The sequence below is a fragment of the Pogoniulus pusillus genome, chromosome 13 (assembly GCF_015220805.1).
Source record: "Pogoniulus pusillus isolate bPogPus1 chromosome 13, bPogPus1.pri, whole genome shotgun sequence".
Taxonomy (NCBI): Eukaryota; Metazoa; Chordata; class Aves; order Piciformes; family Lybiidae; genus Pogoniulus; species Pogoniulus pusillus.
This window is the reverse complement of record NC_087276.1, coordinates 30,547,181-31,578,577: the sequence shown is the minus strand read 5'-3', so window position 1 is coordinate 31,578,577 and position 1,031,397 is coordinate 30,547,181. Positions and strand designations below refer to the sequence as shown.

Below are 1,031,397 nucleotides of genomic sequence, written 5' to 3'. Positions count from 1 at the left end.
AAAGCAGCTCTGACTCCAGGGAAACAAAATGACCTCTGCCATTGGTTTCAGAGAGGGCACTGACCGCCTCCAGCCAAGCCTTGCGTGAAGCACAGGGCACTGCAGGCACTGCACGCCAGGGCTGTGTGCCTCTGACAAACCTGCCCTTTACAACCACCCCCCCGGGCACCGGGGCTCCATGCCACACCAGAGGCACCGCAGCGAGCCTGCTCTGCTGTGCAGAGCCAGCTGGCTGGCAACGACAGTCTGACCAAAGCCTCAGCTGGCACACAGCGCCTCATGCCTCACACAAGGGACTGCTTTTCCCCACGAGCAGCACCAGAAAGCAAGGGAATTCCATGAGCTGTAATTCCAGTGTGCTGGAGCAGCTTGCCAAAATTTCTGTCAGAGTTCCCTTCCCTACCACTGATGTTCCCACACACACCCTGCCCCACCACCACCACCACAGCAGAGCACCTTAAGCAGCCCCATAGTTAGAATAGAATAGAATGGTTTAGGTTGAAAGGGACCTCAAAGCTCAGCCAGCTCCAAACCCCCACCACAGGCAGGGACACCTCCCACTAGAACAGGTCGCTCAAGGCCTCATCCAACCTGGCCTTGAACATCACAGGGAGGTTGTAGAGCACAGATTCTGTGCTCCACAACCTCCCTGGGCAACCTGTGCCAGTGTCTCTCCACCCTCACTGCAAAGATCCCTTTCCTAACATCCAGTTTCAGTCTCCCCTCTGCCACTTCAAACCCATTCCTCCTCATCCTGCCATTACAAAACCTTGTCATTAGTCCCTCCCCAGCCCATAGCCTTGGGGCACTGCACCCAGGTGGACTGAACCCCTACAAAATTACTCTGAAGTTCAGAAGCAAACCATGTCACAGAAATACATCAAAGCTCAAACACGAGTGGGAAAAATGTTGCCTAAGTGCTCCTAAAAGTTGGCTGAAAGCAAATACAACAGCGCCAGAGGCAGGACCTTTGGCTACAACCAAGGAGATGTCATGAGCAAGGTCAGGGAGCAGCCAGCAGGTTGAAAGGAAAAGGGCATCACCTTGTCTGGGAGCACTGCAGGCCCTTATGGCATCCCAGCTGCTCCTCTGGTTGCTCCTAGGTGGTTTTTAAGTGATTTACATTATGGGAGCAGCCAGAAGGCCAGGCAGGAAAAGTTTTACACTCAGAGACAACTGGGAAGGGGAAGGTGGCAAGGAAGAGGCCTGTAGTTCAGATTTGCAGTTGGGCTCCTGTCTGGCAAACTCAACAGTACTGGCTGGAGCATTCACTTAGCAAGAGTAAGTAATTCAGGTCCACATTATCCTTGGAGCCTGGCAGCTGCTGAAATTAGCTCATTTGATCGCTACTTTCTCTTTTAATCTAAGTAGTTTTGAAAGAGTTACTACAGGACACAAGGCTCTATTCTGCTTTCCCTCTCTGTCCTACTGTTGATCCAATTATTTGTTGTGCATGTCAAATCCCTTGGTCTGCTCTGACCAATTTTGCCTCCACAGCCTGGCTGCTCTTTCTGCCCATGCTTTCACCTTCATTCCCACACAAGGCATGTGTTTATTTTTGTAGCAAAGGAATTCCCAAGCCTTTTTTAAAGGCATCCTGGCAGTTACATCATGGCCAGAGGACAGAGTCAGCCAGGATGCCCTACAGGGCTAGAATGCAGGGCAAGTATCAGTTGCCTTTCCTTGCCCCAGCTCCTGTTCTGTTCTGACTCACATCCACCCACACACTCCCACCTCTGCAAAGTCACCAGGACTCTGGATAATTTTAGAACTGGACAGAGTCATATGCAGAAAGGAACAGAATGTGCCCAAAGCCAAGTTTTCCACCCACTCTCATTTGCACTGTGTCCCTGGAGCGCGCTGGATCGCGGGGAGGGCTGTGCAGACACCTGCTCACATCAGCTTGTGCACAGGTAATACATTCTGACAGCGTTCAGCCTTGTTTGGATTGTTTGAAAGCAATTTTCACCTTCCAGGTGTGGGAGGTCATTTTCATCAAGAAAAGCAGTGTTAAGATTCCAAAAGGGCAGGAGTCTCAGGCTCCATGCCCCAAACCCTTCACCCTCCCCAGTGCACAGCCCAGGCTGTGGAGCAGGGCTGTCCTGGCCAGGCACTCTGACAAAGCTCAGCTCAGGCCCACTGAATTTGATTAGCAATTTCTCTTTGTTAGCAGTGCCACTCTGCCCCTTAGCTTTGGCTTGGACATGTTGCTCAAAGGCTGAATGGGCTGCCCAGGGAGGTGGTGGAGTTCTGTCCCTGGAGGTGTTGAAGCAAAGCCTGCATGGGGCACTGAGTGCCATGGTCTGGTTGATTGTCTAGGGCTGGGTGCTAGGTTGGGCTGGATGAGCTTGGAGGTCTCTTCCAACCTGCTTGATTCGATTCTATGATTCTGTGAGTACTTTGCAGATCATGTTACAGAAAACAAAGCAGAAGGCTGTGGTGATTTCTCACCCTCTGTGTATTTATAGACAGCCTCTTTCTCCCTGCACACTCCCAGCCCTTGCTGAGCAAGATGACAAGTTCAAGGCATGGCTGGTTGGAAGGAGCCACGCAAGGCATGCTCAGATGTGTGAAAATGAGGCAATGCAAGGAATTGAGGTCTTTGTAGTCAGAGTAGTGAGATGCTCTTTTACGTGCAGGAGGATCCTTTTGAGTCTAAGGGCACACAAAGTGTTTGCTGTGAGGCTCTTTTTAAAAGGTGAGTCTTGCCAGCAGCCACTGCTGCCATGCTTCAGTTTGCTTTCTGACTTGGCATACCAGTAGAGTCCTTCACGTCAGTGAAAGCACCGAGGGGCACCTCACTGCTTCACCCTCTGCTAAATAAGGCATTTCTAGCAGAGACTTTGGGTTGCTACACTTCCTGAAAACAGCCCCCAGATCCTCAGAACGGAAGCATGAGTCCTGCTCTTTCTGAGCAGAGAATGTAGGGCAGATTTTTGGGTGTATGTAGCCATGAGCTCTAAACTCTCATTTTGTTTGCCCTATTCCTTTGTCACCCTGGAATTCTCTATGGGGTATAAAGCAATTACATCAAAACTGATGATAATGTCCCCAAGAGGCAGACTGATGATGAGAACTGGGACCCCTTTAAGCCATATCTGCTGTGCCAAGCCCCATGTTGGTGAACAGATACTTAAAGTGTGTGTAGAAATCACAATGCCTCACTGAAGAGGCCCAAACATTTGTCCTACACAGCAGAGTAAGTTTTCACCTGGATTTGCATTCAAAACTTTCAGGGTTCGTGGTCCTGGTTTGGCTTTCACACCTGGGGCCAGCACTGAGGTGGCTACCACTCAGTCTGGGGTCTGTCAGGAGGAGCAAGGGAAGCATCTCCTGTATAGTGGCTGTGAAATTGCCTTTACCCTTTGATATATTAAACTTGAAGGCTGTAAATTTCTGTTGTCATGGAGATATTTTCCATGCCACTCCACGATTGGACATCTGCATTCCCTATTCCCTTTCCTTTGGGTTTTCCAGCCTAATTAGCTGCTATATTTTTGCAGGCAGAGAAGAACAATCCACATGAACAGCTCCTGGTCTGTGCCTACAGCCCTTAAGCAGCAAATCTCATCCTTGCATACCATCAAAAGCAGAATGTATGAGTGTGGCTCGTGTTCTAGTGCAGAAAACGCAGCAGCGCTCCGGCAGGGGCCAAGCACTCTCAGGTGTCCACACACAGCTGCTATTCTGTCTCCACAACACAAAGCAGGGCAGCTCTACTTCAGCCTGCACTTAAGCAGATGTTAGCCACACAGGGCAAGGTGGCAGTGTAACAGTACTGTGCTTCACTTGTGCTTCTGCTTTCCTTGCCCTTGTGGTGTTAGGTTCTCCACAGTTTAGTTCAGAGTTCAAGGATGGCCAAGCCTGTCAGCTTTGGAGAGTGGGCAGGAGCAACTTCACTCATAGAAGCAGAGAATTGTTAAGGTTGGAAAAGACCTCCAAGAGCATCGAGTCCAACCATAACCCAACTACCATGACCACTACACCATGCTCTGAAGTAGCACATCTGCAGTCTCCTCCAACACCTCCAGGGCTGGCAACTTTACCACCTCCCTGGGCAGCCCACTCCAGCACCTCACCACTCTGTCAGTAAAGAAGCTTTTCCTAATGTCCAATCTAAACCTCCCCCAGCATGTTTTAAACCCAATTCCTATTGTCCTACCACTGGTTCCTTGGGAGAAGAGACCAATATCAGCCTGACTACAACCTCCCTTCAGGGTGTAGAGAGCAATGTAGCCTCCAGACTAAGCAATCCCAGCTTCCTCAGCCATTCCTAGTACAAAGAAGGGTTCAAATTCCCAAGGTAATTCCAGCCTAGCCTTTGTAAGCTCAAGGAATTTCAGGCTACCTGTGTCCTTCCAGCACCACCCAAAATAAGTTAAACACTGTCATGGTCACCTTGTGGTGCACACTTTGTGGCACAGAACCATCCTGCCCCCTCCCTAGCAAGGTGGTTGATAACAAATTCATAGCTAATTTATCTGCTGCTGTATGGTCTGCAGCATGGGCAGGCCTGAGATCAGCTTCCATTCTGCCTTCCAAATTAAAGCTGCTTTGATGCACTTCTCTTGCTGCCTTTGAACATTTAGTGTCCACTGTCGACAAACCCAATGGTTTGGTACTAAAGAGACTCCCCTCTCCTTCTCTCCAAGAGAATTAGCATCCGGTCTCAATCCACTAAGGGACTACAGACGCCCACTAACGCAGTAATCAGCTCAGCGCTCAGGTGCCCGCAGGGTGGAAGCACACTGAGCGCCCGGGGAAAGCAGCTCTGGCTGCAAAGCTAACGCAACGCAGTGGTGAGCTTCAGCCCTTGTCTGCAGCACCTGACAACAACTCCACACTCAATTCTGGGCTTTGGGGTGGGGGCTCAGCTTGTTCCCTCTTTCAGAACTGAGCCATGGGGTGGCTGAAGCCAGGACAAACAACTGCGGCTCCCCCTCGGTCTGGCAGAGCTTGGGCAGCAGCCTGGCAGGCTGCCGGCTCTCGTCCCGTGAGCATACATGAGCAGCTCTTGCAACTCAGCCACAATATCCAGGGTGATCAGTGCACGCAGCACCCAGTCACTGCCAGCCACAGCTGCCAAAAGCAGCTCCTGCCCAGCAGCACATCTCTTTGCTCCCTCTAGATCTGCATTCAGGGTTGCTGGTGAAGGAGGTGGTCTCCAGTGCCTGGAGAGAAGTCCTTTGTCTCTCCAGCCCTCATCTGTACGTGATGTGGGTTGCAGGTGGACAGAACAGGTTCATACAGAGCTGCCTCATCTGGATGAGTACAGAGGACATTTGTGCACCTTGGCACGGTGAGCGTCACAGCTGCAGCCTTACTCAGACCATGGCCTCATGGCTTCAACACAAGGTATTTCAGAGAGGGTCATACTACTTTCTTCTCTGAGAGTGACCCATGGACCTGGCTCTGTGGTGCTTCACCTGCCTGCCAGTGGCACCTTGCCTGGGAGAGCCCAGGGCAGGCCCCAGCCTCCCCACGGAGCGCTGGCTGCTGGCATCACAGCTTTCTATCCTACACACCAGCAGCACTCCCAGAGACAGCCAGGAGCCCTCACCGCCTGTCTGTCAGTCGCTGTGTCATCCAACAGCAGGGGACTTCACAGCTCTCCCCTTGAATGCTGCACTGTAACAAAAGCAGCACAGCTCCCAAGGCATTTGACTTCAAAGCTCCTATGATCCACGTGTGACATACAGACACGGGAACAGAAATCCACCTGTCAGCCAGAGCCAACAAGGGTGCTTGCTGCACAGAGCCCTGTTCCTGTCAGGAGCTGGCATGCCAGGAATAGGCATGCAAGAGGCTGAGCATGCTTGGTACAAAGGTATTTACATTAGATGGGTTCCAGCAGGGACCTCACGACAGAGTGGCTGAGAGCAGCCAGGCAGAGAGGGACCTGGAGGTGCTGGGAGAGAGGAGCTGAAGATGAGGCAGCAGTGTGCCCAGGTGGGCAGCAGAGCCAATGGCAGCCTGAGGTGGCTCAGGAGCAGTGTGGGCAGCAGGACAAGGGAGGTTCTTCTGCCACTGTGCTCAGGCCACCCCTTGAGTGCTGTGTCCAGTTCTGGGCTCCCCAGTTCAAGAGAGATGTTGAGGTACTGACACATGTCCAGAGAAGGGCAGCAAGGCTGGGGAGGGGCCTGGAGCAGAGCCCTGTGAGAAGAGGCTGAGGGAGCTGGGGGTGTGCAGCCTGCAGCAGAGAAGGCTCAGGGCAGAGCTCATTGCTGCCTGCAGCTCCCTGCAGGGAGGTTGTAGCCAGGTGGGGTTGGGCTCTGCTGCCAGGCAAGCAGGAATAGAACAAGGGGACACAGCCTCAAGCTGTGCCAGGGCAGGTCTAGGCTGGATGTTGTTAGGAAGTTGTTGGCAGAGAGAGTGATTGGCATTGGAATGGGCTGCCCAGGGAGGTGGTGGAGTGGCTGTGGCTGGAGGTGTTGAAGCCAAGCCTGGCTGGGGCACTTAGTGCCATGGTCTGGTTGGTTGGGCAGGGCTGGGTGCTAGGTTGGGCTGGGTGAGCTTGGAGCTCTCTTCCTACCTGGTTGGTTCTGTGAAATAGGAGAATTTGAGATAACCTCAGAGCCTGGTGCTACAGAGATGTGTTATCCCTAAACAGAGGTGGAACAAGATCTGCTGCTGCTTTCCTTGCCCATGTCTGCTTCTGCCTCAGGCCCTCAGACAGTTTGTAGAAGTTCAAATGAACATTAAAGGCATCAGAAGCATTTTGGAAGTCAGTGTCTCGGCGCCTCTCTCTGATCCTGGCCCCAAGAAGGAAGATGCTTGTTTTCTTTCAAAGCACAGCTTCTCCAGTCAGAAAGAGTGGATCAAAGGAGCTCAGAGATGGCTGGCTCCTATAAATATCAGACTGAAATCTGCTGCAGAGGGGAGCTACATGTCGATTGGAGCGGGGTTTACTCCTAACACCGCCGGCAGCCACCGCGGGGCTGCCTCTGCACGGCACAGGGGATTCTCCCCCGAGGCTGCTGCCTCCCCTGTTTCATTGGGCTATTCTGGCACCCTTTATTGAGTATTTAATACACAGTGTTGGAGAGGGCTTTTGCAGGCTTCTGCCAGCTATGTTCAGCACTCTGTTTTCTCCTTCCAGTCAACTGTCCATAAAGCTGTGAGCCGATTGCCTCTTCCTAACGTGCTCACCTAGTGGTAATGGGGCAGAGGCAACTGAAAGCCCAGAGAAGGCTAAAACGCAGTGACAGGCAAAAGGAGCCTCTTCCTACTTTTCAAATGTCACTCTTGGCTGAGAGAGGAGGGAATAGCTTAGAGAGAAACAGGAGACACCTCCCCAGATGCTGTATTCACACAGCTTCCCAGTCACTGGTTAATACAGTGTGCAGTCAAGCTCCACACAGGCAAGGAGTCATCACTCACAGCACCAATAGCTCAGCACATGCACTGCACACCCATGTGCCCCTACCTTGCCTGCAGCAAGCCCTGCTCCTGCTCTGCTTGTCCAAAGGCACCAGGCCACATGCAAGTTCCAGTCCTGAGCAGAAATGCCCCCCGAACCCCCTAACTGCAGCACTGTGTCTGATCCCCTCCAGACTGAGACCTGAGGTGGTGAAAGCACAACTCCTCATCACAGTTTTACACCCAGCAGTGCCCAGTCAGAGCAGTGCCTCTTACCACAGCCATGCTTACCCGGTGGGCACCCCACACCCTGCAGACACGGCTCAGAGCCCATGCTCCTAGCCCATGCGCTCTGCCCTCTGTGAACTAAGCCCAGCTACTGGAAAGAAGCTGGGAGAGGAAGACCCATGAAGTTCAAAAATCTCCCACAAAAGTTTTCCCCCAGTTCAAGGCCAAGGCAAACAACCCAACCCCGCAGCGCGCGGTGCAGAGCAGAACGGAGAGCAAAACAGAGCTCCTAATTAGAGCAGAATTCAATAAGCCCTGGGCTTGCTTTAAAATGAAATTGCTACCACTTTTTGCAGCAGTGACCTTCCTTTTGCCTTTGAGGATTAATCCAAAGCACAGCAGCATTTGCCATCAATGTTTTCAGTGGAACTGCCTGAGAGCATGTGAAGTTTGAAAGCTACTTGCTTTTTGGGGCAGGTTGGAGGTTTCAATCCATTTCTTTAGCCGTCAGCTCTGCATAGCTCACTGTGTTCAGCTAGCACCCAGCCCCTGGGCTGCAGCAAGAGCAGTGTAGGCAGTAGGGCAAGGGAGGGGATTCTGCCCCTTGGCTCTGTCCTCCTCAGAGCCCACCTGCAGTCCTGGGTGCAGGTCTGGAGCCCCCAACACAAGGACATGGAAGTGTTTGAGCCAGCCCAGAGGAGGCCACCAAGATGCTGAGAGGGCTGCAGCAGCTCTGCTATGAGGACAGGCTACAAGAGTTGAGGCTCCGCAGCCTGCAGAAGAGAAGGCTTGGAGGAGACCTTGGAGTGGCCTTGCAGGATCTGAAGGGGGCTACAGGAGGGCTGGGGAGGGACTACTGACAAGGTTTGGTGATGACAAGACAAGGAGGAATGGGTTTGAAGTGGCAGAGGGGAGACTGACAGTGGATGCTAGGAAAGGGTTCTTTGCAGTGAAGGTGGTGAGACACTGGCACAGGTTGCCCAGGGAGGTGTTCAGGACCAGGTTGGATGAGTCTTGAGCGACCTGTCCTAGTGGGAGGTGTCCCTGCCTACAGTAGGGAGTTGGAAGTGGCTGAGCTTTGAGGTCCCTTCCAACCTAAAGCACTCTATGATTCAATAAGCACCCATGAAGTCCCACAGCTCCCTCTGGGCACAGTGGAAACTTCACTCCCTTCCAGGCGCAGCAGTGAAGCCAGAGTCAAGGCTAAGTCAGATTTCAGTCAGGCATTAGGTTCTCTTCGGACCTGGTTACTGTGTGGCTAATTTAGACACATCTGAGATAGGTACAATTAGCTGAGTGTATATTATTGGTTATATTATTATGTGAAAGAGATCATAATTTCCCTGTGGGTTTGCATAGTGCAGCAGGCTGAGGAGGTGCTAAACAGCTCTCAGTTGCCAGTTCAATAGTAATTGAATGACTTAATATATTATATGTTATAGCAACATTATATTAATGTCTGTAGTAATGCAGCAAGAATACCAATAACAGCTGAGACTCGAAGCCTTCAGGACTTGCATAACCACACAGCTGCCTCCTTGCTGCAGACCCATCCATCCACCATGGGCAGATCATAGAACCAAGCAGGTTGGAAGGGACCTCCAAGCTCATCCAGCCCAACCTAGAACCCAACCCTGGCCAACCAACCAGACCATGGCACTAAGTGCCCCAGCCAGGCTTTGCTTCAACACCTCCAGCCACGGCCACTCCACCACCTCCCTGGGCAGCCCATTCCAATGCCAATCACTCTCTCTGCCAACAACTTCCTAACAACATCCAGCCTAGACCTGCCCTGGCACAGCTTGAGGCTGTGTCCCCTTGTTCTGTTGCTGGTTGCCTAGCAGCAGAGCCCAACCCCACCTGGCTACAGCCTCCCTTCAGGCAGCTGCAGACAGCAATGAAGTCTGCCCTGAGCCACCTCTTCTGCAGGCTGCACACCCCCAGCTCCCTCAGCCTCTCCTCACAGGGCTGTGCTCCAGGCCCCTGCCCTTCTCCAAACATCTTCCAGCACCTCAACATCTCTCTTGAATTCAGGAGCCCAGCACTGGACACAGCACTCAAGGGGTGGCCTGAGCAGTGCTAAGCACAAGGGCAGAAGAACCTCCCTTGTCCTGCTGCCCACACTGCTCCTGAGCCAGCCCAGGATGCCATTGGCTCTGCTGCCCACCTGGGCACACTGCTGCCTCAGCTTCAGCTCCTCTCTCCCAGCACCCCCAGCTCCCTCTCTGCCTGGCTGCTCTCAGCCACTCTGGCCCCAGCCTGTAGCACTGCTTGGGGCTGTTGTGGCCAAAGTGTACAACCCTGCACTTGGCCTTGTTCAGTCTCATCCCTTGAGAAATCTCACCCCACCTCATTCAATGACACCATCGAGGTGCCAGCGGTGCTTTGTGAGCAGCTGTGGCAGGGTTTCTCTCAGCAGAATGAGGCTGCACACCCACAGATCTCTCCCTCAGTCCCAATCCCTTATGCTGGGTTATGCTTTCATAATCATGAACTGATGATGAAAGAAGTTCTCTTGTCCAACATCACTCAGCCTGCTCTGCTCTGTCAGTTGTGTATGGGGTCCTTCTCCTGACAGCCTATGGCCTACAGTGCTTGCTACTGCCTTGAGCATGAGAGGTGTTATTTACAGCACACAACTCTATTATTTCAATGGCCACCTTGACACCTTGCCTCCTGACACCCTCCCTACCCCTTGGCCAAGATTAGCAGCATAGACAGCTTGACGGTGTCCTGCTCTCTGCCTGACACTGGCATCAGGGGCAGGATGCCCTCTGCTCTGATGAGTCTTTATCTGGAGTGTTGTGTCCAGTTCTGGGCCCCCCAGCTCAAGGACAGGAGCTGCTTGAGAGAGTCCAGCACAGAGCCACAAAGATGACCAAGGAAGTTGAACATCTTCCTTATGAGGAAAGCCTGAGGGAGCTGGGGTTGGGAGCTTGGACAGGAGGAGACTAAGGCTGACCTGGTGCATGGTTATCAATATGTGCAGGGTGAGTGGCAGAAGGCTGGGGCCAGGCTCTGCTGGGTGATGCCCAGTGCCAGCACAAGGGGCAATGGGAGAAGCTGAGGCATAGGAAGTTTCATTTAAACATCAGGAGGAATTTCTTCACTGTGAGGGTGACAGAGCACTGGAACAGGCTGCCCAGGGGGGTTGTGGAGTCTCCCTCTCTGGAGGTGTTCAAGAACTGTCTGGATGTGTTCCTGTGTATGCTCTGGGTGATGCTGCTCTGGCAGGGGGCTGGACCAGATGATTTTCCAAGGTCCCTTCCAGCCCCTGACATTCCATGATTCTATGCTGCCCACCTTATCCAGGAGATTCCCTCCAATCTCCCTGCTGCTGCTGCAGCCAACAGGGGGTGCAGCACCTACCCACCTTTGGAAGGCGCTCACACCAGTGTCTGCTTGTTGTCCATGATCAGGTGAGTTGCAGCATAGGTCTGGCACTGCTCCAGAGCCTCCAAATAGCTTATTCAGAGCATGTTGTGAGGCACTCAAGAGTTGAGGCTGTGCCACAGTGGAAGCCAGGATGCACACCTGGAACAAGGCCCACTAAGTAACACATCTGTCGAAGCTCAGCAGCCAGAGGATATTACTAAAGCAGGTGAGCAGGCCTGCAGCTGTGACCAGGGTCTGCTTTCTTTTCCAGCTATGAAACTCCATTTGAGGGGAAGGTCAGAGACTTCCCCCCCCTTCCCTGTTGTCTATTCTGTGTTATTCACATTTTGATGTGATAACCCCTGTGAGAAATGCACACCTTCCAGCAACTAACAGAGGAAATTCAGATAATGAGGACTGCAGCTCCAGGTAAAAGAAAATCTCAAGGAATAAATTAGCCCCAGATAGTCTTACTCTCTGCCTTTAAATTCCTGTTTATAGAGGAGGGAAAAGGTAGCTAATCTGAGAAATCACAGAGCCACTACAAATTACAAGCCATAAAATACTGTACCTTGAAGGTGAGAGTTGGAGTGAGCTAAGCGTAAGAGAAGAGAGCCACATGTCTTCATCTGCCTGCCCAGACAGGCTTCTGTAACACAGCAGCCTGCTGCGAGGACAGTTCTTGTTCTGGCTGTCCATCTGCCTCTGTGCTTTTTCTTCCTGGTCTGGTAGTGCAGAAAAGGAGCAGGACTGGATCTCAGCAGCTCTGCTCTTCATTCCTCTCTGTAGTTCTCAGGTTCTCATGTTTCCTCATACTACATGACTTGATTTTCTCCCTGCAGATGAAGTGCAGAACACTGTGTGCCTGACAGGGGCCTGAGAGCTCTTTGGGCATCCTCAGGGCCAGATGCAAAAGACACCTTGAAGAGCAGCTGCAGGATGCAGTGCACAGTTCTACACTTTGGCCACAACAACCCCAAGCAGTGCTACAGGCTGGGGACAGAGCAGCTGAGAGCAGCCAGGCAGAGAGGGTCCTGGGGGTGCTGGGAGAGAGGAGCTGAAGATGAGGCAGCAGTGCCCAGGTGGGCAGCAGAGCCAATGGCATCCTGGGCTGGCTCAGGAGCAGTGTGGGCAGCAGGACAAGGGAGGTTCTTCTGCCACTGTGCTCAGCACTGCTCAGACCACACCTTGAGTGCTGTGTCCAGTGCTGGGCTCCTGAATTCAAGAGAGATGTTGAGGTGCTGGAAGGTGTTGAGAGAAGGTCAGCAAGGCTGGGGAGGGGCCTGGAGCACAGCCCTGGGAGGAGAGGCTGAGGGAGCTGGGGGTGTGCAGCCTGCAGCAGAGGAGGCTCAGGGCAGAGCTCATTGCTGTCTACAGCTACCTGAAGGGAGGCTGTAGCCAGGTGGGGTTGGGCTCTGCTGCCAAGCACCCAGCAAGAGAAGAAGGGGACACAGCCTCAAGCTAGGTTGGGCTGGATGAGCTTGGAGGTCCCTTTCAATGTGGTTGATTCTGTGATTCTTCCAGTGGGCAGTGCCTGGTGGCCCAAAAGGGGCACTAACCAGTTCACAAACAGAAAGTGGTGGTCTGTCAGCACTGCAGCCACAGATGTGAGAGAAGGCAGGGAAGGAAAGCTTTTTGCTATGAATTTTTGTTAGCACATCAGAGAACTGTGTCAGCATCTGATTTGTACTCCCTGCCACATCATCTCTGCTGGCTCCAAACGCAAAACCTTTCTGCATGGCTTGCAGCTGTGCCACATGTAGAGAGACGAGAACCTTCATCAAAGAGAAGGTCTCTTAGATGTCAGGAGGAAAATCTCAGGCTCAGACTATTCAGACACAGTGTGAGTTGCCTCTGTGACTTCCCAGGAAATGAGCCTGGAAGGTATGATCTGCTTTCTCCCACCCCACCCTAGGTCTCTGCAGCAGGGTCCATCTCCCTTCATTAGCTCTGGCTTCTTTGGTCTTGGGCAGCTCTGCAATGGGCAGGGGCAGAGCACAAAGCTGTCAGTAGCAGAGGCTGTCTGCACCCACTGTAGAGCTCATCTTTCTGGGAGGATGTGTGCCCCTTCACCCCCTCTTTCAACTGCCAAAATAAGTGGCAAATGCTCTCCACTGACCTTCCAGAGGGATTGAGGACAGAGAAGGAATAGATGCCTTTGGAAATTTAACTTTATTGCTCCTAGCCCTAGAGCAGTCCCCACATTCCTGTGATGCCATTTGCTGCAGGGGTAAAACATCTTCAGATTCTCCTAGGGCCAAGCAGAAGCCCATCTCAGCCCCTTTGCCAGAGTCCCTTCTCTGGGTCACTGTCAGCCCTCACTAATCTGATCCATCTTCCAGGCTGATGAGTTCAGGCCGCTGGTAACAAGGGGCTGTGCTAGGAGCGTGCTGGGATTCACACCGAGCACTCTCCCCCACGCAGCAGCCTCAGCTGGCAGCAGCACATAGCTGGAGGCTGAGGAGGTACTACAAGCAGAGACAAAACACTGCGGGTATGTGGCACTCCAAAGCCAGGCTCAGATGGTGTGCTGCCCCTCGGAGGTACGGAGATGAAAAAAAGTGAGATGTGAAGAACTTACATATTTCATCACAGACTTTGCTCCATTTTGTCCTTCATTTACGTCAGTCAGTAACACACCTTCGGCTCAGGGGGAGAGGGAAAAAGCGTTCCTTGGTTGCCGTTCTGTTAATGCTTGGGAGGTCAAGCAATCCCCTCCCCCTACACCCCAGGAGCAATGAATGAGCATCCCCTGAGTAGCTGTCCTCTGCGAACAGCGATCTTCACCGAGCTCCTCCACCCCCAGCGGCACAAGGCACTTGGTGTGGCATCCTTAGGGGAGAAAGAGAGATTGTGGGGCCAGGCAGAAAGGGACAGAAGAATCAGTTAATCATGGCAAGTGGGAAAGGAGAGGCTTTCAAGAGGGCTTTTTTTTCCCCTTTGGGAAGGAATTAGAGGTGGGAAGGAAAGGTCAATCTAATAATGAAGCAGGGACAGCAGTGGAACAAAACAAAAGAAGCGATGCCATAGAATCTGAGTCTCTGGTTTGGAATCAGCACCCGAAGCAGCAGTGGTACAGGGCACCTATGGCACCCTTCCAAATCATCCAGGGACTCGAGGGGAGAACACCCTGTCCCCAGACAGCTTCCAAAGAGGTGCTGTATGACTGCAGCTGAATGCTTCACCAGAACAACCTCCAACACCTCTCTGGGGAGAACAGAAAATATCAAAACTTGCTTTATAGAGCAGAAGACCCTGGAGCAGGGCTCTGGAGTTTAGTCTGGGGAGGTCCACTCAAAAGCTAATATCAGTTAATTATTTTACAGCCTTTTTTAGCACCTCTCTGAAATCTCCCTGCAGTGTTTTCAGGGCTCCTGAGCAGTCTCCCACTGCAGCACCACACCAAGAGCAGATTCTGACAACTCAAATTACCTGCCTTGAGCAGGAGGTCCCTGTCACACTGTTTTATGATTCCAGGGAAAATCAGTTAGCTGCCAGTGAAAGCCAGCGCTGGAATTCTGGAAGGAATTTGTGAGAGAGAGGTTGCCAAGTCCCAAAGAGCTCAGAAAGCATTTTGGTTCCTACATCCCATACGCTCTAACAATTCCCTGGCCATCTCTTCAAGGTCAAGGTCATTTCTTCTCCTGCCCAGATGATCACAAACCTGTTCAAGTGAATTTAGAAGCCCTGCTGCTCAGCGACCAGAGCTCAGCCTGAATGCTCTTACCAGTCTCCTAGTGCAGTAAACGTGTTGCTAATTGCAAAGGTGATGCAACTAAATGTGCTACAGCTGCAAAATGCCACAGTGCTTGATGAAGTCATCTGCAGCAGCTAATGCTTCGATTAGCTTTTCTAACACCTGCTCAGAGTGTAGCACAAGAAGGCTAAAGCCTTGCACCAGTGATCTAGCACAACAGCAGCACTTTCTCCCAGCCCCCAGGGACAGTGCATTTGTAACTGCTGTAGGTAGCCACCAGCAGCTGCACAGGAGGACTGTGAGGGGACACGGGCAGCAGGACAGCAGCTGTCATCTGTGCTGACAGAACAGTCAGCTGGGTGTACGAGGCAGAGCTGCTGCTTCAGCAGGTACCACAGACAGGAACCCAAAGCTTGTGCCGTGCGAACCCAAAGGAGGAAGAGAGAGCAGCTGAGGACTTACCCAGATGATCTGCCCACGTGCTGGGAACCACCACACGAGGGGAAGGCAGAGAGGCTCTTCGGATGTGGCCACCTCGCGCTCGGATCCACTTGGGTGCGGCATGCAGGTGGCACCAGGGCAGGAGCAGGCTACTCACTCACGCCAGCTGGGGAAGGGCTCCACCTGGAACATCACATGCAAAAGGCCACTGACACAACACACCAAGCGGTCCAACCAAGAGATACAAGCTCATGCTATTCTCCTTCTTCTGGCAGTAGATTACTTGGTGCATCTGAGCAGCCTGATCTAGCCAAAGATGTCTCTGCTCATGGTGTGGGGTTGAACTACACAACCTTTAAAGGTCCCTTCCAATCCAAACCATTTTGATTCTGTGACTTGCTCAGAGCCTACTACACCTGAAGTCTTCTCATCCCACTAAAATGTTTCTGTTGCTTCATAGAATCATAGAATCGAGCAGGTTGGAAGAGAGCTCCAAGCTCAGCCAGCCCAACCTAGCACCCAGCCCTGCCCAACCAACCAGACCATGGCACTAAGTGCCCCAGCCAGGCTTGGCTTCAACACCTCCAGGCACGGCCACTCCACCACCTCCCTGGGCAGCCCATTCCAATGCCAATCACTCTCTCTGCCAACAACTTCCTCCTAACATCCAGCCTAGACCTGCCCTGGCACAGCTTGAGGCTGTATCCCCTTGTTCTGTTGCTGCTTGCCTGGCAGAAGAGACCATCCCCACCTGGCTGCAGCCTGCCTTTCAGGCAGCTGCAGACAGCAATGAGCTCTGCCCTGAGCCTCCCCCTCTTCTGCAGGCTGCACACCCCCAGCTCCCTCAGCCTCTCCTCACAGGGCTGTGCTCCAGGCCCCTCCTCAGCCTTGCTGCTCTTCTCTCAACACCTTCCAGCACCTTAACATCTCTCTGCAATGGAGGAGCCCAGAACTGGATGACCTTGGAGGTCTCTTCCAACCTGGTTGATTCTATGGACACAGCACTCAAGCTATGGCCTGAGCAGTGCTGAGCACAGGGGCAAAAGAACCTCCCTTGTCCTGCTGCCCACACTGCTCCTGAGCCAGCCCAGGATGCCATTGGCTCTGCTGCCCACCTGGGCACACTGCTGCCTCCTCTACAGCTCCTCTCTCCCAGCACCCCCAGGACCCTCTCTGCCTGGCTGCTCTCAGCCACTCTGTCCCCAGCCTGTAGTGCTGCTTGGGGTTGTTGTGGCCAAAGTGTAGAACCCTGCCCTTGGCACTATTAAATCTCATCCCCTTGTGCCACATGGCTTTAAAACTAGAAAAGGTAAAAATGGTACAGAGTATTCTGCTGAGCTGAACAAACTCTTATAACATCTGCATTTGATGTGGGAAGTGATGAAGAGTGCGTTGCCCACGAGAAGCCTTCATACTCTGCCAGACAGATAACAAACCAAAAGTCTTAGTTTGCCTGAATACCCTACAAACACACATCAAACTCCAGCACTCATGCCTTTTAACTGCACTGCTCAAGAACATTAAGAGTGAACCAGCAACTTCCATAATCCCAAATCACTTCTTTCTCTGGATTCCCAGGGCTGAAAGCTGCCCACCACCTGGGCACAGGAGCACTGTCAGCAGAAAGGCCACACACTGCTAGGTGAATCCACCTGAATGCAATCAGAATTGGCATGAACTTTTCTTCAGCCTCTTACTGTGCAAGCCAGGGCAGAGTCTTTGTATGTGCTCCAGGCCATGCAGTTGGCTCTGGTTTCTTGCATGCTCTCCCTGTCGCTGCCCAGACCGAGGCCAAACCTCCCCTGGATTCACGCATGGGTTTTGGGGCCAGAAGCAGATGTGCTGCAAGACTGTGAGGGCCTGATTTGAGGGGTTCCCAGGAGCAGAAGGCAATTAAAATCCAGTGAGAGTTTCTGCCTACTCCAGGGTCTCACCCTCGTGTCTGAAAAGCGAACAAGGAAAACTCATCTGGAAAAAAACTAATCTGCATGACACTTTCTCTCCTTTCCTTCGAGTGAGTTCTTTTGCTGCCCTCATTTCAAAACCACCTTTTTGTTCCCTTTTTGAACACAGACACCTCCCCTCCTGGCTCTCCTCAGCCCATTCCATAAACTGTCCAAGAACCACCACTCCCTCCTCCCCGCTTACTCCTTCAGTCTGGCTAAAGCTGCCTTCTCTCCACGTGGCACAGACGCTTTCAGGGCAGCCTCTCCTCACCTTTTCATGTTGTCACTCTCTGGCACCGTTCAAAACTCAGTCAAAACCCCAAGGTTTTGCCATATTAACGATTCCATTTCCCTCGTTTTCACGTGTTCCCCCCAGCTGAGTGCCTTGCAGTGCTCTTGGAATGACACACAGCAGGCAGGCAGCTGAGCTGTGCTGTGCAGTAGTGTCCAGCCTGACACACTCAGGTGTGGAGAATAATGCTCAACAGATTGGTCTGGGGCTCCAGCTCCCTGCTCCTGCTCGTGCACTCAGAAGGCAACCAGACAGCAGCCTACAGCCCATTTCCCTTTTCCTGACCTTTTAATTTTCCCTCATGAACTGATGTCAGCCATGAAGCTAGGAACTATCTCTTTCTGTCCATCTGGAGTGGACATGCTGAGGCTTGTCCTTCCCACAAGTGTCATCTTCCTTCTGCTGAAGGTGGTGATCTTTAGGAACAGCTCTGACATCACTCACTGCCTGTTACTGAGTTATTTCACATCCTACCAGTCAGGACCTCATCTGCTCAAAACCTGAAAACAACCACCACAAAGACAGAGCTAAAACCCCCAGAAGGGGCACAGACCATGAAAAGAGCATTTCAGAAGGGAGGAATGTACAAGTGTTGGAAAAGGAAGAGCCAACAGAAAAGAAGAGTAACCTTGGAGCTGACCTTCTGCTACTCTGAGGTTACACAAGTGAATTGATAGGTTGGAGTCCATGATCCCAGAGGTCTTCTCTGACCTGGTTAATTCTGTGAGTCTGTGACTTTGCAGAATGAAGGATGGGATTGGGCTGAAGAAGGCTTGGCTGCGAGGTCACTGGCACCAGCACTGAAGTTGTGGTAGATAAACAGAGCCACAGGAGGAGGAAGGTGGTGTGCCACAGAAGGTGAGGGAAAACAGCTGACCAGTTGTTACTGGGACTAAAACAAGGAGAGAAGATGCATCATACAGCCAGCCCCTGGGACAGCAGCATGTCCTGCTGGACTTACCACGAGCTAGCTCAGCCTGCATTCCACCCTCTGCAGAGATGAGTCTGAGCAAACCTCTCCGATCCAGCTGTCTCCTTACCAGTAACAGAGAGTGCAGACGTCCAGCATGAGTCATTTATGAGGCTGATGCAAGAGCCTGGAGAGAGTCCTGATGCAGACTTAAGGACACCCATGGTAGTGAGAACTTCCATCAGATCCCTTCTGAGTTCTTGGAGGGACAAAACCAGTTCAGCCTAGACAGGACAACCTGTTAGGGCTAAAATTACTCATTCACATTCAGGGATCTCTGGGGTTTGCAGAGGCACAGCATCAGACCAGGTGCCTGCTAAGCTGCTAAATGAGAGCTGGGACATGAGGAGCAGGGTAGAGGCAGCTGCATGAACTGTACAGTGTCTGCACTGTACAGTGTCTCCAGCAGGTGCTGGAGCATCAGGCCAGGTGTGGTCAGAGTGCTCTTCTGTTTTCAGGAGTGGGAGCCCCTGTTGTGGCTGCTGCTGTGCACAGGAAGGCAGAGGAGGTCGTCACCCCAAGAGGCAAGGCAAGACAAGAGTAAAGCAGGTAGATGGAAGGCTAAAAAGAACTGACAGTGGAACACATTCATTCAGCATTTCCATCACAGAAGCACCCTAAGGACTGGTTGTTTGGGGTTGTTTTTTGTCTTTTGGGGGAGTAGGGCAGTGGAAAACAGGGCAGCTAGAGCTTGAGCAGACTCAAGAGAACAACTGCTTGCAACAGGCACTTCATTTTTTGGAGAGACACACACCATCAGTCCCTGAAGAAGCAGGCAACGCCCGGGCGTTACTGTTGGACCAGACCCCTCATGCTGGATAGGAAAGAGCTCAGCCGTGGGAAAATGTGCAAATGCCTGCCCCAGCTCCTGCCTTAAAAGCCCTTGTTGAAGGGGGGGGAGAAACACATCATGCTTGTGTCTGAACCGAAATGGGGTGAGTCTCACTCTGCCAGCCACTGCAGCACGCTGCAGCAGGGCTTTCAGGCTGTCCTCTGCCCAGGGACATCAAATGCCACGAGATGAGGTGGTCCACAACAAACCTCACAAAGCCCACGCGCTGCAGAGGCTGATGCTAGTGTGACTTTGTCACCCAAGTCTCAACAAAATTCAGCATAAGAACCACCAAGCACACAGGAAAAGCAGAGCTCTGCCCAAACGAGAACCTGCAAGCAGAAGTTATCAGACACCCGAGCCTAAGTGAAGCACAGGTGAGGAGATAGCTTGAAGCATAGGGGCTGGATAAAGCCAGCAAAGCAGAGCAGTACCTTGGGGCTGTGGTAATGCTGTATCTGGGGCATTCCATCTGAGCACAGCTCATCCCCACTCAACTACCTGCACCCTGCCAGCTGGCAGCCCCAACACTGCTCCTCCCCAAAGCTGCCAGGCAGACAGCCCAGCCTCATTCACCAGGCCAAAAGCTACAGGCAGCGAGGCAAAGCCCCTGCAGGGGCTGCAGAGCCAGGAGGGAAGGGGTGGTGTGGCAGGGACACGGCCTCTCAGCTGCAGAGCTGGCCTGGGACGGAAGGAATGCCGTGGGGCTGCCCCCATGGCCAGGGATGTGGGGACGTGTCCTTCACTGTACAGAGAAGCCTGTCAGGGATTTGCAAACCAGCGAGCCACAGAGTAAGCCCAGGGACCAAAGCCTCTGCTCAAGAGGAACAGAGTTGCTGGAGGATTAGGGTCTCAGAGCTTTCTTACTTGAAGAGCTCGAAACCATGGAAGCACCCAAGTGAAACTGGGCTGCAAACGAGTTGTCCCACTTAGGAAGGTTGTGTGAGCATTTGCCCTGGGTAGCTTAAAGCAGAGCATTCAGAGAGGTAGCTGCAGGGATCACAAAGGCTCTCCCAGGTTGCTGTAGATTGTTCTGGTCTGGCAGTGAAGTTTGTCAGTGCCTTTCAGTACGCCAAAAACAAGAAAACAAAGAAACAAACCCCCTGCCTGGCTGTATCTCACATCACACACCAGAGACACAAACCCCCTGCCTGGCTGTATCTCACATCACACACCAGAGACACAAACCCCCTGCCTGGCTGTATCTCACATCACACACCAGAGACACAAACCCCCTGCCTGGCAAAGAAACAAACACCCTTCATAGCAACAGGAATTGGTACTTTCCCTTTCAGAGATCCACAGAGGACTACCAAATAATTCCTCTGCCAGTCACCACCATGCCAGGCGGACCCCTCTGACTCACTTCCCAGGACCAAAGCCAATGTTTCACAGAATCATACAACAGTTTGGGTTAGAAGGGACCTTTAAAGGTCATCTAGTGCAACCCCTCTGCAGCCAGCTAGACCATCTTTGACTACACCAGGTTGCTCAGAGCCCCATCCAGCCTGAGCTGGGAGTTGGTGACTGAATTGATCCCAAGAAGCCATCAAGAGTTTCAGAACCTGCCATTTCCCTTGGGGCTATCTCAAAGGAACCCTGGAAGGTTTATAAATGGAGACTGTATCATAAAGTGGCAACTGCTTGAAAGAGTCACTGCTGTAAGTACCTTCAAAACTAGAGGGGCAGAGAGCTTGTGGCTAGGCACAGCTGAACCTTCAAATCCTATCAAATGCCCTGTGGGTAATTTCCCTGCAGATCTGCAGGCTCCATCCCTGCGAGTTGCTGTGTAATGGTGAGCAGCTCCTACCCAGGAAATGTGCCTGAGCAGACGGTGCCCAGCGGAAAGCTGTTCGAGGTGCCGCCAGTTTGGCAGGTTTCCAGGTATGCAGGGCAGGAGGGCAGTTTTCACCTCTGCTGTGCTTCAGTTGGCACTGCACCAGTGAGCTATGCAGGTGTCCTAGGGAGCCTGAGAACTGGTTACATATCTGCGAGAGAGGGATGCCGGCAGCAAGGGGCTGACACCTGCCCTTCAGTACGCACACCCTGCTCCCACTATCGAGGTAGGTCGATGTTTAATGCAGCAGCCTCGCAGAGAGCAGGACAAAGATGCAGAGCAAACAACAAAAAACACCTGAAATAGCAAGGCCACGTCACATGGCTGCTCTTCAGGGGGCTGAGTTGTTTGGCAGGGAATCTAAGGCAAGCAGTTAAAAAATGTATAAATAAGGACTCCAGCCTAGGTCTCTTTCCCAGCTCCTCTTCTTCCTCACCACTGACTACAACTCAGGGTAGAGAGCAGGAGACACCTGGCCACGTCTTTGTCCTGACCACCAGTGCATGGTGGGGAGGGAAGTAGCTACATGGGACCCTGCTGGTCCTGCATGGCATTGGGAAAAGGGAAGCAGCTACATGGGACCCTGCTGGTCCTGCACGGCATTGGGAAAAGGGAAGCAGCTATATGGGACCCTGCTGGTCCTGCATGGCATTGGGAAAAGGGAAGCAGCTATACAGGACCCTGCTGTTTCTGCACTCTGCTTCTGGCATGGGCAGTACCTGGATTGTGTGGAATGGGTGGGAGCGACCTTACTTGCACCACAAATCTCTGTCCTTTGCAGAAACTACCTTCTAGAGTGAGCTTTCACTCAAAATTTCCCTTCCTATTAGAACATTTGTAGAACAGAGAAGCACAAAAACACAAGGCAAAAGACTTTGGTTTACAAGGGGATAACTCTTGTTAAAGCAGACACATGCCAAATGTCCAAAGCAGAGGGAAATCCTGACCCCTCGAACTCGCCATGGGACCCCTGCTCAGAATTTCAGTTTGGTTCTATGGACATCTGCTCAAACAATGCTTCACCAAATGCCTGATTCGGGACAGTGAAAGTGTTTGGGCAGAACACACCTCAGGCAGCTCTGTGCTGAGCCGCACAGATGTGGATAAACAGAGCAGCGTGTAGCCAGCCGGGGCAGCAGCTGGGACCAGCCAACACCAGGGGTGATCACAGTCTCATGGTCTGCTCATGACCTCATAAATAACAAGATCTGGACTACACATCTCCTAATTCTCTCTCTTCCCAGTAAGTTAATTTCCCTGCCTCAATCACCCTCTCCTGTGTGCTGTGAAAGCCACAGGAACCTCTCACAGCACAGCCCAGCCCCAGATTCACATCTCTGTATTAAATTCACCTCTCCAACGAATCCTTGTTGTTAATCTCCCCAGCAGTAAACTGTGCTAAATCCCTGCTGAGTTACCTGACTGCTGCCCATGCCAGCGCAGCCCACAAGCCTGCCAGCCCAGCAACACAAGCAGGACAGCTAATTCTCCACCTCGCAGGCACCATGAGCTCATGAATACTGCTAAGTAATAAGGTTTTATTCTCTCCATTAAGAAGAAACAAACTTCCAAAGGTTTTGATTTTTTTCCAGTTCAGGGATTTATCCAAACATCTGGGTGCTTAGTTGCAGCTTCTCCAGATTTTCCTGGCCAGGAGACTGCTCTACATGGAGAGCTTTCCAATGGGCTTTTGGTTTGTAGCCAGTTGGAAACACTGCAAGAAGAGTTTTCCTCCCAGCCTTCCAGGATTTCTGGGCCATGTGCTGGCTGGAATTGGCATATAAAGAGGGGCATAAAAAGAAAGCCTTGATTAAGAAAAGCTGAAGAAATATTTGTACTTCAAAGGTATCTTTTCAGCTTGGGGTGACAGTTCTAATTAGTTTCTAATGAAGTGAAGTTGATCAAGCCTCACTTTGTGTGACTGTTCAGAAGAGCAGCACGCTAAGGCGGCAAGATCTAAGCCCGTGAACATCTCCTGTTTGTGATCAGTTAGTGTGTCTGATGGGTATTTGAATCAGAGATGGATTATTATCTCCCTTGCTGAGCCTCTCTAATCTCCAGTCTCCAGGTCTCTCTCAAGGGTGTCTGCTGGGACTGATCTTGTCATCACCAGTGGAAGGTGAGAACAGAGTCATAGAATCAACTGCTCTGAGCTCATACTTCCCCATGCTGCCCTACCGTGAAAGGGTGGAGGGAAGTGGATCCACGGAAAGGGAGGAAATGGGTGATGGAAGGGCAAAGCAGAGGTTAGGAGATGGAGGAGACATGGTTTGAGCTAGTGGAAAAGTCTCCAGATGGCCTCCCTCCCTTCTCCAAAACCAGCCTAAACCTGCACAGACACAGAGAAAAGGTAAAGGACCAAATCCAAACCCAGGATGTGAGGGGGGACTGGGTACAGTGCTCTAGGTGGGGCCTTGCTCCATCACCTCCCTGGGCAGCCTGTTCCAACCTCTGACCACTCTTGCAGAAAATACTTTTTTCCTAGTCTCCAACCTAACCCTCCCCTGGCACAACTTCAGGCCATTTCCTCTGCTTCTATCACCTGAGGCACCTCACCTCACTGCAGCCTCCCTTCAGGGAGCTCTAGAGAGCAACGAGGTCTCCTCTCAGCCTCCTCTTCTCCAGACTAAACACCCCCAGGTCCCTCCACTGCTCCTCCTCAGCCCTGTTTTCCAGACCCTTCACCAGCTTTGTTGCCCTCCTCTGGACGCTCTCCAGGTGAGGTCTGCCTGTGCAGGAGGAAAGCAGCGGCAGGAACCGGTCAGCTTCGGAAAGCCACAGGCTCCAGCAGCAGAGCCTGCTAGAAGCTGTTCCCCTCTGCACCAGTTCCACTTCCAGCAAATCCGCCCGCAGTGAACTGATTAAGCCCAAGCCTGCAGGCAGGCAGATGTCAGGCACTGGGGGGAGCTCCGCAGGACACTGCCCTGCACCGGCGGGCGCCGAGCCCACTGCGGCTCCCGACCAGCGCGGCCCCGATAGCCTCCGCTGCACTCAGCAAAGTCAGCGCACAAAGCAGAAAGCGCTCGCTTGAGGCCACCACCAGGTGACATTGCAGACAAAGGCAGGTTAGATGCCATGCTCTGGGCTGACACATGGCTCCTGGCACATGCTTCCCGTGGCTTTCACCCAGGGCAGCCCAGGGAACGCTGCCTTTGCTGCTCAGAACTGAAGCCAGTGCAGTTTCTCTGCAAGCAAAGCCTGCTGGAGTCACCTAAGGAAAACAGGGATGCTTGTCCATGAAGGGTCAGCAGGAGCACGGGGAGTGGAAGGCTGAACTTCTGTTAGTGCTGGTGGCTGCTCTGAAGTCTGCTCTGGGTATCCTACGAACACAAAACCTCCCTGAAACTTCTGCTGAGAATCAGTCACAACGTTTAAGACTTCCAAAGCCACCAGAACAAACCAGAACCCATGAAGAGAGAAAATAAGATTGTAATTAATTAACTTACTGGAATTATGACTCAAGGACGACAGAGGAAAGGCCACGCATGACCTTGCAAGTTATTCAGCTGATCAAATAACTTGGGCAGAAATATTTGCATTAGTAATTGCCCCAGAAAGTGCTGAGCACCATGTTCCATACAGCCGAGTTGTTAACTCCACAAACTCCATTTAGACTCTCAGGCAGATGCACAAAAGGTCTCACTGCTACGAAGGGAGGTCTGGGGCTGTGTCCTTAGCAGCTGGAACAACCTCTGTCTCCAGAGCACTGCGACAGAGGATCAGCTGGGAAATCCCCCACGTTCTGCCCTTCCCAATCTTCTGCAGAAGGCTGGGGACAAGGGCCTCATTCTCACATCTGCTAAGGACAGCCTACAGCACGCAGGAAGACCCTGGGACTGCAGTAGCCAACAGCCAACTCTTAGAACTCCTGGACACAATTACCCTTATTGGCAGCTCCCCACGAAGAGCAGCTTCCACAGGCACAGCTCAAACCTCGGCTGCGCTCCAGCTCAGGGACTCCTCACAGCCCCCTGTGAGCTGGGCTTTGGGGAACAATTACAACAGCAGCCTTGGAGGCATTTCAGCTGCCTGGTCCAAGCCCTCTCCTGCTGCTTGTATTAGCTGTTTTTTCCTTGGCATCACCATCCCAGCTGTAACCCAACCTCTAGTCTGAGATTTGTGGGAGGGGAAGACAGTAGCCACCTGGGCAAGGAGCAGCCCTTGTTGCACTTTGGCAGCCCCTCGTAGCCATACTGGCTTTTGCTTCCTTGGACCCCATGCCCAGAGGAAGCTCCACGATTGAATGGATCAGGATCTGATCTGTTGGAGAATTTCTTGCTAACAGGACATGAAATGATAAACATGAGCAACCTGTGCTGGGAGGTGTCCTTGAGGCCATCTTGGGAGTTAAGATACCAGGTGCTGGGTAGCACCCCCCACATGCAGCTGCAGGGGGTGGAGTGCCAGCTGCATGTGGGCAGTTAGCCAGCCCCAGAGGCTGACCCTCAGATTGTTATGGTATATTACCCTGTCCATGCTTCACATGTAACCCTGTACCCTCCATATGCAACCAGTCTTGGTGGAGCACACCTCGTGCAAGAAAGCATTTAACTCACTGTACATGGAAATAAAGTGGACTATGACCATCTAACCACATTGGTGAACAAAGAGTCATTGTACCCAGGTGCTCCACCAGCACTGACCCTGATCAGATCCTGTCCAGGAGCTGAACATTTTACCAAGCTGCTCCTGACACATGGAAGCACAGTATCCAGACACATTCTCACTGTGGCCACGTCACAGCTCCTCAGCTTACCCTAAAACACTTACTTTGACTTTTCTCTCCCTCTGGTTCTGTCTCTACTACTTCTGCTTTTCACTGATTTTGGATTTGTTGACTTTGTGGTTAAAAGCAGGAGTCATGAGGTGGCCAGCAGGACAAGGGAGGTTCTTCTGCCCCTGTGCTCAGCACTGTTCAGGCCACCTCTGGAGTGCTGTGTCCAGTTCTGGGCTCCTGAATTCAAGAGAGATGTTGAGGTGCTGGAAGGTGTTGAGAGAAGAGCAGCAAGGCTGGGGAGGGGCCTGGAGCACAGCCCTGTGAGGAGAGGCTGAGGGAGCTGGGGGGGTGCAGCCTGCAGCAGAGGAGGCTCAGGGCAGAGCTCATTGCTGCCTGCAGCTGCCTGCAGGGAGGCTGTAGCCAGGTGGGGTTGGGCTCTGCTGCCAGGCACCCAGCAACAGAGCAAGGGGACACAGCCTCAAGCTGTGCCAGGGCAGGTCTAGGCTGGATGTTGTTAGGAAGTTGTTGTCAGAGAGAGTGATTGGCATTGGAATGGGCTGCCCAGGGAGGTGGTGGAGTTGCCGTGTCTGGAGGTGTCGAAGCCAAGCCTGGCTGGGGCACTTAGTGCCATGGTCTGGTTGGCTGGGCAGGGCTGGGTGCTAGGTTGGGCTGGGTGAGCTTGGAGCTCTCTACCAGCCTGGTTGATTCTGTGACTTAATTCAGTTGTTTGCTATGGATGTGAGGTCGTTAATACACCAGGTACAGTGCCTCACTGCACCAACTCTGTCCTGAGCTGCAAGCACTCCACAGGCAACAGAGCCCTAAGGTGTTGTTTGGTGACACTGAGATGTCAGTTCTGCCCTTTTGTCTTTCCTACTCTTCTTTCCCCCACAGATCTATTTGCTAAAATAAATTGAAATTGGGTAAAGGAATACAAGGCCCAATTTATACTAGAGATATCTGCAATTACTAACTCTGAATTAAACATTGCCCTTCATGAATAATGAAGCAGGAACAGGCCAGAGGAAAAATGAGATAAGATCTTCAATCTATGTATTTTTAATTGCTTCATTATCTAAAATTTGGTGTGAATAGCAGTGGATACAGTTTGCTGTTAATGCACAAAAAGAAATGGGAATTTTCAACCAAATCACAAAAGGCTATCAAAAATTAATTTTGTGTGCTGTGATCATTGAAAATGTAAGTGATTTTGTGGCAGGGTGACATAAAAAATGCCATTTATATGCTAATAATGAACAAGTTCTATTTTTTCATTTTGATGCAAAATAAATTTTATTTTCATTTCAATGAACTGTAATGAATTATGAGCTCCTTCCTTTCATCTTTAGGTAAAAGCTGGAGGAAAGGCAATGGGAGCTTGACAAAAAGACTGTTCCTGAATGAAAAGAGGGATGGGGCAGAGCGGGACCCTCCTTTTGACCTGTTAAGCTCCATCACCCTGTTGGCAGCCCGTGGTCAAAAGCTGCCCTTCAGACCTGAGGTGTGCACTGCAGTGGACGAGCTCTGGGAACACTCAATATCACAGGGCAAAAAGAGAGAAAAGTCACAGAATCAGCCAGGCTGGAAGAGAGCTCCAAGCTCACCCAGCCCAGCCTAGCACCCAGCCCTGCCCAACCAACCAGACCATGGCACTAAGTGCCCCAGCCAGGCTTGGCTTCAACACCTCCAGCCACAGCCACTCCACCACCTCCCTGGGCAGCCCATTCCAATGCCAATCACTCTCTCTGACAACAACTTCCTAACAACATCCAGCCTAGACCTGCCCTGGCACAGCTTGAGGCTGTGTCCCCTTGCTCTGTTGCTGGGTACCTGGCAGCAGAGCCCAACCCCACCTGGCTACAGCCTCCCTGCAGGCAGCTGCAGGCAGCAATGAGCTCTGCCCTGAGCCTCTTCTCCAGGCTAAACAACCCCAGCTCCCTCAGCCTCTCCTCATAGGCCTTGTGCTTCAGACCCCTCAGCAGCTTCGTCACCCTTCTCTGGACACCTTCTGGTATCTCAACAACTCTCTTCAATGTCCACATTAGGAGGAAGAACTCTACCTTTACTCCATACCAGCCTGAGAAGGCTCAGAAGGGGGTCTGCCATCTCCTGTTCCACACATATTGTCCTGGCAGGGCATAAATCCTGCTAGGCTGGTTTAACCCTTGCTCTCCTCCTCCCGTTTTGTGGGTCGGGGAGTGGAGTCAGATGAGCAAACAATTTGGCCCCAGCAAAGCTTTGAGGGCTGGGGGGGCTTAGTGCCACATGTTAGGTGACTTGTGCTGCCCTCACCATGCCTGCGTGGTCAAAGGAGGCACAAAGCTTTGAATTCACTGGCCAGAGCAATGGCACTAGTGCCAACTGGCCAGCTGGAGTCTCAAAACCAAGTATTTAAAGGGGCACGAGTTAGAAAACCTGCACTCAGCCCTTCTTCATTCAGTCTTTCTGCATCAGCCTTCCTCTGTGTTCAGCCTTCCTCTGTGTTCAGCCTTCCTGTGCGTTCAGCCTTCCTGTGCGTTCAGCCTTCCTCTGCGTTCAGCCTTCCTCTGCGTTCAGCCTCCCTGCACCCTGCCTTTCTCTGCGTTCAGCCTCCCTGCCTCTCCTCGTCTGCGGCTCGTTAAAGGCGGCCAGGTGCATGCAGCTCACACCCGCCAGTTTAGCAGCTCAGCAGCATCTCCTTCTTCTGCCTGGAATATGTTGTAAGTTACCCTGGGATCATTGTCACGAGTTGGAAAGTGTCTTTGATGCAGGAGACTTGCTCAGGGACCAAAGCATGGTGAGCACAACTGCTGGAGTGACTGCCAAGGCTCCGCGAGCAGCGTCAGGGTTTCCCCTGCCTCCGCGTTCTATTTCCCGAGTTCCGACTGTTTAAACTGTTTAGTTCTGTGCAGCTCCTTCCTCTCGACCCAAACCCAAAGAATCTCAGGGAATTTTCCCGTTTTTCCGAATATGGATTAAAAATTAATATTCATGCAGAAATGAATATTCATACTCCATAACGAGTATTAATTTCCAGTACACAAATGAGGCAGCTCTAAGCTTAGGAACAGCTTCTGTAAGCGTGGATCAAAGCGTCGAGCGTCACACCAGATATATGGCAGCCCTAACTCTGAATTAAACATGTTCCTTCATGAATAATGGAACTGGGAAAGGCCAGAGGTACTAAGGAAACCAATCCAAAGCCTATTAAAGACAATGAAATGTCTCCTGCTGATGCATGCCATATCAATAAATAATTATGGGACGGGCTTTTTGCAGCAATTCCTAGAAGCACTAGGCAGAGCCAGGATCTTTATCACTTCAGCTGCTGCACACAGCTCAGAAGATAGTCTTGTCCTAAAGGCATTACAATGGGAGGGTAAGGCAAGAGACAGCAAGTTGGATAAGAGCAGCACAGGGAAGCCAAACAAGCCACGAGATGGTTGTGCTCAGCAATTACACGCAGCAGTCTCAGCGCAGCAGCTGCTCTGACGCTTCGGAAGCAGTGGAGCGTGTACCAACACCAGCTGAAAGCAACAAGTACTACAAACAGCAAGCACCCAGGAACACCCAGCTCAGCTTTTGACAGTGAGCCACTCGCCACGCAGAGCCAGTGTGAAACTGCTGGCCTTGGATTTCCTGTTCATGCAAAGGGCCTCCCTCAGGATACCTGCTCCTGCCTCAGCCTGAAGTCAACTTCTTTGCAGACTGCACTGCTACGATGCTAAGGTGACTGCTGCAGCAGGCTGCAGGTTCAGCAGCATCTGCAAAGAACACAGCTACCCAGGGAGAACTTCCAAACACCTGCTATAGAGGCCTGGTGCCTCCAGATTCCAGCTGGCATTTCATGCACAATAGCACGTTTAAGAAGCCCACTCTAACTCCTTCTCAAGAAAAGCCTTTCCAGTTACTCTTTAGGCTGGCACAGTAGCAGGAGTACATCAGTATTTATTTATTAACCTTTGCCATGAGAAAGAGCAAGCTCAGAAGGGAGCTTCTGCAAGAGCACACCCAGCAATGGGCATAGGGCACAATTCCAGTTACACACTGGGAAACATACTTCACATTGAAGGTACTCAGCCACTGCAACAGGAACTCATCATCTCCAAATAGAAGATGGCCTAATGGCAAACCTAGGCTGACTCCAGTCAAATTCAGTCAGGTGCAGACATCCATGAAGAAGTAAACAAGATTGAGACTTTACAGAAGGAGACAACTGGATAGCCTGAGGCTCTCCTGGAGTGCCCCTGTGAGCTCATCCCAAAGCAAAGACTGACAGTACAGTGCCTCCATCCTTGGTTTAGCCAGCTGCAAAACACCACCTCTGCACTTCCAGGAGCTCTCTGTCCCCCAGCACTGTTTATGCCTTCAGAGGTTAATATCCAACCTACACATTATCTTTTTCTTTATTTTAGTGTCTGGTTTGATTTCCCCCTCCCCTCCCAGAGCTAAATGTTAACATTTGTGGTTGCTGCAGAAGGGAACAATTTAAGACCTCATCTGCAGACTTAGAATGATAGAATCATAGAATCAGTCAGTGTTGGAAGGGACCACAAAGCTCAGCCATTTCCAACACCCCTGCCATGGGCAGGGACACCCTACCCTGCCTACAGCCGCAGCCAGCTTGGCCTTAAACACCTCCAGGGACAGGGCCTCAACCACTTCCCTGGACAACCCATTCCAGCCTCTCACCACTCTCATGCTCAACGACTTCCTCCCCACCTCCAGCTGTGCTCCATTCCCCCCAGTCCTGTCACTCCCTGATTGCCTAAAAAGTCCCTCCCCATCTCTTTATTAGCCCCCTTCAGATACTGAAAGGCCACAAGAAGGTCACCTGGGAGCCTCCTCTTCTCCAGCCTGCACAGCCCCAACTCTTTCAGTCTGTGCTCACAGCAGAGCAGCTGCAGCCCTCTGATCACCCTCGTGGCCCTGCTCTGGACATGCTCCAGCATCTCCACATGCCTCTTGTAATAAGGGCTCCAGAACTGGATGCAGTAAACCAGGTGAGACTTGGTTTGTTTTTTCTGCTCCTCATCTCTGGGACGCATCCAATACTCGCGTCATGTTTGACAAGATCTCCAAAACAAAGCTTTGTGGTAAATCCTCTTGGCTTGCCCTAATTATTTCAACTGTCATTGTGAATTTACTTCAAAATTGAAAGAAGAAGAAAACTACAAGAAAAAAAGAATTGGACAAAAGACTGTGCAAATGGTGCCTGAAGAGGAAGGGGCTGTGTTGGCGCTCTTGGAAAGGCGCACAGCAGCGCTATGTAAGCGGCAACAGAAAAGGAACAGATGTCTGCAAGGAGAAAAGGAGAAGGCAAAACTGACGCAAACACAGGGACATGAATAAACACAATTTGATTCAACCAATTGGAAGCATTTGTTTGGCCCAACAATGAAGCTTTACAAGCGTTAAAATGTCTGTTTTAGTTACTGTCTTGACATAGTTACCGAAGATTGCCCAGATTTTAAAGGATTTGTCCTAATCACATAAAATTGTGCCATCATTTTCTTTGGCTTCTGTTAGGCTCAATAGGAAATCTAGCCAACAAGAGACATCTAAGTCTTAATCATGCCTGAACAAGGAAGCCTTACAATTCACTTCTCAATAAGACATAATGAGCCAGGCAGAAGGTGAGTGGCTTGCTCACATTGTTCAGGGAAATTTAAGTACAGATTTTCTACTGAGCCTCCACGGAGTTCTCAAAAATTCATTCTGTTATTGTGTTTTCTCTCTTCAATCTTTTTTCCCCCCTACTTTTTTTATCATTGCATTAAGGTCTGAATGCTTTGAGGAACAGAAATGGGGAAAGAGGCAACTAACTGCCTGCTTCACAGCTTTTGTCTGTGGGCGTTTTCAAGAAGTAGCTCTGGGCACATCTTCTAAGCTACACTGACCCAGCAGCACCAACAGAGGGACTGAAGGAAACCTCTCCAAGCAAAGCCTGCAGTTAGGTAAAGAAGTGCAAGACTTGCAGGATCACAGGCTACAGCTGCTAGAATGTTCATGCAGACCCTGCACAGCTTAAAGAAGGGATGAAAATCTTCCAGGTTAGCCCTATCGTTGCATCAAGGCTCTTTATGGATGATGAATTCTTTAGAGCCCACCTTAGGACATGGAAGTGAAAAAGAGTTAGCATAAAGCCTGATGCTTTCTCGATCAGCACTCTGCATGTCCTCCCCACTAAGCACCACCTGCTCTCTGTTAGAAGGCTCGCAATGATCATTTGTCACATCCTGTGCATACGTGGATCAAAGCCCAGACATGACTCAGAAGCAAGAATGGCACACCCTTCCCACCCTGCTGCTCTTCTACGTGGTGCAGGCCAAAAGTACAGCCCTGAAAAGTCTCCAGCCTCCAGACAGGCAGCATTGGTTGCTGGGCAAATCATCACCCATGCTCCATGAGTCCAAGCATAATAGGAATCAAAGGGATATTACTGGAGATCATTTTTCCCTTTGAGACAAGTCTTACACTGCAGCAGTGTGCAGAGAAGTATTGGGAGATAGATCTGATAGGAAGGATGACAAAATAGCAGGACAGGCACTACTGTGCTGGCCTCAAATCATGATCTGCCACTGTGCCTTCACGATCAGGTGGTCTCAAGCTCAGATGGGTTCTTACAGTCATTAGTCAGCAAGAGCATTGCCTGGGATGATGCAGGTGTCTTATCAACAGCTAGGCTGAGACCTTGACTTGCTTTGTTTGCTCAGTATATGACACCCAACCTGTGCTGGATTTGACTTTGTATCCACAAAGAGGGACTAAAATCGTGCCCCCTCCAGATGTGCAGTGTATTTGCTGGCTATTACCTTCCAGGTTTCCACTGAGTGCTAGGTACAGCAGCTGCAGTATCTTCAGCACCACAGATCACTTTTACATCAGAAGTTCAGTGCATGGAGAGCAACACAAAGCCTATGAAGAAAAATTCCAGAATAACGACTCCTTCCCCAACTCCATGAAACCAGTTAAGGAAGAACATAAAAGGCTGAGAGCTGCTGGTGCGAAAGGCCAGAATTCATTTTACATCGTTTGAGTCTGCTCACTTCTGGAGAGCATTGTCTGCAGATTTATGATTCACCAGACAGCACTAAGGATGTCTGGGCAGTTTGGCAACAGCCTCTTAGATTGTTATAAAAGAGAATGGAAATTGAAGCTGAAGAGGATGCTGTAAAGTAATTGGGTTATTAACAGCTTCCACTCTGGATGACATGCAGGTGCAGCCAGAAAATGCTCCCTTCTATTATTTTTTGGACATACTGCAACAGATACCTCCAACACATTTCACTGAATGCCCTGCTTTGCTCTCCCTGCTGAGGAGAGGCTAGGAGCTATCTGCCAAATCTGTGTCCTTTTCAACTACTTGGTGAAGGCTCTAGGATTCATTTACTGGGGGGGAGAGGGGAAGAGAGAGAAAGGGAGAAAACACATCTTCAACAAATTTCAAGCTCAGCAACAGGGTTTTGCCTCCTTAGAGCTCCTGTTCTCTTCCAGACTTCACAGACACAAGGACACCACTACTTGCTATGACCACCTAGAAAGTGACTGCAGCAGGAAAGCAGAACTGTTGTGTGCACCTCAGAGCTGCTGTGTGCATGCCAGTTTTCAGTGTTGGGTCTTTGAAACAAGGCAGACTTCACAGGACTAAGAATGTCACAGCCAAAACCCAGATCAAACCTGTGTCAAGGAACTCTGCTCTCTCACTTCTTTTTTTCCCCCTGCTTTTAAGGGCCGGTGAGGAGGCAGGGGGTAGAAACAGATGGGCCAGGGGGCAGCAGTGGAAATAAGGCTGGAGGTTAAAGATGCATAGGTAAGTGGGGGGCTCTATTCTCCACTTTGAGTGAATTTTGCTTCACTCTCACTGAGCTGCCCATGGGGCATGTGGTAGCCCTCACTCACCTTGCTCCTTACAGATCTGCTGGGCTCCCCAGAACAGGCTGCAGCACATCACACACTTGCTGGTGGCTCTTAAGTAACATCTCAGGCTTTGACCAGCCAGCAGAGTCTCATTCAGTGAAAGCAGGTAGAAGGCAGAGAGATGACTAGGAAAGGGATTCTTTCCTTCCCCCTTCCCTGCCAAATGATGGCACTGGGAGGGAGGGGAGCGATTTGGTTTAAATTGGGGCAACAGGGCAAACAAAATCCCACTTTCTTTACAAACACCTGAAGTATGCAGAAGAGCATCACACATGACCACACCAACCCACACCTGCAGAAGGCTCAACAGTTAGAACTCTCTGCAAGCTCATCACATTGCTGGCCAAACACAGGTGCTCCTGTGCAGCTTACTGCTCGACAGCAACAAAGGGCTGTGAAATGACAAATCAGAATCCTCGTGTGGATGCCTCAGTAAAGAAGTAGAGCTGCAGAAAAATACTGCTGAGTCTTTGCGAGGAGAGACAACAAACCCTGCTGAAAGCAGCTGAATTGAGGTGTGGGTGAGAATGCCACAAGGCAGATCAGTCCCACAGCAGCTCTGTGCAGAGAGCAGGGAGCCAAGAGGGAAGAGAAGGTACACAAATAGCAAGAGGCACAGGGAGGATGTTATGGGGGGGGTGTGTGTAGGCCTAGCAAGCAATCCCCAAATGCAAAATAGATAGAAATAGTTTGGGTTTCAGAGAAGGAAGCTATCCTGGAGGAAACAAACCATCAGGGGAAGTTAGGCTGGCACTTTACACATACAACAGCTGCAGTTTACTGGGTTTTTTAGGGGAAAGAAGCCTCAGGTAGCCTGATAATGTCTTGGTAGAGTGTCAAAAGAAATGCAAGCATTTCAGAGGGTCAGATCTTTGTGAAGCTTGATCAGAGGATGCTCTAATGTATGCTGCTTGGCAAAGAGATTTTCAAAGTGTTGCCAAGCCTCAGTCAGTTCATGGATTTAAGACCCCAGTTGTTTAAGGCCCTGTTTACAAAGCAATGCATCATGTCACAGCATGGCAGCAGAGCTGTAAATGCTTCCCAAATGTTGAGAAAGCTCTGCTGCAGTGGAATACAGATCACCCTGAGACACAGCCATGGGCTTTGGGGAGAAATATAAACATGGCCCCATCAACCCAGCACAGCAGCTCCTGAGCTGGCACAAACCAGAGAGACCTTTTTGCAGACAAGGAGAGCGGTGCTGATCTACACCACCAAATCATACTGAATACCTCTTGAGTAACACTGGCCTTAGGATGGGAGCCTCAGACGCCTAACTCCTGCTGGCCCCACAGAACTCAGTATCAAATCCCTTTGTGGAGCTGAGCCCTAAGTGAAATAACAACCCACAGGCATGTTTACAACATGCAATAAACAGTGTACTTCATTCCTGCCCAGACTAGTCCCAAGATTTGGCACCAGGGGAGCAGTGACAAAGCCCTGCTGAAAAGGCTGGACTGGACTAAGCCAGACACCCTGCTCCCAGGAGTGAAGCCAGTACCTCTGCTGACCTGTGCCTTGCAGACACACTTGCTGCTTTGGCTCTCTTTCGTGGCTAAGTTACTCACCACCTTTTTGCAGCTGCCATGAGCCCATCGGTGCAATACAATGATGCAAGGCTCCAAAGCCTGGGGAGAAGCCTGGCAAACTCAGGTGGACACAGATGGAAGAGGGTGGCAGTGTCTGGGACATCACAGCTCAGGCACACTGCATGTGCCACCAGGCTGAGGGTAGCCCAAGTGAGAAGCCAGCTCCAATCTCTCTGCACCCAGTGTGTGCCAGTTCTAGGGGTCTCTAGAGCTGCTTTGCAATCTCAGCCTCTCTGCAATTACTGCTCCATGTCCGTGTGCAAATCATCACTGCAGAGCTGAAGAGGGCAGCAAACCTTAGGGGGAGAGGACAAGCTGTTGGTATTGGTACTCTGAACCCAACACAGCAGTGGACAGGACACTGTGACCAGAGGTAGCTCTATGCTTTGATCTGCACTCTGAACCACACACACAGTATGATGAGACCAGTCAAGATAAACCTCAAAGCCATCAAAGAGATTCCTGGCATAATAGATGGAAATACCAAATAAAGGAGTATTTAACCAGCACCTGGTGGGGTAAGAAAATTGGGAGATAATTGGAGGAGGGAAGTCCTAATGAGTTATTCAGCTTTTAAGTTACTTGCTGTAGAGTTTCATTACATTTTTTTTTGTCCAAACTAAGCATGAAAGTTCCTCCTCTGACAGCAGGAAGAGAACAGATAAAACTCAGAAGCCTACACAGCTTGCTGCCTCCTTCTTCTGCTGGCAAATGCTAATTACCTGCAGGATTTACCCCAGATGGCTCTGGCTCTTGCACTGCTCTCTACAGCACTGGGCTTTTTCATCCACAGATCTCAAAGTGCAGACCTCTTTAAGCAATGTGAAAGGCTCTTCAAGCCACACACTTTTTATGATGTATTCATCTCTCTTTATGCACAGTTGCCAGAACTGCAAAGTCCTACCAAACAAAAGGAAATTTCTTTGCTTAACTTGGGAGGAAAGACCCAAAACACCCCAAAAAGGAACGTGCCTGAGCACAGTCAGTAAGGAAGGTGCTGCAGTAGCTTTTGGCCTCTTGGCCCTGCACAAGGTCAGGAAGGATTCTCAGTCCATTCTGAGCACCAGTGAACCACAGATGAGTTACAGCAACATCCCTGCTCTGCAGCACTGTGGGGTAGGTCTAATCTCCCACCTGAAGTGTCCCAGAAGGCTATGCCAGGGAGCTGTGTGAAGAGATGTCTCCTCCCTTCCTTCCCCAGGAGAGATCTGTCCTTACCTGGAACACCTACATCCCTCAAAGTGTCTTCATAGGGCACAGATGGTACAGGAGTGAAGATGTTTGCTTGTAAGAGGCACATGAGTCTTGAGTGATAAAAGGCATCATGGAGTCAAGAGGGCAAAGTGAAAAGAAAAAGGTTAGGAGGGTGCCAAGGGTTCTGGAACAGACAGGCTTGGGCACACAGGACAGCACTGCCAGCAGAAACTGAGGATGCAAGAACCTTCAGTAGCTTTGCAAATCAAAGGGCAGCTGCTTTTGGGTGATGCGAAAAGATAACTGGGCTCAGATTGGTCTGGATTCCTCTTGCAAGAAAACAGTCCAGGGAGCTGAACTTGCAACAAACTGGTGTTTTCCTTACAAGCCACCGGAGACTTCTATTCTGAGTTCAGACCTTGTGAGTGTCTCACTGGGGGCCAAAAAGGTCATCAAGTTATTGTCCCTCAGCACTCTGATCCTCCACGCAGGAAAGGCAGGTAAGATGTCTGGCTGCTGCAAAGCAGATAAACTCCATCATGACCCTCAAATACTGGCTTGCTTGCTCAGCTGTTTCAGCAGAAATACTCCATCCTGAGCAGCTCAGTGTCCTGCTTCTGACACCGAGAGGCTACTTATTGAGACAAGAGGCATCAGAAGTCAGTGGTCCTACCCCTAAGGTCTCCTCAGCCCCTGGCAGCCACTGGCTCAAGGAGCTGGCAGATGGTGGACTCATGCACACCAGCAGGTGGGCTGAGCCCTCAGAGGGCTGCCTGATTTCTTCTTGAACATGCTTACAGCTCAGCTCCACAGCTTCCACAGAATCAGCCAGGTTGGAAGAGATCTCCAAGATCATCCAGTCCAACCTATCACCCAGCCCTGTCCAGTCAGCCAGACCATGGCACTAATTTCCAAGCACTGCTTGGGGTTGTGTGGCTGAAGTGTAGAACCCTGCACTTGGCCTTGTTCAGTCTCATCCCCTTGGCCTCTGCCCACCCATCCAGCCTGCCCAGATCCCTCTGCAGGGCTCTCCTACCTTCTAACACATCCACAGCTGCTCCTAGCTTGGTGTCATCTGCAAACTTACTGATGCTGGACTCAATCTCCTGGTCCAGATCATCAATAAAGAAGGTTGCTACTGATGGGCTGCTTGTGGATTGTAGGTAGAACCTGTGCCCTTCATCACATTCATAAGTGGCCTAAGGAGGAGGACTGATTAATTAATAATGAGAAGATATGTTACTGAAACAGAATATTCAGGATAGCAAAAGCTAAAGTTGACTGCAGAATAAACATGATAACAAGTGCCTAGGTGCCAACATGGAGCTGAATGCTCATTACTGATGCACCCAAAGTAATACACAAAGGAAAAAACAACCTTAACTATTAATGCAACTTGTTGGGCCTGGATTGGCTATTTCCACCGAGGAAGGTGCTCTGAAAGTCATTGCAAATACTGCCTTGAAAGCATCATCTAATTCTAGCAGCAGTCAGAAAGGCAAATTGACTCTTAAGAATTATTAGGAAAGGAAGTGAGAGCAAAGCAGACAACATTATGCTGCTCCAGAAACCTCTGCTTGTCTCTCTGATTTGGTATGCACTCAGAGTCCTCATCTCAAGCCATACAGAGGCAGGCATGGATGCTGCTGTACAGCTTCCATCTGAGAACACCACGAGTCTTCAGGCTGGGAAAGATCACCAAAGAGAAGGTCAAAAGAGCTCCTTAAAACCAGCGGTGGTGAGGAGCAGCTGGACAAGGAATGATTCTCTGTCAATTCTCTAAGTGAAGCAAGGAGAAAGAAGGAGGCAAGGAACTGAAAAAGAGATCTCTTGTGCTGCTTACATGGGTGACAAGGATGTCATGGATGGGGCCTGGCCAGGCTGGATGGGTGGGCAGAGGCCAATGGGATGAGACTGAAGAAAGCCAAGGGCAGGGCTCTGCACTTTGGCCACAACAACCCCAAGCAGCACTGCAGGCTGGGGCCAGAGTGGCTGAGAGCAGCCAGGCACAGAGGGAGCTGGGGGTGCTGGTACAGAGGAGCAGAAGATGAGGCAGCAGTGCCCAGGTGGGCAGCAGAGCCAATGGCATCCTGGGCTGGCTCAGGAGCAGTGTGGGCAGCAGGACAAGGGAGGTTCTTCTGCTCCTGTGCTCAGCACTGCTCAGGCCACACCTTGAGTGCTGTGTCCAGTGCTGGGCTCCTGAATTCAAGAGAGATGTTGAGTTGCTGGAATGTGTCCAGAGAAGGGCAGCAAGGCTGGGGAGGGGCCTGGAGCACAGCCCTGTGAGGAGAGGCTGAGGGAGCTGGGGGGGTGCAGCCTGCAGCAGAGGAGGCTCAGGGCAGAGCTCATTGCTGTCTACAGCTACCTGAAGGGAGGCTGTAGCCAGGTGGGATTGGGCTCTGCTGCCAGGCAAGCAGCAACAGAAAAAGGGGACACAGTCTCAAGCTGTGCCAGGGGAGGTCTAGGCTGGATGTGAGGAGGAAGTTCCTGGCAGAGAGAATGATTGGCATTGGAATGGGCTGCCCAGGGAGGTGGTGGAGTGGCTGTGGCTGGAGGTGTTGAAGCCAAGCCTGGCTGGGGCACTTAGTGCCATGGTCTGGTTGATTGGCCAGGGCTGGGTGCTAGGCTGGGCTGGGCAAGCTTGGAGCTCTCTTCCAGCCTGGCTGATTCTATGGTTCCACTCTAAAACTGGAAATTCTTATCAATTGCTATATCAGTATAAAGAGCCCCAGAGCTGAAACACCCTCTAACTGCTGCTCTTTCACTGAATTCCAACTAAAATCCTGTCTCTGGTATGAATTCCAGAACTTTGGATGACATTAAAGGTATTATGGACAAGATGAGAGCAGAGCTTCTTTGCCAACGAGTTCTTTACAGAGTGACAGCTCCTAGGAGCTGCTTCGGTCACCTGCAGGGAACAGCCTCACTCCACTTGGTGGCAGGGGGTGGTGGCATGAGTACAGTTATGCATTTATTTATCTTTCTATCTTTTAATATAGAAGGGAAATATGACTTACAAACAGGAATAAATAATACTCCTTAATGTGACTCGAGCACTCCAGAGGCAAAGGTTTTCTTGTAGGTGAGCCACAACAGAGAGCAGAGGATTCTCCAGAGCCCTCTGGGGGAACAGAGGTCATTTTAGCAGCTCTCTCCCAGCCCCTGCTTTCCCTCTCAGACAGGGTTTTTGTGGCTGAGTTTGTTGGAGGTCAAAGAACAGTCTCAGCTTTCTGCCCTCTGCCCATCAGTACCAGGAAATCATTATTTCTCTGCTGTGTCCTGGCCCAAACCCATACAGTTGTACCTTCATGTCAATGAATTTAAGGTCAGCCTCTGGTCAGCCTGCCTGAGCTTGCTGAGGAAGGCAGAGTCGTTGCTAGCTGCTCAGTAGCTCGGCAGGAATATGAAGAGTAGGATGCTTTGGTGTGTGGGACAGAGAAAGGAGGATTCCTTCTGTCAGTAGGCTGTTGCAGCCCTGGCTGGCACCACTTGTTTCTGAATGCTCTTGCAAGAGGCAAGGGCTGACCCCTCTCTTTCAGCTTTCACCCCTCCCTCCCCTTTCCCTGGCACAAGTGCAGAACAGAGCCTGGCACAAATGTGATGTCAATGAGCAGAGAGCCAGGCCATAGGTCTGCAGCTTTCCTCAGCTAAGACTTCACAGTTCAGTCTCCAACAACATGTCTTAACCCTGATTTGCAAGAGAGGTGTGTGTGATCTCTATCACACCATCAGCCCAGGGCTTCACAGCACCAGATCAGCCTTCCTCAGCCTGAGTTTCTACCTTGCACAGAGCTGGTAACTACAGATTGACTTAGTTACTGCTAGAAACTTGCAAGCTCTTCATTAAGTACCTTGCAAAGACAGGATCAGAGCATGTTAGGGGTTGGAAGGGACCTTGAAAGATCACCTAGTCCAGCACCCCCCACTAAAGCAGACATTCATTACTGTGCAGTGGCTGATGTGAAGGGTTCTCCAAGCAGTCCCCCCCAGCCATTTTAACAGCCTGACTCTCACAACTGCCACAAGGCTACCGTTCAGCAGCTGAAGAGCTCTGCTGCAAGGAAGCAGGGTATGTCCTCAGCTGGGCAGAGGATTAGCTAAGCACCAGCTACCCTCCAAACTCACTACTCAAAGAGTGACAGCAGGCACCTGTCCAGCTTGCCACACTCTCTAGTGAAAGGTGGAATTCTGTTTTCTAAGAACATTAAAAGTCTTCAAAGGCATTTCTGTACAGCCTCCACTCACTGACACTGTACCTGAGCTCTCCTCCAGCATCACTGCTCCACCAAAGTGCCTGTCTTTAAGATCTAACACCTCGCCTCGAAGCCGAAGGGCTCAGAGTATCTTGAAAACAGACGTACGGAGGGAGGAATACTGACAGCATAAAAGAGGCCATTAAATGCACAGGGATGCAGCCATAGCAGCGCTCATGTGCTGACAGACAACCACGGTGCAGCCAGAGCAGCCACTGCAGCCCTTCCCATCATTTCTACTTCCCATTTCCCAGCGCCTGCCCCCGCAGAGGAGCGCTCAGCTTACCCGGCCACGGAGCGGCTGCCAAGGGCGCTGGCTGCACGACGTGCCACGGCGACGCCCGGAGCTGTATGGCACCGCAGTGCCAACCCCTCCCCAAGCGCCGCCGGGTAGCCCTCTAGATGGATTCAGCCCTGAGGGAGCCCTGCTGCTGGGTTAGGTGACAAGTGGCAGCAGCTGAGGAGCCTGTGCACCAGCCTCGAACAGCTTCTCTGGGTTTCATTAAGGCTCCTTGCTTATCAGCACTTACATGCAGCTGGAGCTTGTTAGGACCAGCCTGTTTAGCACATCCCACGGGTCACTTTGATCACCTGTGCATCCCCACGGTTTGCTTTTCAAGGGTAAGCTAGAAACAGTAAACAGCTTCTCTCCAGCAGCCCTTTGAAAATTAGACTGTTAAAACAAGTCACAGAGTGCAATATTCAGTATTTACTACTTCTGGTTTACCTTTCTGCACTGTAGTTTACAGCCAGCTACCGAGGGGTACCCTGGTTTTGTAGAAGTGTAAAATGCTGCAGTAAAGAGCTTACTGCAGGTCTCAAACATTCATTGCATTCCAGCAGCTAGGAACTTCTCACCACCAGCTTTCAGTGGCAGTATAAAGCTGCCTGTGTTGAAATACCTTTTGAAATGCTGGATCACAGAACCACACAGCTCCTTAGACTGCCAAAGCCCTCCAAGCTCATCCAGTCCAGTCCTTAGTTGCACACTGACAAGTCCTTGACTAACCCAAACCCCTCAGCACAACATCCCATCACTGTGAATCGCTATGGCTAGAAAGGAGCACCAGCATCAGCCAGTCCAACCTTCATGCCAGCAGCCTTCAGCACCAGACCATAGCCTCAAGCCCCACATCCACTCTCCTTTTAAACACCTCCAGGGATGGTGACTCCATCACCTCCCTGGGCAGCCTGTTCCAGTGCCTGACCACCTGCTCAGGAAAGAACTTCCTCCCAACAGCCAACCCAAACCTCCCCTGACATAACTTGAGGCCATTTCCTCTTGTCCTGTCATTAGTAATTCAGGAGAAGAGACCAGCTCCAGCCTCACTACACCTTCTTTTAGGTAGCTGAGAAGGCAATAAGGTCCCCTCTCAGCCTCCTCTTCTCCAGACTAAACACCCCCAGCTCCCTCAGCTGCTCTTCACAGGCCATGTTTGCCAGACCTCTCCCCAGCCTCATCACCCTCTCTGCACTGCTCCAGCACCTCAATGTCCCTCCTGTACTGTGGTGACCAAAACTGGACACAGTGCTTGAGGTGTGGCCTCATGAGTGCTGAGTACAGGAGCATGAGCACCTCCAATGCTGGCCACACCATGTCTGGTACAGGCCAGGGACAGGCCTCTGAATGCATCAGAGGTAGCAAAATGCTGGGGTGAGATTACTGAGAAAGAGTCCAAAAGTTCAAACAAAATTCTTCCCACCCTGCCCTCCACGACCTTAACACAGCAACCTAAATGAAGCCACAGGAGAAGTGGCAGCACCTCCAAAGGCAAAGTCACCACTCTTTACCAGAAGCACTCACAGGGGTCTGCTGACCACGCGGAGAGTTTATGCCACCCAAGTCTAGGATGAGACAACAAAAAGGCTTCACCATGTTAACTGTTTGAACTACTTCAGCATGGGAAGCCAAGGCAAGCCTTGTGCTTGTAAGGACAAAATGAACCACTCCAAGGCACCGTTGTGAATGCTCCTGGTTTACATTGAATTGAATTCCTTGCTGCATGATGAAACTGATGACTGAGAAAGGCAGTTCCATCATCAGAACCCTTCCCTAACTATTGTGCTAGTCTGAGGCTAGCTGGAATATTTGAGTGAGAGAAATGAGATGCTAGGCTGTGAAAAAGAAACAATGGTGATGGCTGCTGCACACACAGGCTTGCTGAGACGTGTAAGAGCACAACACAAACATAGACAAGACACAGTGTCTCTGCCAGAGTGTGTGTCTCTGGGCTGCTTCTGTGTAACTCATCCTTCTGCTTCTATCCCCGTGCCCCATCCTCCAACCTCACCTCGCACATAAGGCAGACTCTGGGGTAAGGTAGAGGGGTGGAAAGAAGGTGGAAGGGTGGTTGGGCACTCTGGTTTCTGGGAGGGCTGCTGTGTTTCTGTAGCACTTTTAACTTGTCTATTTCTGTCTGTAGCTGTAAATGTTGTAACTATCTGTCTGTGTCTTGTGCTGTGCTGTGACTAGAAAGCTTCATTCCTTAACTTGCAGACAGCTGAGTCTAGTCTGGGTGATTTCACAAGGGGGGGAGCAGGTAACTTCCAAACCGTCACAACTATTAATAGGAACTTCCAGGAGGCAAAGTGAATGTAAATAACTGAGAAGACAATTTACACAGGCAGCAGATATGTCAACTGAAAACAGCCAAAGAGAGCACATAACAGAGAACCAGAAGTAACTACACAGGTACAAGCTCCCAGCCTGTACCTCTAATAAATGCACTCCCTGAAAACCAGAGATCATTAAGACAGAGAAACGCCTCTCACATCAGCAATCTGTGCCTTTCCCCTGTGCTTTGTCTTTTTGGTCAAATCAGGCTTCATCAGCCCTCCTGCATGCCTCTTTGTATTCAAGCCCTGTGAGGAGAGGCTGGGGGAGCTGGGGGGGGGGGGTGCAGCCTGCAGAAGAGGAGGCTCAGGGCAGAGCTCATTGCTGTCAACAGCTACCTGAAGGGAGGCTGTAGCCAGGTGGGGTTGGGCTCTGCTGCCAGGCACCCAGCAACAAAGCAAGGGGACACAGCCTCAAGCTGTGCCAGAGGAGGTCTAGGCTGGATGTGAGGAGGAAGTTGCTGGCAGAGAGAGTGATTGGCATTGGAATGGGCTGCCCAGGGAGGTGGCGGAGTTGCCGTGGCTGGAGGTGTTGAAGCCAAGCCTGGCTGGGGCACTTAGTGCCATGGTCTGGTTGGTTGGCTAGGGTTAGGTTGGGCTGGATGAGCTTGGAGGTCCCTTCTAACCTGGTTGATTCTATGAAAGAAACACTCAAACTGAAATGTCCCTGCTTGATGGACTTGCTTGCCTTTAGTCCTTTGAGGCTGCTTTAAGACTCAGCTATTTTAAGCCCTTCTGGAGCACTCTGGAAGAGAGGCATCTCAGCTCCCACAGGCTCCACCAGCAGGAAAGCAAAAGCAGCGTTTCCCAGGGGTAGAATGGGCACAGGAACGTGCCTGTAATCCAAACATGGCCTAATAGGTATAATTTATGTGTGTCCACCCACAAAATGTCAAAAATCAGCAGCATTCTCTGTTTCAGATTTTGTGTTCTTCAAAGCATGCAGTTTGCTTAAAATAGCAGCAAGAAGCTCAAAATAACTCCTCTGACTGGAACAGAATAAGCAGACTCCTTCCTGGGAAATGTAGCTTCTCCTCACTTGGTGCAAAATTCCACTCTGGGGAGGTTTGCTGTTGCAGTGCTTTGTTAGCAGCTCAGCACTGCAGTCACAGAATCACACCAGCAGAAGGTGGCTGGCTGACTGCTCACCAGTGCTTGCCTGAAATCAGGAACAGAAGCAACCTCCACCCTCACTGCCTCACTGCTCCTGGCTAGCACTTCCCACCAGCAGAGGTTTTTCTTTCAGGTGTGTATTTTCCATCTAGTACCAAATACTCACATCATAGAATGGTTTAGGTTGGAAGGCACCTCAAAGCTCATCCAGTTCCAACCCCCCACCATAGGCAGGGACACCTCCCACTAGGTCACTCAAGGCCTCATCCAACCTGGCCTTGAACACCTCTAGAGAGGCTGTGGAGCACAGAATCATCCAATGTGAGCTTCAATCACATTGGGTGATTCTGTGCTCCACAACCTGCCTGGGCAACCTGTGCCAGTGTCTCACCACCCTCACTGCAAAGTGCTTCTTCCTCACATTCAGTCGAACTCTCCCCTCTGCCACTTTAAACCCATTACTCCCTGAAAAACAGAGATCATTAAGACAGGGAAATGCCTCTCACATCAGCAATCTGTGCCTTTCACCTGTGCTTTGTCTTTTTGGTCAAACCAGATTTCATCAGCCCTCCTGCATGCCTCTTTGTATTCCAGCCCTGTGAGGAGAGGCTGAGGGAGCTGGGGGTGTGCAGCTTGCAGAAGAGGAGGCTCAGGGCAGAGCTCATTGCTGTCTACAACTACCTAAAGGGAGGCTGGAGCCAGGTGGGGTTGGGCTCTGCTGCCAGGCAGCCAGCAACAGAACAAAGGGACACAGTCTCAGGCCATGGCAGAGGAGGTCTAGGCTGGATGTTAGGAGGAAGTTGTTGGCAGAGAGAGTGATTGGCATTGGAATGGGCTGCCCAGGGAGATGGTGGAGTGGCCGTGGCTGGAGTTGTTGAAGTCAAGCCTGGCTGGGGCACTTAGTGCCATGGTCTGGTTGGTTGGCCAGGACTGGATGATCCTGGAGGTCTCTTCCAATCTGGTTAATTCTGTGGTTCTATGATAAGTGAACAGGAACTTGGGAATGTTTAAGCCCCACGCTAGGAGATTCATCTTAGCATACAAATGTCACTGGGGGAAATTCTCCAATCCCCTCATTTAATTCATTCTAAGGTTTTACCTGAACCTGCATCCCAAGAGCTCTAACACTGACAGAAAAGATGGGAAAGAAGGTGGCACTGGGTCTCACAGCAGGTTGGGCACAGCCTCTTCACATCCCTGCTGGGAGGGAGCAGCTACCAGGCCTTGACACAGAGCCAGGTGAAAGCCAGCAGACATTGCTTGGTGATGGACACCTCTGCAGAGCAGATGTGACCACTGGAATCTCCATGGATCCACATGGATCAGGAGCTGAGAGCACAAGTTGAACGCAAGGTGCCGCCTTCCCCTCCCAACAGCTTTGCCACAGCCTGAGCAGGAGCATCCCTGCAGGTGCTGGCAGGGATAGTGTCTGCCCTCCCCTCATTCCAGTACCCAGGTTTGCCTCCACTGGTTTTGGTTTAAGACAGAGACTGACCTTGGGTCCTCTGCACCTCAATCAGAGTCACTGGACAGACCAAGATAAGAGGATCTTGAGCCACGCTAGGACAATCCTATGGCTACAAGTGGCAGACTCACACCCCAGCTAATTAATTCGTGCAGAGATGGTTTGCATTCACAGACAGCATTTGCTGCTGGTTTATAATGTATGCAGCAATTACGCAGCTGACGGAGCCGTATGTAGCTGCTAGTTATTTCCTACTCATAAATTAACAGCAGGATTTGTGTAATGATGGGATAATGAAGGCCTGGGTCGTTGGTATTCATCTGCAGAAGGCCTTGAGAGGCTGGGTCAAAGACTGAAATGTTATTTGGCTAACAGAGAGACCATTGTTAAAGGACTCACAGCCTTATTCCACTCAAGGCCAAGATTAACTCTCCCTGTCTGACAAAAGCAGCTCTTGGGCGGTGGAGTTCGCTGGGCTTGTGCTGGGCTTTTTGATTCTTTAAATGTTCTTTTTCCAGCTGCTTGAGCACCTTCCTCCCAAGGCTGGCCCCATGCTGGATGTAGCCCACTAAGCTGCAGTTTGCCACGGCAGGAGGGACAGACTGCCTCCTGCATTTGGGTCCCAGCCCACGGAAGCAGCTGAGCAGCCGGGAAAGGGCCTTCAGGAGTCCCAGCTCCATTTTCTTTTCACTTTTGTGGCTGCTCTTCTCCGTTTGTGCCTACTTTCCTCAGCCCCAGGGCTGCTCCAGGGCTCTCATGCTCCCCAGAGCTGCAGGATGGTCTCTGGCTGCAGCAGAGGCTGTGTCTCTGTGTTTTGATCGGGTCATGCTAAAATTTCTTGGTGCCTTACTACTTGATGTGTTGGTTTTGGCGTAGCACATCCCTGTGCTGAGAACCTCTCATTCCCTCTCCCTATCCAAAGCACTTTTGGCACCTGGACAGCCGTTTGGAGCCAGGCAGCAGGTGAGCCCCAAGCCAGGACAGAGGCACTGCCCAGCCCTGCATGCTCCTCCTGCAGTGCACAAGAGTCAAATGCAGAGATGCAAAGGTGCAAGGAGCAGCACTGTGGCTGGGCAGCAAGACGCCAGGGAATGTTTTTGGGAGGAGAGAACTCAGCACTGGAATGGAATCTGCAGGCAGACATACTGCTGGGCAGGGCACAGGGGAGCTCAGGGAAAAGCAGGCAGCCTCAGCTCCACACAAAATCTCCCTGCTCTGGCAGGAGGCAGAAACTCTTCTCCCAGTAGCTGCTTCCCTTCAGCACTCCGCTCCCATGCCCCTCGCTCTGCTCTTCCTCCTGTACAGCCATGCTTTGCCAGGGTGAAACGCAGAGAAGCAGACAGAGACATTCCTCCTCAGGGCTCCTGCAGCCCTCACGCCGCTGCCCAGCACTGGCAGGGTGAGCAGTGGCAGCAGTCACTGGCTCCTGTGCCAAGCAGCACAGGGCGAAGGGCAATGCACAGGGCGCTGCCGCACAGGGCTCTGAGCATCTCTGCTCCTCCTAACGGATGAGGGGAGAATTAAAAGCGGCACTTGATGGCGCCTGGCTTGTTAGGCGTGAAGGAAACCATTCCTTGCTGTGCTCATCTCCAGCTCCCGCTAAAGCAATGAAAGGCCCTCCTGTGCCTTATGATCCACACAGCCTCTGCTTGCCTCCAAATTCGCTCTAGCTAAATGAACCATGGCTGCCTCGCTGCAGAGAAGGACCAGGGCTGGAGTCCCTGAAGGAGTTAAGGGAGAGCCATGCAGGGATGATGGCGAGCTAAAAAAAGATCCTGCCAGGTCATCAGAGCAATAGAGCATCTCTGGTTTACACAGGAACCTGAGGCCTAGGTTCCTCCTAGCCATTGCATTTTCTAGTCACAGCACTAAAAATAAACGTTTGGTTTCTCTGATGTCTCTGCTTTATAAAGCACTTTGGAGCCCCAGAGGGAAAAGGCATTCTGTATCACTGCCTTGGGGACTGTTGGAGCAGTCCTTTTCCATGGTGCTGCTTCTGAGCCTAGCAGTGATGCCTGCACTGACTCTACCAGAGTGCCTTGAGGGAGATGCTCCCTTCAGTAGTCTTAATCTTAGGATCCACTCCCCTTTGATCTATCCCATCCCTCAGCTTTACAGTGTGTAAAAGCACCACTTCCTCTTACACCACTGCCTTGGACTCACATCCTTCTTTTGTTCTAAACTCATTTTCACTCACACATTCCCACGAGGTACCTCTCCTTCCTGTGCAGTGATACAGAACTCGGCTCACCACCTACAGCCTCCTGCCATGGCACAGCACCCATACCTGCAGGCTTCCTTGCATTTCCTGCCCAGCCTCATCTTTTCCATTACCACCTCTACTGATGACATCCTTCACCTTCTCTCCTCGTATTCTCTCTGTTTCATAGTATCAAGGCTAAGACTCTCATCCTTGGATCCTTGAGGACTTCCAGTTTTCATCACCACTTTTATTCACTCTATGAGCAAATGAGTCTCTTTGGCAATGGTCAAATCTCTGCACAACAGCTTGTTGCAACAGAGATGGAGTAGAGAAGCATCTCTCTAATGACTTCACATTGTAAAAGAAATTGCTTTCAGTGATACAGAGAGCTGCTGGGGCAAGAAATACGGAAATAGGGACTGAAAACAGCAAGAAAGAGTACTTGAGGTGCAATGGTTAAAACTGCAAATGGTTCTGTCCACCTCTGCACAGTAACCCACATCTGAACATTTGTTTCTTCTGTGTGAAAGCTGCACTATAAATTTAATGAAAGTAATGAGTTTTAGGGACAGCCACAGGCTCACTGAACCAGCATTTCTCATACCTTGAGAATGGATTCAGGACAGAAATAGAGAAGACTTTCCATCCCACCCATTTTCATTTTCCACCCTTCCCTCCCTCCTGCAATCAGCACGTCCACGCAGACTTGGAGAGAGGCATTCATTTCTTTAGTTTCCAAACCAGTTCACTGGCCTGTTAGAGATGCCAGCATGGATTAAGTCTTTGGAGAGAGACTCTCCAATATCTTTGGAAGCTTTAAAAGCTTCATCTTTTTTGTTATATTTATTATTATTGAACAAAGTTATCAGAATGAGGTGGTTTGCTCCAACTCATTTGCTCTCATTACCAAGCCAGAAATCATCTTCCCAGGCTAAAAAAGTCAGATATTGACCAGTGTTACACAAGCTCCACTGAAAGCGACAAACTCACAGCCTCTAGTCCAGAGCCTGTTGCGTGATCAGCACGTACAGACCCCGTACAGTCCCCGTGAGCTCGGTAAGACCCACCAAGCCATGTGGGCTTTGTCATGCAGATCAGCTTAAAAGCTCAGGGCTCAGTAATATCCTCACTTAAATCAACCATAAAATGCTACGTAATCTGCTATGAGGAGAGTAGGGGAGATAATGGCTTATAGCCTCCACTGTGCGCACCAATCCGGCTGTACATCTGTCCAATAGTCCCTCAAAAGCATTTCCAAAGGGCTTCGGTGAAATACGCTTTCCTAACAGTTATTCGTCCAAACATCACATCTGAAATGAGAAAACCATTGACAAGTGCCTTAAAATAGCCATTAGCATGGGCAGTGCCTCCTTCTGACATGCTTTTGTTTCCAGGTAACGCCTCCTCCCTTGGCTGGCCAACAGTCGCATTCAGTGCCAGCGCCACCGCCGCCGAGACCAACCCAGCACAGCTCCACTGACGCGGCAGCCAGAGCCCCTGCTACTGTCAGCTGAAAAGGCTTAGAAGCGAAGGAAAGTTGGCCCTAACCCGTGTCTGCCACATGAAGTAGCCAACAGCAAGACTTCTGTCCATGAGTTCTCTTACTGGGAACCAATCTTCCCCCGTGATGGGCAGCGGCAGCAGCTCCCTCCTGCAAACCACACCAGCACACAGGGGCTAGAAAGCGCTTAAGCCGCTAAGCCCCCAGACCTCCCTCTGAAGGTGTCCTGCTCTTCTTTTCTAATTCATTAGAGAATAAATCTGTGATAAGCAAAGTAAATTAGATTCGGTGACATTCTGCTAATTGAGTCATCTTCCCCTGCCCGGCTTGGCCGGGTTTTTAATTACCAGCTAATCTCATCAATACGGTGGATGACTGGCGGGGCGCAGATCACTGCCGTACCGCCCCGGTGAAACAGAAATAGGAGCGCACGGCTCACTGGGTGACCCAAGCCTCTTCTGTCATACCGAGGGATAAATTGGCCAGATCTGTTGGTCGCCTGCTGACCTCCGAGTTTGGAGAACAAGGAGGATAATGGAAGGTAAACAAACAAATAAACCCAGAGCAGCTACTGTGAAGGTCTGCTGCAGTCTCAAAAATGATGGAGCAGGAGGCGAAAGGGCTCTGTAAACATGTTCTGCATCCTGATGAAGCCCTGCTGCAGGGAAGGACTGGAAATGGCACCAACTGAGAGAGGGATAATTTCATAATTGAGAGCATATTCATTCTGCCCTATTGCAGTGAGCAATACAGCAGATCCTCCCAGGCGCTGTGGCACTGGGGAGCTCTGCTCCTTGCAACGCTGAAACCTCCCGGGATTTACAGAGAGAAAGCCTGTGCCTGGCACACACATCCAGGAGCACACTTCTGGATAGGCCAACAGTAAGCCAAGGCAAAAGCCTCCCCTACTCAAGCTCTCAAACAGTTACGCGTGCAGCTTAACTACAAAGGTAGTTATTTCTACACTCCAGGCACTGCAGTGAGCTCGGCAGAGGCACGCCCTGCTGCCGTGGGCTCCCTTGCTCCTCTTAGGCGGAGAAGCAGATCACAGATTCTCAGCATCACTGAGAACATCATTTGGGTGTTTGGGTTGGGTTTCTTCTTTTGTTGTTGTTGTACTTTCACAGCACAACTGATCCTGCTGTTAGATTACACAGGTGGATCCCAGCGCGGAGAGGCTGCTGGCTGGCTCAGGAGTCTCAGCCCTTCTGCTGAGCTCTTACAGCAGCCTCAAGGATTACATTGCCCTGCATCTCCTTCTCTTCTACATTTGTTTTTAGACTTAGCTCGATAATAAGAGCCTAAGATACCTTATTTCCTCAACTAAGAGATTTAAGCCAGAGATTTCTAAAGTACATTTACAAACTTGAAATCAAACATTTGATTCATAAAGGCAAAGAACAAGAACATGTCTCTCATGTTACAATTCTGCCTGAGCCTCACACCTGCGCTACTGACATCAGCAGAGTTTTATATCAACTTCAGAAGAGGCAAGCCCTGATTGATTCATTTTTCTAAGGTAGCTCTGAAGCAGACAAAGCCTGAAGCTCAAAGTTCTTATCTATTTTTATCCAGCAATACTATATTTGTCAGGGTAACAGCCCAAAGCAGCCCCTCTTGAGCAGAAGTTCAGTCCTTTTTGTCTCTCCAAAGGTTAGTGGCTCAGTGTCCAGAAACAACAAAGCAAATTGTCTGTCCTGCATAAATATGTCCTGACTGCATAAAGTATTTGTAAATCACCCCTGTTATCTAGGAGCCTGCAAACAGCACTGACAGTAGTGCTAAACAAGTCACCAAAAGTGAACGTGGAAGAGTAAAGCCAATGACTGGTGGAATTAATGACTATTTTAATCCCAGGGGAAAAGAAACAAACAAAAAAGGCACACACACCCCAACCTAACCCCCGAAATACCCAAACCCATGTGAATGTTTGCTGGGCAGCCAAGTCACAGAGCTGATGCTCAGCAGGGGCTGGTTCTCATGACATGGGACAGAAGATGACTGCTCCAGGGAAATCCCAGGTGAGAAATCACATTTAGCCACTCCACTGAATAATTCACTGGGAGGGTATTCATAGAATCAGCCAGGTTGGAAGAGAGCTCCAAGCTCATCCAGCCCAACCTAGCACCCAGCCCTGGCCAAGAACACAGACCATGGCACTAAGTGCCCCAGCCAGGCTTGGCTTCAACACCTCCAGGCACAGCCACTCCACCACCTCCCTGGGCAGCCCATTCCAATGCCAATCACTCTCTCTGCCAACAACTTCCTCCTAACATCCAGCCTAGACCTCCTCTGCCATGGCCTGAGACTGTGTCCCTTTGTTCTGTTGCTGGCTGCCTGGCAGCAGAGCCCAACCCCACCTGGCTCCAGCCTCCTTTCAGGTAGTTGATCATTTCTCACCTGCTGAGGGAGAAGGAAGTGTTGCAGCCACCTTCAGGCTTGCTTGTGCCATTTTCTCCTCCTGCTCTCTGAAAGCAAGTTGACCTCAGCTGCTTGCTGCAATAAATCTCCCTTTTTCTCCTTCCCTCATTCTTTTCTGTTTGAAGTTATTTGTACATTAGACTTAAATACATTATACCCATTTCTCTAGGAGCCCTGACACATTGTTAAATGACCATGAATCTATTTTAGTTGCACTTTAATTTATTAACTCCCCCTGCTTGCATCCAGTGTCGGTGCCTCTATTGTAGGATCACAGGAGGTCTGAGCTGATTATCCTCCTAACTCTATTCCATGTGCAGAGCCTTTATTTCTCCCTGCTCCATGCTATTCTAATAAAGCAAAAAGCCCTTCTTTTTCTCATCCTCTGTTCACACTGGGAGAACACATACTTTATTAGTTTCTTCTTCTGCCTTCTCATATTCTGTTTGTTGTGTAGCACAGCTAGAGACTACAGATGCATCCTGCCTCTAAATGCTGCTTTACAGAACTCAGGGATGGGGATAATCCTGTTTTTATGAGGCAAACGAGTAAATCTTAGCTCCTGGTAGCTCTCTCCCCTGTCGTTAGCAGCATGCTGCCCCACATCACAGAGGCATGTAATAGCCAATCTGCACATCAAGACACTCCTGTCCATCTCTGGGATACCAGTACCAACTTCCAGCTGCCACTTAACCTCCAAAATACTTCTAATCCCACAGGGCACTTTAGTTTCTCCAGGTCAGTCAAAAAAACAGAGGCCAAACCACCATTGCTGGTCATGCCCAGCCCACCAGCCAGGACTGGCCCATGAAGTTCCAGAGCTGGTCCCACCACATCACCCACAGCTTTTGCCTGCAATAAAGGGGCAGCTGCACTTTCTCCAAAGGAAATATCCCTGAGCCCCTTTAGCCCCCTTTGGAGAGCTCCATTTGCATCAGGCACAGTTGCATTCAAGCTGCTCATAAGTCTTTGCCTCACAGCAGAGTTTGCAGCTCTGGTGCAGCTGTGCATAGTTTAATACATGCTCTACAGTGGCCGTGAAAGGCTGATTTGTACCTGCGGCACCTCAGCGGCCTGATGCCACCCAGAGGGTGGGCATCTCAGCTATGCTGTGACCAAAGGAGAAGCAAACCTCTGCACCACGACACTTTCTGTGCTGGCTGCAAAGCAGAGTAGAGCTGCCTGGTGGAGCTGCTATTGATTTTCCCAGCTGTTCTCAGGGGAACTCAGAAGAAGAAAATGATTTTCTTTTAAGTTGGAGTGCAGGAGTCTGCCTTGCTAAAGGGCTTATCTTCACATATAGGTTCTACCAATTCAGCTCGAGTTGTATAATTAAAGTGTGGGAAATCCTATAAAAATGCTTTATCTGGAGGTAGCTATGTGCATTTAAAACACTCTCATATCACTACAAACGTACCCTCCTGAGAGCCCCTACAAATACAGTTACTGTCCAAAAAACATATATCAAGGAACTTTATAAGCCTTCAGTGATTTATGTCACCGCACAGCATCGAAGAGGGGCTAGCTCAAGCCTTCCCAACTCAGGGAACAGATGAATCTTCAACATCTCAGGAGGTAAAGAGAGGAGGGGGATTTAATCTATATTTTATATCATATATTTATATTTTATAGTGAGTGCTAATTTAAGTGCCACACAGTTATTTCTCCTTGGGTTTCTAGCTGCAGTTCAAACAAGCTTCGGTATTTTCAGTCCAATTCAGTAGGTTTACTTAGCATTGGAGCTGGCTGAAGCATTCATTACTAATTTAGTCTACTTACACATTTGTAGTTGTTTATGGTAAGTGAATCTTCCCTGAATAAATGCCACTTCTCCTCCCACGATGTGCAGACACCAACACCGTTCCCTGGGGAGTTTGGGAGGGCAGCGATTCAAACCCTTAGTCTATTCACATGTATCCTTCCCCATGCGTTCCTTGTGGGGTGTGCCTGAATGCCTGAGTGTTTGCAATGCCTCCTAGGGGCTCCTGCAAGTCCGTTTCTGGCAACTAGCATTATTTCCTATTCAGCTGTGCAGAAACCCAAGAACTAACAACAAAGAAAAGAAAGCGAACGGTTTCACTCCTGCCTCTCACAGCCTGAGTGCTCAGACCAGCAGCCTGACAGAGCCATGCATCAGCAGCACCAAGGAGCAGCTGCACAGCAGGGCTGGCTAACTCACAGTGCCTGCTCTAGATCCCTCCCTGCACACATGAGCTCCTTCTCACCTTGCTTCCCTCAGAGGTGTAAAGCCCAGAACATCTGGCTGACATTTCAAACATCTGCTACCAGCTGCTCTTACAATGGTTGCCTTCCAGTACTTGTTAGCCAGGACATGGATAACTGAACCTCAGTCACCATCACTGCAGGGAAACAAGGCCCAGGGAACACCACACAGCACAGCTTCTCTGTGTTCTCTGGGTTCTGGCTGATGACTCTTGCAGAGCTCCCTGGCTGAGGCTGCTCTGGGCTGCATGACACGTTGCAGTGTTTAGCTGCATCCCTTTTCAAGCACGCACGGCCAGAGGGATGCTGGCACACACCACTCGGTGCGACACGGAACAGCACCCAGGTGCAAACCAACCTTCATTCCTCTAAGCCACCCTGCACGCCATGCTCAGGCTGCCTGGGTCTGGGACTCTACTTTCTTTTGTGCCAGCTCTTGTGAGTGAGAACGGACAATGCTGCAGACCGTAAGAGCTCCCTGAAGCCTCGCACATCCCACCTTGTGAAGTGTGTGCCCTGAGAGCCACAGGCAAGCTCTGGAGCTTTCACCTCGGGGAGCAAAAGAGTTCTTACAGAGGTCCTGGTGCCTGGCTGAGGTACGGCAGTGCTGAACACGCATCCTGATGCAGTGGAGATCAAGTCACGCTGCCCTCAGCAGCACACACTCCTTTGCCTCCTCTCAAATCAGCAACCACAATGGAGATTTTTCACTTTTAATTTACCTCTTTCAGCAGTAGCTAAATATTCCATTTTTCACCCCTGCTACAGCCAATAAAATCCCAGGCAAGCACACTCATCAGCACCTGACACCAGCAGCAGAACTCCAAATCATCTCATTCCTGCCTTAGCAGAAGGCAAAGGTGGCTGAGTTGTGGCCTTGGGGCTTTCTCAGCTCTGGGCGTGCTCTGTTCGGAGTTTCTCATTCCCTGGAGACGTCCTTATATCCTCTCTCCCTGATTCAATCCTTGACCTTTCAGTGAACCAACTCTGGGATTTGAAAGCACCGAGGACTCGAATCCACTCCACACAATAACAAGCACTTGGCCCAGCTGCTACACACCCAAACCTTTTCCAGTTATTTACCTCCACCTTCTTTAGCTCAGATTCCTTTAGCTGACCCCCAAAAGCCACCTGCTCGCCATCTGACCTGCCTTTTTCAGTCCTGCAAACGCTGTCTCTGCTAACACCTGGGGCTGTGTAGCAGTTTTCACTTCAGAAACAGTGAGCCCCTTCTGCTTCCTGGCTGCCAGCTCTTCTGCTGCTGCTGCAACGGCAACGTTCGTGTGACAATAATGCTGTGCAACCCGGGCTGTCATCACCTATGCAGCGTCATGCTGCTGCTCCGAAAGGCTTGTTTCCACCCAGCAGGGAGCCGTTTCTCTGGGCTATGACGCCAAGCACTGCAGGACCCTCCACATCAGTTTCTTCCTGCAGGGTTCCAGAGCTTTGTTGACATCCACCCTGTCAGCGTGCCAGCCCACCCACCCAGAAGGGGAGGTCAGACTGGCAGCTTGTACTCCACAGGAGGCTGATTAGAACAGGTTAATTCAAGATCTTCCAACAGATGATCTCAGGCTGCTTTGTTCCAGGTCTCAGTCCTAATCCAGTCTTTCACTGCACAGTCCATTAGCCCTGCCAAAACTTTCAGCTGAGCTCTTCAACCTTAGTCAGCCCCACACATCTTCCACATCCTCCAGTCAAAAATCATCCTGCCTGAGATGTGCCATGCTTGGATGGCACTCCTGGAACCTCTCCAGTGCACTCAGACACCAGTCTCTTTTAGAGAACACTGTTCAAACGTGTGAAGTGTCCCAGGTCTATCACCCTGACAAACATTACCTCTGGCCACCTTCTTTCACAGCAGCGCTCATCATATCCAAATGCAGACAAACCTCCAGATGGAGGAGCAGAGCAAAGCTGGCAGTTCAGAAGAGGCTTGAACTGCCAGCTTTGCTCTGCTCCTCCATCTGGACCCCCATGTCCTCTACAGCACCACACACTTGCTCCACATGTCCCAATGGATTTGAAAGATCATTTTACTTGTAGCTGCCCTTGCCCAAGGTTTCCAGTAACTCCTGTGTCTGACGTTGCCCTATGCTGCAGGTGCCACTCCCAGTGCCACAGGAGGGCTCAGCAGGAGCTCAGACATCTCCTGGTTCTCAGAGCAGACTCCCACAGCATCTCTGCCTCCTCCAGCAGGGTGTGCAGCAGAACTGCTCTGCTCTCCCAGAAAGGGGCTGTACAAGCAGCCCAGCCTGCATTCTCTGCTCCCAGGCTGCATTCCCTGCTCCCAGGCTGCATTTCCTGCTCCATACAATGGCTCCGATTCCTCCCAGGCCTGCAGGGAGCACTCAGTAAACTCTATGGAAAGGAGAAGAGTGTTCAATGGGATTCAGAGAACTAAACACCTCTGGAAATCAGGAACCATCACACAGTTCCCATGTAGAAGACAGGACCCCAGCTCACTCCAGGACTCTGCTGGGATACTAGATATGCTTTCTCTTTTTCCCATCCATGATCCTGATTAGCTTCCCAGACTGCAGTAGATGCCCTGAATCATATTTGTCATCTAGACTGTGGGGAAAAGACATCTGCTACCAGGTTCTGCTAGTGACCAGCCTCCTTTAAAAACTGGTAGCCATGTCTTTACCCCATCTCTGGCACCCTGCACATACCCATTATGGGAAGCCCTGCAGAGAGAACTGCAGAGATACATCTCAGTCATAGAATCACAGAAAGTCAGGGGCTGGAAGGGACCTCAAAAGCTCATCTGGTCCAGCCCCCTGCCAGAGCAGCATCACCCAGAGCATACACAGGAGAACACATCCAGACAGTTCTTGAACACCTCCAGAGAGGGAGACTCCACAACCCCCCTGGGCAGCCTGTTCCAGTGCTCTGTCACCCTCACAGTGAAGAAATTCCTCCTGATGTTTAAATGAAACTTCCTATGCCTCAGCTTCTCCCATTGCCCCTTGTGCTGGCACTGGGCATCACCCAGCAGAGCCTGGCCCCAGCCTCCTGCCACTCACCCTGCACATATTGATAACCATGCACCAGGTCAGCCTTAGTCTCCTCCTGTCCAAGCTCCCAACCCCAGCTCCCTCAGGCTTTCCTCATAAGGAAGATGTTCAACTTCCTTGATCATCTTTGTGGCTCTGTGCTGGACTCTCTCAAGCAGTTCCTGTCCTTCTTGAGCTGGGGGGCCCAGAACTGGACACAACACTGCAGATGAAGACTCACCAGAGCAGAGTAGAGGGGAAGGAGAACCGCCCTCGACCTAGTAACCACAGCCCTTCTAATCCACCCCAGAATGGCACTGTCCCTGCTGGCCCCCAGAGCACGCTGCTGGCCTAGCAGTGTACACAGTAAGGGGGAGGAGGGCTTGTCACGTTCACAGACTGCACAGCTCAACAGGTGACTCAACAGGTCTGTGGTAGGCACCTTCCACCACTCTCCTGCCAGACCATGGGTTTTGGCTTGCAGGCTGTGGAGTGGAGGGAGGAATGAGTCATCTCCAGAAGACTTTAAAGAAATGGTTGCTGAGAGTGACAGCTGTGAGCTCAGCCCTCCCCTTCTCCTGCCCAGTGTGTGGCTGGGAGGCTGTGACTCACGGCAAAGGCAAGAGACTTCAGGACACCACCTTCAGTAGGAAATGATTCTGTGCAAGATTCCATTCCTTTCTGTTTGCTTTTTAAGAAGATCCCTTTTAACGCTGCCTTTATAGTCATGTTTCTGATCCTCTTCACCCCCCAAGGGGTTTCAGATCACAGGTATTCAGGGTTAAGCACCAAGCAAAGCAATCTCAGCCACCAATGCGCAGTGTGGGAACATTTTGCCAAAGAGCAGCAATGTTCAGAAAAGCTCTCATGGCTTTCAAGAGCCACTCAGCGGCTTCCCTGCTTCAGCTTCCCTTCCTGCCCATGGCATTCAGGCGTGGACACTGAGGGCTTAGAGAAGGGAAAGCCTAAGAGTGCTCTTTTCATTTCCATCAGGTATCTTCACAGAGAACATTTGGTGCGACCTCTACACCAGTACCACAGTTTCAGATTCCCAGACTTCAATAAACCCAACATCCCTGCGCTGTCTGCCTCTCCAACACCACTGCCCAGGGCTCTCTGTCCCAAGGACAGCACATCAAGAACAGCAACATTCTAGTCTGGCCACTGGCTCTGGCGCGAGTCTCACTTCGTGCCCCGCGCCACCCACACAGGGCACCAGAAACGTCCGAGATCCTCGCTGGCCTCGGCTGCCTGGCACAGATCAGCCTGCAACCTCTGCCGCAACAAACAGCTCAGCACACAGCCTGCACAGCCTGCTTCTGAGATCAGTGACACACGAAGGGGAGCGTGGCACCTCTCGTATGTGACCTCTTCCTGAGCAGAGAGTGGGGGAAATGAGCAGAAGGCATTGCCTTGGTCTAACCTCAGGTTGCATTTGCCAGGTGTAACTCTGCTATGAAGTTGGATCCAACTCTGTTTACAACACAAAGCAGTGAAGATGCATGCAAATGTTTGTGTTCTCACAAGGCAGTGGTTAAAACTCTGGAGCAAATCCTCCCTGTCCTGAGCTCAGGACCCCTCAGGACTCCTCAGCACCAAGGCCTCTTTGGATTCTGCAGCTCCCTCTGTAACTAGGGGAGGACAAAAGTCTCCCTTGCTGCAGGCAGCGGGCAGCAGCCAGGTCACAGATGGGCCTTTGTGTGCAGCAGGGGATGCCGGAGGGACTCTGCTAAAGGCCTCGAGTCTTGAATAATGCAGAAAGTGAGAAATGCTTTAAACAAAAATAGTTTCTGACTAACCCTTCTCATGCAGCCTGGAGCACAAACCTGCCAGTCCCAGTCTGTGTCTGAGTTCCCCCGCAGCACCTCCAGTGTCCTGGCTGCTTTCTGAGGGCTTGATGCAGAAAGCCACCCAGCATAGAACGGCAGCCTTTGATAGCTCCCTCTCTACCTCACTATCCCACTCCCCAGCACACAAAGAAGCTTTTATTTGCTAATGAAAGGCAGGAAGCAGACAAATTAATCAAGTAAAGTCTCTCTGTTTCGTGTAAAGGAACTAATTCTGGTTAAACAGAGGTTTTGTCCTACTTCCCACTTTGAGCTCCAGCAACTGTACAATTACAGGGCATACAAATGAGTGCCATTATCCCTGCATTTCCCAGGACAGCTGTAATCTGGGTCCCATGCCTCACGACAGGAGCCCCCAGAGGAGAGCAGTGCCAAAGCAATGGCATGGGGGAGTTACAGCTGGGGAACTGACAGCAGTGCCGCTAACCCCAAGTCCTGCCTGATTTGGTCTGACCTGGAGACATTCCTCAGTATTTCCTCCATTCCACACCAAGCTCTAAGGGATTTCTGTCACTTCTGGATGGCATATCCTTTATTTCTTCTCACTTGGTAATGTGTTTCCAAATCGTTTGCAGTCGCAGCTTGGGAATTGCTTTGAAGGACAACTGTAATGAACTGTTTACAGCCAGCCACATGCACTGAGTCACGGCAGGGATCTGGGCTCTTCTCTCTGTTTGTTTTAAAGGCTCATCTTGTTTTCCTCTGTTTATTACACATCTACTTGGGACACAAAATGTGGCACATATGTATCCCCTCAGAGGAAAACAAAATCTCAGCGTAACTTCCTTCACAAACACAAGCCTGAGATCTCCAGCATCAAGAACTGCTTTCTTACATTTGTCTTCCCTCCAGGCTTCTTCTAGCTCATTGGTGCACACTGGAACGACAACCCTAAATCCAGTGGTGGTCCCCAGAAAGTGGTTCTCCTGACCATGCCACTGAGATGGCCACTGGAAGAGACCAAATGAAATGTTAACATACTCGTGGCATTTGGCTCCAGCTCCTGACTCTGGCTTCCGAACAGATGGACACTTTCAGGGCCTCCTTCAAGACTTTCTGGTTGGCACGAGCAGTACATTCCGGCAACGTCAATCCAGTGCCTGCAGCAAGAGACCTCTCAGGCAGCAGTGTGCATCAATTCAAACAGTCCTAAATGGAAGGCTCAGGAGAAGCAACCAGGATTGGAGCTTTAGGCAAACTGCTACTGCTTCCCTTAGCATCTTTTAGTCTGGAGGAAGGCTGACCTCTTCATCGCTTTGGTGGGCGCTGGAAAATGTCATTTCTAGGTTTAGAAAATGCAGTGGCCAAAGGATGTGCAGCCAAGGGGCTGCAGGCACACCAGCTGCCAGCAAGGGCAGCTCTGGGCAGCACCATGACCAAAGAGCCAACCATTGCCCCTCGCCCCTCCTCCTTATCTGCTACTGATACCATCATCTTCACAGACTCACAGAAGGTTAGGGGCTGGAAGGGACCTCAAAAGATCATCTAGACCAACCCCCCTGCCAGAGCAGGAGAGCCTGTGCAACTTAAAGCTCCACTGAGAGGACTGCACAGCACCCACACTACCAGGAGAGCTCCCATTCCTTGCACTGATCCCTGATCAGTTTCCACCTTGGTATCCGTGGCTCATCCCTCTAACTGCCATGCTACTGTTCAAATGCGATTGCTCACACCCACTGCTCCATCACCAGCTGGTGTGACCCTGGAGAGCCTGGGTCCTGCCTTACTAAGCACTCAGTTCAAGAAAGCAGATTCCCAAGATTGTGCTCCTGCTGACAGACACTCACAGAGGTTCAGACGCCCTCCCTGAGAGGCCAACACAGGCCACTGCACCCTCACACTGGAAAGATTCCAGTGCAGGGCAGAGAGCTGACATGAAAGAGCAAAATTCATCCCTGGGAAATCCTCAGGCTTCAAAATTTGGCCATGACTTGAAACACAAAAGGCACTAGAGAAAGGAAGGTCAAGGAGATGAGAGCATTTTGACAAGGTCAGATGTGTTTTGGGGAATTTAAATCCATCCCTTTTGACTTTCCTCTGACAGATGGGGAGCATTCTAAAGCACTGCCAAAACTGCAGCCTAAAGCTCACCAACCCACCCTTGCTCTGTCTGCAGGACTCAGGTGCCTGTTCTGCAGCCCTTCCCCAAACCTTTGCCCGTGCAATGGAAACACCAAACTGCCCATGGGCGAGGGACCCTCTCCCGCTCTCAGCAGCTGTACAGCAGGTTTGGTTATGTGGTGGGATGAAGGCTCTCAGACACTGGAGGATGTGCAGACTCGATGACTCCAGCAAAAAGTGCATCACTGCACACTTGGCTCCTCTGCTCTGCAGCAGGTGACATAATCTAGGCAAGACTAACATAAGGAAGCCTTGGGTCTTATCTTTCATGAGCTGAATTAGATGACAGAGTGATGCCACTTCTAGGACCGTGCAGACTTTGGCTTTCCACAGACTCAGCTTAAGAGTGGGTGACCTGGGCAACAATTATGAAAACCAAGGTGGTATTTCACTAGAGCTCCCTTTCACTCACTTCAGGTAACCAAGGACAGGGCAGAGAGGTCAACAACAGCCAAAAAGAGACATTTCTCAACATCTCAGGTGAGAGCTAACGCAGAGCACATGAGTTGGTAGCTGCCTCAGACTGACACATAGCCACGATGCTCCTGAAGTGTGCTAGACACGAAGCACTGTAAGCTACTGTAGGTTAAGGTTTGAGGAGGGAGGCAGTGCTTACTAAACACCATCTCTGGCAGAGAATCCCATCACCACCGGGGCTTAGAGGTTTGTTCTGAAATGAGTCTCAGAGCCGCAACAGAAGGAAAATGCAGCCTCTCAGTAATAGCATTCTGCAAGGTGATACCAGGAAAAATGGCTTCATTAAGACATGAAGCAAGAGCAGGCTCAGACAGATGTTATTTAGGAGGCTCGACCTGACAGCTGATATATTGATAGCTAGTTATTGCCAAAGCAGGGGGACTCAATGAGATGGATCTTCCTTGCATGCAAAATAAATCAAACGATTCCCGCAGTGACACCGCAAGCACTGCCTTGCATGCAAGCAGCGAAGGCAGGGGGCTCAGCACAGGTGTGAGGCCACGCTGCCCAGCACAACCAACAGCAAAACAATGCAGATGTGAAGTGAGGAGGAGGAGGAATATGCAGCCAGTGAGACAGCTGAGAGGACTTTTTCAGCACTAGGGTGTAAGGGAGCATCAGGACAAGGGAACGATGTCACCAGAGGAAATCCCTGTGCTTCTCTGTGTGAATATTGGGCATGAGCAGCACCACTGCAGCATTAATTTAGGATTCAACAATAAACTAAAATAACCAGACCTTAAATCTGACAGGCTAGAGCAGCCAGGTGGAGAAAATAACAAGAGAGGTCTGCAGGAGAGAACCTCAGCGTTCCGTAGCTGAGAGGCAGTACAAGGGCAGGTGAAATGTGTTTCCAGCTGAGAGGCAGAAGTGTGCTCTTTCAGGAGCTTTCCACGTGTTGCCTTGGTGAACTGGTGATAGCTGGAGAGAGCCTCAGGGTGTGAGCAGAGCTCCTGCCCTGTAGTTCTGAGTACTGCAGTATTCCAGTGCCCACCTACTAGTGCAAGGTACAGCAGCAGTTGAAAAAAGCAAGGCCAAAGTCCAAAACCAATCAGAAGCACCTTCTGCTGGTCCAAGTGCTCAAACCATCACCACCATCCCAAAAACCAACTCAAGTCCCTTCAGTCCAGCAGCTGAGATTTAGGAAAGTGCCTGAAGCAAACCAGAAACATTCAACAGTGCTCAGTACTCAGCTAATGCAAATGATTGTGGCTGGGCTGCCTGCAGTGAGGCTGCGGCTCTCTGATGAGATAACAAGCTGCACACTGCTTGTCTGCCATTAGACATATGGCAATAGTAGACACGAGGAGAGCTCATCCAGACTGCACAGTGTCTCATGAACCTCTTGCATAATGAGAGCAAAACTGGGCTGCCCAGGATATGAAGATGATGGGAACCAACACAGCAACGTTTGTGCAAAACCAGAGCCCAAAGCACTACCAAGGAACGGAGAGGCTCCCTGAAACAGGCATTTCCTCCCCATCATCCTGAAGCTCATGAAAGCAAAGATGGCCTGGGAAAAAGCTATGAGGCCTGGAGCATGGCCCTGTGAGGAGAGACTGAGGGAGCTGGGGGTGTGCAGCCTGCAGAAGAGGAGGCTCAGGGCAGAGCTCATTGCTGTCTACAACTACCTGAAGGGAGGCTGGAGCCAGGTGGGGTTGGGCTCTGCTGCCAGGCACCCAGCAACAGAAGAAGGGGACACAGCCTCAAGCTGTGCCAGGGGAGGTCTAGGCTGGATGTTAGGAGGAAGTTCCTGGCAGAGAGAGTGATTGGCATTGGAATGGGCTGCCCAGGGAGGTGGTGGAGTGGCTGTGCCTGGAGGTGTTGAAGCAAAGCCTGAATGAGGCTTTGCTTAGTGCCATGGTCTGGTTGCTTGGCCAGGGCTGGGTGCTAGGTTGGGCTGGATGAGCTTGGAGGTCTCTTCCAGCCTGGCTGACTCTACAAAAAGGCAAGGAACACGAAAATCTCATATTTTTCTGTCAAGACAAACAAACTGAATGATCAACTCCAAGCTCAAGCCTATTCAGAACAGGTGTTGTGCTGTGCTGCCTGGTGATTTGGACTGTTACCACAAATTGATTTCAGCCACTAGAAAACACCACTGCAAGAGCACCTCAGACAGATTTTCTGACACCCAGCCTTCCAGAACACCTCATCATTATGGGAGTTCCATTTTCAATTTACAGAGAAAACAGTTTTAAACAGCCCAGAGCAGAGAGAAATGAGCAAGTGCTGCTCACTGCAACAGGAGAAACCAGTGGCCATCGACAGGTTCTCATCCTGCTGTGATTTGCACTTCACCTTTCTGTCCTTCAAACCTCTCTTCTCTCTCAAATCTCTACAAACATCTATGTACATTCTCTACCTCTCCTTTCCAGGAACTGGAGAAGGAGTTTGAAGGGTATTTTCCTCCTGCATCACTGCAGCCACAGAAGAACCTGCAGCTGGACATCTGTCTGGGGCAAGAAGTGCTCCAGGTTCCAAGCCGGTGTCTGAGTAACACTCGTGGCATGGTCTGTCACGTCCTGCTGGCTGCAGACAGCTAAAGCATGTTGGTGTTGTATAACCTGGCACTGCAGCAGCGCAGATTTCTCAAGGACAGGAGGCAGAAAACAACCAGACCAGACAGCAGAGCCCACTGCAAAGGCGCAGCCCCAGTGCTGTGCGTGCAGCAGCACCCCTCAGAGACAGCAGGGAGACGCAAGGGGCTGCACACCTTTGAATGCACACCAGGAGCGGCTGGGGTGGAAGGGCTGCGACAGAGAAGAGTGAAGAGAACCAACCAGTGCCGAGCAGCAGCACAAGGCAGGAACAGCTAGAGGGACAGAGCTGCCTCTCAAGGCCGGGCTGTAGCGCTGCCAAGTAGCTTACAGCAGAGGCACCCGCACTACCTGTGCCCTCTGCTTGGCAGACACCGTGGGAAGCTGCAGGAGCTGCCTAAGGCTACGTCTGTAACGCACAGCCTTGTGAAGGCACAGAACTAAACTGGGACGCTGCTAACAAAAGCCAATTCTGTCAGAGCTCCTGGCAAAGCCTGCAGTTAGCATCTGAAACACAACACACCAGCAGAGGAAGCAGACCCCCTCCCTCCACACCCACCCGGCGCAGCTGAAGGAGGAGATAGCTTCCTTCGAACATACCACGTCTGCTTGGCTCAGAAAAACTGAGCTTAGAGCCCCCTTGATTTTACTGTGACTCAGGGATACTGTCAGCCACAGGCAGGCTCTCCACACCTCCGGAGCTCCCACAGCCCCTGCAGCTTCCCCGCCGCACCTCTCCCCTTGCTGCGTGCGGCAGCCGCGAAGCCTGCCCCGTCCCGGACGGGACCGCGGCACCCTAGCCGCAGCAGCTGGCACACACACAGCTGCTCCCATCAGCCGCTAGGGAATGGGCCGACACGACCGCATCTTAGAACCACGCGGTGCTGCGCTGAGAAACGGCCTCTCCACCCTCTCCGAGAGCTCCCTCTGCTTTTCCTGCACCCTGCCAACCCTAAGGGCTCGGTAAAGCCTCCTGTAGCCCTTCAGTCTTGGAAGAGAAGTGTTCAGATTTAGCAAGAGCAAAACAATTGCTGGAAACTTTGGTGCTGGAACTGGCAAGTGTTGATGTACTCAGAGGCCACGTGAACTTGGAGAACACGGGCACTAATTCCCAATACAATCTCCAGCAGTCTTCTGTTTCTGTTGCCAGAGAGATAAAGGTTTCGTTTTAGTTGTTGAAATTTTATTACCTCTCCCCAAACACCAATTAATAATTTCCCTGCTTACTCCAGCAGAAATCGTAGGAAGACTGAAGGTATTTTCCTTCTACCAGCTCTCTTTGTGGGTTTGTTAGGCTTGTTTTCCTTCCCAAGCAAAAAGCTTCAATTTGATACCTTTCTATTTCTCTACTAAGAAAAACTTGCATTTACTCACCAAAAGCTCTGCCTCCTCTCCCTGGAAATGGCCAGGGTGTTGAGGATGGTGGAGCAGCCTGCAAAGACTGCAACAGGAGAAGGTCCCAGCCCACTCTGCCTCCCTCTCTGTGGGTTCTTCAACCGTCCTGACCTCAGGACAGCTGCAGGTCTGCAGGTTCAAACCCAACCAAGAAGAAACAAGCCCCAGAGTCTTCTCCTGCCTCTTCTCCCAGCCTGATTTTCAAGTGAGGCATGTTTAGTAGTCTTTCCTAGCATACAAATAGAATCATAGAATGCCTTGGATTGGAAAAGACCCTAAGATCACAGTATCACAGTATCATCAGGGTTGGAAGAGACCTCACAGATCATCAAGTCCAACCCTTTACCACAGAGCTCAAGGCCAGACCATGGCACCAAGTGCCACGTCCAACCTTGCCTTGAACTGCCCCAGGGACGGCGACTCCACCACCTCCCCGGGCAGCCCATTCCAGTGTCCAGTGACTCTCTCAGTGAAGAACTTTCTCCTCACCTCAAGCCTAAATCTCCCCTGGAAGATGATCGAGTCCAACAGCTGACCACGTGATTCAGAGCAGAACCAGACAAAACCAGTTGTGAACAAAATGCCAGAATCAAGCCCATGTGTACCACAGGCTGCCTGGATGCCCTGAGCATGGGAGATGTGGAATCAGGTGTGTGCAGAGGACACACTGGGAATCCCATAAGAGACACACAGAGCCTGAGACTTCCCCATGGAAGATCTGCCATGAACAGGAATAAAACTGCAGCCTCAGGCTCATAGTGAGCATCCTACATTCCTCCTCTCAGTCACACTCTTGGCACCCATGGCCCAAGTAGGCACCAGCCAGGCTTGCGCTGACCCCCATGGATCTTCACACATCACCTTCCCTGCTTGCCCATTCTGGCTCACCTCAGTCACAACTTCATGACCTGCTTTCACAGCCATGAAAACGAAATGCCACCAAGCACCTTTAGAAAAGACATGAAAGGCTACTTTGTTTAGTAAGATCCATGGTGAGGGGCACCACTGCCACATTTCTCAGGCAAGAGTGATGAAATGCCCTGGCAGGACTTTCATCCTTTCATGACTTGGACTGTAAAAAGAACACCTTTTAGTGCAGATCAAAGCTCAGAGCTGTATCTACTCCAAATAATATTTTTCATGTTATTGCCACCTGAGTTTTTTTAACTGTTGGGGCTGTTCAGTCTGGAGAAGAGGAGGCTCCCAGGTGACCTTCTTGTGGCCTTCCAGGATCTGAAAGAGTCCTACAAAAAAGCTGGGGAAGCACTTTCAAGGCTCTCAGGGAGTGACAGGAGTGGGGGGAATGGAGCAAAGCTGGAGGTGGGGAGAGTCAGCCTGGAGGTGAGGAGGAAGTTATTGAGCATGAGAGTGGTGAGAGGCTGGAATGGGTTGCCCAGGGAGGTGGTTGAGGGCCCATGGCTGGAGGTGTTTCAGGCCAGGCTGGCTGAGGCTGTGGGCAGCCTGCTCTAGGGTAGGGTGTCCCTGGCATGGCAGGGGTGTTGGAACTGGCTGCTCCTTGTGGTCCCTTCCAACCCTGACTGATTCTGTGATTCTAACTCCATCGTATTTAGGGCTTCTCACTCTGAGTTAGAGCAGCTGAGGGAACAGGAAGGCACTCACTGACATGCAGCTCTCCAGAGGATTATGACTAAAGGCAGGAAAATGTATTCAGGACACTTGGTGAAGAAAAACAGTTAGAAATTGACCACTGTTTCATCTCAATAACACTATTAATAGCTAAGCCTCTATTGTAGGAGTGAAGAGACTCAAATTAGAGAACTGGAATGGGATAATTCCAAGGGGCAAGGAATATTTTGACTAAAAATGGCCTTATTAAGTGGCATCAAGCACCTCTTTCACCCTTTCAGAAACTGTTAGAAACTGCTCTAAATTGCAAAAGTGTTGCTCCTTTCTTCTCTTCTGGACAATTAATCAAAGCAGATTAAGAGGAGTCAGTTACACTCAGTTGCTCCATAATTAAAACTGCACTTGTTAAAGAAACCAGATTAATCTCCATCTAGTTTGGACTTGATTAAAGAATCTCACTTCCATTTCCTGACAACAAAATTAACACAAGCTTCCCAAAACATTACAGTAACCTGTTCCAAGCCAACTGATGACCACAGAATCAGTCAGAGTTGGAAGGGACCACAAGGATCAGCCAGTTCCAACTCTCCTGCCATGGGAAGGGACACCCTACCCTAGATCAAGCTGCCCACAGCCTCATCCAGCCTGGCCTTAAACATCTCCAGGGATGGGGCCTCAACCACCTCCCTGAGCAACCCATTCCAGGCTCTCACCACTCTCATGCTCAGTAACTTCCTCCTCACCTCCAGGCTGACTCTCCCCACCTCCAGCTTTGCTCCATTCCCCCAACTCCTGTCACTCCCTGAGAGCCTAAAAAGTCCCTTGCAGCAGCTTGCATGATTAAGGCTCAGAGAAGCTTTACCTTGCCAGCAGGACACAGGTACAGAGTGAGAGGACACCAACTCCACCTCGTTCTCACATGCATGTCCAAAGCCAGCTTTAATTTGGAATTCCCTAGCTTCTTAGGGCTGAGGCTTATACAGCTTTTCTGTGCATTCTAAAGAGCAGCCTCCACTTGCTCATCAGGAGCCTTCCCCACAGCAACTGCTTGCAGAGTCTGAGTGTGAAGAACATTACACATCTGTATGCTGAAAGCACACAGGCAACACTTACTACAAAGTTTCTCTGCATAACACAAAGCAGCTCTGCTGTCTTTAATGAATATTTTAACACTGATTGAGGTAAACAAAAGCATCTTCTGAAGGACAACAGATTGCACCCAGTGTTAAAAGCACCCCTGCAATGCACAACTGCACCCAAACCATGCTGCATTCTTTGATTATTGTTGGTTTATTTTCTGGTTTGTGTTAGATGCTTTTGTGAGCCTGAAGTGCAGGAGCCCAGAGTGATGTCTGTCAATCCAGCGGGCTTCTGGAGCAGGGCACTTGATGCTATTACTAGAGCATGACAGGTTTTGTCCACAGTCAGGGTTTCTGACAGTAACTGCAATGCAAATGAATCATGAAGTTATTTACATAAGCCATTGGCACCCCCCGTGGCACCCTCCTGTCACAGCAATTAAACTAAGACAAAAGATTCAAGCACCACTGCTGAGCAGTCCTGTCCTCTTTGCTGCTCCCCTAACCACGCTTGAGAATATGCAGGCAGGTACTGGTTCCTCAGGAACTGCCAAACTCCAGGTCTGGAGTGTGCAGAGAAACACTGGGAGGGCTTTAACTGCTCTTCATCATGATACTTTGAAGTCTACCTCCTGGGGATTTCATAGAATCAACCAGGTTGGAAGAGACTTCCAAGCTCACCCAGCCCTGGCCAATCAACCAGACCATGGCACAGGGGCAGAAGAACCTCCCTTGTCCTGCTGCCCACACTGCTCCTGAGCCAGCCCAGGATGCCACTGGCTCTGCTGCCCACCTGGGCACTGCTGCCTCATTTTCAGCTCCTCTCTCCCAGCACCCCCAGCTCCCTCTCTGCCTGGCTGCTCTCAGCCACTCTGGCCCCAGCCTGTAGTGCTGCTTGGGGTTGTTGTGGCCAAAGTGTAGAACCTGGCACTTGGCCTTGTTCAGTCTCATCCCCTTGGCCTCTGCTTATCCATCCAGCCTTGCCAGGTCCCTCTGCAGGGCTCTCCTACTCTCCAACACATCCACAGCTGCTCCTAGCTTGGTGTCATCTGTAAACTTACTGATGTTGGACCTGATTCCCTGGTCCAGATCATCAGTGAAGACACTGAACAGGATTAACTCTATGTCGTTGCTTTGCTTGGGAAAATAATTTAGCAGGTCATACCTAACGACTACAAAGGTAAGTCTGTAGGACTTAGTTTGTCCTTTTATTTAGTCAGGCAAGACTGACTGGCTCTGGTGTGCACCCTTTGACACCACTGGCTCTCTGCTTCCCACAGACGTGAAGCACACAGGCTGGTTAAAGCACATAATCCAGTTCCCCTGCTCTCTGGGGAGGTGAAGGCAGGCAAATGCAAAAGCAAAACTGACCAATTCTGTTGCTACTTGGCTCTTAGCAAAAGATTTGGTACGTAGCATAAAACCCAAGCTGCTCTGAGCAGTGAGTCCACGTGGAGTTACCTTGTAAATCACAACACGGGGGAGGAAGCAGTGAGTGCTGCACAGACACTGGGTTTCTGGAAAGGAACTCTAAATCCACCTCTGGGAGGAATTAACTGAAATAATAAAGGGAATTGTTGCAAGAGACTGAAAGCAGGCCAGTGCTGGGGCTGCTCGTGTACCTTGTTAGAGTTATTTACTACCAGCACCACGCTCAGCAGCATTGCACTGCTACGGAATGCTTGCGGCCGCCGGAGCCACAGAGGGCCCAGGGTGCTTGGGAAGGCAGGACCCCAGCACAGTCCCCTGCCTCACATCCCTCTGCAGAACACAAGCCTCTGCCGCTGTGCCACTTCTGTGCTATTGCTGTCAGAGACCTTGCTCTTGGTTTTGCTTTACTACCTGACAGTTTTGCTCAGTTACTGTTTCTGGCTCAATCACCTTTTTCTGCACAGCAGTGTTCTATATCCTGCTGATCTCTCAGGCACCCTGAATCCCTTGTGCCTTCCCCAGTGCCAACCCCACCTCCAGCTGCCCAGCCATAAAGCCACTACATCAAAGCCCCTCTATATGGTGGTTAGAGAATGCTAAGCCTTCCACTTCTCAAAACCAAGAGCCTCATGCCAAGTAGCCCACACAGAGGTGGCTGCTTTGATAAGCAAATCTAAGCCCTTCCACTTTCATTGCTGTCCACAACCTTCTAGTGTCTCCACACCTGGAAACTGGTCGGGTCCACCTTAGGAGAGATGCCAGCTGAATTTGAGAGATAAGCTAAAATCATGGCACTAGGACACCCTTGCTAGGACAAGGCTCCCCCCCAGACCATTGGGTGTTTGGAGAAGGCCTGGGCAGTTCTTCCCATACCAGGGAAATGTTGACAATAGAAACAAGACATTTCTACCCAGAATTACAACAAAACTTTTCCTGAATGTTGGGATGAAAATCAGAGTCTGTGAGCCACTCCTGTCCCCGTTTCGTAACCCAGCACCCCTGTTTTCTACTATATCAGTTCGGAATTCACCACTGAGTACTTGTATCATTTTCCCTTCTTTTGGTAAGGTAATTGCACAGCTGCAGCACACAGCACAGACTGCTGCCAGCAAGCCACGGCATGAAGTTGTATGAATGGGATACAGCTGCTGAGAGCCAAGCTGCCCGGTCACAGTGCAGAGACACATCCATTGTCACCTTTGGCTGGGGAGAGTCCGACTGTAAAACACTGCTAGAGCTGAGCTAGAAGTGACCTCCCTGCGCGGTGGCAGGAGCATGGCAAGCAGCCGCTCACACAAAGGCACAGCCAGGCGGGCTGCGAGAGCCTCCAGAGGAGGAGCCCACAGACTGGCAGACAGCGAGCTGCGAGCTGCCGTTCCAGGGCTCTGTCACCCCCGGAGCTCCTCCTCACCGCGACGAGGATCTCCCTGCGCTTCCAGCGTGTGCCCCTTGCCCGGGCACCACTGAAAAGAGACTGGCCCGCCCGAGACACCTGCCCTTCAGATACGTGTCAGCACTGAGATTCACTGTGTGGCACCACAGGATTTCCTCAGCGCAAGGCACTCCCCTTCCCTTCACACCCCCTCTGCTCTTCAGACGCCAGTCATGGCCATTTGCCCCCAGAAGGAAACGTTCAGCTTACATGGTAGTAAGAGAAGAGTTTTCGGTCTCAGTTAACCTTTGCAGCAGTAACAGTCATCTGCAGTCTGTTCAGGCTGAATGCTGAGCCTCTCTTTCCTGCTCTGAATTCCATTCTGTGTCAATTAGCACTCTGAAGGCAGCCTAATAATGATGTATGGTTAACACGGGGGCTGCCTCTGAAAGCCAAGGGGAACGCAGGGAGGACAGACCACTGCAGCAGCACCATCCAGGAACTGCTCAGTGCCTCGCTGAAGGTCTAGAAACATGCTAAAATCAAGTATGATTCCATGTGAATGCTGATAACACTTAGGGGGAGTTCCTGGCAACCATGTTGAAAGCAAACAAACAGACCAAGTGGTTTTGAAGTGGCAGACAAAGGTAAGACGACGTAGAACTGCCCAAGCCATTGCCAGATCTGCTCTACTGAAGAACGGCGAGCGAGGGAAAAACCTCAGCTGATAATCTCCGAGACTGCTACTCTGTTTATTCACACTAAGCTGCTGAAAATAGCACACAGACAAGCACAAAGTGACGCCTGCCAAGGCCCCTGGCTTCTTCCTTATTACAATCATAAGTGGCTGCCAGACGGTGACAAGAAACTCTAATGAACAAATCTGTCAAACCTGAGACAAACCCATCCTTGGCCACAGGAGGTGCTGCCAAGGCACTGGGAGGCACAGGGTGAGTTCCCTCTCCCAGTCCAAAGGATGCCTGGGAACTTGGGACTAGATTCAGCACAGCTTACTTCAGCCACTGGCAGAGCAAAACCACCTGGAGGAGTACCTGTTGGCTCACAGCAGTCTGAACAAGACAGGAGGCTCATTGCAGCTGGGCCATATGCTCTGGGGCCACTACTGACTCACGGTGGTGAGAAGACTCATGGGAGTCATCTTCATCTCATCCCAGCATCACTGCATTGGACAAACACTGGAGCTGGGCCAGACTGACCAGCAGAGCATCAGCTGGTCCTGGGAAGTCCTGATGCCCTTGGGATCACATCCAGTGCTGGGTGGCAGTAAGAGTAGGTCAAGAGGATGATTTTCATTTGTATTATGGATCAGTGAGATGCAGAAGAGATGCACAGGAAATGTCAAAGGCCCAGCCCTTACTTTTCAGAGCAGAGCTGGATTTGTGCCCTGGGCTGCAGCAAGAGCAGTGTGGGCAGCAGGGACAGGGAAGGGATTCTGCCCCTTGGCTCTGCTCTCCTCACACCCCACCTGCAGTCCTGGGGGCAGTTCTGGAGCCCCCAGCACAAGCAGGACATGGAAGTGTTTGAGCCAATCCAGAGAAGGCCACCAAGATGCTGAGAGGGCTGCAGCAGCTCTGCTGTGAGGTCAGGCTGAGAGAGTTGGGGCTGTGCAGCCTGGAGAAGAGAAGGCTTGGAGGAGACCTTGGAGTGGCCTTGCAGTATCTGAAGGGGTCTGCAGGAGGGCTGGGGAGGGACTATTGACAAGGTCTGGTAATGACAGGATGAGGAGGAATGGGTTTGAACTGGCAGAGGGGAGACTGAAAGTGGATGTTAGGAAAATGTACTTTGCAGTGAGGGTGGTGAGACACTGGCACAGGTTGCCCAGGGAGGTTGTGGAGCACAGAAGCATCCAATGTGATCTTTGATCACATTCTGTGATTCTGTGCTCCACAACCTCCCTGGAGGTGTTCAAGGCCAGGCTGGATGAGTCCTTGAGCAACCTGCTCTAGTGGGAGGTGTCCTCTGAGCATCTTTGTGGCCCTGATGACCTGATGAGCCTCAAAACTACAGCTAGCAGTATCACCTGCGGAAAACTGAATGCCTGTTCAGAGAGGCAGCTGTCTGTAGACACAAAAGATTAAAGAAACAGCAGGGAGAAAGGAGAAATCCATTCATTTTGCAAGAAAGAGCAGTGCAGCTGAATGGCTACAGTGCTGCACCAGTGAGGTCCATTAAAAAGCCAAATGACTCTGTGCCAGCCAACATGCTGCCACGACGAATGAACAGGGTGGCAAAGGGGAGCCTTCGCTGCTGGGCTGACAGAAATAAATCAGTCACCTGTCAGTACTTGCTTAGAATTTACAGACACATCCGTTTGGGAGGGAAGAGCAGAAAACAACCAGCATATGGGCACTGCACAGAGGGAGCTGAGCACTTTGGTTTCGTTCATGCAGTAGCTTAACCTCCCTCTGAACAGTCACTGCCTCCTGCTGGGAGTAAGGTATCGTCTCACGGAGGTCACAGAGCTGCCTAAGCTGCAGAAGGACCAGAGAAGCCTTGGGGGACACAAGTGCTGGTAGTAACCCAGCACTGCTTGTGACCCTGTGTGACTGTACTGAACCACAGAGCCCTCAGTGCCCCTCTAGCCTGTGGGAGCTAGCCACACAAAACTCCTCCGCCCCAAGCCTGCTCACACCCAAAGCCAAGGAGGAGTTATTGGTATCTGCAGGCAAATGGTAGTATTTGCTGCAGATTAAAGACAGAGGAGTTTAGACTGCGCCACAGGTCTGCTCTGCTACTTCAATATGTCAGCATCATCTCTTGTCCCTGGGCTGTGGTTGTCACAGAAACCTTTCACAGGGTGAAGGGAGGCACTTGGGAACTGGAACCAAGGGAACACTGCAAAAAGTGGCATAGACATTTTCTGTAGTCGACTTCTCATCTTTTCATTCGACTTCCATGAGGAACAAAGCAAAGCTTCAGCAAAGCTGAAAGACTCAGCAGCATACCCAGAACACCCCAGGAAATGTGGATCTTCAGATCAGAATCACAGAACCACAGAAGGGTCCAAAGGTCACCCAGTCATAGAATAGAAACCAGGTTGGAAGAGACCTCCAAGCCCATCCAGTCCAACCTAGCACCCAGCCCTATCTAATCAGCTAGACCATGGCACTAAGTGCCCCATCCAGGCTTTCCTTGAACACCTCCAGGGATGGCCACTCCACCACTTCCCCACCCCCTCTGCAGTAAGCAAGGACATCCTCAACTGGGTCAGGCTGCCCAGAGCCCTGTCGGGCCTCACTCTGAATAACGGTGTTAGGCATGGATGCTCGAGTTGGCTGTATGTGATCCAATCCAGAAACAAAAGCACCTTATGCAAATCACAGGTCCAGCTGCAGCAGCTTGAAGTGCAGATGCTGGGTCTGGAGGAGCAGTGGCTGAGCAACCCCAGCCCCAAGATTATCCACAGGAACGAGCTGGCAAATCACTGCAAGAAACAGGCTCAAGAGAAGGATCTGCCAGAGACAATTGGTAAACCGAAGCAGGAGACGATGTTCACTCATTCAAGTCATTTGCTACAAACGATTTGCCCAGGGCCAATCTTGCTGCTAAAGCAATCAGGGAAGATGCATTACACGGAGCCACGCAGGAACATAGCTAAGACTAACAAGCTGCTATCCACAGCACTTTAATTAGGCCAAATGAGGAAGTGATAATAAAGCAGCAGGTCACAAGGAAAAAAAATCCATAACTGAACAGAATCAAATTATTTCTTTTTATTGTGACAAGATAATATCCTAAAGTGGGGGTTCTGAACTGTAGTGATACCCAAACCCACACCCAACAGCATCACAGGAGATGGCAAAGAGCCCATTCAGCTGCCAGCACCTCGCCCAGGCTGCTGCCAGCTCCAGCCCCTACCAAGCACAAGAATTTGCCCATGTTTTATTTTGGCAGCAACAAATGGCTGACTGAGTAGAGCAGAGCTGCTGCAAACTGGCTATTGGGAGGTAATCTCTTGAAATATTCTTTCAGGGCATGTGGCACAGAGACTCCTTTCAGCTACAAGCCATAAGACTGAAAAATCTCTATCATGCTTAGCTATAGGAACCAGGGTTTTATGGAAGTGCCATCACGAGGTGATAAGAAGAATGTGATTGGAAGCTGATGTGTTATTGCTTAATTTAGACAGAGGAAGGCTCTTTTTTTGTCCATGCCATCTGCCAGCCTAGAAACCCAAGGAATAAAGGCACAAGCTGCAGATGGCTTTTATAATGGCTGTACTCAAGCAGCAGAGGAGCAAGAAGGGTAGAGGGCATATAAATCAAGGAGCAATATCCCCGTGGCTGAGCAATAACCAAGCTGATAGCAGCCTTTGGCAGAAGCAGAGAAGGCAGGAGAGACTTTGCTGATTTGCTGTGTTAGGATTCAGCTCCATCAAGACAGGACCCAGAGCTGGATCTTCAGAGGCTATGGGGAACAGTGACATGCAAGGCGGGAGCAGACAAATCAGCATGGCTGCACAGACTACCAGCAGCCTCCAAAACAACAGATCCACTCGGCTTTAAAATCGCCTTCACAGGCACAGCTCTTCCTGAGCTACCTCTTATCCTTTCCTTTCTTTTTCCTGAGGGAAGAAAGAGAGAGAGTCGAAGCTAATTTCAGTCAGTAGAGAGAAAAGAGGCATGGATGCAATGCACAAGGCTCAGCAGGACAAGCAGAAACTTCTGCTGGCAAAGCAGTCCCCCGAGATGACCGCCTGAGCTCTGCTGGGCAGCCCGAAAGGCTTGCTCTGCTTATCTTGCTCCAGCAGAGCCTAGGTGTGCTGGACACAAACAGCACGGCACAGCACAGGGCCACTTCAGTGCTCTCCTCTCCCAGACAACCTTGCTTGCAGAGCTACACAGGAGCACTCAGCACAGCATTACTGCAACTGGGTTTCCAAGTGCGACCGACACACACTGACGGGAGAAAGAGTAGAAGGCAGAGGGAAAACAAGGCTTAATTGTTTGTTAAATACACACTCCCTTACACGAACCCCTCTGCATTTTTATCACTGCAGAGATGCCAGCTGCTCTGCTGCTTCACTGAGCAGAGGACAGGCCTGTGGACACCTCACAAAGTACTCATGGCCTCTTCTGCGAGCTGCTTACAGGTACACAGCTCTGCCCCGGCTGCAGAGCCCGCAGCCAGGGAGAGGGACACCAGCAGTGCCTTCAGCAGGAGGGGCACATGCAAAGCAGAGGTGCCCAACTTGGAGGAGGGAGGAAAGGCTGTGCTGCAACTGCTGCTGAGCTGATGCAAGCCAGAAGCTTGGATAAGGACCAGAGAACACATCCAACAGGTATCAGGCCTAAAGTCAATGTCATTCATTCGTCACCAGAACACCCACAAAACCCAACTAGCCCCAAGAGCTGGACCAGTGGCCCTGAATCCCAGAAGCCTTGGCTGTACCCCACATATGGAAAAAGAAGGCCATTTACTTGGATGGTTGGATTTGCACCCATGACACCCACTGTCATGGGGAGAGGGGTCTGAACAGAGTTAAGTGTCTTGGTCTACAGCTACTTAAAATCAGTTCTCAGCACAGTACTGAAAGATTCAGTCACACAGCTAATAGTGCCTAAACACCCCTGAGCCCCAGGAAATGCCAGCTGTTCCCTCCACGGAGAAGTCAGCACTGCCATGACCTCAGGTGGCAGCTTAAGTGCATGTTACAGGAAGACAGAGTTCATGTCCCATGCTGTGAACCTGGCATAATGCTTTCACAGAATCAGCCAGGTTGGAAGAGAGCTCCAAGCTCAGCCAGCCCAACCTAGCACCCAGCCCTGCCCAACCAACCAGACCATGGCACTAAGTGCCCCAGCCAGGCTTGGCTTCAACACCTCCAGCCACAGCCACTCCATCACCTCCCTGAGCAGCCCATTCCAATGCCAATCTCTCTCTCTGCCAGGAACTTCCTCCTCACATCCAGCCTAGACCTCCCCTGGCACAGCTTGAGACTGTGTCCCCTTGTTCTATTGCTGGGTGCCTGGCAGCAGAGCCCAACCCCACCTGGCTACAGCCTCCCTGCAGGCAGCTGCAGGCAGCAATGAGCTCTGCCCTGAGCCTCCTCTTCTGCAGGCTGCACCCCCCCAGTTCCCTCAGCCTCTCCTCACAGGGCTGTGCTCCAGGCCCCTCCCCAGCCTTGCTGCCCTTCTCCAAACACCTTCCAGCACCTCAACATCTCTCTTGAATTCAGGAGCCCAGAACTGGACACAGCACTCAAGGTGTGGCCTGAGCAGTGCTGAGCACAGGGGCACAAGAACCTCCCTTGTCCTGCTGCCCACACTGCTCCTGAGACAGCCCAGGATGCCATTGGCTCTGCTGCCCACCCGGGCATTTGCGCTCAAACAAAGCAAATGCCAAATGTGACTGTGCCAAGACATCAGGACTGCACCAGGATCTGGGGTACTTAGGGCATCCATCACTGACAAATAGGCACAGACAGTTTGAGTAGATTCTTTGAGCAGAGCCAGCTGCTGAGCAGACAGGGTGGGCTCTGGAGCATGAGAATGATGAGTCTGTCAGAAAAAAACCATCTAGAACTGAACCATTTCCTTGCGAAACACTTGGCAAGATCCCTGTGACTTTACCAGAACTTCACAGGGAACGATGAGGGAGAAGCAGAAGGAGTGAGAGTAAAAAATCATTATGTCAAAACTACTTTTTTTAACCTTCCCTTATTAATGCTGCTTTTCACTTGAAATCCTTCTCAGTCTGGCACAGAAGCATGCCTTACAACAGCAGGTCAGAAACTAAAGCACTGCTTTGAGTGATCCTGCACAAGTGTTCTCCTTCTCACCCACCCCAAAGAGATTTTTCCCAGGGAAACTTGTGAGAGTTGTTTGGGTCCTTGCCAAACTTCAGCACAGAATCACTCCACAGGCTCCCTGGGCAGCCTGTGCCAGTGTCTCACCACCCTCACTGCAAACAACCCTTTCCTAACATCCACTTTCAGTCTCCTCTCTGCCAGTCCAAACCCATTCCTCCTCATCCTGTCATTACCAGACCTTGTCAGTAGTCCCTCCCCAGCCCTCCTGCAGACCCCTTCAGATCCTGCAAGGCCACTCCAAGGTCTCCTCCAAGCCTTCTCTTCTCCAGGCTGCACAGCCCAAACTCTCTCAGCCTGTCCTCAGAGCAGAGCTGCTGCAGCCCTCTCAGCATCTTGGTGGCCTCCTCTGCACTGGCTCCAACACTTCCATGTCCTGCTTGTGCTGGGGGCTCCAGAACTGCCCCCAGGACTGCAGGTGGGGTGTGAGGAGAGCAGAGGCAAGGGGCAGAATCCCCTCCCTTGCCCTGCTGCCCACACTGCTCTTGCTGCAGCCCAGCACAGGGTTGTGTCTGGGCTGCACTCACACTGCAGGCTCCTGTTGAGCTTTTCATCAGCCCAGACCCCCAGGGCCTGTTCCTCAGGGCTGCTCTCAGCCATTCCCCACCCAGCCTGGAGCTGTGCTTGGGATTGCACCCACAGAGGTGCAGGACCTTACACTTGGCCTTGCTGAATGTAAGACAGGAGCCCCACAGGCATGAGAGATTCATAAGCCTCCTTCTGCAGTAGCACAGCACAGATTTAGGGCAGGTTCAGAGCACCTGGAAGCTGCAGTTTTCTCTCTTGCAGGCAACCAGATGTTTCTGGGCTGCTGTGAAACACAACATAAGTCTAGGAAATAGCACACTATCAGAGAGCAGACAACCAGCCTGGCATTTAAGGCTACACAAGCAAGCTCAGCAGCGTCCCTTCCCCCTCCAGGGAGGGTGTAGATTGCCTGCAGCAGGACTTTTCTTCCACCAGGTGTTTTACCAAGATCAGCACAGGAGCCGAGTGTCACCCTGCTCTGAGACCTGAAATCACTGCAGAGGCTGCAGCTGAGACTGCCCTGTGCATCTGCTGCAGTGCAACAGCACCTCTAAGAGAGGAACTGAGAGCGTTTTGCTTTGGCCTCATCCACTGCTCCTCACGGATTTGCCATTCAGATGATCTGTCAGAGGAGATTCAGCAGCTCCTGGCTCTAAGGGAGCCCCCCCCCATGGCCCACCACATGCCTTCAGCAAAGACTCAGGAGCTGAGGAGCACGGAAACTGATGGCAGCTGACGGTGAGGAGTTTCTCTGGGCTGTTGCCAGGAGCTGTGGAGCTGGTAGTGATGCCAAGCCCCCCGTGCTGGGCAAGGAGCCTAAACTTCCACCGGGAAAGTTTCAGGGCCACTGTTTTAAAGCACTCTAGATAGATTTCCTCCTCTTTCCTGCCAGAATTTGGAGAAGAGCCACTTCTTTGGTGCCACCAGGGGAACAGCTGCTTCCCGCGGGCACCAGCAGGCACCATCGCCTCAGCAGCGGAGGTCAACGGCCTCGCAGCTCAGCTGGGGCTGATTTTTCCTCTAGTGATGTTTCCTAGAGCCCAGGGGGTTCTCACTGAAGTGATTCAAAGTCATGAAAATATGTACTACTCTGGTTAAAAGGGCTTCAAAGGGGCTTGGGGTTTGTATTTCCAGAGCTTGCTCTTCACAATCTGTGGCAGAGCTTCATCTCAGAGACCACTTGCAGAGCTGTTAAATGCTCATCCCCAACAAAACTCAGCTTTGAGTGAGGAGGAATCTAGCAAAGCATCTCAGGGTCAAATCCTCTCTGGGTCTCTTTTCTGATCAGCCTCTCTTTTAGTTGTTTAACAAATAAAAATGCATCTGGAAACAGAACAGAGCAATGCCTGGAAAGAGAAGACAGCAACGTGCTTCAGCCACAGATCAGAGCAGCACAACACAACTCTAGCTGGCAGAGGTCAGGCTGTTGGGCATAGAGCCACTGATGACAGCTCAAAAGGTGTAACATAGCACAGACAGCTTTCTAAAATGCCAAGTTAGCTAAATCAAGGAACCAGCACAAACCTTTTCTAGCTTTACATAGGACTGCTGAGGTCAAGTTAGCAAACAGCATCTCTAGCTCACAAGTTAGAAAAAAGGCAGGTATTAAAGTAAGTGCCTCTTAGGGTGATGCAGGAAAAGGCTGCAGAAAGCAAATAAAAATCAGTGCCATGTGGGATTGAGAGGACAAGCAAGTATGCAGAGGGAGGCAAAACATTGATCTGGTAAGGCAAACACGGAGACAGAGCCTCTGGCCAGGGTGAGGAGGAATGGAGTTTTGTGCGAGTCTAGAGGTCTGCACTGGGCAGAGCAGCAGTTACCCCTGTGCTAGTCCTCAAATGCTTGGAGTGGCTTCAGACAAGTACCTAAACTGCGTGAGGACAGGGATCTGCACAGCAGCAAAAGCACTCAGCACTCATTAATGCTAATTCCATTTCAAAACACCTAAGCAGCTCACAACACAACAGAAAAAGGAGCCCTAGCAAGCACTGTCTGCAATCAACCGCACAGCATCAACAGCAAACAGGAGAGGAAACTCTTGCCAGGTCCAGCACAGGTTAGATGAATTCAGGCAAACCGTGTCACAAAAATCCCCAGCAAGCCAGCAGCAGCCTGGTTCACAGAGAGGGAGGGCTCAGTTCTCAGGAGGGAGGGCTCAGTTTGGTGAGTGATCTATTTGCAGTGAACTCTGCCACCTGTCACACTGAAGCACCCACCAGACTCTCCGCACTGTGTTTGCTGTGAAGCATCACAAGAACCTTTTGTACCAGTCTGCATTTGCAGCTTTTGCTCTTCCCTTCGTGCAATGTGAGTTCCATTTTACATGGAACAAAAGGGCCTTTCCAGCACTGAATATCCAAGTGGGGGGGGGGGGGGGGGGGGGGGGAAGGAAAACATAATATAGAATCAGAGAATGGTTTAGGGTGGAAGGGACCTCAAGGATCAGCCAGTTCCATCCCCCTGCCATAGGCAGGGACACCTCCCACTTAAACAGGTCACTCAAACCCATTCCTCCTCATCCTGTCATTACCAGACCTTGTCAATAGTCCCTCCCCAGCCCTCCTGTAGACCCTTTCAGATACTGGAAGGCCACTCCAAGGTCTCCTCCAAGCCTTCTCTTCTCCAGCCTGCACAGCCCCAACTCTTCAGCCTGTGCTCAGAGCAGAGCTGCTGCAGCCCTCTCAGCATCTTGGTGGCCTCCTCTGCACTGGCTCCAACACTTCCATGTCCTGCTTGTGCTGGGGGCTCCAGAGCTGCACCCAGGACTGCAGGTGGGGTGTGAGGAGAGCAGAGCCAAGGGGCAGAATCCCCTCCCTTGCCCTGCTGCCCACACTGCTCTTGCTGCAGCCCAGCACAGGGTTGTGTCTGGGCTGCACTCACACTGCAGGCTCCTGTGGAGCTTTGCATCACCCCAGACCCCCAGGGCCTGTTCCTCAGGGCTGCTCTCAGCCATTCCCCACTCAGCCTGGAGCTGTGCTTGGGATTGCACCCACCCAGGTGCAGGACCTTACACTTGGCCTTGTTGAATGTCATGAGGTTGGCCTGGGCACAGCTCTGCAGCCTGTCCAGGTCCCTCTGGATGGATCCCTGCCCTCTGGCAAGTTGACTGTGCCACAGAGCTTGGTGCCATCTGCAGACTTGCTGAGGGTGCACTTGATTGCTCTGATCATATCACTGATAAAGATGTTAAACAGCACTGGTGCCAGCACTGACCCCTGAGGGATGCCACTGGCACTGTGTGTGTGTCTTTACAATTGGGTTAGCTGCAAATGGTTGTAAAACCTCAGAGAGGTGTCCAGGAATGCAGGAGCATTCAGGCCTCCTTTTCCGTGGTGAGAAGGAAGAAGAGACATGAAGAGGACTATCCAGCATGCCTGGCCAGCTCGCAGATGAGAAGGGTGTGGGTGCCCAGGACTCAGCCACTCCGATTTCTGTGTCACCCGCATAAAGAAGCGGAGAGCAGCAGGGGGCAGCTTGCTCTGCGCAGGGGTCACGGGGGGGACACGTTGCTATCTACAACACAGCACGGGAGAATGACAGTGGCACACACCACTCGGAGGTGATCCTTGTTACTGGCTGCTTAAGGGCTGATCTGAGAAATGATCTGTGAATTTAATTTTTAATTAAGGCAGAAGCCCTGAGGGCTCTCTGAGTTCAAGCATTAGGGGGAAGAGGGGGAATCAATTCTCGGTGATGGAGAGGTCTGGCAGACTCTGCCGGGCCTGGGTAATACATCAGGAAGCTTTTAAGATCAGTCACACAGCTTAACGGAGGAAAGCCTAAAACCCAGCTGCAGATAAAAAGTATGCTGTAAGGCAGAATGGATAGCCACCATTGTTCAGACCCCTGCAAAGCTACTGTCCCGAGCTCTGACACACACACTTCTCGTCAAAGAGATGAATGACCAATGCCAGCACTCAGAACCGCACAAGGAAGCCCTCATGCTTGGAACAGCAGCCATCTCCAGACCACCTTGCAATCCACTCTAAGGCTTCAGCATGGCAAGAAAGAGCTACCTTAACCAATGGAATTAGCCGTCAGAACATCCTGGGGGCAGGCCAGTTCCTGCTGAGAGACAAAGCCAGTTCCCTTGGTGCACAGCACAGGTCTGCCAGGTCGGTCACCGTGGCAATGGCTGGAAGACACAGGGCACCAAGGCCGCCTGAGCGCCAAGGGCAGCTTCAGCAACAGCTGCAAAGTCAGACACTGAAGAGTTTTCATCCCAGCTCTTGATCCTGAGCTCCCAGGACCAGATGGGTTGCACCCAAGGGTGCCAAGAGAAAGGACTCGCGTTGCAGGATGGCCACTGTCGTTACCTTTGAGACAAAGTCATGGCTGAGGAGGTGCCCAATGGCTCCTCATCCAGCTGCAAACAAAGGCAGAAAGGGGCAGCGTGGGGTGCTCCCCAGCCAGCTTTATGGTTGGTGGGAAAGCAATGGAGTCCTCTCAGGCTGCCAAGATGGCAGCAGCTGGGGCCAGCCAGCATGGACAGAACAAAAGCACACCAGGGCTGGTCAGCCTGGCTGCTTGCTAGGGGAGGGCAGCCAGAGCTGTGGGTGAGGGCAGAGCTGTGACTGCCATTTACCTTGGCTTCCACAGCACTTTTAGCATCGTATCCCACTGCCTTTTATACAGTGCAGGGTCTTTCTCTGGAAAGAGGCAGGAGGCAACTAGATAAACAAAAACTCAGGTTGGATGGTTGGGGTCCAGAGGGCAGGAGTTAATGAGTACCTAGAAGGCAGCAGCAAGCAGAGGACTGCAGAAGTCGGTCCTGAGACCTGTCCTCATTACTGGAGACCAAGAGGAGCCGATAAGCCCCCTCTTACTAGGCTTGCAAATGACATCATACCGTGGTGAAGAGCTGACAGTGCAGGGCTGCCACTAAGAGGGACCCATAGTCGCAGGAAACACCAAAGCCTCTGCCTGAGGACACCCCTACACCCGTGTGTATTTTCAAGAAGAAAGCTGGGCAGAGGAAATGAGGAAGAAATGAGATGAATGGTCCTGTTTTCACAAACCTTCCCTTCCAAGAAACAAGTCATTTATCAAAGTGCTGCAACCCTACCAACTGTCATAACACTTGGTCTAATTACATCTGGAGAACAATAAGCTGAATGTTCAGGAAGAAACTGTCTGCAACAAGGTTGGTAAAGAAACTCTGCTATGCAAGAGCTTAGATCACCGGTCCAAACGCAAGCAGCACCACCAGGAAGGGGGTGGTGAGAGCTGTACAGAGCAGCTGTTTGCAAGCGTGGCTGGTTAGTGTTCTGTGTTTTCAATAGCATGTTCCTGGGGCGTTAACCTGCACCAGGGAGGCTCTGAACAGGGGTTTCAGACAACATAATGATAGCAAGGTCAAGGCATCAAACTTCTCTTTGGGAAGAGCACATTCAGCAACGGTGAAAAATGCTAAAAAGCTGCTTGGGCAGCTCAACCCTGCAGCTCAAAGTGCTCCTCAAAGCTCATCTTACAAAACCCACTGGAGATCAACCTGCAGCTCCTTCCTGCAGGGGCTTCAGGGGGACTGTCTCGGGGCATAAGCAGGAAGGAACAGCAGCAGGCCCACGGGAGATGCATTCAGTGTGGGCCAGACCTGCTGTTGCTGTTCTGGTGCTGACACTTGTCCATCTGACAGAGGACGACCTGGACTGCACATCCACTTCACTAGCAGACTCGGAGCAAAAACAGAGAGGAGAGGAGGGGAAAATCTTCAGCAGCAGCAGAGCTGGACTCCTGGAGAACGCTTTCATTTGGCCCCTTGATACAGAGACTTGGAGGTGCAGGAGGCAGGATGGGGGGCATCAAGCATTTCCAAGGTTAGAAACCTGTCAATCACCTTTATTTTCTCTCTTTGTTTCGATAAAATTCAGATTTAATTTTTTTAGGAAACAAAAGTTTCATTCTGGTTATTTTCAAAAATACCTTTCACTTTCCATTACTTTTTCAGTTAAGGTGAAGGAGAAAAAACTGATAAGTGAAACCTCGCTCGACCTTCTCTTGCTTCATCATCTTATTAGACTCTGAGAATGCCTCCTCCACAGGGCCTCACTTTTTACAGCTATTCTGGTCTTCCTGTGAGAAGGCAAGGGGAGGAGTGAGAAAAACCAAGGCCTAGATTTGAGGCAAAAATAAAATTCCAACCAAAATGCATTACCTAAAAATCCTACATGCAGGGAGTCAACGTTTAAAATAAACCCCTGGTACTCAACAGCCTTTCTGATGTACAGGTGTTTGACTGCCAGTCTGGTGTTCTCTGATGTCATGCAAAAATCTCAACTCACAGCCTGCAGCTCCCGAAACTGTGCATTCAGAGCTTCATTCCAGGTGCATGTTAGTCACCATTTGCTGTTTTCCCACCAAGAAGTTGTCCAGCATCCAACCAGGCAGGAAAGCAACACAGGTCCCAAGTAACAGGCTCTGAGCACAAGCCTTGAAGCAGCCTGGCTGTAAGGAGCTGCAGCATCACTCACGCGTCCTGCTTGCTAATGAGCCTCAAGCGTGTTGAGGTCAGGACTAGGGGGAATGGAGCAAAGCTGGAGATGGGGAGATTCACACTGGACATGAGGAGGAAGTTCTTCAGCATGAGATGTGGTTGAGGCCCCATCTCTGGAGGTGTTTATGGCCAGGCTGGAAGAATCTCTGGCCAGCCTGATCTAGGGTAGGGTGTCCCTGCCCATGACGATCCTTGTGGTCCCTTCCAACCCTGACTGATTCTATGATTCTGTGTCAGATAAATCAGACTCATTAACTCTCTCCTAACCAAAATGCTTGCTAATGAACCTCAAGCATGTCAGAGAAGTCAGTCAGACTCTAACTCTCCCCTAACCTAAACAATTTGGCTAATAAGAACAGCAGTAATGCTCTCCCTGGTGCACCCCCAGGCAGCCCTCCCTCTGTCCAGGCTTAGCAGGAGCTCTGGCATTAGGTCCTCTTCACTCACTCACTCACTCACTCACTGTGGGTGAAGGGAAGCACGTCCATGGGGCATCTGAGAGCACAGCCTGCGTGTGACAGCAGCTGTGTCACTTTGCTTTTTGTTCTGAGCAGCATGCTGTGCTTGGGCTGGAAGCAGGACACTGACAGTGAGAACTAGGTGATGTGCTAGCAGGCACCGTGGACTCTGAGCAGCACAGCCTGAATTAGCCTCCCGAGGCGTCCCGGTGGAAATAAACATAAGCACTGCTTCTACTTAAGGCCTGTGCCTTCCCAGCCACGGGTGAAGATCAGAGACACGGCAGCCACTCAGGCTCTGCGGGTTGCAGTGCTGTAAGCACACGGTGCAGCTGCAGTCTGAGGCTTTGCCCACAGCACAGCCTCTACCCTGAAATGCTTATGTGCCATCAGCAGGAGCCATCCATTTGCCACACACCCACAGGCAGGGTGCAAGGGCAGCCTAGATAATGCAACCCTTCTCACTACTGCAGCTTAACAGCAACAATTCCCAGTGCCAGAGGGGCAGCCCCCGAGTCCAGAGCTATTTTCCTTCCAACGAATGCATAAATATTTCCCTTTAGCAAAGAAACGGAGACCATAAAACAATTTGTTGCCCTGATATGCAAAGAGCCCAACAGGTGAGAGAGCCCCCAGCTAGAGTGTCAGCGTTGCACAGCTCCTAATTAAACTTCCATTCCTTCACAGTTCCAGACAAGTTCCAGACAGTGAGATGAAAATACATCTCAAACAGACCTGCAGCACTCGGGACCATCTGTTTCCTTTTTGTGTGAAGCAGTTTTATTTGCTGCCAGTAATGAGCTTGAACAGATTTTAGGAGGTTTGGTTTGTTCTTAATAAAGGAATGTGAAAAGCCCACAGAAGGGAGGAAGCAGCACACTCTGCACCCAGGCTGCTCAGGAGCCTTCTTTTGAAGGCTCTGTTTGCTGTTACCTGCCCAAATCCAGCTCCAGGTTTCTGAATAGAACAGTTTTCATCCTCAGCTCTAAAATGCACTTCACATGACACTACTTAGGAGAGATAAAGAGGGATAACTTCCATGCCTGAATTTTCACTGGGACTAGATTGCTTCACAGGCAGAATCTAATTAGCCAGGCTGGAGCTCAGCCAGGCTATCAGGGTTACAGGCCCTGCTGCTCCCAAGTGCCACAGGACACTTAATGAGTGCAAAAGAGGAGTCCACCGTGAGCCTCCCCCAGACCATGGCACCTCCTCCTGTCCTGCTGCAGCACCCCTGAGGAGCCCACGAGGGCAAGAGCTGGCACAAAGGGTGAGCAGAGACAGAGGGTCCCTCAAAACCATCACTTGTACACTCTCAGAAGCCAGGGTGACAGCCAAGATGACAGCCAAGAATCTAAATGTGATACATGTCCTGCAGCCACAGGCAGTCAAATCTGATCTGGATTATGCCAGGGAGGTTGTATCATCCTCAAACATTCAGCAACAGTTTGACCCAAGTGGAGCAGCCTTCAGCCACTGCTTTCTCCCCGTGCCTGTTATTAAAGCTCCATTTTGGCCAGGACAGATACATGAAATACATCAACACCTGCCACGACCTGCTCTCCTCAGCCGACCCTGGGCAGCAGGGGGGTTCCTTGGCATAAGTGGAAGCAAAGTGACACCAAAGGGCTGACGAGTTGTGCAAACTGTCAGTAACAGAGCAGAGAGGAAATGGAAAGAGAAAGGAGAGGGAGGGCTCTCCTTGTATGACTTTTACCCTTCAGGTTTTCTCCTCCACTCCACCACGGGGGGAAATGAGCAAGTGGCTGGGTGAGCCTTAGCTGCCGGTGGGGATTAGCCCACAACACTCTCCAGCTTCATGCAGGAGCACTGCACAGGCTGCCAAGGAGACCCTGCCAAGGAGACCTGGGACAAATCTCCAGCCTGTACTTTGGGTTTGGAGCCATAACGTGCTGGGGGCTCAGTCCTGCTTCATCCTCCAAACAAGCATCTCTGTTCTCACCAGCGTGATGCAATCTGACTCACCTGACTGCTCTCGCTAGGGACATGGAGGTAAGGTCACCTCATGGAGGGATGAGAGTCATTGCTCTCTTCCAGGAAAATCCAAAGTGGATTTAACCACTGCCCAAAGACATCTGCACTTCATTTATCCATAAAGGGGGAAAAAAAAAACAACCTTTTTTTGCCTTGTTTGTGAAAGCCTTTGTAAACTGCCAAAGTCAACTGGGAGCAAAGCAGAGAACAAAACCTTTTAAAAGATGCCTTTGGATCTATCTGCAAGACAGAATCTACCTGGTAGGGTTTTTTAAGGACCCCACTTAGGAAAGCAATAAATGCACAAGGCAAGTTTAGAAAATGAAGAGCATGGTGCTGCTCCCCACACACCATCCTGCTCAATGAGCCTTCCAGTCTCCCTGCCGAGTCCTCTGACTCAACCTGAGCTGTCACTGCACCCATGCCCAGGGCATGGGCTGGGAGAGAGCTGCCATTACCCACTGCTAACAGCAACTGCTCCCCCAGGGTTGAGACTGAAAAATGCTGCAGCCTGAGCTGAGCTGTCTGCTTGTCCATCTGCCTGGCCAGCTCTGCTTCCACTGCAATCTCTGTGCCTGTGCTGCCTGAGCCCAGGTTCTCCCTGAGCTCTGTACATGCCATACCTAAGCAGCTTCAGCCTAGTTCAGGTCTCAGATGTCTGCAAACCTCAGCTGCCCTCCAAGCAAAGTCAGGTCCCTTGTAGGAAATGGCTCATCATAGAATCATAGAATCAGCCAGTTGCAAGAGACCTCCAAGTTCATCCAGTCCAACCTAGCACCCAGCCCCATCCAATCAACCAGACCATGGCACTAAGTGCCTCATCCAGGCTTTGCCTGAACACCTCCAGGGACAGCGACTTCATCACCTCCCTGAGCAGCCCATTCCAATGGCAGATTGCTCTATCTGCCTGAGACACAGATGAGGGCCATACCCAATGTCCTTTCTGAGAGTACATTCAAGAACAAGCACCACTGGGATTTCCTCCCAGGCTAACCAGGGCTGGCCTCAACCACAGGCAAATAGTGTGGGACAGGCAACCAATACAGCCTTGAGTCAGCTCAGCTCAACACCGCAAAAGAAGCCAGACAGGTAGGGGAGCCAGGAGGCTGCCTCTCTTTCTTGTCAGCTTACTTTACCTCCAGCTTTGTGTATCCAGGAGTGTTTCTCATCCCTCTGCAGGCTCATGACAGCTCTGTGCTTCTCTCCTTTCTCTCTCTTGTCTTCTGGTTGCTTTAATCAGGCAGACAGCAACAATTTGCAAGTGATCACCAGAAAACCTTCATTCCCTTTTGGGCAACGTTTTCCATTTTCTCAGGCTGTCCTGCTTGGTAAATGATGTTAAACTGCTTCTTCCAGCTGGTGTGAAAGATGGGTGGACACTGTGCCCATTAGCCCTGCATCTGGGGCTACATCAGAGGCATGCTTCCTGGAAGCCATTCATAGCTTTTAAACTAAGGGTTTGGGCCTTTGTTTTTTCCTACTGACACTTTGTTTAACGATTCCAATCTCCAGAACTAAGCACCTTCCTTCCTCCCCCAGTGCATATTAGCCTCCCCTGCCAGCTGGAATAAATTTGGCCTCCCCACCTCAATTAAATGATGGGAACATGTGCATGCAGTTAAAGAGGCCACTCATGCTTAATGCTTACAGATGAATCACAGCATCATGCAGGCTGGCAAAGCCCCTCAGGATCACCAAGTCCAACCTAGAAATCTACTCTACAAGAGTCACCTTAAACTACATCCCCAGGCACCACATCCATACGACCTTTAAACACACCCAGGCTGGGTGACTCCACCACCTCCTGGGAAGCTCATTCCAGTCCCTGACTACTCTCTCCATGGAAAAACTTTTCCCTAATGTCCAATCTAAACCTCCCCAGCCTCAGCTTGAGGCCATTTCCCCTTGCTCTGTCTCCAGATACCTGTGAGAGGAGACCAGGTTTGGCTTGCTTAAGCCTTCAGTTGCAATTCAGAGGACATGGCCAAGCCCCATCTGCTCCCCATGTTCCTGTGCAACAACATCTTCCCCAGAACAGCTTTTCTGCAACAGGAACTGGCCAACTTCCCAGGCACTTGGTCAATCCCTGCCTGGTACTGTGGAGCATAAACATCCCCAAATAGCAGCATTCCTTCAAACATGGAACAGTGATGTTTGACTAACTGGAGCATAAATACAGTTCACCTCAGGCAAGGGATAAATTACATTAATAAGTGTGGCAGTGTTCTTTTAATTAGATTAGACAGGACAGAAGATGGCATTATTCTGCAAAGCTTCATTTCCTGAAGCATGGGATTGTGTTAGATCCCAGCCCCCAGGTTTGGGGGTTTGGGTTGGTTTGGGTTTGTAGTGTTTCTGAAAACAACCAAACCAAGCAAGCAAAGGTATCTGCATGTATCTGGAGCAGTGCTTTAGAGATGTCACACAGCAGCAGCAGGCACAGGGTCATGACCAGAGGTGATTCGGTGTCAGTGGCCCTTTCCCCTCTGACTCCTGCACTCAGCTGTGCTCCTCCCAAAGGGCTCCTGCCCACAGCCCCTCTCCACAAGTCTATTACTAGAAAATAGTTTCATTGCCCATCCAGGTAACTCACAACCTTCAGAAGACTGTGCCAAGTCAGTGTGGCAGTACTCTGCCAGACACAGGCTCAGACATGGCTCCCACCTTCTCTAAGTTAGTTATTTACTGGATTTACTGTGCCACTCGACCCAGCAAGCCCTGCTGTGCTGCTTATGCTGTTCTAATGCTTGAAGCTGCAAAGTGTCAGCTCTGGAGAATCCATTTGACAATGTCCTTGTGGAGCCAGAACTGGCAGCAGAGGCTTTGCTGAGGTCCTGAATTTTGGGGTCAGGTCCCTCCCCTGCACCTTCCACTGCAGCCCTGGATCTCTAGAACACCTATAGAGGTGATTAATTCACTGGTTACACAAACGCCCAAACGGGCCTTTAGGTACCCAATTTAAAAGCACATTCCAAAGCAGACCTTTAGGCACTACGAGGGTGGCCAGACTGTGAAATGGGTTGTCTGGAGAGGTTGTGGCTGACCCTCCCTGGAGACGTTTGAGGCTAGGCTGGATGGGGCCCTGAGCAGCCCAGGGTGGTTGAGAAGCATCCCTGCCCATGGCAGGGGCTGGCATTGGCTGAGCTCTAAGGTCTGCTGCAGCCTAGGCCATTCTGTGAAAGGCTTGTGTGCATGGCTGCTGGGGAACGAGGCAAAGGCTGCCACTGACAGCTGCGAGCAGCAGCAGCACCTTCTGAACTCAGCAGCTGCTTTTCATTGACCTACAAGAAGGCAGATTGTGGCTAAAATGTAAAGCCCATCAGTGTATGGTTCCAGAGCAGTTTGTGTCCCCAGAGAGGACAGAGTCAGTCCTGCTAGGACACAGACAAACCTGAGCTAAGTCAGCCCTGCTGCGGTGGATAAAGTGATCTTTCCTGCCCACTGATCACACAAATCCAATCTGGGGCCTTGTTTGCTCTGTGCCAGTTGCAGGAGACAGACATGATTAAATACTTCTGTTCTGATCAACAAGCATCTCACAGGCAATTCTGTGACCGCAGACTAAATCCCACCCTAGAGCTGAGCCAGGTGACCTGCCTGAGGGCTGTGCTTGACTGTGCTGCTTCCAGAGCAGCGGCACAGCAGCAGCTGGCACCAGTGCACAGTGTGCTCTCAGACACACACTCATTTCACACTCCTACCCTCAAGATCCAGACAACATTGCTGACAACAGAGGGGTCCTCACGGTTTGCACCTCTTTCCTGAAGTACACCCCAAGTGTTCACCCATCTTCAGCATCCCCCCTTAAGGCCTGATTTATTAATGCCCAAACCACCAGGCAGCAGCACAGGCAGCACTAACCAGCCTGATGGGACCAGACTGGATTTGCATTTCAAGTGCAGCCTGCTCCCTGCAAGGACCTCTGTTGCAGGTCTTTAACAGCATGGCAGTGATAACTGGTCTGCTGTGTGCCTTCAAGTCTGCTAATCATTGAATCGATCAGGCTGGAAGAGAGCTCCAAGCTCAGCCAGCCCAACCTAGCACCCAGCCCTGGCCAAGCAACCAGACCATGGCACTAAGTGCCCCAGCCAGGCTTGGCTTCAACACCTCCAGCCACAGCCGCTCCACCACCTCCCTGGGCAGCCCATTCCAATGCCAATCACTCTCTCTGACAACAACTTCCTCCTAACACCCAGCCTAGACCTCCCCTAGCACAGCTTGAGGCTGTGTCCCCTTCTTCTGTTGCTGGCTGCCTGGCAGCAGAGCCCAACCCCACCCCTTCAGGGAGCTGCAGACAGCAATGAGCTCTGCAGGTAGTTGCAGACAGCACTGATGGCTGTTTGTTGTGTTCGTGATCTCAGTTGCAGAGGTCACAGCCTCGATGTGCTCTCAGTTGATCAGCTGTGGATTAACTCCTGTGAAACCAGTGTGTTACTCCAGCACTACACCTGAAATCAGGATGGCCATGAGCATACAAAAATGCTTTCATTAAAGCAGACTTTGCTGCTTGTGAGCAGACACGTTGGGATCAGTACAACTGGAGCAAAATGGAGCAAAGCTGGAGATGGTTCAGACTGGAGATTAGGAGGAAGTTGTTGAGCATCAGAGTGGTGAGAGCCTGGAATGGGTTGCCCAGGAGGTGGTTGAGGCCCCATGGCTGGAGGTGTTTAAGGCCAGGCTGGATGAGGCTGTGGACAGCCTGCTCTAGGGTAGGGTGTCCCTGCCCATGGCAGGGGGGTTGGGAATGGCTGATCCTTGTGGTCCCTTCCAACCCTGACTGATTCTGTGATTCTAACTCAAACCACTCCCACCAATACCAGCTGACATCACTGTGCTTTGCTGCAGAGCCTGGTTGCTCTGCAGAGCCTGGTTGCTCAGTGGTATCCAGGAGCACAGCAGACACCCCAGGGTGATCACAAATTTGAGAGTACACTCCTGTTTCTGTCAGTCAGCCTCTGTGACCAGCTTAGCCTACAGTCATGCTGCCCACAACCAAATGGGCTGACAGTCTTCAGCTCAAACCACTTCTCTCTTCCTTCAGCTCCTCTTACACTATTGGAACCTCTTTTTGTCTCACTGGAACATACAAAATGCTTCATGACAGAGCTATTAGGTGAAAATTCCCTGAGAAAACTCACCTTTGAAGAAGCTCCTCTTGGGAAATTTCAGAGTTCCCATTGGAAGTAGGGACAGAAGGAGGAAGGCAGATTTTGTGTCTGCTTGAAGTGTTAACCAAACTTTTGATCCCAAGCTGAGAGATGCATTTTCATACACCAGAATTGGGGTTTTTTAAGACTATGTTTTCCTTCCAAAAGACCTCTTTTTATTTTTTCCCTAAGAATACATTTTTAGGCACAGATGAAAACAATACCTCTGAAGCTCTGCTTTAAAAACACCCCCTCCTTGGGTTCTTTTTACCATAGCAAGACCTAGGACTTGCACTGGAAGAAGAGGCACTTTCTGCCTCTCCCTTGCTACCCTTTAGAACAATCTGACCACCAGTGCAATTGTTCCATCTGCTTCCAAAACAAAATTGCCTTTTACTACCAGGATATTCTCTACCCTAACACTGAACAGCTTGTAGCTAAGCATTAATCCATAAAACCCTGAACACAGTATCCTACTAATTCACAAAAATCAATATTCCAGCACACGTTCTGGAGCCAGTTCATTACTGTTAACTCCAAATTTATATGATGGTCAATGGAAAACTGCCCAAAACATATCTGTTTACCTATCATGGAACAAACTGCCTGCTGAACCTCATTCTACCAGAAACCAGCTCTGTGACAGGGCTCTGATGCAGGGAAAAAGAACAAGTGAGCTTACAGTGCAGTACTTATCTCTTTTCTGACAGAGAATAACACAGGTACTCTGGTTCTCTTGCTCTTCTTCCCCCGTGGCCAGGATATTTAAAGAGATCAGGCTCTGCTCCTGTTCTAAAGACAGCTCTTAACGAGGGCTGTCTGTCAGTTCCAGTCTCTGAGACGGATGTGACATCAGAACAGGCTTAGCTGCATCACTTTGGTGTCCCATTGAGTTGCTTTGAATACTGAGTCCCATCAAGACTGATTTTCCTAAACAACTCTAATGTCTTCAAAAACACATGGCAGGAGAAACACCAAACCCTCCAAGCCTACAGCTCTTATGGTGATGTTTTGTAGCAGTGGCCCAAATGCCACAGCCATCGGCGCTGGGGAGAGTCCTTCCACTGCTTCCAGCACATGTCTGATGGAGGTCCCAAAAGTAAAGGGAGCCCTAAATTCCCACAAACAGAGCCCTACTGTCATGCAGCACACACACATCTTTATACCTAATGATGTCTGCATGTAGACACAGGAGCATGGATCATAGAATCAGAGAACCAACCAGGCTGGAAGAGAGCTCCAAGCTCAGCCAGCCCAACCTAGCAACCAGCCCTGGCCAAGCAACCAGACCATGGCACTAAGTGCCCCAGCCAGGCTTGGCTTCAACACCTCCAGGGACAGCGACTCCACCACCTCCCTGGGCAGCCCATTCCAATGCCAATCACTCTCTCTGCCAACAACTTCCTCCTAACATCCAGCCTAGACTTCCCCTGACACAGCCTGAGGCTGTGTCCCCTTCTTCTGTTGCTGGGTGCCTGGCAGCAGAGCCCAACCCCACCTGGCTACAGCCTCCCTGCAGGCAGCTGCAGACAGCAATGAGCTCTGCCCTGAGCCTCCCCCTCTTCTGCAGGCTGCACACCCCCAGCTCCCTCAGCCTCTCCTCACAGGGCTGTGCTCCAGGCCCCTCCCCAGCCTTGCTGCTCTTCTCTCAACACCTTCCAGCACCTCAACATCTCTCTTGAGTTCAGGAGCCCAGAACTGGACACAGCACTCAAGCTGTGGTCTGAGCAGTGCTCAGCAAAGAGGCAGAAGAACCTCCCTTGTCCTGCTGCCCACACTGCTCCTGAGCCAGCCCAGGATGCAGCAGATAAATGTTTGCAGCTCATTTCCCAGTCATGTTGCTGTGCACACCTGTAGCTGTTTCTGTGCTTAAGCTCTTTCATTACTGACCACTGAAGCCTGCTTGTTTACACTTGGTGACACCAGGCTCCAAAATTTTCCTTTCCTTTCTCCCTGCTTCCCAGAATGAAAGTGCTTCATGAATCATGAAGGTTAAATACAAGTAAGTTGCATTACCACTCAGAGAAGCCATGTGGCTAATTGCTGTCTGCCTTCATTGTTAATTGCTGAACACCAGCGTGCTGGCACACCTACCCCAGGCTTCTGAGGAGAAACCAAGACAGCATATGCCCTAACTGCCTGTGCTCTCTTTGCATCACTCCTTCTCAAAAACAACAGGGAGAAAATTCACAGATCCTGTCCTTAAACTCTTTTTCACAGAATCACAGAACTAACCAGGTTGGAAAAGACCTCCAGGATCATCAGGTCCAACCATCACCTAACCCTTCTAAGTAACTAACCCATGGCACTGAGTGCCTCATGCAGCCTCCTCTTAAACACCTCCAGGGATGGGGACTCCACCGCCTCCTGGGGCAGCCCATTCCAATGGGCAATCATCCTGCTGTGAAGAACTTCTTCCTAGTGTCCATTTCCTTACACTAAACATGTCCACTCCTCTGCCTGTAACTCCTGTCTCACACCAGCTCAGAGAAGAGTCAGGCCGGAGAGAAAGATGTCAAAGCAATGCCAGTAAAAGGCACCTGCTCCCTGAGACCAAGATTTTGTGTCCACCACTTCAGAAGCTGGGTTAACTCTGCTCCTGATTCCATTAAAAGGCTGCCTTCATTGCTCAGGTGGGACAAGATCACACCGGGTCAGCTTGCACCGAAAGCAGCCTCCAGAGCAGGCAGCGCAGGCAGGTTTAACGCCCGCCACGACGGAGCACTTCTGTCCCGTGTGACAGAGCACTTCCCCAGCACTTCCCCTTGCAAAGGGGACACTTTCTGCTGGGCAAGCAGCCATCCTGCCCCACTGTGCTGCTCCTTGAAGCCCTCTCAGGCTGCCTGGGCCCGTGCCAGCCCTTTCCTGGGTTATCTATGAGCAGAGCAAAGGAGGGGATTCTGCCCCTTGGCTCTGCTCTCCTCAGACCCCAGCTGCAGCCCCGGCTGCAGTCCTGGAGCCCCCAGCACAAGAAAGACTTGGAAGTGTTGGAGCCAGTGCAAAGGAGGCCACCAAGACGCTCAGAGGGCTGCAGCAGCTCTGCTGTGAGGACAGGCTGAGAGAGTTGGGGCTGTGCAGGCTGGAGATGAGAAGGCTTTGAGGAGACCTTGCAGTGGCTTTCCAGTATCTGAAGGGGGCTACAGGAGGGCTGAGGAGGGACTATTGACAAGGTCTGGTGATTACAGAATGAGGAGGAATGGGTTTGAACTGACAGAGGGGAGATTGAAACTGGATGTTAGGGAAGGGTTCTTTGCAGTGAGGGTGGTGAGACACTGGCACAGGTTGCCCAGGGAGGTTGTGGAGCACAGAATCACCCAATGTGATCTTTGATGTTCACATGTTCAAGGCCAGGCTGGATGAGTCCTTGAGTGACCTGTTCTAGTGAGAGGTGTCTCTGCCTATAGTAGGGGGTTGGAAGTGGCTGAGCTTTGAGGTCCCTTCCGACCTAAACCGTTCTGTGGTTCTATGGGATGTGCTGTCAAAGGGGCTCTGAGACAGAGGACTACACAGATTAGGTACAACTCATTTCTCAGATCAAATCAATGGATTCAGGGAGGAAAGCAGCAGAAGTGTTTGCTGGGATGATACACCCAATGGCACATCCTTGTTAACTTTTCCATTGCTACCCCTCACAGGCACTTGATGTCTTCTCCCTTCCCCGTGGCATTAACAAGTTCTGCTGCAGAGCAGGTGTTCTGCTCGTTGAGTTTAATGTGGTTTCTGTAGAAACAGCCTAGCAATACCCATATTTCCTGGTCTATTCTTGGCCATGCCATGTTCTTGACACTCAGGCTGAAAAACCTAGAAGGCAACAACCTTGCCAAAATAATCACATTGGCATGCAAGGGAGAGAAAAGCACTAACAGAAGTGACTGGGGAGCTGTGGGTGCTACTTTACAAGGGAAGACTGGAAAAAACTTAGTCAGTATCGCCAGGCTGAATGATAATTAGAGCAGCACAGTACAGCTCATAGAGGCATTAAAGGCCAAATCTCCAGAACCTTGGAAAGCCAAAGGATCTGGCATTTGAGTGCCCAATCATCAGCACAGGATCTTTTTTTTCCCCCCTTTTTTCCCCCTTCTTTCTCTTCTGAGGAGAATTTTTAATTTGAATCCCAAGTCACTGGGACCAGCAGAGTAGGTGACACAAAAACGTGAGGACTCTGTTCCTATGCATGCCTTAGAGGTCAAAACTGCTCAGGTCTTCTTGGATTGCCTCAACAGTTTGATGCTCTCCATGACATTGCTGATAACGTCTCTTAAGGGTGGAGAAATGTGTGGACATGGCACCTGGGGACATGGTTCAATGGGCACAGGGTACAGAATCATCCAGGTTGGAAGAGAGCTCCAAGCTCACCCAGCCCAACCTAGCACCCAGCCCTGGCCAAGAACACAGACCATAGCAGTAGGTGCCCCAGCCAGGCTTCAGCTGAAGGCTGCAACCTTACAAATCTCCCTACTTGTTCTGAGAAAAGCCACAGAGTTACAGCTGAAGAAGTAAGAGGATTGTTAGGGTGATCTACAGCAATGTTGTCAAAACATGGAGTGAAACTGAAAGGAGAAGGTCACAGCATAAGACAAGAGTCCTGTACTGGCAGCATGGTGCCAAGGAAGGGAAGAAGAGCAGCATGGCCCAGCCTGCACCACACAGAGCCTTGATGCCTGGTGGGAGAGGCTAAGGGCCGGCACTTTGCCCTGTGCCTGCAGAAGGAACCAGAGCACTGCAGATGCAGTTCTCAAGAGAGCAGGGCTCCTGGCTCTCGGCCAGGCTTGCCTCGCAGTCTCGCTCGCTTGCAAGGCTGGCAAGTCCGAATGGGCTGCCCAGATGGAGGCACAGGGGAGGGCACACTGCCTGACCAAGGTCAGTCACCCAGCAGGCCAACAGCAGAGCCAGCAGGAGCTCCCAGGTCTTCAGAGTCCTGCTGTGAGCCATTGTGCCTCTTCTGCTGGCTGATAGCCACCACCCATTACCAGTGTCAGGAAAACACAAGGAAAGCACAGCAAATAATAATTCTTAGGTTAAGATGCATCTAAGGAGCAGCTTTCCCCACGGACTCCTGCCAGAGTCTCTCCTGAAATCTGGCAGATTGGCACGCAAACAAACGTGCATAAATTATCACTGTACACCGCGGCAGGAGTGAGAGCATTCCCTCTCTTCAGCCTCCCCACACGCCTTCTGCCATTTCCCCCTCAGCCCTGCCGATGCGACACGAAACCGCTTGGCAATCTTAATCTCCTTCCCCTGCGCACACTTTGCTTAGAGCTGATCTAGAGCTAACCTACTGCAACCGAGGGAGGCTGGGGAGAAGCAGGGAAGAGCTCTCTTTGTTTCTCTTTCAGAGTGAAAAAACACCCAGTGGCACTTTTGCAGGCACTTTGCTCCTCAGCCACCCCAAACACGCCGAGACGTTTGCTGTTTGAAGCCTCCTGAGAAGGAGCAGGACAGATGCATCCAGCCAATCCTCTTCATGAACCCCCAACATTCCAACAGCCACTTGCTCCTCAGCACGGCCCTGATAGCACAATTGGAGTTGTGCAACTGTATTCTCACACTTCCAAATCCAAGCCACTCCAGGGCCGCCTGCACCTTTATTTTCTGGCCCAGACAGGGAAGAAGCAAACAGTGAGCTCAAAGGTGGTGGTGTGCAGCATGGCCACACCACCTTCCATGCCCATCCCTAGGGAAGTTTGTTGCCACATCTGGGTTTCAGTTCCCCAATTTCTTGCACACTGCAAAGCAAGCCTGGAGCTCTGTATAGATGCCTGGGGGCAATCAGAGCCAACACAGTGAACTGATGACCAGAAGGCCACAGCAACGCGACAGGACAGACCGCAGTGACCTGACTGGGTGACCGGAGCTAGACTGTATGGTCCTGCTCTGAGAGCAGCAGGGTTGTGCTCAGTGATCTCTGAGTCCCTTCCAACCCTTGATGTCCTCAGATCCTGTGATCCTGTGGCTGTTACAGTGAACAGGATGGAACAAGGACTGCCAGGAAAGGGACATTTGATGTGAACTATAAGAGAGCATAAGAAAGGAAACGATGGCAAACTTCACCTTGTGCCCCAGGGGTCAGGGCAATTCACAGCAACAGCTGAATAGGGCAGCAAGTGAAGAGTGAAACATGAATGACTTCTGAGTGATTGGACCCAAGACTGTGTCCAGTTCTGAGCTCCTCCATTCAACAGAGATGTTGAGGTACAGGAATGTGTTCAGAGAAGGGCAGCAAGGCTGGGGAGGGGCCTGGAGCACAGCCCTGTGAGGAGAGGCTGAGGGAGCTGGGGGTGTGCAGCCTGCAGCAGAGGAGGCTCAGGGCAGAGCTCATTGCTGCCTGCAGCTGCCTGCAGGGAGGCTGTAGCCAGGTGGGGTTGGGCTCTGCTGCCAGGCAAGCAGCACCAGAAGAAGGAGACACAGCCTCAAGCTGTGCCAGGGCAGGTCTAGGGCTGTTGGCAGAGAGAGTGATTGACATTGGAATGGTCTGCCCAGGGAGGAGGTGGAGTCGCTGTCCCTGGAGGTGTTGAAGCCAAGCCTGGCTGGGGCACTTAGTGCCATGGTCTGGTTGCTTGGCCAGGGCTGGGTGCTAGGTTGGGCTGGATGAGCTTGGAGGTCTCTTCCAGCCTGCTTGATTCTATGATTCTATGTGGTGTTCCAGAAGGAATTCTAGGCCCATGAGATGAAGCTAACTCTTCAGAAAGGAATACTTCCATGTTAGGTGTCCACAACACATTTGACAAGCTACAAGGACCAGTAGCTCTTGAGCATGCAGAGGTTGCCATTCCCCTGCCCAAAGGTATCCAAGGAAAATCTGCTCTCCCATCAGTTTCAATGCACTGCTTTGCTAACATCCCTTCCTAATTAATAACATGTGTGCCTCTGCCTGTTGCTTTACCTGTTTCATGCCTCTCAGATCTAGCTCTTGCCCATCTTGCCAATAGTTATTTATTACTTTGTGATTACAGGCAAGAAGATAATAACCTATTAATTCACAAACCAGCACTTACTGTCACCAACATCACACTCCAAATGCTAGGAAAGAGTCACTTCATTTCATATGTGCTTGGGAGTTTACTTTCCTTTGCAGCTGAAATGATAGATGGTTGTTGCAGACCTTTCTCCCAGGAAAGTGGCAGTTGAAGTGAGTGCTCTATAGCTCAGGTTTTAAACTGTAAATGGAGGAATTGCTCTTGATACATATTCCAGGCACAGAGCTATGCAGGAAACAATAGCAAATGTGGTTTAGGCTTTATCCTACAACGTGCTCTACAAAGTGCTGGCATTTGTCAACACGGGACTGTGCTCTGTCAGACAGCTACAGGTACCAGGCAGGTGACACAGGCAACCTTCCTGCCATCAGTTCAAACTCTCCCCCGAGGCCCAGGCATGACTGCTCTGAACAAAGACCAGATCCAGCACAGACACATCCTTCCACGTGCAGCAGGAGAAAGAGGGAGATGGAAAGGGGTGCCAGGCCTTGGCACTGTCTTTACAAGGCAACACTCCTTGCCAAACAAGGAGCCAGGTGTCAGCCTGCAGCATCACTTGCACACTTAGGTGTCTGTGGCTCTCGATGGGTTGTCAGCACTGCAGCTGAAGTGCACACAAGATTATGCAGTGGCAGAAACAAGCCCCAGCAAGGACACAGCAAGAAAGCTTGGTATGTAGTTAGATCAGGTATAAACCAACCATATGTGTTCTACATCAGCTACTGCATTTAACTGGTAATCAAATAGCTACCCAAGGGTCTTTGCTGGCCAAAGACTAAGACAAATCTTACTCAGAAAGGATTCAAAATCAGGACAGGAGAGGGGAGGAGAGAAAAAGAAGAGAAGAAAAAGAAGACTTTAAAGAGTGTAGTTAAGCTCGACATGCTTACATGCAAGACTTTTGAGATAAGCAAGTGCAAGTCTTCTGCCAAGACCTGACTGGCTGCCAAAAGGCCATGTTTATAAAGGCTGCAAGCAGATCATTGGCTCAGGCCTCCATCCAGAAACCTGTAAGGCTGAAAAAACTCTGCAATCTTCTGAGAGTTACTTTCCCCACTCCCAAACAAGTATTTGTTAAGCAAACCAGGAAAAGATGAGTGCAGCAGATAAAGCCATCAGACCATCTCTGCACAGAACACCTACTTCTGGAAGTGCAACTCAAACTATCTCACAGGCTCTTCTCCAGCAAGGTGTCCTAAAGCAGCTGGAACACCACCACCCTCACAGGTCACGACTTAGGCAGCAGGAAAGCCTAACTCAAGTCACTGCTGATTTGGCACAAGTTGCATCTCTGCTGCCAGGCAATTCTCTCCCCACTCCACCCAAGCTTGACCTCCCCATGGCAAGCTTCCTCCCATCTACTTTCTCAGCCAAAAATGTGACCCCCACATATCACACACAGAGAACTGCCCTTGTTGTAAGCTTCTGCTCTCCAACTCAAGGAAGTTCCTCCAAAATCTGTCCCAGGCTTCTCTTTCTCAGGGTCACACATTTGCATGCCAATAGGAGAAGCCACTGCTCGGGGGATGCTAAGCACACTGGCGAGCAATGAATCATGTGCTGCTGCAGTGAGGAACTTCCCAGTACAGCCTGCCCCTTTTAGCAGGAATTCATCTCAAAGGGAAAGCAAAGCCAAAGGAAAATGGTCACGGTTCAGTGCCTTAGGGCCCTCACATTTGTCTTCCCTTCCCTCCACCAGAGTGCTTGGCCTGGTTTGGGCTTCTCCTTCCTCTAGGAAGGCAGGCAGGCAGAGTTGTCTCTTGCTTGAAGACCAGATGGCAGGACACACGGCAGAGGAGGTCTGCACTTACGCCTTACCTTCGCTGAAAAGGCTGAGCCCTCAGCCGACACAAGCAGGACAGCTCTGCTTTGACTCCAGCACAGGGCAGCTGATGAGAATACAGCGCTGGAACCCACAGCCAGGTGGCCCTGCGTGACCCCAGCCAGAGCCGGGAGGAGAGAAGGGCAAACAGCGCAGCTCGCTGCAGGACGCGGCTCGCCTCTCTTCCACGAGCAGCCCCTACAGACTGCCAACAAGATTGCTTTTGCAGAGGCAGTTCACTGTACACTGCAACACAGAGAACCAGCAGATCCCCAAGGTATCAGCAGACAACAATGAAGAGAGACTGCAGCTCAAGAAAGCACATAAAACACATTAGTTACATCATGTGGAAACTCCTGCTGCCTTCTGCCTAAAGAGCCCAGAGGGTCTCAGATTCCAGGAAACTCTTTGCTGTTGAGGCTGCTAATATTGGGCTGTTTTCAGCTTTGCCGGTGCAGGATCTAACGCAAGGAGCAACTGCACGTGTTTTATCCAGACCCAGCTGCCTCTTTCTCTTTTCCCCACTACAGGCACTTTGGAAAAGGAAGACCTAGAAGAAATGTGTGCTGAGGGCTCCTAAAACCTTGCAGCTAAAAGAAAAGTTCAAGGGAATGATTCCTGTTTCTGCTTACTTATGTGCTTTGAAATGCTGCCTGGAATGGCATCCTGTGAGGGACAGGATGCAGGATCTCAGTCTAAATAAAAGACCTGCCAAATGCCTCACTGGGTGCTCACATTGCTCCAGCCACTCCTGAGATGCCAGCAGCTGAGATGCCACAGCCAGCTCACAATAAACACTGACCTTCTTGGTTTTGTTGTCCTCCCCTACTGCTTTGGCTAAGCCTATCACTGGAAGGCACACGGTGGGGACTACAGACAAAGTCAGACTGGCAGCACCTTGGCATGCAGGCTTCCAGCCACGAAGCAGAGGCACTCCTTGAGGATCCTTACATCTGCAGGATTGGACCACTGCTGCATAAGGAATAGGCTGGATGGCAGCATGCAGAAAGTGGTGATCAAGGGCACAATGTCCATCTGCAGACCAGTGCCAAGTGGTGTCCCTCAGGGGTCAAGTGCTGGCACCAGTGCTGTTTGACATCTTAATCAGTGATATGGACAGAGCAATCAAATGCACCCTCAGCAAGTCTGCAGATGGCACCAAGCTCTGTGGCACAGCTGACTTCCTAGAGGCAGGGATCCATCCAGAAGGACCTGGACAGGCTGCAGAGCTGTGCCCAGGCCAACCTCATGGCATTCAACAAGGCCAAGTGTAAGGTCCTGCCACTGGGTGGGTGCAATGACAAGCACAACTCCAGGCTGGGGGGGGAATGGCTGAGAGCAGCCCTGAGGAACAGGACCTGGGGGTCTGGGCTGATGCAAAGCTCAACAGGAGCCTGCAGTGTGAGTGCAGCCCAGACACAACCCTGTGCTGGGCTGCAGCAAGAGCAGTGTGGGCAGCAGGGCAACGGAGGGGATTCTGCCCCTTGCCTCTGCTCTCCTCACACCCCACCTGCAGTCCTGGGGGCAGTTCTGGAGCCCCCAGCACAAGCAGGACATGGAAGTGTTGGAGCCAGTGCAGAGGAGGCCACCAAGATGCTGAGAGGGCTGCAGCAGCTCTGCTCTGAGGACAGGCTGAGAGAGTTGGGGCTGTGCAGCCTGGAGAAGAGAAGACTTGGAGGAGACCTTAGAGTGGCCTTCCAGGATCTGAAGAGGACTACAGGAGGGCTGGGGAGGGACTATTGACAAGGTCTGGTAATGCCAGGAGGAGGAGGAATGGATTTGAACTGGCAGAGGGGAGAACGAAAGTGGATGTTAGGAAAGGGATCTTTGCAGTGAGGGTGGTGAGACACTGGCACAGGCTGCCCAGGGAGGCTGTGGAGCACAGAATCACCCAATGTGGTCACAACCTCCCTGGAGGTGTTCAAGGCCAGGTTGGATGAGGCATTGAGCGACCTGTTCTAGTGGGAGGTGTCCCTGCCTATGGCAGGGGGTTGGAACTGGCTGAGCTTTGAGGTCCCTTCCAACCTAAACCATTTTATGACTGTCCTGGTAGTTCTCTTGTGTCTTCCTTGGCAAGTTGAGAATGAACAGTGAGGCTGAAGAAGACATTGCTGTGGCAGATGGCACTGCCTGCGATGGAGGCTGCAGGAAAGAAGCAAGGTGACCAGGAAAACAGCTCTTGCTTTAAATAACTTCCTTGCAGCATCTTAAGGGGAGCTGGAGCAAGGGAAGATGAGCTGCTCAAAACTCTCCTGTTAAGTCACTCACATGAATTCAGACAAGGTTTAGAGTTGCAAGAGTTTCACACTTCCAGATTTTCCCTTTTATGTCGAGTTTCAGCAATCCCAACAGGAAACTAAAATAGTCTCAGCTGAAATGGGCAAAGCAAGAAGTGATGTTTCATTCATCTTTTGAGCCTCTTCTAAGGTCTGAACTCACTGGGAAAGCCCCACATGGGGAAAGATTTGGGAAATGAGCAGTACTAAGTGGCTGCATTTTGTCCAGGCTATAAAGCATAAAGGCTCTGGGCAGGTGGATAAGTCTTCTGCATATTAAATGTTGTTTTAAAGGGATGAGGAGTTCCAGGCTGTGCTCCACCCTAGTGGCTGGGGAAGCAGGAAGGAATGATAAGGAAAAATTCTGCTTTGTTAGCAGCAAAGATTCTTTCTGTGTACTAAGGGAAAAAATGTTCTTGTGGTAGCAAGGGATTGAGACATGCTGCCTTTGGCTGTGCAGAGAACTCCCCCCTGCAGCTGCTGACAGCAGCTAAGCTGTGAGATGTCTCAGGAGCTGTGTGGGCTGACTTGGTCCTTCCCTGGAGCAGCACCTTCAGCTAGAAAGTATCTGGAGGCTCTCCTGAGCAGCCTGCTGCGACACTGGGTACCCTGCTGTGACACTGCACAGAAACACTAATTCCACCTTCCTGTGGCCAAAGCTACAGCAGTAAATATCTGACCAGGGAACTCAGAGGAAAATGTCCTTGTTCCAAAAGCGAATCTGGATGACAAAGACAGCCTCCAGGCCAGGGCCTGGCCACTATGGGAACTGCCACATCAGTGCTTACAGCTCAGCCAGACGGAGGAAGCAGCCCTGTGTCCGAGCACAGGCTTTGAGGGACAGGATTACTGCAGAAATTAGTTCTGCCCTGTAGAAAGGCACAGCTTCTGCTTAGGGAAATAAACCATCTCCAGTGAGGCAATGATTCCCACAGCCAGGGGCTGGTGTTTCACAAACGGTTACTTACACTTGCACTGTCAACTTGCTAGAGGGCAGAGATCCATCCAGAGGGACCTGGACAGGCTGCAGAGCTGTGCCCAGGCCAACCTCATGGCATTCAGCAAGGCCAAGTGTAAGGTCCTGCCACTGGGTGGGTGCAATGCCAAGCACAACTCCAGGCTGGGTGGGGAATGGCTGAGAGCAGCCCTGAGGAACAGGACCTGGGGGTCTGGGGTGATGCAAAGCTCAACAGGAGCCTGCAGTGTGAGTGCAGCCCAGACACAACCCTGTGCTGGGCTGCAGCAAGAGCAGTGTGGGCAGCAGGGCAACGGAGGGGACTCTGCCCCTTGGCTCTGCTCTCCTCACACCCCACCTGCAGTCCTGGGTGCAGCTCTGGAGACCCCAGCACAAGCAGGACATGGAAGTGTTGGAGGCAGTGCAGAGGAGGCCACCAAGATGCTGAGAGGGCTGCAGCAGCTCTGCTCTGAGGACAGGCTGAGAGAGTTGGGGCTCTGCAGCCTGGAGGAGAGAAGGCTTGGAGGAGACCTTGGAGTGGCCTTCCAGGATCTGAAGAGGGCTACAGGAAGGCTGAGGAGGGACTACTGACAAGGTCTGGTAATGACAGGATGAGGAGGAATGGGTTTGAAGTGGCAGAGGGGAGACTGAAAGTGGATGTTAGGAAGAAGTTCTTTGAAGCAAGGGTGGTGAAACACTGACACAGGTTGCCCAGGGATATTGTGGATTCTCCCTCCCTGGAGGTATTCAGAGCTAGGTTGGATGAGGCCTTGAGTGACCTGTTCTAGTAGGAGGTGTCCCTGCCTATGGCAGAGGGGTGGAACTGGATGATCCTTGAGGTCCCTTCCAACATAAACCATTCTATTGTTCTATGATACTGTTAGGAAACTGCTGGCTCAGGAAGCAGGCTGAGTGCTTCTGACACTGCATCTCCCTGTGCAGCCAATACAACCAAACCAGCTCTGAGGGAGAAGAACTAGAGCAGCACAGCAGAGCAACCACGCAGCAGAGCAACTGTGCAGCACACAGGTTGATCTCCTCTCCTGTGGCAGCAGCAGGAAATCCTGCTTCTTCCTCACAGAGCTCCGTGTTCAGGCAAGCAGTGGTTGACACTTGATGTTCCCCTCCCGCAGGAAGGGGGAATGGATGTCACTGCTTCTCTGCTGGATTGCCGAGAGGTTGGCTGCTGTCGTTTTCCCTTTTTACCACTGAGCTCTTCTTCTCCTGCCCAAACCTGTCTGCTCCTGTAGGCTGTTCTGGTCTTGAGGTAACACAAGCAGGAAGCCATCCCTGCCTCACCCAAGGCAGCTGCCTCACCATACTGCTAACCTGACTGCATCTTCTCACGAAGCAATACTAACCAGTCACTTCAACGTGGCTCTGTGGAGAGCTGGAGGGGAGCCAGCATCTTCCAGAGTGATGTTCCCAGGCTGGGGAAATGTCAACAACTCCCTTTGCAGAAAGCTATGGCAGCAGAGAAAGATGTTAGGATAGAAGCACAGAATGGTTTAGGTTGGAAGGGACCTCAAAGCTCATCCAGTTCCACAGACAGACCTGAATGCCACACCAAATTATAAGTCCTCCTCCAAAGTAACAAAGGGATTGAAATACTTCATTTCACAGAATCAGTCAGAGTTGGAAGGGACCACAAGGATCAGCCAGTTCCAACCCCCCTGCCATGCCCAGGGACACCCTACCCTAGAGCAGGCTGCCCACAGCCTCATCCAGACTGGCCTTAAACACCTCCAGCCATGGGGCCTCAACCACCTCCCTGGGCAACCCCTTCCAGCCTCTCACCACTCTCATGGTGAGCAACTGACATCCTGACAGAACGTGAGAGCTGACTCCAGAAGATTCTCTTGCTGGGAAACCACAGAACATGAAGAAAAAGAGACTGGATATGTCCAGTGCAGGGAAAAAGGTCTTAGTGATCTCCCAGTTTGGCATGAAGAATGAGAGCGATGCGGTCAAATCGACAGGCTGCTGGTTTGGTCACATCACTCTTACTCTCTGTCTCATATGGCTCCCATGCACAGGTACTGCATTTCAACACCTTCAGAGTTCTGTTTGCCTCTCCACATTTAATAACAGCTTAATAGCAAACATGCTTCCTAGCAAACTTGGATTGAGCTCAGCAAGAACTCCAATCAAAGAGGGAGAAACACTGGAAAAGCCTGGACCCCATCACAGACTATTATCCACCAGCCTGCCCAGTGCTAACGTAAAGGCTACAGCCAAGAAATCTGCCCTTCCTCCTGCCAGAATCAAGCAAACTCAGAGAGAAGCCAACAACCTTGCACTGCTGAGCATAAAGGATGGATGAAAACTCAAAACTTCTCCATCTTGACAACAGCAGTGATTTACAAGAGCACAGAAGCTCTGTAGAACAGCATAAAGCAAGGCTCCAAGGAGCCAAGATTAGTTACCAGACAGTAGAAAATAGGAGCAATCAATTTTGTTCAGCCTGGACTGAAGTTCTGCAACTTTCCTGAGGATTGAGAGAAACACAAAGGATTTTGAATGCATATTTTTTTCTTTTTTAGCTATTGAAGAGGAAAATTATCCAAAACTCCTAGGCAAAACCCCCACTGATTGGCTTACGTTTGGCTCTTTGGGCTGCACAAAGAGCGTTTAACTAAACAGTGGCTGAGATAAAGGAGGAGGCAGTTCAAACTCTTCTGTTTCTCCTGGGGCTACTTTTTGCCCCACTCACTGCCATTAAGTAGAACCTTGCTCCTTAAACAGTTCACTGTGAACAGGATTCTTCAGAGAAAAAACACTTTACACAAGAGCCTGTATCAGAGTACAGGAGAAGAAAAGGCAGGATTTTAATAAAAGGCTGCTTTAGGCAATTGGGCCTCAGCTGTGCTGAGCTAGATCCGTGGTTTCTTGTGGCTCAATGTACCTCTTCTGCTGCGCATTGTCTCATTTTATCTCCAGCAGGTGAGCCAGGAACAATAGGAAGAAGCAGACGAAAGGAAACAATGAGTGATGATGAGGGCCTTGAACAGGAAGGGGTTTAAAGTTGTGCTTTTTAAATCCAATGCTTCCACAGAAAGCTTTAACCAAATTTACCTGGGTTGTAATCCCCTGCAGGATTAAAGGCTTAGGGGCATCTGCAAAACGGAATCGAAGGCTGCATTTAATCACTACCTCCTAGCATGCATTAATATTGCAGCAGCTTTCAATTCTACAATTACCCAAATATTCTGTATTTTACGACCTGATTGGGTAATCTCATTTGCTGTAGATTTTATTAGTTGCTTGCTTCCAACTCGCTCAGCCAGACACTCATTTGGTTTGCAGCAGAACCATCCTGAAGGAGGAGCAGTGCCGGCTCTCCTATCTCAGTGCTGCTCTGGAGCCCAAGCCTCCTCTCCCCGGAGCACTGCTCCTCTCAGACAGGGAGATAAGTTAATCCCCAGCCTTTCCCTGATCTCTCAAAGCAGAGGAAATGTGGATAAATAAGCAGTGGGGCTTTGCCTGTGGAAGTCTTCCCAGCTCCTCCGGTGCCTTACTGCTCCTCCCTCATTGCTGCACCTACTGCTGTAAGGCAGCTGACAAGTTCTACCCTCTCCATTGGGCACCTCCCCCACTTTCTAACCATTTCCCTTCTTCCCTCACACACTACAACACGGATTAGAAGAAAGAGGACTGATGCAGGTGTCTGCTGCTGAGGCTGCAGAGAACTGCAACAGGGCACAAAATTAACTGCTTAGAACTCTTTCATGCAGAGGGAAAAAGAACACCTCAAAATTCCAGATCTGTTCACAGAATCAGTCAGGGCTAGAAGGGACCACAAGGATCAGACAGTGCCAACTCCCCTGCCATGCCCAGGGACACCCTACCCTAGAGCAGGCTGCACACAGCCTCAGCCAGCCTGGCCTCAAACACCTCCAGCCATGGGGCCTCAGCCACCTCTCTGGGCAACCAGTCCAGCCTCTCACCACTCTCATGATCAACAACTTCCTCCTCACGTCCAATCTTACTCTCCCCATCTCCAGCTTTGCTCCTTTTCTCCTCAGTCCTGTCACTCCCTGAGAGCCCAGAAGTCCCTCCCCAGCTTTTTTGTAGCCCACTTCAGATATTGGAAGGCCACAGTAAGGTCAGTTCAATAAGGTTGTTCAGTTCCAGCCTTCAAGGGATTTTTAACTTGGAAATGTTAGATACCCTTTCCTCCCCATCCTCCCCCAGTACAGAGGGATTAGCCAATTTAGTTTGTTATTACGTCTAAAAGAACAAGTTAATGAGACCAAAATGAAAATCCCCATGAGGAGACCTCCACAAATACCACTTCTGCTGACCTGATCTAGGAAGCAATTTGTTTTAGCAACAATTCATGAGTTAAATATACAACACTGAAGTGTGTCTGTAAAAGCAATGATTCAATTGGTCGGTCTGCTGCTGAGACATCGCCAATCTAGAGATGATTTGAGCATTTGGAGCCAAAGATCACAAGGCATAATCCTTGTATAGTCTTAAATGAATCTGTAAACAGCTAAGACAAAGCCTCAATAAAGCATTTCTCAGGCAGGTCAGCCATGCACACACACACACACACAGACATGTTCTCTCTTCCACAGCTTCAGAGCATGGTGTTAGCTGGAGGTAGGATCACAGAAGAGTTCAAGTCCCCCAAAGCCTTCCTCTGAAAGTGAACATGTGATAGCAGCTTGAGTTGAATCATCAAAAGCAGTGAGAGTTGAGGATAAGAACAACAAAATGAGTGCTGCAGATTCACAAGAGTAATGATTCACATGATTCATTCTTTTTAGGGGTTAAAACAAAAGGATAAAGCAGGATTACTGCAGCCAGCCTTTGGCTTGGAGGGACATTGAAGGCCCACAGAGAAAGCAACATATTTCCACGGTGGAGAGCTTCCTTCCACCTTGGAAGTCAGAGAGGAAAACAAGAAATAATAACAGGTGTGATGTTTTGGTGTACTGAGATGTTGAGGTACTGGAAGGTGTCCAGAGAAGGGCAGCAAGGCTGGGGAGGGGCCTGGAGCACAGCCCTGTGAGGAGAGGCTGAGGGAGCTGGGGGTGTGCAGCCTGCAGCAGAGGAGGCTCAGGGCAGAGCTGATTGCTGTCTGCAGCTGCCTGAAGGGAGGCTGTAGCCAGGTGGGGTTGGGCTCTGCTGCCAGGCACCCAGCAACAGAACAAGGGGACACAGCCTCAGGCTGTGCCAGGGCAGGTCTAGGCTGTATGTCAGGAGGAAGTTGTTGGCAGAGAGAGTGATTGGCATTGGAATGGGCTGCCCAGGGAGGTGGTGGAGTGGCTGTGGCTGGAGGTGTTGAAGCCAAGCCTGGCTGGGGCACTTAGTGCCATGGTCTGGTTGCTTGGCCAGGGCTGGGTGAGCTTGGAGGTCTCTTCCAACCTGGCTGATTCTATGAAAACTTAAAATCTTGCTTTCACATTTGTTAGGGAGGAATAAGCCTGGAGTCACAACCTGATACAAGCACTGAGCAGCAACGAGGTCTGCAATCAGTGCCTGAGGAGCTGGCAAAGGTACAGCAGCTTTTCCAATGCCGCGGTGGCCGAAGGGGGTCGGGCGTGCAAAGTAGCCGAGAAATACCAAGCACTCCCTTCTGAAACAAGCCCTTCCTGTTTCTAAAATGAGGAGCCCATTTTAAAGAACAGTCTACACACACTAAAAAGAAATCAGCTTGGTAAGCCACTCACAAAGATGCAATCTCAAGGCAAGCATTTCCACCTGCTGCCAAGCCTAAAAGTATTGAAGATTTTGAAGCCTGCGTTTGGACTTCACCTACCAAAGGGTGCTCAGAAAGAATAACTTAAATTAAATACATTAACTCAGATCAAATTAGTTTAAAACATTTCACTGGTGAGCAGTTCACCGAAATAAAAATGGTCTTTAATTAATTTTTTTAACTCACTTTGGAAACAGACTGAGAAGCTCAAACCAGGACACTTCTCAGCAGGATCCTAATGGGAGTCTAATCCCAACTTCCAAGCCCCTAGAGGTGTTTCTAATGCATAGCAATGATACTTGCCCTAAAATAGTCAGGACGTAGAGCACAGCCTGGCACACACAGAGGTAGATAGCTGGAGTGTTTAGCTCCTGGCCACCAGCTGCCCTGCCCCAGGTGATGGAGATGCTGCAGCACAAGGAACGCCCCTGTGCTGAGCCGCTGGCAACCTGCAGCCTGCTCAGCTTTCTGCTCCGCTGGAGGTGCCTGGCTCACCGACCTAAGGCAAGGAGACTGCAGGCAGCTGCCGAGGGCAGGCCACCCGAGCACGGCTGCCTGGGCCACCCGCAGACGGCAGCGCTGCTGCTCGCCTGCAGCAGCTGCTCCCAGCGCAGCACCTCTCGGGAAAACCGCGGACAAACGCGCTCAGCTCAGGCACCTCCCAAGGGACAATAAAATCCCAAGGAAGACTTGAAAAGACACCAGAGTCGTTATTAGTGAAAGGCTACACCACTGTGGAACCCTTCTCCTCCCTTTGCCCCCTGTTACGCTGGGGTTCAAACCCGCTCCCAGCACAGACTTGCGGCGCTAGAAAGATGATGATCAGCAAGCAGAAAAGAAAGAGTCCAGCACTTTGCTCACCAGCGAGGGAGTTTAAGCTGCCTTTGGAGGCAGCTTTGGCTGTTCCCAGGAAGATGGCTTACTTGACCAGCACAGTAGCCCACTGCAGCCGCTCAGGTTCACTGCGAGGCAGTGACAGGAAGCAAAAGGGTACCAATTCCAGTGCTTCCCTGCTGCTGCAAAGCCTTCCGGAGGGGCTCCAGGCTGAGGCCAGCACAACCAGAATGCTGGGCACCTCTCTGAATTAAAATCTCCCCCCGCAGCGAGCTGCCCCTTGTCTCCCTGGCTCTCTTCCCCGGCTGCCACAAGCTGCATGCTCCGTGAGCAAGCCCTTCACCTTCAAATGAAAAGCATTTGTAAGTATGAAAGTGTCCAGCATTTATCTGAAACAAGGCCAAACACAAACAATTGCCTCAAGGTCATCTGGACCAGAACGGTAATCCTTTGTATCATTAAAGAACGATTATTGCTGCCTTTGTGGGTCCGTGGTAAATGGTTCAGGGCTATAGCTTTTGTCCGTAGAACATTGCGTTTCACAGTATAAATTACACCAAGATCAGGAAAGAGCTCTTTCTTGAAGAGCAAGTTTCATTTTTCCACTTGCAGACTCGAAGTCACTTTAAGGCAGGGAATATCTCCACATCATATGTGGGGATCTCAGTCACTGCTTCAAGGCAGCAAAAAAGACCCCAGCACGTCTACAGCTTAAGGGCAGCATCTCTGCCAGTGGTGCAAGGCATTAAGATAGGAAATGATGGCCACAACTGAACAAGAATCAGGCCTTATCACTTTGTCATTGAAGCTAAGCTGCAAAGTTGTTGATGTACTTAAGCCTGCAGATTTTGTACCCTTGCCTTCCCAGTGCACAGCCAGAGGGTTTTTCCTCTGTCAAAGCTCCTTTCCGTCTCTGGTTGCCATAGTACCTGAGCACCTCTGGCAGCAGTTATCCTCCCGGCCCTCCATGAGTAGGAGATGCACTTTACACCTCAGAAACAGGGTGTGGGGAGGCTTAATGACTTTTTCAAAGTCATGCAGGACATGTTTGAGTTCCAGATTGCTAACATCAGCCTGGACGTTCCCTCCTTCACGTTAGATGCTCTTTATATAGCATCATCCAACCATTCTCAGCTAGGTGAGCCCTATAAAGACACAGAGCAAGGCATGCATGAAAAGAAAATGACTGTGCAGTAGAGGTAGGGGGTTGACACTCACTGGTATTTGAACTACAGAACCAAAACCAAATTAAAATTAAAGCTCCCTTATTAAATTTCTAATTGTTGTGTGACACTGCAGTCATTTTTTAAGCCACCAGCATCCTCCTTTTATGTGAGACAAGTGCAGGGAAAAAATGGCCTGAATCCACTGAATCCAAGCCTTTGTTTGGCTTTATTATGTGCAATTCCCTTTTAGCATTCTGAGCATTTAACCTTGAAAAATAGTGTTGTTTTGCTGCTGTGTTTTCTGATTGTTAGTCTCAAGGCATCTCAGTGGCATCTTTATAAATCTGCTGTAGCTGGTAAATACTTCTTCTAGTCCAGTGCTGAAGACTGGAAAACCCAAGTTCACTTTTAGCTACCAGGCAATTAATGTAATCCAAAGGAAATGAGAGGTATGTGCAACTGGGACTGCTGTTACAGCAGAGGGTTCCTGGCTCATGCTTCTAAGGGGAACAGGCTAAAGGTCAGTAAAATAAAGCATAGAGAAGGTGCTGGGAAGGATCCTTAGCCTCTGAATGCTACTTCATTGCAGATTATGTGACAACTAATATTTGGAGAGAATACCTGCTAAGTGTACTTACTGATCACCTGTTTCAGTTGGCAGCTGTGCTAGAGCCACGCAGGGCTGCAGTCCAACCTGATTCTGTGATTCTATGACCTCACCTCCTCAGTTTCTAGTTTTAAGTCTGCTGGGCTCTGTGTTTTAAGTAAAGTCAACTACAGGAGAGAGGTATCTATACTTAGACATGCCACGCCAGCGCCAACGGCTGTGTTCTTAGCCAGAATGCAAGGGCTCAGAGGCAGACAAGACACAAAGGCAGCAAGGCACAGGATCCATCAACTGTTTCTCTGACCCAAGATCAAAAAGGAGTTCCAGGCTCTTCACGAGCCTGAGGCTGCTGCTGCTGCAAGAAGAGCCCAGGAGTGGGAATTTCTGCATTCACCCAAGCGGTGTTGCTTCAAGGAGCAGCAGTCTGGAGGTCAGCAAAGTGAAGGGCCAGGCTTTGTCTGCTTCACTGTGGTGCTCTAGCCCAGCTGGGGATATGACTGCTGGGCAAAGAAGGGCAAAACCTGGGAGGGCACAAGAGCAATTCTTCCATCTTAAACAGCACCTCCAAACAGACCGGGGAGAACATCAGTGCCTGTGTTGACAGGACGCAGCAGCTCTTCTGTGGGCTTTCCATGCACCTTCACAGCCCAGAGCCTGGTTTTTTTTCTCTCTCCAGTTCTGCCCTGACTCCTGCTTAGAGTTTCTCTGTGCATCTCTGCAAGCCCAGAGCTGCAGCACTCCTGCCTGCATCTCCGACTAGTTCAGCTTCATCTTTCTTCCTCTGGATTCAAAAAGATCACCTCTATTAAGACGGCAGGATCAGGCCTGCTACTGCCAGTAGAGAATAATTACAGCAAACTAAATGAATAATTCCAGCAGACGAAAATGAACCCAGCCACACAGGCAGATGAAAGTATCCCCTGCTATCTGAAGTGTCTGTGGAGCAGCACCTTTAAAACCATGGCAACCAGAGTCATGACTGACTTCGATTCAAATCCCATTTCAGGTGTAGGGGGATTGGTGCTTTACTCAGGCCTTGGGTTTCCTTTTGTTTTTTAAAGAAAAATTTAAACATGTAAAATATTTGGATTAAATCTGGCCCTCCTTTTAGCAACTAAATGCCTCTTCCTTTAACTGATCCTCTCATCCTTCCCATTACAGCTTTTCCTGCTCTAGCTCCCTGCAGGTTGACCATTTAACCAGCATCAAAACTTCCTTTCTCAGCCCCACCTGCTGCTCTCTTTCCACTCCTTAACAGACCCTTTTCTAGTCCCAAGAGCTGTGTCTTCACTCAGGGCTAAAAGTAGTGGCTTAGTACATCTTCTTGGCACCTGATTGCCTCATCAGCCCACAAATGCTATGTGCTCTTCAACAACAAAACAGTTATTCATCAATTCTGTTTACTAACTTGGAGCCAAGTATTCCCTGGCTGTAAATCAGCCATGCTGCATCCCCTTCCACACATGGCAGGTGCAGGGAAGAGGCTTTCTTGGCATGATCTCACACGGCTTTATTTGTTGGGTTGCTCTCTCTGGTTTGTATGTACAAGTCATGGACAGCCATTTCCTTTCAAACATCAGTGCAGGCATCAGTAAGTACACAGAAAACTGAATTCTTCTCCCAGCTTCACCTAGCTTTAAGTGCAGCAAGGCTGAGAACCCTGTAGGAACTGCCATACGGGACCAGCCAAGTCAAGCACCCAGTGAGCAGTCCCAGGCACCGCGGGAAGAACTGATTGCTAACAACTGGCCACGGGAATAGGCAAGCAGCCTCTCCATCACACGTCTGCACCATGGCTTTGCTGGAAGTGCCCAACAGATGTAAAACACGCATGAGAACTGTCAGAACAGATCCAGATTCCTGCTGTAGGACACCAGACAGCTTTTGATCCCTGCAGCAGGGGCACAGGGGTGAACTTTCTCATTCCAAAAAAGTTTGACCCAAGCCACTGCTACAGTTTACTTTACAACCTGAAGGATGACATACTAGTTTCCTTGCAAACTCTGTTAACATCAGCCTTCAGGATGTTTTTGCTAGTGCACTTACAGCTGCAATCCCTGCTTTAATCTTGCTGTATCTTGGCTGCAGTGATGCTCCGCCAGGACTTCACTGTTTCCATTCTGCTTGCTGTCATTATCTAATGGTTCACAACCTCTTGGAAGGGCCAGAAATGTGCCACAGCCATAAAATATAGGAGAGGCAGTTTATACTGGAGTAAAGCACACAGGCCCCTCAGGCCCAGCTAGAAGCTACAGCAGAGATGCAATATTATTGAGTCAAACAGTTCATTAAATAAATGGCTTGTTCAATAAATTTAGCCCTTCTTCAGCTCATTAACTTCCCCTCAAAAAAAAAAAAAAAAAAAGTCATTTTTACAAGTTTCTTCATTACTCACAGCTGCTTTAATATATTCAAGAGTGCTGACCACTCAGCAGGTGGCCAAAAAGAGAACTTTACACTGCTGGGGGCTATTTGGTACCCTGCGTGCCAGTGGCCATTGAGTATTGACTCTCTCAGATAAATTAAACACTGCTGATTGTTAAAATATTTGTTTCATTGTTCCTCTTGCATAGTCTCTAGTTCTTTCACACAGAAAGAATTTGCCTTTCCTTCAAAAGTTACCTAAATTAAACTCCAGCAAAACAGAGGCGGAACAAGCCCCTGGGTGCTTCTGGCACCTAAGGAACCATCCTTAGCACTAGCACTGACTTTCTGGGTGACACAGAGCAGGTCATTTTACTGCCCTGCTTCAAGCTTAGAATATATAAAAGATATTGACCGTTGCATACATCAGTTGGGATGACAGTTTGACCCTGCTAAAACACTGAAGTGAAGAGCAGGCACAGTGGATGGTGCTGAGCACATTAAATCCATAAGTCTACCCACCAACAAGTTTTACTCTGAGCCACCCTCACCCTTAACTGTATATTGCAACTACTGCAGCACACAAACCTCAGGCAGTTAGATCCTTTAGAGGAGTTTAAATCAACAAATAATTTCTGTGAGCTTTTATTCCTTTCCAGGAAATTTGGCCTCACCAACAAACAAGGTACAGTAAAGCTTATACAGATCAATCTGTCCCCCAGAGCACTGAAAACCTGCTGCACACTCCCTATTTGCATGGTTTTGCTCTCTTCACTTAAAAGTAACGGCATTTTCTACTCCATTGTGCACATTCTCAGCTCAAGCAGCATCGGCCAGCTCTGAGCTTTCAGCTCAGCAGACTGATGCACTCTTTCCCACCCCAGGCACAGCAACAGGAACTTCCAGGGGTGCAGTTCATACTTGCAGGGCTGCCTGAGCCACTGCCTACTACCAGAATACACTGCCCTTGTCCCTGTGGGAATGTTGACACAGATATCAAATCTAAGATGAGGCACAGTTTTCCCACCACTGCAAATGTTTGTTTTGCAGCAAACACAACACTGCTGTCACAGTTCCTCAAGCAGGCAGAGTTTAAATACTATAAAGAAAACAAAAGCAACAACACAGAACAAGTTCTCTCGTCTCCAGCTTCCAGATCTGCTTAGAAGGCATGGCTGGATTAGGAACTAAGCAGCCCTACAAATGGTACAGCAAATTGTACGCTCAAGAAAGACTGTAAGGGTCACAGAGCACTGAACAGGCTCCCCAGACAGGTTGTGCAGTCTCCTTCTCAAGACTTTGCAGCCCTGTCTGGATGCATTCCTGTGTGACCTGCACTGGATTCTATGCTCCTGCTCTGGCAGGGAGTTTGGGCCCAAAGTTCTCCAGAGGTTCCTTCCAACCCCCAACATTCTGTGACCCTGTGGCTGCCAGAAGGGGAGCTGGGAATTCCTCTGAAAGGCTTATCTGGAGAAACTCACTCCCGGTCACACAATAAGACCCTGGGCTGGCACAGGCCACCTTAAAGCCAGGAACAGGGAAACAGCCCTCTCTGTGCTGCTGGAAGAGCCATGGGCAGGCTGACCGAGTTATCTAGAGCCATCTTCCTGCTGCTGGCACCGGTGACACGGAGCTGCAGCAACGCGTTCGGTTGCCAGAGCTGTGACACGCAGCACCAGTAGCAGCTCGTGTGCCAGCTGAGCCATGGCACCCAGCTACCAGCAGCACTGCAAAGTCGTTGTTAGCACTTCTTGGTTTTAATGTCACTTGACTGAGTGACCTAAAATATGTTTGCAACCACCAAGTGTACACATAGATGCACTCTCAGAAAAGAGTCCAAAAGCAGAGGGAGATGAAGTATTGCACTAGAAGCCAAAATGTAATCTTCACAGGCACCATCTTATTAAAATCTGAGAAGCAGCCTCTTTACTCCTGCTCCTTCTCTTGATATATAGAGGAGAGCCTGGGATATGATATTGGCTCTCAGATTCATCTGCTTTGTTGTTCTTGTGCCAGGAGCAGCACTCCCTCTCCAGCAGCTCCTGCATTTACATCTGTTAGATTGGGTGCACTGAGGAAAAGGCAGCCACATTAGCCCCAGCATAAACATGCCACTCCACTGCAAAGCATCCAGCCTGCCTCCTCCAGAAGAGAATTTGTTCTTCTGTCATTCCAACTGGATATTTTGTATTAAATATTGACATGCTTTCAAGGAGGCTGTGTTGGCCTCTTGGCAGAGCAAACAGTAAAACCCAAGCCTGAATCTCTTGCTGACCTCTGTATACAACTGCTCAAAAATTAAGATGATGCTTCTGGTATTCCAAAGCCAATAAATGCAGTAAGACACCCTTCAGGCCAGTGTTAGTTGTTATAAATGCCCCACACTATCTCACATAGATGAAGGAACAACAGTTTAAGTGGTAAGTCAGCTTCCTTACAAGCTGCTGACAGCTCAGCTGCGATGCACAATGTTTCTGTAGCACAGAAACTCAAAGGCATTCCTGGTGTGCCCAGCCCGCCCCAGGTACTGCAGGGACACGGAATCAATCACTCAGAATGGCTTTTGCCAGCACAGACACAGAGATGCTGTCAGAAATGCTGCAGTAGCCACTACTGGCTTTTGCCTGTCTGCATTCACAGAGTCAAAGCATGTGAGAAGGCAAAAGGGAGGCTTGATATAATCAGCAGACAAGTCACAAGCGTCTCCCAGGCTGGGCAGAGCACTGGAAGAGCTCCTGTGGGAAGGGAAAGCCTCTGAAGACAAATCAGCTCCCATGCAGAGCAGGATGAGAGGCCAAGACACCCAAAAATGGACCAAGGCCTCCCTTCTGGAAGGAGGTCTGATTCCTCCCGGTTCTGCCTAGCAGTAGGTCAGATAATTTTCCTGCCTGGTTCTCCATGTGCACTTTCATCTCTTTCTATTTTTTTCACTCTCATTTTGCATCCTTCACTCAGCTTTCTGCTGCACCACCCTCACAAACAGCCCCGAGGAGAAGGTCCCTTTGCAGTGGGATTTCCTGCCCTGACAGCTCACTATAAAGTTCCTCATCAGCCTGGCTCCACCACATCTGTGCCACCTCACACCAGGGCTCAAACAATAGGAGTAAATCAAGTAGATGAAAATATGCATCCTGAAGGCCTGTTGCAAGTGATTCCATCCATCTGAAGAGCCACCAGCTCTGACTTACCTTAGAACCTGGCTTCTGCCTCCAGGGTGCCTCTGAAGTACCCAGTGACTAATGCCCCTATTTTTAGGTTTGGAGCAGAAGCCAAGCAGAAATTAAAGCAGTAAAATGGAAAGAAATAATGAGAGCTCATCTCAGAGTGGTGTTTCCTCAGGTGACTAAACATTCATTTGGCTTTTGGTAGTATTGCATTTGCTCTCCATTAGGGCAAATATGATTTGGAGGCCAGCTTGACCTCTGAAGTGTAGAACTTTCCTTTCTCTTTATTGCCAGTTTCAGCTATTTATCAGGTCAGACTGCGTGCCCAGATTCCAAGAAAGCTGAGCAAAGAGATGAAATGAGCACTGCAGACACACACAGCTGGAGAAGCTGGTAGCTGACTCAGGGGGCAATTTCTTTCAGGCTGTCACTAGCCTCAGTGCCAGATGAGCTGCCCAGCAGAGTCCTGTATCTGTCCTCTCAAGCCATGTTACACCACCTAACAGAAATCAGGAGGTGCTGGGGTTAGTTGGGGTTTCTTCTCTAAAATGCCCAGCCTGGAAGAACCTAATAATCAGCTTTTACATGAACCTGCTCCCTTTTGTGTGGCCATGCAGCATACAACTTCCACAAACAGCTGTTTTTAGAAAGCAAGATTGCTGTGGAAAACACACTGGATAATAACACACACAGGGAAGAACCAAATGACCTTCTCTAAAGGCAAAGTCAGCTCACCCTTGGAAGGTGCACAGCTTGTATTGGCTGCCCAGCTCTCAACTCAAGAGTGATGTTGAGGTGCTGGAAGGTGTTGAGAGAAGGGCAGCAAGGCTGGGGAGGGGCCTGGAGCACAGCCGTGTGAGGAGAGGCTGAGGGAGCTGGGGGTGTGCAGCCTGCAGAAGAGGAGGCTCAGGGCAGAGCTCATTGCTGTCTGCAGCACCCTGCAGGGAAGCTGTAGCCAGGTGGGGTTGGTCTCTGCTGCCAGGCAAGCAGCAACAGAAGAAGGGGACACAGCCTCAGGCTGTGTCAGGGGAGGTCTAGGCTGGATGTTAGGAGGAAGTTGTTGGCAGAGAGTGATTGGCATGGGAATGGGCTGCCCAGGGAGGTGGTGGAGTGGCCGTGGCTGGAGGTGTTGCAGCCAAGCCTGGCTGGGGCACTTAGTGCCATGGTCTGGTTGCTTGGCCAGGGCTGGGTGCTAGGCTGGGCTGGCTGAGCTTGGAGCTCTCTTCCAGCCTGGTTGATTCTATGCTTCTCTGAAAGTGGAAAGGAAGGGCCAGATTTAGATCCTCTTGGGGAAAGTGGCAGATTTTCCTGATTTGTCTTTATCTGCCTGGCACATCTAAGGATGCATTTTGGGTACTGGCTGCATTAAGGTGTAAATGTGACCCAAGTGCCCTTGTAGCATTTCTTACCTTATCTTCATCAGGGCCATGCTGCAGTGCACCAGAGGGTTTGAACACACCCACAGGGGTTAAGACATTTTGCTAACTAGAGCATTGCTAACTTATTCAGCAAAAAGTCACCCAGGACAAAGACCTTGCTGGAGTCTCTTCTGCTGAGAGTTTGCATTATGAAGAGAGAGACTAAAGTGGGTTGGAAAGCTATTAGCAATCCTTCCTCCATCCCTTGAGAAACACTAAGCCAGATTCAACAGGGCTAAGAAGCTCTACAATACAAGTCAAAAAGGCTTCCAGCTGCAAAAAAAGAAACCAAAACAACCCAGAAAGCAGAGCAGAAGCCTGACCCTGCCAGCAGGAACTAGCTAAGTCAGTTCTTAGAAATGCCAAGTGCCAACTGTAAGGCTGCCTCTAGGACTAAGGGTCCAGCTGGCTGGCTTTGGGCAGTGGGACTGAGAGGTGAGCTTTTGCCCAGGAATATTTCCTAGAAAATGAACCATTTGGGGTGGTTCCTTTTTCACAGATCACAATGGGAATGTCTGCACCAGTGAAAGGTGCCAAAAGCAGCTGCAGACAGTCAGACCCAATCTATTCCTCAGCACGACCAGCAAGCAGCAGTGCAAGCCTTGCAAACATGCCTTCAAAGTGTCCTCGACAGGCCATTTCCAGAGGCAGGCAGGGAGCTGCAAGTCTCAGCTCCACGAATGCTGACCTCTCAGAGGGCTTTGTCCACACAGGTGCCAAACACAGCCTCTGCAGGGCACAGGCTGCTCCCATGGGAACAGGGTGGCATGACAGCAGAGCCCACCTAAAGGGGAACAAAGCAGAACTGTTCTCCTTGCAATATCCAAATCTGCCTGAGAAAATCTCACCGAAGTCAGGCACTGCTGCTGGACCACAGTCCTGAACTGCCACCCGTGTGCTAGTTTGAAGCTAGCTGGAATATTTTGGTGAGAAGAATTAGAGGATAGGCTGTGAAATGGAAACAATGGCGACATCTGCTGCACTCATTGGCTTGCTGAGATGTATAAAAGCAAGGACACAAGCATAGATAACAGAGTTGCTCTCTGGCTGCCTGCACATCTCTCCCTACCCTGCTGTCTGTGCAACTAATCCTTCTGTTTCCTACCCCCCCTGGCTGATTCTCCAAACTCACCTTGAAAGTAGGCAAAGTCTGGGACAGGGTAGAGGCGTGGGAAGGAGGTGGAAGGGTGGTTGGGAGCCCCTCCTGGGGACTCTGGTTTCTGGGAGGGCTGCTGTGTTTCTGTTTCACCTTTTTAATTTGCCTATTTCTGTATATCTGCTTGTATCTTGTGCTGAGCTGTAAATACAAAGCTTCATTCTAATTCCAGCTTGGCTGAGTCTAGTCTGGGTGATTTTCTTAAGTAGGGTGTGGGTAACACCCAAACCATCACAACCTGAGCAGCAGGTTGACAAGCTGCTCCTTTCCCCTTGCTCCCTGCACCCTCACTCACCTCAGGGACGGATAAAAAGGCGGCTTTGAGTGTGAAAGGAAGAAAAATAATCACCTTCTTTAACAGCAAGTAAGCTGTGTACAGAATGCTCTGCAGACAGCTGTGCTTCCCTCCCTACACATCAGTCACCTGCTGGCCCTGCTGCTACTGCTCACTCTCACTCATTTTTCTGAGGATGTACTTTCCTATCAAACTACTAACTCCATTCTCCCAAGGAATTTCTAAACCCTAGATCCTTCTTTTGTCGTAGTACCACTCCTAGAAAGGAACGATGACAGGTTTTACACTATCAAACAGACCCAACTGTGTTCACAGGGTCACAGGATGTTAGGGGTTGGAAGGGACCCAAAGAGATCATCGAATCCAACTCCCCTGCCAGAGCAGGACAATGCTATCTGACACAGATCACAGAGGAACTGATTGCTGATTAACAGGTAACAAAGAGCCCTCCTTGGCACAGTGCTGCTCCTGGGAGCAGAGCTGCTTTGTAACTGATGCTGCAAGGTTAAGAGTCCTCAGCCTGACGCTACACCGAGGGTCAGCACATGGCAGAGCTTTGTTTGAGATTCTCCGTCAGACAGAAATCCATCTGCTCAAACCATCCTCTTTGGGATGACAGGAATGGCTCTAACAGCTGTTCCAGTAACAAAGCACATTAGTGCACAGTCAGCGAAAGGTAGAAGGGGAAGATCCTCTGCTCCAAGGGCAGGCTCAAAAAGATTAGGACGGGAGCACACTCACAGTAAATCCTGCAAGTGGGACACTCATTTTCTAAGTGCCTTTCACAGAGCTGGGATCCCTGGCACTGGGAAGCCCTTTCTAAGGAAACAGTTCTTGTCTTTTTCTTAAAGACTCATCTGCAAAGGCAGCAGTCCTGCTTCGGGCAGGATCTGCAGCTCCCGAGAGCCGCTCCTTCAAGTGCTTAACAAGGTAAATTACAGTCCCAGTGCCACGTCTGCATTCCTCCTGCCCAAGGATTTTGCCTCCCACAATGAATTAGAAGACGCACATTAGGAGAAAGTCGGCAGACAGATTATTGTGATTATCTTAGCAGCAGGCATTCAAAGGTCATTGTCACTACAGCGTCCTGCCGGTGCCCAAATTCCGTGTCACAGTCGCCAGGTCCGCAGGGCTGGGCTGTGCCCGACAGACGCCTTCTCCATGGCGGCCCAGGCTGTTCCCGGGAAGGAGACGGCACCTGCCATCTGCTCATCCTGCGTCCCGTGGCCTTTCGGTCACACCGCGCTCCTTCCCTGCCCCTTCTCCGGGAAGGAGACGGCACCTGCCATCTGCTCATCCTGCGTCCCGTGGCCTTTCGGTCACACCGCGCTCCTTCCCTGCCCCTTCTCCGGGAAGCAGCCCCGGGCAGAGCGAGTGCCGACAGCCAGCAGCGGGGAGCACAGCGTGCAGGAGGATTATTCGAGCGCCAGGAGATGGAAAGATGTTCTCATGGCACACATGGCTGAGAGGAAAGGAATTTTCTTCTGACCTGCAGCCTCCTCTCCAACATCTGCTCACTCTGTGGCACACTGTACCTGGGTTCCGAGGTGGGGCACTGGTGGCTGCCGCTCAGGAGAAGCAGAGTACTTGAGAAGGGATGAAAGCCAACTTCCACCGCTCAGCTAGGGCCTCAAGTACCTTTGCTCTCCAAGTCCGTGCACACCAGGTAGCTTAGGGCCAGCTCTGATCACAGGAGGATCAACTGGCCTTGACCAGGTCTGAGGTTTTGAGCAATCCAGCAACGCCCCAGGCACGGCTCCAGGGAGCGCAAGACGCGGAGAGGCCTCTCGGGCACGGAGGGTGACTGTGGCTACTGAGTACAAATAGCAGGTCAAAAAGGCAGTGGGAAGGGCAGGACACCAAGGCCTAGTTAGAAACAAGAAGCAGCCTGTTTGTCTCCACACAGGGCTGCTGTGGAGGCACACAGGAGGAGTCTGTGCTCCCAGCAGCTCTCCTCCAGGCAGAGGTCAGCATTCCCAAGGGAAACAACATCTTTCTAGAAGGGCCAGTACTGGGGTCAAAGACTGAAGTCAGACAGAGCAGATTGTAATTTTGGCCCTTTCTATTACTCTTCCTTATTGAGCAGATTAATAGCAATTAGGAAAGCCCAAAAGCTGAAGGTCACATTTTTTCACAAGAGGCAAGAACACAAAAGCAGCTAACGTGCAGGGAAAGCATGGCAGGAGCAGCACAGACACTGCAAGCACTGGAGCAAAGCCGAAGGAAACACAGGATGCTGGCAAGAGAACCAAGCTGTTTGGGTTTCCTGTGTTTTTATTTCCCTCCCTGTCGGTGAAGGCTCATGGTCAGCCCTTTAACAATGAGAAACCACTTTTGTTTGCTTATCACAGAGTGGCTTAGGCTGGAAGGGACCTCAAGGATCAGTCAGTTCCAACCCCTTGCCACAGGCAGGGACACCTCCCCCTAGAACAAGTTGCTCAAGGACTCATCCAACCTGGCCTTGAACACCTCCCTGGGCAGCCTGTGCCAGTGTCTCACCAACCTTAGTGTAAAGGGGTGTCCTCCTGTAGCCCCCTTCAGATACTGGAGAACCACTCTAAGGTCTTCTGGAAGCCTGCTCTTCTCCAGGCTGCAAAGCCCAAACTCCTCTAGCCTGTCCTCACAGCAGAGCTGCTGCAGCCCTCTGAGCATCAAACCAGAGAGAAAATAAGGCTTTGCAAGGCACTTGTGCAGCAGTGGTTAAGCTCAGCTCTCTGCATGGTCCATCAGTAACTTGCTTACACATGGATTTGTCCCTCATTAACTCTTGCACTGGTGCAGTCCAGCACAGAAGTGTGTGTGCACAGTTAGTGCCTGTCCCCAGCAGCCTTCAAGTGCAGACAAGATCATACAGACTACAGAACCAGTGACTCTTATCTTGGGGCCCTGCAGTTAACCCAGGCCATTGCTTCCCCAAGGCTTCTGAGTCAAATGATCTAGCAGTGTCATTGACACTTTCCTAGGCCTTTGATTTTGCACAAGGCAGAAGTCAATTATTCAGAGTGCCTTCCCGAGTGGGGCTGACAGCACAGCTGGGGTGGTGACAGAAGAAAAGATCTGCCCTTTTTTTAAAGTAAGATTTCAGAGCCAGAGCAGCAGGGGCAGCAAACCTCCTGCACTCAGCAGAAGCTTTGATGTGATGGTCACTGCCCTGGGGAGCGCTCAGTATGGTAGCAGCAATTAACAACAGCAACTTGTCTGTGGACAGGGGAGTGTAGTGCTGACAAAAATGATCTTTTTAAGAGACTAGGTTGGGACAGGGGACATTTAAACTAAAGTACAACCCAAACCACCATTTGACCCAGGACAGAGGCCAGAATCATAGAATCAACCAGGCTGGAAGAGACTTCCAAGCTCATCCGGTCCAACCTAGCACTCAGCCCTGTCCAGTCAACCAGACCATGGCACTAAGTGCCCCAGCCAGGCTTTGCTTCAACACTTCCAGGGACTGAGACTCCACCACCTCCCTGGGCAGCTCATTCCAATGGCAAATCAGAGTCAGCTGCAATACAACTTACACAAAGCCTTGCTCAAGGAAGTAGGACCACATAGGTCCACTCACAGAGACCAAAAGCCTCCCTGCTGTCTCCCATGTGCAGTATCTAAAGGAAAAGGTTGCTTCAGAGATTAATCACTGTAGTAACCACTCTGGGGTTTCTCATCAGAGCCAGTCAGACACAGGCTGGTTGGGTCAAGAGGCAAGAGCCAAGAAAGGAACTTTGCTGCCAGAAACAGCACAGAAACACAAAATCCCTCTCACAATCAGACTGCCAGGAGGCTCTGGACCCAAACCTCCTCCCTCCCTCCCCTCTCCTTCCCTTCAGAAATAACCAGATCAGTCCCTGTATGTCTCATGTGGTAAATCTGGAGAGATCTGAGGTGAGATGTCAAAAAGATGACAAGGAGGTTAGGGGAAAGAAAGGGTTAGGTCGGATTAGAGCTAAGGCAGAGACAATCACACACGCAGACGGCCGGAGGGAAGGGGAAGTGAGAACTGAGCAGTTCTCACTTCTTATCTACTTTTTGACTGCTGGTGTTTCTCAGCAGAAGGAGTGATATAGGCTGCTGTTGCTTTCTTCTTTCTTCTCACAGCTAAGGATTTAATTTCTCTCAGTAAAATATCCCAATTAGCCCCAAACCGTCACACCTCCCCAGTAAAACAGCAAGTCCCACACAAGGACAGAGCCAAGGTACTCACGTGAAAGCTTTTCATCAGCAGCTCCTAAGCATCCCCACACTTGCCTCTTCAGCAACGCGGTAGGGCAGCACCTCACACCAGCCTTGTGGTGCATTTGGAGGGAGCCAGGTTAAAACAAAGCCAGGTTTGAAGAGGGAAGAGAGAAAGGTGTGAGCTACAAAGTTACTGATGTGGTTATGGAGCTAGCACTGCATCATGGCAGGGCTGCCCAGGGAGGTGGTGGAGTCGCTGTCCCTGGAGATGTTCAAGCAAAGCCTGGCTGGGGCACTTAGTGCCATGGTCTGGTTGACTGGATAGGGCTGGGTGCTAGGTTGGACTGAATGAGCTTGGAAGACTCTTCCAATCTGGCTAATCTATGATTCTACTGCAGGTCTCCAGGCAGTAGTAAGGGTGGGAAAGGTTGGTGTGTGCGAGCACAGCAGCTCCTGCTGAGGGGCACTCGGACTGCAGGCAAGTGAAGAGAAAGGCAGTGCCAGGCCTCACAGCTTGTTGCAGCTGGGACAGCTCTTTACCTTTCTTTGCCAGAAATGCCAACGAGAACAGGGTGAGCTTGGACTCAGGAGCATCGCTGCTATTTGCCAGCTGGCTACATCAAGCTTTGTATGAGCTGTGATAACAGACACACCACACTGTCTCTCAGCAGCCAGCTCCGCTCTTCTGTTGGCCTCAGGGCAAGTGAAAAGTGACCCTTCAAAAACTCTATTTGCTCACTTGTCTCTGCCTCTTGGGCAGTCTGTCCAAAGAAACTGAGAGCGATGCTCCCTGGCCCTGCCCTCCAGACACAAAGAGAGCAGAATAGGAATCCAATATAAGAGGAATTCAGAGACCACCATGTTAGAATCACCTGTGCCTGATAAATGTTTCAAGTGAGGCCAAGGGGTGGTAGCCAGCAATAGATGCAGGTTAGTCTTTCCTGCAGGATTCAGAAGGGGGTCAGAAAGCACAGAAATTGAGGCAGCCTGTTTCTCCAGACTCCCCAGGACTATCCTCCTCCTGCAGACTCAAGGGCATGAGGCCATACCCTAAGTGACACGTTATTTTGTCCCATGTCATCACTATCTGAAGTCCCATATCCTTGTCAGGGCCCGAGTTTGCCCCAGTCACAGAACATCAGGGGTTGGAGGTGACCTCGTCTAGTCCAAGTGCCCTCCAAAGAAGGATCACCCAGGGCAGGCCACACAGGCATGCATCCAGGCAGGCTCTGAAAGTCTCCAGTGAAGGAGAGCTAATGGCCAAACGGCCTGGGACAGGACCTCTTGTCTGAATTAATCCATTATTGCTGCATTTACTAATGCAGACACTTCAGCAGTAAAGGAGATTTACAGCAGGGTGTAGCATGATTTGTTTGTGCCTCTGCTCACAGAGCACGCTCTGGCACGGCGCTGTCTCCCCAGTAAATCACAGGAGCTGCTGCTGTGTCTCACGGGCTCCGATGTATTAAATGCAGCAGTCTCTTTCATATGCTTCAGCACAGAGGAGCATCTCACGTTGGCCACGGAGATTGCTCCCAAAGTCACTGAAGTCAGCACTCACAAGCCCCCAGAGCATCGCACGTCGCTGCCAACACTGCGGCGCGCAGAGGAGCGCCATGCCAGCTCAGTGGCTGCTCCAGAGCCTGCAAGGCAAGAAGACTGGTGCAAGATAGTGACCGTGCAGCAGAGGGGTTCCTGGAGCTGCTCCCATGGTAACCGCTAACCCACAAATCCTCATTTCACGGCAGCGCTAGTTACTTTTCCAGGAATGCTCCTTTAGGAAAGGAGGCTCTCTCGCAGCGGCACAGGACAGGCTGCTCGTCGGAGGAGCACAGCGCAGCCTGGCAGCCCCACCGAGCTGCTGCCGCACAGGGCAGCCAGGTTCAGCCAGGGCAGCACAGTGAGGATCTGTTTCCCCCAGCGGCCACGGCGCTCCCTGCCCCTCAGAACCGCCCTAGTAGCCTTCATGGAAAGCAAAGCCCAAACCTGGACCCCTACCCTTGCCAAGCCCAGCTGGGCTCTTTCATCAGTTACCCTGCAAGATGTCTGTGGAGTTAATGCCAACTGCTTTGCCTGCCTTGGTGGCGAAACTCCTTCCAGCAGGAAGCTCTGCCAAAACACTGGAGTGCATCAACTCTTTCAGCCTCACCATCGCACTCTGGCAGGGGAGACTAAGGGGTAAAAGGTCCACCTGCTACTTACAACAAATTTGCCCAGGCAAGAAGCCAAGTCCAAGCACCAAAACATCTGTCAGAGCTGTCCCTGCGCTGCTCACCTGCCCTGTACCCTGCCCAGCAGGGTCTGCCAGTGCCACCTACTGACTCTGGCTCCACCACCCGAGCAGCAAGGGACAACACTTCCATTTCAATGCTTCACAAGAGATGCTAGACATAGAAGCTACCACCGAGCCAAGGACAGCTGAGAAGCAACAGATCTTCTGGGTTTCACTAATTGTTGTTCCTGGTTTACTGCAAATGGAGCAACTGTTACACAGACACAGCACAAAGCAGTCAACAAGGACCAGCCGTGGGAACAGACTAACAGACAGGAGCATGTTGGTATGTTTTTCAAACCCATGAAAACATGCAGTGCCTCTGGTTGATTTCGGTGAACAGAGGCAGAAGAAACTAACTGATGCCAGTGTGGTTGATCCGGGAGCTGCACTAGTCTAGGAGGACAAAGTGGACACAGTGGCAGAGCAGGAAAAGATGCTGTGAGCAGTGACCAGCAAAGCAGCACTAGTCTGAACACCAGGGCTTCCATCCCATTACCTGCTGCTCACTTCAGTCTTCACAGCCCACTGTGAGCCAGCACAGGCAGATTTCACTGGGGCCGCATTCAAGTGAGAGAAGAAGGATGTGAAAACGAGATCTAGAGTACAGCAGAGAAAATGCTCCAACCAAGCCAGGCAACAAAACTACCACAGGGAGAAAGCAACACAATGCCATAAAGCAAAAACTGGCTCTATTTTTCCACCCTCTGCTGTTTGCAGCAGAGGAATGCAGACGGAGGTATCTGCCAGCTGCCTGCAAGGAGCACGGAGGAGCTGTGGCTGCAGCAGTGACAGAAAGGGCTGCCACTGGCACATCACTGAGTCTAGCCCTCCTCAGTTGCTGCCACAGTCGGTGACATTTTCTGTTACGCTCCCATGCATTTCTTCAGCTCACAGTCACACACACAGAACCACAGAATGTCAGGGGCTGGAAGGGACCTCCAAAGCTCATCCAGTCCAAGCCCCCTGCCAGAGCAGGACCACCTATGCCCCATCACACAGGAACACATCCAGGCGGGCTCTGAATATCCCCAGAGAGGAGAGTCCACGACCCCCTGTTCCTATCTGGACAGGCCAGGTGACGATCTGGCAATCAAGTGCTCTGCCACACAGCCCTTACCAGCACTACCAGACTCAAGCTACGTGGCCAGGCTGTTCCACCTTTCCAGCCTCCTGTCCAGCTCCTCCTCTTGGCACTCCCTCATTTCTCAGAACCCAGCCACACAGCACTTCTCACTTATTCTTCTCTCCCTCCTCCACCAAAGAACTGTCCTTTTTTCCCCTCCCACTTACAATACAATATTTACAGGGGCCAGTCCCACCCTCCTAAAATCCCACTCCATCAGCCCACCCACACAACCAGCCACCTCCCCTTTGCAAATACCTACCTGAAAGCAAAGATGAACCCACTCCCCCCCTGCTCTTTGGGCTCAGTACCTCAAGGTAATGAAAACCCAGGTCACCACCAAGCTGCTCAGTACTTCACAGGACGTTGGAAGAGACCCAAGGAGATGATCATCGAGTCCAACCCCCCTGTCGGAGCAGGACCACACAATCTAGCACAGATCACACAGGAACACATCCATACAGGCCCTGAAAGTCTCCAGAGAAGGAGACTCCACAGCCCCCCTGGGGAGCCTGTGCCAGTGTTCTGGCACCCTTACCTATGCACACATTAAAAGTAAGTACCAGGTCATGTCTTGTGCTACCTGCACATACACCGCATGGGGAACTGTCTCCATGTCAGCCACTCAAGAAGCAGAGGCACGTGCACATTTTGGTCAGAGCAGGAATTACTGAAGGAAGAAACTGCAACAATTCACTGTCATCAGTTGTTTTCAGAACTTAGCAGTCTGCTCACAGGCCGTTTTCAGAGAGAACAAAGGAGGAATTCATCCAATAACTTAAGTGCAAACTCTCTCCGCAGAAGGCCTTGCCGCAGAGCTGCAGCTCCCATGCAAAGATGCCCCAACGCTTGCATGCAGCAATGCAGCAGCACAACTATGCTGTCAGAGAGAAACATTTGCTAGGCACTAAAAACGGGACTGAAACAGCCAAAGTGATGAGCAACCAGAAATTGTGACACTCAGACAATGAAGGCTCAGGAAATCTGTGTAGAAAAACCCAAAGGCAGCAGAGTAACCAAAAACCCAGCTTTGCCCTTCTCCAGTTAATCCCAGGGTGTCAGGGCAAGCCTTCAACACAGCCACAGCGAAACAAACAGCAACAGCACACCTCGAGCAGTTTCCTCTGTTACCCTGAACACACTATTGCAGCATCGAGCAGACTTGCCAAGCACATTTCCAAACAGGAGCTTAGGCTCCGGTCAGGGCAGCCCAGCGAGTCCCCAGCCAAATCCAGTTTGAGAGGCCTGCAGAAACCAGCACTTAGAATCCCTTCTCTGGGACTTACCTTTCGGCAAGACACTGAGCTCCCAAGCGCCGATGCCAGGAGACTGCAATGCCAGCAGGGACCGCGCAGCGAGCGGCACTAGGAGGGAGCTGCGCGCCCGGGCACGGGCAGCGCTCTCTGCCCTCTGCGGGCGGCGGCAGGGCCCAGCAGAGCGAGCGCAGCACCGGCGGGCCCCGAGCCGCAGCAGGACCCCGAGCCGCAGCAGCAGGACCCCGGGCAGCAGCAGGACCCCGGGCAGCCGCAGCAGCAGGACCCCGGGCACACCTCGAGCCCAGCGGCCCAGGTGCGCGCTTATCAACCGCCCGCAGCTGTGCTCCGTGCACCTGCGGCATCGAGCCCAGCACGCTGCAGCTCAGCAGTTCAGCTCGGGAAAGGCTTTGCTCTTCGGAGGAGCCGAGGTCAAACGTGAGCAGCTGGGCCTCTGGCTCGCAGGTGTGGCCAGGGCTGATGGCTGCACTTGCCTGGTTTCCAGGCAGCGCTGTGCAGAAGTGCAGGGTTTGGCAGCCGTCGGTTGTAGTGACCAGAAGCAGTCCTGTACGACTTCAGCAAAGCCTCAACGAGAGGCCTTAAAACCAGGCACAGCTGAAACCCCTTCCCAAGAGAGGGCTGTGCCAGAGCAGCCCGTGGCAGTGTGCACACTGCTGCAGAAAAGGCACATCTCTGCCGTGTGCTAAGCGCTGCTCAGTGCCTGGCAGTGAAACGAGCCCAGCTCAGTGCAGGTTGTGCCTGGGTTTGAGTTTGGCTCTGCTCCTTTTGCTTCTTGGGGAAAGAGGTTTGTTTTCCATTGTGTCACCGAGAACTACTCACTCTCTAATGTGAGAATGCCACTTTAGTGCCGAGTAGCTTTAGGTGGAGATGTGACAACATAACATGCAATGAGCACAGACCAAAAGCTTTTTTCACCCCTTTGAAGTGACCCTACCAGACAGTTCAACTTCATTCAGGCAACTCTGAGCAGTAAGGCCCCAAATGGATGTTAATATCCCCTGCCTAGTTCAGTTAAAACTCTCTGTAGATCTCTATCACCAGGTGCCACATAATGCTTGCAAAGTATTTATTTCAAATGCATCCTTACATTTAGCTTCCTCTCAAACCCACCCAGCTGGAATATCAATGGTGACAAATCCTTCTGCTCCTAGCAAAGTGAGAACTGTGCCAGAGGCTGCTGGGTTGTTTTAATCACCTACTCCAGAGCTAAGTTCCCCTCGTACAAATAAAACCTATTTTCGTTGTGTCACATCAACTCCACACACAGAAGGGAAATCAAATACTTCAATTAAGTTTTGTGTGGTAGAAATGCCCTCATCTAGACGAGCTCAAAGGAAAACACTCTCAAGAGTTGGGAAATCATTTCCATTCTGTATCTCAGCATAGAAAGAACAGTTTTGAGGTGACAGAGGGTGGAAGCGTGCTGCTGTAGCAGTTCAGGATGCATCCTGTGCTCTGCAGAAGCAGTAAGCTTTCTGGTCTCAGTTCCAGCATGGCCAGCAGGGCAAGGGGGAGGATTCTGCCCCTTTGCTCTCCTGATACCCCACCTGCAGTCCTGGGGGCAGTTCTGGAGCCCCCAGCACAAGCAGGACATGGAAGTGTTGGAGCCAGTGCAGAGGAGGCCACCAAGATGCTGAGAGGGCTGCAGCAGCTCTGCTATGAGGACAGGCTGAGAGAGTTGGGACTCTGCAGCCTGGAGAAGAGAAGGCTTGGAGGAGATTGGGGAGGGACTACTGACAAGGCCTTGTAATGCCAGGATGAGGAGGAATGGGTTTGAACTGGCAGAGGGGAGACTGAAAGTGGATGTAAGGAAGTTCTTTCCAGTGAGAGTGGTGAGACACTGGCACAGGTTGCTCAGGGAGGTTGTGGAGCAGAGAATCACCCAATGAGCTTTAAGGTCACATCTCATCCAGTTCCAACTGCCTGCCATAGGCAGGGACACCTCCCACTCGATCTTTGGTGGCCTCCTCTAGACTGGCTCCAACAGTTCCATGTCCTTCTTGTGTTGGGGTGTACACAGTACCTACCTCAGTATTCCCAGCTCAGAGACAAATCCTGTTATTTTCCAAAGAAGTACCACAGGATTTTCTAGGCAACAGAGCAGAGATGACATCAGTGGCCCAAGAAATCCTACAAACTGCAACCAGAACCCAGAATTTAGCCTTGTTCTGGCTCTCAGAACACCTGCTTCAGGAAGGGGATTTCTGTGACTACTTAAAAGCGGAGCAAACTTCAGTTGCCACACAATCAGCACACCCAGCTGACGTGGAGAAGCAGATTTATGTGCCTAACAAGTTTGGATCTGCAGAGAAACCTGCTGAGAGTGATTTGAAAAGACTAATGAGTCTTTTCCCATCACCGGGCGGCTCTATCCCCCTTTAAAGGTTTATGAGCATGTCCTTTAGTTTCACTGCAGCTTTTGCAAAATCATTAATGAACTTGTGAAAACAATTAGAGAGATAAAAGGGCAAGAAATGTGTTAGCCTGAGACCTGTGATAATGCAGAGTAGGCAAAGCCGAGGAGAACCTGCTGCTTTGAAGGCATCAGGCACAAGATCCTGATGTTTTATGCCTGCTAAAATTATCATTCCTAGTTCTGCTCCTGCTAATCCTAAAGTGGGAAAATATCTTTGTAGAACATGATCTTGGAGACTCTGCTGCTTATTAAAACATGAGGGACAGAGGAACAGCCTCGTTAGAGTAAACAGAAGACATGAATGTCAGGCCATATGAAATGCACCTCATTAATATCTGCATAAACTGAATGGCAGAGGCATGAATGCTCTAAAGACTGGCTTTGACTTTGATCTTTTGAAGCTACCTTTGAATAACTCCCAGCCAACTGCATACTGAAGAAGAAAAGGAAACGTTCAAAGGCAGAAGGGACCTAAACTCACGGGCTGGGCCCCACAGAGGTCTGCCTGTACTCTGGGTGCACAATGGGTTATTTTGACAAGCAGCCCCTCCAGGTGCTGTGACCGGTGAATACACTGACTCCATCCCCTTGAAAACGCATTTTCTCCTTCTGTGTCAAGCCTACAGAGCTGCCACATTCCCACCTCACAGGCAACCCTGGCTGCAGAAATAGCCTTTGGCTCCAGGAACTGTACTCTCTGAGCAGTAGTGCATCAGAGCCTTCCTGGTGTGGGTCAAGGCTTGGAACTGTACAGACACAGTCCTGTCACTACTGCAGCATTGGACCAAGAGGCACACAGGCTGCCACTCTAACTCCAGCTCTTAAACTGCTTCCCCAGAAACTTCCATCTGCTTGGCAGACCTTAGTCTGTCCCTTCCAGCAGAGACAGGACCTGCATTTCAGTGCTTGTGCTCCATCCCGAAGCACACCTTTCTTCATTTGTGTCTCTGTAACAAAGCAGTCACCAATTAATGTCAGAGCCTGCTCTGAGAGCAAGAGAGAAGACACTGACTGCCCTCCTGCTGAAGTGCCTAACTTGCTCATCTCACTGTTTCTCTCCTCTCTGTGCAAGCACATTGCATTAGCATCCACCCTGCACTCACACAGGCAAAGGTATCTCTTCTTTGCTGGTGTCCCTGATCAGCTTTCTGAAGCTCCCAGACATAGCCTTGCTGACTCAGAAATGGAGACTGCAAGCTTCACTTCTTCCCTTTTACTTTGGAAACCTGCAACTTCGACCAGCTGTGTGGCAAAACTGTAGCTAAATGTGGGTTAAAACCCAGTGCAGTTCTGGGTGACTCACAGGCTGAGTTGGAGAATCAGCTGCAAGAGAAACTGTCTCTGGGAAAGCCTGCAAATCCAGGCACATTAATGACCTGCAACTGGCAAACCAGATCACAGGAGTCTGTCCCATCACAGCCTGATGGCTTAGGTAATGTCTGGACCTCAGGAAGGGGAAATTTGCAGTGTGGTTTCATTTCTTAAGTGACTAAGTCACTTGCAGAAATAGAGCTTGGACGCCTCAGCCATGCCATCAGTTATAAATGCTTTAACCTACGTGCTGGGCTTTCTTTCCCAGTAGCTATGGAGAGTTCCAGTTCAGGCCCAGAGTCCCAAAAACCTGAGACAAGTACAGGGAACTGCTGGCTGTGAGTCAAGTCCTCTTGGAGAAAAAGGAGTGAGTGCAAATGGCTAAGAGTCAACATACGCCAACAGAAGAACAGTGGGACCTTGCACCATTCCCTACACCCACGCTGGCTGGACTAAGCAGGATTGGTCCACAGCCCAGGAAAAACACTGGAAATCTTGGTGCTGACTTCAGTGGCTTTGAATCATACTCTAAGGCTTGCAGGTTTTGATGGTGAGAAACCCAGCTGGAGCCCTCTGCCCCTAGGATACACTTCTTGGAAGAGCTGCATTGTGTCTCTTGCTACCATGCCCAGCATCTTGCACAGAGAACCCTTGTGCATGCTAGCTGCCACTCCAGCCACCAGTGCCACTCCAGGAATCTGCTTGCTCAAATGTTTGCTCCACTGTGTCTGACAGGAGAAATTACACCGAAAGGTTGCCTAGAGAAGAGGAGGCTCAGGGCAGAGCTCATTGCTGTCTGCAGCTCCCTGAAGGGAGGCTGTAGCCAGGTGGGATTGGGCTCTGCTGCCAGGCAAGCAGCAATAGAACAAGGGGACACAGCCTCAAGTTGTGCCAGGGGAGGTCTAGGCTGGATGTTAGGAGGAAGTTGTTGGCAGAGAGAGTGATTGGCATTGGAATGGGCTGCCCAGGGAGGTGGTGGAGTGGCTGTGGCTGGAGGTGTTGCAGCCAAGCCTGGCTGGGGCACTTAGTGCCATGGTCTGGTTGGTTGGCCAGGGCTGGGTGCTCGGTTGGGCTGGATGAGCTTGGAGGTCTCTTCTAACCTGGCTGAAGACAGGTTAGAAGACTGACACCAGCCAGTCCTCTTTCCTCTCCACATTCCAGTCTTCTAATTGCCTTGTTTGAATTCCTCTCTCATCCCTCAAACCTTCCTGGTGGGAATGAAATACACAGCGGATGACAACATTTGAGTCATTTTCATGTCAGGCCTCGTAGCTGCTGTAGGAGGGGTATTGATACTGTTATTAATTCTTTCATTTCAACAGTCTCTCTGCATTTCTGCCCCCAGCAAACCCTCAATACGAAATCACTTCCCGAATTGTTTCCAGCCTGCTCCCGGTGTGGCTGTCGGGGTGATCTGAAGACAGATAATACAGCTGTCATTTCCCAAGGCTCCCCTGCCATGCTCTGGTAAAACCCAACTCATGGTTTTGATGGTGCCAGATTTTACAAGCTATTAAGCTGTCTCTGCCAAGTGATGGTTTTCCCCTTTATGAGCTCTGGGCTGCACAGGGTCTCTCTGCTCTCCGCAGTGTTTAACATCCCACCCCCACCCCACTGTCTGCCTTTGGGGTTTAGTCTTACTTTTTGTTTAAATCTGACTGCCACTGCAGCAGGAAACCAGCACAGCCATGAGGAGCAATCACCTTGTTTGCCCTCAGGCAGGCTGTCAAGGAGAAGTATCTGCATTTAAACAGTAAAAAAAGGGACTGTTAAAAAATAAAGAGATCCCCAGTCTTCTGGCTCAGACTTCTGCACAGGCTTCTTTCTGACATGAGCCCTACGTTCACTAAAGCATTTAACACAACTTCTGGTCCCTCCTAAAACTGAGGAATTAGACGCTAAGCACATGCCCAAGCACTGCATGGGAATGCCAGCATCAGAGGCTGCAGGTGGTGGAGAAGCAGCAGAGGTGGGAAGATCTGTTACTCTTTCCAGCACTGATTAGTCACACCACTGCTGTTCTACTCTGCAGAGTGTCCTTCTCTGGCCCTCCTAGATTTTGCCCATAGAATCATTGACTGGTTTGGGTTGGAAGGGACCTTAAGGATCAGTTAGTTCCACCCCCCTGCCGTGGGCAGGGACACTGTTGTGGTAGGCCAAAGTGGGCTTATCCATGTCCTGGCTTGCCCAGGCATGTTTTTCTGCTCTCCCCTCCTTCTGCTGTGGGGAGAAGCAACCACAGGAAAGAGGACAAAGTCTAAGGACTTTGGCTTGCCCAGGTATGTTCCCCTGCTCCCCCTCCTTCTGCACTGGGGGAAGCAAGTGCAGGAAAGGAACACAAAAGCCCTGGCTTCAGCTAGTGCGGTCAAGCTTGGCAAAGTGCCATTCTGATCTGCTAATCAGGCCCGTTATCATTCACAACAGACACCTCCCCCTAGGCCAGCTTGCTCACTTACCTTATGCTGCACAGGGGGCAGACAGATTAACTTAACCCTTAACATTGGCTCCCTGCAACACCTACTCACTTCAGAGCACTTTCAAGGGGTTAACTGGTTCTTCTGCTAAGGGCCAATAAGAGAGAGCTCATAGTGTGAAGGAAAATACAGGCCATAAACACAGAGGGCTCTTCTGGACAGCAGCACAGCCTGCCCACAGCAGATGGCTGCTTTGAATCACACTCAATAGCTCCTCTGCAAGCGCCTAACAAAGCTCATACACCTAAACTAAGCCATCTCAGTGGTACCCAAATGCCTTCAGGGTGGGTGTCAGACCCATCTTTCCCCCCCGCGTTCCTTCCCTTGATAGACAGCAGAACCCCAGCAGAAGTGAAAGCAGCTCCTGTTCTCCCAGTTTGCTGAAGCCTAGCCGAGCCTGGAGACGTTTCCTAGCTGGAAATGTTCTAATAGTGACCAACACTGATGAAGCTGCAGAGCAAACTCTTGTGAAATGGAGCTGAAAAGGAGAACTTTCCCATTTCCATGAGTGCTAGCAGCTCACAGACAACAGTCTTGGGGAAAACAGCAGCCTGGCAGGCTGTGCCAGCAGCTGTGTGAGCCTCACACAGCCCTAGATCCCAGCCAGACCTGAGTATGGCCTCTGTTGGTAGATCTGGGAACCCAAGCAGCAGTGTGGTGCTCAAAAGATGGAACACAATGACCTGGGGGAGACAGCGATGATCTCTGCTGTGCTGCTGATATTCTTGCCTGACTGAAGAGCCATGCAACATGAGAGTGACCCTAACTTTGTCTGTGGATCTGAGAAGCCCCTAGGAGAACTGCATCTAGAACAAGAATTCATCTTTCAGAGAATGGGAAGACACAGAAATGAGTTAAATGAGAGGTGAAGGAACCTCAGGGCCTGGAGAACAATTCCCACAGAGACAGACACAGGGAATTTAGTGTGTCTGAGTAAAACAAAGGGACAACTTCATTGATACTCACAGGTACTCGCACACAGAATCGCAGAGCTCCAGACTGATAATCAGCTGGGCCACATCTATACTCCTTCTCAAATCACTGAATCTGCAGTAATCACTTTAGGATGGGAAGAGCACCAAGTTAAGTGGCAGTACTTTTCCAGCAGGAAGCAATGAGGCCGTATCTGACCATTCTGCTGTGGGTCCTCCAGTGCAAGAGTCCTTTCTTTTTATGCATTACAGGCACCATTCAAGCATACAGTAAGTTGTTTTCTAATGAGCTGGAACATCTTGCTTGAAGAGATCTCTGTTCAAATTGTTATTTTCCTCCAGCTGGGTCAGGGCTTGCTGGCTTTGACACAGAGAGAAAATCACACAGGTTCTCCATTATTTATGCACTGCAAAGGCTCCAGTGTCTGCACTGGAAGATGCAGTGCTAAGGCACCCACTCCTCTCCAACAGGTTGCTTCTTCCTCCTCCTGCCAGATTCAGTCCACAAAGACATCTCTTTCCCCTCCCAAAATCAGTCATGAACTGTGTGATACTTTCCTGTCTGCCCCACAAGACAAGGTGGCAGAGGCAGCCTGCATCTTACCACGTGTGCCAAAGGTGCCTCTCAAGAGCATCCACCAGCAGGCGACACAGCAATGCAGTCAGAGTTGCTGCCAGCTGAGCTGACCTATCACAGCTCATGGATCCTCACTAAGCATTCGGCCAGCCTGCAATTATTTGCTTTTGTAATGGCTCCTGCTTGACAACAAACCTACCCACGCTGCTGGGGCAGAAGAGATGTTTCACAAATAGCCCTGCAGCTTTTTCACCCTCAAAGGGCAGTCCCAGGCCTCCATTTCCACTCCACTGGCTCCAGGTGCCCACCCTCCCCAGCAGGCATGGAGCAGCAGATGTGTGGCAGATCACATTGCACAATTTGTTAGATCAAGGTTAGGAAAAACCAGTAATGAGCCTGCCTGAACTCATGGATAAGCAGACTGCTTTAGAATCATAGAATCAACCAGGTTGGAAGAGACCTCCAAGCTCACCCAGCCCAACCTAGCACCCAGCCCTAGCCAGTCAACTGGACCATGGCACTAAGTGCCTCATCCAGGCTTTTCACCTCCAGGGACAGTGACTGCACCACCTCCCTGCGCAGCCCATTCAATCATGGGGATGCAGAAGGCAACCTTTTTCAGCACTCTCCCAAAAGCAGAGGCCTCCAAGAATACTAACAAATGTATCCTCAGACTCCAGCTGCTGGCAAAGTCCACTTTATGGAGAAGGACCTGAAATGGAAGGTGTTCACATTCTGCCTAGAGATCTGTGGCGCAAGGTATCTGCCAGTCCCAGTGGCATGACAGCTATGGCATCCCGTGCTGCAAAGTAAGGCTGTCCATCGTGGGCAGGCAGCACATCGAGCCCATCTACAACATTTCCCCTCAAATGCCACACTGCTTCATTGAGTTTTGTGCTTTCATGCTTGTTTTTTCAGCAGAAAAACAGAACAGAGGTGATTGCTGCCTTCATTCCTTTCGCCTGGCCTGCCCTCAGATTGTTCAGTAGTTTGAGTGCAGAATGCAGAAGCCATCCTGCCCTTCCTATCATTTCCCTTGGAGCCACCCAGGAATCAACTCTGTCACCTGTCTATCAGCATTCATGGCTCTTGCTTTGCAGCACATACACCAAAGGCAGCACAAGGCCACCGGCTGATGACAGATGTCTACCTGCCTCTGCTTTGCTTCTGCGGCTGGCCAAGCCCACAGAGCGTCCCCGGCCCCAGGCTGTAAATAGCCTACCCCTTCCCAGCAGGCAGGTCTGGGTGTGGGCCAGCTCCTCCAAGCTAGTGCTCCAGTGAGTTCTTTGGGGATCAGGGAACGTTCTCACGCATGGATAACCCCCTTTGGGTACAGTTTCAGTAACCACTAAAACCGCAAGGAGAAAGGTATACTGGAAACCACAACACCTATGGCCAGAGGGGGAGAAACTGCAATGCCAAATAAGATATGACAAACAATCCCCAGTAGCTCTATTGAGGGAAGGGCAGGCTGTGCTCACCCTATCCCACTGTACAGCAGAGCTCCCCAGATGTGTAGATAGCAGAGCTGCTCAGCTGCTGTCTCGAAAGGTCGGTGTCCCCACCGCGGACCGGCACCGGTTACGCTGCTGAGCCTGGTGCCGCCCACAGCTCAGCCACCTCTGCTCCCGGTTTAGATGCGTTCAGACCTCTGTGGCGTGTGGCCAGTGCGCCCCAGAGGGCTGAGCCAAGCAGAACCAAGCTCCTCCCTTATTGCACAGTTGGTTACATTATGACTTTCCCTACTGCTTGTGCAGAGTCTTGGCTTCAGTGGTCACGCAAGCCCCAGCGCGGGGAGCCTTCATCATCTCCAGCTCCCTCTGCAGCTGGTTGTCCTCTGCAGAGCCTCTCAAGGTCACTGCTGGCACCACACACTGTTTAGCCAACACCACATCCCGGCCTCTGGTTACAGGGATGGCACTAGCAGGCTCTTGCTTCCTTCAATTTATCAGGTGAGAGCTCACAGCCCCTGTGCTTATCTCGGGTAACCTGGCAGCTACTGGCCTGCTGCCCCCAGGTCGGATCAGTCGCGTACCAGCCCTTCGCTCTTGCAGCCAGGAAGGCAGGCTTCCCAGGCTTAGCAAGGGGGTTCCATCCAGGCATGCTGCAAAGGCCTACCAGGACTTCCGGACATACTGTGGTGTGGCAGATCCCTGTAGGTATAAAGCACCGAGACTAACAACTGGATTTCTGTTCACTGCAAAGCCTCAAGGTCAGCCACCCCCAAAGGCAGCCCCACCAAACTGCAGGGAAACTTCTCTGCCCCTTCGGACACGGAAACCTGTGGGAAGGCAGTGGAGTGGCCATCACTCAAGTGATGTAGCTTTCATCACACTGCAGTTCCTGCTGTCTGTCCTAGGCACAGAAGGGTAAAACATCAGCCAAAACTTGCATATTTGGATGAAGAGATGGAACCACCATTCCATGAAACACAGGAGACAGTCCTGCAGGGAAGATGTGGCCTGAGCAGGGGCAAGCCCTCCAGAGGCTCCAAGTCTATGGAGTTATGCACACAGTAAAGCACTGCACAGCTCACCAAGCACTGAGTCATCTCTTACCCTGACTTCACTGAGGTGCTCAACTAACATGGGAACAGAGAAATGAGAACTTGCATCTACTTGAAGGTCAAAGGACAAATGTCAACTGGAGCAAGCCTTTGGCAAGTGTCTAGAGGATGGATTGTGATCCTACCCCTACATCTCAGAGCTGGACAAATGCACTGTCTGGACCTTGTACTTCTAACCAAGCCTTATTTGGCGGCCACTGCTAGCCCACAGCACTGTCACCCACTAAGGGGCCTAGAGACAAGGTAAGGACTCCTTCATCTATGATGGTTTGGGAGTTACACACAATGATTTCACCCAGACTAGACTCAGCCAGCTGGAAGTTAAGGAATGAAGCTTTCTAGTCACAGCTCAGTACAAAATACAAGCAGATAGTTACAACATTTACAGCTATAGACAGAGATACACAAGTTAAAAGTGCTACAGAAACACAGCAGCCCTCCCAGAAACCAGAGTGCCCAGGAGGGGCTCCCAACCACCCTTCCATCTTCTTTCCACCCCCCACTCTTATCCTAGTCTGCCTTACGTGCAAGGTGAGTTTGGAGGCTCAGCAAGGAGGGTTAGAAGCAGAATGATTAGTTGGGTTACACAGATCCAAGCAGAGCAGCAGAAGCCCTGGGAGAAAACAGACACTGACTCCAAAAGATAGAGACTCTGTCTTATCTCTGTGTCCTTGTTTTTACACATCTCTGCCAGCCTATGAGTGCAGCAGCCATCACCACTGTTTCCTTTGCACAGCCTAGCATCTCATTTCTCTCATTAAAATATTCCAGTTAGCCTCAAACCAGCACATCATCCTGGCTATTCAGCCAGGAGCAACACAACACAAAGGAGCTCTCTGGACTGCACAGCAGCACGGGAGCAAGAAGAGAGCAGACTGTGTTTTTCCCCAGCTGGAACACCCTTGCACAACACCTCTGCCTAATTCCAGGCCAGCTAATTCAGCCTGGGGCTTCAACGGCCAGCCCTGTCAACACGTTTTTGCTAGCACAAGAGAACAAAGCAGGTTCTGCTGCATTCAGAGCACACTTGTTAAAATCTTTAATGTGTGGTACAGCTGCCCTTTAAAAAAGGGAACTCTAACATTTAAGGACAGAATAAGGCCTGGAGAGAGGTCTAAGTTTTCTGTTCTGATGGGTGGCTAAGGAAAAGCAAACTCCTACCACAGGAGAGGTTGTTTGGGGCTCTCTGGGAAGGACCTCCCTGCGGGTGAGGTGTGGTCTACCTTATCCCAGTCAGCCTGTCTCAGAAGCTGTTCCAACAGAAATTTCCATCCATTACTGCTCCTCACAAACAGACCAAACAATAACAGCTTAGGCTTAACGATTCAGACACTCCAGGTCCCTTCTGCACCCAGAACCCCAGCCGAAGGCGGATGTTTCAGATGTCCAAGCTGTTGCTATGCCCTCACCTTTTTCACAGAAAGTAAATGGGGTCTACCTGTGCCACCACAAAGGGCACTACTGTGACACTGCTTTGCTCTAATTGAGGCAAGCCCTGGCTCTGCCTGCAGGTTGACAGCACTCATCTATCCTCAAAGCAGCACAACCTCTTGTCTGTTGAGGGTGACCCAGCCACTGCTGAGCGGTGATCACCAAGCAGTGCCACAGTGTGGACTTCTCCTGAGGGCTGCCATTAACAGCAGGACTTCAATCTAAAGGCATAGCACTGTTTCTGCTCTCCTCCTGTTGTTTCTGTTTCTTTAAGATCTCTGTGCATATAAGCAGAGCAGAACTAAATCAGTGCAGACCCACTGTTTCCATTGCCAGCACAGAGTCCTTTGGGCAAGGGCTGCCACGGGTGAAACCAGGCAGCACAACAGCAAAACCATTTCCTCTCTGAGTGACTAAAGCCTTCTTCAACCTTCCCTCCACAATCCCAAACCACAGCTAAGTTATGACAATGTGGGTGAAACATGCAGGTTAGAGCTCTGCACGTGGAACCCTCTGATGCTTAGGTGAAGCCAGTTAGACTCTTCCCCACCACCAGTTTATGTTCCGAGCAGGTGTGGTGGCACATAGAGAGCAGACAGCCCTGCCCGAGCACACCTGCAGTTAAAAGCTCCAACTGCCTTAACCAGCCTTTGCCTTGGCAGCGTTAGCAGGGAGCCTCCCTCTCGCTGCTCTGTGACCTCTGCCTGCTGCCTGCAGTGTTGGTTGCAGGCAGAGTGCTCTCCCTCTCTCTGCAGGCTGGCTCCTGAAGTCTGTGCCTCTTTGGAACATGCCAAGAAAATGGAAACAGAAACACTGACAGGGAGAGCAACCCAAGCATCCAGCCACAAAACCAGCACGGAAAGACCAGCATGCCCCGGAACACAAACTAATATCCTAAGGAACAGCAGGCAGCCTGGAAAACAAAAGATCATTTTCTTCTCTCTCCCACTATTTTTATACCTCATCTTCCTTGTCACAAGGACCTATTACAGAGCCCATACCAGAGCATGGAAGAGAGGAGGGGGAAACCCAAAACACACTACAAAACATTTTCCCTGAGTCCTGCCCATCAAAAGGAATTCAATCTCCAGCTGTCTCCCACTTACAAAACACCAAGTAAAACGGGGAGAACAGACTGCAAAAGGCCTCTTTTTTTTGGCATTATACTCAGTGCTGAGGGAGAACATTTTTGATGGGGTGACCTTTGCATCGAGCTGCCTTCAGACTGAAAACGCATTTTGCAGAGCATGAAGAGTGTCTCCTCCTGACAGCTGAACTCAATACATAAAAACTACTTAAGAGGAGCTGCTTTACAAACAGTGAAGTGGGTGGCAGATGACAATTAATTTTATTCTTCTACTATAAGTAATGATGGGGAGGGGGGGTAAAATTATCACCATTAGTCACAGTGTGCTTGATATGACAACAGAGAGGGCCAGGCTCTGTCTTCTGTGCCATGTTTTCCTTTCCCTGTGTGCCTGGAAGCCTTTACCCTGTCACACAGGCATGCACGCTCTTACCCTTCCATCTGCTCCCCATTTTGTCTCCCTTTGCTGTAACTCAGCCCTAAATATGTTAAATATTTAAGTATGTTAAACCCAAATCTCGGCAGCTTCCCGAGCACTGGAAGCGTTTTGTGACAGTCCCTGCAGTTAGTAAGTCAAATCCAAGAAATATGAAGATTAAAGGAGGGGAGGAGGGGAAGAAAAGCAGCACAGGGAGGAGATGGGGCACAGAACAAATCCTCCACCAGTGCAAGTCCCTTCCTCAGGTGCTTCTCTTGAAATATCACCTCAATGCAGGGACCTTGTCAGAGACCACACCGGAGCCATTTGCTGCCCTTCTGGGACACTGCCATCGCCGCTCCCACTTGGAGCAGGCTGGAGCAGCCCTCATGGCCAGGCTGAAGGGGTACAATGGACCCAGAGGCCACTGGTCTGGAGATGCTATCTAAAAAGCAAGAGGAGAGTCAATGCCTGGGAAGCAGCAGCTCAGCACAGCTGAAAACCCCACAGCTGCCCTCTATGCCAGCCCTGCCCAGCCCCTGGCAGCAGCAGGGCTGGCACCAAGGGCTGTGCCCAGGGCAGGGAGAGCAGGGCCATGGCTGCAGCTGCTCTGGCCAAAGTGGGGATGCCCTGCAGCACCCCCTGCAATGCAGCCTCATCTCTGGCTGTGGCCCTGCCTTCAAGGAGCTGGCACTAATGGTGCTCATGTGGCTTTTCAAGAGCTCATGGGCCAGGAGCCACAGCAGCAGCCCAGCCTCTCACAGGAGACACAAGGCCCTGAAGCTGAGTCTGGCGGTGATTGCTGAGCTGAAAGAGGGAGAAATGGGACAGCTGAAAGGTATCGGGAGCTGAGTGACAAGAGCACAGGGCATCAATGTGACACCTGCTGGTGCTTGTGCCACAAGTACCACAGGAGGCCGTTCTCATCACTGACAGAAAACCACAGTGACTGCTTGCGAGAGGAGACCAAGGGACAGGCAGAGCCGCCCCCTGTGCCCAAGTGCCACTCGGGGAGCACAAACGAGCCTGGCCCATCTTTGAGCCCACAAGGTAGGACAGAGCACCAGGAGAGCTTCCCAGCAAAGGCAGAGAGCCCCAACGCCTGCGCGGGAGGCCCAGTCCCCCCGGCCTTGCTCCTCTGCACCAGGCAAAGGGAGAGCAGCAGCCACGGGATGCCAGCAGAAGGGCTGCCTCTGGAAGCACATGGGGATCTCCAAAGCCCACCCAGCTCTGCAGAGACGACCCCAGCCTGCCCCAATGGACAGCCCCCATCAGCTGCACAAGCAGCACGCCGGATCCAGAAACACCACAGAAGGCTTTTCCCTCCTCCTCCTCTGCATTCCCTGCCCAGCCTCTGGTAACCTCGGGCAAGGCACAGCTCCTCGCCCAGCTGCACCCGACAGCGTGCCCCGGGCACAGGCTGCGGGTGGGGCTGCGCTGCCCAGCGAGGGGCTCACTCCGGCAGAGGGCCCGCGGCAGGCGCAGCTCTCCCCCCGCGGCGCACCGCGGCCGGCGGCAGGGCAGGGCAGCGCAGGGCAGGGCAGGGCAGCGAGGGCAGGGCAGCGAGGGCAGGGCAGGGCAGCGCAGGGCAGCGAGGGCAGGGCAGGGCAGGGCAGGGCAGCGAGGGCAGGGCAGGGCAGCGCAGGGCAGGGCAGCGCAGGGCAGGGCAGCGCAGGGCAGGGCAGGGCAGGGCAGGGCAGCGCAGGGCAGGGCAGGGCAGCGCAGGGCAGGGCAGGGCAGCGCAGGGCAGCGCAGGGCAGCGAGGGCAGGGCAGGGCAGCACAGGGCAGCGAGGGCAGGGCAGGTCAGGGCAGCGAGGGCAGGGCAGCGCAGGGCAGGGCAGCGAGGGCAGGGCAGCGAGGGCAGGGCAGGGCAGCGCAGGGCAGCGAGGGCAGGGCAGGGCAGGGCAGCGCAGGGCAGGGCAGCGCAGGGCAGGGCAGCGCAGGGCAGGGCAGCGAGGGCAGGGCAGGGCAGCGCAGGGCAGCGAGGGCAGGGCAGGGCAGGGCAGCGCAGGGCAGGGCAGCGCAGGGCAGGGCAGCGCAGGGCAGGGCAGGGCAGCGCAGGGCAGGGCAGCGCAGGGCAGGGCAGCGCAGGGCAGCGAGGGCAGGGCAGCGAGGGCAGGGCAGGGCAGCACAGGGCAGCGAGGGCAGGGCAGGTCAGGGCAGCGAGGGCAGGGCAGCGCAGGGAAGGGCAGCGCAGGGAAGGGCAGCGCAGGGCAGGGAAGGGAAGGGCAGCGCAGGGCAGGGAAGGGAAGGGCAGCGCAGGGCAGGGAAGGGAAGGGCAGCGCAGGGCAGCGCAGCGCAGGGAAGGGCAGCGCCCGCCGGGCCTGCGCTCGGCTGCTGTGCAGGACGGCAGACAGCGGCCCTGGAAGGCACGGGTAAGCATAGTGCCATCCAGGCAAAGAAGTGAGCAAAGGGGCATGCAAAAGTAACGACCAAAAAAGCTTCTAACGCAGTTAGCTGGCCGTAACGAACACCAGGGTGGCAGCACCAGATTCGATGCTGCCCCAGTGGCTTTCTTTTTCACCCGAGGGTCAGTGAGCTGGTTTGAGGCTAACTGGAGTAGCCTCAAATGAGTGTAGCCTTTAATGAGAGAAATCACTGAAACACCCAGGTTGGAAAAGCCCCTCAGGATCATCAAGTCCAACTGTTATCCCTACTCTACAAAGTTCACCCTCAAACCTCAAGCACCACATCCGAAGGACCCTGGCAGGAAATTACCATAGCATCACAGAACCAACCAAACGAGATGCTAGGCTGTGCAAAGGAAACAGTGGTGATGGCTGCTGCACTCACAGGCTGGCTGAGAGGTGTAAAAGCAAGACACAAACATAGGTAAGACAGAGTCTCCATCTGTCGGAGTCAGTCTCTGTGTTTTCTCCCTGGGCTTCTGCTGCTCTGCTTGGATCTGTGTAACCCAACTAATCATTCCGCTTCTAACCCCCCTTGCCAATCCTTCCAGCTCTCCCTGCACGTAAGGATAAGAGTGGGGGGTGGGAAGAAGGTGGAAGGGTGGCTGGGAGCCCCTCCTGGGCACTCTGGTTTCTGGGAGGGCTGCTGTGTTTCTGTAGCACTTTTAACTTGTGTATTTCTGTCCATAGCTGTAAATATTTGTGTATATACCTGCTTGTAAACTGTGCTGAGCTGTGAATACAAAGCTTCATTCCCTAACTTGCAGACAGCTGAGTCTAGTCTGGGTGATTTCATAAGAGTGGGGGGCAGGTATAGAATCATAGCATCAACCAGGTTGGAAGAGACCTCCAAGCCCAACCTAGCAGCCAGCCCTGGCCAATCAACCAGATCATAGTATCATAGTATCATCAGGGTTGGAAGAGACCTCACAGATCATCAAGTCCAACCCTTTACCACAGAGCTCAAGGCTAGACCATGGCACCAAGTGCCACGTCCAACCCTGCCTTAAAGTGCCCCAGGGACCTAAGTGCCCCAGCCAGGCTTTTTCTGAACACCTCCAGGGACAATGACTCCACCACCTCCCTGGGCAGCCCCAGGTAGCCCTTTGGCTAATCAAACTTGAGACATGTAGCTGCAAGGTCTACTTCTGCCTCTGCTCTTTGCCTGTGTCTATCTCAGGTAGCTGGGGCCAAGGACAACTCAGAAGTTCTTTAAAAAGGATAAAAACCTCCTTTGTTGTACAGCAGCTCCCAAACCATGATCTTGGTAGAAGAATGGGCACAGCCCTAGGAAAAGCTACACACAGCATAGGAAAGGCCACAAACAAAAGTGAGTGAATTCAGGCAACCCTTGAATCGTTTTAACATCAGCTGAAGCTTTGCAACTGTGATGAGCATACAGTTAGGAGGCATTTCTCCTTTGCATCTAGAAATGCCATCCAGCTCTGGAAGAGAGCAGCAGAACTGCATAAGCCTGTGTGTGCCATTGTCAGTGGGCAGCAAAAGGGCCCCAGGTGCTTGCTGGCATTGTGGGAAACAGCAGATAGCTTATGGAGCAGTTTGACTTTTATGGCACTTAGGCTAACAAATCCATCAAGGTCAGTCTGCAATAGTCACAAGACAAAAGGCTGTGCATGCCCTGTAGCTCTTACAAAAGTGACACCTTGTTTGAAATGAAGGTCTTGAGGGAGTTTAAAACCAGAGGTGGGAAACAACATTTAGAGCTCAGTTTTGTGGCTCTGATTTGCATGAGCCCATGCTCCCACACAGATGGGACAACAACCAACTCCACGGGTTGCTCCTGACTTGTTTCAGCTGGCAGTGCTGCCTCCCGGAGCTTGTCACAGCCTGGTGAGGTTTGGAACTGTGCCAGCAGAAATCTTCCCATCGATTGTTTGAGCTTTGGGTGAGGACTGACTTGTACAGGTCTCCTTCAGTGAGGAAGGCCAGTGCAGCACGTCCGTCCACTGCAGGGCAGCAGGTCAGGGATGAGCTCCACCAGGCAGGAGCATCACTGCCAAGATCAGACATTATCCTTCAGACAAACGATAAACTACTTCATCCTTCAGACTGGGTGCTAAAAGCAAGGACCTGGATGGCAGAGCCCAGAGAGTGGTGGTGAATGGTGCCACATCCAGTTGGCAGCTGTCACTAGTGGTGTTCCCCAGGGATCAGTGCTGGGCCCAGTCCTGTTCAATATCTTTATTGATGACCTGGATGAGGGGATTGAGTCCAGCATCAGTAAGTTTGCAGGTGACACCAAGCTAGGAGCAGCTGTGGAGCTGTTGGAAGGTAGGAGAGCCCTGCAGAGGGACCTGGACAGGCTGGATGGGTGGGCAGAGGCCAATGGGATGAGACTGAACAAGGCCAAGTGCAGGATTCTGCACTTTGGTCATAACAACCCCAAGCAGCACTACAGGCTGGGGACTGAGTGGCTGGAGAGCAGCCAGGAGGAAAGGGACCTGGGAGTACTGACAGACAGTAAGCTGAAGATGAGCCAGCAGTGTGCCCAGGTGGCCAAGAGAGCCAATGGCATCCTGGCCTGCATCAGGAACAGTGTGGCCAGTAGGACAAGGGAGGTTATTCTGCCCCTGTACTCAGCACTGCTCAGGCCACACCTTGAGTGCTGTGTCCAGTTCTGGGCCCCTCAATTCAAGAAAGATGTTGAGGTGCTGTAAGGTGTCCAGAGAAGGGCAACAAAGTTGGTGAAGGGCCTGGAACACAAATCCTATGAGGAGAGGCTGAGGGAGCTGGGCCTGTTTAGCCCAGAGAAGAGGAGGCTCAGGGGTGATCTTATTACTGTCTACAACTAACTGAAGGGACATTGTAGCCAGGTGGGGGGTGGCCTCTTCTCCCAGGCAACCAGCAATAGAACAAGGGGACACAGTCTCAAGTTGTGCCAGGGTAGGTATAGGCTGGATATTAGGAAGAAGTTCTTCACAGAGAGAGTGATTGGCATTGGAATGGGCTGCCCAGGGAGGTGGTGGAGGCACCGTGCCTGGAGGTGTTCAGGAAAAGCCTGGATGAGGCACTTAGTGCCATGGTCTGGTTGACTGGATAGGGCTGGGTGATAGGTTGGACTGGATGATCTTGGAGGTCTCTTCCAACCTGGTTGATTCTATGATTCTATGACCTGAATGCCTCTCAAACTACAAGGGACTTCTGAAGTCTTTCTCAAGTCTAAGCAAGGGCTCTTTGCCCCCTTCCTTCGTGGCTGGCAGAGCACCAGCCCTGCTGCAGCCCCACACTCAGCCTGGTTCCCCGCAGCCCCAGATGCTTCCCATATAATCTCAGCTGTTGTTCTAGGCAGACAGCTCTGTTTTTACTTAAGGCAATTCTATGCCTTTCATTGTGTTTTTAATTTTCGTTTCACCAAGACTCACTCCCACGACTCTGCTTTCTGGCTTCTCCCAGCTTTTGTCCTTTAGTTTTGCTGTTGAGAATCAGATTATTATCTGTAAGAAAGACATTTCAGCTGCATTGTGTTGATGGTAAGTGCTGTTTTGCCTGCCCTGTCAGATTTTCCATGCAAGATGCTTTTCATACAGCTTTAAGTGTTTCACTATTTGCAGATCAGTTGCCACGTCCCCAGCGTCCCTTTCCCTGCCGCGGGAAGTGCCAGCACGGCTGCAAGGAGCAAGCTGCAGCCTCTCACAGGCCCGCAGAGCCTACCAGTTGAACCCTGAAGAGGGCCACAGAAGCCTCCTACAAATGCAGGCTTCTCCATAGCACCACGACCTCCCCAGGTGGAACTGGAGTGCCTTTGAGCACCTCTATCTGCGTGCCCCAGGCAGCAGGGCATGGCTGACTAAAAGACAGCTATGGGATGGCAGGTGCTGGGACACACACACCCCTCATCCCTGACAGCATGGCACCGAGGTCCTCAAATCATCGCTCTGCTGCCAGCACCAGCACATGTCCAGGCCGTGGGGAAGCACTGCTCAAGTCCAGGACTAATGACAGCCAAATGCCAAAGCCAGCAGGAGCTAGACCTAGCTAAAACTGTCCCTCTAGGGCACCATTCTGTCTGTGACAGGAGACTTCTAGAGATGCCACATGAATCTCTAACCAAGACTAAGGTCTCCAGAGAGGCACCTCTTAGCTTTCAGGCAGAGGAGTTAGGCCCTCCCCAGCCTCTCCAGCACCACTCTGCCTGAGCCTTCCCACATTTCCTTGCCAGCATCATTGCTGCCTGCTGATGCTTCAGACCATGAGTCCACTTGTGTCCACAGCAGCCCTGCTAGTCCTCTGCACAAATGAAACAGGGCCTGGAAACGCCACAAGCTCTCTAGATTGCTTATTGCACCAGTACCCAAAGCTAGAGGAGCAGACAACCCCGTCAAAGAAGGCCAGAGCATTAAAACACTGAGCCCACACTGACACATCAGCAGCCACAAAAGGTCCAAGAAGGTCCTTGTGCCCTCGGCTGGCCACGCTGCCCATGCCCTGCAGGGATGCTCTAATGTCTGCACTCCGATCTCAGCAGGGAGTGTTTCCCTCCCTGCCTACTTGTCAGGTCCCTCTGCTGACATCAGCTACCCGCTCAGCTCTCAGCTCTGCAACACCTCCCTGCATGCTCCAAACCAGCAGCTCCATGCCTATACAAGGCCCTCACAGCACCCAGCACAGGCTTGTGAAATAATATATGGCCAGGGCAATGCAATAGAGCAGGCACTGCTGAAAGCCACTGCTGGCTCAGCAGTTTTATTTTCAATCAAAGCAGCAGGTTTTAGTTTTTGCAATAGTTTTTTCCCTCCCTTTGGCATTTTCATTAGAAGACCAACAGGAAAAAAACCCTAACCTCAACAATCCCTGAGTGAAAGTTATAAGCAGCCTGACACCTGGCAATGAGATATTTCAAGCCATGGCCTGGCATTTTTATGGCATTTCTAAACCAAGCACTGAATCAAATGAACTTGGAAAGAACGGGAAGGTTGTTACTCCCAGGCATGTGTCTTAAGGTTTTTCATCTGCCATTTCAGCACTGGGAGATACATCACCAGGCAGGCAGGCAAACACCTGCCAACTAAATACTTTTGCCACAATACATTTATGCCCCTCAACAAAAATGCTTCCAAGACAGTTCCCAAGGCAGCACTCCGCATCCATAGCTGATCTGAGAAGCTCCTGGCTCCTCACTTGAAATGCCTGATGGTTTCTCTTCAGGAAGCAGAGCCCAGGCAGTCCCTTTGTCTTTCCTCCCCCAGGCAGCTCTGCAAACCAGCAGCTCTTTCACCCAAAGTTTAACTGAGACAGTAAAGGGCCAAGTGCTGAGTTCAATTTGGGCATCCCAGTTTAAGAGGGACAGGGACCTGCTGGAGGGTCCAGTGGAAGGGTATGAGGATGATGAGGAGACTGGAGCACTGCCTGCTGAGGAGAGGCTGAGGGACCTGGGGCTGCTTAGTCTGAAGAAGACTGAGAGGGGATTTAATCAATGGTTATAACTATCTGAGGGCTGGGGGTCAGGAGTGGGGGGAGAGGCTCTGCTCACTGCTCCCTGGGATAGGATGAGGAGCAATGGATGGAAGCTGCAGCACAGGAGGCTCCAGCTCAACACAAGGGGAACTTCTTTACTCTAAGGGTCCCAGAGCCCTGGCACAGGCTGCCCAGAGAGGTTGTGGAGTCTCCTTCTCTGGAGCCTTTAAAGGCCTGTCTGGATGTGCTCCTGTGTGACTTGAGCTAGATTGTGTGGTCCTGCTCTGGCAAGGGGCTTGGACTCAATGATCTCTTTGGGTCCCTTCTAACCCCTGACATCTGTGAGCTGTGATTGTCCATTCCTACAAGTTCTTACAGGTAAATGTATGCAGAAGAGGTGAGAAACATTACTGCTGATGCAGAGCAATGACTCCACAATGACTCCCCCTGGACCACTGAGGTGCTACAAGATTTGTCCAGAGGCTGTTACAAGGTGGCCCTTCCCCCACTGGCTGGCATCTAGAGTCTGCCCAACACATGGACCCTCAGCAAAGATTTCCTTCCCTCACTCCACGACTTTGGGGAGGAAATGGAAGCCATAGTGGGAATTCCTCATTGAATTCCTGCAGAATCCTGCTTTCTAAGGCTGACATCCCCAAGCCCCACAAAGTGAGAAGGGGCAGAACAGGACTGGGGCTGCTAAACTCTGACACAGCCAGCATGACTGAGCAGGCTCTGGACAAGTGAGCAACAAGCATCTTCCTGCAGAGCTTTCACCACCACTCCCAGCTAAGAGCAGCAGGTACAGGGGCACAGAGATGCAAGACAACAATAATATGAGCATGCTCCCAGCAGCAGAAAGGCAGATAACCTGCACATTCAAGCCACCAGCCTTATCTCCATCACCCCTCTCCACTTGGAGCACCCAACTCCTCAGAAGACAATAAAGCTTTCACCTGGCCACCCACACAGCTGTGATTAAGTTCCTGTGTGATAACTGAGATGCTTCCAGTCCCTTCCCACTCCAGTCACGGCTCAAGTTAAGGAGTCCTGGGGGAGGCTAAGAGGGGTGGCTCACCTTCATAGGAGCTCTGCAGCACCCAGAATCACAGCTACCACAGGCAGGCAACCACTGGGCATGGAGATGGGGGAGAAGAGAACTCACCTCTGGTGCTGTTTGGCATGGGCAAGGGAAGGTTTTCTCAAAGCACAGCTGTGCTTAGGCCACTCGCTGATCTTCCACAAGTGATGGCATCCAAGGGTCGGTGCTAGCTGTGAAGACAGGAGAATCAGCTGCATCCTGCCCACAACAGCCCCTTGTTGTTCCACACGTGCACACAGGCACCAGCAAAGAGCCCTTTGCAGATCAAGCTGTGCTGTTATGCTAACTACAGAGGAATAAATATGCCACGCTGGAGCTAATAAGTGTCATTCACATCAGTGTTTATTCCAAACATGTTTCCCCCATCACGTCTGCTCTGCCTGCAACCACTCATCACTGGAGAGGAGACCTTTCTTTCTAGTGATTTAAGCAGGCAGGAGAGAGTTAGCAATTAAAGCACACTTTTGTACAGCTAAATTCTTTTTGTTTCAGCTATCAGGCAGTGTCAGCTGCTCTTGCTGTGTCTGTTTCTGGAGCTGCCATCTACCAGCACGGGGCTCTATTTTGACGATTTGCAAGAGCTCTCCCCGTGAGGCATGGGAACAGGGCTGACCTGCAGCGGGCTTGTGGCTCTCAGCATCGTGCCCTCCACTGTAGGGCTGGGGCTCTGGCAGGAAAACAGGCTCAGAGTCATTTTCACTCAAGCTCCCATACTGCTGTCTCCAGCTCCCTGCCACCCCACGTGTGCTGTGCTCTCACCCGGTGCCTGCTGCTCCCTGAGCTGCTTCACAGCTTCCACAGCCGTGCCGGGAGCTGCCAGCAGCTGAGCATGGCTCCAGGCACCTTCGGCTGTTCCCCTGCGGGATTCTTTCTCTGCTCATCAAAGGCTTGGGAGGACTGAATGCGATTCGAGAAAAGTATCGCAGAGCTAAAACAGTCTCCTGATTTTTGCTTCCCTCCTAGAGTAAGTGTCTGCCTGGCAGGCAGCAGATGGATTCAGTGCTCCTGCCACATGCATCTCATCTTTTGCCTGATGACTCTTTCAGAAACAGGGAGTGAGGCTCCACACCAAATTCAGGCACTCCTGCTGCTGGGGATGAGCCTTAGTTACTGTTCACATTAAACTGAAAGAGAACTCAGCCAGAAGCCTCCACCAGTTGTGAAGAACAAACAAGTCTTTGACTTCTGCCCATCCACAGCAGAGCAAACACCAGGGGTGCCTGCAGTCTGGGACCCACAGCCTGCACAAGTGAGGCAAAAATGGCTTCAAACCTGAGGAATGCAGATGCTTAACTGAGGGACTAACGCTGCTGCCCTAAGGAATGAATCGCTAGGGCTGAACGAGGGCCAGCACTAATCACCGGCCCACGTAGACTTGTGGCTTGTATGTCGAGGATCCTGTTATGCAAGAACACAGCTGGGCAAGTCATCACAAGCCAGGAGACAAGCAGACATGTGAACTGCAGCGGTGTGGGGGAATAGCAAAACAATCCTTTCCCCCACAGTTGTTTTGATTCTCACGGTTCAAGACCTGACTTGTAAAGACACTCAAAATCTAAAGCTCTCGTTGATGCTCCTGGACTTTGCTTTCTAAAACAAACTTACACTGCAGAAAAGAATGGATGAAACACCAATGAGGTTCCATCTCTAGAGTTAATGAGACAATGAAAGCACTCCAGAGGTGGGTTGCAGCAGCAGCTTCTCTTTCAATCTAATTCATCAGCGGTTTCTCTTCTCCTGCTTCTCCCTGCTTACAGCCTTGCTCGGCCACAGGCACGACTTACTTGCATGGGTGGAAAATACCAAGGATGGGCACACCACAATAGGAGGGACAAATCCTACCTGCTCTAGATGGAGAAGTGTTGCGCAGGTCCTTTCTGTCCAAGATGACACACCAAAGGCTTTGCCGCTTCTGCCTTGTTTCATACTGCTCAAGCTAGGGTAAGAGAGACACCTAGAGGCGACAGGCAGGGGACCGCAAGCTTCTGGGAGCAGCTTTCTGTAGGATGTGTTCAGAGTGGGAGGAAGAAAATGAATGAAGTATGAAACAACTGAGCTCTTGCTTATGACGACAGACCCGAGAGGGAATACTGAGGACTAGAGAGGAGCAGGGAAAACAGGTAATGCCTTCTTACTCCACAGGAACCAAACGGCAGCGCTTGGGCATGAGCGAGAACAGAGGCCACCAGCTTCTTGGCTCTGATAGAAGAATCCTCTGAACTAAAGTGTGGTTGAACCATCCATGTGTTCACTGAGAGCCTGGGACCTGCATTAACTGGCAGTGAGACAGTCCAGGAGAGTTTTAAATCCAAATTAGCTAAAGAGCATTAGACAAAACACAACAGAACTTTGTCACCTGGGGACATGTCATTTCCATGGGACACTCTCCAATAACCCCTGCCAGTGCCAGATGCTGTCAGAATGATGTCTTCTACCCTCTACTGTAAGCCCCACCACCTGCACATCCTGACATGTCTCTGAGCACACTCCCTGTTCCTGCTCTCTGCAGCCAGTGCCGCCATCCAAGCCATGAGCAACTTCTTTCAGGGCTGTCAAATTAACTCCTCAGTGCCAAACCTGCTAGGACAAAGTCTAACACCTCGTTCCCCACTTCAGCCCATTTTCTGCCTGTTTTCTGCAGCTCCACCTCAGGCATCCTTGTCTGTCCTTGCTGCTTTTCATCCACCAGCAGCAGGCATGCAAGTGTCACCACGGCAAGGGGCTGTTCAGGCACCAGAGACCAAGGCTTAATTCCTGTCTGCATTCTGGTGCAAGTAACTGGCACGAGTTTGAGAAACAAAACACAGACTTCTTTCAGGGGGCAGAGCTAACTCAATTACCTGTGGCAGAAAACAAACCAAAGGACAAGGAGCATAAAGTGTATTTCTTTCAAAGGCACTTTCATGCACCTGGGTTTCCACCCTGCTGGCAGATTTGAGGATCCCATACTGATTCTCACCTCCCACATCTTCAATCAGCCTCTACTGCATTGGACAGAGAGAGCTGTCATTGTAGAGCAGTCAAGTCAGGATGTTCAGCAGGACATCAGCAGCAACGGCAAAACGTTACCAGGGCTACTCACACAGCCTCAGAATGCAGCCACTGGCAGTTGGCTACTGCCATCTGCCGGTACCCGAGGCACGGAGCTGCTTTCAGCAGGCTGCACCCAGTCGGTGAACAGCGGGCACAGGGAGCCACGGCAGCCAGCGCCCGCTAACAGCCATCACCTCTGACAGCACAAGTGAGACCAGGCTGGGCCCCACGCGTGGGTCACCAACCTTCTCTGCTGCTTCTCATTCACTGATTGTCACGACTCAGTTCTAAGTTCTAGAATCACACAATCTACACCCAGATGGGGCTGGAGGTGACACAATCACTTCCATACTCTCTCAGCATTAGACTGCAGAGTATCCAGGACAGCACCAGATGTGAAGCTTGGCAATTCAGGTCACAGCACAGATCCTCACCCTCCCAGTTTCCCCCACATGCCTCTGTCCTATAGGGAACTCCTCCATCATTCCCCTGCACTTCTCAGTCAAGGTGCAAGTCTGTTACCAGATGCTAGTGCACACCACCACCACTGCAAGCACTTTCAGTGTTCTGTCTTCTTGCTCCCCAAGGAGCCATGGCAGGTGCTGCCTGCCTACAGTGTTAAAACTCTCTGGAAAGCTTTGTGATGAGTTACCACCTTCAAGACAGGACACTACATACCAAGCATCAGGACATCAGGGATAACTGTCTCCAATTCTTTGTGCCAGAAGAACCACAAATTCAATAGTCATGCTAAAGTGTGCTGGGACAAGCCAGCTGCATTTCAATAAGCTTCTTGCCAAATGACTCCAAAGAGAAATAAGGCACAGGATATCCAACTGCTGAGGACTAATGAGCTCAGAAGCTTGTTTCCCATTCTCTACCATCTGCACATAGCTCTTCAGCTTAGTCACCTACTCTGTGTACTGCCCTGCAATACATTTGTCTGTATGAAGTACATGATGATGTTGTGCATCAGATGTCTGGAACAAACACCAACACACTGACCACACACTACCTGTGAGTTCAGCTATCCTTATTTCCTCACCCCAAAAAATATGGGAGAAACACCCAAGTTACAGCATCATAGAATCAGCCAGGTTGGAAGAGAGCTCCAAGCTCAGCCAGCCCAACCCAGCACCCAGCCCTGGCCAACCAACCAGACCATGGCACTAAGTGCCCCAGCCAGGCTTGGCTTCAACACCTCCAGGCACAGAGACTCCACCACCTCCCTGGGCAGCCCATTCCAGTGCCAATCACTCTCTCTGCCAACAACTTCCTAACAACATCCAGCCTAGACCTCCCCTGGCACAGCTTGAGACTGCGTCCCCTTCTTCTGTGGCTGCTTGCCTGGCAGCAGAGCCCAACCCCACCTGGCTACAGCCTCCCTTCAGGTAGTTGCAGACAGCAATGAGCTCTGCCCTGAGCCTCCTCTGCTGCAGGCTGCACACCCCCAGCTCCCTCAGCCTCTCCTCAAAGGGCTGTGCTCCAGGCCCCTCCCCAGCCTTGCTACCCTTCTCTCAACACCTTCCAGCACCTCAACATCTCTCTTGAATTGAGCTCAGAACTGGACACAGCACTCAAGGGGTGGCCTGAGCAGTGCTGAGCACAGGGGCACAAGAACCTCCCTTGTCCTGCTGCCCACACTGCTCCTGAGCCAGCCCAGGATGCCATTGGCTCTGCTGCCCACCTGGGCACTGCTGCCTCATCTTCTGCTCCTCTGTACCAGCACCCCCAGCTCCCTCTGTGCCTGGCTGCTCTCAGCCACTCTGGCCCCAGCCTATAGTGCTGCATGGGGTTGTTGCCAAAGTGTAGAACCTACACATGGCCTAGTTCAGTGTCATCCCATTGACCTCTGCCCACTCATCCAGCCTGGCAAAGTCCCTGTGCAAGGCTTTCCTACCCTCCAACAGCTCCACACAAGCTCCTAGCTTGGTGTCATCTGCAATCTTACTGATCTTTATGGCAAGATGGAAAAGGTCTGCACAGGAACAACCTTACCCAAATCTCAACATTTCAAAAGACTCCCAGAGCAGAAATTCAAAGAAAACGATTCGCCTCCCCAGGTCACTGCTTACACTCAGGATGTGGAACATGTCTGTGATCTCAAAGCAAGCTTCAATTATCTTAATTATCCCACAGTCTCACATCCCCTAACACTTTACACCATGCTCAGGTAATCATTTCTGGCATGGCATCTTCCATTCCTTAACCAAAGGGCGCAACTATAGCCACACAGGTGGAACTAGAGAGACACAGCTGTGTAACACCCACGAGCTGATCACCACAGCACAGCCAAGCACACAGTTTAACACTGGAGTTCTCCTGCTAAGACTCCTGTGCAGCAACGTGTGCTTGCCACTCACGTGGTCAATGCCTTATGACGAACAGCAGGAGGAGTTGTGATCAGGGACAACGTCTGAAGTGGGAGCTTAAGCTGTGACAAGCAGTGTCACAGGTACTGCTCAAAGCCCTCACAAGACCCCCTGGGAACACCAGAGTCCGTCTGAGCCGTTTATTAGTCTCCTCTTTTTTAACAAGCTTTAGAAAAAGAATCCCAGGATTTTGCCTCCTGTGTGTTTTCGCCTAGCCTCCTCGTGGTCCATGATGCCAGCTGAGGTTGTCAGTACAATGTACCTGTTGAGAGAGACAAATCTCCAGGTTACTGGTTTGTTCCAGGCTCCCACAGAGCTGACAGCACTAACTCCATTCCCAGTGTTATGTATGTAAGAATGGGCCTGGCAGATTGAGAACACGATACCAGACAATGAAAAAGGAACTTAATCACAAGTATAGCTGCAGCACACAAAGGATGTTCACAGCCTGTTCCCCAAATATTTAAGTCTTAGCATAAGAACTTTTCTTGCACATTCCCAATGTAAAGTCAGTTCAGCTACTGTGGCAATAGCAGTTTTATAGTTCCTAGACAAAGTCTGCTTCTATTTTAAGCAGACATTTTTCTTCAGAGCAGGTAGAGTTGCCATGGTGCCAGACAGCTTCTCAGCTCCTAGTGCTTTGTCTCTGTGTTTTGACCACTGCACACTGATGCAGATGAGGATCTGGATCTGGGCTGACAACTGAAGCAGCCTTAGCCATTGGTACTGCCAACATCTGGATTATCAGCACCTTCATCCACACTGCTCCACCAGAAAACCTCTTGTGCCACTACTCTAATTTTTTTAACACTTTTAGAGGTATGACAGGACATACTAGCAAACTGTACAGGTTCAGCTAAAGCAAGCAGCTTTTCACTGGAGCTTTACCACAGAAATGACAAGGAATGGTTAATCTGCCCCTGACAGGCCCCTGAAGACTCTGTCATCCTGCTGCACTGACATCTATTACTCCAGGCAGTGAATTTTGGGAAGGAAAAATCCACTGCACAATGGCAAAATTTCTGTGTTGTGGAAGTCTGTTTAACACAGGCTCCAAGTATCTCATCACTTACTAAGCAATTTATTACTTACTATCTAAGCAATTTATTCACCATAACAAAGCCTAAACTTACATGACCGCACTCCCATCTGTAAGTGGCCACTAGCAGAGAGTAAAAACCAGTAAGAGAAACTCTATTTTCCTGCAGAGGTAGTGAACATGAGAATTTACCACAGCCAAGCAAAAATAGGTACTTGCTTAGCAGTGCCCCTTTAAGATGGACTTTTAGATTGAGAAATCAGAAAGGAAGTGTCAGGCCAGCCTGCCTCAGGCAGCAGGAAAGCCTAAAGCTCAAGCCCACAGCCTACACAGGACATGGATGTGCTCCATACTCACCCAAACTGACGTGAAGGCAGCAGGTTGTTCTGCCACTTTTCCAAATCCTTCAGCTGAACATCAAATCTGGGACTGATGACACCACACTGGAAAACAGAATCCTGTTACAAACTGGATTTGCACATTTGCCATTCCAGTGCACTGGATGATGGGATTTAACACCTCCAATTAACATGTACTTGGCAGCAACAGATTTGAGTGTCAAGAAGCTCACTCCACTCCCTGCAGCATGGAGCAGTGCCTCCTCTCAGCTCCTGAAGAATCTCACACAGCTACTCAGATGTTGCTTCCCTAGCCTCACCTCTTCCTCCTCCTCGCTTAAACAGAGGGACCTGAACTGCTGCCTGAGTGAAACTAACACATGGCTACACCCGGGAGAGTACACCACCTTAACACAAACCACTAAAAACTACAAAGTATCCTGCATCATCAGAAATCCACCGATTACTTGAGGATACTCTGCTTCTCAGCACCATCCACAGTCAGAACAGTACCCGCACATTTTGAAGAGGGAGAAATTAAAATGCATAAACATCAGTGAAGTTTTCAACTTCATCCCACTACTGACCACTACTACCAACCACCTCCACTCACCTCAGCGGTTCCAATTATCTTCATAAACATCCAAGAGCAAAACAGAAGCATCACCACCCTGCACTGATGGACATTCCTCTGAACCAAACTACTGTTCCCTTACTGCAGCTATCGACGGAAACACTGATTGCACCCAGCTGCACCCTGGCAGGTATTTTACCAGAGCATGCCAGAAGAGCTCAAGGAACGCTCTCCTCAACGCTGGTGGCCATGAATTTTGTCAGCCACATCACAGTAGTTATTTGGGTAGAGTCAGAATTCTCTGCTTCCTACACTCCAAGCCACTTTCAGCTGCAGTATTTGTTCACTATGGAGACAGCCCCCAATACATTTTACCCAAGTCTTACTTTGTAAAAACAACACAGGAAGAACCAGGCAGCTGACCACTCTGTAACAAAAGCATTTCAAACACTTCCCAAATACCCATGGATACTACAAACAGTCCAGGAACTTTAAAAGCACTGATTAAACCAACATTCAACTGTCCTGCAACTGCAAGCAAAGCCACCTAGTGCCAACAGAGAGCCGTGTATTCTCAGCATGGACAGGGGTATTAAACACCAGCTGGGATGCAACTCAGTTCCTGTCCCTTAACGCAAATCTTCCAGATAGTTTTAACATCAAAGAAACCACTGGGTAGCCAGGAAGCCTTTAAAGAGAGAGAAGCATAGAGCAATTGCAGATCCCCCTGAAAACATCTTACATGGACAGAGTTTAAAAGAAACTTCATTAGCCATCTACACCATTATGACTAGAGAAATTAACATTTGATAACCACCAGTAAGCCCATATTGCATGGGTTTAACAAATACCACCTTCTTAACAACTCCTTTCACAACTGGAGTAGACAGACCTTAAAAAAACAAACCCAAAACCCTCTCATCTAAACAGCTCCCTGGAAAAGTGAATTCAGGAAGACTACGTACAGCTCTGGAGCCCCCAACACAAGCAGGACATGAAACTGCTGGAGCCAGTCCAGAGGAAGCCAACAGGACGCTCAGAGGGCTGCAGCAGCTCTGCTATGAGGACAGGCTGAGAGAGTTGGGGCTGTGCAGTCTGGGGAACAGAAGACTTTATAGTGGCCTTCCAGTATCTGAAGAGGGCTATGGAAAGGCTGGGGAGGGACTACTGACAAGGTCTTGTAAGGACAGGACAAGAAGGAATGGGTTTAAACTGGCAGAAGAAATTCAAACTAGATGTTACTTTCCCTGTTAGGAAAGGGTTCTTTGCAGTGAGGGTGGTGAGACACTGGCACAGGTTGCCCAGGGAGGTTGTGGAGCACAGAATCACGAAATGTGATCAAAGATCCCTGGAGATGTTCAAGGCCAGGTTGGATGAGGCCTCGAGCAACCTGTTCTAGTGGGAGGTGTCCCTGCCTATGGCAGGGCATTGGAACTGGCTGAGCTTTGAGGTCCCTTCCAACCTAAACCATTCTATGATTCTCTGTCTTACCTTGTTGAGTCTGCCTGTGAGATTGACAACAATCTTCCCAGCTCTGTGATCATCAATTATCTCAAATTCCCCAATGTAACCTGTAGAAGATGAGCAAACAGACAAATTAAAATACGTAACACTTAGCTATATCAATCCACCTCAGTGCAAAGCAAGCCACATCACCCTGGCTTAAAGACCACCTAGGAAGGAGGCGCAACCAGCAGAGCAGACCAGAGCCTTACCGTGCTTCATCATGACGGTGAGGAAGCGGACGATGACCTTGGAGCAGGGCCTGATGAGCACCTGGCGTTTCCCACGCTTCTCTGCGTTGTTGATGCTCTTGAGAGCATCGGCCAGAACGTTCATGCGCACCATAGTGCCTGCGGGCAAGGGGAGAGGCAGTCACGGAGCCAGAAAAATCAACCAGGCTGGAAGAGAGCTCCAAGCTCAGCCAGCCCAACCTAGCACCCAGCCCTGCCCAACCAACCAGACCATGGCACTAAGTGCCCCAGCCAGGCTTGGCTTCAACACCTCCAGGCACAGCCACTCCACCACCTCCCTGGGCAGCCCATTCCAGTGCCAATCACTCTCTCTGACAACAACTTCCTCCTCACATCCAGCCTAGACCTCCCCCGATACAGCCTGAGGCTGTGTCCCCTTGTTCTGTTGCTGCTTGCCTGGCAGCAGAGCCCAACCCCACCTGGCTACAGCCTCCCTTCAGGTAGTTGCAGACAGCAATGAGCTCTGCCCTGAGCCTCCTCTGCTGCAGGCTGCACCCCCCCAGCTCCCTCAGCCTCTCCTCACAGGGCTGTGCTCCAGGCCCCTCCTCAGCCTTGCTGCCCTTCTCTCAACACCTTCCAGCACCTCAACATCTCTCCTGAATTGAGGAGCTCAGAACTGGGCACAGGACTCAAGAGCACTGGCCTTTCATCATGGAAACACTAGGCAGCACCAGTTGTTAAAGCTTCATTTTAGACCTCAAAGATCTAAGGCTGACATAAAAATCAAGACAAAACTTCAAAAGCACCTTTGGGCTAAAAAGGAGCTCAATTCACGTACTCAGCTATGTATGCTCAAGAGAGCTGACAACTATCATGACAAGTCTGGAAGCCTGACAGACATAATTAAACTTGGCTTTATCAACACGCACACGTGAAAACTTAAAAGCCACCATCTAGACGTTTCCTCCGTATAGCAGCCCTCTCAGGTGAATTGCTTTGGCTTTGCAAGACAATCGTACAGTATTAACACTGTCCAAAAGCTAAGCAGTAGATAGCATGACTGCGGCTCCACCTGCTTACCGCAAAGAGCTGCGAGATACAAGCACAACACGGCACGCCGGAAAGGAAACGAGCATTCCCTCTCCGTTCTCGTAAGGAACAAGAGCACCCGGACTACCGCAAGACATGGCACGGGAACCACTTCACTTATTGAGAGGCAGCCAGGAAGGTGTCCTGCCCTGGGCCGCAGGGTCATTCCCAAAGCGTGTCCTGCAGCACACGACGGCTTTTTCCGCTCAGCCAGGGAACCCCCAGACGAGCAGGCTGACTAATTCTTACCCTCAGGGCGGCTGCAGAGACCTCTACTCCCGAGAGCCGCCCTTCTCCCAGAACCCTGCCTACCGTCCGCGCCCCAGGCCGTCCGACACCTCCTCTCAGGCCCCGGTGCACGATCCTCTCCCTGAAGTCTGCAGACTCCGCGGCCCGGCTGCCCCGAGCTCTGCCCAGCCCGGGCTCTCACGGCGCTGGCGCGGGCCTGGCCGCCGCGTTAGCCTCCGCCCTCGCCTCCCGCCCTGCATGTCCGCGGAGAGCGGAGCTAGAGGCAGGAGTGCTTCCCCCCACCCTCCGCTCCAAGCGCTCCAGAGAGTGCTAGAGGAGACGCCGGCAGCTCAAAATTGGCCGGTCCGGTTAGGCGCACCCTCACGGCCCTGGGGAGCCTGACAGAAGCGGCCACAGGGCTCGGATGGGACCGGGAACCGGCGGATGGCAACCGGGACACAGCAACATTTCCCCCACTCACCGGTGCCGCAAGATGGCGGAAAAGGAAGAGGCCGGGCGCCCGCGCGGGATTATGGGAGGGCCATGGGCGCGAGGCGCCGCGAGCTGCCCCGCGACATCTCGCGAGACTTGGCGGCCCAGCCGGGAGGTGCCGCGGCCGGGCCGCTCCCATTGGCCGAGAGACGCTTACGCACTTCCGGAGCGACGCCGCGGCGGGTTCCCATGGCAACCGGCACGCTCCGCGGGCAGGGGCCCACGGCAGGCAGCGAGGGACAAAAAGCATCTAGCGCGGCGCGGACGCCTGCGCGGCTTCCAGCGCCCACTGAGGCACACACCGATCCACTCACCCACGGAAAACCGCGGAGAGCAGGCCTGCGGGAGCTGGAAACCGCAACCAGAAAGCCAACCCACCCTCGAGAACAAAAGGCCCTCGATGGCACCGCTCCTGCAGCCCTGCGTTTAGAAGCGGGGGGGACAGGGGCTGGCTCTCATGTCTCCCAGTGTTTTTTTAACAAGACAGAACACAACGCAGGAATTCCCCAAACAGTTGATCTCCCCTGAAGTCTGAACGGGGCCACGCATACTGCATAGGAGCACAGCCACCCCAGCCCTATCATGGAGCTACACAAGGAAGCTGAAGGTCCGGAGTGACCAAAGCTGCACCAAGGAGATGTGCTCCTGCTTAACAGGAAATGTACAGCACCCTAAGCCAGTGCTGAGATGGCGGTAGAGGGGCTGCCACCAACTCTCCCAGACAGCTGTGTCACGGTGCACAACGTCACTGCTGGCCCTTCACTGTCTAGCATTTCTACCAGTGACAGGCAGTCAGAGCACTTCCAAGACGCAGCTTCAAGACCACACTACAGCACCTCCCAAGAGTTCAGATCTACTGCCAAGTTTTCAGTCTGAATTGCCCACAACACATCACTTTTAACTAGTGTTCATCAGCTGCAGGTGACATTGTTGCAGGACAGCAGGAGCTGTCAGGGTACTGCCATGGCTGAAGAGAGGTTTTAACTGCTCAGAGTGAGCTGCCTCAAACCAGAGGTGCTTTTCTGCAGGGACACTGTGCCTGCAGCACAGCACTAACACTGCCATTCCCAGCCCCTCTTGATCAAGAGACACGTTCACACCATGGTCTGTGCATCCACAAAGAACAAGTCATACAGAAGTGTTTTACTCTGTATTTACCTATTCAACAATCACAACAGACACTGAAGAGAGTTCATTTTAAACCAGTAAACTTTCAAAACACATTAACACAGGTTTTAGCTTCTTAAAGAAAAAAGCTCAGTTTTAAAAAAAGGAAGGAGAAGTCATAGAAAAAAGCACAAACGATTCAGACAGGCTTATTTACAGAGACAAACCTAGCATCAGCAAGGTGATTCTGGGCACAGACACAACATTCATAAAACCAAAGGTGCTACATGGCTCCATCATAACAGCAGTTTTCAGGACAATCGGCTGTTAAGGTAACACACACCTTAACTCTTTTTTTCTACAGTCTCAGTGCAATGAGTTGAAGTTTACACTACAGCTAAAGAACTGAATTACAGGTTTATTTATTCCAAACCCCTACTCACAGATAATCAGATATATGCAGCCAAAAAAAAAAGCAAACAGAATCAGTGAGACAAAAGGATCATCAGCTGCCCCGATTTCGGGTACGCATCCTCAGCTACGAGCATTCCTACTCTGCTAATTGTCCTCCCTCCACAAGGGTCAGTAGTAACAAGCCTCCGAGAAGTGTGAGCTTTCAGAACTGCCTTTTGTACTTGCTGTAGCCACAAACTAATGATCTCACTCAGTTACTGATATCACCCATTACCACGCTGATGGTTTTGAGTTGGGGTACTTACTCACAGAGCCTCCAAGTTCAGCTCTGCACATCAAAGGTCAGGATCTTCCACGTAAGATCACGTGCAAGCTGCAGAATCCTAGTCAGCACAGTGAAAGACACAAACCCACAGCAGTTGCTAGAGTGGCATTTTCACTTCATTAGAGAGCCAAGTAAAAGGGAAAAAAAAAAAACAAAACAGTGAGCAATTCAACTTCTATTGTCTTAATTATAGGTTAATTCTCAAAACTGTTCCCAAGGAAACCTTTTACAGGAGTGAACAGCACTTCAGCCTTCATTCATTTTTCTTCTCCTTGTGCTTAAGGAGTTTGTTTATCTCCCTTTTGGCCATTCCAACATACTTTGTGATGATCCCATGCTGATTTAGTCCAGGAAACAGCAACAAGAAACTTACTAGAGAGGAGTGGAAAATAAACAGAAGGAATTACTCAATACCGCTTTAACAAGCTTCTGTCACCTTGCAGTTCCTTAGTGCTCTTAAATCCTAGTAACTGACTGAAAACATTCAAATGACTCTGCAACAAGAAGTGTCACCAGACTCCCACACCCAATAATTCCCTCTACCTGTATCAGCCCATTTCAAGCAGCTAACAGAAAAGCCAGTTCTGCATGCTCCACACTCACCAATAAGATAGGTCAGAAAGAGATTGTGAACTTGCTGTCCAATCCAGGCAACCACAGCAAGAGAAAACAACATGGTCATGAAGTACTGAAAAAGAAAAGGGGACAGTTATGACAGAGCTGTTAGAGATCCCTGCCTTCAGTACCCTGCAACACATCAGTATTCCAAACAGGGAATCTGCAGGCTCTTCCACAAGCCCATGTACAAAGGCTTGCTCAAATCGAGACAGGAGTCTACAATGCTATCCTCTCATTTACTTTTACACCCTCTAGTTTCACAAGATGCTTTTCTGTCCAGATATCCTCCCCAGCCACACTACATCATCCCCCACTGACAGAACTCCAGCCTCACACAGTACCTGAAGCTGTTTTCAGAGCAGTGAGCTCAGCAGCTGATGCACCTAAGCTAACACACCACTTAGGCTCTCACACTGTTCACATAAGCTGGAAACAATCTCTTCCCAAAACCTGACCTATTACAAGGCACCCAGTTTAGCTTTACCTTCACAGCAAGGAACTGCTCCTCAGTGCACCAAAGTGCGAGTCTGAAGTCACCTATCCTGCCACTCCGGGTGCAAACCAGATGTGTGAGTGGCACCAAGTCACAGGCAGAACCGCTGGTTCTGCTAGGAATTACCAGTTCACTCAGACACGTGCCTTGCTGTAAACTCAAGATGAGACAAAGCACAATACATCTCTAGGACAATCGAGATGAACTCCTAGAACTTGCTACCATTTTAGGCTTCTCCTCCTTCAGCGTGAAGAGTCGCTTCCACCAGCCGACGAGTCGGCGACGAGACTTCACCAGACTGCCGCAGATCTCGTGAAACCTTTGCTGCTGCTCCGTGGTCCTGGAAGGAGGAAGCCAGGAGTGAGAACACAAGGCTTCATCTGAAATTTAACAGATCTCCTATGGCATGTGTCCAGCAGTAAAGGTTTATCTAGTACTTCTCCTGGCATTTCCTTCAGTTAGTTTTATACCCTGCTTTTGGCAAGCGCTGCAGCGCAACTGCCTGTGTAATTTTTCCATGCACTGACCTCCCTTCAACTGACTCCCAAAGACAACCACACTCCAACTGGCCAGCTGCTCACTTCATCTGACCCTAGTGCGATACACACAAGTCTACTCACCTGACAGCAGCGTCCATTACTTTGGCTCTCACGTTGGTTCTTTATCGGACACAAACACTTACCCACTCGGCCCCTTAAAGCAGACACACTAGCACTTACTTTTAACTCACAACATACTGAAACAAGGCTGTCTCCTTAGACAAGTCTTGCCTTTTTGCCACTCTGTTCCAATGCTCTCTGCATTACCCTTTTCCTCCATCCCATTTACTACTGCAACTCCTCTCAGCATATATCTAACACCCTTCATCATTTTAGTTCCAAGTATCTGCTATCCACTGATTACTAACAGCTAGCTTATAGCAGAACTAACTAGCATCCTTAATGGAGGGAAAATAATGTGCTTATGCCTTCAGAAACCTTCTTTTCTTCTAGAAGAGAAGGAGCAGGAAGGTAAGTTGTGCTAGTTACTTTTCATAAGAAGAATGAAGGACATCTTAGTGTCCTCACTTGATGCATTATACAAATTGCTGATGTCTTACTACAATGCCTTGACAAAGCTACTGTTTGATATTGACAAGTCAGATGTGCATTCAGATAAAGTTCATTTACTTACACTCAGGAAACTGTTTTAAACAGATTCAAGCTTTCCTCACCATTTATTAGAGCCAAAGATTCTAGGTGCAAGAGCAGGCACAAGATAATCAGCCAAGCAGAGGAACATAACGAAACAGGAAACGCCTGAAAGAACGCTTGGGTCCAAGTAGTAAATCATCCTGTGAAGAGAAGAGCAGTGACTTTTGGGTGAAGCACCAATCCAGAACAGAACTCAGCACAGATCTTTCCTACTATAATCACAGCTTTTGTATCAGATACCCTGAAGTTCATGCAGTTACTTCTGCTAACAGTTGCTTCTCTTTTTTCATTCCATTTCCCTCCTCCTCCTGCCCTGACACACAGAATCAGTCAGGGTTGGAAGAGAGCACAAGGATCATCTAGTTCCAATCCCCCTGCCATGGGCAGGGACACCCTACCCTAGATCAGGACACAACTCCAGTCAGCCAGAAGAGTGATTACTCCTGCCTCACAGGGTTAAACAGTCCTTTCTGTAACCACCCTCTTCTCCTTACTCCAGAATCACATGCTGGCATGGACACTTATCTGCAACAAGGCAGGCTGGGGTCACCCTGACTGCTACCATATATGGACAAGTGCTTTCAGCCAGACAGCTCTGCATCTCCAAACCCGAGACAGGCAACAGCCTTCTATCCTGTCAACTGGAAGTCACCTGCATTCTTCTCCTCCTTTCTCAAAAGGCTGGGCAGAGAACACAAAAAAACAGGTTGTGCACAAGTGACTGAACTCATCCTCAACAGAACAACATAGAGACAGAACAGGGAAGTAGTTTGCCCTACAGAAGCAAGATTTCCATAACGATGTTGCTGGGAAAAAAATCCAAAGGACATGACCAGGTTTGACTAAGAACCAGGACCCAAAGGGTGATGGTACAACATGAACACCACAAAGAACACACAGCTGAGTGGGGGAAAAAAACTACAGCAACCATCACTGGTAAACAGCTTGTGCAGAAAGCTCCTCCCTCCCCTCTCAGCAGGATGTGTCTCCTGGTAGTTCCTGTTCTCAGCACTCGAGGCTCTCCTTTCCAGCAAAGTTCACAGGCATTTAGAAACAGCACCTGGAGCAAAACCTGTCCTCTTGGATTTCTGAGGATGTCCTACTAGTTTACTGAACAGGTTTGCTACCAGCCATGAAATGGCTGCTCTAGGCTCACTCCACAAGCTACTTACAGAAAGGAAAAAGAAACCACACTCATCAGTGCCAGGGGGAACCAGGCTCTCTCCCAGCGAAGTACTTTATCAGTCAGCAGAATCACTTCTCCCCATCCTTGCAACTGCTCTTCCAAGCTAGCAGTTTCTGCAGCCTATAAAAAGAAAGAAAAAACTTGCATTAGTACCCAGAGTATCAAATTCATTCTTAGAGTAGCTCAAAAAAAAGTCATAATTAAGACCTCAGCTGAACACCTTTCCGAGTAATTACTTCACATTGTAAGCTTTGTACTAAGTTCTGACATTGTAGCACTGATGCTTTAATAACAGAGATCCTACCAAAGGAGCAGTGTATGTTAGCAAACCAAGTGATGCCTGCTCCCAGATTCTGACAAGTCTTTTCCCTCAGTCTCCCCTTTATGGTACTCCACTCTCTCAGATTAGCAGAAAGGTAAATTCTCAAGTTTTCAGTGCCAACATCTGCAAAATGGCAACATGGGAGCTGTTTAAAATAGGTGTGTTGTCAGAGATAACATCACCCCACTGAACCAAAGCTTTCTAGCTGCTGCCCAACAACTTATTTTTTGTTTAATTATGTTGAAAATGGATAAAAACTCAGAATCCACAGCAGAGAGAAGCTACTCAGCTGATGATATTTGGGCCACAAAGAAAGCTTTTTCACAGGTAGCCCAACACAGTGATCAGGCAGCTCTTAAATTCCTCTTCCAGCATTACTCCCACGTGCCTCTCTACACACCTCCTGCAAGCAGGCCCTACCAAGTACAGCATTAACCTGCTAAGGTGTCTCGGAGATTACACAACTCAGGTAGCCACAAACAGAACCACTCCGCCCAAGTACCAGGAGCTGAAGTGCCAGCAAGATCTGCACATGTGCTGGACAGAGACAGCATAACAAATTTCATTCTCAGCTGTCTGCTACATTTAAATGAGAAGCCTGACACCACTAGAATAACAAAGACAGCTGAGTGCAGCTACCGCAGCAAAGAATAGTTTTCTTGTGTGGTACCACTGGAAACTATGTGAAAGCTACAGCTCGGCATGGAGAGGAAAAAAGCAGTAGGAAACTATCCGACATCGCTGCTGAAGACCTTCCAGTTACTTTGTCTGTTTCACTCATGTTAGAGACACAAACTGTCACATGCAGGAGACAAAAGGCTGCACTTCGGCAGAGGATATTTTATCGTTAATTGTTTCACTTTATTGTCTCTGGCCGTCTGCATTTAGCATCACAACTGAGTGGGAAACAGAATGTAATCACAGTATCACAGTATCATCAGGGTTGGAAGAGACCTCACAGATCATCAAGTCCAACCAAGAATGTAGTAAAACCGATTCAGACCGGACGTAAGGAGGAAGTTGCTGAGCATGAGAGTGATGAGAGGCTGGAATGGGTTGCCCAGGGGTTGAGGCCCCATCCCTGGAGATGTTTAGGGCCAGGCTGGCTGAGGCTGTGGGCAGCCTGCTCTAGGGTAGGGTGTCCCTGGGCATGGCAGAGGGATTGGAACTGGCTGATCCTTGTGGCCCCTTCCAACCCTGACTGATTCCAAAACAGTGTTAAGAAGAGCTGCCTGTCTCCATCAACCTAGAAGACGACTGCTGCAAGTTGTTTTCCCATTAGGACGGATGTCAGCACCGTCTTCATCCTAAAGTCCACTCACCGAAGCTGTTCTTCACTGAGCAAGTCTGCATAGTAAGCGAATGCTGCAGCCCGCTCCGGCAGCGCCGCTCTGCGCACTCCTGCACCGCCTGCAGCCCCGCACCGCTGCGCCGCCCGGGGCTCGCCCGTGCCCGCCAGGCTGCAGCCGCCGGCTGCAGGGACCGGCTCCGACCCGCGCGGCCCTGCCGGCGCCGCTCCGGCACCGCCCGCACCCGCTGCTGCGGGGATCCTCCCACTGCCCACGGCAGACGGCTACCCCTCGCGATAAACAGACCTGTCCGGCACTTCAGCTCTTAAGGGGTCAAGCCCACCCACGACATCTCTGAGCTACGCTCACCGCCCAGCTCCTGACCCCCGCCTGCATGGCTAACACTCGATAGCTCAGCCAAAGGATGTCGAGACGCGAAGACACGCACAGGAACCGCATGCCCTGCACACTAGGTACCGCCAGGCGCTACGAGCAGCAGCACAAGAGCCGTGCCCGCTCCCAGGGACACCGAGCAGCTTCTCACACTGAGCCCCGCCAGCCCCTCGGGCACCAGCACCCTTCGGAAGCAGCAGCGAGCGCAGGGAAGGAGTTCGCCCGCGCCTCACAAGCTTGGGGCCGCAGTGGCCCTCGCAGCCGCTACCAGGCCTGGCTCCTCCACCTCCCGCAGCGCCCCAGGGCTGCGAGGCCGCCGGCCTTGCCCGGCCGCAGGGGAACACGGCACAGCCGCGGGAGGGGCCGCTCGGCCCGGCGCCGCCGCCCTCACCAGCTGGTAGCCGCTGCTGTTGTCGCCCTCCGCCATCTTGCGCCGCCCGCACACCGCCGCCCCTCCCGCGCCGCCGCCCTTATAGCCCCCGCGGCTCCCCGCGGCGCTCTGAGTGGCCTGCTCGCAATCAGAGGGGCCAATCGCGGCGCTCCGGGGCGGCACGGCGGCAGCGGGTTGGCTGCTGGCATTCGAATAGCAACAGCCGCCCAATGGGCGCGGAGCCGCCCTGCCTTCTCCCCTCTCCCCGCCGTCGCAATGCGACTGCGGCCGGAGGCGGCCCTGGGGCGCGGTGCCTCGGGGCGGCGGTCGAGGCGGGAGGGGCGCAGGGTCGGTCCTACCCGGGGAGAGAGAGCGACAGGCCTGGCCCAGGCAGCCCCCGGCGACCGCTGGAGAGGTGTACAGCCTGCAGCCTGGGCCGAGACAGCAGCCGCACCCTGACCGCAGCGATAACAGAGGCACCTCCGCAGCGCGGGATTCGGTGAGCGTGGGCGCTGTAAAAGCCTGCCCACGCCAGGCGAAGGAGGCTGCGGGGAAGGGGTCGTGCTCTCTGAAAAGGGTACCTTTCGGTGGCGTGCGGCACACGCGTGCCAGGGGCTCCTGCGCCCCCTTAGCCCACAGGCTACCTCCGAGTGCTGCTGGCTGCCGGCGCAGGGCTGCACGCACTGCACAAGGCACTGTCAGTTCGGAGACCAAGAGCCACAGGTACGAGACCACTACCACAGCGCCACAGGGAGCAGCTGCAGCTGGCACTGGCACCTGCTCAACAGCGTGCTCTGTGTTTCTCGGAGGCTGGAGCGGCAGTGGGTACTGACACAGGCGAAAGGCACCGAGCTGTATTAATATATTCTGACTCAGCTTTCCCAGTGTTTTGGTCACACTTGCTAATGAGTTTAATCACAGCCCCTGGCCTGCGCTGCCCTTCCAAAACACGGGCAAAGAAAACATTTCTAGCACTGAAACTGAGATACTTTCCCACCCCATCTCACCAGCGTGATGGAGAAGAGGGCAGCGACGCTTTTGCTCTACAGAACTGTTTCATCTTTTAGAGGGTGCTGTTCACACTCCTTCTACGTACGTTGTATGTAAAGAGCAGATCACTTCAAACAACTTTCAACCTCATTTGTGTGTTGCTAAACAGCCAGGGGCGTTTTGCTCTTTGAAGTGTTAAGAGTCAACCCTCAAAATCCATCATTTTAGCACAGCAACACTCGGATCCTATTTCTGTAAGGCAGAAGCTCTGATCAGTCTTCTGAGGAAGGGTGGACACGGAGAGCAGCTTTATACAGTGCTGTTCCTAGCCTTTGCAGCATCTGGCCAAGCCTCTCCTCTGGCTACTCTATTCGACCAGAGCCTGCTCCTGCTTTTCCTATATTTGCATGGTTCTCACCACAAACCCAGCAGCACTTAGCAGGGACAAAAGCAGTCTCCAGCAGCTGCCATCAGTTCCCAGTGCTCTCGGACTTGTTTCCTTCTAGCCAGTCTTTCCAACGCCAGTTACCACTGCAGGCCAGTCACAGATTTTCTCCCACAGAGAAAGCTGAATGTGTCCACAGAGGAGCAGTTCCCTGAAGTGTTTCTCCAGAGCTGAGAGAGGCAGAAGGGAACTGAAGCCCTGCAAGATATCCTTGCCGCTCAGAAACACCAGAGCTGGGCCACTGCGGCACAGGACAGCAGGGAGCCCTGCCGTGCAGCTCCACCACAGGAACACTGAGGTTGGCAAAATCCCTTGGGATCACCAAGTCCAGCCTATAACCCTCCTCTACAAAGTTCACCCTGAACCCTATCCCCAGGCCCCTTTAAACATTCCCAGGGTTGGTGACTCAACACCTCCCTGGGCAGCCCATTCCCAGTGGCTGACCACTCTCCCCCTAGTCTTCCTCACTTAGCAGCCAGGCCTTCTGGTGCATGATATAAACCACATACACATGGATACATTTGTCAGCTGGGTTGCTAAAATCAGAGCCCTAATGTACAGTGGCGATAAACAGTAGCTCAGTGTGGAAAAGCTGTTCCTCACCTGCCCAGTGCTGCCCGGGCTGCAGTGAGCCTGTTGTTTTCTCCACTGTATGACAGATCCTGCTGCAGCATGATCCTTCCTATGCTGAAATTCCCTGCACAGAGAATTAAACACCCAAGCTAACTTCAAAGCACCCTTAAAAGGCACAGCTTAACTGCCTTGTACACTTAGACACAAATTTTACATGCTGGGCCTCCACCCATTCATCATTCTTAATACCATAGACATGTCTCCAACCTTTTCCCTAGGTTAATTAAAAATGAGTCTGAGGGGAGGCAGAACTGCTCCAATCAGCCATGCATTTAAGTGCAGACAAGAGTAGTCTTCTGCAATATCTGCATTTTGAATGAAATCCTTTAGCTAAAATACTATTAGCATACTCATGAACAACTACTTTCCCCTAAAGAAACAAAACTGCATGCGATAATTGGGTGCTGTGCCAGAGCAAAAGATGGATGCATGGCAGGTGCCACTGTAAACTGTTTCCCTAGTCCAGTTCTTTGATGCATAAAGGACTGTGCCCACTGAGTTTAGGAAAATCTTGCCAAAAAAGGCCAGGTAAGAGAAAGGGCAAAGAAACCTCTGAAGCACTCGAGTGTGCTGAAAGAACAGCCAAATGTGCCAGGCACAAAACAGATTGGTAATTGAAGCAAACCAGGGACTGTAGAGCTTTCACCTCTCCAGTCCCCTCCAGCATTTCTGAAGGGATGCTTTTGTGTGCTGCTTTTCGTTCAGGTATCACACTCACAGAGACGTTCAGGTTGGCAAAGCCCCTCGGGATCACCAAGTCCAACCAACCTCTACAGGGTTCACCCCTAAACCCTATCTCCAAGCACCACATCTAAACGACCTTTAAATACGTGCAGGGTTGGTGACTCAAACACCTCCCTGGGCAGCCCTTCCCACTGCCTGACCACTCACAAAGCAGAGAAGAGGATAAATCTGCAGGCAGCTGCAGGGGAGTGGACAGCACTGTATGGTGTCACGCAGGCTACTACAGTTCACACAGTGAAACATCCTCTTTTCCCAGGCCAGGTAACCTCACACTAGCAGTAACTGTCACCAGAGCTTTTATGGAGGTCTCCTTCCTTTTTCTTTGGAAAATCACCTCCTTCCCTCTGATTTGTGTCCAGTGTGTATGGGGGAGACTCAAGTCTTTTGCAGGTATCTGAAAGATTACACAGAACTCATTACTGTTTAAACAGACTGATCACTGAAGGCAAAATTAGTTGCTGCAGATAAAAAACAGAGCATGAAGAACTGTCACTTTTTCAGGGATGGTAGAGCTATGCAGCCCTCCTCAGCATGAAACACACACAGCCTGCAGTCGGAGTGTAGGGGGAACTGCGCTGCTTTGCCACACCAGCACCTACCAACAGAAATACAGCAGCACCTAAAAGCAGACAGCCCCACGCTCCAGGTAGGGATCTGGGCTGTATTTCGTTCTCCCCCACAGTTCTCACGAGCCGTTTTTGCTGACAAGGAAGTTCTGAATGCATGTTTCATTTGTTTAAAACTTTATTAAATGCCGCAGTGAGAACCCATCTCCACACAAGTGTTTCATTTCTGGATAGCAGAGGTATCATACATGATCCACAGGTGACTGCATTGCCCCTCCCTTCCCCCCCCAGCTTCCAAGAAATCAAACAGCATGTTACTGTGGTACTCCAAACAGGTTGTTCCTAAGGTTATTTTTCACTGGAGAAAAAGAAACAGGCCCCACAAGCGTCTCGTTCTCCACTGCAGCATTCAAGCGGCTTCTCCCTTGCAATGCACGGCCTGGCAGAGGGTTCAGGAAGCGATGGCAGTGGAATGCCTTTGCATGGCTATTGTTAGACTTCCCCGGAGCTATTCAGGCAATCAGAATGCAAAAAGGCCGTGGTGGCTGCTGCAAATTCTTACACTTCGAGGTGCATTTCCACGAAAAATTGGCAACAGAGGAGAAAGTGAATTCTAAGAGCTGAGGAGGCAGAGCAGTTAGCATAGTGCAAATACTGAAAAGGATGCAAGTCTGTCTTTTACTCATGCCCACTGTTAAGTCATCTGACAGGCAGCCAAGCCTTCTACCCAGATGAGCTGGGAATTTGCACTTGGGAATGCAAACCCACTCCTTTACAAGAATTTTATGTCAGTAGTGGGCTTGGCTCAACTCCTTTAATACTTAGATTTGGATTGAAAGAAATGCTGTACTTAAAGTGTGTTTTGACTCTGAGAAGTGACTAAGAGGGCATAAAAGGGGCTTCCTACTTCTGTCACTTTTCAGCAACTGTGCCTAACGACTTCAAGTTTACAAATGAGGATCTCTTCCTACAAAGCTATGCAAATTGGTCTGGGTTGGGAACACCAGTGTGCATTTCTGCTTCAGCTGCCAGCACCTGCAAGCTGCTGTACTTGGGACTCAGTTGTGCTAATTTGTCTTGAAAATCAAAGCAAGAAGTCTTTAAGACAATCAGCTGATGAGCAGGATGATGCCTTAGAGAGGCTTTTCTGATCATAATCACATTTTGAGTGCAGAACTGAACTTTAAAAAGCCCAAGCCTGGAGGAAGGTTGACTCCAGAAGCGTTACTGAACAGCCATCTACACAAGTGTTGTGGCAGAGGAAAACTACTTTGCAGAAATCTTTACAGATCTAGATGGAAAAAAACCAAAACCCTGGAGCGTCCTTCAAGTGTTGGATTCACTCCTGTGAACTGAAGCACTGCAATTTACAAGTGTAAACTAAAAGTATTAGGAAAGTGAAGTAAAAAGCATATCACTCTACCTCCACCAGAACATCACTTTATTGTTTATCTGTCATCAACAATGTAAAACTCTACTAGAGACTCTAGCCTGGTTTTTAAAAAGGTAAAGGTTACATTGGATTAGCTACGTCATACGAAAGAAACTACAGCAATCACAGTAGGATGAGACTGGAGGGACAGTCTGAATTACAGAAGAGCGTACACTGCAAGCAGAGGGAAGTGCACATGAAATCAAATGCCTGTAGGGATCATTACTTGGAAACGCACAGTGACGATCTGGAGAAACTGTACATAATAGAATCACAGAAGTGACTTTGAGAGAACCAAAATTCCATTTCGCGGTTGACCATCCAACTCAGGAGGGCTCGGTGATGTTCTCTGGTTTCAGTGCCTTCGGAAAATTGGTTTACCAAACAAAATCTGTCAAATTGCACTAAAGTGTGAAGTAGAAGGATCGAAATCAAAAGGATATTGGAAGTACGCCTAGCCTACAAGAATAAGCCAAGAGGGGTGTGTGCAAGGAGCGGCTGGGAGGGAGGAGAGAGAGGGAAGAGGAGAGGGAGGAGAGAGGCTTTTTCTTCTATCTCAGAAGTTCTTCCAACGCAGTGTCTCTGCTGTACAGCTCTTTGCTTTCAGTCCATTTCTGAAGTGTACATTTTGTAGCCTTTTCCCGCACTGACCGGTCAGCCCGACCGGCGCCATTGCCACGCAACGAGAGTAACAAGAATCTGAATGCATCAAATCTTCCCTTGCTGTGATTTCTTCGCGGCCCCATTTGTTCTGTTTTCTTTGAACAGGGTTCGGTGTTTCCTGAATTGTTCACAGGGTCAGGTGGAATTGAGTTCCAGATCACTCTGCGGTCGGTAGCATCCCGATCTCTTTCTGTGGCTAACCCCCGGACGCGTTTGCAGTTCTCCCGCGGCAGAAAGACAAACCGTGTTGCTCAAGCGGTGAGCTTGCACCCTTGACCGTGGGGGTTGCAGACCATTGTGTTTAGCATATCCCTGAGTGCAGCTATCCTGCAGGATTCACTTCCCAGTGCACCGAGATTTCCTAGGTTTCCTCAGATTAAGCCCCAGTATGCATCACCACCGACTGTGGTGCGGCTACGGATGCCTGAGGCCGAGTTGATTCTGGTGGATGTCTGACCTCGCTGAACCAGACTGATCTGCTTTCTCCCTACTCATACCCAGGCAGTCCAACCTTCATACAGCTGAGCCAAGTTATCTAGATTAGTTGCTTCCTTAATCACAAAGTCAACCTATTAAAAAGGTCAAACAAGTAATTAAAAATAAACACTTTTCAAAATCCATCTTCAGTGATCTTAACATTTACAAAATCACAGAGCCTTAAGGGCTGGAGAGGACTTTGGAAGCTCATCCAGTCCAACCACCCTGCCAGAGCAGCATCACCTAGGGCAGGTCACACAGGAACACATCCAGACAGCTCTTGAATATCTCCAGGGAGGGAGACCCCACAACTCCCCTGGGCAGCATGTGCCAGTGTCACCCTCACAGTGAAACAAGTTTTCCTCATGTTTCCATGGAAATTCCTATGCCTCAGCTCCCACCCATTGCCCCTTGTCCTGTCACTGGGCATTTACTACTGAGTGTCACCTGCAAACACAGAATTCCAGGGACCAAAGAAATCCATCTATAGCAGCTGTAAACTTCATCTTGCACAACTTTGTGCAGTCCACACAGGAGATGGGAACTTGTACTGCAGGAGCAAGAGAAGGTCCTGCATCATCTCATTGCTACCCCCTGCTCAGAAAACAGTCACGACATTCTCAGACTGATGTGGACACCTGGGTGCCCTCACTCAGCTTCCCAGAGGCAGGGCTGTGGTTGTGCCAGTAAACACAGACTCACGTTCTGCCCTGTAGACAGCTGTACAGATCTCACATTCCCCTGGCTATCAACAGCTGTGCAACACATGTTAGCTTACTGCTGCAGAACAGAGACTTGTATCCAGTTCCTGAGTTGGTAAAGAGCTGCACTACAGAAAACAAAAGCATGTAGTAGAAGAAATGGATTCAGCAGTGCAAGGCAGCTGCACACCTTGACTTGTCTTGGGGAGGCAAAAGGGAGACCCCACTCACAGTAAGGCATGCTTCAGCAGACCTGCACCTGCGCTCCCTGCCGAAGACCAAAAGCAGGGACACCAAGACTGGAACCTTGCCATTTTCAACTCACCTGTTCAGCAACAGACATTCTCCTGTTGGGATCCACATCTCGGCCCTCTAACTTGGCTTTGACCCGCTTCCACACGCTAACTGCATAGGAATTCCTCTCCTGCACAGCTAAAGGTACAAAGTCAAATGAGTTCACTTTTACATTCCTGCACAGAAGCCCACGGATGTGGTTTGGGGGCTTCTTTGTGCTGCCACTGGTGGCTTTGTGGTTTGGGGTTTTTAGACCTGTATTTACCTTTTCCTGTTTTAGGGTCCCTGGCTGTCTTTTTGGGACTACAGGCAATAGTTTTGCCAGTTCCTGGGACTGTGCTTGGAGGAGTATCTGCTGACGTGGCAAGATTTTTCTGAATTAGCTTTCTTGCATTCTGAGACATCACCTCTGGCTGAGTTTTCTGCCCTGTATTGCTCCGTACAGCTGTAAAGAAATGACATAGTGAAGGTGCAAGAACAAACACAATCAACTATGTATCCAACGCAGCTGTCAGTGTTGCAGTACAAATCCATTTACAACAGTTGTGTTTCAAACTCTGCACCAGATTTTCTCTCCTCAGTCTGTTTTCTGATGTCTTTCATTTCCTAAGCTTTATCTCATTGAAATACATGCATTTAAGCTGATTGCTGGGGGCTCTCTTCACTTCTAATTCAACCATTTTGCAGGGCAGTTACAAAATGCAATTCTTCTTTTTGATCAAAATCAGGAGCCTGCACTTAGGCCAAATATTGACAGTAGAATAATCCTTTGACTATCCTCTTTAACATCTTCATAGATGATCTGGATGAGGGCATCGAGTCAGTCATCAGCAAGTTTGCAGATGACACTAAGCTGGGGGCAGATGTGACTGAGTTGGAGGGCAGAAGGGCTCTGCAGCGGGACCTTGACCGCCTGCACAGATGGGCAGAGGCCAATGGGATGGCATTCAATAGCTCCAAGTGCAGGGTGCTGCACTTTGGCCACAACAACCCCATGCAGAGATACAGGCTGGGGTCGGAGTGGCTGGAGAGCATCCAGACAGAGAGGGATCTGGGGGTACTGATTGATACCCGCCTGAACATGAGCCAGCAGTGTGCCCAGGTGGCCAAGAGAGCCAGTGGCATCCTGGCCTGCATCAGGAATGGTGTGGTCAGCAGGAGCAGGGAGGTCATTCTGCCCCTGTACTCTGCACTGGTCAGACCACACCTCGAGTACTGCGTTCAGTTCTGGGCCCCCCAGTTTAGGAAGGACACTGAGATGCTCGAGCGTGTCCAGAGAAGGGCGACGAGGCTGGTGAGAGGCCTTGAGCACAAGCCCTACGAGGAGAGGCTGAGGGAGTGGGGTTGTTTAGCCTGGAGAAGAGGAGGCTCAGGGGTGACCTTATTGCTGTCTACAACTACCTGAAGGGTGGTTGTGGCCAGGGGGAGGTTGCTCTCTTCTCTCAGGTGGCCAGCACCAGAACAAGAGGACACAGCCTCAGGCTGCGCCAGGGGAAATTTCGGCTCGAGGTGAGGAGAAAGTTCTTCACTGAGAGAGTCATTGGGCACTGGAATGGGCTGCCTGGGGGGGTGGTGGAGTCGTCGTCCCTGGGGCAGTTCAAGGCAAGGTTGGATGTGGCACTTGGTGCCATGGTCTAGCCTTGGGCACTGTGGTAAAGGGTTGGACTTGATGATCTGTGAGGTCTCTTCCAACCTTGGTGATACTGTGATACTGTGATACTTTATTGATGTTTTTGACTGTAAAGTAATGAAGAGTTGACTCGCATGAGTGCCTGTGCAGCATTTCTGGACTCGCTCCAAAGGAGACCATAAATGTTAATGCCAGTTTCCACAGAAAGGACAGTGGCAAGGCCTTCCGCGTGCTCTGGCCTCTGCGGAGCGTATCCAGATCTCAAAGAGATCATTTCAGTGCTGCATGACTTGGGTTTTACAAGCATTTATAACCTTACAAAGACTGTCTGTATTTCAAACGTGACAGAAGTTATGAGCCCCTCTCTGATGCATTCTTGATGCTTTCATGTCTGCACTTGTGCAAGCATTACCTGCAGCAAAGGTTGGCTGATAGGTAGCAGCTGACGTTGGGCTCGAGCACTCGTTTGATGTATCGGTGACTAAGGGCGATGCAAACCCCACTAGATTATTGTAGACACTAGGAGACACAACCAAGATGATAAACACTCCTGCAGCTGCTTGACTGACTGAAAACTCAAAAGAAAGAATGTTTTGCAAAAAGCTTTCTGCACTCTTAGGACAACCACCAAGCAGATGTGCCTTGCTGTACTTCTGCTAGGCACAAGCAGGTAACCTGCCAAGTGGTGGCAACTTACCTCTGGCTCTGTGTTTTCAGCTCTTTCAAAGTGGGAGTTATCTCCTGCAGCATTTCAGTGTGTTCCTGACTGCGGACTTGACCCATAACCTGAACTAATGTAAACAAAACTGTCTGAATATTATCTTGCCATGACTTATATTCGCCCAAGAACTGCCTAACACTGTTCTCATAAGGAACATCTTCGCCGTCTGCCAAAGCCGCTTCTTCATCCTGTAAGAGACGTGCAAGAAGGTCAGGGGTTTGCTGTCCTCTGGCCAAGAGAATGAAGGTGAGCATTCCTGAGCCTTTTCAGTCCCTCTGTCATTTCACTACCAATAATCACTGTTTTCAGCAGTTACATGGCAAGAAATAACTCAGGAAACTATGAGGTTTACTGACTAAAAATGCAGAGGACTTGTAAACACAAAGAGAGGAGGTTTCCTTCACCCAAAGCCTGATTAGCCTGACTCCAGAAATAAAGCTTTGGGAGATGAAAATCAGTGAACCCTTTCAACTTCATACGAATGAACACATTTCACTGTTTCTAGGTACCTGAAGAGCAAGTAGTTACAAGTGTTACTTTTCTTTAACTACATTGACATGGCTTTGAGGAATACATTTCCTGAAGTTTCAGGCATACCTTCGCCATAGCTTTCAGTAGATGCTTGACATCTCCAAGCTGTCTGTTATGGCCCGTGAGCACAGTTTTAATATTATCCACCAGATTCTGGATTGTTTCACAGACTGTTTCTATCTGCTGTTCTCTTTCTGTTTGTACTGTTCTCTGTGTAGATATTTCCTGGGTCAACTGCTTGTGAGCTGAGTGAAGCCATTCAGAGCTGCCAATAGGATGTTCAAGACCGGTGCCCTTAAAACAACAGAAACATTTTTGTATCTGTATCCAGAGATAAAATTCAATTCTGGTGTAGATGCTACTGCCAAATGGTTAGCAGCTGATGGAATAAACTCTGTAACCCAAAGCCCATTAGAAGGTCTACACAGCATTAGAGTGAGGACTCATGATGGCAGTGACTCTGTAAGGTTACCTATTCTGCTTTACTCACCACTCTCTGGAGCAAGCGAAGCTCCAGTTCAGAGACTGAGCTGTTGAACTGCGATGCAAACGAGCACATCTGTTGACAGCGTTTGAGCAGCTCAAATAATGCAGCATCCAAGTTTAAGGCTTCTGCTGTTCTAGTACGTAAACTCTCAAAGTGAATGATATTACTGCAGAGGAAAGTGACCTAAAAAAATCAGAGTGAGAAAACTTATTCCAATTAAACTATGATACAAACTGCAACTGTTGCATATCCTTAGAAGGAAGAATTTTAAATACTGCAATTAAAAAACCCTTGCTCTGTTCCACCAGCAGTATCATTTCAGGGTCATCCAACCCTCCAGTAACTCTCCCAGAGATTATTCGTATTGCTTGTAAAGTGAGGTTCTCAGAAGTGCTTGGTTGTCTGTGTTTGCTCTTTAGATGCTGATAAGAAAATGCATCATCTACACAAATCTCAAGCAGGAAACAAGTGAGCAGACTTATCAAGTCACTAGTGATACATTCACATATAGTACCTGGCTTGCTCTTTGACTTTCTTTCAGCACAAGGTTTCTTCTCTCAGCAATAGTGGCATCGAAATCTTGCAGGACTGGTGCCAGTGCAGGGTTGGCACCTCCTGCCCATTTTAAGCGCTGCTCAATGCTAGCTTCGAGCGCAGCCAGTTTCTCCTGCATTGGGGAAGAAAAAGAAAACAGATGGCAGATAAGTTTGTAGTTTGTTTTGGTGTCACATTCCAATATGCTGCTGAACGACCCCCTACAAAACAGCAGTACCTGGACTGTTGCAATCGAAGCTTCAATCTGACTGAGTGTGTGAAGCTTCTTTTTCATGTTGGCTAAAATTGCAGAACGAGGTGGAGGAGTAACTGAAATAGCCTGTGGGCGACTGATGAGGAGATCTTCATGCTGCCACTGTAAGAAAGTAATGGCAAGCCTTGGTTATTGATACTGCTCAGCACAAAAGCTTTGCATCACCAGCACTTCCAGTGCTCTAGCTCACTTTAAGGGCATTTTAAAAGGGCCAGCAGCAGTCAGGCAATACCAGCACGCTTAAACACTGCATCACAGAGGGTTAAATTATAGGTAGTTGTAAACTATGTTTTGCTGGCTTGGATATTTGTACCATCAAGCAGTCATTAACTTAAAAGTGATTTACAAACACTTCCTTGATCTAAAGGAAAATCCATCAATACTGAGAAGCAATTAACAAACACAAGACTTTTTACTGACCAGTCCATGATGAAATGGTTAACTGAGAATGATAAAGCCTCTACCCTTAATCTACAGATCAATACACAATGAAGACCTAAGACACAGCACACAGCTCAAGGTGAATAACAGCATTTAGCTAAACCCTCAGGACATTCTCAGGTTTGTTACTGCTGCTATTTATATTTTTCCACAAAAGAAACAGTGGAGCAAGGACAGTCAATGCACTAGAACAAAGGAAGGCAGAAGGCAACACTCAGCCATGCCTATCCCCAGATTTAATCAATCTGCCCCTGTAAAGGTCAGGCTGACTGAAAACAAACAGGAAGGGAAGGGGAGATGTTTGCTAGTATGAAAGGCAGTGAATGACTTCAATAAGTGACTTTACTATTGGAAAACGTACATGTATTGACTCAAAAAGAACTGACATATTGCCACATGTGCACCTGCTAAGGCAGGTAATCTTCTAAGCTAGCTCTAACACCTTTTCCTTACACACTTAGAGAACAATTCAAAACCAACTCCACTGAAATACCCTAAAGCTCATTCAACAAAATAAAATCCTTCTTGTGCTCAAGTACAGAAACTAAAGCTCAATGTCCACAGAGTCTGGAGATGCACTGTGGTCTCACCTGGAACATGGCAATGTGCAGCTGTACCCTCTGCAGACTGGTCTTGCAAGATGAAATGCTGGTCTCAAGCCTGCGCACCAAGTCGTGCTTCTTCCACGCTGTGTCATAGGAACTAGCCAGCACCGTTGCCCTGTTCATGACCAGCTGTGAGAACTTGCCGATCTGGATGTTGTGCTCCACAGCTTTCTTGCACAGGTCATCCACAGACACTTTGCTTTCTGCTCCAAAGTCTTTAGCCTCTACCTGAGCAATGATATCGACACCCAAAGCACTGATGAAACTGCACAAAGTAAGTCCCAAAGCTTGATTTGGAAGGCCAATTAAAAGCTGTCTCACAAAGTCAGCTGTAAAAGCTTTGATTGGTTTGGCCATTTGGTCTTCACTAAAACAAGAGTTTCTGTAGAGGGCTTTCACATTGACAATTTGAACAGGTCCATTTACTGCATTCTGGTCTTCAAGTGAGCTGATCCCTTTTAAAGGAAAGAAAGAGTGTTTGTTATAAACAAAGCATCTGATGCATCCAGAGAAAACATGCTGACTTAAACACAGCAAGCTCCCTTTCTGCACACACGCTACAGTAACCAGGACTGGATTCCATTCTTCTGAAAGTACAGGGGATGAGAAGTGGGCAAAGTGCTGCTGCATATCCGATGACATGGACATACCTGACAGTGTTTTAGAAAAGGTACCACAGAGCCTGAAAAACTCTTTAATTGTCTGCAGTCTCTTCAGAAAGAAAATTTCCTCCAGAACTTGCCGATTGTTGTCATCGTCAAAGAAGTTCACCTGGGTGCTGCGGGCTTCCCTGATGATGTCGATCTTGCGCCACGCCACAGGGATTTCCATCTTGTTCAGCTGAGCAATGCAAAGGATAGAAGTCAGCTTTGTTTTCTTACTTCTGACTCAAGGAGCACTTCAAGAAGAGCAAATCCTTACCTTTTCAATCAATAAACCAAATGCAGTTTCCACTTGAGCAAACATTCCATCAAAGGCTACCAAAAGCATTTGACCAGCTGACATTTTGGGAGTTTCATCAACCGATCCATTTCGTGGCTGAATCAGTTCACCATACTGAGCATGAAGCACTCTTGAAAAAAAAAACAAGCCACAGTGCATGTTTCTGCTCAGTTGACAAGAAATAAATAGGATTTTCTTAAAACTGATTTATCCCACATCCAGCTACAAAGCTAGCTTGAAATACAGGTCAGGATACCATGCATACGGTTCCATGAGCACAGTGGAAAAAGGAGGGAACGGTGAATGGTGTAAATATCCCCTTTTCCTCCTTGAGAAGCAAGGACTGCTTTTATAACACACACACATGACTGACTGAAGGGGGTATGGAGTAAACCAGTGGAGCTTCCAGCTGAGATGGGTTAACAGCTTGCTGCTCCTCCAAGGGTGGCCTTATCCCCTCCCTTCCTGTATCACTTTTGACCTTCAACTAACAGGCTTAGCAGGCTTGCCAACAGGCAAACATGGAAGAAAATTCACCCAAGAAAAAAAAAAGTTGTTTTCAAGTGCTACAGCAGCCTTTGTTGTACCACTGGTAAAGCCACCCTAACTGGCTCAAGGGAAGCAGCAAGATACTCAGCAGGAAGCTTCTGAATTGGCTTAGCTGTCTATGGAGCACTGCCTCACAAAGGTACTGTCCAAGCCTTTTGGGGGGGTTTTGTTTGTGGTCTGTGTGCATTGTTTTATTTAAAAAATAAAGCAAAACTCATCACATCATTGATTCATTATGCAAAACTGCTCAAACTCCTGATGAGGAGTGCCAGGCTTACAAACTCTCTCTTTCACAGGTTCCTCCCGACAAACTAATGGATCAGTTCCCAGTTTTAGCATCCCTTAATGTCAGTGATATATTCTGGAAAAGGCAGACTACCAGAAGTCACCTTCAAGCAGGTTAACTGTAAATTGCAGATAAAGAAACAGTGAGGAAATGTGCACACTTTAGAGGCTGCCTGTCAAAATTTAGATAAAATAACTTTGGACAAAATCAGCTTTTATCCTCTCATACCCAAACAGGAAAAAAAACTTCTTTACCTTGCAACATCAATGTAATGAGTGTGTGTTTCTTCCTCCAGTCCCATAGCAGCATTTCGTAAGTAGGCTTGAAGAGATTCAACCAAAGTTTGCAGAGGGACTCCGTCGGTTGTTTGCTCAATGAGGTTGTCTAATTCATGGAGCATGCTCTCTAAAGTGTACTCTCCTTTCATTAAGCACCGAAGTGCCTCAGGAAAAATGATCTGTCGGAAGTTTGAGTTCAATTCCTGTTGGGAAACAAGTATGAACACCTAAGAAATCCTCCCCCTCAGAAAGAATCACATGCATCATCATCTCCCCTCTCACTTCAGTGTGACACCACCCCATGGTGGACTTATGGTGGTTGAAAGCCAAGGGACAAAGTATACTCTTGGGGTTTTATTTGTTGGTGTGGGTTTTGGGTTTTTTTTTGGTTGGCTTTTTATGTGGAGGCATGAAAGCCTCTACAAACCCAGAGGGCTGACATCTGCACAACACAGCAACAACTACCTCAGTAGCATCCTCCAGCAGCAGCACCTTACAGCAATCCTCAGCAGAGGATTAGCAGTACAGAGACCAACTCCGCAAATCAATTTTGCCAAATTACGTAGCTGCTCTTTTCCATTATCTAACTACATAAAGGGAACTTAAATTATTTATTGAATTTATAAATTTGCTAATCTGATTAGACAAGGGCAAAGAATTAAAAGCCTGCCAGGTAGTGACTACTTCGCTAGAGTCCTATTCGCGCCACAGAAATCAATAGAGGTAAGAAAAACAGAACCTTAAGTGACATAAAGAAGTTTTCCTCAGGCAGAATACATCAGAGGGCTAAAGGCAGCTACAGAAAGAATCAACCAATGTGCTCTGTCTCCAAAACAAGACAGGACACACCAAAAAGATCAGTTATCTTGACTTCTGTGAGTTACACATCTTAACTAAGAGCTCACAGGACAGACAAGGCGTGGGTGAAAGATGGCAGCTGCAGTGCAACTAAATTGCATGCATCTTAGGTGCTGAAACAGGAATGCTCTGAAGAGTGAGGAAACCAGTGAAGAACATTTCAGTGCACTGACACAGGTGGGCAGGAAAACATTTTTCCAGCTGAATGGCTCAAAAAGCTATTCACAGAAGCCAGTTTGTAAACCACCTAAGGCTTCAGCAGGTATTTTACTCAAGCCACCATGCATGTTTCTTTTCTTTGCTTAAAGCAGAAACATTTCTAAAGCACAAAACTATGTTTCTTTTCTCCTTCCTAGTCCTGGAGATTAGGGTCTGTAAAATCAATTTTAGAGAATTTGTTTCAAACTACTTGTTTGAGGTGAAAATAAATTAATGCTTAGCAGGAACAGAGAACAGAAAAAGCAGAGCCTGAATGGTTTGGAAAGTGTTCTGGGCTGTCAGCAACATAACAAAACGACGAAAGCAAGGCATGAAGCTGGTATGTCTATCAATATGGGACTAAATCCTCTCATGGTTGGTTACTTGAGAGTGGTTTTTACAATTTATGATGTAGAGATCAATATTGTTTCTTTCAACAAATAAAGCCTAGAATGGTAGCAGCAACTGTGTGCTCAGCTCAGCCAAAGGCAACAATCAAGACTAAGAACCATAAAATAAAAATCTCCACATCATCACAAACAAGCATATAGCTGTTTAAGGAAGAAGCTATTAAGAATGGCTTAGCTGAAGCCTTAGAAAGTTGAGGATGAGAAAAGAATAGAGTAAGTATCACCTGAAGTGAGATATAGACTCCGTTGGCTAAGTGAACAGCTTCCGATGCTTCAATTGGGTTCGGAATATCCAGGTCCTGAGGTACAAGATGACACTGCTTCAGCAACTGCACAAGGCACGTAACATTCCCACTCATGCTGCAAAGCTCCTCCAAGAACCAGGCTCCATCTCTTGAAGTCAAATCAACCAGCTGCTCCCCAGCACTAGATGCTGCACCTTCCATCATCAGGTTTCGCCTAGGTAAGTCATGACACTCAGTCAGGCCTCTTGCTACTGTGCCCTCCACACAGCAACAGGACGGCAGAGAGGCAGCTCACCTGGTCAGCGTGCACAGCGCAGAGATGATCACGCTGGCTAAGCTCAGGGAGCCCTCCTCTCCATTTTCATGAAGGAAAACTTTGATGCAGCGTTCAATTTCTTTCAGCTGCTCTTCACAAACAGGCACAGTAACTGCCTCCTGTTTCAGGCGCTCCACCTGCCTTATCAGCCTGCTGTTTATGTCTGCTGCATAGCGCTGCAGAGTCATTTCTGTAGCCGTGATGAACTGGCACACGCTTGGGGGTGGCTGAGGAGCATACTGCAGTTCATACCTGTAAAGCAAAAGCATGCAGTGCTAAAAAGACTCCCTCAAGCTCCAGCATATTTGCATTCTGCTTTGTGGGCAAGAAGAACGCTCTGCATTTGAGCAGTTCTTAGATCCCCTACTCTGTATCAACTCCGTATCACAGCAGTTAATGGCTAAAGACACTTCCATGAAGTCCTAGAATGCTCGATATTTCACACCTGCAGCGTGACAATCAGCAGTTCTCAATTCAAAGAACGTATGGAACATAGGAAGGTTTCCATGTACACACTTGAAAATAGCCTAGATTTTGTAAGCCACCCAGTAATGATGCTGAAATGGCCTGACTATAGAAGAAAATGAGAACAAAACTGCTTGAGAATCTGCTTTCATTTCAACAAATAAAGTCTTCAGTGACTTAAGTGATTTTTAAATATCAGAAGTTCCTAAAACCCCTAAATTTCCCTACCCTAAACTCCAAACCCAGTTCTCCCATTTGGTCATTACAGGCTAATGTTGCTTGGGGTTTCTTTGTGGTACAGACTCAAATCTGAAGCAGTATTTCTGTATCAACTTTTCATCTTTTTCTCCAAACTTCTGTAGCTACAACTTCACCTTGTCTTGCTGTACCATTAGATCAGTCCTTGCAAAATTAACTATTCTAATTAGGAAATTAAAATCCTGAAGAACTTCGAAAACTAAGTTTTTCCAAACAAAGCAATATTCTGTCAGCTTACTTCCTGAAGATGTCCTGACAACGCTCTATTGTCATGTTACAGATGAGCTCTTCCATCCAGGTTTTCCACTGCTCTATTCGGTGCTTCTGAAACACAGCTTTTGGGTACTGAAGAGCCACTGTTGCATAGTTGTGCAACTGCTCAAGACAACCACGTAAGACAGATCTTCTCTGCTGGAGAAGGGCACCAACTTCTCCTTCCAGCTGTTCACACTGACTGATGAGATGCGCCTGGCCTGCGTTCTGCAGAAAAGCTGTTGCTGGTACATAGCTTGGAGGACCTTTTGGGGAAGATGTTTAAAATTTAAGGTGGATCTCTGAAGTACACATTTTATAGCATGCAAATACTAAGCATTAATGTCTTTCCAAAAATGCTCTTTTCTACTTATGAGAAAGGAAGAATAGAGAACTCATACTGAGAAGTTTGAGCACAAGAAAATCATAAGATACTATAAAGCTACTATAAAGACAGACAAGTTCCTTCAGACAGCTTGACAGAGAAATCTTGACGTGCCCTACAACATGCTCCAAAGAATTGATTAACTTGTCATTTATTATACAGAGAACCTTGTCTTTCAGTTAGAGGATACTCATAACACCTCCCAGTACTGAACTCTGGTTATCCCAAACCATTAGCAAAGGCTGTTTCATACCTAGGTCCATCTGAGTGCTAATTTCCTGAAGAAGACTTGCAAGTTGCGTGGCCTCTAAATTACTGAAAGCAGTTTGGTAGTGTGTTATCCACTGCTCAAACTCATTCAGCTTCACCTGGATTGCTTCCTGGACAGCTCTTTGTTGAGACTGCAACTGTGTGTGCTCAGAATACCTGAATTAAAGCCACAAAGTCAAGCAAGTACTACAAGAAAACACAGCCAACTTAAATATATTGAATTCAAAAACATCTTGCGACAACACAACCTCCTTGTGGATTGCAAAGTGAGCATCTACTACCCAATTAAAGAAAATTTAACAATACTAAGAAATAATTCTGCTTTCCTACAAAAGAGTGGATGTATCTTCATGCAGCTCTGAAATACTTGGTCTATTCCAACCAACTTGAAGAACAAGTTAACAAACTGGAAACCCAGACAAAAAGATTTCTGTGCTATCTACTCAATAGCTGCACTATCTGGATTAATCTGATGGGACACCACAGCCAGCAGCACATTGTCTCTTGCCTTGCAGGTCATGTGTGGAGCACAGACTAGCACAGGTTATATTGGTGGAGTACGAGTGGGAGACAAATTAGATTACTCACTAGGAAAATAGTTTCAATAGTTCTCCTGTCAGTGACTTGCTCACCTTACAGATAGCCTTTACCCACCCAATGGTCTCTCTAGTATATACATTTCTAATGTTTAGCTCTTAAGTACATGACTAAACCACCATCTGTATTGAAGTGAGAGAGTCCTGACAGAATTCATGGCTCTTCTTTACCTGTGCTGAAGCGTGTGTGAAGGATGATCCACTCCTTCTGCACCTTCCAGAAATTCCAACTCCTCCAGAAGTTTTCCTTGCAACTTTTCTACATCTGTCAACTGCTCTTGAAGGTTCAGATACTCTTCTAAACTACTGTCCAATTTTGGCAGCACAGCAAGCATTTCATCCCTGTTCTTAAACCAGTTAACCTATAACCAAGACACAGATGTTATAGAACTGCAATTCATTCAAAGAGGTCAGAGAAAGTAATATGGCAGCACTTAACTCCTCAATGTTCTTCATCTAGGACTACCTCCAATGCTCCAAGTGCTAAAGCTTAGCAGAGATTTAGGGAGGAGTCTAAACAAAGAATGCCTATTTTTATTCCTCTAGCTCACAGATTCAGGCAAAACATTAGAACAACATTTTGGAACTGAGCACACAGAAAATGAAACCTAAATCCTTCCAAGTTCCACATAAGCATTTCCCTCAATACCAACTCGATTTTGCTCAGTAAAGTTTGCAAACTACTTCTAATAATTACCACCTCCTCCACCACCTCCAAAATGCAGTGACTACTTTGGTCATAAAAGAGAAAATTGTTGTAGCAAACTCACCTTGATCTCAGCCACTCTTGATGAAAAGAGACTACGTGTGATATCTCTTTCCATTTCTCTTTTGCTTTGCTTGTTCTCAGCCTGCTGGCCACCACCACCATAGACAGCTCCAGCAAATCCTGCCTCGCCTCCTGCTGTCCAGTCCACCAGAGGATCATAAACAAAAGCTTCGAGCAAGGTGAGCAAAGTCTCTCTCCCACGCCGCATAATATGGAGGACCTGCATCATGTTTTAAACAGACTCATTCTGAGCTTGTGTCACCCGTGGAGAACAGTGGGACTTCCAATGCCAAACACTGTACCCGAGTAGGGACAGAAGCCCCTAACTTATCTCTCAGCACTACAAACACAGGAGGAACACCACCATATGTCCAAATGCAGCTAGCCTGTAACAACAGCGCTAGAACTACAGACTGCATTCCAGCCATCCACACGGGCTCTAGACCTAGCAAGAGACACTTGAGGGAGAAACTTCTCCTTTGCTCAGAGACTTCCTTTTTAAAAGCATGTCTGTCATCTTTGTAAAGGACGAGGGTAAGCAAAACTTCACAATCAAAGCTTCAGGAAACACATAACATTTTACATCTGGTCTCCTTTCCCAATGAACTGCAGGTGTACCACTGAGTGCAGGTGTTACTTATCTGACATTCTCCGGCTTCTCCAATACCTACTGTGGCACATAGCTGCTAAGTCAAATTAAAATCACAGCCTTCATAAAGCAACAATAGAATGTTTAATAGACTTCTAAGACAGCATTTGGCAAGTGATAGCTCTCAGTGTTCAGCAACTTTCCTAACTCACCTGTTCACAAGACAGCCTGAAAACCCCTTCTACTCCTGTCACTCCGAGTGCTGTTTCAATGTTGTGCGTCATGCGGAAGGGAACCTTCTCTGGCACCCTAAGGCTTTTCCCTTGAAGATAAAAACATTAAGCTGTTTGTTTTAATTAACAGGAAGGGATGCCTTGTATTTGAGTAATAGATAGCATTTGTTAAATTACCTTTTTCAAAGCAAACATTATAATCTATGTGGACAACTTCTCCTGTAGTCATATCTATAAGAACATTATCCAGATGTCTGTCTCCAAGGCCAATGATGTAGCCAACCATGGACATAACTGCAGTGGATCTTGCATACAACTTTAAAGAGAGTTTCAGGAGAAAATTATTTGTGGGAATCCTCTGCCAACACACTGGACTGACTACCATCTTAAAACATTATCTTAAATGTAAGATTAATCAAAACCAACTTATTTCAAGCTGTTTTCTATTTGTTGTCTGATGACATCTTACAAGCCTTTTCATGCCTTAGGCATCAGCCTCATTCTACAGCATCATCAATAAAGAGCTGTGTCACAGAATCAGAGTGCTAGGGATTGAAAGGGACCTCCAGAGATTGAGTCCACTTAGATCTCACAGGAAGGTGCCAGGTGTACACCCATGTTTTATTCCAGATGGTGCAATGGCCAGAATTCCCTGTTACAGGACACCCCAGCAGCTCTAGCTCATCTAAGTGACAAGTACTGTCACTTGGACATAGTCCTGGCCTCTGGTGCCCCTCACCCCATTAAGAGCATAATCATTGTTGTAACTGACCTGTGTAACTCTCCACCACTCATCTGGTGTAGTACAGGACGACCAGAGCTCCTTAGCGAGAAGGTTTGGAGGAGTTGCTTCCATCAGCTCTTCCAGAACAGCCCTCATGACATTCAAGGGCCAGTCCCGACGCGACACATCGAGGCTGAGCCCCACCGCCTTCAAAGCGGGGCCGATTTTGCTGTAGTAGAGTTCACTGGGTCTGGGCACTATCCCAGGATTCTGAGGAGTCTGGTAGGAGTCTTGAGCCTGGAAGAGGTAAAAGCTTATGCATTGCAACTTTTTGCCACAGAAAAGTATCTCAAACTCAGGAGTATCAACTCCTCTACTAAGGATGACTTTTACAGCTCAGAATTCTTTAACTATGGAATCTGGAAACGTTTTTTTTTTGGTCTGACCTACCTCTACTATCATCAAGGTAAATTTCAAGTGCAAAACTGTAGAAACTGCATTTAAAATTAAATGAGAAAGAACAAGATGTGGGACTAAAATGATTTTAGCCGAGGCGAACTTGGTTCAAAATGAGCTCTCCCCTCGATTTATTGCAACAGAACAGCACCTTTCTGCTACCTGCTGTGACACACACCACCACAGACATGCGATTTCACCAACAACTGCTGCAGCCCCAAAGGATGCAACACAGAGAAATTACTCTGCCCTATTATGAACAAAATAATTTTAAGACTGCCAAGCAAATCAGAACCTTTCCCTTCTGAGCTGTTCTGCAGTTGACATAACACAGCTGTTACCTTTTGTGCTTGCAAAGCAGCTTCACGCTGTTGCCACCGCTTGTAAAGACCAAACAGAGGTGTAGCTCCATCCACCCACTGGATCAAGCCCGACCTTGTTCCCAGAGGTGTCACAGAGTAGTGCCTTGCATGGAACCTTGGTGTCTCCTGACGGTTAATAGTAGCAAACATTGTGTTCACGATTGACAAGAACTGCATGATCCTTTCATCCAGATGTAAGTCTTCCAAACCTGTGATAAACATTGTTTACAGTTTAGTTCCCAGGTATTTTTCTCCTTAGCAATTGTGCAGATTAAGGATGAGTTGTTCAGCACAAACCTGAATGTTTCCAGAGCATTCACCTACTAGAACCACCACTTTATGACTGCTCACTCTCTGTCAACAGTACATATGCAACAGTTCCTAACATAATAGGTCTTTCTCTTTCAGGATGTATGGAGTCTCTAAAGTTCTCTTCTGGGTGCCACCTTCAGCTTCCAGAAAAGTGCACCCAGCTAGTCTGGTCAGCATGCAGGAAGAACACCATCTCTGATGCAACCCTGGTAAAAGAGGGCACCTGAAACACCCTGGGATCTACAGCTTCACAAGTCAAAACTCCTTGGGAACACATAATGAAGCGGGAGGTGGGGAAGAGAGGGAGCACATGCTCCAAACAACTGTTCTGCCATGCATACAGATCAAAAGTTGAAAGCAAGCAACTTCCCAACTTTAATAGAATCTAATTTGGAACAAAGAGATAGTAACATACAATGGTTTAGGTTGGAAAGAACCTCAAAGCTCATTCAGTTCCAACCCCCCCGCCATAGGCAGGGACACCTCTCACTAGAACAGGTTGAGGCATCATCCAACCTGGCCTGGAACACCTCCAGGGTGGTTGTGGAGCACAGAATCACCCAATGCGATCTCCACAACCTCCCTGGGCAACCTGTGCCAGTATCTCACCACCCTCACTGCAAAGAACCCTTTCCTAACATCTAGTTTGAATCTCCCCTCTGCCAGTTTAAACCCATTACCCTTCATCCTATCATTACAAGACCTTGTCATCAGTAACTTGTGTAAGAAAACTTCAGTTTCTTACCTTTGAACAGGTAGGGATAGTTCTTCCCATCTGAACCCAGGAAAAGTAGCTTTTTAGGTTTGGTTTTGGTAGGCAGGATGGTGATGGTGCTGCCCACACTGTGTATTGTGACTGTGTCTCTGGTAGATACTTCTCCAGGAAGTGCTATTTCAGTGTTCATCATGGCAGCCAACCAAGGACTGATCTCCTCAAGCCGCAGAAGGTAACTGGCCCGTTTCTGTGCTCTTTGCTGCAAACTTAGCATGACCTGTCCCAAAGGAATGTTTTGGTTTAGGGTGAGGATGAACTTAAAAGCTAGCATTAATAATGAGCTACCACTAAACAGATTTAACAGCGCTTATCTCCCAGAAAGCATGGAGATTTTTCTTGAACTACCTTTCATTCTTGCCACCCTACAAATCCATTTATAGCTTAGGACGAAGATAGAGAAAACCAGGAAACATGCTTTATGCAGCAAACACATCCTGCCTGGTGAGAAGCACCAAAGTCACAACAAATTAAACTCCTCAAAAGGTGAGCTCCTGCATTTACAAGTAGCTGAGCTGTGGTCAAAAGGCAGCAGTGTTCAGCAACCTCCCATTTATGTATCAGCATGCTTGGTTGTTCTGCAAAAGGGAAAACTACTGAAAAAATAAGTCTGTTTGCATGCAACAGACAGGTTCCTTCTAGCAAGGCTCCTAAAATGAGCACCAGCACTGCTCTGGATACCCAAGAGAACATCTTTCTTAGTTTTTAATGGATCTGAGGACAAACAAGACAAGATCACCTAAGTGTAAAACAGAGCATCTTTGGGAAGGGTTGGTTATTTAAATGTTGCTGCACAGCCCAAGAATTATGCTTAGATAAGCAGAGTACTACCTTGATAAACTTTAAAATTCACTAAACTCAAATGACAAAGGTCTCAGGAAGACAGCATTTAAAAAGTAAAGCTCTCTGTCCTCAAAACTGACAGCAACCAAGACAGTGGAAGATGCAAGAAATGAATCGATTTCATTGGCCAGAAATGCCATCCTGCTGATGGTCAGTAGGACTTGTTACAGAGGCAAAAGGGACCGTGCTGACTGCAGAGAAGACGCCTCGCGCAGTGATTTTGGTGTGGCAAGAGAATGGGAAGGAAAGGGTCAAATACATGGTGCAGCAAGAGCATCAGGAGGCTCTACCCTCTCCTCAGTCTGTGCATGTAATACCTCCTTAAATGGGAGCCAGCTGCTTCCAGGTTTAGCAGGATTCAGAGGGTTCTTAAGTTTCTCTAGTGCGTTTTCAATGGCATCTCCATAGCTATCCTGGAACCACTTCTCGTGGGGAGTCTCGGCGGGCGCGGCGGTGATGCTGCGCACGTGCTCCAGCGCAAAGACGATGGGCTTCATCAGCGCCGTGTGCTTCTCGCGCATGATGGCCATCTTCTCCTCTCTGGTGGGGAACAGCAGCAACATCCCCTCTCAACTCCACAGAAACAACGCACTTCGCAAGCAGAGCATTACAGTAAGAGACTACAAGTGAGACATCTAAGAAGCAAGGTCACTGGCTTCCAAGAGCAGCTAGGACAGCGTGAACTCAACAGCGGCAACACCGTTGCTGGGTTTCACCCTACGCTTCCCCACGAATAAACACTTGTTACCACTCCCGCTTGAGTACTATTCAAAGACATACTTCCGTAAAGTGTTGTTGTTTTGGACCCTCTTGACTTCATCTTCCAGTTGTTGAATCCTTCTGAGTACATACATATGCTGCTGCAGTAAAACTCCCAACCAGAGCTCATCCCAAAGAACCGTAACTCTGCGCAGCTCAGCCACTAGCATTTGAACCTGCAAAGAATAAATCAACACCCACTGCCTTTTAACAGTACCAGGATTAAGACTCTTTTGGTAGATGAACAGCTTGAAAGAAAATATGGCAGCCTTACAGCACAGACACACCAAATTTCCAGTAGGTCTACCCAGGAGAGGCAAATTCTGCATTCTGTGGTTCAAATAAGAGCAGAGAGCTCTTTGGGTTATTTACCTGCAACACCATTGTTGGATTTGCAGCAGAGAGTTTCTCCACAATTTTGCTGTAACAATCTTGCATCATCGCTTGATCTTCATTTAACCCAACTTTTGTTTCTTCTTTACTGCTTTCTTGAGAAGCTGGGAGGCTCCCTCCATCACATTCACCACCCAAGAGTTCTTCTCCTTGAATATTACCTAGCAAGGTAGGGATAGCAGAAGGCAGCTTGTTTCCTAAATTAAAAACAGATATTAAAACATCAGCCTTGAGAGGTACATCATTCAATACTTCACTGAGCATGAAGTCCCCACATTAGAGGAAGCATTGGCAAAGTATATGGTGATAAAGTTGAAAAAAACTTATTGGCCAAATTGGCAAATCAAATGAAAGGTATTAGTGAGGTCCCATAAAAGCAAAACTCTTAAGAGAAGGTATCAGAGATACTGGGAGGAAAATCAATTACATCAAATCCCTCAGTATATAAAAAGATCATAGCTAAAGTGCATTTGAACAGTTTTTTTTCCCCTCCATACCTGAGGTCTGGGATTCACTGCTAAGTGAAATGGTGCCCACTATTGCAGGATATAGGATGAGATGAGGAGAATCTTGAGCTACTCGGCAGAGTAAGTTGCAGATGCTCTGCCGAACATACACTTCTGGGTGGTTCAGGCGAGAGAAGAGCTGAGGTATAATACCTGCAGAAGCACAGGACAAAAACATGCTGATCCATTTTATTTCACTTCAAACAAGGCAGCGTTTTATTTTGTCTTGCTTTAAGAAGCATGCTGGTTCTGCGTGGGGAGAACATAAATGTCTGGTTGCCCAGCAAAGACCTCTTTTAAGTATCTCTCCCGGGACAGGCAGTAGCTTCTCCTGCCATTCAAATACAGATCACAGCAAATGCAATAGAGAAGCTCTTTAGTCAAGCCCTAGGAATTGAGTTTTGCACATCATCTCTGTCATGTACCCAAGTCTCTGTAACAGCTGAAAGCTAGCAGACCTGGATGGTTTAAATCAAAGTACAGTTCTGCAATCTCTGGCCTCCTCCTCTGCTGCCTTCTGCACTTCTCAACAGCCTTCTGCAGCCTAGTCCCTGAGCAATCAGCACCACGACTGCAGTGACAAACAACTACTCCTACGGCATCTGCTTTAGCCACACATCTTCCTCTAATCTGCATTTGGAGCTGTAGCTAAGAAAAGACACCTCTTTGGTTTTTTGGAGTGGGAATATAACGTAATGCTAAACAAACTACATCTTCTTCCTCCTCTCAATGTCTTCGTGTGGCTGTGGAAGAGGATCAGACTCTGTGCTGCTTAGCTATGGTAAGACTGGAATGCAGGGCAGACTTGAACATCTTTAATGGAATTCTTCTGTAAACGACAGGCTCTGTCCACCATACTTAAATACAAATTTTATACAAGTGCCAGGGTTTGAGCAGAACTGAAGTGAAAATAACAGGCCAATTGAACAGATGTAGGTCATTCTGACAAGGAGGCACAGCTGCAGAAAAGTGGCCTTGGGAGGCTAGCAGAGAAGCTGCTATCTGTAGCTGAGCTGTGTGAGGAGGGCAGGCTGGTTTGCCCTGGGAACGGAAAACGTGGCTAGCTGAGCAAAGGGGGATTAAGGGGAGTAGCTGGTCAGGTCTGCCTGTGTGTGTGTGGACAGCCCGTTTCTGCTATGTAAGCCTATCAGAAGTACATGCCCCTGTACCAAATCCACAAGATAAGCACCATGCTTAGCTTCAATAAATGAATTGACCTCCTATGTACCATACTGGTATGAGTTTGTGTCTTTCCCACTCCCCCGTGGCCTAAGTGAGGCCAACTCAACATACAAGTGCAATGAAAATTTTTCTGCTTCTAGTGCAAGAAAATGCAACAAAATGAACATAAACAACAAGGTAACTCCTAAGTACCTCTCCAAGGAGCAGTAGGAGTCGTTTCCAGCCCATGCTCCAGATATTGCCTAAGTTCTCCAGCATGTTTCACAAGCAATCGTAACAGCCTCAGTGTTGCCATCACAATAACATCATCAGTGCTTTGCTCAGAGGTATTTCTTAAGTGCAGTCTGGGATCATCTTCATCAAGTGGGACCTGAAAGAAGGAAGTACCCCTCTAAGCTAAATATCTAACTCACATCATCCTTTACAAGTCTCTCACTGGACTTTCTCATCGGCACAACCACTAACCTGGCCAGCGTTGAGTTTGAGGAAAGTGAAGTATGCACTACAGGAGAGTTTATAGAGACTGAAGATTCTGTCTACAACTTTCCTCCACACTTTGATTAACCCTTCTGTTGCATTTTCATCAAGATCTGAAAGCCAGGGGCAGCTTGTTAATAACTGACGCCATATAACATCCACCATATCATCTTCCTCATTGTCTTCATTTTCGGTGATCTGGAGAGTCATGTCCTCATCCTTAATGCAAGCAAAGGGAGATGTCTTTAAGTCCTCCAACCATTTCTACAAGCAGTATCAGTTCCTAATCCACTTTGTGTCTAGGTAACTGATGCAACTGCATTCCTGGATGCTAGTCCACAGAGTAGCTATGATACCACTTAGCTCACAGGTGGTTTCTTACACAACTCTTGTATTGTCTGAATTTCAAAACCACTGATTCATGTTAAATGGAGAGAAAAATGAAGTTCACACTGAAGTTGGACATTTAAGCAAGCAAATATACACTTACTTGAATCCCAGCTGGACGACACACTGCCTGCCCCAGAATCCCATAGATCTTCTCTTTATCCTCCTCTGCAATGTTGTCGGGAAGCACCTTCTGAACCTCAGATTTTTCCCGGGGCATCAGACGAACACCTTCTCCCTGACTGTAATATTGAATTCATTATTCATCCTCAATATTTTAGCAGCTGTAGCACTACTGAACCCATTGAGATTGTACATATAAAACTTGTTGAAGAAAGAAACTGTCATCTTGATTTCATAATTAAACTCACTTCTTCTTACAGAGGGCAAGTCAACAAGAGAACATTCAAGTTTTCTGCTCGTGTGCAACTTCAGACTACAGAAAACAGCACCCAGAAATTAAAAGCTGTGGTTTACCTTAAGGAAATTAACGTCCCACGTAAATTTAAACATCATGAAGAGCTTACCTGGCATTATCAACTACTTTCCGGCCCCATCTATAAGCCCAACTAGCCAGGGCTGCCCAAGACTTGGCTACTTCAGGTGCCTGTACCGAAGACAAGTGATACAGCTGTCCCAAGATGAAGTCAGGCTCTCCAACTCCAATGTTTACTGTCATGGGAGAAAAAGAGCAATGTATGTTACGATCCAAAACTTACTTCTATTTTATTTAACATAGAAAGCAATACTGGAATGTATTTTTTTTTGCAGTCAGGTTAGTACCCAGGAGTGTAAAACTTTCTGAAATAGCACTGCTGTCCAGTCTTGCCACTGGCTGCAAAACAAAGCCCAGTTCTTCAGTTGCTAACAATCAGTGCTTCTCTTTCACAGAAAGATGGAACCAAAGCAAGAAACTCCCTAGTGAGGCCACATCTCGAATACTGCATTCAGGTTTGGGCCCCTCACTAGAGGGAAGGCACTGAAGTGCTGCAGCATGTCCAAAGAAGGGCAAGAAAAGCTAGTGGAGGGTCTGGAGAACAAGTCTTAGGACCAGCAGCTGAGTGAAGTGTGGTTGTTTAGCCTGGAGAAAAGGAGGCCGAGGGGAGGTCTCACTGCTGTCTACAACTCCCCAGAAGGAAGCTGTAGTGAAGTGGGTGTTGGTCTCTTCTCCCATAAAACAAATGACAGGGCGAGAGGAAATACCTCCAAATTATGCCAGGAGAGGATTAGATTGGACATTATGAAAGACTTCGTCCCCAAAAGGGTTGTCAAGTTCTGGAACAACTGCCTGGGGCAGTGGTGGAGTCACCTCCCTGGAGGTAAAGACACATAGGTGATAGGGGACAGTTTGGTGGTGCTGGGTTAACAGTTGGACTCTATGATGTCAAAGATCTTCTCCAACATTAACAATTTTATGATCCATTAGCAACTCTGAAATAATTCTAACTCCACCAGAGAGGAATTAAATCATTTATGAAATCCATGCTTAAGCAAAGAACTTTATCTTGACATTTTAAGTCTGCCAAAAATTGGGAATTAGAGTACATTTTGTGGCAACAGCAGAAGTGTTCCAATTAAGTCAAGATTAAAGATGATAACAACTAAGGTAACTGCTTTTCACTTATCAAAGCCTTCAAATTACAAATATTTTCGATGCTTGATCTGAAAGATCTCATCCAAACTTCAGCAAATGCAGGGACTGAAAACACACAAACCATGACAAATAAATTCGATCCAGTTCCCTCTTCAGGCCACCAGCACTTGAATAGGAAAAATGTGAAAGATAAAAACCTCAAGCACCTTAATATTGCTATTTTGTATTGCTGTTCATAGCTATCCATTCCACAAAACACACACTACTTTTCTGTGTATTAGGAAAGCAAAGACATGAGCAGTGGAGCACCCACTCTTTAGCAACAGAACTGCTGCTACCCCTCAGTGGAATCAGCAGTAACTAACAAAAAAACAAGGAGGGAAACAAATCTACCTGTAGATTCACTTTCAATCCTAGGATATTCTTCTTCTAGTGTATTCACAGCTGGGAGATCAATCAAGTTATATATGTTTTTAGACAAGGTAGACAGGCCAGTGTGATTCTGCTGCTGTCGAGCTCTATATACTTGTTTCAGCTGTCCTGAAATCTCTTTCCATTCTGCTTGAATCCATTTAGCCAGTGTGAGAATTGATTTAGCAACTGCATATTCAGCTTTGGCAGATTTGCAAAAGGATATGGCACAAGAACTCAGCATCTCCATGGCATGTGTTGACTGACCTGCATATCACAAAAGCACATCTTCAGTGGAGCGTTCACTTGAGTCAAAGCACTTCCTCTGAGAATCAGGAGACTCAGGTACTGATTCACTACTCCATTTTCACACAATCCTATCTTTTGAAGTGATAGAATTGTAAGAAAAGACTTATGAAACATTTCCAGATCAAGATAACAGCTAACAGGATTAAATCAGTTCCTGATGATCCTGTCCTATGATGATTCCTTCCAGGTCAGGGGCATTTATTTGTCTGGTTGTAAGGACATGAAGCTCAAGCACCTGCAGCATAATTAGCAAAAACTCACCTGCTGTGTATAACAACTTTGTTTTCTCAATATCAAGCTCGGGACCCCATTTTTCATCTGTCTGACCTGGTGCAGAGAGTTTTTTAAAGTGCTGGACTAAGTCTTGTGCTGTGGTGGTTTTGCCCAGCTGGACTTGGCTGCACTGGGCGAGCAGCCGTGTAGCCAGGGCAATATTTCCTCGCTTCCGTGCAAACTTTGCAGCTGTTAAACCCAGTTCCATCAGATGGCTTTTAATTGGGACTGTTGGCTCTGAAGAAAAAAAAGCAAGAAATTGTAAACTAAATCACTGAACAAACAATGCTGCACCTGGGTTATACAAATAACTTCTGTCCAACACATTCTCTGCATGGCCCTCAGGAAAAAAAAAAAAGCTCAACTCTTTCTTATTTCCTCACATCTCCTTCAACAATGTAGATGTCTTCATTTCTGCCTAGAGGACTTATATACCCCATCTGAACAACAACAAAAAATACATCCATAGATTATCTGCTGGGCAAAAGAGTAATTTTTTTCACTGTAAGCATTCTTCTCAACTAAGCAATCCACTTGCCTCTCACTCTCCCATTACCTGTTACCACACTGCACATTCAAATGGCTTTTGTGACTGTTTTTCAAGGCTTTCTTCATAGTGCTGAAGTGCTCAAAAGGGAAAGCATTTAAAGGATGAAGAGATGAGCAAGTAAAGTGTGATTAGAAGAGTGAATATAGAGCTGCCAAGTATTTCACGATAGATCTTCCTCTTGAAAACTGTCTACATTACAGTCGTAATTGACACCACTCAGCTGTAACTGTAAAGCAAGACACCTAGATAACCAAAACTTGGCTTTTCAAAAAGTAATTCATCTTAATGATAGAAAAAGAGAGCTTTCAGTAGGAGACTTAAGTTCAATTTCATAACACTAGAGCTTATATACCTTTAAGTTTTTCCATCAGTTGATTCTGGTACACTGTGTACCTCAGCGCATGCATCCAGGGCCTTACATCATGCTGTTTGCATGACCTCAAAGCATCATTGAAGAGAGGTATAAGACAGTCCTGAAAGAGGTACAGAAGTTGCATAGCTGTAAGGACACCTTTGCTAAAATGTAATTTTATTTGTTAAAACCAAGGACCACTTTAGTGCAGAGTAAAAGCTCTTTTTTGTGTTACTAGCCACTCTCTGTTAACTAATAAAGCAGAAATATGCTTTACACAACTCCAGAACAATGTGCTTCATTTTGAGAGGACAACACTAAGAACAGCACAGAATCAAACAGGAGTGTTTTTTGACCACCAGAACTAGTTCATCCCTAGTGGCTCAAGCCTGACATTGAGTTTTTAATAGCTGAAATCATTTGGTTTTGATAAATACTTTCAAGTCTCTTTTAAAAGTAAATTACATGTCTGTTGCAAGAATAAAGTGTCACAATGCAGAGAAGAAACAGACACGTATCCCCAAAGCAACCACCAGTACAAGTGCAAAAATGCCATCAGTGGAACTGAAAGAGAGGACATATTTACAAGCATTGAAAGAATCCAACTCAGATGCAAATTTTAAAAAGCCTTGGGTCAAACCATGTTAGAGGGAAAAAAAAAGAAACAGAAACCAAGAGATCTTTTTCCACCACAGTTAACTATGGTCAAGCCAACTGATGTATGTTCAGTAGTCAATACTTGATGACAGGGAAACTCAGCATGATTAACTAGGGTCAAGCCAATTAATGTATGGTCAATATTCAGTACTTGATGACAGGGAGAGAGACAGGACTCCAGTTCAGGTTGTAAACCCAGCCATACCTCTGATGTCAGCTTGTTGGATACAGTGTTTTCCAGAGCAGAAGAACAATACAACTGAAGAGTGCTCAACACTGGCAAAGACTGAGACACAGTGAGCGTCGAAAGTCTTAAAGGTCCAATAGCAATTCGTGAGGTTTGCTTTAAGTACTTAATAACATTTCTGAAACAGAAGAATCAGAATAGGCAGTTTTGTTAGCTTGGTTTTAAAAGAAAACAGTGATGTCACAATTAAGTGACAAAACAAATTCAAGCTCTTCAAAGAGATGAGAAAACCTTGCGTTCTCACACACGAGCTACAGCACGACACGAGTTTTCAGCTGACAAGAAGCAGCACTTAACCAACTCAAAGAACTACATCAGCTCCAGTTTAAACACCACTTGAACTTTTCCTCAGTAAGCTTTTAACATATGACAGCCAAAACTGGTAGTAAACTTCCACAGCTGCTGAAATACAACACAGAGCATGCTTTTCAAACAAGGAACTTTTGCCAAAGCAGAAGATGTTTTCAGACTGTTACCTTCACTCACAGCACATTCCAACTTACTCAGATATTGACTGCCACTTCTGCTCTTGTTCCATGTGATTTACAGCTGTTGCCAGGCACACTGAACTTCTTAAAAGCTGTACTTCAACTGCTTTCTGAAGTTCTCTTGGATCAGGACTTAGCATATTAGGAAGGAGCTTCTTCATGTCTACGTGGAGATTAAACAATTGAAACCAATGAGAACTGCCAAATGTTACCACCTGTTTGAGACTTCATTTTTGAAGGCAAGGAAGTTTGGGAATAAACTTGTATTTTTAAAGTACCACATTAAAAACTGACAAGGGATTACTTATAAACACACACACTAACTCCAGAAAGCACACTTGTATTAACATTTAGACTGAGCACTGCCCATCATTCTGAAGCTCAGTTCAGAATGGTTAGGATCTGTCCACTGAACACAGCAAACTGCATTCAGAAGTTTCAGTCTGTCATTTAGAGAGGTCGATACATGGAGAAATAGTTGACACTCCTTCAAATCCATCAGCAACTTGTGCATTTATACCTATTTTCTCTTTGGATCCCCCTGCCAGTAGGTTGATATTTTCTCCTGGTAATAACTCCAGTTGTTCCGTGCATTCAGTAAGTTGTCCAGACTCAAAGCTGCTCAAAGATCTGCAATTCAATGTTTACAGTTTTATTTTCACATCTTTACTTCATTCCAGCTGCTAAATATCAGCAAAAGAGAAAGACTCAAGCCTAATTCAAAATCCTCCAGAGTTCTTATGACAAATTCTAATCGAAAAATCCTCATTTCCACATAGCTCAATAAAAGGCAATTGACCAGCACTAAGTGGATAGCTTCAGGATTAAAGGAAAACAAAACTCTCCAGCTACTAAGCTGTTCATATTATCATCACACATTATAGTGCTCCTCCCTGACTGTGATAGAAGAAAATTTGACTTTGGAAGAGATTAAAACCAAAACAAACCTCAAAACTTTTTCCCCACCCAGTATGCACAGAAATAATTTTGGAGACAATTTCATGAGGCCATGGTCTCAACTCTTCTGATTATGAGATCAAAACTCCTGAAACACTGGAATGTTGTGCAGTTCACACAAATGTATCTGAAGCCTGAAACAGCACATTCTACTGCTTGGGTTTTGTTGGGCTTTTTTCTATAGCACTTTGGAAGTTACAGACTTACACAGAACTCCACCAAAAAAATGCACTGAAAGGGTAAGAGGTTTGATGGCTCAGAATACGAATTCTCTAAGTATCTCCATTATGAAAATATTCAGCATATGAAACCTCTCCTTTTTTCTGAATCATTTTGACCCTCCTCACTGCAGCCTGGTCATGAGCAGGACAGTTAAAGTGCTATGCATTCTCAGGAGCTCTTTATAAGGAGTTTTCTGATGATAAAGTGTCTTACTTCCAGTAATTATGTGGACAAAAACTAACTCAAACCTTTCAAAACAATCAGACCACTTTCTAAAATTCATCAAAGCTTCACTATTTCACTCCTAAGAGATTGACCTCTAAGGTACTGTCAAATAAATGAATGATATCCTTACTTTATGTAGTTAAAATCTGCTTTCAGATTGATTGAGGTATTACTATTGCTTTTCTTCAAGTCATGGACCATGTTCTGCCACTCCTGAACAGCAGCCCAGTCAGCAATGGAGATGTAGCATTCGCACGCTTTGTTACCCAAGTAGTTTACAACTTCAGGTGAAGAGTCACTTGGCTTAGTCAGCACAGTTTTTCTGTTTTCCCCTGTGCAAGGAAAAAACAGCCTGTTTAAATATACATCTCTGCTCCAATATGCTGAACTTCCATTTGAGTAACACAATTGCAGTTTCCAGGTCTTTTGTGAAGAGAATCAAATGCTTCAGCATTTACAGTATGCTTCTTCACTGAAGGTTTTCAATAAGCAAAAAACAAGCAAGCACCACCAAACAGAGCCTTTTCAAAGGAGGTTCTGCAGAAATTTAGCCTGCCTCTGCAAACAACCATCAAAGCAGGGAAACAGAACTGAATTTGGAACAAAGAAGGTCTCTTTGCAAAGATGAAACAGAATACAGCAACGAAGTCTCAGTAGTCAAAAGCTCTCAGCAACTAGTGCATTTGATACAACTGTGCCATAAATGCTGAGCCTCAAGTTAGGATGAAAACAAATAATTCTGAATTACTAAATTACAAAATATTTGACCTCTTGTTTTCAGTTTCATTCAGCTAGACCCCAGTACTGCAAACCCTCCTCTCTACACATACCATTGGTTCCAGTGGCACTAAGTGGTTCAGTTTAACTGCAGGCAGAAAGGTTTCCAGGTTTCAGAATTCGATCTTATTCCTACTGTGGCTACATCATTGAACATTTCCCAGCCATACAGTCACAAAGTTCCACTTCTCTTAAAAAGAAAATTACAGATACTGACCATTTAAGGAATGCTTTGGGCTGGCATTATTCACACTGTTGGAATTGGCCAACTTGAGCACATTTTTGTCAAAGCCTGTTATGCAGCAATCCACTCCCGTCATGGAGCACAGGTGCTCCTGGTATTCTGCAGTTGCTTTTTCAAACCTTAAAATGATTTAATATTTCAGTCAGTACACAACCAGTTCTGGGGTTTGGTAAGCAGACTGTCACAAACATTTTGTTACCACAATACTGAAAGCTCACACATCACCTTCAGCAAAAGAAAGGCATTAGCACAGAACATAAGGTTAGCAGCTGAACTTCCAGAGTGCATCACAGGATATTAGGGGATGGAAGGGACCCAAGAAGAGCACCAAGTCCAAGTCCCCTGCCAGAGCAGGACCATACAATCTAGCATAGATCACAGAGGAGTGCATCCAGACAGGCCTTGAAAGTCTCCAGAGAAGGACACTCCACAACCTCTCTGGGGAGCCTGTGCCAGTGCTCTGGGACCCTTAAAGAAGTCCCCTTTGTGTTGAGGTGGAACCTCCTGTGCTGCAGCTTACACCCATTGCTCCTTGAACTATCCCAGGGAGCAAGTGAGCAGAGCCTGTTCCTCCTCTCCTGACCTCCAGCCCTCAGATGTTTATAAACATGGCTCCAATCCCCTCTCAGTCTTCTCTTCTCCAGACTAAGCAGCCCCAGGTCCCTCAGCCTCTCATCAGGCAGTGCTCCAGTCCCCTGTGCTGTAGGACAGTATAAAAGCCTCTCCCTTCAGCTTTTAACGAGAGCTGCTAAGCGAATACAGACTGAAGGAGATACACAAGTCTTGTAATTGACTACCACACTTTTTACCTGAATGAGTAAAGCTGAATAGTGATTAACTACAGAACATTAGAAGATTGTAGAACTGGGTCTAGGCCAACAATTTACATCCTTAACTTCTCACATATGAGAAAGCTGCAGGTTATTTTAAGAAATCTTTCATAAATGGCAAAAAAAGATCATTATGAATAGGAAGCATCATTTCTTTATTTGGTTCAAAGCTACATACAGGGCAGATCAATAGTGAAAAGTGTCCCTTTATTTCACACAGCAGAAACAGTGCATTGCTTTAAGGAGGTGAAAACACTACAAGGAAGGCATACTCTGTTGGAACACTGACCCACTTATTTCCATCTGCAGCCAAAGATTCTACCTCAATAAATGAGAAGCCACTTTTTCAAAGCTGAGCTAAGCTGCAAAGCGTCTCTGCCTTGGAGTCCCTCTTCTGGCAAACTATGGCAGGTAAATCAGATCACACCACTGGTCAGAAGCTTCATTGGATAGTATTTAAATAATGGAAAACTGAATAGAATATGAATATAATATTGCTCTGTACAAAAAAATAAAGCAAAAAACAGTCTAGCAATGCTCTTTACATTCAAATCTTGGCCGTTTAAAGTTGTAGTACCTAAAGCTGCAGGGTGCATTAGGTATTTCTCACAGACACAATGAATTTCACTAACAGGGAAATTCAATCAGTAGCCTTGATTCACAGTTTTAAGATTCTAAAGCAGGACTACGCTTATACCATCCAGTTAGCTGAGCAAACTTACCGCCCTTCTGCTTGCTGAGCCACAGCGCTGATCCAGGCAAGACTCTTCCCAACTACTGCAGAAGACCAGACAGCAATACCCTGAATAGCTTCAGGACAGTGAAGTTCACATAATGCTTCTACCAGCATCATAATTGTCACTTCCAATTCATTTCCCTAAAACCAAACCAAAAACTTTAACAAATACAACATAAAGTAAGAGCTACACCACATAAGTTAAATACTTGGAAAGGGTAAAGCAGTATTTCATTATATGCATCTACAAGTGAAGTGCTCTGCATATGCACCCACTGTGAGTCCACAGCCTGGAGGTCAGTAGTCAGCCACCACTAGATGGTTTAGATCTGGGTAACTAGGAGAATGCATAAAGATGCAAGCAGCAACAAATACCTATCAAACCTCCTCTGTTAAAATACTGCAGCAAATCAAGCCATGCACTTCAAGTGTTCAACCTTTTTTAGAAGGCTTGACCACTTTATCCATGCATCCCACATCTGCACTTAGCTGTTAATTACTATAGAGGAAGGATACCCTCACAATACATCCTCTTCCCCCTCATATCTGTAGATAAGCAAAGACACTACACTGCCACAAGCTTGGGAAGGCCTCACACAACAGAAGTTCATGATGTTTAACCAGAAGCTTCTACTTGGCAAGAAAGCACTTTAACTGGGAACAAACTGTAAGGGTCATTTATCTGCAGTATTTGATGATGTGCACACAGCACACCCTAATTTCCGTTCACTTCACCACAGAAGTCTGTCAATACACAGGTTTAAAATGTGGCTTTAAATACCACAATCTCTCAGGGAGCAGTCACTGATTGCCTTAGCTTTATTATTTTAGAATGCAGTGGGAATAGTTTTGCAATAGTCCGTGTATAGAGCTTAAAAAGAGAGTACCTGAGAGATACTATTATTAGTTTTCATTTCTGTGAGTAAATCAAAGCCATGCCTGACTGTGACAGCAGGCTGGCCAGCCAGCAGTCCAACTCTCATGATGGAAAGTCTGATCCGTGTCAGCCAGTCTTGGCACGTCTGGCGATTGGTATAAAAGAATGTCCTGATAACCTTTAAAGACAAGAGAGAAGTTTTACAGCACCATCCTTCTGCACCAGCCAAGAGTTACAGGAACTAAATAATTATTCAAAAAAAGCAATTGAGAGCCTCACATATTTTTGTTGCTTTGTAACAGGGTTGCTGACAATCTACAAATCAGTGAGTGCTACAGATTTACTTGATTTGTACCACTCTACAAGCTGATACTCCAGAAAGAAAACCTGCCTTCACATGCTCAAGGAATAAGCCAAAGCCAGACAAATTAGGAGTCTCAAACTTGGAGAAATTCCTCTGAAGCTCCACAGTGAAGACCTGAGCACCACTTGAACACATCGCTCATGCAACAGACGCTTCCAGGTAAACGTCAACACCCTAAGACAGACAAACCTTGGGTGGGGAGGTAAGGGCATTGGCACATCCTTCATAGGCATTGTACATCAATTTTTCCAAGTTCTCCAGATACTGCAGAAGGAGAACAAGCCTAAGCTGGTTGCTGCTGTGTCCTTCATCATTGTCTGCAGTAGTCCACTGGCTAACATCTTGGTCAGGGTTCAGTGTATGGGCTGCAAGGCTCCTAATAATACCTACACATTTTGCCAAAACAAGGAAAAAGTTATCAGTTACTTGATTGAAATGTGTCAATGTACAGCGATGCCGAAGGACAAACACCTCTGAAAAGTTAACAACAATCATACAACTGCCCTTCTGCCACTACCTCTCTTGAGGTCTCTAAAAGATGATAAAATCTATTATCACTGAAAAATACAAAGCCACTGAGCTTCTTGCCCTGACACGAAGCTCTTATCTGCACACCCTTACTGAAACAATCCCCTGCAAACAAACACTTCCACATTACCTTCAATTGTCTGAAATGTATCTTGGGCTCTACCCAGAGGAGTTCGTAGCTTCGAAAGAACAGTGAACTGAGCTGCTTCCCACACAGCCCATTGCCAAAGGACAGCATCAGTCTTCAGCAGATTCCGAGGGATGCTTGGTTGATCTCTCTTATCCAGTCTTTGACAGCTATAGAATAATCTTTCTAACCAATTATCCTTCCTGAAAGAAAAGATCACTGACATTCACACAAGCTGACATGGTAGCCAGTTCATACCACACATGCTTTGCCTGGTACCCTCAAACATCTCTTCCAGGGCTATAACCAAGTAGCAATGTACACAGACAAATATACAGAAAGATGTGAATTTGAAGAGATTTATGAATACTTCAGTGCAACTGTAAAGAAAGAGAAGAGGCTGAAGGTAAAGCACTTTGTAAAGCTAATTACAAGTTTTAAACTAACCACACCTTGCAATCGATCTCTGAGGTCCCTTCCAACCTAAGCCACCCTAGGATGCTATGATCTACTCTAAAACTCCACACCCCTGGGCATTAGTTTTCAGAGAAGTTCTTACCCAGTTCGGTGAGAGTTTCCATACAAAATGAAACTGATGACATCAGAGAAGTCCTGTGGGTGGAATGTATTAGTTGGAGCTTTGCTCATATGACTTCTTATGGCCAAAGAGATTTCTTGTATTTCTGTGTGGGTACGGTTACTGTGGGAAGAGGGAGGGGAAAACAACACAACCCATGCTATGAGGTACTGCAGCACATGGGCAAAAAAGTTACACACATATATAGTAGATGCAACAACTGGAAACAAGCATACTCTCTGGTACCAAGACAAAGTGCATTAAGAGTTCAGGTCTCAGAGACAAATAGCAGGACACAGTGATACTGACACACTGGAGAACGCAGATCTTACAGGTATTCGTCCTCCTTTCAGGCAGTGCAGCAACTATAATTATGATTTATTTACTTTTTGTACTACCCACTGTCCTTAAACTGGTAATGAAGCAGACAGGATAGCAAGACACTGCGTGCTGTTTGATTCTAAGTCAAGACAGTCTGATGACAATCATCCGGCATTCATTTTCAACAAGCATCACTGCAGAAGAATGAAAGTGCTCCCTGATGTGCTGCACTGAAGTTAATGTGAGCAACTTACCTCAACACAACATCTAAAGGAATTGACTTCAGCAGCTTTCCAAAGGTTTGCCTGACACGAGCACCACTGTGCACTAGCTGAACACGACACACATCGACACACCTGCGCACAAAGGAAAACAGGGGTCACCTTTCCATCGAGGGCACGATGCCAGCAACAGACAGAATCCTGGGCGAGTACCTTTGTAAAAGGTCATCGGGGAGGGAGGAGGAGAGGGCATGGAGGCTACTACATGCTTGAAGACAAATGTTCACATCTTCCAGAAGGGCTGAACAGAGGAGATAAAAGGGGAAAAAAGAAAGTTATTCTTGCTAGAACTAGATCGTTTATGGGAGAGTATCTACAGACACTTTCGTGGCATAGCTGGCAGGAGATGCCAGGCTTTAAGCGATATTTGTCTGACTGGTTTTACTATAGCAAGTAAATGCTTAGTGACAGAGAATCACCCATGCTACATGTTACTTATGGGCCTTTCCTGGTAGCTGAATCTCCATATGATCTCCCTACACTGGCGTTATACACAACATGTATTGTTCAGTAAGAAAAAACTGAAGTCAGTAATCCCTGGCCCTGGGAATTTACTGCTCTTGCTAATGCTGTGCTACTGAAACCGTTCGTTCTCATCTTTCTATTGCCAGCTCCTGCAATCCAAAACAATACAGCACATTATGGAAGGGTTACAACAAAACAAAACTCAACCTTACAAGTAAGATTTGGCACATCACTGACGTTTTGGGTAGATCCACTGCACAACCACAAACGTGAAGCACATTACCTGTTTGCGTAAGTAATGGGTAGGGATGTACTGGAGAAAAAGTCTAAGAGGGCACATTACTGAGCAAGACAATCCCAAAGCACCCCTGAAGAGTCAATAAAACAAGTACAGTTTTGGCTGTCAGTGGTATATGGCAAGGTTATGTACTCAGTTATGCCACGTGAAAGGCAGGCAACAAGTGAGTTGTGTCTTACTGTTTGCTAGGAGTCCTTTGCAAAACTTATGAAACGAAGGGAGAGAAAACAACGGTGCGTATGTTTCTGACTTCTTCATCAGGACAGCCACTTCCAAAGCCCAGGTCATAAGGAGTTTCCTTCAAAAAACAAGTGTTAGTCACTACTGACAGCTGCAGAAAGACAGCTTTCACTAGAGCTTCAACGACCCGATGTGGTTCTGTAACTTCATTTTTCAAACAGGTTTTGTAACACGTGAGACGTCCCCAGCGAACAGGGTAGCTAATGTCAAAGGTACTCTGCAGTGAGCAAACATTTTTTTCCAGTAAAGTTTGCTAACTCCACTTTTACCATATAGATTTCAGTTTACAGAATCACAGAATGCTAGGGGTTGGAAGGGACCTCCAGAGATCGAGTCCAACCCATCTGCCAGAGCAGGATCACACAGGAATGCATCCAGGTGGGTTTTGAAAGCCTCCAGATAAAGAGACTCCACAGCCTCTCTGAGCAGCCTGTTCCAGGGCTCTATCAGCCTCACGGTACAGAAGTTTTTCCCTCAAGTTAAGATGGAATCTCTTGTTATCACTCCTGAAAACAAGCAGCTACTTTTTCCACAGCTAATTCACAACTGACATTTCACAAAGCCAAACACCTGACTGGGCAAATTTACCCCGAGTTTCACAGATGAAAATGATCCTGGCTTCTGAATGAAGGCACTCTACTGGAAACAAAGAGTCTCCAGATTCATAGGAAAATGTTAGTTACCTGGTATCTTGAGTGATGTTATCCTTCTTAAGCAGTAGCCCCAAAAGGTTTAGTATGATTGAAAAATGCTTTTTTGTGGCAGTGGTTACAGTACTTATAACTGCTCCGTCAAACAAAGAGGGAGAGGATGAACTGAGACTACTGGATATGAAATGGTCATGTCTGAAAAGGCAAAGAAAAACAGAAAAAATAAACCCCCACCAAGATTAGGGATGCTTCTGTAAAGCATGCAGGAGAGGGATAAAGTAGCAACCACCACCAAACAAAACCCCAGCAGCAAAGGAAATGCACACCCAACGCACAACCACGTTACATCAAAATCCAGCTGTTCTGATCCTCAACCTTAGAGAGCAAAGCTACACGTTCACGTCATTCCATGCTGCACAGTAACCTGGTTTCAGCTGCGGCTGGTATCCTTGGTGGGAAAGTCACAACACCCAAGAAAGGCAGAGTGATGAGGGTTTGTACTAACAAGGCCCAAAATGTGTTTAAACCTGCTTACATTTCGCTACCTCTCCTAGACCTCAGTGAGCAAAACAGCTAATAATCTTCCCTTATTTACTTTCAGTAGAGCTCTCCTTCAGTTATCGCTACTCAAACAGGAGACCTCTAATCTGCCTTTGAATAAACCACCAAGTTTTAAGCTAGGATATGCTCTCTTGGCTGAGATACATCAAAACAAAAACTGCTTAGACAAGGTTGGAGAAAAGCTTAATTATAACAACCTGTTCGACTTCAATAAATGTGTTCTGGTCAGATCAGTCCATCCTAGCACTCTTAAACACTAACAAATTATTGACCTTCATACCTGGAGCAGTGTGAATATAAGGTATAGAGCACTGCATACTGGACAGCAGGGAAATGGACTGCTATGTCACCGTGAACAATCATCAGGTTCTTACTCAGCAGTGCAAACACAGTCGGTGAAAGGGCCCACATCTGTACAGCAAGGAAACAGAATAAACAGCATCTAAGTGTCATTTCCATACTATTACTGTGGTTTCCTTCTTCCCAAGGCAAATAATTTAACTCTATTCAATTTTCTGACCTTAACTCGAACTATTTTCTTTCCTCTTTTTAAGCAGCCTGCTAAAAGATGTGGAGCAAGTGTTTTCACCTGGCTGACATCCTGCCAGAGGTCACACTAAAGCTGCTTTTATCTGTCTTGATTTTCATAAAGCTTTACTGTAGCAACCTTAGAATAACCTTTACAAGCTGCTGTTCCCTAGAAATTGCTTTTCATTATCCATCAGCTAGAGGTGCATCCCACTCACCCTGATTTCTGGGAGGTTTTCTATACCAAAGGTAAGAAACCAATGTGGCTGTTTGAATCAGGCTTGTGGATGCTACTCCTGAAATACCACTCTTCCCCTTAACATATTTCATACAGTTTTACACTTAGTGCACAAATGTTATCTGTAGAGTTCTTACCCCAATTAATGAGTTCTTAGCATTCCCAATAGTACTTAGAGCACTGAGGTCAAATATAACAACAAACTTTGCATTATCTACACTGAATATACGCTTCTTGAAGGACTCATGCTGGATTTCAGAACAGGCTTCTGGAAGATGTAAACTACGGAGAAGACTATTTAGACCACAGGTCATTTCTCCTAGGATCAACTTGTAAGCAGTCTCCAGCACAGGAATGTTCTTCAGGCTCAGTACAGCTTGGTATACACCTTGAGCTGCTGCAACCACCTTGAGAACATAAAATAGTCACAGTTGTCAAATATGAAATCATAACATGTACTAATCACCCACACAGAATTAACATCCTGCCTCACATTCCCTCTGAATAACCAAGTCTGACACACACAGCTACAGGAAACTGAAGACAGGTAAGTACTGCTCACTTACTCCATCTAGCACTTACTTTCTGCATCACCCACAAAGCACACCGAGTATGAAACCAACACCAGCTAAGGGCTTCTTCTGGAGTGATGAACAACTTAGCAAGGCCTTAGCAAATCTAAATGACCAAACCAAAAACCAGCCACATCTGCCTTTGCAGAGGTTTCCCACATGTGCAATTAGATAAACGTATTTAAGGTGAACTAAGTTTTACAGCTCAATAAATATACTGTAGGAAATACACAAAGGCTTTTGTAACACCCCCACAGAACTCACTCCCTCTTACCTCTTTCTCCTTATGATAACGAAGAACGAGTAGTTTAGACTCTGGTATAAACAGTTTCTCTACAAATGAAGATGGCAGCTTGGTATTTATCTGTTCAACAATCTGGGGATAAAGCACAAAATGATAAACATCTGTAACCTCTTGGATTGATTTCTATTAGAAGAGGTTATTAAAACATTACTCTTCTGGCTTGCATACACTGTATCTAGGCAAAACAGCTTCCAAGTAAGGAAAGTATTTCGTGTTTGCTTTCCCAAAGTCACAGAGAATTAGCTTTTTTCAAGGCTTTAACACCACAGCTGAGCCAAAAATGTCACATGATTAATTTAGACAGATGCTGGTTTAACAGTTTGTGGTCTGTACATTAAGAGTTGTCTTCTATAGAATTTCCTAGGTCATGGCACAGTAAAAAAAATTAAGTACTAAGATCCTGAAACCCATCAGGTGGTGTTATCAACTGCAGAGGCCAGAGTAGGGCATCCTCTAACAAGTAAGACAGAAGGGACACCGACAGAGAAACCACTAGCCAAACCCACAACATGAACACTCAAGCTAAATCTAGATGGCACTTTATCGACAAGCCAAATGCAGTAACAAGCAGGCATTGTAAGCTTCACAGAAAGGAAGACAAGCATTTAGGAGAGGAATCTTTTGCTTATGGCCCAGAGAGAAGAGCTTTAAACATTTATCTAATGCACACACGAAGCAAGGTTGCTCAGAAAATAGTATCTTCCAATGCAGCACCAGCAGTAGTAAAATATGTACAAACCAGGGTCAGTAGATTCAGGACTGAAATGATATAATCAGTGCCACAGGTCTGACAGTTTTCCATCTGATCTAATCCATAGGTGATGACCATGTCACAGTGTATGGTCATACTGGGGTCCAAGCTGCCAAGCAGAACACCAGCACACTCGTTGGCAGCTGTGAGCACAGCTTCAGAAAAGAATACTTGGTTTGCTGCAGTCACACATCTCATTACTCTGTACAGAACCTGCCAAATCCAAAACACATCCAAGTTAAAGCACGTCAGAGAGACAAGGGCTTCATACAGCTCTGCAAGGTTCACAGCTATTTAATAGCCTCTTCCACTACCTATTCGCAGCTTGGTAAACTCTGTCAACAGAATATTTTGATTAATGCACATCATGGCATCACATCTTGGAAGTACAAGAAAACAATTTCAACTGCCTGCTTTCCTTCTCAGTTAAACACCTGCAAAGATCTCAAAAAACTAACTTCATTATGCAGAATTCTGTTCAGCTCCAACTGATGTCACCAGAACTACTGTAAAAGACAAGCCTGGTTTTCTCTCCTTGAGCTTTTGTCCCAAGAATCCTCCTCAGATGAAGATACAAGTTACACAACTGTCTTAGCTTTAATTGAGAAATCCATACACTTAGCTTCCTTTTGTCCCTCACAGAACTCTGCAAGGGCATCGGTTCCACTCGTGCAGCTCACACAAGGAGATTCTGACTGCAGGTTGGTTTTTTAACTCTTTTTTAAAAAGTCATTCACATCCTCTACAGCTGCTGTTACTTAAAGACCACATCATAGGCTGAGTTTACACCACCCTGTACTACACTTTAGAACCTAAGGATTTCACTATGAGATTTAATAGATACAATTTAAGCATGGATAAAAAAACCCTACCCCTTACAACATTAAACTCATCATCTGAATTCAGTTTTTAAACCATCAGAGCAATCTGAATAAAAGCTAACATTATGGTCACAAAGACAGATAACACAATCATAAATCTAGCTGATTGAAACTGAAATGCCACCCCCCCAGACTTTCTGCTGTCCCCGATGCCCACGTGCCACTACGACGATCCACACCTTAACATTCCATACAATTCTTGTAGGCTGTTTCATCAAGACAATGCATTTGCTCAAAGTGGAAAATCCACACAGCCTAAACAAAGCCAGCAGGAACTAGCACTGTTACATAGTGATAGAGCACATCAGCTGCAAAGAAGAGGAGGAAGAAGCCCCTGACTTCTTACATCAGTTACATATGCCTCTGTAATTGGTGGTCCTCGAATCGGGCTGAAGCGCTCCCCAATACTTCTCACCACAGTACTGAAAACCCGAAGAAGTGCAGCCAGTTTAGGTAGTGATACTGAAGGAGGAGGAATATCTTCATCTACAGACTCCCCAGAAGCCACATGGCTGAGGTCCTGCAGCAGAGAGGTTTTAGAGATCAGCACACATCATTAACAGTTATAACATGAGGATAAAAGATCAAAATATCAGCCTGACAATACTATTGTCATCTATTTCCAGACATACAGACACCACCCAGTCATAGCTATCTACTACCTCTAAGGGCACACACGTAGGAAGATGGGATGGGCACACAATGATGCCTAGCAAGTCACAGAGCAGTAATGATATGTCACTCAGTTCAGCCATTCAAACAGATTACTCTGACTGTACCTTGTAACTGAAAACAGAGGCTTGTGACGTTCCCGGCCCCAGAACATGACTGCCCATGCTGCTGCACTGTTACAACAGCTGTCTGCACACCTTCACCACTCTCCCAGACAACTCCCATCCACAAATTGGAGTCAGGATATTCATTTGACCATTTCCATTACACTGTTTACATACAGCTAACTTGACCTGGAGATCATGAGTTTACTACCAGGCTAATTCCTGCCAGCTGGCACCAGTGCCTGGGAACATTCCCAGAAGTGCTGCTTTCATTAGTATAGATATAGCTTTGGTCTATTCCACTGTAAGATAAAGCCATACTCGCTGGAACCACCTCCTCCACAGCTGAAGCTCACCCAGGTTATCTCAGGACTCTGCCGTGCCTAAGAACACGCACATTGTCCAGTGCAGCAGCCAGCTGATAAGCAGCGACTCACAGCACCAAGCAATAACCCTGTGCCTGCAGCCACAGCAGCACAGGCTCCACAGAGCTTTTAGGCAACCTAACTCAAAGCTGGACCATCAGAAGCCTTGGTCTTCACAGAAGTACACTAAGAAAATCTAATGACTTATTCTGCTTTGGGTGAAGCAGATTATGCTGCTAGAGGTACTGTTTGACCCATAGCATCTGCTTGTTAACCACAGAATGGTTTAGGTTGGAAGGGACCTCAAAGCTCAGCCAGCTCCAACCCCCCGCCAGAGGCAGGGACACCTCCCACTACAACAGGTTGCTCAAGGCATCATCCAATCTGGCCTTGAACCTCCCTGAGTAACCTGTGCCAGTGTCTCACCACCCTCACTGCAAACAACCCTTTCCTAACATCCAGTTTGAATCTCTTCTCTGCCAGTTCAAACCCATTCCTCCTCATCCTGTCATTGCCAGACCTTGTCAATAGTCCCTCCCCAGCTTTCCTGTAGGCCCCCTTCAGATACTGGCAGGCCACTATAAGGTCTCCACGAAGATACAGTGTAGTCTCTATATAATATAGTATATATACACATGAGCACATGGTCCTCAAGAACAAGACAACACATCCTCCCCAAGCCCAAAAGCTCTTCCTTTAAGGAGTGTCAGATAAACTCCCTGCCCTGTTAACAAAGCAAAAGTTACAAAGTCAAAACAGAATACATCAAATGAATACACTTCAGTTTTCTGTCAGTTCCTGCTGCGTTATTACCTGCAGGATACAATCAGTTGCTTTTTAAAAGAAGACAAGAAAGATTTGCTGATAATCTAAAGAAGCACTAAGAATCCCTCTCCCTTCTACAGTCACCACTTCAACACCTCTGAATCTGGACAAAATAGAGGAAACACCAATGAAATACTGTGGAATCATAGAATCAGCCAGGTTGGAAGAGACCTATAAGCTCATCCAGGCCAATTTGGCACCCAGCCCTATCCAATCAACCAGACCATGGCACTAAGTGCCCCAGCCAGGCTTTGTTTGCTTGAACACCTCCAGGGAGGGACAGCAACTCCACCACCTCCCTGGGCAGCCCATTCCAATGCCAATCACTCTCTCTGTGAAGAACATAGGTGGAAGGTACCCAGTACAGCTTTTTAAAATGCAAGCATTGGTTGCTGGTTGGTTAAGTGCTGAGAGCCTGGCTATGATGCTACCCAAACAGCTTGGGAGGATTCATGGAGAACTGCCATTCATTGCACATCCCTTAAGGATACTCTGTAATTTGATCTTCTTTTCCCTAGGAAAGCAACAATACTTTCTACAAATCTATGACATCCATAAGAATCACAGCAGTGCAGTTAAGAAATTCACAATGTCATTTACCTCAGCATAAGCTTCCATATCTTCTAAGAACTGACCCAAAAGTGTGGTAGAGAAAGTAAGATCAGCCACCCAAAAGGGTTCCAAGCTCTGCAGCCATCCTGCATTACAACACCAGGGCAATCAAAACAGGAGAACAAAGCAACATATGTGAGAATTAAATTTAGTTGCATATTGTTGAGGTTGAAGTTCCTACAGTAAGAGAAAGTCATCTGCATGAAAATTTCAACACGAGTTGTTTCTAAACCAAATCTAAATTTCTCACTTCTTTCCCCTTGACAAATTCATTTGAAGGTTAAGTCTTGCCCCACAGCAGTGAAACATCAAGGACAGGGTCCAGGGCTAGGACACTGGAAACCTAACAGACTTGCCTTGAGTAACTCTTAGTAACTGCTATAGCCATAGGAAGAAGTTTCCCAGTTTCTTAAATGTCAGAAGAGTATCTTTATGACAGATTTTCTAGAAGACACCAACATATACTCTGGGAAATTATCTGTCTATAAAGCTAAAAACTGTTTAAAAGTTACACAATACAATTGATGTTTAAATGCAGCCTGAACAGAGCAAGCCTTTAATCCAGATACAGCATAAAGCAGCAAATGCACTAAAAAATTAACAACCAAGGCTCTTGCTACACAGCCAGAAACTCATTTTCCTTTTACATCAACTTGCATGTCAGCAGGACCAGACTCCTGGGAGCAAACCCACCTCATCTGCAAGCCAGTGCAGACTACAACAGTGACTCTTCGGCCACACTTACCAGACACCTGCTGTGTCAAGGAAGGTTTCTGAGTGTGATCTATGTGCCACCCAACTAGTATGTCCACTGTGTCCTGGAAAGCAATTTTGAATACAAGTTAATTACCCAATTTGTTGCACCAACATTGCCACATGAGAAAAAAGAGAAGATGAAGGAATCTTACCCTAAAATTGGTGCTGAAAATGTGTGGGTAGCATCGGGACACCAAAAGGATGCACTTGACACATTTGCAGAGTAACTCTGGCGTGTCCAGATTTTCTAGAATGGACTGCAGGCTGGTCATCACGAGCTAGAAAGCAAAGCCAAGTCACTACATGTTTCAATTCATTAAAAGAGCTGTGAAAATGTTCTGGTATTAGATGGATTCAGAGTTAAACACATTTTAACAAACTGCTTTTAGGTGAACAAAATCTCAGTGGTCTTCCTACAAGAAGGAAAAATGGAAAGAGCATCACATATACTGCATAAAAAAGATAATTTCAAGCAGGCATTTGTTTGAAATACAGCAAACCCAAGGCCTGGGGATACTGCTTTCTTGAATTCTTTAGTCACAGAACAATTAATTGTTCTAAGTTATTGTTTCTCCCGCTGAAGTTTTCTGGCTCTGCAGATATTAAATCGCAGTACAAACCTGGACATAGCTGCTTTACAGACAAACTAGTAGAACCCTAGAGCTTGAGCCAGGGTATCAGATTTGTCTGCACACAATCCTACTTCCTCTCAGACCTAATTACAATTCAAGCTAGAAATTGTAAATAGAAGGTAGCACAATCAGTCAACAGGTTGGGTGTTGTGTACCATTCCATACGAGTCCTCCGTTTGGTCGCAACGAGATTCCTCCTCTTGGATCAGCAATAGATACCGAATAGTTACATCAAAACATACATCATTCTACAAAGACTTGACATTCTTTTCTAATCTAATCAGAATCAAAAGAATCCCACTCAGTCAAAAAATTCCCTCTCAGTTGTATTTACTTATTATGTCAACATGGCAGCACTTATTCACTCCAGTTTAAAAGGTTGATTCGAGTATTGAACTGGAAAAAAATCATTACTAATCCTTGAGGTCTCACCTGCATTAAAGATGAAAAGGCTTTCTTTTCTCCTGCTGTCTCTAGTGCTTTGTAGGTTGCACACAAGTAGAGAAGTTTAACTTCTTCTTTTGTGGATGAGCTGAATTTGCTAAAAATCCATTTAAAGATCTTCTCAGCCTCATAGCTCAGAGAAGCACAAAGAAGGCCAAGACAGCATGCTCCTTCCTGTCGCAGTTCTTGAAGCAATTTGCTACTGTATTTTTAGGGAGGTGAAAAAGAAATGTGAAATCTCCAGACAAGAAACTATGAACAAAACAAAACATTTTCTACAGCAGCAAAATCTATGCTTGAAGGAAGCTGCTTCTCCATGACATAAAAATAGATACCATTTTATTCTATGGTATAAGTCAACTTGAAGTATGCAATGCATAAGCTGTTCTACTGGAGAATCCTGAGCACACCACTCATGGATTTGGGTAATAAGACTGAACTAACCACCAAAAAGCCCCCATACACCTGAGCTCCTTCTGCATACACTCTTAGTTGGTTGTAAATGAATTAGATCAGGTTGTAAAGAACTCAAGTTGAATCCACAAGTGAGACAACCACAGTAGTGCACTACTCACCCAGATGATTAAAATATAGCTGGACAGATTTCATACTACTTGGCAACTAAAAGTCACACTTGAGCATTCAAATTTTCCCCATGTGAAGTGTACTCTAGCCAGCCTCATGGTGTCAACGTGTTGGTAAGAGAATACTGCATCTCCTCCAGTTCTGTGCTGTTGCTGCAATCTTACACCCATGCAACTTCAGTGAATTAACTTGTTTCCCCTCACTCCACTGCTGTATTGAAATCCAAACCTAACGCTGTCATTATTTTCTCTCTTGAAAAATCTTCAAGCTGCTTTGTTTCTCCAGCTTACCTTTCATTGAGTACATCATGAATGGCAGTCAGGATATTATCCAGTTGTTTAACTAGTACCTGTAATATAAGATGCATAAAAGGCACAAGCATAACAACGTCACAGTAGCTTCTGCAAACTAGGGCCTGTTTCCACCCACACTGAGAACACCACTGCCAATTCCACTGGCTAACAGAATGCTATTATGCTCTCCATGAGCACTGCAGACTAGCAGGAACTATATTAAGCAATACTGCAATATTATCCTACATGTTGTATTCCATATTTATTTGCAGTAGCCACAAAAATACACCGGCAGCCTCCTATCAAGGTTTCATCTAAGTTTAGTTCTTGCTGATACCATCACATCACAAATGCAAGACCTGCCATACAGCTCATCAGGAGTGTCCACTGAAGAGCTAGTCTCATGTGAATCATCAACTTTATCAGAATATTTACTACAATCTGAACTATTACAATTTCTCCTTAGGCAACCCTGCCTTTCACAGAGATAGAGTTCTCTTGAGGGATGAGACACTGATGAACTACTGCCTCTCAGAAAAGGTAACCAGGAAAAAAAGGGGATATTTCTCTTTTCTTCAAAAGGGTATAAATCACTACACGGCTTTTACTTCATTACTTTGCTGATCATGCAAATATCAACCCTGGTAACAAAAAGAACTCTGTTAAACTGGACTTAGTAAGGTAAAGAAGTGCAGGAGCTACTAGGTTAAACACGGTCCAGTATATTGTTTAAAGCCTGACATCATGGATACCCCCTGCCATCTGATCTTGTTTTCATCAGTGAGCTGGAAGAAGCTGAAAGAAAGGCCTCAGTGACAAACATTTCAAGTTCTGATCACTATCAAGCACAAAGTTTGTCACCACTGTGCTAGATATTCAATCAGCAATTTAAATCAGTTCTGAGACAGCAATGAACTTAAATCACAGAATCACAGTAATAAAATATGACCTGAATGCTAGAAACGCAATCCAGGAATACCTTCCTCTGCTGCAGAAAGAAACTCCTTATAAACAAGGGATTCCTCACGGACACATCCAATGCTTGGCGTTTTAAATGACAGTTCTATAAAATGAGAAAGGCTCCAGTGCTATGGAAAAGGGAAACCAACTAACCAGTTTGTTTTCTGGTTGCTGAATGAATTCTTTCAGTTGCTTTACAGTAGCCAGTCTTCGGTCTCTGTCGTCTTCCCGAGTAATCCTCCGAAGAAGATTTGACAGTCGAGACTCGTCAGAATAAGACAACGATCGCTCTGGAAAACACCACCACTGCTTTTCTTCTCAGCACTAACATCTCTACTGTCTGAAGGGTGCATTTGTTAGCTCAGTAAGGCAGTTTGAGGAAAAAAAATCAACAACAAATAATTCTGGGTTTTTTCCAAGCTAACATGAGGAAAATCAAATGTAAAATCTACATTGGCTAATGAATTATTTCAAGTGGACAGCCAAGCACCTGGGTAGGACACATCTGGAACTAAGCAGAACTGTCCCACTTGTACACAAACCCCTGGGTTTCACTGTCTTCTACATAAATGGACCCAAAAAAAGGTGGCACAGTGCAGTGAAGTGAGAGTTCTGACTGAATACATAGAGATAATGCAACAAACAATAAAGGAAGTCTTGTGGAAGAGCAAGTTGCTTCATGAAGCAAAGAACCTGGTCTGAGCTCAAGCAACTACCAACAAACAAAACTGTCTCTATCATTTTATCACAAAAAGAACAATCACATACAAGTAGTCCTGATACACAGGAAGCTTATGATTTTAAAAGAAAAACAGATCTACTCCTCCTCTCTTGTGGAACAACAGCACACAGCATGCAGAGGTGCACTGGCTGCTAAGATCTTTGCAAGGTCCCTAAAATAGTTCCCTCTCCTGTCCTCTAAAAATGTTGGTTAACATCTCAGTATTAGATGAAAAGCCAACAGAAAGTATAAGCCTCAAAGTCATTAGATCCACAGATTGCAATTACTTCATTTTGTCTTCCTTGCATCTCTCTTTGGTTGTAATCTCTTCGAGGTAACCTGGAATTCATGATGGGATGTGGTTGTGCTGTTCTACATACAAAGAAATCCTAAGCCCAGAACTGTATAAACAAAACCACCACCACCAGGGTCACTGGTATGAGACACACATTTTGCTGCTGCTAGAACAAGACATGCTGTTCAAATCACTCTATTAAAAGCAGCTTTGTTTATGATCAGTTAATATCTGATGAACATTGGCACTACTCCCTAAGAGAGCAATGTTAGCTGTCTGCTGAGCTACGATCTTAACCTAAAAATACATTCAGAAGAACCTACCCAGGAGCACGACTGAAGCTGCACTAACCAAAGCACCAGTCAGTGAACATCTGCATGACTGCCGCTCTGTGACAACTAGCCAGCACTCAGCCACATGCTAGGTCACAGAAGACAGCTGTTTTAAACATATAGTGCACACTATCCAACATGAAAATACAGAGGAGTTCAAAAGATAAGACTCTCTTGCACTATAATCCCATCACACTTTGCAGGTAAGGAAAATGCAATTTATGTGCTGAAATCTACACCAATCCCCTCTCTACAGGGAGGACATTGTGTTGCTAGGGCATACCCAGGGAAGGGCAGAGCAGCCAGTGAAGGGTCTGGAGAACAAGTCTCATGAGGAACTGGAGAACAGGAGGCTGAGGGGAGGCCTCATTGCTCTCTACAACTCCCTGAAAGGAGATTGCTGTGAGGTGGGGGTTGGTCTCTTCTCCCTAGTATCAGGCAATAGGGTGAGAGGAAATGGCCTGAAATTGTGCCAGGGGAAGGTTACCCCCTGGAACAGGCTACCTAGCGAGGTGGAGACACAGTCCCTGGAGGTGTTAAAGGAACTTGTGGGCATGGCACTTTAGGGCCTGGTTTAGTGGCCATGGTGGTGTTAGGTCAGTGGACCTCTTTTAGAGATCTTTTCCAACCAAACAATTCTATGATTCTCTGAATCATGAAGACAGCACAGTTAAAACAGAGAAACTCCTGAGCTCTGACATCCAGAGGACAGAACACATACAAGTCACAGGCAGCTACCTAGGAGCTATGATTCTGGGTGACCAAATACCATGAAGTTTAAGAGGTGCTTCTATGTAGGAGAACTGTTGGAATTTTCTGCCAGAACTAACAGTAAATTCATGGACAAGCCCACTTCAAAAGTATCATTTACAGAGTTCTCCATTAGACAAGTCTCTATCTCTTCTACAAAGACAGAATTTAAGACATAAGCAGGAATGAGTAAGTTTTATATCAATCAAGACATCAGAACAGGATTATAAAGTCTGAGTTTAACCGATTCCAAAGGTCAGTCTTCTGTAACAGCCATGACAACAACTGCAATTCAGTTCTTCTGGAAAGAAGTAAATTGAACACTCATCATTTATCTCCCCTGAAACATAAGTCCCTGAGGAGAAACACTGTGTCCTCTACACTCAGAGAGTGCCTGGCATAAAGCAGTCACAGTTTTCGCCAGTGGCTCAACTACTACTTATACTAAGTGATGCAATAGATGACAGTGCTTAGTCATACAGTTTCTATTTTCAACCAGAAGTCCTTGGAGTAACTTTCTTTTCTGTTAAGGAAACGATAAAGGCAAACAGTGGGAAAAGTGAGGCCTCTTTTCTCAAAGATTTTTCCTGCATTCTTGCATCTCTAAAAACCCTGGCCACATTTTTACCATGTCTCAAGTTCCCTTCTAGCCTCTAAGCTAGAAGGGAACCTGAGCAAGAACTGTGGCTGGTTCAGGAGTACACATCTGACTAATCAGCTGGTATGGTGTGATGACTAGTGACTAGCAGACCTGCAGGCCAGTGAGAACAGATCACTGTTGAGCTCACAGTTTCAGGTTTTCCCACAGTAAGGATTTGCTAATTAACAACTTTTAACTCAGGCATCTACTTTCAACAGATCTAAAAGTAGATTTTTGGAGCCCCTGATGTCTGATAACTCTGGCTAACCTAGTTGGAAAGATAAAGGAAGCATAAGCCACACAGTCGAGAGATGTGCCTAACATATGGAGGAAGTCTCCACGCAGGGAACAGAAAGCACAAGATGACAGCTTCCATCAACATCATCTAATCACGTACTGCACAAAACAGAATCCACCTAGTGAACTCCTTCCCTGTTCTGAAGACAGAAGAGGCTGCCAGAGGATCTTTCTCCTTACCCTGTGATTTCCTCATGTCTTTTGTGGCTAAAGCACGACTCCCATGCGGAACACTGGTAAAATCAGCATTGGTCACATTGTTAACTCTCAGCTCTTGCCCCAACGACTTCCGACCATAAGTATTTTCCCCAGGTCCTCCATTGACACTGTAGCCACCTGTGGAAAAACCAATGTGAGATTCAAAGAGGCGATCAGACCTTGTCTTTAGCAGGGTTCTGCGGTACCAGATACTCAGATCCCATGCAGAACTCGCAGCCCTGGCCTCTGCCACCTTCTTTGCCTTACTTTTTCACTCTCACGTGCAAAAATGTTTTGTCATGCCCTGCAGGTTTCCAGGTCACATACTCAGATGGAATCAGTCCATATGTGAGGCATAAGGAAAAATCTCCACTGCAATGAAATTGAACATTGATCTTGGGGGTTTATTATCCTTTTGACCTTGTCTTTTACAAGGCCCTTTGTGTCAAGCTGCTAGGCCACATGGTTAGATACATTCCTGTACGTCAAATTTCCACTGCTTTTGTTACAAATACATCCCACGGGCTCAGTAAAATGACCCAAAGAAATGAGAAAGCATTTTCAAAGCTACAGTTTGTTTACATGTACAGAATGAGCAACTCTCCCTAAAGATACAACAGCCAATATTTTCACACAGTAATACTGACACCTTAAACTCAGTTCTACATTCTCTCACTCAAGATGCACATGGTACAACAGAAAATGGAAACAAAAGTGTCCTTTTGAGCAGTTCAATTATTTTTACTGTTAGAGTCACAAGAACTTACTCAAATGCTGAAACCAAAGACTGTTCCTGTCTGCCACACCACTTTGAGGAGCAGGTTCTTTCTCTGCAGTGCTGTCAAGAAGTGCAGTTGTTTCCCAAGTCTGCCCAGTACTTCACTCAATAGATTAGAGCTCACTAGAGGCAGCCATGCAGGCAGCTTTCTATAGCACCTTCCCTTCCTGAGACAGGAACAGGGAACAGGCTTCTTTCAGAAAAGGGATTTCCAGACTTCCACTTGAATCAGTGTATAAAAGATGCCTGAGGAAAAGGAGATGCAGCTCTCTGTAAAATGAGGCTGCCCACCAGGATGGACAAAAAAAAGAAGTTCAAAGATCAGGGTGAGGCAGATGTAAAGAATGTTATCCTGAAGGCCAAGCTTTGGGCAAAAGGAATTGTGAGCTGCCAGTGGAAGTTTCTTTCTATGCACACAGGGCTAACCTACCATTACACAAATTCCTGTCAAGTCTCAGTTACAATTAATTACAATTAAGGAGAATTTGTGTGTCTTTGTATTTACAACATTTTAAAGAGGAAGTACCATGTGTGCCACCTTAACATCAGTTTGTCATAAGGAACCACCACTGTACTGTGAAGGAAATTCCTTGAAGCAGTAGTTATGACTAAACTGAAGGTGTCAGAATCATCTCTTCAGACCACAGACACAAACTCTCAAAAATCAGATACACTGCCAGATACCATTGGAGTTCTTAAAAGTTACTTCATGCTACAGGTTTTTGCAGACCACAAAAACGCTGCATTACTTTGTGTGCTGAAGTATCTGCTACAGCGCATTCGACATGATCTTAAGTGAATTCAACACACATCTATGCTCTCCCGTTTGACATACAAAGGGTACACCTTTGGTAACAATGCAAAACCAGACGGCATGCAGAGGAATTGCAAAGGAGCAGAGGCAGTCAGGGCCTGGGGCCATGAGGCTGTCAAAATTACACTGTAACTCTCTTCAGTTGTCTCCTGGCCTGAAACGGTTTTGAAAGCCCCAGTGCATACACAGGCTCATTACTTTAATTTCAGTATTAAACCTGAGCCCCAGTACGCTGCTGATCTGTCACTGGTACCAGACTCAGCATAGACATGCAGATACCATCACACATGAAAACTAGTGCACTACCGTTTCTGCAGCACATCAATCACAAATCAAAAGGGAGGAAGTGTTACAGTAAAGTATCTCTAATTAAGAAAAACACAGAAGCCTTCTAGTTTAGTTTAAAAACCTCCAATCTTCCAACTCTTCTGTCAGCAAGGGAAACTCAAACTGGATGTGAGGAAATAATTATTTACTAGAAGAGCAGTAAAGCACTAAATAGGCTGCTAGGAGAGGCAGAACCTCCCATTCTTGCAAGTTTTCAAACCTGAACAACTTCTTGAAACTATTCAGGCTGGAAGTCATATTATCAACATCAGAACCTTGGAGTGGGAGGTGGAATATCTTCTCAAAGATTCTAGGCACTTATGACATGGACTTATCCAGGATAGCAAAGCTAGAAGTTCTTAGAACAAAAATTCCATGCTGGCAGACTCCGGACTCAATGGGAGGGGGAAAAAATCTTGTTAAGCAAAAAACTATTCTGCTTCTGCCAGGTTACCAGAATTTCCTCACAAATGAAAGCAAATTAGAGGTACCTGGAATTTGGCTTTATAGCACAGACTATCTTAATCATCTCTTTGCAAGTCACACCTGAACAAAATGGCCTAGCTAAAGTGCGGAGCTAGCAGAGACATGCCCTCAGAGACAGAGCAGCTGAAGGAGAGACAGGTGCATTTTTCTTCTCAATTAGCACTTTCCCAGGAACTGCAAACTGCTTTACTGATTTTGTCCAAAGCTTAATACTTCACTAGACTGCCAGCACACTCCAAAGTACCAGAATAACCCATGTCAGCCTGTCTGAAACACAGTAAAATCGTCCATGTTACCAGACATCACTTTCTGAGCAGTTTCACTTTTAGCCAGATCTGAAGGCTCAAGGCATGCAGGTAAACAGATGCCTGTTCCATGTCCCTGCTTCCTAATAACAGGGCCTACTACTCGTAGAAACAAAAATTTGCATCAGTGCACCCAGTTGTAACTTCCCCCAAGATGCAGCAGCTCTTTACAGACAGTTACAGGGCAGAGAAGCAGGGAGAGTGTGAATGCTTTTTAGGTTCTTGAACAGAAACTCCTACACTACTATTCCTGTGAGAATTTTCTGAGTCTGGCCTAAGATTTACATAGTCTAAAAAGTCACTCTGCAAGCAAAAAAAAAAATCCTCCTGTCTACCTGCATTTGGCATTTTTTTCCAAATCAGGATATACATTTCTTTCTCATACAGATGAAGATGACATTACTCTGAATGTTTAGATACTTCTAGCCTCAAAAAATGCAAACCAAAACCCAAGCAGAACAGTGTATGATCCACACAGCACCTTCAGATGAAGTCAGACCGAGGTACAGTGAAGCCAAAATTCCCACTGTGACAAAACACAGATCTGATTCCCAAGCAACGATTCCCGTTTGCTGCAGTAAAGCTGCAATGGGCAGGCTCTCAGAGCAGGAGCCCGTTTAACCAGCTGGTCCATTTTCAACATCAGAAGCACCTGAGAGTACTCAGGAAGAAATTGCAACTTGCAGACCAAACACATCCAGAATAGCATTCTTTAGGAAAAAACATGCTTATTCTCTTAATGAATTTACTCTTCTCTTATGTTCTTCTAATACAACTGCATCTTTTTCTCACTATTCATATCAACCACAATGTTTCTTTCACCCCTGCTAAATCTCTCACCATAGTGATGCTGTGGCAATGAGCTGTACCAGTTCAGTCCTTCTCTGAACAAATGAACAACAGTTCTCCACTATGTCAAGTTTACTGCCTTTCTCACAATGTCCCCTCACAATTCACACAGAAAACAGCAATCTGAATACCTTTTTCTTCATTCTGTATGTCAGTGTGGACTCTGACATCATCGTGTCTTTGTCGAGACACCACAGCTGAATTTGAGGGTTGTAATCCATAGGAGGCAGAGCTGCCCCGATCTCTGGATGAAGAGTATTTTAAATTGTCCTGGTCAGCTGATGCACTGTCAGTTCTACAAAGAGAAAAAGATTTTTTTATGTAGGGGTATAACAGGAGTGGGATTCACATTCACTTATCAATGCAACATATCTAAATGGCAATCTCAAATGCATTTTCCTGTGTCAAAAAGGTTGTATGCTTCTCAAAAAGTCACCTTAAATTCATGCTAGGGCCAGAACTGACTAATTCACACAGCAATATGCAAAGGAAATGCATTCTGGTGCAGTACAGCCTTGTTCTCAAGACAATCTCAAGTCTCCCTTCCGTTGGATGCTTATATGAGGAAAAAAATATTTCCCAGAAGTGAAAAAATAAATCATAGAATCAACCAGGTTGGAAGAGACCTCCAAGATCATCCAGTACAACTTATCCCCCAGCCCTATCCAGTCAACTAGACCATGGCACTAAGTGCCTCATCCAGTCTTCTCTTGAACACCTCCAGGGATGGTGACTCCACCACCTCCCTGGGCAGCCCATTCCAATGACAAATCACTCTCTCTGTGAAGAACTTCTTCCTAACATCCAGCCTAGACCTCCCTTGGCACAACTTGAGACAACCAAAGCAGCTTGGTTTAAGTCTATACCACAGCTAGGCTATAAGGTCCCCATCACTGGTGAAAGTAACTGCTAATGTACACATCCACATTTACATCAAATATGGGCTTGGGTGAGCGATGTAAACACACTTAGTACACAGAGGTGCTACTAGCACATAACTGGCAATTGATCTGAGTCACACATTAAGATTTTGCAAAACAAAAGCTGCAAAATAAGGGAATAGGCTTTACTGTGGGAAAACCTCTAAGTTAAGAGCTGTTATCCTTTAGAGAAAAGGTTTGCAGACAAAAAGCAGGTTAAGAAAATCTGCATTAAGTTTAAAACACTCATATCAGAAAAATTATTTAAAGCTCAGAACAAACTTCTAAGGAAAAAGGTGACACTTTTGAAACCAACCTTCACATTGGGCATATCAACAGAATTTTGTTCAACTCAAGTGTACCTGGAATCACACTATTCAAAGTATTTACAGAAGTCTTAAGAAAACTCCAAAGGTCTCTCTTTATCTTAAGCTTCAGTCAATTCATTTAATTATTTAATACAGCAGGACAGATCATTCCCTATTTCTACAAATTAACTACAATTTGTGTAAGCACAGACACCACATTCTTGGGCGAAAGTAATTTTTACTTTCCAAGAGAACAGTGTGATTAGAACTGGCAGCAAGTTCAGGGAACAGGAGTTAAATACATCTCAAAGCAAAAAGGGAAAAACACAGCTAAAATGTCTGACAAGCAGTTGGTAACTAAGCTGTCCTGAAGGCTGGCCAATGGGCTGATACCTGCCAAAACTGGAACCGAAGAACACATCTTATTCTCTTGAGAATGTTAAAACACAGTCTAGATCAGCACTCAAAAGAAGATTGTTCTTTTGCCCTCTTCTCACAGTGAAAGAGTGACCCCAGGTTTGCTTGGCAGAGATTATTCCTTTCTGTTCTATAAGCAAATTTACCTTTAGATGTACAGAGTAAGGCCCTTTTGTCATTCAGCATTCACTGCAGCATCACATCTACTCTGTCCAGTACTTGTCTGCATCATTTTATAATAGGTTATGCTACCAAGAGGCAAAGCCTTATGAAAGTCTTTGTCCTGACAGTCAAAAGGCATTGTAGACACACTTACATAGGTGGACCTTCATCATTTAGCTATGTTGTGTTGAACACCAAAGTTCTCTGCACTGTACCTTCAAACAGTACTAAATGTGCCTACACAGTGGGTCAACCCTTCAGTCAGCTGCAGACCCCCTGACTTCTCCCTGCCCTAAAACTTTACTCAGGCTTCCAGCTCTCTTTGAGGAACATCAAAGTTTATTATGGAGGATTCAGTTTAAGCTTTTCAAGGAAATGCTGCAAATTTTCAATTGGTAAATGTAAGTATTGAGGAGTTCTTAATAAGGTCCCTCTCCAAAGAGCATCACTTTAAGGTGATGCAGGCTGTATCACCTCCAGCTGCCAGGCATTAAGACTGCAATTTTTACGTTTGAAGGCAAGCTGATGAAACATACAAACTAAGACTGTTCTGCACACCCCGGGAACCGAGGAACTGTGCATGCTCCCACCTAGCCTCACCTCCCTCTGCACAGCCTTGGAACGTTTTGGTAACGTTTTCCATTGTGGCAAAATAGAGAAACTTGTTGTTTCCCTGGGAAAAACCACACACTGGCTTCCTTCTGTCTTTGGGAACAGCCCTCCGCAACCTAACCTCCACACTAGCGCCCAACTAAAAGGTGAGCACCATTTTACTCAAAATGTAATTGTGCTCCTATGTATCAATTTAAGAGACAACAGTTCCCACTACAATGAAAGCAGAGCTCAGATATTCAGTAGTTTCTGTCGTCTCACGACGAGGCAGAGAGAAAATGCTTCCTAGGAAGCCAGTGTTTCCAGAGCACTAGGTTCTGTGAGCTAACTGGCTGCTACAGACCACACTGCTTCGAAGGAAGGTTTGAACAGAAGGCAACGGCAGTAAGATTCACACCAGAAGCAGGGCTCATCAGCTCAGGGGCTGGTGCATTTCAGGCTGCCCAGTGACTCCACCAGTTCTCAGGTAGGAAACAAGCTTACAAATTGTACTGCAGGGTCCTGCATCAGCACTGGGAGCTTGTGGCATGGGCTTATCAAGACCTGGTTGCACCATCCCAGTATCTGTCACTTGCACTCCCTTGCCAAGGAACCCTGCCACCTTGGTGACCAAGGACACTGCTCTGCAAACTCACAGGGAAGCACAGACTGATGGTACAGGAAGAGACATTTAATCTTCACATCCTTCTGTAAAACACCATTTTCTTTGTCAGTAACATATCCATGTCTTTGGAAGAAAGGGCTAAGGGCTCAAAACACAGCCACGGTATAGACAGGCACTTGCCAAAGCCTTACATACTCCTCCACCTCCCTCCAGCCCTTTAAGGCACACTGCAGCCATGCCACCAGGGAAGAACTGTGCTCCTGGCTACCTCAACTCATTCCAACATCTCAGGAGGGCACTCTTCCTGTTCACCTGGTGGTACTTCCACTTCAATTACATTGTGCCAAGCAGATGGAAGGTTATATGACAGACACAATGCTTAGCCTACGTAACAACAAACTGATCAGCTGCATAGGCTGGCAGGGTCACAGATGCGAACAAGCACTGTATACTGATCACAGCAGACAAATAAAAGTACAAGTAAATACAAATGTGATATTAGACAAAGCTGGAATGGGAAATTGCAAGCATCAGAGCGACCCTGAGTATACCTTCTACTACAGCTTCAAAAGCCTTTTTGTCACTTTATGTGACACCATTTCATTTCCGCCTGAGAACCTTGTTGATGGAGACTGTCCAAAGCACTTCAAGAGCTCAGGCGACAGCTTTCATCTGTGCCTGGTTCCGAGTAGAAGACTACCTAATGCCCACCACCAGCAGCACCAATTTCCTGCAGAGGCCACTTCAGCTGTACCGTTTATACAGAAGAGCTGGCATTCTGCTTCCTACAGCATGATTTGTAACCTGCCCTTCATCGGCCAGAAAAAGAAAACAGTCGGCACTAAGCAAGCAGACCTGGCCACCAATCCTCCCTTTAAAAACACTGCTGGATTCTGTTCTCCAGAGACATGCAGGAGGAAAAGTCACTCACCCTGCCAGCATGATGTGAGTAGCCAGTTTGCACACCTGTGCAAAGCATGGCTGACCACAACTGGCTCTTCTCAAAACCCCTCTGCATCTCAAAAAGGAAAACAGGTGGATCAAAAAACACATCATCTTTCTTTCGTTATATGGCAGCCTTAAGACTATTTGTCCAAGCAGCAGCCTGGTGTATTCTATTCATTATCTGCAGCTCTTTCAGAGTGACCCTGCCATATGGACATTATTTTGAGACAGAAATCACTTACCTAGTCTATTTGATTTTACTTCTAAGCACAGAACCCATGTGAAGGGTTTATTCTGGAACAAGTGTACTATGTGAGTTGTATTACAGTTCAAGTCAGTCACTTTTACTTGCTTGATCTATTTGCCAACCTTATTTGCTATAGTGTGGACAAATTCTTCATTACTTAAAATCTTACCAATTAAAACATTTTAAATGATTCCCTGTATCCACTTGAATTAGCAGCTTCCCAATGAGTTTCCAACCTTTCTTCCTCTGACAGAATTCTTTTGCCACACTCTTGGCCCATCCTGCCAAGCCCAAGCCTGGCTGAGCCAAGCCCAAAGCCTGCTTTTGTGCTGGGAGAGCACAGGAGTGCAAGTGGCCATGTTTTCTACTGGTGAAATAATTAACTGTTCTGCTACTGCAGTTCTGCTGTCTCCACTGCTGGACAACTACCTGTAGTTGCAGCAGCTTTTCAAATCACCTCGATTCTGCATCACTCTTTTCTCACATAGTAGCTCACCAGTGTCCTTCTGTCCTGTGATGGGAATTAGGAGGGACTGTCAGGGAAATGTGTATTTCCATACAGTTCTCATTTTTCCATAGGCATCTTCCAATAGTTATGCTTTTGATACAGGATATTACCTTAGCTAAATCATTGGTCTGATGTAGTACAGCTGCTCCTGTATGGAAGACTATCTGCTCTCCATGCTCCTTTTCTTCCCACTGACACTTTCCTCCTCTTTCATCTTTCTCACATCTTATTCTCTATCATCACACTAAAAACAAAGGCTTTCTCATTGCAAATTTAGGATCCCAAATCTACCAAAACACAGAGACACTCTTTGATCTCATACCTTCCCAACCCTAGCAACATATTCAATTACTTGTTGCTAGTTGAGAACTGAACCCGTTCCTGTTCAGCATCTCCTACACACAGTTCACTGAATCTCTTCCCTGGGTTTCCACTGACCTTTTCACACTGCACCTCACAACTGCTCCTGCACCTTGTTCTCCAAGCCACCTTCAACATGGCAAACTCTCTTGCCCTCTCTCCCCCTCTGTGCACATCAATCTTTCTTGCTCACGCTCTCTTCTCTCGACTATCACTGAAGAGATGGAGAAGCCTTACCGACCTTCACCCTAACATGACCCTGCCCCCACCCTCAGGTAATTGCAGCAACATGCTCAAAAAACTCAGTGTTGCCACCTTCCAGGTCTCTCAGTTACAGACCTGCTCAAACTAAGACTTGAGCCTATTTCTATCAAACATTTGGTTCACCTTGTACAGGCAAACACAGGAGAAATAGTCTGTCTCAACCTCCCTTACACTCTACCTGTCATTCCATGTGTTAGTCCAGCACTCTGAACAGACAATATCCACAACAATCATTCAACTACAGGCCAGAAAAAGAGCAGCTGAGAGCAGCCAGGCAGAGAGGGTCCTGGGGGTGCTGGGAGAGAGAAGCTGAAGCAGCAGTGTGCCCAGGTGGGCAGCAGAGCCAATGGCATCCTGGGCTGGCTCAGGAGCAGTGTGGGCAGCAGGACAAGGGAGGTTCTTCTGCCCCTGTGCTCAGCACTGCTCAGGCCACACCTTGAGTGCTGTGTCCAGTTCTGGGCTCCTCCATTGCAGAGAGATGTCGAGGTGCTGGAAGGTGTCCAGAGAAGAGCAGCAAGGCTGGAGAGGGGCCTGGAGCAGAGCCCTTTGAGGAGAGGCTGAGGGAGCTGGGAGTGTGCAGCCTGCAGGAGAAGAGGAGGCTCAGGGCAGAGCTCATTGCTGGCTACAACTACCTGAAGGGAGGCTGTAGGCAGAAGGGGTTGGGATCTTCTGCCAGGCAACCGGCAACAGAAGAAGGGGACACAGCCTCAAGCTGTGCCAGGGCAGGTCTAGGCTGGATGTTAGGAGGAAGTTCCTGGCAGAGAGAGTGATTGGCATTGGAATGGGCTGCCCAGGGAGGTGGAGTCACCTTCCCTGGAGGTGTTGAAGCCAAGCCTGGCTGGGGCACTTAGTGCCATGGTCTGGTTGCTTGGCCAGGGCTGGGTGCTGGGTTGGGCTGGATGAGCTTGGAGCTCTCTTCCAACCTGCTCGATTCTATGATTCATGCCTTTTGTAGAAGACATGCATCTGCCCTTCACAGCCACGTAAAACACACTGCTCTAACCACCACTTTCTTAGCTCATTTGTTCTGATGATTTTCTTTATTCCCAGCCAATGCTTCCCATTCTGGCTTTAATTAAACACAGAGTACTTCATTTATCAAGTGCTGGCCAATATTGCTCTACTGGTTATGTTATAAACTGCCTGGAGGAGAGACATATTTTGCTGTCTCGTCTCTTGGTGTCCAAACCCATGGGGACCTAAGTAGTGGCTTGGTTGAGCAGGCACCATGATAATAAAACTTTGTAACTGACTCTGCAAGAGAAAGATACACTTCATTTTCAGTAACAAGTACCACACTTCTCAGCTCCTCAGATGTGAAAGACTTCCACCTTTCCATACACTCCACTACGAACCTACATTTATGACAGAAGAGACAGAGAGGTCCTGTTAACTAAAACCTTATCTTCCTTGCCTCACTTTCACCTAAGGATAAGAAAGCCTTGGTACACACTGCCCTCACATTCCTGCTTAGTACCACCACAGGCACATGACACTTGCTTTGCCACCCAGAGCATCCCATAGCAGTGGGATGTATTGTTTCAGTATATAATTACCCTTAGTACTCTGCTGAATTAACTCTGCTTACACACGAGACCTAGGGAAAAAATAAACTTGTGTCTGTGTGCAGAAGTCATATTAGGGGAAATGCAGTAAGAGCTGTCAAGCCAAAAGGAAAGGGGGGAAAGAAGAAGAAAAGGTAAAGGTCTAGAAAACTACCAAGATGAAAAGTAGGAAGAATAAGATTTAATCAGCTCTGCTCAACAGAACTTCACTGTTCTCTGCCACATATATTCAACATTTACCTGAAAGTTTTTGTGTTGCTGATAATCTATAGTCTGGTGGCCCTCAGTGCACAAATCAATACACCTGTATCAGTGCAATTTCTTTCTCTGTAACACACAGCTCAATCAATAGCCTAGAGGAAAAGCAGACCACACGCATCTGACTGATACAACTGCATTCATGCAGGCACAAAAACCAAAATCAAAGCAATTAAAAACTATTCTCCCTTAAAGAAGGATGTGGGTTCAAACTTGCAGTTTCACAGTTTTCATCCCAAGTCTTCAAGCTGATTATCACTACCAAAATGCAAGAGGAATCTGGACCTAAGAAAGCTTATCAGTCGTTTCTACACACCAAAACATCCATTTGAAAACACAGCCCACCTGACAATACACCATGCATTAGCAGTTCCTTTTTTTGCCCTTTAGGGACTTGAAAAAAAACACAATTGCTGCAGTTTTCATTACCTCAGCCATGTGAATTCCCTCTTCCACACCTTGCAAGAAAGCATTTACCAGCAATGTCACCTCAGCTCAACGAAACTAACAGTTACAGAAAGGGGAAGGAAAGAATACACGGCTGTATTTGCTGTTGTGGCTTTGTCCAAGGGCAAAAATGTGCTCTGTTTGGGACTGTGTGAACATTTCCAACTCTTGGGTTCTCTCACTTGGTTATATATTTTCATTTTTAATTATTTTGAAAGCTGAATTCTTACAAGTGAGAGGGCCAGTGAAGCAGTGTTACCTGTATCTGAGCGAGAGCTCTGATCACACCGTGTGATGGACACAGAGCTAGGCCTTTTCCATGCTGTGAAGCTCCTCTATTCTACCACACCTTCTCGAGTGCTTTCAAGAGTTTCGTTTCTGCTATGGCTCCTGGGGTGACTGTAATCACAGCCCATCTTACAGCAGCTGTACTTGAGAGCTACGGAGGCAGCAAAGTGCAGCACGTGGAATGGACACTGAGCTAACAGACTAACTTCTTAAACCAGCCTTATCACCAGGCAAAGCACTTCTGCCGCGACACTCTTACTTCCACCCCTAACACAACTGAGCCTGTTGCATGATGAATGGGCTGCCCGGGGAGGTGGTGAAGTCGCCATCCCTGGGGCAGTTCAAGGCAAGGTTGGACGTGGCACTTGGTGCCATGGTCTAGCCTTGAGCTCTGTGGTAAAGGGTTGGACTTGATGCTCTGTGAGGTCTCTTCCAACCCTGATGATACTGTGATATTGGAGGAAACAGGTTTTCTATTCCCTGTAAGATGCATTTTTCAGGATAGAACACACAATTTGTGACAAATTAATACATCCAACCAGAAAACCTTTAGGGGAGCCATCCAGTGCAAAGACACAAGATGTATGCCCAGTTTCTTCCAGGTGAGGTGGTCAAGAGGTAGGGTCCTGAAATTCAGACTGCAGCCCAGAAATCTGATGTCAGATAGTAGTAAAGGAGGAAGACAGAAACTAGACTTCTTAACTCTCCTCTAAAAATTAAGATGCTGTAGGCAGGTGTGATCAATGAGCTTTGTGAGTTTTTAGGTGAAGAAAAGCTGCTGTTTGATCAAGTAGTTCACTAAGAGAAGAAAATGGAACTTAAACCAGCCATGCTCCACACACCATGTAAGAATTGAGTAGCCTCTAGCATTAGCTCTAGAGGCTGGGCTGCTAGCTATTCAAGCAACAGGAATGCTTCCTTCACAGCAAATACTGAAGTTCCATCTGTTGCACATGAGCTACCTTCACATCCACCCAGTTTCCCCAGTCCAAATTACAGGCGATTGGGACTGTCATCTGTAAGCACATCCCCAAGCACATGTCACTCTGTTCTTTGCCAGAAAGTTTAAGAGCAGACTCCCATAACATGCTAAATTTTCAAAGATGCTTTTTAAAAAGCACCAAATCTTCCACCAAAAAAAACCCACCATATTTATTTACAGTTTCCACACAAACTGGACTCAAAACAGTAATGCTGAGCAGTACAGCAAATACATTAGAAATAAGACCTGAAATACACTCTGTACTTGACCAAAACGGCTCTGTGGTTCTGTGACAGGGTTCTCAAAGACTGGCACAGGCTCCCCAGGGAAGTGGTTGAATCCTCATCCTTGGAGGCGTTTAGACACCCTGAAGATGTGGCACTGAGGGACATGGTTTAGCTTCAGACTTGGTGGAGTTTGGGAATGGTTGGACTCAATGCCCTTAACAGGTCTTCTCTAACTAAAATGATTCTCTGAATCTCTGAGCAAAGAGGTCAACAGATTTTCAGTTTCATTTACTATGAAGCACCAGGTTCAAAAACACCATAGAATCTAACACACAGTATAAGCTCTCACCCCAAACTACTTACAGCTCAGCTACCTCCCTCAGCCAATAAATACAAATAATAACCCTATACTATTTGGTGAACCCTCCAAAGTCCACGAGTACTCCTGCAGCCTCCCACCTTCTCCGACTGACTGCCAGGTGAAAACCAGGCTGAATCAAACGCAGGTGTGAAGCACAGCCCCCAGTTCTCCACCTCGGCGCAGGCCCCCAGCGCTTCGGCTTCCCAGCGAAGCGTCTCCCACCGCGATGCGCAGGGAGAGAGGAGCGGCTGGCAGCAACCACACATCAGATACCGCCAGACACGTTACAGCCGCCCCTGGCCGCGGGAGGCCACGGCGAGCAGGGACGCCGGGAGAAGCGGCGGGGGTGGGCGAGGCGTGCTTCCACCGCCAGCTCGCAGCCCGGACCGGGGGCCTCCCGAGCCCCGCGCAGTGACAGACCTGTCCCGCCTCTAGCTACCGGCAGACACGGATCCGGAAATGCCGCCCGCGCCCCGGCCCGTCTCCCGCCCGGGCACGGCCGCAGCCAACCCCCTCCCGGCCGCCTAGGCCCGGCGCCGGCCCGCGGCCACCCGCCCCGCGCTAGGCCCGACGGCCGGGAAGTGGCTCCGCCGCCTCTCCGCGCCGCGCGGCCCGCGCCGGCCCGCTCCCCAGGCCCCGCGGCGGGCCCGGGCCGAACGGCCAGCCGCGGCGCCCCGCTGCCCCGGGCCCGGGTCTCGCAGGCGGCCAGGCCGCACCCCCTGCCCCGGCCCTGCCTACCTGGGTTGCCAGTCATTCCAGCCCCGCGGGTGGTAGTGCTGCCTGCTGCCGGTGCCGCTCAGCCGAGACCCCGGGGCTCTGCGGCTCATTACCTTGCCCGAGACGGCATGGCCGGCCGGGCAACGGCACGGAGCAGGAGCAGCGGCAGAGGAAGATGAGGAGAAGGAAGAGGAGGAGGAGGAGGAGGAAGCGGGGCGCAGAGGCGCGGGCGGCGGCTCCTCACTCGAGCGCGGCAGGCGGCTGCTGTCTCACACCGGAGGGAGGGGGCACGGCCGCGGCTGCTCCGGCTGCTGCCCGGCCGCACGGCATGCCGGGATCACGGACATGGGCGCCGGCCCCTCCGCGGGGCACGCTGGGAGGGCGGGGGCGGGGGCGGGGGCGCTCCGCCCCGGCAGTGCCGGTAGAGGCTTCCCCGCCGGCGGGGGGGGGGGGCTGCGCTGAGCGCCCTGCCCGCGGGCGTGCGAGAGCGGGCGGCACCGGCACCGCCACCGCCCCGGGGCGTGAGAGGAGCGGGGGCGCCTCGCCCCTGGATCTGGAGAGGGAGCGGAGGGCGCTGCGCTGCTAGAGCCGGTGACATCTCGCAGCTGCCCGTCCGCGGAGCTGTGGGGGCAGCCTTGGAGCGCTGGGAATGAGGGCAGCCAGAGAACAGCGGCCTGGCCAACGAGAACGGATCTGGGCGATCCTGGGGCCTGGGCGTCTGCGGGCACCGCGGCACTCTGAGCGGAAGGCAGGCCCAGGAGCATGGGGACAGGCGCAGCCTCCCAGCTGTGAGGGAGCGCGGAGAATCCGCGATCCTGGTCCTGAGGGAACCCAGGTCCCCAGGGCGTGAGGGCAGCCTGAGCCCCTGAGCCTCGAGAGGAGCCGAGGCCCTTAGGTCTTGAAGAGTGCTGGAGGACCTGTACCCTGCTCCTAATTTTGTTAAGAAGTTGCGGACATCCTTCCCTCTGCAGGGCTCTCTGCTGCCCCGAACCTCGCTGAAGTGCCTGCTCCGACAAGAGCAGATGCTTATCCCCACGCTTCTCCCTGCCGAGGCGTGTCACCCATACGCGGCTGTTGGGAAGAAGTCTTATAGCTGTCGGTAGTCAGCAAAAACCTGACGAATCCCACACTAAACCCCTGAGGGCTTCTCCTCCTTCCTCCCTTCTTCCTCGCAGCGGCTACAATGCGTTTCAGAAGCAGACTAGCCAACTGGCGTCTTTCTAAACCCGGGGGGCTGCTGCCTAAAGCAGGCACCTTGTTTGCTAGGAAGGCACTTGTGGGGAGAGCTCTCTACACTGGGCAGCAAATCCATGGGGAGCACAAAGCCTCCCACCGGAGACATTCTGAGTGTGCCCAAGGTCTCGGGCACATTTGGGGTTCTTTTTCCTCAGTTGACTTCATAGAATGAATCATAGAATGGTTCAGGTTGGAAGGGATCTCAAGGTTCATCCAGTTCCAAGCCCCCACCATAGGCAGGGACACCTCCCGCTAGAACAGGTTATTCAAGGCCTCATCCAACCTGGCCTTGAACACCTCCAGGGAGGCTGTAGAGAATCTCCAGGGAGATTCTGTGCTCCACAGCCTCCCCGGGCAACCTGTGCCAGTGTCTCACCACCCTCACTGCAAAGAATCCTTTCCTAACATCCACTTTCAATCTTCCCTCTGCCAGTTCAAACCCATTCCTCCTCCTCCTGTCATTACCAGACCTTGTCAATAGTCCCTCCCCAGCCCTCCTGTAGGCCCTTCAGATACTCAAAGGCCACTCCAAGGTCTCCTCCAAGCCTTCTCTTCTCCGGGCTGCACAGCCCCAACTCTCTCAGCCTGTCCTCACAGCAGAGCTGCTGCAGCCCTCTCAGCATCTTGGTGGCCTCCTCTGCACTGGCTCCAACACTTCCATGTCCTGCTTGTGCTGGGGGCTCCAGAACTGCACCCAGGACTGCAGGTGGGGTGTGAGGAGAGCAGAGCCAAGGGGCAGAATCCCCTCCCTGTCCCTGCTGCCCACACTGCTCTTGCTGCAGCCCAGCACAGAGCTTGGTGCAGACTTGCTGAGGGTGCACTTGATTGCTCTGTCCATATCACTGATAAAGATGTTAAATAGCACTGGTGCCAGCACTGACCCCTGAGGGATGCCACTGGCGCTGGTCTGCAGATGGACATTGTGCCCTTGATCACCACTTTCTGCATGCCACCATCCAGCCTGTTCTTTATCCAGCAGTGTTCCACCCATCAAGTCCATGGTTTTCCAGTTTGATAAATTCCTGACTATAGAACATTTCCTTAGTAGTGAAAAATTGTGGTTGTTTTAGTCAGCAAGGTGTCCTGGATAGATCTAAGTCATTGTCTGATTACAATATCCTGGATCTGAGACCACTGAAAACCCCAAGGAGACTTTTTAAATTCCCCTGTGCCTGACAGGCCACGGTTCTGTTGGTGGCTTGGCTGAGACAGATGGCATGCTGCTGCCTCCCTTGGACTCTGCTGGGCAGCCATCCTCCTGCCAGTATGGGCTGGCTGGCTTACAGTCTGTGAGCAAGGCACACAAGCCATGTACAGATTTCAAAGGCAGTTTCAAGACAAAACAGAAAGGGAAATGTCAAACGGCTTCCTTGCCACCTAATGCCGCTGTGGTGCCAGACCACCTCCTGCCCGTCAGGCTGTGCTTCAGCTGGCACATGCCTGTGTGTCTTCAGGGAATCAGTTTTGCACACACAGCTCCTTCCATGTGTGTGCTGGTTTGAGGCAAATTAGAATATTTGAATGAGAGAAATTATAGACTGTGCAAAGGAAGCAATGGTGATGGCTCCTGCACTCACAGGCGTGCTGAGATGTGGAAAAGCAGGGACACAAACACAGATAAGACAGTTGGTGTGTGTCTGTCAGTGCCTCTGTTTCTCCCTGGGCTGCTTCTGTGTAACTCATCCTTCTGTTTCCAACTCCCTTGCCCATCCTCCAAACTCACCTTGCACGTAAGGCAGACTCTAGGATAAGAGTGGAGGGTAGAAAGAAGGTGGAAGGGTGGCTGGGAGCCCCTCCTGGGCACTCTGGTTTCCGGGAGGGCTGCTGTGTTTCTGTAGCACTTTTAACTTGTGTATTTCTGTCTGTAGCTATAAATATTGTAACCATCTGCCTGTATCTCGTGCTGAGCTGTGACTAGAAAGCTTCATTCCTTAACCTCTAGACAGCTGAGTCTAGTCTGGGTGATTTCATAAGGGGGGGAGGGGCCAGGTAACTCCCAAACCATCACAATGTGCCATGACAGATCCTTTTTCCCCCTTCTTTATAACTGATATGGACATCTGGAATTACACAATATGTGACAAAATGAGAGTTTTATAAAGTATAGCAGCTATATCTGCTGCCAATTTACTCCTCCTTTTCCAGCAAAGCCTGGCAGATCCTCTGCCCCTAGCAGTGCAGCAGGTGATGATTTTTCTTTTTCTTTCATAAGGATCCCACTGGTAACAACGTGAATCACTTGAGGGACAAGGTAATGCTAGGCATTACATTTTAACTACCTTTCAAACTAATTTAGGGGAGGCACAAAGCAAGCTGGCATACTGTGTCCAACGACTGCCTGCAGGTAGCAAGAGTGTAAGAACCACTGATTTACGGTTTGGTAGGGTAAAGTTTGTGTCAGAAATCCTGTATGCTGGTGGTGTACTTGCTGCAGTCTGTGTGGTCTAATGCAGATCCCTCTTCTCAGTGCAGTGTCTCCATTTGTAAAATGGATCAGTGATGTTTAGCTTTCTAAACTGCTGTTGTGCACTGCCTTAAAGCAGTAAAATGTGACATGGTTTCCAAGGAAAAGACAGACTTGATCTGTTTCCACCAGGATAATGATAAGGGTAAAACTTGAGTGGTGTTGTGGATAATAGTTAAAATGCTCATCAAAATTTGTGAGACAGAGCAGTAATTATTTGTCTAGCACTTGGTTAGCTGGAGCTTTCAGTCAGCCACTTTGCGAAGATGGATAAGGCCATTCAGACACAGCTCTGTGAAGGGGAAAGGGGTTTTCAAAACTGCCTCCTGATTTTCTGCCCTCAACTTTGGGACGTCAGTTTTGGATACTGAGCGACCAGAACTGGTATCAGTTGTGTCTGTAGATACTTGAGTCTTGATTAAATAAATAAATAAATAGATGAGGTGTCTAAATCTGGGCCTTCTCTGAATAGAAACATATAGGCTTAAAAGATCTGTTTTATACTTCAGAATGAATTGATGACACTTGCAGAGATACATCTGTCTCGCTCCTGGGCATACGCTCAATCTGCTCCATCACACTGTCCATGTGCATCCCAATGCAGAGCTCTGGAGGGACAGATACTATGAACCACACTTTTTCTGCTTTGTAATTCATGGTAATGATCTCTCTGATCAATATAAGAAGGCTGTATTAATCTGAGTGTTATTTTTAGCTGGAATGAAGCGCAGATTGTATGCATTTCATGTGCTGAAATAGGGCAGTAAGTACCATATTGCATCTTCTAGCCCTTACTGCTTGATTTCCTTACTAAGCATTATGCCTAGAAAAACCAGCATGTGCTGAGGATTGCAAGTCACTGTTGGCCCCTGGCACTCTCTGATCCATAACAAAGCTGCAGACTGAGAGAAAAATAATCCCCGACCAGGAGAGGGAAGGAGATTCTAGCTCCTCTTCTGGAAACAGGATAGAAGCCAAGAACAGAACAGTATTTAACTAGACCAGGGACACATCAGATGCCAAGATCCCATAGCCTGTACATTGTAGATGGATGCCTCTTAGGAACTGTAAAGGCTTCCTGGAAGAGTCATTCCCTCTAGCTGCCAGTTGTAGTGCTCGGTGGCAGCGTCCTAGTTTTGTCAGTCGCCTCGCAGATTTTCAGTCCACTGGCCCTGTGCACTGTTCCCCGGACGCAGCGGACTCCCAGCCCGTGTGCTGTGTGGCCGATCTGTGCAGGCACAGAGCCCCGGGCGTGCAGAACGCGCTGTGCTGCCGGCACAGCCGCAGCCCATCAGTGCATGGGCGTAGGGCCCTCGGGGCTCCTGCCGTTCCCTTCATTAAAACCCTCGCCAGGTGCAGTGAGCTATGGAGGTTGTGCTGCCCAGCAAAGACACTGCCCGACACGGGCAAACGGTGCGCTCGCTGCTGGGGCCTGGCTGCTTTCATCCTAGACTGGAATTTCTCCTTACTCTGTGCATGTATTAACACAGAAATCCAATGTCCAAGTAGTCCTAATGGCAAGGCACATTAAATATTCCAGAGGTTTTGGGTTGAAAATCTTAACTAATGCAAAATAAGTCAATCTCACCTTCTAGAGGTCCATAATAAATGCACTGTGCTTTGGATACTATTAACAAACAAACAGAGTCTTTTGTCTTCTTTTTACATAAAAGACTAAGGAAAATATGATTTTCTTTTTCCTGGCTATGTAAAAGGGCACTTTGAGTTTAAGTGGGGTAGCTCATGGAACCGTCTCTTCCATTTCCTCAAGGACTTGTAGAAGATGGCTTTTACTCCACAGCATTCCTCCACCTCAGTGCAACAAACACAACACATTAACTTTCTTACAACTTGCATTTTTGCTCTGTTCAACTTCTTGAAGGCTCTTACATCTCGAAGGCATTTTCTGTCTCCTGGGGAGGGCAACACTATGTACAGTGTATGAATAAATATCTCAGTTCCTGTCACAGACATTCATTGTACATGTATTGCATCGTGAGCTGCAGAGGCCCTTGGTTGTGTGTATAAGCTGCTGCTTCAGTTTCTGCTCTTAGCAGTGAGCTTTGCTGTTCAGTAACTGTGTTTTCTTAGATATCACAGGCATCATTTACATATTACCAACAACAATCACATATACAAACTGAACACTTCCATGTAAGTGACTGGCTCCTAAACAAGTCATCCTTGGAATTACTTTGATCTGACAAACAGCCTAAAACGGTTGCAGGTCTTTAAATAATTTAGGTCTTGAAATGCCCAAGGGGAAATGGCAGAAAAGGATTTTTTTTGGTGGTGTTACTACAATCAGCCATATTATACCTGTTACATTTCAGCCAGGGTGAAAATGGTGATTGTCCAAAGCTGCAGTTTCTGTGCTGGCCTTCGGAAAAGCAGAAACTGCAGCGATGCTTTGACAAGTTCTGTAAGCCACACAGGATGCCTTAGAGGGAAGACACAGTCCGCATGCAGTGTGGTACCTGGTTAGACTGGCAGCATCACAGCAACTCAGCTGAAAAACGTCTCAGCAGCTCTGAAAAATCAAACTCTTTGTGGAGCAGTTGCACATTTGATTAGTAGACAGTGTTGGCTAAGAATCAACTATGCCTTTACTCATGGTGAAGCGAATGCGTGCCACAAGCAGCAGTTCCCTCTCCTCTGTTCAACAGACAGGGCTGTACCCGAGCTCCTGCCCAAGTTGTTCTGTTATCTGCAAGCCAAACAGCATGGCTGCAGATTAGTTCATGTTGCTGCAAGAGTTGGCTGTTTTGACTGGCAGCTGTTGGGAGTTCACAGGCTCACAGATGTCAGGGGTTGGAAGGGACCCAAGGAGATCATCGAGTTCAACCCCCTGCCAGAACAGGACCATACAATCTAGCTCAGGTCACACAGGAACACATCCAGACAGGCCTGGAAAGGCCCCAGAAAAGGAGACTCCACAACCTCTCTGGGGAGCCTGTGCCAGTGCCGTAGTAAAGAAGTTCCCCCTTGTGTTGAGCTGGAACCTCCTGTGCTGCAGCTTCCATCCATTGCTCCTTGACCTATCTCAGGGAGCAGTGAGCAGAGCCTGTCCCCCCCAACTCCTGACCTCCAACCCTCAGGTATTTATAGACATTGATTAAATTCCCTTTCAGTTTTCCCTCCTCCAGACTAAGCAGCCTCAGGTCCCTCAGCCTCTCCTCATCAGGCAGTGCTCCAGTCCCCTCATAGCCCTCCACTGGATCCTCTCCAGCAGATCCCTGTCCCTCTTGAACTGGGGAGCCCAAAAGTGAACACAGTGCTGCTTGCATTATTTCTGGAGAGCCTGGGCAAAAGCTGAATGAGAAACACTGCGTCCTGCAAGAGCAAAGAGCTGAATCAGGCCTAGGAGGATTGCTTGTTACGAAATGCTGCACAGTGCTGGAGGAGAGCTGGCATTCACTGTACTGCACTGCAGACCCGGAGGCAGTCCTCTGTCACTGGGGGTGCCAGCAGCACAAGGCTACTGCACTGTGAGGCCCTCTGAGAAAGGAAGAGTGTACTTGATGGAGGCATCACCTTTCTGGTGAGGCTGAGAATTTCCACCTGTTAATGTAACTGTTCTTGCACATACATTTCTGTGCTCTGCAGACCCAAGTGTACATCATGTTTGTAGAAGGGGTAGTTTAAAAGAGACAGCCAGGAAAGTATCGAGCCCTTAAGGCTTAATAAGGCATGGGGAATTTGTTTGGATGATGTAATGAATCCAGCTTGTTAATTTAGCTCAGTTTGGTGCTTACTGCTGATAGAGGAGTGCTACGAAAACCAAAAGGAACCTTGCTCTAAGAGGTGCAGTATAACACACAGCAAACCTCCCCAGCTAGTGGTGCTTCCATCGTTTCCAATTTCAACTGCTTTCTCGAGGCTTACTTTCCCACTTGTTTTCTCCTGTGTTCCAGCTCTCAACATTACCAAGGCCTTGTGTCTCTTGGGTCATACCTTGAGTGACAGCTCAGTAACTAGTCCTTATGAGATAAAGCATAGGAGCAGAGCACAACAGGGAGGAGCCAGAGGGCCAGGTTCAGAAATGTGAGCAGGCAGTCCTCATCCCCTGCTCTGGCCTGGGCAGTCTTCCAGGGGACTGGTTTTACACGTGAAGTACAACCAGTTGTCACTCTTGCACACATTCCCCAGGTTCCCCATGGGTTTTCTCACAGTCCTTCCAAAGGGTGTTTTTGTGGAAACTCACACGCTGAGGTGTTTGACCTCAGAGCTGGCAAGGGGACCAAAAGTTATTGCCAGAGGCACTACATAACCTCCACGTCCTTAAGAAACCAGCTTTAGGAAAAAAAGTCTTTCACACCTCAGGATGTTTGCATGACAACGCTCTGCCGGGGTGGAAAAACACTCCTCAGCAGAAAAGAAAGTGATCTGGTCTGGGTAAAGCTGGGGTGAACCCAGGGTCAGCAGCAGAAGTCACCCTTCTCCAGCTCAGCTGTGGCCCTTCTGCCTGGCACTGCAGAGAACGGGTACTCCTGTGGCCGCAGGCAGCTGGCACTATCTAGAGCAAACCCAGGAGGGTTCAAAGTCTCCACAGGGGCAATTGAGGCCCCAAGCACTACTTGGTTGAAATCTCACCTGCAGAGCTGTTATTGCCTGTTATTTTTGAGAGAAAAGCTGTGTCCATTTCTAAATGATGACACAACTCGAATTGAATCAAGTAAGAGTAAATTGCCTTCTACTGCCAGATACATTCAGTGCAAAGACCTGAGATTAATCTGAGCCTGTGAAAAGCTCTGTGTGGGAGAGCTGTCTAGCATTATGTAAAAGGGAGTCTTGATTTCCCAAATAAGTCACATGCACTGAAACCACCAAATCATCTTCCTGTAGTGCCCTATCTAAATCACTACAATTTCCAGCTTCTCTAACAACAGCCTTACAAACCATAGCTTCCTTCACTAGCACAGCTTTGACTCATCTCCAGACCAGGATGAGAAAAGATTGTGAGCTCCTGTGCATGAAAAACATACATTATCCCTAGGCAACCTGAAAACTCTCTCTTTCCCAGTTGGCAAGCTTTTCTTTTGCAGCCTTCAGGAAACACAGCTTTTGCGTGTTTACAGAGATATGTCCAAGCCTTTAATCAGAAACAAGCAGAAGGAAGCCTGCAGATCCCATCACAGAATCATAGAATCAGTCAGGGTAGGAAGGGACCACAAGGATCATCTAGTTCCAACCCCCCTAGCCATGGGCAGGGACACCCTACCCTAGATCTGGCTGGCCACAGCCTGGAAATACATCAGGAGATACTGACATGACCTTTGAGGGGTTTTGGGCAATTACTTATAACTTACATATAACTTCTACTACTTACAACTGCTACTTTTTAGTCCCCAGTACTTGAGACTTGTCCCATAGAAAAAGAGATGTGATTCTATAGAACTCTGCAGAAAGCTTTCTAGGCATAAATGACTTCTTCTCTTATGCTTAGCATGAAAAGGCCTTGGTGGAGCACAACACGAGATCAAGTCTAATAATCCTGCTACACAAGGGCCCAAGAATCATAGAATCAGAGAATCAACCAGGTTGGAAGAGAGCTTCAAGCTCATCCAGCCCAAACTAGCACTCAGCCCTGGCCAATCAACCAGACCACGGCACTAAGTGCCCCAGCCAGGCTTGGCTTCAACACCTCCAGAGCCTGAAGTCAGGGAAGCTTCACCATTTGAAGCAGACTGAGCCCTTATCCAGGGCACATTTCTCTTTCAGCATTTCCCTGGGTCACAGCTCACACTACTACACTTCAGCTCCTGCAGGGGATGCACACAGCAGCATTACAGTCCTTTAACCCAAAGGCCTCTTGACCAACAGGGTCAGCCTTTCATTCAGCTGGAAAGAAATTGATAACACAAACTTCTTGTTGTTTTTCATGTAAGTTGCTTTAAACTCTTATTGGAAGTGTTGGTCAGATTGGCTTCGACCTGTGGTTTGTAATGACTCAGTTCTCTCGTTCCTTGGACTTGTGTTTCTCAGTCTTGCAGATATGATCATTCAGAAGGAATAAAACTAACCTTAAAATAATCAGTGATGCACAGGGACAGAGCTTCGTGACAGTGCCTTTCTGTGGGATTTCAGTTCAGTGACTCTAAACACAGTCGGTGTTTTGCTCCCTCAGCTCATTCATTCAGCTGCTGTTGTAAAACACTGCTGCTGGCAGCTGCCCTGTGCATGTGTTCCGTGCCTGATGTGGCCATTAGTTGAACCCCTACTTGCCAGATAAATGCAGTTCAGCTCCAAGCCTGCAGACCCATCAAGCCCACAGTGACACAGGCACAAATCCATAAATCACAGAATCAGTCAGGGTTGGAAGGGACCACAAGGATCAGCCAGTTCCAACCCCCCTGCCATGCCCAGGGACACCCTACCCTAGAGCAGGCTGCCCACAGCCTCATCCAGCCTGGCCTTAAACACCTCCAGCCATGGGGCCTCAACCACCTCCCTGGGCAACCCATTCCAGCCTCTCACCACGCCTGTGCTGAACAACTTCCTCCTCACAGCCACTATGAATCTCTCCATCTCCAGCTTTGTTCCATTCCCCCCTGTCCTGTCACTCCCTGATAGCCTAAAAAGTCTCTTCCCAGATTTTTTGTAGCCCCCTTCAGATCCTGGAAGGCCACAAGAAGGTCACCTGGGAGCCACCTCTGCTCCAGCCTGCACAGCCCCAACTCTTTCAGTCTGTGCTCACAGCAGAGCTGCTGCAGCCCTCTGAGCATCCTCATGGCCCTGCTCTGGACACTCTCCAGCATCTCCACATCTTGGCTGCACACTTCCACAAACACACAGCTAAAGGACAAGCAAAGTGCTTAAATGCTGAGAAGAAAAACCATGATGAGACGTAGGAGTGATACTGAGACATGGAATAGTATGAAGCAGAGCTGCACAGGTAACTGCTGTTTGGGTCCAGGTACCTCTCTGAAATAGATTTGCACCTATGCTGTACTCATACAGACATAGAATGAATCATAGAATGGTTTAGGTTGGAAGGGACCTCAAAGCTCATCCAGTTCCAACCCCCTGCTATAGTCAGGGACACCTCCCACTAGAGCAGGTTGCTCAAGGCCTCATTCAGCCTGGCCTTGAACACCTCCAGGGAGGTTGTGGAGCGCAGAATCATGAATGTGATCAAAGATCACATTGGGTGACTCTGTGCTCCACAAACTCCCTGGGCAACCTGTGCCAATGTCTCACCACCCTCACTGCAAACAACCCTTTCCTAACATCCACTTTCAGTCTCCCCTCTGCCAGTTCAAACCCATTCCTCCTCATTCTGTAATCACCAGACCTTCTCGATAGTCCCTCCCCAGCCTTCCTGTAGCCCCCTTCAGATACTCAAAGGCCACTCCAAGGTCTCCTCCAAGCTTTCTCTTCTCCAGGGTGCAGAGCCCCAACTCTCTCAGTCTGTCCCCATAGCAGAGCTGCTGCAGCCCTCTCAGCATCCTGGTGGCCTCCTCTGCACTGGCTCCAACAGTTCCTTGTCCTGCTTGTGCTGGGGGCTCCAGAACTGCACAGAGGACTGCAGGTGGGGTGTGAGGAGAGCAGAGCCAAGGGGCAGGATCCCCTCCCTTGCCCTGCTGGCATGCAGAATGAAAGAAAATGGCCTCATGTTGCAGCAGAGGAGCTCTTAGAGTTGTGCTGTGTCAGTTCAGAATCACAGACACATCGAGTTGGAAAAGATCTTCAGGGTCACTGAGTCCAACCTATAACCCTACCCTGCAAGATTCACCTTAAGCCATAACACCTCAGCACAGACGGTCCCTGGTATAGCCAGGCTGGAGAGCAAGGGTGAGAGGCCAGGAAATAAAGGGTATCCTGTGTTCTGAGCAGTGGGTTATGAAATCTCCACTCATTGTGGGGCGTTGGGAGTCACTAGAAGAGTTTCTGATAGTCTCCATAGCAATGGCAAAGCATAGTAAGAGAAACCACAGAGAAGATATATGCCAGAGATACGTCTCCTTGACAACAACCGAGGCAGGGGGCTGAGAGCGCTGCCTGGAGAAGCTAAGGCTGCATCCTCATGTTCTCCTCTCCTGAAGTGACTCAGGACCTCAGAAGGGGTTATACTAAATACAAGCAATGAGGACCAAGATGAGAATAAATGAAACAACTGACACCAGGCAGAAACCCAAGGCTTGGAAGTAGCTGCGTGGGTGTGCATGTGCCTGCCTCCCTGCTGCAAAGCCATGCACTCAGAAATTCCCAGGCTTACTAGAGACCCTGCAGATGTCTCCAGTCCTCCTGTTCCTCTGCCTTACTCCTTAATAACATGATCAAGGGAGGTTTTTTGCTGATAGAACCCCTGCCTTGTTCTGCACACCGGCAGCTGGTGCTTACTGACTCGGTGAGTCAATGTTTAGTCTCTTCCTCGGTGTTCCATAGCTTGCCTCGGGCCTTCTTTATTCCGTGTTGTGCAGATGTATCTGCAAAGCAGGGATCATTTCCTCACTACGAGCTCTGCAGCACTTGCTACAGCAAGAAGGTCAAAAGCTAACAAACTGGAATAGTGCTAAAAGCACTAGCAAAAAAAAAAAACAAAAAAAAACAAACAAACAAACAACAAAAAAAAAAACACAAACTGCAATTACAAAGGCAAAAAAAGCAGGGAGAAGCAAGCTAAAACTGTTCCACAGCTGTGCCACATGCCAGCTTGCCTGCAGTGCTCCAGCAGCCAGCAGATCCAGCTGTTACTTTTGCTCTCGTGCCCCTGTTCACCTACATTTCAGTATGCTGTTCCAGCCTGAGAGCATCCAAAGGTCCCACTCACATCTGCTTCCCTGAGCCTGGTGAGCTGTGTGCTCTACAAAAGAATCACCACTCTCTGGGGAGGTGTCTAAAAACATACCATTAATGAGTAATATCAAACCAAACAGGGCATCACTCAGCTGCCAGTGAGCTTTGGCACCGAGTGCAGCTGCTGCTGTACAGACTTGAGATGATAATTTCAATACAAAGTGCAGGGCTCTGGCTTATTTTTCAGGCAGGTGCTGAGTCCATACCATGGTTTGTCATGTCAGCAGTGAAGGTGAAGCACAGGATTTTCAGGCACGCAGAGCATCACAAAGCAGCAAATCCTCTCACTTTTTGTGCTGCTTTGAGGCTGATTGGAATATTTCAGTGAGAGAAATGAGATGCTAGGCTGTGAAAAGGAAACAATGGTGATGGCTGCTGCACTCACAGGCTTGCTGAGATGTGGAAAAGCAAGAGCACAAACATAGATAAGACAGTGGGAGACACTATCAGTGTGTGTGTGTGTGTGTGTCACAGTGGGTGCCCTGGGCTGCTTCTGTGTAACTCATCCTTCTGCTTTCTGACCCCCCTTGCCCATCCTCCAACCTCACCTTGCACATAAGGCAGACTCTGGGATAAGGTAGAGGGGTGGAAAGAAGGTGGAAGGGTGGCTGGGAGCCCCTCCTGGGCACTCTGGTTTCTGGGAGGGCTGCTGTGCTTCTGTAGCACTTTTAACTTGTCTATTTCTGTCTCTAGCTGTAACTATTGTAACTATCTGCTTGTATCTTGTGCTGAGCTGTGACTAGATAGCTTCATTCCTTAACTTGCAGACAGCTGAGTCTAGTCTGGGTGATTTCATAAGGGGGGGACAGGTAACTCCCAAACCATCACATCTTTGTATTACATAAAAATCACAGCCTGGGCAGTTAAGATTCTATTGAAATTAAACCCTATTTGAAACTCCATCTTGCTTGTAATTTAAAGAAGTAATTGCTCTTTGATTGCTTAGGCATTTCTTAATTAATTCCATTGCTAGGCTCTACTTCAGCTATTAGCTGGAGGATGCAAATCTCCCAGGGCAGTGGAGTAGCTCCTACCATGTTCCTACTCCTTCTCTCCCAGCTGCCTCTTCCCTGCCTTGGAGTTCTCAGTATGTCCTGAAAACCAGGAGGAAGCTATGATCTTCCTGCAGTGGTGTCAGCAAAGTGTTTGCTGTTTGCTACCAGCAGTCAGCTATTAAAAAAAAAAAAAAAAATAAAAAAAAAAAAATATATATATATATATATATATATATATATATATATATAAATAAAAAGATGAAAAAGAGAAGCCATGGTCAGACCTGGGCCCCAGCAGGGATGGGTTTCCAGGACAGCAGACTTGCTGAACAGCCCTAACTTCTCTCAGGCCAGCTACTGCTGAATCCTGGCAGGTCATTGGCTGAATTCACTGAGAGCTGGGGTTCATCTTTCAGCTGTAATCACAGGTACAGGGTAAAAGTACAATTGTCAGTCATAGCCTCATAGAATCAACCAGGTTGGAAGAGAGCTCCAAGCTCACCCAGCCCAACCTAGCACCCAGCCCTGCCCAACCAACCAGACCATGGCACTGAGTGCCCCAGCCAGGCTTGGCTTCAACACCTCCAGGCACAATGACTCCACCACCTCCCTGGGCAGCCCATTCCAATGCCAATCACTCTCTCTGCCAGCAACTTCCTAACAACATCCAGCCTAGACCTGCCCTGGCACAGCTTAAGACTGTGTCCCCTTGTTCTGTTGCTGGTTGCCTGGCAGCAGAGCCCAACCCCACCTGGCTACAGCCTCCCTTCAGGGTGCTGCAGACAGCAATGAGCTCTGCCCTGAGCCTCCTCTTCTGCAGGCTGCACACCCCCAGCTCCCTCAGCCTCTCCTCACAGGGCAGTCTTATTTCCCTGGGGCTCACCCAACACATCTTTGGCTGGTAATCAACCTCTGCAGTCACTTTTATTTTCCTGAGTGCATTTTGTGTTTCCACACCAAAGGAAGGTGGATTTGCTTTGTAGCTAGCCCAAAGCTGCATGTACTGGCCCTGCTCCCTGAGGAAGCTTTTCTCCCAGGGATCACGAAGTCATCAGTGACTGGGGGCTGGCTACTCTGGACAGGGTGTGCCAAATGAAAAAGCACAATGGGCAGTATTGCACAGCATGCCAACAAGACAGGCTATGCCACACCAGGTGCCTGCCTGCCAGCCAGTCAAATACGCTTCAAAATGCAGTCAGTGTGAGAGCACAGCCCTGGCAAATGGGCAAGGCCCAGAAAAGACAACACATCAAGAGGAAATAAAGGAGGCTTCCTCTGTGCCTTTTGCCCACTGGTGCCAAGCTGACAGTCTTCAGAAGCCCTGGGACAGATCTTGTTCAGCATGTGTGAATAGTACCATTTGTCCTGTGGCAAGAAGAGACTCCCTGCCTGCTCCGCTTTAACCTTGCCTCTCTCTTAACCAGGGCTTCCTTCACAGCCACTGCTGCAGAGCCACTTCTGGATCAGGGAGAAATGGCTGAAGGGCAGCTGGGTGACTCCCCACAGTAGACACACAAAAAGGGACATTTACCATTGCAGGGCCACTGGCCTAAGAACAAGCAAGCATGCAGAGCGAAGCTCGGCACTGTGCCGAGGTCCCACCAGCAGCTGGAGGCTCCCTCAGCCTTGGACTAGGGGAAACTTGTCCTCATCTGTGCTCTGTGTTTGAAATCCACCTTGAAATGAAATTTTCTGATGCATGAACCCTTGGCTGGTTCTCCTACTTTGTGTGGTCTTCTGGGGGAAACTTTCTGGGCCTTCTCCTTATTGTTTCTACTACACCAAATTTTATCTCTATACCTGTCTACAGATTAGTGTATAGAGACCTTTATGGAGAGATGCATCAGAACTGTACCTCTGTATTCCTGTTGGCAGGAAGTGTGGGGCTGCTCTTAGTCTGCCCTGAGAATACCTGGGTATAAGGCTTCCAAAAGACAGAAGCAAGACAGAGGGCAGCATGGTAACGTGGAGTGTGAGCCAAGCAGAGGAGAAGCTGAAAAGTTCTTGACTTAGTGTGAGCACCGCTCAGCACCAACTGCAACATCAGTGTAGTATCAACACTGTTCTCATCCTAAGTCCAAAACACAGCACTCTACCAGCTACTAGGAAGGAAGTTAACTCTATCTCAGCTGAAGCCAGGACAAGAAGCTTCTGTTGAGATGCTGAGAAATGTGGAATACTGAATTGGAAAGCAGATGAGCAGAAATGAGCCAATACACTGCCTGTCAATGCTGAAGTGGCTTCCAAACTGCTGCAAGTAAGTAAATGCATGCTTGCTTGCTCTCTCTCTTTCTTTCCTTCTTTCCCTCTCTCTTTCTGAAGAGATGCAATCAATAGAGCCCCTACCTGGCACAAATTCACTGCAGAAACGGGGACTAGGGGTTCTCAGGCAATGCCTATTGACAAGTGATGAGAATTCCTTCTTCTCCCCCAGGAAAGCCAGACTAGCAGTTATGTGCACTCTGAGGACTGCTCCCCATGCTGGACACTCTCAGGAATGGCCTGGGGACCGCACTCCTGCTGAGCTCCACCGATTCGGCTTCCCTGCCCTGTATTTGTTGTCTTCTCTTGCCCATTTCTAGCTCTCGCTATAGGACACGATCCTCTGCTCGCAGCTCATGGCCACAGCTGAGAGTCAGGGTTCGGTGGGTACAGGTGGGACTGGTGTTATGAGGATGCCAGCTGGCCCTGTCTCCGCTGGGGGTGGGCTCACAGGCCAAAAGCCTCTGTTGAGAAAAACATCCGCAGAAAGATGTAACAAGCATGTTCAGGAAGGATCAGAGCAAACCAGCTGTGCTATTACTGTATCTATTCTTTCTAGGAACCTTTCCTGGCTCACTCTGTTTCCGTGGATTTAAAAGCCAAGTCCTCCTTTTTCGTCTCGTAAACCACCTCCTCGGTGCCTTTTGTAGGGTACCAGGTAGGAGAGCTTCTGAAAGCTTCCTCTGATGGGAAGAAGATAAGATAATGAAATATTGTGGGGGTTCACCCGACTGCCTTCTGCTGGGCAGGCTGGAAAATCGCCTCCCTACAATACCAATGTCCCGCAGACCCTGCATGTGATGAGGGGAGAGCAGAGCCGTGAGGACTTTGGCAGTAGGTGTCTCCTAGGTGACATAGTCAGGGCACTCCTTCTTCCTTCTCATACCTCTCTTTCCTCTCTCACTCAAGTATTGCTCCCTTGTTTCCTTGCTGTGTGCAGTCCGTCACCCCATAGGCTGCAGACACTTGGCAAATGCACCTCCGGCCACCGAAAGCGACAAGCAGCCAACGACCCGGGGAGAGCTTGCCAAGGGCCGGCAGGGTCATCTGCCACTTGCCACCCACAGATTGCACTACAGTCCAAGGTGGGGATGGCAAACACGCACTTAGGTTTCTTTTGGTGTCAGGAAGTCCCGCTGAGGCTGTCGCCCCCATCCATCACCTGGGGCAGGTCTCGGTCCGCCTGCGGGGTGCCGGGGGCAGTCCCCACGTCGCTGCCGGCCGCGGCTGCCGCAGAAGCGGCGCGAAGGGGCTGGGCTCCGCCGTGCCCATGCAGTTCTTACTGTCAGCAGCAGATGGCCAAATATTACCACACATTCACAGCATTTGCATCAAAAAGGCCTCGTAATTGGGTAGGAAAAGCCTTCCCTTGCCCCAAGGGTTTCTTTCTGGAATGCCATATGCACAGTTGGCCTCTGCCTTCCCAGGTACGGCATTACCAACCCGGTGACAAACGCTAACCTCTCCTCGCCCACCCTTCGCTGCTTGCCAAAGAGCATTCAACAAACAAGCAGCAGGACAAAGCTCTGTCCTTAAACACCTGCACATCATTTCTCCTTCCAAGCCTGGCTAACAAGAGCAGCACCCCGAAGCCCAGCCCTGGCTGCGGCAGCAGGTGGCAGAGCAGAGGGAGAGGCAAGCGGCATCCGAATGCAGAAAGGCTGCCACCGAGAGGCAAGAGGGCCCAGCCGGGGGCTGCTTCTGCAACCCACCGGGGCAGATGTGCTGCTGTTGGGAGCCAAAGCCTGCCGGTGTGCTCTCACACTGCCTCGCCGGGACTGAGGGGCTCAGCTCCATGCCTCAGTGCTACACAACGCCTGGAAAGCAGCAGTGGGTGTGCAAGCACCGACGTGACTTAGTGGGAGCCAAAAGCTGAGGAATAACCTCTCCAGCATCACCTCGGGGCACGCCTGTGCAGACAGGTGGGCACACCCTGGGTGGATCCAGCCCGGCCATGTGCCAGACAGTGAAAATGAGCCTCCTATGGTTGTGGAGGAACAGGAGCACAGACACGACAGTGATAGGCTCTCCGTGGCTTTTCAGGACCACGGCAGAAACACACCCCTACATTTTCTGCTTGGGTCAGCACTCCCAGCCACTGCTACAGTTCTCTGACAGATCCACCTTTCCCAAGGCTGCCAGGAAAACAGCCTAGAGAGGAAACACTTGCATCACTCAAGCATCACTCATCAAGAGAATGATTTTCCTGAAATACTGAGTTTCCAGTAGCTCAGGAACTGGCATTTAATCTCGGAGTGGTTAAAGATTACCCCAGGGTGCCAGCTGTAACCAGCCTGAAATGCCTCCTTCACTGTCTGGTACTGTATTACACGCTTGCTCAAGTTGTTTGAGCTGTGGTCCAGCTTGCCAGCTAGCTGGGTGGGAACAGGGCCCCGGGAAGGCTTTAGTGTCACCATCACCTGCAGGAAACACATGACCACTCCATACCCTGACCTTACTTAACTCCTGGCTGACGTTTACCAAGAGTAGTGCCCTACAAGTCTCGGTTACACGGAGGGCATGGGATGGCTTTCTGAAAGTGCATGATCTGTAGACCAAGCTAGCAAAGAGGGTTGGTTTTGTACTTGACTCCTTCCTTTCATGCAAAATCAAAAAGGCTACAGCTAGGCACAGAGCTTTCATGCTGTGACCCAGAGCTCACACCCCTTATCCCTGATCACAGTCCAGGTCGGATGTGGAGATGCTTCAGGTGAGATCTGAACCAATTTGATTAAACAGAAGGTGCTAGACAGAGATTACTTCCATCAAGATGGAATCTGATCTCTGGGTTTGGATGCTGCAGGACTCCTGGCAGCTTCTGACATGCAGCAGAAACCCTCTCCTGCTAGCCACATTCTGGTCCAAGCTTTTGATCACTCTTGAGGAATTAATTTGTGTTGCCCTGGAATCTCAACAGGATTAAAGATGTTAATGAGAGGCTGCAGTCCTCAACTAAGGCCCTGCTGAGGAAGTTTTTGCTCTACACCTCAAAAAAAACAGAACACTCAGAGTGAGAACACACTCAAGGGTGGTATTTGGGTGGTGGATGTCCCTTTTTGCCCATCCACGGAAGCCCACATCTTTGCCAGGTAATCTCCAAGACCTGCCTGTCCCTGCATGGAGGCTCTTTGGGACAGGCAGGTCCCTCTGCACAGTGGCTATCAGCAGAGATGCTGTCCAACACCAGCACTGAGCACAACCATCCCTGAGCAGAGATGCTGTCCAACGCCACCACTGAGCACAACCATCCCCAAGCAGAGATGCTGTCCAACACCACCATTGAGCACAACCATCCCTGAGCAGAGATGCTGTCCAACGCCACCACTGAGCACAACCATCCCTGAGCAGAGATGCTGTCCAACACCACCACTGAGCACAACCATCCCTGAGCAGAGATGCTGTCCAACGCCACCACTGAGCACAACCATCCCTGAGCAGAGGCTGAAGGACAACTTTGCTGTCTAAATAATCTTTTGCAGTTAATTCCTAGGAGGAGCTGCAGTACTCTGACTGTTGGCAGGCTGCAGGAGGTTTGGCTGTGCAGACATCACTTTGCTAGTGGCTGGGAAATGCTTACAATCGTGTATCGTTTGGCTCCTGCCATTGTAGAAACCAGTCCCTAAAAGTCTTCCTTCTGTATTGTATTTGTATTTACAGTTACTCATTTGATGATTTTTCCAGCTTTAAAAGGAGCCCATTGAGGGCATAGAGACTTAAAACATTTTTTTCTTCAATTTAACCTGTTTATGGAGTTGTCTGTAGCTCAACAATCTGACTTAATCAATTTAAGCAAATATAATTTAAGTACCAAAGTTTTCAATTTAAGAAAATAACTCACTTTGTCTTCTGAGAGCCCTGTTATGACTGAGGGTATCTCTGACTTTATGACAAACATAATTCCACTGTCAGACACCAGCAATCCTGGTAGGCAGGTTTAGAAACATGCAATTCTCTGTATGTCAGAGAAAACAGATTATCTGAAAGTAAAATGGCTCACTGAAGAATAAACAAAGCATCCTGCCAACCTTTTGTACACTGTGCCCAGCCCAGAGAGTGCTGGTGAATGGTGCCACAGCCAGCTGGTAGCAGTCACCAGTGGTGTGCCCCAGGGGTCAGTGCTGGGCACAGTCCTGTTCAATGGATTGAGTCCAGCATCAGTAAGTTTGCAGATGACACCAAGCTAGGAGCAGCTGTGGAGCTGTTGGAGGGTAGGAGAGCCCTGCAGAGGGACCTGGCCAGGCTGCATGGGTGGGCAGAGGACAATGGGATGAGATATAATAAGGCCAAGTACAGGGTTTTACACTTTGGCCACAACAACCCCAAGCAGCACTACAGGCTGGGGCCAGAGTGGCTGAGAGCAGCCAGGCAGAGAGGGAGCTGGGGGTGCTGGTGCAGGTGGGCAGCAGAGCCAGTGGCATCCTGGGCTGGCTCAGGAGCAGTGTGGCCAGCAGGACAAGGGAGGTTCTTCTGCCCCTGTGCTCGGCACTGCTCAGGCCACAGCTTGAGTGCTGTGTCCAGTTCTGGGCTCCTCCATTGCAGAGAGATGTTGAGGTGCTGGAAGGTGTCCAGAGAAGGGCAGCAAGGCTGGGGAGGGGCCTGGAGCAGAGCCCTGTGAGGAGAGGCTGAGGGAGCTGGGGGTGTGCAGCCTGCAGCAGAGGAGGCTCAGGGCAGAGCTCATTGCTGCCTGCAGCTGCCTGCAGGGAGGCTGTAGCCAGGTGGGGTTGGGCTCTGCTGCCAGGGAACCAGCAACAGAAGAAGGGGACACAGCCTCAAGCCATGCCAGGGCAGGTCTAGGCTGGGTGTTAGGAGGAAGTTGTTGTCAGAGAGAGTGATTGGCATTGGAATGGGCTGCCCAGGGAGGTGGTGGAGTCTCTGTGCCTGGAGGTGTTGAAGCCAAGCCTGGCTGGGGCACTTAGTGCCATGGTCTGGTTGCTTGGCCAGGGCTGGGTGCTAGGTTGGGCTGGATGAGCTTGGAGCTCTCTGCCAGCCTGCTTGATTCTATGACTCTATTCTAGGCTGTGGGCTGGGGACTTCCACAGAGGCATATTTGGAGCCAGAGCCTCTCTGTTGGTGCCTGCTCCCTAACAGCGCAGACCTAGAGGGAAGGGCTCTGCTGTGCCAGAGGGGTGAGCCCAGGACCGGGGGCTGCAAGCAGACCCCCAGGGCCGGTGGCGCTGTGACTGCTGCACACAGATCGGTCCGTGGGGCAGCAGATCTGCCCCCACCCGCTCACGGCCCTGTGGCGGCTGCTGGGGCAGTGCCCGGTGGCAGGCGCGGGGTGATCTTCGCACGGCTGCGGCGCTGCCTGCCCGCTCCGTCCCGCCCGCGCCGCGGCTGCTAAGCAACTGAACCCTCTGCTGAGATAGAGCTAAAAATAGTCCCCAGCAGGCCAGACCGAGCGAGCAGCCGTAGCTGGTGACGTCAAGCTGCTTACTGCTGCCCTCCCTGCTGTCGCTCACAGACACCTTCGACGACCAGGCGAGTTCCTCTGGGCCTCCCTAGGGAGCAGCATCACAGCAGGGAGCAGCATCACAGCAGGGAGCAGCATCACAGCAGGGAGCAGCATGTCTGATGGTCCCCAACGTGCTGCCTCTGTACATCCAGCCCCAGCCTGCACCTGAAGCTGGGTGCAGCCCCCCCTCCCACCCCCCCCCCCCAGCAGCATCCCCAGCCACCAGCCCTTTGGGGAGGCTGCAGGGTGCTGGAACGGCCTTCCCCTGCCCGTGCTGGAGCCTTGCCTGATATCGGGAAGAATGGGAAGGAGCCCCTGAGCAAACCTAGTGTTAGAAGGAGCAATCTGTTTAAAATGACAAGGTCATGCAGGTGACTGGGAATGAAAATAACATCTACGGGCTGTCTATCAACAAGAGGCAGAGCATGCACAGCTCCCTCCTCCCAGTTCACTGTCGTCAGCAGCTGGAGTCACTTTTGCAGATAGTCTGTAGCAAACTCGGTTTGCATCTGTGTTGCCCCAAGGCTGGAAGAGAAAACAAGCCGGGAAAAGGAGCCAATACCCTCTGTGCAGCACTGTTTGCCTTTCTGAATCCAGGAGAGAAAGAAATGGCAGGAGAGAGCCTTATGTTTCACCTATTTGGCCCCCAAAACACTGCCCTCCTCTGAAGAGTAGAGCCCAGCACGGATGCCACCAGCAACTGCCTCTCAAGCATTTCTTCTGGCAGCAAGACCTTTCTTGGGCACATCTTTCCTCCCCTCCTCCCCCTTAGCCACATCAGGAAAACTATCGGGCTGAAAGGAACTCCCTGCCCACTCTTTCCCTCGGGTTTTTTGGCCAAGATTTACTCACAGAGAGTCCTGTGTCCCGGGTTCCAGCAGGGATGGGCTGCGATGGAAGGTGCCCATTTTCCATGAGAGCTGTGGGTGGGGAGGGGTGTGTTAGCCACAGGCGTTGAGCAACAGCCTCCTCTATCTGCTTGCAACACCAGCCGCAGGCACAAGGAAGTCCAGGCAGGTGCCACCCCCCACATGGAAGGGTGACTGTTTCTTTAAATAATGCAGGACTGTGCTTCACTCCTCAAAATCCTACTGGATGGAGGTTTGGAGGATGTCTATGCTCACTGCAAGGGGTCTGGACTAGGTGACCTTTGGAGGTCTCTTCCAACCCAAACTCTTCTATAATTCTACAACTCTTCTGGTAGAGCAGCCTAAAGCTCTAGGTACTTGCAAACCTCTGCACCAGATCTCTCAGCCCTTCCCTTAGAGGCAACTGTGGTGCTGCTTCTCCTTCTCCCCTTAAGCTGTTAACAACCCCAGGGGTGCAGTTCTCAGGACAGGTGATGTGTTTCTACCTGCAACCCCCACACACGGTGTGAATTGGCTCCTTTGGTTACCCTATAGAGGCCTCAGGATGAGGAGGTGAGGACTGGGGAACAGCAGGTGACCTCCAGCCCTTCCTGGCCAGCACCAACCCACTCTCTCTGTCAGAGCTTTCCTTCCTGCTCAGGAAAACCTCAGAGAGAGAGCGAGCAGAACTGGGAATCAGAGTTCCAGGTTGGCTGCAGAGGAAATGGGCTCTGCAGCTGCCCGGAGAGCCCTGTAAGCAGGGGTGTGAGGTCTGCCAAACAGCGGCGTGGTTACCGGGGGGAGTGAAAGTCAACATGCAGCACTTCACCTCAGTGCCTTTCGTCCATCAGCACTGCTGGTGAAGCAAATACCACATTTCACTAAAATGAGAATGTTTCAGCGTGTTGATGACTCACACAGCCAGCTGCAGAGGGAGACGGAATCACTCAGAAGGGTTCTGCCTCAGCAGTTTCTATCCAGCCATGACAGAGTACCTGGGCTGAAAATCCTGCTGTATCCTGGGTCTTGCTTGCTCCTGCCCTGAAGCTGATGTCTCTGTGCATTTGGATAGAGATTTTCAGGAGGGCATTACTACACATTTCACCTGCACACCTGTAACAATGAAGGGGCAATTAATTAATGCAAGATGGTATTTTCCCAATGTTAGTATTGTTTATTAATTTTGACATTCAGAACTCTCACCACTCTGACCACTAATTCTAATAATAATGGGTTCTTCACACAGCCATGGAAACATCTGACAGAGGAACAGCCAGATCTAATAACAACCAGCAAAAATACATCAACATTAACTGAAGTGGCAGAGGAGACTCTTGCTACCAAATACCACTTGCAGTCAATACAGCTCTTGCCCACTAGATGGGCTGAAGGAGCTCCTTTCTGCTTATAGCAGAAGCTTTGGTGAATTGCAAGAGGCTTTAAGCATTTACTCACAAAATGATCTCCAGATTCGTGGGGCAGGCTACAGCTTCAGGCAGCACCCAAATACTTCCAGGGAATTCTGTTACTGTCTTGTCACTGAGACTTCTGCTTCTTCCCAGGCTCCAAAGAGAGATGGGAAAGGAGGCAGATGATCTCTGGCCTGGTCCTCTGGCTCCTCTGGATGATCTGTGTATCCAGGACTCCCAGTCTTGGCAGGAGACTTCCAGGAGCAGGCAGGATCTTGCCACGTGCAGTCCCAGCACAGTGTCCTGCTGGCTACGCAGGGCAATCGTGTGGAGGCAGTGAGAGCCTGTTCCTGGTAAACTCAAGGCAGCAGTTTCCAGGCAGATCAGCAGAGCTAACTTATGGCTTTAGCATAATGCTGCAGAAATGGCAGAAGCACTGCCAGAAGTAAAGAGCAGCAACAGCAGCAGGCAACAGGCACAAGTACAATGGCAGAGCACACTGGGCTACCTGCTCAACTCTTTTATCAATGCAGCTGAGACTAATGTGCCTTTGGACACAGAATAGCCAGGCAGCATGGCAGTTAGCCAAGCTTGGCCAGGTTAGGTGAAGCCATAGGCTTGCTTTACCTGAATTTGGGAGAGGCATAGGCCTTGCACAGGGCAGGCACAGGCTAAGCCTGTGTACCTTGTTTGCCACAGGATGTAAGCAAGTCTGGGCAGGCAGAGTCCTTAGACTCAGTGGCTCCAGGTTCTTTGTGCTCTTTCCTGCCATTGCTTCTGCTCAGAACAGAAGAAGGGAGAGCAGAAAAACATATCTGGGCAAGCCAGGACATGGACAAGCCTCTTTTTGGCCTATCAGGCCTACCACAACAACGTCTCAGGGCAGTAGCTGCTGCTAAACCTCTCTACAAACCTAAACAGAGAGGACTCAGCCAAACCGTGATTCCTGCAGGTGTTTTTGAGCAGGATTTCATTACCCCTCCCAGGCCATCCCTGCGCTGGTGCATGCCGTGCCCAGCACTGTGAAGACAGAGCTGCTGGCAGCTCACAGGTGCCCAGCCTGTGGTGGCAGACTGCCACAGCTGCACGTACACTTGCTGCTCCTCCTGACTGAAGGATCATTAAAAAGGCGAAGGTTTGACACCTCACAGCTGTGAAGTACAAAGGAAGACTTTTAGATGTATTTTGCACCATGAATGTGCTTGCCTATATCTAGGTGATAAGTGAATCCCAAGACTCTTAAAAGAGCTTCTTAATCTCTGAAAAGCAAACCAGAGCCAATGCCCCTTTGTAGTTCTACTATACCATCCATGCAATTTCTTCTGCTCTGCTTCCAAAAGCATTTGTGGCAGACGGGCAGTCTCCAGTTTCCAGCCTGGCAGAGTTTGATGTTGGGGTTTGTGGCACAGTGCGATGGGCAGAGGCACCAGCACTGCTGAGAAGGGGTAGAATGAAGAGTGGGGAACCAGCTTCAGCTGTCTTGGAGAAAAGGAGATGTGGAAGGTCAGCCTCAGATTCAACAAGGGGTGCCTGGACCCTTGAGACATTTCCCTTCCTGACTGCCATCTCCTGCTGCTGCTGCAGAGACTCTCCAGCAAGAGAATTTGGTTTCTCCTGTAGGAGCATGAATGCTCTTTTCCAAGAGACACTACAGCACCCCAAGCCACCTCTGAACTGTCTGAGAACCAGCAACTCTCAGCTGGTTTCTGCTGCAGAACACCTTTCCCTTCTGTGGCTCCAACCCATTTCAAGCAGCCAAAGAGCTTCTTCTGGTCTGCTCTCCTACCGCTTGCTCAGAGAAGACAGGAAGAGTGCTGAGCTCTCCACTTCGGGGAGGTTTTAAGTGCATGGCCTGAGCAGTGGGTTGACCCAATCCAGCTTTTTTCCTGCATCCTTCAGATCAGACAATTTTACTCTTTGGCCATTAGGTGCTCAGTGGGTGAAAGGGAAGGAAATACTCCTGGGATTTGTGCTCTGAGTGTTTGCACACAAAAGGAATTAGGAGGCAACTGAGTATGGGTTTGCAGTTGAAAAGGCCCAGTCTGAGAGCTCAGCTATTCAGGACCTGCAGGTGAGTTTGGGGGGTTAGGAAGCAGAAGGATTAGTTATCAAGTTAGGGAGAGATGTGCATGGAGCCCAAAAGCCAGAGAGCAACTCCCTTATCTATGTTTGTGTCTTGCTTTTATACACCTCAGCAAGCCTATGAGTGCAGCAGCCATCACCATTGTTTCCTTTCCACAGCCCAGCATCTAATTGCTCTCACTAAAATACCCCAGCTAGGCTCAAACTAGCACACTTTTCCAACTGTTAATTTCTGCCCCAGGCAGTGCACACAGCTCTGGATACTGACCTGAGAAGCACACAACAGAAGAGCTTAGGCCGGGGTAGCCAGGCTGCCTGTGCAAGGCGAGTTTCCATTCTGTTTAAAACAGCCAGGCTGTTACTTTCTGCCTAGCTCTGGCCCTTGTGGACCACCGCCCCCGTATAGCAGGCTGAACCCTCCTGTTGTGTTCTGGCTCCGCCCTTAAGGTGCAATTCAGGGTCCCGTGGGATGCTTAAACCCTCACCCTAGAGGGCAGTTGTTCGTCCTGCTTTGCTTTCCTGTCGCAGCAAGCAAGGCTGTGCGGCAGCACCCCAGAGCCCACCTTCCTGCAGAGCTGGGGGCATCGATGACCTGCAGGCTGTGCAGCACCACCACAGCACACAGAGGTGCCAAAGTGCTTCCAAATAGCGAAAAAAAATCAAACCAGAGATGTGCTTAAACTGAGTTGCTGCCTGACAAGATAATTAGCTGTCCCACATAGCTAATTAGCAAATTCCTAAGGCTGCAGTAACCAGCGGGCCAAAAGCATACCGAACTGCTTGCTAATTCAGCCTTGATACATCTCTCCCCTGCCTCCTCTCATTATGCATCCTTATCTCCTGTGAGCAAGGAATGAATAGGAAACACCTTCCTATTTAACTGCCTGTGCTCTTGAGTGCTTTCCAATCAGTGCTCATCAACAGCAGCTCTGGATGCAGAAAGCTGGCCAATCTGCCAGGCTGATGAACCTGTGAGATCGGTGGTGAAGGCAGAAAGCCTTCTGAGACCGGCCAGGCTGCTGGCATTAGCAGTGACGATTAAGCTGACTCATGTTCCCCATCCCATAGCTTCGAGTGCAGGCAGCCCCTGGGCAGCAGAGCAGCTTCTCTTCTCCTCCACACCTGAGCTGAGCAGCCAAGGCTTTCACAGGGCAAAGCCCAGGCTCCATTCAGCAGCAGCTTTCAGCTCTGTTTTTTTTTAACTTCAGCTGCGTTTCCATTCCCAAGCAAGAGGCAGAGAGGAGCTGTTGTGACAAGGACTTACAAAGCCAAAGAACATCTCTGTTGACCTGGAACAGCTGCTGAAATGCTTCCTTCTACAGTAAACTAAATCCACTCTTCCCAAGTCCTGCCAGAGTGTTTGATTTGCTGGTGCTGCTGGTAAGCTCCAGCCATGGGCTGATCTTTTGCTAAGCCTTGCTGGTCAAGCCTGGAAAATTACTACAAGTACTGAGGCTTTCCTGATTTCCCCCAAAATCACACCAGGCTGCCCAGTGCCACCTGCATCTTGCAGCTCTCCTAGACAAACCCAGGTATTCCCTACTTCCTAGCCACGTGCACATGGAGGCCTGGAAGAGAGGGCTTGCACGGCCTTACAGCCTTGGCACTGCCCCACTCTGCTATGTCAAGCACCACTCTGGCCCTCCTGGAGCCACCAGCCAGGAGGTCTTGGGGTGGGCAGGGGTGGACTTGCAAAGCAGGTGCTGAGCAGTACCTCTTACCTCCATCAATCTTATTTAAACTCCAGTACAAATACATTGCAGCCCATTCACAGTCCCGTCACTGTGACCTGACTCACTCAGTTCCAGGATGTGCATCCCTCATCAGCTGCAGTTTTGCAGTTTGATACACCTGGAGTAACTAACAAATTAAATGAGTTTTAGATTTACTCTGGCATTGCTCAGAGTAGGCCACAGCAAGCCTCAGGTCACTGATCACAGAACCATTTAGGTTGGAACAGACCTTTAAGATCATCAAAAGCAAACATTAACCCAGCACTACCAAGCCCATCACTAAACCCTGTGACCCCAGCACCACATCCACACATCTTTTACATACCTCCGGGGATGGTGACTCTACCACTGACTGCCCTGGGCAGCCTGCTCCAGGACTTGACAACTGTTTCAGGGAAGAACTTTCTCCTAAAGTCCAACATAAATCTTTCCTGGTGCAGCTTGAGGCTATTTCCTCTTCTTCTGCCACTTGCTGTCACCCTGACCTGGCTCCAGCCTCCTTTCAGGGAGCTGTAGAGAGCCAGAAGCTCCCCCCTCAGTGTCCTCTCCTCCAGGCTGAACAAAACCAGTCTCCTCAGCTGCTCACTGTAAGATTTGTTCTCTGGACCTTTCAGCAGCCTCATTGCCCTTCTCTGGACACACTCCAGCTCCTCAATGTACTCGTGGTTACGCGGGCCTCAAAACTGAGCCTGCTGTTCAAGGTGTGGCTTCCCTGGCGCTGAGCACAGGGGCGTAATCACTTCCCTGCTCCTGCTGGCCGCACTACTCATGACACAGGCCAGGATGCTGCTGCCTTTGTGCCCACCAGCCTCGCTCCAGCTCTGTGTGTGTGTGCGTATGGGAAGCCCCAGTCACAGCTGTGGGCACGTGGGGGTGTCTTGAATTCACAATGGGCCAGGACACCAAGGTGCCCAATGCCTCTTTCTGCACTCAGCATCCCAGGCTGCACGGACCAAAAGGGTGCTGTGGCATAGCCCAGCTGGCCCTAGCATTGCTTTGCTGTAACCCTTGCTGAGCTGGGGTTGGGCAGGGGAAGCTCTGCCTTTGTATCTACAGGCATGTTCTGGAAGTCACCTCCTAGGGGGGGGGCGGAGTGGCAGTGGTGGCAGGGGAGGCTAAAACCAGGCCTTTGCTTTACCAGCCCTTATAGAGTTCTTGTATCTTTCACAGTCTCAAATCCCAGGACAGGAGCAGAGCATCACTGATTTTGGGACTGAAAATAAACCATGGAGTCTGTGGCTCCTGAAAGCACGTTTCCACTGAGTGACCACCCTTTTGGTGCCGAGGATGGCTGGGATCAGAGTCCTGCTCCTGGCAGCAGCAGAGGAAAGCAGCAGGTTTCGGCAGGCTGCGCTGCGAACGCTGCGAGCAGCGTGGCGGCTGAGAGCGCCTGCCGTGGTGACTCACCGCTGCTGATCCGGGCAGAGGCAGGGCGAGCAGCCTGGCAGGCACCAGCTCCACGTCCGTATTCTCAGCCATGGGCTGTTAGCTCAGAGCAGATCCATGTCCCACTCCATTCTCCCTCCCTTCTGTGGGCGCAGCATCACAGAAATGTGTTTTCTGTATTAGAAAAGTGATCCATTGACAGCCTTGTATCTGGGGAGGCAAAAAGTGATCCATTGACAGCCTTGTATCTGGGGAGGCAAAAAGTGATCCATTGACAGCCTTGTATCTGGGGAGGCAAAAAGTCATCCATTGACAGCCTTCTATCTGGGGAGGCAAAAAGTCATCCATTGACAGCCTTGTATCTGGGGAGGCAAAAAGTCATCCATTGACAGCCTTGTATCTGGGATAGCAAAAAGTGATCTATTGACAGCCTTGTATCTGGGGAGGCAAAAAGTGATCCATTGACAGCCTTTTATCTGGGATAGCAAAAAGTGATCCATTGACAGCCTTCTATCTGGGATAGCAAAAAGTGATCCATTGACAGCCTTTTATCTGGGATAGCAAAAAGTGACCCATTGACAGCCTTGTATCTGGGATAGCAAAAAGTGATCCATTGACAGCCTTGTATCTGGGATAGCAAAAAGTGACCCATTGACAGCCTTGTATCTGGGACAGCAAAAAGTGACCCATTGACAGCCTTGTATCTGGGATAGCAAAAAGTGACCCATTGACAGCCTTGTATCTGGGATAGCAAAAAGTGATCCATTGACAGCCTTGTATCTGGGATAGCAAAAAGTCATCCATTGACAGCCTTGTATCTGGGATAGCAAAAAGTGATCCATTGACAGCCTTGTATCTGGGGAGGCAAAAAGTGATGCATTGGCAGCCTCAGATCTGGGAAGGCAGCTTAGGCGGTGCCAGAGGCGTGTCGTTCAAACGGATCACATCTGCATCAACAAAGTATCAGGCAGGGTTTGAGCTGCTGTCTCCCCAGGCAATTTCCCTGTCCTTTTCCGCAGCTGCTCAGAGTGGCTGTATCGCCACGGGTAGGAGAGGAGTGACCTACAGAACGAGCGCCCTTGAGAGCTTTCCAGGTCAGTGTTCACACTGCTGTTCGCTCAAGAGCTAGAGGAGAGGTTTAAATCAGGGTGAGCCCCATGGCAGGTGTCTCAGCCCATCATCACACAGCTGCAGACAAACCACTGGGCAGGACTATGGCCCTAGTAGAGTCAAATCAAACTGATGCTTTCCCAGCTGGGAAAGGGGTCACACAACATGAAACAAGCTCAGTGGGGTCCAAAGCATTGCTGCTGCAGCGTGGGTGGCAGCTCAGCTCCAGCCCCACGTGGGAAGCAAGCCATCGGGTTGCATTTCCTACCTTCAGCTTCAGCCACCAAAGGTTTTCACTGACAGTTCCCCGTCAATTTCTGTTTTCTTTTTCGAAGGCAGAGGACCACGGATGAGGAATCTGGAGCCACACAAGTGAAAAAGAAAGGCTACCTCACCAATAAATAACCTCTAGAGCTGATGGTGCCCGGAGCCGTCGAAGCACGACCCATTGTCTTGGAGAGAAGTCACACCGGTGGGTTTTGCGGTGATGGATGGAGGGAGATTATTTTTGAAGCCTGTTGTGCTCAGTGGTAGTTGCTGCCATTCAGTCCCAGGCAACACACACACGGAATCAGGACTGTATATCAAACAGAGAGTGCTCCTTTGCCGATGGCAGCCTCCACTTTTAAGCCCAGGGAGGAGCTAATTACATGGCTGCAGACAGGGCAGTGCACCACTGAAGAGAACAGTTGTGCCTAGAACTTGCCATCACTCAATGAGTAGTTCTCAAACCGTGTCTGTGTCGGGTTGGAAGGACAAAACCAGAGCCTTGCCCCGAGCGGGACTCTGTTCTGAAGAAAGAGATGCTGCTGTCCCACAACACACTATGCTTGCTGAAACGCTCAGCCTGGGCTGCGGGGAGCCAGCACGGAGTTAGCACAGGGCAGGGCTCTCCTGTCAAACCCAGGGTCACTTCACACGGAAATAGGACTAACAGGTGGTAGCGGGAATAATGGTGAAGACACTCCGAGCAGAGACGGGCAGTGCATGAGCAGCGCTTCCCTGGCCAGCGCAAGCTGCCACAGGACCCCTCTGGAGCTCCTCTGCGCCTCTGCTGATTTGCATAGCCAAGAGATGGCAGCAAGCTCTCACGTTTGTGCCTGCAGACCGTGCCTGGCTCCCTGCAAACGCGACAAGGAGTCCCTCCAGGCTGGAGGGACATGTCGTGCCCGCTGCCCCCCACAGCCGGGCTCAGGGCCGGGGGGCTGCAGCAGCAACGAGCACCCAGAGCGGGGACGATGTTCCTGTCTGTATGCAGCCAGCCTTGTGTGTCACAGAATCAGAGTGCCAGGGGCTGGAAGGGACCTCCAAAGCTCACCCAGTCCAACCCCCCTGCCAGAGCAGGATCACCTAGAACAGATCACACAGGAACACATCCAGGCAGGTTTTGAATATCTGCAGAGAGGGAGACACAAGCCCCCTGGGCAGCCTGTGCCAGGGTTCTGTCACCCCCACAGGGAAAAAAATACTTCTCATGTTTAAACAAAACTTCCTATGCCCCAGCTGCCCCCCCTTGCCCCTTGTCCTGTCACTGGGCACCACCCAGCAGAGCCTGGCTCCAGCCTACTGCCACTCACCCTGCACATATTGATAACCATTGATGAAGTCACCTCTCAGTCTTATCCTCTCCAAGCAGCAAAGCCCCATCTCCCTCAGGCTCTCCTTGCCGTGTCCGTCCCCCACCCCCCTCCTGCCCCCAAGGCATTGGCAGGCACAGAAGAACTGGCAGGAATCATTTCACGCAGGCTTGGTCACCCCCCACCAGCGCTGTGCAGATGCTGAGCTGTCCACCCAGCTGTCTGCCAGGTGGCAGTGGCAGTGCTTGTTCTTCATCCTCTGAATGTTGTTTGGTGGAGAAAAGAAAATTAATGGCATCCCCTACCCAGTTTTGGATTTGAAATGTCTCTTCCCCTGCCAGTCCATGCAGTGCAGTCCCCAGCTGCCTGCAGAGCAACATCCACTTCTTTGAGTGCACAAGCAGAGTCTGAGCAGAGAAACTCAGAGAACACTCTCTTGGGTTTTGCCTTTTCCAAGATGATGAATTCACCATGGAATTCCATCCACTGGCTATTTTTGTACCTACCCTGCACCTATTTGCTGCTCAGCTTTGCTGAGTTCTCTGTGCACACTCACCTGCTGGCCCTCGCCAAGGCTCATTCCCATGGGATCCCACCAGGCTGCTGCTGCCGCCTAGGATCACAGCCACCCCTCCCTCGTTCCCGGTGCTTTGCAAACAGAAGAGCCTGAAGTTAGGGGCAAAGATTTGCTTTATAATCCCTATGAAAACAGAGGCAATTAAGGGAGGTGCAGGGAAATTCAGTTCAGCAGAGAAGAAGATTCTAGCACTTGCACAGAGAGGGAAGGCTGGAGGGGAGAGTCCCTCCTCAGCACGGGTGTTGTGGGTGCCTGCACCCACAGGAAGCCCCCTGATATCAAGGAACCCATAGGCAGTGGGGAGTAATGGTGCAAGAGGAACTGTGTTGCATTAGGATAATCACATCTTTGGTGCATTAAGGTCAAAGGCAGGGCTGAGTATTTTCAGCCCCACAGGGTTCCATCTGCAGCTCCAGAAAGCCCACAGCAGGGAAGCTACTCTGGCTCCATAAGCTGGCGTGTGCCGAATTAAGGAGAAAACAATTTCCCTGGGTGTGACGAGCCCAATGTGATGCTGCACCCCGGGCAGGCAGACGTGGAGGGATCCCTCCAGCCCCTTCACTGTGGCTGCTCAGCACCACTGGCTCTGATGGACCTTTGACTGCAGCCTCCCACCCAGCTCCCTCCTGGTACTTCAGGGCTGCTTGGGGGTGATAATAGGAAAAAAATAGCCAACTCACCCTCTGGTTTAATCAGACACAAAGAAGCACATCAAGTTTACACTGAGGTTCAGGACCAGCTTGAGCACTGGCTTCCACTCCCCCACGCTTGGCTTCTCAGACCCATGGAGACCAAGGAAGTTGAGCAGATTTCATCAAACCTGCCATAATCCACAGAATTAGAACACTCCAGAGTCAGGCTTCCTTGGTCAGTGTTTGAAAGCTGAGGCTTGGGTAGAAACAAAATCACCGCCCAGGTGGGATTTTCTCTGCCAGGCTATGAAAACCCATGAAGCAGGGACAGTAGCTGGATTTCCACCCAGCTGAGGGACACTTCCATCCTTGCAGTCTGGCTCAAACTCCAGGAAACTCCATAGGATTTTGCCGGACTTTGAGCTAGACCTTGTGCAGGAGCAGGAATGCTCCAAATCTGATCTCACTCTGTCAGGGTTCCCTTCCCAGCCTGACCCTAACCCCATGGTACTGGTCTGACCACCATATCACCACCCTAACCAGCCATATCGTGTTGATAATGACCAGATCCAAGCTGGGGACTGCCTCGTTTCAGTGCTGGGAGCTGTAGCCCATAACGGCTCCTACACTCGTGGCAGTGCTTGCTCAGAAATGCGAGCGGCCAGAGGGAGAGGCAGCACCTGCTGAACAGTTGCCAACAAGGGAACAGTGTGAGGCAGCTACAAACGCCCGCGGAAAAGGCGACTCACCCACTGGAAATACACAGACCCCAAATCTGCTGCCTCGGGGAGCAGCCGCTGGGCACATGCCACTGACTGTGCAGGCTCCTCAGCGAGCACAGACAGGGCTGCTGCCGCTGCTGGAACAGCGTGCCCCTATGGCAGGCTGATAATGAGGTCCTTCAGAGCAGGAGCCGTGACTCATCCAAGGAGGAAAATGGATCATTCGCTGTGCTGAGCCTTTGGAACAAAACTGCAGCTTCTCTGGGGGTTGCCCAGTTCAAACCAGGGAAATAGAGAAGTAACACAGGCACGGGTGTGGTGGCTGTGGCTGCCAGACAACCCAAGCAGCGAGTCTGCGCTGGCGCCTGAAAGTGAACCACCCGACTCTGGCCGGCATATGTGCCGTGTGCGGCCGTGCGCTAACCCCGGGGGCGCAGGAAACGTGCAAGCAGCCTTCACCCTGCTCCACACACACCCACACCCACACCCACTCCAGCCTGCCCCAAAGGGAGGCCACCACATCCCTCCTTCACCCACACCACAGAATCACAGAATCAGTCCACAAGGATCAGCCAGTTCCAACCCCCCTGCCATGCCCAGGGACACCCTACCCTAGAGCAGGCTGCACACAGCCTCACCCAGCCTGGCCTCAAACACCTCCAGCCATGGGGCCTCAGCCACCTCCTGGGCAACCCATTCCAGGCTCTCACCACTCTCATGCTCAGAAACATTCTCCTCACCTCCAGGCTGAATCTCCCCACCTCCAGCTTTGTTCCATTCCCCCCAGTCCTGTCACTCTCTGAGAGCCTAAAAAATCCCTCCCCAGCTTTATTTATTAGCCCCCTTCAGATCCTGGAAGGCCACAAGAAGGTCATCTGGAAGCCTCCTCTCCTCCAGCCTGCGCAGCCCCAACTCTTTCAGTCTGTGCTCACAGCAGAGCTGCTGCAGCCCTCTGAGCATCCTTCTCTGGACATGCTCCAGCATCTCCACAGCCCTCTTGTGATGGAGGCTCCAGAGCTGGATGCAGTACTACCACAACCCTCCTTCCTCAAAAGTCATACCCTGGGGGTACCTGGGGTTGAAGGGACTGAACCCAGCAGTGCCAGGGTGCTTTGGGAGCCTGATGGCTATTGCCCTAGCACCCATGCCTGCATCACAGAGCACCCAGGGATGATGCACAGTGAGGATGAGTTTATTGTTGATCCAGAATGCACCAAAAAACGTCCAAACTGGATTTTGGTACTCTGCTACCTGTCTGGTTGTGGAGCTGTGGGTAATAAGTAACACCGACACCACAACCAAGCCCAGGTGCATGAGGGACCAGAGGGGCCCTATGCAGTGGTACCTCCTCATGCCAGGCAGCTGCAGCTGATTGCTTGGTGCAGCCAGTGCAGAAGGAAGGGCAGGTTGCTAAGCTGGCCTTTAAAATTTGATTAGGGCTGTTAATATTATTGCTCTTACCAAGCTATAATCACTTTCCCAAGCCAGCTAACTGCGGGCAACTGTCCATGCCAGGTTCACACCTGTGCCCTCTGCAGCCAGCATTCATTTGGGAGCACGACTCCTGGTGATGCTTTGGAAATTACCAAAGGCCAGAGACCCCTCCTGGGAGCATTTGCCCTCCCCACTGGTGAAATACCACATTTAATTGCTGTAACCCTCACATCGGCCTTTGCCTTCCCCTCTCTCTGCCTGTCGTCCTCACGCTCACTCTCTGCTGGGTGCAGCCCATGGCTGGTGGCGGGAGGAGGTTGGCTGTGACGGGGAGGATGAGGTCCTGCAGCCCCCATGCTCCACTCAGCACTGCCAATTTGTGACCAGGACCTCACATAGTTGTAACTTCCCGGTGCAGAAAAGCTGCACAAAACAACCTCTGCAGACCTGCCACAGTGTTCTGCCTTCTAATTTCATTATCAGAAAGAGATGAAAGAGGAGTTAGTGGCGAGTGGACCTTTCCATTAAACAATACTTGGCTGTGAACGTGGAGCTCTCGAACAGCCACCAGGCTGCAGGTCAATAGGCTTTTGGGAACCCATGGCCACTGCGTCTGAGCATCATCCAAACAAAATTCATTCTGTCTTCAGCAAGGACAAAAACTAAAACAAACCCAAAACCTCTTCCCTGTCCTCTTTTACAACCACTTCTGAAAATTCAAGCCTGCCCTGCAGCACCATCCTACCCCAGGGCTCTGCTTCGCAATACCAAACCTGAGTTAGCATTTAACCCAAGCTGGCCTTTTCCCAAGCCTCCAAGCCCCCATGCCCTCCAGAAGCAGGGCCATAGCCCTCCCACTGTGGCTGGGGGTGCTGCCCCAGGGGAGGCTGCAGCCATTTGGCTCTCCCCTCCTCTCCCAGACGATGGTTCAAGCTATCCCACTCACCTTAGAATCATAGAATCAGCCAGGCTGGAAGAGAGCTCCAAGCTCAGCCAGCCCAACCTAGCACCCAGCCCTGGCCAACCAACCAGACCATGGCACTAAGTGCCCCAGCCAGGCTTGGCTTCAACACCTCCAGCCACGGCCACTCCACCACCTCCCTGGGCAGCCCATTCCAATGCCAATCACTCTCTCTACCAACAACTTCCTCCTAACATGCAGCCTAGACCTGCCTTGATACAGCTTGAGGCTGTGTCCCCTTGCTCTGTTGCTGCTTGCCTGGCAGAAGAGACCAGCCCCAGCTGGCTACAGCCTCCCTTCAGGTCACTGTAGGCCTTCCAACCCCATGGCAGATTTCTGAGCACAGCCAAAGGAGGATATTTCACCTGAGTTCTCTTCATGCTACAGAGGTGCAAGAAGAGAATAAAGCTTCTCCTGCTGGCCTTGACCTGTCCTGCCCTTAAGCAAGGTCTCCTATGACTGACTCAGAGTTTTTCTATCCCAAGCAACTGCAGGAGTACAGATGGGTGTCAGAGGGGACGAGCAGAGGCAGCAGACACTGCCTGACACTGGGGTTCTGCGGGAGGGATGCAGCTGTAGCACAGGCCACGCTCCAGCAATGCTGGAAACCTGCTTGTAAGAGCACCAGCCACTGCCACACAGCCCTGACACGCCACGATCCATCGGGCTCCTGACAAAGAGCTCCAAACCACGCAATCAACGGCCCTGCATCGTGTTCAAGAGCTACAAAAGAGCAAACAGCCAGTCACCATGGTAACCCCAAGAGATGAACTGGGCTCTTTTCTTTTCAGATTGCCAAACACATCCACGTTTTGCCCATGCAGCAGGAGCAGGGCACCTGGGACCTCATCTGGGGGCAGCAGACAGGTGTTGCTGAGGAGTATCTGCTCCTTCGGCAGCCTGCCTGAGAAAGCTGCACCCTGGCTCACTGGCTCCAGGGCACTCAGCTCAGGGTGCCAGTCCTGTCTCTCTCACCCACCTGCACTTGTGCTCTCTGGCCTTCGGGGCCACAGCAGGGATCGTGCTCCCGGTGCATCTGTGCTTTACTGAAGACCAGCAGCTCCCTGACGATTAGCCCCCAAGAATGAAAGTTTCCAGCCAAGCTCCCAAGCCCCTGCAAAGCCAAAGCAGCTCGGAAAAACTGTTCACCATGCTTTGTGGGTGGCTGTGCTGCAGAGCAGGACAGGGCTGCTACCCCACAGCCAGTGCTTCTGACCAGTTCTCACAGGATGCCTGGAAATCCATGCCCACAGAAGAGGGGGAAAATGTTTGGGACATCAATAAGGAGCAATCGACAGCAAAATGGGTGCTGGTGTGAGCAGCCCATGTGCTGAGGCAGCCCTGTCCCAGGGCATCTCAGGCTGGAAGAGCAGCCAGCAGCAGTAGGGCTTCTCCAGGGGAAAGGCAGACTTCATTGTTGCCTACAACTGCCTGCAGGGAGGCTGTAGCCAGGTGGGGTTGGGCTCTGCTGCCAGGCACCCAGCAACAGAAGAAGGGGACAAAGCCTCAAGCTGTGCCAGGGGAGGTTCAGGCTGGATGTTAGGAGGAAGTTGTTGGCAGAGAAAGCGATTTGCATTGGAATGGGCTGCCCAGGGAGGTGGTGGAGTGGCCATGGCTGGAGGTGTTGAAGCCAAGCCTGGCTGGGGCACTTAGTGCCATGGTCTGGTTGGTTGGCCAGGGCTAGGTGCTAGGTTGGGCTGGCTGAGCTCAGTCTCACTGAACTTTTGCTGTGGCATTTGTAAACTCACCTCTGATTGTGCCACTGGCACTTCTCTTGGCACCATCTCAGCTGAGCCCCTGCTTGTCTGAGGGACCACTTGGCTCAGATGTGCCCAGGAGTGTTTCCCAGCAGGTTTGTCCCTGCTCATCCTGCTCATTCCCTGGCAGCAGCAGGGAGCAGCTGGTGAAAGATAGGACAGAAAACTCCTTGCAGAATGTGAGGAACATCTTGGTTAAGCCAACATCTTCTGGGACCTGCACGGCATAGAGTCAAATCCTTCTTGCCTTCCTCGTGCTCCACCAATCTCTGCCACACGTTTGGGACCCACTGAAGCTGGGGGTGCAATGCTAACACCATCACACAGATAGGGAATGTCATTTATCCACTGGTTCTGTGGTTCAGGGGCCTCTTTGGTGATGAGCCTAACTAATGTACTCACTGAGCTGCTGGAAGCCTTTTGGCCCTGAGGTATTTTTGTTCCAAGGGAAGGGCTCTGCAGCATGCCTGCCCCGGGGCAGAAGCTGTGCCAGAGTTCAAGGGAAGCAGGGCAGGGGAAGGAGATGCACAAGGAAAAGCTCAAGATTATCTGTGGAGTCCTTGCCCTCCCAGTAATTTTCAAGAGAAAAAAAAGTCTTAAGAATGAACAGAGGACAGCCCAGCCCAGCTGTCTGAGCGATGGAGATGAGAGGCAGGGAAGGAAAGTCCTCACCAGGCTGCCTGTGCCAGAGCAGGCTGCTGCCAGCCAGCTGCCACAGTACATCCCAGTAAGCTGCACTCGGCTTTGCAGCTCCCATCCCTGGACATCCAGCAGGGTATTAGCAGGGTATTTCAGGAAAGATAGAATAATAATAGTGAGGAGGTGGAAAGGAATCAAAAGGCAAATGGTGCCAGCAGGGCCACTCTCTGCCTGGGGCCAGTGGTGTCTCTGCGACTAAGACATGGACTATGGGAGGGTAAAGGCATTTGCCACCAATAGACAACTGTCTTTGCTCTCCCCTAGGCCACATCACACTGCTCACAGTTACTCCAGCTTCTCTGAATGTTCATGCCCTGAAAAAGTCTATGACAGAAAAAAACGACTCTTAAGCATCAGGATGCTTGCAAGTGATGTGCAGGAGAGGTTTGGCAGAGTTCTGCTGCTGCTGGGGTCCCCACTGCCTGCACCACATGGCAAGCCAGGGCAGAGAAATTCAAGCTAATAAGGGAGAAATGAGTCATGGGGAAAAGAGTGCAGAAAGAGAAAAAAAGAGTTCAGCCTGAAAATGTGGAGCTTTTTCTGGCCACCCAAAGCTTGGGACTGCCCATGCTGGGAGAAAGGGCACTTCCCACCTTTCACTGAGCACCGACCTCACCAGACCCACTGGAAGTTCATTAAGAAGGTGAAAGGGTCTCTTGTTTCCCGAGTGTTGATGGCTGAAACCGAAGACACTAGGGAGGAGAGAGCCTTGTTTTTAAGTAAGGACCCCAGAGCCTGGTGGCAAGCTGGGAGAGGTGCAAAACAAAGCCCCTAATAACTGTGGTGCTGACTTTCAGGTCGTGCACCTTACCTGGAAATGAAGACGTTAATTGTAGCTGGCAGCTTTCATAGGTTCCCCCATTAGCAATACTTTTAGCCACAGTAGGGCCCAAGGCTTCAAACACTTTCCCAAGGGAAGGTTTTAACCTTTCTCTTGAAATCTCCCATGTCATTTCCAGGGCAAAAAAAAATGAAGAGCTTTTTTCTGCTTGAGACACAACAAGCTCTGGCCCAGATCAACAACCAGCTCCCCTGAAAGCAGCATGGAAGGAAAAGTGAGAGGAAACTGGTGAGAGGCAGCCTGGAGTAGAGCTTGGCATCGTCCAGCAGCCTCAGGCAGCAGAGCAGCTGCCTCTCCAACATCCTGAGCCTCCCCTCTGGGCAAAGGGTTCTGGGCATGGCCAAGCCAGAGGTGGGTTCTGCAGGGCCAATCCCCACCACAGAGACGGGACCATGCTGCAGCAGCAGCGCTTGGAACCAGGAGTCAGTCAGACCCGTCCCATGCCAGGCAAGCCACAGAACCCTGCTATCCTGCAGCAGGAACAGGGCTTGTTCACAGGTAACCTCTAGGGCAGCCACCAAAGCACTCCTGGAGCCCTTTTTCTGCCACACATCAGTGCCTACACGTCTAGAGTCTGCTAAGTTTGCTAGATCCGAGGACACTGGGGTTTATACAGGTAGTGTCTTTCCATACTCTTAGCTCTCCAGGTAATTTCAAGTCTTCAGATCATAGAATCATAGAATCAACCAGGTTGGAAGAGACCTCCAAGATCATCCAGTCCAACCTAGCACCCAGCCCTATCCAGTCAACTAGACCATGGCACCAAGTGCCTCATCCAGTCTTTTCTTGAAGACCCCCAGGGACGGTGCCTCCACCACCTCCCTGGGCAGCCCATTCCAATGCCAATCACTCTCTCTGTGAAGAACTTCTTCCTAACATCCAGCCTATACCTACCCTGGCACAACTTGAGACTGTGTCCCCTTGTTCTATTGCTGGTTGCCTGGGAGAAGAGGCCACCCCACCCCCCACCTGGCTACAATGCCCCTTGAGGTAGTTGTAGACAGTAATAAGATCACCCCTGAGCCTCCTCTTCTCCAGGCTAAACACCTCCAGCTCCCTCAGCCTCTCCTCATAGGATTTGTGCTCCAGGCCCCTCACCAGCTTTGTTGCCCTTCTCTGGACATGTTCCAGCACCTCAACATCTTTCTTGAATGGAGCAAAAGCCTCCCGCGCCACAGCCAGTGCTGCCAGGACTGCAACCGACACACACTGCTTGCTTCCCACAGGAGCACCTGGGTAACGTGGATCTGCACAATCCAGCAAGAGCAGGGGTGCATTATGCACTCCTGTGTGGCTGCTATTAAAATGGTGTTTCTACAGGCATAGAAGACACACGAGCAGGGCTGAGAGCATTTCCTCATTCTAGGAGCCTGCTGCAGACACGTTCCACTGCCAACACCACCTCCCCCAATGGAAACAGCCTGGAGCGGTGCTGGCAGCCCAGGAAGCAGAGCCTCAGTCACTTACCTCATTACAGCCAGGGGCCATCGGTCTGGAAAGTCTTCGTTTTGCAAAGTGCTGTCTCCAAGTGGCTGCCGTCGAGGCAGATCAGGCAGTTCTCTGAGGGAGCTTTGTCTCCACTTTGCAAGCAGGGGCTGGGATGGGGCAGCCCGGGAGCGTCTCAGATGCTTTGGGGCTGTAGGAACCTGCAGCTTATACCATAGCAGGGGCAAAAGGGACACCCCACTCCCAAGAGAGGGAAGGGAGCCGTGGGGGGCAGGCAGCCTCCTCTGAGTGGGGCTTCTTGCAAAGCCACCTGGATGCCATGGGCTTGTGGGGGACAAGAGGATACAGCACAGAGGTGCTCCAGGCGCCACTGGATTTACTGCATTTGGCACCCTTGCAGCCGTGTGCCCTGAAGGAAAAGCATGGGTCTGCCTTGATATTACAGGTCTTCTGTGGGGCCCCAGTACTGCCACAGCCCCACTTGCACCCAAGCCCTGCAAATTCACCCACATGCAAGGAGGAGGCTCCCATCTCCCTGCTAAGTGACTCAAAGGAGGCACCCTGGGGCTGCCACAACCAGACACACTTCCACAACAATTCTTTACCTGAAGGATAAAACTCCCTCTGTGGTGCCACGCACAGAAGAGGAAGACATCAGCAGTGACCTCAGGAAAGAGCATTGCCTCACTAGGAAGCAGGGCTGCACCAGGAGCTACAAGCTCTCCCCCCTCCAGGGCTAGAACCAGGTCCTTTCACACAAGGCCTCTTGCCACCAGGATTTGCTGCTAGGAAGACAGAGGAGCCTCTGCCTGCTGTTTGCTTTTTATTTCAGCAGAGAGAAAAACAACACACAAGAGGCATTTTGCATAACTTAACAGAAAATCACACTTTCCCTCCACTTTTCACACATCAACAGGCAAGAGAATTTCCTACACGTGGCTATCTTTGGGTGCCAGCACGCGAGTGCATTGGTAAAACCATGGGTTACCTCCAACACAGTGACAGCAGACCTGACCCAGAGCCAGGCTCAGGCTCCTTCACTGTTTAGCACAGCTGCCAGCACCGTTTGCCTAGGAGGGGGTGAGCACCACATTCACCTCCACGGCACTGCCAGGAAGGGCTTTGCAGCTGGAGGCTGCCCAGGGGTGCTGAGCAGCTCCATGGACCTCACCACCCATGCCACATCCTGGCTGCTCTTCCCTGGCACGGCTGGAGAGGAGACTCAAAACGAAAGGGGTGGAGGCAGAGCCAGCAGCCTCAGTCCAGGGCCAGCGAGGGGATCTTGCAGACGAAGGGGAAGGCTCTGCCACAGGCGTTGTCATTCCAGGAGCGCAGTGCTACCCCCCAGAAAACCCCAAGGCGTTAGCCAAAAGAAGGTGCCAGAAAGAAAGCACGCACTGCCCCTGGGACTGGGATCTCCTGCCATTGCAGAAGGCTTTCCCTGCATGTCCTCCCATTCAGGTTGCTCCCAGCCGGGCCCCTTCCCAGGGTTCTCAGCCCAGTGATGCTGGCAAGGACACCTGGCCTGAGCCTGAATGTGGGAGCAGGGAGGCAGCTGCCAACACAGTCCTATCAAGCAAGAACTATCACCAGGTCACAGGTGGATGGGACATTTCAGCATGGCCACAGTCTGGATTCACCAGGCTGGTCTCACTGGAAATTAAGGTGTGAAGAGGGATTTTTGAGTCTTGGCCCGTTTCAGTGGGTGCCCCTGGCCTGAGCAAGGGAGGGGAAAGCTGACAGACTGAGGCGATTCCAGGGGCTGTGTGTGGGAGGGCAGATGGGAAGCAGCTAACTGCTGCAATTCAGTGATGCTCTCATCCTGCCTCTGCTATGGGAGAGGGAGGTGGGCTGTGAGCAGAAGGAAGGTGAGTGTGTGTGAAGCAGAAAAAGCGTCTCTTCTCTGCAGAGAAGAACAACAAAAAGCTCCCAAACGATTCCTGCCAGCCAGCCCTTCAGAAAGCCCCGAGCCGCCGTGGGCTGCATCTATCGACATGCGAAGAAGCGCTAAGCTGCCGCACTCACCGCTGCTGTGCCTGTACCAGATCTGCACGCAGTCCTCCTCCTCGGGGATCGAGTGGATCCCGTCGTCGGGCTGGCTGCCGTCCCAGTAGTGGTAGTCATAGGAGGAGCCATCTGTCCACTCGAAGTGCCCCTCCTGGCGTAGGGCGAGGGGAGAATGGCCGTGATGGCAGAGCCGCGTTTGCAGCAGGCACCCCCGTTCCATGCAGACCCTCGTCCCTGCCCCCATCCCCGGTGCCACACGGAGAGCCTGTCACCACCTCGGCAAAGGCCAAACAGCACATTTGGGGTTCACAAGCGACTCCTTGCCCTGGGAGGCTCCAGCATCCACGGCTTTTGCACCAGGGAAAGCCCAGAGATTAAATGCATATATTTATCTAACACAGCTACCCAATTCTGTGTCCCTTCTCCTACCCATTCCTTTGCCAACATCTACAGAGATTTGCTGATGTGGCAGCACCCTTAATGCTTCTGTTCCACATCAGACTATATCTTGCTAGCAAGTCAGCCTACACATGCTGCAGCCTGCTAGAAGAAAGAGACTTTTGACACTGGAGACCTTTGCAGTTAATTTGCCCTTCCTGGACCAGCAGTGCAATGCCCTTTCTGTTAATCCACTACTCAAACATCATGTGGATAATTAGTAGTTGCTAATCAATTCTAGAAACACCTTCCTTTTATAAGCAGGGTAGGGGGGATGAAAAAACAACTTTCTCCCAAGTGCTGCACAGCAAAGTTAATGGGGCTATAAGGAGCAAAGCTAAGTGGCTGTCCAGGGGGAAGCCCCGGGGAAGTGAAGTTTCCCAAGCCCTTTCCTGCAGGATCACAGGGAGCTCTCACCTGCCGCAGGTCGTTGAGCCCTGTCCAGATGTCTGTGGGGATGCCTGGCACACGGCTGTTCACCAAGTCGTACACGAAGACGTTTTCTTCCCAGCTGGAAAAGAGAGCAGCACAGAGCCACTGAGGTGACTGAGGCCAGTGGGCAGATGTGCCCCAGTACTTGCCCGACCACAGGGCCGGATGGATCCCCCACCCCCCATTGCTGGTGGTTGTTTGCTGCGAAAGAGCTGCGGGGGGTGGGGCAAGAGCTGGGGTAGAGGGAACGGAAGGGAGAACTCCTGTAGTCATCTTGTATTTCTATTCCTTTTCCAAGAGTACAAAAGTTCAGCTTTGGGGGATGTGGGGGCTACAACAACAGTTTTCCTACCAGCCCAGGAAAAGGCATTTTTTATATTGCCTTTGTGTGCCCTGTGCATCAGACTTGACCCAGGCACTGCTACAGAGGGAGCTTGTGTCTGCAGCTGCTGCAGAGGTTCTGCTGTGGCCATGGGACTCCATTGGCATTTCAGAGAATCATAGAATCAAACAAATTGGAAGAGAGCTCCAAGCTCAGCCAGCTCAACCTAGCACCCAGCCCTGGCCAACCAACCAGACCATGGCACTAAGTGCCCCAGCCAGGCTTGGCTGCAACACCTCCAGCCACAGAGACTCCACCACCTCCCTGGGCAGCCCATTCCAATGCCAATCACTCTCTCTGACAACAACTTCCTAACAACATCCAGCCCAGACCTCCCCTGGCACAGCTTGAGACTGTGTCCCCTTCTTCTGTTGCTGGCTGCCTGGCAGAAGAACCCAACCCCCACCTGGTACAGCCTCCCTTCAGGTAGTTGTAGACAGTGATGAGATCACCCCTCTCACCCAGGCTGTGCACGAGTTTCGGCACCCCTCACCTGTGGATGGAGGCCAGCTTGGCTGATCTGATGCCAATAGAGAACTCAGCACAATAGAGGTCAGCTTCAGCCCAGGTTTTGTTGATGGGGAAGTAGCGGTAGCAATGGCCTGCGTACTCGGTCCAGAAGAGCGGGCAGGAGTAGGCGTGGACAGGCTCTGGCATGGCTGCGGGCAGAGCATAGGACATCCAGCAGCTGAGGGTGAAGCAGTGTGGCCGGGCAGCCACGCAGTGGGGGCAGCAGTGCCCAGCCCTGCTCCCCACACCTCACCCAGGGCAACGACCACCAAAGCCATGCCTGGACAAACCAGGTGCTGCAGAAACTTTGCTCAAGCTGCAGAAGCCAAAGCAAAGTGCACAAGCTGCGGTTCCATGGGTTCAGCATCTGCCTGTGGCAGGAGAGGCTTCTCCAGCCAGTCTAACCTTCTTCGAGGCAGAGTGCATCAGATACAGGCTCTGACTTCCGCTCCTGGGGAAGCTGTGGTAAGGACTCCTCTCGCCAGTGCCGGCACTACCGGAACAGCCGTGCTGGGACAGGAGATGACAGCTGGGGGCTGTGGGGTCAGGGCTGCACTCGACCCTTCTGCTCTTACCTTGGGCAAGGCCAGCACGCACCTCCTCCCTCCGACCAAAGCCCCTTGCTGTCCCTGTGTCCCCCGGGGGTGCACGCACGCACACTTGGGATTTCAGCCCATAAATAGCCAGGCTGGGGACGCCTGCAGCCGGGAGCGGTGCTGCCTATCTGCCAGATAAGAGCTGAGGCCCACGGTGATGTCCCTCCTCCCTCACTGCTCTTCAGCACAGTGGGGAAGTCACCCCAAAAGAGGCCATTGTGGGGGCAGGACACTTTTCTGGAGCCTTTGCAGTTGCTGCTGTACAAACACCACATCAGGCTGACAGGTCCCTCTGGCTCCTCCATGTCACACCCTGACCTCAGCACGTAGGGAGGGGATGCAGCAGACCCCCACCACGCACCCAGCGCCGACACACCTCTGACCCCAAAGTCCTGGGGCACATCAACTTAACTTTCTCAGCTGATAGTTTTCGAGCCTTGGGGAATCTCCAGCTCCCCCCGAGCCATGTCTCACAGCCCTGGGTGCTCCTAGCCCTGAAACTATCCAAACAGGTAACAGGCTCAAGCCCAGAGAGATGAGTGTGGCCTCTGACATTGAGGGGCTGGTGGATATGGCTTCCCCCAGGGGTGGGGAGGGCATAACCCTGCCAACAGCCACCTGGGACACGGGACTGGTGACAGCAGCATCGGCATAGGGATATGGAGAGATGAGGTGAATTCAAAGCAGAGACAGGAGTGTTCAAGGACCAAAATCCTTCTCCATACCAGCGTGGGCAGCTCTGGGTGATAATTTCTAAGTCATCAGCTCTTTCTGCACAGGGATCTCTGAGCATTTCACAAACAGCCACCCCTGGGTGCTCCCTGTCATACCTCCCAGGTGTTACTTCCTGCAAGCCAAGCCCTTCTACCGTGATGCTGGCCAGGATTTCCCCTCCCCACCAAAAGTGAAGTAGAGGGTCAAACGCACAGGGCAAAGCTTTAGCTTCCCTGCCAGATCATGGATGAGGGATGTCCCCCAGTTTGGAATAGGGCTAGGACCTGGTGCTGGCTTGTGGTGACACCAGGTTGCTGATCCTTGCTGCTGAGGGCACGCCGGGAGTCTGCAGCAGAGAGGCACCATCAGCTCCTCAGCAGCTGGGATTTTATAGCAGAGACTGTGAAATCCCTGCCACGAACTCTTCACCTCTAGCAGCACAGTGGCAAAATTCACAGAGCTTAAGCCAGCAGCACCCCCAGCAAATGGGGCCCTTTGCTCCCGAGCGCTAATAACGGTGGCGTCCCAGAGCCTTGGCTCCAAGCCAACTCCGTCGGCACCCGACTGCCTGTGGAAATCAGAGTAGCCAAAACCGAGCCAGAGATGGAGACAGTCCTCCTTTGTTATTCCGTGCTGCTTCCCATTAGGTAGCATTAATCTGACGAGCTTCAGTGAACCAGAGGTGCCGGGAGGAATTTAAGGTTAAATACACCGAAAAGGAAAACGCAGGAGGTCAGCCTTTAATTAGCATCTTTTCTGTTAGGTCAGGATCAGAGGCTTCGGCTGTCTCTTCGGAGGACAACTATTGCTCCCACTTTTACAGGCAGGAATGATCTGGGATGCTGCTTTATCTGGAGTCTTCAGGTGTTCTCTTTATCAGAGAGGCCACAAGAACCGGGATGACTGGTTGTAAATACAGGAGCTGGCTCGTGGCTCTGCAGGAAAACCTCATAACACAAACCAGCAATATTCGGACCTGAAAGGGGGCAGGGGAAGCATTTTAGAGCTATTTGAAACCTCCCTTTGAGCCACTGCAGCGAAGTATCACCTCCAGCAGCATCATCTCCTCTGCACAAGGCAGGAGCAGCACAGCCACTACCCGTGGGATAGGAGCTCCAGTCGGTCCTATGTCACTTCTCCCATTTGTCCCCAGATTCCTGGTGAAGAACAACAGGAAGGATTCTTCCTCCTTTTGCTTATTCACGGTGCAGCAGTTTTAAGGTCAGAGGCATGTGTCAATGCATCACCACAAAAAGAGAGGTCCAGAGTTGCTTGAGGATAGGATTCATACCATAGAATCACACTGCTAACTCAGAAAAACACGAAAAGAAGAAATTTCAGGTGAGAGAGTTTTGTGATCTCCAAATCTGTGTCAGTGCCAACAAAACTGGACCCTTCTTTTTTATTTACTGGCTGAGCTGCACTGCATAACCATCAGGAAAATCACTTGTCAAAATCTTGCAGAAATTGGCACTGCTCTGCCAAAAAGTTTCACTTCCCCAAGTGGCTACATTCCAATCAGAACTAATTAACTGAGAAAATCCCAGCCAGTTTCACAGGGCTTTTCTATGCCAGGATGCTTCAGAAAGATAAAACATCAGCTGTGTGATGTTTTATCTGAGTCCCACTGACTCACCCAGCAAAGAGCAGGCTTTTTTCTCAGCAGCTTCGTCCTAAGGTGCAGTGCTCCAGCAGTCCACAGATCTGAGTTAGGAAGTTTGGGGCCAGGACGAGATTGGTAGGAAATCTCCATGCAAGGAAGACTCCTGGGGGGCTGCAGCTCCACCAGAGGGTTTTGAACAACAGATGACCTTCTTCTTGCCAGAGAGTATTGAAGAGCTCCATTTCATCAACAGCTGATGCTTTCCAGAAGAGCTGAGATGTTAGGAGACACCTCCAAGAGAGGCGAGGACTTGAAACGCCCTCCTTGGCAAACAGATAAGCCAATGCTGCCATTTGACCTGAAAAGGCAACTGCACCTCTTCAGCTCCTGGCAAGTGGCTGCGTTTGGAAGGTGTCCATCAGCGCCTAAGAGGCTTCTCCGAAGTGAATGCCAGTGGAGAAGAGCTGAGGAGATCCCTGCTATGTGGAATTCCCCAGGGCAGAGCTACCTGCAGAACCCCTCGGCTGGTACCACCCGAGGGCTGCAGTGCTGAGTGAGGGATGGAGAACACTGCCCTGCTGCCAGTGGGAGCTGGGGCTCAGAACCAGCTCCCTGCTGCCACCAGCACCGAGTCACCTCTTACCAGGTCAGGACCATGAGGAGGGTTGGCAGCATGGCTTTAGCCTGTCTTGCCACCGCTGGAGCAGTGAGCTGTTATAGGGAATGGGGGAGACAACAGGGCTAGGATAGGAGAGCTGCAAAGCAGCTTGTGGTGAGGCTAGAACATTCAAAGTGCCAACTGAGTCAAATCTCCAACCCACCACAACCTCAACACATCCACCAGCCCACATCCTCTGCATTGGATAAACCCAGAGCAGCAGCATTAAAAGCAGGGTCTGATAGGCAGGAGCACATGGCAGGGGGTGAGGCCTGTGCTGCTGTGTGATGCTGGGATGGCTCAGGTCACCCATGGCTCTAGGAGCCATCACAGACAAACAATCCTCCATTCCCAATATTTGCAACGTTTGCCTTCCACTGAGAGGGCAAAGCCTCATGCTCAGCATCCACCTTCAAAACTAGCAGGTCACATGAAGACCAAGCCCCTTCCCCTGAGGGATGCATGGAGATGAAGAGGATGTTGATCACTGATGCATGTGAAGCTCATTTTATAACTCGACAGTACTTTACACACTCCAAAGTGTTTTTCGAGGCACTCACTGCAAATGTACGAGTGAAGTATTCCACACCAGTTGAAGCCCATTAGACACACCATCCTTTCCCACAGAGGGCTCTGGTTTCAAAGCCCCGTAACAAAACCAGGCTGGTTTTACAGCTTCCAATCTTCTGCCAGGTGTGTGTAGAGCTGCGAGGCGACGGCAGACACCAGCGGCAGCCCTCCTGCAGCCGGCACTAATAGATAGGAGTTATCTTGCAGAGACTTTCCCCTCCTTAATTAGTTTCAGTGAAGCCCCCAGGAATCAGGCGCCGGGCTCCTATTGATCTTTTTTCTTCTCGCGAACTCACTGACCGGCACGGAAGGAGCCCCTCACAGAGCGCGAACAAACTGGGAGCAGCAGCTCTCACTTGCACCAGCCCCACGAGTTTTCAAGAAACTTAAGTGACATATAGCAGCCACCACCGCCAAAAGCTAGGGGGGGAAGGAAAACTAGAGGGAATCCCCTATTTGTGGCCACTTCCCAATGCAGTATGAATGAACAAAGAGACAGCCACGGTGGTTGCCCCAACCTGTTCGACTGCAGACCTGCACCGCTCACGCCTGTGCCCCCATACCATTATTTGTGCCCACTGCCGTCCGCGCTGGACCCACAGTAAGGACAGAAGCTCCGCGGGACCGTGACACGCAGGCACAGGCTGCTGAAAGCGAAAGCGCAGCCTGCTAAACACAGAAGCAGCCAGCCCGGAGACCGCTGCAGCAGCCCGGGGCAGGAGCAGAGCCGCTCTTGGCACAGCCCGCAGGGAAAGAGAAAGGCGATTTCAAGCGAAGTCAGAGTGCTGGAGAGCGCGGAACGCCGGCCGCTGGCCCCGCAGCGGGCACCACAATCCAAGGTTCTGGCTTGCCCAGGAAGCAGCGGGCGCTTCGCACTCACCTTGGCTGATCTTTATGTTTGTCTGGGGGAAAGCCTGGGCTGCGAGCAGTGCCGCGGAGAGCAGCGCGGCGGAGAGCAGCGCGCACACGTCCCGCCCGCTGCCCATGGCCGGGACCGCAGGACGAGGCGCTCGCCCGGTTGGAGGGGTCACTGCTCAGCGCGGGACCTCCCAGCTGTGCCAGGAAGGCTGCGGAGGAGGTGGTGAATATAGGCGCGGTGCTGCTCCCTCCCCCAAAAGCAGCAGCTCTTCCAGTGACACCCGCCTCCCACCCACCGCTGGCCGAGCCCGGGCAGGCTCGGTGCATCCCTCAGCCCAGAACTGAGCTTGCAGCCTGGCTCAAGCTGCACATCTCTCAGCCTTTGTCGCACACTGGAGGCTGCAGGCAAGCAAAGAAATCCTTCCACAAAACTCTTTGAGAATAATCTGCTTCTCAAGCACAAACAGCCGTGCTTCAAGAGGGAGCAGAGACACAGAGATAAACTACTCTCACCCTGTCTCCAGCTAAAGATCCGGTGCAGCAGCATCCCCACAGCGTCGGCACGACCCCCAAATCCTCTGCACTGCCCTGGAGCCAAGGGCTCCTTGCCCAGCACAGCAGCTGGGCACCAGCTTCGCTCCCTGGGAAAGTACATGCACATCATGCACACGGAGCCAGCTGGAGCTGCAGCTGCACTTTGGGTTATCTGCTGATTCCACAACACGTGGGATGTGTTTTACCTGCTGGGTACAGGCATTCAGACCCTCGGCTCTGCTCTCCTCCCACCCCACCCCATTTTCTGATTGCCCTCCAAGTCAGGAGCTCCTCAGTGTGCTCTCACCCTGCTGTTTCTGACCTTTCCTCGGGATTCCCTCTCCAACTATTGGCATCATATGCACATGACACCCCCTTCCCTGGGAAACGGACACCTGAGGGTGGCTCCAAACGACAGGTTAACATGCAAGAGGTCCTTCTGTTAACATTTCACCCCCAGTACTTCAGCAAAGCACACGGCAGGTCTCGGGCCAGCTTCTGTTGATGCCCAGAGCTTATGCACTGCCCACAGACCTCACATGGAAAACTGTTACTGACAGTGACTGCTGAAATCACAGCTCCTTGGCTGGGCCTTTCTGAATTGTAGGAAGAGACTGGCCTCCTGCAGCATGTATTTGCCCAGGGCACCCCATGGGCTCCCTTGCCACTGTGATTTACTGATGAGACAAACCAGGAGGATGCCAAAGAACAGAGATTTGCTATGACCTTGCTGCATGACAGAGGAGAAATTTCACCTTGCAGAGAGGCTGGTTACAACTGAAATCCACTACCCACAGCACACTGGGAATGTGGATGCCCATGGACAGCCCTGCAGCAATCACTGCCTCTACCACTTTGTGCTCCTAAGACAGACTAGCTGTGCTGGAAGGCAGCAGGGAGCCACGTGCAGGTGTCAGGAAGCAGTGAAGGTGTTCACCAGGGGACAGCATGCACAACCACAACAACAAGGGAAGCTTTTACCTGTGCAGACCCCCAGACACAGCCACGAGGTCACCAAGGCCCTTCTTTGCTATCCTCTGTCCAAGGCCATGCTGTGCTCTCACTTGGGAGCAGGGCTTCTACAATGCCACTCTCTCCCAGCCGTGGAGAGGTGGGTTCTGGAAGCAGGATCTTGCCGCCTCCTTGTACTCCACTGCATTCCCTCCTCCAGTGGCAGGGTTACCATATCAGACTTAGCTATCATATGGAGAACACACAGGGATGCTCTGAGCTTAGAAAGGAACGAAGCAGCCATGACTCAGTGTAAGCCAGAGCAGACACCAGGCTGAAGGTGTGCTGCAGGGATGCTGGCATCTGCCTCGCTCTCCTGACCAGTCTCCACCAGCACATGCCCCAGTGTTCCCAGAGTAACAGGGTGGGGTTCATGCCAACGTTATGGCTTTCCTCATGCCACAGGCATGAGCAGCAAAGCACAGGAGAGGGATGAGTTCTGCTACCAAGCATCAGCTCAGCCTCGGTGCCACAGTTAGACTTTTATTGTCAATAAATATGCAGACTGCATCATACCAGACAACAGGCCGTGAAAAACGTCAGACGGACAGAAGCAGCCAGCAGGACAGCTCGACCATAGCTAAGCTCACTTGGTGGCCTGGAGGACTACCTGGCTTAACACACAACACAGAAAGAGCCACTGCAGTCTGAGAGGGAGTTAAAATCCTGTGGTTTGGGCCGTCTTAACCGCACAAGACCCCAGGGCTGGTTTCTCTTGCACAGCACAGGTTTGAAGAGACACAAGCTGGCTTGCCTGGCACAAATGGCACTGGAAAGGTTTGCTCTGCTATATCATGAGTGGGGCTAGTGGACACACACAGACTGCTAGGGAGCAGCAGGTCGCAGCAGTCAGACGCGGGGCCGCGCGCGCCCCGGCACACACGCACGGACTAAGAGCGGCTTAGCTCTGCTCAAACTAGGACAAGGACAAGACCGGAGCCAGGATCGACTGCACCACAGATTCTACCATTTGGAAAGAGATTCTAGCCTAAACACCACGTTCACCAATGAGAGCACACAGGTACTTATATCTCCGAGACGATGAGCCATGGATTTGGGCGGCAGGGACAGCGGAGGCAACTCCAAACTCCTCCACCCACTCAGAACTTCCCATGGCACCCCCACGTGCAGCCCACACCACTCGGCCACACGCTCTGCCAGGCAGGATGCAAACAGCTGAGCGGCGCTGGGTGTGAGCAGCAAAGGGTCCAGCCAGCCGGGCCACTGGTGAACGGTCAGAGCCCAGTGGGACATGGCTCACAGAGGTCAGCATGGCCAGTGGCGTTCCGGCAGCTGCTTCAAACCAGCAGAGCTGTCGTGGGGTGCGTGGAGGGTGTGAGTTGGGGTGTTCTGGTCAGTGGGGCTTTTTCTCCTCATTTGCCTGCTTGGCTGCTGTTGGTCCTCCACCTCATGTCACCTCCAGGGACGCAGGAGAGACACGGTCACACTCCTCCCGGGAGCGCAGGCTGTGCCACTGCTCCACAGCCGTCCGGTGCGCGTTGAGCATCCGGCGCCAGTGGTTGGACTCGGGGGCGCCTGTCGAGTACTGCCCGATCACAATCCTCCCAATGAAGTCGTTGCTGCTCTTCACGTTGTGCCCATACACTGGGGAGAGCAGAAACAGAGACTGGTCAAAAGCATTGATTGGCCCTCCAGAGCCCTGCCTCCAGAGAGCCCTCTCATGCAATGTGCCAGGCACCAGCAGCTCTGGGCTAACTCAGCACCTCAGAAACATGAGAGACACTGAAACAGGAGGCTGAGGGAAGGAGTTGAGCCGTGCCATGGACTGCAGCACAGCTCAAAGCCGTGGGACACAAACCCACCATTACTACGGCGTTTAGCAGGAATAGGTAGAGTCAGAACAATCAGAGTTGGAACAGGCCTTAAAGATCATCCAGTTCCATGGGCACTGGCTGGAATGTTAAGGATTTAAAAATCTCCTCAGGAAAGAGAGAGCTTTTTAAGAACGAATGTCTGCAGGGGCTCCAAATCCACCAGGCTTTTGCAGCAAGAGCAAGTTCAGCCTGGCATGGAGCTGTGAGCCCAGTGTGGAGCCAAGTGCTGCTGCCACTGCCCCTGCCAGCAGCACCAGCTCCCTTGGGCTGCTGTAAGACAACCCTGGCAGCAAAGCCACACCCAAGACCTCTGATGGCAGCACACACCCTGCCAGGCAGGCAAGGCACTGAGCACAAAGCACTGAAACCTCACTTTTGGCCAAGCATCTTGGTCAATACCTGAGTATTTCCTCTTATAATATCTCACAATTAATTAGCGCTACTTAATGTGCTCCTCAGTATCTCTACCATCTCTGCAGAGCCTGGCACCAGCAACTGCACCACTACAGAGCCCTGCTCTGGGTAAATCAAGTGCAGGGTCACATCCTGCTTTATACCTCCCAACAGCTCTGAAACGCTCAGGTCAGAGGCAGAGATACTTCTGCTTATAAAATGTCCCAGGGATATTTAGAATCACAGAATCAGGGTTGGAAGGCACCACAAGGCTCATCTAGTTCCAACCCCCCTTGCCATGGGCAGGGAACAGAACACCTTCAATGCCAAAATAATTCTACTGAGAGGAAAGGTTGGGGCTCTGTTGTGGTGGGGGTGTGGGGGGTTTCTGGTGGTTTGTTTGCAGGGTGGCTGGCTTGTTTGTTTGTTGGGGGGGACGTTTGTGGGTTTGGGGTTCTATGTGATTTTTGTTTGTGGTTTTGGTTTAGTGGTTGTGGTGGTGTTATTAGTGCCAGCATTTGCCAGAGTCTCGCATCTTAAACTACAGGTGAAAAGCTTAACTGAGGCACATCCACACCCTCAGAAACACAGCAGCCCTTCTGTTCGCCACCATCAGTTCCCTCGGGAGGATGCCCTCAGCTCCGAGGGCTGCCAAGGAAGTGGCCCTGCCCAGAGGCCAGGCTGGGGCTCTTCAGAGCGGCCACCTTCTGAAGCAGAGGTGGAGAATCTGAAGCCATCCATCTCCGCCTAACACAGCTTGTCAGAGTTGTTAACAAGCTCTGCTAGGAGGCGATGGATCACAGGTGTAGCCACATGACTGTGCTAAAGGTCCTGCTAGGATTTATTATCTGAGAGAAGTCCAACAAGCTGACAGAAGTCACCCTAAGATGCCCCCAAAGCCAATTCCTCTCTGACTTTTTGTTATAGGTATTTTTCTTCCCTTGTTTTTTTTCTATCTGCTCCTTCCTTTCAGCTTCTTCCACAGCAAGCAGAGGCACAGAAGGTTCCACGCTCCAGCCCTCAGGACAGCAGCTGGGCACTGTGCCACACAGAGCAGGTTACAGAATGGGACAGAGCTGTGTCCTCTGCTGCCTGAGCAGCCCCTTCCAGAGTTTGAAAGGAGCCTGGAGTGCATTTCAGATGAAATCTGCTCTTAGCCACCAAACCCAGCAACTCTGTGGAGCTGCTCAGAAGCAGAAAATGAGATAATTATCATTTGAGGGTTTCAGACTGACCCAGACTCTGGTTAGAGACAGGTGGACACTGCCTTCCAGTTACAAAACCTATTTTCCTGCCAGAAACTACACACCTGATATCAGGAGCTATTTTTCCACCAGTACAGCAATTTACACAATAACAACATCCATTTTCAGGCCAATACAGAGCAAAAAGCAATTAAGGATGCAGAGGTCAAACCAATTCCTTCTGCAGCTGCTCTTTACTGAGGGATGCTTTTGGGAGCAGGAAGGCTCCTTTAATAAAAACAATTAAAAACATCTCCAATAAAAATGCTGAAATAGGAATTTGGTTCACTTATGTCCAATAACTGAGTTGAATCCTTGAGGACAAGTAGTGCAACTGTGATGAGTTGATCCCAGCTGGACACCAGGTTCCCACTGAAGCCACTTGGTCATTCCCATCCTCAGCTGGGACTGGGAGAGAGAAACAGCACTGAAATGCTCAGGCTGAGATGAGGACAGGGAGAAGATTGCTCACCAACTGCCATCACAGGCTTGACTTGGGGAAATTGATTTATTACCAATCAAATCAGAGCAGGCTCAGAAAGAAACCCAAAGCTTAAAAACTCCTTCCCCCATTCTGCCCTTCTTCCCAGGCTGAACTTTACTCCTCCCACTTCTTCCCTGACCTTGTTGTCTGCGGAGTCATTTCTCACACATTCTCTCTCCTCTCTTCCAGGTGCTGTTGTGCAGCAGCTTTTTCCCTCTCAAACATTTATCCTGGATGTGTTACCACCATCACTGCTGGGCTTGGCTTTGGAGAGAAGTAAGCTCCAGGGAGACCTAATAGCAGCCTGCCAGTACCTGAAGGGGACTACAAAAAGGCTGCAGAGGGACAGATTCCAGAGGCCTGCAGTGATAGAATGAGGGAAGGGAAGAGCAGATTTAGATTGGATGTGAGGAACAAGTTCTGCACCATGAGGGCGGTGGAACACTGGAACAGGTTGCCCACAAAGGTAATTGAGGTCCCATCCCCTAGAGACGTTCGAAGTCAGGCTTGGCAAGGCTGTGAGCAACCTGCTCTAGTGGAGGATGTCCCTGCTTGTTGCAGGGGGTTGGACTAGACCTTTGGAGAGCCCTTCTAGCCCAAATCATTCCGTGATTCCACACTAACTCCTCTTTTGACTGAACATGCTGGCAGCCTTGAAGAGACCAGGGAGGAACACCCACTCAGGCTTCAAGGCTATCAGTGCCATCTGCGATGGGCACAAGCTGTCTGCTAAGGCACCCTCTGCAGCTGAGGCCACACAGTATCTGCATCGCCTGAGCAGCCTCTGCCAGCCATGCCCTGCAGTTACTCAGCAGTTACACCCGTGCTGCACTGCCAAGTACAGCCACACAGGCTTCTGCTGCCACCTGCAGCTGCCTCCACTGCTGCCCCCTGCAGCTGCCTCCACTGCTGCCCGGGAACCATGGGCAGAGAAACCTCAGCACACTGGAGTGGGTGGAAGCTCCAGCACAAATAAATCTTCCTCAGCTACCTACGTGAGCTACCTGCAATGCAACTGCAACCATTTAACTCAAGGAGAAGAAAACCATCAAGAAGGAAGGTGCTTCTCTTTCATCTTCCATCCTGCCCAGGCTAGCCCAGCACACAACACCCTCACCCCATTTATGTTAGCTTGTCCTCAGCATATTCACTGCACACCACCCCCCACTCTCCAGCAAATTGCTCCCAAAGGTGGTTTTAGTTAGTTTAAAACTGATTTGGCTGCATTCTGCATATTTCAAAAGCCTTTAAATAACCAAGCACCCCTGGGTGCAGCTCATATGCACCCCAGCACACCATGTGCCAGCCAGCACCCACTACAGAGCCAGCCACAAGAACCAGCTCCCCAGGGCACGAAAGCCCTAGAGAATTAGAGGGCCCTGCCCTCTTCCTTCCCACTGCAAGACATCCAGTCAAAATACTGGAGTGTAAAAATCCAGCTTAACACTTACAGCTGGTCTAGAGAAGGCTGCTGGGATCCTGGGTCACTCAGCAGGCCACAACATCACTTTTAAACACCCTACCCAGTCTTCCACACTTGCAATTGCTCTTGTCACAGCCTGTTGAAGCTTCATCTGACACCCTCAGCCCACCAGACCAGGAACCCAACAGACACCCACATGGTAAATATCCTTACTGCCAGGGCTCCTCAGCACAGCCACATCTAACCTGCACCTCCAGCATTGTGCTGCAGCTGCTGCATCCACCCCCAGAAACGTGTAGCCATCAGCAATGTGCTCAGGCAGCCACACCACACGCTGTGCCCAGACAGTCTCAGATGGCAGAAGGGAAAATCAGCAAAGACATGTCTGTGGCAGGAACCACAATCCTGTTAGCACTGACCCATCAACACTTCCCCACTCTAGAGACCTCGGCAGGGGCTGAAGAAGTGCCTTAATCCAGATGCTCTTGCAGGCAATGCTTCGTTCCCCAGCCTCTGCAGGCAGGAACCGGCTGGCATCCTCTGCTGTGCCAGCTGCCGAGTTCTGCCATCAGCTATCAGCTCTGAGCTGGCAGGTTAAGCAGGTCTGAATCCCACCTTGTGAACTCCTTGACATGGGTCTGTTTAGCACAAGGTGGGTGCCGCTAGGAGCAGGCAGCAGCAGGACCCGTGACGCACACTGCGAAGGTCACAGCTATGGACCATGCTCTGCCCCTTGCTCCTTAGGCATGGCCCCCAGCAGAGAAGACAGGAGCACAGGAGGAGATGCAGTGGACTCAGGTTTCTCAGTGTAATCCCCATGGAGCTTTGAAGGGCACACAAAACTGACCTCCAGCATCTCTGAACCTGCCCAGCTCCAGAGCGCTGGACCCGCTTGAGCGTGTGGCTGAGCCCTGGCCAAGCACAGGCCCGGCACAGCTCCAGCACCCAGCTGCTGCTCCCTGTGGGAGACCACCACCACGCCAAGGAAACTCATTGGAAAGCCATTTCTCTTCTTGCTCTCCTGCAAAGGCAGCCACCGTGCCCTGGCTGGGGCAGTCTGGGAAGGGGACCCTGCAGATGCACTCAGTGGTGCACCCTGAGTGAGGCATTCGGCTAACTGGGGCCTGGCCTGAGACAGGGAGCAGAAAGTCCCAGAGATAGGAGGGACCCAGGGAGCAGGGGAAATGCAGATACACACGTGTGTGTTGTAGAGATCCCAAAGACACACAGGAACTGACACCTCATCAGGACAAACCTGGATGCACCTATAGGGTGGGGAATGGCTGAGAGCAGCCTTGAAGAAAAGGACCTGGGGTGGTGAAAAGCTCCACATGAGCCTGCAGTGTGGGTGCAGCCCAGACACAACCCTGTGCTGGGCTGCAGCAAGAGCAGTGTGGGCAGCAGGGACAGGGAGGGGATTCTGCCCCTTGGCTCTGCTCTCCCCAGACCCCACCTGCAGCCCTCTGTGCAGTTCTGGAGCCCCCAGCACAAGCAGGACATGGAAGTGTTGGAGGCAGTGCAGAGGAGGCCACCAAGGTGCTGAGAGGGCTGTAGCAGCTCTGCTGTGAGGACAGGCTGAGAGAGTTGGGGCTCTGCAGCTGGGAGAGAAGGCTTGAAGGAGACCTTACAATGGCTTTCCAGTATCTGAAGGGGGCCTACAGGAGGGCTGGGGAGGGACTACTGACAAGGTCTTGTAATGACAAGGAGGGGAGTGGGTTTGAACCGGCAGGGGGGAGATTCAAACTAGATGTTAGGAAAGGGTTCTTTGCAGTGAGGGTGGTGAGACACTGGTACAGGTTGCCCAGGGAGCTTGTGGCTGCTCCCTCCCTGGAGATGTTCAAGGCCAGGCTGGATGAAGCCTTGAGCAACCTGTTCTAGAAGGAGTTGTCCCTGCCTACAGCAAGGGGTTGGAACTGGATGATATTTAAGGTCCCTGCCAACCTAACCCATTCTCTGATTATATTGCAGCAGGCTGGAGGGTACTGGCCAGGGGTATCTGCAGCTGGATTTCTACCTTCAATTGCATTTTTAATTGCATCTTAATGCTCTGCACTTTGATCCTCAAACCCCAATATGGTGTCATGCACACTGACAAACCTCCCAGAACAGCTCCAACACCAATGTTGTACAGCACTAGCAAGCTAAAGCAGGGGTGGCCATACCTGTCAGGCACGTTCACAGCTCCTCTGATGGCCACTGGGCCAGGTAGAGGCATTTCACTTCCAGACACTGCCCTACCACCCAGAGCAGCTACTGCCACTGAGGTTTCTCCTCATTTGAGATACAGGAAGCTTATAGCTTTGTAAGACATTGGAACAATTCCTTTCACCTCAACAGGAGCCAAACAAGATGAAAATATGAGGTTGAGGCATGACACTGCTCAAATTAAGGGGCTTGGCAAAATGAGCAAGCTCAGGTGATCAGCCAGGAGAGGAGGGTCTGCTCCTTGCTCCAGGAGAAAAAGATTCCTCCCAAGTTCCAGGGAACTCCAGGATAAGCTGTTTGTGCCACGCCTGCAGTGAAGAACAGTTATTAACTAAGTCAGCTCACCTGAAGAATCTGATTTTGTCTTATAAGCTAGCACCAGCCTGGCTCAGGAGGCATCAGCATCTTGTTGCTCCCACCAGGATGTAACAGTGCTTCACTCCTCCTTGCCAAAGTGGTGACTCTGCTGCAAACAGGCAACTCCACCCCTGCAGCATCTTCTTCAAGCAACCCCAAAGCACTCAGCATACCTGCTGCAGAGAGGCTGTGCTAGGCAGGGGATTCTCCAAGAGGCCACGTGCACCCTACCTGTGCTCCTGTCCTATTGCCCCAAAAATAGATCTCACACAGTACTACACAGTATCATTAGGATTGGAAGAGACCTCACAGATCATCAAGTCCAACCCTTTACCACAGAGCTCAAGGCCAGACCATGGCACCAAGTGCCACATCCAATCCTGCCTTGAACAGCCCCAGGGACGGCGACTCCACCACCTCCCCGGGCAGCCCATTCCAGTGTCCTCATAAGACCTGCTGGGTCACCCCACATGGCCACAGAACCTGGAGCAAAGCAGCCAGGACCATGGGAGTTGCTCACTGGGAGTACTCTGCCTCCTCAGACTCAGCCCATATGGTGTCCAGTGCATGAATACATGAAGCATTCTGCGGTGCCAGACACAAAGGCAAAGTCCTGATATCAGTTCAACAGGTACCAGCCCCCAGGAAACAGGCTGCTGGCATCAATGGGTTTGTCCTTCTTCCCCTCTCTGGCTGAGATAGGATCACACAGCTGTAAGCACAGAGCAGATTCTGTTTCTGAGCTCTAGATACAGAACACTGAGAGTCCAATGCTTCAGAAACACACAGCTATTAGACAGACAGACAATTTCCTAGCAGCAAGCTTGCTAATTATCTATCCAAGAGATGTTATGGTGCCCAACACAATGGCATTTCAAAGCAGAAACCACTTCTTTCTCCTGCAATTCAGGAGGACACCAAAAGTAAAACATTTTGGTTGCATTATATATTAGGGCTCTATTTCCCCCCTGTATACAGGTGCAAAAGACAAAGCACATCAAGTAGTCTTTTGGGGCATGGGAAAAAAGGCAGCATGGGGAGAAAGGGCAGATGGGCACTTGAAGCAGCAAGACAAAACATAGATGTGCAATGACCCCAAGCACAGCAGCTGCCATCCCTGCAAAGGGGCACCTAAAGACCATGCCGGCATCAGAAGGCTGTGCTTTCACACAGCCAGGCAACAGAACTCAGTGTACGCCTGGAGAAGCCTGAGGGCAAGACCACTGCCAGCCTTCGACCTGCTCAGCTGGTTGGGACATTTGGAAATCAGCCTGTTAGTTGAGAAAAGAAAAGGTTGCAAAGGCCAATCAAGGAACGAGCAAAGCCTGTCCCAGCCTGCTTCCCTCCCCTGGGCAGAGCATCCTGTCCCGCTAGAGCCAGGGCCAGCTTCCACAGGGGAGCAGTGCCGCGGGGACAGCCCCACCACCACTCTCCGCCAGGCACCACCGGCCCTGGCGCTTGCCCCAGCGCCGGTTTGAGTCTCAGCTAGGTCGGGCAGCAAAGCATCTGCGCAAATGGTACCCAGAGCACAAGAGCTGGTTCTGCCCCTCTTCGGATCCCGTCGTGTAAACATGCAGAAGAGCTTCTTTAGCCGGAGAAAGAGTCACCGCGGGAGCTCGGGGGGATGCACACTCCCCGAGCGAGCCCTGAAGGCTGGGTTTTTTATGTCAAGTGATCAAAAGATGTTAAGGAGTCGCCGAGATGCGGTTTGCCCTGGAGCACTGTTTTGTATTGGGCCATCTGGGCTTTACTGCAACGCAAACAGCATTACCGACTGCTGTCATTAGCAGCACTACAATCATTAACAAGATCCCGCAGTGCCTGCACTTGAGGAGCTCTCTCCCCTCCCACCGCCAGCACAGGCTTTCTGAAGGTTGGGCTGCCATTCAGAGCACAGTCTGTCCAAAACCCCTCGGCAAGGAGTGTGGGACCCGAGAGCCCCGCAGTCATCCCTCCCGAGCACATAGCTTGCAGTTGCACCTCCAACAGCCTTCTTTTCTGCTTGGCCATGACCTTGGGCAGCAGCTGACAGCCTGGGCGCCAGGGCCAAACTCCACCTTCCCCACATCGCCAGGCGAGCAGTAATTAACACCTTTGTCACAGGTGTATAGGGTTAGGAGAGCAATGCCCTTTAAAGGTTGCCTTCGTTCTCTGCCGGAGGTGAGCGCAGGACCGGCTGCGCCTGAGCAGAAGCTGACATGGGAGATGTGCATCGTGCTGAAGAGAAAAGGGAACCAGCCAAAGGGGCCCATTTCTGTCACACTGCACACAGGGAAGGCCATTACCCAGACAATGCGCCTGGAGTCGGGGAAAGGCAAACCTCTCCACTACCTCATCATCCTTCTTCTGTCGGGACCTTAGACTTGAGACAACTATCAGTCACTTTCCTGCTGTTAGCCTCTTCAGATGGGAAGCTGTGGACAGATGCTTGCAGCGGCAATCCTGACCCTGGATGCCTCCTCCTGGAGGGGACATCTCCACCTGAGCTCATCCCATTTCGTTTTAGGCACCAAACTGGGAAATGTGAGGTAGTGACAGCTCCAGTAAGCATCTGAGGTAGAAACAGATGGGAAGGCAGAAGGTGTCCTGCAGCAGCGTGGAAGCAGCAACATTTTGGTCTGTAAATGCTAACAACTTACAGTGTTGATCTTAGTACACTTAAGGACAAGGTAGTATTGAAGAACCAGCCCAACCCCCCCAAATCTTGGCTAACAGAGCTCACCTCCATCTTGGAAGCACCCAATGCCTGTCTCCTAGTCTGGCAGCACTTCAGCCCTGTGTTCAGTCCAAAGTGCAGCTCTCCAGAGCGGCTCCAGGGAAGCAGGGAGCGGAGCTGTGCAGAACAGTGCCCACCCGCAGTGTTTGCACAGGGAGCCCTTGCTACACTGACAGCAAAACACCACACAGATCCTTGCACAGTGCACTGAACCCAGGCAGCTCGATGCACAGGAAGGCAAACACACAGGGCAGGGGGGAAAAATGAATCTTTGTCTAGCTAATCTTACTCTGCAGTGTAGCACCAGGCACAGAGGGAGCCAAGAGCTTCAGCCGAGAGGGACTGGCAGGGCTCCGCTGCTTCCCAGTGAAGCCAAGCCAATGTAAAGACAGCTGCAGGCTGGGTCCAAAACACAAAGCTGCAGAAAAAGTTCCTTTAAATTACTGAAGACATACTCACTTCTGGCTCCCACAGTTGCTTCTGCAGCTATGCATTCAAAGCATCATCACCCACCCTTCAAGCAGGATTATTTTCCGCTTCAACTGGACTTTGACTCAACAGCAAATGTAATGAACTGACCTAACGGACTAGACCTGGGGACTGGGAAAAAATAGTAAGAAATGTAAACCAACTCCCACAAACACAGAGCAGAGTGAGCTACCATGCAGCCAAACACCACCCCAAAACAAAAGCAGAGAGAAAGAGATGTGGCTCATGAGACAAAACAAGAGAAGGATCCTTCCTCAGGTTCTGCTCTTCCGTGTTGGCAACCATTTGCTCTTTACTGTCTTTTAGCATAAGATCCCAAAGCTCTTCATAGAATCAACCAGCTTGGAAGAGACCTCCAAACTCATCCAGCCCCATCCAATCAACCAGACCATGGCACTAAGTGCCCCAGCCAGGCTTGGCTTCAACACCTCCAGCCACAGCCACTCCACCACCTCCTTGGGCAGCCCATTCCAGTGCCAATCACTCTCTCTGCCAACAACTTCCTCCTAACATCCAGCCTAGACTTCTCCTGGCACAGCTTGAGGCTGTGTCCCCTTCTTCTGTTGCTGGGTGCCTGGCAGCAGAGCCCAACCCCACCTGGCTACAGCCTCCCTGTAGGCAGCTGCAGGCAGCAATGAGCTCTGCCCTGAGCCTCCTCTGCTGCAGGCTGCACACCCCCAGCTCCCTCAGCCTCTCCTCACAGGGCTGTATTTCAGGCCCCTCCCCAGCCTTGCTGCCCTGCTCTCCACACCTTCCAGTACTTGAACATCTCTCTTGAATCACAAGCTTTTAAGCTGCACAACATGCTGAGGTGCCATGGAGACAGCAATACAGGGAACACCATGGCCCCATGCCAGCCCTTCAGCCAAGCTGCATGCTGATACTTGTTCTACTGAAGCCTCATGGTGCACACAAGACCAAACTGGTGCTGCACTCCTGTTGAGAGCACATGGCCAACAACATCTGCAGCATCTTCACCACTTAAGTGGACACTGAACATGGCTCAGCATCTTTATCACCACTGCATCTCTTGAAGCACCTCACTCCTGTGACACTGCAGATGCCTGGGCAGGGGCCCCGATTTGAAGGTCCTCACAATAACATGGGCTCTTGGCTCCTCTGACAAGAGGAGGCAGTGCAGACATCAAACCAGCAGAAGGCTGCACTCATCACAATACGACCAACACCTTCAGCTCCTGAAGAGGCCAGATGGCAGCAGGAGCAGCAAGACCAACAACACTATCAGCAGGGCCATCCATCACATTCCAGTCCAAGAGTGGCCACAAGAACCTGGCCCTGCTGCTCCTCCAAAAGCCTCTGCATGCTCCTTCCCAGCTTTGGAGCTGCTGGGGATATTTCTGGCCTGGGATTATTTACCACAGTGGTCACAGCAAGCAACACATCACTTGGCAAGCAAAGGCAGATCAGTGAAACTCAGCTGCATCACCTGCCACAGACCAGCTCACTGCCCACTCACTCTGCTGACAACCATCTGCATGGAAAAATCATAGAATGGGTTAGGTTGGAAGGGACCTCAAACCTCAGCCAGCTCCAATCCCCCATCATAGGCAGAGACATCTCTCCCACTAGAACAGGCTGCCCAAGGCCTCACCCAACCTGGCCTTGTACGTCTCCAGGGAGGTTGTGGAGCACAGAATCACTCAAGGTGATCTTTGAACCTGTGCCAGTGTCTCACCACCCTCACTGCAAAGAACCCTTTCCTAACATCTAGTTTCAATCTCCCCCCTGCCAGTTCAAACCCATTCCTCGTCCTGTTGTTACAAGACCTTGTCAATAGTCCCTCCCCAGCCCTCCTGTAGCCCCCTGCAGATACTGGAAAGCCATTATAAGATCTCCTCCAAGCCTTCTCTTCTCCAGGCTGCAGAGCCCCAACTCTCTCAGCTTGTCCTCACAGCAGAGCTGCTGCAGCCTTCTCAGCATCTTGGTGGCCTCCTCTGCACTGGCTCCAACACTTCCATGTCCTTCTTGTTCTTGTGCTGGGGGCTCCAGAACTGCACCCAGGACTGCAGGTGGGGTGTGAGGAGAGCAGAATCCCCTCCCTGTCCCTGCTGCCCACACTGCTCTTGCTGCAGCCCAGCACAGGGTTGGCTGGACCTCCACTCAGTGGTGCTAACCTCATCAGTTGTGCGGAGGAGCAGAACATCCCTGCACCTTTCAGTGGCACAGAGCTGCTGCTCTCTGCCTTTTCTCCTGCTACTAGGAAAAGGGGAAGAGGAGAGTATTTCTCCCTTGTCATGATCAGCTGATGGAAGCTTCCAGGAGCAAATCCATCATTGCACATAGAAGGTGCAGCCAGGGTGACATGCATGCAGAGCACTGACTAATCACAGACTTTCTGCTGAGGAGATTGCTGAGCATGAAGGGCAAGATTCAAAATGCTGATCAGCAGCACTTTCATTCTACCCTGCTTGGAAACAAACTAACAGGTTGGAATTGGACTCCTTGAACCAGCTTTGCCACCTCCATCTGCCAGGTAAGAAATGAAATCTGCAAATACTTCAAGATATGTTCTTGCAGATGCAGATTCCCTTCTCTTCATTGGAAGAGGGGGAGTAGTGGCTGGGAAGGTGCCTGAACATGTATTTGTGAAGCATGGGAGCCCAGAGTGGTGAAGAGTGTGGATCCTACTGCCCAGCCCTTCTGCTCCTCTGGAGGGCAAGGTGGTCTGACCTGATGGTGCCCAGGCTCTGCCAGTACACACAAGCTGACTGGCATGGGAGAGGAACCCACCACTTCCTAGGGGTCCCTGCAGCCCTGCCTGAGAACTCCACACTGTGGAATAGCAGAAAAGGCCACCAGGCACAGTGGGTCCAGTTCAGCCCCATCGTTGCTGCCCAGTCTGCAGGTGAGAACCAGGGGGCACACCCCTGAGCTCTGCTACCCCTGCTCTAAGCAGCTCACCCAACTGTCAATTCCTAATGACTGGTTTTGTGCCTGAAGAACAAAAACAGAGGACCAGAAATTGTTTAAAACTAAGAATTCCCATCCCAGCCAAACTTCTCCAGTACTAACAAAGCTCTTGAAGCCTTGGTCTACCTCAGCTGTGCCACACAAGGTTTGGAACCAAGTCCAGCTCTTCAAAAATAAAGGCACAGAGTGCTTACAGAACAGGCAATGGCAGTGTCAAATACCCGAGCTACATCATCCATCAGGTACCAGAAGTTCTCTTTGCCAGTGTTTGGGCCCCAGGATCATTCTTCTTCCCTCTCATCCTTTTCCTCTTTGACTTTATGCCCAAGTTGCTTGCTGCTGAAAAGTGCAATTAATGCCTCTTTCTCCTCTGCACAACAGCATTCCCAGTGACACCAATTAGGTGTAGGAGTAACAAGGTGCACTTCCAGCCAGCTCCAGTCCTCAGGTAGCAACGCTGGGACAGCTTCTGCAGTATTATTAGCGTTAGGCTTCCCTGGAGACCCCAGTGATGGTCACCTCTTGCAAGGTGGCTATTGGAACAGACACTGTTCTGCACAAGCCCATCTGCAAACCCACAACTGCTTCTTTGTTCACCTCAGAGACCTTTGAGGCCAGGCAGGGCAGTGACAGCACCCCACTGCATTTACCTGTGAAGACCAGGCTGGCGTTCTCCAGCTCTTCCTGGGGAACCTTGAAGCTGAAGGACTCGTTGTAGAAGGGATCTATCGTCCTGCGCATGCAGGAGGTCTTCTTGGTTTTTGTTAGTTTTAATCCATGAACAAGCTGGATCTTCACAAAAGGATCTGACAAAGAACACAGGCTCTGAGTTACGGCCAGCACCCTGCTTCCCAAGGCACAGCCCCGAGGGATGGACCATGCTGGGATACAGCCTGCGGCCCCACGCCGCTCCCAGGGATCTGCGGCCGAGACAGAAGTCAGGCAGCTGGACTGAAAGTGCTCCCTGCCAAAACCACAATTGCCAACAGCCTTGGCAGAGGCCAAGCACGCTGCTCGTGTCAGAGAATGCCAACGTTCAGGCAGCACCAGAGGCTGGGCCTTGGGGCATGTTAAAAACACCAGAGGACACGAAGCTATTAGTAGCCAGCAAGCCCAGAAAGAGCAGGGAGTGATGCCCGGGCACTGAGAGAACCTCAGAGCACCCCCAGAGCAGCCAAATACCATAAATGAGGCCACTGCCACCTGAACACTCAGGTAGCATCTGCACCATACAAGCACAACCAGGCTGCCCTGCAGAACACAGCTCACAGCTCCTGGTTCCTCACCTCGGTGCAGAGGTTTTTTACAGCAAATCAGTGTCTGCACTCCCTGCTTTATCTCAGGGCAAGCATTTCCAACCACTCAGTTGCTGCTGGCTATAGATACACAAAATGAATACCCAGAGCCTTGTTTTAACAGGAACTGGGCATCCAAATCCCCCTAAGTGCCCCACACATTGCAGCCTCACCACCCACCTGCTTGCACAGCACACAGACCCTGCAGGAGTAATGTGAGAATGGCACTGCCCTTTACCTGAACCTTGGCTCATGTCTGTCTGAAGAAGCTGCTTTGCTCTGATGATGTCCACGTTCAGTCTTCCTGCACTGGGTAGGTAGTTTAGTGACAAGAGCAGCTCTCCCAGCTCCACTTCATTCTGCAGAGAAAAGGGAATATGGAAATTCAGAACAGAGCTCAGGGGGAAGGGAAGAGCAGGAAGAGAAATTAAATAAATCCTATTTGACTAAGTGCCTGAGATATCAATTTTAGTCATGCTCTAAACTGCAACTAAGAACCATCTGGTGGTACCTTGTGCTGAGCAGAAACAAGAAAGAACATTATCCCCAGGTAAAGATCATTCTTTAGTCACTGATCCTTCATCTTTTTAGCAGTCATGCAAAGAGGACCTATAATGAAGAACGAGTACAAGGTCAGTGGTTTCTACCTGCTCCACTCTGAACGGTGCCAGGTGGTTCTGATCTTGCCAACCTCACATCCTCAATGTTGGACAAAGCACAGACCCACTGGAGAAGGCATCATCTTTCCTTCCCAGCCCCAAAGTGCCACACCAGCCACTTGGGAAGTTCAGGCAGGAGATGGTTAATGCATCCCTGGGTCACAGGAGGGCAGATCCAGGGGACATTTCTGCCCGGGGACCATGGCACAGCTCAACTGTGCCCTTGCTGTTCATCAGCTGTACCGCAGCTGTAGCTCCACATCACTATGGCTGCTCAGCCATTATTTATTTTCCTCTTACTTAGTGATGCTTAAAACTAGTAGTCAAAAAAGAGCTGGAGAGCTGACATCACTGCTGCTCAGACGTGACAGCTTCAAACAACCTCTCCCTCGTAGCATGACCTGGCTCTCAGCCGCTCTTATTCTCAGATGCAAAACACACATAAAGAAACAACTTCAGAGACTGCAAACACCAGGCAGCCTGGGCAGGGCATCAGTCCAGCTGCCTCATCTCAGGGCCATGCAGGGGTGCAGAGCTTGTTCTTTGGATCCAAGAGGCAAACAGTTAAAAAACAAGCCTAGATCAGATGGTTATGGCACACTCCCAAAAGGAAAAGGAGCTGTAGTGGTATTGCAATCAGAACAAAAGTCTGGAATACCTCTACTGGTGCCCCAAATATTAAATTATAGAAATCAGAGGAAAAAAGGTCTGGGTAGGCAATAAAGTAAAACAGCTCTGAGAGGCAGCCACAGCCTGAAGTGGCCCAAAGAACTTGCTTCAGCAGCAGATGAGTCAGCACATGAGGTACCCACCCCAGCAAAGCCACCCATGGCCCTGGAACCTGAAGCTAAACCAGCTCACAGCTATTCAGCTGCAGATTGAAGAGTTTCCACCAAGTGCAGGTGAACCAGTGAGCTCAAACCAAATCCGAGCAAGCACGCCAGGAAAAGCCCAATCCCTCTGCCAGGAGCAACCCAGCACCTCCAGCCTGGGAGGCCAGCAGCACAGAGCAGCTCCCACTGACAGCCAGCTCCGCACCTAAGCGGCCAACAGCTAGAAACAATATTAGGTAATGGCATCAGAAGTCTTGCCCGAGGCAGTGTCTCCTCTCATGTTCCTGTTGACTACTCTCCAGAAGGCATCAGGACGTGTGTGGCATGCAGGAGCAGGTGGCAGCTTGAGGAAGTCCTGCACCTCTGACACTACACAACACAAATTTAATTCAATGTTCTTTCCTCTCTGCTTTCCACAGAAAATATGGCAATGGGCTGCCTGGCTTCACATCAAAGGTCTCTGTTCAGGAGCTGGCACAGCACCCCCTGCATTCAGCCCTGCATGTTTACTGAGCCAGGCAGCGGGCGGGCAGCAAGGTGAAGGCTGAGCATGACAGCATCCTGCCCCAGCCCCCGTGCTAAGAGCGCTGATCTGCATCACAGATCCTAGGGCAAACCCACATGCCCTCCTTGCATGCTCCACTGCCCTGGAGCCAGACCCAGAGCCAGTCTGGCACCATCCAACCCCAGCTGGCCCATCTGCTGCCTGACCTTCCCCACAGTCACTCCTCTCATGAGAAACACCATCCAATTCCTTAGTCCAGCCTCCTTTTGTCACAGCACCTCCTGGGTCACCCAGAACTACACAGCACACATTCCCATTGGCCACCTGCAGTTTCCTGTTGCTGCAGCATTTTTGCTCCTGGGGAAGGCAGCCCTCTTCTGCCAGCCTGTCAGCTTCCATGTCAGTCCCATTCGGTGTGTGACAGTGCAAGACCTTTCCAGCAGAAAGCCATTCCCCACGCAGACCTGACCCAACAAGTACACCCCAATCACAACTGGATCAGCCCAAGCCACACCCACATAATCATTGACCCAGTGGCTGCACAACACAAGGATCTAGAGGAGTCTCACACTCAAGGGAATTTCAACCTCATCCATCTCATGTAGGCTATCACCTTCAGTTCAACTTCCCCCAAAGCCACTCCTCTCAAACCTGTGGCTGGAACAGCCTGAAGACATGGCTGTCATCAGAAACAGCTGCTGACTTCCAAACCTCTAGCCAGGACAGGAACAGAGCGTGGCAGAGTCCACAACAGGATCCACCAGAGGTAGCCCTCAAGCACAGGTTGGAAGAGAGCTCCAAGCTCAGCCAACCCAACCTAGCACCCAGCCCTGGCCAAGCAACCAGACCATGGCACTAAGTGCCCCAGCCAGGCTTGGCTTCAACACCTCCAGGCACAGAGACTCCACCACCTCCCTGGGCAGCCCATTCCAATGCCAATCACTCTCTCTGCCAACAACTTCCTCCTAACATCCAGCCTAGACCTCCCCTGGCACAGCTTGAGGCTGTGTCCCCTTGTTCTGGTGCTGATTGCCTGGCAGCAGAGCCCAACCCCACCTGGCTACAGCCTCCCTTCAGGTAGTTGCAGACAGCAATGAGCTCTGCCCTGAGCCTCCTCTCCTGCAGGCTGCACACCCCCAGCCTCTCCTCAAGGGGTTGGTTTTAAACATGTCCACTCCTATTTCCACTTGCATTCAGCACTGCATCAGGTTTCATGCAGGCTTTGATTCCTAGAAAGTCAGGTACATTTGGACAGCACATGTCAGGAAGCTAATTAATGATGTTATTACATGCTGGAAAAAGACAGTCAGACAGCTCCAGCTGCAAACAGCAAGCTTCAGGAACACCCAGGTGGCAGGCTGGCACTGGGCAGGGATCTAACATTTCAAGTCCCTTAAGCTTGGAGTGCTGAAAATCCACATTAAGATTTGGGGTAATTGCTGCTGGATTTGCCCAGTGGAGGAACCTGCTGATCTTATCCAAGACCTGCAGGAACTAAGGGAGGAATGGTGGATTTCAGCAAGGTAAGGCAGACCTCCATGCTCCTGACACATTTACAGCTATGCTCCATTTAAAAAGGCCTGATGTTGTAGCCTAGCAAGAGGAGGCAGCTCAGGGCAGACCTCATTGCTGCCTACAACTACCTCAAAGGAGGTTGTAGCCAGGCAGGGCTTGAGCTCTTCTCCCATGCACCCAGTGACAAAACAAGAGGACACAGCCTCAAACTGTGCCAAGGCAGGTTCAGGCTGGATGTTAGGAAGAAATTCTTCACAGAAAGAGTGACTGATATTGGAATGGGCTGCCTGGGGAGGTGGTGGAGTCACCGTCCCTAGAGATGTTTAAAAGGAGGCTGGATGAGGCACTTAGTGCCATGGTTTGGTTGATTGGCCAGGGCTGGATGAGCTTGGAGCTCTCTTCCAACCTGGTTGATTTTACAGTTCACACCTTTTTAGAAGACATGGGTAAGCTAATTAGAAGGGTTAGGTGATAGATTGGACTCGATGATCCTAGAGGTCTTTTCCAACCTGGTTAATTCTGTGAATACCAACCTGGGCACCAAACACCGACCAAGGCACAGGCAGGAGAAACAGGCACCCACCCCCACCTGAACCCTCCCCAGCACTGCACCCAGAACTCCTGCAGATATTATGGAAGGAGTCACTACAGCATAACCACCACCCTGCTGCCTCACCCACAAGCCACTGACAGGAAAGGGCAAGGATAATATCCCTGATTTTTCATAGAATGGTTTAGGTTGGAAGGGACCTCAAGGATCATCCAGTTCCAACCCCTGCCATAAGCAGGGACACCTCCCACTGGAAGAGGTCTAACCTCTCTTTGAGCACCTCCAGGGAGGTTGTGAAGCACAGGATCACCCAATGTGATCAAAGATCTGGCAACCTGTGCCAGAGTCTTACCACCCTCATTGGAAACCCTTTCCTAACATCTACTCTGAATCTCCCCTCTGCCAGTTTTAACCCATTCCTCCTCATCCTGCCGTGCCAATAGTCCCTCCGCAGCCTTCCTGCAGCCCCCTTCAGATACTGGAAGGCCACTCCATGGTCTCCTCAAGTGGCACCTCTAAACAAACCTTTTTGACTACGTGGGCTTGAATTTGAGCAAGATGAGATACAAAATGCTGCGCCCTGCAAGCATGATCCACTCAAGACAAGTCAGACTGCCACCAGCTTTAATGAGTCTCACATCAGGCCCTATTTCCCAAACCTCAATAGCATCCTTGTTGGGGTAGCCTTGTTGCTTTTCAAGCATGCTCTGATTTCTGTTCATTATTTTAAGGCAAGGAACAGTCAGTCCAGCCCAGAGTGGCCACCGAGATGGGTATGCTCAAAGCCAGCAAGAAAGCAGCAGCTCCATTGTTTGCAGTGGTAACAAAAGGTGTTTGGAGAAGGCAGCCCAGGTCAGCTCTGTACAAGTGACTCAGCCTTTCCAAGGCACTCAGCTCCAGCAGTGAGCTGCCTCTGATCTCATAAACACATCTCTAGCTTAGCCACGAAGATCTAGGAAACCTGCTTCAAATCCTGCCAGGGTGGCTGAGGGGACACCAAGTACCCAGGAATGAATCAGTGGCCAGCAGCCACCATGCATTCCAAGCCGGCATGTGGGACCAGCACTGCCTCCATCCTGCTGCACTGCGCCAAACAAGCTTTCTCCTGCTCCTTGGCCTCTGTGGTTGTTGGCGTGAGACAAATGAACGAGGGTTGAACTGAATGATCTTTGAGGTCTCTTCTGTGACTCTGCGTTTCTGGGTTGCTCCCACAGGCAGGCCCCCTTAGTTGTCAGCTGCCTGAGCTTCCCCGACGAGCTCACACCACAGCACGCCTTCGCCGACGTGACAGTCCTGCTAATAAGACAGGCTGGTGGCACAGACTGTGGCAGAAATGGAGATGTGGATATCAACAGAGCTGCAGCTTAAGCTTGCTGGCTCAGTGGGCAGAATGGAGCTAACTGGGGAGTGCAGCAAGGCTCACTGTGATGCAGAGGAACGGGACGCTTTCTGTTTCAGGTCAGGGAGGGGCAAGCGGCCACAAAGGTCTCAGGTGGCTTGCGTGGCCACAGGAGCTGCCCAGAGAGCTCCTCCAGCCCGCCGAGCTCACCTGCGCTGTGGCAGCAGACTGCCCCCCGTGCCCTTCACCTCGATCGGCGATGGCTTTAAGCCGCAGGCTGCTGGGGGCCGCGGGCACAGCCGCATGGCTTTGGGTCGGTCACACGCTGGAGTCTGCCTGAACCTCAGACCTCCACGGGGGCCGAGCTGAACAGAGGGATGCAAGTCTCTGCACGAGGTGTCACCGACCCCAGCGAAGTGCCTCACTTTTACCTTTCCTGGGTCTTTTCACCAGCAAACTAAACGCTGCCGGTTCCGCCTCGACTTGTGCCACTGGAGCAGCACGCACAAGTGTCCCCCCAGCCGGCACCGCCCGCGAAGCCACCGTTTTAGTCGCCATTCTTATGCTGATGACGCTCCGATTCCTGCCGAGATCCCAGATGACCCTGGAAAAGCAATTTCCTGTTTGATGATGTGCCAGGGAGACATCAAGTCTGGGAAGCCCAAGACTCTCCTAGAGCTCCGATTAACATTTCACTCCTGGCTGTTCCTCTCCCACAGCTGCCTTGCACAGCCAGCCCTTGGACTTGCAGCCTTGGACCTGCCTGTCATCCAGAACCTTCGATCAGGTTGAACCGGGCACATATGAGAGGTTTGTTTTCTTTTCTGTCATCTGTGAAACACAAAGAGGCTTCCTCAAGGGAAGAGGAGGTTTTTAATTAATGCCACTTGCACATCTTGTTTGGATCAGGGCAATTGTCTCGACACAGCCTCCCCCGGACTCTTCGCTGTGCATTGCTGTAACACGAGCAACATCCTGCAGCTGAAACCCTCCCCGGCTCCCGACGGGAACCAGAGCACATTACATCAGCACAGACATCTATGCAACGTTCCTAATGAAGTTTCAGATTGATTTTCCTCCTCAAGGTTATCAGTGATGGTACCTCCAGGCACATTAGAAAGCTGATGGCTTAGAACAGTTTGCTCTAACAGGCTTTCTACGGCATCCTGTGACACACAGCAATTATTTCTGGAAGGCTGAGCTATTAAGGACTAGAACCTGAAAAAGAGAAAGAAAAACACTCCCAAACAAAACACAACAAACAAAAAACCCAAACAAAAAGCTTATCAGTGGATAAGAATAGTGTTAGCTGTGCAACAAACAGAGTACAATGAAGAGCCACAAAATCCATTCTAAGTCTAACTGGCTTCGCACCAGTTCGGGTGGCCACCAGGAAAACTCTACTGTGCAAAGACCTTTGGGAAGATTCCCTGTGGAGAGGTCCTGCACATGATCCCCACTGACCCTTCCTCAGCAAAATACACCCTGCAGAATCCTGGCTCTCTGCAGAAAGCGCAAGGAGTGAACAGCACAGAGGGGAGGGGGATGAGGTAACCAAGATGAAGCTGAAAGACAACAGATAAGGATAAAGAAGAAAAAAAATTATCAAGGACGAAAATTCTCGGTAGTGCAGCTTTAAGGACTGGAAAGGAAAGCAGGGAGAGAGAAAGCTACTGAAATGATCAGGGGTTAGCAGGGAAAGAAAACTGCAGAGTGAAAGAAACATGGGAGAATGTCAAAGGCAAAAATATGTCAACAAAGCACAGGTTAAGAGCCACAAATGTCATGATGACAAACAAGCATCCATCACAGTGTTGCATCAGGCATTCCTCGGTGACCTGCAGGGTGGTGGCATCCCACCTCCAGCCAGGCTTTGTCCAGGGATGTCACCCACAGGACATAAGAAAGCTCACTACTGCGTGAGCACTGCCCCACGTAACCAACCCCCAGCCCTCAGCAGCAGTTCTGCACTGCTCCTTTCATTAAAGAGCTGCTACGTTTCTGGACAGCGGAAAAGGAAGAGAAAGGAAATCCCTGACAACATCACTTTCATATTTAATTTCCCATGACTGTCATGAACATGGACTCCTGTTGCATGCTGACACAGGCAGACCTGAGCCAACTGTTGTGGCAGCTCTCCAGACCAAGTCCCTGCCTGTCCAGTGCTTTGTGTCTGCACAAGAGATGGGTGCCGACACTTCCAATACTACACTGTGCCACCAAACATGAGGCATCCTCCATGTTCCCTCAAGGAGGGTTCCTTGTCAGAGCTGCAATGGATAAGCTGAGGAACACAGGTGCCAAGAACAAACTTGGTAAACACACAACTGAAGGTCTCCAAGCCACATGCCTACGCCACCTGGCTGCACAGCAGAACACAACACAGCACCCAACAGGAGTGCTCTGAACTAAGCAACTACAAGAATGTCAAATTCCTTTCTCCCTTTTCCTTCCCAGCCATGGCATGGTAAGAACAACAGTGCAGTACTTGCCACAGCTTTATCCCTGAGGTGGGAATAAGCATGGCAGAGAGCTGCCACAGGAAAGCCCCTCCGTTTGTAGAGCACATTCCATAGTGAACAGAAAGAACTGGCAGCTCCTTCCAGTGCACTTACAGCACAAAGAGCAGCAAGTCCAGTACAACACTCCCTTCACTGTAGAAGTGGCTTCATTTGAGGGGAGAAGGAATTTTCATGCTGTTTTCCCACCACAACCAGGCAATTTCTCTCTCATTTTTTTCCATTTGCAGAAGGATCTCCAAGCTCTCATCACGGCTGCCCTAAAACATTTTGCTGCTGCCCACTCCAATCTGCCAAAAGAGAAGTGAATCATATGTCAATAAAACCTGGGGTCCCGAGCATGTGCTTCAAAATCCATCTTGGCGCTGCAACGTGCGAGCGTGAGCCCGGCTCCAGAGAGGGCTGCCAACTTCATTCATGGTAATTAAGCAAAGCCACACGCGTTTAGGGGGATATTTAGGGAGTGCAGAGTGCTCCTATGGGGACACGACTCAAGAACTACTCCACGAGCAGATACTGTGCTCTGGAAACAGGATAATTATCCTGCAAGAAAAAGCCTCCCAGAACGAGCAAGGATAAAGAATTTGGCAATACCTGCACTGACATTTTCTACAGGGACTAAGTCCTTCTGCTCAGCTATTGGCTCTGATGGTAAGTGGGATGGCAGCTCCTCTGTGCCTCTGCTTTGGACTCAGTCCCCATAAATGCATGATCCAAACTGAAAAGAAAACGAACCACCTATGAACAGGTACAGGCTTTTGCCTGAAGCTTAGCATCAAGCAGTTTATGGTACCGATTCCTCAAGGCTGAGGGGACAGCATTCCACTTGCCTCAGTCTGGGGTCTCTGACGAGCCATTGCCAACAACGAGCACAGCAATACTGCACAGCCCACCTTCTGACTCCCAAGGTAAGTTCTTGTGCTATTAGTTAACAAGCAGCTGAATAACACACACATTTTGCTACCAATGACAATGGACTGTCACCCCCTGAGGAGCTATATGCATCCCTCCCACAGCCTAAGGTGCTTGTCCTGGTCCATCTTACAGAAGTCAACAGAACTGCTGGCTGCAGAAGCTGGACCATGCCTCAGCCTGGAAGAAAGCCACCCATCTCTGCCAGCATCACATGCAGCAAGAGATTTCTGGCACCCCCACCTTTTTTAGCAGGGCTCGCTCATGCTGGCACAGTCCCAGCTCCGGGATTGATGGGGCTCAGCACGACGGTGGACAAGGACTAAGCACCTGACTTTACCAGCACACCCAGTGGCAGTGGCCTCTGGAAGCACACAGCACATGCAGAGCAGATCCTAGTCCTTATCGTTTAGGCACTTAGCTTTTCCACAAACCTTGCCCCATCCCACTGGCACAAAGAGAGAAACCTTCACAGCTCCTGCCATCTGGACTCACTTTCTTCCATCCCATCACGTTTCTGTCTACAAATGCCAATTAAAACTATTTAAAAGTACATATTTTGTGTCTTTCATCTTGACATATCACAGCTACAACCGCCTGTTTTCCTCTCCCTCCTGTTAGTAGCTTTCCAAGCACCTGCTTCAGCGTTTTCTCCAACATGATCTTTATCACTGGGGGGTGCTGCTGCCAGCTGCTGCTTCATGTCAGAGCCCTAGGGCAGCCAATCCAGCCTGGCAAATTTTCATCGACTAACAATCGCAACTGCACCACAGTGGCTTTGCCTCGCTCTCCACAATCCAAGGACAGCTTCTGCAAAATAAAACAGTGTTGCACGTTGGGATTCTTTGTCCCTGTCTGCCATGATCTCACGACACCAAGTGCACTTCGGCAGACTCAGGATCAATCCAAAAAGAGGCCAGCAAGAAAGGAAAAAAAAAAAAAAAAAGAGGCAAGGAGCCTATAAAAAGAAATCAATTGTCAAGATGTCAAATCCATCAGCCCACAGGCAGAATCTTCCAGCTAGCAATCTAAAAGCCCTCACAAGTTGCTGGCACAGGCATGACCATTATTGAAGACATTAAAATGCAATTGTTCAAAGCAATAAGCTTTATTGTTTTACGTTTTCCAGGATTCACTTTAACCCTCTGACCAATTAATTTAACTTTAATCGAGATAAATATACCCGATTCAATAAACTTAAACAAATCTTAATCGCTGTGAAGAGACGGGAAGATGATACCAAACACCCTCCCTGGACATCCCAGTGCAGGGACTGGTGCTCTCTTTGGAGCTGCATTCTGCCAGCTAACGCAAAAGGCCAAAGAAGCATGAAAAGACCACAACGAGGCACTTCAAACACCAAGGTGTGAAGTACACTTTGCTTCAATTAGTTTTTTTTCCCTCGTATGACGGCAAGCAAATGAATGCAAATCTGCAAGGTTAGGCCTCCCCATTCAAATGGAGTTCTCTCTTCCCCCCCCACCCCCCCCTTTCCTTTTATAAATACCAGAAATGCCAATTTCTGCATAAATAGTTTATCTTGAGTCCTGGTGAAGCAGACAGCACTGCTGAGGACAGCAGCAGCTTCCAATGGAACTTTGGAGAGGCAGGGAGGAGGGGCTGGCTCCACGCCTGGCACACCAAGGCAGAGATGATCTTGTCTAATCAAGTCTTTATTAGCTGTGGAATGAATCCATGTTACTAATAAAGAGATACAGAATACAGAGAAGTATTTATCATGCCAAAGCAGGGGGGAGAAGCAAGGCTGCGTGGTGTGAATCACGGGCAGAGAACAGGATGCAAAGAGGAGAGCTCTGTCCTCAGATAAACACGGAGCCTGTGCTGAACTCCAATACCCAAAGAAATCCCAAACTGGTTTAGGCGTTTGTAAAGAGAAAACAACCCCCACCTTATTTTGGCAAAGAGCCCAGGAATATCTGTCCTTGTCCATTCTCCTTATGGACCACTCCCTTAGGCAGCCATCCCCCCCACTGCCACGCTACCGAGCACAGCGGATCGCACGGGCGCAAAGACAGGTCCTGCACAGACACACTCAGTGACCCTAAGCTCTGACTCGCGGACAGCTTTCAAAGCTTCCCTTTTTGCCTGAGCATCCTTCAGGCTAATCCCCCACATTGGCTACAGCAAATCTAGCCTGCTCTCTTGCAGCTACTGAGGTCTCAATCTTACCCCTCAAACACTGCAGAAGGTCCGAGCAGGCATTCCAAGAGCTCTCAGCCCTTCTGCACACAAAGCAAGAGCACGGCAGAGTCGCAGAGCCTGCAGGCTTTATCTATAGAACGCTGCTCAACGAATTCTATTTCCACAAGTGCCTGATCACTAGTTTCCACTTGAAATCAGACTCCTGGACCCACACCATACATCAGCAGCGAGGTCACCAATTTGCTGTTCATCTCATCTCCTGCCTCTGGCTACACAGCCTTTTGTGAACATGCCGAAAATCAGAGCACTTATCGTTGCATGAGTTCATCTTTGAACTTGGGACACCCCAGTTCACATAAGGTTTTGATTCAGCAAAGGCTCTAAGATTTAGAAACTGCAGTCTCAGAGGTGGCAAGGACCTGGGTGAAGCAACCCCGTTAGATCAACCTCGAGTGGCACCCCCGTCCTTGGCTCAAATGCTCGACATGCTGCTCAGGCTGTGCTCTTGTTTTAGTCCTTTACGAGGAGCTGTGCCCCGGCTACGTGGGTGGTAACTGCCAGCATCTAAGCACCGTCCCTGTCTGCAAAGCTCAGGCCTTCCGATTGAACAGCTCTTCCACTGCTTGGCAAGCAGGAGGCACTGACCAGGGCCCTTTCCTGAGAAGAGGCATGGAAGCACACAGACCCTCTGCATCTTCTCTTCCCAACCCGTGGGACAGTTGAATCTAGTTCAAAACACGAGCTCAAACTCGGGAGCATCCAACATGTCACTTGGAGCAGAAAAACACAAAATACAAATTCCTGGCAACTTCATTCCCTTCGGGGACAGAAAGAGGCTCAAACTAAACCTACCACTACCTCACCCTTGGTTCGCTCACATGGTGCCACAAGTCTGCAGAGACTTTGCTTGTTCCGCGTTTCACAGACTCAAGCCAGCACCCAGCTGACACCCACGGCTCCCCTCGCGTCCGCAGAGCGGAGTCACAACAAGGAGCACGGGAGTGACCCAGACAGGAGGGCGTCACCAGAGCGTCTGGGAACTGAGGCAGGTCACTGTGGGGATGAGAAAAGCATTCCAAAAGGTGCAGACCTCCAAGGCGGTCTCGAGCTGCTCTCATTAAAGCCGACACAGGATCTTTTGTCACATCACCTCCTTCGAATATGAAAGGCAGCTCCTTGACCCGACAGGATTAGCTGCAAGACCAGCTACAGGCCCACATTAATTCAACCCAGCAGAGGCTGCATTAACGAGACGACAATGACTAATCAGAATCCCTGTTACCTGCCAACAAGCAAGGGAACCGTGACAAACAGCGAGAACAATGGGGGCAATAGTCGGGCAAATTCTGTTACCTGAGAGCTAGGCACAAGGGCTTTCCACCAGTGTCCGCCTTTCACGAGGTCTACATCGCTCAAGGGCAGGGACACCTTGCCAATGACACAGTGACGAGAGAATTTGTCAAAGTCCACTACGGTTAAAAGCAGAGTTCTTCTCTGGGCTTCTAAAAAGGGGATTTCAAATGTGTACCTCTCCTCAAACACAGGGCTCTGCGTTTTGCGCTTCACTCCGGTCTGCTTGGAGTTCTTCTGGTCGGGAAGGAGGCAGATCTTCACGTAGGGGTTGGAGTGAGCCATGTCTTGCCTCGACCCATCGTAAGAAATGGGAGGAGGCAGATCTCTGGCCTCAATGACTCTCACGATCAGGTAGTTGTGCAGCAGGTCGTACTGCGTGCTGAAATGCAGCATGCCCAGCTGGTACTTGGATAGGATCTCCTCGTCTGTCAGGGAGTCCATATCGTCGCTGTTGGAGTCCAGGGAGTACAGCCTCGGCTCAAATTTCCTGAAGTAGTCATCCGGGGTGTAGCTCTTCCGCAGGACAGTTGGCTGGACTATTTCTTTCTTAGCTCCTATGACTCCAAACTCGATAGGTTTAATGTCAATTAAGGGAGAGCTTGGCCTCCTTGACTCGAAACCTGGGCGAGAGAAACGCACAGGCGCGACAGTTAGAAACTCAGCTGGAGCCGAGCGGCGCTCCTCGGGTACCGCTGCGCTGTGCCTGCGCTGCGCCCAGCGCAGGCGGCGCCCCGGCGGGACAGCACCAACAGTTAACACCACCCTTCCTTACCCTGAAGTGCAAGCCCAGCTACATGTTCCCCCTCCCCCCACTTGCACAGGGAATCGCAGAGTACATGCTTCAGCTAGAAGAACGGAGCTGCCCCCTTCTTGTTCCGCTCTGCGGGAACGCAGTGGGTTTTAATCAGCGTACCCTCGACTCGACTTGATTCCCTGTCTCAAAGACGAAAGAGCAAGCACTGCGGCCAGCTTGCCCTCCCCCACGAGAATCGCATTACCGCGGGAAGGACGAGCTTACTTGAAATGCGCCTGGTGAGGCTGTAAGTGGACCGTGATGCATCTGAGGATGACCTCCTCCTGTCAGGGGAAGCATCCTGAAGAGTGGGAGGCAGCTCGCTGATTGTATTAGCCGAGTCTCCATCTTTGTCCTCATTTTGGCTGCTTATCCTGTTACAACAAGAGGCCTTTGGGTGATTCAACCCAGCTAAAGGAGACTACTCAGAATTCATAGAACGGGTTAGGTTGAAAGGGACCTCAAAGTTCAGCCAGCTCCATAGGCAGGGACACCTCCCACTAGAACGGGTCTAACCTCTCTTTGAGCACCTCCAGGGAGGTTGTGGAGCACAGAATCACCCAATGTGATCAAAGATTACATTGGATGATTCTGTGATCTACAACCTCCCTGGGCAACCTGTGCCAGTGTCTCACCACCCTCACTGCAAAGAACCCTTTCCTAACATCCAGTTTGATTGAATCTCTCCTCTGCCACTTCAAACCCATTCCTCCTCATTCTGTCATTACCAGACCTTGCAGTAGTCCCTCCCCAGCCTTCCTGTAGCCCCCTTCAGGTACTGGAAGACCACTCCAAGGTCTCCTCCAAGCCTTCTCTTCCTCAGGCTGCAGAGCCCCAACTCTCTCAGCCTGTCCTCAGAGTTGCTGCAGCCCTCTGAGCATCTTCGTGGCCTCCTTCAGACTGGCTCTAACAGTTCCACGTCCCTCTTGTGTTGGGGGCTCCTGAACTGCACACAGGACTCTATTCGAATGCATTCTAGTGTTCTGGGTCTAATCTTGGGTGCACACCTCTGGATGCTGTGGGATATCTTCAGATCTAGCTGACAAGCAAATGTTTCTGCCTGTCTTCTAAAGAGAGATATATCAGTATGGGAGCACAAAGGCACATGTGTCCAGACAAGGGCAACAAAGCTGGTGAGGGGCCTGGAGCACAGCCCTGTGAGGAGTGGCTGAGGGAGCTGGGGGTGTGCAGCCTGCAGCAGAGGAGGCTCAGGACAGTACTCATTGCTCTCTACAACTACCTGAAGGGAGGCTGTAGCCAGGTGGGGTTGGGCTCTGCTGCCAGGCAAGCAGCAACAAAACAAGGGGCCAGACTCTGAAGCTGTGCCAGGGCAGGTCTAGGCTAGATGTTAGGAGGAAGTTGTTGTCAGAGAGAGTGATTGGCATTGGAATGGGCTGCCCAGGGAGGTGATGAAGCGGCCGTGGGTGGAGGTGTTGAAGCCAAGCCTGGCTGGGGCACTTAGTGCCATGGTCTGGTTGGTTGGGCAGGGCTGGGTGCTAGGTTGGGTTGGATGAGCTTGGAGGTGTCTTCCAATCTGGCTGATTCTATGAGGCTGAGATCCTCAGAGGCATACTGTGCTGCTTTGAGGCTAATCAGAATATTTTAGTTAGAAACAAATTATAGGCTGTGCAAAGGAAACAAAGGTGATGGTTACTGCACTCCTAGGCTTGCTGAGATGTATAAAAGCAAGAACACAAACAGATAAGACAGTGTGTGTGTGTGTGTGTGTGTGTGTGTCTGTGTCCATGCCTGTGTTTCTCCCTGGGCTGCTTCGGTGTAACTAATCCTTCTGCTTCTAACCTCCCCTTGCCCATCCTCCAAACTCACCTTGCACTCTGGGATAAGAGTGGGGGGTGGAAAGAAGGTGGAAGGGTGGTTGGGAGCCCCTCCTGGGCACTCTGGCTTCTGGGAGGGCTGCTGTGTTTCTGTAGCACTTTTAACTTGTGTATTTCTGTCTATAGCTATAAATACTGTAACTATCTGTCTGTATCTTGTGCTGAGCTGTGACTAGAAAGCTTCATTCCTTAACTCCCATCCAGCTGAGTCTAGTCTGGGTGACTTCATTGGGGGGGGGGAGGCAGGTAGCTTCCAGACCATCACACGTTTTTGAGGAAAAAAGGGAAGAAACAATCCCCTACAAACCACAAAACCCAAACAGTAGCTTGTAGGAGTTAATTCACAGCTACACCACTATGAATGACCCAGCATGGGAAACCACCAAGCTCAGCCTCTCAAACCTGCCATGCAGCTCAGAGGGGTACTGCTTTGCAGGTGCACCACTAAGGCTTCCAAACTCACTCTTACAAATGCAGTTCACAAAGAGCCATTTATTGACATGTATTTAAAATTAACTGACTGCTTTTCATCCACTTCTACAAACCAGAACCAAGTCTCACTAGAAAGTAATTTCACCACCCAAGGGTAAAGTTGGCAGGATGTAAGAAAACAAGTTTCAAGGAGAGCTGTGGCACCTTTGGCAAGACTGGCATCACAGAAGTCCACCCAAAGGTCTCGCTTCACCTTGGTTTTGTTTAGATGCAATCTTTGTTTTCATATAAAACAACATTCTGGTTAAAACTCTCAATGTGTCACAGCAGCTCACAAAAGCAGTCCTGACCTCCCACCTTGCCTGAAGAAAGAGCAAGAGCAGCCCTTCAGAGGGGAGCTGATGGAAATGAAATCACTTAAGGGCAGGTGATGTGTAGTGTGCCTCATGCCAAACGAGCCTTCTGCTTAACCCAGGACACAGAGCACTCCTGAAAAGAGCAGCAGATCGCAAGGAAAGCATCAGTGTGAAATGAGCAAAGCAGAGAGGAATAGTGAGTGAGCTCTGCTCCCGATTCACTCTTTCTACATGCATGGCCTGGCTGTGAATGAAATGTGTTGCATCATCTGCTTCAGTAACCAATGACTTGAGCAGAGAAACACACTCTGCAAGAGGCAATCAACTAGCAGAAAAGGCTCCCAAATGTGAAATAAACTTAAACTGGAAATTCTCATCCAAACCCACAGCGGGATCCATGCAAATGCCACCAACTCAGAGTGGCACAGCTCACCCCCATCAGAAAACCCCAACGCCCAGCCTGTTGACAATCACAAGCAAACCCCGTGCTGAAAGGAGCTCACGATGTTTGCACAATCCTGCAGCCCAGACCATGTGGATTGACATCAAGTACTTGGAACACAAACAGCTTTCTCATGCAGAAATGAGGGCCTGCACAATCACAGGAGGCATTTGGATGTAGTAGTGTTTGAGAAGCAAATGCACAGAACGAGAAGGCAGAGTGAAAAGGGAATCAGGAAGAGAAGCATTAAGGATGTTCTACAATGGGTAAACGTAATAGTAAGTTAATAACATACAGATGACCTTTAGTAAGGAAATTGCTACTGAGCAACAATAATTTTTCCTCAAATAAACTTTGGCTCTGGTAAAAGCAGCTCTGTTTCTGTTTAATCTGAACCTCTGGGAGAGGAGTTGCATCCTGATTTCAAGTCAGTCTCACAGAGCTGTTTATCTTTGGGGGGTTGGTAGAATAGCCCTTAACAGGGAGCTCCACCATACAGCCTTGTTCCCAGGCCATTTCTGAAGAGACCAGAGTACAAATGCTCCTCAGGACACAAGAAGTTACCAGGCACTCAAGTCACTACACTTGCCCTCAACTTCAGCAAGATTTTTTTCTTCCTAACATGCCACTGTAAAAAGCTCAGAAAGTGAGAAAAATCAACAGCCTCCCAAGAAGGGCTTCAACCTGCAGCTTCAGCATCCCTCTGGAACCTGCAGGACAGCAAAGTATCTCAGAATGACACAGGGAAAAACCCACAGGCAAACCCCCAAAGACAGATAATTAAGCAAAGGGCGTTTGGATGTTTGCTGGCAGGTCAGTGAAGACATAAAGGCAGTTTTCTGGTGGGGAGGGTATGGAAGGGGCAACCTGTGTTCTGCACACTGCCAGTGTCCTGAGCCCAGGAAGCAGGGACAAAAGGAAGGCATCTCAGCTGAAAACCCAGGTCTGGTCTTAAAATACTGCCAGCTTGTGGGCAGGAAATACAATAAGTGAATTTGTTCTACACCCAGCCTGTACATCTAAGTGCAGGATGTGGTGATGTCAAACCCATCTTCCACGGGAAGGGTTTCCACTGAAGCCTTCTCAAAGATAAAGGGGAAGAGAACAAGGAATCACTTAACAGACTGTGCTAGTTTGAAGCAAGCTAGAATGTTTTGGTAAAAGAACTAGATAATGGGCAGTGAAATGAAAAACAATTGTGTCTCTTCGCTCACAGTCATGCTGAGAACTCTGAGAAGAAGTAAAACATTCTCCATTTTGTCTTTCTTCTGCCTTTGCCTTCAGACCTAGTCACATCTCATTAACCTTGCTCCCACTTACCTTGCTCCCTAACCTCTTGGCTGCACCTCTCTTCTTCCTGGGAACTGGGGTAAGGTTGAGAGGGCAAAGGGAGGTGTTGGGGTGGTTTGAGACCCCCTCCTGGGGACTCAGGTTTCTGGGAGGGGAGTTGTGCTTTTGTATTGTTTATCCTTTGTATATTTCTGTATATAACTGTATATATTGTGAATAGCTGCTTGTATATTTGCTGCTGTAAGATAAATAGCTTCATTTATATTCCCAGAGGCCGTCTGAGTTAGCTGGGGCAACTTCAAAAGTGGGGGGGGGGGGCAGGTAAGAGCCCAAACCATCACACAGACACCTAACACCCAGTAAACACCTTATTCTGAAACCAACCCCAAACTCTTCCTCTGCTCACACACCTAACTCTAGACATAGTTTCCTACTTCCAAAACACACGCAGGTATTTAAGAGTGGACAACAGAAATCTGAACTGGCTTCTGAATGCTGAGCCAGCAAAGGCTGCATGGGATCATTTCCATCCCTGAACACAGAAAAAGCATGGCCCTCCTACTGATCCTCTTCCTCTTTCAGGCTCTTGTCCCTCTACAGGCTTGTTTTCTCCCCTCTTTCCTCTCATAGCCCTGTCTCCTTTCCCTCCCTGCATCTCCTCCTTTGCTCTCCTTACTTGACTCAATCTTGAGTTCCCTCACCAGCTTCTACTCTGGAAGCTTAAAGCATCTCCATCTTCCCTGGCACCACCTTGGGCCCTCTTCAGCTCAAGAAGAGGAACCAGCAACCTTTCCAAGCAAGCAAAGTTTCACCTCCAGCTTCCCACCACGTATTAGCAGGCAGCCCTAGAGACCACAGGAGATGGTAACTTCCCTGATCCTAAGGCATGGCAGCATCTACACCTTCTCACAAAGCAAAGCTACCTCTCTTGTGTGTCCTCTCCTTTGGTTCCTGCTGCCCCTCTCAGGTACTCTCTCTGGGCACTCACCATCTTCCAGCACTAGAGCAGAACAGGGAGATGCAAACAACAGCAGGATCTCACAAAGATGGGAGGAACGACAGACACACGACCTGGGCCGTGGTCCCAGGGATCCCACCCAGGGTTGCTAGCGTGAGTAGCTGCAGCATCATAAAACATAACGTGGTTGAAGAACTGGCCCTTTTTTTTTCCAGAGTGCCTTTGCCTTCTGCTCATGGCCAGTCCAGTAAGCTCACTACAGAGGCTTTCAGATGGAGCAGGACTAGGGGAAAATAAGAGGCATTTTATGAGTCCAAAGGTCTCTGTGGTCTCTGCCTGCGGCAGTCTCCTCACCTACTATCACCATATGCCCAAGTTTGGAGCTCAGAGGAACAGAGCTCCAATCCTTGCAATGCCTCTTTAGCAAGCAGAAGGATCCAGCAGCCCAAAACTAAACCATGGGACAACCACTCCACACTCCCAAACACACATAGATGTCCCTCCCACTCCTCAGCGCAGCAGAGACACTCTGAAGCATCCTTACACCATAGCCCTAGCTACTCATTTCTCAGGTATGTAACTGTACCTGCAGCAATCCTTCTACCTCCACTGCTGCAGCCTCATCACTGTGCTCTCCTGCATGCAGTGCTTTCTTATTTAGCATTGATTTTGTTGCCATTTCCCTCTGATTGCAGGTGAATTCATTTCTGTGCACGTATCAGACTCTTCAGCACGCTGCTCCATATTGACAAACGCGCTGACACCCCTTGGATATCTCCATTTTCATTGCTTCAGTGTTAATCACCACCCTATTCTACATGGGTTCAGAGGAGGAGGTAGACGAGACAGCGATTCAAATGTGGGGTAATTTCTTGCAGCATGGACCTTCCAGATCTGACACAGAACAAAAGTAAGTACTCACAGGAGTAGAGGAAAATAAACTGAGCCTCTCAGTGCCTGGGTACCAACTTCTGAGCATCATATACCACACTAAATAGGCATCTCCTGTGCCACAGCTTCTGAACATGCTGAAGCTGTGCCCATCAAGTCATCTGCTCTGATAGAATCCAGCCCAGCCAACAGAGTAGCCACAAAAAGATCTCTGCTCCTTTCTTACTTTCACTAATGCTTCCAAGGGGTCACCTCTCTGCTGCAGACTCCCAAATGAGAGGAAGGAGAGCAGAGAGAACGTCACTGACTTTCTTTGTAACAGGTTTGCAAATGCACTAATCAAAGCCCCAGATAAAACCTGGTGCTGCTGCTCTTGCTCTTTAATGATTCAAGAGGAAACCTCAATGAGTACCAAAGTGATGCAGAAGATCAAGTCTTGCTAAATGAAACTTTGAATTAATTTCCCCTTTGGAACATGCATGGAGTCTGCCTTTCATCTGCCTGCAGGATATCCACCTTCATGCTAGCAAAAGAACATCTTTTCAAACCACCTCATCAGGATTTCTGCCAAGTTGAAGTGCCCAGAAGGGATGGTCTGTTTGAAAAGGAAATAGGAATGGGCTGCCCAGGGGGGTGGTGGAGTCACCATCCCTGGAAGTGTTCAAGCAAAGCCTGGCTGGGGCACTTAGTGCCATGGTGTGGTTGACTGGCTAGGGCTGGGTGCTAGGCTGGACTAGATGAGCTTGGAGGTCTCTTCTAGCCTGGGTGATTCTGTGACTCTATGAACAGCAGCTTTAGGAAAGGATGCACAGCTAAAGCAGTTATCAGCTAGCTCACAAAAATCACTTCTGCCTTACCAAAGTGTTTTACAAAGACTAACCTGACTATTTGAGCTCAGAGGGCTGCCCTTTTCTCACTTCGCTGTTTGAGTAGCCTCAGCTCCCATCCCCTGCAGGAGGTTCCTCCTCTCTAGGTGGTGTCCTCCAAATGTCCTATTGACATTCTGTGTCAGTGCTCTCATCACAGCTGAGCAGCCCTACTCAATGAAAGCTGTGCATCTAACACTTACAGCCAGGCTGGAGTCTGAGCAGGAAAAGGTCCCAGGATTTCAACTTCATCTTCATTTGTTTGACAACAGCTACATTCGAAGCACTTCTGACAACAATTCCTACAAGTCCACCGGCACAGCAAGAGATCCGAGAGTCTGGCCAGCAGCCCCTGAAGCCATTGGAAACCAAAGCACAAGAATGCAACCCATCAATAGCTATTGAAAACAACAGTCAGCTGTATTTACGTTGGTGTTTCTGCAAGGGAACATTAAGAACTATATTTGTTTCATCTATATCAACAGACAAGTGCCGTGCAGCCATCAGCCCAGCTTCACCGAGAAGAAAATAAGCCCTCGCCACAGGTGTTTTCCCTCTAGCAGCAATGTACTATTATGCAGGTTGGCAAGAGGGTGATTTACAAAACACTATGGCACAGCAACATGCCAGAGTGGAGACACGCTTATTCTTTCACACACATCAACAAGCTAATAGGTCAGCAAAGACATGGCAGAAGGAACCAGCAGCAGAAGATAAAGGGAAGCTCTGCTTTAATCCGGCAAGGGTCTCTGTAATTAACGCAGCGATCTGAACAATCCCATCAGCAGGTGGTACCGGTATGATCCGTGTGCCACTAGAATGGATCAGCAGCAGCACACTCTCCTCACGCCTCCCCTCTGCTATTATGACTAATTGAATTTAAAACTTCCAATTATTCCTTTTTTAACTCCTCCTTTCAGCAGTTACCCAGCCCAGAAGAGGCAGCAGCACCTCTCGCGGTGCTCCTCTGCCGTGACTGCCACGGGGTGGGGTAGCAGGCTGCTGTCCCATGTCCATGTCATCCCTATACCTTCTCCTCCAGTTCAAAGCTCTGCTTGCTTCAAGAGGAGCAGAAATCTACATCTTAGTCCCATTTCCCACCCACGACAGCTCCAGCTTCTGCAGCTGGTAGGAAGACTCATGAAGTAGCACAAGGGCACTTTAACAAAGGGCAAAACTCCAGAGTCAGAGAGGGTGGACGCAGCTGCAAGAGCAGCAAAGCACATGCAGGGTTAAATTGCTTTACAATCGTGTGTGACCTTGAAAGGTCCCCAAGAAGCTGAAGGAATAAAGCATGAGCAATTTTCTCCACAGAAAAGCCCTAAAGTACTGGAGACTTCTGCAGTATTCACGAGTGTGCTGACCCAAGGGCGCTATGACACCATGCAAAGGGCTTTCCTCTTAGGAACACAGAGGAGACTCCACAAGAACATTGCTCTCTGCTCCAGTAAAACCCACAGCCCTTCCCATGGGCAGAATCTGAATGCTGGAGTTAAAAAACAGATCAAAAGAATCCCCAGCCCAAAACACAGTGCATTACTTATCTCTAGGACATCAGCAGGGGCAGAAAATACGAGACAATCCCCTCAGGACAGAGCGAGGAGACAGAGCAGAGAGTGAATCATCAGATTAACTCACCTCATTTATTGGTTCCAACTGTCCTTTTAGACATCCAGGATGAAGCAAAGGGGAACAAAATGGAAAAGACAAAAACAGATTAGCAATGCTCAAATAACTTTAAATTTTCTGCCATGACATGCCCTGGCCTGGGATGAGCTTGAGCTTCTGACAAGCTGGTACAGTACCATGGAGATGAGGGGCAGAAGTCTCCTGACCAGGCACCAGCTTCTCCTGTTTTCAGGCCTTCTCCAGCAAGCTCCTTCTGTTCTTTTCCCCATGAACAAACTTCTTAAACCCATCTTGGAGCACTAAAATCCTGCTCCATTGTCCCTTGTTAATGGGGTATCAGATGCCACCACTTATTTTCTGCCCTCTAATAACCTGTCTCTAATTACACCAACTACTGACAGCAAACCACATCCAAATCTTCCAGTTCAATGCCACAGTGGGAAAAGAAGTCTTTGCTCCAGATTGAGTCCACACCAAGAGTTCAGATGCCAACTTGTTAAACCAGCATTTCCAGGCTCAGAACTCTCTATTACACACACACACACACACACACATCACTTGAGGCAGCTGTGTGCCTTTGGTCTCATCTTCGGATGCAACTTAAAGAACACAAAAAATAGAGTGCTTAAAACTTGAGCCACACTAAGAACTTGCATGAAGCCACTTGCCCCAAGTCACAGAGAAAAATCTGCAGGAAAGGAAGAAACCATTGCCAGCCAACGGTTTACTCCCAAAGCCACCCTTGGAATATCCTACTTCATTCACGGAGACTTAGTAGCATTTCAGACGCCTGCTGAAATGTCTCTCCTATTGCTTCCCCTTGGCAACGCCTAACAGTATCCTAATTGTCCTGGCTGCCCTTTTAGTAGGGGGCATCCCTAAAAAAACAGCAAAACCAAACCAACCAACCCACCACACAAAAGAAACAAAAAGCCTACAGCCCTCCCCCCCCCCCCCCCCCCCCCCCCCTCTTTGTCACATGGCCACAAGCAAAAATCAGTTTGCAGCTCTATGATGGTGACAGGGACAAGAGCAGCCTTGCATAAAGAAGCTGGGATGCAGGAGTTGCCTCTAGTTTCAAGAGCTCATCCATGGAGCACGTCTTGGCACAAGCCTCCCTCCATAAACTTCTGAGAAGGCAGTGCCTGGCGAGGCCACCTCTCCTTAGAAGCACAGGAGACTGGAAGTGCTGCAGCACAGTGGGACGAGACGGCGATTACCAGGCACCCGTGGGCCAACTGTTTAAGAAAACTCCGAGTGGTTTAAAGGGCTCTACCATTCCGTATTAATGCAATGCTGCAGCCAAAGCGGCGCGGAGGCTCAGCAAGGCTGGCGGAGGTCCGAGGCGCTGTGAGGCGCAGCCGCTGGCTGGGGGCCGCGACGGCGCGGAGCGCCCCGCACGTGCCGCGCTGGAAGTGGCGTTCCCGAGCCGCCCACGGGGACCCACGCCGGGCTCCTGGCAGAAGAGCTCTCCTGCTCACCATCAGCTGCCACTGGTGCCGAGCCACGCTGGCGTGCCACCGGCCCCAAGAGCACTCGCGGGGGTCCCGCAGCCACCATGATGCGGTGAGTCTGTGACCAGCCGCAGACCTCCAGCCGGAAACGGGAGGGCAGCAGTGAGAACTGAAGACTGCAGTGCACAGGAGCCAGACAAGCAACCTGTGACACCGTGGCTTAAACGCAGGGGCCCGTGAAGGGAAAGTAAACGTGGCAAGCTGTATTCACCCACCTGGCTCACAGCAAGCTGGAGGGTCAGGGATGGGGAAGGATACTCTAGCAGGCAGGTTCTGGGGGATCCCAGGGCACAAAGCTGCTACAATGCACTTAGCACCCCCAGGAGAGCTCAGCTCCTGGGGTCAAGAAAGCATCACAAGCTTGTTTCCATCTGGGCAAGCAGAAAACAACCCAGCTGTGAGCCTCCAGCCAGAACTAAGCCCTCACGAAGGGCCAGCTGATCTCTTGGCCTGGGCTGCATCTCCACACCCTGCTGCAGGGGCCCAGTCTCCCTAGTCTGCCTGGGCCCATGGAGGGAGCACCTGCCCCGAGCCAGCACAGCCACAGCTGGGTCCAGAGATCGGCGACAACAGCCTGGCACGGCCGAGTCAACAGGGATGCTGCAGCTGAGTGGGGTCCCCACCGGTGACAGACAGTGTCGTGCCCCTGCAGTTACATCGCCAGGGAAGGCTCACAAGCTACACCAGTGGCCAGCGCAGCCTAGGGGTGGCATGGTTCCCCCCCAGCATGACCAATACTACAGGATGGAGGCAACGGCATGCTCCAGCTCCCCACCCGACAGACAGAGCACCAGCTCGCCGGCCCTACTCGAGATCCTCGGCAGGCCGAGGGTCCCCCGGGAGCCGCAGCTCTGCCCCGGCTGGGGGAAGCCGTGGGCGCGGCCCCACGGGAGCGGGAGTCACGGGTGGCGATCACAGTGTGTGCCCTCATTGACGCCCCAGCGCCCGGGCTCCCTCCGCCGCTGCAGACGCTCCGCTCGGGCTCGTCCTGAAACTGGGCGGCAGCCTTCGGAGCTACAGCTGGGAAGCAGCAGCTGGGAGCTGCAGGGCCGGGGGAAATCCGCTCCGGGTTAAACCGGCCCGAGATGTAATTCCGCCCCACGCTGCCGCGGGGATCCCAGCCCCGGTATCAGTGACTCCCATCCGCCGGGCTGTGTCCAGGCTAGAGGGGCCCACGGAGTTCCTGCCCGCGGGGTTTAGCATCCCCCTTCCCGTAAAGTCCTTGCGCGGGCTCGGGCCGGGCGCGCATCCACTGGGGGTTGCCCCGCTGCCCCCGGCAGAGGGAAGAGCGGCCGAGGGCTGCCCACCTAGCCCCGCGGGGATCCGCAGCCTGCCGCCCCGGCTCCTGCCCCCGCCCCACCTGTCCCTCCCCGGGGGCTGCCAGGAGAACTCCTCCCCAGAACTTAACCCGAAGTTGCACACCGCGCCGGGCACTGATCCTGCGGACCCCGCCGCGGCGCCGGCACCTGTCCTGCAGGCGCCCCAGACCCCTCCGCCCCGCCCATGGACGCGGCTCATCCCGGGGCCGCGCCACTCCGCACCCACCTGGATGTACGCCATCTTCCGCGGGGCGCTCCGCGGGCGCGCACGGCGCCTCCCGCCGCGCCGCTCCTGCCGCTCCACCCGCGCCGCAATACGCCCCGCGGCGCGGCACCGCCCCGGGCGGGGAGGCGAAGAGCGGCTCCGCGGCCGCGCAGGCACCGCGGGGTCGGCGCAGCGCGCAGGGACCCGACACCCCTCTCGGCGGGTCGGGCCGGTAGAACACGCGTGGGTCTTGCGCTCCGAGGGGGCTGGCGGAGGCTCGGAGCGAGCTGCTCCTGCCCGGCCCTGCCCGCGGAGCCTCCGCGGGGCTGCAACAGGTCCGCTGCAGCGCGGGCGAACACTGACCTCCAGAGGGCCCGGCGCGGAAATTCAGGGCTGGAAACCTCTCCTGGCCCCGGGGACACAGCCAGGGGTGGGGAGCACGGCGCGGGCCCCGGAGCGCGGGAGCTGCCCGTGGGAGCAGAGGCGCGCAGGTGGCGGAGCGGTGCGAGAGCGGTGGCCTTGCCCGGTTAAACGGCTTTTATAGCAGCGCTTCCCTCCCAGAGTTAGCTGCGTGAGGAGACGCCATGAGCACACCTGAGTTTCAACTCAGACGCAGGTGCTCTGCGAGCAGAACAAAGTTAAAGCACAGACACCGGCATCTTGCCAAGTTGAGACGAGAAGCTGCCGTGAAGAGTGAGCTTGTAGCCCACAGAGCATCGCTTGGCTTCACGAGTCTATGTCCCCGTGCTAGTCCTGGCCAGAGACAGGGTGGGAGGGGATGTGGTCCAGCAATGGGCAGATCCCAACACGTGGGTGGCTGGACCTGGAAAACTCAAGCAGGAAAGTGCTCTTTTGAGGGCAAACTCCTGCTTGGAAAAGGAAAGCACAGGAAAGCTGGAAATCCGGGGCTGTTCCTCTTCAGCACCACCTTGGCAACACAAATTACAGGCTTCCCAACATGGAGCTGTAAACAAAGGCTTTTGCCTTCAGCTTTGGAGGACACTCCAGATTCACTTCTGGCATCTTCCAGGCACTTAGATTTACACTAAACCCTGGACAAAGGCAGAGGCAGTAGCTTGCAGCTCCACCCAGCTGGATGCCAGCAGTTATGTGCTACAGGACGCTTCCCGGACTCACGGCAACCCCTTTACGTTTCAGTTCATTGCGGTGAATGCTAAGAACACTGGAATGGTGCTCTCTGCTCTGGAGAAGAGGATGGGTAGAGCTGCAGATGTTGGCCAGCATAAAAGCACTGGGCACTGCTGCTCCTTGTGGTGAGGAGGGAGCTGCTGAGGCAGGCCGGCTTCGGCAGGCTCCTGTGTTGCTGATTTCCTTTAATGGCCGATTTCTGCTGTCACTGAATCAGTGAAAAGCTCCCCTTGGCTTCCGCGGCAAGGGCCACACTCCGAATTAAAGAACTAAATTCTCTTTTTCCCCAGGGAGGGCAGCTACCGCTTTAGGAGAATAATTACCACGGTGGAAATAAGCAGGGGGAAACCTGTGGTACTTACTCCTTCCAGGCAGTTCAGAGAGTATGATTAAAGCATGGTACAAGCTGTTTGTGAAATTTCTCTCTGCAGTTTTTAATTGCCCTTCTCTCTAAGCATTGGTATTTAAAACGCCAGCCTTTACTTTTAGTGTTGTTGCTCTTTTCATCTTGACTCACGACCGCCTTGCTGCAGCCTGCAGTCAGTGAACTCGGGGAGTTTTGTTTGTTTTTCCTTCTTACAGCGCCATGGGGTGAGGCCTAAACTTTTCAGGCAGATCTTTTTTTTTTTTTTTGACTTCTTAAAGGCAGAATGCTGTGAGTCACAAGAACTGCGGCATGCCTCACTATATAAACGTTATGTGCTTGTGCTTACTCCTTTGGAAGCGTTCAGGACAGAGAAAGATGAACCGCTGCCTCAGTTGCCACCTGAGTTTTTAGTGGCTGGCATATGCAAGCATTAGGAACCCAAAAAGAAGAGCAAATGACGTTTCATAGGGAGGAGCACTATTACTGTTGCTTTTTCCACGGGAAAAAATCTTTCTTCCCTCCCCCCTCCCTTTAGCAGCAGAGCGTAGCACAAAGCCATGAGACAAACATGCTGCCTTGCACACACTTGCCTTTAAGTGCCTTTCGCATGGTCGCATGAAGGCTTTTGGATGACATTCTCCCAGCGCATCTATTCACTGAGCAAACACAGCTCTAAACCGAAGGCTATGATGGATCTGAAACAGCAGACAGGTGGTTATTGTAAAATCTAATTTCAAATCTGCATATGGCTGATGCTCTGATTAAGCTCTGCTCCCACAGCACTCAGAATAAACAGACCCATTTGACATGATGACAACATAACCTTTGGATGTCCTTTGCTGTGCTCACTGTGTCTGATAAGACACATTCCATACTTCCCACATGTAATGGCTGCATTGCAGATGGCAAGGCTTGCAAATGCCAAATTTCTACACACAAAACAGGGACATTAACACTGCTTTTGCAGAATATGATTTGATGGTGGATTTCTGTTCTTACTGATGTTAATACTCGTTAGGAATATTGTCAGCCAGCTCCAGAGCATGCGCTCCAATCACTACAACCATCTCAGCAAGCAGCAAAATCTACCTCCAGCACAGCACCTCAGTTCAGCATCTTTGAAGGCAAACCAGAACCAGGGCTGCCATGCCTGCATGGGTCATCCAGACCCTAGTCAAAGACTTTGAGCTGCTTTGTGCCCTAAAGTTAAGAGTGATGAGCAGTGGAGAAAGAAAGAAACCTGATAATGGCTATTTCAAAGGATTTCCTCTCGAATCCTCCTGAAGCAACTGGCAGTGCTTTCTGTTGCAAGGGGGAAAGCAAGGGGGACAGTGGTACTGCAAGATAAGATGAGATGTCTTATTCTGTTGCTGACATGCCAAATCCTTATCATCTCACTTAAGCCTGCTGGAATACCCTTAAAACACTCTGCCTTAAAACAGGCTTCTTATCTCCAGATGCTTTTATAAATGGCAAGCCACTGGAGCTGGTGCTGCCCCACTGCTGTTAGCTGCCCGTAGAGCTCCAGCTTCTCTCATTACAGGATTAGCTTCGTTCCCACTCAGCATCATTCCTCCAGCAAAGCATCTCCAATTTACTCTTCCAGAGCTGTCTCTAGCAATATGTTTATCTCCTTGCAGGTTCCAAAAAACCCGGGTTTTTTCCTTTTTTCTGCCTTGAGTTTGTACCATAAAGAGGCAAGTTCATGAGGTTGTACTCAAGTTCTGGGTAACCTGGAGCAGGACTGTCCAGATGGAGTAGGAACTGGATAAATACTGCTATTTGAGAGTGCAAGCAAGGCTCTGAGAAACTGAAGTACTGCAGCTGTTGAAGTATATGGCAGCAAACTCTGCTCACCTGGCTTTACTCCCAGCACAGTGTTGGTAGGAAGGGACAGGTGGCAGGGCAGCTCTGCCTTGCTGGCCCCACACCTCACAGCCTCTCAGCAGCGAGGATTAGCTTTGACTTTGCAGTAGGAACCTGTATTTATTCTAGCCTAGGAGTGCCTCACTGCCAAGGTCTATGTTGTGCTTTGTTACATGTGCACAAAACACCTTGGGTGACCTGATCTGGGTTCTGTTTCCTGCTGATGGCAAAGCTGCAAGCCAAACCTTGGCAGCTACTGCCCGAGCTTTCAATCCCTTCTCCCAAATTCCCACAAAACAGCATGCCCAGACAGCTTTGTTTGGAGTAGGGAAAGGTTCTCTCACATCGTTTCTGGTGTGCTACAGAGGCCGGCAAGAAGCTGGGGTCTGCAGTGCCTCCGCCCCCAGCTCTGCTCTCCCCGAGGCACTCGAGGGGCATTGCAGCAGGGCTGGTGCCAGCGATGATGCAGTTTCCAGCAGGAACTGGCCTGACAGCAGTGTGGCAGACACGATTCCAGCTAGTGACAAAAAGGGACAGTGCTACAAATCATTTTCATGACTCATCCAGCCTTTTGGTCTCCGCTGCCTCTAAATTAACCCATCAACTCCACGGACACCTGTGAACTGTCCGACCTGAAGCCAAGACACCATTCCTCAGGCTGCTGCATTTTCAGGAGCCAACTGCTTTTCAGATTGCCTTGCATTCCCCTCCCCCTCCTCTGCAATGTGCCTAAGCTCATATCCCTTTCCGGTTTGGCATTGCCTAGCCCAGATCTCTGCCTTGTCACATCTCCCATACCCAACTCGTGCCTGTAGCCTGCAGGAAACCATTGGCACTGCCCCGGCTTGTCACTGTGCCCTGGAAAGCCCTCCTCAGCTTCCCTCCAGCAGCAGCCTCTGCTGACGCTGCACCTTGTGCAGTGCCTCTGGGTTACTAACTGGCCACCTGGCAGCTCCCTAATTGGCACTATCAGTAAAAACACATTCTTCTTTCTTAAGTCTCCCGATAAAGTGACTAAATTTGATCTAAAATCCTCAGATCCTCATTGCCTCATCTAATTTATCATGGCCTTGCTTGTGCCATACCAACTAGTGCTGCTTGCTTGCACTCATACACTTTCTGTTTTGTCTTCAGCACAGGTTCTGGCAGGGAACCGAATGACACAGCAGAATCTGCTGGAGCTATTTCTATAGTAAACAGAGTTTAAAACCACAGCCAAAGGGCACGCAGCCTGTCAGGAAGCAGGCACCACCTACCAGTGATTCAACAACTGGAAACCTGTCCCCGCAGGGAGCCAGCGCTGCTCCATCCCAGCACACCGACCTGCACCAGTCCTGCCGGTGGCTCCGCGCCGTGCCCCGGCGTGCATGCCCAGCTGGGGGTGTTAAAGGCAGGTGGTGACTGCGGGGTCACAAGTCTAAGTACGAATTTGAGGTGATGCTCTTGCAGCGACCTGACTTTGCAGTAAGGACAGGACCTCTGTGGCCTGTGATTCGCCTGCTCGCAGGGCTCCCACCGCTTGGTGCCGTCTCAGCAGCACCAGAGTCCCCCAGAGAAAGCACAGCGCTGCCAGGACTCTTCTGCTTTGGAACTCACTCCTCGCACTGAGGCCAGAAAAGCCTGGATGCGGTACACTTTGGGTGTATTTTCAGACTTCCGAGGAGAGGAGGCTGTATTTATAGGGCAGTTGGGTTTTCAACGGCTTTTGTAATTCCTTTGGTTTATTGCTGGGGGGCTGAGTGAAGTGCTAGATTTCTTTTCCAGGCTCACACTTCTGCCTGCAGGCGTAGGGCAGAGCTATTTCTGTAACGTAAACCATTACAGAGGGAATATCTCACAGTCCCCACTGAAGCAAACTCCTAAGGAAGTGAGCTCTATTTTTAAAGAAAGTTTTTACTTAGTGTTGGTTTTATTCTAATGACTGAGAAGTGAGGACCATCAGCCTGAAGCCCAGAGGAAACATCCCTATTTCTCAGTGGAACAAGAGTCATTCCTACCAAGAACAGCTGGAGAGGAGCTGCAGATGTGGCTTCCCAAGACCCAGAGAATGCAGTGTGACCCCAGAGAGGGCTGAGCTAGCAGGTGACAGAAGCCAGGTCTCCAAAGCGACACAACTTTAGAGATAAATATTCCAGATCCTTGCAATGCCCAGCTGTGCTAGTTTGAAGCAAGCTGGAATGTTTTGGTAGAAGAACTAGATAACAGGCAGTGAAATGAAAACAATTGATGTCAACTTCTCTCACAGTCTCGCTGAGAACTCTGGGAAGAAGAAAGACTTTTTCTCCATTTTGTCTCTCTCTTGCTTTGGCCTTAGACCTGGTCACATCTCATTAACCCTGCTCCTACTAACCTTGCTCCCTAACCTCTTGGCTGTACCTCTCTTCTTCCTGAGAACTGGGGTAAGGTTGAGAGGGCCGGGGGGAGGTGTTGGGGTGGTTTGAAAGCCCCTCCTGGGGACTCAGGTTTCTGGGAGGGGAGTTGTGCTTTTGTATTGTTTATCCTTTGTATATTTCTGTATATAATTGTGTATAACTGTATATATTGTAAATAGCTGCTTGTAAATTCTGCTAGCTGTAAATAAATTGCTTCATCTATATTCCCAGGGTCCGTCTGAGTTAGCTGGGGCAAATACAAAGTGTGGGGGGGCGGGGTAACCCTCAAACCATCACATTTTTTTATTGGCGCCCAGCTTAAAAAGAAAATACCTTTTGAAAGGGTCTCAGACTCGCCCAAGGCCATCCTGCTGACACTAGAGGATAAAAGTGGGAGATAAGTGCTGAGAGCGTTTCTGTCGTTACAAACTCACAAATGTCTCATCCCCTGGAAGCTGATTCACACTAGAACAAGTCACAATTTTAAATGCTCCTTTCCTACTCATAGGAACACCAAAAACTAGACCAGACTTAGAAAGCAGTTGGGGAGGAGATGGCATTTATAGTTTCTCCTTTCCAGCAGCCACCTGAACTGTGAGCTAACACAGAAACAGATGTGGTCAAGCAGGCTTTCTTCAGCTAAATCAGCAAGCCCCAGGGCTGTGCAGCTGTAAAAGACAGCAAAAGTTATCCAAAAGCATTTAAAGATGCCAGGCAAGAGAAAAGCTTTTAAATTATGAAACAAATGACCAAAACACAAACCCAAATACAGCTTACAGCCTTTGGGAAAAGCCCGGTATCAACAGCAAGGAAACCCCCTTCTGAGCTGAGAAGCAGCTACAGGAATGAGTTTGGGATCATTGTGCTACAATACCAAGCCATCATTTGCAAAAGCATGCCTGTGTCAGCTCCCGAGCCCAACAGGCTCAAAAGCACAGGACTGCTCTGACAAAAGGCTCTGCTTCCAATTGTCCCCTCGCAGCAGCAGACCACTGCATCTGGTTCTCCCATCTCACCAAGCAGATGTGCAAAACACTGAGTCACTCACTAGAGCTCAGCTTGGTGGGCTCTGAAGTGCTCTACAGAACTGCAGTGCTATAGCTGAGAAAGAGGAGGAATTGCTGAGTATTTCTGCCTCACAGGAGGGACCATGGCTTCACACATCTGTTTATGTTTTTCAGTTCTCCTTCCCTCCTCCTCATTCCTATGCATTTGCCCTGTGGTGTTTTCACTAGGACAGGGCTCTGGTGAAGAGGGAAGCTGCAAATCCAGCTAAATAAGACCAATACAGATGAACCGAGTCCTTTCCCAATTAAAACTTCCTTCTCACGAGGAATCTCACCCCTGAAATTAATGGGAACCACAATCACTACACACAGTAGCACACACAGCTGTGTACAGATAGAGACCCATACCTGGAAGGCAAACCTGTCTTCATCAGATGCAACCTGATATGCAAGAGTCTGCTCAAATCCAGGTGAAAAAAAATCCCTCTTGATGCTGGGCACCTCCCGTCGTGCTGGTTTGGTGCTAGCTGGAGTATTTTAATGAGAGAAATTAGATGATAGGCTGTGAAAAGGAAACAATGGTGATGGCTACTGCACGCCTAGGCTTGCTGAGATGTGTAAAAGCAAGACACAAACATAGACAAGGCAGAATGAGAGTCTCTATCTGTTGGAGTCAGTGTTTGTGCTTTTCTCTCTGGGCTTTTGCTGTGTAACCAAACTCTTTCTGCTTCTACTCCCCTTGCTGATCCTCCAAACTCACCTTGCATGTAAGGCAGGCTCTGGAATAAGACACAGGGGTGGGAAGAAGGTGGAAGGGTGGTTGGGAGCCCCTCCTGGGCACTCTGGTTTCCGGGAGGGCTGCTTTGTTTCTGTAGCACTTTTAACTTGTCTATTTCTGTCCATAGCTGTAACTATTGTAACTATCTGCTTGTATCTTGTGCTGAGCTGTGAACAGAAAGCTTCATTCATAGAATCACAGAATCAACCAGGTTGGAAGAGACCTCCAAGATCATCCAGTCCAACCTATACCCCAGCCCTATCTAATCAACTAGACCATGGCACTAAGTGCCTCATCCAGTCTTTTCTTGAACCCCTCCAGGGATGGTGACTCCACCACCTCCCTGGGCAGCCCATTCCAATGGTAAATCACTCTCTCTGGCTAGTCTGGGTGATTTCATAAGAGTGGGGGGTGAGTAACTCCAAAACCATCACATCTGTCTTTCTGAAGAAACCTGTTCTTAGATGTTAGATGGTAACACATTTAGTCTTGGCTTTGCTCCCTATATATTACTTAGGTAGCATATTATGGCCAGTAACTTGCAGCTGATGGAGTGATGCCATCAGGAAAGATGCCTCTGTTCCTGAGTAATGACCTGGTATGCATCCAGCCCTGTCTGCTGCCAATAGCTCAATTCATATCACTTGCCATCACAGGTGACAAACTGCATGCCCACTGACCTCAGCAAAGCAGCTCAAATGCACCAAGGACCGGAGCAGCCCTTTCCCAAGGGAGGAAGCTGATTTGTCCTCCTCCCTGCAGCATCCTTTTTGTGGAATTGAGCTGGGGACCTCATTAGCAACACAAGCAAGTTTCCAAGCAAAAAGGGGAAAGAAAATGAAGTCTCTTCTCACCCTGGCTTCCCCCACTGCTGGAAGAAGTGGAGTGCCTGTGGCCGGTGTGTGGTCACCATCTTGTCCCCATTCCACCAGGATGCCATTAAGAGGTTATAAAAACAACGAGTGGGAGGGAGAAGGGAGTTACCCATCTGCTCCCTGCCTCCTCTGCAAGCCCAGCCCCATCGCAGAGGGGGAGAATCTGCTGGAAACAAATGCCAGTTGCTGGCAAGGGCGAAGGCAGGCCAGCACAGCCCTGCACACGCGGGCTCCTGTCTTCAAGCGGAGCAGCACATTCTGCACCCAGCATGAGCCCTCTGCCCTCTCAGTTTCCGGGGCAGCTGTGTTTGCTAGCCCCTGGGAGCAAGACTTTCTGTTCAAACAAAATACCTGTGCCCTTCACATGCAGCCACTCCAGTAGCTCAGGCAAACAGATACTCAAACTGATGTGCTGCCAGAGCCCTTTGATACGCACATCTCACTTCAAAGCTCTTTATCAGCCAAAGGAGGTTCATTCCCCCCCTAAACAGCCCTTTTTCAGGTAGCAGACATCATAGCCCTCCAGCTGCCAGAGATGGACGAGCAGCACTTTCCCCAGCCAGCTTTTCAGAAGGCAGAAAGCAGTGCCCAAACCACATCTCCTGTGCAGGCTACAAACCCTAAAGGCTTTGGCTGAAGTCCTCCACTGAGAGCTGATCCTTCCGATGACCACCCAGTTAGTCCCTGTCTTCTCCAAGGTGGTACACATGCACTCCCTTGCAGCACAGCTGCTATGTTCCCACCTTTCCCCTTCCTCCAGCTTATCTGTTGTCACTCTAAGCTGGATACTAATTTCAGCCGGCAGGATGTCATTATAATTAGCTCTTAATTGCCACTTAACAGAGGGATCGGTTGGAAGACTGCAGCGATTTACGGGTGAGGAGTTGAGCGTTGAAAGTTAGTTTGGTGACCCTGTCAATGTTTAGGGCAGTGAGAATTATTTCAGTAGGCAAATAAAACAAACTGCTGCTCACACAAGCTCTGCACAGATGTTGCTTGGAGCACCAGGAGCATTTCCAAGGAGCAAACCGCAGACGGACCCACCACATCTCTATACTGAAAGTGGAAGCATTTTAAGGGGCACCTGCAAAAGGCAAGGGGTAAATGCCACAGCAAAGCTGCATTACTGCTGCTCTGCACTTCAAGGCAGGCAGCCACTCAAGGAGCCAAGAGGTAAGAGGACTGTTAGACGAAACTAATCCTTGGGCATATACAAAGTTTTGGCCAAGAGTTGATTTGTTCCTGAACAAGTCAGGTTCCTGTGGCACTTGAAAATGGACCACTTGCCAAATTTGTATCAAGATCCCCTGCACTCTCACAGCAGAAGTGGCAACCAAGTGCCAGCCTGCGTTATTTAGTCATCTACCTGCAGGTGACTGGGCAGGGCAGCAGCAAGGGGACAGAGGAGTGTTGCTTTCTTATCAGCTAATGCCCCATATGCACTGTGCCTCTTACAGCAGCCACCCTGCCAACAGGGACTTGAATGTCTGCTTGCAGTGCTCTGGAAAAGATCACACTAAGAGAAAAGGGGGGAAATGGTTTTATCGAGTTGGTCTGAGCCTACTGCTGCTGTTCTCCACTTCTGTACCCTCCCCACTCACTCCCCCTCTTTTTTTTCAAACATTCAAGAGACATCATTAGTTTCAGTGGGGTCTGAGTGGCTGCTGAGCTGGACATGAGGAGGAAGTTCTTCACCATGAGAGTGCCCAGAGAGGTGGTTGAGGCCCTGTCCTTGGAGTTGTGGCCAGGCTGGATGGAGGTCTGGTGTGGGTGTCCCTGTCCATGGCAGAGGGGTTGGAACTAGACGATCCTTGTGTTCCCTTCCAACCCTGACTGGCTGTGTGATTCTAAGTAGCCTGTGGGAGAACACAAGTGGCACTGTACAGAGCCACACTTTTGGAGAAGTGCCCATGATCCACAGTCCTTACGACTAGCAAGTGTCTCCTTTTTGAAACACACTTGAACAAGCCTCCAAGGGTCTGTGACAAAATGAGAGCTCAGAAGACAGCAGACTAATGCCCTCAATGCAATCACCTCTTTGGAGGTGAGAACTGCATGAACTAGCAGCCTGAGGAAGGCAGCTGCCTACAGAAGCCAGCTCTGTACAACCCATCTAAAATCAAGTCTGAAACAGGCCTGTTGATGTTGGTGTGCCTAAACGTGGTCCTACCAGTTCCAAGAGAATATATCCCTAAAGACATTGCACTGCACAGAGGAATCTTTTGCAGCAGAAATAGAGGAATGACTCATTTCCTCTGTAGCTGCTGCTCCCATGCTTCCCCTGCACAGGCAGTGGAGCTGCTCCCTGTGCCCTGCCAGGGAACTCAAGAGCAGTTTCCAGCATGTGTAACCTAGCTGAATTTCCACCAGGATTTGTCTTTAGAACTAGTAATCCCAGCCTGGCATCTGGGACAGCACAGGAGGCAGACTCACAAACCGCTCCCAGATGAAGCAATGCATCCCAGCATTGTAACGTTGCCCAAACACAGGCAGCAAGCCAAGAGGTGCCCTCTCCCTTGCCTACTTTGCCCTCCCCTGAAGCGTGGCTCATAAGCACACTGGTTGGACAGGGAACTCAGCTCCAAGTTTCTCTTCCCCCCTGCCTGAAACTGGAAAGGAGCAGGCTGAAACACCAGTGAAGTGTGGGCTGTCTTGTTGGCCTTTGCTTCTCTTCTTCCTGTTTCTGCAGCAGGAGGGTTTCTGTGAGCACAGCAAGACTCCAGCTGAATTCTTCCACCTTTTCCACCAGAAGTCCATCAGAGGGGTAATTTTTACTCCTATTTTTCCCCATACAGACCACTGTAATGAACTCCCTGGCAGCAACAGCAGCCAACAAGGATCATGAGTACCATGAAAACATTAGCAAACCCTTACTACATCCAGGTCAGCCTAGAGAACCGAGAGTTTTCTGTGCAGCTTTGGTCCTGGTTTAGGGGTAGAGAGAGGAATTCCCAAGGGGTCTCAGGAAATGCAGCCTGTAACTTGAGTACTCAGAATTTTTCTGAGCTATGAATCAGCCTTGGTGTCCTTTAAAGGGGAAAACAACCCAGGCTTGGCACAGAAGACTGGTACTGGATGGCATTTGATGCACACACGTTGGTAGGAACCTTTAGGAGTTTTGCCTGTACATGGTTATTTGAATCCTTGCAGGCTGCTGCAGACACAGGACATATGCTACCCATAGCTCTGCTGCCGAGGGAGGACTGCAGCCTCTGTGTCTCTGATAAAGCAGTTGCAAACATGCCAATTCCTGGCTCTATATTTAAATGAGGACACTGCATGCACACGCAGGAGAGCACAGGTAGTCCCTTCTTTAGGCATGTCATATGTTGGAGAAACCCACCATGGTAACAGAATGTGCAGGCAGGTCTGTGGTCAGCCCTCCACACTGCTTATTCCTCAGTTATGAGCTACTCAGACCCCTCCAGTAAGCAGAGTGCTGTGCTCTGAAGCATCAGCAAGCACTGAAGGAGAAGCCAGATCCTCAAAGGGGTGCAGGACTTTGCCCCTAAGTCAGCCATCAGCTTCCCAGTGCTAACAGCCCTACAAGAGGGCTGGTTGCTCTTCTAGCTGCTGCTCATATCATGTGTCAGAATGCCACTTACTTCAGGGGAAGACTCACCAGGTAGACATTTAAAGGTGACACAGGAAATAACACAGCCCAAACCCAGCAAATTTCTCATGTCTGAGCTCTTCTGGAGCCAGAGCAAAAGGGAACACCAATAAGAATCCCTTTCCCTCCAAGCAGCTTTAACTGCCATTACCAGTACTTAATCAGCACTTCACTGCTGACCTTGGCTGCCTTACAAGAGAAGCATTTGCAGAGGGATGGAAAGATTTTAAACAATTTATGCAATGAGTTGGATGCCAACAGGCCCTTCTTTAAACACCAAGTTTAAAGTGTTAAAGCATGCACATCCTTAGGCCAGTTAATCTGTTGTTAGCAGACTGCTCACAAGGAAACTCCTGCCTTTCTTTAATGCTTTTCTGCTGAACACAAAACTTAGGCTTCAGACAGAAACATTTCAGAGCAGGGAGTGGAGAGCAGAGGATGGCTATTGCTTTTCAAGGAAGCCATTCACAACAGACAATGTTACTAAGGAGGGAAAGACCTAGATATGCTTCCTCGGTGCTGAGCTGGGTGACTGCTGGCTCTAAAGGAGTGATGCTCTTCCAGCCTTGGCCAGTGAGAAGGCCGTTAGCCACCCAGGCTGGCTCAGCACTGCAGCAGCTGCTGCTGGCCCACCCACAGAAGCTGGTCCCTGCAAGGCAAGAGGCAGGCATGCAAAGGCCTGGAGACAGCGATTTCCAGCCTAGCTTTAACGATGGACAAGCCAGGGGTCTTGCTGTGGCTGCATTCTTTAATAGGCAACAAGCACAAGCCACAAGGCTATAGTCCTGGCATCTTACCACAGGCTACTGAAGGACAGGTAACCTGCTGGCATGCCCACAGAACTCCTGCTGGCTTCGGCAGGACTTCTTCCATATTTAATAGTGTGGCCTGCACAGCTTAGAAGAGAGGTGTCTGTACGTGGCAGGCTGAGAAGCTCACACAGCTCCCGTGAGATGAAGTCCTAGCTCTTCTTTAAGCACCATAAGAACCAGATTTGATGCAGCAACTTGAAAATGGAGAACAGGGAAACAACTGAATCCTTCTCAGCCTTGTGGCAGGACAGCCACAAACCCCAACATGCTCCATTTCAAACTTCAGCAACACTGGGGCAGTGCCAGTCATGCTTTAGCCTCTCTCCTGGCTCTCCTCCTGCATCCCTCTGCACAACTCCCAGGGCGTGGACTTCTGCTTTCCCGTGGTTTTGCCACTTGGGGAATCTCCTCCTGCAGTGTGCATAAACCTGCAGAACAGAGTTCTGTGGCTGCAGGTAGCTTTCACTGAACAAAAGCTAACAAGGACAGTGGATCTTGAGGCTTTGATGCTTTCTAACAGCTCTTCAGTGCTGCACTGGAGTATTAAAACAAAGCCCCCAACTTTTAATGGCATCAATAAAGGCACAAATGTACTTGGATAGGAAAGGAGTCTATAAATGTCTCATTGCACTGAGCTGCCACTTTCAGCCTGGAAGCCCTTTTTAATAAAAAAAACCCCAAACAATCTAAGAAACAAACAAAAACCCCAAACCAAGAGCAGCTGAACACTTGTTTAATCTTTGGTCTGATCACGAACCAGCAAAAAATCATTGTACCAAGAACGTCCATTGCAAACAGACACTTAAAATTTACATCACTCTGCAGATTCTAAACCAAGAGAGGAATGTTTGGAGACACTTGGTCAAACAAGGAACAACGGAGTCTTTAGGACCCAGCACTGTTCAATACCAAATGAAGTCACACCTGCTCTTTGGTACTATAAATCAGCTTACTCCTGCAGGTGTGACTCCTTTGCAATCAGTGTCCAATAACAACAGCCTCATTTGCACAGTCTTTCCAAAATGAGGCTGCAGATAAAGAGAAGCAAGAATCCACACCGGTGCTAGATAACATGCTGCCCCTCTGCTTGTGTTTAGTTGACACACAGAGGTGGAATTTACATTACAACAATTAGAACCTTGAGCAATACCTGTTCATAACCCTGCTCTGTGTACAGTATCCAAGGGTTGTGAGAGCAGGGAGAGGCAAAACGCCCAGGGCATTATTCCTGTAGGCCACATTCCCTGCACACCTCCTAGGAGATAAGGCCCCGTGGCAGCTCCAGCACACTGCAGGTACCAGTGCTGCCACGTTTGCCGTGGAGTCAGATGAGCACCACACCAGAAGCCGCCTTTCGCCAGCCCCTTGTGCCCTCCCCCCTGACAAAGGCACGCTTTCTAGCGGATAAGGAAGCACACCTAGCAAGTACAAGGCAGACAGGAGCCAGGCTGAGATCTTCTCAGCCCTCCCACCAACTGCATGCACACTGCCCTACCGCAGGCAGCCCCTCTCCTCAGAAGGCTGCTTGAGGCCAAAGTTAAAGCCCACGCATGCCTTCTCTCCCATCACCAGCCTTCAGAAGCTCCAGAACACCCTGCTGAGCAAAAACTCGCACTGAAGGTGTGCCTGCATGGCTAATAAACTGGCAGTTGCCTCACTCTTCAGCCCTCATGGGTTTAACCACTTTGGAATTACTGTCAAAGTGAAACTCACTGAAATCTCTTTCTCTGTCTTTTGTCAATAGCTCTCCTCCAACGTTACCCTGTGTTCTTTGGCTCGCTTGCAGTGCATCTTCACTGAGAGTTTGCCACCATTCTCTCTCACCCCTCGGCTCAACTTTCACTTTCTGAACTATTTATACTTCCCACCATCCCTCCCTCTCATGCATGTCCTGATGCAACTGTCTTTCCCTGGCATTCCTACACTTTAGTATTGCATGCAACTCTAAATGCACACCAAACCCGCACCCCTTTTCAGGAGGCATGGATGCAGTGACCTAAACAAGCCAACAGCTGACTGAAATGGTTATGATGCCAGAATTAACAGCTCAAGGGTTTTCATGTCATGAGTTCAGGCAGTCACAATGCCCTGGGCCAGTCATCTAGTCCTTCTTTGGGCAGAAGACTCAACAGCATCGACTGCAGAACTGCATCTCATTTCAAATACCAAGTAACCCAACCTTGCAAAAGTAGTACATAATATCAGGGCCTACTGCCAAGAGAGGTAAAACCCCAAACACCAAGGTAGCTGACTTAGCCTTAAATACCATGTGCAAAGAACAGCTGATCAATGCTGCCTGTAAATACACTCTTTGCAGAAAGAAGCACAGTGCCTCCTATATAAAAATAACCCAACTTGCGGGTGAGACCTAGGCCATAATTACCTGAAAATAAGGCTGCAAGAGCAGTTAGAAAAATAGACAGAGGTAGGCAAACATCTGCCTAGGGAGTGTTTCCTTTTACAAAAATAGAGTTTTATAAAGCTTTGTAGATTTTCCTAAGGTTTGCTTTGTGCTCTGATGCACAGAACTGTTGATAAAGCACACCGGCAGGGGCAAGAGGAATGTATTAGTGACTCCAAGCTGCCCTGAAGCTTCCCAGAAGTGACACTTAGCCATTTCTAACTAATTTCAGGCTGCTCACCCAGGACACAGTGGAGTGGCTCAACTTCCTGAGCACCAGCCATTCAGCAATGTATGTAGGATCTTAATACAGCAAATACTTGAGGAGGTGACCCAGCAAAGCAAAGTTTTAGGGTTCTGAATTTGCTGACCCCCTGGGACACACCAGGTTTCTGCACCAGGAGCTGAAGACACTTGCAGAGCTGGCTGTGTTACAATCCACCAGCTTAACCCAGCGACGGGACATAGTCAGGTAAGGAGTGGAAATTATCTGGCTGATGTTTGTTTTTAGAGGACACCAGGACCCATAGCCTAAGACTGCCACTGTACCATAAATCAGTGCTAAGTACCTGAAATATGTGACTTCTTCCTCCCCACAAAGAGATAACGCTTGCTGCAGCACAGCATTACAAAATCCCATTAAGTTGTTTGGTCAACACGCTGCCACAACCAGACAAAGGGTCAGGCAGCCACCCCAAAGTCCCACCAACCGCCGAGCAGAGAGCAGGAGGGTGCAGCAGGCAGCTTACAGCACTGAGATTTGGGCTGGTTTAAGGTTTGTTCCAAAGAACAATGCAGAATTTCTTAGTTCTGTCATTGGTCCTTGAGGTAAAGCAAGTTCTAAGAAAGTAACACTCGAAGCCATGGAAAATACCAAACGAACCACCAAAACCCAACAAGAGCCCACAAAGGAATGAACCTCAGAAGGTTAAAAGGTTTTCCTTGGCATGGTTCAAACATCACTCCTTTAACAAAGTACTGATGCCGCCTCTGTAGCAACATTTAGTGCAGCCAATCACCCAGAACAGAAGGCCTTTGTGAAAGTAAAGTGCTGTTTGTTTCCTCTTCTTTCAGTCCCTCAGTATAACCTTCGCTGGGGCACAGCAGTGTGCAGTGACATGTTTCATACCGTTCACCGGAGGGTTCACAGGCAACTTAAGGGGTGTCATGGAGCACCTGCAACTGCGACCCACACCCCAGCTCTAGTGCTCAGTGCATTTTAAGAGCACCTCGGGACGGTGGGGGGGTGGGGGGGTGGCTGTTTGCACTTACAGGCTTTTCAAAGCCCAAACAGATCTTGTGTCGTTAAGAAGCAAATCTCAGAAAAAGGTCGATTTTGGCACCAGGACAACGAGTTCACCTCCACGTCCAGAAATGTCAGTTTGAGCCTGTCAGTGCTCAGGTAACAGCTGACTGAATGCAACACTCCTGGACGGAGGCAATGTGACAATTTCCCCATCCACAGCCGGTGACATTTCAAACCAACATCTCAGTTTCATAAGCCTCGGTCTCTGCTTTCCTGTTTTTCTCAGGTCGGGGACAAAACCACAGAACCACATTTAAACAGGTCCTACTGTCCTCAGACGTGGGCTCTCCACAGACAGGAGCATGCACTGCCCCCGCTGGGGCCACGGGCAGTCCCCGGCTCACTCTCCCGGTGGCTCCTGCCTGGCTTCGGCGACGTGCCGGCAGGGGACGGGCACCGGGCGCAGGTACCGGGGGCTGCTGTACATCCTGATGACGCGCGGGGCCTGGATCCAGGTGCTGAGCAGCTGGAAGGCGACCAGGTCCAGCGTGGGCCCATCAAAGGCGGCCAGCAAGTTCACAGGGGTGGCTTCCTTGAGGAACCTGGGCAGCACCACGGCCTCGGGCAGGCTGGCGTTGCCCAGGAAGAAATGCATCAGCACCTGCTTGCGCAGGCAGTCCCTGAGGTACAGCACCAGGTCCTCCAGACGCTCCACCAGGAACCGCCCGTCCCAGGCCTCCAGGGGCCCCCGCAGCAGCAGCGAGAAGAGCGCCGTCTTCAGCACGTAGGAGGAGAGCACCCGGCCCCACTGCGAGCAGAAGGGCTCCTCCAGGCCCTGCCCGCGGAGGTCCCGCAGGCCCTTGAGGATCTGCAGACACTTCAGGTGGCAGGAGGTGGCCGGGGCCTGCTCCTTCAGCCAGCTCAGCAGCCTCTGCTCCTGCCGGGACGCGTTGAGACTCCACAGGGCCGCGGGGGCTGGGGGTGCCTGCGCGCCCTCGGGAGGCAGCGCCGTGAGGTAGAGAGCGTCGCCGAGGGGGATGGCAGGGATGAGCCGCACGGCCATGGAGATGTGGCAGCAGACGTAGTCGGAGCAGGGCACGATGTGCAGCGTGGGCGGGCGCCCGGCGCAGGCCGAGAGGCTGATGCGGCAGCGCTCCTGCAGCCGGTACCGCACGGCGCCCAGGCACCGCTGCAGGTGGCCCTGGAACCAGCGCAGCACCAGCCCCGACGAGAGGTGGCTACGGCCCTGCAGCTCCACGCAGAAGCCCTCGGCGAAGGGCCGGTAGCGGCGCGGCCAGCCGGCCCTCGCCCGCAGGCCGCAGACGAAGGCACCCCTCGGCCCCAACCCGTCGGCGCTAAGCGGCTGGGGCTCCAGGTGAGGCGGCAGCCGCAGGGGCACCAGGATGTCGAAGCAGTCGGGGCTGCGGATCTTGTGCTGCTCGTAGGCGCTGCCGATGCGCACGAAGTCCCCGCGCAGGCTGAGGGCCAGCGGGCCCGGCTGCAGCCCCTGCGCCTTGGCGGCGCGCACCAGCTCGGCCACGACGCGCCCGACGTGCGCCTTGCTGTGGCCCAGCACATGGGGCGAGAGCCGCAGCTGCCGCGCGTAGAAGCTCTCCAGGACGCCGCGCCGCGACGCCGCCGCCCGCACCCCGCCGCGCCGCCGCCCGCCCGCTCCGCCGCAGCAGCTGACCAGCAGGCAGCCCAGCAGCAGCAGCAGCGCCGAGCCCTTGAGCAGCGGGACGGAGCCCGCCTCCGCCGCGCCCTCCTCGGCCGCGCTCTCTTCGGCCGCGCTGCCCCGCAGGGCCTGGCAGAGGCAGAGGAGCGCGGTGCACAGAGCGGTCGCCAGCGGCCAGAAGAGTCGCAAGTTGCGGGTGTAGACGGGCAGGGCGCGGCGGGGGCTCGGGCCACGGGGCTGGCCGCTGCCCGGCCCCGCCGGCGGGGAGCGCCCGACTCCGCCGCCGCCGCCGCCGCCCCCCTCCTCCGCTCCGGCCGCCCCCAGCGCGGGCCGCGACGCTGTCCCCCGCCCCGCCGCTGCCGGCACGGCGGTCGCCGCGGACCCCCTCCCTGCCGGCCGCCGCCGGTTCGCTGCAAGGCTTCCTCTTCCGAGGGAAGCGGCGCCGCGTCAGCCGCCGAGTGAGCTCAGAGGAAATGCCACGGGCGGCGGGCCCGGCCGCGGCGTGGGGGCCGGGGGCGTTGTCCGCCCGGGGCCGGCCGGGCGGGGCGGGGAGCGGCGCCGCCCGCTCCTTCCCGCCGCGGAGCCTCGGAGGGCAGCGGTGAGCCCAGGGCCCCGCAATAAGGGGCCAGGGCTACCCCTAGCCCGGGTGCCTCTTTACCCGAGGGCAGAGCTTCTCCGGGCCATGCGCGGCGGTTCCCGCAGCGGCCTGCAGAGAGCGGCCCCGAAAGCGGAGCGCACTCTGTGGGCACCGAATGCACGTTTCCATGGCCCCCTTACCGCAGCTGGACACTGCGGGCTTTGCGGGGGTTGGTTGGTGTAAAACTGCGGGTCACTGAAACTTCTTCTCACAAACTACTCCTTCAGGGCACTGCGGAGCTGAAGAGAGCTGTAGGACTTGCATTTCCTCCTATCTCCTTGGACCTGTATTTCCTCATACCAACCACAGCCTGGGCTGCAGCAGCAGAAGTGTGGCCAGCAGGGCCAGGGAGGTGATTCTCGCTCTCTACTCCACTCTGCTGAGACCCAACCTGCAGTACTGCATCCAGGCCCCTGGGACAAGAGGGCTGTGGAGATGCTGGAGCATGTCCAGAGCAGGGCCAGGAGGATGCTCAGAGGGCTGCAGCAGCTCTGCTGTGAGCACAGACTGAAAGAGTTGGGGCTGTGCAGGCTGGAGAAGAGGAGGCTCCCAGGTGACCTTCTTGTGGCCTTCCAGGATCTGAAGTGAGATACAAAAAAAGCTGGGGAAGGACTTTTTAGGTATCAGGGAGTGACAGGACTGGGGAGAATGGAGCAAAGCTGGATGTGAGGAGGAAGTTGTTGAGCATGAGAGTGGTGAGAGGCTGGAATGGGTTGCCCAGGAGGTGGTTGGGGCCCCATGACTGGAGGTGTTTCAGGCCAGGTGGGATGGGGCTCTGGCCAACCTGATGTAGGGTAGGGTGTCCCTGCCCATGGCAGGGGGATTGGAACTGGATGATCCTTGTGGTCCCTTCCCACACTGATTCTATGATTCTATCTGACACAATGTGGCTGTTCCTCATGGGCTGTTCCATCCTCCCTCTGTCTGAACTCTATCTCTGTATCCATTGCTATCCCCAAACCTAGCTTTAGCCTGGGGAGTCATCTGCAGTGGCAGCGATGGTTACACCTAAGAAACAAGCATGTCAGGCTCTTGCTGCTGCACCACTCTGGAGATGCCAGTTACCTGTAAATGTGAAGGCAGCATTTCAAATCCAGAGCAATGAAAACTTGTGCCACATGGTATCACAGCCACCCAGTCAGCAAAGTGGTTCCACGTGCTTCTTGTTCAAGACAAGGTTTCTTCCTGTGGCATTTGTCTGCCACCATTTCCTGACAATAGGGCTGGAGTGTGCATTGCACTTTTCCTCTTTCTAGAGCTCATCCCCTTTGCTTTCTGCCCAAGATATTTGGGATAATCTTTAAAGACATGTTTTGCTGTTTAGCTCTTTCTCAGATGTTGATGCGAATGGTGACATCATTCTGGGCTTCTGTTTAATCACTGTTTACTATGTTCTGAAGCTGTTTGGTGAAGTTTAAGGAGCATATATGTAAAAATTCTGTTGTGGCTTAATTCTAGGTGGCTGTGACGGTTTGCAAGTTACCTGCACCTCCCTCCCCCCCATTTATGAAAATCACCCAGCCTAGACTCAGCCAGCTGGAAGGAATGAAGCTATATTTACAGCTTAGCACAACTGATAAGCATATATATATACACAATATACACAAGTATTTACAGCTACAGACAGAAATACACAAGTTAAGAGTGCTACAGAAACACAGCAGCCCTCCCAGAAACCAGAGTCCTCAGGAGGGGCTCCCAACCACCCTTCCACCTTCTTTCCACCCCTCTACCTTATCCCAGAATCTTATGTGCCAGGTGAGCTGGAAGGATTGGCAAGGAGGGTTAGAAGCAGAAGGATTAGTTGGGTAACACAGATGCAAGCAGAACAGAAGCCCAGGGAGAAAACACAAGACACTGACTCCAAAAGATAGAGACTCTGTCTTATCTCTGTTTGTGTCCTTGCTTTTATACATCTCAGCAAGCCCATGAGTGCAGTAGCCATCACCACTGTTTCCTTTGCACAGCCCAGCATCTAATTTCTCTCACTAAAATATTCCAATTAGCCTCAAACCAGCACAGTGTCCAAGATACTGCATCATTACAACTTGCTGTATCTGCACAGTGTCATGGGTGGCCCCATGAAGGTGAAGGAGCAGTGCTTGAATACAAGAGACTAAGCCAACAAGTTCAAAATGCTGTAGCATGGAGGAGGTCAGAGACCCAAGTGCAAGAGAAAGGCTGTACAAATGTTTGGTTATGTAGTTTGTCTTTGTATGAAATGAACCTGACTTCAAGTACCTAAAAATCATACCTCACAGAATGCAGCTTGTGTTTTATAGCCAGGATGCTGCATTCAAACTCAAACTGGGTAACCAAAGTCAATCAGCCTGAAATAAGTCACAGACAAGCAAACCAGGGTGAGAGTCAAGAGTACACTTGGGAGCTATAGAGATGTTCTAACCACAGCACCACTGACCCTTGAAGTTAGGAGGTTTGGGGAGGGGAGTTAATTAAAAGTTTAGCAGATGTAAAGGCAATTATGACACCTCAACCAGCACAATATCCCACGCTCCATGACCAAGGGCATGCTTTCTGGTAGCTGTGGGGAAGCTGAAGCCACAACCTGCCTACTCAGAAAAGTCATTCCACAGCAGGCATAGCTTTGAAAGCAATCAGGATGCAAAAAGCATCTTTCTTTCCCACTCCTTGTTTCATGGTTTTCTGTATTTCTTCAGAGAGATAGATAAGAGGACAAAAACATTTATCATACAATCATAGAATCAGCCAGGTTGGAAGAGAGCTCCAAGCTCAGCCAGCCCAACCTAGCACCCAGCCCTGGCCAAGCAACCAGACCATGGCACTAAGTGCCCCAGCCAGGCTTGGCTTCAACACCTCCAGGGACAGACACTCCATCACCTCCCTGGGCAGCCCATTCCAATGCCAATCACTCTCTCTGACAACAACTTCCTAACAACATCCAGCCTAGACCTCCCCTGGCACAGCTTGAGGCTGTGTCCCCTTGTTCTGTTGCTGGGTGCCTGGGAGCAACCTGTGATAAATCATACTGCTTATTGCCTGTGACCCATCACTTCACTTTGTTCTGTACCTCCAAAGTCCAAACGAGCAAAAGGCACAGCTGTGCTGGTATGAGACCAGTCCTTCAAGAGACAGCACTGAGGTCCATGAGCCCACTGTGCTTTTTTACCCCCTCAAGCCCAGGAGCTTCACATGCCTCCAGGGCTCGCCGCAGGCAGACTGGGTGTTCGAGACAGCCTGAGCTCTCTTTTCATGCAAGGCTGATTTGATTATTTGCACGTCCACGCTCAGGAGACAGACAGCTCCATCTGCAGGAGCTGGCACTGCCCTTCGTGCCTGCCAGGCAGCTGCTGCCTGCGGGGTGACCTGCAGCTTAGCAACGCGGCGATGATGGCTGTAGGAGCTGCCTAGAGGGGCACGGCTGCGGCCCCCGGGCAGCCACGGGCCCCACGGACTGGAGAAAAAGCAGATGTGACCCCGGGCGGTGGGACAAGCCCAGCCGGCAGAGAGCGTGTGGCCAGCCCCACCAGTGCACATGCTTGTCCATGTGCCAAACGGAGCTGGGGCAGGCTGCCTCACGCTGCAGCATAACAGGTTGTAGGCTAATAATGGGACCTCGAAAGCAGGACGGGGCTGAATCCTCAGCATTGCCTCTTACTACTGCTGTTTAAAACAGCACCTATCCTTTTCCCACCTCCTTAGCCAGTGGCAAGAGGAGAGCTGCAGATCCTGGCACTGATAAATACAGCTAGGAGCCTGCTTTCCAGGGCCAGGGCTGCTTCATGGCCCTCTCAGCTCAGGCTGGGTCTCTGAGCAAAATGCTGAATAGGTTAGAGCTGGGAGAGTCCACAGAGGTGCTCAGCTTTGCTATCCAGACCTTACTGGGGAAAAGCCAATTTAATAGGCACTCCATGTATCTGTTCACACAAGCTAAGGGTGTTTGATGGCTACTCCACCAGAACTGAAGTGCTCATAAACACAAAACTGCTTTTGGTTACCCAGTATCAACAAGCATCGTTCCTCTTTACCTATCACTCCAGTCCTACTGAAATCCTGCTGCAGAGGCACTGGGTACAGTTCAGCAACAGCATCACAGCTTCTCCATAGTTTGCATTTTATAACTCATCAAAGAGGAAAAGAAACTTCTCTGGAGCACTGTGCTCCTCTTGTCACTTCCAGCAGCAAGAATATGTTGAATTTGAGAACAAGTCACACTGGTGTGACACCTCTCCTGCATGGTCTCCCACCACTTCCCAGGAGCTGGACCACTTCTAGGGTGGCTATCAGACTTCTTTCCTTCTTTCTGTGTCTCCTAAAGAGGCTCATTTGTTTGGACTAAAACATCTCTAAACTCCACTGCTGGCAAGTTTTAACGCTGCCACTCCTCGTTTTCTGCTTAAGTGGTGCTCATCTTGTTCCTGCATAAAAGCAGAAAGAAAAGAAGTTTATGAGGTTTTTAGTAGCCACAGCATACTCCAGGAAAACAATAGGTTGTACACTAATAACCATGACCTCAAAATCAGGACCAGAGAGAATTCACAACATCAGTTTTTACTACCATTGTTTAAACCACCCATTGTTTAAACAGATATTATCTAAACATCGCTTCAGAACGTCCCATATTCAGGATATCCTGGTCACTAAAAATGGAATCATGTTATACTTATTCAGAGCTAAAAATAGCTATCCCAGGGTTTAGGATCTGCATGACCTCTGGAGGAGATTTGCAGAGGCAAGAGGAAGAGTGGGATATATAGCAGCATCCACGAGAGTTCCTCCACAGTTACATCTGAGCTGTTCATGCCACAGCACGCCAGATGCTGCCTGAGGTTCAGGAGCAATCTGTGCCAGCCTGAGCAGGTAGAGCCAAGTGGCAGAAGGACAGAAGGCACAGGCAGGTGATGGTGTTTGGCTGGTGCTTTCATGGTGTGCCTGAGACACAAGCCTTGCACTTCCCACTGGCTCTCCCCAGCTGCTGTCCACCCTGCTGACCCAAAGCTGCACACAGCCTATTGCAGGTGCTGTTGTAAGGAAATGCATGGGGATCCTGCCCTGCACCGCTGGTGTGCAGTGCCTGGGTTACACCTCCAGCCTGTTTTGCTGCACTGTTGGACAGCCTACAGTAGAAAAGTGCAATGGTCAATTGCAAGAAAACACAAATATGAAAGACTGAGGCACAAAGTCAAGTGGCTGAACTATTTCCTCTGAAACAAAGCTGCTAGCACATCTCCTGCCCCAGCCTACTGGGTGGTCCTGAGAGGGAGATGCCACAACCAGAATAAACATCCTTCACCTGCCATTCCTCTGACCCCCAGCATGCTATTTCCTTACAACTCAAACCAACCTGATGGGGCAGACACGAATCCATTTTGTATTGTGGACTAATGAATCTCTGCCAGTTACTGCAGCAGGATGACTGAGTGCCCAGTTAGGGATGAGCAAACTGGAGAGGGAATGCTGCTACCACAAACAGCTGAGGAGACTCAGGAACCTGGGGCTGAGGAGCCAGACCTCCAGAGCACATGCATGAACGTGGAGAAGTTTGGGAGCAGGGGCGCTGCTACACATTCTCTCTTACAGTATTCCCTGTGGAATAAGGGGGATGCCCTTGGCACCCCTGGCAGCCTCTTTGCTCACTGGCTGTCAGCAGAGTGTAGCACTCCTTGAGCAGAAAGCCTGCCAGCAGGCATGGCTGCTATCAACCACATATAGCCCAATACAGGATTTCCTTGCTGTAGAGGGATGGCTTCCTGAGGAATTCATCCAACAACCTCTAGCACAGGCCTGTCCTCACAGAGACTGATACCTTGACCCCACACTGGTGAGCAGCAGCTGGCTCATCTCCAGCTTGTCCCATAGTGTTTGAAAACTCTCAAGGATGGTTTTTGCACAGAAACCTCTGTGAGCAGGGCATTTATGTTTACCTATGGCACTGCTACTCAGGAAGCCATCAAAGAACAGTTTAGGTTGGAAGGGACCTCAAAGCTCAGCCAGTATCAACCCCTGCCATAGGCAGGGACACCTCCCACTAGAACAGGTCACTCAATCTGGCCTTGAACACCTCCATGGAGGTTGTAGAGCACAGAGTCACCCAAAGTGATCAAAGATAGAAGATCACATTGGGTGATTCTGTGCTTCACAACCTCCCTGGGCAAACCTGTGCCAGTGTCTCACCACCCTCACTGCAAAGAACCCTTTCCTAAGATCCACTTTCAGTCTCCCCTCTGCCAGTTCAAACCCATTCCTCCTCGTCCTGTCATTACCAGACCTTGTCAATAGTCCCTCCCCAGCCTTCCTGTAGCCCCCTGCAGACACTGGAAAGAGGAAGAAAAAAGCCCCAGCCTGTCTCCCTCAGTGTCAGCTGCCATGCCGAGTTCTGCCTGAGAAGCTGTGAGCATGGGACCCTGCTGTCACATGTCCTCCGGAGAGCTGACAGTGCTGCTGCTGTGAAGAAGCCAGCACCAGGGATGGGTGAAACGGGGAAACAGGCAGTGCAAGGATGCCACCTCCATACAGCTGCAGAATCAGCAGGCATTGTGAGTGGAAGTAGCTGTAGGTATTCCCACCAGAGCCTGCTGCTCACAGGGGAGATGGAAACATGAACCCTCTCCAAATCCAGACCCCCAGTCTTGCACTTGCTTTTTGAGGTCAGGGTTTGATACGCTCCACAGAAGAATGACATCAGCCCTGCTGAGGTGTAGCTCGCAGTGCTGTTCCCAGAGGCTCCAGTCCCAAAGCTCTGCTAACTCTGCACTGGGGGAGGTTCCCATGCTGTGACAGTCCTCCCAGCACCCTGCTGGAGTGTGCTGCCAAACATCAACCCTCTGGCTATGCCTTTACCTACTTCAGCTCAGGCTGCTCAGGTGAGAGGATGAGGCCCTGGCATGTCACCTCACCTTCCCCGTGCAGGGCAGTGCTCATCCCTTCCCACTCCTCACCACCCCCAGGGCTCAGCAAAGGTAGCAGTTCTGAAGACCCCCAAGACACAGCTGGGCAACACCTGAGGTTTAACAAGCACCAAGGAGAGCCAACCCTTGCACGTGCTTGTGTGAAACCAGCTTAACAACAACAGTTTGATCCAATCCAACCAAACCTGGACACGTGTCTGAATGCAAACTCAATCACTGACTGGAATGGGTTAACTTAACTAATGGTGAGTCCCTTAGACGTGTGTGCACCATAACCTGCTCAGCTAGTAAGAACTGATCACATGGCTGAGCCCTGCTTTGCTGACTGGAGCAGGGTGATTTAAATGAGGGCTGTAACAGTTTCCTTATGCCATTCTGGGGTCATTGTGCCCTTTGATTGATTGTTAAATCCCTTTAGCAGGATTGGACCATTTGTTAGCAGGTCTTTAATGCCTGCTTGCTAGCAGAGAGGAGACTTTGACACAGGTTTCCACTTGTTACTTACTGCTCACATTATTGGAGCACACTTTTCCCTTTGCTTCCCAAAGAAACTGCTGCTTGTCCAGCACTACCCCTCCAACTGACTTTGCAATCCATTTGGTTGTAGTTGGCCATTGGGAAGGAGATCAGAGCTCCAAGGCATTAACAGATGCAACTCCATACAAAAAAAGGCCCTGCTGAGGCTGCAGCAGGACATCAGCACTGCCTGGCCATCTCACTGCACTCGAGAGCAGTAAAGCCAAAACCTCATCAGCTGCTCAGGGAATCATCTGCTCTTTTTTCACTTCAGAAAGAGAAGTTTCCACAAAGCAGGTTAAAACTTCCCTCACTTCCTCAACTACTTGTGTTAAGTCCCATCCACCAGCACTCGTGAGCCTTCCCTGGCAGAGAGCCTTGAGTTACACTGTGAGAACTGCTCCTCAGCCATCTCTATCACCTCAGCCAAAACAACAGTGGAAAACAGCCTCTGGTTGTCAGAAACTCGTGCAAGGGAGGTAGAGAAGAGACCTTGGGCTCATCCCACAGCTCCTCACTGGTGTCACCAGCACTGTCTCTGTGTCACTGGTGGCTCTCAAACAGCAGCAAAGCAACAGCAGCCACCTCTCCTCCAGTGACTCTGGTTATGGAGTCCCAGCTGTGACCCTATCTGGCCTTTCTCTTTCAGCTTTGAGCTTGTGCCAGCCCAGAGTTGCTGTGAAGTTAGAGAAGGGGCTCTGTGCCTGAAAAGCACCTGCAGCAGCCAGCTGCAAGGACAAGGCTTTGGCACACAGCCATGGGATGCAGCACACAGGACCAAGGGCGAGGGCACAACAGAGAGCAAGCTCTGTTATCAGCTTACAGCCCCAAATGATGAGATGATCTTGGCTCAGCTAAGCTCCTGCTGATGGGCCTGGGCTGGATCACTCACCCAGGGAAAAGGAGAGGAAAACTCTGTGGGAGGAAACCTGAGGGAGGATGGGTTCAGAGAAACCACCTCACCAGCACTCAGCAATTAGGGTGGGAAAAGCTGATGCTGTGGCTCACAGCACACATTCTGGAGGGCAGTGGTAGTTCTAGGAAGCCTTGTTTTAGCCTCTAACCTTGTCCCATCAAGGACAAGGAGAGGAAAGGTAATGGCTTAAAAGGAAAGTGGCCTGTACAGAAGGAAAAGCAGCCCACAATTGATACACAGGCCAGAGCCAGAACTGTATCTCCCCTGTGTCCCCAGACAGGTGGTAGCAGAGGTCCTTAGGCTCAGGCAGGCAACAAAGCTGGTGGAGTCTCTGTCTCTGGAGGTGTTGAAGCAAAGCCTGGCTGGGGCAGGAAAACTATGGAGCAGTAAAAGACCACACAGAAGAGACTTGGACACCTTTGCAGCATCACCTGATGGGGACCATGGCTGTGGCACTGCTGAGTGGAGACACCTCCAGCCACACTCTCACTAATGCCCTGATCCTTATGGTAGCAGGAAAGAGAAATACCCATGGTGGGCAAAGAACGAACAGCTTGAACTGAAAAGTGAAGAGGATGAGTCACCCACCCCAAACCAAGACCTGTGCCCAGACTGTAGCTCTTTAACTGTCACAAGACTGTCCCTGTATGAATGTGTAATTCCCCTCCCATCTCTGCTCTGTCTGCTGCTGTGGTTTGATAGATGACAGAAGGTTGGGGAGAGATGCCTCAGGCTGAACTGATTTCAAGCTCCCTCTCAGAGCACTTTGATACTGAAAGTTACACACTTGACATTTCCATACCTTTAGCTCTGTGGTTACAGCTTTTCTGGGATCTGACCTGAGCCTTCACAGCTCAGCTCTGAGGGAAGAAGTTTAGTGTCTCAGAAGCAGAAAATACTGAGGGTTGCATCTGACCTCACTGAGAGATTTCAGTTCACGCAATGTCAGCATCGCTCTTTGCCTCTGGAATAAATATTAGATACTCTTTCTGGATCAGTTCTGCCTCAGCCTCATGAATTATAAGCCTAGGAAATGTATTTTAAATGCAATTCCTAAACAAACTAGAGCACAGTCAATTCTTCAGGGCGACTGAAGCCTTCACTGCATTTGTTTCCCTTGCTTTAACAAATCCTTCATGAACTTTTGGACGTTTATCTTATTGAAGCTGTTCACCAACTACTTTGAGTAATTTGGAACCAGTGGGCTTGCTGGACACAGATTGCCTCTGGTATCCTCTGTGCCACAGCATTGATTTAGCTCCCTCAGCAGACAGGGGTGAAGAAGGGAAGGGCAGAAAGAGACAGAAGTTAATTTTAATGGCCACCTTCACCTGTCAGCAAGAAGGAAGCCATTCAGGCCAAAATGTATCTGAACAGGGTATGGTTGCCTGGTGTCTGGAAGCTCAAGGACAGCCAGGTTGTCTTCTCCTGGCCTCCAGCCACATTTTGGGTGACTGTAGGATCATGTAACCATCACACCATTTTACCAGGGTCAACCCCTTTGCTGGGCACCCACCAGAAGCAGGCAGTGAGCATTAGGACTCATGCCCCAGCTGTGGACAGGAGCACATGTTCCAGCTTATGCTGTGCCACTCCCTTCTGCTGCAAGTCTGCACTGCTGACAAGGCATCAGCAAATACAGCCAGCTCTAGAGCCTGTCTACAAACACATGTAGCTGTCATCTTTCTTTGCAAGGCTCAGCTCCCTGAAAGACAGAACTCATTTTTCATGCATTATGTCTATAAACATATGTCTGATGTCTTCCTGGGTGCCCACATGGTGTAAACAATAGCACTTGTGTCACTTAATACTGAGCTATGATTGTTTCTCTCTGCTGCAATCTTTGGGTGGGAGGAATTGAAAGGGGCAGGTTTTGTGTGTTTGAAAACCACTGAAGTCTTGGAGGGGACTGCATTTTTCCTGCCAAAGTCAGAACAATGAGGGCTGACAAGAGGAGATGTGGGAGACAGCTCCAAGTCCATCACTAGCAGTTAGCTCTCCAGGTCAGGGCTGGAACTGAGCCCTTAAACTGTACAATCTCACCAGAGATGAAGTCCTCTGCTGATCTTATGCTGGATAAACCCACTTAAAGCAGCAAAGACTGCACAATTTCATCAGGTTCCAGGAGCGATGCATGTTCAGTGCAGATGCCTGGGAGAGTCAGCTCCTCTCCAGTAGTGCTTCCAGTGCATTTCTGCCAGACTTGCTAGGTGACCACAGGGAAGTCACTAAAGCCTCAGAACAAATCTAGCCTGCAGCAGTTACCCCACTGCTCTCAGGCTTAGGGCTAAGTTTAAAGCTCTTACAGACATTAAACCAGTAGCCTTCTCTTAATCCAGCCCTGAAGCAAAGCTCTTTCCTCATGGGAATGTCACAGGCCAACAGAGGAGAGATGTTAACCATGGCAGCATCACCTGAGAGGAGAGGGGAAGTCTGCTGTGCCTGCCTTGGAGCCCACAGCTGTTAGCACAGGGAGACTCAGGGTGATAAACCTGGGGAGCAAGGGTCTTGTGTGCTTCTCTCCCTTAGGAGCTGGGTGGCAGCTCTGGAGCACACCTCTGCCTTCACAAGAGAGGAAACCATCTATCAGCAAGATGAGACATGGCTTTAAATCAGACACAGGCTGCCATTTAAAGAGGAACTTTAACCCAAAGACAGCAATGAAGATCAATATGATGGAGTCACCTGCCTTGGCACTGCAGGGCTGCCTTCTGGAAGCAAATACTCCACGTTTTGTATTTGCATACCCAGTGACTGTACAGCTGCCCTCAAACCACAAACTTGGGAGCAAATCATGGCAGCTTGCTAAAATGTAGTAGTGCCTTCTAATGCGCCACTCACCTCCAAGAGCCATCACTACCTCCAGCTGCACCTTGGAGCAGCTCCACAGCATGGGAGCGAGATTGTCCCTGCACTGATTGCAGGAGCAAACAGGAAGTGGTGAGATGCTGATCTAGGAGCAGGTTACTGTCCTATGCCCTCGACACACACACGAGCAGCCCCTCTGCTCCTCCTCACCAAAAGTGAGACTCACTCTCTCCTACCAGGGGATAAATCCAGGATCAAGCCCTTGCTTATCACAGGAGCTAGAAGACATCACTGAAGGAAAGGATCATCCCACTGCATACTACAAGACCCAAACTTCCAGGCTGATCTTCAAGTTCAGAAAGAGACCCAAACTCCACAACACCATCATCTGCCCCACCCTTTGGAAAACGCAGTATTTCACAGCCTCTCTGGCTGATCAAAGCTCCTTTTCCTGTCAACAGGACTGCAGCTCACAGAGAATTACTCTGATAACAGACTTGTACCGGCTATAGATTTGGTCTCTGTCTGCCATTAGCCCCTGCCAGGCCAGCTGACATCAGTCAGCTTTAGTTCTGCCTCAAAATAGCACAAAGAAACAAGAGCCTCGCAGCAGCTCTACAGCAGACATTCTGCACAGCATCTGAACATCTCTAGTCCTTCTGTAACCTCCTATAGGTTTTCAAAACCAACTAGAAACAGGTTTTTAAACCACAGCAAAAATGCCTCTTTGCACGAGGGAAGTGAAAAGCAACTCCACTTGCCGTGTAAAACAACAACAAAGGAGTAACTGCCAGCGAGCAGGGAGGTGCGGAGCCGCTGCAAGCGGCTGAAGAGCAGCCCACCCACTCTTGGAAGGTTGGGCACAAATATGCTGCTGCAGTTAAAAACCAGAGGGAACAAATGCTGCTGGAGAGCATAAAGCAGAGTTGTTCCCCCAGTGCTCACAGCTAGAGACAGCATTACTGCCTGACAGCCCACTCCAGTCTGCAGGCTGCTGTCAGCTGCTGAGGACAAAGCACTCGCTGTGCACACTGACAGTTACTGCAGACACGGCCAAACACACTGACCTCACATGGCAGTTCCCTGCTATTTGATGTGCCCAGCCTGGGGCCAAACTGAAGGCTCTAGAAATGAGATTTGTCTCCTAAATGTTGCTGCCCCAAGTGAGCAGTGTGTGATGGTCTGGGAGGCCACCCACACCTTGGGCCAAGGATCACATGAACGCTCCTGAAGGTCAGCAGCAAATCCCACAACTGTTGGCTACCACTGCAGACATCTTCAGGGAATATCTCATCACTACCTTGGAGAATATCAGGCTTCAGCTGAGTACCAGCCAGCTAGGACAGTCCCACAGACACCCTGTCCTGTATTGTCCTGGTGCAATGGCTAAGAGAGCAGCAAACTGTCTGGTTTGGCTTCTGGACTGTTTTACAAACCCACTGTGTGCAGTGTCCTTCAGCCCTACTTTCTCAAGACATTCTAATCCCATTTCTGTAGTGTTACCATCTCCCATTGGCATTTAACAGAACTGCTGCACACCCAGCCTGCCAGCAGAAAGTGAGGGAACTGTCTGAACACAGAGAAAGCAAGAGGGTCTCTGCTCAAGAGCCACTCAAGGCTGAAAGCTCTAACACAATATTAAGTGCAATGTCACAGGTGGTTCAGGTTGCTCTCTCCATCTGCTCTATATTAGGGATTGACTCCTTATACCTCAGGACAAAAAGAAAAACAAACAAAACCCCAAACACAGCCAAAACCAACCAAACAAAAACCAACCCCAAACCAAATCCAGAGGAACAAAGAAAGAAAAATTCTACCGAAGAATCCAAAACTGAACCTGAGAGAACAAAACCAAATCTCCAAACATTGTCTTCCAGTGAGTCTCCCAATACCAATCTTTACTCTAGACAGACCAAAACCCACTTATTAGTGCTTCATTTACTTACCATGGAAATAGAGCTCCAAAATATCCTCCTTAGTCAGTATTAATCATTTTAAAAGGAGCTGATGAGCTGCAGCTGATTTGACTGCTACACAAATCCTGTTACACACAGATTTTGCTGCCACCTTGTGAACACTGAGTGAGGAGGTTTGGCTCCCACACACTCAGGCCTGCCATCTTTATTCACATGCAGCTCAGATGATTTTAATGCAGACACCTTCTGGCCAGGAGCTCACTGTGACAAAGGACAGGTGACTCAGGTGCTTAGTGAAGAACACGTTAAAAGGCTGAATGAATAACTCTTAGTCTTCTGCACTTTGCATACACTTGTGTGTCACAGTTTATTACCACAAATAGCATGGAAACCATCACTAAATCCTTTCTGATAAAAATATTGCAGCTTTGCACCCCAGCTGTATGGCTGCCTTCAAAACTGAATAAACTGGTGCCTGCAAAACAAAGAATTCAAGATTAAAGATACCTGATGAAAGGTTTGAAGCAGACTGTGGCAGGGAATAGAAAGCATGATCTAAAAAAGCAAGACAAAGCAAAGCAAAACCCCACTAAAATCCACCTGTATTTGTAGATGGATCTACCTTACAGAAAGCTAAATTCACACCTCCCAATTCTGTACAATATTTCAACTTGTCCACAAACATAAGAGGAAAAAAAATCACAGAATTGTCAGGGTTGGAAGGGATCATCCAGTTCCAAACACCCTGACGTGGGCAGGGACACTTCCCACTAGATCAGGTTGCCCAGAGCCACATCCAGCCTAGCCTTAAAAACAGCCAGGGGTCAGGCTTCCACCACAGCAGCCAAGGGGTCCACCACCTGCCTGAGCAACCTGTTCCAGCATCTCACCACCCCCATGGTGAAGAACTTCCTAGCATCTAATCTAAATCTACTCTCCTCTAGTTTTGCTCCATTTCCCCCCAGTCCTATCACTACCCCAGACCCTAAAAAGTCCCTCACCAGCTTTCCTGTGGCCCCCTTCAGACACTGGAAGGCCACAATAAGGTCTTCTTGGAGCCTCCTCCTCTCCAGACTGAAGAACCTCAACTCTCTCAGCCTGCCCTCATAGGAGAGGAGCTTCAGCCCTCTGATCCTAAGAGAATTCACCCACCCCTCACTGGGTAATTGAGGCAGCACAGACTGCTTGTACTCATTTCTCAAGACAACATCTCAAGCTCCCAGCTGTAGGGATGCCATGTATTAGCCTTATCTGCAACAGAATTTCATCTACATTTGAGAACTGTGCAGAGGACACCTCTCAGGAAAAAACCCAGAGATTTTCACACTCCAACAAATTCCATTCTGTTCTCTATTTCAGATAAAGAGAAGTGTTTTTCTTCTCTCAGGGAAAGAGCATCAAGCAGTTTTATTTTCTGCTTCTCAGCTACATCACAGTCAGTGCATATGGAAGACAAGAATATCACAAGTACCTCCTCACTAATGGTGCCAGCTAGTTAAGGCTGTACTTACTGCTTCTGCATCGTGCTCAAGTCCAATGTCATGGTGCTCCAGTTCATCGTCCCGAAACTGCTTTATTGTCTTTAAAAGCAGCACTTAATTAGTAAGTCTGTTTGGCAGAGAAAGTATACAGAACCACATGCTGTTGGGCACTGCACGCACCAGAGTGGCTACCTGATGCCCAGGTCTCCTCAAAGACCTGACTCTCCAATTCAGCAGGAAAGGAACTGCTTACAGCACTCTCCAGCCCTGCAGTTATTTTAGCAGTCTCAAAAACAGTACTGAAGAACCAAGCTGCTGTTCAGTGCATCACTGCATTCTTCACTGTCAAGAAAATCCATACTCACAGCAACCCATAATGAGTTTCACACGTACAAATTACTCTGACAATTTAAATAATGGAATTAGGTCCCTGCCTCGCCAGAGAATCAGCAAGGGTGTGTCCCTGTAAGCCAACAGGGCCGTGCTCCCTGACAGCATGCCCTAAAGAGCACCGTTTTGCCTCTTCTTTCAAGTGGGTTTAAAGAGCTTTCCCTCCAGAGGCCTGCAATAAAACTAGGGTTGCTTAAAAAAGGGCTGAGAGGTCCCAGGCACCCAGACGCTGTCCCTGCCCAACAGGCTCAGTGCTCCCAAAGGAAAGACATCCTTTTAACTTAACGATTCTGCTGCCTTCAGCATTTTGAGAGATCAGTGCAAATTCTGGGAGCATCATTCCAGAAGGCTAAAGTCCCATTAGATAATTCCATTAAAGTATTTTCTGAAGTGGCAGCTAAATACCTGCAACAGTTCTTTGTACTTTTCTGGGTCTTCCTCCATCAGCGTTCGGATCTGGTTGTTGTAGTGATTTGATATGCTCTCCTCCACTGCCACTGTGCAAGCCATTGCACCTTTCTTTCCCAGTAAAGCACTTCCAGCCCCTGTGACCGTGGTACCAAACATGCAAACAACAAAGCTGGAAGCAATACAAACACCTTACATGTTTGAGGGCTTCCTGAGCCCTCGACAAGAGCAACAGGACAAACGTACCTAGGACAAAGCCTGCTACGTTCCAGAAGGGCAACAGAACAGTAGGTCGGACTCTGTAGGCAACCACGAGCTCACTGAACTTTTTCAGGTGGGCTTTCTCTTGATCCCACATTTGCTGCAAGAGAGACAGACCACTGTAAAGGCAACGTGAATAAGCTGCAGTAAACCAAACCAGCCCAGGCTCCTCACACCTCTGCTGCACAGGGGAGGCTGCTCACATGGCAGAAAGCCAACGGTGAGGAAGAGCAGATGAGGACACTTATCAACAGGCAACTGGGCTGCTTTGAGGCTAACTGGAGTATTTTAGTGAGAGAAAGGACATGCTAGGCTGTGAAAAGGGAACAAAAGGTGATGGCTACTGCACTCCTAGGCTTGCTGAGATGTATAAAAACAAGAACACAAACATAGGTAAGAGAGAATGTGTGTCTCTGCCAGTCGGTGTCTGTGCTTTTCTCCCTGGGCTGCTTCTGTGCAACTAATCCTTCTGCTTCCAACCCCCTTGCCCATCCTCCAAACTCACCTTGCACGTAAAGCAGACTCTAGGATAAGAGTGGGGGGTGGAAAGAAGGTGGAAGGGTGGTTGGGAGCCCCTCCTGGGCACTCTGGTTTCTGGGAGGGCTGCTGTGTTTCTGTAGCACTTTTAACTTGTCTGTCTATAGCTGTAAATGTTGTAACTATCTGCCTGTATCTTCTGCTGAGCTGTGAACAGAAAGCTTCATTCCTTAACTTCTGAGCCTAGTCTGGGTGATTTCATAAGAGTTCAGGTAACTCCCAAAGCATCACAGCAACTTAAAACCCTTGCAACAGAAGTCTCTGGGCTGCTCCTAGAGCACTGCGGTACTGCAGCTCCCTCACCGAGTCATCCCAGCACTGCGCACTAAGCCGCGAGTTCAGCGCGCTCGCAGCTGTTCCTTCGGGCCCCCCATCGCACACAAAGGAACCAGCAGCTTCTGGGTCCGCCAACCTGGATGATGGGCCCCACGCTCGACCTGCCCAGGACTGCCATCTGTCCCGCATAGATGCGGCTGGCCCCGTACTCCCCGGCATGGTCCACGCGGATGATGCGGTCCACCACGGGCTTGTTGATGCCCTCCAGAGACACCCGCCTGCTGCAGAGCCTGCGGGACACCCCTCCGGCGGGCAAGGGCCACCTCCCCCGGGCACCTGCCGGAGAGACAAAGGTGACGCCGGCTCCGCCGCCGCCCAGTCCCCGTCCGAGGCAACTCCGGGCAGCGGTGGGAGGCCTACGGCCGTCGTTCAGGGATCGCCCCCACCAGGTGAGAGGTGGGCGGCGGCGGGAGCCGGCCCGAGCCCCTACCCGCGCCGCAGCGGAGCCGGCACTGCCCCAGCGAGCGCCACACCGCCGGAGCCACAGCAGCCGCCGCCATGCCGCTGACCCCGACCGCTCCCCGCGTCGCCCCGTCTTACGTCATCACGGCGAGCCGCGCCGCGGCGCCGCCCCACACGGCGGGACCGGCGGGACCGGCTGGCGGCCCCCGGCTGCCATGGCAGCGCCGCCCCACACGGCGGGACCGGCTGGCGGCCCCCGGCTGCCATGGCAGCGCCGCCCCACACGGCGGGACCGGCGGGACCGGCTGGCGGCCTCCGGCTGCCATGGCAGCGCCGCCCCACACGGCGGGACCGGCGGGACCGGCTGGCGGCCCCCGGCTGCCATGGCAGCGCCGCCCCACACGGCGGGACCGGCTGGCGGCCCCCGGCTGCCATGGCAGCGCCGCCGGCACCCCCCCGCGGGGCGCTCCGCCAAGCCGCGGGGCCTTGACCCACCAGGCCCAGGAGGGCGCTCGTGGGCTCGGCTGACTCCGGGCACAGCAAACGACTTCCGAAAATCACCAGACGTTACAGTTAAAAACAGTTATTGAACGTTAATCTCTTCACAAGAACGGCAGGAAACACTCCCGAACATCCCACAGTAACCGGCTCTCACATACAGTGTGCCACCGGCAAATTTCAAGTCACGAACAAGCAGTCCAGCACCACCCTTCGAGAGGCGACAGCCACCAGCTCACAAACACAGCTCCGTCACCTCGGACCGCAGAAGCTGCTGAATGCTCTGCCTCCCAACTATCATTTCTCAAGCGTTCACATTCGACAACAAGGAGAAAGAAGAGCAGTCGAGCTGTCTATGCAAGCATAAAACACAAGTGATAACGCCTCAGCACACGGGCAAAGCACCAAAGGCTGCTCTACAGCACGGGCCCGGGACCCCGGCAAGGGCTTTCCCCGTGCGCACCACCTGGCTGATGCTCTTCCTGCTCCCAGTGCTTATCCAGAGCTCTTACCAGCTGGACTTTGAACCATTTAGTGAAATCATCTACTGTTCAACTGCAATTAATAGTTCAGAGCAAAATAAACAGCAAACTCCCTTCTGAACCATACTGATAAAACCCATTTCAAACCCACGCTGTATTTTCTTCTCCAGTGCACTCTTTCAGAATACTGAAGGATGATGTGGTCCTTTGCTTTGGTTCTAAAAGAGAAGTGAGTTTGAAATAAGAAATACCTTTCCCCTCCCTCACAGTTCTTAAGGCATCACTTGTAGAAACAGTATAAGGTTCTTCAAGAGAGTTGAAGTTCCAATCACATTTTACCCCAAACACCTGAAAAAAACAGGGACTTAAACTCCAATAACCTGGAAATGGTAGCAGCAGTAAGTGCCCTACTGTACAATTTTGGGCCAGGTCTAACACAGCATCGATTAGCCAAGTCTAAGGCTTATTGGCATAATCAAGAGTAAGACCTTCAGTGTCCATTAGATAAACCACAGTGCCAGGGTGCCAATCAGCTGCTCAGCTGTGAAATGCTTCTGCTCTCATCTAGTGGTCGTGGGAGTGTCGGGAAGTCAAGTTCTTCTGGCTTGTCACTGTTGTCTAGGATGTCTCTGAGCTTCTGTTATTTGTCTGATTAGGAACTGCTTGTCACGACTCTCCTAGGCAGACACAACAAAAAGTATGCTCCAGATGAACAGAAGTAGCACAACTCACATATGAACAGGTCATTTCTTCACTAGAAATACACAGGTTCACCCTTCCCATTGTAGTCTAATGAGGTGCTCCCTGCATGCCCTGAACTACAACTCAAACTTGAAATAGTCTGGATTTCTTTTCTCTCATGTTAGGTCATGTAAACAGTTTTGCCTTGAGCCTATTAAAAACATCTTGCACACCTGAAAACCTGAAAACTGCACTTCCAAGAAGCCTAACAACAGGGAACAAACAAAAATAAAAAAGCACACCAGGACTTCCAGAATTCCCAACTGATTTGAGAAGCCCTGAAAAAGCAGTAAGGCTTTGCTCCCAAATTCCTTATTCTTGAAGCATCTCCACCCAGGACAGTAAGCTTGGAAGGATGGGTGGTTAAATGCCCTATCTAAAACCACATACCAAGAAATGAGCAATTTCCTAGTCATCTGAACAGTGTTACTAGTGAGGCTGGGCTTTGACTAGAGCAGGGCTTGACAGACAAGGACATGGAATTGTTGGAGCCAGTCCAGAGGGCCATAAAGATGCTCGGAGGGCTGCTGCAGCTCTGCTATGAGGACAAGCTACAAGAGCTGGGGCTCTTCAGCCTGGAAAAGAGAAGGCTTTGAGGAGGCCTTGGAGTGCCCTTCCAGCATCTGAAGGGGACTACAGGAGGGCTGGGGAGGGACTATTGGCAAGGTCTTGTCATGACAGGATGAAGAGGAATAGGTTTAAACTGGCAAAGGGGAGATTAAAACTAGATGTCAGGAAAGGGTTCTTTAGAGTGAGAACGGTGAGACACTGGCACAGGTTGCCCAGGGAGGTTGTGGAGCACAGAATCACCCAACGTGATCACATTGGGTGATTCTGTGCTCTGCAACCTCCCTGGAGGTGTTCAAGGCCAGGCTGGATGAGGCCTTGAGCGACCTGTGTCCCTGCCTATGGCAGGGGGGTTGGAACTGGCTGAGCTTTGAGGTCCCTAACAACCTAAAGCACTCTATGATTCTACGACAACAGGATATGAAGACTACTAAGCATGGCAGCAGCTCCTGATGGCCACACAGAAGTATGTCTGCACTGGCACCAAAGAACATGTAGCAGTAGCGGTGACTTGCTCCACACCGAGTACCTGTTGTTGCAAGTGGTGCTATGACCTGCACTCAGGAGCAGATCAGACATGGTGCAGTAACACAGGCTTGGAGGGAAAGGTATGGAGTTGGGCCCCTGTTGTTGATAGCAGAGCAGGAAGCAGAAGTGGGGGTTGTGTAAGATGGCAGAAGGCACAGGAAGCACAAGATTCGGGTTTCTGTTTGTCAGAAAAAAAACTCATGCATGTGGGTGGGTTCAAGCAAGGCAGCAGATGAAGAACAGGGCCACTGCTTCCCAGGAGTCTATCTCGTGCTGGTGTGTTGCCTGATATCACCAGACTCCACCGCAGTTGCTACAGCTGCAGCTGACACCCAGGAAAACCAATCAGCCTGAGAAATGTCATAGTACAATCAGTATTTTACCCTGTGCCATTTGTGAACCATTCCCCACTGCCTGTGCAAACACCAGCTTGTTCCTCTGCAGGCCTGATTCCTGACAAAACAAAGAAAAACTTCAGGGCTACAGAAAGGTGGATTCAGATCTTACCATAACCAGTTGTTCCCTCAGCAGCTCAACCACTCGTTTGTGTGCTCCAGCCAAGGCAATAAAATAGAACATGATGAGGCTGCAAACAACAAACCAACATTAAATGTTAACATAGTGCACAACAGAATTAGTCAGAGAAAGGCTGTTATGAGCTAGAGAGTAGAAGGTGCTTCAAAGTCAATGTATAGCTATATGAATGTTTTGTTCTTTCCAAATAGTAGTAAGTAGTAGGGCTGCAGTGCAAGTCATCCTCCACCTTTTACGCAGGCGATATGATAAAGTAAAAAAACCCCCAACCGCCACAAACCAAACCCAGAGGACTTCCTATTTCCTGTGTGTGCATAACAGGTTCAGTTCAGAACACAGAAACATGTTATGGAAGAAAGGGCTGGGTGGAGACCGAAATAAACTATTTCTCAAGCACAGAAGCTGTAGAAATATCAGGTAATACAGCTCCAAGATCTGTTTGCTGGGGTCTGTTTGTTGTTTTCTTAGATCAAGGTTTGTGGTCAGGATCTGTGATCCCAGGACTTACAATGTTAATTTGCAGAATGTTTCACAGGTAAAGACTTTTGAGGAAGACAAGTGTGGGATGTGTGACACGCAAGAGGAAATGGAATGATGAATGTGACTGCATAGGAAGTTAGAGCTGAGGACGTGTACGTGCTTTGATGCTGGTCTAAGAGCTGTTCAGTAAGGAAGGAAAGGAACCATGCAGCTGAATCAGGTCTCCACAGTACTCACCAAACGACCATAAAAAAAGGCACTGCAAAGGCCTCTGATGCTATGCCATAAAGGACTTGCTGCAGCCCCTTTGGAAATCCAAGTACTGTATCTGGAACAACTGCCCATGAAGTGTTAAAATTCCTGAAAGGCCCACATGCCTTTGAGGAGGGGATGCTGTCAAAGAAGAAGAGATGATGGTAAAAGAATCCAACACAAGCCCCAGCATCACTTTGCCACCATGGTGTTTAAAACTGTAATGTTTGTTTATATGAACTAAGTCCTAATCTGATTTATTAGACACTATATAATTCACTCCAAGTTATCACTCCCCATTGTGTCTGTTTTAAGGGAACACACAACCATAGGCCAAATGTCACTTACCGTGCTATGCTGACGCCTAAGGGAACAAAGGCCAAGACGAGCCCAATCAACAGCACCACCAAGAAGAAAAAATTGGAACTGGATGCCCTGATGGGCTTGGTTGCAGGCTTACATGTGTACTTCAAGCTGATCTGAAGAGGCAAAGGGAGCAGGCTGTCACCAGCATATCTAGACTCATACACCCAAACATACTCATCCACCAATTGAATTCTCCATTCTCAAATATGCTACCAGTTACCTTGTAACCATTCCCCCTTCAACCACTGACTGGCGTAAGTCTGTGTCTCCGAGTAAGAATTTGACCCAGAGGACATCATACAGTCAACTGACAGTAACTCTGTGTGTGAGCCACTGCACAGCCCTGAGCTTTGTTCTGCCACACTCCAAATGGATGCATATTTTAGTTCTTCCAAGAGAGGATAAGTAAGAACTTGATGCACGGGAGTTGTGTGGCCATAGAGCACAAACAGAGGGCTGGAACACCTCCCAGACAAATAACTGAAGAGGCAGTTATTAAAATGCTGCTTTGCTTGATTTCAGAGCAAAATTCTACCTTCCCTTGGAAGCATGAGGCCTACAGAAAATGGAATGCCATTTCCCCATTTGCAGATGTTTTGAATCAGCTGCATGCTGTGCTACAAACCCCACAGAGATGTGGGCTCAGCTTTGCTTGTCAACCACACGTTGCCATTACCTTCTTAATGTAAAAGATGATGAAGTATTTTATCATTGCTATTGCAGGCAGAAGTGGTGAGAAGAAAGTTCCAATCCAGCAGATGGTCTGCCCATAAACGATTTCCAGGACATTGTCAGAAATCCCAAATTCCTGCAATCCAAACCACTGAACTAGCTTGCAGGGGCAATGAGTAACTAACAACCTGAAAACAAAGGACATCATTAATCCTAAACCGAAGTAATAGGGTTTAGATTACTTCTCATATCTACACAGATACTATTTAAGCAGTAGAAAATATCACAGAAAAATGCCTGAAATAAAAAAATAGAGACTCAAGTATAAAAGACCACACAGCCACCTGAACAGCAAAAAAGTGCTCAAAGCACCAGGAATGTGTTTTAATTTAAAACTTGCCATTTGGTTCAGATGGGGAATTAGCAAGAGGCGGCCAGAAAAGGTGGTCATGTGCCATTTGCAGAAGCATGCTCAAAAGGCAGAGACACTTACTTCCTAGGAAAGCCCAAAAACAGGACTCCAGCAAGAATGATAATGAAATCAAATATCATCAGCTTATACATTTCTCGCCCAACTTCAGTTTCCCAGCACTATAAAAGCAAATCAGGAGAAACAAGATTAGAGTCTAAACAACAGGTGAAAAATAAATCTGTCAACCACTAAAGTAACAAACATCTCAGGCCAAGTGCAGAGTCATTCCCATATTTAACTGACGTGTTCCACAGCTTCTGTGCCAAGCTTTTTACCTGTATGTTTTGTTTGTTAGATGCTCTGGGGTTTTTTTTTGAGGAAAGGTCATTTCTCTTAATGAAGCAAAAGGCAGGAACACAGAATCACTGAATGTTAGGGGTTGGAAGAGACCTCCAGAGATTGAGTCCAACCCCTCCTGCCAAAGCAGGAAATGCAACTGCCTCAAAACAGAGTCACCTCAAACAATCCTCATGGTGGTCAGAAAGTCTATGCTAATCAATAATCTGCCAGTGGCCCGATTTTAATCCGAGTTCTAGAGAAACAAAGGATAACCCTAAGAACTGTACAGACCTGCACTGAACACTAAGATTCAGCACCAGCTGTAACACAAACAGCAACCCCAGAGCTGACTCTGAACACCTCTAGACAAGCAAGTCTCACAGAAAACAGATGTCTACTCACAAGTTCAGAAGATTAAAGACCACGATAAATCTACTTACAGGATAGAGTTCATAATTGTATCCACAGGCATTGCACTTGTCAGTGACACAGAAGGCGATCTGACTCCACAGCGAGAACAAGAGAACGCCGATACTGGCCAAGCGCACGAAGATACACCTGGAAGAAAGGCAACCCCCAGTGCCAGATCTGCCCCAAGAGAGCCATTCTGACATCTGGACCAACTTGCACAGGAGTCCAAGGAAGGCTTCAAACAGAGGTGTCATGCAGAGCTTTAACGTAACTGCCAGCTAAACGTGTCTCTTCCTCTAGCCCTAAGTTAAATTGCTTTTCAGCTGCCCTGCTCCAGGCTCCGGTCCCTTGCTCCTAGATCAGTCATTTCAGTTGCAGATCTCGATGCCACAATGGGCAGAGATTCTCTCAAGTACAGTTTGAGAGACCAGGTGACAAATCCTGTGCACTATTTCCCTCTCAGGTGGCTTCAGGCCTTCAGAGGCACTTAGCCAATTCAGAAAGACAAAGTACAGGGCATTACAGAGCTCAGATGCTTCAACCCAGATCTGACTGCCCTGAGCTGCCAAATGCTAGCTCTCTGTGCTCTCACACTGAAATAGCTTTTATCACAGAATTTCCAGCTCCTGCCTTCAGCAAAGCCACGCTGCAGTCATGGCAGTACACACACATTTGCTCATTCAAGGAACTGCTGCATGCAAAGCAGCGTGAATCCACAGCTCTGCAGACACAACTTTTCAACAACCAGAATGAACAGTAGAGGACTTCCAGACCACACAGCTAAATGGAACTGAGGAAAACTTGGACTGAAGTGACTGCATTGTACTGTCATCAAAACAGGAGATTGTTTCCAGATTTAAAATTAAAGCTTACAACTAAACAGAAGTCAAACAACGCCTGCCTGGCTTCCAGTGCAGAGCCAAACACCTCTTGCCTCTTGATGTTTCATTGTTGACTGTGCTTAGAACTAAGTCACAACAAAACCATTGTTACCTCATGAGAGTCAGCCTAATTTCAAAGGCTGGTGAATATTCTTCAAAGGTGATCAGAAACGAGAAGATCAGAGGAGCAATGAAGTTGGCCAGTGTGATTACTATGGAAGGCAAATATTGCACCAAGAGATTAGCTTCAAGGGTCGTATCGCTGATGCCCTGTGCAAGATGAGAAAGAACACACTCAGAGGAACACTTTCCTGACATCATGCTATCCTCCAGCCTCTCTTGTCCAGCATTCAGCTAACATCTTGTACTCACTATTCATCCTCCAGCTGTAAGCTTCTCCACTTCAGTTTGCTGCTACACCTTTGCCTTCACCATTACCTCCCTCCATCTCCAACCATGAGTATTTCTGCACTTCCCTAAAGCTTGTTTCAAGACTCCTCTCACCAAGGTTTGGGTGGAACTACACTGTACACTGTCTAAGCCAGCACTAAGGCTACCACTCTGCCAAAGTGTAGACGCTTTTAAAGCTATTCTCACCAGCACCAAGCAGCTCATCTGGCTTTCCTACTATCCTAACAAGCTCCTCTATCTACTCAAATGAGTAGGCAAGGGCAAAATATTGATCCTTAGACATGAAGCTAACAGCAATTGAGGCTGTTTTTCAAGTTTTTCTCTACTATCCTCCTTCTCCACCCTCAAACACTACCTCTGACATAAATGCTTCTTTAGTCCTGATTTCCTGTTTCTCTCTCTGTAGGTCCTGGCAGTTTTTTAAGAGTTAGGTCCACCATGAGAACAACGTTCCCAGTGCCTATTACATCGCCAATGAACAGAGGGCAGAGAAAGTGTGGTCCCCATTCAGGTCAGGCTAACTCAAGACTGGGGTCCTACAGTGAAGTCACTCACTGTCGCAAAACTGATGAAACTGTTGCCTGCTCTTGTTCTGCTTCTGCACCACCATTCTCATCTGCGTGTCCTGCCAGAGGCAAACACCACCACTCAACCTGATTCTTTTAACTGATGATGCAATAACCTTTTCCTCTGCAAAACACTGTTCAAAGGCTTCCTGCTTCCCCACAAAGCTTTCACTCAAGCCACAATGTAGATCAGAATCCTTTACTCTCCCCTTACCCTTCTGTTCATTTTGGCAGTGAAGCAACTAACCAAACCAAGAAATTGATCGTAATGAAGTTGAACTAGGTCAGTTTCCTCAGCCACACACGCATTTGTGCCAGCAGAACACAGAGAATAATTACAGGGGAAGGAAGGCGAGCGCTGCTCTCGTGTCAGTTGCACTAGCTCAAGGCACACAAGACCGAAGCTCCTCCTCAAAGGAGAACATCACTGGGGGGTTTCTGCATGTAGTACTCCACCTTTCCCACTCTCTCCTGCTCAAGAAATTCTACATCTGTAGAAAGTGTTTGCAGATCCCTTGCATGAAAGGTGCTATATTAAGGTACTTGACTCTTTCACAATAGTTCCTCTTGTTGTAATCAGCAGCCCCACTGAGTCTGTCCTAATGTCATATAATACTTACATTGGACTTCTCCTGAGAGAAGACAGTTGCTCTATAAATAGAATAAAAGCATCCTGATAAAACTGCAACAACAATGACGTTCACAAGTGCTCTCAGGGCATAGATGCGCAGCTTTTCTTTCATTGTCCTGCCAGCTATTTTTTCCTTCCGTCTTTCTTCCTCCAAGTCTGTCTGAAAACAAAAGCACGAAAAGATGTGCAGTTTGCTGCTGCAGCATGCATCACTTGACACCCTGTCTGCAGCCTCTGGGATGTGCAAACCCATAGCTTATTGTAGGAGGGTCAAGCACACCAAACTGAGAGTGCCTTTTTATCGGCACAAATGGGTCCATGCAGGAGTGGAACCTGCCATGTGCTCAGTCTCCTCAGGCTGGGGGCCCTGTAGCCAAAGTGTCTCCCACTCCTCTTAGCTTTACTGTAACAGTAACATATTTGCTCCAGGGCAGAAAGACAATTTGCCTGCTTATTGTGAGACTTCTCTCGGACAGCTTAGTACTAAACTCTGAAACAGGTCCATTAGCCTACTCATCTTCCTCTGCAGGTAAGGAACCAGCTTCCTTCTCCTACTCTTTGTGAAGGAAAACTGGGGGATGGCAGAGAGAGAAGGAAATACACTCTTGAGTAGCTTGTCACAGAAACTTGATGCTTCACCCTTGCTAATGTGAGAACACAGCATGGCCTGTGAAGGCAATTTAACCAACCACCCAGGCATCTTCTAAGGACTTACTTCCCTCAAACAGTAATGTTAAGGTGCGAGTTCTAGAGGCAAAAGCATGGTAAGTAAACGAAGCTTTGGTTATACCATGAAAAAAAAGATGACTGTAAGCTTTACTGAGTAGAGAGCAACTCACTGTGACTTGTGGAATCTCTAATTACTGCTTTGTGGTTTGTAGTGGAGTATCTTTTCAAAAGGTAATGTTTCACTACACAAATCTCTGCTGCTGGTGTAGAGAGAGGAGAAAGAAGGCTCTGGTTTCAGAGAGAGCCTTTAAAGCTCTTTGAAAAGACAGTCTGAAGATTTGGGGAATCTTATCATCTGCCTTTTCTATGTGCATGTGTACCAAACACCCCTAGAGAAAAATCTGCAGTATCTTCTTACTGCAACAGTACTCTCAACTTGTATGAAGAATACTACATGAATTTCACTCCTCCTCAGACTACCACTTACCACACTGCAACTTGTAACACACAATACTGAAACCGATTCCCAACAGTACAAGGGTTCTGCCCACAGCTGGGATGGTTTTTCCTGTTGGATTATGTAGAGACTAACAGAGGAAGCAGGACCGGAGTGTGAGGAAGAGGCAGATAAGACAAGCAGCTAACAGGATGATTTCAGTCCCCAGAGAATGGGGGAAGGGCCAACATCAGTGTCAATCCATCTCACATTGTACTGCAACTCTAGACACCTACAAAGCATGCAAGAGGATGTGGGCTGCCCTGCCCCCAGTATCAACTACTTCAGTCCTTCTTATCCATATTCCATCACCTCCAGTTACACACCTTTCTTTTTCAGCCATCTAAGCTCTATGAAAGCATAACCATAGAAAAGGGAAGCTACTTACTTGGACCTCATAGAGCAAGCTGCGGTGCTTCAGCCGTGCTGCACTTGGATCTGTAATGCAGAAATCCCAGCCTGCAAAGACTTTGTTACAATAACTCTGAAACTGATCTTCAGCATCCACCAAGTTCTGCTTAAATCCTTCCACAGACCTAGAGGAAAACACAGCTTTACCTCACTGGTGAGCAGCAGTATTTTATCCACAGAAAACAAACCCAAAGTCAACACCTCAAGCCCTCTGGCTCAAAGACTACACAACACCACAGCCCTCTCACCAGCAAGCAGCCACATCGGCTATACTAAATAAAGCAGTAGGTCCCTGGTGAGCTGTCAATGTGAGGTTCTGAAGCAACCAGAATCAGATGACACAGCTTACGTCCCTCTGTGCTTTGTCACAGCCATACCTTCTCATCTCATCTAGCACTTCTCTGACATTGCAGAGACGGCTCAGCAAAGCAATATGGCAAAAAAAACCAAATCACCCAAACTCCCCCCCAGACAAAAATCCTTCAATAACTACTGCATAGCTGAGGTGGTTTATTTACATGCATATAAAAAATATAATACTTCAAATGTATTTATTTTGCTAGCTCAGTTTCCCCTACTGTGTCACTGCATCCTCAAGTAAGAGTCTCTATTTCCTTATCAACCACTTCTAGAATGCAGCATGCTCCCTACAAGTGAGAGTGCAATGTAAACTGTGCAACAGCTACCAGGAAATAAACTATACAAGCAACTTTACCTTATTATTATCCAGAGGAGACTTAATGCAAGGTAGGCAAATGTAGCCAGCAGATAGGCTAATGGCAAGTTGTACCTCATGATACTGATCCATGCTGCATCTATTGTGTAATAGCCATAGAACAAAGCTGTCACTTCAAGGATCCCCTATGGAAACATGAAGTTTGAACAGAATTTTTAACACTGGCAGACTCTGCCCAGTTAAACTCAAACTGGAATTAAGCAATAACTTTGCAAATTTAAAATTACTGCCATCACCCCTACCCAACTGCAATGCAGACACCACACGACTGAAAATGCCTCTCTTCACCAAAGAGTTCTATGACAAGGACACAGAGAGCAAACTACAGAGTGTGCTCCAGAACATGAAACACATAGCAGCTGGCAGGAGAGGTGCAGGCTGCAGCATATTGTAATGACAGGATAAGGGGTAATGGGTTTAAACTGGCATAGATTCAAACGAGATGCTAGGAAAGGGTTCTTTACAGTGAGGGTGGTGAGAAACTGGCACAGGTTGCCCAGGGAGGTTGTGGAGCATAGAATCACCCAATGTGATTGAAGCTCACATTGGGTGATTCTGTGCTCCACAACCTCCCTGGAGGTGTTCAAGGCCAGGCTGGATGAGGCCTTGAGCAACCTATTCTAGTGGGAGGTGTCCCTGCCTATTGTAGGGGGTTGACACTGGATAATCCTTGAAGTCACTTCCAACCTTCACCATTCTACAATTCTGTATGTCCAGCCAGGCCTTGTGAACACTCAATAAAAGGCAGTTTGAAAACTGTTCCCACAGATAAAAGGTTCATTTTACCCCAGTGATGCATGTGCCTCATCATTTTTCAAAATCAACAAAGCTGCATTTCCCCAATCAAGTGTTTTCACATTTTCCATGCTATGTGGACACAGAAACTGAATTTAAAACATACAAATACCTAACTACTTACAGTGCCACTGAGCAAATCTTTGAGGTAAGTATAGAAGTAAACGAGTCCCTTATTACCACTAGGTTCGTACACCGTGCAGTGGGAATCTGTCAAAAGACAGGCAGGAAAAGTCACTCACATGGTAGTGCATTTTGAAACTTCAAGATCACGTTCATGCAACAATGTGCAGTTCTCTGTGCTGGCAGGTGGAGGAGAAGCTGATGGAAAGAGGCAGTCTCACAGACAACAGCAGTACACAGCGCAGACGCTTACCTATGTTCTTTAGAGGAATCTTGGCAAAGCTACTGTTGAATACTCCGGATTTAGAGATGACACTGGGAAGGGTAACAAAACTGAACATCAGGATAAAAATGACAAAATTCAGCAGGACCAGAAAGCGCAGGAAGGAGAAGTAGGACTGGATGCCTGTGCCAAATTTCCCTAGGAACAAAAGAAGCAGGCCAAGAATTACAACAATAAATCACTGAAAAACAGAATGAGCAAATTATCCCTTCAGGTACACTGAATTAACAGAAGAAACATTACTAAAGCCACTTTGAACTCCTGCAGGCTGACAGCAAGAGAACCAACAGGGAAGTGTGACTTCTAAATACATTCTCTCCAATATATTTCCTGCCATGGCCTTTGTACCAGCCATGAGGCAAGCAGGTAACTTAAACGCACAGATATCTGAAGCCACAGCCACACGTGTAAGACTACCAATAACAGAAGCAACCTGAAAGAGGCAAAAAAAGCCCCAGCAGAGGGCAATAAATACCTTCTATGCTGTGAATGTCACGGCGCCAGAGCTTCAGGTAAGACGACAGCTCTTTGATGTCACCGAGAGCCCTTTTCAGTGACTTACTGCTAGTTCTCTTCCACTGCTTCCATCCAGATAAATATTTTATATCCACCTGTTGACAGTCCCTAAAAATCAAGAATTAGTTTCTGAGTGCAGGTACTTTTTCACTACATGTAACAGAGCCTAGCACAACAGAGTCTGCTTGCAGCCCTCAGAAGGATAACACGGTGTCAGAGTAGCGCTAGCTGGCTATGACGTGATGATCTCAAAGGTCTCTTTCAACCTCGACAGTTCTATGATCAGAGAATGGTTTAGGTTGGAAGGAACCTCAAGGCTCAGCCAGTTCCAACTCCCCTGTGCCATAGGCAGGAACACCTCCCACTAGAACAGGTCCTCAAGGCCTCATCCAATCTGGTCCTGAACACCTCCCTGGGCAACCTGTGCCAGTGTCTCACCACCCTCACTGCAAACAACCCTTTCCTAACACCTACTTTGAATCTCCCCTCTGCCGGTTTAAACCCATTCCCCCTTGTCCTGTCATTACAAGACCTTGTCAATAGTCCCTCCCCAGCCTTCCTGTAGGTCTCCTTCAGATACTGGAAGGCCACTCCAAGGTCTCCTCCAAGCCTGCTCTTCTCCAGGCTGCAGAGCCCCAACTCTTGTAGCCTGTCCTCACAGAAGAGCTGCTGCAGCCCTCTGAACATCTGGGTGGTCTCCTCTGGACTGGCTCCAACAGTTCCATGTCCTGCTTGTGTTGGGGGCTCCATTCCTCCTCCTGTGACATCAAGCCAACTCACATACAGCAAGTCTTCTCACAGAAAACACTCTCTTGGAGGGAATAAAATCCCACAACAATCCAATTGAGAACAGCACAACATACAAAAAAAATGTAGCTGGACTTCCAAATGGGATCACAGGGAATCACAGAATTAACTAGGTTGGAACCAGAGACCTCCAAGCTCATTCAGTCCAACCTAGCACCCAGCCCTAGCCAGTCAACCAGACCATGGCACTAAGTGCCTCAGCCAGTCTTTTCTTGATCACCTCCAGGGACAGCAACTCCACCACCTCCCCAGGCAGCCCATCCCAATGCCAATCACTCTCCCTGGCAACAACTTCCTCCTTACATCTAGCCTAGACCTCCCCCGGCACAACTGGAGAGCGTGTCCCCTTCTTCTGTTGCTGGAAGATGCCATTAAGGATTTCATATTCACAAATGGCTGGAAAAGAGAAGAATCTTTCCTCAAAACTTCTGATCAAGTGGCTCTCTCTCAAAAAAAAAATCCCTGAAGTATTTTGCTTTCATCTTTCATGTTCCAAATGCAGCTGATTGAACCAGAAAATTACTGGAGTTTATTGTAGAAAATTCACAGGTCTCACCATCAGAATGAGGTACCACATTGGAAGAAAAAAAAAGTTAAAAAAAGAAAGAGAGAGCTCTAAAGAGGCTTAAATACTTCATTTGGATTTCATGACTTTAACCTCTATACCACATTCCAGTATGTAATAGAAAAGAAATGTTATTAAAATTACTTTCATAGTACTTTGAAAAGAATTCCTGTGAAGTGCCAACTCAGTGAATCTGGGAATGTCTTTCTTCACCAACAGGTGTGTGATCCAAATAAAAAGCTGTACACAGACACCAAGGATGTGCCATGAATTTATAATCACCTCTCACTTCCAGCTTTTCTTACTATACTCACATTTGCACTTTTTAAAATGGCTAGATAGTCACTGACAGCATTAAGGAGAATTTTTAGTGGCTCAGAGCTTGAGGGGGGGTTTCTGTTTTGGTTTATTTTCTTCTTTTAAGAAATTTCCTAGAAACATAGCTTGGAAAGTTTGCTTGTACGCAGCAAATGCTGTTCCAGCCTGTGATGCCACTGGAGGAGGGCAGCAGTTAAGCAGCCGAGAGGACACTATGCTAGAGGTTTCAATTTTAAAAGACCTTGCACATAACTCTACTTGAGTGCAAAAGGGACTCACTGCCAACAAGAAGCCATTGCCATGCATGCTGGAGGATGACAAAATTTCCATTACCCACCTCTGCTGAAAGTAGAATTAGAGCAATTTGGCAAAACCCCAAATTAAAGCCTGTATGAAACAATCAAACAGGCAGCTGATGAACTCTAAGTGCCAAAACATCCACTCTCAAACTACAGGCTGCAGCATGCACTTGAGAGAATTCTCTGGCCTGTGTTTGGTCTGCATTTTAAACACAGGCGTGGGCTGCACATTCATCTGTTAGCAGAAGTTGAGCGTTCAGCTTTCAGGACATTCATATCAAGCATTTTGTGCTGGCAGCTGCTGCAAAACACAACACAAAAAAATGACCTATGGAAGTCCCAAGAAGCCGCACCAGAATCTCACAAGACCTCAAACGTGTAAACAACCTTGAGACATCCCAACTCCGCTCTTAACATATACCATGGCCACAGGACTGCAGTTCCTTTTACTTTAAGAACTGAGTTTTAGATACCCAACTTCACATGACAATTCAGAGCATCAAACAGTTTCCTTTGTCATGCCATAGACCATCTGCTGTTGCTTTTGTACAGTCTGCAGAGTTAAACTTGACTCCAGGATCAGGCTGAAGCCCATTTCCCACCGTTCTTAAAGCAACTCTTGTTCTCTGTTAAGTACTTTCACCTCTCTCCTAGTTCATAACCACAACGTACCCGATTTAAAAATGCAGCTGTTCTATACAGCTGTGTCCTCCAAGGAGTTCTCAGCCTAGTAGTAAGACGTGAGACAACAAGCCAAGAAATACGGGCGGGGCAAAGCATGCACTCTGCACTCCCCTCCCTGCAGAGGGGCTGGAACTGCTAACAGCAAAGAGCAATCCGAAAAGGTACATGAAAAAAAAAAAAAAAAGGCAAAAAAATCAAGGTCCTGGAACGTTTCTTTCCCCCTGTAGTGAGCCCGGTCAGAGAGAGCACAATGTGTTTTGGGAGAACTGCTAAGACCCGAGAACAGCAGCACCAGCATAACAGAACAGGATCGCTCATGACAGAGAACCCCACTGTGACCCTCAAAAACACGAAACTCCGAGGCATAAAACAGAAGGCTGTGAGAAACACCTTTGGCTGCTGCAGGTAACTCCCAGTTTTGATTCATTTCTTCCAATTTAAGCTATTCCTCCCCACAGTCAGCTGCTCCCTCATGCCAGCCAAGCACACACTCCTGCAGCTGGAGGTGCCACAGGTAGCCTGCCGTGTTTTGGCGTGGGTAGCTAGGCAAGTTCTCCAAACCACAAACCGCAGGGTGAAACAGATACAGACGAACCCAATTCTGCTCCAGGCTTCCTTCATACCTATGCTGTGTTTAGGAAATGGCAGAATCATCGAATGTTCCGGGTTGGATGCGTTCTTTACAGGTCATTTAGTCCAATCTCCTGCAGCCAACAGGGGCATCTTCAACTAGAGCAGGGTCCTCAGAGCCCCAACCCACCTGAGATGGGGCACCCACCACTTCTTTGGGTCGTTCGAAACCACCACCCCTTGTCCTGTTCGCACACAGTATCACCGAGGTGGGGAGAGACCTCATCGATCATCAAGTCCAACCTGCTACCACAGAGCTGTGGGCCCCGTGAAAGGATGTCCCCAGAATCATTAAAAAGTAAATAAAGGAAAATAAGTGTAAAGTTTAACCTTAATCTCCTCCTCTCCGCCATACTCCCGGGGTGTTCCCTGGCAGGGCGAGGAGCCAGCTCGCTGCCCTCAGGCTTCGGGCCCTGGGGCTCCGCAGCACGGAGCCCCGCGAAGCCCTCCGGGGCCGCTCGCCGCTCCTGGCTGCCCGCGGTGGTGGCGGCGGCCGCACGACGCCTCAGCGCCGACTGGTAGCTGGGCAGCTCCTGCAGGAAATCCACAGGTGCAGGGCCACGCATCTCCTCGGGAGGAAAGACCTCTGCCAGGGGAGGAAAGGCAGGGGCTGCGGAGAGCGGCTCGCCACAACATGGCACCCGGCCGGCAGCCCCACGGTGTCCCGCCATGGCCGCCCCCCGCGACCCCGCAGCGCTGAGGGACAGCAGACAAGGCCAGGCGGCAGCAGCACCGCTCCCTTCCCCGCGGGTGTCGCCGGTGGGTGCTCGCCCCGCGCCCCGCCGCGCTCGGTACCTGCCGCTCCCGCGCCCTTACCGCTGCCCAGCTGCCAGCCCGGCAGCTCCGCGCCGCCCCCGAGCCCGCTCATGTCTGCGCGCGGTGGGGAGCCGCCGTCCCGCGCCGGTGCTGCCGTTTCAGGGCGCTGCGGAGCCAGCGGGGCTCTGGGGCGGCGGCTGCCGGAGAGCCGGGGCTGCTGGCAGGGCGGAGGCGAGGCTCCCGGCTGGGGCCGCCTTCCCTGGGGCGCCTCGCCGGCAGGGGGCGCCCGGGGCCGCGCTCCCCGCTCAGGTGAGGAGCTGACCCGGGGGTCGGCGCCGCGTTCGCCCTCAGCCGCCCTCATCCTGGCCGCGCGGGGGCGCAGTGCGTGCCGCCCGCCGCGAGGGAGCGCCTGAGGCGCGCAGGGCTTGGCCCTTCCCGCGCTGCGCGGCCTGTCCGCAGTCCTCCCCCCCTGCCTTGGCGCTGCTGTGTCCGTCCTGGTTTGAGCTAGGAGTTTCAGATGTGGAGGCGCCGGAGCCTTTCCATTCGTCTGTCTAGGGCTTTCTTTAGAGAAGCCGTGAAGGAGGGCGCCAGGAGGTAGGCAGCGGGTCCGTCAGGAGGCACGGTCCGTGCGCCCCGCGCCGGGGCTCTGGGGTGCGCTGACTGCCGGAGGTTTCTCCCAGACACTTGGCTTAGAAACATAAGCTTTGTCTCCGTATCTTCCGATCAAGTGTCCACGCTGGCGTTGGGTACTGTGAAAACTTGCTGCAAGCCCTGATACTTGGTTAATTCCGCTGCTGGAAGTAGGTCCAGACTGCCTGGCTTGCGGTGAGCGAGTCCAGCCGCACAGGCTGCAGTGCCGGTGGGCCTGCAAGCTGAGCATCGGCTGAAGCACAGGCAGTGCGCTCCTGCAGCTCTTTTCCCTCTGGCAGGCAGGGTGTGCGCTGTGTTAAGTTGCACCAAACATCCCTCAGAGGCTTCGTTTTTTCTTCCCTTTGAATAATTCTTGCCTTAAGTATGGGAATAACAGTGTGTGACCAAAACTACAACGTAGTTGTTTCAGTTGTACTATACATGCAGGGGGAGAAAAAGCCACAACACACTTCTAGCATTTCTTACTGTATTCTACTGGTAGTTAAATTGATAACCATCCCATTATGAGCATTTGTCATCCCCTTGCTGTAGTACTTTAGAGTATCAGTCGCTGAAGGGTTTCAGGATGCTGAATCAGACACACATGGCTGCTTTGCTTATCTTCCCTGGGTGTCACCAGCTCAGGGATGTGGCTTTTCAATTGCTTTATCAGCAATGAGAACCTGCGTTTACAATCAGTTACCGTAACACAAGCATAAAGCGGTATGGGAAGAAAAATGTAAGTGCTGGAAGTACTTCAGATGTGCCTTGTTTATGATCAGTAAGTTGATGAGTTACTAGCAGAGGAGAAAGATATACCCGAAGGGGAATGGTTGTGAAATAGAGAGACATGGAATTGTGTGATCCTTTCAGGTCCCTTCCAACCTAAACCATTCTCTGATTCTATGATTTCATTGGCTTAGTTTGAACAGTTCCCAGCTGATTGTGCCTGAAAATTCAGGAGACAGAAAATGAAACCCCTTGGTAGCATTCCTGAAAAGTCATCCAGCATTGTTCATGCTAAGTGTGTGATTCATGTGCCAGACACAAATGTTGAGAGACATTGAGAGAGTGATTGGCATTGGAATGGGCTGCCCAGGGAGGTGGTGGAGACACCATCCCCAGAGGTGCTCAAGAAAAGCCTGGCTGGGGCACTTAGTGCCATGGTCTGGTTGGTTGGGCAGGGCTGGGTGCTAGGTTGGGCTGGATGAGCTTGGAGCTCTCTTCCAACCTGGTTGATTCTATGATTCTATTATTCTGTGTCTATGGCACCACCAGAGCCTGAGTCCCCACCTTTACTGGCTCCCTGAAGCCACCCAGGCGTGGACCATCTTTGTTTGGCTGTGAAGATGGAGCAGGGCCAGTTCTTACAGTGTGAGACTTCCTCAGGGGTGTTGTCTGGGGTGACAGGTTTGCTTTTTATTTATGTTCCTTTTCTTCCCTCTAAGAACACAAAGAAAGGTGAGCAGTACACTTGCTGATTAATTAGACTCTTTCAGAAACTCCAAGGTACAGGGTTAATGACCTCCTGAGAACAAATTCAAACAAAGACTGGTGGAACTGAAGCAAGATTGACTGCTCCAGGAGTCTCGTGAGAACATTCCCCTTTTTTAAAATCTCTGTCTCTCTCTTTTTCTTTTCATTTGGGAGAGCTTTTTAGACACTTGGAAATGTTTCAGCAAATGGTCTAGATCACAGCCATCCCAGGTGGAAAACCAGAAAGACAGGCATGCTGAAAAGGAGAGAGCAGGTGGTTCTGCCAGAGCCTGACAGTCACAAGCAGGGCCTGTGGTAGGTTCCTCTTGTCCATTATTTGTCCACTGCACCTTACTCGCACAAGTAGTAGTTTTCAGACGGTGCTGAATGTGAAGCCAGTGCCATGTCCTGAAATCTGTGATGCTAGAGGGCCCTTTGTCACATTTAGTAGGATCATGCATTTCCAGGACATTTTTTTTCCTTCATATGATTCCTCTTCATAATGCCACAGCTCAAAAATGCCTCTAAATATTCAGGAACATTTGGGGTAACTGTTTTAAATTGGAGGAGGGAAGGCCTTGTGTTCAACTGACTCTGCCCTCTGCCCTGTGGCCTGTGCAGGTTACAGGCAGCTCCTGGATCAGTTCAAGAGATCTGCAGGCAAGTTCTCTGCAGTCATGCCAGGAATGTTGCTTTGGGCATAACATAATTAAAGTAGCATTAGAAAACTTCCCTGAAGTCGATGTTGAATGTGACTGGTAGAGGATAGACATGTTTTCCCCAGGTTGGGAGCTGGAAAAGCACTAGCCATTGCAACAGCACAGATTCTGAATACAGAGCAAACTGATTTAGCTCCTCAGTGGCTTGTGAGGCTGGTTTTCATTTGTGGGTTTACAGGAGCATTTTTAGTTTGCTGGGTTTGGGGGATTTTTCAGTCTTGCTGACCAGAGAAATTACTTAGGAATAGCTGCTGGAATTTTTAAGATGTGTGTTTTTCTAGGGAGATAAATCATACTCTCGTGGTGTAACAGACTTTATTAACACAAAAGTGGCTGGGGCTCTGTGATTCTCTACAGCATTAGCAAGAAGAGGAAAAGTAGCAAGCAGAGCACAGATCTGGGATGGCAGAGTCAGTCTTGTCCTTATCCTGTTCCTGCCTGTCTCAGTGGTGGCTGCTGGGCCCATGTTCAGGCTGAGGAAGCTCCTCGTTCAGATGACAGCCTTGGCCTTTGTGAAGGGTGCTGGGCACCAGCCTGGCATTGACTATAATATATGGGCAACCCTGAGTCTAGATGCATAGTTCATGTAATGCAGGCATCCCTGCTGAGCAGCTCTGGGAAAGAAATTCCTGCAAGGGGCACTACCCACCACTTCATTGGCTTCTCTGTGTTGCACCCTGCCTGGTACTCAGCTGTAGCTCTAATTAGTTCATAGTTTTATCCCTGCTTGCTTGAAAGAAAGACAAGAAAAATCATTATGTCTTTGTCACACTAAAGAAGTTCCTTCTGGTCCCTACAGATGGGGGAGGGCAGGGCTGGTATTAAAATTCTCCTTCCAAGAACTGCTGATTACTGCCTGTATTAGTGTGAACTATTTTGTTACCCCTTGATAAGCCTTCCAGTAATGCAAAAAGATGAGGTCAGGATCCTTCTCTGTATCTGCTCTACAAATGAGTAATCCAAGGATAAAGGTTACACATCATGTATCTGAAACCCATTTCTCTCTGTCCTTCTATCGTGGCGTTGTTGCAATCCAGACAGAAGCAAAGCGTGGTTTAGCTCCCAGGGGAAGGGGACTGAGCATCTTGGAGATCACGTAGAAGTAAAGCAACGTGTTCCACGGCAGGCAGCGCCAGTCGGACCTTCGTCGGTTGCTTCTTTACACTCCTTGAGCTGTGCGAGCAGGCGTTCAGCTCCCCCGTTCCCGGGGGTGTAGCGCCGTGCCCAGCCCTTTCGGGGAACAGGGAGGCGAGGCGGACGCTCCCGGTGGCACCCCGCGGCACCGGGGCCGAAGGTGAGACGGGGGCGGAGCCGTCGGTTCCCGGGGCACCTGGCGCCAGCGAAGCGGGGTCGGGCAGGCTTCCCCCGCAGGCAGGGAGGTAAGGGCCAGGCAGCTCCGAGGCTTGGGTTCTGCGTTTCAACAGCAGTGGGTAGGACCTGAGGCGCGGGGGGCTGGAGCTTGCAGGGTCCGAGCAGAATCCGCACGAGTAATCCGTGGGCTGGGCTGGAAGGTGGTTTCTCCGTGCACCTTGCCCGGAGGAGTCACCCACAGTGCCTGGCAGACAGCCGCGGTTTGCTAGCGCTCGCCGTTAAAGCAGCGGGAAGCGTGGGGCCGGAGCGGGTGCGTGCTCAGGCTGTCCTCGGTGCTGCTGCCCGAGCCACAAACGGGCGTGCAGAGCGGCGACCCCTCGGTGTCAGCCCCGCCGCACGGCACCTCACGGCCTTAGCGCCCCTTAGGCTCCTACGAGCGGCTGCTGGCTTCAGCTGGAATGGCTGGACCCAGGGGGGATTTAGAGCCACATCTTTCTCTGCTGTATTTAGCCACTCCGTGTGTGAGGTCTCGCTCCAGCCTTGCCGGGGTCCCAGCTCGCAGCGTGGTGCCTGCTCTCGCTTTGGTGTAGGCTGCGCCGGACTCTGCGCCGCGTTTTACAAGTGAATTTTGTGTGCCCCATTGACACCAGGAAGCCAGAAGTGCTTTTGTATGGAGTGGGTGGGAAAAGTCTCTCGTTTAAGACTCTTTCTTTGTGATCAGTCATCCTATCACTCCCTCAAAACACACAGACTTGCCATTTAAATACTACTCTGTTTTTCTTAAATCTCAGCATTGATTTTTTTTTCCTTTTCTGTCCTAACTACATAGATTGAAATGTTTCTATGCAGATGATTAAATATCCATTTAGAAACTAAGTCTTTCCGAGGTTTTATTACTAATTCTCTGCTCTTTATTAACACTGTTAGTTGAGCAAACCCACAAGCAGTCCGTGGTGCTGCGTGGGAACTGTGTTGACTTCTGCTTCCTCTGACCTAGTGCTACTAGTGTCTCCCCAGCTGGTCCTGGGACCGGCAGCAGCTTCATCCTGCTCTGTGTAGCAGAAGCAGGCAGTTCAAATGTGAGTGCCATGTCTGTCCCTGCCCACACAGCACAGACCTAGCACAGGATAGGGATAGCAGCTGGCTGCCTGTGCTGATGTAGCTAAAATGCCACCTGTTCTGAGCTGCTGCCAGTCCCCTACCCAAAGTAATTGATTTCAGGTGGTGCTTTTGTTGTTTCTTCGGGGATTGTTTGGTTTTCCCTCTCATAGTAAGCCTGTCAGGAGGACTTTCATTCCTACTGTGAACGTGGTCAAATGATGTCATATGGCTGTATGCACTGACCAGAATATTGTGAATAGTTTTGGTTTTACCTCAGGGTGCTCTGAAAAGCTGCTTAAGCCAATAGTAGTGAGATTACAACATCGTAACAGGAATTTTAGCTAGAAATTAAAACCATAGCAGTGCCCTTCTTCAGTCCAGCAGCACTGTGAATATTCACCCCCCTGTTCATTATCTGGACTGACTGTATGTGTATTTTTCATAACCTTTCTCAGCTGAACTTGTGAATGAGCCTCCTGTAACTGATACAGCTCATTAAAGTATAATTTGAAGGTTGCATTTTAAATGGATAGGTATCCCTTGCAAGTACAGAGAAAAGATTGGAACTGTTCCAGTCAGCAGTACCTCCTGCCTCTAATAGATGTGGTGTGGTAGGCTGCCCTGAGAGCAGAGTAGGTACTCAGAACATGCTGCCTTTCTTTTGTAACCCTTCATTTCCTTCAAATACTAGTAGTGCTGGTTAATAGACTTAAAAAACTCGTTTTGCAAAGCAAGCTTTAGTCCTGCTGTAGGCAAAGAATGTGATAGTGTGCAGTTTGGAAATGTAATCACAAGACTGACCTGCGCTTGTGTGAAGTGATTCTTGCCTTAGTCTTTTTTGCCCCGTGCTGAGCTCTCTCTGAGCTAGGTAATTCCTTTCAAGCGTTACAGGAATAATGCAGAGTCCTGCTCACACTTTCTTCTTCTTGGTCCTCTCTTCTCTCTCTCAGCTATACTGGTCTTACTCTTCAGATCTCTGTTTCTAATTTTACTAGTTATATATCCCTGATTGTTTCTTTTTATCCAGTGCTCATATTTTTCCCAGTGGATTAAGTTTGCACTTGTGGTCGGACTTGAGAAAACAAAGGCAAGAAAGCAGGAAAGAGGAGGCTTGTTCTCAAAGGCATCTCTGGGGAAGGGGTTAGATAATGCAAAATCCCTGTGACATGTACTCCAGTCCATGAGAACTGTGATCTCATGGGGACTTTGGGGTAGAGAAGGCTTCATTCAAAGCTATTCAGTCAACTGAGTCCTTCTAGAACTTTTCTATTGCTCTTCATGATTTGTGTGCAGAATTTACTATGTAACCCTTCATACTGAGTGTTCACAGGTAAAGAACTTGAAGGTCCAAGTGGCTTCTCTGTATCTGGATGCTAGGACAAAGTGCTGTTTTAGCAACACAATCATGTTTGATCCACGTACTAACTAAGGATTAGTGTCTGTTACCTGCGTGGGAGTGGAGGAAGCTAATCTGCAGTAGTTTGTCCTGGCTGTTGGTCTGTGACGTGAAGGTAGTTCTCTTTCTGGGAAATGATCCAGAACCATGACTTTGCACTGCTTGGAGTTTCCTGCTGTAGGGAGACAAAGCTGGTGAGGGGCCTGGAGCACAGCCCTGTGAGGAGAGGCTGAGGGAGCTGGGGGTGTGCAGCTGCGGAAAAGGAGCCTCAGCGCAGATCTTATTGCTGTCTGCAGCTACCTGAAGGGAGGCTGCAGCCAGGTGGGATTGGGCTCTGCTGCCAGGCAAGCAGCAACAGAAGAAGGGGACACAACCTCAAGCTGTGCCAGGGGAGGTCTGGGCTGGATGTTAGGAGGAAATTCCTGGCAGAGAGAGTGATTGGCATTGGAATGGGCTGCCCAGGGAGGTGGTGGAGTGGCCGTGGCTGGAGGTGTTGAAGCCAAGCCTGTCTGGGGCACTTAGTGCCATGGTCTGGTTGCTTGGCTAGGTGCTAGGTGCTAGGTTGGGCTGGGTGAGCTTGGAGCTCTCTTCCAACCTGCCTGATTCTGTGATAATATGGAATGTGTTGAATGATTTAATCAAAAAGGGCCCACTTTGCACCCATCCTGTAACTTGTATACATATTGATGTTTATGGAGCCCACAGACCCTAAACCCTTCTCTTTGCCAAAGCAAGAAGACAAGGTCTGTCTGCTTGCTTGCCACAATCCAAAACACTGTCCAACAAATGGACACCACACTGCAAAGGGGAGAGTTCCCAAGCTCCTGCTCTCTTTCACAGATTACATCCCTTCTCCAGCTATTTATATTTTTTTCCTTTTTCAGCAAAATAACTTTTTTGAGGGAAAGCTACATCTGAATGGCATAGCTTTTCCTGGCACCGTGGTTTACTGCATCCCACTATAGGTTTAAATGAAGAAGATGGTTCAGCTTGAGCATTTCCTTCTTTGAGTTCTTTCTAATGAACTGTAAGGTCAGAAAATGATAAACTGCTAATCCACAAACCCCAACCAAAACCTAAAACGTAGGCATATGATTTGATAAGAGTTTCTTGGAATCGTTTGGCTTGGGATGGAAGTGGGTGGCTTGGCATGCCAGCTGTTCACCCTTGGCAAGCCAGCTGTGTGCCTTAAGCAGATGTGCCCATGCACACCCTGCAGCACTTGTCTACCAGGTAGCAGAGTAATCTTTGAGTGACCACAGCCTCAGTCATAAACATCTGGGTTAGCCATGCCCATCTTCTTGCTCACTCCAGAGGCCTGAAGGTTTGGGATCTAGAGGACAATCTCTGTGGTTTTCCAGGAATGAAATGCAAAGATTCAAATTCACCTCAGTGGGGGAATTTATTTTAAATCCTTAAAACTTAGGGAGTGAAGAAAACCCGGGATGGCTTCAGATGCTGGGTTCAGTGTTAGACTGTAAAGTCCCTGCAGATTTTCATAGAGATCCTGGCAGAAAGCACATCCCAATGCTGAAAGGAGATAATGTGTGAGGATTTTCTTTCCCTGAGAAAGGAACATCTTCCTCTTCATATTTTCATTACGGTTTGAAATGCAAACCACTTTTGTAGGGGGAAATTCAGATTTCCAAGCAACTCTTTGCAGAAGAAGATCATTATCTTTCTCAGGAGCTACCTCCATTCTTTTTAATGGACAGTAAAGGCAGAGTACACTAAGAGTTTGTCTACAACTTCAGACAAATGTTAAGCTAATTCTTGTAAGAACATCAAGAGCTAAGTGGTTCCTGTCAAAGAAAACCTTTCTGAACCAATTTTTATTGTTTCGTGTTAGTAGGGTGGGAAAATCTTCTAAGTAAGACTGTGAAATTAAGGTCCTTTGTTTTCATGTTGGGTGTACATGCATCTGGTTTGTATTTAGGTCTCTAAGCAGTCTTCCCATGAACATATTAATGAAACAGCAGAGAGGAGACTAAGGAAGATTTCATTCCTCAAGCCAAGGACTTGTCATGTCTTATCATTACAATGAAGCCTTTGAAAATCCAGACTACCACTTCTCAGAGACACTGGAAATTGATAGGAGGTGAGTTTATGGCACAGTCACAACAGCAAGGTTAAGTAAGAAATTCAATTCTCTATTTATGTGCAGGATAAACATTTTCTTCAGAGTTTTAGTTTGTGTGAATCCAACCATTCCTTCTCTACGCTTGCGCTTTCAGACACGCACTCTTGAAGCCGTTGTTGGGAGGGTAGCATTCAGGAGAAGTGGGATGTAGGTGAATTTTCCAGCCAAATGCATGTTAGGATTTATGGAGTAGTTTTCAGTTGCAGAGATATTCACTGTGTGCTGTAACCTTGCCAGTCCCAGCTTCCCAAGCAGTCATTCCTGTTTAACGTAGCAGCCAGCGTGACTTAAAGGTGGACAAGAGCTTTAGTCTTTCTAGTATGGCTGATGACCAAGTCAGAACTGTGATGCTGCAGTTCCAAATACAAAATACCTCTCAGTATCAGAGGTTGTTTTAGAACATACCCAAAGTTGATGATAACAGATAACAATTTGTGAAGGATGTCTGTTGAGAGTTTTTGTGGCACTCAGGGATTTCCTTTTTGTTCCACACACAGGAGGGGTTCTCAGAAGAATCCATTCCCTCATCAACCCACTTATGATTCTTCACTGCATGGTTCCTATAGAGAGGAGGGCAGTGGAAGAGGATGGAATTACCCTGCAGCCATACCAATGGCCTCCATGAGGCAGGGCTCTGAATACAGGGAAGGGTCACCAAGAGTTAATGCCTGGAGCAGAAGTCCATATGGAAATTCCATGGGTATGTAACCTCTCATTTGAACAGCTGATGGAAGCACTACAACAGAATGGCTTGCTCTGCCCCAGGGGAGTCCTGCAGCTCTGGAAAGCTCAGTCTGTGTCTGTTTGTACATGGTGGCACTGGGCTGTTTCACTTTTTTTCCTAGAAGCAGTTCAGATGTGATATGAGCAGATTCATGGCCTGTCTGTTGTATAAACAGATCTGTAAACAGGAACCTGGGTGGACTGCCTTAGTCACTGAGTGCACTGGAGTGAGGTAGAGGATGTACTGCTGTGTGTGCAGCAGAGCTGCATGTGGTTAGCAGGGCTCTTGTGTGTGTGTAAATAACTTGCAGCAGTGTACAACTTGCTGTCTGACTCTCTTGAACAGATAATCTTTCTTTTGAGCCTGAGCCAGAGCTGCTCAACAGCCCAGCTCCTGCCTTCCACCGGCTGAGTGACCACTCTAGCCACAGCAGCGCCAGTGTGCCAGAAGGTAAGGCAGAAGGGTTGTGGGCATCAGAATACTGCATGTCAGCCTCACCCTTCGCAGCATACTGCCTGCTTAAAGCTTTCTGGTTCAGCTATGAAGATCTTCACATGATAAAAGGAATCATAAACCTAGATTTAGACTGGATCTTAGGAAGATGTTCTTCAATACCAGGGTGGGGAGACCCTGGAACAGGCTGCCCAGGGAGACTGTGGCTGCCTCCTCTCTGGGGGTGTTCAAGGCCAGGCTGGATGAGGCCTTCAGCAGCCAAATCTAGTTGAGAGGTCCATGGTGGGAAGGTTGGAGTAGATGATCTCTGAGGTCCCTTCCAACCTAAGCCATTCTAGGATTCTACGGCACTAACATCCGAGAGCCATTCAACCTGAACAAAATGGCACAGGAGCCCACCCGTTGTGCACTGCTTGACAGGAACATCGGGCAGATGGAGCTTCCCCACCAGAGGGTCGAGCTCAAAAGCAGGATGTAACATGCACAGACTGGCAAGGCAAGCACAGCTCTGCCTAAGCTCATCTGTTTCGTAGCTGGAAGGCAGATGAATCTGAGGAATGTAGTTACTTGAGTGTGACTCCTAGGGTGAAGGAACAGTTGCATTTTGGCCCCTGGCAGGAGAGTCTGCTACACATAACTTAGCACAATTGAGAGTGGCTCTAAAACAGCTCTTCTGAAGTCAGTGGAAGGATTTTTAAAGTAAGGACTTCTCTTCAAGGAAGAAAGCCTGGAATAACCAATGTACATATCCAGGGAGTGAGTTAGATGACACAGTTCTCCTGTGTCCAAGACTTCATGCCTGATCTTTGGCTCAGGATCGCTTCTCTGGCGTGTGGCTGAAAAATTGCATATGGTCATCAAGTATGACCAGGAACAAAGTGAGTGGGGGAGTAAATGTTTGCATGTGGGTGAGTAAGGTTGAGGGGCACATTTTGAAGCTGTTGCTGTGAAAATTAAGTGTTACTTTGTCAGGAGCATCTGGGCTCACTAAACCATGCATCTTACTTAGAGGGCTTTCGTTGGAGACGCAACCGAAGACCACCTGATGAAGTCATCATGACTGCTTCCAGTTGGTTTGAAACAGATCCAGCCTGCCAAGAAGGTGGGAAATAAGTGGTTTGATATTAAACAGCATCTTGCAGAAGGATGCTGTCCTTGGTTTATCACCAGAATAGCATAGACAGTGTTTCTGTAGTAACAGGAACAGCTTGGGTTTGGGTTAATGCTAGTGGTTAGTCTTTTGTAGCCTACTAGCACACTGATATGCCAAGGTAAATGAAGCAGAGTGCAGTGTGAATATGTGCTCAGTTGTAGAAAAAAAGCTAAACTCTTGATTAGAGTTGTGTGTCCAGCAGTGGATTGTTTTCAGCCACTGTGTCTGCACTTGGCATCAAATCGCAGCGATGTGAAGAGAGCCTGATTGTCAGCTAGTACAGCTCTGCCTACTTCAGAGTTTGTTCAGGGGTTAGACATTAACATCCACCAAGATTATAAAATAAATAAAACAAAATTTAGCTTTCAAGGCAATAAGTAGCACCACAGAAATATTTCAAACAGTGAGAGAGTAATGGGACAGAGTCTTGGAGTTTGTCAGCATTTTGTTTTCTTTTATACCAAAGCTCTTTGTGTTAACATTAAACAAGCATCAGGCAGTGATATTTGTTAACATTCAGTACTGTGCTCCTTACATCTGTATTAATGCACTGAGGTAGCTGAGGATACTCTGGAGAGTATTACTAAGTCTCAGAACTTGCCACACCTTGGCAGCAGTGAAAATGGGGAGTGTTGTTACATCCACTTCAGATTTTGTATAAGAATTACTGTGTTGTCATCTCCAAATTTGGATTTCTCATGGGTTTTATGCAGAGGAAAAGTTAGTTGGAGATCTTGCAAGTATGTCCACCAGTGAAAGGATTAAAGCAATTCAGAAGATGCCAGAGACCATGAGAAAAAAGAGAGAGATAAGGTAAAAGTTTATCTGTTTCATTTTATGAACACTGTGCTCCCAGCACCTAGCTGGCAAGTATGGGTGCTTGCTGTCTGCTCAGATTTGGTTTGTCACTTTGAAAGAACTGGAAGTACTTTGCAGTGCACTTTTTACAAGTCAGCATCTCACAGGGGAAAATGATTTAAGGATAGCTTATTGTCCTTTCTCTGGATGACATGAACCTGTCGTGGTGACATAAACCAGAACATCAGGGATTTGACTGAGTGGTGACTTGCAGTTTATCTTCAAAGGAAGCTTGTAATGTTGGCCATTCAAAGTAGGGAAGAGACCACATGGTCTCAGCCATGCTTTTGTCTCCTCACAGGTCACAGCTAAATTTTGTTCCCAGAGTGAGTGAGTGGAGGGCGTAGAACATGCTGTCCGAGCCATGGTGTCAGCTAGTAGGAAAAGAACTAGCAGAGCATCTCCACATTTTACTAACTCTGTTTGTGTGCAGAGGAGGGAAGCTTCATTTGCAGCAGCTTCTCTTCTTGTTTTGATTACGACCCATAGTGTGATGCCTGTCACCCACTGCCCTGCTTTTCCACAGGAATAAAGTCCTTAGAGAAATAGCAAAAAAGTCAAGGCCTGGCAGGACTCGACTCTCCTGCTGTACACAGCCCCTGCAGGGAGCAAGAGTGGTAAGTGTCAAACCTCCTGCCAGTCACAGTGGAGCAAACCCCTCCAGCTGCACTGCTGTCACTGAGCAGAGAGGTCTTGCTTTGTGGATGCTGCAGCATTCCCCAGTAATGACTGGCATTATGGCAGCGTGCAGGAGCACCAGTCAAGCACCTTGTGGTGCGTAGAGAGAGGGCAATCTGTTCTTATCATCAAAATGGAATGGTAAAAAAAAGCTGAGGCTTGATGATGTGAGTTTGAGTCCTGCCTAAGGCTGCTTGCTGATACTCCTCTCTCTCCCTTCTTTTGCACTCAGTCGTTCCGGCGGTGTGGAAATAGCTTGTCAGAATGCTTTCACCAGCTGCGAGTATTTCACAAGGCTCTGAAGATCATTGGTGCCGAGTTTGGAACAAGTGTTCTCTCTTATTTTATTTTTTTGAAGTGGTTGCTAACTTTCAACATCTTCTCGTTCCTCATAAACTTCAGTTTCATCACAATCCCTCAGTTTATCGCAGCAGAACCAAACAACCTTTCCTTCACGGGTCTGGAGCTGATCACTGGAGCTGTAAGTGTTTGTAACTTGGATTTGTCTAAGTACTGTGTCCAACAGATGCACTTAAAATCACACCATAGAGTAGAACAGTTCTTGTTCTGTGTTAGAGGCGGAGTCAGAGTGACTAGAAACAAAAGGAGCTGCAACAAGCCTCGACGCCGAGCGAGATGAATGGAATCATTTGTCCCTCTGCAAGTGTTGCTGCGTTCAGCAGTGTCTCAAAGCTTTCATAGTTCTCAGAAAGCAGTGGCAGGGATAGCAAAGGAGCCAGGCCTTGCAGAGATAGCTACAATGTCCCTTACCAGAACATTTTCCTCTGATAATTTTCCTCTAAAAATGCGATGCAGAGTTCCAGATCTGCTCCTGGGAATTTTGCTTATTTCCAAGGCTTCGTTAGCCCGAGGAGCACACAGATCTTTCTGCAGCAGCCTGCTGGACTCAGCGGGGCCTGGAAACAGGAAGAGTGTTTGTGTGAAGGTCTTTACATTCAGGGAACAAAAGCCCAGGCTGTTTTTAAAGGAAGATTTTGCGTGGCTTTAGCTGTATCACTGTTCATCAACTAAGTGATTGGAAGAGATGTCTTCCTCTGTTTAATGATTTTCCCCTGCCTTTGCTATAAAAATGCATCAGTTTTATTGTTGTTGAAGGATTTCTTAGGTTAATAAACAAGGCTGTGCTCTTACTGATGCTTAGTTGACAAGAGGTCTTTCTGAAGAAGAAAGCTGCAAGGACAGCTGTGATTTCTCAGCAGGGACTGGGACAGCTCCCACTTCATCGATTTGGCTTTAGACGATGCTGCTCCTCCCCACAGGCAGGTGAGGGCAAACATTCTGAATCGTGTCCATGTCCTTTCAGGGTTATTTTCAACAAACAGTCCTCTACTATGGCTTTTACACCAATGCTACCATCAGTACAACAAAGAATGGTCCATTTTACAACATGCAGCTGGCCTATTTCTTCACCGTGGGAATATACTTTCTCATTTGTTTTCTTATCCTGCTGTTCAGGTAAGCTAAGTACTCTTACAGCAAAGCAACAACATCAACGAGAAACCCCCACCCTGTCAGTGGCTTGAGTGTGTTTCTGTAAGGCCTTATTTCCAGATCTAGAGCTAAACAGAAGTTTTGGCTCCAAAGGCATTCTCCAGAAGCCCAACCTTTGTAGGGCAAATGGAGAATCACTGCAAAATAGTAAGAGGCGTGCAGAGAAGCCCAGTTCAAACCAGTGTATAGCATGAGCCTCCTTTTGTAAGCTGTTCCTCCTGTAATCTGCTGTTCACATGGCCTTGAAGAGGTAAAGATTGTCAGCAACAGGTAGGAGCAGGAAATGTAAGAGCTGTTTCTAAATTCCAATCTGATTTCCATGCTGTCACCTTTGACATGCTCAAGCGTAGATCCTGCAGCCTTGGGACAGGACAGAAAAACTGACCAGTCTCCCTTTTTGCCCTGCTCTCCAGACCTTGTGTCTTTCCCCATTATGCATCTCACAACCTTACTCTGCATTGCAGCATGGCAAAATCCTTCTGCAGGAACTTCATTAACCCCCAGACACACCCTGGGAATGCTAGCAAGCTTCTCTGCACCTGGGACTTCAACATAACTAATGAGAGAGCCATCAAGCTGAAGCAGAAGAATCTCAGCACACAAATAAAGGTACAAAGAGATAGAAAGACACAGAACTAGCATGCCAGAGGCTTGGTTTTTGCAAACAAGTCGGTGTATGCATGCACAAGCCTATGTCAGAGTGACTGAAGCATGCTAGTTTTGTTCCTAACAGACCTAAGTCTTCCTGACTGTTAAGTTTCGATGGGTTTGAGCTCCTGGAGCTGCTTAGCTACTTCTTTTGTCTCTTTAAGTTACAAGTAAATATTTGTATGGCTCAGTTCTCCTGAACAGTTTCTGTGATCGTTGAATATTTGGCAAACAGAGCATTTCTTGATTTTCCCTTCCTGCTATGCAAGTGTTGTGTACGGAAAAGGCAAGCTTGTAACATTCTGTGTGAAACACTGCGACTGCCCAGAGAAAAGCTCGTTAGTTGGCCAGTAAATGTGCCCAGCTTCTGCATAAATAATACTTCTTTCAATCTCTCAAGTAGTTCCTTGAAACAAGTTTTGCTTCATGCTGTTGACTAAGGAATTCTTCATTGGGAATTGTTGTTTTGCAGGAGGACCTCATGGAAGTGAACCGAGAAGTTGTAACTTTTTCTGTCGAAGAGAGAGTTGTTCGCATTGTTATTCACCTTGCCTCGTGGGCTGCCTCCCTGGGAACAGCAGTAGCTGCTTGCACTGGGGTTTACTTCCTCTGCATTAATAACCTGGAGGTAAGGGCAGATTCTGCAGTCTGGTTTTGGAGATGTGTTTCTCCACGTGGGTATCTTCTGGTGGTCTGTTTGCTGCTAGGGCTGCAGGGAACAGTAGCTGTTTTCACAAGTGCAAGTACAAACTCTGCCCTCCCTGTACCTCTGGTTTGCAAAGACTCTCACCACTGGGGACTCTGGCAAGAGCATAGGAGCTGAGGGGTCTGAGCAAATCCCTCAGCCCAGCAGCTGCTTGCCTGAACTCATGGCTAGTTTAGGCGTAGTGCAGCTGGTTGCCTTGAAAGAGCAGGAAGAAGGCCCAGCAAGGTCTGTCACTCTTTTGCTTAGGAGCTGCTTTTGCAGTGGCACTCCCACCCTTGGTCCCATGTCAAGCTGGGGAAGGGGAGAGTGTCACCCTGCTGCTGGACCTGAGCCCATAAAACGTGGCAGTCACAGGGAGGTGTTCCAGGTGTCGTCCCTGTGGCCACAGCTTGAGGCAGCATTTTTGGTAAGGATCTCACTGGGGTTGTTTGAGGTTGGTTTTGTGCTTGTTTTTGCTCTTTAAGCTGTTTGTGAACGGGCATACAAATGACCTGGAGAGCCAAGCTGCCATGTTGGTGCTGCCTGTTGTTGCATCTCTCCTCAACACACTCATCCCATTCTTCTACTCATGGCTTGGACACCTGGAGAGATTTCAGACTCCTGGGCACCACATATATGCCACTATTGTCAGGTATGTCTGGATACCACCTCCTAGTGCTGTTTGCCTGAGGTTGTCTGTCTCTTCTTTTGGCACTGTTGTGCTTTAGGCCCACTCGGCTGGCAGCTAAACACCACACAGCTGCTTGCTCACTCCTAAGCCTCCTGCCCCTCAGTGTGGTGGGGAAGAGAACTGAGGACTGAGGCTAGGACAGGGAGGGCTCACTCACCTCTTATGGTTATGGGCTGAAAACAGACTTGGCTTTGGGGAAAAACACATCAATTTAATTTCAAGAACATAATAGAAGCAACAACATGGATTTAGAGCAGCTTCTAGAAGCTTCTTTTGGGACCCAGTCTGTACTCGCCTCCTCTTCTACCAAAACCCTGCCACGAACAAACCCAATACAGAAGAAGCTGTGTTTAAGTGGGGTGGTGGACAGCAGGAAGCTATGGAGAAGAATGAATCTTCTCCAAAAGATTCTGTACACTCTTGCCTTCATATTTTCTGTATCTTCTGTGAGCCTTCTGGAGTCTTCCATCTCCTCATGAGCACAGGGAGCAGGTTCCCTCCCCAGCACACTATGGCACTGAGCCTGGTTTTGTTACTAGCTTCTCTAGGCAACCCCTGGGCTGTTGGTCCCCCAGAGAAAGGGAGATAGAAAGAGAAGTGAGTAGGTCTTCCTTAAAGGTGTCTGAAATTAACACTGTGTAACCTTTGGTGCCCCTGAGCCCTTCCTCCCCCATGGAGCTCACACACCTAACCATCAGCCTGTTTAGCAGAGGCTTGTGCCAAGTTTGTCATGCCCAGCTGCCCTTCTGCCAGGACAGACAACAGCATAACACTCTCCTGTCAGCGCCTGTTAGCACTGTGCTCTGCCACTCTTGCTGTAAGAGAGCTCTCCGTGGAGCTCAGGTGCAGTGCTGTTCTGTTGTCCTGGCCGAAGGGCAGCTGGGCATGGCAAACTTGGCACAAGCCTCTGCTGAACAGGTTGATGGTTGGGTGTGTGAGCCGCACGGGGGAGGAAGGTCTGAGGGGCACCGGCAGGCAGCAGCAGCTGCCCTCATTCCCTGCAGGGAGCTTGTGGCCAGCTGTCAGTGCAGTTACTGTGACGTGTTCTTTCCAGAAACATCATCCTGAAAATGTCTGTGGTTGGAATCCTGTGCTACTACTGGCTGAGCGTTGTGGCTGCCTCAGAGTCACAGGTAAAGCTCTGAGGATGCACATCTTGCCCTTCCAATGCCAGCTTAAGATCCACTTTGGCAGGAGGCTTGCCCTTCCCAGGCAGGAGTGTCTGTAGTGCCTTGGAAAGCTTTGCCACCCCAAGGGGGGGGTTGTTCTAAAGGAGTGACCTGTAAGAAATACTGAATCGCCCAACTCAGGTCTCAGCTGCTCTGCAGCGCTGTTCAGTGAGAGGGCAAATCTGACTAGTCAGGGTGTTAGAAGTCTTTTATCTGTAGCCCCGGTTTCAGATGTCTGAGTGTTTGGGAACAATGCTAGAAACACTGACTTTGGACTCCTGCTTTCTTCTTGCTTCTGCTTAAAGTGCTGGGAGACTCTGATTGGCCAAGATATCTATCGCCTTGTTCTGGTGGACTTCATCTTTTGTTTGCTTGGCTCTTTCTTTGGAGAGTTTTTGCCCAGGTGAGTACTACTTTTTCTAATCTTATTACTGTATTTAATTAAAACTAAAGACATGATCTTTTATTCCAAGGGGTGAAAAGAAGTCCAACTTCTGTGCCACATGGCTGTGGCACCACTGAAGCTTCCTTGTCTGTCTCTACCAAGTGTAGTCTCTGGCTAAGTGCTTTTTGTGTATTGCAGTTCTTTAGGAGGAGGTCAGAGTGTTCTGCTCTCCTGGTGTGTCCTTTTTTGTCCTCTGGAGATGGAAAGCCCACCAGGGAGGAAGCCCCATTGTACTCCCATGGATCCCCTCAGTGGGGTGATAAAGGACCAAGTGTGCCAAGCAGAAAATCTTGCTTCTCTGCATATGCACAGCCACACTGCTGACTTTCCTTGCTATGTCTCTCCGTACATTTTGGGTTTGCTCTTAATTCTGTCACTTTCCAGCCTGCAGACAAGTTAAAAAGCTTATTCTAATCAGTCTTCCTAAGGATGTAATATGACTTTCAAGTGCAGAGCTCTGCACCATGGTAGGTGCAAAAGTATTTTTAACTGAACCTGAATATGGCTAAGGCAAGCAAAAGTCATCTGCTTCTGGCATCTGCTCTGTGCACCCTCCTGCTGCCATGCATCATTCATGACTCAGGGTAGTAGGGTTAGTAAGTGCTTGCCAGGTCGACAGAGCACTTAGGGTTCCTGGCCATATTGTGTAGGAGATGCATTGTTCACCCTTTGCACACGATGCCAACAAGAGTGGTTTACAAGGCAGGCACCGCAGTGCAGAGCCCTTGAAGGATTTCCCTCCGCAGCTCTTGCCAGTGCTCTTCAATCCTCCCTCTGCTCTCGGCCTATTCAGATAGGAAACCACCCCCAGGAAAAGGTCACAGCACCAAAACCGCCATGTCAGCTGTGACGAACGCCCTCCGCTAAGCTGTGCAAGAGCAGCAGACCTGCAGCCGTGAATGATTAGAAGTATTTCATTGTATTTACTTGTACGCCTTCGGAGCGATGCCCTGGAAGCCTGGCCCTGAGACACTGGTGATGGCCCAGCTGATAAGGTGGTGCCAAGGCCTGTTTCAAGGCGAGATGGGACAGCTACCAAAATCTTGATTGTTCTTGCTACAACAGGCAGAAAATGAATCTCCCCAGCTCAGGAAAAAATGAGGTGACAAAAAGGGATTGGTGGTTCTCAGCAGGAAGCCTCTGAGTACCTGCTTGCCTGTGTGTGTCTCAGCTAACTGCCACCCCCATTGCCTGAACAGGATACACTTCAGGATATATTAAGAGTATCAATCTACAAGGGTCACTTTAGTGAAGGAGGAGGCCGAAAGTTCTGAGGGATGAAAAGCTGTTTTGTACTGAGTTGCCATTGCAACTGCTTAAGCATAATCTTTTTTTTCTTTAGTTACAAATCATGGTGTGTTTGGTTTTTTTTCCCCCCCTAAGTTGCATCAAAAATCCCCAAGGTCTTATTCCAACCCTGCTGTGTGTGCAGGGGATCTGCTTTTGTCAAGGTCTGTCATTTCTAATGTGCCCTCCAGTCGAGGAGCCGTGGCTGCTTTGCACGGCATGGTTAATGCAGCCCTTGAACCCTTTGCCGTTGATGCTTGCATTGCAGAGATCGTTTGCAGAGACTTCTACCGAGGGTTTTATTTCGGTAGCGTTTAGCAGGTGCTGCTGTGCTGTGTTTCCTCCCCCAGGGTCATTGGAGCTGGTGTCTCTGGGGGCCCGGGGCGGCCAGAGTTTGACATCGGACGGAATGTTTTAGATTTGATCTATGCGCAGACTTTGACCTGGTAAGCCTCACGTTTGCAGCCCAGACTTCATTTGCACTTAGGAATACCTTGGAATATTCTTACTCTGGCATTTCTGAGCGGGGGAGGCGGGGGAAGAACAGAGCAAGAGCCAAAGAGAGAGAGCATTTACTAAGTACCTTCCTAAAGAGTGTGACTTGCCACTTCCCTTTGCCACAACGACAATGACTTTTATCAGTCATTTACCCCGCGGCCAACTGGTCTGGGAGAAGCCTGCAAAAGGAAGGTCCTGGAGTTTTGTTTACGTCCCCACTGCAGTGATGATCCTGTTGACATAGTCTCAGCATTAAAGCCTGGGAAAGAAGCCTTATTTCTCGGTGTGACAGTCTTGCGGGTGCGCAGGGAGCTTTGCAGGCGTGCATGTCTCTAAAGCATCCAGGGTCAGTGTGAGTAGCATTGCGTTGCCAAACAGCCAGCCACTGGCATATGAAAGCATTGTGACATCCGTGTGATGAACAGTGAAGACCGAGCTTCTACAAACCCTTCCTTGCAGGATCGGTGTCCTCTTCTCCCCTCTGCTGCCTGCTATTCAGATGCTAGCGTTTTCTATAGTATTCCATGTCAAAAAGGTAAGAAGCTTTACCTGTATTCATCAACAACCATTCGGATGCTGGGCAGAATTGATTGCATTAAAGTGCTGGTTTTGTCTGGAAACTCTGGGCTTTTGTGTTCATGGCTGTGGTCTGGGTTTTGGGGAGGGTTGTTTGAAGGGAACACAATTTATGTGCACGTCCTTGGATCATAAATCTGTGAAACTTGAGATAGGAAGAAGTGTGGAGGGGTTACAGAAGGGGTTAAGAGCAGCTCTGGAGAGGTGGGGAGAATACAGGGGTAACATTAGCGGTGTGCAAGTGCATGTGTCAGTAGAGACACTGTGCCTGTGGCTCTGACTTTGGCTTCCCACGTACTCTGCAGCAGTACATCTCTTATGAGTTATCTAAGTGTAAGCAGGGTGAGTCAGCTAACCATCATGCTGGAAGTGTCTTCAGCATTCCGTGTAGTATGACTAGAGGACAGATGCATTGTTGGGTCACTGAACAGTTTGTAGTACTGAATGTAGAACAGAGCTGTACTTAGGAAGAGTGATTCAAACGTCCCTGAACAGTGGGTTTGTGTATGCTGCAAAAGCAAACTCTACCTAACAGAGTCCTGAAGAACCCAACAGAGCCTCATTTTGCCTCTTAAATATTATATCCCTGAAGCTTTCTAAAATGGCAATGTGTCAGTCAAGTTCATGTGGAGCAAGATAGTGACAACTTTTGAAAGGTGCTGTTCCAGCAGCTACCATCAGCATTTTCACTGGGGTTAACTTCAACCAAGTGGAAGGGGCAGGTAGCAGCTCCCCAAGAGTCAGTATGTCTCCATCTCTTGAAAGGTCAGCCTGAGGATGAACTGCCAACCCCCTCGAAAAGTCTGGAGAACTGCTCAAATGACAACATCCTTCATGTTCCTGCTGTTCTTTCCTTCCTTCCTTGGAGTGCTGTCTGTCATCGGAGTCACTGTCTGGAGGTATGGAAGGTGCCTGTGTTGTGCGGTGTGAGCTGATTCCAGGCAGAGGAATCTTTGTCCCTTTGCCCATGGGAGAAGCTCCAGTAGCTGCTAATGGAAGCCTTCAGCTGTTCATGAGGTGTTCTGGGTTCTGAAAACAGATGCTCAGTGAGCTTGCAAGAGCATGGTTGCTGCAGTGACTTGTCCCATAGGAAAGGGAGAGGAGGAACAAACTTACCTCAAAGGTTAAACGTCTCAGCAAACCTGGCCTTTCCTCCTGGTGAAGAGTTTCTGCTCTCCAGCTTAGTTCATGCCCTTAGCTGTTTTAAAGGCTGTGCTGGGTCTGCAGTGGAGAAACATGTAGGAAAACTCAGGTCAACTTCTGGATTATTTGCAACTGTCAGAGATGCTTTGTGCAGGGAGTGCTGACCTCTGCAATGCTGCATGTTCATTGTCACCAGTATTTTAAAGCTGCTTTAGGGGCAGGTTGCTCTGGTCAGAGTAATGAAGGCAGTATGGACACCCCTGCTCTTCACAGAACCATAGAATCAAGCAGGCTGGAAGAGAGCTCCAAGCTCACCCAGCCCAACCTAGCACCCAGCCCTGGCCAAACAACCAGACCATGGCACTAAGTGCCCCAGCCAGGCTTGGCTTCAACACCTCCAGCCACGGCCACTCCACCACCTCCCTGGGCAGCCCATTCCAATGCCAATCACTCTCTTTGCCAGCAACTTCCTCCTCACATCCAGCCTAGATCTCCCCTGGCACAGCCTGAGACTGTGTCCCCTTCTTCTGTTGCTGGTTGCCTGGCAGCAGAGCCCAACCCCACCTGGCTACAGCCTCCCTTCAGGTAGTTGTAGACAGCAATGAGCTCTGCCCTGAGCCACCTCTTCTGCAGGCTGCACACCCCCAGCTCCCTCAACCTCTCCTCACAGGGCTGTGCTCCAAGCAGTTCTCAGACTCACAGTTTCAATATTCAGTAATATTCAAGTGGCTTACACCTGAAACCAGGTGGGATGGAAGTAATTCAGTGCAAACATTTTCAGATAGCAAGTGGAAATGTCAGACTGTCTGGAGCAGCTCAATATCAAAGCAAACATCAGCTTCCTACACCAGTCTACAGTGATGAGCTGCCTCACTTCACCACATCCTGTTGTTACTGACAATCTGTGCTGACCCAAGTCGGTGCAGCCAGGGTGAAATGATGGTTTCCCCCGTGGTGCAACTTTGAAAATCAGGATTTTCAACTGGCTGCTGCTTGCACTGCAGTGACTGACTCCTTACGTTTGGCTCAGGATTGTGTTTGCAGGGCTAGGTAGGGATCCACTGCAGCAAGGTCTCTATCTCTCACAGTGTGCTGGATTGAGGCAAATTGGATCAGTTTAATGAGAGAAATGAGATGTTAAGCTGTGAAAAGGAAGCAATGGTGATGGCTACTGCACTCATAGGTTTGCTGAGATGTGTAAAAGCAAACATAGATAAACCAGAGTGTGTGTCTCTCAGTCGGAGTGTGTGCTTCCCTTCCGCTTGCATCTGTGTAACTAAGCCTTCTGCTTCTAACCCCCCTTGCTGAGCCTCCAAACTCACCTTGCACATTCGGTGGGATAAGGCAGAGGGGTGGAAAGAAGGTGGAAGGGTGGCTGGGAGCCCCTCCTGGGCACTCTGGTTTCTGGGAGGGCTGCTGTGTTTCTGTAGCACTTTTAACTTGTCTATTTCTGTCCATAGCTGTAACTATTGTAACTATCTGCTTGTATCTTGTGCTGAGCTGTGAACAGAAAGCTTCATTCCTTACCTTCCAGCTGGCTGAGGCTAGTCTGGGTGACTTCATAAGAGTGAGGGGGCAGGTAACTCCCAAACCATCACACACTGCACAGTCTGAGGTGGGCATTTTAATTGCTGGAGAGTGATCCTAGCTCAAAATGAAACACAGGTCATGGAAGTTCCCTGAGGCTCCAAAGAGCACAAACTAACGAGCAAATGTACAAATTGACGATATTGGAGCTCCATAGATCAAGCAGTGATTTAGCTAAGTAGCTGTTGTCTCACACTTTCAGGTTAAAACCTTCAGCAGAATGTGGTCCTTTCAGAGGGTTGTCTTTTATGTATGCTGCAGTCTCTGAGTGGATAAAAACACTGGAGAACTTCGCTGACTCCAGATGGGTAGCATGGATCTACTACAACTTAATCACAAGCGAACTCTTCTTCTTCGTCCTCTCCACGATTGCCTTGTAAGTAGCTGCCAATGCAAAGCACTGGAGAAGCACCCAAAGCAGAGAAACCTGGCTGTGACATAGCTTTTCTGCATGAGGAAAACCTCAAAGTGCATTGTAAAGCACCAGAACGATTAATGTCCTGGAAATGTGTGTATTTGAAGCACTTAAGGAAACCCTAAGACCTGCTCCTTCTGTGTTAGGATGACAAAGCTCATTACAAAGCAGCCTCATGCTGACCCTAGCACTGGTTTTGATTGAATGGTTCTAGTTTGGTGCTGCCTGACCTCCAGATCTTGCCAGCAGTGGCACATTTAGCTTTAGGAAGAGCAGCAAAAGGGAACGTGCAGAACAGGCTGTGGGGTTGTCTTTGTTTTCTTGCCCAGAGGTGGATAAATCATTAGGGAAGGAGCAAGCTTCCTCAGGCACAGGCCAGCTCTGCTCTAGCACCCTGGGCCATGTGAAACGCAGAGGTGTGGGTGGTGGTTACTCTGCCTTTCCTCACACTCTTTAGGCAGTGACTAGGAGGCAATCTCCTGGGTATGAATGCTCATATGTTGCACTTTTTATTGCTGTGATGTAGAATTATTGCTTATCTTTACTGGCAAATAATAGAAGGAAGAAAGACCATGACCAAACTCCTGAAGAAGCAAATTTTTAACGTAAGTTTGATTTTTCAGCTTATTTTTTTTTCCCTGCAATTTGACTTCCTTGTTGATTGTCTCATCCTGCTATTGTGGAACTGTAATCTGCTTTTGCCAGGCTGGTTCAAGGGAGGGTAGGAGCCCTCCCCCGTGTGAATAAGGGAAACTTAACTGCCAATGGAATTGTTGCAAAGTGATTTTACCTTCAAACTGTGCTGCTGCAGCTCCCTCTGCAGACAGACTGTCTCACAGTAGAAGGCATTTCAATGGTTTGTCTGGTCAGTGCTACACACTGGCCTTGAGGCTCTCAGGAGTGCATTTCAGCTGATGATCAAATGTGTCTTGGCCACAGGAAGGAAAAGATAAGATGTTTTTACTCCGAAAACTCCGAGCACTGCAGAGGGCAACCCAGACCCCATCTGTGCCTAGAGGACAGGACCAGCAGGTCAGTTGGATAGTTCAGCTGCTCTTGTTGCAGTTATGTGCTTGGGGTTCCTCTAGCCTGGCAAGCAAGCTGCCAGTTTGGAATATGTCTCTAAACCTTCACCTAAGTTAACTCCAGACAGTAAAAGGATAGAGTGGCAATTCCCTGTTTGCTCCAGACTGGAATTTAGGCTTGAGAGGATATGGAATAGTCCTTACCTTCACTGATTTATGACCATGAACTGCAAGAAAACATTCCTAATCTAGGAGTGCAATGATGGTCACTAAAGCATTTGGCCACACTTGAAGCTTGCCTAGACCAGGCAGGAGGCAGCCCTCCTCCTGGGGCTCTGGATTTCCTTAGGGATTTGTGGTTTCCCCTCCCACAAAATCATCTCAGCTGAGGTAAAACCGAGGGCTTTGGCCTAACTCTATTTTAGATCCCACACAACATCGAGGTAGACATCTAAGGTTGGGGAGGGTTTGATAGCCTACAAAGGGTGGATATTCTTGTGGTCCTTAAGGTCAGAGGTCACAAGGAGATGCCAGAATAATCTCCTTGTGGACCCAGTAGAGAATCCATCTCCCTAAGGTGGTTGCCTGGGGTGTGAGTAGCACTGAGCACCACGGGAGGCAGACTGCAGTACTGCTGATGCCAAACACTTTGTCTTTCAGAGAAGCCCTTTGCACAATCTGTCCAGGCAACCTGCCCAGCAAGTGCCAGGCTACCCAGAAAGGGCACCTGGCAGAAGTCAAAATGCGTCCTATGAGGTGAGAGGGTCAAAAGGAGAGTCTGTGCTAGCGTTCCCTACTGGGGGGTGATACAGGCAGTGGGAGTCTGTTGCACAAAGAGGTCACCCTGTGCAGAAATCGTTTAAAGGGTTAATTTAAGCAGGTACACCAACGCAATCAGAGCAGCTGTTGGAGTACCCAGGCAGACCCACTGGAGATCTGGAGGGCAGGGCCTTGTTACAGGGATCTTCTAACACTCATGAGGGGAACATCAACCTAAAGCTACTTGTGAATTTTGTTTGCAGTGTCCCTATCCCGCTGGGATCTGGAGGCCGTCTGACTTCCCACTAGGTAAGCACCAGAGGCGACAGGGAGGAAGCAGCAATTAGGGGCTCAGCTCAGTTAGAATGTTTGCTGCAGTACAGACACAGCCTCCAACAGCTGGGTGTAAGAGACAGTCATGGCACCTTGTGTGAAGAGCAAGCAGCAAGCCAGGAGTTCTGGGGCAAGCACTTTCTGTAGGATGTGCTTATTGGTAGCTTGTCGGCAGTGCCTGTAGTGGCTTCTGAAGGCTGATCACAAGCCTCTGTATGCCAGAGCTGGACTTCGGGGGTAAGTGGAGCCATTCTGCCTTATGGCAGCAGCCACAAGCAAGAGTACTACACTAGAGCTGTACCTCACCTCTTGGTGTGTCTCACTAATGCTGGGGAGCCTCTAGGACATTGCTTGTCTGGAGTGGAAAAAAAAAAGCTATGGAAGCCTGCATGGAGGCTAAACTACTCCTGCTTTGCACAGAGGCTAAACTACTCCTGCTTTGCACAGAGGCTAAACTACTACTGCTTTGCACGGAGGCTAAACTACTCCTGCTTTGCACAGAGGCTAAACTACTCCTGCTTTGCACGGAGGCTAAACTACTCCTGCTTTGCAGAGAGGTGCCACTTCACTCCAAAGGCTGGACAGAGCAGACACTCACAGCATGTGGGTTGGGTAGTTAGGCAGTCACCAGCACAGCTAACATCACTTCCTCTGTGAAAAACAGATTTGGAGGCATCGCAGCCCAGCAGCAGGCCAGGCATGTCTGAGGCCATGGCGCTCGCTCTGCAGGCTCGAGAAGCAGCTCAGTGGGAAGATGGAGAAGACAACAAATATTTCTGACTGTGAGCAGGCAGAAACAGCCTTCAGTGCTGAGTGTCACTGAGTGGTGCTCTGCAGAAAGCAGTGCCTCTTTGCACTAAGGACTGAAAGAACCTTTTCTTTAGCCCCTAAATGGAAAAGCAGGTTGCAGAATGCATCCTGACTGCAGATGATGATGATGGAGAACACTCTGGATGTTTGGGTGGCATTTGAAGCAGTGATATTCTGGGGACAGGCAGTCTTCCCCCTGGCAATTGGCTGTTGGCTCCCAAGGGTCCCTTCACAGCTGCTCATTTGCTTTTGACTAAATAGGAGAAAAGTTGTGCTGCCTAATTGTAGTTTAAAAGTTTTGATCTAAGAAGGTTTTTAGATCACTTCCGCTGTTCAAACTGCTTTTACCTGGTCTAAGCCAAAAGCAAAGACTTAGGCAAATAAAAAGTGAAGGAACCAAAAGTGCAGTTGCTTCTACTGACTGAGACACTGTCCCAGCTGCAAAGTAACTTGTGAGCCAGGCTGAGCTGCTCCTGAGACATTGTATTCTTCATTACAGTCACTCAAAGGCAGCTTCGATGGTCAATTCTCAGAGCTCTCCCAATTCTCACCTGCGTAAAGCTTCTCCAGTACAGGATAGACTGAAAGTAACACAACTGAGATTTGTTCTATCATCTGTGACTTCAGGACACTGGCTTCAGCCTTTTCTTGTTCAGAGCCACAACCCTGCTAAGTTGATATCTTTGTCCTAGCCTATTTCCTCCTGCTGCCTGGATTATTCCTCCTCCATTGCCTCGGGCATAAGCACACGTTAGGAAGGAGGCGCCTCTGTTCCTTGTGCTCGTAACTGAGGTTGCAGACAATCTCAACCAGCCACCAAAGACCTGGAAAAAGGACAAACTTTGCACACACTGTGAGGCTGGAGATTCGATTTTCCCAGGCTTCCCTGCAGGTCCAGCTGTGCTGTCTGGCAGTGCAGACTGAGCGTGGGCCTAGTGCTTGCCCAGAGTGCGATGACTCAACAACGCCAGCACCTTGAGCAGCGACAACAAACAGACCTTTGGAGCAAGGGTGGCTTGCTGGGAAGGGTCATGGTGCTCTTGGCACGGCTGCTCGAGGAGTGCCTGTTGAACACAGCAGTAAAGGCAGGGATGATGGCACTCAGGGGAGGGCTGCACAGAAGCTGGTTGAGGGCACAAGGTGCACACGCTGTAGGATGTGTGCCAGAAGACTCACACTGTCGGTTCTGCAGCGCAGGGTGGATGAGTGATGTGAACTGAAGAGGTTCCCATCCTCCTGGTGGGAAGAAGCACCTCCCTCTTCCTCTGTTGCGTTGTATTTATGTAAGCTTAAGATACAAGCAAAAAATCCATCACCTCTGCAGAGGTTGCCTTCATCTGCTGCTGCTTCCCAGGGGCTAGCCTTACCTTCACAGGGTACAGTTGTGCTATTCTCTCCACCCCTGGTTTTATGACCTTTTACCTCTTTTGCAGCAGTGTTTTTAACACCTCAGCTGGCTCTGTGCATGAGGAGTAGCCCTTCACGAGATGCCTCATGGCTGCAGTGTTTCTACCCAAGCGTCGTAGCCAGCTGTGCCCACCAGGGCACCTCCTGCAGCAGTGCCCACTGCAGGTGCAGCACAGCACCCCAGCTGCCACACAGCAGTGCCCGAACAGAGCCACAAGGACTTCAGCAGCACCTTACTAGCCGAGGGAGCCATCTAGTCACGTGCAAATCCCCAGCCCTGCAGCCATGGCTGTCTTGGGAGCTGAGATCAGTTCAGTGTTTAGACTCCTCATTTCTGCCGAGATCAGCATCACGTTCTTCTGAAAGGACAGGGCTCAAGTGGGGGACTGCAGGGTCTAGCCCTTAAGAAAAGCCACTCTAGTTTATGGTAGCTGGTTCCAGAGGAGCTTTCTGCTCCTGTGCATCACTGACAGTCTTCTTGAGCTACCAGCTCCTGCCAGAGCAGAGGCAGAGCTGCTCACAGCCCATTTTGTGTAGCTGTGCTGACAGCTGGGGGGTGACTTGTTTGAAAAACTAGCAAGGAAGGTGCAGTGTTTTTGCAGTGTTCTGTTGGCTCACTGGAGCACAGCAAATGAGGAACACCACAGCCAGAAGCTGTCACACACCTCTTTATTCAAAGTGCAGACTCTCTCCATTTCAAGGTGACTCTGGGTTAGTCTCCCTTGTGCCCCTGTGAGCACTCTTCAGTCACACAAACCCGAAGCAAAACAAAAAGGCATTCCAGCTCCGTTTTTCCTACCCCGATCAGCACTCAAAATGTAGCTTTCCTTTTCCAAAATGAACAGATTCCTGTGCTGGATCAGCAGCAGACAGAGCTTTCTGTCCTACCTGGGTGCTTTCACAAAGGCTGGAAGACAAGAAGATACCCAGTGCTTTACTCTTCACCTTGACCATGGAAAGATGACTTCCACGTCAGTGCCAGGAGGCAGCGCAGGCAGCTTCCCTTGCTGTAGGAGGGACATGCACTCAACTACTTTTCAGGCTCTGTTAACAGTAATGTGCCTGCTTCTAAGGTGCCATAAATCAACCTCAAATTATCAGCCATAGAACACACCCTTTAAATTAGTAAAATGATTTCCCATCTTGCCACCAAAAATTGCTGACAGGACTTTATAACCCAGATCTGAACAAAAGTAAAGAGAAGGCACTGCCCAGCTAGCCTGGCAGACCGCGCCCCGGTCCCGCGCCGCCCCAGACTGCCAGTGGCTGTGCCCTGGCTTTCTCCAGCGCCGTGACCGAGGGCATCCCTACGTGCGAGATCTAATCCTGCAGCAGAATTACACTGCAGCCCTTCCTTTCCACTGCCTGCACCAGTGGCTTCTTCAGTGGTGGGGCCTGAGCCACAGAGAGCTGACTGATGGTGGTGCCTAGTAATGAGGATCACAGTCTTCCACCAGGCTGTCTGTGATGTAGCTGGATTCCAGGACCGTTTCATAGTAGCTCTTCTCCGCAAACGAGTTCACTGTCCAGGCAACCACTTGAATCCCTTTGGAAGCCCAGTGCCTGACGTAGTCTCTGCAAGGAGCAAAGACACCATGAGAGGAAGCCTGAGGCTGTATTAAAGGCAGCCTGTGCTGAGGCTTCCACTGAGTTTTAGTCTTACACCAGGATCACAACAGAAGTGACAGTGCATCACCTTTCCCAGTGTCATCTTCTGAACAGGAGGCAGCAGTGCCCAGGTGGGCAGCAGAGCCAATGGCATCCTGGGCTGGCTCAGGAGCAGTGTGGCCAGCAGGACAAGGGAGGTTCTTCTGCCCTGTGCTCAGCACTGCTCAGGCCACAGCTTGAGTGCTGTGTCCAGTTCTGGGCTCCTCCATTCAAGAGAAATGTTGAGGTGCTGGAAGGTGTTTGGAGAAGGGCAGCAAGGCTGGGGAGGGGCCTGGAGCACAGCCCTGTGAGGAGAGGCTGAGGGAGCTGGGGGTGTGCAGCCTGCAGAAGAGGAGGCTCAGGGCAGAGCTCATTGCTGTCTGCAGGCACCTGAAGGGAGGCTGTAGCCAGGTGGGGTTGGGCTCTGCTGTCAGGCAACCAGCAACAGGACAAGGGGACACAGCCTCGGGCTGTGCCAGGGGAGGTTCAGACTGGATGTTAGGAAGAAGTTCTTCACGGAAAGATTGGCATTGGAATGGGCTGCCCTGGGAAGTGGTGGAGTCACCATCCCTGGAGGTGTTTAAAAGGAGGCTGCATGGTGCCATGGGTCAGTTCATTGGAAGGGTTAGGTGTGAGGTTGGACTGGGTGATCCTAGAGGTCTCTTCCAACCTGGCTAATTCTGGGATTCTGGGCATGATGACTGCAAACAGGCAAAAGCAACAGTTTGCTTCCCTTTATGACATGAAACTCACTAAGTAACATCAGCTAAAAACACACTCATTGAGAACATGAGGCTTGAACTACTGCACTAATACGTGGTGAAGCAACTGAGCACCCCTGCAGAGCACTAATGGGACACATCAGCTAACAGGCTCTGCTAACTCCACCCCTCCTGACGCATGAGCAAGCTTTAACACTTACTGAGAAACAAAGTTTTTCTGTATGAGGAAAGCTGAAACGCCACAGAACCGCCACAAGAAGCTGTGGAGGCTCCAGTCGAGGACCACATCCAGCACCACGTAGAGGTAATGCTTCCAGGCGGCACCGAAGCGGGGCGTCCCGTCGCCGAGGTGGCTCAGCTGCCACGGCCTGTACGTTAGAGCTGTCACCACCCTCCTGTCAGCCTGCCTCATCTGGGAGAGCAAGGGGAAGAGAATAGTTCAACCGAAAGCCAAGCCGTGTTAATTACATGTGAGGAGAGCTGAGACACAAAGTGTAAGCTTGTGGCTTCAGCTTTCCTGGAATCCTCCTTCCCCCCAGCCCCTTTGCAGCTCTTTCAGAAAGCTGTTTATGATCTCTTGCTGGTTTTTTCCTTTGAGACCTAAGTGACTGCTCTTATGGTGACAAAGCTACAGAACAGACAGGCAATGGAATAACTACAGCGTGAGGAGGCTTGGAAGTGAGAATCAGGAAAGAGTTCTAAGAATGGTCTCTATCTAAATAAGGATACAGAATGAATCATAAAATGGTTTAGGTTGGAAGGGACCTCCAAAGCTCAGCCACTTACAACCCCCCTGCCATAGGCAGGGACACCTCCCACTAGAACAGGTTGCTCAAGGCCTCATCCAACCTGGTCCTGAACATCTCCTCAGGGAGGTTGTGGTGCCAATGTGATCAAAGGTCTGTGCTTCTGTGCTCCACAACCTCCCTGGGTAACCTGTGCCAGTGTCTCACCACTCTCACTGCAAAGAACCCTTTCCTAACATCCAGTTTCAATCTCCCCTCTGCCAGCTCAAACCCATCCCTGCTCATCCTGGCATTACAAGACCTTGTCAATAGTCCCTCCCCAGCCTTCCTGTAGCCCCCTTCAGACACTGGAAGGCCACTCCAAGGTTTCCTGGAAGCCTTCTCTTCTCCAGGCTGCAGAGCCCCACCTCTTGTAGCCTGTCCTCACAGCAGAGCTGCTGCAGCCCCCTGAGTATCTCTGGACTGGCCCCAACACATGAGGGTTATTGAACAGATGTCCTGTGCACAAACAGTAGGCCATGTGTCAGCTGTCAGAGCTCTGCACTTCTCTCTCCATAGGTCTCAGGGCAGAGAGGGTGGATGTAGGTTCATGACCTGTGCATCTAAGGGCACAGAATGAGCTCACAATGCAGGAGACTTACCATTTATGCTTCCTTTGTTCAATTCCTGCCAATTTCAACAGCCCCCAAGTAATCTGGAACTGGGAGCTCTACATCTCACTAAAGTTCCCAGATACAACTACAAAAAAACCCAACCCAAATCCCCAACAAAGGTTCAGAAAGCATCACCTTATACACAACATCTGGCATGAAGGAGCAGACCACACTGCTGTTGTACAACCGCGGGAACTCCAGGTAGAGCTGTCGCAGGGCCTCCACTGCCTGCCAGTGAGACACACACAGACATCACCTTCACACACTGCTGGCTTTTGCACTGCAAACCTTCCCAAACACCTCCCTGCTTTGTGGAACAAGGCTGAAATGGAAAAAGGGGGACGAAGAAAAGCATCCTCTTGTTGGTACCACTGACAGAGAAAGGATGTGTTTTGCAAGAGAAGTCACAGCTCACAGATGTCAGGGGTTAGAAGGGACCCAAAGAGCTCATCCAGTCCAACCCCCTGCCAGAGCAGGACCACACAGTCTAGCTCAGGGCTCACAGGAACACATCCAGACAGGCCTGCAGAGGCTCCACAGAAGGAGACTCCACAGCCTCTCTGGGCAGCCCGTGCCAGTGCTCTGGGACCCTTACAGAAAAGTTCTCCCTTGTGCTGAGTTGGAACCTCCTGTGCTGCAGCTTCCATCCATTGCTCCTTGTCCTATCCCAGGGAGCAGTGAGCAGAGCCTGTCCCCACCTCCTGACCCCCAGCCCTCAGTTACAGACTGCCTGTACAGAAGCTCTCACTGTGAGGTTCAGGTGATCACCTTTCCAGTAACAGACAGGGCAGATAGATCATAGAATCAACCAGGTTGGAAAAGACCTCCAAGATCATCCAGTCCAACCTAGCACCCAGTCCTGGCCAATCAACCAGACCATGGCACTAAGTGCCGGAAGATGAGCCGACGAGGGAGGCAGCCAGGCTGGATGGGCAGGGAGCTGCTGAAGGAATTAAAGATTAAAAAGAGAGTGTATCACCTTTGGAAAAGAGGGGAGGTGTCCCAGGAGAAGTTCAAGGAGGTTGCTAGGTCTTGTAGAGGAAAAATTAGAGAGGCAAAAGCCCACTTGGAGCTCAGGCTGGCCACGGCTGCCAAGGAAAATAAAAAGTGTTTCTTTAAATATATGAATGGCAAGAGAAGGGCCAAGGACAACCTCCAGTCCTTGTTAGATAGAGAGGGGAATAGAGTGACAAAGGATGAGGAAAAGGCAGAGGTGCTTAACACCTTCTTTGCCTCAATCTTCAATAGTGGGACAGGTTGTCTCCAGGACAGCTGGGCTCCTGAAGTGGTGGATGGAGTCAGGGACCAGTACAGTCCCCCTCTAATCCATGAGGAAGCAGTAAGGGATCTGCTAAGTCACTTGGATCCTCACAAGTCCATGGGACCGGATGGGATCCACCCTAGGGTGCTGAGAGAGCTGGCAGCTGAGCTGGCCAAGCCACTCTCCATCATTTATCAGCAGTCCTGGCTCACTGGAGAGGTCCCTGAAGACTGGAAGCTGGCCAATGTGATTCCCATACACAAGAAGGGTCGTAAGGAGGAGCCAGAAAACTACAGACCTGTGAGCCTGACCTCAGTGCCAGGCAAGGTCATGGAACAGGTCATCTTGGGTGCCATCACAAAGCACCTACAGGATAGCCAAGGGATCAGGCCCAGCCAGCATGGGTTTAGGAAGGGCAGGTCCTGCCTCACCAACCTGAGCTCCTTTTATGATCAGGTTACCTGCCTGGTGAATGTGGGGAAGGCTGTGGATGTAGTCTACTTGGACTTCAGCAAAGCCTTTGACACTGTCTGCCACAAGAAGCTCCTAGCCAAGCTGGCAGCTCATGGTTTGGACAGATTCACTCTGTGCTGGATCAAGAACTGGCTGGATGGCAGAGCTCAGAGAGTGGTGGTGAATGGTGCCACGTCCAGTTGGCAGCCAGTCACAAGTGGTGTTCCCCAAGGATCAGTGCTGGGCCCAGTCCTGTTCAATATCTTTATTGATGATCTGGACGAGGGCATTGAGTCCAGCATCAGTAAGTTTGCAGATGACACCAAGCTAGGAGCAGGTGTTGATCTGTTGGAAGGTAGGAGAGCCCTGCAGAGGGACCTGGACAGGCTGGATGGGTGGGCAGAGGCCAATGGGATGAGATTTAACAAGGCCAAGTGCAGGGTTCTGCACTTCGGCCACAATAACCCCAAGCAGCACTATAGGCTGGGGACTGAGTGGCTGGAGAGCAGCTGGGAGGAAAGGGACCTGGGGGTACTGATAGATAGTAAGCTGAAGATGAGCCAGCAGTGTGCCCAGGTGGCCAAGAGAGCCAATGGCATCCTGGCCTGCATCAGGAACAGTGTGGCCAGTAGGACAAGGGAGGTTATTCTTCCCCTGTACTCAGCACTGGTCAGGCCACACCTTGAGTACTGTGTCCAGTTCTGGGCCCCTCAATTCAAGAAAGATGTTGAGGTACTGGAACATGTCCAGAGAAGGGCAACGAAGCTGGTGAGGGGCCTGGAGCACAAATCCTATGAGGAGAGGTTGAGGGAACTGGGCCTGTTTAGCCTGGAGAAGAGGAGGCTCAGGGGTGATCTTATTACTGTCTACAACTACCTGAAGGGACATTGTAGCCAGGTGGGGGGTGGCCTCTTCTCCCAGGTAACCAGCAATAGAACAAGGGGACACAGTCTCAAGTTGTGCCAGGGTAGGTATAGGCTGGATGTTAGGAAGAAGTTTTTCACAGAGAGAGTGATTGGCATTGGAATGGGCTGCCCAGGGAGGTGGTGGAGGCACCGTCCCTGGGGGTCTTCAAGAAAAGACTGGATGAGGCACTCAGTGACATGGTCTAGTTGACTGGCTAGGGCTGGGTGCTAGGTTGGACTCGATGATCTTGGAGGTCTCTTCCAACCTGGTTGATTCTATGATTCTATGATTAAACCCCTTCTCAGTCTTCTCTTCTCCAGACTAAGCAGCCCCAGGTCCCTCAGCCTCTCCTCATCAGGCAGTGCTCCAGACCCCTCATCATCCTCATAGCCCTCCAGTGGACCTTCTCCAGAAGGTCCCTGTCCCTCTTGAACTGGGGAGCCCAGAAGTGGATGCAATATTCCAGGGGAGGCCTCACCAGAGCAGAGTAGAGGGGGAGGAGAACCTCCCTTGATCTGCTGGACACACTCTTCTTAATGCCCCCCAGGATCCCATTGGCCTTCTTGGCCACAAGGTCACTGTTCCTGCTTACAGCAAGGAGTGGCACTCTCAGTGTATGAAATACCTGAAGATGAGATCCCAGCTCTCCTCTGTACAGGCAGGGAATTGCCTTCACAGCAGTGCTGTGAGCTGAACTCAACACCCACCCCTAAGTCACATCCTTCTGAGGACAATGGGATGGGATGAGAGAGCAGGGACAATGCTGTCTTTGCTTTGACAGCCCAGCTTTGTGTGACACAAATAGCAGCTCAGCTTCACTCATCTTAAAGAAGAAACTGCAGCACACATAGCACTGAGAGCAACAGAAAAGGTCAGAAACCCAAGGGAAAGGTGAAAGGTGCTGAGAACAGTCAGTGCTACCTGATTTGCATGGCCTTTGACATCGAAGTAGATGGTAAGGTTGTGCTGCAGAGACTCCACGACAGCTTCTCTCAGAGTTGGCACCTTTTCACCCTGGAATTTGCTCCTGCAGGAAGAGAGCTCCTCACAGGAATGCTGTGGAGATACATGTGAGCACACAGACAGGCACACACCTCCTCAGCTACGGAGCTGAGCCCCTGCTGGTGGCTGGTCTGCTAGCAGTGGCAGCTCTGCCTGCCAGGGCCAGGCTGCACACCTTCCCTCCCAGCGGCTCACTAGACAGTTGGAGCCTGCCAAACTCAAGGGCCAATCCAGTGCTCACTGCCCCAAGGCCCCACATCAAAACACTTAACTGCAGCTCTTCATCTCTTTCCTCAAGGATCACAAACAAACATTCAGGCCTAACTACCGGCCCCCTACCCACCCTCTTCACCCCACTCTGACTGTGGTTCAGAGCCTTGTGCCAGAAATGCAAGCCCTGGCAGGGGATGAAGGAGAACAAGAATTATTCCCAGTAAGATGGCAGCAAACAATGGCCTGCCAGCAGTAACTGCCTGTACAGAAGCTCTCACTGCGAGGTTCAGGTGATCACCTTTCCAGTAACAGACAGGGCAGATAGATCATAGAATCAACCAGGTTGGAAAAGACCTCCAAGATCATCCAGTCCAACCTAGCACCCAGTCCTGGCCAATCAACCAGACCATGGCACTAAGTGCCCCAGCCAGGCTTGGCTTCAACACCTCCAGGGACAGCGACTCCACCACCTCCCTGGGCAGCCCATTCCAATGCCAATCACTCTCCCCTAACATCTAGCCTAGACTTCTCTTGGCACAGACTTCTCTTGTGTCCCCTTGTTCTGTTGCTTGTTGCCTGGCAGAAGAGAAGATGCTACAGGTACCACAGACTCACAGGTGGTGGTTTACAGAGTCTGGAAATCCCTAATGTGGTGTCTCAGAAACACACTCTAAAAGTTCCTCCTCTAAAGTGGATTCACTTCCAATACTGTAGGAGTGTGATCAAGACTTTTGTAATGCATAAAAATGCTTTCCCCTGCATACCACTGTCAAGGACTTCATCAGCCCCTGGAGTCACAGCTCCTTCCTGAGACTACCACGGAAATCTGTGCAGTTCCTTTTCCACAGTACAACCCTGATGTTTAGGATCTCCAAGCAACAACCAGACAAGAAATACATCTGATAAAAGTCATTTTAGAAGCAATTCCTGCAGATAATGTTGACATATTCTGAGACTTGTGGTATCTTTAGTGTCCTGCAGGCACTTCAGGGGAAGCTCATGCAGAGATTAACTCATTTCATGTGGACTTTGTCCTTGAAAGCCAATTACCTGGACTCTGCTGCACTGTTCCTACTGGGGTGAGGAGGTAGAGCCTCATCCACTTCCACAGCCACACAAGAAGGAACACATTGGGCTGAGTGTTAAACTCAGAAATATTTTCACCAGGGATAGATCAACCATTTTGTTTATCAGGAATGGGTTTTTGACTGGTCACTAGTTCCAGAAGGCAACAGTTCATTTACCACAGGCGATGTTTCGCAGCTGCATTAAGCTTCCTAATGTCCTCAAAGGTCAAGTCCCGCAGTCGTCCAGAGCCATCAGTTGTCCTCTCTACCGTGTCGTCATGCATGAGGATGGGAACACCATCTGCAGTGAACTCAACATCCAGCTCAACACCTGTTGCTCCATTCTCAGCTGCCTTCAAAATCACAAAACACACACACACAAGAGACAGCTTTATAGGTGTCATCTTGGTGCAGCCAGAAACCTAGAGTCACAGAATCAGCCAGGTTGGAAGGGACCTCCAGGCTCATCCAACCCAACCTAGCACCCAGCCCTGTCCAGTCAACCAGACCATGGCACTAAGTGCCCCAGCCAGGCTTCGCTTCAACACCTCCAAGCACAGCAACTCCACCACCTCCCCGGGCAGCCCATTCCAATGCCAATCACTCTCTCTGACAACAACTTCCTCCTAACATCCAGCCTAGACCTGCCCTGGCACAGCTTGAGACTGTGTCCCCTTATTCTGTTGCTGCTTGCCTGGCAGCAGAGCCCAACCCCACCTGGCTACAGCCTCCCTGCAGGCAGCTGCAGACAGCAATGAGCTCTGCCCTGAGCCTCCTCTGCTGCAGGCTGCACACCCCCATCTCCCTCAGCCTCTCCTCACAGGGCTGTGCTCCAGGCCCCTCCCCAGCCTTGCTGCCCTTCCCTCAACACCTTCCAGCACCTCAACATCTCTCTGCAATTCAGCAGCCCAGAACTGGCCACAGCACTCAAGCTGTGGCCTGAGCAGGGCTGAGCACAGGGGCAAAAGAATCTCCCTTGTCCTGCTGCCCACACTGCTCCTGAGCCAGCCCAGGATGCCATTGGCTCTGCTGCCCACCTGGGCACTGCTGCCTCATCTTCAGCTCCTTTCTCCCAGCACGCCCAGGGCCCTCTCTGCCTGAGGGCTGTCAGCCACTCTGGCCCCAGCCTGTAGTGCTGCTTGGTGTTGTTGTGGCCAAAGTGTAGAACCCTGGTCAATAATAAGAGACCATTAATGCTCTTTTCAATAAGCTCGGCCTGCAGAACAAAGGAAGCTTGCTCCAAGTTGTTCTGAGAAGGATTCACAGGCCAGCTGAAAGCACATCACTTATTTTACAGATAAAGCCATGGCTAGAAGGTTTCTGCCTTGAGATTTGTACTGTTTCAGGATAAAATTGCAGGAAGGAATCCTGCTTTTTCCTTCTGGTCTAGTAACTCCTAAGCTATGCTACTTTCTAAACCAGAAAGGCATGGTTATAGTTTATATAATTTATAGATTAACACTTGGAGGCCAGATCCAGAGCAGGCCAACAGGGCATGAAGTCTGTGCAGGAGGGAAAGCCATCATCTCTTTCTTAATGGCACACAGGTGCAGGATCTCCTCTGAGTCAGACTGGCCATTTGTGTGCAGCCTATGCAGTAGATGCACCACTTGCCAGGGCTGTTCTAAACAGCAGGCGCAAGTGGGCAACTCCCTGCTCCTATCTGAGGCATTTGTGGTGGAGGGCTGCACAGGCCTTAAATGACTATGCTTACGAATCTATTCATGCCCGGACATGTTGTCCCCCCGAAGGGTGCTGCCCTGCCTATACTTGGGGTAAACAAGTTAAGGGGCACAATGGGACACAATAGCCTTGGTGCCTTCCAGTCTGGGTTGCCTCCTCGAAGGTCGAAGTAAACACCTTACATATGCTCAGGCGTCTAGGGTGGGGAACCCACCTGAGGCCTCTCCATATCTGGGGGTACCGGACCCTCGGACTTCACCTTATTTGGTGTGTTTGGCCTGTTGCCAAGCCCTCATTGCACAGAATTGTGGCCCAAGGACCATCAACTGTGGGGTCAAAACTCATAAAAGGGGACAATACAGCGTCCCTGCCACCTACCTACCTCGCATCTTGCCTCTCGCTCCTTGCCACCCTCTACCACTCATCTGCTGCTCCTAGCTGCTTCCAGCCGCTTTTGGGGGCCACCGCCGCTGCGTGACTGCAGCCCACGGCAGCAGCCCAGGGAACTGACCAAGGCGCTCCCGGCCAGCCGCCGCTCCCAGCCTGACCGTGCCCGTGGGAGCTCCAGACAGCGCCCCGACAACCCCTGAATTATTCAAACCCACTATACTTGGGACCATCAAACCTGACTCTGGCCAGTGAGCAACTGAGAAAGTCGATCTAAGCCAGAATAAACTCTCAATAGCTTACCAGTGGCACTTTCATGCCACAGACTCTCTTCCTCAATCTTTGCTCCTGGATGCTTACTACAGATCTCGAGGGACCAAGCGGCAAACATCTCTCCAACTTGCTGTCTGCTCTCTGTAGTCTGCTGCACCACCAGCAAAACACAGGATCGCATTCTCTCTGCACTGCCCGAATACCCCACCAGACGCACGGGGTGACAAGCCCCCGCGGCTCGCTCGCTCTGCAGAGCCTGCGGCAGTTCCGCCGCCCGCTCCTCTCCGGTGCAGGCCGCGCCCGGCACGTTACGCGAGCCTCCAGCGCCCCCCGAAGCACGGCCGGCGCGCCGAGCCGCGACAGGGCAGCAGCGGCCCGGCAAGAGGGCACCGCCGCGGCGAGGCCCCGCAGTGCTGACCTGTCGGATGGCTGCCAGCGTGTTCTCGGGCGCGTCGTGCGCGCCGCCGCGGTGGGCGATGCGGGCGGCGGCGCCGCGGGGCCGCAGGACGCGCTGGGCGCTCTGAGGCGCGGCGGGCTCCAGGCTGAAGAGGTGCAGCACCAGGTAGAAGCCGGCCGTCAGCAGGCAGGCCAGCGCCGGGCTGCGGCTCAGCGCCAGGGCCGCCCCCAGCAGCGCCGTAAGCGAGCTCAGCAGGCCCTCCCCATGGCACAGCATGGCGGCGGCGCCCACCGGCTCCGGGCAGCACCGAACCCACTGCCGCCGCAGCCACTCCTCAGCGTAAGGGCGACGGCAGCACCGCCATGCCCAGCACTCAGCCGCCTACCCGGCAGCCAATCGGCAGCACCGCCATGCCCCGCACCAGCCAACCAGCACTCAGCCGCCTACCCGGCAGCCAATCGGCAGCACCGCCATGCCCCGCACCAGCCAACCAGCACTCAGCCGCCCACTCAGCCAGGTGGGCAGCAAAGCCAATGGCATTCTGGGCTGGCTCAGGAGCAGTGTGGGCAGCAGCCCAAGGGAGGTTCTTCTGCCACTGTGCTCGAGTGCTGTGTCCAGTTCTGGGCTCCTCCATTCAAGAGAGATGCTGGAAGGTGTTTGGAGAAGGGCAGCAAGGCTGGGGAGGGGCCTGGAGCACAGCCCTGTGAGGAGAGGCTGAGGGAGCTGGGGGTGTGCAGCCTGCAGCAGAGGAGGCTCAGGGCAGAGCTGATTTCTGCCTGCAGCTGCCTGCAGGGAGGCTGTAGCCAGGTGGGGTTGAGCTCTGCTGCCAGGCAAGCAGCAACAGAAGAAGGGGACACAGTCTCAGGCTGTGCCAGGGCAGGTCTAGGCTGGATGTTGTTAGGAAGTTGTTGGCAGAGAGAGTGATTGGCATTGGAATGGGCTGCCCAGGGGAGGTAGTGGAGTTGCTGTGCTTGGAGATGTTGAAGCCAAGCCTGGCTGGGGCACTGAGTGCCATGGTCTGGTTGTTTGGCCAGGGCTGGGTGCTAGGTTGGGCTGGCTGAGCCTGGAGCTCTCTGCCAACCTGGCTGATTCTCAGACAGTGAAACAGGTGAAGGTTGAAGGATGTGCACATGTTTAGTTCAGAAACAGAGTAGCAAGCAGAGAAAACAGCAGTTCCTGTTATCTGGATGAGGATTTGGACTTTGGTTTGTATGTTCTCTGTGGGAAGGATGGGGGAAAATGACTTTGTGAGGAGCTCTTACCAACTAGGCTGGAGCAGGCACCAGGAAATCTTAATTATTGGGTTTTTTTTTAATGGCTAAGATAAATATTTGCCCCATATTGCCCCAGCTGGTTCTGAGCACCTGGGATAGGCTTTTCTGTCTGTAATTGTAGGCTGTGGTGCACCTGCAGGACAATCAGGCACGTATATGCAGGCAGATAACAGAGGAGTGTCTAATGAAATGTCTTGGAGATTTAAAAAGCTTTCAATAAATGACAGCATTTGTTAAGATTAAAGATTTGAAACTCTCCTCAATACTATTTAACATACTGGAGAGGTCACAGATGAAGGAGATGCTGTGTGAAACAAGAAGGACAGCTTTAGAATCATAGAATCAACCAGACTGGAAGAGACCTCTGAGCTCATCCAGCCCAGCCTATCACCCAGCCCTGTCTGATCAATCAGATCATGGCACTACGTGCCTCATTCAGGCTTTAGTTGAACATGCCTGCAGATGTTTAAGGCCAGGCTGGATGAGGCTCTGGCCAGCTTGATCTAGGGTAGGGTGTCCCTGACCGTGGCAGGGGGGTTACAGCTGGGTGATCCTTGTGGTCCCTTCCAACCCTGACTGATGCTACGATTCTGTGATCTCCAGGGATGGCAACTCCACCACCTCCCTGGGCAGCCCATTCCAATGCCAATCACTCTCTCTGGCAACAACTTCCTCCTAACATCCAGCCTATACATGCTCTCTGGGAGCTACATGTTTCCATAAGTGCAATTTAACTTCTCCTCAGCTGAGTGCTGGCAGAGGAGGCTGCATTTTCCACCTGGCCTGCCTCGGGGCTGGGGGCTGCCTGCTCCTCCTGCCGTCAGGAGCAGCAGCTGGCTGCCACCCAGGCAGGAGGGATAGGATGTCTGTAGCGATACCGTGATGCTGTCCTCAAAGAGCATATTGACAGGCTCTGATGTTTATCTTCCACAGCACAGTGTGTTCAGTGAAACTGATACCTGCTGGCGGCACATCTGTGATACTGCCTGCACAGCCAGATGATATTTGATGTGATAAGCAGAACAGACATCGTCTGGCTATCAGGGGAACTTCTCTTGGAGGCCTACAGGTGATGAGCAGAAGCCAGAATGGTCTCAGACCTATCTCATACCTCTGAGAATTGGGGCTGCCTTTGCCTGGAAGGTTGCCCAAAATCTTGGTCTGCAGGACTCATCAGATATATGAAGAGGTTTGTACATCACAAAATAATAGAATGGTTGGGGTTAGACTCATAGAATCATAGAATTAACCAGATTGGAAGAGAGCTCCAAGCTCAGCCAGGCCAACCTAGCACCCAGCCCTGGCCAAGCAACCAGACCATAGGATCATAGAATTAACCAGGTTGGAAGAGACCTCCAAGATCATCCAGTCCAACCTATCCCCTAGCCCTAGCCAGTCAACCAGACCATGGCACTAAGTGCCTCATCCAGGCTTTTTTTGAAAACCTCCAGGCACGGTGCCTCCACCACCTCCCTGGGCAGCCCATTCCAATGCCAATCACTCTCTCTGCCAACAACTTCCTCCTGACATCCACTGGCACAGCTTGAGGCTGTGTCCCCTTGTTCTCTTGCTGGCTGCCTGGCAGCAGAGCCCAACCCCACCTGGCTACAGCCTCCCTTCAGGCAGCTGCAGACAGCAATGAGCTCTGCCCTGAGCCTCCTCTGCTGCAGGCTGCACACCCCCAGCTCCCTCAGCCTCTTCCAATAGGGCTGTGCTCTCTTAAGTATCACCCAGTGCCAACCCCCCTGCTATAGGTGAGCATGATCAGGTTGCTCAGAGTCCCACCCAGCCTAGTGTTGGATGCATGCAGGGATGGAGCACCCACAAGGTCTCTGGGAAAGCTGTACTAGCGTCTCACCGCCCTCACGGTGAAAAGCTCCCTCCCAAGATCTAACCTGACTTTCCCCGCTTTCAGTTTGGAAGCGCTGCCTCTCGTCCTGCCGAGGAGCCGCTCTCCAGCTTTCCGGCAGCTCCACTTGAACTACTGCAAGTGCTGTAACGTCTCCGTGGAGACTCCTCCAGGCTCAACAGCCACAGCTCTCAGCCTGTGCTCGCAGGGGAGGTGCTGCAGCTCTCTGACCATTCCTGCGCCCGCCCCAGCAGCTGCTGCCGAACGCGGAACGAGGCGCAGCAGGGCGAGGAAGGCTTGCCCCAGAACGCAGCCCTCCTTCCCCGGCACGGATCGCGCAGGCTTTCCCCCGGGCTCCGGGCTTTCCCCCGGGCTGGGGAGCCGCAGGCAGCCGCCGCCGCGTCCCGCCCCGCGGGGGGAGGAGCGGGCCCGCAGTGCGCGCTGGGCTCTGTAGTGCCGGGCCCGGGCGGTTGCCGGGAGCCGCTGGGCAGCGCCGCGCTGGGCGCTTGGGCTGACGCCGTGGCAGCAGCGGCCGGGCCGCGTCGCGCTGGGCCGCCGAGCCCGGCGCAGGTACCGAGGGGTTCGCCGGGAGCGCGGTGATCCTGGGGGGGCTGTGTGCCGAGCCGGGCCCGCCGGGGAGCAGCGGCCGTGGTGGGCACGGTGGCGCCTGGGCGGTGAGGGCCGCGGTGCCTGGGCCGCCCCCGCCGCTGCTCCGGAGGCGGGTGGGAGGCGGGCGAGGTGTGAGGCGAGGCTACCGCCCGGGCCCGGCAACGGGAGTCCTGCCAGGCGGCCCGGGCACGGCTCGGTGCGCCCGGTGCGGGCGGGAGGAAGGCAGAAACCCGCCGAAGGGGTGTGCGAGGGGAACAAAAGCGTTGGCAGGCCGTGGCAGGTGGTGCCGGGTTCCGAATTGTCACTGTGGTAGCGATGGGCGGTGTGAGGTGTGTGAGGGGCTTGTGTGGAAGCACTGACGGCTCTTCATACAGGGATGTGCCGAGGAGCAAGCCGCTAGGAGCAGTACACAGATTCCCCCCAGCCCCCTGAATGTGGAGACTGGTTTCACTTTGATACCAGCCTGATCCGGGTTTGTTGCTTAGATTTGGCAGCAGTTTTTGTTTGTTGCTGTTTTGCAGTGGATAGGATCTGTCTGGTGGTGGTGGGAGATCATAAGGGTTCAGCCTGTGATGGAAATCGATTATCTGTAGCATATGAAGTTTTGTAAATGCTGACGATTTCAATGCTTGCTTTCTTCTCGGTGTACCTGTGATCATCTTGAGTTTTGGGGTTTTTTTTGCATCTGTCTGTAGATTTTATGTAGGGAAAGAAACCCCCAGCTTTGCAGATTTTGTTGATCACAGGAAAAGAGAAATCTCCTTTATTATTTGCATGTTTTGTTTCCTAGAATATAGCAGAATTAGTTGTGGTGTTGTTTTCTCTTCGTGGTGGAAGTACCCAGAAGAATAATGTTAGTATTCTTTGCAGCTCAGTTAACATGAAGATGGAGGACTATGAAATATTCTGTAAGAAGCATCTTTCTAGAATCCAAGAAGAAGCAATAAAAGAAACCCCTTTCACTGTTCAGCACAAAAATATGTCCCTCATTCAATTCCATGGCATTCCTGTGCTTTCCCCTCTGGTAAGGCTTTTTTATCCCGCTCATATCCCCTTCTTCTCCTTCTCTGCTGTGCTTTCTGTGCGGCTGGCTTGGGTGCTTACATGTAATGGTTCTACTGAAGGTCCAGCCCCGTGTGAGGTACTGTCTGGCCTGCTGCTTGGTGTATTTTAAGCATTAATTTTACTGAGTGAATGAGCAGAGTTTTGTTCACACCAACTACATTTGCTTTTGCTTCCTGAAATCTGTCGTCTTCACAAGGGGAGGGAAGGTGTTTGTGGAATTGAATAAATGGATGTTATTGCTGGGCCTGACTCCAGGTAAAATCCTGTTCATCTTCCGAATACTGAACGTGTGAGTTTGTTTAAAAGTGTCCAAACCCAGAGAGCACAACTAGGACGCACTGAGAGAGCTGAAAAATACCTTTTGTCACATGGAGTTACAGCTCCTCCGTTGTGTTAAGTCATTCTATGCCTCCTGTAAACAGAGCCAACCGAAGGCTGCTGGCAGTCTGTGCAAGGCTGCAGCTGACCTCCTTGTGTCAGTGCCGGGGAGTGTGCATGGAGGGACCCTGTAACAACGAGCTCCAGAAGCTGTGATGCAGATGTATGCAGGAGAGTAAATGTTGTATTGTAGTATTTTTCATTTACAAATGCATGATATTTTAATATATCGTGGAAGAGAAGCATAATTTGAGACAACTTAATCTTGTACAGCTTTGTGAAACTGCCTTGTAATTTTGACTTTTATCCACACAACACATTCTGAAGCGGTGACTTGGAAGATTTTCAGACTGTGCTTGCTGAAAGAGTCCAAAAGGCTGCTTACCTGCATTTCTGTCTTGTGTCATTCATTTCTGGGTCAAGAGGGAAGTGCTTCATGGAGCTTAATGGTTTGAATAGAGGAAGGAAGATGAGCCACAGAGAATTCTCTGGATGCCCAAACCTCCCATCTCAGAGGACTAGGGAAGCCTTATCCTGCGTTCTGAGCCCTGTGCCATTTGAAGCAATTACTGTGACATGTACCTGTTCATGCAGATTACTTAGAAATTAATGCAAATGTTTAATAAATGACCTTTTAAATTCCTCTTCATTTCCTCTTTATGTGCTGAGAAGGCATTACCTACATCTTCCACTGGTTAAAAGAAGCTGACGCTTCCACTGTGCAAAATCTCAGCTTGGGTGGTTGTTACTCTGTTTGCTGTCATTTTCCTTTCTGTAGTTCTAAAGTTAGTGATAAAAGCCATGTTTCTTGCATTCTGTTCTGCAGCTTAGCCTTGAGAAGAGAAAGGAAATCCAGCAATACAAACAGAAAGCACTGGACCTGGAGACCTGGAGGCAGAGCTCGCGGAAAAGAGCTTTATTGAATCGTGTACAGGAGATCTTGGAAAATGTTCAGGTAGTGTTGGGCCAGAGCCTTCTTACCACTCCACAGAAAACTTCTCTCTGTAGACATGTAGGGAAAGTGCTGGGGCTTAAGTATTCACCAAGATAAACTTGAAGTGGACAGCATTTAACTCTCCAGGACCAGTGTTTGTTAGTATTTGGTGTTCTGTGACCTGGAAGTTGTTTATTTAGTGACAGTACCTAAGTTCATTTGCTTTTTACTGCTTATTTTAGTATATGTGTGTTGGTTCTAGTTCAAGCTTCCCCGAGCCCAAAGCTTAACAGAGCAATGCAATAATAGGATGCCTTCCCCTCTCCCCACTTTGGAAAGAAAAGGAATTGGATGTAGAGAGTGAAAAGGGGTAAAACACCCAAAGAGTAGTCTTTGATTTGGAAGTTGAAAGGAAAACCTTAACAATAAATTAAAGATATTTAAGGTAAGGGGAGTTACAAAAAGGTAGAGGGAAAGGAAACAAGATACAAAATATATGTACACGTCTAGCTTGATGGCAATGCATGGAGGTAGATTCAGGAGGTGGTTGTCCCACTACGTGGTAGGGTGGCCACATAGCAAAGCAGGAGCAGCAGAACAAAGGTGCTGCTGGCAGGCAGGTCAGAGAGAGAGAGAAACAGGAAAATCCTGTGGTTTTAGAGGGCATCTAGACAGGAAGTGGGAGTGGGGTAACTACTACACCTGGGGTCAGGTTCAGACCGCCCCCAGGGATGAGTCAGGAAGACCTGGGGCCAGGTTCAGACCACCCCCAGGAGAGGTTAACCCTTTACAATATGTAAAAGACAAACCACATCAGATGACTGACTTGCTTTTGTGGCTCCTTGAAAAAAACTAGGGCATAAAAACAGATGAACAACTTCCCCTTACTAAAGCAGCTGCCTCGTTTTGTTGGCAGGCTTGTAGGTTCATCAGGAAATAATCTCTATTCAAATCACTCTCACAACAACCTGGGGTTCTGTTGTGTGCTTTGTCATTTTTCTGCAACTGTTTTTTTTTTCTTGGCTGCTTCAATATTGAATTGAGTAGAGGTTTAAATTGAAATTATGAAATGCATCTAAACAAGCAATATTGTTTGTCTTTGAAACAGTTGTGATGCAATCCTTAAGCTGTTGGTTGAACAATTACAGAGAACACAGGCTTTGTTGCATTGCTGAGGTGGCAAACAAAGCCTGCTTGTTTGCATTGCTTGCTGCAGTGTACATGGCAACAGTCATCTGGCTTGGCATTTGAAGAGCAGACCAGGAACGTGTGTTCAGTACAAAAATAATTCATTTCCTGGGGGGGTTGGGTTCAGTTTTGTTTTTTATTTTCCCCAAGATGTCCCCTTGAGAGTTGAGTTACAACACATAATCTATAGCTTAGTTTTGTGGTGGAAGTTCCTTTGAACAAGTGCTGGCTAGGAGGGGTATCCAATTCTCAAGTAAAGTTAGTTTTCCAAGTATTCGACAAGTGAAAATTCATGTTTAATTGTCTCTAGATGAGTCAGGAAGTGATTCTGTAGTTCCACTGTTAGGAGTTTTGTTTACTGTTCTTAGTTGTCTATAGGTTAGTTTGTATTTTATGCTGAAAGGTTTCAGTTCATTTCATATTTGCATTTTAAGGGGAACCTTGCAAGATCATTTGAAGCCATAAAATAATTTGAATAAATCCAAATTACCTTATGGAAAAAAAAGAGTACCTTTGCATTCAGATGTTTGGATCTTGGTCTCTGTAGGTTTTTTAGGGACTCTGGGGTAACCTGGAACCACTCAAACCATGACAGGTATCAATGCAACTGCTGGTCAGTCTCTTTCTCATTGCAAAGAGCTCTGCCTTGTAAGTAATACGCAGGAAATTGGTAGCAGTTGAACTGAAAATTGTTATTGTTTCCAGCATGGTAACATCAATTATTATGATGAAGCCTGTGGGACTCTGAGGAGATTTCATTGAAAAGACATGATTTCTTTCAATTTGTATTTGCAGATCAGGAAAGGACCCAATGTGAGTGATGTGAACATAGGAGAGGCTGAGGATCCTTGCCCCGATTCAGATGTAAAAGCTTCGACTGACCTGGCAGCTCTATCGGATGTCAATGTGGCATGTTCTCCTAAAAGCCATGGCTCCACGGAGCTTGAAAGGATGCCAGAACCTAGGCCATCAGATACTACTGGGCAGGTGGCATCAAATGTGGCAGAAGTAGTTAAAGCAGCAGAAGACAGTGTGTTTTCAAAGCAAAGTGAGAGCCAGGTCTCAAAAGATGTACCTTGTCCGAGGGCTGCCTCTCCTGACAATGCACGTAATAAGCTGGCGTCAAATGCTTTGCGAAAGGAAGAGGGACTGGGAGTGTCGCCATCAGATGAGGAAGTCCAAGATCCCTGTGTCATGAGTCTTCAGAACCTGATGAAGAAATCCAGGGAGCATCTGGAGAGAGAGCAAGCTAAGCGTAGCTCAAAAAGCAGTTCAAAGAGAAGCGCGAGTGAAAGTCATTCAGATAAAGAAAATGATGGTGTCAAAACAACCGACCCTGTGAAAGAGAGAGGAAGGTTTGCAGGCAGGAGTTGCACCACTCTGACACTTGATAAACCCTGTCCTAACAGAGCAAATCCCTTCCTCCAAGGTGCCTCCCCTCATACAACGAACGCCAACGTGTCCGCTTCCTCCAGCTTTTCTAAGGTGGACATACCTGTGAGAGTTGGGACACCCCCGCTGGTGGATTCGGACTCGGATGAAGAGCTCAGGAAGCCTTGCACCTTCGAGCGCGACAGCAGCGTGCTCAGGAGCCTCGCAGGCTCTTACGCCAAACTGCCCAGCCCAGAGCCGAGCATGAGCCCTAAAATGCACCGGCGGCGCCCGAGGCCTTTGTCCATGGGACACATCATTATAAACAACCCTGTGAATGCCTACGAGCTGAGCCCCAAAGGCAAGGGCAGAGCCATGGACTTAATCCTGCAAGACATTGCTGACAAGAATAACGTGTCCGAGTCGGTGCCGAGGTTCATGCTGGACTTCACTATGGTTTGCCCTAGCAGAGTTGCCGGTGTCAACAGGAGTGCTTCGGGCCCTTGTGACGGGTTGGGAGCTGGCAAACCGAACCGCCATTCCTTTGGGCACCTGGAAAGCAAAGGAACAGTGTCAGCTACAGTGGAAGGACAGGTGGTGATGGACAGCAGAGGGCCCTACAAAGTGGAGACCAGTACTAACATCGTGGCTCCAAAACTGAACATCAGTCAGTCTACAGTAGCACAGAAGCTCCTGAGTGTGAGTGAAACCAAACCCCCTAGTGCACTAGAAGATGCTCAGTGCGATTCTCCAGTGGAACTCAATAAATCTTACCACACAGAACACCCGTCCGGGCTGCTAATGCAGAGCAAGGCCACGAGGCAGCAGGTGGACACTCCAAGTCTGTCTCCAGCAAACGAGCAATTCCTAGAGAACAGCTTGGAGAAGGTAAAACGTAGACTCGATTTGGACACTGACAGCTGCCAGGAAGAAAGCAGCCCTTGTGTCCTAGCCGTTGGAGTGGAAGAACAAGAGAAGCAGTGGTTGCAAGAACAGAAGTGTCCTGTGGGATCAGTTTACGTTACCAAGAATGCAGCCCCTGATAGTATGGCAAAAGGTAAAAGATTTCCTGCAGTGAGGTTCTCCTGAAACTCACTTCTCGGTCTGTAAATGTAGAGAAAAGCCCAGTGGTGGTTAGTCACTGGTCTTTGGCTGCTGCATCTGTATTGGGCTCTACCAGGTCGAACTGAAGTGACATTGAAGCAAGTGTAGGTGTTAGAGCTGGATCTTTTCATACAGGTTCAGTTGCTGTTACTGCTGTTGCACTCATGTGCTTGTCCCACAGTACCAACAGGCAAATATTTTGCAGGTCTGGGGTAACTGCTGAGGTTCTTTGCAATGCACAAGGGACACCTGCTCAAAGATATTTGTATTTACTTACTGATGATGTAAATTACTCCTGTTAGTGTGTGTCTGGCAGAGATCATAAAGAAATTTCTTAGTGCTTGATTCTTTGTAATTTGTCTTCTCAGAAGATATCTTAAAAACTAAAATGTTGGCCTTTGAAGAAATGAGGAAGAGACTTGAAGAACAGCATGCACAGCAACTGTCGATTCTGATAGCTGAACAAGAGAGAGAACAGGAGAAACTGCAGAAGGTGAGGTAAAAAGAGGAAAAGGTTTAAGCAAAGGGCATGTGAGTGGTACCGCAGTTATTCAGAGGCAGCTGCTTTTAAAATGGGGATTCCATAGAATCAGAGAATGGTTTAGGTTGGAAGGGACTTCAAGGATCATCCAGTTCCAACCCCCTGCCATAGGCAGGGACACCTCCCACTAGAACAGATTATTCAAGGTCTCATCCAACCTGGCCTTGAACACTTCAGGGAGGTTGTGGAGCACAGAATCACCCAAAGTGATCAAAGATCACATTGGGTGATTCTGTGCTCCACACCCTTCCTGGGCAACCTGTGCCAGTGTCTCACCACCCTCACTGTAAAGAACCCTTTCCTAACATACAGTTTCAATCTCCCCTCTGCCAGTTCAAACCTATTCCTCCTTGTCCTGTCATTACCAGACCTTGTCAATAGTCCCTCCCCAGCCTTCCTGCAGCTCCCTTCAGATACTGCAAGGCCACTCCAAGGTCTCCTCCAAGCCTTCTTTTCTCCAGGCTGCAGAGCCCCAACTCTCTCAGCCTGTCCTCATAGCAGAGCTGCTGCAGCCCTCTGAGCATCTTCCATTGCTTTACAGAGTTAGAAAACCCTCTCATAGTTCATTCTGTCTTCTGCAGGAACTGGAAGAGCAGGAGAGAAAGCTGAAAGGAAAGAAGGTGGCTACGACGGAAATAGAAATTTCCAAAGTGAATATTAACAGTAGGATGGAGTTGGAGTGGAGGAAAAAAGGCGAAAGTGGCTTGCTGGAAAGTGTGCAGTCTCAGCTGGAGACAGTCCATAATGCAAACTCTACCAGCATTGGTAAAACGGAGCGGGGTGATGGGATGTGTTTTGCTCTGCAGTGTTTGGCTGAGCAGCTGCCCCACCGTACTGCGAAACGCAGCCTGCTGGCCTGGGCGTTTGAAGGGCAGGATATGTGGACAGCTGCTGCCTTCAGCTGGTGACAGCAGGCACAGGCGGGTTCTGTGGTGGGACTTTGTTTAGCTGCCATTTGGCACGGTTCCATGGATTGTTCTGTAATTGTTCCAGGGCATATTTAAGGAAAACAAGCTAAGAGTAAGCTTTCTGATCAAGGATGAGGGTGTGGATTTGCCTCTTGGCACAGAAGGGTCATCCTCATGCCACATAGGTGCACGGCAGTGGGCCAGGTGTTCTCCTTTGTGTAGGAGCAGTAGCGGGGCTCTGCCAAGTCTTCTCAGCTGTGAGGGAGTTCAAACATAGCTGTTCCACAATATTAGGAGATGTTTTCTCTTGTGCTTAGCAATTTGTGCTGTAAAATGTATCAGAAACACTCAGATTGCTGCCTGACCTTGTGCTACCTCTGAGCACAGACATAGTCCTGATGGACAAAAGCCTGTGTTGACCTGTACCTTCTGCTCTGTATGCAGGTTTTGCTCATACTACAACACCTGACACCTTTACTTCAACAAGTGAAACTTCCTTCTTTCTCTGGGGACCGTCAGGTAGTGGAGTGATAAAAACCTCAGTATCTAGGCCAAGTAACAGGATCAAAACCAGGTGGAGTCAGGTAAGGAGAAAAAAGAAGTTTATTTGCAGCTGATAAAGGCCTCTAGTTTCGGTAACTTTATAACAGCTGTGCAGCAGTAAATCTCACAGAGAAGCTGTGTCCCTGCCCGAATTGACTTGGATTACCTGAGAACTGTATAGGGCATTTTTCTCTCTGCACACATACAAAATAATCATACAGCAATATATTGCCTCTGCTAAGTTGATGTTGGAGAGGTGCTTCTGGCCTAGCCAAAACCTTTATCAGCAGCTTGTCTCTTACTTGAAAGCTTATGCCACATGATTGATGGGTTTGGAGAAAAAAAAATAACTCTTGGCCTTTTTTTTTTAATGTCTAATATTTTTTTTTCTTTTTAAGTTTTTCAGTCCAGAGATACAAGTGAAGTTTGATAAGATCACTGCTGTGGCAAAGGGATTCCTCACTCGGAGGCTCCTGCAGACAGAAAAACTGAAACATCTTAAGCAAACTGTAAAAGTAAGAGCAGCATTTTTATATTCTGCATCTTCTCCTCCTGTTTGTTTTTGCTCCTGTCTCCAGTTGACAGCTGAAATGCATTTTCTGCTTTCAGAAGGACTGGGGAATGCCTGACACGTGAATGTCTGAGTGGTGCATTGCTTAGTGTCACTAGGCCCAAGGAAACAAAGAATCTGTGTCCCAGGTGTACACTTAATAGTGACTGCTTTGTCATGAAGGAGGGTGCTTGGTGCTTGATCTTACTTTCCTGTCTTCTCCAGGACACTATGGAGTTCATAAAAAATTTTCAGTCTGAAACTCCACTGAAAAGAGGAAGTGTTTCAGCTCAAGATGCATCCCTTCATGAGAGAGTAATGGCTCAGGTGACACAATTTAAACCTTTTTCCCCCTTCCCTAGCCATTCTGCTTTTGCAGCATAAATACACAGAGCTTCACAGTGACTTTCTTTAAAGTAAAAGCTTTAAGCTATGGCTGTGATGTAGTGTCTGTGCCATCAGAGCCCAAGGACTTTGCTCAGTGCTGCTGTAGTCTTTAGAAGAGGAGGCTGAGTAGGATCTCAATGCTTACAAATATCTAAGGGGTGGGGGTCAGGAAGATGGAGCCAGACTCTTCTCAGTGGTGCCCAGTGACAGGACAAGGGGTAGTGGGCACAAACTTGAACATCAGAAGTTCCATCTGAAGATGAGGAGGAACTTCTTTACTATGAAGGTGGCAGAGCACTGGAGCAGGCTTCCCAGAGAGGTGGTGGAGTCACTGTGTTTGGAGACTTTCAAAGCCCACCTGGATGTGTCCTGTGGGACCTGCTTTAGGTGACCCTGCTCTGGCAGGGGGGTTGGACTGGGTGATCTCTAGAGGTCCCTTCCAACCCTTACCATTCTGTGTGATTCTGTGAAAAGAGGTTTCAAAATTCTCTTTTCAAGTGTTTTGTGCAGATCACAGAATTGCCAGGGTTGGAAGGGACCTCAAAGATGATCCAGTTTCAACCCTCCTGCTGTGAGCAGGGACACCTCACACTAGATCAGGTTGCTCAAGACCGTATAGAAAGCAGGAAGAGGTTGATGCTCAAGGCCAGGTGAGTGCCAGTTTGACAGAATGTTTTATTGAGATGGTGGCTTTGTTTCCCAGCTGCGAGCAGCCCTGTATGACATCCACGACATCTTTTTCACCATGGAGGCCTCGGAAAGGATGAACATTCTGCGGCACGACCGTGAAGTGCGGAAAGAGAAGATGCTCAGGCAAATGGTGTGTTGTGCTGCAAATGCTTTAAGGCCTTAATCATTTTTGCTTTTCAGAGATTGTCCCTCGTGCAGTAAAACGTTTTGTAACTCTGAATTGTCATTTAGTTATGCCACTGTAGGGAACTTGCTTCAACTGAGAGGTCAGTGACGTAGGATTTTATTACGTTGAAACTTTTAGTGTGAGATGCATAGAAACTGGAATAAAAACCAATGTGGGAGTAATAACAAGAAAGTCTGTAACAAGAATTGGTTATGGCCCACAAACGTTTTTAATCTGATCATAGAAGGAAGATCCTGCAGTTATAAAAAAGGAAAAAACCCTCCTGAATGTAGCCTGAGGGCAAACAGTACTGAAGGTGCTGCTGGTCGTCTTGTTCAGTGCTTTTAACCAAGAATAATGATTTAAGCAGGGGCAGGTCAGGTCGGGTTAAGCTCAGTAAGAGCAGTAACTAATGTTATTGATGATTCTTTCGCTTTTTTAGGATAAAGTGAAGAGCCCAAGAGAGAGAGTGACACTTTCAACAGCTACACAGAAATCCCTGGACAGGAAAAAGTACATGAAGTATGTGCAGTTCTTTCTCAGTGGCGGTGTGAGGTAGGATGCAAGAGGATGAGTAGGAGGCATTGGCAGTAGTGAAGAAAGTAGCTTTTGGAGCTTTTGCAAACTAGCATCTCTCCTAGGAAGAATGAAAAAGCCCTGTCTTCAAGTGTGTGTGCCTTGCTAATAGTAGTTTGATCTTATTTGTTTCTCCCATACCAACAAGAAGTCTCCTAAATGTTTGTTCTGAGTTGTGCATTAATGCTGCATTCCAGTGGTGAGTACTAAGTTTATGGCTGGTTTCGTAAACTGTCAGAAGTGCTCCAAGTTATTTTATCAGCCATTCTAAAGTGCCTAGCAGTGGAGATACTGGATAGAGTATCTCTGACAAAGTGGCTCTGGGGAGCAGTAGCAGGCACTACCTTGCAGTGCAGTGGACTGAAGAGTTGCGTTTCATTTGCTTACAAATATAAAGTGGTGGTCTGCAGTGTTGCTCCGGCAGCAGTGCAGGCAGAGGTACATCCAGTTGGAGGGTTTCTCTTGTGTTGCTGTTTAACACCTAGATGATGATTTTATGTTTCAATGCTTTGTTTCTCTAGGGCTTCAGAAATGGGAATGCCAAGTAAAAAAGTAATCATAAAACAAAAAACTCCTGAGAGCCGGTGAGTGAAGATTGCTTGGTCTAAGATGCCTTCAGAGAACCCTTTTCTACTGAGAGGTTCTTTAATCTGAGTTGTTTGGCTTTCCACCAGGCAGCTCAATTCCTGCCACCATAATGACGGGCAGCAATGAAATCTGATTTAGCATGGTCTGAGAAAGAGATTTATTAGCTCATTAGAAATTAGAAAAGATGTGTTTTCTTCAATCACTTCTCATGGCTCTAAATCTCTGTGGCTCTAAAAGCCTAAGTTCAAGGCTTTTCTCTGAGATACACTGTGAATATCTTTTAAACTTCAGCTTGATACTGCTGCTTTTCTTCATGCCCTTTGCTTTGCAGTGGAATCAAACATAATGACAGTTTCAGCTGTCCTTTTCTGCTTGCTTGTGTTTAAAAAGCAGCAGAAGCAGCGCTGCTCTGGGGTTCTAATTCCTGCATGCCATCTGCCATGCAGGACCTGACAGCCTTTCTGAGGTCCGTTCTGTGCAATGTGATGCTTGAGTCAATCGTCCTTGGGAGATTTAAAACAGAAAAGGGGGGTGCAAAAGCACTAACAAGAGTTTGTGTTTTAACAGCGTGCTTCAGCCAAATCAAGGACAGAATGCCCCAGTTCACAGACTGCTTTGCAGACAAGGGTAAGAACATGGCATCTTTACAGACTAAAGAGCAAAGTAAATGCCAGGTGCAAGAGCACAGTGGTCTCTGGTTCGTATTTACACACACTGGTGCTTCTCCTTGTCCAAATAAAAACAATGGCTTCTCACAGTATTTTGAGAGTCATGAAGCATTGCTTTACCTTGTCCTGCAAGAAAATATGTAGTGTTCTCATCCTTTTGTGTGTTGTCTCCATTTACACTGTGTCCCAGCATTTCTGTTTGTAACATCCATTCCATGAAGCTTTGCTTCCACTTCGATGAAGTGTTTGGTATTATGTGTGGACTGTAATGCCACAGTATGTGAACTGAATCAGTGTCTGGAACAGAGTTTTGAAAGTCTGTTCCCAGGGAGATGTTCTCCTGTTTAATTTCTCTATGTAAGTCCTCATAGTGTCCCTGCGAATTGTGCACAGACTCAGGAGGAGGTTCTGTGGGACACTGTAAACATGTTTTGATGTCAAATGCAGTTTGCTAGCATCTACATTTTTAGACACAGTCTTTCAGCTTTTTATTGCAAGTGACTTATTAACTCCTTTTGTATTTAATTAGCACCCCTAAGACCTCAGTGAAGGGGCTTGAGCAAAATAAAAAGAAGGCCTCAGAGAGCAGAGTGTCTAACAAGGCTGTTTCAGGTGTGTAGAAAATGAGTGCTTGAATCTTACAGTAAATGAGTTGCTAGTACCTAGAAAAAAGTAAACGGGCAGTGTATTGTTGTTTTCTTCTGCACCTGCTTTGCTATGCCTTAAACTTCTCTCTTCAAACACACACGTGCTAATAACTTACCCATCCACCTGAAATTCTATAAACACAGTGTATAGAATGGACTGCACAGCTCATTTGCTTTCACTCACCAGATGCCCAGTCATAAAAGTTTGCCAGATCTACTCCCTGCAACTGCTTGAGAAGCTAATAATAGTCAATCTAGACTTGGATTAGATTGCTAATAGCATTTGGTTCTTAGCTCTGTACACATGTGTAACTTGTCTGCAACACTAAGCCTGCTGAAAGGACAGGAAGGACAGTTCCAGACTTAGCAGTGGGTGTTCAGTCGTCATACAGACCTAGAACTCTGTGTGGTGCTGTAGTGCCTTGCAGAGTGTTTGAGTCGTAGTGAGCCCATGGTGAAAGTGGAGTGCTCCTGTACTTGCACGCAGAGCTTACTGACTGCTTGCCTTTTACTAAAAACATGCCATGGCAGTGCCAGAGCTCTTGGTTTGCAGCTCATTCATGCATGAGGAGAATAAAACACTATGAAACATCTTGCACAGTTTCCCTTTTTTTGTATTTCTTAAGTGCCAAATCTTAATTTAGCAAAAAGTGGAGTGATAAATATGTTTTTAAACTGTTTATAATCTTAATTACATTATTCTCAAGGGAGTATTCCACAAATCACATCTAAAACTAGGGAATGTTTGGGTGTAATAAGGCAAATTTCTAGTGTAGCAGGATTTCAATTGTTTTCCATGGTGAGCTGAATTACCTTTCTTAAGTATCAAATCTTTCCTGTAAGGGGAACTCTTTCTTTGTCACTGCCCTGGCAATGCTGGCAGAGAGTAGCTACCAGGTTTAGTACAGTGTGTATGCTGTTTAGGTGTGGTGTTTTCCCAGAGCATATGGTCTTGTCAGAGTCCTTTGTGAAGTAAGAGAAGTGGCAACAGGAAGACACATACTAAGAAACTGTGCATGTGCACCTGTAGCATTTCAGTCTGAAGAGGAAGAGAAAGGAGGGCAAACTAGCAAAGCAAGTGATGAGTTTACAACCAGCATTCCTTCACTTGCTCTGCAGTTGCCAGTTCTGGCAGTGCTGTCACTGTGAAAGTGGAGCAGGGCAGTTGTTCTGCACTCACTGACACTAGAGAAAAGTTAGCAAAGGTAGTAAATAAGCTCTGTGAAGTACAAGGGAGAGCATAAAGCAAGCCATATAATTCTAACAGCCAGAGGTAGCCATTAAGGCAGATTCTCATCTGCAAGTTTGCAAAAGTATGTGTGGTATGAACTGGCAAATGAGGGTGCTGAGGAACAGAGACAGATAAACCATCAGGACCTCTACTGGTTGCAGTATTACAAAGATTTAAGAGTGGTAGTGTAAGGGTGGTGCAGTGTCAAGTCTGGCCCTGCTGTGACATTTGGGTGCCGTCCCCAGTGTGATACGATCCGTCGGCAGTGTTGCTTGTGTTCACACCTGCCATCAGACGTGCAGCGAGAGCAATCCTCACCCCTCTCTGCTGGCACCAAGTGCTGCTCTGCTCAGCCCCCTAGTCTGATTTTAGTGGTAACTATCCAAGTCATGGCACTTAGTCCTGTTCATCTCATGGCCTGCTCATTTCTTCCCTTCCACTGCTGTCTTCCATTTCCACTGCTCTGCACCACACAGTACCATTTCCACTGCTCTGTGTCAATGTCTGCTCACGTTGCTGGACACTCCATAACTGCCTGAACCTGACCAAGGCTGAGTTTTGTGCTACTTTCAATAGCAGCCTGCAGTGCTAAGCCCTTGTTGCTGGGAGATACTTGTGCTATGCATAGTGCAGAATGGCTTTCTACATAGATGTCTCTGCTTCACGTGGAGAGAGTTTTTTTGGTCACAGTTGGTATTTTCATACTTGAGCAGGTTTCCTTTTATAAGGGCTGTGCCTGGTGACCTTATAGTGCATTTTAATTCTGGTTGTGTATATGGACATATGGAAAGCTGCAACAGTCTGCTGGTTTATTCATGTGGCAGCTGGGGAAAAGGAAACAGTTACCTTAAATATTTGACTTGCATGATCTAATTTTAATTGCTAGTTGGCTTAAAAGTAGTACATGGCATAGTTAAACTTACCAGTCCTGTAATCCCTGTCTTAGTGATGTGACAGGCTTTTAAAAACTTGTGAATTGTGGTGGTAGATGTTTAGCAGGAAAGGTGGTTCCTGAGGGAGGAAACACTGCAAACTCATTGCTTTCAAATCTATAGGTGGTTTTGCTAAGGCATTTTGAGTGGAACAGTATGAAAACTGCCAGTTAAAAAAGGCAGACGCTGAAGATGTAATGGCTCTTAAAAATATTAAATTGCCATCTGTTTTTGTTGGCTAATCCTGTTACAAACCCCAGCACTGCTAACTGTAAAATGGTAATGCTTCTACTTCATCTTCAGGAGCATATGCAGGAAGAACCCAAAGAAAGAAGCCAAATGTTGTGACAATTTAAGAAGACAGCACTCCCTGGGATGAGTGGTTTTAGTAACGATGCCTTCTTGGCACCCGTGCCAACATTGCAGACATACTTTGTCACTTCCAGACACATTGATACAACCACCCTGCAGTAATAAAGGGCTGAGAAGCTCTAATATTTGTGCATGTAAAAACTTGCTATAGAGTCATACTGCTATGTGCTTCATCATCTTCTTTAAGACCACCGCAGGGCAACATGAAGGTAATTTGTGACTTTTTCACACTAACTCCTATGTCTGACTCACACTTTTTGCATTACTTAAGCCTGCAATTCCTGTGTATGTTTGCCACCATAAGTCATATGTATATATCTTTCAGTTGAAGGAGTTAGATAAGGGAAAAGAATGAATTCAAACAAAACTGAGCCCTTCCATCAGTTAATCTGCCAGCAGCTTTTTTTGAATGTAGTTTCTGTGTGGATGAGATTACCTCAATTTAAATACTGATGGCCTACATGTCTTACATTTCCTCTGAGCTGGACAGATGTGGATCCAGATGGACAGACAGATTTTCAAGGACTACACCAGAACGGCATGTTTGTAGGTGTGGTGGATCAAACCACTGTGCTAGAAGAGTCCTAGGCTTGTTTTTCTTTAATGTGCTGTCCACTACATTTTAGCTCATGATCATATTTTACCTTGGTCTTTTCCACTGATGGATATTGTCCTTCAATCCGAAGGGGGAGCACAATTCTGTTGTTTCTTTTGAAGAGCTTGAGACATGATGTTGGCAGAGCAAAGCTTGGCTGTGTAAGGCTTTGCAGTGTTTACTCTTGCTCTGTAGCAGCCGTAGTGGAGAGCTGACTGCAGAGCGTGCAATGAGTTACAAGTTGTTACTGTCACCCTATCGCTACAAGCAACCGCCTAACATCGGAGCCACTTGCTGAGTGGCTCTGAGAAGACTGACCTAAAACTTGGTGTGTTAAATAGCGTGAAACATTAATGGTGGGACAGGAAGTGTACCTTCATGGGCAGCAGGGAGTGAATTGGCTTGCTTGAGGCACTAGTTGTGGCTTTTATCTGCCACCAAGTCTGTCCTCTGCGTCTAGTGACATTGCTGAAACCCAGTGTTTTACACCATGTAGTAAGTGACCCAAGTCACGTGCCTGGAAAATGCTCCCTGAACACGTTGACCTGCTCGGTGGCTTTTTGCAGTGGCACTTGTTTGAGAGCTTGGGCTCTGTGTGTGGGGCTCCTTTAAGTGGTGTTGATGTAAGCGCTGCGCACCAGTGGAGTAGTAACTGCCTCCTCCACTGCAAGAGTACGGATCGCAGAGGTTTTAGGTGCAATACAGAAAATGCCTGAGGCAAGCTCACCCAGCAGGCATCAGAATTCTGATTTGGTTCTCAACTGTCCTTAGGGAGTGGAAAACATCCCAAAAATGACTGTAGTGAGGGTAACCTGTGTGCCAGGTGACCACATGGGCTGCTGATGTGTCAGCGCTCAAGATGGATGTTTTGTGTGCTGTATTTACGATTAACATAGGTAGTGTGTGGATGTGAAAATAGGTTTAGGTTAAGAGTTAGCAAAAACGAATGCTTACATTGTTTGGGTTTCACTTCAGAAGCTTTTTACTTTGAGCATGCTTCCAGTACATGTCATAAGACACTGTAGCACAAGGGAGTTTTTAACTTTCATGGGGCCTTTTGTTGTCGACAAGTGCCAGGATTTGGTTTTGTACTTGGTGTTTTGTATTGATGCATATTTAATTTGACCTTTTTATTTTGTGTGGAATTGTGGTGTCATGAGAAACGTGTATTTATTTTTGTACTTTATTTCAGTTTCACCTGTCTTGCTTTTTACTTAAAACATGCTGCACAATAAACCTTTAACAAGAATTGCCTTGATTGTCTTTCTTCTGGGATGCAGTCACTTCACGTGGGTTGGAAGAGAGCTCCAAGCTCAGCCAGCCCAACCTAGCACCCAGCCCCATCTGGTCAACCAGACCATGGCACTAAGTGCCCCACTCAGGCTCAGCTTCAACACCTCCAGGGACAGCGACTCCACCACCTCCCTGGGCAGCCCCTTCCAATGCCAATTACTCTCTCTGACAACAACTTCCTCCTAACACCCAGCCCATGAACTGTGGCTTGTGCCGACATGGGGTGTGCAGGACTGATGGAGCGCTCTAGTAAGTCATACCTACTGCCTAGCTCTGCATGAGTTTTGGGGTTCGTTCCGCAGGTCACAAGCCAGCCTGTGCGAGCAAGTGCTACAGGGAGGTGGTGGAGTCACCGTCCCTGGCGGTGTTCAAAAAAAGCCTGGATGAGGCACTTGGTGCCATGGTCTGGTTGACTGGGCAGGGCTGGGTGCTAGGTTGGGCTGGATGATCTTGGAGGTCTCTTCCAACCTGGTTGGTTCTATAAGCACAACACTTACTACCGCCACCGGTGGCTCCTTTCGCCCGTTCCTGAGCAGCGTGGCTGTGGCGCTCCCCCCGCGGGGTACCTTACCCAAGCGCGACAAGGGCTCTGCGGGCGCTCCGCCGCCTGCCGCTGCCTCCCGGCCCGGGCTGTGCGGCTGTGGGCGAGGCGCGGGGCGGGGCGGGAAATGGCGGCGGAAGGCGCTGCCGCCTCGGCGTCATGTGAGCGGGCGGCAAGATGGCTGCCTTCCCGTGGTGAGGCTCTGCGGCGAGGGGTGCTGGGCGCAGCGGGAGGGCCGGGCCGGGGAGCTGGCCGTGACGGGGAGCGGGTTCCCGCGTCCGTGTGAGCGCCGCTGGCATCTTCGGCACCCCTCATAGGCAAGGGGCCGCGGCGCTGAGGCGCGGACAGCTAGGAAGATGCTGGGGTGTGCCGGTGGGGGAAGCTCCTCTGCCAGGCGACGGCCGTGGGGCCGCGGAAGCCTCGCTCTCAGGACGCTAAAGCGCCATTGGCCCCATGCCCGCTCTGGTCCGGGCAGCGATCGCGGCCGCTGGCATGAGGGGCTGGAGCCGCGGCGCCTGGCGGCAGGGAGGCGGGTGTCGCGGGGCCGCGGGTGCGCAGCTCGGCTGGCCCGGGGCGCAGGCTGGCGGTTCCTGCGGCGGCTGTCAGGAGGAAGCTCAATCAATATAGGATCAGGTTCGTAACCCGCTGGTTAGCGGTGTGTGCCGGAGCGGTGGTGCAGTTCTGCAAGGTATTATGTGAGGTCCTCACGCTGGAGCGGGCCCTCCGACTCCGCTGGTGTCAGAGACCTCTGTCCGGAGCCGGCCGCGTTGCCCATTTGCGGGGAAGGCGGCTAGGGGACAGGGCCGCTGCTGCGACCCGGAGAGAAAGAACGGCCGCGGTCTCTTGCGCGCTGCACCGGGCTCGTTTGCCCCGAGCTGAACAGGAATGCTGCCGAAGGGCCGCAAGGGTTTGGTTTGATTCCGCTGTCCTCGTCAGGACGTGCCCCGGTGCGGGCAAGCAGCGCTCTTCCCGCCGCGGCCAGGCGGGGTCGCTGCAGGCTCGCAGCGAGAGACAGCTCCCGCCGGGCTCCCGCCGGGCTCCCGCCTCGCCAGCCGAGGTGACGATTCCCTGCTGTGAATTCAAGTTTACTAACACGGTTCAGCTTCTGTTAGTTGTTTTTCGTGAGCTCTTTAGACGCAGGCAGGCTGTGTACGGGCCGCAGACTAAAGAGGCAGAGTCAGCTTCTAGCAACACACAGTAGTTCCAGTGCCGCTGTAGTAAGGCGTTGTCGGATGCTAATGATGAGAAGGTGTTTTGTAGAGTAAGCTGTGTGAGAAGAAATAGCACCTGTTGGCACTGGGTAAATTAATTAAGAGAATTGTAGGGGGATGTACAGTTCCAGAGCTCCCAGCACAAGCAGGACATGGAACTGCTGAAGCCAGTGCAGAGGAGGCCACCAAGATGCTGAGAGGGCTGCAGCAGCTCTGCTCTGAGCACAGGCTGAGAGAGTTGGGGCTGTGCAGCCTGGAGAGGAGAAGGCTTGGAGGAGACCTTGGAGTGGCCTTGCAGGATCTGAAAGGGCTACAGGAAGGCTGGGGAGGGACTATTGACAAGGTCTGGTAATGACAGGACCAGAGGTAATGGGTTTGAACTGGCAGAGGGGAGATTGAAACTGGATGTTAGGAAAGGGTTGTTTGCAGTGAGGGTGGTGAGAGACTGGCACAGGTTGCACAAAATCACCCAATGTGCTCCACAACCTCCCTGGAGGTGTTCAGGGCCGGGTTGGATGAGGCCCTGAGCAACCTGTGGTCGTGGGAGCTGTCCCTGCCTGTGGCAGCGGGCTGGAACTGGATGAGGTTTGGGATCTCTTCCAGCCTAAAGCATTCTGTGATTCTCTGCACTCCCCTGAGTTGCTGACACTGTCTGCTGTTGCAGAGTGATCGTTTCCTGGTTTGCAAGCCTTGTCTGTGCTCCCGGTAAGCTGTCTGAAGCCTTTGCTTCGGGGCAAGCGCTTGCTGCGGTGGCAGGGGCTGTGCGCTGCGGAGGGGGGTGTGGGGTGCAGGCTGGTTCCTGTGTTGCTCAAGGGCTGGCTGTGTGCGGTGTGAGGGAGGCTCCTGGGCGCACAGGGTGGGCTGCGTGCTGGAAGAGCTTCGGTAGCCTGGGGGTAAGAGGAAAGCGCAGCAGTCGCAGAAAGGAGAGAAGAAGGTTGGCAGTCTGGTGAGTGCTGAGGGCAGAGAGTGATGGCAGTTGCAGTGGTGCTCTGGTGTGAGCAGAGGCCTGAACCTGCTGTTGAAACAGCACCTGCAAGCGTGTGCTCTGCGGGAAGCTCTGGGGATGATGCCCCAGCTTGGCCTGGGTCTTGTTTTTGTTTGCCTCAGAAGTTGGCTGCACAGCTGTGGCCCAGAAAGGAATGCCTAATCTCCTTTCCTTGAGGAGTAAGTGGAACATAATGGCAGAGCAAACCTGAACTTGTGCCTGGTGTTAGCTGTGTTACAGACTGCCGTATCACTTGAGCAGCTGCACTGTAGATGTACTCTTTACAGGCCGTGTATGTTCACTTGGGTTTTTCCCCTCGGGTTTTCAATTTACCTTTGTTCTTTCACTCAGATGTGGTTAATAATCTCCACCAGTCTGTCACACATTACAGCTACAACTACCTGCAGGGAGGCTATAGCCAGGTGGGGTTGGGCTCTGCTGCCAGGCAAGCAGCAACAGAAGAAGGGGACACAGCCTCAAGCTGTGCCAGGGCAGGTCTAGGCTGGATGTTAGGAGGAAGTTGTTGTCAGAGAGAGTGATTGGCATTGGAATGGGCTGCCCAGGGAGGTGGTGGAGTGGCTGTGGCTGGAGGTGTTGAAGCCAAGCCTGGCTGGGGCACTTAGTGCCATGGTCTGGTTGTTTGGCCAGGGCTGGGTGCTAGGTTGGGCTGGATGAGCTTGGAGGTCTCTTCCAACCTGCTTGATTCTATGATTCAGGTGCTTTGTTCAGTTCCCCTTTTGCTGTCCAATGGAACGGAAGAGAATCCAGCTGCAGAAGCAGAATACATCTGAATGGAAGTAAATGTCCTTCAGTTTTAGTTCATATATCTCAATAGAGAGAACTTTTGGTCTTAACACCTACTTATTTCTCACTGTGCATTTGTTTTTGTAAAGTTGTCTGCACCTGTACAGACATAGAGTATGTTCTCTGCTTGTGTGTGATTATTTATGTATATGTACAGAATCACAGAATCAGTCAGGGTGGGAAGGGACCACAAGGATTATCCAGTTCCAACCCCCCGGCCATGGGCAGGGACACCTTACCCCAGAGCAGGCTGCGCACAGCCTCATCCAGCCTGGCCTTAAACACCTCCAGGGATGGGACCTCAACCACCTCCCTGGGCAACCCATTCCAGCCTCTCACCACTCTCATGCTCAACAACTTCCTCCTCACCTCCACTCTGAGTCTCCCCACCTCCAGCTTTGCTCCATTCCCCCCAGTCCTGTCACTCCCTGAGAGCCTAAAAAGTCCCTCCCCAGCTTTTTTTGTAGCCCACTTCAGATCCTGGAAGGCCGCAAGAAGGTCACCTCACAGACTTCTCCAGCCTGCACAGCCCCAACTCTTTCAGTCTGTGCTCACAGCAGAGCTGCTGCAGCCTCCGAGCATCCTCCTGGCCCTGCTCTGGACGCACTCCAGCATCTCCACATCCCTCTTGTCCCAGGGGCTCCAGAGCTGGATGCAGTACTCCAGGTGGGGTCTCAGCAGAGCACAGCAGAGGGGGAGAATCATTTCCCTGGCCCTGCTGGCCACACTTCTCGTGCTGCAGCCCAGGCTGTGGTTCCTTTCTGGGCTGCAGGTGCACACTGCTGGCTCCTGTGGTGAGGGGCCTGGAACACAAATCCTATGAGGAGAGGTTGAGGGAACTGGGCCTGTTTAGCCTGGAGAAGAGGAGGCTCAGGGGTGATCTTACTACTGTCTACAACTACCTGAAGGGACATTGTAGCCAGGTGGGGGTTGGCCTCTTCTCCCAGGTAACCAGCAATAGAACAAGGGGACACAGTCTCAAGTTGTGCCAGGGTAGGTATAGGCTGGATATTAGGAAGAAGTTCTTCACAGAGAGAGTGATTGGCATTGGAATGGGCTGCCCAGGGAGGTGGTGGAGGCACCGTCCCTGGGGGTCTTCAAGAAAAGCCTGGATGAGGCACTTAGTGCCATGGTCTAGTTGACTGGTTAGGGCTGGGTGATAGGTTGGACTGGATGATCTTGGAGGTCTCTTCCAACCTGGTTGATTCTATGATTCTATGATTCTCCTCCAGCAGCACCCCAGGTCCCTCCCCTCAGGGTAGTACATCTTCCCCTCACTCTTACTCTTTTTTTGAAGGCACGCAAGATCAAGAAACTATGTTTTGGAATCTGAATTATGCAAGCTGGAGTCTGTGCCCTTGGATTTTGGTGATTACCATCCACTCAAACCCATTACAGTGAGTTTCTTTTGTACTTCTGGAAAATGAATGTGAATTAAAGCTGTCTCTTACTTCCCCTCTGTTAGCGTGAAGGAGTTGGTGGTGGTGCAGGTGAAGTTGCTTTCTGTGTTTGTGGCCTGCTACCTTAGAGGGACCAAGGTTTATTCTGTTGTTTGCCCTTTACAGAAGTTTGCTGGTGCTCTTAAGTGTCAAAAGCAGCCTCCTCTGGACTAATATAGCATTTCAACTTGCAGGTTTTCTGGGTTGCATTAAATGCTGAATAATGGATATGTGTAAAATCAGGTAGTTGCATCACAAATAACCTGCATAATTGGGTGATGTAAGGTTTGGGTTTGGGTTAACTTCCAGCCAGCTGCATGCTTTAAAGCATTTATCATTTCTTTAGTGTAGGAGAGGCTTTTTACAGTGTGGATGTACAAAAACATCCAGCTTCAAAGAGATGATAGCCATACACTAATGAATGATAAATGCACAGCAGCTTCTACTCAGGAAGGTCAGTAAGGAGATAAGACAGAGGTCTCACAAATGGATTTGGTGTTTAAAGCTTGAGTATTGTACAAGAAAAGTAAAGATGAAACTGGTGGAGGAAGAGGCTGGAGGAGAGGGAGAAAGACAGTAAACCAGAGGAGAGATTCATAGTGTTTTGTTCTTACCGATCTGTAGACCCAGAATTGAGAGGAAAAAGAGAACAGTGCAGAGTGCCTCCAGTCTGAGGGCTGAAAGAGGAGTTTTGGTGACAGTGCTGATTGTTAGGAGTTTCTGCCAGATGAGTCCTTGCTTTTGCTGCAGCAGCACCGTCCAGGGAGTATGGGGGCTTTGCTAAAGATGAGGAACAGGAAATCTTTCGTCTGATACTTCTGAATGTTGCTTTCAGGTTACTGAATCCAAGACCAAGAAGATGAGCCGGAAAGGCAGTACTTCTTCTACCTCCTCCTCCTCTTCTAGCTCTATGATGGATCCTTTGAGCAGTGTGTTGGATGGTACCGATCCCTTGTCACTGTTTGCAGCAGCTGCAGATCCCGTGACGACTGCTAGCATGGTAACACTGGAGGGCACTTTGCTGAATAAAACAACAACAAACCAACAACAAACCACAAAACACCCCCCAAAAAACCCCAACACCCCCCCAGAAAAACCTCCCCAAACAAACAAAGCCCCAAACTAAAATGCCCACCAGAAAAAGCTGCAGCTCCAATCCGGGATAAAACACCTTTGTCTCAACAGCTTGGAGGTTAATGCAGATTGCAGGTCTGCTGCAGCAGTGGAACAGAATGTTCTTTGTGATTTGTGTGATTTATAGAATCAACCAGGTTGGAAGAGACCTCCAAGCTCATCCAGTCCAACCCAGCACCCAGCCCTGGCCAATCTAGGATTGTTCCAGCACCTCAACATCTCTCTTGAATTGAGTGGCCCAGAACTGGGCACAGCATTCAAAGTGTGGCCTGTGCAGTGCTGAGTACAGGGGCAGAATAACCTCCCTTGTCCTGCTGGCCACACTGTTCCATTGGCTCTGCTGCCCACCTGGGCACACTGCTGGACCATGTTCAGCTCCTCTGTACCAGCACCCCCACATCCCTCTCTGCCTGGCTGCTCTCAGCCACTCTGTCCCCAGCCTGTAGCTCTGCTTGGGGTTGTTGTGGCCAAAGTGTAGAACCCTGCACTTGGCCTTGTTCAATCTCATCCCAGAGGCCCACCCATCCAGCCTGGCAAAGTCCCTCTGCAGGGCTCTCCTACCCTCCAACAGCTCCACACCTGCTCCTAGCTTGGTGTCATTGACCGCTGACATTGATGTACTTTTGTGTTTAATATTGTAGCTTTGTGGGTCACTAAGCACTTGAAACGTTCAGTTGACCATTATCAGCCTTCTCTCTTGCCACATTTGTCTGTAACATTTTCACTCACCCTCCCTTCCTAGGACAGCACACGAAAGAAGCGGGACAAAGACGACAGCTCAGCAGTGGGCAGTGACTTTGAACCGTGGTCAAGCAAGCGTGGTGAAATTCTTGCTAGATACACGACGACAGAGAAGCTCTCCATTGTGAGTGGCAGCTTCTCCAGTCTTACTTGTGTCACCTCAAAGGGATTTTCTGCGTGGCTGTTGTGCAGTTATTTCTTGAGTAACTACTGCTACTCTCCATTCAGTGCTAATAGTGTAGAAAGCTGTGCTATAAGCTCTCACTTGGAATGGTTGTGTGGGAGCAGAGTGAGTCCCACAGTCTGGTGACAGAGGCCATTAAGTTGTATTTTTGTAACACTACAAATAGCTTCTAGTTTTATGCCCACTTCTAAATGATGAAGAGGGAAGAGGCTCAGTTGGGAATGTAATTACCACCTGTGTTCTTGGGATGCTAACAAGTGCATGTTTTCTGAAAGTCTGCTTTTCCTGTTTCCTCACAGAACCTGTACATGGGATCTGAAAAAGGTGAGCAGCTCCTTCCTAACAGTGGCAGGTTTTGCTTGATGCAGGTTGCAGTGACAGGTTTGTGGTGAAGAACAGTTGAAGTGGTGTTTCCTCTCTTCTCCCTGTTCTGACATCTGGTTGGATCTGTGGTGTTTCTTTTTGGGAATCAGACTTCTGCTGGATTTTTGCCCGAAATAATTGTTAAGAAGAACCCATCCAAGCATTTTATCTCATGTGCTTTGTAGGCTAATGAAATTGTGATTGTGTGTTGTGGAAGGAAATGAAATTCACTGCCTCCCACTGTAGCTTGAAACTTCATTCCATGTAAAGTGAGCAGTGATGTGTTTGAGGATCATGTTTATCAATGCTTCTGCTTGCTGGAAGGGAAAGCAAACAAGTCCGATGGAAACTTAGAATTGTAGAACCAATGAGGCTGGAAGAGAGCTCCAAGCTCAGCCAGCCCAACCTAGCACCCAGCCCTGGCCAAGCAACCAGACCATGGCACTAAGTGCCCCAGCCAGGCTTGGCTTCAACACCTCCAGGCACAGCCACTCCACCACCTCCCTGGGCAGCCCATTCCAATGCCAATCACTCTCTCTGCCAGCAACTTCCTCCTAACATCCAGCCTAGACCTGCCCTGGCACAGCTTGAGACTGGAACAAATCTGAGTGAACATACCCAGTCTGTAAAGAGTGCCTCAACGTCTGGCTTGGTGTCATCTGCTAACTTACTGATTCATTTAGTAAACTTGGTCATTTATTCTCTTGACATGAAAGTGAAAATATTTCAGCTGTGTGCTGAGCATTCAGAAAAGAACTAAATGTTAAATATTTTATCATGTTTTCTAGTGAAGCAAACCTGGGCTAAGTAGTCATGGCTGACTGCATAGTAAATGAGAGTCTTTATGTATGAGTAAACTTGCAGCATTTCAGCTTCTGGGGAAAAAAACCAATAAAAAAAGAAATACTTATTTTTGGAGTGAGAATGTCCAGAGAGGGTGTAAAAACTTTATCCTTAGCTATCACTATGCTGATTGGATATAGAGTCAGAGAATGGTTTAGGTTGGAAGGGACCTCAAGCATCATCCAGTACCAACCCCCCTGCCAGAGGCAGGGACACCTCCCACTAGAATAAGTCACTCAAGGCCTCATCCAGCCTGGCCTTGAACACCTCCAGGGAGGTTGTGAAGAACAGAATAACCAAATATGATCTTTGATCACTTTGGTGATTCTGTGCTCCACAACCTCCCTGGGCAACCTGTGCCAGTGTCTCACCACCCTCACTGCAAAGAACATTTCCTAACATCCAGTTTGGATCTCCCCTCTGCCACGTGAAACCCATTGCCCCTTGTCCTCTCTATGTAGCCCTGTACAATCTGTTCATTTTGAAATTGGCCCTGCTTTGAGGAGAAGAGTAGGGCACAGGCACCCACAGGGCTTTTCCTACCTAAATTATCCTGTGCTTCTAGCCCGTGAGTCTTTGCTTACCAGCTGAACCTGCAAGAAAATCCATTTGTAGTCAGCTTTACTCACTTGGTACATTTAAATAGCTTTAGGAGTAGCCACCAAATGGATCAAACTTGTCTTCTGTCATGGAAGCTGTCTGTTGTCTGTGTCTGTCAGGCTCCAGGCTTGCTTCCCTTTTAGAAGTCATAGAATCATAGAATCAGTTAGGGTTGGACGAGACCACAAGGAGCAGCCAGTTCCAACCCCCCTGCCGTGCCCAGGGACACCCTACCCTAGAGCAGGCTGCCCACAGCCTCATCCAACCTGGCCTTAAACACCTCCAGAGATGGGACCTCAACCCTGGGCAACCCATTCTAGGCTCTCACCACTCTCATGGTGAATAACTTCCATCCTCATGGCCAGTCTGAACCTACCCACCTCCAGCTTTGTCCATGAAGTCCAAGTGTTTAAATGTAAAAGAAACTCACAGCTGTAATTCTTTGCAGGAAAAGCTACAACCACTGGCTCAGCAGTGTCTGAAAAAGTGAGGACAAGGTTAGAAGAGCTGGATGACCTGGAAGAGGTGAGAAAGTTTGCTGATTCAGTCACATCACCACTGCAAAAGTGAAAGACGTTTGTGAAATAAGAAATCTCCTCTGAACCCTTTTTAGAGTGTCCTCATTCTGCATGTGCTTAGGCACTCTTTAGACAGACATATGAAAAGCATAACACTTATCAATCCTTTGGTGATTTAATGGTAATATCTGCACTCTCCCTCCATCCCTTCTCTTTTCAAGAATTGTCTTTTCTTGCCAGGGATCACAGAAAGAGATACTGAATTTGACTCAGCAGGACTACATGAACCGAATTGAAGAGCTGAACCAGTCTCTGAAGGATGCTTGGTCCTCTGATCAGAAAGTGAAAGCTCTGAAAATAGTCATCCAGGTGAGTTTTTACATTTTGCTCTGGACAGAGCTAGGGAGCTTGGTGCTGTGGCTTGGCTGATTTCTTTCCTGAGGAAAGAAGGGTTTCTGTTAGTTTTCTTCTGCTCTTCACTGAAACCCGTTTATTTCTGCGTTTTATGACTGCTGACCACAGTTGGATTTTCAGCTTTGTTGCAGAGTGATCTTTGTTTAGGGTGTGTGGGGTGGAGTTCTCACAACACAGAGCAGCCAAATAGCAGATGTGGAAATGTTACCTGGTTAGAGTTAATAGAAAAAAAGACATAGTGATAGCAACTCTTTCTAGGGCATCTGATTTCCCAACTGTTCCCTCTTTCCCCCTTGGCCCCCACATCCCAAATTAGAGCAGAATAACCGTTTGGATGCCACTTTTCCCCGTCCAGACTTGCTGGATTGTCTGGTTTGAGACCCTAGCAAAGTACAGAAAAACACTTCAGATTTTTTTCAAGTGTCTGGGTTTTTTGTTTGGTCTTGTTGGGTTTGTGTGTGTTTTGTGGGTTTGTGTTTAAACTTCTTACCGGTCTTCCTCTGGCTTATTTAGGGTAATGGGCTGTGAGGGGAGCAGCGGGGAACCATTAATTGCTCCTTTGTTTGGCTTGGCCTTTAAAGAAAAGCCAAAGGCAGAGTGCATCAGAGGCCAGAGCAGCTAAAGACATCAGCTTGTAAGAGCTGTGAAACTGCTGTAATGCTCACAGTCATCAAGCAGGGTTATATAAAGGCAGGGGTTTTTCTCATGCTGGATACTCTCCTGAAAACTGTTTGCAGCAATTTCGGCTTAAATTGTGGTAAAGACAGTAAAGGAAATGAAACATAAATGACAGGAGAGAAACGAGGTCTGCCTAACCTGAGGTGCTACTGTTCTGTTGTGGTCCTACAAAGTCAGCACTGTTATTCTTTACCCAAAACCAATCCATATGCAGCACTGTGAAGTGTGTGAACATCTCGGTGAAGGAGAACACAGTATCAGAAGTGCAGAGAAGGAGAAAAGGGTCATGTGCCTGCTGTGTTTGCAGAGCAGTGACAGCTGTGCAGGTAGAGTGTCTGACACACAGTGCTCACCTGACACACTCCTGCTTCCCTAGGTTAAATGCCAAGCGGTTTCACAGCCGTTCTTGTAATGATGTCCTTCCGAAGGTGCTTGCTCTTGGGAAAGTGGTGTCAAAGCTGCATTAGATTCAGATCTCCAAGTTTTGCCTGTGTGTTGTTCACTTGGCACTTGAGCTTCCTGCTGCAGATGCTTGTCCTTAACTGGGAGATTGTGTAAGAACGAAACAGGTGTTTGGGTAATTAACATGGACACAAAAGTATTTGATAAAGGAGAATAATTCTATAGTTAGAAAGCAGGACAAGGCGGAAACCCGACTGGACTTTCCTTGTTGTGGTTCTTGCTGGTCAACTGCATAATGTCAAGAGCTCAGCAGTTTCCTTGCCATCAGGCTGTGATTATATACATAGTCTCTCAGCATCAGTCCCCCATGCTGATCAGTGTGCAGTAGGAGGGCCAGGTTTGGCTTTTTTGTGGGCTGGAAGAAGCAGGTTTGTTTTAGTGCCAGAAGTGATGATGAAATGGCACAGGATCTGTCATTTGGATGCCCTTACTTTTGTATGGGAAGTGCAGGAAGAGTGGTGGTTGTCAGGGCAGGGTCTGAATCTGTAGCATGCTTTTTCCTAGATCCTTTACTTGCCAAGCTGGAATCAGCTAAGCTACTTAGAGTAAGCTGAAGTAAGTTGATTATCTCTGTGAGCTCTAAGAAAAGTGGTTAAGCATTCGTAGTGTGTGTGTAGGTCCTAAACAGCTACTGAAATAGCTTCATTTGGAGGTGACAGACTTCACATCCAATAGGCAAGATTCTGCTCTAGTTGCACGATGTGAATGCCCTCAGCTCTCCTTGCTGCCCTCTAACATTTCCTCCCTGAAGCACAAAGACTGAAGTGAGCCTCTCACTTAAGCATATTCAAATAATTCTTGTATCAGTAAAGCAGTCTCGTGGGGCATGGGACTGCCTCCTGGACTTTTGGAATGTCATGAAAAGCTGAACTTGAATTATTCCATTGAAATCAAGTTGTTTCCTGATGAAGGAGAGAGAGAGAACAGGGATCACACAGAATTTTGTACTTGGCAGTCTTAAATAGGAACAGGAGAAAACTTGTGGTCAAAGGCCACATTTGGCTCACATAGGAGCTGCCTTTCTCTCCTCAGTTACTCATTTGCCCGTTTTCTTCAGGTGAAAAATGATTCTTTGTTCCAGAGCTTGGCTGCAGTTGAGTCTGCAATCTTTCCCCCAGCTTGGTATGGCTTAAAATCATAGAATAGAATCATGGAATCAACCAGGTTGGAAGAGACCTCCAAGATCATTCAGTTCAACCTAGCACCCAGCCCTAGCCAATCATAAGTATTCTTTAAGCCTCATTAAGTATCTTTAAGTATTCATTAAGCTTCATTAAGGATCTTTCAAACAAACTAGCTCCTCACTGTGTGTTTTGAGTTCCTATAATAAATTGTTCCTACCTGGACTTGTATTGAATGCCACTAGAACTCAGTTGGCTGATGTGTTTTCAGATGTGACTTTGTAGTCCACCTGCCTTGGTGCCTGTGGGTGGTGCCTGGACACAGGTTCCTCCTGGGAGCTGCCTGTGGAGCAGCTGACCTGTTTCCAAAATGTTTGACCTTGTTGCATGAGGTGAAGAGATGCACTGAAAAACAAAACTTCTAAAATGATTTCTTGGGTTAGCCTCTGTCAGATTTTGAATTCAATATTGGATGATTAGAGAGATGGTAAGAAATTGAACAATGACCATAGACAAAGTTGTCTCTATGCTTCAGGGTGAGGATTTCATGATTTCATAGAATCATAGACTCATAGAATCAACCAGGTTGGGAGAGACCTCCAAGCTCATCCAGTCAACCTAGCACCCAGCCCTGGCCAAGCAACCAGACCATGGCACTAAGTGCCCCAGCCAGGCTTGGCTTCAACACCTCCAGGGATGGTGACTCCACCACCTCCCTGGGTAGCCCATTCCAATGCCAATCACTCTCTCTGACAACAACTTCCTCCTAACATCCAGCTTAGACCTGCCCTGTTGCAGCCTGAGATTGTGTCCCCTTGTTCTGTTGCTGCTTGCCTGGCAGCAGAGCCCAACCCCACCTGGCTACAGCCTCCCTTCAGGTAGTTGTAGGCTGCACACCCCCAGCTCCCTCAGCCTCTCACAGGGCTCTGCTCCAGGCCCCTCCCCAGCCTTGCTGCCCTTCTGAAAACCTTCCAGCACCTCAACATCTCTCTTGAACTGGGGAGCCCAGAACTGGACACAGCACTCAAGGTGTGGCCTGAGCAGTACTGAGCACAAGGGCAGAAGAACCTCCCTTGTCCTGCTGCCCACACTGCTCCTGAGGCAGCCCAGGATGCCATTGGCTCTCTTGGCCACCTGTGCACAGTGCTGGCTCATGTTGTCTTGTGTGAACAAATGCACAGGTCTGCACAGTCAGCTGGAATTCTGCACTGCAGATTAACTTGTGTAGGGGAAAGGCAGGTCTGTGCTTAGCACTGCTGAAAGTGAGGAACAGCCTGAAAACCAGGGAGAATCATGGTGTGGTGTTAGAGCTTCTCAAGCTTTTTGCTGGGTAGTTGTTCTTGCTTGTCCTTCCCATCTGTGTGTACTTGCTTGTTCCAGACTGTCTAGAGTAAAAACACTTAACTTGCATTGTCCTCTAAATATATATTTATATATATGTGTTTTTCCCTTCTAGTGTTCTAAGCTTCTTTCAGACACAAAAGTAATCCGGTTTTATCCAAGTAAATTTGTTTTAATAACAGACATCCTCGATACTTTTGGTAAGTATCTAACCTGCCAAACTTCCTAATTGTTAATAAGATCAAAAAGAATTGTTTTGGGCAATATCAGAAAACATCAAGGTTATGAAGAAGTCCTTGAAATGTCTCTCAGTTTTAGCGCTGAGCTTCTGCAGCATCAGTGTTTGGATACCAGTGTAGAAACATAATCCTTCCAAAAACTCTTAAGTCTTAAAGAAGATATGATTTTGTAGTTCTGTGCTTTAGGTGCTAATGGATATCTAGAACAGAGACTTGGAGGTGATCATAATCTCTGCATTTTGAGATTTAGAACTGTGCAAACGAAGGGAAGAGGTTGATGTTGCCAGCCTTTTGACTCAGTCTTACACTGTGTCTGAGCAGTGGAGGTCAGAAAGTGTTCTGTGGCTGAACAGGGGCTGCGAAGCGATTGGGTTGTACTTACTGAATTGCTCAATCTGGCTTTATCATTTTAAGTGGTCCTCCAAGTGAAATTGTTACCCACTCGCTGTGTTTGTCTTCTTGTGCCATGTGATGGAGAAGATCTATGCCTGCACGCAGAGCGGAAGGGGATTTTGGCGGTCAGCAGGATGTGCTGTGACACAGAGCCAGTTGTTTTGTCAGGTCTTCCTTCCTCTTTGTTCTCTTCCCTACTTACCTCACAGTTGCTGAAGTCAAGATAATATCCACACTCGGCAAAGACAGGACACCAGCTGTCCTCCCCTGGCCTGGGAGAAATCTGACCTCTGCACCCAAGGCAGCCAGAGCAATGTTTTAGGGCCTGCGGAGTGCTGAATTCGGGCTCCACGTTGCAGCCTCGGTAGAGGGCAGCATCCTGCTGGTGTCTGGGGAGCGTTTTCCTGCTAGTTCCAACGCGTGCTGAAGAGGGAACCTTTGAATCGAGCTCGTGGCCTTCCCAGTTCGTTAAGAATGACTTTTTGCCTTGTTTTTAACAGGGAAACTGGTGTACGACAGAATCCTGTCAATGTGTGTGGACAGCCGTGTCTCTCTCTCAGGTAACTTCCCGCTGTTGCTGCTCTGCTCCTGCAAAAAAGCAGTGCCTAACCTCACTTGAGAAGGCTTCAACATGACCTGTGCTACTCTGTCCCCTGTGGAAAAAGTTCTGATTTGGATCTAGGGAGTTTTAAACAGTGTAAAATCCATTGCTTATAGCTTCCAGCAGTCACAGTGCTCATGCAAGTCTGCATTTTTCACTGAAGATTTTATTATACCTAAGGTATGTTGAAAGGTATTTGGGGCTTTGATGTCACTAAATGTAAACAAGCTCCTGCTGAGGCTCAAAGTCACATAGCATGATGGGGGAATGAAGAATGGCCAAACTAGGTGAGGGAAGGCTGCTCCCTTTTGTCTTTTTTAAGCAGACATTCCTTTATGGAAGGACTTTATTTTGATAGCTTAAAGTTAATGGCACAAGTATACCAGCCACAGCTGAGACCCTCAGGTTTTGGTAAACAGATGTTTTTGTTGCTGCACTTGAAACTGGATAGTTCTGCTTTAGTTAGGGAGGAATCTTGGAAGAAGCAGAAAGCTGTCATTGAGTTGGTGATCAGTTTACCAGGGCAGCATAATCTGTCTAACCTGGGCCCTTTCTGTGTTTTCAGTTGAAATTCCAGCGTAGCATGAGTCTGATTTGACATGTTCAGTGCAAATGATTACGGGAGGGCCTCTCCAGGAAAGCACTGAAATGTTCCATGGAAGCACAGGGATTTCGTTGCAAGTTGAAGGATATGAAGTGCACGTCCTTGAAATGTGACACATTCTTACTCTAGTTGGCAGTGCAGCAGTACCATTGGGTTGCAGTTAAATCCATGGGATTTGAGCCAGAAGCCAACAAATATTTAGATTTGAAATAAGCTTACAGAAAATACTTAAGGGAAATTTGGTTGTTGCAGATCTGACAAACTGTTCTTATCAACATGGATAAAGGCAGAGAGGCCCTGTAGCATGTCCTGATGAATGGGCAGTTCCCCCTTCTGGAGCTCTTGCTGCAGCTCTGCAGCTGCCAGGGACATTGCTGGTGGGAACTTCCCAAGCAGCTCTAAAAGTGGGAGGGAGAAGGAAAATCTGTGCCGTGTTTGCTGTGCATGGCAGTGTGAACCCTTGGGGATTTCAGGCCCAGCCCCCAGGCTCATGCTGTGGGAACTAAGCAAACCAAAGTGGGATGAGAACTCCGCTTATAGAATCATAAAAGAAACCAGGCTGGAGGAGACCTCCAAGCTCAGCCAGCCCAACCTAGCACCCAGCCCTGGCCAAGCAACCAGACCATGGCACTAAGTGCCCCAGCCAGGCTTGGCTTCAACACCTCCAGGTACAGCCACTCCACCACCTCCCTGGGCAGCCCATTCCAATGCCAATCACTCTCTCTGACAACTTCCTCCTAACATCCAGCCATGACGAGAAGGAATGTTTTCCTGCACTCAGCATCTAGCATGAAGCTTCTCTAGTGGTGGAAGTTGGAAACGTTCTTGGGAAGCAGGGGCTTCTCACCTTTGGGGCCGGGGCTGGGAGAGCAGTGGGATTTGCAGCCTGTTTCCCAAGGGCTTTATAAGCAGTTGGTCACAGCAGAAGCTGATTGTGTAGCTTTAGCTCTGAGGATAGAGGGACTCATCCTTCCCAGCCATCTTGCCTCAGATCCAGGTTGATCCTCAGAAGCCTGTATTTGCCTTCTGTTCCAGGCAGTCTAGGGCAGGAGGAGGAGGCACTTAGCTGTGTTACTCTGTGCCTGCCTGACCAGACCACTGCCCCCTTACCCATCTGTTCCACCCTGCTGGCGGCTGACACGAATAGTCCCAGAGCTTCAGTGTTCGATGCTCAGAGTACAAAAAGGAGTGCTCTGTCAGTGTCTAATGTTTCCCACTTCTTGCAATACAGTTTTAAATAACACTCTTTAAAAATTCCATTAAATAATTGGAGTGCTTCATCTCTTTTCTATGTATGTGTTTGGTTTAGAGTGTTATATGTGTCTGTTACAGATTCCTTGCTTTGTTTTCACTATTTCTGCTTTTAAAGGCAGGCAGGAGTGAGATTTCTAAGTAGCAGATCTGAGATCAGATCTGAGTGCTTGACTTTGGCTTCTGAAATGTTACTTAATGCAAGATAGAAGCTTCAGTTACGTCCTCTTGCTGTCTGTGTACTTCATTCTTACTGCTGCACGAGGTGGCTGATAAGCAGATGTATTGCCTAGTTTATCATGGTGTTTTATCTCCTTGAAAGGAAAGAGAACACAATTTTAACCCTAGGATGAAAAGTGACTTTTCCCCAGGAAGAATGTGACTGTTTCTATGTTGCTGTTGTTGTTTTCTTCCCCCAGATAACTTTTCTCCAGAGAGTGTTAATGATACAGCGAAAGAAACTTGCTTAAACTGGTTTTTCAAGATTGCTTCCATCAGAGAACTCATTCCCAGATTGTATCCTTGTCAAGTGAGGCTCTGAGTCTCTCTGTTGGTGTCTCATAGACTCTTCCATAAATCAAGACGTTTGTTTCAGTAGACCCCACAGCAATCTGATGTTTGTGCTGACTTTGGTGTGTTTCAGGCTGTGTGTTTTGAGTTTGAGTCATGTTTCAAAGTAAAGGGAGTGTAGAGTTATTGGCTGTGAGCAGCTTGGCAGAGATAGAGTAGAACCGGTGTGTGGGAGCTCTTGAGACAAAAGTCCTGCAGATCAAGAGGGGATTGAATCAATGTCTATAACTATCTGAGGGCTGAGGGTCAGGAGAGGGGGACAGGCTCTGCTCACTGCTCCCTGGGATAGGACAAGGAGCAATGGATGGAGGCTGCAGCACAGGAGGTTCCAGCTCAGCACAAGGGGAACTTCTTTACTATAAGAGTCCCAGAGCACTGGAACAGACTCCCCTGAGTGGTTGTGGATTCTCCTTCTCTGGAGCCTTTCAAGGCCTGTCTGGATGTGTTCCTGTGTGCCCTGAGCTAGATTGTATTGTCCTGCTCTGGCAGAGGGGTTGGACTGGATGATCTCCTTGAGTCCCTTCCAACCCCTAATATCCCATGAGCCTGTAATTTCACTACACTTAGTGCAATGCTGCTGTGTGTTTAGTGTATGTTTGTTTTCATGTTTTTCAATGGCATGCATCTTTGTTTTATTCCTTGACTTGACTTCATTTTAGTTATGTGGAAGCAGCGATACTGAAGTGCAATAAGTTCCTATCCAAAACGTAAGAGTAACTCCTGAGTATGGGAAGGAAGTGAATGGGCGAGCTTAGAAACTAATTTAAGGAGCTAAACCTGCACATTCGGTGGTCAGTGACAGGTGGAATGAATCTCAAATCCTAAAACCTGCAAAACCTCTGAGAAGAGCCAGTGCTGAGAGGTTTTGGAGTTCTTTGAAAGCAGTAGCGCCTGCAGTTCTGGAAGAGAGGTACCACTGTGACATCTGGGGCTTGCAAGCTAAAACCCAGCAGCTTCAGGTGGTGCAGAGGGGAGCAAGGTGGCTAAGACAAAGAGTGTGACAGGATAGAAGAGTGAAAGGAAAATAACCATGTTGTATTGCCAGAGAGAGCTGGGGAAATGATTTAGGAGCACCAAACCTTTATCAATGGAAAATCTGGACATAAGCTTCCTGTGTTGCCAAACAGTGTCAGCTGCTGAACTGAAAATGTTCCTTCCTGTGTAGCCATCCTTTTCCAGGCACAGTTCAGAATGAGTCTTGGGAGCCAAATTGCTGCTAGAGTGACAACTTCATTATCCCAAAAAGCAGTTCTTTTACTGGAATTGAGGGGCCTCATCTCCAGGCACTACTAGAGCTCTGTCAAAGAAGACCTGTGGGAAAATGAGACATGGAAAGAATTCTGCCAGTTCCATTTTAAGCTTCTGCTTTCTTCCTGGTGAATTACAGCCTTTCTATAGCTCTGTTCTTCCTCCTGACTGGAGGAGGAGTTTCTCAGTTGTGCTTATCTTTTGCAAGCCTGGTGTCCAACCTGGCTGTCTCACAGGGTCACAGGGTGACAGGAGTTGGAGGGGACCTCTGAAGATTGTCACATCCAACTCCCACCTCTCCTAAAGGCAAACGTTGCAGTTTTAATACATGCCTGTTAGTGGACACATCACATTTTACTTCTGAAATGAAAAGTCAAGCTGGCATGCCTCTTTTGGCAGGGGTGTTTGCAACTCAGGCCCAGCTGCTAGTCTGCAAGGTGGCTACTGAATTTCTCTGTAGGGGATATCTGTTGTCAACTCTTAGATCTCATTTTCATGTCTGGAAAATCTTAACAGGGGGATTTCAGAATGCCTCCCACGGCTGACGTCTATGATCAGAGGGATTGGAGATCCGCTGGTGGCAGTCTATGCCAGAGCATACCTATGCAGGGTAGGCTATCATTTGACATCGACCTCTGTGGCAAAGATGCAGTGCAGCTGGCTGTGCCACTGAAGGAAAACCACTTGGTTTGGTCTGAAGTCATCAGCAGACTGTCTCTTCTTTCTCACAAACCCAACCTCTGATTTATCTTTTGTTTTCTAATGGAGAGCCTTTCTTTTAAGAAAGTCTTACAGCTGGACCGTGGTGATAGATGCAGCTGAAGTCTTGATTTTTCTTGCAATGCAGGTTGGGATAGAAGTGGCACCACAGCTGAAAGAAAGCCTTAACAAAAACTTCTTTGACTTTCTTCTAACATTTAAACAAGTAAGTAAAGAGGAATTTCCTTTGCAGAGCCAACAAACAAACTCCTTAATCCTGAACAGATTGAAGTTCTTAAATCTAGACTTAGGAACTTTCCTGTGCCCAGGTGTAGTATGGGGAACTTTAGACACATTCTGAAAAGCTAAAACTGCTTTATTCAGGGTGTTTCTGTACTTAATAATGCATGTTGTGAACTTGATAGATTTTCCCCAGCATGCAAGGAATGCTTGAGGATATCTGCATGATCTTGTCTGTTGTTTCCATTCACACACAACCTTTGTCCAGCTTGTCGTAGCTGCTGTCAAATACAGAACCGTGGCTTTGTCTTTCATCTCAACAGATTCATGAGGATACAGTTCAGAATCAGCTGGTGGAACAGTGTGTGGAGATTCCTTTGTATCTGACTCTCTATTCTCCTGCTATAGACTGGATTTTACAGTGCATTGCATACCGTGCTCCCGAGGTAAGTAAGCCTGGCAGTGCTTGAGACTAACGAAAGTGTTGCGATGAGGAGTTCAGGTTTGCCTGCTACCCTCTCCCTCTCTGTCAGCACTTAGATGGGTGTGAAAGCAAGTATAGAATTATAGAATGGTTTAGGTTGGAAGGGACCTCAAAGCTCAGCCAGTTCCAACTCCCTGCCATAGACAGGGGCACCTCCCACTAGAACAGGTCACTCAAGGACTCATCCAACCTAGCCTTGAACACCTCCAGGGAGGTTGTGGAGCACAATGCGTCTTCGATCACATTGGGTGATTCTGTGCTTCACAGCCTCCCTGGGCAACCTGTGCCAGTGTCTCACCACCCTCACTGCAGAGAACCATTTCTTAACATCTAGTTTCAATCTCCCCTCTGCCACTTCAAACCCATTCCTCCTCATCCTGTCCTTACAAGATCTTGTCAATAGTCCCTCCCCAGCCTTTCTGTAGGCCCCTTTCAGATACTGGAAAGCCACTCCAAGGTCCACTGGAAGCCTTCTTTTCTCCAGGCTGTAGAACCCCAACTCTTGTAGCCTGTCCTCAGAGCAGAACTGCTGCAGCCCTCTGATAATCTTCATGGCCCTCCCCTGGACTCACTCTAACAGTTCCATGTCCTGCTTGTGCTGGGGGCTCCAGAACTGCACATATAAATGGCCTAGAAACTCTCTTTCTATGCAGGAAGAACATTCACACAGTATCACACAGTATCACAGTATCATCAGGGTTGGAAGAGACCTCACAGATCAGCAAGTCCAACCCTTTAGCACAGAGCTCAAGGCCAGACCATGGCACCAAGTGCCACGTCCAATCCTGCCTTGAACAGCTCCAGGGACGGCGACTCCACCACCTCCCCAGGCAGCCCATTCCAGTGCCCAATGACTCTCTCAGTGAAGAACTTTCTCCTCACCTCCAGCCTAAATTTCCCCTGGCGCAGCCTGAGGCTGTGTCCTCTTGTTCTGGTGCTGGCCACCTGAGAGAAGAGAGCAACCTCCTCCTGGCCACAACCACCCCTCAGGTAGTTGCAGACAGCAATAAGGTCTCCCCTGAGCCTCCTCTTCTCCAGGCTAAACAATCCCAGCTCCCTCAGCCTCTCCTCGCAGGGCTGTGCTCAAGGCCTCTCCCCAGCCTCGTCACCCTTCTCTGGACACGCTCAAGCATCTCAATGTCCCTCCTAAACTGGGGGGCCCAGAACTGAACACAATACTCAAGGTGTGGTCTAATAAAGCCCAGGTTACACTCAAAGGCAGTATTCCTGTTTGTTTCATGCTAGTTTTAACCTTTTATTTCCTAAATTCATCAGTTTCTTCTGTTGTAGAGGTAGAGAAGTGATTTGAGTGAGCTGTAGCTTTTTAATTGCTTAACATAATCAACAGAATGTTTTAATGTCAGTCTGCTTTGCGTTCTGTGGCAGAACCTTGGCAACCTTCACCTCTCCTGCCAGAGATCATTGACCTGGCTGGCAAATAGTGTTGACTTTGAAAAATGGCATGGCTACAAGACTGCAGATTTGACTTACATCAAACGGTAGTTTTGGTTTAAATGCCACTGCACCTGTCAGAGTAGGAGTGGTTTATGCATAGTTATGCACCACTGTTCTGTGCTGTAAATACAGGGTAAGACAGGACTATTGGAATGTATTGGGTAGGTAATTAAAACTCCTCCTGGGAGACATAGCTACAGGAACTAAAGCCAAATTTATTTTCAGGGCCTCTACTCACTGATTCTAATAAGTAATTCTTTCAGGTCCTTCTTACTGAGATGATGGAGAGATGCAAAAAACTGGGAAACAAGTAAGTATTGCACAATGCAGGAGACTCATTACTGTCTGTAATGAGTACTCATGAGTCACCGTAATAAATCTCTCTCTCTCTCTCTCTCGTTTGAGCTCTCTAAACCATGATTATGAACACCTGTTTTCCAGAGATGAATCCTAAAATATGGTAGATTACTTGCAGAGCAGAAGTTAAGTAATTTGACTTGGTTGCTTCATTTTGGCTCCTAAGCCAAAGTCTGGGACATGTAATGTGTTCTCCATCAGTGATAGCTCTGATTCCTGGTTGTGCTTCATTTTTCTAGTTTCCTTCTCCTTCCTAGCCACCACTGCCTGCAGCCAGCCCGTGCATGCCTTTTACAAGGGAGGGCTCTTTAAAACAGCTGACACCTTTGGAAATGGCTATTTAGGCAACTGCTTTTTTTCACATGCAAAGTACCCCAAATGTCTCCTCCAAGTCTACAGGCAGTCACCTTCAGCGAGTAGTTCAGGAAGAGGGTCTGAAAGTCTCGGATGCACTTTCTGAGCTGTGTGAAAGCAATTTGTCTTGCTGATGAGCTAATCTCAGCTCATTTTATTGGGTAGAAGGGGTGTATTCGATAAAGGTTTGAGCTACCTGTTGTATTTTTCTATGTGCTTTGTACAGTCCAGTCCTGCAGTGGCTGAGGAGCAAAACTCTTGTGCCTCACCTGAGGGGTGCCAGCAGTCGCATTCTGTGACTGAGCGGAGGAGTGCAGGCAAAGTGTGATTGTAAAGGTGTGGTATGAAGAAGCTGTTGTGCCAGGGTGCATAACGTGGGGAAGGATAAACCACATGCTCTGCTGGATTGAAGAGGTTGTGTAGACGGTGATTGGTTTTGTGGAACTCATCTTTGAATTCCCTTTTAGCGTTCCTTGTAAAGGTGGGATGGGTGCTTGCTCCTTGTGCCTATTTGCTCTTTGAGGGAAGGACAAAACGTTGCATGTGATGAGGGATTTTTGAAAGAAATAGTCTGGGGATGTCTTTTGTTTATTGGAAAGTTGAAGAAGCCAGTTTCAATGTTCTGTAGAGTGTGGTGGTTTTCTTGTAAAGTGGAGCTCTGTGCTTTTTGTCTTCTCATGACGGTCAAAAGAAGGCATCAGTATATAAAACTTTAACCTCAGTATGCTCCAAGAACGACACTGCAGCCATCTAAGTGAGAAGTGACAGCCTGCCTGCTCTGTAGCTAAGCATGTGGCCAGTGAACTGGAAGTACTTCTCTAATGAGAAATGCAAACTGCAGTGAGACCACTAATGCCCAGGCAGCAGCACACAGCATGCTGGGCTATTTTGAGTGTTCCACAGAATTCCCCTCAAGGTAAACTGCCCTGTATTCAAACTGTCTCTTTTTTAGACTAGGGAAGGACACAGTGTTTTTGTGAGGCAGCTTCTGTGCTATCTCATGGCTGAGTTTGCCCAAAGGAATTGCCTTTTGAATTAGACTGGATTCTGTTTCTTCTGTTTGCATAACAGTAGCAGTAAGCTGGGTTTTACAGCAGTGCAGTGAGCTCCATCTTCCATCAGTAACTTCAGCTGCAAATAAATTATGGGTCTGAATTATTAATTCGAGATGTCTAAAGGTGTTATTGCTGGTTATCATATCATAATGACTGTTTGCTGAGGCTTAGTTTAATTCAGCTGATAGAAATCTGACTTTTATAATGCTCAAACAGTCTAATTCAGGGAGAAAAAGGTCAACAGAGATTTGCCCTGCCAAAGTACAGTTCTGAACTGTGCATAAAAGGAGAGGGTAAGTTTCTAAGCATGTCAGCTGCTCCTGGTTTACTTCTTCCTTCTAATAAACTTCTGCTAAAGTCATGGCTTAAAAAACCCTCGGTGTAGAACAAGTATTCTACAGGCTGAGTTACTTTCTCCAGTGGTTTAATGCCTTCTGGTTTTTCTTAGCATAGCTTTATTAAGCCTCATCGATGCAAGCTTGATTAATGAGGGGGGTTTCTTCTTTATTCCCTCCTTCAAAATTTAGAGTAGGCATGGGGCAGTTGGCAGCCTAAGTTGAGGGGGATGGGAATGGAGGGACGACAGAATGTTAGTTGCTGTTGAGCTGCATTGATCTGTGTTCTGCTCGTTGCAGTGCCTTGCTGTTGAACTCAGTCATGTCAGCCTTCAGAGCAGAGTTTATTGCCACAAGATCTATGGATTTCATTGGCATGATTAAGGAGTGTGATGAATCTGGATTCCCAAAGGTAACTTTTTGTATGTGATTTGTATCAGCTCCTGTTCCTTGCCTGACAGAGGGACTCTGTGTTACTTACACAGCTTGTAACAGTTCCTGTTCCTTGCCTGACAGAGAGCTTTATACTCTGCCTTACCTACACCACTTGCACACCATTGCAGTAAAAGGTGGTTTGATGCCCAGACCTGCCTGTCAGCCCAGTGCTGCTCTGGGAGGCACACTCTGCATCTCCTGTGTTTCACTGAAAATGTCTCATTGACTTCCAGCATCTCCTCTTCCGCTCCTTGGGATTAAACCTGGCATTGGCTGATCCTCCTGAAAGCGATCGCCATCAAATACTGAATGAAGCCTGGAAGGTTATAACAAAGCTGAAGAACCCACAGGTGGATTACTTGTCTGTCCTACATCCCTGCTGATGCTGTGGTTAGGGCAGAACTGTAGCCAGTTGTTCAGTTAGCATGGCAGGATTTACCTTCTGTAGATCCAAGCCAAAAGGATGCTGTGCATTGAGGGCTTAAGATCCCTGCTTTCCCCAGCTCTGCTCCACTGTAACAATTTATTAGTGCATTTGTCTGATTTAAGCTTCCCAGAGACTCAAAACCTAACAGAACAAACAATACAATAATAGGATGCCTTTCCCTGCTTTGGACAGAAATGAATTAGATGTAGAGAGTGAAAAGGGCCAAAAGACCCAAAGAACAGCCTTGCTTCAGTTTGGAAGGTAAGAGAAAAAACTTTAACAGTAGATCAAAGGTGCTTAAGAGGAGTTACAAAAAGGTATAGGGAAGGGAAACAAGATACAAAATGTATATAGAACCAGACTGATTGCTGTGGATGGAGGCAGACTCAGGAGGTGGTTGTCTCACCATGTGGTAGGGTGGCCACATGGCAAAACAGGAGCAGCAGGAGCAAGGGTGCTGCTGGCAGGCAGGAAGGGAGGGCAAGGAAAGAGAGAAACAGGCAGTTCCTCTGGTTTTATAGGGGGTCTAGACGGGAAGTGGGAGTGGGCTAACCACTACACCTGGGGTCAGGTTCAGACCATCTCCAGGAGGGTTAACCCTTTACACAACTCTCCATAAGGTTGTTGTACACGAGTGACGTTGGAAGGTTGTCATTAGTGCTGGATCTCGAGGAGTTCATCCTTGTAAGTGTAATTTCTGCTAGTGTCTGCCTGCTAAGGCCCTGTAGGTCTGGCTAACACAAGGCCCCTGTCTTTCTAGGATTACATCAACTGTGCTGAAGTGTGGGTGGAGTACACCTGCAGGCATTTTACGGTAGGTGAAAGTCGCTTTGTCTCCTTGGAAGGTTTTGGGATACAAACTCAGTGGGTTTATTTGCAGCTTGGTGTTAAAAACAGAAGCAGTGACAAAAGTGTATTCCCTTTCATGGAAGCTGGGTAGGGACAGCAGACAGGACTTTGAAGGAGTCACCATCATGTCCCGGTGCTATGTGTTTTAATGGCAGATGGAGCAGGTGAAGGAAGGATTTACTGGGGCTGTGGTAAAGTTCCTGGGTTAACTGCAGCGTGTAGAAGCTGATGCTTTGGGAAATGGAAGTAAATTCCCCACCTGGCTTTCAGTGATTTAAGTGCTGACTGCATGACTATTTTGTAACCTCATTTTTTGCTGCACAGAAGCGAGAGGTCAATACAGTTTTGGCTGATGTGATCAAGCACATGACTCCTGACCGAGCATTTGAAGATGCTTACCCACAGGTAAAGAATTTATTTTGCCCAGTCTGTAAAAGCCTCATGTGGATTCTCTTAGAGGCAGTTAAGTATTAGTGATGTCTCTTACCACAGAATTAATTTTTTTAAACCCTGACTGTAGTTTGGGAAGCCTTTTGGAACAGTGTAATGCTTTGACTTGTTCCTCCAGTTTCCTCTGCACATAAGTTTTTCAGTTCAGAGAAATGTTAAACCAGAATGATTTATGCTGATTCCTGCATCAGCTGTGGTGTTCTGTTGAAGGAAATTAGCAATCATGACAGGCTGTTTGAACAGAGGTAAACCATCAAATAGTCCATTTCTGCTTGGCATTGTTATGGCTTCTGTGAATTACTGTGTCCAGTTCTGGAGACTGCATGCCAGGTGAGAGATGGATTAGTTGGAGAGGTTCTAGAAGAAGATTTTGTGGTTATTTGGAGGGTAGATAAAGTGACTATAAAAGAAGCAAGCTGTTTTGGTGAGTTTCTGTTTGTTTCTTTTGGTCGAGTTTAAGTGTAGACAGCTGGAGAACAAGTGAAGAACAACTGAAGGGCAGGCAGGCTGCTCAGCTTCTTGTCAAATGAGTTCTGAAGGGCATGTTGGAAAACCATCTGCTATGAACAGCATAGCTGTAGTTGATTCTGCTTTGGGAACAGAAATTATGTGGATGAAGGCTTGAAGTGTGCCCAGGTGGGCAGCAGAGCCAAAGGCATCCTGGGCTGGCTCAGGAGCAGTGTGGCCATCAGGACAAGGGAGGTTCTTCTGCCCCTGTGCTCAGCACTGCACTGCTCAGGCCACCCCTTGAGTGCTGTATCCAGTTCTGGGCTCCTCCATTCAAGTGAGATGTTGAGGTGCTGGAAGATGTGGAGAGAAGGGCAGCAAGGCTGGTGAGGGTCCTGGAGCACAGCCCTGTGAGGAGAGGCTGAGGGAGCTGGGGGTGTGCAGCCTGCAGCAGAGGAGGCTCAGGGCAGAGCTCATTGCTGTCTGCAGCTGCCTGAAGGGAGGCTGTAGCCAGGTGGGGTTGGTCTCTTCTGCCAGGCACCCAGCAGCAGAAGAAGGGGACACAGCCTCAAGCTGTGCCAGGGCAGGTCTAGGCTGGATGTTGTTAGGAAGTTGTTGTCAGAGAGAGTGATTGGCATTGGAATGGGCTGCCCAGGGAGGTGGTGGAGTTGCTGTGGCTGGAGGTGTTGAAGCCAAGCCTGGCTGGGGCACTTAGTGCCATGGTCTGGTTGATTGGGCAGGGCTGGGTGCTAGATTGGACTGGATGAGCTTGGAGGTCTCCTCCAGCCTGTCTGATTCTGTGAGTCTAAGTGTCTTCCAACCCAGTGCTCTGTAAATAACTAAGGAGCAATAGTCTGTGCTGTGGATAGTCTTAACTCATACTACAATCATTTTCCAATTTTTTCCTTTCCTTCCCTCTAGCTGCAGTCAATTATTCAGAAAGTTATTACCTACATCTCTGACTTCTCTCTGCTTTTCTCAGTGGTAAGTGATATTCTGGTTAAGACATTTTTACTGAGTAATTTGCAATGTTTCTGCAAGAGAAATTACCTGGCTTGGATATTTGGATTATTTGCAATCTCACATAGCCAGAGAACTTTTTATTGAGTAGGTAAAGTGCAGAGAGCTTTTGGAAGCTTTTTGCTACTCACTACTTAAATATTCATTTTTCTAACATCAATTTTCTGTGCCTTCCTTTTCCCCTGGGACTGTTAGCTTCTCTTAAGTTTGTCACCGTGCCATAGGTGGCAGTGGAAGATGTAATTGCTGACAGCTATTTCTTTGGTTGCATATATCATTAATGTGCCCTGTCCTGGGCCTTATGTTTGGCACTGAAACAAAGTGAAACTTAGGGGGGTCAGAGACTCTTAGGTTCTTCCTTCTCTACCTGTTGTGAGATTGACAGCTCGTGTCAAAGTACTGATACCAGTAGAGGAGTAAAATTCCAGACTGACCCTGTGGGTTTGGAGTCCTGTTTAGAGGTTTTTCAGTTCTCAAACCCCAACCCCTGCTCTGTTCTTGAGATGATGCAGAAAATGATTCTTTTAGTGTCTTAAGAAATAAACCCTTATCTTTGAAGAAAGTTTGAGTGTCTTGGTCCTTCCTGAGTTGTCCTGGACACGTGCAGTGTGATTGCTGGCATCTGGCCTGTTTTCACTGTTTTTAATATCCTGACTTTCCTTCCCATAGACACCTGAATTTGTCATGGTTGAGCATATGATTGCTTTGCAACGTTTGATTCAGACAGTTCTGTGCTTTGTGGTTTGATCTGGATCTCTTCAGCCAATGAATGTGATGCATCTTGCAGCCATCAGTGCTTTTCCACTTGTTTCACACAATTGCTGTCTTCAAAAACCACTGCAATCATTTTAGCTAAACCAGCTGCAGTGAGCAAACGTAGCCAAATGATTGGTTTGGGGTGTTGTGTGGAAAATACCTCCTTGTTTTGCTTATGTATTTGTACTTCCAGGAGAAATTCTTGCCATTTCTGGATATGTTCCAGAAGGAAAGTGTGAGAGTGGAGGTTTGCAAGTGCATTATGGAATCTTTTATTAAGTAAGTGAAGAATTCACTCTGAAGGGTTTGGGGAAATGTACTGGGTGGTGATGTGATGGTTTGGGTGTTACCTGCCCCCCCACTCTTATGAAATCACCCAAACTAGGCTCAGCCAAGCTGAAAACCAAGATGAAGCTTTATATTTACAGCTCAGCACAAGATACAAGCAGGTATTTACAATGTATGCAGCCAAGTTAAAAAGCTAATACAGAAACACAGCAGCCCTCCCAGAAACCAGAGTCCCCAGCAGGGGCTCCCAACCACCCTTCCACCTCCTTCCCACCCCTCTACCTTATCCCAGACTTTGCCTTATGTGCAAGGTGAGTTTGGAGAATCGGCTGGGGGGTTAGGAAGCACAAGGATTAGTTACACAGTAGGTTAGGAAGAGAAGTGCAGGCAGCCAGAGCCAGAGAGCAACTCTGTTATCTGTGTTTATGTTCTTGCTTTTACACATCTCAGCAAGCCTATGAGTGCAGCAGACATCACCACTGTTTCTTTTTCACAGCCTAGCATCTAGTTCTCACCAAAATACTCCAGCTAGCTTCAAACTAGCACAGATGACTAGGGAAGGTGAGGCAGTATATAGGCCACGTAGCTTGTGAAGTTGTTCCAGGCTATGGAAGGAGATGTCAATTTTGTCAAAGAGAGATGAAATGGAGATAATTATATTAATGCTGACTTGCTTTGGGTTAGCAAAATAGTTGTTAGCTGAAGTGGTTTGCTTTTTTAATTATGTTGCCTTAATTGGTTTATGAAACTTCTTTGGAATTCCAACTGATGTGACAGGTCAGAGCTGTTCCCTGGCTGCACGGGAGGAAGAGGCAGCCTCTTCCTACAAACTCCATTAGGCAGGAAAATCAGCATCTGCACAGCTGAAAAGGAACTTGGAGGCTGAAGCTCCCTCTGCAAATACTGTACAGCCAAACAGCCCTTTTCTTTTCAAATAATTACCAGCTTCCCTGAAACACTTCTTTTGCCTTTCCCCCTTCCCTTCAGATATTTATACAAACTGATAAGCAGCCCCCTCAGGCTTCTCTTCCCTAGGCCGAACAGTCACAGCTCTTGGCCTTTGCTTGTGTGAGAGATGCTGCAGCTCCTTAATTGTCTAAGAGGCATTCCACTGCACTTGCACCTGTGTGCCTGAACATGCCGTTAGTCCTTCCTGCCCATCCATCAGGAGCTGAGAAACTCTGTTTCTTTTTACTAGATCTAGGTTTGCTTTGTTTTGGTGTTCTTAAATTGCCTCAGTGTCACACATCTAACTTGTTGTGTCCATTGAGAAGTCAGATTCTGTGGCTTGGCAGTAGAGCCCCGTGTATTAAGATAATATTCCTTGACTGGCATTTGTGGGGGTTGTGCATCTCTGAACCACCTGATCTTTGGAGTTCTGGTTGAAAATGATGAACATCAAACTTCTGTGGTGTCACACAACACAGACAGCTGGAACTAGGCATTAGGCTGGTGTTACTCTCTTCACTGTTCTGCATTTCAGCAGAGCAAGACTTCTCATCACTGTCTCTAAACCATTTTCCAGGCACCAGCAGGAATCTACAAAGGACCCTGTTATCCTCAATGCCCTTCTGCATATCTGCAAGACCATGCATGACTCTGTGAAGTAAGACTCTCTTGACTCACACTAATAACTGGTGTCTATGCAAAGGCTGTCTGCTGGGTGTCCAGGTTCACGTTTCTGAGGCTGTTTGTTTTGTGGTGGATTAAGACAGGAATCCAATTAGCGGGGAGGGAAGAGCTGTGCAGTGAAGTGGCAGCACGTGCCATTTGCTCTTTAATTACTGCTCCAATTTCAGCACTGGAGCAGAATTTGAAAAGAAAAGTAGCAGTGCTTTTGGAGAGTTTTCTTGGGAAGCAGAGACACAGAGCAATCCAATCTTTAAAAAATCCTTTGCAGAGTGGAACCAGTTTCCTCTGAGTTGCAGTAAGTAATAAACCACTTGTGAGATGCAAGTGAACAGGTTGCCATTAAAGCACAGATTGCCGTGCTCAGACCTTTGGCCACTTGTTTCATCCCTTACAAAGGAGTGTGAAATCTGTAAAAGGACACCTGGAAGGTCTCTAGGGAGCCTGAGAAGGGGAAACTAGAATAGAGAAGAACCTCTTGAACCATCAATGTCTTTCCCCTAATTCCTCCGCTTTTCCACTTCACTTTGAGTGCTGAAGTTATTAGGGATCCTGGGTGCCCTGTTGCACACTCACTGTTTGAATAGCAGTTCTGCAGTGTGGAAAACAGTTGTGGTTTGTAGGTAGCTTTCAAAAGTCACACAGTAATTTGTGTCTGACTGAATAGGGACAGAAGCACAATGCTGCAAAGTTTAGGTTTGAAAGCCAAGATCTAGTTTGGGTTGAGTAGACTTGTAAAGGACACAATTTCTTTTGGCATTCAGAGCCCAGAGCCTCTTAGTATGGCAGACACTGTAAAGGAAATTTAACTTTCTCAGCCCTAGTATGCCACGAATGCAAGATTTATTGGTGATAAAGAAGTCCCATTTGGCATGTAATTGCAATTCCTACCAGCTAGAGTGCTTTATTTGGGGTTAGAACACTCTATTTGGCTATATCTTGCACTAAAAGCTACTTCAGTCTTGAAATGGAGCAATGTGGTGAAGCAAAAACAGCTTTAAAAAGTGAAGCAGTGTTTGTCAGTGCATATGTGGTGCTTGCTCTGACGTTTTGGCCAAAGCAATTTGGTAGTTTGTTGGGATCCCTAAGATGCCCTAAACCAGCAGTGCTTAGCTGGTTCTGCTCTGTCATCTCTTTCTGGCAAATCATCATAAATTCTAACTAATGAAGTAAATTCCATCTCCGCTCTTACATCCTGGCTCGGGAAACTGCCAACCCATTGTGTGGAGCTCCCTGATCCCTGTGACAGCTGGTGGAGGGTAACGGCCTTTAGACTGGTAGGGGTCTGATTCAGAATTGAACTGGAAACCCACAACTGACCTGAAGATCTCATTACAAGTCTGCTGAGCCTCTCAGAGCCCATCACTTGACTCTTTTGATTGGCAATGCACTAACGAGCTAATCGTGCTGAGATTTTCTTTCCTCCTTTACTGAATGTGTATAATAAAACTATTGTTCTCTTCCCATCTGCTGTCTGAGCTAGGAAATTGGTAACTGATATACTAAAGGTCAAAGCATATAACAGTAAAAGGATTAAATTGTGTTAGTTAATTGTAGCTGAACTTTGTGTTCATCCATTTTCAGTCTAATGGGCTTGACTTAATGCATTTTCATGTGATGTAAATTTGTTTTGAGTGAGATTTGGGCTCTTGCTGTAGAATAGTGTCACAAAGAGGTATCTCTGATAATCTTAGAGAGGAACTCATTTTACATACAGGCTTAGGTGGATCCTTACTGAAAGATCAAAAAGGCAGCATGGTAACAAGGTGGTGCTAATGAGTTATTACATTATGTGGCAGTGCTTAAAAACAACCAGATAATAACAACAAACTAAACCCAAACAAACTAAACCAAACCCAAAACAAACCACAATAAAAATCAAAAAATCCCAAAGCATAAAAAACCCTCAAAGAACCTCCCTCAGGAGCCAAATGAAACAAACTAATGTTGTGTTGCAACTAAATACATTCACTACCACATATACTATTGAAAGTGTATTTGCAAAGCTTTTCTTCTTAAGTAGGGCAACTTTCTTCTAAGAACAGCTTCACTAATTTCTTTGGTTTTGTCATCACTTCCTACTTAAGTTGTCATGCTGTAACACAAGGCTGAAGCCACTTACTTGCTGCAGTAAGGAAGATTAACTTGGCTTCCTACTCCTGATGTCGAATTCTGAGTTCCTGTAAAATCTAAAGACATCTTCAGCAATTCTCACATTTGCCTTAAAATGTGGCATTTGGTTTGGTGCATGCTTGATTTGGTGATGCTCCTGTTAAAACTGGCTTTGTTGCTTTGTGACTAAAATGCTGAGCTCAGTGGTCTTAGTCTGCAAGAAGTACTTTATATGGATATTACCTTATACAAGCTACTGTGTGTCCCTTGAACCCTTACAAATAAGTGGTATTCTATCATTTACTATGTAAATTTTCCCTTCCAGTGCACTGACACTTGAGGATGAGAAAAGAATGTTAGCAGCTTTGATAAATGGATTCATCAAAATGGTGAGTGGCAGCTGTGTGCAACTGTTGGGGTGTACCTGATAGCTGGGATTTCTGTGGGATCCCCAGGAGAACCATAGAATCAGTCAGGGTTGGAAGGGACTGCAAGGACCATCTAGTTCCTGCCCCCCTGCCATGGGTAGGGACACCTCACACTAGATCAGGCTGGCCAGAGCCTCCTCCAGCCTGGCCTTAAACACCTCCAGGGATGAGGCTTCCACCGCCCCTCCCGGGCAACTCGTTCCAGGCTCTCACCACCCTCATGCTGAAGAACTTCCTCCTAACATCCAGTCTGAATCTACCCATTTCTAGCTTTGTTCCATTCCCCCCAGTCCCATAACTGCTGGATAGCCTAAAAAGTCCCTTCCCAGCTTTCTTGTAGGCTCCCTTAAGATACTGAAAGGCCACAATAAGGTCACTTCAGAGCCTTCTCCTCTCCAGACTGAGCAGCCCTGACTGCCTCAGTCTCTCCTTGTAGGAGAGGTGCTCCAGCCCTCTGATCATCCCTGTGGCCCTTCTCTGGACACCTTCCAGAAGCAGGTGCCTCTGTCTGAGGCAGACACTATGTGTCTGACTTGCTTAAGACCTCTGAAAGCCCCAACCTGTGTATTTTAGTGAGGTAAGCCTGCATGTGCCGAAAGAAGTCCTGTAGTGTTGAAGCTGCTGTGGTGCAGTGGGAGGGTTCAAAGTGCACATCTTGGTTCTTTAATCAGGTTTTCTGTTGGGCTTTGAAGTCTTGCAGAAAACATGGGAAGCATTGCAAAACCAAACAGCAATTTAAGCCTTGCCTGTCACAGCTTCGGAGAGGTTGCTGATTTATGGGAGTGATTCATTTGTGCAAATCTGGAACCAGCACTAGATTTGCAAAACAGAAATGGAACAGAAGCATAAAATGGTCTGGGTTGACAGGGACCTCCAAAGGACATCCAGTCCAACCCCCTCTGCTGTAAGCAGGGGCATCTTCAACTGGATCAGGCTACCCAGAGCTCTGTTGAGCACCTTGGGGCAGGGGGGTGTTGGACTCAGGGGTCTTTCCAGCTCCCTTCCCACCCCTACCATTCTGTGGTTCTGTTACTCTTCTCTCTGTTCATTTCCATTCATAAACAAGGTATTTTGTCTCAGCTTTTTGATCTTGAGGGTAATTTTCAACCCTTCCTTCCCTTGCATCATCATAAAATCTTTTGCTCTTGTCTGTTGAGTTTGAGGTGTCAGGTTGGTGTAGAGAGATGTTCCCAAGCTCTCTTTATTCTCTAACCAGGTACTCCCAGTGCTTGGCTTTTCTTTCACACAGTCAGAGCTGACAGCTTGTTCTCTCTCTCCTTTGTTGCAGTTCTGTGGCTCTGGCTGTGGCTGGCTGCTTTCTCTTTAGCCAGTATAATAGGCTATTTAGCATCATTTTGCTTTATGAAGTTTATATGCAGTATAATGTTGTATAACAGCCTCTAGCAGGAGTTCCCACGCTCATGTGGCTTTACAGTCTTGTTTTGGGGAAGGGGGGGAGAAAGCCTAATAGCAGCAAATGCCTAGTTATAGATTTCAGAGCAGCACACCTTAAGATGTGGAGGCCAAAGCAGTTGTGACTTCCAGTCAGCTTTTTGTGGAAACATTTACATTCTTAGAGAAGTTTTCCTGAGGCTAAGACTCAGGAGTCAGCAGTTGCACAAACAGGGCAAAGGCAAAGGCAGTTGTCAGTTGTCTGTAATGTAAGCAGCAGCCCTTTGTGTTCTGGTGCAGGTCCCTTTGATCTTTCTCTATGGATTCAATGCAGTTTTAATTGTAATTCTGTAAAAAATTCTTCTGCATGTGGCTTGAGAAACACTAACTGATGCAACCTTCTCCTCTGGTAGGAGAGAAAACCCATTCCATTTGAGTGCATAAGTGTAGGCTGCCTGGAGACTGTTTCTCTTCCTTGGCTGTTAATTGACAGCTGAGACACTCCAGCTGACAGCACTTGGCCTTTCCAGATCTCGAGAGTGGAAGTGGGGTGTTCCCACACCAAGCTTGCTTTTTGACTTCTTCCCTGCTAGCATGAAAGGTTGCAGGCTTTTGCCATCTTATATAAGCTTCCATTCATTAACCAAACCCGCTTCTCTTCCTGGCATAACTGGCTAGGAAAGTGCTCATTTCTTTTTGTCTATGAGAAATGAGAGGGATCTGAAGACAGCTTCATGGAGCTATTTCTGTTTTTTTCTGTGCTGTTTTGTTTTTCCCTTGTTGTTTGGCTTTTGAAATAGGAAGCACACTAAGCCTTTTCCCCCACATTCTGTGAAGATTCAGTTCTGTTTTGAGGATGCTTCACAAATCCAGGATTTGAATGTTGGATTCTTGATAAAGATTTCATCTGTGAGGTAGACAATGCTGTGGAGTGCAAACCAAAAACCCCTTGTAGGGCTTTCAAAGTTTCCTGAACCCTTTCCTTCAGAACACAGTGCAAAGCACAGAGATTCTCCAGGTGTTACTTGGTCATTAATGCTTGGGTTTTTTTCTTGTACGAGGTTTCTGACTTTTGCATACCTGTGCTCTCTCCACAGCCAGTTTTGTGTTTCCTGAAGCTAATGGCCTGCCAATGTGAAACTGAAGGGTCTTTGTCTGTTTTAGGTTTCCTTTGGCCGTGACTTTGAACAACAGCTGAGTTTCTATGTTGAAGCCAGGTCAATGTTCTGCAATCTGGAGCCTGTACTAATCCAACTGATCCATGTAAGCTACAGTTTCAGCTACACACTCTTAATCACTGGGAATACATTTGCAGTTCCCCCATTGCCTGCCCAGATTATTGGTCTGTGTCAAAATAAGTCTGCAGCCTTTTTATCAGGTATTTTTAAAGTACACTTTGATCTCATATTTTATCACCATGAGTTGTCTGAAATTCTCACTTGACAAGCATGCATGGTGTCATTGCAACAAAAAAGAGTGCCAATCTTGCAAGAGATGTCAGGTGTAATAAAATAAATGGCACTTTTCTGCATTCAAAATTGGGGTTCTGTCTTCTCTAACCCTCCATCTAAGAGAGATTAGAGTGTGTCTAGCTGCAGATACAGGCCGAGTGCTGCTGTGGTAGGGAAGGTGAATCTCTTTGTACTGAGCCACATGCGAGGTGAGCATTAGCTGTGTCCCACTCCTTTGCAGCATTGTATCTTCTCTTCAGTCCTGTTAGTATTTTGGTTGGTTGTGTTTTGTGGGTGGGTTTGAAGTGTTCCGGGCAGAAATGAGTGTTTTTACACCAGGGAGGATGTGATGACAGCACTATGACTGAATTAATTCACAAACCTTCACAGTCATACTTGCTTTCAAACGCAGCTGCAGGAGCTCTCCAACCAAAACCCAAACAGTACAGTGAGGCCACACCATACTGGGGTCCTGTTCTCTAAGTGCATGCAGTGCAACATGCACTTGTTACTTGCCATCGACCTAACATATCCTTTACTTCTGTTTGTCATGTACAGTCTGTGAACCAGCTGGCAATGGAAACAAGAAGGGTGATGAGAGGAAATCATTCCAGAAAGACTGCTGCGTTTGTCAGGGTAGGTCTTACTCTGCTAAACTCTGAGCCTGCCTCCTTAGCAGATACTGTTATCTGCTGCCACCTAAGTGTAGTGCTTTTACACAACCACTGTTAGTATTTGTGGCACTGTTTGTAGTCTCATTTTGGCTTTTTACCATCGATCTTCGCTCCTGAAAGCCAAATGCTGCCAGCAAAACAAGACCCAAAGCATCTCAGAAGAGTTTTGTGTTAAGAAAGAGCAGCAAGATTGACTCCCTCTCTAAAGGCAGACTTACTGGAGAGGTGTTTATGTGAATGCTATAAAGCTGAGCCTTTGAAATGACATTTGAATAAAACACTTAATGTCTGTATAACTCAGTCACAGGAAGGAGAGATAGGGAGAAGAGAATCTGTTTGAGCTTCTGTCTCCTAACAGCAGTGCAGGTGTGCTGAAAGCAGCATTGGAATTTCAGCCTTCTGCATTTGGCTTTTGTGCCTATGAGTCTATACAGGTGTGGGCATAGAATCCTAGAATGGTAGGGGTTGGAAGGGACCTCTAGAGGTCAAGTCCAGCCCCGCCACGAGCTCTGAACTGTCACAGGCTATGCAAGTTGTTGTCTGCCTTTCCTCTCACCTGAAGTGCAGCAGTGAATTACGGTTGTGTGTTGGGAAGGAGTTTGCATGTGCTGCTGTTAATGGATTTTTGTTCACAGCACCAGTGCATGGTGTTCTAGACTAAGGATAGCTAGGGAGACACTGGGAGCTGCTCTCCATCCAGGGGTCTGGGCTACTCCAGGAGCTCTGAAGTTGCAGCATGCTGCTCTAGACCTACTTCCTCCTGCCACACATACACAAGGCACCTGCTTTGCCCAGTGTAGCAAATAGGCTGTCCCTGGGCAACAGTCATCTGCTTTTCTACTTAGATTTTGGCCTTGAGCTGCAAGATGGTTACTCTTTGAGTGAGTTTTGAGTTAATCTACTTGTAATGACAGCAATAATAAATATTGTTGCAAGTATGGGAATAATAATGAGAAATCTGAAGTTGCTGATTTTGGGCTTCACCTAATATTTGGCTTTTTTACTAAGAGCCTTCCACAAAACTGATTTAAAGTTTTTGATTCCTAATTGTGTATAAAATCAGTGATGATTGCTGTAAGTCCAAGTTGGGAATCTTCTTCAGTTTCAACTTTTTCAATCTGCTCCAGGCTTGTGTTGCCTTCTGCTTCATTACAATTCCATCGCTGAGCAGCATCTTCACTCGTCTCAATCTCTATTTACACTCTGGACAGGTAGCTCTGGCTAATCAGTGCCTTTCACAAGGTAAGGATTTTATCTACTTAAAAGTTCTCTGATTTCAGCAAGATTTCTAATTGCAAATATTAACTCGGCTGAACTTCTAAGTCTTGTATTTATGACATAATTAAAGTACAGCAGTGTTACAGTGAAAACTTCACACGTGTTAAGCAGCTCTTCAGTTCTGACACCAATGCTGTGATCTCAGTAACCAAGACAGCTGACTCTAGTTGACAGGTTTAAAACTGGCAGAGAGGAGATTCAAACTGGATGTTAGAGAAGGGTCCTTTGCAGTGAGGGTGGTGAGACACTGGCACAGGTTGCCCAGGGAGGTGTTCAGCACCAGGCTGGATGAAGTCTTGAGAGACCTGTTCTAGTGGGAGGTGTCCCTGCCTATGGCAGGGTGTTGGAACTGGATGATCCTTGAGGTTCTTTCCAACCTAAACCCTTCTATGATTCTATACTTGAGCCATTTCCCTGTTTAAAGTGATGTCATCCTACTTTGTTTTGCAGCTTTAATACTGCCTTTAAGTGCCTGCTTTCTGTGGGAAAAGCTTTTCCTCAACATGTTCTCAGTGGTGCTGGGAAAGTAATAAATTGATTACTTTGCAGCATCTCTTGTTGTAGCTGTGAATGCTTTGTTTTAGCTCTGTGCTTCTTCCTGAGAGCTTGTTTTCCAAGCTCTGTATTTACCAGTACGTTCCAGCTACACAAACAGGCTGACTTAGGATGCTGATGAAGACTTTTTAGTGTAGGGTGACTGCAGCATTTCTTTGTTTTGAACCTGACATTGCCCACAGAGCAAAGCTCAGGGATTTAGAGTAAAGCTGGCTGTTGTGTCTGAGTATGGTGTGCAAATAAAAGAGCTGCAGACTCTGGTGTTGTGCAGCTGGTGGTGTGCAGTTTCTTTGTAGGTAACAGCCCAAAAATGGGCTCTGGTGTTCTGTCTAATTGAGCAGTTTGCCTTCTCCCTGCTAGCAGTATTTGTTCTTCTTGTGTTGCAGTGCATCTCCTGTTGGATGCAAACCCAAAGCAGTTCCTGTAGTGTTCTCTTTGAGAGCTTATAAATGTGCACAGAGCTTATAAATGTGCACAGCTGCTGTTTGGTGTCTGCACGCAGTGCACTCCCTTAACAATGAATAGGATCCTCACTGCTATCTTTCAAGCATTAGGAGCTCAGGTATCTAAAATGTGCAGTTGTTAACACTCTCCTGAAGTTCAGACTCAGCAGCCAGAGAGGGGAGCAGAAGCTGCCCGCCTCAGCTTTTGTTGAAATGAAGCATGTACAAAACTCTGGTGCTCAATTAGTCACTTGTTTACTGAGGTTTTAATGTTAAACACATTTTTTGCTTCTTTAGGAAAACTCTTTTGAGCATAACTGGTACTCAGAGCCATGTCACTTGCATGAGTTAACCAGTTCACTTGCATGAGTTAACCAGTTCACTTGCATGAGTTAACCAGTTCACTTGTCTTAACCAGCTAGGCTCTTCTGTGAACAGTTTTTGCATGTTCTGGTGTGCTGTAGTCAGATGAAGTGTCCTTGGAAGTTACTTTAAGCACAGTTTTATCCATGTCTCAGTTGAATGCATGTGAAGAAGTGCTGATGGATTCAGAACAGCAGATTTAAATCCAGAGAGTTAACTGAGGCCAATTAGACACTGGTCTACTAAAACCAGTGCAGCACGAAGTGGAACATTTGAGAATGTGCAGTTAATGAGAGCATTAAGCCAGGAAGTGAATTGTGCCTTGTGTGTAACCTTTATTTTATGCAGATTGGAATTAGCTTAATCAGGTTAAACTGGGAAGAGAAATAAAACTGAAAGGTAATGTACCTGATCTGATAGCTCAGTCAGCAGTAGGGCATGCATGTGTGTGCTGTTTCTCTTTAGAGATTCCAGATGTTGGTTTTCATGAGTTAAAGTCTTGGATGTTTTCCCCTTATTTTAATTTTGAGTACCTCCAGGGAGTCTGGCAGCTTGAGTGAGGTGAGTCTGCACTTAAACATCTAACCAAACTGAACTGCACAGGGTAGGCTTCTGTTGGCAGCAGGAGGATTTCTCTAAATGCCAATGTATCTAAGTTCAAAAGGGAGTAAAAGTACCTTTTTCTTCGGGGGGGGGAGGGTAAAGGGAAATGAAAAGATTCCTTTATTATATAGAGGGTGAGAGGGTCAGAGTAGTAAATAAAGTTAGCCAGGCTCAGGGTTGCACTGATAAACTGCCAGCAACTGGAGAGCCACAGCTAATCTGCTAAGTGGAGGGTTTGGGTTGTGCCTCATTGCCAGTCTTCAGGGACAATGGTCCCAGGCCATCAGTGCCACTGTCCTGCTGCTCCCATTTCCTCTATCAAATCAAAGTCTTGCTGCTGGCATTTGCCACTCCATTGATCAAAGCAACTGTGTGGTGCTCCTTTGAACTCACCCAAGTCCTTCAGTATTAGAAAACTGTAATAGTATTTTTTCTTAGAATAGGTTTTCTTTAATACAGTGAATTTTGGTCAGCAGTAGGAAGCTAATGGGGTGATGGAAGGTGCAGCTTTAGCTCGCTGGTGGCTCTCTGTGCAGCTGTGCCATTCGACCTGTATCAAACGTGACTGTTGTCTCTCTTGTCTCCAAGAAGGGCTTTAAATGAAGTGAATTTGTGATTACATTCAGAATGGTTTAGGTGGTTTAGTCCTGGATGTGTATTTTGAACCTCTGTAGAGCCTCTGCAGAGCCCACCTTAGAAAGGAAGAGGTTAGTTTATAGAGATGTGCTTCCCACCTCTCCTAACTGAGCCACAGATCACTGCGTGCTGCCAGGGCGGAATAATAGACACTCCTCACTCATGCTTGCTGGCAGAGGGAGTGCCTGGACTCAAGTGAGATGAAATGCATGCTCCCTTCTGTCACTTAGGGATTTGTGAGGCAGAGCTTTTATTTCAGTTGCACCTTTCCTCCCCGTGGAAGTGCTGCTCTGCCTGCTAAGGAGCAGGCAGTAGGACGTTCTGATTGTTGGCCACAGCATTCATCAGGTGGGTACAGGTGAGACAACTTTCTGCTGCCGTGTCTTGAGCAGCACTTCTGTTCTAAAGGCTGTGAGATCCTCCCCTCAGAAGTAGCATGCTGAGTGAATCAAGTCATTCAGCCATCTCTGGATGACTAACTGCACTGGGCTGTTATCAAACATAAACCTTCAGAAAAACAGAGTCTTTGTCCTCCAGATCAACTGACACAGATCTTGATTCCCTTTAGCAAAGGCAGATTCAGTTCTAAAGCGTGCAGTGCTCAGTGTGCTTCTAGGTGCTTGTTCTGTTCTTCAAGTGCAGCTGAAACACTTTCACTACATTGCAAAAGAAGTTTCTTCTGTTAAAGAAAATGTTTCTTTCCCATGGATGTGTTCTAACTATGGCAGGCTTCAGCCCCACTTTGGAGGACGTATGGGATGGAGGAGCAAATCAGTAATTCTTAATCGTAGTTTAATGGCGTTGTAGTGCCATTTCACAGTTGTTGGTATTCCTTCCTGATCTCCTGAAACAGATCTGAAAAGTGTCAATGGAATACAGAGAGACAATCTCAGGCAAAGAATTTAGAGACATAAGAAGCTGAAGAGGATTTCTCAGTTGCAGGTTCTGGTGAGATGCATGTGTACTGTCTGTGTTACCTTCTGGAATACTCTTTGCCTTGAAGGCAGCAAAGCAGCTTTGGGAGAAGCTGATGAGAGCTTGTTTTCCTTACCAGCCATGTGAACAAAAGGATGAGCTTACTGTTACCTGAGATTTCCAGAGCTGGAACCTTCTCCCATTCACTGACCTGCTTCTTGTTCCTCTCTCCATCCCAACCAGTAGCTTTTGCACATGATTTAGGAGCATTGGCATCTCTGTCTCTGTAAGCTTTTCAGACCAGCATTTTGTGTCAGTTTGTCAGTTCCTCAAGTCTGTCTCTGTCTAGCCTATGACTTGCTTTTGAAAGTGTCTAGCAGCATCTACTGAGGCAACACTCAGCAAACAATAATGCAGAATGATGCTTCCTGGCTTGCAGCTGCAGGTGGTCTAAACACATCCTTCAACAAAGGTTGCAAATGGAGCACAGTGTTTAATGACCTTAGATGAAGCAATCCTTAGGAATCTGAAGTGTTAGTAAATGTGTACTTTCTGGCCCTTGTAACTGCGTGTGACAGTGAGCTCCACAGTTCCATGCTGCTTGGAAGTCTGTCCTTTAGGGATTTATTTCTGAATGGTTTCTAATTGTTAGCTGAGTCTGCCACTTGGAGGGCAGCTGCATGCACTGATACTGTGGAAAAAACATGATTCTTGGCTCGTTTTGTCCTTTGGGAAGCAGGGAGCTCAGGGCTGCATTCCAGGTGTAGGTGCCCAGGAGCTCTGTGAGTAGTACAATTACTGCCTGGATCATTCTTGGAATTGCCTTGCCTTTTCTACAGCTGTTTGAGGATGCAGCTTTCAAGAAAGCATCTATAATGACTCTAACATCCCTCATGAGTGTGAATAGCCTATTTAGAGATTATCTTTCTATACTTATACCAAGGGCTGCTTCTTTCCCCACATGCCTTACTAATATTAGACTTCATCTGCTGCTCTCTTGCTCAGAATCATGAGATCCATCTGCCCTGCTCTGCAGTCACATTCCAGACCAGGCTGCAGCACTGTCACCTCCCAGCCCATCCTAAGGACAGGTCTCTGCAAAACTTCTTAAGGAACGTAGCAGTCATTTCACTGCTCCTTGCCTCATCCACCCCAGCCTTTGCTATGGAACCTTGGGAGGACTTCTCTCCTCTATTGTCAGCTTAATTTTGTAAGAGCCTCTTGTGTGAGAGACACTGCTGTATGTTTTTTTAAGAGTCTTTGTGTCGAGTGGGTCACTTTGAAACACAGACTTGGTGGTTCTGAGGAAAACTTGAGAGACTTGGGAGGAAGGATTTGTCTCTGCAGATCCATTTTGGCTTCTCACTCTTGGATTTTTTTTTTTTCTCCTCTCTGGAGTCTGCTTGTTTAAAAACTTACTTCAGGACCTCTGTTCTGAGGACAGGCTACAAGAGTTGGGACTCTTCAGCCTGGAGAAGAGAAGGCTTCAGGAAGACCTTATAGTAGCCTTTCAGTATCTGAAGGGGGCTACAGGAAGGCTGGGGAGGGACTACTGACAAGGTCTGGTAATGACAGGAGGAGGAGGAATGGGTTTGAACTGGCAGAGGGGAGACTGAAAGTGGATGTTAGGAAAGGGTTCTTTGCAGTGAGACACTGGCACAGGTTGCCCAGGGAGGTTGTGGAGCACAGACTCTTCAATCATTGGGTGATTCTGTGCAACACAACCTCTCTGGAAGTGTTCAAGCCCAGGTTGGATGAGTCCTTGAGTGACCTGTTCCAGTAAGAGGTGTCCCTGCCTATAGCAGGGTTTGGAACTGGCTGAGCTTTGAGATGCCTTCCAACCTAAACCATTCTCTGATTCTATATTAACAAAAGAAACTACAGCATTCAGTGATAACATTCATAATTCTCATGTTTCCAGCATTACTCATGAAACTCTCTTTACACAGAGTTCTTCCTAGAGGGAGTGATTGGCATTGGAATGGGCTGCCCAGGGAGGCAGTGGAGTCACTGTCCCTTGAGGTGTTGAAGCCAAGCCTGGCTGGGGCACTTAGTGCCATGGTCTGGTTGATTGGCCAGGGCTGGGTGCTAGGTTGGGCTGGATGAGCTTGGAGGTCTCTTCCAACCTGGTTGATTCTGTGATTCTTTACACACCATGTTTGGAGATGACATGGAATGTGGAGGCAGGCTGAAACTTGGGGTGGGGTTATTGCCTTTGTTTTTTGAGGGGGTAGGATGGTGGTTTTGCCTTGCACTCACTGATTACAGCCGAGGAATGCAATGTCTTCCATCTAGTGTCCTTGCTCATACTGCATGATCTCCCTGTGCAAACCTCCCTTTTCCCTGCACGCCTTTGGCTGGAAGCAGTAAGGCCTTGGTGCCAATCTCTAATCAAGCTGTTCCTAAAGCTAGCCCTGGCAAGCTTCATCCACAGAATTACCTCTTTATCTGCACCTAATTTATAGCACGAATTAGCATGAAATAGTAAGAGCTAATGTAGTACATTCCAGTTCATGCATTCATTTTCTTATTTTATCTTGGTTCCTTCAAATAATTCTTTGTAGCTTTTGGACTGGAAGTGATGTGTAGAGGATTTTAAGACAAAGGAATGTTCAGTAGCTCAAGGCTACACGTTTCAGCAATGTGGCAGAACTTTCACAGTGTCCTCAGCCGTGCCAGGAGCTACAAATGTTTGCAGTGCTCGACTGTCAGAACAGTGATGTGTTCGTTTATGTAACAGCAAAGGCAAAACCCAGGCAACACCAATCCCTCCCCCAGCCTTCCCTGCTTCCTTCCCATTAATTTCCTGTGCTCTGGAGTAAAAGGATTCATTACATTTCTAACCTCTGTCGATTGGGAAAGCAAAGTCTTCAGAGTAGCTGAAACAGAGCTGGGAGTGCTGTAGGGCACAAGGGTGATGTGGAATGCAGGAGCTGCATGTGGTCCCTGGGCTTGTCAGTTGGGTGGACTTAGCCTTGTGTAATTGTATCTCTGACTAAAAATAGTTTGTGAGGGTATGTCCAGCTAACTGCCTCTTGCTCTTTGGAGGTGGCCTTGAGGAGATTGAGTATGTCACCATCTCTAATGTCTTAGTTTCTCCTTGGCTTTTTTTTCCCTAGTCTGAAGCTTTAAATTAGTTTAACTGCCTACATTTTTCTGTGTGGAGAGATCCTGCACCTGGGTCAGTGCAATCCGAAGCACAGGTACAGGTCAGGTGGGGAATGGCTGAGAGCAGCCCTGAGGAACAGGACCTGGGGGTCTGGGGTGATGAAAAGCTCAACTGGAGCCTGCAGTGTGAGTGCAGCCCAGACACAACCTTGTGCTGGGCTGCAGCAAGAGCAGTGTGGGCAGCAGGGTAAGAGAGGGGATTTTGCCCCTTGGCTCTGCTCTCCCCAGACCCCAGGTGCAGTCTTGGGTGCAGCTCTGGAGCCCCCAACACAAGCAGGACATGGAAGTGTTGGAGCCAGTGCAGAGGAGGCCACCAAGATGCTCAGAGGGCTGCAGCAGCTCTGCTCTGAGGACAGGCTGAGAGTTGGGGCTGTGCAGCCTGGAGAAGAGAAGGCTTGGAGGAGACCTTGGAGTGGCCTTGCAGTATCTGAAGGGGGCTGCAGGAGGGCTGGGGAGGGACTACTGACAAGGTCTGGTAATGACAGGATGAGGAGGAATGGGTTTGAAGTGGCAGAGGAGAGATTGAAAGTGGATGTTAGGAAAGGGTTCTTTGCAGTGAGGGTGGTGAGACACTGGCACAGGTTGCCCAGGGAGGTTGTGGAGCACAGAATGACCCAATGTGATCTTTGACCACATTGGGTGCTTCTGTGCTCCACAACCTCCCTGGAGGTGCTCAGGACCAGGTTGGATGAGTCCTTGAGTGACCTGTTCTAGTGGGAGGTGTCCCTGCCTATGGCAGGGAGTTTGAACTGGCTGAACTTTGAGGTCCTTTCCAGCCTAAAGCATTCTGTGATTCTATGCAGTAGCAAACAAGTTGGTCCCTTCCAACCTAAGCCTCTCTGTGAGCTGTAGGAATAGCTGCTGCACCCAGGTTTGTGTGTCTGTATGGCTGCAGGTGGGTGTGGAGGAGCTGTTAGGAGTACTGACAGCAGCAGAACGTTCAGCGTGGATTCCAGTTGCTGCTTCTGTAGAGTATCACTGGAGCTGCTGACCTGGAGAGCCCAGGCTGTTAGTTTCTGTAGCCTGAAGGTCAGCATCTATGCCTGGGGAAGGATTCATAGGATTGTGGTGAACCAGAATGAAGGAGCTACTGTAAAAGGATGAGTTTAGTGAAGCATGAAGTATGTCACGTTTGGAGCACTGCACAAGACACTAACAGCAGCCTGGGAAGACTTTTATCATGATGATTTGTTGGAATGTGCAGGCTGCTTTTCCCCTTAGCCAAATTAACAGTGCCTTACTTCAGAAGCAGTGTGGTACTGTCCTTCAGGCAGATCAGAAAACAGCATCCTGCACTGTACATTAAGAACATAACATTGTGGGTTTTAAGTGCTCCCTTACACCTTTTGGAAGCCAGTCAGGTGTGTTGCTTTCTCTTTAATCATCCCACCAGAGGCAGCTTTATAGATCCACTTCTTTTAAAAGATATAAATACCACTGATAGTAGCTGAAGATGAGGCAGCAGTGCCCAGGTGGGCAGCAGAGCTAATGGCATCCTGGGCTGGCTCAGGAGCAGTGTGGCCAGCAGGACAAGGGAGGTTCTTCTGCTCCTGTGCTCAGCACTGCTCAGGCCACCCCTGGAGTGCTGTGTCCAGTTCTGAGCTCCTCCATTGCAGAGAGATGTTGAGGTGCTGGAAGGTGTTGAGAGAAGGGCAGCAAGGCTGGGGAGAGGCCTGGAGCACAGCCCTGTGAGGAGAGGCTGAGGGAGCTGGGGGTGTGTAGCCTGCAGCAGAGGAGGCTCAGGGCAGAGCTCATTGCTGTCTACAACTACCTGAAGGGAGGCTGTAGCCAGGTGGGGTTGGGCTCTGCTGCCAGGCAAGCAGCAACAGAAGAAGGGGACACAATCTCAGGCTGCAACAGGGCAGGTCCAGGCTGGATGTTGTTAGGAAGTTCCTGGCAGAGAGAGTGATTGGCATTGGAATGGGCTGCCCAGGGAGGTGGTGGAGTGGCTGTACCTGGAGGTGTTGAAGCCAAGCCTGGCTGGGGCACTTAGTGCCATGGTCTGGTTGGTTGGGCAGGGCTGGGTGCTAGGTTGGGCTGGCTGAGCTTGGAGCTCTCTGCCAGCCTGGCTGATTCTATGTTTCACTGCTTCACCTCAGAGTCAGTGCAAGTCAGAATTAAATACTGATGCTCATTTAATAGCTCCTGAGGAAGCAGCACATCTGTGACAATCTTTTTAGTGACCTTTGGCTCCAAACTCAGAGCATGATGCATACTCCTGGCAGCTCTCTACAAGTGAGGAAGGTGTTTGGAGGACACTTAGCTTTCTGCAAAGTCTCTGATAACACCTTTGAATTAAAGTGAATTTATTTTTGCTGGGGTAAATGTGCTGTAGTGGTCCAGTGTAAGAATCGTTATGTGGTTAGCACAGACTGGTTGAACTTGGAGCAAAAGGGACATACTCTTCTCTTAGCAGTGCTCCTGGTTGTACCCAAGTGAAATCCCCATCTCTGTAGCAGAAAGTGCAGCTACCTGCTTTGTGCTGTGTTGCACTTCAACTGCTTTGCTGCGTCGTTTGGAGGGCAGAGGGAACAAGGCCTGGAGGAAGAAATAAAAGTGTGGGTGCAGGAGCCCTGAATCTCCCCTTTGTGCTGGGGCAGCCACAGTCTCAGGGTGGGGGAGGGTGTTGCAGGGTGACCTGCAAGTACAGCCCGGCGGTGGAGGACAGCAGCCCCATGGAGACAGCAGGGAGGCAGCAGCTGTGTGATGCCGCGGTTAGGGGAGAAAAGGCTGGAGGCAGAGAGGAGCTTGTCCCAGCAAGGGTGAGCCATCTGCGGTGCGGAGGGGCTCTCCTGATGGCCAGCAGCTGCCCGCAGAGGAGCTGCACATGCTGCTCTCGGGAGCAGGGGTGGAGAGGCAGCTCCTAGCCCTGAGCCACCTCTACCAGGTGAGAGCAGCGGCAGGAGGTCAGGGAGAGTAAACTGAATCAAAGTGCAGTTCTTTACGGTGAAGAGGTCTCGGGTTTGAGCTGTGGCAGAAGTTTAGAGGTGAATGTCTGGGGCTGTGGTTGCTGGGGGAGCAGGCAGTAGATGAAGGTGAGGGACTTGGCAGCTCAGCTCTTCGGCTGCTGCACAGCTCACTCCTGCCCCTTGTGCAGTAGCTTCAGCAGTCAGGAGCCTTCTCTGCGCAGGCTTGGCTGCTTTGCTGTGCTGAGTGTTTTCTGAGACCCGTTTCTCGTTGCCTTGTCTCATGTGTGCATGATGTGGTGATGTGGGGTATGCTGGTTCTTTTCCTGCTGAGACAGCTGTGGGAGAGACAGCAACTCCTTTGCTCCTGCTAGAACCAGCATCTGCTGCTGCTTTCCATCCCCAGTACGGCTCAGAGAGGACTCCTTGCCTTCTTTTGGGTTGGCTGTATAAACTTACAGTTCATTTGAAATAGAATCAGCCAGGTTGGAAGAGAGCTCCAAGCTCACCCAGCCCAACCTAGCACCCAGCCCTGGCCAAGCAACCAGACCATGGCACTGAGTGCCCCAGCCAGACTTGGCTTCAACACCTCTGGGGATGGTGACTCCACCACCTCCCTGGGCAGCCCATTCCAATGCCAATCACTCTCTGAGCCTCCTCTTCTGCAGGCTGCACACCCCCCAGCTCCCTCAGCCTCTCCTCACAGGGCTGTGCTCCAGGCCTCTCCCCAGCCTTGCTGCCCTTCTCTGGACACCTTCCAGCACCTCAACATCTCTCTTGAGCTGGGGAGCCCAGAACTGGACACAGCACTCAAGGTGTGGCCTGAGCAGTGCTGAGCACAGAGGCAGAAGAACCTCCCTTGTCCTGCTGCCCACACTGCTCCTGAGGCAGCCCAGGATGCCATAAACCAAACCCCCATTCTTCCATCTCCAAAATAAAGGTGCAGGATGAAATGAAGCCTGCTGATTGACTGAAGGGGGCTGTGCTCTAACACGGAGGTGTCCAGAAGGGCTTGAGCACTCACTCGTGTGCTGAAAGGAAATAGGAGTCAGAGAATGACTCTTTTTCCAAAGCACATGTTCCCCTGGTATTCCTCAGAAGCTTAAATTAGATACCAGCTGGTGCTATATTTAGCAGATTTGCTTGGAGTCTTATGTGCTTAAATGAAATTTTCCAGAGCAAGCAGCAGTGCTGGGAGTGCCCATGCCTTCCTGGCACTGGGATCTCCATGCCACCTCTTGGCTTTCACCAGAAGTTCTCCTCTTCTCTTTGCTAAAGTTTGATTTCCTGGCCTCAGTTTCTGCTGCTGTAAAATGAAGGGACAGTATTAATTCTGAAGGGTGCTTTGAAGCTTGTGGCTGAACAGCTTCAATGGGATTTGGATACTTTGGTGTTTTGAAGTGTACTTGAGAAAGTGCAAACCAATGTTGCTGTCAGAAACATTTTAATGAACTTTTGCCCTAAAATACCTCCTGAATATGCTAAGAGGGAAGATGTTGCTCTGTGAATAAACTGCTCTAGTATTTTGGTTGGGTTGGGTTGGGTTGTTTGGTAGTGTTAGAGGCACAAGTAAGAGTTATGCAAAAATCTCTCGACAGCTGTTCTGCCAAGGCCCCAATGCTTGATGGTTTCTGTAACTCCTGTGCTGTGCTTCTTGGAAAGAAGCATCTGGGTGACCAGCAGCAGTGCCTCAGCCTCTGGTGCTACTTGTGACTAAAGACCTAGAGAAGTGAGGTTGTTTGTCCTTCCTTAAAACTTCAACAGCCTTTTGTGAAGGAGTGGCTGGGGGTCTGGGGTGATGAAAAGCTCCACAGGAGCCTGCAGGGTGAGTGCAGCCCAGACAGCAACCCTGTGCTGGGCTGCAGCAAGAGCAGTGTGGGCAGAAGGGACAGGGAGGGGATTCTGCCCCTTGGCTCTGCTCTCCTCACACCCCACCTGCAGTCCTGGGTGCAGTTCTGGAGCTCCCAGGACAAGCAGGACATGAAACTGTTGGAGCCAGTCCAGAAGAGGCCACCAAGATGCTGAGAGGGCTGCAGCAGCTCTGCTTTGAGGACAGGCTGAGAGAGTTTGGGCTGTGCAGGCTGGAGAAGAGAAGGCTTGGAGGAGACCTTGAAGTGGCCTTCTAGTGCCTGAAGGGGGCTAAAGGAAGGCTGGGGAGTGACTGTTGACAAGGTCTGGTAATGCCAGGATGAGGAGGAATGGGTTTGAAGTGGCAGAGGGGAGACTCAGACTAGATATTAGGGAAGGGTTCTTTGCAGTGAGGGTGGTGAGACACTGGCACAGGTTGAGGGTGGTGAGACACTGGCACAGGTTGCCCAGGGAGGTGTTCAAGGCCAGGTTGGATGAGTCCTTGAGTGACCTGTTCTAGTGGGAGGTGTCCCTGCCTGTGGGAGGAGGTTAGAACTGGCTGCGCTTTGAGGTCCCTTCCATCCTGAAGCATGCTGTGATTCTGTGCAGTAGCAAACAGGATGGCAGGATCTGTTCACCCTCCCCCTTTGGATTCCTCATTCCCCTGCTATTAGCATTTCTTAAGTCAGTTTGGAACCCTGCTGACTTTCGATTATGTTTTCATTGCCATGTGTAATACATAGGCAGGATGTGAGGAGGAAATTGCTGGCAGAGAGAGTGATTGGCATTGGAATGGGCTGCCCAGGGAGGTGGTGGAGTCACCGTGGCTGGAGGTGTTGAAGCCAAGCCTGGCTGGGGCACTTAGTGCCATGGTCTGGTTGCTTGGCCAGGGCTGGGTGCTAGGTTGGGTTGGATGAGCTTGGAGCTCTCTTCCAACCTGATTGATCCTGTGATTCTGTGAAGCAGTGGTGTCTGCTCGTTAAGAAGAGGATGATTGAAATGGCAAAGTCTCAGGTGATGTGGTAAGTTCTTTTGAGAGCCCAGCATCATTTAACTCCCACAGTTTTGGGCTCTGAGTCCCGAGTTCCAGGCAGGTGAGCAGAGGTTTGCCCTCAGAATGGGAGCAGTCAGTGGGGACAGGCATGGCTGCTGTCGCAGTTGGAGGATAACCCAGCACCTGTGGTTTTTGTTTTGTAGCTGATGCTTTTTTCAAAGCTGCAGTGAGCCTTGTTCCTGAAGTGCCCAAAATGATCAGTGTGGACGGGAAGATGAGACCTTCTGATGCCTTCCTCTTGGAATTCCTGTGTAATTTTTTTTCCACGCTGTTGGTTGTGCCGGTAAGTTGTGTGCGAGGAACTGCGCTGGTTTGAGGCTGCCTGGAATGTTTTCCTGAGAGAAATGGAATCCTCAGCTGTCAGAAGAAAAGAGAAAGCCAGCAGTAGCCTGTGTCCCTCATTCTTCTGCTGAGAAATGCACCTAGTCAGAATACAGATAGGACACTCACTGCTCACACACTGCGCAGTCAGCCCTCACTTCTGGCTGGCTCTGTGGCTGGCTCTGTCCTAGCTCTACTTCAACCTAAGCCCTTTTTCCTGACTCCATTGTTGTCTTTTTGACATCCCACCTCAGATCTCCAGATTTGTCACGTGAGACATACGTGGGTTGATCTGGTTATTTCTGAATGTAGAGGGTTAACCCTCCTGGGGGAGCGGTCTTGACCCCGATCCCAGGTCCTCCTGACTCCTCCCCAGGCATGGGTCTGAGCCTTACTCCAGGTGTAGTGCTTAGCACACTTGCTGTCTAGCCCCCTGTAGAAACAGAGGGGCTTCCTGTGTTGTTCTCTCTTGCCCTGCCCCCTGCCTGGTAGCATCACCCTCCTGTTCCTGCTGCTCTTGTTTTGCCACACGGCCACCAGTCCCCAAGGCAGACAAAGCCCATTGCCAGCGATCTGGTTGTGCAGGTAGATTGTGTATCTTGTTCCCTTCCCTCTACCTCTTTGTAACTCCCCTCCCTCAAATACCTTTTATTTATTGTTAAAGCTTTCTCTTTTAACTTTCAAGTCGAAGTGAGGCTATTTATTGGGTGTGTTTTACCTTTTCCTCTCTGCATCTAGTTCCTTTCCTTTGAAAAAAGGGGCAAGAGGGAAAGGCATCCTAGAAATTGGTTCTAGTAACTGTATTTGAGTCTCTGGGAAAGTTAAGCTAGAACTGAGACACTGAAGAGAAGGAAAGAGGGAGAGGGAAGGAGGTTTGGGCCAGGAGCTGTCCTGGGGACTCTGATTTCTGGGAGAGATATTGTGTTACTTTTAACTTGTCTATAACTGTATATGTTTGGGTATATATCTGCTTGTATATTGTGCTAAGCTGCAAGTATAACTTCATTCCTTAACTGCCAGCTGGCTAAGTCTAGTCTGGGTGGTTTTCTTAAGTGTAGTGGGGGGGTGTCAGGTAACACCCAAACCATCACAGTAACACTGGGACTGGCAGACTGTTTCGGCTTTCCTCTTTAAAAGTCTCGAGTGGATTGGGCTTTTAGGACTGGGAGATGCACTGGTTGGTTTTTCACAAGGAAGCTGAACTCATTTGGTTATTGGCTGCAAAATGGGAACAGCTGTTTGGAGGTGAAGGTACAGCATTGCCTCTCTCAGTAGCACCTTGTGCTTCACTGGATTTGGAGTAGGATGGAATCTCACCATCACTCAACTGTGTAAGCATCACTTCCTGCTCCACAGATCCCTGCAGAAAAGTGGCATTCTGGAGGTGTTCAAGGCCAGGCTGGGTGAGGCCTTGAGCAACCTGTTCTAGTGGGTGCCTGTGGCAGGGGGTTGGAACTGGATGATCCTTGAGGTCCCTTACAACCTAAACCATTCTTTGATTCTAGCAGAGTGCTCCAAGTCTGACACCTGAGCAAGGGTATTCACAGTGAAGATTGCTGATGGCAACTTTGCCTTCCCAGTGCAGGTGTTCTTCTGAAGCTCAGCACTTGGAGTCCTCTACTTGTTGCTGTAGCTGACTGACGTTGGACGAGCAACAGTTCAAGACTCCCTGCCCAGTGTGTTTAATTGCAGAGGCTCAGCTGTTAAGAATCTGACAGTCAGTTCTGTGCTAGTCCCCCATGACTGGAACACAAAGCACAAAGTGTCTGTGGAGGCTGCCTGGAGCAGGTTTATGGTTAAGGCTCACAGGGGAGCTTTGAGGGGAAACTGAAACAGACTTTTCAAAGGGTTTGCAGGAAACACACTTGAGAGGAGCAGTTGTCAGCTTGACCGCCAGTGCAGCTGCCTCCCTTTCTGTTTTGGGGTGGCTGTGGTGGGGTTGACTTCTCTGCTCTCCTTTTGCCTAGGACCATCCAGAGCAAGGAGTGCTGTTCCTCACGCGAGGACTGCTGAATGTGATCCAGGATTACACCTGGGAGGATAACAGCGACGACAAAGTCAGGATTTACACCAACGTTCTGCACCTGCTGTCTGCCATGGCTCAGGAGGTGTACATCTACCGCGTGGATAAAGGTAACGCCTCAGCCTGGCTCCGAGCCTGCTGCTGCCCTGGCCTTAGCCTTGCATTTGGGCTCTGCACCTACTTAACAGAGCTCAGCAGCCGTACAGAGGGGATTCTTAGCCTCTGCAGGGCCAGGTACTGCAGCTTAAAATAATCTCAGGAGGTTCCCAAGCAGATGTACAATCTGTAGAGTGGATCTCTGCAGAGGCCTTTGCTTAGTTTGCTCCTGGTGGTGGTGTTGCAGGTACTCTAAAGGTGAATGTTACATCTCTGTCAGTTTTTCCTGGAGTCCAGACTATCAGCTTGATTCCTCTTTATTGCTGGAGTTTCATTTGCATGTGTTCCCAACTCCAGCTTTCAGAATGTAGTGCCCACTCTCCCTCATTTAAATGCTTTCTTTGCTGCTTTGAAGACAGGCTTTCAGCTTTGGAGCTTGTGGTGGCAACTTACAGGGAGCTTCAGAATACCTAGACAAGAAGAGTCCAAAGATTGGTCACTTTAGAAAACGGCTGCAGTCTTTTTGGAATCATTAGCTTGTTATAGAGAGGTTACTGAATCAAGGTAGAGTACTAATGAAGGCTTTTAAAGCACACTGGCAAGATTAGCATAGTCTGAGAGGCCAAGCTCTTTTGGCTTTGTCTGCTACTTGCACAGGGCTCTCACAAAGGGGAAGGCTGAAATATATCCTGCAGTTCTTCTGGTGAACAGTCTGCCAGAGTTACCAACCATGACAAAATACCTCCTGCAGTTAGCAGCTCAGCAAATGGCTGTCAGTTGAACTGCTGCTCTGTAGTGAATCTGCAGTTCAAATTCTGCAGTGAGATGTGGGTTAGCTGCTTTTCCTTGCACTCCTTTTTTACATATGATCAAAAAAAAAAAAGGCTGCATAATCCCAAGCTGAGAAATCTAAATGAATGAGATGTCAAGGAGAGAAGCACGGACCCATGAACAGGTAACTTTGTTCCCTGTGGTTAGGGGATGATGTTTTGTTCCCCTGTAGTTAGGGGATGATGTTTTGTTCCCCTGTGGTTAGGGGATGATGTTTTGTTCCCCTGTGGTTAGGGGATGATGTTTTGTTCCCCTGTGGTTAGGGGATGATGTTTTGTTCCCCTGTGGTTAGGGGATGATGTTTTCCTTGTAGGTGGGCCACAGCACCTTAGCTTCCTAAAACGGAGTTTACTTGGGAAGAGAGGAGCCCTTTTTGTCTTGCATGCCCTCTAGTTTACCCAAAATGCACTGAACCTTGCACATTTCTTGTGTAACTTCTTCGTAGCCATTACAAATTAAACCAATACACATGGTTAAACCCACGATTAGAGAGCTCTAAAAATGTCAAGAACCTTCTCCTTCCAAAAACCCTTCAAGGCCTTTGAGACTGAAAATGCACTTCCTGAATATCTCTCCAGGAGTTTGAGGTTGCCAGGGCTTTATTTTAGGGGGGGGAAGAAGATCTTGCTGTTTTCACTAAGCAAAACACAAAGTAGCCCCAGTGCTGCTGCTGCCAGTCACGCTTTCCTGAAGGGATGGGAGCAGAGTCTTCTCTTGATGGCAGAAGCACAACTTGGCATTGAATGCTACTTTGCCTTTAATTGTGGCAGATACTTTGAGCCTGCTTGAATCCAGGGGTGGCTTTGAGCTAGGAGATTCTTTTCAGTGTTTTATTCCTAAAATCAAGAGAACATAGTAGGCAACTGTAAAGGGTTAACCATCCTGGGGGAGTGGTTTTGACCCCGAGCCAGGTCCTCCTGACTCCTCCCCAGGAATGGCTCCAAGCCTTGCTCCAGGGGCAGTGTTTGTCCTGCTCCCACTTCCTGTCTATCCCCCTATAAAACCAGAGGAACTTCCTCTTTCATTCTCTCTTGCCCTGCCTCCCTGCCTGGCAGCATCACCCTCCTGTTCCTGCTGCTCTTGTTTTACTGCATGGCCATCAGTCCACGAGGTGGACAAAAGCCACTGCCAGTGATCTGGTTGTATAGATAGACACTGTATCTTCTTGTTCCTCCCCTGTACCTCTTTGTAACTCCCCTCCCTCAAATACCTTTTATTTATTGTTAAAGCTTTCTCTTTTAACCTCCAAGTCAAAGCTACCTTTTTCTCTCTACATCTAATTCCTTTTCTTTGGAAGAAAAAAAAAGGGGGGGAAAGGCATCCTAGAAATTGTTATTGGTTCTAGTAACTACATTTGAGTCTCTGGGAAACTTAAACTAGAACTGAGACAGCAACCAAGTGGTAGGCACTTAAATAAATGCTTGTTCTGTTTGTGTTTCATGGAGAAGAGTAATTTTACAACTTCCAAACCTGGTCTGCTATAAATAGCTGGTGTTTTCAGTAGCAATCAAGTGCATGGCTCTTGAGCCAGACCTAAGCTTGAGTTCCTCTCTGCAGTTGATTCCAATGATGCCTTGTATGGCGGAGACTCCAAGTTCCTGGCAGAAATAAATAAGCTGTGTGAAACAGTGATAGCACAGATCCTGGATCATCTGAAAACCCTTGGGAAAGAAGAGGTATGTTCCAACTCAGCTCCATCCAGTACGAAACTGGAAGTGCTCTGCTGTTGAATAAATGCACCACCTCCTTGCCCAGGCACTCCATCAGCCTTACAACAAGAGGAAATTAAGTAATTGTACTTGTTTAAAGGGTAAGTCATTCATGTAGGCAGGCCTGGGGCTAATGGTGTGCAAGAGATCATCTAGCAACTATGATCATAAAATGGTTTAGGTTGGGATGGACCTCAAGGATCATCCAGTTCCAACCCCTGCCATAGGCAGAGACACCTCCCACTAGAATAGGTCACTCAAGACCTCATCCAGCCTGGCCTTGAACACCTCCAGGGAGGTTGTGGAGCACAGAATTACCCAGTGTGATCTGCCAGTTCAAACCCATTCCTCCTCATCCTGTCATTACAAGACCTTGTAAATAGTCCCTATCCAGACCTTCTGTAGTCCCCTTCAGATACTGGAAGGCCACTCCAGGGTCTCCTCAAAGCCTTCTCTTCTCCAACCTGCAGAGCCCCAACTCTTGTAGCCTGTCCTCATAGCAGAGCTGCTGCAGCCCTCTGAGCACCTTTGTGACCCCAAATAGTACATTGCTAAGATGCAGGTGAAGCTCCCCTCTTAGCTGTTTGCTGTACATGGATAGCCTGATAGAGCTGACAGGCAGTAGAAGCTCCTCTGGTGTGCTCAGTGCTGGCGACTGTGACAGTGCCCCAGAGGATGTGCCTCTGCTGCAGCACAGGATGAGGACAGCAGAGCAGTTAGCCACCTTGAGGCCTGGAGCAGCCTGGTTATGGAAATGATGCTCCATGAGCTTAGAGTTAGCGTTAAATTAACTGAGGTAGTTTGGTTATGGAGAGAAGAGATTTGGTGTGGGAGAAGTTCTTTTTCTTAGGAGTGTCTGTCTGCCTATAGTCAGCCCCAGGAGGCTGCTCTTGCAGTTGTTGGCCCAAGAGGGAGAATTTCAGACAGTGTAGGGGTAAAATGTTTCAGCCTGTCTGAACTAGAGCTGTGTTCCTGCACCTTGAGCCAACAGAAGCTGTCTCTGAGACTGAGTACTCTAGAGGGAGGTCCTGGACTGCTGTTTCAAGGACTGCATGCAAAAGAAGGCACTTTCTCTTCTGACCATGCTGCTGTGCTAGAGGAGTGCTGCAATAGGGTCCTGTGTGGAATGTGAGCTCCCAGCTGCAGCTTGGTTCTTGCTGTCTTCTCAGATGTTATTTCCTTTCTCAAGTCACTGTTCCCTTGTGTTATTAATGCATTTGTATCAGCTGCTGCTGGTTCTAGATACTTGGGTTGTCCCTTGGGACAGTTGTGTAATGAGAGGATTGAGCACCTGCTGTGCTCCATGCAGCTCCTGCTGTGCTCCATGCCTGGGTTTGGATCTTAAGGAGGTAGCCACCATCATCACAGTGGGGCTAGGATTAGTTTTGGGCTGCATAGTTCAGGCAGCACTAGCAAACAGATGCTGTATCAGCATGGAGACTTGGCTGAGACTGATCTGTTTAGTGCCTTGGAGCAGCCTCACAGGCCGTGCTGAGCTCTGTGCTGCTGCAGGTGGCCTCTTAGGGACCAGAGCCAAAGCTGTCCATGGGAACAGCAGCAGGCTATGGGCACCTTCAGAGCTGCAGCCTAAGTGCACAAGTGCTTTTCTGGCAGCAGGCTCAGGGTATCCTTATGACATAGGTGTCTGGCAGAAGAAATGGCTACTGGAATTGCTGGCCACAGTTGTCCCCCACTGTGTGAGATCCTGGTTTGGTCTGTTACACTGTATGAAGTGTGGCTGCTGCTCTGCACTCCATGGAGGGGCCAGGACCCAGGGGGCTCACGTTCTGGGGTGATGCACTTTGTTCTTTGTGTCATTGTTGTCAGCCTTACTCCAAAGCTCATGGAACATGTGCTGTCTAGAGGGCTGCCAATTCTTCTTGGTGTGGGAATTGCTAGTCCCATGATAGATATGGCTGCCAAATAGCTGAGCTGCTCCTTTCCCCTTGCTGCCTGTGGGGTGGAGTGCCACCCACAACTCGCTCTCGGCCATGGCAGCAGGCTTGGCAGCACACTGGCAGAGAAACCTCCCTTGGGTTGGGGTCACTGCCCTGTTACACAAACAGTCTGTTCAGCATATGAAATCTTGTTGGACTTCTGTGTTCATGCTCACATGTGGCACTTACTGCATACCTGAGCCTGCCTCTCTCTTGGCTTTGCATTGTGTAGCTGCTGACTAGCTGCCAAAATTCTGCCTGAGAGACCTCCTCCAGCAGAGTGAGAGTCAGTGTGCATCTCATTTTCCCAGCTTTGGAATGTTTCTGGATACTGTTTGAAGTGTGATCCTGTGTGAAGTGCCTGTCTTTCAGATGAGCCAGGACATTAGCCTGGTTTTAAGGACTGGATTTTGGATGTGCACTGGTAGTGCCTGGGAAACCTCTCCAGTTCATGCTCAAACTGCAGTGCTGCTGCTTTTGCGTCCTGCCCAGTAATTGAATTGATCCACTTCCTGAGCCTAAATCTCCAAGCAATTCCCAGGAACCTCTTTGGAAGTTTGTGTTCAGGAGGAGACAGAAGAGGAATACTTAGAGTAATATTTAGGCATTTAAGCTTTCGTTGTTGTATTCCTGCTCATTGTGTTACCACCACTGGACTGGACTGTCTGGTAAGGAGTAGAGTTCCACACTCCCCAGTGGCAGGTGGACTTTCAGCCTACAAACAGCTTTTGGAGCTACAGGGATGGAAATGGCCAATGCAGCTGTCCAGCACGAGCTGTCACCTTTCACTGATTTTGTGTTGTTAGTGCTTAAGGGAGCTTCTCCTGGGGCCCTGAGCAGCTTTGGGCATTGCATCTGCACCAGTCTGTGCTGGTGCATGCTCCTGATGGGTCAGGGTTCTCTCTGCATGTATAAGTCTCCTCTGCATGTCACACAGGTACAGTAGCAGTCTGATACTTCTGGTTTGGGGCATGCTGTGTCCTCTTTTCTAGTTAGCCAATTCCTTAACACTGTGGCTGTCTCCGTTTCCTTATTTATTTGGAGGACTGATTGCTCAGTGTGTGCCACTTCTTTGATTAATGGCATCTGACCTCCCTTCTGCTGGCACTGAGGATGGAAATGAATTCACTCTCAGTCCCTTAGGGAAAGGGCAGAGGCTGCCTGACTGCATTGGTATCCTGTCAGGAGTGCACAAGTCAGTGAACACTGCACCTCTATCCCTATCTCTGCCTCATTCTTCCTATAACTCTGTACCTGAGTGCTGTCTATTAGCTACCCTAGCAGGTCCTGAACTGAGAGGCCTGGGGTGAAGCACTGAGCTCAGCTGGCAGCTGTGTGTGTTCATTGCTGCTCTGCCACTCTGGTTTCTGTGTAAGGTGCAGCTGTGCTTTTAGCAATGGTCTTCCTTGAGCAAAACCCAAAGGACAGCTCCAGCACAGCAGTGTAAGCAAATCCTGTGTCTTGGATACAACTAATAACAGTTCATCCTTTTAGCCCTTTGAAACGTTCTCTGTAGGAAGAGGCAGAATCTGCAGGTGCATTTGAGTAACTTCTGCTTACCCTCTAAGCTTAGTGTAGGGCCACTGAACTCCTCCACAGAGGCCGAAGGGCATGGTGCACCTCCATGGGGGGTTACTGTGAAGCAGGAGTCGTCCTCATGACCCCTTTCTGGCAATTCTAGGGAAAGTAGCTGCAAATATAGCACAAATATTTAACCAAAAAATAGCAGGGAAAACATTTTTAGTTGGCTAAAAGCAGAGTAGGCTGCTGGAAGAAGCTTCAAGTGGCATTGATCTAGATTGATAAATGTACACAGCTATGGTGTCAGCAGTGCAAAGCTGCTCGGTGGGAGGATCATTTCTGTTTGAAGATGTAGGGAGTCTTGAGTTAAAAATGTGCCAGAGCTGTGCCAGAGTGGTCTGAGAGGTAGGACTCTTGTGCAGTGTTTTACTTACAGCAGCCTGGGTTGGTTCAGGGCTGTGAACCAGTGCTTGTAGCAGTGTGAATGGAAGATGAAAACGTGCCCATGCTCTTGTGTCTGCAATGATTGCTGTGTACTAAAGTGAGTGCAGCCTGGTTTGGGATGAGTGGGTGCTGATGCAGGCAACTCCTCTCTCATTCCAGACCCTGAAGCGTCAGAGCCAGCTGGCACTCTGCTTCTTTAACACTATTCTAGCTCACGGGGATCTACGAAACAACAAACTAAACCAGCTTGCAGTCAACCTGTGGAATCTTGCTCAGAAGCATGGCTTTGCTGACACCAAGACCATGGTAAGGAAAACAAATACTGCAGAGAAATCTTAGCTCCTGAGATATTGGATGAGGCACTGAGTGCCAGGGTCCAGCTGATTGGACAGGGCTGGGGGATGGGTTGGACTGGATGAGCTTGGAGGTTTCTTCCAACCTGGTTGATTCTATGATTTGATTGTCTCTGGGTAAAAGGGGACCTTTTCCTGATCTAAATAAATCCAACATCTTTGCAAGTTGCTCTCTTAATAATCTAATGAGCTTGGAAATAAAGCCTTAGTTGTTTTAAATGCTGCTTAATGAGTAAGCAGCTTATTTCAAGTGCTTGCTATCTTTCTAGCACTTCTAAATGTGTTTCACACTTGAAGAAACCTGGAAAGGTCGAGTGCTGTAGCTTGTTTCCAGGACAGAAAGCTGTCTTTAAGAGAAATGCAGTGGGTGTTGTTCAGTGAAGGAGCTGCAGGGTGTGAGCTTGGGAAGCAGGCACTCTCTAGAGACACTTAAAGATACATGTGCCAACAGCTCCGGAGTGAGAACTGCAAGTGCTCCTGCAGCCAGGGGGATTTAGGGAAGCGGCTTCCCAGGGACTAACTGGTGGCCTGGGAGATGAGGCAGCACCCAGCAATCTCACAGTCCCTTTTCTCCGTGCCCAGGTGAAGACGTTAGAGTACGTCAAGAGGCGAAGCAAGCAGCCCGAAATGGGTCACTTCACAGACCTGGCGCTTCGGCTGCCCCTGCAGTCCAGGACCTGACCAGCACCTCTGCTCCCAGCAGTCGTCTGTACAGGAGAGCACACAGCCAAGGCCAGCAGTCACTGAGCTGGAGTCTGACTGCAGGCCTTCAGTGTAGTTTTGTTTGAGTTAGTGTGACAGACTTGCTAGGACACAGGTAAAGGTAAAACTGTGCCAAGTGTAATAACTGAAGCTGAGTTTCTGGTTCATGTTACCACCATATTATTATAAATGCTGACTTCGGTTCAGCAAAAGCTGTTTTGAACCTCCGTGCTTGCAAAAGCTTTTTGACATCTAATCTGTTGTCATTTTAGTAACAAAAGAAGATAATCTGCAGGGATCAATTCCTAGCCTCAAACTTCACCTCACTTGCAGAACAGCCTTTTCTCCCGTGTAGAAAGCAGCACTTCAATGTAACAGTCCTCCTAAAGCACCTTTCTGCTTGGGGATGCTGCCAACATTTGTTTGGGCAGTTCCAGTAGAAGAGAAAAACGGCCAAGGTGTTACTGTTCTGACTCCCACAGAGCACTTTCACAGACGTGATCTGTGCTGCCATGTGAGTTCAGTGGCGTCTGGAGCCGTGGAGGGAATCTTTCAGTGCTGTTTGCAAAGGAAAATGGAAATGTATGCAAAGTACACATCACTGAATAAAGCAAACTGCAGCTCACCTGGTGCTTCTGGGGGAGTCTGTGTATGTGAATTGGTCACCTTACCCTGGTGGAGTTCAGTTACGTGCACTGCTGTTACACCCCATAACATGTCACTCTCACCCTTTCTCTCCTGTGGTGAGGAAGCACCTTGAGACCTTGCTGCTTTTGCCTAGTGGTAAGTATTGTACTGAGCTATGTGGATATTAAGAGATATTTGGGTTTTGTTAAGCTGAACAAGTAATGAGCTTTGCTAGAAGCAGGTATTTAAGGAGTTAGCAAGCCAGTAATAAACACCACTCAAGTTATGAAAGCATTCTTGCATGTGTCTATCTCCTCTGTGAAGCAAGGTACATCTGAAACACTGAAGCAGTAAATGCTTCAGCAGTAGGAAGCAAGGCACATCTGAAATGTGTTCTGTGTTAAGTTTGTAGAGAACTGAACTAGGACCCTTTGGTGCTGCTCCAGACCACATGTGTTAGCTGCAGGAACACAAGAGAATTATGAAGTGATAGCAACTTGGTAGGGAACCTCTCCAACCTTTAGTACATTGCTACTTTAATTACACTGACCTTCCTTAATTCTGTCAGAAGTGTGCATAGATAATTCAGTAACAGTGCTGCACAGGTTGTCACATCCCACTTTTAATTGAGCTTTCCTTCTTGCTGCAGCTGCACAAAGCAACTCTCAACAGCACGTAGATGATCCTTCCTGTTGGGCTCAGCAACACAAACCACAACCTGGGTAAGTGGGATTAAACTCCTGAGCTCTCTAACCAAGTGGGTCATACTAAGCAGCTGTGGTATGGCAGAAATTGCCCTCTGGGGGCAAACGTCCTGCTCTAAACCCAGCGCAGAGTTGTTCCAGATTCTATGCAATGGAAACTCTTGGAGCAGGCTCATCACTGTCCCAACTGCTCCCCTTCCCCAGGCAGGCACCCAGTGTTGCCTGTTGCCTTCTGAGCACAGGGTAGCTCTGGTTTCTTTACTGATGCAAGACCACCAGGAGAGATGTTCTGAAATGTCTCACTGCAGTTTTTATTAGTACAAAAAGAGCTCTGGTTAGTTGTCAGGAGCAAACTGTAAACATCCAGCTCAGAAGCTAACACAGCCACTCTAGTAAACTGCCTTTGGCTTACTTCCACACCCAATTAACTGTAGTTAAAGCACTTACTCTAGACCTCCTCTTTCTTCTACAGCAACTGTACAGGCCAGGCTCCAAAACAGCTGTTTTCTTCCCAGGTATGTGTCCTGTTCTCCAAACTAGAACACTGTTTTGTACATACTGTCAAGAAGAGTGGGCACACACCAGTAGATGTTATGCAGTTGTAGATGGAAAGAAGAGTCCTTATCCAAAGGCAAGGCTAGGACCAGGATCACCTTCAGCATCTCGTCAGGGGCACTGCAAGACAAAGTCACTACCTACCCAAGACTGGCTCTGCAGCTGGAAGCTGTCAATGTTGTCCCTTTCTAGTTGACATTTTCCTACCTGATTCTTTAACTCACTTTTTGGCCAGGCAAGTACCTGAGGCCTTGAATTAATTATTTGTCTTAAATCAGTATCAGAAACAGAAGTTCCACTACTTGAAATAAAGCAACAGCTGAAGCCAGTTGGAAATGACCTACAAGATGGCTGCGTGCAAATGTCACATTAAACACCACTGTGGCCACTAAGCCATGTCCTGAAGTGAGCTTTGAGAGCAACTTGTGCAGACAGACTCACCTCAAAGTGGTGGTTTCAAACGACTCTTTAAAGGAAAGAAATGCTTTCCTTAAAAGAAAGTCCAGATCCTGCAGGAAGTGGTTCAGCATTTCCCTCTTCCCTGTTACAGGCAGAGACTGAGGGCAGCCCCTTAAGCTGGGGCTTCTGCATGACTTTGACATCCCCTCGAGAGCTGCCCAGGTGCTGTTGTTTGCTGCTAGAGGCAGCTACACTTGAGTAGTGCAGTCTACTTGAGAAGACTGTGGTGGAGAGTGAGGTTGCCTTAGAAGACCAAGAAACAACAGTTCAGTTGGTATGATTCTATAAAAGTGAGAGGTCGTTTGGTGGACAAGCAATGAGCTGGGTAAGTCAAGATGGTGACCTAATTCTGGGGGGCTGGGGCTCCCCTGCTTGTCAGCTGCTATTATGCTACCACTTACCACCACTGGCTCCCATAGCAAATGGCACAGCCAGGAATAAAACACCTGGGAGATCTTTTGGTACCTTCAAGCAAGAGCCTGCTTTGCACCCTTGCATGCTGAAGGTGACAGACACAAATGCAGCTTCATTTTGTGCTCCTTTTTAATAACATGCCTGGGGCACAAACTGCACAAAGTGCAGGTTGTCTGAAAAGCCAAAGGCTGGAAATTCCATCCAGGCTGACATACAACGAGCCCAAAAGCTCACTATGGCAATCAGCTTGCAGTCTGTAAGTTGGGAGGTCCAGATCCAGCTGTTCAGTGCTTTGTCCAGAATGCATGTACCTTAATGTACAGAAACCAGCTGCTGCTTGAAAATCCAACTGCCAGAGCACAGTTAAACTAGAGTGGCTATTCAGTGCTGTTCATTAGTATAATGAAGATGCCAGTACTGAAGAGACTACTTTGGGTTAAAAGGTTACCCTCATCACGCTTGTAGGTAACCTGCAGCGTTTCCTCCAAGTCAGACCCTGAGTGTAAAAAGAGGAAGGCTTTACAGAAGACTCAGATGCTTTTGAATTGCTAACTTGGGGCTAAAGGTAAGTTTATGAAACCAGCATTTAAACCCAGAAGTACTATCAGCTTGTTGCAGGCACTGCCCACAGCTCTTCAGTCTTTGCAGGAGGCTGGCTCTTGCCTTACAGAACATAGTGTCAAGACTGCCCTGGGCCCTCACTTCAGCTACTGTGGGGTATGCCGTTGCACACGTGTACTGAGAGTGCCTCATCAATCACACCTCTTAAACACTGGGTATTTTATTGCGAGTAAAAAGCTGGGGAGAGTAAAAAGGAATGTCCCTGCTGAAAATTCATTCCTTTTTATTGCCTCAGACTTTTAATCTTCCAGCTTTATAGATCGAGTTGTGTATTTGTCTATGTACACGTTTTTGTTGGCAGCAGGTTGAAATCCGAGACCAACTCCTCTGTGCTGCTTCCAGTTCATTGCTTTATCAAATTCCATCTTCAGAGTCTGCTGTAACTTCTCTTCCCCTTCCTTGTTCAGAGCCATGTTTGCTTTGTCTGTAGTTGCAGAGAGAGGTTGGATAGGCCCAGAAGAGCCCTTTTTAAAGCCACCCATCAGTCTAAAAAACTTCATTTGTTTCTCAGAGCTTTCAAAAGTAGCTGTACTCCACTGGCCCAGTATGGGATTCTGTGAAGCAAAACAGGGTTAAGGATAAAATCAAGTAACAGCAAGGCCAAGAAAGACAGTATCTAGCCTTGTACCACAAGAACAGAGGCAGCTACAGAAACCCCACAGGGCTGGCAGCTGGGAAGCAGCCATCCCAGGGGTAGGACCTCTCAAAGCTCACGGTAAAAAAAAATGAGTGCATCTTCATTAGCATTGCAGCTCACTCAGCCTGGAGACAGGGCTGAACACACTGTCAGAATCTCCCTTCCCTCTGCCTGTAGGAGTCTTACCCAGAGTGCAGAAAAGACAACATTGACCTGTCAAAGAGACAGACCTTGCCCAATCATTTCCCTTACTGTAAGGCAACTGTCAGACTCAGTCCTCCCTCTCTTTCACTCTGTCACTTTAAACAGTTATCTCTTCATGATCTGGTTGCCTGCTTAGGTAGCTGCCATTTTCAGCAGTGCTGTTACGTTAGGTTGCAAGTCTTCAATCTGGCTTCTATGCATTAAGTTACATTTGCATTAGTAACTACCACTGATATTGCAAGGGTACAGAACTGAGGGCATGCTCTTATCTAACAGGACTAAATAGAGTAGTTACAGCCTCCCCTCCCTTGCAGTTTGCTGTGTTCTTGTATTTATTGGATTCACCTTTCACTGCACCTTTGAACCACTTCATTTCATCAAGATTTTTCTTTCGCCTGTTTCCTTTGAATAAAGTGGTTTAGGTTGGAAGGGAGCTCAAAGCTCAGCCAGTTCCAACCCCCTGCCATAGGCAGGGACACCTCCCACTAGAACAGGTCACTTAAGGACTCATCCAACCTGGCCTTGAACACCTTCCTGGACAATCTGTGCCAGTGTCTCACCACCCCCACTGCAAAGAACCCTTTCCTAACATCCAGTTTCAATCTCCCCTCTGCCACTTCAAACCCATTCCTCCTCCTCCTGTCATTACCAGACCTTGTCAATAGTCCCTCCCCAGCCTTCATGTAGCCCCCTTCAGATACTGGAAGGCCACTCCAAGGTCTCCTCCAAGCCTTCTCTTCTCCAGGCTGCACAGCCCCAACTCTCTCAGCCTGTCCTCACAGCAGAGCTGCTGCAGCCCTCTCAGCATCTTGGTGGCCTCCTCTGCACTGCCTCCAACACTTCCATGTCCTGCTTGTGCTGGGGGCTCCAGAACTGCACCCAGGACTGCAGGTGGGGTCTGGGGAGAGCAGAGCCAAGGGGCAGAATCCCCTCCCTGTCCCTGCTGCCCACACTGCTCTTGCTGCAGCCCAGCACAGGGTTGCTGTCTGGGCTGCACCCACACTGCAGGCTCATGGTGAGCTTTTCATCATCCCAGATTTTTGGCAGGACTGCAAGTTGCCATTTTTCCTTTGGGGTCGCTGTGAAATGGAACAATGTTTGTGCATCAATGAACTAGCCTGAGCTGGCTGCAGCAAAGCTCTAGCGGTGTGTTTCTGTAAGGCAGAGCTCCTTCCACCTGCACACCTGCAGCTCACATGAAGCAGCCACTCTCCCCTAGACAGCCACCACAGCACTCAGAATGATGCCCAGCAGTGCAGGCAAGCTGGAGCAGTGAAGATTAAAACCAGCAGCCAGGCTGGAGTGTCACTGACTGGCAGAGGCCAGGACACCTGCTAGCAAAAGAAAGCTATCCATACTACCTTGGTATTTTTACATTGCTCTAAGACAAGCTGCTGTACAAGCCCAGGTCTGTGGCACAGATGCAAGCACACAGGCACATAAATATGTCCTCCCTTTGGAATGGGAGACATCTGCATAGATGCAACAATAATTATGGCTTGTCAAAGCCTGTAAATTGTGAGTTGCTGGCAGGCAGCAGGCAGCAGGCAGGGCTTTTGCTGCAGCACTTCCAGCTTCCTCTCTGGAAAGCTGATGAAGTAGTTCCCATAGCTTCTATACTTCTGCATGCTACTGGAGAGAAAGAGATGCAGCAGCAGAACACTGAGCTGCTCTGCCAAGGACACCACTTTTCTCAATGGCTTTAGACACTACTGGACAGCTGCAGGTCCAGAGCTGTTGCAGTCTGCCTCCCACCACGTAAAAGCCTACAGGAGCTGCTGCTAGAATTGGAGACAATTCCAGCTGTTTAGCAAAGCAGCTCAGAACTCTGGAGTACTTGCAAAGCTTCATCTCCTACCCCTGCTAAACACTACTGCCAGTTTCCACTGCCTTACTGTAAACCTGTCAGGAGGTTGGCCGAGGAGGATGGAAAAGCAATGCAGTAAGCAGAAAAAGCTGCTGTAGCAATTTGTGCCTCCTTCTCCAGAGGAACCTGAAGAAATGTTGCTTTAGAGGAGTGATGATGTAAGCTACGTTGCCAGCTGTTGCTGTGAGTTCAGTGGCCAGCCCCTGGCCTCTCTGGGGATTGCACTGCCTTGCTCTATAGCTGTGTGTTACAGTCGTTGTGCCAAGCCAGGTAGCTGAGCCCCGTGCAAAGCAGCACAGTGCTCTGTGACACTGTTTCCACCAGGTCCAGGTTTGTACATACCTGCTCCACTTTGGGGCTGAACAGCTTGGTTTTGGTTTTGCCAGATTCTCTATCGATCTCTTCTTGCAGAGCCTGCCGCCTCACCTAGCGTGCAGAAGAGACAGCACAAAACACTACCTTCTGTGTCCTGAATGGCAGCTAACTCAGTTCAGAATGGAAAGAGGAGGGAAGAGTCATGTTCAGAGGGTGCTCAGAGTTTTGCATGTGATCCTTTGACATTCAACAGGAGAACTGTCATTTTTCTAGCAGGGTTTCAAATGAGTATTTTGCTGTATCAGGTAAATTTAATCTTCTAACTGTAGGCAACAGCCACAGTGAAACTGCCAACACAGGTGAATCACAGAATCAACCAGGTTGGAACAGACTTCCAAATTCATCCAGCCCAACCTAGCCCCCAGCCCTAGCCAGTCAACCAGACCATGGCACTAAGTGCCCCAGCCAGGCTTGGCCTTCAACATCTCCAGGGACAGCGACTCCACCACCTCCCTGGGCAGCCCATTCCAATGCCAATCACTCTCTCTGACAACAACTTCCTCCTAACATCCAGCCTAGACCTCCCCTGGCACAACTTGAGACTGTGTCCCCTTGTTCTGCTGCTGGTTGCCTGGGAGGAGACCAACCCCCACAGGGAGGCAAAGAAACCTGTATTTAACCTAATACACTACTTAAAAGCTTCAGGCAGTGACTGGAGCTGTACATTTTGGGCTTAACTCACAGAAAGCAAAGCACATTTTAAGCAGAGGTCTCTTGAGAGAAATCTTGGCAGGAATTTGGTTACCAGTTGTGTGCATACCTTGACTGCTGACTTGCTTTAAAGCTTGCAGTGAGCACAAACCATACCTTGTCTATGTTAACTTCATCACAGTTTCCTTTCTTTTCCTGCACAATCATTACATCATCCATGAGTCCCTGTAAAACAGCAAAAAATACTTGTCTGAGGATTTCCATCCATTCTGCTTCATTGGAATTCACACAGCTCTGGCCAGGAAAGGAGTAAAGCCACTAAGCAGTGTAGCAGTACTACTCTGGGGCAAGAGGAACTAGTCAGATCGATGCTGGAAGTGCCAATTAGACCTGGGTTTTTCTATGGGGAGGCTTTTTCCCCAAGGAAGAGTTTGGGGTTAAAACAAAAGATAAAGCAGCTTTTGAAATGCACACAGTGAAGCAGCCCTGACAACCTGACTGGCACATACAGTAACAGCTGCAGACAGAGTCACTGCAGATTAAACCAGTTCACAGCAGCTTCAGTTCATACTTGGGATAAGGGACAGGAAGAGCAAAAGCTTTTTGAAAAAGAACAAAGCCCAGAGGGTGGGAAGATGCTGGCCCCTCTGAGGGCACAGGGCAAGCCTGAGGCATGGTGGTGCCACTTGCCACTTAACAAACCTCCAACCCAGGCCTCTCCTGAGAGGGCTGCATGGTGCCACCTGGTACAAATGTGGAGTAGGTGATGGTCCCAAGCAGCTCCTGGTCTGCCAAGAGCACAGGGAGAGGTGTGGCACATAGATAAACTGTCTCCTGCAGTGGCAGCAAACAGAATGTCAGCTCCAGCTGAGAGCAAGGAGCAGGGCTGCTGATGTGAGGAGGCAGAGCAGCGGCAGTGGGAATGGGTGGGCAGGATGGCAGGAGGTAAGCCAGTGGCAGAGGCCACAAGCAGCCAGACACTGCTAACTCTTCTAGGAAGTGCAGCCCTGCAGCAGCCTTGGGCCCACTGCCTGCCATTTCCAGAGCACTGCCCTCAGCCTTTCTTTTCCACACTCCTAATAAAAATCAGATTTTGGGGCACCCACTGGAACAGACTAAGTAATAATTCCAGGATAGTGGTAAATTAGAGTCATAAGCTTTAGACCAGCCTGGAAGAGGTGGCCAAAGGGAAGATCTATTGCTAAAGCTACCATAGTAACCCAAGCATGAAATAGGCAGGGAACACCAAGACAGGAGATCTGTAACACATTTCTGTCAGCAGAAGCTGCTGTTCCTTTTCTGAGGGCTTAAGAGTTTCATTTAGAGCCGTGAATGATTGCCCTTGTTTGCTACAGCTACCTCTGATACCCTGATTTCACCCAGAGTATACACCCCATTAAAAGTGTCTGCAGTAAGGAGAGCTCCTTCTCTTGGATGAAAACACAAAAACCCACCCCAGTTTATTTCTAGCTGGCCTGGTACTGTCTTTTCAGCTCTATTCACATGAGCAGGAGAACTGTCGTGACAGCATTCTGCAAACAGCTGCAGCGGTTTGGGGTTTTAGCTGGGAGGTTAAGTGGCAGACAAGGAAGGAGGAAGGGTGCACCCCTGTCCCTTCAAGTCACTGACCTGCTGAAGGCCACTGCATGGTGAAAATCTCCCCCCTCTGGAGATGTGCCAATCTTCCCCCTCTTCATGGGAGGGGAGCACAGTCTCATGTGGCAGGATTAGAGAATCACAGAATAGTTTAGGTTGGAAGGGACCTCAAGCATCATCCAGTTCCAACCCCCTGCCATAGGCAGGGACACCTCCCACTAGAACAGGCTGCTCAAAGACTCATTCAACCTGGCCTTGAGCACCTCCAGGGAGGCCGTGGAGCACAGAATCACCCAAGGTGATCTTGGATCACCTTGGGTTATTCTGTGCTCCACAACCTCCCTGGGCAACCTGTGCCAGTGTCTCACCACCCTTACTGCAAAGAACCCTTCCCTAACATCTACTGTGAATCTCCTCTCTGCCAGTTTAAACACATTACCCCTTGTCCTGTGGTATTATTATGCTATCTGCAGGTAAAGGTCTTAACTGAGTCCTTACTCCTCTTCACTCTGCCCAAGTTGACTATACTGGCATCCAATGAGAAAATAATCAATCCCTGATAGGAAGTGGGTGTCACTCCCCACTGCTTTTAAGAACTTACTCTCCTGCTTGCTGCACAAGCCCAGCAGAGGAGTTTGCAACGTGTGTGGCACTGTGTACATCAAACTACAGAGCAGAAAATGTTTCAAGACTGTGGCACAGCTAAATGCAAGGTTGGCATTAGCCATTTACTGCAGCAGTGTCTTTTGGCCTGGCAGGAACAAGGCAGTAGAACTGATTTACTCAGATTTCTCCATCTGCAGGAAAATGTCTCTGAAGTTCCTTTTATTATTAAGGGCAGAGGTGGACAGAGGAAAGAGAAGCAAAACCTGCATCAGCCTACGCCCTTCTCCTCAACTGTCTGAAAGCTGTTAGCTGTGTCCTCCACTGGAACGGCTCATGCCTGCCATTGCTAGGCTGATCTTGCCTCCACAGAACCTGGAGCAGCTGCAAATAATGTCAAAGAGCCTCAAAGGTGATGTCAATCTAATTAAAAATTAATCCCAGCAATATTCCCACCTTGTCTTTGGAAAGGTCAGGAGGAGAAACTGAAGTACGAAGTGCTGAACATCTGCTCACCTAATATCTGATGAGCACACAAACCTTTGTGCCGAAGTCTCCAGGAAAGCTTTCTCTAAGCCTGTATTGAATTATTAGCACTTGGCAGCAGAAGCTGCCCTCTTTCAACAGCAAATGAAGTCACTGCATACAGGAGGCCAGGGCAAAGATGCTTGGAGGCTGTGGGCTCCTAGCTCTGTAAGCGAGCCCTGCTTTACACACATCTCCAGTGATGCTTCATTAACTGCTGCCTGACTTTTAAAGAAGCCAAGCACTCAGAATGCTTGACAAGAACCAACCAGAGTGCAGCTTCCTATTAGCTCTGAAAATAAACCCAAGCCCATAATGACTTGCACTCAGCTGTTCTCAAAGCTGTTGAAGCAGATCAAAATGCAGATAGATACCTATTGAATTGCTATGCATAGACTCACAGAATCACCCAGGCTGGAAGAGACCTCCAAGCTCATCCAGTCCAACCTATCGCCCAGCCCTGTCCAAGCAACCAGACCATGGCACTCAGTGCAACAGAACAAGGGGATAGAGTCTCAAGCTGTGCCAAGGGAGGTCTAGACTGGATGTTAGGAGGAAGCTGTTGGCAGAGAGAGTGATTGGCATTGGCATGGGCTGCCCAGGGTGGTGGTGGAGTCACCATGGCTGGAGGTGTTCAAGAAAAGCCTGGCTGGGGCACTTAGTGCCATGGTCTGGTTGATTGGCCAGGGCTGGGTGATAGGGAGGCTGGATGAGCTTGGAGGTCTCTTCCAACCTGGTTGATTCTATGAAATGCCATGGTAGAACAGTTGCCACTTTTTCAAGAGCAACTGAAGGAGGTGCAGAGAACACCTGAGTGCATGTGTCAGCTCTGTGCCAGGATTTGCTGGCAGCTGTTACACTTGCACTCCCACTGTCCAAACACCAGGTGACTGTGGTGCCCAAAAGTACCTTCCCATCTTTCACAACTATTATGTGCTGAAATCAGATCAGATGATGCTGCTTCTTGAGACTCAGAGGAAGCCTCTATTGACCCAAATACAACCTAAGGTCTGAACAGGCAGAAGAACCTGCAAGATAGGAATCTGCTGACCTAAAAAGCCTTTGGCTCCTTAGCAGGAGGGTGCAGAGATGCCCTCTTCTTTACAACTTACCAGTGCCACGTCTCTCTCGGCTTCCTTTCTCACCTTCTTTATGCTGGCATTTGACCCTGGCTCTTCAGTGCAGTCCTGTGCTGCTGCTTTTCTTCTTTTTCTGCCCTTCCTGTCACAGAGCAGATGATTATTATTGCATAGCACCCCCTCCACAGTGTCCCCTGGGACACATGGGGCTTGCTTCCTTTCACTCTCTTTATTCTTTTTATAGCTTTCTAGCACTGTTACTTTTTGGCTTTTAGATGCACTGTGATTGGTTAGGTAAACTTTTGAGTATGTTATTTCCCTCTCCTCCTCTTTCTGCCTCTTCTTTTTTTTCTTGATGACTTGATTATCCTTGATGTTCTTCCTGCTTTTTTCCCCAGAGAGCTCTTTTTCCTCCGACTCCACTTTGTGCTGTGCTGGGAGATGCTTACCAGCACCTCTGTGCCTGTACTCTGGGTTATCTTCATACGTTACAGAAAGCACATCTTTGCTTCTCTTCTTTTTCCTCCTGGCCTCTCCACTACTTCTGGAGTTCTCAGCAGTGTCTTCTTTCTCTCCATCTGCCACTGTCCTTTGCCTTTCTCTAATGTCACTTAATTTTACGGTGCCACGAGGAGCCTGCGAGATGCTCTCCTGATTATCTGCTAGTGGTGAAATGAAGTCAGACTTAACTTTGTTCTTCTTCCTTTTCTTTCTTCTCTCACGACTCTCCCCATCGTTCTGGATTGCAGCTGCTGCACAGTTGGGGTCCATAAAAGCTTTTTCTCGTGCAGGACATTTGTGTGGTTTTGTACCAATGCTTTCACACCATTTCTGTTTGCTGTCCTGGAGGCCCTCTAAGGAAAAAGACAAAACACCTTTCTTCTTTTTTTTCTTGGCTGCTTCCCCATCCCAGCTGAGAGCAGCCTTCTTTCTGCCCTTCCTCTTGGTGCCATCTGCATGACGATCTGGCAGCTCCACATCCCTGCTCCAGTGACTGCCCCCCAGCGCTGAGGGGGAATGGCAATGCACTTTTTTCTTCTTCTTTCTGTGAATTTTGATTTGTTCCTCCGAGTCCTCTGGAGCTTCTCTATCCAGATGGCCTCCCAGAAGCACAAAGCTCTCTGAACGTGTTTCTTGCCACAATTCAGAGTCAAACCTGTGCTTTTTGGTTTTCTTTTTCTTCTTCCTCTTCACTTCCAATAGGTCTGAACATTCATCTTTAGACTTTTCTTTCTTCTTCACCTTTGTTTTTGTCTGAAGCTGGTCAGCATCCTCAGTTTCAATGACAATCTGAACATCTTTCTCAATTTTAATGACAGTCTGGCTCCGACTACTTTTCACCTTCTTCTTCTTCTTCTTCTTCTTCCCTTCTGGTTCCTCGTGAACTTTTCTCTTTTTCTTTGCTATCATTCTAAAAAAGTTCCATGAAGTTGTTAGTGCACAGCCTCACAAAGATGATGCAAGTCCTACCCAACTTGGTCTTCCTTTACTCTGAAACCACCCCACACCTACCCCTGTCCCCAGCACTCGAACAGTCTGCTTCCCGTGGAGAACCAGAGCTGCCTGCAGCACCCAAACCACAGCCTACTGCCGGGGGCACAGTGTGAGTTTTTGTCCTCTCCTTTAGTACTGCCCTAGGTTGGCACTTACTGTTTGTCTTTCTGACAGCTGCTAGCCCTGACACTGTCACAGGGATACCTGCCCTCTAAAGAGCTTTCCTAACGGACAAGACACATACTCAGGCATTTTTGTGTTTGGATGAAGTGCTTTTTCACAGGTGTAGAACTTTTCACTTAGGCAACACTGAACTTCACTTTACTGCCCACTTAATAGAAGATGTTTTAAGGCACTTTATTTCACAGAATCATAGAATCAGCCAGGTGGGAAGAGACCTCCAAGCTCATCCAGTCCAACCTAGCACCCAGCCCTATCCAGTCAACTAGACCATGGCACCAAGTGCCTCATCCAGGCTTTTCTTGAACAGCTCCAGGGACGGCGACTCCACCACCTCCCTGGGCAGCCCATTCCAGTGTCCAATGACTCTCTCAGTGAAGAACTTTCTCCTCACCTCCAGCCTAAATCTCCCCTGGCGTAGCTTGAGGCTGTGTCCTCTCGTTCTGGTGCTGGCCACCTGAGAGAAGAGAGCAACCTCCTCCTGGCCACAACCACCCCTCAGGTAGTTGTAGACAGCAATAAGGTCACCCCTGAGCCTCCTCCAGGCTAAACAACCTCAGCTCCCTCAGCCTCTCCTCATACAGTTTGTGCTCCAGGCCCCGCACCAGCCTTGCTGCCCTTCTCTGGGCATGTACCTTGAATTTGCTTCTGTCTGCAGTCTCTCATCCTTGACGATTCCTTTCTCGGGACATTTATAACTACGAACAGGTTGCAGCAAAGAAGCCTTTAGTCCCCACCCGGTGACGCTGCCTGACTTTGCTGAGGCGTAGTTATTCATCATCCTCTCGTACTTAACCCAGGGGCTGTGTGTAAGTGCCTCCCGCAGGGCGCCTCCTGTAGCGAAGGCCAAGTGTGCCGCACTGTAGCTCCGTTACCCGCACGCTGCCCCGGGCCGGCGCTCACACAAAGCCAGCGCAGCTGCGCGCCTCCTGCCTCCGCCGGCTCCAGCGCTCCCACACCGGCCCGCACACGGGGCACCGGCCCGCACACGGGGCACCGGCCCGCACACGGGGCACCGGCCCGCACACGGGGCACCGGCCCGCACACGGGGCACCGGCCCGCACACGGGGCACCGGCCCGCACACGGGGCACCGGCCCGCACACGGGGCACCGGCCCGCACACGGGGCACCGGCCCGCACACGGGGCACCGGCCCGCACACGGGGCACCGGCCCGCACACGGGGCACCGGCCCTGCCGAGCGATGTGTTTCAGGGACCCTCTCCTCAGCGCCGTGCAGCCAGGCGCAGGGGAGACCGCTCCACCGCCAGGCCCCATCCGATGCAAGGCGCGGCGGCGGCAGCCCCTCCTCGGTGCCGTCCCGCGCAGGCACCGCCCCGACGCCCCCCGCCAGCGAGGAGCGAGCGGCCGCCCCGGGAAGCGCCGGGCCCAGCGGCCGCCCCCTCAGGCCTCCCTCCCGCGCCGCTTACCTGCCGCGGCCCACGTGCAGCCGCCGCCGCCCCGCGCCCCGGAAGGGACCGCGGCCGCCCCGCCCCGCCGCCGCCATTGGCGGGCGGTTGCTGCGGCAACGCTCCGCGGCGCGGCATGGCGGCCGGCCCGGGGCAGCGGCCCTGCGCAGGTTGGAGCGTCGTCCCGCCGCGCCGGGGAAGGGGAAGCCCCGTCCGGAGCGGCCTCCGCAGCGGGCCCCGGCTCGCACGGGGCTCTGCGCCTCGGGAGCGGCCGCCGAGCAGGGCAGCTGCTGCAGCCCTTCGCCTCGGGCACTCGAGGCCTCTCAGGGTCGCCCCTCACTGCTGCTGTGTCCTTCCCCTGCCAGCGCCGTGGATCCGGGGGGCGAGGGCGGCCCTAAGGGGCGGTGGGGGTTGGCTGCTCTGCCCGCCAAGGGTGCAGTAAGCTCCCTGCTCCCTGCGGGGCAGGCTCGGAGCGCAGCCGCTCGGTTGCCATACCTTGGGTTTCATCGTCGCCTTCTGCTGACAGGCACGAACCTTCGTGTGTGCTGCTGCTGCTGGCAGGGCCGGCAGCGTCCCCCTTCCCCCGGTGGTGCCACGGACACCCGTGCTGTGCCCGGGGTGGGGCTCGGGCGTGGGGGTGCGGTCAGTGCCTGGGGAGAGCAGAGCGGTGCAAGGCCGCAGCGGCTGCAGGCCCTCAGAGGCCCCTTCAGGCAGCAGCGCTGCCGCCCTGCTCCTGGCGCCTCACAGCGCTGCGGCTGCTTGGGCAGCTGAGACCAGCTCCCTAGCTTTGTGGGGTCCGAATGAGCTTCTCCTCGCTTAGAGCTTCGCAGTGCCCTCGGGCAGGTATTTTCTGCCGAAGTGGCCCGGTTTGGTATTGCCTGTTCTCATCCGCTTCAGCTGAGGCACTGCTGCGTGTGGGAGTCGCAACGCCAGTAAATCGCCTAATTAGAGTGGTGGAAGGGTAACCCGCTGGGTTTGGCTGGAGGAGTTTTCTGCATTGTGTCCTCTCTGAATGGTTTTTGTATCAGGTCTGATGTCCTCCATGCAGAAAGGGATCTGGAAGTGCTGGTAGAGAGGAGGCAGATGGGCGGCAGAGCCAAAGGCATCCTGGGCTGGCTCAGGAGCAGTGTGGGCAGCAGGACAAGGGAGGTTCTTCTGCCCCTGTGCTCAGCACTGCTCAGGCCACAGCTTGAGTGCTGGATTCCAGTTCTGGGCTGCTGGATTGCAGAGAGATGTTGAGGTGCTGTAAGGTGTTTGGAGAAGGGCAGCAAGGCTGGGGAGGGGCCTGGAGCACAGCCCTGTGAGGAGAGGCTGAGGGAGCTGGGGGTGTGCAGCCTGCAGCAGAGGAGGCTCAGGGCAGAGCTCATTGCTGTCTGCAGCTGCCTGCAGGGAGGCTGTAGCCAGGTGGGGTTGGGCTCTGCTGCCAGGCAAGCAGCACCAGAGGAAGGGGACACAGCCTCAAGCTGTGCCAGGGCAGGTCTAGGCTGGATGTGAGGAGGAAGTTGTTGTCAGAGAGAGTGATTGGCATTGGAATGGGCTGCCCAGGGAGGTGGTGGAGTTGTTATCTCTGGAGGTATTGAAGCCAAGCCTGGCTGGGGCACTTAGTGCCATGGTCTGGTTGACTGGACAGGGCTGGGTGCTAGTTTGGGCTGGCTGAGCTTGGAGCTCTCTTCCAGCCTGCTTGATTCTATGATTTTTCACTCCATGATCTACGTGGGTCATGTACTGCTTTTGCCGTTTGGAGATGTTACTACTTGGTAATGTCCTGGGGATTTAACTGCTTATAGAAGAGCCCAAGTTGCAAAGCACTATTGTGTGCTACCTAAAGCTTCATTCTGGGTAAGCATCTGCATTTTACTTACATTAAAACAAAATATTTAAATTATTATTTAGAAAATTTGCCAATAAATGGTTCTTTTAGCACTGGGAACCTTGACCTAGACTTCAAGCCAAGCCAAGATGTTCCGAAGTTGTCCTTTGTTTTAAGATATTAGGCTTCATGTGAAACATTTGCTGTATACAATTTGTTGCTTCAAACCCTTAGCAAATAATGTTTGTGTGGGAAACCAATCTGTTTTGGTTTTTAAAGCCTCTAAATAAATGTTGCACTTTTCCATTTTCAGAGTATGAAGCAGAGCAGCCTCAATTTCCAGATATTCCTGACTCCAAACATAGATCAGTGAGTACAGTTCCAATGAAAAAGCTGCACAGGGCTGGCTTTAAAACATTTGAAGTAACTAAATGGGAAAATTAGATGCATAAAATGAAAACAAAACTACATTTTGCAAACAGCTTCTGTGAATCAGCAAATGGTAATATCCCAAATCACTGCATTTATTTAAAGCAACTTGGGCAGTGCTGGCCTAAAAATAGGTTGCCAGCTGTGTTTGGCTTGTGCAGCTCGCTGGCCTTTTGCTGCAGCTGCTTCATAGGCAGGACTCTGAAGCTTGCCAGGGTCGGCTTTGAGTGGTGTGGGGAGCAGGCTGGGCACAGGGGAACAAGTGCATCAAAGGAGCTACGCCTCAGTTTCACCTGTGCTAGACAACTTCAAGTGAGGCTGTCAAAATTAGTGGAGTGGAACCTGATTAGAGTTGCTTTGAGGTCTGATATTGACCAAATAGGTCTAGAAGATCTGTGGCAGACATAAAAACTTAAGGAAGACAAACCACTTCTTTATTCAACAAACCACTTTTGAAGTCTTTATTCCCAGCAGTTCTAGGAGTAGCAGGAGTCATTCTTTTGGGGATTAGAGATCACTTTCATTTAAATTAGGTGGTTTTGTAGATGTATTTGTCTTGCTATTCAAATACTTTGTTGTTTTAAAACCATTTTAAGAGGTTGTAGTTTAATCCCTGCTTGGAGGCCTCTTCCAACCTGGTTGATTCTATGAATTGTCAGACCATTGGCCAGTTTGGCCCTTTCCTCTTCCCACAGTTGAAACTCCTCCAATTTAATAGCAGCCTGTAATGAACAGTGAACTCTTCTTGGGATATTAGTCTGGGTGTTATATTTATATATATACACACACACACACACCTTCTGTTAGGTTTGGATGTTTTTATTGTGCTGGGCAGTGCAGATTTTTCTGGAAGGTGTAGTTGTTTATTTTAAAGCACTCAGCAAATACTAACATAATTTAGTTAAAAATCACAATTCCTTTTTAAAACTGACCTTATCATTTTCCCTCTTGAATTCACTTCTGCAATGCTTTTGCAGCCTGGGTGAGGTATTTACATAGGTTACTTTTATCTTGGACAGGTATCTTTAGAAGCAGGAATATTGCAGCCCTTTCATATGGACTGGTTTAATTCAGCCCCTGCAGCTGATACTGTTGCCCAACAGTCACTTGCTGTACCCCAGGCAGCCCCACTTCCAGAACCACCTGATCCCAAAACGTGTAAGTAGGAGTTGTCCTATTATCTGTTGCTATCTTGAACCTTGCTGTGATGGGTTCTTGCATTTGGCAAGGGCTTGTTACTTGTTGAATTTTAACTCTTAAGAAAAGCTGCTGTAGCTGTTAAGTGGCATTTGCATCCTTAGTCCCCTGGTTTGTGAAGAAGGAGCCAGCCTGGCCACTTGGTCTGTGGGAGAAGGTTTAGCTGGTGCCTTACAAGTCCAGTAGCACTGTCTTGCTGTTAAGGTTGCTCCCTTCTGAATGAGGGACTTCTATTTAGCCACTTCAATCAGAGAGAGGCAAGCAGCTCTTCCTCTAATTTAATGATGCAAACCAAGGATCAATAGGCTAAATAGACAACTGGGTTTGAAAACTGCTGTCACAAGGTATCTTTGCCCATCTGACTGCATATTAGAATGGAAACAGTTCTAAAGTGTTGGCCTTCCAGTTTTGTCAGTGTCTTTACTTGACAAAATGTAGCACCTAGCAGTGTAGTGGTTTATTGTGTATCTCAGCCTTTTTTGCCTTGCTCTTGCTCGGTAAGAATTCCTGTTGCTAGTCACAAGCAGTGTTAGTCTTGGATTTTACATGTATTTACACACATACCTATAAAAACATTGTCCTTCCAATGACCAACATTTTCTGGCAGCTTATGAACCAATTCAAGCTATAAAGCAGAGAAAATGCAGTGCTTCAGGCATGCTGCTACAAGAGAGCACTTCTATTCTTTAGCTTTGCCACACCAAAACCTTGCATGCTTACTGCATGCTGACTGCAGCTGCTTTCTCCTGCAGTGAAATCAGTGTGAGCACAGGGGTGCTATGGTGTAGACCTCATGTAAAGGCAGTGCAGTCAAACATGAGAGAGATGTCAACCCGGACAGCCCCCTCAAGGTAGAAAAAATTGGTATAGGGAACCATGCCCAAATTTCCAAAGGATCTGGCAAGTAGGAAGTGTGAGAAAGAAATCACAGCACCACTGGAATATAACCTCTGGCTTTCCTTCTGTCTAGAAATTCAGTTTCATGACCAAGTCTGCTACTGCAGATGGCAAAGGGCATGAGGTTAGGTAGCAGGAGTGGTCTGACAGTAAGGGCACTGAGTTCAGTGCAGGCTGCTTTCCTCTCCTTGCTGCCAGGGTGAATCAGTACGCACTGCTCTTCGTCTCCATGGCTGAAGTGCTGCTGGTGTCCAAGCTCACTCCTTTCAAACTAAGACATCTCAGGCACGCTGTGGTTTGCAGTGGGGATGCACCTTCAGTTTCAGATGTACTCAGGTTTATGCTGTCTTGGCTGAAGAGAAGACACATCCCTGGCTGTATCTGAGCTGAGGGAATCTGTTCAGGCTGTGCTGGTGTTGATAAAATGGCTAAGACTTAATTTATGAAATCTAATGTTTGCTACATTGCTGTGGAGTGAAATCTCAGTGCTTACCTCTAAGTGAAGGCTGTGCTCTTTTGCTCAGGTTCTGCTGGAGAATACCTAGAGTATTTCATATTCCCAGTGCTCTTACCTGGAATGGCTGAGCTTCTGCATCGAGCAAAGAAAGAAAAATGTTTTGAGGTTAGTTTTCAGCTCTCATTTTAGATCACTGGCAGGGAGCTACAGCCTCTGGTTTCACAGGCTGTATTTAGAATCAGAGAATGGTTAGGTTGGAAGGGACCTCAAAGATTAGCCAGTTCCAACCCCCTCCCACTAGAACAGGTCACTCAAGGCTTCATCCAACCTGGTCCTGAACACCTCCAGGGAGGTTGTGGAGCACAGAGTCACCCAACGTGGTCAAAGATCACATTGGGTGATTCTGTGCTCCACAACCTCCCTGGGCAACCTGTGCCAGTGTCTCACCACCCTCACTGCAAACAACTTCTCCCTAACATCCAGTTTCAGTCTCCCCTCTGCCAGTTCAAACCCATTCCTCCTCCTCCTGTCATTACCAGACCTTGTCAATAGTCCCTCCCCAGCCCTCCTGTAGCCCCCTTCAGATACTGCAAGGCCACTCCAAGGTCTCCTCCAAGCCTTCTCTTCTCCAGGCTGCAGAGCCCCAACTCTCTCAGCCTGTCCTCACAGCAGAGCTGCTGCAGCCCTCTGAGCATCTTGGTGGCCTCCTCTGCACTGGCTCCAACAGTTTCATGTCCTGCTTGTGTTGGGGGCTCCAGAGCTGCACCCAGGACTGCAGGTGGGGTGTGAGGAGAGCAGAGCCAAGGGGCAGAATCTCCTCCCTTGCCCTGCTGCCCACACTGCTCTTGCTGCAGCCCAGCACAGGGTTGTGTCTGGGCTGCACTCACACTGCAGGCTTCTGTTGAGCTTTTCATCACCCCATTTGTTTGATCTTTTGCAACAAAACCAAGCATGGTAACATGAAGTAACCTATCTGGAGTTGTTTGGGATCTGGTCAGAAATGTCGTTTTCTCCAGTGACTCAGCACAGGTTGCACACTGCAGACACTTAATCATTGTGCCAATCTCCAACACAACAAATCTTCCTTAAATGCCCAGTTGTTCCTAGCCTAGGCAGTGTTGTATTTCAGAGGAGCAGGCTTCCTGTCAGATTTGTGCCCATCACTCATTTCAGGGTGACATAAAGAATTCAAATGTTACTTCACCATTCAGTTTCTTTTGCTGGGCTTGGCATCCTAATAGGGGTATATTTTGTGCTTTAGCTTTTTAATGCTCTCTGTAAATTCCATGTAATGGGCAAGCAGAACAATCAGCATTAATGGGCTTATAAAAACTGTGCATTTTCAAAAGCATTGTTTGCTAGATAGAGTTTTATGCATTTGTTTTCATCTAGAGACACATCCCTCATAGTGGGTGAGGAATGTTTAAAAGAAAAGCATTACAGCTGGTGCAAAATAAAGCTCACTGGGTCATCACAGCCTAGCTCACAGGAACCCAGCAGCAGATTAGGTACTGGTAGTTGTGGGGTTCTCTGTCATTTCTGCTGTTTTCTCCAACTACAGAGGTTTGGGGCTTTTTTTCCTGGTTCTTTCCAGCTTTCTGCCTGTCACCCACACTCTGCAATGAAAAACTTTGCTCTTTTTTTATGCTGCAGCTGAGCCTTCTCCTTGCAGTTTCACAATGTAAAGAGCAATGACACACAAATGACAATGAAGGCCACACCTCAATTATTGTGTTCAGTTTTGGGCACCACAGTACAAGAGATATGGAGATGCTGGAGCAGGTGTAGAGGAGGGCAACGAAGCTGGGGAAGGGCCTGAAGAATGAATCTTAAGAGGAGTGACTGAGGGAGCTGGGGATGGTTAGTGTGAAGAAGAGAAGGCTGAGGGGAGACCTCATGGCTGTCTACAGCTACCTGAAGGGATGTTGTGGAAAGGCTGCTGCTGGTCTTTTCTCACAGGTAACTGGAGACAGAACAAAGGGGAATGGCCTCAAGCTGAGGCTGGACAGGTTTAGATTGGACATTAGGAAAAAGTTTTTCCGGGAGAGAGTGGTCAGGGACTGGAATGAGCTGCCCAGGGAGGTGGTGGAGTCACCCACTCTGTCTAGGTTGGACTTGGTGATCCTGAGAGGCTTTGCCAAGCTATGTGATTCTGTGATCTCCCTTGCCATGCATGATGCACATCTGAGCAACACAGCTTGTGCTCTTGGCATTGCAGATTAAAATGTTCTGGACTAAAATGATAGTGAAGTGAGGAGCACTTTGTGTTGCTAGGTGGTTGTTAATCATCGTGGGCCTCAATCTACCTCCTCTCCAACTACTGATACTGACTTCCTGCTGCAGACATTGTGGGGACAGACATTGTGGCATACTTTAACAGTGACCTGTGGGCTCTTTGTGCCTGAACTTTACATGCCTGCCACAGCCAGAAACACACAAGAGCACAGCATGCCTGCATGGGCACCCCCTGCACTGCATTTCAAATCCAGCCTGTACACTTAATAACAGTTCATGCAAATTTTGCTCAGTGTTCACTGCATTTGTGAGTCTATAAACTGATTGCTGGAGGTGTCTGTGTGTTTACAGCCTGTGGTTCATACAGGGGGAGTAGTGAGATGCTTCATTTACATGTCATTGTAACATGCATCCCTGTACACCACTCCTGCCATCATTTTGGCACTACCTAGACAAGAGCAGATGAAATGTATGTAATCCACCACACTGGGAATGAACTTTATATTGATTTTTTGTTTCAAGGTAGCACATCCCTGTTCACAGGACAAGGCATGCCTTACAGCTGCCTTAAAATGCAGTCCCTGATAGAGGTCCCATGTTTCTGGGGGCACTAAACCAGCACTTCCTAGACAAAACGTGCTAACTCTTTCAAATATAGTTCAGTTTTGAGCTCAGGACCAATCTAAGGTTACTAAATGATGTTAGTTCTTGTTTGGAGAATAGGCTTGCAATTGGGGAAGGAAGTTTAGGAAAGCAAGCTCATGCCAGATGATCATTTTCCGCTGTGATATCATTTTTTCCTCTAGCAGAACAATAGCTCTTTTTGCTTGCCATATAACTGGATATTTGTGTTCTTTCCCTCTAGTGCCCAGGTGCTTGTACTTGGACATTCTGTTTCCTTCTCTGACTTAAATATGTATCTGCTAGTTGTACTTCTGATTCATAAGCAATGTAGTGTTCCACATGGGTTTGGAGGAGGATATAAAGCTATTCTTTGCATTAAAATTGTTACTGGGTTTCTGAAGGCCCTGGTTTTGATCCTAAAACCACTTCACAGAATTAAACAGGTTGTAGCTGACCTCTAAGATTGTTGAGTCCAATCCAGCACCTAACCCTTCTAATTACCTAAAGCATGGTACTAAGTGCCTCAGTTCCAGTTAGTGTGAGCCTTTAGAAACCTAGAGATAGTTAGGGGCAGGAGAAGGGATTCTATGATAAACACACCAGAAGACAGCTTCAAAACCAGGAGGAGGACAAGGAGTAGAAAGATTCATGGTATTCATGAGAGGACAGATGAGGACCATGATTAATTGTGATTAACCTAACTGAAATCATGAAGGATGAGAACAGAATACTGGGTTTGGGGTTTGGCTAGACATGAGTCATTAAAGCCTGTAAAGGGCAGCTCCAACAGAGTAAACCAGTGGAAGATTAATGGAAGAAGCAAAAGAGGAACAATCAAACCGACTGCAGTCCATGTTGAATGAGCCTGGGAGAAGGGAGAGGGAAGTGCCAGGGAGAAGGAAGCATGGGGTTTGGATGGGAGGCCTTAAAGGTTGTCATGGTTTAAAGGAGAATGAAGATGAATGAAAAGAGAATGAAAAATTGAGTAGATTTGTTTAGCAATGGAAATCAGGGTGAGATCAGATTGTGGGACCAAGGAAGGAATTCAAGGAAGAGATGCGGAAGTACTCATCCAATTGTACAATCAGAGGGGAAGGCCAGGGAAGGGAGATAGTTGTGTTAGTCTGGGAAAGAAGTCAGCAAGCTCGTACTTGGAAAGCGACACAGAAACATAACAGCTTAACACTGTTTCCATTTCAAATAGTCTGGCTTGCACTGTGTGGTTAAGATCGATCTGAGCAGCACAAAGGTAGAAACCCCCCAGCTGCTGGGTGTGTCCGCAGCCTTCAGACCCACAGCCCTATGACAACAGTCTGCAGAAGCCTCGCTTTGAAATAAGAGATGAAAGAGACCCTATTAGTCTGCCCACTGTATTCCCTGCCACGACTTCCCCTGCACTTTGTCCTATCTGCTGTCAAATGTCTCCAGGGGAGAGTGTTTTCTGAAATCCTACTCTCACGAGGACTGACAAATGCATTCATTTCTCAGCTGAGCAGCACTGAAATGTTTTCATTAGCATAACTCTGGCTTCTCTTTCTGATTAGCCATCACAGGAGGCTGCTGTGTCAGACTATGCAGTTGAATGGATCATAGATAAAATGATGATAGATCAGGGCAAGTGAAGGGAAGGTTCCCCAATGACTTTGCCATCTCCTGATCATCAGTCTTTTCCTGAGCCCATCATACCTAAACTGAAAGATGGAGAAGGAATGCTGAGCAGCAGAGGTTTGTAAACACCCCTGCCAGTGAGCAATGCACATTGTGCAGGTATTTCCTGGCTTTGTCCTGATTCGCATAGCACAGGAGGAGCGTGGCAAAGACAGGTCACTTGATGTCACTTTTTTCCCCTTCTGTGAACGCTGACTGCTGTGCAACTACCGATTTAAGTCGTTAGCAAAATGAACCATTTCCTGGAGAAAAAAATAACGGAGTAAATAAATAAAACCCCCTCAGCTTGACCCAATTCCTCCCTGAGAAGTTCACTGGATCTAACCGGGGGAAAGCAAGATGAATTTGATCCTTTGGTGACGACTGTTTTGACAACACTGCTCTGATTGTTCTTCCTCGCTGCAAAGGCAATTTGCAATTTGCTTGGAAGAGATTAAATCACACCTGCTGGATTGAATAGAATTGTCTTGTCAAAGCACAGAGTTCAGCCTCTGAAACACTGCACTAAGGAACAGCACCCAGTTTCATCCTGCGAATCAGAGTATCTGTACCAGGACCAGACTCTGCTACTTGTTTTCAGGTACTGCCCAAATCAGGAATTGCCCTCTTGCTATCTGAAATTACCGGTAGAGAGCACTCCAGTGGTGTTGCTCTCTGAAAGTTAGGTGGTTGGCTTCTCAAAACAGTAGCTGCTGTGAGCGTGACAGGTGTGAAAATTCCTTGAGGAGAAGTTGAAGTCTCTTCACAGCCAAGGACTCTAAGCCCTTGTTGTCATGAAACACGTCATAAAGGCACATGGGCTCAGGACTGAGCAGTCTGTTGCTTTGCAGTCTTCTCTTTTGCTTGCCTTTCTTTCCTTCCCCGCCTTTTTCTGCAGCAGTTCTCTCTGCTTTCTGTGGGGGTCAGACTGTATGTCTACCAAGGAGAAAATTTACTTAGAAAAGTAAAAGCTTTGCAAGTATCATGTAACAATGCAGTGCAGGCTAACTCCAGAATGCACAGTGGTCACCCCTGGCTAAGTGATTGGCCTGCGTTCTTCACTGGGCAGCCAGCATCTAGGGGCATGTTCCTCTTCCACTTCCTGGGGCTGACCTCCACATTATGCCATGTGCTAATTCCCTCCAACTTTGAAAGAGTTACATCAAGCAGAGCACTTCTGTCTGCCTCACTGGTCACATCTCCCAGTCCTTTTAGCATCACGATCTTGTGAGGATAGCACCAAGTAACCTGTCAGGCCTTGTATTTCCAGTTCCCTGGCTGTTGTATCTCTCTTAGCAAGAGGCAGTAGCCCCTTCATGTCCCATGTTTTAATCGAGACTTCAGCCTCCTTCATGGCATTCCGCAGTTTCACAGATGTGTGAGTGTTGTGATTTGTTTTCCTAAGAAGGGATCTCTGCAGCTGAATCTGCCTTTGACAGGGCAAGCATTGCCTGCAGGCTGGGAGCTAGGCTTTCTCCTAGCTGCAGGGCTGCTGTTGGTTCTGCAGGGGCTTGATGTCTGTTAGGATTCACTCCCTGGCTGTGTCCATCCATGTCACGTGTAATAGAAGAGGAGTTCAGAAAATGCCAGTCAAACCCTTCTGCTGCTTTAATTTGAAGTCTCCATGCCATAGTTACTGTGGTTAGTGAGAAGCAGAATAAGCATCCAGCCTGTGCATCCAGCTTAAACCAGCACAACTTAGAGCAGCACTCAGGGCTATCTGGTAGAACTACACTGCAGCAGATGGCAAGTAATGCACATTAACTTTTCTCACTCTTTTTTTTGGACTCAACTTGAAAGCACTTCACAATATTGCTAAAGCTTTGGCTGAGCCATTGACTGTTGGCAGTGGCAATATTAAAGTGGACAGAGAAATGTACTGTGTGTTTTATTTGATAAAAGCAGTCAATTTAGCTTCTGTTCCTCTCCAGTAGTAAAAAATATGTGACCAATCCAAAGACAATAAATAATTGGAAACTATTTTCTATCCCTAGAGAAAAAGGACCAAATTCATTGCCTGTGATTTCCTGACAGAATGGTTATACAAGTAAGTTAATCATGGCTTTTGCTATTAATTATGCTCAATGATTCAAAGACATTAATTTGTAAATAGGGCAGCTGAAATTTTAATTAATATGAGTTGTTTTCTCCTTTTTTTGTTACAGCAAGAACCCAAAGAGGAAAGATGAGTCATTCACAGAATTCTTTGCCATTCCTTTTGTGAAAGAGTGGCTAAAGGACCAGTAAGTTACTGCAGTCCTCAGAGGAACCTTTTCTCCTTTTATGCTTCTTTTTTCCCCTGCTATTCCAAACAAACAAACAAAAAAGTGTCAGAGCTTCAAGGTGTTACCATTGTGCTGCCTAAGTGCCCTGTTCTGTGTGCAACAAAGAGCTCTGTGATGCTTTCTGACTTGGTTGGGTATTAGTTACAAGGTATTGTACCAGAGTTAGTCACAGAGAATATTCTCCCCCTTTACCCTGTTCTTGTCAGACCCCCACCTGCAGTCCTGTGTGCAGCTCTGGAGCCTCCCAACACGAGCAGGACATGGAAGTGTTGGAACCAGTCCAGAGGAGGCCACCAAGATGCTCAGAGGGCTGCAGCAGCTCTGCTGTGAGGACAGGCTGAGAGAGTTGGGGCTCTGCAGCCTGGAGAGGAGAAGGCTTTCAGGAGACCTTGGAGTGGCCTTGCAGTATCTGAAGGGGGCTACAGGAGGGCTGGGGAGGGACTATTGACAAGGTCTGGTAATGAGAGGATGAGGAGGAATGGGTTTGAACTGGCGAAGAAAATATTCAAACTAGGTCAAAGATCACATTGGGTGATTCTGTGCTCCACAACGTCCCTGGAGGTGCTCAAGGCCAGGTTGGATGAGGCCTTGAGCAACCTGTTCTAGTGGGAGGTGTCCCTGCCTATGACAGGGGGTTGGAACTGGCTGATCTTTGGGGTCCCTTCTAACCTAAACCAGTTCAGATAGCCTGGCAGTGTTCTGAATGTCTTTGTACTGAGAAGTGAAGCAGTATTTGCAGTGCTGTTTCCTGCTCTGGATAGTACTGAGGATATACAGTCTAGAAATGCCTTCCTCTGACTCTAAGCATCTGCTTTAAAGATACCTGTGATGATCCTTGGTGCCAGGATGCCTTTTTGCATTTCTGCAGACATTTATGGAAATGAGCACTTGTTTTGGCAGCCTCGGTGCCACAGCTCTCATTTCCCCTGTAGAGCCATGCTCCACAGTAGTTCTGAAAGCAACCTTCCTGTCCTTGGGGCTGCAGTTTGGTTTGCAATGTAACTGTTGTGTGAGAGAAGAAAAGTGAAGTGTTTGCCTCAGTGACAGAATAAGAACATTTCAGAGGTCAGGTTTTAAACATCAGAGGTTAGTTGGAGGCTTGGTTGGTGGTCAGTGAAAACCTAGAGGCTGGTGTAGCTGCGGATGCTCCTGCTTACTGCAGGGGGTTGGACTAGATGACCTCTGGAGGTCCCTTCCAACCTAGACCATTCTCTATCTTTGGAGGTGTGCTTACTTCATTAAGAGGAAACTGAGCTTTCTTGACCTCTGTGTCATGTGGAACTTAGAGCCTTTGAGTCTCTGGTCTAGCAGGAGGAAAGCCCCTTGACATTCACAGGTCTTTGAAGCAAAGCTGGTGTCTGTGGCACGGGCAGTTAACTTTGACTCTCTCAGAGGCAGTCACTTGGTCAAAGCTGCGTAGGAGGTTTCTGCAGTAAGGGATGGTCCTGCTCTGGCAGGTGAGTTGGACTCGATGATTTCTTTGGGTCCCTTCCAACCCCTAACATCTTGTGAGCCTGTGATCTTCACAGAGTGACTTATTTTATCTCAGCTCTAGTACCTTAAGGTACCTGCTGCTGCACCCTACTGCCCAGCCACTGTTGTTCAACCCTGCCACTGGTGGGACACTTAGAAGGTTCCTTCTGTAGAGTGCTGGGGTCTTGCCAACAAGATCCCCATTTAAAGCAGGGAATTTTGCAGTTGGGAAGGTGATTATGACCTGCACTGAGGTTGTCATCCTCATTCTTGAGCATACTGAAGAGCCATCAGTTGATAGGTTTTGATATTTGTACCTCAGATAAATATGTGAGATCACAGTTTGCCAGCATTTGTCTTGGGAGTAAAGCTGACTTGTCTGGTTCCTTGCTGTCTCCTTTCCTTCACCCCAGCCTGCTTGTAAGTGACCTAATGTGACCCTGTGATGCCTGGTTATTCTGATCAGGGAGCTCCTCCAAGTTAGAAATCTCTCTGCCAGAAGATGAGAGGAGGGTTTGTATAGCTGTTTAAAACAGATAATGTCTTCGGTCTGGTTCACTTCAGAGCCTGACAAACTTTTGTACTGGCACAGAGAAAGGATTAAAATGCAGGGCTCAGGGCAAGGTGAGGAGAACAGATGAGCTGGTAAGATGTAGAGGTGGTGGCAGGAACTGCTTGAGTCAGCTTTGCCAACAAGAGAAATACACTGTGGAATCACAGCCTGAATGACTCACAGCTTCTGTTAGTGCCTGTGCTCCTAAATAACAGTGTGACAGCTCCACAAGGACACTCAAGTGTCAAAGTCCTACTCGATCTTAAATCCTCTGAACAAGTGGGCCTTTAAAATGATAACTATGAAAATGATTTCTGAAACCTTTTTTTGGGTGAACTTATATTAAAATGACAAGTTTCTTAACAAATACTGCAGATGAAGTAGTCATTAGAGACAAGTGAAAGACTGCGATGTTACTTCCTTAGGAAGTCCTCCTGGATGTGTCTTACATAGTTTATTGGTGCTTGCTGCCAGATACCATGTGTAAAATGTAATTCATGCTGTACTTCTAATGATCACTTCTGGGTTTATTTGTGAAGAAGTCTTCATTTTTTTAACAGGCCCCAGGATCCCACTGGCCTTCTTGGCCACCAGGGCACATTGCTGTGCCATGGGTCACTTGTTAGCCACCAGCACCCCCAGGTCCCTCTCCACAGGGCTGCTCTCCAGCAGTCACCTTCCAGCCTGTACTGCTGCAGTTTGTTATTCCTCCCCAGATGCAGGACTCTGCACTTGCCCTTGTTGAACCTCATCTGGTTCCTCTGTGCCCAGCTCTGTCTGCCCAGGGCTCTCTGGAAGGCAGCACAGCCTGCAGCTGTCTCAGCCAAGCCTCCCAGCTTGGTGTCAGCAGCAAACCTGCTGAGCAGACTCTGTCTGTCTGTGCCCTCATCAATGGCATTGATGAAGATGTTGAACAGGACTGGCCCCAGCACTGATCCCTGGGGGACACCACTGGCCACAGCTCTCCAGTTGGACCTGGCACCATTGATCACCACCCTCTGAACTCTATCTTGCAACCAGTTCCTAGCTCACCTCACTGCCTGCTCTTCCATCCCACACTTCCTCAGCTTGCTCACCAAAACGCCATGGGAGACAGTGTCAAAGGCCTTGCTAAGGTCAAGGTAGACTCCATCCACTGCTCTCCCTGAATCTACCCATTCAGTTATGGCACCATAGAATGCTCTCAGGTTAGTCAAGCAGGACTTCCCCTTGGTAAATCCATGCTGACTGCTCCTGATAACTTTCTTCTCTTCCAAGTGTCTTGTGATGCCCTCCAGCAGGAGCTGCTCCATCACTTTTCCAGGGATGCAGGTGAGGCTGACTGCTCTGTAGTTCCCTGGAACCTCTTTCTTGCCCTTTTTGAAGGATGGAGTGCCACTGGCTCTGCTCCAGCCCTCAGGCACCTCTCCTGTCTGCCACCAGTTGGCAAAGATGATGGAGAGTGGCAGAGTGATAACCTCAGGCAGTTCTCTCAGCACCCTTGGGTGCATCTCATCAGGGCCCATGGACTTGTGAATGTTCACTGTGTGTAACTGATCCCTAACCCAGTCTGCACTGACCAGTGGGGAGCATTCCCTCCTCCAGTCTTCCTCTCCTTCATCCAGGGTCTGGAGTTCAGCCTTAGATGTAAAGACTTAAGCAAAGAAGGCATTCAGCATCTCTGCCTTCTCTGCACCCTCAGTTCACAAGGCTGCCTCCTCGTTCAGCAGTGCCCCCACACCTTCCCTCTGCTTCCTTTTGCTACTGATGGATTTGAAGATGCCTTTCTTATTCTGTTTTACTTCCTTTGCCAGCTCCAATTCCAAGAGGGCTTTGGCCTTCCTTGTTGCTTTCCTACAAGCCCTGACTACTTCTCTATGGTTCTCCCAGGTGACCAATCCCTGCTTCCATGAATTGTAAGATTCCTTCTTCCCTGAGGTTTCCTTCAGGACCTCCTTATTCAACCATGCAGGTCTCCTAGCACAGCTACCTGATTTTTTATTCAGGTATTATTGTCTGATACTCAGTCCAGAAGGACACATTTCCTGGATTGATCTGTCTGTGGCCCCCAAAACCAAATGTGCAAGTACAGAGAAAATGAATTGGTCCTGGCTTTAGCCAAGTGGGCAGGAGCTAAACAGAGAGCTGGAAATGGGTAATATGCCCACAAATGGGTAGTAAACCTCTAGCAGAGACTCTCTGCCAGTTTTCTATCTGCACACATATATATACTTTGATTACTTTTTTCCTGCCTCCCCCCAGCACTCTCTAATTAGGTGAGGTCTGCTGGTCTCAGCTGCCTTTACAGTTGACTTCATTGTCAGTTCTCAGATGGCCAATAGGGGTAATTTTGCACGGGTGACTGAGTTCTTTCTTTCCATAATGTGCCCAGTTTCTACAGGCTTTGCTTCCTGCACGCTGCTCTTTCACTGCTTTGTCCCTAAACCAGCCATGTTCAGAGTGCTGTTGTTTTGCAGGCTGGTTCTTCTTTCACTTGCTTTAACAATTTGAGTTTTGAGGTGTACATTTATTTATTGCTGGGGGGAGAGGAGAGGGACTGATATGGTGAGAAGCACATTTAATTGCAGCAAGAGAAGACTCCAGTGTATGTATCTGTAAGGAGGTTATGGCAATGAATTGCCATCCAGTAATGGCCCAGAATTCCAGGTAACAAAGGAGACACTTTTGGCTGGGAAACCTGCAGCTGTGTGTTGGGAAACTGCACAGAGTTTATGTACAAAGTATCTCCATTGCCTAACTGTGGGGTATGAGGTGAAGGTTTTATGGCTACAAATCCTGATGCAGTGGTGAGACCTGCCTTGATTTGTGCAAAGACTGGAAAAACAGCACTGAAGAAACTGGAAGTGTCTTGGTGCTTTCTGACATCCCCCTGATCTCAGGCAGGGCAAGGGAGGTTCTTCTGCCCCTGTGTTCAGCACTGCTCAGGCCACCCCTGGAGTGCTGTGTCCAGTTCTGGGCTCCTCCATTGCAGAGAGATGTTGAGGTGCTGGAAGGTGTTTGGAGAAGGTCAGCAAGGCTGGGGAGAGGCCTGGAGCACAGCCCTGTGAGGAGAGGCTGAGGGAGCTGGGGGTGTGCTGCCTGCAGGGAGGCTGTAGCCAGGTGGGGTTGGGCTCTGCTGCCAGGCAAGCAGCAACAGAAGAAGGGGACACAGTGTCAGGCTGTGCCAGGGCAGGTCTAGGCTGGATGTCAGGAGGAAGTTGTTGGCAGAGAGAGTGATTGGCATTGGAATGGGCTGCCCAGGGAGGTGGTGGAGTGGCTGTGGCTGGAGGTGTTGAAGCCAAGCCTGGCTGGGGCACTTAGTGCCATGGTCTGGTTGGTTGGGCAGGGCTGGGTGCTAGGTTGGGCTGGATGAGCTTGGGGTCTCCTCCAGCCTGGCTAATTCTATGATTTATTGTTTGAGCTTTTATTATAGTGCACAAAGAGCAACCAAGTGGAATGTGGTTGGTGTACGTTTTACTGTCAGTTCTAATCTTCATGGAGGCCACAAATGACATATTCCCTCTTTCCCTGCTTCACTGCTCAGTCTGGTTTTATTTGACCCAAAGCCAGTACGTTCTCTCAGACAAAACTGGGCCTGGCTTGGCTTCTTTTCTTTAAAGTTGCCCTGCTGAAGTGATTGATATTTGCCAGTGGCTGTCATGCTGAAATGTCAGTCTTGTTGCTTGGTTTTCAGATGAGTTTCTCACCTGTAGAGCTGCATTACAAACCAGACATTCTGGTAAGCTGAGAGGCGAGCAGATCAGTGCAGGAGTTGGTGGGGGCTGGGAGCCTCTGCTTTGGAGCTGTGCTCCTTAGAGAAAGCTCAATGTCTTTGACAGAAGTGCAGTCAAATATGTAGGTCTTTTTGTGATTTCTCCCACTCTAAATTTTGGGTTTCAGAAAGATCAGAACCAGAAGAGAGGATGGAAGGCTGTTGGCCAAAGCAGCACAGCCCAGCTCCATCTCGTGAGGTCTGCTCATGGAGGCTGTTAGCTGGGGAAGCCTCACTGGGCCAGGGCTAAGGGTTCCCTTTGAGCAGCAGAGATGCAGATCAACGTTCACAGAGCCAAAGCTGCATGCTGCAAGGGAGAGGCTTCTTTTTTAGGTCTGTCTCGTTTCTCCTCCCCCAAAGAGCCCAAGATACATAAATGTAGGCCCAAACCCTGCTGACAACGATGATGAGCCCAGCTGAGCCGAGTACACAGGCTGAAGGGTGCAGGCAGGGCACCGTTAGCTAAGATTCTGCTCTAAGCTGGAACGCTCCTGCAGTGAACACAAGCCCTAAGAGAAAGACGTCAGAGAGCACAGGAAGCTTACTAGGGCAGAGACTAATATGAACGAAATTAAGTGAAAGGAAAATGTGAGCTGTCAAAGCCTCCTAGCCTGAGCCCTGCTGTACTGTAAAATACATTGGCAGAAGTAATGTTTTAGCCAGAAAATGTAAGGCTGCATCAATAGCTTCTCCGTGGCTGCTCTCTGCAGTGTCTCTGGGTGGTACATTAGAAATCAGAGAATGGTTTAGGTTGGAAGGGACCTCAAAGCTCAGCCAGTTCCAACCCCCTGCCATAGGCAGGGACACCTCCACTAGAACAGGTTGCTCAAGGCCACATCCGACCTGGCCTCGAACACCTCCAGTAAGGTTGTGGGATGACATTGGGTGATTCTGTGCTCCACAGCCTCCCTGGGTAACCTGTGCCAGTGTCTCACCACCCTCACTAAAAAGAACCCTTTTCTAACATCCAGTTTCAGTCTCCCCTCTGCCACTTCAAACCCATTCCTCCTCCTCCTATCATTACCAGACCTTGTCAATAGTCCCTCCCCAGCCTTCCTGTAGCCCCTTTCAGACACTGGAAGGCCTCTAAATAATGACCCTGCATGTGTTGTATGTGTCTGTAGATGATGGCTGGATCTAAGTTCATAATGCTGTGGTCTTCCAAGTCAGAGCTGTGTTCAAGCTGTGGCTCCTGCAGGGAAAGTGTCTCTTAGCAGCCATTCTAGTGCTGTGCCAAGTCTGCTGTTTCGAGCTGGTGCTTGCATGAGTTGCAGCATTATTGCCCTGCAGCTCATTAGCTTTAAATTAACACAATTTATAAGAGAACCTATGTAGATGAATGTTGCCTTGTCCTTTCCAGGGGATGCTTTCTGATTGTGCTGCTTTGAGGCTAATTGGAACATTTTAGTGATAAAAACGACATTATAGACTGTGAAAAGAAATCAGTGGTGATGGCTACTGCACTGATAGGCTTGCTGAGATGTAAAAACAAGGACACAAACAGAGATAAGACAGTGAGCAAGTGTGTGTGTGTGTGTGTCTCTGTCTGTCAGTGCCTGTGTGTCTCCCTAGGCTGCTTCTGTGTAACTAATCCTTCTGTTTCTAACCCCCCCTGCCCATCCTCCAAACTCATCTTGCACATAAGGCAGACTCTGGGGTAAGGTAGAGGGGTGGAAGGTGGAAGGGTGGTTGGGAGCCCCACCTGAGCACTCTGGATTCTGGGAGGGCTGCTGTGTTTCTGTAGCACTTTTAACTTGTGTATTTCTGTCTCTAGCTGTAACTATTGTAACTATCTGCTTGTATCTTCTGCTGAGCTGTGATTAGAAAGCTTCATTCCTTAACTTCAACGCCTTTGACACTGTCCCACACCACATCCTGGGCTCCAGGCTGGTGGCACATGGGTTTGAGGGGTGGACCACTGATGGATAAAGAAGTGGCTTGATGGCTGCACCTAAAGAGTGGCTGTCAATGGCTCCATGTCCAAGTGGAGTCCCTCAGGGATCAGTCCTGGGACCAGTCTTGTTCAACATCTTTGTGGGTGCCATGGACAGAGGCATTGAGTGCACCAAGCTGTGTGGTGCAGCAGCCAGGCTGGAGGGAAGAGATCCATCCAGAGGGACCTGGACAGGCTGCAGAGGTGGGCCCAAACCAACCTCATGAGGCTCAACAAGAAGAGCAAGTGCAAGGTCCTGCAGCTGGGTTGGGGCAATCCCAAACACAAATCTAGGCTGGGCAGTGAGTAGATGTGCTGGAGCATGTCCAGAGAAGGGCCACTGGGATCCTCAGAGGGCTGCAGCAGCACTCCTATGAGCACAGACTGAAAGAGTTGGTGCTGTTCAGTCTGAAGAAGAGGAGGCTCCCAGGTGACCTTCTTGTGGCTTTCCAGGGTCTGAAGTGGGCTACAAAAAAAGCTGGGGAGTGACATTTATGCTCCCAGGGAGTGCCAGGACTGGGGGGAATGGAGCAAAGCTGGAGATGGGGAGGTTCAGCCTGGAATTGAGAAGGAAGTTGTTGAGCATGAGAGTGGTGAGAGACTGGAATGGGTTGCCCAGGGAGGTGGTTGAGGACCCATCCCTGGAGGTGTTTCAGGCCAGGCTGTCTGAGGCTGTGGGCAGCCTGCTCTAGGGTAGGGTGACCCTGGGCATGGCAAGGGGGTTGGAACTGTCTGATCCTTGTGGTCCCTTCCAACCCTGCCTGATTCTGTGATTTCTGTAATTCTGGCTTCCAGCTGCTGAGTCTAGTCTGGGTGATTTCATAGGAGTGGGGGGTGGGTAACTCCCAAACCATCACCCTGATCATTGTGTGTGAGCAATTAACCAACATGCATAGGCAATGGCTTTTGGATACAGTGATTAGTTTTTGTTAGCAGCAGATGAGTTGTAATGGTAGTTTAGAGTCTTTGCTGTTAGAATTGGTAGCAACAGAATCCCCAAACGTGCCTCCTGAGTCCTGCTCTTGTTGCTTGTAGATGACAGCCTCCAAGTCTGTGTTGCTGTCCCACTGGACAGGCTGTAGATACTGCCAAAGGTGGAACATCAGCATCCTAAGACCTTGTTTAGACACTTCTAGATGCTCCTGCAGCTGTGACAAGCATTGCTTTTTTCAGTAGCTTTGCACTTTCAGTGTAAATGAGATGTAAATCAATCTGAAGTGTATTTACATTGGATATTTACTTCTTGTCATAAACCCTCGTCCAAAACCTGTTCACCCTTGCACGTGCACTGAAACCTTCTCTGCTCCATGAATGCTTCTCTAGCCTGCTCCTCTCAGCCCTCTCCACTGCCACCTCAAAGCCTCCTGTAACGGTAGGACTTTGAAACCCGGGAAGAAAAGCAAGGATGCTTCCTGTGCTTGGCATCCACCTGGACGTTACTGCTCTCAGGAAGAAATGATGGCACAGGAGGAGCACAGACAAGAGTTCTGAAGCAGGCACTCTGCTCATTTTCTCTTTGGAGCACTAAGGAATGGCAGTGCCCAGGCTCCCCAGCCAGCTTCCCCTTTTTGCTGAGATGCTGTGTTGGGGCAGAAGCTGTTTTCATTTGATAGGCTGTCTGCTCACAACACGTTTTTGTTTCTGTCAAGTCCTAGGCCACCAATTCCCCTCTCTCTCCGGCTGTCAGAAGAAGCAGCAAGCGTAGTCATTCAGTCCTTCTGGAGAGGTTATCGGGTAAGAGCAATCTATGATTATTTTGCTTCATGTTGAAAACCATAGGACTGTGAAGGCCCCAGGGAAGATCCTTACATAAATTTTAAGCAGAGGAGGCTATAAATAGCTGCTGAGACCCCCATGGTTCATTGGCTTTGGATGTTGCTCTGCCTTATGCCCAGTGACTCCAGTTTTTCCCAGGCATTTCCACTGCTGTAAGCTCAGCGTTTCCCTCAACAACAGCAGCCCCACAGAAACGCAGTTACCACTCAACAGTTCTCAGCTCTTGTTTTAAAGCTACCTTTGGCTGCTTGCTAAAGGCTGCTGGGCCAGGGCTGCGTGAGTGAGTGTAGGCACTGCTGGGAAATTGAAACATATGAACAAAATGACCAAAAACTGAGACAAGAAGGCAAGAGATGTAGGAGAGACATGTGGGAGGTGTCCCTGCCTATGGTAGGGGATTGAAACTGGATGATCCTTGAGGTCCCTTCCAGTCATTCTGTGAGTCTCTGAAGGCTGTTATTCAAGAACAGGCAGGAGGGAATGGTAAGCAGACACTGCAAGCTGTACTAGTGATACAACACTGACACAAACCCTGATTGAAGGGGAAAAAGCAGGGCACATAAAAGAAATCCAAAGCAAATTGGCTAATGCTGTTGTTTTGAAGGCTAACTGCCATGCTAACCCTGGGGTACAAAATAACTCCCTTTGAAAATCCTGAACAGATTCTGTTAAATGTTTCTTTGAAAGGCTCTAACACTTTCAGGCCTTGGAAAAGAAATAGGCTTGAAATTCAGATGGCTTTAGTGACAAAGAAGTGTCCCTGAGTGCCTTCATCAAAGTCGAAGCTTGTAAATAGCCTCCAGATAGAGCAGTGATTGCATTGTGGTGGAGAGTGAGACAGCTCTGTCTGTACAGCAGGTGCTCTGTAAATGAAAGTCAGTGTAAAACACTCTGTCCTTTCTCCCTTGCTACTTTCCCAAGCACAAGTATGAGTGGTTACTGCGAGATGCTCTGCAGCCAAAGACGATGAAACACACTGAAATGCTCCCCTCGACTGATGGATTTCTGTGATGCTTTTTGCTTGTTGGTGTTCCTTATTTTTCTTTTTTTACACAGAGGTGGCATTGACACTAACACTGATTAGCACTGACGGTATCACTGCAGGCATCTTCACAGTGGGGTGTCGCAAAGGCAACCCTAACCCTGCAGCAGTGATGTTTGCTGAGCAGTGCAAGGTTGCTCAGAGCCCTTGTGCTTGCACCAAAGCTTCTGAAGCAATCTGGTGCTTGCTCTCTCCTTGCTGTATAGTGAAGCTAATAAGCTTCAAAAAATTCACACCATTATTGATCACTCTGAACCAGTTCCTAGGAATGAAAGAGAAGCTGTACCTATGAAAACAAGGAGACATCCAAAGTAATCCAGACTATAACATCTGCTGTTACATGCTTGAGCTTATTAGAGCTGAAAGAATCATTTTAATTAAATCAAAACCAGAACATAAAATAAAAGTCATTAATAACAAGTTAATGCATAGGGCACTGTATTATGCTTGGGCTTGGAAATGAAGAGAGCACCAAGCTTAAATGGGATTCCATTTACCGGAGAATACAGATGGCCACCTCTGAAAATAAACAGCTCTGTCAGCCAATGTTGCATTGTTGTGCTGATAACTGAACACTCACAAACAAGGACCTGGGGGTCTGGGCTGATGAGAAGCTCAACTGGAGCCTGCAGTGTGAGTGCAGCCCAGACAGCAACCCTGTGCTGGGCTGCAGCAAGAGCAGTGTAGGCAGAAGGGACAGGGAGGGGATTCTGCCCCTGGGCTGCAGCAAGAGCAGTGTAGGCAGAAGGGACAGGGAGGGGATTCTGCCCCTTGGCTCTGCTCTCCTCACACCCCACCTGCAGTCCTGGGTGCAGTTCTGGAGCCCCCAGCACAAGCAGGACATGGAAGTGTTGGAGGCAGTGCAGAGGAGGCACCAAGATGCTGAGAGGGCTGCAGCAGCTCTGCTGTGAGGACAGGCTGAGAGTTGGGCTGTGCAGGCTGGAGAAGAGAAGGCTTGGAGGAGACCTTGGAGTGGCCTTCCAGTATCTGAAGGGGGCTACAGGAAGTCTGGGGAGGGACTATTGACAAGGTCTGGTAATGACAGGAGGAGGAGGAATGGGTTTGAAGTGGCAGAGGGGAGATTGAAACTGGATGTTAGGGAGAAGTTGTTTGCAGTGAGGGTAGTGAGACACTGGCACAGGTTGCCCAGGGAGGTTGTGGAGCACAGAATCACCCAATGTGATCTTTGACCACGTTGGGTGACTCTGTGCTCCACAACCTCCCTGGAGGTGTTCAGGACCAGGCTGGATGAGGCCTTGAGTGACCTGTTCTAGTAGGAGGTGTCCTTGGCTGATCTTTGAGGTCCCTTCCAACCTAAACCATTCTATGAAATAATGCCCATTTGCCTTCTGCTGATACTGTGGTATCAGTGTTCTGAACTCCTTCCTGATGTGTTTCATTATACCTTGTTTAATAATTGCCAGAATTTGGAACTTTTCAATACTGTTCTTGAAGTAAGAAGTAATGTATTGGGGTGAGGCTGAATGGCTGTACACAAGCACATACACCCCCCTTTGTGATAAAGAACCAATGTGCTTAGTGCTGCCCTTCTCAAGATGCACTTCAAGGGACATAACATCACATCCCTTAGCTGCTTGCTTGAGAGGTAGCTGGAGGATTCTGGCCACACTGTTGGATTTCAGGGAAATGAAAGGCTCAGGAACGTGGGCAGGACAGTTTTGTCATTCACAGTGCCACCCTAAGTCTGAACCTTGGAAGGACTTTGTTCTTAAAGAGTGTCACATAAAGTGTGAGTAACCCCTGCAAGTTGTTTGCCTAAGAATTCTCTTCTGTGGACTCAGTCCACTTTTGAGATAGTTTGTTAACTGTCTTGGTCAGGGCCATGTTAGATCTAGTGCCCATGTTACAGCTAGTTAGGTAGCTGACTAAGCACCCTGCCTGTCATGCTGTTGGCTTGTTCTTACCACATCCAGCTAGCTCAGAGTGCCAGGATCAAAGCCACATGGCAGTCAGCAAAAGTGCATCAGGAAGTAAAGGTTTTTCTATGTGAAGGGGGAAGGAGAGAGCTGTAGGTACAGAGCACTGAAGAGCTGCTGCTAATAAAGCATGATCAAAGCAGCACATCCATCCTTACCTGAAGCAGGCTTCAGAAGAGTTCTTGTTTTGCTAGGAATAATTAATGGCTGCCATCAACAGAGTCCTTGCTACAGTCTCTCATACAAAGACACTGATGAGTGCTCTGAAAATGATTTCATGTTTAAAAAGGTCTTGAATTCCAGAACAAACAGCAGTGGAAGTGCAGCTGCTGAGCACTCTAAGGAGATGAGAAGGGAAGATGTCATCTCGAGGGCTCTCTTTGAGAGCAAGGAGTAGAACCCAAATAAGACTTGACACAGTTCTGTCATCTGAACTCTTTCTCTTCACTTCTCACCACCTTCTTTTATAGAGGTTCCGGTCAGCTGCCATGGGCCAAGGCAGTTTCAGTGCCTGACAAAACCCCTTCATGGGCAGATACCACATTTCCAGGTGCCTTTCCAAGAGGAGATGATATATTCACCCCTCTTCTGCAGGATCTGTGCTTACTGCCATCTGCTTGATGGGCTCTTGTTGATCTTTGCAATGTGCATAACTGCTCCAGACTGAAGGGGGTTTGCAAGAATACAATTTTCTCTGATGTCTCTGGTCACAGCCTCAGTGTTGCCTTTCCAGTGTTGCACAACACATTCTCACCTAGCATCGAGAGCAGTTAAGTTTGGCTAAATCTTTGAACTGGCTTTGAACTGGATGGTGCTCTGAACCCCTTCAGTGCTGTTTTTAGACATAAATGCTGTCTGAACAGAAGTTAAAGCAGGATTTAAGCAGTTTTATCTTTGTACTTCACACAGTGTTGCTGTGCTTTTCTATCACAATTTATATTCCTTTCCAGCAAGTTGTGGCTGCTGGCAAAGGCTCAAACCCAGAAGGTCACACAAGTATTTGCTGTTATTTGCAGCAAGTGCAGATTCACTCAAAGATAGGACCCCTTCAGTGCTTCATTCTGGCCTGCAGAAGAGACCCATCAGTTGTTTGGACAAAACCTTTGGCTCTCAGGTGGTTTGGCTGAAGATTTTGCGGCCAATTCATGGCTTTTTGATCCAGAGTTGCTGTTTTGGTTGCCGTTAAGCTGTTCTGCTGCAGGTGGCACATCTGTGTTCTTTGCTGTTCCCTCTTCTGAAAGACCACTGGGTCCTGGGAGCTGCTCTTCACTGCCTGGCTTCAGTGCTGCCCTTTGGAGTACTTGAGCACTGTGCCTTCATAGCCACCTCTGCCCGGTGCTTCCACTGGTTTATTTCTCTAAGGAGAGCACACAGAGCCTGCTGTACTTGCCCTTATTTTTCACTGCTAAGAGTTCCTGTCTTCATTTTCAGCATGCAGAGATCACTGTGGCCCTAACCCAGACCAAAGCACAGAGCCTAGGCGGCTGCAGCTGTAAATGGATGTTTGTCAATTGTCTGGTTAGACAAGGAGGCAGTAATTTCTCTGTCTTCCTGCCTCATGTCCCATGAGCATTCAGTAAGCTGCCTCCACCTAACAGGGATGATGTGTGTGTGTTCTAAAAGCATACATGGCAGTGCAAAAGGAAAAGGTATCTCTTGCAAGCCTAAAGAGAGGCTCTCCCATTTGGGATTCCACGTTGGTTTTGAAGAAGGGTGGGTTTCTAGAGCGTGGCTTTGGTTTGGTCAGTGTAGCTGCAAAGATCCCTAGTACCAGCCACTTCTTTGTAATCAGCTCTTAGTTTCCTCTCAGCCTTCTAAGAACTCCTTATAACTCCTACAGAAAATAACACAGAACTCCATTAGTATCATATTAGCTGTTAGCAGAGGCCTAGGGGGTGTCTGATGTCAAGTCACTGAGTAAAAGTCTTGCCTGTCTTTATTGATCTTGTAACCTTGCATTGTATTTCTGCTCTGCCAGTGCACAGTCTGAAGTACAGCAAAGTTATCTTCTCCTAAGAGGACTGAAAAGTGTTGTGGGAGTTCAACTACTGCCTGATACATCCTTAGCTGCACTACAAAGGAGAAATCCTGGGTGGAAAGAATACATCTGATAAATAATTGAGATTGTTTTCTCTTTTTTTTGGTAATTGCTGGAATCCTGAGTCCTGCTCTTTTGTTCTGTATTTACCCCAGGAAAGTGGGAGAAAACCAGAGTGCAATGGAGTATTAGAGTTCAAATCACAGAGTATCATGTGAGAGTAAAAGAAGACATTTTCTAGAAAACTAAGGAGTCATCTCTCTGAAAGCTAAAATGTGTCCAGGAGAAAGCAAGCTTCATGCTGCTTGTGTCATAGAATCGTAGAATCAGTCAGGGTGGGAAGGGAGCACAAGGAGCAGCCAGTTCCAACCACCCTGCCATGCCCAGGGACACCTTACCCTAGAGCAGGCTGCCCAGAGCTCCATCCAGTCTGGCCTTAAACACCTCCAGCCATGGAGCCTCAACCACCTCCCTGGGCAACCCATTCCAGGCTCTCACCACTCTCATGCTCAACAACTTCCTCCTCACCTCCAGTTTCTGCCATGTTATTCAGCTTCAGCCTGAATTCTTGGGACACAGAGTCCTAAAGCATGCTGGCATTTTATATACCTAGCACTGAGAGGAAACAGCACCTCTGTTTTTAGTGATTCTACTCTGGTTTGACTGACTCTGAGAGAATAATCAGCGAGCAGTGTCACAGCTAATCCTGGCATGGCCCCTTGCTGCTCTTGTCAGGAGGATGGTATTTGTGCTGGAGTTCTGCTCTAGCACTGGAAGTAATGCTTGTGTGAGTGCTGAGCTAGACAACTGGCAGCACTCTGCTAATTAATCAAATCCTGCTTAGAACAAGCTGAAGTAGTGGAGTAGTAAGGGCTGCTGGTGCAAAATTAGCTCTTTCTGGTGCTGGCAGGAAGCACACCAGTGCCAGAGCAGGAACAGAAGAATGCAGCTTCAATCTGCAACGGAGTCAAGGCCTGTGCCTGGTGTCGTTTTATGTGGAGGCAGAATGGCACCCTTCAGAGGGGGGCTATTGACTGTCAGAGAATGGGTATCATGTACTGCAGTCCAATTACTTTAAATAACAGATTAATGGCTCCCCTGTTTGTGCAGTGTGTGGCTGGGGCAGTGAGTGAGCCTATTTGCAGCTGAGAGCAGGTGTGAACCAGTCTGCTGGAATAAATGTCCTGCTGTATGACCCTTCACGCTCCTCTCCTGCTCTATTATGTTGGTTGGGGGGCTGGGTTTAGAGCATTGTGTTTTCTAAAGGCACTAATACCCTTCAGCATATTGTTTGAGATTTTAATTAACTCAAAGAATAGGCATCTCACTGCAATTACATCCTCAGGAGTCCTTTGGTAATCAAAGTGATGTCCTAATTGGCATATTTATGTTCTCAACGGGGTTTGTCAATTATCTGGGGTTTACTTCTGTGTAAGCTGCACTGTAAACCTTTGGGGTTGTGCTTTTATATCAGGCCCAGCAAAAAGGATGGCTGCCCAGCCACAGCCCCATGGATAAAATCAGCCATCTTGGTAATGTGAATGTCCTCCTTTTAGCTGCATTTTCTGTTTTCCCTCTCCCAGGTCCGCTGTGACAGCGAAATACAAGAGCTGCGCCAGTGGCAAAAGCAACTGAGAGAGGCCAAAAACATTACTCAGATAGTGGAAGAGTTCTGGGCTAAGCAAGAAGCCAAGGGTAAGTGAACCAGCTGATGGATTTTGATTTTGTTTTGTTTACTGTTGTGTTGGGTTGTGTTAAAAAATAGGACACACAGTAGGACACTAATCCTGAGTGAGAAGAGACTGTCTGGTGGAAATCCCTGTCTGTTTCTTCTCAGTCACTGCTTACTCTGAGTCTGTTGTCTGTGCATCTGAAAGTGATCAGTAAGGGCCAGAACTCAGTCATTGCAGAGAACTGTGACAGGGTCCTGGCACAGTATTTCCTAGAGCAGGATCAGAGCTCTGCCAGCCACACAAGATGTTAATGCTGATTTTACCAGGTGGGCTATGGTACCATTTGTTTCTGAACTGTGGGCTTGCTACCTGGTAAGTGTTCTGCTGGCCTTTCCCTGTGCTTGGTTACAAGAGAAGTTGGCCTCTGCAATTGTAAGAGGAGAGAAAACCCCCTCAAACAACTCAGTATCATTTCCAAGGGCAATGAGGCCAAATTGCCTTAAGAACAGACCCTGCAGTAGGGTTTTTTGCCCTGATGGGGGCCTAGGCTTTACTGCCAGTTACCATTCCCTTACTGAGGCACAGTGGTGTCGTTATGATTGTTCTCCCAGGCTCTCTGCTAATGCAGGAGGGCTCAGTAGCTCCTCATCCACTCTGTTTATCAGCCTCTGTGGGCTGTACTCAAACATCGTGCACAGAGGAGTGAGCTACGCAGCAGGAGCTGCAGGTGAGAAGAGGTTGCTGAGCAATATTGTTCATGTATTGAAGGAAGGAAGAATTCTCTTCTAGCAGACCCTGTTGTGTGGTACTTCAGCCTGCTGGCACTGATGCAGATGTGCTCTGAAGTGGCCAGGCTTTGCCCTCAACTACCAGGGTGCACTTTCCTGCAGTCCATTGGATCAAACTGGGAGCTGGCCTCAAACTGTAGCTCTTGCAGCAGTTTCAGTGCTTGTGTAACTGCACCATGGGTTTGGACCAGTGAGGAGTTTTGGCGTGGGGCAGCTTAGTTTTCCAAAACATGGTTGCCACACCATTGCTGCATCTTACACAAAGGAGAAGGTGAACTGGGGAGGTCACTGATGATGACTTTCAGCTTGGTTAAAATGAGCAGAACATGAGATGCTCTCATACCTGATTACTGTTCCTGGCTGAGGAAGGGCCAATCTCCAAGTCACTGGCAGGAGTTAAAAGCCAGGGGCAAGTCATGGCTTAGCTCTCTTTCAGCTCAGCACACAAAAGCACATCTGTCCATGCCCTCATTCTGAGCCTGGGCTGTGTGGGACATCACTGGGAAAGGCAAGGCTTACATCTGAACCCCTGCAGGGTGAGAGGGTTTAGACTCAGTGAGCTTAAGCATGAATTCAGTCTGCAGGATTCTCAGGCTGCAAGGTTTTTCAATCCTAAAGACAAGTCAGTGTCAGCTGACATCAGAGCTGCCCTGGAAGGGTCATTTTTCAAAAGACACTGTTTTCAAACCCTCCTGTGCTGTTCCATGGCCTCCTCAGTTGCATTGCTGTTACAGGGTTATGTATGGCAAGGTGCTAGGAGCTGACACACTTTTCTGTGTCTGCAGTGTGCTCTGTGCAGGGCCTTTTGATCACTGCTTCACTGAGTTATGAAATGCTCAGAACAGGAGGAATTTTCTCCAGGGCAGCATACATTATAGAACAAATACCACAACTGGAAGACTGTCATGATCTTGTTTTGGTGATGGCTTCTTCAAGAGCTGCATTTCCTCATATTTATATTGCAAAAGATCAGGATTTCTTTACTAACTCATGCCATTGCCTAAGGAATATTTTATAGCTGAAAAGAATCCATTCTGAGGAGCAAAACCACACATATCCAGCTGGGGAAAACTGCATCTATGTGTGTGTGCATATATGAGATGTGTATCTGTATGGGGTGTTCATATGCTGTAGGTGAAGTAGAATTCCTGGCTTTAGTAGCTTATAGAATCATGGGTTGGAAGTGACCTCAAAGCTCAGCCAGTTCCAATCCCCCACCATAGGTAGGGACACCTCCCACTAGAACAGGTCACTCAAGGCCTCATCCAACCTGGCCTTGAGCACCTCCAGGGAGGGAGCATCCACAACCTCCCTGGGCAACCTGTGCCAGTGTCTCACCACCCTCACTGCAAAGATCCCTTTCCTAACATCCAGTTTCAATCTCCCCTCTGCCAGTTCAAACCCATTCCTCCTCCTCCTGTCATTACCAGACCTTGTCAATAGCCCCTCCCCAGCCCTCCTGTAGCCCCCTTCAGGCACTAGAAGGCCACTCCAAGGTCTCCTCCAAGCCTTCTCTTCTCCAGGCTGCACAGCCCCAACTCTCTCAGCCTGTCCTCAGAGCAGAGCTGCTGCAGCCCTCTCAGCATCTTGGTGGCCTCCTCTGCACTGGCTCCAACACTTCCATGTCCTGCTTGTGCTGGGGGCTCCAGAGCTGCACCCAGGACTGCAGGTGGGGTGTGAGGAGAGCAGAGCCAAGGGCAGAATCCCCTCCCTGTCCCTGCTGCCCACACTGCTCTTGCTGCAGCCCAGCACAGGGCTGCTGTCTGGGCTGCACTCACACTGCAGGCTCCTGTTGAGCTTTTCATCACCCCAGACCCCCAGGGCCTGTTCCTGAGGGCTGCTCTCAGCCATTCCCCACCCAGCCTGGAGCTGTGCTTAGGGTTGCAGCGACTCAGGTGCAGGACCTTACACGTGGCCTTGTTGAATGTCACAAGGTTGGCCTGGGCACAGCTCTGCAGCCTGTCCAGGTCCCTCTAGCTTAGAGCTAGAAGAGTAAACAAAGTAGTAACCATGCACAACAGCTCTGAAAATCAAAATCCATGAGCCATGAGTTGTCTCCCAGCAAACTTGACTGCTGTGTAAAGAAAACGTTGGCAGAGCAACTAAGGTTCTCTTCCAGTCTTTGTGGGATTTCATAACCTGTTTACTATGGTTTATTAGGAATTTACTTTGTAAGAAAGTAGTTTTTGGTTTTTTTTCCTTTAAGAAGGCATCAATAGATCTGAGTTTGAAGCTCTGCAAACAGTGGATCATCTTTAATCTGATAAACATGATCTTATTAGAAACTTAAAAACAGAAGAGCCAAACTCTTCTCTTGGTAATGTCTATGTTTCGTTCTGACAGTGGTAATTGGTGGCAAATTGCAGTCCTGGAGGTGCTGATAGAGGCTGAGCTAGCAGGCTTGCTAATCCATGGCAAATGGCTGCAGGGTAACGCTTGTGCTTTGGCCTTTCTGCTCCCAGTGCTCCTAGCATTTGCATCACCCCAAGGCCTAGATTTTCACAGCACCTTGGTGCCAGGAGGGGTGACAAATGCATACATTCCCCACGTGTTTCTAAGAACTAGATCTGTATATTTGCAGCATACCACTTCAAAAGAAAGATCTGGTTTTAGGTGGTTATACACTCATAGTTTACAGTTTTAGGGCCTGTGAAACTCTCACGGTGCAAATTCCAGGTGCATTTCAGGGGGTAAGGGGAAGCTTTTGAAAGTGTTGCAAGGAGGAAAAGCAGAGGCTAAGGGTGGAGCCTACTGGCAGGACTTGGGGGATGGATGGAAGCTGGAGGTGGGTGAGTTCAGACTGGATGTGAGGAGGAAGTTGTTGAGCAGGAGAGTGGTGAGAGGCTGGCAGGGGTTGCCCAGGGAGGTGGTTGAGGCCCCATGGCTGGAGGTGTTTGAGGCCAGGCTGGATGGAGCTCTGGGCAGCCTGCTCTAGGGTAAGGGTGTCCCTGCCCATGGCAGGGGGGTTGGAACTGGCTGATCCTTGTGGTCCCTTCCAACCCTGACTGATTCTGTGATTCTATGACTGTATGATTTGGCAGCTGAACTGATCAAAAGACTCCAGAACCTATGTTTCTGTCGTTCTGGAGAGTAAGGTGGTGATCAGATTTCCTTTGCCTGCTTGGTCAATCCTCTCAAAAGACAAACCAAATTTCCTTTCAATCACTCTCAAGGGCTTCCCTGCCCTCAAATTGATGATTTTAGGACTCCAGGACACAAAGCTGCTTCACCACATCAGAGCAAGTTGTAAAATTGCCCCTTTTAATTTCTTTCTTTCTTAAACCAGCACAAGTCCACATTGCCTGTATCCCACCAGCTGTCACTGCTACCACATTGAGTCAGTGATTCCTCAGCTCTGCTAAGTTAATTTAAGAGTATCCATACATAAAACAGCCTTGGGGCCCAGACAGATGGCTGGCTGCAAACAGCTGTACTGGATTGAGAAGTTACTGTCCAGGGGTTTTCATTATCTAACTCATCTATGATGCCATAATTAATTTTGTTAGGGCTCCAGCTGCTCTTATTTCTGCTGTTGCTCAATGTTGTTAAACTCTAAAGTCAGCAAGGTTAGTTCAAACTGCTTTTACCAGCATAACACAACTACTTCTTCACCTTGTCTTTCTATGCATTTAGTTTAACTCAATTAAACAATTCCTTTAATTCAATTAATCCCCTTTAATTAACCCACTGAGCTTTGGCATCAAGCAGACAAAGCCTTCCTTGTTGCTAGAACTCCAGATGTCACCAATAAAGCGTTAGGATCACGATCAAGAGGAAAAAGAAGAAGACCATTTTCCAAGAGATACAGCAATTACAAAGTTAACTACACGAAGAGTAAGGATGAAGTAGCTCTTACACTTGTCTGTGGCTCTAATCCTGTTTGTTAGCTGCTGTAAACAGTGTTGAACCTAACTGCAGGGATGAATGGTGAGCTGCCAAGCGGCGTTCAGGAAGTGCTGACTGGAGCAGTAATGTGATTCTATTGATGACACTACCAGAAAGATCAGCATACCTCCCATGGAAATACCAGCCAAAGCCTGGCTTCACGGCAGCTGACAGATCCTGCTTTGTTGTGGCTCTCAGCACAAGGCTGTGCAGAGCTCACTTCAAGGGTGTTTGAGGCAAAGATGCAGCGTTTCATCAAAGCGAGGTTCTGTGATCTCGACCAGTGTGATGCTTCAGTGGGATCTTAAGAGGAAGTTAGAAACAGAGGCTGGTTGTGATTAACACATGCAAAAGTCTTCTTGCTTTCTTGTTCACGGCTCAGGAAGTGTGTTAGAGCCTGTTTATTGTCATTGGTGGGGCCCCGTCCCTGGGGATGCTCAAAGCGAGGCTTGACAGGCCTCTGGGCAGCCTGGTCTAGGTGAGGATGCCCCTGCTGACTGAGTGACCTTCAGAGGGCCCTTCCAACCCAGACCATTCTGTTGTTCTGCAGGGAGATTTAGTTTTCATTAGAGCATAATCCAGAATGAAACACTTTTGGAGGTTTTTACAAGGAGGGCCCAAAAGTCTGATGTTTGTGGGGCACCTAAAGTGACCCAGCAGCTTCCCCATCAGAAAGGCAGTCCTGTGCTTCCTTGGCCCAGGCTTCTGCCATCCTTTGCTTCTCTTGGCACTACTGATAGTGGCTTCAAGGTGTGCTGCTTCAGCTGGCTGACCTGACAGAGGAACAGCTCTGTTCTGCTGCCCCTCGGGCTAGCTTGCTGCTGGATCAGCCTGACAAAATGACTTGCCCGGCAGTGGCACAATCCTTGTACCCAGCGTAAGGGGAATGGTGTAGCAGTAAGAGAGGGAAGGAAAAGTGCCCCTTGGTGATGGCTGCTTGCTTTTAGAGCAGCTCATGTGTCCTCTGCCTGCTGTGTCATGTGAAATCACAGCCTGCAAGGTAGCTCTGCTCGCTTGGGTAGCCTCCTATAACCCACTGCTTCTCCTCCTGCTTCACAGTGGGTTTAAAGAGCCTTGTTTGGGTTTTGTCGTGTTGATTTCTTGGGTAGCCTCATCATATAAAGCACTGCTGCTCCTCCTGCTTCACAACAGGTTTGAAGAGTCCTGTTTGGCTTTTGTTGATTGTTTTTTTACCTTTGCATGAAATTTCTTCTTTCACTGTAACTCTTGTACTCTGTATTAGTAGTTTTGGAAAGTGTGCTAGGACAGAAAGTGGCAAAACTTTGCATGAAAATGACTTTACAAATTATTACTGATGCCTTTTAGTGCTAAATTTCTTGAGTGCAAAGGTGAGTTGCTTTCAGCCTTTGCCCATGATCATAATGCTGCAGCATTCCTAGCTGACACTGCTGTACTGCTCCTCTGCTGCAAAGCCACATGCCACCAAATGAGCTGTCTTTAAGGTGTGGTAGTCCTTACTCCTAACAGTCTCTGCTTTCAGACTGGAAACCTAGAGAGATGCAGAGCACTCGAGACCCCCTTTAGCAGCTGACAGCTTGAAGGGATTTGTAGGGAGAAAGAAACTTGTCCCCAGTGTAGGACAGCTGATGGGAGAAATGTGTGCCAGAATATTTGACAGAGTTAAACCAAAAGAGCATTGCCTGCGGAGAGTACATCCAGTAACTCTCCAAGCTCCAGAGGTGTGAGAGAGCAACAGCTGAGCTGGGCCTTCATATTCATGTATTTTTTAAGGAGGATGCTTCCTTTCAGACTTTCATGATTCCAGTTTGCTGAAATGACTTTAATGCCAGTGTGTAGAAATGGCTCATTTAATTACCTGCACGTTATTTGAGCTCATGCTTAGCAGGATGTGACACAGTGGCACACACAGAGCAAGACCTGATTTTGGTTTCACGAGGCTGCTGTTCTGCCACGAGAGTGCTGGTTTAGGAGGACTTCTTTTCCCAGGGTGCATTTATCTAGGGCTGTCCATATCCATTTTGTCAGTGTCTGCAGCCTGCAGCATCCATTTGAAACAAAACAGAACGTGCTGCATCTTCCTGTTTTCTAGCTGGTGTGCCACATGGCTGCAGTCAGGCTTTGGCTTGAATGTTTCCAAGAAGAAATAGGCCTTTGCTTTTTTGCCTGGCAACATGGTCCATTTGCTTTGTGCCTGCAGCCTGTGGACAGACCCCATTGAGTTGTGACTGTGAGCAGTGCCTTATGCAGATGCAGCACTGATGAGACATCAGTGGAAGTTAAAAATTATCTGTCCTGCAATGAAAGGCATTTGAAAACAGTTGGACCTTTTTCTGAACACACCAAAAGTCATCCAGCCCAACCCCCTGCAGTCAGCAGGGGCATCCTCCACTAGACCAGCTTGCTCAGAGCCTTGCTGAGCCTGGCCTTGAATATCGTCGGGGTGGGGCCTCAACCACCTCCCAGGGCAGCCTGTTTCTGTGTTCCACTACCTCCATGGTGAAGATCTTGTTCTTAACACCCAATGTGAATCTACTCTTCTCTGCTTTATAACCTCTGCCCCTTGGTTATTCTACTGCTGGTGTGCTGATGGAAAGACCACTGCTTCTGTAGCTGCTCTCTTTCTCTCTTTCTCTCTTTCTCTCTTTCTCTCTTTCTCTCTTTCTCTCTTTCTCCCTTTCTCCCTTTCTCCCTTTCTCCCTTTCTCCCTTTCTCTCTCTCTTTCTCTCTTTCTTTCTCTCTCTCCCCTTCCCTGCCTTCCTCATACCTGCAGCAAACTTGTCAAATTCCATTTCTAAAATGCATTCTTCTTATGGAAAGTAGCAAAAGAACTCTGTACTCCTGGCTATTTGTCAAAACCCAACTGTGACCCTGTTAGCTGGCAGCTCGTACAGCTCAACCATAGCCTTGGCTTTGCAAGGTGCTTCTGGAGCACTGAGTGTACAGAGTGTGTGGAACACCAACTTAAAGCGAGCCGAGGCAGAAAGCAATCTTCACAGCAGGGCAAGGGGTTGATTTCCAGATACAGGAGAGAATATTCCTTTACATTCTGTTTGGGGTTTGAGCTGTATTTCTCCTTTGGCAGCAGAAGTTATTACCACTACTTCTGTCATGGAAACAATCTTTTCCCTTGGGAAGATGCAATGAGCAACGTGCCAAGGAACTTAAAGCATAGGTGTTCTGTCACTGGAAAAGCCTTGGAGGTGCAAAAGAGGCTGCAGCTAAAGGAGAGGAGAGGCTGCATATTTCAGGAGTGCTAGAGCTGGAACAGATGCATGCTGTCAAGAAGCAAGGAAATGCAGTCAGTCACTCCTTACACTGCTGTGGTGTGTTGGCACCTGAATTACGAGGAAGGATTTGGAAGCTAAATATGCTTACCAAGCTAAGTTGAGCAGGAGAGATCAACTCTGCCTGCTTTGGAGGGCTGGCTGCATTTATATCACAGAATCACAGCATGTCAGGGCTTGGAAGGGCCCTCCAGAAATCCTCCAGTCCAACCCTCTGCCAGAGCAGGAGCACCTAGGGCAGGCTGCACAGGAATACATGCAGGTGGGGTTTGAATGTCTCCAGAGGAGGAGAAATAATCACATCACCTCAGAGCAGAATGAACAGGAATGTTAAATTCAGGGGCCAGCAAAAAACTGGCTGTGCTGTAAAACTCCTTGGAAATCCTGCCACAAACAAATGAGCCTGAGTATAGCCCTGTGCTTATTGATGACCCTTATTAATGGGGCTCTAAGTGAAGCTGCAGTGCACATGTGCAGCCCGAGGAGGGGACTTAGATAAACAGCACATTTTACACTTACATTAAAGACTGAACATGTCCTGCAGGTAATGCTGGACTGGGGAAAGCTAGAGTCTGAATAGCTTATGAGTCCTTAGAGACTGCACCTCTGGGGCTTATTCAGGAAAATGCAGCTCACTATCATGGGATCAGCCAGGCTGGAAGAGAGCTCCAAGCTCATCCAGCCCAACCTAGCACCCAGCCCTGGCCAAGCGACCAGACCATGGCACTAAGTGCCCCAGCCAGGCTTGGCTTGTGAGCTCTAAGGAATTCATCAGTTTTATCTGTAAGAGAGTTTCTCCTCCACCCCCTGCTTACACCAAAGGTGGTTTCAATGCAGTCATGTTTTAGGAAAACTTGAGACAGAATAATTTGTTTCTAATTCCACCTGCCCTGCTTTTGCTGTGGCTGTGGTTCTTTAATTAGTCACATTACAGAGCTCCTCTAAGTGACAACCTCCCCACATTCCGTGGGTTTACACTTCTGATACAGCTGTTACACAATACAGCATATATATTTATACACAGAGAGGTGTGAAGATCTGACACGTTGGAGGTATTTCCTCAAATTACTTTCTGTCAAGCTGAGCTGTCCAAGCAGGTTTGCAGTGGAGTTGCAGGACACTGCAATGAAAAGAATTCAGCTCTGCTTTTTCGGTAAACATGACTGTATTGCCAGCTATTGGGATGGTTGTTTCTGAAAACAAAAGTGCTGCAGTCGAAATGGGTTTGTATCTGTGATTGCTTTTCATTTCAAAGCACATGAGTAAGGTTGCAGTTACACAAAATGTCTTCTTTTGGGGGAATAAAAAAGGAAAATCCCAGAACAAAGCAGTGGCAATAGCTGGGTATGTGGAGGTTTTCAGCAAGCCTAACTCAAGATGCTTGAGATGTTTCTGAAAGTTTAATCTTGGCACTAACAGCTGAGAATGCAGTGATAAAAGTCATAAGACTCATGAGCCAGGTTCTGCTTTCCTGGTCCATGCCCCAGACTCAGACATCTTTGAAAAGTGACAAAGTTTGCCAGTTACATTTGATTGCTGGGAATGTTGGAAAGGCAAAACCAAGCAAACAAGGGAAAGGAAGGGAAAGGAAGGGAAGGGAAGGGAAGGGAAGGGAAGGGAAGGGAAGGGAAGGGAAGGGAAGGGAAGGGAAGGGAAGGGAAGGGAAGGGAAGGGAAGGGAAGGGAAGGGAAGGGAAGGGAAGGGAAGGGAAGGGAAGGGAAGGGAAGGGAAGGGAAGGGAAGGGAAGGGAAGATGCTCCTTTAGATAAGCTACAAAAGATGAGCTCACACAGCAAGAGCAGGCTGTGAGCTGGCACAAGCCTGAGCTAATCTGCCAGTACCAGAGCTGCATTGTCACCTGTCACTCTGCAGTTGTTAATAATGATTTGTAATGGAAAAAAAAGCCCAAGGCACAGCTGCAATTGGGTGATCTTTCTCTGATTGTATAAAGAGAATCTGTTTGGTTTCTTTTTTCTGCTTTAAAGGTGAGGAGAAAGGCTTTGGTGTTGTTTTGTTGTGGGTTGAGGCTGGGGTTTGTCTGCATGTGAGATTTGTGGTTTGGTTTTCTCCTGTTTCTTTTAACCTCTTACATGACAGCAGTGAGCAAAGGGGGAGCTTTTTCACTGACGATTCTGTGGTGGGTTTGGTTAGTGATTTAGACATGCAAAGCCAAGATTTCTAGTTGTAGCTGTGAGGTGTGGTACAAGCCTGGAGAGAAGCTTGTCACTGGTTAGATGGCAAAAGCTCCAAATAGTTCTGCAGCAAAACTGGACTGGAGAGTCTTGACTGGAAAGATAGAAAAGCAGAAGGGAGAGGGGGGTAAGGAAAAAAAGACCATGAACTGTTAGTGGAGACTTCAAATATGATTCAGAGATTAGCAAGGAGTGGGTGACAGATTGCAGAACATATGAGCTACTTGCCCCAGACTTCCCTTTAAGCCCAGACTGTGGCATTAGTCACTTGGAAGCTTTTGCAATGTAATTGTCTTGGATTTTTTCCCCCACCTGATCATTTGTTTTAGTCTGTGTAAGAGTTGAAAGAGCTCATATCCTGCAAGTAGGACACATTGCCAGAGTAAGAGAGGATAATGGGTGTCAATGCAGTTCCCATGAAGCTGCCTAGCCAATCTGGCATTCCTGTCTTCTGTCCATGCTGGCTGCTGCTTGGAAATCCCAAACAGCATTTGATGGGACCTTGTCCCTCTAGAATGTTCTTCCCCATTTCTGGTCAGTTCCATTTTCACCATTCCCTTTTTGTGTGGTGACTACTTCCATGGAAAAGCCTGCACTACTCAGATGCACCAGAGGTGTGCTGGTGGCCTTCATTCCCTAAGCTGCTATCTTTCTGTGGCTGTCTCTTCCTGAGTCTCATTTCACTGAGTGATTTGGAGGACTCTGGGGTCATCAGTAGCAATGGAGTCATCAGTACCTCCGGGTAGTTTGCTCCCTCCTAAACCCAGGTGTTGATGCCAGTGGTTCAGCTAGTCTAATGTTTGTATCTTCCAGTGCTTCTTTTCTCTTTGTGCACCTGGAATTGTAGCAGTGCCACCCAGCTATGTCCAGATGGATTCTTAACCTGTCAACATCTGAGGAGAGCAGCACAGGGCACTGCACAGACAGTCCTGCTAGAGAGCTTCCAGCCCTTGTCCCCATCTCCATTACAGCACCTTGGTGTTTGGGATTCTCTGCGTGTCAGCTCTTGCTTCCCTAATTTGATCCTAAGTGAATTAAAAAGTGTCCTGAAATTGTTCTCTAAAGTCCTGGAGGCAAGAATAGGCCTTTTATGAGCTCTGATTTGGAGGACTTGGTTTGCCCTGTCACTGTTATATATCCATCCTGCAGAAGCCTTCACTGATGAATGATCCTCTGGCAGAACCCATTTCAGATTCACGAGCAGCAGGGATGTCTGTGGGCACCATTTCTGGTTTGGTATTTGATTGTTTCATATAAGAAGGACATGGAACTGTTGGAGCCAGTGCAGAGGAGGCCAGGAGGGCTGCAGCATCTCTACTCTGAGGACAGGCTGAGAGAATTGGGGCCCTGCAGCCTGGAGAAGAGAAGGCTTGGAGGAGACCTTGGAGTGGCCTTCCAGTATCTGAAGGGGGCTACAGGAAAGCTGGGGAGGGACTATTGACAAGGTCTGGTAATGACAGGATGAGGAGGAATGGGTTTGAAGTGGCAGAGGGCAGACTGAAACTGGGTGTTAGGAAAGGGTTCTTTGCAGTGAGGGTGGTGAGACACTGGCACAGGGTGCCCAGGGAGGTGTTCAAGGCCAGGTTGGATGAGTCTTTGAGCAACCTGTTCTAGTGGGAGGTGTCCCTGCCTATGGCAGGGGGTTGGAACTGGCTGGTCTTTGGGGTCCCTTCCAACCTAAACCATTCCATGATTCTCTATTTGATGCTCCAATGCACCATTTTTTTTCTCTCAGCACTGCCTGAAGGTTTCCTGAAGAGAAAAGCTGCACTCCCAGTTGCAGACATGCTGCCTTCCAATAGCAGGAGGCTAAAATTATACCCACTTTATAAAGAACCATCTCTTTAAGAGTCAGCTCTTATTTCAGAAAGATTGCTGGTGGCTCCAATTTCATGTTCAGGCCTCTTTGGCATTTCATTGGGAGTCTAGGGTGAAACTCCTCTCTCCATATATCTATATATATTTAATCTAAGCCCCTGCTAATAAGTTATTCCAATAGATTTTCTTTAATGGATTTTTGTCTTCTTACAGTCTGAGTCTGTGGGGTTTTTCATTGCTGTCTTCAACTGCTTAAATTACTCAGTGTAATTCTCATAGTTCTTATGATTTAAACAAAGCAGTGTGGGTGTATAAACCTTTCATAAGCTACTGTCACAATCCAGCTGTACTATACAGTAGTGTACAAAGTAGGTCACGCTTGGTTCGCTGTTGTGTCTCAAGTCAGGATGTCAGCCCTGTGCATTCACATGAGGGGAAGCCGTGCCTCTTACCCAAAACAGATGATCAGGGAGTTGGTACTTAATGCACATGTAAGTAGAAGAGAGACCTTCCTCAGATCTGCCATGGGAGTTTGGCAGATTTTTGACTTTCCCCCTCAGAGTAGCTAATTGAAACAGGAAACCCAAACCTGTTCACATCCAGTGCCTCTTTCAGCCGTGCCTCAGCACCGCACCAAGCATGGTCAGCTGTGGCAGGTGAGCAGCATTTCCAAGGAATGTGGCAGGGAAACTTAAGAGATAACTTCATTGTAGTAGGAGTAGCAAGTCAAAGTTGTGCCAACCACTTCAGAGCAACCCCCACCTCGCTACCAAGGAAGTTAACCGCAGGCTGCAGTGGTGTTGGTTAGAATCAGAATCAGGAGTTCTCTCTTGAAGCAGGTCCAACCTGCCTGGACCCCTTTGTTTTTAAGGGCTGTTTCCCAAGGAACCATCTGAGTTAGCTCCTTAAATAAGCCAAAGTCTGGCCTTTGGCAGTCCAGTGTGCAGGTTCTGTTGATGCCCCTCCTGGTTTCACTCTGTAATTTCATGGTCACTGGACTCCAGGCAGCCTCCAACCACCACATCCCCTACCAGCCCCTCTCTGTTTGTGAGCAGCAGGTCAAGCAGGGCTGCCCCTGGTAGGCTCACGTAACAGCTGGGATAAGAAGCTGTCCTCCACACACTCTAGGAGCCTTCTAGACTACCTCTTCTCTGCAGTATTAAAGTCCCAGCAGATGTCTGGCAGGTTAAAGTCTCCCACAAGAACAAGGGCAGGTGATCTTGAGGCAGCCTCCAGCTGCTTAAAGAGTAATCAACTTCTTCTTCCTGGCTGGGTGGTCTGTAACAGACTCCTACCAGGATGGCAGCCTTGTTGGCCTTCTCCTTAATTCTCACCCATAGGGACTCAACCTATGCAGTTCCTGCAGTGATGGTTATAGTGCCCTGTGACTTAGGACATAGAATCATAGAGTGGTTTAAGTTGGAAGAGACCTCAAAGATCATCCAGTTTCAAACCCCTGCCATGGGCAGGGACACCTCTCACTAGAACAGGTAGCTCTCTTATTAAACCCCCATACAGCCTACACAGACAGGAGCTGTAATACTGGAAAGAAAAGAGGTGTGAGATTTGCTGCACACTTTCATTGGCAGAGCACTTGAGGGCCTCAGCTCCTCTGCATCTCAGGACTTAAACAGGAGCTGATGTCTTAAAACTACATGAAATCCTGTGCCCATGCTGCCCCTGCCCGTGGCTGGCTGACTTGTGTTTAAATCTTACCTTGCACCTCTGTAAGCTGCTGCTGCTGCTGCATTCTCTGCAGGTGTTTTTCACACTCTTTGTTGCACGCTCACTTGGGGAACTTAAGGTGTTGGTAATTCTCATGGGAGCTGCATGCAATCTCCCAAGAGTGCTTTACTTGGCACTACCCTGAAACTGGCAGCAGGGCACAGCTGCAGTCTCTGCTGCCTAACTGGCATCCTGGGGCAGTTTGTTCTGCCTTTCCTCAGTAGGTAGGAAATATCTGTGAGGGAAAAGAGCTGATCTGCCTTGCAGGAAAATCACAGTTCTGCAACCCTAGGAGTCTGCCAGCAGAATGCATACAGGGACCTGAGACACAGAGGGATAAAATGGGATTGCTGCTGTGAAAGTTCTACTTCTATTATGTTGGAGTTTTTTTAATGCAACTGGAAATAGAATCATAGAATCAGACAGGTTGGAGGAGAGCTCCAAGCTCACCCAGCCCAACCTAGCACCCAGCCTTGGCCAAGCAACCAGACCATGGCACTAAGTGCCCCAGCCAGGCTTGGCTTCAACACCTCCAGCCACGGCCACTCCACCACCTCCCTGGGCAGCCCATTCCAGTGCCAATCACTCTCTCTGACAACAACTTCCTCCTCACATCCAGCCTGAACCTGCCCTGGCACAGCTTGAGGCTGTGTCCCCTTGTTCTGTTGCTATTCTAAAATAGAAATAGAATGAATGCCAGGGCTGCTAAGAGTGGCATGGTTAAAATCCAGCATGTGAAAGGCAGGGTTGTAAGCTGGTTGCTGACACTGTCACTTACACCAGTCACTGCTTTTAGCTAGGTGTTGTCTGGGAGAAATGGGAGGGGATTGTCAGCAGCTGTACCTGGTTGTGAACTTTATGGGACCTGTGCTAATATACAAATCATAGAATTAGAGAATGGTTTAGGTTGGAAGGGACCTCAAAGCTCAGCCAGTTCCAAACCCCTGCCATAGGCAGGGACACCTCCCACTAGAACAGGTTGCTCAAGGACTCATCCAACTTGGCCCTGAACACCTCCAGGGAGGTTGTGGAGCACAGAATCACCCAAGGTGATCTTCAATCACACTAGGTGATTCTGTGCTCCACAACCTCGCTGGGTAACCTGTGCCAGTGTCTCACCACCCTCACTGCAAAGAACTTCTTCCTCACATCTAGTTTCAGTCTCCCCTCTGCCACTTCAAACCCATTCCTCCTCATCCTGTCATTACCAGACCCTGTCAATAGTCCCTCCCCAGTCCTCCTGTAGCCCCCTTCAGGTACTGGAAGGCCACTCCAAGGTCTCCTCCAAGCCTTCTCTTCTCCAGCCTGCACAGCCCAAACTCTCTCAGCCTGTCCTCAGAGCAGAGCTGCTGCAGCCCTCTCAGCATCTTGGTGGCCTCCTCTGCACTGGCTCCAACACTTCCATGTCCTGCTTGTGCTGGGGGCTCCAGAACTGCACCCAGGACTGCAGGTGGGGTGTGAGGAGAGCAGAGCCAAGGGGCAGAATCCCCTCCCTTGCCCTGCTGCCCACACTGCTCTTGCTGCAGCCCAGCACAGGGTTGTGTCTGGGCTGCACTCACACTGCAGGCTCCTGTGGAGCTTTTCATCAGCCCAGACTCCCAGGGCCTGTTCCTCAGGGCTGCTCTCACCCATCTTCCAAATGAACATCTTCCTTAGGCATTCAAGAGATTTTAACCCTGTTAGGTCAGTTTGAGGTATCACAGCCTGAAAAATACATATTTCCAATGGAAATTTCTAGAGAAAAGACTCAGGCAGCTTCTTCCCACATCCCTGCAGCACATTGAACCGTGAGGACATCTTACTTTTCTGTCTGCATAGGAAGCAAGTTTATGTCGAAAACTGTAAGAGTAACTGCTTGAAACCCAGATTCATGCTGACAACCTGTGCTTCCTGCTTAGTGTGATGTGATTTGGAGTTGTTATGCTTCAGTAACACAGGTTATGGTAAGACATGGCTGCTCTTGGCTAAAAGCACCGCTAGCAGCTACCCAAAACACCTCCTCATTTCAGCATGAAACAATGTGTGTGAGCCCTGCCAGTTGGGACCTTGCTGCTGTTTTTATGAAGTACTTGCAAAGATATCCTCATAGAATCACAGAATCAGACAGGCTGGAGGAGACCTCCAAGCTCAGCCAGCCCAACCCAGCACCCAGCCCTGCCCAACCAACCAGACCATGGCACTAAGTGCCCCAGCCAGGCTTGGCTTCAACACTCCAGAGACTGCGACTCCACCACCTCCCTGGGCAGCCCATTCCAATGCCAATCACTCTCTCCATGAAGGCTAAACATCATCGAGGGACATCAGCTAAAGGTCAAGGCAATAGTTAGCATTTTGTTTATGGGATATTCATAGTCACATGGGATGTTTAATCCACTCTGGTTTTTCTCCTTACCAGCTGTACAAACAAAACCCCTAAGCCCCAGAAGTCTCTTGTGCTTGCAAGGCACTGAACACTGCCTGCCTTGACCACTGATCAACCAATCAGAAGGTGTCCAGAGAAGGGCAGCAAGGCTGGGGAGGGGCCTGGAGCACAGCCCTGTGAGGAGAGGCTGAGGGAGCTGGGGGTGTGCAGCCTGCAGCAGAGGAGGCTCAGGGCAGAGCTCATTGCTGTCTGCAGCTCCCTGAAGGGAGGCTGTAGCCAGGTGGGGTTGGGCTTTGCTGCCAGGCATCCAGCACCAGAACAAGGGGACACAGCCTCAAGCTGTGCCAGGGGAGGTCTAGGCTGGATGTTGTTAGAAAGTTGTTGGCAGAGAGAGTGATTGGCATTGGAATGGGCTGCCCAGGGAGGCAGTGGAGTCGCTGTCCCCAGAGGTGTTGAAGCCAAGCCTGGATGAGGCACTTAGTGCCATGGTCTGGTTGGTTGGGCAGGGCTGGGTGCTAGGTTGGGCTGGCTGAGCTTGGAGCTCTCTTCCAGCCTGGCTGATTCTGTGTTTCTGTTCTTGTAGAACACAGGGCCCTGCAGTCGTGTTTGGGGTTTGTAAGGTATTGCCTGTACTCCTCAACATCATCCAGTACTCCTCCTGTCTGCATTCTATGAGCTGAGATTATCCAGGTTGGTAGCACATGGAGCACCTTAAATTAGCACAGGGGCCCCTGCTGCAGCTTGGTATTCTGGGCATGTCCCAAGAGGATTTTGTTTGCTGGTTTTCAGTTGCATGCCTTGGAAGGCTAATTCAGCTCTCCTGAAGCTCTATGTGCAAAATGGGATTTTTTGGGGGGCTTCTTTGTCGCTCTTTGCCTCTAGCATAAATTTTTTCTATACATTTCCCAGCACACTTGCTTGGAGTGCGAGGGTGCAGTGCAGATGCCTCTGCTGAAGGTGCTGGGAGTAGAAAAACAGACTTTTATCAGTTAGAAGACAGTCTGTAAATTACTGAGAAGAGAATAGGACAGCTAAAATCAGGGCACCAGACTGAGGGACCAGCCTGCTGTATCAGCAGAAGAAAAACATTAGGTTAATCTGTATGAGAGCACTGAAAGAATCCAGAGCTTTGAAGCCAGCTTTCGCTGGGGGGTGGGACACTGTACTTTTATGTAGAGCTTTTGTTCATTTAGGATTGTTTACTTCAGCCTGCAACCCTCTGCTCTTTGTTTGACTGATTTTTCCCATTTGGCAGCCCCTTTGGGATCACATGGATAACATTCTTCTTTCCACTGAGACATAGGAAAACTATTCTTTGTTGACCTTGCCTGTTGTCCTAGATGACAGAAATGCATTTCTCCACTAGGTGAACCGTATGACTTCACTGCTGACTTGTAATTGAAAAAGTCTTCAAAGCAAAAACCTCAAAGAGCTGCTTTCTTTTATTTTTTTGGCTGTTGTGGGGCAATCCAATAACTTCTTACTAGCAAACAACTGTGCTCTCAGCTACACATGCACAGCTCCCACAGACCGCACTGTGAGCTGAGTGCTGAAGCTGTGTCAAAGCGAAGTTGCCCTGCACGGAAGAAATAGGTCGTTCGTGGGTGGGGTGGAGGATCTTCTTTCACTGATTTACTGGACAAGAGAGTGTTTGCAGTGGAAGTATGGTCCATGTTTCTGCCCGTGTTTTGTTTTGTGGGCTCGCAGTGGGAAGCAAATCAGAAGACTGGAAGGAAGGTCCCTAAAAGCACTCAACATCTTGATTTCGGTTTTCTCACTACTATCACAAAACCAAACCTGCTGGTACTGATTCAGTAACACTCTAGCATTACAGCTTTACTTTTACATGTGAAGTGTTGCAAAGCAAAGGGAGATTACATAAGGGCCCAGCCTGCCAAAAGAAAACTCATTTCTTGTTTAAATGAGCACAATTGTGTTAAAGCAGATGGAATTGTGCACATTTAGCCAAACATTCTGACTCTGCTCATCCTGTACTCCTGAATGCTCAGTTGCAAGCTTTTGCTGACAGGAACAAAACCCTGGATGGAACAAGCAGGGTAACTCTCATATGTAGGCAAGTGTTAAAACCAAGGCAAAAATCTTCACTTAGAAGTTGGAAAAGCTTCAGTGGCTGCTGCAGACCCGTGCCAACTTCCCCCAAGCCCTGTGCCCATCAGTCTGGTTTTCAGAGACGCTGAGGCTCTGCAAGTCCAGCTGAAGGCAGGGCTGCTCTGCTTTCTGCAGGGGAGAGAAGTCAAAGCCGCTTTTGTTACCACTTAGCACACGTGCTGAGGAAGTGTGAAACGCAGATCGCAGTGCTGGCATTCTCAGTGACCCACCTCAGGTGCAAGCAGAACGAAATAGCACATTTGGCCCTCCTGCCTGGGAGCCCTCAGCACGTTTGTACCTCAGTCTTGATGAGCACTGGACTATTTAGGCTTTATCGTTTCACAGTTAGAGAAAATATCTGCGGTTCTACCAATAGCTGCACACAACTGTTGTGAATGAAAGTGTGATGAGACAGGGACACCTTCTAGCTCTCGTTGTGGTTCACCAAGGATGTCTTTTGTCACTTACACAGACTTGGTCTTTACACCAGTACCCACCCGTTGCTTTTTGCCTCGTTGGTGATGCCAAATGTTGTACCAGATCAGGAAAATCAAACTCTTTAAGGACAAAAACTTCCCAAACTGCACTCAACACCACCTGTGTGATCTTGTCCCCTCCTTTCCATACACGCTAGCAAGTGAGCCAGGAAAGGGAACTGCTGAGCCAGCTGGAAGGCAGAAAAGAATCGCTCGTAGTATTAAGAGCTTGGCTGCTCAGCTCCTCGACTGGCTCGCTGCAGGTCTGATAGGTGCCAGAGCCGAGAGTGAACGTGGGAGTGTGTTCAGAGGTGGAGGAATGTGGCCCTAGCCTGAAGGAGCTGGTTTCCTTCAGCGTAGCTTAGCTTAGGTAGCAGAACTGCCCCCTCGGGGCACTGCTGTCTACAGCACCACTCCTTTGCCGCCCTGGGACTTTGAACACCAAGTTAAGACAAGCATTGTAAGTAAATAGTAAAGCCTTTATTCTCGTTAAGAACAGCATTTGGAAAATAAAACATCTGCCCATGCTTTACAACCTCGGTAGTTCTGTATACTGCCGTACAGTCCTCATGGTGCACACTGATTGTCTCTGAACACCCTCCAAGGATGCACTCAGTAAGATCCCAGGATGCAGGAGCCAGCGGAAGAAAGGGCACGTTATAAAACACACATGAACACGTTAATAAATATAGATCATCTATCAAAAAGGAGCTTTAGCTCTCATCAGGTAATAAAAAGCACCTGCTTTGTACTCCTGTCAGTTGGTAAACCAGTCCAATTGTTCCATGATAAAAGCTACAGTGCTCCTTCTGCACGGCCTTTGGTTAGACCCAAGGCACGCAGCCCAAAGCCGACCCAGAAGCCTGTGTTTAGAGGAAGAACAGACACAGCCAGTTCTAGGGCATTTCATCTGCCTTGCTTATAGCAACAGCTCTGAGTAGTGAGAGTGTTTTGAAGATGCTACATGGTTTCTGGCAAGCACCAAACACCCTCAACTCATCTGAAAGCAGCCTGTGAAGTATGGCTTTGGAGGTTTTTCCCAGCCATCGATCAAAAGCCAGTTACTTCAAACCTTCTTCTTCTCAGTTATTTCAAACCTTCTTCTCAGTTAGTTTAAACCTTCTTCTCTAGTAGGTTGGGCTTTCAGATGCTTTACACTTTAGTTTTTCGGCATGGCAACACCATGAGCACATAACCACCAAGGGACAGCATAGTAGCTTTTCTAGGATAAAAGCTAGTTCTAATGAAGTGAACTGGAAAGGCTTGTGCTTGCTTCCTTAGGTCGTTCACAGATGCTCTACATTCTAGGTAACTTGCAAAAAAGGCCAAAGTAAACAATCTGTTTACTGCAAGGAAAATGTAAATTAACATAAAGGTGTCTTTCTGCAGTGACAGTTTAGTTGGGGCATTTTCACATCACAAACTAGTGACTGAACAACAACCAAAACAAGTTGCTTATTACTAGTTGTACAAAGTTGGAAAGTAAAGACCCTCCTAATCTACTGCCACACCCTCACCACCACAAAGGAAACCCAATCCCGCTGGTTTTTCATGGTGTGAACTGTCCCCGTGACTGACCCAAGGAGACCAGTTCATGTGAGCAGCACTTTGTAGGCTCTGGCCATATCTTTGCATAAGGCCTCAAATTACAAATAACTCAGCAGCAGGATTGGGAGCTCTATCATTAATTCACTCACATCTGGGAAAAGAAAATAAATTAAAAAGAGAAGTATTTCTTAGGATATCTCCATTTTGTCCAAGGTCTGTAAAGTATCTGTTGGAATTCACCCGTCTTGGCTGTAGCATGAGTAACCTTTTAAAAGGAAGCTGCCCTACCATTTATGCCATGGTCATCTTAGCTGATTTCACAGGAACTTCATCAGGGGTTCAGGCTTTTTCATTGTTTTCAAAAGCAAGATTCTGCAGGCAACTGATGGTAACAGGTTTGTTATTGTTTCAAGTGACACATCTTCTGGGGAACTAGCATGATCTGAAGTGTTATCTTAGTTCATCACAGCTTTGCTTAAAGCAAGCAGAGTTCATTTCTAAGTCGCCGGCTAGCATGCAGTACCCACCCCTACCCTACTTGGTTACTAAGGCCATCTAGTTACTTACTAAATGAAATAAGCAATCCCTACAACAAGCACATGCTTCCTTTGCCTCCAGGAGGGAAGAGCAGGGGGGAGTTAACATGCTCCTTGACTCATGCACGACAGAAAAGCAGTGCTTCTGGAAAAGAAGGGCTTTCAAATAAAGGCCTGTAAGATGATCATGGCAGGAATGGCAATAGATACTTTTCCCTCATAGATAGATAGACATATATATATGTATATATATATACACACATCTCTGCCTGTGTGCAACCCTTAGGGACTGGTCTTGCAGCCTCTGTACTGGGGAGTGCTGATGGGACTGCTCGTGAGAGTACAAGTCTGCAGGACTAGGTTCCTAATCCAGTAGACATGGAGGTACATGAAGAATCAGGAAGACTGGAAAAACAAAACCTTGTCTTTCGTTTGCAGTATGCAGCAAGTAGCTTCCTTCTGTGAAGCTACTGAGCCAGTCACTTACTTTATGGTACTCTTTTAGTTTGAAAATATATTAACTTTAAAATTATCATCATTATTATTATTATTACAGCATATGCAAAGTTTATTTGTTATATGTTTTCTATGCCCTCAAGTTAAAAAAACAATTAGCTTTTAGTATCAAGGGAACAAACCCCTAAGGTTAAGGTTGGCCAAACAGTGAGGACACAATGATGGTTTCAATGTCCGATATGTAGTCAGTGTTAAATAAAGGAATGATTGCTTCAACACGATGGAAAACTGTGGCACAAACAATGGGCAATGGGAACCTTTTAAATAACTTGGAGAAAACAAAGATGAAAAGCTTGGAGAAGGTCTGCCTTATGTCAACCCAAAAAAGAGGAGGGGAGAAGTAGGGAAGAAACCAGCTTAAAACCTCAAAAAACAACAACAAATCAGCTCCCACACGGAGACTCTACAAGCTAGGCACTGAAATGCACAACCACATTGAAATGCACAAACGACTGCAGTCAAGGGGACTACTCATATGAAAAAGGGATTAGAAAGGGAGGTCTTGACCCCATCTCCTGCCCAGTTCCTCCTGAGAGGTGGTCAGCACTGCTCAGCTGCCACCACTCTCTTGCTTGACAAGATTAGCCCAACAGAACCCTCTGGCTTGGGCACTAGAGGGGACTGCCTTTAAACCACAACCACGACCAACTCCTTCGGGCAAACTCCAGTCAGGTTCTCTCCCCAGCTAAGTCTTTTCACAAGTGTGTCCCTGCCAAGCGTCACTTCATGGCTTCAGCTGCTGGAGAGGTGAGAGCAGGCGGCTCTTTGCTCGCACCCGGGGCTGCGGCTGGAATAACAGGGAATCATCCTAGGCAGCTGCCTCTGTGCTGGACCTGAGCTGCTTCTCTCTGCCCCAAGAAGCTCCGTAACAAAGAAGAAAGGGGCATAGGCCTTTCATCCCTCCAGAACTGCATTTCCTACACCAGCTCCTTAAAGAGTGTCAGCCTACAGTGTAATGGTCATTAGTTGCCACCCAGTGAGGATGCTTGGCTACACGTGGTGCTACACGGCTCTACGGCACAGCTCAATGAAGCAAACAAGGTACTTCTCATGGCGTTTGAAATGGAGGGGAAAGGAGCACGATGGAAAGAAATCCTGCAGGTTTTCACACTGTAGTGGCAATCTCTTGTGGCAACATTAAGTTGAGGTGAGAGGAGGGTATTTTGCAAGCAACTGGCAAACAGCAAAAACAGGCTTGCCTCACACACTAGTTACAGACAAGAGAATACCTTCCATTTCAGAATACAATATCCTCCTCTTCCAATTTAAGGTGTGCCTGCTTCTGTCTGAAGTTAGCTTCAGCTTCAGTTTTACAATTTAGTTCTGACAGTTCTCAGTTCAGTGGCGTTCACATTTAGACAAAATCCTCTGTAGGATTTCAAAAACTCCTGGATGTTTTGCTGCTTTGTTCTGGTACTGTTATGGATTCCTCCCTCAAAGACACACTGCCAGGGAACAACATCTGCAACAAGGATTCTTACTCTCTACAGCCTACAGCCTTTCACCAGAGGTGTCGTCCAGTGTAACTTGGCGGAGCAGTTGGTATCTGGAAACAAGGATAACAAACCCATAACTGAGAGGTCTAGGCTGGTCAAAAAGTAGGGTTAGCATGCTAACATGTACACACAGCTTTCCAGACAGCAGGCCCAGAGTACACTGATACAAAGCAGCTCCTCTTCCACCCATACAGTTCCTTTACCACGACTAACACATACACCACGAATCGCTCATTTTTTACCACCCGACGTCCTCCGTTAAGCTTTGTATCCACCTCAGAACAAAGGCAAACAAACAAGCAACCCCCACACAAATTCTCTGGCTTCTCATCCTTACACTGCCTCTTCTCTGAGCTGCATGTTCTAGTATCAGAAATAGGCACAGATGAATCCAACTATCAGAAGGATGCTGCTCATTACCAACAGCAAGGCCCTAGCCTTTGGGTTTTACTCAAGTGGATGTTTCCCACTCTCTTTCTCACACTGGAGACTCCTCGTAGCTAGTCACTCTTGTTCACAGAAATCAACCCCTTTTCACTTAGAGAGAGAGAGAGCCCTGCCAGCAGTTCACATTACTTAGTTTTAAAAGCAGAGGTTGAGTTATGGAACCAGCTCATGATTCAAAAGAAAGGAAACCCAACTCACATGAGTATAAACTGGCTCATGGGCAGATTTTCAAGCAGCATGTAGGTACGCATGGAAAATGTGGGGATGAAAACTCTTCCTTTTCAGCCACGTGCCTGCTGTATGAAATGTCTTCAAGCACAAATCATCATGTGAAAAACGCTGAGAAAAAGTCTGTTTGGCATCAGATCTCTACGCCAACAACCAGGCTGCAGGGAAAACCAGGTCTGCCAAAGAATGGCATGCCAAAGGATTGTCCTAACGAGGGAGAGTCAACATTCTCTGTTCCTAGTTATGAATCCTCTTCCCAGAGGTGTACACAACTGAAACTTGCTCACAAAGAATTACAGACATTTAGCAGTAACATAGGAGGCACCTGAGAGACCACAGTGACTCTAATCTGCTGGTCTGCAAACATTTGTGGCTCCAATCACCTCAGGAAAAAAAATCAAGGTAGAAATTGAGTTAACTTAGCAGCTTTGTTAAATGCCTCAATACAAACTGAGTTTGAAAGGTCCATTGAATATATAAGTCTCACCAAAGAACTTGCTGCACTCAAGCTATACTGCAAAATGGGAATGGCCAAGAAAGGAAACACAAAACACTGAGTATTTACAGCTTTTCTAGAGGGAACTGAAGCCTTGCACATGCTTGCTGCCTGGATTCTCCTTTACAGCTTCCCCCCCCTCCTGTGAAGAAGCTAAAGCAGGTTGGGTTTTTTGCAGTTAGTAGTGGTGGTATGTATCAGTGCATATCAAAGGCTTCTTAAACCATCACTTTTTGATACTTACAGTCCCACCATTTAGCACAACTGCCATCTCAGTTGGCTGATAAACATTGCTTCTAAAAGGAGCGCTGGGTCTGCTTCCCAAATTGCCGTTGCGGAATCCTGCCGTCCTCAGCGCTGCGTTGAGAGAAGAGAGAGCAATGCTTAGGGACGCGGCCGAGCTGCGCGGCGCTGGCACACAACCGCATCGCCCTCACGCTCCCCTCGCCGCCGGCTCTGCCGCTCCTTCCAACTTCCCTGCTGCCAGGGCAGCTCTCACATCTCTCTTGAGCACTGCTTTTTGCTTACATAGCTGGGGCTGGTTCTCAGAGGAGTCGTTTTTAGAATCATAGAATCAACCAGGCTGGAAGAGAGCTCCAAGCTCAGCCAGCCCAACCTAGCACCCAGCCCTGGCCAACCAACCAGACCATGGCACTAAGTGCCCCAGCCAGGCTTGGCTTCAACACCTCCAGGCACAGCAACTCCACCACCTCCCTGGGCAGCCCATTCCAATGCCAATCACTCTCTCTGCCAACAACTTCCTCCTAACATCCAGCCTGAACCTCCCCCGGCACAGCTTGAGGCTGTGTCCCCTTGTTCTATTGCTGCTTGCCTGGCAGCAGAGCCCAACCCCACCTGGCTACAGCCTCCCTGCAGGTAGTTGTAGACAGCAATGAGGTCTGCCCTGAGCCTCCTCTTCTGCAGGCTGCACACCCCCAGCTCCCTCAGCCTCTCCTCACAGGGCTGTGCTCCAGGCCCTTCCAGCCTTGCTGCCCTTCTCTGGACACCTTCCAGCACCTCAGCATCTCTCTGCAATTGAATTTGCATAAAGTCAGCTGTTTGCTGGGCAGTGGGGGGAAAAGAGAAAAGAATTTTAGCAGCAAATATGTGAAGCTTGCTTAGTCTCATTTCAGTAGGAGCCTTCACTTGTCAAACCTCTTGATGTGTTTTGTGTGATATATTCTGCCAAGTGCTTACAGTGCTGGGCTGAGTAGTGCAGGGTTAAGTAAAAGGATCCTGGATTTTGCTTTCTCTCAATTCATGGACATGGATCCCAAGCACTGCTCAAGCCTGTAAGCATGCTCATGCCTCCCCTGAGCATTACTTCAGCATGACCAGCATCTAAGCATGTTCCAGATGTTTCAGATTATATTTACTCTGGGCAGCCAGCAATATGAAGTAAATATTGCTTTCAAATAGCTTAAACATGGCAAGTGACCAAGGACAGTGATTGTCCTTCTGAATGCTTGAAGCAGAAACACATTTCCCCCTCCATTCACTTTAGCACAAGTGTGCACTCCAGTGTACATTCTGAACCAGAGCTGTGCCTACTTAGAGAATGCTTCTTTCTCTCTAAACTAGTCCAGGGCCTGGCACATCCAAACTCTCCGTTTACGTTGGGAGTAAATAACAGCTTCACTGCATTCAGATGTGGCCAGCAGCAGAGCTCATTTGTCCAGGTGACTTGCCTGGTTAGCATGGGCAATGCTCATCTGTGGGCTGCTAAATAGGAACACTCCTAGGTCGGGCAGCTGGAGCAGGAGTTTCTCTAGATAAATGCAAGTGACAGCTCTACACTCTCTGGGTGACATCATCAACGGGCTGCAGTCTACAGAATTTCAGCAGACTTCCACCAGGCAAGGGTTTAATATAGTCACACTGTGTGGAACAAGATTTCAGTAGTTCCTACTGCTACATCCTGCCCTCTGTCCACTGCTACTCCTCTCTTGGGGAGCCATGCACAGAGATGAACACTGTTGACTTAGCACAGAAATGTAAAATCCACCCCTGCAAATGCTCAGCTGTTGACTGCAGAATCACAGAGCCCTCAAACTAGAGACTTCTGCAGAACAGGAGGAGAACAACAGCTGGAAATGCATCAAGCAGAATGATGTGATTTCTGTTTTACATTTAACCCTCTCAGGGTCAGCAGTTTATGTTCCTGCTGTGTGTTACACACAAAGGGTATTGCACTGGCATTGCTTAGTACACGTGAGCCAGCAGTGTGCACTTGCAGCCCGGAAGGCAAACCAGAGCCTGGGCTGCCTCAAGAGAAGTGTGGCCAGCAGGTGGAGGGAGGTGATTCTCCCACTCTACTCCACTCTGCTGAGACCCCACCTGCAGTACTGCATCCAGTTCTGGAGACCCTGTTATGGGAGGGCTGTGGAGATGCTGGAGTGCGTCCAGAGAAGGGCCATGAGGATGCTCATAGGGCTCCAGCAGCTCTGCTGTGAGCACAGACTGAAAGAGTTGGGGCTGTGCAGGCTGGAGAAGAGCAGGCTCCCAGGTGACCTTCTTGTGGCCTTCCAGGATCTGAAGAGGGCTACAAAAAAGCTGGGGAGGTACTTTTTAGGCTCTCAGGGAGTGACAGGACTGGGGGAAATGGAGCAAAGCTGGAGATGGATAGGTTCAGGCTGGATGTGAGGAGGAAGTTGTTGAGCATGAGAGTGGTGAGAGGCTGGAATGCGTTGCCCAGGGAGGTGGTTGAGGCCTCATCCCTGGAGGTGTTTAAGGCCAGGCTGGCTGAGGCTGTGTGCAGCCTGCTCTAGGGTATGGTGTCCCTGGGCATGGCAGGGAGGTTGGAACTGGCTGCTCCTTGTGGTCCCTTCCCACCCTGACTGATTCTATGATAACAACACTCAGTAGACAATGTAAGGCACACTACCATCAGAGCACTGACACACACAGTCAGAGTTCTCTTAAACCAACACTAAGTTCAGTTTTACATTGCTAAATGTTCCTTCCATTTTTTAACACTAAGTCTAAAATCCTCTTAACAGGAGAATCCAGAGACAAAAAGCTCCTTCTGGAATATTTTTTTCCTGATACCAGCTTTACCATTTTTCCTTGTACATTCCCCACTACTAATAAATACATCTACTCAGGTAGAGTATGTATAGGTTAAAAATAATGTAGTGCCAAGAAGATTTGAGCCAATGCTGTGTCAAAGTCTCCTTTTAACACATACCTCAAATTCCGTTACCCTTGGGTTTAGGCACTGGCTCCAAGTCTGACTTGTAGCACTACAAGTTACTAGAGGAAGTTCAGTGAGTAGCAGAGCTGCTGAGGATTGGGTTTCTTGACAGCTGTAGCATTCTGCACTTCACATGCAGATTTTTCATGTAGAAATCAATTCTCTGTGCCTTACAGAAGATGCCCTACTAGCGAGTGTTGCACTTGCAGACAGCACTGAGAACTGATTCCCTTTGCCTTTTCTAGGCTCTCTTAATACTTCCCTAACATTTTCACAAGGCACAGGTGTAACAGTCTCTCTAAGGAGGTGTTTCAACTTATCTATCATATGAAAATTGAACTCCCAGTTCAGTATGTTGTTTAAATGATGCCTTTAAAATAGTTGTGCTTTATTAATGCTTAATGAAATTCCTGCAACAGAAGAGCTACATTTTGCTGAGAAAGACAGGAGCTAGGAGGACACAGTTTAAAGGGTGTTGAGTCTAAAAATGCTGCTTAAAATCTTCAAAACAAACAAAGAGTAAAATTACAAAATTACTTTCTACAAACTGTAATGGCAATTAACAAAACAATTAGCAAGGATGAATGGAAAATACATTTATCCAAGAATGGTTGTTACTTACAGCTAACTACTTACTAAAGCCAACACTGCAGTCAGGGAACTAAGAGCTGCCTTCTGGTTAGCATGTCTTCCAAAAGAGTACAGCTGCCAGAGCTTACCTTCTGAAGCACCATTCATAGCAGAATTGAAGAATTCTACTCAAGGAACTTAATTTCTAAACTTGGATGGATTTGAGAATGATGGATTCTCAAACTGAGGTTATTTAAATGAAAGGGGAAAAGGCAGAAAAAAAGGAGAACATTCTCTGCATACCTGCAGAGAGCCAACTGCTAACAGACTGCAGGTGCTTTGCCACTGACATCCATCAGTGCAGTGACCTGACTTCAATTAACACTTCAGCAGCCACAATATGTGACTTGAATATTACCTGTATTGACTTGAAGTCTCTAACGTACTAGCAAGTTTTGGCTCCAGACCCTGTTGTCTGCCCTTGCAGAACCAATGCAAGGGAAAAAATCCATCTGTTCTGATTTATGAAAAGTGTTATGTGTCCTCCTCCCACATGCCACAGGAATAGGAATGGTGTGCATTTATTACAATAAATATTAATCAGGGCATCAGATAAGGAAATCTGTTTTGTATTGTACTGTGTGAGATGCAGCTGGATTAAACCAGAGCCTCAACTGCACTACAGCAGACACTAGCATGGTTTTATAGCTATCACATCTCTATCCATTTCACTAGAAAAATTAATCACTGGTGCAATCAAAAAAGGAGCTTCCAGTTCTTTTTTACAAGCATGTGTGAATGGAAATAATACAGAGTAGAGGTCCAGCTTTGTTCTGGCATCTGCCTTAGTCAGAAACTGAAGCCACTGCGCTTCCCTTACTATGCAATTAATTACATGGGGGATAGAGGACAGCAAAAAAAAGACTGCTTGAAGCTGCCTCTGCTGCTCTGGAACATCAGCAATAACCAAGCACTCCCACAGCATGTGATTTTTGTGTTGTTTCACCACTGCCCTTGGTATATACTTACAGAACTTAACTGCTTTCTCTTCAAAGCCTCCATACTAAACGGAGACCTTTAAAGTTCCTGCTAAAACACTTCATGGAAAAATGCCTTCCTGACCTGACACCATGCCAAACAAGAGTGCTGTTTTCCTCCCTGTCTGCTCTAGATCCAGAGGAAACATCAAACCCAGAGGAAATGAAAGATACAGAAAGATGAATAGAAAGGTGAAGTGCTCTGAGCTTTCTTTTGGGGGCTGCCAAAGCAATGTGGCAACTATTGGCTGGGATACCAAAGCCCTGTTCTCAAAGCAAATAAAAAACAGTGTGACCAGTAAGGAAATCCTTTATCCAGCTGCATGACAGCACCAGGCTGCAGCCTGCACTACAGAGCACCAGCAGACTTCTGCTTCCCACTGCTGGCCAGGCAGGCAGCCCTCTGTGTTTTCTGATCCGGGCTGAACGTGCCACACCGCTCTGCATCACTTGAGCAACCAGGTGCTGCTGGCCCTTTCAGCAGTCACTCCAAACCATTTCCACTGCAGATTTTAATGATGTGCCACTGTGATGGTTGGAGTCCAAATCCAATCCACAACAACCACCACCATCTACATCACCAAACAGCCCTGACAAGGAAAGCAGCCATCACCTGAAAGCTCAGGCTGTGCATACGCTGGTCAGAGGTCCAAGCCTTCAGAACAAAGCCTGCCTTTCAGCTTCTCTATATGCCACTTGGCATGCCTTTTTTTCACCCACGGTGTCAACAAGTGCCACCCAATCCCACTTTAATGGAAATGTAGTTGATAATTGTTTTGTTGTTCAGGAATATCAGCATTTTTTCATTTTTTCTTCTTGAAGAGTATTTTGCATCAGAAGTTGTTAATTGTAATGATGAAAGAAAAGTCATTTGCACTGCTTTGGAACAGAGACCAGTTTCCTCCCCCCCCCCCCCCCCCCCCCCCGTGATTTTTTTTGGCTTTCACTGTTGGCTTAGCATTTGAAATTGTTCATTTTTTCAATGAGAAACCAAAATGCATAAGAATCATCTTACCCAAACACATCTTCTCTGTAGTGCATTTCCCCCTCCCCACACCGGGCAGTACATTAATGGTAACCGCAAAGGGGAACAAGGCATAGAGTGCCGAATATGGGGTTGGCAACAACCCTTGTTCTGAGCACCTGGAGCGTGCCTCTCGCAGGTTGTTTTCGTGGCTGTTACAGCAGAACATTGTCCTGTGCAGCAAATTCTTACCTGCATTGTGTTCATCCATTGAGAAGGCCTTGTTTTCCATGTAGCTCCGAGGAAGCTGTATGTCTTCCTCAAAAGCAGTCTCACGCATCCTCGGCTGTGAAGTGTCAAAATAATTGGGAGTGTTTTCCTGCTGTGATGGAAGGATGGTACAGTGGACCTCTGGGATGGCATGAAAAATAACAAACACCCAACCACTGGACACCAGTGCAATAGCAAGAGTGGGATCACTCCATTGGTCTCTTCTCTTCAGCTCAGCATTACCAAAGAGGTACATAGTCATCCAGGCTACCCAAATCAGAATGGAAAAAAAAAGGGTTATAATGAGGCATACTCCATTTTTCTTCCATTTCTTAAACTTTCCACAGAGAGTGAAAAGAGAAAATCCCATGGTGAATACCATCAGGAACATCACATAAATCAAAGCCATAGCAAAATCCATCGGCTCGTAGCTGCAGGCCAACTTGTTATCTCTGACAATTGTCAGTATTAACCACTCAGTTGCAATAATGACCTGAACGAGCATCAGGCAGATTGCCACACCAGCTAGATGCCAGCCAGACGGACTCTTCCCATGTCGAACTAGTCTACGAAGTCTCCAGGCTTGAGCTAGCAAGCATGAGAAACACAGAGCAAAGATAACTCCCCACAGAAACCTTCGGGTGGAGCACACCGTCTCATCCTCCTGTATGATGAACGCAAACGCCAGCCCAAACAGTCCCAGCGTCCCGAGCAGAAAGAGAAAGTGCATTCCCAGGGGGCTCTTCTTCTCCTTGTCCTTGATGAAGGGCAGCCTCACCAGCAGGATCAGCATCAGCAGCAAGGTGGTCAGCACACCTGCCCCCGCAACGGCCTCCACCACTATGCCCCAGATGGCATCCAGGTCGCACAGGTAAACGTACTGAGGGAGAAGGTCCAGTCCGCACCCCCGCGGCGTGCTGGAGTTTTCAGAAGAGCCATAGCTGATCACGAAGAGCAGGAAGAAACCAATGGCTGGGTAGGTTTTCATTTTTCTGTCTGAGATAACAAGATATTGGGTTGTTTAGCCACAGTGCACTGGGGAGGATTTCCCAGCAAGCGGGAGCAGAGCTTGTTCCAGCCGCCCCTGCTCGCTGGCGTTTTGGCACTGGATTTGCAGCGGGCAGAGCCTACCCCTAAGTGCCCTGTGCTGCCCTCTCAGAAAGCTGCTTTTTGCCTGTTGTACCCACAATGCAAACTGACTCATTTCTGTGTTCCAAACACTGCCCCTGCAGATACCCTAAACCACAAGCAGAGAGACGATGTATCCATTGCAAACAATACCTGACTCACAGCACTTTGCTGTTCACATTCAGGTGCTTCAAGTACGTGGAAACTGCACTAGGCCTGCTGCAAGTGTGTCAGCATTAGGCTGTCTGACAGCATTGCTGCTTTTACTGGAATAAAGGCAGTCAAAATGGCTTTGTTTTCCCTTGTTCTTTTAAAGCACCGTGGGCTTTCTAAACACCAACTCTTGTTTCCATGCTCGGTCGGTGGGCAGTGAGGGTGTTCACCCCTTTCATCCCCTTCCAAGCCCCAGGTATTAGATAGCATTTGCAAATGGGAATGGTTAGCCAGAGAAGTCTCCTGTTCTGTGACAATGGTGCACACACGCAGTGCCATCAATCAACTAATCAAAAAGAAATGACTCATTGTGCTTCTTAGCAAGTGTGAAGCCATTCAAAGGAAACAAACAACAAAACCCAGAGCATGGCTCTCCTGGATCCAGACAGTCAACAATGCTAAACTCTAGGAACACAACACATTCCACTGCACCACCAGGATCAAAAGCCTGGATGAATCCCAACTTCAGTATTCACGAGAGCATGGGTGAGGTGCTTTCAAAAGTTACATATTGTGGCATTTGCTTTATTAGGCAAAGCAGGGCAAAGGAGATTGGTCAAAAGATAGCCTTTAAGTGAACAGTCTGCCCCGGTGAAAGCTTCCCTGTAAGGGCAGTCTGAAGTAAACGCTGCATGTACCAGATATGAAACCTGATGCTGTTAACCTTCACTTGCATGAAAACGCTCAGAGTAAGATTTCCATTTGTATGGTATGACCATAGGGAAGCAAAGCACCAAGTAAACAGGCAGTAACAGTCACACAGCTAACGGTACGCAGCCAGAAGCAGAGAAAGTATCAATAGCTCTTTTGTAAGCTGGACAAACAGCCCTAAATGATTACCCATCCAAAGCTGTCTCAGAAATGCCTTTAATGGAAACGTTGAGAAGCTTAAAGACAGCTGAAAAAGGTTTACAGTCACAGTGCAACGGCACTGTAGTGAAGGTGACCACACAGAGCCAACACAAAACCTATTTACACAGGCTGTCCCAAACAGGGAGTCTCTCACACCTCAGACCTGTGGGCTTTCTCCCTGTGCACTGCACTCCTGTCATGATCAAAGCTAAATCTCGAGGACCTCAGTCTTCACACTAACATCCCTTCCCCTTTCTCTGAGCAACGATGCCCATTTTTGGCCTCTAGCAAGAGACGGATGATGGAAATGATGCTGCTCGCCATTAGGCACCAAGACAGCAAATGAGCTAATACCAATGCCTAATGACCTCCATGGTCTCCATTCATACAACAGATCTAAAAAAGCTTATTACAAAACTTCATCTCAGAAGTGGAAGCTGTGACAAATAATGTGCTCTGGGACCGGACAAACAGGAAAAGGGCAATCAATAACCTTTGCCTGCGCACAGAAACGACAGCATCCTTGCGCTGTAGGGAGGGCTGCAGTGACCTGCAGCTAATGACTAATGATTTCATTTCTTTCTACCTAGCTCTAATTTGCTTCGGGGTGAATTGGTTAAAATACTTACTTGGCTATATCTGATGTGGGTAACAGGTTTCTCAATGCCTATGTCACAACATGTTAAAAGCATTGACTTACAGACAGAAAACGAATCACCAGTGAAATGTATTCACCTTTGTATGGAATATGGTTACACTCAATACATCTCTTTGCCCTGTGAGCATGCAGTTAATTAGAAGGAAGCACTCTGAAGGCAGTTTTGCAACTCCTTCTATGCACAGGCACTTCCTACTTCAAGCAGTTACTCTTTAGACTATCCAAAACGTCCTAAAAAGTGTGAAAAGGTCGGTGGCAGCCGAAGGAGAGGCAGGAAACTCACTAGAATCTGCTGAGGCAGTGCAGCCCATTTAAAAAAATAGGCCTAAGGTCACATGGAAAATCGTTCAAAATTCATTCTAAATGCCACCCAAACTGGAAACAATTAGCAGCCCCCAAGTGAGGATCATACTAATTTTCCACTCTCCTATCACTTACACATTATGATCTGCATGTACTAAATTGGTTGCTGTACTCATGCTGTTTATTAGCTACTCTCCCCAGACCTGGAGGGTAATGAATTAAGTGCAAGTATCTCCATTTCCAAGATCTTTCCCAGTTTTCTGGTTACTTTATTCATGTCATGTAACCCTCATGTGATTGAGCTATTCTAGGACAGTCTGTTTCCATGGCGATTGTGCTGCATGGGCAAGCAGTCATATTGTCAGCCCATCATTTGTTTCCTCTTCCTATCTGGAAGTGTTGGGGGGGGGGGGGGGGGTAACGGGGAGGGGCTAATGAATGTAGAGTATTTCCCCCTCCACGAAGAAGCTGTTTCTTTTGGAAAGGAAGAACTAAGCAGTGATGAAATATGTTGAGAACTCAGATAAATTATGTACTCAGAAATGCAGAGATGTTCAACTTGAGAAGTTTTCACAAGTTACTTCCCTTTGTGACGTTACTTTTGGAAGAGCTGATGAAGATAAACAGTGGCTCTCTTAGCTCCCAGCCAGCTGTATATTGACCACTAAATCTCTAGGACTGCTGGAAGGTATTCTCGTTGTGAAGCCACTTTCCTACCCCGTATCAGGATGTCTTGCTTAACGCTGGACCCCTCCCACACCAAAGCCTGCGAGCAGAGCCCCAGATCTCCAAACAAGGGATCTTTAACTCAGCACTGCTGTTAATAGAGCCATGGTTGCAACCTGTTTACTGTGTGTGTATCTGCCTGACTGGGTAAAAAACCTGGCAATGTTAATAATCAATGCCCTGGGAGGATACCACCCAACATCCTCTTTTTAGCACTGGTATTTGGCACTGGGCTTAGGCAGTTGCGTAGACAGAGCACAATACTGCACTACACCATACAAGTTTGGGAAGGCAACTCCACACCTTTAGCTGAAACCAAACAGTCAGTACATTTAAGAAAAAAGTAGAAAATACTTTTACCAGAAAAGGTTTGTTTTTTTTAAGAGCAATCTATCAATATGTGTTTTTAGATTAAAATAGTGACTTTCCCAAACCTGTGTGTAGCTAAAAAGGCAGAGCCCTGTCTCTCAAGATTTTGTAGTAAAGTCTTGTCTGCGCATTACCACCAGTAATTACCTACATCAGTGAGCAGAGAAATAGTACTTTTACCTCTTTATGTCTATATTAGCTCTTAGCATGTTACCCCACCTCAGGGTAGCAACAGTAGCACTGTGTTTGACTGGCACTGCACTTCTATTACCAGAGCCGCAGCACTAGTAGACAATGTCACAGAAACACTCCAGCACAGACGTACTAAGTGGCAGTGATATAACCCCACATAGTTGAATGGAACTGTTCACACAGAAGGAATTCAACTGGAAATTTGGTTTATCTTCCCCAGATTCCCCCTCTAGAATTGTATTTCATTAAAACTGTTAAGCCAACATACCTGAACCCAGAGCAACCATAAGCACTTAAAACGAATCAATAAGCCTTACGCACTTCAGGCAAGAGCAGCAAACGATTAGCAGGACAGCTTCCAAATCTAGTCCTCGGTTTTTGGTCCAAAACCTGCTCTCAGTGACAGCAGCAGTAACTCCTCTGTTTTCAACCGAGCCAGTCCTCTACATTATCTGCCGTGGAATCACTACAGAAACAGCAGACACAAAGCTGCCCCAGCGGGTTATGAAGCACAATTACAAGCAACTAAGCAGAAACAGAAAATCTCACAGTTGTTATCAAAAAGCTGTCACAGTTAAAAATCAATGAGGCTTTCAATAGCCACGGTCTTCTGACCAGAGACTGCAAATGTCTTTTATCTGGTCAAAAGAGTACTGCTGTATGCAGCTAGAGAACATAGATAAAGACAAATCTGTAACTGTGCAAAGATTTAAGTTTATTCCTAGTTAGATGTATTATCTGCTCCCCTTTGTAGACTCCTAACGTTAATCAACTGATACAGGATGATGCATCCGAGCGCAGAGAAGAAGAACAGTCTAGTAAATAAAAGCAATAGTAGCACAAATAGTAACCTGCTCTGCCGCACGAAAGCAGACGACTGGTTCACTGTACCATTTCCAACAGAAAACCAGCCCCCACCATGAAGTGTTGTAGAGAGATGCTAGTGAGTGAGGAATTAATCAGAGCAACGGGATCTCTGCCAGCTCCCTCTGATCAGATCTGAAGAATGAGCTTCAGAACTGATAACAGAGCAGCAACAGCCAAGCTGACATCAGACTGCTCAGGAGATGTATTTCCAGAATGATAATTAATAGTGCAGTTGTGCTCTCTATCCAAACCCACAGCAGTCATTTAGACATCCCCTGCATTAGAATAACACAGGTCATGCTGTGTACAGCTGCACGGCTACAGACAGCAAGACCCCGCTCCAAACAGAACGTGTAGGGAAAGTACTGCTTTCATTCAGAAATAGTTTGCAATGCCGAATACACGAAATTATCTTCCACATGTTCTGGGTACTCACAATTCATTCCCTCCAGTCAGATTCCGTGTACTGCCTGTGCCTAAACACTTCTGGCTGTAACGACTGATGTTCATTGCACTCCCGATAGCAATCGCGGATAGCAATCGATGGTTTTCTTCCCTTTGCTAATTCTCAGACTGTTTCTATTCGTGTCACAGCTTCACGACAGATGGGCTTCCTTCACCTGCTTTCTCCTGATGCAGCGAGAGATACCCTCAGCTCAGCGCCGATACCCACTGCTGGTAAGCTGCAAGCGTATTATCCGCACAGAGGCACGGAGTGCTGCAAGCGGTGAGCGCAGCCTAGGTGTTAGGTTCAGCGGGCAGGAAATCCTGTTTGCCCTCGGATAAACATTATGTCAGGTGTAAACAAAGGGTTCACCTAAGTACTAAATCCCATCGCTCTTCGGCTTTGGAAGAGGCAGTACAGAGACAGGGCTCGTTATTAACTGGAGAGAGAACTGTCAGGGCAGCGCAGCCCTCCTGCGAGCTGCACCGCGCCCAGCGCCGCGCACCCACCGCTCCGGCCGGGGCTCCGACCTCCCGCCGGCCCCAGGACTAGCCAGCAGCACACACGGCTCTGGCCCTTCGGCCAGATCCCGCTAGCCTTGCGCTCCAGCTCAGCGGTGCCTGGCTTAGCTGCAGCTACCGCGGGGCCGCGTTGGACAAACGGTGTGAAGCCTCGCAGCCGGTAGACGGCTGCCGCCTCTCCAGTCTCCCCCTAATCTGCCCGCCATCTCCTCCTTCTAGCATACGGTGTTTGTCCCGTTCCAGCCTTCCTCTCTTCTATCCCTCCTCTCGTTTCTCTCTTCGGTTTCTTTTTCCAACATCTCCTTCCCAGCCCGTCCCCATTCTCCTTTCCTAGCCTGCCTCCGAACTCCTCTGCCCTCCTCGCCAGGCTTCTTCCACGCTGCCCGCCGCGGTGCGCAGCCCCTGCTCCAGCTCCCCGCCCCCCCCCCTCGCTGCCCTATATCCCGTCTAATCCCCCCCGAACTCCTATACCCAGCCCTGTTGTCTGTCCGCGGCCACCGCAATAATTCTGCGGGCAGCGCTCGCAGCGGAGCCGGGCGAACGGCTCGAGTGTCCCCCTCGGAGGCAGCCCAGCGGAACCGGGACTGGGGATCCCCCGCTGAGCCGCGATCTGGGGCCGTCCTCCCCGCCCGCTTGTCCTCTCACTCACCCGCTGGCTGCCGCGGCCGTAGAGCGGCGGGGCAGCTCTGTCCGCCAGCCCGCCGCAAGTCACATCCCGGCACCGGCGGCGCGGCGGGGAGCGGGCGCAGCGCCGAGAAGCCCCGCGGCGGCGGCGGCTCATGGAGCGGTGCGGTACTGTGCCGTGCACTGCCCGCCGCGCTCTGCGCCCGCCGCCCCGCTGCGCTACGGCCCCGCGGCCAGCCCCCTCCCAGCGCCCCGCCCCGGCACGGCTCGTCAAGGCACGGCACGGCTCGGCTCAGCCTGGGGCGGTGGGGCCCGGCTCGGGCTCGGCATGGCGCGGTGCAGCCGCCAGCAGCGGTGTGTCCCGGCTCCCGGCTCGTCCCGGGAGAGAGGCTCCGCAGAGCAAGGGTGCGCGCAGACAGCGGCGCGACACATTTGCGCTGTGCGCGCAGCCTGGCTCAGTCGAGCACACGGAGGGTCGCAGCTCTACGTGAGCGCAGGATACAGAGGCGTGAGCAGCACACGGGTGTTCAGGCAGCCGCTCTGCGCCTGTGCTGCACAGGTGAGTGCGAGAGATGCGAGCAGTGTGAGGCAGGAGACCTCCCAGCTACGGGAGCTGCACGGTATGGTCGATTCGGGGTTTTGGGAGGTGAGAGGTTTCGCCAGCCCTCTGACAGTGGAGATTTTGCAGTGGGCTGGATACCTTCACCACATCTGCCCTGAATGCATGTGTCCAGCTGTACCACCTCAGACAGCAGCTAAACATTTGGAAGAGAGAAATGTAAAGTGCCTCTTTCCGTGGAAGTGACGTTTTACAGTCTGCTTATGCAGCAAAACTGAGGGTCAGGCCCTGGGAAGGGGTGATTTGAACCCCTCAGTACCTGCCTCGCACCTCCCGACCTGCAGCTTGCCTCCCGCATTCCAGCATCTCCACACAGCTCAGCTCCGAAGCGGTTGTAACCCTTGCACACAGGACAGGGCTTCCTACCCAGGCCGGGAGCAGGGAAAGGCACTTTGCTTCGGCACAGGGTGTTGGTGAGCAGCAGAAACTGCTCTGCCTGGTGACCCAGTGAGAGCACATCAGTGTGACACACCAGTGCCCAGCTCACGCACTGTGGTGCATCTCTGACTCTCTGCTTTCCCCTAAAGTGCCAAAGAGAACCTGGGCAGCTACGGCTGGCACGGCGGTGTCGGCAGGGAGTGCCTAACGCCTGCCCTTCCCGAGCACGGGCAGCACGCTGCCCAGCCTGCCAGCCTTCCCTGTCCGCAGCCTTGCGCTCCTCAGCACAGAGCTGTAACCTTTACACAGGCTCATCGAACGTGCGTGGCCTTATTCAGATGTCATTTCTTACGCCTTGGGGGGCTACCTGAACTTCTCAGTGTGGCTGGCATGGAGGAGATGGGGTGGAGTGGTCAGGCTGCCATTGCCTGCGTTCAGGCAGCACAGCGGGGGGAGAGCGGCTGAGGCAGAGGGACGAGCTCACGTTTCTGCTCTTTGCTCTCTCAATTCCTCTGCCTTGCTGATTGTGGATTTTAGACAACGGCTGTGTTTGAGCCACACGTAAGCAATAATGCCCTGCCCTTGCATCAGTCGATAGCCACGTGCTATTCCGAGTAAAACAGGATAGTTTTACAGAAACTGAAGTGGGGAGAGGTGAAGCAGCTGTGAACCGCCCAAGGGCGCTTGTCAGGCTAGCAGGAGAGTCTGTACCTCCCCTCCAGCTTCAGACCTTCAGCCAAGCACCCAAATACGATAGCAACAAGCAAAGACCTTTTTGTGTCTAAACAAGCACATAGAGTTCTCTGTAGCACGCTGGATACAGAGAGGTAGACCAGAGGGAGGGATGAATCACAGGAATTCATGTGCTGAAGGTCTTGGCCCGCTCACAACGGAGCAATGTACTGAGCCCTTCAGCAAATGCACATCTTGGTCGTTGTTCCCTTACTTCTGCATGTCTCTAACACAACTCGTGGTAGGAGTAAGGAAATGGCCTCCCCCTTTGCCTTTTAGTGATAGAAGAGGGAAGATAAAGCTCCTCTCAGTCGCTACGGGTGGGTCGTTGCTGAATAAGGCTGACTCCTGTCCTGCTGAAGCAGTTTTTAGTGTTAGCTACCAGGAAAACGTGTAGGTCGGAACACAGAACCATCAGGGAATGATAGGAGGACTCTCTAGAGTAGCTGCACTAAATTACAGCTCCCACTGCATTGCGTTTCTAGGTACTTTACTTGGAAAATAGGCTGGGAGAAGATACTTTCATTGAGGGGGAAAGTATTTCCATCAGCCATCCACCGACTCAGCGGCAGCTTAAGTGTTCCCTCAGTGGGAGCTGGTGGGAGCAGGTGCTGTGGCCCAGGTGGACTGTGTGGGTTCCCTGATTTTACACGGTGCTCCCAGCTCCTGCTGCCCTTCCTGTGACTCCGCTGCAGCTGCAGCCAGTGACTGCCAGCATCTGAGCACTGCCTGGAGGAAGCTGGGGCAGGAGGGAGCGAGGTGTGCAAAGCCAGAGGACAGGTGAAATTTAGGGAACTCTGCTTGTGCCATGCAGCAGTGCCCAGAGCTGATGACTTCAAGAGATGTTCATCTCCAAGCCAGTGAGGAGAAGATACTATCTATTTCAGATTTGGCATATATGAGGGGAGGCTGAGGGAGCTGGGGGTGTGCAGCCTGCAGCAGAGGAGGCTCAGGGCAGAGCTCATTGCTGTCTGCAGCTCCCTGAAGGGAGGCTGTAGCCAAGTGGGCTTGGGCTCTTCTGCCAGGCAGCCAGCAGCAGAAGAAGGGGACACAGTCTCAAGCTGTGCCAGGGGAGGTCTAGGCTGGATGTTATGAGGAAGTTGTTGTCAGAGAGAGTGATTGGCATTGGATTGGGCTGCCCAGGGAGGTGGTGGAGTGGCTGTGGCTGGAGGTGTTGCAGCCAAGCCTGGCTGGGGCACTTAGTGCCATGGTCTGGTTGGTTGGGCAGGGCTGGGTGCTAGGTTGGGCTGGCTGAACTTGGAGGTCTCTTCCAACCTGGTTGATTCTATGATTCTATAGTATGCTTAGCTTTAAAAACCCACCACTCTTCAGCAGTTTTCCTGTTGCTGTTTCCTACAACACCTTAGGCCATTGAATGTTTTTTTTTCTCATTTCTTTTTCAGTATTTGGTTTACAGTACACAAACAAAGAGTCTGTGTGATGCTTCGTGTCCTCATTTTTCCCCTTCTTCAGCAGCCCTCCCAGCAGGGTCTGACAGCAGAGAGCAAGGATATCACAGCAGCCCTCAGTGGATAGCACTCACTCAAATCCATACTGCTGCAGACTGTCACACTCATCTCAGACTTTTCCCCTGTGTCCCAATCTGAGACAAAGGCAATTTCCATCCTCTGTTCTCTTCTTTCCCTTCAGGGTGCCAGGAAGGTGTCATACTTACTGCAGGAGCAGGCAGCAAAGCTGTCAAATGGTATTTCCCCAACAGCTTTGCTGTTGCAGGGCAGGGCCTGCAGAATCTTTTCACTTCATGGGCTGGTTTTACACCTCCTGCCAGCTTGGGCCAGTGCAATTTAAACACAGTATTTAACTCAGAGATCAGTGGTAGGCACATGGACATGGCAGTGATCATGAAGCCTGCATTGGTGGTGTTTGTGTTAGGGAGCACAGAGAGGCCCTGGGCAGAGACACGAGTGCATGGTGCAAGGTGAATCCAGCCCTGATGCACGCAGTGCAGTCTGTAAAGCAGTTTGTTTTCCAGCAGCCTCTGAAGGAATACCCTGAGACAAACCATGTGGTTGAGTGACCAGGCTGTGGTATTGCTGCCAAGATGCCTGGTAAGGACATGACAGGAGACTAAGCAGGCAGGATGCCTTTGCCCCAGCCAGCAGCGTGGTTCTTTACCCTGTTTCTGACCCCCAGCCAGAGGTGCTTTTCATAACACACATCCCTGCAGCACGATTGCTTTGCCTAATCCTTGCCCTGCTTTTTCTCAGGACAGGACACAGGTCCTGGTGCTGCCCTTGGTTGGCAGCAGCAGGGAGATGGCAAGAGCTGTGTGACCTCTGCAAGACAGTTTCTCTGTAGCTGCAGTTTCACACCTTGCCCCTTGCACTGCCAAAGGCAGAGCTCACTCTCCACAGTGCTCTGTTAAATCCTTCTGAGTGGCCAAATGTGGTTAGTGAGGAGGAGGGGAAATGAAAGAAGGAAAGAATCTTGAAATCGATATGAAGCAAAAGATGGCTGTCAGGAAGGAGATGGATAGATGGAGGAGGGAGAGAGAAAGGAAGAAGTATTGAAACATTAAGGAGAGCTGTAATTCAGAAGAACTTGCACCTGTGGCACAGAAGAAAGGTGCTCTCAGGATGGAGAGTGTGGGTGAACTGCCAGAGTGTTCAACCTCACATTGGTGTTCAGACCTGAGATTAAAACTGGTTTTCAGCCTGGGTTAGACAAACCAAGGTAAGAGCACATCTTTTGTGTCACTCTACAAACTAATAAGTCTTTGTTTGCTAATAAGCAAAAGCTGTCCTCTGGTTGACTTCATCACTTCTCTTGCCATACACGGTATGGAAAAGCAATGAGCCTTCTCCAGTGCCAGCCACAGCTCTCACACCCAGACACGGGGGCAGCAGGGCAGGCAGGGCACTCTGCTCCAGGCTGTGCAAGGGCTGCTGCAGTCACCTACAGCACAGATGAACATTTCCTGGGTCCTGTTCCCTCCTTGAGAAGTCAAAGGCATGAGCCAGCCCTGAACGTGCTTACCTTTCAGAAGGGCTTCCTTCAGAAGTGCTTCTATGTGTTAGTTTCACAGCTTGATTTGGAAGTGCTCCTGTTTGTATCTGCTGCTGTCACACTTACACCAAGATGCAGTTTCTCTTTTCTGAATGCTGCTGAGAATCCTGCTGGTACCTCCTGAGTGCAGCAATGTTAATGCCCTCATCTGTAATACCTCCTCGGCGAGCTGGGAAGCCACACTAAGGAGCTCTGCTGCTCCTCCTCTTTACTGGCATGTACAGTGAAAACCGTTGCCCCCTGCTCTGGGCTGCCTATGTGTCTAAAACCGAATCACTGACGTTTCCATCCTGGCGGCAGGCTGAACAAACCCTCTCTTTGTGAGCTGCCAAGGCTTTTCTGGTGCTGAGACTGTCACCTGCTGGCCACCCAGCAGCTCGCCAGGGCCTCGCAAACAACGACAGGTAGCAATCAAATATTCAGGGAATCAGGTTTGGTTGGAAGACCTTTAGGACCTGCCTCTGATCAGCTTTGCCTTTAGAAGTGACAGCAGGAGCTGCTGTGTTTTCTCTAGCTGTGGACAGGCTGGTAACTGTTGTGGAGCAGGATGAGGCACCCAGAAAGCTTCAGCATGTACAAAATGCCCAGAGGCCATGGAGTCTCAATGCAAAGGAAATCAGACCTCGCCGCAGCCGTGGCAGTGTGAGAAGTTAATGAGAGCAAAGTAAGCCATAACCAGTACTCTCTTCCAACCCCACCTGGTTACAACCTCACTTGAGGTAGTTGTAGACAGCAATGAGAGCAATGAGCTCTGCCCTGAGCCTCCTCTTCTGCAGGCTGCACCCCCCCAGCTCCCTCAGCCTCTCCTCACAGGGCTGTGCTCCAGGCCCCTCCCCAGCCTTGCTGCCCTTCTCCAAACACCTTCCAGCACCTCAACATCTCTCTTGAATGGAGGAGCCCAGAACTGGACACAGCACTCAAGCTGTGGCCTGAGCAGTGCTGAGCACAGGGGCAGAAGAACCTCCCTTGTCCTGGCCACACTGCTCCTGAGCCAGCCCAGGATGCCATTGGCTCTGCTGCCCACCTGGGCACACTTATTACTGGTGTTCAGCAAGACTGCTATGGGGAAGGAGAGCCAGTGCCACAGAGGCTGCTTGGTGACAAGTATCCTCAGCTCACTTGCTGTTACACAAGGGTACTGCTGCCTAAAAGCACATCTGAAGTAACCCTCAAGCTCACTGCTGTCTGTTGTACTGAAACTTTAAAGAGGAGGTTCTTTTTTTATGAATGTTCTTCATCTGCCTCTTAGTTCACATCACAAAAGATTTGGTGTACTTTAGAAATACTTTTTGTCTGTGTCTGGAGTCAGTCCCTAGCACTAAATACATGCAGGCTGCCCACATTTTTATTTCTTACACTCTTGGGATGAAGTGGATAAAATCATTCCCTTTATTTCCCTTCACTCCTGTGCTTGGAGAGGTACAAGCTTTAATTGTTGTCAGGGAACAGTGGGTGCCTGGAGGTGTCTTGTGGAAGCAAGTGGCTGGTTACAAAGAAAAGCAGAGAGAGCAGAGTCTGTGGGAAATTCCACTCCAGGAAAGCAGGTTTCCTATGTATTTCTTGAAAGGCTTTGGACTGGTGGATTCCTATGGGATGCTGAGTCTCAGTCCCCTCCACTGTAGAGGAAGGATAATGCTGCTCTCCTCTAGGTTACCTCACTGCTCACTTCTTGTGCACTGTTGGAAACATTTCAAGGACAAGGGAGGTTCTTCTGCCCCTGTGCTCAGCACTGCTCAGGCCACCTCTTGAGTGCTCTGTCCAGTTCTGGGCCAGGCAACCAGCAACAGAAGAAGGGGACACAGTCTCAAGCTGTGCCAGAGGAGGTCTAGGCTGGATGTTAGGAGGAAGTTGTTGTCAGAGAGAGTGATTGGCATTGGAATGGGCTGCCCAGGGAGGTGGTGGAGTTGCCATCTCTGGAGCCATTCAAATAAAGCCTGGCTGGGGCACTTAGTGCCATGGTCTGGTTGATTGGCCAGGGCTGGGTGCTAGGTTGGGCTGGCTGAGCTTGGAGCTCTCTTCCAACCTGATTGTTTCTGTGACTCTATGAAGGCCACTCATTGTACAGAGGTCTTGGACACCTCTGTTTCACAGCCAGGCAGACCCTGGGGCAGCTCTCACAACCCTCAGTGTGCAACACCTGCAGCCCTTCCAAGTTCTCTTAGAACAGAAGGCTTTGCCTGAGCTGCTCTTTGCAAATCTGTAAATGCAAAGCTAGGGGGAAAAAAAGGCCCTGTGGCTTCCCTGATACCCCCCCTCCCCCCCACCTCTCACCGAGCCATTGCCTTGCAGCTGGTGGGAGCTGTATTCAGGCAGGAGGTTGCTGGGGAGTGTTGTCTCTGTGAGTGGGAGCTTGGGAGCGTGGGCTCCAGTCCTGTCTGTCACTGAATTACCACGTGGAATATTCTCTTGTCACTGCAAAAAGATTCCCTTTACAACTGGTCTGTTGCTGGTAGAGTGACTTTCCACTGAGCCATCCCATGAGTTAACACTGCTTTTGAGGGTACATAAAGGGCAGTGAAGATTCTAGCCTAAGAACTGCAGACACTGGTTTTTATCCCGGCGCTGCACATTCACTTTAATGGTTCTTGCTGTGTGCTCTGTGGAAGGCTGAGTCATAAGCAGATCTTACTGCTTTGGAAGGAAGGAGATGAGTTTGGGCAAAAACATTACGTGTCTCCAATGGATCCAGTGAACAGAGACGGCTCAAGCTGTGCAAATGCAGTGATGTATCTCAGCCAAAGGGAGAATTGGAGGTCAAGAAGTTTCTTGTGCTGTGATGGAGTTTTCATCACCTGAAGCTTGTCTGGACTGAGTGATATTTCTGTGGACAGGTCCATCACAGTGAGGAGAGTGGATCCTGCTCTGTCCCTCTCCTCAAAAGCTGTCCTGAGATTAACAGGACTCCCTCCTGTGTCTCGTATTTCAGTGTTGTGTTTGCTCACTGCTTGCAGCCGGCACAGTTGTTGTTGGGAGTTGGTCAAGGCAAAGCATTTTTGACCGAGGGTGTTAAGGAAGGAGAGGGAAGCTCTCACGCTGTGGCAGCACCTCTGTGGGATGCAGGATGGTCCCTTTGCAGATGCCCTTAGGAGTGTTGCCTTAGGCTGGGAGAAGAGTGGGAAACCACAGGAGCTGAGCTGTGCAGCTTGGAAGAAGGTGCTGTCTGCGGGACAAAATCAGCCATGCCTAGGAGTGTGCAGCAGAGCATCCACCCTCACTAGCAGTCACCTCCACCTCATGTCATAACTGGGACTGGACTGCAGTGTAGTGCAGGAGAAATCATGAGATTCAGAGGGGGATCTTTCTTGCCCTTTGTCACAGACACTTTTTCCCCTTGCATTCCTTAGGGCAGGGACTGGATCAGCTGTTCCCTCCAGAAGCAGAAGTAGGCTGCCCTTTCTCTGGGGTGCTGAGCACATTCAGAGGAAAGATCTGAGCTGTAGGCAGGGGACTGCAGAGAGGGAGCACAGCCCAGAAGCAGGAACCACTCGGATACAGAGATCAAGGAACTGCAGAGAAGTGAGCAGAAGGCAGTCAGGCTTGGGGCTCCCCAGGGATCCACTTGGACAGGCACAGCTGGCTGCAGCTCAAGAAGTCACTGACTTGCAGCCAAGCCTCGAAACAGGCTAAGCAGAGAGCTGCATGTTCTGTCGCTGTTTGACTTTGGATTTGTTTAGAAAGTTAAGTGTCTTTCTGACACCCCCAGCCCAGCTCAGTCCAGGCTGTTCAAGGGCAGAAGCTTTGTGATCTTCTTCAGGGGGCACACCGTGGGGGAGAAGTTCAGGTGTGCCTAAATCAAAGCTTTGGATACACCACTCTCTTTCTTTGTGTGCAGGATGCCACTGCTGTCACACCCCGGGAGGCAGTGAAAGACAGAGATTCGTGTGGCAGGACGGCTTTAGCAAAGCCACCGCCCTGCTGGCAGGACGTGGCCCGAGAGTGCTCCTTCCTGCCTCCTCACTAGGACTTAGCGGTCCTCCCTCTGCCTCCTCTGGAGCTAGGGTAGGACAGGTTGTCCTTGGCTGCAGCCTCCCAGTAAAGTTGTAAGTCTGAGGCCTGCAAGGAGACAGCAGCTTCTGAAGGGTCACTCAGTCCCAGCAGACACAGCCAGACTGGTGAGGCTGTTTCTTAAATTACGATTAGCAAAGCTACCTTATTGCTGTCTACAGCTACCTGAGGGGAGGTTGTGGCCAGGGGGAGGTTGCTCTCTTCTCTCAGGTGGCCAGCACCAGAACGAGAGGACACAGCCTCAGGCTGCACCAGGGGAAACTTAGGCTGGAGGTGAGGAGAAAGTTCTTCACTGAGAGAGTCATTGGCCACTGGAATGGGCTGCCCGGGGAGGTGGTGGAGTCGCCGTCCCTGGAGCTGTTCAAGGCAGGATTGGACGTGGCACTTGGTGCCATGGTCTGGCCTTGAGCTCTGTGCTAAAGGGTTGGACTTGATGAGCTGTGAGGTCTCTTCCAATCCTAATAATACTGTGATACTGTGATACCTGTCAAATGCAGCTGTGAAAAGGAGACCTTTTTCTTCCCCTGCCCCTCCCTTCAGCCAGCTCCTGTTCCTCCTACACGGTGCAGAGGATTTGCATTTTGTTAAGGCTTTGCAAACCTGTCTGATACCCAAAGGGGCTTTGGATGTTCCTGAGAGCCCTGGTCGCTGAGGGGCACGTTCTCCCAGGCTCATGCTGCTTTCTAGCCCCTCTGCTTGGGCTTTGTATTGCAGTAAGCAGGAATAAAAGGCCCTTTCCATCCTTAGGATCTAAAGTGAAGAAGCTGAATAGGAAGGAGATTATGAAGTTAGTTTGAGACATCTTCGTGGTTGAGTTCCATGAACATCTCAGCCTTGTCCAAGCAGGGGGTGCACATGCAGAAAGCTCTGGCTGAAATCAAATATGTGCACACAAACTGGTCCTGTAGCTGCCCTGGAAGGGGGCATTTGTTGCCCCATGTGCCCCAGTCTCAGTCTGCTTTCAGTCTCCAGGCTTGCAGGCAGCACCAGGAGCTCTGCAGCAGGGCAGGAGCTGGGCTGTCAGGATCTGGAACCTTTAAGTGCATTGAGGGTACCTCGATTGTGCAGGCATTTGCACAGGTAGCACTGTGTGAGTTCTGTAGGTGTCATGGCACTTCATCTGTTCTCCAACTCTGACCTCACAGCCCTGGAAACTGAAGAGTCCCACGATGGGTTTTGAGCAAGAGGCCTCTGGCTGGACCTGTCCTACAAACACAGTTCCAGGTGCTGCACGCTGCTGTGTACAGGGATAATATTTACACTGGTCCTGTCTGGCAGGTGGATTTGTGTACCCCTGTGGATAAAAAACAACATCTGGGCTTAACCATTGTTTTGTGTAGGCTTGGGGAGCATTTTGGTTTGCCTGTTGTTTGTGGTGCTAAGCTCAGAAGATAAAGGTCTTTAGGCAGCAGGCTGAAGTGTTGCTTTGTCTCCGTGTTTGCAGTGTGCCTTTGGCCGGAGAGGCGATGCTGTAAGAGTGCAAAAGCATGCAAATAACTTGTTTATCCTCCGAGAGGGATGCTTTGTGCTGTAACAAGCTGTGCTGGCGACTTGGCCCAGCTTTCATTTCCCAGAACTGGGGAAGCTGACAAAGCTTGCTGGGGAAGGCTTCTAAACCAGCCAGCTTTTCATTTCACAGCAGCTCCACCAGCATGGCAGTGCTTTGAGCTGATGGGGTCGATTAGAGCAGGAATGAAAGGAAGGTGAGAAATAAGGATGTCAGAATCAAATGCCCAAGTCCAGACTTAAAGCCCTCATGACAAGGATGGAGTAAGCAGGCAGGATGTATGAGGTATGTGGGGAGGCTGACCACAAAAGATGATTAGTTTATGAAATTGTTACTTTTGGTACCCCTAAGTGGACTTTGTAATCTGAAACACACATACAGAGTCCTTGTGAATTACACATTGTGACTGAACCCAAAAGCTCAGGTCCTTTTTAGACCTTTTAAGCACCTAAAGGATTAATGTTTCCTCTATTCAGAAGTGAGACACTGAAATGCAGGGGAGCAGTTTTCTTTCTGGACCCATACCTGGAGGAAGGATGTGCTGGGAATCTCAGCTGGTTTAGAAGCAGCCTGTCCACTTTGCTCCACAGGAGACAGCTACTGGAGTCCCACAAACTCCAGTGGCTGAGCCACCTGGTTCCAGATTCCCAGCATGTACAGTTGGGTGCAGGCCCCCATTTATGCTGTCCTTCCAGCTGCTGTGCCCACCGTGGCCTCAGCCAGGTGTTTGGGGCGGCTGCAGCAGGAGCAGACAGCGCCTGAGGGCTGCCTCCTGCCCGGAGCAGTTCTGCAGCCGGTGTGTGGCTGCTGTGCTGCTCTCTGCACAGCTGCCTGCGCTTCAGCCCTCAGCGAAGCCATCCAGAACCCTCTTCCTTACCTCACAGCAAGCATCTGAAGTGTGTGAGGAGCTTAATTAATTAATGCTTGCAAGACAGCGAGCTCCTCTGAGAGAAAAAAAGGCAGCTGTGAGGGCTGGGAGCTGACAGCCAAGTGCAGCTCGTGGGGTTTCAGAGTTTCCATTAGAGCTGGCTGCAGACTTCCCATCCAAATTCTGGCTGGGGTGGGCTCTCTTGGAGCCAGGGCCGGCCTTGGGCATTGCTTCTTTCATCACCCCACAGAAGTGCGTTGTGGTCTTAGCTGCCCAGTCAGGAGCCAGGGCTCAGCGCCGGTGCCAGCCCGGGTACCTGTGTGGCTCAGGCAGGCTGCTGAACACAAGGCACCGCCAGCAACACAAGAGTTCTGCACAACAGTGGAGGCTCCTCAGGGCTAAAGGAAATGCTTTGACTTAGCTCTGCTCAGATCCTTTCAGTCTGAGAAGTCACAACAGCAGACCAAAACATCTCTGCACAGAACAGTGCATCTGCTGCCCCCCACTTCCCTGCTCTGCTGGCTCTGCTGCTGCTCTAAGTGGTGGGTTCCTCCACTGGCCTCCACCAGTGGGATCTGGTGGGCACTGCAGCCTCACTGGGGCCTGAGCAGGAGCCATGCCTCAGGGGCTGACTCTGGGCTGATGTCCAGGCCTGGCTCAAGCCTGGCCCCACTCAAATCCAGGCAGGAGAAGCACTGTCATTTCTGTGTCAGCTGAGTTGCTGCTCTGGAAAAGTCATTCCTGTAAGTAAATGATTAGTAGAGGACTGGCCTCTATCTGGTGACTCCAAGCTCACCATCAATAACCTTAACACAATCTGTGATCATAGCCCAAGAGAAAAAGAAACCAATTTCCTTCCAGAAAGGCCATCATTAGCTGGACTGATGTCAGTACAGCCTCACAACTCCAAGGCTTTGACATCAACTCCTAAATGAGGAAGAATTTGAGCCCAGGCAACACTTCAGTAGTCTGTGTGGGCATTGAAGTGCCTTGGTAGTGAGCCTTGTGAAATCAAATGCTGACTGTGGGAAGAAGGAAGCAGCTGGTTGCCTCCAGCACTCAGCAGCGTGTCTGAGGCCAAAACCAGCCCAGCTGATGTGACCAACTCCTTTTAGCACCTACCTGGAGTTAGTAGCTTTGCAGTTCCAGTGGCAGGGGTAAGAAGGGATGCCTGCTTAGGACACATGGGAGCTGGCAGCAGTGAGGAGGTGGCGAGGAAAAGGAACTACAAAGTCTTGCTGGCTGGGTGAAGTCAGGTTGCTCTGGCTGAGTGGGTGGAATAGGCATCTCTCTGCCTGGCAAACGGATGGTGACCTCAGTTACCTAGGCACCAGTCTTGCTTTGCCTGAAGTCAGTGCCCAGGTGCTCCTTGACTTCACCACTGCACAGGAGGCTGCAGCCCAGGCTGTCTGTCTGTGGTGCTCTGGCCCCTGCCTGTGGTCCCTGTGAGCAGAGTGAAGAGCAGGTCAGTGTGGGCACTGTGGTTCCCTGTGCCAGTGCTGGAGCTGAGCTCACAGGGGGTTGCTGTGCCAGTGCTCCTAGCCAGTCCATTTTGGGCAGCAGTCAGATTCATTTAGATATGCAGGCATCCTGGGAAAATCAATGGAATCACTTAGGTGATTAAAATCACTCTGCGCAAAGTGTTTCTAGCCTCAGTACAGGTCCTTGGTCTGTCTGCCTGGCATGTGCACAGATCTGTGCCCTTGTGCAGAGTGAAAAGCATTCTTTCATTAAGGGAACTTGCTCTGCTTGAATGCAGAGAAGGTGCCTACCAGTAAAGCAAACTATTATTTCCCCCCTGGCATAGGCTGTCCCCAGGGCTCTCTGTGTTGGAGTGCACAGATACTGTCTGTGAGACGCAAAACAGTGAGTCCTTGGTGCTTGCAAGTGTGGTTCCTTTATTTTTAGTGTTTCCTGGAGAAGGGTTGGGCCCACCCATGTGCAAAAGATTGCAGCTGACAGGGTGGGGAGGCATGCATGTGTTTCCAGACATGTGCTTGGGGTGGCTGTGGTTACATAAGGGCTCTTTTGACATGGCCAATTACATAAAATGGTAATACTGGAAAGGAAGGCAGCAGGAATCTGTAGCAGTGGAACCTGTGTTCAGCAGGTGATGGGAATGAAGCAGAAGAAAGGTCACCAGGTCCATCGTGGTTTGGTCTGTCCTGTAACCCCCAGGTGCTCCTGACTTAGTGAAGCAGGAATCCTGCTGCAGCCCCTGTGCTGAATGGCCTTCAGCAACCATATGGTAGTGCCACTGCGAGCTCTGGGGAGGAAAGAGGCCATGAGGCATCCCAGTTGCTAAGATGCAGTCTTTGGAATGCTGCTTCTTTTGTTAGTTTTTTAACAGGAGTGCCCTCAGTGAGCTGCAGGACACATGGCATGGCCGTGGCTCTGCCACCGCAGTGGTGGCAGGGGGAGAGGTGCTGGGGCTCGCTCAGCGATGCGGCATGCGCAGAGCAGAGAGGACTGGAGCAGGAATGCTCAGTGAAGCATCAGCTCAGCCCCCAGGGCAGGATCTACAGCTCAGAAGTCCCTGGCACGTGGAACTGAGGAAGGTTTTTCTTTGTGAAAATGAAAACCAGGCTTGCCTGGGCAGGCAGTAAGTGATCAGCCCAAATCCAAAAGTGGACTCTTCTGGGTGTACACAGAGGGCTTCACCGCTGCAGCGTGCCCACCTTACCCCATGGCTCTGGCATCACCACTGCCTCACTGCTGTAACGGCACTGTGCCTGCTGGCAGCAAGGAAGAGCAGGGAGGTTCGTGCCAGCTGGCTGCCCCACTGTGTTGTGGGCAAGAAACCAGCTATCTCCCGTGGGAAAGGCATATTGCATATGTACTTCATGTGTTCTATCCTATGCCAACCTTTTCAGGTATCAAGTCCAGCACTGTGACCAACCACGTGGGCACAAAGGGCCGCATTTGTCCCTAGAGCAAACATACCACTGTCTGCTCTGCAGTTCCGAGGAGCCTGCTGCCTGCGCAGCTCGGAGCTTGGCCTCGGGGCGCAGTGATCTCCGCGACACAGCTCTTTGCTCTCCCTAGCTTCACACTTGGCTGTCTTCGTGTTGATGCAATCACCAGGTTCAGCAGCAGGAAGGAGCACGCAGGTGTGGCGTGCACGTCAGATTGGTGGGACTTCAGGAGGTTGCCTTCCCCAGCAGGTTTGCAGCTTTGGACTGGTAACCAGCTGGGTGCTCTGGGGCGTTCGGGCTTCTATTCCCTGACTGCCTGCCCATGCAGGACGTGGCTGTGCCCGCGTCAGCAGCAGCTGGGAAGGTGAGGTGCGGGCTGGCCAGTTTGAATGCGTTTCCAACAGATGGTGCTGCAATGTCACCAGAAGCTCAAGGCATGCATCGAGAAGAGGTTTGCCAGACGCCCTGCCCCCCGCGCAGCTGAACTGCCTTTCTGCGTGACTTCACGAAGCTGTTTTCCCTCTGCTACTGACTAATTTGTGCCTGGGACCAAAGCTCCCAAAGGGTTTGCAGGTGGCAGAGAGCTTTCCCCTTGAGCGTGGGGGAACTGCTCTGGGTTGAGCACGCAGCATCTCACCAGGCAGCTTCTCGCGGGGGCCCCCACGCAAGCTTTGGTGCAGTTCATCATTTGGAAGGGCTGTTGTGGACAACGTATGTCAGTTTGCTTATCTCCTTCGTTTGGAGCTGATAGCCTTCCTCTATTCCCCTTCCTCTGAAAGATGTGGTGCTTGCAAAGCACTTCACAAACAAAGCGACTGATCCCTAGGGGCTGCCAAAGAGTGATCCTGGGAAGCTGAGCTGAAGCGGAGCTTTTTGGATGAGGACTGGAGACTGCTTCTGGCCTCAGTCTCAGCGAGCACACAGGTGAAGGCAGCAGTGCTCTACCACTGCCGCATGACGCAGCTGTGGCTAGCACAAGTTTTGGGTCTGCACTCAGAGTTGGTGCTGACTTCAGGGTAAATGCGCACACATTCACAGCGCCTGTGCTCTCCTGTTTGAGCAGGGACACGGTCCTGGAAGGGTTAGTAATGCTCCGTGTCTCACCGGCCTGGCCTCATGGCTTGGCTGCAGAAGGGGCTGGGGGAAGCGACCTCGGCTGGCAGCCGGCAGGGGGGCTGGGAATGTGCCCTTCAGAGGGTTTGCTCTCCAGAGAGCAGCCAAAGAACTCGGGACTCTGAGTGCCAGAGGTGGTTTTGCTGCGCAGCCTGCAGCAGGGTGCAGCTAAGGCACTGCGGGCTGGAGCAGGCACTGCCTACAGTGCCCTGCGGAGAGGGCAGCGAGTGCCACCTCGTGTCGCACGGCCTCGGTGGCAGAGGGAACAAGGCGTCCTCAGGAGTGCCGTGGGGAGTACAGAGCACGGTGTGTTCAACGCTGAACATGGCCAGGGGAGACCAGCTCTGGGCTGAGGAGGGCACTGCAGGGACCTTCCTGTCCTTGCTGGCTTCAGCCTGCCCTGGCAGTGAGCTGCTCCTTCCCCTTGGCTTGGCCAGAAGGTGACAGCGTTCCCCTGCACACTGTAATCACGGCACTTTTGGTGCAGCCTTGCTCGGGAGTGTCTGCAGCCCGTCGATGCCCTGGGCAGGCAGAGCAGGGCGTCCGCCCAGGGGACACCCTGTGGCCGTGCTGTGGGTCAGGCCTGGTTCTGCTGGGCTCAGGAGCTGCTGGCCAGGGGCTGTCTGTGCCTGTGCTGTGACATCCACTTGTCCTTAGAAGGACTCTGCTCTTCCCGTGGCTGCGATGGGCAGGTCTGTTTCCACCCTCTCTAGCCCCAGACACGTTGTGAGCGTCCTGGTGTCTGGCTTGCCATGCTGTGATGCTGAGTTATGATGACATTGATCCTGGCGTGGTGGTAGTGCAGGGAGAGCAGCTGTGGCAGGGGTGCTCAGGGGCTGTGCTGGGAGCAGCAGCAGAGGGATGCTTCCTGCCTCGCTCAGGTTGCTGTTGGCCTGCGCACAGGCCTGCACAAACACCCCGACCTGCTCACGTGGCTCTCTCATGCTGCCCGTGTGCCAGCTGATGTGGGCACTGTCGCCCTGCAGTCTGCTTGCACTGCACCATGGCTTTACTGTGCTTGAGTAGTAACAGTGCTTAAGATGACAGTAGAGAAGATGCGTTAAAATCAATGCTGGGACGTTGAAATTCACTGCAGCGTAGCTGCCGGTGCCTCTGCCCAGCAGCTCACGAAGCACGTGTGGCTCCTGCCGCCGGGAATCATCGCGTACAGGAGCTGTGGGCAGCCTCTCGGGCGCTGATCCAATCCAGTTACTGTGAGATCTACAGCGCAGCTTGCACGCTGCTCTCTGAGCTGGCACCACCCTGCTGGCTGGGCAGAATGTTGATCTGAATACCCCCTTTGGTTTAGACCCCACTTCATTCTCTTGTCAGAACCTGGAACTGCCCTTTGTGTCTCAAGGCTGTGAAACGAAGTGACTTCTCTTCAGGGCATGTGCATCCCCCAAAAGGCAGAGACTGGGCTGCTGTGATGCTTTGGGAGTTACCTGCCCCCCTACTCTTATGAAATCACCCAGACTAGCCTCAGCCAGCTGGAAGTTAAGGAATGAAGCTTTCTGTTCACAGCTCAGCACAAGATGCAAGCAGATAGTTACAATAGTTACAGCTAGAGACAGAAATACACAAGTTAAAAGTGCTACAGAAACACAGCAGCCCTCCCAGAAACCAGAGTGCCCAGGAGGGGCTCCCAACCACCCTTCCACCTTCTTTCCACCCCCCACTCTTATCCCAGAGTGCAAGGTGAGTTTGGAGGATGAGCAAGGGGGGTTAGAAGCAAAAGGATTAGTTACACAGAAGCAGCCCAGGGAGAAAAGCACAGACACCGACTCTGGCAACAACACAGACTCTGTTTTATCTATGTTTGTGTTCTTGCTTTTACACATCTCAGCAAGCCTATGAGTGCAGCAGCCATCACCATTGCTTCCTTTTCACAGCCTAGCATCTCATTTCCCTCATTAAAACATTCAGATTAGCCTCAAACCAGCACAGCTGGTTTTCAAGAAGTCCAAAAATGACACTTGAATAAGTGACCAGTTCCACTAACTAATGCTGACAGTAAAATTTGATCCCCACCTCCGCGTTGAGGAAATGAAGCTGAGGTTGATTCGCCCTAATTCAGCTGAAATGACCTGGATGTCTGCGTGGTCACACTTTGGAACGGTAGGACTGTTTTGGCTGTATTCCTGCATGGTGTTTTCCCAGTGGCTGCAGTCTCCCTGCAGTCAGAAAAGGCTCTGGTACTGAATGCCTTTAAACAAATGTCTGGTAAAGCTATCCTTGATTTCTTGGGCTGAAGGGAGGGAGAGGGAGAGCCCCGATAGTGCTGCTGGGCTTGCTGTGTGGCAGGTGGAAAGCTGAGCCAGACAGCCAGTCTCCTTTCTTCTCTTCTGCCTTTGGCCTTTGAGCTCCAGCTCTGCAGCACGATAAGACCAGAGGAAAGCATCTGCCCAGCAGGGCACAGAGCACTAACTTCTACCTGGGCCAGCCTTTGTCACACAGCACAGCTTTCAGGAGAAGCAGTTTGCATCATCTAGTTTCTTGCATTCTGCCCTTACAGCAGCATTGGTGGGCTGTGGCCCATCAAGAGATGGGGCTGAGGTTTCATTCTGCCTCATGGTTTTCAGGATCTGGTCAAAGTCTGTGCAAAGAAACACTGAAACCAAGAAGGTGTCTGCACAGGGTGTTGGTCACGCAGAGCTCTGGACCCAGCTCGGTGCAGCCCTGGTGGCTGGGATCCTGGCTAATGCACCCCGGACTCACGTTGCTTACAGCCCTGGGGAGACTGTCATTGTTCACCTGGCTCTGCCACGCTCCTCGTCCGAGCTCATGACTGTTTGTCACATGTGAGACCATTGGAGAGCCTCATCTCTGCTGGTGTCACCAGGAACTCATCTCCATTTGGCACAGCAGTGCCATCCTTGGCAGTCCCTGTTAGAGACGTTAGATCTCTGGTTTGGGGAGGTCTGACGGCATGGCCCTGCAGTGAGAGCCGGGCTGTCCCCTGGCAGCGGGCATGGCCCTGCAGTGAGAGCCGGGCTGTCCCCTGGCAGCGGGCATGGCCCTGCAGTGAGAGCCGGGCTGTCCCCTGGCAGCGGGCATGGCCCTGCAGTGAGAGCCGGGCTGTCCCCTGGCAGCGGGCATGGCCCTGCAGTGAGAGCCGGGCTGTCCCCTGGCAGCGGGCATGGCCCTGCAGTGAGAGCCGGGCTGTCCCGTGGCAGCGGGCATGGCCCTGCAGTGAGAGCCGGGCTGTCCCCTGGCAGCGGGCATGGCCCTGCAGTGAGAGCCGGGCTGTCCCATGGCAGCGGGCATGGCCCTGCAGTGAGAGCCGGGCTGTCCCCTGGCAGCGGGCATGGCCCTGCAGTGAGACGCGGGCTGTCCCCTGGCAGCGGGCATGGCCCTGCAGTGAGAGCCGGGCTGTCCCGTGGCAGCGGGCATGGCCCTGCAGTGAGAGCCGGGCTGTCCCCTGGCAGCGGGCATGGCACCCGGGCTGTCCCCTGGCAGCGGGCATGGCCCTGCAGTGAGACCCAGGCTGTCCCGTGGCAGCGGGCATGGCCCTGCAGTGAGAGCCGGGCTGTCCCCTGGCAGCGCCGGTGGCACTAGGTGGCACCATTGAATTAGGAGCGCAGAGAACCGGCAGCTGTCTCCCGAGGGACCCAAGGAGCCGCTCAGCTGTGTCTTCTGCCGGGCTGCCTTCTGCCCCAGCTGCAGTCTGCAGAGCCTTTCCCAGCAGCACCAGAGCTGCCTTTTGCCCTTCTGCTGCTGCTGGCCCTCGGAGCTCCTCTGCCCTTCCTCACCGAGCAGTGTGAGGGCAGGTGCCAGCCTGGCTGGAGCAGCTGTGCGTTTGTCCAAGCAGGAGCATAATGGAGACCAGGCCAGCCTGATCTGCAGTGGGGTGCCCCTGCCCATGGCAGGGGGGTTGGAACTGGATGATCCTTTGGTCCCTTCCAGCCCTGACTGATTCTATGGTTCTACGATAATGCTTCCATCCCTCACCAGCACCACTGTGGTCTTGCTGAGGAATCAGCTCTTCATAGAGTCATAGAATTAACCAGGCTGGAAGACAGCTCCAAGCTCAGCCAGCCCAACCTAGCACCCAGCCCTGGCCAAGCAACCAGACCATGGCACTAAGTGCCCCAGCCAGGCTTGGCTTCAACATCTCCAGCCATGGTGACTCCACCACCTCCCTGGGCAGCCCATTCCAATGCCAGTCACTCTCTCTGCCAACAACTTCCTCCTAGCATCCAGCCTAGACCTGCCCTGGCACAGCTTGAGGCTGTGTCCCCTTCTTCTGTTGCTGGGTGCCTGGCAGAAGGGACCAACCCCAGATGGCTACAGCCTCGCTTCAGGTAGTTGTAGAGAGCAGCTCGTGGCAGGGGAAGCAGAAGTCTTCCCTTTTACCTCTTCTGTCACCTCTCCATTTGTGTGCTTTGAACCTGTCCTTGTCCTGTGTTACAGTCTGTGCTCTGAGCTGGGGCTTTGCTGAGAGCCAGAGAACTTGGTGTGGGCACACAGTGGTACAAGCAATCACTGCAGGAAGAGCTACTGCTACAAGAGATGTATTTTTTACCCCCTAAAGATTTAATTACTGTTACTTTTATTACTATTTTTATTACTATTAAATTGTACTTTTATTCAAGTACAATTTTAATCAAAGCATTCACCGAAAGCTCAGGCTCTTGACATGGGAAAGGAAGCCTTTTGGGGGGTGTTTTGCTTGTGAATAGTTAGCCACCCTTCTGCTGTAAAACCCAGGTGTAAAGTAGTGGGAGAAACAGTGCTGGGAGTAGGAAGGGATAATAGGAAAAGTGAAACTAAGTCAGACCTCATCTTGAGTACTGCCTTCAGTTTTGGGCTCCCCAGCTGAAGAGGGACAGGGATCTGCTGGAGAGGGTCCAGCAGAGGGCTACACGGATGAGGAGGGGACTGCAGCACTGCCTGATGAGGAGAGGCTGAGGGACCTGGGGCTGCTTAGTCTGGAGAAGACTGAGAGGGGATTTAATCAATGGTTATAACTATCTGAGGGCTGGGGGTCAGGAGAGGAGGGACAGGCTCTGCTCACTGCTCCCTGGGATAGGGCAAGGAGCAATGGATGGAAGCTGCAGCACAGGAGGTTCCAGCTCAGCACAAGGGGAACTTCTTTACTGTAAGGGTCCCAGAGCACTGGCACAGGCTGCCCAGAGAGGTTGTGGAGTCTCCTTCTCTGGAGCTTTTCAAGGGCTGTCTGGATGTGCTCCTGTGTGCCTGAGCTGGATTGTGTGGTCCTGCTCTGGCAGGGGGTTGGAGTGGATGAGCTCTTTGAGTCCCTTCCAACCCCTGACTCCTGTGAGCCTGTGATCAAAACTGACCAAAATAAAGTTGCTCTAGCTGAATAGTGATTGATTAAAATGTGCTGTTATGTTCTTGGAACAAGCACAGGTGAGGCATTCTGCGGCAGGATAAATGACTGCTGCCTGCTTGTTGCCCCTTGTTAGCAGTGTGATGATCAGGAGCAAACGCAGCAGAGTGCAGCTGGGCTGGCCTGCAGCTGCAGGGGAGTGGAGCTGTGTTTCTGGTGGATGCTGGCAGCATGGGGGATAGGATTCTTTGGCTCCTTTGGGAGGTGAACACAGTCCTGGGGCTGGGGGCTCAGGAGCCCCAGCAGCATGTGAGCCAGTGTGTGGCCTTGCAGCTCCACACGTTGAGCATCCTCATTTGGGAATCAGCTGCAGCTTTCCTTGCTGTGCTCACCAGTGTGCTGGTGAGGGCCCCGTCAGGTGGTGGAGCTCAACGTCCTCTGATTTTTAGTGGAGAAAACTAAGAGCAGCTTTCTTGGTGTGGATTAATTGCAGCCTAAGAAGGATGGGAGAGCAGGCAGACTGTGTGGGGGCTGACACAGTCTGTCCTGAGCTCCTGCTGGTTGCACTCAGGCTTGGAAGTGTTGCTGGGCTGACCTAAGGGTGGCCTCTGTGAGTAAACAACTGCCCTGGGAATGCTGAGGAGCTCTGCAGTGACAATCCAGGTGGAGATGAGATAGACAGTTCAGTGCTGAGCTTTTCCCAGTGACTGGGTTTGTCCCAGCTGATGTTCTGGTTTGGATGTGAACCAGATCTTCACATGTGCCTGTTTCAGCAGGCACTGCTGCTGACCTGTGCAGTGTGCTCCACCTAGCACCGCTTAGCGTCTGGCTCCAAGCCTTGGTGTCCAGGGTCACAGTATCTGCTTGGCTGCATTGGCTGGGAGCAGTTTCCTTGTGGGGAATACAACCATTTGTGGCTGCCTGCAGCTGCCTGCAGGGAGGCTGTAGCCAGGTGGGGTTGGGCTCTGCTGCCAGGCACCCAGCAGCAGAAGAAGGGTACAAAGACTGAAGCTGTGCCAGGGCAGGTCTAGGCTGGATGTTGTTAGGAAGTTGTTGTCAGAGAGAGTGATTGGCATTGGAATGGGCTGCCCAGGGAGGTGGTGGAGTGGCTGTGACTGGAGGTGTTGAAGCCAAGCCTGGCTGGGGCACTTAGTGCCATGGTCTGGTTGCTTGGCATGGGCTGGGTGCTAGCTTGTCTGGATGAGTTTGGAGCTCTCTTCCAACCTGGTTGATTCTATGATTCCATATCTGTGCTGCTGGCCGCAGCCTGAGCTGCACCAGCCCCAGAGCTGCCTAGTGAGGACTTCAGACAGTGTGAAACCCCTGTAGTTACTCCTAGTGTCCTACTCAGAACTTGGGTGGTTATTGTAGAAACACATTACCCTACTACCCATTCCAATACTGTGAGCAGCTGCTGCTAACACCTCTTTGTAGTCTCGGGTAAATTTTCCTACCTCTGATTCAAGCTTGTCTGTCTATGGAAAATCACTGTGAGCTCTGCTCTCTGCTCTGCCCACTGACTGCCACTGCTTCCCAGCACCAACCCCAGCCCTACCTGATTCCCACCCTGGTTTCTGCCCCTGGGAAGGGCAGCAGCTCAAACACAGTGAAAAAACCCCTCAGTTCCTCCTACGATGTACACTCTGCCAATGACTTAGAGCAGCTGCTGCTGGCTGTGCATGATTATTTAGGTTAAAATGTGTTCAGCTTTTGGACTTCCAGTTCAGGATGTGTGAGAAGGAGCAACAATTTATGAGCAGGCTCAGGCTTTGGCAGTTGGAGTTAGAGATGCTGCCTGAGATTTGGCATCAGAAGCTTTCCCCAGACTTGTGCTGGCTGTGTAATGGCAGGAAGTTAAGTGACTGTTATCAAGTGGACTGTCACAGGGCATCAGCACCAGGATTAGGCAGCGTCTCAGACCTTGCCTGTCGGCACAAAGATATGCTCTTGGCATCTCTTCCCAAAGAGTTCACCCAGACTTTGTGCTGGGGAGAGACAGATAAATTTTGCACTGATTAAAGGAGGAGGACTTGAGAAACCAAATGGCAGGAGTGATAAAAAGTGATGCAGGACATGCCAGGAGCTGCGAGGGCTAGGGCGAGAGATTTGGGTGGGGTTGGAGAAAATCTGAAGTGAGCTGAAAAAACAATTGGCACTCTCTGGTCATCCTTTCTTCCCACTGTGCTCCTCTTTGCCCAGCTCCTAACTGATCAGACAGGCTTGACCTGGCCTCATACCAGGAGGTTACTTCATCTCAAGAGTGCAGAGGAGACACTAAAATCAGAACTGCTTCATCGCTGGTGGCAGCGTTTAGCCCTGCCCGGTGTCGCTGACACAGGCTGGCAAACCTTTCCAAAGGCTTTTCAGCTGGTTGGCTCTTGCCTCCTTATCTGAACTTGCCTGAGGTCCTCATTCTGCTGTGCAGTTCTCCCTACACATGCACTGATGGGTTGGGGCCTTAGCTTTTGGGAAAACAGTGTCCAAATGAGACCCCAGGGAAAATCCTTGCGGATCCTTGCTTGTTGCTCTGTGTTCTGAGAAGCAGAGTGAGCTGACCAGAGGATGCTCCTGTTACCTGTCTTCCTCCACGCAGGCACCTGTGCTCTGTGTGCATGTCTTTAGCTTCTGAGCCTTCTGGGCATGCCCATGGCTGCCATCAGGCACAGGCCCCTTTCCTTCATCCGCTCCTCGGGGGCAGCATGAGCGGCGAGAGTCTTGCAGCGACAAATTGCTCTTGGTCTTCATGTGCAGAGGCCGAGCCCAGGAAATCCCTGTCTGCTTGGGTCCCCTCCAATGAACAGCTTTTGCCAGCTCTACAGACCTACCAATGGGTATCCCCATCTCAGCCCTCATCGGGGTGTGGAGAGTGACCCTTTAGCACGGTGAGGCATGGGGCACATGGAAGAGCCAGGCAGAGCAGCAAGTGCTTATCCCAGTGTGGCCACAGAGGCTCCGAGGAGAGCACGAATGGTTTGGCCTCCCTATGGAGTGCTGATGTTGGTGTCTGGCAGCTGCATAGCCTCAGCAGGAAGTTTCACAGCACATCTGTGCTGGTGCTTCAGGGTACAGCAGAAGCAAATGATGGTCTTGTCAAGGCCACTGTCTCAAAGACATCTGGTCCTGCTCCTCTTAGGCTCCGAGGTGCTGAAATCAGCAGTTCAGCAGCCAGCCTGATCTGCCCAGGAGCAGCTGGAAGCCTCTGCAGCCTCGCTCTGTGCAAGTGCTCCCCATCCTCTGCACTCAGCTGCTGCCCCACTTTCAGCTCTTACTCCTGAGCAGTGCCTGCTTTCACATGGCAGGACGAGACACGGGGGAGTGACCTTGGGACGTGTGAGTGCCGCACTCAGGGTCTGCCAGTCTGAGCCAGGACGAGTGCGCTCTGACCATTTCTGGGGGATGGCATTTGGCTGGGAGGCTGCCCCCAGTGCTCCTGTGGGTGGCATTCCTCTTTTCCTAGCCTCACTCAGAATTTCCATTGTTACAGCAGGCACCAGTTTGCTGGGCTCTGGTCTGTGCTGTGCAGGGCTTCAATGGACTGCCTGCAGCGTTCTCTGCTTAGCCACTGAGGTGCTCTGTGTAGGATGCTGCAGTGCAAGTGGTTTGATTGTGCTTTTTCAAGTTCAGCCCTGACCCTCTCTTCAGAAGGCAGTGGAAGCTGTGTTGCCCCAGGCCAGTGTGAATGTGAACCAGAGCAGCTTTCTGTGCTGCTGGCTTGGTCCCAGCACAGAGAGGGCCAGCCTCAGGTGGCTGTGCTCTTTTCCTGCTGTGATGCTGGCTCAATAACTAGCAGGTGCAAAAAGGCTTCCCAGCGCAGCCTTCCCTCCTGCTGTGCCAACCTGCCCCAGTTCTGCCAGTCTGGGGCCAAGTGTTTCAAGGGCTGCCTTGTGCTGCCGTGGAGTGCTTCCAGAGAAGGGCTGGTGGCTGTTGCAGCCTGAGGGGCATTCCCTTACCGTGCCTGCCAAGGGTGTTCTCCTCAGGCTGCAGTCAGACGAGTACTGAATTCAGGAGCAGTAACCAGTAACCTGTAGACCTGCCTAAAGATGACAAAGGAGTAGAAGAACGGTGAGGAAATGTCTAGGGGGAGGATGGCAAAGGAACCTGTTGAAGAGAATGTGCTGGAGGACGGTTGCTGGAAGAAAGCTTTAAAGGCTGATTCTGCTGGCAGTGAATTGAGCAGTAATGAAGTGGCTCAGTGTTATGCTAATGAACTCTCTTGGCAGAATAAGAAACTGCTTCCTTCCGGAGAGGGAGATGACTTCTGCCTGTGCTGTCCTGAACTGCCCTCCTGCAGACAGACATGTCACAGAACCATAGAATCAGCCAGGTTGGAAGAGAGCTCCAAGCTCACCCAGCCCAACCTAGCACCCAGCCCTGGCCAACCAACCAGACCATGGCACTAAGTGCCCCAGCCAGGCTTGGCTGCAACACCTCCAGCCACAGCCACTCCACCACCTCCCTGGGCAGCCCATTCCAATGCCAATCACTCTCTCTGCCAGGAACTTCCTCCTAACATCCAGCCTAGACCTCCCCTGGCACAACATCAGACTTTGTACCCTTGTTCTGCTGCTGGTTGCCTGGGAGAAGAGACCAACCCCACCTGGCTACAGCCTCCCTGCAGGCAGCTGCAGGCAGCAATGAGCTCTGCCCTGAGCCTCCTCTGCTGCAGGCTGCACACCCCCAGCTCCCTCAGCCTCTCCTCACAGGGCTCTGCTCCAGGCCCCTCCCCAGCCTTGCTGCTCTTCACTGGACACCTTCCAGGTGTGGCCTGAGCAGTGCTGAGCACAGGGGCAGAAGAACCTCTCTTGTCCTGCTGCCCACACTGTTCCTGAGCCAGCCCAGGATGCCATTGGCTCTGATGCCCACCTGGGCACTGCTGCCTTATCTTCAGCTCCTCTCTCCCAGCACCCCCAGCTCCCTCTCTGCCTGGCTGCTCTCAGACACTCTGTCCCCATCCTGTAGCACTGCTTGGGGTTGCTGTGGCCAAAGTGTAGAACCCTGCACAGGTGAGCTCAGGAAAAGGATCAAAGCCCTGAGCTCTCCAGGCCAGCTTTGTCACCATGTAACCCTGCTGGGATTTGCTTCTCTGCTTGGCAGCAGGCAGAAGAGCCCAGTGGAGAGCTGGCTCTGAGTGGGTGGGCAGACCTGCAGCAGAGCAGCTGCCAGCCCGAGGCAAATCACCCTCCCTTAGTGCAAGGATGTTGCATCATGGAGCTGGAGGAGTGAGAGGGCTGTGGGCTCTTGGGCTGGCCTGCCCAGGTGGTCTCCACTGCTGGAAGTGCATGGAGGTGTCCAGCTCTTGCTATTGTGTGCAGGTCACCTCTTGCCTACCTCCACCTCCCACTGCAGCCTGTAAACTCTTGTTGGGTACGACCAGCCTTGCTCACTGTACCCTGGGTCTCAGGTGTCCCTGAGCTTCTGCAGGATTTTTGGCAGGGGTGCTCCTCACCTTTCCCTCCAAGGCTGTGGGACTGCCCCTGCCAGCTCTATTGTGCCATTGGATCATAAAGGGAAGAGGGAAGCTGAGTCCTTTGTGTGAGAGACCCACAAAGCCAGGCCACCTAAAGTGCTTGAGTGTGGTTTAGAAGGGGACTAACCTTTAGACAGCAGGTTTGAGCATGATTAAAACAGCTGGAGCTGTTCTGACAGTTGGCTCCCCTGGGCACTGAGCTGTGTGAAACTGATAGGTGCTGCTAATTGCAGATGCTCATCTGGCACTGAAAGCCAATATCTCTTAAGGGATCAAGCCACTCCACTGCCTTCAGTGCAGGCAAGGCAAGGCAGGTCACTACAGCATGGAGATGCAATTAAGCAGAAGGATTCTGCATCCCTGTCTTACGCAGCAAGAAGTGCTGGAGGAGCTGTGGCTGTTGCTGGCTGGAATGTGACTCACTCCTTCTCTTACAGGCAGAGTTCAGTGCAAACGGAGAGAGGACTTGGATGCTTCTGGTGCTCTGACTAGAAAATAGCCCTCTCAGAGCTGCTAGGAAGAAGCTCAGCCCCATGCCCCATGGTCCTTCTGAAGCTCCGAGGAGGTGTAGAGCTTGCAGCTGCTGCTGCCCTGGCAGAGGTCTGGGTTACCTTGCAGAGGACCAGGAGAAAATGGGAAGTGAACAGCCCCTGGGGTTTAAGCACTTTGAGTGTCTCTTCTACATTTTCTCTGTGTGCTTTGCTGTTCTGAGCCTGAGTGCAAACAGACACAAACCATGGACAGAGGCACTGAGTGCAGCCTCAGCAGGTTTGCTGACCACACCAAGCTGTGTGGTGCAACAGCCAGGCTGGAGGGCAGGGATCCATCCAGAGGGACCTGCACAGGCTGCAAAGGTGGGCACAAGCCAACCTCAGGAGGTTCAACAAGACCAAGTGCAAGGTCCTGCAGCTGGGTCGAGGCAATGCCAAGCACCAATCCAGGCTGGGCAGTGAGTGGCTGGAGAGCAGCCCTGAGGAGAGGGACTTGGGGGTGCTGCTGGAGGAGAAGCTCAGCAGGAGCCAGCAGTGTGCACTTGCAGCCCAGAAAGCCAAGCAGAGCCTGGGCTGCAGCAGGAGCAGTGTGGCCAGCAGGGCCAGGGAGGGGATTCTCCCCCTCTACTCTGCTCTGCTGAGACCCCACCTGGAGTGCTGCATCCAGCTCTGCAGCCCCTGGGACAAGAGGGATGTGGAGATGCTGGAGAGTGTCCAGAGCAGGGCCAGGAGGATGCTCAGAGGCTGCAGCAGTTCTGCTGTGAGCACAGACTGAAAGAGTTGGGGCTGGGCAGGCTGGAGCAGAGGAGGCTCCCAGGTGACCTTCTTGTGGCCTTCCAGGATCTGAAGGGGGCTACAAAAACGCTGGGGAGGGACTTTTGAGTCTCTCAGGGAATGACAGGACTGGGGGGAATGGAACAAAGCTGGAAGTGGGGAGAGTGAGGCTGGAGGTGAGGAGGAAGTTGTTGAGCAGGAGAGTGGTGAGAGGCTGGACTGGGTTGCCCAGGGAGGTGGTTGAGGCCCCATGGCTGGAGGTGTTTCAGGCCAGGCTGGCTGAGGCTGTGGGCAGCCTGCTCTAGGGTAGGGTGTCCCTGGGCATGGCAGGGGGGTTGGAACTGGCTGCTCCTTGTGGTCCCTTCCAACTCTGATTCTCTGTTTCTCTGATTCTATGTCTTGAACACCAAAATCCCTCCTGGCTGGTGCTAACACCCTGTGTAATAAAGCACCAGGACCTGTTCTGAAGGTGTTCCTGTTGTGTCAATGTCCCTATCAACAGCCACATCCCTCCCCAGAGTGAAGTCATCCTCTGCAGTGGCCATCTGAGGAAGCCAAGAAGACACAATTAGCAAGGTGACTTTAGTAGGCTTAAAAATAGGTCTGTAAAAGTGCTTTTAAGGGCCTGGAAGGACTTATGTCATCTTGCTGGGGCAGTGGGGGCTGTGCAGGGGAGGGAGCTGTGTGGAGAGGTCCGGTGGAAGGCAGCTGCTGATTGCTCTGAGTGCCCTGGGGTCAGCACAGATCCGGGCTTTCCATCAGCCCGCAGCGCCCAGCAGGCAGTTAGCCACGCAGAGAACTTGTGGTGCTGTAAATAAAGAGTGCCCTCCAGGTCCTGCTGCTGGCTTGCAAGCACTCCAGGCGTGGGCACTGCCTTTAGAGCATGGCTCTGTGCTTAACAGATTGGTGGTCAGCACTGCTCTGAACGAAATGGGGACTGTGCCAGTGGATTGTGGATGCTCCTGTGGCACCAGGGCTGTTCTCCCCAGGAACAGATTGATCTGATGCATTTCTGCCTCTTGAGAAGCCCTGGAGAGGTCCAGGATCATAGAACCAGAGAATGGTTTAGGTTGGAAGGGACCTCAAAGCTCAGCCAGTTCCAACCCCCCTGCCATAGGCAATCAAAAAGCAGCTCCAACTCAGCCCTTCCCTGATGATTTCAACTGATGCCGTGGGGAGTTTAAGCAGGTGATGGCCTCGTGTCTGGGTGCTCTTCTCCCTGGGGACAGGCAGTGGGTGGAAGGTCTGTCTAAGAAGCTCCAGAACAGTTCCCAGTATCCCCTAAAAATAATAGTGTAGGCAACAGATATTTAAGCAAGGAACTAAGCTGGGGCCAGAAAGAGTCCTGGATTTCTATTCCCTCAGAACTGCTTGGGGTAAAACCCCTGAGAGCTGCAGGCCAAGCCTGTATCTGCAGGCAACATTTTGTGTCCTATTCCCAGTCCCACAGAGTCACCCAAACCCAAGCTCTCCAGTTTCAGTTTTCTCCTGGGGTTAAACACAGCAGCTGGAAACAAATTTATAGCCCACACTCCTGGTACCAAGGTCACTCCTCCACGTTTTGGTTTTTAACCTTTCACATTTTCATAGAGTCACAGAATCAGCCAGCTGGGAAGAGAGCTCCAAGCTCACCCAGCCCAACCTAGCACCCAGCCCTGCCCAACCAACCAGACCATGGCACTAAGTGCCCCAGCCAGGCTTGGCTTCAACACCTCCAGCCACGGCCACTCCACCACCTCCCTGGGCAGCCCATTCCAATGCCAATCACTCTGCCAACAACTTCCTCCTAACATCCAGCCTAGACCTCCCCTGGCACAGCTTGAGGCTATGACCCTTCCTCTGTTGCTGGGTGCCTTTGTTCATTTAGTTTTGCAGGGCAAGCCTCAGTGCTGACCTGCAGCTGAAAAGTAACGAGTGAGATCACTACATTAGTGTAGAAAATGCTGCTGGCCAGTTGGGAACAGTGCTTTAATCATAACTAACAGGGCAGAGCCTGAACTTTAACTCTTCTCTGGTGTTTTAATTGCTAACTACATTTAAGATTGGTTGCAGCACACCTTGGTGTGCTCCAAAGTACCTCTGGCAGGGCAGTTAGGGGAGCAGAGCAGTTCCCCTTTGCATGCTCCAAAGTACCTCTGGCAGGGCAGTTAGAGGAGCAGAGCAGCTCTAGAAACTTTGGGGCTGAGACAGTGCTGAGGCTGGAGGCATCTTTGGGCTGTTGGTGCCGTTCTGTCCTGTGTGGTGGGTGGGCTGAGGTGTGGCAGGGCACACAGCATTCAGGTGCAGCCTGTTGTTACTCCAGCTGTATTTAAGGGTCTGATGGGCCAGATGCTGCCAGTTATTCCTTCTGCTCCGTGGCCAGTCTGGTTTGTACTGAAGGTGCAGGTTCCTCCTCCTAAGTTTCGCTTGTCCCTCTGAAGTGGTGAGAACTTCTGCAGCACAGGCTCGGGGCCGCTGCCTGGTTGCTTTTGAACTCAATGCAGCTGCACTCCTGTCCCCCTCGAGCCGCAGGCTGGTTTCTGGAAGGAAGCTAAGTGCCAGCAGCTGCGGGGCTGGGGCAGGCGCAGGTGTGAGCTCCCCTGCTCGGCCGCGCCCTGCTTTGTCCCAGGGCTCAACGTCCTCACCCCAGGCAGAGCGTTTGTCTCCCGGCTCGCTGCTGCAGATGGAGAGTTTGGAAGAACTTCTCCCGGGGGTTGCTGTCCTCTGCTTGAGCATCCTTCAGGACGTGCGTGGGCGAGGCGAGGAGCCCGAGAAGGTGTATCTGCAGCCGGTGAGTGCCCAGCAGCTGCGTGCGGGTCTGTGGCGCTGGTTCTGTGCTCTGCTCTGCTCTGAGGGGGGCTGGGGAGCCCGGGGCAAAGCTGGTGGCCAGGCAGAGAAAAGCAGCTAGAGGATGGCAGCTTTTATTTGCAGGGCCTCTGCTCCAAAGCTCTGAGGACAGAGCTGGGTGACTGAGGTGCAGCTGGTGGGTGCCGTTTGCCTGGGGCTGCCGGCGGAGCCTGGCGCACACTCGGCTCTGCTCGCTGGGTCTGCTGTCTGGTGGGGGGGGACACTGCTGCCCCGGGGTCACCCTCGGCTCCCAGCTCATCCTCCCTTGAGGGTCGGTCTGCTGACTGCTCCCTAGCATGGCCCATGCTGTCTGCTGGGTCAGGGAGTTGGCCAGCCGGCAGGGGCCAGCTCTGAGAGGGCAGAGCTTGTAGTGGGCTCTGCTGTCCAGGTTGTGCTGGTTGTGCTCCTCCACGGGAGCTGGGCTGGGAAGCAGCAAACGTTGTCTTTTTGTTCAAGGAAGATAAGCCAGGAGGAAAAAGATCAGTGTTGGGATGTTCAGAGCCTGGGGGGGGAGGACTGCAGGCCTGCTTGCACAGGGCTGCATGTAACGGGGTGGGGTAGCCTGAGAAGCTCCCAGGGCTGAAAGGGGCATGCAGGGAGTGGGCATGGCCCCCTCGGGCTGCGGTGTGATGCCCTCCCTCCCGCAGTGTAGACTTGGGTCTGAGCAGCTGGGGGGGCTGTAGCCCTGCATCACCTCAGTGGGCTGCCCTGTGTGGAGTGTGCTTTGAAATAGGTTTGAAGTGGCACTGGTGCCTGTGGTGGGAGGTGTGGAACCTGAGGCCCTGCTGCAGCACACATGTGTGGCCTGTGGTGGGATTAGTGCTCTTTGATGAGGCCATTCTCATCCCTGCAGGGAGATGGGCAGCATTGGCAGCAGCTGTTCCCAGCAGGTCTCTGCCTTTGCAGGTGCTTGCCAAGCCTCCTGTCCTGTTGATCCAGTGCTGAAGGTATGACTGGAAGCATTGCTGGGAGTAGCTGACTCTGTTTCCAGCCTGACAGGAGTGTCTTCAAAGCTAGCAGGAGCCTCAGACAATTCCTTACCTCTCCCACTCTTCCCTCCAGCCCCCAGCCTTCCTTAGTATCTGCCTGGTTTCTGCATTCTCTGAGTGGACTCTGAAGGTGCAACACACTGTAAGAAGCTGTTGCAAGTTGGTAGAAAGTGAGCTTTGAGTCTACAAGTGCTGATGTTCATCCTGAGATGGTGATGGTGCCATCACCTCCTCAGTGTAAATGGCTGTTGAGTTCTGTGTCAGGTCTGAGCTGCAGCAAAGGTTTGAATGACAAACCCCCAACCCTTGTAGCACAGCACTGGTAAACAAGTTACAGCTCAGGAATTAGTCACCCAGGACCATTGTGACTGCTTTTAAATACCAAGTTTGATACAGGAGGGGAGAAAATCTGCTGGGAGATCATTGCCAAGATGAAGAAAATAGCCTGGGAATGATTCCCCAAGCTTATCAAGCTTTCCCCTCCAGGAAGGCTGTGTCATCACTAGCAGGTGGTGGGGAAAGGCTGCAGCAGACCATGCTTAGTGCTGGCCATGGATTTCTTGTATTGGTTTATCTGTGTGAGTTATGTCCAGATGGGTCTGAAAAGGGAATCAAGGGAAAATACAACTTGCTGGGTTCAGAACTGGGCTTTTAGCTCATGAGTTTATTCAAAGCTTATTACTGCTTCCAAAATAAATGATTCTAGATTAGTCAGGAATAGTATTAAATCAGAGAAGCATAGAATCAGCCAGGCTGGAAGAGACCTCCAAGCTCAGCCAGCCCAACCTAGCACCCAGCCCTGGCCAAGCAACCAGACCATGGCACTCAGTGCCCCAGCCAGGCTTGGCTTCAACACCTCCAGGCACAGCCACTCCACCACCTCCCTGGGCAGCCCATTCCAATGCCAATCTCTCTCTGCCAACAACTTCCTCCTAACATCCAGCCTAGACCTGTCCTGGCACAGCTTGAGACTCTGTCCCCTTCTTCTGTTGCTGCTTGCCTGGCAGCTGCAGACAGCAGTGAGCTCTGCCCTGAGCCTCCTCTGCTGCAGGCTGCACACCCCCAGCTCCCTCAGCCTCTCCTCACAGGGCTGTGCTCCAGGCCCCTCCCCAGCCTTGCTGCCCTTCTCTCAACACCTTCCAGCAACTCAACATCTCTCTTGAATTCAGCAGCCCAGAACTGGACACAGCACTCTAGGGCTGGCCTGAGCAGTGCTGAGCATGGGCCACAAGAACCTCCCTTGTCCTGCTGCCCACACTGCTCCTGAGCCAGCCCAGGATGCCTTTGGCTCTCCTGCACTTGTTCTTGTTGGGTGGCAGAGCTCATTTACATGTCTGTAGCTTTTGCTGACACAGTTTTGCTTTCAAGTGTCCTTCAGTCTCAACAAACATATCTTCAGGTTGCCTCTAAGTGTCTTGACCTGAACATGGTTTGCAGCAGAAATCTTCTGTCTTTTAGGGAACTTCCCTGTGGTTTATTCTTTGCTTTTGTGTTGTTTGACCTCATGGGCACAACCATGACCTTGATGCTTACATCAGTGCTGTTTGCAGACAACTGCAGTGTGACCCTGCAGAATTGAAGCACTGTTTTGGTCAGAGGGGTTTATATCCCCCTGGGTTCAGATATCTCATTGCTGTCTACAGCTACCTGAAGGGAGGCTGTAGCCAGGTGGGGTTGGTCTCTTCTCCCAGGCAACGAGCAGCAGAACAAGGGGACACAGCCTCAAGCTGTGCCAGGACAGGTCTAGGCTGGATGTTAGGAGGAAGTTGTTGGTAGAGAGAGTGATTGGCATTGGAATGGGCTGCCCAGGGAGGTGGTGGAGTGGCTGTGCCTGGAGGTGTTGAAGTTGCTGGAAGGTGTCCAGAGAAGGGCAGCCTGGCTGGGGCACTTAGTGCCACGGTCTGGTTGGGCTGTCTGAGCTTGAAGCTCTCTTCCAACCTGCTTGATTCTATGATTTTGTGGTATGAGGAAGCCAGAACTGGGGGCACATTCTGCTGGAGAGAGGCCATTACACCAAAAGAAATACCTCACTGCATCTTACTGTTTAGATAAGATTTGAGGTAAGGATGCTTTAAAACCCTGAGACAGAACCAAACCAAAGCCCCCATGCCCTGCACAGCTGGTGTAGGCTGCAAAGGGGATGTCAGTGGCAGTGTCTCACAGCAATCAGTCAGGCCTGTGCAAGCAACCATCCTTAGTGGAGGAGGAGAAGGTTGTGCTTTGGCTTCACATCTCTCCCTTCCACGTGGCCCCCAGGCAGGGGCTGCTCCGGTGCCGTCGCTCTGCTTGCAGGGGCAGCAGAGGCAGCTGTACTGAAAGATGTGGTTCTGCAGCCCTGGGGGGCTGCCCTTCTCCCTTCAGCTCCCAGAAAAGAGATCCAATAATGAATGCCTGCCCTTTTCCAGGTGAACTCAGTAAAGTTTGTTCGCAGGGATTTAGGTCTCTGGTGAACAGCTCATTGCTGGGCAGACCAAGAACAGAGCAAAAATAGCCTCTGGAAGCTATCCTCGTGGGCTGCAGGGGAGGGAGCAGGCTGCCTCCCTGGGAAGAGCTGCCCTGATAGCAAAGCAGGTTGTACTGCCTGGCAGTTAGCAGGGCAAGCAAATGGCAGCTCTGAGATCATGTTAGTGGGCAGGGTGAAAATTGCACTATGCTTGTATAGATTTGTTTAATGCAGGTGGTTCTATGGTCTAGTTGGTTGGGTAGGGCTGGGTGACAGGTTGGGCTGGATGGGCTTGGAGGTCTCTCCCAACCTGGTTGATTCTATCACGTTCCTGTTTCTGGAGGGTTTGGTGCAAGAAGACTTGGCCAGGCTGGATGGGTGGGCAGAGGCCAATGGGATGAGACTGAACAAGGCCAAGGGCAGGGTTCTACACTTCGGCCACAACAACCCCAAGCAGCACTGCAGGCTGGGGACAGAGTGGCTGAGAGCAGCCAGGCAGAGAGGGAGCTGGGGGTGCTGGTAGAGAGGAGCTGAAGATGAGGCAGCAATGCCCAGGTGGGCATCAGAGCCAATGGCATCCTGGGCTGGCTCAGGAGCAGTGTGGGCAGCAGGACAAGGGAGGTTCTTGTGGCCCTGTGCTCAGCACTGCTCAAGCCACACCTTGAGTGCTGTGTCCAGTTCTGGGCTCCTGAATTGAAGAGAGATGTTGAGGTGCTGGAAGGTGTTTGGAGAAGGGCAGCAAGGCTGGGGAGGGGCCTGGAGCAGAGCCCTGTGAGGAGAGGCTGAGGGAGCTGGGGGTGTGCAGCCTGCAGCAGAGGAGGCTCAGGGCAGAGCTCATTGCTGCCTGCAGCTGCCTGCAGGGAGGCTGTAGCCAGGTGGGGTTGGGCTCTGCTGCCAGGCAAGCAGCAACAGAAGAAGGGGACAGAGTCTCAAGCTGTGCCAGGACAGGTCTAGGCTGGATGTTGTTAGGAAGTTGTTGTCAGAGAGAGTGATTGGCATTGGAATGGGCTGCCCAGGGAGGTGGTGGAGTGGCTGTGGCTGGAGGTGTTGAAGCCAAGCCTGGCTGGGGCACTTAGTGCCATGGTCTGGTTGGTTGGGCAGGGCTGGGTGCTAGGTTGGGCTGGATGAGCTTGGAGCTCTCTTCCAGCCTGGTCAGTTCTGTGATTCTATGTGAAATGGTGCAGGCTGTAGCAGAAGCATGAGTGGAAGTGTTTAAACTCAAGCAAGACGGAGGCTGAAGACAGGAAAGCAGAGAGAAATAAATGCCAAGAGCTTCCTCCTCAGCAATGGAGGGTGTGGGCTTGGGGCTGAAGTTTGAAGCCACAGCCCTCAGCTGCCCCTAAAGCTTTTTCAGCAGCTTCCTTCCAGCTGAGCTGTCCATCAAAAGGGTTGGTCCTTGGAAAGAAGATTCGTGCAAGCTAAAATGGGCATGGCACAAGGCTCCCTGAAGCATCTGCCTTATCTTTAGCCAGTGAGTTTACAAAGATGAGCTTGTAGAGGAGCAATAAATTATGCAGAAAGCATATCCTCTGCTTTTGAACTGCTAACGAGTGCAGTGCTTTGAGGCTGCTTGATTAGATCAGGGCGTATCAGAAAGCAAAGCTGCTTGGTTGCATCCCGTGCTGAACGATCAGGTTTGCTGGTGTGGGCAGGGTGAGTGCTGTGCGGAGCCCAAACAGTGCCAAATGCTTCTCATCCGGACAAACGCACTCTGGAGACGTGAGGAACTCGACCCAAGCTCCCTGCAGTCCGGGCGCTGGGAGCGTTTGCTCTGCTGCCGGAGCCCTGCGCAGCCCCAGCGCTGCCTTCCCGCGTTGCGCTTCGGCGGCCAGCGTGGGACTGAGTGTCCCAACCCCCTGACCACGGCTGGCGCTGGCTGAGAACCGGCCCGCTGAGGCCAGGGCACAGCCACGGCCAAGGCTGAGAACCGAGGGGCGTTCGGATGGCTTAGTGTGGCTGCTCCTGAGCTGAGCAGCAGCGCCGCTGAGAGCCTGCCCGCGGGGCCAGGCAGCCTGGGCGGGAGCAGTGAGCCTGCCGCGGGGCAGCCACGCCACGCGTGTCCGGGAGAGGTCCTTGCTCGCAGCTCTCTCGCCCTGGGGCCTGCCAGTCACGTCCTGCAGAGCAGCCCAAAGCTGCGAGGAGCTGAGGTGCTCCCCTGTGCGCTTGGCTGACCAGAGCTGGCTCTCCCGGATTGAAGCTGGCAGAGGCAGCAGCAGAGGTCCTCTTCTGCAACACACAGGCTCGGTCCTCTCCCCAGCAGTTCTAGGGTGCAGCTTCCAACTCAAGGCCTTCACACGGGAGGGTGTCATGTCCCAGGCTGCCTGAGGGAACGTTCATCCCCTGAAGGCCCTGGGGGTGCTTCCCCGGGCTCTCAGCAGTGCTTGGCTTCCCCTGCAGTGTTTGGCTAGCTGAGAAGAGCACAGGGAATGCAGTGGCTGTTTCCAGAGCTGGCAGCTGCCCAAGGGACTTCTTGCAAAGGCTTTAGCTCTGCCTATGGGCTTGAGCTAGCACAGCCTGGCAAAGCAGCCCCTGGCACTGCTCAGCACTTGGTTCTTTCTTGCTTGCTTCTCTTCCAAACCTGCCAGCCAGGCTGGCACAGCTGAGATAGCAGCCAGGTCTCAGATGGGACACAAACACTGGGGTGTGAACCTGTGCTGCTTCCCTGTCGCTGGTGGGAGCCAAGCAGTGTGTGGGGAGATGAGCTCAGGGCTGCTGAGGGGAGCAAGGAGGTGCTGGGCAGATCCACTGCCTCTGACAGCATTTATTACAGCTCAACTGCTGAGGCTCAGAGCATCTCTGGGAGAAGCTCTAATTATCACTTTCCCTTCTAAAGCAAATAGCAAAGAACACTGCTTAAGAGCCTCTTCTGTGCTTCTGAAGACTCCTAATGGGATCCTCTGGCTATCTCTGTGTGAAGAAATAATAAGACTTGAAAGGTAAACCATTCCCCTTTGGAAATGTTTTGCAGTGCTTGACCTATGCTGAACGATAATATGCTTGCCAAGTGAGCAAATTCTTCACCAGCCTTCACAAGGCCAATGCCAACTGCATTTGTCAGTCAGGAGCACTTGACACTGAGCAGTGCTCCTGTCGTCTTGTTTGGTGAGGACTGAATGAATCAGTCCCATTTGTAGGCAGTAAGTGTTCAGGCTTGGAGCACAAGTGGGGAGAAGTTACTGTCCTCTGCCCAGGCTTGGCTGGCCACTGCAGAAGGGCTGAAGACAGGACATTTTCTGTGTCCTGGGAGCAGAGAGAGGAGAAAATACCAACCACAATCACCCCCAGAAGTGCTGCTTTTGTCCTTCACAGCCCTTTGTCCAGAGCCCTGGGGTCAGTGGTGGTGCTCAGGCAGCAAACCCCACTGGTTGTGGCATCCCTAACCCTGCAGAATGTGAGGGATTAGGATTAAAAGTTGAAGTAGAGAGGAGCCCTTGGCTGTTTGAAAGGGTTTACGTCTAAATGAACATTTGCTGCTCAGTTCTCCACTTGTTGACAAGCTCTGACATGAGGAACATGTCACTGGGAGAAAGAAGGGCTTACAGGTAGAGCCAGCTTTCCTCTGGTGATGCCCATTTCTGGGGGAGGTGTAGCAGTCACCTGGATAGCAAACTTAGCTGTGAAGCTTGGGCCAGGCTTGATAAAGACAGGAGAGCAAGGCTGTCTGCTTACCTCCAGCAGCCAGTCCTCACCTGGCAGTGCAATAGGGGCACTCCCTTCTGGACCCTGTTCCTGAGCCCCTGCTGTGGTGGTGTGGCCTGAAGTTAGTCTTGTCTGGCACAAACCAAGAGTCATAAATGCTGCTGCGTTGGTGCACAGTTGATGTGAGAAGAGCAGCCTGGCTTGAAGAAGTTTTTCCTAGGCAGATGAAGTGTGGCCAGCAGAGCAAGAGAGGGGATTCTGCCCCTTTGCTCTTGTCAGACCCCATCTGGAGCACTGTGTGCAGTTCTGGAGCCCCTAACACAAGCAGGACATGGAACTGTTGGAGCCAGTCCAGAGGAGGCCACCAAGATGCTGAGAGGGCTGCAGCAGCTCTGCTGTGAGGGCAGGGTGAGAGAGTTGGGGCTGTGCAGGCTGGAGAAGGCTTAGAGGAGACCTTGGAGTGGCCTTGCAGTATCTGAAGGGGTCTACAGGAGGGCTGGGGAGGGACTATTGACAAGGTCTGGTAATGACAGGATGAGGAGGAATGGGTTTGAACTGGCAGAGGGGAGATTGAAACTGGATGTTAGGGAGGGATTCTTTGCAGTGAGGGTGGTGAGACACTGGCACAGGTTGCCCAGGGAGGTGTTCAGGACCAGGTTGGATGAGGCCTCGAGTGACCTGTTCTAGTGGGAGGTGTCCCTGCCTATAGCAGAAGGGTTGGAACTGGATAAGCTTTGAGTTCCCTTCCAGCTGAAACCATTCCATGTCAGTGCAGTGCAAAAAACCATCAGAGCTGAGATAAGCCAAAGCAGTTTGCCTGCTGTGCCTCATCCCTGGGGAGGAAGCAGTGCAAAGGCAGCACCGAGCAGCTCGAAGAACCAACAGCTTGTGTGTGAAGAGCATAATGTGCACTGAGACAGCTGGACAGAGGGCGCCCGGCGTGGCTTCAGCCAGGCTGGGTGCTGGAGGCAAACCCTGGGATGAGTGCTAAGGCAGCAGCGAGTGCTCTGGTACGGTCTGTGCTGCGGGGCAAACGGACCTGCCGAGGGGGCTGCGGTGCCTCCTGCTGTTTTGGAGAGGGCAGGCAAGTGACCTGGACAAGTAGAGGAGAGAACCCTGCTGGCTGGATGCCCTGAGGAGGCTGTGTTCTGAGTAGCTGTGTTCAGAAGCACAGTGCAGTCCTCGGAGGTCCCTGGCGTTCGCTGCCCAGCGCCGCTGCCCGGTGTGCGTGGGGGGAGCTGGGGCGCTGGAGAAGTACTGAGGGGATGCAGCCTGAGCCCTTGGTTTGCTCTGCTGTGGCTCATGTCAAGGTGAAAGGCTTGTCCTGGGTGCAGCAATGCACTGTGTTTGTGGCTGCACCAGGGGCACCCCTGCCTCTTGGGCACCCCTTGCTGCTTCCTCCACAGCTCCAAGTTGAAATGGGGCCCTTGCTCTGGCCTGTGACACCTTGCACCAAGCTCAGCTGTGGCTTCGGTTGGTTTTCTGTTTAGTGGGGCTAGGATCTGCTTTGGTGTTTGGGCACTGCAGATCTGAGGGTGTCAGGTGGGACCTGTAGCCTACAGAGCCAGGAGTGGTGCTGCAGCCAGGTGCAGCAGCCCTCTCCTGGGGTATTTGTCTCTTTTGCAACCAGCTTTTGACCAAGGAAGAACACTCCTGAAGATCCTGATGGTGTGTGGGAGAGGAAAGCAGCTTGGGTGTGTTGCAGTCTTCCAGGGTGTCAGCCAAAGAGCCAAAGCTGTTCCCCTGCCTTCAGAGCACGAGTGATGGCTGAGAGCTGGCCGCCTGCGGGGGTGAGCACCTGGCAGGTGTTTGATGGCGGTGTGGATTCTGCCCTTTCCGCTCGGTTGGGAACCTGCCTGCCTGCAGAGCTCCACCGCAGGGCGCAGCTCCTCCTGCACCGCTGCCGGGGAGAGGTCTGGGCTCTCGCTCTGGCAAGTGCTCAGGCTGTGGAGCAATGCTTCAGCCAGACAGGGCTGTGAGGGACTCTGGAAGCTCTGACTTACAGTGACTGAAGCTTGCTTCTGCACACTGAAGTGTACAGCTTCAGTGAGGCCAGATGCCAGCTCCTGCACTTGGGCCACAACGACCCCAAGCAGCACTGCAGGCTTGGGGCAGTGTGGCTGGAGAGCTGCTGGCAGAGAGGGACAGACAACTCAATCTGAGCAAGCAGCTATGCTTTCTGGCTCCATGCCACCTCTCCCTCAACCAGCTAGGCTTTCTGGCTCCCTGTCTGCTTCCCGTGCTGCTCCTGAGACAGAAAGGGGTGAGTGCTGTAACCCCTCAGTGTGTGCCAGTGCTGCTCCTGCCAGTGCTGCCCTGGGGCCGTGGTGTGCTTGGCTGGCTGCAGGAGCCTGGTGCTTGTTAGAGAAGGCTCCAGGCTTTCTCCTCCCTGTTCTCAGGGACTTGAAATGGTGCTTCTGTCCCAGTAGTTGTACTGACATCACATCAGAACCAATGGGTGCATAGAAATGCAAGGTAGGACAACTTTTTAAGTGGGCCACATCTCTCAATAAATGAGTGGGTTTGGTTCTAATGTAGCAGAAGATCTCAATTCCACCAAGAGTCTTCACCTCTGCAAGCTGCCTCTGGACAGATTTTGCTTCAACTGTTCAGTTGCCTTTCATTAGCTCTATTAATGCTTTTTCCTTGGAGCTGCTGTGATCTCTGCCAGCACATGATCTGATGCTTCACGTTGCAGACCCCTCTGTAGTGGTAGTTGGTTCTACACAGGCTGACTTTTATTTCAGAGGCACCCATTAGCTCCAACCCTTCCCTTTTTAGGCTTTTTAGCAGCAACTTTATACTCTAACAAATCCTGTCACATAAAAATCACAGAACCTTAGATGTTAGAAGGGACCTCCAGAGGTCGAGCCCAATCCCCCTGCCAAGGCAGCATCACCCAGGGTAGGTCATACAGGAATGCATTCATGTGGGTTGGAAAGTCTCCAGAGAAGGAGACTCCACAACTTCTCTGAAGAGCCTTATATCAGCACCCTTACACCAAAGAAGTTTGTCCTCATGCTGAGGTGAGCCCTTCTCTGTTCCAGTTTGTATCCATGGCTCCTTGGCTTATTGCTGTGCACGACCCCAAAAAGCTTGGCCCCAGCCACTGACCCCCACCCCTCAGGTTCTGACAGACATCAGATCACCTGCAGGGAGGCTGTAGCCAGGTAGGCTTGGGATCTTCTGCCAGGCAACCAGCACCAGAAGAAGGAGACACAGTCTCAAGCTGTGCCAGGCCAGGTCTAGGCTGGATGTTAGGAGGAAGTTGCTGGCAGAGAGAGAGATTGGCATTGGAATGGGCTGCCCAAGGAGGTGGTGGAGTTTCTGTCCCTGGAGGTGTTGAAGCCAAGCCTGGCTGGGGCACTTAGTGCCATGGTCTGGTTGGTTGGGCAGGGCTGGGTGCTAGGTTGGGCTGGCTGAGCTTGGAGCTCTCTTCTGACATGATCAATTCTATGATTCTTTTCAGCCTTCTCCTCTCCAGACTAACCAGCCCCAGGGCTCTCAGTCTCTCTCCACAGGGAGATGCTGATGTCCCCCAGTCACCCTCGTGGCCCTCATGCTGGCCTGTGGGAATGTCACGGGGGCAGGTGGTCAGTGCAGTGACAATGTGCTGAAACGTTTGCACTGTCTGCACATGAAGTTAGGAACTCAGCAAATGGCCAAAGCTGTGCAGTGGATGGTTTCAGGGAGCAGTTTGCAGAAGGATGCTCTGACACTACTGACATTGCATAGGCATTAGCAGAGTGGCTGCTCAGGTGAGCCTTGTGTGTGGCAATAACATTTGGTGTGGGGAAAGCATCCTTCGTTGCTGCTGCCTCGGGGCATGCCTGCAAGGAAATACAAGAAGTGGGCTGTCTGCAGTGCAGGCTGTGCCAGCTGAGGGCTGTTGGCTTGTCACCTGTGCTCCAATGTGCACAAGGCTGCAAGGATTTGACACATGAGTGATTTGGGAATTGTCTGAATAGGAGGAGGTGGCTGGCAGGATTTCTCGGGGCTGCAATCAGCAGCGATCTGGGTACAGAAGCAAGATAAGGCTGACTTGCAAATGAGGGGGGCTCAGCAATCTAAACTTCCTAGGGGATTTATCTTTAGCAGCTGACTAATCCACAGCCAGAGAGGAACTCTGGTTCTAGTCAGTGGCAAGCATCAGTTTGCCTTCCAGAGCGTGCTGCAGCCTGTGATAAGATCCCTGCTCGCTTCAGCAAGCTGAACTCAAGCGAAGGCACAGAGCAAAGGGAGCACCTCTCGTTGCTATGGCTGGAGGGGCAGCTCTCTCAGGTGCTGCCTATAGAAATACTCCTGAACACAAGACCATGAGCCTTAAATGACAAAATTCTTCGATGGTCTAAGTGGAACAGTGTTCCACATGGAATTTATCTCTGGCTTTGTTGTCTGGTATCTGAGACATCATCGTTAGGTGATTTGAAAGGCAACCTCTTGGCCCTTGATCCTGTAGGCTCAGCTCCGTGGCAGTAGAGCTCCCTGTAAGCAGTGCAAATCACAGCTGAGTGGTCAAGGCTGCCCTGAGTGCGTCTGCTCCTGGAAAGCTACCTCATCGTGGAGTGGCAGTTGGGGTGTGTTTGCGACAGACTCAGCACGCAGAAGCAGTTGCTGTGGTGCTCAGGGGTTACTCCTCCTGTGCCCTCTGGAAAGGGGCATTGGCAGGACTGAGCCTGCCCTTCTTTCCTAATGGCTGTTACTGCTTCCCTGACTCCAGTGCCTGCGTCCTCTCTGTACGTGTACAGCCGTGGAAGGAGCTGTGTGGGTGTGGGGGGGATGTAGTCTGCTGCATCTAAATGGTACATAGAAGGATTTCCCCTACAGCTATTCCTGGCTCAGGAGCAGTGTGGGCAGCAGGACAAGGGAGGTTCTTGTGCCCCTGTGCTCAGCACTGCTCAGGCCACCCCTGGAGTGCTGTGTCCAGTTCTGGGCTCCTGAATTGAAGAGAGAAGCTGAGGTGCTGGAAGGTGTTGAGAGAAGGGCAGCAAGGCTGGGGAGGGGCCTGGAGCACAGCCCTGTGAGGAGAGGCTGAGGGAGCTGGGGGTGTGCAGCCTGGAGAAGAGGAGGCTCAGGGCAGAGCTCATTGCTGCCTGCAGCTGCCTGCAGGGAGGCTGTAGCCAGGTGGGGTTGGGCTCTGCTGCCAGGCAGCCAGCAACAGAAGAAGGGGACACAGCCTCAAGTTGTGCCAGGGCAGGTCTAGGCTGGATGTTAGGAGGAAGTTGTTGGCAGAGAGAGTGATTGGCATTGGAATGGGCTGCCCAGGGAGGTGGGGGAGTGGGCGTGGCTGGAGGTGTTGAGGCCAAGCCTGGCTGGGGCACTTAGTGCCATGGTCTGGTTGGTTGGGCAGGGCTGGGTGCTAGGTTGGGCTGGCTGAGCTTGGAGCTCTCTTCCAGCCTGCTTGATTCCATGATCCTTTTGCACATGCACACACAGACAGCAGTGCACTTGTCCATGTTCTGTTTCATTTCCCCCAGCTCCTGGCAATAACTGATCAGGACCTTTCTCATTAGTTTCCTTCAGACACTCTATTGTTTCCTTGTCCAGGGATCTATATTATTGATCTCATCTGGTCTGCTTCGCTCTGGCAAACGTTTCTGTTCCAATTCCAATCAGATTGACTTTGGTTTGCTGGCCAATTTGAGAGCTGGCAGGCTCCTAAGTGACTCCTGGTGTCCATGTAATACACTGAAAAGCAAGATTCAGCTGTAATAATTCTGAAGGGGGCGATTTATTAAGGCTGCTTGGTGTTCAGAGGATCTTGCACTACTCTCTGACTTTCTAGCCCTCAGGCAAATTCAATTGACTGTTGTCAGTCTCCCATAGTTTCCTTTGGCTGGGCTGGGGCTTGGGGGCTGTTTGTTACACCATTTGTCTGTGTCATTGGAGCAAGGGCTGAGATAGAAAACCAGGAAAAACGTCCTGACAACATAAAATGCTTATTAAATTCTTACATAAGGCCTATTTGTGCCACTGAAAGATTTGTCTAAGCAAAGTGTCTGCCCTCCTCTATTAAAACAAAAATGCTGCTGCACTTGGTGGTAGGTGCAGTTGGCCACAACAACCCCAAACAGTGCTACAGGCTGGGGGCAGAGTGGCTGAGAGCAGCCAGGCAGAGAGGGCCCTGGGGGTGCTGGTAGAGAGGAGCTGAAGATGAGGCAGCAGTGCCCAGGTGGGCAGCAGAGCCAATGGCATCCTGGGCTGGCTCAGGAGCAGTGTGGCCAGCAGGACAAGGGAGGTTCTTGTGCCCCTGTGCTCAGCACTGCTCAGGCCACAGCTTGAGTGCTGTGTCCAGTTCTGGGCTCCTCAGTTCAAGAGAGATGTTGAGGTGCTGGAAGGTGTCCAGAGAAGGGCAGCAAGGCTGGGGAGGGGCCTGGAGCAGAGCCCTGTGAGGAGAGGCTGAGGGAGCTGGGGGGGTGCAGCCTGCAGCAGAGGAGGCTCAGGGCAGAGCTCATTGCTGCCTGCAGCTCCCTGAAGGGAGGCTGTAGCCAGGTGGGGTTGGGCTCTGCTGCCAGGCACCCAGCAACAGAAGAAGGAGACACAGTCTCAAGCTGTGCCAGCGCAGGTCTAGGCTGGATGTTAGGAGGAAGTTGTTGGCAGAGAGAGTGATTGGCATTGGAATGGGCTGCCCAGGGAGGTGGTGGAGTGGCTGTGGCTGGAGCTGTTGAAGCCAAGCCTGGCTGGGGCACTGAGTGCCATGGTCTGGTTGGCTGGCCAGGGCTGGGTGCTAGTTTGGGCTGGCTGAGCTTGGAGCTCTCTTCCAGCCTGGCTGATTCTATGGTAATGGTGTGGTTCGTTTCCTTCCAGAGCAGGAGTGGGACAGAGCAGTGCTTGGCACACTGATGACAACAGCTCTGGTGTTTAAATGAGACACCAAGTGGTTGTTGCTTTAACATCTGCTCTTAAGCTGCCTTTTTGCACCCTAAATGTTCACTCTCATCAAGTTCAACAGTTAGCAGGCTCCCTTATGGCCTGGAAAAAACTGCCTGCTTCCCCATCCTGATGATAGAGTCACAGAATGGTTGAGGTTGGAAGGCAACTCAAAGCTCATCCAGTTCAGACTACAACAGGTTGCTCAAGGACTCATCCAGCCTGGTCCTGAACACCTCCATGGAGGTTGTGGAGCACAGAATCACCCAATGTGATTGTTCCACAACCTCCCTAGGCATCCTGTGCCAGTGTCTTGCCACCCTCACTGCAAAGAACCCTCTCCTAAGATCCACTCTGCATCTCCCCTCTGCCCGTTCAAACCCTTACCCCTGCTCTTGTCATTCCCAGACCTTGTCAGTAGTCCCTCCCCAGGAGTGCAGCTCTGTCAAGGGGAACTGCATCCAATCAACACTGCAGGGGCTGAGCTAGGGCCCACTGAACTTGTTTGCCTGTTTTTTTTCCGAGGAGAAGCACCAAGATCAAAGTCTGAGAAAACCATTTGATCCTCCAGCTGTAAACAACTGCTGAAAGAGAACATATGCTCCACTTAATTACCCTCCATTGAGCTGCCTGTACCCAACCCTGGCAGGCTGGTGGAGCTTTACCCCTCCTTGATTGAAGCAATTGGCAGCTAAAGGAGAGAAGATAAGTCAAAGTAGAAGAATTGATCAAGTTTCAGCCTTTAAGTCCTGTTTGTTTCCTGCTGAACCTGGTTGATTCTAGACTGCAGCTGGGCTGCTGGCTTTCCGGGCAGGTAGCCATGGGGGCTTGCTCTCCTGTCCTCGTACCCACTGGCTGTGCACAGAAGCACCACCCAGAGAGCTCTCAGCAGTGAGGTTCTGAGAAGCTTTCTGTTCTCTGTACCCTGCCAGCAGTAAGACTGATAGGTGGCTCAGCCTGAACAGCAGTTCCCCCTTCCATGGCTAGTTATCAGAGGCTGAGACCCTCAGGGGTCAGTGCTGGCACCAGAGCTGCTTGACATCTTTGGCAGTGACATGGGCAGAGGAATCAATGCACCCTCAGCAAGTGTGCAGGTGGCACCAAGTTGTGTGGCTCAGTCGACTTGCTAGAGGGCAGGGATCCATCCAGAGGGACCTGGACAGGCTGCAGAGCTGTGCCCAGGCCAACCTCAGGACATTCAACAAGGCCACGTGTAAGGTCCTGCACCTGGGTGGGTGCAATCCCAAGCACAGCTCCAGGCTGGGTGGGGAATGGCTGAGAGCAGCCCTCAGGAACAGGCCCTGGGGGTCTGGGGTGATGAAAAGCTCAACTGGAGCCTGCAGTGTGAGTGCAGCCCAGACACAACCCTGTGCTGGGCTGCAGCAAGAGCAGTGTGGGCAGCAGGGACAGGGAGGGGATTCTGCCCCTTGGCTCTGCTCTCCTCAGACCCCACCTGCAGTCCTGGGTGCAGTTCTGGAGCCCCCAGCACAAGCAGGACATGGAAGTGTTGGAGGCAGTGCAGAGGAGGCCACCAAGATGCTGAGAGGGCTGCAGCAGCTCTGCTGTGAGGACAGGCTGAGAGAGTTGGGGCTGTGCAGCCTGGAGAAGAGAAGGCTTGGAGGAGACCTTGGAGTGGCCTTCCAGTATCTGAAGGGGGCTACAGGAGGGCTAGGGAGGGACTATTGACAAGGTCTGGTAATGACAGGATGAGGAGGAATGGGTTTGAACTGGCAGAGGGGAGATTGAAACTGGATGTTAGGAAAGGGTTCTTTGCAGTGAGGGTGGTGAGACACTGGCACAGATTGCCCAGGGAGGCTGTGGAGCACAGAATCACCCAAGGTGATCCTGTGCTCCACAACCTCCCTGGAGGTGTTCAAGGCCAGGCTGGATGAGGCCTTGAGCAACCTGTTCTAGTGGGAGGTGTCCCTGCCTATGGCAGGGGGTTGGAACTGGCTGAGCTTTGAGGTCCCTTCCAACCTAAACCATTCTCTGATTCCTTCCCCTGCACTCATCAGGCACTCAAACAAGATGAAGAGCTGCCATGGTCACACTGAAACTGCAGGGGTTTTGTACTGCAGGTGGAGCCAGGCTGTGGTGTAGCAGAACATCTGTTTTGAACCAGGGACCCTAATGGGCATGGGCTGCCCAGGGAGGTGTTGAAGCAAAGCCTGGCTGGGGCACTTAGTGCTATGGTCTGGTTGACTGGACAGGGCTAGATGCTAGGCTGGACTGGGTGAGTTTGGAGCTCTCTTCCAACCTGCTTGATTCTATGATTCTATCTGTATGCTGAAGTTCATATCTGCTTTTTGACTTCAGAGCAGCACCCAAACATCAAAATTCAGTACCAAGCAGTGTATTTCCCACTCACTTGTGTGAACTGAGTCATTGCTGTAATGAGGAATAATTACCTGAGTTGATCAATCTGGAGTGTTTCTCATAGCTAGGAGTATTAAAACACAAAGACTGGAGCAGATAAAGATCCAGCATGGGAAATTCACTGGGTGTGAGGTTCCTCTTCAACGTTTGATACTCTTAAAAGCCATCCTGTAGCTCAGCTGCTTGCTACATCCCTAAAAGCCTGCTTTTCTTCTTCACAATCCCTTCTCCCAAGCTTCTTAGGCATGATTTTATTCTCAGGCAATGATGCATAGCCATGAAATGCTTCACCCTTTATCACTCCAGCATAGGTTAAGATAAACCATACAGACCTGTTTATTCATTTTGGAGGAAAAACAAAATTAAAAGGCTTCTGTGTATTGTGGTAATGTAATTGCTAATCAATGGCAGCGAGGTGAACAGAGATTTATGAGTTTTTAGCTTGTAAGATTAATGGCTGCATACATTGGTGCTGTCAAAATGACAGTATCATGGTCACGTACTTCGCGGACCAGATAGCGACCTCCTGCCAGACACCTCCTCAAGGAAATGCAATTACTGCTGCCCAACTCGCAGTGCTTAACTTCTTTCTCTTGGTAAGTGACAACAGAGTGGGGTTTGAGCACAGATTAATCTTTCTCCATGAGCTGTTAACCCTTCATGCCTAGCAGCTAGTTTTACTAACTCAATGCCTGCATACTGCTCTCTGAGCTGGCCCTGGCAAACAAAGCAGTGCCAGAAGTACCATCTGGAGGCTCTCAGGAGCACTCAGCCGCAGCAGCCATGTGGAGGATCAGGTCTGCGTTGTGGCTGTCTGATGCTGGGCTCATTTCTGCAGCAGTCAGTGGCAGAGCACCCTGCAGCAGAGCTGTTCCGTGTGTGCCAGTGTGTGGATGTGTGTGCACATGGATGGCGGCGCAGTGCTCAGCTCTGCTCGTGCAACACGCTGCAGGCAGGCAGCCAGCCTGGCAGTGAAGGAATATCTGCCCCAGATGTGACCATTCTGGGACAGCAGAGTTAATTGTAACATCCCTCTGTGTGATTACGAGATTATCTGGGTGCCTGTGTCCCAGGAGCTGGGTGAGGTGCCAGGTCTGGGACCCAGTCCAAGCTGAGAGCTGCAAGTGGTGTCACGGCTCTGCTGCTGGGTGGCTGCGATGTCCTCTGCTTGCTTGCAGGTCTCCCACCCTGTGCTGAGCTGCACTGTGTCCCAGCACGGCCTCTGTGTGGGGCTGACAGTTACTGATAAAGCACCTGTGAGATACGGTGAAGAGACATGCAGAAGCCTTAGGGGAGACTTAGAAATCTACCTGGCACCTTAGAGGTCAGCAGGAGGAAAGAAGCATGCAGAGTTAATCCCAGAGTGCTTGGAGCCAGATGCTGCTGGGGAACCACTCTGCCACCCTCTGCTTCTGAGCCGCTCTGACCTTCTCCTGCTTCTGCTGTTGCTGTAACAAATCTGCAAGCCAGTAGCTTTGGGTTTAGGCCACTTAGGTGTGGGGAGTGACTGGGTTTGCTGCAGCAGGCCTTACAGTGCTTCCAAAGAGTAGCTTGGCACTGGCTTCAGACAGGCATCCAAAATGCAATGAGAAGTGAGGTTGTGTTTGTCCCGAGGCAGAGTTTCTGGCAGGTGTGTTGGAGTGCCTGTGGAGGCAAGTTTTGAGCATCTCTGTGCCTCCTCGAGGGCCAACGAGTGCCCCTGTGTTAGGAAGCAGCCTCTGCTCCACAGGTAGGTCACCAGAATGCTGTAGCCTGTGGGGAAAGCTCAGAAAACATTCAGGGATATCAGTGATAGTTCAGGGATGTCAGTGGTAATTAACAACGAGAAACCAGGCTGCAAAGTCACTGACGACTGAGAGGCTCCATTCAGCACAATTTCCTGCCTCTTTCACGTCTTGAGTACATGCCTCTCAGAAGTGAAATACTCGAGTATGAAGAACATTGCAGTGTCCTAAAAGGCTTTTGTGGAGGGAAAGCTCAAGGGACATGTTCAAGGTTATCTAAGAAGTTGTTGGCAAAGCTTAGACCTGGCTGGAGACATCCTCGTTGGCACCTTAAGGCTGCTATGCCTTCATCACTGTACATGCAGCAGCAGCACAGGGAATTTGCTCCACTTTCTGCATCAGGTTTGGCAGGGCTCAGGAAGGGCTTTTCTCCATGCAAGTCATTCACACACTGCAACTGCACCGAGGGGAAGCACTGGCTCCGGGGAAGCCTGGAGCACAGCCCTGTGAGGAGAGGCTGAGGGAGCTGGGGGTGTGCAGCCTGCAGAAGAGGAGGCTCAGGGCAGAGCTCATTGCTGCCTGCAGCTGCCTGCAGGGAGGCTGTAGCCAGGTGGGGTTGGGCTCTGCTGCCAGGCAAGCAGCAACAGAACAAAGGGACACAGTCTCAAGCTGTGCCAGGGCAGGTCTAGTCTGGATGTCAGGAGGAAGTTGCTGGCCGAGAGAGTGATTGGCATTGGAATGGGCTGCCCAGGGAGGCAGTGGAGTGGCTGTGGCTGGAGGTGTTGAAGCCAAGCCTGGCTGGGGCACTTAGTGCCATGGTCTGGTTGGTTGGGCAGGGCTGGGTGCTAGGTTGGGCTGGGTGAGCTTGGAGCTCTCTTCCAACCTGGTTGAGTCTATGATTGTAACTGAACAAACTTATGTTGAGTCCAGAAGCACAGGGGTGTTTGTCTTGGCTGGCTGGTTGACTTTGCTTGTTGGTTGGCTTGGCTGGTTGGTTTTGTTTGTTTCTTTCTAAAGGTAGGGTGGGAACTAAATACTCAGCCACCTTGTTTTTGATAGAGGCTCTTAGGGGGTGATCTACTGCTCTTCCTTGTTCACCTGCCATTTTTACCCTTGTCACCTCTGCTGTAGAAGAGGGAGAGTAGAGTTCTCATTTGATATGAAATAAAACTGTGAGGGTGACAGGGCCCTGGAGCAGGCTGCCCAGAGAGGCTGTGGAATCTCCTTGTCTGGAGACGTTCAGAACCCACCTGCATGCATTCCTGTGTGACCTGCTCCAAGTGATCCTGCTCTGGCAGGGAGGTTGGGGTGGATGTTCTTTTGAGGTCCCTTCCCATTCTGTGATTTAGGAGGCTGCTCCAGGTGAGCTGTTTCTGAAACACCATTTTGCTCACCCACTCTCTAGCTGGGAGCTCACCAGACATGAGCCCCTGCCTGTTTGAGCTGTCACAGACCTCATCAGTGAGCATGCTGTGGTGGGTGGGAACTGCAGTGCTGGCTGAGGAGACAAGGCTTTGCAGGTGCAGGCAGTGGCTGTGCCGAGGGGGAGGTCAGGGTGGTGGCACTTAGGAGCTGGATTGCTGGGTTGAGAGCCCAGAGCAGCACTCATATCTCCACCTGCCCTATGCAGGATGTGAGAGCTGCCTGAGACTTCCAAGCTCACCAGAGTCACGTTGAGTCAGCCGAATCCTTTGCTACAAAGAGGCTGCTGTGGCTCCACGTCAGTGTGGTAGCTGCTCCTGGAAGCACTGGGTATGAGAAGCTTCTAGCAGCTTCTCACAGAAGCCACCCATAGCCCTTGTGATACCAAAACCTTGCGGCACAAACCCAACGGGAGATGAAGGCAGCACTCCTCTTCACGGGGCTTTGTTCCTGCTTGCTCTGGCCATGGTTAAGAAAAGGCTGCCCAAGCCCCTCTCTGGCAGAAACATGTTACAGGGCAGCCCTTGAAGGAGAGGTCCTTTTGCATGGCCTCCATCATCCTTGGGCTCTGTGGGGATCTGATAGGACCCTCCCGAATTGGTCACCCAGGGCAGCAGTGGCTGTTGGGCTGCTTTGGGCTGCAGTTGGACTCAGAGCTGTCAGGGCTCTTTTGCAGCCTCAATGTCTCTGTGATGGCTTAATTCTTGCCTTTGGGCCTGCTGCATTCCTCCTTCCAGAAACCCACTGCTGCTTTGATGTAGGTGCATTCATACTAAGGTACTCCTTCACTAGGTGACAGCTTAGCAAAACTGCCGCTGCCTCCTGCCCGTGCAGTGCCCTGAGCCGCTCCCAGTGTCCCCCTTTGACCATTCTTACTGGTTTAACTAAGCTGCAGATTTCACTCCTTCCCCGTTCATGCTCTCTGAGTCACTGCTGCAGCTGCTGACATGGAGCACGGTGGTTTTGCATGTTAAGCAGGGCTCTGCTCAGCCAGCCTGCAGGTGTGCATCCTTATCTGCCCCCCGCGGGCGCTGCTGCCCTCCCCGTGCGCACAGACACGAACGCAGAGCGCTCTCCTCTCCTCGGTGCGCTCTGGGGCCAGCCCTCGGTGCTCAGCTGCCTGGCGTGAGCCTCCTGCACGCAGCTGCTCTGCCGCTGGTTGCTGCGGTTTGCACATGGGCCCTGCTGGAGGAGGTCACACCAGTGCAATGGTAGCTTCAATGAAAATTGGCTCATTATGCGTGAGGCTCTTCCTGAAGGCAGCTGATTGAGCAGCCAGCTGTGGCCAGATGTCTGCTGGAGATCCTCTGAGATGCATGCAGCTCTAGAAGATGCCTTTCATGACTTGCTGAGCCTTGTTTGTTGGCTTGGTTGGGCTCGTGGTAATTTTACTGCTGCCAGGCATAGTGCTCCTCACCAGTGCACACAGGGCTGCTTGCTCTGCTTGGACCTCTGGATGACCTCTGAGGTCATACAGTCCTCATCCTGGACCTCTGGATGACCTTTGAGGTCATCCAGCCTAACCTTTGACCCAGCATTGAAGGCTCAACTCTAAACCGCATCCCTGAGTACCAGGTCCATAGGCTGCTTAAACATCTCCAGGGATGGGGACTCCAGCACTGCCCTGGGCAGACCCTCCCAACATCTGACAACTCTCTGCAAAGAGAGATATTATTTATTCCTGGCATCCAGCCTGAGCCTCCCCTGCTGTAGCCTGAAAGCATTCCCTTGGGTGCTGCCTGCTACTCAGGAGTGGCTGATGGGGAGCTGCTCACACAGCAGGCAGCTCTGGCTGGTGAGGTGAGCCCCATCTGAAAGGCAAAGGGGCAGGACACTTCAACTACCCCAAGCAGCACTACAGGCTGGGGACAGAGAGTCTGAGAGCAGCCAGGCAGAGAGGGAGCTGGGGGTGCTGGTAGAGAGGAGCTGAAGAGGAGGCAGCAGTGCCCAGGTGGGCAGCAGAGCCAGTGGCATCCTGGGCTGGCTCAGGAGCAGTGTGGGCAGCAGGACAAGGGAGGTTCTTGTGCCCCTGTGCTCAGCACTGCTCAGGCCACAGCTTGAGTGCTGTGTCCAGTTCTGGGCTCCTCCACTCAAGAGATGTTGAGGTGCTGGAAGGTGTTTGGAGAAGGGCAGCAAGGCTGGGGAGGGGCCTGGAGCACAGCCCTGTGAGGAGAGGCTGAGGGAGCTGGGGGTGTGCAGCCTGCAGCAGAGGAGGCTCAGGGCAGAGCTCATTGCTGTCTGCAGCTGCCTGAGGGAGGCTGTAGCCAGGTGGGGTTGGGCTCTGCTGCCAGGCACCCAGCAACAGAAGAAGGGTACAAAGACTGAAGCTGTGGCAGGGCAGGTCTAGGCTGGGTGTGAGGAGGAAGTTGTTGTCAGAGAGAGTGATTGGCATTGGAATGGGCTGCCCAGGGAGGTGGTGGAGTGGCTGTGGCTGGAGGTGTTGAAGCCAAGCCTGGCTGGGGCACTTAGTGCCATGGTCTGGTTGGTTGGGCAGGGCTGGGTGCTAGGTTGGGCTGGCTGAGCTTGGAGCTCTCTTCCAGCCTGGCTGATTCTGTGACTGTGCTGCTGGGCTGCCTCGATGTGCTGTGACCTGCAAGGGTGGGAGGTGCTGGTGTCAGAAGCTGCCCCACCCTGTGCTGCCAGCCCTTTGCTGCTCTCTGAGGATGTGAATGCCATCGTTCATCTGCAGTGCTGTGCCCGTAGCTGGGAGCTGGGCTCCAGTGGCAGGACCTGTCCCGGGCTCTTTCTCCTTGCTGTGGTGAGGACAGCGCCTAAGGTGGCTCTGTCTGTTCTGTGTTGCTTTGGTGCCGTTCCCACGGCCTGTTTGCAAGGCTGACCTGCCCCTGAGGCAGCCCCTGCAGCACCAGGCTGCCTGGCTGGATGCCGGCTGTCCCCGCAGCCCTCGGCCGGGGGCTGCTTCCCGCCGCTGCGTAGCACCAGGCAGCCTCAGGTGCTCGGCAGAAGGTCTCGGGTGTGCTGTGCCACTCAAAGGGGGTCTCCTGACAACAGCATTCAATGTCACACTGTTTGTGTCCTCCACTTAGGCTGCCAAACGAGGGTGCTGAGGAGCAAACCGGTGGAGCCTTGTTGGCAAAGCAGCAAAACAGAAGCCTTTAACTCTTTGGCTGGGGCAAAGTTTGGTAAGTGTAATATTTATGTGTCTCTGGTGCACTGTAGCAAGCTAACAGTAAATCCTTAGGTGATGCTGATTTATTACAAAGGGCTGGAGCCTTTCAAGCCCCTTGTTGTGTCTGGCAGCTCCTGGGAATTAATTGCATGCTGTCAGAAAGGCAGACCTGGCAAGCGCAGCCCCAGCCTGCTAATAGTGGGATTATTATTTAACAGTTCTAGACTGCGTGAGGTTGCCTTTTATTCTGCTCTGCTTGGTGGGTTTAAAAAGATCTGAAAAGAGCTGAGCTGCTGAGGCAGAAGTCAGTGTGAGTTTAATGGGGAATGCATTAGCAGCAGTCTCTCATCTGTAGCATCCTCAGCAAGTGCTGCTGAGTTCGTTCTGGCTGCTCGCAGGAATGGCTTTGAGCAGCTGGTGGCTGTCATGGCTCTGGTGCTGGCTGTCTCCCTCGAAGCAACCCCAGTGGGGGGCTGGAGAGACACCTCTGCTGTCCTTCAAGCTGAGTCAGAGACCTGCCAGGCTGCCCGGGAAGGGCTGTGTGGCTGTCAGCTCTGAGGATGTGTGACCCCAGGCCGTCCTGCTGCCTGCCTCGTCTCAGAGTCCTGCCCCTGCACTTACCAAACCCTGCTTGGGGAGCAGTGGGGAGACCTGGGCTGCTGGAAGCACTTTTGCTGAGCATCTCTTGTTTGGTAATTGGAGATTGTCTGCTAACTTCCAGGGCACATTTGCCCGAGGAGAGTTCACTGCCACTTCGTCTCGTCCCAGCTCTGTGTCTTTGTCAAGCTCTTCTCTAACTGCTGCTGCTTGTCCTTTGTGCACACACATACATGTATGGGCAGACACGGCACGGGAGGTGGTGTAAAGCAGCATCCACTCTGTGCTGTGTCTGCAGCAGGGGCTGTGATGAGCTGTTTCTGTGGGTGACTCAGCCGCAGCCCAGCCCGGCTGGCACAGCTGGGCTCTTGCTTCTCCCTGGCTGCCGCCGAGGCTATGGAGCTGCTGCATTGTTACAAGCAGACAAGTGAAGAGCCCTGTGTTTATTACTATTGGATTCATCCCCTGTTTATCACTTGGATCTTCAGGGTCACCTGGTTTGCAGATGAAATACCTTTCCTTCAGTGCCCTGCCAGCAGTGCCAGGCTCTATTAGAACCCTGTGTGCCTCAGCAGCACCGCTGCCTGCCGCCTCTTAATGAAAGGACTGAGGCAGGCAGAGCCCAGGATGCCTCCAGGAGAACAGCTCTGATGATAAGCTCCACCAAATCTGGCAGTGCCTCTTTCCCCTGACTTGCCTCTCTCAGGCTGTCCTTTACAATCTGTTCCCAAGCCTTTTGCAGCAGGGAGGCCTGATGAGCAGGTCAGGCACTGCCTGGTCGCTGCCTCCTCTCCTGTGTTTAACTCCCCATCTCTTGTCTACAGCTACCTGAAGGGAGGCTGTAGCCAGCTGGGGTTGGGCTGCCAGGCACCCAGCAACAGAACAAGGGGACACAATCTCAAGTTGTGCCAGGGGAGGTTCAGGCTGGATATCAGGAGGAAGTTTTTGGCAGAGTGATTGGCATTGGAATGGGCTGCCCAGGGAGGTGGTGGAGTGGCTGTGCCTGGAGGTGTTGAAGCCAAGCCTGGCTGGGGCACTTAGTGCCATGGTCTGGTTGGTTGGCCAGGGCTGGGTGCTAGGTTGGGCTGGATGAGCTTGGAGCTCCAACCTGGTTGACTCTGTGATCTCTCAGACACTGGACTTTGCTACTCCACTCTGGTTAATTTTAATGATTTTTAAAATACTCTTCTAAGGTGCCATTAGCTGTCCAGAGAAGCTGGGATCTTGCTCCCACAAGGTTTTAGATTGGATAGCAGCATGAATTCTGCATAGCATGAGTGATCTTCATTTGAATAAACGTTTGGCTTTTTCCTCATGCATTCCCCTGAGCTCCTGAGTCCACTTTCAGCCTCCAGTACTTTGTATTTTCTCATGGTAGTTGTTTGGTCTCTGTGCAATCTGTTCCTGGCACAGGTATGACACATTTATCCTGCTCACACGTTTAACAGCACAAATCTGTAAGTGGATTGCTTCCTGAGGGATCCTTACCTCTGCAACAGACTGAAATACCCTACAGGAACACAGGAGTGTATTTGGGGGAGGGGGGAGTCCAGAGAGTCAATCATCCTGGCCCAGCACAGCCACATCCACCACTGAACCATGTCCATGAGCACCTCAGCTTTTAATTAGTCTCAGGAGTGGTGGCTGCACCACTTCCCTGGGCAGCCTGTTAATGTGCCATTCTCTCCTCCAGTTGGAACCAAACTGCCATTTCTACCTCTTGCCCATGCTCCTGTGACTGGCTACAGCCTACCTGCTTGTGTCATTAATTGTCACTGATTGATGGGGGGAACTGGGGCTCTGTTTTGCCCTCCTGGGCCCAGCTGCCTGGGTATCTCATCACTTGCAGTGATCAGGGCATCAGCCTGATTTTTCTGGCATCACACTTGCTTTGGACAGGTGTCACTAGCATCAGGTCCAGCTTTTCACTACTACTAGGGATAGAGAGTCACTGTTGCAGAAGCTAAACCTAACTTGCAGAAGCTGGGTCTGTGGTTCAGGATGAAGAATTGAGACAGTAGTAACTTCTACACCTTATGTAGAACTTGCTTCATCCCATGGATGGGCAGCATGATCCAAGGCTCTGTTTTACTGAGGGATGGTTAGTGTGGCCAGCAGGAGAAGGGAAATCCTTCTGCCCCTGTACTCAGCACTGGCCAGGCCACACCTCAAGTGCTGTGTCCAGTTCTGGGCTCCTCCACTCAAGAGAGGTGTTGAGGTGCTGGAAGGTGTTTGGAGAAGGGCAGCAAGGCTGGTGAGGGGCCTGGAGCACAGCCCTGTGAGAAGAGGCTGAGGGAGCTGGGGGTGTGCAGCCTGCAGCAGAGGAGGCTCAGGGCAGACCTCATTGCTGTCTGCAGCTGCCTGCAGGGAGGCTGTAGCCAGGTGGGGTTGGGCTCTGCTGCCAGGCACCCAGCAACAGAAGAAGGGGACACAGCCTCAGGCTGTGCCAGGGGAGGTCTAGGCTGGATGTTGTTAGGAAGTTGTTGTCAGAGAGAGTGATTGGCATTGGAATGGGCTGCCCAGGGAGGTGGTGGAATGGCCGTGGCTGGAGGTGTTAAGAGGAGGCTGGCTGGGGCACTTAGTGCCATGGGTTAGTTAATTAGAAGGGTTAGATGGTAGGTTGGACTGGATGATCCTAGAGGTCTTTTCCAACCTGGTTGATTCTGTGGTTGCCAAGGACTGGTCTCATTTGCAGTACATCCTAAGTACCTACTAATCAAAAGTATGGCCTAAGTATTTCTAGGTGAAGCCATGGCTGCAAACACAGCAGTCAGTTATGCACCATCATCTCATAATTTATTATAATACAAACAAGTTTGTCAAACACAATATATGGTCTACTTATGAAAATACCCATATTCACAATTTCAGTGGGTATAGGTCCTCTGCCACCTACCAGAGGCTCCCCTAAACCACTTTGTTCCTCGCTGTGCTCTTCGGAGGAAGGAACTGTAAATCTGTGCATTCACAGCTTATTGTGTTTCTAATTGTAGATATTTTAAATAGAAAGGAAACAGAGTACAAAAGACATCTCCACACCAAAGATGGTTTTGTCTCCGGGGTACTTCTCCCCTAACTAACCACACTCTGTGTGCTTGGCTGAGTTTGTCACTACTGGAAAATGGGGAGGTACCAGTGATACAGCGAGACATTGGCAACAGCCACTGCAGAAATGCTTCATGCAACCAAAAGTAAGGCAAAGTAGCATCAACAGCAGCTCCCATATGGCAGACTAAAAAGTCAAGGCTCTGTTGCCCAGAAGGGACTCTAAAGAACGCTTCAGAAGTCTGCTATTGAGATACAGCTCCATCTGAAGTCCTTCTGAGTCGATGGGCATTGGAAGAGCGAACCCCAAAACCCACAAGAACCCTTCCCGTGGGCTTCAGGGGGGTTTGGAAGTGAGCTCCTGCAGCCTGCATGGTCAGAAATGAAACTCCCAATCCCCTGTGCAGCGAGGTTGCACCTCTTGTCATTTCTGAGCTGACCCGGGGAGGGATGGTGAGGTTACAACCATTTAATGGGATATTTTTAGCAGGGAAATGAAATATTAATGCAGAAAGAGTCATTGCTGTTGTTGTTTTAAATATGGTAATTACAAAAATACATCCTCAAGGGTGGGGGGGGGATCAGCTGCCACTGCTACTCTGCAGGCTAAAGATGCTGTTATACAAACCCTCCTGAATGCCACCGTGCGAGCGGCAGCTGGGGCCATGCACTGAACTGCATGTGCTCAGTAAGGAAGAGCCCTAACCTGTGCTGCTGTCTGCCAGGTTACTGTTACACCTTAAGTAGAAGAGTGAATTTCTTGTGTAAAGTGTTCCTCAGCAGATACATTCTCCAAAACGAACCACTTAGCTCCACAGATATTGCACTTTCGCCTCGGTCCCAGCTAACTCAGACAAGCACTCCTCATAACAATCTGAGAACAAAAATAAGTTAGAAATACAGCAGCTCCTCAAAACAAAGCACACAGTACCTTTTCCAGAAGGTAACTTTGGTTACTATCAACTGACACAGACCAGAGAGAGGCTTCTGAGGGTAGAAGGCATGGCCACAAAAGAATTTCTGTGAAACGCTGCTGAAGGGAGCAATGATTTGGAGCTTGCCCTGACAGAGAGAGCAAGACTGAGCATCCCTCCTAGGCTGTATTATTGCAACTAAGTGAGAAGCTTTGTTGGGATCCCAGGGGCAGCCCAGAGGATGAGCGGGCTCCTCATGTCCCTTTGAGCCTGGGGAGGGTGGGAAGGGTCAGCCTTTGCTCTCAGCTCCCCCTTTCCTGAGACGCAGCTCTCTCCTTGTTCTAACCAGCGTGGTCCCCCGGGGTGATCCGGCACCTCGCAGTGATCCCAGCTGCTCTGCTAGTGGGACAGGTCTGGGTGGTGTGTGTGGTCCGTGGGGTGCTGGGCATCCTGTCTCTGTGCTCCTGACCAACCTGAGTAGCCTTGATCTCTCCTGAGAAAGTCCCTCCACACACAAGTCAGCCCTTGCCTGGGGTTCTGGTCTTCATGGCTTGTGCCTCCTGCTGCTGCTCCTCCTCAGGAAGGCGCACTCGGGTCTGGCATGGGCTTTGCTCTTGCAGAGCACCAGTACAAGTTGCTGCACAGGTGCAACCTTGGTGGCAGAAGGGAACCAGGCTGCCTCCTCAGAAGGACTTTTGGAGACTTGGTATTTCTTAGGGGAAATGCACCAAAGCTGAGTCGTCCTGGGGTACAGGGAGATGCTTTCAGCCCTCGGATCCCACTAAAGTGGAGGTTACTGGATCTGCTCTCAGAGTACCTTGCTGTGTTAGTCCCCGATGCACCACGAGCTCCTCGCTGGCAGTGCAGATGGGTACAGGCACAAGTGCAGTACTAGCACCAGGCTACCTCTTATTTGCAGTTAGTGAGAAGTCACTGAGTCCACTGACCACATTGTGCTTGTGTTCACCACGCAAGGAAGTCTCTGCTCTCGCATTCAGTAAGGCTGCACTAAGTGCCCAATGTAGAAGTAAAAGCATTCTGGTATGTGGCTCTGAGATACCAAATGCCAAGAGCTGACAAGGAGAGAAAGGCAAAGAAATGCATTTTCAGCCATCTTCTAAACATCTTCTCTCCTTTTCTACACTCAGCATTACTGGCCTGCTGGCTTTTGAATGTGAAGGAAGAGAAGTTAAGATGCTTTAAGGTAACTATTTAAAAGCCTCGGTCCAGGCTGACCTATGCTTTCCACGCTGTTTGGTGTTGAATGGATTTCTTTCAGGAAGAGGGTGTGGGGGGGTTAACAATTACATGGCAAATTTACAACAGAACGGCATGGTCCAGGGATGATTTTATCTCAGCCCAGGTTGAGGTTTTTGTATGTTAATCTCTGAACACAGAGGATAACTGAGAATCTTTACGGATTAAAAAGGAACCTAAAGCCTCCGATCACTCCAACCCTTGCAGGAGTAACTTCAGTGGTAGCTCCGCATCAGGCAGGACTTGGGCTCCTCAGTCGCTAGAACTGAAATGGCTGGGAAAAGATGCTGCTTTTGTTCTTGGTTCTAGAAACCTCCCTCTCTCTAGCTCCCCTGTCTTGCTTGCGTTCTTAAGTAATAGCTTAGAACATGAATACTGGCAGCTTGCAGGACTGCTTTGCATGCCAAGGGACTGCATCGGTCCTCAAGCCTTGTTCAAATGAGCCAAAAAAGGGCTTGTGGCAGTTGGTGTCTGCCTCCTGCAACGAGCTCTTGAGAGCAAGACTGGGTGTGGTGGTGTCTCACGTCAGAACCAGCACATCACTTTTGTCAGGTGCACAGGCCAGCAACGGCACCTCCCACAGTACACAGATCACCTGTGTGCTCCACCGCCAGCCAACTGCGTGCTCGAGCAAGCTTTCACTCTTGTGTTGCAGAAGGTTGTAATTAAACACTGCTGTGGCTTTCCCCTCTTGACGACTTTGGACCGCACTGGTGCTGGAATGCAAAACGTTTGAGTGCCACTAAACACTAAGAGTTGAACTCTGGAAGCATACCCAAAGTGCTGTGGAAGAGACAGAGGTGTCTGCCTTCTCGCTTTGCCTCCTCAAATCAAGTGCTCCTGTTCCCTCCAGCAGTCTGCTCTGCCCTCCACCTGCCAGGGAGATGAAATCGAATAACCCCTCTTGAAAAGAGCCATTTCACCAAGTCACACCCTGAGGATGTAACCGCTTGAGAAGAGCTTGTGCCCAGAAACTCCAACTGCTGCCCTTGTCACGGCGAGATTTTGATAGGCTTCCCGTTCTTATCGTACTGGTAAACAAGCATTTTGATGCAGTGGGAGTTGGCCGGGGAAATCCACGGGCTGCTTGTTATGGAAAAGTTATGGTTTGTGTAGAACTGCACAGGCTGCTTCTGGCACTTAAAGAAGGCTTTCAGCGTGGCGGCTGCCATCGTGCGAAACCTTTTGCTGATGAAGCAGTAGAGGAAGAAGTTAATCGCGGTGTTGAGCAGCGCGAGCATGTTGGCGACGTCCGAGGCGATGTGCACCACCCAGCTGTTGTTTATGGGCGACACGTAGAGGTGATACAAGATCATGATGACTCTTGGTGCCCAGAGGATGGCAAAAATAGAAGTGATGGTAAACAGAATGGCTGTCGTCTTGCCCGTGGAGTACCCCCGCAGTCGGAAGTTGCTCTTTCGCCGCAGCTTGTACACGATGATGGAATTCAGGATAAAGAAGATGGAGCAGGGCACTAAGTAGACGGTGAAGCAGTGGATCCAGATGAGGATTTGGTGCATGGATGTGCTTATGTAGTCTTCGATCCAGATGTTGGGCCACCAGTAGTAGGGGATGCTGGTCAGAAAGCAGGTGACGTAGACGCTGACGATGACCTTCCGGGTGCGGGCAGGGTAGGAGACGGTGTGGTACTTGAGCGGGTGGCACACAGCTATGTACCGGTCGATGGTCAGCGGCACTGTAATCCAGATGGAGGTGTGGATGGAAGAAAACTCCAGTACCTCTATTATTTTGTCCAGCACCTGAGGCATCTGTTTGTTTAAGATGAAGTCTTCCATGAGGAAGTCAACAAAGACGATGAAGAAGAGGACCAGGATGTCAGCAGCAGCTAGAGCTAGCAGGTAGTTATAGGAGGACTTCTGCCGGCGAGCCACGAGCTGGGAAAGGATGATGACTGTCAGGATGTTTGCTGTGGAGACAGAAACACAGGGTTAGGCTACTCAGACATGACACCAGCCTTTCCCAGCGCCGGCTTGGACCAGTGGCTCCATTCAAGCTCTTGGCAACAGGACTGCTTTTACTGAGGTCCAGGAAACCTAAAGGAAGACACCAGGCGTGGGTGCCTCAGAGCAGCTGTTGCAATGAGGAGCGTTGCAACGAGCCCTGCTGTGGGATGCACTGACACCACATCCTGTGCACATCTGGATGAGGGGCAGAAAAAGACTCTCACTCCAGACACACAGGGGTAGGTGCTATTCAGCAGCTCTTTGCTGTCTCCTCAGAACAGGTGGAGAGGCAGAGATGTGTCCCTGGCCTCCTGCTGCTGCTGCTATGGGCACAATAGCAGCATCCTGAGCAGAGGGTGGGGGAGACCCATACCCGTGTGCAGGGAGGCAGGGGCAGTAGGAGGGAGCACCAGGAGTGAAAATAATCTCTCTCATACACAGACTTCGAGAGAAACACATCTCAGCTCTTCCCAAGGGCCTCACAGTGCTCTGGAAGTTTTCAGGCTTGTCCAGGATGAGCCTCCTGTAATTCAGCCCTGCCTGTCTGTCCCACTCTCCTGCAGACAGGCCCTGGGAAGCATCTCCCTTGCCACTAGTTAACCTGTGTGCTCCACAAAGGTCTGCTTGCTGAGTCACAGCAGCTCTTCAGAAATCCTTCAGGTGGAAGGCATTTTTTCTCTGGAGTGATAGAGCTGAGCCTTTGAGGAAACCCTGCTGGTCACATCATGATGGATGTTCTGATTCAGCCCAAGTGTAAACCTTCCTGAGTTTCCTGAAAACACTTTTGCTCCTAACTCTGGCTACAATGCAGACCCAGCACCTAAACTATGCCTTAGGTGTATTGCATGACAGATAATATTATAGTGAAGTGCTCAAGTGTCTTGCCTCAGCTGTCTCACTGTCTGGTTTGTGTCAGCCCTCTAAAGCTGTGATTCAACTGCAAGTATTTATGTTGCTCGACTAGAATAGCTGAAGTAGTGCTTAAAAACCAGAGCTCTGGGTTCCTGTATAAGAAACCACCAAATGTTGGCATTTGACCTTTTCCTAAGAAGTCTATAAACCATACAATCAACCAGGCTGGAAGAGAGCTCCAAGCTCAGCCAGCCCAACCTAGCACCCAGCCCTGCCCAACCAACCAGACCATGGCACTAAGTGCCCCAGCCAGGCTTGGCTTCAACACCTCCAGGCACGGCCACTCCACCACCTCCCTGGGCAGCCCATTCCAGTGCCAATCACTCTCTCTGACAACAACTTCCTCCTCACATCCAGCCTAGACCTGCCCTGGCACAGCTTGAGGCTGTGTCCCCTTCTTCTGCTGCTGGCTGCCTGGCAGCAGAGCCCAACCCCACCTGGCTACAGACTCCCTTCAGGCAGCTGCAGGCAGCAATGAGCTCTGCCCTGAGCCTCCTCTTCTGCAGGCTGTACGCTCCCAGCTCCCTCAGCCTCTCCTCTCAGGGCTGAGCTCCAGGCCTTGCTGCCCTTCTCTGCCTTCAGCCATTTCTGCCAGCCTTGCTGGATTTCTCAAAACAAGTCAACAATGCTTGTTAAGGATTTCTTTAAATGGGAGAGAAAGGAAGCTGCTGCCATTAGGGTAGTGCTGGCCCAAGACATACATCCTACAACTGAAAGACTCAGGTCTAGCTGTTTTACTTGGCACTAAAGAAACCTTCTTCCTTCACAAGAGTCTTCCAAGCCTGCTCCCTGAGAAGATTTCTGCCACTGGTGAGATGAACTGCAGCAGAGTGAATGTTGTGAGTAGCACCCCTTGCTCAGTGCCACCTATTTTGGTGCTAACTTGATTTTGTATCTTGGAACAAAACTCACCAGACTTAGCCATCACCTGACTCCTGCCCTAAATACATGTTAAACAGCAGGGTATTTCCAGCAGCATTCTCTCAAATGGCCTTCAGGCCAGTTCTGCCCTCCGCTGTGATGGATGCAGCCTGTGCTGATTCCTGACCAGAGCAGATGTGGGAGATGAGGAGTGATGTAGTCAGAACTGCTGTGTCATTTTTCACTTCCTTGCTTACAAAATGCCTCTCCTGTGCCTGCTGATGAGCCCAAGGGGTGCAGTGAGTGATGTACTGTCAAGGAAATCCTCAACCTGCAGTGTTTCTCATGACTGTGCAGCCATCCTTGGGCAGTGCAGCTCAGCTTCACAGATACAGGATGTGACCCAGGGGGTTCATCTTCTCTTGTAAATCCTCTGGATTTGACTCACTCCAGTGGCAACAGCTGGACTCAGCACACAGCAAGTGGATGTTTGAGTGTGTTAGTCCCTGCTGGTAACTCCAGCCTGACTGTCAGAGGTGCTCCTGCGGAGCTGCTGCAGCACATCCAGGCGCAGCATCCCTGTTCTTCATCTTGTCTGCCTATTCTGGGGGTCCCACTGTTTGGTCTGAACCTTCCCTCCTGTTTTTTCCCTGAAAGCAGATTTAGGAGCAGTCCTTCCCCAGTCTGTCTCCCTTCCCTGTCGGAGGGTGCCCAGCAAGGCAGCAGCAGTGTGTACTGAAACGCAGGTTACTCGCCTGGCACCCACGAGCATCGCTGGGTGAGCTGGATTAGAACACTGAGCTGACAAAGCAGATGCAAGCTCTAGCCAGTTCTTCTGCAAGGGCTACAGCATCTTGCACTGGAAATGCTTCTACTGGCATCACATTAGGAGTTTTTTATGGCTGGGTGATATGAAATAGAGTAACATCATTTACTTTGTGAGAACAGATATAGAACGGGGGGCAGCAGAAAGCAGCACATTTCCAGTGTCTCAGCACAGGATCTGGGAGGGTTTTTCCTGCTGCAGGCTGTATAGGGAAAGCAAAGATGAGCTCTGTCCTTCATCTGTTTCCAAGCCAGTGCTAAGCTGGTCTTTGCTGTGCCCTCAAACGTTACTGAAAGCTCAATAAAGTAGGAAATGGGCAGGAACGCTGCCCCGTGTCAACAACTGTGTCCTTCTGCCATCATCTCACTGACTCCTGGGTGCCTACTCAGTGTCTCGTGAGCTCTCTTGTGGGCAAAAATTACTTGCTGTGGGTGAGAGGGGATGGAAGAGCTTCCGAGACCACACTTGAACCTTTTTTACCCTAGTTCTTGCACTGATTTTGTAGCCAGTGATAAGGACTATGTCAGAGATGCTAATGGAGATACAGAAGTTCCTGGCCCTAGCGTAACGTACATGGAGCTACAGCTGCTGGGTAGGTTAATGCCTCTAAATTGTCCTGGACAGTACATGCTGCTCAGCTCTTGCAGTGTTTTTCTCTAGACAGTAAGTAGTTAAGGTAATCTGGAAAGGATTGATCTGTGTGCTGGGAGTTGAGGAGAAGATGGCAGATGAGTTTAGGCCGGTGTCACTTGCTGCAGTGCCGTACTCTGCATTTATACATATCTGGTTGAGAACCAGCTTGATTAGGGACTAGCTGGCTGAAGCCTCAAGGTGCCATGAGCAGATGATGAAAAGCAGCTGTAAGAAAAGGCAGGGTCTCAATTCTTTCCCTTCAGTCATAAGGATGCCTTTTGAGAACAGAGGCACCTTTCTGGGCGTTGGGTTTGCTGTGGGGGTTTGTACTGAGAACAGTTCAGAATCAGAATTCATCAGGTTGGAAAAGACCTTTGAGATCATCGAGTCCAACACATCACCTAACACCTTCTAATTAACTAACCCATGGCACTAAGTGCCTCATCCAGCCTCCTCTTAAACACCTCCAGGGATGGTGACTCCACCACCTCCCCAGGCAGCCCACTCCAATGCAAATTACTCTTGCTGCAAAGAACTTCTTCCTAACATCCAGCCTGAACCTGCCCTGCTGCAGCCTGAGACTGTGTCCCCTTTGGTTGCTGGGTGCTTGGCAGCAGAGCCCAACCCCACCTGGCTACAGCCTCCCTGCAGGCAGCTGCAGACAGCAATGAGCTCTGCCCTGAGCCTCCTCTGCTGCAGGCTGCACACTCCCAGCTCCCTCAGCCTCTCCTCACAGGGCTCTGCTCCAGGCCCCTCCCCAGCCTTGCTGCCCTTCTCCAAACACCTTCCAGCACCTCAGCATCTCTCTTGAATGGAGGAGCCCAGAACTGGACACAGCACTCAAGGTGTGGCCTGAGCAGTGCTGAGCACAGGAGCAGAAGAACCTCCCTTGTCCTGCTGCCCACACTGCTCCTGAGCCAGCCCAGGATGCCATTGGCTCTGCTGCCCACCTGGGCACTGCTGCCTCATCTTCAGCTCCTTTCTACCAGCACCCCCAGCTCCCTCTCTGCCTGACTGCTCTCAGCCACTCTGGCCCCAGCCTGCAGTGCTGCTTGGGATTGTTGTGGCCAAAGTACAGTACCTGGCACTAGGACTTGTTCAAACTCGGGGCACTGGACTGTGCCCACCTGTCCAGCCTGCCCACTTTGCGAGCACATAGCAGCCTGTGGGGGCAGAGAGCCTCTAGGAGGCGAGCAGCAGCGGCGCTGCGCTGGGAGCAGGGTGCGTGGCTGGGGGGCTGAGCTCTGCCAAGCAGCCGCTGCGGCACCAGGGGTGTCTGTGCTTACTGAGCGCGGTAAGCGGTCGGTCAGTGGCTGTAATGGACACCTTTGATACCCAATGCAGTCGTTGCTAGGATCCCTAGAAAGTGCTGTGCAATGTGTGCAACTACTCTGCAGGCCTCTCCTTCGTCTCCTGAGTGGCACAGAGGGAGAGGGTTTGCAAAGGGGAAACTGCACGTTGCTACTGGAAATGCTAGTAACACTTCCTACACTCAGACACTTGGGAGGCTCCAGTACACAGTGCTAAAAATACAGGGAAAAGGGGCAAAAAAGAGTAGTGTTTTGGCTTAATGGGAACAGATGATTTCCTCTAAGCTAGAATCACACAATCAGCCGGGTTGGAAGAGACCTCCAAGCTCATCCAGCCCAACCTAGCACCCAGCCCTGGCCAAGCAACCAGGCATGGTGACTCCACCACCTCCCTGGGCAGCCCATTCCAATAGAGGCAATATTAAAGTGTATACCATGTCCAGATGCCAGATCTGGCTGTGGCTACCAACAGCCATGCACCAAGAACTAACCAGCCTGGAGATGAGGATGGTGTTGTGAGAAGATGATAGCAGTGGGGGGTTTCTGGTGCAGGCCATGTAACAGGGATCACTTCAGAGAGGAATGAAATGAATGTTAAGGGCCAGCTCGAGGTCTTTCAAAACGAGCCTTGGGTGCTGTTTGTCATGAAAAGAAGATGAGGGAGTCCTGTGGTTTTCTTATGCAGCAGGTGGGGACAACTTTCATGATGATATCTCTTCATAGCTAACCTGATTTGCTCTTCTCTTTTATTATCATATCCTTAGTTCTTCTCTTAAACTATTGCAAAGTGTACTTTACAGAATGCAATTAGTACAACACAGGCTCTTCCTTCCCTCAGAGTTCCTGTGAGCATTTATTATGTGTTCAGCTGTCTGAGTGCTGCCAAACAGCCTGCATGCACTTGCCCTTGGGAGGGAAGGGGCCTCAGCCCCTTCTGCTAGTGCCTGCATCATGTTCCAGAGGATAAAAGGGGAACTAAGACAGAAAAGCACATCAGAATAGCTACAGCAGGCACAGAAGCAGGACTGCTATAGGAGGAGGCTTCATGGCTTGTAGGAAGGCTCTTGTGTGATTTGTGCTGGGATAGCCCATGCCTGACAGTGAACTAGGAGGTAGAGGATGATTGAGCTCCTGCCCAGGACAACCCAAACTCCTCTCCATACATGAGAGACCACATTAGTGACTTATAGAATCATAGAATGGGTTAGGTTGGAAGGGATCTCAAAGCTCAGCCAGTTCCACCCCCCTGCTACACGCAGGGACACCTCCCCCTAGAACAGGCCAGCAGCACAGATATGGAATCATAGAATCAGCCAGGTTGGAAGAGAGCTCCAAGCTCACCCAGCCCAACCTAGCACCCAGCCCTGGCCAAGCAACCAGACCATGGCACTAAGTGCCCCAGCCAGGCTTGGCTTCAACACCTCCAGCCACAGCGACTCCACCACCTCCCTGGGCAGCCCATTCCAATGCCAATCACTCTCTCTGCCAACAACTTCCTCCTCACATCCAGCCTAGACCTGGCCTGGCACAGCCTGAGGCTGTGTCCCTTTGTTCTGTTGCTGTTTGCCTGGCAGCAGAGCCCAACCCCACCTGGCTACAACCTCCCTTCAGCTCACTGTAGACAGCAGATCTCATCCAACCTGGCCTTGAACACCTCCAGGGAGGGAGCATCCACAGCCTCCCTGGGTAACCTGTGCCAGTGACTTCTAGAGAGAGCATGGTCTGGCCTTGTGCTCAGAGTCACTGGTGAATGAATGACTTGGGGTCAGAAGCCAGCTGCTGACAATAAAATCTGGCCTCTGGGGCCATTTTTCTACAGACAGCTTTTATTAGCTGCGGCAGCTCCAGGCAAGGGCACCGTGAATGAGGTTCTTTGCTCTGTAGCTGGCCATGGAGGCCAGAGAAGGATTTGGATCCAGCCAGAAGTACATTGTCGCTGTTGGAAGGCACAGACATAGCAGTGGCATGGAGACGCCCGATGGTTCACTTTGAGCCTTGCCAACCACTCAGGCTTAAGTGCAGTAACTTGTCTGGCAGACAGGTGTAATCATATTGAGTTGCTTTCAGCTTTCCTAGACTGCCAGAGTAGGCTTTTATAAGAGAAGGTGCTTTCTGCAGGATGAGAGCAGCCCAGGAGGAACAAGAGGTTAAGATGCAGGGAGGCTCAGTATGTTCCCACCAGCGTACCCACCACACACGGCTGCACGGGACAGTGATCTGGTTCTCCCTGCCGACTTCACCTCCTCATCCACCTTGCCTGAGCTGGGCCTACAGGGCAGAAAGCCTCTAATGATTCTCAGACATCCCCTCCTGAAGCCTGTCTCAGAGGCGTCTAGGTGAGGCTAAAACCACCTACCAGAGCACAGCAAAGCTTTCTCATGGAGATTGGTGCTGGGAGGAGAAAAGGCAATCTGCAAAAGAATGCAGAAATCATAAAAGAGGTTTGGTTATTCATGCAGCATATCTGGACAGAGGTTTTCAAGGCAGTTTAGGTGCCTCATTTGGCAGGTGCCTGTGCTTTCCAAGTGCAGGCTGTCGGTGAAGTTTAAGAGGTCTCAAGCTGAGTAAGTGGAGCTGGAGGACGACAAAGCCATTGTACCCTTCTGATAGCGAACGCCAAAGCGCCGAGGCAGGTGCCAAAGGTATCTGAGGGGACTGCTCGGCTGGAGGCAGGATGTGATTTCATAAGGGGACTGGCACCAGTTCTCTACTAACCATGAATAATTTAGAGGGTTTTACCATTGACTGTGGCTCTGCTAAACCCCAGACTTTTTATGTCTTCCTAAAGCATTAGCTAGTGCACTAGGAGCTCGTGCTTGCACAGCCCATGGCCACAGGCTACCCTAATTTTACACAACATGCAGGAAATGGCAGACTGTGCAAAACCATCACAGCCTGGCTTCATTCACCCCCTGGAGAATATGCTGCCCCCACGCTAAATATATCAGCCTTTGGTGTGTCAGTCTGGACGCTGAAGCAAACATACCTGGAATGAACAAAGGTTTGTGAAATATCCCAGCCTGATGTGACTGACTGTCAGGTAATCTGTCTTGAAATCAAAAGCAACCCTGCCTGCACGGTCAGTGCACCAGAGGATTGAGAGGATGTGGAAGTTAAGTGACTCTACATTCAGGTGGCAGAAGAGAGCAGTTTGAGTGAGGAGGATGTTTCCAGTGTTTGAACAGGCAGGCTTCTCTCCTTGTCTGTGCCTGACGGGATAAAACTCCTTTTGGTCATCCTCTGTAGCATTAACTGCAGTCCTCATCCGACTTGGTTGCCTCTACTTCATTTTCTTTGCTCAGCCATAATGGTGTGCCTTGGAGGGCAACCCAACACCACCTTCTTCCATCGGGCCACCCTCAGAATGGCACCAGCAGTGCTCCAGACCTCGGGGTGTGGGATCCTTACATGTGTTTGTATCTCCATTCTGCAGAACAAACCTGGAGTTGCTTGCAAGGTCTCCTGCACCCAGGGAGCTCATTTTGGCTTTGTTTCCTTTTCTGATGTCTCAAAGTTAACGGGAAAAGAGATGAAAGGCTCGAAGAGACCACCTGAAACAGAAGGTGAAAGTTTTTGTGGCCAGATACTGCTCTGCACTTGGCGTGTGGAAGCAGAGAGCGTGCCACGTCAGGGCTTCTCTGTCCTCTTTGTTTGCCTACAGCAAATCATTTTGACGTACGCGGATGAGGGCCTTCTCCTGCTGGCTTCTTTCTGCTGATTCACTCCCATCTTATGGAGGGGAGCAGAAAGAGGAGGAGGAGAAGAGAGCTAAGCAAGGGGGTGGATGAAGAACAGCAGGGTGTTAGACTGCCTAGTGGTTCTGAACGGCTTGACTTCGTAACAACTGGAGGCTGTGCATTCCCCACCTCCGGTGCAAACTGGCTGTGCTCTCTCGCTTGTGTCGTCGTCATTTCAAGGGAGCAATCTCCTTGGGAGCTTTTCCTTCCCAATCCATTTCAGCAGTCTGCCATGCAAGGTTGTGCACTTTCATAGTCTGCTGAGCCTCCCAAACATTGCACCTCGTTATCATTACAGCCCTGGCCGTGCTGTTTCCTGCTGCTGTGGCAAAAGACAACCCAAGTTAGCAGTCGTGCTCTGCAGCGGCATTCAGAGACGCAAGGTCAAGTCTTGCTCTGCGCTGGTGCAGATTCTGCCCCGCGCTGCCGCTCAGGCTACAAGGCTTTGGTGGCCACACTCTCCAGCCATTGTGACCAAATGACATCGCTCCCATCTGCTGCACACCTCGCTGTCACCACTTCTGTGCAGGAACACTGCAGTGAATCTACTCCTTTTCATAAGGATTCTTCTCTCCTTAAGGAAAAAGTGTTCATTGCACACCAGGAAGTGACTCACTGTAAGTGTGTTAGCAGCAGTTTTGTTCCCTTCTGTCCAGTAGTGCCACTGTAATGTGCTGCAGTGCCCTTCAGTCTCTCTGACAGCTGAGCTAAAGTTCAGCCAATTTATTTGTTCTCCTTTAAGCAGGATGCAATGTACTGGCTGGGTGTCCAATTCAGGTTTCAAGTCAGAGAAGTGTGGTCTTTGAAGCAAGGGGAGGCTGAATCAGGCCGCGGGAGGGCTCAGCTCTTACTCACTGTGAACTCTGTCTAATGAGCGACAGCTAAAGGGCGCTGCTTTATCAAGGTCACAGCTCTGCGTGTAACAATTCTCCCACTCGTATTTTCAGATCCTCCTTCAGCACCTCTGTTGTTCAGGTGTGCTGTTATGAGGGAGGCTATTTATTCAGGTGTTGGAGATGCTCTCTTTAATCAGAAGCCTGTGCTGTGATTGCAGAAGAATACGCTAGGCAGCAGCTGGCAGGAGTCCCAACCGGGTCAGACACTTCTGCACCGCCGTGTGCTGTAGGTACACCTACATTCTGCCTGCTTTGGTATTTACTGGGTATGACACGGTGTGTGAGTCATCAACAAACCTTGCTACCTGTCCCTGTCCCTGGTACTAACCAGGCTGCAGCTGTAAGCACAGATGGCAACACTCTTCAAGTCTCCTTTCCCCTGTGCTGCCAGGAAGTGGAGGGAACACAGCTGGGCTCTTGCGTGGTGAGAGCAGGGATGCTCAGCACGCAGCCCATCAGCCTCGCCAGGACAATGGTCCTGGTTTGCATGCCTCCCAGACAGCCTCCTTAATCCAAGCTGCAAATGGAGAGCAGGCTCCAGAAGGACCAAGTCCTCCACCTTGTTCAGCAGCATGTCTAACATGGGAGCTGCACGTCTAGACCCTTCAGCTGGGAGCACCCAAGTGTGTCTGAGCTGCTTTCCCCAGCCTGTAAAGTTCTGAGTCTGTGTTTGGATCAGTGTGATCAGTTTTATGCAAAGGCCTCAAACATAAATCAAAGAAGCATTGGTGAAGTAGGCTCTGAGTTTATAGCAGCACTTCCCTGGGCCATTAGTGTGAGTCTGTTACCTCCTTGGAATGCTGTAAAGGTGCTAGGTAAGTGCTTGTACTTTGTGTCACTGGAATGTGACAACCTCTGAAGCCAAGCTACTGCCCAGACAGCTGAGTGACCAGGGAGCACAGTGGAACCCCAACGATGCAGTAAGGACAGATTTTACTTTGCTTCTCTGCACTGGCCAGAGAAGTGAGACCTCTGGAAGCATGCATCAGGCCAGGCCCTGGTCTAGGAAACACTGCCACTTTGTTCTTGCAGCAGCAACGTGCTGTGCCCTTCACAGGAAAGGGGACTGTGTGCAAGACAGCTCAGCTGCCACTGCACCTCCTAGCCAAGCAGGAATCAGGGTCAGAGCTAGGTGTCTGCAGCAAGCACTGCTGCTCCTCTGCATGACCTTCCCGGCCATGTTTGGTGGCACCAGCACCAGGAGCTCTGTGGTGGAGTTGCTTCACACAGCTCTTACTAGCAAAGGGACAGAGTTGATACCTACTGCTCTGTATTTCCTCACATTACCAACCCACTCCTGGACTGAATCAGAGCAATGTGTTACCTCCTCCACATCCAACACCTCTTCCCTGGCATTTTCTCTCACTAAAGCCAGAAACACTTTGATTAAGGCTTCCGGCAGCCCCTGTCTTGCTTCCTGGCTAACTAGAGGTGCTTCTGAGGTCCTCTCCTAGTGATAGAGGATGGGAGTGCAGGGCCAGCAAAGCAGCTGGTTAAATGCTAACCCCCCTCAAATGCAAGACTACTGCCTCGCTCTGCTCCCCACCCTTGCACCCGTGGTTTTGCCCTGTCCCGCACAGCCTGCTCCTGGCAGTGGGGCAGCACACTGTGGGACACCTTTGCACATATGCACTCCAATTCAGTTTCAGAATTCAGTCTTTATCTTGCCAGCTCAGAGGGTAGAGAAGAAACCTCCTGTATCCAGCTGATCGGAAGGCACAGTCATCTCTGGCAGAGTAGCTGCCACTCTTGCACATGGCATGTGCTGGTCAGTGTGCAGTGGTGCCTCTGTGGGTGCCCCTCTCTGCAGGGCACAGCCTGGCATGTGCCTGTGTCTGCTACTGCCAGAGCAGCAGTGAAGGGAGTTTGCTTTGGTCTCTGCCCTCTTCAGACTCTGTGGTGCCCGGTTGAACAGGGAGGGAGAACAGCCCCAGCTGAGAGCAGGCTCTGCTGAGCTGCCTGGGCTACACAAGGGAGAGGAAGGGCTGCTTTCTCTGCATGCAGTCGGGCCTGGCATCGCTTGGCCTCAAAGTGGAGTTGTTGAGTTAGTGAAATTTCCTTCTGACACTAGAGCAGGAAAGGTAGAAACAGTTAACTGGTTTCTCATCAATCTTTCACCAGGATTTGTGCCAAGGAGTTTCATTTCAGCAAAACGCTGCACTGGTGCTGTATGGGAGGACAGATCCTAGACAGTGTTTCTCTCACATTCTTGGAGCCATGCACAGCTAACTACTGGGATCCCACAGCATTCAGAGCTCTCTTTCTAACAGGTAAGCAGTCAGCTTCCTTTGCAACCTTCTGATGCTACTAAACTGCAGAGCAGCTTCAAAGTAAAACATGGAAAGCTTTTTGCTTTTCTTCTTGCACTGCTCTTGCCCTGTACCACATCCTTACCGAAGCTTGGCCATGGTAGCCTTCCCTTTAACAGCTTTGTTTTCATCTCTGTGCAGTCTCAGGGTGAGACTCATCAGTGTCTCATGCACTCAGCACACTGTGCATTTACTCAGCACGCTGCACTTGTGTAGCATGTGGGTGCTGGCGACGGCATTAGCCTCAAACAGTGCGTACTGAGCGCTGACCGGGGTAAGGGCACTGAACTCAGCAGGGCTGCAGCACCAAATGCTTTGCCTGGGTCTGTTGCACACTGTCACTGGTGCTGCTGCTCTAACCAACTGATTGGTCCCTTGAGAAACGTGTGTCACCACTGCTGGCTGGGATCATGCACTGATTTTAACCATGTTCTTGGCATGACAAGGCCAGGGCTGTCATTCCAAAGAACAATCCCTGGGAGTTGTGCAAGTGTCCTTTAGAGTTTCCTCCTGTCTGTGCATGTAAGGCTTCTGCCCCATTTCAGAGACACACAAAGGCAACTTTAGCCACAGACTGCTTAGAATCATACAATCAGTCAGGGTTGGAAGGGATCACAAGGATCAGCCAGTTCCAACCCCCCTGCCATGCCCAAGGACACCCTACCCTAGAGCAGGCTGCACACAGCCTCAGCCAGCCTGGCCTTAAACACCTCCAGCCATGGGGCCTCAACCACCTCCCTGGGCAACCCATTCCAGCCTCTCACCACTCTCATGCTCAACAACTTCCTCCTCATGGCCACTCTGACTCTCCCCACTTCCAGCTTTGCTCCATTCCCCCCAGTCCTGTCACTCCCTGAAAGCCTCAAAAGTCCCTCCCCAGCTTTTTTGAAGGCCCCCTTCATCACAACTTTTCCACCTGTTGTCTTGAGAAGGTCTTGGTCAGTTCCTGGGCATCAGAGGCTCCACTTACTCTGCAGATCTAAGGAATTAATGAAGAGGAAACTACTTTCTCAACCCCGCTGGCTGGGTCTCTTCAGGTCAGGGTTGAGACTCGTCAGTGCTGTGGAGCAGAGACACTTGCCTGTGCCCTGCATCTTCTGTGGGCAAATACAGGACTTAACTTTGCAGTTGTCTGAACTATTACCCAATCTTCAAATTTTAATTGTCATCCGAAAAGGGAGGGGAGGGGGCAGGGGGGAAGAATGAAAAGCATGAAGAGCATCAGTGCATTTGCAGAGTGGTAATTGCACGAGTGTTGTTCAGAGGCAGGCTTCTCTTCGTGTCTGATTGAAAAAATGTCTATGTGTGCACTGCTTGAAGAAGGAATTAAGGTGAAGAAAACATCCAGAAAGTGCAGACTATTAACTGTCATCGCTGCTTGCCATTTCACGTGGCACTTGAAGCACGCAGCTGTGCACAGGCACCAGCAAACCCTCTTGTATTGCAGCCTGACAATTCTGGTTCACTTTGGTGCATCAGATCGCTCTAACTTTTCCTGACCTTGGGATGGCTGCAAGTTGCTCTGAGGCTGGAGATGTTAAGCCAGGGAGCAAACTGTGATGTCTGCCTGCCCTGCACTGGGGTAGCAGCTCTGCCCATCAAAGCCCAGTCTGGAACTGCAGAATTGGGGCTGCGCAAGCAGCTCCCTGCAGTCCAGGGTGCCAAGGTGTCTTGCTGACAGCATGAGACAAGCACCTCTGGTAGGAAACCTCTGCTCTTGGAGTGCTCTGGCTCATCTGCCATAGTCAGGCTGGTGTGATGCTCATGTGGCATCTGCATGTGTTGAGCTGTGGCTATCTGTGTGTGGCAATAGGTGCCTTACAGGTGTCCATACCCAAACCTGAGCCATCCTCTTCCTCCCCATTTGAAGTGATGAGCTTTTCTCATCCTCAGCATCTCCACATTGTCCCCTTTCTAAGTAGCAAGTTTCGATGAGGGATATAGAGTCTGGAGGCCGGTGCCTATGAGCTGGGACTTAGTTCTGAGTCCTGCACCTGCACTCGGGTGCTGACCCCAAGATTGGACTGTCTACATGCTGTCCTGTTCCATCAGCTGCGGGGACAGGCTCCAAAGACAGATAGATGATCGCATGCTGCAGCCCTAGCCAAGGTCCTCCTAGAGCAAACCAAACCTGCCCCAGGTAGCCAGACAGAGATTTACACCAGACCTGACAGCAGCACTTTCGATCGCTGTCGCCCCGGCACGCAATCGATAGGGGACAGACCCGGCTGCCCTCGGCACCTCTTCAAACGGCCAAGTGGATTGCGGTAGAAACTTCACGGCGGGTTGCGACTTGCGTGCCAAGTTCAAAGTCAGAGCGCCCGAGTCCGAGTGGGAAAGCGACGGCAAGGATGCGAGGGCAGGGACAAAGCCCGGCGAGAGAGAAGGCGCAGGGACAGCAGCGTGTGTGGCACCGGGATGCTGAGAAACGCCCGCGCTGCTGCCCTCCGAGCAGGCGGAGGAACGGGTTCCGTGCCCGCCGCAGCGCTCCGCGGGCAACCGGGCACAGGCTCTCCGGCAGCTCTGCGGGCACCCCGCAGCCCCGCCACGCCGCGGCGACTCTCGGGGCAGCCCGGGCACGGGCGCCCCGTCCCCGCCGGCTCCCCGCTGCCCACCCTGGGCGCGGCACTCACCCGGCAGCCCGAGGCAGAGCAGCAGGCTGTAGTAGACGACAGGTGCGTATCCCAAGCCGCAGCCATAGCGGTGGTGCGCCAGGAGGGAGCCGTTGTGGAGGTGGTTGTGCTCCATGGACCCGCTCTCCCCGCGGCCGCGCTGCCGGCGCTGGCTCCGCCGCCCGGGCCGCCCGCCCGCCCCTCACACGTTCAGCAGCGGCGAGCGCGGCGCGGGCCCCGCGGCGGGCAGCGGCGGCGACGACACATGGCGCGGCCCCGGTGTCGGGGCCGGGCGGGGCGGGACCAGCCCCGCTGCCGCCGGCGGGGCGGGGCAGCCTCCGCCTCGGGCCGCCCCGGCTGGCGGGGGCTCGCCGCCGCTCGGCCGCCCTGGGACCCTCCCGCCCGTTGCAGGCAGGTGCCGCGGAGGAGGGGAAGCGTCGCGCAGTAGGCCCCAGGTGACCCTGCCTTGGGGCTGCGCCTTGGGTGCCCCTCTGGACCCTGCTGCCGCCCGCAGCCCGGGGATGCCCGGCGCTGACCCCCCGCTGCCTCCGCGGCGCGGGCGAAGCTCCCCGGGCGAGGCACCGCCTTCCCGGTGGGCAGCGGCTCACTCCCCTGCCGCCGGCAGGAAAAGGCACTTTTCCTCCAGCTTGGCACGCAGGGCAGCAGGGCAGCAAGGGCGCAGGTGGGAAGGAAGGTGGTAGACCCGGGATAGGCATCTCTGTAGCTGCACGGTGGAAACGCTGTCACTCCTGTCCCCAGAGTGCGCTGGGGATGGGGTGGGCAGCACTAGATCCACGATGCTCCTGCCGTGGGCGGCAGGTGTACGTGTAACCCTCGTGGGGCACAGCAGAAGGCACTTTGATTTCTCACACCTTCTCTACCTACGCCTTGACGTTTGTGTCTTTCAGTGCATCGTCTTGTGGGTAACTAGTTTAGAGTTGGGCTTGTTAGCTGCAGGTGCTGTGGTCCTGTGCTTTCTGCTGCTAATCAGTGGGCTGGACAGGTGGTAGCACCTGTCGGGATGTTCAAGAGGTCATGGTCTAGTAATAAGCTACATGTTTGATTCCAGTGCATTTCTGCTGAGCAGAAACTTCGAGTTTTTTCACCCAAAGTGCAGGTTGAGCCTTGCAACTCAGTGCTGCACAGGATTCAGTGGCTGCCATGTCCCTGTGCAGCATGTGTGAGGCAGGGCAATGATGTGTGTCTGTTGGAGTACACACAAGGTACAGCAGGAAAGTTCTAAGTGCAGTGTGTGTGAGGCAGGTCAGTGAGGTGTGTCTGTTGGGGTACACACAAAGTACAGCAGGAGAGTTCCATGTGCAGTGTGTGTGAGGCAGGGCAATGAGGTGTGTCTGTTGGAGTACACACAAAATACAGCAGGAGAGTTCCATGTGCAGTGTGTGTGAGGCAGGTCAGTGAGGTGTGTCTGTTGGGGTACACACAAAGTACAGCAGGAGAGTTCCATGTGCAGTGTGTGTGAGGCAGGGCAATGAGGTGTGTCTGTTGGGGTACACACAAAGTACAGCAGGAGAGTTCCATGTGCAGTGTGTGTGAGGCAGGTCAGTGAGGTGTGTCTGTTGGGGTACACACAAAGTACAGCAGGAGAGTTCCATGTGCAGTGTGTGTGAGGCAGGTCAGTGAGGTGTGTCTGTTGGGGTACACACAAAGTACAGCAGGAGAGTTCCATGTGCAGTGTGTGTGAGGCAGGTCAGTGAGGTGTGTCTGTTGGGGTACACACAAAGTACAGCAGGAGAGTTCCATGTGCAGTGTGTGTGAGGCAGGGCAATGAGGTGTGTCTGTTGGAGTACACACAAGACACAGCAGGAGAGTTCCATGTGCAGTGTGTGTGAGGCAGGGCAATGAGGTGTGTCTGTTGGGGTACACACAAGACACAGCAGGAGAGTTCCATGTGCAGTGTGTGTGAGGCAGGTCAGTGAGGTGTGTCTGTTGGAGTACACACAAAGTACAGCAGGAGAGTTCCATGTGCAGTGTGTGTGAGGCAGGTCAGTGAGGTGTGTCTGTTGGAGTACACACAAGACACAGCAGGAGAGTTCCATAAACTGGTTAAGGGTATGGTCCTTGCTCTGTATACACCTGGCCATTGAGCTTGGAGGATAATGTAACAAAAAAGTGTTTTGGAACCATAGAATCAACCATCCACTCACTGCCCAGCCTGGGTTTGTGCTTGGCATTGCCTTGACCCAGGTGGCTAACAGAACTGTATAGAGGGATTGGGGGGGTGGCAATTACAGAGTAAAAGCCCTGTGCGTTCTACTCTACCTCCCCCCAGCCATTTAACCTACAGGGTTTTCTTCTTTTGGAAAGTGTCATTTGTTCCTGGGAAAGACCTGATGAGGAGAGAGGATCTTGTGTTGGCTCTCGAAAGAGAAGCAGTGGTTCCTGGAACCTTTGCTTGGGTGAAGTGCATCCCTGGGGCTGGCAGCACGACTCGCCGCTTCAGAGCTAAGTGGAGTTTATCAGCAAGGCAGCACAGGAAGGATGGAGGTGACAGTGGAGCAGTGGTTAAAAAGCCTCACATCCAGCTTGCAGCATCAGAGGGCTCTCAGCTTCCCACTTCAGGACAGTGAGATCCCACAGAGGCTGCAGGCCAAGCGAGTGCCTCTGCCATCCCTTTTCTGTTGAGCTGCTGCCACTGTTCTGCCTGGCCTAGTTTGAAGCAGCCTGAGCAGTAGGGCTTCCCTGGAGAGGTCTATAATGGTAGCAGTTGTTTCCTCAGAGTTGGAGTTGTCTCCAGGGCGCAGTTCAGGTAGCTGCTTGTGTGCCAAGATGAGCTCTTGGTTGTAAGAGAATCTTTTCCTATCTTTTCATCTGGGACTCTCACTGGAGCCTCCCAGCTGCAGCAGCTCTGCTGGATCTGATGTGTTCCTTGTAGTATGAGGGGAAAACCTGGAGAGTTTGGTCACGTTCACTACCACTTCCTCTTGCCTGTTCTGCAAATGGAGAGAACACAGAAAACTAACCAGCTCTTGGTACCTCAGTTGGCATGATTAAAGCTAGTTGCAGAACTTTGCTGCTTCCCTGTGCCTAGAGCTTCTAATCCAGGATGGACCAGGTTGCCAGGTCTGATTTGCTTCTGCTTCACTGAAGTAAAATAAATCCCAAGCACACATGCAGGCTGGGCAGTGAGTGGCTGGAGAGCAGCCCTGAGGAGAGGGACTTGGGGGTGCTGCTGGACCAGAAGCTCAGCAGGGGCCAGCAGTGTGCACTTGCAGCCCAGAAAGCCAAGCAGAGCCTGGGCTGCAGCAGGAGAAGTGTGGACAGCAGGGCCAGGGAGGTGATTCTCCTCCTCTGCGGTGCTCTGCTGAGACACTACCTGGAGTACTGCATCCAGCTCTGGAGCTCCTGGGACAGGAGGGCTGTGGAGATGCTGGAGTGTGTCCAGAGCAGGGCCAGGAGGATGCTCAGAGGGCTGCAGCAGCTCTGCTGTGAGCACAGACTGAAAGAGTTGGGGCTGTGCAGGCTGGAGAAGAGGAGGCTCCCAGGTGACCTTCTTGTGGCCTTCCAGGATCTGAAGGGGGCTACAAAAACGCTGGGGAGGGACTTTTGAGACTCTCAGAGAGTGACAGGAGTGGGGGGAATGGAACAAAGCTGGAGGTGGGGAGAGTCAGAGTGGCTGTGAGGAGGAAGTTGTTGAGCATGAGAGTGGTGAGAGGCTGGAAGGGGTTGCCCAGGGAGGTGGTTGAGGCCCCATGGCTGGAGGTGTTTCAGGCCAGGCTGGCTGAGGCTGTGTGCAGCCTGCTCTAGGGTAGGGTATCCCTGCCCATGGCAGGAGGTTGGAACTGGCTGCTCCTTGTGGTCCCTTCCAACCCTGACTGATTCTGTGATTCTAAATTAAATACTCAGCAATATACCAGAATTAAAGGCCCAAAGCAAATGGGAGGATCACTCAAGTTCAGTGTGTAAAAGATATTTTGGGAGGGTTTTGTCCTTCAGACAACTTCAGATGAGTGTTTGACCTAAATTAAATTAATTTGGTTATTGTGCTCTCTGATTTGTGCAGCAATAGAACCTCAGTCACAAAGACATCTCAATAAAGCCAATTCAAAGCTCACAATGATGCTTCCTTCTGCTTAAAGATGTTTACTTTTAAACTCCCTTTCTAGGCACTTCTGAAGGAGTGACATTTGTGTGTACCTTCAGAACCACAGTGAGAAGAGCACTGCTCTGCTCCTGAATTAGCAGTGGAGCCTCTGGAGCTTTGAGTAGGATGGTTTCTGAGCCTCATCTCATCAACAGCCACATGCTCAGACAATGACTGGCATTTGTTGTTCCCGGTTTGTCCTGTGCATGACATGCTGCATCCGAGGCAGATGTACTCTGCTTTTCAAATTCCAGAGCCACTTGAACTTGGTTAGCTTTCTGCTTTTCAAAGGAGCTGAGCCTCCCTGTGCGCTGCTGGGTGCAGGGGGGGTCGAGTGACATGTCAGTCGTGCACACCCCCGTCCTCTTGGGCCATGGAGCAAGGCAGTGGTGGCTTCAAAGGAGAGGCATCGTGGTCTCAAGGAGTCTGGAGGAACTAAATGTTGTGGTGTTGAAAAACACTGACACGAGCAATGTGCCTGGAAGATAGCAAAGGTGAAAGTAGGACTAATGCCTGCAGCGTATGTGAGGGATTAGCAGGGGCAGTGTGGATCAGAGGGAAGGCATCATCAGTCTGGAAAGCCAGCAGGGCTGGCTTTGCAGGGGGCAGGGGACGCTGGCTAAACAGCTGCTTGGTGGCCTGGTGAAGGGCGTTTGACTTCTGCAGCAGACCTGGAGGCATTCATCTCAGATCTGCTGCAGGGCAAATGATAGCTGCAAGAATGGGAAGGCTTAGATTATACTTTATTAGGTGCTTGTGTGTAATTTTGCTTCAATGAAACCCTTCTCTTCAGAGCAATGTTTTTATCTTTCCTTACTGTCAGCTTGCAGAAAAATTGAGTCAGATTCTACTCATTCCCAGTTTAAGGGCAGGCTTTGTCGTTAGGGTTCTGCAGGTCTCTCCAGGCTTGCAAGGGGAGAGAGATCTTTTTGTCTTCTCACAAAAGCTGTTAGGAAAAGAAATGTGATTCTGAAAGTTCTTTCCTGGAGCCTCCTCAGTGCCTCCGTGCAGGCAGGCTGCAAAGAGAGCAGTGCAGATGTGTTCCCTTCTCAGCTGAGAAGATTTCCTTGTGCCGCTGGCGATTGCTGGGGAAGGCTGCAGGGCCAGAATGCCAATGCAGCCAGGCTGCTCCAGCTCCTGAGGCAGCCTCAGAGCCTGCACCTCAGGCACCACACCCCTCTACACTTCTCCTCATGTCTTCTGCTTTTGGCCTCATGCATCCTTGGAGACCTCCTGAAGGTTATAATAAGTCTCAGATAGTGACTGTAGAGAATCACAGAACCAGCCAGGCTGGAAGAGAGCTCCAAGCTCAGCCAGCCCAACCTGGCACCCAGCCCTGCCCAACCAACAAGACCATGGCACTAAGTGCCCCAGCCAGGCTTGGCCTCAACTCCTCCAGCCACAGCCACTCCACCACCTCCCTGGGCAGCCCATTCCAATGCCAGTCACTCTCTCTGACAACAACTTCCTCCTGACATCCAGACTAGACCTGCCCTGGCACAGCTTGAGGCTGTGTCCCCTTGTTCTGTTGCTGCTTGCCTGGCAGCAGAGCCCAACCCCACCTGGCTACAGCCTCCCTCAGGCAGCTGCAGGCAGCAATGAGCTCTGCCCTGAGCCTCCTCTGCTGCAGGCTGCACCCCCCCAGCTCCCTCAGCCTCTCCTCACAGGGCTGTGTTCCAGGCCCCTCCCCAGCCTTGCTGCCCTTCTCCAAACACCTTCCAGCACCTCAACATCTCTCTTGAATGGAGGAGCCCAGGACACAGGCATCTTGAGACTGTCCCCTTGCTCTGTTGCTGGTTGCCTGTAACGGAGCTTTGTCTGTCTGTGCCACCTGAACTCTTGTTTAAAGCTTTTAAACACTTATTAATTATTTTGGTTTTCACTTCCAAAAGTAGATGTTTGTTCCCTAAACTCACTTTTAGCTGGCAGATCTCACTGAGATTCATTTAAGCACTGTTGTGAGTATACTTCCCAAGGAAAGAGGTGTGATAAATGCCCAAAGATGAGGTTCAACCCAGCATCTGTTGTGTTAAAGAAGTACTGCAAGAGGAAGGAGTGTGATGGTTTGGCTGTTCCCTGCTCCTCCACACTGGTGAAAATCACCCAGACTAGACTCAGCTGCTGGAAATTGAATGAAGCTTTGTATTTACAGCTTAGCACAAGACACAAGCAGATAGTTACAATATTTACAGCTATGGACAGAAATACACAAGTTAAAAGTGCTACAGAAACACAGCAGCCCTTCCAGAAACCAGAGTGCCCAGGAGGGGCTCCCAGCCACCCTTCCACCTTCTTCCTACCCCTCTGCTTTAACCCAGACTTTGCCTTACGTTCAAAGTAAGTTTGGAGGGTTAAGGAGCAGAAGGATTAGTCAGGCAGCAAGTTAGATTAGAGAGAGAAGTTCGTGCAGCCCCAGAGCCAGAGAGCAACTCTGTTATCTATGTTTGTGTTCTTGTTCTTATCCATCTCAGCAAGCCTATGAGTGCAGCAGCCATCACCACTGTTTCCTTTGCACAGCCTAGCCTCTAATTCTTCTCACCAGAGTATCCCAGCTAGGCTCAAACTAGCCCAGGGAGCATGGCTGTGCTTGTTTGCAGTTGCTCAGTGGGTGATGCACCTGATGCCCCATAGTATTCATTTCAGGTTATGTAGAAACCATGTGGCAGAAATGAGATGAGGCATTGGAGCTGTCCAGTTTGCAGTGGCTATGACAAACAGGTACTGCCTTCACAACACTCAGCATACTGGAGCTGTTTCAGCTAAAATCAATCCACCACTCACTGCAGAAATTAAACTCTTTCTGCAAGATAAGGAAGTGAAGAGAATCCATCAGAGATTGTGTGATGCACTTTTATGATGCTTAACTCCAGAGCTAATGGGCTAATTCCTATGTTTAGCATAAGCATATGCTAAAGTGTTTTCCTGGATTCAGGCAAAAATAAATTAGGATTAAAATGCAGCTACTTGACAAATGCTTCTGCAGAGGGAGGCTAATTTATGCCCTCCCCAAGGTGAAAAGGAAGCACAGAGACTCAGGTCAGGGAGATGCTCTGCCTTCCTTCTGCTGGGATTTTAAAAAGTTGAATCATGAAGTGCTTGGATATTTAGCTTTTCCCTGGGGCTGGGAACTGTGGAGAAGGCAGGATTTAGAAAAGGGAGCTGGGGGTGCTGGTAGAGAGGAGCTGAAGATGAGGCAGCAGTGTGCCCAGGTGGGCAGCAGAGCCAATGGCATCCTGGGCTGGCTCAGGAGCAGTGTGGGCAGCAGGACAAGGGAGGTTCTTGTGGCCCTGTGCTCAGCACTGCTCAGGCCACACCTTGAGTGCTGTGTCCAGTTCTGGGCTCCTGAATTCAAGAGAGATGCTGAGGTGCTGGAAGGTGTTTGGAGAAGGGCAGCAAGGCTGGGGAGGGGCCTGGAGCACAGCCCTGTGAGAAGAGGCTGAGGGAGCTGGGGGTGTGCAGCCTGCAGCAGAGGAGGCTCAGGGCAGAGCTCATTGCTGCCTGCAGCTGCCTGCAGGGAGGCTGTAGCCAGGTGGGGTTGGGCTCTGCTGCCAGGCAAGCAGCAACAGAACAAGGGGACAGAGTCTGATTCTGTGCCAGGGGAGGTCTAGTCTGGATGTTAGGAGGAAGTTGTTGTCAGAGAGAGTGATTGGCATTGGAATGGGCTGCCCAGGGAGGTGGTGGAGTGGCTGTGGCTGGAGCTGTTGAAGCCAAGCCTGGCTGGGGCACTTAGTGCCCCTCCTGGGCACTCTGGTTTCTGGGAGGGCTGCTATGTTTCTGTGTCACTTTTAACTTGTCTGTTTCTGTCTATAGCTGTAAATGTTGTAACTCTCTGCTTGTATCTTGTGCTGAGCTGTGAGTACAAAGCTTCATTCCTTAGCTTCCATCTGGCTGAGTCTAGTCTGGGTGATTTCATAAGAGTGAGTGTGGGGGTCAGGTAACTCCCAAACCGTCACACTCATTAGACCTTATCTCAGGATCAAGTCACAAAGCTGGGTAGTTTGTTCTGTAGTTAGGGGTTCCCATGCCAGTGCTGCATTTAGCTGATGTGGCTAAATCCTCCCTGCACGTCTCAGGATGAAGCTGTGTGATTTTCATTTAGATTTGGAGCTTTTCCTTGCCTTAAGAAAATCCATAATCCTTCCCCACGCTTGCTCCGTGGTCCTGTGCGTTACTGGGCTGTGACGAGCACCAGCAGGATCAATGCACCTCTTCATGAGAGCTGGGAAGGCTCTCTGAGTGGAGCAGTTGTCACTGGCTGGTAATGAGATGCCTACAGAGGGTGTCTTGTCAGGAGTGTGGCACTGCCATTGGCGTGCTTGTCACGGGCATGCACAGCAGCGAGCCTGCAGCTGCAGAGCCTGGGCGCTGAAGGCAGCTTTGCCATCCACTTGTGTGCAGCTTCTTTCTGACAGCCTGGCAGAGCTGAAGGAAGGTCTTGCAGCATCACCTTCGTTCTCCTGGGGAGGGGCAGGAGGCACAAATGATTGCAGCTCCACGGACTAGAGGCTGCTGCACACTCTGATCCTGTGGCCAATTAAGTGGATGGCAAGGCCCCTCGTTAGCTCTGCCCGTCTGCCAACGAGCAGCCAGCCTGAGCAGAGCATGGTTGTTCTCTATTCTGCATAAGGCCTTCACATGCTATACCCCTGCTAATTAACTAGATGAGAGGTTCTGGCTTCCCTGCACTGCTCTGCTCTTCTCTGAGGCACTTTGCGTTAGATGTAGCCGTGGTAAAGCAGAGGACCAATTTCTCCTCACTTTCTAGCTACTGTGGGTATTTTTATGTACCACACTTAGCAGCTGCAGCAAAAATACCTTCCTGCAGGTGGATGTTTTTAGTGGGTGTAAAAGCCACTGCTCACCCAGCCCTATTTCCTTGATGTAACAGAAACCTTGTTCTGCATCCTGAGCAAAAATCATTTGCCTGCGTGTCCCTGGTCTGACCTTGTCTTTGCCCTTGCGGTTACTTCTCCTGGAGAAAAAGGCTTAGCACTTGCTCACAAAGTAGTGCCATTAGGAACGTTAATGAGCTTTGTGCCTAGGCTGGCTCTGCTGTACTTCCACTGACTGTGCCACAGTTTCCCTTGATTTGCTTGGCACAAGTGGCTCAGGTTGGCCAGAGTTTTGCTGTCATGCATGAGGCTGACGAGAGCAGGGAGAGAAGGAAGCTCTGTGCAATGAGGAGTCCAATAATGCAGGCTCCCTCCATCTCTGCTTGCTTGCTGGTGATACCAAACACATGTCCAAGCCTGTACTAGAGGCACAACAAGCAGTTGCCTGGGGAAAGAGCAACAAGAGCAGTTGTGTGTCTGAGCCCTGAGGCTAGGAGTGGCTGTGATTAAATTCATGTCATTTTGCAGGCAGGTGCAGCACTCTGATACCCTTCTGTTTATTCCCCAGCTCACCTAGTTCTGTCTGTGGCAGGAGGAAAAGATGTTGGAACACAGCACTGAAAAGGAAAAAGAACAGTAGAGAAAAAGAGGAAAGGAGACAAACTGAAAACTGAAGGTGTCAGTATTAGCAGGGAGAGGAATGTAGCTGCAGATGAGCTCAGCAAAGACCACCCAGCAGTTCTCCGTAGAGGCAGAGCTGCCCCTGTCCATCCTCTAGGTGAGGGTCAGTTCATTGACTCCAGCAGGATTGCTTCACTGAGCAGGGTGAGCAGGATTTGGCTTTCACAGAACCTCAGAGAATATTATTGTAGTGTTCTCAGAAGTGTACCCAGCAGGGACAGGGAGGGGATTCTGCCCCTTGGCTCTGCTCTCCTCACACCCCACCTGCAGTCCTGGGGGCAGTTCTGGAGCCCCCAGCACAAGCAGGACATGGAAGTGTTGGAGCCAGTGCAGAGGAGGCCACCAAGATGCTGAGAGGGCTGCAGCAGCTCTGCTGTGAGGACAGGCTGAGAGAATTGGGGCCCTGCAGCCTGGAGAAGAGAAGACTTGGAGTGGCCTTGCAGTATCTGAAGGGGGCTACAGGAAGGCTGGGGAGGGACTATTGACAAGGTCTGGTAATGCCAGGATGAGGAGGAATGGGTTTGGACTGGCAGAGGGGAGACTTGGACTGGATGTTAGGAAAGGGTTGTTTGCAGTGAGGGTGGTGAGACACTGGCACAGGTTGCCCAGGGAGGTTGTGGAGCACAGAAGCACCCAAGGTGATCTTTGATCTTCTGTGCTCCACAACCTCCCTGGAGGTGTTCAGGACCAAGTTGGATGAGTCCTTGAGCGACCTGTTCTAGTGGCAGGTGTCCCTGCCTGTGGCAGGGGGAATTGGAACTGGCTGAGCTTTGAGGTCCCTTCCAACCTAAACCATTCTATGATTATTTCCTTCCCTCCTTGCTCAAATTGGCTCAGCAAGCCTTGCAACAATCCCTATGGGTTTGAACAAAACATGATTTGCAGTTTCCTAGAGGCCAACAGCTGTTTCTCCTCTAATCAGATATTGCCCTGAAGGGAGCTTTGGTCTCCCTGTGGATCAGGGCAGTTAAAGTTATTTACATGGGGCCAAATCCTGCTTGCTGGTGTGCTTTAAAGAGGGTTAGTAGTTTATTTTACACCAAAGTCTACAGAGGCTCTGGATGATATACAGAGTGTGGTGAGATTACATGGCAAAGGGTTCTGTCCTTGATGATGTTAGTGCTTGGGCACACTTGTGACAGAGACAGAGGGCTGTGATTTTCCTACCTTGAACTTGAAAGAGAAGTCAGGATTTAATTTCATGTCAGCACCCGGAGGCTCTTTATTTCTTGCCTTTGCTTTTTATTGCTCCCACACTGCAAAGCCACACAGCAGCCTGCAGTCTCTAATAACCCAGCCCGTGGAAATCACACAGGCAAGGTCACACAGCACTTGCTATTGGCCTCTGAAGTCCAACTTGGGCACTGCTACAAAAGCAGAGAGTCTCCTGCCACTGGCTCTTGTCGTCCACTGGTGTTGGCCTGGGAACACTCAAGCATTTACTAGGCTACAGAGCTTTCCTCCCAGATAGGTCAGGAGCAGAATGGTGTTTTCTGCAGGGGCTGCTCATCTTCACCCGCAGGCTGTGGGAGCTGTCAGTGGTCAATGCCACTTCTAGTGTGAGACCTGCAGGTAAGGGTCGTGAGCCTGCTCCCAAGGGTCCACTGTCAGATCACCTGCAGAGCTCAATTCTAGAATCAGCCTTGGCTTTAATGTTTTGCAGTAGATTTGGCCTCCTGTGGGAGGGCAGAGGCAAGCCATCAGGAGGCATTCATCCTTTTCCTCTCCTGGTACTGGCCAGTGCTCCTTGGCCGGTTGCTGCAGGTGACTGCCCTGTTAATGTTCAGATGCTGTGGATGGAGGGCAGCACCGATGGGCTGCTGTGCTGGCAGTGAGCTGGCTGCAGCTGTGGGCTGGGTACTCTCCTCTCAGTCTGTGAGTGAGCTCACATACTTCTGAACTTCCCTTCCCTTGTACCATGCTGGTGGTAGATCTTCAAGTCCACCTCAGCTGAGGCAGCTGTTTCCTCATTCTTGGGGGCAGTTCTGGTTTGTGATGGGTGTGCAGTGAAACAAGCCTCTGGGGTTTGGTTTGAGGTAGCTAATGGATTTCAAAGCTGCTTGCTGTTGTAATGGCTTTTTGCCTAATTGTTTTCTCTCGTCACTGTATGCCTTGACTGCAGGGCTCAGTCTTACATTCCCATGTAGTTAGAGGGATGCACAGTCTGAGCTTCCACAAAGTGGCTCTCTGTTCAGTGGCAATTGGGGATGCAGGCAGAGGCTGCAAGAAGGCAATTTTCATCTGCTTCTCAAAATGTGGTTTCTAACCTGCTTTGGGGAAGGAATGATCCCTCGGTCTCAGGCAGTGGCTGAGGTGTCGTTTTGTGTGGCAGTCGTTTAGAACTGCTGGGCAGCTGGCCAGTGGAAGAGACATGCACACTGAATGAGGAGTAACAGCAGGCACCAGTACAGGCTGGGGGCTGCCCTGCCAGAAGCAGCTCTGTGGAGAACGACCTCGGAGTCCTGATGGACGGCAAGTTCTGCATGGGTCAGCAGTGTGCCCTTGTGGCCAGGAGAGCCAGTGGCATCCTGAGTGCGCCAGGAAGTGTCCAGCAGGTCTAGGGAGGTTCTTCTCTGCCTCTACTCTGCCCTGGTAAGACCACACCTGCAGTACTGTGTCTAGTTTTGGGCTCCCCAGTTCAAGAAAGACAGGGACCTGCTGGAGAGAGTCCATTGAAGAGCCATGGGGTTGAGTGGGGGAGTAGAGCATCTCCCCTACAAAGAGAGACTGAGAGCCCTGGGGCTGTTTAGTCTGGAGAAGAAAAGACCAAGGGGGAATGATCAATGTCCATCAATATCTGAGGGGTGGGTGTCAAGTGGAAGGGGACAATCTTTTCTCTGTGGAAAGCAGCAATAAGACAAGGACCAATGGCTACAAACTGGAACACAGAAGGTCTCACCTCAATGTGAGGAGAAGCTTCTTTCCAGTGAGGATGACAGAGCCCTGGAGCAGGCTGCCCAGAGAGGTTATGGAGTCTCCTCTAGAGACTTTCAAAACCTGCCTGGATGCATTTGTGTGTGACCTACCCTGTCTTGGCAGGGGGCTTGAACGGGATGATCTCTGGAGGTCCCTTCCAACCTCTAAGGTTCTGTGATTCTGTGAAGGGCAGCAAGGCTGGTGAAAGGCCTGGAACACAAATCCTGTGAGAAGAGGCTGAGGGAGCTGGGGGTGTGCAGCCTGGAGGAGAGGAGGCTCAGGGCAGAGCTCATTGCTGTCTGCAGCTCCCTGAAGGGAGGCTGTAGCCAGGTGGGGTTGGGCTCTGCTGCTAGGCATCCAGCACCAGAACAAGGGGACACAGCCTCAAGCTGTGTCAGGGCAGGTCTAGGCTGGCTGTTAGGAGGAAGTTGTTGTCAGAGAGAGTGATTGGCATTGGAATGGGCTGCCCAGGGAGGTAGTGGAGTGGCCATGGCTGGAGATGTTGAAGCCAAGCCTGGCTGGGGCACTTAGTGCCATGGTCTGCTTGATTGGCCAGGGCTGGCTGAGCTTGGAGCTCTCTTCCAACCTGTTTCATTCTATGGTTCTATGATTGTATGAATCTGTTTACAGAGGCATTGGTGCACAGGCATCAATGTGCAACCCATGTGCTCTTGGAAAGCCATGATTTGGTTGGCACGTGGGCAGGTTCTCGTAGGTCAGCACCACGTCTCACACTGGGTTGGTATCTAGTTTCTGTAAATATTGATTTCTCTTCAAACAGGTTGACTTTGACTTGTTTTTTAATTAGCAATGGCAGATGTTCAGCTGGAAGAACATCTCAGGATCATTATTCTAATAACGTCCCTATTCGCTTTTAAACCTTCCTCTTAATGTACACCTGTAATTAGAGAGCTCTGTCTGCTGCATCCTGCTACAAATCTATCTGTAAGCCAATAGGCTGGCATGCAAAAAAGATGCAGGGGTTGTAAATTCTGTCTCATGATTGTGTTTGGGGTAATTGCACTCTGAGGACAAAGCAGAGTAACAGAGCAGAGCTGCAGCAGTGGCTCCCTACTTCCTGCCAGTGCATAGGAAGGGTATTCCCTTGTCTTAGGAAGAGGTAATTAATTAATGCCAGGTGATTTTTTGCCCCCAAATTAATATTGTTTATTAATTTTGATACTCAGAACTCTCACCACCCCTGACCACTGACCTTAATAGCAATCTGTTCTTCACACAGTCATGGAAACATTCTGCAGAGGAATAACCAGATCTAGGAATGAGTAGCAAAAATACACAGACATTAATTGAACTGGAAGAGAAGGTTCCTGTGGTCAGCACTTCACTTGCAGTCAATACAGCTCTTGCCCACTAGATGGGCTGAAGGAGCACCTTTCTGCTTATAGCAGAAGCTTTGGTGAATTGCAAGAGGCTTTAAGCATTTACTCACGAAATGATCTCCAGATTCGTGGGGCAGGCTACAGCTTCAGGCAGCACCCAAATACTTCCAGGGAATTCTGTTACTGTCTTGTCACTGAGACTTCTGATTCTTCCCAGGCTCCAAAGAGAGATGGGAAAGGAGGCAGATGATCTCTGGCCTGGTCCTCTGGCTCCTCTGGATGATCTGTGTATCCAGGACTCCCAGTCTTGGCAGGAGACTTCCAGGAGCAGGCAGGATCTTGCCACGTGCAGTCCCAGCACAGTGTCCTGCTGGCTACGCAGGGCAATCATGTGGAGGCAGTGAGAGCCTGTTCCTGGTAAACTCAAGGCAGCAGTTTCCAGGCAGATCAGCAGAGCTAACTTATGGCTTGAGCATAATGCTGCAGAAATGGCAGAAGCACTGCCAGAAGTAAAGAGCAGCAACAGCAGCAGGCAACAGGCACAAGTACAATGGCAGAGCACACTGGGCTACCTGCTCAACTCTTTTATCAATGCAGCTGAGACTAATGTGCCTTTGGACACAGAATAGCCAGGCAGCATGGCAGTTAGCCAAGCTTGGCCAGGTTAGGTGAAGCCATAGGCTTGCTTTACCCAAATTTGGGAGAAGCATAGGCCTTGCACAGGGCAGGCACAGGCTAAGCCTGTGTACCTTGTTTGCCACAGGATGTAAGCAAGTCTGGGCAGGCAGAGTCCTTAGACTCAGTGGCTCCAGGTTCTTTGTCCTCTTTCCATTGCTTCTCCCCACAGCAGAAGGAGGGAGAGCAGGAAAGCATGTCTGGGCAAGGCAGAACACGTGTAAGCCTGTTCTGGCCTGCTTAGGCCTACCATGACACCTTGGATGGAGGATGCTTTGACATCAAGGGAGGACTGGAGAGGCAGAGCAGTGATAGTAGCCATTGTGTCCCCTGAGCACAAATAGAATCCCAATGCAGGACAGCCCCTGGGGTCAGTGGCAGTGTGTCCTGCAGCTCTGCCCACTCCTGCCTTGCAAAGACAAGCATGATGCTGGTCTGTCCCAGCAGGGCAGGGGAATGCCTCTGGCCCTGGTGGGAGACCATTGTCCTATGAAGTCCTAATCCCACTCGGTGCTTGGCAGGCCACACCTGGAGTACTGAATGCAGCTGTGGTCTCTGCTGTACAAAAAGGTGAGGACAGGCTGAAAAGTGTCCCCAGGTCTTGCAGTCCTGCCATATGAGGAATGGCTGAGACAACTGGGTTTGCTGAGACTTGAGAAAAGGAAGACCTTATTACCATGCAGCAGTGCCCAAAGGGTGGCTCCCGAGGAGATGGAGACTCCCTTTGCACAGGGAGCCACGTGGGGAAGCAGGCTTGGCTTTATTTTTCTTTCTTCTGACAGCTGAGGTTCCATTGCTCTCAGTGGAACGCAGCAATTAGCCTCCAACCAGCAGAGATGTGCAGGGCTGAGCTGGTTCAGTTGTCTTGCCCTTGTCACTTGTCTGTCCCAGGCGAGCCCCAGCCCGTCTCATTCTCTGCCCCCACTGGCACAGTCACTTTGCCTTGGATTGACCCTTCTCACCTACAGACCTCTCATCCATCTCCTCTGTGGGTCCCGCAGGAGAAGGTAAGGTTGTTATCTGCACGTGGCACAAACCCCCTGGGCAGAGGCCTTCTTAGTTGCCTACAGTAACATCAGCAATGTCCAGTGACATTCAGTGCCCAGCCCAGGGGTTCAGGAGTGGACCCAGAGTCCCCTGGCTTCCAGCCCACCTGCCCTGAGAGGTGCCCTTCAAGGTCTTACAAAGCGCCTATGCCACTCACTTTCTCTGCTGCAGCAGGAAGCTCCTGCTCCTGCCATCAGCTGGGAGGGCACATGGGAGTGTGTCTGCGAGTTCCATGTGCCCCTTGAGGATGTAGTGTCATTAAACTCCTTGGGTGTTGAGTCTTAATTGTGTATCCACGCTGAAATAGAATGAACAGGCTGCCCAGGGGGGTTGTGGAGTCTTCCTCTCTGGAGATAGTCAAGAACCATCTGGATGTGTTCCAGTGTGATCTGCTCTGGGTGATGCTGCTCTGGCAGGGGGGCTGGGCCAGATGAGCTTTCGAGGTCACTTCCAGCCCCTGATATTGATTGAATCTATCATGATTCTATCCTAAAAAGCTCACTCCAACTTTCCAACCCCCTGGAGCCAAGCAGAGAGCAGCATAAGTCTGCCATGCTGCCTGAGAGAGGCTCGTGCCTGGTCCTGCAGTGGCACAAGCTTGTTAGCTTCTCCGCAGAGATCTCCTGCCCCCTCTCTTCTGCTCACCCTGCCTTTCCGGCCCCTTCCTTGCAGGCACAGTGCTTAGCTGCTGCTTTCATTTCAAATAGGTAAATAATGCTCTCAGGCACCCATCAGCCTCTCTTCTGCATCACTCTTGAAAGGTCACTCCACACTCACATGGTGTTACTGGAGCCTGCTGACCTGTTTCTCTTCTTTATCCCGCAGCCTTCCCGCCGGCGCTGCCTGCCTGCGGTAATTAGGTGAGCTGCACAAATGGAGTCAACGGGCAGCAGACTTCATGCCATTGTTCCAGTGAGTTCTTTGGGGCCCAGGGAGTGCTCTTACACAGGGGTACCCCACTATGGGGACATTTTCAACACTTTATTATAGCTCCAATACTAAAACCATAAAGAGAAAGGTATACCAGAAGCTACAACGCTTATAGCTCCAATACTGAAATCATAGAGAGAAAGGCATATGGCAGGGAATGCTGGGAGACTACAGAGCAGAGAGCAGCTGCTACTCATCCTACCCAACTGACCAGCAGAACTCCTGAGGTGCTCGGGTGGCAGGGCTGGCAGGCACTGCTCTTCTAAGGCAGGTGTCCCCAGCGGGAACTGCACCGCCATGGTGCTCAGACTGGTGCTGCTCCAACCCAGCCCTGGGCTCTCTCTATAGATGGGCTCAGAATTCTGTGACGTCTGCCCAGGACCTCCCAGAAGGCCAAACAAAGGAGTCCCAAGCTCCTCCTTTATTTTGGAATCAGCTGCATACCATCTTTCCCTACTGCTCACACGCGTAGCTGCAAGCCCTGCTTCCCTGGATCTTATCTCTGCTAACCTAGAGCCTGTCGGACCATTGGAGCCTCTGATCAAACATCAGCTCTTCCCCCTTACAGCCCTGTAGCACAAGAGACAGACTCCAGCTCTTTCTTTGCATTTACTTGGCAGGATGATGGTCCTGACACTCCTGAAAGCCAGGAGGCCTGTTGGCACTGACAGCTTACAAACTGCCAGCCTGGTACACCCACTGCCATAGAATCACAGAATCAGCCAGGTTGGAAGAGAGCTCCAAGCTCAGCCAGCCCAACCTAGCACCCAGCCCTGGCCAACCAACCAGACCATGGCACTAAGTGCCCCAGCCAGGCTTGGCTTCAACACCTCCAGCCACAGCCACTCCACCACCTCCCTGGGCAGCCCATTCCAATGCCAATCACTCTCTCTACCAACAACTTACTCCTAACATCCAGCCTAGACCTGCCCTGGCGCTGCTTGAGACTCTGTCCCCTTGTTCTGCTGCTGCTTGCCTGGCAGCAGAGCCCAACCCCACCTGGCTACAGCCTCCCTTCAGGCAGCAGCAGGCAGCAATGAGCTCTGCCCTGAGCCTCCTCTGCTGCAGGCTGCACACCCCCAGCTCCCTCAGCCTCTCCTCACAGGGCTGTGCCCCTCCCCAGCCTTGCTGCCCTTCTCTGGACACCTTCCAGCACCTCAACATCTCTCTTGAATGGAGGAGCCCATTCTGTGTGTCTGTGTCCTATGTCTTCCCTCTTGCTGCTTTAGGGAAGGAAGTGTTAGGTTCTCACTTCACTTACTTTGTGTTCCCAGAGTTGAACTCCCCTCTTTCATTCAGGCTGTGCTTGAAGCATGCCCTGCCTGATGTGACTGAGCTGTTGACTCACTTCTTTTATGGCTGCCATAAAAGCAGCTCTGATGACCAACATCTGGATATCAACCACCAGCGCTTGCAAAGAGAATCCAGGCTGCTCCTTCTCCAGCCTGGGTGTCCTCATCTCACATTCACTTAATTTAAAGCACCAGGTGGGCACAGCCCAGCTGGAATCACAACTTTGCTTCTTTTCCAGAGATAGTCTCCTTGGGTTTAGCACTACCCAGGACCCTCCACTTCTGAGAGCTTTAAATCGTGATCTGTTGGAATCTCTCTCTGCAGCCCTTGGCTCTGCTAATGGCACTCACACACTTAATGCAATCAGCCTTGCACTGGGCCCTTGGGACTTCATAGTTTTATGGATTTGCAGCTCACTTCCATTTTGCCACCTATCTGGTGCAAACTGGGGGCCTCTCAGCCCCTGCTCTCATCTCAGGTGGGCTCCTGCCCCTCATTCCAACATGTCTGCGCCACACAGGGATGGGGAAGGGCAAGTATCCAAGTTTTGTTTGCAGCTTATGCCCACTGAGTTTCCATGGTGCAAGGAAGGCTGTAGTGAGCATCTGTGTGAGAACGTGGCCCTGGCACTCCTGCTCATGGCTGTGCTGAGCAGAAGGTGAATTTGATGCAGGAGAACACGGCATGAGAGAATCCATTTCCTTGCTCTATATCCTTGGTAGTTTCCTTGCCGGTGGCGAGAGAGTGGACTGTTAGATGTAGCAAAAGGCATGGGCAGGAAGGAGAATCAGGGACCTGGAACTGATTCCCTGGAGCCTCCACCATCTGCTGCAGTGAGGAAAACCCACAGTAATTCTCCCCATGCCATCCGGACGCACAGAGCTGACGGATCTTAGCCCTAAGACAGTTGCAGCTGCAGGTCTGGCAAGCTGAGATTGCACTGCAATATTGGATGCTGAAGGCCTCCCATCACCTAAGATTCTCTTTCATTTGAAATTCAAAGGACACCCACACCCAGGTTGTGCAGCAGGATGAGCTTTGTGCAGCTGGGCAGAGGGGTGTGGGAAGGCTGCCAGCCCTGCGTGCTGCAGAGCCCAGCACTTGTTGCTCACCAGCTCAGCACTGCAGAGCCCACCCCACAGCAGAGACAATCTCATGGTGGGGAGCTGCTGGCACTGATGGCTAAGCTTTATTACCTGGAAAAAAACAAGGCCCCAGAGCCACCAGCAGCAGTTTCAGCAGCTCTGAGGCTTCCTGTGAATTCAGCTGGTACTCAGCAAATGCTTCGGGAGGGAAACTGGAGAGGTTTGCTTTGGAGGAGCTAAATGATTTCTCTCAAGCATTCTGGCTTTGGCTTTGACATGGTCTTTACATTCCAAAATGGAGCTCTTATTAGAGAAGTAAATTAAAGAAGATAAATGAAACAATAGGGCATGGCTAAAAAACACAAACCCAAATGTGGAAGATGCAGGCATTTTGATTTGACAGACTTTAGACCCATTATATGCAACAGCTCTTAATCTGGAGATCTGGCTGGCAAGCTTGTGGCTTTTGGTGGGGATGAAGGCTGCAGGGAAGGCTGCCCTGGAACAATAAATTGAGCATGGACCTAAATTCTGCTGTACTGGTTTGTGCCCTCAGCACCAGTGGAGAGAAGTGCAGCACTGCTCAGAGTCGTAGAATCATAGAATCAGCCAGGCTGGAAGAGGCTGTAGCCAGGTGGGGTTGGGCTCTGCTGCCAGGCACCCAGCAACAGAACAAGGGGACACAGCCTCAAGCTGTGCCAGGGCAGGTCTAGGCTGGATGTTGTTAGGAAGCTGTTGTCAGAGAGAGTGATTGGCATTGGAATGGGCTGCCCAGGGAGGTGGTGGAGTGGCCGTGCCTGGAGGTGTTGAAGCCAAGCCTGGCTGGGGCACTTAGTGCCATGGTCTGGTTGGTTGGCCAGGGCTGGATGCTAGGTTGGGCTGGCTGAGCTTGGAGCTCTCTTCCAGCCTGCTTGATTCTATGAATCTGTGATACAGAATTCTGCCTGGGAAACCTCAGGCTCTGGACTGACTGTTGTTCTTCTGCAGCTTTCACAGCACCCAGGGATGCCAAACTAGTCTGGCCCTTTGAGTGTAGCCGATAGGGAAGGTTTTGTGCTGGGCTCAGTGAGCAGCACTGGCTTTTGATAAGTGTTTGAGTGGTTTTAACCAATGAAAAATTAAAATAATCCTTCCATTAAACGTGAGGAGATGCCCTGGAGTGCCCTGGTGTGGCTAGCTCTGCAGTTTTATTGATGGCAAGGCTTGGAAGTATTTGATCATTCTTATTTTATTATTCTCTTGCTTAATATTACCCTTTTTATAGCTGAGGTGGTTTCAAAAGCCAAGGGAGACTTTGGCAGCAGCAATACATTTTCTTTAAAAAAGACCCAAACCCCATGCAGCTCTGTGGGAGCAGCTCACTCAGAGCAAACCCCATGCAGCTGTCTGGGAGCAGCTCACTCAGAGCAAACCCCATGCAGCTCTCCGGGAGCAGCTCACTCAGAGCAAACCCCATGCAGCTCTCCAGGAGCAGCTCACTCAGAGCAAACCCCATGCAGCAGTCCGGGAGCAGCTCGCTCAGAGCAAACCCCATGCAGCTCTCCGGGAGCAGCTCACTCAGAGCAAACCCCATGCAGCTGTCTGGGAGCAGCTCACTCAGAGCAAACCCCATGCAGCTGTCTGGGAGCAGCTCACTCAGAGCAAACCCCATGCAGCTCTCCGGGAGCAGCTCACTCAGAGCAAACCCCATGCAGCTCTCCGGGAGCAGCTCACTCAGAGCAAACCCCATGCAGCTCTCCAGGAGCAGCTCACTCAGAGGCTGCAGAGCCAGAGGGGCCCTACTCAGTATTGTATTTAGAGCAGAAATTCAGAGGAGATGTGGGGATCCATAAAGGAGACTCACAAGTGTGGTGTTCAGAATCACTTAGGCAGCAGCCCCCTGGTATGCCTTCATTTATGTGGGGAACAACATTCCCTATGGATAAAGCAGCCCTCTGGGCAGGAGCTGCTCCATGTTAGCAGCTGTAGGGGCTGGCATTGCAGGAGAGCAGGATGTAATGCACTCCCAAAGCAAAGGGCTCTTCATGCCTATCTCTGGGAAAAAGGGAGATTTCCCCTGTGGCAGACTTCATTCCTGATCCTCATGAAGCTCTGACATTAATTGATAGCCAAATCTATTTTAAGGGTTTCTTACTTAATCTTGGTCTATGAGGACAGACTGGAAGAGTTAGAATCATAGAACCAAGCAGGCTGGAAGAGAGCTCCAAGCTCATCCAGTCAACCTAGCACCCAGCCCTGCCCAACCAACCAGACCATGGCACTAAGTGCCCCAGCCAGGCTTGGCTGCAACACCTCCAGGCACGGCCACTCCACCACCTCCCTGGGCAGCCCATTCCAATGCCAATCACTCTCTCTGCCAGCAACTTCCTCCTAACATCCAGGTACCCAGGTGGCCTTCTTGTGGCCTTCCAGGATCTGAAGGGGGCTACAAAAAAGCTGGGGAGGGACTTTTGAGGCTCTCAGGGAGTGGCAGGACTGGGGGGAATGGAGCAAAGCTGGAGGTGGGGAGATTCAGAGTGGCCATGAGGAGGAAGTTGTTGAGCATGAGAGTGGTGAGAGGCTGGAATGGGTTGCCCAGGGAGGTGGTTGAGGCCCCATGGCTGGAGGTATCACAGTATCACAGTATCATCAGGGTTGGAAGAGACCTCACAGATCATCAAGTCCAACCCTTTACCACAGAGCTCAAGGCCAGACCATGGCACCAAGTGCCACATCCAACCTTGCCTTGAACAGCTCCAGAGTGTTTCAGACCAGGCTGGCTGAGGCTGTGTGCAGCCTGCTCTAGGGTAGGGTGTCCCTGGGCATGGCAGGGGGGCTGGAACTGGCTGCTCCTTGTGGTCCCTTCCAACTCTGACTGACTCTGTGATTCTATGATTGTAAGACTCTTGCAGGGGTGTTGGACTGGATGATCTCCAGAGGTCCCTTCCAACCCCTGCCCTTCTGTAACTCAGTGATGGGGAGGAGCCCCAGCCTGGCAGTCCTGGAGGGGACATATTCCTGTCCTCTGGATAGTAGTATAAAAACAGCTGGATGAAGAATCCCCAGGTGCAGGGAACTGTCCCCATTCATTCCCCTGTGAAGTAGAAGTCCACATTTTCCTGATTTGACCTTTCACAGCTCCTCTGTAGATGCCTTCTCACTCCTCTTTCCCACCTAGCTGTGCTCCTGCCAGGCCAGTAGAGCTGTGGTTTTAAGCAGGTCCCATCCACCCAAGTTGCCTCTGGGGGACTGGAGCTTTATGCCATAGTGCTGGATGAGCCCTGCCCCAGGAACAGCCCCCACAAGGCTCTCTGCATGGTGCAGAGCTCAGCGTGCCCTGTTCTGTGTCACCTGCTGGAAAGAGATGGGTCACCTTCGGCACACTGAGTGCTGAAGAAGCAGCAAGCAGCTGAGCAGCCTCTTTGCTGCCAAAGCTGGGGACTGATGAGGGGACAGATCTCAGCAGCAGTTTGTTCTGTCACTGGCTTTGACTCTTTGCTCACCTCTGGCCCTTCTCTTTGTTTCCAGAGGCACTTGCTCATTGCTTTCGGATGCTCTGATGCGCGTCTGAACGAAGCAGCCAGGAGCTTCACCCCTACTGCAAGGGAAGGAGATGATGCAAGCACTGAGGAACTGAGAGGCAGGTAGAGTGCAAAGAGTTAATTCCTTGGAATGGTGAAATGTGGTTTGCCTCCTTAGAGTAAACTGATTAGAGCCAGACTCAAATCTTATCCTTTGGGCTGCACACTGACACCTGGGGGTAGTACAGCCAAGGACACAGGAGCCGATGGGAAATGGAAGTCCCTGTTCGTAGCAGAAGGAGCAATGTCCTTGTTTTGGGGTTCTCAGGCCAGCTGCCAGCAGTTGGTGGGGTAATGATGCTCTAGTGCTTCCACTTGGCCTTTCAGAACAGAGCATGGCAGGAGTCAGGGAGGAAGGACACAGTTCTGTGTGAGATGCTGCCTAATCTGGCTCTGCTTTGCTCTGAAGCTACCTCATGCCCCCAAATGCTCTGCACTACTCCTTCAAACCATTAAATCCTCAAGAGGGTCATATTTTTTTGCAGCATATGAGGTGAGTGCAGAGGTCCTAGTTGAGAGCTGAGGAGATTTCCCTGCCTTTGCTTTGGATTTATGCTTTATTTTCCCAAGTGTACTATATAAATACTTCAGAGGTGCTTCAACAAGTTCCCTGCAGAAGCTCCCCTGTGTTCCTGGGCAGCAGTGACTCGCTGCAGCTGCTCTCTCTTGTCTCTGGATTTCAGTGGACTTTGTGTTGAACCAAGCCTCTAATTACCTGTTTGCCCATACTGCAGCATCTGTGGCTTTGGCTCTCCAGGGGGTTTCTGATCTGGGCTGTAATTGCTCATTGTTTAGCGGTAACAAGCAGGAAATACCTCACCTGTCTGCAGGGGCTGAGGTGGAGGATGCCAGAGAAGCCAGCCACCAGGCTGCATTTTTGAGACTTGCAGGTCTGTGAAACTCAGCTCTGGCCTGAGCAGAAGGAGCAGTGTGAGCAGCTCTCAGATGCCCAGAAGCATCGTCTGCTGGCACTGCTGATATTCCTGGCTTCTTAGCCATGCCACTGCTTAGCAACTGCACATTACAATGTCCTAAAACTCTCTGGTAAGTTGAAAGAGGAGAACCAGAGGTGATCACTTCAAACTGTGAGGCATCAGTGCCTGAGGCATCAGTTTGAAACCCCCCACAGGAAGGACCATCACATCTAGAGACAGGTGATGGACCCAGCACCCACCTCTTGCACCTGAGCTGTATCCTCAGCAGACGAAAGAGACAAATCCACCTTCTCATCAGGCTGCAAAACATTTTCAGGGCTAGCCCATGGCAGCTGTGGTGCTGTTGTTGTCCCTGGTGTGATGTCAGCTGGGACTCTGAAAAACTGCCTTCAGTGATAGCAGCTCTGATCCATGCCAAGGCAAGAGAAAATCAACCTGCAGAAGCGAGGAGCTGTAATGTGGTGCAAGGGGGCTGGCTGCTGGGGGCTGGCAGCTGCAGGCGCCCAGCAGGGGCTGCTTCAGCTTCAGGCTGCTCCTCTGAGAGCCACTGACTTATAGGCCAGCTGGAAACCCCTTGCTCTGTTCACTGGATGTCCTCCCAGGAGGTCTGTTCTGTGTAGGCAATTCTTTGGTTACCATTTGTCATAGCAACACATAATAATATCATAGAGGACATGAAGAATGTCGTGCTGGAGGGGCTGTGTTTGAGGGAAGACAGAAGAACGTTCTCAGCCTTGGATCTCTGAAATGCTCCTCTAAGGCAGAATGAGAAGAGGCAGTGTGAGATGTGGAGTGTGAAATTAGCTCTTCTGATTTGGGTTTTGAACCCTTAAACAAATCCTTTGCAGGCTCCAGTCAGAATTCTGATTTTGACACAGCATCGCTCGGCACGAAAGCATCCAACAAATTCAAGGAGTTGTTCATAGAACAGGTCAGGTTGGAAGGGACCTCAAAGCTCAGCCACTTCCAACCCCCCTGTGCCATAGGCAGGGACACCTCCCACTAGAACAGGTCACTCAAAGACTCATCCAACCTGGTCCTGAACATCTCCAGGGAGGTTGTGGAGCACAGAATCACCCAACATGATCAAAGATCACCCTGGGTGATTCTGTGCTCCACAACCTCTCTGGGCAACCTGTGCCAGTGTCTCACCACCCTCACTGCAAACAACTTCCTCACATCCAGTTTCAATCTCCCCTCTGCCAGTTCAAACCCATTCCTCCTCATCCTGTCATTACCAGACCTTGTCAATAGTCCCTCTCCAGCCTTCCTGTAGCCCCCTTCAGATCCTGCAAGGCCACTCCAAGGTCTCCTCCAAGCCTTCTCTTGGCTCTTAAATATCTCCAGAGGGAGACTCCACAGCCCCCCTGGGCAGCCTGTGCCAGTGCTCTGTCACCTCCCAGGGAGAAAAAAATCCTCATGTTTCCATGGAACCTCCCTCCTGTGCCACAGCTTCCACCACTGCCCTGTCCTGTCACTGGGCACCACTGAGCAGAGCCTGACTGAAGCTGGGCAGCCTGGCAGCTAAGTACAGCTGAGAGACATCAGTGACCTGAGTCAGAATCTGAAAGCAAAGTGAAGAACCCACAGGGGAATGCAAATCCCTCTTGAGCTCAGAGGCACAGGTCTGGACTCGTGTGTCTGTGAACACCTTTGCAGAGCATCCCATGCTTCCCCTTCCCTTTTTTTGGAATGGTGGCTCTGGTTTCTGTGCTGAGCAGCAGAGATTTCAAGCAGTCATAAAATCATAGAATCAGCCAGGCTGGAAGAGAGCTCCAGGCTCAGCCAGCCCAACCTAGCACCCAGCCCTGGCCAAGCAACCAGACCATGGCACTCAGTGCCCCAGCCAGGCTTGGCTTCAACACCTCCAGCCACGGCCACTCCACCACCTCCCTGGGCAGCCCATTCCAATGCCAATCACTCTCTCTGCCAGGAACTTCCTCCTAACATCCAGCCTAGACCTCCCCTGGCACAGCTTGAGACTGTGTCCCCTTGCTCTGTTGCTGGCTGCCTGGCAGCAGAGCCCAACCCCACCTGGCTACAGCCTCCCTTCAGGTAGTTGTAGACAGCAATGAGCTCTGCCCTGAGCCTCCTCTGCTGCAGGCTGCACACCCCCAGCTCCCTCAGCCTCTCCTCACAGGGCTGTGCTCCAGGCCCCTCCCCAGCCTTGCTGCCCTTCTCCAAACACCTTCCAGCACCTCCACATCTTTCAGTGAGTGAGAAGCTGCCTGTGCCTGCTGGATGCCACAAAGTTTTGAGTGACTAAACATGAATCCATATGAGATGAAAAACCATTCTCTGGCTTAAGGCAATGGGAGTCTTGCAGAGATCTGATGAGCAGAGCTTTTCTTGGTTCAGATCTAAGCATGCTGAAGATCAACCCAGGTCCTGAAGTGATTGCAGCTATGCTGAGGAAGGTTCATCGCCGGTACAGGAGGCGTGAGTGGAGCAGGGAGTGCTGGGGTGCCTTGTGAGGAGTCAGAGGACGACTTCAGCCTCAAGCCATTCCCAGCTCTGTGATGCATGGCCTGTAATTAGCAGGAATGATGAAGAGAGTGGAGACAGAGTCCTCCTGTGCAGAACGTGAGGTGAAATGGTCTCTGTGTGCTTATTGAATCTAATCATTTACATCTCATTGAACCCAATCAAGTTAGCAGTTTGTCACATTAAGATTACATTAAGTTGGCTGTCTCCAGCAAGGCTGAATTATTGCTGGAGGGGACCCCACAGCTCTCTGCTTGGGGCTTTTATACTCCTCAAGTGAAAGGTCTGACTTCAGCTGGGATGTGCAGCAGGAGGGGGGAAGCCTTTGCCGAGGCTACCTTACCTGGAGCAGCTCCGTGTCTCACTTGCTAGTGATGGAAGCAAGCTGTGAGGCACCCAAAGGAGGCAGCTCCACACTCACATCACTCAGTCACTGCAGTGTCACTGACACCAGCAGGCTGGGCTGGAATTGTCTTCCTGCAGCTGGGACCTGACCAAGTGCTTTAAATGTGATTTGATGGGAGGAGTCCCTTGTTGGCCAGGTCTGTAGGTGGATGACAGCAGCAGCAGTCAGCGCCACTCTGTCTGCACCCCTTGAGAACAGGCAGTGATGTGTTTGGTACCTGAGTGGTTGATCTGATCAAGGGCCACCAGGCAGCACAACAGCAAGGGGTCCAGCTTCCAGCCTGCAGGGGCCACAGAAGCATTCAGCAGGAGTGAAGGAGAGAGTTAATCTTGACTCTGAGAAGTGGAAGTTAGAAGATGAGATGTTTTGAGTAGCCCAGTTACAATATCCCAGATTGGACTAAAAATACCAACTACTTCTGCAGCTCATTCTTGCTTAGGAGGCAAAGCCAAATTACTGTGAGGGCTTTTTATCTGGAAGTACTCAGCCTGTAGAGTGGAATGAGCTTGGAGAGAGGAGGACTTCCTAGAGACTGCTTGGATACCAAACAGGATTTTAGGGAGAAGTTTGTCTCTGCAGTCAGGTGCTTTACAGTCCTGGGCAGAGGTTACTGCAGTTTTTCAGGAGCTCCATATAAGCACCTAGGTCCTGCTGGTGCTGCCTGCTGTGTTTAGGGTGCACAGGGCAGAGCTGAGGGCCCTACCCAAGAGGTGGGTGGGGGTTGGCCATGCTGGGTGATGCAGCTGAGACTTGCAGCAGTGTCTCTTGGCCTCCTGGTGGGTTTTGTCTCCTCCGCAATCAACAGTGTCCAGCCCTACAGACCTACAGGTGCTGTGTCGACCCGATTGATGCAGGTATTGCTGGTCCCATCACCTCAAGGGGAGGCTGAGACCACTAACTCAGGGTCCACTTCACAGCCACTTCTCCCTCACACTGTCCTCTATTACTTAGAAAGAAGTGGATTGAAGGAAGATCCATTCCCGATGAGCTGAACCCCAGCCTGTTCTAGTGGGAGGTGTCCCTGCCTGTGGCACAGGGGGGCTGGGACTGCCTGAGCCTTGAGGTCCCTTCCAGCCTAAACCATTCCCTGGTTCCACGACCACAAGTGGACTTTTAGACAGCTTTTTCTCAGCAGCTGCTGGTTGCCCACAGTCACACAGCCTGTTGGCTTGCTTCTCCCTCTTCCCCCTGCTCTCCACTTTTGCTCTGCTCTGCACTTCTGCACTGCAGCTGCTGCTGTGCTGCTGAGCAGTGTGCAGAGAAGAATTGGTAACACTTCCCAGAGCTCGTGGGCAGCTGATCTAAGATTGCCAAGAGCCTGCAAATTGGTTGTCATTATTGAAACTTCAGATGGAGAGGTTTTGCCCTAGAGCCTGGGCCACATAAATATGGTTCTGCTGGAAAATGGGTTTGTAGTAATAACTGGGACATGAGCTGAGGAGAGGGGAAGGCCTTTGTCTCCCTGCCCATATCTCATTACAGCCTTCCCCAGTGCAGCAGTCTGGGAGTCATGGGGACAGGCAGCTCCATTTCTGCCAAGCTCTGTGTTGTTTTGCTTGGGGCTGGCAGCAGCTGTGAACAGATTAGCTTTGCTTTGGAGTAGGCTGGATCTGTTCTGTCCTAGTGAGGCCACATCTGGAGTGCTGTGTCCAGTTCTAGGCTCCCCACTTCAAGGGAGACAGGGAACCACTGGGAAGAGTCCAGTGGAAGGCTGCAAAGATGATGCTGAGGAGGAGGAGAGGCTGAGACCTGGGGCTGTGTAGCCTGGAGAAGAGCAGGCCATGGAGACCTTCTCAGTGCTTATCAATATCTGAAGGGTGGGGGCAAGAGGATGGGGACAGACTGTTCAGTGGTGCCCAGTGAGAGGATGAGGAGCAGTGGGCACAAACCAGAGCACAGGAGTTCTCTGAACGTGAGGTGAAAGCTCCTTCATTTGGAGGGAGCGGAGCACTGGAACAGTGCCCAGATTGGCTGTAGAGTCCTCTCTGGAGACTTTCAGACCCCACCTGGACATCTTCCTGTGCAGCCTGATCTAGGCAAACCTGCTTCAGCAGGGGGCTGGGATAGATGGTCCCCGGAGGTCACTGCCAACTCCTGCCACTTTGTGATTCTCTGGATAAAGGAGGATTCCACAAAGGCTAACTCAGAATCCAGCTGCTCCTAAAATATCATCCCTGGAAAGGCAGTTAACTGAGTGGTTCATTTTCAGAAAGGAATGCAGGTTTTTGGTGAGCTCCTGTCTCACTTCTGCTCTGCTGAGAGGCACCAGAGCTGCCTCTTAATTGTGACCCAGTGTTCCTGGCTGCATTTAGCCCGGTGTGAGGAATTAAGCAGTGTGCTCTGACTGACCTCCTTTCCCAGAGCCCTCTGGACAAGTGGACTGCCTTTGGGGTCCAGCAGTCCTTCAATTAGCTAGATCCTTTCTCAGCTGCCATCTCACTTGCAGTCAAGTCACACCTTGAGTCCTTGCAAAGACCTCTCAAGTTTTTGGGGAGGGTTCACACCTCTTTCGACTCAGGCAGACGCTGGTGCAGGCTGCAGGCTGCAGGGACGGTGAAGCTGGGCTGCTTCCACAGAGGTGACTTTGAACCACCACTGGGCTTCAGCAGTTGTGAGACTGATCAGCTCTAAAGCAAAGCTGGAAGAGAACCTAGATCAGTGCAACCCCAAGCACAGCTCCAGGCTGGGTGGGAATGGCTGAGAGCAGCCCTCAGGAACAGGACCTGGGGGTCTGGGGTGATGAAAAGCTCAACAGCAGCCTGCAGTGTGAGTGCAGCCCAGACACAACCCTGTGCTGGGCTGCAGCAAGAGCAGTGTAGGCAGCAGGGACAGGGAGGGGATTCTGCCCCTTGGCTCTGCTCTCCTCACACCCCACCTGCAGTCCTGGGTGCAGTTCTGGAGCCCCCAGCACAAGCAGGACATGGAAGTGTTGGAGCCAGTGCAGAGGAGGCCACCAAGATGCTGAGAGGGCTGCAGCAGCTCTGCTGTGAGGACAGGCTGAGAGAGTTGGGGCTGTGCAGGGTGGAGAAGAGAAGGCTTGGAGGAGACCTTGGAGTGGCCTTGCAGTATCTGAAGGGGGCTGCAGGAGGGCTGGGGAGGGACTACTGACAAGGTCTGGTAATGACAGGATGAGGAGGAATGGGTTTGAAGTGGCAGAGGGGAGACTGAAACTGGATGTTAGGAAAGGGTTCTTTGCAGTGAGGGTGGTGAGACACTGGCACAGATTGCCCAGGGAGGTTGTGGAGCACAGAATCACCCAAGGGGATCCCAGAATCACATTGGATCATTCTGTGCTCCACAACCTCCCTGGAGATGTTCAAGGCCAGGTTGGATGAGTCCTTGAGCAACCTGCTCTAGTGGGAGGTGTCCCTGCCTATGGCAGGAGATTGGAACTGGCTGAGCTTTGAGGTCCCTTCCAACCTAAACCATTTGTGATTCTGTTCTGTCTTTTCTTTGCCACCACTGGCATGTGCCTGAGACAGGGGCACCATTAGCACTTCCAGCTGGTTTTATGTAAGGACTCCTCAGGCCACTCTGTTAGTTTAGCTGTTTTTTAAGCCTGACTTGTGCCATCACAGCAGAGATTTACTGCACTAACAAATAGGGTCACTGTGTTCAAGATTTGGCCAGTGAGCAGCTGGGCAGCAAGTCAGGACACCAGACAGGTAAAGGTGTTTTTACTCTGCTTCTCTTGCTCTTCCACCAGGTTTATACAGCACTGAAGGCAATTAATTGAGTGACTGTGTTCCAGATTCATCTCTGTGTGTTACTCAGAGTGAAGTGGCACAAAAAAATGCACCAAAGTGTTGTCTCAGTGATTTCTCTTGGTGAGCAGTTTAAAAGGGCTTGTTGCATTGGGACTAGGTGGAAAATCCAATTTCCAAGGCCAGGGAAATACTTTAGGTTTTAAAACTGGGCATGTTTATTAAACTCATAAAAGCTAATAGAAGAGAGAACAACCAAAAAGGCAATAAGACCTGGGGAAGAAATAACAAGGTTTCTTTCTCTCCTTAATAAAAGTACCTTTGCCTGGCATGGCATTCTCTGTCCCACTCTGCAGGGAGCCAGCCAGCCCCTGGCACCAGAGGAGGAAGGCTGAGTCAGTGGCAGGGCTCACAGGTATCCATCAGCACAGAATAACCCTGAAACACCTCTCAGAAGCATGAGCAGCTGCTTGCCCTCTCAGCCAGGAATCTGCAGGGGAGCTGAGGAAAGCAGCTCCTTCCAGGAGAGCCCAAGAGCCCAGCCCTTAGCCAGGTGGGTCCTGAGCCTGGGCTTTCCAGTGGCCATTCTGGCAGTGCAAGAGCTGTCCTGACTCTGCTCCCAGATGAAGCTCCTAAGGGAGCAGTGGAGCCAGTGCCTCCCACCCTGGGGACCTGCTTCCCTGGCCAGGCAGCAGTGGCACTGGGGGACCAGGAACCCAGACTTCTTCTTTGGGGCTTCCTCTGCAGTGATGCTTCCTAAGCCTGCAGTGTGAGTGCAGCCCAAACAGCAACCCTGTGCTGGGCTGCAGCCAGAGCAGTGTGGGCAGCAGGGCAAGGGAGGGGATTCTGCCCCTTGGCTCTGCTCTCCTCACACCCCACCTGCAGTCCTGGGGGCAGCTCTGGAGCCCCCAACACAAGCAGGACATGGAAGTGTTGGAGCCAGTGCAGAGGAGGCCACCAGTCTTCAAGAAAAGACTGGATAAGGCACTTGGTGCCATGGTCTGGTTGACTGGATAGGTCTGGGTGCTAGGTTGAACTGGATGATCTTGGAGATCTCTTCCAACCTGGTTGATTCTATGTACATTCTATATGTACCAAGGTGCTGAGAGGGCTGCAGCAGCTCTGCTGTGAGGACAGGCTGAGAGAGTTGGGGCTGTGCAGCCTGGAGAAGAGAAGGAGACCTTGGAGTGGCCTTCCAGTATCTGAAGGGGGCTGCAGGAGGTCTGGGGAGGGACTATTGACAAGGTCTGGTAATGACAGGAGGAGGAGGAGTGGGATTGAACTGGCAGAGGGGAGATTCAAACTGGATGTTAAGACGAAGAAGTTCTTTGCAGTGAGGGTGGTTGGCTTCTCAATTAGAGATACTGAGATACTGGAAGGTGTCCAGAGAAGGGCAGCAAGGCTGGGGAGGAGCCTGGAGCAGAGCCCTGTGAGGAGAGGCTGAGGGAGCTGGGGGTGTGCAGCCTGCAGCAGAGGAGGCTCAGGGCAGAGCTCATTGCTGTCTGCAGCTGCCTGCAGGGAGGCTGTAGCCAGGTGGGGTTGGGCTCTGCTGCCAGGCAAGCAGCACCAGAAGGGGACACAGCCTCAAGCTGTGCCAGGGGAGGTCTAGGCTGGGTGTTAGGAGGAAGTTCCTGGCAGAGAGAGTGATTGGCATTGGAATGGGCTGCCCAGGGAGGTGGTGGAGTTGCTGTGGCTGGAGGTGTTGAAGCCAAGCCTGGCTGGGGCACTTAGTGCCATGGTCTGGTTGATTGGCCAGGGCTGGGTGCTAGGTTGGACTGGCTGAGCTTGGAGCTCTCTTCCAACCTGGCTGATTCTATGATTCTATGATCTTTTCTTGGAGGTGTGGACAAGACCTCATTAACCACTTGAGTGATGAGCAGGGAGGAAAAGGATGCACTTAACGAGGCTGTGCTGGAGCTGCAGAAGATGAATAGACACCTTGCATGTAGCTGGCCCCTGGCTTAGAGCATCAGAGCATCCTTCAACACAGAGCTCAGCTGTGAGCCTGCTTCTCTGTAGGGCTATTCTCATTGCCAGGTGCCTGCCCCCGACAAGTGGGCAGTGAGTGCTGCTGGAGCGCAGCGCAGCAGCCCCAATGTGTGCTTTGTTCCTCTCCAGCCAACGTCAGCAGGGAGAAGTCTGCTGCAGGACTCCAGTGCTGACGAGAAGTGGCCTGCACCACTCCAGGGCAATACATCTTGGGGCTGTGGGGATGCCAGATCCACTCGTCAGCTTGTTGTTCTCCAGCCCATCAGCTGTGCGGCAGCAGTTGCTGCAGTCTGAGCACCATTGTTCTGGGCAGGGGCTGAGCTCTACTGGGCAGCTGAAGAAAAACCCTTCCAGTGTGAAGCTTGGGTGGTGCTCTCTGCACACTCTGTGTTCTGCTACAGAGCCTGAGAGCTTGGAGTGGCCTTGCAGTATCTGAAGGGGGCTACAGGAGGGCTGGGGAGGGACTACTGACTACTGTAATGACAGGAGGAGGAGGATTGGGTTTGAACTGGCAGAGGGGAGATTGAAACTGGATGTTAGGAAAGGGTTCTTTGCAGTGGGGGTGGTGAGACACTGGCACAGGTTGCCCAGGGAGGTTGTGGAGCACAGAATCACCCAAGGTGATCAAAGATCTTCTGTGCTCCACAACCTCCCTGGAGGTGTTCAGGACCAGCTGGCTGAGGGAGCTGGGGGTGTGCAGCCTGCAGCAGAGGAGGCTCAGGGCAGAGCTCATTGCTGTCTGCAGCTCCCTGCATGGAGGCTGTAGCCAGGTGGGGTTGGGCTCTGCTGCCAGGCAATCAGCAACAGAAGAAGGGGACACAGCCTCAAGTTGTGCCAGGGGAGGTCTAGGCTGGATGTTGTTAGGAAGTTGTTGTCAGAGAGAGTGATTGGCACTGGAATGGGCTGCCCAGGGAGGTGGTGGAGTGGCCGTGGCTGGAGGTGTTGAAGCCAAGCCTGGCTGGGGCACTTAGTGCCATGGTCTGGTTGGTTGGGCAGGGCTGGGTGCTAGGCTGGGCTGGCTGAGCTTGGAGCTCTCTTCCAACCTGGTTGGTTCAGTTCTATTCTATTCTGGTGTATTCTATTCTATTGCATCCTATTCTATGCTATTCTGTTTTGTTCTACTTAATTGATAGAACCACAGAATCAGTCAGGGTTGGAAGGGACCACAAGGATCAGCCAGTTCCAACCTCCTGCCATGGGCAGGGACACCCTAGCCTAGGTCAGGCACATTCTGTTCAATTCTGTTCTGCTCAGCTGTGTTCTATTCTGTTCCCTTTCTGTTACCTAGGCTGGAGTAACAGCACAATTGGATGTGAGAGAAATCAGGGTAAGATGCAAAAAGCCCCAAGCCACCTTAACATGCACAAAAGCATACAGAAGTCATTTCACTCTGTTGTTCAAAGCCACCAGTGCTGTGTGAAGAGGTGAGGGGCTGTGTGAGTTGAAATTTCCTCTCCAAGCCATCCTTGCAATCATTTCTGTCACCTGGTGACAGCAGCCTGCTAAGAGATGCTGTCTTTATGGTGGTTGTATGGTGGCATGGATCGTGATGTACTGCTGCAGGAGAGCTGTGATAAGGTCTTGCAGCAGCTGCAGAGCTAGGGAAGCTAACTGGGTTTTGGGAAGGCTGTGAAAGGGCTGTGGAAGGCAAAGGATTCAGGGGAAATTCTTTTTTAAATCAGGTTTTGCTTAGTTTCTTTTGTTATTTAGATTTTCTTTTTAAGATTGTGATGGTTTGGGTGTTCCCTGCCCCCCCCCTCCGACTTTGGCAATCACCCAGACTAGACTCAGCCAGCTTTGGAAGTTGAATGAAGCTTATATTTACAGCTTAGCACAATACACAAGCAGATAGTTACAGTCTATACAGTTACAGACAGAAATACACAAGGTAGAAGGTAATACAGAAACACAGCAGCCCTCCCAGAAACCTGAGTCCCCAGGAGGGGCTCCCAACCACCCTTCCACCTTCCCCCTGCCCCTCAACCTTACCCCAGTCCCAAGGGAGAATGGAGGTTCAGCCAGGGGGTTAGGAAGCAAAGTGTATTAGCCTGAGAAACAGCAGAGGGGTCAGAGAGAGCTGCAGCTCAGAGCTCCCCAGCAGGAGTAGTGTTTCTGCTTGGATTCTTGTCACACATCTCAGCAGGCAGTGAGGGAAGCAGCATCACCACTGCTCTCCTCCCACAGCCTGCACTCTAGTTCTCCTCACCAAAGCCTTCTAGCACAAAGATCAATTGGCTGCTGCACGTCCATGGCCAAGCAAGCGACTCCAAAAGGGTTGGTGCTCCTTTTCCTGCCTTACTTCTGCCTCAGCTGGGAAGTGAGAGGCAAAGCCTGTGGAGTATTCTCTTGGGGCCACAGGCAGAGAGCTGCGTGGGACTCTCCTGCTGCTGTTTCTGTGGCAGTGTTATTGGGTTTCAGGAAGTGTCTCCATCCGTAGAAGGAAGCAGTGAGATGACTTTTGAGTGAGGCTATGTGATTGCAGCCATCATACCTTTATGATGATGCCTGTGTTCCACACCTGCATGGTAGTTCACACATCTGAGGGGTTTGTGGCTACAAGACAACTGCACCATTTAGCAGTGCTGCTGATGTCACAGGATCACAGAACTAACCAGGCTGGAGGAGACCTTCAGGGTCATCGAGTCCACCCTAGCACCTAACACTTCTAATTAACTGACCTGTGGCACCAGGTGCCTCATACAGCCTCCTCTTGATCACCTCCAGGGATGGGGACTCAACCACCTCCCTGGGCAGCCCATTCCAATGGGCAATCACTCTTGCTGTGAAAAACTTCCTCCTAACATCCAGCCTAGACCTACCCTGGCAACAGCCTGAGGCTCTGTCCTCTTGTTCTGTTGCTGGGTGCCTGGCAGAAGAGACTAACCCTTGCCTGGCTACAACCTGCCTTCAGGTTGCTGTAGAGAGCAGTCAGGTCTGCCCTGAGCCTCCTCTTCTCCCATCTGTCCAAGAATCATCTTACTCTTCCCTTCCACCTAGTCCAAAGTAGGCACAACTGCAGAGCTGCTGTAATGCCTTTGCAGATGGAATGGAGTCAGGCTGATGGGGCACAAGCACTGCAGGATCAGGCTCAAATTTTCTGCTAGTTTCTACATGTTATTAGCTCCCTTAACTTGAAATCCAGATGAAAAGCTCAGTGCTCCAGAAGCTGCCATCACTCTAATGTATCAGAGGGCTGGGGGGGTGGGTTGGTGAATGCTCTTGGTGCAGCAAGGTAAAATTGAGCAAGCACCAAATGTTCCAAGCTTTGTTTTGTTGCCTCTCTCACTTTGCAATAACTTAGGAAGTTGTTTCACTTCTTGCACATCTGTTTGCATGCAGCTCCTTGGAACTCAAGGAGACCTGACAAACCATCTCCCCTGCTTGAGGTTTGGGTATGACTTTCGATTGCTGTCAAGATGATGGAATGTGAGTTGGTGATGAGAAATGACTCTTAAGTGTTTCATTTGCTTAACTGCTCTCCAAAATGATGAGAGAAAAGATGAGAGTTACAGCATGCTAGGAGAACCTGGCAGACAAGGAGGAGAGATTCTCCACAGCTGACACAGCCTCAAGCTGTGCCAGGGGAGGTCTAGGCTGGATGTGAGGAGGAAGTTGTTGTCAGAGACAGTGATTGGCATTGGAATGGGCTGCCCAGGGAGGTGGTGGAGTCGGTGTGTCTGGAGGTGTTGAAGCCAAACCTGGCTGGGGCATGGGCTAGTTCATTATAAGGGGTAGGTGCTAGGTTGGGCTTGATCCTAGAGGTCTCTTCCATCCTGACTGATTCTGTGAAGTCTGCCTTCACCAGCATAGCAGCACAGGCAGAGAGTTACATTCATGTGTTCATTTGATTCGTAAGAGCCTCCTGTGTTCTGCTCCCCTTTCGTATTGCCTCTTGCATAGGCTTGAGTTTGCTTTGCTGTGAAGGCAAACCAATAAAAGATGAACCTGCAGGTATTGCCATGGTTTATAGCTCCCATATATCTTAGCAAAGCCAAGCCAGCTATTGGAAAGCCTAGCTGCAGAGCAACACCATCTGCAGCACCTGGAATGCTTCTTGCAGAGTAGTAAATGCAAAGTAGTCACAGCCCAGCTGTTCCCTGGCACTAATGGACTGGCACAAAGGTAAGAATCTGCCCAGTCTAAAATCCAGAGCAGACAGCCTTGCTGATTTGCAGGGCTGCTTTTGAAATAACTGAGTCATGTGCTGGGACAGTTCTCTCTGGAGCCTTTTAGTCAGCACTTTTACAACCAGGGAGTTGGTGCATCAGCTGGGGCAGCTGGGGGCAGCTTCACTGAAAGAGACTCCAAATGCATTGAAACTCCAAATGCACTGAAAGAAACTCCAGCTCCACTGAAAGAGACTCCAAATGCACTGAAAGAGACTCCAAATGCACTGGAGGTTTGCAGGAGTTACTCCTTCGTTCATTCCATGCAGATTTAAGTGTAAATGAAAGGTCTTGAGGTATGCTCAAAATCCCCTGTAGCCCCTAGGTCAGCACTGACCTAAGAACAGAGATTCTCACAGGCATGTTTGTGCCTCTGCAGCTTGATCTCTGCCTTTCCAGGTGGCTGGGAGCAATGTGTTGGATGCTAAATGTTCTTTCAGGGGATCAAGATGTGTTATCAACTGAGAATGAGTCAATCAGCCTACAGATATGGATCTGTTCTACTACCACTAGCTAGGAATAGTCTAATTCTGACTGGAAAAGCTACTTAGGTGGAGAACCCTGATGGGCAACGCTGTGAAGGGTGCTGACTTCCTGGGGTCGGGTAGCACCAGAGGTTACACTCAAGCTCACGTTGTGCTGTCTGACAGAGGTGGGGCTGTGTTTCTGCAGTTCCCCATGTCTGTAGCTCTCAGACACAGCTGCACACAGAGCACGAAGGAAAAACAAGAGTCATGTATAAAGAAGAACTCTCAGCTGTACAATGTCTTACAGGGAGGGATGCAGCCCAGCCCTGGGCACAGAGCACTATGAATCAGTCAGGGTGGGAAGGGACCACAAGGATCAGCCAGTTCCAACCCCCCTGCCATGCCCAGGGACACCCTACCCTAGAGCAGGCTGCCCACAGCCTCACCCAGCCTGGCCTCAAACACCTCCACCCATGGGGCCTCAACCACCTCCCTGGGCAACCCATTCCAGCCTCTCACCAGTCTCCTGCTCAACAACTTCCTCCTCACATCCAGGCTGACTCTCCCCACCTCCAGCTTTGTTCCATTCCCCCCTGTTCTGAGAGCCTCAAAGTACCTCCCCAGCATTTTTGTAGCCCCCTTCAGATCCTGGAAGGCCACAAGAAGGTCACCTGGGAGCCTCCTCTGCTCCAGCCTGCACAGCCCCAACTCTTTCAGTCTGTGCTCACAGCAGAGCTGCTGCAGGCCTCTGAGCATCCTCCTGGCCCTTCTCTGGACACTCTCCAGCATCTCCACAGCCCTTTTGTCCCAGGGGCTCCAGAGCTGGCTGCAGTACTCCAGGTAGGGTCTCAGCAGAGCAGAGTAGAGAGGGAGAGTCACACTGGCAGTGGTGTTATGGGGCAGGCTGCACTGTGTGCTGTCCCTGTCAGGATCACAGCTGCATCAGAGCTGCTGCTGTTCCCAGCAGTAAGAGTTCTGGACACCTTTGCAAATCTGCACTCATTTGTCCTTGCATCACCCTGCAGTAATATTATATCCATTTTACAAATGGGCAGCTGAAGCACAGAGAAAATAGATGACTGTCTCTAGCCTCATCCTCAATCAATGGCTATCAAATTAGCTTAATGCTCATGCAAGTGCTCAGATTTGTCTAGAGAAAGTGTGATCCTCACCAGATAATGTCATTCACTTGGCATTATGGTCACAGTGACTAGACAGCACAGAGATATGCTGCAGCTTGTCCTGGGAGCAGAGTTGCTCCAGCTGTGTGTCCCGATGATAGAGTTTCACCCTCTGAGTGGCTGGGCTGTAATCAAGTTCAGCTCCCCAGCTTTCAGCCAAAGACATCATCTGCTGTCTGCTCCCTCTGGTAGGTGCTATTAACATAGTTTAGGGTAAGTATAAGAAGAGTCTCATTTGAATGATGACTGCTGTTTCCTGCAAAGCAGCAGGCAGGCTCCCCAGTTCTTACAACAGATAGAGACTAAATGCTCTTGCTCCCAGAAGGTCACCCCTGCTGAATGCATGACTTTGCCTGCTGCAGCCAGGAGTAGTGTGTGCCCCAATAAAAGGAATGATAAAATGAGAAGAAAAACTCATTCTCAAGTCAGAGATTCTGGCTACAAAGCAATTATTCTACATGCTTATAAAGAAGTAGCTCCCTGCAGGCTAGGAGGCTTTGCAGGAGAGTGCACCACAGAGGCACTGCATGCTTCCATGGCCCTGTGCTTGGAAAGGAAACATATATTAGCTCATTTCATTCCACTTAGCTCATCAATTAGTCTCATTCTGTGATTTACAGCAGCCCAGACACACCAAAAAGCACCTGACAGTGCCTACAGCTGCTTCCAATGCCAACAAATTGCTTTTGGAAGTGTGATTTCCTTTTACCTCTTAGCATCCTGCAGTGGTCTCTGCCAGAGATGACATTCTGAGCACTGGACATCAGCAGTGCTGGGTCAGGAATGGGTTTGTGTCAGGCCATAAGCTCTCAGAGGCTCACTGAATGTGTGGGCAGCTGGGAAGGCAGGCAGTTCTCAGGCTGGCCGCAGCAGCCACGAGCGTTTGCTCTGTCTTGTTTGTGTTGTGGCATCCAGCCCAGGCTGGCTGTGCTGTTTAATGTCAGAAGTCATGCATCCCAGTGGGAAAAGGCCAGGAAGGACAGAGCCAGCCTGACCCCTATCATCCTGGGATCCTGCCCTCTGACACATCTCTCCTGACTCATCTGTGTAGCTAAGCCCAGAGTAGCAAGAGTCACAGGGAAAGGCTGCTGGAGAAGTTGGAGAGGGGATGGGGGATAGGTATTGCTGCCTTCAAAATGGAGAGGGGATGGGTATTGCCACCCTGAGTGGCTGAGAGAGCCAAGGGCATCCTGGGCTGGCTCAGGAGCAGTGTGGGCAGCAGGACACGGGAGGTTGTTCTGCCCCTGTGCTCAGCACTGCTCAGGCCACCCCTTGAGTGCTGTGTCCAGTTCTGGGCTCCTGAATTGAAGAGAGATGTTGAGGTGCTGGAAGGTGTTTGGAGAAGGGCAGCAAGGCTGGGGAGGGGCCTGGAGCAGAGCCCTGTGAGGAGAGGCTGAGGGAGCTGGGGGTGTGCAGCCTGCAGCAGAGGAGGCTCAGGGCAGAGCTCATTGCTGCCTGCAGCTGCCTGAGGGAGGCTGTAGCCAGGTGGGGTTGGGCTCTGCTGCCAGGCAAGCAGCAACAGAACAAGGGGACACAGCCTTAAGCTGTGCCAGGGCAGGTCTAGTCTGGATGTGAGGAGGAAGTTGTTGTCAGAGAGAGTGATTGGCATTGGAATGGGCTGCCCAGGGAGGTGGTGGAGTGGCTGTGGCTGGAGGTGTTGAAGCCAAGCCTGGCTGGGGCACTTAGTGCCATGGTCTGGTTGCTTGGCCAGGGCTGGGTGCTAGGTTGGGCTGGCTGAGCTTGGAGCTCTCTGACAGCCTGGTTGATTCCATGATGTAGCTGCTTTGGCAGTAATGAATGATTTGCAGTATTGGTTTCAGGACCAGAGCATATTAGGGAGAGAGGAAACAGTATTTTTTGGCAGCATATAAGCAGTGAGATCTCTGGAAAGGCAAATAGCTGAAGAGAAAGATCAAGAGGGGCTCTGAATAGTTTACTTATTGCTACACTTGAAAGTTTCTTTAGGTTCATTGTTGGTCAGGGTAGATTTCTGCAGCATTGGTGCCCAGTGAGCACACACTGAGGCTCTGTGAACTTTTGCATTAATTGATTCTTTTTCCAGAGCATTATTGGAATACTCTGCTATTATTTGAACAAAGCATGCTTGGGCTTAGTGTTTTCAATTTCTAACCCTTAGCTTTCTTTTCAGTGGCAGGGAGTCAGCATTAAATGCATTTACAACTTGTACAATGTGACTCTTAAAATAGTAATGCTTCAGGAAGCTAAGTGAAATAATAGGTGATGGATGGGTGGCTGAGTGAATAAATGAATGCAGCTACAAGGGTTAAACAGCTCCATTGAAACAGGCCCTTACAGAGACACAAGAGCCATAGAGTCAACCAGGTTGGAAGAGACCTCCAAGCTCATCCAGTCCATAGCGCCCAGCCCTGTCCAATCAACTAGACTATGCCTTCATTTTTTGCTGGCAAGACAGAGGCCTGGAGCAGAGCCCTGTGAGGAGAGGCTGAGGGAGCTGGGGGTGTGCAGCCTGCAGAAGAGGAGGCTCAAGGCAGAGCTCATTGCTGTCTGCAGCTCCCTGAAGGGAGGCTGTAGCCAGGTGGGGTTGGGCTCTGCTGCCAGGCACCCAGCAACAGAACAAGGGTACAAAGTCTGATGTTGTGCCAGGGGAGGTCTAGGCTGGATGTTGTTAGGAAGTTGTTGTCAGAGAGAGTGATTGGCATTGGAATGGGCAGCCCAGGGAGGTGGTGGAGTGACCGTGGCTGGAGGTGTTGCAGCCAAGCCTGGCTGGGGCACTTAGTGCCATGATCTGGTTGGTTGGCCAGGGCTGGGTGCTAGGTTGGGCTGGCTGAGCTTGGAGCTCTCTTCCAACCTGCTTGATTCTATGATTCTATGATAAGAGCATGAAATGGGCTTTTTAGAGTGTGTTTCTCTGACCCTCATTTAAGGTCAAAGAGACTCTAAGTGTCTTGGCCCTGACATGCCTGGGTAGTACCAGCTGAAATTTCTCACACTGGCAACGGCAACTAAGGAGTGGAGTGAAATGAGGATGAGTGACACACACTGGGGCCATTGCCAAGGGAGGTGTGAGGATGTCCCAGTGTCAGAGACTTCTACAGGCTGCAGCCTTAGCAGCTGCAAAGGTACCCTTGAGTGCTTTGGTCAGGTGTAAGATGATGATGAGCTGCCAGAGCGTCCAGTCTGGAAAGAGCTGGCATTACTCTTAACTGCATCAAGTGAAGTCTTCCTGCTGGAGGTGGGCAGCATTTACACTGTAGTCCACACACCTGGAGTCCTCACCGACCCAAGCACAGCTATAACCTAGCTGCTGTTAGAGAGCACCACGGTCTCAACACACTAGGATATGTCAGGTTCGTTGTGCCTAAGGGCAAGGGCCACCCGCAGTCAGGGAGGGTTCTGCCCAGCAATCCACACCTCTCCTTTATTACAGAGCAATTCCCAGCGCCAGTGGATTAGCCTCTAATTAGAGGTCAGGCTCTTGTAAGCTAAATATGCTTGGGAACACAAAACCAACAACCAATGAGGCAGACTACAGTAGGTCATCTTGGGAAGGCAGACTTGGAGGAGAAGAATAAATGGTTCCCTATGTGCAGGAAATATTGCAACCATTCATCTTTTTATGTCATGGGGAACCTCTAGGAGGGATGTAGAGCAAGGGGAAATAATGATGATGGCAGATATTAAGTTGAGAATGGGAGCACTTTATTTATGAGGCAGCAGAAATCAAAAGGGTCCAAAATGTCTGTTTTGTCTGGAGGCAAATGACTTAAAACGATCCCCGCGGTGGTTTGCTGCCCTGGTAAACATTCTGGGGAGCTCTGCAGGGAGAGGTTTACAGGGAAATTAGTTGTGTTTTGTGTAGAGAGCACATCACTAAGTGACTCTTAGAGAGCCTCCAGACTGGAATTTGAATAAATGTGGAAAGCAGAGTTGGGGTTTTTTAATGATTTCCACTTGACACTCAGGAAGGGAGGCTGTAGGCAGGTGGGGTTGGGCTCTGCTGCCAGGCAGCCAGCAACAGAGCAAGGGGACACAGTCTCAAGCTGTGCCAGAGGAGGTCTAGGCTGGATGTGAGGAGGAAGTTGTCGGCAGAGAGAGTGATTGGCATTGGAATGGGCTGCCCAGGGAGGTGGTGGAGTGGCTGTGGCTGGAGGTGTTGAAGCCAAGCCTGGCTGGGGCACTTAGTGCCATGGTCTGGTTGGTTGGCTGGGGCTGGGTGCTTGGAGGTCTCTTCCAACCTGTGTGATTCTATGATAAGAGCAAGAAATGGGCTTGTTAGAGTGTGTTTCTCTGACCCTCATTTAAGGTCAAAGAGACTCTAAGTGTCTTGGCCCTGACATGCCTGGGTAGCACCAGCTGAAATATCTTCTCACACTGGCAATGGCCACTAAGGAGCAGAGTGACATGAGGATGAGTGACAAACACACAACCTGCTTGATTCTGTGGTTCTAGCTATGTTTGTGTCCCTGTTTTTACACATCTCAGCAAGCCTTTGAGTGAAGTGGACATCACCACTGTTTTCTTCCAAAAGCTTCTGTTGTTGGGCCACAGCTGAGCTGCTCTGGAGGTAGGGCAACCTGGGGAGGAGGAGGCTCAGGGATGGCCTCATTGTTGTGTGATTCTGTGCTCCACAACCTCCCTGCAGGTGTTCAAGGCCAGGCTGGATGAGTCCTTGAGCGACCTGTTCTAGTGGGAGGTGTCCCTGTCTGTGGCACAGGGGGGCTGGAACTGGCTGATCCGTGAGATCTCTTCCAACCTAAACCACTCTATGATTCTACAGAGGGGAATGTGCTTCTGTGCTGCTGAAGAGAATGCAGTTGGCTGCAGCTGAGGATGTAGTTTTCGCACTCCTAACAGTGCTCTTGCACCTGCACAGACCAGGCTGAGGGGCTCAGCTTTTGCACATGCCCAGTCCTTTGAGCAGCAGGACCATCACAGCCTCCAGTCAGGCAAGTGTATTAGAATCACTTTCCTATTCTTAGGCCTAATCATCAACTGGAGCAGATGCAACAAAAGGACCATTAAAAAGTCATTTTACATCAAGAGCTGTAAAAGAAATCTCTTTGCAAGCCATTGCAGGAATACTTCCAATAAAGAGATGAGGAGGAAGAAGCAGCCAAGGGAAACCAGTGTAATGGTGTGACAGCCTCGCAGCTCATGGGGATGGGCTGAAACAGAACAGAGACATGAGCCATAAGCTGTGCTCAGAGCTACAGCTGCAGCCTCCGAGTTTAAAGGAGATTGGGTCTTGCCCTCTGCAGGTGTAAATCAGCCTTGTCAGTGGTGCTGTACCCACTTACAGCCACCAAGGGTCTGTCTCATCAGGTTCATCTGGAAACCAAGGCTCCTGCAAGCCTTTCACTCCTTTCTGCCAAAGCCATTTCAACCTTGAGAGAGGGCAAAAGAAACCTGGGACAAAACAACTGCACTCTGGGGATAAAGCATCTCCTGAAAACCCCTGGCTTCCTCTGCCCAGCTGCCAAATGCTTCCTCCCACAGCAGCAGCTGAAGTGCCTCGTTTGAGCAAGCCTCCAGGAATAGCTTCACTGCTGCAAAAAAAAGGCAGTGTGGTCTACAAGCCTGCCACAAGTGTTTAAATCAGCCTTTCCTCACACCCAAGGGGAAGAGCTGTGATTGTGTTCTCTGACCAGCAGGAGGTTGCTGCTAAGGCAGGCAGCTGCTTGGCAGAGGAGCCTGAGCTCTCAGCCCAGCTGCCAGGCTGCTTGCTGCCTGCTGCCTTCCCGTGGTCGGTCCCAGGCTGTAGCCAACAGTCCAGAGTGTTTCTCAAGGTCACCAGCAGAATGCCACCAATAACAAAATACTCACATGAGTCACAGTGGAACAAGAAACTGCCTGAGAGGAGGTAGCACTGCCCTGGCATAGTGAGCTGGGACAAGGAGGCCAAAGCCGGCGGAAAAGGCGAGGGCAGAGCAGAGCTGCTCCCTGGGAAGTCAGACTCTGCTGTCACCTCCAGCCTAGCCCAGCACAGGGCACAGGGGCAGAGCAATGGCTGAGGAATGCAGGACAGCTTCAGCCAGCAGTGTGCTCAGGAGAGCCAATGGCATCCTGGCCTGGTTCAGGAACAGTGTGGCCAGCCCTGGCCAAGCAACCAGACCATGGCACTAAGTGCCCCAGCCAGGCTTGGCTGCAACACCTCCAGGGATGGTGACTCCACCACCTCCCTGGGCAGCCCATTCCAATGCCAATCACTCTCTCTGGCAACAACTTCCTCCTAACATCCAGCCTAGAACTCCCCTGGCACAGCTTGAGACTGTGTCCCCTTGTTCTGTTGCTGGCTGCCTGGCAGCAGAGCCCAACCCCACCTGGCTACAGCCTCCCTGCAGGCAGCTGCAGACAGCAATGAACTCTGCCCTGAGCCTCCTCTGCTGCAGGCTGCACACCCCCAGCTCCCTCAGCCTCTTTGCTTTCAGATGCAAGCCTGAAGCAGGCTGAAGTGATCCTGTGTTGCTGAGCTGTTGAAGCAGCCCTTCTGTTTTCTGAGATGAAAGGGCTCAGCTAAGTCTTTCTGCCCATTTAATTGCAAAATGCTCTGTGCTGTTCTTGCTGACCTCTGGGAACAAGACAACATTATCAGCAGCACGCAGAGAAGCCCCTGACAGAAAGCACACATTCAGAATATCTTTGATAGAGCACAGCTAGGAGGGTGGGACTGAACTCTGGGGTGCTGTTGCAGCTGTGCCATCTCTTGCTCTCCAAGTGCATGCCCTCTGCATGCTTCCAGGGGAGCACCAAACTGCATTATCTGCTGCTCTGAATGCACTGAAGTGCTGCACAGATTAGAGATCTGAGAGCATCGACTGCTCTGCATTCAAGAACCTCCTTCTGCACAGATATCCCTTATCTCTGCTATGCTGTACGGGGTCAGGACACTCACCTGAGGCCCAGAGGCAGAGTACCCAGCATGGAATCCAGCCTGGGAAGCACTTGGCACAGGATGAATCACAAGGCAGTTACAAGAAGCCCTTGTAACTGGCCAGCAAAGCCAGAAAGGATACAATTAGTCTGACCTAAAATTCCCTGCTTTCTGCTCACGAGCTGGAGGCTTGCTGTCTGCTTCCCCTGGCCTTGCTTACTCAGTCTGTCCTCAGGAGCAGAAGCTGTGTGCCTCTCCATCTGGAATCAGTCAGTACTTGCAGCCAGCTGGGGAGGAGCCAGTAGTGGTGACATTTTGCTGGTGTCACCTGGGCATGTGGACATCCCTTTCCCCCAGCCCTCACTGACCCTCTGATGCTCCAGCCACAGCAAGCCCACAGCAGGCAGCATCCTGAGGCATGGTTGTTGCTTTTACACAGGTCTGGTACTGAGGCACCTGCACAGTCATGGGAAAGGGCCCAGAGAGTGGTGGTGAATGGTGCCACATCCAGCTGGCAGCTGTCACCAGTGCTGTGCCCCAGGGATCAGTGCTGGGACCAGTCCTGTTCAGTATCTTTATTGATGATCTGGACCAGGGCATTGAGTCCAGCATCAGTAAGTTTGCAGATGACACCAAGCTAGGAGCAGCTGTGGAGCTGTTGGAGGGTAGGAGAGCCCTGCAGAGGGACCTGGCCAGGCTGTATGGGTGGGCAGAGGCCAATGGGATGAGAGTGAACAAGGACAAGTGCAGGGTTCTACACTTTGGCCACAACAACCCCAAGCAGCACTACAGGCTGGGGCCAGAGTGGCTGAGAGCAGCCAGGCAGAGAGGGCCCTGGGGGTGCTGGCAGAGAGGAGCTGAAGCTGAGGCAGCAGTGCCCAGGTGGGCAGCAGAGCCAATGGCATCCTGGGCTGGCTCAGGAGCAGTGTGGGCAGCAGGACAAGGGAGGTTCTTGTGGCCCTGTGCTCAGCACTGCTCAGGCCACCCCTGGAGTGCTGTGTCCAGTTCTGGGCTCCTCCATTGCAGAGAGATGTTGAGGTGCTGGAAGCTGTACCAGGGGAGGTCTAGGCTGGATGTTAGGAGGAAGTTGTTGTCAGAGAGAGTGATTGGCATTGGAATGGGCTGCCCAGGGAGGTGGTGGAGTTTCTGTGCCTGGAGGTGTTGAAGCCAAGCCTGGCTGGGGCACTTAGTGCCATGGTCTGGTTGATTGGGCAGGGCTGGGCACTAGGTTGGGCTGGGTGGGCTTGGAGCTCTCTTCCAGCCTGGCTGATTCTGCGATTCTCTTCTATGAAAAGCCCCTGCCTTTGTTGTCAAAACACTGCTTACTGCTTTGACATCCACTTCTTCCATGGAAAGAGTTTTAATTCCAGCATGTAGGAGGCACCTGGCAGGCTGGTAGCTGTGGGCTGCTCTGAGTGCCATACCTGGTTTCAGTGCCCCTTTGAGGCCCTTGCTCTCCTGTCCCCAGCAGAAGGCTTTGGGCACACTTAGGAACCACAGAGTCGTTTTCCGTGCGGAGGGGCAGCACTTTGTTCCCTGAGAAAGATGAATTATGCAGTCCAGGCAGGTGACACATAGTAGATGTTGTTGCTTTCCATAGCCTGAGCTGTAACCCAGCTGTGCCCTTTGCTTTTGCAGATGTCAGCTCTACCATCTGCTGCAGAGCAGAAAATGCCTGCGTGGCCGTGGAAACTGCGAGCGGTTGGAGCGCTCCTCTGCGCTGCGCTCGGGCTGAGCAGCTCTGAGTGCTTTGACCTTTACTGTTCCTTACCCAAATGAACTCTGCGAGATGCCAAACCTGAAAAACACACTGCACTCCCCTTTTAGCAGAAAGAATGCAAGTTCTGTGCTAGAGGATTGCCAGGGCCAGGAGAGAGGAGATCAGTCAATTTCCTCTGGAAATGCCTGGGAGGGCTCCAGGAAAATAGAATGGGAGACAAGAGGAAACAGGGACCCGAGTGCAGGCACAGGGGGGTGGCACAGCACCGTGCCCCTGAGGCCAGAGGCAGCTTGGGCATGGCCTCCGATGGAGTGAGGCTTTTATCAGCTGCCACATTTAGTACAGCACAGTTTTACAGCCCAGGGAGGATGCTCTGGGACACAGCCTCAGGCTGTGCCAGGGCAGGTCTAGCCTGGATGTTAGGAGGAAGTTGTTGTCAGAGAGAGTGATTGGCATTGGAATGGGCTGCCCAGGGAGGTGGTGGAGTGGCTGTGGCTGGAGGTGTTGCAGCCAAGCCTGGCTGGGGCACTTAGTGCCATGGTCTGGTTGCTTGGCCAGGGCTGGGTGCTAGGTTGGGCTGGAGGAGCTTGGAGGTCTCTTCCAGCCTGGTTGGTTCTATGATTCTGTGGCTGATGAAGAACCAAGACAGTTTCCAATGTCTGCTGAGGCTGCTCATGGAAGTGATGACATTTAAACTTGTCAGAGATCTTCCTGAGAGATTCACCTCTGATAGCAGGTGAAACTGCAGACTCCTCCAGAAAAGAACATTTGATGTCTCACACAGACAGCTGCTGAGGTAAATGTTTATGGAGAGGTTGTTAAGTATGTGACAGACATCACCTGTATGGCAATGCAGAAATGCTGCTGCTAGTGAAAGATATGTTGAGATATAAACATCAGTGGGTGAGGAGTGGATGACAACGGAGCCAAAACAGGACCACAGAATGACAAATGGAGTGCCAAGCAAGGCCAGCAAGAAAATCTGTTAACTTCATATATTCACTGGTAGTGGCCTATCTTCATAGAATCAGCCAGGCTGGAAGAGAGCTCCAAGCTCCTCCAGCCCAACCTAGCACCCAGCCCTGGCCAACCAACCAGACCATGGCACTAAGTGCCCCAGCCAGGCTTGGCTTCAACACCTCCAGCCACAGCCACTCCACCACCTCCCTGGGCAGCCCATTCCAATGCCAATCACTTTCTCTGACAACAACTTCCTCCTCACATCCAGCCTAGACAGCTTGAGACTGTGTCCCCTTCTTCTGTTGCTGGGTGCCTGGCAGCAGAGCCCAACCCCACCTGGCTACAACCTCCCTGCAGGCAGCTGCAGGCAGCAATGAGCTCTGCCCTGAGCCTCCTCTGCTGCAGGCTGCACACCCCCAGCTCCCTCAGGCTCTCCTCACAGGGCTGTGCTCCAGGCCCCTCCCCAGCCTTGCTGCCCTTCTCCAAACACCTTCCAGCACCTCAACATCTCTCTTGAACTGAGAAGCCCAGAACTGGATACAGTACATAAGCATCTTGAACTTGTCATTTCAAGATGCTTATTAAAATCAGTGCTGCCCTGAGAGGTACTGTTGGAGCTATAGATAAAATTCCCTAATTGGTTAAACAAACAAACAAACAAAAAACCCAAGCCCCCCAAAAACTTAAACCCCAAACAAACTAACAAGCAAAGAAAGATTGCAGTGAGATGCTAGGTTTGGGGAGAGAAACAGCGAGCAGCAGCAGGCACTCATGAAACAGACTCTCCCTGGAGAAGGATGCTTTGTCTCTGAATTCCAAGAACTGCCTTGCAGCAGGAACTAAAGATCACATCTGCAAATCTTTCAATTTTGAAAGGTATTCTTTTACTTATTAAAAGGACATTTTGCTCAATGGATGCATAGCACAAATCAGTGGGTTTAATTAAGTGAAATAAATTACCCTTTTATTGGAACTCTCTTTCATTCGCAGATGCAGGCCCTGGAATTGCTGGGCAATAGATTCCATCTCTGTGATTGAATCTGGCAGTGAGGCAGAGTGATACTCACCTCTGCTAAGACAAATGCAAACGTTTTCCACATCTCTTTCTCTTCCTTCCACCCAGAAATAGATTTCATGGAATGTTAGAGGTTGGAAGGGACCTCCAGAGATTACCCAGTCCACCCACCCCTGCCAAAGGCAGGTTCTCCCAGGGCAGCCTGCACAGGAATGCATCCAGGTGGGTTTGAAAGTCTCTAGAGATGAATCATAGAATCAACCAGGTTGGAAGAGAGCTCCAAGCTCAGCCAGTCCAACCTAGCACCCAGCCCTGCCCAACCAACCAGACCATGGCACTAAGTGCCCCAGCCAGGCTTGGCTGCAACACCTCCAGCCACAGCAACTCCACCACCTCCCTGGGCAGCCCATTCCAATGCCAATCACTCTCTCTGACAACAACTTCCTAACAACATCCAGCCTAGACCTCCCCTGGCACAACTTGGGGCTGTGTCCCCTTCTTCTGTTGCTGCTTGCCTGGCAGCAGAGCCCAACCCCACCTGGCTACAGCCTCCCTGCAGGTAGCTGCAGACAGCAATGAGCTCTGCCCTGAGCCTCCTCTGCTGCAGGCTGCACCCCCCCAGCTCCCTCAGCCTCTCCTCACAGGGCTGTGCTCCAGGCCCCTCCCCAGCTTCATGAAGGAGTCTCCACAACCTCTCTGGGCTGCCTGCTCCAGGGCTCTGTCACCCTCACTGTGAAGAAGTTTCTCCTCACGTTGAGGTGAGATCTTCTATGTTCAAGTTTGTATCCATTGCTCCTCATCTTATTACTGCGGAGCACCAAGGTGGTGACCTGTGTGGTGTGGTGGGTCTGGAAAGCCACCAGAGCAGCTGAAGCTTTGGTGCCACTGGGCTCACAGCTGCTAAGAGACACCAGCTCGTTTCAGAAAGCACAACAGTGTCAAAAAACAAAGAGAAGGCAGAGGCAGGCAGAGGAGCTGGCACTCAGCATGCTGCATGCCCAGGAGGGAAGCTGTGCTAGTTGGAGCCTAGCTGGGATATTCTGGTGGGAAGAATCAGAGGTTAGGCTGTGCAAAGGAAACAATGGTGATGGCTGCTGCACTCATAGGCTTGCTGAGATGGATAAGAACAAGAACACAAACATAGATAACAGAGAGAATTTGCTCTTTCTAGCTTTTGGGCTGCACTTCTCACTCTAACCTAACCTGCTGTCTGACTAACCCCTCTGCTTCCTAACTCCTCCAGCGACCCTCCTAACTCACCTTGAACATAAGGCAAAGTCTGGGGTAAGGTAGAGGGGTGGGGAGAAGGTGGCAGGGCATTTGGGAGCCCCTCCTGGGGACTCTGGTTGCTGGGAGGGCTGCTGTGTTTCTGTGTTACCTTTAACTCGCCTGTGGCTGGCTGTGGCTGTACGGATTGCAAATGCCTGTGCTTGTATCTTGTGCTCAGCTCCAACTGTAAAGCCTCAGTCCTCAGTTTCCAGACCAGATGAGTTTAGTCTGGGTGATTTTCTTCAGTGTGGAGGGGCAGGTAACACCCAGACCATGACAGAAGCGTTCAAAGTGCCAGCAGAGGGCTGCAGGGCAGAGGAGACCCACCCTGGGTCTGAGCTCTGGTGAGCAGACCTCGCTCCTGGGGGTGGCTCTCTGAGCTGTGCGGCTCAGCAGCGCCTGGCATGGCTCCGGGTGCAGAAGGACTCAGCTGAGCTCAGACCCTGGGTGTTCTCCCCACCGTGGGGGGGTGTCAGGATCAGGGTTTGCTGGCGGTGAGCAGCCCAGCAGGGCCTGTGGGTCCAATCTTCTCTAGTGTGGCAGCACCCAAGCGAAGTCACAGCCTGCTCTTGACTTTACCTTCTGCTGGCAGTGAATCTGGGAATCCTCTGGGATTAGGTGGGTGTGCAGTGAGGAGGGCTCCTGTGCTGCTGTCTAACAGCAGCTGGCACTGTCCACACGCAGGGCTTTGTGGCAGTGATGGGGTTGTTGTGGCCAAAGTGTATAACTCTGCACTTGGCCTTGTTCAGTCTCATCCCACTGACCTCTGCCCACCCATCCAGCCTGGCCAGGTCCCTCTGCAGGGCTCTCCTACCCTCCAACAGATCGATCCACTGCTGTGCAATGCTTAAAACACATGCAGCAGAGACAGAGGTACAAAAGGGAGGGGAGCCTGCACTAGGAGCCCTGGAGGCAGCTCCCAGAGTGTCAGACCCTGCCCAAAGCAGCCATCATTGCACCCTCTCTCTGTGAGCAGAGGGAAACACAGAACCAGAGCCTGGCGTGAACAGCAACAGCAAACATTGGACACCATCCGAGAGGCAACTTTCACTTCTGGTACTTTGGTGATATATATTTTCATATTTCCTGGTCCTTGTTTCTGGAGGGCAATGTTTAGAACATTTGCAAAGTTCCCCCAATGCTCAGAATTTGCTTAGATAGTGGTTTTGAAGGCATGTGCTGCTGATCAATGCCTTAATGATTCCTTCCATGCTGTAATCCATCATTTTATCACAGCACACGATTTAGCAATTTGCTTATGCTAATTACTACAACCTCCAAAGCAGTTCTGAGCACAGCTCTAGGCTATGGCTAGAGAAATGTTTGCCATGTTATTTGCATTTCCTTCCTTTACCATGGGGAATCCAAAATGCAGCAGGAAAAATGCACTCAGACACCAAAGACATGCATCTTCAGTCGGCAGCCTTCCCTCAGTGATTGCTGCAAAGGAGGCTTCAGGAAAGCTGCTCTCATCTCCTGAACCCACTGCCCTCCCAGGTGCAGACGTGGAGAGGAGACAGCCAGGAATTAGAGGTGAAAGGGGCTTCTTGCACTGCTGCTGTCCCCCAGTACTGGAGAAGAGGAGGCTCAGGGGTGATCTTATTACTGTCTACCACTACCTGAAGGGGCATTGTAGCCAGGTGGGGGGTGGCCTCTTCTCCCAGGCAACCAGCAATAGAACAAGGGGACACAGTCTCAAGTTGTGCCAGGGTAGGTATAGGCTGGATGTTAGGAAGAAGTTCTTCACAGAGAGAGTGATTTCCCATTGGAATGGGCTGCCCAGGGAGGTGGTGGAGGCACCGTCCCTGGGGGTCTTCAAGAAAAGCCTGGATGAGGCACTTAGTGCCATGGTCTAGTTGACTGGTTAGGGCTGGGTGATAGGTTGGACTGGATGATCTTGGAGGTCTCTTCCAACCTGGTTGATTCTATGATTCTATAATTCTATGATCAGGGGTGTCAGCCGTAAGAGCAAAGCAGTCTGAGAGGCAGAGAAAGCAGCAGGCAGGCATCGCACTCGGGCTTGATTTTGTGTCTGTTGATGCTTTGCTTGTTTAGGCTGCTGTGGCCCTTCTCAGGGCAGAAAGCACTGCCAGGGTATCCTGCTTCTCAGGAGTGCCTGTGCCCTTGGTGGAGGATGTCCACACGTGGCTGCCCACTGGGCTAGACTGAGTTCCTCTCCTACAGCTGTGCTGAACAAGTTTTACCCACCTTTTACACCAAACAAAGGGACTCACTGTGTCTAAGGACTAATGCAGCCTCCTTGTACAGCCAGCTGATGGTGGCTGTAAGCCAGGAGGAGCTTTAGGAGCCTTCCCAGTGTCCTGACACAGGATTTTAGCCAGCAAGGGCCCCTGCTCTGGGAAGCTGCCAGCCAGGATATGGCCACTGAGTCTCCCTTCTCCCTGCTGTCTCTAGGCACCCGGCAAGTACTTGCATTGGCTTGGGAAGCGTCAGAAGCTCTCCTGGCCAGAGCTCTGTATGTTGGGAGAGCCATGGAGTGAGTCACCCAAGACAGCGAGAGCGTTTCAGAGGGCAGGTGTGGCTGGAGGGCATTTGAACCTGCTGCCCTACCCCTGGCCTTGCTGGGAACCTGAGGGCGCTGTTGAAATCGCAGCCTGTCACAGAACAATAGTTTTCAACCTCTGTCATAATTGCCCTCTTAAAAGTAGCACAGAAGACTTTCCTGACAGGGCCATTACTGCTGAAAGGACGAAGGCAAAGCAGTTAGTCTGCTGTGCTCAGAACTGGGTTATCAAATTAGCTTCAGCCACTTTCAATTACAGAATCTCAGGGCTCTGAAATGAGCTCTAAATGAGGGGCTATAATTCTTTGTCTGGCAGTGAGCAAAAAGAACATAATCATCATTATTTAACAGGGGCACACGGCCTCGCTAGCTCCAGGATAAGTTCGTCCAAGAGCAGAAGGGATTCGGTTGGCATGAGCGAGGCAAGAGCTGCTCCGCTGGCGCGGCTGCAGCGCACCGCGCAGTCCGCAGCCGCGGGAGCCACCCTGGGACTCGGCCAGGAGGGGTTCGCTCCCGGAGCTGTGTGGAGCCGCTAGCGAATGAAACACAAACACCAGAGCTGTCAGAAGCCGAGGGGCTGTCCCAGGCGTGCGTCCTTCCACCTCAGGCTGAGCTGCCTCGGCTTTCCTCTGCCCGCAGACCGCGGTGCCGTTCGGAGGCTGGGGGCTGCTACCCCTGCTTGCTATCACAGTGAGGAGCAGCGAGAAGGAGGCTCATTTGTAAGGTCAAGAGGGCTCCTGGCATGAGGCAGTGCCTGTGCTGCTGAGCCTGGTCTTCTCCGAGGCAGCAGAGGCAAAGCAGCCTTTCCACGGACTCACAGCAGCATCCAGGTTGGCAAAGCCCCTCGGGGTCACCAAGTCCAGCCTAGAACCCTACTCTACAAGACTGAGTTCAGATTCGGGTTGGAATGATCAGCCAGGGGGGTCAGAAGCAGAATGATTAGTTGGGTTACACAGATCGAGGCAGAGCTGCAAAAGCCCAGAGAGAAAAACACAGACACTGACTCCAACAGAGACTCTGCCTTAGCTATGTTTGTGTCTTGCTTTTACACATCTCAGCAAGCCTATGAGTGCAGCAGCCATCACCACTGCTTCCTTTGCACAGCCTAGCATCTCGTTTCTCTCATTAAAACATTCAACCAGCCCCACAGCAGCAGGCACTGTGTTTCAAAGGTCAAGCTTACACCCTGTTGGCTATCAGTAAGTTCGTCCCAAGTGAAGTGGGGCAAACTTCTGTCTGTGCTGAAGCCGAGAGAGCTTTGCAGTTTGTCTCAGCCAGTGATTAATTCTTTGTTTTTCGGTCCTGCGTTTTTGTACCAACATTGCCCTCAGGCTTGGGACTGCGTTTAGGTTTCCACACAGTCGAGAATACGCAGGCAGATGAAAGCAGCAGAGAAAAGGAAAGCATTTATTTTCAGGTCTCTCAGCTTCTGTCCATTTGTTCAGTCCTTGTTCTGTGCATTAATTCAACCATGTCCCCATTCTATGCAAGCTGCAGAAAGGACGGCAGGGGGAAACTCACCGAGGCTGTTTCACACTGGGTTTGCTGGCACGGATCCTGTCGGGAATGTAGACATTGGCTTTCTAGTTTTCCTTGGCAGTTTTGTGTTGGTTTTTCTTCTCTGCTCTTCACTGCAGAGTTTCACTGGCAATGCCTAATAGCTGCTGAAATGGTCCTAAGTTTTCCTTGGGAAACATCTGGAAGTTAAATGATTGTCAGCAGAGGTCTGTCAGTTGTATTGTATAGGATCCTGTCGTGAAGCGGTGCAAAAGGTCTCATTAATGGCAGCATTGCCTGACTAAGAGTTTACTCTTCACTTGCTAGTCAGAGTGGCAAAGAATTCCATATATAACAATTAAAGCTGATAGAAAATGAATGTTCCAATGAGCCCTGGAGTGGAACAGATCTCTTTTCCCATCAGGGAAGTGGACATTGAGAACAACAGCATTGAGAAGAAGAGCATGTAGCTCAGGCACGTGGGGGTAGGACCCTGTGAGAACCATCAGAAAAGGAGCTCTATCCAGGTGTAGAATAAACAGGCAGGGCTCAGGTTCATTCCTGGGCTTGTTGCCAGGGTCCTGTGCTGCTTCCGTGTCTTGGTGTCGCTTCCATGTCTTAGTTTTGTCCGTGAAATGGAGCTTGATCTTTTGCCGTCCTTATGTCTTGTTCCTGTGTTGACACTTAGGTTTCAAACACTTTACACGAAGCAGAGAAAGTCCTGAGGCCCTGATTTTGTCAGCTCCACTTAGTCCTGCTATGAATCAGTGTTATTAATTATGGAGAGTGGTGTACACATCTGTCACGTCCCAGGGCGTTCGTTGGCTCTCGCAGAACCTGTTGTCAGCATGGTTACTGCGAGGAAAATAGTTCCAGGTTTGGACTCTAAACACATTGGAGGCCACTAGCAGGTCAAAGGCTTCTCTCAAGGGCTCTGTGACAGCCTCTGCAGTTTGGCTTTCAGCAAAGAGCAGTCCCACTGACACCCCCTGCCTCTGCCACCGCAGTACACACAAACCCTGATGCAGAGCGCAGTCTGGTGCGGGCACAGCCTCTAAAGGGAATTAGCACTCCTGTGTGCACAACAAAGGGGCAGCTGGTGTGGCTGCCGTGTGTTGACACACCTCATTCACCCCAACCTCCCTTAAATGCTCTAATGAAACAAGGTGCTCTGAGGGAAAAGCCCATTTAACAGAATAGCAAATCTCATTAAGCTCAGTGGAGCTGGGAATCTACTGCATAATAAATTAGCTCTGAACCTGTGGCTTTGAACATAAATTTTCAGGTCTAGGCTGACACATTTTTAAGCTTTGCTTGCAACTTGGCTGATAAACTCAGCGTTGGTTGTTCTTCAGGTGCATTTTGCTGAGAGTTTTCCTCTCCTTCTGTAAGAGCAGCTGATTTATAGTTCTGTTCTCCTGCTAGAGAAAGAATCATAGAATCATAGAATCAAGCAGGTTGGAAGAGAGCTCCAAGCTCAGCCAGCCCAACCTAGCACCCAGCCCTGGCCAATCAACCAGACCATGGCACTAAGTGCCCCAGCCAGGCTTGGCTTCAACACCTCCAGCCACAGCCACTCCACCACCTCCCTGGGCAGCCCATTCCAATGCCAATCACTCTCTCTGACAACTTCCTCCTGACATCCAGCCTAGACCTGCCCTGGCACAGCTTGAGGCTGTGTCCCCAAGGAAAAGCTGCCACTGTTTAAGCTGCAGGAGCACTTGTGCATCTGTGTTCCAGACACAAGATGGAAGGTGTCACCCAGACCCACAAGCAGAGGACTGTCCCTCTTCCAAAGGCCTGGCAGCCCAAGGCAGTCTAATGAGTCCAGCTGCCCACAGAGGAGGCAGAGGAGAAATGCTCTCGCAGTGACAGGGTCAGCTGCACACAAGCCACTCTACACCAGGAAACACTATAGCTGTGTGTGGCATGGTACAGGGCCCACAGGAACAAGCCAGGAGGCAGGTTTTACTGATCTGGATGGAATTCAGCATGAATGTGGCTATGCAGCTTCCTGGCAAGATCTGGCACATCCACTGCGCAGTGGGAGCCTCCCCTGTTCAGTGCCTCTGCTCTGGGCTCCGCCGTGCAGTAGCAGTGCATGTTGTCTGCAGTGCAGCATGCAGCAGCTCTTGTCTTCAGACTGCCCTGTGTGTTAGGAGGATGAGGAGGGGGCTGCAGCACTGCCTGATGAGGAGAGGCTCCTTGGTCTGGCGAAGAGAAGACTGAGAGGGGATTGAATCAATGTCTATAACTATCTGAGGGCTGGGGGTCAGGAGGGGGGGACAGGCTCTGCTCACTGCTCCCTGGGATAGGACAGGGAGCCATTGCTCCTCCTGCAGCACCGGAGGTTCCACCTCAACACAAGGGGGAACTTCTTTAAGGGTCCCAGAGCACTGGCACAGGCTGCCAGAGAGGTTGTGGAGTCTCCTTCTCTGGAGCCTTTCAAGGCCTGTCTGGATGTGTTCCTGTGTGCCTTGAGCTAGACTGTGTGGTCCTGCTCTGCCAAGGGGGTTGGACTCGATCTCTCTGAGTCCCTTCTGACCTCTGACATCCTGTGAGCCTGTCACCCTGTGGCTCTGCTACCTGAGGGGTACAGAACAGTCAGCACAGTGGAGTCCTGGAAGAATTAATCTGGGCAACCTCCCTTTCAGTTACGGCTTTTGGTTGATCACGATGGCTACATGGATTAAACTGTGAAGTCACCAAACCAAGCTACTTGAAAAGCTGAATTTCTGTCCTGTGAAGCCAGAATGCATCTTGCAAAACTCTTCACTGCCAAGGCAGCTCAGTTGAGTTGTATAATTGGCACCCTCACGAGCTTTTCATCTTTGTCTGAGTGGTACTCGAAAGCAGGGAAGTTCTCTGCTACCCTTGAAAATATTGATGAAACTCCAAGAGAGTGCTTACTGCTGAGTGTCCCACTGATCACAGGAAGCCAAGGGCACACTGCCTCACTGCCAATGAGAAAAGAGCTGTTGGGAAGTCAATCCCCCTCCTCTTTTAATAAAGGAATGAAAAAAGAAGTGATTCTTCTGAGTATTCCCACCAAAATTGTTTAGATTCTTTGGGCTGCCAATTCCTACCTTACCTGATGTAAGAGCTCCTGATCTAACCCAGAGGTTATTTCTTCACAGGTTGTGCTCAAGAATAGCTGAAATGTGCACTCTGCTTTTCTGTGGCAGGCTGGAGACTGCCTTGCCTTGGTGCTGTACTGCCTTGCCCCTGGTGCTGTACTGCCTTGCCCATAGTGCTGTACTGCCTTGCCTTGGTGCTGTACTGCCTTGCCTTGGTGCTGTACTGCCTTGCCTTGGTGCTGTACTGCCTTGCCCATAGTGTTGTACTGCCTTGCCTTGGTGCTGTACTGCCTTGCCCATAGTGCTGTACTGCCTTGCCCTGGTGCTGTACTGCCTTGCCCTGGTGCTGTACTGCCTTGCCCCTGGTGCTGTACTGCCTTGCCCTGGTGCTGTACTGCCTTGCCCATAGTGCTGTACTGCCTTGCCCTGGTGCTGTACTGCCTTGCCCTGGTGCTGTACTGCCTTGCCTTGGTGCTGTACTGCCTTGCCCATAGTGCTGTACTGCCTTGCCCTGGTGCTGTACTGCCTTGCCCCTGGTGCTGTACTGCCTTGCCCTGGTGCTGTACTGCCTTGCCCCTGGTGCTGTACTGCCTTGCCCCAGTGCTGTACTGCCTTGCCCATAGTGCTGTACTGCCTTGCCCTGGTGCTGTACTGCCTTGCCTTGGTGTTCTACTGCCTTGCCCATAGTGTTGTACTGCCTTGCCCTGGTGCTGTACTGCCTTGCCCATAGTGCTGTATTGCCTTGCCCATAGTGCTGTATTGCCTTGCCTTGGTGCTGTACTGCCTTGCCTTGGTGCTGTACTGCCTTGCCCATAGTGCTGTATTGCCTTGCCCATAGTGCTGTATTGCCTTGCCTTGGTGCTGTACTGCCTTGCCTTGGTGCTGTACTGCTTTGCCCCTGGTGCTGTACTGCCTTGCCCATAGTGCTGTACTGCCTTGCCCTGGTGCTGTACTGCCTTGCCCTGGTGCTGTACTGCCTTGCCTTGGTGCTGTACTGCCTTGCCCCTGGTGCTCTACTGCCTTGCCCCTGGTGCTGTACTGCCTTGCCCCTGGTGCTCTACTGCCTTGCCCTGGTGCTGTACTGCCTTGCCCCTGGTGCTGTACTGCCTTGCCCCTGGTGCTGTACTGCCTTGCCCTGGTGCTGTACTGCCTTGCCCATAGTGCTGTACTGCCTTGCCCTGGTGCTGTACTGCCTTGCCTTGGTGCTGTACTGCCTTGCCTTGGTGTTCTACTGCCTTGCCTTGGTGCTGTACTGCCTTGCCTTGGTGCTGTACTGCTTTGCCCCTGGTGCTGTACTGCCTTGCCCATGGTGGTGTATTGAGCTCCTCAACACAGTATTTGCCACTTCCCAAGGCACCAGGTGGGCTTGGGCTTGTGGGCCTGCTCTGCCTGACTGAGGCTTCAGGCTGAGCAAGCCATGAATCTGCCCTCGTGGGCTGACTGCTTTTCAAGGGCAGCAAGGCTGCAGGCAGCCTAACATAGCAGGGTGAATCAGTCCTGATGTAACTCCATGCATGCCAGTAAAATTACACTTGCTCTGAGCCCTGTAACATGCTGAGTACGTCACTGAATTTATTGCTGTCTCCTGCAGAGCAGCTGAGATGTTTCTGTGAAAGCTGTCAAGGGCAGAACGTCAGCATCCCCCCAGGTACATTTGAAAGGTTAGCTGGATGGTGTTATTAAAGCTCCATTAATACTCGGGGTCAGCAAACCCTCTACAGAGTGCAGCCCATAAATAGCAAGCATGTAGGTGGAAGAGACCCCTCTGAGCAGGCCTGTGCTTGCTGGGATCTTCTCATGCCTTTGAGACAATGACAAGTGCACTGGGGTCTGAACTTCAGGTCAACATATACCTGTCTGCTCCCACTGCAGTCTGGTGTGGGGCCAGGGCTATTCAGAGGCAGGTAAGGGTCAGGGCTGCCTGATGCAGCCAGGCAGCACCCATCAGCAGTGCTGCTTAGGAGACAGCTTAAAGTCAGGAACACAGAAAGGAGGAAAGCAGCTCTGGGCTCAGGGCGTTAGGAGGAAATCTCTATTTGTGTTGTGGTGGTTGGGGTTTGGTTGGTTGGGTTTTGTTTGTTTGTTTGGGGGTTTGTTTGGTTTTGTTTGGTTAGTTTGGAGGTTTTTTTGTTTGTTTTGGGTTTTTTTAACCTTTAAGACAGCCTGAACAGGCTCTTTGCTTGCTCTTTTTTTCTGTTTCATTGAACTTGTTACTATGTCCGGGCTTCTTGAAACCAGAAACGTGTCAAGAGTCTAAAGGAAGTGGCGCTGAGAGGAAGACAACAAAACCCATTAAGGGCTGGGTGTGAAGGAAACGCTGGTCGGGACTAGGCTCTGCGTGGCCGACACCTGCCTCCCTGCCGCCCCGGGACCCTGCCCGACAGCCATCGCCAGGGCTGCCCATACTTGTAGCTGGCAGGTAGGACAGAGTAGCCAGAGCTGTGCACCCGACAGCCATCACCAGGAGTGCCCACACCTGCAGCTGCCGGGCAGGGCAGGTGGAGCTGTGCACCCGACAGCCATCACCAGGAGTGCCCACACCTGCAGCTGCCGGGCAGGGCAGGTGGAGCTGTGCACCCGACAGCCATCACCAGGAGTGCCCACACCTGCAGCTGCCGGGCAGGGCAGGTGGAGCTGTGCACCCGACAGCCATCACCAGGAGTGCCCACACCTGCAGCTGCCGGGCAGGGCGGGGCGGGCCGAGCGGCCACGGTGCCGGCGGTGCGCCCCGGGAAGGGCGAGGCCGTGAAAGCCCTGCCCTGGGGGCGTTGTGCGTTCCAGAGCTGGTGTGCGAGGGCAGCTTTGCTCCTGCTTCGTGAAGGAGAGGTCCGAGGCCTCGCTGGAGGTGGCAGCACGCCCCGGGCGCTGCGGGCTTGGCGATGTGCGGGAGGTAAGGAGGCGTCGCTGGCGGCTGCGGGCGCTGGGGGTGCCCTCGTGTGCCGGTGCCGTACGCGGCAGCAGCCGCCCTGCAGCTGGCATTCTGCGCTGATCGGTTTGCCCTCTGGCTGCCGATCAGGCAGGAGAGGAAAGGCCAAGTGCAATTTGCACAATAAATGAGCAAGCTTCCCCCGGCGCCTGCTCCCGAGAGCGTTTCTGTCCCTGGTCAGATGCTTATCGCCACGGCCGGGGGGCGTTTGCTGAGCGTGGTCCTGGCATCGCGGCTCTCCGCTGCACAGCCATGTGCTGCTTCTGTTGTCCAGGTGGAAGGAAGGACTCTGAAACGTTTCCTTGTTCTAATGTGCGTTTTCGGTCTGTTGATGTTTGAGGGCACTGTTGGTTAGCTCCTGTTTTACCTAGACTTAGCTGAACTAAACCATGAAGGTGGAGCAGCTCGTGAGGAAGGGGAGCACTTTTGCAGGTCTGTGGCAGAGAAAAAAGAATTAATTATTAAATACTGTGTGTATGTGGGGGGAGAAATCCATGAACAATAGCTCTGCTGTGATGCAATTCAGCTGGGTCAGATAACCTGCTGAAGCAGAGGAGAAACACGGCAGGTACTGCTGCAAAGTGTGTCTGTGGGCCTGCACTGTAGCTCATGTTTCGGGTCCCAGTGTTCACGTTAGGTGAGCTACTGCCAGAGCTGGGAAGCAGAAGGGAGCTGAACTCCAGAAGTCTGTTTTATGAATATAAAATGTTTGTTAAAGAGGGAGAGTTTATATTCTGCCACTGCTTTAGGTTTGGGATGATTTCCAAATAGCAGAGCTGAGCATAAGCAGCTTCTGTACTGGTCACATAAACAACTGAAATGAACTTGGGTTCACCTTCCCCACTGCCATCTTTAGCAAGAGGTAGTTCATCGTTCCTGCAGCCTCAAAGTCACAGCAGAGCACTGATGCTTGCAGCATTTAAAATCCCTAAAAGTAATGCTTGCCATTGCCTGTGAAGTTCACTGCCCTCTGTTGTCTGATGCCTCTGCTCTTCTGCCACTTAGCAATTTCCACATTGGCGTCTTAAATAATAAGTATCATCAATCTCCAAAGCAGTTAAGGTGCAGCCTGTTGCTTGTTGGAGAGACGGAAGATCCACAGGCACTTCCCTCTCACACACGAGGGATTCACAGGCTGCTGTGACAGTGGGCATTGAAATTAGAATTGAGCTCATCCATGTTTCTGAACGCATAAAGCAAAGATGAGTCCTCCTGGGTTGTACTTGGAGCTTTACAGTAAGACTCAGCAGCTTTTCCAGAGGTTCTTAGGGGTGCTAGTTGGTTGCTTTGTGTGATGGTTTGAGTGTCACCTGCCCCCCCCCCCCCCCCCCAGACCCGGGAAAATCACCCAGACTAGACTCAGTGGCTCTGGAAGTTGAATGAAGCTTTATAGTTAGAGCTTAGCACAAGATAGAGCCAGACAGTTACAGTATATACAGTTCTATACAGAAATAGACAAATTAAAAGCAATACAGAAACACAGCAGCCCTCCCAGAAACCTGAGTGCCCAGGAGGGGCTCCCAACCACCCTTCCACCTTCTCCCACCCCTCTACCGTGCCCTAGATCTTGCCTTCTGTTTAAGGTAGCTTGGAGGGTTGGCCAGGGGGTTAGGAAGCAGGTGGATTAGTCACACAGATGGCAGGTTAGGTTAGAGAGAGAAGCTTAGTCCCAGAGAGACAGAGAGCAACTCTGTTTATGCTCTGTGTTTATGTTCTTGTTCTTATCCATCTCAGCAAGCCTATGAGTGCAGTAGCCATGACCACAGTTTCCTTTTCACAGCCTGTAATCTAGTTCTTCTCACCAAAGCGTTCCAGCGAGGCTCAAACGGGCACACTCTGGATCTTGTTAGAGTGCAGAAGGCATTGCAGTGTGCAGGCTTGCTTTAAGAGCTGCTGCCTGTGAGTTGCTGGGGGGCTTTTTGTGTGCCAAGGCCAAGTTCAGGTGGAGAAAAGCATCTTACTCTCCTCTGTGTGCGTTTTTGGTAGTCACTTCTCAAAGGACAGCTCCAAAAATGAAGCTGTTTACAGTAACCTCCTCAAATGAAACCATTGCGCCCTGGAGATTGAGCGTAACGTTGTCGCATCTTGCACTCAGCTCAGATGTGTCTGCCTCTCATATTTTGCCCACAGGCTTGATTGCTGGTCCATTGCTAATACAAATGGAGGAGCTTTTCTTTCAATTCAAGCTCTTCGAGTCACCAGCTGCTGAAGTCTCATTTCTAGCTGTACCTCCTTGCTTTTCCCACTCGCTGTTTAAAGCCCGTGTTCCCTTCACCCTTTCCTAGCTCGGCTGTAATGCTGCTTTTCCTCTTGCTTTGCCGTGCTCTGTATGATGGACTGCATCACTTCAGTTCTCTGCAGCCCAGCTTGAACCCTGGAGACTGCACAAGTGTGTTTGAAGAAAGATGTAAGAGGATGGCAGTTCCCGATACCCAGGAGGACAGCGTTATTTACGACAGCGGTTAGATGTACTGCAAACTGTTGTGTGCACTGAGCGCGTCCAGTTCCTTGCCTGTCAGCTCGGTAATTGATGTGAGCATTTGTTACGGCTGCCTGCTCGTTCAGTGTTTCAGCCCTGCAAGCCCATTGTTCTGCGAGTTGCCACAGTGCTCTGCTGGATGAAAGGAGGAAATGTCTCTTTCCCTGCAGTGGATGCAAACGAGGGAGGGAAGAGCTGCTGACAGAAGTCTCACTCGGGCAAAAATGAAATAGCTTCTTTACAGTCAACTTAGGTTTCTGTGCCGTTTCACTGCAGCACGCTGTACTGACCACAGCTCTGGTGAGCAATCCAGGGCGTTCAGGACTCGGGGTGTTGCAGCAGCTTGTTTTCACTTAAAATGTATGGGTCAGATGAGCTCTGCTGCTATCTGCCCGAGCCAGCCGGAGTGGAAGTGTCATTTTCCCCATGGAGCTCTGTTCTGTGGCTGCATTGCTAGTGGCCTGTTCAGCCTGCTCTCTAGGAACGGCCTCACTGAGGGCTTGGCAGTGGAAAAAGGTGATTCATCTTTGCATGCAGAGGAAATGCATCCAATGAATTCATTTTCTGCCTTCTGGTGAGTCCCTGGGTAGCAACATGCGTTTTGGTAAACCCCAGAGCTGCCGTCCGACAGACGTGCTGGGCAGGGGCAGCTCTTCCAAGGGTGGCTTTCAGGTCTCACTGATCCTAAGCACGAGTTTAAGCTTCAGCAGATATTGCAGCCTGTATGTCCTGGTTAGGGAGTGAAACCTGTATGCCAGGATTTGGCTGGAGCACATCCATAACTGTGGGATGGTCAGTCTGGAGAAGAGGAGGCTGAGGGTGACCTCTTCGCTCTCTACAGATACCCAAAAGGAGGAGTGAGGAGGGGGCAGCCTCTGTTCCTTGGTGTCAAGCCACAGGTCGAGAGGAAATAGTTTCAAGCTGTGCCAGGTGAGGTTCAGCTTGATGCTAGGAAGTATTTCTTCACAGAGAGGGCAATCAAACGTTGGAATGGTCTGCTCAGGGCAGTGGTGGAGTCACCATCCCTGCAGGTGCTTAAACAGCCTGTGGAGCTGGTGCTCAGGGACATGGTTTAGGACTGACCCTAAATTGGGTCAAAGTTTAAACTGAATGATCTTTGAGTCTCTTCCACCTGGATGTTTTCTGTGATTCAGTGTATCTACTTTGGAATATACCTTTAGCAGGTTAAAGGATGGCCCTCCACAAAATGGAATGGGTAAAGCACAGAACCAGCCAGGTTGGAAAAGACCTCTAGGATCATTCAGTCCAACCTATCACCTAACCTTTCCAATTAACTAACTCAAGGCATTAAGTGCCTCATCCAACCTCCATATAACTGATAGAGGTTTAGGTTCTGGTAGCCTTCTGTGTAGCGAGTAGGACACACTTCATACAATAGTCCTGCTGAAGCAGCAGACCATCAAAACACATTCTGCCCCTGTGCTCACCACTGCTCAGGCCACACCTTGAGTGCTGTGTCCAGTTCTGGGCTCCCCAGTTCAAGAGAGATGTTGAGGTGCTGGAAGGTGTCCAGAGAAGGGTAGCAAGGCTGGGGAGGGGCCTGGAGCAGAGCCCTGTGAGGAGAGGCTGAGGGAGCTGGGGGTGTGCAGCCTGCAGCAGAGGAGGCTCAGGAGTGACCTCATTGCTGTCTGCAGCTCCCTGCAGGGAGGCTGTAGCCAGGTGGGGTTGGGCTCTGCTGCCAGGCACCCAGCAACAGAAGAAGGGGACACAGCCTCAAACTGTGCCAGGGTAGGTTCAGGCTGGATGTGAGGAGGAAGTTGTTGTCAGAGAGAGTGATTGGCATTGGAATGGGCTGCCCAGGGAGGTGGTGGAGCCGCTGTGGCAGGAGGTGTTGAAGCCAAGCCTGGCTGGGGCACTTAGTGCCATGGTCTGGTTGACTGAACAGGGCTGGGTGCTAGGTTGGGCTGGGTGAGCTTTGAGCTCTCTTCCAACCTGTCTGATTCTATGATCAGTGTTATTGGAATGTCTGCCATTATTATTGGCTGAGAATATCAATATTCTGAATGGATCTCTTTCTGTATCTACATTTTAAAGGCATTTGTACTTGCAAGAAGCAGAGAAGAGGCCTTTGTATAGACACAGTGGCATCCTTCTTCCTCCAAGGCCAACCCTACCAGCGACGTGAAGTTACAGTAGTCCAAATTAGTCATTGATGTATGGAACAGAGGCTGTAGAACTACTGGAGGGAGCTTTCTTCCTGCTGTTATATTGTCATAGAACTGTTTCATCTCCCTCCCCTGCCATGACATACAGTGTTTTCAAAAGGATTCTAACCTGCAGGCGACTTCTGCGCTCGTCTCTGGTGCTTAAATGTGCCATGTAAATCAACCAAGGGCAATTAGGAGCCGTGCCAGGGGCGCCGCGGGCCCCAGACTGAATGCTCGTAGGCAGCAGCACACTGCCCTGCATGGCCTTGCAGCTCAGGAGTGCACACAATCACAGGGGCTGGAAGGCACTTCCACAGCTCATCCAGTCCACCCTCCCTGCCACGGCAGGGTCACCTGTACCAGAGCAGGGTCACCTGTACCAGATCACACAGGAGCACATCCAGGTGGGGTTTGAATATCTCCAGAGAGGGAGACTCCACAACCCTCCTGGGCAGCCTGTACCAGGGTTCTGCCACCCTCACAGGGAAAAAAAATACTCCTCATGTTTAGATGACACTTCCTATGCCTCAGCTTCCACCCAGTGCCCCTTGTCCTGGCACCGGGCATCACCCAGCAGAGCCTGGCCCCAGCCTCCTGGCACTCACCTGCAGATATTTACAAGCACTGCTGAGGTCACCTCTCAGTCTCCTCTTGCCCCAGCTCCCTCAGGCTCTCCTCCTAACAGAGCTGTTCCATTCCCTTCAGCAGCTTTGTGGCTCTGTGATGGACTCTCTTCAGCAGTTCTGTGTCCCTCTTGAACTGGGGGGCCCGGGACTGGACATAGTACTGCAGATGTGGCCTCAGCAGGGCAGAGCAGAGGAGCAGGAGAGCCTCTCTCGACCTACTCACCACAGTTCTTTTAATTCACCCCAGAATGGCGATGGCCCTGCTGGCCACCAGAGCACACTGCTGCCTCGTGGCCATCCTGCCATCAGCTAGGACCCCAGATCCTTTTCCCCTTCACTGCTCTCCTGCAGGTCAGTCCCAAAGCTATACTGAGCCCTGGGGTTGTCCTTTCCCAGCTGCAAGACTCTGCCTGTGTTGAATTCCATTAGATTTTGCCCTTCCCTGCTTTCGAGCCCTGTGTGTGAGCATCTGCAGAGCTCTCTGTTCCTTATGTCTGACCAGTGAGGAAGGAGGCTCTGAATAGGTGTCCCTCAGGAGCGACCTAAAGTGGGAAGTACCTCAGTGGGTGAGGTGGTTCATGTGATTGGCATGGGAATGGGCTGCCCAGGGAGGTGGTGGAGTGGCCGTGGCTGGAGGTGTTGAAGCCAAGCCTGGCTGGGGCACTTAGTGCCATGGTCTGGTTGGTTGGCCGGGGCTGAGTGCTAGGTCGGGCTGGGTGAGCTTGGAGATCTCTTCCAGCCTGGTCTGTGCTAATTGTGCTCTCCTCCTAACTGTATTCTCTGTTGGCTGTTTCCGTGGCTGCTCTGGAAGTGTGCCCCAGTGCGTGGTTGGCAGTACCTGTGGTGGGGACCCCTGCTCTGGTCTGGCAGATGGAAGTGGAGCAGGCTGCTGCTGCCTCCCAGTGCAGCCCGTGCTCGGCCAGGGGGCATGCTGTGGAAACCTGAATGCCAGACTTCTAGGAGTGCAGACTTCAGATGCTCAGAGCTTCAAACTCCAGAGACAGGTCTATGGCAGGGAGTGCTGAGTAACTCTTGGTCAAAGGGCAGCTTGTACTCGCCCTGTCCAGCTGAGCAGCGCAACTCCTGCGGCGTGCAGACCGCAGGCTGGCAGGCACTCACCTCCTGAAGGTAGGGATGCCCAGCGGGCACCGCTCGGTCAGGGTGGTCGGCTCAGCCACCTCTGCTCCTGGGTTGGATGTGTTCAGATCTCTGTGGTGTGTGGCCAGTGTGCCCCAGAGGGCTGCACCGAGCAGAGCCAAGCTCCTCCCTTATTGCACAGCTTGATCCATATCGGCTTTCCCTACTGCCCATGTGCATTGCTGGCTTTGGTGGTCCCCTGACCCCCTAGCGAGGGGAGCCTTCGTCATCTCCAGCTCCCTCTGCAGCTGGTTGTCCTACCTGGAGTCTTTCAGGGTCATTGCTGGCTCCACGTGCTGTTTAGCCAGCACCACATTTCAGCCTTTGGTTACAGGGATGGTACTTGCAAGCTCTTGTTTCCTTAGAGTTATCACTTGCGAGCTCGCAGACCCTGCACTTGTCTCGGGTAACCTGGCAGCTCCTGGCCCCTTGTAACTTCTGATTGAGCACACACCAGCTCTTGCCTCCTTCCTCTACAAGTGCCTTGTGCAGGAGGCAGGAGTACCTTGTGCAGGAGGCAGAAGCATCTCTGCTTACCACCACCTCCACGGTGGTGTCTCTCCCTGCTCTCCTGTCTGCACATATAGCTGCTCTTGGCTTTATCTGTGTGCATGTTAGAGGTAGTAATTACACTGTGCAAAAGAAGAATCATAAATAATGAAGGAAGAATGAGCTTTAGGCGACCTAATTAAAACCCTGCTCTCTTTATGAGCTAGCAAGGTAATCTAAGTCAACCTCTGGCTCTAAAGATTTCCACTGTGCTGCAAAGGAATTCATCATCTCTTACAGAAAATACTTTAACTCTTCACCTTGGTGGAAGAGTATTGGCTTGAAGCAGACGTTGGAAGAAGCTGAATAGGTGCAGCTGGGGTCACTTCTCTTCTCTTTTATTGATTTGATGGCAAGTATTGGAAAGAAACATCCTGTCAGAGAGAGTGATTGGCATTGGAATGGGCTGCCCAGGGAGGTGGTGGAGTGGCTGTGCCTGGAGGTGTTGAAGCCAAGCCTGGCTGGGGCACTTAGTGCCATGGTCTGGTTGCTTGGGCAGGGCTGGGTGCTAGGTTGGGCTGGCTGAGCTTGGAGCTCTCTTCCAGCCTGCTTGATTCTATGATTCTACGTCAGGGGGTATGCCAGGCTGGCAGTTTGTAAGCTGCCACTGCCAACAGGCCTCCTGGCTTTCAGGAGTGTCAGGACCATCATCCTGCCAAGTAAATGCAAAGAGAGAGCTGGAAGCTGTCTCTTGTGCAACACAGCTGTAAGAGGGAAGAGCTGGTCTGTGTTTGATCAGAACCTGGTTGATTCTGTGATGATTCTATTTTAAGATGCTCTCCTTCTCTGCCAGCCTTGTATGAAGGTACACACACAGTTCATCAAGTGAGAGCACAGCAGAACCTGGGGTTCATGGGGGAGTTCAGTGGCATTGCAGTGTACTACCCAGCTCCTGTGCCCACCAGGTCAAACAGACCACACTGTAGACTGGCATTTCACACTGGTATCTGTAGCCTGCAGGAGTAATGAATGAAACTAATTAAGTTTAATAATTCAAGAGAAGCTCACATTGTTGATCACTACATAAAGGCTAACTATCTTTTTCCTTCTCTTACAAACCTTCCCCCTCCCAAATTGTTACAGACACTTCCTAAGATGTAAATACACTGAGACAAAACAAAAAGGCATAATGCTGACACCCTTTCAGCACACAGAAAATACCCTGGGGTGGATCCACAGCTGACACCAACTTGACTACAATGCTGCAGCCTTTAAATGGGTGCTGCCTGCTTGCACAAGGAGTTGGCTTGGGCATAAAGGAGATAGAATTTCTTGTATGTCCTCTCGTCAGAGACAAAAAGACCCAAAAAGCTACCTTAGACAGGCCTTATGAAATCCAATTCACCACCTAGGCTGCAGCAGAGGCTCCACTGTTGCAGTGTCTGTGCCATGTATGTTGGCACACAGCAACCTTGAGTGAAGGTTTGCTTCACCAAGCAGTGGAATCTTTACAGGCATGAATATTTCTACAGAACTACTCAGCTCTTTTCTCCCCCCATCATCTCCCAGACAGGGCTATCATCACAGACTCAGCCAGGCTGGAAGAGAGCTCCAAGCTCAGCCAGCCCAACCTAGCACCCAGCCCTGGCCAACCAACCAGACCATGGCACTAAGTGCCCCAGCCAGGCTTGGCTTCAACACCTCCGGCCACAGCCACTCCACCACCTCCCTGGGCAGCCCATTCCAATGCCAATCACTCTCTCTGACAACAACTTCCTCCTGACATCCAGCCTAGACCTCCCCTGGCACAACTTGACTCTGTCCCCTTGTTCTGCTGCTGGTTGCCTGGGAGAAGAGCCCAACCCCACCTGGCTACAGCCTCCCTTCAGGCAGCTGCAGGCAGCAATGAGCTCTGCCCTGAGCCTCCTCTGCTGCAGGCTGCACACCCCCAGCTCCCTCAGCCTCTCCTCACAGGCTGGGTTGCTATTTCCAGAAGGCCAAAGTAGACTTTCAAAGCAGGAGGAGGAACAGCTAAGAAGTGCAGACTGGAAAGGCAGAACTGTACTGAAGCAGGCCCAGTTTAGTCACTTAAGAATTCATGGAAGCCTGCAGTGATTTCATCTTGCAGAGAACAGAATCTCCCAGGCCAGCTGGCATTGCAGTGCTTAATCTGCCTTCTGTGGCTCAGGTGAGCTTCTGCTCACCTTCACACAGCAGTGGCTTGCTTCAGCACCTTTCTTCTGACTGAGTCTAGGTTGGAATGATCTTCCTTTGTCGAGCTCTTAGACCCATTTTATACTTGATTGGTAGTCATGGTTGATCAAGAATGAAAGTCACTCTTAATTGTGGGCCTGTCCCTGGCTGTGTAACTGATCCCCATCGTAGCTGCTGCCCTCTCTCTTTGGCAGCAGGGTGTGCACTCTGTCCTTGTATTCTGCTTGCACATCAAGCTGTTGCAAAGCAATGAGTCTTACACATTGTTAGAGGCAGTGAGAAAACAAGAAGGCAATTCTCACACCAAGGAGTTAATGGTAGCTAGATTAGACAGCTAATTAGCTAATTAGACAGTAGCTAGATTAGCTACTAGAAGGCAGTAGTCCATTTAGGTGGGAAAGGACATGAGTTGCATCAGATTTGGTGGAAAAGCAAACTGGAGAGAGAGACAAATGGAAGGGGAACGAGTCATGGAATGGTTTAGGTTGGAAGGGACCTCAAAGCTCAGCCAGTTCCAACCCCTGTCATTACAAGACTTTGTCAATAGTCCCTCCCCAGCCTTCCTGCAGCCCCCTTCAGATCCTGCAAGGCCACTCCAAGGTCTCCTCCAAGCCTTCTCTTCTCCAGGCTGCACAGCCCCAACTCTCTCAGCCTGTCCTCACAGCAGAGCTGCTGCAGCCCTCTCAGCATCTTGGTGGCCTCCTCTGCACTGCCTCCAACACTTCCATGTCCTGCTTGTGCTGGGGGCTCCAGAACTGCACCCAGGACTGCAGGTGGGGTGTGAGGAGAGCAGAGCCAAGGGGCAGAATCCCCTCCCTTGCCCTGTGCCCACACTGCTCTTGCTGCATCCCAGCACAGGGTTGTGTCTGGGCTGCAGTCACCCTGCAGGCTCCTGTGGAGCTTTTCATCACCCCAGACCCCACCAAGTTAATGGTGGGAACTAACTTGGAAAACATCCTGGAGTATCTCACAGTATTTTTGGGGCCAAATTCTGTCACTGAGTCTCAGCAGCTCCCCCTTTAGCAATCAGCTCAGTGTAAATGACCACAAAATAGTTTCATTGAGAGCCCAAATGCCCACACTTGAAGTCCAGACAGAAGACAAAAGCTATGCAAGTCCCCAGAGCTCTGTGCAATACTATGTTAGTGTAGCTTTCATACATAGACTCAATCAAGCAGGCTGGAAGAGAGCTCCAAGCTCATCCAGTCCAACCTAGCACCCAGCCCTGCCCAGTCAGCCTGACCCTGCCACTAAGTGTCTCTGGCCTTCTGTTCCCATGCAAGAGAGCGAGGCTCGCTTTGGGACCGATCAGTGTGTCCTGGCTAGGTGAAGTACAGGCTTCCTAAAAGGTATTTGGCCATGGCAGAAGTACCACTTGGCCCCTTGGCTCTCCTGGCTGGCTCAGTGACAAATGGAGGCAGATAAAGTGCAGAGTCAGAAGGAGAACATTTGTCCTGTGCCTGTGAATAAAAACACAAGTGTAGTGGGAATGAGGTTGTGACATGAGACCCTCTTGTCACCTAGCTGCCAGGAGGGAAAAAACCCAGGCAGATCCAAAGGCTGCTCTTTCCTGACAGCTTGATTTGCTCTCAGTTACTGGGGAGAAACAACCAAATGAGGACACACTGTGGGGGAAGAAGGCTGGCACAGGGAGATAGATCTGCTCACCAGGGCTAACGACGTTGTTCCTGCCTTGTTAAAGGTAACCAGCTGCTGTGAGAAATGAGCCACTGTCAGAGGAGATGTTTTGGCAAAGAACACAGGAGAGCCCCCAGCCTGCCCCCCCTGCTGCAGACAAGGGGAGGTACTGAGTGCTGCCTGCATGCTGAACTCGGCGAGCAGGTGCCTCATCCTGCTACTGGCATGCTGGGCAGATGCCCATTTCTGGTTTGACAAGGCACACTGATACACTGCTCCATGTCAGGTGGTGCCAGAGAGATGCTGAGGTGCTGGAAGGTGTCCAAAGAAGGGCAGCAAGGCTGGGGAGGGGCCTGGAGCAGAGCCCTGTGAGGAGAGGCTGAGGGAGCTGGGGGTGTGCAGCCTGCAGCAGAGGAGGCTCAGGGCAGAGCTCATTGCTGCCTGCAGCTGCCTGCAGGGAGGCTGTAGCCAGGTGGGGTTGGGCTCTGCTGCCAGGCAAGCAGCAATAGAAGAGGGGGACACAGCCTCAAGCTGTGCCAGGGGAGGTTCAGGCTGGATGTTAGGAGGAAGTTGTTGTCAGAGAGAGTGATTGGCATTGGAATGGGCTGCCCAGGGAGGTGGTAGAGTGGTCGTGGCAGGAGGTGTTGAAACCAAGCCTGGCTGGGGCACTTAGTGCCATGGTCTGGTTGGTTGGGCAGGGCTGGGTGCTAGGTTGGGCTGGCTGAGCTTGGAGCTCTGTTCCAACTTGGTTGATCCTCTCCCCTCCACTCACCGTTCTAGACACTACCAGCTTTAGGTACTGACCTGTCAGGCTCATAGGGAGAATGCTATTAGGAAAGTGGGAACAGAAAAAGGAGCAGAATTGTCACCTGACCTCATTCTGTGTATTCCAGGCTGTGCTGAGGGCTTTAAGTGCTGGCCCTGTGCTTGCAGAGGAGTTAGAGTTGGCAAACAGTGAGTGTCTAAGTTCCTTTGAGTCACAAATCAGAGTCAGAGTAACCTATCTGCAGTGGATATTAAATAAAGTAAATATTAAGTTAGATATGGGATCCTTACAGCATCTGAGCCTCAGGTAGACCTTCAAACTGACCTGTGGGCTTAGAAAGCTGACTTACAGCACACCTCTTGTGCTGCAGTAATGAAAGCAGGAGGCGTTTAGTATTCCATAGGAAGCCTACCTGTTTACTTCCAGAGAGAGCCATTTGCTCTGATGACTTGGAGGAGAGCCTCTGAAAGCACTGCAGTAAATTTAGTTTACTCACAGCAGGCTAAGGGCCCAACCTGTTCCTGACACAAGCTGCAAAGCCTGAGCTCACCCAGCGGAGAGGGATTTGGTCACTCCCTTGGAAAGATGCTTTTAAAGTTCATAACTCAGTATAGTGTGAGCAGGACTGGGGACAGGGAAGCCACTTGCCATGATGGCATTGACTGTCCTGAGGAATCAAACCAGAAGAGCAGGTTTGAGGCAGTGCAGGTGTTAGTGGAGCTCTGAGGAGCAGCTGTGCCCCGGAGCACATCCCAGCTGGTTGCTGCGGTCTGAGCAGCACCAGGTACCGCAGCGGTGCAGGCTACTTCTTCATCTTCATGCAGCCTGGCAGAGGGCATCCAGCTGTTCCTGGCAACAGCTGTCCTGAACGCTGACAAACGGAGGTGTTAAAGAAAACAAAACCCAACTGGTGTTTGAACTGGCCCCAGTTCCCCTGAAAGCAGCAGGGGTGCACTCCCTGCACTAGAGGCTTTAGGCATAAAGACACGAACAAGGCAAGACAGAGTATCCTCTGCCCTTGGCCCCCTGCTTTGTGTTTCTCCTCCTGGTGCCTGCAGGAAGGGCTGTGCTGTGCCTAGAGAGCATGGTGCTGGCACGGGAGGAAGACAGGGGTCTGGAGCTCCAGTGACGAGGGTGAGGTGAGGCTCCTGGCAGGGGGTGTGGGGTTTTGTCCATTGACAAAGTCTCTGCTTCACTACCCTGACGTGTGGTTTGTGCCTCGTTTTCCTGGAGCTCTTCTGGGTGTGATGCAAAGCCTGCTGCGGGCTTGGCAGCGTGGCAAAACAGCTGTCACCTGCGAGGTCTGTCAGTCCTACATGCAGCACTGTGTTTTGAAATGGGTTTGGTGATTGCCCTGTGGTTGCACTGAGCAGATGTGCATGTTAGAACTGCTGGAAAGCCTCTCAACAACAGAAACAAAAGGTTTAAAGCCACTGAGACCATCTTTAAAAACATGACAGTTAGTTTTGAGCCCAGAGGCAGTGTCCTACTGCCTGGAGCAGAGCCCTGTGAGGAGAGGCTGAGGGAGCTGGGGGTGTGCAGCCTGCAGCAGAGGAGGCTCAGGGCAGAGCTCATTGCTGTCTGCAGCTGCCTGCAGGGAGGCTGTAGCCAGGTGGGGTTGGGCTCTGCTGCCAGGCAGCCAGCAATAGAACAAGGGGACAAAGTCTCAGGCTGTGCCAGGGGAGGTCTAGGCTGGCTGTTAGGAAGAAATTCTTCACAGAGAGAGTGATTGGCATTGGAATGGGCTGCCCAGGGAGGTGGTGGAGTGGCTGTGGCTGGAGGTGTTGAAGCCAAGCCTGGCTGGGGCACTTAGTGCCATGGTCTGGTTGGTTGGCCAGGGCTGGGTGCTAGGTTGGGCTGGGTGAGCTTGGAGCTCTCTTCCAACCTGGTTGATTCTATGATTGTATGACAAGGTAGCTGCTTGGCAAGGAGAAGCTCTGGGGTTTGAGTTTTACCAGCTCTTTCTCTGACATCTCACATGAAGCTGTTCATTTCTGTGCTCATGACCCCAGAGTGAAGTGCAGAATGGAAATGTTGTGTGGGATGAAATCTGGGTTTAGGGATTGGTTCTCTGCTTGCTGTTGGAGGCCTGAGTCTGACTCCTCAGACGTGGGAGATGTGCAGTGTTGCCCTGCAGAGCAGTGGCAGAGCTTTCAGGTGGCAGGGAGCACGTTTGCACTCCTGTCATTTTGCCAGCACATTCTTCCCTCGAGCTGCTGGTCCCAAAGCCTGTAGGATGAAGCCCATGACCTGTTGTGTTTGGTACCTGCTGCATTTGGTGCCCGCTGCTCTCTGTAAATAGTGGTGGGAGGCAGAGGAGATGTGACCTTTTCAGGCTGCTAAATGACTCTGTATGTTGCAGTAGCCTGGAAGCTTTCACATGCTCCTCAATGTGAAGATCTCAGCTCGTTCCCATCTCTAATGAGAGTGGAGATTTTCTGTCCTGCTGTAATAGCTTTGGTCCTCAGCCTGCAAGCTGGGTCAGAGCTCAAACACAAGGAAAGTAAGCAGTCATCAGTGGATCTCCTGGCAGATCTTGGGCTGTTATGAAAGCACTGGACCAAAGCTCCTCTAAGTCATGTCACAGTGCTTTTGTGTGCTCTTGAGCTCCCTTCAGTTTGAGTGGGCTACAGCACTGCCTTTCCTCGGAGCCTCCAGCCTGTGCCAGAGCCCTGCGTCAGTCTGTGGTCTCCACCGTGTGGAAGTCATAGAATCAGTCAGGGTTAGAAGGGACCAGAAGGAGCAGCCAGTTCCAACCCCCCTGCCATGCCCAGGGACACCCTACCCTAGAGCAGGCTGCCCACAGCCACATCCAGCCTGGCCTCAAACACCTCCAGCCATGGGGCCTCAACCACCTCCCTGGGCAACCCCTTCCAGCCTCTCACCACTCTCATGCTCAACAACTTCCTCCTCACAGCCACTCTGACTCTCCCCACCTCCAGCTTTGTTCCATTCCCCCCACTCCTGTCACTCTCTGAGAGTCTCAAAAGTCCCTCCCCAGCGTTTTTGTAGCCCCCTTCAGATCCTGGAAGGCCACAAGAAGGTCACCTGGGAGCCTCCTCTGCTCCAGCTTGCACAGCCCCAACTCTTTCAGTCTGTGCTCACAGCAGAGCTGCTGCAGCCCTCTGAGCATCCTCCTGGCCCTGCTCTGGATGCTCTCCAGCATCTTCACATCCTTCTTGTAATGGGGGCTCCAGAACTGGCTGCAGTACTCCAGGTGGGGTCTCAGCAGAGCAGAGGGGGAGAATCCCCTCCCTGGCCCTGCTGGCCACACTTCTCCTGCTGCAGCCCAGGCTCTGCTTGGCTTTCTGGGCTGCAAGTGCACACTGCTGGCTCCTGTTGAGCTTCTCCTCCAGCAGCACCCTCAAGTCCCTCTCCTCAGGGCTGCTCTCCAGCCACTCACTGCCCAGCCTGGATTTGTGCTTAGTATTGCCTTGAGCCAGCTGCAGGACCTCTGTCAGGATGAATGCCTCTCAGCCTGACCTCAGAGGTGCTCTTCCTAGCACCTGTTTTCCCGTCTCATCGGGTTCACAGCTCACCTCTCAAAGAGTGGAAGATGCTCAAATGATGCAGAGTTTAAGGCATTATCCTTAGCTCCTCTCTCTGAGCAAACAAGTGACACCCTTTGGGCACCCTTTGCTATCAGTGCATCAGCTGCAGTCTTATCTTCTCATGTGACACTTACCTGAATGTGGCAGTGTGCTGGTTTGAGGCTAATTGGAGTATTTTAATGAGAGAGATGATAGGCTGTGAAAGGGAAACCAAAGTGATGGCTACTGCTCTTGTAGGCTTGCTGAGGTGTATAAAAGCAAGGACACAGACACAGTTAAGACAGTGTGTGTGTGCCTCTCTTGGTGCCTGTGCCTTCTCCCTGTGTAACCAAACTAATCTGCTTCTAACCCCCCTTGCTGCTCCTTGCAGCTCACCTTGCACGTAAGGCAGGCTCTGGGATAAGGTAGAGAGGTGGAAGGGTGGCTGGGAGCCCCTCCTGAGCACTCTGGTTTCTGGGAGGGCTGCTGTGTTTCTGTAGCACTTTTAACTTGTGTATTTCTGTCTCTAGCTGTAACTATTGTAACTCTCTGCTTGCATCTTGTGCTCAGCTGTGACTAGAAAGCTTCATTCCTTACCTTCCAGCTGGCTGAGTCTAGTCTGGGTGATTTCATAAGGGGGGGGGGAGGGGAGCAGGTAACTCCCAAAGCATCACCTCTTTATTTTGGCACCCAGTGTGGGAGGGAACAGCATCAGCCCAAATCTATGTTGTGTCAAAGTGAAAATTCCACATTCAGAGAGCTCCTGCAGGGCCATGCCCACATCTGGGAGTCTGACCAAAGCCTTCACTCAAGGGGCCCTTGGCTCTTCCAGATGTGTGGAAGCTACTCTGCATCCAGCACCATGAACAGGCTTTGGAAGGAAAAGGGATGAGGCCAAGGTGTGTTGAGACCTGCTGCTGGGATCTGCTGTCAGCCTGTCTTAGGCATCAGACACTGCTGTTACTTCTGCTGAGCAGGAGCAGTTTGAGTACAGAAACCAGAGCTGTCCTGAGATCAGAATTCATTTCCTTTCCCTGCCTGGTCCTCCTCACCTTCAGATCTTGCATGGATGCTGTGTGCTGTCAGTGTCCCAGATCAAGCCAAGTGTCTGTAGGCAGCTTTGCTCTCAGCAGGAGTAGTAGTCCCAGGTCTGTGGAGAGATCTGTCTGGTTACCTTCCAGTGCACTGCTGCAAGCAGCTGATGCTCTGCTTCAGAGCACATAAAAAATTCAAAGCTTCACTAAATGCTAAGTTAGAAAACAAACAAAAGCAGCCACCACAATGGAGTTCTCTGTGTTCAGTGAAATTATTGAAGCAATAAAGAATAATGCTCTTGCAGATGAGGCTGCAGAGCAAGCAGTGCAGAGCAGATCAATAATGCCACACTTGCCAGAATCAAGCTGGAAGCAGCTGGGGAGCCAAGGGGGGAAAGGTTCATTGCCATCAGTCATTCTTGCTGCAATAGCACAGGCCAAACTCACTTGCTGGGGACTTGAAGAACTTGAAAAGCATTTAATCAAAAGTGTTGAGGCATTGTTTGTCCCGAGGGCTGCTTACAAGAGGAGTATGTGGGGGTGCAGGAGAGGCAGGGGAACCAGCCAGGCTCTACCAGACTTTAAATGCTTTCCTTGCACAAACTCGTGCAAAAAGCATGATCTAAAGATGTGAGTCTGACTCCTTGCCGAGAGCACCTTCACTGCATGTGCAGCCTGGGACTGCCAGTGAACCAGTGGCAGAAGTGCCCATCAGGGTGCACTGGCCAGAGGGGCTCGCTTGTGTTTGTAGCGCACCAGGGCCCAGCCGTGAGCCGCTCCCGCGCTGCCAGCTGCTGGAGGTGCTCAGTGGTGTGGGCCTGCTCCTGGGCAAGGTGCAGGTAAAGCAGCTAGCATATGCTTGGAGTAGGTGGAAGCTGTAAGGAAATTAAGTGACCTGCTTAGAAAACTTAGAGTCATAGAATCAGCCAGGTTGGAAGAGGGCTCCAAGCTCATCCAACCCTAGCCAATCACCCAGGCTATAGCACTGAGTGCCCCATCCTGCCTGCCCCTCTGCAAGCCTTCTGCTGAATGGGGAGTCAAGAGGAACCAGCTCAGAGACTATGCTATAGACTCCCAGCTTCTGAGAAATGAGAAGCTTTGGGAAAACCCCAAAGCCTCTGACAGCTTTGAGACCACTGACAGCAACCCCTCCAGTGCTTTGGGTACTGTCTGAAACTATTGTGTGAGCAAATACCTAAAGCCTCTTCTTTTAGCAAGGAATAACTTTTAGCAAGGAATAAGAATAGAATCAACCAACCAGGTTGGAAGAGACCTCCAAGATCATCCAGTCCAACCTATCACCCAGCCCTATCCAGTCAACTAGACCATGGCACTGAGTGCCTCATCCAATCTTTTCTTGAAGACCCCCAGGGACGGTGCCTCCACCACCTCCCTGGGCAGCCCATTCCAATGCCAATCACTCTCTCTGGCAAGAACTTCTTCCTAACATTCAGCCTAGACCTACCCTGGCACAACTTGAGACTGTGTCCCCTTGTTCTCTTGCTGGTTACCTGGGAGAAGAGGCCACCCCCCACCTGGCTACAATGCCCCTTCAGGTAGTTGTGGACAGTAATAAGATCACCTCTGTGCCTCCTCTTCTCCAGGCTAAACAGCCCCAGCTTCCTCAGCCTCTCCTCATAGGATTTGTGCTGATTCACTAATTGCCTTCTGCCATAAGCAGATAGGGGCTCCTGTGTCCTGTAGTGGCTAAGTGGTGGAATTAACCCTAAGAATACTCTCTTCCAGTGTAATCTTTGTGTTTGCCATTTTAAGAAGGAAGTGTTCTAGTTTCACCTGTTCTCTCTGTGTATAAGTGTCCAAACTCTGCCTTTCAAACCTTGTCAATAAGTCTTCTGGTGAGATTCAGTGCTAATAAGCAGTTTTCATAGTTACTAACAATCTTTGCCTGGATATCAAAGTTAGTACAGATTAGAGCTTTTGCATCATCCCTCACAGTGTCAGAGGTCATTTTTCATCCCAGATATCCCTGAGTTAACACAGGAAATTGAGCTGATGTCTTCATTCATTCATCCTGTGATAAAGCCAACTCACTCTGCACTTATTAGCTAATCAGAAAAGAGAGCCAATGGCATCCTGGGCTGGCTCAGGAGCAGTGTGGGCAGCAGGACAAGGGAGGTTCTTCTGCCCCTGTGCTCAGCACTGCTCAGGCCACACCTTGAGTGCTGTGTCCAGTTCTGGGCTCCTGAATTCAGGAGAGCTGTTGAGGTGCTGGAAGGTGTTTGGAGAAGGGCAGCAAGGCTGGGGAGGGGCCTGGAGCAGAGCCCTGTGAGGAGAGGCTGAGGGAGCTGGGGGTGTGCAGCCTGCACCAGAGGAGGCTCAGGGCAGAGCTCATTGGGGTCTGCAGCTCCCTGCAGGGAGGCTGTAGCCAGGTGAGGTTGGGCTCTGCTGCCAGGCAGCCAGCAACAGAAGGAGGGGACACAGCCTGGAGCTGTGCCAGGGCAGGTCTAGGCTGGATGTGAGGAGGAAGTTGTTGTCAGAGAGAGTGATTGGCTTTGGAATGGGCTGCCCAGGGAGGTGGTGGAGTGGCTGTGGCTGGAGGTGTTGAAGCCAAGCCTGGCTGGGGCACTTAGTGCCATGGTCTGGTTGGTTGGGCAGGGCTGGGTGCTAGGTTGGGCTGGCTGAGCTTGAAGCTCTCTTTCAACCTGGTTCTATGATTGTATTTCATGGCCAGGGAATATTTGATAAAGCAGCACACTTCTGCAGGGTGCAAGTGAACCAGAGAGGTTTGGATGCTTCTAGTGAGGCTGCCATGCAGCTCTCCTGAAGGGCATCTGAAGGCTTGAAGCACTTTGGGCCTTGGAAGGAAAGCTGTCACCTTCATTCATTTTGAGTAATAGTGGAAGGAACTAGAATTATAAATTGAAATTCAGTTCTTCATCCTTCAGCTACTGAATCAGAGAAAAAAAATGAGTTGTAGAAAATGAGATCCATCTTCTGATTACTCAGAGCAGAATTTTCAGCCTCTCATGAGGCAGGCAGGTCAAACAATGCCCACTAAGTTTCCCTTCCTTTCCTTAGGCCATTAGAGAATTAAGTTGATTGCATCATTTTCAGCATCATTTCACAACAGTCAATAGTCCATCTTCCAAATTGTATCAGTGCCTCTTACCATAATACCCATCTGGAGGAAGGAGCAGCTGCCCCTTCCTGGTACACCAGGCATTTAAATTCTCCTACAGAGAGTTATTCAAACAAAACAGTGAGATGGCAGCAATTTACCAGCTCCTTTCTCCTGCAAATAGATTCTTCTGTGAGAATAAAACTATTTGCTCTTCTTTTTTCTTCCCCCATCAAGTAGCCTAAATTCACCATTAGGCAGAGAAGTTTAGATCACCACAGAGCACACATGGGAGCTATGCTGTAGTAGCCACATAGACACTGAATAAAGCAAGGACCAGAAGGCAGCTGGAAGGCTGAGAGGAATCAATTCTGGCAGCGTGCTGCTCCACTGCACTGCTGTGTCTTCCTACCTGGAGGAATATTTAGTGGTGGAAGGGAGAAAAAAATCATAGAAGCAACCAAGCTCAGCCAGCCCAACCTAGCACCCAGCCCTGGCCAACCAACCAGACCATGGCACTAAGTGCCCCAGCCAGGCTTGGCTTCAACACCTCCAGCCACAGCCACTCCACCACCTCCCTGGGCAGCCCATTCCAATGCCAATCACTCTCTCTGACAGGAACTTCCTCCTAACACCCAGCCTAGACCTGCCCTGGCACAACCTGAGACTCTGTCCCCTTGTTCTGCTGCTGGGTGCCTGGCAGCAGAGCCCAACCCCACCTGGCTACAGCCTCCCTGCAGGCAGCTGCAGGCAGCAATGAGCTCTGCCCTGAGCCTCCTCTGCTGCAGGCTGCACACCCCCAGCTCCCTCAGCCTCTCCTCACAGGGCTCTGCTCCAGGCCCCTCCCCAGCCTTGCTGCCCTTCTCTGGACACCTTCCAGCACCTCAACATCTCTCTGCAATTCAGGAGCCCAGAACTGGACACAGCACTCAAGGTGTGGCCTGAGCAGTGCTGAGCACAGAGGAAGAAAAAGTTCCAGCCTGTCCTGTGTGTGCCTTGGGAATGAAGCAGGAAGGGCAGTATGAACTGGAATATTGCTAAATCACAGTGGCTCAAATGTGGGGCAGTCAGGGTAGATTGTGACCTATGTGCCTGTGCCCTGCTTTGGTTCAAATCACCTGCAGTCAGCAGGGCATAGTGATTTCGTGCCCAGCACCATGCCAGTGCCAGTCCTGGGGTTCTGGGTTTGGCCCTGGGGCGGTGGGTACTTGTTCAGACATCACTGCAGTGTGTGGGGTTGGGCTGTAGATGTGCCCTAAGTGTCACAGAGCTGGAGACAGTGATGCTGGTAGTACTGCTGGTCAGCATTGATCCATAGTGTTTTGGGGGTTCTTGATCTCCATCAGTGTTGCCTGGCCTGCACCCTTCCCACAGCACATGTGGACAGCCCAGTGGCATTCCCTCCTGTGAAGACAATGCCTAAGTAAGTCCTTGCTCCATGGAAGCTGCTGGGCACACTGACTGAAATCCTCCTGCTGGACCAGTCTGGCTGCAGTAGCCACATGAGTTTGTTTGAGACCACTGTTAGCAGCCTGGTAACAGAAAAGTCCTCCTGTGGGGCTGAGATTGGAATGGGGAAAAGGGAAATCTTGGTGGAGGAAATCCAGTAGTGTACTGACCTGCCAGTTTAGGAGGGACTCACCCCACTGTGAATGCAAACATGCTCTTAGTGAGAGTGCAGACACTGAGGAGCCACTTCAGACGTGCAAACAGCTGCTCCTGCAAGTGCTGTCATCTGTTAAATTGTGGGATTGCCACTGGAGGTGATGCAGGAAGGGGAGAGGAGTCCTCTGCTTGTCTGAGAAAGTCACCATTTCAGGTATGATTGGGAGTCCTTTCTGATGAGGCTGCTTGCCACAGCCCAAACCACACAATTTCAGTCTTCCTGGCAGTTAATGCACAGACAGAACACAGGTCTCTGGGGTTGAAGTGTGAGATACAAAGCCAGTGGCTGTATCTATTTGCCCACAGCTACTCCATTTGTGCCCTCTTATTCTCCCAGAAGCACATCTGGGCTCATGTAAAAGGAATGTCTCCATATAATCTGTCACTCCAGGTTTTCCCCCACCCCAGAGCAGTGAGTGATGCTGTGTCCTTGCAGGGAATGTCAGAGCCATTCCTGCAGATGTGGCTGAGGCAGACAGTGGTCATTCCCCTGCTGTAGAGGCTGAGGGAGCTGGAGGTGTGCAGCCTGCAGCAGAGGAGGCTCAGGGCAGAGCTCATTGCTGCCTGCAGCTCCCTGCAGGGAGGCTGTAGCCAGGTGGGGTTGGGCTCTGCTGCCAGACAAGCAGCACCAGAAGAAGGGGACACAGCCTTAAGCTGTGCCAGGGGAGGTCTAGTCTGGATGTTAGGAGGAAGTTGTTGTCAGAGAGAGTGATTGGCACTGGAATGGGCTGCCCAGGGAGGTGGTGGAGTTGCCGTGCCTGGAAGTGTTGAAGCCAAGCCTGGCTGGGGCACTTAGTGCCATGGTCTGGTTGGTTGTCCAGGGCTGGGTGCTAGGTTGGGCTGGCTGAGCTTGGAGCTCTCTTCCAACCTGCTGGATTCTGTGACAAGGTAGCTGCTTGGCAAGGAGAAGCTCTGGGGTTTGAGTTTTACCAGCTCTCTCCCTGGCACCTCACATGAAGCTGTTCATTTCTGTGCTCATGAGCCCCAGAGTGAAGTGCAGAATGGAAATGTGTGGGATGAAATCTGGGTTTAGGGATTGGTTCTCTGCTTGCTGTTGGAGGCCTGAGTCTGACTCCTCAGACGTGGGAAGTGTTCAGTGTTGCCCTGCAGAGTTCAGCAGCATGGCTTGTGCTGAAGACACTGACCTGGATGCCAGTTCCAGTGCCTTTGCTGTGGTCTCAGCTGCCCTTTGCCCTTCACCCTGTGCCGTGGTGTGGTGGCTCCCTGGGGCCAGATGCTGTTTCAACTCTCATCCCTCAGCCCCAGTCACAAGGGCTGCTCAGAGTAGAAGCAAGCTGAGTGTGATGGAGAACTCCTTCACTCCCCAAACCTGGAAAGCTCTCTGTCCCCCGTTGCCATGGCAGCACCTCCCAGCCGCATTCCTTCAGCGCTGCTCGCTCTTCTCCCCACCGCTGTCTCGAAGCTGTGATTGTCTTTTCCTGTCTCTGTGCTGGAGCAGGGAGGGCAATTACATAACAGCTGGAGGAGCAGCCAGGAGCACCCCAGGGCAGGTTCTTCCTCCCTGTGGAACCACCAAAATGGTTACCCTGAGGACAGACTAGTGGGAGAATGAAGAACAAACTGTTGGCTGGGAAGTGCAGCTCTGGTTTGTCCTCACCAAGCAATCCCCTGCAGAACTTGTCTGTTGATGGTCAGGGATCATTCCCTGGCCCTGAAATTTGGGGTTGTTCAGGAGAGTGATTGTCTGGGATTCTTTGCAGCTGCAAAGCTGGCAGCTCGTGGCTTGGACAGATTCACTCTGACATGGGTCAAGAACTGGCTGGAGGGCTGGGCCCAGAGAGTGGTGGTGAATGGTGCCACATCCAGCTGGCAGCTGGCACCAGTGCTGTGCCCCAGGGATCAGTGCTGGGTTTAGCCAGGACTGCTCAAGTCAGTCCTATTCCAGTGGTTGCCTCTGCTTAACCACTTTCTGTTCAGTATCTTTATTGATGATCTGGACCAGGGCATTGAGTCCAGCATCAGTAAGTTTGCAGATGACACCAAGCTAGGAGCAGCTGTGGAGCTGTTGGTGAATAGGAGAGCCCTGCAGAGGGACCTGGCCAGGCTGCATGGGTGGGCAGAGGCGAAGGGGATGAGACTGAACAAGGCCAAGTGCAGGGTTCCACACTTTGGCCACAACAACCCCAAGCAGCACTACAGGCTGGGGCCAGAGTGGCTGAGAGCAGCCAGGCAGAGAGGGAGCTGGGGGTGCTGGCAGAGAGGAGCTGAAGCTGAGGCAGCAGTGCCCAGGTGGGCAGCAGAGCCAATGGCATCCTGGGCTGGCTCAGGAGCAGTGTGGGCAGCAGGACAAGGGAGGTTCTTCTGCTCCTGTGCTCTGCACTGCTCAGGCCACAGCTTGAGTGCTGTGTCCAGTTCTGGGCTCCTGAATTCAAGGGAGATGTTGAGGTGCTGGAAGGTGTTGAGAGAAGGGCAGCAAGGCTGGGGAGGAGCCTGGAGCAGAGCCCTGTGAGGAGAGGCTGAGGGAGCTGGGGGTGTGCAGCCTGCAGCAGAGGAGGCTCAGGGCAGAGCTCATTGCTGTGTGCAGCTGCCTGAAGGGAGGCTGTAGCTGACATGTGTTAGCTCCCTGAGGGAAACAACTCTTACAAGAGCTATGATCCTGCTCATATGGGTTGTGTATCTCTACTCTTTCAGTACAGCTGGCTAGAGATGACCTGGTTTTGGTCTGTGCCACACAGAGAAGGAAATGTAGACTCTGTCTTATTTTGATGCAAAGGCTATCTCGTGTAATTGCAAAGTCCTGGGAGGTTGCCTGTCTTTAATTAGAGGCACTGGTAATTATCTATTGCAAAGTGGATAATTACAGTGCTTCTGACTAAAACTCAGTCATTGACATCTTCTAGAATGTGGATGAGGGATGTTCTCCCCTGCCTGAGGTGTGTGTTTCACCTGCCATGGCTTGAGACAAGGCAAAGGCTGCCCCTGGGTGTCCTGATCTCTCAGCTCCACTTGGTCTGTTCCCTGACAGCTTTTTCCCTGCTGTTGTGTCTGGCCTGACAGATGAGGCAGCTCTTTGCAAATCCCCAGAGGTCAAAGTTACTCCTGTTCCCCATAGTTTAGTGTCAGTGTTAATTATCTGGAAGTCTCTGGTTAATTGCATGTATGAGGGGCCTGTGAGGAGAGGCTGAGGGAGCTGGGGGGGTGCAGCCTGCAGCAGAGGAGGCTCAGGGCAGAGCTCATTGCTGTCTGCAGCTGCCTGCAGGGAGGCTGTAGCCAGGTGGGGTTGGGCTCTGCTGCCAGGCAGCCAGCAACAGAAGAAGGGGACAGAGTCTCAGGTCGTGCCAGGGCAGGTCTAGGCTGGATGTGAGGAGGAAGTTGTTGGCAGAGAGAGTGATTTGCCGTTAGGTGGTGGAGTCTCCATGGCTGGAGGTGTTGAAGCCAAGCCTGGCTGGGGCACTTAGTGCCATGGTCTGGTTGGTTGGCCAGGGCTGGGTGCTAGGTTGGGCTGGCTGAGCTTGGAGCTCTCTTCCAGCCTGGTTGGTTCTATGATTCAGAGCTGCCCTGGCACTTAGCTGATCTTTCCGTCAGTGCTGGGGCTTAGTGAGTGTGGCACTTGCAGGTCTGAGGATCAAGCAGATCTTCATTCAACCTTGCTCTTTCTTGCGGATGCCTGGATGAGGCCCCAGGGTCCCCTTCGGCACTGCCCATGAGGCCTCTTCTCTCCCGGGTGCGATGTTCTTTGGCCGTGTGGGTGCTCCGCGTTGCGTCCGTGAGGTCCGCAAGTGCCCCAGGAGCCAGCGCAGGGAGCAAGGCTTCAGTTTGCCAGCAGGTGGCGATAGCGGAGCGGACAGAGACCGGCGCCGGGCACCGCCCGGGACGGGGCTGGCGCCGCTGCCTCGCCGGGGAGCTTGGCGGTGCCCGCGGCGCCTTCTGGCGGTGCCCGCGGCGCCTTCTGGCGGTGCCCGCGGCGCCTTCTGGCGGTGCCCGCGGCGCCTTCTGGCGGTGCCCGCGGCGCCTTCTGGCCGGCCCGTTCAAATCTTGCGCAGGACGACTTCGTCCAAGCTGCCGCTGGTTTCCACTCTGCAGTTCATGTCGGTCGCATGGCCGTGTGCTGGCAATACGTTGCCATGCCAGGCTGAGGAAAACTACTAGCACCAAGGGTATAACAGAGCAAACACACCTGGAAGAGTGCTTGGTGTGCCCCCAGTGTGCATGAGAGTTTGTTGTAGTTCAAAACCACAGCGGCTGTCAGTTGGAAAGGAAGATTTTTGGGTTGCAAAATCAGATGGATTTCCAAATGCAGGCACTGATTTGTGCACATGGATGTTCTTCCTGTGTGCCACGAGTTGTGGTTCACTTTCACCAGCACAAGACCATCTTCCTCTCCCTGGTGTAGTCTTCTAGTTGCTGAGGGAGCACATGTTTCATACTTCCACACCAGGGTGTTCCAAGAGTCCTTGTGCTGACCAATACCTTAGTGCAAGGATTTCAAGTGAATCATAGAATCAACCATGTTGGAAGAGAGCTCCAAGCTCAGCCAGCCCAACCTAGCACCCAGCCCTGCCCAGCCAACCAGACCATGGCACTAAATGCCTCATGCAGCCTCCTCTTAAACATCTCCAGGAATGGAGACTCCAGCACCTCCCTGGGCAGCCCATTCCAATGCCAATCACTCTCTCTGACAACAACTTCCTAACAACATCCAGCCTAGACCTGCCCTGGCACAGCTCCAGGCTGTGTCCCCTCGTTCTGTTGCTGGCTGCCTGGCAGCAGAGCCCAACCCCACCTGGCTACAGCCTCCCTGCAGGCAGCTGCAGGCAGCAATGAGCTCTGCCCTGAGCCTCCTCTGCTGCAGACTGCACACCCCCAGCTCCCTCAGCCTCTCCTCACAGGGCTCTGCTCCAGGCCCCTCCCCAGCCTTGCTGCCCTTCTCTAGGCACCTTCCAGCACCTCAACAAGTGGGAATTTACAACTAAGATTATCAGTCAAGTCAAGATTAAAAGGTGTGCAGTCTCCTCTTTCAGAGGTTTGCCTGTGGACTTAAGGACTGGAAGCAAAATGGTTTAGACTAGGGAGATGTATTTGAAGCCAGTGGCAGGCTGTTAAATCCCAGGCTGGCTCTTACAGACTGTAATTGCCACCCGTGGCCAAGTGTTTCTGGAGGCTCCTGATGCTGTGCAGCACTGTGAATCAGTGACACAGGTTTTGCAGTGTGCTCAGCCTTCCAAGGAAACGTGATTCCCAGGCAAAGGCCTCGCTCAGTTCAAGTTCCTAGACTTTGGCAAGGCAGTTAAGAAAAGAGCCAGGGCGTGGTGGGAGAGGGTGGCATTTCTCCAGACTCAGCAGGAGTGAGGCAGGCAGAGAGCCAGCAGTGTCAAACTAAGTGAAGGGAAACAGTGCTTAACCAACATTTAGGGTTGCTTTCATCCATTACTGGTCTTAAGTCTTTTTCTGGCAGTCATAGACCATAGAATGATGGAATTGTTGTGGTTGGAAAAGCCCCCTGAGGGCAGCGAGTCCCAGCCACTGACCTAGCCCCAACACGGCCATTAACAACCACGTCCCAGAGTGCCATGCCTGCAGTGATGGCATCACCTGGGCTCTAGAGGCTGCAGGGAATGCTTTCCCAGGGCTCTGGCTTAGCTCAGGAGCCTTGTCTGGAGGCTGTTAGCTTGTAAGGAGCCTGCTGTGAAGTAAGCAGCACCTGCTCAAACTGATGAGATGAGAGAAGGGAAATTTGGGCAGACCTCCCCAGTTCTTTCAGTCTGTTAAATCCAGGCTTTGCAGAGCCCAGGCTGGAGCAGTGGTGTTTGCACGTGTGCAGTCCTTAGCCTCTGCTGACTAATTATGATTCTACCTGTGTTGTACTTGGCAAGCAGACAGCATTTGTTCAAGGAGGCTCTTGCCAGCTGTGCTGGTAAAAGTGCTTCTCAATCAGGTTGCAATGAAATGCTTTATTAATATTTATTATTCACTGGTTGCAGTTGCTGGTAGCATTTGTCTGCCCAGCACAGCTCCAGTGAGATGCAGCAAGGTGGCACTTGCTGAGGAGGGGGAGCAAAAGATTCTTTAGTTGCTTGTGTTCAGTGTGTGGTGTGGAAGTGCTGATACAGATCCAGGGTTTGGGTGGTGAGGGTCCCTGTTTGGGAAGCTCTCCCCTGCCAGGAGCTGGCATAGCACAGCTGGCAGGCTCTGGTGAAGGGGCAGCCACTGCGTGTTTGCTCAGCTCTGAGAGAGGTGGGCAGCAAGGGCTGGCACAGCTTGAATTCTGTCAATGGTTAACATAAAGCAAATGTTTCCAGAGGGGATGCTTAGAAGCTGGACACCGAGGGCACGTTGGGCAGCGTCTCTGCCCCTGGGTGCAGCACTGCACCTTCCTCTGAGACTGTGGAGAGCTGCATTCAGCCTGGTCTTCCACTCGCAGTCCCCAGGTGTTGTGAGCCAAGTATGAACCATAGAATCAGCCAGGCTGGAAGAGAGCTCCAAGCTCAGCCAGCCCAACCTAGCACCCAGCCCTGGCCAAGCAACCAGACCATGGCACTGAGTGCCTCATCCAGGCTTGGCTTCAACACCTCCAGGGATGGCAATCTAGTGTGAGGTGTCCCAGCCCATGGCAGGGGGCGTTGGAGCTGGATGATTCTTGAGGTCCCTTCCAACCTCGATGATTCTGTGATTGGAGCCCTGGGTGTCTGAAACACAGCCACTTCCTCCAGCTCTGCCCAGTTAGACACCACTTCTGCTGCTCTCATCTGAACACGAGGTGACTCTCTTTACCTTTACAGAGTGCAGCAGAACAGTGCTCAACATTCTACAAAGTATTTAATCCATACAAAGAAAAAGAAAAATACAATCTCCCAAACACAGCCTTCCCTCCATCCCCTCCCATCCTTATTAGTCAAACTTGTTCCTGCAAATGAACACCAGGATCTTGGCAGACCCCACCTGCAGTCCTGGGGGCAGTTCTGGAGCCCCCAACACAAGCAGGACATGGAAGTGTTGGAGCCAGTCCAGAGGAGGCCACCAAGGTGCTGAGAGGGCTGCAGCAGCTCTGCTGTGAGGACAGGCTGAGAGAGTTGGGGCTCTGCAGCCTGGAGAAGAGAAGGCTTGGAGGAGACCTTGGAGTGGCCTTGCAGGATCTGAAGGGGGCTGCAGGAGAGCTGGGGAGGGACTAATGACAAGGTCTGGTAATGACAGGATGAGGAGGAATGGGTTTGAAGTGGCAGAGGGGAGATTGAAACTGGATGTGAGGAAAGGGCTCTTTGCAGTGAGGGTGGTGAGACACTGGCACAGGTTGCCCAGGGAGGCTGTGGAGCACAGAATCACCCAGGGTGATCTTTGAAATTCATCTTTGCAACAGCTTCAGCTTCATGCTAGTGTTAACTCCCCTGGAATCACTCTCAGCTGGGCTCAGAGCAGCAGAACCAGAGCCACAGCACACTGGAGGAGGTGAATACAAATGCACTGACTGCTCCAGACACCTGGATGCCTGGCAGTGGCATCACTGGGGTAAGCCAACACAAGCCAAAGCACAGCTTGCAGATCAGTTGGTAGCTATAGGATCATAGAACCAGTCAGGGCTGGAGGGGACCACAAGGATCATCTCGTCCCAACCCCCCTGCTATGGGCAGGGACACCTCACATGAGATCAGGCTGGCCAGAGCCTCATCCAGCCTGGCCTTAAACACCTCCAGGGATGAGGCTTCCACCACCTCCCTGGGCAAACCATTCCAGGCTCTCACCACCCTCGTGGTGAAGAACTTCTTCCTAACATCCAGCCTGAATCTACCCATTTCTAGCTTGATTCCATTCTCCTCAGTCCTATCCCTACCTGACAGCCTAAAAAGTCCCTCCCCAGCTTTCTTGTAGGCCTCCTCAAGATACTGAATACTATAGATGTGCTGTATGCTTGGAGGCTGAAGGCATGGCCAGAGAGAGATGTCTAAAGCCAGCATTTCAGGCATTCAGTTCAAACATCATATCAGAGAGCCTTTAACTCTGGCTTGCCTTGCTCTCTCACTCCTGGGAGCAAAGGGAGGGGAATCTGCTCCAAGGCCACAACGACTTCAGACAGGCATGAATGGAAAGGAGGAGTTCACCCTCAAACAAGAGCAAAGCATGGTGCTAGCAAGTGGAGTTTGGCTGCTGGCAATTGCTCAGCTCAGGTGTTTGAAAGCCATGCTTGCTGTAATCAGCTGTGCTAGGGAGAAGGAGATTGTGTTCATTTAAAGCCTTGATTTGGGAACTGCTTTCAACCCATCTGTCCCCTCGGCTGGTGGCCACACTGTGGCATCTGTGCATCGGCAGTGCCACAGAGCTGACAGCCACTCGAGCTCCTGCCCAACACAGAGAGCTTCCAGGGGCATTTCACAGCGTATGTGAAAGCAGCACTACAGGCTGGAGACAGAGTGGCTGAGAGCAGCCAGGCAGAGAGGGAGCTGGCGGTGCTGGCAGAGAGGAGCTGAAGATGAGGCAGCAGTGCCCAGGTGGGCAGCAGAGCCAATGGCATCCTGGGCTGGCTCAGGAGCAGTGTGGGCAGCAGGACAAGGGAGGTTCTTGTGGCCCTGTGCTCAGCACTGCTCAGGCCACCCCTGGAGTGCTGTGTCCAGTTCTGGGCTGCTGAATTGAAGAGAGATGTTGAGGTGCTGGGATTGAGCTCTGCTGCCAGGCAACCAGCAACAGAACAAGGGGACACAGTCTCAGGCTGTGCCAGGGGAGGTCTAGGCTGGATGTTAGGAGGAAGTTGTTGGCAGAGAGAGTGATTGGCATTGGAATGGGCTGCCCAGGGAGGTGGTGGAGTGGCCGTGGCTGGAGGTGTTGAAGCCAAGCCTGGCTGGGGCACTTAGTGCCATGGTTTGGTTGATTGGCCAGGGATGGGTGCTAGGCTGGGCTGGCTGAGCTTGGAGGTCTCTTCCAACCTGGTTGATTGTGTGTTTAAGCTGGCAGGAGTTGGCACCCCAGGGGAAGTGAGTCAGTGCTGAGTTATCTGAGTCTGGTCAATGATTTTGAACTCTTGTTCCAGGAATGTTCTGGAAGAACATGCAGTGCCTCTTGCCTCACACAGAGGGCACATCCTGCCATGGTCGAGGGTCACAGGAAGCCAGCCCAGCCACTGCTGAGGCAGAGTTTTGGCCCTAGAAGGACTCCTTTCAGGCAGGCTTTTGGCAGGTGCTTCCTGCTGCAGCTCCTGCCATGCGTCAAGGCAGCACATGAGAGTCTGCATGTGGCTCCTTGTCTTGACACAGCTCCTGAGGGTGGCTGGGCTGGGGCTGGGACTGTTTTGTGCTGAGATGGCACATGTCTTCATTAATGTGTAATCTTGCACTGTGTCATAGCACGGAGAGCAGCTTCAGGACCCTGCCTTGTACACAGTCTGTAGGCACAGTGGCAATGGATTTTTTCATTAGCTTGAGTGGAAAACCCATCTGCCATGTACAGAGTGGTGATGGACATTGCTTGCTCTGCTCTTCTGTGAGGAAACTAATTAAAGGCTTATAGCTTCTGTGCTAAACAGTCATTCCAAATGTATTGGTGGCTCTGCCTGCCCTTCCAGTTTGATCATGTTGCAGGCAGCAGGGGGGGGCACACTGGCTCTTCCCTCCGGCTGGGATTTGGTTCACCCTGTTCACCTTCTAATCTCATCTCCCAGGCTATCAAATGAGCCAGCCCCATGTCAAAGCAAAGATAAATGCAACCCAATATCCAGCAGTGCTCAGGTTAGCTTTGTGTAAAACCCTTCTGGCAGTGTCCCAAGGAGCTCACGTGTGGTGTCCCAGGCAGAGGTGGCTCCTCTAGCTGTGTGTAAGGGACAGGAGGTTGGCACACTGCAGTGTTTGTGTTTCTGTGTGGTGTTTGTAAACCCAAGCCTTTCAACAAGGGTGCTGAGAAACTCTCACTGTTAACCATGGCTCTGTCCCTTCCAGCTGGAGTGGGAGTTTCCACCCACAGCAAACTTAGGGTGGTCCCTTTAAACCAAACAACCTTGCACCTGGCATCCCCTTGTTTTCCTCTTGCCACTGAGTGAGGCTCTGCCTTGCACTGTTTGCAGTCAGCAACTGACCTGTCCTAAAGCCATGACAACTGGTCTTGGTGGAGCCATGAGTCAAACTGCATTCAGGAGAGAGGTCACACACAGTGCAACACTGACACGGAGTGCTTTTATTTTGGATCCAGCTCTGTGCTGTTCACTTCTGGTGATTCATGCTCCCAGTCACCACTGCCTTCCAGGAAGCATTCCCCCAACAATCCTCAGAATTTTGCTCTTTCTCTGTACTGTTAAAGTTCTTCTTTCTCTGTTATTGCAGCATCTTTTTGGCTGAGATCTTCTCTGATTCCTTCTGAATGAGCCTTTAAAAAAAAGAGAAGCAAATGCAAGAGCAAAGCTACTGATGCTGCCCAGAAGTGCCCCAGCAGCTCTTTCACTTTAGGTGATCTTTAGGTGATAGGAAATGCAGATTCTCATCACTTTAACCGAGGAGCTCTGAGGGCTTGTGGATGAAGTCAGAAAGAGTGAAATGTGCTTTGTTTTTAAACCTTTCCCCTGGACTGTGGCAAAACTGAGGTAAGGCATTGTGAGCCAGCTTAATGAGGGCTTGGAACCCCCTGTTTGGTAGGCTGATGGGCATAGAACAGTCTTTCCTAGGCAGTCTTAAAAGGAACTGCCTTCTTAGGTGTCTCGTTTGTGTGCTTGTGAGAGCCCTGAGGTGAGGATGAGGAGGCAGTGCAGCAAGAGACTTCACATCAAGCACTGCACTGCAGATGGCCTAATACTGCAGTCTTCTGGGGAAGTTGGGTGGGTGTTAGGTAAGGACAGAGAATGTGAACAGAGGAGAAAATTCCTGTTAGCCTTTCTGCTACACAGAGCATGGGCTTGAATGGGGTTTCCCAAACTGGCTTTTTAACTTTGGTGGGAAAGAAGAGATGACAGAATGTGCACAGCTCTAACACTGGATGCAAAAGGCTGCAGGACTCCACAGATGTGCTTCAAACACATCACTGGGGAACACTCAACACAGGCAGACAGCTGAGAAACAGAACTGTGCGTGACTGGGCAGAGTGGGTGTCTGATCCTTCGCGGCAGGTTTCTGTCTCCCACTCTTAGTTCAGTCATCCCTCTCCATCTGTAACAACCTAACTGAGTAGTGAATTTAGGAGCAAATCAAAGCCTCTGGTGGAAATGGGTCTGAAAATACAAAACCAATTCCACCCACAGGAAGTTTTCCCCACTAGTTGGGAAGAGCTTTAGTGTTAACTATTGCCACTCTGTGGATCTGCTTCTCTCCTGGGCAGGATGGACCCCTGGTTCTTATGCTGGATAGACAGTGTCTCTATTCATAGATCATAGAATCAAGCAGGTTGGAAGAGAGCTCCAAGCTCACCCAGCCCAACCTAGCTCCCAGCCCTGGCCAACCAACCAGATCATGGCACTAAGTGCCCCAGCCAGGCTTTGACTGAACACCTCCAACCACGGCCACTCCACCACCTCCCTGGGCAGCCCATTCCAATGGCAAATCATGTGTCAAGGTTTTTCCTCTGTTCTTTGGAGCTGTCTGCATGGAGCTTGCACACATTGGCGGGGGTTGGAACTGGATGAGCTCTGAGGTCTCTTCCAACCTAAACCATTCTGTGAGTCTATGACACGAGCAGTGCCTGAAGCTCATAAGGTGTGGCTGTGCTGTAGCCAGGTGAGTGTGGCTGTACAAGGTGCAAGCGTGCAGTAGATTACACAGCAGTGTAATCTCAGTGTCTGGTCAAGTGCCTACCTTCTCTCCTGGCTGTGCTTTTGTCTTGCTTTGTTCTTCTAAGAATTCAGAAAATGCCTCCAAGGTCTGGTCCCCAGCATAGGCCACCTCCTGAAAAGAGATTCAAGGTTAAGTATTCAACTGTGTAGGCAAAATGCTGCCAAGCAGCAGCATAATGCCTGGATGATCCTGGAGTTCTATTCCAACCTGAGGGGGGCTACAAAAAAGCTGGGGAGGGACTTTTTAGGCTCTCATGGAGTACCAGGAACTGGGGGAATGGATCAAAGCTGGAGGTGGGGAGAGTCAGACTGGCCATGAGGAGGAAGTTGTTGAGCATGAGAGTGGTGAGAGGCTGGAATGGGTTGCCCAGGGAGGGGGTTGAGGCCCCATGGCTGGAGGTGTTTAAGGCCAGGCTGGCTGAGGCTGTGTGCAGCCTGCTCTAGGGTAGGGTGTCCCTGGGCATGGCAGGGGGTTGGAACTGGCTGATCCTTGTGGTCCCTTCCAACCCTGACTGATTCTGTGATAATCAGCTGAGTGCTTTCAGATCTTTACACTGACCAAACTCTAGACTTACTCTTTGTGGCATTGAGTGGGCTCCTGACTCTTTGTGGCATTGAGTGGGCTCCTGACTCTTTGTGGCATTGAGTGGGCTCCTGACTCTTTGTGGCATTGAGTGGGCTCCTGACTCTTTGTGGCATTGAGTGGGCTCCTGACTCTTTGTGGCATTGAGTGGGCTCCTGACTCTTTGTGGCATTGAGTGGGCTCCTGACTCTTTGTGGCATTGAGTGGGCTCCTGACTCTTTGTGGCATTGAGTGGGCTCCTGACTCTTTGTGGCATTGAGTGGGCTCCTGACTCTTTGTGGCATTGAGTGGGCTCCTGACTCTTTGTGGCATTGAGTGGGCTCCTGACTCTTTGTGGCATTGAGTGGGCTCCTGACTCTTTGTGGCATTGAGTGGGCTCCTGACTCTTTGTGGCATTGAGTGGGCTCCTGACTCTTTGTGGCATTGAGTGGGCTCCTGACTCTTTGTGGCATTGAGTGGGCTCCTGACTCTTTGTGGCATTGAGTGGGCTCCTGACTCTTTGTGGCATTGAGTGGGCTCCTGACTCTTTGTGGCATTGAGTGGGCTCCTGACTCTTTGTGGCATTGAGTGGGCTCCTGACTCTTTGTGGCATTGAGTGGGCTCCTGACTCTTTGTGGCATTGAGTGGGCTCCTGACTCTTTGTGGCATTGAGTGGGCTCCTGACTCTTTGTGGCATTGAGTGGGCTCCTGACTCTTTGTGGCATTGAGTGGGCTCCTGACTCTTTGTGGCATTGAGTGGGCTCCTGACTCTTTGTGGCATTGAGTGGGCTCCTGACTCTTTGTGGCATTGAGTGGGCTCCTGACTCTTTGTGGCATTGAGTGGGCTCCTGACTCTTTGTGGCATTGAGTGGGCTCCTGACTCTTTGTGGCATTGAGTGGGCTCCTGACTCTTTGTGGCATTGAGTGGGCTCCTGACTCTTTGTGGCATTGAGTGGGCTCCTGACTCTTTGTGGCATTGAGTGGGCTCCTGACTCTTTGTGGCATTGAGTGGGCTCCTGACTCTTTGTGGCATTGAGTGGGCTCCTGACTCTTTGTGGCATTGAGTGGGCTCCTGACTCTTTGTGGCATTGAGTGGGCTCCTGCTTTTCTGCCCCAAGACTTAACCAGGGTGTGGAGTGTGCAAGACTGCACTTCAATTCATTAGGAGCTGCACACGCACATCTGAGTGGAACACATCTCCCTCAAAGGATTAAATGAGGACATGGGCAAATGCTTTAGGATTTAATTTAGGTTTAGGACCTAGAAGGAAAAAAAAAATGAAAAGCTTAGTAACATCTAAATTACGTTAGGATCTCTGAATTAATTTTTTTGTCCCTTCAGAGGTACTTTGTTTTTAATGAGATTGTCTGGGCAGATGGAGGAATTTAACTGCAGTGTTTTCCTTTGCCTCTTTCTTACTGTCGTGTAACACAGCTGCTGCTCTAGGTGGCATGCTGTTAAGATTGTTGCTCTTGTTTATTCCCAGTTGAGGCTGTGATACTGGAATGAAGGCAGATTACTGACACAAGTGTGTAGAAGCTCTTTGCAGGGAGGGTGGTGAGACCCTGGCACAGGTTGCCCAGGGAGGTTGTGGAGCACAGAATCACCCAACGTGATCTTTGATCACGTTGGGTGATTCTGTGCTCCACAACCTCCCTGGAGGTGTTCAGGGCCAGGATGGATGAGTCCTTGAGCAACCTGTTCTAGGTGTCCCTGCCTATGGCAAGGGGGTTGGAACTGGCTGCTCCTTCAAGTGCCTTCCAACCTAAACCATTCTATGTGTCAGCATCTCAGAGGCTGAAGTCAGATCTGCTGCACAAACAAGCGGCGGAGGGCGGTTCAGGGACGGTACAGCTTTTGGTGTGGCTTGAAGCAAAAAGGCACTGCCGTGGTTAGGAGGTAGCTGTAAGTTGTCTGAGCTGAAAGCCAGCAGGCAGACTGAGGTTGTTAGACAGCAGAATGTGAGGCTGCAGTGAGTTGCAGGTGCGAATGAGGGCGATGCATGGGCGGTGGGCACAGCCTCGCACCCAGGAGGGGACAATAGAAGGGTTCTTCCTTTACCTCAGGGTCTTGGCAGCAGTGTTGAGTAAATAGGGACTAAACGTAGCTCGAAGGACTCCTTTCCCAGCAAAATGCAGGTGTGCACACACTGACACACGTGGGTCAGCCCTCAGGGTGCAGCTCTCTCTGCATTCTTCCCCTCACAGCTCCTCACCCGGTAGTCTTGGCCGGCAGGAAAGAGCCTGAAGCAGGGATAACGATCTAATTCCACCGTCAGGATGTCGTTTGCTGTGGCATCTATCTTGGCAATCATGATGTCTCTGTGACCTTCGTATCTCTCTCCCAGCTTGTCCCAGACTGGCAGGAGGTTCCTGCAGTCAGAGGACCAGGGGACATCTGCGGATTAAGAAGGAGAAGTAGCAGGCTGCAGTCTGGCGGAAGAGCAGGTTCTGGCGCAGTCACTGAGACCTCTTTAGCCCTTACAGCTTACAGAGTTTGGGATGTCAGTTATGGTCAGTTGCTACTTGAAACCCTTCACCCTGCATGGGTGTCAGGAGCTTTGCTGTAGTGGTAGCTAGCTGTTGGCTAACTGCTTCTGAGAGCAGTGCTGCTCTGGCTCTGCTTAGCCGCAGGGGCTGTGCCTTGCCATGAGGCTGTGCTGCAGCGCGGTGCTGGGTAACACATGCAACCCAAGGCAGTTTTGCATCAATCCCGTGGGGAAACCAACAGAACAAGGGGACACAGCCTCAAGCTGTGCCAGGTGTTAGGAGGAAGTTGTTGTCAGAGAGAGTGATTGGCATTGGAATGGGCTGCCCAGGGAGGTGGTGGAGTGGCTGTGGCTGGAGGTGTTGAAGCCAAGCCTGGCTGGGGCACTTAGTGCCATGGTCTGGTTGCTTGGGCAGGGCTGGGTGCTAGGTTGGGCTGGCTGAGCTTGGAGCTCTCTTCCAACCTGGCTGATTCTATGAAATACTTCCCAGAAGCACTGAATGCTTTCTGCGTGGTAAAATTGGCTGTGTTCATAGACTACACTTATGCTAAGAGAAGTCTGAAGTCTGGTGGTGTTTTGACTCTGAGCACTGCACTCCAAAAGACAAGCTGATGAGAGCCAGGTGTCCCCTCAAAGGGCAAACAATGTAGTTTCAGTCCTTTGGTCATGAGAACAATGCTTCTACTCAGTTTAGACTGGATTGAGGTTCTGGGGAGCTCCCCTGAGTGCCCTACCTCCATACCTTTACCAGCCTTTCATCTCCAGAGGATGCAGTTCAGTTCCTGCTCAGATCAGTTTGTTCGTGGTACTGCAGCACAGCAATGACTTGTGTGACTGTGGTGGCTGCAGCCCACAAGGAGGACTGCAGGAATGCACTACCTTTAGGGATTTCTGACATCCAGGAGAGCAGAGCAAGTTGCCTATATCTGTGTTAATGCTGGATGTTTGCTCTGCTGAAGTAATTAAGGCAGGAACTAATCCCCGTTGGCTGGTACAGAGATAGGGCAGTGGTTTCTTGCTGGGAAGAGTCAAGCATGAAAGCTGCTTTCCTTGCAGAGAGGGGAGTTGAAAAAGCAGTTACAGTTTGCAAAGCCACAGCTCCTCCCTGGGATTTAATCCCAGAGCTTGGTAACCAGACAAGCTCACAGCCTTGGAGGCAGCCTGACCCATGCTGTACAGCAGTGTTCTGTGGTACAACATAACTTTCCAATGTCACTTTGTCTTTCAGCACTAAGGTTTGCTGTGGCCTTGACAACTGTTTACTTAGGGCTGCATTGAGTAACACTGCATCCCTTTAGGCAGCAGAAGTATCACAGGGGTCCATGGATAGGCATCTTTTTCTCCAAGGCTTTCACTGGGTAACAAAAACTCCTTAAGGTTGACTCCTGCAAAGTGGAAAGATTCCATTGGCAGGAAGCATGAGCTTGTTTCTCACTTCCACTTGATCATGTGGAGTTGCTGTCCCTGGAGGTGTTGAAGCCAAGCCTGGCTGGGGCACTTAGTACCATAGTCTGGTTGATTGGCCAGGGCTGGGTGCTAGGTTGGGCTGGATGAGCTTGGAGGTCTCTTCCAACCTGGTTGATTCTATGCTAAAGCAGCTTTAAATGCAGCAGTAACACTTACAGAACATAACAAACACAGACATGGTCTTATTGAAGACAATCCTGTTGAAATTCTTCCCCACGAGCACTTTGACAGGCATCTTGTCCCAGTCCTCTGGAATTTCTTCACTGGAGAGATGTAGCTAAGCAGAAACAGAAACACTGCTGTGAAAATGCAGGGAGCACGGAGAAACTGCCTCAGGTTCTAGTGGGAGGTGTCCCTGCCTATGGCAGGGTTGGATTTAAGGTCTCTTCCAGCCTAAAGCATTCTATGATTCTGTGTTAATCCCAGGCTTGTGAGGCACTGCCTAATGTGCACTGCTAGTGAGTGGGGCTTCTTAAAGCCTCTGCATCCTGGGCAGCCTTCATGTGCCTTGAGTGCTGCATCCAGTTCTGGGCTCCCCAATTCAAGAGAGACGTTGAAGTTCTGGAAGGTGTTTGGAGAAGGGCAGCAAGGCTGGGGAGGGGCCTGGAGCACAGCCCTGTGAGGAGAGGCTGAGGGAGCTGGGGGTGTGCAGCCTGCAGCAGAGGAGGCTCAGGGCAGAGCTCATTGCTGTCTGCTGCTGCCTGAAGGGAGGCTGTAGCCAGGTGGGGTTGGGCTCTGCTGCCAGGCACCCAGCAACAGAAGAAGGGGACACAGCCTGGAGCTGTGCCAGGGCAGGTCTAGGCTGGATGTTAGGAGGAAGTTGTTGTCAGAGAGAGTGATTGGCATTGGAATGGGCTGCCCAGGGAGGTGGTGGAGTTGCTGTGGCTGGAGGTGTTGCAGCCAAGCCTGGCTGGGGCACTTAGTGCCATGGTCTGGTTGGTTGGCCAGGGCTGGGAGCTAGGTTGGGCTGGCTGAGCTTGGAGCTCTCTTCCACCCGGGGTGGTTCTGTGATTCCAAATGAGGAAGCCATTGATGGGGACAGTCAGCAGCGTGCAGTCAGCAAGCAGCTCTTGTGCACGTTTGTTAGGGGGCAGTCTCGTTGCCACTGGACATACCTTTGCTTTCCCATCCAGGTAGCTCTGGCAGAATGCCCTCAGGTTCTCCAGGGTCACCTCCTCCGCAGGCATTTTGTACCTGGCCTCGCTGGTGAGGTTGAGGATGCTGAGGGCAGGGACATCTGCCTGCCTGATGCGGAAGTACTCCAGCACTCGCCCGTTCCGCGGCTCGCTCGTGTCCACCACCACAAACAGCAGCTGGCGACAGAAGAGACTCAGGCAGCTGCCCTGCTTGGCCAGCTTGGCTCTGGCAGTTTTACAGCAATGGACCCCCCAGCTTGGCAGTGGTTCAGGATCTCATTTTACATGCAAGGGATTGCGTGGAACCGTTTTCGGGTCTCAGTCTGACAGCCAGCAGCCCTCTGGACTTTATCCTAGTTAATAACAACTGCTGAGGCAGCCAAAAGCAGTGGAGCTTCCCAGCCTGTCCCCTCACAGTGCTTTGCTAGCTCTTGTTTTAGTAACACTCCAAATGAGCCCTCGAAGCACTCGCTGTCTTCCCAATCAATCTTAGCAGGAGCAAAGAGCTAACCCCTGTGCTCCACATGGCTTCACCAATACTAAATGTGGTATTTTATTACAAGATGACTTCCATTTTTCAGTGTCTGCTGTGTTTGGAGCAGGGGCAGCATCCCCACGACCAAAGTGCTTCTGTGTCAGCCTGCCTGTACCTGTTTCTGTCGCTGCAGATGTGTGCCGCAAGCAAGGCTGTGCAGGTGCCTCGCAGCACTGCTTGGCTATTGTAGCTTCTGCATCTCTTGGCTCAGGCAATGCTCTGAGACCCTCAGAGCACAGAGTTATAGAATGGGCTGGGTTGGAAGAGACCTCTGAAGGTCGTCCAGTCCAACCCCCCCTGCAGTCAGCAGGGACATCCTCAACTAGATCAGGTTACCCAGAGCCCTATGGAGCCTCACTTTGAATATCTCCAGGGTCTCCTCCCCATCTGTTCTGCCCTGGTGAGACCTCATCTTGAGTACTGCCTTCAGTTTTGGGCTGTCCAGTTGAAGAGGGACAGGGATGTGCTGGAGAGGGTCCAGCAGAGGGCTGTGAGGATGATGAGGGGACTGGAGCACTGCCTGGTGAGGAGAGGCTGAGGGACCTGGGGCTGCTTAGTCTGTAGAAGAGAAGACTGAGAGGGGATTGAATCAATGTTTATAACTATCTGAGGGCTGGGGGTCAGGAGTGGGGGACAGGCTCTGCTTACTGCTCCCTGGGACCCTTTACTGTAAGGGTCCCAAGACCACTGGCACAGGCTGCCCAGAGAGGTTTCTAAAGGGTTTGATAGCCTTGTCAGAGGGACCCTTTACTCTGCTCTTGTCAGACCCCACCTGGAGCACTGTTCTGGAGCCCCCAGCACAAGCAGGACATGGAACTGCTGGAGCCAGTCCAGAGGAGGCCACCAAGATGCTGAGAGGGCTGCAGCAGCTGTGCTATGAGGACAGGCTGAGAGAGTTGGGGCTCTGCTGCCTGGAGAAGAGAAGGCTTGGAGGAGACCTTGGAGTGGCCTTGCAATATCTGAAGGGGGCTACAGGAGCTCTGGGGAGGGTCTATTGACAAGATCTTGTAATGACAGGATGAGGAGGAATGGGTTTGAACTGGCAGAGGGGAGATTTGGACTGGATGTGAGGAAAGGGTTGTTTGCAGTGAGGGTGGTGAGACACTGGCACAGGTTGCTCAGGGAGGTTGTGGAGCACAGAATCTTTGATCAGCTTGGATGATTCTGTGCTCCACAACCTCCCTGCAGGTGTTCAGGACCAGGCTGGATGAGGCCTTGAGTGACCTGTTGTAGTGGGAGGTGTCCCTGCCTATGGCACAGGGGGGTTGGAACTGGCTGAGCTTTGAGGTCCCTTCCAAACTAAACCATTCTGTGATTCCGAACCAGGACTGTAACCTGTATCACAGCTCTCCCAGTGCACACAAATTCCCAGACCAAGTCAAGAGATCTCAACCCTTCTGAGATCCTGTGGACTGACAGCAGCATGCTTTTGCCAGCCACGAGGAGTGTCTCCCCTTGATCTGTTGGCAGAGCAGGGCTGAGCTTTACAAACCTTCCCCCTGAACTCCGCAGCCGCAGCCGTGTAGTTCTCGTAAAGCTCCCCGAATGCCTCCAAGCTGGTTGGGGTGAACAGCAGGATGTGATTCTCCACAGGGACATCAAAAATCTTCACAGAGTTCTGGGAAGCAAAAGACTCAACGTCTGCTCCAGCCTCTGTGAGCAGAGCAGTCAGCCAGAGGCTCAGCCTCTCGCTGTCATTCTGCTGGGCTACCGCCAGTTTCACTTTTGAAGCCACTCAGTTCCCAGTCATTGCCACAACTCTTTGGGGTTTTTTTTTCATTGTTTTAAAGAGGAGAAAGTGAGAAAAATCAGCAGCTGCTGAATGCTCTCTGTTGCAGGGAAAACCTCATCCTCATTCAGAGGTTTTTACCGTCAGAAGGACCTGTTGTGAGCTTCTAGTCTGACCTCCTGTGTTACACACACTGAAGGGTTAAAGCTCAAGATGTGGTAAAGTAAAAGGTTCCCAGGGAGGCCCAGCTGCAGGACTGGTTGGGAAGCTTCCTTCTGTTCTGGATGGCATCAGCATCTTGCACCTCCTTCCCTGCACAGCAGTGCCCTCTTCTCATGCCACCCCACGATCAGAGGCAACGTGGCATCTCCCAGGAAAGCCTTTCCATGTCTTCCCCCCTCTACTCGCCCTCCCAGCAAGTCGTGCTGGCTCCTTTCTTCCTCGTCTTGGCCCAGAGGACCCCCTTTCTGCCTGGCAGTGGCAGGTTTCCAGAGGGGGTTAAGGACTGACAGTCCAAGCTCTCACCCACCTAAGTGCTGCAGAAGCAGCCCTGGCCTTTGAGCTAGCTGCCCAGGAGGCGGATGCGAGTTCGGGCATGGCCACGCTCTGCCCAGCCATTCCCTTTCTCCTCTAAGAGGAAGCATCCTTTGGCTTGGATTAGCCCAGGAGATGCCTGTTGGCTTCTGCTGGTGTTTCCAGAAGCGTTAGGGGCTGGCCTAGTCAAGCAAGCAAGCCAAATTCTCCAGCACTGAGCACCACACTAGCTCTCTGCGTCTTGTTCTGCATGGGCTTCTGTCTCTCCTCTCTTCTCCCTGTAGCCGTTGTTAACACAGTGGCATGCACATACCTCAAGATTGTACTCAGTGACCAAATCCAGGGTAAAGCTCTTGATTAGCCTCGTTAGGTCCAGTTTGCTCTGTCTGCCATCTTCAAGCACTTCATTGTGCACAGGTTTTCCCTTGGACACACAGTGAGGTTTGTCAGGTTGCTTGCCTTAGCAGCTGCAAGAGCAGAGTGACTTTGCTCTCAGTGCTGTCCTTAGCTGTGGCTGCCTTTGCTCTCAGTGCTGTCCTCATCTTTTAGTGGCTGCCTTTGCTCTCAGTGCTGTCCTCAGCTATGGCTGCCTTTGCTCTCAGTGCTGTCCTCATCTTTCAGTGGCTGCCTTTGCTCTCAGCTTTTCCGTTTCATTATCCTGAGTAACTGAAATCCCCCAACGTGTAAAGCAAAGGCCACAGCCAGATTAGAGAGCAAGACTGCAGCTGAGAATTCAAGGTACACCTTACAGTTTTAATTTGCTCAGCAATCCTGACCAACAGAAATATCTTCTGCAGCATCTGTACAGGCTGCCCTCGGTCTGACTGCTTCATACCCTGAATGTTGACTCTTCCCCTGTGTAGTTTTGCTCATACTGTTGGCCACTACTGTTGTAGGTTGGAAGGAAAGAGGATTCCTGGTCAAAAACAATGTGAAGGAGAGGAGGTATCTGTGGAAGTCACTGACCCTGGCAGTGCGTGTTGAATAAAAGAGGCTTTGGCAAATCAAGCCTTACACATAGATTAGGAGCCTGAATGGAGGCAGCTAGACTGAAAATCAAGAGTTGTGCAAAGGCTGCTGTTTGCCCTCTGCTGCTCTCTCTTGCCTGTGGATGCAATCACTGTCAGGTTAAGCTCTTCAAATTTCATCTAGGAAACTACTTGGCCTGAACGATTCCCAGACTGCCTTTCCACAGCCCAAAGCTGCCAGGGCAGCTCACTGCACCCTGCCTGCCTGGGTGTTACTCTCTTACCTTCTTAAACACCAGCAGAGTGTTCTTTTGGATGCCGTAGCTGGCACGGACGTCCTTGCTGGCAGTCATTCCGAAAGGCACCTCTGGCACATCTCTTGCTGTCTCACAGAAAACCTCCACACTGTCCTTGTGAAGCTCCTAGTCACAGAAAGGACTCTGTCTTTACTCACTGCTTGTTAAGACTCTGTCCTTCATCCTGCTGAGATGTGCAGGAGTGGGACTGGAGGTGAGGCAGGCCCCTAAAGGCTTGTTAGAGAGAGAAGTGAACTGGCTACAGCTTACCAAGAGGTCCTCAGAGCAGGGCAGACCCTCAGGATGCTGTGACACCACTGTGGGTGCATTTGCTTTTCCATCTGGAGTCTGCTGGCCTGAGTCAGTGTGAATGGTGTATGTCCCCCGTGGCATTCCTGCACTGTTCTCCTATGCCTTGCCCTCCCCTGGGCTTTCCATGCTCTGCAGAGGCTTCTGCAGGTGGGGTGGATCATGCCAACTGCTGCTCATCTGCACAGCTGGTGGGACGTGATGGATTAGAGAGGAGGGCTCTGCTTGCAAGAGGACCTGACTGATGTGCTTGTGCTTTGAGCACTCTTTGTGGCAGAGACCTTGACTCCTGCGTCTATCAAATTATCACTCTGCTGTCCACCCTCAGACTAACGGTACACAAGCATGATGAAAGGCAACAGCACTTCCAGATTTGATTTAATCAGACAATTATTGCATGCTAGATGAATAGTAATTTGTATGCTGAGCCCTCCCAACACGTCCTGGCACTCAGATTTGTGAGCAATCTGTGACTAATAGAAGGCCAAGTAGAGCTCTCTCTGTTTTCTTGGGCACTGTTTGGTTGGCTTCCACCCATTGGATTTCTGACATGCTCTAGCTCATGCTTATCTCCTGTTACTGCAGCCCCTGAGTGAAATCAGAGTCCAGTCAAACACATCTGCAGGCAGTATCTGTTATCAGCGTGGCTCAGGACACTCTCCATCATCATCATCATGGTCATCATCACTGTGCTAGCCTGGCCTAGCACTGGGCAACTGCCTTCTTTCCTCAATGGCTGCAAGCAGATTGCTGCAGAGCAGAATTCTGGGCACTGTGAGCATTTCCATGCTGTCCTGTTGGGCTCTGTGTGCTCACCAGCTCTGTGACTACGAGGCATTTTAGAATGAAGCCTGTCTTCCACGCCCACAAAACTTGGGCTACTCACTGCAGCCTGCACAGCTGGGACCTGATCAGTTCAGATATGAGTCCAGACACTGTGCTTTTAGCTGAGCAGAGAGATACCAGAATAAAAGTCTCTTTAGGCAGAGAAAATCCTTGATGTAACATTTCAGATATTAAAGGCTTCAAGGATACATGGGAAGAGCAGGGAAAATTATTCCTCTTTGACTGACTTCTAACTGCATGCCTTGAGAGCTAAAATTGGGTTTGCACAGTGGGATTGCTGTTCTGGGCATTTCAGCCCCAAATCTAAGAACTTGATTCCAGTAGGAATCTGCTTCAGAAAGAAGTACATCTGTCAGATCATGTACAGTGTAATAGGTGATGATTGCCTGCCCATGCAGATGGCACAGCTGGCAGAAGCTCAAAACCACAGCCATGCTATTCAGGGGGCTGTGGCTTGCCCCACAGACTGCCACTAAAGCTGTTTAAATCACCAAGGGGAAAGGTGAAGGAAAGGCACTCCACTGCACTAGGCAGTGTTGACTGCTTTTGGGTGGATTTAAGCCTAGAATCATAGAATTAGCCAGGTTGGAAGAGAACTCTAAGCTCACCCAGCCCAACCTAGCACCCAGCCCTGGCCAACCAACCAGACCATGGCACTAAGTGCCCCAGCCAGGCTTGGCTTCAACACCTCCAGCCACAGCCACTCCACCACCTCCCTGGGCAGCCCATTCCAATGCCAATCACTCTCTCTGACAACAACTTCCTCCTAACATCCAGCCTCCTCCTCCTATATCAAGCAGGAAGGGAGCAGCCTACGGTTTTCCACCCTGCCTGACTAGAAGTGGTTGGGTAACCCCAGATTCCATCAGCAGCTGCAGCCCTGGGCAGGCATTGCAAGGTTTCTCATTTGGAGGTTGCAGTAGCCACAGCAGGGATGACATAAGTCTCTCCAAAGAAAAGGTTGGAGTCAGGGAAGGACAGGTAGGTCACTTGCTCTGCCTGCCTGCTTCCTGCCAGGAACCACATCTGGGCTGGGCTGGCAGAATCCCTTTCACCGAGGATGTAGGAAAGTCTCCTGTGGGCAGGGCTGTGCAGACACTGCACATCATTCTCCCAGGTTAGCTGCTGTGCTCAGAGTGAGTGCTGTGTCCAGTTCTGGGCTCCCCAGTTCAAGAGAGATGTTGAGGTACTGACACATGTCCAGAGAAGGGCAGCAAGGCTGGGGAGGGGCCTGGAGCAGAGCCCTGTGAGGAGAGGCTGAGGGAGCTGGGGGTGTGCAGCCTGCAGCAGAGGAGGCTCAGGGCAGAGCTCATTGCTGCCTGCAGCTGCCTGCAGGGAGGCTGTAGCCAGGTGGGGTTGGGCTCTTCTGCCAGGCAAGCAGCAACAGAACAAGGGGACACAGCCTCAGGCTGTGCCAGGGCAGGTCTAGGCTGGATGTGAGGAGGAAGTTGTCGGCAGAGAGAGTGATTGGCATTGGAATGGGCTGCCCAGGGAGGTGATGGAGTTGCTGTGCCTGGAGGTGTTGAAGCCAAGCCTGGCTGGGGCACTTAGTGCCATGGTCTGGTTGGTTGGCCAGGGCTGGGTGCTAGGTTGGGCTGGGTGAGCTTGGAGCTCTCTTCCAGCCTGGCTGATTCTATGTTCTGTGATTTTAAGTGCTGTGGTGTGAGATGTCCTTTTTGCTACCTCAGCTGCTTTACCTGGAGGTGTAGAAAAGCAGACAGCAGTAACTGACAGGTGAAAATGCAGAGGAGAGCAAGGGTCTGGGATTTTTAGGTGAGCTGCAGGAGGTTTGGGTGCCTGCTTTTGTTTGCCATTATCAAGCAGTATATCCTAGATCTGGAAGAGAAAACAGCCTGAGGAGTTTCCCAGTGGTTTACCTTAAAGAAGCCAATCACTGCCAAATCATCAGCATTTATGAGGGCTTCAGCCTCATCAGTAGAGTTGATTGAAACAGTGCTAGGTCCTGTTCTTCTTTTCACCCACGTAATAAAGGCTGAGGCCTGTCTGACTCCTGTGGAAGGAAAAGAGATAATGTGACCAGCAAAGTGAATGACAGAAATCTCTGTGCAATCAGGAGAGGAGCAGTGGAGCTGCACAGGGCTGCTGAATACAAATGTGCTTGGGCACCTTGGCACTGATCTCAAAGCAAGCTTGGAGGGGCACCCAAATTCAGCTTCAGGTTCTGGACAGCATTACTTAGAATCATAGAATCAGCCAGGTTGGAAGAGAGCTCCAAGCTCACCCAGCCAAGCTAGCTCCCAGCCCTGGCCAACCAACCAGACCATGGCACTAAGTGCCCCAGCCAGGCTTGGCTTCAACACCTCCAGCCACGGCCACTCCACCACCTCCCTGGGCAGCCCATTCCAATGCCAATCACTCTCTCTGACAATAGGTTCCTAACAGCATCCAGCCTAGACCTGCCCTGGCACAGCTTGAGGCTGTGTCCCCTTCTTCTGGTGCTGCTTGTCTGGCAGCAGAGCCCAACCCCACCTGGCTACAGCCTCCCTGCAGGCAGCTGCAGACAGCAATGAGCTCTGCCCTGAGCCTCCTCTGCTGCAGGCTGCACACCCCCAGCTCCCTCAGCCTCTCCTCACAGGGCTGTGCTCCAGGACCCTCCCTAGCCTTGCTGCCCTTCTGGACATCTTCCAGCACCTCAACAACTCTCTGCAATGGAGGAGCCCAGAACTGGACACAGCACTCAAGGTGTGGCCTGAGCAGTGCTGAGCACAGGGGCAGAAGAATTTGAGCTGTGGCTGCCTCCAGAAGGTGGGTGCTGGATGAGCTGTGTGTTTTCTGGGGCCTCTGCGAAGGGCTCTATGCCCAATTAACTGCTTTGTAAGATGTGGGGAATAGAGATGAGGAAATTTAGGCAAGTGGGAAAGCTGTTCTGCAGGCTTTCCTGTGCCCCAAAATCGCAGTAAGCTGTGAAGAGCTATCGACCTGAGCTGTAATCCAAAATGACTTCAAACCAATTGCAGGTCCTATTGAACTGTCTGTTCAATTAAATTAGGTGCCAGAATTGTTCCTTCAGCGCTGCAGAAGGGGTCTGATAGGCACAGAGGCTCAAACTCCTCTGTGGTGCTGCAGCTTCACTCCTTCATTTAGATTTAAGAAGCAGAGTCGGGTTTTAATTCTGGATTGTTCTATCTATTGTGTTCCAGGTTCCTGCTGCTGGCTGGTGTAAATTGTCTCCAGGCCTTCAGGAGCCTTAGAAATCCTGAGTCTCTTTTAAGCCACATTTTTCCAGCTATTAGATTTTGACAGGAGCTGGGGCTGCAGGTTGAGGCTCAGGAGTTGGAAATCTCAGAGGTAAGGAAGCCCTTTCCATCACTGTGAGCACGACCTAGTTGTTGGCCCAGAAGAGGAGTCCAGCAAAGGGTTGATGAGCAGTATATGTATGTGATATGTCTGCATGCCATGGAGTGGGGGAGTCAAGGTGTGCAGTGCAAGTGGGTTAGCAGAGGTGAAGTCCTGCTGCGCTGCGTGTCAGCGATAGGGCAAGATCACAACTGAGCCAGCCCACTTGCTGCCGTCAACTCATTTTGCAGCAGGCTGCAGACTGGTTTAAAATGGCCCTGTTTGAAGGTGAAACAGGCAGGCACCTGCTCCAGAGCCTGCTGGGGTGAAGCACAGAGCAGTATCTAGTGGCCACACAGTGCTTGACTTGTGCTGGCTAGAGGCAGAACGGAGCTCTGGCGGTTCGTGTCAGCAGTGGAACCCCTCAGTGTGCTTTCCATGTGGCTCATCTCTCTCTTGGGTTGCTTTCAACAGCCTGTGTAGCATAAGGCCAAATTCTGGCCTTGGAGTTGTAAGTGATGATCACAGAATCACAGAATGAACCAGGGTGGAAGAGACCTCCAAGCTCATCCAGTCCAACCTAGCACCAATCCCTTCTAATTAACCAAACCGTGGCACTAAGTGCCTCATCCAACTTCCTTTCAAACACCTCCAAGGATGGTGACTCCACCACCTCCCTGGACAGCCCATTCCAATGCCAGTCACTCTTTCCATGAAGAATTTCTTCCTAATGTCCAGCCTAGACCTGCCTTGGTACAGCTTGAGACTGTGTCCCCTTGTTCTGCTGCTGGGTGCCTGGCAGCAGAGCCCAACCCCACCTGGCTACAGCCTCCCTGCAGGCAGCTGCAGACAGCAATGAGCTCTGCCCTGAGCCTCCTCTGCTGCAGGCTGCACACCCCCAGCTCCCTCAGCCTCTCCTCACAGAGCTCTGCTCCAGGCTCCTCCCCAGCCTTGCTGCCCTTCTCTGGACACCTTCCAGCACCTCAACATCTCTCTGCAATGGAGGAGCCCAGAACTGGACACAGCACTCAAGCTGTGGCCTGAGCAGTGCTGAGCACAGGGGCACATTTACGTAGCCTGACATTCGTGTTTCCTGCTGTGTCCTGTGCCAGCACAGCTGGTCAAACACCCCCCTTCCATAAAACAGCTGGGTTAGTTCCTTGGTGGAAGCAAAGTGCTCCATTTATTCTGTGGTGCAAAGTCTGCCCCAGGTTGTGCATGAGAAGTTGCTGGGTGCCTGCTGTGTGTTTTCAGCTGCCAGTTCTCACTGGGTTAAAAGCCACATGAGGTAGGGGAGGTTTTGCTGGTTGCACACAAGTCAACAAAGCATAATTCATGGAATCAGAGAATGGTTTAGGTTGGAAGGGACCTCAAGGATCATCCAGTTCCAACCCCCTGCCATAGGCAGGGACACCTCCCACTAGAACAGATTGCTCAAGGACTCATCCAACCTGGACTTGAACACCTGCTGGGAGGTTGTGGAGCACAGAATCACCCAACGTGATCTTTGGTCACGTTGGGTGATTCTGTGCTCCACAACCTCCCTGGGTAACCTGTGCCAGTGTCTCACCACTCTCACTGCAAAGAACCCTTTCCTAACATCCAGTTTGAATCTCCCCTCTGCCAGTTCAAACCCATTCCTCCTCATCCTGTCATTACAAGACCAACAATTCACGTTGCTTTGGGTGCTGCCTGTGCTGGGTGCAGAGCAGAAGTTTGCTGCCTTCTTGTGCTTTGCTGTTAAGTGTCTTAGGCAGCAGCTGCCTGCTGAAGGCTGCCTGCTGTTGTGTTGAAATGCTCTGTGCCCACTGCCTCTCCTAGGCAGAGCTGTCAGGCAGGTTTGCCCGTTTAAAGGAGATTCTCTCCATGCTGGGGATGACTATGAGGCTGAAGGCAGGCCTGTGCCAGCACCTCTAACAGCGGCTCAGCGCAGCAAGTCACGCTGCCAGCTCTGTTTGTGCAGTTGCTGCTGTTTGCACAGGGCTGGGTGAAGGGAACTTGGTGAGAAATTCAATAGCAGGGAGGGGAGCAAGTTGCTAAAAATACTGAAGATCAGCTCTCAGCAGCAGCCACAGGAGGCTCAGCGGAGGAAGGAACCAGAGCGCTTAGCTGTGTGTGAGGTCAGGAAGCAAGGCTTAGGTTCCCTGTGCCGCTGGTCGTGTTGTGCTTGTGACTCAGCTTTGCTTGGAGAACACCTGCAGGTAGCTTACTTGAGTCATGAACTTTTACAGGGTTGGCAAAAGTTGTGTTGTTTTAGCCTCCCCCCCACCAGAAAGAAACAACAAACAACCTTTCTTCTGTGTACTTCCAGTGAAGTAAAGACTCTGACAAAGCCTGGGTTTAGCCAGGACTGCTCAGTCAGTCCTATTCCAGTGCTTAATCACTTTCTGTTCAGTGTCATTAGTGATGATCTGGACCAGGGCATTAAGTCCAGCATCAGTAAGTTTGCAGGTGACACCAAGCTAGGAGCAGGTGTGGAGCTGTTGGAGGGTAGGAGAGCCCTGCAGAGGGACCTGGCCAGGCTGCATGGGTGGGCAGAGGCCAATGGGATGAGACTGAACAAGGCCAAGTGCAGGGTTCCACACTTTGGCCACAACAACCCCAAGCAGCACTAGAGGCTGGGGCCAGAGTGGCTGAGAGCAGCCAGGCAGAGAGGGAGCTGGGGGTGCTGGTAGAGAGGAGCTGAAACTGAGGCAGCAGTGCCCAGGTGGGCAGCAGAGCCAATGGCATCCTGGGCTGGCTCAGGAGCAGTGTGGGCAGCAGGACAAGGGAGGTTCTTGTGCCCCTGTGCTCTGCACTGCTCAGGCCACAGCTTGAGTGCTGTGTCCAGTTCTGGGCTGCTGAATGGAAGAGAGATGCTGAGGTGCTGGAAGGTGTTTGGAGAAGGGCAGCAAGGCTGGGGAGGGGCCTGGAGCACAGCCCTGTGAGGAGAGGCTGAGGGAGCTGGGGGTGTGCAGCCTGCAGCAGAGGAGGCTCAGGGCAGAGCTCATTGCTGTCTGCAGCTCCCTGCAGGGAGGCTGTAGCCAGGTGGGGTTGGGCTCTGCTGCCAGGCACCCAGCAACAGAACAAGGGGACACAGCCTCAGGCTGCAACAGGGCAGGTTCAGGCTGGGTGTTAGGAGGAAGTTGTTGTCAGAGAGAGTGATTGGCATTGGAATGGGCTGCCCAGGGAGGTGGTGGAGTTGCCATCCCTGGAGGTGTTGAAGCAGAGCCTGGCTAGGGCAGTGAGAGCCATGGTCTGGTTGCTTGGCCAGGGCTGGTACTAGGTTGGGCTGGGTGAGCTTGGACTGGATGACCTTGGAGCTCTCTTCCACCCTGGTTGATTCTATTCTCTTCTGTTGAACTGAGGTTAGCTGATGGGTTTGGCTCGATGACTCTAGAGGTCTTTCCCAGCCTGGTTAATGCTGTGATGCTGTGTAACAGAGTGCAGAACATTCCTGGCTTTTTCTGAGCCGTATATGAGCTCCCTCTGATGGCTAAAGCATGACAGTTCTTTTCCTTGGCTTGGGAAGTAGACCTCTGTGTTCAGGAGCCTGGTGAGTTCACAGGCTGTTGTTAAGGGCACAGAGCATTGCTCCAGCAGGAAGGCTGCCTGCAAGAACTGCAGTGAGCTGGAAGTGCAAACAGCAGGTTCAGCACTGAACTCCTCCTTGAAGTAACTCAGGTCTATTTAGTGTAGTAAATGTGAATCAGCCCTCTGGTTGGGCTGGGGGCATGATGAAATGACAGTGGCAATCCCCTTGGCTGGAACAAAGCCTGGAGAAGAGTACTCAGTTATACACTAGGGAGAGTTGTTGACATCTGTGTCCTGCCTTAAGGGAGCGACAAGAAAGCTGCTGAGGGACGTTTTGGGATGTTAGGTAGTGGTCAGGCTGCTGTCCTTACCAGGGGCAATGGAGCAAAGCTACAAGTGGGTCGATTCAGGTTGGATGTTAGGAAGCTCTTCTTCACTGTGAGGGTGGTGAGGCACTGGGAACAGGTTGCTCAGGGAGGTGGTGGAAGCCTCATCCTTGGAGGTCTTTAAGGCCAGGCTGGATGTGGCTCTGGGCAATCTCATCTAGTGTGAGGTGTCCCTGCCCTTGGCAGGGGGATTGGAGCTAGGTGATCCCTGAGGTCCCTCCCAGCCCTGAGAGTTTTATGCTTCTATGATCCACCTGCCCTGCTCATGAGGGAATGTCCTAAGGGCTGACAATTTGATCATAGAATCAATCAGCCAGGTTGGAAGAGACCTCCAAGCTCACCCAGTCCAACCTATCACCCATCCCTGTGCAGCCAGGCAGCCTGTGGCACTCAGTGCCTGCCCTGTCTTTTTCTCCTCAGCAGCACAGTGGTGAGGTTGAGAGGGGATTTGATAAATGTTTATCAATATCTGAGGGCTGAGGGTCAGGAGGGGGGGACAGGCTCTGCTCACTGCTCCCTGGGACAGGACAAGGAGCAATGGGTGTAAGTTGCAGCACAGGAGGTTCCACCTCAACACAAGGGGGAACTTCTTTACTGTAAAGGTCAGAGAGCACTGGCACAGGCTGCCCAGAGAGGCTGTGGAGTCTCCTTCTCTGGAGCCTTTCCAGGCCTATCTGGATGTGTTCCTCTGTGATCTGTGTTAGATAGGATTGTCCTGCTCTGGCAGGGGGGTTGGACTTGATGATCTCCTTGGGTCCTTTCCAACCCCTAACATCCTATGAGGTGCACCCCATCAGCTAGGGATCATTCTCCTGCCACTTTACCTTTGCAGTCTATGGGGTTGCTCCTGCTGCCATCCACAAAGAGCCTCACGGTGGGGAACTGCTGGATGTTGAACTCTTTTCTCAGGTCCTGCTGGTGGGTGACATCAATTTTGCCAAACTGGATCCTCGGAGCTTCTTCTTTAAGCTGCCCTGCAGCCTTAGCAAATTCTTCAGACAGACTCTGAGATGCTTGAGGCAAGGAAACATCTGGAAGAGGTCAACCAAAAGCAAGTGAGACACCCAGGCTGCAGCAGGAGGCTTTTCAGTGGAGGTGGTTGTCTTTGGTATCTGGAGTGAGTGGGTGAGGGGACGTTAGGAGTGACATGAACGAGGCACTGTCTGCATTCCATTGTGCTGGTGCTGAGTGGTGGCCACACCACCGTCCTGGGACCGCTCACCCTGAGCACCTAGCAGCGGTCTGCTGTAGGGAAGGGATGATGTGGAGTTCCTAAAGTAGTTTGGCTGCCTGAGTGTGAGTTAAAGGGAGGTCAAGGGTAGAATGAGATAGGTTTGGAGCCTGTGATAAGATCCCAGGTTTTGAGCAGTTTACTGAGCCAAGCCTTTGTAATGCAGAAACTGCTGCTCCAGATAAGATACAGAGGAGGGGAGGAGAGCGACCCAGACTGGCAAAGGCTTTCTGCCTGCCATGCTGTGTGCCAGCCCTGCTCTCACTCAGAGGGCACTTGTGTGCTTGCAGGAGGAGAAGCCTGGAACACAAACCCTATGAGGAGAGGCTGAGGGAGCTGGGATTGTTTGGCCTAGAGAAGAGGAGGCTCAGGGGTGACCTCATTGCTGTCTGCAGCTACCTGCAGGGAGGCTGTAGCCAGGTGAGGTTGGGCTCTTCTGCCAGGCAACCAGCAACAGAACAAGGGGGCACAGTCTCAAGCTGTGCCAGGGTAAGTATAGGCTGGATGTTAGGAGGAAGTTGTTGGCAGAGAGAGTGATTGGCATTGGAATGGGCTGCCCAGGGAGGTGGTGGAGTGGCTGTGGCTGGAGGTGTTGAAGCCAAGCCTGGCTGGGGCACTTAGTGCCATGGTCTGGTTGGTTGGGCAGGGCTGGGTGCCAGGTTGGGCTGGATGAGCTTGGAGCTCTCTTCCAACCTGGTTGATTCTGTGATTCTAAGCCACCCCAGTCTCTAAGTGCTCCAAGTCATAACAAGGAGAACAGGAAACATATAAGCTGTAACAGGAAAGAGAGGAATTAGTCTCAGGTTATCTGCTCTATACTGGAAGTAAAAAGAGAGGTAAAGTCCTGGAGCTTTGCGGCTCTGCAGGTAGGCGTGAAAGGAAACTTACCTTTAAAGATACATTTGAGATCCCTACCTTGTTAGACTTGCTTTAGAGTGAAGAGCAAAGCCTTTTCCTTTAGGTTCTGCACAGAAAAGTACTCATCAATATACTGCAGGTGAAAGGCACCAGTTTGGTCTTGATTTCATAGACTTCCATGTGCTCTTGTGTGTGCATTCAGCTGTGTCCAGAGCAGGGGGATGGAACTGGGGAGGGGCCTGGAGCACAGCCCTGTGAGGAGAGGCTGAGGGAGCTGGGGGTGTGCAGCCTGCAGCAGAGGAGGCTCAGGGCAGAGCTCATTGCTGTCTACAACTACCTGAAGGAGGTTGTGGCCAGGTGGGGTTGGGCTCTTCTGCCAGGCACCCAGCCACAGAAGAAGGGGACAGAGTCTGAAGCTGTGGCAGGGGAGGTCTAGGCTGGATGTCAGGAGGAAGTTGCTGGCAGAGAGAGTGATTGGCATTGGAATGGGCTGCCCAGGGAGGTGGTGGAGTCACTGTGCCTGGAGGTGTTGAAGCCAATCCTGGCTGGGGCACTTAGTGCCATGGTCTGGTTGCTTGGCCAGGGCTGGGTGCCAGGTTGGGCTGGGTGAGCTTGGAGCTCTCTTCCAGCCTGTTTGGTTCTGTGATTCTGTATACTTGCACAAGCACATACACACATGTGCCAAAGCACAGGGCTTACAAACTGTCTTTTGTTCCTCCACAGAACATCAGAATCTCTTCTCTACAGCCCACCTACTGTGGAACAAAGCTGGAGATGGGGAGGTTCAGACTGGATGTGAGAAGGAACTTCTTCACCATGAGAGTGGTGAGAGGCTGGAATGGGTTGCCCAGGGAGGTGGTTGAGGCCTCATGGCTGGAGGTGTTTCAGGCCAGGCTGGCTGAGGCTGTGTGCAGCCTGCTCTAGGGTAGGGTGTCCCTGGGCATGGCAGGGGGTTGGAACTGGCTGCTCCTTGTGGCCCCTTCCAACCCTGACTGATTCTCCTCTATGAATGTACCTTTGGAAGACATTGCCCAACATAATCAGAAAGTGAGTGAACATTTCTGTGTGAGTGCTAACAAGTGAAAGGTAAACCCAGCAGCCTGACTCAGTGCTCAGCTACACTTCTTGTATGATTAGCCACTGGCCTTGCTCTGGGTCCCTGCTATCAGTCTTTTCCTTCCACCTTCAGCAAGGTCTGTGGAGAGAAGCATTCAGTAAGCTTATTTCCTCAGACGTGTTAATGTTGTAAGACCTGACACATGCTGGGCAGGGTTAGGGCTTAGGGGTTGCACTGGGGTTAGGGTTAGGGGTTGGGGTCTGCATTGGGGTTAGGGGTTAGAGGTAGGGGTTGGGTTAGGGTTTGGATTTGGGATAGGGTTAGGGGTTAGGGTTTGGATTGTGGTTAGGGTTAGGGGTTAGGGTTTGGATTGTGGTTAGGGTTAGGGGTTTGGGTTAGTGGTTAGGGTAAGGATTGTGGTTAGAGGTTAGGGTTTGGATTGTGGTTAGGGTTAGGGGTTTGGGTTAGTGGTTAGGGTAAGGATTGTGGTTAGAGGTTAGGGTTTGGATTGTGGTTAGGGTTTAGGGGTTTGGGTTAGGAGCTAGGGTTTGGATTGTGGTTAGGGTTTGTGATTTGGGTTAGGGGTTAGGGTTTGGATTGTGGTTAGGGGTTTGGGTTAGGGTTTGGATTGTGGTTAGGGGGTTGGGTTAGGGTTTGGATTGTGGTTAGGGGGTTGGGTTAGGGGCTAGGGTTTGGATTGTGGTTTGGGTTAGAGTTTTGATGTGGGATAGGGTTAGAGTTTGAATTTGGATTGGGGATTTGGGTTAGGGTTTGGATTTGGGTTAGGGGTTAGGCTGACAGGAGCCCCCCAGCCCTAGCACAGCTCTTTCAGCTGCTGGCATGCCAGAGGTGTCCTGGTTAATAGAAGGAAAGTGAGTGTCTGTTCTGCAGGCACTCAGATTGCAGGGTGATGAATTGAAGGTGCTTCTCTAAATTAAGTAAATGAGCCTTAAGGCATCAGTCCAGAACAAATTGTATCCTAATTGCATGTAAAATTAGTTTCATCAAATAAATTCATTTTAATTTTACAGGGAGGCTTGCAAGGAGGTTTTGTAGTAACTCCCAATTTCCTTTTTGCAAATGATTAAAAAGCCCCCACATCTTGCAAGCCTTTTCCCCAACAAGTCTGTGATGTATGATCTCCTAGAACAACAAAAGAAATGATGGAGCAGTATCTCAACATGCTCTAGAGCTACCTGCAGGAAAATATGGTATCTATTAGATATTCTGACCTGTCAGTGTAAGAAATGAAAATGCTGCTGCTTCTAGGGACACTCTGTGGAGCCTTGGTGAAATATCTTTGCTTAAAATGATTTCAAAGCCATGTGGAGTGCCAAATAAAACATGGAGTGTTTGTTAGGTGGTGTAAGATTGCTGCTACCAGGGACTGTGTGTGGCAGGCTTAGCCCAGAGCAGTTAGAGGAAGAGGGTATGGCTCAGGACAGAGTGAATAAGGAATCATAGAATCAGACAAGTTGGAAGCCCTGTCCAGTCAACCAGACATGGCACTAAGTGCCCCAGCCAGGCTTGGCTGCAACACCTCCAGGGATGGCAACTCCACCACCTCCCTGGGCAGCCCATTCCAATGCCAATCACTCTCTCTGACAATAACTTCCTAACAACATCCAGCCTAGACCTGCCCTGGCACAGCTTGTGGCTGTGTCCCCTTCTTCTGGTGCTGCTTGCCTGGCAGCAGAGCCCAACCCCACCTGGCTACAGCCTCCCTGCAGGCAGCTGCAGACAGCAATGAGCTCTGCCCTGAGCCTCCTCTGCTGCAGGCTGCACACCCCCAGCTCCCTCAGCCTCTCCTCACAGGGCTCTGCTCCAGGCCCCTCCCCAGCCTTGCTGCCCTTCTCCAAACACATTCCAGCACCTCAACAGCTCTCTGCAGTGGAGGAGCCCAGAACTGGGCACAGCACTCAAAGTGTGGCCTGGGCAGTGCTGAGCACAGGGCCAGAGGAGCCTCCCTTGTTTGCAGAGCTGCAAGCAGCTGGCAATGCAGCCAGCATGCTTGGGAAGTGGGAGTTGGCAGAGTGGGTAGCTCCTGGATGGAGCCAGGAAAAGTGTGTTACTCCATCCTGGGAGAAGGGATCAGTGCACCCAGAGACCAGCAGCAGTCCAAGCCCCACTGGCCTGATAGCTGTGAGACCTGAGTTCAGGAGGGAGAAGCCTTCCTCAGACAGGTGAACTCTGTTTCCCCGCTCCCCAGGCAGCGTTGGCAGCCTCTGTCCTGAGCCGTTTGACTCTTCAGCTTTCCAGCACATCCTTTTCATTCCACTCATCCTCCCCTTGCCTCCCAGGTGCTTTGTTTGTCAAGCTATTGGAGTGTTGCAGGGAATCATCACTGCTTCTGTGTGGAGCCTTTACTGGAGCTTCGTTTTGCTTCCTCTGCTTGAGCCCTTTGTTTTTACTGGCAGCGATCAGATGAGGAAAGCAAAGCAGCTGCTGAGGGGAGCAGCATCGCAGGCTGGAGGAGAGGTGAGACAGCAGAGTACAAGGGCAGGCAGAGGTGGGAGGTGACAGCTGGTGGCCAGGACACCAGAGACAGTGTGAGAGTGTTGGCATGTCCATACAAAGCTGCAGGCTGTGCCACCGTGGCAAAGGCTGTCAAATAGCTTTGGACTGGCAACAGGAGAATGTCTTCATTATCAGTCTCAGTTTTAGGTTGTATTACAAATAACAGGAAGGACAGTTTGAAAGTCTGAGATCTGGAAGTGCTTCATGTGTAGTGATTTTGACCTGCCCTCTCCAGCAGTGCCTCTAAGGTCCCCTGCCCTCTCCAGCAGTGCCTCTAAGGTCCCCTGCCCTCTCCAGCAGTGCCTCTGCGTTCCCTCCCACATTGTGTAGTTGCTGTTTTGTGAAGTGTCCTTTTCACCATGGAGCCTCCCAATGAGCTTCTGAACAGGTTGCCACCATCTGATGGTGGGAACAGGAGATCCTGAAGGCAAATTGTCTGAGAACAGCTCAGCTCTTTGGCTCAGGCATGGAGAGAACCAAAGAAGGCCACAGAATTAGGAGAGTTAAAAGCACCTCTGTGGTGTCCTCTTGAATTTCTACTCCTTTCTTTTCTCTTTCTCACCATTCATCTGTGTGCTGGTTTGAGGCTGATGGGAATATTGTACTGAGGGAAATTAAATCCTTAGCTGTGAGAAGAAAAAGACTGCAGAAACCTGCATCACTCATTCTGCTGCTGAGAAACACAACTAGGCAGTAATTGTGGAGTGGTTTAGGTTGGAATGGACCTCAAAGCTCAGCCAGCTCCAACTCCCTGCCATAGGCAGGGACACCTCCCACTAGAGCAGGTTGCTCAAGGACTCATCCAACCTGGCCTTGAACATCTCCAGGGAGGTTGTGGAGCACAGAATGACCCAAGGTGATCGAAGAATAACCTTGGGTGATTCTGTGCTCCACAGCCTCCCTGGGCAATCTGTGCCAGTGTCTCACCACCCTCACTGCAAAGATCCCTTTCCTAACATCCAGTTTGAATCTCCCCTCTGCCAGTTCAAACCCATTCCTCCTCCTCCTGGCATTACCAGACCTTGTCAGTAGTCCCTCCCCAGCCCTCCTGCAGCCCCCTTCAGATACTGCAAGGCCACTCCAAGGTCTCCTCCAAGCCTTCTCCAGCCTGCACAGCCCCAACTCTCTCAGCCTGTCCTCACAGCAGAGCTGCTGCAGCCCTCTCAGCATCTTGGTGGCCTCCTCTGCACTGCCTCCAACACTTCCATGTCCTGCTTGTGCTGGGGGCTGCAGAACTGCACACAGGACTGCAGGTGGGGTGTGAGGAGAGCAGAGCCAAGGGGCAGAATCCCCTCCCTGTCCCTGCTGCCCACACTGCTCTTGCTGCAGCCCAGCACAGGGTTGTGTCTGGGCTGCACTCACACTGCAGGCTCCTGTTGAGCTTTTCATCACCCCAGACCCCCAGGGCCTGCTCCTCAGGGCTGCTCTCAGCCATTCCCCACCCAGCCTGGAGCTGTGCTTGGGGTTGCAGTGACACAGGTGCAGGACCTTACACTTGGCCTTGTTGAATGTCATGAAGTCAGCAGTCACACCCCCATGCAGGCAGCACTGCTACAAGATCTACCCTCTGCTCGTGTCAGGTGCCCTGTACTCCTTGTACTAACAGGCAGGAGGCTTTGCCTCCACAGGAGAGGAAGGCTCAGTACTGTATGCTGCTAGCATTTGTTTTCAGTCCTTGTTCTCTGCCTTCCCAAAACCCAGGAGAAGCTGAAGCCTCCTGCTCCTGTGTCTCACTCCCCAGGCTGCCCCTTCAGCTGCGGCATTGCTGCATGGTGCTGCTGGGAGCAGCGCAGAGGGGCACAGATGGGTGCCAGGTTTCTGGGTGGTTACTTTGCTTCCATGCTGGGTGCTTGCCCAGTGGACTTTGCTCAGCTGGTAAAGGTAGCCTGATACTGCTTGGCACAGAGTCAGCACTTGCTTTTATAGTAACCCTTGCCTGAAAGCAGGCAGACCTGGGACGCTGCGGAGGTGGAAGTGAAGGGCATTGGAGAGCTTGGTCGCTGCTGGGTAGAAGACGACAGCTGATAAGTGGTGTGGGGCTGGTAAGTAGGTCGTGGTGTGCAGCAGGGGAGCTGCTGCCTGCACTTCTAATAGATAGGCATAAGGCAGATCCTCCGGCGGTGCAGAGAGCCTGGGCTCAGGCTTTCCCCGTGCTGGTGCAGCCCCCGGCAAGCCCAGCCCCGCCTGGGCAGCGTGGGGCTGCTTTGCGTTCTCTGCCCGGGTGCCAGTGCTGACAGGCAGTTGAGCCTTCTCCTCAAGGGGAGGACCTCTCAGGTTGTTCTGTGTTCTGGGTTTCTGAAGCCAGTTCACGGCAGCCCCGCGGATCCCCTGGGAGCTGGGGACTGCACCTTCCCGCTCTGAGTTCCAGGCTCGCCCAGGTTGCTCGGCTGGCAGCCTGCTCTCAGCAGTGCCCGGCCAGGTGCCTGTGTGCCGTCTGCAGGCTCTGCCGCAGCCGTGCAGGTGCGCCCAGGGGGGCAGAGCCTTGCTGCCAGGTTTCTCCCTGCCCCGGAGGCTGCTCGGGGCAGATCCCCAGGAGCTGCTGAGCCTGAGGACGGTGGTTGCTGGACAGTGTGCCTGGGCTCTGGAGCTCCTCGCTCTCCCCAGGGATTCTCTGCGAGGGACTGCAAGTGGCTGAATGGTTTGTGAGGGAAAGGCAATCCCTGAGGTCTCAGGAGGCCAGACAGGCAGACAGGGTGACTCGAGTCCAGCCCACGAGGCAGGGGGGTCAGTGCAGTGAGGTGTGTGGGGGAGCAGCATTTAGCTGCTGACTCTTCTGGAAGGTGCAGTGGGATTGTGTCTTTGTACATCCCTGCTGAAGAAAAGCAGCTGTGAGGGTGGTGTGGGGTATCCCAGAGGTCCAGGACTGTGCTCTGAACTGGGGGTGAGAAATCCTGATTTGGATCTCCCCCATCCTTTGGGTGCCCAAGTCCCTGAGCTGCTACCTTCTGAACAATTCTTTCTTCATCTCCTGTCTCCCTGTGAGATTTCTCACACATCTTTGCATTTGGGATTAGGCTGAGATCCTGCAGGCTGTGGCAGTACCTCGCTGTTGGTCAGCTGTGCCACTGCTAAGGACATTTCTCCTTTGTGCTTTGAGGCAGCTCTTACAAAGCTGAGATAGAGCTTGACTAAGGTTTTCCCCATAGCTGTGTTTGTCAGCAAAGCATCTGCAGAGAGCTCACAGCTGCAGGCTGAATTTGACCAACAGCTTTTGACCCTCTGCAGTTCACAAGTAAAATCTTGCTACGTTTCAGCACTTTGAAAAGTTGTTCAGGAATCCTAAACATGAGGTTCTGGAGACCTTTCTGGTGTGATTGTCAAGCCCAAGCAACAGAGACAAAGCCTTTGCTGCCTCATGCAGAATCAGGAGTTTCTGCTGTCAGCAAGCTGCTGGGAAACACCAGCTCCATGCTTGTGCAGTGGGAAATAATGCAGCTTGTGAGCTTGTAGGTGTGCAACACCCTGAGGGTGTACCCTGGGGCTTTTGCTTTTAATGAAATGCTGTCTGTAAGGTTCAGGTGGCCTGACCTCCTACCAGTGGTAGTAACTCAGAAGCCCCCAAGAGTTCACTTCCCTGAACCTAACAACCCCCCCACACACACACAAACCAGCCTCCACCTAACCAAGTGCCAATTCCAGGGAGGGACTCCAATGTAATGCAATTAAGGACACCAAAACGCTGTAAAAAGCCATTTCCTGAGGCCCAAACAGGCATAGGAGAGATGAGAGCTGGCAAAAACCTTCTGCAAAGCACTGATACAAAAGCCCTCTCTGGTTTGTTGTCTGGGGTCTGCTCTTCAGTAGCTGTATTTTCACCCACCACTGCTGGCACAATGTGTGCAAAATAAGGCAGTGGAAGCAGAGAACGTCAGCAGCTCAGCACACTCCTTGCTCACAGTGCCTGTCTCGGGTAGTAAAGTGGTGTTTAAGTACCCCAAAAAGGAAGAAATTGCTGTGGTTTTGGTCAGAAATAGATAGGTGGAGCAAAACAAGCCAAGGACTACTTGAGGACAAAGCAGCTATAAGGCAGCACACCCAGCATCAGTCACGCTCCCCAGAGCCATCAGGCTGAGACAGGGGGATTGATACTCACAGAATTCCACCAGCAGGTACTTGGTTTCCTGCAGTGCTCTGTCAAAGTTGCTCTTTTCCAGCAAGAGGACATTGTTCTCCTTCTTTATGTGGGCACCTTTGGCTTTCTTCAGCCTGGTTTCGTTTGGGCTGATGCTGTCTGCCGCCAGGAAGCCTGCGAGGAGCAGCAGCGGCAGCAGGGAAAAGTGGTGTGGCTGCATCTCGTCTGCTTCTGAAGGGGAACAGAAGGGAAGGAGCAGTGAGCAGCAGGGCTGGCTGCTCCAGTGGCTGCTGTTGGAGCAGCCACGCTGAGGGCGCGATAAGCTCGATCAAAGGAGTTGGCCACCAGTGGAGCTGACTGCACCTTCCCAGGGAAGATTAATATAGCTGATGACCTCCTCGAGTTCAGCAGTGCTTGGGGAGAAAAGCAAGCAGTACCTGTGGGGCAGGTGGATTTACTGTTTCCCTAAAGAAGCAGGAGCCTGTGGAGAGGGCGAGGGAGCACAGGGGAAATGTTTGCCTGCAGCAGTCAGTGCACAGTGCCCTTCTCTAGACAGCCTGTTCTGGCCACTGTCACCAGTGCAGAGATGCAGACAGAAGCAGCTTGGTGCCTGCAGCAGTGTTTGAGGGCTGCTTCTCAATGTTTAGTTATCTCTTGCACTAAGGTAGTTACTGTGGAGCCATTTGCCATTGGAATGGGCTGCCCAGGGAGGTGATGGACTCACCATCCCTGGAGGTGTCCCAGCAAAGCCTGGCTGGGGCACTTAGTGCCATGGTCTGTTTGATTGGCCAGGGCTGGGAGCTAGGTTGGGCTGGATGAGCTTGGAGGTCTCTTCCAACCTGCTTGATTCTATGAATCAGAGCACACTGAAGCCAGAGAAAAACCTCAGTGCTTTGATATGCAATTTTAGTGGCTGCTTGTTGTCTGCGAGGCTCCTGCCAGCTCTGCTTGAGTGCCAAGTGGTAGCCAAAGGTGCACAACCAACCTGTTTGGTCAGGCTGCTTTGTGTTTCTTTATCCATCATAGAATCAACCAGGTTGGAAGAGACCTCCAAGATCATCCAGTCCAACCTATCACCCAGCCCTATCCAGTCAGCCAGACCATGGCACTAAGTGGCCTCATCCAGGCTTTTCTTGAAGACCTCCAGGGACGGTGCCTCTACCACCTCCCTGGGCAGCATCCAGTGTCTGCTGGTTTGAGGCTAGTTGGAACATTTTGATGAGAGAAATGGGATCATTGGCTGTGCAAAGAATGTAATGGTGATGTCTGCAATCCCCATTGGCTCGGTGAGGGACATCAAAACAAGAAGTGTACACAAAGAGTCAGCCTCTGACTGCTGCTCCTGCATTAACCATCTCCAGCTGGACCTGCATAACTCAAACTAATCAATCCTCTTCTGATTCCTTATCTGGCTTCCTGCATTCTCACCCCTGGCACATGAGAGATTCCCAGGTAAGGGAGGGGGGGTGGGAGTTCGTTGTGAAAGCCCTCCCAGGTGGTTCTGCTGTCAGGAGGGGTTTTAGATCAGAGAACGGTTTGGGTTGGAAGGGATCTCAAAGCTCAGGCAGTTCCAACCCCCTGCTGTAGGCAGGGACACCTCCCACTAGAACAGACTGCTTAAGGCCTCATCCAGCCTGGCCCTGAACACCTCCAGGGAGGTTGTGGAGCACAGAATTGCCTAATGTGATCTTTGATTCTGTGCTCCACAACCTCCCTGGGCAACCTATGCCAGTGTCTCACCACCCTCTCTGCAAAGATCCCTTTCCTAACATCCAGTTTCAATCTCCCCTCTGCCAGTTCAAACCCATTCCTCCTAATCCTGGCATTACAAGACCTTGTCAATAGTCCCTCCCCAGTCTCCTCCAAGCCTTCTCTTCTCCAGGCTGCACAGCCCCAACTCTCTCAGCCTGTCCTCATAGCAGAGCTGCTGCAGCCCTCTGAGCATCTTGGTGGCCTCCTCTGCACTGCCTCCAACACTTCCATGTCCTGCTTGTGCTGGGGGCTCCAGAGCTGCCCCCAGGACTGCAGGTGGGGTGTGAGGAGAGCAGAGCCAAGGGGCAGAATCCCCTCCCTGTGCCTGCTGCCCACACTGCTCTTGCTGCAGCCCAGCACAGGGTTGTGTCTGGGCTGCACTCACACTGCAGGCTCCTGTTGAGCTTTTCATCACCCCAGACCCCCAGGTCCTTTTCCTCAGGGCTGCTCTCAGCCATTCCCCACCCAGCCTGGAGCTGTGCTTGGGGTTGCACTGACCCAGGTGCAGGACCTTACACTTGGCCTTGTTGAATGTTATGAGGTTGGCCTGGGCACAGCTCTACAGCCTGTCCAGGTCCCTCTGGATGGATCCCTGCCCTCTAGCAAGTCGACTGTGCCGCAGAGCTTGGTGCCACCTGCAGACTTGCTGAGGGTGCACTGATTCCTCTGCCCATGTCACTGCCAAAGATGTCAAACAGCTCTTTTGTATGTTGTGTTTCTGTATTGCTTTTGATTTGAGTGTAGTTGTCCATAGCTGTGTCCCTCTGTGTAGCTTGTGTATGTCTGCCTCTGGATTGGGCCAGGCTGTAAATACTGCTCCCTTCCTTCACTTCCAGCCAGCTGAGTTATCCTGGTGTGTTCGTGGGGCAGGGGGCAGCAAGCCCCCAGGCTACCCCACAGAGCCTGCCTGTTCTGAGAGGTACTGTCTGTGTTTCAGGTGAGTGCTTCCTGTGGCTGTGCTCCAGGTTTTTGTGCCCACCGCCTGATCCAGCACCACTGACCATGAGAGCATTACCGAGAGGGTGGATTCCTCGCTGCCTGCAGATGGTCAGCTCACCCTGCAGGTCGTTCCATGGGCGCCACAGGCTGCTCACATCGCAGATCATTGCTCACTATGACTCTCTAAACCAGGGTGAGAAGCAGCTGCCCCAGCACTTCAACTTCGCCAGCGACGTCTTAGATGAGTGGACACGAGTGGAGAAGGTAGTGACTTGCTCTTGCTTTGCAGAACCTGGAGCAAAGCTCAGCTAGTCTGCAGGTGGCACCAAGCTGTGTGGCACATCAACTTGCTAGAGGGCAGAGATCCATCCAGAGGGACCTGGACAGGCTGCAGAGCTGTGCCCAGGCCAACCTCAGGACATTCAACAAGGCCACGTGTAAGGTCCTGCACCTGGGTCAGTGCAACCCCGAGCACAGCTCCAGGCTGGGTGGGGAATGGCTGAGAGCAGCCCTCAGGAACAGGCCCTGGGGGTCTGGAGTAGTGAAAAGCTCTACATGAGCCTGCAGTGTGAGTGCAGCCCAGACACAACCCTGTGCTGGGCTGCAGCAAGAGCAGTGTGGGCAGCAGGGCAAGGGAGGGGATTCTGCCCCTTGGCTCTGCTCTCCTCACACCCCACCTGCAGTCCTGTGTGCAGTTCTGGAGCCCCCAGCACAAGCAGGACATGGAAGTGTTGGAGCCAGTGCAGAGGAGGCCACCAAGATGCTGAGAGGGCTGCAGCAGCTCTGCTCTGAGGGCAGGCTGAGGGTTTGGAACTGGATGACTTTTGAGGTCCGTTCCAACCTAAACCATTCTGTGTGATACAAACCAGTTTTCCTGGTGGATGCTGGGTTGAGGCTCCATGCTGCAGATGATTTGTTTAGTCTGGAGTTACTTTGGATTGAAGTGAGTCATTTTAAGGTTTGTCTTCTCATTTCAGTGTCTTCTGTTGTGCTCTAGGATGGAACACGACCAAGCAATCCAGCTTTTTGGTGGATCAATGATGAGGGAGAGGAGGAAAAGTGGAGCTTCGAAGAGCTGGGGTTTCTGTCTAGGAAAGCAGCCAATGTCCTGTCTGAGACCTGTGGCCTGCAGAGAGGAGACAAAGTGATGGCAGTTCTGCCTCGTGTTCCCGAGTGGTGGATAATGAGCGTGGGCTGCATGCGGGCAGGTGAGTGACCTCCTGACCTCTGCACAGCCTGCCAGGGCTTGGAAGGCACCCAAGGAGATCATCCAGTCCAACCCCCTGCCACAGCAGGACCACACAATCCAGCTCAGGGCACACAGGAACACATCCAGACAGGCCTGGAAAGGCTCCAGAGAAGGAGACTCCACAGCCTCTCTGGGCAGCCTGTGCCAGGGCTCTGGGACCCTTACAGTAAAGAAGTTCCCCTTGTGCTGAGCTGGAACCTCCTGTGCTGCAGCTTCCATCCATTGCTCCTTGTCCTGTCCCAGGGAGCAGTGAGCAGAGCCTGTCCTCTGCTCCTGACCCCCAGCCCTCAGATATTGATAAACACTGATTAAATCCCCTCTCAGTCTTCTCTTCTCCAGACTAATCAACCCCAGGTCCCTCAGCCTCTCCTCATCAGGCAGTGCTGCAGTCCCCTCCTCATCCGTGTAGCCCTCTGCTGGACCCTCTCCAGCAGATCCCTGTCTCTCTTCAACTGGACAGCCCAAAACTGAAGGCAGTACTCAAGATGAGGTCTCAGCAGGGCAGAGCAGAGGGGAGGAGAACCTCCCTTGATCTGCTGGACACACTCTTAATGCACCCCAGGATCCCATTGGCCTTGGCCACCAGGGCACATTGCTGTGCCATGGGTCACTTGTTAGCCACCAGCACCCCCAGGTCCCTCTCCACAGGGCTGCTCTCCAGCAGATCACCTCCCAGCCTGTACTGGTGCAGTTTACTCCTCCCCAGGTGCACTTGTGCTTGTGGAACCTCATTTGGTTCCTCTGTGCCCAGCTCTGTCTGTCCAGGTCTCACTGGATGACTACACAGCCTTCAGCTCTATCAGCCAAGCCTCCCAGTTTGGTGTCATCAGCAAACTTGCTGAGCAGACTCTGTCTGTGCCCTCATCAGTGGCATTGATGAAGATGTTGAACAGAACTGGCCCCAGCACTGGTCCCTGGGGGACTCCACTGGTTACAGCTCTCCAGCTGGGCCTGGCACCATTGATCACCTCTTGGATGCAAACAGAGGATGGCAAAAATGTGCTGCATAAATTTGATTAAAATATGAGCAGGAACCTGTTGCTGCTGCATGTTCAGTGCAGCTTTTGCAGCCCCTAAACAGGGGCTGAAGTAATATTGCACCTTGTGCTGAATGGTCCAGTCAAATGGATTCTCCTCTAGTGCATCCAAGATTCTGTGGGCTGTGATGTGGGACTATCTTTCACCATTGCCTCAATTCAAGAGAGATGTTGAGGTGCTGGAAGGTGCCCAGAGAAGGGCAGCAAGGCTGGGGAGGGGCCTGGAGCACAGCCCTGTGAGTAGAGGCTGAGGGAGCTGGGGGTGTGCAGCCTGCAGCAGAGGAGGCTCAGGGCAGAGCTCATTGTTGTCTGCAGCTGCCTGCAGGGAGGCTGTAGCCAGGTGGGGTTGGGCTCTGCTGCCAGGTATCTGTCAACAGAAGAAGGGGACACAGCCTCAAGCTGTGCCAGGGCAGGTCTAGGCTGGATGTTGTTAGGAAGTTGTTGTCAGAGAGAGTGATTGGCATTGGAATGGGCTGCCCAGGGAGGTGGTGGAGTGGCTGTGGCTGGAGGTGTTGCAGCCAAGCCTGGCTGGGGCACTTAGTGCCATGGTCTGGTTGACTGGACAGGGCTGGGTGCTAGATGGGGCTGGCTGAGCTTGGAGCTCTCTTCCAACCTGGCTGATTCTGTGATTCTAAGGTTCTGGCAAGTAGGTCAGGCTTTCTGTGGCTGGGGTCACCTGTGAAGTACCAAAGAGAAATGCTCCATTTTCTAAATTGCTTCTTGCTTTTTTTCCCAGGAATTGTCTTCATTCCAGGAACATCCCAGTTGACAGCCAAAGACATGCTCTACAGGCTGCAGGCTTCAGAGGCCAAGTGCATCATTACCAGTGATACCCTGGCACCTGCAGTCGAGTCTGTGATGCCTGACTGCAAGTCTCTGAAAAGCAAACTGATTGTAGCCAAGAGGAGCAGGAGTGGGTGGCTGAACCTCAAAGAGCTCCTTGCGTGAGTACCCAGCTGTCAGGTGAAGGAAGCTGTATCAGTCAGGTGGCATTGCTAAACCTTGGGGTTGCTGTCCAAAAGATGGAGTTCAGGTTTTTCCTCCCTCTGCCATCTCCCTGTGAGCACAGTGTTAAACACAAATCCTTCCCACACCCCTTTGGGGGCTGTATGCAGGGCTTTCAGCATCTCCTTACTGAGCAGGCTGCTCTCTGCTTCCACTGTGATCACAATCCAAGCACATGGAGATCTTGCAGTTATTTTGTGCTTGTCTTCTAGAGCCTACCCTTGTGCCTGTTGAATGAGAACATACCCACTGCCAGCTCTCTGTGCCCAGCTAACATGGCATCAGTTACTTTTTTCCTTGCCTGTCTTGGTAGCCCAGACAATCTGAGCTCTGCATCACTCTTCACTCATAGATGAAATGTCTGAGGCTGGGTAACAGCCTGAAGATGGCCATCACTGCCTTCTGCCTCCACACATCCTGTCTGCCAGGCTGAAGTTGTTTGTGCATCTGCCTGCTGCTCTGTAACAAGCACTTCATTGTCTTGCTAGCAGTTGCAGGCAGTGTCACAGGAACATGCTGTAGGTGCTCACATCTTCAAAGTTATGGCATAAAGAGCACACTTGTGACTGGCAAAACAGCCTCTAACTCATACCTCTGGTATCTGATGCAACTGTTTCATAGAATCATAGAATCAAGCAGGCTGGAAGAGACCTCCAAGCTCATCCACTCCAACCTAGCACCCAGCCCTGGCCAGTCAGCCAGACCACGGCACTAAGTGCCTCATTTACTCAGTGAGAGCACCGAATCTGGGGCCAGTTTCCTGTCTGGCTGCAGGCCCTCACAGATGCAGTTTCCTTTGTGGCAGGCTGCATGTAGTAACTGTGCTCTGCTCTTTCTCCTGAAGGGTGGCATCTGCTGACCACGAATGTGTCAAGACGAGGAGTCAGGAGCCAATGCTGACCTATTTCACCAGTGGAAGTACAGGCTCTCCAAAAATGGTAGTGCATTCCCACTGCAGTTACGGCATTGGATTTGCGACCAGCGGCAGGTACACCTTGCCCTAGCTCCCAGTGTCCTGACTGAGCCATGTGGTCACAGCTGAATTGAAAATGGCACTGTGAAAACTCCAGGGAATTAGGCACTTCAGGAGTGTAGGATCTTGCTTCTTCCTTGTGATGGTTTGGGTGTTCCCCCCCCCCACCCCCACTTCAGAAATCACCCAGACTAGACTCAGCGGCTCTGGAAATTGGATGAAGCTTTATATTTACAGAGCTCAGCACAAGATACAAGCAGGTAGTTACAATACCTACAGTTATATACAGAAATAGGCAAGGTAAAGGTACCACAGAACCACAGCAGCCCTCCCAGAAACCTCAGTCCCCAGGAGGGGCTCCCAACCGCCCTTCCACCTTCTCCCACCCTTCCCTCTCTACCCTATCCCAGACGTTGCCTTGTGCCCAAGGAAGAGTGGAGGGTCGGCCAGGGGCGTTAGGAAGCAGGTGCATTAATCAGGTTAGGTTAGAGAGAGAAATGCAGCTCACAGCCTGGACAGAGAGTGACTCCCTTATCTATGTTTGGATTCTTGCTCTGATACCTCTCAGCAAGCCTATGAGTGAAGCAGACATCACCCTTGTTTCCCTTTCACAGCCTGTGATCTAATTGTTCTCACCAGAACATTCTAGCTAGCTTCAAACTAGCACATTCCTCACCACTGTGTCTCCTTTCACAGTGAAAACCTCAGTATTAAAACCCCATTGTTCTCTGGAGCCTTTCCAGGCCTGTCTGGATGTGCTCCTCTGTGATCTGTGTTAGATAGCATTGTCCTGCTCTGGCAGGGGGTTTGGATTGGATGATCTCACACAGTATCACACACAGTATCATCAGGGTTGGAAGAGACCTCACAGATCAGCAAGTCCAACCCTTTAGCACAGAGCTCAAGGCCAGACCATGGCACCAAGTGCCACGTCCAATCCTGCCTTGAACAGCCCCAGGGATGACGACTCCACCACCTCCCCGGGCAGCCCATTCCAGTGTCCAATGACTCTCTCAGCGAAGAACTTTCTCCTCACCTCCAGCCTAAATTTCCCCTGGCACAGCCTGAGGCTGTGTCCTCTCGTTCTGGTGCTGGCCACCTGAGAGAAGAGAGCAACCTCCTCCTGGCCACAACCTCCCCTCAGGTAGTTGCAGACAGCAATAAGGTCTCCCCTGAGCCTCCTCTTCTCCAGGCTAACCAATCCCAGCTCCCTCAGCCTCTCCTCGTAGGGCTGTGCTCAAGGCCTCTCCCCAGCCTCGTCGCCCTTCTCTGGACACGCTCGAGCATCTCAGCGTCCCTTTTAAACTGGGGGGCCCAGAACTGGACACAGCACTCAAGGTGAGGTCTAACCAGTGCAGAGTACAGGGGCAGAATAACCTCCCTGCTCCTGCTGGCCACACCATTCCTGATGCAGGCCAGGATGCCACTGGCTCTCTTGGCCACCTGGGCACACTGCTGGCTCATGTTCAGGTGGGTATCAATCAGCACCCCCAGATCCCTCTCTGTCTGGCTGCTCTCAGCCACTCCGACCCCAGCCTGTATCTCTGCATGGGGTTGTTGTGGCCAAAGTGCAGCACCCTGCACTTGGAGCTATTGAACCCCATCCCATTGGACCCTTACTGTTTGCTCATCTGACTCACTCCTGGACCCCAGCACAACAGGAGGAGGAGAGCCAGGGTTAAGCCAGCCTGGCAGGATATGTGCCCTACCAGGACAGGATGTTTTACACTGTTCAGGAGGAGAGCAAATGCTGGACAAGTTAAACAGGAGGGAATCAAGGGAAGCAAGAGAGTGTCTCAGAGCCCTGAACTCTTGCAATTCTCTAAACAGCCTCACTTGCTGGTGGTCCATCTTCTGGTGGAAGTCTCCTGCCCTTCCCTTTAACTCTGCTGTGACCTGTACCTGAGTCTTCCTCACGCCATGGAGCATCTTTTCTTCTGTGCTTTATTACCAGGCACTGGATGAACCTGACTCCTTCAGATATAATGTGGAATACCTCTGACACCGGCTGGGTGAAGGCAGCTTGGTCCAGTGTTTTTGCCCCATGGATCTGTGGGTCCTGTGTCTTTGTACACCACATGCCCCAGTTTAAACCAGCAGTCGTTGCAGAGGTAAATGGAACATTCTATGCTGTGAGTTTTAGCTCCATTATACATAAATGAGACAAACAAGCTGGGCTCCAGTGTGTGAGTATCTACTGCTCTGTAGCAGCAGGGATAGTACTTCCTACATCCCAAGCAATCCTTTCTACTGGCCTTACAGGGCCAGACACACTGCTGCATTTTCTCTTCACCAAACTGATGTTGTGTTTTGCTAGACTCTCTCAAGATACCCCATCACTGTCTTTTGCACTGCTCCCACTGGCTACCGCATGCTGGTCCAACACGATTTGAGCAGGTACTGTTGCAGGGGTTGCAGAGGGAGGCAGGGCTACAATGCCAACGGTGTTGCTTACATTTTTTTTCAATCAAGGGAAGTCTAATTAGGCAAATTAGCTCTCAGAAGAGAGAGCTGTGCTCTGAAGCAGAAGATCTAGTCAGCCCTTGGCCCATTCAGCCTTTGGGAATAGGTCTCTGAAAAGACCACACAGAGGCAGCAAGTGAACTGCTCTGGACTTGGGGCTGACAGTTAAATTTACATTCCAGGCAGCACTGGGTCAGGGAGTTCGTGGAGGGTAGTGGAGCTGTTGCCATGTACTGCAGAGCACAGTGACCACTTAGAGGGCTCTGACATGCTGAGGGGAGCTGCCATCTGGCCACAGCAGCTGGTGACACCATGAGGTACTCAGCTGGTGAGAAGTGGTCTGTGTGGCTCGTAAGGAGTGTTCACATCCTCAGTAAGGTACTTGTTGTCCTCACACAGCTCTGTTATCCTGACAGGAGCCAGCCCTGACTGAGCAGAGAGTCCAGGCTCTGTGCTCCTTTTGCTCTGAAGAACTCCCAGTGTCTTGCTTGAGCTGGGCTGCCAGCACCTACCTCAGCTTCCCAGCAGCGTGGGATGTGCTCACTCAGAGTCCCCTTCCTGGCCACCTCTTCCAGCAAGACATCTTTGCCCAGTCTTTTCCCCAGCAGTGCCCCCCTACTGCCAGTGGCACAGAGCTGAGCTACGTTCCCCTCGGTGGTACCAGAGGCAATCGAGGAGTCCAGGGCAGCACTGTGTGACAGGGAGGCATTGTCCTTTCCAAGGCAGCTTGGGAGGTTTAAGGCACACTCACTTTGCGAGCTGGGGGAGGCTGTTCTGACTCTTCACTGCTTTTTGGGGGGAGTAAAGAGAATGACTTCCTTTGCTATTCCTCTCCAGCTACAAGTTCCCAAGGCTGAAGCACTGCATATCTGGAGGGGAACCACTCAATCCTGAGGTGATGGCAAAGTGGAAGACCCAGACAGGGCTGGATATCCATGAAGGTTATGGCCAGACTGAGACAGTAAGTTTGCATTGGTTCCCTGGAGGTGTTTAAGGCCAGGCTGGATGAGGCTCTGGACAGCCTGATCTAGTGGGAGCTGTCCTTGCCCAGGGCAAGGGGGTTGGAACTAGATGATCCTTGTGGTTCCTTCCAACCTTGACTGATTCTGTGATCCTCTGTGATCTTCTATGATCTTCTATTCTTGCAGTGCAGCCTTTCAAAGGGAACAACTGCAGGGGCCCAGTGTGCTTCATAAACCAGTGGGAGAGGTGAGGACCATTTGGGTGAAGTTTGATTAGAAGTGGCTCTGTGTAGTCATAGAATTGTCAGGCTTGGAAGGGACCTCAAAGATCATCAAGTTCCAACCCCCCTGCCATGGGCAGGGACACTCTCCACCAGATCATAGATGATTCTACAGTTCCCAAACCAACTAGCTGCATATGTATGTGTTTCTAGGGGACACTGTAGCTGCAGAGCTCATCTCCTGCAGGAACCATGCCAGAGGTGCCCTCAGGTCCAACCATTTGTAGTAGCTTCCTTCATCAGCCTTACTTAAAAGGCAAAATGTTTAACAAATGGTTTGCTCAAGGTATCCCTTCAGTCCAGCTGGGGGTGTAATGGCAAGTGCTAAGTCCCAGCTCACATCCCAGACTTCTCCATAACCAAACTTTAACAGAGCTATTAAGAGTCACATTTCAGGCATTCTCTCCTCTTACCCTTTACATGGTCACAAAGGAATTGTCCCATATGGAATTAAGATCAGTAGTAAGTTCACATCTGCTGTCTTGCAAATCAAAGTGTTTGCTGAGGCTGAGCACAAGCACCCTCCTGCCACAGGGCTGACCTGAAGTGCCCCTCTGCTCATCTCTTCTGAGCTGAAGAACCACAGTGCTTTAGCCCTGATTCAGTCCTGTAAAGGGTTAACCCTTCTGGGGGTGGCCTGAACCTGACCCCAGGGCCAGTGGTTACCCCACTCCCAGTTCCTGTCCAGACCCCCTCTAAAAGCAGAGGGACTGCCTGGTGCTCTTTCTCTTTGCCCTGCCTGCCTGCCTGCCAGCAGCACCCCTGTTCTGCTGCTCCTGTTTTGCCACGTGGCCACCCTACCACATGGTGGGACAGCCACCTCCTGAGTCTGCCTCCATCCACTGCCATCAGTCTGCTTGTATATATATTCTGTTTCTTGTTTCCCTCCCCTGTGCCTCTTTGTAACTCCTCTTACCTTAAATGCCTTTGGTTTATTGTTAAAGTTTGTCTTTTAACTTCCAAATCGAAGTGAGGCTATTCTTGGGGTGTTGTACCCCTTTTTCTCTCTCTCCAACTAATTCCTTTCTTTCCAAAAGAGGGAGAGGGGAAAGTATCCTGTTAATGTATTGTTGTTAGCTCTCTTGAGTCTCTGAGAAGCTTACATCAGACCAATACAAGTTCTCACCACAGCAGTCATGAAGAGGTGTCCAGTGGCTACTGGAATGGGCTGCCTGGGGAGGTGGTGGAGTCGCCATCCCTGAAGCTGTTCAAGGCAGGACTGGACGTGGCACTTGGTGCCATGGTCTGGCCTTGAGCTCTGTGGTACAGGGTTGGACTTGATGATCTGTGAGGTCTCTTCCAACCTTGGTGATACTGTGATACTGTAATGCAAACAATAATCAAGCCTACAAGGTGGGGAGCAGATTGAAGAAGTAATGGTCTGTTCTGCAGGTGACAATATGTGCCACTAGGAAAGGAATGGAAGTCAGACCTGGCTCCTTTGGAAAGCCTGTTCCCCCTTACGACGTGCAGGTATGGCACAGCTGAGCCTGGCTGCAGTTCTGGGTGCTTTAGTTGGGGTAATTTGTGAGGCAGGAATTACAAACTACATAGTTATTTTGCTTCCAGAAAGCCCCACCCACAACTCCATACTAATTAGTTGCATGTGGGTTCTATTTGGGTCAGGAAAAGCTTCACAAGGATGCTCCTGGGCAATTCATTCACTTAGGAGAATGAGAACATAGGAAAAGTTTAGCCACCAAATGGCTCTGCCTCACTTACAGATAGGCAGCCTGGAGCCCTAGGGAGTGTCTGTGTTACTCACTGCAGGGAGTAGGAATTTCCTGCTAGTCCCTGGCTCCTTTGTGGCAGTGTTAGAGCTGCTCAGCTGTTGAGAGGCTTCCAGATCTTCCCAAGGTGCTGGGAAAGAGGCAGACAATCTCTGACCTGATCCTGGTTCCTCTTTGCATGGAGGTTTGCAGAGGTGCAGGCAGGATCTCTTGCAGATGTGCAGAGAGCACCATGGCAGTGGCACTTCTTGCCATGTCAGAGGCACTTAAATGCCTTCTCCTGGGAAACCTGAGGCACTTAAGTTTCCAGGTAGTTCAACCCAAAATATCAGGGCTAAGCTGGTCTGAAGCACGAGGCAGAGCAGAACACGTTGGCCAAGAGCAGTGAGGCAGAAGCAGCACAACTGCTTGCAACTTAGCCCAGTTTGTCTTACTTGCCCGAGTGCCAAGGCTCTTTGGCCATAGAGCTTCACCAATCAGATGGCATTTGCCAGCTGACCATATTAGGTGAGCCCAGGGCTTGCTCACCTTTATTTGGGCAAGACACCAACAAGTACCTAAACACCTGTGGGTACCTGTTGATCACTTTGGGAGCGGACATAGTGGTCCAAGCCTTTGATTTCCTCCCACCCTTGCTTCCCCCATCAGCAGAAGGGTGGGGCAAGCCAGGACAGTGGGTACAAGAGTAAGGGAGTGCTGGCTGTGTCCCTTCTCTGCCCTGTGCTGTAACAAGACACTGCAGAGAGTGGGTCCAAGCAGTGATGCTGTGTCCTTCCTGCAGATCATAGATGTCCATGGGGCTGTTCTGCCTGCAGGAGAGGAAGGCACCATTGCCATCCGAGTCCAGCCCACACGGCCCTTCTGTATGTTCTCTGAGTACTTGGTGAGTAGAAGCTCAAGAGAGATCCAGGGCAAACTTCTGGTGACTTGCTCCTGGAGCAGACTTTCATCCAGGACGTTCACAAGGTCTCACCAGGTTGTTTGAGGACACTGAGTCTGATCAGTACATTGCTGTGGGATCTGAGGAACAGAGAGACTGGCAGAGTCTACCTTCAAGAGTCAGCATGAACCAGAGGGGTACCTTGTTCCAGCCATGTCCCCAGCAGTGGGCAGGGACTTAGTGTTCAATGTCTCAGTCTTTCCTTCCCATTCCACTCCTGTTCTTGGTTAAGGATTAACAAAGGAAGCCCAAAAAAGTCTAATACATCACAAGCTCAGGGAGGCTTTCCAAAGAGCACAAGGAATGGGCTGCCCAGGGAGGTGGTGGAGTCACCATCCCTGGAGGTATCAAAACAAAGCCTGGCTGGGGCACTTAGTGCCATGGTCTGGTTGATTGGCCAGGGCTGGGTGCTAGGTTGGGCTGGATGAGCTTGGAGGTCTGAAGGGGGCTACAGGAAGGCTGGGGAGGGACTATTGACAAGGTCTGGTAATGACAGGACAAGGAAGAATGGGTTTGAACTGGCAGAGAGGAGATTTAAACTGGATGTTAGGAGGAAGTTCTTTGCAGTGAGGGTGGTGAGGCACTGGCACAGGTTGAGGATGGTGAGACACTGGCACAGGTTGAGGATGGTGAGACACTGGCACAGGTTGAGGATGGTGAGACACTGGCACAGGTTGAGGATGGTGAGACACTGGCACAGGTTTCCCAGGGAGGTTGTGGAGCACAGAATCACCCAATGCGATCAAAGATCGCATTGGGTGATTCTGTGCTCCACAACCTCCCTGCAGGTGTTCAAGGCCAGGTTGGATGAGGCCTTGAGTGACCTGTTCTAGTGGGAGGTGTCCCTGCCTATGGCAGGGGGTTGGAAGTGGCTGATCATCGAGGTCCCTTCCAACCTAACCCATTCTGTGATTCTATAAGATGTAAAACAGTGTTGACCACAGTCACTTTGAGGAAGAACTGTGAGGAAGAACTTGTGTAACTGTCTTGCTCATCACTAGCAGCACTGCAAAGGGAGTGCAGTGCATTGCACTGCTGATGGGATCCAGGGTTTGAAACGTTGGATTCTTGCCAGGGCAACCCTGAGAAAACTGCTGCCTCTCTGCGAGGAGATTTCTATGTCACTGGGGACAGAGGCATCATGGATAAAGAAGGCTACATCTGGTTCGTAGGAAGAGATGATGATATCATTAATTCCTCTGGGTAAGTCACAGGCTCACAGGATGTTAGGGGTTGGGAGGGACCCAAGGAGATCATCCAGTCCAACTCCCCTGCCAGAGCAGGACCACACAGTCTAACACAGATCACACAGGAACACATCCAGACAGCCCTTGAAAGGCTCCAGAGAAGGAGACTCCACAACCTCTCTGGCAGCCTGTGCCAGTGCTCTGGGACCCTTACAGTAAAGAAGTTTCCCCTTGTGTTGAGCTGGAGCCTCTTTTGCTGCAACTTACACCCATTGCTCCTTGTCCTATCACAGAGAGCAAGTGAGAAGTTGCTCCATGTGATAGGACAAGGAGCAATGGGTCACACCCTGGAGGTGTCGAAGCCAAGCCTGGCTGGGGCACTTAGTGCCATGGTCTGGTTGGTTGGCCAGGGCTGGGTGCTAAGTTGGGCTGGATGAACTTGGAGGTCTCTTCCAGCCTGGTTGATTCTGTGGTTTGCCAGTTGGGTGCCAGTTGGGTGGGCAGTGTGCTGCAGCTCTGCTCTCTGCCTTTCCTCCACAGGTACCGCATTGGCCCCTTTGAAGTGGAAAGTGCCTTGATAGAGCACCCTGCGGTCGTGGAGTCAGCTGTGGTCAGCAGCCCTGATCCGCTTCGAGGAGAGGTATCCAGAGAAGAATCAGACACAGAAGGAAGAGCTTTTTATTCCAGGGTCACAGGATGTCAGGGGCTGGAAGGAGATGATTTAAGTGGGAATGGACCTCAAAGCTCTTCCAATTCCAACCCCCTGCCACAGGCAGGGACACCTCCCACTAGAACAGGTCACTCAAGGCTTCATCCAGCCTGGCCCTGAACACCTCCAGCAAGGTTGTGGAGCACAGAATCTTTGATCACGTTCGATGTTTCTGTGCTCCACAACCTCTCTGGGCAACCTGTGCCAGTGTCTCACCACCCTCACTGCAAAGAACCCTTTCCTAACATCTAGTTTCAATCTCCCCTCTGCCAGTTCAAACCCATTCCTCCTCATCCTGACATTACCAGACCTTGTCAGTAGTCCCTCCTCAGCCCTCCTGTAGCCCCCTTCAGATACTGCAAGGCCACTCCAAGGTCTCCTCCAAGCCTTCTCTTCTCCAGCCTGCAGAGCTCCAACTCTCACAGCCTGTCCTCAGAGCAGAGCTGCTGCAGCCCTCTCAGCATCTTGGTGGCCTCCTCTGCACTGCCTCCAACAGTTCCATGTCCTGCTTGTGTTGGGGCCTCCAGAACTGCACCCAGGACTGCAGGTGGGGTGTGAGGAGAGCAGAGCCAAGGGGCAGAATCCCCTCCCTGTCCCTGCTGCCCACACTGCTCTTGCTGCAGCCCAGCACAGGGTTGTGTCTGGGCTGCACTCACCCTGCAGGCTCCTGTTGAGCTTTGCATCATCCCAGACCCCCAGGGCCCGCTCCTCAGGGTTGCTTTCAGCCATTCCCCACCCAGCCTGGAGCTTGGGGTTGCACTGACCCAGGTGCAGGACCTTCCACTTGGCCTTGTTGAATTCCACGAGATCTTTCAGCCCACCCCCCCTGCCAGAGCAGGACCATAGAATCTAGTGCAGGTCACACAGGAAGATGTACAGACAGGGCTGGCAAGTCTCCAGAGAAGGAAACTCCAGAACCCATCTGGGCAGGCTGTGCCAGTGCTCTGCAACCCTTACACTAATGTTGCTTACATCCATTGCACCTTGTCCTGTCACAGGGTGCAAGTGAGCAGAGTCTGTCCTTCCCTTCCTGACACCCAGCCCTTAGATGTCCTCTCAGTCTTCTCCTGCCCAGACTAAAAAGCACCAAGTTCCTTGGACAGTACAAACACAGGATCACAGAATCCTTCCAATTGGGAAAGACCTCTAAGGTCACTGAGTCCAACCATCAACCTAAGACTATTGTGGCCATTAAATCATGTCCTAAGTGACATCTCCACGGGTTTCTTGTACATTTAATTCCTTGGAACTAAATGTTGCTGCTTTTCTAAATGAAAGTGAGTGTAAAAGATGGAAAACTCCTAGCTTGGCAGATCTGAGAGCTGGAGTAGTTGTCTGCTTGCAGGCTTTGAGCTGGGTTAAAAACTGCCCCTTCAAACTTAGTTTGGCATCTTTTTCTCTAAGGAATAGAGCTCAGATGACTTCTCTCTTTGTCCCTGGCTTTTGGTACATGGGTATCTGTTCAGTCCACGTCTGGCAGTTAATGGAGTCTCTTAATTTTTATGGCACAGGTAGTCAAAGCCTTCGTTGTTTTAGCTGCTGCTTACGCATCACAGGATCCAGAGAAATTAACTGCTGAGCTGCAGCAACATGTTAAGAAGGTGACTGCCCCCTACAAGTATCCAAGGAAGGTAAGTGCACCACAAACAGGTCTTGGATCAACAACTGAACAGGTTTTTGTCCTGCCTTGGCTTCTTTTCAGCTTCATTCTGAGGAATGCTCCAACCGTAGTAAGATGAGATCATAGAATCATAGAATCAACCAGGCTGGAAGAGAGCTCCAAGCTCAGCCAGTCCCACCTGTCCCCCAGCCCTATCCAGTCAACCAGACCATGGCACTAATTGCCTCATCCAGTCTTCTCTTGAACACCTCCAGGGACAGTGACTCCACCACCTCCCTGGGCAGCCCATTCCAATGCCAATCACTCTCCCTGACAACAACTTTCTCCTAACATCCAGCCTAGACCTGCCCTGGCACAACTTGAGACTGTGTCCCCTCATTCTGTTGCTGGACAAGAAAAGTAGCTTACAGAGCCTGCTGCAGCTGTAGCCTTGGGTTCACTTGGTGCTCAAGAGCTCCAAGGGGGAGATGCTAACATGGCTCAGCTTTGCCTGGGCCTGTCCCTCTTTCCTGAAGGGCTGGGCTTTCACAGTGGCTGAGGTGGGCAAAGGCACTCAGTGTTCACCAGGCTCGTCCTGGAGCTCTCTCCAGGCTCAGCCAAAGCAAAGGGCAATTTTCTGTTGGCATCAGAGGGACTGGAATCCACCCCTTAGGACCAGCAAAGACATCAGTACCTGCCTGTTCTGCCAGCCTAAGCACTCATCTCTTCAGGATGGTGCTGCCTGCCCTGCAGGTGCTGCCTGTGCACGCCACTCAGATGTGCAGCAAGGAATGGGAGATGCTCGAGACAGGCTCCACGAGGCTCCGAGCAGCCTGCTCCAGTGGAGGATGTCCCTGCTTGCTGCAGGGGGAGTTGGGCTGGATGACCTTTAGAGGTCCCTTCCAACCCAAACCCTTGTATGAATTTCACCATCCCAGCCCCAGGCTGAGCAGCTTTCCTTTTTGAGCCCCAGCCGTGATAAAGGTTTGTCTTTCCTTGTGCCTGGGAGATGAATCAGAATGTGTTGGGCTAAAAGTGAGCTTTTTCTGCCTTCCAGGTGGAGTTTGTTCAGGAGCTGCCAAAGACAGCTACTGGAAAAATCCAGAGAAAAGTTCTAAGGAACAAAGAGTGGGGAAGAGTATAACATCATCTGGAAACTGAGCAGAGAAAACTTCATCATCTCTCCTAGCCCAGCACAGCACCTTTGGCATGTGATCGTGACCCAGAGCACCAGGAGAGCATCCAGGAAGAGAAGGACTCTAATACAGTTTGAGGACCTGTGGTACTAGGTGCACTCTGCCATTGACCTACAGGCTGCTGGAGGGGAGAAGGTGCAAGTACTTAAGAATGAGGACTGCAGGAGAGCAGGGAAGAGATCCTGGAGCTTACAGAAGTTTAATATCTTTATTGGAGTTAGTACAAGCAGCTCCCTTGAAAAAGCCCAGACCAGCCAACCAGTGTAACTGCCATGTCTTGGTAAGGACAAGAGCCTGAGAGATCAATAAAAGTCATTCCTGCCTAGCAGAGCTGGTGGCTTCTATGAGCAGGTCACAACATTCACAGCTGAGGGGTGAGCAGCTGATGGCATTTACCTGCACCTGAGCAAGGCCTCTGACGCTGTCCCACACCACATCCTGGGCTCCAGGCTGGTGCCACATGGGTTTGATGGGTGGACCACTGATGGATACAGAACTGACTTGATGGCTGCACCCAAAGAGTGGCTGTCAATGGCTCCATGGCCAAGTGCAGGCCAGTGACATGCAGAGTCCCTCAGGGATCAGTCCTGGGACCAGTCTTGTTCAGCATCTCTGTGGGTACCATGGGCAGAGGCACTGAGTGCAGCCTCAGCAAGTTTGCTGAGCACACCAAGCTGTGTGCTGCAGCAGCCAGGCTGGAGGGCAGGGATCCATCCAGAGGGACCTGGACAGGCTACAGAGGTGGGCACAAGCCAAGCTCAGGAGCTTCAACAAGACCAAGTGCAAGGTCCTGCAGCTGGGTCAAGGCAATGCCAAGCACCAATCCAGGCTGGGCAGTGACTGGCTGGAGAGCAGCCCTGAGGAGAGGAACTTGAGGGTGCTGCTGGACCAGAAGCTCAACAGGAGCCAGCAGTGTGCACTTGCAGCCCAGAAAGCCAAGCAGAGCCTGGGCTGCAGCAGGAGCAGTGTGGCCAGCAGGGCCAGGGAGGTGATTCTCCTCCTCTACTGCGCTCTGCTGAGACCCCACCTGGAGTACTGCATCCAGTTCTGAAGCCCCTGAGACAAGAGGGAGGTGGAGATGCTGGAGTGAGTCCAGAGCAGGGCCAGGAGGATGCTCAGAGGGCTGCAGCAGCTCTGCTGTAAGCACAGACTGAAAGAGTTGGGGCTGTGCAGGCTGGAGCAGAGGAGGCTCCCAGGTGACCTTATTGTGGCCTTCCAGGATCTGAAGGGGGCTACAAAAATGCTGGGGAGGGACTTTTGAGTCTCTCAGGGAGTGACAGGACTGGGGGAATGGAGCAAATCTGGAGGTGGGGAGAGTCAGGGGAAGTTGTTGAGCATGAGAGTGGCGAGAGGCTGGAATGGGTTGCCCAGGGAGGTGGTTGAGGCCCCATGGCTGGAGGTGTTTGAGGCCAGGCTGGATGTGGCTCTGGGCAGCCTGCTCTAGGGTAGGGTGCCCCTGCCCATGGCAGGGGGGTTGGAAGGGACCACAAGGATCATCTAATTCCAACCCTGCCTGATTCTATGATCGTTGTTCAGTGAAGTGATCTTCTGCCTCCAAAACCGTGCTGCAGTTCTGCCTGGGGGGAAGGAGAAGCACATCTGCCTCTGGATGAATTCTGTGATCTGCTCCCATGGTTTGGAGTTCAGGCAAGGAGAAGTTCCAAAGTGCTCAGGTTAAGGTCGAAAGGATGCACAGTTCTAATGGTGTAAATGATTACAAGAGCAAGGTTGCTCCAGAGAGAGAATTGTGCTGCCTGGACTGCTGTGCACTATGTTCTGTTCCCATTACTAAAGGTTGAAAGGATGCACAGTTCTAATGGTGTAAATGATTACAAGTGATGATTACAATTGATGCCCACTCTGGTTTGTTCTCATTGCTTCTAAAGAGGCAAATAATTAAGCAGGAAGGGATTCACTCCAGATCCTGTTCAACACAACATCCAGACAAAGACAAATCTTCACAGTGCCTCGTTTGAGGAACACCACTCCTGAGAGCCAAATGAACTGAATGAAGAGGACCTACCCCAGCCAGCTCCCAGTCTATCCTGTCCACAGCAAACAGGTCAGGAACATGTGGCTTGTCTGAGCTGCTGGTGTCTCTGATCATTGAGAAGCAGCAGGTGGGGCTGAACCAGGGAAAACAATCTGTGGTTCTGAGAGCAGGTCAGAAGGTTTGCCATTGCTGGGGCTTTTCCTCAGCTGCCTGCAGGGAGGCTGTAGCCAGGTGGGGTTGGGCTCTGCTGCCAGGCACCCAGCAACAGAACAAGGGGACAGAGTCTCAAGCTGTGCCAGGGCAGGTCTAGGCTGGATGTTGTTAGGAAGTTGTTGTCAGAGAGAGTGATTGGCATTGGAATGGGCTGCCCAGGGAGGTGGTGGAGTGGCTGTGGCTGGAGGTGTTGCAGCCAAGCCTGGCTGGGGCACTTAGTGCCATGGTCTGGTTGACTGGATAGGGCTGGGTGAGCTTGGAGCTCTCTTCCAGCCTGGCTGATTCTGTGATTTCCACTTCAAGGTTTGCAGGTGAAGAAATGCCAAACGCTGCTGAAGGCTCCCACAGCCGAACTCTGCAGGCATTGTTGTAGACCACAAGGGGATTCCTGGGCTTGAAACAGCTTTTGTCCTGCCAGACTTGAGTACCAGTGCCAGTCCTGGATACTGCTCCTGAGGGTCCTTTCCTGCCTCTTCTTTACAAGTTTTTGTGTAGCCTTTGCCACTGCAGCACTCTGGAATCTGCAGATTGTAGCTAAGTCACAGGACTGAAGCAGAGTAGGAACTGAGAGATCACTTACTGTGGCATTCAGGAGTTGTCCTATCTGTTGGATGAAATGGGATCCACTGGGTTTAGCATTGCCAGGGAGGTCACAGCCTGAAAGGAAGATTACATCTGATAAAAATCTTGCTGTGTTGGTGTTTTTACTGCCAGTGCTTTCCTTAAGTGAGGTAAATAAAATGGGATCCATTGGGTTTTAGCATCACCAGTGGAGGTCAAACCTGGAAAAAAGGTTAGTTTGATGAAAAATGTTTACTGAGAGTGGTTTCCTTCAGTAAGAAATACCCAAACCAAAACAAATGTTTGGCCCAGAATATGACATAAAAGCTCTTTGTGGATGCCTGTTTCCTGTGGCTGTGTTTAGGGACTACCTACAGGACTGCTGCTTAGCAGTAAAGCCTTTTGCAAGCACAGAAAAGGGAGTGCAGCTGTGTTTCAGCAGTCACCTAACCTTGTCTTGAGTAGCTTGTGTTTGGTGGTTGCAAAGGGAGGATCAGTAGATGGACTCAGGTCCATCATCATATGCCTCTGGGATTCCACTGGCTCCTGACCCTGAGCTCTTCCAGATATGAGCCAGGGTTTGTTTTTCTGTCTTAAGCTAACCTTAAGAAAAGCCTCTAAATAGCACCAAAATTCTTTACAGCTGAGCAGAGTTCTGAAGCAGACTGCCAGACTGCTGAAAAGAATAATTAGATCAAAAGGAGGGGGAGGGAAGGAAGAGTAGCAATGGAAAGAGAAGGGCAACAAAGCTGGTGAGGGGCCTGGAGCAGAGCCCTGTGAGGAGAGGCTGAGGGAGCTGGGGGTGTGCAGCCTGCAGCAGAGGAGGCTCAGGGCAGAGCTCATTGCTGCCTGCAGCTGCCTGCAGGGAGGCTGTAGCCAGGTGGGGTTGGGCTCTGCTGCCAGGCAAGCAGCAACAGAAGAAGGGGACACAGCCTCAAGCTGTGCCAGGGCAGGTCTAGGCTGGATGTTGTTAGGAAGTTGTTGTCAGAGAGAGTGATTGGCATTGGAATGGGCTGCCCAGGGAGGTGGTGGAGTGGCTGTGGCTGGAGGTGTTGCAGCCAAGCCTGGCTGGGGCACTTAGTGCCATGGTCTGGTTGGTTGGCCAGGGCTGGGTGCTAGGTTAGGCTGGCTGAGCTTGGAGCTCTCTTCCAACCTGGTTGGTTCTATGATTCTGTGAAAGGAGGAAAGTATTTGGACTTTAGAGCTTTTAGGACCATTGTGGTGAGGACAGAGGGGAGAGAGTGTTTGCAGTGAGCAATTGTAGGGATGTATTTAAATCAAACCTGAGACCTATGTCAGGGGTTGCTGACCTGATGTTGTGAACAGCTGTGTCAGGCAACAGCTGTTCAAGCTAAAGTGCTGAGAACCCTGATGGAAGTAGTCTGGTAATGTTCTTGAGCTCCATGTGAAGGAAAAGGTACTGAAGACTTTGATGCTTAGAACCTGCTCTAGGATAGGGTGTCCCTGCCCATGGCAGGAGGGGTTGGAACCAGATGATCCTTGTGGTCCCTTCCAACCCTGGCTGATTCTGTGAACCAGTAACCACCTTAGAATGCAGACAGCAACACCTGATGTTGTTTGGCTGAGGAGAGCTGTGGGCAATTAGCAGCCCTGAGGGACACATCCAAGCACCTGCAAGGATGGTCTGAGCTGCAGAAAAGGTACCAGATCAGTACAGGACGTTAAGGCCTGGAAAGGCTGGTGGAGAAAACCAGAAAAAGGCAGGATGGGGAATGTCACATTGAATTAACTGCTCAGAACACCTGCTTGGCTCTGACTGGCCTAAGTGACTTCAATTAATTTCTCTCCAACTCATAACTCCTTTCCTTCTGCTTGTTCTCTTTTTGCTGTTGTTGTTGCAGGCTTTGTAGCAGGAGCTCTGCCAAGCTGTTGGGGTTTTTTATGTAGCCTACAGCACCTCCACAAATCAGCTTCTGCCATGAAGTTGTTTAAATTGCAGACTTTAAAATCCTTATGGACTCTGAAGCCTCCCAACAGGCCTGTCCACGGGCACCCCAGGCTGCTGGTCTCTGATGTCTACTCTCAATACGAGTCCATCAGGAGGGGGGAGCAGGAAATACCAAAGTACTTCAACTTTGCAAGTGATGTACTGGACAAGTGGACTGAGATTGAAAAGGTAGGTGAGCTTTGTTGTGCAGATCACATACTTGAGGTGAAAATGCAGTTTTAAATGGTGCTGGGAGAGAGGAGCTGAAGGTGAGGCAGCAGTGTGCCCAGATGGGCAGCAGAGCCAATGGCATCCTGGGTTGGCTCAGGAGCAGTGTGGGCAGCAGGACAAGGGAGGTTCTTCTGCCCCTGTGCTCAGCACTGCTCAGGCCACCCCTGGAGTGCTGTGTCCAGTTCTGGGCTCCTCCATTCAAGAGAGATGTTGAGGTGCTCGAAGGTGTCCAGGCTGATGGAGCTGGGGGTGTGCAGCCTGCAGCAGAGGAGTCTCAGGGCAGAGCTCATTGCTGTCTACAACCACCTGCAGGGAGGCTGTAGCCAGGTGGGGTTGGGCTCTGCTGTCAGGCAGCCAGCACCAGAAGAAGGGGACACAGCCTCAAGCTGTGCCAGTGGAGGTCTAGGCTCAGTGTTAGGAGGAAGTTGTTGGCAGAGAGAGTGATTGGCATTGGAATGGGCTGCCCAGGGAGGTGGTGGAGTGGCTGTGGCTGGAGGTGTTGCAGCCAAGCCTGGCTGGGGCACTTAGTGCCATGGTCTGGTTGGTTGGTTGGGCTGGGTGCTAGGTTGGGCTGGGTGAGCTTGGAGCTCTCTTCCAACCTGCTTGATTCTAGGAGTCTATGAAAGTTTAATCTTAAATGAGTTGGGGTTGCCTACCAAAGAAAAAAATCAGTTTCCCAAACCACTTTGCATTCCAGAGTTAGGCAAAATCTCCTTTCTTGCTTCATCTAAAAAATGCCTCTGCCCCTTGCTGCTCCCTGTGCAGGCAGGAAAAGCACTGGCAGGTCCCTCCTGCCTTTGTTTAACCTCAGAATTGCTGTGCTTATCCTTTTGCATGCTGTGCCATTGGCTGTTCCCCTCACAAACATGCAGCCAAGGTGGCAGTAGCATTGCTCGGTAGGGGAAGCTGTCCCACAGAAGGCTTTCAGCATGAGGGTGGTGAGAGCCTGGGATGGGTTGCCCAGGAGGTGTCTGAGGCCCCATGGCTGGAGGTGTTTAAGGCCAGGCTGGATGAGGCTGTGGGCAGCCTGATCTAGGGTAGGGTGTCCCTGCCCACAGCAGGGGCCTGGCTGATGCTTGTGTCCCTTCCAACCCTGACTGACTCTAGGATTCTATGTTTAACTGCCTTGCTCCAAAGTGGACTGGGTTTTGTGCTTGTCCAGGTGCCCTGGAGTTAGAGACCACTTACCCTCCTCTTCCTGAGCAGGCAGGCTGCAATGAGTCCTGGGACATTGTGCTGTCCTGCTGTGCTAGTTTGTCCCCTGCCTGTGCTGCTCCTGTTCCACAGCATTCCACAGCTCCATCCAGAGCATCAGGACTAGTCTGTGAAGTATTTAACTGTGTCTGTTGTTCTGTAGGAGCCCAAATAGGATCCAGACTAGAACTGAGCCTGGAGACAGTAGGGCTAGCAAGGATTTCAGGTTCAGAGAAGGATGACTTATTGGGAATATGTGGGCTTGATCTGCACCAAATCATGAGCCATGGGGGACAAAGGGGCAAAGACCAAGCTGAGTGCTGGTTGTGAAACACTTGCTCCTTCCACACCTTCATTTGTAATGCCCTGGTCTTCAAGGAGAAAATGCTTTGGCTTCGGATCTCTGTGTTTTGTAGGCTAACAGGAGACCTCCAAACCCTGCCCTGTGGTGGGTAAACGGAGAAGGAGAAGAAGTGAGGTGGAGCTTTGAGGAGCTGGGGTGGCTGTCTCGGAAGGTGGCCAATGTGCTGACTCAAGTGTGCGGGCTGCAGCAGGGGGACAGAGTTGTCGTGCTCCTGCCGCGCGTCCCGGAGTGGTGGCTGGTCAACGTGGCTTGCATGCGAGCAGGTCGGTGAGCACGCCCGGGGCTGGCACAGGTGGCTCCTGCCAGCTGGGAGGAGCAGGAATCGCTGTGGCTGAGAGAGGAAAAGGCATGCAAGAGCTTGGCGAGTGGCCCTGGCTGCCCGGTACCAGGCAGTCCTGAAGGAGTGGCACCAAGCGCCATAGGACAGGAGGCTCGTGCAGCGGGCAGGGGTGGCAGGAGGCAGGGAAGAGCCTCAGAATCACCAGCCAGCTCCACATGTCTCTCCTCAGAGGAGAGCACAAGCAGCTGCACTAGAGCACTCTGTTTGGCTTGGTAGTGACAGGACAAATGAAACTCAGAGGTCAGCCTGGGAAGAGTTTCATAGTTTGGGTTCTTAGAGAAGAGTCAGATGAGGAAAAGATACCACCCCAAAGTGACTGTATTGCTCTTGCAGGAGTTGTCTTGATTCCAGGAATATCCCAGCTGTCAGCCAAAGACATATTGTACCGGCTGCAGGCCTCGGGGGCCAAGTGCATTGTGACCCATGACAGGCTGGCACCTGCCGTGGACTCGGTGGCATCGCAGTGCCAGCTCCTGAAGACTAAGCTCATCGTGTCCAAAGGCAGTAGGGAGGGGTGGCTGAACTTCACTGACCTGTACAAGTGAGTATGAGATCTGAGGGGTGGCTGAGCTTCACTGACCTGTACAAGTGAGGATGAGACCTGAGGGGTGGCTGAGCTTCACTGACCTGTACAAGTGAGGATGAGATAGTGAGGGGTGGCTGAGCTTCACTGACCTGTACAAGTGAGGATGAGATAGTGAGGGGTGGCTGAGCTTCACTGACCTGTACAAGTGAGGATGAGATAGTGAGGGGTGGCTGAGCTTCACTGACCTGTACAAGTGAGGATGAGATAGTGAGGGGTGGCTGAGCTTCACTGACCTGTACAAGTGAGGATGAGATCTGAGGGGTGGCTGAGCTTCAGAGGAGGCTCAGGGCAGAGCTCATTGCTGTCTACAACTACCTGAAGGGAGGCTGTAGCCAGGTGGGGTTGGGCTCTTCTGCCAGGCAAGCAGCAACAGAAGAAGGGGACACAGTCTCAAGCTGTGCCAGGGCAGGTCTAGGCTGGATGTTAGGAGGAAGTTGTTGTCAGAGAGAGTGATTGGCATTGGAATGGGCTGCCCAGGGAGGTGGTGGAGTGGCTGTGGCTGGAGGTGTTGCAGCCAAGCCTGGCTGGGGCACTTAGTGCCATGGTCTGGTTGGTTGGGCAGGGCTGGGTGCTAGGTTGGCCTGGCTGAGCTTGGAGCTTGCTTCCAGCCTGCTTGATTCTATATGAGAGGTGACTGAACTTCACTGATGTGTACAAGTGCGTGTGAGGGGTGGCTGAACTTCACTGAGCTGTGCAAGTGAGTGTGCAGTATTGGAGCTGCAGTCACAGCGCAGAAGCAGAGCTGTTCTCCATGAGTGCTGATGGAGAAGTACTCATCAAATGCCAGCACTAAGGTGCTGCTCCTGACTGCTTGACTGCAGGCCCACACCAGAGGTGTTTGCTGACAGTGCTCTCATTCTGGGCAGTTTCTATCCAGTCCTTTTTAAACCTGTTTTTAAGAAGTAGAACTTCACATTGTTTAATCTACTTTGTCAAAAAGCTTCTGTGATGTTTCTGTGGGGTTGGAGTCTTGCAATATGCAGAGCCTCATTACATTCTAAAGCCTGTGATGATTGCATTCCTTCTCTGTCTGCAAGGACCCAGTCTGCTGAGCATTCCTGCGTGAGAACAAGGCTGCAAGATGCAATGACTGTCTTCTTCACCAGTGGGACCACAGGGTCTCCAAAGATGGCTGAGCATTCCCAGGGCAGTCTTGGACTCAGACCCCTTTTAAGTGAAAGGTATGAAAAGTTTGCACTTGGCTGAGCTGAAGCTGCACAGCAGAACTGATGAAAAATAACTAAGGATTGGCCAAGAAGGCCAAGGGGATCCTGGGGTGCATTAAGAGTGTGTCCAGCAGATCAAGGGAGGTTCTCCTCCCCCTCTACTCTGCCCTGCTGAGACCTCATCTTGTGTACTGCCTTCAGTTTTGAGCTTCCCAGTTGAAGAGGGGCAGGGATCTGCTGGAGAGGGTCCAGCAGAGGGCTATGAGGATGATGAGGGGACTGCAGCACTGCCTAATGAGGAGAGGCTGAGACACCTGGGGCTGCTTAGTCTGGAGAAGAGAAGGCTGAGAGGGGATTGAATCAATGCTTGTAACTATCTGAGGGCTGGGGGTCAGGAGCAGAGGACAGGCTCTGCTCACTGCTCCCTGGGATAGGACAAGGAGCAGTGGATGTAAGTTGCAGCACAACACAAGGGGGAACTTCTTTACTGCAAGGCTCCCCAGAGAGGTTCTGGAGCTTTTCAAGGCCTGTCTGGGTGTGTTCCTCTGTGACCTGAGCTAGACTGTGTGGTCCTGCTCTGGCAGGGGGTTGGACTCGATGATTTTCTTGGGTGCCTTCCACCCCCTAACATCGTGTGAGCCTGTAACAGGGTATGCCCCCAGTCCTTCTCCCTCAGACTGGACTGGAAACTCAGCAGATGCCCAGGGCAGGATCACCTCAGCTTGTTTTCATATCTCTTAACCTTTCTTTAGAGTGGGTCAAAGGGAATACTTCAGTGCAGAGAACCAGAGATAGAATCATAGAATGATTTAGGTTGGAAAGGACCTCAAAGCTCAGCCAGTTCCAACCCCTGCCATAGGCAGGGACACCTCCCACTAGAACAAGTCACTCAAGGCCTCATCTAACCTGGCACTGAACACCTACAGGGAGGTGGTGGAGCACAGAATCACCCAAGGTGATCTTTGATCACTTTGGGTGATTCTGTGCTCCACAGCCTCCCTGGGCAACCTGTGCCAGTGTCTCACCACCCTCACTGCAAACAACCCTTTCCTAACATCCAGTTTCAATCTCCCCTGTGCCAGTTCAAACCCATTCCTCCTCATCCTGTCATTACCAGACCTTGTCAATAGTCCCTCCTCAGCCCTCCTGCAGACCCCTTCAGATACTGGAAGGCCACTCCAAGGTCTCCTCCAAGCCTTCTCTTCTCCAGCCTGCACAGTCCCAACTCTCTCAGCCTGTCCTCAGAGCAGAGCTGCTGCAGCCCTCTCAGCATCTTGGTGCCTCCTCTGCATTGGCTCCTACAATTCCATGTCTTTCCTGTTTTGGGGCCTCCAGGACTGCAGGTGGGGTCTGAGGAGAGCAGAGCCAAGGGGCAGAGTGCCCTGCCTTGCCCTGCTGCCCACACTGCTCTTGCTGCAGCCCAGCACAGGGTTGTGTCTGGCTGTCCCACAGCTGGAAGAGGCTTTGTGACACACACATGAGCAGAGCTTGCCCAAATGTCCCTGTCTCCTGAGTGCTGCTGCTACCTCCTTATCTCCCTACCTAGTGGAAATGCACTGTACTGACATTGAGACTCCTCTTTCCCTTGCTGTCTGCTGTGCTTTGAGTGGCACCACGAGTGTGTGGTGCAGGGTATGTGTGTGTATCTCTTTATGCAAACACATAGTTGGGTGCCCTTTTATCCTAGGGCTAGCAGTCCATGAAATAAACTCCCTCAGCGTGCCCAGTGCCCATGTGTCTTGTCAGAAATCTTGGCCTTGTTGCTTTCTTCTGTTTACTTTGTTTGATGCTTTGGTTTGGGCTTTTCTTAAAGCATTTTCATTCTGTTTTCATTCTTTTTTTTCTTTCCCCCTCCTCTGTCAGATACTGGCTGGATTTGACTCCCTCGGACATAATATGGAACACATCAGACACAGGATGGGTGGTAGCTTCACTGGGAAGTGTTTTTGATCCCTGGACCTTTGGAGCATGCATCTTTATACATAATCTACCGCAGATTGAAGCATCAACCATCCTAAACGTAAGTTAAACATTGGGGAGATGTGTTCCTCTGCACCAAGGGCCCCAAAAAGTCATCCTGAGCAGCACCCACAGACTTCACAAGAGCTCTGTCCACAGTGGTCTTTGAGGTGCCATATCCATTGCTTAAAGGCCCTGTTGGCATTTTAATTGTACCCAGAAGGGGACGAACCTGCAGCTGGCTCACACATTCTGCTTGCAGCTGGCGAGGACGTGAATGAAGCAGTAACACAGTACCATCAGGTTTGGAAGAGACCTCACAGATCATCAAGTCCAACCCTTTAAGCCCATCCAACAGTGGCACTTGTTGCTTGCCTTGTGTTCCAGTGATGCTGGAAGCGATACCAGCTGGCATTAATGGGGCCAAACAGAAGTGTTCCACTGCCCACACTGCCCAAGGTGGAAGGGAAAACCTGCCCTGTAACGTGGACACAGGCAGGCTTGCTGTGGCCACGCTCCAAGCTGTGCAGCCTGGCTGTGGTGTGGGCATGCTAGCATGGCACTTTGTCCCGTCAGATGTGCGGTGAACCTCTGCCTGTTGCACCCAGCTCTAGGAGAGCTGCTGCTCAACAGGGAGCACGTGGTGCTTTTGCTTAGGAAGCAGAGCTACATTTGCCCCCTCTAGCACATGCAGAAGGCAGGGCTGTGTCTGAGCTTCACCTCTCCATCTTGTTTCACTTGCCAGACCCTCTGCAGGTTCCCCATCGACACCCTGATCGGTGCTCCCACGCTGTTCCGCATGCTGGTGCAAAGTGATCTCTCCAAGTAGGTCAAGAAAGGGTTTTACTGATGTTCCACCTACCCTCCCTACACTGCAGTCATCTCCCACACCTACCTGCTTGACCCAAAATAGGTGGTGGCTCCAGGGAGGTTGTGGAGCACAGAATCTCTGGTCACATTGGGTGATTCTGTGCTCCACAGCCTCCCTGTGCCAGTGTCTCACTACCCTCACTGCAAAGAATCCTTTCCTAACATCCAGTTTGAATCTCCCTTCTGACAGTTCAAACCCATTCCTCCTCACCCTGTCATTACAAGACAATAGTCCCCCCTCAGCCTTCCTGTAGCCCTCTTCAGATACTGGAAGTTGATGACAGCATCAACATGAGCTGTCCACGCTCTGGCCAGGGCTGTCATCCTCGAAAGGCAGCATCAGCCTGAGTGTGAGGGGCTGACTTGGGGCAGTTGTGCATCATCCCTTGCTCCAGTTCTCACTGCCTGCCACTGCTCCTCCTCCTCTCCTTGCACTTTCTCACCTAGGCTGTTGCAGAGGTCTGGTGATCAGAGCTCTGGCTCAGCAAATCATCTGTGCTTAGTTGTGGGCATGTCCTTGAATCTCAGCTGACTTCAGCAAAACCTTTCTTTTTCTTGTGTGTTTAGCCCTTGACTGCTGCTTGTGGATAGTGCTGGGCCCAGACTGGTGTCTTGGCTCTATCAGAAGCCCTCTGATTTCCCCACTCCATGAGGCTAACTCTGCCAGTCAACAGCTCTCTAGTCGTGTTTGTTTACAGTGTCATGCTCCTTGCCTTGCCAGCAGATTTAAGGACTGACTCTCTTGTTTTTAACTCCCTGTGAAGCTACAAGTTCATGAAGCTGAAGCACTGCCTGAGTGGAGGGGAGCCACTCAACCCAGAAGTCATGGAGCAGTGGAAAAGCAAGACTGGGCTGGATATCCATGAAATCTATGGGCAGACTGAAACGGTACCTCTGCAGGGAAAAGGCTCTCTTAGGTCTGGGTAGCTCCTTCCTGCTTGACGATGTTTTGAGCTGTGTTCACAGAGTCACAGCAACACCCAGCTTGGCAAAGCCCCTCAGGATCACCAAGTCCAACCTAGAACCCTACTCTGCAAGACTCACCTTAAACCACAGCCCCCAAGCACCGCATCCAAATCACCCTTAAACACACCCAGGGTGGGTGACTCCACCACCTCCCTGGGCAGCTCATTCCAGTCCCTGACTGCTCTCTCCATGAAGAACCTTTTCCTAATGTCCAATCTAAACCTCCCCAGCCTCAGCTTGCAGCCATTCTCCCTGGTTCTGTCTCCAGTTACCTGTGAGCAGAGCCCAGCAGCAGCCTCTCCACAATGTCCCTTCAAGGTAGTTGTAGACAGCCATGAGGTCTCAGCCTCCTCTTCCTCACATGAACCATCCCCAGCTGCCTCAGTTGCTCCTCGTCAGGTTTATTCTCCAAGCCCTTCCCCGGGGGAGCCTCCAGTTGCCCTCCTTTGAACTGCTCCAGCACCTCCACATCTCTCTCTCCAAACTGAACACAACGCTTGGGGTGTGGCCTCACCAGAGCAGAGTCCAAGGGGCAGTCGCCTCCCTGCTCCTGCCGGACACAGCGTTTGTAATGCACGTTAGCATGGTCCTGCTCTGCCAGGGGGGTTGGGCTCCATGATCTCTTTGGGTCCCTTCCAACCCCTGACATCCTCTGAGCCCTTGGCTTTCTTGGCTGCCCGGGCACGCTGCTGGCTGCCCTTCAGCCGCCCGGGCACGCTGCTGGCTGCCCTTCAGCCGCCCGGGCACGCTGCTGGCTGCCCTTCAGCCGCCCGGGCACGCTGCTCACACTGCTGGCTGCCCTTCAGCCGCCCGGGCACTCTGCTGGCTGCCCTTCAGCCGCCCGGGCACGCTGCTGGCTGCCCTTCAGCCGCCCGGGCACGCTGCTCACACTGCTGGCTGCCCTTCAGCCGCCCGGGCACGCTGCTCACGCTGCTGGCTGCCCTTCAGCCGCCCGGGCACGCTGCTCACACTGCTGGCTGCCCTTCAGCCGCCCGGGCACTCTGCTGGCTGCCCTTCAGCCGCCCGGGCACGCTGCTCACACTGCTGGCTGCCCTTCAGCCGCCCGGGCACTCTGCTGGCTGCCCTTCAGCCGCCCGGGCACGCTGCTCACGCTGCTGGCTGCCCTTCAGCCGCCCGGGCACGCTGCTCACGCTGCTGGCTGCCCTTCCGCCGCCCGGGCACGCTGCTGGCTGCCCTTCAGCCGCCCGGGCACGCTGCTGGCTGCCCTTCAGCCGCCCGGGCACGCTGCTGGCTGCCCTTCAGCCGCCCGGGCACGCTGCTCACACTGCTGGCTGCCCTTCAGCCGCCCGGGCACGCTGCTGGCTGCCCTTCAGCCGCCCGGGCACGCTGCTCACGCTGCTGGCTGCCCTTCAGCCGCCCGGGCACGCTGCTGGCTGCCCTTCAGCCGCCCGGGCACGCTGCTGGCTGCCCTTCAGCCGCCCGGGCACTCTGCTGGCTGCCCTTCAGCCGCCCGGGCGCTCTGCTCACACTGCTGGCTGCCCTTCAGCCGCCCGGGCACGCTGCTGGCTGCCCTTCAGCCGCCCGGGCACGCTGCTCACGCTGCTGGCTGCCCTTCAGCCGCCCTGGCACGCTGCTGGCTGCCCTTCAGCCGCCCTGGCACTCTGCTGGCTGCCCTTCAGCCGCCCGGGCACTCTGCTGGCTGCCCTTCAGCCGCCCGGGCACTCTGCTGGCTGCCCTTCAGCCGCCCGGGCACTCTGCTGGCTGCCCTTCAGCCGCCCGGGCACGCTGCTGGCTGCCCTTCAGCCGCCCGCCTTGGCAAGAGCACCGCCTGTGTGTGCGAACGTTGCGGCGATCCCTTCTGCTGGCCGCCCCTGTCGGAGCTGCCTGCTCCTGGCTCTCCTTAGAGAAGCCTCCCGAAGCGCAGGCGCTGGGACAAGCGCTGCCAGCATTCCAGGAATGTCCTTAAGCAAATTCCAGGTGACAGGCCAGAGGCTGGACTCCGAATCTAAGGGAGCAGAGTGCTCAGCAGAGCATGTGCCACAGGATTCCTCCAGGGACTTCCTCGATGCTTACCTCTCTGTACCGTATAGCACTGACGCAGAGGATCCTCTCCATCTTCATTCCTTGCCTGGGCACCATTCTGGGGCACACCTGTAACCAGCTGAGTGCCAGCGGAGCAGTTTGCCACTGCAAAAACTCAGTTCTGTTTTGCTTTGCTCTATTTACAGGGAATAATCTGCTCTGTTTTTAGAGGAATGAAGATTAAACCTGGATCAATGGGGAAGGCAGCTCCCCTCCTGGATGTTCAGGTTTGGTGTAGAGGCTCTCACAGCCTTCCCCCCCACACACCCCTTTTTGGCTTGCAGCCTTGTGTGTGTGTGTGTTTGTGTTCTCACTGGGCTGAATTCTCACTGCTTTTCATTCCAGATCATAGACAAAAACGCCAAGGTGCTGCCTCCAGGGCAGCAGGGGGAAATTGCTGTCAGAAGCAAACCTATCAGACCCCTTTGGTTGTTCTCTAAATATGTGGTAAGAACTTCATTTTATTCCTCACCACCACCAATCGCCCCAAGACCTCGGAGGTCTCTTCCAACCTTCTTGGTTCTATGATGCTAAGATCTCTGCAGCTGCACAGTGCTTCCAAAGGCTCAGTATTTCCCCCTGCTTTAGTGTTTATTAGCAGCGTGGTTGGTTTGGATTTGTGGGTGCTAGAAAGGGGAAGAGGAGAACTTTACTCAAGATTGAGTTTTGTTTGGTTTAAGAAGCGAAATGGGAGATTTCTGTTGCTGTTTTTTAAATGCATTGTCACAGAATCACAGAACTTTAGAGGTTGGAAGGGACCCCCAGAGATCACTGAGTCCACCCCCCCTGCCAAGGCAGCATCACCCAGGGTAGTTTGCACAGGAATGCATCGAGGCAGGTTTGGAAAGTCTCCAGAGGAGAAGAGTCCACAACCTCTCTGGGCAGCCTGCCTCAGGGCTCTGGCACCCTCGCTGGAAAGAAGCTTCTCCTCGCGTTGAGGTGGAACCTTCTCTGTTCCCATTGGTATCCATTGCTCCCTATCTTACTACTGTGCACCACCAGATGGGTCAAGAACTGCCTGCAGGGCCAGGCCCAGGGAGTGGTGGTGAATGGTGCCACATCCAGCTGGCAGCTGTCACTGGTGGTGAGCCTCAGGGATCAGTGCTGGGACCAGTGCTGTTCAGTATCTTTATTGATGATCTAGACCAGGGCATTGAGTCCAGCATCAGTAAGTTTGCAGGTGACACCAAGCTAGGAGCAGCTGTGGAGCTGTTGGAGGGTAGGAGAGCCCTGCAGAGGGACCTGGCCATGCTGGCTGGGTAGGCAGAGGCCAGTGGGATGAGACTGAACAAGGCCAAGTGCTTTGGCCACAACAACCCCAAGCAGCACTGCAGGCTGAGGCCAGAGTGTCTGAGAGCAGGCAGGCAGAGAGGGAGCTGGGGGTGCTGGGAGAGAGGAGCTGAAGCTGAGGCAGCAGTGCCCAGGTGGGCAGTAGAGCCAATGGCATCCTGGACTGGCTCAGGAGCAGTGTGGGTCTGGTTGGTTGGCCAGGGCTGGGTGCTAGGTTGGGCTGGCTGAGCTTGGAGCTCTCTTCCACCCTGGTTGATTCTATGACTCTATGAAACAGAGCTTGGCCCCCTCCATGTGACACCCGCCCCTCAGATATTTGTATACAGTGATCAGTTCTCCTCTCAGTCTCCAGTGTTTTGTAGCAATGTGTCCTGAGCATGAAGTTTGAGTGCAGAACACTGCTGTGTGCTGGCAGAGTGTGGGTAATGCCCACTCAGCATCTGCATCCCTGTTGGTCCCCCCCTAGGGTAACCCTCAGAAAACCGCCGCAAGCGAGCGTGGGGACTTCTACGTCACTGGGGACAAAGGCACCATGGATGAGGATGGCTACTTCCAGTTTATTGGAAGAGATGATGACATCATCATTTCCTCAGGGTCAGTTTGCATGCTTCTGCTCATCTGCCATGGGGTGTTGCTGGGGAGCTTCTGGCACAGCAGCCTGTGATGAGTGTGCTGCCCTCTTGGCTCAGGAACCCTTGCTTTATGGTTAGCTTCCCATGGACCTGCTTTGTCATCTTGCTGCCCCCAGTGGCCTCTGCATCTGTTTCCCCTGGAACGTTCCTTTGGTTTCCACAAACAGTGAAGGATTCCATTGGCAGAGCAGGGGTTTTAATCCAGCTTGGGTTGTGACTAAAATTACAGCAGCACAGCAGCATTCTGGTTGGAAAAGCCCCTCGGGATCACCAACTCCAACCCATAACCCTGGAAAGGCTCCACAGAAGGAGACTCCACAAGCTCTCTGGGCAGCCTGTGCCAGTGCTCTGGAGCCCTTACAGTAAAGAAGTTTCCCCTTGTGCTGAGCTGGAACCTCCTGTGCTGCAGCTTCCATCCATTGCTGCTTGTCCTGTCCATGAAGTGGTAAAGGTCTTTTCCGGCCTGAACTATTCTATGATTCAGTGAAAGATTTTATTTTTAAGACAAAGAAATGCAGCAAGCTGCCATTGTGTGCTGTGGTACCAGAACTTGGCTTCAGCTGACACAGAAGAGCTCAGCTGCAGAGATGGTTGGATTGGGTGCTAGCTCCCAGCAGAGGGATGGAGAATGAGCATTCCCGAGCACCCCGCAGTGCTCCTGTCTTCTGCCACAGCCAACTTGCCCACTCTGCATGAAGTTTCTGTGCCTGGTTGCTGGTTCATTTTGGTTTGGGTTTTCCTCCACAATATGATAATTCAAATACATTTTGTGTCCAGTTCTGAGCTCCTCAGTTCAAGAGAGATGTTGAGGTGCTGGAAGGTGTTTGGAGAAGGGCAGCAAGGCTGGGGAGGGGCCTGGAGCAGAGCCCTGTGAGGAGAGGCTGAGGGAGCTGGGGGTGTGCAGCCTGCAGCAGAGGAGGCTCAGGGCAGAGCTCATTGCTGTCTGCAGCTGCCTGAAGGGAGGCTGTAGCCAGGTGGGGTTGGGCTCTGCTGCCAGGCAAGCAGCACCAGAAGAAGGGGACACAGTCTCAAGCTGTGCCAGGGCAGGTCTAGGCTGGATGTTGTTAGGAAGTTGCTGGCAGAGAGAGTGATTGGCATTGGAATGAGCTGCCCAGGGAGGTGGTGGAGTGGCTGTGCCTGGAGGTGTTGCAGCCAAGCCTGGCTGGGGCACTTAGTGCCATGGTCTGGTTGGTTGGGCAGGGCTGGGTGCTAGATTGGGCTGGATGAGCTTGGAGCTCTGTTCCAGCCTGGCTGATTCTGTGATCATGACATTTGGTCCTGGTGATGCAGCTCACAAAACCAAATGCTGCTTTTTTTCTCTCCTTACCCAGGTACCGCATTGGACCGTTTGAAGTAGAGAATGCCCTGATAGAGCATCCAGCAGTAGCTGAAACAGCTGTTGTGAGCAGCCCTGACCCTCTCAGAGGAGAGGTAATGATGCTGGACATTGTGGGGGGAGCTATAGCTATATGAAGTAGCTCCTAGTAACGTGCAGCCCTGCAGCAGTTGTGTCAATCTGCTTGCAGAGACAGGCAAGATCCCTTCCAATTTACATGCCTCTGCTCTTAGTTTCCTCTCATCCCAAGGAGGTCTTCTCTGTGGAGATCATTACAGTGGTGCTTGCATTCCCCTTGTTGTTAAGCACTTCTCTGCACCCTGAAATTGCTTTTTCTCTCTTTTTGTAGCCAGAGTTCTGCTATAACTGCCCTGGCATTAAACTCGGGCTGCACACAGGGAGAAAGCAGAGTCCTGTGCTGGGATGGTGTGGGCCTCCTGTGCTCGGGGTGACAGAGAGAAGCAAAACAGCCCTCAGCTGCAGAAAGAACCCTCTTCTTAATCCTCTTCCTTTGCCCCCACTGAGAGGACAGAGCAAATGCTTTTGTGTTCCAAGGGGGGCAGGAAAGCTACTTCCAGCTTTCCCTTCTGCACACACAGGTGCAGGAGCTGGGCACAGCCAGTTCCTGTGCTGTGCTGCTCTCTCTGTGCCTCCCTTTGGCATGTCATGTCTCTGAGCCATGCTGCTGACTGGTAAGCTGTATCTCAGCTCTTAAAAATGGGTGCTGTCAGGCCACTTTTGTTGACCTCACTTTACAGGTTGTGAAAGCATTTGTAGTCCTGTCCCCAGCCTTTTCCTCCAGTGACTTGGAAGGCTTGGCCCGGGACTTGCAGGAGCACGTCAAGCAGGCTACTGCTCCATACAAATACCCTAGGAAGGTGAGTGCTCTGGAGCAGAAGCTGGGGGCCAGGGCAGCCTTCCTTCAGTGGCAGGAGAGTCACTGCCTGGGCTTCCACAGCTTACCTGAAAGAGAGGGTGCTAAAGATTCAGCTACATGACTGGCTCCAGAGAACCTGTCCTAGAAAAGCATTAGTTTGTGTTGACAAAAGTGCTGGTTTCACCCCCTCCAAGAGTCCCAGGCCCTGTGTGGCATCCTAGTTAGAGCTGCATGCTCCAAGCCAGGCTCACCATTCTCCACGATGTGTTGAACCTTCTGCCAAGCACCCTGCTGAATTCAGGGCAGTGCCTGACTGAGTCTGAATAAGTTATTATTTACTGGTCCTTGCAGTGGATAGGCAAGAGGAAAGCCCAGGAGGATGGCCTTGATGTTCCTCACTAATCCCAGCACCAGAGGAAAAGAGCAGCCAGCAGTGCCTTAGTGCAGAGCTGGTAGGAGCCAAGGTCCATTCAGCCTCTGTGCCATTCACATCCTTTTTTCCTTCTTTGTGTCATTCATCTCTGACCCCTGACACCACTTAGGTATTCGTCCTTCTGTCAGAGGACTCCTGTTACAGACGAGTTGGGAGGCAGCAGTGCAGCTGTTTGGCCGCCTGGGCAGCCACAGAACTGGCTTCACCAGTGGCACAGTGTGCTGCCTTGGCTTGGCTTGGAGCTGGCCCTTTGGGCAAGCAGTTCTTACTGATGGGAATCCTTTGAGTATCCCCTGTATGCTGAGAGGCAGTGCTGGGCCACCAGCTCTGCAGAATGTCCTGCCCTGTTCTCTCTCTGCTTTTTTTATTCAGGTGGAATTTGTCCAGGAGCTGCCCAAGACAGCCACTGGGAAGATAAAGAGGAATGAATTGAGAAACAAAGAGTGGGGACGGGCGTAGCATTGTCTGGAAGTGAATGGAATTCTTTCAGTCCACTGACACCATCCGAACGTCTCTGGTCCAGCTGCCCCCTGCTGACTTGTGTGTGCTGAACACCTGAGCACCACAAGCTGCAGATAGCATCGGGATGCGATGTCTGTGCCTGCTCGCAGGGTTTGGACTGTCAGTACCGTAGTGGCAGCTCCTGAAGCACTGCTGACAGAGGGCACAAACCACACAACTCCATTCTGGTGCTGCTCATAGCCACAGGCTCACCAGGATTTGGCTGCTGACCCATGCCTGAGATCAGTGGAGGAATAGTGCTGGTGTTGATTGTCTGCTCCAGGGTGCAGAAAGGGCAACCACTCGAGTGGTTCAAATGCACTGTCCTTAGATGTTCAAAGTGCCTGCAGCACTCCTGGCATTTACTGCAGGTGGAAAGGCTCCTCCTTATTGCTGCCACCATCACTCTAGTTGATTGGATAGGGCTGGGTGCTAGGTTGGACTGGATGATCATTGAATCAACCAGGCTGGAAGAGAGCTCCAAGCTCATTCAGCCCAACCTAGCACCCAGCCCTGGCCAATCAACCAGACCATGGCACTAAGTGCCCCAGCCAGGCTTTACTTCAACACCTCCAGGGGTGGCAACTCCACCACCTCCCTGGGCAGCCCATTCCAATGCCAATCACTCTCTTCTATGATCTTTAGGCAGGAAGGGGAAGTCTTTTAGAGCTGTGCCTCACTGCCTCATGTTCTAGATCTCCTGCAGCACTAAAGTGAGATTAGAGAATCCCAATTCTGAGACAGTCAACTATTTTATTCCCTGCAAGTAAACACTTTGCTTGTGTCAGTGACACCATTTCTCTTCTGGCAACTGCTGGGAGGAGAGCAGTCCTCAATAAATGAATGTTTCCTTCAGGCCTCTTTGACAGTACCACCTTCCTTTTTGTCTAATGCTCCATAGAATTGGTCAGGGACCTCAGATCACTCTTCCCCCCTTCACTGCTAAGGTTTCTGGGAGCATTAGACTGCATGGCTACAGAACTAATCCTTAGTTCCTTGAATGCATTCCTTTGTGCACTTGCTTGTGGCTGCCTCAGGCTCTTCTCTGTGCCTCGTTGAGTGTCCTTCCAAAGCCATGGACTCCTGGGCCTTCAGGGGCTTCCCATCTTCTGCAGCCTTCTGCCTGGTTTCAAACAAGCAAGTGTTTAACCCCACCAAAGAAGCAAACCAGCAGCAAGTGAGATGATGAACAGGTGTGCAGGCTGGCATTAGGAACCCTGGGAGCTGCCCTCCTCTCTGCAGTTCGCTGTTTGGCAGTTCAACCCCGGTGATGGCTGAGGACAGGAGTTTTACAACTGATGACTCTCTGAATTCCTGAGGCTAGAGGTGTTGCCTACACTCAGGCCTTGCTTAGCTGCCCTTGGAAACTGCATTTCTGTTGTAGTCAGTGCCTGGTTATTTGCATGAATGAGCTGGGGTCGAAGTCAAGCAGCTTGCCAGGTTGTTCGTGCCACATGCTGTGGCTGTAGTGTGTGAGGGGCTCTGCTCCATGCTGCACCAACCTCTTGGCACTGGCACTCAGTACACGTCTTGGCACTGGTACACAGTAGACTTTTCTGCCTTGGGTTCAAGGTGGATGGTTTCATTCAGTTCTCCTCTGCCCAAGATCAGAGCATCACCAATGTGTTTCCTTTGATCCAGAGCCACAGACTTGCAGCTGCAAGCAGCTGAGAGCAAAATGTGTCTGTCTGGCACATGGCTTTCTTTTGGAGCCACAGAGTTTTAAACTCAGCTGAATTTTAGCCTTCTGCCTGAAAGAGATGGACTTTGCACTAGACTTTCCATTCTGTTGGAGATGTCTTCTGCAGCCCTCATACAGCCCAGCTGCAATGGGATGTTTTCCTCAGAAGCAACAGAAAAGGCAATACCTGCATCAGAAAAGGTTTTCTGGATCAGTAATTTTCAATGCCTGATTTCCTGGGAGTTCAAAGTCCTCTCAGCCACAGACTCTGCTCATCCTGGACTGCTCTTCTGCCTCCTGCCAGCCTGCTCCTTGCCAGTCACGAGGTGCTGGACAGCCTTCTGAAAAGGAGCAGTAGATGCTGATTTTGTTCTGGTGCTTTGGGGTGTTTCTAAGTGAAAAAAACAACTGGCTGGCCGAGCCCAGAGAGTTGTGGCCAAGGGGGTTAAATCCAGTGGAGTCCCCCAGGGCTCAGTTTTGGGGCCAGTCTTGTTTAACCTCTTCATCCATGACCTGGCTGAGGGGATCAAGTGCACCCTCGGCACGTTTGCAGATGACACCAAATGAAGCAGAAGTGTCAATCTGCTGGAGGGTAGATCCCTGCAGAGGGGTTGGGACAGGCTGGAGCCATGGGCTGAGGCCAATGGCATGAGGTTTAACAAGGCCAAGTGCCAGGTCATGCACTTTGGCCACAACAACCCCCAGCAGCCCTATAGGCTGGGAGAGCAGTGGCTGGAGAGCTGCCTGGTGGAAAGGGACCTGGGGGTGTTGGTGGCCAGCAGCTGAACATGGGCCAGCAGTGTGCCCAGGTGGCCAAGAGGGCCAACAGCATCCTGGCCTGTGTCAGCAGTGGTGTGAGGAGCAGGAGTAGGGAGGTGCTCAAGCCCCTGTACTCAGCACTGGTGAGACCACACCTGGAGTGCTGTGTCCAGTTTTGGTCAGCACAGCACAGGAGGGACACTGAGGTGCTGGAGCGGTGCAGAGAAGGGTGACAAGGCTGGGGAGAGGTCTGACAAACATGGCCTGTGAGGGAACTGGGGGGGTTTAGTCTGGAGAAGAGGAGGCTGAGAGGGGACCTTATTGCCCTCTACAACTATGGAACAGGAGGTTGTGGTGAGGCTGGAGCTGGTCTCTTCTCCCCAGTTACTAATGATAGGACAAGAGGAAATGGCCTCAAGTTGCATAAGGGAGGTTTAGGTTGGATGTTGGGAGGAAGGTCTTCACTGTAGCCTGCAGAAGAGGAGGCTCAGGGGTGACCTTGTTGCTCTCTACCTGCAGGGAGACTGTAGCCAGGTGGGGTTGGGCTCTTCTGCCAGGCACCCAGCAACAGAACAAGGGGACACAGTCTCAAGTTGTGCCAGGGGAGGTCTAGGCTGGATGTGAGGAGGAAGTTGTTGTCAGAGAGAGTGATTGGCATTGGAATGGGCTGCCCAGGGAGGTGGTGGAGTCACCATCCCTGGAGGTGTTTAAAAGGAGAGTGGATGTGGTGCTTGAGGCTATGGTCTGGTGCTGAAGGCTGCTGGCAGGAAGGTTGGACTGGCTGATGCTGGTGCTCCTTTCCAGCCATAGCGATTCAGTGATGAGATGCTGTGCTGAGGGGTTTGGGTTAGTCAAGGACTTGTCAGTGTGAAACTAAGGACTGGACTGGATGAGCTTGAAGGGCTTTGCCAATCTAAGAGACTCTGTGATTCTGTGGAAATATGTCCTACCATTTTCAAAGTGTGTGTGTGAGAAACTGTTTTGAAAGTAGTAATAGGGAGGATCTGCAAGGAAGGGAAAATCAGATTTGCCTTTGGCTTTTGCCTTCATTCTTTTATGTGCCTTGTTACCACTGACAGCCACAAGCTGTGAAACTCTTACATGGCACTCTGAGAGTGGGTTGGGTTTTTGTTTTTACTGATTGTTGGTGATCAGACTGCAGCTTCAGCCAGTGCTGGGTCATGTAGAGCCTCAGGATGAACCATAATGAAGGATTTCCTGCTCCAGGTAGTCAGGTCAAACAGTGAGACATTTCCATGCCAGCCCAGCGCAGCTCCGTGGGTGCAGCAGAGGTTTAGACCATCCCTGTTAGATCAGGTCTCACATTCCCTGTTGTCCCTCTCTAGCACTGGCACCTCAGTGCTGTTACAGCACAGTATGTGTGCTTTTATCCTTGCTTCAGAGCATGGAAGTAGCACTTGAACCCTATGACCAAGGTGTATTTACTGGGAGCACAGAGAACACCACTGAGCAGTGATAACCCCCCCAAGCCCAGGGTTATTCAGCTCAAGAGCTCCTGGCTGTGCTGCAGACCCACTGCACAGCACAGAGAACACCAGTGAGCAGTGATAACCCCCCCAAGCCCAGGTTACTTAGCTCAGGAGCTCCTGGCTGTGCTGCAGACCCACTGCACAGCACAGAGAACACCAGTGAGCAGTGATAACCCCCCCCAAGCCCAGGGTTACTTAGCTCAGGAGCTCCTGGCTGTGCTGCAGACCCACTGCACAGCACAGAGAACACCAGTGAGCAGTGATAACCCCCCCCCCAAGCCCAGGTTACTTAGCTCAGAGCTCCTGGCTGTGCTGCAGACCCACTGCACAGCACAGAGAACACCAGTGAGCAGTGATAACCCCCCCAAAGCCCAGGTTACTTAGCTCAGGAGCTCCTGGCTGTGCTGCAGACCCACTGCACAGCACAGAGAACACCAGTGAGCAGTGATAACCCCCCCCAAGCCCAGGGTTACTTAGCTCAGGAGCTCCTGGCTGTGCTGCAGACCCACTGCACAGCACAGAGAACACCAGTGAGCAGTGATAACCCCCCCCCAAGCCCAGGTTACTTAGCTCAGAGCTCCTGGCTGTGCTGCAGACCCACTGCACAGCACAGAGAACACCAGTGAGCAGTGATAACCCCCCCAAGCCCAGGTTACTTAGCTCAGGAGCTCCTGGCTGTGCTGCAGACCCTCTGCACAGCACCCGCGAGCACAGCTGCTGTTGCAGCAGCAGCCTGGGAAGGTAGCAAGTGTGCTGCTTAGCAAAGCTGTTGATGACCTTTCAGGAGAGCTAATCGAGTTGCTAACTGGCAAAGACAGGCCCCAGGAGAGGCTGTTCCAAGAGGGTCCTGCGGGTGGCTGCTGGCTCTCTGACACCCTTAAGCTGCGGAATGGATGCTGCTTCACTTGCCAGATACAAAGCACGCAATAGCCTGGGGTCAAAACCCGAGACAGAACAAATGCACAAACTGCTGCATCCGGGTAGATTACCTCAATCCCAAGGGATCTCAGCTTGTGCTGCTGAAACCAGGGCAGAGTTTAGGAACTCCAATGGAACGTAAACCATCTCTCTGGAGCATCTGCATGCTGGGAAACTTTGCATCCTTAAGGCAGTGGCAAACGTGAGTGAGGGCAGGTGGGTTTGGTGTTTGATTAATCAGTCCTTTGGGGGTTCCTACACCTCCCCGAAGGGAGGCTGTAGTCAGCTGGAGTTGGGCTCTGCTGCCAGGCAAGCAGCAACAGAACAAGGGGACACAGCCTCAACCTGTGCCAGGGCAGGTCTAGGCTGGATGTGAGGAGGAAGTTGTTGGCAGAGAGAGTGATTGGCATTGGAATGGGCTGCCCGGGGAGGTGGTGGAGTGGCTGTGCCTGGAGGTGTTGAAGCCAAGCCTGGCTGGGGCACTTAGTGCCATGGTCTGGTTGGTTGGGCAGGGCTGGGTGCTAGGTTGGGCTGGATGAGCTTGGAGCTCTCTTCCAACCTGTCTGATTCTATGATTCTCCACTGAAGTCTCCCTCAGCTATTACAGGTGACACTCATTGGCATCAGGCTTCTGACTATCCTCCTGCTGATCTCATACCAGTCCTCACCCTATGTCTAACTCTCAAATCTGACAACCAAGCCCCACTGTGGCTGCTGTAACAGCCTTGGTGCCCCAGAGCAGAGTTGCACATTAATGGGTGGTCGATTATCCATTCTCCAGGGGCAGTGACCCACAGGTGCAATCATACATACTCAGCACTCTTTCCATCCTTTCACTGATTGTGCCTTTCTGCAGGATGTCCTTGGAGAAATGGAATCTGCACTCTAGGGGGGGAAGCAGCCCCCACCAGGGAATAGGATATGTGATGCCAGTGAGGGGCTGCACCTGCTCAGCCAAGTAGAGGGAGGCAGGAAGGGGCAGCGTCTGCCTGGGCGGTGCGAGGCAAGGCGCCTGAGGTGGAGTTGCAAGAAGTCTCAGCTGGTGGCAGCTCCAGGTAAGCACAGCCTATTTAAACACTCTGAGACATTAGTTTTGATTTAGTAGTTGCTCAGACATGCCAGTCTTCACAGCAATGCAAGGTGCTGTCTTTTATTGATCTTTTTTCACAGGATCCCCCCTTTCCTGGAGGAGGGTGGACTGCCAGAGAGCAGTGACACTTTCCTGGTTGGTGTTAAGTAGGCTGAAGCAGCAGTTCCTTTATGCAGGTCCATCATCTAGTTCTGAGCCTGCATCTGCCAGTTCAGGTCTAAGGGGAGGGTAAAACAGCAGCCAATTCTGCTGTGATGCTTTGGGAGTTACCTGCTCCCCCACCCCTCTTATGAAGTCACCCAGACTAGACTCAGCCAGATGGAAGTTAAGGAATGAAGCTTTCTAGTCACAGCTCAGCACAAGATACAAGCAGATAGTTACAATAGCTACAGCTATGGACAGAAATAGACAAGTTAAAAGTGCTACAGAAACGCAGCAGCCCTCCCAGAAACCAGAGTGCCCAGGAGGGGCTCCCAGCCACTTGCTGCTGTGCATGCCTCTGTTCCATCTGAGCCAGCAGCCCCCCGGCAATGCGTGCAGGGCAGTGCTGACACTGATCTCTCTCTCTTAGGGGGCAGATGAGCATTCAAAAGCAGTTCTGATGGTTGTGGTCTGCAGAAGCCCTCACACCCCTGGTGCCATGAGGATGCTACGTGGAGGGCTGCGGTGGCCGAGGGGCATCCCGACACTGCCCAGGCTGTTCCGCCGCAGCCAGAAGGCCTTTGCCACTCTGAACTGCTCCGGTTACGAAGCCATTGGCCGATGTCAGCAGGAGGTGCCTGAGCACTTCAATTTTGCCAGCGAGGTGCTGGACCAGTGGGCTCAGATAGAAAAGGTAGCACTGCTCACCCTGCAGACTCAGTGGGTCTAGCGAAACCCTGCCCCTGGCCCCAGAGTCAGCTCTCAAACCATGGCTGGCTCCAGCAGGAATACACTCCATAGGATCACAGAGTCAGTCAGGGTTGGAAGGGACCACAAGGAGCAGCCAGTTCAACCCCCCTGCCATGGGCACAGACACCCTACCCTAGATCAGACTGGCCAGAGCCTCAGCCAGCCTGGCCTTAAACACCTCCAGCCATGGGGCCTCAACCACCTCCCTGGGCAACCCATTCCAGCCTCTCACCACTCTCCTGCTCAACAACTTCTTCCTCACAGCCACTCTGAACCTACCCACCCCTAGCTTTGCTCCATTCCCCCAGTCCTGTCACTGCCTGAAGCGACTTCCCTAGATCCACGTTAACATAACCTTACACTGCAGAGGCAGGAGGGGCAATCTGCTGTGGCATCAGGGGGTGCTTGGTCTCCGGCTGCAGCTCAGCAGTCTGGGCAGGGCTGGGTTTGTAAGCCTGTAGGTAATGGGTGAGCATTGCAGGTCAGGTAGGTACACAGCCACTGCGAGGTGACTCCTTTAAACACAAGAGGTTTCATCCTTGCCCTAGATCCTGTAGCACTCCCAGATGCCACTGCCTGGAGCACCCCAGGAGCTGTGCAAGGAGTAACAGTGCACTGTGTCCCCTTGCTGGCGCATAGGAACGGCAGGGGCCATCGAACCCAGCCCTCTGGTGGATAAATGGGAAAGGAGATGAAATTCAGTGGAGCTTTGAAGAGCTGAGCTTCCTGTCACGCAAAGTGGCCAATGTGCTCTCGGGGCCGTGCAGCCTGCAGCGAGGAGACCGAGTCCTGGTGATCCTGCCCCGAGTTCCCGAGTGGTGGCTGCTGAACCTGGCGTGCATGCGGACAGGTGAGTCCCACCGCTCCCCGTGCCTCTAGGCTGTGCCAGGGGGTGCTGAGCACTTCATTGCACAGCTGCATCTATATTTGGCTTCATAGCTTCACCATTTGGCAGTCAAAGGGGCTGGCAGGGGTAGTCTGCTATGACTGGGATGGTTTGGGAGTTACCTGCCCCCCATCCCTTAGGAAATCACCCAGACTAGCCTCAGCCAGCTGCAAGTTAAGGAATGAAGCTTTCCAGTCACAGCTCAGCACAAGATGCAAGCAGAGAGTTACAATAGTTACAGCTATGGACAGAAATAGACAAGTTAAAAGTGCTACAGAAACACAGCAGCCCTCCCAGAAACCAGAGTGCCCAGGAGGGGCTCCCAGCCACCCTTCCACCTTCCTCCCACCCCTCCACCTTATCCCAGAGCCTGCCTTATGTGCCAGGTGAGCTGGGAGGATTGGCAAGGGAGGGTAGAAGCAGAAGGATTAGTTGGATTACACAGATCCAGCAGAACAGCAGAAACCCAGGGAGAAAACACAGACACCAAACTCCAACAGACAGACTCTGTCTTACCTGTGTTTGTGTCCTTGCTTTGACACATCTCAGCAAGCCTATGAGTGCAGCAGCCATCACCACTGCTTCCTTTTCACTGCCTAGCGTCTAATTTCTCTCAATAAAATATTCCAATTAGCCTCAAACCAGTACAATGACCAATCAAATTACTGTTGGTTTTTCTCCTGTGGCTTGTGTTGGTCATGTTAAATCAATTTGGTTGTGCTAAATCAATTTGATTTAACTTCAGCAGACTTTGTTTAAGCTGTTAGTGTTTACCGCACCAAAGTTGTGCTTTCTGCTCTCATGCCTGCAGCAAAGGATCTTGCAGAAACAACAGAAGATGTTTTGTACTACACATCTGGGATGACACTGAACAAGGCCAAGGGCAGGGTTCTACACTTTGGCCACAACAACCCCAAGCAGCACTACAGGCTGGGGCCAGAGTGGCTGAGAGCAGCCAGGCAGAGAGGGAGCTGGGGGTGCTGGCAGAGAGGAGCTGCAGAGGAGGCAGCAGTGCCCAGGTGGGCAACAGAGCCAATGGCATCCTGGGCTGGCTCAGGAGCAGTGTGGGCAGCAGGACAAGGGAGGTTCTTCTGGCCCTGTGCTCTGCACTGCTCAGGCCACCCCTTGAGTGCTGTGTCCAGTTCTGGGCTCCTCCATTGCAGAGAGATGTTGAGGTGCTGGAAGGTGTTGAGAGAAGGGCAGCAAGGCTGGGGAGGGGCCTGGAGCACAGCCCTGTGAGGAGAGGCTGAGGGAGCTGGGGGTGTGCAGCCTGCAGCAGAGGAGGCTCAGGGCAGAGCTCATTGCTGTCTACAACTCCCTGCAGGGAGGTTGTAGCCAGGTGGGGTTGGGCTCTGCTGCCAGGCAAGCAGCAACAGAACAAGGGGACACAGTCTCAAGTTGTGCCAGGGCAGGTCTAGGAGGATGTTAGGAGGAAGTTGTTGTCAGAGAGAGTGATTGGCATTGGAATGGGCTGCCCAGGGAGGTGGTGGAGTTGCCATGGCTGGAGGTGTTGAAGCCAAGCCTGGCTGGGGCACTTAGTGCCATGGTCTGGTTGGTTGGGCAGGGCTGGGTGCTAGGTTGGGCTGGCTGAGCTTGGAGCTCTCTTCCCACCTGGTTGATTCTATGATTCCAAGGGGTTGCTTCCCCTTCTCATTTCTGGCTCAAACACTGCTCAAGACACGAGGGCAGTTGGAGGTGGTGGGGGCTGAAGGCGAGGAGGCTGACTGGGCTGCCCTGCCTTGCATGCCAGGTGTCACCATCATCCCGGGGACAGTGCAGCTGACAGCACCAGACATTGCCTACAGGCTGGCAGCTTCCAGGGCCAAGTGCATTGTCACCACCGATGTGCTGGCTCCTGCCGTGGACTCGCTCGTGCCCAAGTGCCAGTTTCTGAAAACAAAGCTGATTGTGTCTGGCAGCAGCAGGGCTGAGTGGCTCAACTTCAGTGACTTGCTCAAGTAAGTGCCTTCTGCTTCAGCTGCATCGTAGCTACCTCCCCTGGAGACTGGCTCCTGTCGCTCAGAGGCCCCTCTGCACTTACAGCCCAGGAAGGAGCCAGGCACCTGTGAGGGGTGGGAGAGGAGGGGATTTGGCCTCTTCTCCATGAAGAAAGGGAATATGTGGGAACAGCCAGATTGCTAAGGGGAAACAAGCACAGTGGGCCCTTGGCTGCTTGTCAAGGGAGGCAAAGGAAACCCAGCCAGTTGGTGTGTTAGCTCTGGGGAGGATTAGCAACGTGTTCATGCAGGGCTGGGGAGGGGGACCTCAGTGGCTTCTTCACCCTGGGTGTCACTGCACAGTGCCACTCTGACAGGCTTCTTCACCCTGGGTGTCACTGCACAGTGCCACTCTGACGGGGCACAAAGTGAGCTGAGTGTCACCAGCCGTTCTTCCATGTCCTCTTTGTTTCAGGGCTGCCCCTTCTGCCCATAGCTGTGTGAAGACAAAAGCCCAGGATCCAATGGCAATCTATTTTACCAGTGGTGCCACAGGCTCTCCCAAAATGGTTGAACACTCCCATGGAAGCATTGGCCTGGGTTCTTTTCTCTGTGGAAGGTAAAGCATTCAGCTAACAATGTCTTTATAGCTCTGAAATGGGAAGCACGTGGAAATGTTCTTGGGAACCCTGTGCTGGGCTGCAGCCAGAGCAGTGTGGGCAGCAGAGCAAGGGAGGGGATGCTGCCCCTTGGCTCTGCTCTCCTCACACCCCACCTGCAGTCCTGGGTGCAGTTCTGGAGCCCCCAGCACAAGCAGGACATGGAAGTGTTGGAGGCAGTGCAGAGGAGGCCACCAAGATGCTGAGAGGGCTGCAGCAGCTTCATTTTAGAAACTACTGAACGTTAGGAGGAAGTTCCTGGCAGAGAGAGTGATTGGCATTGGAATGGGCTACCCAGGGAGGTGGTGGAGTCACCATCCCTGAGGGTGTTGAAACCAAGCCTGGCTGAGGCACTTAGTGCCATGGTCTGGTTGCTTGGGCAGGGCTGGGTGCTAGGCTGGGCTGGCTGAGCTTGGAGCTCTCTTCTGACCTGGTCAATTCTATGATTCTAGTTCCAACCTCCCTGCCAAGGGCAGGAACACCTCACACTAGATCAGGCTGTTCAAAGCCTCACCCAGCTGAGCAGACTACCCCTGAACCTTGTGTTGTTCTATGTTGCTGACACTTCCAGGTGTGCACAGCAAGCAGAGTGACATTGCTGGTTTCTCTTGGCGCAGAAATCTCCATAGCAGAGGCTCTTTGTCATTTTGGATTACAAAAAGCTTGCACTTGTGAGGGTAGCTTGATTTAAAGCCACATTATGCTACAGCCCCTGCTTGTATATCTAACTGATGTTGTGGGGATCACTTTTGCTATTCGCTCTTCTTCCTGCTGTCTGAAGACTGGGGAAGCCCTTTCTGAGTGCTGAAAGGAACTAAACTTGAGTGGAAACTCAAGGAGCAGTGGGAAGGGAAAGACACAGACCAAATCACAGAATGGTTTAGGTTGGAAGGGACCTCAAAGCTCAGCCAGTTCCAAACCCCTGCCATAGGCAGGGACACCTCCCACTAGAACAGGTTGCTCAAGGACTCGTCCAGCCTGGTCCTGCACACCTCCAGGGAGGTTGTGGAGCACAGAATCACCCAAGGTGATCAAAGATCACATTGGGTGATTCTGTGCTCCACAACCTCCCTGGGCAACCTGTGCCAGTGTCTCACCCCCTTCAACATCTCACCCGCAGTGTCTCACCATCCTCATTTATTGAAGCTCTTGTGTTTCTGATCACCCAAACCCCTGACATTCCTCATTTCCACTGCCAGACTCCCTTACAGTGGCCACCTTTTGCCTTCAGCAGATACTGGATGGATCTGACTGCCTCAGACATCATGTGGAACCTGTCGGACACTGCCTGGGTGAAGGCAGCGTTCGGGAGCGTGTTCGGACCCTGGTTCCAGGGCACCTGTGTTTTTGTACATGCCATGCCACACTTTGATTCAGGAGCAGCTTTAGAGGTAAGAACACCACACTCACAACCAACACTGACTCGGATTTCATCTTGTTTTCCACAAAGCTAAGCCTCTTAGGTTCCTGGGATTAGCTGGTGTAAGATGGCGCAACAGGAGGGGGTTTGCTCTTTGAGCAGGAACAGAATACAGGAAGGGTTTTGCAGCAGCACTCCTCTGGGCACAGCTGCTGCCAGTCAGTAGGTGTGACTTAAAAGCTTTCCCCCTCCTATATTTCGCTGTTGCAGTGGGAAATTAGCTGAAATGGATCCTTACATTACACTGCTGTGATCCTTTAGAAAGGCAAGTTGGTACTGGAGAACACCAAAGCTCTGAGATGGGCTTGTTCTGAAATGATTTCAGGCTGCCCAGGGAGGTTGTGGAGCAGAGAATCACAGAATGGGATCAGAGATCTGAAGGGGGCTACAGGAGGGCTGGGGGAGGACTACTGACAAGGTGTTGTAATGACAGGAGGAGGAGGAATGGGTTTGGGCTGGCAGAGGGGAGATTCAAAGTAGATGTTAGGGAAGGGTTCTTTGCAGTGAGGGTGGTGAGACACTGACACAGGTTGCCCAGGGAGGTTGTGGAGCACAGAATCACCCAATGTGATCTTTGATCACATTGGGTGATTCTGTGCTCCACAACCTCCCTGGAGATGTTCAGGATCAGGTTGGATGAGTCCTTGAGCGACCTGTTCGAGTGGGAGCTGTCCCTGCCTATGGCAGGGGGTTGGAACTGGCTGAGCTTTGAGGTCCCTTCCAACCTAAGCCATTCTCTGATTCTATTCTACTTTCAAGCTTCTCAAGCCAACCTGAGTTTCACTCCAATCCAAAGGGAGGAGTGCTGCTCCCACATGGCTCAAAGCAACTGTGTGGAGAAGTGTCTGTTCCTGACCACGTGAGGGGTGTTTGAGGAGTTTCATCCTGTTTCCTTTGCTTTCTTTAATGGTAGCTGCCAGCTTGGGTTTCTTCTTTGTATGTATTCCTTGGCCTTGCAGAAGCATGCTTGCAACCTGCACGGGGCTTCACAGCTCTGCTCAAAGTGACATTTAGCAGCAGAGACTGCTTTGGTATGCCTGGTGTGGCTGCAGTGAAACCTGGTGCATGAGGGAACTTGCCCTTGCTCTTATTTATCATAGACTCAATCAGGCTGGAAGGGACCTCCAAGCTCAGCCAGCCCAACCTAGTACCCAGCCCTGCCCAACCAACCAGACCATGGCACTAAGTGCCCCAGCCAGGCTTGGCTTCAACACCTCCAGCCACAGCCACTCCACCACCTCCCTGGGCAGCCCATTCCAATGCCAATCACTCTCTCTGCCAGGAACTTCCTAACAACATCCAGCCTAGACCTGCCCTGGCACAGCTTGAGACTGTGTCCCCTTCTTCTGGCCCTGGGTGCCTGGCAGCAGAGCCCAACCCCACCTGGCTACAGCCTCCCTGCAGGGAGCTGCAGACAGCAATGAGCTCTGCCCTGAGCCTCCTCTGCTGCAGGCTGCACACCCCCAGCTCCCTCAGCCTCTCCTCACAGGGCTGTGCTCCAGGCCCCTCCCCAGCCTTGCTGCCCTTCACTCCTTGTCCCCCCCACCCCGAGTAGGTTTTCATTGCAGGCAGAACTGAGCTTGAAAAACAAACCAACCACACAAAACAAAACCACAGCAACAAAACAAAGGTAAGGCTTGGCCCTAGCTGAGTGCCTGTGCACAGCTGCTGGTGCTCTGGGTGAGAAATAAAGCTGTGTCAGAAAACAGAAGGCTTTACTCCTCTGGCAAGGCAACCATATCCTTTGTTCCACTCCAGGTAAAAGAGGGTCTATGAATTTGCCAGCCTGAGCCAACCTTTTAATACAGCACTACTCACAGCTCAGCCAGAGCTCTTGGAGCCTTGGCTCAGGCCCTTTGGCAGGGCAGCTGAGGCAACTGCAATGCATCTGAAGATTTGCAACAGTCCTCTTCAGAGCCTGGGAGGCTAAATCAAAGGCTGAAACAGGCAAACCCATCAAAAGAAGGCTGTGGGTTTAGGAGCCTCCATTCTGGGGTGCCTGACTTTGAGGGTCAATGTGGCTTTGTGCTGCTTTGAGGCTAGCTGGAAAACTTTAGTGAGAGAACTTAGATGCTAGGCAGTGAAAAGGAAGCAGTGGTGATGGCTGCTGCACTCATAGGCTTGCTGAGATGTATAAAAGCAAGGACACAAACACAGGTAAGACAGAGTCTGCCTGTTGAAGTTTGGTGTCTGTGTTTTCTCTCTGGGTTTCTGCTGTTCTGCTGGATCTGTGTAACCCAACTAATCCTTCTGCTTCTGCCCTCCCTTGCCAATCCTCCCAGCTCAACCTTGCACAGAAGGCAGACTCTGGGATAAGGTGGAGGGGTGGGAGGAAGGTGGAAGGGTGGTTGGGAGCCCCTCCTGGGCACTCTGGTTTCTGGGAGGGCTGCTGTGTGTCTGTATCACCTTTTACCTTGTGTGTTTCTGTCTGTAGCTGTTAATACTTGTGTATGCAGTGTAAATATCTGCTTGTAAAGTGTGCTAGGCTGTACCTATGGCTTCAGTCCTTAACTTCCAGCCAGCTGAGGCTAGTCTGGGTGATTTCACAGGAGCTGGGGGGAGGGCAGGTAACTCCCAAACCATCACAGGGTTTTACTGAAGTCCCCTGCAAAACTAAGATCACAGCTGCAGGGCCAGGGTTTAATGCCCGTGGCTGGTCCTCGTGTGCAGAGGGAGCAGCAGGACAAATGGATGCAGCAGTGATTTTCCACAGCCAACTCACAGCTCTCCAGCTGATGCCGGGGGCACTGTGACACCTTCCTTGAGCACTGACAATTACTCTGCTTTCTGCGCTGCAATCAATCACATCCTGTCACTCATGTCCTCGGGTGGAACAGAGGGGAAGGGGTTAGCAGCAGCTCTTTCCCCAGTGTGATACTGTTTAAGGCTGTTTTTCATGGTACTTTTCAGACCCTGTGCAGGTATCCAGTGACCACTCTGTGCGGGTCCCCAACTGCCTACCGCATGCTGGTACAGCACGACCTCACCAGGTACTGCCCAGCTCCTGCCCAGCTCCTGCCCAGCTCAGCAGCCGTGGCCATAGCCCCTCAGAGCCACTTCAGCTCTCATGTAGTGGAAGGTCTGTGCTGGAGGCAAGGGCTGTGAGGAGGCAGAGCCTTTTCTGTAGCACCGCAGGGAGGGGTGACAAAATCCACCCCTAAGGCACCTCCACCCTGAGCAAATTCTTCCCTGCAGTGAATAGAGTCATAGAATCATAGCATCATAGAATCACCCAGGTTGGAAGAGAGCTCCAAGCTCACCCTGCCCAACCTAGCACCCAGCCCTGGCCAAGCAACCAGACTATGCCACTAAGTGCCCCAGCCAGGCTTGGCTTCAACACCTCCAGCCACAGCTGCCAGCTGTGCCACGAGCCGCTTGTGGCAGATGGTGCCAAAGGCTTTGCTGTAGTCCAGGCAGGCTCCATCCAGAGCCTGCCCCACGTTCACCAGGCTGGAACCTGATCATAAAAGGAGAGTTTGGTCAGGATAGAGCCCTTGAAGGCTGCACTGAGGCCCCATACCCTGCCTGTGCATCTCTGCAGCTCACTGACTTGGCAGCCCCTGTGCAGCCCCACTCAGAGTCCGAGCTCCAGGCTTTCTCTCAAGCCTAAGCCTACCTCAGGAGAGTCTGACGTGTCCTGAAGGCACAGGGTTGGACGTGCCAGGTGGAGCAGCTGTGTGCCAGGTGTGCTGACAGCAGTGTGCTCTCTCTGAAGGTATGCATTCAAGGCACTGAAGCACTGCCTGACTGCAGGGGAGCCACTCAACCCAGAAGTGCTGGCGCAGTGGGAAAGCCAGACAGGCCTGACCATCTATGAAGGCTACGGCCAAACCGAAACTGTATGTTCAGGTATCCTGTGAAGGGTTACAGCTGAGCTCGCAGGGACTTGGGGCACTTGGGAAGTGTGGAATTGGGCCACCTATCTTTGTCTAAGGAGATGGCATTAGAGTATGTGGCAGTTGCCTGCAGGAGGGTCTGTTGCTTTGCTCAGAACTACAACTTGGTTATGATGCTGCTTCTAAGGCTACCTCAGCTGTAAAATACCTCGGACTTTTTGTCCCAAGACTCTCAGTGCAGTTCACAAGTGGCTTGCACTGATGGAAGACTTAAGCCAGTGCCAACAGTGGGCACTGTACAACAGGAACAGCCTCAGGAGTGACAGTGAACACTGCCTGGGAATGGTCATTTGTCTCTCCCAACAGGGATTTATATGTGCAAATATGAAAGGAATGAAGATCAAGCCAGGCTCCCTGGGAAAGGCAGCTCCCAACTACGATGTTCAGGTATGGTGCTCTGTTTTCTGTCATTGGTTTCACAGAAGCAAAACCCAAGAGAGAACAACACACCAGGCAAGTTTCAGTGCCCCACAGTGGGACTCCCTCCCAAGCCCAGGAGGGGCTCCCAACCACCCTCCCCCCAGGCTTTTGGGCTGAGCTGATGGCCAGCAGCAGGTTAGTTTTAGACCACATTTGGCTGCTGGTTAGTTTTAGATCATGTTTTTAGAATGGGAAGCTACAATCACCCATTTGCCTCTCCTCTTGCAGATTGTGGATGAAACTGGCAGTGTTCTGCCTCCTGGGACAGAAGGGGACATTGCTATCAAAGTGGATGCCAAGAGGCCATTTACTTTTTTCACCCAATACCTGGTAAGCCAAAAGTGAATTTCCAGAGAGCCAGCTCAGCCTGCAGCCTGGCATGGACTTGCACTCAGAGCAGCAGCACCAGAGAGCTGTGCCTCTTCTTGGCCTGCCTTCTGCTCTCTCCCTCGCTCTTTTGCAGACCTACTGTGTCATCGGCACTTCTCTATCTGCCCTTCTGATAAGTTTTCCCCTCTGGAACAAGCACAAGCCCCTAGGTTCTTGAGCCAGGAAACAGGCAGTGACAGATACTCGGTAGCATCCAAAGAGGCAGAACTCATCCCTAAGCTTAGGGCTTCTCAGTGCTTAGAACATTCAATCTGTGCTTGCTCCCCAGGATGATCCAGTGAAAACCGCTTCCACAGTCCGTGGCAACTTCTACATCACTGGAGACAGAGGGAGCATGGATGAGGATGGATACATCTGGTTCATGGGGAGGAGTGATGACGTCATCATCTCCTCTGGGTTGGTACCTGTCAGTTGCCACGCCTGAAGGCAGCCCTGCACCTCTCCCCCGCTCAGCCTTGCCTTTCCCTCCCGCAGCTACCGCATCGGGCCCTTTGAAATCGAGAGTGCCCTGATCGAGCACCCTGCGGTCCTGGAGGCAGCCGCGGTCAGCAGCCCAGACGCCACCCGAGGGGAGGTAAGCAGTGGGCACTCTCCCACTCCTCAAGTGAAAGAGCTTGCACTCAGCTGGCAATATGCAACCTGCTCCATCGTTTCACCCAAAGTGAGGGGAGCGCTGAGGAGGGGACAGCTCCCCCAAGAACGTAAAGGTGACTGGTAAGAACTGCTGTACACTTTGATCTGCTGCCTGGAGAATGACGTTCTTTAACAACATATGCTCACAGAAAAGGCTCTAGGATCCAAGAACCTTAAACCAGTCCTTTACAGGGCCCTTGTCAAGTTTGGAAGCAGAGTCTGCAGCTTCTGTCATGCATTGCTTACCGATGTAAGGCAGGAACAGCCTTTTGCCTTCATGTTAAATCTGCTTATCCAAGAGTGAGGTTTGGTCTGCTGCACAGGTGTGATCCAGTCAGTCTGCAGTGCAGGCAATACTCACTCTCCCTAAATTGCCTCATTTGTTAGGTTGCTCTACTTTAAATAATGTCATTTTCCTTTATTTTCCCTTTGTAGGTGGTAAAAGCTTTTGTGGTCTTGTCTCATTCCTTTAAGTCACAAGATCCAGAGAAACTGGCCTCTGAATTACAAGAGCATGTCAAGAAGGTCACTGCTCCATACAAGTACCCCAGAAAGGTAAGTACACACGAGATAAAAAACCTCAGTTCAAACACAGTAGCAAACACAGCCCAAATATGTGCTGTGCAAGGACAGGCAGGAGTTGAGGGGACATGGAACTGTTAGAGCCAGTCCAGAGGAGGCCACCAAGATGCTCAGAGGGCTGCAGTAGCTCTGCTATGAGGACAGGCTGAGAGAACTGGGGCTCTGCAGCCTGGAGAAGTCTTGGAGGAGACCTTGGAGTGGCCTTCCAGTAGCTGAAAGTGGCTACAGGAAGGCTGGGGAGTGACTACCGACAAGGTCATGTAATGACAGGACAAGGAGGAATGGGTTTAAACTGGCAGAGGGGAGATTTGGACTGGATGCTAGGAAAGGGTTCTTTGCAGTGGGGGTGGTGAGACACTGTCACAGGTTGCCCAGGGGCAAGTGAAGGTGCCCAGACACTGGCACAGGTTGCCCAGAGAGGCTGTGGAGCACAGAAACACTGAATGTGATCTTCAATCACGTTCGGTGTTTCTGTGCTCCACAACCTCTCAAGGTGTTCAAGGCCAGGCTGGATGAGGCCTTGAGCAAACCTGTTCTAGTGGGAGGTGTCCCTGCCTATGGCAGGGGGTTGGAACTGGCTGAGCTTTGAGGTCCCTTCCAACCTAAACCATTCTGTGATTCTATGACTTGTGGATAACAAAAGACACACCGACAGTAAAAGCAGCTAAGTTATTTCTCCAGTCACCAAATCCTTATTTAAAATGTTAGGCCACAGACCTGTGTTGTTCTGGGAAAAAAAAACAACCCCAAAGCTATAAATCCACTCATTTTACTTCCCCCCCCTCCCCACCTTTCTTTTAAATCAGATTGAATTTGTCCAGCAGCTGCCCAAGAATATTGCAGGGAAAATCAGACGGAATGAACTGAGGAAGAAGGAGTGGGGACACGTTTAGCTCTGGCCAGCAAACTGACAAACCTTTCCCTACCAGCTCCATTCCTAACAGAGCTGTTCTATTGCAGCTGTGAGCACCAGCACAGGCTCGCTTTCGCCTGTTAGGCAGTGATTGTACAATAACACACAAGGTGTAAGAACTCCAGCTTGGTCTTAATTGCTTTTTCTCACTTCCCAACGATGCAGGCTGCTTAGCAAGGCACATGCACACACATCCTTCCAGCCACCTCCTGCTTTGCAGCATTACAGCACAAGCAGAAGTGATGCCCAGGTGAAGCAGCACTGTGTCTCTTCTTTGAGACCAGCTATCTTAGCTCACAAGAGGCTCATTCATGAGGAAAGCCTCATGGCATGCAAAGAAGTTCACAGAATGGCCACAGATCTTCCATGCACCCAAATGAAGCACCTTTTTTGTGTGAATCTGGAAAGCCTCAAGATTTAGGAATCAATGTCCACTAAGTGCAAACTATGAACAATCAGAAGTAAAGGGAAGCAAACAGCTTTAAGAGTGCAGCACAGACAGCATCCATGCGTCAGACATAGGCTTGCAAACGGCTGCTCAGCAGCTCCCTCTGAAGAACTCTACATCCTGCTGGCACACAGAGGAGAGAGAAGGAAGACAATAAACCAGGGAAATGCAAACTAGCCAAGAGTCCTTCTTTGTCCTTGGTAAGATAAGTTGCCTGCCTAGAATCCCGCATGCTGCCATCACCCACCAGGCACAGCTGTCCTTCGTGTCTGGTCGCAGATGGTTCTTTCCTATGCATGACCTGGTCCTTGTTGGGTTTCATCCACACAAAAAGCTTTACAATGCAAAGAACACATGGATGGAGATCAGAAGGCAGGGTTTTAATAAATGGGGAGGCAGGACTAGGGGAAAAAAAAGCAGTCTTCATTTTCCAACTTCTGGAACAATTTTGAGGAAGGGGAAATGAAATCAAACACTGAGGCTTGGACAAATCCTCGTCATTGAACCAGGACAAGTGTTCCTCCAGGTGAGTCTTCTCTCATTAGTAACCCACAGGCTTTTATGCTAGAAATGAAACACTGAAGCTAGGCAGTGTTACAGAAAGCATACTCAAAACTCCACTGGAAAGCAGGTTATAGCCCAGCTGGGTTTGGTTGCTTTATAAAGCCACTGGGATACCCAAAAAGCTGCTGTAACAAAAGAGCACAGACAGATCCACTGACCTTATTTTCAAATCTGAAACAAAGTTCATACTGTAAAGCTAAAACTGCACCAAAAATTGAACTTAATTCCCCTTATCCACTGTAACAGAGAGCTGCTTTCACACAAAGTTTCCAAGCAGTACTTAATTCAGATTTTGAGACCTAAGGGAAAAAAAAAAACCCACAATCCAAAAAACCCCAAACCAGCACTTCATGAACCTCACCAGGATGAAGGCTTGGGAGAGAGCAGCAGGTAATTACACAAGAAGATTCTGTTTTGTCTCTACAGCATTTCCTACACAGCAGTAACTGCTGCATGCACAGCTCATGTAAACACACCTGTGGTTTCAGCTAAGCTGCCTGCAGCACTGTTCTACTGGTGCAGACCAGTCAAAGCTGGCACTGTCTCCTAGTCAAGTATTTTGATGAGAGCTCTTCCCACTCACTTTTGAGAACCAGCACATCTGTGCAGACCTGTGTCTGTGTGTATAGCTACAGAAACCCTCCATCATACAGGAAGTTACCTGGTTTAGCTCACACAGGAAAAGACACCTTGACTTCCAGTTACACCAGTTCTCCTCCTGAAACCCCCCCTGCAATCAACTGGCTTCTTCTGATCTCTCACTTCTGTCAATGCTGCCTGGTAGAGCTGATTCTGCACTGCCTTTGGTTTCTGCTGCCATCAGATAGACAAAGAGTCAATCCAAGTCAGAATGGCAGCATCTCCACCTGCATGCTTTTTGTGCTAGGTAAAGGCAGAGCAGAACAAAGCCCCAGTGGAACACCAGCAAGCTTCACCAGAAAGGTTAGGACGCACTCTTGAGTGCTCTTGCATCTGCTGTAACACCAGCTCCACCTGCAAGGAGCATCAGGATTCTTACACACAGATTTTAACACCAAGGTTTCACAATAAGCCCCATTCTCCTCTTCAAAACAGCCTCTCACAACTCCAGGGCAACTGTCTTTAATAGGTTTTGACCATGTTTACCTTTCCCTTCTACCCCATGTTCTAGGCAGTCAGCACATCATTCCCTTTGGGCTCAGCTGCTATTTCACCTTCGTTTGTGCTCTCTTCTTTTACTTCTTCGGAGTGCTCCTCCTCTTCCTGGGTTTCTGGTTTTACTGCCTTTGAGTTGTGTTCTCCTTTCAGACTCGATGGGTTTTGCTGTGTGTCCTCTTTGTTGCTCTTCACCACCTCCTGGAGGTTGTATTTTCTGAACAGGACATAGTCTTTCACCACACTTAAGCAACAGACACTCTTTATTATTTCCACCACAATTGTATACTGGGGGTTATTAAGATCGACTTTGTTTTCTGGGTTGAGGCTGCCCACAATTCCTGTAAAGCAAAGACCTGGTTCAGAAGGTGCTAGAAAAACCTTTCCATAACTTAAGCATGCCCTCTTGAAGGGAAGGATCAGAGTTAATAGAGAGGAGGCAACATCACCCTTATCTGTAACCAATTGCTTGGTTTTGTAGTTGCTCAAAACAGCAAAACAGAGCAGGCCTCTTAGAACACACCACCAGAATCTCCCACCAGACTGAAGGAACTGGAGAACAACTCCCCTCCAATTGCCACAACACCAAACACTCCAGTACAGTGGAGCCACTTTCAATTCCAGGGGAGAGGATTCTGCCCCTTGGCTCTGCTCTCCTCAGACCCCACCTGCAGTCCTGGGTGCAGTTCTGGAGCCCCCAACACAAGGACATGGAACTGCTTGAGCCAGTCCAGTGGAGGCCACCAAGATGTTGAGAGGGCTGCAGCAGCTCTGCTATGAGAACAGGCTACAAGAGCTGGGGCTCTGCAGCCTGATGAAGAGAAGGCTTCCAGGAGACCCTACAGTGGCCTTCCAGTATCTGAAGGGAGCTACAGGAAGGCTGGGGAGGGACCATTGACAAGGTCTGGTAATGACAGGGTGAGGAATAATGGGTTTGAACCGGCAGAGGGGAGATTCAAACTGGGTGTTAGGAAAGGGATCTTTGCAGTGAGGGTGGTGAGATGCTGGCACAGGTTGCCCAGGGAGGTTGTGGAGCACAAGGTGGTCTTTGATCAAAGATTCTGTGCTCCACAATCTCCCTGGAGGTGTTCAAGGCCACATTCTACTCTCTTCTGTTTGTCTCTTAAGGCATCAGCACCACTGCCAAGAACACCTTTTTTAAGCCTTAAGAGCAGCTTTTCAAATCCAACAAACAGATTTTAAGGCTGCCTGTTAAGAGCACTTCTAATAACCTGGCCTGTGCCCCGCGTGCAGCTTACAGACTTGTCTGCTGCCACAGCCATACGTACCTGCCAGTTCCTTAATCACTTCTTCCCTGCTCATGTGGCTGTTGTTACGAGCTTTGTAAACGATCTGAAAAGTGCCCTTATTAGGGGCTTTAAACCAAGGCTCAAAAAACGTTTCTGTGTACTTCTTCATCTCCTCCATAAAAGCCTTGCAGGTTCCAGAGATGGGCAGCATGCGCAGGATGACTCTGGTCTTCTTCTTCTTGGTGGCATGCATGTCCTTCAGTATGTGATGCACCAGGTTCTCAGGTTCTGCAAGAAAAACACCTCAGCCTAAGGAGCAACTCAAAGGCATTCTTCTTTCCTCTTCCCCTCTCTAAATATGCTGGGGAAATGCATGCTTGGCCATGCTGCCGTCAGCCTCAACTACCTCTGTGCAGAGTTGTTCTACTGTACTGAGTGACCAGAGATTACTTGGAGGTTGGAACTAGATGATCCTTGTGGTCCCATCCAACTCTGACTGATTCTATGATTCCTCTACCTTTAGCAACCCTGCTAATGACAAAATTCAGTGGCAATGCCAAAGGGTAGGGGAAGCCCTGTATTTGTTTGGTACACACCATAGAAGGGTTTAGGTTGGAAGGGAGCTCAAAGCTCAGCCAGCTCCAAGTCCCTGCTATAGGCAGGGACACCTCCCACTAGAAAAGGATGCTCAAGGCCTTATCCAACCTGGCCTTGAACACCTCCAGGGTGAACACCACACTGGGTGATTCTGTGCTCCACAACGTCCCTGGGCAACCTGTACCAATGTCTCACCACCCTCACTGCAAAGAACCCTTTCTTAACATCCAGTTTCAGTCTCCTCTCTGCCAGTTCAAACCCATTACCCCTTATCCTGTCATTACCAGACCTTGTCAATAGTCCCTCCCAAGACCTCCTGTAGCCTCCTTCAGATACAGGAAGGCTACTCCAAGATCTCCTCCAAGTCTTCTCTTCTCTAGGCTGCACAGCCCCAACTCTCTCAGCCTGTCCTCAGAGCAGAGCTGCTGCAGCCCTCTCAGCATCTTGGTGGCCTCCTCTGCACTGCCTCCAACACTTCCATGACCTGCTTGTGCTGGGGGCTCCAGAACTGCACCCAGGACTGCAGGTGGGGTGTGAGGAGAGCAGAGCCAAGGGGCAGAATCCCCTCCCTTGCCCTGCTGCCTACACCAGTCTCCTGGGAGTCCCCCTCTGTGGCCTCTTACTAACGCTGTTCAGAGCAGTTATCTCCACAGCACAAAGCAGCACCTGTTGCTGCCCCACCTATGCCCTGGGTTCTGATGAAGACCACGTTATTGGCGCCGCTCTCCACCGACTGGAACCGCCGCAGCTTCTGCTCCGTGGAGGCGCGGATCTGCCCCACCTCCTTCTTCAAAGCAGCTTCCACATCGTCGTCGTCGTCCTCCTCCTCCCTCTCGCTTCCAGACAGCCGCTCCTCCTGCTCTGAAAACTTCACACAAGGCACATCTCCGGTTTGGGGAGTCCCGAGCAGCACGCGTAAAACCCACGTGTAAGCCCAGCAGCAAGGGACCACCACCTGCGGGGCCCCGGAGGTAAGCGGCAAAGGCCTTCGAGGGGCTGCTGCGCCGGGCTCCGCTCGCACACACCCGCGGCCGCGCCGGGCTCCGCTCGCACAAACCCGCGCCCGCGGCCGCGCCGGGCTCCGCTCGCACACACCCGCGGCCGCGCCGGGCTCCGCTCGCACACACCCGCGCCCGCGCCGGGCTCCGCTCGCACACACCCGCGGCCGCGCCGGGCTCCGCTCGCACACACCCGCGCCCGCGCCGGGCTCCGCTCGCACACACCCGCGGCCGCGCCGGGCTCCGCTCGCACACACCCGCGCCCGCGCCCGCGCCGGGCTCCGCTCGCACACACCCGCGGCCGCGCCGGGCTCCGCTCGCACACACCCGCGGCCGCGCCGGGCTCCGCTCGCACACACCCGCGCCCGCGCCGGGCTCCGCTCGCACACACCCGCGCCCGCGCCGGGCTCCGCTCGCACAAGCCTGCGCCTCCGTGTGCGCCGTGGGCACGAACGGGGCCTTCTGCTTGGCCTCACGCCGCTGCCCTCCCCACAGCGCCTAGTGACAAGAGCCGGAGGGGTGCGGTCTATACCGCGTAGGGTCTCCTCCCGCCCAGCACCGAGGGACCGGCCGGACCCGCACGCACCTGCTCGGGCCCGTAGAGCAGGTCCCCGTACTCGCCGAGGAGGCTGTAGGCCTCCCCCACGCACTTGCGCTCGTTCATGTTGCAGGTGATGAGGATGCCGCGCATGCCGGCCTCCAGCTGCCGCCCGCCGCCGCGGGGACGCTTGGCCCGGCCCGCCGCGAAGTGGCCCTTGGGCCGCCGCTTCCGCGCCGCCGGCTCCGCCGCGGCCATCGACCGCCACTGGCTCCGCCGCCGCGCACCGCGAGGGCGTCAGCTCCGCGCCGCCGCCACAGCGCCCGCCGGGGGACAGCGCCCCCTGTGGCCTGGCTGTCCCGGCACGGCACCGCCGGAGGGCGCCGCGGGAGTCGGCAGGCACCGAGCGCCGCCGCTTGCCGCCGCACCCCTGCGCTGCCGGCTGCCGCCGGGCTCAGGGCTCCTCCCGCCGTCGGTGTAGCTGCAGGCAGCGCAGAGCCCTTGGAGGTAAAAAACCCCAGAAGGCCACCCTCGGAATTGGCGATCGGCAGCAGGCTGTGCGCCGGCCGCGGGCGGGACGAGCTGCCAGGAGCGGCTGGCGGAGCTGGGGCTGAGCAGCCCGCAGGAGACCGGAGCAGGGCCTCGTTAGCGCTTATCAGTATCTAACGGGAGAGCGTCAGGAGGACGGAGCCAGACTCCTCTCGGTGCTGCCCGGCGACAGGCCGAAGGGCAGTGGCACAGACAAGGTTTGCGTGGATGTTCCTTTGCCCGAGGGTGGCAGATCAGGGGCGCTGCCTGCCCAGAGAGGCGGTGCAGGCATTCAGAGCTCTTTGGGCACGCTCCTATGGAGGATGCTGCTGCAGCAGGGCAGCCTGGGCTGGCTGATCCTCAGAGGTCCCTTCCAGCCCCCACCGTTCTGTGAGGCTGTGTGATCCTGTGAGGACCTGTTGGGGTGCTGGAAGGTGTCCAGAGAAGGGCAGCAAGGCTGGGGAGGGGCCTGGAGCACAGCCCTGTGAGGAGAGGCTGAAGGAGCTGGGGGTGTGCAGCCTGCAGCAGAGGAGGCTCAGGGCAGAGCTCATTGCTGTCTGCAGCTACCTGCAGGGAGGCTGTAGCCAGGTGGGGTTGGGCTCTGCTGCCAGGCACCCAGCAACAGAAGAAGGAGACACAGTCTCAGGCTGTACCAGGGCAGGCCTAGGCTGGATGTTAAGGAGTTCTTCACAGCAAGAGTGATTGGCATTGGGATGGGCTGCCTGGAGAGGTGGTGGAGTCCCCATCCCTGGAGGTGTTCAAGAGGAGGCTGGATGAGGCAGTTGGTGCCATGGGTTAGTTAATTATAAGGGTTAGGGGAGGATAGGTTGGACTCGATGACCCCAGAGGTCTCTTCCAACCTGGTTAGTTTTGTGGTTCCCCAGGCACAGGACCCTGTGCACTCAGCTGTGCCCAAACTCAGTCGATCGTAGCCCTTGATGGTTTCTGTTCCCCGAACTACAGTTCCAGGGTTAAAGTCTGAGTTTGTGTTAAATGATTCCAAGAAAAGGAACTTTCAGGAAGTATTTGTCAGTTCCAACCAAAACAGGATGTGCCATTTGCATCTGGTCTGGAGCTTTGGGACTGACAGTTCCACAGCAGCTGTCAGACACAGGTGGGATCATTGACCAAGTGTAATTGAAATTCACTAAAGCTTTGCAGGGCTGGGGCTGGGCAAAAGGCTCAACGTTCTGGTGGGTTGTGGAGTCTCTGGAGCTGGCTATGTCAGGCCACGCCTGAAACAGGAGGAGGAATTTCTAGAGGCAGCTGAGTGGTGCAGGGGAAATGCAACTCACCACCTAGGAGGAGGATATTTCCGTGGTGAGAACTGCTGGGGGGCTTGGAATTACCCACCTGTGCTCTGGAGATCAGTCGTGTGCCCTACAGAAAGGTGCCAGGGCTCTGTGGCAGTCACAGCTTTCTTCCTACACTTGGAGCCTTTCAGCCTATGTCTTCCTGGCATTATTCACTGTGTTTTATCACAGTTCACTGCTCTCTCTTTGTGTTGGTGCCTTCTCGGGGCAATGTGATCTTCTGCTTAGAGAATCTCTTTAAGGCTGTCCCTCTGTCTTTCCTCTGGGAGGATTTCATCTCCTGTGTTTCAGACTGCAGATTAACGTTTCACTCCTGCAGCCTGGCTGTAGGTCTCCCTTCTCTGCTGGGCAGAGAGCAGTGTTGTGGTTTGGAGCATCTCCTGAGTCAGTCTCTTTTGGCTGCACTGAACGCTTCGGGGAGCTGGGTAACGTCTCCTTTGAGCGTGCTGTTTGCAAACAGACACGGGTGGAACCCCAGGAGGGAGTGCTGGCAGAAGTACAGGACCTATGTGCCAGCAAGGACCACAGTGTCATGCTCACCCATCAGCACCCAGAGGACTCTTCTGCCCCAAAGATGTAGATGGGCATTAGCAATCCTTCTGTTGACCTTGGAGCCATGGTTTGAGAATGGAGACACAGCAGGAGCCGTTTAGGGCACTGGCAGTCAGACTCCTATGCATCTTGCTGTCCCAATTTAACCTACAGCTGTCACTGTCTCCCTAGCTTTTACAGGAGAGACTGTGCACCACTGCCACAGCCATGCCCACAGTCTGTGACCTGGGTAGAAAAGAAGATGGCACACATTCCCTCCTGCTTCTCCCATGGGAGCAGAGCAGAGGAGGCAGCACAGCTGCACCACGTAACTGCTCTCTGACTGTGGGGCAGAGCCCTCAAAAAACTCAGAGCCACCAGGTGTTGACAGAGCTGGTCCAGGCACCAGCTGCAGCATCTCGGCAATCAGCACTGTTGCCGTGGCTGAACTCGTGGGGTGACCCAGGAAGCCTCAAGCTACCTGAGCAGTGCAGCCACAGAGCCTGTCACAAGGGTTGCTCCTGTGTTGCCACAGCCAGAGCGTAACAGATGTGGCTTGGTGTAGCGAGGTCTTTCTTATGAGTGTATTACTCCGTGGGCTGCTGAACAGAAAGAGGGCAGGAAAAGGAAACAGGAGAGATTTGAGACTCACTTTCTACCTCCACCCTGAGCTCTGCACAAACCTGTCAGCTGTCCTAGCCGTGCTGGGCTCAGCTGCCCCTGGTGTGAGTCCTAGGTACATGTGAGGAGGACAGCAGCTGGTCACTGGAGGTAGCAGTGGAGCGTGGACGTGCGGCCAGCAGCCTGAGATCTGTGGAAGGAGTCAAAGCTGTGACACATCCCAGCGCTGGGGGCTCCACTTGGGTGCAAGACAGAGGCAGTAAGTTGGAACTGACAGCCTGTCCCCTCTGCCCACCCTTTCTTGGGGGCTGGCTGTCCACATTCCCCCTTCTCCCTGTCTCTTCCATCTGGCTGGGTTTCTCTCTTGTGTTTCTTGTACACAGATTGAATGTCAGCGATCCAAAATAGGTCCCTTTGCTTCACTAAATCACTGCATCCCTTGAGCTCTGGCTGGCTGATGATTAATTCCACAGGGAGCTGGTAGTGTTTGCATTACTTTGTCAATAGAGTACAGTTGACAGTGCATGAAAATAACTACTTCAGAGTTTTCAGATCTCCTGCTAAGTTTGCTCTGTTTGTGAAGTTAAGGCTTTGCATCTGGGGGCCTTTTCCAGGGAGTCTCTCAGTGTTTCCTCTTCTCAAAAAGCAGTGCTTTTTTGCTGACCACTCAGAATGATGCTTCAAACGTTGATAGTTGGACTCTTTTCAGGGCTCTGCGACGTTTGTTTCATTCCTGGCAACCAAGAGCAGTGAGTACCTGGATACACTGTGGTCACAACCAGTGGTTCAGGCACACTTAGTGGCTTATCTGTGCCACGCCTTGGTCCATGCTGTTGCTTCTGTGTTGTCAGGCAGTAGCAGACATTGCATCTGGGGAAAGCGGAGCCTGAGTAGCATTTGGTGCCTCCCTGCTGTGCAAGACGACTGAATGCGATCCACAGGACCACAGGGCTCATAGGAAGGGAGGGAATGAACTACAGGAAAGCTGCCACAGCAACAAGGCTGAGTTCTGGTTGAGTGCAGAGTTAGGAACTCAGATGCATGGTGGGCACTGGCAAGCAGGGGCCAGACAGTGGCCAACCCGGAGCTGTCCTCGGGAGTGACTCCCGTTTACAGCTGTGAGCAGCTGTGTAGCAAGTGAAAGCTGCTCTGAAACCCTGTGGCTGATAGCAGTTTTGTGACTTTATCCCTGTAGCACTTCTTGGAGAGATAATCATCGACAGCCAACCTTGAGGAGACTGTTATGGCTCTTGCTGCCGTGCATCTGTCGCTGAGGATCCCAGGAGCTGTGTCCCTGCGGGCTCCCCTGAGGGCTCTGCAGCTTTGTAGCCGGTGCTACCCGGGTCACGCCTCTTGGAGCTACGAAGCCATGAAACAGCAGTACAGGCCAGAGATACCAGAGTACTTCAACTTTGCAAGAGATGTGCTGGACAGATGGGCTGAAGTGGAAAAGGTAAGAGTTGCTTGGCTTTTCTGCTGCTGAAGTGTGTAATGACAGTCATTGGTGCTGGACGTCTGACAAACCCAATAACCAGGACACTGCAGTTAGGTGCACATGATCGTCTGGGGAACATCTCATGCAGTTTGAACCTCTAGACCCTTTAAGCCACCTGCTCTCTTGTCCCTGAGTCCAAACAGTTCTTTCCTTTAATCAGTACCTGTAGTGAGATTGAATGTGTGTCCACAGGTGCCTTGTAAATGAGGCTCCAAACTGTGGCATCAACTCCCCCTCCAGCTGTGCCATGCATCCCTACCCAGATGTGCCAGGGAAATCATTTGGTCTCTCTGTGCTTCATTGCCTGCCTGTAAAGTGAATGAGGACAGTGTAAGATCAAACCTCACCCACCTATCCCAGATGTGAAATCGTTTGCATAGAGAGCTTGGACTCTAGAAACCTGCCATAGCTCTCTTCAAAGAAAGGCACTATAAAAACCAGGCAAACAAACAAAGGATATGAAGAAGGAGTCTAAACCCTTTATAGCCTAGCTGGGCCACCTAGGTCTGGTCTCTGGGGCTGCAGGAGTGGCTGTGCAGGCTCAGACTGTTCATGCTGAGGGGCTCAGTGCAGTTCTAGCCATGCTGCCAGCAAGATCACAGCAGAACTATCACCTGTCTGGCAGTCATTTCTCTTGCAGGAAAACCTGCAAACAGGCAGGCAGGCTGCAAACAGAGCAAGGAACAATCTCTGGAACTTTGCCCTCTGAAGTGCACAGATAAAATCTTCTCCCCTGAAAATTAACCTCAGTGTTATTGTACCTTCAGATGACAAGAAGGAGTCACGTTCCTGCTGCCCCAGTGAATGTTTTGCTCAGGAGATGATTTGCTACGCTGCTACTGCCAAATTCATTGACCCTCTTTAAAGCACATTGTGTGCATCCATATCACATCACACAGCAGTGGAGATAGAGGTTAAAGGTCACACTCTGTGGGCCTCTGCCTTTGAAACTTTGATTTCATTTTCAGAAGTACCCAGCAGATAGGCTCAATTCCAGACAAAGTTGAAAATGAGCTCTGAGGGCACAGGAGGCTCTGAGGCACAGCTCAGAAACAACTGCTTGTTTTCATCAGTTGGCTTTGTTGGCATGACCTGAGCCAAAATCATTCTTCTTTCTCTGTACAGCCTCTTCAGAGGAGGAACTTGGGAAAGAAATACCAATTTAATTTGCTAAATGACAAGTATAAGCTGTTCTTCCCAGGGGGCAGTTCTCTGCCTCATCTGGAGTCTCTGGCTGGTTTCTGTTGCATCCCCAGGTGGCTCCAGCACCGAATAACTGATGGATGCTTTTCCCCCTCAGACTTAGGGTAAAATCAATGTGTTTCTAAAGTGAAGCATTTCCCCTGGACCCTGTTGTTCTGCAGGAGGGGAAGAAGTCTAAAAACCCTGCATTGTGGTGGGTAGATGGTGCTGGAGAAGAGGTGAGGTGGAGCTTTGAAGAGCTGGGAGTGCTGTCCAGGAAGGTGGCCAATGTGCTCTCCGATGCCTGCGGTCTGCAGCAGGGAGACAGAGTTATTGTGGTTCTGCCCCGGGTCCCCGAGTGGTGGCTGGTGAATGTGGCTTGCATGAGAACAGGTAAGTCAAAGCAGAGGGCTGCTCTGTAGCTACACAAACTGTGACTTAAGTCCCTGCTGCACCCAAAACTACCAACATGCTGCTGAGGATGAACCAGCGTTCATGCTGGTCCAAGCCACTCCTCATGCCAACTTTTCCCTTCATGAAGCTTTTAGGACTTGAGCACATGCTCTGGCTGTTAAAGAAGCTCTGCATGTGCCTCTGCCACTCTTCTCTTCACAGCACCTCTGCCACATTGCAAATGCACCCTCTTGCTAACCTGCAGTGAAATTAACCCACACCTAGAGTGTTCTGTGTGTGCCCCTGTGGGATCTGTTACTCAGCTTCCCACTCCCTTGGGGCCTCGCAAACACCAGCAGCAGATCTGTGAGGCAGCAGCCAGTAGTGAGGTCCAGAGGGATGGCATGTGCCAGGGGCAGTGTTTCCAGAACAAGGGAAGTTATCCTGTTGAGTTCTTTCATTGTCCCGTGCTCAATGTTGTATTTGCTAACTTGTGCTAATCCTCATATAGTGTTTAGTCCCTCTGACAAATCAGTGTCTTTACACGTGTAGGGGCAAGCCCTGCTTTTAGTAACAAAAGAACAAAGCAAGCTGAAGTCTGCTTGCAGGCAGAGATCTTATTCTGAAACCCTGAGATGGTTTTCACGTTCTGCTCCCTTCCCCTTAGGGACTGTCTTGATTCCTGGCACGCAGCAGCTGACAGCGAAGGACATCCTGCACCGACTGCAGAAGTCCAAGGCCAAGTGTATCATCACTGATGATTCCGTGGCACCAGCTGTAGACTCGGTTGGGGCTGAATGCCAGTCTCTGAAGTGCAGGTTGCTTGTGTCAGAGGGCCACAGAGAAGGCTGGCTGAACTTCAGGGACCTCCTGAAGTGAGTAGATGGCACCGTGAGAGCAGCACAGCAGTAACTGCTGGCACACACCCGGACATTTTCACCCCTTTAGGACTGCTTGTGGGAAGCCACCAATGTTTATGACACCTTCGGTGGCTGCACTTGTTCTGCTTAAAAGCTTTCCAAAAGGTGTGAGTCACACTTGCAAATCGCTGTATTCATCACTTTGCTTCTTTTAAGGCAGGCTCCTTCTGATCACCAGTGTGTGACCAGCAGGTGTGGAGACCCAATGGCCATCTTTTTCACTAGTGGAACTACAGGATCGCCAAAAATGGTTGAGCACTCCCACTGCAGCTATGGCATTGGCCTCACCGTAAGTGGAAGGTACAGCTACCACTTTAAACCAGACCTATTTCTCTGGCCAGTCACAGAGAAGAAGGGAGAGAATCAGGATGTTTACCAGACGTTTTTGTTTCCGTAGTTCAGAACCAGCAGTTGTTTACCACACACAAAAGGGCAGGGCTTTTGCCATAAAACAAGGCAGTCTGAGAGCAGCTGCCTTGGGGTATAGAGAATGGAGTGAGCATACAGTCACTGGCTTCTTGTGAGGTGCTGGAAGGTGTCCAGAGCAGGGCAGCAAGGCTGGGGAGAGGTCTGGAGCACAGCCCTGTGAGGAGAGGCTGAGGGAGCTGGGGGTGTGCAGCCTGCAGCAGAGGAGGCTCAGGGCAGAGCTCATTGCTGCCTGCAGCTGCCTGAAGGGAGGCTGTAGCCAGGTGGGGTTGGGCTCTGCTGCCAGGCAAGCAGCAACAGAACGAGGGGACACAGCCTCAAGCTGTGCCAGGGCAGGTCTAGGCTGGATGTGAGGTGGAAGTTGTTGTTAGAGAGAGTGATTGGCATTGGAATTGGCTGCCTAGGGAGGTGGTGGAGTCGCCGTGGCTGGAGGTGTTGCAGCCAAGCCTGGCTGGGGCACTTAGTGCCATGGTCTGGTTGGTTGGGCAGGGCTGGGTGCTAGGTTGGGCTGGCTGAGCTTGGAGCTCTCTTCCAACCTGCTTGATTCTATGATTCTTTTAGATCATAGAACTCTTTGGGTTGGAAAATCCCTCCAAGCTCATCCAGTCCAACCATCAACCCAATACTACTGTGACCACTAAACCATATGCCCAGGTGCAATGTCCACATCTTTCTTCAACACCTCCACCCCTCCCTGGGCAGCCTGCTCCAATCCCTGACCACTCTTGCAGCAAAGAATTTTTTTCCTTATCTCCAACCTAAACCTTCCCTGGCACAACTTGAGGCCATTTCTTCTCGTTCTGTCACTTGAATGATAGAGAGAAGAGACCAGCCCCCACCTCACTGCAAACTTCTCTCAGTAGAGAGCAGTGAGGTCTTCCCTCAGCATCCTTCTCTGCAGACTAAACAAGGTTGAACATCTCTTTTAACTTCTGGTACATTTATCCTTGTATCTAGTTAATAGAATGCCCAGGAGCTGCACACCAGCACACCTTTATGGAGTCTGTGTCATAAAGGGGTCTGTTAAGGCTTCTGAATTCATGTGTGTCTGGATTAGACACAGCTTCTGCAGGAAGCAAACACTGATGGCTGAGAATCTTTCAATATACAAATCAGTGTTGTTTATAAACTGATTTGGCAACCTGCTTTGCTCTAACAGGCAAAGAATAACGAGTGAGAAAATACCAATTTAGAGAAACAGAAAACATTTCCTCATCTCTAAAATCTAGTTCAGCAAAGCCTCAGCAATGCTATCCACATTTCTACACCACCATATTCTGAGGTGGTGGTTGCTTTTCTGCCAGTGTCATTTTGCCCTTAGGAAAAGGCAACACAGTCTGTTCTGCTGACATCCTGCCCGTGCTGTGCCTAACCCCTGCTCAGAAACTCACCTTCCTCTAACTGCCTTTTACCCAAGACAAGCAGTGATGGGTTCTGCTTGATCTTTTAATACTTGCCTTATTGCTGCCAAACAGAGACTGCAAACTGTTTCTTTCTCACACCAGGTACTGGCTGGACTTGACCTCTTCAGATATACTTTGGAACACATCAGACACAGGCTGGGCAAAGGCAGCTTGGAGCAGCGTTTTTTCAGCCTGGATCCAAGGGGCGTGTGTGTTTGTACACAAGATGCCACACTTTGACCCACGCATTGTCTTCGAGGTGAGTGAGGAGAGCCCCACAACAGCAGCACTATTCTCTATGGCTGGTTTTGCCCAGGTTTGCATTTTCAGGGGCAGCACAGTTGTAACTCACCAACCAGTAGGCAAACGACCAGCTGAGTAGTGAGCGCTGCAGATGTTTGCCCCAAACAAGAGCATATTTGGTATCCACAGAGTTTCATCATATGCTGTGCTCTGGATCTGACTGCACAAACCTGCAGACATCCATGAGGGAAGCACGCCAGAAATTGTTCTGGAATTTGTGGAGCACTTTGGTGCTGTTTTTAAAGTGGCAAGAACAAGATGGATGAGAATTTCACAGTTCAAGTCAAGGGCAAAGAGGCAGTGAGGTGGAATTTCTTTAACAAAAGGCACCAACTTTATATCTCTTACATCCACACACGACTAGGACTGCTGAGTTTCTCTTTGCCTGGAATGATTTATCAGCACATCCATGCTAATTAGGTGGCTGGAAATTGCCAGTTAGTGTTGGGGCCTGTTGAAAACCACTGCCAGTGGGCACACCCACAGAACACCTCAGAGAGCAGCCCCATGGTTTCAGTTGTTTTCTGCTGAACTGTCATTGTGGAGAAATTCTGCAAGAGAAACTGTAAAGCTTTCCTGAAAGGGGGAAAAAACCCCCACAAACTTCAGTGTGTGGAACTAATTGTAAAATGAGGTAGGTTCTGTTTTGAAGATGAAACTAATTAAACGTAGCTGCTGTGCATTGGTGTTGGCAAGTCCTGCGCTGGCTGCTTTGAGGATGCAGCAGCTCCTTTGTGTGTTTCCCCAGCTGGATGCAGAGCTCATTATGTTGTTGCTTGCAATGAAGGTAGCAGCTCACATGAAGGTAACAGCTTACAGAGAGAGTGCAGCACAGACACCAACAACCCTGTGCTGGGCTGCAGCAAGAACAGTGTGGGCAGCAGGGCAAGGGAGGGGATTCTGCCCCTTGGCTCTGCTCTCCTCAGGCCCCACCTGCAGTCCTGGGTGCAGGTCTGGAGCCCCCAGCACAAGGAGTATATGGAACTGTTGGAGCCAGTACAGAGGAGGCCACCAAGATGCTCAGAGGGCTGAAGCAGCTCTGCTGTGAGGACAGGCTGAGAGAGTTGGGGCTGTGCAGGCTGGAGAAGAGAAGGCTTGGAGGAGACCTTGGAGTGGCCTTCCAGTATCTGAAGAGGGCTGCAGGAAGGCTGAGGAGGGACTATTGACAAGGTCTGGTAATGACAGGATGAGGAGGAATGGGTTTGAACTGGCAGAGGGGAGATTCAAAGTAAATGTTAGGAAGAAGTTCTTCTTTACAGTGGGGGTGGTGAGACACTGGCACAGGTTGCCCAGGGAGTTTGTGGAGCACAGAATCAACCAAGGTGATCTTTGAACATCTCCCTGGAGGTGTTCAGGACCAGGCTGGATGAGGCCTTGAGCAACCTGTTCTAGTGGGAGGTGTCCCTGCCTATGGTAAGGGGTTGGAGTTGGCTGAGCTTTGAGGTCCCTTCCAACCTAAACCATTCTGTGTTTCAGTATCTTGTCAGTATGCTTTGGTTTTATTTATTTCTCCTTTTTAAATGTTGAATTCTCTAGAGTCTGTCAAGGTTCCCCATAACAGTTTTCTGTTCTCCTCCAACTGCCTACCGAATGTTTGTGCAACACAAAGTGTCCAGGTAAGCAAAAGCAGAGTATCTTTGCTGCTGCATTGGATCAAAACTCACCAGACCAAGTCCTCATCTGACCATGATTTTATACCAGCTTTGCAGTGGCACAGCTTATGTATTTCCCAACGTTTTGAACCTGAAGGATTAGGAACAAAGATTAAAGGCTTAGGCACAGCTTAACTATCTCAGATTTCGTAATTTGCATTCATCTTGTGTCAGACTTCAAAGCAGTTTAGCTGAGGGTGTAAGGGGATAGCCATGATCTGAGAATGACACATCCAGCTGGCATTTGTCACCAGTGGTGTCCTCAAGGGATCAGTGCTGGGCACAGTCTTGTTCAATATCTTTATTGATGATCTGGACCAGGGCATTGAGTCCAGCATCAGTAAGTTTGCAGGTGACACCAAGCTAGGAGCAGCTGTGGACCTGTTGGAGGGTAGGAGAGCCCTGCAGAGGGACCTGGCCATGCTGGCTGGGTAGGCAGAGGCCAATGGGATGAGACTGAACAAGGCCAAGTGCAGGGTTCTGCCCTTTGGCCACAACAACCCCAAGCAGCACTAGAGGCTGGGGCCAGAGTGGCTGAGAGCAGCCAGGCAGAGGGGGACCTGGGGGCGCTGGTAGCTGAAGATGAGGCAGCAGTGCCCAGGTGGGCAGCAGAGCCAATGGCATCCTGGGCTGGCTCAGGAGCAGTGTGGGCAGCAGAACAAGAGAGGTTCTTCTGCTCCTGTGCTCAGCACTGCTCAGGCCACCCCTTGAGTGCTGTGCCCAGTTCTGGGCTCCTGAATTCCAAGAGATGTTGAGGTGCTGGAAGTTGTCCAGAGAAGGGCAGCAAGGCTGGTGAGGGGCCTGGAGCACAGCCCTGTGAGGAGAGGCTGAGGGAGCTGGGGGTGTGCAGCCTGCAGCAGAGGAGGCTCAGGGTGACCTCATTGCTGTCTACAACTCCCTGAAGGGAGGTTGTAGCCAGGTGGGGTTGGGCTCTTCGCCTAGACAAGCAGCAACAGAAGAAGGGGACACAGTCTGAAGTTGTGCCAGGGGAGGACTAGGCTGGATGTTGTTAGGAAGTTGTTGTCAGAGAGAGTGATTGGCATTGGAATGGGCTGCCCAGGGAGGTGGTGGAGTGGCCGTGCCTGGAGGTGTTGAAGCCAAGCCTGGCTGGGGCACTGAGTGCCATGGTCTGGTTGATTGGCCAGGGCTGGGTGCTAGGTTGGGCTGGGTGAGCTTGGAGGTCTCTTCCAACCTGGCTGATTCTGTGATCTTCAGAAGTGATGTTACAATGACAGTGCCCTTATGTCTGGTTTTGCATTTGTTCCTGCAGCACTGTAAGCTACGAGATGTGTGTCAGGATAGCATGGTGAAATGTAGGAAACATTCCTTGGCCTCCTTTACCTCTTGTGTGAGCTTTTATTGCCATTAGTGGTGACCTTAGTTGTTCCTTTTCAGTTTAGACCCCAGGTGGATTCCAGGGGTGGAAGCAGCATACTGATGATTAGATTTGCTAGGAGAGCACAGGAGTAAAGCAGCAGATTGCTTTGCTTTGTTTGTTGGCTTCGTGCTTTGGGTTTTGGTTTAGTTTTGTTTAACTCTACCCAGCTCAGACAGAACGAGCTTAGTGAAAATGTTGGGGGCTGTCCCAGGTTAGGGTGGATCCCTCCCCCAGTAAACTCACTACAAGATGAGTTTAGGAAAGTCAGGAAAAATGACATTGTATTTCTGATAGCTTGAACTAAATGTGAGAGTTTAAGGAGAATAAAGTGCAACAGAAAGAGAATTACCTTAAGGGGGGTGGGGAAGGGGCCAAGTGGCGGCAAAGCAGCAGCAGCCATACCAGCGGCAGGGGAAGGTAGCAGCAGGCACAGCAGTAGCAGCAAGGGGAAGGTCCAAGCTGTGCTTCCAGACACAAAGCTCTTGAAGCTCCAATGAAGTAACTTCTCCATTGCTGCCATTCTGTGGCCTGTGCCTGGGATGTTCTCCTCTCCACTCAGAGCTTCCACTTCTGAGCTTCTGTGTTCCCAGGTTTTTTGAGTCTGAGCTAGACATCAGCTCAAACGGCCCCAGGGCTATATAGAAAGGACCCCAGAGGCGAGGAATGAGAAGCGGCTGGGCTGCAGCCTGCAGGTGCTAGCAGTGTCCTGTCTTCTCTTCTCACTAAGCTACCGGTTCCGAGGGCTGCGGCACTGCGTGAGCGCGGGGGAGCCCATCAACGCCGACGTGGTGCAGGCGTGGAAGGCACACACTGGGCTGCATATTCACGAGGGCTACGGACAGACAGAAACTGTAGGTGCTGCTCTGAAGCTGCACACCACTGCCTTGTGCACACAGCTACATATTCCTCTCAGCTTGCCAAGGAGAAGTGGTTAAAATGGTTATACACAGCTGGGAACTCAGGGGGAAAGTCATTTGCAATAAGCAGCAGTGGGAAAAAGATTAGGTGTTACAGGGCAAGGGGGAGGATCCTCCCCCTTTGCTCTTGCCAGACCCCACCTGGAGCACTGTATGCAGTTCTGGAGCCCTTAACACAGGACACGGAACTGTTGGAGCCAGTCCAGAGGAGGCCACCAAGATGCTGAGAGGGCTGCAGCAGCTCTGCTATGAGGACAGGCTGAGAGAGTTGGGGCTCTGCAGCTTGGAGGAGACCTTGTAGTAGCCTTCCAGTATCTGAAGGGGGCTACAGGAAAGCTGGGGAGGGACTATTGACAAGGTCTTGTAGTGACAGGACAAGAGATAATGTGTTTCAACTGGCAGAGGGGAGATTGAAACTAGAAGTTAGGAAAGGGTTCTTTGCAGTGAGGGTGGTGAGACACTGGCACAGGTTGCCCAGGGAGGTGGTCAAGGCCAGGTTGGATGAGGCCTTGAGGCACCTGTCTAGTGGGAGGTGTCCTTGCCAATGGTGGAGGCTTGGAACTGGATGATCTTTGAGGTCCCTTCCAACCTAAACCATTCTGTGATCCTATATTCTTAACAGCTTCAGCCCAAATCCAAGGACTGGTTTTCATTCCTGTGGGGTTTGGATTGGGAACTAGCACAAGAGAGGTGCACTTCTCAGTACTGCATTCCAAATTCTGCTTCTGTCTCTAGAGCAGCCACTAACATTATTTAGAGCTGTGGGCATGATTCTGAGGGCACAGTTTATGTCCTGGGTTAGAGCAGCTCCCTCCCCAGCAGAGTAAACTCACTGCAACGTGGATGTTTTTTTTTGAGAGGTCAGGAAAAATGACATTGTATTTCTGATAGCTCAAACTAAATGTGACAGCTTAAGGAGAATAAACTGCAACAGAACGAGAATAACTTAAGGGAGATGGGGCAGGGGTCAAGCGGCAGCAAAAGCAGCAGCAGCCAAGCCAGCGGCGGGGGAAGGTAGCAGCAGGCACAGCAGAAGTAGCAAGGGGAAGGTCCAAGCTGTGCTTCCAGACACAAAGCTCTTGATGCTCCAGTGAAGTGATAGTAACTTCTCCATTGCTGCCATTCTATGGCCTGTGTCTGGGATGTTCTCCTCTCAACTCAGAGCTTCCACGTCAAAGTTTCTCTGTTCCCAATTTTTATGTCTACAGCTCCCTGCAGGGAGGCTGTAGCCAGGTGGGGTTGGGCTCTTCTGCCAGGCAAACAGCAGCAAAACAAGGAGACACAGTCTCAAGCTCTGCCAGGAGAGGTCTAGGCTGGATGTTAGGAGGAAGTTGTTGTCAGAGAGAGTGATTGGCATTGGAATGGGCTGCCCAGGGAGGTGGGGGAGTGGCTGTGCCTGGAGATGTTGAAGCCAAGCCTGGCTGGGGCACTTAGTGCCATGGTCTGGTTGGTTGGGCAGGGCTGGGTGCTAGGTTGGGCTGGCTGAGCTTGGAGCTCTCTTCCAACCTGGGTGACTCTCTGATTCTATGATATTAGCTGAGTACTTTTAAAGCTGAGGACTGACTATAGAAGCCACAGTTCAGTTGAGAAACAAGTCAGATGTACCCCATGTGTTACAGGTGCTGGTCTGTGGGAATTTCAAGGGAATGAGAATCAAACCTGGCTCTATGGGAAAGCCTTCTCCAGGGTATGACGTGAAGGTAGGGCACCTCTGGTCTATTGCCTAATCACTTTCCATTCAAGAGGTCTGAAAGCTCTAGTGCAGAGCTGTAGCATGTACACTCAGCAGTGAATGGGAGAGGGAAGAAATGCCTGTTACTGCCCTGCTCTGAGTGTGCAGAATGAGCTGCACTGTCCTGCTGCACCTTCCTCACCAACAGAGATGACAACCCAGTGCTAACTGTCAGGCAGTAATGGAAACTAAACTGCTGAGTCAAGGATGAGTGGGAGAGAACATTGTTTGCTGGTGATAACAGAGCCACAGAAGCAGATTCCAGCACCACACCCATTTGCAGTGTGGGTTAAGATTTTCAGTATCTTTCTTTCAGTTCTCCCTCCCCATCACTTAGGATCCTCCCTGGGGTCCTACTAACTCCATCAGATGTTTGCATAGCAGTTGGCATTCCTCAGATAAATGACCTAGTGCACAGTACAGTACACTTCAGTTGTCAGAGTAAGACCCTCTGCTGCTTCAAATCATTTGCCTGTGAAAAAAGCCAACTTGGATTATACACTCACTCTAAATGCACACCAAGGTTCTATCAGCTTAACTCAATGCCTTTTAATTTGGCTCCAAGATAACGAAACTGTGTTTTGTTTTTAGATCATAGATGAAAAGGGTAATGTCCTGCCTCCTGGAAAAGAAGGAGATATTGCCATCAGAGTAAAGCCCACCAGACCACCTTTTCTTTTCACTTGCTATGCTGTAAGAATATTTCTATATTTAAAGTAGATGTCCTGTTAAATCTCTGCCCCAAGGAACCTGATGCCCCATTTCTCTTCTGCCAGGCAACCAGCAACAGAAGAAGGGGACACAGCCTCAGGCTGTGCCAGGGCAGGTCTAGGCTGGATGTTGTTAGGAAGTTGTTGGCAGGGAGAGTGATTGGCATTGGAATGGGCTGCCCAGGGAGGTGGTGGAGTGGCCGCGGCTGGAGGTGTTGAAGCAAAGCCTGGATGAGGCACTTAGTGCCATGGTCTGGGTGATTGGCCAGAGCTGGGTGCTAGGTTGGGCTGGATGAGCTTGGAGCTTTCTTCCAACCTGATTGATTCTATGGTTCTGTGATTAATTTATTTACTCTCTGCTTACCAACCTGAAAACCCATGGGGAGGACAGGGATTTCCATTTCCTTCTTGCAGATGCTTAGGTTTATAGCCTAGCAATGGACACTTAGCAATGCTCTGTTATAAACACCCCGCTCAAATCTGATGCACGTAACCACACACACAAAGCTGTAACTGTTTGCTATTTTGATGCCACCACTTACATGCTAACTGTTGAGTGCAATCTGATATGTTTTTAAGGGAGTTTTCATATCAAATGCAGTTTAATATTTCCTAGGCTGATCCAGAGAAAACAGAGGCCACGATACGAGGGGATTTTTATGTGACTGGAGACAGGGGGATTATGGATGAGGATGGATACTTCTGGTTTGTTGGAAGAGCTGATGATGTCATTAATTCTGCTGGGTAAAAATGAAGACCATTTAGCAGTAAATCATTACATGCCACAGATGATTCAGGTGGGAAGTTGTATTTGTGTGTTACCAGATACAGCTGAAAGGCCTTTCCTCTGTTTCACAGGTACCGCATTGGACCTTTTGAAGTAGAGAGTGCCCTAGTGGAGCATCCTGCAGTGGTGGAGTCAGCTGTTGTCAGCAGTCCAGACCCCATCAGAGGAGAGGTAAAACATCTATTTCTCAGCAGCTTTGTGCTGATAAAAGCCAATTTCCAAGGGATTTCTCTATCCAGCTTGTTTGGGGATTGTTTTTTCCTTCTTTTCTTTTTAAATTACAACTACAAAAATCTGAAGCTGGCATTGCTGCTGTCAGACACTGGGGAATCCACCCAGGACAAAAGCAAACAAGGCAGTTGGCACAGTCGACTTGCTAGAGGGCAGGGATGCCATTCAGAGGGAACTGGACAAGCTGGAGAAGTGTGCCCAGGCCAACCTTGTGACATTCAACAAGGCCAAGTGCAAGGTCCTGCACCTGGGTTGGTGCAATCCCAAGCACAGCTCCAGGCTGGGTGGGGAATGGCTGAGAGCAGCCCTGAGGAACAGGCCCTGGGGGTCTGGGGTGATGAAAAGCTCCACATGAGCCTGCAGTGTGGGTGCAGCCCAGACACAACCCTGTGCTGGGCTTCAGCCAGAGCAGTGTGGGCAGCAGGGCAAGGGAGGGGATTCTTCCCCTTGGCTCTGCTCTCCTCAGACCCCACCTGCAGTCCTGGGGGCAGTTCTGGAGCCCCCAACACAAGCAGGACATGGAAGTGTTGGAGCCAGTGCAGAGGAGGCCACCAAGATGCTGAGAGGGCTGCAGCAGCTCTGCTCTGAGGACAGGCTGAGAGAGTTGGGGCTGTGCAGCCTGGAGAAGAGAAGGCTTGGAGGAGACCTTGGAGTGGCCTTCCAGTATTTGAAGGGGGCTACAGGAAGGCTGGGGAGGGACTATTGACAAGGTCTGGTAATGACAGGATGAGGAGGAATGGGTTTGAACTGGCACAAGGGGAGATTTGGACTGGATGTTAGGAAAGGGTTGTTTGCAGTGAGGGTGGTGAGACACTGGCACAGGTTGCCCAGAGAGGTTGTGGATCAAAGGTCATATTCAGTGATTCTGTGCTCCACAACCTCCCTGGAGGTGTTCAGGACCAGGTTGGATGAGGCCTTGAGCAACCTGTTCTAGTGGGAGGTGTCCCTGCCTATGGCAGGCGATTGGAACTGGATGATCTTTGAGGTCCCTTCCAACCTAAACTGCTCTACAATTCTACAATTGCCCTAAATGCAATATAACAAAAGCACCATTTGAAGCTTTCCCTGCCACTCAGATACTTAGCTTTCAGTCTTTAATGCACATACATCAACTGCCTGCACAGTCCAGACTCAAGTGAGCACACACAGGGTTCAGCAAAGACTTTTGTACCTGCCCTATACAGTACTCAGCAAGTATTTGCTTTAAGTTTCGGATCTCACTATTGTGTAGTAGTTTCATTGGCATTTAAACCACTGCTGCCATAACTTCTTTAGGTGGTGAAAGCCTTTGTTGTTTTGACATCTGACTATGCTTCACACGATCCTGAAAAGATGATGAAAGAGCTGCAAGACCACGTGAAGAAAGTTACTGCTCCCTACAAGTATCCTAGGAAGGTGAGCGCTCAGATACCCAGAGCGTCTTTGCTGCCTTAAGACAGGGGGGGTTAGCTGCTGTGTGCTGCTGAGCTCAAGGGAGAGTGACAATGTAGGTAAATTCTGGTGTTGCCATTCCCTCCCTTTCCCGACAGATGGAGTTCGTTCAGCAGCTGCCAAAAACCGTTAGTGGGAAGATCAGAAGGAACGAACTGCGCCGGAAGGAGTGGAGGAAAGACTAGGAGCACTCCTTGCATTTCAAGAGGCATTCCTCCCGAGCAAGATATTGCAGGTTTACATGGTGACAGAGAGGAAAAGATGTTACACCCACGTCCTCCTTAGTCTAGCTTTGAATAAATTCTTACCCAGTTCCCAGATTTTCCTGTCCCAGCTGCTACCCTAACAGCTCTTAGTACAGCAGGCAAACCCTGTCGGAGGGGAAGCTCCTGTAGTCAGGAGAGCAAGAGGTGCTGTGTGTTAAATAAAGCATTTAATGAACTGCCAGCAGCATTTTGTCTTTATTTGATTTTAAAAGGCTACAAAGCCCAGCACCTTGAAAACAATGCTGTTGCTTCCAGGAGCTCTTTTGAGGGTGAGAGCTTCTAACCCACATTTTAAAAGGTGTAATCACTGCAAGTGTACTTAGGGAAAAAAAGTGTGGATCAAATCTATAGCATTACAATGTTCTGTAAGGAGGGGACCAGTACAGAATTTAAAACAGGTGATAAAGCAGACCTGTAGCAACTGTAATCTCAGCACTTAACACTTTTGTCTGCTCTGCCACACTTGACTGATGAGCTGCTTTGCAATGTTGGCAATCTGGGATGCTCCAGTGATTTCCATTTCTGTGTTACCCAAGCAGTGGCCCGTTCTCAGAACAGCTCTGACATCATTTGACTGTCCTGACTATATTATGCATGGTCAGTTTACTGAGATTAAGATTCAGGCAAAAATTAGTGCTAGGTTTCAACTTCTCATAGAGGGCCGAAGAGACAAAGAGCTTCTGTTGGAAGGCTTTCCTGAATGATCGGCGTGAGGTCCGAGGGAGGTCACAGCCTCTGCACTCAGGCTGAGACCCTGAGATTTCTCTTTTAGAAGTGCATATTCCCACTTGAAGTATCCACAACCTTTCTTATTACCTTCATGCTTGCCAACAGGACAACAAAAAATGGCTTTGCCATGATTTGGACCAGCATTTGACACGTGCAGTTTTTTAGCTCTTCGGCCGCAGTGGCACAGAGGGGGAGTTGCTTTGCCGCTTTTCACAGCTCTTACAGAGTGAACTGAATTGACAGCGGAGTTCAGAATGGCAGGAGGCACTTGGGGCAAATTTGAACTTCTTAAAGGTAAGGAATGGTCTAAAGCTGCACTTGTCTCTTCGTACACAGCAAAGGACTGCTTTTTTGCCGGTGGGAAGGCTTTTGGACTAGTTGGCGTCCTTTTAGGGCCCCCTGCTGGAGTGCAGTAGCTCCCAGCTGACGCTGACTCTGCTGAAATAGAATTTACCTTTGCAGGTGGTAACTTAAAAGCTGAAAATGTTGAAGTCTGCCTTTGTACTGCTCCTACATTATAGACAGTAGTATCAGGACTTTTGTAAACAATAGATTTCAGAGGTTCCACGGGTCCTATGGACTCCTTCAAACTCTGATTTCCTGACCTCATCACAGGCAGCTGTTTTGAAATGGTTTTCTCTTCCAACGCTGTTAAAATCTCTCTGCTTGAGTCACCTTTGACTTGAATACAGTCTGAGTTTTGGTCAGACTGAGATTCTGGTATTAAAGCTACATCTTCCCAGTCAGTCAGCAAAGCTAAGCAATCAGAACTAGTACTGATGTCCTCATTAGAGATATTAACTGAGGAGATGGTTGTGGAGACAAGCACTAGCCCTGTGCCGTGTACTGCAGGGTTATAGCCAGCTGTACTCAGAGACTGGCGATTGCTCAACCCTTGCCAAACGCCTGCTGATACAGTATGGGGAGATCTGCCTGCCTGCTCAGGAGGAACAGGAGATCTGTTGTCAGGAGATGCTGTTGAAGAGCTTGGGGACCGAGCATGTAACTCAACCCTTGAGCTGCTGCTAGGTACACCACAGCCATCTGCAGCTGAATGGGCACAAGCGGTCTGATGACGTTCCTCAGTTTGCGCATTAGAGTTTACCTTCATCCCAGCAACACTGCTCTGGTTTTTCTCTGCCAGAGAACCTGTTTCACAAGTTCCAAGCCTGCTGTTAGCTTCCAGTGGAGCCTTGTCAGTGAAGTTCATAATCAGTGTTCTGGAAATGGTATTATTCTTCAGATGTGCCTAGGGGCCCCATAAACAGAAAGAGATTTTGGAAAGCAAATACCCAGAAGGTTTGGGAATCAATGCACAGAATTAATAAGTGTATCAGCCTAGGGAGGTTCTGTTCAATTCACAGCCAAGATGCTGTGCTTGTTACTTGAACTGCTCACCTTTGATCTCTGTTCCAGGATGCAAAGCAAGTAGGAAGGAAGATACAAAGTAGTTACTAACCTTATCCAGAGATTTAGTAACCTTCAGCACACACCCATCACGAATCAGCCGCCAAGCCAGCCGGGCGGTGTTCCGGGAGTCATCCAGCCCTTTGGAAGTGTGAGCACATTAGTGTCTTAGCTTCCACCTACCAGTGGGGACAGTTCTTGTCAGAGGAAAAATATAGGGCTACAGGCTACAAGAGTTGGGGCTCTGGAGAAGAGAAGGCTTCCAGGAGACCTTGGAGTGGCCTTCCAGTATCTGAAGGGGACCTACAGGAGGACTGGGGAGGGACTTTTGACAAGGTCTTGGAATGACAGGATGAAGGGTAGTGGGTTTGAACTGGCAGAGGGGAGATTCAAACTAGATGTTAGGAAAGGGTGGTTTGCAGTGAGGGTGGTGAGACACTGGCACAGGTCGCCCAGGGAGGTTGTGGAGCACAGAATCACTGAATGTGATCTTTGACAGGTGTCCCTGTCTATGGCAGGGGGTTGGAACTGGATGATCCTTGAGGTCCCTTCCAACCTAAACTGTTCTCTGATTCTATAATCTAGGAAAGCCTTACAAAAGTGGCAGGGACTGACAGAAGTCTGGCACATAATTACCTGCTTCAAAATAGGGAAGTGGAAGTAAAAAAATCCTGAAGTTGCCTGAATATGTAAACACAAGCTTGATTTTTTCAAAGCTATCAGGTAAAATCAAGTTTCCTTATCCTTCCTTTGCCTCTTTTCTTTTGCACCCAGAAACTGTGCCCTCAGTAGCACTAGGAGAGCTTTCAGAAGTAAAGCATGGGTCAGAAAGAAGTATCTTATAGCCTTTCTGGTTTCCATGTGTCTGTTGGACTGAACATTTCATAACCTGAAACAATAGCTACTGTTTAGGGTAATATTAGACTAGCTGTTACTAGCTGCTTTGGGTTAGCTAACTCAAGGTTGGTAGTAGCTATTTAGCTTTACAAAACTTGTGCATATTAAAATGAGGATCATCATGAGGTGCTTACCAGAATGCTCCCGGCCGGCAAAAGCCATCCCCAGATCCTGCAGAGCACCGTTTAGCCCTTTGGGCTTCCTGTTATAGAAGGCCTAAGGAAAAAAATGCAGGTGCTTCACATAAAGCATTCCAAACCCTCTTCTTAGTGAAGTGAAAACCATTTCAGAAATCCCATCTTATGAATAGTAAATCTCCCAAGGCAATTGTGCAGGTCGGGCATCTTCATTGTACAGGCAGGATGGATGAGAGTAAGACTCTAAGTGACTTACCCTGTAACAAACTGGGCTGGAAAGAGCCACCAATTCCTTCTCTCACTCTTAAACTAATCCACACTGTCTTAGCTCTGGAGTTAGGCATTTCCACTTTGTTGCTTACACTGATAAAGGCCTTAACAGCACAGCACTGAAGAGTAGGACTATAAGCAACACCCCGAGCAGTTTAAACTGTTGCCTATTGCAAAGGCCTGGGCATTAATATGTTTGGTGTAGGGATAAATTCTTTCTAAATGAGAAGTAAGTGCTGCTACTCACTCCCAGTATCTCATTCAATCATGACAAAGGAGGAACATTCATGCTGTTTGTCCCTGGAGACCTAATTCTGATACCTAGGTTAAGAGTCTGAGCTCTGAATGTTGTGACAGGGAGACTTCTGGATCACCCTTTGAAAGCGTCTTTGACTACACAGGGGAAGGTACACTTAGGGGTGCTGTTAGCCCCCAGGTTGAAACTCTGTGGCAGTAGACTACATTGTAAAATATACATTCCTTTTTTTCAGTATTGTGCATGCTGTTCAGAATGGACTTTCTGGCCCAAGAGCAGCTCACATGCTAGACCCTTACCTTTGAAGAAATGACAACTAGAATAGAATGGAATCAAGCCAGGCTGGAAGAGACCTCCAAGCTCATCCAGCCCAATCTAGCACCCAGCCCTGTCCAATCAACTAGACCATGGCACTAAGTGCCTCATCCAGGCTTGGCTTCAACACCTCCAGGGATGGGGATTCCACTATCTCCCTGGGCAGTCCATTCCAATGCCAATCACTCTCTCTGACAACAACTTCCTAACAACATCCAGCCTAGACCTCCCCTGGCACAACTTGAGGCTGTCCCCCCTTGTTCTGTTGCTGCTTGCCTGGCAGAAAAGACCAACCCCACCTGGCTACAGCCTCCCTGCAGGGAGCTGCAGATAGCAGTGAGCTCTGCCCTGAGCCTCCTCTGCTGCAGGCTGCACACCCCCAGCTCCCTCAGCCTCTCCTCACAGGGCTGTGCTCCAGGCCCCTCACCAGCTTTGTTGCTTTTTTCTATGCAGCAATAACAGCACACCAAAAGGAGGGAAGTTAGGAAGCAAGCAGAGCAAAAGATGTCAGGAAAGGTAGAACAGCTCAAAAAATTCACCTGGGATTGTCATTCAGTTGTTTCCAGGTTGTTTTCCTGGCATTGAGATTTCTGTTAAAATTCACAGTTCTAGGGCATGCAGTTTGTTAGGGAGTAATAACAGCAAGGGAAGAAAACAAAGGGGTTCCTCTAGTCATTGGACCATACAGTCCTGGCCCAGATAGCATTAGCCTTTGAGATATGGGTATAAATGTTTCAGTCTCTCCATCTTCTCACCCTGTACATGGCTTTGAGATCAATCCAGCAATTGAAAATGTCAGGTTTTCGCAGCTGCTTCCTCTTACATTCATACTGCAAACACACTCCCAGGTCCCAGTCTGCACAGAAGAAAGAAAACACCACAAGTGATCCTAGAAGTTGTCATGGTAGGCCTGGTAGGCCAGAAATGGGCTTATCCATGTCCTGCCTTGCCCAGACATGTTTTCCAGCTCTCCCTCCTTCTCTTTTGCAGAGAAGCAACTGAGAGGACAAGGAATCTGGAGCTACTGAGTCTGAGGACTCTGCCTGCCCAGACTTGCTTACATCCTGTGGCAAACAAGGTACACAGGCTTAGCCTGTGCCTGCCTTGTGCAAGGCCTATGCGTCTCCCAAATTTGGGTAAAGCAGCCTATGGCTTCACCTAACCTGGCCAAGCTTGGCTAACTGCCATGCTGACTGGCTATTCTCTGTCCAAAGGCACATTAGTCTCAGCTGCATTGATAAAAGAGTTGAGTGGGCAACTTGGTGTGCCCTGATGTTGTATTTGTGCCTGCTGTTGCCTGCTGTTATTGCTTACTGCCTTATTGTTTGCCTGCTAAATCCACTGCCTCGAGTTTACCAGGAACAGGCTCTCAGTGCCTCCACAGATCAGCCTGCATAGCCAGCAGGACACCGTGCTGGGACTGCACATGGCAAGACATCCTGCCTGCCCCTGGAAGTCTCCTGCCAAGACAGGAAATCATGGACACGCAGATCATCCAGAAGACCAGGTCCAGACCCTGTCTGCCTCCTTTCCCCAGAAGCCTCAGTGGCTGACAAGCACCAGTTCCCTGGAAGGGTTTGGGTGCTGTCTGAAGCTGTAGCCAGCCCTGCGAGATAATATTTTGTGAGTAAACACTTAAAGCCTCTGTAATTCACCACTGCCTTCTGCCCTAAGCAGGCGCTCACTGAGGCCACCTAGCGGGCAGGCAGTGTATTGACTGCAAGCAGTATAGAATCAGAATCAGCCAGGTTGGAAGAGAGCTCCAAGCTCAGCCAGCCCAACCTAGCACCCAGCCCTGCCCAACCAACCAGACCATGGCACTAAGTGCCCCAGCCAGGCTTGGCTTCAACACCTCCAGCCACGGCCACTGCACCACCTCCCTGGGCAGCCCATTCCAATGCCAATCACGCTCTCTGACAACAACTTCCTCCTGACATCCACTCTAGACCTGCCCTGGCACAACTTCAGACTCTGTCCCCTTGGTCTGTTGCTGCTTGCCTGGCAGCAGAGCCCAACCCCACCTGGCTACAGCCTCCCTTCAGGCAGCTGTAGACAGCAATGAGCTCTGCCCTGAGCCTCCTCTGCTGCAGGCTGCACACCCCCAGCTCCCTCAGCCTCTCCTCACAGGGCTGTGCTCCAGGCCCCTCCCCAGCCTTGCTGCCCTTCTCTGGACACCTTCCAGCACCTCAACATCTCTCTGCAATGGAGGAGCCCACAGCTGGACACAGCACTCAAAGTGTGGCCTGAGCAGTGTTGAGTGTGAGGAAAGAATAACCTCCTTGTCTTACAGGCCACACTGTTCTTGATACACCTATTGACCATGGGAACCTTCTCTTCCAGTTGAATGAATGTTTATATTTTTGCTGGTTATTATCTGTGCAAAGAGCTCATTATTATTAAAATTAGTGGTTGGGGGTGGTGAGAGCTCTGAGTATCAAAATTAAGAAGCAATATTGATTTTTGGAAAGATACCCTCTTGCATTAATTAATTACCCCTGCAGAACAGAAGTGCAGAGAATCTCACTGCCACCACCCAATGTTAGTCTTTTAACACGTGGAACTGTGCAGAAAAAGCAACTGGCAATTGTATTTACCTGTCCAAGTAACAAAGGTGCACACTTTTGCTGCAGAACTGGAGCTGCTTGGAGTACCTGTACTGAAGATGATTTTCTTCTCCTTTTGTATCTTCTCAATCCATTTCAAAAACTGTGATAAACAAATGTGTAGAGGGACTCCTTCATCCACCTGATCCTTTATGAAACAGAAGTGTGCATGTGTTAGGATGCACTGGCATTCATTGCCAACTTCATTCTCTACAGAACTGTGGAAGCCTCTACATAAAAGAGCCAGCAGCAACGACAGCAGTGTAAAGTCCTGCTCAGCAGCAGTTATTACCTGTGTAATGCCTGTGAGTTCCGTGCAGAACTCGGACAGGATGGGATGCTCCTGGGGCTGGACATAGGTGTGGAATTCAGATTCAATGTCTCCCGTTGCAGTGTTTAACAGGACTGCTGGAAATTCAACTGTGGCAGAAGAGCAAAATGGAGCAAACAAACAAACCAGGGAGCGGGTCACAAAAGTTAGGTCCCTCGCTTTGAAGAGGCTGAAATGTACGGCAGCCGAAGGGCAGTGCTGTAACCAAAGCCGGACGCGCAATGTCGGCTCCTGCACACGCCAGCCCCCGGCCGACCGCCTGCTCCCCGCTCCCCCGCCCCGGGCCGCGGCCGCTCGGTGCCCGCCGGCCCTGCCCCGCACTCACTGATCTCGGGGCTGCGCCGCCCCGCGTCCCGCCAGCACGTGGCCTCGAAGTCCAGCACGATCAGGAAGCCGAAGCGCTGCTCCGCCGCCGCCCGCGCCCCGCTCCGCGCCCGCGCACTGCTCCGCGCCAGCCCCAGCTGCCTGCGGACCGCAGCGGCGCCGGCAGCGCCTCAGCACCGGGGGCTGGGGGACCCGTCCTGCCCTGTCCGTCCGCGCCTGGGACGAGCGGACGCCCCGGTGCCCCTCAGCGTCCCGGTGCCCCTCAGCACCCCGGCCACCCTCAGCGTCCCGGTGCCCCTCAGCGTCCCGGCCACCCTCAGCGCCCCGGTGCCCCTCAGCACCCCGATCCCCCTCAGTGTCCCGGTGCCCCTCAGAGCCCCGATCCCACTCAGCGCCCCGATCCCCCTCAGCGCCCCGATCCCCCTCAGCGCCCCGGTCCCACTCAGCGTCCCGATCCCATCAGCACCCCGGTGCCACCCTCAGGGCCTCGCCTGCCCTGAGGCGGTGGACTCCATGCCGGCTCCCTGCAGGGGTGGGAGAGACTCCCGGCCCAGCGGCCCGCACCTGGCCAGGCGCTTGGTAGCCATGTCGGCCCCCCGCCCCGCACGGCGTTAGAGGCCATTCCGCAGCGGGCCCGGCCCCGCGGCTGCCATTCCGAACCTGCCGCCGGAGGCAGCGGGCCCGCCCCAATCCGTGCTTCGGCGGCTCGGCTGCTCCGGCCTTGCCCGCCGGCAGGCGCAGGCAGCTGCGTGCCGAGGCGGCGTGCTCCCGGCTGCCGAGCCGGCGGGGCTGGGGGAGCGCTCGGCGGGGCTGAGGGGAGAGCCCGGCGGGGCTGAGGTGAGGCGCCGCGGCCGAGGGCCCTCTGCGGAGGGCTGGGGGTGGAGAGGGCGATAGGGGATCGGCCGCACGGTGGCAGGGCTGCGGGCGATCCCCGCTACCGCTGCTGCCGCGGCGGCGGGCAGGCGCTGGGGCCTAGGCCGGGGCTGAACCGCCAGGGCTGTTGTCTGCGGGCGGCCGTGCGGCATCGCTCTGCGCTGCCACGATCCCTCTGTGCTTGCGCCTAGGTCATGGCAAAGGCTGTCTGCGTTAACGGGTACAGGATGCCCGCCGGAGCTGGGAAGAACACGAGGGGACAGCAAACGTCTCGGAAGAGGAGGAGGAGTCCGGATGGCGGCGACCAGGGCCCCGAGGTGAGCCGCGGCCGGGCCGTGCGGGTGCTGCGGGGCAGGCGCCGCAGGGCTGTGGCTGTGCAGCATCCCTCGCAGCCCCCTTTGATACCACAGATACCACTTCCCGCTAGAACAGGGCGCTCAAGGCCTCATCCAACCTGGCCCCGAACACCTGCAGGGTGGTTCTGGAGCACAGAACCTCCCTGGGCAACCTGTGCCAGTGTCTCACCACCCTCACTGCAAACAACTTCTCCCTAACATCCAGTTTGAATCTTCTCTCTGCCTCTTTAAACCCATTCCTCCTCATCCTGTCATTACCAGACCTTGTCAATAGTCCCTCCACAGCCTTCCTGTGTAGCCCCCTTCAGATACTGGAAGGCCACTCCAAGGTCTCCTGGAAGGCTTCTGCAGGCTGCACACCCCCAGCTCCCTCAGCCTCTCCTCACAGGGCTGTGCTCCAGGCCCCTCCCCAGCCTTGCTGCCCTTCTCTGGACACCTTCCAGCACCTCAACATCTCTCTTGAATGGAGGAGCCCAGAACTGGCCACTTTCCTTTTGCTATAGCCCACTTAATTTTCCATGCACTTGCATGGTTACACAGCAGCTTTCTTTACTGGTGCCTCTCTTTTTACAGGAGAAGTCATCATGCCTGTCTGCAGCTTTGTTTGGTGAGGACTGTGAAATCAGCCAGGAGCAGCTCTATGAGTTCTTGAAGTATGCAGCTTTGGGAAAGAGCCAAAATGCAACACAACCCAGGTACTACACATTTGTACTCAGCAGTCAGCCTGTCTTGTGGCCTTGCACTTTGTGAAAACATTGCTAAAGGCATCTTGGCTGTGCTGGGTTTGGAATCCTTGCAAGGCACTCAGCACAATGACAGCCTGTAGCACAATTGCAGCTCATGGCTTGGGCAGATCCACTCTGATATGGGTCAAGAACTGCCTGGAGGGCCAGGCCCAGGGAGTGGTGGTGAATAGTGCCACATCCAGCTGGCAGCTGTCACCAGTGGTGTGCCCCAGGGATCAGTGATGAGCAAAGTCCTGTTCAGTGTCTTTATTGATGATCTGGACCAGGGCATTGAGTCCAGCATCAGTAAGTTTGCAGGTGACACCAAGCTAGGAGCAGCTGTGGAGCTGTTGGAGGGTAGGCGAGCCCTGCAGAGGGACCTGGCCAGGCTGGCTGGGTGGGCAGAGGCCAGTGGGATGAGACTGAACAAGGCCACGTGCAGGGTCTACACTTTGGCCACAACAACCCCAAGCAGCACTACAGGCTGGGGCCAGAGTGTCTGAGAGCAGCCAAGCAGAGAGGGAGCTGGGGGTGCTGGTAGAGAGGAGCTGAAGCTGAGGCAGCAGTGCCCAGGTGGGCAGCAGAGCCAATGGCATCCTGGGCTGGCTCAGGAGCAGTGTGGGCAGCAGGACAAGGGAGGTTCTTGTGCCCCTGTGCTCTGCACTGCTCAGGCCACCCCTTGAGTGCTGTGTCCATTTGTGGGCTCCTGAATTCAAGGGAGATGTTGAGGTGCTGGAAGGTGTTGAGAGAAGGGCAGCAAGGCTGGGGAGGGGCCTGGAGCACAGCCCTGTGAGGAGAGGCTGAGGGAGCTGGGGGTGTGCAGCCTGCAGCAGAGGAGGCTCAGGGCAGAGCTCATTGCTGTCTGCAGCTCCCTGAAGGGAGGCTGTAGCCAGGTGGGGTTGGGCTCTGCTGCCAGGCAATCAGCAACAGAACAAGGGGACACAGCCTGGAGCTGTGCCAGGGCAGATCTAGGCTGGATGTTGTTAGGAAGTTGTTGTCAGAGAGAGTGATTGGCATTGGAATGGGCTGCCCAGGGAGGTGGTGGAGTGGCCATGGCTGGAGGTGTTGAAGCCAAGCCTGGCTGGGGCACTTAGTGTCATGGTCTGGTTGCTTGGCCAGGGCTGGGTGCTAGGTCGGGCTGGCTGAGCTTGGACTGGCTGAGCTTAGAGCTCTCTTCCAGCCTGGTCGATGCTATGATTCTGTGGTCTAGCTACAGTTGTTGTTAGGCTTGGCCAGAGACCAGAATTCCTCTGCTGGCAGAAATTCTGCCACTTCACAGTTTTGTTTCATGCAGTTATCAAAAAATAGACAGCTCTATGGAACCAAAGATGCTTCACACACTGAGAACCAAACTAACCACGTTCCAAATATGCACACAGCACCAAAACTGGGACTGCACTGCAGCTCAGGTCGAACCGAAACAGTTTCCCAGGGTGGTTGGGGAAATCAAAAATTCAGTGCAGCCTCTCAGTGAGGGAAGGGAAAGGCTGAGGAGGGCAGAGGTACAGGGACACGGAGTGAGTCTTGAAACGAAACTTAAAGGCAAAAATGACATCAGTGGTGAAAGAGAAGAGCCTGTGAGCCTTTGGAGGTGTTAATCTGCTAGGCTGCCTGCTGCAGAAGTTACTTGGGTATCCACACTCTGCTGCATGCAGATGAGCTCTCAGTGTCTTTCAGTGGTGCTGCAGCAGAGTTCTCTATAGCTGGCTCTTGCTCTGGCTGTACTATGTTCCTTCCAAGGAATATGTGGCTGCTTGAGATAAGTTATAAAGCCTCTTCTCATTGAAGGCATTTGGCACTTTGCCATTTGCTGCCTTAAAAGCTGATCTGCTTCCAGGTTTGGTGGGTTTTTTTAAGAGTGCTTGGTAATTGTTTTGCTTTGATTTTCTTCTCTTTATTACTACTCTGTCTTTTGTGTTTGTTTAAAACTGCAGCTGGTGCCGCATTTATCGCCAAAGCCACCTGGCTGGGGTCGTGGTGATCATTCTCCATGAAATGAGCCAGCTCCACTTCTACAAATTCTATCTGCAGTTCAGACACCTCAGAAGGGTGTTCCGGCATGTGAGTCCCCAAGCTGCTGTCTCCTGAACCCCTTCCAGTCCCAAAGCCCTGTCCCAGGGATTAAGCCCTGCTGTGGAGCCTTCCCCAGGAGGAAGCGGCCATCTTCAGCTCTCAAAGCAAGCTGGCCAGAGGATCTGTCTGTAGCCTCTGTCAGCTCAGGACAAAGGCCAAGGCTTTGATATTAGAAACAGGTTTTCAGCACTTGACTCCTCTGCAGCCTTACCAGGTGGAACTATTGATGTTTGAATCCTCCAACTATCCTGCTTCCCACACCTTCAGGATGCCAGGGAGATTAAAAATGCCTCGGTTAATTTAGAGCTCACTTGGAATCAGAGGGTTCACACAGAGTTATGCTGTTCCCACTGGCTGAGGCATCTCCTCTGTACTGTTTGCACTTTTATGTTGCTTCTCCCATTTCCCAAAAAGGTTGTTAACAGAGACTTACATTTCCTGAGTTGCAGACAACTTTTTTGAAGGGAGGAAGGAAAGGGGAAGAAAAGGAGCACTTCACAGAGTTCTCCCTGAATGGCAGCAAGTGCTGAGCACGGCTTAACTGGGCAGTCTGGAACTGGCTTCAGGTTCTGTCAGAGAAAGCCTTGAGATTTGCCTTGATGGTCCCAGGCAAGGCCAGTCTGTTGCTTAGTGCAGAGTCCTCTATCTTCTGTCATTACAATAGGCTTAGTTTTCGTGGGGTGGTTATTTTTTCCCTTGGGAAAGCACCAAACGTATTTCCACTACGTTTTTATCCTTCCTTCTCTAAATGTGGCTAGTTTGGGGGTTAAGCAGCATCTGATGTGCTCGATACTTCTGTTGCTGTTTCAAAGTCTCCAATACCTGTCTTTTCAGAGATTCACATTAACACCTTCTGCCAACTTCCCAGCCAGCCTGTATGGAGAAGGGGCAGACCCGAAACCTCAGAACACTGGACAAGGTATCTTCTTTAGGTTTGCATCAGCTCTTCAAGCCACAGTGGCTTGCTTCCAGCAGTGATTTCAGTGCCTTTGTGCCCCGTGCAATCCCAGGGTGCTGCTGTGGTAAAGTGGGTTAGAAAGGAAGATGCATTGAGCTGTGAGACTTGTTTCATAGATTCATGACATGGGTTGGGTTGGAAGAGACCCTAAAGAGCATCTAGTTCCAGCCTCCCCTGCTGTGGGGAGGGACACCAGTTCAGTAACTATTGGCCATATTGTCACAAGGGAAAGCAGAAAGCATGTTTTTAACCTGTTTTAACCAAAATTCTGATGCTTCATTACCTGTTTGGTGATTACTTTATTCTAAGATGCATCTAGTAAAAGATGCAGAGCTATAACTTGAGTCAAAGTTGAGTAGGTCCTCATTTCTTCCTGGTTTTCTTTGAGCAGTAAATCAGAGGGCAGAAGGGATGTGTTGACAACTGATTTCCTATTTCTACACTCTTTGTAGAGAGGATTGTAAGCCAGCAGGCTTGTAAAACCTGCCAGAGGCCACAAAAAGAACTTCAGTGAAGTTGTTAGAAGTGTAACAGAGGATCTTGAATTCAAATCCGAGATGGGAGAATGAGCAGCTGTTGCTTTCAGTCTGTTGGCAGAGTCCTCCAGCATCCTGGCTGTAAACCTGCTGCACAGTCACAAAGCTGAGCTGTCAGGTAGAGTTCTCTTTTAAGTGCAATCTACAGGGAGTCATCTACAGGAGAATTTATCCAGCTCTGGATTCTGGTGCCAGTTCAGTGCTTGCTTCTCTGTGAGCCATGCTCAGACTACATTTTCTCCTGATTAAAAAAAAATCACAGAGAAGGTAGGAAGAAAGAAGAGAAACCTCTTGTTACAGCTTACCTGAAGAAACAGATGATCAAATTGTCCTGTTTATGAGGCAAGTTTGCTCTCTGTTTGTGGAAGGAATGCCAGACAGAGACCTGTGATGTGACCTGCTTCTGAGTCAGCAGCAGTGTCAGTAGCTGAATGGGGGAGGTCTCTTGCAGCCTGCCTATCAAGTGAGTTAGAGAGAGAGAGGAAGAGAGCAAATACAGGAGATGCAGCATACATTGTATTGTGTGTCCTCTATGTAGTGTGTTTGTTAGATGCACTCAATGAAGGAGGTATAAGTGAGAAAGATGAACTAGAGATACATAGGCAGATTGCCTGTCTATCTGTCCACCTACTGTCTATCCACCTGTTGGTCTATCTATCTATCTACCCCTCCTCTTCTCTCTCTAAGCTCTTCTCTCTCGGCCCTCTCCTCTCTCTCTCTCTGCCCTCTCCTCTCTCTCTCTGCCCTCTCCTCTCTCTCTCTGCCCTCTCCTCTCTCTCTCTTTACGCTCTCCTCTCTCTAAACTCTCCCCTCCTCTATCCTCTCCTCTCTCTAAAGTCTCCCCTCCTCTCTCTGTCCTCTCCTCTCTCAAAACTCTCCCCTCCTCTCACTCTCCCCTCTCTCTCTCTCAATGCTCTCCTCTCTCTCTCTCTGCACTCTCCTCTCTCTACACTCTCCTGTCTCCACCCCCTTCTCTCTCTATGCTCTCCTCCCCTCCTCTGCCCTCTCCTCTCTCTGCCCCCTCCTCTCTCTCTCTCTCTCTCTCTCTTTCTGTCTCTCTCTCCCCTCTCCTCTCTCTCTCCCCAGTCCCTCCAGTTCATTGTCTCAGGCAGTGTTTCACAGAATTAACCAGGTTGGAAAAGACCTTGGAGATCATCCCTGTGAAATGGTGCAGCCTCCTGCACACTATTGCAGCCAAGTGCCTGCAGGCAGGGAGTGCTGAGGGAGCTGGACAGCTGCTCTGTGTGTTGCAGGGCTGAGCTCCAGCGGGGGTGGCTGTCCCCCTGGAAGGCCAGGCCTGCAGCGTGATCCCATCATTCGGAAATATGGAGAGAAAAAGCAAGGCCTCACCAGCTACACTCTGACTCTGGAAGAGCAGAAAAAAAACGACTACCCCATCAAAGGTTCGTTTTAAAGGGCTTTTGTTTGGGTGTTTTGCTGGGGGGAGTTTTGTTTGCTTGGGTTTTGAATCTTTTTGACAGTGATGTGTGCTTGTAGAAGATAATGCTGAATGTAGAAGAGAGAAGTTTCTTACTCCTGGCTGTCTTCCTCCCAGGCTCCCCTGAATGCAAGGGCTACATAGATACCGAGTGTGATCAGCAGAGGACAGACAGCAGCCCCCTCTTTGGTCTGGACTGTGAAATGGTAAAGTGTGGGTGCCTTTGACAACATACAGGCGAGCAGCCAAACTCCTGCCAGCTGTTCCAGAGCAGGCCAAACACCCTGTGTGTTTGCTAAACCACTTCTGATACGTTGGTATCTAGTGCCAGTCCCTGCACTGATGGTGTCAGTGCTAATGCAGCCCTGGGAAGAACTCAGGAAGTGGTTCTGGCAGCAAAGCAGCAGTATGCTCTTGAGCAGTGCAGCAGAGAGCTCAGCTCTGCATTCCTCCTCCCAGCCTTCCCCAAGGTTTGGAAGGGAGAGCTACTTTACACCTCCTGCCTTTAGCTGGCACAGCTGTGGCAGCTGCTGGGAGGAGTCCTCCTTTAGTGCAGTTGTGACCTTGCAGAGATCAGTGCTGAGGAGCTAGCAGTACCCTCTAGTGGAGGTGTCCCTGCCTATGTCAGGGGGTTGGAGCTGGATGAGCTTTGAGGCCCCTTCCAGCCTAAACCACTCTATGATAGTACAGCCTCAGCTTGGCTCTTACATTGTACATCTTTGATGAAGATGCTCTCTGCAGTGCAGAGCAAGGCTGATTCTGTGAATTCAGCACTTTTTCCATCGTGGCTTTCTTTGTGCTGTGCTTGTGGTGGGCATTTAACAATTAAACCGAAGCATGCTCCAGTGTAAAGCAGCTGACTCTGAGTGGTAGGTCTCTGAAGGTGAGAGCCTCCTCAGCAGTGACGCTGGCTGCTGGCTTTGAGTGGCTGTGCCATGCTGTTTCAACCACTGCCTCTGCTTCTTCCTGACAGTGCCTGACTGCGAAAGGGAATGAGGTCACTCGTGTCTCCCTGGTGGATGCACAGGGGCAGTGCCTGCTGAATGAGCTGGTGAAACCTGAAACCACCGTCGTGAACTACCGCACCAAGTGACTTGCTCATAAGTTTACTTCCTCTTTGTCCTCCTGAGCTGCAGCAGGTTTCAAATCAAACCTGTTAGACGGGGCCTTGCAGAAGGCTGTGATTGGCACAGGTGTCTGCTGTGTTTTCCTCAGTGCTAACAGTTCTTTCTGAGCAGAATACCCAACATTGCTGTGCACTGCCACACAATGCCCCTGTGCCTGTGAGGCAGAGGCATTGTCACTGCAGGGTTCTGGGAGAGTTTTGTTACACATCAATGGCACATCTGTCAAAAAGGGATAGAGCAGCTTACCAGCTTTCACACACCTCTGGGGCTGGCCTTGGGGGCATAACAGAATCAGGCAAAACTCAAGCCTGGTCTTATCCAAAACTTCACCCATCTTTATCCTGGGATCTATGTGCCAGTCCCTTCAGGTCACTTGGACTCATTCTTGCCTGTGCTATCTGATGCTAAGAGATGCATCACTCTAGAATAGCTTCTGTTTGAGTGAGAGAGAGTCCCAGCAGTGGACTGTACCTGCAGTGTCTCCTCTTCTGTGGGAACAAAAGCAGACAATAGCATTCTGCTCTTCTGCCTTGGGGATTTTTATGTGCCCTGCTTGTAATACCCTCCAGTAGGGGCTGTTGCTGATGTGTTGGCTTTGCCTCACCCAACTTTTGTGTTGCAGATTCTCGGGAATCACAAAGAAAATGCTGCTTCCAGTGAAAACAAGGCTGGCAGACATCCAAACCAGGCTGAAAAAAATGCTTCCCCATGATGCAGTCTTGGTAGGGCATTCTCTGAATTCTGATCTTCAGGCTCTGGAAGTGAGTATGTGTTTATATGAGTACTTTTCCCAGCCCTGTGGTTTCAGACCTGAAAACTATGAAGTGGGTTGTTTTAATTAGTGCACAGGTATTCATTGCTTTTTGTTATGAATGGGTTTGTGGGGGGTGGCCTCTTCTCCCAGGCAACCAGCAATAGAACAAGGGGACACAGTCTCAAGTTGTGCCAGGGTAGGTCTAGGCTGGATGTTAGGAGGAAGTTGTTGGCAGAGAGAGTGATTGGCATTGGAATGGGCTGCCCAGGGAGGTGGTGGAGGCACCGTCCCTGGAGGTCTTCAAGCAAAGCCTGGATGAGACACTTAGTGCCATGGTCTAGTTGACTGGGTAGGGCTGGGTGCTAGGTTGGACTGGATGATCTTGGAGGTCTCTTCCAACCTGGTTGATTCTATGATTCTATGTAAGGATTTAAAAGACTTTCCTAACAGATACCAAACTTGCAGGGGGCTATTCTGAACCCAGAAGGAAGGGAGCAATCTGCTCAGACGTAGACACAGTTGCAACAGAGGCTTTACCTCTCTGCTTCACCCACGTGCTTCTTATCTCTCTCTCACAGGAGGAACTTAAGTCCTTCCTATATTTAATTTAACCAGCCTAAACAGCTTGAATTGTAACTTGTCTTTCTAAGCCAGTTTAGCTGTCTGGCTGAGTAGAATTGGGCTTGTTCCATTATTCCCATCTCATTGTGGAGCAGTTACCACTCAGGTAGCAATCGACAACTGAAGTGAAAAGGCAGAGCACAGATGATAACATGGAGCTGCTGCCTAAACCTATGTGACTGCTGTTCTGAAACTGAAATGCTGATGTTTTCTCTCCTCTAGATGATCCACCCCAGTGTCATTGACACCTCCTTGCTTTTTGCCAGAAATGCAGGGCGCAGATTTAAGCTAAAATTTCTGGCTAAAGCTGTTTTAGGGTAAGATGATTACTGCTGTGGGAGACATTAGGAGGGTGGGTGGGTCCTAGGCTCTTGCTTTTCCAAGTAGCAAGATGCTGAGTAGCATCAGAATGATTTCATACCGTTAAAGTTGAGAACTGAGGAGCAGGCTGGACCAGGAGACAGGGTGAAGAAGAGCTTCCTGCTGGGTTGAAGTATCAGGCAGTGTAATAAACTGGCTTGTCCTAGAGCAAGCAGGGCCCCTGTGGCCCCACCAGATCTGAGGCCGAGCAAAAGCAGCTTTTCTGCAGCTGTACCTGTGTGTTGAATTGTAGAGAAGCACAGGGACTCTGGCTCACGCCTGAGTAGGTAGCAAGAAGGAAAGGCTGTGGGAAAGTGTCTTCTAGTGCCTGGAAGCCTGTTGCTCAGTGTATGAGCTGCCACTGGACAGCAGTGTTAGCAGTGCACTTGTCACCATTCCCATAGGGAGAAACTCTTGCCAGTGAGGGTGGTGAGACACTGCCACAGACTGCCCAGGGAGGCTTGGGTGCCGCCTTCTTGGAGGTGTTCAAGGCCAGGTTGGATGAAGCCTTGAGCAACCTGTTCTAGTGGGAGGTGTCCCTGCCTATGGCAAGAGGTTGGAGCTGGATGATCTTTAAGGTCCCTTCCAACCTAAACCATTCTGTGAATCTCTGAACAGTGAGGACTGTGCAGCACCAGAGGCACCAAGGGGAAGGCTGCCTCCCTGTCTGTCTGCAGACTGAGTTGGCTCCTTGGGCAGGGAAGAAGTCACATTAAAGTAGGCATGCATCAGGGCAGTGAGCACCAGTAAACAGTGTGCAAAAGCATTTCTGGCAGTGGCATTTGGGAATGTTTGCCAAGAGTTCTGTACAGAACTGGAATCCCTTTTGGAGAGGGGAAAGGACCCAGCCTAGAAAGGGCAGGATGTTGGTCAGTGTGGAAACCCCCAGATAATCTGCTTCTACACCTGATTTTGATGTCCTAGGAAGGAGATTCAGTGTGAAGAGAAGCTTGGCCATGATCCTGCAGAAGATGCTCGAGCTGCGCTGGAATTGGCTCAGTTCTTTATAGAGCAAGGACCAGCAAAGGTAGCTACAGCTAATTAAGATTGCCAGCCTTGATCACAGAATGCACAAGTTCCCATGCTTAGGCAGGAAGAAGCCAAACCATTCCTGCTCACCCTCTTGTGATTTAAAAGAGAAAATGGAGCTGTGACAGAGACCTGAGTTTTGACAGCTTCTTGCTTTCAGCATGTAGCCAAATATCACAGGCTCACAGGTGTCAGGGGTTGGAAGGCACCCAAAGAGTTCATCCAGTCCAACCTCCCTGCCAGAGCAGGACCACACAGTCTAGCTCAGGGCACACAGGAACACATCCAGACAGGCCTTGAAAGGCTTCAGAGAAGGAGACTCCACAACCTCTCTGGACAGCCTGTGCCAGTGCTCTGGGACCCTTACAGTAAAGAAGTTCCCTCTTGTGTTGGAACCTCCTGTGCTGCAGCTTCCATCCATTGCTCCTTGTCCTATCCCAGGGAGCAGTGGGCAGAGCCTGCCCCCTCCTCCTGACCCCCAGCCCTCAGATAGTTATTGACATTTATTAAATCCTCTTTCAGTCTTCTCCAGACTAATCAGCCCCAGGTCCCTCAGCCTCTCCTCATCAGGCAGTGCTCCAGACCCCTCATCATCCTCGTAGCCCTCTGCTGGACCCTCTCCAGCAGATCCCTGTCCCTCTTCAGCTGGGGAGCCCAAAACTGAAGGCAGTACTCAAGATGAGGTGTAACCAGGGCAGAGGAGAACCTCCTTTGATTTACTGGACACACTCTTCTTAATACACCCCAGGATCCTGTTGGCCTTCTTCGCCACAAGGGCCAAGTATCTTCCTAACCTGACCATTTCCAGTGTTCCACTGCTCCATCCCTGCCAGGAATCAGTGTTGCTGCTGCTCTTGAAGAGGGGCACTGGCTAAGGGCTTGAAAGGCTGGCAGCCTACAGGAGTGCTGCTCATTTTGCCAGGTGAAAGAAGCGAGAGGGATCTTGTGTGTTGTGCTTGTGAGTCTCTTGCTTTTGTCATTGATTTCTAAGAGAGCTCTGTTGGGAGGTGGTTGCTGCTTGGTGCTGTGGGTGCTGCAGGCTTGGAAATGACAGCAGAAAATAACAGGGCAAGAAGTGAATGCCTGTGTGTTTTCACTGCTGGGGAGTGTGCCTGGGTGACTCACAGGGACAGCACATGTGCCTGCTTAGCTACAATTAGCCGAGGTGGAAGCCAACTGCTCATCTTCCTTCCCCAAGGTAGCAGAACTCAACTTGGAGATGCTTCTGACAGCTGAAAGACTGGCTGAGGCCTCACAGAACAAAGCTCCATTACAGCCACAAGGATGTAAGATCCAGAAGCAGGCAACTGAGCCTCCACAGGTCCCCAGAGCATGGTAATGTGATGCTCAGCAGTGCATGGTTTGCCTCCACTCCTGTCCTCAGTGAAATCAAACTGTGTTATGTTTGTCAGAAGCCATCAGGATCTGCAGTGAGAGACACTGATAATTGTAGCATAGCACTGAAAAACGTTCAGAAGTTGCATCTTAAATTTCAGAGAGCATTTTCTAAGCTTCTTCTGCTGTTGAGGACCAGACTATCCTTTGAGGTTTCCTTGCTGAACTGTATTGGTTTGCTCTGACAAGAGCTTCTTGAAAGCTTTTAAGTCACCATACTGCTCAGCAGTGTGATTCACAGCTTGCTTCTCTCTCCCAGTTTTTTAGACTGCTTCCAGGGGACTGGCCACAAACCCCTCCTTTTGGGCAGAGAGGACCTAACCCCTTCTGGCCTGTGTCAGAGTAACCTGAACTCTTCAAACAAACAGGTGAATGGGTTTAGAGTGGGTTGGGCTAAGCCAACAGTAAAGTAATTCCGAGTTCTTCTTGTTGAGGGGGTGGATAGCTGAGTCCTGTTTTAAACAGCTGCCTGACAGAGTTGTTAGCAATAGTGTTAATGCCAGGTGAGTCAAATCCATCTGAGCCCTTTGGAAATGAGCTTTGATCCTCTGCATCCTGTCCTTACTCAAAGACTTTCTGCCTGAGGGCTTCCTCGGACAATAACGATAATTAAAGCTGGGAACTGAGTTCAGTAACTTTGTTTTTCAGCCTTGCCTTGTTCCTCTTTGAACCTTCACACTCTTTTTCTTCCAGATTCTTCAGAGAGCCTTATCAGCTGTTCCCCAGTCCATGTTCAGCATCATTCAGTTCAGCCTGAGACCAGAGGACATTGCCTCTCAGCCTCTTGCTGGACTTTGTGGGAAGGTACTGGGCTTTCTGGGAGTCCTTTTGGTTGCCGAGGCGGGAAAGCGATGTTCTTTGTCTGGCGGCACCAAGTAGTTAGTTCGTTTGCTTTGTGAAGTTCCTTCTCTAATCTGTGTTCCCACAGGTGAGAAGCAAGCTGACTGACATGCTGACAATTTATGCAGGTCCTTTTGAAGAAAGCTTTTGCCTGAAGTCTGTGAGAAAAGAATTTGGGAGGTGCGGACCAATCCAGTCTCTTACAGTGGTAACTGAAACATACCAGGTGAGGAACACTGCAAGCATGAAGTGTGCTGACAGGCATCAAAGGCCCGAGTAAGCTCTTGGAAAGATAAGCACCACTCTGGCTGGGGCTTCTCTGGAAGTTTAGTCATCAGCTACAACTCAGGGCATCTAAAAGCCGCTGCACGCAAGGACAAGTACAGATACAGCTCCTGTGGCTTAACTGTGCTGGTTGAGCTAGAGGACTGTCAGCACTGGAGTAGCTGAGATGCTTTTCATCCCTCTCAAGAGAACTGATCTGCTAGGGCCTTTCATATGTGTTGAGGTGGGGGAAGGGGAGTGTAGCTGACAAACTAATGGAAGGCTGTTTTTAACAGCAAAGGTATGTGGAGTGTTACACAGGAAAAGGTTTGAGGGTGACAGATTGCGTCTGTAAAGTAAACACAACGTCAGTGAGACCTCACGTTTAAAGAGGGAGGGATGGAGCGTGTCTCTTACTGATAAGCCTGTCTTACTGTTCTCTTTCAAGCCCTATGTCTGTATCCAGTATGAAGTGTTGGAAGCTGCCCAGCTTGCTGTGGAAAGCCTAAATGAAACTGAGGTAGCAGGATCCTGCATTAAGGTAAAGAACACAACTGGCAAAAGCCAGGTCGTGTTGAGCACAGAAACCACATCCAGCATGGCTCTTGGAGTATCTTCTCACAGCACAGCAGCTGGGCTGGTCCTGCTGGCACCATCTCCCTGTGCATGAACAATGCAGAGCCACTGTCAGAAAGGAAATGGTTATAGCTCTCTTGGGCTTTTTCCTTTCTGCCTGTCAGCAGAAGGGGGTTAGAAAGCATTCTGGCCTCCAGCTGCAGCGTTCAAAGGAAGAGGCAAGTCAGAGGGTGTTAAAATGCCATCCACAGAGCAGGGGGGTCTTCATTTTAGTGTTTCTGCATTACAGACATGCTGTCTCTTCCAAGATGCCTTCCCTAGGCACGTGTGTTTCAAGAGAGGGCAAAGGCTTGGGCAGCCTTGGGCGAGGGGAATAAATGACTGAACCGAGTCACTCAAAGGGCAGAAGTGCTCGGGCTGACATACTGCCTTTGTGCTTGCTGAACCCACCCCAGGTCCAGAGGCCTGTCACTGCAGCAATGCTGGACTGTGATGTGCTGCTGAGGGAGCTGGAAGTGGATGTAGAAAATGAAGGTGTGATTTATGTGGCGGGGCTGAAGAAGTCCTGGACGGAGACAGATTTGCGCGAGGAATTCAGCCAGCTGAAAGACCTGGAAACGCTGTTCCTGCCCAAGGACCTTCAGAGTGGGAAGCACAGGACCTGCTGCTTCCTTAGTAAGTACCTTCACAGCCTGCTTCTTCCCTTCACGGGAGCTCATGCAGCAGTACTTGAGACTTTGCACAGCCGAGGGCTGCTGCAGCTCCTGTCTGCTCAGAGGGATGGTATTTAAAGTAGCCCAGGGCAAGCATCTCCTCTTTGGAGGAGCAGCTTACAGCTAAACACTGAGAAAGGGAAAAATGCTTTAAAACATGCACAGAATCTCTGCTCAGAGAAGTGCCAGGGCAGTTCACTGGCTGCAGTACCTCAGTGTGAGGGTTAGCTACTACACAGCTTCACACAGATGAGTAATCACCTCTACAAGGTGAGGAGAGCAAGTGGGAGAGTGCTGCTGCACTTAGCTGACCTTGCTGGAGGCTGCTGTTTACCTGTAGCAAAAGGAGGATCTGCTTGCTGCAGTGATGACAGTTTTTTGTCTCCTTTCTGCTCCACGCATTTAGCCCTGCCCTACAGGTGACAGCAGGGCAGCAACATCACAGCCAAAGCATGTTCCCCTTCTCCTTGTGCTTCAGAATTCCAGAAACCAGAGAGTGCTGTGGATGCCCTTGAAGTTCTAAGTGGCTGGACTGTGAAGGGCTGCAAACTGAGAACAAGGAACGCTCTTGCCTCGGGTCACCTCTGGAGATGGATGCAGCAAATGAATCACAGCAGTGGGAAGCAAGGAGGGAGCATTTCAGATGAGAAAATGGAGCAGCTGCCTGCCTCTGTGAGTTGAAGGCTGTGCTGATGTTCATTACAGCTGGGGAGGAGGTACTGCCCTGGGAGCAGTAACCTTTGGAGCAGACTTAGACTCACCTCACACATTTTAGTGGGACTGGTACAGCTCTGCAGCTGAATTGGGGATTTTAATGCTTCTATTCTGTTATGCAGGAGCAAGATCTAAGGAAAAAAGTGAAGAAGTTAGACCAGTATATCAAAAAGCTTTATAGGAGTCTGCAGAGTAACACCTTGTGTGTTGTTCTCTTTCCTGGAGTGAACAGGTAAGCTGCCCCCTGTTTTGCAAAGAGGCAGGGAAAATCCATAGCCAAATGTTTTTAGTCCCTGCAGACGGAAGTGAAAACCTGAGAGAAAGCCTAGGAGGCTGTTGTGTTTATTCAGTCTTTGAGTCTACTTGGAGGTTGCAGGCTTCTTGCTGCTGGACCAGCAAGCTTGTGTGCATCGAGCCCTGTGAGGAGAGGCTGAGGGAGCTGGGGGTGTGCAGCCTGCAGCAGAGGAGGCTCAGGGCAGAGCTCATTGCTGTCTGCAGCTCCCTGAAGGGAGGCTGTAGCCAGGTGGGGTTGGGCTCTTCTGCCAGGCAAGCAGCAACAGAAGGGGACACAGTGTGAAGTTGTGGCAGGGGAGGTCTAGGCAGAGAGAGTGATTGGCATTGGAATGGGCTGCCCAGGGAGGTAGTGCAGTGCCCATGCCTGGAGGTGTTGAAGCCAAGCCTGGCTGGGGCACTCAGTGCCATGGTCTGGTTGATTGGCCAGGGCTGGGTGCTAGGTTGGGCTGGATGATCTTGGAGGTCTCTTCCAATCTGGTTGATTCTCTGATTCTAAGGTTCCTGGGAGCAGCACTAACACCTCTGTTTCTGTTGCAGTGTGCAGGGATCAGAGGCTGGCCTTGGGCTGATGGGAATAAAAGAGGCTGGAGGCAGGAGTGCTTGCTGACTGCCAAGTCTTTAAGCAAAGTCCTTTGTTAAGATGTTTTTAATTCCTCCACTATTGATGGCTTGGTAAAGCTCTCTTGCCCTGAGAACAATAGCCTTGCACTCTGTATCACTAACAAGGTCTAAAAATAAAGGCTATTCAAAACTTTATCAAGCACAAAACCTTTTCCATTAACCCTTCTTGCTGGGGCAGTTTTCCTTGGCAGAGGCTGAGCCAAGCAATGCTTGGGAGGGGCTGGGGGCAAACCAGGGGAGCGGTGCTTAAAAGCTGATTACTGTTGGCATATGAGATGTAACTCAGCAAGTCCTCCAGTGCCAGGGGCTGAGGTGCCAGCTGGGCTGTCTTCACCTTGCAGGCCATAAAGCAGTGAGCCAAGTGCCTGTGGTACCTGCAGCAGGTGCTGAGCAGTGAACAGCTGGCCTAGGGAGGTGTGTGGATCTCTGGAAAGGCTCCGTGCCAGCTCCTGAGCAGTCGCTGCCTCCTTTCCGGAAAGTACTGTGCTTAGCCCATGGAAAGAAGGAATTGGTGATTCATAACTCTTGGACACCTTCCACTTTCTCCTCCATCCCTGACCACCCCCCCACACCATTCACACACCAAAAAGATGAAAAAGAGAAGTTTCAGTGTGGCTGTGGGAGGGCCAAGGGCCATTTTCTGGAAAGCACAGGACTGTGTGGACACTACTTTGGCACTTGCAGCTGGAAGCAGAGCTGCAGGATAGACCCAGTGCTCTCCCAGCAGTAGGATGAGCTGACCTGCAGCCTGACAGCTTCAGACCCATGCTGTGCAGCCACTGCCACCTCAACACAGAATTTGAGCAGCTCTTGATAAACAGATGGAATTTCCAAGTAAGAGGATGCCTGAGAGAGCTTTGAGCACTCAGAACAAAAAGAAAAACTAAAGGAAATTGTTGTTACAAGGCTTGAATGTGAGACATAGGATTTCCTGATAGGAATTAGAACAGGCTCAGATCAAGCTGAAATAGCTTTTAGGCCAGCATTATTAAGTACAGCTGACAGAACATTTACACCCTGCATTTTCCAACCCCAAGCTCAGTGGGCAAGCAAAGAGCAGCTTACGGAGTAGAAGTTGAGAGTTGCTGCATGGAGGAGCAGGCAAAAGACACGGGAGAGAAGGCAGTGCCATGGTCTGGTTGATTGGCCAGGGCTGGGTGCTAGGTTGGACTGGAGGAGCTTGGAGATCTCTTCTCAACCTGGCTGATACTATAATTCCATAACAAAGGCAGCACTAGTGAGTAGTAGATGCCCAGTGTCATTTGTAGGTAAACAAAGCCTCCAACATGCCTGCAATTGAGCCTACGAAGCAAGCTGGAGGTAGCCACAACTTTGGGTTTTCTTTTCCTTTAAAAAGGTGTTTTACCCACTCCAAGGGAGTTTGGCACCCTGCAGCTGCAGCTACTGCAAACTGGGAAAAGCAGCAATGTCAGTGCTACCACAGCTTGTGAAAAGGAGCCAGTTGCTGCCCCCAGCACTGCCAGTCCTTGCTGTGGACTCCAGCCCAGCAGAGAGCGCAGCATCAGGCAGTTCAGAGGAAGGGGGTGAAAGGCTGACTCCTGTCCAGCCCATTGACAGCCAGCACTGTGGTAGCCCTTTGGGCTGTAAAACCCCAGCTGGTTTTCATTCCAGAGAAGGCTCTTAGTGCCATGGTCAGGTTGATTGGCCAGGGCTGGGTGCTAGGTTGGACTAGATGAGCTTGGAGCTCTCTTCCAGCCTGCTTGATTCTATGCTTTTATGTGGTCACTTCCCTGCTAGGACCAGGTAAGATCCAGGAGTCCTGCTTGAGAAACTGGAGCTGGTGAACAAAACTAGTGAGTCCTGCTTGTAGGCATGAAAAGATAACTGATTTGACCCCTTTTAATTGAAAGTGTATAAAAGGACTTTGACTTTAAATAAGACATTTTGTACAAAGCTTGAGCATGAGAAAAAGGTGAAGCCCAACCTGGCATTGTGTAACCACCACAGAAGGTACTCAGCTGTTCAGTAATGCACACACCAGCCTGCACCCTCCCTTTCTAGGGGGTTAGATTGCTGGAGCTGGTCCACTCCCTCCCCTCAGCCCTTACTGGAATACAGGAAACCCAGAGGCTTTGGAACACTCACAAGGCTACAGCAGGCAGGATCCCGTGTGACTTGAGGAGTCTTTTCCTTTTTTTTTCTTGAAGGGCTTGGTCAGTCAAATATACATCAGTACAATGATCTCACAGGGAAATGAATGGCAGCTTGGCTTAGAAAAAGCACCAAAATATTTAATATACATCTGGCACAAGTTCCACAAGAAGTCAGTCATGGACAAACCAATACTTTGCTTGTAAGAAAAGAAAAACTTCAGACTGCACTTAATGCTTTCTTCCAAAAGGAACACGACAAAAACATTGCACTCAGGATTGCTATCAAGTAAAAAGACAAAACCTTCTCGGTACAACCTAGTTGCACTGTGCCTCAGATGGCACCGTGGGTGAGATGCTGTTCCCATGCTGTTCCAGACAACAACGGTGAGCAAAACTTGATACAAGTAACTGTAGGAACTACAAACCAAGCGGGACTGGGCGGATGCAGCCTTCTGAACGTCTCCCACTCTGCCTCAGTGCCCTGGGTTCAAGTTCAGCCACATCCCTCTAATGAAAGAGCTACACCAAACAGAGTTTACTCCAGCCATTGTGAAGCATCACGTTGCCACAGCACTCCTGGTACTGCTGTGTGCAGCAGGGAGCTCAGCTTCCATGCCCTGCTCCGTGCCAAGCAGTACATTCATGTCCCAGAGCCAGCATCCGACCACACACAGTTAGCTCTCAGCTGACTCCAGAAAGGCAACAACCACTCCCAGCAAAGGACAGCAGATTCCATCCTGCCCACCCTTGCTAGTTCACCGAGGAGCTGAGTGCCTGACCAGCTCATTGCATGCACAGGTGAGCCAGTGGTAGCTGCACAGAGGGCTGCTCTCATGCTTTCCTTAGCATGAGTTACTTCTCTGTGAGCAGACACCACCAAAAGGCATTTCTTTCTTCTGTAAAGGGTGACCTGGGGCTAAGCTGGGACCTCCAAAGTGCTCCCAGAAATCCAGCTGCATCACCCAGCTCTCCCAGGCTGGCCCTTCCCCTCCACACCACCTGTGAAGGACTTGCAGCTGTCTCATGCCTTCAAGACCAGGCACTACAAACCTCAGTAGCACTGGGTCAGGACCTGACTCTGGCAGCTGCATCCATGTCTCTTGGCACTTGAGTTACTCAATGACTAACAGCACCATGCCCACCAGCCCCTCCTGCCAGCCCATCTCCTTTCTAAGACTGTTTTCAGCTTGCAAGAAAGCAACCATTTTTAGGATCACTACATTTACGTTGACTTCACAGCTCACAGCTCCAAAACACAAAGCACTGTGGCCATGAAGTCCTCTGACACGTATGGGAGTGTACAAACAGCAGCCAGCCTTCAGCTGATCTCCTGTGCCAGGTAGCCTCCTCTGCTCACAGGAGCTCCCCTCTGATGGGCCCAGAGAAGAGCAAGAGTCAGCAGCTGCAACTGCAGGCAATAGCAACGTTCAAGTAAACTCATTGGTTCAGCAGCAGTAGGCAACCCTTAGTCCAAACGTGCTTCACAGGGAGAAAAACCAAACCACTTCCCAGCAAGGACACTGGAGAGGGATAGGCTTTCCCTGGCTGTCTATGAAATTGCATGTTCTCCAGAAAGGGCTTCTCTGAAAAGTGCAATTAGGCAAAGATAGAAAATGTTTGGTTTGGTTTTAAATAATTAAAAAGTTGTACAAGCTCCAGAACCTGTTGGGTTTTAAAACCTAACTAGAGCAAGAGTGAGGATTGCAGGAGTGGCAAGGAACTGCTGCAAGGGCAGTGATTTAAGGCAAGCTGTTAGCAGGACTCATAGGCTCCTTTTGCTGATTGCCCCACGTGTCCTCCCTTCCTCTCTAAATCCATGCCATACAGGTAGTGCAAGAGGGCACAGCCCAAAAGCAGCCCTCACACTGGAAGAAGAATCTTGTAGCAAGTTGCTACAGCAGAGCATCTCCTGGGGATTTGCAGAGGGCATTAACCGTGACAGAGGGAGGGAAGCAATGGGGACAGATGTGTCCTGTGAAAGACACCACCTAAATGCATTCATGATTAGAACTGAGCACTGCAGTTGCTCTGGCTTCTCCAACACACTTGTGCCTGGTCCAGCTGCGCTCACAGACAAGGGATTCATCTAGAGCAGGATTCTGAGAGGATGTGTTCTCATCTTTGCTGGGGGTCCAGGCCAGCACAGACCTAAAGCACAGCAGTTTTGCTCCAAACAAAACCACTCGTGGCACTGCATCAAGGTGGGTGCCTCAGGTTTTAACAAGAGCTAAGGAAAAGGCTGATGGATCCCTCCTGGAGAGCAGCTGCTCCACCTTCAGCTTCCTGTCAGGGATGTGTGATGAGGAAAGCTCCTGAGGCACAGGCAGCGCAGCTCCAGTGGGTCACTATTGCACTCCAAAAGTAGCACCCGGCAGGACCGACACTTGAATTTGCAGCTTGGCTTGGCTCCCTCTCCAAGGGGCAGCTGCATGCAGGCAGAGAGCAGTATGGCAAAGAGGGAATACTTAGCTTGGGTCAATTTGAAAAGGAAAAACAAAAGCTAAAGGTTTCTCCCAGGATTTCACACCTGGATGAGTACTGAATAGTAACCTTAAACTCTTCAAGTCTAAGGACAAGAGGTAGAGACACCTGTGTACTTCATGGTGAAGGAGTTACAGCCTCCTATCTTACCATCTCATGTATTTTACCTTCAGCTGGCAACAGAAACCCAAAGACTCAGGCTCCAACAGCCCAGAGAGAAAACATGACCACTGGTGGGTTTGTTTTGCACACAAAATTAAAGCAGCCACTTCCCTTTCCAGAGTTAGCTGAAAAATTCATGGTGTTTTGCTGCCTACCAAAACCCTGCCCTGAAGAAGTTTTAGTTTCAGGTTCAGCATTCTCCTTTTTGCTCTGAAAGGCTAAGTGCACAGGCAGGAGTGAGCTGAAGGGCAGGCCTGGGTGCCCAGCTCACCCAGGACCTTCTTGCACACAAGGCTGCAAGACCTGCATGCTCACAATGACTATCCATTACCAATGAATGGGCATGGCAGAGCCTCAGCCAACCAATGCCATCACGACTGAGGTGGCTGTTAGCTCCGTGGTGCTGCTTTGACTTTGCTGGGCTCTTTTTGGAAGCAAGGCCTGCACCTGTAAGGAAGGTGCTGATGATGCCAGTGCCAGGCAAACGCTCCTCAGCACAGAGCCGTGTCTGGGAACCACAGGCTACTCCTAGGCTCTGGGGCTGCTTTGGGCTCTGCTGCAAGGAGTGAACCAGTCACACAGGCAAAGCTGCTGCTGCCCCCAGCACCCTGAACTCTCAGGTGACAGCCACCCCGCCCTCAGGACGAGAGGCTGCATCAGTCTGCAGCCCAGTCACTCACCCACAGTGCAGCAGGGTGAGCTTGTTCCACACTCCTAAGCGTGCTCAGCTGAAAGGCTACAGTGGTTCAGAGGCTGACTCAGGAGCAGATTTACCCTGCCGGGGGGGGGGGGGGGGGGAAGGCAGCACTTGATGGACCAAACCACCACAGAATTCAATCACCTGATTTTATGACACCTGCCACCCTTGGATTTATTTTTTTCCTGTGGTTCTTTCCTTGTGATTGCAGAGTATTAAAAAGCTGTAATTCCCCACCCAGAATAGCACCGGCAGCAAGTAAACTCACAGCTCAACATCCAGCTTCAGTCTCCTCGCTCATGTTTTATGGGCAGAACCTTTGAAACCTTCTCTTGAAATCAGTAAATAAGTCTTTGACCTCATAAAATGTAGCCACACAAAAAATAGCACAACTGAGCCTCTAGGTCAATCTGGAAGCCAAATTTTCAGGGTGTTGCAAACTAGAACACGGTGCAGGTGGTCAGTGCTTCATTACTAAGGTTTACAGGAGCTGTATTTCTCTGAGCATTAGGGAAGGCAATAAAATGCCAGAGTGTAGATGTCAGCCCAGTTTTCCAGTACATTACTGCATCCATATAGTTATCTATAGTTATTTCTCCCAACTTGCAGCAGATTCACTACATGCATAAAAGTTTTCTAATGCATACTCTCATTAAAAAAGAACCAACCCAAACTTAAGTAGTTGCAATGGTTTCAAAGATCTCACCAGCAGCACTGTTCACTACAGTCCTGTGCCCTACACAACACAAATGTTAAGCTCTGTAAAAATGAGAAGTCAAAATGCATCTGGCCTGTCCCACAGATATTCACAGCTTAGCCATCAAACAAGCATCTCTGCTCCAAAGACTTCCCAGAGCCATGCACAAACCCCCACTCCCACACAGGTACCCCAGCGCTGCAGAGCGTGATCTGCTCTGCTCTGCTTTAGGATCAGAACACCACCAGGCTGTCCAAAGAAAGGTCTGACAGCCTCTCTCGGCACTGCCACCTTCAGCTGCTGGCTGAGGAGTTTGGAAGTGAGGCTGCTTTGCATTATGCCAACGCTAATTAAGAAGCCTGAAGTGAGGCTAAACCAAACCTGCTTTGCTCGACGCAGCCTTTGGCCTGGTGCTGCTCCTGCTAGGCTGAGAGCAGCCCGACAGGAGCAAGGCTGAAAGCGTGGGACAGCAGGCATTGAGAGCTGCATGACCTTTCCCCAAGAGGAAATAAGGTTTCTCCTTTCCTGGGTATTCACCACCACTGACCTCAAGCAGCAGCTGCAGGCTGTCTGCCACCCTAACCTGGCTAAGCTCCACTGTGCTGCAGAGCGACTCCCTCACTGCCAGCCACGCTCAGAGCACAGGACCAGTGCCTTCGCTGCAGAGCTCCAGCCCTCATCCCTGCAGCTGCTGCAAGCTCAGCAGCTCCAGCAGCAGCAGGCACTGCTGTGACTGTGTGTGCATGCTCTGGCTGTCCTTTTCAACAGGGAGATTTCACACTCTGGACACTGGGAATTCCCTTCAGGAAAAAACAAGTAAATTATGAACAAAGTATTTAGTAGCTGAATGAATGAGTGGTCTCAAAACTATAAACACAGCTTTCACTGGCTATCAAATCAGTCTCTCTTTGGACCCTCTGACAACAAAGCAGCCTCTGCTGGGGAAGTTTTTTCTTCTTTTTTAAAGAAAGAACAGCACCAGCAGAAGTCTTGCCATAAATTCCCTTACACCAGCACAAGTGCTCTGGCTTGCTGCCCTCACTGAGCCAGGTCTTACTGCCAAACACTGCTTGTGCCTTGGTAGCTTGGAAGGTTACAGGGGCAAGGGCAAAGCTTTGGGTATATTTACCTCTAAAAGAGCAAGTTCAGGGCCCCCCTCCTGCAAAGGGACACTCAGCTGCACCCAGAACAACTGCATCTGTTTTCCACAGCTTAATGTTACATCCCAGCAAGAGTTTGCAGAAGCAGCATGGCCCAAGCTCTTCTTTTATTAGATGAAAGGGATGTTGCCTGGCCTGTGGGCTTGGCTTTAAGCAGTTCTCAATAACCACATTTTGTTAGTGATTTATGGTCTCAGACCAAGATGCTGCACACCAGTGACAGAACTCAGGCAGATCCTCCTCCTCTCTGCTAACCCCTCTGAGGCACAGCAGATGGGCTAAGCATGCCACCCTGGATCCAGTGACAAGCTCACCACTTCAAATCTGCTTCCCTTTAGCTTCCAAAGCCTCACATGCCACAAGCCATTAGCTGCTAGGGATGGCTGTGCAGGTTTTCGTTTGGCTGTTGCACGGTGTGGGGGTTTTGTTTTGTCCGGTTTGCTTCAGCTGAAGCTCATTTAGGATCCCAAAATGCAGCTCTGCAAATGACAGGTGTGCAACAGAAGTGTACCAAATTCTTTAAAGCCAGTGCTGGGCTCTGTCAGAAAGCCTTGGCACTCATCCCTTGCACCAAAAGGTGGCCAAAAGTTGACTCACTAAAATTAAAAGGTAGCATCAATAACCAAAAAAAAAAAAGGTTTCAACCAGTGTTAATAAAACTCCCTTTAAGCCACAACAGTTCCAACAAGCAAACAGTCCCAGTACAGGCATTGTAAAATAATCAATTGGCTCCTAGCCAAAAAGTATCAAATGGGTCTAAAAAGGGACTCCTCTACACTGCTGTCATCAAGAACACAGTCAGAATTCACTCTGTCATCAGATGCTTCAGAGGGTGTGGAGCACTAACTGCAGTCCAGCAGTTCAAGAGGGTTTAAAAAAGGGCTTTGCCAACGTTACTGCAAAAGGTAGCTCCTGACATGGAAGTACTGTGCTTGCCAGACAAGTAAGAGACTACTCCAGGTATAAAGCAAACAAAGCAAAGCAGAATTATACCACAGTTTTCCTTGGAGACTTAGGGTTTGGGTGTTGCTTCTGCTCAACGCTGAGCAAAACTTAAGAAGCAGAACCTTTGGTTCTTTTTAAAGTCAAGTAAAAAATATCCTCATGGAACCACCAGGGAAAAAAAAAAAAAAAGAGAGAGAGAAAAAAATAAAATAGCAACTTCCAGAGGAAAAAAAAAATATATGGAAGTCCATCAAGAAGTCCACTTTCAGTAAAACTGAGGTAGTACTGCTCTTTTATTAGGTGATGTGTAAAGAGATTCGGGTACAGATCATTATCCACCACTCAGTTGACTGACAGGTACAGTAATTTCAGAGAACACTCCTGGAAAAAAAAAAGAGAAAGGAAAAAAAATCCTAAGGAATGATCTGGACTCCTTCACTAAGAGCTTAAAATGGGAATTCACCATGTTACAAAACGCTGTTGCTTGTCTTGGGGGGGGGGGATTTGGTTGGGTTTTCTTTCTTTTAGAGTCTTATTAGCAGGGGATTAATGCATGTCTAGTTACCAGTTAACACTGCTGTTCTTCTTGGTATAAAAACAAACCCACCCTTAAAAATCATTACAGCCTAAAACTTCAACCATGTAAACAGCACTACACACAGTACAGACCTGCCCTGACAGGTGGAGTATGACAGACCCAAAACACAACCCTTCATCTGGCACTGCATCACTTAGCAATGTTAACTTAACCTAACTAAACAGACCCACGATGTGCAAGAAAGATCAGACTTGGGCTGATCTGAAGTCTTGGGGGGGAAAAAAAAAAAGAGAGAAACAAAACCAAAAACCAAATAAATCTAACCCCAAAACGCTGACCTTGTAGCCAGGGGCAAAACGTTTCCAGGCGAGAGGAAGAAGGAATAACCCAACGGAAGAAAGTGCCTAAAACATGATACAGCATTTTAGAGCCCTTTCGAAAGACAAGGCAGAGATAGGTGTAAAGTAGAAAAACCTGGAGCCTCGGCCGCCTCCAGAAGCATCCAGAGGTTACACTTCACCAAGGGCAGCAGCTGGCTGCCGCCACTGCTGCTGGCAGGCCGCTAAGTCTGGTCCTGCAGGCGCAGGCCCTCCGTGTCCGCAGCCCTAACGCGTTTGGCTTCCTCCTCCCTTCTCCTGCGCTCCATTTCCCACTCCACGAAGGTGTCGAAGAGGCTCGGCCAAGCCTCGTCCTCGCTGTAGTTGCTAAGGTCTGGTCCAATCACCTGAGTAAAATTTAGAAACATGTTCCACGTGTCCCGGGAGATTCCCTTGATTCCTGAGGGGTTCTCGACTAGGAAGTGCAGCCACTGGTCCAAAATGGGAGGCTTGTTTTGGGTGAAGACTAATTTCCACAGGGCGATGGCTATTTCCCGGTGCAGTGACCTCTGCCCCTCTTCAGAGTCCAGGCCGAACTGGAAGGTGAAGCGATAGAGATCCTTGAACTTATCCTCCTGCTTGGCCTCCTTGAGCAGGCTGGGGAACCTCGCACAGATGCCGTCGATGCTGTCTGCCTTTATTGCTCTGCAGCCCTCGAAAAACTCCTTCCTGTCGAGCAAGGGAAGAGAAGTCAGTGCCAGTGCTGCCCCCCAGCACCCTCCCAGCGCCGCTCCGGCAGAGGAGGTTACCTGCCAGGGGCACTCTCCACCCAGCTGACACAACCCTTTCGGCCACAGGAGCTACAGAGCTATTGGCAAGGAGCAGAGCGTGGCCTGGGCAGCCAAGCAGCCTCTCCTCGGACCTCCTGGAGCACTGTCAGTGATTGGAAGGTTCTGCTGTCTGCCTGACTGCTTGATACTACCATGTCCAGGGCCTTCACAGCAAAAAGGGAGCAGATTTACCACCAAAGAGGTGCCACATTTACACCAACTTGACTCAGTACTGCCCACACGGAAAGGGCTGAGCCACTGCTCTGGCTGAGCTGTTCTCAAGGGGCAGAGCAGTTCACCGGTGGCTTCCTGTGGTTTTTGGTTGCTCTTCCAGCCTGTGGAATAGAAAGGTGCCAACAGCAGTGGTCACAAGGCACCTGCCCAGAGAGCTGAAGAGAGAAGGGCACCACACAACACAGGCAAGCTCTGAACACTGCTCAAGGTGCCAGTCCTTGTCTGACTGACTTAATAACACAACCAAGCAGGTAGGTGGGTAGCTCTGGTTTCCCTAACGCTCGTCAGCAAGCATCAGCACAGCCAGCACTAACCGCAGCCTGCAGACTGGCAGGAGTCAGGCTGGAGGGAAGCAGGAGACAGGGCAGTGCTCAGGAGAACAGAAGACCACATTGCCTGCTTTGGTGGAAGAGGCTGATCAGCACCTGTACCATAAAGTGTGTCCTTAAAAGTAGCCTCTCACCACCAGGTTTGTCATCTCCAGGCAAACAAGCGCAGCTTTATTAAAGCCCATGGTGGCTGTGCAGAATGACAGACTGCCTGCAGCTCCTCTCCCCTGCTAGCAAATGCCTGCAAGTACCTGTCAGCCCCTAGAGAATCCACATTTGCATTCCAGAGCAACTCATCCGTGTGACACATCTGAAGGCACTGGCAAAGCTCTGTGTTCAGTGCACAGCAGAGGCTTGGTTCAAGGCTCAGAACACAAAAGCAATTTCACAAAGTTAAGCTGAGTCAAAAAAGCAGGCAGCAGGCAGCAGCACTCAACCCGGGCACACCAGACCTTACAGGCTCACTCTCTCAGCAAGTCTCTGGAAGAAGTCTCTGCTTACTCTTAACCAAGATCTGGGTGGAGGCAATGCCAAGCACAAATGCAGGCTGGGCAGTGAGTGGCTGGAGAGCAGCCCTGAGCAGAGGGACTTGGGGGTGCTGCTGGAGGAGAAGCTCACCAGGAGCCAGCAGTGTGCACTTGCAGCCCAGAAAGCCAAGCAGAGCCTGGGCTGCAGCAGGAGAAGTGTGGCCAGCAGGGCCAGGGAGGGGATTCTCCCCCTCTACTGTGCTCTGCTGAGACCCCACCTGGAGTCCTGCATCCAGCTCTGGAGCCCCTGGGACAAGAGGGATGTGGAGATGCTGGAGTGTGTCCAGAGCAGGGCCAGGAGGATGCTGAGAGGCTGCAGCAGCTCTGCTGTGAGCCCAGACTGAAGGAGTTGGGGCTGTGCAGGCTGGAGCAGAGGAGGCTCCCAGGTGACCTTCTTGTGGCCTTCCAGGATCTGAAGCAGGCTACAAAAAAGCTGGGGAGGGACTTTTTAGGCTCTCAGGGAGTGACAGGAGTGGGGGGAATGGAGCAAAGCTGGAGGTGGGGAGAGTCAGAGTGGAGGTGAGGAGGAAACTGATCAGCATGAGAGTGGTGAGAGGCTGGAATGGGTTGCCCAGGGAGGTGGTTGGAGGGCCCATCCCAGGAGGTGTTTCAGGCCAGGCTGGCTGAGGCTGTGGGCAGCCTGCTCTAGGGTAGGGTGTCCCTGGGCATGGCAGGGGGGTGGGAACTGGCTGCTCCTTGTGGTCCCTTCCCACCCTGACTGATTCTATGACCTGGGGAGCTGCTGTGGTTTTGAGTTTGGTTCGGGTTTTTGTGGGGGGTTTTGTTGTTTGTTTGTGTTTCTTTCCTGGTAAGTTTCAGCTGTTCTGTCATTTCCTGAAACATCACCCCCATGCCCTACGCTCGCTGACTGTTCCCCTCGTCCAGGAGCAGACAGCACTTTTTTACATCAGTCATTTGTCAGACAGTATGAAACAGCTACCAGCGTCCAAACCCCTGCATGTCCTTCCCTCTCTGTGCTTTAACAGGATTACTCTTGGAAGAAGCCATTAAGAATTGCTCCTGCCCCACTGGTGCTACACTTAGGAAGCAGCCTGTCATTCTTCCACAGAGCTGGCAGCAATTACCAAGCAATCTTACAGTCATCCAAAGCAGACATTGCTTTCAGGGTCCAATCCTAATGCTGAGCTAATGCCAGATAGACTAAAACTGCTTTTAGAATCAGAGAATGGTTTAGGTTGGAAGGGACCTCAAGGATCATCCAGTTCTCATGTCCTGCCAGAGGCAGGGACACCTCCCACTAGAACAGGTCACTCAAAGACTCATCCAGCCTGGCCTTGAACACCTCCAGGGAGTTGATCAAAGATCACATTGGGTGATTCTGTGCTCCACAATCTCCCTGGGCAACCTGTGCCAGTGTCTCACCACCCTCACTGCAAAGAACCCTTCCCTAACATCCAGTCTGAGTCTCCCCTCTGCCAGTTCAAACCCATTCCTCCTCATCCTGCCATTACCAGACCTTGTCAATAGTCCCTCCCCAGCCTTCCTGTAGGTCCCCTTCAGATACTGGTAGGCTACTCCAAGGTCTCCTCCAAGCCTTCTCTTCTGCAGGCTGCAGAGCCCCAACTCTCTCAGCCTGTCCTCAGAGCAGAGCTGCTGCAGCCCTCTCAGCATCTTTATGGCCCTCCTCTGGACTGGCTCTAACAGTTCCAAGTCCTTCTTGTTCTGGGGGCTCCAGAACTGCACACAGGACTCCAGGTGTGGTCTCAGGAGAGCAGAGCAAAGGGGCACAGAATCATAGAATCAACCAGGTTGGAAGAGACCTCCAAGATCATCCAGTCCAACCTATCCCCTCCCTTGCCCTGCTGGCCACGCTGCTCTTGATGGCCTTGAACACCTCCAGGGAGGGAGCATTTTGGCAAACTGAGACTCAATGAATGTCTACAGCATCTGACTGCACTGCTCAACATGAACAGCATAACACCCAGAACAGTGTTTCTGGTTCTGAAACACACTGTGAGGGGAAGGGAAAAAGGGAGGACAACAGAAAGCTTACCTTCTGTGGTGGTGGGGATTACTGTGATCAAAATGCAAGTGTTAGAAGAAGCAGGTAGGTGAAGCCAATGAGGCTGTCTCTCCAGCACACAGCTGGCAGGATAGACTTTAACATATGGAAATAATGACAAGTTCTACAAGAACTAACCTTGTAAATTTGCACATGGTGGCAGCCTGGAATTTCCAAGCCAAAACTAGCACTTTGAATTCAGTGGGATCCACACAGAGGTCATTGCAAAACCGCTCCATCCCTTCCTCCAGTATGGCATCCTCCCGCTCGTCCTTGTACCGCCGGAACAGCTCCCCGACCCTCTGCAGGGAGGCGTCCTCGGCGCTGGCGGCAGAGTCTGGCTGTGTGTCCCCGGGAAAGAGGGGCGGCTGGCAGGGCTCTGCGGCAGCCTCCGCCTTCTTCGTCCCGTTCACCAGGATGTCACCCGGGGACTTCCCGCAGCCCGCGGCGTGGTCGTCCTTGTGCACTGCGCTCCTCTTGCTGTGCGATTTGCCTCCGGATTCCCGTTCCCCGTTCTTGCTGCCCAGGGTAGAAGAAGGATTCTTGCACTTGGTGACACACTGGCCCATGATGTTGCGAGCCCAGCTCCTAGAATGGTCCTCCTGCCGTCAGACGCCCTCGCCGCTGCTCTTCAACACATCTCACCATGCCACCAGCGGCAGCCGACTGACCTGTAAAACAGCCTGAGTCACACTGCTGCTTCCCTGGAATACTGTCAGTGTTGAAGGTGAGATAACACTCAGCAGCCAGAGACCGGCTTCAGGACACCCGAGCCTTGCCTCCTGAAAAGGGGCAGTGCAGAGGAGCTTGGCAAGTGCCATACATCTCAGGCAATCTCAAGCTGTTCGACCTAGAAATCAGTGCGGCTCACTCAGAGGCTGCACTACACCAACGGCTCCCAATAAAGGAAATACCTCAAATTCTTACTGCAACACAGGTTACAAAGAGGTTGATTCATCCACAGGCCTCATCAGGACTGACTGCTCTAGCCCAGAAATGGTTGAAAGGAAATGTTTTGGTTCTTTTAAGTATAGCCACACTTTATGTGTGGAGTATAAAACACTCAAAGCAGTGGAGGGGACAGGGACACTGATGGGACAACCTGGCAGAGACTTGAGCATTAGATTTCATAGAATCAGCCAGGTTGGAAGAGAGCTCCAAGCTCACCCTGCCCAACCTAGCACCCAGCCCTGGCCAAGCAACCAGACCATGGCACTAAGTGCCACAGCCAGGCTTGGCTTCAACACCTCCAGCCACGTTGACTCCACCACCTCCCTGGGCAGCCCATTCCAATGCCAATCACTCTCTCTGGCAACCAACCTAGACCTGCCCTGGCACAGCCTGAGGCTGTGTCCCCTTGTCCTGCTGCTATTCTAAAATAGCAATGGATCTTTCTCTTGCTCTGTAGAACGAATGCTAGGACTGCTAAGAGTGATGGGCTCAAAATCCAGCCTGTGAAAGGCAGAGTCCAGTCTTCTTTTGGTCACCTCCAGGGACGGTGACCTTCAGCAACTGGGGAGAGGAAGGTTGAGTTTTGGAGTCGATTTGGGGTTTCTTGATGGAGTGGGGAGAGGAAGCAGGAGGAAGCTGTGGTGTTTCATTTTGCTTTTTTAAACAAGACTTGGAATCTAAATTTTGTTCTTAGAACACAGACAGAGTGCTTGCAGAAGGAAAGAGCCAGGCAGCTTTCACCTGAGCCAGTGCTCAGGAATTATTCACTGCTTCCCAGTGGGCTCCTCCCTTCAGGTAAGGAGACAGAGGGAGGGGCCCTTTTAATGGACCTTTTTTCCAGGGAGACACACACATGCAGATAAGAAGTGGTAATTCCAGTCAGGTTTTTGGTTGTTTGGGGCTTTTTAAACATCAGAATTAAATGCCAAGCTGAGATCACCCTCCCCTGGTTTTAGAAATCACAGTGTTAAAGCCCTGCATGTTTGGAAAAGGTTATTTTACCCACAGGACAGGTTTTTTCAGCTTTGCCTATGAAAAGCAAACTGACACTGACACTGTACCCTATCAGCATGCAGCCACACTGAGCCCATTTCCCAGAAACATCAGCTCCAAGAAAGCAATTGCTTATCATAGCCCTCCTTTACCTACCTTATTTGCATTTCATCTCTGCTGTCAGTTATGCAAAAAGACTCAAGCACAAAAACTGGGTTTGCCTTGCCTTTGTTTACTGCTTCCAGGTTACAGAATTGGAGCAAGAAAGAAAAGAGATTAAAATGAAAACACAAAATAGATGTCACATCAGTTTTTCCTCTGTCTTTTTCCTTGGGTAAAGTTCTTCTGAGACCAAACCTCTGTTTGAAGCTGTAAGCCAGCAGCAGCAAGTGCAGATGAATCCTCCAGGTACTAGGGCTACAAACACCAATCTTTGCTCAGCCATTAAACCTGTGTTGGCAAAGCTGTACATGTGTGCTTTCATGAGGAAACACCAAAAACAATCAATCAATCTTTTTGCCAGTAGGCTACAGCAGGCAAGATGCTGGTCTCAGCTACCTGGCTTCCCTTCCCCTCCTCAATCCCTCTCCTTAAGCCTATAATCCACAAACAAAACCAGCAAAATGCTCTTTTTAAGCAGAAGGAAAACACATCTGGGACATCAAACAGCTTTAAAGAAGAACTTTACAGCATCCTTTTTATAGGCAAATCAAGTTCAGCTTAATGTAGTCAAGAACAGTTTCTTATGCATTTGTAGTTTAAACGACTCATTAGAAAAAAGCAATTCCACAGAATGACCCAAAAGACAATTCCATTGGTCCTCAGTGCTCCCAGCTTTGGGAAGCTGGAGTACAGCCTGCCACTGGCTCCTGTGTTGTTGTGCATCTGAGCAACATCATCTCTCCTGTCTACACCACTCATTTTCTTCATTATACCAAAACAAACAGGACATTATTAGTCAGTGTAAACTACTGCTTTGTGATCATAGAATCGACCAGGTTGGAAGAGACCTCCAAGCTTATCCAGCCCAACCTATCATCCAGCCAACCAGACCATGGCACTAAGTGCCCCAGCCAGGCTTGGCTTCAACACCTCCAGACACGGCCACTCCACCACCTCCCTGGGCAGCCCATTCCAATGCCAATCACTCTCTCTGCCAGGAACTTCCTCCTAGCATCCAGCCTAGACCTCCCCTGGCACAGCTTGAGACTCTGTCCCCTTCTTCTGTTGCTGGCTGCCTGGCAGCAGAGCCCAACCCCACCTGGCAACAGCCTCCCTTCAGGTAGTTGTAGACAGCAACGAGGTCTGCCCTGAGCCTCCTCTTCTCCCCCCAGTGATGAACTTCCAGCTACCAGACTTCTTTTGCCTTTTTTTTTTAAACTCCTTCCTTTAAATCCATCAGAAATCAAACTCTCAGCCTATACCAATCCTTGAGAGACTGCTGGAAGAGCAAAGGCAGCTAGCACTACTTGGACTAAACCTTCCTTTAGAGAGAAGCACACAAGCAAAGGAACACAAAGAAATCCTAAGTAGAAATCAGTATTAAAGGAGCATTTTGCCAGTTTATAACACTTTCTGCTCCAACACATGACAGCAGTTAGCTGCTGGGAGTCTGGAACAGCTCTTCCCTATGGGCAGCTCAGGAATAGCTGCCTACTAGTGAGTGGTCCTTTCCTCTAAAGGAGCTGGTAGCAGCCAAATCACAAGCAGCATAATGGACAGAGATGAATCCAACTGGCTTCAGGGATCCCAATGCAAAGTTTAAAAGCAGACAGTCTGAAAGAGTAACTTCCATTCTCTGCCCATAACTCCTCCTAACAGCAGTGATTCTGCTGCCCTGCCTTCTGAGCAGCGATGGCAACTACCTAACATCCGAGACTACAAAGCACCATCGTCAGTGTGACGAAGCAGCGCTCAGCAGCATGAAAAGCCAGCACTAGCAGGCAGCAAGGAGTGTGGAACACCTGCGTGAGAAGTGTCCCAGCAGCTGTTTCGGAAAGCCCCTGCCGGCACAGCAACATCAGCCACAGAGCGCAGCTTAGCCTCGGTCCCCGCAGCGCTCCCCTCTCGCACACACACTTGCGGCGCTCCAACCTGCGTGCCCGGCAGGCAGCTCGCTGCCGCTCCTGAGCGGCCACTGCCTGCGCTCTGCTAGCACTGCTCTTCCCTGCAGCAGAGATCTTCCTCTGAGCTCCCAGCATAGCCCCACTCGTTAGCGACAAACACTAGAAGATACCGAAGTGGAGCTGCTGCAGCTCCTCGCTTCTCTACCACATGAAACTTGATGCCAAGCGCCAGACACTTTGAAGCATTCCACCCCCAAAATAGCAAAAACGGCTTTAAAAAACCCACCCCAAAGTCAGCCTGCACCCTCTGGCATCTTGCACATGTATCTGGTTCGGCAAGAGAGAAGTCTTTGGGCACTCCCATCAGTTACCCTTCTATCTAAGTCCTCCTGAGCTGCATCCACTTCACTCACTAGTCACCTCCGCTTCCTACATGACTCAGGTTTCAAGGCATGAAAGGAACAAGAGCCTCGGAAGGAGATAGAAACAAGTGGGAGAAATTGGCCCTTTTGTTAAGGAAGGCTGAGAGAGGATCCAATTGCCGCATCAGGAGCTGCAGTGAACTCAGTGTTCAAGGAGTATGAAAAAGCACTCTCAGGAAAGCGAACAGAGCTACTCATTGAGCTGCAGAGCAAAGCAAATGTCACGTCTAGGTCATGCCCATTACAGCTAAGTGAGCGCAAGGACACGCAGGGCTACTTCTCCCAGCTGGCTGGGGAGCTGCAAGGATAAAGTTGTCGTGTACACAAAGGTTCCACTGGATTGATGGCAAAGCACCAGTTCCCAGAAGGACCAGCTCCAAAGAGGCAAATTGCTGCAGCAGGCTTGTAACACCACATTGAGACATAAAAGGCAGCACTGACCACTAGCTTTGCCCTTCTACTGAAAGAGATCAAAATTCAGGGCTAAGGTTGGGATGCACTTGGCTCCACAGGATGCAGTGCTCCCAAAGACGCTGCATTACTCAGACAAGAATTGAGCAATAACCTACAGTAAACATGAATCACCAAGATGCCCATGAGGCTGTCTTCCACACAACAGGAACTGCGAAGCAGAGACCAACAATGATGTTCTTTGCTCCTTTCTAGAGAGGAGCAAGCAGATGGAAACACAGGAAGAGTAGAGCCAGCAAATACAGCCAGGTAAAGCAAAACCACCCTCCAAGAACAAAGGCTGTGGGGAGCCCTATTGCCCAATACACTGAATGGAAAACCTGGAGGAGATTGGAAAACCCTTGCTAATGCTTGGGTTGCTGGGGGGGGCTTTTTGTTCTGGTTAGGAGGTGGTTGGTGCCTTTCTAAAGCACCGTCAGGAAAGCAGTTTCCCTCCATCCGCCAGCGAGATGAAACCCAAGATCTGAACGGAGCAAAACAAGCAAGTGACTCAGTAGTTCTGTCATACAGGCTGAAGTGGGGGAGAGCTGGCAGGAGGAGAGAAGATGCAAAGGAGATATTTAAGTAACCCTGTGTTTTTCCTTAATGACCAATGTTATTGTAGCAACAGAAATGATGGGATACATCCGAAGAACAACACCACCACCAAGCATTGTGCCCTTTAATGAAGCGTTGCATCAGAAGGTATTCATAGTGAGCTTCAATACACAGAAAGCATCAAGAGAGAGGAGGGGGAAACTCTCCATATATTGAAGAGCAAAGTTAGGAAATCTCATAAACAAAAGGAGACTCAGTTCAGCCAACCATTAAATCCCTTCTCAAGCAGCAGTTCACAAGCTAAGGCAAAGGTAACATTGCTGGAGCTCAACTAAACCTCAGCTTTTCACCAACACTTGAGCATCAGCTGTGAAGACTTTACAGAATTCCACTATGCATTATCTGCCTTTCAGTGGACAGAGGTTCGTGACTTGTAAAACAGCTGAGAGCAGGGAACAGCACCATGGGTGTCCCTCCTTTTTCTGGCTCTGAACAGATACACACAGCTTTTCACTGGGGAGGCAGGAGAGGATCACTGTAGCTGCTGAACCAGAAGCAATTGCTGCTCTAACAGTTGACACTGGGCAAGCAAGCAAAACATCTAATACTTACATAGTTTCAGGGAATCATTCCACTAGCTCCACAGCCTCCTTCAGGCTCCCACAGTTTCCAGGCTCCCTTGGTTCCACATGGAATACTGCAAGACAAAAAGATCACACAAACCTTGCCATTTACAAGGGGCTGTGAAGAGTACAGAACGCAGCAAGTCCCACAGAAGCCACAATGCATTTCACAGAACCCTTGGGAGCCAACGGAGCCACTCTGTAACACTACACAGTGTAAGGTAGCACTGACACCATTAACTCTGCGCTGGCACACAAAGCACAGCTCTGGCACTGAAGGCAGCAGACAAGTTCAAATGTTTGCCAGGAGCAAACACAGACTTCCGGACACTCGTGGGGCTGTCAGCAGGGAAGAGTTAATTCCTCCCATCCTGCGCTCAAAGCAAAACAGAGGACATAGCTGTCACTGTCAATGCCTGTTAGCTAAGTGGCTGTTTAATCTGCGAGTGCCAGACAGCTGCTACCTAGCAAAGCACGCTTTGGGTCTAGAAAGTAATTCTCTTTCATTCCCTAGCACATTCATCCCCATGTTTGTTTTCCCATGCTCAGCTGGGCTGGCTCGGCTTCGCTTCTCTTACATTCCTAGCTCTGCTATGTAACTACCAAGCTGTGAAGAGAAGATGACAGGCAAAGGTATGTCTGGTTCGTGTAGCAAGAGCTGCAACCACAGTCCCTAGTCAACACTTCTGTTTGTATCTGATCTAGGAAGGAAAACAAAGCACCACAACAAAACAAACAAGCAAGCTTTGGCAGAGCTTCTCTGCTCTACCCTGCTAACAGAAACACTGCAATGTCTTGTTCGAACAGCTCCCAGCACACCTAGGGAGCTGACAGGTGATCAAAAGCTGCCTTTCTGCATACTTACTTTCCACACGAGACCTACTTCTTAGGAAAGAAGTGGGAACATCAGCTTGTTCAGCGCTGTCTGCAGCAGAAAGCGAGGAACAGACGTGGAAAGGGAGCCATGAAACACCTTCTCATCACACCTGCCAGTCTACAGAAACTGAGTCTCCCCCGAACCCGAGTACTACACAGGGACTGCAACAGATTTAACAAGCAAATAAAATCTAGTTCAGACTTTAAAAAGCTTTTAAAAGCCCAGAGAAGCAGGCATCCAAAACGCTTCAAAGCCCCTAGGCACTGTGGAGTGCTACTTCCACCTGTACCGCACACAGGGCAAAGCACATCTCTGCTGGACCACACTCAGGCATCTCCTTCTGCAGTGGGCAGCCCAAAAAGCCTCTGTCATTCTGGATCTATATCCCCCACTTCCAAACCTCATCTCCCACACAAACAAGCCTTTTGCCTCCTGCTCCCATAGCCTTACTGCTTTTTAGCCTAAACTGGCACAGCCACCATAACTGTGCACGGGAACAGCAGTGAGTGGCTGGAGAGCAGCCCTGAGCAGAGGGACTTGGGGGTGCTGCGGGACCAGAAGCTCAACAGGAGCCAGCAGTGTGCACTTGCAGCCCAGAAACACAACCAGAGCCTGGGCTGCAGCAGCAGAAGTGTGGCCAGCAGGGCCAGGGAGGTGATTCTCCCCCTCTGCTTCACTCTGCTGAGACCCCACCTGGAGTACTGCATCCAGCTCTGGAGCCCCTGGGACAAGAGGGATGTGGAGATGCTGGAGAGTGTCCAGAGAAAGACCACGAGGATGCTCAGAGGGCTGCAGCAGCTCTGCTGTGAGCACAGACTGAAAGAGTTGTAAATGTACAATCTGGAGAAGAGAAGGCTCCCAGGTGACCTTCTTGTGGCCATCCAGTATCTGAAGCAGGCTACAAAAAAGCTGGGGAGGGACTTTTAGGCTCTCAGGGAGTGACAGGACTGGGGGGAATGGAGCAAAGCTGGAGGTGGGGAGAGTCAGAGTGGAGGTGAGGAGGAAGTTGTTGAGCATGAGAGTGGTGAGAGGCTGGGATGGGTTGCCCAGGGAGGTGGTTGAGGCCTCATGGCTGGAGGTGTTTCAGTCCAGGCTGGCTGAGGCTGTGGGCAGCCTGCTCTAGGGTAGGGTGCCCCTGGGCATGGCAGGGGTGTTGGAACTGGCTGCTCCTTGTGGCCCCTTCCAACCCTGACTGGTTCTGTGATTCCAACAGAGGTGCCCAGTGTCTCTCCCAGGGCAGCACTCACTTGGGTTTCGTTCTATTTGCCCACAGCACCCCGTGGATTTCAAGAACCTAAGAAAATGTAACATCTGGTATTTATGTTCATTTCTTATGGCCCCCTGCAAGTAAATAGCTCCTTTCATATATCATCGAGGGAGGGAGGGAGGAAAGAAGAGACGGGAGGGACAGGGGCACTGTGCAGCCTCATTCCCCCAGGAGCCTGCCTAAACAGAGCAGAGGTAACATCATATACTTCACGTTTTAAGAACCATTGTCATGGCAACTTCATGCAACAAACTAACTCCTTTGCAATTGGATTTGTATTTCTTTGGAAATCTCTGACCTGCCAAAGCTACGTTTCCAGCTGCCCACAGCACTACTGGAAGCAAGCACTTAACTCAAGTTCAAAAGCAGCTGATGGAGCTCAGCCCTCCCCGGCAAAAGCCAAACTTCCTCAGGTCGTTTGAAGTAGTTTCCACACCGGCTGCTCTTTACACACACACTGCCTGGAGCCAGGAGTTCTACTCTCTGTTCTAACTGCCAGCTACAATTCTTCCCCAGTCTCACTGCATTTGTTCTACCAACTTGCCCTTTTCACCTTTTTTTTTTTAAGATTTTGATGTAGCAGGAAGTGAAAGCTTCTGTGACAACACAATTATGGGATGTGAAATAAAAGGTTAGGAGTTAGCAGTTATGAACCCAAGCTCTTCCAGCCTGTATTTAAAGGCAATGATAGCACAGCCACGCGTTGTGGCTGCCTCCATCCTAAATCCCACAAGGTGACTGTGAAGGGAGTAGAAAGCAGCATCAATACTTTTGTGGCACAGGTTTTAATTCAGTCCTGGGGTCGGGGCTGCAAGGTGCAGGTGCATGCCACAGTCACCAAACACATCCCCTTGCTAGCACAGGAGGGATGTGGTGCTGCAGTAACCCACAGAACACCCTGCATGCTTCCTTAGCAATCCTGCTCAGCTCTCCACTGAGGGGGAAAAGTAAACTGCATGCACCCTCGGGATTATTATCCCTTTGTTTTGTTCACCTGCCTCTTTCTGCACCTGTGCCTCCCTCCCCTGGGACCTTGGGTCTCCAGAGCACTGCTGCACAGCAGATCACACTGCAGAGCCAAAGCAGCTGCTGCCCTCAACTCTTGTCCCCAGCAGTGCTTCCAGGGGTAGGAGTCTTCTCACTAAAGGCAACTTTCTTTGCTTCTCTGTGGGGAATCAGTGAAGAATTAGTGTTACCATTTCCCTCCTCAGCAGTCAGAAACGGAGAGCATCAGCTCTGCACGTGGAGTATTTCACTCTGCAGCTAAGTTTCATGCCACAGCACCAAGCAGTTGGGTGTAAGCATGAAAGCACAAACAGAGCTTCGGTCGGCAAAGCCACCACGTTATGGAAAGTGTTTATTTCAAGGGCTAACATGCCATGATCTTTCTCAGCAAAGGCACTCTGTCTTCAGCACAATGGGCACATTATGGCCTTTCATGAGCCCACAGGACACCTCACCACATCCCCAAGCAAGTGCTGTGCTAGCACCAGTCTGTCACTCACATCTGCTGCACAAACATTCATGCAAAGTTACTTAATAGGAAGTCTAAAAGCAGGAAAGTCCTGCTGCAATTAGTTAACATTAATTATTACTTTGTCAGGCTTCCCCTGGTGCAAGCAGCTTTCAATGAACTACAGCCAGGTTCTGATTCTGGGGGCAAACAGATGGGAGCCTGATCAATCTGTTGCAAGCCAGGGTAACAAACTCGTTCTGATTCACCTGGCTTCCAGCTTTGGAAGCAAACTGATCCGACTGGTAAGGTCTGCCCCTACACAGCACACCTGTACCAGACTACAAGCTGCTTATACAGAAACACCACAGGGGACCCTGCAGAGTTTTGGCTGCCACTTGGCAGAAGGCTAACTGGCAGGCAGTGGGAAAACCAAGCCAATTTAGAGACCCCCAATTTCTCACTCTTTGTTGCTTTCTGCCTTCCACCTCCTCCACTGCTTCTCTGTGCATGGGTGAATACTAACCACCAGAGATCTTGCTGGTTTTCTTTCTAGGGGAAGAGAAGGTGGTGGTGTTGGCCCCTTCTAGGCTTTTCTTTGTCCAGGGGGGGAGGATTCAATTGCTGTATTATTTCTAAATAGAAAACAACTGTATCCAATTGTAGATACATAACAGACACAGTGGAAACATGAATTCTTGCTCAAACAAGACATGGACTCCAAGACTTCACTGGTCTAGGAGAAAGGAGAAGGGCAGCTTTCTAAGTTGTAGGTAACTGTACACAAATGCACATACACGTAAAGACACAACAGACACACTGGAAGCATGGATACTTGCTCAAGCAAGACATGGTCCAAGCCCAACAAAGACTCTACTGGAGAGGCTTCACTGGTCTAGGAGAAAAGAGAGGGGCAGCTTCAAGTACATCTAAAAATCCAGGTACCAACAGACTGAGAAAGTGCTTCACCATGTCTGCAGTCCACAATGCTGGGCCAGCTCTCAGTGTGGAGAACCAGAGCTGTCATCAAACCTGCTCCCAGAGCAACCCCACAGTTACCAAGAAGCAGGCAGAAATCTCCCAATGCCTGCACCCCCCATGCTGTGCTGGCACTTCAAGCCCAGGGTTGGGACATCAAGGCTTGCTCATGCAAGCCTGAGCAGAAGAAACCTGCTTCCTGCTGTCTGGAAGAGGACCCTACAAGATACAGGGCACAACATCACATCTCATGTTCAAAGTCCAACAAGCAGTCACAGGAGAGACTGGAGCAGACAATTGGGATCTGTAGTTCTGCGGGTAGCTAATTACACAAGGTTAAGTTAAAAACCATTAATGATGTCAAAAACAAAGAGAGAGCAAAGGCACATCACTGCTTTGTCTCGTGGAAGACATACTCTGTTAGCAGCCTTTTCAGCAGACACATCCATCACACTTGAATTCCTCCCTTCCTTTAACTGTCTCTAACCACACAATACCTTACTTCCCAATTTCTTCTTACCGTTTTTCCACTTGGCCCCATTTAAAAAGAGGTTTAAATGCTTCCCCATTATGTGCTTCATCATACTTCACCAAGTGGGTGGAATTATTGGTGAGGACTGTTGTGTTTTCACAGAGCAAACCCAAGCCCAGTTAGCTCAACAGCAGATAACCTGAGGAGGATGCCTTCAGGTGCTTCTGCAGTGTAAATACATTAACCAACTAATTCATGCAGCAGCAGTACTTGCTTTGAGAAATCTATTTAGGCTATGAGCAAGACAATGGGCAGAGGGGAAATGAAGACAGCCAAAAAATGCAGCTGCCTAACATCACACCATCAGGCTTCAGCAAAGCTGAAACCAGAACCCCAACCAGATTCCATTCAATTCCCTACCTCATACGTACTTAGACACAAACACGCTCGTTTCTTTCACTGCATACAGCTCAAACCCTGGAGGAGTTTCAATCCACCACCTCCAAATCCAAACATCTGCTCACTGAGCAATTCATCTCCAGACTTTGAAAACCTACCAATCCTCCAATTCTCACCAACATCCTAGGCAAGGGCCACACAACCAGCACTGACCAAAAAAAGCAAATCATCCTATCATAAGGGTTTGTATGGGAGGTTTCCCTTTCCTTTAATGTGCAGAGGGCTGTAAAAGAATCATCCTTCTGTGCTGTTCCAGGGTGCATGTGACTTTTGCACCACATAACAGACCTTTAGCACCTCTGTGGTACAAATAATTCAAGCAGCAGCACACATCGGGGGAAGAACAGAACAGAATCAGCCAGGTTGGAAGAGAGCTCCAAGCTCAGCCAGACCAACCTAGCACCCAGCCCTGCCCAACCAACCAGACCATGGCACTAAGTGCCCCAGCCAGCCCTTGCTTCCACACCTCCAGCCACAGCCACTCCACCACCTCCCTGGGCAGCCCATTCCAATGCCAATCACTCTCTTTGACAACAACTTCCTCCTAACACCCAGCCTAGACCTGCCCTGGCACAGCTTGAGGCTGTGTCCCCTTCTTCTGTTGCTGGGTGCCTGGCAGCAGAGCCCAACCCCACCTGGCTACAGCCTCCCTGCAGGTAGTTGTAGAGAGCAATGAGCTCTGCCCTGAGCCTCCTCTGCTGCAGGCTGCACACCCCCAGCTCCCTCAGCCTCTCCTCACAGGGCTCTGCTCCAGGCCCCTCCCCAGCCTTGCTGCCCTGCTCTCCACACCTTCCAGCACCTCAGCATCTCTCTGCAATGGAGGAGCCCAGAACTGGACACAGCACTCAAGCTGTGGCCTGAGCAGTGCTGAGTACAGAGGCAAAAGTACCTCCCTTGTCCTGCTGCCCACACTGCTCCTGAGCCAGCCCAGGATGCCACTGGCTCTGCTGCCCACCTGGGCACTGCTGCCTCATCTTCAGCTCCTCTCTACCAGCACCTCCAGGTCCCTCTCTGCCTGGCTGCTCTCAGACACTGTCCCCAGCCTGTAGTGCTGCTTGGGGTTGTTGTGACCAAAGTGTAGAACCCTGCACTTGGCCTTGTTCAGTCTCATCCCATTGGCCTCTGCCCACCCAGCCAGCCTGGACAGTTCCCTCTGCAGGGCTCTCCTACCCTCCAACAGCTCCACAGCTGCTCCTAGCTTGGTGTCACCTGCAAACTTACTGATGCTGGACTCAATGCCCTGATCCAGATCATAAGTAAAGATTCTGAACAGGACAGTGCCCACCACTGATCCCTGGGGCACACCACCAGTGACAGCTACCAATAGGATGTGGCACCATTCACCACTCTCTGGGCCTGACCCTCCAGCCGGTTCTTGACCCATATCAGAGTGAATCTGCCCAAGCCATGAGCTGCCAGGTCTGCCAGGAGCTTGCTGTGGCAGAGCTACTCTGTGCTCAGACACAACCAGCTCACATCTTCACAGCAGAGCTGCAGATTATGGGCCCAAGGGAAGCCACGACCCTCAGATATCCGACACAGATGGATCCCACTGCAAGCACCTGAAAGTAGCTGTGCTACAAGCATTTACTTTATGCTGCCTCAGTCAATTCTGTGAATTAATCTAAGGAAAACAGCAAATATCCTGTGGCCAAACCACAGAGACTTTGAAAAACCACCTCTGTCTGCACCTGCTCTGCACTGTTAAAGAAACACTTACTTTCAGACGGGCCAAGTGTGCACAGACTCTCTCGCACCACGTTCAGCCTGCAGACTCTGCCTTCAAGTGGCCAAGGCACCTCCACGTGCTGACTGCAGCTCAGGCAGAGAAGGGGATTCCTGCCATCAGAAGTTGTGCTGTGAACGACTAACAAGTGAAGAGCTTTACACTCCTTACTGCTCTCAGCAATGAGGAACACACACACAAAGAAGTCCTTCCAGCAGCTCTGGTGAGCAGTGTCCCATCTCTGGCACAAAGCAGCTGTGAGAGCCCTGACCCACACAGCTGCAGCACAGGGCAGAGAAGGGACAAGAGCCAGACCACCTCTTAAGATCACTTCTGGCAGCAGATGCTCATAAGGAGCTTGCAGCAGGCCCACTGGCCATCTCAGTAACACAATTTACAGGCTGCCAGCCAAAAGAATCCCTCGCTTCATGCAGTGGTAGAGGAACTTCACCAGCTCACCATGTACACACGAGTCCAGTATGGACAAAGAACTGTTCCAAGTGGAAGAACTGACAGCTGAAAGTGTTTTAAGAGCATATGCTTGGATTGTTAAACTGACTGCAGTCTTTAAAGCAGAAAATGCACCAAGTTACCTGCAGAGACCCTAGTCCTGACCTCCCTCTCACTAACCCTTCACACTGCAGTATCAGTAGCTCCAAAGGAGCTCTTCTGAGTATCTGAACAGAGGTCATCAGTTAGGGAAAAGATTTTCAGCTCTCCTTGAGAAATCTGGTGGCAGCTTCAACCAGTCCACAGGTTTAGCTAATGAGCTGCCACATATCCTTGATCTCACTTGATGTCTTGGGTCTTACAAGAGACATAAGGTGTGCAGGTATCTGTCCTGTGCTTTGTGAAACAGTCACTGACTCTGAGTACAGGTAACTGTGCTTGAAGCTGGAGAACAGCAGACCTTTGGTATTTCCAGACTGCCCATTTATGTGCTGATCCACAGTACTTGAGGCATTCTGCACAGACTCATCTGCAATGAAAATATTGAACAGCCAGCAAATGGCCAAAGCCAAGCTCTAGGACGTGTGTGACTATTACTAAGCTATGCACACCTCCCATAGTCATAGGCATGAAGATGATTTTTCTCCATCCTTTACAAGGGCAAGGCTGACTCCATCAGATGCTTCAAAGCTACAGAAGAAAAGGCTGTAGAACAAAAAAAGAATATCAGAGTAAGAACTAAAAACTCTTACTTGCTGCTACTGTGTGGATGCAAAAACAAGAGTGGTGCTTGTCAGGAGCAGACAATCCTTTTGCTTCAAAAAAAAGCAAGCCAAATCACTTCTGTTCAGTGAAGAGCAGAAGTGGGACAACCAAGAACTCTATCTGTCACACTCTCTTTGGCAGCCTGACTTTCTGGGGATAACAAACTGAGACAGGAGGTCAGGAACAGCATTCTCACATTTTGCCAAGTAAGTTTTGTCTTTCACAAAGCAGATGCCACAGACAGACCAGCATTAGAGCTATCCTTTGAGACAACAGCTCTCTCTCCTTACTGGAATCCTGCCTCACCACTTCTCCTGCTGTTAGTTGCTTGACAGTATCCCTACGTCTGTGAAAGAGTTCTTGAATGCTGACAGCTAAGTTCCCTCACTCTCCCACTTCTAGCAGCAAACTAAACGACCTTTAGATAAAGCACTGATTTTCTGTCCCCTTCAAGATGCAGATGATTGGATTGGAGAGCTGCCCAACAAAGACATACAGATAAAAGGGAGACACAAGGAGCCTAAATGGGTTCATTGTTAGACTATCTTTTAGGCAAGAAGCCTTCCCTCATTTGCTCTGTTCTGCTTAATACCAAGATTACAACGCAAAAACATCACACAAGTGTCACACCACGGCCACATGTGACAAGGAGAACCTCCTTGTGTCACCAGAAAGACTACTGCCATTCGTGCGAGGGGAAGCAGAGCCCCTGCCCGGTTTGCCACCCGGCGCTGCCCCCGGGGCTCTGAGCGGCTCACTGACAGCGGCCCCTGCTAGCTGAGCAGCTCCACAAAGCCGTCGGGTGCAAGGGTGCAAAGGGGGAGGCCAAGGCGCGGGAGCAGGGGGGCAGCACGTCTGCGAGTCCTGCCTTTTCCAGCCACTCCCGGCCAAGGCTTCAACCCGGAGCTGCAATTACCTGACTCGAAGGAGCCAGAAGCGAGAGGGGGTGTGGGGAAGGACAGAGAGAGCTGGCTGGTTCAAGAGACAACTCACTGCACAGAAGACCCGAGGAAGCCAGCACAGCCTCGTGTGGCACGTTTGCAGGGGGCAACTTCAGCAGAAGCAAACCCTCGCCAGGACATGATCACTGTTTGCAGTCCAGTTGCTGCGGCACTACTGCTGAACAACTTAGTCAAGCACACAATTAATCCATGTCACCAATATCTGCAAAACACTGCAGCCATTTAATCTAGGGGGGTTAAAAGGAGGAAGGGGGAAGAGACAAAAGAATTATTAGACTTCCAGTAACCAGAAGACAAAGCCTCTTAGTCAGAGGCAAACAGAGGAAAGGAAACCAGCGAGATAAGATGCAGACCCCTAGGGAGAAGGAGCCTAGCCTGGGAACTCCGATTAAGGCTGTTAAGGGGGTTTGCCTCTTCTATTCATGACCAACAAGTCCCTAAAGCATTTACAGATTGTTCCAAGAACCCTGGCTGCCAACCTCTAGCTCCTTCTTCATGTCCAGGAATGAAGATGAAAGGCAGGACTGCTTTCCTAACCTCCTGTGCCTTCACGTCTAGTCTCTCCTGCCTGGGAGCAGAGTTCTCCTGTGACAACCACACCACAGCCCCATGTGCTTAATGAACAGTACAATGATTTCTGCGCTCTGCAGATTCCTACCAGCTGCCAAGCCCCACTGCCACCGACTGCACAGCGCTCTGGGGCTCTGCATGGCATTCATCAGCACTTCCTCAGCACCAGTAAGGAACACAGAGTGCTACAGGGTGGGATAGCTTTGAGCAGGACTGGGAAAGCTGTGCTCCTGCTGACTTGCAGCTGGGCGTTGCTCTACACCTAGACCACCTTTACACGTTAAATGCAAGCTTACCAAGTCATGCCTGCTCCCCAACTCTTCCACCTCCTTTCCAGCCACATTATAGTCCCCTGCTCCAACACACAACACACAGCAGTTGGCCCCTATTGCTGCAACTGAAGCAAAGAAAGCAGCAGCACCAAGCCTCTTCCTCACCCCACACGAATGTGTCAGAACAAGTCTCTTCCTCTCAGATGTTGGTCAAGCCATCTGGCAGCCCCTCTTGCTCTGTACCTACTTCTGTAGCTGATCTGAACAACAGCCTTCCAAAAGAGCTGCTCTTCCATTTTCTCTCAAAGCCACTCCTCTGCTTCCTCTGGGGAGCTCTTGCTTTTTACTGAGCACACAAAAAGGCAGCAAGATGCACTTATGAATGAATTTCCAAGACCAAACCACTGACACAAACTGGATGCTGAGAATTTGCAACGACCCTGACTATTTTCAGCTCCAAACTGAAGCAAGGAGCTGTGCAGAGAAGTCACCTAACCCAGCCCTGAAGATCCAGCAGCAGATTACAGGCAGCACTACTGGCTGTCAGCTTCAAGATGACAATGATTTCCAAGGCATCCCGTCAGGCAGGCAGGTAGGATCAAAGCTGTAAGCTCCCTCACTAACAGTTTGGTGACATCTTTAAAAGATTATAAAGGATTATTCTCATTCATACCTGCCCAGGACTCCCTGTCAGGAAACAAGCAGCAGTGTAGACCCGGTTGCAGGAGCTGGCACTCGCAGCACGCTCGCAAAGCCAGTGGTACTCTGTAAATCTGGACTAACCCAGCACAGATCACAAGCTCCCCTTTTTCTGCTGATGGGCAGGAAATCTTTGCTTTAGACTGAGTGCTGGTTCGAGGCAAACTGGAATACTTTAATGAGGGAAATTAGATAGTAGGCTTGTGAAAAGGAAACAAGGGTGATGGCTACTGCACTCATAGGCTTGCTGAGAGGTGTAAGAGCAAGGACACAAACACAGATAAGACAGAGTGTGTGTCTGTCAGAGTCTCCTGCTTGGATCTGTGTAACTAATCCTTCTGCTTCTAACCCCCCTTGCCCATCCTCCAAACTCACCTCGCTCGTAAGGCAGGTTCTGGGATAAGGTAGAGGGGTGGAAGGTGGAAGGGTGGCTGGGAGCCCCTCCTGAGCACTCTGGTTTCTGGGAGGGCTGCTGTGTTTCTGTAGCACTTTTAACTTGTGGATTTCTGTCTATATCTGTAAATGTTGTAACTATCTGCTTGCATCTTGTGCTGAGCTGTGACTAGAAAGCTTCATTCCTTAACTTCCAGCTGGCTGAGTCTAGTCTGGGTGATTTCATGGGGGGGGGGGCAGGTAACTCCCAAAGCATCACACACTGCATGCTGCCTTCCCCAGAAAGGGCTGTGAAGGTTTTCCACAGACCACTGACACACATCTGCGTGGGGAAGATTGTAAAGACAAGCTACAAAGCTGGCAGGAGCACAAACCCAGATTCCTTGACTTTCACTCACAAGAAGCAAAGGACTACACTTCCTGGCGTGAGGATCGTCTGGTACCATGGAAGCACACAGATGTGCTCAAGAAGCACCAGTACCCAAGCCACTCACTCTTCCCACCAGCAGTACCACAGCCATACATTAACAAAGAGGCTCTAAACAGATAGTCAGGACGTGTGTGGAAGAGATGTGTCAATCAACTTTGTCAACAACAACAGACCACACAGCACAGCTCCAACTGCCAGGGAGGCCTGTCTGAATTCTCTGCGAGGGAAGGCAGTTTGGGGATTTTGTTTGTGCCCCTTTTCTCAGGACACTTAACCTATTACACACACCCCCCTCTAAATGATGCAGCAGACACTACCACTTAAATAAAAAGGGGATGAGGGCTGAGTTCCAGCACCTGGCCTCACCCTGCCCAGTTGCCACGGTAACGTTTTGAGGGACAGCCTGTCAGCAGTGTTAACTGCTCAAGGATAATCAGTGATTCTGTCCAGCGACCACAGCACTACCAGGAAAGGCACATTCTTTCAACCAGCAGCTGCTCGAAACACTGATTATGCGAGGTACAGTCTGTGAGTGGCTGAATTGGTGCCCCCGTAGCCCCAGAGATTAACACGGACCGCAGCTTCCACAAGGAAGGGTAAAGACGCTCAGCAGCGAGAGCTAAAGGAAGAGATGCGCTCAGATCACCAGAACTATCTGGGCAATGAATCGCTCCACGTTTTGTCTCTGTCCGTTTCCCGCAAGCACAGAGCTCGTACACCTCCAGCGCCACACGTGTGCCGGCTGGGCACGGAGTGCCTGAACAAAGCAGCGGAGCGCTGGGGGCCGCGGGGCTGCCCGCCGGGAGCAGGCTTGCCAGGAAGCGTTTCAGGATCCTGCAGCCGGCACACCCCGAAAGAGAAAAGCCAGGAGGACAAAACCCAGCCCGATGGGAGCCAGCACCGAGACTCGGGGCACACGAGTTAGCGACGGGCAGGCTCGGTTCGGCGGCACTCAGCGCTACGCCTACCGCTGTGCCGGCCTGCACGGAGCGAGACCGAACGAGCACCAACCGCAGAAGCACCCCGGACGGGACCGCCCTGCGCCGCGGCGCCGGGGGAGGCTCCGGCTCCCGGCCAGGCACGCCGGTACCGGTGAGCCCCCTCGACGGCTGCCAGCCCCAGAGACCAGGTGGGCTGCGGCTCCGGGTGGCCCCGCCGTGAGGAGGCAACGGCGGCAGCGCGGGGCTCCTAGCGTCCAACCGGCCCTGCCAGGGCTGAGGGACAGAGCGACGGCCCCCGCAACCTCCGAGGCTGCCGGCCGAGCCCGCGGCTGCGGGCCGGGCCGGGTTCAGCCGAGCCGAGCGCAGCCGAGCCGAGCCCCGCGCCGCTCCCGCCCCCGCCGCCGGTTGCCCGCCCGCGGCGCCCGCAGCCCGGCGCGGACGGGAAGAGACATGGTCCAATTCACTCACCCCCGCGGCTCCCGGCGAGGCTGCCTCCCCGCCCGCATCACTTCCGGGGGGAGCAGTCAGCTGGCGGCGCCCCGCGCGGCGCAGTGACGCAGGCGGCGTGCCTGAGGCCGCACGCACGGTGAGGGCGGCAGGGCAGGGCAGCTGCCGGGCGCCTCGCTCGCCCCCCGCGGCAGGGGAAGGGGCCTGGCGGGGCGGAACCGCGGCACGCAGGCGGGCAGCGGGGCCTCGGCGCGCTGCTTCCCGAAGGTAAGGCGGGAGGGAAGAGGACGGGCAAGCCAATAAGCGGGGAAGGCGGAGGGGAGAGGCTAGAGGTCTGGGAGCTTGGCCAATCCCCTCCGCTTCGCACATGGTTCCGCCCCGCTGCGGGGGCATTGCCTCCCCGGCCGCCCGGAGGCAGAGGGGCGGCCGCAGTCGCAGCGCCCCCCGGTGGCCGGGGGGCTCTGGGCAGTGGCAGGGGAGCGGCCGGTGCCATGGTAGCCTTGAGACTCGCCTTGTGTGCTCCACGGGCTGCGGAGCACTGCCAAGCCTTGCGGCTGCCCTGCGCTCTGCCACAGCGAGGCTGCCTGCCGGTGCTGCCTGGCCGCGGCCTTTGCTGCAGTAGGCCTGAGCCCCCGAGCGAGGCACAGGGCAGCCCTGCTGCCCAGCCAGTCCCTGTGCCTGCCTGAGCACACCAGCGGGGCAGGAATGGCAGTGGATGGCTCAGTGCCTAGCTGGTGCCAAGGTTCTGTGTGTGCTGAGTTCTGAACCTCTCACCTGCGCCTGCAGCTGTTGCTGAGCACAGCTCATGCCAGGGAGGTGTCCTCCCGTCCTGTTACCCCCGAGGCTGAGCGGCCGCACGGACACCGGGAGGAGACTAAGACAGAGCAGCACTGCCTTTGGAGCCGTGTTCCTCAGCCCCTGCGCTGCACACTAGGCAGGAGGCCTCAGAGGCTGACCCATCCACCAGGCAGGAGGGTCTGATGCAAATCCAAAGTGTGAGGCTTTGTTGGCAACACTCTGGAATGTGAATGAGACTCACACACTTCACTTCCTAAAAGTAAGGCTTTTTTCAGTGTCTGCCCAGCAGTGGTTCTCAAATAGCGACTGAAGATCCTGGCTGCCAGGGTCCTAGGACTGAAGCAGAGGGGTTCATGAAGTGTGTCTCATGAATGACCCACAGGACAAGGTGAGAAAGGGGGCAGGGAGAACTGTTTCACAGAGTCACAGAAACATCCAGGCTGGAACAGACCCTCAGGATCACCAAGTCCAACCTAGGGCAACAAAGCTGGTGAGAGGCCTGGAGCACAGCCCTGTTGAGGGGGTGCAGCCTGATGCAGAGGAGGCTCAGGGCAGAGCTCATTGCTGTCTGCAGCTCCCTGCAGGGAGGCTGTAGCCAGGTGGGGTTGGGCTCTGCTGCCAGGCAAGCAGCAACAGAAGAAGAGGACACAATCTTAAGCTGTGCCAGGGCAGGTCTCGGCTGGATGTGAGGAGGAAGTTGTTGTCAGAGAGAGTGATTGGCATTGGAATGGGCTGCCCAGGGAGGTGGTGGAGTGGCTGTGGCTGGAGGTGTTGAAGCCGAGCCTGGATGAGGCACTTAGTGCCATGGTCTGGTTGACTGGACAGGGCAGGGTGCTAGGTTGGAGTGGCTGAGCCTGGAGCTCTCTTCCAACCTGGCTGATTCTGTGAAGTCTGTCTGCATGCAGCTTGCCTTCTGTCCTATCTGTGCTCTGACAGTGCACTACTGGGTCGCTTTAGAAGGCAGCAGACAGATTCCTTCTTTCTAGACAGACCTCATTCTAACCAGACCTGCAAACAGCAAAAGCAGCCTGGTGCTTCACTGCTGGTCCAGCTTATTGACCACCTAAATCCCACAGGAATGTGTATTTGTTGCCTGAAGAAAAAAACCTCCTTTGCTGCGTTTGAGAGTCTAAAGGATCATTTGTTTTAATTAGCAGTGGGCAAAGTTTGTGTCTAGGTGATGCAGTAACTCGTTAGCTGCTTACTCCTCCTTTGCCAGTGGGAGTACAATGGGATGCTTGGTGTGCTCGATCTGCAAGTCGATAAGGGCTTTGCACCAAGATCCAAAGGATGATAGAAGCCTGCGCTGCCAGGAGCCTGCCACAGCGCCCAGCCGGTGCCTGTTGCAAGGCAGCGCTTGGCCTCCCTCCACAGGCTTGGCTCTGCAGCCTGCCGCCGTGCCCAGCCGGACCCTTGTGCACCCAGACCCACCTCTGACTTCCCCCCGGTCAGGGTGGACAGTAAGCACCTGCTGTTTGCTCAGCTGATGCATCTGCCGGCACTGTTTTGGCCAACACGCCTGTGGTTAGCCGCTGTGGGCTGCACACCGCAGCGAGCTGGAGGGTGGCAGCAGTTACCCAATGGGTGTGATACCGCACGGTGAGTGCCGGTGGGAAAGTGCTGTAACAGCCACTTAGCATTCCAGAGACGTGAAACAGAGTGATGATGTAAATGCCAGAGATGGAAGCTGCAAGATGAGTAACGCCAAGGACATGAAAGCCTCCCTTATCTTCCTTTCTGTGCCGCTCAGAATCCCTTCGCACACCCACAAGCCCAGCACGAGTAGTGTCACTTGCTGAAGGCACAGCCCATGTGCAGCCCGTGGCTGGCCGTGTGGGAGCTGACAGACCAAAGAAAGAGACTCTGCTCTCATTTGCAACGTTTCAACTTGGAAGCAGTTTTGCTCTCACTGGAATTATTCCCTCTTTACCCTCCCACTCAGATCAGACTCTGACCCAGGCTTTGAGTTTTGTCCTGTTTGCTCTCCTCCTCTGTTGTGATAGACAAGGGCTCCTCTGTGAAGGCTTCTTCACACCTTCATTGATGTGTCCCTGCAGAAATGTCTAATGAGCAAGTCCCTAACGTTAGAGACTGTTAATTAAGTGAGCTGCAGTGTATCTGGAAAGCTGCTCAATGTCTGTCACATCATCTACCACATGTGGGAAGGAGAGGAGCAATGCCAGAGTCCATAGATCATAGAATCAGCCAGGTTGGAAGAGAGCTCCAAGCTCACCCAGCCCAACCCAGCACCCAGCCCTGCCCAACCAACCAGACCATGGCACTAAGTGCCCCAGCCAGGCTTGGCTGCAACACCTCCAGCCACGGCCACTCCACCACCTCCCTGGGCAGCCCATTCCAATGCCAATCACTCTCTCTGCCAACAACTTCCTCCTAACACCCAGCTTGAACCTCCCTGGCACAGCTTGAGGCTGTGTCCCCTTCTTCTATTGCTGCTTGCCTGGCAGCAGAGCCCAACCCCACCTAGCTACAGCCTCCCTTCAGGTAGTTGTAGACAGCAATGAGGCCTGCCCTGAGCCTCCTCTGCTGCAGGCTGCACACCCCCAGCTCCCTCAGCCTCTCCTCACAGGGCTGTGCTCCAGGCCCTTCCAGCCTGCTTGATTCAATTTGATTTGATTGGTTCTATTCAATTTAAACTCTACTGTTACCTAGAAAGGTTGGACCAGATGATCCTTGGGGTCCCTTCCAACCTGGCATTCTGTGATGCTGTGATAGTATCAGCACTTAGATGACAGAATACATGCAGTAATAGAATAACAATAGAACTGCAGTCTTGATTTCTGGCAAAGGCTCTTTTTGCACCTGGAGGCCGATTCAGCTGGCTCAGCAAGCAGAGAGCTCTCTGCAAATGAAGACATTCAGGGCTTCCCTAAAGCCACAGTCAGGCTGCCTCTCCTGCAGCGCTGAGGTCACACAGCTGTCATCACTTTTCCATCACACCAGGCTCCAGCTCAATCACTGTTCCGCACCGCAGTGGTGTCACAACTAAGCTTCTCAGGCTCTGAAACCCCTGCTGGTTTTCAGCACTTTTGTGGTGGTTTCACTCAGAGATTTCAAAACGCTTCGCAGAGACAGGGGCAGCACTGGGACGGTGATTTCACACCAAGTTTCAGTGCCTTGCCCAATGTCTGTTGCAAAACAGCAGTGAAACACAATCTGAGCATTCTTGTAGCAGAGCACCAAAGCAAATCACAGAATGTCAGAGGCTGGATGGAGGAGACCTCCACAGATCATCAACTCCAACTGCCCCTGCCAAAAGCAGCATCACCCAGGGCAGTCTGCACAGGAATGCATCTAGGCAGGTTTTGAATGTCTCCAGAGGAGACTCCACAACCTCTCTGGGCAGCCTGCTCCAGGGCTCCATCACCCTCACTGTAAAGAAATCTCTTCTTATGCTGAAGTGAGACACAACCCTGTGCTGGGCTGCAGCAAGAGCAGTGTGGGCAGCAGGGCAAGGGAGGGCATTCTGCCCCTTGGCTCTGCTCTCCTCAGACCTCACCTGCAGTCCTGTGTGCAGTTCTGGAGCCCCCAGCACAAGCAGGACATGGAAATGCTGGAGCCAGTCCAGAGGAGGCCACCAAAATGCTGAGAGGGCTGCAGCAGCTCTGCTATGAGGACAGGCTGAGAGAGTTGGGGCTCTGCAGCCTGGAGAAGAGAAGGCTTGGAGGAGACCTTGGAGTGGCCTTCCAGGATCTGAAGGGGACCTACAGGAGAGCTGGAGAGGGACTATTGACAAGGTCTGGTAATGACAGGACAAGGTGAAAGGGGTTTGAACTGGCAGAGGGGAGATTCAAACTAGGTGTTAGGAAGTTGTTTGCAGTGAGGGCGGTGAGACACTGGCACAGGTTGCTCAGAGAGGTTGTGGCTGCTCCTACCCTGGAGGTGTTCAGGGCCAGGTTGGGTGAGGCCTTGAGCAACCTGTTCTAGTGGGAGATGTCCCTTCCTCTGGCAGGGGTTTGGAACTGGCTGAGCCTTGAGGTTCCTTCCCACCTAAGCCATTAAATGATTCTGTGAATCCTTCTATGTTGCAGTTTGCATCTATTGTTCCTTATTACTGTGCACCACCAAAAGCAGATTGGCTCCTCCACTTGACACCCACCTCTCAGATATTGATGAAATCCCCTCTCAGCCTTCTCTTCTCCAGACTCAGCAGCCCCAGGGTTGCTCTCCAGTTGCTCTCCACAGGGGAGCTGCTCAAGTCCCCCCGTCATCCTTCTAGCTGTCCACCGGACATTGTCCAGCAGGTCCCTGTCTCTCTTGAACTGGGGAGCCCAAATCTGAACACAGTATTCCAGGTGTGGCCTCACCAGGGCAGAGTAAAGGGAGAGAAGAACCTCCCTGAACCTGCTGGACACACTTTTCATGCTGTCCCCCAGGATACCATTGGCTCTTTTGGCCACAGGGACACATTGCTGTGCCATGGAGAACTTGCTGCTTAGCTCTGAGCAGCAGCTGAAGCTGTTTGAAGTGAGATGGAGTTGAGAAGCAGAACAACTACTTTCCTGGCCCAGGTCTTCTGCTTTCAACAGCCAGTTCCTGCGTACAGCTGTTGTGTACAGCCTGGCATGGAGATGCTTTTGCACTAATCCAGCTGTGTGGAAGGTGTGCTGCTGGCTGGCCTGGTAGCAGCTGTGTGCTGAGCACAGGTCTGGGGTTTGTGCTGCCTTTTCCAGATGACAGCAGTTACTCGGCAAGAAGTTCTGCGCCTCTACCGCAAGATCTTCCGCATAGCCAGCAAGTGGCAGTCGGCAGCAGGAGGGGCAGAGGAGACTGTTCAGGAGAAGGAGTACATTAAAAGTGAGGCCAGAGCACTCTTCCGAAAGAACAAAGATGTGAGTGTCCTTACAGCCTGGGCTTCCTGAGTGACTCCGGCTCTGTGGCGCTGGCTCAGGGGCTGGGTGCTGAAATAGCAAGCTAAGGGTTGATCCCAGCATCTAATCCTCCTTAAATGCTGGTGTCTTTGGCTTGTGCTTTACGTTTCTCCCCTGGAACAGTACTGAGACGACTCAAACCATTTCAGCTCTTTGTTAAGTGCTGTAGAAATCTAAAAGGTTTACTTTTTTTCCCTGACAAAATGCCAAGAGTAAAAATGTCAGTCCCAGAGCTACTGCCGATCTAATGGAAGCAGCTTTTGCTCTTAGTGCAATGGCAAACAGAGCTCCGCAGCCTCCTAGGCTGCCTTTTTGCCTTTCCAAATCAGCAGCTATTGGCTCTACTTTTAAAAGAAGCATCTCATTGTCATTGTTTTTCCCCTCAGGGAAGTCAAACCTCTTTTGCAAGGGGTGATGCAGACAGACTGTGTAATCAGAGGTCTTTCTTGGAGTGGAAGATCACAATACGTACTTACATCCCATTTTGGTCTGGGACTAAACTGAAGTATTGCAAAATCAAGAAGTGAATTAAGTCACAACTGACACATTTCTGACTTCAAAGGGAGGTTCTGGATAGGAGGATAACAGAATATAGCCCAAGGAGTCGCCTCCCTTTCTCCTTTAACTACCCTGCAGAGTCCTAAGTTCTTTTCATGGCTGTATGAGTAGTTTCCAGGTGTATAGAGGAAAGACCACCTCTGGGTAAACCCCTCCTTCAGTTGTGACAGCCTCTGAGCCTTTGTATCCAGCACCACCACACCCAGAGCTGTTGAGTCGAGGCAAACACTAATGTTACCTTTTAAGGATGGAAAAAGACAATCACTGTATCCTTGGCATTACCAAAGCCAGCTGAAGTCTTGTGGCTGTGCATCATTTGCACTTGAGCTTCCAGCTGCTAACTGCTGCTTCACTTGTACAAAACGTCTGTTTGTGTGACCCTAGGTAACAGATCCAAAGTTGATTAAGCAGTGCATAGAAGAATGTGAGGCAAGAATAGAGATTGGACTTCACTATAACATCCCCTACCCGAGACCTGTGAGTATCAATGCAGTCACAAAGGCTGCAGCCATACCCACTCAGCCCTGAGCCCACGCGGTCGCATCCCTCTCGCTGCCCTGCGTTTTCAGGTGCAGCAGTATCTAAAGGCCATGCAGAGCCAAATGGATACTGAAATCTTCTCTATCACTCTAAATCAATAATTTCTTCTCAAGAAAGCCTAAGTGGAGTTCCATGAGCTAAGCTCCCAGAGCCTGTGCATGTTTGGGCAGTCTTAACCAGCCAATGAATGCAGAGAAAGATGCTGCTGGAATCAACTCTGTTCATCTTGCCAGACAAGAAAGAGACTAAAATACTTAGCCCCATCTGCCACAGGTACAGCTCTTTGCAGAGCCTCTGTTACTGATACCTGTCCTCCTGGTCGCAAGTCAGGTCTTACATGACACCTGCTGGTGTTGCTGCTGCTTTCCCCCTGTGCCTAGACAAAAACATGTCCAAGATACCCAAAATGCTGGGAGTTGCAGCAATGGCTTCTCTTGCTCCATCCCATATAGTTTCCTCCCTGCCTTCTCACTTCTGTCTGTAGTACCTTATGGAGCAAAGCTGGAAGCAGGTAGGTTCAGACTGGATGTGAGGAGGAAGTTCTTCACCCTGAGAGTGGTGAGAGGCTGGAATGGGTTGCCCAGGGAGGTGGTTGAGGGCCCATCCCTGGAGGTATTTAAGGCCAGGCTGGCTGAGGCTGTGGGCAGCCTGCTCTAGGGTAGGGTGTCCCTGCCCATGGCAGGGGGGTTGGAACTGGCTGATCCTTGTGGTCCCTTCCAACCCTGACTGATTCTGTGATTCTGTCTCCTATCAAGGCTTCCTCTCTCCTGTTGATCAGTTCATATCTTCACAGCTGTAGTTTCCTTATCAAGGTGGTCATGGTCAGAATTGAATTGTGTCTTCCTCAGCTGGTTGCCTAGACTATGGTCACTTAGCATCTCTTTCACATCCAGCTTTTCCCCAGTACAGAGAGTAACAGAGCATCTGGCAAACAACGCTCCCAGGAATGAGCTTGAAACGTCTGCTCTGCAGTGGCTCCAGAATCCCAAAGGCTCACTTCTAGATCAGCTCTCCCAGGCAAACTGGATGATGGTTATTTTACAGATCCCAGGAATCTCTGTTGCAGCTTTAGGCAGTGCTTTTACTACTGTTTGCACCTTAACAGCTGTCTTGCAGGATGGCAGCTTTAGCAACAGTACCACCTGACTGCCAACACCTACCTTTTCCAGTCAGGTCAGGGGATGTAGCTGCACAAAGACTTTGTCAGTCAAAGGAGGAGCCTGTCAGCCTTTGCTTCTGCTGCTGTGGAGGCAGTGACACAGACTGCACTTGAATATGGTGTCTGTGTAATCCTGGCAGCAGGGAGGCAGGCTTCCACTGTGGGGTTGCTTCATGGCTTGAGAGAGCTATGAACAAAACACACAGTGCTTTGCAGACATCTACTCAGGAATCACACACCTGTCAGGGTTGGAAGAGCCCTCAAGGATCATCCAGTTCCAACCCTCCTACCGTGGGCATGGACATTCTCCACTGGATCAGGTTGCTCAGAGCCACATCCAGCCTGGACTTAAAAACTTCCAGGGATGAGGCTTCCACCACCTCCCTGGGCAACCTGTTCCAGTGTCTCACCACCCCTATGGTGAAGAACTTCTTCCTAACCCTAATCTCAATCTCCCCTCCTTTAGCTTGGATCCACTCCCCCCAGTTCTATCACTACCTGACACCTGCAGAGTCCCTCAGCAGCTTTCTTGTAGCCCCCTTCAGCTAATGGAAGGCCACAATAAGGTCTCCTTGGAGCCTCCTCTCTTCCAAACCGAACAACCCCAACTCTCTCAGCCTCACTGTTCTGGAACATCATGAGCAGTCCTGTTTCAACAAGTATCTTATCAATACAGTCTGCTGTTAAGCTACAAAACAAGGTTACTGGAGCCTCAAATATATAGAGCTTTAATATACATAACAGAGAGAGAGGCTGAAAGTTACAGCAGTAATCAAGCAGCACTGAGGAGTCTAATAAGCTGGTTTGAGACAGTACAGTTGCCTTCTCCAAACTGTGAAGGGATTATTTAAAGCTCAGTGAAACCTAAGCTGTGTCTATGCTTTCTTTTTCTTATACCTTCTCAATATGCCCCTAACTGGTGGGATTTTCTTTTCCAGATCCATCTGCCTCCTATGGGTCTTGCCCATAAGCAAGGGCGCACCTTGCGACACCAGGAAAAGCTAAGGAAGATTTCTAAGCCAATATACCTGAAATCCCATGATGAAATTTCATAGCTCATCCTTTCAGCTGGGATGTGTCATCACATCCTTTCAGCTGTGGACTGCAATCCAGGTGACTCCTGTGCACAACTGTGAATGAAGCAGCTTTGCTCACTCTCCACGTTTCCAGAGGCCAAAAAGCTGATTGATGCATGGCATATGGTGGATAAGGTTGGTCTAATGTTTACTACATTTCGACCCCTGACTCATCAATAAAAGTAACACTTTCCAAGGAGCCAGGCGTGGCACGAAGGTTACTTTGCCATCAGAACACACTGCAGCAGGTGTTCAGGCCGGTAAGTGTGGCAGAGCTCTGGAGTGGTTTGAGAGCAGCACATGCTCGGTTGTGATGGAAGGGTAAGGGTCAGCAGAACTCAGGGCCAAGGCTGGGAGAATCGAGCAGACACAGTGCTCCAGAGCTTCACGTTGCATGTAGGGATAGAGTGCTGCACGCTGCAGCTGCATTCCTTCCTCTCCTGTCCACTGCACTCCCATAGTATGTCCTTAGGCTGAAGTCTTGTTTCTAGACAGACAGCAGCAGAGAGGCAGCAGGAACCACTGCTCTTTCTCCTTGCAAACTGCAGGAGTGGCCTAAAGCCTCTGTGTCAGCTTTTCCCCCTTCCTTTGGAGAGGGTGTGGATGTGAAATGCAAAGTTTGGAATGCTCTTACACAACTCAGTAAAACATTTCACTGCTGCCTTCCTCAGCTTCCCATGCATGGACTGACAGAAACCTCACCCTTCAGGGTATTGCCACAGGAGCAAGCTTAAGCTGCTTTGGTTGCCTTCCCTGGGCACTGGTACAGGCCCTGCTCCTCAAGAGAATCAGCACTTTGCCTTTCCCAACAGCTACTCTAGTGTTAGGTTTGAGGTTTTATTGTGGATAGAACCCCAGTTTTACTTTGAAATACTACCTACAACCATCTTTTTAGCCTCAAGTTCAGGAGTTCTTCCTGTTCTGCAGGTGCCTCGTGGGTGGAAGTGAAACTACATTCGTCTCTCACTGCCCACCAGTTGTTTTGGCTCTCTGTCAGTTCTCTGGCTTTACCAGGCTGCTTCCAAAACTTCAGGGAGCTTCTGTCCTTCAGAGTACTGAGAGACTACAACAACACACCCCACAGCTGCTTTAAGGGCAGAGGGTAGAAGCAGCAACCTATTCCAACTAGAAGCAGGAAAGCAGATGTGAAAAGTGCAGTTTTGATTCTTGCCTATTCAACTGGGCAAAGCCAATGCCAATAAAAGATCTTGTAGTGACAGGATGAGCAGGAATGGGTTTCAACTGGCAGAAGGGAGATTCAAACTAGATGGTAGGAAGTTCTTTGCAGTGAGGATTGGTGAGACACTGGCACAGGTTGCCCAGGGAGGTTGTGGAGCACAGAATCACCCAACGTGATCAAAGATCAAAGATCACGTCGGGTGATTCTGTGCTCCACAACCTCCCTGGAGGTGTTCAAGACCAGGCTGGATGAGGCCTTCAGCAACCTGTTCTAGTAGGAGGTGTCCCTGCCTCTGGCAGGACATTGGAACTGGATGATCCTTGAGGTCCCTTCCATCCTAAACTATTCTCTAATTCATTTCCTGAGCTCCCCAACTCATCCTGAACTCCCCAAGCCCTATCAGGCAATGGCAAATATTGTCTGCCTTAAGTTAAAAACGGTCATGTGATGCACAGAATGGCAATTCCCTCCCCCAGGAATGTACTTGTGAGAGTGAAAAAATATAAGGGGATGGGAGAGTCCAAGGAAACACTGAGAAGAGGTTATTAGTGTGACAGGTACTGGCTAGCCTCATTGCTCACTACCCTTTATGGCTCTGACCCACAAACAGCTATTCCCATATAATTTTTTTCCTAGGAATGCCTCATGTGGGAAGTAACATGTAAAGTGCCATTGTGCTGCCTGGCAGTGGGAGCTGAGCAATTTAACTGCTGCCAGGAAGAGAGAATTTCAGCCTCAGAAAAGGGGGATGGAATAAAGCCTGCATGAGGCACTTAGTGCCATGGTCTGGTTGATTGGCTAGGGCTGGGTGATGGATCTGGACTGGATGAGCTTGGAGGTCTCATCCAACCTGGCTGATTCTATGATATGCTTGCACAGTGCACTGTCAGTGAGGCACAGAACGCGGTGCATGGATATATAAGGTACATGAAGATACTGTACCCATGACCCAGCACAGTGCAGCACTTCTTGCTTACCTGTATGTTCTTCAGAGTGACTGTTTTGTGAACCTCTGTGTGCAGTAGGAGTGGTTAATAAGCATGAACACTGCTTTCACCTGCACCAGTGACAAATTGGTATCACAGGAACCCTGCCTTAATGACTTGTAGCAGCATCACTTAATGGCTGCAGCAGGCTACTGAATTCTAGCTGCATCTCTGGCTTTGTGAGGCCTCAAGCAAGTCATTAAAATGCTGCAATTTGGGCAATGAAAAGAAAAAGAGAGACCTCAAATTAGTAGATGTCTCTGCAGTGGGGTTTGCTTTTAAATGCTTGCCTTGATCTTGGTGCTTCTCTTGTACTGTGTACACACCAGGGCTAATGATGCATCTTTAGTACCTTCTTGGCATGCTGTGGGGATTGGCTAATGACTGCACAGCTCTTTGAAGATGTTCAGGCTGTTTGATTTTTAATTAATGTTTGCAAGCTACTTGCAGCTTCCCTGATGAAAGGGCTAAAAACAAGTACAGAATTTCAGGGGGTTATTAGTCCCACATGGGAGAGGGCAAAAAGAGGAAGTAAAGTGAGATTATGGGAGAAGGGCAAGAGCTCACTTACAGGTAGCTGGGATAAGCCAGGAAATGCTACTGAAATGAACACAAAACCAAAACCAAACCAGAAGTGAAAAGGTGTGGGACAAGGATACTGCTCTGAGGAAGGGCAGGCTCCCAGGGCGTGTGGGTCTGGAAGTCTGACATGGAGATCCTGAGGCACATCTTCAAGGAGCGTCACTCCAGTTTCATGATGCAGCTCTAGCAGCAGGTTGGTTTCACATGGTGACAACAGACTGTTCTCAGCTCCCTCCTTGCCCTGTGTGCTCCAGGCACACACAAGTGGTAAGCAAATCCAGAGAGTCCTATTTGCAAGAGCTGTGGATGATATTCCCATTCAAATCAGCAGCAAAACTCTTTGGGCCTGGTTTTATTCAGCAAAGGCCAAACCCAGGCAAGCAGAGAAGGCCTGTCCTAGCAGCTGGGTGGCAATAGCTCTACCACTACCTGAAGGGAGGCTGGACCACAGAGTGGAACAGCCTCTTTATCCTGCTGCCAAGGGAATGATTTCAAGCTGTGCCAGGGGAGGTTCAGGCTGGATATTAGGAAACATTTCTTCATTGAAAGGGTTTTAAACATTGGATTGGTCTGCCCAGGGCAGGTCACCCTGGTGGGGTCCCTGTCTCAGGAGGTGTTTAAGCACTGCATGGACCTGGCAGACAGGGACATGGTTTAGTTTTAGGTCGAGGGTTGGACTGGATGATCTTTGAGGTTTCTTCCAAATGGATGGTTTCTGTGACTCTGTGGATCTCCCAGGGTTTGTAAGGTGTGGCTGCAGGACAAAGCCCAGGCTTCTGAAGAGGTTTTTGTTTGTAGCATTCTATCTTCACTTGCTCGGTGGCTGGTAACAGCCAGAAACCAAAAGGAGGTTGGGAGCTGCTTGGGAAGCAGCAGGAAGCACTGACATCTAAACAAATAAACAAGAGAGCAGCCCCTGTGGAGTGAAGGAACTCTTTAATGACAAAATGCAGCTGCTTGGACTTGCACACTCTCAGTCATCTAACTGGCAGAGGGCTGCCACCCCTCGATTGATCCAGTGCTTCTGGGGCCTGTCTGAAGGGAGCTCCATGGACAGGACGTAGTTGGTGGAGTGGCCAGTAGTGGACAGGACCCCTCTTCTTGCACTTGTTTTGTACACAGGGCACGAATAGATGTCCATGTGAAGAAAGCTGGAAGTCTCTCCAGGTTTCAGCCAGATGATGGGCAAAGGATCATAAAGGACTTTTGGAAGTGATTCCCCAATCACCTGGGCCTGTCGATCCCATCGTGCCCCCTCCAAATAAAGGCCTCTGATGTAAGCTCCATCTGCTGGCATCTGCTCCATTGTGTGCTCCTGTTGCATCACCTAGAATGAGTAACCCACTGCTCAGGTTCACCTGGAGCACATAAATCCTCTAAGTAATACTCTGAAGTTGCTGCTTTTAATGAAATGTCTTTCTTGGAAACTCTTCCTTGCTGCCCCAGAACATGGAGAAGAGAAGACTGAGAGGGGATCTGAGAGGTTTATAAACATCTGAGTGCTGGTCAGGGGCTGGGGGGCAGGCTCTGCTCACTGCTCCCTGGGGTGGGACAAGGAGCAGTGGATGGAAGCTGCAGCACAGGAGGTTCCAGCTCAACACAAGGGGGAACTTCTTTACTGTAAGGGCCACAAGGCACTGGAACAGGCTCCCCAGAGAGGTTGTGGAGTCTCCTATGGAGATTTCCAAGGCCTGTCTGGATGTGTTCCTGTGTGATCTGTGCTAGATTGTGTGGTCTTGCTGTGGCAGGGAGGTTGTACTCAATGATTTCCTTGGGTCCCTTCCAACCCCCAATATCCTGTGATGGGCAGGGAAGCAGAGAGAACAGGGCAAGGGAGGAGATTCTCCCCTTGGCTCTGCTCTCATCAGACCCCACCTGCAGTCCTGGGTGCAGTTCTGGAGCCCCAAGCACAGGAAAGACATGGAAGTGTTGGAGCCAATCCAGAGGAGGCCACCAAAATGCTGAGAGGGCTGCAGGAGCTCTGCTATGAGGACAGGCTGAGAGAGTTGGGGCTGTGCAGCCTGGAGAAGAGAAGGCTTGGAGGAGACCTTGGAGTGGCCTTGCAGTATCTGAAGGGGACCTACAGGAGGGCTGGGGAGGGACTATTGACAAGGTCTGGTGATGACAGGATGAGGAGGAATGGGTTTGAACTGGCAGAGGGGAGATTTAGATGTTAGGGAAGGGATCTTTGCAGTGAGGGTGGTGAGACACTGGCACAGGTTGCCCAGGGAGGTTGTGGAACAATCACATTGGGTGATTCTGTGCTCCACAACCTCCCTGGAGGTGTTCAAGGCCAGGTTGGATGAGGCCTTGAGCAACATGTTCTAGTGGGAGATGTCCATGCCTCTGGCAGGGGCTTGGAACAGGATGATCCTTGAGGTCTCTTCCAGCCTAAGCCATTCTATGACTCCATGTCTGAAGCTGCTGAAGAAACACAACATTCCTCTGCATTTCCTTACCTCAAATTCAAATCCAATGTGGTCAATGGGGATGGTGTATTTTCTGGCATAGTTCTGTAGAACACCAGTCAGAAAAGACTGAGTAAAGAAGAATCCTGAGAGCCAGAAGACTGTGGGGGGCCCACTGATCACCCAGGCCTGGACACAGAGACAAAACAAACACAAATACACCTGTGGCTTCCCAGTGCCAATTCACCAGCAAAGAGATGTCCCTTCAAGTACACTCCAACAGCACAGAGACAGCTCAGCCCTGGGGCCTCTGAATACCACTGTTAGTCCTGCGCCAGCCAATGCCACACATCACCTTATTGACAATGACAACACAGGGAGCACTCGTTCTGAAACCACCAGAAGTCAGTGCTACTGAGAAAGGCACTGCAGCAAGCAGCAAGCCTGGCTGCCACAGCACTGACCCACACCTGATCCGTGCAGCTTGCAGCTGCAGAGCCCTTGCACCTGGCAGTCTCAGCTCAGCATACCTGGAAGAAGGCCAAACGGCAGAGCAGGTCGGACACGTAACTTCCCAGGGGCTTCAGCGATGGATAGGATTTGGCAGCCCACATTGCTGGGACTTTGCCCATCAGCATGCTGTTGAAAACATCTTCAAGTTCAGATGACATCAGCACTTGGCCTTTGATGGCTTTGCCTAAGTTGATGAGGCTGCTGCGAATGACTTCAGTAAGCCTTTGGACAGCAGAAAGAAGTTGTCACCTTCTATCCACTCCCTGCAGTCTGGTTAAAAACCTCTGACACCAACTCAAATGAAAGGCCAAAGCTGGTAAATGTCCTGTCAGAAACTCCTTATCTCACCTGCTGTTATCATAGAATCAACCAGGCTGGAAGAGAGCTCCGAGATCACCCAGCCCTGTCCAACCAAAACTTAACTTCAGAAAAGCAGACAAAGAAAAATCATGCACAGAGCAATGAAAGGAAGTGAAAATTCCCCTTCTTGCCAAAGGAAATTAGAGAATCACAGAATCAAGCAGGCTGGAAGAGAGCTCTAAGCTCACCCAGCCCAACCTAGCACCCAGCCCTGGCCAAGCAACCAGACCATGGCACTAAGTGTCCCAGCCAGCCTTGGCTTCAACACCTCCAGGCACAGCAACTCCACCACCTCCCTGGGCAGCCCGTTCCAATGCCAATCACTCTCTCTGCCAACAACTTCCTCCTGACATCCAGCCTAGACCTGCCCTGGCACAACTCAAGACTGTGTCATCAAGACTGTAAGACTAAATAACAGAGTATGCTGTGAACACTGGCACCTGGGCAAGACTGAAAAGGAATAAAGCAGGCTCTCCTACCTCAGCAAAACCCACATCTGGTGGAAGTTCATACTCAAGAATATTGGTGCTGTTCCCACAGTCAGGTAAGTCAGCTGCAGCTGTCAGGTCTTTTTTAAAGGTTCATTGAAAGCAGAATCTCTCAAGCTAGCAATGTGTTGTAAAAGGCTTGCAGCAGATTTAGAGGCTGAGAGTGGCCAGCACCAATGGGCATAGTTCAGTCTCGGCAGTGCTGCCCAAAACGCTGAGCCATACCTGTTAAACCGAATCAGTTCTTGCCTGAGGACTGTATTCATGGACTCTTCATAGAGTACTGGGTATGCCTTCATCACCTCTTCAACATCGAAGTCACTTGGTAATTTGGATAGGATATCTTGTGCCAAATCTTCCACAGTCTCCTGAAATCATAAGTTAGCAGTGGATGAGGACTTTCTCTTTTTCTCTTACCTTCAGTAAATTCTGTAAACCACAAAGCTACTGAAGGGCCACCAAGATGCTCAGAGGGCTGCAGAGGCTCTGTTATGAGGACAGGCTACAAGAGTCAGGGCTCTGCAGCCTGGAGAAGGCTTTGGGAAGACTTTGGAGTGGCCTTCCAGTATCTGAAGGGGGCTACAGGAAGGCTGGGGAGGGACTATTGACAAAGTCTTGTAATGCCAGGATGAGGAGAAATGGGTTTGAACTGGCAGAGGGGAGATTCAAACTAGATATTAGGAAGAAGTTCTTTAGAGTGAGGGTGGTGAGACTCTGGCACAGGTTGCCCTGGATGATTCTGTGCTCCACAACCTCCCTGGAGGTGTTTAGGGCCAGGTTGGATGAGGCCTTGAGCGACCTGTTCTAGTGGAAGGTGACCCTGCCTCTGCTGGGGGATTGGGACTTTGAGGTCCCTTCCAACCTAAACCATTCTATGCTAATATTGCCTAGAGATGGTTGTGCTATGAAATGCTTTACCAACTCTGACTGTTAACTCTGCTCTAACTTTATGACTGAAGTGCAGCACTTCACTTGTAGTATAAAACACAAAACAGGAAAGAAACATTCAAATTGCAGGTTCCACTTAACCAAGAGGGTTGTGTGGTATCAACCTATTTGCATTCAAACTGATTAGAGTGTCTTCCATCTTTAGGAGCTTCTTCTATGCCACATCTGTCTGCTTCTCTACAGAGACATTCACATCTACTCCCAAGGCCACAATCATGTGCTGAGAGGTGCTGGATTACGTTGAGACTCAAGGCATGCCAGGAAAGAGCACCTTTCCAGAGTGCAAGTTGATCTTTCTTCCCCAGTTACCTGAGGGGATTTGCCAGCTCCCCCTGATTCTCTAGGCAAAGTCAGGAGCACTCCATGGAAAAGCTGATTAGTCTCCTGGTTATCCTTGGTGATGTCTGCATTTTCATGAAGTCCAAACACTTCAGGGTGTGTTATAATTGGTAAACTTCGTATGTAGTCAATGTAAGACTGTAAAAGGAACATTCAGGTACCAGCAGTCAAATAATGCTACATTCCCTGAAAATCAGTACACCAGCATGGGCAGAACGGATGGAAGCTGCAGCACAGGAGCTTCCACCTCAGTACAAGGGGGAGCCTCTTTACTGGAAGGGTCCCAGAGCACTGGTATAGGCTCCCCAGAGAACTGTGGAGTCTCCTTCTCTGGAGCCTTTCAAGGGCTGTCTGGATGTGTTCCTGTGTGACCTGAGCTAGATTGTATGGTCCTGCTCTTCAAGGGGGTTGGACTCAATGATCTCTTTGCATCCCTCCCAACCCCTGACATCCTGTGAGCCTGTGAAGCTTCCCATGTACTCTCAAACATGTTAGTTCTGAGTTAATCACATCCAAAAACAGAGTTAATAAAAGTTTTGTGATTCAAAGACTCAGTGAGTTGTTCTTACCACCTTCATGTAAGCAGCAGGAGAAAGCAAGAGAAAGAAATGGACATCAGAAATAGATAAGGAGCTCTGGTAGGAGTCACCTGAGAAAGCAGGATGCTCTATGTATCACCCTTACAACTGCAGGCTACCCAAGCAGCCTGCTCCTTACCTCTCTCCAGTGATTAGAAGGGAAGAAAGGATGAAGACTGAGCACATCCCTAAGCTATTCCACCTCCTCAGCACGGTCACTGCTTTTGAGGCCAAAATGATCGTGAGAGGGTGCAGGAGTACTCTGCACATTCCTGAAGCCTGACTCTCACTGGCTTCCTAGAGTGCACTGGAAGCCTACACAGGGGTGGCTCTTTGCACCAACAAACATCAGGGTATTGGATGATGGCCTCAGCTCCACTGGGCTGTGCAGCAGATTCCCATTTCATGGATAAGAGATCCCGTGGTGTGGCTTTGTGATCCTATGGGGTTTCTTTTCTATTTGTTGTATTCAGCATGCCAAAGTACAGTGCAGATGAAGACTTTCCCAGCAACTCAGAGTGAATTTACATTGCTATCTTCTCACCTCATAGGGACCATGTGGTGGTATGTAGTAGTCATCCACAGCTGCAAGCATGTACTTGTCCTGCTCTATATCCTTGCTATAGACTATGGAGAGGAGGGAGAGCAGCAGACGCCTGTCTTTATCATCTGTTACTCTGCCCCCATAGTTACATTCCCCTGGGAAAGGACAAAGAAAAGCAGGATGAAAGGGTGAAAGTTAATGAGCAAATAAAAACTGCTTTACAATCATGAACAGCTCCAGTGAACTGAAGTGACAAAGCTCCACACCTTCCAAAGTCCTCTGCTTCCATGAATCCAGTGGAAACCAGGCACTTCAGCACCTGTGGAACTATGGGCCAAATCCGTGTCTCTTGATGATGAAAGGTTCAAGGAACACTATGAGCTGGTGTAAAGGGTTAACCCTCCTGGGGGTGGATCTGAACCTGACCCCAGGTGTAGCAGCTAGCCCACTCCCACTTGCTGTCTAACCCCCTAATACAAACACAGGAACCCCTATCCCCTGCTTCCCCCTTCCCTTCCCACTAGCAGTACTTGTTCCTGCTGTTCCTCTTTTACCACGTGGCCAAACCCTTGCTGATTCCCCCTCCATCCACTGCTGTCAACCTGGCTGTGTAGATGTATTCTGTGTGTTGCTTCCCTTCCCTATAGCTCTTTGGAACTCCCCTGCCTAAAATACCTTTCATTTACTGAGAAAGCTTTTTTACCCTCCAAATCAAAGCAAGCCTACTTTCTCTGGGTGTTTTACCCTTTTCCTCTCTACATCCAATTCCTTTCTTTCCAGAGTGGGGGAGATAGGAAGGCCTCCTACTGTTGTGCTGGTTCTGTTAGCTCTATGTTGAGTCTCTGGGAAATTTAAAGTAGAACCACTACAGCTGATCTCAGAAACTGCTACTCAGGCCACAGCAAATGATCTCAAGTTTTAAATGAAAGCTCTCTTGTTTGGTGTTCTGAGAAGGGCTGTCAGAATTTGATTCAGAGCTGATTCTTGTCTTGTTCCTTTCGTGCAGTAGGTATGGAGCAGGAAACAAGGGATCAAAAATATGCCACAGCCCTGCAACAGCAGGGGTTGGAGAGATCTAAGTGATGGGCAAGCAATGAGGGAACCTTTGCACTGATAGAAGCACAGAAAACTGCTAAGTACTCCCAGTTGTTACTTCAATCCTGACTCCTAAAATTCTTTTCCATAAAACTAGTACAAATATTAGCAAAACCCTGGAATTATCCTTAGAAGGCTGACAAAGGAGGTGCCAGGAAGCAGCTCTCTGGCCCAAAGAAGTGACCAGCCACAGCAACCAGCTCTTCACACAGGTCAATGCCTCCTGCTTTAGCGCTGAGTATCCTCTGCTGAAGTGGCCCTGCTTACTCTGTTGGCATTGTCTTGATCAGCTGAAGCAAGACAGAGGCCACTGCTGGTTTTCTTCACGCAGAGGGAAGAAAGCCCAGGAGGTTTGCTGCACTCTTAGTAGTCCCTGTAGCTCCATGTGAGGCAGGACAGCAGTGAGAGCTGAGGCTTTGGGATACAACTTCCCAGCACATGGAAAGTCAAGAAAGTAAACCTGAAAGGACTCTCCTGGGTTTGGCAGGAACTCACTGGTTCCTGCCTAGCTGCAAGGGCCTAGCAAAGTCTCAGTGGCAGAGGTGCCTGTACCTGTTAGGTAGGTCAGGGCTTCAAAGGGAGGCTCTTCATAGTCGTTCAGGAACATCTGGATCTGCCTCATGCTGATCCTGAGGTCAGACTCGTTGAACTCGTACGGAATGTTCCAACCTGTTGAGTGCAAAGGGATGCAAAGGGCAGTGGTGAACTGTGCTGACAGCCACGCTAGGATGTTATGGTGTTGCTACTATGCTGCCACTACAGAGCTGCAGACAGCAGCTGCCAACAGTGCCCAGGAGCAGCCCTGGAATTTCCCAGGCTGTTAATTGCACATGAAGCAGTCTGATTCTGTAACAGTTTTGTATCCTAAGGCACTCTTACCATCACCCTATATAATTTGAACCGAAGTACAGGCATTTGGCATCATGCACTCCTGAAAAAAACACATTCTACCTTGGGCAGGACACAGCCCTGCTCAGGACTTTCCTCTAAACTATTGCTGTTTGGAGATTCTGAGGATAGGATTTTAATTCATTGATTGATTTTCAGTTTTAATCAACCTGCCCATCTCTTGCTGCTGTTGGTATGTGACATTCAGAGTAACAGGGCAAAAAACCACCACACAAGAGCCCACTCCACATAAGTGAATCCTTCAAAACCCCATGCCCCTAGTTGCAGCTGTGGCTGCAATTGTCCTTTCCCCCACGCCCCCAGAGACTTGCTCACATTAAGGAGTTGATGATGCTTGAAAATGACCTTTCTGTCACTTCCACAAATGATGTGTTTTCTTCAGAGCAGTAAGTGAGCATCTTCCTGCTGGCACACTGCTAATTTAAACAGCTACCTAATAGAATGTAGGTGTCCTCTCCCTGGGGTGCTTGGGGCCAGCTTAGCTGAGGCCTTAGAACCAACCAGGTTGGAAGAGACCTCCAAGATCATCCAGTCCAACCTAGCACCCAGCCCTAGCCAGTCAACTAGACCATGGCACTAAGTGCCTCATCCAGGCTTTGCTTCAACACCCCCAGAGATGGTGTCTCCACCACCTCCCTGGGCAGCCCATTCCAATGCCAATCACTCTCTGACAACAACTTCCTCCTAACATCCAGCCTAGACCTGCCCTGGCACAGCTTGAGGCTGTGTCCCCTTCTTCTATCGCTGGGTGCCTGGCAGCAGAGCCCAACCCCACCTGGCTACAGCCTCCCTTCAGGTAGCTGTAGGCAGCAATGAGCTCTGCCCTGAGCCTCCTCTTCTGCAGGCTGCACACCCCCAGCTCCCTCAGCCTCTCCTCATAGGGCTGTGCTCCAGGCCCCTCCCCAGCCTTCTCTGGACACCTTCCAGCACCTCAACATCTCTCTTGAATGGAGGAGCCCAGAACTGGACACAGCACTGCAGGTGTGGCCTGAGCAGCGATCAGTACAATAGAGCTTTAAAGCTTTATGCTCTGTGCACTAGAGGTTGCTCTCTCGTAACATGGCTAACAACAACACTGCCTTTTTACAGAGAAACTCTAAGAATGCACTTCAGACCTGCTGGTCTCTTTGAAACAAGCTGCAAAATAGGCTAAACCTTACCCAGTGGGCCAAAGTTTCTTCTTTCCTGCACGACAGCATGAAAGAAGCAAAGGCCAAAGAGCAGCTTCTGCCACAGTTGTGGCTTTCGGCAGCCGCTGAAGAAGGCAGGGTCAGAGATGGGGTCGTTAAGGTACGATCGGAGAAGGTTCACTCTAACTCCTTTTGGAGGCTCATTTGTCATCTTGATGCCATTCTGGAGGATGCTAACAGGAAACTTTTCTGAAGGGTAACTAGTCAGCCACAACCTGAAAAGGAGTTTACAAACAGCACATTATCCAAACCAAAAATGATCCTCAACACTGACAGAGCCTCGGTGCTGCTCTGCAGAAGTCTGGGGTTTGTTACTTGCTTATCTGGAGTGGTACCACATGAATCTGTCCTGAAATGCAGGCATAAACAGCTTACACTGGACAGGTAGAAAAGCTGGCACCCTAATTGGGTGTCTCTATTTTACCACTGCACATAAGCAATACAAATGGTTGCTCACACCAAAAGAAGTTTCATTTCTTTTTCCTACTGCCCTCATTGAAATGTTCCAGTTAGGAAGAGCAAAACCTTCAAGCTCCTACCTGAACTTCTCTTTGGTATTCTCAGCTACTATCACTTCCTCACAGATTTTTTCCAGAGCAGGCATCCAGCTAGTTGCAAGATGGCAGTTTTGCAGCACCACCCAGGTTCCATCACCAATCGCCTGATGAATCATTTTGGCTGCTATTGGGCCCTGGCCCTGTCCAAGCGAAATCGTCTGAGTGCTTGCACCTCCCATGCCAACATCAGCAGCAAATTTCAGCAGGCCTGTCATGCCACGTGCCACACGTGCCAACAAAGACAGAGTCTGTTAGAAAGTAAAGCTATGCCACATTCATCATCTTCATAATGTAAAAAGCAATTAAAGAGGCAAAGGTTAAACGTTTTATTCAGCTGGAGATTCCCCCACCTCTGCTACTTCTACCCCCCAAAAGTAGTATCAAATGCTGGGCCAGTCACTGTGTTTCTGGGGTACATGCTAACATGGATAAAGAAATGCCCCAAACCAAGGAAAACCACCAAAAAGCAGCCAGGTTAACCAGTCTGTCTTCTCCTCCTGCCCCAGCTGCTCACTCCCAGCCTGCACTACAGCTCTCTGCTCTCTCTGTTACATGGGTACAATTATTTCTGGGAGCTGAGCTGGCATTTGGATCTTAAGATCTGGTTAAAAATAACCCCTTTGCTTTGCCACCAAACCCAGCACCTCCCAGATATGGCTCCATGCTACAATTCTTCTGGCAGAACAGCAGGGTTAAAAATAATCTGGGTGGGTTTGGGGGCTGTGGGTTTTTAAAGGACATTTAACAGATGTGTTTTAAGCGTGGTCATCTACACCATTTAATTAGGAACTCAAAGGGAGGAAACCTTCTGGAGGAGGGATTGCAACAAATACTGGGGCAAGTCCCAGACACCCACTGAAAGAATTGTAATGCAAGCATAAATCACCAATTGGTCTGGATGTTACAAGCTGTTAGATCTCTGCATCACTGCTCAGTGACTTAGACTTTTCATGCCCACCACATCCATTCCATCCCCTAGCACTTTCAGTGTCGTTGTTTCTATATGAGCAGATGCAGCCTTTGGGATTCTGTCATTGCTGTACTGGCCTTAAAGGCACCTTGAGAGCAACTGGAACCTACAGGATTAGCAGTTCAGCCACACTCAGTGCCCTTTGAGCCAGCCCCTGTAATACCAGTCTCACCTGCCATAGGATCAGCCCCTGGTGACAACACAAAAATCAAGGGGGCACAACAACTGGAATCGCTGTAGCTTCTTGCAAGGTCAAAAGTGGGTGGATCAATGAAGGCTCTGCCCATGTTTTCCACGATGAACTCCTGCACCGCCGGGATGACTTTGTCAGGCCTCAAACACCGGAGCACAGCCATGCGATCTAAGCCCACCAGCGCGCCCCACGCATCCGGGAAGGCTTCCTGGTGGGGTCTTACAGAGTCATAGATGAGTTTCCACTTGGAAGGCTTCTCCCTTACGTGGTCCATTAGTCCCCGGAGGCTTGCCAGGCCAGACGCACGCACGAGCTCAGCCCAGGACTTGTCAGCCAGCCAGTCTGGAGCTGGATTGGGGTGAGGATTATCAAGAGCAACACCTCCTGTCAGCAGGAAATGCCAAACCGCATCATCTATTTGGTCTTTCCCCTTCATGATGCCTACTGTCAGCAGTAAGGAGAAGAGCAGCTTGTCCTTCTCGAAGAGGGAGCGGCAGACGTTATTGTAGATGCTGACTGTGAAGTGCTCAGTTATGTTCTTGATCCTCTCCTCCAGTTCTTCACTCCTTTTGCTCTTAGCAATGGACTGAACGTACAAGTTGAAGAACCAGATCAAGGAATACTGGTACATAGGCTCAATGTTTGCCAGATCAGAGATGCAGAAGAAGAGAACAGCTGAATGAACAGCAACTGGCTTATAGCCCATTCGAGTGGAGTCTATCTGCATCTCAGTCACAGAGGAAACCTTTTGCTTCTCAGAGATTTCCTCAGATAGCTCTTTGGATGAAGACAAAATATTAATGGCGGTTTCATCTTCCAAGATGTTTCCTTCTGAGCTGGAAAGGATCTCCAGGATTTTATCTTCTATTTCCTTTAGTTGTTTCTTGTTGGCTGCACTTTCTATAATCAGTTTATTTTTCTTCTCTTCTAGCTCAGGCTTTTCCTCTGCAGCTACAATTCCAAGAAGCTGGTCCTGAAGGCCCAAAGGTGTGATCATGAAGTTGAGCAGACAAACTTTTACAGCCACCTCAGGAAGATAATGAGGGTTTCTTAAGCAGGTTGTTATGTAAAACCTGAAATCTCTTGAGTATTCAATTATATTTTCCCCTAGTTTCATGTATTCTACTCCCTGCTGTTTGAACGTTTGCTTCAACAGAATGGGTTCTATGAAAGCATCTAGCTCTTCCCCAATGTTTTCCAGCAGGACTGGTGTTCCAAGCTGAACAGCGTTTTCCAGCGTCCTCACGTAATGTGCATCAGACAGCTTGATCACTGACAGCCTGTTCGTCTTCTCCATGTTCTTCACCCACTTGTTAGCTTGCCTCTGAGGGTCTATCATCAAAGCCCATCTCCTCGAGTTGGAAACGATGATGCCGTTGTCGACAGAGAAAGAGTCGACTGGCAGCCCAGCCAGCTGCCAGGCACGGATCTGCACCGCATCCCCCAGGGTGTTACTCAGGCTGAAATCGCTGGAGCAGGGGATCTTCCTCTCGCTGCACAGCGCTTGCCACTGCTCTTGACACTTCAGCCGGTAGTCCACGGTGAAGGCCCCCAGGTAAGCCACAGTTCCCGAGGACAACAGCACATCCCCTACGAGGTCTCTGTACCGAGCTCCCAACGCCCGTGCAGCTTCTGTCCACCTGTCCCTCTCCCCGCCGAGACCACTGATCAGCTGCTCGGCCCTCACGAGCTTCTCCGAGCACAGCTCAATGTTGGTTTCCAGGTCTCTCTTCCGCTTGTTCATGCTGTCAAACTCCTCGTTCAAAGCTTGGAGGCGATCGACTATCTCCTTCAGTTCTGCTTGTTTGGTCCTTAGCTTCTGCATCTGGACACCCAGCAGCTCCTCTGCAGCTCCCAGGCGCTGGCGCTTGGGGCCGACCACTTTGGCGACGCGATCGTACACCTCCATGGCTCGCACCCACTTGCAGAGCCCTTCGCAGGCAGATGAGACATTCTTTATGACAGCTGGCTGAAAATCTGGGTGGTCAATAAACCTCTCTCTAATTCTCTTCATGATAGCAGGAGGAATATTATCCTTGTCATATGTCTTTAAGCTCTCAAGGAATTTCAGATCTCCAAGGAGTTTCCTAGATGGTCCCCAGTAGTCTTCTATCATTTTACCTATGTTGCAAACAGTACCACCATGAGGCTTGAAACATGCATGATCAGACTGAAAACAGAAACATGGACTTGAAACAGAGAATGAAAAAGTCACAGTAGGGATTGTGCCACTGGATTTTATTATAGAATGGTTTAGGGTGGAAGAGACCTCAAGGATCATCCAGTTCCAACCCCCTGCCATAGGCAAGGACACCTCCCACTAGAACAGGTTGCTCAAGGCCTCATCCAACCTGGCCTTGAACACCTCCAGGGAGGTGATCAAAGATCACATTGGGTGATTCTGTGCTCCACAATCTCCCTGGGCAACCTGTGCCAGTGCCTCACCAGCCCCACTGCAAACAACTTCTTCCTAACATTCAGTTTCAATCTCCCCTCTGCCACTTCAAACCCATTCCTCCTCCTCCTGTCATTACCAGACCTTGTCAATAGTCCCTCCCCAGCCCTCCTGTAGCCCCCTTCAGATACTGCAAGGCCACTCCAAGGTCTCCTCCAAGCCTCTCTTCTTCAGGCTGCAGAGCCCCAACTCTCGCAGCCTGTCCTCAGAGCAGAGCTGCCCCAGCCCTCTCAGCATCTTCATGGCCTACTCTGGACTCCAACAGTTCTTGTGCTGGGGGCTGCAGAACTGCACCCAGGACTGCAGGTGGGGTCTGAGGAGAGCAGAGCCAAGGGGCAGAATCCCCTCCCTTGCCCTGCTGCCCACACTGCTCTGGCTGCAGCCATTGTTAGTTAGCTTGGGAAAATGGTTAAAGAAATTCAGATGGGAACTTCCATGTCACTAACCTGTGTCCTATTTATTAACTACATATTCATTCTAAACCAACCAATAAATAAGGGATGGGGGAGATTGCTATACAGTCTTTCCCAGCACAGCTTAGTAGAAAAGTCAGTAACTATGTGGAAAGACATGCAGAGAATTCTTGCTTTCAGTCACAAAGGGTTGAACTGTGAGTGGCATAAGATGGGAGAAGGGAAAAAGTCTGTTTCCTCTCCAATCCTGTGCAATCCCACAGCAACAACATAACCCACGTAGCAAGAGCTTGCCAGTGTAATTACCTGTGGTGGGAGTACAGCTGCAATTCTGTCTCCCAGCACAACTGACAAAGTTTGGCAGCAGGGATTAGAAAGGGAAGTGCAGGAGTGCAGGTGACTGGTGCAGAGCACACCTCCAGCTCCTGGAGCTCCCCAAAGCAATGCAAATCTCGAGGTTGGGTCCAAGGGAGTTAAGGAGATGACTGTATGGTGGTCACTGCACAAAGCTTGTACAACAGCATCAAGCAAGGGCACTATGCTACAGTGGCACAGGCTATTCCTAGCTGTTCAGTCTGCTTGTAAGGCATTGCCAGCAAAATGGATTTACAGTGCCCATGGCTGAGCTCCCAGCAGAAGCACTTCACTAGTGCAGTGCAGCAGTACCCCAAGCATTCCTAGGGCAGGGACAACAAACAACTGCATCTTTACCACTGCCACCGGGATCAGGTTTCCTCTCTGGCTTTGCTCCCTTCATGACACAGATGCTCTCCATGACAAGCTTCACAGGACCAGGTGGATTCTGCATGGACTTCACAAGAGAGATGTCTGAAGGATTCAGGGTATCAAGAGCTGCAAGTGCTGCCTCCAGAGCTGGCATGGCCTCAGCAAGGTCTCCTTCGCATTCATCCTGTTAAGGCATTGGGCAGAAGTCTATAAACCCTCATGTAACAGCAGGTCAACAACCTGATTGCCCCACTACAGCACAGCCACTGCTTCTAAGGACCTCACAGAAAGACTTCACTTCATGCTTCTTGGAGAGAGAGCTCCTTTCAGAATTTCTCTGTACAGTTTAAAGAGGGGAAGTTTGTAGAGAAATGAGTAACTCCTGTAAGTTGAACTGGTAGCTGGAACAGCCAGACAAGCTTTCAAGATCAAAGTTCCTCTGGTCTGACAAGAATTAGAATACAAGTCAGACACAGTTTTTCTTGGTTAAATCTTACAGTGGTGACAAGATAAAAAATATGTAGCTCAAAGTCTTCCTCAGGTACTCAGATTTCAGTAATTACCTCTCTTACCTATCACTGACACCTCCAACTAGCTTAAAAAAGATACACTGAGGAATTCCACAACTTCTTACAGGAAATCCTGTGCTAGAGACATCTGCCTCTGGCTCCATGCAGCACTGTACCAAACTGCCTCAGGTAGCTATAAATGAATTGTCTTTGAGCCTGGATACAGCATAACCTCCTTACTGACTCTCCAGAGAAGGAGAAAATGTTAGTGCAGACCTAACAGCTACACAGCTTTCAGGATGTGAACTAGAAAGGGAAGCTATACACTACTATGAGACACAGTTATACCCCAAACAGCCAAAATTTACCCTGTTTATATTAGGTCTATGCCATTGATCATTTCACAGCTTTGTTACTTTAAGAGCTTAGATTATGCCCCTAAAACACCATCACAGCTCCCATTTACTTGGAAAGATGTAGAACACTACCTTAATAGCTTGAGCAGCAGCTGCCGCTTCGTTCGCCTCTTTTTCATCTGCTGCCACGAGTTCCTTCTTTGCATCTACTTTAGTGGTTTCCTTTTCAATCTGGATCATCATTTTTTCTGTTTCTGCAGAAGTCTGAATCAGTTCAGGCTGAAGGGCAGTCAGCTCTTTCTGCATCTCTGCAACCTAATGAACAGAACAGGAAATGCAGAAAACACCTCTGTAAGCACCGAGTGCATTTCCTAACTTGATGGCTCAGGAAGAAAGATCTGAGGGCAGTATATTAATACAATCCAAACAGGGACACTTCAGCTGCAGAACTCTAACTGGCTCCCTAGCCTCTTTTCACTAAGAGCTCTTTTATTTCATTGAAAAGATTTTTTTGAAGGATTTTTTCTATCATCCATGCAATCTGCTTGCCTTTTTAAGGATCCACTTTGTTTCAATAATTAGAAATAAATGATTAATTGGTTTGGGATTTTTTTCCTCACAGTCAGTTTCAGTTTATGGAACTCCAAATAATCCCTCATTGCACAGGTAGAAAACAAAACCCAAAAGAAACTTGGAAGGAAACACAGAATTAGTGGCAGCAATGGCTGCAAACTGGATGTACTTCACTGAGAGAGCCATTGGACACTGGAATGGGCTGCCCGGGGAGGTGGTGGAGTTGCCGTCCCTGGGGCAGTTCAAGGCAAGGTTGGACGTGGCACTTGGTGCCATGGTCTGGCCTTGAGCTCTGTAGTAAAGGGTTGGACTTGATGATCTGTGAGGTCTCTTCCAACCCTGATGATACTGTGATCCAGCAAGTATCTGGAAGCCTTTCTTTTGCATATTAGGAAGATCGGCACCTGGATCACTCACAACTTGCCTGGAACCTACTGCAACCAGCAACAGAACAAGGGGGGACAGTCTCAAGTGGTGCTAGGGGAGATAGAGGCTGCATGTTAGGAGGAAGTTGTTGGCAGAGAGAGTGATTGGCATTGGAATGGGCTGCCCAGGGAGGTGGTGGAGGCACCGTCCCTGGGGGTCTTCAAGAAAAGACTGGATGAGGCACTTAGTGCCATGGTCTGGTTGACTGGATAGGGCTGGGTGATAGGTTGGACTGGATGATCTTGGAGGTCTCTTCCAACCTGGTTGATTCTATGATTCTATGATCTTCACCTGACACTTACTTGTGAAGATGCAAAGTCAAGTTTCTGAAGGCCTGTAAGGTAACGAGTTCTCATTGTGTCAACTTCTTGCCTCTTGCTGTTCAGCAGAGTCTTAAAGGTAAGAATGAGTTCGAGGTATGAAGCTGGGGTCACGTAGTTGTGTCTTCGCAGCGCAGCGTAATAGCTGCTGGAGAGCTCTCTCGCACTCGCCTGGAAGTACTGGCACATCCACACAACCCTGGGGAAGATTTTCCCACGTTACCAAGCAAGCACAACGTTCATTATGAGCAAACTACCTTAGGCTTATGAAAATGTTTCACTGCTGATGAAGGCCCAATTATTTTTCCCCATTTTAAGAAAGATTATGAACTCCTCTCCAAGAGAGGCCTGAAACATCAGTTACATAAACCTACACAGCTTTGACTTGCACTGAAATCTCAGAGTTGCTTGACTTTTGCCAATTGATGAGGACAGTTTTCTGACCAAGTACACTGGGGGCTCGAGGGGGAGTGGAAGAAAAATTTGCTTCTTATGTTTCTTGATGGAAAAACTCACTCTTTTCTAACATCCTCTTCAAGTTCAACATCCTCTAAAAACTTGTGAGCAACCATTTCCAAGGCATCTGTAGGCCAGGTCTGGAACCAGTCGATGGTGCAGCAGTTGATGAGCGATGGGAACATCCGTAATCGATTCCGGAACGCATCTCCGATAGGACTCATGGCTAGAAGCAAAGCCACACCTGTTACCTAACCTTGTATGCAGTTACAGAGCAGGAAAACCCAAGCCTAAGAGAAGCCATTCTGAGAGGGCACAGACTGTATACAGACCTAGGACGATGTGCAAGTTCTTCTTCACCCTTTCAATGAAGAAATTGTACATGGCGAGGGGAGTGGCTTCGACTCTCCTGCTCTCCATCCTTGCTGCACCCTGCATCTTCTCCACAATCTCAGCCTTCTCGTCTGCTGGGAAGATGTTGGGCACGTCGCCGCTGTTCAGAAGCATGTTGATATCTTCTACGAAGGCCTCGTCCTTGATTTGATTGTCCCCAAACAGCAGGGCCACGCTCTTGTTCTCGGCGCCCGCTTGCCGCATGACTCGCTTCACGTCGTCCCTCCACTCGCCGATGCCGTAGGACTTGGTCATCTCCACCTGGAAGAGCTCGAGGGCATGGATGAAGGCGGCCAGCCTGGCGGCGCTCTGGCGCCCGCTCCCGCCGATCCCCACCAGCAGCAAGTGCCCGTTATCCTGCTTCAGTACCCTGCATATCCTGGAGATGTGCTCGATAGCAAACCTGAACATGACTAGGGACATGGGCGCTTTGCTGGTGGCGTTGTACTCCTCCAGGTAGTGCTCCATCACAGCTGTCAGCTGCTCCAGGTCTCTGATCTCATCGTACACTTTCACGCCACTGCCCGGATTCAAATAGTCCCCGAAGAACAGGCTGCGAATATCATCATCAGAGACCTCTCCGCTCGGTGAGAGATGACTCAGCACCTGGAGGAAAGGCCAGAACCAAGAGGTGAGTCAAACCACTAGAGAGCTGTTTTCCTTAAGGACATCGTGTTCTTACCTGCCTGTTTTCCAGCTATGCCAGTTCTCATCCCCACAAAACCACCGTAAAGGCTTAACCCTCCTGGGGGTGGTCTGAACCTGACCCCAGGGGTAGTGGTTAGCCCAATCCCACTTCCTGTCCAGGGCCCCTATGAAAACAGAGGAACTTCTGGTTGCTCTCTCTCTTTGCCCTCCCTGCCTGCCTGATAGCACCACCTTTGTTCCTCTGCTCCTGTTTTTAACACATGTCCATCCTACCAGATGGTGGACAACCCCTTCCTGAATCTATTTCCATCCACTGCCATCAATCTTCTTTTATATATATAGGATCTTGTCTCCCTTCCCTATACCTCTTTCTAACTCCCCTACCTTAAATACTTTTTGTTTATTGTTAAAGTTTTTTCTTTTCACTTCCAAATCAAAACAAGACTACTTTTTGGGTGCTTTACCTCTTTCCACTCTACATCTAATTCCTTTCTTTCCAAAGGGGAGGAGAGGGAAAGGCATCCTGTTCTGGTAGTGTTCTGTTAGCTATTAAGAGTCTCAGGGAAGTTTAAAACCAGAACAACACAAACACCTAAGTGGGGAGCATGTTGTAGGCTGGCATACAAGCTTCACAGAGACATTGCTCACAGAGAGATTGTGCTGCAGAGTATCAGTGGCCAAAAGGCTACTCAGGAAAACACCCACTGCTCCCACTGACTCTTCAACATACTAACTCCAGCAAAAGCCATCTATTCCAGAGAGTCCTTGGCACTAACTCAGCATCCCTTTGATGTTAGAAACATAGAATCAACCACATCAGAAGAGACCTCCAAGCTCATCCAGCCCAACCTAGCACCCAGTCCTGTCCCATCAACCAGACCATGGCACAAAGTACCCCTTCTGGGCTTTGCTTGAACACCTCCGTGGATGGCGACTCCACCACCTCCCTGGGCAGCCCATTCCAATGCCAATCACTCTCTCTGCCAGGAACTTCCTCCTAACACCCAGCCTAGACCTCCCCTGGCACAACTTGAGACTCTGCCCCCTTCTTCTGTTGCTGGCTGCCTGGCAGAAGAGACCAACCCCACCTGGCTACAGCCTCCCTGCAGGCAGCTGCAGACAGCAATGAGCTCTGCCCTGAGCCTCCTCTGCTGCAGGCTGCACACCCCCAGCTCCCTCAGCCTCTCCTCACAGGGCTCTGCTCCAGGCCCCTCCCCAGCCTTGCTGCCCTTTTCTGGACACCTTCCAGCACCTCAACATCTCTCTTCAATTCAGGAGCCCAGAGCTGGACACAGCACTCAAGCTGTGGCCTGAGCAGTGCTGAGCACAGGGGCACAAGAACCTCCCTTGTCCTGCTGCCCACACTGCTCCTGAGCCAGCCCAGGATGCCATTGGCTCTGCTGCCCACCTGAGCACACTGCTGCCTCAGCTTCAGGTCCTCTCTACCAGCACCCCCAGCTCCCTCTCTGCCTGGCTGCTCTCAGACACTCTGGCATCAGCCTGTAGCACTGCTTGGGGTTGTTATGGCCAAAGTGTAGAACCCTGCACTTGGCCTTGTTCAGTCTCATCCCATTGGCCTCTGCCTACCCATCCAGCCTGGCCAGGTCCCTCTGCAGGGCTCTGCTACCCTCCAACAGCTCCACACCTGCTCCTAGCTTGGTGTCATCTGCAAACTCACTGATGCTGGACTCAATGCCCTGGTCCAGATCATCAATAAAGATTCTGAACAGGACTTTACCCAGCACTGATCCCTGGGGGACACCACTGGTGACAGCTGCCAACTGAATGTGGCACCATTCACCACCAGTCCCTGGGCCTGACCCATTCCTTCATTCTAGCATGAAGGAGTTTGTACTGACCAGGAATATGCAGAGTACCCACCGCTGGAGAGAAGATCATCCACTGATTTGAAATGCATCGATCAAAATCCCTCCAAATGTGCCCAGTGCTAATGTCAGTGTCTTAAGCATTTCTGAAAATGCATCAGTCTCAGCCCTGGTTCCAGCACATCACCCAAAAGTACCTTACTGAAGCTCTGCTTGAAGCTATTTGATGTTGTCTCTTGCACCATCCAGAAGAACACCTTCCTGTCCTCCTCATCAACTAAGCGGTCATAGAAAACTCGGTAAACCTCGTGAATCCAGAGCCTGATCAGCTTCTCTCCATCCTGAAAGTGCAAGTAAAGGAGGTGAGTACAGCTCAGGTAGGTTGAGTTTGGGTGGGTTGGGTTAAAAAAAACCTCACACAAACAAGACAGAAATGTCCATCTGGACCCTGCTGTATGTTGTACTAAACCTCAGTGTGAATCTTTCACTTCCAAGCCATCCAGCACATGGCTCAGCATCTGCTAACTTAATTGTCTTCCTCACCTGCTCACCACCTTGTCCCTCCTGCTAGTACAAACTGGGACTCCTGTGTCAAATCATTTTTCTCCACTATCTCAAGTCTCTCTACCTTTCCAACATGTATACATCTTTCAATGACACAGCTCCTGGGCTCTGACTCAAGCCCAGCCCACCACTGTGTTGGCTATTTCCCCTGAAGAGCTTGTAGCTGTTTGGTTCTGTTTCTGCACCAAAACCACTCTCCAAACAGAAATAAACCTCTTCACATTCCCTTATCTTGACATTGTACTGACATTCATGGAATGGTTTAGGTTGGAAGGGACCTCAAAGATCATCCAGTTCCAACCCCCTGCCATAGGCAGGGACACCTCCCACTAGAACAGGTTGCTCAAGGCCTCATCCAACCTGGCCTTGAACACCTCCAAGGCAAGGGAGGGGATTCTGCCCCTTTGTTCTGCTCTCCTCAAACCCCACCTGGAGTACTGTGTGCAGTTCTGGAGCCCTCAACACAAGGACATGAAACTGTTGGAGAGAGTCCAGAGGAGGCTAAAGATGCTCAGAGGGCTGCAGCAGCTCTGCTCTGAGGACAGGCTGCAAGAGTTGGGGCTGTGCAGCCTGGAGAAGAGAAGGCTTTGAGGAGGCCTCAGAGTGCCCTTCCAGTATCTGAAGGGGGCTGCAGGAGGGCTGAGGAGGGACTACTGACAAGGTCTGGTAATGACAGGGTGAGGAGGAATGGGTTTAAACTGGCAGAGGGGAGATTCAAAGCAGATGTTAGGAAAGGATTCTTTGCAGTGGGGGTGGTGAGACAGTGGCACAGGTTGCCCAGGGAGATTGTGGAGCACAGAATCACCCAAGGTGATCACCTTGGGTGATTCTGTGCTCCACAACCTCCCTGGAGATGTTCAAGGCCAGGTTGGATGAGGCCTTGAGTGACCTGTTCTAGTGGGAGGTGTCCCTGCCTATGGCAGGGGTTGGAACTGGCTGAGTTTTGAGGTGCCTCCCAAGCTAAACCATTCCATGATTCTATGCCTATCCTGATTTTAATCCTTGTCAACCTACTGCAATCACAGTTCTTGTGTTTTGAGATGTTTCTTCACTGATATTTACATTTGCCATTGCTTTTTCTTACGGCAACATAATTAAACTATCAACTTACTTGCAAATGAGTGTGTGGACAGAGCAGGACTCCTTTGATGACCCTGGAGAAGTCCCTTAGGTTAAAGACATAGTGGGATTTTGTAGGAGTTGGCAGAAAGTTATCAACTGCCATTTTATAAATCACCATTGTAGCTTGGACCATCATTTTCCCCAACCTTAGGAAGGCAAAGAGATACAATTTTAACTTCTGCTGGTAAACCACAGGTGAAAAGTTGACCAAGTGTGAGAGGAGAGATCCCAGATTACCTGAGAAAGGCAGCCTCAAAGCCCTTGCTGAAGTGCCAGTCAGCAATGGCAGTAAAAATCTTGCTCAGGACCTCATCATCGAACGAATGCATGGAGACAATGTTCAAGTGCCGAGTGAAGCGGCCTGCAGCACACACACACAGATGTGGAGACATGAAGGCATGGCCAAACATTGTTCAATTTCTCAGCCAGCATCTCCTAGGACAGACTGGCACTCAGCAACACTGCTCCCTTTTGTTTCTGCTCAATTTCTGCCCCAGCAGCAATGCAAAAGAAATGGAAACAGGAGTTTGGATTGTACCAGTGTTTCACTGCGTATTTCATACAATCACAGAATGGTCTAGGGTGGAAGGGACCTCAAAGATCATCCAGTATGGCAGGGACACCTCCCAAAAGAGCAGGTTGCTCAAGGACACATCCAACCTGGCCTTGAACACCTCCAGGGAGGTTGTGGAGCACAGAATCACCCAAGGCGATCAAAGATCCACAACCTCCCTGGGCAACCTGTGCCAGTGTCTCACCACCCTCACTGCAAACAACTTCTTCCTAACACCCAGTTTCAATCTCCCCTCTGCCAGTTCAAACCCATTCCTCCTCATCCTGGCATTACCAGACCTTGTCAATAGTCCCTCCCCAGCCTTCCTGTAGCCCCCTTCAGATACTGGAAGGCCACTCCAAGGTCTCCTCCAAGCCTTCTCTTCTCCAGGCTGCACAGCCCCAACTCTCTCAGCCTGTCCTCATAGCAGAGCTGCTGCAGCCCTCTCAGCATCTTGGTGGCCTCCTCTGCACTGCCTCCAACACTTCCATGTCCTGCTTGTGCTGGGGGCTCCAGAACTGCCCCCAGGACTGCAGGTGGGGTCTGAGGAGAGCAGAGCCAAGAGGCAGAATCCCCTCCCTTGCCCTGCTGCCCACACTGCTCTTGCTGCAGCCCAGCACAGGGTTGTGTCTGGGCTGCACTCACACTGCAGGCTCCTGTTGAGCTTTTCAGCACCCCACACCCCCAGGTCCTGTTCCTGAGGGCTGCTCTCAGCCACTCCCCACCCAGCCTGGAGTTGTGCTTGGAACTACACCCACCAAGGTGCAGGACCTTACACTTGGCCTTGTTGAGTGTCACAAGGTTGGCCTGGGCACAGTTCTACAGCCTGTCCAGGTCCCTCTGGATGGATCCCTGCCCTCTAGCAACTTGACTGTGCCACACAGCTTGGTGCTATCTGCAGACTTGCTGAGGGTGCACTGATTCCTCTGCCCATGTCACTGCCAAAGATGTCAAACAGCTCTGGTGCCAGCACTGAACCCTGAGCAACACCACTTGGCACTGGCCTCCAGGTGGACATTGTGCCCCTGCTCACCACTCTCTGTGTGATATCATTGGATTCCACATGAAAAACCTGAATCTCCACTACAAGACCATCAGAGAAATATAACCTCCTTCCTGATGGTACTGCAGGAATCATGGATTTGCAGGCTACATGCTTGTAAGCAAATGCAGGCAGCTGGTCTGAGCAGCAGGAAGTACATTTTCAATAGGGGACTGTCAGAAAGACTTGGCAAGAAGATGTATTCCCTCTGTTTTCCAAAGGAGAGAAAATGGGAAAAGTGCCCAAGTCTCTCATTTCAGAATTATTTTCACAATTCATAGTTCCATCAACACTTAAAATATTGTTTGCAAAGCAGATTAAACTCCTGGAAAAGCTACAGACTGACCCTTGAGCAGACAGACTTCTCTTTGGAATCACCCAAACAGCCTACCTACACACACCTACACCTACAATTTGTCACCACCAAGACCAAACCTGCCTCATAACATCAATTAGGTAACCACTTGCCAAAGTAACACATTCCCTACCTGTAATATCATTCCTGCCACCTCCAGGTGGGCCCATTGCTGAAACAAGCAGCACATCCTGGATGCTGATCTTGGATGCATCTTTTGTGTCATACCAATGGCCGTGATCAATCCACTGGCGGAGAAGCTCGATAGGTGGCTGGGCTCCATAAGCTTCCTTTGCAGGCATGTTCAGGTCATCTGCAGAGAACACAGGCACTCAGTAAGAAAAACCTCTGCACATTTAGCAATTACACTTTTCTTTCAAAGCTGAGAACTGGAGTAGAAAAAGAGTGTGTCCTCTTGTTCTTGCTTCCCATCAAACTAACCAGAATCGAATCACAAAATGGTTTAGGTTGGAAGGGACCTCAAAGCTCAGCCAGTTCCAAACTCCTGCCATAGGCAGGGACACCTCCCACTAGAACAGGTTGCTCAAGGACTCATCCAACTTGGCCTTGAACACCTCCAGGGAGGTTGTGGAGCACAGAATCACCCAAGGTGACCACCTTGGGTGATTCTGTGCTCCACAATCTCCCTGGGCAACCTGTGCCAGTCTCTCATCACCCTCACTGCAAAGAATCCTTTCCTAGCATCTACTTTGAATCTCCCCCCCACCAGTTCAAACCCATTCCTCCTCATCCTAGCATTACAAGACCTTGTCAACAGTCCCTCCCCAGCCTTCCTGGAGCCCCCTTCAGATACTGCAAGGCCACTCCAAGGTCTCCTGGAAGCCTTCTCTTCTCCAGGCTGCACAGCCCCAACTCTCTCAGCCTGTCCTCATAGCAGAGCTGCTGCAGCCCCATGAGCACCTTCATGCCATTGTACTTTGCAGACAGAGTTAGCAGTGATGGTTTCACTTAGTGTGGTTGCTCTTTTACGTTGTATTTCATGTCATGACAAAGTTCTGAGGACAACCACCACAAAGAGTTAGAAGCCCTTCAGCAGAGGGCAGTGTTAACCCTTCCTCAGATGCCTGAACGTGCCCCAGGGCAGTTAGGCACTCCCAAATCCCTAGCTGCACTAAGTACCTTGCCTTTGCCTAAAGCCAGAATTAAGATAATATAAAAATCCTGGAAATCTGCCATCTCACCCACAAACATTACAGCTTTTTTCCCCAGAGGAGGTCCAAAGACTCCTTTTCTTCTTCTGTCCAGCTTGGACATAATAATGTCCTGGGTTTGATTAGCAGATGTTCTTGCAGAGAAGTTGATGAAGCTGGGGATGTATTTTTGCTTTGGAAGCTGTAGTAGGAAAGTGTTTGTTATAACTGATTTTCCAGTGCCAGTGGGACCCACAAAAAGCAAAGGGACATTATGCTCCACATAGGTGTGAAGAAAAAACATCTGTCTGGCAGTCTCCATCGTTGGAATGATCAGCTCAGATACCTGTTCCACAACAAAATACAACAGCACATGAAAATCACAGAATCAACAACATTGGAAGAGAGCTCCAAGCTCAGCCAGCCCAACCTAGCACCCAGCCCTGGCCAATCAACCAGATCATGGCACTAAGTGCCCCAGCCAGGCTTGGCTTCAACACCTCCAGCCACGGCCACTCCACCACCTCCCTGGGCAGCCCATTCCAATGCCAATCACTCTCTCTGACAACAACTTCCTAACAACATCCAGCCTAGATCTGCCCTGGCACAGCTTGAGACTCTGTCGCCTTGTTCTGTTGCTGGGTGCCTGGCAAAAGAGCCCAACCCCACCTAGCTACAGCCTCCCTTCAGGTAGTTGTAGACAGCAATCAAACATCAAACATCTATCTCAAGCCTCAGGAACATTTACAGGCACCTGCAGGAAGCCTGTAGCAAAAATGCATCTTTAAAACACTCCTTTCTCTGAAATCTTTGGCTGTAACAAGGTTCTGGCAGACAGTAGAGCTCCACTTCTTGTTATACAGCAAAGAGCACAACCAGCATTAGCTATAATATGGTCCAGGGACACTCTGTGAAGCCCAGAAGAACTTCAGGGTTCAAATGTAGCTGGATTCTCTTTCCCTACTGCACAATAAAAAAAGCAGCAGTGTTAGGGATTTTTTTTCTCCTCTTCCTCTCATTAGCAGCTGTGCACTAGGTCTCAAAAAAACATTTTAGACAGCAGAACAAAAGGCAATCTACCTCTCTCCTGTACTTAACAGACAAGACAGTTGCAATTATCGTGGGATGAAAAGCTGAACAAATAGCACCTAAGTTATCCTGCCATTTTATCCATAGAAAGGTACTTTGTGTGGATCTCTGCAGTGCTTCACTTCCCTGCCATCGAAATGAGAGTGACTCTGTGCAGAAAGAGAGGGGATCTGGGACCCTCAATCCTGCTGTCTATATCCTCCAGCAGTAAGTATCTTCTCTTGCTCTCTGCAGCTTACACTATAACATCAGTTCTGGGCCACTCAATTCAAGAGAGATGTTGAGGTGCTGGAAGGTGTTGAGAGAAGGGCAGCAAGGCTGGGGAGGGGCCTGGAGCACAGCCCTGTGAGGAGAGGCTGAGGGAGCTGGGGGTGTGCAGCCTGCAGAAGAGGAGGCTCAGGGCAGAGCTCATTGCTGTCTGCAGCTCCCTGCAGGGAGGCTGTAGCCAGGTGAGGTTGGGCTCTGCTGCCAGGCAACCAGCAACAGAAGAAGGGGACAGAGTGTCAAGTTGTGCCAGGGGAGGTCTAGGCTGGATGTTAGGAGGAAGTTCCTGGCAGAGAGAGTGATTGGCATTGTAATGGGCTGCCCAAGGTGGTGGTGGAGTCACCACTGTCCCTGGAGATGTTCAAGCAGAGCCCAGAAGGGGCACTTAGTGCCATGGTCTGGTTGATTGGCCAGAGCTGGGTGCTAGGTTGGCCTGGATGAGCTTGGAGGTCTCTTCCAACCTGGCTGATTCTATGATCAGGATATCAGCCACAGGAAACAAAAAGGAAGGGACAGTAATTCAGTCTCTGTGTCTTTCCTACCATGACTTCCCCAACATCAGATGCTATTACAAAGGCAAAAAGAGAAACAAAATATTTTAACTACCAGTCAACCTCAGGGCTCCTTATCCCCTGCAGTGCCAAACATTCAATGTTGATGATAACAGAATTAAGACACGAGCATGAAAAGGAGCCTACAGAGATTAATGAAATGTTGCAGATCAAACATTCCACAGGAGAATGAGCACCAGCTAAGAGACCTGATTCATACTTCTCAGTTGTTTAGTCAATTATTTTCCACAGTGGAAGGTATCAATGTGAACCTTAGCTCCTGGAGAGAGGACTTGCTCTTCTTTTGTGATGTACTCCATCCACACGTTCCACTGCCCGCTGCCATGCTTGTGAAAATAGAAGTCATAAACACTCCCTGTTCATTGAAACACACAGCAGAGGAAAGGCCACTGATGAAAGAATGAAAATAAACTTCACTCATTGCAGTCTGAGATGTCCAACACTGCGAGATAATGAAGGCTTTCCAGCATGCCAGATTCCCTTCCCCCCCACTGCCATTATTATCATCAAATTGTTTTAGGTCAGATTCAGCTACGTTGTTTGAGTGTAACATGAGGCATATGCTACTCCTGGTTAAAAGGGCAAGGAAAGAGCACCCAGCTGTGCAGCCCAAGGCCTGGCAGATGGTGGCTCTGCTGCAGAGTTCATATCTGCCAGGCATTCTCTGTCCCCCCTACAGTGCTGGCTTTCCTTGCTGCTTTACAGAAGGCCAGCAAGCAGAGTTGTGCAGAAGCACCTTTTTCTGGGAAGATGTTGCCTCTGCCAAGCTTCACACTTTTAGGGCGTGGGTTTTCATCGTCCATTCCCATCAGCAAGTTGCGGTAAAACAGATCAAATTTCTTTCTGCTGTCTGCATCGATGATCCCACCGACTGTCCACACCAAGGAGAACAGGAATAGCCCCTGCAGCCACAAGCTGAGATGCTGACTGGACATGCTTTCCTTCTCCTCTTCCTCAGATGGCTTTAGTTCATCTAAAACACATATTTGCAGCTGCAGTTAAGTGTCAGGAACAAGCACAAACCCCAAGCCAAAATGCACTTGTGCAAGAGCCTTCTGAGACAAGCTGTGAGTGTCCTCCTCAGTGGAACAATGCCAATCTGCAGAGAGAGGTCCTGTCTGTGAGATGCTGTTTACAAGTGAGAAGAAAAAGATTTACAGAGGGTCCTAATTCTTTTCTTCAGATGCTCACAAACAGCAAGCAAAATAATTGGAATACACTCACAAGATGAAGTTGAGTTTTGTAATGACACCAGTGCCCAAATGCAGAAGTTCTGGGTGCTAGGCAAAGCACTACTGTTAATGTGGGTCAGTGAGGAAGGACTTGTGTCAGATGGTCTCAACAGTAAAGGAACTCCTTTGGTATTTCTTGGCACCTGAGAATGTGCATCTTCTTAGGGGACACAGCAGGAGAAAGAGAAATTGAAGTAGGAACAAGGCTTAAGGCACTTACCAAGCAGACAAGTAAAGAGTTTCATCAAGCTATAACTCAGATGAATAGAGGATGTTTGTACAATGGCTTTGCAGTGGAGGTGAACGAAGTCTAAACAGGGCTGCACGAGCCACATGAACATGTCATTGATCTGCCAGGAGAAAAGGAAATGGCTTTAAACAATACAGGAGTTCCATACCTCCCACTGTCCCCGAATTCTCTCAGTAAAACATAAGGCATCAGAAGTTCCCCATGGCAGCAGAGGGAAGATCAAGAACAGGCCTGGGTGAGGCAGTGCTGAAAGTGACACAAAGCCACACCACCATTATCTGACAGTGAACACAAGCTGCTTCTGCCACAGACCATTTCTCAAGCTGAACTCTAGAGCTCTTATACAGAAGGATGAGTTCAAAACTTTTGGACTCTTCCTGTATTTCCCACATCCCATTTCTGTATTCCTGGCATGTCCAGCCCTCGTGCGCTTGCACTAACATTTGATACTCATCACTACAGACTCATTTAGAGCATCCCCTAGGAAATCTTGGGCTCTACATCATGAAAGTGCTTCCAAAAGTTTGTTTCTGCAGGCCTGCCTTCAAACTGCCAAACTGTGAACATCATTTTAATCATCTAAGTTAGACTTATAAGAAAAATGAAGTCTGGCACCAGCTCTCGGTGTTCTTCCTGCAGGTTTGAAGGCAGTGTATTCATGTAGGACTCTTTCAGTGGCTTCCAGCCTAACTCTTGTGGGTCCATGTAGATCATTCCACACCTGGGAAGAACAAATAGCTATGGTACAGGAAGAGATGAGCAAGGTGGAACAGTGAAGTCTGAATGCTTCCACATTACCTGCTGACAGTTGCTGGAGATGCCTCCTCTAAGTCAGCCGGCTCAAAGATTAAACTCATTTTTGAATTCATCTGAATTATTTCGCCACTCATTAAGCACAGCTGGAAGAAAACCATCATGTAAACACCATCCAGTGCTGATTGTCTTAGCCAAACCAATGTCTCCCATAAAATCTCTGAACATCCTGCTTAGTGGCACTCCTCATGCACTCACTTGTGTTCTCCTAACGCCTATTTTCTGACCCTGTCCTGAGTTTCTCCCTGTGTTACTGTAGAGGCCTGCAGAGACACCAAGAACAAGGGTCTGCCTTTAAAGAACTCTGCAAGCAAAAGCAGCTATGACCTGCAGCTTTTCTTAGTTAATGTATTCACTAAGTAACTTCAGCTAGTTCAGTTTTCAGGTACAGAACTCAGTTTACATATTTCAGTCTCCTAAAAAGGTCAATAAAACCAATCTGAGTGAACAGCCACATTGCAGTAAGGCAGGAGCAAGACAAGGCTCCTAGAGAGAAGTAACAGCTGAATGTCCTCTGTTAAAGCAACACTTGTAACTGAGGGGAAAAGCAAAGCTTTCCTGTACAGCAGCTTTTCCTGAGGCTCAGCATGGTAAGAACAATATTGCTACTACTAAAACAATGTAAGGATGAGGTCACTGGCAAAAATCAGGCTACCTTTTTATTATCATCCAGCACAGTGTTCATGTTCTCTATCCAAACTGCATCCACTGGGCCATCAAAAATAATCCACTTCCGATCATCTGTGGTGGAAGATGCTTGCTCCCTGAAGGCATTCGCAAGGACTCCGTCTGCCCACTCGTGGCTCACAGGATCAAAACTGCCATACAACTGCCCCATGGTAATTGCTTTGGGATTAATAACTTTGTATTCCACAGCAAATTCATCCATGGATTTTGCTGTGTAAAAAGGCAGACAGATGAGCTTGAGACTTTGATAGGTTAGCTTGATTCAGCAACTTAAGTATAGAATAAGATCCTCAAGGGTCCTACTTTTGCTGCCCAAAAAAACCTCCAGACATTTGGCAGCAACTAAGAACTTCCATTACTTGTGCAAAAGCACAAAGTCCTATTTGTAAGAGCACATGAAGAAAAAACAAGCAGAGTAGATCTGATTCTATTTGTTTCTGGGAGCCATTTTTTTCAAGAGCATTAGGCACAAATACAACAGTTAACAGCACTCATCAAAGCATAAGCACATTGGTATGGTTTACTATCCCAGGAAGTTAAGAGCAAAATACTTGTAGAATCATAGAATCAACCACGTTGGAAGAGACCTCCAAGCTCATCCAGCCCAACCTAGCACCCAGCCCTGCCCAACCAACCAGACCGTGGCACTGAAGTGCCCCAGCCAGGCTTGGCTTCAACACCTCCACCCACGGCCACTCCACCACCTCCCTGGGCAGCCCATTCCAATGCCAATCACTCTCTCTGCCAGGAACTTCCTCCTAACATCCAGCCTGAACCTACCCTGGCACAACTTGAGGCTGTGTCCCCTTCTTCTGTTGCTGGCTGCCTGGAAACAGAGCCCAACCCCACCTGGCTACAGCCTCCCTTCAGGGAGCTGCAGACAGCAATGAGCTCTGCCCTGAGCCTCCTCTTCTGCAGGCTAACAACCCCTCATAGATGCCAGACAAAGAGAGTTCATTGATAGAAACCTTCCAGTTGAAAAAGCAGACCACAGCACATCTAACAACCTGGACATAATCTCTGCAAAGATCCAAACCATCAGCCTGGGGATTCACTTCAATTCCTGAGCAGTCTGTGCCTGAAGGAGGTTACCTGCACACAAGTCTCCGAGGGCTGCAGCCAGCACTTTGTAGGCAGAGGTCTTGCCGCTCAGAGGCTCTCCGACGATCATGAAGCCATGGCGCACCAGCATCATCTCGTAGATCTGTGTGTGAGAAGAGAGCAGCTCCTCAGCGTGGCACCAGGGCCAACACTGTGTGCACGCAAACAGTTCTCTCTCCCGCACAGGCGCGCGGCGGGGCCAAACAGCAGCTACCTAGCTGCACTCTGCTAAGGCTGCTTGAAGAGCTAACTCAAATCAGAAGGCAGTCATGTTACCAAGGCAGCTCTCACGCATCAAATTCAAGCAGTCACTGCCCCTGGACATCCTCCCTTGCTCCTCGCTAAACGCCATGGCTCAGCTGCACATCACTGTGCAGGGTACGCGAGCACTAACCAGGCACCGCGAACCACAGCCCAGCGGAAGGCCTAAACTGAGGCAGTTTCCAGGGAAGCCAACAAAAAAGGATTGAAACCCCAGATCTAGGGATCTGCCATATGGCTGCTCACACAGGGGCTGGGTTTGAACTGCAAGTGTGCTGCTTTGAGGTCATTGGAATATTTTAATGAGAGAAATGAGATGCTAGGCTGTGCAAAGGAAACAATGGTGATGGCTGCTGCACTCAGAGGCTTGCTGAGGTGGATAAAAACAAGGACACAGAGATACGACAGTCTCTGTCTGCTGGAGCTTGCTGTCTGTGTTTTCTCCCTGGGCTTCTGCTGTTCTGCTTGGATCTGTGTAACCCAACTAATCCTTCTGCTTCTAAACCCCCTTGCCAATCCTCTCAACTCACCTTGCACGTAAGGCAGACTCTGGGATATGAGCAGGGGGTGGAAAGAAGATGGAAGGGTGATTGGGAGCCCCTCCTGGGCACTCTGGTTTCTGGGAGGGCTGCTGTGCTTCTGTAGCACTTTTAACTTGTGTATTTCTGTCTATAGCTGTAAATGTTGTATCTGTTTGCTTGTATCTTGTGTTAAGCTGTGAATATAAACCTTCATTCCTTAACTTCCAGCTGGCTGAGTCTAGTCTGGGTGATTTCATTCTGAGGGGGGGCAGGTAACTCCCAAAGCATCACAGCAAGGGTGGTAGCTTCCTCAGTGATCCCACAAGGCTGGTACTTTGCAGTCTATTTTAAATCTTTAACCATTTAATACTACCTCCAGCTAAATGACAAATAAAGCAGCATAAGCCAAGTCTGAACTGCTGCTGGAGGAGTCCCTCATGATCCTGCCCCAGGCCACACATTTTTGCCTTTGCCTTTACACTGTCACTGGGCTGCATTGCTCACAGGGAGAAAAAAGAAAAGAAAAAAAGTTAAAGGAAAAAAGGTTGGGAAGTGATCTGCTGGAGAGCAGCCCTGTGGAGAGGGGCCTGGAGTGCTGGTGGAGAGCAAGTTACCCATGGCACAGCAATGTGCCCTTGCAGCCAAGAAGGCCAATGGGATCCTGGGGTGTATTAAGAAGAGTGTGTCCAGCAGATCAAGGGAGCTTCTTCTTCCCCTCTACTCTGCTCTGCTGAGCCCTCATCTTGAATACTGCCTTCAATTTTGGGCTCCCCAGTTTAAAAGGGACAGGGATGTGCTGGAGAGGGTCCAGCGGAGAGCTACAAGGATGATGAGGGGACTGCAACACTGCCAGATGAGGAGAGGCTGAGAGACCTGGGGCTGCTTAGTCTGGAGAAGAGAAGACTGAGAGGGGATTTAATCAGTGTTTATCAATATCTGAGGGCTGGGGGTCAGGAGCAGAGGACAGGCTCTGCTCACTGCTCCCTGGGACAGGACAAGGAGCAGTGGATGGAAGCTGCAGCACAGGAGGTTCCAGCTCAACACAAGGGGAACTTCTTTACTGTAAGGGTCACCAGAGCCCTGGCACAGGCTGCCCAGAGAGGCTGTGGAGTCTCCTTCTCTGGAGCTTTTCAAGGGCTGTCTGGATGTGCTCCTGTGTGCCCTGTGCTAGACTGTGTGGTCCTGCTCTGGCAGAAGAGTTGTACTCGATCTCCTTAGGTCCCTTCCACCCTCTAATATCCTGTGAACCTGTAATCTTTAAAAGGTCACTAATATGAGTAAATGGGAGGCAATAGGAACACAGAGCTGGAGGTGAAGCATAAGCACAGGTGAGAAATGTCTCCCTGTTCAGGGATTCTCAAGGAGACTGCAAGCAGAACTGGGACCAGAGCCTGACTTCCAGCCCAGAGGTCTGTTCACTAGGCTACACAGCTAGTAAGAGATATGGTTTCACTTTCTCCCCTGAACTGTAAGACCTAAGATGAGGCTGCACACAGCAGCTCCCTCAGAGGCTGGCTACGTCTGAAAGAAGCCACCCTTGGGAGCGAAGCAGACTTGCACTGCCTGACTTTTACTCAGGAAAAACATGCTGTTTGTAATATTCTACTATGGAAGCTATCAGCCCTTTGTCATGACACAGGCAGTGAGTGAGGAATGTTTCTGCCCTTATGCTTTTCCTCTCCAGAAGCAGATATGGAAGACCAGACCTGAATAATTTTCCCAATGAACCATGGAACTGGTTGAAGATTCATTTTGTGGATGTTTTCAGTTAGCGCCTGGACAAACAAGTCATAGTCAGGCGTAGGAAGAACCACTCCAGGAAACAGGTCAGATATGATGCCCTGTGAAGGAAAGACAGAAGAGAACACAGACTACAAACAAGGAAAATTCTCAAAGCAGAAAAATCCACAAGTAAAGCAAAACTCACACAGTCCACAGCAGCTCAAGAGGAAATGTCTTCAGCCAGACAAAACTAACTTCATAGAATCACAGAATCAGCCAGGATGGAAGAGAGCTCCAAGCTCATCCAGCCCAACCTAGCACCCAGCCCTGGCCAGTCAACCAGCCCATGGCACTAAGTGCCTCATCCAGGCTTTGCTTGAGCACCTCCAAGGACAGTGACTCCACCACCTCCCTGGGCAGCCCATTCCAATGCCAATCACTCTCTCTGACAACAACTTCCTCCTCACATCCAGCCTAGACCTCCCCTGCCACAGCTTGAGACTCTGTCCCCTTCTTCTGTTGTTGCTTGCCTGTCAGAAGAGCCCAACCCCACCTGGCTACAGCCTCCCTTCAGGTAGTTGTAGACAGCAATGAGCTCTGCCCTGAGCCTCCTCTGCTGCAGGCTGCACACCCCCAGCTCCCTCAGCCTCTCCTCACAGGGCTGTGCTCCAGGCCTTTTACCAGATTCATTGCCCTTCTCTGGACACCTTCCAGCACCTCAACATCTCTCTTGAATTGGGGAGTCCAGAACTGGACACAGTACTCAAGCTGTGGCCTGGCCTGAGCAGTGTTGAGTACAGGGGCAGAATAACCTCCCTTGTCCTGCTGCCCACACTGCTCCTGAGCCAGCCCAGGATGCCACTGGCTCTGCTGCCCATCTGGGCACACTGCTGCCTCTTCTTCAGTTACTATCTACCAGCACCCCCAGGTCCCTTTCCATGGTGTGGTTGACAGGACAAGGCTGGGTGCTAGGTTGGACTGGATGATCTTGGAGGTCTCTTCCATCCTGGTTGATTCTCTGATTCTGAAGAGTGCATCCAGATCAGTGCACTGAACTAACAGCACACAAATAGGGCAGCAGCTAGACCGAACTGTTCTAAATTCAGACCATGACCTGTTTCTGGGGGGTCTGACACCAGACTTTGTCAGTACAAAACTTACACGCACCGACCTGAGAGCTTACCTGAAACAGTGGCACATCCTGTGCCAAGAACTTGGCCAGGTTGACGTCCAGCAGAGCCCGCAGTAGCAGCACACTCTCGTTCTCAGCCGGGTACTTCAGTTTTAAGTTGCCTGCCGCTGTCAGGACGGATTTGACGGCACGCATCCCGTAGTCGTAGTGATGCTGAGACGAGAGCTGCTCCGAGCACAGCCGGTACGTGGCGACGATCTTCTGGGCAAGGCTGTGGACATCAGCACACCGTGTGTGGGACAAAAGCAGCTCACCATAACAAGGACAAGAGTTTCAAGTACTACGTATGTAAAGTAACTACGGGGATTAGCAAGACACTGCTTGAGCGTGTCCAGAGAAGGGCGATGAGGCTGGGGAGAGGCCTTGAGCACAGCCCTACGAGGAGAGGCTGAGGGAGCTGGGATTGGTTAGCCTGGAGAAGAGGAGGCTCAGGGGTGACCTTATTGCTGTCTACAACTACCTGAGGGATGGTTGTGGCCAGGAGGAGGTTGCTCTCTTCTCTCAGGTGGCCAGCACCAGAACAAGAGGACACAGCCTCAGGCTGCGCCAGGGGAAATTTAGGCTGGAGGTGAGGAGAAAGTTCTTCCCTGAGAGAGTCATTGGGCACTGGAATGGGCTGCCCGGGGAGGTGGTGGAGTCGCCGTCCCTGGGGCTGTTCAAGGCAGGATTGGATGTGGCACTTGGTGCCATGGTCTGGCCTTGAGCTCTGTGGTAAAGGGTTGGACTTGATGATCTGTGAGGTCTCTTCCAGATGATACTGTGTGATACTGTGATATTGGCTGATAAGATGGCCCAAAACATCTCAGGAGCAGAACTGTCGATGAGACCATGCCATGACACAGGTGTACTGGAACATGTGCAGGAAAGGGCCATGAGGATAAACAGAGGGCTGGAACTCCTCTCCTATAAGGACAGGCTGAGACAGTTGGGGTTGTTTAGTTTGGAGAAGACTCCAAGGAGACCTTATTGTGGCCTTTCAGTATCTGAAGGAGGCTACAAGAAAGCTGAGGAGGAACTTTCTAGGGTGTCAGGTAGTGAAAGGACTGGGGTAGGAATGGATCCAAGCTAGAGGAGGGCAGATTCAGATTAGATGTTAGGGAGAAGTTCTTCACTATGAGGGTGGTGAGACACTGGAACAGCTTGCCCAGGGAGGTGGTAGAAGCCTTCTCTCTGGAAGTTTTTAAGTCCAGGCTGGATGTGGCTCTGGGCAACCTGATCCAGTGGAAAAGGTCCCTGCCCATGGCAGGAGGGCTGGAACAGGATGATGCTTGAGGCCTTTTCCAACCCTGACAGTTCTGTGATTTTGGAATTCTGTTTGACATACATTTTCCTAATTATCCTATGTAGAGGTCTGCCAGCATGAGGTGGTAAATCACAGAACTAACCAGGTTGGAAGACACCTCCAACATCATCCAGTAAAAATCTATCACCCAGACCTATCCAATCAAGCAGACCATGGCACTAAGTGCCCCTTCTGGGCTCTGCTTTAACACCTCCAGGGACAGAGACTCCACCACCTCCCTGGGCAGCCCATTCCAATGCCAATCACTCTCTCTGCCAGGAACTTCCTCCTAACATCCAGCCTAGACCTGCCCTAGCACAGCTTGAGACTGTGTCCCCTTCTTCTGTTGCTGCTTGCCTGGCAGAAGAGACCAACCCCACCTGGCTACAAATGACAACTGATGATAAAGCAGATGACTAAAAGCTACTTTCTGGACAAAGAGAACAGGGACAGCCTCCAGAACTGCACACCTCACACACATTTGTATGTCTTAGAGCCTCAAGTGAGGGAGAATTCAGCAGGTCTTACCTCCGAGAGTCCAAAAATCCCATGGAGTAGAGTGAAATTTCTCCAATCAAAGCATAGTCTGGAACCATCATGGCAACTGTCCGGAACAGGGCCTGTAACAAAGAGGTAAGCTGTAAGCTTAGACCATGGAATGTGGAAATAACTGGCACTTGTTTTGCACAAATACCAACTCTCCACAAATTCATGCCCTTCTATACTCTCTATTCCATCTTCATGACTTGAGGAATCATTTGAATTCTCTAAGACTGTGTTAGAATTGTTCCTGACACTGAGTTCTTATCAAGAGGCTCAATAGGTCTATGCTAAGCACTGTAGAAACAGAATTGTACAGACTCACAATACTAAAGAACTATTGCTAAAGCAAAAGGGAGCTGTTGGTCATTTCACTTCCAAAACCGCCAACCCAGCACATGCTGCCATTAATGTCTTGAAAAGGTCTTGCAAAATATTGTGGCAAAGCTAGGAAAATAATGAGGACTGTGTCAAAGCATCAACCAGGTTGGAAGAGAGCTCCAAGCTCATCCAGCTCAACCTAGCACCCAGCCCTGTCCAGTCAATCAGACCATGGCACTAAGTGCCCCACCCAGGCTTGGCTTCAACACCTCCAGGCACAGCAACTCCACCACCTCCCTGGGCAGCCCATTCCAGTGCCAATCACTCTCTCTGACAACAACTTCCTCCTAACATCCAGCCTGAACCTACCCTGGCACAGCTTAAGACTCTGTCCCCTTGGTCTGTTGCTGCTTCCCTGGCAGCAGAGCCCAACCCTACCTGGTTACAGCCTCCCTTCAGGGAGCTGCAGACAGCAATGAGCTCTGCCCTGAGCCTCCTCTGCTGCAGGCTGCACCCCCCCAGCTCCCTCAGCCTCTCCTCACAGGGCTGTGCTCCAGGCCCCTCCCCAGCCTTGCTGCCCTTCTCCAAACACCTTCCAGCACCTCAACATCTCTCTTCAATTCAGCAGCCCAGAACTGGACACAGCACTCAAGGGGTGGCCTGAGCAGTGTTGAGCACAGAGGCACAAGAACCTCCCTTGTCCTGCTGCCCACACTGCTCCTGATTCAGCCCAGGATGCCATTGGCTCTGCTGCCTCATCTTCAGCTCCTCTCTACCAGCACCCCCAGCTCCCTCTCTGCCTGGCTGCTCTCAGACACTCTGGCCCCAGCCTGTAGTGCTGTCTGGGATTGTTGTGGCCAAAGTGTAGAACCCTGCACTTGGCCTTGTTCAGTCTCATCCCATTGGCCTCTGCCCACACATGCAGCCTGGCCAGGTCCCTCTGCAGGACTCTCCTACCCTCCAACAGCTCCACAGCTGCTCCTAGCTTGGTGTCATCTGCAAACTTACTGATGCTGGACTCAATGCCCTGGTCCAGATCATCAATAAAGACATTGGACAGGACTGGTCCCAGCACTGATCCCTGGGGCACACCACTAGTGACAGCTGCCAGCTGGATGTGGCACCATTCACCGCCACTCCCTGGGCCTGGCCCTCCAGCCAGCTCTTGACCCATATCAGAGTGAATCTGTCCAAACCATAAGCTGCCAGCTGTGCCAGGAGCTGCTTGTGGCAGATGGTGTCAAAGCCTTTGTTGCAGTCAAGGCAGACTCCATCCAGAGCCTGCCCCACATTCACCAGGCTGGAACCTGATCATAAAAGGAGATCAGGTTGGTGAGACAGGACCTGCCCTTCCTAGACCCATTCTGGCTGGGCCTGATCCCTTGGCCATCCTGTAGGTGCTGTGTGATGGCACTCAAGATGCCCTGTTCCATGCCCTTGCCTGGCACTGAGGTCAGGCTGACAGGTCTGGAATCAGCCTCTCTGCAGTCTCATAGCAACTTGCAAAATGATAATGAAGTGGGGTTTGGATTGCCAACTCCTTGCACAAGAGGCTAATTTCCACTTAAGAGATAGCACAGGTAAAGCTGCAACCTGAGATCAGTATGGTCAGCTTGAGACCCTTCTGTGCATTTTGAACAGCCTTGAAGTTTTATCAGAGCTTGGCAAGAGGCATAACAGAGTACAGTGGAGTGGGTTAAGCTGTACTACTTCATTGCTGTCTTCCTCATTAGCTTAGAGCAGAAGTTGCACTCTGTAATTTCTACAAGAAAGGAGGGTTCCAGATTTACCTTCAGGTTATCAGGCAGCTCAGCCCGTCCAGCATAGCCAGGATTCATCGTGATAAACACAGCACAGGTAGGATTAAGAGAGATCTCTGTCCCCTCAAAGATGAATGTTTTGAGTTTATTCATAACAGCTTGCTGTATGCTAAGTATCTGTTGGGCCACTACAGATAACACTTCGACCTAGGACAGACAGAACAAAGTGGAAAACATGAGACACTCAGAGACAACATAAACTCGGGGGTGTGATTTATTTTTCATGGCTACATTTTCATTCTTCCAGGTGAAAAATCACCCTGTGAATGATAGCTGAGCCTAAATGTTAGCCGTGCATTGAAGCAGCCCTCTGGAGGTTGCTGCCACCATTCCTATAGGTATAGCAACAGAGGCTTCTGAAAGCCTCCACAGGGGAGTATAGTCTGACCGAAGACAGAGATGAAGGTGGAGAGGAACTCCCTCTGGAGGCCTCCAAGAGCACTTGTCTTTCACCTCAGACAAGAAGAATGCTGGCCTAAGTGTAGAAGCTCTCGTGTCTTCAGTTAAAGCCTCACTGTTTCATTGGTCGGAGTTAAAACATTACCTCAATCCTATTGAACTCGTCGAAGCAAGCCCAAGCACCAGACTGTGCCAAGCCCTTAAAGAACTTGCCCATTGCCTTGTAGTCCAGACCATCTGAGCAGTTAAAGACCACACACTGCAACAAAACACACACAGAGAGCAGCTCTCACTATTAACACGAGGGCCACTACAAAATCCTCAGCATCTAAAAGAGCAAAGGATTACTAAGGCTAACTCTGGACTGTGACACTGAGATGCCACATTTGCACAGCTCTAAATGTGTGCCTCCCACCAACCATTTCTGTGAGTGATCAAGCAGCACATCACAAGTACTTGCTGAAGAAGAGCATCTGAGGCCATAGCTCCCTGCCCAAACACACACAATGCAAAGGACAGAAGGTTGTATTTTGGTACCTGCTTAGCCAGTGCTTTCGCTAGATCTTTGGTTGTTTCTGTTTTGCCAGTCCCTGCAGGTCCTTCTGGAGCACCACCAAGATTTAATTTCAAAGCACCCATTAATGTCCTACATAGACAAGAAGACAGGCATTAGAAATAGTAATCTGTAACACCAGATTGCTTCTGAAGGGATGAACAAACTATTTTTCTAGACAGACTCCCCTAGGAACGATTTACTTGCTTCCTGCTGACTTTGCAGCTTGCCCTGAAATAACCAGCACTGCCTCATCACTGATTCCCAGCTGTGAAAGCTCACATTCACTCACTTGGCCCACAAGTGATGTCAAGGCTCTTTATTAAGTACACCCATCCTGTATAGCCATAATTACATAAGCAAATGCTCAGTGGCAGAAGAACAAGAGCAGAGCATTTGCACCAAGGGGCACTCCTGGCAACAAAAACTTGAAGCTTTATGAATGAAGTCAATCTTTAGAAATGGGAGGAAGCATAAAGGTTGTATCACAAACTTGGGAACCACGTTGCTCTCTGAGTGACTTTCACACTGAACACAAGATACCTGTTAACAATGGAATCACCTGAGTGCTCTACAAGAGCCTCACTCAAAGGCCCTGGCAACAAGTGTGGCTGTGGTGAACAGCATCTGCTTGCACTGGTCAGCTGCCTATCTAGTCTTAGCTCAGACTGAGCTGATTCTACTGACAACCACCTCAGTTCATAGCTAATACAGCAGCTACCTGGCTCTTGCAACACCACTGAATGCCAGATGTTTAAGCACTTGCCAGCTCAGGCACTAACACAGACACTTCACTCTAAGTACCTTCTACAAGGGGGTGAGTACACAGCTCAGTGCCGAGGTTAAACCTTTACATATGCACCACATATTTGCCTACAGATACTATAAAAGAAGGATTTTGAAACCTTAGGTTTAAAGTTACATGCTGAGATGATCTATCTCCAGGGCTCACTACAAGTGAAACACCAAATGTCCTTGAATATTTCAGCCCTAGGACATGAAGTGCTTCTATTTCAACCTCTTGCAAGCAAGTGGAGGAATAAGAAGCCAATTGCATTCAGGTATCTGTGAAAGCCTCTATAATTACCTCATTTTGTTTACAGGCAGGCATACTCTACCTGTATGTCTCATTTCAAACAAATTAACTGCCCAGTACTAGTGTAGAGTTCTTTACAGTTCCAGTGCCATGAGCTGCCAGCTCTTTCAAAGCATTCTTGGACACAACAGAGACTGCAGCTCTACTGGTGGAGAAACCTAAACATTGTGGATACTTTCTCATATTTGGGCAAAAGAAATAGGCAAGATTTGCCTCCAAAACCTGCAGGAAAACCCTGGCTACTGATGTTCCTGCTACTATCAGCTATAAAAAGTACATCTAGACCAATCCAAGAAATGAACACATTATTCATAGACAAGAAGGCTTTACCTATAGCATCGATCTGTTAGTGGGGTTATAACCAGACGCAGAGAATTGCCCAGATATTCATAACCATATTTGGCTTCTGTTGTAATCATTCTCACTATTACATCCTTCTCCTCCCAGTAGTATCTCAGCTGAGAAATCCACTGGAAGTCATTCAGATCTGTGACTTTGTCTTCAACCAATTTTGCAACCACATCACGAGCTGCAGAGTGAGCGACAGATTATTTGGAACATCTAAACACTTCTGCTGCCTGAGTTTACTGCAGACATAATTAAACTAGCATTTACTCACAACTAACACTCCTGTGACTAACACTGACTGATACACTAACATTTACATAAAGCTATGCAAAAGTACAGCAACATCTAGAGCCTAGGCTGGCTTTCACATTAGAAACCAACCTGCAGCTCTTTTGCAACAGCATCGTCTTCATTTGAATTAGATTCCATTGCCTGTTCTATGTAGATGGGAGATAGTGTGCAGGGCTGAGCCATCTCCATTTCCCAGAGAGGCTGTGCAATAACTCTTGTTGTTTCAAGTTAGAAAAGCATTTATCTGCCTCTTCCAGGCAGTCCACCCAACTAACGTTAGCAGCACTGCCGCAGACAGAACAAGAGTGCCAGCAGCTGCACGCTTACCATGGACATCGATGACAGTCAGAGCTCCAAGTGTCAGCCGGGCTCCACTGGACAGCTTTCCTCTCACTAACTCAACAATCTCTCCAATCTGAAGATTGCTCCTCTCGAGGAAATCCTGTCACAGAAACAGAAAACAAGCACTAACACAAAGCTGCTGATAGAAGTTGCTAAGCTCCCGAGTTTTCTGCCTGCACACTTTGCTGCGGCGTCACATGTAAATGCAGAAGGTAGGAATAAAAACACATAGTGTTTAACTACAGTCTACCACCTCCTGTGCAGTACTTTTATCACCTGTAAACACAGAAACTCAATTTTGTGGGCAGCAAGGGAAGGGAGGGGATTCTGCCCCTTGGCTCTGCTCTCCTCAGACCCCACCTGCAGTCCTGGGGGCAGTTCTGGAGCCCCAAGCACAGGAAAGACATGGAAGTGTTGGAGCCAATCCAGAGGAGGGCCAAAAAGACTGCAGCAGCTCTGCTATGAGGACAGGCTGAGAGTTGGGGTTCTGCAGCCTGGAGAAGAGAAGGCTTGGAGGAGACCTTGGAGTGGCCTTCCAGTATCTGAAGGGGGCTACAGGAAGGCTGAGGAGGGACTATTGACAAGGTCTGGTAATGACAGGAGGAGGAGGAATGGGTTTGAACTGGCAGAGGGGAGATTCAAAATAAAGGTTAGGAAGAAGCTGTTTGCAGTGAGGGTGGTGAGACACTGGCACAGGTTGCCCAGGGAGGTTGTGAAGAACAGAATCACCAAATGTGATCTTTGATCACATTGGGTGATTCTGTGCTCCACAACCTCCCTGGAGGTGTTCAGAGCCAGGTTGGATGAGGCCTTGAGTGACCTGTTCTAGTAGGAGGTGTCCCTGCCTACAGTGGGGGTTGGAACTGCATGATCTTGGAGGTCACTTCCAACCTAAATCTGAATTTTCTTCAGTGGGATTTCTTCAGATACACATCAAAATAAGTAAGTCCCTGCTAAGACACAAGAAGAAATGCAACAGAAAATCAAGCACACTGCATGAGTAAATTGTAATGTGCATTGGACTGAGGATCTTCTCTACTAATTACTCAGAGTTTAGTACTTAGATATGTAAAGGTGGAAGAAAATCTTACTTGTAAAGTTCCTTTACTTATAGCCACAGACACTTCTTCTGTCCAGTAAATGGATGAAACACAAATAACCACCTGTCCAGGCCACTCAAGCACCCAGGTTTTCCGAGGAACCTGAAACAAAAAGACCCCTTCCAGACACAAGAAGTCACATAAACACTCATCAGAAATCCTTCTCCCACATCCTTTTGTCCTCTGTAAATAAATGGAATCAGCACAGAACACTAGAATTATAGAATGGTTTAGGCTGGAAGGGACCTCAAAGCTCAGCCAGTTCCAACCCCCTGCCACAGGCAGGGACACCTCCCACTAGAACAGGTACTTTCTCTTTAGGAAATTCAGAGTTACAGTTCCAGACTGGTACTATTGAACAAGGAGAGCTGGATTCCACTTAGCTATAAACATGCTTTAAACTTGCTCCCAGGGATAGGACAATGAGCAATGGGTGTAAGCTGCAGCACAGGAGGTTCCACCTCAACACAAGGGGGAACTTCTTGACTGTAAGGGTCCCAGAGCACTGGCACAGGCTGCCCAGAGAGGTTGTGGAGTCTCCTTCTCTGGAGCCTTTCAAGGGCTGTCTGGATGTGTTCCTGTGTAATCTGTGTTAGACTGTGTGGTCCTGCTCTGGCAGGGGGGTTGGACTGGATGACTCCTTGGGTCCCTCCCAACCCCTAACATCCTGGGATGTTTCCTTGCTTAAGAATTTCAGTAACCTCACTCATGGACACTTGCTTGGGAAATCTATTTCATACTCAGGGACAGTTACCTCAGCGTATGCTGTTAGGCCATCCTGCACAACTTGTCTTACGCTGGCCAGCATCATCTCTTCTACTTGCAAAAGCCATTTTTCTACCATGCCCTTTGAAAAAGAAAAGCATTTCAGAGTCAGTGCACATTTCCTGACTCGATTCCTCTCAAAGGACAAGTTCTTTGAAACAGGTTAGGCTGAAGCATGCTTTCTGCTCAGCTGGGTGTTGGATACGGGAGCAAGAAAGGCTGACACTTGCCCAGCTCTGAGAGGCAATGCTGCAGGGGAACACTGTCTGAAGGCAATTCTATACCTAGCTCTAAAGACAGTCCAGCTGAAGAAACAGACACACTTCACATCAGCAGAAACACAGAATCACAGAATGGTCTGGGTTGGAAGGGACCTCCAAAGGTCATCCAGTCCAACCCTGCCCTGCACTCAGGAAGGGGAATCCTCAACTAGATCAGGTTGCTCAGAGCCCTGTCGAGCCTCACTTTGAATGTCTTCAGGGATGGGGCTCCAACCACCTCCCTGAGCAACCAGTTCCAGTGTTCCACCACTGTTGTGGTAGGCCTGAATAGGCCAAAATAGGCCTGAACATGTCCTGGCTTGCCCAGACATGTTCTTCTGTTCACAACACAGCCTACTTCCCATCTTTTTGGTAAGGAGCAAGTTAGCTTCACACCTTCACATCGAGAACAGCAGCAGCAGCTGGAATTGAGAAACTTGAGAAACTTTCAATGCTACTACTTCTACTCAGAGTTCTTTTAAACTAAAGCTCTGATTCTCCACTGCCAGTCATTCAGAACACTTCCCTCGCTCCTCTCTTTCAGCCATGCTGAGTTACATGCATGTGGATATAAGAGAGCTTGACTTTTAGATGTGTATGTATGTATGTGTGTGTTATCTACCTACAGCTTAAAAGTAGTAGGTGTATAAAGTTGCAGGAAAGTGTTGGAAGAATTTCCCCCCAAGCTGGTATGGCTGAGTCACTTCTGCAGGAATTTATTTCTTCTAGAATATCCAGCTGCACTCTCACTTTCTAAATGCCTTTCATAGAATCAACCAGGTTGGAAGAGAGCTCCAACTGATCACCCAGCCCTGACCAATCACCCAGACCACAGCACTAAGTGCCCCAGCCAGGCTTGGCTTCAACACCTCCACCCACAGCAACTCCACCACCTCCCTGGGCAGCCCATTCCAATGCCAATCACTCTCTCTGACAACAACTTCCTCCTAACATCCAGCCTGAACCTACCCTGGCACAACTTGAGACTCTGTCCCCTTCTTCTGTTGCTGCTTGCCTGGCAGCAGAGCCCAACCCCACCTGGCTACAGCCTCCCTTCAGGTAGTTGTAGACAGCAATGAGCTCTGCCCTGAGCCTCCTCTTCTGCAGGCTGCACACCCCCAGCTCCCTCAGCCAATCTGATCCTAAATGTTTTAAAGCTTATTCTCCCCAAACACTTTAAGCAAAGTATTAATTTAGTAATATATAGCAACTGAAAATATTACTTTTGCATTGGCTGGATAGATTTTCCCTGTGAAAGGAACAATTTCTTTCTCTGAACTGATCATGCCCACAATTTCCAGATCTTCTGTGAACTCCAGTTTAGCAATTCCTTCAAAACACTTCTTTAGATGTGGTTGTACTCGAAGGGGATCCTTTGTTTCAGACAGTATTTCAAGCAGTTCTTCATTAGAGAGGAAAAAGAATCTGGTAGAAAAAGACAATTAATGAACATGCACTTTTCAGTCATTGAAATTCTCCATCATCATCTACCAATGCAAGACAGATACTCCAGAACTGATTTCATTGCATAACAGAGCAAGAATCACTACCTCAAAGCCCTTTTCTAAGGCAATTTTAAATGGTGTAAAACTCCTCACACCTGTTTTATTCAGAATTTCGATGAGCATCCTTTCATGCAGAGGAAGAGAGAAGGGTTCCCAAACTCGGGCAGGGAAGAGCAGACATATTCATGCAGCCAGTAAGTAACTTGAGAAAACACAGAATTCTCTTTCTCTTAATCACATCACTCCTACATATCACACACCTCTGCACAACCAAAGCGGGAAGGGCAAAGACATAACTGCAAATCAGCCATGGGAAGGTACCAAGACCCTTCAAATATGTTCTGCAAGTGATGTCTTGCTAATCCTAACTTCATGCTGTTCTAGGCAGATTTTGCTTCCCCACCTCTGCCAGTCCCTGGCATTGAAATTTTGACTGAAGCTGAGGAAAATGAATGATTTCTGGAGAAAAGCAAAAGGTTTGCAATTTTTGTTGCTGTGTTCCACTTATTTAGCAAACGAGACTTCAGTTCACTAGAAATGGTTTGGAAGACCTTATGGCTTCAGACTGCTTCATTAACTTACCTTGGGAAAAATAACCTCTTCTTCTCCAAATAAGTATTCAACCCCTTCTGAATGTCTTCTAAGAGAGTATTTGCTTCCTGAAGCCTCTCTAACATCATGGGTTGTTCAGTTGCTACAAGGACCTTTGTGTCTTTCACCTGTGTAAAAACAGAATCACAGCAGAAAAGGCTAAAAGCTGCAATAGGTTTGTACATTAAAACTGTTCCCAGCAATCCCATGTGTGACAGGAGGCAATAAAGCCATGGATTATTCTCTGTGTCCTACACATGCATGCACTGGGCAGCAGCTTTGTTTTTCAGACTGACAGTTTTACCAGCTTGAACCCTACAGATAATAACACAAGGAGGAAGTACCCAACAGGAATGAAAACCTCTGGCACTTGCTCCTGTGCCTTGGGCTCACTCCACTCATTTCCACTCACACACAAGCCCTGCAAAGAGAGCCACAGCACATGACAATTATTCTCTGCCCTCCTCACCTAGGTTGCATTTTTTTCTTCCTTCTACCAGCCATGCTGAAAGGATACACACCTACTGCAGTACAGACTTCATCATCCACAGCGTCTGGGCTGTGAGGCAGCTCTCAGTTTCTAGTTAGTTATTTCAACACCTTTATCACACAATCACACACTCCCAATGGTTTCAACAAACACTGCAGCTCACACTACCACTACCTATCTGGCCTTCCTACCTGCCTTCTCAGTTACAGGGAACTGAACAGGCTACCAAATTGCACCTACTACCAGCAATACCCTGACACATCAACCTTCTCAGCTTGTATTCACCAGAGTTTTGAATAACCATGGCAACAAATACTAGAGAACAACCATGTGCAAAAAGAAAACCCATTTAATTCTCCACACCTCTATAGCAAAAGCTTAATGCAAAAATCTAACTGTACCCAGAGAAGGCTTTGTGCAGATTGGCAGTGAACTCTGAAGCAGACCCTGATCATTCACCTTTCTATATAAACCTGACCACATAAAGCCAGGAAATTCAGAATTGTCCTGGGGCACTCTAAATTCCTGCAGGTTTGAATGGGAGAAGGTGGTATGGAAACTGCCCTGCAGGCTCGCAGGGGGAACAGCAAAAGGCACTTTCCACACATGGGCTGAGCCATGTGGCAGCCCGCGCCGGAGTCAGGCTGGTGCCTGGCTGGGCTTTCATGCCCAGAACAAAGGGCAAACGGACACTTTGGCTAGAGAAAGGATCAATAGAGCAAGGAGGAAGAGGAAGAGGTTCCCACCTTGAGAGAGCTCCTGACAGAGTGCCCGACAGGACAGGTTCCTGCTGGGATTGGACCGTCCCCACTTTTGGATGGCTCCTACCTTTCTACATGGCTTTTGGATTTACCCTATCCCTGTTTTGGGATGGCTCTCCCAACTTTTGCACCCTTCAGTGCAAACCTGCAGTCTTGGCAAGCCCTGGGGTCCTTTGAGAGAGCTGCTGGTGGCACCTGGCCCAGCCACTCTCAGCCCACATCAGCAGCCGACTGCCTGGCTGCAGAGCTTTGGTCCTCCCCTGCGGCTGTGAGGGCAGCGTTGCTCCACCACCATCCTGCTCAGGGGAGAAGTGCTTGAGTCATTTCTGAGTTTGGCAGCTCTGCCACCTGCCTCAGGCTTCTGCTGCATGGATCTCTATTACTGGACATTGCCTGCAGGGTCAGAAGGCTGCTCCTGCAGAGCAATCCAGCAAGGCATCACTGCCAAATACCTATCTCACCTCTGTGAATAAGACCCTGCTGTTTCCTTAATCCTCCTTTAGCCAGACTGAGTGGGGTATAGCTGTGTTTATAGCTTAGCCTTTTCCATTTCCTGACTTCCTAAATCTCTACATTTATCTATAATAATAGGAATCAAAACAGGAATCTTCCAAAACCAGGAATTCTGGAAGAAATTCCTGATCAAACTGAATCTGTAAATAAACCTAACCTATTTTTTGTCTGTAGTTTGGGGGCAGCATTCCAGGACAATAAAATAATTCTATTTGTTATAATTCCTGCCTCAGCCACATGAATTCCCTGCCTCCATGACAGCAATCTCATTTATTCCTCAGTATCCAGCCTTCACAGGAAACTCAAAGTGATAATGTCTTAATCTACCACTTCAAGGGCAAGACTAGATTTTGGTGGGCTTTAGTAAATTATTTTCCACTCCACATGATGCCTTCTTGTGACAAACACAAGCATCTCCCTCCAGAAAACCCAGCAGACATTCAGGATAGCAACAATCACCTTACCAGACGCATGTACTAAATTAGATGATTCATTAAATGCAAGCACTTACCACTGCTGCCATAATGTTCTTCCAGTAGGAATCCACAACCCTAAACTTTCTGCCCTCTTCAGGCATTTGAGCTATGATGTCTTCAGAACTAAAAATTGGTTCCAAATACAACCAGGTTGCCTGACATTTTAACCAGTTATCCACGATAGCTTGCATTAAACGCAGCTTACGGTCCCAAGCCTACAAGGAAGACATCTCATTGAAACAAAGCCACATCAAGAATTAACTTACACTGAGCAATTCTGGCACTGATGAAAGAACAAAAATGGAACAGAGTTCAGGAGACAGTAAAGGTCAGTTTAAAGGACCTGTATGGAGTGGGTTCCAATTTTTTTTTGGGGGGAGGCGGGGGGCAAACAGGGGCAACTCTAAGAGTACAGATCAGTTTTAAAAGCAGGGAGATGCTTTTTGATTAAAGAATATCAGATAGCATTGCTTGTATGACTTGCACAGTCTACAGTGGAAGGCACATGCAAGGGAGGAGATTCTGCCCCTTTACTCTGCTCTCCTCAGACCCCACCTGCAGTCCTGGGTGCAGTTCTGGAGCCCCCAGCACGAGAAGGACATGGAACTGTTGGAGCCAGTACATAGGAGGCCATGAAGATGCTCAGAGGGCTGCAGCAGCTCTACTATGAGAACGGGCTACAAGAGCTGGGGCTCTGCAGCCTGGAGAAGAGGCTTGGAGGAGACCTTGGAGTGGCCTTCCAGTATCTGAAGGTGGCTACAGGAGGGCTGGGGAGGGACTACTGACAAGGTATTGTAATGACAGGATGAGGAGGAATGGCTTTGAACTGGCAGAGGGGAGATGGAAACTGGATGTTAGGAAAGGGTTCTTTGCAGTGGGGGTGGTGAGACACTGGCACAGGTTGCCCAGGGAGGCTGTGGAGCACAGAATCACCCAATGTGATTCTGTGCTCCACAACCTTCCTGGAGATGTTCAAGGCCAGGTTGGATGAGTCCTTGAGTGACCTGTTCTAGTGGGAGGTGTCCCTGCCTATGGCTGGGGGTTTTAACTGGCTGAGCTTTGAGGTCCCTTCCAACCTAAACCCTTCTATGAAGGTATTGCAAGGGGAGCAGAGACAGCTTGTATTGCTCCTTCTCTGCAAGAAGTAGCTGGAGATTGTTAGGCTGTCTTTGTATTAATCATTCCCTTCCATGTCACGAGCTCTACTAGAAAGCAGAACTCAGCTTTACCTGAGATCCACAGGAAAGGACAGAACTCAGGTCTTACCATTGCCTACAAATCATTAGTATTAGGCCAGAAAAAAATATATTAAATAGCAATGGGAAAAAAAGTCTCTGCTTTCTGCAGAACCTTCCTATTTGATTAGAAGCTCTCTTTACAATGTAGAAGAACAGCTAACAAAAAACACCCTGAAACTCCCATGGACCATAACAGAACCAGAGAACATGAAATAAGTTCTCTCTGACAACTGCCAGACCTAGGACCTTTTACACAACACAGCAGGATTCATTTATGTTTCCTGACCCATTCCAAGAGATCCAACTGAAAACCTCTGCTTATACTGACTAGGTTAGCAATACAATTTCTTTAGCTATAAAGCAAGATCTGCATGTCTTTGTCTGCAAGTAATTAAGGCAAAGCTCTTTAAGGAAAACAGGAAGGTGTGATCTCAGAGACAGTTTAAAAGTATATAACTTGTTATCATGACCTTAAAGCGCTTAGGGAAAGCATACTAGGAAACATTCCAGTTCAATCAAACCAGCTTTTCCTTACCAAGCATTCAGCTTCTACTGCTTTGATGAAGGGAGAGCCACACATTGTCTGAGTCTTAACAATGTGATCATCCAGCAGAAGTTGGATGTCCTCAATTGCTGACAGGATGCTGGTGTCCTGTAAATGCATTACACTTTGATAAGGCAAGTAACAGTTGCTTTATTTTACCACTCTTCAACCTCTCACTCATTCAGCTTCGTGAGAAAAGCAGAAAGGCATTGAGAAAGCCTGCTGCATGTGTGGTGGTAGGCCTGACAGCACAAACATGGGTTATCCATGCCCAGACATGCTCCCCTGCCACCCCTTCCTTCTGTGCTGGGGGAAGCAAGCGTAGGAGGAGAGGCAAAAGCCCTGACCTCACCTAATACCGTGAAGCCTGGCAAAGTGCCATTCTGATTGGCTAACCTATGTCCAATGCCCCATTAGTCTTGGGCTGGATACTGATAAAAGGCATAAGCAGGTAGCATGGGGCTGCTGCCACCTCGTTTTGCATCCTGGATCTGCTTGGAGAGCTTACCAGGAACAGGCTCTAAACGCCTGCACGCTATCAGCCTGCATAGCCAGCGGGACACTGTGCTGGGACCGCACATGGCAAGACATCCTGCCTGCTCCTGCAAGTCTCCTGCTAAGACTGGAAGTCCTGGAGATACACAGATCGTCCAGAAGAGCCAGGAGACAAGGTCAGAGACTGCCTCCTTTCTCCAGAAGCCAGGGAAGAATCAAGTCTCAGCAGCCAACAGGACAGAGTTCCAGGTGCTTTGGGTACTGTCTGACTTATACTTTGAGTAAATGCTCAAAAGCCTCTTCCAGTACAATATTTGAGTTTGCCACTTTAAGTGCTCTGGTTTTGCCTCTGCCTTGCCTGTATAAACATCCAACCTGTGTGCTTTTGAGCCTGTGAAAAAGTTTTCTGGCCACTTTTAATGTTAACAAACAGTTTCATAGTTATGAACAATTATCACCTGGGTATCAAAGTCAATACAGATTATTAATCTTGCATCATCCCCCACAGTGTGTTTGAGGATATCAAATGCTACCTCCACTGTTTCAAAGGTCAGAAGATGGACTGGTTTGTGTGGGAAGCTATCCAGGGGTGCCAGTGACTTCTGACTCAAATCTCATGCACTAAGTTCTTTTTTCTGCTGGGCAAATGAAAATCTCACTACTGTCCATCCTTCCATATGACACTGGAGACGCTCTGATGCTTTACAGATTTATTAGGATGAATATGTTGAGGTCACAGGTTAACCAGATCCTAAGTTCCAAATATAAGGACATATAGTAATGAAGACATTTGCCCAGGCTCTGGGGTATGACACCACTTTCCACTACATCACAATCCACCAGCAGTAACTTCTCCCTTCTAGTTCTCAAGTGGCATTCAGAATCAAAGTCTTTTCAGCAATATATACATGAGTTTGGTGTTTACTCACAGTATCCCTATACTTCACTAGGCTGAACTGCATGTTGATCCACTCAGCTTTCATGTTCTCTATTGATTTCTCCAAGGAATACTCCTTACTTGCAGCTGCTCCAATAGGTTCCAGCCTAAATTGAAAGGAAATACATCTTTGAAAAGGTTTTTGCAACACAATGAAAAACAAACAGAGTTGTAGGAGTTGCATATCAGACTACCTTTCACATGCATTTGTTGCTAACACCATAAACTCTTATTTCAAAGACTACTTTTTGCATTTTAAGACTTGCCAAATTAGAAATACTAATAGCAATCTGAAAATAAATACAGGCAGAAAATTCTGAGTGTGCAAATGAAGTGGTTTAGGAATATGCCTGCTTTTTCACAGCTGCCTTTGTATACCAGAACAAGTGATAGTTTGGTTGGAGCTTTTGGTGTGTTGTTAGAACATGCTGTAGAAGTAGCTGTATTTTGTCAAACACTTTGTTTGTCACCTGATGTAAGCAATGCAGTAAAGTTTCTTACTGATCAAGGTATTTTGAGAGTCCAAAATCCAGTATGTTTTTAAAAGTGGTGGTTTCATCAGGTCTGATCTCACTTCCTACAATTTCACTGATCTGAAAATAAAGTAAGAAATAAAATCTGCTACCAAGATGTGCATTTGTAACTGGTTTAGAACCATAAAATCAGTCAGGGTTGGAAGGGACCACAAGGATCATCTAATTCCGCCCCCCCTTGCCTTGACCAAGGACACCTCACACTAGGTCAGGCTGCCTAGAGCCTCATCCAGCCTGGCCTTAAACACCTCCAGGGATGAGGCTTTCACCACCTCCCTGGGCAACCTGTTCCAGGGTCTCACCACCCTCATAGAATCAACGAGGTTGGAAGAGACCTCCAGCACCCCCAGCTCCCTTTCTTCCTGGCTGCTCTCAGCCACTGTCCCCAGCCTGTAGCACTGCTTGGGGTTGTTGTGGCCAAAGTGTAGAACCCTGCACTTGGCCTTGTTCAATCTCATCCCATTGGCCTCTGCCCACCCATCCAGCCATGGTGAAGAACTTCTTCCTAACATCAAAACTGCTTAAAACATCAAGAAACAAACACTAAAGAAGCATTAATGCAACTCTCTAATTTGCTTTTCTGCCATAAATTATTAATTCAAAGAAGGTCCTGCCTGTAGCATCACAAATTTCTAACCAGGATCTATCATGTGGCAGATCTCCCTGCTGTGAAATGAAGAACCATTCCTGGACTTCACAGTGTGGAATTGGTAACTTGGAGTAGTAACCTAAACTGTCACTTTCTGTGGGAGAAAACTCCCACTGTTAAAGAGAGTTTGAGGTACCTGCTCCCAGTGCCTCTCCTTCATTCCACGATTGCAGGCAACTGACAGGAGAGGAAGATGCTGTTTAAACTTGTCAAGCTTATATTTCACGGTTTCTGCTACGTGCCTAGGCTCAGGCAAATCCTGAAACACCTTAGTGAGCTTGTACATAGTTCTCCACATATTTCCCACTTCTTCTGTGATTTCATCAGCATTCAACTCCTGCAGAGATCCTGAATACAACAGAATGGAAAACCCACAGCAGGCACATCAGCACAGGCAGACTGGCAAGCTTGTGTATGTACAGACACTGCCAATCCTTCTCCCTTGACTGGAAATCAGTGTTGACAAATGCAAAATACAAGTTGACAGCTGTATTTCATACTGCTTAAGAGCATTTATTCTCCTCAGAACTAAGTCTTCACAGCTATCATAGAGTGGTTTAAGTTGGAAGTGATCTCAAAGGTCATCCAGTTCCAACTCCCTGCTATAGGCAGGGACACCTCCCAAAAGAACAGGTCGCCCAAGGCCTCATCCAACTTGGCCCTGAACACCTCCAGGAGGTTGCGGAGCACAGAATGACCCAATGTGATCTTTGATCTTTGATCACATTGGGTGATTTTGTGCTCCACAACCTCCCTGGGCAACCTGTGCCAGTGTCTCACCACCCTCACTGCAAACAACCCTTTCCTAACATCTGCTTTGAATCTCCCCTCTGCCAGTTCAAACCCATTCCTCCTCCTCCTGTCATTGTAAGACCTTGCCAGTAGTCCCTACCTAGCCTTCCTGTAGGCCCCTTCAAATACTGGAAGGCCACTCCAAGGTGGCCTTCTCCAGGCTGCAGAGCCCTAATCTCTCAGCCTGTCCTCATAGCAGAGCTGCTGCAGCCCTCTCAGCATCTTGGTGGCCTCCTCTGTACTGGCTCCAACACTTCCATGTCCTGCTTGTGTTGGGGGCTCCAGAACTGCACCCAGGACTGCAGGTGGGGTCTGAAGAGAGCAGAGCCAAGGGGCAGAATCCCCTCCCTGTCCCTGCTGCCCACACTGCTCTTGCTGCAGCTCAGCACTGGGTTGCTGTCTGAGCTGCACTCACACTGCAGGCTCATGTTGAGCTTTTCAGCATCCCAGACCCCCAGTGCCTGTTCCTCAGGGCTGCTCTCAGCCATTCCCCACCCAGCCTGCAGCTGTGCTTGGGATTGCACGCACCAAGGTGCAGGACCTGACACTTGGCTTTTACCCTTTCAGCTTCTACTTAACTAACTGAAAACACCAGCTTTAATCAAATGAACACCCAAGCCTCACCATTCATCCACTCCTTAGATTTGGTGTGGAAATCATATGCTGTTATCCAGAGTTGCTCAAAGGGCTCTTTGCTTGCAATGATAGTTTGCAATAAAGGAAACTGACTCTTCTCCTGCTCCAGTAACTCTTCTTCTTTACTTATAGCCTTGAAGGAAATGGAATGAAATTAAAACCATATTACCAACAAAAATTCCTACTTGTTTTCAACTTTTAAATAGGGACTACTGAATACAATTGGCTTAAACATGACATAAAGCCAGATGGATTCATAGATTTAGGTTTGTGGATTTCAGGTTCTTGAAAATTGCCCTATTTATTTGTTGCTGCCTTTCACTACTCCAGTGTTCCAAATGCCATTCAGTGAGGTCATGGCTCACAAGTTACCAACCCACTCTGAAACCTGGAAGTAAGCTCCTCAGGCACAGAGGCTTCTAGGATTTTTGTTATTATTATCATCTGTGATTGTTCTTTTCTGCTACAGGAACACCTGGGAGCTCTAAGCAAAATGGATACTGCTGCTGTGCTTATTCATGGCAAGCCACTGTCCTGATCCAGAAGACCTCACAGTGTAAGTCAACATGCAAAGCTTGCAGAGTTATTACCAAGTATTGCTTGCTTCAGGCTACAGTTAGGGCAGACACTGAATTGAGACTGAGTATCAAGTCTGTGCTATTACCACACTGACAGACTTGCATTAAACTGGACCACTCATTCCGTGGCAATTCAAGAGAGATGTTGAGGTACTGGAAGGTGTTGAGAGAAGGGCAGCAAGGCTGGGGAGGGGCCTGGAGCACAGCCCTGTGAGGAGAGGCTGAGGGAGCTGGGGGTGTGCAGCCTGCAGCAGAGGAGGCTCAGGGCAGAGCTCATTGCTGTCTGCAGCTGCCTGCAGGGAGGCTGTAGCCAGGTGGGGTTGGGCTCTGCTGCCAGGCAGCCAGCAACAGAAGAAGGGGACACAGCCTCAAGCTGAGCCAGGGCAGGTGTAGGCTGGATGTCAGGAGGAAGTTGTTGTCAGAGAAGAGTGATTGGCATTGGAATGGGCTGCCCAGGGAGGTGGTGGAGTCACCATCCCTGGAGGCGCTCAAGCCAAGCCTGGCTGGGGCACTTAGTGCCATGGTCTGGTTGACTGGACAGGGCTGGGTGCTAGGTTGGGCAGGGTGAGCTTGGAGGTCTCTTCCAGCCTGCTTGATTCTATGATTCTATGTGTTCACTAAGTTGATTGTTGTAGCATTCACATTGTGTGGACACAGCCCTCCTCATGATCATGTATTAAGAAACTTCAAATGCAATTACCTATTGGGATGTACCTAAACCAAAGCATCACACTAATATACTACCTGTCTTAGGTTAAGTGTTGATATGTATGTAGGACTAGCAATTTATATCAACTCCAAGATCATTTAATTGGTTCAATTTTCTCTTCTGAGCAGGACTTAATTAAACTCTTGATCCTTAAGGCTCTCTATATGCAGAACTCTCATTGTCTCACTGTGATTGAGATGATTAATTAAGCCTCACAATGCCTGTGAGATGTCTCAAAGGTAACCATTCACATTTCCCAGCAGAGGCATAGCTAAGACAAACTGTTCAGATACACTCTACACTGCACAGAGAGCCCTGAACAGAATCTGGGCACCTTGGTCTTCAGCCTCCTTTTAGCACCTGAAACTTGCCTTCCTATGATGTAACATACTTAATGTCTAAGACAATTTCTAGAAATGATACAAAGAGTTGAAAATCATTCAGGTTTGGTTAGAGAAGAAGCAGAGAGACTGAAAACACAGCTCCAGCTCACTGAGAGAATGTTGCCTCTTTAACATTCTACTCCAGAAGAATTTGGTTTTCCATGGTTAGCATTTTCATGCAATTACAGATTCAACCAGGTTGGAAGAGACCTCCAAAAGCTCACTGTGCTAGTTTGAAGCAAGCTGGAATGTTTTGGTAGAAGAACTAGATAATGGGCAGTGAAATGAAAAACAATTGATGTCAACTTCTCTCACAGTCATGCTGAGAACTCTGGGAAGAAGAAAGACTTTTTCTCCATTTTTGTTTCTCACTCTTGCTTTTGCCTTAGACCTGGTCACATCTCATTAACCCTGCTCCTACTAACCTTGCTCCCTAACCTCTTGGCTGCACCTCTCTTCTTCCTGAGAACTGGGGTAAGGTTGAGAGGGGCCGGGGGGAGGTGTTGGGGTGGTTTGAGAGCCCCTCCTGGGGACTTAGGTTTCTGGGAGGGGAGTTGTGCTTTTGTATTGTTTATCCTTTGTATATTTCTGTATATAATTGTATATAACTGTATATATTGTAAATAGCTGCTTGTAAATTCTGCTAGCTGTAAATAAATTGCTTCACCTATATTCCCAGGGTCCGTCTGAGTTAGCTGGGGCAAATACAAAAGTGTGGGGGGGTGGGGTAACCCCCAAACCATCACATTTTGAATTGGCTTTCCCAACGTGGGGCTAGATATTTCACTGAGTGGAAATTAGCACTGGGAATTAAGATGAAGCTAATCAAGCAGCTATTGTATTTGGTTGGTGCATTGCTCTGGTCTGGTTTTGTTTTCTTGGCATTTAGTTGGTTAAAAGGTCAAATTGTTGCTTATTTCATTGATCTGGCTTATAATAAGGCTAAAGCTAAGGTTTCAGATATGTTCTGGAGCTGGGGTGATTTTATTCTTGGTTATGCTGGTTTTAATATCTCTGAGAATATTACCAAGGACATTACAGGAGCTCTGGTCAATAATGTGACAATCAATGGAAATTCTGCTTTAAATATGGCTCTAATGAGAGTTATTCAGCCTAAGACAGGAATTCCAACTGTTTGTATAGGCACATGCTCGTGTAAAACTGTTTTTCTTCTCACAGTTTTTAATATTTGCCTCATGATTTTAATATTCATATTAATTTTGGCATTATTGGTGAAAAATTCAAAACCAGTTTCTGTAAGAGCTAGGAAAAATTCTGTGTCTCAGAAGCAGTCTCTTTCACAGCAAAACAAGGGAACACAGTTATCGGCTTCCCCCTTGCCAGCCTCTGCCCCTCCTTCTCCAAGTTCTGGGAACACAGCCAGTGTTCCCACCAATAACGTAAACAATGATAAGGATAACCAAAACAAGCCGCAGAGTTTAGCAGGAGCCTCAGGAGCACAGGCAAGTACCCAAAATCAGAATGTTCCTAGCAACAATCAAAACACGTCAGGGTTGGCAGGCATCCCAGGAGGACAGGCAAATAATAACATTGCTAGTGCTAGTAACGTTAGCCCAGTCAGTCCAAATCCTAATGACACCAGCTCAGCCAATTCAAACCCCCAGCCAGCAGACCAGAACCAAAATCCTCCTGTTAAAAGCAAGGCAGATCTGAACTCACAAGCTCCAAGTCAGACCCCTAAGGATTCAAACCCTCCAAGTCAGACTCCTAAAGATTCAAATCCTCCAGCAGACACATCCAAGTCTGTTGCTGCTCAGGCCCTTCTGGCACCTGCTAAGGCAAAAGCTAAGACAAAGAGTGGTTCACAGGAGGATGTAAGAGATGGGACCTCTGGTGATCAGCAGCAAGAGGAGGAAGAGGAGGCAGTTAGTCTGCGAGACCTTGTAGATGTGCTGAGACAACAATACTCAAGTGAGAGGAGCGCTGGGAGGTTGGCTGCCAGGAGAGAGGATGGTTCCAATGAGTTTAGGAATGCTATGAGGAAGATTGTGTTAGGCCCAGCACCACCAGAACAACAGGAAGAAGAGGAGGAAGATGACATCCAAGGCTCCAAGGATCCACTCAGAGAGGTCAGGGAAGTTAGGAAGGAATACACAAGGGAATCAGGTGAGCCAATCCTAAGCTGGCTAGTGAGATGCCGTGGCATTGGTGCTAATGCTCTGCAGGTAGGAGACAAGTCTGCCAAGCAGCTGGGACCACTCACTAAGGAGAGTGGAGTGGACAAACACCTAGCAAGTCCTCTTGGTAGGGTTAGCTTGTGGACACGCCTTCTGTTGGCTGTGGCTATGAGATATCCTTCCCGAGATGATTTGCCATGGGCTGCCAAGAAGTGGAACACCGTTGAGCAGGGAATTAAGCTTCTGAAGGAGTTTGCTGTGAAGGAAGTGCTTTATGGAGATCATGGCACTCATGAGCCTGATGATATTCCTTTGGGAACAGGTCTCATGAAGAAGCTGATTAAGCTTGCTCCTTCATCCTATGCTAACATCTTGGCCAGTAAGTTCCTAGCAAGGAGTGATAATGGAAGATCTTTCACTGTTGGTGAATTCACTGACCAGCTCAGGCAGATAGAGGATAGCTTGTCACACTCTGGTATAATCTGTGCCATAAAGACTATGACTACAGAGATGAAAGATAGTATTGAGAATGGCATTAGAAATGGCATGAAAGAACTGAAGGAGGACCTTAAAACCTCAATTTCCAATCTGGTAAAGGATACCATTCCTGCATCATCTGAATGGGTGCATGTTTCTGCAGTCAGGAACAGACGCCCACCTCCTGCAAGGCAATTCCAGCCCAGGAGGAGACAAATTCCACCCAGACAGCAGCAATCACGTGCGTCACTGTGGATACTTCTGCGTGACACATACGGGGAGAACATGAACAAATGGGATGGTAAACCTACTTCAGCTCTTTCAAAGAGGGTCAGGGAACTGCAGAGTGGCAGAAACAGAGGCAATAATGCCAGGAAAGTAGCTGTCACTTCTTCAGCTCCTGAGAGCAACTGCAATTGTTCCAACAGTTGCAGTTCCTCTCGCAACAACACCAATCACTGTGTACACCCCACATGCCATGTTCAGCATTAGGGGTGCCCTGCCTCCAGCCAGGAGGAGGAAAGGGATAGTGGAGAGAACCGAATCTATTGGAATGTATTCATTAGGTGGCCTGGCAGTTCAAGAGTTCGGAAATACAGGGCTTTAGTTGACACAGGTGCTCAGTGTACTTTATTGCCATCAAATTGTAAAGGGACAGAGTCCATTTCTATTTTTGGAATCACTGGTGGATCTCAAGAGTTAACTAAGATACAAGCTGAGATCAGTTTAACTGGTAAAGAGTGGAAGACACATACTATTGTAACTGGTCCTGATGCGCCTTGCATTCTGGGAATTGACTTTTTGAGACAAGGCTGTTTCAAAGATCCTAAGGGTCACAAATGGGCTTTTGGAATAGCATCTGTAGAGATTGAGGATGATAAATTGAAATTGTCTATTAGACCTGAACTTTCTGATGAATCTGCAGTTGTGGGACATCATGACATAGAGGACCTGGAAGTGCCAGTTGCAACTCAAACTGTTCATTATAGGCAGTACAGAACTAACCGTGACTCTTTGTTGCCCATTCATCAGCTGATTCGTCAATTGGAGAATCAGGCTGTCATCGAGAAAGCTCATTCACCTTTCAACAGTCCCATCTGGCCTGTGCGCAAACCTACGGGCGACTGGAGACTGACAGTTGACTTCCGTGCCCTCAACGAGGTGACACCACCCATGAGTGCAGCTGTGCCGGACATGCTGGAGCTCCAGTACGAGCTGGAATCGAAGGAGGCTAAATGGTATGCAACTATAGACATTGCTAATGCTTTCTTCTCTATTCCCATAGCAAAGGAGTGCAGGCCTCAGTTTGCATTCACCTGGAGAGGAATCCAGTATCAGTTCAACCGTTTGCCTCAGGGGTGGAAACACAGCTCAACCATCTGTCACTCAGTCATCCACAATGCACTGGAGAAAGGTAAAGCTCCAGAGCACATCCAGTATATCGACGACATCATTGTGTGGGGCCAAACTGCTGAGGAAGTCTTCGAGAAAGGTAACAAAATCATTGACATTCTGTTGCAAGCAGGTTTTGCCATTAAGAGAGACAAGGTCAAAGGACCTGCCAGAGAAATTCAGTTTCTGGGAGTGCGGTGGCAGGATGGTCGCCGTTACATTCCTCAGGATGTGATCAACAAAGTCTCTACCATGGCTGTTCCCACCAGTAAGAAGGACACACTTTCTTTTCTTGGTGTGGTGGGATTTTGGAGACTACACATTCCTGGTTTCAGTCAGATTGTCAAACCTCTGCACGATGTGACTCGTAAGAGAAACAATTTCGAGTGGGGACCTGAACAACAAGCAGCCTTTGATCAGATTAAGCGAGAAATAGTCCATGCAGTGGGCCTGGGACCTGTGAGATCTGGTCCAGACATTAAAAACATTCTGTACACGGCTGCCAGTGACAATGGTCCAACTTGGAGTCTTTGGCAGAGAGCTCCAAATGAGACACGTGGTCGTCCACTTGGTTTCTGGGGACGTTGTTACAGAGGTTCAGAGACAAATTACACTGCAACTGAGAAAGAGATTCTAGCAGCCTATGAGGGAGTGAAAGCAGCTTCTGAAGTGATTGGAACTGAGTCACAGTTACTTTTAGCTCCTAGACTGCCAGTTCTTAACTGGATGTTCAAGGGCAAAGGTTCATCACCACATCATGCCACAGATGCAACCTGGTCTAAATGGATGGCTTTGATAACCCAACGAGCACGAATGGGTAATCTTGACCGACCTGGTCTGGTGGAGGTGATCACCAACTGGCCGGAAGGCACAGACTGTACCAAACCTCCAGAGGAGAAAATAACTCGTGCTGAGGAAGCTCCTCCCTATGGTGATCTCTCTGATCAGGAAAAGAACTATGCTTTGTTCACAGACGGTTCCTGTCGTCTTGTTGGGAACAAGCGAAGATGGAAGTCAGCAGTTTGGAGTCCAACCAGGAGAGTTACCGAAACGAAAGATGGCGAAGGAGAATCCAGTCAGTTCGCTGAGGTAAAAGCTGTTCAACTTGCTCTTGATGTGGCTGAACGTGAGAATTGGCCTATCCTTTACCTCTACACCGACTCGTGGATGGTAGCCAATGCTCTATGGGGTTGGCTGAAGGACTGGAAGAAGCATGGTTGGCAGAGGAAAGGAAAGCCTATTTGGTGTGCTGATCTATGGCAGGACATTGATGCACGGCTGGAGAAAACTCCAGTGAAGGTGCGGCACGTAGACGCACACATGCCTAAGAGCAGAGCCACTGAGGAACATCAACATAACCAGAAGGCAGATCAAGCTGCTAAGATTGCTCAAGTTGATACCAACTCTGAACTTGACATTGACCTTGATTGGAAACACCGAGGTGAGCTGTTCTTAGCTCGGTGGGCCCATGACACATCTGGACATCAAGGCAGAGATGGAACATACCGATGGGCTCGTGATAGGTCAATTGACTTGTCCATGGACGCTATCACCCAAGTCATCTATGACTGTGACATTTGTGCTGCTATTAAGCAGGCTAAGCGAATCAAGCCCTTATGGTATGGTGAGAGATGGTCAAAGTACAAGTATGGTGAAGCCTGGCAGATTGACTACATCACTTTACCTCGATCTCGTTCTGGCAAGCAGTATGTGCTAACGATGGTAGAAGCCAGCACTGGATGGTTGGAAACCTATCCAGTTCCACATGCTACTGCACGTAACACCATTGTTGGTTTGGAGAGACAGATCTTGTGGCGACATGGAACTCCAGAGAGAATCGAGTCAGACAATGGTACTCATTTCAAGAACAATCTTGTGAAAAACTGGGCCAAAGAGCATGGTATTGAATGGATCTATCATATACCCTACTATGCACCAGCTTCAGGGAAGATTGAGCGCTACAATGGTTTGCTGAAAACCACCCTAAAAGCCATGGGGGGTGGAACTCTGAAAAACTGGGACAAACATTTAGCACAAGCTACCTGGTTGGTAAATAGTAGAGGTTCAGTAAACAGAGCAGGACCTGCACAATCAGATTTGGTCCAAACAGTAGACGGTGATAAAGTTCCTGTTATACATGAAAAGAATCTGTTAGGGAAAACTGTTTGGGTATCTTCTCCTTCGGGCGAAGGGAAACCTGTCCGAGGGGTGGTTTCTGCTGAGGGTCCTGGTCATACCTACTAGGTAATGCAGGAGAATGGTGAAATCCAGTGTATTCCACAGAGAAATCTAACCTTAGCTGAGAGAGTTTAAATTCAAGCTATTAGGAGTTTTCTGTTCTAGGTAACATCGGCGCCCAACACTGAGAGAATCTACGATAGAATCTACAGTACGTGAGCACGAACCCAACATCACCTGGGAGTCCCTGTTCTGAGCTTTTGAATCACCTACATCTGATTGAAGTGTGAACTGAACTTGTATATATTGTCTTAGTGTAAATATTGGTTTAGATTAGATTGGATAATTCTCAGCGATACTCTGAGCGAAGTAGACAGGGGTGGATTGTGCTAGTTTGAAGCAAGCTGGAATGTTTTGGTAGAAGAACTAGATAACGGGCAGTGAAATGAAAAACAATTGTGTCTACTTCTCTCACAGTCATGCTGAGAACTCTGGGAAGAAGAAAGACTTTTTCTCCATTTTTGTTTCTCACTCTTGCTTTTGCCTTAGACCTGGTCACATCTCATTAACCCTGCTCCTACTAACCTTGCTCCCTAACCTCTTGGCTGCACCTCTCTTCTTCCTGAGAACTGGGGTAAGGTTGAGAGGGGCCGGGGGGAGGTGTTGGGGTGGTTTGAGAGCCCCTCCTGGGGACTTAGGTTTCTGGGAGGGGAGTTGTGCTTTTGTATTGTTTATCCTTTGTATATTTCTGTATATAATTGTATATAACTGTATATATTGTAAATAGCTGCTTGTAAATTCTGCTAGCTGTAAATAAATTGCTTCATCTATATTCCCAGGGTCCGTCTGAGTTAGCTGGGGCAAATACAAAAGTGTGGGGGGGTGGGGTAACCCCCAAACCATCACACTCACTCAGCCCAACCTAGCACCCAGCCCTGGCCAAGTAACCAGACTAAGTGTCCCATCTAGGCTTTACTTCAACACCTCCACCCACAGCAACTCCACCACCTCCCTGGGCAGCCCATTCCAATGCCAATCACTCTCTCTGACAACAACTTCCTCCTAACATCCAGCCTAGACCTGCCCTGGCACAGCTTGACACTCTGTCCCCTTGTTCTGTTGCTGCTTGCCTGGCAGCAGAGCCCAACCCCACCTGGCTGCAGCCTCCCTGCAGGTAGCTGCAGGCAGCAATGAGCTCTGCCCTGAGCCTCCTCTGCTGTAGGCTGCACACCCCCAGCTCCCTCAGCCTCTCCAGGCCCCTCCCCAGCCTTGCTGCCCTTCTCTGGACATCTTCCAGCACCTCAACATCTCTCTTGAACTAAGGAGCCTAGAACTGGCTACTATTGCCTGCTTAGAAGCACTGACATCCAGTATTTCAGTTTGAAAAACTTCCTAAACCTTCTTCCCCCCCTCCCAGAAAAACCCAACCCTCCCTTCAGCTCAGCAGCAGGAACACCTCAGAATACAGGCACCAAAAGATAATTGCTACCCATTTTTGAACGTGGAAATTTTAAATCCATCTTGAATGTATGGTCAGAACCCTGAAAACCAGAGGAACAGAAATCAAACTTGAGGTGATCCAGCATCTTGCAACCCACTCCATGCTTGACTAATAAATACCAACCTCATATTCTGTTAGTGCACTCTCTATATTCTTATTTAACTCCTGAAGTTTCTCAGTGTTGCTCTTCATTTCTTGCATGGTGGTGACGTTCCGCTTTCTGTAGCTTTCCAGTTCCCTATTATAACCTTCAAGAGTCTCCTCCAACTGGGAACACCTGGGGTAAAGATAGCTAAGTTAATATCATGTCCTATTTCACTTGTTTTCATCTGTCAGTTCTTTTATTGACTGCAGTGGATACTGCCAGATGAAATCTGATCTCAGTACTAGTGCAAATAGAGGTGCCAGTGGAAAGCCACGAATCAGTTAACTGAGTACTGTGCAGTTCACAGCATTGGAAATCAAGGTTCAATTTCAAAGCTCTTAATTGATTTAGTTAATTTACATTTGCTGCTTTTACTACCTGGAAGAGTGACAACAAAGTAACAAAATCCTGTGTAATGCTTGCACTTTGCAATACAACAACAGGAATATTGCAGTGACAACCACAGGTTCCTCCTTTCAGGCCTATTTAAAGCCCAGGAATATTCTAATCCATTCTCGTTTTTATGCCACCTCATCAGGTTTCTTTTTTACTTTCTCAGCTCCCTTCCAAGTTTTCATTCCTTGACATTATGTCCCCCTTACTCAGAATGAAAGACAACGTGAAACAAACTGTTTTACCACCACACCTTTCAAGCAGAACCATCTCTGCATGACTCCTCCTCTTACACAACTCATCTTCACTGTTCTCCAAAACTGCCTCAATCTCTCCAGGCCAATGGAAAACTCTGCTATGCAAATTTATGTCATCATCTAAAATGAAATCAAAATACAGATATTTTAAGGAAAATATATTTCAATCAATTATTCTACAGAATGGCAGTTGGGAAGCATAAGCCAAACAACTGAAACTACATTTAACAGGAAGATAGGAGACTACATATTTCAAGCTGCTGGCTGAAAAAGAAATGTTCCCTACAACATGAGGGAGCTGGGGGTGTGCAGCCTGCAGCAGAGGAGGCTCAGGGCAGACTTCATTGCCATCTACAGCTACCTGAAGGGAGGCTGTAGCCAGGTGGGGTTGGGCTCTGCTGCCAGGCAAGCAGCAACAGAACAAGGGGACACAGCCTCAAGCTGTGCCAGGGCAGGTCTAGGCTGGATGTCAGGAGGAAGTTCCTGGCAGAGAGAGTGACTGGCATTGGAATGGGCTGCCCAGGGAGGTGGTGGAGTGGCTGTGGCTGGAGGTGTTGAAGCCAAGCCTGACTGGGGCACTTAGTGCCATGGTCTGGTTGATGGGACAGGGCTGGGTGCTAGGTTAGGCTGGCTGAGCTTGGAGGTCCCTTCCAACCTGCTTGATTCTATGATTCTGTACAGAAATATACAAGTTTAAAGTAATACAGAAATTCAATACCCCTTCCAGAAATCAGAGGCCCCAGGAAGGGTTCCCAACCACCCTTTCACCTTCTGTCCACCCCCACTCTTATCCAACCTGTTGATTCTATAATTCTATGACAACAGAACTCTGAAATCAAGTTCAGAACATGAAATTCTTTGAATAAGACCTTAAGGAGGTACAGAAAATTAGTAATAAGCTATTCCAGAACATCAGCTCCATTTAACTACACACACAGCCCACTCCTAACTAAATAAATAGAATACATCTACACAAAGGGGATAAATGTGAAGTTTAAACCATATTTAGTCCACAGTGTGTAAATGCTGAATTGCTCACAAAAGCCAAAGCATAACAGCTCCAACGAGCAGGTATTTAATTGAGACTTACAGGGAAGGTCAGCATAATCCATGAGGAATTCCAGCCTCTGTGCTGCTTTAGCAACCTCCTGTCTCAGTTTGTAAACAGTAACTTCCCTGGATTTCTTCAAATATTCAACTAATTCCACTAGCTGCTCTGTGTCCTGAGGCACCTCACTCAATCTCTTTGCAATGCAGCTGTATTCATTGCAAATTCTACAACCCAAAGAAAACAGACACATCACTGTGAGCAGAAATGAAGACACAGGCAAGATCTTGTTCATTAAGTTTGCCTTTGATAAAAGAATATTCAATTGCTTCATAAATTCTGTATCCATATTGAACCCACACTGACAATAGCTATAAAGGATGCTACTTCACTCTGTAAAATCAGTTCTGTTGTCCTACTGTGTTTACAAGGATTGATATAAGGGAGTGATTGCTAAATCAGCTCCAAAACACAATTCACAGCACACAAACAATCTCCCTCTCATAGGTTTAGAATATCAAGACTCCATCTCCTGCACAAAGAAATGTTTAAATGCAGTAAACAAGAACTCCATCACCTCATAACAATAAAACCAAATGCAGAGAGTGAAACAAGGTTATAAAAATCTAAGTTTACTTTACACTGTGTATCAAGTACAGAAAGAAATCATTTTACTGTCCTCCTTGCCAGTGAACCCATTGTCTTGTTAGAGACCCCAGCTCAGTACTGTAAATAGCTAAAGAGCAGGCATGCAAACCCAACCACACACAAAGGACAGGTTCACTTAACCAGCTCAAGCCTGCTAAATGTTGGGTGTTCAGCATAAGCCATTGTCTAAATGCCCTCCATAGTAAGTGGAGGCAGAGAAGCCTCTCTAGACTATGGTTCAGCTCCATATGGAGATGGTTGTAGAGAAGTGGGTTGAATTATTTCTTTGTAGTGACTTAATTACCAGGGTGGTTTGGGTTGCTTTATCTGAACATCAGCAGGAGAATGAAGGCCCTCAACCCAAATCCTAGAAAGTCAGTGAAGAAGGAAAGCACAATGGCACTTTTCCAGTCTAATCTCCATGTGCACTAAGTATATATCTACAAATAGTTCTGTTCCTGTTGATTTTAAACATGCACTTTGATGTCCTCGCACACGTCTGGCCTGCACTAGAAAACCCAGCAGGTGAACCAAGTTATCTCACCCACACATATAGAGCCTCAGCCCATGCAGACAGCACAAACCATGCATGCTAACAACACATACCCTTCATTTAAGGCTCTGCTTTCCATCACTTCAAATTCAATCACTCTATCTTTAAGGGTTTGAGTCCGATTGCAGAGTTCCTCATTTAGTCGTGAGGCATCCAGACAGAACATGGCCAGAGGGACAGTGACATGCATGGAAGCAATCTCTCCCTTCAGTCTTGTCAAGCTGTCAATCTTCTACAGATAGGAAACAATACATTTGTTCTTTTTTTCTTAAAGTCTAAGGATGAAAAATGCTAAGCAACAACCAATTTGTTCTTATCCAGCAAATGGAAAATACATTCCAAAACATAGGTGGAACAACTGCTTTGTATCTTCCCAGAGCTGAGCTCATGGGTTCCAGGGGTGAAAGGTTTGCACAACAACACCCGAAGTTGCCTGAAGGAGTATTTAGCTACAGACTACCTTAGGAATGCAAAGAAAAAGAGACAGGGCTAAGGACAAGACAGGCAAATGCTCAGCAAGCTGCAGATACACCAAAGACTGCGGGCAGGCTTCCACTGGACTTCTACTAAGACCCAACAAAGCCTATAGAAGGTGGTCAAAGAATCATAGAATGGTTTAGGTTGGAAGGGACCTCAAAGATCATCCAGTTCCAGCCTCCCTGTGCCATAGGCAGGGACATTACCCACTAGAACAGGCCACCCAAGGACTCATCCAACCTGGCCTTGAACACCTCCAGGGAGGGAACATTCACAGCCTCCCTGGGCAACCTGTGCCAGTGTCTCACCACCCTCACTGCAAAGAACTCTTCCTAACATCTAGTTTGAATCTACTCTCTACCACTTTAAACCCATTCCTCCTCGTCCTGTCATTACAAGACCTTGTCAATAGTCCCTCCCTAGACCTCCTGTAGGCCCCCTTCAGATACTGGAAGGCAACTATAAACTCTCCTTGAAGCCTTCTCTTCTCCAGCCTGCAGAGCCCCAACTCTTGTAGCCTGTCCTCAGAGCAGAGCTGCTGCAGCCCCCTGAGCATCCTCATGGCCCTCTAACAGCTGCATGTCCTTCTTGTGCTGGGGGCTCCACAACTGCACACAGTTCCTTTGCTTATTTGCACAGCAGCACTAAAGGGCTGCTTGAAATGAGAAGGCTTCCCTAGGTAAAACAAGTGATCTGAATGGGAGCTCTTGAGCAGTATCTTAGGAAGTCTGGCATGGTGTGTTAGCGGCTGTTGAAGATGTACCAGTGGTCAGTTACACATTACCTCTGCTAAGGCTTCCAAAGAATGGCCTTCTTTCAAGAAATCTGTGACATCTTGCTGTGCATTGTTGTTCAGAAGATTGCTGTATTTCTTGTACACATTCAAGTATCTTAAACACAGAAGATCACAAAAACAAACATAAGATTCCAATGTGGAGAGACAATACAATATGAAACCAATCAGGTCAAACTGAGCCAAACAAACAGCGTCATGAATCTGAGGGCCTGGACAGACAAAACTTACTTCTGTGGACCAAGTATGTTGCTCTCAAAGATCTTTTCAAGCTTGTTCAAATACTCTGAAAACAATGATTCATCTGGCTTGACTGTGCTCAGAGTAAGATCATCTCTTTTCAATGCTGGAAACAGTAATCTCTCTACCTAAGAGGAACCATTGCAAACACTGTATTACACATACAACAGAGGAAAGGAAGCAGTCTGCTACCTATCCACCTACCACTCCACAAAAACAAACCAACACAAACAGAAGCAATGTGAAAGGGCTCTGATTCCTGGTTAACACTTGGTTATACACATTGTTTGCTTGTAAAAACTGTATGAAAATCAAACCAGGGCTTCAGTGGAAATTGAATGTGAAAAAGAACAATGCCTCCACTATCTCCTGTAATCAGAAATGCTCAGTTTGTGCTACACAACCCACAGCTATTACCTTCCATTTGCCAGCTTTCTGCCTCATTCATAACTTTCTATATCACAGACAGGTTTTATTCATATCATACTTTGTAGGCAGCTATAACTTGTCCAGTACCTTCGGAAGCTCCTCAGCACTGTGCAGGATCTCCCTGAAGCAATGACTGATTAAATACCAACACTCTTGCAAAGGTGGCTCAAAGACAATCTTGCATTCTTCCAGGTTAAGTCTGACTATCAGTGTCTGAGGTACAAAGAACTGCATTTCTTCATAAGGTTCTGTAAAATCACTTCCATCCTTTGGGAAAAGAAAGCAAATTGGACATGCCAAAGGAAAATATTAAAGATTCAGGCCAACCCAAAACAGTACTAAAAGTTCCCATAGTTTAATGCTTCCTCTTAACACTATGAAATATTGCAGGGCACTCACTTGGTATGGGCAAGGATACTGCATCCATAAATTATGTCTGCATGACTATGCACACTTCTGACTTCATTCATGTGCTCTCAGAAAAACACATCGAAGTGCTGTGCCTTGTTAAGGCCAAATAAGTAAAAGCAGAAGAACTTAAAAAGCTGATAAATGCATACTCACTTTGGGAGCTGAAAACTCTAGTTGAAACCCTAGGCCTGCAAAGGTATTATACAAATAAGCACTTCTTGACCACATAAGAACAATCCACTGATTATGCACAACTGTTTGAAGGATTCAGGCATTTTTCATGAAGGCAAAGTGCTGCCTGGGATATTTTAGCCTTCAAGAGCAATACAGTTCATAGACTCACAGAAAGTTAGAGGTTGGAAGGCACCTCAACAGATCAAGTCCAATCTCCTTGCCAAAAGCAGGATCACCCAGGGTAGTCCACACAGGAATGCATCCAGGCAGGTTTTGAAAGTCTCCAGAGAACTCCACAACCTCTTTGGGTAACCAGTTCCAGTGCTCTGTGACCCTCATGCTGAGGTGAAACCTTCTATGTTCAAGTTTGCATCTACTGCCCCTTGTCTTATTACTGTGTACCATCAGAAAGAGATTGGCCCCTTTCACTTCACAGAATGTCAGGAGCTAGAAGGGACCTCACCCAGTCCAGCCACCCTGCCAGAGCAGGATCACCTATACCAGATCACACAGGAACACATCCAGGTGAGCCTTTAATAACTGCAGAGAGGGAGACTCCACAATCCCCATGGGCAACCTGTTCCAGTGTTCTGTCACCCTCACAGTGAAAAAATCCCTCCTCATGTTTACATGAAACTTTCCATGCCTCAAACATTTATAGACACTGATCAGATCCCCTCTCAGTCTTCTCTTCTCCAGACTAAACAGCCCAGGGCTCTCAGTCTCTCTCTACAGGGGAGATGCTCAAGTGCCCCAGCCATCCTCACAGCTCTCTATGGGACTCTTTCCAGCAGATCTGTGCCTCTCTTGAATTTGGGCTATACAAATTATCTCTGCTGCTTCGATACACAGAATATACCTTGTGGAGCATAAAAAAGGCAAGAAGGTCTTCTAAGGAGCTCACAACCATCTCCCGTAACTGCAGGGACATTAACGTTGCCACCGAACGAAAGTAGCTTTCAACCTGCTGAGGGGAATCACCATCAGTCTGGGGGGCAAGATGAAGCCATTTCTCTTTCTCACCACGGAAAATGGATGCACAAGTTGGGATCCACCTACAAGGAAACAACAACAAACAGACAGAGTTGTAAAAAGCACCCAAACCATGAGCAGAATTCCAAGGTCTAGCAGAGAACTGTTAACTACAATGAAATTGTAGCTACCAGGACTTAGCAGAAATACGAGGCTTTAAGCTAAGGATTCTTGTTGTAACAGCTCCTTAGCACTAGTTTAAATCAGTAATAACAAAGCAGTAGTGAAACATAGAATCAACCAGGTCAGAAGAGAGATCCAAGCTCACCCAGCCCAACCTAGCACCCATCCCTGGCCAACCAACCAGACCATGGCACTAAGTGCCCCAGCCAGGCTTGGCTTCAACACCTCCAGCCACAGCAACTCCACCACCTCCCTGGGCAGCCCATTCCAATGCCAATCACTCTCTCTGACAACAACTTCCTCCTAACATCCAGCCTAGACCTTCCCTGGCACAACTTCAGACTCTGTCCCCTTTGTCTGTTGATGGTTGTCTAGAAGAGCCCAACCCCACCTGGCTACAGCCTCCCTTCAGGCAGTTGTAGACAGCAATGAGCTCTGCCCTGAGCTTCCTCTTCTCCAGGCTGCACACCCCCAGCTCTCTCAGCCTCTTCTCACAGGGCTGTGCTCCAGGCCCCTCCCCAGCCTTGCTGCCCTTCTCCAAACACCTTCCAGCACCTCAACATCTCTCTTCAATTCAGCAGCCCAGAACTGGACACAGCACTCAAGGTGTGGCCTGAGCAGTACTGAGCACAGGGGCACAAGAACCTCCCTTGTCCTGCTGCCCACACTGCTCCTGAGCCAGCCCAGGATACCATTGCCCACCTGGGCACTGCTGCCTCATCTTCAGCTACTCTCTACCAGCACCCCCAGCTCCCTTTCTTCCTGGCTGCTCTCAGCCACTGTCCCCAGCCTGTAGCACTGCTTGGGGGTGTGTCCAAAGTGCAGATCTCTGCACTTGGCCTTGTTCAATCTCATCCCCTGGGCCTCTGTCCACTCATCCAGCCTGGACAGGTCCCTCTGCAGGGCTATCCTACTCTCCAACAGCTCCACAGCTGCTCCTAGCTTGGTGTCATCTGCAAACTTACTGATGCTGGACTCAATGTCCTGGTCCAGATCATCAACAAAGACACTGAACAGGACTGATTAGCATTAAACAGTAAACTTGGGTTTGGAAGAGATGCCAGGTGGCAGAATGCAGTTATTTTGTATTATGTGCTATTACCTCATCTAATCTGTTTCTTAAATGGATCAATTTCAGTAATTTTAAAAACTCAGGTTTTCTGTCACTGTTTTTATAGATGTAGGCTCCACTTCTCTCATGATTCACGACCTTCTAATTCCCAGACTACATCTATTCCCAGGCAGTTTACTTCCATTTGCTCTTGCACAAGCACTCCTGCAGTTTCAATAGCTCTTCCAGCATCCAGGAGTTTACCCTTACTGCTACCTTCCCCTTTGCTTTGGCAGTCTTGTGGCTGGGAATTGTTTCTAAAAGGGGGGGTTGTGTAAATCAGACCCTAAGATCTTCTATTTAGCTACTGTTACTACAGTTAGCACTGACTCATTCTGAAGAATATTGTGAGTTTTCAGGCAGTGTCTTCGAATGACCTCCTTAAATTCAGCAGGCAGCAGTGGCAGGTCCATTTGAAGCAGTTCTCCAGTGTGAACAAACCTTAGATGGCTGTACCTAGGCAAGTAAAAAAAAACAAAACAGGAGATGTTATGGAAAAAAAAAAGCAAAGCACAATAAAACACAGGCAGGAAGGTCTCATAGAGGTGTTGAGCTGGGGGTGTTTAGCTTGGAGAAGAGGAGGATCAGGAAAAGTGTGACCAGTAGGAGGTTCTTGTGCCCCTGTGCTCAGCACTGCTCAGGCCACCCCTTGAGTGCTGTGTCCAGTTCTGGGCTCCTCCATTGCAGAGAGATGTTGAGGTGCTGGAAGGTGTTTGGAGAAGGGCAGCAAGGCTGGGGAGGGGCCTGGAGCACAGCCCTGTGAGGAGAGGCTGAGGCAGCTGGGGGTGTGCAGCCTGCAGCAGAGGAGGCTCAGGGCAGACCTCATTGCTGTCTACAACTGCCTGAAGGGAGGCTGTAGCCAGGTGGGGTTGGGCTCTGCTGCCAGGCAACCAGCAAGAGAACAAGGGGACAGAGTCTGAAGTTGTGCCAGGGCAGGTCTAGGCTGGATGTCAGGAGGAAGTTGTTGTCAGAGAGAGTGATTGGCATTGGAATGGGCTGCCCAGGGAGGTGGTGGAGTTGCTGCGCCTGGAGGTGTTCAAGCAAAGCTTGGATGAGGCACTTAGTGCCATGGTCTGGTTGCTTGGCCAGGGCTGGGTGCTAGGTTGGGCTGCATGAGCTTGGAGCTCTCTTCCAACCCAGCTGATTCTATGATCCTATGATCTTCATTTAGGGTTATCATCTTCTGACAAAGAGGATAGCAGAGATAGCACAGAAGTTAGCCATGCACCACTGTGGAGATGTAAAACTTGCTAATGTTTGCATTCAGAGTCTGCAGGAAACAATCATTTTATGCTGAAATTCTTATGGGCTCAAAAAAAGTATCCTGTCCAGAACAGATTTTGCCTCTTTATCTACTCGCTGAGGATCTCTGTAGCATACATAAGACAAATCAGCAGATCCAGTCTTTAACCAAGCCATAAAACAAAACCATCCTCCATTTCATTAAGATCCTCTGACCAAGACATCTTACTGAGAAAGCCAGAGCTGCTGCAAAGTGGGCATCAGTGGATTCACTGTGAACAGACTCTTCTCAATCCAGCTTTTCGCTGCTCGGTGAGAGCTGTGCCACGGCACCGGCGCGCGGACCACTCTCTGGGGGAAGGGGCGGGGGGTGCTCCCAATGAACAGCCTCTCTCTCTCAGCTGGGTCCATCAGGATGTAATCAACTACAACAAACCACACAGACCATGGTAGGAGTGCATGACAGACAGACTGCAAGCACGGTGCAAACCTGTGCACACAAGCAGAGTGTCATCCTAGCTCAGGAGGTTGTAGAGCTCTGCTCATTCAGCACTTACACACTGTCACACGGTTACTGGAGGATCCTTAGCATGAAATGCAGCACAACAATCAGCATCTTGTTCAGCATCTTTGTGGGTGCCATGGACAGAGGTATTGAGTGAAGCCTCAGCAAGTCTGCTGACCACACCAAGCTGTGTGCTGCAGCAGACACGCTGGAGGGATCCATCCAGAGGGACCTGCACAGGCTGCAGAGGTGGGCACAAGCCAACTTCATGACCAAGTGCAAGATCCTGCAGGTGGGTTGAGGCAATCCCAAGCACAAATGCAGGCTGGGCAGTGAGTGGCTGGAGAGCAGCCCTGAGGAGAGGGACCTGGGGGTGCTGCTGGAGGAGAAGCTCAACAGGAGCCAGCAGTGTGCACTTGCAGCCCAGAAAGCCAAGCAGAGCCTTAGCTGCAGCAGCAGAAGTGTGGCCAGCAGGGGCATGGAGCTGATTCTCCCCCTCTACTGTGCTCTGCTGAGACCCCACCTGGAGTACTGCATCCAGGCCCCTGGGACAAGAGGGCTGTGGAGATGCTGGAGTGTGTCCAGAGCAGGGCGAGGAGGATGCTCAGAGGGCTGCAGCAGCTCTGCTGTGAGCACAGACTGAAAGAGTTGGAACTGTGCAGGCTGGAGGAGAGGAGGCTCCCAGGTGACCTTACTGTGGCCTTCCAGGATCTGAAGGGGGCTACAGAAATGCTGGGGAGGGACTTTTGAGTCTCTCAGGGAGTGACAGGACTGGGGGAAATGGAGCAAAGCTGGAGGTGGGGAGAGTCAAGACTGGAGGTGAGGAGGAAGTTGTTCATCATGAGAGTGGTGAGAGGCTGGAATGGGTTGTCCAGGGAGGTGGTTGAGGCCCCATGGCTGGAGGTGTTTAAGGCCAGGCTGGCTGAGGCTGTGGGCAGCCTGCTCTAGGGTAGGGTGTCCCTGGCCATGGCAGGGGGATTGGAACTGGCTGATCCTTGTGTTCCTTTCCAACCCTGACTCATTCTCTGAACCAAATTAGCAATTTAACCATACAATTCTTTTAGAAAAAGGAAGGAGTTGGCCTCGGTTCTAAAGTTAAGAGGCAGGAGACAACAACTTCCCATTCTATTTTTCCAGCTGAAGCACATTTATTTTGTGCTTTAATTCCTCACCTGTAACCCAGGGGTAGAGCTCCCTTTCAAGGTTGACTTTCAGAAGGTTTCTTAAATGTTTGTAAATCACAAAAATCTGAGGGATGATCTGTTGCACCTAGCAAGGCATTCAGAGGGCTGATCTATGGTCTGCTAAGTGCCAAAGCTCAGTCCCTACCCACGGCCCTTTACATGTGAGATTAACAGAAGCCAGAAGCAGACCTACTGCCTCTTCTTGACATGAGCACCACCACCAAAAGGGCCCACAAACAATGCAGCTTTGCTCTGCAAGTGTATTAGAATCACTAAGCTGTTGAGTCTTACCAATGGCCTTCATGAGGCTGATAGCATAGTCTGCCTTAACCTCTTCTTTTAAATTTGCAAGTAATTTGTCCAGGTTTGGGTTAGCAAGCATGTGAGCTGGAACATGCCTTAAAATCCCACTCATCAGTTCCTTGTCATGAGGTGCCAGCATGTCCTCCTGCACTCCGTTGTGGATGTAGTAACAGTATCGCTGGAAAACAGACGTTCAAATATATTTGATGGAGAATTGTCTGACAGGGAATTAATCACAACAACAACATATTTTCAGCTGTTCTACCATTTGAACCTTGCCTGCAATTGAAAAGGTGTTTTAGTGGATTTTAGCTCTCTAGCACTTGGCTGGTTTTGAAGCACTGCAAATGCCTGACGCTGACAGTCCTCATGTCTGTTCTGCTGTAAGCTTGTATCGTAGAAGGGTTTAGGTTGGAAGGGACCTCAAGGATCATCCAGTTCCAACCCTCTGCCATAGGCAGGGACACCTCCCACCAGAACAGGTCACCCAAGGCCTCATCCAAACTGGCCCTGAACACCTCCAGTGAGGTTGTGGAGCACCTTCGCGCTCCATAACCTCCCTGGGCAACCTGTGCCAATGTCTCACCACCCTCACTGCAAAGAACCCTTTCCTAACATCCACTTTCAATCTCCCCTCTGCCAGTTTAAACCCATTCCTCCTCACCCTGCCATCATAAGACCTTGTCAATAGTCCCTCCCCAGCCTTCCTGCAGCCCCCTTCAGATACTGGAAGGTCTCCTGGAAGCCTTCTCTTCCCCAGGCTGCAAAGCCCCAGATCCTGTAGCCTGTCCTCAGAGCAGAGCTGCTGCAGCCCTCTCAGCATCTTGGTGGCCTCTTCTGGACTGGCTTCAACAGTTCCAGGCCCTTCTTGTGCTGGGAGCTCCAGAACTGCACACAAGACTCCAGGTGGGGTCCGAGGAGAGCAGAGCCAAGGGGCAGAATCCCCTCCCTTGCCCTGCTGCCCACACTGCTCTTGCAGCAGCTCAGCACAGGGTTGCTGTCTGGGCTGCACTCACACTGCAGGCTCCTGTTGAGCTTCTCATCAACCCCAAAATAAAATGCCTGACCTCTGAAGCAGCAGGCAGCAATGTGACAGGTTAACATTTTGGGATAACTTCTATCTGTAAACCCTTTAGAAGGAAAAAAAAAAAATCACACTGAGTTGCCACATAGAGAAATAAAGAGGAAAGGAGTTGACAATATTTAACAGCAGTCTGCTATATCAAACAATTACATCTTCCAGACCTCAGGTACCACCTTCTTTCCTCAACTGCTCTGAAGTTCACAGAAATGTATTGCTGATTATTACTGTTCCTACTCTTACCTTAGAAGAAATTAGGTAAATACCTCTATATCATTTCCTGAGGGAGGCTTTTCTGCCTTGCTTCTCTCCTTTTCACAGAGGTGCATGACAACAAATTGTTCCTCTGGGGTCAGCGGTTGGCTGTCTGTATAATGCAGGCCACGCAATCCTGGCATGTGAGCAAGTGCAGGCAGTGAAAGGGGCTCCAAACTGCTTGACAAGGGTTGTGCAAAAAGAAAACAAGCTTAGTTTACTAAAGCAGCAGTGATAAGGGAATACATTCATCAAGAAGCAGGAATGGATTCTTAAATCCCTGTGGACAAATGACAAGTAGTATATTAACTTACAGGGCATACTCATCCTCACTTTAGTGTATTTCAGTTAGCCATTAAAACTCATCTATACAATGCACTCCATAGCACACTACTTTAACAGCAAGAATGCAACATGTCCACCTTATAGCTGCACTCTATCACTCAGGCAGCATCTTATAAGCAATTCTCAGAGTCAGACCTATGAGCACAATTGTTTAGGCTGCCCAAAAGCTCCATCTGTTTTCAGATTATCCTACCAAATTTTTAACAGTCTGAGCTTAAACTTCATAGTGGCTCCTTTGTGCAAATGTCACACTTCAGACTGTTTTCTACAGCACACGGGGTGAATAATACTGGATTCCACACTTGATTCACTTCTCAAGTCTCCAGTTCAAGAGAATTTAAACATCCTTTTTTCTCCTTGTTATGGTACTCATCACCATGTTATCTTAGAACGCAGTAAAAAAGGCACTGTGCAGCACCTCCAGAGGGGACTCTTCCTTTGTTTTACAGATCAGCACAAAGAAGATAAAAAAGGATTTGCCAGAGCAGATTACCCAGATTGACACCACTCTGAGAACAATATAGAGCACTCAAACACAGCAAAACTGAGAGACTTCCCTTCTGCAATCTTCTCTAGTCAGCAATTATGAGAGGAAGACTTCTCCTTTAGCGTGCCCAAGACTGACAACTACCCTGCCACAGAGCAGCATTTACAGGTGCTCACTTAGCACCATGGAATTTCAGACTTAACGCACAGACGTTTGTTGCTAGAGTTAGCAGTTCATGCTTAGGTGCTTGACAGAGCATCCAAGTAAAAGGCAACACTAAATTCCAAGTCAGGTATTCAGGCTGCTTGTACCAATGCGTATATTTACCACATCAGAGTTCATTACCTATCAGAATTCCGCTGACTCCTTGCAGAAAGTTTGAGCTTTTTCCTGGAAGGATCACATTCTTTGGAAGCTTAAAGCACTAGTTAAGAAAATCACATACAGAAATGCTCCAAATGAGAGGTTATTTCAGACTGGTGAAGAGCAGAGCTAAGGCAAAGACAAAATAACAGCAAACTACAAAGGACACATTCAAATCTGGATACGTGGCGAGGCTGTCCTGCGCTCTGCTGCGCCTAGTGATGTCCCTGTCACTGAAGAGACCTTGTGCACCTTCTTCAGTGTCAAATCCCGTGCAGTAGGAGTATAGTTATTAGCTATGGAGTCACTTGGGCTTCGGTGGTAACTCTGTTCCTTGAACGGAGCTGCCAAAGTCCAGGACGCTGGTTGCATCAAAGGAGGGTAACAGCTGCTCTTAAGGACAAGCTGAAATTGGGGACAAAAGAGCAGTAGCTTTACACAGCATAGTAATTTAGAGTTCAAAAGAGGCTAAAGATCAATTAGTATAAAGAGCAAATAAGCTGGGTTTGACTTGTCAGTAATTTGACCATCCATCTATTTTTAGAGGAGGATGTTCCACACATGTATAACTTTACACCATCCACACATGTATAGGAATACCTTTACACAAGGCTTCAGTAGGAGTATCCATCCTCCTTTTTTGTGCATAATCAAGCTCTCTTTTCTACATAAGCATTAATACATTATCTAGTACTCTCTACTCCCCCACATCTCCATCTTGCTGTTATTCTTCCCCTTAAGTTTAGAAAGTCCTTACTCCTTCAGCCAATGTTAATGATCTGTCTGCTTTTAGTCCTCCACCCTTGAAACAGCTGAACAATACAAGTTTTACAAATGCAGTCCTCATCTTCTGCTCTCTCCAACATCAGTACAGGATTTGCAGTAGATTTACTGTCTGTTCATTCCATGTCTTCTCAGGTGACTTGGTCGATTGGCTTGTCACCAGTCCTGATGTATACACTTTAATCAAATGGCTCACAGGCATAAGGGACACAGAGTCAAGATGTATGTTTCTTACATGCCCCTGACACCCCCAGAGAGAAAATGTAGGTAAGACAGAACTATGAATGTACTTCATACCTTTGTTCATAAAGCTCTTTGTCTCAATTCATATCTAGATTGTTTCTGTACCACATCTTTTCCTTTTTTATTTCATTGGAGTACCACAACCAAATCCCTGGTCCCCATTTCTCCAGCTTTACAATGCAGCTTTGCCATCATTAGTTTCAGATCTTTCTTGATAAATGCTTCTAAATATGTTCATGGCATCACATCTCTTGCCTTTCCCTCACTTCTCTTGCCCTTCCCTTAGAGGCTGAGCTAAGCTCATCTTCCTAGCATTTAATAACCCCTGAGAGGGCAGCATGCCAAAGCATAAACCAGCTTCTTTTCATTTAATCTATTGGTGCAGCTCTGAATTACATTATTTTAGCCTATCATGAGCTTCAGTGAGAACAACAGTACAGTTTACCACTCTGAAATAGAGGCAAAGGCAGGACTACTGCATCTGCCTTGCATTCTTCTTCTGACTGACAGGAGTAATCTTATCAGCAGAGGAAAAAGCATTCACGCTACTGCTGCAATCACACTCCTTAAATTAGCTTCTGAAAGTTGACAGAATCTTTTGAGTTTGATTTCTGCCACTGCACACATTAGACAGGCAGAGCCCTGCATTTTACAGTTTGGGGGGAATGAACTGATAGGGGAACTAGGAATAATTCAGAGATTTGGGGACTTTCCCCAGAAAGTCAGTGTACAACTTTAGGAACTGCTGAAGCCATTCAGCTGAATTCTCACCTGCACTCTGAATTAGGCCCCTTTTGTAAACTATAATCTTGCCTCCCTACTAGGCAGAATAACCTTCTGAGTGCACTGCAGGTGCCTTGCTATGGGCAAAAAGTTGTTCAGGGAAGAACAGCTGTTTCTGGAGAAGAAGGAGGTCACCTGGCAAAAATCTACTACTGGTGTGACACAAAAAGTTCAGGACTGGCTATATCAGCTCCCATGTTGTACAGAAACCCTTAACACAGCTCAGTAATTCCAACTTTCTTTACCATTCTTTTAGAGTATGTTCCACTTGCAAGTTTCTGCTGAAGTCCAAGATAACCCATTTTCCACCAGAAACCACTTCAACTTTTCACAAACAGTATCTTTCTGAAGAAAGACATCTTAGATGAACTAAGACTGCTGACACAAACGAGCAACTGGGAGGCACTTATGGTGGAAAAAATCAGCCCAACCTTCTTCACCCCCTTAAGTGCTGTCATAGGCAGTTTTTGTGTCACACAGAGGCTGTAGCTGTGCAGCTGTACAACCTATCCCTGTCAAGATCTCAGATGGTTTTGGACCACCACCCTAACTCAGAGGCTTTTGGGCTCTACCATAAAATATTCAGGCAGAGGGGAAATCAGAATTTGGTTGGTAGAAAAATATTTTTACCATATGCTTTCCAACCCAAAAATTCAGTATTTAATCAAAATCTTAACAGTAAACAATTGTCAATAAAGAACAGATTAAACTGTCAGAGTTTGATATCCAAATGGCAACAGAAATTGTAGCATCTCTAACGGAGTACCTGGCAGTCTGCTTAGGACTTCAACTTAGTCATTTCAATAGCTTTTCCTGTCCTTACCTCAATTGCCTAAGGCCTGGTAATATATGATGCCTGAATCATATCATCAGCCAGGTTGGAAGAGACCTCCAAGATCATCCAGTCCAACCTAACCCCCAACCCCATCCAGTCAACTAGACCATGGCACTAAGTACCGCATCCAGGCTTTGCTTCAACACCTTCAGCGATGGTGGTGACTCCACCACCTCCCTGGACAGCCCATTCCAATACCAATCACTCTCTCTGACAACAACTTCCTCCTAACATCCAGCCTATACTTCCCCTGGCACAACTTGAGACTGTGTCCCCTTGTTCTGTTGCTGGGTGCCTGAGAGAAGAGACCAACCCCACTTGGCTACAACCTCTCTTCAGGTAGTTGTAGACAGCAATGAGCTGTGCCCTGAGCCTCCTCTTTTCCAGGCTAAACAAGCCGAGCTCCTTCAGCCTCTCCTCAAAGGGTTTGTGTTCCAGGCCTTTCACTCTAATCACCCTAGCCCATACCATTTAATGCATTCCCCTATGCAAGAGAAGAGGTCACACACCTGGTACAACTGTGAAGGTGCAGCTGGAGCAGAAGCAGGCAGGGGCGGTAACTCCGGTACCCGTTTTGCATGACTCACGTTATACACAGAATCCCTCTGGGACTAGACAGGAATGAAAAACAACTTCAAAGAGGTTCATGAAATACACTGTCTGGAAAAATCTTCGTTCTGAAACAAGACAGACTTCCAGATTTTATTCCAAATTACATCTTGCAACTTCACTGGAAACAATTCAAACTGGTTTAAGTATTTCTAGTTACATAAAAAGCTCCACATGTGTGGAGTCTGCAATGGCATAATCATTGGATAGTAAAACACTAAAGCCTACCAGACTGCCAAACCCACAGCAAAACTAAGTTCTATCATCTGCATCCCAGAGGAGAAAAACACACTACATTTTTTCATGTCTACAGTGACCCAGTTCCAGAAGCAGCTGTATTGCCAAGATGCCTACCCATGAGGACTCTGCAAAGTGCTTACACACAAATGCTAGAACACCAAATATGTCTTAGGACTATGTTCCGCCTCCTCAAGGTGGCAAGACTTTGAGGGGACCTTCCAGGACTCCATACACAGCTCTCTAACAATATTTTCTCAGAAACATTTATCCTTCCAGTGTTTTAAGGTGTTTTTGGATGACAACTTTCCTTAGCATAAGCCATCAGAGTGGTGAGAGGCTGGAATGGGTTGCCCAGGGAGGTGGTTGAGGCCTCATCCCTGAAGGTGTTCAAGGCCAGGCTGGCCGAGGCTGTGGGCAGCTTGCTCTAGGGTAGGGTGTCCTTGGGCATGGCAGGGGGGGTGGAACTAAATGATCCTTGTGGTTCCTTCCAACCCTGAGTGATTCTATGAAAACCTCACCTCTAGTCTGCTCTGAGTTTCCTAAATCAGATTTGATTAGGAGATTCACAAGGAACAAACTCCCAAATACACAGTGGCACTATCAGAAAAAGGAGGTGGGTGTATGTGGTAGCTGAACACCAGGGAACTTAACCACCAAAGAGGAAGTGACCACCTCACACAATTCTGTTTGAATAACAGATATTTCTAAATGCAGTTTTTAATTGATTTTTAGCACATGGTTAGTGCTTTCTGGTATGTGACTGGAAAACTAGGCTGCTCACATCTAGTTTTCCAACAGAAAAATCCATGCCTTCCTCAGCATGAAAAGAGAACTCACTTAAAATTTGAGAAAGGACTGGTTTGCCTCCTCAGTGTTCCCCAGTCTGCCTGCACACAGACACGCGGGAATCAAGACATCATCACTGCCAGGCATAACTCACTAAAGACAGCAGGAATTGCTCCTGATTAATGGCTAAGAGATTGGGCCCTAGGGTGCTTTCAAAATGAATAAACCATGTGGTTTATTAGGAGATTTGCTCACTCTTAAAAGCTGCAAGAGTTATTAAGAAAATCACTATTCACTCTAAAGCAACTCCTGATTTATGTGCCTCATAACCTCTGGAAAGGTTCAATACTTGAGCAAAGGAACTCTTAATACGTCTTAGGTCCAAAGAATACTCAGTAAGTGCCTTAACATAAAGAGTTCTACCCATGTCACATCACTAGTCATCACTAAAGCTCATTTATACAATCACAGAATCAAGCAGGCTGGAAGAGAGCTCCAAGATCATCCAGCCCAACCTAGCACCCAGCCCTGGCCAACCAACCAGACCATGGCACTAAGTGCCCCAGCCAGGCTTGGCTTCAACACCTCCAGCCACGGCCACTCCACCACCTCCCTGGGCAGCCCATTCCAATGCCAATCACCCTCTCTGCCAACAACTTCCTCTTAACACCCAGCCTAGACCTCCCCTGGCACAGCTTGGTGCTGGGTGCCTGGTAGAAGAGATCAACCCCTTCCTTCAGGTAGCTGTAGGCAGCAATGAAGTCTGCCCTGAGCCTCCTCTTCTGCAGGCTAAACGACTCCCAGCTACCTCAGCCTGAAGTTTTGCAAAAGTGACCAGTCCCTCAGTCACCACATAAAGGACTTACCCTCAGCTGCCTCGGGCTCTTTGTTGGCTTCATTTTGCTTTTGGTGCAGTTCAGGTTTGCCTCTTAAAAGATTTTGGTCCTTGTTGCACACACTGGAAAAGAATGAGAGACTCATTTCAATCACTGTACAAGGTGTTGAAACAATCAGCTTCCCAGCTGCCAGGAAGAAGAAAAACACTAACTGTTCCTCCCCTCCCAACCACACTCTCCTTTTCTCCAGTCCCCCTCAAGCTCACTTTTCACCTTATTATTTCTAAGTGCCCTCAGCTGCCTTTCAAACAAGAGCTTTTTTCCCACCTCACCCTTTCCACTTCCTCCAAAACCAGGTTCCTCTCCACTGCCTGTTTTCGTCTAATGTCCCAGAAACTCTGGGCCCTTGGCTGTGGTTTACAGCAGAGAGACACATGTTAAATGCCATGAGAAATACACACATTATCATGGGGAAGGGGAAAAGAGGAAGACAGAGCTGCCCAGCACGCTTTACACACCTCCAGAGCACCTGAGCGAGCAAGGTAAGAGCAGGAACTACCTGAAGACCCCCTTGTTACCTGTCCCACTGCCTGCTCCAGCTTGTAACCTTCTCTGACACTCAGCTTTTCAGTCCTCAGATTTGTTGTCTCAGTTACAGTAGAACTGCTGCTTGGAGACAGGAATTCCCTCCTCCCTCTCTTCCTCCAGCATGCAGCCCTTTCAGAGCAGTGCTGCACCAAGCTGCGGCCAGAGAGACTCAGCTGTGGAAGCAGTCAGCAGCTGTGCAGGTTCATTTTACCTCTCAAAGCTACCAAAAGCACAGTCCTAACACATCTGATGTTTGATTGGAAATACTGCACACAGCAAGGGAGCAACAAGAGCACTAAAGCTTATGTAACACCACATTTTCTTGGGAAGATCTAGGGGGAAAAAACACTATTAAAGATTCAAAATCTTGAACCCAAACTTCTCCACTAGAATCAAACTCCCTGGGGATTCAAAGGCAGCAAGCAGGATACTTGTACTCTGGGTTCCAATTAAGTCTGCTTGTATGCATTTGCCTCCCACTCAACAGTCATCATGCCCTGAAAGAGTCCTTCATCAAGTTTCTTCACAAATAGGAATCGTTACCATCTGACACCTAATGTAGTGCACTCTCCTTCTGCAAGCACAGCAGGGCTCCTACAAACTCTTTCCCAGCATCTTCAGATGCTACTTTCCCTCCTGGATTCGTACAGTGTGAGAATGACTGATACCTCTGAGTCCACAGCAGTTAGCCTTGCATCTTAGAATCACAGAATGGGGTAGGTTGGAAGTGACCTCAAAAGTCAGCCAGTTCCAACCCCCTGCCATAAGCAGGGACACCTCCCACTAGAACATGAGGCTCAAGGCCTCATCCAACCTGGCCCTGAACACCTCCAGGGAGGTTGTGGAGCACAGAATCACCCAATGTGGTCTTTGATCACACTGAGTGATTCTGTGCTCTACAGCCTCCCTGGGCAACCTGTGCCAGTGTCTCACCACTCTCACTGCAAAGAACCCTTTCCTAACATCCAGTTTCACTCTCCCCTCTGCCAGCTCAAACCCATTCCTCCTTATCCTGGCATTACAAGACCTTGTCATTAGTCCCTCCCCAGCCTTCCTGGAGCCCCCTTCAGATACTGGAAGGCCACTGTAAGGTCTCCTGGAAGCCTTCTCTTCTCCAGGCTGCAGAACCCCAGCTCTTGCAGCCTGTTCTCATAGCAGAGCTGCTGCAGCCCTCTCAGCATCTTCATGGCCCTCTTCTGGACTCGCTCCAACAGTTCCACATCCTTCTTGACCTACTACCAGCTACAAGTGATTGCTCCTGTCTGGCCACAGGTGAGAGCTCCTACCATAAACTAAGCTGCTTTAAACTCAAGCCAGCAGTGTGGGGTACAGGACTGCTAAGGCTGGGAATCACAGGTGTTCAGCCAGTGTGCAGCAACAGTCCAGATGCTTCAGTGCTTGTTTGCAACATGAGTATTTCCCTGCCAGTTTGAGTTGATGTTGGCACGAAGACAAACTCAATTAAGCAACAGTTATAGTGACTACTGTTCCTCTGTGCACAACAACTCGGATGCTTAAATATACATGCCCTTTGAAGTTAAAGAAATGACTTGTGCTGTTTTGGAAACATTCAAAACAGTCATTTTACACAGAAAGAGATTATATATATACATATTTAGCAGCAGAAATAATTATGCATAGCAAGAAAATAATTTACTAAGCTGCACAAGACTATCTCCAAAACCACAGCTACAGCATGTTTCAGTAACATTTGGAAGTGCAAAATCTCCAGTATAGTTCTGAACTCTGTGGAGCTGTTAAACTTTATAGTAGCATTATCAACAGATTATGTTACACTCTAATTCTACCAGTTAGAGTTTTTTTTCCTATGCTCACTGGGAAAAAAAGTATACAAAAATAAAGAAACTACATTTCAGTTTTATATATGCTACTGTACTGGGAATATCAACACACTACAGAATCATACAACCAGCCAGGGTTGGAACGGACCACAAAGATCAGCCAGTTCCAACCCCCCTGCCATGGCCAGGGACACTTTACCCTAGAGGAGGCTGCCCACAGCCTCATCCAGCCTGGCCTTAAATACCTCCCTGGGCAACCCATTCCAGGCTCTCACCACTCATGCTCAGCAACTTCCTCCTCACGTTCAGGCTGAATCTTTCCACCTCCAGCTTTGCTCCATCGTCCCCAGTCCTGTCACTCTCTGATAGCCTGATGTGATGGTTGGGGTGTTCCCTGTCCTCCCACACACACACTTTGGAAATCACCCAGACTAGACTCAGCCAGCTCTGGAAATATGAATGAAGCTTATATTTACAGCTTAGCACAATATACAAGCAGATAGTTACAGTCTATACAGTTACAGACAGAAACAGACAAGGTAAAAGGTAATACAGAAACACAGCAGCCCTCCCAGAAACCTGAGTCCCCAGGAGGGGCTCCCAACCACCCCTGCACCTTCCCCCTGCCCCTCTCAACCTTACCCCAGTCCCAGGGAAGAATGGAGGCTCGGCCAGGGGGTTAGGATGCAAACTGGGTTAGCCCAAAATGGAGGGTGAGGTTAGAGAGTAAGATGCAGCTCAGCCAGCAGCCCGAGTGAGAGGGAGGTTATCTCTGGTTTTATTTCTTGTTCCTACACATCTCAGCAAGCCTATGAGCAAAAGAGGCATCAGCACTGTTGTGCTTTTACAGCCTGTAATCCATCTCTTCTCACCAAAGCATTCTAGGCTGCTTCAAACCTAAAAAGTCCCTTCCCAGTTTTTTTTGTAGGCCCCCTTCAGATACTGAAAGGGCCACAATAAGGTCACCTGGGAGCCTCCTCTGCTCCAGACTGAACAGCCCCCCACACTGTGCACTGCAATAACCTGAGCTATAACCACCTGAATAGATCAGCTAAAATAAACCTGTCCTCACCATCCTCTTCTTGCAGGTATCCTATAGAACCACGGAATTGTCAAGGCTGGAAAGGGACCTCAGGGATCATCCAGCTCCAAGCTCCCTGCTACAGGTAGGGACACCTCACACTAGATCAGGTTGATGAAAGCCACATCCAGCCTGGCCTTAAAAACTTCCCGGGATAAGGCTTCCACCACCTCCTGAGGCAACCTGTTCCAGCGTCTCACCACCCTTACGGAATCACAGACTGGTTTAGGTGGGAAGGGACCTCAAGGATCAGGCAGCTCCAACCCCCTGCCACAGGCAGGGACACCTCCCACTAGAACAGGTTGCTCAAGGACTCATCCAGCCTGGCCTTGAACACCTCCAGGGAGGCTGTGGAGCACAGAATCACCCAAGGTGCCGCAGAAGCTGGGAATGCACTGAAGCCTCACACTTAAACTACCGCGATGACGGTTCTAGAAAGCAGCTAAGCCAAACCATCGAGCAGCACAGCTCACCAAGCAGCACTTCTGAGACGAGCAGTGCCATCGCGCTGCTGGGACACTGCAGGAGGCACCGATCTGGCTGAAAACCCACCCGAAAACCTGAATTAAGTCATCACTCCGCTTGTGGAGCACCTCCCTGAACAGGTTTCCCACGTGGCCACCCAAGCACCCACGGGAGCAGCAGGACACGGTGGAAGCGTGCAGGAACAAGCCGGCAGAGGCAGGGGAAGGCGGCTAGGGCAGATGAAGCGCTTCACGGCTGCCGTTCCACGCCACCACACTGCGTGACTGCCCAACAGCCATTCCCTGAGAGCCGCCTTCCTAGCCTCCCACTGCGACGGCAGCAAGCCCTGCAGCTGCCAATGGCGATTGCAGACCCGTATCTGGCACAGAGCACCGTGAGGCACAGCGGTACCGCACACCTCCCGTCGCTGCTCTCCCGCACCACGGGGCTCGGCGCTGAGGCTGCCTCGGCACGGCCCACGTCCCGCAGGGCGATCGCGGGGCTGCGGCAGTTACAGCCACCCCTGCTGTCCCCAGGTCTGAAAACCTCAATGCTGTGGTCTTAAAAGCCACACAAACCGTGCAGCGCTGCCTAAGGGTACCTCGACTCACCGACTGAGGCAGGGCCCGCTGGGGCTGGAGGCAGCATCGGCAAAGAGGGAAATAAACAAAAGCCCCTTAAGCCTCCGGAAACCATTTCCATCCCTTCCCCGCTACCCGTCCAGCTCTCACTTGCACATCCCGCATAACCCCGTCCCACACCTCTCCCCTCTTCGACCTCCCCAGCAGCTCAGCTCGGCCCGGCCCGGCCCAGCCCAGCCCAGCCCGCCGGGCCCGGCGGGGAGGAGACAGCGGCGGGAGGGCGGCGGGAGGGCGGCGGCGCTCCCTCAGCCCCGGCAAGGCCGAGCCCGGGCCGCGCCTCGCGTCCGGAGGGTGGCAGGGCGAGCCGCCGGGAGGGGTTGCGGCCCGGCGGGCAGCAGCCGCAGGTAAGAGGGGCGGCTGCGATCGGCGGAGGGAGGGAGGGAGGGCGGTAGCGGCGCCGCCCTGCTCCGCGGGAGCGGGGACTGCGGGGCGGCCTGTTAGTCCTGGCCGCCGCTCGCTTTCAGCGGCAGGGTCGGCGTGGGCAGCGTGGCGCAGCCCTGCGGGAGCGGGAACCGTGTCCCACTTACCTCCCTCAGCTCGGAAGGGCAGCGCCTCGCAGCCCACCGCTGCAGGGCCCCAAGCCGCCAGCACCGAGCTCCGCGGCGGCCCTGCGGGGCCTCCACCCGCCCCACTCGGTGGGGAGACTCGCTCCGTACCCTAACGCTACAGGTCGGGGGAGGCCGGCCCGGGGCTCGGCAGCTGCCGTTGAGCGGCTTCTGCCCGGGTGCGCGTTTAGGAGCAACGGCCGCGAGTAGCGGTGCCGTGCGCAGGAGGTGCGGCGGCGGCGGCGTGGCAGGCTGTGAGTGAGCGGCTCCTGGCCTCGCTGTGGGGCGCCCGGGGGAGGCCGCCGCGGCCCGGGGAGGCAGCGCTCCGCGCTCGGGCACTGCCCGGCTGGGAGCGAGCCATCTCGGAGGGCTGGCAGCCTCCGGCAGAGCTGGCGGCGTTGCTGGGAGCAAGAACCCAAAGGCTGCTCTGCGAACGTGACTCTGTAGACAGGGAGGCACCGCTGGCTGGAAAGTGCTGGGAAGGGAGCCCCAAGCAACAACAGGTTACATTTTTGCGGGGAAAATGAGATATTTGGGCCTTGTGTTGCCTTTAAACTCTCAGAAGTAGGTGTGTGTAAGGCATTGAAGAGCATTTTGCCTTTGCATACGGCGTTTGCAGCTGTACAGGGTATAGTTGCAGCTCTGAACGTGAGGCTGCTGATAGAGGCAACTCTCGGTAGTTCGTTACAAGTTTCCAGCGCTCGGAGCAGTAAGTTGCCCACGAGGATAGTTAAAATTGCCCTTTCGATACTCTAACAGTTAAATACAGAGTTGATTATAAAGGAGCAAAGTGTTAGTCATCGTTTGCCTGGATGCTTTGCTTAGGGGGGTTCAGAAGGGCCTTCAGGAATGAGCCTCCTAAGTGAGCCGCTTGCTAAGTGGTTTAGACTCCCTGACTCACCTTAACATCTGGAATCTACAGGCTCGGGGTTTGTAAGAGCAGTACTTGGTTTCCAGCAAACACCTCGGTGAGCCTGTTCCTAACTGTGTTTTCAGTGCGAGGAAGCTTGGATGGCTGGGTGAGAGCTGGTTGTCCGGAAGATCGCCGTTGAGGATTACAACATGCCCAAAGAAATGCAGGAACTACAGAAGCAGTGGCACTCCCTGATGCAGTCCATCCACAGCAACTCCAATGTGGGTCTGGGTGGTGATTTTATGTAGTTGCATTTGTAAAGATACTCCTAACTCTTGGAATATCCTGCCCCAATGGATTTAAATACTAGTCAGTCCCATTTTGTGAAGTGAGCCTTGAGAAGGGCTGTCCTCCCACCCCTTCAGCCATCAAGAAACAAGGGAAGGCTGTTCTGCATTTCTCTCCTTTACTGCTGTAATCATCTGAGTTAGTAGAGTGACACTGTAGTGAATTGATTGTGCAGCTATGAAAAGAACTAAAACTACCTATTTCCTTAAGGGAAAGGAAATGCCTCTACTACAGTAAAAATCCAGTGGATTGCTGTACTGCCTCTGTAAAAAGAATTACTTGTTTTTCTACCACTAACAATTAAATTCCCAACAGCTTTGTGATACAGACACGCCAGCATTGTACTTCTGCTCACCAGATGAGCAGGTTGCATGTAGTACTAAGGCAGAGGAAACACAATCATTCTACAGTTTGTTTTTTCTTAACAAGTAGAATCATAGAATCAGTCAGGGTTGGGAGGGACCACAATAATCATTTAGTTCAAATCCCCCTGCCATGCCCAGGAACACCCTACCCTAGAGCAGGCTGCCCACAGCCTCAGCCAGCCTGGCCTTAAATACCTCCAGCCATGGGGCCTCAACCACCTCCCTGGGCAACCCATTCCAGCCTCTCACCACTCTCAAGCTCAGCAACTTCCTCCCCATGTCCAGTCTGACTCTCCCCACCTCCAGCTTTGCTCCATTCTCCCCAGTCCTGTCACTCCCTGATATCCTGAAAAGTCCCTCCCCAGCTTTTTTGTAGGCCCCCTTCAGATCCTGGAAGGCCACAGTAAGGTCACCTGTGAGCTTCTTCTCCAGACTGAACAGCCCCAACTCTTTCAGTCTCTCCTCACAGCAGAGGTGCTCCAGCCCTCTGAGCATCCTTGTGGCCCTTAGACCAAAAGTCACATAGATCAAAGTCACAGCTGAGACTCCAGTGAAATCTGTGCAGCTCAGCTGTGATTCAAGGCTTTGGTTGGGGTTATCTTTTGTGTGTTTTGCAGAAATGGAACTGGGAAGTCCAAGAGAAACATGTCTGTTGTGGGTAGGATTATATTTGCCATGAAGTTATCTATGTTTGCAGTGAGTCCTGAGGCTTTTGAAGTGGCAGAAGCAACAGCTGCCCTCTACTCAAGCTGCAGGCTTACAAAAGTAGAGTCCCTCAAGTTCACTAAAACAGCAGGGATGGTTTTAAGTGATCCATGACAAGAAATACAAACACAATGTGAGCTGTTTGTCTTCTCTCCACAGGTGCTTGCATTCATGAACTCTCGTGTGGGCCAATATTTGGATGACCATCCTTTTGTTGCCTTATCACTCCTGATGTTTCTGGCAGTGTCTGCTATTCCCACTGCATTTTTCTTCATTTTTGTTGTTACAACAGCCATAATGGCCTGTATTGGTGTGATAGTCATGGAAGGTACTGTATGCATGCATGTGTCTACTTATTTCCTTGGCCTCCTCTTCCTTCTGGAGTTCCAGATTCACAGGATGTCAGGGATTGGAAGGGACCCAAGGAGTTCATCGTGTCCAACCCCCCTGCTAGAGCAGGACCATAATCTAGCTCAGGTCACTGAGCAGCCCAGTTCTAGCAGTTGAGGAGTTCTGTACATAGTCCACAGGTTTCAGCAGTGGTGAAACTCCTAATACAGGAACAATGATCTGATTAAGTGTAGTCTATAGCAGGAAAATCCTATTTGCTCTCTAGTCCCAAGCAGGATATGCCTAAACCAATTATCTTGACCATGCCTGGCTCTTACAGAGGCTAGCTAGATGATTGCAGAGGGCTCTTCAAAAAGGCTTTGGTACTGGGGGTTGATATTTGCTGGAGGGCAGGGATGCCATCCAGAGACCTGGACAGGCTGCAGAGGTGTGCCCAGGCCAGCCTCATGATACCAGGACAAGGCCAAGTGTAAGGTCCTGCACCTGGGTCAGCATGAACCCAAGCACAGCTCCAGGCTGGGTGGGCAATGGCTGAGACCAGTCTTGAGGAAAAGGACCTGAGGGTTTGGGGTGAGGAAGGGCTCAACTTGAGGCTGCCCAGACACAACCCTGTGCTGGGCTGCAGCAAGAGCAGTGTGGGCAGCAGGGCAAGGGAGGGGATTCTGCCCCTTGGCTCTGCTCTCCTCACACCCCACCTGTAGTCCTGAGTGCAGTTCTGGAATCCCCAACACAAGCAAGACATGGAACTGTTTGGAGCCAGTCCAGAGGAGGGCACAAAGATGCTCAGAGGGCTGCAGCAGCTCTGCTATAAGGACAGGCTGAGAGAGTTGGGGCTCTGCAGCCTGGAGAAGGGAAGGCTTGGAGGAGACCTTGGAGTGGCCTTCCAGTATCTGAAGGGGGCTACAGGAAGGCTGGGGAGGGACTATTGACAAGGTCTTGTCATGACAAGACAAGGAGGAATTGGTTTCAAGTGTCAGAGGGGAGATTCAAAGTAGATGTTAGGAAAGGGTTCTTTGCAGTGAGGGTGGTGAGACACTGGCAGAGATTGCCTGGGGAGGTGTTCAAGGCCAGGTTGGATGAGGCCTTTAGCGACTTGTTCTAGTGGGAGGTGTCCCCCCTCTGGCAGGAGGGTGGAACTGGCTGCTCTTTGAGGTCCCTTCCAAGCTAAACCATTCAGAGGCAGAATGTCAGCCCTAGATCACTTGTATATGAACTGGTTTCAGTAACCAACTGATTTCCTTTGTTAGGTGTTGCAATAGCCGTAGGTGGTGTGGCCCTTCTTTGTGTGCTGTGTGGCCTGGGTGCCCTCTCCCTGGGACTTTCTGGAGCATTGAGTGTTGGTTATGTTGTTCTTTCAACTCTGGTCAACTACTGGCATGCTTCAAGGTGAGTACTGATGGCTCCAGCCCTGCTTGGGTGTCAAACTCTGCAACTGTACTGTTGCATTAATGACTAAATGCATTGTAAGTGTGCTGATTACTGTGACAGATGTTTCTTGAATTCTAGAGTACCTTTGGTGACCCTGGTGGCTTAATGTGCACCATATAAATGTCTAGGCATCAATAAGTATTCTCTGTGTGTTAATGCATGCCCTCTTTCCTGTTAGGGAAGGGGAAATGTGAACTGTCTCAGATGTGCATGTACTAAAACAGCACAGTCTCGCTCAGAGTATTTGTTCTTAAAGCTGGGGAGGGACTTTTGAGACTCTCAGGGAGTGACAGGACTGGGGGGAATGGAGCAAAGCTGGAGGTGGGGAGAGTCAGACTGGCCATGGGGAGGAAGTTGTTGAGCTTGAGAGTGGTGAGAGGCTGGAATGGGTTGCCCAGGGAGGTGGCTGAGGCCCCATGGCTGGAGGTGTTGAAGGCCAGGCTGGCTGAGGCTGTGTACAGCCTGCTCTAGGGTAGGGTGTCCCTGGGCATGGCAGGGGGTTGGAACTGGCTGATCCTTGTGGTCCCTTCCAACCCTGACTGATTCTGTGATTCTAAATGTCATTTAAACACTTCCCAACTGGACTTTGCATAGAAGATGAACCTTTTGCAGTTCTGTCTGTGTAGTGACCCAACTGTCTCTGCTTACCTGCAGTTGTAGAGTACAGGCTGGCAGGGGAAGGTTGGACTCTACCAAGCCCTAACGTTCTGTGATTACAATTGAACAAAGTTAGTTGTAGGCTGGGGATAGGCAGGGGAGCACTTAAAAGAGACAGCATGCCCAAAATCAAAATGAAAGGTTTTGCTGGGTGCTGCCAGGCAGGTCCTGCAGTCGGCATTGCCTTGGCCGGGATCTGGCTAGGAGCGAGAAGCACCAGCAGGTTGTGCTGGAGTGCCATCTGTTGCCCACCGAAGTAGCAGCCAGGGACTTAATGCTGACAGTCTTACTTGTTAAGCGGAAGGAAGAGTGAGGAGAAAAACTACGGCTGCTCGTAGGCTTTGCTCTATCATGGCTGTGCTCCTTGGGTGGCTCTCAAGGGCAGACAACCTGCCTGTTGGAGCCTGTGGTAGCAGCAGGACAAAACCACAGTGCAAGGTGCAGTGTGTTTGCATGGGTTCCAGGGCTGCATACCACTCCCCCTGAGCGTGTTGCTAGCTCTGTAATATTGTCTGTCACTTCCAGAGAAGACTTTTTTCTGTTCTCCCATAGCATAGCCCAAACTAGCTACTATTTCCTCTTTGTTTTCCTCTTCGAGACAAGCCCTGGCAGACCAGCAGGAGGTGTTCCAGGAGCCTCAGAAAGGTTTTCATCACACAGTGGTCAGGTTTTTAAGCACAAAGCTAAGCCAATAGTTTTACAGAAGACCAGACCTCAAAAACTTTGTTGTTTGTTTCTTTTCTGTATACAGGGATCAGATAAGGCAACAAGAAGTTAATGGAAGCTTGCCACAGAAGAGTTCTCCTGTCTTGAATCTGTCTGCCAGTAGTGGAAAGGAGGAATGAGTGGGTTTCTGTTTCTTCTCACTTCTTTTGGAGGCAGTGTGCTACTCTGACCTTTGCAATTGGGTTGTTTACTTGTTGAGCATTCAACTTCTGTGCACTCCTTATGGGAACTGAAAAAAGGCAATATGCATCTCATATGGTCAGTGTAAGATGATTAAGAATAACCCTTGAAGAGGAGTGCATTGCAATGCTGGAGGCACCTGCATGGGGCAGTCTTCCATAAGAACAGGTGAAGGGATGTAAAAACTGCTGCTGCCAAGTCAGTGGAAAGAAGGGGGAGGTAGGTATTGGACTTTTGTTTGTTACCAGAGGCCTGGCTGCATTAGCTCCTGAATTTGTGCAGCAGGTGTCTGTTTTGATACAAGTATCAAAGCTCAGAAAACCAGAGCTGTGTTTTGAATGTTAAAACATTCTTTCAAGCCTTAGCAGGCTTTGCTAGAAGAATATGAGTATGTCATGCTAAGGCCTTTGTATTTATTAGAGAAGGAAAATGGGGGTTCAGCAGCTGAGTTGTGGCATAAGCTTTTATACACAGGGAGGTGTTGCTTTATTCTGGAGGGGTATTTTCCTTGTATTTGCCTCCTCCCATCAGTGGCATGCAGCTAGACCTTGCATTTTGTCATCTTTAGTTATGTAAAGAGCCTGTTTTGCTTGTTGGCTGTAACTTCTTGTGTGTTACTGAGTTTTTGCAAGTGCTGTAATAGTTCTAAGCAGTGGAAAGCATCAACCTGTATTAAATCAACCAAGTGCTATTTGGTTAACCAGGCTGTTTTGTTATTCTATTTGTTTTACAGTAGAAAGCTCTTTCAGGTCTGCCTTAAGGAGGATTAGAGGTGAAGCTGAGTTTTTCTCCTCAGTTAGCAGTAGTGGCCAGCCACAATACTTGTGAGCCACAAAGTGTAAGTTAGCTTGCCCTGCCTGTGAAGGCAAAGCAGAACTCTAAGGACTGCAGTAGTGTCATTCTCACTTTGCATAAACCCTCATGCTGATTTGCTTTAGTGAGGAGGCAAAGTTTATCTGAACCACACTACACTCCACACAGGGAATATTTTCAGCTGTTACAGTAAACCAACCCCACAGTTCAAGAGCACTTCATCCTTGGCCCTGATCTGCATTAGTGTGCAGGAGACACATGGGCTCTTCTTAAAGGGCTCTGGTATTGAGTCCAGTTAAATGTGAAGGGCTCACAGAATAAAGGCTCTAATAAGAGATTTCTAACTTCCTAAGTAGAAGTACAGAGATGAAACTAGTTTCCAGAGGAAGCTCTGGGTCACTGTGAGGCCAGCAGTTGCTGAGTAAGCTTCCCCAGAGCAGAGCAAAAGCACTCAGGAAAATGCAGCTGAGTCAGGGCCACCACTGCTGCAGTTGGTGTCCCCCTCTAGGAGGTAGCAGGACCCACAGTGCTCCAGGTATGCCCCTCAAAGCCAGCCCCTCTCATGGTGAAACACAGGCAGAAGCTGGTGAGAACTATGCACTAGGGGATGAATGTGGACTTGGAGGCAATCAAGGCAGCTGTTTAGCACTGTGTTCTTACCTCCATCTTCCCTAACAGCTGTGAACTGTATTCTCCCCAGAAGACAAAAAGCTTTCAGGCTCTTTGCTAGGGTGGCCCATGGAGCAGAAGTGTTTCACTGCAAAATCCCAGCCAAACAACAGCCCTCTCCCCAGGGCAGAGACACCACCCCCTTTTGAGAGTCGAGGACTTGCAAGTGCCAAGCTCACTAAGAAAGAACTGGCAGCAGCCTTTCCCCTGCACCCGTGTCCTTATCCCCAGAGTATGGAGTTCATAGTGCTTACTCCAGACCTCAGTCTGCATTAGACAGCCCTGCCTGTGCCTAACGCTTACATCCTGGCAGAACCCAGTCATCCTGGCTCTTTCTAGGTGTGGTTGGAGCACGCAGCTTTCCTGTGGTTCCTGGAGCAGCTGCTGGAGCTCAGGCTGGAGCCTCCAGGGCCAGTTTCACATGCAAAGGCTTTGGCTCTTTTCCTACGCCTCATGGTGGCGCACCAGTCACACCTCTCCCTCTCAGGGCAGAATACAGTAAACTAAAGCCCTCTGCGTTTGTAAAGTGAGCTCTGAGATGTCAGTTAACGTTACAGGGGAGCCGAGAACTGTCAGCACTTCTCCTGGGTGCATGCATCCTTCTCTTCCTTCTTATTTTTTGCTCTGTCAGTATAAACAGCCCAGCAGCCAACCACCCTGCATCACCTTTAAGTAGTCCTCATTCAGACTTCCCTACTGAACCACCTTGAGGGAAGCAGAGAGTTAACTCTCCCGTGAGGGAAAGATCTCCTCTCCAGTGTCTACACTCTTCCCACAGACACACAGTAGTAAAGAGAAGCAGCAGGCAGGGCAGCCACCCCTTGGTGGCCACTGTCTGCAACCCCTTTGTACTATGCTTCCTGGCTGGGGCAATGAGACAAACATAGAAGTCAGAGCAACCTCTGTCCTTGCTACAAGCAAGTGAGGGATTTTGAGCACCTCCACTAATGCAAGCTACCAGCTGAAAGTTTCTCCTAGAGCTTGTCTGTATTGATTACTGGAGATGCCAGCCAGCATTTCTGCCACAGAGCAGTCACACGCAGCCAGGGAGCAGCACTTGGCAAATTCCACCCCTGCTGGAGGAGGGGTCCATCCAGCAGTAAGAAAGGACAGCTCTGCCTGAACACACAGTCTTTTCCTACCCAATGATTGAGTGGCTACAGGGGAAAAAAAAGGCTTGTCTCAGAAGAGCTGAAAGCCCACATTTCAAGTACCATGTGCTGTCAAGTGCATAAACCCTCTTCAAGCACCACTTCTCTAGCTTTCATAGTGCTTAGATGGGATATGAGGTATTCCTAAGTCAACAGGACTTCAGTAGGTGGTGTGCTGGGCAACAGCCTAAAGCAATCATTTCAACCCCAGCTCCATCAGGCTGACACTACATAAAAGTTACTTGCAAATGAATGTCTCCAGCATAAAATTCAGTTAGTATCAACTGGAGTACACTAAGATGACCTGCATAAGCCTTCCCACTGATCATGCCTCCAGTACTATGTGCTCTTCTCACAGGGAATCTGTCAACATTTGGAAGATGTACCCTGAAAGCTGTTGTACTAAGAACAGCTCATTAATAATGCTTAAGTGAAGTAGGGGCTGTGGCAGATGAGGGCCAGCCCCATTCTCTTTATGCACAGCATGCCTGACAAGCAGCAAAGTCTGTCCACTGGCTTGGCCTGAAGCCCTGCATGCACAGAGATCAGAGCTGCACTTGTGCCAATTGCTCTGTTGCATGCAGACAACATTTAACAAAGCTATGCCAATGCAGAGCCCTTTCATCCCTTCTCATTCTGCCATATGCAATTGCACTGTTATGCCTCAGCTCCTTAAGTGTAAGGCAAGGTGTGGAGAATAGACACTAAAAATCCTAATGGCATAGCTGAACCTGTGTGAAGTAGTTTCATCAACAGGTACCGTTCTCACCTCTGCTGAAAACTGCAGTGAATACCTACAGTGGCATTTTAAACAGTGATCTTCTGCCAACACACCACACTGCATTGCTCACCCTGCAGCCACCTGCTTGCTGCAATGGGAGGTCTAAAGGCTCTGCTAAAGATACAGTAGAACTACAACAGCAAGATGCTAGCATGCCTCAAGCATGCAGCAAAGCTTTAGTGACTCAGTGCATCTGCTCCATCAGCTCTAGAACAACTGCTAATGTATTTTTCTGGTGTATTTGCATGGGATGCAATTCCAAACCTTTATGCTCAGTACAGTTAAATCTCATTTATCCCAGCACTGCAGGAGTCTTCCCAAAACATATTTATCATGCAAGACAGGCTGAAGTAGCTGAATCAGAGTAACAGCCCATTACACCTTTTACATCTTTGTTTTCCAAAGCATCACATTATTCCAAGCTGACCCCCAATGTAACCTGGCAGAGTAAAAGGCGTTAGATAAGATTCAAGAACCTCAAGTTTAACCTCTCAATATTAGAAGAAATTGTGCTGTAATGCCAACTAAGGTGGTGAAGAAACCATCTAGCATGAGGGAAACTGCCCATGTCACTTGAGTCTTACCCAAAAAACTGGAGCTTTCAAAAGCCTCAGCTCTCATCTCAGCTGGAGCCGCTGAGAGCAGAGCCACTGCTCAAGGTAGACACCCATCTTTGTCTAGTCTGGTTGCTTGAGTGCTACACTGCAACTCCACACTACACAGCTCACCTAGAAGAGTTTTGCAGTCACACTTCTCCAAGTTTATTGGTATAAAACACTAACATACTATGTTTACCATGGATGCTCTCTTTAGACATTTAAGACAAGACAAAAGGAGTAGCACTGTGGCCACCAGAGAGAGAATGCCAACAGCAGTCATCATAATGCCAGCCCATGCCTTCTTACTCCAAGTGCTCCCTGCAAAGTAAGCAGAGAAATAGTTTGTCGAGACATCTCCTGCTTAGAGCCAAGCAGCATGCAGTAGCACCATGCTGGCTCAGTACCTGGGGTTGCAGACCATCCTTCTGGCACAAGGAGAACAGGACCCTGTAAGCTCACCACTGCAGAGTTCACGTCTGGCATCCCACTCCCTACAACAGCAACATGGTGACAGTGAGGCCTACAGCACAGTGCTTATCTTGCTCAGTACAGCCTGACACCTGCTTAGGCATTACCTCGTTTGCTTCTAGATGGTCTTGGGCATCTTGCAACACACAGAGGGGAGTCTGGTTGGAAGCGATCGCAGAGCAGAACACTGCAGTGGAAGTACACCTAGGGCAGAGAATGAGGAGTCCATTCGTTTGAAAGCAGTAACTCTCATCTACTCCTCTAAGAAGGAGAATGTCACCTACTAGGCCAGGTAGGGTTTTGCCACCAGAGACAAAGGCAAAAGTCTTCACTTCCAGCCTTTGGCGATAGTTAGCATAGCTGACACCGTGCCCCACGGGATGAAACACAGTCCGATAGCTGTCCAGCTCGTACTCACACCTGCCAACAGGTAAGACAAGTCAGAGGAGATTTGGGATTTATAAACAGTTGAAAGGCAGAGGTGCTGCCATCTTCCTACAGCATACCAAAGCAGTGCTTGGCAGGCCATGTCAAAACAAAGCCCTTATAGTGGGGCTGCTCCCAAGCAGTGGTAGGGAAGAATTAGAGACTCCCCCCAGCCACTGTCAAAAGTGCTTCCATTCTGGTGGCAGGGCACTCACCCATCAACAACAATGTTCCACTGGGGAAGAGAGTTTGGATCGTGTGAAGCTGTTGCCCAGCAATCATCCAGCACCAGGTGCAGGTTGGGGTCGTTGCGGTTCAGGACCTGCACCTCCAGGAAGATAGGCTGCCGGAGGTACCTCACAATGGGGTACTGGTCATCGCGGTACGGCTGCCTGTAGGAGCTCTCTGCAAGAACCAAGGCCAGTTAGATAAGCCTGACCAAGCACTCCTGAAGGAATGCTGGCCTGGAAAGCAACAGCAGCCAGGGCACCAGCTGCAGTTTGTTCTGAAGGAACAGACCGAAGGCATTTGTCTCAAGCAGCATGCATGGAAGTGGAAGGAAGCATGTTAGAAGCCCATGCACTAGAGTAGTTCACTTGCATCCCTCCTCCCATTAAGCTCCAATTGCTTCCCTAGAGCTCAGAGTCTGCCTTACCTGGGTAGCTTAGAAGAATTAGGGAGAGAGGACCTTGGTTCACTGCAGATGCCAGAGAAGGAAGGTTGTCTACCCTTATAGTGAGGGAGGCATCACCATTGCTGAAGGAGCACAGGACTGTTAGCCTGTCAGAAGGAAGGAGCAGATAATTCTGAAGTTCCTTTTTAGACTATCAAGCACTAAGCATTACTCAAAGAGGTTCCCAGACACACCTGAGTTCACTGTCCCTTGAAATCACACGCAGGGGGAGGTCTGCCTGTACTGCTGTCACCTCATTCTCATAAACAATCTTCTCCCCATCCAACTGCAGACAACAAGCAGCATTAGTAAGAGCATTCCCAATGCATGAGGCATCCTCACCACCAATCCTGGCTACACACTTACCCAGTGCCTGGTGCCACAGGCATTCAGTGGGATGTGAAACCAAACCCTGTCATTCAGAGGGGATTTGAAGGCTGGCCGGCATGTGGGATCTCTGAGCCTAAGTGTATCCAAGTCCAGCACTGGAGTGGTACTGTCTGCAAGGACTTCAAAGTCCATGTACCCATCCTGGGTGCACACAGCAGCTGCAATAGAGGGTCACATAAGTTATACTGGTCAGTGACAGCCCACTCTGCCAAGGGCTGCTGTGGTTTGGCTAGAGATGCCCTTTCCTGGGAAGGACTGATTCAGCAAGGAGCCAGGCTGAAGGTTTAGCCTCTGAGCAGCACATGTGCTGAATCCATTGCAGAAGTCAATCGCTCACCTACTGGTGCATGCTGCTCACAGGGGCACTCTGGGTGTATTGCCATAGCCACAGTCTCCCCATGGAATTGAAAAGTCAGCTTCAAGGAGGACATGTAGGGCTGAAGTCCTGAGCAGCTCCCCCCAGGCACCTGCAATACAAGATGTACTCTCAAGACGTAACTCCAAGAGCTCATTTTGCCACCAGCATGTTAGAGCTTTTTTCCTACCCAAGGCCATGCTGCTCCTCACCCTTCACTACTTTTAGTTTGCATTGCTCCAGGCACATCCAACACAAATACACCAAGAGGGTTTTCACCTCTAGCTGTTTTGAGCAAGGTGACTTGCAGTGATGCCTGTCACACTCAGTTTGCATCACAGCTGCACTCAGCCACAGGGCACAAGGCTAACTTGGCAGATGCTTAGGCAAGGTCAGAGTTACTGTGCTCCAAGTCACCAACAAGGAGTTGTGATGTTACCAACAGCTGTGGCTTGAGGATGACAACTCACCCTGGACTTCAGGACTCCCCTGCTAATAAGCAGCTTGACTCCCTTCTTTCCATCCAGAGCAATCCCATTTTCCTGGAGCTCATCCATGGGGATGGTCTTATTCTCTACACCCACAGCCACAAGAGTGCCTGGGAAGGCTGGGATGACAACCACCATGTGTGTTGCATTACAGATTGCTGGACCTGCAAGGACACCTTTGTTAAGCATGACACCACTTCCCTCAGGGCAGGGGCAAACCCAGCCCTGACTCTCTCCATGCATTACCTGGTGCACAAAGCATCCTTGACTCCACAGTCAGTCTGCCTTCAGGAGGGCCATACATTAGCTTAAGTGCCAGAGTGTAGAGGACCTTATCATCGTGCTGGCAGAGGAGATAAAGCTCTGTTAGATGGGCTGAGTGCTCCATCACTACACCAACCCCACAGAGCCATACCCTACATCTGGTCCAGGCCTGCTGCTGTTCATCTTGACCCCTTTATGAGGGGATCTCATGTTTGAAAGGCTGCCAGTCAGGGGTTCACAGAGCAGGTTAGAGTAGATGCCCATCAGCTGTGCTGGGAGCAGCACGCTGTTTCCCCATTTGATAGGGCTGGGCAGTTCAGCGACAGCCATACCAAAAGCCAGACAGCTCTATGACCACCACCAGCTAGGTGCAGCCCCACATCAGCTCTGACAGTGACTTGCAAGGGCCTTCCACAGGCCTGCAGGAAAGGGATACCCAACACTGTCTCCTCAGTGCCAGCTCTTTGCTTACCTACCTTGTAGGAGACAACTCCAGTGGCAGTAAAGGCCACCCGAAAGATCAGGTTGCGACCATCAGCAAAAAGGTTATAGCCTTGCTGCATGGCTTGCCCAAGGCTCAGCTGATGTGCTCTTGTTCCATCCTCAACTGACAGAGTCCAGGTCATCAAAGCTGCTGGAAGCTGCAAAGCAAGAGATCCTCAGGAAGGCAAAGCACAGCCACATGGAAGCAGCAAGGCATTGCAGAACTACCAAGTCAGATTTTGCATGCAAGCACTCCAGAGAGGGAGCCACCCCAGCTTGGTAACATGAAGCTCAGCTTAGGTCCAAAGCCCAGATATTCCCCAGCCCTCCCTCTGCAAGACAGAAGGCACATACCATATCTTCATCACTGAAGCTTGGGATGAGGGCTGGGAAAGCAACCTGAAACACAGCACAAGGGTTAGAGCACAGGAGCAGACAGAGGTCACCACCCTACAGCTTCCCAAGGAGCAGCACTGCTAGTCCTGCAAAGCAGGCAGCCAACACCAGCATCCCAGTTCCTCCTTGCAATAGGGCTGGAGCCAGGCCATGTGCAAAGCTCCAAAGAGCTTCTGGTCATGCCAAGGTGAACAAGCAGCCAACAGACCTCCCTAAAGCTGGCTAGAGCTTTGCCCAGCTTGCTGCTCATCCCAGCCAAGCAGTTCCAGGAGACAGCCATCCTGTCTTGCAGCCTGGAAGCAGTATCCACAGGATCCCCTTTCCCTGTACTCACTTCCATGAAGTCTTTTGTACAGTTTGTGGTGCCAGCAAAGAAAGGAGCAGTGATTTCATCTGCACTAATGTCACTGCAGTGAGCGCTGTAGGTTACATTCCTCTCCTCTCCTACTGTGTCATTCACCATCAGCCTCAGTCTGAGCTGGTACTGACCATCCTAGAGACAAGAGAGACATCAGTCAGAGGCAGCAGTACCCACCACAGCATGAAACCAACTAAGAGCCATTGAGGCTAAACTAACTCCAGCATTGTGAGTGTTTGTGCCAGTCTGAGGACAAGGTGAAGCACTGCTTTAGTGTCCCATGCAGAAAGAGTTCTCTAGAACAGTATGGAGCTACAAGGCTCAGCTGAAAACCAGCAGACACTCAGAACAGCAGGAGTCACAAGGAAAATTCTAAGGACTACAAAGTAGTAGCACGAGAGACTGCTGCCCAAGAAACAAGTTGATAAACACCAAGAGTCTTGTGGTGTTTCCAAAGCCTGGAAGCAACAAAAGCCTCTGCTTAACTAGTCTGGGCTGGCCTCCCCCTCACTGCAGCCCAGCTAACACCACATGCTGCTCACAAGTGTTGAGGCAACCTATAGAGCTGTGCTCAGACTGAGCCTGGTCCCTCTCTCTGCCAGACATCCTTTATAGCAGCTCAGTGAAACAACTTCTGCAGTTGCACCTGAGGCTTCAACTGCCATTCAAGAGACCAAGGCTTCTGGCAACCTTCAGCTTCTGCCATGAGCTGCGCTCTTAGAAGTGTTACAAGGTACCAGAAGTATCAGTAAAAATTAGGACTAGAAACTACTAAACCCAGGCCTAAGCAGGAAAAAAGCCACCACACTCCCTCAGAGCAGCTTCCCAGAAGGGCCTCTTTACCTCCAGGACAGTACAGTTGGCAAACAGGGCAGTGAGCAGCAGCCTCTCATGATCCACGGTGTGGTTACAGGACACGAGCTCCTCACCACTCGGATCTAGGAGAGCAGAGCAGATGAGCACTGCAGGCAGGCAGCTGCACCAGGGCTGCCAAGGGCCAGGGCAGCAGCACCTACCAACAACACACACGTGCCAGGAGGAGTTGCCAAGCTCTCTGGAAAACTCCACTTCCATGCCATCCCCATGGCAGGACACACTCTCTGCAGAAGCAAGACCATCGTCAGCTGCACCAGCGCCCTCCTGGAGGCACGTACCCTGCAAGCACTCCAGCCCCACTTCAGAGCCCCCTCCCACACTAAGGTAGAGAGGAAACAACTCCAAGCAAACCTAAAGTCAATGTTCACACAACTACCAGCCCCAAAAAATCCATTACCCAAGAGATCCTGATCCTCCAGGCCTTCAGCACAAAAGGCTGAGGGCAGCAAAAAGACAAACAGGAGCAGCAACCTGCAAGCAAAAGAGGAGCAAATGAGAAAGCAGCAGGGAAAGGACCCAAGGACCCCAGCCCACCCCAAACTCCACTCACCACATCCTGGAGGTGCTCAGGCACTGCTGCTCCACTACCAGTCCCATCTCTCACTGCTACCACAGGCTTGCCCCTTGGCTGCCCCGGGAGGATTATATAGCACCTGGGCCAGGCTCCACACAGCTGCAGCCACTCTGCTGCCCTGGGGACAAACAGCCTGCACCTGCCTCTTGTTGAGATGCCCTCTCTGTGCTGGGACGAGCAGGGCTCACAGGACAAGTGGGTATTAAGCTTTTGGTATTGTTCCCCTGCATGGCAAATCTGCAGTGCTGTCCCAGACCTCCTCAGGGGGAAAACACAAGTGAAGGGTTAGGGAAAAGAAGTCCTAGATCAGATCTTCAGGCTGGAAGGTCTCTGGAGGCTTCAGTGGGACTGTCATTGCCTTGTGAAAACTCCTGACCGCATTAGAAGCTGTGAATACAACTGAACCAGTTATGTGTGTAGTTATGGGGTGGGGCTTTGGGGGAAAAGAAAATAGCCACATTTTTGTAATCCCTGCCACGTCAAATTATTTCCAAGTCAAATCAAAAGGCCTCAGGAAGATACCTGGAAAGAAACAAAAAATATCTCAGATTTATATCCTCAGTCAGCTTCAAATCCAAAGCAATGCTTTGGATTTCACACAGGCTTGTGAAAGAAACCCACAGCCTCTTGTTGCAAAATGTGAATACTTGAGGTGTGAGAAAGCAGGAAAGATCATAGCAAGAGAGGAAATCAACAGCAATTTGGGAGCAGGATGTGGAATTTGGCTTCAGGGAAATATTTTATTAGCGTGCCATCTAATCAGGACAAAGATATGCCTTACATTTCTTTGTACAGTGATAGACCTGTGCCTAGAGCAGACTTCAGAGTTTCCCAGCCCAAGTGACAGTAGCTTCAGTTCTCTTAAAGACTCAGAGTTATCACAGAACAGAATCAGCCAGGCTGGAAGAGAGCTCCAGGCTCAGCCAGCCCAACCTAGCACCCAGCCCTGGCCAATCAACCAGACCATGGCACTAAGTGCCCCAGCCAGGCTTGGCTTCAACACCTCCATGCACAGCAACTCCACCACCTCCCTGAGCAGCCCATTCCAATGCCAATCACTCTCTCTGACAACAACTTCCTCCTAACATCCAGCCTAGACCTGCCCTGGCACAATTTCAGACTCTGTCCCCTTCTTCTGTTGCTGGGTGCCTGGCAGCAGAGCCTAACCCCACCTGGCTACAGCCTCCCTTCAGGCAGCTGCAGACAGCAATGAGCTCTGCCCTGAGCCTCCTCTGCTGCAGGCTGCACACCCCCAGCTCCCTCAGCCTCTCCTCACAGGGCTCTGCTCCAGGCCCCTCCCCAGCCTTGCTGCCCTTCTCCAAACCTTCCAGCACCTCAACATCTCTCTGCAGTGGAGGAGCCCAGAACTGGACACAGCACTCAAGCTGTGGCCTGAGCAGTGCTGAGCACAGGGGCAGAAGAACCTCCCTTGTCCTGCAGGCCACACTGCTCCTGAGCCAGCCCAGGATGCCATTGGCTCTGTTGCCCACCTGGGCACTGCTGCCTCATCTTCAGCTACTCTCTACCAGCACCCCCAGCTCCCTCCCTACCTGGCTGCTCTCAGCCTCTCTGTCCCCAGGCTGTAGTGCTGCTTGGAGTTATTGTGGCCAAAGTGTAGAACCCTGCAAATATGAGCAAGAGTTTGCTGAGTCCTGGTAGGGACTAAAGCTCTGGGAACTTGCATGGGGCAACACATGTGCGGGATACAGGGAGCTGCAGCCATGTGTTAGCAGCTCCCTTGTGACAGTCCCTGAGGATGGAGGTTTGTAGGATGCAATTCATCAGGATGTGCTAAAACAATTAGCTGCTGCTTCACTTAACATATCTCAAGCCCTATGAGGAGAAGTTGAGGGAGCTGGGGTTGTGCAGCCAGGAGAAGAGGAGGCTCAAGGGTGACATCATTGCTGTCTACAACTCCCTGAAGGGAGGCTGTAGCCAGGTGGGGTTGGGGTCCTCTCCTAGACAACCATCAACAGAGCAAGGGGACAAAGTCTCAAGCTGTGCCAGGGCAGGTCTAGGCCGGATGTCAGGAGGAAGTTGTTGTCAGAGAGAGTGATTGGCATTGGAATGGGCTGCCCAGGGAGGTGGTGGAGTGGCCGTGGCTGGAGGTGTTGAAGCCAAGCCTGGCTGGGGCACTTAGTGCCATGGTCTGGTTGGTTGGGCAGGGCTGGCTGCTAGGTTGGGCTGGCTGAGCTGATTCCATGAGGCTATGATTCAGTTTGCAGCTGACACTACAGACAATGTGTGGCCGTGCCTTGGCTGAGCTCTGGAACCTGCAACAGTCACCATGGCCTGACTTACAGCTCCACAGCACAGTCATGCCCTGACACACTGAACCTTCTCCATGGCTGCCATTCCTTTTTCCTCTGCTGCAGAAACCTGCAGAGTCTCCTCTTCCACTTCTCTGGGGAGTTTTGGCTTTTGGGGCTTGGAGGGTTTGGGTTTGTTGTTATTGGTTTGGATTTTGGTTGGTTGGTTGGGTTGGGGTTTTTTGAGAGCCTTGATTTGGCTTGGTTGGGGGGGTTGGGGAGGGTTTTGTTTGGGTCTTTGGGGGGGGTTAGGTTGGTTTAGGGGGTTTGGGGAGGGTTTTATTGAATGTTTGGGGGTGTTGGGTTAGTTTGGTTTAGCTTTTTTGGGAGGGTTTGATTGAGTGTTTGGAGGGGGTTGGGTTGGTTTAGGATGCTTTGTGAGGGTTTGATTTAGGGGTTTTTGGGAGGGTTTGGGTTGGGTGTTTAAGGGGATTGGGTTGATTTGGTTTAGGGATTTTTGGGAGGCTTTATTTTGGGTGTTTGAGAGGGTTGGGTTGGTTTGGTTTAGGTTTTTTTGGGAGGGTTTGGATTGGATTTTTTTGGGAGGATTTGGTTTAGTTTTTGGCTGGTTTGGGATCTTTATTTTTCCTTTTGATTTTGTATCTGCTGGAGTAAAGGCATTGCCCTGGAGCAGTGCTGAACAGCCGTGAGCATGGTGGTGCTGCAGACCACCTCAGCACAGACCTCCTACGGGCTCTGGCTGATCCTGTCCCTCACACACGCTGGCAGCAGAACAGCATTTGAGACGCCAGTGAGCTCAGCATGGTTTTCCTTGGGCTTGTTTGGAGCACTGAGGATGATATCATGGGAAAAATAAACAAAGGAAAAGGAAAAACAAAGCCAAGGGAAGGCTTTAGCAGTGCAAGGAGCCTGAATGCCAGGTCAGGACTACTTTTGAGCACTCCCAGCAAAAAAAACCCGCTTAGTGCAGACGTTGCTATGGTTGGTAAAGGCAATGTCACTGCTTCTAGCCCTAAGGAGCTCTCCTGACTGCATCAGTGTGCCCGGTGCGGCTGAGTGCCAAGCCATGCAGGTGAGGACGCAGAGAGCTTTGGCAGCGCTGGCTCCATTGCCTTGCTCGAAGCATCTTCCCTTGCTGATCAGGACCCGGCTGCTGAAACGATGTCTGCAGGCGGAGTGCCAGGGCTGCCCTTGCACCCCCGGCTCGGGCGGGGATCCACATGAGCATGGATCACCTCAGGAAGTGTCCCAGGCAGCACTGGCACTCTGTGGCACTCTGGCAGCGCTGGGTCACGCTCAGCCTCTGCGGGGATGGAGCTGCCCGAGGCACCATCCAGCAACAGTGTCCTCAGGCAACGCAGTTTGGCCCCTCCGAGGGGTGAAGAAACAAGTTTTTATTGGCGTTGAAGTGTTGCCGTCATCTCTGGACTGCGAAGCCACAATCACCCCGGGTGACTAATTCCGTTCTGTGAGCCCCTTAGTGCCAGGGACCTCATTAGGCAAGCGGAGGCTCTCTCGTCCCCCCTGCTGTGGCCCTCACCATGCCACCTTTGGTGCTCAGCAAAGCCGCGGTGAGGACACGCTGAGCTGAGGAGCAGCCCGGGCAGAGGAGACGGCACAGCACCGTGGCTGCTCGGAGCGGGCTCTGCGCTTTCTGACCGGGACAGTTTGTTCAGCTGCTAACACTGGATTCAAGGGAGCCTGCAAGATGAAAAGCAAATGAAAGGCAATGATCACAGGCACAGCAAAATCCAGCCACAAACCACAGCTGCCCCTGAAGGGACTCATTAGCTTACACCACCACGAACCCTTACAGCAGAGCTCCTCCGGAGCCTGCTGCGACTTTTCACTTGGAAGTGGAGTGGGTTTGTAGTTTCTTTTCACATCCGAAAGAGAAAAGGTTCATTTTATCTGCCCAGGGAGTGTAAAGAGCTCTCAGTTTTCACCTTTAACCTCCAAGGAAAAATCTCCCTTCAGAATGAGAAATTCAGCTAATTTGATCATAGAGTCATAGAATCGACCAGGCTGGAAGAGAGCTCCAAGCTCAGCCAGCCCAACCTAGCACCCAGCCCTGCCCAACCAACCAGACCATGGCACTAAGTGCCCCAGCCAGGCTTGGCTTCAACACCTCCAGGCACAGCCACTCCACCACTTCCCTGGGCAGCCCATTCCAATGCCAATCACTCTCTCTGCCAACAACTTCCTCCTCACATCCAGCCTAGACCTCCCCTGGCACAACTTGGGACTGTGTCCCCTTGTTCTATTGGTGGTTGCCTGAGAGAAGAGCCCAACCCCACCTGGCCACAACCTCCCTTTAGTAGTTGTAGACAGCAATGAGGTCAGCCCTGAGCCTCCTCTCCTGCAGGCTGCACCCCCCCAGCTCCCTCAGCCTCTCCTCATAGGGTTTGTAATTATTTATCACATTTTAAGTGGGATGAGACAAAGATGATCAAGTGCCAGGAGCTCAGAAGCAGATGGAGAATCTTCTTTGGTCTTTTCATTTCTTTTGTCTTGGTGATGCCTACTTCTGTGGTACAAAAACAAAACAGAAGCTTGCAGATTGCTGGAGCTGCTCTCCAGCTGATGTGGGGTTTGCCTTAGCTCTAACTGGAACATAGAATCAACCATAGAGGTGTTCAAAGTCTGGCTGGGGCACTTAGTGCCATGGTCTGGTTGCTTGGCCAGGGCTGGGTGCTAGGTTGGGCTGGCTGAGCTTGGAGCTCTCTTCCAACCTGTCTGACTCTATGATTTGGCATCACACAAAGTCACTTTCTGTTTGAGTCAGTATTGTCTATGCCTAATGATAAAAATCACTCTGAGATCCACTCTTTGTGTGCTGAATTAATTAAGGGGAAAGCAAATGAATGTGCTTCTGTAGTAGAAATCAATAATCTTGACAGCCTAAAAGGTCTCTTTTGCCACCAGCTTTCAATTTCACAGGTGCAGGTAACATTGTGAAGTGCCAAAAATGTGGGGTTTGTTCTGCAATAGCTACTTTGTTCTCAAAGCTGCAAATTTGACTTGGTGCTGAGCCTGTGTAAATAGAAAACAGAATAAACAACTGCATCTTTTCTTAGGAAAGTATTAGTGGGAACTTAAAAGAAGGGATGAGAGTAAAATTGCTTTCTAATGCAGGGATGGAGGTTGGCCTGGGTGAGACACAGCCTTCATCACTGCCCCGAGGTGGCAGGGTAGCACTGGGCACAGCTGTGGCTGTGATGAGGCAAAACCAGGGGTTTGCAGGGATGGAAGCTGGCCTGGGTGAGGCACAGCCTTCATCACTGCCCCGGCGTGGCAGGGTAGCACTGGGCACAGCTGTGGCTGGCATGAGGTAAAACCAAGGCTTTGCAGGGATGGAGGTTGGCCTGAGTGAGACATAGCCTTCCACAGTGCCCTGAGGTGGCAGGGTAGCACTGGGCACGGCTGTGGCTGTGGCTGGCATGAGGTAAAACCAAGGCTTTGCAGGGATGGAGGCTGGCCTGGGTGAGGCACAGCCTTCCTCAGTGCCCCGAGGTGGCAGGGTAGCACTGGGCACGGCTGTGGCTGGCATGAGGCAGAACCAGGGCTTTGGCTTCAAACTTGTCACAGGGCCTGACCTGACTGGCTCTCCACAGAAGAAAAATGTTGGCACAAGTTTCTTCCTGAAGAGCTCTTCCATCCCTGTCTGAGAAAATCACTGAGCGATTGGAGAGGTCTCCATCCGGTGTATTCCATAGGTGGCATTATGGGATGTAAATGAGGTGGCACTGCATTCAGGAATTGCATCAGCTCCGAGCAATGAGCTGCTTTTCGTTTGCTGCCGCTCCGGTAACAGGAGCATAACAGGCACCAACCCCGCCCTGCTCATTGCTGGGGGCAGGTTCTCTGCGACACAGGTTAGCTCCGTCAGAGAGAACAGCAATGTTCACCTGCCAGCTGCTGGGGCTGCCACCAGGATGACTGAGTGCCTGCAGCCTCTGCCTCACCAGCAGCACTCCTCCTGCCTTCTTCTCAGATACCACTGCCAGGCTGACCTTTCACAGGGGTTTCTCTCAGCATGCCTTTAGAGCATAGGTAGTGGGACTACAGTTAAGTTCTGTTCAAAGAGGGAGACACCACCGAAGTCGGGGAAAACAGTTTCTAAAGCAGCAAGTGGTGATGTGAGATGGGCACTAGAGCTGTCTGCTCCGGGGCAAAGACCTTGCTGCCAGTGGGGCAGAGGGTGCAAACCTCTTCTTGAGTTCCCCGTGCCATCCTGAGGAAATCCTGCACCCCTTTTTGCCTCTAAAGCAGAGATTACAATGCTCATTAGGTGAATGTATGTTTGCCAAGCGCTAAGAGCCTCGGGGGAAATGCCCCTTTCAGCTAAAAGGATCAGACGCTAGGCTGTGGTTTTGCCTGCTGTGATTTGTGGACTCGCTGTCAGTCTCACTGCGGTGCCATGCTGGTCCTGCCAGGTCTGCTTCCACCCACACACCCACCCACCTGCATGGAACGGCTTTGTAAGTGTGCTGGCCTGCCGGGGAAAGGCTTGTCTGTAAGAGCAGCAACGCAGTAAATAACAGGCTGGGCAGAACTGAGGTTTAGGCTGGACATCAGGAGGAAGATCTTCACAATGAGAGTGCTGAAACACTCAAACAAGCTGCCCGGGGATGTGCTTGAGGCACTGTCCCCGGAGGCACTCCAGATCGGACTTGATGTAGCCCTGGGCAGCCTGCTCCACTTGGAGATGTCCCTACTGACTGCCAGGGTGTCAGATAAGATGAGCTCTGAGGGTCCCTTGCAGCCCAAATAATCTGTGAACCTTTCTGACTTCCCCAGCAAAGGTTGCTGTGTTCCTGCCACAGCTCCGGGAGGCTTCAGTGCTTAGGGTGAAACTTGCACGCACTGACACTCATGGCCTTGGGAAGGCTTTTTTGGGAGGGGTTGACAGGGCCACCTGGGCACACTGCTGGCTCTATCTACCAGCACCCCCAGGTCCCCCTCTGCCTGGCTGCTCTCAGCCACTCTGGCCCCAGCCTGTAGTGCTGCTTGGGGTTGTTGTGGCCAAAGTGTATAACTCCACACTTGGCCTTGTTCAGTCTCATCTCCTTGGCCTCTGCCCACCCATGCAGCCTGGCCAGGTCCCTCTGCAGGGCTCTCCTATCCTCCAACAGCTCCACAGCTGCTGCTAACTTGGTGTCACCTGCAAACTT

The 1,031,397-nt window shown here is 50.3% G+C and overlaps 28 protein-coding genes and 2 long non-coding RNA genes across 69 annotated transcripts; 12 read left to right on the top strand and 18 right to left on the bottom strand.

Annotated features, from left to right (window-relative positions):
* Positions 1 to 11,063: 11,063 nt before the first annotated feature.
* Positions 11,064 to 130,233, bottom strand: LOC135180969 (uncharacterized). 3 transcript variants are annotated; one of them, XR_010304625.1, is made up of 4 exons: positions 40,916 to 41,049; positions 15,122 to 15,283; positions 11,534 to 11,798; positions 11,064 to 11,121 (listed from the first exon to the last, which is right to left on the bottom strand). It is a non-coding gene; the product is annotated as an uncharacterized LOC135180969 (long non-coding RNA). The 3 variants fall into 3 exon arrangements; XR_010304624.1 differs by lacking the exons at positions 11,064 to 11,121; positions 40,916 to 41,049 and adding an exon at positions 130,068 to 130,233 and having other exon boundaries at positions 11,471 to 11,798; XR_010304623.1 differs by lacking the exon at positions 11,064 to 11,121 and having other exon boundaries at positions 11,471 to 11,798.
* Positions 130,234 to 157,724: 27,491 nt separating this feature from the next.
* Positions 157,725 to 170,221, bottom strand: RPS15A (ribosomal protein S15a). The gene is made up of 5 exons (XM_064153869.1): positions 170,218 to 170,221; positions 161,265 to 161,402; positions 161,041 to 161,120; positions 158,995 to 159,080; positions 157,725 to 157,860 (listed from the first exon to the last, which is right to left on the bottom strand). The coding sequence occupies exons 2-5, from the start codon at positions 161,395 to 161,397 to the stop codon at positions 157,767 to 157,769; spliced, it is 393 nt and encodes a 130-aa protein (XP_064009939.1). The 5' UTR covers positions 161,398 to 161,402; positions 170,218 to 170,221; the 3' UTR covers positions 157,725 to 157,766.
* ARL6IP1 (ADP ribosylation factor like GTPase 6 interacting protein 1) lies at positions 164,184 to 170,889 on the bottom strand. The gene is made up of 6 exons (XM_064153868.1): positions 170,784 to 170,889; positions 168,375 to 168,508; positions 167,223 to 167,342; positions 166,232 to 166,349; positions 165,502 to 165,586; positions 164,184 to 165,270 (listed from the first exon to the last, which is right to left on the bottom strand). Exons 1-6 carry the CDS (start codon positions 170,817 to 170,819, stop codon positions 165,152 to 165,154), a joined length of 612 nt encoding a protein of 203 aa, XP_064009938.1. The 5' UTR covers positions 170,820 to 170,889; the 3' UTR covers positions 164,184 to 165,151.
* A 3,411-nt stretch (positions 170,890 to 174,300) lies between these two features.
* On the bottom strand, positions 174,301 to 239,040 carry SMG1 (SMG1 nonsense mediated mRNA decay associated PI3K related kinase). The gene is made up of 63 exons (XM_064153867.1): positions 238,691 to 239,040; positions 228,609 to 228,772; positions 224,901 to 225,056; positions 221,839 to 221,975; positions 220,723 to 220,781; positions 219,836 to 220,049; positions 218,924 to 219,049; positions 218,761 to 218,833; positions 218,004 to 218,101; positions 215,784 to 215,957; positions 214,545 to 214,769; positions 213,776 to 213,877; positions 213,067 to 213,336; positions 212,444 to 212,574; positions 211,636 to 211,797; positions 210,892 to 211,010; positions 210,103 to 210,190; positions 209,923 to 210,024; positions 209,330 to 209,470; positions 208,774 to 208,973; positions 208,305 to 208,501; positions 207,762 to 207,929; positions 206,861 to 207,015; positions 205,282 to 205,427; positions 204,418 to 204,619; positions 203,404 to 203,513; positions 202,899 to 203,046; positions 202,354 to 202,513; positions 201,492 to 201,612; positions 200,578 to 200,826; positions 199,990 to 200,274; positions 198,530 to 198,674; positions 198,106 to 198,244; positions 197,604 to 197,834; positions 197,331 to 197,508; positions 195,948 to 196,109; positions 195,430 to 195,647; positions 195,079 to 195,233; positions 194,616 to 194,838; positions 193,429 to 193,675; positions 192,351 to 192,580; positions 191,602 to 191,850; positions 191,007 to 191,145; positions 190,809 to 190,918; positions 190,009 to 190,227; positions 189,410 to 189,600; positions 188,626 to 188,798; positions 187,974 to 188,253; positions 186,992 to 187,264; positions 186,676 to 186,910; positions 184,962 to 185,188; positions 183,852 to 184,002; positions 183,581 to 183,770; positions 182,916 to 183,385; positions 181,849 to 181,986; positions 181,591 to 181,743; positions 181,080 to 181,259; positions 180,656 to 180,883; positions 180,035 to 180,246; positions 179,750 to 179,856; positions 177,973 to 178,152; positions 177,739 to 177,845; positions 174,301 to 176,804 (listed from the first exon to the last, which is right to left on the bottom strand). The coding sequence occupies exons 1-63, from the start codon at positions 238,777 to 238,779 to the stop codon at positions 176,727 to 176,729; spliced, it is 10,989 nt and encodes a 3,662-aa protein (XP_064009937.1). The 5' UTR covers positions 238,780 to 239,040; the 3' UTR covers positions 174,301 to 176,726.
* A 40,861-nt stretch (positions 239,041 to 279,901) lies between these two features.
* Positions 279,902 to 288,053, bottom strand: CLEC19A (C-type lectin domain containing 19A). The gene is made up of 5 exons (XM_064153866.1): positions 287,882 to 288,053; positions 282,844 to 283,009; positions 281,954 to 282,047; positions 281,117 to 281,249; positions 279,902 to 280,428 (listed from the first exon to the last, which is right to left on the bottom strand). Exons 1-5 carry the CDS (start codon positions 287,985 to 287,987, stop codon positions 280,349 to 280,351), a joined length of 579 nt encoding a protein of 192 aa, XP_064009936.1. The 5' UTR covers positions 287,988 to 288,053; the 3' UTR covers positions 279,902 to 280,348.
* A 1,814-nt stretch (positions 288,054 to 289,867) lies between these two features.
* SYT17 (synaptotagmin 17) lies at positions 289,868 to 330,098 on the bottom strand. Of its 4 annotated transcripts, none has more exons than XM_064153862.1 (8): positions 329,676 to 329,765; positions 326,626 to 326,643; positions 325,191 to 325,339; positions 318,143 to 318,291; positions 317,125 to 317,744; positions 305,015 to 305,135; positions 304,132 to 304,287; positions 289,868 to 291,009 (listed from the first exon to the last, which is right to left on the bottom strand). In XM_064153862.1, the coding sequence occupies exons 1-8, from the start codon at positions 329,688 to 329,690 to the stop codon at positions 290,813 to 290,815; spliced, it is 1,425 nt and encodes a 474-aa protein (XP_064009932.1). In that variant the 5' UTR covers positions 329,691 to 329,765; the 3' UTR covers positions 289,868 to 290,812. The 4 variants fall into 4 exon arrangements, with proteins under 4 accessions (XP_064009932.1, XP_064009931.1, XP_064009933.1 ...); XM_064153861.1 differs by lacking the exon at positions 329,676 to 329,765 and adding an exon at positions 326,793 to 327,115; XM_064153863.1 differs by lacking the exons at positions 325,191 to 325,339; positions 329,676 to 329,765 and adding an exon at positions 330,018 to 330,098.
* A 13,760-nt stretch (positions 330,099 to 343,858) lies between these two features.
* ITPRIPL2 (ITPRIP like 2) lies at positions 343,859 to 351,968 on the bottom strand. The gene is made up of 3 exons (XM_064152741.1): positions 351,601 to 351,968; positions 348,474 to 348,554; positions 343,859 to 348,239 (listed from the first exon to the last, which is right to left on the bottom strand). The coding sequence occupies exons 1-3, from the start codon at positions 351,966 to 351,968 to the stop codon at positions 346,541 to 346,543; spliced, it is 2,148 nt and encodes a 715-aa protein (XP_064008811.1). The 3' UTR covers positions 343,859 to 346,540.
* Positions 351,969 to 361,829: 9,861 nt separating this feature from the next.
* On the bottom strand, positions 361,830 to 365,445 carry COQ7 (coenzyme Q7, hydroxylase). The gene is made up of 6 exons (XM_064153858.1): positions 365,339 to 365,445; positions 364,985 to 365,184; positions 364,021 to 364,135; positions 363,772 to 363,911; positions 363,007 to 363,075; positions 361,830 to 361,970 (listed from the first exon to the last, which is right to left on the bottom strand). Exons 1-6 carry the CDS (start codon positions 365,406 to 365,408, stop codon positions 361,893 to 361,895), a joined length of 672 nt encoding a protein of 223 aa, XP_064009928.1. The 5' UTR covers positions 365,409 to 365,445; the 3' UTR covers positions 361,830 to 361,892.
* A 443-nt stretch (positions 365,446 to 365,888) lies between these two features.
* Positions 365,889 to 382,551, bottom strand: TMC7 (transmembrane channel like 7). Its single transcript, XM_064153856.1, has 16 exons — positions 382,230 to 382,551; positions 381,744 to 381,999; positions 378,070 to 378,218; positions 377,565 to 377,732; positions 377,313 to 377,398; positions 376,373 to 376,518; positions 375,635 to 375,782; positions 374,071 to 374,241; positions 372,586 to 372,743; positions 371,622 to 371,739; positions 370,924 to 371,021; positions 370,435 to 370,618; positions 369,741 to 369,871; positions 369,378 to 369,533; positions 368,634 to 368,712; positions 365,889 to 366,967 (listed from the first exon to the last, which is right to left on the bottom strand). The coding sequence occupies exons 1-16, from the start codon at positions 382,528 to 382,530 to the stop codon at positions 366,899 to 366,901; spliced, it is 2,418 nt and encodes an 805-aa protein (XP_064009926.1). The 5' UTR covers positions 382,531 to 382,551; the 3' UTR covers positions 365,889 to 366,898.
* A 3,765-nt stretch (positions 382,552 to 386,316) lies between these two features.
* On the top strand, positions 386,317 to 408,793 carry TMC5 (transmembrane channel like 5). 2 transcript variants are annotated; one of them, XM_064153860.1, is made up of 24 exons: positions 386,317 to 386,373; positions 390,739 to 390,900; positions 391,440 to 391,642; positions 392,012 to 392,116; positions 393,129 to 393,221; positions 393,986 to 394,085; positions 394,657 to 394,747; positions 395,041 to 395,289; positions 396,133 to 396,284; positions 396,785 to 396,929; positions 397,441 to 397,596; positions 398,139 to 398,305; positions 399,399 to 399,477; positions 399,819 to 399,916; positions 401,596 to 401,691; positions 402,203 to 402,278; positions 403,085 to 403,218; positions 405,252 to 405,425; positions 405,991 to 406,069; positions 406,404 to 406,496; positions 407,150 to 407,245; positions 407,512 to 407,557; positions 407,757 to 407,818; positions 408,246 to 408,331. In XM_064153860.1, exons 2-23 carry the CDS (start codon positions 390,827 to 390,829, stop codon positions 407,780 to 407,782), a joined length of 2,532 nt encoding a protein of 843 aa, XP_064009930.1. In that variant the 5' UTR covers positions 386,317 to 386,373; positions 390,739 to 390,826; the 3' UTR covers positions 407,783 to 407,818; positions 408,246 to 408,331. The 2 variants fall into 2 exon arrangements, with proteins under 2 accessions (XP_064009930.1, XP_064009929.1); XM_064153859.1 differs by lacking the exon at positions 407,757 to 407,818 and having other exon boundaries at positions 408,246 to 408,793.
* Positions 408,794 to 410,450: 1,657 nt separating this feature from the next.
* On the bottom strand, positions 410,451 to 421,607 carry GDE1 (glycerophosphodiester phosphodiesterase 1). The gene is made up of 6 exons (XM_064153865.1): positions 421,230 to 421,607; positions 418,646 to 418,821; positions 417,108 to 417,213; positions 413,702 to 413,794; positions 412,368 to 412,579; positions 410,451 to 411,373 (listed from the first exon to the last, which is right to left on the bottom strand). The coding sequence occupies exons 1-6, from the start codon at positions 421,482 to 421,484 to the stop codon at positions 411,226 to 411,228; spliced, it is 990 nt and encodes a 329-aa protein (XP_064009935.1). The 5' UTR covers positions 421,485 to 421,607; the 3' UTR covers positions 410,451 to 411,225.
* A 2,998-nt stretch (positions 421,608 to 424,605) lies between these two features.
* CCP110 (centriolar coiled-coil protein 110) lies at positions 424,606 to 441,623 on the top strand. Of its 4 annotated transcripts, none has more exons than XM_064153840.1 (15): positions 424,606 to 424,901; positions 425,811 to 425,964; positions 427,210 to 427,338; positions 429,301 to 430,933; positions 431,349 to 431,473; positions 432,103 to 432,286; positions 432,874 to 433,013; positions 433,371 to 433,487; positions 433,748 to 433,849; positions 434,613 to 434,729; positions 435,208 to 435,287; positions 435,863 to 435,925; positions 436,497 to 436,556; positions 437,127 to 437,209; positions 439,711 to 441,623. In XM_064153840.1, exons 2-15 carry the CDS (start codon positions 425,821 to 425,823, stop codon positions 439,761 to 439,763), a joined length of 3,030 nt encoding a protein of 1,009 aa, XP_064009910.1. In that variant the 5' UTR covers positions 424,606 to 424,901; positions 425,811 to 425,820; the 3' UTR covers positions 439,764 to 441,623. The 4 variants fall into 4 exon arrangements, with proteins under 4 accessions (XP_064009910.1, XP_064009909.1, XP_064009908.1 ...); XM_064153839.1 differs by lacking the exon at positions 424,606 to 424,901 and adding an exon at positions 425,065 to 425,269 and having other exon boundaries at positions 431,352 to 431,473; XM_064153838.1 differs by lacking the exon at positions 424,606 to 424,901 and adding an exon at positions 425,066 to 425,269.
* A 692-nt stretch (positions 441,624 to 442,315) lies between these two features.
* VPS35L (VPS35 endosomal protein sorting factor like) lies at positions 442,316 to 501,620 on the top strand. Of its 2 annotated transcripts, XM_064153842.1 has the most exons (31): positions 442,320 to 442,402; positions 446,506 to 446,605; positions 447,483 to 447,647; positions 448,524 to 448,646; positions 449,006 to 449,030; positions 450,961 to 451,037; positions 451,271 to 451,399; positions 455,162 to 455,246; positions 456,179 to 456,238; positions 458,554 to 458,650; positions 459,364 to 459,411; positions 460,469 to 460,562; positions 460,800 to 460,877; positions 461,215 to 461,337; positions 463,094 to 463,140; positions 465,232 to 465,343; positions 465,600 to 465,716; positions 466,554 to 466,607; positions 466,967 to 467,047; positions 468,461 to 468,523; positions 469,509 to 469,594; positions 471,129 to 471,209; positions 473,670 to 473,733; positions 476,329 to 476,427; positions 477,174 to 477,251; positions 478,417 to 478,531; positions 491,202 to 491,341; positions 493,347 to 493,512; positions 495,887 to 496,005; positions 500,100 to 500,246; positions 500,876 to 501,620. In XM_064153842.1, exons 1-31 carry the CDS (start codon positions 442,386 to 442,388, stop codon positions 500,972 to 500,974), a joined length of 2,889 nt encoding a protein of 962 aa, XP_064009912.1. In that variant the 5' UTR covers positions 442,320 to 442,385; the 3' UTR covers positions 500,975 to 501,620. The 2 variants fall into 2 exon arrangements, with proteins under 2 accessions (XP_064009913.1, XP_064009912.1); XM_064153843.1 differs by lacking the exons at positions 495,887 to 496,005; positions 500,876 to 501,620 and having other exon boundaries at positions 442,316 to 442,402; positions 500,100 to 500,240.
* KNOP1 (lysine rich nucleolar protein 1) lies at positions 501,082 to 515,619 on the bottom strand. 2 transcript variants are annotated; one of them, XM_064153845.1, is made up of 5 exons: positions 515,489 to 515,619; positions 511,946 to 513,323; positions 508,266 to 508,334; positions 507,426 to 507,509; positions 501,082 to 504,929 (listed from the first exon to the last, which is right to left on the bottom strand). In XM_064153845.1, exons 2-5 carry the CDS (start codon positions 513,320 to 513,322, stop codon positions 504,615 to 504,617), a joined length of 1,845 nt encoding a protein of 614 aa, XP_064009915.1. In that variant the 5' UTR covers position 513,323; positions 515,489 to 515,619; the 3' UTR covers positions 501,082 to 504,614. The 2 variants fall into 2 exon arrangements, with proteins under 2 accessions (XP_064009915.1, XP_064009914.1); XM_064153844.1 differs by lacking the exon at positions 515,489 to 515,619 and adding an exon at positions 515,015 to 515,080.
* On the top strand, positions 515,095 to 760,347 carry IQCK (IQ motif containing K). 11 transcript variants are annotated; one of them, XR_010304619.1, is made up of 14 exons: positions 515,095 to 515,163; positions 517,117 to 517,172; positions 518,252 to 518,390; positions 519,851 to 519,948; positions 526,284 to 526,336; positions 526,455 to 526,532; positions 535,934 to 536,018; positions 542,661 to 542,772; positions 578,574 to 578,657; positions 632,092 to 632,187; positions 651,248 to 651,396; positions 676,456 to 676,571; positions 712,347 to 712,403; positions 712,994 to 713,343. XR_010304619.1 is itself a non-coding variant. In XM_064153852.1 (11 exons), exons 1-11 carry the CDS (start codon positions 515,794 to 515,796, stop codon positions 638,654 to 638,656), a joined length of 858 nt encoding a protein of 285 aa, XP_064009922.1. In that variant the 5' UTR covers positions 515,707 to 515,793; the 3' UTR covers positions 638,657 to 640,073. The 11 variants fall into 11 exon arrangements, 4 of the variants coding, with proteins under 4 accessions (XP_064009922.1, XP_064009921.1, XP_064009924.1 ...); XR_010304615.1 differs by lacking the exon at positions 515,095 to 515,163 and adding an exon at positions 515,707 to 515,836; XR_010304616.1 differs by lacking the exons at positions 515,095 to 515,163; positions 712,347 to 712,403; positions 712,994 to 713,343 and adding exons at positions 515,707 to 515,836; positions 760,233 to 760,347.
* On the bottom strand, positions 540,317 to 584,335 carry GPRC5B (G protein-coupled receptor class C group 5 member B). 4 transcript variants are annotated; one of them, XM_064153848.1, is made up of 4 exons: positions 578,416 to 578,627; positions 572,654 to 573,667; positions 566,882 to 566,994; positions 540,317 to 540,873 (listed from the first exon to the last, which is right to left on the bottom strand). In XM_064153848.1, exons 1-4 carry the CDS (start codon positions 578,420 to 578,422, stop codon positions 540,865 to 540,867), a joined length of 1,143 nt encoding a protein of 380 aa, XP_064009918.1. In that variant the 5' UTR covers positions 578,423 to 578,627; the 3' UTR covers positions 540,317 to 540,864. The 4 variants fall into 4 exon arrangements, with proteins under 4 accessions (XP_064009918.1, XP_064009917.1, XP_064009919.1 ...); XM_064153847.1 differs by lacking the exons at positions 540,317 to 540,873; positions 578,416 to 578,627 and adding exons at positions 563,121 to 565,516; positions 584,296 to 584,335; XM_064153849.1 differs by lacking the exons at positions 540,317 to 540,873; positions 578,416 to 578,627 and adding exons at positions 563,121 to 565,516; positions 579,595 to 579,754.
* On the bottom strand, positions 638,304 to 654,183 carry GPR139 (G protein-coupled receptor 139). The gene is made up of 2 exons (XM_064153855.1): positions 654,069 to 654,183; positions 638,304 to 639,914 (listed from the first exon to the last, which is right to left on the bottom strand). Exons 1-2 carry the CDS (start codon positions 654,181 to 654,183, stop codon positions 638,980 to 638,982), a joined length of 1,050 nt encoding a protein of 349 aa, XP_064009925.1. The 3' UTR covers positions 638,304 to 638,979.
* Positions 760,348 to 767,122: 6,775 nt separating the features above from the next.
* On the top strand, positions 767,123 to 792,353 carry LOC135180950 (acyl-coenzyme A synthetase ACSM4, mitochondrial-like). 3 transcript variants are annotated; one of them, XM_064153837.1, is made up of 14 exons: positions 767,123 to 767,181; positions 776,692 to 776,957; positions 777,691 to 777,901; positions 779,716 to 779,923; positions 780,829 to 780,972; positions 782,912 to 783,068; positions 783,275 to 783,354; positions 784,258 to 784,381; positions 786,056 to 786,136; positions 787,175 to 787,276; positions 788,409 to 788,536; positions 789,061 to 789,160; positions 790,741 to 790,860; positions 791,887 to 792,353. In XM_064153837.1, exons 2-14 carry the CDS (start codon positions 776,757 to 776,759, stop codon positions 791,971 to 791,973), a joined length of 1,743 nt encoding a protein of 580 aa, XP_064009907.1. In that variant the 5' UTR covers positions 767,123 to 767,181; positions 776,692 to 776,756; the 3' UTR covers positions 791,974 to 792,353. The 3 variants fall into 3 exon arrangements, 2 of the variants coding, with proteins under 2 accessions (XP_064009907.1, XP_064009906.1); XM_064153836.1 differs by lacking the exons at positions 787,175 to 787,276; positions 788,409 to 788,536; positions 789,061 to 789,160; positions 790,741 to 790,860; positions 791,887 to 792,353 and adding an exon at positions 784,569 to 784,629 and having other exon boundaries at positions 786,056 to 786,134; XR_010304613.1 differs by lacking the exons at positions 783,275 to 783,354; positions 787,175 to 787,276; positions 788,409 to 788,536; ... (1 more) ...; positions 790,741 to 790,860; positions 791,887 to 792,353.
* A 4,316-nt stretch (positions 792,354 to 796,669) lies between these two features.
* LOC135180377 (acyl-coenzyme A synthetase ACSM4, mitochondrial-like) lies at positions 796,670 to 812,384 on the top strand. The gene is made up of 13 exons (XM_064152732.1): positions 796,670 to 796,929; positions 798,582 to 798,792; positions 799,203 to 799,410; positions 800,493 to 800,636; positions 802,485 to 802,641; positions 803,326 to 803,405; positions 804,215 to 804,338; positions 806,606 to 806,686; positions 806,805 to 806,906; positions 808,216 to 808,343; positions 809,713 to 809,812; positions 810,476 to 810,595; positions 811,400 to 812,384. The coding sequence occupies exons 1-13, from the start codon at positions 796,732 to 796,734 to the stop codon at positions 811,484 to 811,486; spliced, it is 1,740 nt and encodes a 579-aa protein (XP_064008802.1). The 5' UTR covers positions 796,670 to 796,731; the 3' UTR covers positions 811,487 to 812,384.
* Positions 812,385 to 816,993: 4,609 nt separating this feature from the next.
* Positions 816,994 to 830,717, top strand: LOC135180946 (acyl-coenzyme A synthetase ACSM4, mitochondrial-like). The gene is made up of 14 exons (XM_064153825.1): positions 816,994 to 817,431; positions 818,038 to 818,301; positions 818,997 to 819,207; positions 820,994 to 821,201; positions 821,656 to 821,799; positions 823,074 to 823,230; positions 826,170 to 826,249; positions 826,975 to 827,098; positions 827,462 to 827,542; positions 827,804 to 827,905; positions 828,234 to 828,361; positions 828,440 to 828,539; positions 829,034 to 829,153; positions 829,987 to 830,717. Exons 2-14 carry the CDS (start codon positions 818,068 to 818,070, stop codon positions 830,071 to 830,073), a joined length of 1,776 nt encoding a protein of 591 aa, XP_064009895.1. The 5' UTR covers positions 816,994 to 817,431; positions 818,038 to 818,067; the 3' UTR covers positions 830,074 to 830,717.
* Positions 830,718 to 830,900: 183 nt separating this feature from the next.
* Positions 830,901 to 835,898, bottom strand: THUMPD1 (THUMP domain containing 1). The gene is made up of 4 exons (XM_064153835.1): positions 835,671 to 835,898; positions 834,768 to 834,954; positions 833,529 to 833,777; positions 830,901 to 832,580 (listed from the first exon to the last, which is right to left on the bottom strand). The coding sequence occupies exons 1-4, from the start codon at positions 835,878 to 835,880 to the stop codon at positions 832,252 to 832,254; spliced, it is 975 nt and encodes a 324-aa protein (XP_064009905.1). The 5' UTR covers positions 835,881 to 835,898; the 3' UTR covers positions 830,901 to 832,251.
* On the top strand, positions 834,866 to 854,022 carry LOC135180947 (acyl-coenzyme A synthetase ACSM3, mitochondrial-like). 9 transcript variants are annotated; one of them, XM_064153831.1, is made up of 14 exons: positions 834,866 to 835,057; positions 839,811 to 840,068; positions 841,475 to 841,685; positions 842,353 to 842,560; positions 842,762 to 842,905; positions 844,537 to 844,693; positions 846,274 to 846,353; positions 848,495 to 848,618; positions 850,304 to 850,384; positions 851,008 to 851,109; positions 851,743 to 851,870; positions 851,985 to 852,084; positions 853,420 to 853,539; positions 853,674 to 854,022. In XM_064153831.1, the coding sequence occupies exons 2-14, from the start codon at positions 839,859 to 839,861 to the stop codon at positions 853,758 to 853,760; spliced, it is 1,752 nt and encodes a 583-aa protein (XP_064009901.1). In that variant the 5' UTR covers positions 834,866 to 835,057; positions 839,811 to 839,858; the 3' UTR covers positions 853,761 to 854,022. The 9 variants fall into 9 exon arrangements, with proteins under 9 accessions (XP_064009901.1, XP_064009899.1, XP_064009900.1 ...); XM_064153829.1 differs by lacking the exon at positions 834,866 to 835,057 and adding an exon at positions 836,005 to 836,129; XM_064153830.1 differs by lacking the exon at positions 834,866 to 835,057 and adding an exon at positions 836,005 to 836,368.
* ERI2 (ERI1 exoribonuclease family member 2) lies at positions 854,018 to 862,179 on the bottom strand. 2 transcript variants are annotated; one of them, XM_064153822.1, is made up of 8 exons: positions 861,675 to 862,179; positions 861,112 to 861,251; positions 860,748 to 860,875; positions 860,447 to 860,603; positions 858,608 to 858,708; positions 857,009 to 857,090; positions 856,030 to 856,118; positions 854,018 to 855,819 (listed from the first exon to the last, which is right to left on the bottom strand). In XM_064153822.1, exons 1-8 carry the CDS (start codon positions 861,695 to 861,697, stop codon positions 854,485 to 854,487), a joined length of 2,055 nt encoding a protein of 684 aa, XP_064009892.1. In that variant the 5' UTR covers positions 861,698 to 862,179; the 3' UTR covers positions 854,018 to 854,484. The 2 variants fall into 2 exon arrangements, with proteins under 2 accessions (XP_064009892.1, XP_064009893.1); XM_064153823.1 differs by lacking the exon at positions 861,112 to 861,251.
* REXO5 (RNA exonuclease 5) lies at positions 861,765 to 877,524 on the top strand. Its single transcript, XM_064153824.1, has 20 exons — positions 861,765 to 861,947; positions 862,175 to 862,300; positions 862,913 to 863,034; positions 864,999 to 865,125; positions 865,972 to 866,056; positions 867,885 to 868,034; positions 868,187 to 868,275; positions 869,043 to 869,158; positions 869,819 to 869,957; positions 870,794 to 870,888; positions 871,856 to 871,958; positions 873,159 to 873,295; positions 873,615 to 873,723; positions 874,049 to 874,159; positions 874,284 to 874,421; positions 874,908 to 875,000; positions 875,491 to 875,710; positions 876,227 to 876,420; positions 876,585 to 876,694; positions 877,294 to 877,524. Exons 2-20 carry the CDS (start codon positions 862,178 to 862,180, stop codon positions 877,361 to 877,363), a joined length of 2,331 nt encoding a protein of 776 aa, XP_064009894.1. The 5' UTR covers positions 861,765 to 861,947; positions 862,175 to 862,177; the 3' UTR covers positions 877,364 to 877,524.
* Positions 877,525 to 885,908: 8,384 nt separating this feature from the next.
* Positions 885,909 to 909,793, bottom strand: DCUN1D3 (defective in cullin neddylation 1 domain containing 3). Of its 2 annotated transcripts, XM_064153814.1 has the most exons (4): positions 909,677 to 909,793; positions 896,484 to 896,568; positions 890,570 to 891,102; positions 885,909 to 887,217 (listed from the first exon to the last, which is right to left on the bottom strand). In XM_064153814.1, exons 3-4 carry the CDS (start codon positions 890,998 to 891,000, stop codon positions 886,734 to 886,736), a joined length of 915 nt encoding a protein of 304 aa, XP_064009884.1. In that variant the 5' UTR covers positions 891,001 to 891,102; positions 896,484 to 896,568; positions 909,677 to 909,793; the 3' UTR covers positions 885,909 to 886,733. The 2 variants fall into 2 exon arrangements, with proteins under 2 accessions (XP_064009884.1, XP_064009885.1); XM_064153815.1 differs by lacking the exon at positions 896,484 to 896,568.
* A 44-nt stretch (positions 909,794 to 909,837) lies between these two features.
* LYRM1 (LYR motif containing 1) lies at positions 909,838 to 918,874 on the top strand. Of its 3 annotated transcripts, XM_064153818.1 has the most exons (5): positions 909,856 to 909,922; positions 910,729 to 910,841; positions 915,145 to 915,303; positions 916,285 to 916,377; positions 918,538 to 918,874. In XM_064153818.1, the coding sequence occupies exons 2-5, from the start codon at positions 910,821 to 910,823 to the stop codon at positions 918,652 to 918,654; spliced, it is 390 nt and encodes a 129-aa protein (XP_064009888.1). In that variant the 5' UTR covers positions 909,856 to 909,922; positions 910,729 to 910,820; the 3' UTR covers positions 918,655 to 918,874. The 3 variants fall into 3 exon arrangements, with proteins under 3 accessions (XP_064009889.1, XP_064009888.1, XP_064009890.1); XM_064153819.1 differs by lacking the exon at positions 910,729 to 910,841 and having other exon boundaries at positions 909,838 to 909,922; XM_064153820.1 differs by lacking the exons at positions 909,856 to 909,922; positions 910,729 to 910,841 and adding an exon at positions 910,444 to 910,712.
* Positions 918,875 to 922,342: 3,468 nt separating this feature from the next.
* DNAH3 (dynein axonemal heavy chain 3) lies at positions 922,343 to 1,009,125 on the bottom strand. The gene is made up of 62 exons (XM_064153821.1): positions 1,008,559 to 1,009,125; positions 1,003,485 to 1,003,576; positions 1,001,493 to 1,001,594; positions 998,525 to 998,744; positions 998,322 to 998,391; positions 997,156 to 997,321; positions 995,797 to 995,986; positions 994,046 to 994,241; positions 992,905 to 993,030; positions 991,168 to 991,363; positions 989,811 to 989,990; positions 989,286 to 989,422; positions 989,046 to 989,151; positions 987,838 to 988,016; positions 986,626 to 986,810; positions 985,532 to 985,655; positions 984,864 to 985,017; positions 975,373 to 975,517; positions 974,093 to 974,304; positions 973,276 to 973,367; positions 972,767 to 972,881; positions 971,334 to 971,450; positions 969,596 to 969,775; positions 967,312 to 967,448; positions 966,448 to 966,649; positions 964,954 to 965,046; positions 964,191 to 964,301; positions 963,085 to 963,199; positions 962,449 to 962,647; positions 961,007 to 961,115; positions 960,615 to 960,728; positions 960,041 to 960,217; positions 957,918 to 958,009; positions 956,099 to 956,318; positions 954,900 to 955,034; positions 952,403 to 952,514; positions 951,279 to 951,520; positions 950,609 to 950,709; positions 950,426 to 950,531; positions 949,781 to 949,910; positions 949,065 to 949,301; positions 948,580 to 948,683; positions 946,455 to 946,749; positions 945,386 to 945,565; positions 943,540 to 943,663; positions 943,292 to 943,448; positions 941,814 to 941,957; positions 939,082 to 939,748; positions 938,810 to 938,975; positions 938,276 to 938,492; positions 937,107 to 937,289; positions 936,095 to 936,293; positions 932,495 to 934,636; positions 931,335 to 931,560; positions 930,766 to 931,010; positions 929,249 to 929,365; positions 927,602 to 927,756; positions 926,450 to 926,617; positions 925,418 to 925,560; positions 924,362 to 924,566; positions 923,883 to 924,020; positions 922,343 to 922,750 (listed from the first exon to the last, which is right to left on the bottom strand). Exons 2-62 carry the CDS (start codon positions 1,003,515 to 1,003,517, stop codon positions 922,397 to 922,399), a joined length of 12,186 nt encoding a protein of 4,061 aa, XP_064009891.1. The 5' UTR covers positions 1,003,518 to 1,003,576; positions 1,008,559 to 1,009,125; the 3' UTR covers positions 922,343 to 922,396.
* LOC135180943 (uncharacterized) lies at positions 1,003,820 to 1,004,456 on the top strand. The gene is made up of 2 exons (XR_010304610.1): positions 1,003,820 to 1,003,996; positions 1,004,078 to 1,004,456. It is a non-coding gene; the product is annotated as an uncharacterized LOC135180943 (long non-coding RNA).
* Positions 1,008,251 to 1,014,133, top strand: LDAF1 (lipid droplet assembly factor 1). 2 transcript variants are annotated; one of them, XM_064153816.1, is made up of 5 exons: positions 1,008,251 to 1,008,375; positions 1,009,573 to 1,009,710; positions 1,011,007 to 1,011,175; positions 1,012,446 to 1,012,584; positions 1,014,035 to 1,014,133. In XM_064153816.1, exons 2-5 carry the CDS (start codon positions 1,009,639 to 1,009,641, stop codon positions 1,014,126 to 1,014,128), a joined length of 474 nt encoding a protein of 157 aa, XP_064009886.1. In that variant the 5' UTR covers positions 1,008,251 to 1,008,375; positions 1,009,573 to 1,009,638; the 3' UTR covers positions 1,014,129 to 1,014,133. The 2 variants fall into 2 exon arrangements, with proteins under 2 accessions (XP_064009886.1, XP_064009887.1); XM_064153817.1 differs by lacking the exon at positions 1,008,251 to 1,008,375 and adding an exon at positions 1,008,476 to 1,009,079.
* Positions 1,014,134 to 1,018,340: 4,207 nt separating this feature from the next.
* Positions 1,018,341 to 1,023,990, bottom strand: ZP2 (zona pellucida glycoprotein 2). Its single transcript, XM_064153813.1, has 18 exons — positions 1,023,930 to 1,023,990; positions 1,023,777 to 1,023,850; positions 1,023,520 to 1,023,603; positions 1,023,347 to 1,023,441; positions 1,022,480 to 1,022,638; positions 1,022,104 to 1,022,148; positions 1,021,743 to 1,021,907; positions 1,021,249 to 1,021,345; positions 1,020,985 to 1,021,166; positions 1,020,497 to 1,020,626; positions 1,020,136 to 1,020,317; positions 1,019,964 to 1,020,055; positions 1,019,752 to 1,019,876; positions 1,019,312 to 1,019,501; positions 1,018,955 to 1,019,090; positions 1,018,778 to 1,018,874; positions 1,018,607 to 1,018,693; positions 1,018,341 to 1,018,520 (listed from the first exon to the last, which is right to left on the bottom strand). Exons 1-18 carry the CDS (start codon positions 1,023,974 to 1,023,976, stop codon positions 1,018,381 to 1,018,383), a joined length of 2,127 nt encoding a protein of 708 aa, XP_064009883.1. The 5' UTR covers positions 1,023,977 to 1,023,990; the 3' UTR covers positions 1,018,341 to 1,018,380.
* Between the last annotated feature and the right edge of the window lie 7,407 nt (positions 1,023,991 to 1,031,397).

Bases quoted from the DNA above. Each gene is read 5' to 3' on its own strand.
- RPS15A (XM_064153869.1), bottom strand. From the start codon at position 161,397: ATGGTGCGCATGAACGTTCTGGCCGATGCTCTCAAGAGCATCAACAAC. The intron at 159,081-161,040 runs GTAAGACAGAGA...TCTGTTTTCCAG, and splicing joins TCACAGGCAGACTCAACAAG to TGTGGTGTCATCAGTCCCAG. The intron at 157,861-158,994 runs GTGAGTATGGAG...CTCTCTCAACAG, and splicing joins CTGCCTTCACGTCAGTTTGG to GTACATTGTACTGACAACCT.
- ARL6IP1 (XM_064153868.1), bottom strand. From the start codon at position 170,819: ATGGCGGAGGGCGACAACAGCAGCGGCTACCAGCTG. The intron at 166,350-167,222 runs GTGAGGAAAGCT...TCCTCCTTCCAG, and splicing joins ATCTTTGGCTCTAATAAATG to GACCACGGAGCAGCAGCAAA. The intron at 165,271-165,501 runs GTGAGTGTGGAG...ACTCCTCTCTAG, and splicing joins CTTTCTGACCTATCTTATTG to TAAGTTTCTTGTTGCTGTTT.
- SMG1 (XM_064153867.1), bottom strand. From the start codon at position 238,779: ATGAGCCGCAGAGCCCCGGGGTCTCGGCTGAGCGGCACCGGCAGCAGG. The intron at 225,057-228,608 runs GTATTCAGATTG...GTTTTTCCACAG, and splicing joins CATACAGAATGAAGAAAAAG to GTGGCTACAGTGTCAATGGA. The intron at 211,798-212,443 runs GTATGAAGGTCA...TTGCCTTTTCAG, and splicing joins TTATATTCACACTGCTCCAG to ACATGACCATTTCATATCCA.
- CLEC19A (XM_064153866.1), bottom strand. From the start codon at position 287,987: ATGGGCAGCGGGCGGGACGTGTGCGCGCTGCTCTCCGCCGCGCTGCTC. The intron at 283,010-287,881 runs GTGAGTGCGAAG...CTCTGCCCGCAG, and splicing joins AAACATAAAGATCAGCCAAG to CCATGCCAGAGCCTGTCCAC. The intron at 282,048-282,843 runs GTGAGGGGTGCC...TCTCTTTTCCAG, and splicing joins AAGCTGGCCTCCATCCACAG to CTGGGAAGAAAACGTCTTCG.
- SYT17 (XM_064153861.1), bottom strand. From the start codon at position 326,906: ATGGGTTTAAGAAGTTTGTTCATGGGGAAAAGAACAGAAGGAGCTTGC. The intron at 317,745-318,142 runs GTAAGCTCGTCC...TCTCTCGCCCAG, and splicing joins CCTCACCAGGCGCATTTCAA to GTTTCGAGTCAAGGAGGCCA. The intron at 305,136-317,124 runs GTAACAGAATTT...TTTTCTCTGCAG, and splicing joins CCCTTGTGCCTAGCTCTCAG to AATGAAGTGGAGCTGGGAGA.
- ITPRIPL2 (XM_064152741.1), bottom strand. From the start codon at position 351,968: ATGTGCACTGGTGGGGCTGGCCACACGCTCTCTGCCGGCTGGGCTTGT. The intron at 348,555-351,600 runs GTAAAAAAGCAC...CGGTGCCCACAG, and splicing joins AAGCTCCTGGGCTTGAGGGG to AGTGCGCTCCGCTTTCGGGG. The intron at 348,240-348,473 runs GTAAAGAGGCAC...TTCCCTCGGAAG, and splicing joins CGGAGAAGCTCTGCCCTCGG to AGGAAGCCTTGCAGCGAACC.
- COQ7 (XM_064153858.1), bottom strand. From the start codon at position 365,408: ATGGCGGCGGCTGCTGTGGCTCCGGCGGTGTGGCGCTCGCTGGGGCAG. The intron at 365,185-365,338 runs GTAGGGGCTCGG...TCTCTCCGGCAG, and splicing joins CCGGCTCCGCTGCGGCGCGG to GTGCCCGGGGGAGGTGGCCC. The intron at 361,971-363,006 runs GTAAGTACAGCC...TTTGTTTTGCAG, and splicing joins TTGAGCACGATGCAGAAGCA to GCACCAGTTTATTCAGTTTT.
- TMC7 (XM_064153856.1), bottom strand. From the start codon at position 382,530: ATGAGGGCGGCTGAGGGCGAACGCGGCGCCGACCCCCGGGTCAGCTCC. The intron at 372,744-374,070 runs GTAAGTATTATA...CATCTTGCACAG, and splicing joins TCTCTCAGGAGAAGTCCAAT to GGCATCAGCGATACGACCCT. The intron at 369,872-370,434 runs GTAATGGCAACG...TTGCCTCTTCAG, and splicing joins TCATCTTTTACATTAAGAAG to ATCAGCTTGAAGTACACATG.
- TMC5 (XM_064153859.1), top strand. From the start codon at position 390,827: ATGTCTTATCATTACAATGAAGCCTTTGAAAATCCAGACTACCACTTC. The intron at 402,279-403,084 runs GTAAGAAGCTTT...ATCTCTTGAAAG, and splicing joins TAGTATTCCATGTCAAAAAG to GTCAGCCTGAGGATGAACTG. The intron at 405,426-405,990 runs GTAAGTAGCTGC...GCTGTGATGTAG, and splicing joins GTCCTCTCCACGATTGCCTT to AATTATTGCTTATCTTTACT.
- GDE1 (XM_064153865.1), bottom strand. From the start codon at position 421,484: ATGCTGTGCCATGGGGAGGGCCTGCTGAGCTCGCTTACGGCGCTGCTG. The intron at 418,822-421,229 runs GTCAGCACTGCG...GTGATTTTGAAG, and splicing joins CGCTGGCAGCCATCCGACAG to GCAGCTGAGAATGGAGCAAC. The intron at 412,580-413,701 runs GTGATGCTTTCT...TTGCTCTCCCAG, and splicing joins TGCCAGATGTTGTGTATAAG to ATGAGGCAGGCTGACAGGAG.
- CCP110 (XM_064153838.1), top strand. The intron at 427,339-429,300 runs GTAGTGTTGGGC...TTGTATTTGCAG, and splicing joins AGATCTTGGAAAATGTTCAG to ATCAGGAAAGGACCCAATGT. The intron at 436,557-437,126 runs GTAAGAACATGG...GTATTTAATTAG, and splicing joins AGACTGCTTTGCAGACAAGG to CACCCCTAAGACCTCAGTGA.
- VPS35L (XM_064153842.1), top strand. The intron at 465,344-465,599 runs GTAACTTTTTGT...ATTGACTTCCAG, and splicing joins ATGAATCTGGATTCCCAAAG to CATCTCCTCTTCCGCTCCTT. The intron at 477,252-478,416 runs GTAGGTCTTACT...AATCTGCTCCAG, and splicing joins AGACTGCTGCGTTTGTCAGG to GCTTGTGTTGCCTTCTGCTT.
- KNOP1 (XM_064153845.1), bottom strand. From the start codon at position 513,322: ATGATAGCAAAGAAAAAGAGAAAAGTTCACGAGGAACCAGAAGGGAAG. The intron at 508,335-511,945 runs GTAAGTTGTAAA...GCTGTTTTACAG, and splicing joins CCGAGAGAGACGTGGCACTG to GGACTCATGGATGATGTAAT. The intron at 507,510-508,265 runs GTATGGTTTGTG...TCTGCACGCTAG, and splicing joins ATGAAGTTAACATAGACAAG to GTGAGGCGGCAGGCTCTGCA.
- IQCK (XM_064153851.1), top strand. From the start codon at position 515,794: ATGAGCTTCTCCTCGCTTAGAGCTTCGCAGTGCCCTCGGGCAG. The intron at 526,533-535,933 runs GTAAGTTACTGC...GTTTCTGTCAAG, and splicing joins AAAGAGTGGCTAAAGGACCA to TCCTAGGCCACCAATTCCCC. The intron at 536,019-542,660 runs GTAAGAGCAATC...TCCCTCTCCCAG, and splicing joins CCTTCTGGAGAGGTTATCGG to GTCCGCTGTGACAGCGAAAT.
- GPRC5B (XM_064153846.1), bottom strand. The intron at 566,995-572,653 runs GTAAGAATTTGC...CTCTCAACGCAG, and splicing joins AATGGATGAACACAATGCAG to CGCTGAGGACGGCAGGATTC. The intron at 565,517-566,881 runs GTAAGTATCAAA...CCTTGTTTCCAG, and splicing joins TTGTGCTAAATGGTGGGACT to ATACCAACTGCTCCGCCAAG.
- GPR139 (XM_064153855.1), bottom strand. From the start codon at position 654,183: ATGGAGCACAACCACCTCCACAACGGCTCCCTCCTGGCGCACCACCGC. The intron at 639,915-654,068 runs GTGAGTGCCGCG...CTGTCTCCACAG, and splicing joins GCTCTGCCTCGGGCTGCCGG to CAAACATCCTGACAGTCATC.
- LOC135180950 (XM_064153837.1), top strand. From the start codon at position 776,757: ATGAGAGCATTACCGAGAGGGTGGATTCCTCGCTGCCTGCAGATGGTC. The intron at 777,902-779,715 runs GTGAGTGACCTC...TTTTTTTCCCAG, and splicing joins CGTGGGCTGCATGCGGGCAG to GAATTGTCTTCATTCCAGGA. The intron at 786,137-787,174 runs GTATGGCACAGC...TCCTTCCTGCAG, and splicing joins TTCCCCCTTACGACGTGCAG to ATCATAGATGTCCATGGGGC.
- LOC135180377 (XM_064152732.1), top strand. From the start codon at position 796,732: ATGAAGTTGTTTAAATTGCAGACTTTAAAATCCTTATGGACTCTGAAG. The intron at 798,793-799,202 runs GTCGGTGAGCAC...TTGCTCTTGCAG, and splicing joins CGTGGCTTGCATGCGAGCAG to GAGTTGTCTTGATTCCAGGA. The intron at 804,339-806,605 runs GTACCTCTGCAG...CTCTATTTACAG, and splicing joins TCTATGGGCAGACTGAAACG to GGAATAATCTGCTCTGTTTT.
- LOC135180946 (XM_064153825.1), top strand. From the start codon at position 818,068: ATGGTTGTGGTCTGCAGAAGCCCTCACACCCCTGGTGCCATGAGGATG. The intron at 821,800-823,073 runs GTAAAGCATTCA...TGCCTTCAGCAG, and splicing joins GGTTCTTTTCTCTGTGGAAG to ATACTGGATGGATCTGACTG. The intron at 823,231-826,169 runs GTAAGAACACCA...GGTACTTTTCAG, and splicing joins ATTCAGGAGCAGCTTTAGAG to ACCCTGTGCAGGTATCCAGT.
- THUMPD1 (XM_064153835.1), bottom strand. From the start codon at position 835,880: ATGGCCGCGGCGGAGCCGGCGGCGCGGAAGCGGCGGCCCAAGGGCCAC. The intron at 834,955-835,670 runs GTGCGTGCGGGT...CCTTGTGTGAAG, and splicing joins TGCTCTACGGGCCCGAGCAG to TTTTCAGAGCAGGAGGAGCG. The intron at 832,581-833,528 runs GTACGTATGGCT...TTTGCTTTACAG, and splicing joins AGTGATTAAGGAACTGGCAG to GAATTGTGGGCAGCCTCAAC.
- LOC135180947 (XM_064153831.1), top strand. From the start codon at position 839,859: ATGGCTCTTGCTGCCGTGCATCTGTCGCTGAGGATCCCAGGAGCTGTG. The intron at 844,694-846,273 runs GTGAGTGAGGAG...TGAATTCTCTAG, and splicing joins ACCCACGCATTGTCTTCGAG to AGTCTGTCAAGGTTCCCCAT. The intron at 850,385-851,007 runs GTAGGGCACCTC...TTTTGTTTTTAG, and splicing joins CTCCAGGGTATGACGTGAAG to ATCATAGATGAAAAGGGTAA.
- ERI2 (XM_064153822.1), bottom strand. From the start codon at position 861,697: ATGGCTACCAAGCGCCTGGCCAG. The intron at 861,252-861,674 runs GTGCGGGCCGCT...TGCGGTCCGCAG, and splicing joins GCTACCAAGCGCCTGGCCAG to GCAGCTGGGGCTGGCGCGGA. The intron at 855,820-856,029 runs GTTAGTAACTAC...TGGGGCCCCTAG, and splicing joins TTACTAAATCTCTGGATAAG to GCACATCTGAAGAATAATAC.
- REXO5 (XM_064153824.1), top strand. From the start codon at position 862,178: ATGGCAAAGGCTGTCTGCGTTAACGGGTACAGGATGCCCGCCGGAGCT. The intron at 871,959-873,158 runs GTAGCTACAGCT...TCCTTCCCCAAG, and splicing joins TAGAGCAAGGACCAGCAAAG to GTAGCAGAACTCAACTTGGA. The intron at 876,421-876,584 runs GTGAGTTGAAGG...TCTGTTATGCAG, and splicing joins TGGAGCAGCTGCCTGCCTCT to GAGCAAGATCTAAGGAAAAA.
- DCUN1D3 (XM_064153814.1), bottom strand. From the start codon at position 891,000: ATGGGCCAGTGTGTCACCAAGTGCAAGAATCCTTCTTCTACCCTGGGC. The intron at 887,218-890,569 runs GTTAGTTCTTGT...CTTGCTCGACAG, and splicing joins ACCATGTGCAAATTTACAAG to GAAGGAGTTTTTCGAGGGCT.
- LYRM1 (XM_064153818.1), top strand. From the start codon at position 910,821: ATGAATGACCCACAGGACAAG. The intron at 910,842-915,144 runs GTGAGAAAGGGG...TGCCTTTTCCAG, and splicing joins TGAATGACCCACAGGACAAG to ATGACAGCAGTTACTCGGCA. The intron at 915,304-916,284 runs GTGAGTGTCCTT...GTGTGACCCTAG, and splicing joins TCTTCCGAAAGAACAAAGAT to GTAACAGATCCAAAGTTGAT.
- DNAH3 (XM_064153821.1), bottom strand. From the start codon at position 1,003,517: ATGAAGCCAACAAAGAGCCCGAGGCAGCTGAGG. The intron at 995,987-997,155 runs GTATTTACCTAA...TCTGTTTTCCAG, and splicing joins CCTCAGGAAATGATATAGAG to CGATACTGTTACTACATCCA. The intron at 927,757-929,248 runs GTACAGGCACCT...GTCCTTTCCCAG, and splicing joins AGCCCTGACCTACCTAACAG to GGGAATGTAACTATGGGGGC.
- LDAF1 (XM_064153816.1), top strand. From the start codon at position 1,009,639: ATGCCCAAAGAAATGCAGGAACTACAGAAGCAGTGGCACTCCCTGATG. The intron at 1,009,711-1,011,006 runs GTGGGTCTGGGT...TTCTCTCCACAG, and splicing joins CCATCCACAGCAACTCCAAT to GTGCTTGCATTCATGAACTC. The intron at 1,012,585-1,014,034 runs GTGAGTACTGAT...TTCTGTATACAG, and splicing joins AACTACTGGCATGCTTCAAG to GGATCAGATAAGGCAACAAG.
- ZP2 (XM_064153813.1), bottom strand. From the start codon at position 1,023,976: ATGGGACTGGTAGTGGAGCAGCAGTGCCTGAGCACCTCCAGGATGTG. The intron at 1,023,851-1,023,929 runs GTGAGTGGAGTT...TTTTGCTTGCAG, and splicing joins CTGAGCACCTCCAGGATGTG to GTTGCTGCTCCTGTTTGTCT. The intron at 1,021,346-1,021,742 runs GTAGGTAAGCAA...CTCCTCTGCCAG, and splicing joins CTGGAGTTGTCTCCTACAAG to CACGATGATAAGGTCCTCTA.